The sequence below is a fragment of the Canis lupus genome, chromosome 22 (genome assembly GCF_011100685.1).
Source record: "Canis lupus familiaris isolate Mischka breed German Shepherd chromosome 22, alternate assembly UU_Cfam_GSD_1.0, whole genome shotgun sequence".
Lineage (NCBI taxonomy): Eukaryota > Metazoa > Chordata > Mammalia > Carnivora > Canidae > Canis > Canis lupus.
The window spans coordinates 46,746,980-47,900,412 of record NC_049243.1 but is presented as its reverse complement, the minus strand read 5'-3'; the positions used below and the strand labels follow the sequence as shown (position 1 = coordinate 47,900,412).

The window sequence follows — 1,153,433 nt, the reverse complement described above, 5'->3', positions numbered from 1 at the left end:
AGAAAACATCAAAATTGTGAACAAAGCCTGGCTGTGGCTGTTTGTTCCATGTGCCACCCTGCATCTCTGTGGAGCAGAAACCGACCCTTCCAATCTGGTCTCACATCCCCCCAATCCTGAAGTGGGTCTATGAGGGTAGACCCTGGCCTAAGGTCAGATTGGGCTAGATGGGGCTCTATTATTGTCATGTTCTTTCATTATTGAAGTCCCATTAGCTTTTTCCCCTTGGTACACAATATGAGAGGATATTCTGGAAAATGTATATATTTTGCATGTGAGAAGATATCTTGAGAAGTGCATATGTTTTTCCTTTTGCTTCAGGTTCCAGTATGTGGAGAGTCAGGATTTGAACACGGCTAGCTTGGTTACCAATGCCATGCTCCTAACCACAATGCTAGACTGCGTTTAATGTCACAGAATGGAGTGTGGTCCATGTCAGCCCAGAACAATGCTCAGCAAAGTGTTTCCGGATTGACTCAGTTTCCTGTCTCCCTCAGGGGTTCCTGTGGGTGGAATATATGAAAGTTACAGTCCCCATGTTTTTAGCTAGTCTGGCACTAAATATGTTAACTGATCTCTGTAAAGATATTTACCAGAGCAAAACCACCAAATATGTGGTTTTATTCGAAACATATTGATGACTCTTCAAGGAGTTGGGATAATCTCAGTATTGATCATATGTATATGTTTCCTTAATTACTCCTTGCTGTCTTAATGGAGGCTTTTATCATCGATAGTGCATATCAACTGCATTAATTCCCAAGTGTGACCTGCTTTGGCTTGCAAACACCATGAAGGGTATAGAAGGATCACTTCAGTTAGCTTTGAAATGGCTTTGATGGATTGAGCAGGCTGCATTCTGGAGTTTGATATTCCTTGTGTTCTATTGTTAAATCTGGCTTCAAGATTATATTTACCAAATGCAACCTTAGTGCACTTTACTTTAACCTTATATGAAGATACTTGGCTTTCATAAGAACCAATTTCATAATTTTTCTGGTTTCTTTTCTTTTTTTTATTAAAGATTTTATTTATTTATTCATGAGAGACACAGAGAGGCAGAGACACAGGCAGAGACAGAAGCAGGCTCCCCATGGGGAGCCTGATGTGGAACTCGATCCCAGGACCCCAGATCATGACCTGAGCTGAAGGCAGGTGCTCAACCCCTGAGCCACCCAGGTACTCCTCTGTTTTTTTTGTTTTTTTGTTTTTTTTTTTCAAATAAGAATTGACATAGGACTCAGGAATTTAAGGCTAAGAGTAAAAATTTCAACCAAGTTAAACATGACTTTCACTAGTGTCTTTGTAAAATAAAAACTGTATTTCCCCCTTATAGTAGGTGAAATCTGGCCACTTTTTGGACTACTTAATAAAAAATACTTCAGTTTTGACTTCTTTCTTACCAATCTCCTTTTTTTCCTATGATTACTTTAGTACTCTCTCAGGCAAGACAATTTTATAAGCAAATAATTTTCTTTGTCAAAAAGAATAAAATTGTGACTTTAAATATATTTCTTGCATCAATTTAAAAGGAAATCAAATGCTTGAATAATGGAATTAATCAGTGGTAGATTAGCCTCTCTATCAAAGTTTGAATTCCCTGAAAAACAGACTCTAAGGTAGAGATTCCAACCTGTGTGGAAGAAAAGGAAGCAGGATTGGGCAGAAGGAGAAGTTGGGCTATGACACATTCTCAACGAAGGCCTCAGGCCACCCTGTGAGAGTGGGAGGTGACCCATCAGTGTTGCCTCCAGTTGGGCAAAGTTGGGCCTGTATACTCCTCTCCCAATCAATTGGACAAAGGCTATGCTGGGGATAGGAGGAGACATTGGACAAGGCAGCTCTCATTAACCAATGAGATTCCAGTTGGTCAATGATTCTGCCATAACCTGAGGGAGAACACAAACATTTCAGGAAAAGGAACAGGAATCCAGGAAGCAGAAAAAACTCTGTGTATTTGAGAAATAGAAAAGAAGTCTGAAAGATTGGACAGTGGTTAGCATGGTAGAGTATGATGTTGAATGAGGTTGAAGATATTATTGGCCAGGGTAAAGAGTTTGGATTTTACCATAAGAGCAGGAGAAAACCATTGCATATTAGATCGCATTTTATTTTGGTTTCTATTTTTCTTTTTTTCCCCCTTTTAAAAATTGAAGCATAATTAACATATAATGTTATATTAGTTTCAGATTTATGATCTAAAGGATTCAACAATTCTGTCCATGCCCAGTGCTCATCTAGATAAATTTGCTCTTAATCCCCTTTATTTCACCCATATTCCCCTTGCCCCCAACTTTCCCTCTGGCAACCACCAGTTTGTTCTCTGTTTTTAAGAGTCTGGTTTTTTGTTTGTCTTTCTTCTTTATTTTTTTCAGTTTCTTAAGTTACATATATGAGTGAAATCATGATATTTATCTGTCTCTGACTGATTTACTTCACTTGGCATTTTTACACTGTAGGTTCACCTATGTTGTTGCAAATGGCAAGATTTCATTCTTTTTTATGGCTGAGTAATATTCCATTGTATATCTATACCACATCATCTTTAGCCATCTATGGATGGACATTTGGGTTGCTTCCATATCTTAACTATTATAATAATGCTTCAATAAACATATGGGTGCATATATATTTTCAAATTTGTGGGTTTTAAAAAAAAATTTGTGGGTTTTTTTCTTTGGGTAAATAGCAGTGGAATTACTGGGTCATATGATATTTCTATTTTTAATTTTTTTGGGAACCTCCATACTGTTCTCCACAGTGGTAGCACCAATTTACATTCCCATCAACAGTGCACAAGGGTTCTTTTTTCTCCACATCCTCACTAACACTAATATCTCATGTTTTCAATCTTAGCCATCCTGACAGTTGTAGGATGGTATCTCATTGTGGTTTTCATTTGCATTTCCTTGATGATTAGTGATGCTGAGCATCTTTTCATGCATCTATTGGCCATCTGTATGTCATCTTTGGAAAAACATCTACTCAGGTCCTCTACCCATTTTTAATTGGATTATTTATTTATTTGGCATTGTATTGAATAAGTTCTATATATATTTTGGATATTAACCCCTTATTGAATATATCATTTGCAAATATCTTCTCCCATTCAGTAGGTTGCCTTTTTGTTTTCTCGACGTTCTCCTTTGCTGTACAGTAGCTTTTTATTTTGGTGAAGTTCCAGTAGTTTAATTTTGCTTTTGTTTCTCTTGCCTGAGGAGATATACCTAGAAAAATATTTCTATGATTGATGTCAAAGAAATTACTGCCTATGTTTTTTTCTAGGAGTTTTATGATTTCAGGTCTCACATTTAGGTCTTCAATCCATTTTGAGTTTATTTTTATGTATAGTGTAAGAAAGTGGTCCAGTTTCATCCTTTTGCATGTAGCTGTCCAGTTTTCCTTGCACCTTTTTGTTGACTAGACTGTCTTTTCCCCATTGTATATATTGCTTCCATTGTTGTAGATTAATTGACCATGTAAGTAGGACCATTACTGTGACTGTATTTCTGGATTCTCTACTATGTTCTATTGACCTATGTATTATTTTTGTGCCAGTACCATGTTGTTTTGATTATTATAGCCTTGTAGTATATCTTGAAATCTGGGATTTGCTCTTCTTTCTCAGATTGCTTTGGCTCTTCCAGGGCCCTTTGTGGTTCCATACAAATTTTAGGATTATTCTTTCTAGTTCTGTGAAAAATGTTATTGGTATTTTTATAGGGATTGCATTGAAATCTGTAGATTGCTTTGACTAGTATGGACATTTTAACTAATATTGGTTCTTCCAGTCCATGTGCATAGACTTTCTATCCATTTGTTGCGTCATCTTCAATTTTTTTTATCATAACAGCAGTGGAAAACCATTGAATATTGGAGCTTATTTTGTTTTTAAAGAACTTTATTTACTTTTGAGAGAGAGAGAAAGAGAAGAAGCAGAGGGAGGAGCAGAGAGAGAGTGAGAAGCAGACTCCTTGCTGAGCAGGGTGCCCAATATGGGGCTCAATCCTAGGACACTGAAATCATAACCTGAGCTGAAGGCAGACACTTAGCTGACTGAGCCACCCTGGTGCCCCTTGTTTTGGTTTTTAAGTAGTGGATAGAGGCAGATGTACCATGAAACTAATGAAGCTTAAACTTCAGGACCTCTTATTTGCATGAGTCTTTTCAAGGACTTGGGAGGAACCCTAGCAGTACATTTATATGGTCATGGTTCTAGACAACTTTCAATTGTTGAGGACCCCTGTCTTTTTCCACATTGATTTCCCTTCTGTCACACTCCCTGTTGTGGAGTGGCTTTGGAGTGGCTGTGGTCATTTTTGGGATCTGACTCTGAGGACTTTGAGCAGGGATACTTTTATTTGTGAAATGTAATTATATGGTCCATAACTATTTCTGTATGTAGTTATGTTGTTGGTAGCCACCTTGGTATAAGTACCACCTTACCTGGTATAATGACAGGAAAGTACAGGGCCAGAGGTTTGCATTGCAGTAAGAATGTATCCTATAGCACCCAGGTCTGGAAGTAAGCAGGTAGTGGAAGAGAAAAAAAAGATTTGAAGTCTTGTATGTGTGATGTATATGAAATTTGTATATGTGTATAACTCATGGAAAAGTCATCTAGACATCAGATGCATAAAATACTAAGCAGAGGATTTGGTCTTTATTGATGCTTATCTGTCAGGATATAAAATATAAACAATTATAAATGTTCAATAATTTTTCTTCTTTTTAGATCAGAAATATGAAAAATAGAACTTACTAAACTTTTTGTGTTTGTAGGGCACAAATCTATAAGTGTATAATAATCTGTGTGTGTATGAAGTTGCATGTTAAATTATCAATACAAAAACATTAATACTAAGAAAAAATGTAGCCAACCATGCTTGAAGATTGAATTATCTTTCTGTTCTCTCTATAGGAAATGATATCACAAAATTATTGTCATATGATGATGTGATCAAAAAGAGAGATAATAAAAGTTTAAGTAAAAATTATAGAGGTGTGTCAAATGGTTAATTCATAAAAATGGAATGTTGTTTATGTTTTTCTGTATATTTTCATATTTAATTCTGTATTTATTTTTTGGATTTTTATGCTGTGATATAATTTCTATTTTATGAAAATACTGGGTGCCATATGGAGAAAAGACAGAAGTAAAATCAGAGAGATCATAGTTTGCATCCAATTAATCACAATTCTTTTGAGCGTAGTTATTGAAGATGGGCATTGGAACAGTCAGTGTTGGTACTGGTTTTCTATTGGTCTACTTTCTAGAGTCAACAGAGCCTTTAGAGGGAGGTTGGCCCTGGTTAGCATAGTGCCACTTCTCAGATTTTAATGTGCATATGAATCACTGAGGATGTGGTTAAAATGTAGATTCAGCCTCAGGAGATCTGGTGTGGGGCCTGGGATTCTACATTTCTAACAAGTGCCCAGGTTCTCCTGAGGTGGGTTCAAGGACCACTTTTGGGGTAGTGATGTAGTAAAGCACTGTGGATGTAGAGTCAGATTGTCTAGTTTAAACACCCATTTTACTACAAACTTTGTGACTTTGGTTGTTAATCTAACCTTTCTAGTCCTTAGTTTTCTTGTGTAAATTGGGATGCTGATAATAGAATCAACCATAGAGGTTGTGAAGATTCATGCGGAGAGGTTATCACAATATAAAGGCACCGAAAATACTCAATATCATTGTTCTTATTACAGATGGACACTTGGCCTTCCTAGCCAAGTGTCACAAAGACTTCTTATGCGTGACTAACTGAAGTTCCTCATGCATGTGGAAAGAAAGGAACAGCCTGTCCCTGCAACGTGGACTAAGAAAAATTAATCCAGTCACCCCAAACTTACAAATAATGAAATAGATTTGTAAATCAACATTACCAAGTGAAATAAATATTGAGGCTAATCAAGACAGTGCTAGGTTGCTGATTAAATCACAGAACGTTCCATCTAGAAGTTAGAGTGCTTGTAGTCCAACCACTTCATTCTACAGTCAAAAACAAAACAAAACAAAACAAATGAAAGAGACCTGGGGGTCATGACTGGTTATGGTTACATCATGTAGGTGTGATGTCCTTACTGAAAAGACAGGACACCCTTTCATTGATACTGTGGGATTTATAGAAACCAGTCTTTGTTTAGGCTGGTATTAGTTGTCATGGGTGGAATCATGTCCCTTGATATGCTATATTGACATCCCAGCCCACAGTACCTGTGAATGTGACCTTATTTGGAAAGCGGATCTTTGTAAGATGTAATCAAGTTAAGATGAGGTCATTAGGGTGGACCCCAAACCCATATGACTGGTGACCTTATAGGAAGATAGTGTGAAGATAGACACATAGGGAGAAGGCCCTGTGATGACAGAGGTAGAGATTGAGGCATCTGTTGTGGGCCAAGGAACATCAAAGATTGACGGCCACCAGCAGAGGCTAGGAAGAGGTATGGAAGGATTCTATCCAGAATCTCAGAGGGAGCGAGGTGTTGCTAATGCCTCAATTTCAGACTGCTTCCAGAACTGTGAGAGCATCAGTTTCTGTGGCAAGCTGCCCTCTGTGGTGCTTTGTTATGGTAGCCCTAGGAAACCAATACAGTGTGCTTTGCTCTTTCTCTGTTGTTCCCAGCTTTATTTTTATGCTTCTGCCACATGGAAAGCTTCCTGAGGGTAGGGATTGGACTTTGCTCATGTTCTCATCCACTGAACAGCCTAGCAATGCTCAGCCAGGGCTCAACGAGCATTTGTTGAATTGAAATAATTGTAGGCTTCCATGGAAATAATGCGGCTCATTATTTGTTATTATAAATTCCCTATAATTTGCCTGTCAGCTTTTGACATTAATTGTCATCGAGGAAACTGAAGAGGTGCCTCTTAGTTGCCAAGAGACGTTTGGTTAGAAAGAGGAAATAAATATTTACAGGGAAACACAAGAGCCTATTTTAATATTATTTTAAGAACAGTAGCTCATATTCACGGTGGGTTTGCCATGTGTCAGGCTGTGTTCGGTGGTCAGTGTATATTCTTTTATTTAATCCTTATAACGTACTGGTGAGGTAGATCCTATTGTGAGCCTCAGCTTACTGGTGAAAAACACCAAAGCTTAGAAGCTGTAAAGAGCAGAGTCCAACTTGGGCAGGATGACCGGAAACTGTTCTTTATCCCTCGACTGTTGTGAAGTGCAGACCCTGATCTTCCTTTTCTGCAGAAGTGAAAAAGCCTCAACTTTGTATTTATGGATAATGCTGTGTTTAGGGGGCTCTCCATATAAATGTGTGTGAGAGTGCTGAATACATATTTAATGTGTAGTGTGCTTGTTATTTCCGTACATGTCCGATCAGCTCCCTCGGACATATTTAGAGCATAGGAAGCAGGTCTCCTAAGCTGTCATGCTACTTGGAATGTACTTCTCTCCCCGGCTAATACCCCAAGTTTTATATTTAAGTGAGTGGCTTTCCAGCTGCAGAGCTTATGGGAGGTTGCAGCTCAGGAGCTGAGAGCCCCTTGCAGTTAGAGTACTCTGTGACTGTTTTCCCTGCGTGGAGTAATTGTGTGGAGGAGGGCTTCTCTAGCACAGTAAGAGTTAGACTTCCCTCTTCCCTCATTTAGTTTACACATGAAGACTGATAGATAAACTTCTTCCTCTGTTTATATAAACCAAAATCTTGGAAAAAACCCTAGTAAAGTTATCAGAGAAAGGAACAGCACCAAAATCTAACTTTGCAGACTCTCCAGACACAGTTGGATTTTAGGGCTATGTGATTCATGTGTGATTTTGTTGTTGTTGCTGTTTTTCCTTTTTAAGATTTTATTTATTTATTTGACAGAGAGAAAGAGAGAGAGAGCACAAGCAGTGAAAGCAGCAAAGGGAGAGACAGAAGCAGACCCCACCGAGCAGGGAGTCTGATGTGGGGCTCAATACCAGGACACTAGGATTATGACCTGAGCTGAAGGCACAGACAGTTAATGGACTGAGCCACCTAGGTGCCCCCCATGTATGATCTTTATGCAGGAATTCATTCTTTTCAGGGACTGCTTCATCATGACCCAATGACAAGTCCTTACTGAGAAAATTACGACGGCTTTCATTATTTTTGATTTCCAGAGAACCATATGGAAGCTTGATTAAAGAAAAATCAACAAAACAAAAATGGATAATACTGGAGAGATGATACAAGGTAACATTACTTCCAGTCTCCTTTGATCCTAATAAAGAATTAGGTTCCATCATAAATCTAAAATTGTACTTTGCAGGCAGAGCTTCAAAATATTTCATAAGTCACATTCTTGTGATAGGGAAGAAAACTTGTTTATATAACCTAGTAAAGTGTTCTTATTATAGCTTTACCTTAAGTCTGGATGGATGCTTCACTCTGAATTCTTTTATGAAATTTTGACCTGGAAGGATGCCACAAATAAAGCCCATGTCAACCTGACCATAGAATTAGGACAAGTTGGGGTTTCAGAATTCTGCTGCTCTAAGTCATCTTGAAATAGTTACTTAATTTTTATGAATCTTTATCTTATCTATTTGACAGGTCTAAGAGCTCCTTTGTAATGCTAAGGATTATGTCAACTCTATATGAACAAAAAAAAAGAACAAAAAAAAAAAAGAACAAAAAAAAAAAAAACTCTATATGAACAAAACGAAGTTACTTTCTGGTCACACCCTATCATGAAAACAGCTAGATGGTTTTCACCAAATTTGGAGGGGATATCTGAATGGTTTAATTAAAATACAGGCCAAGTGGCACATATGACATTTACACTGTGGGGTGCAGATGGTAGCTAAAACTGCCCTCCAATAGGTGGGCAGTTTTCAAAATAGCTGAATGAGAGAGAGACAGTGAGGCCACATGCAGTTGCAATGACCTGCCTAAGATTTTTGGCTGAGCTGTAGCTCTAGTCATCCCTTGGGCAGACCCTGGAAGGTATTGTTGATCCAGAATAAGGCTATGTCTAATAGCAGAATCTCTGTATGCCTTGAGCAGGAATCTTTGTAGTAGTTAGAATTTACTTATCAGTTATTATTAGTAAGTCTCTTCAATGACACAGGATGGGCTTGTAAAAAACCTACATTATCATTTAGTTTAGAACTTGGCACATGAGTAGGTCTCTGGTGAATATTCTCAATTCCATACCCCATCCCCATTCCTGCCATCCACCTCCCTCATCAAGAGCATGTAGGGAAGTCATTATTATGTTTCATTTTGCATAAATCATACTTAGTCATAGTGACTCAGTCATTTCTGCCGAGATAGAGCAGTCCAACAGCAATAATAGCTTAGTATTTCAGACAAACTAGGATGTTTTGGGGAAGGAAGAACTCACTCTGTGGCAAGCCAGTATTTTATTCCCACAGATATTAGAATATTAAACTATATTTTGGTTTGCCTAGCTGCCCCTAAAATCTTTAAAGTATTGCAGAAGAACCTGGGTTAATAATGAAAGAGTATGGGGTACCTGAGTGGCTCAGTCGGTTAAGCATCTGCCTTTGGCTCAGGTCATGATCTCAGGGTCCTGGAATCAAGCCCCTCATTGGGCACCCTGCTCAGCTGGGAGTCTGCTTCTCTCTCTCACTCTGTGCCCCCTCCTTCTCACACTGTCTTTTTCCCTCTCTCTCTCAAATAAATAGATCTTAAAAAAATAATCAAAGAATGTATTTCTGGGTTTGAAATATTATTTTTAATTTGCCCCCCTCAATTGAAATAATGTTTCCTTATTGGCAGGTAATTGTAGAATAATTGATATTTTATATTTAACCATTTTCTATGCTGAAGAGGTGAACTAGTTTTACTCTCTCAGGCTTAAGTTTCACTTTTGATTTTGATGTGGTGCCACAAAAAGTCAGTCTACTGATGGAAATGACACGTCATGAAGCCAGATGTGAAAATTTTAAGTACAGTTTGTCTTAAATCTTTTCCCTTAAGATAACTTGTTCCCTACTTCACTACTAACAGAGAATGTTTTTTCCTGAGTGTCTGATGTGACAGCAGCTTTTCTTTTGCATTACAGTAAAAACATCGCTTGTCCAGACAGCCAGTTTTTCAAATATCCGCATAGATGTAAGTATTTTTTACCCTTGGAAATCCCGATGGCACAATTTAAAAACACAAGTGCCTTTATTTTGCATTTGCCTGATCTCTCTTCCTTGTAAGGGGTATCATAGCCACTGAGAAGGCTGAAGCTTTAAGCCTGCCCTAAAAAAATCCTTCTTGTCTCTCCACCCAGCCCTGCCCTGTTCCTGCCTTGACCTATAGAGGAGGGGATTTCTGCCAACCTCTGCATGTCAAGGACAGATCAGATCCAACCCAATAGCTAATACCACCTGCCTTGAGAAATACCCTTGTCCCCAAAGGGCTGAGGAAGGAGAAGTGTGAGAAAGTGCACACCACCTGGTGGGGGGAGTCGCTGCTGAACACCTGCCCTCAGGTGTCAGGTTCAGCTCTCACAGTCTCCTCAGCACACCTGGCCAGGGTGTCTGCAGGGAACAGCACTCACCATTCTGTCTCCCTCTTGTAGCCACAGATGTTGTTCAGTGAGGCTCTTACCAGAAGCCTGTCCTGTGGGTTAATGGGCACTTTCTTGTCTTAATAAAGCTGATATTCTATTCCCATTTGGTTACTAATGTTCTCTTCATTATCAAGCAGAATCCTGAACAGGAAGACTCGGGTGGTGGGAGTTATCTTTACTTCTAATTTCAGAAGAACTTCTAAAATGATCCATTTGAGTTGCTTTTCTTATTGTTGAAAAGCCAAAGCCAAAAGCAAAACCTGTCCATCTGCCAGTCTCCCACTTGAAGACCAGAGCTTGCTTTCCTTTGAATGCACCAAATGTCTTCTGTGTAGACTGTTTCATTTGACTAACTGTCCTCCTGCCTCAACACAAAAAGGAGAAAGACTAGAAATCCTTTTAAATGCTTCTTTTATTTCATTGGTTGTACATTGGGTGAGTGAACTGAATATTACAACCAAAACATAGAGTTGATACAAATTAGACTCCTGTTTACACTGTAAGGTAATGAATGAGGGAATTCTTTAAGTGTTACAGAAAGATTTAGTAGAAATGTTACCAGTGGTATGGCTGAAAGAATATTTCGGTGAAGTGCTGTTATATCCTGAAAACCAAGAGTGAAATGTAGTTCCCATACAGGTGGCGAGTTCATCTCTTAACTACAGTATTTGTTGAATTGCTATCTTCATGTCTTGGATATTGGTGATTTTATTTTTGTAATTAAACAAAGCATTTAAGATTTATTCATCATAGTCAGACTTCTGAATATAAACAAACTTTTGGCAAATAATATTTATACAGAAAAATAGTTTTAGATCCTCTCAAATCCCAGAATTATTCTATAAAATTACATTATAAATAAATAAAAAGCAAAATCTGTTGTACATATATTTGTACATCTATGCATTTGCCTTGCCTCCTCCTTATTGTTAAATGGCATATTTATGACTCTTTGCATATTATAATCACAATTCTGGAAAATGATATCATAGTAAAAATACAGTCTTCTATATTTGTTTGGGGATACAGGTGATGTTTTTGATGCTCCATTATTAAAGGGCTGAAAATAGCTGTGTGCTAATAATTTTAAAAAATCAAAATCATGAAACAAAAGAAAGACAATGTGACAACAATTAGTCTACAAAAATATTTCAGTGATTCCCGTAATTTACCTTTTAGTAATGTATACTATATGTTTTCAATGAGTTTAAGTGAAATAACAAAGAAAGAGAAAAGAAAAAAATGAAAACAAGTTTGAATGTTTTAGGCAAGTTGTAGCATAACTACATTGTTATAGTTGAGAAAATTACAAATATCAATAATACATAAAGATGAAACTACCAAAGAAATACAAGTTAGATACAATACTTTCCCACAAATTAAAACAAATGCAACGATACAAGCACTATGTAAAAATCACACTCAGAATGTGATTTTCTTTTGATGGGGTTATCAAATCTACAATATAAGATAGTCATTAGACTTTGACCAACATTAATTAAGATGGCAGATTTCTTTTTTTCTCAAACAAAAATGATATGGTTGGTGCATCTAGTTTTCAGAACAGGCGGTGATGCCAAAATTTAAAATATTTTACATTCAATCTCAAAAGTCAAAATACTTCAATCACTAATATGTTCACAAAGAAAATGGATGTTTTAAACAATTACACATAATATTCATTTATAACAGCTGTTTTGTTTTTTAAACAATAATTTAAAAACTATGTAGGTACTGTATAGGCTATGTGCAACATATAAAATGTGAAATATGAAATATTTGGTACGATAGTGCTTAAAATAAACTTTAAAACAAACTTTCTGAACAAAATTTAATTGTATCGCTATTACCTTGAAGATCAACCAAGTATTTAAAAAAGTAAACAACATTAAAATATGTTTCATCCATATATAGTATATATATGTATGTGTATATATAATATGTATGTACTTGTATTAAAGTTTTTTATACTTTTGAGACATAAAATATGCTTTAAGGTGAAAGAATTAAAAGAACTATTTTTTCCATGCTGTAGTCAGTTACAACCCTTTAATCCAACTTTTTGAAATGCAAAACAGTAATGGATTTTTTAAAAAGTGAAACTATCTACTTTTTTGTTTACATAGTAATTTAGATTAAAGTCACAGTCAAATTTTCAGTGACTAAACTCAAACTTACTTAAATTAGAATATTATACAGATCTCCTCACCTACAGCTTCGTTGTTTGACTAGGTTTTTAGTTTAGAAGTTATTCTGTAACAGGCAACCGGATGGTGAGTTGGAAAAACTAATCCCTTAGATGAGACTGTTGGCATGGGCCTCTCATTCTTGTCAAGCTGGATGAAGTCTGGCAAAATCTAGGCACTTCTACAAAGTCTCTCTTATAAAACAACTTTAAAAATATACTTGTAAAATAATACCTTCAAGACTTTGTTTGGTGGGGTATGAAGCTCATACCGTGCAAAGTTTCTTTTTCAATCTAGTTAATGTTATTCTAGAATCCCACGATTCAATGCGGCATCTCCAGGCAAACCAAATACCACACTTTGATGTGTCCCCCGTACTTGTGCTTGAGTTTCCATTCAAATTCTAGACCTGTAGGACAGGCGTGAGTTTTACTTCACTTCTCACCTCTGCTGCAGCATTCATGTTGTGAAGAAGCGAAACATACTCTTTGATCCATTGGGTAAATGACATGACAGTAAATTGGCGTTAGAATCAAACCTGCCCTCGGAATGGATTTCCTGACTAATGCTAATTGTTTATTGCTAACTTGGAAATATTCTCAATCGAAATGAGTACATTGGTTGGACTTTCTGCATCAGCTATAGTTATGGAGATAAGACAATATTCCTAGGACAGAAACTATGTTTAGAAACCCTTGAAAAGTAAACTTTATCCTTTATGTCTTTAAACGTCACAGCTGGTCTCAGGTAGTTAACTATCTTAGGTTGGAATATACTAAGCATACCATATTTAATACTCATATATGATATAGCAGCACTAGCTTCTTACAGTTGTGGTCTGTCCAGAAGAACTAAATCTTTATTTAGCATGCAGTTTGTGGCAATTCTATTGAGGAGGAAACAGGATAGTATGTACAGTAACAATGTTTAGTTATTCTCAATGCAGATTCTTGGCATTCCATTCCGTTTCTGCTGATTATTTCAGAATTATCTGTTGGAAAAAAAGACAAGTGTGCTTTAGACATCCTCCTGTGTGGGAAAATAACGAGTTTAAGTTTTACTCTTTAAAAATAGGAATTTTCTTCAATTTCTCATTTTGATATATTTCGATCTTTTGAGGGCAATTGTAATTTTGAGCAATCCCCACCCTTCATGCTGAAAAATTTTACATGTAAGCACTCCTGCCATGTGGCTGCTGTAAAGAATGGTGATTCGAATGCACGACTATTTGTATTTTCTGTAAAACTGACAGTGTATATGCGGGCATGCAGTGGTGCTTAGGCCCTGATCCTTTTTTAGTTTTTGCTTCATGTCTTTTTCTGATATGTTCACATTATCATCCAATTAATATTTGCTAAGGTGACCAAGGAGTCTAATCAGAGAATTCATTTGGACATGGAAAGTTGTGGGAAAAGCTTAAATATAAATATTTTTAAATGTATAATAAATCGAGTATTATTTATTTGTTAACTTGCATATAAAATTCAGAGATGTGTTCCCATCAAAAGTAATTTTCTTCCCAAAATATAATAACCACCAGTTTCAAATTCAGGGAATGTCTGAGTGTCCCAAATTAAAGGGGGAATGGGACAACATTCTAATAAGCAGTTAAAGTATTCTAAATAAATCCAAAAGCACAGGCAAAGCTAAACTATCAAATGCAAACTGTGCTCCCAGGAGCCTGGTTTCTAAGTTCATTTCCAACTCCATACCTTTACAAAAGACAGGGAGTTTACCCTGTGTGACCCAAGCCTCTAAATGTCAAGCTTTTAAAAAGCCAAGCTTTTGGCATGTTCCAACAAAAGTATTTATTCTTTGTGCAATGCTTCAACCAAACTTTGTGCAAGTAATGAAATATTTATTGATTAAACTGTCGAGAGTCTTTGTTTAGGAAAAAAAAACAGTGAAAGTTCTTTATGATCAAGTTAATATTCCTGCATACTAGGATCCAATTTCTAATAAAAGCCTCATTTCTATGTATAATTTCTTATCCTGATATGTTAGCATTCACACATATGGATCTTTTTCCTTTTAAGTGGGTGCTCCTGCAGTTTACATAAGACAGTTTTAGAATATACCCAAATAGTACCAACCCAAATAATCCTCCCATGAAATAAATAGGAGTATCCTTTAATTGATCAGAATGTACGGATTTGTATGGAATTGACAAAGGTAGAGGAAGAACTCATTTATATTAAATATTTATACTAAACGGAAACTCAAAAAACTCCCAACAGATATTTTTGGGAAAAATATCATTCCTGTCTCGCATACTGATAGACAAAAATGAGGTGTAATGGTTTGATATGTAAATATTATTCCAGTATCTTTGAATAGCCACTGCAAATTGCTACCATCAAATTCTTCAGATGGTTATATTATAACTTCACTTTTGGGTTTAGATATTTGATTGCTGAATAGGAATTATTCTATTTCATCCCTTTGCTTCAATGCTATCAGTAAGTTTTCCAAATTAAGAATGTGCCCCAAGACACATTTAAGAAGAGTTTAAGTTTCATCAAATTGTGTCCTCTTCTCTTTCTTCTTTCCTTTTACGTTATCCAGACTCTCTTTAAAATATTTATGGCACAAAGTCTTGCAATTTCTTAAATCAATATATAAATAATACATATTTCAGAATATATTCACATCCCTGCTTATTAAGTGACACTAAATTGCCATATAGAATGATATTCTTAACCACCTGGAAAGAGAAGTATTCTACAGAAAGCTTAGCAACAGGCTATTATAGAAATTAGTTACAGTGAGGCTTTGGACTCCTACCTGACAGGGAGACATGTACAACACCTGGTGGAAGTGAATTGTAAATTAACCTTGAAGTTAACTCAGAGCATTACCTGGACCCTCCCAGCTTGCCCTTCCCCTCTGCCCCTGTCAGATCCATTATATGGACAAAGACTAAATATAAATGGCCACTATACTATCAAGCCGACAGCTGTTACTGCTGCCTGGCATCTAGGCCAGGATACTCTGGCTCTACCCTGGTCTAGGTCTTTGGCTACCTTGTGGTATATATATATATATATATATCACTTTCCTAGCAGCTGCAAGCTTCAAGAGGTCCAAGAGATTTGATTTTAGAAGGTAAGAAAGCTTTGAGTGTTTCATTTTTTAGGTGGTAGCATTTTTCTGGAAAATATAATTTGATTATTAATTTTTTTCCCTGAGAAATATAGCTCGCAGGCACAATCTGAATTAAGTGTTCTCTAGGGGGGAAATACAGTCTGGAAATACAGACAGGAGTCCAGATGAGCAGTTACCAACTGAGTGCCTCTGAAATCACCTGCTGCCCACTTGATTGCTGTTTCGGATGTCAGAAGACTTGTGACAGTGCAGACCCTAGGGCCCACGAGGCTGAGGGGGGGTGGGGAGACAAGGCAGTTTCCAGCTGGAAGATACCCTCGAGACAAAAGAAGAGCCAAGTGTGTGTGTGTTGGGGGGGGGGGGCGGATACAGAAGCCATTTTGAGGGAAAGAGGGCTCTTCTGTCTAGTTTTAAATATGGTCTTTCTTTAGTCAGATTATATTTTTAACTCACACCAAAGAAACATAATTTAAAATCGGATGAAAAGGTACATTTTGTGTGCTTCCCTGTTGCCTCTCCTTGGAGATTTTCTTCCATACCAGTTCCTTTTTTTCTTCCATACCAATACTGTATGTAGATATAAAATATGTTCTATACATCAAAATTTCTTCTATCTCCATTGTAACTTTAATGGCCAGCAGGATCAAAGCCTTCAGAGGGTGGCTGAGTATTTCAATATAGGGACAAAACGTGCATTCTTAAAAGAGCAGGCTTGGGGGCACCTGGGTGGCTCAGTCGGTTAAGTATCTGCCTTTGGCTCAGGCCATGATTCCAGGGTCCTGGGATTGAGCCCCACATCGGGCTCCCTGCTCAGAGGAGAGCCTGTTTCTCCCTCTCCCTTTGCCCCTCCCCACTGCTCGAGCTCTCTGGTTCTGTCAAATAAACAAAATCTTAAAAAAAAAAAAAAAGATTCTCTCCTGTGCCTCTGCTCCTCGGCTCCCTAGTCTCTCTTCTTACATGGCCCTGGAACATGGGCTGATATCAACGAACCCGATATCAACAAGTCCTCATCCTGAGTCCATCCATTTTAAAGAACAGTTGATTACATCACAGTTCACCAAAGCGGCCTCACCAGACTGGCTGTCAGTGGCATCCTTTCCTGCCCTCTACACTTGCCCAAACTGAGACTGGGACCCAGAGTTCCTTCCTCCAGCTCCAGGCACTGCAGCCCGTGTTTTCTTGGAAGGGGCAATAAAAAATTCTCCTGGGGTCTGGCCAGAGCATGTACAAGTCAGAGAGATGGCTACCACATTGGGCTCCCCAGTAACCCCCTCTCTGAAGCATCACTGATGTTCTCTTTTAATTCGAATACATGCCCCTTAATTTTCCAGGGGGCTCTGAGCCCTGTTTGCCAGAGCCCAAAGAAGAGCTAGGTCAGTATTGCCAACCATATTTCTGTGGACATAGAAAAGGCAGCACAAATGTTTTTCATGATATATGAAGTGCTCGTGTGAGCCAGAATGAGTTAGAGATGTGGGCTCACTCTGCCTGCTGGCATGGCAGTCCTCTCCAGGGTGTAGTGAGAGTCTGCGTTGACCAGGGGGAGCAGTGATTCCAAAGGCCATTTCTTATGATGCCAGTGGAGATCAGAGCTTCAGAAGAACCGTTATTGGAGCCTGGGAACCAGGGAAAGGGGAGTCCATGGGGTGGGGTCTAGAGCAAACAGCGTGGGGTGGAACACCAGGCAGGAGGCAGCAGCAACTGTCTGCAGGAACCAGAAGGGTAGAAATTGCTGAGGGACCATAGGGCTGCTAGGCCCCTCCCGAGGGAGTCCTTGCCTGGGTGGCCAACTACATCCTACCAGGGGGCCTCCGTCAGACAGATGCTGCACCCATGTCTGCTCACAGCAGCAGAAAGCCCTCCCCAGTCAAGGCCCACTGCTTCAGCTTCTGAGGACCTTGGCACTCTATATGACAGGACAGAAATCAAATATATTGAACAGGATGTACTTCTGTTCATCTCTCTGATAGATTCGTCTCTCAAATTTAAGTATTTTCTCATATAAGGAGAACCATGATGAAGAAGGGGGATAAAGTAGTAAAATAAGATTTTAGTCAAAATCTTGTCTGGTAAATCAAAATGCTGAATTTTGGGAAGTATTACTTTTAATTCCTTTTCCCACTGATAGAAGACACAAAAATGAGACTAGCTGATGATGCCCACAAAATTGGCGATTCTATTTTTAAAAGAAAGACATACTTGATCTCAAAGCATGAATGTACAGGTGGATCTTCAGTGGACCCTCTGGTTGGAACAAGAGTATCTGTGATGCAAAAATATCAGTCAGCTGCAGGGGGGTCTACTTATTAATCCACATTTCCTTCAGGTGGTGGATTTCAGAATCTAATGATTCTACTTAATCCATATCCTTAAATTGTTCCCATACAAACCCAAGACATAAGTAGTCTGGTATATATTTACTGAAGATAAAGCGTGAATGGCCCCAAAGAACATCAAATGGGTGGTTTTCCCATAAAATGTGTGTTGGGCAGTCATTTAATAATCTCTGCATCTTTGGTGAAGTGCCTGCCACTGACTTGTAGAGCAATGGCAGTCAGGTTTATTAAAAAGAAGACTGGGTTCCTGTATAGTAAACCTACTGACTTGGGTGGGGGGCCTGGCAGGAAATGCACATAAGTGAGTGGGTCAGGTAGGGAGGGTGGCAGATGGAAGGCCCACACCTAGCAGGAATGCAGGAGCAGCTAGCCAACTCCAGCCAATTGTTACATGCAAAAACCCAGCTCTACATTGCTTGACCTTTCCACTTTCTGAAGGAGGCTGGGATTTCAGCACCTAATTTACATTACAGAACACAACTTTGTGTGATTCAAATATATTTTTGGGCTGCATCCCCTTGGAGCCTTACTTGCTGGGAAGAGATATCCACTAAACTTGGATTGCTAGCTTCCTGAGCCAGGCAGCGACCAAGGCTGTAGGCAACACTGAGGGAGCCAGCAGTCACTGCTGCTGGGCTGGATCGGGAGATGAGGTCTAATGGGGAGCTAATTCTGCAACTTTCAGACATTTGACTTTCACCCAAAAGACCAGGGTACTTGACCAACAGGCATCCTCTAAGAAAAAAAAAAAAATACTATCCTCCCTCTTTACTGATTTACCAGATAGGAAATATCCACATTGCCTTGTCTCTTTCCAGACGATGATAGATTCTGACTTAGCCAACCATATGCCCTTGCCCTTGGTGGACACTTGAAGAAGAGCTGACCAGTGAGGCATGCACTTGGTTAAAAGCAAAATACTCTGTGCAGAGGCTGAAACACGGAACTTGAGGGGGTCAGTATCACCAATTCAACCACTGAACTAACTAGCCCTCATGTGAGAGGGTGCTAAAGAACACTAGTCAATGTAGGATTCTCCAGGGCTTCACAGGCACCAAGTATTACCACTTTCTGAGTTTTCTACCTTGTGGTGGATATCCAGGAACTGAACATATGAATAATTATGGAAATCGTGAGCTTCCAGATGACTTCTAGAAATATTCACACTTTTTACATAAATGTGTTCATTCCAAAGACTCAGGGGCGTCACATGAGCTGCCTTTTCAAATGTTAGCTCAATATTAAAGTCAGTAAGAGCACTTCCTGCTTGGCTTAATTGATAGGAAAATCATTTCAGTGAAAAGACCCAACTGTTCCTATGGATCCAAACCACAAAACCATTAGAAGAGAGGAATAATGTTAAATCCTCCTGTGAATAGCCATCCAATAGTGTCTTTATAGTGTGGGGTTTGAAGATGTGGATAAAATATGCCTTAGAAAATATTTGTGTGGTTTTGCTGAAATCCAAAGGAATCTCAGTGGATCTGAATGGCACCAGCAAGGGATCTCATGCGGACATGTCCAAGCAAGGCAGATGCATTAACTGGGTCTCCAGCAAAACTGAGTTTTCTAAGACTGAGGCAATGTTTCATTCATCCTTATATCACTGATGTCTAGGCTAGGGCTGGGCATATAGGAGAATTTATTAACTGTCGGGTGCACAGAGGGATGAATCGATATTTACTAAAGACACAACACCACGATGCTGGCATCAGCAGACCAACAGACCACTCACGAGCGAGATACAGCAATGGAGGCAGGAGAAGAACCCTCCAGGGCAATGTATTTCTCTACGGTCTTCCTAGGCAGTTAAGGATTCGGGACTATCTAAGGAAAACAAACACATTTCTCCCTTCCCCTACTCTGTTGTTATATACAGATAAAAGGAAAAATATTCCAGGCTGGGGGAAGAATCACTCACAAAGACAGAAACATGGCAGATAAACAAAAATGCCACCTGAAGAAAGCTTCTAGACTCAGTCGATTCCCTAGAAGTCTTCTCCCGTGGTTACAAGGCCCTGTTTCCTTGGAAGGTAGTTTTTAAAAGGGTGTTTCATGATCTCCGTAAACAGACTATTAATTTTAAAATTGAAAACAGAATGGAATTTCCTAAAACTCTGGCCAAGTAAAGGAGGCTTGCCTGTTGCTCCTCATCCTAATATCCTTTCATTTACAGTTTTTCTTTTTATTCTATCATGTATGTTTCTCTTCACTGCTATCTACTGCCCCCCGCCATCTCTCTACTGTTTGATATTCTTTCCATCTTTTCCCTAGTACTCCACACATCTTCCCCATGGCAGTCACTAGTGCCTGAAATTCCTTGATTTTGTCTGAGAAACCAAGCTTGTGCAGTATTTTAGTTGAAGTAAACTGAACAAAGGTGTAGGGAAATTTGTATAGCTTTGGCTGTAAAACAATTCTGTACTTAAAAATAGTATGGATTACCGAAGTCAAAAGCAAATGTCTTTGGTTTTGGTGAACGTAACATTATGGGAGCAATTCTAACGATATGTGTTAGTAAATGAACAACTTTTAAGCACTTTGGCTGATTTCAAGACTATGCATCAACTTGAACTGCATAAACAATTCAAAGATGAGCAGTTTATGAAAAGACACTTTGGAAAACAGTCCTATTTGTTATCTGGGGGGACTATTGTTCTGAGAGAAGGCAGTGTTTCATGCCACATTTGACTTGTCTTCAAAATGGGTTTTTATGTAGATAGAAAGGACACATACTGGGGAGAAAATTCTCACACTTGACAATGGGTTTCACTCTTGAGAAGAACAACCTGACACTGGCTGGAATGCCTACAGAATTCAGCAGAGCTTAAAGAGTAGTATAGTTAGGATTCTTGTTTTGCTCTCTGTCATTAACTCAAAGTTTACATTTACATTCAAAGTTCTAATTCCTTCGTGTTCAATGGCCTATCATTTTGCTGAGGACTCATTTCTAATATTTTCCATCTTATAATATTTTTCAGATATACTTTCCAAATTTTGAAAAAACTATCATTTAGAATATTAATAGTTGAATTTTTTGCACAAAAGGCAATAATGCTGGCCTCACTGAAGATTATTGACCAGAGTCTACACTGACAATTTATATTATCTGGACAAAATAGGTATGTGGAAATTCATGATGTGAGTGAGACTGCACTGCTCACATGAATCCATGTCACGTGTGGAAAAATCTAGACTCTTGTGAGTATGGGGTGAAGCTTTGATCCTGATCCCCTTTTCTACTCCACATCCAGCCTCAACAAATCCAATTCCCTGGGGGGAATTCTGAGGATCATTTCTGGTGTTTTGTTTTGTTTTGTTTTTACAGCGAGACTGGAATCTAGTCCTTTGATCATCTAAAAATCCATATGTCATTCAAGGGTGACTTTCTCCTGTAGGATATAAAAGAAGAAGAACGAAAGGACATAGGAGAGACTTTTCGTTTCCCATGCTTCTCCCAATGCTATAGAAGTATTTAAAACAAAAACATATTCAGGAGTGTTGTGTGCTTGTTTAGGAAGAGAGGAGCTCTGGGGCCGTGTTTGCCCTGCAAATGCCAAGGGAGGTCAAAACAAAATGAAAATGAAACCAACTACTAGACTGGAGGGCCACACCACAGCCAGGAAAAAAGAAGGAGGCAGGTCAAGCCATGGTATCCATGGAAAATGGGCAGGAGGGTGGATGAATACACCTGGTAGTCAGGCAGGGAAAAGTCCCAGATTTTTCTCTTCCTATTCACCAGCTGACATTCCTGACTCCACACCAGACATCACATCCCTCCGCTCCCAACCTTCCCCAGGAAACATCCCAGTCACAGGATTCACCGTGGGTAATGGTTCCTCTACTCCCATCAGGTGGAGATGGTGAAGGACTTTTCTATCACACAGCTGTCTGGGGCTTTGAGTTAGGCATGTGCTTTTGACATCTCTCTTGAATCTGAGATAGAGAAACATCCACACACACGGTATTAGGCCTGTGGTGTTAGTACCATATTATCCTTGAGCAATGTCATAAGTTAACTTCGGAGACCTATCAAGTTCATCACTGTCTCTATAAGAACATTATTTGAGTTTCCAACCAAATAACAAAGGGAGTTCTGAACAAACATTTTTAAAATTAGGGACTGTGGGGGATCCCTGGGTGGCTCAGCAGTTTAGCGCCTGCCTCTGGCCCGGGGCACTATCCTGGAGTCCAGGGGATCGAGTCCCGTGTCGGGCTCCCGGCATGGAGCCTGCTTCTCCCTCTGCCTGTGTCTCTGCCTCTCTCTCTCTCTCTCTCTCTCATGAATAAATAAATAATCTTTTAAAAAAAATTAGGGACTGTGTCTGCATATTAAAGAAAGCTAAATTCCCCTACTACATCAAGAAACCGTAGATAACATTTGGGCCACACTATATAAGAAAATATTCTAAAACACTGAGGAAAAATTATAAAACATTTATCTAGAAATAGCATATTTAGAATATTTTCACTGAGGTGTGGCATGGGAGGCTACCTGGGATTAAAGAGGCTGCCCACATCTGAGGCTATTTCACTGAAGGTGACCTCTGGATGTGAAGGTGGAATCTAAGAAAGCTTTTTTTTATACCTTGAAAAAACAGTTTATGCAGCAAAGGAAAAGAGATTTCAAGGGCAGTCATTTATACCTGCTCTTTTCAATATGGGGTTTTGCTCCCAGTAATAAATGGAAGATTTGGGCCAAGAAAAATCACAGAAACAAGATCCTGTTGGATTCAACATAACGTCCTTAGTCCTGCTCAATATCCTGCTTTTGTATCCAGCGCCATTATGTTAGATTTAGAATCCTGAGCACATTTTGGCCATGGTATTCATTTTAACAGTGGAGCAGAATGTATAATTCAGCCTGTTAGCAACTGGCTTTTAGGACGCTAAAGGCAGAAAAGCAATCAAATGCTAAGATTCAGTAATAGGAATGGCAAGATGAATGTCACGTGCAGGACATGAAGTGTGTCTTGGTGTCTTGTAATCATCTTGCACATTTCTGGAATTGGTGGGATGACACTGCCATCTAATAGAATTTCCAGCAAAATTAGTGGATTTTTTTTCTATTTTAGTTCTTTGCCTGTATGCTTGCACATCCATGTCACAGAGAGAAAGAGAAAGAGAGAGAGGTTGATTAACAAACTATTTAATTGTGTTTAAAATCATGGTGCAAAGGAAAAATCAAAGAACCCTGGAGTAGAATTTCAGGAGGTGTCTCTGCCACCAAGTTTCATGACCCTCTGAGTCTTAGTTTCTCACTTTGTCTGCACCACATCAGCACCTCTGCAATGTGGTAGAGAGCTAAACCAGGTTACCATCTGTCTTCCCTAATAACTCCCAGGAGGAGCCAAAGTATCATGGTATAATAGATGGCAAAATGGAGACCAAAAAAAAAAAATGAAAATACATAAAGAAAGCTCCTACATTCTCTTTTATTTCTCAATTGTTGTCTTCTGTTAAAAACTCAGTGGTACAGACCATCCTTTTGGCATTTCTACTTTTTCAGATGATCATTTTTATGTAATAATTGCTTTGACCGGTAATTTTTGCATGTTGGTTTACTGCCTGTCTCCCTTATTAGGTTAGACTCATGAGAACAGGGACTGTTTTGTTCGGTTCTGTATTCCCAGAATTCTGAATTTTACACTACACATAGTAGGCTCTTAATAAATGTTTGTTGAGAAAAGGTATGAAGGTGCATTGCCACTGAGTTGAAAGTGGGTTTTTGTTACAGCCTGGCATATCTCAGAATAGATCCAGCTTCCAACAAGGATGGCTCTTGAGGAGGAATTTACATTTGCGCTCAGTTACCTGCTTTATGAAAACAGAACTCATAGAGGAAAACACAGCAACAGAAAAGAATTTTTAATGTAAAAAGACTAATTTTGTGCTATGGATTTAATGAAAGTACAATCAGATCATCTTCCCAATCCTAATCCCTGCTTCTTTGGAGAAATGTCTATTCAGATCCTTGGTCTAATTTTAAAAATTGTGGTAAAAATAGGCATAGCTTAATATTTGCCATTTTAACCATTAAGAGTGTAGTTCAGCAGCATAAGTACACTCACTGGTGAGCAACCATCACCACCATCCATTTCCAGACCTCTCCAGCATTCCAAAACGGAGCTCTGTCCCCATTAAATAGTAACTCTCTATTCTCCCTTTATCTCAATGCTTATTTCCTTCTTCCTTCTTCCCTCTCTCTTTCTCATGTTTGGCTTCAAAATGGAATCCCTGGCTTTCTGTGTCACACCTGAGTCATCAGCAACTTCCCAGGCTTGCTTTCTAATTCAGCTCGCTGGCCTGCTTACAACCAAACACCCTCCCAGTGGCTCCTTTGAGTTCCTCCTCGAGGCTGCCCCAACACTCATTTCCAAGTAGTGATGCTCAATTAACCTAAGACTGTAATGAAGGTAAGGTTCTGCAGAGACCGTGGAGAAAAACAGTATCTCTCTTTCTCAATTACCCTTGTTTGAAAAAGCAAAAAATGAAAATCCCAGCTGAGAAGATTCCTCTTGGTAGACTATTCCCAGCTAGAAGTTATTTGCCATCCTGGGAAGGGTGAAATGGTGTCCTTGTCCATTTGCATTCTAGCTCTTGTTTACTGGCCTGAAATTCGGAATTTCCTTGCGGTTTTATCAAGCAGTGATATTTTCAGGCTATTTGTGATATTGAACTTGGATTTCAAAAAGATTTACTTCTATGAAAACTTTCTTCTTAAATGGTTAAAACTTTAAAAACTAATAGTGAAAAAAACCTAATAGTGAAACTCGTTAGAAGTTTTTAAGGGAACCAGATAAACAGGCTCATCCAGATCCTACTTTTACCATGAGCTCAATCTCATTCAACTATGGTGGAGACACAAGAGAACAGGATTTGGAGGCAGGCAAACCTGAATTCTAAAACTGTCCAGCTACTTCCTACCTACTTGAATCTTAAACAAATTATTCTTTAAGATTTGTTCTTGTCTGGAAAAATGGATAAAACACTTCATGGAATTCTGTTGAGTAGTTAATTAAATTAAAAATTCTGTTGAGTAGTTAGTTAAATTAATATATCAGACACTATGTATAGCCAGTGTCTGATATATGAGTGGTTTTTGGTGAATGCTGGCTCCCTTCCCCTAAAGGAGAAGGGAAAACATAAAATTTGGTTTCAGCTTCTATTTAAATGGGCACTCAAATAATAATACTGTGCACTTAAATTTATGCGATCCCTATGGCACTCCATCTATGTTGGTAATAAACCTGATTTAGATGAGATTAAGATGTTAAAAATGTCAAACACACTGACTTTCCTTTCTATATTTGCATATCCTGACCAGTCACTGACAACTAAATAAATACAGGCTGAATTTCTTTATTTATTAATGAAAGTCTTAACTGTCACTCATATTAGTCATTTTTCAAGCTAAAACCTTTTATTACAAAGCATCAACAGCCATCAGTGTCTGATGGTCAGTGTCCACTGCTGTAGAAAGTTAACATCCTATGAGAGGCAGGATCTCCCACGTTTTAAAGTTAGATCACATCCAAGCCCAGCTTCTTAGGCCCATTCTTAAGCATGTGTTACCATGGGTAAGTGATTCAACACCTCTTATTCGTAGTATCCCTCATCTCTCCAGTGGGAACCAAACATTGTCCCTAACTCATTAGTTGAGAGGATTAGATAATGTATTTACTGAGTAGCTGGTGGTAAGAAGCACGTAAGACCATTGTTTTATTTGGTAATATTTCACCTATTTTAACTTCCTATGCTAAGCCACAAAACATGAATATTTTGAGAAGATACATACACAGCACTTACTAATAATTTGTAGATCACCATGCTTAGAGCAAACCATGATTTTTTTTTTTTTTGAGTAAGGGACAGAAGTTTATTAAGTAAAGATACAGAGAAAATGAGAGTTTTCTCTCTCAGAAGTGAGAGGGGTCCCAACAGGTTTGCCCAATGATTTATGGACATTTGTGCACACCAGTCTTGTTTAAGACACATCTATCTACACTTCTGTCTTGAGACCTTCACCTCCCCTCTTCCAGGTCCTGTATATACCATGGACAGAGCCAGGGGACTTATGTTATGAGCTTCTGTTAAACAACAACAACAACCCTTAAACACCTTTTTCCAAGGCAAAGAAGTATAATGGGGTTTTCTTCTCATTCTTGACACACTCCTTAGATTTCCCCTTTCTGACTCCCCTCCTTGTCCAAGGGCATCCTTCCTGTTCCAGGGATCAGAGAAGAGCAAAGAAAAGGCGAAGAATAGAAATTGATTCAAACAATTCCTTTTCTCCTGAATTCTCACGACTAAAACAGTTCTCTGGCCCTTTCAAATATTTTGGTGTAACAATGACAAATACTGAAAGAATGACTGGTAGAAGAGCTATGAAATTATTACTGGAAAAAATATTTGGAGAAAAAGAAGGAATCAAGTTTAACACCCCTGGCTATCTTTTAGATTCCTCAAAAACCTTTCTAAATTCTAAGAAGGCAGCAAAGCTATTGATTATTCAAAAACAAATGTATAGTTAACACACTCCTGCTGCATTGTGGTTTGACAGAGGACTAAGTGTGGTGGTAGGAGACAAGTGTCTAACCCTTATGTGACCGTGAGGGAGTCACTTAACCATTTCTAGGGCCTTCTCATTGTGTCATGGAAGGTTCGGGCCTTGGGGAAGTTCTGAATCTGGTTCTGCCACTTGGCTGATGATCTTGGACAAGCTTCTCGGCTTCTCGAAACTATTTTCCTAATTTTCGTACTGGGGATAAGTACAGACCCTTACAGGGCCATATTGGGTTTTAATAATTCTTATGAAAGGCTTCTTCGCACAACATCTGGCTCTTAGAAAGTGCTCCATAAAGGAGAGCTGTTGTCTCTGTGCTGTCTATGGGTTCTCTACTTTGTGGCCCTTTGAATGTTCATTTAAAGCACATTCTCAGGAAGACTGTATGTATGCTGAAAGAAGAAGCAGTACCCTAGGAAGGACACAGATAACTGGGTTCTAGTCTTGGCTCTCTTAATATTTGTGTGACTTGGAGAAGCTTCCCTGCCGACCTGGGCTCCTCTTCCAATTTGTAACTTGCATCACAATTTCCTTTTTTATATTACTGTGGTGGTACGGCAGGATTGCAGTAAATTTGCTCCTATGACTTACTGTTTTTCAGGACTAGGAGGAGTTGATGCTGGTCTTGGGTCAGACCTGCAGCGCCTGATGTAACCATGACTGTGGGGAAAATGGGTGACAATTACAATGACCAGCTTGATGCTGCTGCTACCAGAAGTGCATTGTGTGAACAATGAAGAGGATCTGTGTTTGATTACAGGAAGCTCACTGACATAAGCTCTGAGGATCTCTGGAAACTCCCGAGTGAAGGGAATGATGATAAGAATATAATCTGATCGCTGAAAGTAAAACAGACCAAAAGCGCCGGCATATTAGACCTGATGCTGAGGCATGACAGATTCTAAACGCTAGAATAGCTACAGTTTTTCCAATGTCAGAAAATACCAGTCAACAAATTGGTCCTTCATAGCACAAATAAAAGGGAAGACATGTCAACAAGAACCATTCTTTCTATGTGAGTCATTGGAGAGATGTCTTACGGAAGGCTGATGTGGCAGGGGTGAGGAACTGGTGAAATCCAGGTACTACAGGAGCTGGAGAAGACCCTTCGAGAGGCCTGAATTTTCCTGATTCGTATCTATCCCTCTCCATATTTTGTTTTCTCTCTAACCCAGTTTCATCTCTTCAGTGATACAGTAGCTTCCTTCCCTGTGAGCCTGACCTTGGCCTGTCCCAGCTAGTTTCCACCTGCTCCCTTGCCATATATGAATGTTTCCAAGTCTCTCATTTAACACATCACTGTCCTGTGCTTATCACGCCCTCCCAGGCCCTCAGTAACGAATCTCTCCTTGCCTATACAACTGAGTTTTCTAGTCCTGCCCAAATGCCCCTGCCCGCAGGGTGGCCTATGGCTAGTAGTTTCTGCCCCTGTGAGCCAGTGTCCACCCCCCTCCTTTAGATCTGACAAAATAATAGCTGTCCTCTCTGTCTCCACTGTGGGATAAAGCCCAGAACTGATTCTGAAACTCCATCATTACCACATAGGCTATTGGGGAAGCAGGTGAAGCAACAAGAAGGCACAGACTTCAGGGTCAGGTGGACTTGAGGTCAAATGCAGCTCTAGTACTGACCACAGCTGGCCAATCTGAGCCTCAATTTTTGTCACATGTGAAAGAGGGAGAAGAGGACCCACCCAATAGAGTTAAATATGAGAATGCATGGTACCTGGGTGGCTCAGTGGTTGACCATCTGCCTTCCACTCAGGTCATGATCCTGGATCCCCAGGCCAGGGATCTAGCCCCACACTGGGCTCCTCGCAGGGAGCCTGCTTCTCCCTCTGCCTGTGTCTCTGCCTCTCTCTCTCTATGTCTCTCAGGAATAAATAAATAAGGTCTTAAAAAAAATACGAGAACGCACATAAAGCGTGACGGTGGTACACTCGTAAGCGTCGGTTCCCTTTTCTCCTTGCCCCACACCATCTCCAGCCCTTACGTTTCCCACCGGTTCTTCCTTGTCCAATTTCCACACATCCCTGAAGACTCACCTCCTCAGCCCCTTTAGGGATAAAGTCCTGCCATGAAGCTTACTTCCCACATGGTAACGTTTGAGTATTTGACTATTTCGCTTTGTGACGTTTCCCAATCGCTCCACGTTTCTGTGCCCAGGCAGGGAGCTCCAGGTAGCTGGCCCCTCTCCACACTGGTGGCCTCCAGAATGACAGCAGGCTCCACCAGGTCTGACCTTGGAGCCGTCGCCTCAAGAGATGTGGCCTGGAGGGAATGCCAGCAGAGCTGAGCGGCCAGACTGAACGCCAACGGTCTGTGACACACAGTGGCATCACATCCAGTAAGTGGAGGAACAGTCAGGTTAGCTGGCTGCCCCCACCCCTCATCAGGAAGCGGTGAGGATCTCTGCGCTCCACCTGCCCACACAGGAAGGCTGGCAACTCCCCAAACACGCAGGTGGAAGTGCAGGAGGGCGGGCGGCAGTGGCAGGACTAGTGGAGATAAATGCCTATACATCAAAACTTTACTCTGTTCCTAACGACTTTTATTAAGACTGAGACCCCATTCGTCTTTCAGCCCTTGAATGTGGATCTGAATTCCTTGTCACTCGGCTCTCTTTCCTTACAGATCTACAGCTGAAACAAACAGGCATGCAGGACGAACTGTACATTCACTCTGCTCAAGAGACGAAAGAAAACCCCAAATTAGGAAAGTTGAACGTGGTTTTATTACCATCAACAAAAGCCAAAAAACCCCTGGGAATAGAACTTCTCGGTCTCAAAAGACTCACCCCAAATTCCATCAAAACGCAAAAGGGGATGATGGGGTTTGAGGGATAATAAGTAGGACAATTCACCAGGCAGTCAAGTTCCACGTAAGGACCCTTGACATTTTCTCCTCGCCTGCACAAAATTGGAGCTGATATTATGTCTTTAGGTGCTAGATACAAAAGAATTCTACCCAAGTTTCTCACCATGAGGTGTAAATTATTCATGAAAAATGAAAATGTACCAGATTACAACGCTTACATAACTTAGCCTTTCCTCTGAGAATCTGCAGATACGTTTATTAATTAAAACTCATGCAAAGCAGCTGCTTCTGAGGCAGAACACTGAAAGGTCTACTGTCTTCTTATTTTCTGATTTCTTGCAGAGAAACAACCAATATGCCTCTGTATGACTCTCAGAGATCCAAGACCCACCTCTCCTCTAAAAATGTTTTGACCACACTCATTAAGAAGTCTGGTTCCCGATGCCCTAGCCACATTGCGCATGGCATTTACATTCAGATTGCCCAGCAGCTTTAACCAATGGTGTTAACTGAATGCAAGTACCACAGTTTCAAAAATTTGTGGGGTTTTTTTGTTGTTCTTTTTTTTTACTTGAAGAGATACAGCAGACTCCAATCTCTACCCACCCTACACAAGCACAGGCGCGCGCACACACACACACACCACTCTTTATTGCTGCCATTCTCCACAAAGTATTTGATGTGACAATTCTGCCTCACTTGTAGCAACCTGATCCATTACTGAAATGGAACCCCCTTCTATAGTTAGAACATCAGCGAAAAGTTTAAGGTGGCTAAGCAACTCCGGTGGTCTGAAGTCTACTGCTGAGATAGATGTCCCCACCTGAGTACTAGTCACAAAGGGCTGGATTTTGACATTTGCTGTCTGGGCCTTTCTGAAGCACAACATAGTTGGGCCGCAGATGCTTTCTGTAATCTGTTCCCGGGAACCAGCAACCGGGAGAAAGGAGGAGTGTGAGCATCTGTACGTGGAAGCCAGTTACTACACTGTGTTCAGCAGAGGAATCTCACAGAAGCCTCCTCCCCCCCTACGCCCCCTGAACCAAGGCTTTGCAGAACCAAGATTTTTCTTATGAAAAAAACAAGCTTCAAATGGGTCAAGTGGTGAATAGTGGGGAATGTTTAATGCCTCCTACATTTATCCGAATATAGTCCTGACAGATGGCTTTGCATAATAGATATTTTATGAAACTCTTTGAGATGAGAGTTTAAAGTAAAACATGACCTTACCTTTCTAGATTTCTCGGTTAGTACAGGCTAACTTACATATCCAAAAATCTTTATACAAATAGCTTTGAAGTTGTGTTCACTTCAAACTTCAGAAGGAAGTAAAATCTGATGCTTTTAAGCTTTTTTCTTCCCTCTCAAGTAATCTGTAGCAGGCCAGAGAAAGCATAATGTTCTGAATCCGGTTGCATGTAATTATTTTTTTTTTTTGATGTGATACCGTTACCATTGATCATCATATACAGTACATTTATATCAGGCAGGTGTGGAAAATGGGATTTTCTGATGTAGCAAATATTCTAATAAATAGAGGTTATGTGTGTATATTATTAACTAATTTTCAATAAACCCTTCCTCAGGTCAACTTTCTGTTGAATGGTTTTAATCTTTGGGGGCGGTGTTCAGAAGATGTGACAAGACCTGGAGGTCATAATTTTAAACCTGAATTGTCACTTTTTGTAGATGTGATTTTTTAAAAAACATATTGCCAGAAATGTAACTTGTTTTCACCAGCTTTGAAGGTCCTGGTGGGGTGGGCACTCCATAAAAAGTTTCCTAATATCCAAGGGTAAGAATTTTTCTTCCTAGCACAGGCTCATTTCCCAGAACAAATTAGACGGATAACCATCCCCCCTACCCCCATAGCCCTCACTGCAGAAACATGGGCAGTGTGTATTCACTCCACACCTGGAGGGACTCTGTCTTTTTTTTTTTTTTAAGATTTTATTTATTTATTCATGAGAGACACAAAGAGAGGAAGAGGTAGAGACATATGCAGAGGGAGAAGCAGGCTCCATGCAGGGAGCTCAATGTGGGACCCGATCCCAGGACTCCGGGAGCACGCCCTGAGCCAAAGGCAGACACTCAATCGCTGAGCCACCCAGACGTCCCTGGAGGAACTCTTTCTTTTGAGCAAAGGCTTAGGAGGTATTTGAGTTTTTGTGGTTCTGAAGTCTCACTTAGGTAGGAAGTGGGAAGCCACATGTTAGAGGTATGTCTATGAGGTAGAGGTAGAAGTATGTCTCCACATGGAGATATGTGACCAATGAATGTGCTCTACTGCTGTCTGTGAAGGCACTGAATTCAGATCCTACAGAGGCAACTTCCTGTGGCTAACCCTTCGTGTCAGACCAAACTTCTCCTTCTGCCAATAAATGGGATGAGTTTTGATATCTGTTGGGTTAAAAGTAACTCTCTCCATGTAAAGAGCAAAGGCAAGATGAAGTAGGACCACTTGCCAATGGCCACCATCTCAGTTTGGGCTCTTGTGAAAACCTCTCAACAGTCTCCACAGACTCCCCTGCCTCAGAGCCATCTGCTCATTCTCCCCAGAGTTCTGTCCTTTCTTGAAGACCTTTATCGGCCAAATCAGTCAAGAGCCTCTGCCTTGGCTTTAAGACTCAAACCCAGCTGTAGCCACCTTGGCACAGCAAGGCTCTGACCAACCAGACTGTTAGCTCCTCACCTTGATCTCACACTTCCCTGCCTGCCTGTGCACATATGAGCACACAGGTAGAGGGCTCGTAGAACTCAGAGGCTAGACAAAGCACTTCTAGCTGCAAGAGTCTACATAAACTATATTTTAGTTGGGCCTTCAAGGATATTATTAGGTAAAGTAAGTAAACTCTGTATATAAATGAAGAAACTAAAGCTTAAAATGTATTTATTTGAAAATTATTTCCCCCCTCTTAAAAGAAAATGTAGTTTTGAAATAAAAAATAATAAAGCCATGACAGCCCAGACTACCAGTTATAGGAATTCCAATCTGTACTCTTGTTTTGTTACATGAAATTTCTTACAATATGAAAAAAAAAAACCTAGGTAATCCATATACTAAGCTGTATACCTGTATGGCTTTTAATGTATCCACTGAGATTAAATTTGTCCCAATATAGGCGTCTATAGATTTATACATTCCGACTATCTGTTAGGCCAAAAGTGACTGAGGTATATGGTATTCTTATTTTCATTTCTACTTTCCTTGTTAACGAGCCATTTGTTAGATGATGGCAGAAGTAAAAGTACAGTCTAGGGAAGGGATTCACACAAAACAAACACATGAACCTAGTGACATATGAACCTGCTTCACTAGGAACCTGCTTTACTTCTTATCTTATATAGGTACTGCTAATAATTCTCGGTTTACTCACTGGCTATTATCTTACACAGAATATTCATATATGGTTATATATTACAATTAACATAGATCAGCTGGGTGGTTTCTAGACATAAGCTGGTTCTTACATCGCTGACTTGGAGCCAAGCCCCATTTCAGTTCATCTCCCTGGCTCAGGAGTGACCTTAGTTTGAGCTGCATTACAAGTGACTCTTTCACAGTGTGTTGCTATTGGGTCCCACATGAAAGATTGTTGTATTTGGGGAATGAAGTGACTTTCTGTATTTATAATTATGAGAAAAGTGGTGTAGCACAGTGGTTAAGAGCAAGGCGTTTGGAGTCAAACTGTCTGAGATTCACTTCCAGCAAGACCATTTATTAGCTGTTTAACTTTGGCTAAGGTAGTTAACCTTTGTCTTAGTTTTAACATCTATAAAATAGGAATGACCAAAGCTGTACTCATAAGACTGTAGCAAGGATCAAGGGAATATATCTATACATATGTACCCTCTCTCATATAATATAAAATATGGGGGTATGGTATATAATGTAATATGTAATACCTTATATGAGACAAACCATTTAGAACAGTATCTTGTACATAATAAGTACTTTGTAAATAATACTATTAGGTAGTAATAAGACTATTAAATATAATTTGTATGTTAAGGCCCAAAGACCTTAGTTAAAACAGGAAGCAGCTACTAGGAAATGTGTTTATTGTATTTTTGTTTATGTATCTATGCCAAGACCCAAGCAACCAAAAAATTGTTTTATATTTCCCCAAAGTATTTGGATTTTTTCTTCACTGAATTTTAAACTACAAGTCTAAGTTCAGATAAAACTTTCACTGCCAGTTCCTTGATGAAGCTCTGAGGACAGAATTTTTAAATTTGTTGCTTGTTCATCTTGGCTCACTACAGGCTAACATGTAAAGGTGCCCTGGACCGGAGGCTCTGTCATGGGATGTTCTGGTCTATCTTCGGTCTTCTATGAATGACTTGGATCTAATCGCAAATACCCATGAGGTTTGAATTATTTGAACTGACAGTCTAAATTGATCAAATGAACTGAAAGGCTGTCAAAACTTCAGCACATTTTGTGTTAAAGACATATCACTCCATAAAGGAAAAAGGAGGTGGGATGCTTAGCACGCCCTGAGCTCCAAAAGCCCTAGCACCACTTGACAAGTCTACTTGTGTCTACTTTTCTATCATCCCAGACTAGGGGCCCAGCAGAGCAGCTGAGGGACCACAGGTCTGCTGGATCTTGGGGCTGGATGGGCCTTCAGAGGTGATCTCATGCTAGGCTTCCTTTCACAAAGGAGGAAACTGAAACTTACTATGTTTAAATGATACCTCATTCATGTAGATAGGATTCCATCTAAGTTTAGAGGGATAAATTAATAAGAGGATAACTTGTTATGTCACAGTCATCAGCAATCGCTGACTTCGGCGGCCCTGGAAGGATTTCCAAGTTCTTATGTAGCTGCTTCACTCTTTAAAACTTGTTGAAAATATGTAAAAAATATCATGTCTGAAAAATGTATATTTATGACTATTTCTTCTTCCGTGGTTTTCTTGTGTAAGCAGATCTTCACCAAGAGCTGCTAACGGATTTCTGTTCTTCATCAATGAAGTGTAAACCTGCAACTGTTACATCCGATAAACCGCAAAATGCAGGGTCTGGGATTCTCGAGGCTACTGTCAAATACTTTTTTTAATGATATATCTTTAAATTTAATTGAAGTTAAGCCTGTTAGTTCCTTTACCAATCACAGTCTGCTGTAAAATGATATATTTGACCTCTGCATGTCCCATGCCTCCTAACCCTGCCTGCCCTACACACACACAAACCTACATGTTTGCATGCAATCACTCAAAGATTTTTCCACCAAAGGGAGCCCCCCCCAAAAAAATCGCCAGCCTGGAAATAATTATTTATAATACATGATCAAGTATTTATCATAATAATGGAATTTACCTCAAACACCAAAGTAGTTTATCTTGACTTCCTTTCCATTTGTAGGAAAGATCTCTCAGTATTAGAAGTACTTAACTTGCGAGGTGCCTGAGTGGCACAGTTAAGCATTCAACTCTTGGTTTCAGCTCCAGTCCTTATCTCAGGATCATGAGATCGAGCCCAGCATTGGGCCTGGCACTCAGCTCAGATTCTGCTAAAATGTCTCTCTCCCCCTCTGCCCCTCCCCTCTGTGCACCTGGTCACGCATGCACTTTCTCTCTCTAAAATAAATAAGAAAAGTGCTTAACTTGCTATATAGTATATTTCCATCATAATGAATACTGCTATATTATACTTCAACCTTGTTTTCTTATGAAAGGGCTTTGTCACAAAAATTGTCAAAAATCACAAAAAAATGTGGTTCAAGGCAGCTGGACTTAGACATAAATTTCCAGATATCTAGCTTTGTCATAACAAACAAGCAAAGGAACTGAGTGCTTTGAACCTAGTAATGGAAGGATGCAAACTGTCTCCCCCTCTTCCATCCCATCACTTCTTTTGACTCTTCCAAGCTAAGAAACTTATTTGCTATTCTTTGCCATATCTGTTTGGAAGCTGAGTTGGCTTTCCTTAGAGGTAAGCTGGCATTTTTGAGGTGGTAAGTGAAGAACTAAAGAATTAGGAGTAGTGTGTACTTGCCTCTAAGAGCACCTGTGGGCTCATCTCCCCCCATTCCTTTCCTGCTTCGTTACAATTCAGAGGACACAGTGAGAACTATCATGGGATTTGACTTTTATCCCTTCATTCAAGTGCTCTCACACTTGTCTCTTCAGTGATGAAACCTTCGGCACTGGAATTACTTATTCACTTGAACGTAGAAAGAGTGTGAGTCAGCCCTTCCCACCTGTAGAATGCAGTCTGGAGTCTGCCATTTATGCCCTGATGCAATTTCTCCCATTAGTTCGGACGTTCCCTCCAGCTTACTCCTCTATCTCTTTTTGTCTTTTATCAGTACAGTTGATTAAAAAAAATTAAGCTAAAAACAAAGCCAAAACCATTGCTCTTGTATGAAGGGAGGGCATGCACAATAACATGTCTTTCTAGGCGAGGTCGAGGGTTTGTGCTCACCCATCCTCATGCGCATCTCCTATGCCAGGAGCACATGTTTGCAAGTTGGTTGGCTGGGGGTTAGGGTTACAGTCAGCCTGTGATTACAGGGTGGGAGATGGCCAACTGGTTCTCACTGAGAAATAGAACATCCACGGTCTTACTGGCACATGCATTAAACCAACAGAGTTAAACATCCCTACTCAGTTATATCCAGCCTTTGTGAACTCAGCGCCCAGCGTTCTTCTTCCAGTAAGCTCTGGCTCTTACGCCAGTTTCTAGACAAATTGTGAAGTGGGAACCAGTGAGTCTGGGAGCACAAGCGACCAAGGCGAGATGTTGAGAAGGATCATTCAGACCTCAAATTGGACACGAAAGCCAAAAGGGGAGACTTTTCTAAGAGCAGAATTTTTTTTCTTTTCCTCCCCAACAGGTGATAGGGTCTGAATGACCTGAATCGAAACATAGCCAGTTTTCAAGCACCCATGGGCAAGCTTTTACAATTTTTTTTTTCTGTGGCAATTCACAAACCACTGGATACGTAATGCTGTACTAAAAGGAATTTAAGCCTGTCAGGTTAATTACACAATATTAGGTACGAAAACAAACAGTGCAACACAAAACATAGCTACATCATTATTTGCAGTAAATGTTAACTCTAAATAAGTGCAACCTGTCCATAAATGCTTGCTATAAACTAATTAAAAAAATAAAATTTGATGGATAAACATGAAAAAAAAATTCTCACTGAGAATTTTTTTTTTAAATATCAGCACTCATTTAGAGTTTGGGATTTGTGAAAGAAAGCTTTAAAAGGAGCAAACCTGATTGGCTGTGGCTGTTGCTGCGAAGGGGACACTTGTTGCAGGAGTTGTTGCTGCAGAGACAGTGGCTGACGTAGCGCTGTGCATCATGGGTACTTTCAGGAGGGGAACCATGGGAGCAATGAACAGGAGGGTGTAGCATTATGGTAATAGAAGTGGTATTTTGGCATGGTGAATATCAGAGCAGCAAGCCATCATGGGTTAAACCAGCAGATGGCATGCAATCACAATGCAAAGCAAGGAAGCATGGGAGAGAAATAAAAAAGGGAAAATAGCTTATTACAAGTACAATTAAAGGAAGTTTTAAAACATAATCAGTGATTCCCAGAAAGGCCAAAGCAGATTACTTTGGTTGATGTATTTATCAACATTTTATTTCTAACAATTTATCATTCCCAATTTGGAATCTATGGTCATAGGTACTAATGGTTTCCTCTACAGATGCAAAATGTTAACATCCAATGACATAAGAATATATGATAGTTGGTTTTGTCATTATAAAACATCAAAGGCTCATTTGGGGTAGGATTCTTTGGAATTAATCATGGTTAAACTGAAGACTTTTGTCAATTTGGGGCTGCTTTCTCTAGCTGAAATTGTGGGATGTGGTGGTTTATTTTGGGTTAATACATGGTAGTGCAAAAATCGTGGCCTTGATGTAAATTCTAACATAGTTACTGTGAAATAGGCAGATTTTGCCAATGTTTATTTCTCTTTATTCTAAATGGAACTCATCCATGCGTCCTAAAGACAGACTTTTGTAACCAAGGCGCTGGATCCATAGGAATAACTATACAGTGTTAAAATTTAACATCTAAGGGAGTGCTAAGGTACAAATAATTATCACAGATAAATCAACACTTAAAATTAAAAAGGATAATAAAGCAAGGTAGTTCAGACATTTGTTTTCAAAATACATCCATGTATAATTTTTAAAAATAAATACTTCTGGGAAACTCTGATAACTCTAACACACAGCAAAGAGGAGATAAAGGCACACCACTATGAAACTTTAAAACATTGATGAAATTAGCCTGCCTTTCTGATAAAAGTAAGCCTTTTTTTTTCTTATGCTAAAACAAATAAACTATAAAGAGAAACAAAATACAGATCATTAAAAAGCAGTACTTGTGGTTTTATGTTTTGTAGTGGTTGTTCTAGCACAGTGATTGTTCTGGTTACATTAAAACGATCATTTTCTTAAATATACAAGTACATTTTAAAAACCTATACATTAAATCTAAAGCCAAATAAGCCTTCAGATCTACCATTTCCTAAAGCATTTCTACCATCTCTGAAATAAATTTCAAGCAAGTGAAGGTACTGTACATAATATAAAAGACAAATAAAAAAGGTTGAAACCTACCAATACTGGTAGCGGGTGTCATGCACAAAACTGACCCTGCATGTCATGCAATGGTAGGTGGAAAAAGTGAATAAAGGGAAAGAAACAGGTTAGCGGTTTAGAGTTAACATTCAAAGTGAGATTGAAGCACAACCAGAAATAAGTAGGGTTAGTTAACACAGTCTTTTAGAGTTATTCACATTTTTAGTACTGACACAAATATATCTGACTGATCGTAAGCCAATATTATTCAAAGCTCACTCCTTAGATTCTTTTCACACTTTTTATTCATATCCATCGACATTCTTATAAGAATGACATGTGACAGTACTGAGAGTGTCCTTCCTCTAAGACCTCAAAGTATTTTACAGACATTATCAAGGTAATCCTCCAAGGTAGTAAGTGGGTATTTTACAGATGAAAAATCTGAGGCATAGTAACTACTCCAAGGTCATCATAGTGTAAGTCAAGGGTAAGGCTAGAAATAGAATTATATTCCTAAATCCAGGTCAAGTTTTGATTCACTAGATTAGGTTGACCTTACTGCTTTAAAAGTTTGCTTCTTTGCTTGTTTGGTGTCAAAAATAATGTGAAAATGAAAACAGTAACTAAGATTCCCTATCCTCCAGATCAAATGGCTCTCAGGTCAGGTGAATTTTAAATTATGGCCTGGAAGCCCTACAGCATAGGAAGCCTGATGTTCTTGTGACAGAATGACCTGGCTGTGTATGGGATCTGTTTTCTGCTACGAGATTCATCCTGATAAAGGAGCGGTGCCTAGCAATAAAGCCTAATGAGCGTAGAGGCAAAACAATGCAGAACTGGAGCTGAGTTAGGACCAGGGCTAGTGATTTTGTCATGGCCGCGATTAGGTGATCCCTGAGGGAGATCTTTGGCAAAACTCCTAGGAAATCTCAGGTTGGTATCCAAGTGGAGGGAGGGAGGAGGCGGAGGGAGGGAGGAAGGAAAGATTTCCATCCTTCCAGGGGAATAGCTGCCTTCCCTACCGGTGACCTTATTAATGTACTTGAATCCAAAATCTCTGACCGTGAAGACATGTTTGTTGTAGAGTACTGGAAAAAACGAATTCTCTACTTCCGGTTCCATTCCTTAGAATAAAAATAAAGGTAATATAAGGATTATATGCCTAAAGATTGGGTGTCATGTAGGTGACAGAGCCTTCATTTTTAATGAATGAATGAAAATTCTCTTTAACAAATGGGTGTACTCGCTTAGAGTTTTAGAACTGCCTTCTGAGATGCCAGGTGAAGACTCTGAGACGTGTAAGCCTTTGGTCTCTCCGCTGACCTGTCCATACGTGAGAGATGCTTTCTGCCTAATCTATGTTTTGGCCAGGCTAACACTGACTAGTCGGGAACAGAGGCTGTTTAAACTGGGTTACTACTGGATTCTCCAGCAAATACATGTTAATATATCCAACTTCACACACACGCACACACACACAGACACACACACACAGACACACACCTCAAAATCCTGTCGACGACACCTCTTTCTCCCTATCTTTCCAATCTTCATAAACAAACTTCTGGAAAGCAACCTGCTCGTAAATTTTCACTTCCTTTATTCCATTTACTCTTCCAATCCTCTCCAGTTGGACTTCCATATTCAGGTCTCTACTCCAACTGCTTATGTCCTCAAGAACTCCCTATTTCTGCAATCAGTAGGAACCCTTCCATCTTCATCTAACACGTGTCTTGGTAACATTTAGCACTTGGCCACTACCTCCGTAATAAACCACCCCTTTCCCTTGGATTTCAGATACTCCCTGCCCCTTCCCCCACCCCCGCCATGCATAGACACACACATACTCTATATCTCTAAATGCTGCAGTTTTTCAAGACTCAGTTCTGGTTCCTTTTCATCTACTCTATGCCTTTTCCAGGCATATCATTCAATCCAGGATTTAAATAGCACCTATAAGCTCAAGGCTTCCAAATTTATGCATCTACCTTCCCTCTTGAAATTCTCTGCTCCAGCTCACCAATAAGCCAAAGCAATTCTGTTTCTAAAATGCATCTTGTATTTGCCGGTCTGGCATCCCTACTGCCACTCCTCCAGTCCTGGTCACCATTATCTCTAGGCTGGACCATGTCATGATGTCCTAACTCGTCTTCCTGCTTGTTTCCTGTCCCTTGCTTAATCCACTCCACTCTTCACCTTCCTAAATACAGGTCTGTTCACTTCTCTGCTGGAATGATTCACTGCCTTTTCATTGCTTTTAGGATAAAGGCCCCCTATGGTCCATTCTCTAACTATCTCCCCAGCTTGGTCCACCCCTCTCTGGAGGCTGGCACCATGATCCGGGCAGATTAGCCTCTCATTTCTTTGAACTGAACACATCACACTTTTGTCCTACTTTTGGGCTTCCCCCAAGCTGTTCCCACTGCCTGGAATAATCTTCACCCCACTCTTTGCATTTTCTAGGTCTAAAGGTACATATCACTTCTTTAGAAAACTGTTTAATTATTCTTTTACCTACCTGCCATTTAAATCAGTTTTCTATTTTCAAGCTTACCAAACTCTACTTTTTCATTCATAGGACTAATAAAGCATTTAAGTCATAATTTATAAGGGCATTTATTGACCATCCATCTCTCCTCCTTTCCTGTAAACTCGAGGAGGGCAGGGTTCACGTCTGTCTAGGTCTAAGGGACACATAGCAGATGGTCAATTGGTTGAATGAATTTTCTCAGCCATTAGTGAGTGTATTGGGAGCAACTGGTTCCTAAAGTTTATTAAAGTACCCACTGTGTAAGTGACTTCATTTTAAAGCGAACTATGGCTGGATTCAAAGTTATCCTTATCCAAATTCTTCTATTCTTTTGCATTCCAATGTTGTGGGGGGCGGTTTCTTGGAGGGCTCTCCTGTGTCATGGCTGCAAATGTCACCAGATTGTGAACCACCACCACCAGCTCCTGTGACCACACTGAGCTGAGAGTGAACGATGTCACTTTAGCTTCAGTTCAGGAAGTGGCTGAAATGCTCCACCAAATTAACTTGATGAGCCTCTCTTTCTCTGTGGTCTAAAAGTGATATGAATATTGGAAATGTATAGCTTTTGCTGTGTGTGACTGTCTTAGTCAGTGCCAGATTCCGCACCTCATCTTTTCTGTCTCTGCACCCTCTTCCTACCCCTTACGTACTTTCCACTGCAGCTAAAATGAACAACTTTGCAGTCTCTCAAATACGCTCTCCCCCACCTAGGCTGTCTCTCCCCCTGCCTGGGATGCTCTTCCTCCACTGATATAAGCTTCCTTTGAAAGTCCTAAGCCAGTTTCTTCTCCTTGGCCAGTCCCTTCTTTCTCAGTATCCTTGTCCCCAACACCCACGGCACATGCCCAGGGCCCTAGTACACTGCCTCTTTCTGCACTCTCAAATGGCTTTGCTCAGGCCCCAGGGGGGCCCTTAACGCTCACTCAGCACCATATTGGTTTTTCCCTAGTTCTGAACTCCTTTGTTCAGAACTTAACTATATGTTCAAGAACTGTGTGCCAAATTAAGGAGTGAGGGGCAAATAAATTTGCTTAATAAATAAAGAGGTGGGTGGCAAATAAATTAAGAGGTACAGTTTCCACTAAATGCTGACAAATCTTTCACCAAAAGTGTGATAGATAACCTTATGTAGCCTTGTGGTTTCTGATCATTAAGCAGTATTTATGCCAGTGCTTTTCCTGTTCTACTTATTCTGCACATCCCAATATAATGAAATAAATAAAAGAGGGAGTTGGTGGGTCGTTTTGTTCTGATCGGCTGAAGCATTTCACTAAGGCACTAATTCTATCAACAAAGATTTCTCAACCGTTCCCTGCTTCCACTGCATAAGTTTTTCAATTCTAGAATCTATGAGTCAGGATTCTCTGGATAATTTCATGAGTTACATATTCCACTTTGTAGCACAGACACACAGCCTCAGTTTTTCCACCTGCAAAATGCAAATAATTATGCCTGCCACTGGCAGACCAATCTTGAAGACTAAAGAGACAATGCCTATAAGAACACTTACAGTGTAACTCACAATAAACCTGTCAGAGAGATGCCGAGAATTATTACCCTGCTAGTTTTGTAAGTGTATGTGGTTTCTGCTTGCCTAAAGTATCAAAGAAATAGTATAACTCCTAGATTAAAATAATCCCTATCAAAAAAAAAAAAAAAGAGAGAGAGAAAAGGAAAAGTCTCACCCACTACAAATGTGCTAGGGCATCAACAAGGTGATAATTATATTAGCATGGTTTTGGAGAAGAATCCCCCTTTTTGCACAATGTTTTATGTTACTATCTCCACAGCCTGGAGACAGAATTCCTAAAATCCAAATTCACATTGTGTCAATGGGGGAGTTTTCATAAGCTATCAAAAACTTCACTGTGGGTAACAGATGGTAGGTAGACTTACTGTGATGGTCAAGCCACAGTGCCTACAAATATTGATCCCTTATATCGTATACCTGCAACTAATATGTTATGGGACAACTGTACCTCAGTGGGGAAAAAAAAAGAAATAAAAATGAGGGATTTAAAAAAAAAAAAAAAAAACGCCCAAAATTTCACTATGAATGGACTTTCAGTGAAGGGTAACCTCCAGGAGAACATGAGATGCTTTGTGTTTCATATATATGATAATTGATATAAGGTATTTATAGAAAAATCAAAATCTGTCCATTTTAAAATAATGGGCCCACCATCTACCAAGTCACAAAAATTATTTTTGAACATCATCACTTAATTTGCAGAGATTTAAGACAACAGTGATTAACAATGATTATCATTACCATTTTAAAATTGAGTTGAAAATGTGGTTTATGAGAAAGAAAGCCTGAAATAAAAACTAGAGCCAAAATAAACACTGAGATTTCTGCTATGCATTTAAGTGGGGGAAAGATTATGCTAACTTCCTTTTGATTGAATTATTTTCTTTCATCATTTAAGGAAAACATGTGAAAACTTCTTAGAAGTTAAAATACCATTTCAGAGCATGAGAGCCACATAGTTTTTCACTATGATATTGATATCATGTTACAGATGGAAACTCTTGTAATTCACCGAATTAAGTGGGCTAGGACCCACTTTTGGGCTCCCAAAGTCCACACAATTGAGGGTTGCTGGACACACTTGGACAGTTTTTAAAGAATCCAGCAGGGGGCAGAAGTGCACAACCACCGCAGCCAGTACAGCCTATCTGTCCTCGATACAATGGATTCATCAACAAATAATCAGTCATTGTAGAAGGGATGTTATCCATTCTTGCTTTGGAAGTCTTTAAATGGTTTCCAGGTGAAATATTTTTAAATGAGGATTCTTTCAGTGATTTAACAGAGCACTCATTATTGGATTGAAGTGTTAAATACAAGGTAGAGGCCTTCAGACTTTCACACGACTTAGTTCCAGGGTTTCAAAGCATTCCCAGGAAATTGTAGTGAAATTATTACCCAGTCTCCAGAAACAGACTTGTCATTTTATGTTTTACCCCTTGGTACATTCCTCCCTAATTTTTTCTCCTAAACTATCTAGCGATGAGGTCTATAAAATATTTAAAGAAATCATAGAAGACCTCGAGGTAAGTTTACCTACGAGTAATTATTCTACAAATTTTACAAAGATGTTATATCTAGTGGATTACGAGTACAAGTACTGCTGGGCTACATCTGAACTGAAATGTCACTAGCTGAAGTTGTAATATAATAGCAGGGAAGCCCCAATAAATACTCATGTAAAGACTTACTCTATAGGTCTGTAAGTCTTCTTAAGAGAAGAGTAGAAGTGAAATATGAAAACTAAACACTAAGAACCATTTTGCTTACATAATTTATATTTTTACTATAATTAATATTGTCAACAGGTTGATAGTTTTTTTCAAAGTGTAGCTTTTATACAAAGAATACCATAGAAATATTTCTTCTCCTCCCTCCTACATTAATGCCTAATATGCTACAGGATTTAAATAAATAACAAGCCTGAAAAGTCCAATCATGTAGATTAGGACCAACAAGCTCTTTTTGTCAAAATTGTTGTATATCTATATAAACCTTCAAGTCACTCTCATGGGATGAAAACTTTGACCTCAAAACTAAGCCCTAAATGGACAATTTCCTCATGAAAGCCTAAGTCACTCTCTGGTTCTTTTTTTTTTTTTTTTTTTTTTTTACCCTAGGAAATCTTATTTATTTTGAGGATATTATCCCTGCTTCTAATGCAGAACAAAAAGTCGAAACCGTGATCCATTTAAGGTGATTCTATGTTCCTATATTGTGTTTGTAGGTCTGTGGTCAGGGAGGTGGGTGAAAAAAAGGGGGATGGTTGCTATGGATCACACTTCTGTTTCTTCATTTTGATCTGGTGTTTTATGTCTGCCAAGCTCTAAGGGAGAACCCTGTGACTCCACATGTGGAAGCTGGGTGGTGTCGTGTCATGGTATGTTGGGCTGGTCACAGGGAAACTAGGTAGTGGGTTTTTGTGTCATTAGCTGTGCCACCTTGGGAAGTCACCTCCCATTTAGGGGGCCTCAGTTTTGTCATCTGTAAAACAATTGCCTGGATGAGGAGATCACGAAGAATCCTTTACGCTTCAAGATTCTGTGACTAACAGAATTCATCTCTTAGTGGAATGATACAGTTAATGGACCTTAGCAGCTACTATTATCAGGCATTGGCTTAGAAATCAGGATAAGAGCTCTATCTATTTGTGCACTTGGTGAAGTTGAGAAGGATGGCAAAAGAGATAGAATGAATGTAAAATATGAGTGGAGGATTGCTTTACTTGAATAGCCTTGTTTTGTTTTGTTTTGTTTTTAGTGCTCTGAATAGGAACAGAAAAAAAAGGTTAGTATTTACTGGAATTGCTACTTTTTAGGTCATTCAGGGTTAATGACAAATTTCAATTGTCACACATAAAAAGGTCTCATTGACATAAACAGTCTTACACGGCATGTGTAACTACAAGAAACCAAAAGGCCTAACTGAGATCTCTCTGCTTCTCATGGGTTCCGGCTATCACTTAACTATAAAATATTTGGCTTTAGAATCCTAGCAGTCATTTAGCTATCATTCCAAGCAAAGTAACTACATCTCGATAGCTAGGACAATGATGAGTCTCAGGCTTGTCTGGACTGTACCTTTACAAGCAAACTAGATGCCACCGAACAGCTGAGAGGAATGAGAAGAAAGCACATGACCGAAGGGCACACGGACACAGGACTTGGAACTGTCAGGGCACATACCTGTTGGAATAAACGCCGCGTGCTGCTGTAGCTGTGCGCTGGTTAGAGCCTGCTGGTAGTGCAAGACGCTGGGATTGAAGACCGTGCTGGCACCGTTGCTTTTTTCAAGTGCTTGTCTCTTTGGTAAAGGATGAAGAGCACCAGGAGGAAAGGCCTATAATAAAGAATTGGAGAAGACATGTATAACTCAAAGTAACCACACCTCCGGTGTCCACAGAGATCGTCAACTACAACATTCTGTTTCAAAATGACAGCTAAGGAGATGCCTCTGCCATGCACCTTAATTTAAAGAGCGGGCAATGTCGAATGAGTGAGAATTTGTTATTGAGAGCGAAAGCATGATTTCTGTAACCCAAAACGGTAGCATCTCAACTAAGGAAAAGAAAAACTATCAAGCAACACCAAAAATAAATAAATAATTAAAAATTAAAAAAAAAAAAAGGCTCCAGCTTTTAAAATGAGTTAAATTATTCTAACAGGGGAAAGAAGCGTTTGTGTTATTATTAATACCTATTCTCTTCGTTAACTAAACGGCAATTTCTTGGATTTAAAGGTTAATAAGAATTATAATGAGCACTTTCCGAGGCAAGAAGTTTAAATTTGCTTCACTTTTTTGGAAAAGGTATTAAAATTTGTTAGGATTAATTTATTTCACATATTACGTATGAAAATGAGATGGCTAAACACCTTATCGGATTTTCTCCATTCATTAATAATAATGATTGTTTGCAACCAATTTTACAAGTAATACAAATCTCAGATGGTTCTCTGAAAAGCTACATGCAAAGCGAAAGGTGAAAGGTCAAAGTACCAGGTCTACAGATGCTTCGAGAGGTCGCTTCATTGCTTTGGCAGTCGACTGAGTCTTTTAATAACAGGCAGCGAGCACATGATGGCAGTGGGCCAATGGGATTCAAGCGAATTAACATACAGGTAAACAGCAAGCAGAGGTGCATCATGGGAACGGCATTGCATTGTGGATAGGTGAGAAGGAAAAAAATATTCTGAATGCAATATACAACGTACAAAACACTAGGCATGCACAACAACAAAAATGTTCTCTAAAGAAATGAATATTACACCTTAAATTAGTATTGAAGCAAAAATGCATCTACTATACCTTAGTTAAAAGCATATAAGAGAGTAAAATATAGATGTTTGAAATTCAGGAAAGTTAATTAAAACAGCAGCTTGCATACACACCATCAGCATTTTTTATATTGCTTCAGAAAAAAAATGCAGAACTTTCAAGGGCCGTAGGGCTGAAGAACTTCTGATAAGTTAGTTTTCGAATGTAAAATAACGAATGCACTAAGTATAAGATCCAAGGCAAAAAAAACAATTATATATATACATATATATATAATCTTCGACTTTTATAAAAAGTAATTTTTTAGTAAAGATCTAGCCTAACAAAATGAAGTGGCAAACTGAGACAAAAAATTCAGGCAAAAAAATATTCAAACACAAGATTACTGAAGCAAAACTGTTTGGGTTTGGATCTTAATTTTTTGTCTGAATCATGTGGATAATTGTCTCAATTCTTCTCTTCAGTCTGCTAGTGTGAAACTGGTAATGCGGGATCAGGTTCCAAACTTAAGAAGTTTTGAATTTGAATAGTAAGATTCTCAAATTTCCCACACTCAGTCCATTGTTCTGTTTCTAAAGACTAACTTATCATCCATTCTATGTTTTCCACTACATTTGAAATTATAATTCAATTCATCTCAAACAACTTACCGGGTTATGCTAAGAAAATACCCTTTAAAAAGGTATTTAGTATTCTCAGCTATCAGAGTAATTTATATTTTTAATAATTCTGTGTGTACTTTTCGTTATAATCAATGACCAACCCAGTTAATGAGAAGTGGAATTCTCTCCTAGAATGAGTAAAACAGCTAAAAATAGCAAACAGCTAAAAAATAAAAAATAGCAAAGGACTGCTTGAAATATTAGACGTAAAATAATATTTTTAACTTATAACCATACTTTGGGGCAGATAGTCTTATTTAAACAGCTGAAATAATAACAAATATTGATTGATTTAGACCGCAATGAGAAAATTTTCCTAATCCTTAATAATTGCTGTAAAAGATGGAAAATTTCTATGATGGAATTCTGTGAAAAAAAAACAAAACAAAACAAAACAAAGGAATAACTCCAATGCAAATAAAAAATGAAATACCCCTTTTCTATGTGTAGCACAATAGGTAAATCCCCAAGGTTTGTATAATCAATACAAAATGTGATATTCTAAAGTTCTGATAGAACTACGGCATTTGAAATAAAACGGGCTAAGTACTAAACTCTCAAAATGGGAAAAAATTAAGATGTTTTCCTTTGCAAATAAAGGGCTTTTCATCATCATTTGATGATTCAGGATCAAAGGTATAGAGATGACAGGTGGTCAAGTAAAGATGGGGAGGGGGGGTTGGGTAGAAATAAAGTAGGTAGGGAAAGGATTAAAGGCAGAGAAGAGATTTAGAATGACCAGGAGCGCAATGTTTTGGAAGGCAGTCTTGATAGAGGCCATCAAATAATACAAAATCAGTGTTCTGAAAGTAGAACTCCAACATTTTTAAAACCCAGAGAGTTCCACAACAAGAAAGCTTCTTTGTGCTGAATATTCTTCCTTCAGATAGATAGAAGTCCCCCATTATGTAACTTCCATGACACCACGTTACTTTAAAATCTTTGGTTGCCGTAGAGTTTTTAGATTGCAAAATTAATGCATTTCTTTAAGTTTAATCTGTGCCAACTATGTAAGACTGTGTAGCCTGTTCTCCCAGAGTACACGGAGAACACAAACCCAGAATCATTTTGGCCTCAACCTTCTGGACTCAGTTCTCGTCACCCTTCCAGTCTTTGGGAGTTCCAGAGCAAATCTACTGTTCCAGAGCAAATCTACTGTTGGGTTGATTTTGTCTGCTGCGCTAACTGGAAGAGTGATTATGTCTCCAAAGGCTGGTCCTTATGAACAAAATTTCAATTTAACAAAGCAACATTTAATGAACTCTCCAAGTAGAAAAGGAAATATTAAATATTTCTCCCTAGGATCATCATCACCTGGAAGGTTAATATTCTTTTTTTTTTTTTCTGATCTTAGACTGATGAAACTTAGCATCCATAGAAATTAGAATAATCTAGGAACTGAAGAAACTGAGAGCTCTCAAATATGCTGGACGGCAAGAGCAACTCCTTTTTCCCCCACTGCATACTGTGGGTTATCTTTACTAGATGCAACTGTCATGTCTTTTCAAGGAAACGCTAAGGTTTTGGAGGGTTGAGCATACCTATAAGTATCTTGCTCACCTCATGCTTTGAGGCACATGTGTAGAATGTATTTTTTTGAAAATCTGTGTGGATTAATAATCATATTATAGTATGAACTTGTAGTATACAGATATTTTGTTTTAGAGGATACAATTGCCGACATATGTTTAGCTACATTGAAAGGTCTTCAGGCCCAGACTAGACCTTAGAGATCACGGGGCCTGGTGGGTCTTGGGAGTTTCCTTAGGCATCTAAGCAGAGAAAGAGGTTCTCTTTAGTTGAGCGTTTACTCTATGTTGGACACTTGGCATCCATTCTTGCTGGCCTCACCAACATTTTGGATCCTCTGCACTCTCTGGGCCCACCTGCAGGTTTGTGTACATCCGGCCAGGTTTTCTTTTCTCTGGATCAAAGAACAATCCAACTGCAAGTCAAGGCGTGCAAACCAAGTGCCCATGCCAGGCATTACAGGCAAGGACCAAAAATCTGAGAAGTCAGAAAAACTGGACAATAATCAGAGCTGCCATTTTAATCTGGAATAAAGGGACGTGGACAAATAGGATGGAATTCAAAGTTCCTTTATGTTTTTTCTTGGACAACTGAAACTTATCAAGCTGATGGCAGCTGGTCCTGTTTCCTTTTACAAAACAGGAATCTCCTGTGTAGCCCCATTTTGTAGTGTGTAAAGAAAGATTGCTCGCTTGAAGATCAGATACCCTTTGTGTGAAAATTACCAAAGAGAAGCTCTGTCTGGCTTATTTTCACATTAAAAAAAATCTGGTGAGGATGATGCTCACATTTTAAGATGTATTGTAAAAGAATCAGGCTCTAAAAGAAATAAATGTCTCCTTTTCTGGAATCAAAGCTTTAAGTGCATTTTCAGGGTCCAATTAGTCAAAAGAAGAGGAAATCCCTGGACAATAATACAAATTGCACTACAGAAATTCTTTGTGTTGGGATATGGAACCCAGGTGAATGGAATACTGATATCTTCTGACTGCAACCATCACTCCCATTTGTTCTTTCAAGTAAGGAAATAAAATAAGAGGTTTTTTTTTTTTTCAGTGTACTGAGTAATCTTGCCACTAGAGTAAGAATACTTTGACTTTATCCAACTGCATCTAGGCTGGTTCAAATAAGCCTCTCACTTCAACTAAAAAGACATGACAGATTCAATAATTTTCATGTCATTGTCAGAAAGAAGCTGGCTTTTGTTCTGAAACTGTATTCCTTTGGGTTGTCTTTGACGATGTTGCAAGATTCCCTGAAATATCAGAACTCCAAATTTGGGCACAGTATAACAATCCAGGGAACTATGGTAACTAAATATACTGACATCCACGGTAATAACCTCTACGCATCTTGATGGGTATGATGTGAAAATGAGCAGAAGGGCACGCAGCAGGGCATACAGAGGAGTACAGTCTTGATTTGATTTATTTTTATTGTTTTTAAAGATTTCATTTACTTATTTGAGAGAGAGGGAGATAGAGTGAGTGTGCACAGAGTGAGAGGGAGAAGCACACTCCTGCTGAGCAGGGAGCCCAATGAGGGGCTGGGTCCCAGAACTCCTGGATCATGACCTGAGCCAAAGGCAGATGCTGAACCATCTGAGCCAGTAAGTGCCCCCACAGTCTTGATTTTAAAATTCCTCTTAAGGAATGAGGTGTTTGTGTCAGTGGCCATTTTTTCTCTTATCCCTATCAACCCAGGTCACCCACCATGGACATATACCATGTGCATTGTTCCTTCGATGACTGAGGTACATATTGATCATGGATGTTAGAGTTGGCACTTCTCATAAACAGGCAGATACAATCAAAGCTCAGATAAATTCAGGGCTCAGGTCCCAGGTCACGATTAGTACCAGTGGTTTGTTGTGTCAACAGGTATTTGAGGTGTAGGGGCTAATTTTTTTCATACTCCCAGGACCTCATCTTATACCCCTGTGGCCAGAGATGGCTATTGTGACCTAGGCTGAGCCAATCATAGCGTGCTGTTATTCTAACCATGAGGAGAGCCACCAGAATGACCTTTAATTATTTAGTTTGTTTGTTTCTTGTAGAATTAGAACCAATGTAGAAGATGCTGTTTTCTCTCTTGTCAAAAGACATAAGAATGTGTATCCAAAGATGTTCAGATTCGTGGTCAATGTTGCATTGGAGAACCTAGTCTTAGAAGATAGAGCTGATATGCCAAGAGAAGCAGAAAAGAGAAAAACAAGAGAACCCTACTGGTTTTTCAGTTTCTGAATCCGGACACCCTTACCATCTTTTGGACTACTTTTCCCTTTGGAGGGCACCACACGAAGTCCAAATTTTTAATATAAACCATTTCCGTTGGGTTTTTGTCTCTTGTAGCCAGAATCCGGACTAGCCTTGCGGGATATCCTTGGTACCCAGGTATGATGGGTATCTGGGTACCTGGGTTTCCATGCCAGTGCAATGGCAAAAATGTGTGCTCCATACCTAACGATCAACACAGCAGTTAGGGCAAGAAAACCTGCTTAGTTTCTGTATACCATCTAGCAAGTGTGCCTGATGCATGGCAGGTCTCATTACATGTTTTGAATGAATCAGTAAACGAATGAATGGATGAATGCACAGTGTCTACTATATATTATAACAGGTTCCTGATAAGCCAGAGATCTCATGTTAAAGCAAATTAATTAGCAATTTCTACTACCTAGTGTGATGGTTCTCAAACTGTGCTGCACGTGGGAATCCCAGGAGAGCTTCCAAAAAAAGGCCACTGCCCCGGCCACACCCAGACCAATTAAATAAGAAATTTTGGAGGAAGGGGGCTGACGTTGGAACCTTTTGAGACCCTTCAGGTAATTCCAAAATACAGCCAAGTTTGAGAAACCAGGGTTGTAGGCAGGTGCTTGCAGGACTGTTAATGTGCATACATAACACCTGAGGATATTTTAAAATCAGAATTCTGATCGCCAAGGTCTGGGGTGGGGGGCCTGAGAGTCTGGAGCTGGAAACAGGCTCCCCAGGGATAAGGAAGAAGAGGAGGGAGAGGAGCAAGAGGAGGAGGAGCAGCAGGAGGATAGAGGAGGAGAGGAGGGGGAGGAGGAGCAAGAGCGGGAAGAGGAGTAGGGGCAGGCGGCGGCAGGTGGTCTCTAAGCGACACTGCAGTGACTCAGGGACTCCAGGCTGGGTTACAGCCCCCCCCCCCCTCCCCGGTTTAAGGCACCGGTCAGGACAGCTCCGCTTTCCATCCGTTTCATGGCTTGATGTTCTGCACACAAGTTCATTTAGAGGGAGAAAGTTGGAAGGAGAGTGGGAGGAGCAGGGGTGGGGAGGGACGGGTCCCTGTCGCCAGCCTCTGAGCTTGGGGGCTGCGCCCCGAGGCGCCCCTGCCCCGGGCTCTCAGCAGCAGGGCTCGGCTGCATTTATTCCCCCGGCCTGGGCGCGGGGGCGCCGGGCTCCCGGTGGACAGCTCGGAGGAGGAGGAGGAGGAGGCGGAGGAGGAGGAGGAGGAGGAGGAGGAGGGGGAGGAGGAGGAGGGGGGGAGGAGGAGCGAGGGGCGAGGGGCGGGGTGTCCCTGCGCCTCAGGGATTTACCTATTGTGCTGCAGAAGGGAAGGAGGGGGGGGAACCAAACCGAACCAAACAAAACGGGGCGAACGACAACAGAACTTAGGCAGCGGAGCAGCAGGAATGGCAGCCTTCCCTAGTTCCCGCCTGCTGGGGCAGCGTCTGGATCCCGCGGGGCGCCCGCGGCTCCCCGGGCCCGGGCGGAGGAAGGTGCGCGGCGGGCGCGCCCCACTTACCATGACTGTGGCCGCGGCCGCGGCTGCCTGGGCGGCCACCGCCGCTTGGTTGGCTTGGTGCTGCGCAGCTTTGATTTTGGCCTGCAAGTGTGCAGGAGGGTGAAAATATTTGCATTTCTCCCTCATGCAACGCCCCTTTATGTAATCCATACAAACGGTTACGGTGTTGTCGTTTGTGTCGATCATGGTGCTGTCTGCGGGGTGTGCAAAGCGGCAGTCGGTCTCCCCCCGGGCACAGTTTCCTCGCTGGAACTCCCTGCATACCTAGGACACGGGGGAGAAGAAGAGCGGACGATGCACGAGAAAGCCTGATGGGCGCCTGCAGCTGCCTCCGCAGGCGCAGCCTTTTATGCTAACACAAAAGCACAGAAAGGAGTAAGTGCTTTTCCTTCCTTGTCGTGGTGGCTTTTGGGCCCTTTCCATAAAGATGTGATATTGTCCAGAACTCAACCAGAATCCCTGGCAGGCTAATGTGAGTTTTGCTGCGCCCTCTTTTCTGGAGTGAGACTCTGTGTTGAGAAGACTAAGTCAAAGTCTGCAGTCGAGCCGACATGAAAATCAACAAAGCCTCCCTTTATCTGTGGCTGGTGTGCATATCTCTGTATCTGTTTCAGATACAACAATGAGGACACGATCTATGTGTATATGAACCTATATGCGAGTATATAATTTGGACACCTAAATGCAAATCCAGATTGTCTCCTCCCCTGACAACTCTGGGATGCCCTAAGTTTTGTTTTTGTTTGTTTGTTCGTTTGTTTTGCACGGAGGGATGGTATCATCACAGTTCAAGCCCCCAGGGCCAAGCTGTACAACTCCAGAAAGAATTGGGGGAAATAAACTTGTTCCTCCTCGTTGGAGGATGGGAAGTGGGTGGGGTGAATCTGAACACTCCTGTTTTCCCCTAGGACCCCTCACTCCACAAAGATAACTTATGCTTAGTATGTTAAGTCAGAACTACTACATCTAAGGCATTGGAACTTGCATTTCGGGTCACTATATTATTACTTATGACAGCACAGACAGAAAGATAAAAAGGAGAGAAATATGGGAAGAGATAGAAATAAGTGGAGGGAAGTGGAAATAGAGTTTGAAGTGCCGATGTGTTGCCGTTGCTTTTTTAGTCCTCAGTTATCCTTAGGTCTGGAGTAACTAGAATGCTCCATCCTCTAAGAATTCTGGTGGATCAAAAGTTTACTATATAAAGAAAATTTAAAGAGTATTCTTAATTCTGCCCTGAATATCAATAACATAAGATGACATGAATAATATATAGATATAATACTTATATCATTAGCAGGGCAGAATTACTAGTAAAATTGTAAGTTATTTTCCTTTGAAGCTCTAATTCCAAAGTCAATATATTTAAGTGGTGCTGGGCATCCCAACCATCAGTGATGTTCTATGAACGGTCACTGAAGTGACAGTCAAGGCTTGTGAAAGCCAAAGGAGCTTGCAAAATAGTTTCACTGACCAGTGGCCAAGAGGGTTTGTTTGAAGGATAAACAGATAAGTCACAAAATTGCTCGTTGTTTCCTCCTGTTTTTGGATATAAGCCAGTATTCCATCTTTAGTTTGTAAAATGTACAAAATAAAAATTACTCAGACGTTCCCATCAATTCTGAGTAAGCCTTCCTCTCTAAATGGAATCCTCTGGTCTGAGACTACATCAGAGGTGCAGACCAGCCATCAAGCATTTACCAAGGGTCTCTGTGTGCTGCCGACTTCATTCCTGGTTTGAAATGAACTGGAAGCTGCCCTGCTGAAGTCTCTGTAAATTATTTTTCAATATCTACTAGTCCTGTTGGGGAGGACGATTTGTTCCCAACTCAGCTTGATTTAATTTGTTTTCTAAACCAGACACTCAAAAACTGAACACTAAAGCTCCACGGGTCCAGCAGGTGGAGCCCCAAACACTTTCCCCTGACCAGAAAAGGTCTGTTCTACATTCACATGGGCAGGCTGTTAGGCTTTAACTGTTAGATTCTATAGTCGTCTCATTTTGGGATCCATATACTCCAGATTGAAGCTGATATTAGGTAGCAACATTTTATTGCCTTCAATATTTATCAGGTAAACATTTTTATAAATTTTTTATTGGGTAAATATTTAAACAAATGCACATTGAAAGGATATTCTCCAATGATCCAACATAAAGCACAGTGTACATCCTGACCATACATACATCACCTAACAACTTTAATGGGTAATGGAATTAAAGGAGATCATTGAAAAAGCTATCAGAATCTTTACACACCTGTATAAAATGCTCTATTAAATATCACAGGATATAGTAGTTAAGATAAATCCTTTAATTCTGATTAAAGAGAAACGTTACCCCGTCAGGGTTGGCTTGACTCATGACTTATGAATTATGTTCTGTAAATATATGAGTGTGTTTTCTTGACTTTTATAGAACACTTGAACTTAAGTTAAATAAAATATGGTCACTGATAAATAATTTGCCCAGCTTCCAGTTCCCCTGTTTGTCAACAATACTATCAGGGCTGATATTCTGGAACATACCAACATAACCATTCTAGTTCTTAAAATATTGAAATATAATCCTACCAAGTGGTCAATAGTCAGTTCTACTTAACTCCTACCCCTGTCCCGAAGTGTCCCCCATTGCCCTGACTGCTGGACTTCTCACTTGTTCATTCTCAGACCTTTCCAAGATCCATCAAAGGTTAACGCCGAGCACAGTGGAAGGACTTCAGGAGCCATGACTGATTCGTAGTTCTACTGGTTGTTAAATATTTTGCCCCTGAACACACATTCCCCCGGGTGAATTTTGTTTGTACTAAGCTAATTTTTTTCCTACAGACTAATTTCCTTTATACTTTGCCTTAAATTGAAACCATAGAATTACAAATGCATGGCTTTTAGGTGAAGTGTATGTGTGTGTGCGTGTGTGTGCATGGCTGTTTTGCAAGACTGAATTAATATCTTACAAGTGCTCACTTACAAATAATTACACTTCTACCGCAAATGCATCTCAAACCACAAATATAATTGAAGTACCTCCAGTTTGTCAGTCCTGAGAAGTTTCTGAGTTGCAGTTGAGCCCGGGACAGTGACGGGTGGACTTCCGGGAACAAGAACAGGTGTGGTGGGTAGAATTTCCGTTGGGACTAACCCAACTCCAGGGGTGACAGGTGCTAAGTAAGGAGCAAAGCTAATCGCCGTATTTGTCCCTATGGCGGGACCTACAGGAAAAGTGGGCTGTTAAGGGAAAACAACACAGGACAAAGATTTCTTTAGAATAAAACTTTAAAAAAATCACCAGCAAGTGTCATTTGAGCAAAACCCACTCATCATTGATAAGATTCTTTGTGTCAGTTGCATAAATCACTATCTGTGAAAGTTCATTAAATTTCCCTGTTTTGTTTTGCTTAATAAAAATGAAATCCATATAGATCATCTCTTCCTAAACCCATACCCAAAACCATGTGAGAATGTCATAGAAACCTGATTACAGCAAGCAGGTGAGACTTTTATTTCGATGAAGGTGTTCTCAAGAAAAGAAGATAATAATTGTCAATGTAATTGCTCATCATTCCAAACACTGAATGTTAGTAAGAGAGTAAAACCTATGGAATACTGACTCATCATCTTGGATTTCTCCTCCATGGATCTCAAAAAGGAGATGAATAAAGAAAAATCTTGAAAAGCGTCTGATTTTCCAGTTGATCGAGTTTGTATGTTCTCAGAAAGCAGGGATTATTTGGGCCTATATTTGCTCAGACTCCCCAGCATGTTCCATTCTCATAGTCTGTTATGAGCATGCATGTGCCCATGTTCATAGGCAATGTTCATAGAGACCTGCTATTTCATGTCCAGCACAACCATGTCTAGATCCAACCCCTTCCTAAGAGGTTAGATGGAAGAGCATAAACTTTTCAATTGGCCAATTTTTCAACTGGTCACTAAAAGTTGCTTTGGTTTTCTAGGTCAAAATCAATGCAGCAGTGATAACGGCATACTGTACCTTACTTAAACTTCTCTATTGCTACACTCCTTGTCCGTGGATAAGAAGAAATGTACAAGGGGCTTGATGGGATGATTATTTTTAAAAACCTCACCTAAAAATATGCCTCTCAGGAAAGAATATAAGAGAATAATAAACTCTGCCTCACTTTTCTAGGACCAACGTTAAAAATTTAAGATGCAAAAATAAATAAATAAATTTAAGATGCTAAAGATTTTTCTTAGAATAAATTTTACACTGAACTGTATCCAAACAGTTTTTGTTGGTTGGTCTATTTTTTAAGTTATTAGGTGATTTTTAATTTCTTTATTTTTTAGGGCAGGTTGCAGATATTTGCCATCACACGTCAATGCAATTTTCTAATACCGAACCATGCTATTGGCCATATCACACTATTGCTCTATTTATACATTGTGAGTAACATTCTTGTTTTCTATTTATGGCTCTGAATGAGTTGTTGAACATATGGGATAAATAACAATCTATGTTTATTAAACAAATTTTTTGTTGACAGCAATAACGGAAAAACATCTCTTATGAACGCTCATGTTAGAAAACAGTGAAATATTGATAGTCTGTGCTGGGAGTGCTCAGAGAGTCTGGAAGTCTTTACTGAAATCGCTGGGGGCTGCAAGAGGTGATTCTAATGGTCTGCGAGTGCTGCTGTAGCCCTCCCACGAGAGGATCTTAGATCTTTATGGCTCAGACATAAAATTCACTTTGGGACAGAGTTGCAACATGAGGTCTCAACATGGGAAATAGATGAAAATTAGGATTTTTCTTCTCCAAAATTTTATACGTGTATGTTTTCCATTTTCAACCCATTTGAGCCATAATTACAGAAAGGTGTAGTTTTCAGGAACTATAGCTTTTATAAGTTAGTGCTATTGAACAAAAGCCAAGTGATTTAAATGGTATGACTATATAATGTCAAATTAAAAAAAAATCAACCCCAAAAGGTCATAAATCACAATAGTGATTCAAAAACCTAGCTATATCAGAAATGCCTGTGGGGAATTTCTTAAATAGAGATATGGCCAGACTCAACAGGTCTAAATAAGGGCCTTGAAATTTGCACTGAAAAAAATTTACTACATGATTTGATGTGTGGCCCAGTTTGGGGACCACTGTCATAGATGAAGAGTGAAAATAAGTATTAAAGCTTCTTTGTACTAAATGTGTAATTTAACCCAGAGACCAATTATCAAAGTAAACATTGAGAGAAAAGAACCCTCCCCCACACCCCCAGTTTTGACTTCCTGTAGCAGGATATTCCCAACCCTCCCTCCTGTGGATCATTTGAAGCCAGGGTCAGTGTGGTGACATAAATACAGCTTGTACCTTGACCATCAATGGGATGTCAGAACCTCAAAACTCATTTCCTGAAACCTTTTCACATATCAACAAATCTATTACAATTAGGAAGATCGTGCTTTCCAAAATGAAAGTTACTTGTTCATCTAATTTAATGATCTAAAATGAATGTTGCAGTTTGTTTTACTAACGATAACCCTAACACGGCTCGGAGAGAGTATTATTTAAAAATAAGACCACAGATTTTAGACTGAGAGCGATCTGAATTCAAATCCAGAGCTCTGCTGGTTAACTTTTAGCCTAGGCAGTGATAAGTTAACCTCTCTGGCTGAAAGAGTTGGGCCAAACCAGGTGTTACTTCTACCTCACTTCCCATGGTCAGAACTCAGCAAATAGCACCTATCATTGGTAGCATAAAAGTGAGCATTAGTCAAGTTTTTCCTCCAAATGGCCCACTGATTCTATAACAGGAATATAATCAGCATAGTAATGTAATAGTAGAAATATAAACTTTTATTAAATGATAGTAAATGCTTTCCTTTCCTTTTTAGCTTCTCCTTTTTGAAATACGAGCTGGGAAAATGCATACTTTCATGTGTAGCTGAAGTTAAAAGTTTATGGGTCTTATGAAGATAGATTCAATTAGATACTTTCTCTCTTTTTTTTAATACAGATGTTTTTTACTGAAGGTGATAAGTTAACAGCACAGTTACGGTCATCTTCAGAGATGGGCACTCTATTATTATTACTGTTGACAGTAATACCTTACGCCTCCGAAGGGTTCACTGTGTTCAAACCATTCTCATATGCATTGTCTTCTGTACCCTTCTCAATATCCATGAAGGGCAAGGGTGGCTGTGAGAACTTACAGGAGAAAGCAATTTAGAGTAGAGACCAAATGGATTACGCAAGGTCAGTGCTGCTGAGACAGAGTCAGGGCAAAGCACCCAGGACTCCTGACTCCCAGTCTGGGGCTATTTCCATTCCTCTGTACTCCCTAGATATTTTTGGTAATTTCTTAAAACAGAAGAGAGACAAAACCTCCAGCTGCCCTGACGTCTTTGAGCGTGAAGCCAGAGCACTGGCGGGATGCTGTGTCCCACCATCAGCCAGGGCCTTCCCCAGATGGCAGGTGCAAGGCTGCTCCCAACAGTGGTGTGGAGCGCTGAGTGCGGCTGCCCCTTGAAAAGTAGGTCTCAGATTCCGGATTCAAGTTAAACTCCCCAGGTGGAGTCCAGACCGACACCATGTCCTGAATTCAGTTCTCAGCCGCAGCTACGAGAAAAGAGCAGCCCTCTGAGTGATTCTGGTCCTGGCTCAGCAGGCCGCATGGAGAGTCGGCCGCATGGTTTCTGCACCAGGGCTCCTGCCAGGCTGTCTGCGATGGGATCCACTGGGTCCTTGTCATCTCTCAGAACTAGCTGCAGCCCGGGAGGCCAGAGGACCAGAGCCACAGCGTTTCCTGGATGAAAACAGCTTCCGAAATGCTGGCCTTGCTATTTCTAATCTCTGTACTTGGTTACACGTTCCTGTGTTTCTCTCTTCAGCTTCTCGTACGTCAGGGTTCTTTCTCAGTGCGTGATACCCGTAAATCTAGGTCCAAAGACCTAGACCTCTCTGGCTCTGTCTCTGTCTCTGTCTCTCTCTTCCTCATAAACACACACATACACACACGCACGTACGCAGATTCAGTAGGCGTTCTTTGATATTTTGTAGCAGCAAGGAAGGATCAGTGCTGAACAGTAATGATTAAGTGGCCTGAGGTATTTTATGGTCCTAAAATTTAGTCTTGTTGACTTTTTAAACCAGGAGCATGAGAGTTCATACATTTAGAAAGCTTTGACTTCAAAGGGTAGGTATTTGGCACTCAAACTGAAAGGCTTAAAACATGGCATCCCCTAAGCCCCCTCTCTTTACTTCCAGAAGCATCTCTGGAAGGCAGAATGCTCAATGCAAGACGTTGTCCCTGAGGACTGGGTTGCATAGGCTCTTAAATCTCTATCCAACTCAAGGCTACCCCCCAACAAACACACACACACTTCATTCTCTCTCTTTTTTTCTAGTTGATGCCCAACTGTCATGCAACGTTATATTAGTTTCAGATGTACGATGTAATGATCAGTATTTGTATATATTGTGAAATGATCACCAACCACCGTAAGTCGCTAACATCTATCACCACCTGCAAGTACAGAATTAGCCTTCTAATGATAAGAACATTAAGATTTACTGTCTTAGCAACTTTCAACTCTGCAATACTATATTCTTAACTGTAGTACCCATGCTGAGTATTACCATCCCATGAATTACTTTTTTTTTTTTTTTGAATAACTGGAAGATTGTATCTTATGACCCCTTTATTTGTTTTGCCAACTCCCTTCCCCTGCCTCTGGCAACGACCAATCTTTCTATCTGTATCTATGAGCTTGGTTTTTGTTTTTTAGATTCTCTATATAAGTGAGATCATATACTAAATTTTTTTGTCTGACTTACTTCACTTAACATAATATGATGCCTCTGTGGTCCATTCACATTGGTGAAAATGGCAAGATTTCACTCTTTTTAATGGCTGAAAAATATTTCATTGTATGTATACCACATCTTCTTTAACCATTCCTCCATAGACAGACACTTGGGTAGTTTCCATATCTTGGCTATTGTAAATAATGCTGCAAAGGGTTGCAGGTATCTTTTCAAGTTAGTGTTTCATTTTCTTTGGATAAATATCAAGAAGTGGAAGTGATGGGTCATATGGTAGTTCTATTTTTAATTTTTTGAGAAACCTCCACATTGTTTTCCACAGTGGCTGTACCAATGTACATTCCCAATGCAATGGATTTCCTTTTCTCCATATCCTGGTCACGCTTGTTATCTCTTGTCTTTTTTTTTTTTAAGATTCTATTTATTTATTCATGAGAGACACACAGAGAGAGAGAGAGAGAGAGGCAGAGACACAGGCAGAAGGAGAAGCAGGCTCCATGCAGGGAGCCCGATGCAGGACTCGATCCCGGGTCTCCAGGATCAGGCCCTGGGCTGAAGGCAGTGCTAAACCGCTGACCCATGGGGGATGCCCATCTTTTGTCTTTTTGATAACACCATTCTAACAAATGTGAGGTGCTATATTTTTTTTCAAGATTTATTTATTTGAGAGAGTATGTGCGTGTGTGTGTATGAGTGCATGCTCACGTGCATGAGTGGGGGGAGGGGCAAAGGGAGAGGATCGTTAAGCAGACTCCCTACTGACCACACAGTCCAATATGGGGCTCAATCTCAAGACCCTGACATCATGGCCCTGACATCATGACCTGAGCTAAAACCAAGACCCGATGTTTAACTCAATTGAGCCACCCAGGTGCCCCAATGTGAAGTGATATCTTCTAGTGATCTTTATTTTCATTTTCCTGAAGATGAGTGCTGTTGAGCAGGTTTTCTCATTCTTGTTGGCCATCTATATGTCCTCTTTGGAAAAATGTCTATTCAGATCTTCTCCCCATTTTTTGCTATTCTGTTGTATGAGTTCTTAATGTATTTCGGATTAACCCCTTATCAGATATTTGATTTGCAAATATTTTCTCCTATTCCATAGGTTGCCTTTTCATTTTGCCAATGGTTTCTTTTGCTGAGCAGAAGCTTGTTTGAAGCAATCCCACTTGTTGATTTTTGCTTTTGTCGCCTTTGCTTTTGTTATCAAATCCCAAAAATCATTGCCAAGATTGATGTCACCACCTATGTTCTCTTTTAGGAAAGGAATTTAATGGGTTCAGATCTTCCACTCAAGTCTTTAATCATTTTGAGTTAATTTTTGTCCATGGCAAAGAGAATGGTCCAGTTTCCTTCTTTTGCCTGTAGTTGTCCAGTTTTCCCTGTACTATTTATTGAAGAGACTTTTCCCATGGGATATTCTTGGCTCTTTTATTGTAAATTAATTGACTATATATGAATGAGTTTGTTTCTGGACTCTCTGTTCTGTTATATTGATCTATGTGTCTGTTTTTATGCCAATACTGTACAGTTTTGATTACTACAAACTTTGTACTATAGTTTGAAATCAGACAGCATGATGCCTTCAGCTTTGTTCTTTCTCAAGATTTCATTGGCTATTCAGGGTCTTTTGTGGTTCTACACAAATTTTAGGATTATTTATTCTAGTTCTGTGAAAAATTCCGGAGGAATTTTGATAGGGATTCTTTGAATCTGCAGATCATGTTGGGTAGCATGGCTGTTTTTACAATATTTATTCTTCCAATCCATGAGCATGGAATATCTTTCCACTTATTTCTGTCTTCTTCAATTTTTTCATCAATATCCTATAATTTTCAGTGTATAGATCTTTTACCTCCTTGGTTAAATTTATTCCTAGGTATTTTATTCTTTTTGATGCAGTTATAAATGGGATTTTTTTATTTTTCTTTCTCATAATTCATTATTAGTGTATAAAAAGATGACAGATTTCTGTGTCTTGATTTTTGTATTCTGCAATATTACTAAACTCATTTATTAGTTCTAACCACCGATTTCTTTATCTTGAGTATAGATATGAAGGTTGTGTGTTGAGAGAGGAAGCATGCAGTGGGCAAGGAAGGAAAGAAAAGAAGAATTACTGTTATATCCTGTTAGGAATTGGGAAAAGAAAAACTTCCAGGAGGAAAAACTGAAGGAGACTTTTAAAATATAGTGAATTTGAGTTTTTATTCACTCAGTAAGTATTTTTTGGTCCAGACAGTATACCAGGACTCTGTGTGCACATTTATTGAACTTAAACCCAAATGGAAAGAACAAACAAATAAAATTACAATTTATTTTTATGTATTTTTATGGATAAGCAGAAATGAAAAGGCCTCACTGGTAGTGATGGAGATTGGTGGTGGGTCACAGGGGATGGATTTGGAGTCCTTCTGGATAAGAGGAAGTTAACATGTGAAGAGCAGCAGGATACTTCCAGCAAGGGCCAAGGCCATGAGGCAAGCAAGAGCTTTGTGTGTTCACAGAACTGAAAGTTCTGTATGGTTTCAGCGAATACAGAAAGAGTAGCCCATGATGATTTGGTGAGCTGATGGGGACCAGACCACAGACAACATTCTAGATCATAGTCATGGTTACATGTTTAGGCTTTGTCTCTAATGTAATGGGTGAGTACTAATGGGTTTTAAGTAAGAGAGTGATATGATGCATTCGTGGGTTACAAATATTCCTCTGGTTGCTGTATGCAGAATACACTGGGATAAGGCAAGAGTGGAAATTGACAGATTAGAAAGGACATGCTTCTAAGGTATTTTGAATAAAAGACTGATGGAGGCTCAGATGAGGGTCTGGGGAGGTAGAGAAAGAAACAGACTGGAAAGCAGATATGACGTGCTGATGAACTGGATGTGAGAGAATCTGCTTAATTTTGGTTTTGAAACTACTGGTTGCATTTACTGAAATGGGACCATTCAGGCTTGAACACATCAAGTTCCTGTGAGAAATTTAAAGATGAGTCCAGTCGGAAGTTAGATATTCGAACTTAGGGCTCAGAAGAAAGTACTGGAAACATAGATTTGGGAGTTCTCAGCTTACAGGTGATTTAAAGCCATGGGAATGGATGAGATCATGAAGGAGAGGGTCAATACTAGAAATGTCCCATGCTGGGAAGCTCCATGGACAGCAGCTTCAACATATAGTAGAGGAACACAATGGGCAACATCTCCAGCCCTTTCCCGAGGAGGAAGACAGATTAGAGAGGAAGGAGCATTCCACAAAGGAGAGGTTGATTATATGGATTGGATATGGCTAAGAGTTCATACAAACACATCGAAAGCAAAAGAGACTAGTGCTTTAGCAATATGGTGGTCACTGGTGAGATCATCAAGGGACTAGCTTCAGGGTGGAAGGAAGCTAGGAGGGAGTGGAAAAAATATCCATAGTTTCTAGAGAAGGTTAGCTTAGAAGGGAACCTAAAAATGGAGTGATACTTGCTACTTGTGCTTATCAGTCTATTTGTCTTACGTAATTCCTGCACATATTAGTTTCTTGTGGCTGGTCTGACAAATTCTCAGATTTGGCAACTTAAAACAACACAAACTTACTCTTTCATTGCTCTGAAGGCCAAAAGTCTGAAGTCAGTTTCACTGGGCCCCAATCAAGGTACTGGCATTTTTTGTTCCCTCTGGAGGCTCCAGGGAAGAATCTATTCATTGTCTCTTCTGTCTTCTGGTGGCTGCTGGCATTCTCTAGTTCGTGGCCTCACCACCTATTTCTGCATTTGTGGGTACACTGCCATTCCCCTCTTCCATATGTGTCAACTCTCCCTCTGCTTCTCTCTCATAAGGCTGCTTGTGCTTGCATTTAATCCAGGGGGACTGCCCCATCTCAGGATACCCCATTTCATCGTATCTGCAAAGACCTGGATTTCTCATAAGGTGACATTTACATGTTCCCTGTACCTTTCAGGACCATTATTTGGCCTGTTATGCTATACTAGGCCACCAATTCATTCCTGAGACTGAAGTTATTTGTTTGTAGAGTTCGTGATTTTTAAGTTTATCACACTTTTTATTCAGGGACTTATTAGTACTTAAAAACTTTTATTGAAATATTTAAATGTAATATTCCTTTTTCCACAGGCAAATCATGGTTATTAACTTCTAATTAATATTTGAGACAATACATAAACATAACTTTCAAAAAGAAATTCAACTTATTTAACAACAGGAATGGAATTTTCTTATTAACATTTGCCATTTTTAGGTGCCACGGTCAATCTTTATAAATTCTAAATAAATAAAAAATGAATGATTAAAATGAATGACACAGACACAGAATGCAGTGCTACTATGTTGACCTTGGTGGTTCTAAATTCATTCCTACAGACACTATTTAATGTGGATAACTAAATTATTTTAGCTTTAGGTAATTTAATAAAATAATTTATATGTGTATATCAATAGAGAGCCATAAATTATACATGTATCCGGTTCTAAACAGATCCACTTAAATGCCTATATTTGATGTTAAATGTACTCATAACTCTGTCTATGCTGTCCTTATATTGAGGCTCAGCCTGATTCACATCCTTTGGGATATACTCATCCTTTGAGATATACTCACTCTTTGAGATATACTTATTTGGGACCTTCTCCAAGCAGTATTTCCTGCCGCATTCAAAACCATAATTCCCTGTGCCTTAATCTTGTTTTGCCTGTCTCATGACTGTCTAATTCCAAAAGACTGTATTTCATTTATGTTGAAGTCCCCAGCACCTGGCACTTTTTCCCCCTCCCTGGGCAGAGCTGGGTCCTGGCTACTTTGTGTCACCATTCCTGAGCAGAAACCTGGAGACAAGCAGAGCTGCTAACAATCTTCCCTGATTCACTCGGTCTTCCAGGACCGTTCCCACCCTCTCCATCTCATCACACACTTAAGAAAGTACGTCTCTAGGGTAGCTATCCTTTTTAATTCAGCACTTTTCAATAACATAGACTTTTCACACAATAAAGACTAATTTTTAAACAATAGTCTTTTGTGTATGTACTTCTTTATAAAAGCAAATTTCGCTCACTTTACTGGCTTTGTGTGTGTGTGTTTTTTTTAATTAGCTTGTTTTTAACAAATAATTCACAAATGTAAATGAAAACCCACTGAAGCCAAATGCACTCCTTTCCCCCAGGGCCTCATTCCTAAAACAATTTCCAGACCTTTAAGGAAGTACTTTCAAACACTGAAATCAAAGAGAAAATATTACACAATATATATTCGAAGATGGAACTCCCTTGGGCATTTGATCTTGTGGTCCTGGTCACAGCTGAAACACCCTTTGGTGGCCTGGTGGCTAAGGCAGCCTTCTCCGGGGGGTGCCCGCGGGGTTCTTGGAGGAGTAGACTGCAGAAAGCTTCTCACTCAGAATGTCTGAGTCCCAGTGCCCACCCCACTGCTTATGAGCTACATGACATTGAGTAAGTCATTTAACTTCTCCGGTTTCTCCCTTTGCTCATCCTTAAAACGATGCCATTGAACGAAATAGTCAATCTGCTAGGTTGCCAACAACATATTCGGCATCGAAGTCTCTCCTTTACATAGATCATCACTTCATGCTCTAGACGAAAATGGAGAACACTTTCCATTCTGAGATGGTCCCAATGTGGAGTTTACTGGTGAGCAAGAGTTGGAAGGACACAGATTTCCCAGACACCGCTTAGAAATTCTTTGCCTACTGTTTCCCCCAACACATTTTATCCATTTAAATAATTTCAAAAACCCAATTTTCAGCATCCATTTAGCTTACAATGCTATTTGCTTTCATTGTGACCAGAGACAAGAGTCGAGGGAGGCCATTTTAGGTCAAAGTGGCACTGCCTGTACCAACACTTGAATCATCAAGCCCATCATTAGATGTGATGTACTCACCACTGGATGAAGTGGGGTTCCTGGAAACATAAATTGCATCTGCTGGGCAAGCATCGCTGCAGCAGTTTTTTGCTGGATCAAATTGTTCCTCCCATTAATTTCTAGTTGAGTTTTTAAATGTGTTGGAGGATGAAGATACTTGCAGTTCTCTCTTGAACAACGGCCCTGTAAAATGAATGTTTTGATTTTTAGGGCTGTTAAGAGTAGCTTTCATCTATTATCAACCATTTCACAACTGCTTCATGTATACAAAGGCAAGGATCCCCTGCGTGTGAGTGTGCCTGTGCACGTGCACACAGGTGCTCACGTTGGAACATACAACAGACTTGGGACATACACAGAATGAATCAGGCATCAGATGATTATCACCCTTGCTCAAACCTGTTCAGCAGATAAGTGTCCTGAGATTCTTTTGCTGTTGTTTTTTCTGATGGATTCCAACTCTGACAACAGACTCTAAAGAAATGTGAGTGCTAGGAGTAAAGGGAGACCCCTCTCCTCGGCAGTATAGAAGGCAACCAGAGGAGCATATTTGTTGGGACTTACCAAAAGCAGTTCTTGAAGTTGCCCTATGGGGGTTTGTGTGTGCTGGAGTGATGACCAAATATAAATAATTAGGTGCCAAATTTGTGCTAATTTGTGCTAGTGGGGAGAGTAATAAGAACTTCTTGAGATCCATGTTCTGGATTGGCTGAAGATATCCCTAATTCAAATCACTGAAGAAGAGGCAATGGTCACATAGGAGTGGGTATTTCTTAGTAATAGAAGCATTAGTGAAAAATTCCAGGCATATACTCAGATAATTACCTGCAGCTAATTATTTTGGTGCCCAAAAGCTGTTACCCCATGTCCCTGCCCCACTCCTATGACAGTAGTATCAAATTTAATGCCACAATATGACACAGTTAAGAGTGTTTATGGCTAATGTAACATGTTGACGTTAAAGTTGGCACAGCAAAAAAAAAAAAAAAATTAGGTGACAGGTGTGCATAAAACCAGCCTTGAAGAGTAATTGCATATGTAGCTTTCATACTGAATTCCCAAGTTTTCAGAATTACCAGTCGAGAGAAACATGTTGATGTGTGAATTATGCAGTTTCTGGAGAAAGAAGAGCAAACTGTGCTAACCAGTGTGAGTATTATCATTCCCTAAAGAATTAGTCTATTTGCAACCAAGAAAAGAGAATATGGGTTTGTTTACCAGTTATAAAAATAATTTTAAATGCCAAGCTTGGTGGATCTGGGGAAACAAATTTGTTTATAGTCATCCTAATTCTAAACATCTGGAGTTCTCACTCCGTTTCCTGCTAATTTCAGCTGCACTTTTGGCAGTGTAGGCTCCCTATCCCGTGTGAACCTTCCCCCACCACCGTGGAGAAGGGCAGATGTCAGTGGCAGGCTTAGTTCTGGTGGTGTGGGCTCATAAACTGATGCTGTCCTGAGGCTCTACTATTAGCATTAGAGATTGTGTCACCCTCCATAGGTAGGACATGGGCAGGTACCGAGGACATCAGAAGGAATTGGTACCATTTCTGCTAATGAAATTCTGTAACAATAGTTATATGGCAGTATGTCTCCTTAGTCTCAAGCTCATATTGTGAATGCATCATGCAGCTTCCTATGTGTGAAACAGCCATCCCAGGTCAACTATTGCAAGGTCTCTCATAAAGACACAGGTAAACTGGATCTACAGTGAAAAATAATCTAAATCAAAGAGACCCAGGAATCCATCTTTTTCTCTCTCCATCTACTTTTCTCCACAATTTTGGGGGGATAGTTTTTATCCTGACTTTCTTTTGCTCTTTGTTTTGTGATGTCCCCCCTTGACAATTGCTGACTTTGCAAAAATTGAATCTCCACGAAGGATTTGCACTGGGCTAGCTCCCACAACACAGGTGTGTGATCAGTCTCTAGAGTGCTGCCTGTATGCCAAGTGCCCAAATACACTCTTATCATCCAGGATGGGAGGTGGTTCATGGGATACAACACATAGCTACTGCCCATCAGCAGGGGTAGGAGAGGATTAAACAGAATGATATTTCTTGTACAGAAGATATGCACCCCAGACTTCTCTCTGACAACGTCAATCCACACTCAAGGCACAGTCACTTCACCTGGAGGCTGACACCCAGAAAGGCTCAAGGAAACAAGATACCTTATAGGCCTGTGTGCACAAACATATGACTGGTCCTAATGAGGGCATTTGGGAAAGGAGAATACCATAAAATGGTGATTGACTTTGTGAAATGTCCACATTTCTACCAGTTTGGCTCTTCAATTTTGCTCATTCATATAACTGTCCCTTTGATTCACTAGTCTTCTAATGTAATCCTTTGTAGCTACATGTACAAATTTCGATTAGGCTAGAAAAATATGGTTTTCTTGTAAATGCTATGATCTCTTGATACAACAGGGACACTTAAGGAACTGTATAAACTATTTTCAGCCAAGAGAACATGATTTACAGCACTGAATTACTAATTTATTGATGGAACCTTCTTTTTTCATGGGAATTAATGCAATTTCCCAGTGTTCTTACTTACACACTCAGACTAAGGCATATTATTGATCACCCATGTTGGAGACAATCTATACATGGTTATCTCATTTTCCCCTTACAACAGCTATAATGGTCCCTATCTTATAAAATAGCAAATGGGCTCAGAAATATTAAGGAATTTTTCCGAGGTCATATAATTTGTAGGTGGAAGAGCTGGATTCTAAATTCATGTCTACCTGACTCAATGACATCACTACATGAAGCTATTAATTAGCAATAGCTAAAATCTAGAAAAGATAAAAATCTAGTGTCATCCTTGATAAAATAAAATGGGTGCACTTATATTTCATAATAATAAGGATGCATAATACAGTTTAAAATATAGTAAAACACATGAGAGTTTGGAAATGGAAAAAGATTATTTGCCTGCATCTATCCTTTTGTAGGAGGACAGAGAAATGTTTACGTTCACAGGCTCTGGAGGCAGACTCCTGGGCACATAATTTAGTTCTGCTCTTTCCTATCTGTGTAACTGTGAGCAAACTACTTGCATTTCTCGTGCATCAGGTTTTGTTTTTTTTTAATCTGTACAATAAAAACAATTGTGTTTTCCTCTAAGGGCTGTTGTAGTAGTCAATGAATTAATGTATGCATAAGCTTTAGAGGTACATATGCCTGGTATATAGTCAGCATTGAGCAATGTTGTTAATATTACCAAAGAAGGAGAAAATATTTGTATATGACATTTTGTTTACAGGAAGTACAGATCACAAATTTAGTTGTATTCTGACTGTCTTCTTGGTTCTTCCATAAAACAGTTTTGTTTCAAAACATGATGAAAGCTACTTAATTATACTTATTCAAGTATTGTATATTTAAAATTATTTTCAGTTCTCTGGGGTATTTCTGCAAGTACTCACATTTAAAGAAAAAGCCCTGGCGCGCCTGGGTGGCTCAGGTCATGATCCCGGGGTCCTGGGATTGAGGCCCACATCAGGCTCCCTGTAGGGAGCCTGCTTCTTCCTCTCCCTTTGCCCCTCCACACTCATGCTCTTGCTGCCTTGCCTTCTCTCTCTCAAATAAATAAAATCTTAAAAAAAAAATAAAATAAAAAATAAGTGCACAGCCCTGCACTGTAGTTCAATCTAGTATTAATATTGTGAAGTGTGTTGCACCATGGATGTGTCTTGAATACTAATTCAAGAACTGGGAAAATCTAGGCCGAATTTTAGTAAAGGATCCTACAGGATTCTAAAATCCTAAAGGAAAAGCAACTGTCAAAATATAACAAGCTATTTGACACAGTAAACAATTTGTAAGGAAGTTTTGTTAAGGCGTAAGATTTGTCAGGATATGCATCATTGCACAAAACTGCTGATTATCATAGCAAGTTGTCATAACCGAATGGGAGAGGGCAGCGTGCACAAATGTAAAGCATCTTTGTATATCATTGTAAAACACAAGAGCAGCATCAAAAGTAGTGTTTCCCGATTTTAGTTCAAGAAATAAAGATAAAAATGTCTCAGAAAAGTCTTCCTGTGGCCTCTAGGATTGATTTTGTTTTATTTCAACTCTCCCTCTCTTAGTTCTTGGTTGAACCCTGTGTCTGGGGAAGTTAGAAAAGTAGGGTCCAGGCTCTAGAGAAGGGGACGGCACAGTTTCTGTGGGATAGAGATGGGAGGGCGCCATTGGCGAAGTCCATGTGGAGAGTCTTATGGAAATCAAACACTGGAGCCCAGGCAAAGGCAGGCAGATGGGCCCATCTGAACAGGCAGTGTGGGGATCAAAGCTCCTGAGACATTCAGGTGCTCTGCCCGCCTCTGTGGTGGTATAGAAGCAACCAGTTGTCTGGATCACATTCCCCATAGTTCTCGGTGTACTTCCAGGCTAGTACTCATTCGCTCACTCATTCAACATTTACTGAGCTCTCACTAGGTATGTGCCAGGCATTGTGACAAGAGCTATTTAGCCAAAGCCAAGCAAACAGAAGACATGCTGCCTACCTTCCTGAAAGCCTGCAGTCTAGTGCTAAAGATGTGTGTTAACCAAATAATGACACAGATAAATGTATAAGAGAAGAAAAAATAAAATGAGACTGAAATCAGAGTGGGAGACAAACCGTAAGAGACTCTTAATCATAGGAAACAAACTGAGGGTCACTGGAGGGGAGGGAAGGTGGAGGATGGGATAACTGGGTGATGGGCATGAAGGAGGGCATGTGATATAATGAGCACTGGGTGTTATACAAACTGACGAATCACTGAACTCTACCTCTGAAACCAATAATACATTACATGTTAACGAAATGAATTTGAATCTAAAAAAAGAAGTAAACAAATGTATAATTATAAATTGTGATATGTGTTCTGAGTAGAATGCTGAGAGAGAGTGGTGGAAGATGGTCAAAATTGAAACTGGTGGGTCAGGGATGGGAGCTGAAGAAGTGACATTTAAACTGGGACCTAAAGGATAAGAAGGAACGTGGCAAGGCAGAGAGCGATTGGTGCCCAAGTGTGTGTGTGTGTGTGTGTGTGTGTGTGTGTGTAGGGGAGAGAATACAAAGTGAGAATGAGAGGAAGAGAATGTGAGAGGAGAATGTGCTAGGTGATTGTACCATCCGGCGACAAGCTTATCAAGTTTCCCAAGGCTGGAGGATGGAAGGGGGTGTGGGTCGGAGCAGGTGCGAGAAGACAGGAAACAGGTAGCAGACTGGAGCCAAATAGGGTTTGAACCTATTGCCATAGCATTTTTCAGCAGGAGCAGAGCCTAGTCTTACACTAATTACATGCAAAACTGCACCCTGATTACTAGGCTTTATGCTACTTCTATTTATTACTTTCTCTACTTTTATGATAGTTTGCATTATGTGGAGACTACTTATTTAAAAACAAATGCAGAATTCTTATGGAGTCTAATAGAATTTCTGCAGTTTATTCTACCTTCAAAAATAATCTCTATCTCAGGAATATTTAGATTAGGGAAGATGGTTAGAAGTGAGCATTTCAAGACGAATTGAGTTTATTTTATTATTATCTTTTAAGATTTTATTTATTTATTCATGAGAGACACAGAGGCAAGGGAAAAGCAGGCTTCCCGATGAGCAGGGAGCCCAATGCAGGACTCGATCCCAGGACCTGAGCCAAAAGCAGATGCTTAACCATTGAGCCACCCAGGAGTCCCAAATCAAGTTTATTAAAGTGACCATGGAAGATTTGAATACAGAGCACCCATGCTGATTCTCACCAGAATGTGGAAAGATGCTACACTGTAATCTGTAGTTGGCCGAACAACAGATTGGAGCTATCAGAATTACACGGCCTTGCATTACATGGCGTGGGATCGGATAAATGCAGCCAGTCCTGGCTAAGAAAAGATTTCAGAATCAGGTCGGTGTGAGGGGAAGAAAGCATAACTGGAAAATGAGATTTTCTAAATGCTTATTTTAAAACAAGCAATTTTTAGAATCTTTTTCTAGTATGCTCCTAATTGAAAAAGTCAATTAAAATATGGAAGCTGAAAAGAAAACAGATTAATTGGGGGATTGTTAAAGGGATTAACAATAGGAGTTCTTGCCCACAGGAATAGCTAAAGGAATACATTCCATTTGTTTTCCATGGGAAAAGCTATGGATTTTATAGGATGTACAACTCGAACAGTTAATAGGCCCCTGCTGTATGTATCACTTCGGGATAATTTGAATTGTGTCTTGGTGGGGGCTGACTCATTGATCAACAGACTCTACAAAGGTCCTTCTGGAGGAGAATATTTCCAGTTGAGGTTCAGGGTGACTGTCTGACCTCCTGAACTCTGCCTGTTCCAGTTGGGTCTTGGCCACTCGCTGCTCTTAGGATGTGATAGTGTTTTGGAGCGAGCAGGCCAAGCTGCGGCAGGGCAGGTGCCGACTCTGGTGATGGAGAGCAGATATATGTGCTCTGAAAGTGGCCTGCAGGGAATGCTTGAGTCCAGGAATCTGCCTTGCACCCCAAAGTGGGCCATGGAAGAGGCTCTCAGATTCCTCTGCATTCCATGTGTGTGAGACCAGCTTAACGAAATCCTGATGTGAGGATCGATTCTCGTCCCAGACATACATTCCTGAGACCTGTTCTGTCTTGGAACCTCTCTTGGAGAAGCAGTTTGAACTAGGACTTTGGCTCCAATTCCAGCTTTGCTGTTCTTGCCATGGGGCCTGGTGGCGTCTGGTTGCCACATCTGGAACATGGGAACCACAATAGTTCCTACCTCTAGACTCCTGGTAAAGATGAAGAGCTCATGCACATGAAGTGTTGGAACAGTTTCTGGCACACTGTAAGCCTTCTGTAGGATTTTGGTATTTTTACTCTTAGCATCCTCATCATTACTACTACTAACCAATGTCTTTGCTACATGATAGAGAAAAATAAGTGGTATTAAAAACTACCTCTCTAATCCTAGTTCAGTGTCTATCCCTGTGCTTCCAGGAGGTAGGAAGCTCTTTAACCCTCTGTTACTCTTGATCTCACGATCAGCACCAACACTGGCCATTCCTCTCTTCAGAAGAGCCTCAGATCTCTTTCACTTTGATATTTCTCCTGCCGAAACTTGCCAGGGCTGATTAACATGGCATGACTCATCCAGAATTTAAAGCAAACAGGCATTACACAATGGGAAAATCCTGGAATTCTAGTTGTGGCTTCATCCCCAAATACTTATACGAACTTTTACAAATCATTATAATGGTCCTTATCTCAATTTTCTCATCTGTCAAATGGGGGCAATCATATTCCCCTATCTCAGCTCCCTCTGTGGTTGTGACAGCTCAAGAGGCAGCAAAAGGTGCTCGGAAAACATAGTAATGTGCTACACATCATCTATTCCACATCCTTTTCCTCTTGAATGTTCCTAATCTAGTAAAAGGGGAAAGCTCCACATACCAATAGTTACAGTACAGAGAGACATTTGGGACTTACTTGGCAACAGCCTCGGCATGTTGGGAGAATAGTTGAGAAGTCTACGTGACAGACCAGGCATGAGGCATGCCGGCAGAATGGTGAATTAAGTCAAAATTGATTAAGTCTAGGAGGATTTATTAAGTACCTACAGCGTACACAGCTTGAAAGTGAGAAATTCAATCAAACAGACCACCATTTTGGTCCTCATGACATCCAAGTCATCCAGCAGACATTTCTAAGGGACTGAACTGGCTGGCAGAGTCACAGCCTATGGTTTCAGGAACTCTCAAGTTTTTTCCAAGTTGGGTGGGGGGTAAGGAATAAAAGCCTTGATTTGACCAGGTGAGCAGATTTGTACTGGTCTATCATTTTAATGGGTCTAAGTCAGGTGGCAAAAGCCTGCGTTTAACATTTGGCCTGAGCCTTCTCTTCCTCCTGCAGCACATTTCCGGAAGGATATGGGCAAGTAAAAGTGTAGGGGAATAAAATGGTTATTCACATCAGGGCCTAATTTATAACATTAACTATGCAGCTAATATAGCTGTACTCTAAGGCAAGTGACAGATTAGGCTTTTAAGCTTCTTTTGAATTTAAATAAACTAATTGAACCACATGAGCTCCTTGTATTATTAGTTCCAACTACATAATAGAGCAAATAAAATACAACCACAGAAGGACTTTGGAATTAGAGGAAACTGAATTCGGGGAATTGCTACAAGAAAATGATAACCAGAACTTCCATCAAAATAACAGTTGCCCGGATCATCAATACGATGTATGAATTTAAAATAAGCACTTTCTCTTTATTAGTAATTTAGCTCAATTTATATTATAGCTTATCTTTTATAGTCTATGTATGTAATACTCTTTGGGTAAAAAGCATAAAAATACTGTACTTATTAAAGGCAGATTAAAAAGGGCATATTTACGATCTGATTTTCTCTTTTCTGGAGAGTGTTCCTTTATCCCTCACTCCCATGGTATGGAGGAAACGTGTGGGAAGATCTTAGGAAGACTGGAGAAGTGGCCAGATGGGGAAACTAGGAAAAAAATCACAAATGCTGATAGGCAGTTACCAACACCTCCAATTTTACCCACCGCCAACGACTGCACAGCTATGAGTTCGGGGAGGTGGGAGAGGAGGAAGTCTCAATCACATTGAGTGGATGAGAATGACTGGCTCAAGTGATAGTGGGAACTGTAGTTTAGTTTGCTTTTTCTTTCCAGAAAACCCCGGAACCGGCATTATGTGTCATTCTGCTGCTACACCTGGAGTATAGGGTGATGTCCAGAGCCCTCCCCCATGGATAATGTTTTTACCTTCCTTAGATAGTGCTTCAAATGCTTCTGGGTCTCCATCTGTTATCCACAGAGGGCTGGGGGAAACTTAGAGCCATCACCAGTGCTTTGTGAATAGATTTGGGACTCAGGACCAAAATGCCAATGCACCTGCCCCATTCCTTGTTTCTTTTCTTTTCTTTTTTTTTTTAATTTTTGGTTTTTAATTTTTAAATTGAAGGATAATTAACATACAGTGTTATATTAGTTTCAAGTGTACAACACAGTGATTCAACAATTCTATATATACTCAGTGCTCATCATGTTAAGTGTACTCTTCATCCCCTTCACCTGGCACTGGCAACCACATTTGTTCTCTGTATTTAAGAATCTGTTTTTTTTGTTTGTCTCCTTTTTTCTTTCTCTCTTTGTTATGTTTCTTGAATTCCACATATCAGTGAAATTGTATTCTATCTGTCTTTCTCTGACTGACTTATTTTACTTGGCATTATACCCTCTAGGTCCATGCCTAGATTGGACCAGGGATAGGCAAGATTTCATTCTTTTTTATGGCTGAGGAATATTCCATTGTATATCTATACCACATCTTTAGCTATTCATCTATCAATGGACACTTCAGTTGTTTCCACATCTTGGCTACTGTAAATAATGCTGCAGCAAACATAGAGGTGCATATATCTTTTTAAATTTGTGTTTTTGTTTGCTTTGGATAAAAACCCAGTAGTAGAATTATTGGATCATATGGTAATTCTATTTTTAGTTTTTTTAGGAACCTCTATACTGTTTTCCACAGTGGCGGCACCAATTTGCATTCCCACCAACAGTGTAAGAGGATTCCTTTTCTCCACATCCTAACCAATACCTGTTGTTTCTTGTGCTTTTGATTTTAGCCATTCTGACAGGTGTGAGGTGATGTCTCATTGTGGTTTTAATTTGCACTTCCCTGATGATGATTGATCTTGAGTATCTTTTCATGTGTCTGTTGGCCATCTGTAGGTCTTCTATTGAAAAAATATCTATTCAGGTCGTCTGCCCATTTCTTAAATTGGATCATTATTGTTATTATTTTTGGTGCTAAATTGTATAAGTTCTTTATATGTTTTGGATAGTAACCCCTTATTGGATAGATCATTTGCAAACGTCTTCTCCCATTCAGTAGGTTGCTTTTTTTGTTTTGTTTGTTCCTTCCTTGTGAGAACTGCCTTATTCCTTAAAGCACTGCTGGTGAGTGCCATTAAGACCTAATTTTGTGAGATGCCTGGGTGGCTCAGTGGTTAAGCATCTTCTTTCGTGCTTCTGGGGTCCTGGGATTGAGTCCCTCATCGGGCTCCCCTCAGGGAGACTGCCTCTCTGTGTGTGTGTGTCTCTCATGAATAAATAAAATCTTTTTAAAAAGGCATAATTTTGTGACCATTTTAAGTAGGCAAAGCATAAAAATTGATAATCAAGGAAGAAAGACAAAGAGGGTTGTTTGTAGTTTGCCATTTCAAAGCAAGTTTAAATCTTTATATTTAAATGGATTTTGGTTGCCTCTTCAGTTTTAGTTTCTCCTACCATTTTTGTCTTGTGATTGGAAAGAGCTGTTTGTCAGTTCTAATTCAGGAGCCACACCCTTTTTTCACCGGTCTTTCCAGTTGAGATGTTAACTGAAAATGTGCCAATGGAGAGAAATCAGTGAGACCAAAAATTGCCCCTGCATTCACAAGAGATTTAAAGAAACTAATTTCTGGGCATCAGACGCTTCAATTGAAAATTATTTTATCTGCTGGAAGGTGAATGTCTTTTGTCGCAGGGGTACATGGTGAGTGTGGATTGTGAGAAAATACCAACATAACACAAAACCAGTTTAGCAGCTCTTTGACTTCAGAGTGTCTAGATTTCCTAACATCACATTCATAGATGTGTGTATTGCCATGGCCATGGGTGAAACAGAAGCTCTATGAAATATTAATATCACAGCAGTAAGAATTTTCCTGTGGGGAAGGGCACATGTTTCTAGTCTATTTATTATACTTCTCCTCAAAGCTCACAGTACAGAGACACTTACACAGAAGGCTCTCCATGCATATTATCAAATAATTGTCCTTTCTTCTGGTTGACAAATCTTATTGAGCCACTTTGAAGTGCCATGCCCTGTGATTATATATATATATATTTTTTTTTTTTGAGAGAGAGAGAGAGAGAGAGAGAGCAAACAGGGGGAAGAGCAGAGGGAGAGGGACAGAGAGAATCTTAAGCAGGCTCTGAGATGGGCATGGATCTCACGACCCTGAGCTGAAATCAAGAGTTGGATGCTTAACCGACTGAGCCACCCAGGTGCCCCCCAAGCCCTGTGATAATAAATGGGCAACTAAAACAAGAGTGAGTGACCAATGCCATGAGAGATGAAATTCAGGGTGCCGTGTGGATACACTGTAGGGAGCTCCAACTAGTTTAGGGGCCAGGGATGACTTTAAAGGAAGGTACATTCCACAGTTAAGCCAAGATCTCCAACCGATTATCTAGTTGGTTGTATGTGGAATGGGGGATGAGTAGGGAGAAAGAGTTGGCAATTTGGAAAATGAAAACAAACCAAACTCCTCCACAATCACTCTGTGGCAGTTAAATTCCTCATAAAGGTCTTCACACAGCACCTGAACAAAGTAAATGCTCAGTAAATACCGGCTGCCATTTTTATTCTCATTGATGTTTAGCAATTCCAGAAGCTGGCTACTGTGACATCTCTCTGAAAACATAAAATGTTATTATACATCTTCTGTTATTATATAGTCTTTTACAGTCTGATCTGTAAACCAAGCAGTGAATCACCTACCCCCCCCCCCCACCAAGTTGTTCCTGGAATTGGGACTCAGATAGGCCATGAACCTTAATGGCTGATGTTTAGGGGAGACAGTCCTGTACAGCTGTGCCATTTATCAAAAGACAGGAAGTACTATCCCAGTTAGAAAACAGCCGCTGTCACAAGCGTCAGGTGTTTTCCTCACTTCTCTGGTCGCTCCAGCCACTCCCTGGAATCCTACACACCCCCCCACACCCACATACACTCCTGGGAATCAAAGCGTTAAATCTCGCACAGCAGGGGGCCTCCCTGACCTAGCTCTGGTGCAATCTGACTGCTCACTGCCCACCTGGGAGGTATTTATTTTAACATATTTTACACATCACACCTGATTATAAATATACTTGTGACAAAGCCAGAGTGCCCTAGCTGCTGGTGTTGGATCTGGGAAGGCTTCCAGAAGGAGGTGAGAGAAGGGTGGGTGAGGAATGCATGGGAGCATGGGGAAGGGGTGGGCAGCAAGGGGAGGAAGATTAGGAAAGATACCAGGGAAAAGAGGAAGACTGAGTGAAGAAGCTCTGGAAGAAGATGGAAAGACAGAGTGTCCTTTCAAGAGTGCATCGTTTTTAGCAACACAAGAAGAGAACACTTCTCTCAGGCTGGTTTGCATGACTTGGTGGCACGGGATTGGCCAGCAAACTAGACTCCCAGAAGCAAGCTGCACTTTGTTCAGGAAAAAACTGCCTGGGAAGGTGTAGGCATTGCCGCCTGTACCACTGCTTGCTGGAGGAGAAGCTGAACAGCCACATAGCAGAAGTGTGGAAGCTCATCCCTCTGTCTCCTGAGGGCAGAGCACATGCTTCTGTTCCTTTATTCATTCAACAAACATTTTTGGAGCATCTGCTCTATGCCAGAAACTGGGATGGAATTATGCACAAGGTACTAAGAAGTGGTTCGACCCTTAACAAAAATAGCTAAGGCTTATGTAACGGTGCACGTATCATGTACCAGGCAGTCTCAGAGTGCTTTTCGTAGATTATACTCTGATCTTCCATGAAAGATCTTAACAGAGGTACTGTTAATATTCTCATTTTATGGAATATGGAATATGGGAGGCACATGGGGTAACTAACCTCGCAGGGTCACACAGGTAGTAATGGCAGAGCCTGGCCGCCAAGGCTGCTGTCTGCAGAGCCACTATTAAGAAACTTGAAATCCAAAAGAACATTTGTATCACACCTTTGAAAAGCATTATTGAGACACAGTATCTTATTACAGCTTCACAACATTCCTGTAATATGGCACCCTAATTTAAAGGTAAGGAAAATGAAGCTTAGAGGGATTTGAAGCTACTTTCCAAGGCCAGGTCAGAGTCAGCCAGGACTAAATTCTGGTCCCAAGTTACAAAAATGTGTCCCCCCTCTCCACTGCCACTGGCAGTCAGTGGAAGAGCTTTGGTTAACAATTTTTTTTTTTTTGGCCCAACATATGAAAGATGTGTTTAGAACAGGATTAGCAGCCTTCTGTGATAATGGATATTGGGGAGGTGAAGTGGAAGGTCAATGTTATCATCCCAGAAGGATAAGCCCCTGTACCTAGAATGTGATTTTATTTGGAGATGGGGTCTTTACAGAGCCATTGAAGTTCAGATGAGGTCATTAGAGTGTGTTTTAACCCAGTAAGACTGGTGTCCTTATAAGAAGGAGAAATTCGGATACAGAGAGAAACTCGTACAGGAGGAAGATAATGTGAACAGACACAGGGAGAAGTTGGCTATCTCTATGCCAAGGAACGTATGAAGTGACCAGAATCTGGGAGAGAGGCCTTGAAAAAAAATGGTTCTCTAGGTCTTCAGAGGGAGTATGGCAGTGCAGGTGTTCCTTAATTTCAGACTTCTTGCCTCCAAAACTGTGACAGAATAAATTTCTGTTGTTCTAAAGCCACCCAGTTTGTAGTTCTTGTTATAGCAGCCTGAGGAAACTAATACAGTGACCCATAAGAAATGCAAGATAATGTTGCATTTCGTGAGACTGGAGGCTTTGCCAGCAAAAGACCCTGCTATCTCCTAACACAGAGATTTTGTTCTGCGAATGTGTATTCTAACTTTTTTCACGAGATCAGGCAAGAAGATCCCCTTTCCTGATCAAAACCAAACTGGAACAACCCCTAAACCCTTCACAAGCACAATGATTTTTCTACAAATGAAACTAGCCAGCTTAAATGCTATCAGATTTTTCATATGGAAGATTTAATAGGAGAGATTTATTTTAGTAAAAGACAAAATGTTTCACTAAAGAACTCATTAGTAATGCATAAAGGCCTACTGAGTCTCTGAAGATCCATTTTCAAAGAGAAATGTTGGGATAATTTTTATATCCTGATTACAGAGAAAGACTTGATAAAAATTGTCCTTGATATTAAAATTGCATGGGATGGGGGAAGGGAGAATCATTCAGTGAAGCAGGAGGGAAGTCAAAGAAAATGTGTAAATTTGGCCAACGTTTTGAAGTTGCTTTGACAAAGGTCGATATGCATTTCTGTGGTCTCCCTCATGAAGCCATGAAGCGAGGCACTTTGATGCGCTGAGGAAAAATGGTAGAGAAGAGGGTACAGAGAAGGGGCCTGCTATGTTCAGCTCAGGTTTGCTGTTATTCCACCCTCCTGTGCCCCTTACCTGTTTATTTTAAATAAAATTTTAATTTATTTATTCATGAGGGACACACAGAGAGAAGGAGAAAGAGAGGCAGAGGCACAGGCAGAGGGAGAAGCAGGCTCCATGCAGGGAGCCCGACATGGGACTTGATCCCGGGTCTCCAGGATCAGGCCCTGGACTGGAGGCGGCACTAAACTGCTGAGCCACCTGGGCTGCCCGCCCCTTACCTGTTCATTCTTTCCTGGGCTCCTAAGAAAAATCCTGTACTGAGATCAGGTCTTTCCCCTGGCTGCTAGTGACTCAGTATCCCCAGTATTGATGGCTACATGGTGATCCTGATCCAAGCTACAACTTTCTGCCTTCTTCTTGACCTTATTCATCCACTGGATGTCCCAGTTCTTATATTCTAGGGTATCATGAGGCTTCTCTCTTCACCTCCAATTTCAAGGTCTAAGAACTTGTCTTCATTCAGGATCCTTCCCTGATTGGAGCTCTGCTTGGCCTCTGCATCCGGAAAACTCTGCCCCCAGGCTGGGGTCTGTGGCCTACTAGGAACAACTGTTCCTCATCCACACACCCACTAAGGATCATCTTTCTGGGTTTGCCCTCACTGTCACCCACCCTCAGGGGACAGATGCCCTGCTAAGTTTTCTCAGACTTCTTGCTGCTGAATGTTTCTCCAAAGTGTACCTAGGAGGGTAGAGTCTTTGAGACAGAACTCTTGGGCTCAGGGACAGCATCTCCTTGGTCTAGTGGGCACAACTATCTTCAGAGTCTGGGGTCCCTTCTGGTCAGATTTAGCCAAACACTGAAATATGACATTTCTTCCTTTCCCTCTTAGGACCTCCCCAAAACCTATTTATGGAAGATGTATTTTCTATCAGGGAACCCCAAATGTTCCCCATGCTATTGGTTGGGTACTTAAGCTTCTGAGAGTCCAGAAACTGCTGGTCAAATTTATGTATAAACTGAATCCACCCATTATTTAGAGAACCTTGTGCTTTTTAAAAAAGATAATTACTTATTTAATAATACTTGGTAACATTTATCAAATGTAGGTTTATTATTATTGACTACTTATTATATTAGCCAGGCACTGTGCTAAGTGTCTCATGCATTGTCACAGACAGACCTATGAGACAGGAAGGTACCAGTAATAACTCCTTGTGATAGCTAGTTGGGAGAACTGACACCTGGGGAGACTGATGATCTTGTCCTAGGTCAAACAAGTAGTAAGAGAACCCAGAGTTCATCCCAGGCAGTGTGACTCCTGAGCCAGTGCTCTTCATCACTGTGTTTCTTTCACTTGTTCATATAATCATAAAAAATATATGTTTATTGAATGCTTATGATATGCCCAGCATGGCAAGTGCTTTAATGAATGAACTTTTTGGTATTCATAATAAGCCTCTGCAGTAGGTCTTATTTATATCCACCTTTTGCAAATGTGGAAACCAAGGCTCAGAAAGATTAAGTCATTTGCACAAGGTCACACAGCTTAGTAAGATTTGAACATTACTTAGCCCAACTCCCAAACTGCCATGCTCTAAGAATATTAATTATTGGGGATCCTTTGGGTCAAGTCATGATTCTAGGGTCCTGGGATCAAGGCCCACATTGGGGATCAGCAGGGAGTCGCTTTTCCCTCCCCGTCTGCCTCTCTCCCCACTCATGCTTTCTCTCTCTCTCTCTCTCTCTCTCTCAAACATAAATAAATAAAACCTTTAAAAAAAAGAATATAAATTATTGATTTCTACTATATGCATGGTATGATGCTAGGCCCAAGTGAATACAAAGATGAAAAATAAATTGTTCCTATCTTTGAGTAACTCTAGATATGTAGATTTGCAATGCATATACACATGAATAGAGAAAGGGAAGAAACCATAGTAATAAGTAGTAGTTAAGTCTAGTATTAGCCAAAAGGATCTACGTAACGTTTCATAAATCATTATGTTCTCACAAATCCAATTAAAGTGATAGAGTACATTTTATAAATACGGTTGAATTATAATACATCAAACTAATAATTGAAGGGGACAACCAAATTAGGCCACTCTCAGCACATCTCCGTGTATGAGAGCAGCAGGATGACCACTAACAGTCCCAGAGGCTACCCTCTGATGAGGAGATTGCAAGCTTTTGAAATCAGGAGGTGAGGCCCTTGGATTTCAGGGAGATAATTAGATTATACATATATCAAACTATAGCTTAAGAATTATGCATGCAGGACAGCCCGGGTGGCTCAGCGGTTTAGCGCTGCCTTCAGCCCAGGGCGAGATCCTGGAGACCCGGGATTGAGACCCACGTCGGGCTCCCTGCATGGAGCCTGCTTCTCCCTCTGCCTGTGTCTCTGCCTCTCTCTCTCTTTCTCTCTCTCTCTCTCTGTATCTCTCATGAATAAATAAATAAAATCTTTAAAAAAAAAAGAATTATGCATGCATGTTTTAGACATGTATCTCTGCTTTGCTTATTATTTTTTTTTTTTTTCTGCTTTGCTTATTGAAAAAGCCTAAAACCCCAGCAGAGGGCAGTTTCCCCAGGAAGCATAAGGAGGGGAGCTCTCCACCTCCTTTGGATGACTCTAGCATGAAACTTCTACCTGTCCAGGATGCAGAGTCTGACACTTCGTGGGGACCACTGGGAGGTTTTAAGCTGTTTTTACAGGACCAGTATTTTGTTCATTTTTATCTATTCAGTTTCACCTGGTTGATTCTGTGATTGATGGCAGTCCATAGCTCTGGAACACTGAATTTTACAGGACCACTTTACCCTTGTGATTGGTGCCTCATCCACCACAAAGCCCTTAATGGGGTTATCTGGCCCTGGATATATGGCCATTAGGTCTCCTGCATCACTGCTAGCTTTTCATTCCCATGCTACTTTCAGGCCAATGCAAGCCCTTGGATGTGGCCTGACACTGACAACAGACCCTCATCCACCTCCCCTCCAGCAGCACTCTGGCCTTCATCCCAAACTCACAAATACCCCTGTCTTCATGGAACTTAGCTTCTAGTTAGGACAGACAGGCAAGAACAAATGAGTATTACAAATAAGTAAGTTATAGAGTAGAATGTGCCTTTCTTTCTGAGGGAGAGAAAGGTGAGGTAAGTGGGATGAGAATGCTGTAGCGGGGTGGGCCTCCCTTTAAAATTGAGTAGGCAGGGCCAGCCTTACTGAGAAGATAATTTTGGAGTGAAAATTCAAAGGGAGTGGAGAGCTGGGTATGGCCTTTGTCTGGGAGAAGCATGTTCTAGATGGAGAGGACAAATGGTACACAAGCCCTAAGGAGGAGGCATATTTGGCATGTCTAAGACCAGTGAACCAGGAGGTGTACCAGGAGCCCATGCACCTGGTACCTTGTGCCATGGAAGAGCTAGAAAGGAGGTTGGAGAAGTAACAGAGGTTTGGTCATGGAGAGCCTTCTAGGCCATTGGAAAGCCTTTGCTTACTTTGAAGGAATGGAGATTTTAAACAGCAGAGTGACATGACCTGACATTTTTGGGAATAGACAGGTGGGTCAGAGTAGTCCCAAGGAGACCAGCTCTGCTCAGCAGTCATCCTGGGGAGGAACTATGATGCTTAGACCAGGCTGGTGACAGTGGAGGCAAGAAATGGTAGGTCCTGGTATATGTGGAAGGAAGACCCAACAGGATTTTCCAATGCACTGGATATGGATCGTAAAATAGATCAGCAAGAGGACAGTAAGGGTCTGGGTCTGAGCCACTGGAAGGATAGAACTGATATCAACTGAGATGCAGAAGGCATTGTTCAAGCAGGTTTGGGGAAATGGCAGGAGTTGTGTTTTGGACACATTAAGTTTGAGATGCCCATAGCCTAGCAAAGTAGGGGTTTCTAGCAAGCAACTGTACACTGGAATCTCAATTTCAGGAGAAAGGTGTGATCTGGTGATGTACGTTTTGGTAGGTCTGGGCATGTGAAAGGTATTGATGGCCTTGAATAAACCTCCTCAGTTATATATAGCCCTGGGTGCATTACTCTTCCCTCTCAGGACCCTGCAGAAACTCCATTCCTTCCTAAATCATGTCCACATGTCCTTCTCTGTGAGCAAGTTGTGACAACCATGTTGTCAGGCAGAGAGCTTCCTTTCCAGGCTCACCTCCACTAGAACCATGCAGCTTTGACCCAACTCCAGTCAAAGCTGGGAAACCCAAGGCCCAATGACTTCCTGCCTTCTCTATGATTATGTTCAAGTTGTTTCCATTCCTCTTTTTCCCTATTTCAAATGATCCAAATTCCACGTCCCTTCCAAGGCCCAGTTGAACTGACCTTCTTCCATGTGAACTATTCTCCAACCACTCCTCAGACCCCCTTGAGAAAGTGTCTTCACCTTCCCTGCACTTCTCAGATAGTGCCTTATACTCAACACCTGTTCTTATCATTAGGATTCAGTCTCAGGGCTTTCTTGCAAGCTGCTCCTGAGGGGAAGCTCTCCCACGTGCCTCAGAAAAGTCAGTAATGGAGAGCACAGTGCCTGGTAGAGACATGTACACCATCAGTGTTTGCTTAACAAATGAATATTCGGAAGACACAGATTTTGTCAGGCTAGACCCTTGTAAACCTTGTGGGATGAGATCTTGTGGTAGGGAGGGCGGTAGGAACAGACAGAAGATGATTTCTACTGCTTCAGAGGCCACTTCTTCCCATTTAAAGATCCTTAAATAATACCAATCCACACTGGAATCTAATAGAAGTGTAGGTAGTAGGCTTCTTTTTTTCTCTATAAGGACAAAAATACTATTGCAAGGAGTTTTAAAATAGACTCAATGTGTTCCCTAAAATTAAAATGCCAACAGGCATGTGAATTTCTACTTTTACCAATAATGCAAACAGCTACAAATTAGTACAAACGATTAACATATATGAAAGAGCTTTCATTTTCACAGAGGCTTGCTATACGCCAGATGTTTTACCCTGACCCTCACAACAACTCTGGAGTTCTGTATTGTGAGCTTTCTTTCACATATTGAGTGAAGAGAGAGAAGCAACTCACCTACATTGAACAGCTTGTCAGGGTCACAAAGCTTATAGGTGGTAGAGTTAGGATTCCAACAAGCCTCTTGAGAGCCAAGGGCAAAGCTCCTTGCACCATGTCATCTGGCCTCCTCCCCCTCACTGGGAAGCCCCCAACCCTAGGGTTGTTGACTTCAGTGTCTAACCTGCTGATTTTCTCAGTGGAAGAGAGATGTCATGGCAGATGCTTCTAATCATCAAGTCCCCAGACAGAATTCACTATCATGTCAGTCATTCACTCAATGCATATGTATTTAATACTTCCTCTGTGGCAGGCACTGCTCTCAGCACCAGAGAAAGAGTAATGAGCAAAACAGGCAAGAGTCCCTATCCTCAAGGAGCTTCCATTTGAATGGGGCAGGACAGACACTAAACAAAGTCAGTGAGTAAAATGCAGAGTGAGTATAGTGGTGATAAATGCTAGGGAAAAAGAAATATATATGCAAGGGGCAGAAATGAGTGGGTGGATAATTTTGCAGTTTTTGTTGGGTTGTTTGACAAAGGTCTCAAGGAGAACTTTCCAGGCAGAGGAACAAGTCTGGTAAGAGATTGCAGGAACTGCAAAGATCCTGAGGCAGGAGTGTACCTAGAGTCTTCTAGAATAGCAACCAGGACAGCGTGCCTGGAGCAGAGCAAGGGCAAGAAGAGTAGCTGAGACTGGAGAGTTGAGGGGAGGGAGGTGACCCGAGGGTGCAGAACCTTATGGGTCGTCAGAAGGACTTTGGCTTTCACTCTGATTGAGATGCAAAATCAATGGAGGGTTAATGCACTGGACGATATTACCCAGAGGTTTCCATGTTCTTCGCAGATTTTTCAAATGTATTAGCAACTTTAATAAATTATGAGAAAGTGCATTATGTCAGACTCCCAATCACTAACTATTGCTGATCTCATACATATCCCCATTTAGCACTGCTCTTGTGATCAAGCAGCAGGCTTGAGGCTGGGGCAGCATGATGGGCTTAAATACTAGAGGCCCAGGAATGGGGGCCACCATATCCCCAGCACGCCAGCCCCTAGACCTGTCCCGTTCTCCTCCTTGAAAGGAGACAGCTGGCTCTCCTCAGCCTCCACCTCAACCTCAAAATCCAAACAGCTGGGGATGGATCAGGCCATCCACACCCGGGGGGGGGGGTGGGGATGGGGGTAGGGGGGATAAGGCTATCCAGCAAAGGCTGTTCAAGCAACAGGCTGTAGATGCTCCTCTAGAAGAACAGCAAGAGGAGGGGATACCTGGTGGCTCAGTGGTTGAGCATCTGCCTTTGGCTCAGGTCTCGATCCCAGGGTCCTGGGATCGAGTCCAGCATCAGGCTCCACACAAGGAGCCTGCTTCTTCCTCTGCCTGTGTCTCTGCCTCTCCCTCTGTGCATCTCTCATGAATAAATAAATAAAGTATTCAAAAAATAAACAGCAAGAGGAGAAAAGGTCTTTCTGACCACTCAGAAAAGTCCTGGTCAAACTGTGCCAACCTGATTTACAGCTTACAACAACAAAAAAATCATCCTCAAATCTCGTTGCCTCCAGTTTTACCCTTCTGTTTAATAAGATCTTTTTTTTTTTTTTTAATTTGATGAGTAGCCCACAAAGGGAATATTGACTATTCAGAGCATGGGTTTCTCCCCCTGTGAAGGGGCCCGACGGTGTATGGAGGGAGGGCAGGTGTACAGCTGGGTGTGTGGAGAAGAGGAAAACAGAGAAAATCACTGAAAATTTGCCTCAGGATAATCATATTGACGGCTCAGTTTCAATTTTCAGGATTTAAAGTGAATACACTGGACCTACCTGTAGCCTGACAAATGTCAGGGTGCTGAGACATTACAGCTTTAGAACTCAGGACACAGCACCGGGAGTCTCCATCTTTAAGCTTGTGGCCCTGAGACAGGGCATTTGCTTCTATTTAACATACATGCGTGCAATTCCTTTGTTTGTTTGTTTTTTTACTTTTTATTTTTTTAAAGCGTTTTTAAAAATTTTATTTATTTATCCATGAGAGACACAGAGAGAGAGGCAGAGACACAGGCAGAAGGAGAAGCAGGCTCCCTGTGGTGAGCCCAATGCAGGACTCGATCCCAGGACCCCGGGATCACAACCTGAGCCAAAGGCAGGCACTCAACCACTGAGCCACCCAGGTGTCCCACGTGCAATTCCTTGTAAGGGTTTTCTGGAACTCACTTTGCTCTGAAATGATCTGTTTCCCTTGGTAGAGCATTGCTACTCTGGTGGAGGGGAGTTTTTGTCAGGGGAACATGGAGACCTGTGCCACAAAACACTGCTTGGCAGTGAGTAAATAGTGTCTTGCAAATACATGTATTAACAGCCTCCCAGGTTATAAAATGCTGCCATCAGGAATAAAATGCAGATTCAAACACATGACAGTTAACTGAATTCACAGTAACCTTTATAAATAAGGTGTGTTCTCAACATACAGATAATAGAAACATAATTGGTAGCATAGAGGCTCCGAGAAAAATGTTCAATGTTCCAAAAGGAATTTTCATTCTTCAAAAACCTGTAAGCAGTTAAGTGATAAATAATAAATGAATGTAAGTTGCAGGCTATTGACATTTCAATTCTAAACTCAATAGCTGATGCTGGAGTAGACTAGGAGTAAGACCATGGAAAGAAAAGCATCCCACTCTCCTGGCTCTGAACCTCACCGTGAGACTCATTTTGGGGGGATAGTTCCTACTTTTTTTGGCCTAGGCCTTTTACTATGAAAATAACCTTGAAATTATTGAAACTTCAGTGTGAAATAATTTTTTAAATATTTTATTTATTTGAGAGAAAGAGCCTGTGTGCACATGAGCACAAGCAGGGGAGGGGCCGAGGGAAGAGCAGACTCCCCGCTGGGCAGGGAGCCTGATGTGGGGCTCAATCCCAGGACCCTGGGATCATGACCTGCGTGGAAGGCAGATGCTTAACCAACTGAGACATACAGACATCCTCCAGCGTGAAGTAATTTCTTAATCCCTTTGCTCAGGTAAAAGAAAATAGTCAACATCATAAAAAAAAATAAGTGAAATTAGGAGAAATACCTAGAATTGTAAAGTGAGGAGGAAGACATGCTACTAGCAGAAGAGGAACTTCCCTCTTTTTATCATGAGAGGGTGCTGGATTTTATCAAGTGCTTTTTCTACATCAGTTGAAATAATGTAGTCTCCCCCACCCCATCCTGTTAATGTGTTTTTTATTACATTGGTTTTTTTGTGTGTTTGGGAGTGCTTTGCCAGTGGCCAGACCAGTTTATGACACATGCACCTATACTTTTCTTCTAGCCAATTTTCTCAAGTGAGCCAGGGGCTGGCTCATTTCTAGACTGTTCTCACATGCCATGGGAATTTGAAAATGAAAACATTTTCAATGTTTCAACTCAATGTTAAGAGCTAGTTCTTGGTCGTAATTAGTTGGTTTCATTCAAATGAATACCAGGGGTCCACGCTCTTTTCCTTTCTTTAAAGAAATAACAAGATGGAAAGTGGCGCAGAGAATTCCTATCAGCAGTGAGCAATGGAGCAGGTCAAAGTAGGAGGAGGAATACTGGTGGCTGGGTCAAAGGAAGAGATTTAATCAAGATGGGGAGGTCTGGGAGGCCACCGTGGACCTAAGCCATCCCTAGCCCCTTACTAGTACTTTATCGTGTGCTTCATGCCACCTGCTGCAAGGACCTCAGAAGCAAACAAGGAGGGCTTCTGCATGACCATCAACATCCACGCATGTTTATAAAAATCGTTTCTGAAAACCAAAAGCTGTTTCAAGGAATTAACAGCTTTTTCCCAAATAATACAGTTTCAGTTTGCTGTTTTCGCATTTCTGAAATCTTTTCTTTTTCTTCTAGCTAAAAAAATGAGATCCCATAAAGCAGAGCTGACGAGTAAAATTTAAATATGCAAGTTGGCTTGTTCTCTTAAATTTAATTGTAAACATTATTAAAAATTTGGTATATATGGGGGGGGTGATCACCCTTCAGAGTTATTACTATTTTGAGGACTCCCTTTGATGTTTTCCATATCTTTATGTTGTTATAATCTTGGTGAAGAAATAATTGTATCTCTTGATTATTCTCATGGAGGCTATCATCAACTTGTTCCTCTCAACAGCTGGGGAGTCTTGTTTATGATGCGTACACTAAACTCCCTGTATGGATGCATCACAATTAACTATTTCTCCCACTCTGGTTCTTTGCAGTTTTACACGTTCATAAATAGTTTCGTGACAAGCGTTTTCTCCCACACGGCTCCTCCCCCTGCCACTTTTATTTCCTCAGTGTAAGTGGAATCATTGGATTAAAAAGTATGGATTTTTGTGTGGCGTTTAATGTATCTTGAATCAGTGTATTCTTAAATGTAATCTTATCTGAGCACTCAGCCTATCTGAATGTTTTTCTCAAGAACTAATCATATTACACTGATTTTTATCAGACAATGAGCACATGTTTTTCTTTTTGCCTTCACTGCCAGGAAACTCAGAGTTAAAGTTCAAATCCAATACTGCAGGGAGTTCACCGCAGGTGACTGTAATATGTTTCTCATTTCCTTCAGATTGATTTTCTATTTTGTTGTCCCTTTTAAAAACGATATTGAATTCTCAAAGTTCCCTCAAATTCCTTTTAGAAACAGGTTGGATTATAAAGCTCATTCACACTCACGTAAGCACGCATACAAATGTGTATTTATTGTATCTAACACAAAACTTCATGTAATTAGCATTGTAAAATCCAAATGTTCTCAGATGTGGAATCTGCCATGATGTGGTGCAGTCCTCTCTGTCTACGATGGGCACACCAGGCAAGTCCCAGGACAAGACTTGCCTGGATCACTAGTCAGAATCAGAGCTAAGACCAGCTAGGACCCCGGCCTTTTCATGCCCAATCCAAACCCTCAACAAAGCACCAGGAGAGGCTGCCTGGGTGGCTCAGTCAAACATCTGCCTTCAGCTCAGGTCATGATCCAGCCCTGCATTCAGCTCCCTGCTCAGCAGGGAGTCTGCTTTTCCCTCCCCTTCTGCCTCTCACCCTGCTTGTGCTCTCTTTCTCTCATTCTCAAATAAATACAATCTTAAAAAAAAAAAAATTGCCCCAGGAGCTGTACCGGACACCTTGACATTTCTGCTAGGAGCCCAATAGGAAGCACCTCTCTCTGTCATTGCTCTGTCTCCTCATCTGATTTCCCATTACCCCCATCCCAAGAGGTCACCTTCTTGCATTCCTAGAGCACGCTAGTAGAGCACGCGTTCTGTAGCCCATCTCTCACATACTGATGCTGCGTGAGTCTGCTGGGACTGCCATAACACAGCACCAGAGGCTGAGCAACTTGAGCAACAGATATGTGTTGTGTTTTGGTCCTGGAGGCTAGAAGTCCAAGATCAAGGTGTTGGCAGGACCACCCTCCCTCTGAAGGCTCCGGGGAAGGGTATGTTCCAGGCCTCTCTTGGCATCTTCTTTCTGTGTCTCTTTGCATTGTCTTCTCTCTATTCATATCTCTGTGTCCAAATCCTCACCCCCCCCTTTTTTTAAACTGGGCTTCACTCCCAGCATGGAGCCCAATGCAGAACTTGAACTCATGACCATGAGATCAAAACCTGGGCTGAGATCAGGAGTTGAATGTTTAACCTACTGTGCCACCCAAGCGTCCCCAAATTTCCTCTTTTAACAAGAACATTCATCACACTGGACCAGGGCCCACCCTAATGAGCTTGCTTTAACTTCTATCACTCTGTAAGGACCTATTTCAAATAAGACCATATTATGAGATACTGAGGGTTTGGACTTCATTAAAATAATTTGGTGGTGGTGGTGGGGGGGATGCATTTCAACATCTAACAGTCACGAAGGTCATTTTTCTAAGTTTTCATCCCCCTGCTCAAAATCTTTCAGTGTCCTGTCTTACCGACTTAAGTCCAAATTACTCACTTTGGTGTTCAGGCTCTCCCATAACCCTGTTTCAACATATCATTATTATTTTATCTCCCTACACACCCTGTATTCCTCTACACTGCAGTCTACCTATAGTTCTCTCAAATTGCAAACATTCTGCCTCCATGCCCACACGTGTGAGGCTCCTTTTGTGGAGAATGCCCTCTTCCTGAGGTCAACCCCCAACTCAGGCACCCTCTCCTCCACTACACCTTCCTAGTCCCACTCAGGCATGTCTTCTCCTCTCACAGGGCTTTGTATTGTGTACCTGGCTGACAGATAAGGATTCGATCACTAGATGATGACCACTCTGTGTTTCTTCCAGAGTCAGGACTTACCCACCATCTCAGCCCTCCTAGCACCTTTTCTTTGCTAACTTCCCCAATATTGTGGCAGGTGCCTTTTATGAACACATAAGAGGTAAATGAGATAGTCTGCTCTAGAGATCAATAAGAACACATAAGGGTCATGGGAGGCAACTCTTGTCCTAACAGTACATCCATGAAGTGTGATACACGTTAATAGTGGAATAAATAAGGATTGGAGGTATCACTTGAGATTGGTGGTTTGTGGGCATGGTGAGTGGGAGACAGATATTTTTACTAAGAAATTCCCTTTGTCCTCATCATTTTCTCCTCCTGACAGAAAATTCCATGAAGTTCATTTCTAAAGAAAAGTAAATATCCAGATGGCCAGAGGAATGACCTTTCTCTAATGGAGGGGATGAATTAGTTATCCAGCCAAATGTTTGAAATTCTTCTACCAGCATGCATAATTGAGAGAGATGTGTTAATTACCCTTAAGTGACATCTGGTAGGACTTCCTAGAGAACTCTGTGAGGAGTATTGATCTGGAATCATTGTAAGTGACTGTACTGTGGTGATATAAAGGTAAGGCCCTCACAACAATTTTTGAATGGGCAGGTCAATGCGCAGTTCTCTATCAACTGAGGCCTGCAGGCATTATGGCAGCTGGCCAATGCTTGTCAGGCAACAAAAGCACCAGCGTAGCTCTTTGTATGACATTTTGATGGGTGACACAGGGAAAATTCCAAAGACAAAATCCCTATTATTGTAATAGCTCTATGGGTCAAAATGGGCTGTTACCAAAGAGAAAGTGAAGTTGAGATCTTCGTTTTACCCCCTATGGCTGTGAATCTGTAGCAATGATCCACATCATTGACTGTTATTTAAGGGAATTGAGCGCACATCTCTTGACTCAGCACTGTGGCCATTTGAGGAAGAAGCAAAAAATACAATCCTTTCCCTAAAGGAGTCACCACCTTGGCATTGGTGAAAAATAATTTAATTCACTAAAGTCTTTCCCAGATTCAAGATTTTATGATTCTATGATCATGAAAGGAGAACTATTTTGTCTTTAAACAGCAAAAAATGTCATGAATATTCTTTTATCTTAAAAGCAACATATTCCCTGACTAATATAATTTGCCATATTGCTTCTACATTAAATTGTTCAGTTTTTATATCACAAATCTGAACAAGAGAGCTTTTGGGTTTACTCTTCCTTTTCCTGTTGCTGACTAAATATTTTTTTCTTTCACCTGGAGTCACATGAAATATGGAATTACCTGACCTCTCTGAAATCCAAAATAATGGCATATCAGCTTCTAAAGTAACCACTTTGTTGTTTATTCATACATTTCTGGAAAAAATATCTGATTTTGGTTTAGTCTAGGGAAAACACATTTAGTTTTTTTTTTTCCCTTAAAGTGTGTAGAAGAAAAATATACATCTCTTTTAAACAACTGGAATCAATTTAAGGCTTTGGCACACACAATGGAAAAATCAATGGATGTTAAAAGTTGAAAGGTAAAAGTCTGCTCCACAACTGTCAATAAATTTAGGTCCACTAAGAAAAATAAAAGGAAGATCTTTGACAACGAACTAGAACAGTAGCTCAAATAATCCAACAATCAATTAATATGGTTTTATCGAAGATATACTATATGTTGAACGCTGGGAGATAGGATCCATAGATTTAGGCATCCTTTCTATCCTCAAAAGAATTTTCAGTTTAACTGGGGAGATAACAGGCACGTGCACAAAACGATACTGAGTAAGTTGCTACATTGACAAGAATCAAGATTCAAAAGGGCTAAGGCATGCTGGTGGACTCATGAACATTGAGTGACCTAACCAAGGTTGAGCCTCCCTATAAATTCCAGAGATCTTGTTTGAGAACCCATCCAAATATGCTTCTCAGCTAGAAGAGAAAGTCCTTGAGCCTTGTTCTTGTTGCTTGGCAACCAGTATCAGTCTCTACTGAGCCCCAGGAGACCAATGGCCAAAGGCTTTCTACTTACCATGCATATTTTTTCCACATGAAAATGAGCTAATAAGTAGGACACCTATTTTTCTCCCTCCCTTACTTGGTGTTGGGAATCCCTTCAGGCTTTTCTAAAAGCATTTGCTACTTTGTTCCTTGCTCAGAGGGAGCAAAAGTTAAATGAGGATCACCAAAGGGTGAACTTCCCATTTATGTTCCAGGCATTCACACTGGTAGCCCAAGGCCAGACTACCAATAATGTGCACAAATCACTGCAATATCCTGCAATATGTATCATTTAAGTTACAGTGGTGGCAAGAGGAGGCCATCACCAGTGTGGCCTCAGATGGTGATTAAAGGCTTTACAAATACAGATCTTGGAGGAAAGGAGAGGAAATAAAAGGTATGGCTCGGACAAAGTGATATCCGGTGAGAAAGTGAAAGTGCCCAACATTGTCAAATACTGCTGAGAGGTCAACTAAAATTAAAAGTCACAAAAGTGATCACTGAATATGGTATTTAAATAGCTACTGGTCATCTGTTCAAGGTGAATTTTGGTGGAGCACTGGGAACAACAATCAGGTTGCAATGCAGCAGACAAAGGTTGAGAAGTGGTTATAGAAATGGTCTCTATTATTCCCCCTTCCTCTGTGTAAAGAGACAAATGGACTATGTGCAGACTAGTGGTGGAAGTTGCTCAGCCAGCAAGCCCCCATGCTGGAGGCAGAAAGAGCCTCACTGGAATTCTGTTCTGTGTGTTTTCCCTTAAGCAGTGTGTGCGCACGCATACATGCAGGAGGGCACACACATGCGCAGGCCTGCACCCAGGCACGTGGGAGTGAATGCATTCCTTCCATTCCTTTCTTGTGCCTTCTCCACCTCTTCCTCTGCCTTGTTCCTCTTAGAAATGTCAATGACTGATTGAGGAACTTACTGTCAAATGTCTTGAACTCTTCCTGAGAAACCTGCTATGAGAATCTGACAAAAACTATAGATAGCCTGCAGATCTATGATTTCAAATTCTGAAGTAATGATTTAGGCTTTTAAACAGTTAAGCTAAAGCCATATCAACCCAGTATTAAATGAGCACTGGGGACTGATCGGTTTTCCTATTTGCTCATTTTGCCTGATAACATATGTAAGTCTAAGATTTCACTCTTATTTCCAAGTAATGTAATAGATTGTAATTAGCTACAAAGGAATTCTCTTATTATAGTAATTTCTTAATTATGCATAGGGATAGAAAGAAAATTAGAGAATAATAGTCATTCACCTAAAAACACACTTTAACCATTAGTTTTAAATTCCACCCAAGAATTTAACCAGAATTCCTGATAAGAAGTCAAGGAAGGAAACTCACTGGAATTTTACCTTTTTAGAATTTCTGTAAAGGTGATAATGAGCAGTTACTTGCTTAAGGGTGGGCTGGTAATTAAAAGAAGATGAATATGGGCAAAAAGCCCAATAGAACACAGAAGATTTTCAATTCTTTTTTTTCTTTCTTTCTTTCTTCCTCTTTTTTTTTTTTTTTTTTTTCAGCAGCAGATTTCTAAAGAAGCCTTAGCAGAAAACCAATATATAAATCAGGTAGAAGGCAGAAAAGTCAAACAGAGTTTCTTTACATTGAGCAGAGTTAGAATCCCTCCCTTTCACTTTTCCTTCCCTTGGACACTGTCCTGGAGGTAACAACATAGAACCTATTATTTTAATTCTACGTGGCAATGCACTTCTTTGTAAGCATTTAATAGTTTTCAAAGCACTGTCATTTTTGTCACATCATTTGATGCTTATGAAAATTCTATGAGCTAACAAGCAGCCTAGATATTAGCAGTGTTATCATCTCTTTGCAAATCACCTCCTTACGGTCAGCTAGCCTATCAATGGTATAGATCTGGAATCTAAAGCCAGATCTTGGGCAGCCCGTGTGGCTCAGTGTGGCTCAGCGGTTTAGCGCCACCTTCAGCCCAGGGCCTCATCCTGGAGACCCGGGATCGAGTCCCACGTCGGGTTCCCTGCATGGAGCCTGCTTCTCCCTCTGCCTGTATCTCTGCCTCTCTCTCTCTCCCTGTGTCTCCCATGAATGAATAAACAAATAAAACTCTTAAAAAAAATAAAGCCAGATCTTCAGAGTTCTTATATTTGATATACCATAAAATCCTTCATTTATCAGATCATTACACTGCTGGTCCAGGTCGGGTGCATTAAAGAATTTGGATGACATACCAGAGGACAATAGTAAATATCATTAAATTAAAATTAAAAGTAAACAAATCCATTTTTATATGTTTGACCTAGGCAAAAAAGTACACAAAAATTTTAGTATAAGTCTTTAACTTATAGTTCGTATAAGCGATTAAATAAACACCTCTCTACTTAGCCCAATTAGGCCAATCCCTACAAGGTTTAGGTAGATATAATACGTGACACAGCTTTCTTCTCTGAATAGCATAGAACTGTGTTTTCTAAATATGACTTTCCAACAGAATTAATCAGAGAACGTTTAAAAAAATGCAAATTCTTGCCCTCTCCATTGAAAATATAAACTAATAGGTCTAGGTTGGAGCCATTTTTCAGATGTGGGGTTAGATTTGTAAAAACACTTACAAAATCATAGAGTAGACTCAACTTCCCCAGTTACTGCCAGAGAGTGAGCTAGAAGTTTTGGGAGAGAGCTTTTCAGGCCACAACAGTATCATTTATTCAATTATAGCATTAAATTTATCCCAGTGACCCGAAAGAATCAGTGCATATCCAATTATGCCTAATTTATACCCTGGGATGTGCTGGTTCTGGCTCAACATAAAATCCTGGTAGAATCACAATTTAACAAGCTTGACAGGACATCAAAATTGCTATGTTGTTTCCAAACCTCATTAAATGGAAGCCTACACTTTCCTATAATGTTCAGAGGGAATATACACTATTATTATTTTTCTATTTGTTTATGTAAGGCAAATGTTCAGCAAATACTTTATCGGAAAACAATAAACAGCTAGAGGGAGTTGCTGTGAAAACAGGGCACTTACCACCCAAAACAGTGGGTGCCCAAGAGAGTAAATACTTCATTGTCCTTTGTGGTTACAGCATTTAGCAGAATGTAATATATTCTTTATGAATTTGACATGATTCAAAATATCACGGTGGCAGGCTGGGCAGACTGGAATGAATTGACAGCCACCTGGCGGAGGAGACACGCTTGGATTCAGAACCTCCCCTACATGTCCTCCATGTGCACAGTCTCTGATCACGGGCACCCTCTTATTTTCCCCTCTGGGGCCGGCACTTCTCCATCTCTTGTGCTGTCACCTGCCGTTTCTCCCGCCTGCTACGTGTGGGCAACCCTACTGCCCGGGCCCCCAGTGCCCTCCTCTTCTGACTACTTGTTTTTCCCTGAGGGGCTGGCATTAGCCTCTTGACTTCAAACCAGCATTACAGCTCCAGTCCCCAGATATTTAAGAAACTTCTACCTAAACATACACCTGCCACCTCTCCCCCGGAAAACTTCTCGTGCCCATGCCTACTCACATGTTTTTCTCCCTGATGATTTCCCCACTTCTAGGAATGGCACTGTGATTCTTCCCCATGCCTCGGACTCATGCTCAAAGCCATGTTTGACGCAGTGCAATGAGACACTGAGAGGTCTTTACTTAAACTTCCTTCTCCAGTCCCCATTCACCATTATGAAGACACCAGATTGGGAAGCACTCGAGGCACGGTTTGACTCCCCGCATTGTTACTCAGGAGCTGTAGAAGCACCTCAAATCTCTAAACCCATCTCCTCAACCACAAAATGGGTAAAATATGATCTTTTTCCACAAGTTATTATGGAGAGGGGCGCCAGGGTGGCTCAGTCGGTTAAGTGTCTGACTCTTGGTTTCGGCTCAGGTCATGATTCCAGGGTTGTGAGATCCAGCCCCGAGGCAGGCTCCACACTCAGCTCGGAATCTGCTTGAGATTCTCTCCCCAGATCATTCTCTCTGTCTCTCAAATAAATAAATAGTTTTTAAAAAATTTATTGTGGAGATTGGTGATATGACCACTGACATATGCCTGGGTGCTCACTACGTGTCCTCTCTCTCTCTTGTCTTTGATTTCCTTTTTGCTGTCAATCTGCAAGCCTTTCCTGTGAATGCCCTCTCCCTTCCTTTCAGTACTATTCCTGGAGCCATCAGACTTTGGAGCCTCATAAAGTATGGACTCCATACCAGCCTCCTGGGAGTTTCTCCATCTTCACTCTACTGACATATCTGTGCCCGCTGTATTTGGATTGAAATCCTTGGCAGCAGACTGGGCTCTGCTACCTATCAGCCAGTGGAAACATGAAATTCTCTATAAGGTTCAGTTGCTGCACCCACAAAATGGGCACAAGCTCACAGGGTTGATGGTAAGGATTAAGTGAAACAATGCTTTTTAGAACCCTGGCATAGTGCCGGGCATATATTAATATTCTAGAATTGTGGTGAGAAGAGACAATATTCTCTTTTTCACTTGCAATTAATCCTACATGCTGTTACCAGACTACAGGTTATAAACTTCAATTTTATCCTTTCATTCTGCTTAAGGAACTCTGGGGCTTTCCCCACCAGAACTCACCCCCAGCCAAAATAGCTTTAGGAGAAATTATGAATTACATCATTTAGCATTCAGGTTCTCCATAATGCAGGATCCTCCTGCCGTTATCTTTCTAATTGATTGGGATTTGCTTCTCCCATTTGACTGATTGGAATAATGAGGCCCTTCTAGAGGAAAGCTCTTCAAATAATAGCATTTGGGACTTGTCTGTGGCATGGGTCAGAGAATGAAAGAAGGGGACCTAGTGTAGGAAGAGAACTTTTGCTGAGGCTTCCAGATGAGAGGGGCTTCCTGAGGGAGAGGCAAATGTAGACATCCACAGCACCAGTGAGAGACAGCTAAGCAATCTCCAAGGCTGAGGATGTGCCAAACAATTGCTGCAGAAATCCAGAGCCATTTCAAAGGGCACAGTCTCTGAGAAAATACTGCAATACTGTCACCTCATGATGAACTGAGGAAGGGTCCAACCAGAAGAAATGTGACAGAAGTAGCAGAGTTTACTCTCGAGCCCATGTAGGTCAGGGACATGAAGACCTTGCCTGCCCTTGCCTCTAGTGACCATAAGTAATCTGGAACAATGCAGGGCTCTCATCACCATTTGCTTATAGGCTAGGGAGAGGGGGGATTTCTGCAAACTAAACCCCTTTCCTCAACTGGTTAAATTGTTAAGTTGGGCCAGTGGAGGTAGACTGACTCATAGAGCTTCTTTGTCCCAGGGCTGGGGGATAACTCAGTGCCAAGCGAAGCATGATACAGCATTTCCTACAAGTAACTCAATCTTCTTGTACCTCAGCGCTCAGGCACCAGGATGACCTCAGCCTCAGAGCATATAGAATGACATCCTACTACTGAACCAGCTCTCCTCCAGTATCTCAGCAGACCAGACTCAGATCCATCCCATTACATCGCCCCTGCTTTTCCTGCCTGAAAGATTTCTCAGACATGGTGAGGTAATTAGAAACCAGACAAATCTAGATCTATTCAGAAAATAGATAGGTCTGGACACAAATTGCAGCTATTCCACTTACTATCTCTGAGACCCTGAATTACTATATAAGATCTCTTTGCCTTGGTTTCCTTATCTATAAAATTAGGCTACCTACCTTAATGATCTGTTGTGAGGATAAGTGGAATGATGAATGCAAAATTGCCTGGCACAGTATATAGTGTATAGTAGGTGAACAACAAAGGATCACTCCGTCTTTCAAATACATCAATAGTTTTATGTCTTGACAGCCACCCTATATGCCTGGGGACCCTATTCCAGTCTCATCTCACTGAGAGGTCTTTACTTAAACTTCCTTCTCCAGTCCCCATTCACCATTATGAAGTCCTCCTTACTTTAATGGGTGTTCCACTAACTTGGGCATATCCACTGCCACTGTAACTCATCTATTTAGACACTGGTGTATTGTTTGGCCAGTGAGATAGACCTTCTGAAAGGGAAAGTTAGCGTCAACCCAAATTGTCTCTCATTACTTCAATCTCCTACTGTAGTTAGCATTGTCATTAACGCTCAATATATTTGTGCGAGGTACAGAATGAACGGGCAAATCTCAGGGCACAGACAAAGGCCAGGGGCAACCTTTCTTTTTAATAAAATTACAATCCAGTAGGTGTTGAGCATTTCGGTGGTGGCTACCGTGGATGGATAGTGGAGTAAAGATATCAGAAACGAAGAGTAAGATGAAGAGAAAGGCAATATTGCATGAGTTATGAGAGGTCAGTAGAGAGGTCAAGTGGGCTGCATTGAGCTATCACCCACTCAGAGTTGGAGAGATGAGGCAACTGACCTCCCTGCCAGCTGTCAGCAGTCATAATCTCTCCTACTCTTGTTAAACAATTCCAAGAATACTGATAAAGCAAAGATTTCCTTTGATATGCTGCCCCATCCTCACTCCCCATCCTCACTGGAGAGCAAAACTTCATGTTCCCCCTGTTTTCTATTTGTGTTATATTCTCTATATAGTGGAGGAGACAGCTAGCTGTCCACCAAAATTATCCCCTTTCACTTCCACCTTAATAATCTGTGGTTGGATATGTGGTCATCTAGCAAGGGCCTGCATTGCCAACCACCCCTGCCCCTTTGCTGTTAGGGGTAGAAGTTTGACTAAGTTTTCACCAAAAGATTGGGAGTGGAAAGAATGTGTGCTATCTCCAATTTGTGAACCTTGAGATAGTAAGTGGACTTCTTCCATATTTTCTCCTTTATTTTAAGGCTGGTTGGAACTTGGATATAGCAGTGAGCCAGCTTTGACTATGCAGACTTGAAGACTCTAAGGTTTAAAGAATTACAGAGCCATGATATGGGAGGAGCCCCAAACCTGATTGACTGTGGCGCTCCTACCACATCCTGTATGAAAGTGACATAAACCTTTTGTTCATTGGTCTGTGTCATGTGGTTAAAAGCCATATGATTTTCGGGTGTCTGCTTATGCTTAGCTGTTGCAACCCAATTGTAGCACATATAAAATATATAAAATATTATACATTATGTAATATATACAATTATGTAACATGTATCACATGTAAATATTATCTATTATATAACACGTGCTATAACATATAATATGATATTCAATACATATATAATGCATACAGTATATCCCTAAATATTGTATAGGCATATATTGTACCTATAGAAATATATCTTTTGGAATACATTTTAAATACAGATACTAATGTATAAAATATAGCAACTAGCCTTTTTTTTTTCCTACTGAACAATATATTTTGGAGATTTTTCCAAGGCAGATGTGTGTGTATTTTATATAGATGACAGACAGAAAGAGCAGTTCCACATTACTTTTTTATGTGTCACATGCATTTCATAGTAGCAGTGGCGCATAGTTTATTTAACCCTCCCTGGATGACCTTCCTAATTAGTTTTTGATTGTTTTTACTTTGCACTGTTATTAATACTACTGACATGAACACTCTAGTACATGCTTTTTTTATTCACATAATTAGGTATTTCTTTAGTATAAATATCTAGAAATGGAATGTAGACTTGAATATTATCAACATTTAAGAATATAATTTGTATTTCCAAATTGTCCTCCAACAAGTATAAGCCAATTTATATTTCCATAGTATATGAGAGTGTATCATTCTCTATAACACTGTTGATATTAGGAATCTTTAATTTTGTCCAGCTATTGGGGAAAAATAGAGAGAAAAGAATATTAGAGAAAGAACCAGAAAAATCTAGAGCTGCAATTTCATGTGATAAACTACCCAATGCCTTGATGATCACACTTCATGAAACTGAGTCACTTGGACTATTCTGATGATCACAACAGATTGCTGCCTTTCTCCCAAACCAACCAGGTTTGTGACAAGTTAGGCACTTCACTACACTCTTGTACTTGAGATTACAGTCTGCCCACACATGCCTGGTTACCATAATGACCTTCATTATGAGGATGAGTCATAATGCATCAGTGAGTTTGTCTTTACATGTTAATAATATAAATAAATTCTGTTGAGGAGACTAAGTTGTGTTGTCCCAGGAGTTGAAGCCCACCGCAAGTGCAACCCCTTCTTTTTTATTTTATTTTTTATTGTAAATATTTTTATTTATTTACTTGAGAGAGAAAGAGAGAGAGAGAGAGACAGAGGGAGAGGGAAAAGCAGACCCCCTGAGCCCAATGAGGGGCTCCATCCCAGGACCCTGGGATCATGACCTGAGCCAAAGGCAGACATTTGATCAACTGAGCCACCCAGGTGCCCCCAGACAACCCCTTCTGGCCTGTGTATTCCTCTATGGTTTTCCCAGCACCAGCAGTAGGAATAAAGCTTTTCCATTTCTGTTCCCCCCAAAATTATTTTTTAGGAAAGTTGATAATTGAAATTATTAACAGGTATGACCTAAATATTTACCAATATATGCTATTGTGCTAAGTCCTTGAAATAAAACCATATTGGTGAATGACAGATGGAAAAGTATCTCTGAAATTCAAGCAGGCCTGAGATAATTAGAGAATGATTGTACAGAAGCAACTTGACTGGTGTGACGTAAACGAAAGAAGAACATGGGTTGATGTGAGGTCAAGTCCTAAATGGTTCCAGTTTATGTGTGATTTTGCATAAAATACTGAATTGTGCTAAGTCCCAGTTTTCTTGTCTTTTAGAGGTGGCATATTTATTGAGCACCTGCCATGTGCCAGCCTCCATTCTAGGTGCTTGGCATATGGAAGAAAGCAAGATGAGGGTTTTTAAAAAAGATTTTATTTATTTATTCATGAGAAACAGAGATAGAGAGGCAGAGACACAGGCAGAGGGAGAAGCAGGCTCCCTGCAGGGAGCCTGATGCGGAACTCGATCCCAGGACCTCAGGATCACAACCTGAGCCAAAGGTGGACACTCAACCACTGAGCTACCCAGGTGCCAGCAAAATGAGGTTCTTGCCCTCAAGGAATTTATGTTCTCGGGGTGGGAGAGAAGGAGAGGCAGACACCAAGCAAATAGAAGCACTGATGTCTTCATTGGTTCAGGAAATAGTTACCGAGCTCATACTTTGTGCCAAAGACCCTTCCAGGACTTGTTTTAAGAATCCTGCCTTCCATGGGGATCCCTAGGTGGCTCAGCAGTTTAGCACCAGCCTTTGGCCCAGGGTGTGATCCTGGAGTCCTGGGACTGAGTCCCACATCAGGGTCCCTGCATGGAGTCTGCTTTTCCCTCTGCCTATGTCTCTGCCTCTCTCTCTCTCTCTGTGGCTCTCATTAATAAAAAAAATAAAAATAAATTAAAAAAAAATCTTAAAAGAAAAAAAAAAAAAAGAATCCTGCCTTCCAGGACCGTTTTTAAAATTACATGTAACACCCAGACAATGGCTGGTACAGTTGACAATGTGTAGATATGCTCAAGAAATGGCAGCCATGATGATGATGATGATGATAATGATTTTTCTCTCATTTGTCTCTTTTCCTTTCTTTTTTTTTAAAGATTTTATTTATTTATTCATGGGACACACACACAGAGAAGCAGAGACCTAGACAGAGGGAGAAGCAGGCTCCCTGTGGGGAGCCCAATGTGGGACTCCATCCCAGGACCCCGGGATCACAGCCTGAGCCAAAGGCAGACAGATGCTCAACTGCTGAGCCACCCAGGCATCCCTGTCTCTTCTCCTTTCAAGGAACATTTTGTTTATCCATTTTTTAAAAATTCTTGAATGTTGTGTATGTATTTATTGCTGCTCTTTTTTACAAGTTAACATTTTGTCTTAATTCTTGTTTTAGGCAGTTATTTCTTCTTTGGAATGGTGAGTAGAGCCACAGTCATAACTTCACCTGCAACTCCATACGGACCTCTGGGAATCCCTGTGGGAGAATGAATAGTCAGACTCCTTCTTTGACCTGCAGCAGGGCCTTTAAGCAGAGCTTATTCTTTATTGTTCCATAATGGTGCAAGGAATGGTCCTCACAGGGTCTGCTCTTTACTCAAATAACCATCCAATAGGAAGACATGGAAGGTGGATACTAATGGAACCAGGCAAAAGGGCAGAGATGGGATGACTAAGAATACAGGTGGCCTCACAGAATTAGAGAAGAAAGACTCAGAGATGGTGTGTTCCACCCTCTTACCCCCTACCACCACCTCTTTTTCCTAGTCAAGTCTGATGAGAAGTTTCCCTGATCTCCTTCAACCCCCAGTCTGAATTGGCTAGCTCCCAGGATACTTCCAGAGCATATACCCTGGAACTTTCCATGCTCCTGGGCACACAGATACTCTTCCTAGTACTTATCATACCATGTGACAGTTGCCTGATACTCATTTCTGACTTCATCCCACCCTCACCCATCAAACTATCACCAACCTGAAATCAGGATGACATCTTCACTGCTATATTCTCCATGCCAAAGACAGTACCTGAGATATATCAAGCTTCAGTAAATTTGTTTGATGAATGAATTAGGCAGAGACAGACAAAGTAGAAAAGTTAATAAGTCAAAGGCCTAGAGGTAAAGCCCAGGTACAAAATGAATCTCCACAAAGAGTGAAAAGCAACATAGACCTTCAAATAGTGAGTCTTATTCAACAGGGATGTTAGGCAGAAAAGCCTAAGAGAAATTTGGAAAAAGGCAGGGCCACAGAGAAGACCTCCAGGGTGGGATAACCTCTCCCATCAGAGGAGGTAAAGTTGGACTCTTGCCTTCTGAAGTCCACTTGTTTCTTCAGTCTATGTTCCGCCATTTAAATGGACCTACTGATTAAATGGCAATAAGTCAGGTTCATGTCATGCTTTATCTATCAAGGCTTTTTTAGTCACATGGAGTCAGACTTGATATTTGAGGCCAAAGATCTAGAGATCTTCTGTGGGTCTAGGCTTCTTCATTTTCTAATATATACAGTGAAATACTCAAATAGAACATCTCAACTAAAAATAGTCTTTTTTCTCTTTTCAGCACCGATTGAAACTACCTGCAAATTTAAATGATAAAGAAAATTGATGGCATCATCTTTACTATCTTATTAAACCATACTTCTATTACTGATGATTCACTAGAGTGCCAAGAATAGGTATACTGAAAACTTCTATAGCATATTAATGTGTTAAGCATCACACCACATTTAGTTCCTGATATAATTTTGAGTTTCCTCTGGGGGAAAAAACAGTTCTTCTGTATTCCTTTTATAAAAAAACCACCTTGAAAAAGCTTTCAGATACTCAAAAATGTGAATCTTGCTCTACCCCCTTGTGTATATCTGATTTAAAGGTTAATAAGTAATTAGGAAGAACACTCATCCAAAAATTACCAATTAATATACCATCATTTTCATTAAAAGTGCTATTAATTATATTGTTGTACAAATGTCCTGGACTGGCTCATAAAAAGTTACCTAAAGCAATTCTAAATCTTTTGGGGAGAAAGAGAAATTAATCAAAATCAATCACTTTTTTAAATTATGATTTGGGTTTGAGAAGTCAAACAAAAGAGGGTGTTCAAATCAAAAAGCAACCGGAGACCAGCCTTGAAAATTTCCTGAGAAGACAAAAATCTGGCTAGTCATACAAACGAAGTTTAATTTATCTTATTTTGCAAGGTTAACTTGACCTGGATCATTTCTTGCTTATGTCTCCGAACCTCAAAAGCAAAACGTGAACTGTCTCCCAGTGTTGATGGGAGGTAACCATGGACAAGTTCTCTATGATTTAAGAAAATGCTAGTACTATAACCAGTCACTGTGAATAATAAACCACTTGCTTATGACGTAAGCTGCTTTACAGCAAGGCACCCCTGAGCCTCACTCCCTGTCTTGGTCTGAGTTCTCCCAGTTTGCAAACTGTCTTTTTGGTTGCATGTACAATAAACTTACACTCATTACTACATTGGTGATTCGCTGGTTTTACTTCTGTTATTCATGAACTTTTGACAAGGGGAAATGAATGTCCCCATTATTTAGTGTAGATAGAACCTGACATTGACAGTGTTGCATGGTTTATTTTATGTACCCAGTCATTAACACTAAGAAAAGCTACCTAATAAGATATCTTGGCAGATGTTTAATGTGGAAGTTTGACAAATAGCAGCTCTTCGGGTCTTATAATGTAAAGCAGCCCTTTATAAGTGAGATCAAACCTTGGAACTCTCCCCATATATTTTGTCAGTTTCTAGGGACTGTGATTGGAAAGTTATGATGAAAGTCTCTTATATATATGTTGCTCTATACTTAAACTTTATTCTATACCTTAAATGCTGGTCTAAGTCCCTTAGTAGAAATCCACAGAATCCTGAAGTTGGAGAGTTCATGATTAAAGTTGTACCATCACTCTAAGGACCCCACTAGATTAATCCCACTTAATAGTTTTACAGATCTCCAAATTATTCTGTTCTCTCCCTCTTATCCTGTTGCCTCCTGTATGGGCCAAACATCTATTTCTCCTGTGTGCATTTGGTCTAGGCTAGGCAGCTGGCTAGTGTTTGGTAAAGATTAGAACTGTGTAAAGTTGTAGCTCAGCACCATTTTGATGTAATAAACTATAACAGGAATACTTATCATCAATGAAATGAACCAAGTGTGGTATTAGGAACTATACAATCAACCCAGACACAAACCAATGATTTTCCATTGCGTCATAGATATTTACTGGTTGCCAGGCAACTAAATATTCCACCACTGACATCAGGGAAAATTCCTCTTGCTAAGCTTGGATTGGCCATTTTAGTAATTAGTTCTGCATGAGCCAGCCTCTTAAACTCCTGGCGTGGAACTTTTTAAAGGAGACAATACAAATCCCAAGCTTGCATTATTTGAACAGTTCTTGAGATGGGAACTCACCCTCCAGGCATGTTCATATATTTCTTACTCATCTTGAACAAACATCTGTCTTCATTCTTTCCATGGAGCTAGCTTACCTCTTTTTCATCATTCCAACTGTGAATATTTGGAGAGAGCTATCATGTTTTATCTGAATCTTCCTTTCTTCAGAGTAAACATCCCCAGTTCATTTGCTTATTCATCCCTATGGCTTCACATCCTGGTTCCTCTCCCCTCCCAGTGGTGCCCATGGCAATAACTGGTATGGCTTGCTATTGTTTTATAGTTTACACTTATGGTTAATCACGTGTAGGCTGTTGTGCTGTTGGATATTTCAGTTAAAACTGGCATAGGAATAAGAAGTCAAAGGGTAGGGGACATAGGCCTGATCTTTTTTATCCTGATTTGGAAAATGCTACCTGGAGACACCATATTTTTGTGCCTTATTGGAACCTTGGAAGACAAATGGAAACTTTAAGTAATACTTTCAGGGATGCTTACTAGGTCTATGCAGTGTGAGAACAAATGGCTTCCGGGTGTGATGACATCATCTAGAGTAATATTTTCTAAATTTGGCCATGCATATGAATCACTGGCGAGCTTCTAAAAATACAGATTCCTGGTATCTATACTCAGACTTACTGACTAGATGCCTCCAGAAGTCCCCGAGGAAAAATGTATGGAAGCCACAGATATAGGGTATCCAAAATGAAGGTCAGTCATTCCTTTTTATTTTTTTTTTAATTTTATTTTTTATTTTTATTTATTTTTTTATTATTTATTTATTTATTTTTTTTTTTTTTTCAGTCATTCCTTTGAGCTGATCTCTACCTAGCCCGGAAAGCTCTTCTTCATAACATGTTTTGGTCGCCTCTTGCAGACCATATGTCTCTTTCCTAAAACAGTCACTTTCAAAAAATTAGTGCCAAATAGTTTAGTATTTGGTTGTTAATTCTGCATGGCTATTTGTCTCCTCGGTTATTTTATAAAACCCATGAGAGCCCGAACTATGTCTTACAGGTCCATGTCTCTTGAGGAATATGGTGCAATATTGGACAGCCAAGGATTGGTGGGTGAGGGATTTGGGGGGCAGTGGAAGAAGCTAAGAGACAAAAGGGAGACAGAGGCACAGGAGGCCAGCTAGAAAAGTTTAAGATTAAGGAAATTAAAGAAGATTTTCTTTTAAAAGAAGTTTCTTCTGCATTGTACTTGTGGCCTGTTACCAGATAGAAGTGATAGAGTTCATGGAGAATGTTGGTCTCTCGCTCAAATTGAGCCTGGTCTTTGGAGACACCAGGCAGTGATCCATAAGACTATGTTTTATCAACATGGCCAGGAGGTCTAACTAACTGAATCCTCTCTCTTCCGGTGCAATTCTTCCATCTGACAAAGTCTACCGTGAGGACACTGCAGACCCCTGATAAAAGTTCCAAAATAAGCATGAAGGGGTCCCTTGGATGGTCACACGGGCTTTTTTAAAAAAATATCAAAGACACATGGAATTTTAAAAGTAATTCAATAATGGATGATGGAAAGACTCTCAAATGATCTTGAGGACCAGCCTCCTCCTGCAACTCCTTCTCTAGGCAGAGCGGCCATTTCAACAGGCAAATGGGAACATGTCATCCTCTTGTGTCAATCCTAGTCCTGAGCAGAGGACTCAAACTCCTACAGGATTTCTCTTACTCACTGTCTTGGGGGTACCCTCTCCCAATGGACTGATCAAGCTCTAGTCACCCTGTGCCCTGTCTTCAGAAAGAGGCAAGTACTTATCTCCAGGCTTCAGGGCTCCTCCCTCTCCACATGGTTGCCTCCTCCTCGTCCCTCAGGTCTCTGTTCAGAAAGCGGCTCCTTGAAGAAAGCATCCCAGGCCACCTTTTCTGTTTACATTCTTCCCCGATCATACTGGTTTCTATCCCAGTTTATTTCCAGCTTAGGATTTCTCATGGCTTGAACGTAACTAAATATTTGGGGGTGGTGGGGGTGGGAGGTACTGTTTTTAACGATTTGCTTTCTGTCACTCTCACTAGAACAAAAACCCCATGAGGTCAAGAAACTGTGCTGCTCTTATAACAAGCTGCATTGCCAGTGCCTGGCCCAATGCCTGTCACTCTGTGGGCACTCAGTATTTCCTGAATGAATAGCAGTCTTGATAAGTTGTGATTATTTGATTAGTTTGTTGACTTGTCTCTTGTTTCCTCTACTCGACTGTGAGTTCCAGGGGGGAACTTGTGTCTTGTTTAGGCACCAAACATAGTGCTCAGCACTTAGTGGGGGCCCAATAACAGCTTTAGAATAAATCAATGGACAAAGATATTCGAATTCTCTAGGAAATGAAACTTCGTTCTCTGCGGCTTTACATACCAGGCAGAACATCTGGATCTGCCAGGATTCTTCATTAAGAATTCTGCTATCCCCATATTTTCCCGCGATCACCATTCCTGTTAACAACCAAGCACCCGACGGGAGCAGAAGAGAAGCGATGTGAATTAAATTTCTCAAATGAAGCTGCTGATGATTAATTTTACATCCTGAGCATCTGGGTCAGTGCTTCATTTTATGGCAGGTGTGGAAATAATATCTTTGGTGTCATTATTAATGATTTTACTGAGGGCTGGGAGCACTTGAAATGTTCTTTTGAATGAGATTTGAGATGTGGACCAGACAGGTATTTTTTAAAAAACCAATATATAATGTATCCTACTTTGCAACAAGCATGCTTTTATATTAAGATGGTCACGAATGTACCTTAGTATCCATATCACTTATTCAGTCGAAAACTAAAAGCGATGATTTTTTAACAATACAAAATGTCACTTAAATGACAGTAGACTAAGTGACACATAAACATGCCTCAAGGTGAAATAGTCATTTTGTTTTCCTTTAACTGGGTCAAAACCTTTGAGTCACTTTCCCTTCCTCCTTCTCTTGGCAATATCTCACCTTTGAAGGGGCTTACCATTCATTACCCATACCGTTACCACCAGCTCGGTCATAAGAAAATACTCTCATTAGACATATCCCCAAAATGCTGGTGGGTCAGGCAGGATGGCCAGGTAAGGTTGGTCACAAACAAATATGTTAACATTCACTCCCTGAATCCCAAAGGTGGGTGCTGGGGGTGGGTAAGATTTGTCCTCCGTCAATTTTATTCTTCTTTTTTTTTATTTTTATTTTTTAATTTTATTCTTCTTGATCATGATGGTGCTGAGAAAGAGTAATACAAACTAGACTGTAATCTTTGAGCCAAAGGAAATTGAACTAAACCAAGTGGAAAGAATATACTACTTCGTATTAGCAGGTCAGTTCATTAGGAAATTATAAAACAGGTGCAGCCTGTCATTGGGGAAACCCCCCAAGAAGAGCCCTGGTCTCCCCAGCCCCAGAAATGAGTCCCCTTTTCTGGTGTAGAGCCTCACACTGGATGTCTACTGCCTCTGGCTCCTTGGGGACTTGCTCCCGCACACTGAAACAGACATGTTCTGGGTCTGTTCTAGGTTTCAAAGTCTCCATGAGGCTTGAGCAACCCCCACCCCTCCACCCCACCAATGAAAATTTGCTTATTCAATGGATCAATCTGTCCTCCAAAAAGGCCTGAGGAACTTCTGGGTTCCTTTCCGGTAACATGTGGACTTACCAGTGACTTACTAATGCCAAAGCCTTTCTTGTGTGCATGACTCAAACCAGTGAGTCAGATGGTGGGGATTTCAGGCCAGAGAGTATGGATGAGCAGGTCCCTATCTTTGAATTTTATGGAGTAGTAATAATTCCTAAGAAGTATGGGAAACTGGCACAGAGTTGCCCACTTTTTCTTTTGCTGAGTAAGGACATTAAGGAAAAAAGAACAATAAAACTCATCTGTTAAGAAAACCTCTTTAGACACAAAAGGAATATTATGATAGTAAAAAAAAAGAAAAGAAGAAGAGACAATCTCTGAATAAAAAAAATAGACTTTGAATTGAAAGAATTTCCCTTTATGAAAAAAAAAAGTATTTTTATACAGTTTCAGTTCTTCAAGATGAATAAATTCTAGAATGGTGCAGTACAACAACTTGTCTGTAGATAACAACATTGTGTCATGCCTTTAAAAATTTGTTAAGAGGGTGATCTCCTGTTGTATGTTCTTACCACAATAAAAAATGAAACAAAACTAAAACAAAAGTATTTCAGTGTCCCTATTTTATAGCAGAGTAGTGGAAATCTTGTCCAATACCAGCATAAGTCTATAACCAGGCTTTTGGGAACTGAGTTGCTCACAGTGGCCCAACAAGCCAATCCATGAATTTTAATAGCTCTTAGCTGTCACTTATGAGCAAGTCTCCATGTGACCTATCAAGGCAGCCAGAAACATGAGCATGACCCAGAAACACCTTTTGGGCTGTAAAGCAAAGAGCTTATTTGTACAAAGCCTTTACCTTTGAGGTTTTATCTGTCTGTAGATTGATGGAAAATATTAAGCAGTAAGTAGCCAGAAAGGTGATTTGAATTTTGTCAGAACAGTGGTATTTAAAAGTATAAGACTTACGGATATATGTCGCAAATTTGATGGAGCCCCCCATGAGTGCTGGGTACAGGGATAGAATAGGGAGGTCCCTGCCCTACAGCCTCATCTTGTCATGGTGGAGACACAGGGAAGACACACAGATAGGTCATTCCTTAAGGATCATTTCTGAGATTGCTTTTGTGGATAGATGTTTGCCATTTTAGCGAAGTCCAGATGAAAGTCCAGCACTGAGGCTTGCAGCTACTACGTGGGAGAAAAACATTCCAAGTAGAGAGAGCAGCCCATGCAAAGGCCCCAGGAAACAAAAAGGCCAGTGTGATAGGAGAGCAGTGGTGATGGTAGGAAGGTGTGGTCAACTAATGGGGCCCAATCACAGGGAGCCTGTGGGGCTGTGATTTCAGAAATGAGATGGACACCAAGAGCAACATGACTGCTAGGTCACTCTGCTCAAGGAGGGAGTGAAAACGCAGGCACCATTATATAGGCTGGTGGTTTGGGCCAGGGCGGTCACGACAGGAGTGCTGGAAAGTGCTCAGGTTTAGGAAATCTTCTGAAGGCAGAGAAAGCAGGGCTTATTGATAGACTGGATAGGGTGGTAATGGTAAGAGAAGACTGAAGCTGAGTTTCAAGATGTTATATTTGATCAAGTGAATAAACAGCACCATCTGAAAATAGGGACACTGGGAACAGTAGGTTGAAAGGGAAGCCAAAAACTTATTAGTAGATGCACTGAATATGAGATGTCACTTAAGAATCAAGGTAAAATTGACACAAGTGGAAGGCGATTTAATACATGAGCTTAGGGGGAGAAATCAGGGCCAGAGATAGAAATTAAGAAATGTTCAGCAAAGGAAAAATGTATACAGTCATTAGATTGTATGAGGTCATCTAGGGAAACCAGTTCTCTGGAATATGGGCCAGAAAGTACCAAGGCTCTGAGGCAAGATCACACCTGGTGAGTTACAAGGCTAAGGTGGTCACTGTGGATGTGAGGAAACACAGGGATATTCAAAGACCAAGGCTGGAATGATGTCAGCAGTCAGAGGTCAGAAGGAGGAGGAATCAGGAAGGCAGACAGAGCAGGAGTGGCCAGTGAGGTAGGGGGATACCGGACAGTGATTCACCAACATGATGTGCATAACGTCTTCCAAGGATGACTCAGAGCAGTTGATGAATGTGATCTGTCCTCAGTGATGGCTACTGATGGAGGGGTATGCACTGCTCTGTTCCCAGAGCTCAGCAGCACCTGTCCCACGATCAATATTTGTTTATTGGTTTTGAACAGAGTTAAGCGTCGCAGCCTATAGACAGAATCCAGCCTGGAAGTGTGTTTTGTTTGAAAATATTTTAATTGGTTGTCAATATTTAGAAATTGGAAAACTTCACACCAAAATATGGATCTCTGGTTCTTTTTAAAAAATCCCCAGGATTCAGGGCACCTGGGTGGCTCAGTGGGTTAAGTGTCTGCCTCAGCTCGGGTCATGAATCCAAGGCCCTGGGATCGAGCCCCACATCAGAGTCACTGCTCAGCAAGGAATCTCCTTCTCCCTCTCCCTCTGCTGCTCCCCTACCCTCTGCTCATGCTCTCTCTCTCTCTCTCTCTCTCAAATTAATAAATACATCTTTAAAAAAATATCCCCAGGATTCTCAGAAGCCAGACAGCAGCTGTGTGTGGCTGAGTGGCAGTGGGGTCATGTGCTCTTCAATCATTCCTCTGTAGCCTGCACTGGTCCCCGAGTTTCCCCAACAGTGAGTGCAGATAGAGTGCCTCACTCATATTTCCTGCTGAGTCCTTCAGATTTTGCTTGCTTTGTATTTCTTGTTTAGTGAAAGAGGGAATGAATGAATGAATGAATGAACAAAGGAGTGGATGAATGAATGAATATTTCTCCATGGGGCACCTGGAGCCCACTCAGAGAGGTGAAATGATGTAAGAGTAGGTGCAGGAAAGCCAGGGCTCAGATACACACCCCCAGGCCAATGCTTTTACTTAGTCTTTGCTTCGTACTTCGCCGTTGTATGAAAAACATCCTAAAAGAAAAACACAAGTCTGAACAAAAGGAAGAAGGGTCCTGACAAAATGCTATTTCCATTTTCAGGGGAAAAAAATAGTCTATTAAGCAAATCATGGTAAATGTTTCTTTCTCCTTAAGCCTTTGTGAAAAATGGTTTCATAAGAAACTGCTACACAGACTAACAAGTTAGCATCACTGCCCAAGGCAAAAGGAATAATAAACAAATAGAATTATTAAGGAATATAATTAAGGTCAAAAGTGATACTTTATTCCATTTGGTTTTTGGAGAAAATAAATTTTGTCATTTTTCTCTGTAGATTTTTTTAATCTATTTTCACATTTTAAACACAGGTTATTGTAATCATGGAATGTCAACTGATCACCTCTCTTTCTTCTACTCCATACCAAAGACTCTTGCCAACTCTGATGATGGCAAGTGGCTATGCAGGGCAGCGTGTAGAGGCAGATTTTGAAACCAGTCTGGGCTCATGAATTAGACTACAGTATTTGACTTCTTTTTTTTTTTTTTTTCATTTATTTATGATAGTCACAGAGAGAGAGAGAGAGGCAGAAGACACAGGCAGAGGGAGAAGCAGGCTCCATGCACCGGGAGCCCGATGTGGGATTCGATCCCGGGTCTCCAGGATCGCGCCCTGGGCCAAAGGCAGGCGCCAAACCGCTGCGCCACCCAGGGATCCCCAGTATTTGACTTCTGATGTCTTCTAGGTTTCGATATTATTCTTATGGTTGAACTATGTCCCCTCCTCCACCCAAAAGATGAATTGAAGGATTAACCCCCATGCCCCAGAAGGTGACTTCATTTTGAGGTAGGGACATCGCAGATATCACTAGTATAACTGGTGTCCCTGTAAGAAGGGGATATTCGCACACAGACTGAGAGGGAGGACCATGAGAAGAGAGACACATGGGAAGACAGACATCTACGAAAGTGGAGGTAGAGATCTGAGGTATGTTGCCACAAGCCAGAGAATACACTGAGTTACCAGCAGCTAGAAGAGGGAAGGAAGCGTTCTCTCACACAAGCTTCAGAGGGAGCATGGTCCTGCCAACACTTGATCGGACTCGCAACCCCCAGAACTGACAGATGATAAATTTCTGTTGTTTTAAGCTGCCCTGTCTTTGGTAATGTGTTATGACAGCTCTAGGAAACCAATACAGAGATTATTTTGTCTGGCTCTTAATTTTAGACAGGTTAGAATGTAGATTTCTCAATGGTAGAAGCTGTGTCCCCAGGAAGGTGGTGCCACTCAAAAATGTCACATACGTGCTATCCCTAAATAGGACACTGAGGCAGATGCCATATTGCTTGAGAATCCCCATTCCTTGGCTCACCAAAGGCACTGAAACTGATTGCACCTGCACTTACACCAGAGCAATGGCTGTCCTCTTGTCCTGGAAGCTAGGAGTAAATTCTTCTTTAGTGTAGAAATATCTCGAGCATCAGGAAGGATCTGGATGCTAATCTTGGCTCTAGGCAAATCTGAGAAATAACCCAAAGATATCTTTAACGATCCTTGGTCATCTTGTGCCCACTTAATGTGTGGGACTTCTCTGTAGGTGAGAGTTTTTTGACTTTCAGTCTATAGATAGTTTCTAGAGGCTAACATGAAACCCTTGAGATCTTAAGATTGTTGCAATTGTCCATATTGAGTAAACATTTCATAGTTTTTATTAATTCTTAAGGATGTTATACTTCCCCACAACGAGAAGAAGAAGAAGGAAAAAGAAAGATTAAGAGTCCTGAGCAGGGTGGTCAGTATCAAGCTAAGGTTTTGTGCCTGGAGTACAAGGCATAAGGATGGAGTGGGGTGATGACTTGGGGTGAGGACAAAATGAAGAGTTTGGATTTAGATATGTTGAACTACAGGCAAGTATGAACCATGCATATGGGGTGTTGGGTGGGCATCTGGAGCCAGAGAGGTTGGCAAGGAAAGGACACACACCCAGAATGGGGATTGATAGGCACAGAGGTAGGAACTGAATGCTGACCCTTTCAGAACTGACCACCGACCTGACCTACAAAGGGGCAACACTGAGTCTTCACGTAGGGGAGTGAGTATTCACATAGGGGAGCAGGAGAGGAAGAGGTGGCATTAGAGGAGAAACTGGAAGGAAGGTTGCAGTGATAGAAGAACGAGGAGTGTACCATGGGGGAAAAGAGCAGGAGAGAACTCCAAAGAAGGGGCTGCTCAGGCTTGCAGAACAAAACAGAGAATTTTTAAAAAAGGATGAATCGCCACACAGAGACATTTGGGGTGTGAGGTTCACTGATGATCATCAGTAAGTCCCTTTTGAAACATTCGGGGGACTCTTTCGTTAATTTGTGCACTCTTTGAATGGTTATTATTGCCTTTCTGCTATGTGCCAGATGCCACGCTAGGTGCTTGGACACAGAGATGAATAAGACTCAATCCAACCTTTAGGAGGCTTATGGGGACACACAGAGGGATAAACTGTTATATGGAGGTCTGAATAATGTCACCAAGGGGCAGGTGGTTGATTTGCCAGGGAGGGCAGAAGTCAGATGGCATGAAAATGACCTCTTATATGCAGGAAGTAGAATTGGCAGGTCCAAGAATCTTTAAAGTATACATGTCCTGCACTTTATCATAACATCCAAAATCATATGTTGCACAATCACATGGGCGCACACAGACACCAAGACCTTGGACCAGTGCTACTTTTGTTACTGAGACCTAGTAAGTGATGATATAGTGTTTGTTCACAAATACAAACAAAAATCAATACATGTGCCTGGCTTTCTCTCCTTTTCAAATATTTAATCTCTTAGTACCTAAATTGGTCTATTCCCGGGGGCTTCCAATTTAGAATGATTTTGACACTTCAATGTGTTAAACTTGTTAAACATGAATATTATTGAGATATTAAGAGATTTAGAATTTATTAGACCAATGATTTATTTTGTAAGAGGAGTTAGGGGGAGGGACGGGGTGGTGGCAGCTTTGGCTGCCTCAATTAGATCCTTTTCCCACCATTATAAGTTACATGCGAGTCACTCACAGTTTTGAACCTGTATCCACAGCCATAATGGTTGGCTGAATGGCATTTACCTTATAGAGTTGTCAGAAGGAACTGATAATGCATGACAAGTGCTTGGCAGATAGTAGTCTCTATCTGACTACAGAGATTTCTATTGATAAGGAAATAATTGTCTGAGATTATATTTTTCAAATCAAGCCAGAATTGAGCATATAACTTAAAAAATACTCAAGCAAGTTCTGCAAAGAATTAGCCTCTATTTGAAAGCAATTCAAGAACATAAAGTTAAGGTCAAGGCCAATAACATACATTTTTTAGTATGTTTTTAAGGACTGTCCAAAATGGTCACCTATCTACCATTTTTTATTTTGAAATTTTCACCCATATATAGATGATGATTAAAATTTCATTTGCCATCAGCCAACTTATAGCCAGCATCCTGTAAATAAGTGAGCAGAATCTACTTTTTTACATTTTTGAAACTTAGAGAATAATAAAAAGTAGTTTCTGTATCCTGTGTAGCTTCAGAGAAAGTGAAATAATTTGTCGACTTTCTAAGGCTGTATTATACTTCTAGAGTCATTAGTGTCCTCCAATTCCTGATTTTGAAATCTATTGGGATATTGAGAATGGGATCATAGCACATGGCTGCACAGGCTGTGCACTGCACAACTCCAGTGGATGCTGGCTACATAGACTATGTTGAGAAATGCAACCCTACTGTACAGCCATATGCGCAGCCCTATCTGAGAGATTTGAATACTTTCCTGATGAACATGCTCTACCATTCAACAAATGTTTATTGAGTATCTAATGTGTATGAGACATTTTTCTAGGCTCTGGGGAATACGACAGTGATCAAAAAAGATGTAATTATTATCTACATAGAGCTTACATTCCAGCAGAATGCAGGGGGACAGAAAACGAGCAAAAACGAAGTATGCATAGGGTTTATCAGGAGGCGATACCGTTAAGGCAAAGAGTAAGCAAGATGAGGAGGAAATGGAGTCACAGCAATGGGGAAATAACTATTTGAAATAAGGTTGGCAAACAGGCTTCACCTTTGGCATTTTTTATTGAAAACCTGAAGGGAATGAGGTACAGGATGCCCATACAACCTAGGCAAGAATATTCCAGGCAGAGCAAAGAGCAAGTTCAAACATCCTAAGGTAGAAGCCTAGTTGGCCCATCCAGGCAACAGCAAATAGGCAGGGTGGCTGCAGTGGATTGGATGCAGGGACAGGAATAGGACTGACGTCTGGTGATTGGGCTGAGAAGCAGATCTCTTAGGGCCTAAACAGCTTTCCTGAGGATTAGTCTTTACTCAAATGAGATGGAAGCCACTGGGAGGTCTTGAATGGGGGAGTGACATCATCTCATTCAGGTGTGAAAAGAATCACACTATCTTTGAACGAATTTTTATTATGTAAAGTCTAAACAACTTCTCCAAATACTCTAGGAATGCTTTGGTTTCTTTTGCCAAAATTAGCAACAGGATTTTAATTTAATTTTTAAAAATTGTTTCATTTTTAAGTCCAGTTTGAATTAAAATGTTTAAGCAAATATATTAAATACCTCATCAAGTGGTGAAACCTCTAGTCTTGATAAGAACTAAAGCAAATGCATTTATTCAATGTTTCAATTTACAAAACAATCCAGATTAGTTCCTCTCAGATTACAGGGAAAAGAACATGAAAAGAAAAACCTCAAACATCTCAACCATGAGGGGAGACTGTTTTATGGATTATAAAGGCACAGAGATGGGGTTGGTCAAGGCTACAGGGAAGTTCATTGCTCACAAAGCAATTTGCATTTTTTCAAGTGAACCTAGCTTGTAAAACACAATGTTCCGGAATGTTCTGGCCTTCTGGAAAAAATTTAAGCAACTCTACTGTTAAAAAAATATCACAAATGCCCTGCATGCCTGGTGGTTTCACTTAAACTGCAACAAGGTTAACAGTTGCGAATAAAGTACAGTTGTCATTCTAAGAACTCTGCTCTATTTTCTGGAACATTTTTAATAAAAGTATTTAAATATGTACAATTCTCTTTCCAAAGACCTCAGCAAATCTCTTTTCTAACCTCGTACAAATTTGTTCAGTATGTGTTTATGGATGTTTACTCATGGATGCAAATAACTCATCACGAAAAACAAACAAAAGGAATAGCTCAGGCTCACAGTAGACTGGTCGCTATATTGATATGCCAACATAGTTTCCTCTTACTTGTTTTCATGAATAAAAATACTCCACAATGTTTGAGAAAATTTTGTAACAAATAATAAAAACAAAAATAATGTCTGCCTCACACTTAATTTCTTGTAATCTCATGACTAATTTGTAATGCTGAGTAATTTGCTCACACAGTAAGTAGGTTCTTAAGAGTTTGGATACATGAACGGTTGGATGTTTTATGGGTTGGACACGTCTTGCCTATAAAGCCAGTCATCGAAACCAATGTCTAGGCTGTGATACTTTATTATAAAGGGAAAATAACTAACATGACCAGTCCCTACCATGTCCCATCCTATGCTAGGCTTCCAGCATATTCTAGGCCAGTTGGTCTTTGCAGTAACCTTATGAGGATGGAATTATTACTTCAATTTTAAATAAGAGGAAACTGAAATCAAGGAGATAAAATAATTTGTCTCAAATTATATAGCTTGCCTGCAGCCAGCCAGAATTCATTCAAGCCCTGGCCTGACATCAAAGCCCTTGCACTTCAGTTTTAGGCTGGTTCCACCGAGCAACATGGTTTTATTTAACATATTAAATGAGGGGCATCTGGGTGGCTCAGTGGTTGAGCATCTGCCTTTGGCTCAGGTCATGATCCCGGGGTCCTGGGATCCCTGGGATCGAGTCCTTCTCCCTCTGCCTATGTTTCTGTGTCTCTGATGAACAAATAAATGAAATCTTAAAAATATATATATTACATGAAGTAAGATTAAACAGCTTAAGTATTATTGTCATCATAATTTTTTCTTTTCAGCTCCCACTTTGGGGTGCCTTTTTTATTTGCCTGTCCTTATTGTAAGAACTCGTAATTCTAAAAAAAAAAAAAAAAAAAAAAGAACTCATAATTCTTATATCCACCTTGCAAGGTGAATATGCCAGCATGGTGCTGGGTACTGTGCATTCCTGAGCCAATTTCAGTGGTGAATAGCCTCATTTTACCGACAAAACAATAAAGCTACAAAGTGATGGGTGACCCCCCCAAAAGCGAGGAAGTGGTGGAGCAGGCATGTATATTTGGGTCTTACTCTTGTGCCTGTGGGCTCCTTTCACATTGTCTACAGTTTCACAACTTTAAAAATAAATAGCATCACACTCAAATTCGATAATCTGAAATTTTACAACTTTAAATGGGAACTGATAACTTAGAAGAATATGCAACTATGCTTCAACACTTGAAAATGATTCTACTAGACACTTCTGAAAATGATCTTTAAAGCTCAACATTCTTATGGCTTGGTTCATGTTTTTATACTGAACATAACCTTTCTTGATTCTTTCCCTGTGGGTTGGAATCCTCAAACAATTGTGGTCCTGGTGAATTCACAGTGAGGTAATAAATTATAAGGGTCTGGCCGTTGTCCTCTTGATGTTCAAGAAATACTTAGCCTTGATACATTGGGCATATCTCCCTCATATCTCCTTAACTAGTTTGAAGAATTAAAATTTCTAAGAAATCTCCTAAAATGCTGTTTTCATGCTAAATATGCAACCAGAGAAGGCTTGGATTAATAAAAGGAAGGAAGGGGGATCCTTGGATGGCTCAGTGGCGGGGGGGGGGGGGGGGGGGGGGCGGAGATCCCTGGGTGGCTCAGTGGTTTAGCGCCTGCCTTTGGCCCAGGGTGTGATACTGGAGTCCCGGGATCAAGTCCCGGGATCGAGTCCCAGGATCGAGTCCCATGTCGGGCTCCCGGCATGGAGCCTGCTTCCCCCTCCTCCTGTGTCTCTGCCTCTCTCTCTCTGTGTCTATCATGAATAAATAAATAAATCTTTATAAATAAATAAATAAATAAATAAATAAATAAATAAATAAATGGAAGTGGGATGACCTGGAAAATGAATTTCTTATCTCTGACCTGTTTCCATATCTTGAAGTTCTTTTGATCTAGTTTTTAATCTACACTGCTTATTATAGTGAATCCTTCCATTGGTGACATCCACAGAAGCAAATACATACTTAGTTTACTTGTTTGACTAAAAGCAAAATAAATACTAATATAAAAATATGCTTATACTGTTTTACTTTATATAATTATGATTTACCCATCTATTTCTGTGTAGACAAAATAATTCATACTTTTAAAGTCTGATCTAATAAACTTTTGATAAAAAAGGATAAAACTGGGTAGTTATTAAGATAACTAACAGCTAATTTTTCAAATTTTAACCCTTAAAAGACTTCTCTTAGACTACAAATGTATCCTTCTGCTTTTCCTGTCTAGACAAATTTTCCCTTTAAGATATACTTAAATATATGAAGTCTTAAATTTCAGTTTTGACTTACAAATATCATAAGACATAACTACATAACTTTTTACTTTAAGCTAGAAATCATCCCTCAAAACATACCCAATCCTTCAATATCTAAGAGCAGGCTAACGTCACTATTTTGTAAACTCCCAGCAGTACGACCTCCCAGGAGCATGGATCAACTTTTTTTTTTTTTTTTTTTTTTTACTCTTTGGTAAGCTTATTTATATGAAGTTTTGCAGAGATATAAACGTTAAGTTCTTTTTAAGCCATGTATCTTACCTCCATTTGAAACAATACATGATGATGCTAGGACTGTCTTAGACAATCTGGGATTCACAGAATTCATATTTTAGGGCAAAATAAACCTCAAAGAATTATGGGCTGAGTCACTTGTACTTCCTTTCAATTAGATATTTCATTATAATTCCCCTATTTCTGCAAGTCCAAACCTCGTCAACATTGGTGTACAACTTGGGTTGCTTCAACCGTCTAAAAAATTTCTTGAAATAGTCAGCTGGAAGCCACCTCTCTCTTCTATGTATCCCCATGGAAGTCTATTTCTCCCTTAAAGCTTGTGTCCCTTTCTATCTACTATATTAGTTATTTGCTGACGTGCTATATTTTCCCTCCCAGATAGTGAGCTGAAAGATGCCATCTTGAATTACATTCATTCCTTCTGTGATGGGTTAACATAGTGGGTTCTCAGGAGTATTGAGTGTGTACTCAATAATTTCTGTTAGCCATGACAAATTGTCAGAGAGAATGAAAAACCTATTTAGAAGTATTTTAGGAAGCCCTTGGTCAAGAAAGAAAGCCACAAGAGTAGAAAATTCTTCGAGAGGAGAATCAGAGTAACTGGCACATAAAAGTGACACATTCAATTTCTTCACCTTTATATAACCTCCAGAAGATCAAACGTTAATAAAATATTTATCTTCAGTTGTCACAAGCCAGACTTTGATTTAAAACTCTTGGGTACATGAATGTCATGCCAGACCCAAAATACACCATCATGTATTTTTAATTTAAACATGGATCTGTGAAAAATTTATGTATGCCCGATACTAAAAAACGTGGGTGAAAATCTCCCACCAGTCACCACAAACAAGAAAATAGAGCCTAAAAATAACCGTCGAACCCCCATGACAGTACCACAGAGAACATTCCCTTGGACAGTCCAGTGTGCCAAGGATGGGACACGTGAAGCGCATCCCCTTACCTTGAGGGAATCGAAGCAGGCAATGACTCTTCCGTTCTCCACCTGGCAGCTCTTGGGGGGGTGAGCAAATTTGCACTCCTCGTCGGAGCGGGAGCAGGTGCCCCTCTGGAACTGCCTGCAGACCTCTAACGTCAGCCACTTTGTGTCTCTGACGGGGGCCACGTTCAAGGCCATGGTGCTCAAGGGACGACGGGGATTCTGCTCGTTTCCGTCAAATGATGAAATCAATCCAGGTCCCGGTGATTCTGAAACTACTGTTGTGAAAACCCCCACATGTGCGTCGGAAGGTAAGTGATAAATTGCTTAGTGAAGTCCAATCCAGGAAGCAGTGAGGAGAGAATCTATCGGCAGGCAGTCACTCATCAATCAATATGCCCCACTTGGAGACTGCGGGCCGCGGCAGAAGCATGCTCAGTGTCATCTCTGGCTGTAAATGTCCGAGTCTCTTGACCGATTTGCAGCCACCACTGTTTTTAATAAAGTGACTTCAATATCATGGCACTCCTTGGGAGAATATTCAGTTCTGACGCTCACAGCTGTTGACGGTGCTGGAAAATAAGTCACCTAGACGCCCAGATCTTGGCCAGATCTCTCTTTCCTCCCCACCTTTCTAGATTCTGAAATCGAGCAGTTGGCAAAGTCAGACAATTTGAGGTATCTTCATCCACTGCAAGATCAGGGTGACGTGTATTTGACGGAAGAACGATCTGAACACCACGAGAGCTCGGGCTTTTGCTGCAGTTCCCAGCAAAAGTGACTCCACACAGGCACTTTTAAATCATGAACCTGCAGAACACAAAGAAGACATCAACTTACACCCAAACTCGGTGGAATCAACACTTTGACAAACTGTTTTAGCTCTTACCTAGAATTTGCAAAAGTGCAGTGTAGAGCTTTGAGCTTAGAGGCTAGTGAGGGAAGTTATGCATTAGAGAGAGAAAGAGAGAGAGAACACACAACTGCAACCGTACTGCAGAAATAATCTAGGCAGCAGTCCAAAAGTTAGGAATGACTCAAACACATGAGTGTGGCAGACACAATAATTAGGCATTCCGAAACAATCCCATCTAATGCGCCTCATCGCCCAAACAGCATATTACAATCGTGGCTTCTGATTAATTTCACAGTTAGGCCATTGATTATATTGTTGGAGACGCTATCAACCATCATTCAGGATATGTCTCTCCTATATGATAAGGGTATTGGCATTTTGGATGAATCATGAGCTCCCTGTTCTTTACATCCTTTCCAGTTTGCAGACATTGGAACATAGAAATGGATAGGTCGAAGGTTCCTAATATTTAATTCTAGGTCTCTTAGGCTTGCTCTCTACTCCTACTACTTGCTTCATGTTAGAATTCCCCTCTACTGTAAGCCCTCAGAGGGCAAGGACTATTTGTATTTGTCATTTCTATGTCATTGGTGCCTTAGTTCATGGCTATTAGGTCCTCAAAAAATATTTACCGACCAGTGTAACTGATGACCATCTCACTGACTCAAGGGATGAACACAAGTTAGTTTTAGTTTAGTTCAGTTTGGGTTGTAGCAGAGTCACCATCTGCCCTGTTCTGCAGAATGCTGGAGTTAAATCACATATCTACAACAAAAATATAATTAGTAAGTTCAGATTTCTAAAATCATCATATTTGGTTGCGTTTAATATTTTCAAGGATTATGGAATCCTTAAAATAGTAACAACATTGTTGGGTTCAGGATGAGTAAAGGACTGAGTATTAGACGCTCATCAGTTTCATAGATCTTATGTGCTACAAACTACCTTCCCCACATGCCTAGCCTTGGTGTCCTTCTAAGAAAATTTTAAATAAGAACTTCACGGAAACTGGAAGTTGATTATTTTAAATCAGCATGTACAAATAAGTTCAGACAGTAATAATTTTTGCGCGGCTCACAAATGTCCCTGAAAAAGTAGCTCTCATGATAATTAAGTTTCGTTAACTCCAGGTAAACCGGGCTGAACAGGCTTCTTGCCATAGGGGTTTTGTTTTTCTCTGCTCTTGAGTGAGTCTCTAATAGGGGAAGAGAAACAATGGCATCTCTCAAGCTTATCCGATCATGGAACATTTATTTAGCAAGACACCTCTTGGGACTAGTAGGAAATGCTGCTCCATCCCAGTACTTCTTTTACTTTTTAGTAGAAGTGTTTGAATGAGTAATAATTGGATGTGCATGTAAGAAAATCGGCAACCTCAAGAGCTATGACACATACCTAACTCCAATTGTAAAATATTTGAGGGGACAGGCAGGCTCCTGCTTGTCTGTTTGGCAGCATTGTGTTCCCAGCAGCTAACATCAACTCGCTTAACTAGGCAGTTCAAGAAGATGAGTTTAATAACCAAATTTACTCTGGGTCAGGTTTCGCAGACCAGCCTGGACCTGCATCCTCATTACCTCAACCCCCATCTCTAACCCCCGTGGAGAACAAAGGATGAGGGAAGCAAGGGACAAGAAAACATTCCTGTCTGTGTATTCAGTGGAGCCAAGGCACTAATAATGAGGTTTAAAATGATGGGTTGGCCACATCTAGTTTATATTTACACAATATTACATAGAGTCCCTGAGTCCGAAGGACCAGAGTCTGATGGGATTACAGGACTACAAAGATGAAGGAGAAGCTCATCCCCAAAGGCAGTGCAACCTTGGCCATGGATGGCTTCATGTGCAGGAAAAGAAACAGGCAAACATTTATGTATTTATGCATAGATGGCAAGTGAGTAATTATTCAAGTATTCCTAAAAACCACACAGGAATAATGCTCCCAACCCAGTCCAGTGAATGGAGTAGGAATTTGCTTATAGTTTTGGGTAAGCAGTCATTATTTTCCTGGGAGAAACAGACTGCCATCTCTAGTTACTAATGAAAATCCAACCAGAATTTGGAGGGTCAGATTCTAGGGAGATCAACTTGCTTTTAAAAGCAGAGGAGCCATGCTTCCCACTGGCAAGAGTCCTATGCAAGTCAACAATGTTCCAGAAGGAAATGGAAGTACATCACGTTGTACCTAAATATATTGCTATCTTTTCATGAGTCCCCTCTTTCTTCCAGCTTGTTCTATGTTTCGATCCTAAAAGTTACAGAGCTACTGTGATCAAAGACACTGTCTCCCTTGGGCCATCACAACCTCCATCTCCTGGAATGGGTGCCAGCAGGCAGTTGGTGGAACACGGATGAGAGAGCAGATTTGAAGGAGGTTAAGGAAGACCACCAAAGGAGATGGTCAATGATGGGAAAGGATGGAGGAAACCAATTTTTGTCATAGGTTATCAAAGGATGAGACTAAACTCTGCTAACACATGGACCAAAATACGCATTGGATCTACCAGACTGTAGATTCCCAGGAGGAAAGGTTACATGTTAGGGCTTCGCTCTCCAGTATGGAAGCCACAGCTACATGTGGCTTCTGAGCATTTGAAATGTGGCTAGTGCCACTGAGGAACTAAATTTTAAATTTTATTTATTCTTAATTGATGTAAATTTAACTTAAACATTGACCCTCAGTTTAGTTGTTGGAAAACTTTCAAGTGTGCTTGGAGTGACTTGGGTACATAAATCCACTTTTAAGTCATAAATTTTATGAAACCTAAATACAGAATAAGAATTTCCAATGAATTCAGCTCCTTAAGTGGGTCGTTCTTTATGTGTAAAATACACACTGATTTCAAATACTTCATACAAAAAATAATGTGAAAGTACTTCATTAATAGTTTCATATTTACTACATGGTGTGTTGATAGTATTTTAACAAGTTGTATTGAATATTACCATTAAAATTAAATTCACTTGCTTCTTTTCAGCCCCTCCAAAATTCAGAGATTACATAGCTCTCATCATATTGCTACTGACTGCAATGTCTTGGGAGCTTGGAATTTTTTTCTCTCTCAGCCAATATAGAACATTCTGCAATGGCGGAAAGTTCCCTGTCCTATGAGCCAGCATCTAGCCTTTGTTCTGTAAAGGTTCCCTTCATGTGACCTTGGGTAGGTCATTTTCTCTGAGATTTAATTTCTTCATCTGTAAGATGTTGATAATAGTTCCCACCTACATTACACAGCTGCTGCCATGAAGGACAGGTCACAGAGGAAACAAAAAAATACTCCGTAAGCAGTGAAGTGCTGTCCCGACCCAGGGCGATGAAAGGAGGAGCTACTCTCTGAATATTAATTGAATGAATGCACTTCCCCGCTCCCTGTCTCTGCTAGAATTCGGCACCAATGGCTAGCCCTGCCCTCTGGCCAATCCACAGACGCTGAAAGCAGGCCGGTGCCTTCCAGATCAAAGGGACCGACGGACCGGGCCAGCGGGGCCACTTACCTGGAGCATCCCCTCCGTTCTCAGACCGACTTATCTGGCACCCGAAGGGAACCCACAGAGGAGTTTCCCCAAATGCAAATCCCCCAGTGTTCTTCCAAGAGCCTGACCCCCGCTTTCTTCCATCGGCTGCTACTAACTCCCAGGGGGGTCCAGCACTCTCAGGCCCAGGCAGTCACCCCGGGCGTGCTGCGCTGCCCAAACTTGCGGGAAGCATCCCCAGGGAGCAGACTTGGTCTGCGGGCTGGTTGCAAACGCAGCGGCCGAGGCCACTCCCCGGCACTCAGGGCGCCTGGGGACGACCAGCAGCACCTTCTAGTTCATCCGCCCAGAGGCGCCCCTGGGGAAATGTGTCCGCGTGGAGAGGGCACCTTTTTCTCCTTCTCAAAAAGGCCCCAATATGCTGCCATTGGTCCTGCGTATATGCAAGGCACCTGTTACCCTTCCCAGGCGTTTCTGGGCTGCACCGGGAGGCAGCATCTCCTGCTTACATTATTTTCCAGTTCCTTCTGTTTCCGCTTCTCCCAATGCTCTGCTCATGCTTCCATTTTTCTCAGTTCTTTCCGACTTCTGCTTCAGTTGTATTTCCAACGTGCCAGGCAATGCTATCCGGATCAGCCCCTTCCGGCTCACAGCCCGGCCAGAACTCAGAAGTGTTCCTTCCCAGCTGTCTGTCTGGCCCTGTTTCTTCGCTGGTGTTCCCTTCCTCATCCTCTTCGGGCATCGGGCAGCCTGGGGTTCTCTCGGGGTCCTGAGCCCTGAGCTGGCCAGCCTAACCTGCCCTGCATCCTGAAATCCTGCTCCCGCCGACCTCCCCCTGCCTCCCAAACCCCCCCCCCCCCGCGCCCCCTCTGATGACCTCTCTCTAGCCCACTTTCCAGCAGCGCCTGGTGCCCCTTTGGAAGTATGACTCCCCAGTTCTCAAGAGCCGAATACTGACTTCTCCAGAACCGCCTGCCCCCAGTGTAAGCTCCGCCAGGGCCAGGCTTTGCCCTGCGTGCGTGATAGACTTTCCCCACCAGTTTCAAATCCTCGATGCTGAGTTCAGGGCCTGGTGCGAAGAATATGCTCAACCAATGTTTGCCAAATGGACTCCTGATCCTCCTCCAACTCCAAGGAACTCATCTTCATTATAATGCGGACCAAAGTCTAAACTAAAGGGTTAAGGCTCTGAATAGCGAATTTCAGTATTGTCCTGGGGGGAAACTCAGGCAGGGGCCAGGGGCTGACTTAACCCTGTTTCTGCCAAGAAGGTCAGGGGTGAGAGGGAGGATCTGCCCGAGGGGTAAATTATTTGATCTTCAAACCCCAGGGATTTTCAAAGTGTTCTACTTGGACCAGGGCAGCAGCGGCCCCTGAGAGCTTATTAGGATGCAGATTCTCAGGCCTCGCCCAGAGGAACTGGCTCTTAATATCCGGGGGTGGGGCCCAGCGAGCTGCTTTAACAAGCCCTCCCAGGGTGACTGAGGCTCGCTGCAGTTTGAGAACTGCTGTAGTAAGCATTACTCGCTGCCCACCCCCATTTGTGTCGAGGAAACAAGGATGTCAGCCCTGAGTGGATCACAGGGCCTTGGGGTTACTCATTCCCGCAGAAATAATTTTGCAGGAGGGCTGGCTGGAGGCTTCTCTCAGTGGCTGTGTTTCTGCTCGATCAAAACAAAACTCAAACTGAGCAAAAAACACCTGAGAGGTCTGTCCCAGACACAATTCTATGAAAATTCCAAGAATAAATGAACTCCTAGCCGGTAGGTTTTGTTCAGGGTGAAGCAGGCCTTTGGTCGAGGTGAGTCGGGGATTGTTTTGAGGACCCTTGACTGAGGGAAGACCATCTCAGAGGGCTGGTGGCCCCAGTGAGTGACATCTCAAGCCTCAATCGCATTCTGCTGGAGCTCTTTACAGAGAGGCTGCTTTGTAGCGCCCCGATATAACGAATATCGAGGTTCACTGCGGGACCCATCTTCAAAGGAAAAGCAAGATTGAAGTTCAAGGATAAAGAAACCAAGTTCTGTAGTATTTCCTGAAATACCAAAGGACTTGCTGCTCAACTCTACAAAATAATCTCAAGCTATTTTTAGGGTCTTTACTTACATGACACTTCATTTTTCAAAATACATTTAAAACTCCTCTAGGTGTTAGATTTTCAGAAAGCTGTGGTTTTTGACTGTATAAAAAGAATGTGCTGCTCACGTTCTTTTGCAGCTGCTCCATGGTGCAGCAGGCCAGTCTGGAAAGCATGGCCTGCGCTCCCTAAACCAGGCGACCTCCCTTCATTCCAGACCCCTCAGCTCCCAGGCAAGCCCGGGCCTTGGACCCCAGGTGTCCTCGCCTTGCTGACGCTTTGTAGCTAGTTTGTACATTTTTGAAGGGGAAAACATCAATCATGCCTGATCTTGAGGCTGAGATTGATCAAAATTTAAGACTGCCTTAAGGAAAACAGTTCACGTTCGGTCACCTACGGCATTTAGCTGTCTGCCAGACATGGGCCTCTTAGCGAGCTCATCAAAGGGTCCCTGCTAAACAACCCGATTTCTGAGTCAGACAGTCAAGGACTCATTATCCCTTAAGTAATTTATGGGATGCCTTTAATTTTATTTTCCGTAAATCTAGTTACAATAAAGAAACTGTCTCCTTGAGTTTTATAGTTTCTAATTTTCAGAATCTTTGGGTTTCCTCCTCTTAATTTTTTAAATTCTCCAAATATGTATTTAAAGAACGATTTCTCCTTCCTGCGAGTGGCTTGACGTTTGAGCATCCCCACTTCTATTTCTGGAGCTTGATTTAAAATAGCTCTCAGCGTGCTCTGTCCCCTGATCGATGACTGGCCGCACCCGTACCCATCAGATGCAGACCCCCAGGGGCGGGTGAGGGACCAGAGAGGCTGCGGCCCAGCGCTGGCTGGGCTGAGCCTCCTGACCTACCTCCCAGAGGCGGTGTAATCCTGCCTGGAATCACACCGCCCGGAAGAGGCCCCTCACTGGGCCTTCCCACCAGAAGCCCAACAGACCAATAAAAATACAGAAACCACAGAGGCCCCAGGGCAGAAGTAGAAAGGGACTTCATTGACCCTTTGAAAGAAAGGAGTGAAGGAAGCAGCAGAGGTGACCATCCTTAAGACAATGTTTCTTTATGAAACCTTGAAACTGGTTTCTTTTTAATTTACTGAAAATATAAATGAAAGGGCATTTGGAGATTCCCGTTAGTGGTAATAATCGATTTTTCTATGTGGGGTTCTAGTTGCTCCTCTACCCTGATGAGTTGTGTGATGTCACCTCAGCTCTCTGAGCTCAGTTTCTGTTTGGAATCAAGGGGTCGAAAACACCAAAGCCATAAATATATGTACCACAACCAGCATAGATTAAATGGTATATTCTATATAATGGTATATAACTCCCTTTACAGCGTCTATTCCTTATCAACGTCGGCTATGGCATCTATATGCCTAACATCTATGTGCAGGTACACACAACCACACACACAACCACATGCACACACAACACCACACATACACACACACAACCACACACATACCACACACCTACAATCACACACAACCACACACACACCACACACATACAGCCACACATACACACAACCACACACAATAACCATATACACCACACACAACCACACACACACCATACACATACAACCACACATACACACAACCACACACATACAACCACACACAACCACACACACACCATGCACATACAACCACACATACACACAACCACACACAACCACACACAACCACACACACACCATGCACATACGACCACACATACACACACACAACCACATACACACACAACCACACACACAACCATACATATGCACAACCTCACACACAACCACACACACATACACACGCGCGTGTGCAAGTGACAGGTGGAAATAACTTCCACTCACTAAAAGTTCTAAATTTCTATAAATTAAATGGAGTCTAACTAAAGTAGAAAAATCCTTTCTATGAAATTCTAGGAGGTCCTTCCCAGAATATTAGTTAGACAGACTTTTGATGGATGTTCTTCTAAGACTCATTCCAAACACAAATTCATTCTAAGCAGAGAAAGAACCAAGGCTAACAATGACGCCTTCATTTTACATGGTACTTTGTTCTTTGGAAGGCACTTTCACATACATTTCCTTGAGAAAAACAAAACTGGCCACCCAAGGTCACGATGGCAAGTCTGATAAGCCAATGTTCATGACAACAGTGATAAAATTTTCTTTTGTATCTTAAAATGCAAGTGAAAGACTCCTAAAATCCAGGTCTCATTTTAACACATGAAAATTTCCAGTCCATTTTCACTGCAATTTCCAGGAATGGGCAGAGAAAGAAATCCCATCTTTAATTAGAAGACGAGAAATTTCTAAATATACTCCTGAAACGACAGCCAGATATAATATATTCAACACATATTTGTATTCAAATTACGTTTTTTTTTCACTGTGTCTGTGTTTTCTATCTAAACATTTATAATTCAGTTAGGAGATGCTCTTATTAGAATAAAAGCAATTGTATTAGATACCATTTAAGACTGACCGCACTTACCGGTTTCCTGGATGTCCAGGACTCAGTGGCTGCAGTCAGAAAAAATGATTATTGAGCTGCAGGCTGCAATCTAGCCCCTGAATTCCCAGAGAAGTCTTTGTCAGAACTTCCATTTCCTTCCCTGACCACAGCCCCTGGTGGACAGGCCTGCTTTTCAGCTGACCTTTTTTCCTTTTCTCTCTCCAGAATCACCAGCCAAATGGCTATGTTATCCTCCTATATACCTACAATTGCCAATCCTCCCTTTTTTGGACAAAAGTGTTGTAATATAACTTTTACGATCACCAAATGAAAATAATAAATCATATATCCAACAAGCACATGATTTGTAAAACTCAATCTATTGCCACATTGAAATATACCTAAGATGTCAAAGGAAGTCACGTTTAATAAGATAAACAACGTGTATTTTGAAATTTCAGCACTCAGGTACACGTATGTTAGAAGATAGGATGAGGCAGTCAGATGCTCACCCCTGGAGGCCTGTAGCATGATTTTGAGTGTGACAGGTACAAATGCAGACTGACAGGGGTACGACAAGTGATGTGGCTTTTCAAAATGTCAAGCAATTCCTGTTACAGTTCCTAAGATGTTAAAGAACAACCTTGCCTCAACTTATACAATTGTTGCATTCTTTAAAAATTGTTATGTTAGGACTGTCTAAAGAAATCAAAGATCAAATTAAAAAAAAAACACTTTGTGCAAAAAGCACAGTTTAGATCTTGACCCAGATCACTATAAACAGGATTTTTATCTATGTGAATGTCAAGCAGGACACTCGAGAGTCATGAACCTTGGGGCTGGTTCTTCCCTCGGAGGGAGTCACAGACATTGCAAGATTCCAAAATCCTGTACTCCTGCCCATTACATTTCAGAGATGCCCCCCTAGTCATCTGAACAATGGGGGAAAAATGTTCCCTTAAATTTCCAAAGAAATGTTTCCTTAAATTTACAGGGTGGTACTGCCCCCACTGAGAACAGTGCCATAGGGTTGTTGCCTGTATAAGACTAAGTAGACTCAGGTATAAAACATCAGGATTATTGGTATGGTATATACTGGGAAGCATGGGTGGGATCTAGACAAGACCCTGGCTGAAGGAGGCTCTCCCCAGTAGATTCACCCAGGATGCATTCAAATGAGAAGGTCTCACAGGTGGATAGCCTTGGTTAGCGATCATGACAATGGTCCAGAGATTAGGTATAATCGAGGCCGCAAATTATATTGCAGTAGTGAGAAGGAAAAGGAAGAGGGTGTGGCTGGGGTAAATTCATTAGAAATGGATGATCTTTGGGGATGAACAGAGCAGGGAAGAAATTTGTCAAAGAGGGCTTCAAAATTTGGAGCCCGTGTAGACACTGATGCTCTGCCCAGGAGGAAGGACATCAGGAAGTGGAAGCCAATTGAAAATAGGGCCATTAAAAAAAAAAAAAGAAAATAGGGCCATTAAGGTTGGGAGAGAGAGAGGGAGAGGGAGGGAGAGAGATCAATTTATGTGCATCTACATCTGTGTGTATTATTCAGGGGAGACATGAGAAAGGCTTGAGCAGAGTCAAGGACAGTCCGTTCAGTTACTTAGAGGTGGCAAAAGGAAGAGGAGCAAGCAAGACTATAGAAAGAAGAATAACGAGAGACAAAAGATCCTCTGAATATTGCAGCTCAAGGGTGTGGGAGAGAATTTCAGAGCTCTTAGATGGAGGGAGTAGCCAGGAGGGTCACTGCCACGAGGAGGCCATGGACACGTGGACAGCTAGTGGTGGCTCTACGTCAGAATGGGGATGTCACTGCTGACCTTGCAGGTGGCAGTTTCCCTAGCTCACACCTGCAAGAGGGGAGCAGAAGGGACAGCTGGGAAGTGGACACTCGGTGTCTGGAGCTCTTTGGAGTATTTGGTGCTTCAAGAACCCCATGTAGCAACAGGGAAAGTTTTGAACTCTCTTTGCTTTGCAGTCCGAAGGGCACTGATTGCCTGTGCGCTCCTGGGGAGGTGACCCTGTGTGAACCCGGACTTTGCTCACAGAATTAGAAGGCTGCACTAAGTGAAGTGCCCAGAGAGCGAGAGAGAGCCTGTTTCCCATCTCACTTCCAGCCTTCTCTTTCTTTCCTGAGTGGAAGGGGGGAACCACAACAGAGATGTGGGCCAGACAGTTGGAATTGACCCAGGGGACCAGGAGGGATGAGGCTACCAGCTCCAGTGGAAGCCCCTCGAGAAAGAAGCCACTCACTTCTCGGACGCAGGGCTGAGAGAAGGTGAGGCGTGAAGGAGACAGCCTGGTTTTCAGCTGGAGAGCAGGAAAATGAAATGGGGCAGCTTTTGTCTGATGGCTCCTGCCCTCTGGGTCTGGTAGGAGACGCTCTACCTGCCCGGACAGGCAGATGTGGGGCTGGAGCCTTCCAGAGAGCTCCTGAAGCTTTAGATGGCCCTCACAGGCGGCAGCAGAGGACACGACATCAAGCCAAAAAATGTCAAGTGGCCCAGGAGGCACGACCTCGGTGCGATAGCGTGAGCCTATTCTGAAAATTAAAGTATGGTTTTGTCACTTTCCCCCTCTGCCTTGGGCATTTGAGAGCCGGGGCAGAGAAGGGACACTGTCAATTTCAAAAGTCAAGGCTTTGGACATGGGGCAATTTACAGCAACGACAAGGCCTGAGTTCTAGCAAGAATACCCGTGGGGGTGACTGGAGTTGAGGACCTCGGGGACAGGCTGTTCTCTCCTCATGGAAACTGTATCTGCTATCCGGGAGTGCATATCACATCATGAAGCCTCTAGGTGTGTCAAGCATCTTGGGGGGTGGGGGTTGGTGACGTCAGAAGTGGGCATGGGGGGTATCCTCCAACCAAGGGGCACTGGATCAGTTAGTTCATGGGCGCTCTGGAAATGGGAGAAGAGCCAGTGGCTTCCCTGAGATTAGCCTGAGCAGCCACACAGAAGGAGCCGTGAGACGTGCACACATCTCAATGGGCAGGAAAAGGCAGGTGCTGGAGCAAACCTGCGTGCAGAGCCGACTGACAGATTCCTGGGACATCTTTAGTGGTGAGATAAGACCCAGGTATGGGCTTTAAACAAACATTTCTTGAGAACCTCCTGCCAGTGTGTTTTTGAGGTAAAAGGTAATAGAGACAAGAGAGATCAAAGCGTCTATGCCGGTGGCCCGTGTTGACCGGAGGAGGTGGAGGCTAGCATGCCTGTGGCTGGTGAGTGTGGAGGGGCTGAGGAACAGGCTAGCACACACGCGGTTTGGTTGCAAAATCCCCATGGCTCTGTTTCACCATTCTCTCCCCCAGTTTATGGCTCTCAGCCCACCAGACGGTGACAACGCCCCAGAGTTGTGCCCTTTCTCTGTCTCTGTCGCCTCTTCCCTTCCCTTCCTCTCTCTCTCTCTCTCTCTCTCTCTCTCTCTCTGCCCCCATCTGACCCATTAGGAAGTTCCTCTGGCTCTACCTTTCTAACAGATCCCAAATCTAGCCCCTTCTCACCCCCTACATGGCTGCCACCTTCCTCTAAACTACCAGAATCTAAAAAAAATAAAAAATAAAAAAAAAAAATAAACTACCAGAATCTGGGTTAATGTGACAGGTTCCTAACCAGTCTCCTCTGCTTCTCACCATGCTCCAATACGATCCCATCTCAACAAATTATTCTAGAAGATCCTCTGAAAATGTGATCAGAGCATGTCATTTCTCCGCTCAGATATTCCCAATGGCTCCCCACCTCCTGAGTATGGAAGTCAAGAGCCAAGAACCCAAACTGATCTTTATGAGCAGCCCACTTTCCCTGATCTCCTGCCTCCTTGTTCACTCCCCCTAAGTCACCCTTCCTTGCCTCTGGTGAGTCCTTGAGCAGCTAAATGTTGGCGTGCCTCAGGGCTCTGGCCTCGCTGCTCCCTCTGCTGAGAATGTGCCTCTCCCACATAGTCAGAGGGCTCAGATGTCAGCCTATGGGGACACTTCCCTGATGTAATATAGTTTCAGTCCTATCTCCATACTCCCGCTCACCTTGCTTTATTTCCCTGCAAAGTCCTTATCATTGTTAGATACTCACATAGGTACTTACTTATCTTTTCAATGTCACCCCCAACCAGAATGACTTCGGTGAGGGCAGGTCTGTGTGTATCCCTGACAGCTAGTGCAACACGAAAACTGTAAGACATAGTAAGCACTCGGTAAATATTTGCTGAATGAGTGTGTGGATGAATGGACAAATAAGTGAATGAATATACTACACAGTCCATAGTTTACGTCTGTCTTTAGGGTTTGTTTTGTTCCATCCTCATGTTGTGATTGGAAATATTTCTCATTGTTGTTATTATGTCAGCTTTCTGGGACTCCAATTTCTTAGCTTTAAACTGGAAGGGGTGCAATAAATTTTAAGGCCACTTCTGCCCTTAAAGTTCTGTGATTGTACAGTGATTGGCAAGGCTGACTTAAGGAGAGATGTATTTTTAGGAACTCTTGTGGAAATCTTATCAGCTCCGCCGGGTTTGGCCTAGATTTGTTAGCAGGCTGCTTGAGCTGTGAGATCTTACAGGAGCATCTGTATGGGAAGGTGGCATTTGGAGAGCCCATTGTGTTCCTGCTCCAGAGTCCAGATCCAAGGGGGCACCCAGGTAGGGTGGAGAAGTGACAGGGTTTTTCACTGAGCACTAGGATAGAGCAGGTGTTGAATACTTAAGCTACAGCCTACAAAAAGGACACAAATCTAGAACCTTGCACTCTACTTTTTACTAGTAAAAAAGGTTTACTTTTTTACTAAAAAAAAATAAATTATTAAATAAATAAACTAAAAAAGTAAATTAAAAAAATACTTTTTTACATTTTCTCTTCTACTAGAACAGCACATTGACTGCTAGTGTGCACTAAAAACTCAATAATGCCCCCAGCCCGGTCTTCATGGGTGTGGTGGTGGGAGCTGCTACAGTCTCAGACCTACAGGAGGGTCTCGCACTTTCTGAATGGGAGCAATACTGGCTCCTGAAGATTGCTGGTGGGAAGGTCGCTGAAAGTAGGTGTGAATACGTTCCTTCATAAGACTGGGTTCCAAGTGGTGCCATCCCTGGCCCCGGTATTCTGTAGCAAGTGAAGGCCCAATATTTGAGCCACATGGATTCTCATCCCAGTGTAGTCATATCTCCGAAGGCAGACCAGAGAGAACAAATCTTCCTCTGTCCTCGTCCCCTGAGACAGTGGCCATAGCCAGGTCCCCTTATTTCTGAGATGTGTAATCCAGCAGTTGAATACATCCCAGAGAGGTTCTGATGGGAAGAACCTCATTCTGCAACCTCTTTTCAGGTCCAACCCCACCCAATAACTTTGCAGAACACGGTTATTCTGGCATGGAACCAGATATGGAGTATCTGGATTGGACATTCCAACGATTTAGAAGACCCTAGAAGGGTACAGAATGCTACTAGCCTGTTTGAACACTATGAAAAAGATACCATGAGGGTCACACATGCCAAGGTGATGGTATTTCATGAATATTTAACAAAATGAAAATTTCTTTACAAAGCACCATTTGACTTAAGCAGAACCCAGAAAACCAGAATGAGGGAGAGGTCAATCTATTATATTAAAACAAGTTTTTTTTTTTTTTTAACGTCATTTCACTCACCCTAGAAGTTAAAAAAAAAAAAAAAGTCAATTTCCTGCCATAGTTTTTAAAATCGCTGCGGACAAGGAATGACTCAAGCCCCAAGTATAAAGCGGGCTGCAGAAATGAGTCTGAGTCAACGATCCCTCTTACCTTTCAGGAAATTGAACTAACTGCTAGAATCAAAATCAACAACAAATATTTACGGCACTTAAAACCCGGAGCTCTGAGTAATAAAATTTTTTTAAAAAGGACAAACCTGGCAACAAAGTGCATCTTCTAACATCGTAACACACTCTGATGTAACCCAGGTGGGCATCATTAGGTAACACGATGCTAATCTCTGGAGGCAGGTAGCACCACACGATCTGTCAAACCCAGCTCCCCGGCCTGTTCCTTCCTCCACAGCCCCTCCTCCCCACAGCAGACAGGGCACTCCTCCCACCCAGGCTGATCACCACTCCAGCTCTGCCTCCCCACTGCCACCAGTTGACGTTATTTCTAAGCAACGGCACCCTGTGCTGTGTCACCATGGCAACAGCGGGCCACCACTCTGATTTGTGCAACAGAGAAACTGGGGGAAAGGAAAAATAAGTCACGGGCTGCATTGCTCTTGGTCACGAGTAACTTCTGAGAGGGCAAACGTGCTTCCCATTTTATGGAAGGGGAAACTGAGCAGCCAGTGCTCTCCCTAAATCCCATGAAAGGAGGAGTAAAGTGCAAAATCTGATGATTACAGCCTACACCTGGGGCTCTGCTCTCTTGCGACATGGCCATTTCCACAAGCGTCCAGTGCAAGGGAAACAAACGGAGAGGGGGTGCTTTGGTATTACGTAGATGAACCACTGCTCTCTCAATCACGTGTTCTGCATATTTTTCCAAATACACAATTCTTATTTAAATGTACATACTTTTGCTTTCCCAGGTCTAATGACCTGTGGACTTCACTCACTTCCTTAATCTCCTCTACCAACTGCATTTCTTTCAAAAACGTATCCATTTTCCTTTAAGTGTTTTTTAAGAGGCATACTGCTGAGTTGGAAAATTAATAACCTGGCATAACCTGTGATACCACCCTCACGACAAGCTCTCAAGTTACTTGTTCATTATTTTCCAAAATGATTTTATCACCTGCGTTCCCATGTGCATACTTCAATTGCTCTTCTAAGGCTGCTTATTCCTCAAACTGGTCTGACCTCCTTCTCTAAGAGAACCAATAGTTTGAGTCAAACCAAATCTGACAAGATAAAATAAGAGGAAAAAAGAGTCTTGAACAACGCCTTTTCTGGTATGCAGATGATCACATGGCTACCTACTTATACCCTGTATATTCCACTAACTCCCCCAATTTTTAGTCATTAATGGTACATATGAAAAAGCAGCTTGTCCACTCAGCAGTGCTTTTACATTTAAAGCAATATTTTGCTAACGAAGTCTCTTTTTAACTGGGGGTGAAATGAGAAATAATTTTTACAATTACAAGAGAACTCTATGTGCAGATGTAAATGATGTTTTGTTTACTGAGATATAATCAACATGACTTTCTTAGGGTTTAACAAAAGTGTGTATCTAAATGAGAAATGTGTGGCTCACTTAAATCCACAACTGCTAAGAGTCAAGAGATGTAGTTTGCCCTTGAGCTAACCACTGAACTTGAAACTTCCATTGCCTCATCTATACTCGGTTGTTGCCAAGACCCAAGAGTTACGCCGTCTGTGAAGGAATCTGGAGGACTTGAAGCAGAGCCCCAGTCAGAAGGCATCTCATCTCTGGGTTCTTCATCAAGCCAGGGCAGGAAGATTGCAACATTGATGGTGGAAATTTTGGTTAAGGCCACGCTGATAACCTCTGCAACACTTGGCAGAGATGATCCTGTCTGCACTACTTTTTCCTGTAAGAATGACTCAGCAGCAGAAAATATTTATTAAGCCTGACTATGACTTCTTCATAGCACTAGCTGCTTTCACTAACTCCCCGTTAGCTCTGCTAACAGGCGTTCTGAGAGTCATCCAGCTTCTCAAATGGTAGTTGCACTATTTTCAGAGAACCATTGAAGATGGAGGTCCTGTTCACTCCTCTGTGACTTAGGCCAATACTTTAGGCTTTTCCAATGGTTTCCCTCAGAGGGAGAAGCATTTGGTTATCAAGAGTTAGGAAAAGGATGCAGCGCTTGAATACACAAGTCCATGGGCAGGTAGATTATAGAGCCTTCATAGGTAACTAGCTCACTCACCTCATCCGCCACTGAAAATATATTTAGCTCACTAGACTGCAGGCAGTTTCTAGAAGGCACTTATTTTTCCAAAGTGGAAAAGTGTAAGAAATAAAGGCTCTCTGAAATACACTTGACTACTCTGGGGAATAGCTTAATTGCCTAATTGTCAACAAGCGGGTAGGGCTGGCAGTTAGAAGAGCGGAGTTAGTTTTTGCACGGTCATGGTGGGGAGTGGGGGGGGCGGGGGCAGGAGATTTGGGATGAGTCACAGTCCCTCTCCAGGATTCAGCTTACCCAACCCTGAGAAAGAGACACTGAACCAAGCAGTGGTTGTCAGACTTGGGTGTGAGTGGGTACACAGTCAAACGCAAACATAGTGTGTAGCTTATAGAAGCATCAATTTTACTAAAAAAAAAAAAAAGGGTTGAGATAAAAGAGAAAGTCAAATAACTTCAAGGGTAGGTAATTTTGAATTTTTTTGTATTAGTGCAGACATATATAATGGAATAGAAGGTACTATTTAGAGTCTTCAGATAAATAAGAAGCCTTCTTCTGTAAGTCATTCTAAGACTCAGGAGACTAACACCTCTCTCCTCTGCTTTAAAGAGGCCTCAGTGGAAACACTTGAGAAAATACTGAACAACAGGGTCTCCAGGGCCACTTCTGCTCGGACATGCTAGGAGTCATGTTTCTTGCCTAGCAGTGACAAAGATCTTTAGGGAGATACCTGTGATCCAGTGGGGTTTGCTTTGTTACCCAGCAGCAGAAACACAAAGTTAAAACTAAAGATTTCATCTGAATCACTAACCATCCTTGGAGGAGAAAACAGTGCTTCTCCAGATTATTCACATGCCTAAAATGACCATGGGAGCATACTCTGGATTTAGTGTCACAACTTTGGGGCTATGAAATCTAACATACTAACTTATTTACTACAATATTAGAGTCAACCAAGGGCACCTGGGCTGTTATTGCCACCGAAAAGTCACATCCATTTGGTTTCAATTGTGTTTGCTCTCTCTTGGCACAATCAATCTTGCTTTAGGAAATCTATCAAATTAACTACTTTTCTTAGGAGTCTACACCATGACTGAGGATAATATGTATTTGGAATTGTAGATAATCTTATATCCCTACAAGTATAAGGACTAAATACTAAAGGAGAGGACTAGATTTAGGGTCAAAAGAAGTCAAAAAGGCAAGTTCAAATCAAATGGTTAGACTGAAAAATATATTTTCAAAATAGAGGCAAATACTTTGCAGAGGGCATTTTAAAGATAAGTTAGAGTAAATGCATTAGAGTACATTGATAACACTGGTTTGTGTCTTAATTTAAACTTTTACAACCAAAATTTTCATGAGCCACTCCTGGAATATTACTAAGTGCCTTCCTTTTCATCATAATGTAGCAAAATCTTCCATCATGCTTTGAAAATTAGAACTAATATGTTTTATTTTATTTTTGGTGTAGATCATAGTTTATTTTTCAAAGAGAAATCATAAATACTAACAAATCTGGAGATGATTCAGTGTTATATTTTCATCTAAGTAGTTAAAATGCTTCTTATGCAGCAACACTTATCAGTCAAAATTTTAGATGCTTGAAAAATTTTTATTAGAAAACCCCTAAGAAAAATCTAGCACATTTTTGAGAATGTTAAGCTTCTGAAGAACACTACATGATGACTTCTGTAATAAGTATTAAAAATAAGCATGACGTTACTATAAAAAAATTTGTGCGCATCACCATTTTACAAAGGGAAGATTACTGAATGATATTTTTTATGAATGTGAAAACCAGTAAACTTTAAAACATGTTTACTTCTCCCACATTCACCTGTATAGCTGCAGACTTTCCTCAACCAAAAAAAAAAAAAAAAAAAAAAGAGAGAGAGAGACCTGGACAGGCAGAAGGGGAAGCCCTCTAGTAATGAACAAACAGAAACTGCAAGCAATATTTGGTTTTACTCACATGTCACAAGTGTTTGTTTTTCAGAGGATCAAGTTTTAGCTCATAAGTATATAATTAGTGTAATAAGAACTTAATAAGTATGTAAGTACTCACTTGATATCATTTAATCAAGCCATGAACATTTTTGGGTGCAGTTATGTGAGCAGAACTATGCATCCCTAGATTCTGTAGGGTTGGGACTAGACTTCTTCATTCTTTTGCTTTAAGCATAGGGTTTAATAAGTTATTTGTTGAATAGGTAAATGGATGGATGGATGGATGGCTGAGACAAAGCAAAAAAAAAGTTGGTTCTCTTTATTTTAAATATATATATATCAGTTATATTTTCTATGAAGCAAGAAACTTATGTGCCATCAGTCTAAATGTACTACTCTGCATTTTTTAATATCATAAAACTAATATTTATGAGATACTTAAGTGCCTTGGATTTCAGTTAGCAAGATGAAACATCTACTGCTGGTTGCTATAATTAGTTTAAAATTCCCTGGGGAACCTTACATTCATAGCAGGATGTAAAATATAGAGAAACCTCTATCACTAGCCATTTCTTTTTGAGAATTTTCAAAAGATCAGCTATTCAAAATTTTTTCAAAGTCAGAAATGGTGTGGCCAATACATTAATAGGTAACAGAAATATATGGTATAATTGTTGAGAAAGAGGAGAAAATGTTGTCATTATCTCGATTTGATATGATTATATACCCAGAAAACTCAAGAGAATTAAATTTAAATTTCACAAGGAAAAAGTGAGTTCTGTTAAGCTGCCAGAAATGAGATAACTAAATAAAGTAAATGAAACCAATAGGTTTCTTGCTTTGTAGCAATAGTCACATAGGATATATAATAGAAAATATATAATTCATAATAGCTACATAAAACACAAAACAACTGGGAATAATGTTAACTGAAAATGTTTTGTATAAAAAATTAAGGAACTTTACCTGGAGATACAAAGCGTCATTTAAACAAACTGAGAAGAAAAAAAAAAAGAGAAAAAAAAAGAAAAAGAAAAAAAGAGAAAAAGAGAAAAAGAGAGAAAAAAGAGAAAAAAAAAATAAATAAAATAAACAAACTGAGAGATATTTCTGGATTGACATTCCTATCATTTAAAAGTATTAGTTCTCACCAGATGAATTTATAGATTCAACACATTTATAACAAAGCCTTGAAAGATTTTTTGTTCTTGTTGGAAGAAGTTGTTATGAGTACAGGAATGAATTTAATGATTTTGAGATTTTTTCTAGAAGAAGAAATAGATGAAGACCGAACATAAATTTCATAAAAAGAATCATAATATATGGGATCAGACCTTAGTAGATATATGTTGTATCAGTCAAAAACAAACGTTTGTTCCTGCTGAAGAATACACAGACAAATCAATGCAATTAACCAAACTCATCTTGAAAGGAATGTCAGTGTACCCAAGAACTCAGGATCCAAGATAATAAGTACTACACATAGAGAAAGGATGTCTTATTCAGTAAGCATTATTTAGGAAAATTGTAGGGGGGGGGATGGAGAATAAATTAATTGAATTTATTAGCTCAACTTGTACTATTTGCCAAAATAAATTGCAGTGTTGATTTGATTAAAAAGATAACTCACAAAAGGGCAAAAGAATATGCCAGTGAATCTTTGGTAACAGGCATATAAGTGTCTCTGAGAATAAAAAACTATGCAAACAACAAAAAGGTCAATCCATTTTTAGTGGCTTCGATACATTTTAACTAAGAACTTCTGACTTCTTGGTACAATATCAACTGAGCAGAAGGAACTACCTAACTCCCCTGCCCGAGTCCCCAGTGCAGGGGGATTTGCTATGAACTAGCTAAAGGTTGATAAAAATATGGGAAAAGAAAACTGGAAGAGTGTTAGAAATAGAGAAATCGTATCAGTTACATATTTTGAAGTCTCTACTGCTACCAGTTGTAGTGGAAAATCCAACATTTTGCCAAGTAGCTACATTAACCTGAAAGCCAGCAGGTCAGTGGTTTGTCTCCCTTGAGCAGTGGGAAGAGCAACAGCAAGGAGGCTTGGCTGAGTTGAATACTTGGCATGAAGGCTAAGCAGAGGAAACGTTGGGTGGAGAGGAGTAATCCCTATGGCAAGAAAGTGAAGCAGGGATGACACATCCATGCTGGGTACCCCCTGGCTGGAATTCCCTTCTCCCTGTACTGAAGCTACCACACCACTGAACTCAATCAAACTTACATCAAGGAATCCTCTGCCTACTATCTAGGAAAATAATTCTATTGATGGTCAGGTGGCAAGTGGGGAGCTATAAAAAGATTTCTGTGCCCTGTCCTGAATAAAAGGAAGCAAGCCTGCACAGGTCTCTTTCCAATAACAAACAAACAAACAAACACTTAGATATGCAATAAAGATCCAATATGACACCAGTGTAATGAGTCTGCAAATGAAAAAAGAAATAGAAGGTCAAGATGGAGAGCTCAAAGTTTATCATAAAAGAAAATGAAAAAATGTTAAGGTAGCATCTTGCTTTGCATTTTCAATAAAATTCAGGAAAGCCCATTCTTTCTTCATAAATCTTGAAACAGGAAAGTTAAGATAGTAAGAGGAAACAACAGACCAAACTGAAAATGGACTGAAAGAGCAATGGGTAAAGATGGCGGCTGGATGGCATCAGAAAAGAATGTGAGGAAACCACCGCGTTAGTAGCAGAATTAAAACCTTAATTTAACGCAATAGAGAGCACTGTCAGTGTACAAAATGGAGTCAGTGAGGTGGAGAATACACTTGAGACATATTTATTCAACATAGAGAAAAAGGAAAAAGAGGCTTAAGTGACCCAAGAGCTGCTCACAGATACAGAGGTCAGAAAACAAAATTGAAACTAAGAATAATTCATGTCTCTAGAGAGAGAAAAATAAAGGAACAAACGAAATAGCAGAATTAAAAGACACAGAGTAGAAAATTGGGGGAGGTTCAAAGGGAGTCAAAAAAGAAGAGACTTCCATGCCCTAGGAAAGCCAATGAAAAACTCTGAGAACCTAGAATATTCCAGTAATCACTAAGACAAGGGAAAATTTCTAAAATGATTTAGCCCCTCTGCCCAAAAAAAGAGTTAACTACAAACAAATTGATTGGCTTCTTTCTTGCAGTACAAAAATTAAAAGCCAATAGGAAAATGTCTATAGAGGGGCACCCGGGTGGCTCAGTCAGTTGAGCAACCAACTCCTGATAATCTTGGCTCAGGTCATGATCTTGGGGTCCTGGTATGGAGCCCTGCATCAGGCTCTGCACTCAGCTTGAGATTCTCTCCCTCTGCCCCTTCCCTCCCCTCCCCCCCTCTCTCTCACACACACATGAATAGATAAAATCTTTAAAAAAATTTATTGGCTTCCCTTTGCAATATAAAGTATTAAAAGCCAATAGAAAGATGTCTATAGAATGTTGATGGAGATTATTATTATTCCAGATAACATACTCTGCCATTTATTTCCTACCTGAAAATGAAAAGTATTCTTTAATATTCAAGAGGTAAAAAATACATAGTTTCTAGGAATCCCACTTTAAGGGATATATCCTACAGGAAAAAGATCAAGCATGGGATTAAATATTTATGTATCAGTATATTAATCACAGCATAATTTATGAAAATAAAAAATCAGAATCAATGTAAATGTTAACTGACAGGAAGTGCTAAAGTAAATTATTGTACATTCATGTTATTAGATACTAGGCAGCTTTTAAATTCGAACAATGTAGAATGTCAGATCTAAATGCTTACCATATAATATTAAACATTTTGTATCTTTTCTTCAGGAAACAAATATTTTATCATCAGAAAATAAAATAAAACAAAATAAAATAAAACAAAAAATACTCATAAACTTCTAAAAATGCCCCCTGGGCTTTTATGCTTGCAACCATGTCATTTCCTCATTTAAAACTGAACAATAGGTCAAATGTCATGAAGATCTAGGGATGCTCACGTATAAAATGTGAATATACTTTCCAGACTGAACATCCTAAAATGCAAGAAAAATAGTGAAATAGGGAAGTCAAATTATTTTGCTGAGTTTGGACACATTTTCACTGATGTGAACTTTGCCCACTTAGTTGATACAATAAGCATATTGCATATCATAGTCGGTTGTCCAAGTTGCTTGGCAGAAATTATAATAATAAGTGTGACTGAAAAATAAGTCACAAGTAAAATACAGTTTAATATTTAAACAACTTGATGTTAATTTGAATAATCCAAACTCACAATGAGTAGGTTGTGGTAGGGGGCTGGCCAACTTTTAAGAAAAGAGATTAAATAAAAGAATGAACAGAGTGACAATGGCTTGCAAATTGTAGCTTCCTAATATAGTAAAATTTGCATAACACTTCTCATAGAACTTGGCATGAAAATGTAAAATTATAACTCCTTATTATTACTTCTAATAATAAAACATAATTAATGTAAAATTAACCACTAAGGCACCAAATGAGACAGTTTTAACATTACATTTAGGATAAGGCTCCACCTTCTCTTCACCTCCTTTTATTATATAGGATTTCAGAATAAAAGGGGAAATTCTAAGGGGAAAAAAGCATTATCTGGGTTTTATTATTCTTAGCAGCAATAGTGAGCATGGAGTTTCCTTTTTGTATTTTACATGGTTAAAGATATTATGCTACGGCTTGATCCCTTTGGGGACTCAGAGCACATATTTTTAGAAGGGTTGGCTAAGGTTTGGGATGAAGTGTGAGTCCATGGTATCAGCAACCCATAATCATTGTCTCTTGCTTTAATCAACTAAGCTATTCAACCATGTACAAGAGCCTCAAACATGTCTATGAAATATTATGAAAAGTAAATTGTTATGCAATGAGTAAATAATTACATGTTAAGTCCAGGACTACTAATAAATATGGGAAGGAATATCTGCCAAGAAACATTGTTTCTAGTGCAACATAAAAACATTGAACTAGAATGAGATTGTCTGATGACAAATTATTTTAGTTTTAAAAAATATAATGAAGGATTTGCCCTATTGGCTTTAAGGCAGACTAAATGTTTTCAAGATTGAGTACCACAATGTTTTGGGGTAAAAATCGCAGGTAGAGCAACTGGTCTACAGATTCAAATATTAACAGCTTATAAACTGTTTAAGGTACAAATAATAACCACCCAATCAAGATGTGACTAAAATATAGAGTAGGTAACATTGTTAATCTTCTAATCATTCTTTTTGTTTTTTAGCTGTCTAATGAATGAACTAAAAACATCTAGAGTTCTAAACAGTTTTCTTTTTTAATTTAAATTCAATTAGCCAACATACAGTACATCATTAGTTTCAGATGTAGTTTTCAATAATTCATTAGTTGTGTGTAACACCCAGTGCTCATTATTACATCCTTAATGCCCACCACCCAGCTACCTCATTCCTCCCACCCCCGCCCCCTTCCAGCAAACCTTAGTTTGTTTCCCCAAACCTTAGTTTGACTTTTAACCATGTTAAGAGTCTCTCATGGTTTGTCTTCCTCTGATTTTTTTTCCCATTCAGTTTTCCCTCCCTTCCCTTATGATCCTCTGTGCTATTTCCTACATTCCACATGTGAGTGAAACCATATAATTGTCTTTGTCCAATTAACTTATTTCACTTAGCATAATACCCTTTAGTTCTACTCACGTCAATATAAATAGTAGGTATTCATCCTTTCTAATGATGATATTCCCATACATACATACATACATACATATATACACATACATACATTATATATATATATATTAATTTTTTATTTATTCATGATAGTCACAGAGAGAGAGAGAGAGAGGCAGAGACTCAGGCAGAGGGAGAAGCAGGCTCCATGCACCGGGAGCCCGATGTGGGACTTGATCCCGGGTCTCCAGGATCGCGCCCTGGGCCAAAGGCAGGCGCCAAACCGCTGCACCACCCAGGGATCCCATATATATATATATATATATATATATATATATATATATATATATATACCACATCTTCTTTATCATTCATCTCTCAAAGGACATTTCAACTTCTTTCACAGTTTGGCTATCGTGGACATTGCTGCTATGAACATTGGGGTGCAGGTGTCCCCATTTCATTTCACTACATCTGTATCTTTGAGGTAAATACCCAGTAGTGCAATTTCTGGGTTGCAGAGTAGCTGTATTTTTTAACTTAAGGAACCTCCATACTGCTTTCCAGAGTGGCTGCACCAGCTTGCATTCCCACCAACAGTGCAAGAGGGTTCCCCTTTTTCCACATCCTTGCCAACATTTGTTTCCTGTATTGTCAATTTTGGCCATTCTCACTGGTGTAAAGTGGTATCTCATTGTGGTTTTAATTTGTGTTTCCCTGATGACAAGTGATGTTGAGCATTTTTCATATAAACAATACCACAGCCTCAATCGCCGCAACACTTTACATTTATTTTTTTTAACACTTTACATTTAATCTACACATTAGTGTCCCAGATTGTATCATTAAGTTCAGTCAATAAGCAAGAGAAATAGGAGAGAAATGATGCCTTCCCTAAGAGCTCTGAGAAGGACTATAGTAACGTTCTTCTAGAATGAAAAGCAATCCTAGCTAGACCTTAGGAAATATCTCTTCTCTTGTCCCTCTTTCAAAGGGAATCAAAAGGCAATTCAGAATTTTAAAATTCAGGGTAGCATACCATTTTAAAGAAGAAAAAAGAAACTCAGCCTGTTCTTTGACAGCTTTTATGAAAGTCATATATAGCCAGGATTCAGATGCCTGTTCCTCCAAATATTCTTGAACATAAAGAAACAAACAAAGCATACTGCAGTTTTTAATCAATTCTCTTTTTAAAGAAACACGGTGGGCAGTCTTAGAGCTCTCTTCATGTCTTAATTAAACATTTTAATACAATTACTATCATTAATATTATCACATGGCATTTACAGAGATTTCTATACAGTGAAAAAATGTTTCTAGCATGCAGTATCTCAATAAATTTCAGAGGTAGACAATGGGATTGGTGGTAAAGACTATTGTTGCGCACAGTAAGAGAGAATTCTAATTACTGGTGCCATTATTGTGTCTACTCAACACTTTCTCCCCAAGATTACCAGTATCGGTCTCATTTTGACCCTGTAAGTGGTTCAGATTCATGATTGCCCCTGTGCTATTTACAGAACAGCAATAAGTATATTAAGAAAATCTACTGGCTTTGAGACAAAGCTGGCTGTAACCAGCTCATAAAGCTGGTATCTATGTCCTTCAGCAGGAAGGAAAAAATCCCTTCTGGGGGAGCCTGCCCTGTTGTGTGGTTTGGTACAATAGTTCTCTTTTTCTTTACAGGGTCAAAAATTCAGCAAAAGAAATTAATAAAAAGCCTTCTCAGAGAAAAAAAGAAAACAGGAAAAAAAAAAAAAAAAAAAGAAGTTTCTCTCTACCGCCAACCCCCTACTGCCCCCTCCCACCAAAAGAGAGATGGAGAATTTTAGAAACAGGAGTTTATTCACAGTGCTTAACCAAAAGCAGACTTCCTCTGGATTAGAACTGCAATTTACATACTGTAGAAAATGTCAGGATGATATTCTGGTTTCTTACACACACTGCTGATTTTATTGTATACTTTACAGTCTTTATCCTCCTATAAAAATTTACCCTTTCGAGGTTTCGTTTTCTAACATAAGTAGGCATTCACTTAAAAAAAAAAAAGGTAAGGTGGTTTGCAATAAACATTTGAAGTTCAATAGGCATTCACACTATGTAGACACACACACCCCTAAAGGTATATATGTGCACACAAGAGAGAGAGAGGAGAGAGAGAGAGAAAGAGGGAGAGGGAGAGAGGGAAATAGCAGTAGCCAAAATTTTTTGAGGACTCCTAAAATGCTAAAGCTCTAGAATTATTAGTCAATACATAAAATATCCCTGAAAAGTCCTGTTCAAAAGTTGGCACAAGTTAAAAAAAAAAAAAAAGTTGGCACAAGTAGCTTATGTTTAAATTCTGAACTCCACACAGAAATTCCAGCCTGTGTTAGCAACTGGTTCCAATTTAAGCTTCATATTGACCTAATGGTCTAATCTTCCTAAACCTCATTCTTCTTATCTATAAAATGAGACAATATTCCATATCTGTCAGGGAAGTTGGGAGCATTAACTTAGAAGAAAAAAAGTTTTGTAACATTTTGAAAGCAATTGTCAAGGTGCCTAAAACATAGCAGGTGCTTTAAAAGAGTTAGTTCCCTTCCTCTGTCCTGTTTGTTATTTGTTATTTAACTTAGAAATAAAAGAAAACTGTGAAGCTCTGCGGCCCTGGCCCTGAGTTTCAGATTTGTTTTAGTGAAGGGAAATAAGCCCCTGTTCACTTTCTTTGTGAAAAATGTAATAAAGGCACATGAAATTAAAACAAAATATCAAAATACTATTTCCCAAGGGCTCGTTCCCACATAACAGCATCCTGCACTCCATTCCCCAAATATCACATGCAGTAGAAAGAAGGGTTGTAAAAATAATTCTGCGCTTCAAACTTAGGAAAAATTAAAAATGCATTCCCATAGCTACATTTAGTAAATTCAGTGTACTTTTCTTACCCAGGGTTTTAAATGAATTAAGGGAGTTCAGTGGTTACCATTCTGGTAGAAAGAAGCTTCAGCTGCTGGATTTTGGAGCTACCTACCAACTGTTACCAGCATCACCGAAAAGTTACCATCAGTTTGCAGGCTGTTCTGGAGATGACTCAGTGACAACACCAACGGCGCAGCACTTCTGAACTGCCCAGCCAAGGGTAGCAAATGGGAGGGCACTCATTACTCCTATTCCCACCTTGCCCGTCCACAGCAGGCATGACTAATCAATCCCGGTACTTTCTGCCTATGAATCTAGACTTGGCACTGGAAAATTTCTCAAAACAAGTTTCCAGGCAGGCGGCCACCACCGACTGATCAGAGTTCCCTTGTGAGTTGAAGCCACCCCCAGACTAGGCTAAAGGTCACCTTTGAATTGCTTATGAAAAAAAGGGGACAGAGGGGGTGTGCTTGCTGAATAAATTAAGAGCCTTCACATCGTTCTAATGGGATTATTTACCCTACTTATGAGACCAAACTTCTTAGGCATTTCATTACCATTCATTTAGATATAAATACCTGTAATACTACTTATAAACCATTCTTATTTCCTCATTAATAAGAACTTCTTAAGAGCCATTATGAGAAATACTCTCGGCCAGTTCAAATTGCCGTATGTTGTTATAATTAATAAAAGTGTACATCTTCATGAATAGTCTATAATTCAGGCTCTTTAGTAATTAGATTGAAATGAAGTTTTATTATATTTCATTTTCATTTTCTGTAGTGGTGGAAACACGGATGCCCACCCCAGTGCAGACCTGGGGTATCTTTCACCCAGATAAGCCTCTGTTTTTATGGGCAGTGTAAAGATGTACCCAGAACTGATTTCTTCAAAACAAGCACTATGAAACAAATGTCTGATTCTTTGGCCAGTGTGCATCAGCGGCAAAACAAACAGGCCATTATATTTGTGGCAAAGAATGAGATTGCAAAGTCAATGAGGAACAAGGCACATTATCAGCTGGTCTACATTGTAAAACAATGGCACAAAAGGGCCGTTAATACATGAAAAAGCCAAAGTTTCATGGTTCTCGGCGAACTTCAATGGTTTGTGGGACCATCCTGAATATAAGTTGACTTGTTTCTATTGGTTTCCAGATTTTTCTTAGCTTCCCTGATCATGATTTATTCAGCAGCGTTATTAGGCACTGGCCTCCTTTCCCCTTGGGTTTCCCTCAATTTGTTGCTTTCAAAATTATAGCCCACGTTTATTCAGGACAGCTAAAAAAGTCAGGCAAGCAAACTTAAATTCATGACAAAGATCTTCACAAGTGGGGTTTTTCTCGGGGCGTAGTGTAATATTTGCAACAAACCGAACATAACTAAATAATCACATTGGAATTTTACAGGCATTTCTATGACCTAATCCTGTAAATCAGCCTTTAAACTATGAGGAATTCTGAAACCACCATTATCCCATGTCATGTGAGATGAATTGTGTTTTTATTTCGTCATTTTTAGCCAGCGGGGAGGGCAAAATACTGTCCACGCCGTGGCCAAGAGAAGGGTGTGGCTCCCTCTCCTGCCCTTTTGATGCTGTGGGAGACAGAGATGTAAGGAGAACAAGAAGGAATCTTCGGCGAAGTTTTTACTCTACCCTTTTTTTTTTCTTGCTGCTTCTGATGAATGTTAACAAAACAAGATCTATGCTGGAGGATAAAAATCTCCCTAAATATCCAGCCTTATCCATGCTGAATAAAATAGTTTTGTGTCTGTGCATTCACATTATGCTGTTTGCTGGCAAATTAAATCTTAATTCATGTGTTTTTCCCTTGAAGGGTAGGAAGGAAAAAAGAAAAAAAAAACCCAAAAAACAAAAAAAGGAAACAAAAAAACCCCTAACTGCCTATTAGTTTTAGTTTATAGATGAGGCTTGATAAGCTTCAGAAGCCCCTAATTAGAAGGAACATGCTAATTAAAAGGCGATTGTGACACTCTTCTTGCCTTTCTTTGCTGGCTGCCCTTTGGTGCATCTCCACTGCCCTGGAGAACCACCGTCACCCTCCTAGCCCCTGTGCCCCCCTCTGTCTAGTCCTCTTGTCCTTGGAGTTGACCTTGTTGCTGTTGTGTCTGGCTAGAACATGATTTAAAGACCCTAATTTTTCATCCCCCTGAGTGAACTGAAAAGCTATCTACCTAAACCACAGTGGAACTTGATATGAGGAGCACAGTTTCCAGATCAACTTTGTCTCCTACATCCACTGGGCACACTGGCCACCGGCCACTGCTGCAGACAGTCACCTGGGGTGGGGGGGAGGACGGACGCCTGAGGCATGTCATAGCTCTGGGGGTCCAGGCAGAGGCAGAGGGAGAGAGAGCACGATGGCACCGAAGCACATTGCTGGGCCCCACAACCAGCATGAAGCCCTATCTGGTCCCACATTTTGCCTTCTGCAGGCACCACTTTCAGAGGATGACGTCAGTGGAAAGGACTCCATGATACATGCCACTTATAGTAGCATCCCCACAGATCCAAGCTTAACTGTACTCAAACTGTCAATCAGGCCACACAAAAGGGAAGAAAACAACCCACAAGTCCTGCTCATTCCATGCTTTTTTAACCACTCACAGGTGCCCTTCCCCCACCCCAGCCAGGGGCTCACGGAGCCAGGGAAATTCCTATTTCTCCTGATGTTTACTGAAATGAATGCTCCTCTTCTAGACCCTAAGGCCCTTTTGACTGGGAATGTCATGCCTGTTTCTGTGTTGCTCCTGGGGCACCAGGCAGCACCAGACTGCACCCTAGAGAACCAAAAGCTCATGGTCAGGATTGTATTTTGGACAGAAGATGGCAGGTAGCAAGACTGTCGATGCCACTGTTGTCTAGCTGAGCAGCCTGCGTGTAAAATCTCTGAGCCCATTAAGAAGCCTCACTCCAGTTGGCCTGGCCCACCCCAGGAAGCCAAGAAAGGGCCCCCTGAAGAGACGTGACTCTGCCAGATGGGCACAGGCTGTGCCTCAGCTGGCTGATGGAGCCTGAAGAATGAGTGAGCTTTACCCATAAAGAGACCAGAACATTTGAGCCAAGTGCCTTGCTCCCCACATTTACCTAGATCCAAATACCATAAAGCACAAGGAACCAACTTTTGGGATCCTGAGGACACATCTTATAATTGAAGTTTCTGAAAGTCTAAGAATGTAGGTAGTTGTGCTAAAATCCTACCCTTTTCACTGCAGCCAGCCCTGGGTTGAGGAAGACACTTTCTCCAGGTTGTGGGAACACAGGCGCAGCCTTTTCTTGTAGCTAGCTTCAGGAGGCATCGGAAGTGTCCTGAATCAGGCAATTTCCTTTCCGTGGAACCCCATGTGTGCACACAATACGAGCTCATTTCCTCCTATTGGCTTTTGTTTGAACAGTTTCCTTTGATACGGGATGTCTTCCGCTCTCCTTGGCAGTTATCTAAATCCAGGCATCCTTCTCGATTCAAGACTCACTCCAATGGGAGTCGGGCCCAACTGGTTGCACTCCCACGGCCTCTCTCGCGCGCTTTCGACTAAGCATTAAGTGTCTGGGGCCCCCAATCCAAACAGGGTTCGTCTCAGCGGGGGCCCCACTGGCCTGCACAGTGCGCACCTGTGTGCACGCACACGTGTGTCCTAACTCCTCGCTGCGACTGCTGGCTACCAATCAACTTCGTTTTGCTTGCTTTACGGAGCATCAGCGTACTAGGCACACAGTTGGATTTTAATCAGTGCTAACTGAATGGAGGGAATGAGCATTTTGAAAACGATTCACAATGGATTTGCAGATTTGCAGATATACTTTCATTTGGAAACATTTAGAAATCTTTCTCAACTGAAAGCTGAAACGGAGATGTTTCTATCTCAGAGTATCATAAATTTCTCTTTGTACTCCCTCCTCTATTTTTGTATTTCTTTTTCACTTTTCTGTCCTTATTTCTCCCTGTGTGCTGATCACATAAATGGACTCCATACCACACTTCTTTCCTCTGTGTTTATGTGTGACCCAAATCCTTATGACCTGGAGCACCAGTAGCCACCTAACTTGTGAAAATATCTCTGCTGTCGATGGGTTCTCGGAGGGAAGAAAGGGACGTGCCATATCGAGTCTCCCAACACAGGCAACTGGGTCACTACATCCAGGAAGGAAGGAGTGCACGGTCGCAGGAAACACCTTGGAGCAATCCTCGCTTATTTGTTCTCTAAGCCACAAAGGGCCAACCTTTCCCCAGGGACCAGAAGGTCGGGACGGACTGGCAGATGTCAGGAGCATTTCTTGGCCCCACAGGAAATTCGTTCCTTTATTCATTCATTTCCAAAAGTTTAAGTTCAGGAGTTTGGTCCCAATGTGAGCCAGTTACCATCTGCTTGAATGACCTAAAAACGGCCCGAGTGGGGACAGAATCAATTTTATCTGTGCCAAAACAGCTCAAGGCATGGACTGTCATGGAGCTGGGTCAAGTGCTCCATTTTCACACATGCACTGTACGAAGCTTTCCAAGCGTGGCCCGGTCCTCTTGTTTTCAAAAGCAACTGCATTCCTCTGGTCTGGGGGAATCCTGCATTCCTCTGGTCACTGTCACCCCTACCAAATATAAGTGCTCCCAAAAGTCTGGCATAAAATTACTTTGTAGAATATCCTTCTTGCATTTTGTGGTAAAACGGGTGACGTCTTTGTGAATGATAACAAGGCTTTTAAGGAACTGCAGAGATGGGCATGGTGGAGTCTCTACTCCTTGTGGAGTCGTTCAGGGGGTCCACAGCATTACTTGGGGTTTATTTCACAGTAGCTTCATGTTTACCCAAAGAAATCTATATCCTGATAATACACACTGAGTTTTTATTTTGTGCAGGCTAGAAAGTTCTTGGCATAGATGATCTCATGTAATCCCACCTAGAGAACTGGGTATTATTAAATACATTTTTTTTTAAAAACCTGGGATGCAAATACATGTTACAGTTTGCCTGAGATGGCCCATCTAGTCTGTGGCGCAGCCAGAATTTGAATGCAGGCTTTAAATTGTCTCTTGCCCCCTGTTCCCAGAGGCCTGTTAATCATTTATATTCAAATCACTCTGCTTCTGCAGTAAATGTAGGTTCCTGGGCCCTGCCCCACACATCCCAAGTGAGAATCTCAGGGGCCGTGGCCTAAGAATCTGTCGCCTGCTTTTCTAAGAAGCTTCCCGAGAGTTTGTGCAGCCAACGAAACCAACGTTTGGAGTAACTGGTGAAGGGCTTTGAAATGGGTTGGGAAGGAAAACACAACTTCTTTCTTCTCCAGGGGCTGGAGTTGGGTGGGGCAGAGAATGTAGCAGAGCAATTTGACCTTGTCCCAGTGGCTGTAAGAGCTCATTCTGGCCTTGACTGTGGGCATACTTGTCTTTTACTTAGTTTTCAAGAGGCCCTCAAGGGTAAATAAATAGGTCACTCCATTCTGTGAGATGTGCTGTACACGCCGTGCAGCTGAACACAGCCAGAAGTATCTGTCCTGCGGCAATTAAACAACTAAAGCTTACTGTAAAAGTTGGGTTCTCCAGATCACTCCCTAGTTTATGCATTTTGTTCTAGTCTCTGACTGCCCATTGCCTTCAGCAGCCAACTTCTGCTCTCACGTCCAAGTGCAAAAAAGAACCCTGGCAGTAGGGGCGAGGGCTTAGCTCTCTCCCTTCCGCACTACAGTACAGCTACACAGACATGGGTACAATCTCTGGGGGGAAGGACGCATTCTCTCTTCATCTGAAATAGAAACTTCTGGGTGCCTTTGGGTGGATGATGGGCTGTGAGCTCCTGCAAGTATGACTCGTCGCTAATAACCATCTATACAAATGCCTGTCTCAGCAATAAGACACTCCCATCATTTCATTGCATTCCAGGAACATTTACTGAGCATCTACTACCTGCCAGGTTCAAGTTTAAAATGCCTGGGGGATTGCTATGACAAAGAAGTCTTACTGTGGCATCTATATTAGCAGATTATTATTTAGAGGAAGAGTGCTAGGCCTGTGATTATCCTTTTGCTGGCTCCAGTGAAATGAGGGCTAAAGCTAAGGAAAATGACAACTAACCAGCAACTAGCACTGGTACAGCACTTTAGAAAGAAGCAGCGGATGCTGTATTACAGGGAAGCCTGCGATGATGTAAAGCCTATCTCTAATTAATATTTGGGGCGTGATGTAGTATGTTGGCCTCCCTATTACAGTTATTTGGAATAGAGCAGGATTCATTTCAAGGCAAAGGCTTCTGGGAGTCTCCCTGGAGAAGCATTTAGCCCTCAACTTACACTTTCCTTCCAATTTATCGGATGATTTTCACCTTTCCTGTTATAGCAGAATCACACCTGTTCCTACAAATCTTCAAAAACCCGGTGGTTTCATCCCATCCCCGGGAGCCTCTTCAGGCTCAAAGCTGCACCAGGTGCCCTCTGCCAGCCTAGCTAACCCTTCCTCAATTCCACACAGTCTCATCTTGGCCCCGATTCCTCTCCACATCCCTCCATCACCCCTTTGATTGCTCTAAATATTCCACACCCTCTGAATGTTTTTGCTTCCTCTCTCCTGGCACCTTGCCTTTCGACCTCCCAGCCACCACTCTCCAGGTGTCTCCCAAAGGTCAGGCTACCAGGCTCAGTCCTCATCTTCACTTGGTTCCCATTATCACCTGCTTGAGGAAAACCGAGTATGCATCTGTATTACATCACCGACCCATGTTTTTTCTAGGACACAGTGAATAGCACGATCGTTTCTCACAGATCCTAAGGCATTGAAAGATGCCTCAAGGCCTGCACACCTGTCCCAAGGAACACCTGCTGTCTCTGCAAGGCTCTTCCCTCTGGGCTTCCATGCCACTGGGAATGTGTCTAGGAAATCCCCTTAAATGTAAGCATTCCCCAAGGCTGTGCCAGCAACCATTTTCTATATCACACTTGCTTCCTTAGCTACCTCAAACTCCTTTATGATTTCAAATCCCACTCCTTTGTGGATGAGTCCCAAATGTACATCTCGCTCTGTACTCTACAGAAAGCCTAGACCTATACTTCCGTGAGAACATTCCAACTGCAAACTTCCAATGATCAGAATCAATCACCTATCTTCCCCTTCATCCTGCGTGCATCTATCCTTGGTGTTGTAAATGTTTCTGTCACCTAAATCCATGGTCTCCAGGTTCTCCCGAACTCCCTCCCTTTTCCTTGGCTTCCCCGAGCCCTGCCCTGTCCTTGGGAACCAGCGCATGGCCTCCTGCCAGATCCTGGTCACCACTATCCCGACTCTGTCCTTCATGACTCCCTGGGTGCCCTCAGTTCTCAGCTCTCTACTGTGCTCACAGGACGCCTGGGTGCTCAGTGGTTGAGCAACTGCCTTTGGCTCAGGTCGTGATCCCGGGGTCCTGGGATCGAGTCCCCCATTGGGGTCCCCAAAGGGAAACTGCTTCTCCCTCTGCCTGTGTCTCTGCCTCTCTCTATGTCTCTCATGAATAAATAAATAAAATCTAAAAAAAGTAATAAACTGTGCTCACAGAATTATCTCCCCTCCCCCCCCAAAAGAATTATCTCCCCAAGCAGTGTCTGACTGCCCACACACCTGTTCACAAACATTTGGTGGCTCTTTGCTGCACTTGGAATGAAGTTCAAAATTCAAAGTTTGGCATTCAGGGTCCTCCATAATCAAGACACAACCATGCCAGGCATTTTAGCTGTGCCCTACGCTCCAGGGAAACCTTCATGGGTACTTTCTAAGTATAGGCACTGTATGGTCTTGCTTTCCTCTATGGGGCATGTCAGAGGCTGTCTCCTCCAGGAAGATTTCCCTGCCTCACCTGGACATCAGGAATCTATTGACCCTGTGGCATGGATTACCTTCATCGTGGCCATTTATTTACATCTTATCTGTCCTACCAGAGCATAAATTCCACGAGAGGAAGAGAAATGAGGAAAATTTAAGATAGACTCTCTCAACTTTTCACACAGTACTCTTTATTTTTTCCCGCAAAGTTTTCTGCTGCAGGAAGGAAACTTCACTAAGTAGAATGCATTTGCCCCAGCAAAACAGGTGAAGATGAACAGACATCGGCCCCTTCCCAATGACGTGGGGCTTTCACTGTGTGCGCGGCACTTCCAGTATCTTGTTGTCCCGAATCTTTATCAAAATCCTAAAACATGGCACCATCACCTGGACTTGTGCCAACCAGATCAAAGTTCCACATGACTTGGCAACTTTTGTTCATCATAAGGAGGGGAACCCAGGATTCAAATCCCTGTTGATGACCTGCAAGCTTCACATTCCTGCCATCCTTAGTCACCCTTACTTACTTTTTGAGACCTGCATTCCCTTGACTTATATGGACTCCCACGAATCCAGGGTGACACAGCAAGAAAGGGCAAAGGGTACCGTCATCTGCAGGCCCTGTGGGGTTCCTTCCCCCACCTCAAGTCTTGTTTGCTCAACAAGATAAAAAAAATAACCCCAAAACACTTAAAGCAAAACTTGGAGGGGTTTGTAAAACATAAAACGACAGCACACAGAAAAGGACATGCTTTGCACACTATGACCAAAGTGGCATTATTATTATCCTTCTTATTTAACAGTGATGATCTCCTTTTCAAGTCTGAATTTGAAGCATTAACTCCCCACTGGCCCTGAGGGCAGGATGCTCTGGTGCTTCACAGACCTTGTCATTAGTGGGAATGGAGCCCCACTGCTCCCAGCTGGAGCCCAGAAAGTACGAGAGGAGAGGCAGGTAAGGAGAGGAGGCTGTAAGGTGAAAGTATACGGGGGCCCCTTCTGACTAGCTTTCCCTTTATCTTACGAGAGATGGTGCCAGGTAGCCAAGCTACCTTTTAAAAATTGTATTAGGAACAGAAAGGAAGTGTCCAGCTGACTATATTTTCACAGAGTGAACACATCTGCGTGACCCACACCCAGGCTGAACAGGACCCTGGAAGCCCCTCTCTTGAGCCCCCAAAGGGTGACCCCTCTCTTGAACTAGCTACTACCTCTCACTAGCCGGCTACATTTTAAATGAACCCTTTGACTGTTCTGGCCAGGACAGCAATGTGTTCTTTGAGAAGCCTTTTCTGGCAGCAACTGCCATTTCAAAGCAGGAAGGAAAAAAAAAAAAAAAAAAAGTGTGTGTATGTGTGTGCGTGAGAGAGAGAGAGAGTAATTTTGTGTGTAGGAGAAAAGTGTTTCTAATTTTCAATCCTGAAAATGTGAGGGGAAGAAGGAAGATGGAAAGAAGGGAAATAAGTCAGTAAATGCAGTCTCTTTCTGCGTCCCCCATTAAAGCTGAAAGAGCTCCAAGGACATGCCATTTTGAGAAAGGAAGGGAACAGAATCGTCCCTCTCTACCTGCCTCAGCCGAGGCTGGAGCTGCTTGGCCCCTATTCCCATAGCCTTCAAGTATGTGCATAGGTTGATGGTGATTATTTAATGGCACAGTGTTCTCTAGAAGCCTGATATTGTATGGAACATATGGTTTTGATTTTGGTGTGTGTGTGTGTGTGTGTGTGTGTGTTTCTGTTTTTAGCCAGTGAGCAAGATGGAGAGTGTCACAAACCTAACTCCAGAATTTGCTGGGTTCTGCCAAACTGTACAGGGAAGCCAATCCCCCTGCCGAGGGCCCCCCTGCTTTGGCAGCTTTGGGGGGTGGGGGGCCCGCGGGGGAGCCACGGAGGGCCACGGGCTGAAACAGAACTGCCCTGGCCCATCCAAGACGGGGACTCCGTGCTGTTGACAAAGCACACGGCCCACGTGGGTGCTTCCTCGGCTCTCTGCACTAATTGTTCGGGCTTGGAAGGAAAAGATCAGACCATCAAGTAAAAATCCACAGGCGCAGAACCATCAACTCAAGACCCAACATGTATCTGGCTAAGGAGGCGGATATTAACTCTGGTCTCCACGATGCTTTAAACAGCGACATTCTCCAACTTCCCATCTTGGGTTACTGGCTGTCAATGTTTCCAAAAATAGTCACTCCTCTCAATTATTTTTTCTGATCAATTATTTAGCATTGGTCTTGGTTCTGAGATATAAATTTTACCCGGAGGGGGGAAAAATGTATGCTCCCTCGTGGTCAGCTAGAAAATTTGTAGTTTTAATTAAGAAGGCAAATTTTCAGCTTGGAAGAGAGTGCTGGCTGGGTTTAGGGACATTAATAAAACTAGTAGTAAAAAGGAGGGGGAAAAAAAAGAGGCAGAGACAGGACCTGGGGAGCTTTCGGTTAAATTTCAACCTGAGAATTCTCCTAAGCAAAACCGGGAGCACTGGGTGTTATTCTGTAGGTTGGCAAATTGAACACCAATAAAAAATAAATTTATTATTAAAAAAAAGGGGGGGGGAGGCTTTCTTAACTCAAGTCTGAGAGCCTCTGAACAGGGTTTTCTCTAGATGGAAACCTGGCCAGCTAGTCGGGAAGTCGTTGGCCAGCCCTTCCTTTGTTTGCTCAGGGTGGCCCTGAGTGGGCCCACCCCAACCCCCCGCCCCTGTGGAACCCAGGGAGAAAATCCTTCCTGGTTGCTCCCTGTCGGAGGAAGGAGGGCAGGTTAGTGCAGCCACTGCTGATGGGAGCCAGGATTAATTCGTTCCTCTAGTGACCTTGGCATCTACTGATGGCGGAGTGGGTCTCCAAGCTGCCGAGGACTGTGCTGAGAGCCACAGAGGAACCCGGCTACAGTGATCACCGTTTTGTTGAGCTGAAAAAACAGAAACAACAAAGAACACCCACAACCTGTACTTGATCTCTGAAAACTGCTTTAGTGTGGTATTCAAATGGGGTGGATTATCTCTCTGTATCTGCATATATACTAGACTATATCTGTTGCTGCATGGATATACATTAAAGTGTATATCTGTGTATACAACTATCTAGCCTATGTATATATTAATCTAACTACATATATTAATTTAAATCTCTAGCTATCTTTGTATATATAAATATTAATCTCTATCTACACATATTAATCTAAATCTGTATCTATGTAGTATATCAGTTATTAAACTCTATCTCTACCTACCTATATACATAGATGTCCATCTAAATCTATCTACCTATCAATCATCCTATGGGTTTTGCAAGTCAATGTCCAGCATCTTGCCAGGTGTTTCCAAAAGCATCTACGGCCTATTGTTGGGACTGAAGACACTTTGAAAGCATTCCCCATTCCCCGAGGAAGACGTCCGTCCTTCCTCACTTTGCCTCCACCCAGCAGCTCTTCTCCGTTGTGCTCAGGCCTGTACAGAGCTTAGGGACACGAAGTACCCCACCCCTTCTTCTATCACTTGGTGAGGAAGTTCTGTTGAACCTCTATTACTTGGTTCAAAGTTCAAGTAAGATAGTGATATGGTCCACAAGAGAAACTCAGAGTGTCTTAAGTTGCATAAATAAAAGTATTATAGCCTAAGGGAGTTGCCAACTGCTCCTATCAGAGGACGCCTGATAGTGGTCGGTGAATTTGTGAAGAGGCAGGCATTTGGGTCACTCCAAAGGCCCAAATGAGGGCTGGGAGTGAAAGTCACTGGACGTTCACATTTCATTTCAGGACAAGGATGAATTTTATAATAAAATGTTATGATCTGGGGACATCTGGGTTGCTCAGTGGTTAAGAATCTGCCTTTGGCTCAGGTGGTGATCCTGGGGTCCTGGGATCGAGTCCCGCATCGGGCTCCTTGCAGGGAGCCTGCTTCTCCCTCTACCTATGTCTCTGCCTCTTTCTCTGTACCTCTCATGAATAAATAAATAAAATTTTTAAAAAATGTTCTGGTCTGTAAGCATTCTGAGCTAGTGATGGTCTAGTCAACAGAGGGGCAAAGCCGCACTGAGAACCTGCTTGTTGGAGCTGTGGTAGAGGATAGATATGAATTATGCTAGATGATCCATCCAATTCCTCCCAATTTGGGATTCCCTCTGATTTGCATTTTATGTTTATAGATTTTGTCAGTTGGGTGGATCTCTGGAGGAGGGGCTATTAGACTCTCGTGTGTGTGCACGCGCGTGCATGTGTGTGGAGGGGGGCCCTCCGCGGGCTCTGAACCGTCTCCCCAAGCCCCCTGTCTGTCCCGACACCCAAACACCAGAGGAACCAAGGGGCAGGTGAGCATCAGGTCATGGGGAGTAAGGAGTTAAGGAGACCCAAGCTCTCGATGGGTCCCCACCCCAGAGGCAGTGAGTCCCTTTGATCCTGACTTTTAATTGCAGCCTCGCTGCAACAGCAACTTTAAAGAAAAGCTAGGGAAACTAGAGATAGGGTTTGTTTTGTTTCCTGAGGGGCTGGTCTTTGTGGTGGCAGCCAGGAAGCTGATACTTTGGGCTTGGAGCGAGGGGCTTTCAAAAAGGGCAAATAAACAGACCTTTCTACCAGCTAAGAGCCAGGTGTGAAGGGAACCCCAGAAACAGTGGGCATCTATGCAGGCCCTTTACCAGAGATGCCAGGGGCCTCAGCAGAGAGGAGAGCCCGTGGGCCAGCTTGGGAGCAGGATGCGCCAGGGCACATGGGGACGGTGTGCAGGTGTGCCGGTGACAGTCACTGCAGGCCTCGGCGGAGGACGGGTGACACACCGAGGGAAGGCAGTGGACGGGAGGGGGGATTCCTAAGAATTGTCACAGCATACAGAGCTACAGAACAGCACATCTCACGTTAGTACAGGCCTTCCAGCCGATAATGGGCTTTTACATATGGTATTATCTATTTAAGGTATCTATAAGTTGACATCCTTAGGGTCTTTAAGCTTCTTACACACGCGCACGCGCACACACACAGGAGATTCAAGAGTCAAAAGAAGGCCGACTAATGACAATGAGTAACGGAGAGAAAGCTCTAGCCATCCCCAGTGATTTATCAAGTCCCTTTGCGAGGAGGGGCTCCTGGCTGCAACTGAACTCACGCCTGCACAGTACACCAGTAACTGCTTGTTTGTGCTCCGCCTGACTGTTGAGTGAGTTTGGCCAGCAGTATGTGCAAAGGCAAGAGAAGTTTCTCTTCTCTCCAAACCCCTAAGGAAGCACCATGGGAAAAGGCCTGGGTGTTTGGAGATCACTGAGTGGGGTCTCACCCCTGGCTCTGCCACGTGTTCGTGTGTGACCTCGGCAAGTAACTCGGCCTCCCAGGACTTTCTGTTCTTCAGAAAGAGCCTTAACTGAGTCCCTGAACATAAAGCTCTCGGCAGAGGGCTTGGCATATAGTAGGCGCTCAATAAACTCAATAGACACTTGTTTCCTTTCATTCCTAAAAGGTTATTGGTAAATTAAAAATACATAAAAACACTGGCCATCTGTGTGTGAAGTGAACGGGCGTCTGGACAGGGAGGACTTCCTCTCAATCAGTTTAGCGAAACTTCTGGCCCAGGAGAAAAGCCACATGTGGGACACACAGGAAAATGAAATGCTCGAGGAAGGAACACAGATGGACACAAAACAAGGAGGAAAACTTGTAGTGACATATAAAACTGTCCACAGTCAGGCCTGGACATTTCCCTTAACTTACCACCTTAGAGGGCTATCGCTTCTAAAATTATCTTCATTGGTATCACAAAACGTGAAAACTAGGATTTTTATTTTTTATTTATTTTTTTAAGATTTTATTTATTTATTCATGAGAGACACACAGACAGAGAGAGGCAGAGACACAGGCAGAGGGAGAAGCAGGCTCCATGCAGGGAGCCCGACGTGGGACTCGATCCCGGGCCTCCAGGATCACGCCCTGGGCCGAAGGCAGGCGCTGAACCGCTGAGCCACCCAGACTGCCCAAAACTAGGATTTTTAAACAGATGCGATTTTAACTGCATATTCCCTTTCCTCTCTACTCTTTGCAACTCTTTGGAGAAAATGAGGGGGGAACGGCATTATCTGCACCATCGAGGGAGACGAGGAGCTTGTCGGTGTTCCCTGAACTGACGCACTGAGGGCATGAGGACTAGAGGGGCCCACGCGAGACTCCCAGGCCCCTGTCCTGGCCACTGTCCAGAGGAAAAAGAGTCTAAGGTTGCTTTTGAACACATAGATTTCATAGGAGAAAAGCATTTCCAGAACAAACATGTAAATAAACTCACTAGCCGTCCCTGGAGACGGTGAGCAATTCTCTCAGGGAAACAGAGTCTCTGTCCAGAGAGAAGGCAGCCATCACGAGCATGGGGAGACATCCAAGGACCACCACCCCCCCCCCCATAGCCACAGAAGCGCAGGAAACCACTCAAGTCCCCGCCCTTCGTCCTGGACCACAGAGGCTTTGGGGCAAGGCTCAAGTCAGTTCAATTTCGCCCCACTCTGAGCCTGGGAAGCCTGGAAAGTCTTAGTGTGTCAAAGATGTAGGTCCTGGCCTCCAGTCCTATGGAGCCCCCCTTTAAAACTGTGCTAGACCCAGTGGTCTGCTGCCATCTACATTTATGCCAGCAAAGCTACCATCGTGTTCTAGAGCCTTGTGGATGAACAGGGTGTTCATCATCAGGGAGCTCGTTAGAAATACACAATCTCAGGCCGCCCTCCCCACCTACAGAATCAGAATCTACATTTTTAATAAGATCCCAGGTGATTCCCTGTGCATCTGGAAATTTGAGAAGGGCTCTGTGGTTTACACGCTGTAGGTAGCTGGTGTGAGGACAACCACCATTTGCCCACTTTGAGGGCTTTCTCATTTTCTTGAGCAGTCCTTATGGCTGGTTCAGTAGAGACCTGCAGGATTCAAGAATAAATGGACTTCTGGGGCTGTGAGACTAGGATGACTGGTGTCCAGGGAAATCTCCAACCACTCTGGAATTCCCATTCTAACCAGTAACACCCCCCCCCGCCAAATGTGTATTTCAAGATACAGATGCTGAAGTCTTGATAACTGCTGATTTGAAGTGTTAAAACACAATAAATTGTGGTTATCACTGAAAATCTACTTTTTAAAAAGTCAATTGTATATAAATACAGCTACAAAGATTTCCTTATCCATCCAATATTCCTTTTTTAAAAAGGTTTGTTTATTTGAGAGAGAGAGAGAGAGAGATTGGGGGTTGGGGGAGGAACAGAGGAAAAGGGACAAGCAGACTGCACTGAATGCAGAGCGGGGGGACGGGGGGGTGCGGGCTTGGTCCCTGAGATCATGACCTGAGCCGAAAACTAAGAGTCTGATGCTTAATTGACTGAACTACCCAGGCAGCCCCCTCCACCCAACATTCTGTGACTCTCACCACGACAGTGAACCAATATTTGCCTTCAAAAGGGCCATGGCTTGAGCACTCCTGCCAGAGAGGGTAAACCACGTACAGTAGGATAATGCATTGTGGGAGGCTACACTGTCATCCCATGGAACCACAGGCTGAGGCATGGTGTTAAGACTTGGTATTCATTTTTTGGTTAACAATTTTGCTCCTTTGTGGGTATTTATATTCTTGATTCTTTGCCAGCTCCTATTCTCTTCTAGGCCTCTGGCAGTCCTCCCCAGAGCACATCCTTGATCATCTGCCTGTCTCCAGTTATGGTCCCTTTGCCCTGGAGGTTGCGAGCATCCATGGTCTCAATTATGATTTCAACACAGGTATGCCTCGATTTACATCTGAAACCTTGCATCTAAGCTGTTGTCCATTCCCACATTGTCAAATGTCTACGGGATAGCCCATTTGGATGACCCATAATTAGCTAAAGCACCATGACCAGAACCCAAAATTCATCACCTCCTTCCATTTCTCCACTGCATTCCTATTGGTTGGTCCCTTTTTTCTATCTACCCCAATTTTCTCTTAGGGTTCTGTCGATATTTCTCCTTTAGAAACTCCAGGGTCCTTTTGGCTTTTCTAAGCTCTCAGTATCTTCTCTTACTTTCCCTTCAGGACACCTTTTGAATTTGCCCTTTCTCCCTCCATCTTCTCACTGCTCTTCCAATTCAACTCTTTCCCACATCAAACTTAGAATATTACCAAAGTTTTTGGGGTTTTTTTTGTTTTTTTGCCAAACCTCTAACCCTATCTTACAAGTCATAATTGTGCACTTTTAAAGCATTAGATGTGATGTTATCAGTAACAAAATTAAACCCTTCCTTATATCTCTTCAGACCTTCCATATTCTGATTTTCCCAGTAAACCTATATCCCACTGCTCCCCAACATTTCATCTTTGTCCTCCAAGGACAAGTTTCCACACTGTCCTCTACATCGCCTCATGCTGTTCCTCCCTCTGGAGATGACCTTCCCCTCTCTGATTTTGACTACTGTCCTCTCCCAACTTTTTTGAACATATCCCCATATCAGAAAAATACTTTTGGGATCCCTGGGTGGCGCAGCAGTTTGGCGCCTGCCTTTGGCCCAGGGCGCGATCCTGGAGACCCAGGATCGAATCCCACATCGGGCTCCCGGTGCATGGAGCCTGCTTCTCCCTCTGCCTATGTCTCTGCCTCTCTCTCTCTCTCTCTCTGTGTGTGTGTGTGTGACTATCATAAATAAATTTAAAAAATCAAAAATAAAAAAAATAAAAAAAATAAAAATACTTTTGAGCAGGAACAACGGTTGTAAGGTTGTTACTTATTTATAAATGTTATACTTGCATAACAATTACTAATATGCTATATACATACAAACACATATGAAAATTGACATTTTAGGGATCCCTGGGTGGCGCAGCGGTTTAGCGCCTGCCTTTGGCCCAGGGCGCGATCCTGGAGACCCGGGATCGAATCCCACATCGGGCTCCCGGTACATGGAGCCTGCTTCTCCCTCTGCCTATGTCTCTGCCTCTCTCTCTCTCTCTCTCTCTCTCTCTCTGTGACTATCCTAAATAAATAAAAAATAAAAAAAAAGAAAATTGACATTTTAAAAGGATGAGCTAAAAAAAATAAAAAAAAATAAAAGGATGAGCTAAATAATGTATAAGATGCAAGTTCAGCTATTCCTCACCTAGTGAATAATCTTGTCCTACCTAGGCCTGGGGTATAGACATTCCACTTTAGAACCACTGATTGGACAAAATATATCCTTTCAGAGCTACAGGAAGCATCTCTTCCTCTATAAAGTTATCTACTACCCCAGCCTAAACAGAGTTCTATTTTCCTGAACTACCAGAGAATTTAAATTTACAAGCAGTAAATCATTGATAGAATATACGCTTCACCAATACTATTTAGTTGATTAATTGAAGCTTACATCTAGGATGCCAGAAATTTTATAGATTTTTAAAATAATTCAATATCTTAATTAAAAACATTAGTGTCTTTCCCAAATTGCTTGGGTTGGGCTCTATCCACTATGCAACATCCATTACAAGAAAACTTCAACTCACACTACAGGGTGATTTCATTTAAAGATTGCTTTATCTCATTGAATGTCATGTGCACAGATTCCTATAGCTTTGAGGACTAGCTTTTCTACTTTTTGGCTACTGAAAAATTTTTTTAACACATTGCTTAACTTCACTCAAGTTCAGTTTTTGTTTAACTCATAAAATGGGGACAAAAGGGGGATTTCATGACTATTAAAGAGATGATAAAAACGGAAATGATTTATGCTGAATGATTTAACGTAAGACATTACTATTATTATTACACTCGGCATTTTTGCATTATAATGTAAACTATATCAGGTATATCTGAGATTTCTAAAAATAATTGACCTCCTACAGGCATAGGAGGACTCAATGAGATGCTCTCATGGGCAAATGCAGTACTTTGAATTTTGGTTTCATTCTTGACTTTGGTTTTTCCCAGCTCTACAGGCCATTTGCAACCATTAATAAACTTTATGTTCTAGAAGCACCTCCTTGCCATCCATAACCAAACTCACCTTGCTACTACTGCGTCGCTAGGTTGAAGCAGGAAGCCAGTATAGCTTTTGTCCCCTGATGCCTTCTGAGCAGTCAAGCTGAGAAAGCAAAGCCAATCAACCTCTCTTCTTGCTCTGCCTGGCAACTAAACTGCCTACAGTACTAGTTATAAGGGGTTGTGGGGACAGGAGACAGTGACATGCATACATGTAACAGGGACACTTAGAAGTTTTTCCTGATCTTCAAAATTCAAGTCGTCTAACCACAGACAAAATAAAAATGAATAGGGCACCTGGATGGTTCAGTGGCTGAGCATCTGCCTTTGGCACAGGTCGTGATCCAGGGGTCCTAAATCTGCCTATGTCTCTGCCTCTCTCTCTGTGTCTCATGAATAGATAAATAAAATCTTTAACAAAATAAGTAAAAATAAAAATGAATAAAAGTTTTTTTTGTTTTGGGGGGTTTTTATTTTTATTTTTGTGTGTGTGTGTGTGTTTTTGTGTTTGTTTTTTTTGTTTTGTTTTGTTTTTAATCCAGGGTATAACTCCTCTCTTCAGGAGCTTTACCTAGTGCTCTGAATTTAGGCTCCTGGTTTTTAAACCCTCTTTTTGAACTGTTAATTGAGATAATGTCTGTGAAAGCCCTTTGTCAAGTGTAAGAAACTATACATATGTTAATTATCCTTCTGAAGACATTTGTGTGCTGACCTATTCTTATCTTGTTTGTAAGTATCTTGTTCCCCAGCGATTGTGGATTGCAAATGCTTTAGACCTAGGACCTGCCGCGCTGGGTGTTTCCTGGCTCCTCTCCGTCCTCTGAGGGGGGCTCACCACCCCCAAAGCTCTCACAGCAGCCAGCTCACAAAGATGCTCATAAACCTTAGAACTGCCCATCTGCCTGCCAAGACTCATAACTAAAAAGACTTCTTTAGGCTCATTTACATCCTGGTCTGCCCTCTCAGCGCTCCCCAAACTGGGTCCCTAACCTTGCAGCTTGTCTACACTCAGAAAATACATAGAGATGTTAGAATTTTAAAAAGGGGGGGGGGCGGGGAGGGAACCTGGATGGCTCAGTGTCTGCCTTCAGCTCAAGTCATGAATCCGGGGTCCTAGGATCGAGCCCTGCATCGTGCTCCCTGCTCATTGAGGAGTCTGTTTCCTCTTCTCCCTCTGCCGCTCCCCCTGGTTTGTGTCCTTGTTCCCTCTCTCACTCTCTCTCTCAAATAAGTGAATAAAATGTTTAAAAAAACAAAGCAAAAAGTTTATGTTTAAAGGGAGAAATATATATACATATATATTTATGTATATATATATATTTTTTTTTAAGTAACTTTTTTTTTTTGGCGGGGGGGTAGTTAGGTAGGGGGACGTTTAAACCTCCAGGGTCGAGAATCAGGTTTCCTTGCTGGGATTGGGAATGGCAAGATAATTGCATCAGGGGCTCCCCAGTTACCCGAGGCTCAGGAGTGTGGGAGAGGGTCTAGTATTTCCTTTTGGTGACTGGTGTTTAAGGCTTTTTAGATGACGCATCCATGTTCCCCAATCACTTCGGGGCTGAATCTCGGCTGGCTGAGACTGGGCGATTGCTCTCAGCAGTCTCATATTTGGGATTTTTCAGAGCACTCTCATTTGTCTGTTGTTCCTCTTACATCTCTGTATGTTATTTAAACAGCATTTATGCTGAGAAGCATAACAGAGGTGAAGAAAGTACATATAGACATTTAAAACTCAAAATTCCTTCCCTCATTCTCCCCCTGAACACCAAGAACTGTCTGAAACCTACAATGAATGCCTGATACTTCATGCGAAATTAATGTTAGCCAATAAATTTACTATAAAAGTCTTTACAACGTACAACTTTGCATCATTTCTTTCTGCCCCCTTATTTTGCACATACACTAAGTCGGGTATTAGGTCATTGACTCGTTCTAACCAAATAGCAAAAGCCAGAGAACCCAAGAGGTGTTTAATAAACACTTGTTGACTGATTGATAGAATATCCTGACCTAGCATCTCCTAGACAATGCATTCTTTGTCAGAGCCCTAAGGTAAGTCAGTAGGTCCACTTTTATGAGCAGGCGTTCCTGCCATGTCGAGGGGAGCAGGCCTACTGAAAGTTTGTCCACGGGCCTGTGGCTCAGGTTCACAAAAGAAAGCCTAGGGCTTTACCTTTCACACCTGTTTTCACTCTCAGCAAGAGGCGGGACTAGCCCGAGCTAAACAATGCAGAGCAGTTGGAGGCCTGATGCAGACCCAGCCATGACGCCACCTTAGACTCCTTACAATGAATATTACCACAGCTGCAACTAACAGTTTGTGCACATTAAAAAAACAAAACATAAGAAAAAACTGACCTAAGGAAAAGCAAAAGAAAAAAAGAAAAGAAAGAGAAAGAAAGAACAGAAAAAAAAAAAAGACACGAGGAAAACACAGTATTGCAACTAATTTACAAAGCCCAGCTAAGTCTTCCTGCCTTGTTCCTCCGAGAGAAACCCGAAGTGTGAAATACCAAGTTCCCAGCTCCCCAGGGCCAGAGATCCCTGCCCATCCGATGCAGCTGAGATGCAGTTGACCTGTCCAGAGAGGCTGCCTGGGGGCGTGACCCCTTGGCTTCCCTTCAAAGCCCCTTCCTCTCTTTCCTTGCTAGGCCTGCTGGCCAGCTTTGTGCAAGGAGCTGAGGGCCCTTAACCCTGGCTGCTCTGCCCCTGGGGTTCCGGAGCTCGCCTGACTTGACTCGACCTACGGCTCCCCGACTTTGCTCCTGGCTGGCCTGGAGAGCTTACACCCCGCACCTTCCTGCCAAGGCCCTCGCCCCCACCGCCCACCTGCTCCCTGGAGCTGCCAGATTTCTCCGCCTGACAGGACAGCAGTAATTGTTTCTGACCCTGAACCTGGAGATACTAAAGGCCCCCAAACTATGTCTTCAACGACCAACATGCCCCACAGCTCTACCACCTTTCATTACTCAGAATCCTTTACCCCTTGCAACGTTGCCAACCTACTTCTGCGCGGATAGGTTTCGTCATTTTGGAAAATGTAAACAAATCCCGATGCCTTCTTCTCCATCTTCTCTTGTTATGGGTAAGAAAGTGCGGGAAGAGAGGGAGCGGGAATGCCTGCAAGACTGAGGCATCAGGAATTCTCTTAAACTCAAATCTAAACGCTCGTCTCCCAGTTCTTGCTCGGAATCTTGAGTACTTGATCTTGAATCTCGATGGCGCTCCCTGAGCGCGGGACTGGCTGGTCGCCATGTGATATTGATTTGTTTTCACCATAGCAACAGCAAATTAAAACAACTAGCAGAGAGGAGGCAGGCTGTTAACCAGTAAAGCTACATAACCGGTATATTTTGCAAGCATATCCTCCTCTTATTTTCTCTCTTATTCATTCCACTTTCACAAATGTAATGCAAAGTCACAGCAAAAATAGCACGAAACGCTTTGGGCAATACAAGGCCTGTGTCTGAAATATGCTGGTTGGCACAGCTTCTAGTATACTATACCAGATCGATGGAGAAAATGCAAGCACCGACGCTCTGATTTCCTCGGAAATTTTATTTGTTGGTCTAAGAATAAATATCCCTAGAAAATTGACATGAGCACGAAGTAGAGTGAAGGGTTCTGGAAATACGACTATCTTAATACCCTGAGGCATTTGCCAACAGTTTCGTTAATACAGAGGTTTTCACCCTTTGTACTTTAAATAGCTCATTGTAGCAAGAGACAAACGACTTTTTTTTTTTTTTTTTTTTTTTTGGTACAAGGTCAAGGCCTCTCAAAATGCTAGCATGATGAGAGAAAGTGTAGCAAGTATTACTCAGTTCTATCAGGAGAAAGAAAAACTGAGGTGTATGCTGGCTTATTAAGGCTACACAGGCAGCACGAAAGGAAATGTCAACTAGAACCAGGAACTCCCCAGAACTCCAATCTGTTCTGATGGAAATTCTCTCTTAAAAGGCCCTGTATTAAGAACTAACCTCCGCCTGATCTCTATGACCATGGTTACCACCTGTGACATGGATTATCAGCCTGCAGTATTGGACTTTCCTTCCTTCAGCCCATCTGCACTAGGACATGGTGCTCTTTATGGAAAAGCAGCTGTTCCTGCCACCACGACCAGCCACGAAGTTGGTGGCCTAACCTTGGTCCTAAATAGTGGCTCTAGGGGAACTGGGAAGGAGGCCACAGGCACTGTCCACCCAGGTGGCCGCGCTGGGCTGTGCCAGGGGGAGTTGGGCCAGAAGCAAAGCCCTGCTCTGCTCCCCAGGGCTTCTTGCCAGCACAGCCAGAACCCTGCAGAGAACCTGCTCGGACCCGCCCGACGTGAGGCAGGTAGGAGAAGATGCCCTATTTATGCTGGAGATTGCTTTAGGGTTTAGAAAGGCCAGGCTAAAATATGAAGACATAACTCAAGACTTGCCAAGTGAGAGTCAGAATGTTCCTGGCCAGGACATAAAGCAATATTCCTCTCCACAAGCCTGAATAAAAGAACACACAGCAGAAATAGTTGGGGGATGACGTCAGAAGTTCTGGGCTAGTGTCCTGCACTTCTCCTTGAAAGTAAAAACAGTAGGTCTAGAAGAATCTACGTGGCATTGCCCTTCCTTAAATGAATATTTGAACTGGCCCTCACAAAACCGTCAGGATAGCCGGAGAAACTTCATCTTATTTACAGATTATAAGCATGCCCTCCTCTCTCTCTCTCTCTCTCTCTTTTTTTTTTTTACTTTATCAGCCCCCCAGATTCATGTATTAACAGATCCACAAACATCTTCCCACTTAACCTTTGTCTCTTAAAAGGACAGTGATGTTTCCTGAAGAACATTCGCGGTGGTAGTGGTTAGGCAAGTCAGATTTTTTTTTTCTTCGCTTCAGTGCTTGCTAACTATTCTAAAAATGTTACACATTTATTGTAAACACATGCTTCCGAGGCCTAACAAAAAAGCACAGTTTCCTCATGCCTGGCAGAAATTTAAAACGGAAAAGGGCAGAAAGAATTCTTTAACAAATATATCATTTCCTTCTCTTGGGCCAAGTGTGTTAAAAATAAATCTCCATCATTTCTCCCTGCTGCTTCTCGGCAAGAAAGTTGATATGGTTCGGCATAGCGAAGACACAGCCTTAAAAGCTAGCCTGCCCTCATTAAATTATTCTGCTGGCTGTGTGTTCTCATTAAAAATGCATAAAGATCAGATAATTGCAGTAAGCATTATTAACCTAGCTTTACTTTTGAATATAATGGTTCCACTTTTAAGCTGGAAACAAAGGCTCAGACATGCCAGAAAAAGAAATGTAAACATTGAACTACAGTATCGAAAACTTGTCAGAAAGCTACCTCTTCTCGCTAGCTTGTTAAAAAATGTGCTTTGGAAACTCAAAGCCCTGGCATTACAGAGCGAGGTAGCTCCCTAATTTCTAATAAAGAGACGTATTTTCAGCCGAACACCCGACCGATGATTATCGGCCACGAAGTTTTCTTTTTCTTCTTAATTACAAGCCCCCTTTCAAAGAACAGGGTCCACGTAAACTTTATTTATTCGGGAGTTAACTACGGCAGTGTGAAAATTTTCGATAGCAAGAAAATAAGCTCGCTCCCCAGAATTCAAATGGTTCTTTGGAATGATAAACAGATCTATTCTCCGAATAAAAACTCGTTTTATGCCTCACCCCCAGACAGGCGGCATAGAGTCAAGCTTTGCCATTTCTTTTTCCCCAAATCCGAATGTTACGTAAAACTCCAGAGTCCCCTGCAAGTATTACATTTGAATTAGTGGAATCCGGTTTCCCTGGCTTCCCTGAGCAACACACATGGAATGCAGCATACTGCAGCAAACTCTTTAAACATTCAAAAAAAGGGGGGGGGGTGATTCTCTTACCCTGTTTAGCTGTCCCTCTTTTTCCCTTTTACAGTAACCCCGGGAACATCTGGAAGAATCAGGCGGCCGAGGCTTCTCCGCTGCATCATGAGGAAGAAATTTCCATGTAAATAGTCCTCATTCCCTGTGTATTGTACTCTGCGAGCCGTCTGCCGTATCTGGAAAATTTTGCCTTCAGATGATGAAGCAAAGACAGTCTAAACTCTGTTGCTGTAAGCTGCAGCCCTTCCTCCCGGCAGGGCCCTCCCAGCGCTGGGCCGCCAATCCGCAGCCAGCTCGTCAGCCCTGCTCCTCCGAAACTGGTCCTCATAGGATGACTGACACAGCAACACGGCGCTTGCAGTGTGTGAAAACAGTGCATCCATACTGATGAAAGAGGAATTTCCCTCTCAGAAGAAAGCAATCATAGCACCAAGACAAAGTGGCACATAATTGGCAGAGCCGAGAGAGGGGTAGCTGGAGAAAACACCCTTGAAGACAGCCAGCCCTAAGCTTGCTTGCGGCTGCACCGTAAATACTTTGGAAAAGACCAACTCCGCAGATTCAAGAGAGAGCCAGGTTGCACAGGAAACCCAAGTCATTCTCCCAGTCGACAAAGCATGTATTTGTTTTTCAAGGAGAAACAATTCCACGTCGGCCGTGGGAAGGAATGCCTTCCAGAGCATCCTCCAGATGATTTCCATTAGGGGGAAGGATGTGTTAGCCCAAGTGCATATTCAAAATCAAAACATGCTTAACCCCCTCGCACACGGTTTCCCTGTAGAACATCTGTTACTGCAGTGGTTAATTGCTGTAGCCCGCACAGCTTTCAGCTAAGTTTTTCCACCGCTGGGGTCTTCAGTTAGGGAACTCTGAACAATGCATCCGATATGCACACATTACCCTTTTGTCCTGTTGGCAGGCACCCCTGAGAGGATTAGGTGTGCTTCCCTCTAATCCTAAGGGACCTCAGGTACCATTTGATAAATACTGTGCATTGGTCCATACTGTCACTAATGAAGCAGTGACTACAGGGAGGTATTCACAGCACAACGCACACGGCACATGGATCCAAGGGGCACCGTCAGGTGCCGCTCCCCAAAGGTTGTCTAGAGGTGCCGAAGTTCCCTGAGATAAAAAAGGAAAAGACAAATGGAAAGGTTAGTGTGGGTTATTTATTTATTTTTTCCCCAGTCAACAGTACTGCTGCATGCTCTGAAAAAAAAAACCCATATGGCATTTGGAAAACACAAAAAGCATGCATTTTCCTTACACTTTTGAATTTAAAAAAATGAAGTGTCAAAAAAATAAAAATAAAAAAAATAAAAAATGAAGTGTCATGACTCCATGACTATACCAAACCAGGAACAAAGCCCCATTCATCTGAAAGCTTGAACCAACACACTATTGTTTATCAGCAACTGCTCAATGCATTTGCAATGAGGTAAGAGTTGAAGTGGAAGGTAGTGGTTTCCTTTGATTTTGCTAACTGCAGTTTAAAAACGCAACATATCATATGACATATAGGCTATTTCTTCAATAGACTACCATGCTTTATTCCCCTCGGATTTTATACTTATAATGATGGTTACAACAGTTTTCATCCCAATGTAAATCCATCATATATAACTTTTAGGCTCTTGTCTACTATAATTTTTACTGATAATTTAAATAATCTCTGTGGTCAAACAGGCAGACAATTATTTCTAGCTATCCATATACTAAATATTATACTATTCTAGACTACACTAATATTATAATATTATGCAAATGGACAGTCACAGGTTTATGAATCTCCTCTTTCTGGTCTTTCTGGTCTCCCTGATTCAGACTACAAGACTACCATTCCCTTCATTTCACTCCTGAAATTTTAGTCATCTTTGACTCATTCTCCGACCTTCGCCAATGAAACGAGGTCTCACTGACTTTTCCTCTGGACTAGTTCAGAACTCCAACCTATTACCTGGATAATACAAATGCTGGTAAGTTGGCCTCTGGGACTCAAGCCTTCCCATGTTCAAGATGTCCCTGTGACGGGACAGGTTTTCCTGTCATGTAAAGTCATGTTCCTTTCATATTCAAGGTCTTCTCTTTTAAAATCCAGATTACAGACTTTCAAGGATTTTCATAATCTGGCTCCACTCTTTCTATTCAACCTCTTCTATACTGTTTTCCTAAGTGAACTTTCTGATGGAGTCATGCTTATTTCTCTGAGACCTGGTTCTAGCAGTCTATCCCCAGACCTGACTCCCAAGAGCTTCACTTAACAAAATCTTATTCAACCTTTAGACCTTAGCTTGCATCCTCTTTCCTCTGTCAGGGCTTCCTTCTCTCTTCACATCACCTTCTCTGATGTTCATCTCTTTTGAAAGCACACTGCACTGTTCATTTTGCCAGACCATTAAACCCCTAATGATGAGATGATCTCCCCACCTCAGAAAGCAAGGATTGCACAGTATATTAAGATAATATACTTAAAACATCTATACAGTGGCTGGCCCAGGATCAGTGTGTGCTAAATGATGGCTACTCATTGCTATTTCTACATCTCCGTCGTATCTAGCGACATGCCATGAGTAAACTTGCTGATTTCATGATTCCGGTCTCAAGAATTGGTATCATATCCAAAAACCTGATGGTCGTTCTTGATCCTCTCTCCCCAAACACCACATGAAATCCATCATTCAAGCTTGTCAGTTTCGGCACCTAAATATTTAGAAATGTTTCACTTCACTCCCGTTTCCACCAATGCAAGTTTGGTCCAAGCTATCAGTGTCTTTCACCATGACTATGAAAACAGACTTTTAGCTCGCTTCCTGCATATCTTCTTGACTCCTTCAGGCCCTTTCCTACACATCAGTGAAAATAAGAATTTGAAAATAGAAGTCTGATTATTCTACATTCCTCTGCTCAAAATCTTTGCTATGGAAGTTGCTGTGTCTTCTCCAAATTCCTGTGTTAAGGCCCTAAGGCCCATTGTGGACATATTTGGAGATGAGGTCTTTGGGAGATAATTAAGTCATGAGGGTGGAGCCCTCATGATGGAATTAGTGCCCTTATAAGAAAAGACATCAGTGAGAGAGATCTTTTCTCCTTCTCTCTCACCCAAGGGAGGACACGGCAAGAAGGCAGTCGTCGGCAAGCCTGAAAGCAGGTCATCACCAAAACCTGACCACACTGCACCCTGATTTCAGACTTCTAGCTTCCAGAACCCGGAGAGAGTACATGTCTGTTGTTTAAGCCACTCAGTCTACACGGCATTTTGTTATGGCAGCGTGGACTTAGGAACCAGATAAAAGTTCTCAACATGGCCCACAAGGTCCTGTGCTATCCAGTCCTGACCTACCTCTCTAACGTAATCAGAGGCCTTTTCTTCGGGGAAGCTTTCCTTGACCCCCATGATGAGTTTAGTTCCCACCTGTTGTTTTCTCTCACAGCCTATGCACTCCAGAGAAGTGCTTCTCAAATTTAATATGGATGCAAATCCCCCAGGGATCTTGTTAAAATTCTATCTCAGTAGTTCTTGGGTGGATACTGAGATTCTGCTTTGCTAACAAGCTCCCAGGTGATGCTGCTGCTTCTGGTCCATGGACTACTCTTTGAGTAGCAAGATTTTATAGATGTTGTTTACTGTATAGCACTTTTTATAGGGTAAGGGGATACATTTGTTTGGTAAATTACTTAAGATCTGTCTTCTCAACCAGCTAGCCAACATCAAAAGCCACTATTGTTTCTCCAGCATCTAACCTAGTATGTGACTGGCACATGACAGGAGATGCTCAATAGTAAATGTGTTTTGAATTAAGGAATTGATCAATACAACACATTGCAGATCCAAGCTGGGTTTTTCTTTCCTTTTCTTTTGCTCCTCTCCCTCCCCCTCTCCCCCGACAACCCTTCTTCCTCTTTTCTTCCTCCTTCAGTCTATAACTCAATAGTGGAAGCCCTGAAACTCTGGGAAGAAAATTAATATTTATTGAAGTCATGATATACTAAATGGAAAGGAGAATGGTTGAGAAACCAAATAGAACAAGTGTCAAGAAGATGATGAACTGTGTCAAAGTAAAGAAGGAGGCTAGAGGAATCAAAACCCACAAACATTTGTCCAACAAAAATTGTCAATGATCTCCTACAGGTTAATGAATTCAAGATCTAGAACTCCATCCCTTTCTCTAGATCTCTAAGCCCAATTCATCACTTGAATAGACCAGAGATAACTCATTTTCATCTTGTCCTTAACTAAAATTATTTTTTTATTCTATTGAAACACACTGCTCTTATGTTTCCCACTTTAGTGAATGGAGCCACCATCTTTGATGCCAACCTCTGTCCCACTACAACATCAAAATATTTCCATATACTATAAATTCCTATCTCTTGAATTCATCAGCGTCTCCCCATCTTCACTGCTGTGTCCTTCATTCAAGTCCTCATCCTCTTCCAGTCCTCGCCCTCACTTTTCACACCACAGCCATACCACAGCCAAACTGAAACACAAATCTTATCATGCCATTATCAACATAAAGGCACTCAATGACTCCCATTACCTTCAGGATGAACCCCATGCCTAATTCTCAAGTATACTCTCTCACCACTCCCCTTGAACTTACTTCCCCCTTACTTAATACCCAGTATTACTAAAATTAGTCTTAATCCCTAGAATGTGTTATGCTCTTGCTAATTTATAGCCTGGATTCCTCTGTATGAAATGTCTCTGATTCCTTTCATACCCATCTCCATTTCATACGCATCTCACATTTCTCCATCCAGCAATACACAATGTACATGTCACCTCTTCTAGGAAACCTTCCCTTCACCACCATGACTTCCTTGGCCCCTTGACATAGTATTCATCATAGCAACTATCACGGTCTATTGTAAATATAGTCTGCTTATTTATGTACCTCACTAGTCTCTGTGAGAGAAGTGACCATGTCTTGTTCATTGGTTTATCCTCAATATCTAGAACATATGGTCATATAATAGCAGACTCTAAATTATTGTTGAAAGGTTAAATGGATAAACTTAAAAATAACACTAGTAATAAAGTGGCAAAGAGAAATGCAGGGTTCAAGCAAAAAGTTGATAGTGATGGGGCAGGCTCTTGGGTGGCTCAGTCAGTTAAGCAAACTCATTCTTGATTTCGGCTCAGATCATGATCTCTGGGTGGTGAGATTGAGCCCTGTGTCTGGCTCTGCACTGGGTATGGAGCCTGCGTGAGATTCTCTCTGCCCTCTCCTTCTATCTCTTCCCAGCCTTCTTGCTTTCTCTTTCTTAAAAAACAAAAAAACAAAAAAGCCCAACAGACAAACAAGAAACCCAACAATGGATCGTGAAGACACAGGGACAATGGATATAGCCTATAAACATATTAAATAAAAAGACTAGAGAAGAGAAAGGAGAAATGATATAAAAGCTAAAAGGTACAGTGCAGTTAGGAGATCACTCCTTTTGTTGGATGCACCAAAGTTAGCAAGCTCATAGGCAAGAGGAAAATGATCTCTGATGATGTTTAAAATGGAGGTGATTTCCATAGAAACAGATTATTGCTTCAAGTGGAAAAAGATAGGTGTCCTAGAACAGATGGAAGTGCTGACTTGCCAGAAGAGATGGCTAGAAAGGAGGAGAAGTTTGTTTACAGCAGGAGAGAAGTGAGACAGGAAGGCCCACTGTAGATGGGCTTGGCCTGTGACAATTTGGTCTCAGGGCTCATTTCTCTCTCAGTATAACCTCTCAGTATCCTGTTTACAGTGACCTATACAAGTCCACTTAGTCCTTTGGTATATACTGTTTTTTTTTTTTTTCTTATTGTTTTATGTATAAACCTTACAAGTCCCTTGAGGGCAGAGACCATGCATTTAAGTCTTTGTATCCTCCCCGGTGCCTAGCATGGAACACTGCTGAATTAATTTTGGTTGATGGATTTCTACTAGAGAACATTTGCATACTTTAGAAAAGACTAGTGGCTTTTTGTTTGATTGATTTTTTTTAAATGTGCGAGTTGTTGAAAATGTAGCAGGGAATAGAAAAATTGGTTTTATAATTGTCAGAAAAAGTTATAGTGTTTTCTTTTGTTTCTGTGTAGAAAGCATGTTTCTTCTTACAGTTTTTATTTAAATTCAATTATCCAACATATAGTACATCATTAGTTTCAGATGTAGTTTTCAATAATTCATCAGCTGCACAGAACACTCAGTGCTCATCCCATCACGTGCCCTCCTTAATGCCCATCACCCAGTTTCAGTGTTTTCAATCAAATTTATTGCAAGGAAGGTCAACTAGTTCCTAAATTTTCTCTTAAGATCCAGGGGCATAAGCCTCTGGGAACAATTAGGACTAACATTCCCAGGGTAAAGAAAATAGAATGAATAAATTGCATAAAGCATGTAAATAAAATGATATCTGAGAAAACCTTCACATAAAACATGGCACATAATTAATTATTAATATATATTAGATACTACTATTACTACTACTGGTTTTATCATCTACTAGGTTCTAGAATTCTAGTGATATTTCCCTGAAGAGTGATTATGTGAAAAAATAATCACTAAAATAGAGATTTCCATACTTTCTTGATTTTTAGCACTTTTGATGTTCTGTGTTATTTTTTTTCACCATGCTCCTAGGCCAAGAGAAATACCTCTAAATGTTCTATTTAATAATTAGGTCCTAACAACTTAGTTGAATGCTTATGTTTTAACAACTTTGTAGCTGTTTGAAAAATTAATATAAATACTTTGAAAAAAATATTTTTATTTCATTCTTAAATAATCCTAATTAGTTAGTAATGGATTATGTGTGCCTTTGGGTACTGCATACAATTCTCAAAGCTTGAAATCAGACTGGAACCACCACTCTTCATTTCCAGTCCATATTGATTTTTGGGTGGTACTTGCTTTTTGTATTACCCACTGCTAAAACTCCAACTTTGCAAAGATAGGTGATATGAATGAAAGGAATATAGTAGGATACTCATACTAAAACTGAATTACCTTGAATTAGTAATTTGCACACTGTCTGACACATGTTGAGCATTGCTGTGTTTTTCCTGGAAATAGAAAATGTCTCACGGAACACCTGTGAGTTCACTGAAGGTTCCCGAGGTGACTCACAGCACAGTTTAGGAACCTTGCACTAAGGCACAGGTTGGCCAATGTCAATTGTCTCATTGTTTGGTTTTTTCTGGTGTCACACTTGCATCAGGTCTCCTATCCTGAGGTCCAGGAGCATTTGAAGTTGCAGAAAGAAAGCCAGGTCAAAGGTTGCTGAACACACCAGCCCTGAAACTAAGGTCATTTGAAAATAAGCTTTTGAGATATGGTTGAGGCTTACAGTTCTTCAGAATTTCAGATGCTTGTGGGGTCAAGACAAGAGAATATGAGACAAGGAAGATACTGATGCTGTCAGCTATTCATGGGGAAGAAACTCTCCAGTGACCACTGTCTTTCAAAATGGTGAATTCTGGAAATAAGTGCAAAGAGGAAGGAACAGTGAATCTTTTTCCTGATTAGTCCTCTTCATTAAGACCACACGTATCTTTTGCTGCCCGTCTCTACTTTTCTCCTAGGCAGGTTGGGGAATGGCCATGCTTCCTTCAGATTCACTAGAGTTTTATCTTTTACATAAATTAAAGGATGAGCATTCTTAGGCCCTGTCTCCACCTCCTTGTATTAAAGTGGTATTTCTGACAGAAGAGAATCCTCCCAAACCTGAAATGCCATAGGTGGCTGGCATGCTCTCCCTCCTGTTGGATTACTTGGAAGATTTTTCCATCCATTACTTCCTGCCCATCTTCTGAGTGAGAGGTCAAATTAGACACTGGTCCAGCAGCAACTGGATAGGAGCAGAACTACTTGCTCTACTTTTCCTTCCTTTTCCGTAGCACCTGCTCCCATTTGCCATAACATATAATTGACTTGATGTTTACTGTTTGTTGTCCATCCCACTTATACTCCACTAGAATATAAGCCGCCCCCTTCCCGCTGCCTTGTACAGGCTTTTACTGTTCTGTTTATTGGTATATTCGAAGTGCCTGTTATAGAACCTGACCCATGGGACTGATCATAAATGTTTGTTAAATAAATGAAGAAAATGTGCAAGAAATGAAATATGGTACAGAATGAGTAAGAAACTGTGTTTGAGGCCAAGCATCAAAGCACCTCCTTAGGTGCTTCCCAGGGTCATGAGAGTCATGTGTGTGAAAACCAGGGAAGAGACAAACCCCCTGATCAAGAACAACATTAGGGCCACCCAACGATGCATGCTATTGCAGGGTTGGGATTTTATGGTTGACCAATGTTCCATGAGCAGCACAGCTCCCTAGAAGGGTCTTAATGAAATGGGAATGTCCTCTTTTCCAGAAGATTGAGAAGTGGGTGGGCTTGAGGAAAAAAGGTGATCTCAGTGAGCTCCTGTGACTGCAGGAGGATGTGTGCTCACTGACTAGAGGAGAACACCGTCATCCCCGAGTGAAAGGATGCACTAGCTCTGGGAAATAAGTGCAGCTTTGATTACCAGCTTGCATTTAAAGAATGAATGCAACTGGTTTTGAATTTCTGCCATATAATGTTTATTGATGAAACTTTCCAGAGCTCACAGTCCCCACTCTGCCTCATTTGGGTCCTCCCAGGATTGCCACCCTACCTGGATCCACTTCTTCACTAGTCTGATTAGGATTTATCAAATACTTGCTACATATTGGTTCCAACAGAGACATGGATGATCTAAAAAGATGAGTAAGACACAGGCATGATGACCCCAGGGAGCTTGAAGAATTACACAGTGATTCTAGAAGTAAGATCTATGGACACTCATCTCAAAATGTTCCCAAAGAAAAGGATCCAGAGCCAAGTACGTTCGGGAAATGTTGGAATAGCCATTAAACATGTGCTTTCACCTAAGGACGTCGTTCGCAGAGCTTTTATTCTGGGAATGTGCTTTTGGAATCTCCAAAAAAAAGGATATTTAGTTTGCCACATTTGAGAATTTATTTTACAGACCTTTTTATTTGAAAAACATCTAACCAATATGATATTCTGAGGGATGCATTTTGAGAAACACTAGTTCAGATCAATCTTTTTTTGTTTCCTGTTCTTTGAGCCATACCCATATATGCTTGCCTCATTCAACTCAACATCTTTCTTCTGATGCTTTGTCTTCCTACTTTATAAAGCCCCCTCAACTTTGTAAACAACTCATGAGGCATCTACCATGACTCGATGCTACTTTCCATTCATTTTTTAGAACTGTGGTTCCAGGATATGTTGGCTGTGACCAGAACTTCACTGCCTTCTTCCGTGGTCAAATCTCATTTGCCCAGGTATTTGTGTCCTATTTGCTGTTTAGTGACCTAGGGGCATAACTACCCTTTCAAATATTAATCCCTGTATTCCAAGAGAAACATCAGTTTCCAAGAGAAAACATGTTACTCATTGTTTTCCTCTACCAAATACCATTCATGACAAGTGCTTTTTGAGAATTCTGACAGTTTTGGGGGCTGAGGCCGGGTAGAGACTATTTATTAAATATTTAAGTAACAATTACTATGTGTTGAGTCCAACACTATGAAATACATGCTATTATTAACCCAATCTTACAGATGGGAAAAGTTACCTGAGCATCTAAGCAACCTTTCTGAGGCCACAAAGCTAGTCAGCGGTAATTTCTTTAGCACGGCACCATGCTGGCTCTAAATTAACAGAACAGGTAACACACTCATCAGAAAGTGTCAAGTGTTAAGGAGGAAAAAAAAAAGATGGAACAGCAGGACACGGTAAGAGGGAATCAGACAGCGTGAGCAGGAATTGGGGGGATAAACTGCATAGACAGGACAGACAGCCTTGAGAAAGTCATCCCCTGAGAGATTTACTGAGGTAAGGAAGCATGTCATGGGCCCTCTGGAAAAGCGTGTTCCAAGCAGAATTTGCAAACTCCACAGTCCAAGGACAACTCTGGAAGACACTCTTGTGGGAGGGGCTTCTGTGTTCAACCACTCTGGCTGCCAGTTCGTCACTAAGTTCTACCCTTTGTTTCTTAATAGTATTTCTTGGCAATGCCCTGTTCTCTCTGTACGAACGGCACAATCCACTCTTCAGTCTGGATCAGTCTGGTTTCTGTCTTCCTGTCTTTCCACACCCAGGACACCCCTTACCAAAACCTTCCCTCTATCAGTAATCCTAAGGGGCCAGATCTTTCTTTTCACTTCTAGATGTTTCCCTATTTTCCCTTTCTAAATTCAAAAACACGGTTACTTCTTTTCAGGTTGATTCATCAAAGGATCTTACTCTGATACCCATTTATATCTCAGTGTATATTCTTGATAAATGAACATTTTCAAACTTATATAAAATGTTCTGAGTTTTCTTCCAAGAACATGTGTTGTGTTTTATAATAAAATTTTAATCTTTATTTTAAAAATAATTTGTGCAAAGAGAAAGCATCTGGCTTTGTTTTATCTGCTACAGAAAAGGGATCATGTCATGGATATATTCTTTACCAGAAATGGGCAATTATTGAGCCTTCCATCTGGATTAGAGAGAAAAACAGCTTCACCTTAGCAACAGCATTCTGATGATGATGTCATCACCTTACATCATTTGGTCTCATGTCACCGTGTTTCTTTCTCTAACATCTCCAACCTGAAAAACCTCGGAGCTTTATAGATTTCTGCATTTACAAGGCTTAATGAAAAAGGAAGAAATAACAGTATTTAAATATTCACTGAGTCATTACAATCTTGAACTCTGTCAGCAGGTCTCTCTGCTCCAGCAAAACAAAATGAGAATTGTTCTTTTTGAACTCACTCCAATTTCTGCCACTGCTTTGCCCACACCCTCCTATCTCCGAAGCTAATGCCCACAAGCTCCCTCTCTGTGCCCCCAACCTGTTGCATTGCCAGCCTCCCCAACAAGCCTGGTCACTTACAAATGTAATTATTCTATTTTGCAAATCAGTCCAGTCCTGAAGGGATTATTGGTGAGATTACAATCATGGATCCTAGGGCTGGGAGAAATCTGACTATTCATCTAGATTCTAGCCCCTTTTTTGAAAGCAAGGAAACAAACACAATGGTTGGCTTTTGTTAAACACATAAAAGACTCTACCTCTCTGGAAGTTTGTGGTTCCTCGAAATTTCAGTAAGGATTCTCCCACAGTGTCAGACCCCACATTCCCCATCTTGCCCCATCAGATGCCCCCTCTGCCGTCGCTGCCTCCCTCACCCCTGCCCCTCCCCACCATCTCCTACACACACAAAAATTCATACACCCCAGACTGAATCAGCGCCAAGAATCCTTCCTGCACCAGAAATTGGGCTGAGACTCCACTTAGAAGTTGAAATATTGGCGTTGGCCTCAAAATTAGCAACGTTTGAAAACTCCCAGTTGTGTGGAGTCATTTAAGTGATGTTTATTTATGGGAACAAACATTTGTATATATGACAGGAACTATTTGCTGTCAATGAATGGAAAACTATCCACGTACATATGAAACTTGGGCAAAATCAGGCTCTCAGTTTTGGAAGCCTCAGACCATGCCACGAAGACAAAGACTTCCTTCATAGGCTTTCATCACACATTAGCCGTCATGCTCCAGAAGTAATTTTAAAAGTTCTCAATTTGCTGGATCCCTGACTAAGAAGCACAGATGATATTTTTAATCTATTTTAATCTTAAAGTTATTTTTAACATAATTAAGCATTTATAACTTTGCTTTATATATACTTTGAGTTATATAACATCGCTGAGATAATAATTTGGACCACACTTTAAAAAAATTCTCTATTCTCAAGATTTCACATTTAAGTCTAATGTGGAAATTACCTTTTGGTTAGAAATCAATATCTTCCTTTTAAAGGACTTTTTAATACTGAAAATAGCAAAACAAAAGATTCCCAAACTTTTCAAAAAATGTAAATTTTACCAAATGAGCAATTAGAACACATTTTTCATACTGAATCAACTAATAAGTACTTATTGCCCCAATTAGACTAACTGACACCCAAATACGGATTCTATCATTGTTCTCAGAGGAGACAAAAGGGCTGCCTAATTTATCTTTATGTCTTCAATATTGGAAAGATTATTATTAAGCATTCATTGCACACTCTCTTTTGAAAAGCACTTTACGATAATTTATCACTTCATACTCATATTCAGTCTGGGAGGTCACTGTCTCTACCTTCATATCACAAGCAGAGACATTGAGCTGCAGAAGGTTGAAGACTTTGTCCTAGGTTTCTAAAAAATCTACTGGCCAAGGTGGATGATGGACCCCAATTCTGAGCAAAATTTAGGTCCCTCAGTGGCACAAGTACTCAAGACACACTTTAATCCTAAAATTTGAGCAAAGATTCATACTCAATTGACATGTTTTGGCAGAGAGTTGGCAAGCAAAATTTTGTTGGGTTCTTGCATTCACATAGAAGAATATAAGAAAGGAAGAAATTTTCCTGGAAACATGGAAATATAGAAAACTGCCCAAAATGTTCTAAAGGAAATACAGAGGTTTAATTTAAAAATTCATGAGTTACCCAAATCATATCCTCATAATATTTTAAATTCACTTCTTGTGTGTTTTTAGCTGCATGGGTGGCCTGTTTGATTTTTTGCCCCTTTAAGAACTCTGCTAAATGGACAAACCACTTACCAACTGACAGACCAAAATGATACCTTGTAAAAACACATTTTCAGTTAGTTTACTTAATCACTGAGGTTAATGTCCAGGGCCACTGTGTATGACCAGGGAGGTTATGTTTGGCAAATCTCTAGTCCACTATTCAGGCTACAGTCAATATTCTAGAGTCACCATTCTTGAATTATGTGCACCCCTGGAGTTGTGCAATATATAACCTACTCAACCATACATGTCTGCCCAGTTAACATCTAAGAGTGTGTGGGTAGATAATAATAGGGCTGGTCACAGACTTGCCTTTTTAGATAATCTTTGTGTTTTTCCTCTGACTCTTTACTAGTCTTTTGTAAGTCTCCTCATTATTTTCTCAATTCTTTCTCAGGCCCCCGACCCATATACATTAACAACTAAGACTTCACTACACTGTCCCTAATAGCCTAAGGACTAGTAACTAGAGTTTCCATATCCCAGGAGATCGATAAGATAAATCCATGAATCAGCTTTTACTTCTTGAGTTCTAAGAACAATCTAGTTCTGTTGTGCAATCTGGGCCAGGCTGCAGCTTCCTCAAAAGGCTCGAGTTCCAGCTCTACAATGGAATCAGAGGCATGGTGCTAGTCTCATTGCCTTACTCCCTAAGTCACAAAAACAATCCCAAGCACTGAGTCCTCCACTTATTAATTGGTGCCACTGGAATCCAAAACATTCCCAAATATTTTCCTGCTAAATAGTCCTAGAAGATGATCTGAGAAAATCAAAAAGGATTCCCTTACAGATACATTTAGGAAACACTGTATACTATATTGTTTACTTGGAGATTCATATAGCCTATTAGCATTTTAAAGGCTCTGAGAAGTCCTGCACGAAATAAGTCTGTTTGTTTATACCCAAACTTATTTATTTTTGGTAACTCCTGCTAATACCAATGATGCACTTGGGATATGCAAATTTGCAGAAAAACAAGTTCTCCAAATGATGCTCTGTTATATGACTTAAAACTCCTCCCTGATCTCACCCTCATTAATTAGCTAGCTTTTAACATCAATGATAGTGTGCAGGGCACAACATAGACCATTTACGGGTTTTCCTGAGTACTTTCCAGGTTTTCACCATACAATGAGTTGAACTTTGCAACAATTTGCATGCTGAAAAGAGAAGGGATACTGGCACTAGGGAGACAGGTGAGTAGAGGGAAGCGAGCCAGGCAGGTAACAAAGGGAACTGAGCAAAAAGAACCCTGTCACAGGGCCTGTTTTAGTAAATCCATCTTACATAAGGGGAAACTGAGGCTTAGATAAATTAAATAACTTACTCTAGTTCACTCTACTAGTTGAGCACATAGGTTTAACAGGAACCCACATTATTAACCTCAAATCCCATGCTCTCCACTTCATTACATTTTGCACAATATGACATTGTCATGAATGTTGCTACTATTGGAAAGGCATGGTGGTGCAGTAGGGGAGTGCAGGTTCTAACCTATTCCGGAGTTCAAGTCCCATCTCTCCCAGTGAGTAGCACGTGACCATGCCTGTGGTCCCTGTGCCTAGGATTCATCTCTGCAACAGGGATGGCCATCCTCACAGGATGCTTGAGAGAATGAAAGAAGTCAGTGCTCACAGAACACTTCGAACAATTCCCAACAATTTTCAAAAAAACATGCGAATTGCGCCAATTGCTTCTGTTATTTACTATTCATAGCTGAATTCTCACATTTCACAGACTTCACAGCCAAGGCCTCGTCCTCAATTGTCAGGAACTACTGGAACCACACGTGAGGTATAATTCCCCTGCCCTGTTTTTCCCATAAAGCTGTGGGAGGGCTGAGAGGTCTTCATGTGTGAAAAATCACATACTTACCAAGTGGACTATAGGATGACCTTAGTCACTGTGTGGTAAAGGAGGAGTGAGAGGACTGAGCATGGAAGCAGAAGGCAGAAAACACGCTCAGAGCCTTGTGCTCCGAGGTTCAGAATTGTATGAGTCACAATTCAGACACACGGGTGAATTCTGCTGGGTCAAGTGCTTTCTTGCTGATTCATTACTGCGAATATAGCTGATAGAGACCAAGGGATGTTTACAGAGAGCTACAGCCCTGCCCCAACTACTCACTGGCTTTCACTTTGATTGATCTAATAGCTTTGATCTATAATCTCAAAAATAACTCAGTGTTGGGTTTTTTTTTTTCCATAACAGTGAAATGCTGTTAATACTTTCTGATGAGGTAGACTGAGCACTTTACATGGTTTAAAAACAAAGGAAAATAAATGTGAACTGTCTTCTGCTATTTTTTAAACATTTCTCTGTCTGAGTTGTCTTTTGTCTTAATGAGTTTGATTAAATTTAAATTAAACTTTAACATTGGTAGTGCATCCAATACATCAATATATTTTGATGACACATTACTGCAGCAGAGATGAATTTTGTCTTCTATTTAGGTCAGCTATGTAAATCAACCACATTAATGAGCTTTATTAAATCATCTTAGTAAAAGCTCCACTGTCTTTAATGTTTACTTAAATCCATGTCCAACAAAAAACAGCTGTCACCTTCTGACAAATCTCATTCTGAGTGAGAGTTTTCTTCTTACAAGAGGAAAATTGACATACGTTGTAATCCAAAAGAAATGTCATATTTAGACTCTTTTAATAGGATACTCTGTTATAAAATGCAGGACTTCTAAGATGCCAACTTATTGTTAAGGAAGAATGTTGGTGAAGGGAAGAGTCCAAGAAGAACACTGTACTCTGTCACTTACTTTATATGCAGAAGATCACTCTGCAGAAACCACTCAAATCCTTTATAGGCAACTGCCTTGGTTTGAGGACTCAACATCTCAAGGTCTGGGGAGACAGGCCAAGGGAGACGGAGCTGCAACCCCCTTCCTGCTCCTTCAGAAGAAAAGGTTTCCTAAATAAGTTGGTACATCATTCAACTGCTACGTGGTTTAACATTTTTTTTCAACATTCTTAAGTAAGTTCTTAAGTTTGTTTCTCCCTTAAATAGCAAATTTAAACTGTCTATGCAAGTAAATGCTTCCAAGGTACATGAACTACATGTATTTGGGGAAACAAAGCTAGGAGTTCCTTGTACTGGTAACACTTTCTTAACAGCTTGAATGGCTTCTGTGTGCTTATTTTAACAAAAGCGTCTACTTTTGAATGTATTTTGTAAAATATTTAAAATTGACGTCATATTATTTCAGATAAGCCTTTTCCTAAGACATCTGATAATGGATCCAGGCATGAAATCGAAGCACCGATCTAAAAAGTCTCCCCAGACAAGCTCTGGGACCCTACAACAAACAGTGCAGCCTCCACCCCTTGTGTGTACCTTTCATATGAAACCTCTGTTTACTGACTTGAGATATTCTCATGCTGTGGGCTACATGAGAAGGTCACATGGCAGTGCTCCTAAGAAAGGGAACATCCATCACTGCTGTGAATATCCAAGGTAAATCAGATCCTCAGACGGATAGCTAGAACTCCGAAGACAGACCCTAGGTAGGCAGGAGAGGAAACTGGCCTTTGTCAATTCAAGATGAGTGTACAACACCTTGTAATGACAAGTTTTACATTTATTTCAGTACTTATTTCCCTTGTTCATTCATTCATTCATTCATTACCAGTCATTTGATGAAATGGATATTTATTCAATACTGCCTTGTAGGGTTCTAGGCACTGGGGATTTATTAAAGGAGAAAACAGGTACAAATACATGCCTGCATGGGGTGGAGGAGATTGATAATCAACTAAGTGAATAAGTAAATCACATAGTGTGGTAAAAGATGATAAATGCTGTACAGTGTAGTAACGTAATGGACAGGATAGGAAATGCGGGTTCAGGTGGGGATTTACAGTATTTATAGTTTACCAAGTAGGCCACATCAAGAAGGGTGTATTTGATCAAACATTAAGGAAGCATACCAGGGAGATACTTGACAGGTCTGTTTTGGAGGTGGAGGCAAAACAAGCAGGAAGACCTTGAAGCATGGGTTTGCTTATCTGGAGTCTGCTGGGGTCGTGATGGAAGTGGTTGACGCAGAAGCTAGACTAGTTCCCATGCTGGGGTGGAAGTTGTGGTGGATGGTGCTCCAGACAGTGTGCAGACTCATATAACATTGTAAAGACTTGGGTCCCTATTCATAGGGTCAGTAATCTGAGTTGTATTTATCAATGCATATGTAAATTAACAATAGCAGGGTTTGTTTGTTTGTTTGTTTGTTTTTCTAATTCCATATAACTACCAGTGTTTACAGTGGGCACCGGCAAGAGAGTGATGACCACCTCCTCCCCAAAAGTCCTCTTCAAAGTAATGGGTCTTGACCTTTTTATTAAAAGTGGGCTATATTATGAATAAAGTGCTGTTCCTTAATTCTGGGCAAAGACATCCTTTCCTATAGCTTTCCCATCTGGGGAAAGATCCTTCTGGTCTACCCACCCCTCTACCATGGCACTTCTCCATAAAGAAAGGACAAGAAGGTCAGTGACGTAGGAGGGACTGAGGAAGAAAGCAAAACACTGAAGAGGAGAGGAGTAGCTGAAGGGAATCATATAATTCCTTTGGCAGTGAACCAAATCTGCAGGCCCTGACAGACAACACATGGTCCAGCCCCAGGCCAAAGCCCCCAGGGGTGCCTACTTCTTAGCTGAGTGGGGGAGTATCAAGCTGCTTTGATTTGGTACAGGCTCATCTTTCCAGTCAAGAGGATTTCTTTCTGCATCCTGTGGTCTAACCTGTTGTCTTCCTTACTGCATGTCATCTGAACACTTCAGTGAGCCCTCTTTCTATCTCAGATCCTGGGATAATGGTATTCACATGTTTTGTTTATTTAACATTTATTTTTTAACCATTGAAATAGGTGTGTTGGGGAGAACAGAAGCCACAGAGGCAATGACAGTAATAATAGGTGAAATCTGAGTGATTACAAATGTGCTAAGAGCTGTTTAAGGGTTCTATTATGATATTGTTTCAGTTTTACGACCCTAAGAGGAAGCTACATTATGCCCATTCTATAGACTGAGTAAGATGATGCTAGTAAATAGCAGATCTGGAATGGAAATCTCCCCTGTTCTGATTACAGAGATGATGTTTGTTACCTAAATCCTTCCAGGGCAGTGCTCTTTTTTTTTTTTTTTTTTTAAACTGACTTTTTGTTACTGAAAAATTCAAATGTTAACAGAAGTAGAGGGAATGAGGGAATAGCGTAGTAATAAGCTCCTATGTATGCATCACCCAGTTTCAATAATTACCAAATACAGCCAGTCTTGTTTCATCTGTTTTTTCCCCAAAACTATTTTATTTTGAAACAAAACCAAGATATCAGATAATTCAATCTATAAATATCTCAGTATGTATTTCTAAAAGAGAACTATTAAAAATATAACCACAATACCATTTTCACATCTAAAAATATTAAAATAATTCGTTAAAAACATAAAACATCCCATCTCAAGCTGTGGTTTAACTACAAGGCCATAATCTTATAGGTGTAATATGATTCGGTACAGATGCAAAAGCATATTTACGAGCCCTGTAATCGCATCATTTGTATTCTAGCATTACCACTTAAATGATGTTTTATCAAATGAGACTATTTTACATGCAAGTTGCTTAGGTCATATATTTCTCTAAGTGGTAGCCTAGAAAACAATAGGATTTAGAAAATCTAGGTTCAAGTTTTGACTCCTTGGCTTGTTACCTACCATTTTAGAGTCTCAATGTTCTACATATAAAATGAGAGGTTTCAGTGGTTTGTAATTCAGAACTCTCAAATTCTAGAACTTTCTGAAGGTTATAGTTTCTATAAATATATAGAGCCCAAAAGGATATTATTTCATAAATAAGAATTTCTTATTAGACAAATCTTCCTTAACTTGAAAAAGTGGGATCATTGTTAAAATAATTGGTTAAATTATTAAATACTTAATTGATCACTGTTAAAATAAATGATTTCAAATAGCCCCTTCCTCTCTGACACTCAATATATTATTTATCTATCCTACCATCCATCCATCCACCAATCCATTTATCCATCCGTCAATCTATGTGCCTACCTACATATCTAGCAAGACATACGTCTAAAAGTAGTTTTTAAAATAATATGTGAAAAGAAACTATTATTTTTCACAGAACCCAAAACATAGTCATGCATGTGAATTATATGATTTTAAGTACAATTGTTTTGTTATGTAATATGGAGAAAGAAAGAAACAATGGCAAACTCAGAGGAGAATCAGACAGGAGAGCCGATGTGTTTCTAAAGATAAGATGGTCTTTGAAGTCCTGCTTTTCTTCTTATGGGCAGATGACTCTGACCCCCAGCCTCGTTCTACCAAGAAGAAAGTGATAGATCATTAAAAGCTCATCATTCAAGAGCTTCAAGGAAGAAGTGGCTTTCAAAGAACATTTTTTCCCCCTCTGTAGCTAGTCTATTAGCTTAATGAGCAAGAGGGAGGAAATAATCTTAGAAACAGAAGAGAGTCTGAGGTCAAAAGTAGGGAAAAAGGACAAAGATGGAAAATGAATAATGAAATTTCATAAACAAAGGTAGGGTTAGAAGGAAATAAGTAAGAGCATAGTACAATGAGATGCTGGGCAAGCGGTCAGGCAGCAGGTTCTGTAAGGAGCCACTTAGTTCACTTCCCTAAAGCATCTGGAACCTGTCTGCAGACATAGAAGGCAGAGCAGTGTGTTTCCTTACCATACAACTCAGTAAGTCTAGTTAGTTTAAGACACTCCATAATTACTTCATTCATCTTTTACCGCTGTCTGTAGGTGCAAGAATATTCACTAAGATGCTCAAATACAAGCAACTTCAGAGAGATTAAGTAAATTGCACATTTGAGATGTGGCCAAAATTTATTTAAAGCTATTTAGAGTCAAAATCATGAAAATTGTAATCCCAAAGATTTTTTGTTGCTATAATCCAATGCCTATTAATTTTCTGTCATGCCCATTCTATAGATGGGCAAGGGAACTTATAAAATGCAAATATTATGAGTAGAAATTCTTACAACTATGCTGTGTCGATTTATCTGAGCTGGAACTGTTTCCCAGATAGCTTTCTTTGAAGGGTTCTGGGTTAGTGGTGGCCACAAAAGACACGTGATGTGAATGTGGAAATGAAGCAACAGCCATGCATATTTCCTTCCAAAGCTGAAGAGGAGTGTCAGGCTCCAGATACTATGTCAGATCTGCTAGCCTGGTTGGTGTGGCACCTCATCCAATCCATCGCACCTCTAGTTCCCGTAAGATCTGCCCTCCAGGCTTTTCCAAGGCTTGGAGCAGGGCCATGTCCTAAAGGACACCAGCTTCTCCCCACCACAGCATCATGGTAGGAGGCGGTGAGGGACAGATGCAGGTTCCAAATTGTCCTGCAAGTTCCAATTAATTTTGTAGGAGCGTCGGTTCATTGCAGTTGCTGTTTGTTCTTGTTCTCAACCACACCCAGCTTTCTTCCCCATTTATCCTTCTGGCTGATTGAAGGCTCTACGTTTCAGGCTCCACCTTGAGTTATAGACACAGAGACACAGCCCACAGAGACTGTGCCACCAGCTCGCGCACCTGCACATAGGTCTAACCCCTATAATGGATCCCTTATGTTTTATCACACATAGCAATTCAGCTTCTTGATCCAAAATTGGCTGATACAACAACCTTATGTGGTAGGAAAACTATTTGGAGACTAAAATTCATTCAGTACTTGAAGGGAAAAAAATCCTCCAAAATTCATGGAAGCCCCCAAATTGGCAAACAATATGAATATTGTGAATAAAATTGTATCTAATCTTTATTGATTTACCAAGATATTTACTAATCAATATTCTTTCAAGCTTGCAGGGTCAAAATGAAATAATTCTGAAAATTAAGTAATACTAATCATTATTTAATTATTATTCAGTTAATTTAATAAAAAGAAATTAATTCTAAAAATTAATTTTAGATGACATGTTAATCACTGAATAATTCTAATTCAAAAATTAAATAATTGTTACTTAATAAAATAATTCATTATTTTAAATGAATTATTTAAATTTTGAATTAAATAATTATTTGACTTATAGGAAGATAAATTTAAAGCTTAAAGAAATCCAACATCATATTTTTTTTAGCTTCATTGCATATTTTTTACTTTACCAACTATAAGTAAATTCTCTAAATTAAAGAAACAGAATCAAGGAGAAATGTTCTAAAATCAAAGATAAATGAAAAGTTCAGCAAATGGTTTCACACAATTGCTTTGCTCCAGCAATTTCCACCTCTGTATGACCATCCCCATAATGCTATTCTAAACTCCAAATCCACATTCAAATATCCACTAAATGTATTCCATTGAATTACTCCACTGGAATCTCAACTCCGAAGTCAGCTTCTCAGTATCTCTTCACCTCTAACCTCTTTCTTCTTGTTTCTAATTTCTATTAACAGTAAAAATTGATGTTTGTCATAGTTGTGGCCTCTGAGCCTCTTTTAAATACACTACTTTCCTGGCCTTTCTTGCTTCTCTGGTGCAGATGTCTGATACATGTTACTACCACCAGCAGTAGCCAGGCAAGACTTCCACTTGGAGGGAACTAATGGGACAGAGTAGGCACCGTTTAAAATTCACATTCTGGCAAAGGTGGCAGTTAGATGCTTTGGACAGCAAGGGTAGAGATTCTGGCTTCTGTTGCCCAGTTCCGAGGTGTGAACTGTGGTGTCCGTTCCCAGTGGCAGCAGTAGGGTCTTTGCAGGATGTTTTGTACAGGGTTCCTGTTAAACAGTCTCTGGGCCTGATTCTTTGGTCGTTCTGAAAATTTTCTGAGCTAGATAGGCAGGATTAAACATTTAATCCAATAAGAGCAGATTCTCTTACTTGCAATTAAGGATGCTGGTGGCTGATACAGCTTGAAGTCTAGAATTGTAATGCCTCCAGCTTTGGTTTTCTTTTTCAACATTCCTTTGGCTATTCGGGATCTTTTCTGGTTCCATACAAATTTTAGGATTGCTTGTTTCAGCTCTGTAAAAAATGTTGATAGTATTTTGATAGGGATTGTGTAGAGTGTGTAGATTGCTTTGGGTGGCATACACATTTTAACAATATTTGTTTTTCCAATCCATGAGTATGGAATGTTAGTCCATTTCTATTTCTGTCTTCCTCAAGTTTTTTCATAAGTGTTCTATAGCTTTCAGCATATAGATCCTTTACCTCTTTTGTTAGGTTTATTTCTAGGTATATATGGTTTTCGGTGCAATTGTAAATGGGATCAGTTCCCTGATTTTCTTCTGCCTCATTGTTAGTGTATAGAAATGCAACTGACTTCCGTGCATTGATTTTTATATCTGGTGACATTGCTGAATTCCTAGCAATTTTTTTGCTGAAGTCTTTTGGGTTTTCTACATAGAGTATCATGTCATCTGCAGAGTGAAACTTTGACTTCTTTGCTGACTTAGATGTCTTTTATTTCTTTTTGTTGTCTGGTTGCAACTGATGATTCACTAAATTCTACCTCTGAAACTAATAATACATTTAATATGGAAATTAAATTGAATTTAAATTTTAAAAAATTTTAAAGAATGTTGGCTGACTGGTGGCACCTCAGAGCAACGAGAATGGTTTTCAATTCATAGTGGTAGAAAGACCTGGGTACTTCTACATCCATCTGCAAAACATCTTCAGAATTTGTCCTCTTATTTCTCACCCAATGTCACTACCTTAGTGAAGCTCAGAAAATAGATAACAGAAGGCTTTCCACATATCAGAACAATCTATGGTTTTTGTATGTATTAATAATAACTATTTAATCTTCATATGAATTCTGTGACGTAGGCACCACTACTGTCTCCAGGAAGCAGATGAGCCGACTGGGTCTTGGAGAGATTAAGTAACTTGCTGGCATGTTGCAGAGCTGGGGCTGGAGTCCAGGTTTGTCTTATTCCAGATTCCATGCTGCACTAGTAACTTGCACACAGATATCCTTCCTCCATGCCAACTAGAATCAAATGATCCTGATCATGCCATTCCAGACATGCTCCTGTGCAATGCCCTTCATGACTCCCTCATGCCTTTGCAAAAAGCTGACACCTTGTGGCTGCCATCCAAGTCTTCAGTGGTCTGGTCACAACCATCTCCTCTTCTTCTTTCTCTCATGTTCCTTGTGTGTGTCCCCCATGTCCAGAAAGATCAGACATTCCACTTGGCATAGGCCACAGGGTGTGCTCTCTCTGATCTCTGCACCCAGAGAACTTGTCTAGCAAGATGTCTTCAACCATGCACTGATATGTCCCTTTCATGCCAGGCTCCGGCGAGATGTGACATATACAGACCCTTTCGGTCTTTTTTTTTTTTTTTTTTTTTAATTTTTATTTATTTATGATAGTCACAGAGAGAGAGAGAGAAAGGCAGAGACACAGGCAGAGGGAGAAGCAGGCTCCATGCACCGGGAGCCCGACGTGGGATTCGATCCCGGGTCTCTAGGATCGCGCCCTGGGCCAAAGGCAGGCGCTAAACCACTGCGCCACCCAGGGATCCCTTTTTTTTTTTTTTTTTTTTTTTTTTTTTTTTAATTTTTGACCCTTTCGGTCTTCACATGAACTCTAGCAAACAGGCATTAGTAGCACATCTCCAGGTATGAAAATGGAGAGACAGAAAGATGAAGTGACTTGCCACAGGTCACATAACTTGTAAAGGGCATGGTCAGTATTTGAATCCAGGTATGTCTGATGGAAAGCCTGAGCTTTCGACAGCCATGCTGTCAGCCTTCTATTCTATCAAAAAGTGGATCAGAGGTTCCTCAGGTGTGACCTGCCCTTGGTCTTTTAGCCAGAAGTAATCTTCATGTCCACACGCACGGCCCTTGTCTCAGATGGCTTGTACAGCAATCATACATTCAACATTCAACAACAGTCACTAGTGCACATGCTTATTCATTCATTCAATGGTGATTTTTCTTTTCTTTTCTTTTCTGTAGTCCCTATGCTGTACTTTACATCCTGTAACTTACTTTATATCTGAAATTTTGTACCTCTAATTCCCTCCACCTATTTCGTCACCCCCCACCGCACCCCTGACAGCCACCATTTGTTCTCTGTATCCAAGTCTTTCTGTTTTGTTTTGTTTATTCATCTGTTTTGCTTTTTGGAGGCCAAATATAAGTGAAATAATATGGTATTCATCTCTATCTGACTTGTTTCACTTAGTGTAATCCCTTCTAGGTCTACCTATGTTGTTGCAAATGGCAAGGTCTCATTCTTTTTTATGGCTGAATAATATTCCATTATACACACACACACACACACACACACATATACACACAACACACCACATCTTTATCCATTCATCTATCAATGTGGATACTTTAATTGCTTCCATACCTTGGTTATTATAAATAATGCTGCAATAAACATTGGGGTGCATATATCTTCTTGAATTAGTGTTTTTATTTCCTTTGGGTAAATACCCATAGGTGGAAGTATGGCATTTCTATTTTTAATTTAACTAATGAATTTTAAACTGTATATATACTGTATATATACTGAAGTAGAAGAAGGCTTGGAACATTCTATAAACAACAAAGAGATCAGTATGACCAGCATAGATGGGAAGAAGGAAAGTGGAAGCCAACAGAACAGAGAGGTAGCAATGGCAAATCATTTTGGGCCTTATAAAAGCAATTTGTGGGATGCCTGGATGGCTTAGGGGGTTGAGCGTCTGCCTTCAGCTCGGGCCCTGATCCCGGGATCCTGGATCGAGTCCCACATCAGGTTCCTTGCGGGGAGCCTGCTTCTGTCTCTGCCTCTCTCTCTCTCTCTGTGTATGTCTCTCATGAATAAATAAAATCTTCAAAAAAAAAAAAAAAGCAATTTGTAACATTTTGCTTTTACTCTGAGTCACACACGAAGCCACGGAGGATTTTGAGCAGAGGAGTGGCATCCACTAACTCATGCATTAAGAGCAGACAATGGGGTGCTATGGTGGGAGCAGTGAGGCCAATTAGAAGCCTATTGATTATTATATTAGGCAAGAAACAGTGGTACCCTGGAAGGGAATGGAGAATTTGGAGGCAGAACCAATGGGTCTTTCTGAAGGATTGTTGTGGGATGTGATAGAAAAAGAGAAGCCCAGGACAGCTCCAAGGATTTTGGCCTGAGTTCTTGGAAGGACAAAGTTGCCATTTACTGAGAATGGGAGAACTGAGGGAGAAGCAGATTAGTGGTAGGAAGTCAAATTTTGGTCACATGCTCAGTCTGGATATCCACTGGACACTCAATAGAGTGCCACTCAATAGAAGGCAGCTGAATGTGAGTCTGAGGTTTGTGCAGGGGTCTGGGCAGGTGATACATTTTGGGGGATTCTTATTTATAATAAAATCCTCCTGTCAGCAGGATCTGTGCTGACTTAACCTTGGCAAAGCATAACCACAGTGGGGGGAAAAATCCACAAAAACTAAGGGCAAAAGGCAAATGTTTAAGGAGTTAATAACCTTAACTAGTTTAATTGGATCCTAATATAATCCAAATACCCATTAATATTATTCTCTAAGGAAACATTACATTAGTGAAATCAAAATTAGGGGAATTATAAATACTTCAAATAAAGTAATGGTGCATTTGTAGATCAAAGAACACAAATATTTTGTTCATAAGACCTTTATCAAGAGAGCTAAAAGCAAAAGAAAGAGAGTCTAGAGGATGAGCACAACTGATTGGAAAAAAATGGCTAATCAAAAACGCTTGAACCAACGAAAAACTATCTCAATGGCAAATGAAAAGAAAACAGATTGCATGAGGCACCTGGGTGGCTCAGTTGGTTGGGTGTCTGCCTTCTGCTCAGGTCATGATCTCAGGGTCCTGGATCTAGCCCCATGTCAGGCTCCCTGCTCAGCATGGAGCCTGCTTCTCCCTCTCCCTCTGCTGTTCCCCTGGCTTGTGCTCTCTCACTCTCTACATCAAATAAATAAATAAAATCTTAAAAAAAGAAAAGAAAACAGATTGCAGCAGAAAACTTTCGAGAGATTATCAATACTATTCCGGGAAAATGAATAAACAGAAAGCTGAGTTTGACACACTAATGGGATAAATGTAGGAACTCAATAACTAGGAATAGCAGAAATCATCTTTTTAACCACGGATGTGTAACAGCTAATTTCACTTAGAAAAATATGAATTGAGATTATGAATTCATTCTGCAGTTCGTTGTGATTTAGTAGAAATGTAGGGTAGAAGGTAGGATGTGCTCTCAAGGAACAGTAAATTTTTTAATAAAAGTAGAAGTATGGTATCAAGACAATCTACCTACATGGGAAATAGAGTGTTGTTACTGCAGTTAGAAAAAAGCCTTTCGCAGAGTTTACAGGTAGGAGAGTGAATATGGGAGCTATCTGATCCCCCCAGTCAAGTGGCAGGCTGGAGAATCAATGTCTTTTGAGGTTCGGTGACTCTGCTTTTTAATTTGCAGTATCATTGAAAGCAATTTCCTAGCATTCCACAATCTAGCCTGAGGGGCAAAGTAATTGGTGACCCTTGGTCTATGTAAACAATCTGAATAACAAAGATCACAAAAGGGACATTAGAGAGACATTCAATTTAAATTGCATGTTTCTAGGCTGCTGGTTCTCTGAACCAGATGGTGGCAAAGAATAGGTTGGAAATGGGGAAGGTTCAAAAAAAAGTGTGCGAGGGGATCCTAGTAATTAGAACTATGGAATTTAGGTGGATATTCTCCTTTTGCCTCTCCTTCAAGTCCACCTTCCTGTGCCCTGGAGTTGATTCTCTATGAACAGAGTCACTCAGACACCTAGAAGGAGGTATTTTCCTTCCTTGAGTTGAAGCTCACTTCTAGAAGTGACTGTGACCCACCATAGCTCCAGTGCTGGCTGGGCCTCAGGCCAGGCCTCCAGCAAGGGGAGAGAATGGTTTCCGCTTCTGCCTCATATCCCACCTTGGTCCCCTTCACCCTGCCTTTACCTTGGTAGATAGCACCTTCTTTAAAGTCTTCTGAACCATTTAAATCAGATTCTGCTTCCCTAAATAACATGAGAGCTAAGCAATTTTTAAATGGCAACAAAAAATTAAAGGGTAGGAACTCTGCAGTCTTATAATCCCCAGAACACTGTCTATGGTGCTTCACATGCAGTGCAATCTTGATATTTCTGTGTAAAAACCATTCACTAATTATAGGTTCTATACAAAGCCGTTCACTTCCCATATCAACTGGATCCACCTCCCTCTCTAGACAGTCACTTTTCCATCTTTGAGGTTTTATCATGCCCACGGAGCATGCTGGAGGAGCAGAGAGTCAACCTTGCCAGGCACAAAGGTGGTTTATATTTGTTATTATTTTATGGAATTAATATAGGACACAGCAAAGGCAAGATTAAAGTTCAAATTATTTGAAAATTCATGTTCTCTAGGCTGAGACAAAAGTAGCAACTTACACATTTTTCTTGCTGAGGCTATAGAAACCCTTGGAGATTATCCTCCAGTTACCTTTGACTGATGCTGTCCAGTGTAATGAATGTGTAAAGCAACATTTGCTGTACCCTTAGAGAGAAAAACACCATGCTGTAGAATATGAGGCTCTCACAACGAAAATGGATTATCACCAAGTAACATGTCAATTGGCAATATTAAAAATGCCCAAGATTACAAAAAATCAACCATTAGTGAAAATGCACCTAGAACCTTTTAAAGTCACTTATCACATCTAATTATGTGATACCATGTATAATGATGCTATTATATATAATTTTAGTACCATGGCTTACATCATGCTAATTCACCCTATATGCCATACTCAATTTCTAGTTTAAAATTACCAACGTATTGACTTTGGTAACACTAACACATGAATAGGATAATATAGTTATTCTAAGAAGCTTCCAGAGAGGCATATTTATTAGACAAAATTTTCTGAGCACCAATTAGGTGCTATGTAAGGAGTTAGATTCTGGTAATCTAGTGACGAACATGTCCTTGAGATACACATAGTCCAAAAGAGAGCAGGACTGGGGAGAGACCAATAGCTCCAAATAAGTAGTCATGCCATAGAGTAGATCTATGAGGGATATGAGAATATCAGCTTGCATCTTTGGGGAGGGGCATGGTTGAAATCATAGAGGAGATGATGCTAGAGTTCTCAAGGAGGACAAGGACATAGGCAAAATAATCCAGGAAGAAGTACTATCCTGAGAGAGAATATTCCATTTAGAGGCTGCTGACAGATTGATGTGGCCACAGCACCAAGCTCAAAGATGTTAGCAGAAGGGCCTGGATGAGTAGACAGCACCTTGTGTGCTGAGAGCTTTGATCTATGCTATGTAATCTCTGGAGACCACTGAATTTAATCAGTTCAATTCATCTGGTCATTGGACAAGTATTTCAGGAGCCCACCCATGGATTGGGTACAGTGTCAAGCACTAAGGATATAAAGGTGAACCAAGTGGGAAAGGTCCCTATCATCAGGAAACTTTGATTCTAAAGGGGGTTGGTGCATACGGAAATAAAACCAGTTTTAATGAGTAAAATAAGTATGAATTATAATTAATGCTATAAAAGAAATAAAGAGCTGCTGCTGAGATGATGGGCCAGGGGAATGCACTTTGGGTGAGATATTCATAGAAGGCCTCTTTAAGGAGGTGTCACTGAAAGGAAGACCTGAAAACTAAGAAAGACTCAGTCACACACAGAGCAGGGTAAAGAAGGTTTCAGGCAGAATGTTCTGGAAGGATGCTCCAGATAACATTATTCCTGGATGTGGGCAAGGAGCTAAACTTGCTCCAAAAACTAAAAGACCAGTGAGGCTGGAGCATAGCAAAAGGGAGGAGAAGGACCCAAGATGCTGCTGGAAAAGTCATTAGGAGTCAGACCAAGGGAGGCTGTGAAGTCCAAGGCAAGAGGTTATGACATCCATTAAAAATGCTAAAAAAGAGGTGTTTTAAGACAGTGAGCAGTGAGCTGACATGACACAATCCTGGCTACTAGGTAGAGAATGGATTGCAGATAGGCAAGAAGGGAAACAGGAAGACCAAGAACATGGCAGTTGTCTAGAAAGGAAGTGATGGAGGCTTAGATAGTGGCAGGAGAGATGGCAAGATGAGGATATACTTTGGAGGTAGCACTGTTCTGTCTTCTGTCAACATTGCTGTGGGATATGGAGAAAGCATTTAATCACAGATGATTCTTAACTTTATGGCCTGGAACCATGTCCATGAAGCCATTTACTGAAATGTTGATAACTGCAGGTGGGCGTACGACAGGAAACACAATAAATTTATACTTTAAAAATAAAACCTTGCTTGTAGTTTGATGGATCTATTAAGCTTTGTGGGGTGTGGGAGGCAGGAAGACTTCCAGACACAGGAACATTCTATATTCTAAGGGTAAGAAGGCTACCAATACACACTGGAGAAATGACCACAACAGAAACAGACCCTGGTGAGAAACGCAGAATGCCTGGCAAGGGTATTGAAAGAGTGGTGCAGGGGAGAGATGGCTTCATGGCATTGAGAAGGTACAATTTGCTCATGGAGAGCCTGGTAGGATGGATGACAGGAAGGGAGAGAAGCCCAAGAAGAAGGGAGTGGGCCAGGACCAGGGGTGGTTGCAACTTCCTGAGAAGGCCCACAGATTTGACGATTAGATGGTCAGAGGCTTTGGCAAGAACAGCTGAAGGGGTGGCAGGGGGTAGAGGCATAGGTGGATGGTTGGTGAGGAAATGACATAGTAGAGATGAATCTTTCAAGCAGCTTCATTTTAAAACAAGGTTGGGTTGGGGTGTTAAACCACAGGGCAGATGACAGCGTGTATAGTATAGGCTATAAGGAATGTGTCAGTGGTCAGGGAGTGCTTGAAACAGAAGGTGGATGAATTGAGAAAGGCTTGAGAAGTTGAAGAACTTCCTAATGCAGCAACATCCACCATAGGGAGTGCCTATTCAGTAACTTCTAGCCACATTGCCTCGATGGTCTCTTTGAATCCCCACAGGAACCCAAGAGGTAGAACCTAATCATCTGCATTTTACTAATGAAATAGTTGAGATTCAAGAATTTTTCCCCTAGTTTCTCAAGCCAAGAGGCAAAACTGCCAAGATCCAAACTCAGTTTGGCTGTGGGAGCTGTCTCTTAACCCCTATGCTCTATTTCCTTCCCGTTCTTCCCATTTAATCCCAGGACAAGCCAACCAATGTGTGTCCCCATCAGCTCAACATCCATCACTCATAACTTTCAGTGTCCTGCCTTTCCATTATGGTCACATCTTGCCTTCAACCATCCTAAGGCCCCTCAAGGTGTGAGTATCATCTGGGAAGACCCAAATCCAGCTGATTGAGTGAATCTTTCCCCAGGGCTGGCTTGTCTAGGAAGATCGTATTTAGAGGAATGTGTCCATCCTCTGGACGGTGGCGCTGCTGTTACTTTATCAACTTCTGACTTCTTGATGATCTACACCTGGGCCAGCCCTCCACACCAGGTCCCTGCTACCTTCAAGGTTCTCTCAAAAGAATTCCTGTTTTCTATGTATCACCCAGCTAAAATCATGTCCAGGCTCTCCAGACTTGGGAGTAGTGGGGATAGGGGGCAGCTTGGGGCAGAGTTATCACATCGAAATGCTCACGATGTCTCTCTGGATTTTTGAGATCAAAGTTCAGAATGGTTCTAGTTTTAATTCTTCATCTGCTGATTTCCTTGGTGTGTTTCAACCTGCATGGGAAGCTGCTGATTGATACTGGGCATCTGTATCCACTTTGACTCCAGTTGCCCTTGATCTTAACTTACTCCCTTGTTGGTGTCACAGCTGACCTACTTGTTTGGGGGTGAAATCTAAAACTATCCCTTAGTACACTGTTTTTCAAAGTGTGGCCCACAGGTTCCTGGGCCTGCCATAAATCGATCGAATCAGAATCTCTGCAGGTGGAGTAATTCTAACCTCTAGTGAATAAAAGCCCTTCCTGGCCTCTTCTCAGGATCCCGGTTTCCTGATTGTCAAACCATTGAGAGTAAATAGGGCAGCTCCCCTGGACTGTTTAGATTCAACAACTCACGGGCCCCTTTGTCTATACTGAGGGGCTCAGTTTTCTTTGCTTTCCCAATGGCCTACACCCTGAAGTATTAATGATTTTCTTAAGCTGTAGGATTAGCCCAGCCTTCGATTCCAAATTATTCAGCCTCACTTCTGCCTCTGAGTGTTTGCACTTTATACCTGCCAGATGGATCAGGTCTGGTCTTATCTTTCCAGTGACAGTTTGGGTCCAGTCCAGGGTCCTACTCATCCTAGCAGCAAAATAACATTGGAAAGATGGCAGCAAGGTCAGATAGAAGCTAAATTGAATAACTGGTTCATTTATGTGAAAGAATGAACAAAGAAGTCTTTTTTCTCCTTTTTTTTCCCCTGAATAAATATCCTTCAATCTCATGTCTGCCTCAATTTCTGAAGATGTTAGTCTCATATATTGTTTTCTACCTTTTGAGGATTTGAATGTTAAACTTGAAAAGGCCAACCAAGCTGCCATAGTAACAAGGCTGACCATCCTGGGGCCAGGTTATTGCTGTTTTTTAGAACTTACGGTTAAAGACTGCCTGTCTTATATGTCTACAACAGGGAATAAAAATTAGGAAATGCATCATAGTCACTCCTTGACCTATAAACACCTAAATTATGAATGTCCTATAAATAAGAATGTCCTGTACTAAGCCCCAAAGCATCCATGGAGCATTTTTTTTTTCTTTTGAGATGCCATGGCAGAGGCAGGGTGAGAGACCCCGTCTCATCCTGTACCACGTGCCAGCACAACTACAGAAGGAGTCTCCTTCTCCAGGAGACTCCTGTTATTTTGCCGTGGGGTGTGTGTCTTCCTCATCTCTTGTGAAAACGGGAATGCGTACTCATAGCCCCTTGAGTTGCCGTTCACAAGGACACTTTCCCATTGTGAATGGATAACCATGCTGGTCCACAAAATTCCTTTTAATTCCAAACACAGCAGAATTATTACTCTCTGTTCTGCTCACACCGTGATTATGTAGGCATTGGTTGGTCTGGCCTGACATGGACACATGTTTTACTGTGTAACTTGAGTTATAAATCTCAACCAAGCAACTTAAAAGGGAGACTTTGGAACACAATCTTCATGTAAATTAAAAATGCTCATACCTCTGGTTCAGTTGGCAATTATTTTATCAGAGCTACTCATTCCATTGTTTTATACACAATGGCAAGCCTTTGTTACAGGCACTACTTTCCAAATAAATGGAGAAACAGTCCATTTCATTTTGACAATTTTTAATGAAAGTGCCCACCTCTTATTAAAACTTTGTGTTATCACCTGAAATCAAAGCAACAGGAGCTTTTTTAGCCAACAGATGATAAGTTACAATAAGACATTAAACTAGTTCATGATTTATGAATGTGTAACATGTTCTCCTGTGCATAAGGGTGTTAGGAGTTGATGTATTCTTGTGATACCACAAATTCAGCCTCTGGTTTCAAACTCTGTCATACTGGCCTCTGCAGAACAATCACAGGGGTGACAACCATTTGTCACGATGGTAGTCAGCCCCTGGAGGAGGCTAGCACTTCTATAACTGACAATGTTCTTATATATACACCATTTCCTTGGACGTGCCAAGAGAAGATGTTTCTTTTTTAGTGATGAGTATAGCAGGCCCAGAGAAAGCCAGTGACTTGACCAGGTTCTGTCAATGTATGTGGACAAGCTTAAATATCTTCTATCCCTAAGCCCATTGCTTTTCCTCTGTATTGCACTTCTGCTTTGGAATAAATATCTCATGTGAGATATGAGATAAACATCACTTTTCCAGGCATATCTTGAGTCATTTTGGGAAATCAACTTTAACTCTCTATTCTCATTTTGTTCATTTGTTTTTGTGAAAAAAAAAAAAAAAAAAAAAAAAACAACCCACATTCTGTCTTCCCTCTTCTATTGTTGTGGAGAGCAAACAAAATGATACGTGTGAAATACTGAACAAACTGTGGAGTGCCATCCAAAGGAAAAGGAATTATTCTGGTTTTCATAAAGCATTTTTCTATCTGTGTTGATGATTGCTTCTTTTTAAAATTTATTTACACAGGACAAGGGAACTGGAGGGACTGGAAAATTTATTCAGAATATGGTCAGCAACAGCGAGGCCATGGGTTGGTTTCAGGAAGGGCTGAGCCTCAGCTCCTGTCACCTACTGTGGCCAGTTGGATTTGCTTTCTGTCATGCTAACACAGCACATGGAAACTAAGCAAGGGATCTGCTGTGGCAGGTGGCCAGAGCCCCATGCCACCTCACACTCCATTGCAGACATACATGGTTTGAACACCTTTGCCCAAACACAGACTACGTGGTAAAATATATATGAGGTTGGGCTATCTGGTATTTTCCTCCCTCATCTTTGTAACCAGGCATTACTGAATAAGCACTAGGTAGCAGGTGGCCCGGGCAGTGTCACCAGCTGCACATGCTATGCATGTGGTTTCAGAAGTAAACATCAAGAGCCACTTTCTGAGCACTTAAAAGTCCTTATCTGTCCCATAGTTGTGATCATATTAATTTCATTTTTGTGCACTGTGGGTCGTGCAGATATGCTGATAGATGATCCAGGAAAACTAGAATCTTTACGTATACAGATCCAATATATACATATAAGCATACATATATATGCAGATATATACATAGGCATATATGTACACATAAACACATGTGTATATTTCCTTCCCCACAGAAACTACAACTATCTTGGTTCTTCTCCTATGAAAACATTTAGTTTCATCTTAAAAAAGCAAAATGTACTGCTTCCATCTTGAACAAACTTCTTTCCTTCCTACCTTCCTTCCTCCCTTCCTTCCTTCTTTTTGCAATAGGCATTTACTAGCACGTGACAAGTCCCTGTAGAACAAAGATGGAAGGTACAGTCCCTCACTCCAACACTGAGGGACCCAAGCAACTGAACTGACCCCTTAGAATTCAGTGGATGGGTGTTCTAATGAGGTAACTATTGCACTGTGGAGCACATTCCCCAGTTTGGAGTGATAGGATATGCCTCCTAGGTTAAGAGGGTGTATGAGCTGTTTAAATAATAAGGTGGTGGAAACCTGGGTGGCTCAGTGGTTGAGTGTCTGCCTTTGGCTCAGGTCATGATCCCAGGGCCCTGGATCAAGTTCTTCATCAGGCTGTCCGCAAGGAGCCACGTCTCTCTCTGTGTATGTCTCTTATGAATAAATACATAATTAAAAAAAAAAGGATAAGGTGGTATCAGTAAGATGGGAACAGGAGAGTCCCAGAGTGGGAGATGAGCATATGTAGATGATGGTGTGGAGGCCTGAGAGGGCAGAGCTCTTCAAGGAGTTTTAGGTAGTGCTGACAGAGAGTGAAGAAATTGGTGGAGAGTGAGACCTGGGGTGGGGGAAGGGAACTGGGGGTGGTACAGTGAATGATGATCCAGGAGAGATGAACAGGAGTTGAGTAATGGAGAACTTTGGATATCACAATAGGGAAATTAGAATGCATGCTTGTGGGAGCCCTGGCCTATGGCCCAAAGGAAATCAGGGTGGGTTTAGTGAAAAATAAGGCTTCAAAGAATTGTATTATCTTTACTTTCCTTCTTCTTTTGTCTTGGTTTTTACAAGGCTCAGTATTTCAGGTAAATTATATGTGCGTCAGCTGCATACAGATGCTTGGTTGCCTCAGCCAACTGATTGAGAAAGCTATTAGAAGCAGCAGGTCAGATGAAGGAAAAGGCCTTGTGTATTGCAATATGTATGGGGCAGATGTGAGTTATGTTATCCAAACAGAAACTCGGGAGGAGAGGCAAGTGTGTGTGTCCCACAAACTTCTACTGCTCTGAGATGACAGGTATGATTATGGCCCCAGGAGGGATGATAATCCTTGATATTTGTGCATGACTATAGTCATCCAGCCCTCGTGTCCACTTGTGATCAGGGGAAGCATCCTGGGAGGGGACTTCAACTGGGATTTCTAGCCCCGTTTTGCAGAGAAGGAGGCCAAGCTCTGGAGAGCTGATGGAATTACCCTGTCTTTTTGATAATGGCTGCAACGGAGCCATCTATCAGCTCAAGTGCCTCCTAAGGACCCTCTCACCTTTTGTAGCTTCATTTTAAGGACAATTATGCTGTGGGTGAATTTAGGGAAAATATTCCCTCTGCAGTCGAAAGCAGCCTTACTCCAAGCATGAATCTGTCGGGGATGGTGATGAGAAACACAATATTCCCCAGCAGATTTTTCTAGTAAATCAAGGGCTACATCAATTCTCCACGGGTTAGGGGCTAATATCTCAGTCCTCAGTGCATTTAAGGAAAGATATTGTGTCAGTTTCATTTTCATTTTTTTCTTTTTAGCTACATACTGCAAAGTTTGAGGGTTCCCAATGGCAGAAGGAAACAGATAGGTTTGGCTTCCTAATTACATTAGGGAATATTATGTGTGGCTCTGGGCTCTGACTCCTTATGTTTGCTGCCACAGCACAAATAGAAGATTGCTTCTCCTATTTTTGAACCTTTTAGCTTCTCTGTTTCATTTTTTCTCCTCTGGCACAGACAAAAGCTTTTGAATTATTTGCTACTTAGGCAAAATCTTGGAAGAATATGAACCAAATGTAAACAGTGATGAAATCTAAGTGGTAGATTTAAGATCATATTTATTTTATATCTTAGTTTATACTTACCTTCATTTCTTTGTCATGAGAATATATATTTTTTACAGACAGAAAAACAATAAGGCTGGATCCCATTTGGAAAAATAAAAATTACTTAGTCTCTAGTCTATTCTCCAACAAAGTACATGGCTTGTTCATCTCCATATTGCCCATATGAAGTTCTAAGGAGTCATCTTTTAGTAAAAATCAGGTAAGATCTTTAAGAATCTCATCCCCAGTAGGACAAAGTGCCCAAGACAGGGAACCCTTTGGAGACAGACTTCTTACTACTCTAATTGAGGGTCAAAATAAGGCAGTGGAAGTCAGTGGATCTCCATAAAACAAAGTCATTCAGGGATCACCAGGTGAGCCCCTGGGATCCAATTTCAATACATCATCTCAATCCAGTAATACTTTTTGAGAGCTGGAGGTAACAAGTGTGGAATGCTACCCCTTCTTTTGCTGCATATGATCAAAATATTAATGCCTATATCATGATTTATAGTGATCATTTTACTACTCTCATCAAGGTAACCTGGATAGAGGAATAACCTCTTTCTGTTATATGAGACTGATATTAAAAGAAGGATTTACAGTAACCTCCATAAGAATTGTAAAGCATTCACAGTAGGAGGGAAAAGAGTCTGTGATTAGACAGGTAAAGTCCAGGGAAGTTTTCTAGTTAGCAGGGAGAATTGCCTTGTATATTTAAGAACTCATGCACTGCATATGGTTAGATTGTCACTCTGGGCTGTTTTATTAATTGACAAACTATTTTTACTGTTATATTTATTTATATATGAAAATTAATTTTTATTAATTGCTGATGATAGCTAAGTTACACTAAAATAAGATATATCCTTTAACCACAGTTCTTGCTGGATATGTAAACTATAAATATCCCAAAGTAAACAAGTGAGCAGTTGTTCTTACCTGAGCATGGGAATGGCATACACTTTACAGGAATATATAGGAATCTAAAATAAGACAGGTTTGAGGAGGAGATGACTGGGTATTACCAATAGCCAGGATTGAGAATGCAAGGAAAGAAGAAGGATTTGGGGAGATTGTGAGTTCAGTTTTAGAAACATTGAGTTTAAGTATCTCTGGGACATCCAAGTAGCATGCCCAGTAAGTCACCAGACACATGCATCTGGAGCTCAGGGAAGTTTGGGGATAGTGATAAACTGCCCATGTTCTTAGGGATCTGGAAACCCTTATCTACTCTCCCTTTTTGGACAAATGCTGCACTAGGTGCTGTTTCTGGCCCAAGATTCCAGGTAAAGCCAGACATTGAAAACACAAAAGTGGAGTTTTCAAGAAAGAGGATCAGGTAAGTCAGCCTGGTTCATTCATCAAAATTCAAAGAGGCTGGGTACCGGGGCGGCGGGGGTGGGGTGGGGACAAGGCATCTGGGAAAAGCAGCAAAATGAGGAGGAGCAATAAAATTACAGGTGGGAGGTAGAATTCTGAAGAGCACCCTGAGTCACGAGAGCAATGTTTTGTATGGAGCTTCTGGAGTTTGGGTCCAGAGTGTGGAAGAGGATTGTGTTTTGTTCCTGTGGCTGATGTCACAAATTACTATATACTTAGTGGCTTAAAAAAACCACCACAAATTTATTATCTTACAGTTCTGTATGTTGGAAGTCCAAAATGGGTTCTACACATTAAAATCAAGGTGTTAGAAAACCTGCATTTCTTCTGGAGGTTCTAGGCAAGAATCCATTTCCTTGCCTTTTCCAGCTTCTGGAGGCTGCTTACATTCTTGGCCAATGGCTTCTTCCATCTTGAAAGTATATCACCCCAACCTCTACTTTCATGGCCATTACTGTCTTTCACTCTCTTACCTCCCTCTTAGAAGGACCCTTGTGATGACACTGAGCTCCACATGGATAAGTCAAATTAATCCTCTAATCTCAAGATCCTACACATACTCGCATTTGCAAAGTCCCTTCTGCCATGTAAAATAGCATATTTATGGCTTCCAGGGATCAGGACACAGACATCTTTGGGAGAATGAGTATTCAGCTTACTATAAGGATGTAGAGAGAGTCCAGAAAAACCTGATTCCCATTCAGAGGCATTCCAGATTCAAGAAATCTTTCTTCTATAAAATGATTATTTATTCAGTGAACAATACTGCATGTGAACTGTGGGTCACATACTTTGTACTTTGCTCCCATTTTGGAAATTTTCTTAGAATAAGTAATTCAGTCTATCATGGATATGAATTTTGTTCTTTATTATGGATACCAAATGTCATTGTAAGTTAAGGTATGAACACTCTACTGAATACTATGCAACAATTAAAAACATTAAAAACACATAGAAACATTAAAAAAATGAGATTATTTATGCAAAGTAGGAAAGTAGGCCAGAAGGAAATATATCAATTGAATAACTGTTGTATCATTAGAAATGTGAGAATATAATCGTATTTTGGTCCTTTTCTCTCTCAAACATTCTATAACTTAAAAAATAATCTAAAACTATTTTTTAAAAGTGTCATACCAAAGAACTCATGCATGTCTGACTAAGAGGAGATAGGCAAGTAAGTCATTCATGCCAATGTAAAGGAGGTAAAATAATGGAAATGGAGGAGTCATAGGATTTGGGAATGAGATGGTCATTGGCTGTTGATGGTGGGGTAGCAGTAAGAATGTAGGTAAGATGGTGCAGGATAGTGTTGGAGTCCACAGGACAACAGTTAGAGATCACTGGTTAGGGAGAGAAAGATGAGAGCAAAACATCATAGAAGCCAGGAAACAGTCCAGTCCAGGAAACAGAAGTCATTGTTTTAAAGAGAAGAGAGGGATTCTCACGTCTTACCAAAGAATTGAGCAGAGCTGTGTTACAAGAGCTAGATATACTGAATGTACACTTGAAATTTTCCTAAGATGATATTCTCCATAACCTGCAGGAAAGAGAAGCAGTGGGTGGTAAGGGAATGGATGTGAGAACAGTCTTCTTTCCTTAACTTCCATTGAATGGGCCTCAGTTTCCTCATTTTAACATGTGTGGTTTAGATCAGAAGGTCTCAAAGGAGCACTTAAGCTATAATATTTTATACTCATCTCTCAAAACTCCTGCTCCATTTAGGAAGCCTTCGTTTCACCCTCTCAGAGTGATCAGACCAAAGCATAATGGGGAAGACAGACTGGGGATTTGGTTTCATATCCAACTGTCTGATTCCTATGCAAGCCAAGCAACCAGCTTCCTTGCCTAGAAGCACTTTTATGGAAACAACTCATCAACTGAAAAAAATAATTGGTAATGGTATAGGAGGTAAGACAATAAATTTTCCATCTCAATAATTTCAGAAGGCAGGTGAGCACCATCCATCCAGGCAAGGATCAGAAATTACCATTAAGAGAAAAAATTTCTCCCACACCTAAGAATAGAGGCAGATGGGATTCAAGATATATAGTTGCTGAATTTTGAGTAATTACTCTGAGAGAGAGAATTTGCTACAATTTCCATCATAATAGAAGGAAGGAATAGTTGGGACAAACAGACACACACAGAGAGATCACTGGTATGAACAATCAAAGCAGAAGAGAAAACGAAATTAGAGACACATCCTGCAGCCAGAGTTAGACGAAATGTTCCTCAAATCCTTGTCGAAAAGACATTACAGTTTATGAGAGGCCCCTCCTCTGTAATGCTTGATCTTGATACCCCTACATTCATATAGTAACTGTTTGGTAAGCTTCATATACACAGCAACATATACATCCTATAGTGGTGAAATCAGACACTCTTACTAACACTATAAATACCTTGAGTTTAATTATTCTCCAAATATGATAGTAGACATATGTATAGTTGGTGAAACTTGCTGTAGACATTTGTCCTTTTTAGTTCTGTTTTATTGTTGGCTGCCAGCATGCACCCCTTTCCCAAGATTAACTCCATTTCCTTGCCAAGATGAAATAGACAATGGAAGGGGATAATTCCACAGAAGGAGGAATTCAGCATACCCTTGGAAAGGTGATGGTTCTGGGCAATTAAAAAAAAAAGCTGATGTACTCTTAATATGGTCCACTCGGTTGCCTAAAATCCACCATATTTTTATTCTCATCTTGACAGTTTTAAAAATGCCCAAAGTAGCTAACATAAGTTAGCTCTCCTGACATAGCAAAAGTGCACTGAAAGGAAGAGAACCCAAAGTCTTGCCAGCTACTCCATCCATCTCTAAGTTTAGATTATCTAAGTGACACCCACTCTTCCCCTGGTTCCGTTGTGTTTTATCATCTTCATTCCACCTACGAGCTAAGTGGCATATATGTCACTAATAAGTACTGTATATGATAGTGAAGCTCAGGAAGAGGAAAGGGAAGGGGACTCAGGTAAAAGATTTGATCTGCATAGCACAGCAAGGAAGAAAAAATGATTTAATGGCTGCCATTGTTACTTCTGTAACTTGCCACTGAGTGTGAACTGAGCATTCATGAGTTCCTTCTTCCAGCTCCCCTTCTTCTTCCCTTTGGCTGGAGTCTTTTGCATGAGTCATCCAATGGACATGGTATTGAAAGGCAGCATGCATGGGATTCCTTGGGTTCCATCCACACATTTTCCTTCCACCTATTGTCCCTTGACAGTCAGGGTCAAAGTTACCAGCTTAAATGCTAGCCCTTCTTTTTCTCGTTTGTCCAGGGGCATGATGAAATAACCAGACTAAGAGGAAGTTGTTATTTGTCTCAAACAGCACATCTCAGAGTTACAGGGGCAGGAAACAACACTTACATGAGTACCTCACTGGACATAATCATGAAAGAGGTCACTTTCATGGTGGCTATGTACTCTGTGTACTGCGACAATGGCAAAGAAAGTCAAGATGTTAGTACTTTAAAGTGAGCAGACCAGGAAAAGCAGCCCCCTTATCACATGGTGTCATAACAAAACTTGATATGCCATATACTACAACTCACCAAACTCTAGGTTAGGATGCCTCCATAGAAACGCTGAAAAATTTCTCAAGATGCCAGGATTCAGTATCATTTATTTTTCCTATACATGTTCAAAAGGAGCAATTTCTTTAGGATTAAAAACGCATGCAACTTTTTGGGTTCCCAAAAATCCAAACAGCTTGGATTTCAGCAGTATTGTAAGTTCCATTTAGCTCATTTGTTGTACTTCTTTACCTTTCTGAGTTTGAGTCTGTCATAGTCAAGGGGAAAATGTATCCTTTAAAAGACTTCTTTTTTTTTTTTTAAATCACCGATTCAATAAACATTTACAGGGTTGTATCTTTGTGGCAAAAAGAAGAATACCCCCCAGAGATATTCACGTCCTATTCAAGAACGAATATGTCACCTTACATGACAAAAGAAATTTTTTTCCAGACGTGATTAATGTAAGAATCTTGAGGTTAGGAGATTATCCTAGATTATCCAGATGCACTCAATGAAACCATGAGGGTCCTTATGAGAGGGAAACCAGAAGGTGAAAGTCATAAAGAGGAAAGTGACAAAATGGTAGCAGAAGTCAGAGAGAGAAAGAGTAGGCAGTGGGAGAGATAGACAGCTTTGAAGCCCATTGCTGACCTTAAAAAGATGGAGGAAGGAGCTACAACCCAAGGAATGCAGAATGTAGGTGACCTCTAGAGGCTGAGAAGGCAAGGGAACAGGTTCACCCTGAGAGTCAACACCTTGATTTTAGCTAAAAGATATCCATTTTGAACTTCTGATTGCCATTTTGGACTTCTGACCTCTAGAAATAGAAGATAATAGATCTGTGCTGTTTAAAGCTACTAAGAGATTGTGGCAATTTGTTACTGCAGTGATAGGAAGTTGGTACACCTGTGACTACACCATTTTTATCTGTCAACTCAGATAATTCTTCTGTGCTCCAGAACTGTATATTCAACCAGCTTCTTAAAAATCATCACTTAGCTGTCTCAAACACATGTCAAGCTCAGAAACTTATGATCTTCTCCACAGAACTTGGTCATTATCCAGCATCCTCTTTATCTTTGATTGCCACCATGAGCTACTCAAGGTTCAAGTCAGAAATGTGGGGCTCACATGGGAGATGCCTTTCTCTCTTCGCCCCTAACCGGTCATTACAGAGACTTGTTGATTTTACCTCCTAAATCCCTCTCTGTTTCAATGACATCTCTCCATCCCCACTATCACCCTAATCCAACTGCTGTTACCATTCATATGCACCATTCCTGTTTTTCTCTCATCTACATCTTATACATTCTCTGCACTTCATCCAAACTTATCTTTTATGGAAATATGATCAAAACTATTTCATGCTCCAAACTATTGCACTAGTCTTAAATAGAACACAAATCCTCAAGCTGAATAAAAGGCCTTGCCCCATGTAGCTCTAGCAACCTGCTCCAGCCTCATCTCTAGCTCTGTTCTCTAACTTTAAGTTCTTCTCTGGATTCTTTTCTATTGCTCTAACATGTGTTCCTTCCTTCGTAGGGCCATGCTGTTTGTTTGCTTGGACAAATAGAAATGAGAATATCTGGCTCAGGCAACAGTCTCAGGAGTTGGAGCTGGGCAGAAGAATGAGCAAAAGGCCCAGAGATTCAGGCTACAGTTCAAGGGAACCTGGTGACCTCATGTTAGATGAGAGCAGGTGAGGAGTCAAGCATGTCTGGAATTTAAGTCCAAGAGGCAGAGAGAAGGTATTCTGCTGAAGGGTCGGCCCTGGAACAGGGTCCAGAGAGAACCTGGAAAATGACCTGGGAATTGAGTTACAGGTCCATAGAGCACATGTGCATATCTCCTGAGCACATTTGCTTATCAAATAGAGAAAGCAGAAGCTTTGGAGGGAGTGAGGAGATAGGGAGTGACCAAAGAAGCACAGAAAGTAGGAGATATTGTTGTAAGGAAGCCCCAGGAGAATGCTGTTGACCCTGTTAAATAAGGAAAGAGAAGTCATGGGATTGACCAGTACAGAGGTCCACAAGCATGATGGCTGGATAAGTAAATGTAGGGACAGTGAGGACAATCACCATGAAGAAGCTGGGGTGTGAAGAGAAGAAAATAGAGCAGCAGGTTGAAGAAGTCAAAATGTCAAGGAAGGTTTGTGGTGTTCTTTGTCTTAAGATAGGAGAGACTGGTGAAGGCTTACATGTTTGTGAATTAGTCATTGCTTTTTCTTATTGTAGAAGTGAGTAGGTTTTTTAAAGTTAATTAAAATAATTTCTACACCCAACATGGGGCTGGAACTCATGACCCTGAGATCAAGAGTAGCATGCTCCTCTGACTGAGCCAGCCAGACACCCTGGAAATGACTAGGTCTTTCATTTTATAAATAAATACATGTACAAATTTTAAAAATCTAATGACTAGATTTATTAAATCTAAATAAAAATAAATTTATTTATTTTAATGCTATTAAAAATAAACATAATTTCCCTGTCTCAATCGTCCACCTCCAAGACTTACTCCCTGGAAATACACTCAATGTTGTTAGCTGTTTGCTCCGATATTTGCCATTGTATGCTAAGTAATGTTCTTTTTGGACATTTCCATTGACTCCTCATGAAAGATAAGGTGGAAGACCTCAGAGAAACTTCATGTACTCACATATACATTTCTTTACCTCCTTTTTCCCAGAAAGATTATATAATAATTTTTATTTAAATAAATATCTAGCATTTACTATGTTAATTATTATTCACGTTGAGCCACAAAGCACACCATTATTGTTTCTTCTTTCTTGTTCAATTTGTTTTTTTCATTACATTTCTCTGTGCTAATCATGAATTCTTACCCAGCCTCTCCAAAAGAATTGTATATTCCTCTCAGGATAGTCAAACACATAGATAAATCAATTCTCGTTTTGTAGATGTTAGTGGCATTGAAGCCTTCCTTACTGCCACGCCATACCTGCTCCAATCCTGCTTGCTGTTCTCTCCTCATGCCCAAGGGCTCTCATCCTGGCATTTCATTTTCTTTACCAAAACCCTGTGCATTAATTCCTGCAGACTGTTAGTATATTCAAGCCTCTGTTGCCTATATTCTATGGATTTTTTTTCCCTTTTGATTTCCTCCGTCATTTTGGTAGTGCCACTGCTCCAGTAGCTTTCCAAGAACACAAACATACGTGGTAAATTTTTGAAATCTCAAATGTCTAAAAATGTAAGGAGTCTATACTCATACTTAACTAATAGTTTATCTTGGAGAATTCTAGGTAGAAAATCATTGACCTCCAGAATTTGAGACCTTGTTCTAGTTTCTTCCAGCTCGTAATATTGTCATTGAGAATTCTGGTGCCATAGTAACTCTTGATCCTTCACATGTGACACATTTTAACTTTATGGTTGTTTTTGAGATTATCTTTTTATCCTTAGTATTCTTAAATTTAATGATAATGAGTCTTGTGTGTATTTTCAGTCATTTGTCTTCAGGTATTTCCTAAAAAGATATTTCTTTTAATTTTGGAAAAATATTATTGTTATTTCTTTGATAATTTTCTACCCTCTTTTTTCTCTATTTCTGAAATATTGGATCCAATCAGCTGATCCTCTATGTTCTTAGTTTCTCTTCTACTTGCCTTTTCTTTTTTGCCCCTTTGTTCTGTTTAACCTGTAAACTTCTACAGAGTTACTGATTGAGGCAGAAAATCAAGGCAGCAAAGGGCAGAAATAATAATTTCTAAACTTCAGAAGCCTCCACTCATTTTTCAGGTGTTCCATTTTGATGATATTCTATTGTTCCTTCATGGCTGTGGTAGCTTCTTGTATTTCTCTGGTAAGGATAACCATGCTTTTATTCTGTTGCTCCCTGCTTCATATGCATTTCTCCATTTGTTTTTCCTTTATTGTTTGTCACTGCCTTTCAAGTTAATGAGTCTTCTCAATTGTCTGTGGAGCCCTGACTACTGATTCATATTCATTATCTATTGACTTTTGGTTTATATTCATTCTTTACTGACTCGTGTTCATATTCAGGTACTAAAGAATGCTGTTTGGAGGGAAATCACTCTATAAAGGCTAAGTAGATCATTGCAGACTAGCCTTCTACCTAGTATAACTGAAAAAGATATGACAATATACATCAAACATCTGCTGTGAGGTATCAGAAGGCTACTAAGGTGTCTAGGACTTGAGGGACCAAAGTCTCTGAGAGAAACATTTTGAGGTAAGTCTTGAATCTTCTGAAATTTTCCCCTCAGCATTGGCAAACTATTATGCATCATAAGCTGCTCTTCTTAATGATGCCATTTACCCTCTTGAAAGTACATTCCTGATGGTCTGGGTGACAGCTGCATCTACTGAGTCCTCTAGAGGAGAATAAACCTCAAGAGGCATTTTGGGCCTCATAATTTATCTACTCCAGCAGGCCAACACTCCTGTCTTCTATACCTTTCTCTACCATCTGCCAGGGAAACTCAAGCATTTCCACTTTACTCAGTGCAGGCCATACATATTCAGGCTTATCTAATAGTGAGTGTACCCCAACTCCTGGGATCCTGGGCAGAGTATTTATTCCTGTGTTGCAAGAAAGTACCCCCAAATCAATTTAGTTTTGCTTAGCCAGATTTATTCTAGCCTCTTTGATCAGTCACCCTCAAATTCTAATCCCAGGCATACTCCTCTGGCTCCTCCCAGTACAGAGTAGCTCATTCTTTCAGCTCCTTGGTGAATAACATCTTCTGTCCCTTATTGGACCCAGTATATCCTCAGCCAGGTTATGCTGGGATTTAACTCTAGTTACCCACCTGGCAGGCAGGAAAGGAGAGAAGCATCCATTGCCTTGCAGGGAAAAAAACCTCTGCAGCATCCTCAGCATTGCAGAAGTAATAGCTTTTACTAGGAATGGGAGAGTTCAGAAGGTTCTGTGTGTTCAGGGACAACTGCAGAGCCAAAATCTTTGGGGTCATCCATTCAGATATCCCAATCCCATGTTTTAAGGTTCCAGGTTTTCCTGACCATAGCTCTGATCTTAGCATAAACAGCTTGGTTTGGCTTGCATATAAGCATCTCTGAAGGTCTGCAACTCTATCAGATCCTGAGTTTGCTCCCCAGCTGTGTCCACTCTTCAATTGCAACAAGACAAGGGTTCCTTTGTAAGCTACCAGAGTCTCTGTAACGCTCATACTTAGCCTTTAACCATGTGGTTACTACCTTCAGTTCTCATCATCCCTCTATAGGGTGCCAACACAAATTAGTAATTATTATTAGCCAACTCTGCTGTGGTTGTGGCCATTGTTTCCCTCTAGCTTTAAAATATGTGATTGTCTTGAATCATGGCAATAGCAAAGGGCATTCACTTCTACTGAAACATTTTTCCAGGTCACCATCAGTGAAATCTTCAGCAGAGGGGATACCACCTCATGCCAGGGACTATGTATGCTCCACATTCCAATCAGGATGGGTTCTTCTTGACAGCTAGGTGGTAAATGAACGAGTCTCCAAACCCCATTTTGGCACCTGTTTTCTAAGACAACCCTTAACACCCCTTTGTCAGTCAGATCCTCTGAGAGGAGACCTCAGGGCAGCGTTAGATATGCAAGAACTGTACTGGGGGAAGTACCCAAGAAGGATGAAGGAGGAAGGCATGGGGTAGGCATGAAGAGCCATCAGATCACAATGCAGGTCTGGTGCCCGTGGGAGAAGAGCGGAACAGGAGTGGATAAGAAGAGCTCCAGATCACCGTGCAATTGTGGGAACATCTTGGCCAGGCTGTCCCTGAGCAAAGCCTGCCTGTTGGAAGAAGCCCCTGGCAGGCTCATATCCCTGAAATGTTCAGTCATTGGCTGGATATAGTCAGTGACAGCAATAAATATGTGGCTGCCGAGTTGGGCTTTGAAACCATTCCTTTCTGAATGCTCTCCTGTTTTCTCTTGTAAGCCTGTCTTCTCTCATACCCTCCCCCTGCCTCACTTATCCACTTCTGGAAAGTTGTATCTTTCCAGAAGCAACTTCTGATGAAATTTCCACTCTATTAAGAGAAATTTCCCTTTTCTATTATTTTATACAGAATATAGGAAAGCAATTAAAAATTACTTTATCACAAGCACTGCATACAAAGCCCTGTGTGCACAAAAATGTGTAGCATGTGACCCTTGCTTTTAAGGATTTTACAACCAATGAGATATATGACATAATAAGACTATTTTAACATAATGGGTAAATTCTTATGACACAGGAATTTAGAATGTGGAAACACAGCGGAGGGTCCCTAGGTCAACCTGGGAATCAGGCAAGATTCCTGGAGGCACTGAGGTCTCAGGATTCTGAGTTAGCCAGGCAAAGGTAGAAGGGATCCAAATTCCAGAAATAGGTGACAGAATGGCCAGGGTGTGGTGGTGAGAAATATCCTGCTGTATGTGGTGAACCATAAAGCAGGGAGGACAAGTGGGAGGTTGCGGGGAAGGAAGTCTTGCCTTTAACTATTTGGTGCAAGGGCTGGATCCAGGGGTCCTTTGGTGACACTTCAGGCAATTAAAGGAGAGAGATAAGGTCTGATTTGGATATTGATATGGTCTGGCTTTGGTCATAAGGAGTAAAGAGAGACCAGGGCAGACTGGCAAGTATCAATGTGGGCCTGAACTGGGTGGGTAAAAGCAAGAATTGAGAAGAATAAAGTATAGCAACTACAGCCAAAAGACCAGGCTGGAGTCATTATGCTGCCAGTCATCCATGCACGAAGTCATTCAGCCTCATTCCTGCAGAGCAAATCCACACTCTCTGCCCTGTGGCTAATTCTGCGCATCACAGAAGACAATCCCATGAAGAGTCTATTGTCATGCTTGGCACACAAGCAGTAATTTCACTCTTTTTCCTCACCCCCTGTTTTTAAGTAACTTCCAGTCTTCCCTACTGTTGTACTTTCAGTAGTTATTTGAGGATGATGGGAATGATAAGTAAACATGCTCAGTGGATCTTCTTGCTTTAGACTAGTATGCACCACAGCTCATCCATTTATTATTACCTTATGTCTATAGACAAATTCACACACACACACACACACACACCATCCAACCATCCTTTTTCTCCCCTGCTTTTCTACCATAGTCACCATTGTCCATTGCTCCCATCTTCCATCTTTTGTGCCAAGTATCCTGAAGACTTTTGAGGATACCCAGAAATTCAAGATGTATCAGAGATTTCATGAAATTTGTGTATTCATTTGACTTAATTTTTTTGAGCACCCACTGTATTACATCAAACAAGAAAACTTCTTGCCCTCCTGGAGCTTTGGAAGGGCTGAGAGAGTTGGAAGCCTTCTGGCCATGCACTGGCTTTCTCAATCACCTGGAGGCATCATGTTCTAGGGCTAACTGATGGCAGTAAGCCAACTAACAGGTGTGATCATTTTATTTTGCCAACGAAATACCATGGTGATTTCACTTTTCAATCTCATGGTACTACTCTAGAAATAATTAACAATGAATTCTCACCTTAATCATGCTGTCTTCATCTATGTAAGCTTCTCTAATATCTAAAAAGCATGAGCCCCCAAGCCAACTCCAGTGGAAAATTTGCTATCATGTCTAGATTAGATGCAGATCCAAGAATCCATCTTCCTACTGTGGGACAAGACTTGTCACAAATAGCTTGGATTTATGGGTGCTCTTCTGCAGCAGAAACCATTTCACCTTTTGAGGTAACCTTTACAGAATCATAAAATCAATCAGTTTTATTTGACATCCAAATCAGAGCTCTGCCCTAAATAGATCTCTAGCATTTTACGTGGAGAACAAAACAGAGGAGAGAAATGTGCCCAGGGGTAGGTGGAAGAGGACATTGGAACAACAGCAGGATTGTTATTAGGCAGTACCCTGAGTGCATTGTGCCTTGGATCCCTGGATCTCTGCTCTCATCCTGGAATGGACCAATGAAAATGAGGTGGCAGGCTAAAAATGAATTGCACACAGGTTGATTCCCCTTTTAATCCTGTTTGGTTTGGTGCACACAGGAATCCGTGTAGACTTGTCTTGTGGGAAAGAGGGCAGAATTCTAGATGTATTCTCTGTAGACAGATGGGATACATACAACTTAGTTTCAAACCTTCAATGAGTCATATGGTGAAGACTTCAAGAAAGGAGTGTGAAGTATGCAAACATCTGTGTGTGTGTGTATGTGTGTGCGTGCATGTGTAGTGTACTATGTGTACACATTACATTTAGGTAGTTTCAAAGAAAAATTTTACAGTTCTAATGCTTTTGCAGAACTTTCTTCAAAGGTATTTGTTATACTGAAAAGCCAATATAACGTAATGGTTATCAGTAAGCCTCTGGCAATAGGTTTTCTGATTGCAAATTCCAATTCTATAACTTATAAGCTGTGTGACTTTTGGCAAGATCCTTAATCACCCTATATTTCAATTTCCTCAATTACAATAATGGTATTTACCTTATTTATGAGTATTAAATGACATAAAATACAAGCACTAATAATGCCTGGTTCACGATGAGTGCTAAGTGCTATGTATTAACTATTATTATAATTAAGTGGACATGGTTGAACTCGGGAAAAAATCCTGGTGTTGGAGTAGAGAGGCCATCCTATGTAGGGCTTGAGATCAGACAAATCAACATTTGGATTCTAGCACTTCCACTTGCAACCTCGGGGCCAACTTACTTCTTCTGGGGATAATTATGTCCCATAATTATTACTGGGAATTTTAAATGAGATAGCACATGTAAAGCACCAAGCATAATGGCTGATTCATTGTTGGTACCCAATAAATGGGAGTGATAATCACTAGTAGCATTCACACATACATGCTCACACACACACAGACACACACACACACACACACACATTTAAATTACATCACAAACCTATATGTAACTCTTAATTGTCTCTTAGCATTTAGAATTTAGGATGCCTGGACAAATAAGAAATTGATGTTCTACTACAGAATAGTGTCCCAAATGAAAGGAGTCACGATAACCCTATGATGTGTAGTGTCAGAATGACCAAAACAGCCACTATTAAAATGGTGAGAACTTCAGCTTTGGAGTTCAAATGATGTAGGTGGGTGTCATGAGGATGTGGTAGCAATGTGAGTAAATATGACCAGAAGCTTCTTTATTAGCAATTGCATTTCTTCTCCAAAATGTACTAAATGGAAGCCATCTCATTGTGATCTAAGTTGTAAATCATTGAATCATTGAATGCACTACATGAGTTCCATGCTGAAAGGCCACATCAAACAATATGGCAGCATTTTAGGGAAACAACCTCCCAGAACACCATCCTGTCAGCAGCCCAGTAAAATAGAGGAGCTCCTATTATGCACATGCACCAGACAAGGTTTGGGAAGGGTGATCCCAGTCATAAATGGGAGGACAGGCTGTAGGAATGGTATAAAGGAAGACTGTTGGTCCTGTTACTAAACTTTCTAACTTGATCTTTTCACATTTGAGCCATAAACACCAGGAAAGATGGAGAAATTTTAAATGCAAAAGACAATACATGGTTATTTTGCATTCATGATGCCATTTAGGGACACAAAAAGCTTTGAAAATACAGTAATATGTTTGGCTTCATCCAGTTTGAGTTTTATCAGAAAACAATGAAAGCAGAGAAATCTTGGTTTTGCAAAATGTCTAACCTAATTTAGCTCTGGCTGAGGACATTTGGGGGAATGCCCAAAGATTAGGTAGAAATGAAACCATCTTAGTGTGTGTGTGTGTGTGTAGGTGTATGTGTGCATATGTATGTATTTATTAAGACTTTTTTTTTATAGCAGTTTTAGGCCTACAGCAAAACCGAAGAGCAGGCACAGAGGTTTCCCATAAACTTCCTACCCACACACATTTATAGCCTTTCCCATTATCAGTATACCCCACTGAATGAATGTTTTAATTGGTGAACTAACATCAACCCATTATTATTCCCATAGTTTACATTATGGTTTACTGTTAGTGTTGTACATTCTATAGGTTTGGATAATAACATGTATCTAGCATTATAGTATCATCCAGAGTAATTTTGCTGCCCTAAAAAGGTCTCTGCACTCAGTCTATTTATCCTTTCCTCTCTCCATTAACCCTTGGCAATTACTGATCTTTACCGTTCCTGTAGGTGTTACCTTTCCAGAATGTCATATAATTGGAATCATACAAAATGTACTTCTTTCAAACTGGCTTCCTTAATAAGATGCATTTAAGGTTACTTCATATCTTTTGTGAATTTATAGCTCATTTCTTTTTAGAGGTGAACGATATTCCATTATCTGAATAGGCCATTGTTTATGTATCCATTCACCCGTTGAAGGATATCATTCCTTACAAGTTTTGGCGATTATGAATTAAGTGGCTGTAAATATCTCTGTGCAGTTTTTGCATGGATGTGAGTTTTCAGCTCCTCTGGGGAAATACCAAGGAGCATGACTGCTGGATCACATGGTAGGAGTTGGTTTCATTTTGTAAGAAAGTGCCAACTGTCTTCCAAAGTGGCTGTACCATTTTGCATTCCCAGAACTGATATATGAGAGTTCCTGCTGCTCCATATCCTCATTAGCATTTGGTGTTGTCAGTGTTCTGCATTGTGGACATTCTAATAAGCGTACACTAGTATCTCATTGTTGTTTTAAACTACATTTCCCTGATGACATATCATGTGAAGCATATTTTTGTATATTGATTTTCCATCTCTATGTCTGGTAAGGTCTTTGGTCCATTTTTTAATTGGGTTGTTTTCTTATTTTTCAGTTTAAGGGTTTTTTTTTTTTTGGTATATTTTGGATGATAGTATGTATTTTATCAGATATGTATTTTTAAAATACTTTCTCCCAGTCTGTGGCTTATATTCTAACTCTCTTTCTTTCTTTTTTTATTTTCTAATTCTCTTGATATTGTCTTTCTTAGAGCAGAAGTTTTTAATTTTGATGAAGTCTTATAAATTATTTCTTTCTTGCATTGTATCCTTGGTGTTGTGTCTAAAAAAGGCATTACCATTCCCAAGGCCATATGGTGTTCTACTATGTTATTATTTGGGAGTTTTATAGTTTTGCATTTTTCCATTTAGGTCTATGATCCACTTAGAGTTAATTTTTGTGAAAGGTATAAAGTCTGTGCCTAGATTCTTTTTTTTTTCCATGTGCATATCTAGTTATTTCAGCACCATTTGTTGAAAACTCTCTTTTCTCCCTTGTACTGCTTTTGTTTCTTTGTCAAAGATCAGTTGACTATATTCATGGAGATCTGTTTCTGGGCTCTCTATTCTGTTCCATTCAAGTATTTATTTGCTCTTTTGCTCATAACATGCTGTCTTGATTACCATAGCTTTATAGTAAATCTTAAAGTTATAGGGTCAGTCCTCCAACTTTGTTCTTCCCTCAATATTGTATTGGCTGCTCTGGGTCTTTTGCATCTCCATATACACTTTAGAGTCAGTTTGTTGATATTCAAATATAACTTGCTGACATTTACATGGGATTTCTTTGAATCAACAGACCAAGTAGAGAAGAAGTGGCATCTTGTCAATACCGAGTCTTCCTATTAATAAACACAGACCATTTTTATTTTTGTTTTTTCCTTTCATTCATCAGAATTTTGTTTTTTTCACATAGATCTTGAAAATATTTTATTAGATTTATACCAAAGTATTTTATTTGGGGGGATGTTAATGTAAATGATGTTGTTTTTAACTTCAAACTTGCTTGTTCATTGCTGGTATATAAGAAAGTGATTAATTTTTGTATATTAACTGTGTGTCCTGCAACGTTGCTACAGTGGCTTATTAGTTCCTGGAGTTTTTTTGGCTGATTCTTTCATATTTTCTACAGAGATAATCATGTCATCTGTGAACAGAGGTAGTTCTATTTCTCCCTTCCCAATCAACATACCTTTTATTTCCTGTTATTATTGTATTAGCTAGAACTTCCTGCACAACGTGGGAAAGGAGGGTGAGACATCCTTGACTTGTACCTTATTTTAGTGGGGAAGCTTCTAGTTTCTCATCATTAAGTAGGATATTAGCCGCAGGTTTTTTTTGTAGATATTCCTTCTCAAGTTGAGGAGACTTCTCTCTATTCCTCGTTATACTGAGAGGGTTGTTTGTTTGTTTGTTTTTTCATGGAAACTATCATTTTTATTTTTTATTTATTTTTAAAATTTTTATTAAAGATTTTATTGACTTATTCATGAGATACACAGAGAGAGAGAGAGAGAGAGGTGGAGACACAGGCAGAGGGAGAAGCAGGCTCCATGCAGGGAACCTGAGTGGGACTCGATCCCAAGACTCCAGGATCACACCCTGGGCTGAAGGCAGGTGCCAAACCACTGAGCCACCCAGGAATCCCCGAAAGCATCATTTTTAAGAAGCCTTTCTTGTTCATCACTGTTCTTAGCGTATAGCAGAAAGTCTGACACTTTGTAATACGTTTTGTTTTTGATCAACCATTATGAGACATGAATGAAAGAAAATGAAACCACCTGGGATAATTATGTCCTCTATTTGATTTGGTAAAGTCGTGTCCAGTAAGAACTATAGGAACATGGTTGTCAAGTAAGAGTTACTTGAAGTTATGAAGCATTAAACTATCTGACCCTTGGGATCCCTGGGTGGCGCAGCGGTTTGGTGCCTGCCTTTGGCCTAGGGCGCGATCCTGGAGACCCAGGATCGAATCCCACGTCGGGCTCCTGGTGCATGGAGCCTGCTTCTCCCTCTGCCTGTGTCTCTGCCTCTCTCTCTCTCTCTCTCTCTGTGACTATCATAAATAAATAAAATTTAAAAAAAATAAAAAATAAACTATCTGACCCTAGTACATTTATGATAAAAAAGTCATCGGTCACTGAAATGGCCATTTACACGGATGCTGCATAGAGGGAAGTTTGGGTGCAGCCTGCACAAGTTTGAGAGGAATCCAGAAATGAGAAGTCATCCGGCCGAGGGAAAAGTAGATAATCTTTGCCCTCAAAGGGCATAGCTTCCCCTCTGGGCTCTAGCACTTTCTGTCTCTGATGTTTTGGGACAAATCCTTTAACCTGAGATTCAATAACCTCCTTTGTGACAAGGTGAGAATAGAAAAAGCTCCCTAAGAGGCTGCTGGGAAAACAAATGAGACAATGCATGAGAAAGCACTTTGTAAATTGCTTAAGTGCTATAGAAATGTTATTCAGTTTATTGTTTCTGTAAAGCATAACCTAATCGTCCTTGAGAAAACGCTGTACTGTTCTAACTAAATACTGATAGAAAATTGGGCTCTGAGCTGTTACGTGTTTGCAGGATATCAGAAGGTTTTTATTAATTCACCAAATACTTACTATGTGCTTAGCATGTGCCAGAACTGCGTGAGCACTAAGGATGCACCAGAAAATAAAACATACAAAAAAATCCACATCCTCACAAAGCTTACTTTCCAGCAGGGGACAGGACAATAAACATTTAATATTATATATGCAATGTTAGTAGATACAAAGTTCTACAGGGAAAAAACAAAGTAGGAAAAGGAGATAGGGATGGGGTGTGCAGTATTTGTATAATATTTCTCATCTCTTTTGTCTACGTGGTATCTGTTCTTTCTTCACTGCTTCACAACTGTATTGTTGACAGTTCTGGGAAGCCACAAGGTAAATAGAAGTTAATTTGGTAACTAGTTGTGTTCAATGAGTTTCAAAGGTGATCTTTTTAAACTTCTAGACCAATTTTTTTTAAAGCATACACCAGCAAAAATTGTAAAGCTTCCTCTTTTTCCCCTTGCCACAGTGTGTGTTAATATGGCATGAAATTCATCAATTTAAAACTTGATAAATATATAGGTTAAGTGACAAATAATATAGATACGTTTGAGACATAGTAGAATGCACTCATTCCACAGACCTCATTTTCTGTTTTCAAAATGATCTCTACTCATTGGGACACAAAGCACCCTGGAAGGATGGGAAATGCATGACTTCTAAGACCATGTCTATGATCCATATAGAATGAAGTCCTTTACTTGAATACCCAACCCAGCTTTATGATTCAAATAAAATTCGGCCATAACCTGTTTTAAATATGCCAAATAAACTAGTTTTTAAAAATATAAAATATAATATGGGAGTCCAATTTGAGATTACTTTTATTTTTTTGTAAAAAGTGAAATATAGATTTATAAACAATTTCCTATAATTTTTGTTTAATGCTTTATCCTCTTTACCTTCTAGACTCTCCTATAAGAATTTCTACTTTCTGGTTCCTATTTTTCAGATATATATTTTTTTAAATGATTAATTGATTGTCCTATGTTTGGACGACAATGACAATAACACCATCATGGAGCATGTAGGTGAATGCTACAATGGAGGGGCCATTCTGGCAGAGATTAGATTTAGTTACCTCTTTAAACAAAAGGTACCCTCCTATATATGTTCTGTTTGATTTATTTTGTTATTTTTAGATATTGGCTGCAATTCCTGAGATTTAAAATTGAATGATTCCTTGCTACTTTGTTCTATTAATTATTATTCTTAATATAGGCAGGTATCTGCCTACTATGTTAATATTCATTTACTCATTAATTTAAGAAACATTGGTCACTTACTCTATGTTGGGTAATATACAAGGCATTGTCTTAATTTTGTAACAGGCAGCAGAACCAAATGAGGAACCAAATGAGGAGAATTGGGGTACAAGAGACCTTCAGGCTGGTCCATCCTTCAAGTTGTTGGGGGCTCTCCCACTCCTGCATGCTGCAGTCAGGTTAACCCAAAAGAGGAAAGATGTTTCATGCCTTATCTACCTGTCTCATCCAGGCTTGAATCTAAGATGGTGAAAGCCATTCCTTTTTGTAAGAACATGAATATGCCGAAAGACTCTAAAAAGACTTTTGGAATTCATCTGATTCATGTGCTCCCTGATAATTGATTTAATTTGGGAGAAAATGTTCTGAACAATACATCTCCTAAGTTAAAAATCACCATGTCTGCACCTAATATTATCTTCAATGAACATGAAATACCATTTTCATATTCCAAAGAGACTCCTGCAGTTTTTTCTCCTCTCCTCTTAGGTCTCTAACAAAATGTTACTCTGTGTTTACATAGCAATTATCCCTTGTGATTAGAAAGGGTTTCTAGTTACTTGTTTTAAAACATTGATAAACAGTAATCATACAGGGGTCACCCACAATTTCAATGATGGAGGAAGTCTATCCAAAGTAAAAGGTTACAGCTCTCAAGTATGGGAACAGATTTCAAGGCTCCTGATATCCAAAGGCAGATATATATGTCATGGATAGTGTGATTTTTACGAAGAGAAAATGAGAGTATTAGGCATGGTGGTAACTTTTTTAAAGCACATGCCTCTTTTTCAATAAGCATAAATATATACATGGTATTCAAGTTCAAAACTGATAAATTGCATCCTTGGGGAGTAAACCTACTGCAGGTGATTTGCTCATACTTCCGATGTCTTTGTCCATACTGTTGAGGATTTGTCACTCTTAACATTCCATAGTTTGTATTATTAAAACATTTAAACATTTTTTTTCTAAGAATAAATCTGTATCGTAATGTTGAATATGCCTTTCAAACTACTCATGCCCCAAGTCTTCCAACCGAAATCCTGATTTACTATCTTTTCCTCTGAATAATTAATTCAGAACCGAAGGACTCACAAAAGACACTGGGAAATGATGTCAGGAAGATTTTTTTTTTTTTTTTTTTTAGAAAAAGTAGCTCATCTTGGGTCAGTGCTTTAGATAATAGACTTTAACTGTGTCACAGATAGAGAAGAAATGTAATAGCAAAGCCCCAATTAAATTAAGGTGACATTTCCCCCTTTAAGGGGATTATTTTAAAAACCTTCATTTCCCTCAGGCTATGTTTTTGCATTGCTCCTTACAGTTTGTTTTGGAAATAGAGCTTGTTTTCTTTTTCTAAGTGTAGGAAGTAAGGAGAACTACCTATTATACCCCCAGGAGGCCTCCACCAGACCTTTATGGGGTCAGGGAGACCTGGTCATTGATAGGATCACATCAGTGCAAAATCAGAACTGGGGTTCCTTATACCTTAGAGCCATTCTTCCTGTTGGCATTATTAGGAACTGGGAAAATTAATCACTTGCTTTTTAATTGTAAAAATCTGTCTAAATGTGGATCCCTCTAAAAGAAGAACATAGAGATTAATGCAATACTTTGAAAAAGTTTCTGCTAGGCTATAGCACAGTAAGAATATTTTGCACAGTGCTATTTCGACTCCTCCCTTTGTGCTATGGCTGCTACTTCATCCAAACTCATCATTAAGTATTTAATTTTGTTTTTCCCTTTGCATGAACCTTCTCAATTTCTCATTCATTGACTCATTTTATATTATTGAGTACGTCTGTATGCCAGGCACTGTGCTAGGAGATACCAGTTAATATGGCAGGGTAGCAACACTTAACGAAATCATAAGTTAATTAGTTGTATAGAGATGGATGTAAATCCTAATGATCCCAATGGGATAGTGTCTTAATAAAGTATGTCCACATTGAGAGAGTATTAACAAACTGGGTTTGGGATTTTTGAGAATGGTCACTGTATGAGTTTCTTAGGGTTGTCATAACCAGCACAACAAACTGGGTGGCTTAGAACAACAGCAATGTGTTCTCCAGCAGTTCTGGAGGCTAGAAGCCCAAGATCAAGGCACTGATAGGGTCATGCTGTCTCTGAAGGCTCCATGAGAAAGTATGTTCCATGTCTTTCTCTTGGCATCTGGTGTTACCAGCAGTCTTTGGCATTCCCTGGGGTGTAGATGCGTCACTCCAATTTCTGCCTCCTTGGTCACAAGGCTGCCTTCCTCTGCATGTCTCTGACTTCATAAGGATTCTCCTTGCCATGTCTGTTGGCATTTCTATCCTCTTATATGGACAACAGTCACATTGGATTAGGGGTCCACTCTGCTCCAAAATAACCCCATCTTATTTAACTACATCCACAATGACTCAGTTTCCAAATAAAGGTATATTTAGAGGAGTTTGGGGTTTCAATAGTTAACTTCCTTAACAAGGAGGGTAAAAACTGATCTGGGTCCTGATTGATGAACAGGAATTGCCAAAAAGGAAGAAACGCTCTGTGCAAGTGTGTGTTTGTTTGTGTGTGTGTGTGTGTGTGTGTGTCTATTAGTGTGGTAGTGGCGGTAGGCATTCCAGGCAAGGGCAGCAACATTAGCAAACAGGAATTTGTTGTTGGCAGTGGCACCAGACCAAACTAAAGTGCCACCTGAAACCTGGTCATGGACCAGACCATGCAGCACTGGGTCCCACACTTCAGTGTTCCCACGTATCTGACAACACAACACAAAGCATTTTCCCTTTGGTGTAAAAGAAATTATCTGCAAGTTATTGACCAGTTGAGCAAATAGGAATGACTTGGGGAGGATGCAGGAAGCAAACTGAGCACTCAGGCCTGAGGATAGGACCACAATTGCTGAGAGTATGCAAATGTGTGCAGAGGGAGGAGATAATCCCAGCTTCTGCCCGTGGAAACCAAGGAATGTGGGAGCTTTTGTCTAAAGTTGGCCATACCAGTCACTCAGGCAATGTTTAGGCAAACTGGGCTCCTCTTACAGCTGGAGCCCTCTTTCCCACTGCTCAGGTGGCAAAGTTCTGAGAGGTGCTTAAGACTGCCTGATTTGAGGGGTGCCTTGGGGGCTCAGTCGGTTAAGTGTCTGCCTTCAGCTCAGGTCATGATCCCAGGGTCCTGGAATCAAGACCTGCATCAAGCTCCCTGCTCAGTGGGGACCACTTCTCCCTATCCCCACTGCTTGTGATCTCTCTCACTATCTCTCTCTCTCAAATAAATAGTCTTGAAGAAGAAGAAGAAGAAGAAGAAGAAGAAGAAGAAGAAGAAGAAGAAGAAAGAAGAAGAAGAAGAAGAAGAAGAAGAAGAAGAAGAAGAAGAAGAAGAAGAAGAAGAAGAACTGCCTGATTTGGAATCCTGAGTTAGAAACATGCAGTGTAGAGAAGGGGCACCTGTTTGGCCTGGTACCTCCCAGAGCTGTGCAGGGCAGCCCCCTCCTGGATATTTCCTGTGCCTGGACCAGCTTCCCCCCACCATCTATCCCCCAGCCCTCATCTGACACCAGCAGATGTGTTCTAGGTTCCTGTCAAGCTCCCTCATGGCAAGACTACCCTGGGAGACACACGGCTCTGTTAGCCACCAGATTGGGTTTTATAATTTATGGATTTAAATAAATAAAAAATGGTATCAAATCTCCATTAGTCCTCAGGTCTCAGGGCACAGATATTATAACCCAGAGGGGAATATGGGAGGTAGGGCCAGCTCCTGAAAGGTATACAATGGCACTTGAACTCCTCATGAGATAACTCTTTCTGTTTATTGCTCTGTTCCCCTTCTTTGATCCAGAAGTACAGAGAACATTCTTTTTGTTGTGATTTTGTTGTCATTGTGTGGGGGTAGTGGTGCTAGTTCACAAACCTGATCAGTCTGTAGCTGAAGGTGGACCTATGCTCAGGCTGGCATGGAAATGATCTTCTGTGGTGTCCCTTCTCCTTCCTCCAAGTGTCCAAATCCCCCATTTAGGAGGCCCAAGCTTCTTAAGACCTTTGTTTCTTGCCATTTTTTCTCCCAGTGCCCTAACTTTCCGATCTCCCCCACTCAATCTATAGTCTTCTCTAGTCACCTAGATCTCAGCTAGATATTAAGAATAAACTTGTTTTATGTTAGATCTTAAAAGTAAATTACTAAGAAATACAATTTTGCACAGGTTTGCACTCTTGGGAGCAAAACGCAAAGACAAGTAAATTGACTCCAACCAGTGTGAGTCAGTGGGGAGATGCTGAATTGACCAATGTCCTTCTCCTTCCTTAGTAACCATCCTGACTTCCTCCTGAGGACCATGAAAAAACAGTGAGGAGCACAAGATGCCTCTTTTCCAGAGTTTTAGAACCTATGCTTCATAGTTTCATAATTTCTCTAAGTCACAGGAAGCAGGAGCTGCAGTCATAACACAAAGAAATCTATGTGTGTGGATGTGTGTATTAAAAGTAACAGGTGTTATATAGAAAATAGACTCATCCTTCCACATGGGTGCCCCCTCTGCAAGAATTCATGTATGAGTCACTGCTTACAAATTGAATGTTTTCACTTATCCAAGGTTAGAGTCTAGTGACCAATCCTTTTCCTGCCCCCCTGCCCTAGACTTTTCATTCTTAGAATTGGTTTGATGTAGATCTCAGCTGACTGTACTCCTCAAACCCTATATCTCTGTGTTAAAATATAGGGATTTTATCTTTCTTAAAAAATCACTCATTGTATTTACCAATGGATCCCAAACACCATGTAAGTGTGTCTACCAATTCCAAGTAAATTTCAAAGCTTGGGGTAGCTAAAGTCCTGGCAAGCTTTGTTCAACTGCTCTTAAGTCCCCAGTTCTATCAGGAAGGTTTATTATTGGTTTAACGACAGAATTCACAGTCATCTAGAGTATGCTATTCCATTATACATGCATATTTTAGATATTTTCAAAGTAATGCTTAACTTGTTCATTCACAAAAATATTAGTTATATTAATTATAATGAAAGCTCATAGTAATACAAGTTTTTCCCCAAACTATTAGAATCCAATAAAAGTAGTAAAAGTTCTTAGAATAACTGAAAGTTCCAACATGTTCTGGAAATTTCAGACCTTAAAGTCCAAATACTTGCATGAAACCCATTTAAAGGCTACCTTTACCTACTATCATGAGGTACAATTTAGCTGCAAAAGGAGAGAGATAATGATTTTAATGAACAAGCAATGAGAATCAAGCCAAATACTTGAAAGCCTCTAGAGGTGCATGGGCAAAAGAAGATACTGAATTCTTAAAACCAGAGTTTGATGTCCAATTTGATTAATTTTCCTTTCAATGCCAAATACCACTGGAATTAATCCACATTGGTATCAATGAAAGACAACATCCTACCCAGTGTTTCTCATATTTTATCATGCATATGAATCACTTGGCATTTTGTTAAAAGAGAAGATGGAGAGCCTGAGATTCCTAATTTCCAATATCTGCCAGGTAATGCTCATGCTGTTGACCACTGACTGCAATTTGCGTAGCAGGCACCAACAGACATCTTCCACCCAAACACCAAAAATCCCATCTTCAATATCACAACATGACTCTGCATGACATTCTCCATCTCCATGGAAAAATTAAGTGTGAACTGCCTTGCCTCTTTTCGCTTTAAAAAGTAAACAATTGTTGGGTGAAATAAAATAAACCCCTCTTCAGCAGGCCAACCTCTGGCTGTTACTATAAGAGCAAGTTTGGAAAGCTGAGATTCCTGATTTTTATTCTAAGGTGTCTATCTTTGAGAATTAAAAGCCAATGCCAATAAATATGGTTAGCTTGGTTCTAATGAAGCAGAGAGGCAGCCACCCAGGCTGCGGCAGGAGTGTGAACACTGCAAGCAGATGGACATTGGCCAGCCAGGGCTTCACGTCTTAGCAACACCCATCTGATGCCCTGAGAGCAAGGAAGAAAGTATTTCCATGCTCAGAGAATAAGTGGGGACTGAGAATTGGCTTAAATGGTTTGTGATAGCCTCATAAATAGTGATCCCTAAATACAATGGTCCAAACACTGCCTTGAGTTACTCACCTACAAAGCCAAGAGAGTTAAGTGCTGAGATCTAAAAGAGAATTAATGGATCCAATATTTTTAATTTTCAAAAGATGCCTTTATAGTTGGTCATATACCTTTTAAGCATATTTATGGGTTCACCTGTCTAACTCTTTCTGTGGGTATATGTGTATGTGTGTGTGTGTGCTTTCACACCTCACAACCAAGCTATTGAAGGTATAGCCACCTCATTTTTCCACACTGTTTTCAAAGAGTTAAGTGCAAACTAAATGCAATTAGATAGAGACAAAGAAATGTCTGCTCTTTATTTCTAGTAAGCAGAAGTCATCCTGTTTTGGTGGCCCTACATTTATTCCTTCCTTGAAGCAATGATTCCTTTTAATGAAAGCAATCTGGGATTTATTAGGGGAGTTTCTTCTTGTCTTTTGCAATGAGCAGGGGAGCATCCAGCTCAGCAAGGTGAGCTAAATGCAGTCTGGAATTTCCTTACAACTCAACTGAAATCACTCAGCTGCCTTGAGAGACAATTGTTTGATTCCAGAAGGCTCTTTCACTGCAGTTAACATTATAATAGAGGTCTGTCTCCTAACAGCTATTACTGTCTTTTAAACAGAAGAGAATAACTTCCTTCCCAATACATATAATGACTTTGGATTTAGACAAGGGTGAGAATGAGTAGAACAGAATCTTATTTTGGATAGAAAAGTTATTTTAAATCTGTATTTATTTATAGATTTTATTTATTTGAGAGAGGGAGCATGAGTGGGGGAAGGGGCAGAAAGAGAGGGAGAAGCAGACCCCTTGCTGAGCAGGGAGCCCATTGCACCAGGACTCCAAGATCATGAACTATGCTGAAGGTAGATACTTGACCGACTCTGCCACCCAGGCACCCCTAAAACCTGTATTTAAAAAAGTAATTAATATGTATTAACTATTTTTACATTATGATATATATAAAATCACAAAATACATTATTTTATGTAATTTATATTACATATTATATATAATATATTATAAAAATTTATATTATAATATATATAATTTATACATTATAAATATATATAATATATTTATATATGATATATATAATATATATTAACCTCAGTAAAGAGAACAACCTGGCATGTGTGCATGGAAAATGTATTTCTAACTCAAATAAAAATACCTAAAAAAATTTCCCAAAGTCTATGTGTGTAACCAGTCTGGTGGTTCCCTGAAATCTAAGCCAAGGAAACAAAGAGCTCTAAAATGAGCACTTCTAAAAATGTGTGGCCCTTGGGAGTCTAGGCCCAACTCAAAATTGTACTTACGGAAGGTGAAGACACTGGAATATTCATGTCCTGACTTTACAGATCCATCCAAAGATTTCTTTTTTGGGATCAATGCAAATTATTGACAATCTCCAATGTATGGTCCCTCTACTCTTAGAATCAACTTCTTAGTAAGCCAAGATGAATTTCAGATAAACTAGCTCATCCATCTATTCATCCATTCATCCATCCATCCATCCATCCATCCATCCGTATTTCCACCATTTATTCATTCAAGAAATATTTAAGTCTATCAACCTTGTGCCAAGGACTCTGCTAGGCATTAGGGATAGCAACAGAACATGATGTGCTTCTCTCCTATGTTGCCTTCCCTGCTGCTTCTAGACAGATTTAATCACTCCCTCTCTGTACTGCTGATGTGAAACCATACACTTCAAAACTCAACCGGGTGAAAAACAGGGTTAGCATCCTCTTGTGAACACTAAAAGCCTTGTCCAAGATTCTTATGCGAATTAGAAGATTGATCCAAGTCTAGTGGAATTTTTGTACACATCTTGTTCCCTTTTATGACTATGGGTTCCAAGAGGAAGAAATTTTGCCTGCTTTACTTATCAAGTTTCTCCAGCTTCTATACATATTAGATGCAAATAGGGAAGGAAGGAAGGAAGGAAGGAAGGAAGGAAGGAAGGAAGGAAGGAAGGAAGGAAGGAAGGAAGGAAGGAAGGAAGGAAGGAAAGGAAAGGAAAAGAAGGAAGGAGGGGAAGGAAGGAAGGGAAGGAGGGGCAGGAGGGAGGGTGGCAGGCCCACTGGCCAGCTGGGCTTTGGTTCCTAAACACATTGCACAGTCTGGCACAGAGTAGTTGTCCTCTAGAAATATTTACTACGTGAAACTGAATTCACGGAGTCAACATCTAATGAACAAGACAGACTTAGAATGTGGTCATTAGAGTTTGGTTAAGTTCCTTCTATACAGAAGTAAATATGTTTAGCAAAATAAGGCAATCAGAGAAAGACAATTATATGATTTCATTCACATGTGGAATTTAAGAAACAAAACAGAGGAGCATAAGAGAAGGGAAGGAAAAATAAAACAAGATGTAATCAGAGAGGGAGACAAACCATAAGAGACATTTAACCACAGGAAAAATACTGAGGGTTGCTGGAAGGGAGGTGGGGGGGCGGTGAGGTAACAGAGTGATGGGCGTTAAGGAGGGCACATGATGTAATGAGCACTAGGTATATCACTGAACTCTACTGCTGAAGCTAATAATACACTATATGTTAATTAGTTGAATTTAAATAAAAAAGGAGTATGTCAAAGGGTAATGGTAGCATAGGGAGAAATTTATAGGCATATTTTATCTGGAAATAAGCATATTGGCAAGTTTTGCAAATATTAGAAAATCTCATGATAAGGTGGATATGGTTAAATTGTTGGCCACTTTGTTGCTGCCCCTTTGTGAATGGGCACCAGACCTCTGGGTTGAGTGTGACACTTATTGCTTGTTTCTGCCAGCAGGGTACACTATCCTTTGTTCCAATCATTTAAAGAATATTCAAGTGTTCACACATAGTTCTAGCCTTATTAAAAGTTTTCCATTTTCTCTAAATGCAGTTATTTCTTTCTTGTTTTATGTGTATTGTTTAATCAAAATTACATGTGTTCATGACATTAAAATGAAATTTTTTTCTGCAAGTGTCACTAAAAAAATCCCCGTAGCCCCTTCTTACCTGTCTCCCAACTACTTTAACTATTAACTACTTCTATTTGATGACTGTTATTGATTATGTCTTTTGATTATACTTACATTTATATAAATAATGCGCTCATAACATTCCAGTTACTGATTTTAGTTCTCCACAGAACAGAATTTCATTTTTTTAGTCCTTCTCCCTGCAGACACACACACACACACACACACACACACACACACACACACACACACACTTCCCTTCCCATATTCTTCTATACAATTATATTACAATGTCGGTTTAGATCAATATATGGCCTGTTATGTTGCTATGAGGCTAGAGAATGCTATTTCCAGCTGAGCCATGTAGTGAACTACTGTTACATTTCCTTTCTTACACTCATTTTTGAGTCCCTGGTGTCAGTGTGTGCTTGTTTTTGCTTTCCATTTTTTTTTTTTTTTTTTTGCGTGTGTGTGGAAGAGTTTGCTTAGTTTTCTATGTGCCTATTACTAATTAATCCCCAAATGCTTTACTATATATGTAAACATCCTCTTAACAGACGCGCATTCAGTATGCTATTGATTCTTCTGTTTTGAGACACTCTTTCAAAGCCCTGTGCTTCCTTTCTTGCTAGGCATTTGTGTTCTCTGGATTTACTGCTTAGATGTCCCTCCAAGATCTCTCGCCATTGCCCTTGGGGATTCTCTTGACTACTCTGGGTTTGATTATTTGTTTCGTGGATTCAATGTCTTTAAAATTTATATACTTCCTTGTTTTAAAAATTTGTCTTCTTTCATGGGCACCTGGGTGGCTTAGTTGGTTAAGAGTCTGACTCTTGGTTTCAGCTCAGGTCATGATCTTGGGGGTGTGAGATCAGGCACCATGTCAGGCTCCACACTGGGCATGGAATCTGCTTAAGATGCTCTCTCTCCTTCTTCCTCTGCCCTTCCCCCATTCCCCACCTCCACTCAACGCTCTCTCTCCCTAAGAAAAAATAAAATAAAATACAAATATAAAAATATTTCCTCCTCCAGTTGCTCCCTATAAAAAGGTCCAAAGGAAGAAAATTCTGGTTTTTGAATTTTCTTTAATTTTTAAATTTTTTAAATTTTTAATTTTAAAGATTTTATTTATTTATTCATGAGAGACACAGAGAGAGACAGAGACAGAGACACAGGCAGAGGGAGAAGCAGGTTCCATGCAGGGAACCCGATGTGGGACTTGATTCCAGGTCTCCAGGATCAGGCCCTGAGCTGAAGGCGGTGCTAAACCGCTAAGCCACCCAGGCTGCCCTCTAATTTTTTTAAAAGAAGGAATATTTGAAAGCTTTGAATATAGGACCATGTCTTTATCCTTTCAGTTGATGATGTGGCTGAAAACAGAGTACTATATTGCAAATCATATCCCCCTCCACATTTTGAAGGCATGTATTGACCATTTCTCTACTTTCCAGCATGGTATTGAGAAGTTCAATGCTATTCTGAATCTTGATCATTTGTTTTTATTTTCTGAAAGCTTCATGGAACTTTTGCCTCTAGTGTTCTGAAATTTAACATTGATATGCATGGACTTGGGCCTTTTCTGTCCCTTTTGCTCATATTTGGTAGTCCCTTTACTATGGAAACTCATGGAGTTCCATTGTAGACACTTTATTTGTAACATTTCTTGGATACCTTTCCTCTCCTTGCTTCCCCTTTCTTTCTTTATGGAACTCCTATCATTTGATTTTGGATCTCCTGGGTTAATAATCTATTTAAAAATATTTTCCTGTCATTGTTCATTTATTTGCCTTTTCTCCTTTCTAGAAAGTTTCCTGAACTTTATCTTTCAACTTATTTATTGAGATTTTCGTGCTTTCCTGTTACGCTTTTTTTAAAAAAAAAATTTAAGATTCCTTTCTGCTTTCTGAATGTTCCTTTACAAAGTCTTCCTTTTCTTGTTTCATGAACGTAATAATCCATCACAGTCTTCTTGAAGTGTTTTTCTATGACATTGTTTTCTCTTTTTATCCCAAATTCCGTTTTGCTCTCTCTTTTTCTCACCTCTGACTTTCAAAGTGTGCGTATTTCCTAAAATAAGTGGTCATCATTGGATGTCTGCATATACATGAGTAGGTTGATAAAGTGCCATTGAAAGCTCTTTGTAGGGAGGGCTTGTTATCAGATGGACTTCATTATAAAGCAACCTGGTTGGCCATTTCATGAGGGCACTCATGACTATAAGCATTTCCAGATCCCATTATCTTTTACCAACCAGTCATATTCTCCAAGGAAAAAGAAAAAATATCCAATCTACTCCCTATAAGGTATTATCCAGTATGTCTGAATCTGGACATTAAAAGAGAAAATGACAGTGGGGGTTATCTCACATTTCAGTGTGTAAAATTCCATTTAATACCTTTATCTGCAGCATTTTTGGTGGTCTTGGAGCCAGCATGCCCAGTTCAAAAAAGCTAATTATGTGCATCTCTTTCCAACTCCATGATCAGAGACTTTATGTTGTTAGCTTAAAATTAGCTTTGGTGGGAGTATTTATCCCTCTGAATTGGCAGCGACTACAAACTATGCCCCCCCTTCCCCAGCCCAAGCTGATTGTTAACAGAACTAGTGCTCAGTGGAGCACACTCTGCCTGCCCCGAGCTGTGTCTGAGTTTTCCCCATGCCAGAACTCCTCTGGCTCACCCCTCCAAAAACACACTTTTAGTTTCTGCCTGGGTTGGGGGAAGGGAACATGCTCATGGTGTTATGCAGAATAGCAAGGGGAGAGGGAACATAGCATTTAACTGCCTCTCAAGACTTTTAACCCACTCTCCTACCTCCAACTCTCTCTTCACCCCTACTTTGAAAAGCACCTGGCACCACCACTCCTGGTTTTTTGAAGCAACAATCAGGTTGCTTCTTGTCTCTACCTGCTGCTGGCTTAGGTTCCAGCTTCCCAGGATCTGCCAAGTCAGTGGCCATTCATCCATCTGTTTCATAATATGCAAAATTAGGTTTCTGTGGTCTCCTTTTTGTTGAGAGTGTATACCTTTGTTAAACCCTTTACACTCCTTTTAGTGGTTTGAGGGAGGAGCTCAATCTGCCTTTTAATTTTTTTATTTTTAATTAAAGTATAGTTGACATGTAATATTCTGTTAGTTTCAGGTGTATGACATAGGGATAGTTTGGTTTGGAAAGTTTGGTTACCCTTTGTCACCATTCAACATTATTACAGTATTACTGACTATATTTCCTATCCTGTACTTCTCACCCTCATGACTTACTTATTACAAACTGGAAGTTTGTACTTTTAATCTATTCCACTGGTTCCTCCCATTGTCCCTATTTTCCTCCCCTCTGCCAACCACTAATTTGTTCTTTGTATTTATGAGTCTGTTTCTTTTGTTGTCATTGTTGTTCTGCTTGTTTTGCTTTTTAGTTTTCATATATATGTGAAATCATGGTATTTGTCTTTGTCTGACTTACTTCACTTAGCATAATACCCTCTAGTTCCATCCACGATGTCACAAATGACAAGATTTCACTCCTTTTCTATGGATTAGTAATATTCCTCTGTGTGTGCATGTGTGTGTGTGTGCAAAATATATACATCTTTTGTTATCCATTCATCCGTGGATGGACACTTGGGTTGCACCATATCTTGGCTACTGTAAATAATGCTACAATACACATAGGGGTACATAAGTCTTTTTGTATTAGTGTTTTCCTTTTCTTCAGATAAATAAAATACCAAGAAGTGGAATTACTAGGTTGTATGGTACTTCTATTTTTCTGTCTTTTTTACATGAAAATCCAACTGAAGTGTATTTGGTGCAGAAACATTCCTCGTATCATGGGCCCACCCAGAAGTACCTCTCAAGACTCTGGGAGGCCCCACAGCCAAGGTGGCCTTTCCAGTGCTCCAGTTAATAGCATGCAGGTCAGCACTGCCCCTGGGGGCAGGGGTAGAAGCACATTAAGTAAGGATGGAGTTACCATGCATATTTGCTAAGTATTTGCCTGATGCTATTCAGAGCTTGGCCAATTGCTACGAACTTGGTAACTTTGACTTCCTGATACTCCTTCTTTTTGGCCTTTGTAAAATACATACATATTTCCTCTTGGAAAAGTTTCCAAGTACCAGGGCAACCTGAAGAGATCCTGTGGATTTGAGCCATTACCTATTGGTCTATAAATTGGTTAGAATTTATTTGGCAATTGAGAAATAACTAATCTTGCTCCTGTTCCATGCAGCCTCAAGGTTCACACCATTCATCTTGTTAAATTCAGTTTTTCAGCTCCAAGAGGTAAGAAGGCATCTCAGCATGAATAACTCTGAAGAACAAATGGCATTTCTGGACTGATCACTTAACAAAAACGTGTGCTGGGCAAGGAAAAAGCCATGCTGATTCCTTTCATTCTGTGCCTTACGGACCTACCAGTGGTGAGTGTAGGATGGCTGATTACTGAGGACTGAAAAACTTTTCCACTTTCGGTTACAAGATTGGCAACAATTTCTCAGACAAAAAAAAACACTCTTGGCACTGCAGGCAACCATGCAGTGCCAATGTACAATTGGAAAACATGCTCTAAATTATTGGCCTAGACTCTCAGGAGACCTTGTTCTCTGTGGGCTGGTGTGTGACATGGTGGAGCACCTACTCCACTTCTGGGAGGCAACTCACTTGTTGAGACCGGAGGGAAAGTCTTCTATCTCCTTAAGAAGCATCTTTTAAGTGTGGGAACCCAAGAGATAAATGACTCTAGGATAAAAATGGTGCCCCTTAGGGATAGAAAAGTAAGATGTCCACTATATAAACATGTGTGCTTGCAGTTAGATGCATCCAGGTCCCAGCCTCTATTCACCAGTTCCTAGCCATTTGTCTTTGGGCAACTCACTCTCTCTAAACTTCACTCTCTTTGATAAAATGGAAGTAATCATAAGAATTACCTGGAGAAGATGCTGGGAGTAGTGAAAATCAGGCAGCCCACTAAGAATTTGCTATTGTGGTTACTGTGGGTGACATCTGCCCCCAGTCAGCTCAGAGTTATATCAAGGTGGCTTCTTTGGAAGGGATAGATCAAGGAACAGGGTCTACTGTCTGAGAAATTGCCAGGACTGCTCCCTGAGAAAGCAGAGGATGACTTAGTGAACCTGAGGAAGATGCAGAGTTGACATTAAATATTTACTAAGCAACCAGGGCACATGAGAAAGCAGATGGATTTATCTCCAGGAACATTTCACTTAACTTAAGACAAGGCATTAAACATCCATCTGAAGCTTGAACATGTCCTCATTGAATCACTAATGAGAAGGTACCTTAGGAAGCATAATATTATATTCTTTAATGCCTGCCAGAGCTGAATCTTGCCCTATCACTTTCTCTCCCATTTTACACCCACACAGTTCACTGGCAAAGCCCTGCCTCTCTAAGACACACAGCCGCAATGACAGTGTATTTTGGCTTGAGCACAGGCACGTTTCATCAAATCCACACACATAGCAAACATATTGTGTGGCAAGTTCCCAAGTTCAAAGCTGGGTGTGAGTCTTTGCTCCTCTTTAGGCATTATAAATATGTTTTGAATGGTGAAATTTCACAAGCGCACACGTGTATATGTGTAAAAGTATATGTGTGCTAGTGCATATAGGTGCATATGGATTTATACTCATGGACCTAATTACTCCATTTCTCCTTTTAAGTTTTGTTTTATTTTTATTCATTTATTATTTTGTTTGGTGTCAGAGTAAGACTAGTCATTATCACCCCCAAACATCTCTTTGGATTCCATTACATCCTTTGCAGAACATTCACTAACTCTGAAAATATCGGGTATAAGGCATATAAAATCTTGAAATTTTCCATGGATGATAGTAAATAATTAAGTAGTCCTGATCCGTATCTTATTTTGATGCTGCCTCTTCATTTTTTCATCTATATGATCATGGATTTTTTTTTTCTTTTTAAAATAGACTTTACTTTTAGGGCTATTTTAGGTCTACAGCAAAATTGAGCTGGAGGTACAGAGATTTCCTATCTACCCCCTTCCCCCACAAGTGCATAGCTTCCCTCACTCTCCACATCCCCCACGAGAGTGGGATGTATGCCACAACTGATGAACTTACAAGGACACATCACCATCACCGAAGGTCATAGTTTACCTTGGGCTCATTCTTGCACATTCTATAGGTTTTGACAAATGTATAATGACATGTGTCCATCGATTATGTTAATGGTTCTTGGGACTCACTGAATTGAAAGAATAGGACACTAATACAGGTTTTTCTCCTCAGGCTCCACAGGCACAACTGCCTAAGCTAGAAACACAGAGCTACCCTTCTACTCAGAGCATTTGCTAATGATATAACAAGGCTCCAACTTGAAAAAAAAAAAAAAAATTCTTCACGGAAGTCTCAAATGAACACTGTCAGTGAATGAGTATGTTTTCCGGGACTGAGTCGTGTTGTTATTTTTTGACCCATGCCCAGTCGTTCAGCTTTCTTGTTTCTCAACCATCTATCCTCAAGCATGTGACTTCATTTCTTCCCACAGCCAAGCTTGCACACTGGAAGGCTAGGCTGAATGGAGCCCTGACCCGTGCCTGATTCTGTGGTTATTTCTTCTTCTTTTCTAGCTCCTTCTGTCATTGCCCAGAGCCGGGGAGTCCTTGGCATTTCTCATCCCTCTCCCCTCCTACTCCTTGCATTATATGTCTTTGATTATTTACTGCCCCTTATATCTGGAGCCTGTTTGCTTTCCTCATTCTCATGCCCTGGACGTGAGACAAAGCAACCTCTGCCTTCTTTCCTTGGGTACCTAAATGGATGCTGGTTTTAATGCTGTTTCTTTCCTCTCCAGGTATTAAAGGCAGAGAAAGCTCTCGTTTTCATTGGCTCCATGACATTATTATAGTGCCAAATATTTCCTAAACTATAACCAACGTGAGAAATGGACTACTTCATTTGCAAGCTGAGGAATCAGGTAAATATGAGCATTTCTTTATTTCTTTGAGGAAAAAAATCATTCTAGATCATCCATGTAGGACCATTCCTAGCCACTGGTGGGCTATTGCTTTACACTCAGCCAAAGTTACAGTGCCGGGTGGGGAGGCATGATTATAGAAACAGAGTTAGGGACAAATGCCAAAATGAGCATGTATTATATAAACACAGCTCAAATTACCTCCATACATTCTGAATTTAGAAATCTCACCAATCCACAGATGAAAAACATTCCCCCAAGTATCTAAGTCTGGGATAATATAAAGTGAACGGACAGTGCATTCAGCGCTGGGAGCACTGTTAGGAGTTTCTCATGCTTTGTGCAACTTGTCTGCTTCACAAGCAATCGAAGGAACAGGAGAGCCCATCGCAGTAGTTCATTTAACTTTTCAAATTCCAGATGCTATTCTTGTCTCTGCTCCTGTTTGGATAACTGCCATTACGCTTCCTTTCCAATAAAACCTGGTGTACAACACTCCTCTCTGGATGCTGCTGCTCTTACCTTGTACCTACCGAATTATCCAAAACAAATAGGGGTCTGTTGTGGTCCACAGTACAGCAGGAGCCTCCCCAGGCCTCCTGCAGACCCAAGGGTTGCCTTTCCCACCTTGAGATGGCCAGTGTGGCTTTTACTGAGAAAAAGATAGATCCACACCAGAAGTAACCTGTAAGGTTGCATTTGAGTATTCCCCACATCATCCTCAGGAATCAATAATCATTATTATTGTTGGGAGACTGGTCATGGTCCCCGGAGAACAGACCCATCCCAGGTGTCCCTGGCAGCTGCCCCCTGGCTTTGAGAAGGAGGGGAAATCAGCTGTGCATTCTAATGAAAATGCTAGAAGACAGCTTTGGACTTTGAACAGGGAAAAGGCTTTCTGTAAAGTGAGAGCTCCAGGCAATTTTCCTGTTCAAGTCATTCCTGCAACCTAAAGGGACCTCCCTCCAGGAAAGCTCCACTACAGATCTTTCATTCCCCACTGACCATTCTGAAGGCTCCCAATCAAGGGAGATCCCCGGCTGATAGCAAACTTCCCTTATTTTAAAGTCATATTTTAAATAAGTCATATTTTAAAACTGCAAATGTCATTTCATTCTGAATGAAGAGTTAATTTTATACATCATGCTTGGAGGGAATAACAGAGAAGTGTTTTTTTTTTGTGTGTGTGTGTGGTTTGTTTTGTTTTGTTTTAGAGAGAGAGAGAGAAAGCAGGGAGGGGCAGAGGAAGAGGGAGAGGGAGAATCTTAAAGCAGGCTCCATACCCAGCACAGAGCCTGACACAGGCCTCTAGCTCACAACCCTGAGAGCATGACGTGAGCCAAAAAATCAAGAGGTTGGACGCCTAACCAACTGAGCCACTCAGGCACCCTTAGAGAAGTGTTTTGGTATCTTGTCCATGGTGGACTGGATCTATAGTTAGAAAACTTTTTTTCCCTTTTAAAATGAGAAATCCTTTCCTCAAATAAAATATTACCTGGAAGCCTGCTATACACATCAGATAAAAGTTCAACTGCTCTGGGGGAAACCAAGGTAGATCAATTGTTTGTCCAAGTAACTCCTGAGCCACACGGAAGCCTTACCTTGGGAAGCCCCAAGGCTTAAGAAGATGGTTGAAGAACCTGGAATCAGATGATTTTGTCAGGCTTCCTCCTTCAACAAACTGTTATTTGATAATGTAGCTACACTGTCTGGTCTCAAACACTGTCTCATGAGCATACATTTTAGTTGGTTTCCATATAAAAATAATGCCAGTCAGTCTTAAATATACAGATTAGAGGCAAAACTACAAAGATACTAGCTTAGCAACCACTTAGCAAAATACACAGTACTATCGAGACCTCTATACACATGGCGGGTTATCAGCCCAGATATGCTGAGCAGCCATGTCTTCCATCATCTTGGTCCCCCACTCTTTGCCACTCTTCCCTTTCTCTTTTTGCCATCTTCTGCTATTTCCCTTCTCTCTTACATGCCTTTTTTTTTTTCTCCCTCCTTTGCTCCATATCTTCCATGATCTCTTTTCATTTTCTCTTTTTCTTCATCTTTAACTCTTTTACTTTCTTATTATGTTTGCTTCTGGCCTTTTCTCAGCTTCTGCCTACTGCTTCAGAATTGGCCAGGCTAGGCTATGTGGTACCAACAAACATCCTCCAAATCTCAGATGCTTAAAGCAACAAAGTTGATTTCTCAAACATTCTACATGTCCATCTCAGTTCTGCTGGGAGCTCTGCTCACTGTAGTCATTGGGGGATTCAGGCTGATGGAACAGCCGTTTTCTCAAAGGCTGCTAGAACAAAAAGAATGAGGGGAAGCATACATTGTCTCTTCCACCGAGACATGAAAGACATATATCTGCCTCTTATTTTTTTGCCAAAGCAAGTTACAGAGCCATACTTCAAGCTGGTGGGTGAACTGTATTCTATCATATGCCTGTGAGGTTAGAAAGTCCAAACATATGAAAATGCCCCCAAGGAGTACCACACTCATTACGTAAACTCTGCAGATCTATTCCAGATTCCTCCCACTCCTCAGCTTCTAATTTTCTTTCCTTCCAAGCCTGTCCCTTGTCTTTGGCTGCGGTCCTTCCTGATTCCCTCCTCTTCCTCAGCCCATCGTGTGGTGGCAACACCAAGGATAATCATAACAAGTATCACTTAACATGTAGAGAGGGAAGCATCATGGTTTTATGCATAATTCCTGGTGTAACATGATGATACTCCTCGAGGCAGAAGAGAAGGCCATGTCAGGCCCTGGTTCGAGCCCCTCCCTCACTGAAAGGTACGGTCCTGACAGACACGGGTTGCTTCCACTGTTTGTGCTAAAGCTATGCTGCCTGAGGCTCGTGTGGAGCTCATTTTCCCTCTTCCTGTGCTACACCACTTCACATTAATAATCATTTAACCTTTTTCTCCATAACTGTCATTTAACTGCCCTAAGATAAGTCCGAGCACAATCATTTCCACTATACTTTATAAATACACAGTAAAGGCGCAAAGCAAAAATATAAAGGCAGTTATGTAGTATCAATTATAGACGTAATGAATCCAAGGAAATAGATACATTATAAAATTATAAGGAAATCTCTGAGATAAAGCCAAACCTTACCTATCAATAAAACAGTACTCAAGAGTTGAAGAAAAGCAAGTACATTTTATTTGAATATAAGTGTTATTAACTTCATCTGCTTTAGTCAAATAGCACTGGGGACCAGTAAACAAGAAGCCAATATGTCAACTCTACAAGTTCCTATTCCCTAACTTGCCGAACATCATGTGTAGTTTTGCATCTTGGACCTCTTTCCTGGGTAGCATTCATTGCATGGGGAAGGAAGAGGCTTCAGAAACTTTTTTGTGTTACCTGGAGTGGCATGGTTCAGATCCGCTAAGGGCTACATGGTATAATCAGAAACAAATTGGGCTGGTGTTGGGAGTGGTTACATGTAAATGGCTGCTTCTATGAGACAATAAAAGAAAATTCAAATGTCTCCCCCAATGTTCACTACATTGACACATTTTACAACTAGACAATTATTCCTTTGAGAACTAAGGTGGTTTTTTTGTTTGTTTGTTTGTTTTTAGTTTTCAGAAAAACCAATAAACAATGTACCTGGGAGGCACAATATTAACTTTTTAAAACTATCATCAACTACCATGGTATTGCAGGGTTACTTAATACCATAAATCTGGACCAGGTAGTATGTGGGAAGTGAAGAGTTATTGGTATTAAGAGGAGATAGTTGGTAATTCTTGGGAAACTAGGACCAAAACCAAGATTTATCACCTTCTCATTTTTCCTCAAGGAACAACTCTGATTTTTCTTAAGGTCAACTAGAAAATTTTGTGACAGAAGCAAAACTAAATTTTCCAAAGCTGTATGTTTCAGCCAAGAGATATAACCCAGATTTCCCCCTAGGGTAGGTAAATATGTTTCAATTCCCTGGGGAGTGTCCCTTCAAGTTTTGGTTCCAAGATGGAGGATATGAAGCTGATGTGGAGGTCAGGCTGGGAGAAGATGCTCACAGGAGAGTGGAGGGTACAGAGTGATGTTGGATGCCAGGGCACGCATGACCCAGGCTGAGAAACCCCAAGGCTATTTGTTCATGGGTGGTGTGTAGGGAGATGTGTCTGGCTTGTTCAACTATAGGTTTTGAAGAACTGAGACCTGAGATGTTTGAGTTTTCCTGCTATTTACAAACACCTTCCAAAACACAGCTGGGGTGGGAATTATTTTTCAAGGAAAAATGAAATAAGATGAAAACAGAGAGGGAGACAAACCATGAGAGACTTTTAACTCTAGGGAACAAACTGAGGATTGCTTGAGAGGAGGGAGGTGGGGGAAAGGGTGATGGGCATTAAAGAGGGCACGTGAAATAATGAGTGCTGGGTGTTATGTGCAACTGAGGAGTCACTAAATTCTACCTCTGAATTAATAATAACATATATATTAATTAAAAAATTTTAAGAAGATGCTAGTTGAAAGCTGAATTCTAAAAATAAATAAATAAAAATATAGGGCTAGAGACAAGGCCCCTGCATTCAGTATTTCATGATTTTATTTACAATTGAGAAGCCAGAGATGAACATATTACTTCAGTAAGACAAGTCAAGTTCCATTCTTTGAGGAAATCAAGTACTATTGATTAATACATGAAAAATGCAGAATTATTAATATATTATTTTTACTAAAGATTCTTATTAAGGCAACCACTTTCTACCATTTTGTATATAATTAATAATAAATCGTATAGCAATCACAAGCATTAATTCTCATTAAATAAGAATGCTAGCATTGCTTCCACCTTTTTTGATTTGCTTCCTTCTTACACCCTCTACATAGAATTGTTGCTTAATTTTTTCTTTTTTTGTTTTGCAAATCAACTTCTCTTTGGCTTAGTTCCTTAAGGGACCAATGTTGGCAGGGCCTTATTTTAGGGAACCAAATACACAGAACTGTAAAACCCAAGGAGAAAAGGTGACCTGGCTCTGGCTATGTCTGTTAGAGGGAATGCTCCATCATTCCTGGGTCACAGCTCTCCCTCTTCTGTAGAAGCCTGCTCTCCATCTGCCTCCAGAACAAACAAAGAGCCACAGGCCATGTAGTAGCTAACAACTCCAGCTCTGCACGGGAGTGACTCATGACACAGAGAATATGAGTCATTCTGTACTCCTAGGAGTTCACACTCTTTCCCTACCCCACTCCCCAAGCTTTAAGGACTTTGAACTACATTAAAGGATCTATAGAATGCAAGGGAGGAGTGACAGTGTGTGTAAATTGTAGTGGGCACAGATGCTTCAAACAAATTGTAGGCATAATATATTTACATTTCAAGACAGGAGGAAAAAAAAACACGTGTGCTACTTTTAAATAAAGAATATTCAGCATACACAACAATTTAAAGAATTCTAACATGGATTACTGCCTCTAAATAAATACTACTTTCTGAAAGGAACTGACACGGTTGGGTTTAAGCATTTTCCTACTCTTATGAAGATGGTTGAAAATTGATTTGCATTTCAGATTTTTTTTAAACACTGAACATACATCATGTCATCAGACCCATCCTATGAAATGCCATCCTAGGAGCAAGCTCATGAGACTCTGCTGCTAGAGCTGTGTCTAAATGTCAGATGTAGAACAGGTATAAAGAATGATTTTGATCACAACTTAGGGTCAAAATGATTAAAAAGGGTTCTTTCCCTGTAAGTCTCTTCCAAAGAGCTTATGGCTTATCTGCTTATTCCTAAATAAAGCATATTATTTTTCATAAGAGGAAAAACAGAGTTTTTATGATCTAAAGATGGAAGAGTATATCCAATATAATATCGGAAGCAAATATATTGTCTTTACAAAAGACAATGCAAAAGCCTTTCTGGACATTATCTCTACCAGAATCTGCCAAAGAGAGAAAAAGAATGAGACGGGGACACAGAGAGTTTCTCAGAAGCCAAACCAGAAAGAAAAATGTTAAGAGAGATAAACATTATGTCATGTTTCTGAAACTTCCTGATCATCCTTAAAGTGGACCATCTGTCCCTGATGACGAAACTCACTGGATGAGACCTTGAGGAATGTAACTCTTTGTAAAATTTCTGAAACACTGAATTTGTTCTCCAGTATTCCAACTCTGTAGCAAATCTGTTACCCAGATGTAAATTTAGAAGCATCAGAGCTCTTGGCTCCCTGAAGGAAGAATTTCAATTTAGAAAAGGCATTATAGACTAACAAGAGAAGAATGCTCAAAACCTAAATTACCCCAAACAAACCAGGATGCAACATAAGGGAAGCAACTAGAGAATTCAGCAATAGGGGAAGGTGAGCTCGAGCTGCTCTTACCACTGGGAGGAAAATACTCTGACAGCCAACAAAAATGAAACTCAGCACCACGCTCCAAACACTAAGCATATAGTCTGATTTTGATGAATAATTCTAAGTATTTTCCTAAGTGCCTCTTAGCACATGAAAAATTCAAATTTGACATTCACTAAAGGTATGTGTACATGTTTGGGAGGACTCTGCATCACCAGGCCTCTTACAGAGAGGCAAATGAGACTGGGAAAAACAAAGTTATGATACAATCCTTAAGCAGAGTAAAACCGGAAGGAGTCATAAAAGTTCAACAAGAAAAGCTTCAAGAAAGGACAGATGAAGCACTTCTTCATGTGCTTTTTGGCCATGTGTAAGTCTTCTTTGGAGAAATATCTCTTCATATCTTCGGCCCATTTCTTGACTGGATTGTTTGTTTTGGGGGTGTTGAGTTTGGTAATTCTTTATAGATCTTGGATACTAGCCCTTTATCTGATATGTCATTTGCAAATATCTTCTCCCACTCTGTAGGTTGTCTTTTAGTTTTGTTGACTATTTCCTTTGCAATGTTCATAGCAGCAACGTCCACAATAGTCAAACTGTGGAAGGAGCAGAGATGTCCTTTGACAGATGAATGGATAAAGAAGATGTGATATTATATATATATACATACACACACACACACACATACATATATATATCACATACACAATGGAATATTTCTCAGCCATCAGAAGGGATGAATACCTACCATTTACATCAACATGGATGGAACTGGAGGACATTACGCTGAATGAAACATGTCAATTGGAGAAAGACAATTATCACTCATATGGTTTCACTCATATGTGGAGTATAAGAAATAGTGAAAGGGACCATAATGGGGGATGGACTGAGTGGGGAAAAATTAGAGAGGGAGACAAACCATGAGAGACTCCTAACTCTGGGAAACAAACAAAGGGTTGCAGAAGGGAAGGATGGTGCGCAGGTAGAGTAATTGAGTGATGGGCATTAAGGAGGGCATATGATGTGATGAGCACTGGGTATTACACTGTATGTAATAAATTATAAGTATATTTATAAAATTATAAATAAAAATAAATTAAAAAATAAAATTTTTTAAAAAGAAAAGACAGGTGAAGTGATGGAAGATGTCAGGAAGTGGTGCTGAATTGGAAAAATTTAGCTGGAAACGTGCTAAGCAACAGACACTGCGTAAAGGTAAGAGGAGCAAGAGATGGTTCCAGCCTGGATGTAGGTAAAAGCCACAAGCAAAAACAGAAGGTGAGGGGCCAGGGGAGTGGATGAAAGAGAGGCAGGAGGACAGCCTCTGCCCTCCCAGTTTCAGGGCTGCCACTCCTTGCTCTGAAAGGGCTGACCCTGGGTGTCTCATGGGCTGGGCAGCCTCCCACATCTGCCCAGTGGAAGCCCATGATCCCTCTGGCTCTGGGGTCCTCAGAGTCTCCGACAAGTTTCCTTCTATATGCTTCTAAAGCTGGAGCACACCAGCCAAGCCGCTCAAGAAGGTTCTTTCTATTCCACTTACAACAGCCATCCCAGTACACTTGAACATAGTGGTTTGGGAATCAAAAAGACTCACCAAAATGAATCTGACATATTCACAATAGGCCTAATAGCCATTGTATACGTGGCAATTATCCCGTAAATAGGTCTTTTTTTTCCATAAATAGGTCTTATAAATCACTACATTGCTTTTACACCGCTAAATCAAGGTGGTAATTTTCCATTTCATTAGATTTATCAGTCACCTTAACATAGTATAATGAACACCATATACCCATTACCAAGAATGAACAATTATTAACATTTTGCCACATTTGTTTTATTATTTTTTGATGTAGTCTTTAAAGTAAGTTTCATGACAGTTTCCTCCTGAAGATCTTAGCAGCGTCTCTAAAAACTAAGGATATTTCCCTATATAACCGCCACCCCCTATGGCATCTACCAAAATCAACACTAGTACCTGGAGACCAGACAGTCCTTGTACTATATTCAAATTTCCCACATTGTCCCCCAAATATGTTTTATGACTCATTTATTCAAAGCGGGATCTGATCAACAAATTGCATTTGGTCGATACATTTCTTTTTGTTCTCTGACTCTTGCGGGCCTCCTCCACATTTCCCACCTCTGCAGTTTTATTTTCATGTTATTGAAGCAGGTAGTAGAAGAGGCGAGCAGGCGGCCTGTGGAATGCCCCTCTTCTGAATTTGTCTAAGCTCCTTGAGTCATATTCCTTTGTTCCTAACCCCTCTGTTTCCCTATGCTGGAAGGTAGATAAACCCCTTTTCAGACATTTTTGGTGCAAGGACTTCATTGATGCTGCCACATGTTTCAGAGTTAAATGCAGCAGGATCCACGTGTTGTCCTATGTTTTGTGATGCAAAGATGGATCGCTAGGTTAAGGTGTGGTAATCTGAGCTACACAGTTTTTGCAAAACACCACTTCTTAACACCCAAACCTGCTGAACGTACTGCCCACCAGCAAGCCTTCCTGTGCTTTACCAGAAATAAGCCCACATGATTGGCAGCAGTAAGTGATAGTTATAAGTATTCATAGACTTCCAGCACCTCGGGTGCCAAGACACAGTCATATTTGAGAATAAACTAACTTAATATCAGCTGCTCTTTGGTTTGAAAGAAGGATGGAGGGCAGCAAGCAGCAAAGAGAACACAAAGGAGTAGAAATTTCATGCAGAATGAAGAGGTGAAGAGACGATGAAATAAAAATATAAATTTGGGGAAACTTTTTCTTTAAACTTGTAGAGTGATCTATCGTGGGTCTTGAGAGTTTAGGTTCTGAAATCAGGACACTCCAGCTCTCATTGTCTGACTCTGCCCTGGAGTATCTAATTTAACATCGCTGGATCCTCCTTCTTCAACAGTAACCACCAATAATAAGGGCCACTTCCCTAGTAGGGTTTCTGGGCAAATCAGTGTGCGAAAAATGCTTAGCACAGTGCCAGACACACAGTAAGAGCGTGCTAGACAGAGGTTGCTACTATTGATAAATCCTGCACTGAGCTAAGGAGCCATTTTCTTGTCACTAAACATTCACAGGAGACTTCTTGAGGAAGTCAAAGGTGAGGGAGAGTCATCAGAAGCAGTGGTTGGTTGAACATTGGTTCAAAATTCCCCAAGGATGAGTCAAGGATGGGTGGGGAGAGCAGCTAAAATGGAAACCATCCTCCCCGTCAATGCTACAGGGTCGGAGTCTTCTGAGATAGAGATTCCTCATGCTCTTCTTCACTTGTGGCCACAGCGTTGACAGGACTCAAGGGGCCCAGAGCTCTCTCTCCACCTCCAAGCCCCCTAGGGGACATGACCTGAACTTAGCAGGTCTGCAGGGAATACAGTTTAACAGGTAGTTTATGGCTCAAACTGACATCAACAGACCTAGTAGTCAGCCAAGACAAGGGCAGTGAAACAGAACATCACAGAAGGCCATGGAGAAATGCCAGTATATCCATCATGGGACACTTAGAGGGTCAGGCCCCTGATGGAATGCCTTCCCCTTCCTCTGAAGCACTCTGTCTCCCCTCCCCCACAACTGATTTAGTGGGTGCCTCTCAGACAAGAAACCTCGTGTTCCTTTGGGACATTCATAATGCGGTATTTTATTTCAATAATCAAGGCACTCTGCATTCTGTAAAAGGGAAAACCAATGAATTCTACTACTTGCAATTTTACTCTGACAGGAATTAATGTGGAAAGTTTCCTATTTTATTGAGCCACCCACAAAAGGGAGCAGAGAAAGCCTCGAATTCCTCTAAAAGCTCATATTCAAACAAAATAACCCAGATAAACACTGACGCTTTAGCTTTAAGATCATTTCCCCAAGTTCCATTTTTAACTTTTAATGCAGCAGAATCTTATCAGGATGACTGATCCCCTCCAAATGGGGCATCCGCTGCTTGAAAAGAGATACTCAACTCAGGAGAGAGTTATGAGACCCTCCACTACCAGCCTCAGTGACCAATCCTGAGACCTGGGGGCCCCTGGGGGCTTTTGAAGGGGATCGCCTCCCCAGCTCCACTCACAGGCAGAATGGATAATACTGGTTTTTCATCTCAACAACTCATCAAACCAGTGCTATGTGGTCACCTGTTCTTCAGGGGTAGCTTCCATTTCCACTGGGTTAACAGGAACTGCATGGAGCAGGAAGAAGCAGAAACCACTCCTCCGAGCCCTTGGCCACTCTCACGGCTGATGCTAATAAGTATACACTACGCATTGAAAGAGCCTTTAAAAAATGACACCATTATGAGGGAATTATTGTCAATTTTTAAAAATAATTACAATCCACTTCGGTTTCTTGTAGGGCTTTGGGTCAGTCCACAAACTCCTAGAAGCCATAAGACCCTCTACAGTATATAAGAGCATGGTTGTTTGGCTTTCTGACATCCCTCCATCACCTAAGCACAGTACTGGGCTCATAGAAGGTGCTCAACTACTCCCTGCTGGATTGAACAGAAATGGTCACTACTGTGCAATTAAGTACTCTATCATAACTTTCATTAGCTCAATACTTAGTATGTGCCAGGCACACATACCTATACTAATTTCTTCACATGTGCTATTACAGTGATTTCTTGAAACAACCAAATGAGGTAGCTATCATCCTCGTTTAAATATGAGAAGAATGAATACCACAGAGGTTTCACACAGGTAGAAAGTGCTGGAGCTGAGATTTAAATGAAGGTCCTTCTAGCTCCATACCCTAAACCCTAAACAGCAGGAAAAGAAAAGAGAGAAAAAGAAAAAGTGGGAAAATGTTAATCTTGCCTTCAAGAGATTTGTAATCTCACCAGACAAACAAGACACACATTCATGAAATAATTGTAACACAAAATGCAATAAACTGTCTAAAATAGGCACTGGGTTAGTTAGCAAGTGCTTCTAGAGGTCAAAGTTGGTGCTGATTAGTGATCACAGGATGGGCAGGGAGGCAGTGAGGTTTAAGGCGGGGTTTAGAAGACTGCCATACTTCTGAGACATGTAGTATAAGGAGGGAGCTTTGGGTGCGATGGGAGGGGGATGGTAAAACCACACTAGCAGACATGGTGACTAGTATCATTCAGGTGTAATATGTCCTGAGTGTTGAGTGTCAAGTGGGAAATTACAGGATGTAAGAGAAAGAAGTAGTGAATGAAGGAGTTACAAAGCTCGGTAGATCTTAAAGGGAAAAGATGAGGTGTACAGATTCAGGCAGGAAGAACAACAGCATGGTGAAAACTGACTTCCAAGATGACTTGTCAGGTAGTGCTGGGCGGGATTCACTCCAGGCAGGGGCCCAGGGACAGAGAAGGCATCCTCTAGGTTTTCAGTCCCCAGAAGGATTGAGGAAAAAGAGTATCCTCCTTCCTTTAGCCATGCCAAGTGGGTTTGGACAGTTCCATGGAGAAGGTGCAGACATTCACCATGGCTAAGACCAGAGTTAGATTTGGGTAAATATTTGCCTTGCCTCAGCTGGAGAAGATGGATTTTTAATAAAGAGACAGTGTGACTCATGTCACAGAGTGTACCAACAATTCAGGAAAAAGCCACTTCAGAAAATGCTGGAATGGCAGGCAAAGTCTCTTGATGTGCTCTCAGGAAGGCTCTCCTCTGACACACACACACACACACACACACACACACACACACACATTTTCTCCTCCCAGTGGCACGGGCACACTCTACCCTATGGTGTCACTATGGCTTGACAGGGTCTCCTGAGGACACCTTGGATCCAGCTGAAAGCACTGCACCATGTGTTGACTGTGATTAGAGAATGCTGAGGGCCAACTAGATTATCCTCTATGACACCCTCATAATGAAACCCACCATGGTATTTGCATGGCCCCCTAAGATGGCCCCATGATCTCCATCCCCTGGTATCTTGCCCTGTGTAATACCCTCCCCTCAGACATGAGCAGGACCTGGACTTGCTTCTAAGCAATGGAATATAGCAAAGTGATGGATGGGATCCAGAGACTCTTTCCTGATGGCTTTAAAGAAATAAGATACTATGTTGTGAAAGGACCAGATGTCAGCAACCATGAGTGACCTCTAGTTCCTGAAAGTGGCCCCCAGCTGACAGCATGGGCACCACAGTCCTATAACAATAAGGAGATGAATTCTGCCAGCAATCCAAGTGAGCTTACAAGTGAATCCTTCCCTACTTGAGCCTCCAGATGAGAACACAGCCTGGCCAACATCTTGATGGTAGCCTTGTGAAACTCTGAACAAAGGACTTCACTAAGCCATGGTGGGAGCTCTCACCTGGAGAAATTGTGAGATAACAGATCTGCTTTGTTTTAACCCACTATGTTTGTGGTAATTTGTTATGCAGTGAAAGAAAGCTAATACAGCCCTCCTTTTCCTACCTTTTCACAGGAAGCCCAATAAAGTGGTGGTAATACAGGGAGTCAGAGATTCTTCAGAAACAAGCTGGAAGAAAGGAGTATGACCTGGAGTTCATCGGAGAGTATGGAGCCCAGAGAGTTTTAAAGACTGCTGTCTATGTAACCTTGGTCAGATCATTACCATTCTCCAGAGTCTGGTTCCCCCACCTTTAATGAGATAGAATTAGATGAGAGATTTCTTCCAACCCTAATAGATTCTAATTTATAAAACAGATGAATGAACAAATTTAATGTCTATTGAGCATCTACTGATGTGGCATGCTAAATATTATTGTACTCTGTTTCATTTAAACTTCAGAAAACATCATCCTTGTGTTATTATTACAGTCTCTTGGAGAGATAAGTAAACTGAGGTTCAGAGAAGTTTAATAATTTGCACAAGACCACATGGTTTGAAAGTAGTAGAGCAGGGAATAAGTCTTACGACCTTTTCACTGCATTGTGCTGGACCAGTGCCCAGGAGAAAGTCTACTCAACTTTTTAACTAGAAGCAATCAGGGAAACAGAGAAGCAAAGAAACCTCAGGAAGGGACCTGGAGTTGTAATAATCAAGTGGAGAGCCATGTAAGTGGTAATTCAATCTGACAGCTAAGACTGAATAGATTCCAAGTGATGGCTTTGAAAAAGTTAAATCACCAGGAAAGTTCATCAGAGGTCATTTTAGAGTGGAGAGAAGAGAGAAATTAGGATTTTAGGAGAATATTTTCCACCACACACTAAACACTGATGACTCTAAAAGGCTTTCTGTGGGCCAGACATCTCTACTCAACTCCAGATCTATCTCTGCAGCCCTCCTTGTGGTTCTAATTTCCAACTCAACATGTTCCCAAACCAAAATCATCCTTGTACCCAAAGGCACCTAGCTAGGTCCCTTACCCTGGTTAAATAACTATTTACTCATATGGCTTTCATTCCCAGTAATTCTCTTTGCTTGTCCCTTACTTCTTAGTAGTCACCTAGATCTATGACCTATGACCTTTAGGTTTCATTTCTTAAATGTTTTGAATCATTGTGCACTTTATCACCGTAAGTCAAATTGCCATCACTTCTCTGCTGGACTATTTTGATAGCCCCTTAACATATTTCCCTATCGTCCAGCCCACCCCTCCACCCTTTCCTTACACAAGTCCATTTTCCAGATTGCTTCCAAGGTGAACTCTCAAAAATGCAAGTTGCCATCATATTTAAAGATTCTTCTGAACTAACTGGATACATTTCAAACTCTTTGACATGACAGGCAAGACACTTCTTTTCTGGCTTCTGTCTCTTTGTACAACCTCATATCCTACTACACCTCCTCTTGTCCATTTAACACTATTCTTACCTTATCCATTTTTTACTCCATTGCTGGGTCATTTCCTGCAATGTCTTTCTATATATTGTCTATGTTCTCGTTATTTCAAGGTTCAAGTTGAGTGTCTCATTCTCTATGAAGCCTTTTGGTGACTCTTCCCAGAACAGCCATGTTGCACATCTCCAGGGTATCACTCACATAGCAAATCATGTACATGATCCCTCTGGAGGTATGCAATAGAGCAGCACCACATGCCATCCTAAGTGAATTTGGTCACTCTCCCACTATGATTACTCTGTCTCTCTCTACCAGACATTAAGCTAAGTTCTTTACCTATAAAGCCCATGCCATATTCATCTTTGAATTCCTTTTTTAAAACATTTTTAAAAAGATTTTATTTATCCATTCAGATATATATATATATATATATATATATATAGAGAGAGAGAGAGAGAGAGAGGTAGAGACATAGGCAGAGGGAGAAGCAGGCTCCCTGCAGGGAGCCCAATGTGGGATTCAATCCCAGGACTCCAGGATCAAGTCCTGAGCTGAAGGCAGACGCTCAACCACTGAGCCACCCAGGCGTCCCCATCTGTGAATTCCTAATACCCATCACATGTCCTACATCTTGAAAGTTCTCAAGTCTCAGTTGAGTGACTGAGTGAACAGCTGGAAGGAGTCATGAAAAGTCAGCAAGTGAAAGGGCAAGAACTTAAACTATACATTCAGATTTAGAATCCAGGGGAGAGGACAAGTTTCTTGAGCCAGTTTAACTTGGGCCCTTCTGACTATACACCCTAAGAAGAACAATGCCAAGTAACTGACTGGAATCCGTTGGTCTGAGAATACTGGTGCAGAAAAATACAGTTAGTTCTTTCCAACTGTTTTTGTACATATACAAGGTATTTTTGCTTTCAGTAAAAATCTCAGTGAGCCTGATTCCAGCTATATGGAATGAATTTTTGTTTGTTTGGGGCTTGTTTTTGTTGTTGTTGTTGTTTTGTTTTTGTTTTTGGTCAATTTAGGAGAAATTTGGCTATTTCAGCATAGTTGAAAAAAAAAATGTCTATGAAAGGTAAATTGGTGTCCTAGTAGTTTTTGAGGCAACGTAGGTAATTACTTGGTTGTAGCTAAAATACCCAAGTCTAGGACTATAGGAAACTTAATTTTATTTATATATTAAGAAATTAGGGGACACTGGGTGGCTCAGAGGTTGAACATCTGCCTTTGGCCCAGGGTGTGATCCTGGAGTCCCGGGATCAAGTCCTGCATCAGGGTCCCCACATGGAGCCTGCTTCTCTCTTTGCCTGTGTCTCTGCCTCTCTCTCTCTCTCATTAATAAATAAAAATCTTTGGGAAAAAATAAATAAAATCTTAAAAAAAAAGAAATTAGGGTTCCCATCCCACTGTTTCTTCCTGCTGAACAGCTGAGTTCATGGTTTTAGAATGCAGGAGAGTCTGAGATGCTTCAGGGAATTAATTAATCAATCAATCAAAAAATTAATTTTTCTTTATCTCTAGGGAATTTTAACTCAGCTACATAAACAGCAGCACAGATATCTACATATTGGGAAACTGATTATAGACTTTCTAGCCCTTACTACTTGTTTATGGGCTATTTGTGTGTGTGTGTGTGGTGTGTGTGTGTGTGTGTATTTACTCCAAGGTCCCAGAACTAGTCTGGTCTAGAAATTCTTCTGCCATCTGCTCTAGTTCAAAGTAGACCTACTGTCTGGGAAGAGTAGCTTCATAATAGCATGGTATGTATAGCTTCTCCTTAGTTTCAGAACCTAAAACTAAGCTTCTCCAAAGTCATAGTTGCCAGACTCATTGTGAATAGAAGCAGAATTCACTGAATAGTCCCAGTCTGGGGCACTGGGAAAAAAGAGACAACGAAGACATGGCATTTATTTCTAAGGATCTTACCTTAAATATTGGTAAACTGTTTCCCCTACTTTATTCTGGCATATCTCCACTATTCCAATTCTCTAGGATGGAGATTTAAAATCTTCAGAAATAGCCTGAGGGCCAGCCTCACAGGTCAGTGTGTATCTGAGAGGTATATGTGAGTCTGAGTTTCTGGAGTTAAAAGTTTTCAGCTCCAGAGCATCTCCATCAAAGGAAGTCTCCATTTAGGAAAATATTACATTGAATACCAGATATACCCCTTGCCCAGAGATCTGGAGTTCAGGATTAACTCTCAGAAACCCTCAAACCCCCATTATATCTGAGTAAAAGCTGACAATGTCAATCCAACCACACGGACAGATCATACTAACGTGGCCATTTTGACTAATGTATTTGGGTCTTTGGGGAGAGGTCACAATAATTATGCTTTTAAATACCAGCTAAACTAATTTACAGATATGGTCAGTGGCTTTGGGTACAGCATAGAGAGCAGTGTATATCGAAACAAAATGTTGTTCAAGTGTCTGAGACCCATCAGACTGTTAGTTGGACAAAATAAGCCTGGTAGATATTATTACCTGATACAAGGTTGAGTTTTTGGGTATGTGAGCTGAAGTATAGTTGAATGCAAAAGAATCCAAGGTGAGTATAAAGACAATACTCCAAAGAGGCACCACAATTTCCCAATGAAGCAATGATCCCCATATGTTCCGTAGGTAAAATGGCAAATGCTGACTGTACTAGTGACAAACAGTACCACACTGGGAAATTGCACTCAGCAGCAGTCCCATTTGCCTGAACACATTTTTAAAAATCTCCGAGCTCATAAACTATTACATGTTGCATGGTTATCAGGAAGATCCTGATACACTGCAAAGTGTTTAGAACTGAAAGATGGAAATAACAGGATTTTAACTTGGTTCTGGCACTAATTGGCTAGGAAAACTTGGGCAAGCCATTTCAATTCTCTAGGTCTCAAGCTTTCTTATCCGTAGGCAAAAGTTTTTATGCAGATGACCTCTAAGACCTCTCTCAGGTTTCAAATTTGGTTATTAGCTGATTCTCCCCTTCCCACACACTCTGTATTAATTATCTCTCACATCAATAAAGACAAGCCAGAGAGCTGAATCTTATTGCTCCAGACAGCAAAGAGCAGTACAGAGAAGTTAAGAGCTCACCAATATTTAAGGTAAGTTCCTTGAGAGTAAAGACCATATCTTTTTGTTTGTTTGTTTTAAAGATTTTATTTATTTATGAGAGACACACACACAGAGAGAGAGAGAGAGAGAGGCAGAGACACAGGCAGAAGGAGAAGCAGGCTCCGTACAGGGAGCCTGATGTGGGACTCGATCCCGGGACTCCAGGATCAAGCCTGGGCTGAAGGCAGGCACTAAACCGCTGAGCCACCCTGGGATGCCCATAGAGACCATATCTTAATCATCTTTCTTCCAAACACCCAGTACAGTGCCCCATGCTTTTTAGAAATCTGCAAAAATCAGTGCATAGAAAGATGATTTCTAGTTAGAATAGTGGCTGGGAAGTGACTGCACTTCCCAGGCTCCCTTGCATCTAGGTGGGACCATATGACTAGTTTTCTCCAACTAAAAATGAGCTCTAGTGATATGTGTCCCTCCCAAGACAAGTGGATGTGCCTTCTCTACTTCTTCATAGAAACTCTGTGCTGAAGAAGACAGAATTCTGGGTCCTTGAGTGCCCACATGGAGCAGAATACCCCATTACTTGCTTGGATCAAACTGTTTCAAAAGTGAGAAGCAAATTTCCATTAGGTTAAGCCATTGAAGTTTAGGGGTTGATTTGTAATGACAGTTGTTTTTACTTTAATGAGTACACAGAGAGTAATAACTACTTGAATGCCAAAGCACATTAGATTTGCAAGAGATAGGATGAGGGAAAGAAGGGAGGGAGAGAGGGAAGGAGGGAAAGAGAGAAAGAGATAAGGGAAGAAGAGGGTAGTGGGGAGAAGAAAAGAGGAGAACAAAGGAGAGGAAAGGGGAAGAAGAAGAAAGCACTGGCTTTGTTTTTAAAAGCATTTCATTTGGAAGATTGAAAGGTCAAGCTTGTAGGACTCAGACTGCAGAATTTTTACAATAAGCCTAGAAGAGAGAAGTACCTAGGACATTATGTAAGCATGACATAAGCAGTTTCTTCTGCATAGAAAGGGCTGGGGCTTGAACTAAGAAAAGTGTTGCACAGAAGAGCATTAGAATTGGGTCAATATTCCTGAGTAGCTTGGGTCCAGCCCCATTCCACAGTTGAAAGAGTATGGGAGAGAGTACCTGATAAGAGGCGACAAACACCAAAAAGGTAGGTTAAGAGGGAATCTGCGACCCTCAGAGTTTATGCCCACCATTGGCCTGAAACCCTGGAAGATTTGGAACACTTTGCATTATGTTCTGAGCTAACATGATGGCCTTGCATGTTGTGGTAAAAAGGGTCTGAGATACGTTCACTGACTCTTCACTGTTAAGTGTAAGGCAAGGCAGCCAAGAGACTGAGAGGGTCAGTGGGCTGCGGAGGTCTGGAGCAGACTAAGGAGGAGACATGAACCCATGACTGGCGTTGCAGAAGGACTTTGGGCAGCAGCATCAAATACAGATGCATGGCACCAGGGGCCAGCTACCCTCAGTAGGTGAAGTGGCCCCAGCTGTTCTGGCCACTCCAGGATGATAGGGAACAGAGGACTCCAACCAGACATCCCCAGCTACTGGGGGTAGCTGACCCCTAGTGCCATGCACCTGTATTTGCTGCTGCTGCCCAAAGTCCTGCAACTCCAATTATGGGTTCATGTCTCCTTCTTAGCCTACCCCAGACCTCTGCAACCCCCTCCTGAGGCTAGTGGTACACATTTACTCCCAACTTCCCAGAAGAGATGAAAACATGAAGGACTAGAGCATGATGTTCAATAGATTGAATTTAGACCAAGAGTTTTACCTGAAAAAGTCTAGTCTGAAGCTGAACAATCCTCAAAAGGCCAAATGTTCCCCTCCATCAGTGGAAAGGAAGGCTCATGGGGAAATTTAATTAAGCTACAGAAAAATGAATTTTCTACTCATCCCAAATACAGTGCATAACTTTTATGTCCACTAAGTATATGTAGTATCCTTTGAGAGATAACATAAACCTGGTCAAAGAGCTGAGGTTAGTTACCGCCTTATTCTGCAGTCCAGAAGAAGTAACCTGGAGAAAAACCGTCCTCCTCTTATGACCAGAGCTGATCTCGTTGTGCCCCAAAACCTGTCTCCTGACTCCAGGGCAAGTAATCCTCTCGATTTCCTGCTGGAGCAGGAAGGCCAGGATAAACCCCAGGACCCAGGGCTAATGTCTACACCTGAGGCAGAAATGGTCAAACAGCCAGACTTGGTAGGGTGACCAGCAGTCCCAGTTTGCCTGGGATGAAGGGGGTGGGGGTGTACTTCCTGAAACATAAGACTTTTAGTTAAAACCAGGAGACTCGCAGGTAAACTGGGCAAGTTGGTCACTATCCTCTTCCCCACTGAAAGGCCAGGCCAGGTGGAGGGAAGTACAGAGGCCCTCCTGCTGGATGGAGCGTGGACGGGCAGGGCTTCTCCTGCAGAGCCGTCTTGCAACCTTTCTTGTAAGTGTGGAGTTACATAATGAAATGAAGATGGATATGATTCATCATCACCGCAAGTGGAAGAACATACACACACCTAAATATAATTTACAAGTGGCTCCTCTTGATGGTATTGCACAACCAAATTAGCTCCTTTAAAAAAAAACACCCACTTTAAAGCACAACAGATGATCTGTACTTATGCTCGAAACCATAAAAGTTTGCTCTGGTGGCAGAAATGGCTGAGACAAACAGGACAGAATTTGGATTCAGTTCTGAGGGAATCGTATGTGTTACTGTACATCGCACATGTCCTGGGCAACTTCCGAGAAGACAGTCCTGACCCGACTCCCTATGTCAAACGCTTGGCCTTCACACACACACACATTTGCAAGCGCATTAAGTACATCTTATTCCCTGGGCCACAAGGGAGAGGCGGATGATGACCAACAAAGGAAGACTCACAAAAGCTTACATCTGGAATGGCAGAGATCTCGACTGTGCTTCAGAATGATTGATTTCTCCCAGGAGAAGCCGGGATCATCGAAGACTGTAATGCTCAATGGTACTGAAGTTTCAAAGCCTCCAGAACCGGGGGACAGGGGGGCCTGGCTCTGCAAGCTCCCGGAGCGCTGCCCTGCTGAGTTTATTTTGGAAGTCTGTTTTGAATTTACAGCACTGCCTCTTTAGGAGGGTATTTTGAGATGCTCTGCCAACCCGCAAGGGCTCCAAGTAGCTTTTGTTTCTGTACTCACACAGATGAGGAGCTAAACTAATTGAGAGAGTGACCCAAATTTGTGAGTATCACAGAGAACCACAATTGGCCTGAATTCCCCGCACCCTTCGCCTGTATCTGCGTTCGTGTCCATTTGGAAGTTGCTCTTGGAACCCTTGCAAAAGCCTCCTCACTCACATATAATCAGTGAATAAACCATCAGTTCTGCAACTCCTCAGTGGTAATGTTCCAAGGTCCCAGGAAGAAAAATTTCAAGGGCTAAACTCTTCCAGGGGTTTTTGTTAATATAAACACAGCTTAGCAAAACAATTACTGTTTTCTTTCTTTGTTAGATGACGGCACAGTGAGGCTTGCACTTAGATACCGTCCTTTAATTGACATAATTTGGGTGTCCCAGTGTCAATCTACCCAAGGTTGTAAGAGGAGGAGATTCGCCTTACAGCCTTGGAATGTTTTCATTTTTATTCCTCCAAGTATAGTTCTCTAGCCAAGAGCATTTCAAATCATTGTCAGAATTCACTGAGGAAAATAAAAGGGAAAAACCTGCCCCCACCCTGCTCTTCTGAGCCCCCCTCCGCCCTGCAATGCACACACAAAGTAGAAGGAGGGAGGCATTTAAGGTAACTGTAGGAATGGAAGTCCTACAAGGGGCAGCGGGAGTGGGGGGAGCCGCAGAGAATTTTCATTTCAAATGGACATTCTGCATTTACTTTATATGAATGTCTTTTTCTCCCTTTCCTTAGTCCCAGCTTTCAAACTCCTTCATGATTAATAGATATGCCAGAAAGCTTCTTATTCTCTCTCTGGGAATTATGCTCATAACAAAGAGTAATTTGTGCAAAAAAGCAAGTTGCTGAGAGAGGGTGGGCAAGCAGAGCTCAAGAGTGTGTAAGGAGGAGCGGCGAGGCAGGCGTAGCAGGAGGCATGTGGGTGGCCTGCCAAGCCCAGCAGTTGGTAGGGACAGAAGGCTTCAGATGGACACATCCAGGTCCGGGCTGCAGGCTCACAGTCACCTGCACTGCGTCAGGCTTCGTGCCATCGAGCAGGAGTTTGCCCAGTGTCCCATCTCCAGCATGGCTCAGCGGCTGCCCAAACCCAGAATTCTTCGCCCCATCCCTCTCTGTTTTTTTTTTTTTTTTTTTGCCCTTAGGCACAATACAAATAGGGATTTCACTGGGAGCGGACAAGAGAGCCTGAATCAGCCACTGAATGAAAGCTTAGAGCGAAAAGTGAGAAAAAGAAAGAAAGGAAAAAAGAAAAAACAAGGATCTAGAAGCTAGTTATTCCAAGTGCCATCCACTGACCAGTGGCATTAACATCTTCTGGGAGCTCATTAGAAATGCAAAATCTCAAACCTCAACCCAGATCTAGGAGAAAAAGGAATCTGCATCTGACCCTCCTAAGTGATTCATATGCACAAGCAAATTTGAGAAGTGCTGACCTGAGCTATCACATGTGAGCTTTTAACAATTACCCACAGCTCATTCTCTGGTCTGGAGTAGGGCACACATCTCAGGATTCTTTAAAAGCTCCTCTAATTATTTGAATGGGTATCCAGAGCTGAGAAGCAATAGTACACAACAGAGCAATGGTTCTCAAATGTGGTCTCCAGAACAGCAGCATGGGCATCACATCAGCTGGGGAACCTGCTAGAAATGCAGATTCTTAGACCCCCACTGAATCAGACACTCCGCAGTGAGGGACAGCCATCAATGTTTTAACAAGCTTTCCGAATATTTATCCAGGAGAGCTATAGAAGGATCCAAAATAAGAGTAACGGCTGCAAATACATTCAGTTCTACTACCCAGAAACCTCCAGAAATATCCATTACCTGTGATAGGAAGTCCAGAGTTTTCAAACGACATTACAGGTTCTCTATCAGTTAGTCCAACATACCTTTCTAAATAAACCCCCCATAATTCCTTTTAACAAATGCTGCTAAATTGAGTGGAGTGGATTCTAGGGTCCCTTCTACCTATAAAAGAGTGACTCTATGCTTCTAAAGCTATAACTTTATTTTTTTAAGGTTTATTATTTTTTTTTTACTATTTAAAATTTTTTATTTAAATTCAATTAATTAACATATAATGTATTATTGGTTTTAGAGGTAGAGGTCAATGATTCATCAGTCTTATATGACACCCAGTGCTCATTACATCACATGCTCCTTAATGTCTATCACCCAGTTACCCCATCCCCCCCACCCCTCTCCCCTCTAGCAATTCTCAATTTGTTTCCTATGATTAAGAGTCTCTTATGGTTTGTCTCCCTCTCTGATTCCATCATTTTATTTTTTCCTCTCTTCCTTTATGATCCTCTGTTTTGTTTCTTAAATTCTACATAGGAGGGAGATCATGTGATAATTGTCTTTCTCTGATAGACTTATTTCACTTAGCATAATATCCTCTAGTTCCATCTATGTCATTGCACATGGAAAGATTTCATTTTTTGATGGCTGAGTAGTATTCCATTGTGTGGAATACTTTATCCATTCAACTGCTGATGGACATCTGGGCTCTTTACATAGTTTAGCTATAGTGGACATTGCCGCTATAGACATTGGGGTGCAGGTCCCCCTTTGGATCACTACATAATTTTAGCCAAGTTCATTGTCTCCCTGAAAATGGCAACCTAGACACTCAACCTTCTTTGCTTGCTCATTCTCTAAGGCCACATATAAATGCGACCTCATCCACTTATGGGTGCACTCAGCCAGAATGAACCTCTCTTCCCACATTTTTCATATCATTTACTCATTGCATTCATTTCACTGTGTTCTATCAGTCATTCACCTGATGCTTTGGCTGTGTTCCTTTAAACAGAACAGTGTTTTATTCTTCCTTAATTCCTCCCAGCTTCTAGCACTGCCCTCTGCACATAGGAAATAGCACATAAACACTGACTGCATTGAAATGAATGGGTTTGAGGGCTCTCCAGAGAATTTGGACTATAAGATGAATCACGACTTTTTTTTTTTTAAATACAGTAAGCATGCATAGAATTCCAAACCAGCCAACAAGATATCATGAGTCTAATAAAGGTGATTCTGTTCCAAAAATTTGGTTTCAAAATAAGTCTAAGTCACATCCTCAAAATTCCATAAAAAGAAATTATATCAAATTTTGCACTAGTTGGCACATATTAGTCATTCAGTAATTATTTTGTTAGATGAATTTTTAGATGAATATTGACAGAAAGTTTTTTGAACAAGAGCTCAAGAAAACTAAAAATGTCTTCATATATATATATATATATACACACACACATATATACACACATATATATGGAATCCTTTATTGAAATGTAATTTGGCTTAACCCTCTGCCAGACACATTACAAAATTTATCTCATAATCTTCAAAACCCTAAGAGGGAGATATTTTTATTCTTCCTTCTGGGGGTAAACTCAGCTTCTAAAAGATTAAGTAAAGTATTGAGACCAACTGACTAGAGAGGAGGCAGGGTAAGGACCCATACTCACACCTTGCTAAGTCCAGAATGTTTCCACCCTCCAGTATATAAAGATGCTTGGTGTTTCAAAGATTTCAAAAACTATTTCTCCTCTGTGACTTTGTAGACTTCAGGTCTATTTCTCCTTTTTATGTTTGTCATCGACCACATGCTTCTGAATGATGAAGCAACCAAGAGAGAACTTCATGAGAATGATTCCTAATAAGCCCTTTCAGTGAAAATATCAAAGTAGAGAAAAAAAAGAGGATGAGAATGAGGAAGGAGCAGAGCCTGTGGTCTGAGTGTGGTATCTCTGCATTTGTGTGTTTGCTATGCCTGTAAGAATGTAAACTGGACTTTGGTTGCATCTGGTGAAGGATCTCACACACACACAGGCACCATCAACCTACCACAACATGCCAAGGGCAAAGGGTGAAAGGGTTCATGGTGGTCTGTTGCAGATGCTGCCAACGGTGTGCTAAAGAAATCTGCAAAATAGGTGATCTTGCCCACCTACCTCCCTTCATCCTCCCTTCATCCCTCCCTTCATCAATAGCACTACCAGCTCATACAAAGTGCTATCTCATATCCTCAGGCTCTGGGATCTTTCTATTTTTACAATGTTTCCTTATGGACTCTGCCTTCCTGCCTTTTACCTTTAAAAATGACACCTCTTCTCAATTTCAATCCCTTACCTTTATCTAGGACTGCCAATTTGTCATTGAATGATAATGTCATTTTATACTAAGGAGTGAATGACTGATAGACATTCCCTAACAGGGAATGTAGCTGGGAAAAAAAAAAAAGATACATGTTTTTAAATGAGTTTTCAATTGACTAAATATGTAGAATTAGTTTGAAAGGTCACCAACTTTAGAGGTGTGTATGTTTATTGAGGGTAGGGTTGGATTTTCTTAGATTTTTTTTTCTTACGTAATCCTTATTTTTGAGAGCAGAAAATTAATGGCCACCACTTGTTCAAGGCAGGAGACTCTTCATTTGACCTAGTTCTCCGTGATGGACAGAGATTAAAACTATGACTTTGATTCTTTCTGGCTTATCTGAGAACAAAACTCATCAATATGTAAACTGAACTCAGAGAGGCTGAGGTCAAAGTCAAGCACAATAGAATAACAGAGAAGAACCAGGGATGTTTAGGAGAGAAGAGCTCAGTGCCACAAAGGAGGGATGAAATGGAGCACTGGAGTCAACATCACCACAAACAGAAGTTGTCATGGAAACCCCCGTTGGAAAGCAGGCGGTTGGATTCTCGAAACTGGATGAAGCTAGACTTGATGGCAAGACAGGGGGGAAAGGCTGAAGCCCCAAAATGTAGCCAGATACTTGAAAGGAATGGGGTCATCATGCCATCATTGTGTCCCTGAACGTGCACATCACTGTTATAGAACTGTAGCATGACAGGTCTGTCCAGCCAGGAGGTCTATGAGTAAATGTGTTAGAATCTTCCTTTTATGGCACTGCAGTGCTCATGACTCATCCTGCAGAACAATGTGATAGGTGGGTGGAATCTCTTTTAAAAGATTTCCAAGAAGAATAGGTAGTGTGTCCACATCTAATTTTTAGCAGGAATTCTTTCTCCACTCAAATGTTAAGAGTAGAGGGAGGTAAAAAAATTGCTGCCATGATTTCTTGTATTAAATATTCCCTTATGAATATGGACATAAGGATTGTGCAGGCATACCAAAGACTGACTTCCCTGTTTTCTGGCTGAAACAAACTCTGAAATTATATGATTACATGGACTTGTAACATTGGCACTCATAATGCACATGGATTGGTTTTCCATAAATTACCTCTTAAAGAAGAGTCTGTAGTACTAAATGTACACATGTGGTTACAAAAATTTTCCAGAGAGGAAAAGCAGACAGTGTGCCAGAGAAAAGAAAGAACTCTTTCAGCAGCACATAAAAACTATAGAGGGCTAATTCAAAAGCAGAGTATAAGTGTATGTTCTGTTACCTGAATATAGTATAAGAGATTCTTTGGGAAAGCAAGTTGTATATGTGAGGAAAAGCTAAAGCAAGTTACCCTAATGTAATATGTAGGGGAAAAAGAGCAGGTGACTTTAACAATATGAAGAGTAGTTCTGACCAGATTAACTGGTCTACGCTTCTATGTTGAATATGTGATGTCTGTTCCTTATGATCCTTGTGACTTCCTTTTGTATTGGTGAGTTATACCCTAACTTGAAGCTGGGTACAACAAGGACTTGAAGTGGAATGACAAAGATAGGAAAACGTTATACTTTTAGGCATTTGATACATTATTACCTTCATAGTATAATCATGACAGGCTCGACTCAGGGATGTGCTGGGTCTTCAAAACTAGACAAGCAGCAGAAGGAAGGAAACAAAACAGGGATGAGGTAGGACTCGGGCCATGGGAGCAAACTTGACTGTATGATTTGTCACCTGGAGAGTTGGGGCAATAATTCAATGTTAACCAACATTGGTTAGCCAAAACGCAAATAAAGAATGAAAGGAGAAGATTCCAGGCAGAAACAAATATCAAAGTTGGGTGTTGGCAGCCCTGTGGATCCAGAGAGGTTGTCTAGTTTGGAGCATAAGTCCAGGAGATAGAGTAGATAAGAGGCCATCGTGAGTTCCTTGGAGTGATAGTCCAGCAAAGTTTAGAAAAGGTATCAGGTCTTAGCCAGGTGGGCTGGGACCCATTGCAGGGGTTGAATTCTTGCAGAAGATTCAGAATACAATTCAATATCTGAAGCAGGAGTGGAGTCCTATAGATTTATGCAACCATGGATGGAACAGAAAGGTTTATCTCAGTAAGCTGGAAGCTGTAGCTTGGCTTAAACTCATTTCCATATCATTGGCTACCTGATCTGTGTTAGTCAAGGATAAACTACTCCAGATATTTCCAGAAGAAAAGATTCCATGCAGAGAGTTAAGGGCGCGCAAAACCCCTGGGAGAGGAAGGGAACAAAGGTCAGTAAAAGCTGCTTTTAGAATTTAGGGAATGAGTATGTGCAGGAATTTTGGGAAACTTTTGGTCAGTGATTTCAGATGCCTGTAACAGCATTACAGGTGACTACGGGAGTCCTGGAAGCCATGGTCAGAGCCTCCAAAGCTGCCTGCTGCTGTTACAGGAACAATGTTGATATCAACTTCTTCTCTACTATCAAATCTTACTTGAGATTTTCCCTTTGGTACAATCTAAGTAGGAAACTTCTGAAAAACCTTCTGAGAAATGTAGTTTCCACATTTTATAGCCCATGCGATTCTGGAAGAGCACAGAATGGGGAAAGAGGTGATCTGACACAAGATCTAAGTAAGAAACACTAATAATATCCTACTTGCTGGTGGAGATGTGATCCTGAAATGAGTTGGTAAGGCTGACCCAGAAACTTGGTAAGGCTGATTCTGGGTGGGATTGATGCTGGGAAGCAAAGTCCGGTAGACTCCACAGACACAGCCAAATGGAAGGATGCCTTGATGGGTGTGTGGGACCACATAGGAAAAGACAAGCCACATGGGGGGGAATACCACATGTGCCATGTGATGACCTCCTGAAACAATCAAGCCATGTTCTGTTTATGACTTTCACTAGAGGGGCATCTGGGTGGCTGTGCTCAGTGACTTAACCAACTGAGCCACCCAGCTGATTTCAGCTCAGGTCACGATCTCAGGGTTGACAGATCAAGCCCCACATGGGGCTTTGTGCTCAGCATGGAGTCTGCTTGAGATTCTCTCTCTGTCTCCCTCTGCCCCTCCCCCTGCTGACTGTCTCTCTTTCTCTCTCAAAATGATTAAATAAAATCTTTTTTTTTTTTTTTTTTAAGAACTTTCACTGGAGTCTGGAACATAAATGGGAGACAGAAAGCATAACCAACCAGGGGCCATCAAGTTAGGAGGAAGGCTTTATAGCAACCCAGACATTCAAATGATAGTTATCGAGAGAATTTTATGAATAAAAAAATTATTCCAGACCAGGAAAAGATTAGAATAGTCTGAAGTAGGGCAGTGATGTTGGAACTAGAAGGAAAGCAGTAGAAATGTGAGGCATTGAAAAGGAAGTTGATAACTCAGTGGATAGTAGGGAGGAGGAGACCAAACAGGACTCCCTGGTTTGTGATCTGGGTAACCTTGTGAATGATACTACTAATTGAGATACTACTTGAACCCAGACTAGAAGTTGGATTTGAGTTGTTCTGTTTTGGGCTTGTTCAAAGTGAAGCCATTAGGATGTCTAAATGGAGAGGCCCAGTAATTCACTAAAGATGGGGATGTGGGTTGGGTTGGTCTTCCCCATTCCATGGACCATCAAGATAGGTCTTATGCATAAATGAAAGTTAATGTGTGTGACACATTGTGCCACGTTGTATGTCCCCTAGTCTTATTTCCTCAACAAATTTGATGTCTGAAGTTCAATAATCAGCACTTCATTTTGGTAGCTTTACGTTAAAGCCTTAAGCTTTTGTACGTGCATGCTTCCTGCAGCATAGGTGATGGGATTGCTGCTTCCATCCACCACTTGGCCTGAAGACAATTCAGAGCATTTCTATGTGACTCTTACAACTCACTTCTGCTCTCATATCTGAGTATGTCAGGAAGAAGTAGAGCTAGAAGAACCCTTCAATCTAACATGATGCAGGGATAGTCAGAGAGAGATGTAGGGTTTGCAGATAGAACCTTCCTGTGATTTCTCTTCTATCTTCACAGGCTTCTCTCCTGATTCAGAATTTTTATAACTTTATTAATAACTTGATTCTTGAAATCTCAGGCAATTCCAAGCCTATTTCTCCCATCAAAACAATGATATCTCCCATCATCATTTGCTAGAATCATGAGTCCATTAAGATCAAATGGTATATCTCCATGAAATTATGATTTACATCGTGTGACAGATTAATAAAAATTAAAGCACTCTGTTGGGAGGGAAATATATAAAAGAATCTCTTAGGGCTATCTAACTTACATGAAATAATACTGTGAGAAAACCTGGAGAGAGAGAAAACAAGAGACAGAGAAAGGTATTGACTGAGAAAAAAGCAGAACTGAAAACCCGCAGGCCAGTTAAGTGGTGTGACTCATAGCTCTCGGTTTTGGGCAGACAGCTGAAGCCAGAGAACATTCAGAGTTGCAGACAAACACTTAAATTAGGCATCCTGGTAGAGCAGGGGCTCCCACTGCAACGGCCTGTCCTGCAGCTCATATGAGGTCATTATCGGTATGCTGATTAATAGGGCTCCTGAGAGCCCCTCCTAGCCAAAAGCAATGGGCTTTACAAGTGGTTCCAAGTGGACTAGAATCATCGTTCATTTCAATCTCTTCCAGAGAGTTCAAGAAAACAATCACATGTCAAGAGCTATGTAATATTTTCCATATAATTCTGATTGTTTCAAATGATCAAAAACACTAAACGGTGCAGTCCCCGTAGCTATAGGATATCATAGAGCCTAAAACCCCTCCTAAACCCTCATCCGGGCTGGCATTGCTTTTATGTACTTTATTTACTGATACAAACATAAAGACCTCTGGCCAGAAAACAGTTTGGAAACCACCGGCTTGAAGGATTGGTATGTCCAATGGGATTAGATGTAGATAGAAACAAGATGCAGGATGGGACATGAAAAAATATCAATGGTCATATTCTCCTGAAAAGGTGATTACTTCCATGATGTGCTAGAGCCAGCCTGTACGTGCCAGCTTGCAAGGAAGAAGTGGGCACATCTTTCCCTAACTCTGCATTCAGGGGGTTCATGTCAGCGGCTCAAAATTGGCACGGAAGGAGTATTTACACCACAGAAACTGGCAAATGCCACACACGAATCAGGGCCTTTTGGTTTTTTTCCTCAGACAGCTGGTTACAAAACACTTGTTAGCTTACTACTGGAACTTAATCCAAAGACAATGTAGCCAGCAAACAGCTAATGCCCTGGGAGGCTCTGACCAATCGCCATCTGGGCACGGTCAAGTGAGGGACTGTGTGGAAGTCTGTAGAATCCAGAAAGAGGGAAGGAGTTCTGCTTGGAAAACACACCTTTGCCAAGTAGTCAAAGACATGGCCATGCACAAGGGATCGGAGGGCCGATATGGAAAGGGCCATGTGGCAGTCACTGCTCACGACTGGAGTGTGGAACCTTTCTCATTTGACCAAGGACTCCAGATAAAGGAAGGAGTTGGGGAGGCAAGAAAGCTGGAGCTCGAAGGACCAGCACACCCGCCATTCTGACAGCTAACCTCTGCTTCTGTTGGAGGCCAAACAGAAGAAAAATGGGCTCCAACAACACATTCCTTAAGCATCCCAGAGAACTTTCCGAGAGCAGGGGTCAGCAACCTCTGGGTTAAGGAACTGAGTGACACGGCAGAAGCTGTTTCTGAGAGGCTCTGGATGGATCCCATCCATCTATGATGTCTGTAGTCCCCTCCTGACTGAAGCAAAGACTGGAAAATCTCTTCTGCTTCCTTCCTGGGTCCTGAGACTCTTCTGGCAAGATGTGTTATTAACTCTGAAATCACTTCAGCAAGAACTAGGAGGAGTGGAAGCTGTTACACACAGAATACGAAAGACCCTACAGCCTAATGGAAGGAAGTGTTCCATTTTGAGGGAGAAACCGATTTCTTTGCAGGAGTCTGGGACAAGCCTGCCTTGGCCTAAAAGGCCCCTCTGTAAGTCTTTCTAAGCCATATGTGTTTAAGACGTAGAGACCAGCTCCAGCAGTGAACACACACAGCACTGCTGGGCCACGCAGTGTGCTTCCTATTTTCACCAGCTGCTTGACCATTGTGTGTCCTTGTCCCTGGGCAGCCAAGCAAGAGAGTGCAGGCAATGGTGCTAGTTCCTTTCATTCTTGCGACCCAGGTTCAAAGGCGATGTCTTCCCAAAGAAGGCTGAGCAGAGGCACGTTTTTCCTAGAGGGCGGCATATTTCCCTGATGGCTTACTCTCGAGGAGTACATTTTGCTTTCTCAAGAAAACACTGACTTTATCATTTAGAAAAAAGATCTGAAGGAAAGCTTTAAGAGCTGATGCTCAAAATAGTTAACAAGTATGATACAGGCACTGATCAATCAGAATAGATGCTGGCCTCTGTTTCTGGAGACCCTCGTGTGCCAGCCTTAACCCCTTAGATTCTGGATCATGGGAAGGCTTGGGGTGTCCCGGAACTGGAGCATGGATGACTGGGCAGCAGGAGAACCCTCTGGGAGTGAGGGGAAACACCGACCACTATGGAAATATTGCAATGTCTTGTCCACCAATCAAGCTGTGCCTGTGCATTCCGGCTATAGGAACTTGACTGTCCAGGACTTTGTGGGCCAAAGGGGAAGTCACTTGTGGCTGTGTCTGTTTATATCCTTGGTATTCAAGGGCCTGACCTTCTGAGTGTCGGCTGGAAGAACAGAAGCCAAGGATTTCTATTTCTTAAGCACATATGAGATTTCAAGTCGGTTCTTCATTTTTCTATCTTTGCTAATCTTTTCTATTTTTTAAGAGCACTCTTTGATGTCACTTTGATGACGTTGATTTATCTTCTCCAAACCTGCTACGGCACTGGTACCTTTAGTCGCAAAAGTGATTCACGCTCAATGTTCTATATTTAGCAACCATCTGAGAAAGATCTGAGTCTGCATTTAGCCCTAAGTAGCTACAAGTAAGGGAGGAGCAGCAGCACCCTTCAAAAGCTTCTGTAGGAAGTGCTGTGCCACTGGTGCTATGACATCCAGGGAGTTACAGGTGTGCAGAAGAGCTGTAAGGTGAACGGGAAATCCAGGTAGTGGCTGATGAAAGAATCTAAGTGGTGTACTATGAAGCAGTTTTCCCACTTTTTCCAGATGGGTGTAAGGAAACATTTCAGCGTGTTTATCTGTCTGCCCAACCCTATTTAGCAAAAAAAAAAAAAAAAAAGATTGCTCTTTGCTTCTTGTTACCATGCTCAGATGATACTATGGCAACCAGGCTGCATAAAAGGGAGGGGGGGGGGTAGATGCTGCTTAGCAACTTGAAGATTTTTAAAAGGCAAGTACTCATTTTAACAGCAACAGTTTCTAAAATGCCAGTTTTGAGGAGAGAAGAGAGAAGACCATTAGAGAAAGCAAATGGAAGGACACAGTAGAGGAATGAAACCAAGCTTGTGGGAGTTTGGCAGGGTCTCTGCTTACTGATGGAGACACCATGGCTCACGAAGGGTGAGTTGTGTCCTTAGGGTTGGCCAGCTAGGCAAGGGCAAGGTCGGATCTCACAGGCAGACATCCTGGTTCCAAATTCCACACTCTATCACACCATGCTTTAAAAAAAAAAAAAAAAAAAAAAAAAAAAAAAAAAGTAATGGAAAAATCTGAGAGAGAGGACAAAATTTAAAAACCACATGGACCTGTCAACAATATGAAAAGAGATGGGTATCTGCTTTTCAGGTAGAAACTCAATGGAAAGGACAAAAATACATTTGAATGTATTCATTTAGGGCAAAAAATGGTGACAAGCAGATGGTACTGAATTCCTGCATCCCTTGAATGAACTAGAGAGGTTGCCTGTTCCTGGAACACACAGCATCTGAGGAATTCCTGGACATTGCAAAGACTCAACACAGAGAGGCTGGAGGATAGGTGAGGGAAGGGAAGAGGTAGAGAGGGAAGCGGAGTAGGGAAGGCTCGCTCTGATTTAGGGAAAAACTGTCCTGAGTCAGAAAAACAGGCCTCAAAATTAGTGACCACGTGAGGATGTCTGGGTGGCTCAGTGGTTGAGTGTCTGCCTTTGGCTCAGGGAGTGATCCCAGGGTCCTGGGATTGAGACCCTCATTGGGTTCCCTGCATGGAGCCTGCTTCATAGGCTGTCACCTGTGTTTCTGCCTCTCTCTGAGTCTCCCATGAATAAATAAATAAAATCTTAAAAAAAAAAAAAAAAGATGACCATGTTATCTCAACCAGGACCACATCCAAAGAAGGCTGGAGCTCCCACTGCCATCCTCCCGCTATGCTTCCCAGTTCCTCTGCCACCCCAGCCATCGGGGCTGGAAGACAAAGTACGAGGTGACTTAAAAACTGGAGAGTTCAATCACGGAGTCCTTGTGAGGTTGAGCGGGATGCCTGTGTCCAAGAGCAGGCGCGGGGCTAAGGAGCATTCCCAGAACGTGACGTCCTGGGAGTTTCTGGATGATGCCCCTCCCTTAGCTATCTCAGTGTTTGAGAGATGCTAGTCAGGTCAGACGGAAGGCCTCAATTAGGGCACCTTACGCCAAGCTAGGGGAAGTTCTGTCTCTGTCTTGGGTGCTTGTAGGGCGTGTAGGTGGAGATGCACAGGGATGGAAAGGAGCTGCTGGCTGAGCTGTCTGCTCTCGGGTCACTATTCCACACGTTCATTCCAGAAGCCCTCACGGAGGGCCTAGTGTGTGCCTGGCGCCGGGCCCAGCCCCCATGCCCATCCTCTCCACTCTGGTGCCTGTTGCTGCCCGACAAGGGGACGGCCCCCCAGGCCTCGGGCCTCTAGCTTCCCAGGCCTGGCACATGCCTCCCAGCAGAGGCATCTCCTTCCCACTTAATAGCACAGGGCTGACAAGACAAGTGCAGCTTTGGCTTGCAGCGGTCACAACCAAGTTACGGGCTGGCTCTTCCCTGCTGTTTCCGCTTGCTCCTAATTGTGTGGATGCAGAGGCAGCAAGAAACAGTAAACAGACCGCTTTTTCCTGCATGTAGTTAACACAAAAGGTTTTGGTTGTTAAGTCAGGCTCCTCACGAACCAGACGCCCCCTAACATGAGTTCTAACGAGCCAAGAGTTTGAGGAGTGGGGAACTGCCAGACGCTCTTCTTACTCACCACATCATAAATGGGAAAGGAATGAACTTTGTGGTTCTAGTCCTAATTTTGGCATTGGCGCTCCCATCCAGCTTCTCATCACCACCACCACCCCTCACTGTCCCCATGTGCACCACATGCTCAGGGGCAAATACTTGCACACACCTGTTTGCTCTGTCCCTCAGGTCATGATGAGGTGTGCACACCTCACAAGGCAACATTCCGTGTCGGGCTGGAGAGAGTCGTAACTGTCATTTGTGTCATATTTTAAAAAGCACAGATCACTTTCAAAACCATTATCCTAATGAATTAAAAAAAAAAACAGTTTTAGTTGTTTAGAGAGCAACATTCCCCTTTTTATGGATAAGGACACGACAGAAATAGTTTAGCGGGACTTCTCCAGCATAACCCATCTGGGTGGCTAGTAGGGAGCTAGTGGGGTTTGGCATAAGGTCCAACTCCAAATCCCCTGCTCTTTAAGGATTTGCAAACCTCCCTCTCTTGTGGCTTACATTAATTAAACCCAAACCTGCCTTTTAGAGCAAAGCAAAACAAATAAACCCCTGCTTTCAAATATTGGCCCTCTAAATATTTGAAGGCAGCTCCTGGCTGTCCCCTGGGGCTTGCTTCTCACTTGAAAGGGCACCAAACTTATGTGGCAGGGAGTTTGTGAAGCTACAGATTCTGATTTGCTGGTTCTGGGATGGGGTCTGGGCCTCCCATTGCTAACAAGCCCCATCTCTTTCCCAAATTAGTTGTTCAGAGGAGAAAAAAAAGTTGTATCATCTTCACAGACAAGAAAAAGACTTGCCCTATTCTTTATTGTTTCCTTTCCCTCGCATTTGTAAGAATGCCTAAACTCATATGGAACACTTAATAAATGTCTAATATCTTGGACAGACACAGTCAAATAAAATACCTCCTCCTCCTCTTCTTTAGAAAGAGCCTTTGTCTGTTACCCGTTACTCAACTCTATCTGAATAATACAGTCGTCACCTCTAAATCCAGGATGACGGTGATGCTGCAGGTCAGGAGGTCAGTGTGCACGGTGCCTGGTGCACAAGGAGGGGGTCGTGTAAGCAATGTCATGATTACCCCCAACAAGCAAGAGCAAACCAAACATAGCAACCACTGAAAGAAAAAGAAAAAGCAAAAAAAAAAAAAAAAAAAAAAAGAAAGAAAGAAAAAACCTGGGCACATAGGAGCTGCCAAAACAGTGTGTCCTCCGTGAAAGGAGACAGGAAAAATGCTTCCTCTGAAGAAGCACACGCGGCCTGCACACTGCTTAGGCCTTCCCCAGGGACACACCGGGGCCGGCTGTTCGCGGCCACAGTGCGGAGGGGCGCCCGGGCGAGCTCTGCTGCCCTCTGCTGGACGGAACGCCCAGCCCGCGCCGGCCTGTCTGGTCACATTGCTCCAGCTCCCGGGGGACCCATGTCCTGATCCAGCAGCTTATGCAACACCAGGCTGCAGCCAGAGCACGTCCGAGGAAAGGAAATCACTGACTGCATGGCGCTTCCATTAAACCTGCGATAAGAGGACGGGAGGGCCTGGAAATAGCAAGTGCCCTCCCAGGTGGAAGGCGCCCAGCGACGTGGGTGAATGTAGTCTGCGCTTCTTAGAACCCCTAAAAAGCAGGAGGGATTGCTCCTGTTTTGCTGTAGATGAGGAACCTGAGACTGGGTACATTACAGTGAGAAACTTACCTGCTTAAAAAGCTTACCTGTTTAGAATCAGGGCCTTTCCGACTTTGGGATACCAAGTTCCCACACCTGGATGTGCCCTTAATTAGCTGTGGGAGCTGGACCAAATAATCTCCCAGTCGTGTTGGGTCTTGGTGCTCTTCATTTTCCAAACGAGGGGTTGAATGAGGTAAACTCTGAGTTCCCTTTCAGCTCTCACATTCTGAATACCAGCCTTTGTTACTAGTTGCTCTTGTTGCATAGAAATGGACTATGGGGTCATCTCTCCCCAGGGGGCCATGCATTTCTCATCAAGCATAATTACGGGGAGACAACTGGCACCCCTGCTCTGCAGTCCCAAGCATGCCAGGTCTCCTGCTATATTCTCCAGAGGCTACCTGGCCTGTGCCCTCCCCCAAATTATGTCAGAGGGTTATAGAGTCATGTTTTCTAATCAAGCCTTCAAGCTTTTCAAATCTGACCGTTGGTGAAATGTACCAAAGAATCAGCCTTGTCTGTCCAACGTGCACAGTTTATGTTGCAGAGAAAGGAATACTACAAACTGACTAGGTTCATCTAATGCCCACCAGAGTCGGGGAGAGACATTCATATATTCTCCAGGGAAGGTCCCTGAGGTCCCATCGAAGACCACTTACCTTTAGTATTTTTTAAAAAACTGTTTCACTGAGGTACGATCAATGCACAAAAAGCTTTCGATATTTAACATATGCAACCTGATGTGTTTGGCGGTAAGTATATGCCTGGGAAGCCATCATGACGATCAATGCCCTACATGTATCCATCACTTCCAGAAGTTTCCTCCTGTCCCATATTCTGTTTGTGTTGCTTTGTTACTTTTGCTCTGCATCAGACCTGGGAGCTTCTTCACTGGTCTGACAGGGATGGATGTCTCAGTCTAGTCTAGTTTGGATACTGATTTATGACATTCTTCTAGTTCACTGGAATCTTCAGGTTGTAAAGTATTTTAAGGATCTCCTTTTCCACGCGGGGCCAGGAAGCATCTCCGCCTCTCAAACAATTTGACAGAAAAATCCAAAACCCAAAAACACAAAAGCTGGAAGGCGCCCTAGAGATTATATGATCCCATTTCCCTTATTTTATGGATGACAACCTGAGCTATCTGTCCAAATAAGGAGAGTTCTCTAGAAACAAATTTTTTTTTAAAAGCAATAAAACAGAACCAAAAGCAAGCCAATAAAAAGAAATGGACCAAACTTCTCTTCCCGGGCTCCTGGTACCTTTCACGCGTTGGCAGGAAGGCATTAGGAAAGTAAGTCAATACGGAATCAGGGCGGCCACCAGAAAGTCAGGGTTCAGCCCGATTATTATATTCCCAGCTAAGAAAGTCAGATCTAGGGCCAAAAATGCCTTAGTGCCTTTCCCGGAGCTCCCGCTCCGAACCCGGCGCCTGGAGAGCCCTTCCCGTCTCACGGCCACACGGTGCCACACACAATCTAAGGAGGCCCAAACCATGTTCACCCCTGAACTGAAGATAAAATACCGATCAGACACTGATCAAACCTCTTTAAGAGGCGGCCAAGTTGCAGTTGGAGACAGTATCTGGCAGAGTTTCCAGACTGAGAGCACATGCCAGGCGTAATTGAATGTGAGTATGATCAACAGTGATGGACCACTGACAGCCTGCAATGCTGTGAGAACAAGATTCCCAGGCGTTCTGGAATTACCGGGAGATACTGGGAGGTCCAGCTGCGGGCCCCGAATGCTGTCATCCCAGCTTAGAGAAAACTCCTATTCTTTTTCCCTTAAAAAAAAAAAAAAAAAAAAAAATTAACTGTTTCAGTCTGGTCTTTTGTTTGGCTGGGTATTTTTTTTGGTCCCATCCACTGTTTTCCCTATTAACATGGAACTTCTGTGGCTTGGGTTTCATTTCATCGCCTCAGGAGCAGTCAAGAAATTGCACAGGACTGTGCAGCAACTCCCAGGGTGCTCGCAAGTGAGCGGGTGAGGCAGGGGGTTCTTGAAGCCCCAGGATGAACCCCCGGGAGGAACCTGACCCATGTTCCAGGAACACATTTATAACTCCACTAGTTTTTATTTTGCAGGGAGGGGATGAGGAAGAGGGGACTGACATATTACGAAGTAGCAAGTAAATTTGCATGGATTTTAAGGATAAAGCACAAGATTTTAAAGAAGTTCTTTCTTAGCAGCTGATTGCTTCCAGCTACGGCCCCCTGACCCCACATATGAAAAGTATCAGATTAGACATTTCATTCCATCCAACTCCTTGCCTTGGAAATATGATGACTACTCCTGCTATCACTGCCACCTCCGCCCCTCCTACTTACTACTATTACTCCCACTATTCCTTCCACTATTACTACTACTACTACTTTGCACTCCCCCTTTTCATCTTTTTTATAATTTGGGAGAAATCCCAGGATTCTCGGAGAATAGGACTGCTGTTAAGGTGTGCAGAGCCTGAAAATATGGTGCTTCCTTTCTCTTCCTACCTAAGGATACATCTAACTAAGAACTAATAATGGCTAAAAATAATTATTAATGATACAGTCCAATCTGCCAACATGCTGGCCATCCGTTCTTGCAAGCCTGTTCAGACCACCATGCATGTCCCACACTACTGTCTGGGTGACACAGTGGGAGAGTGGATGAGGCTGCTCAGGGCCAGTAGTGTGGAAGAAAGAGTCCACCTAGCCCAGGCCTTCTCACGGAGCTGGAGGGAGGAGTGTCACACCTGTAACACATCTGGGGAACACCAGAGCAAGATGGGATTTAGCCTCCTCACAGCAGCAAGCACTTTGAACAGTTTTTCAGTTAGAAAACAGAAGACTTCTCTTTGGGCTGATTAATCCCAGATGTGAAGGAGAGTTGATTGAGAGAAGTCGGTCTGTGACACTGGTCACATGGAAGTCTGCTGTTTTCTCTGCTGGGTTCTGAGATGCCCATTTGTTGATGTTTCTGAAAGATTGGAGGCTCAGTCTGCTCCTAACTGGAGGAGAGAAGGGGGATAGGATAGGAAGGGCAGGGGAGACTGGAGTTCTGGCAGAGGCAGCAACTGGAATCTATTAATGATGTCCCAGCGCAGGGGAGCAGGGCTGCCCCCATATCAGGTCCATTCTCCTTGTTGAGGCTACCCAGGTGAGGCCTGCTTCTCCACTGCCCCTGAATTTAACTGCGACTGTCCCACAGACACACTCCCAGTTGCTGAGTGCAGGAGACTTTGGGTGGTAGTTGGGTTCCTGCCAGTCATTTCCCTCCTTACCAAGCCTCTGGATCCTCACCCAGGCTGGACCAAGGGCAAGGGAAGATGTCTGTTCTCCAAGCTGGAAACAAGCCTCTGGAGAGACAAAGCACACAGATAGGGCTACGTGGCTCTCTTCTTTGCTTTCTGAGATGCATTCCTAGATCTTCGTGATCCAGAAATTTTTATCACAATGTAGAGAAGTCCTAAACAGTTCAATTGCCCTGAAGGCCTTAAAAATGTTATACTGGGGGATCCCTGGGTGGCTCAGCAGTTTAGCACCTGCCTTCAGCTTTGCTTTGGATGATGATGATCCTGGAGACCGGGGATCGAGTCCCACATCAGGCTCCCTGCATGGAGCCTGCTTCTCCCTCTGCCTGTGTCTCTGTCTCTCTCTCTCTCTGTGTCTCTCATGAATAAATAAATAAAATCTTTTAAAAAAATGTTATACAAGCATTACCTCCCAACACAGTTTTGGGGCCTAAATATTTTTTGGTGAATTCTTTCAAGTCCTTAATGATCCAATTCCTATTTTTCCATAAACTCTTACAGATAGAAAAATATAGAATATGAGGCACCTGGGTGGCTCATTGGTTGAGCGTCTGCCTTCGGCTCAGTTCATGAATCTGAAGTCCTGGAGTTTAGTCCCACATCAGGCTCCCTACAGGGAGCCTGCTTCTCCCTCTGCCTCTGTCTCTGCCTCTCTTTGTGTCTCTCATGAATAAATAAATAAAATTTAAAAAAGAAAAATATAGAATCTTACCCAATTCATCTTATGAAGCCAGAATAATCTGTTAAAAACTCCTGACATATCTCCATCTCCATCCTTCTCTCCCTCCAATCTCTCTCACACAAATAGAACTATTGGTCAAAATTTACTGATAGTTCAAAAGCTCCTACAAAGTCCCACAAAAAGCTAGAAAATTAAAATTTAAAATTAGCAGACTAATAATTTACTACAACCAAAGATGTCATCATAGTTTAAGATAAGATCTATATGTTTCCATAGTATAGCCCATTATATTGTCAGTTTAAAAAACAGTAAACACTTAAAAGGCATTCAATAAAGCTCAATGACATTCCTTCTTAAAAATATACAAAAGGAGGGTGCCTGTGTGACTCAGTCAGGAGAGTATGCAACTCTTGATCTCAGGATCGTGAATTCGAGCTCCATGTTGGGTGTAGAGATTACTAAAAATAAATAAATAACATTTTTTAAAAAGAGGACTGGAAAGATATTTCTCAAAAAATATAAAGAATGTTCACCTCAAAATAACAAGCATATGTAAGAGGACAAAATAGACCTATTACTACTAAAATCAGGTCCATGAATAATGAGCACAGTAGCATCATGATTAATTAACAGTGTTCTGGAGGATATGGCCAAGACATTAATTCATGAAACTTAAATAATTATTGAGAAAGAAGAAAAATTATAATTACTTGAAGAATATACAAATCATCCAAAATAAATCATGGAGGACAGTAAAATGAATGGATATGAAGCAAATGTCTAAAAATGCAGATTTTTTTACATATATCACAAATTATTTAAGATATAAGAAATAAAACCCTTCATAATATCAAAAACCCCATAGCATATGTAGAAATAATGTTACATCAAAATTATATAAGACCTTCATGTACATATAATACTAAGACTTAAATAAATGTAGAAACCTACTCTATTTTTGGATGGGAAGATATAATTTTATAATGATTTGATGACTTTTACCAAAATCCAAAGCTGAAATCTAAGAGTTTTCTTTACAACTTATCAAAATAATCCTAGAGTATGTAGAAAAATCCACAGGTGAAAATAGCCAAGAAAAATATTGAAAAAGGAAATTGATGATGATGGACTACCACCACCACCCCCCCAAAAAAAGGGAAAAGCATAGAATAAATAATAATAAGTCAAAATGCAACTTCTGAAAAATATACAGATAGATTGATGAAATAGAAGAGCACCTTAGAAATTCATTATGTATAAAATGTAAATGAATAAAGAAAGCATTAAAAGACAATAGGGAAGGTATTATTCATCCATTGTTAAAATTAGGAAATTTAGTTAGTGTGGCAGAAGTCACTAGTTGCTACCCAACTTTTAGTCTTCCATTCTTCCTTGGTGGCAAAGATTGAATTTGTCAGGAGTGGTTATGTGTCTCACTATCAGGTTATATTTCCCAGCTTTGTTTATGTCCAGTGATGGGCCTCAAGAGTAATCCTACCCAATGACATATGAGTGGAAATGCTGTATGGCATTTTGAGGAAGACAGTTGAACAGAGCTGCCTCAGCCCTCCTCCCCAACCAAATCCCTACCTTCTTTTCTCTGCTGGAGTATGGAAGCAATGTCTGAGGTTCAGTATCTATGTAAGCAATAAGGGGACCTTCAAGCTGGAAGTCATGTGCTAGAATAGTAAAACAGAATGGTACAAGAAACCAGTATTCCCAGTGATGAGGAAGCCACCATAGGGGGCTGTACTATCTACCTCTGAACACTTTTTGAATGGTGAGGAAATCAAGTTCTATCTTGTTCAAGTCATAACTATTTTGGATTCCCTGTTGTATGCAGTTAAATCTAATCCTTATTCCTACAGGTAGCTGGTAAGGGAAAGATAAATTTGGATCTTTATATAAAAGCATCAGCCAAAACAAATTCCAAATGTCTTAAAGAGTTAAATGTAGAAAAGAGACTAGGCATCCACATGTATTCAGAAAAAGCACTGACAAAAATCTACAATTCATGTACAAACATTTAGCAAATTTAGGAAAACAAAATCCTATGGTGAACAATCAATTCTGTGGTAAAACTTTAAAAGTTTTCTTTTTAAAGTCAGACAACAGGGGTGCTCATTATCACCTCTCCCAATTTATTCCATACTAGAATTCCCAGTATATAACCACAGGTAAAACTAGAATTAAAACCAAACCAAACCAAACCCTCCAAAATGTATGGTAGAGAAGATATAGTAGAAACTTTTATCTTGTTCAAATAAAGTACTACTTAGGCGTTCTAGATTGGTGGGTTGCTCATCTCTTAGTGTTGACTTAGGGACTAAGGCTCCTTTCACATCGTGGTTTCTTCCATATTTAATACATAGCTTTGATAGTTGACACATTCATGTGTATCAAGTTAGCAGAAGGGGAACAAACAAGAGTATCATGCCTGGGAGGTTTTAATGGGCAGCTCTTTAATGAGCATGCTTTCCGTCTGCTCACATTATCTTAGCTAGAATTTTCTCATATGGACCTCCTAATCACAATGGATGCTGGGAAATGTAGTTCAGCTGTGGGTTCCCAGGAAGAAACGTAAAGCAGGTTCAATGGAGAGCTAGTCAGTGTCTGCAATAACTAGTTAGTACTGTAAGAACACAAAATAAAATGAATCATAAGAATTGGGAAGGAAAGAACAAATCTATAGTAATCTGCAGATAGTAAGACTGTCCATAAAGAACCTCCGCCAAAATTATACATGAATAATTAAAATAAGAGTTTAGCAAATTTACCAAATACCAAATCAATATGAAGAGCAAAAAAAAAAATATTTCTATACATTAGCAACCAAGGATTAGGAAATGAAATTAAAATAATTTAACAAAATTTAAGAGCAAAATTACCAAGAATCTTAGAAAAGACAAAATAAAGATCAGTAAGGAAAAAGAAAGAAACTGAAACTGAATTTAAACTGAATTTCACCCTCACATATGAGAGGTAAGGACAACTCATGAACACTTTCAACAGGGACACATAAAAATAGTCGTAAATGCCTTATCTGTAAAAGGTAGCAGAACCACAAACTAAAATCAACAGAAGAATGAATAAATAAATGTGATATCTTCTTACAGTAGAATATTAAAAAACAGTAAAAACAAATTACAGTTACAAGCATTAACATAGATGAATCCTAAAATTTAATGTGGGTGCACCTGGGTGGCTCAGTTGGTTGGGTGTCTGACTCTTGGTTTTGGCTCAGGTCATGACCTCATGGCTGTGGGATTGAGCCCTGAATAGGGCTCCATGTTCAGTGGGGAGTTTGTTTGCGATCTCTCTCTTCCTCTCTCTCCCGTTACCTTTCCCCTCAATTGCTCATGCTCTTTCTCTCTCTCAAATAAATAAGTTTTAAAAAACAATGTGGATTAAAAACAAAAATTGTAAAAAAAAATTATATATCATTGATTCCATTTTATAAAAGTTAAAAATTAGCAAATTTGGTAATTTTTGGTATTTATACCACATAAATGGTAACAGTACACAGAAGAGCAAGATAATTGGATTGTCTTATACTTTAAAAAAAGTCCTTGGAGATCCTAAAATGGGCTTTTATTACCTACATAATAATAAAAAAATGTTTTGAAGAATATTCCTCAAGAGGTTTTACCAGTGGGGGGCCTTGGTACTTACAGATTTCCATTCCTCAGGGCCTCTTGTCCTGTAGTCCCCCAGGATCTTATTCTCCCTGAAGTTTATATCTTGGCCACCACTTGAGGCCTTGGGACCTACATAAGTCACCGTTTCTGTGCTACTTAACTGAGAGGGAGTGAGACATGGCATGCGTCAAGTCCCTTGTTCCATGGATTTGGGGTATAGAGGGAGAATGGATAAGGAGATACGCCCTGCCAAAGACTCATGGATATATTCAGAGGTTAAGCTCAGGATGACCCAAAATGTTTGCTGAGATTCCTACATTTGAATTACAAAAGAACACATTTAAAATAGGGAGATTGCATGTTCTTCTGATAATATCAGAGTCTATTTTGCATCTCAAAGCCTGTCCTGTTGCTTGGGTGGCAGGAACTCTGGGCTGCCTAAGTTAATCTTGCTGCAAATCTTAACAGTTTAAGTCTTCATTTACCACTGATATAAATCCATATCACCTCATAACGAAGGTTGCTCCATATAAACAAAATCAGAATGTTTCACCCTTCTCCTACATCTTTGATCTTGATATAGTTTTGGAGTGTTTTTCAAATATTTAAATGAATTTATTTTGAGTTATTTAAAAAGTATATCTTAAAGAGTTCCTTCAATTTAATTTTGTGTGTGTGTGACTGCAGAAGTTAAAATTAAAGAAACTCATGCATGTAGATCAATGGTTCTCAACTGTGAGTGATGTCGCTCCTGAGGATACGTGGGAATGTCTGGAGAAGATTTTGGTGATGGCAACTGCAGATCTACCTACTGCCATCCATTGGGCGGAGGCCAGAAATGCTGCTGAACATCCTAATGCACAAAACAGGCTCCTCACAGCAAAGAATATTCCAGCCCCAAATGTCAGGAGGGCACAGATTGAGAATCCCTGGTGTTGATTTACAGTGAAGATAAAGTGCACTGTTATGCATGCCTTTTTCTGTGTTTTGAATATTCAAGTCTTAGACTTAGTGCACATCAGTCTCATTGCTTCACCCTAGACAACGGCCATTTTGTTAATGTCATACTTAACCAAATGGGTCAGGCTATTTATGTTTCTGCAAAGCCAAAATCTCTTTACCTAATAGAATCTCTTTACCTAATAGAATGCCCTATTTGAGAACATTTTGTTTTGCCCTACACCTCTTCACCTACTGGCTTTGCACAGCAACCAAATCTGGCTGCAAAGCCTCATTAGGCTTTTTATTTTTTATTTCCCTGATGAAATCTAATGCAAAAATGTAGTGTGTATCAATGTCCCAGTGATTAAAGATTTCACTTTTTTCTTCAAAATCTAAATGTTTCCATTTTCTGAAGCAATCTAGTCATGTTAATTTTGGATAATGAATGAAAAAATTCTAATTAAAAATAACCCAAAATCATTGCCAGTGTTAGTTCTCAGACTGATCAGAGACCACAGCAGCTTCAGAAAGACAGTTGCACTCCAAGTAGCCTAAGAATCAATTCTTTTTCTTTAATTAACTCTGTCAGAACAGTCACCTGGGTCTCAGTGAGGTGAATATTGCAGCTGTCATGGAAGAGTGCCAGAAGGACAGTAAGGCATTGTTTTGTACAATGACCTCCATCTCAAGAACTTTGGTTGGGAAATCACAAAAAAAATTATGTAAATGGTTCACAAGACAGTTCCTTAAAATAATGCAGATTCCCAGGCTTCATCTTCCCAGCTTAGCAGGTTCAGAATGGGAGCCTAGAATATCTCAGAGGCAGCCATGGGTGATCTGAAGCAGCTTGCAAAGTCCCAGTTTAGGACAGCATGTTTTACCTCCTTGCCTTCCCTATCAGTAAGTTATTAAAGACATTTCTCTTTCATGCCTGTCCTTTAGTGAAAAGATAAGTAATAATGATTTAAAAGAAGTAATCTTGATTAACCACTGCTGTGGAAATATTTGGCCTCAGCACCATCTCTTTTGCCAAGGCAAAATAAAATTAGATGTTACATGTGAAATGCTTTACAAATTGAGAGGAGGAAAATAAGCCTATTTTCATGCACTCAGCAAATAGCTTATATGTTGCCTCTCACACAAAAAGGTGCTTAGTGGCATGACGAAGCAGAGAAAAGCTACAGAATATCAAAATGTGACTGCATTGTTCTCTCTTATTTAGAGCTTAGAAAACAAGGAAGGATCACAAGGCCGGGATTGATAATGTTCAACAGGATGAAAGGAGCCCCTAATTCAAAGAACTTTTGAATCCTGGCAATCCATCAAAGCAGAAGGTCATCATTCTGAAAATGACTCAGCAGAAATATATAACCCTGCTACGAGTACATCAGCAGATTTTTTCAGGAAGACTCATACATTTGGATTTAGAATCTTCTAGAAGGCTTGGGGGCCTGGAGTGGCTCCTGACTATCCTCCATTCAAGAACTTACTTCATGCCTAACCTTGATCAAAATCCTTAAAAGCCTCCAAGATTACCTTCCCCTTTTATGGAAATGAGACAACTGTATTTACGTCAGAAAGTCACTGTGAGTCTTAAAAGAAATAATGTGTAATAAGGAATGTCTACACAATAAAAGTATCTGATCCCCTCCGTTTGAGACCTATGTACCAGACAATAAGTTTGGGCAATGCACAAAAAAGACTAAGTGCCTAGTAGTGTGTAAAAGCCAATTTATTATTATATGCCAAACCAGCCAACCGTGCTGGGAGCTTGACAAATGGGGACTGAAAATGCACAGTACTAGAAGTTTAAATGTTGGTACTTGATATATGCAATTTATCTCTGAGGCCCATTTCTGAGTCCTCCTGTTCTACCCACCAACACACACACCAACGCACAGACACACACAGAGTTTCATTATCTCCAGTAAAGGTAGCTCCACTTCTGCAATAGAGCTTCCACCTTTAAAGTCTTGATTACCATCGTTTACCATCCTTTAGCTTCACTAAATGCTCACTACATCCTGAAACTTGCCAATAAAAACCTGAACAGGGCTGCACCCAGTGGTCAACCCCCATCCATTCAGTCAATTATCATTGCTGCTCTATAAAGAGCAAGTCTTTTCTGAGAGGTGTAAACCACACATTTTTCTTAAAGCGTGCTTTATCAGTGAAGGAAAGTTGGAGAGAAGCACAAAGTAGCCAACAGGGTGGACAAAGATTCCTGTAGAAATCTTGACTTAGTGATGTTGGTGAGGCCTCCCTAAGTAGGATGGAGCTCCTCCTTCTGAGAATCAACACTCCAGCATTTATCTAAAACCACCTTCAGAAATAGCTTACATCAATAGGAAAGGTGAGTCACTTGATTCTACTCACATCTCCTTTTTAGACCCTTTATGATGCCACCCAGTTTCCCCCATCTGAATCCTTAGACATGACTCTAAACACCAGTTTAGAAACCCAAGTTCTCCTTCACAAAATTAATATTTTGAATATATTAAAGGAATGTGCCACAGGCTCTCCAAGAAATTCTTAAAAAGGAGGACCAGCAGAGTTTAAAAATTAGAATATGTGTGTAGTTTTCAAGTTAATTACATTGAAATGCAACATTCATGTGAAAGGAATATTTGATGTGCTTGCTTAAAGGAATCAGTCATATACCTTTTTTCTCTTTCATAGAAGAATCATAGTAATATTTCCCCAAAGGCACAATATCAATGCTTCGTTCTTTGAGCAGCACATAGGCTAGGGAGTATTGAGTATCTCCTAGGAACTGTTTTAGTTGAATTAGAAGGATACTGCAACACGGCTTCTTTCTTTCCACAGACTGAGAATATTTAGTGTTGGATGGCATTGATTATGGATGCAACTTCCAGAGAATAAGAATATTCGGTGTTGGGTACTGTCTATTATGAATGCAAATTAATTCAAAGACGAGAAACAGTGTGCCCTAACATGGTAAGGAAAGCTTCAAGGAGATTGGATGGGCCTGGAAAGATGGCTTGCATTGGTATCAGCAAAGGAGTGGAGGCAGCAAACACATGGAAGCAGGGGTGTGTGAATGGGCTCACATGACTAGTGTGGCCCTTGCATGTTGGGGAATTGTGAGAAATAAGGTGGTGTTGGGTCAAACTGTTGAGTATTTAATACTTTGGGGAAGAAGTCACTATGGACTTTGGAGCAGGAGAAATAGCATGATAAAAGAAATGTTTGAGGGAAATTAAACTAAAAATGACATCTAGGGGTTGTTTAGAACACAAGGTGGAGAAAACTATTTCACTTACAGAGTTATGAGAAATCAAGACTAGAATAATCAGCCAATTGTTCACAGAAACCATATTTTTATATTTTTCTTATTTTCCTCAGAATTTCTAAACATTTATCTCTACTATTTACCTGCCATTTAAGTTCTACCTATGTGTCATTTTTTTTTTTTTGTGGCATTTCAAGAGATTACATACCTCTTCCACTAGATTACTTATTAGGACCAGATTATATATTTATACTTTTTAATGCACTGATATTCCCCCTAAAATTTTTTTCCCACAGTTGGAAAAGAAGAAAACAAAGCAAAATTATTTACATTGACTAAATTAGAGAAAAACTTTTAAAAGATTTATTTACTTATTTTAGATAATGAGCACATATACATGCACACACAAGTGGGGGGTGAGGGGCAAAGGGAGAGAGAGAGAGAGAGAGAGAGAGAGAATCCTCATGCAGACTCCTCGCTGAGCACAGAGACTGAGGTGGGGCTCAAACTCAGGACCTGAACCAAAATCAAGAGCTGGCCACTTAATCAACTGAGCCATCCAGGCACCCCTAAATTACAGCAATTTTTTAAGATCTTGACACAAAATGGAGAAGCCAGCAGAGATAGTCAAGAGCATCTCTCAATTTTCTAAACTAAGAGATTAAAATGATAGTATACTTAAAAAATAGTTTGTTTTAGGGAAAGCTGATGAGTTAAGTTTTAGCTGTGTTGGTACCCAAGTAAAAATATCATGTCAACTTTTGGGAACAAACAAACAAAAAGATGAAAAATGATCCATAGTTCATTCATTACTTTTCACTGTGTTCTTACGACATTATCCTATTATGACATTATTGATTATTCTGTTTCAAACAAATATTTTGTCTCTATAAATATGGTGAATGCAGGATCAGTATCTATCTTCTTAGATTATAGGACCATATTGTCACTTTCTTGTAGATAAAGTACTTTAATTCCTCAAAATATTTAGCATAGTGGGGTGCCTGACTGGCTCAGTCAGTATAGCATGGGACTCTTGATCTCAGGGTTGTGAGTTCGAGCCCTACCATGGGTGTACAGATTACTTTAGAAGAAAAATTAACATAGTGAATTATACATGGTAGGTTATCAATGATATATCAACAGACAGATTAACAAATGTTTATCAGTGTTTCTCAACTTCAGCATTATTCACATTTTGGGCTATATAGTTGTGGGGCTGTCCTGCGTACTGTAGTGCCACCTTTGGCTTCTACCCACTAGATGTCCATAGTATCCTCACTCCCTAAATTGTGACAACTAAAAATGCAACTAGACATTGGCCCTGGTTGGAGATCTGCTGGTTTAGTTGGATGCTGGATTGGAGATAACAACTTAGGAAGTCATTTAAATAAAGATTGTGCTTTAAGTCTCAGTTCCAATAAGAAATGAACAGAGAAGAAACTGCTCATGGCTAACAACAAAACTTTGGGTAATCAATATGAAATTAGGGAGGGAGTTTCCAAACAAATTTCTAGTTCCATGATATACCTACCTAGACCTCATATGCAGTGTCTGCCAGCGTTTAACAGAAATATGTGTTAGGAATGTAATTTAAAATTTTTAATAGTTGTATTTTAAAAAGTAAAAATAAACTGATGAATGGGGTGCCTGGGTGGCTCAGTCAGTTAAGCATCTACTTTCAGCTCAGGTCATGATCTCAGGGTCCTGGGATAGAGCTCCATGTCAGGCTCCCTCCTCAGCAGGGAATCTGCTTCTCCCTCTCTGCTTCTCCCTCAACTAGTGCACACGCCCATGTGCTCTCTTTCCCTCGTGTGCATGTATATGCACGCAAATAAACAAAGTCTTTAAAATTAAACTGATAAAATTAATTTTAATCGTATATTTTATTTAATAATATATATACACACTATTACCACCTCAACGTATAATCAATAAACACAAATTATTTATGAGCTATTTACCTTTTTTTGTGAAATCTTTGTGATCTGGTGTATATTTTACACTGATAAAACATCTCAATTTGTCTATTTCAAGTACTCTTTAGCCACATATGACTAGGGGCTGCCATATTGAATGGAGCAGGACAATTTGGTCCATGTAAATAAATGTTTTCTGGTCCTTTTAATTCATATCATTGCCCTTTTAATAAAGGGAGCTACAAGGGTTAGTGATGTGTCTGAAACTTTTTATAAATTTACTTTATGCTTTATAAACAGCAGATGTTCTTTTATTGGCATAGTGTTTGTTCTGTGAATTTTGACAAATCCAGGCAGCCATGTAGTCATCACCACCGTCGGGACATAGAACAGTTCTCACATCCCCAAAATTCTTCTGTGCTGCTCTTTTGTAATCAGATTCTCTCCCACCTCTACTTCCTATTTTTTTCTCCTTCCTTCCTTCCTCCCTTCTTCTCTCCCTCCCTTCCTCTTCTCCCTCCCTCTTTCTTTCTTTCCTTCTTTCTTTGCTTCTTTCTTCTTTCTTTCTTTCTTTCTTTTTTTTAAGAACAGAATTCTCTCCTTTTGCCAAGAAATATATGTCAGGAAAAAAGCTGGGTGGAAAACAGACATAGTGGGGAAGATGCAACCCTTGACATTTGGGAGTCTATTCCTTTCCAAAGCTCATGTACAGTGAGCTCTGCTCTACTTGAAGTCACGCAAGCCCACTCAGAGAGGGGGCCATGTGTTTTCCCTTCCCCCACATTCATCTGTCATTCCTCTGCAGGTTACAGGAATAGGAAGGTCTCTCCCAGAATACTCTGCATGACAGATGGTAGAATCACACTAGGAGAGACCCAGAGAGGAACGCAGGCAGGGACTCCACAGGTGGGAGCCTTTCCATGGCTAAGAAACAAGGCGCTAAGGTGGACCCACACTGCCTGCTAGATATTCCTTATACTCCAGTTTCTGGATTTTCTGTTGTCTCTATCTTTTCATAGCCTTTTTGCTTTATTAAGGAGAGTGACTTATGAAAAAACAGCCTGTTAGTGCATGTGCAGTTCCTACAGTTGACAGGCCTGGACTGCTGCTTTCAACAAAGCATAGATGACCTGGGTTGTGCCAAACACCATGAGGGCAGGTGTCCTTGGGCCAACTGACAGCAGTGGCTCTGGCTTTGCTGTGCCTCTCAGCATCTCCATTCTGTTCATGAAGCCTAGTAAGCAGATGGGAAGAGGCATGTGGAAGCACCTCCCTCACATATATGTCACTATTGGCACTCAGGTTGGGAAGGGGAAGGTGGTCTGTTTGCTTGACATGGTTCCAGGAGTACATGCCTATTGTGCTGCCCATAGAATCGTGCTCCATAAATAGAGTTCTGCAAGTCACTCACACACCCACAAACACACAGGAGCCCAGAATCTGCATACGCAAGCACATCACCATGAGTTCACATTGTTGAACGTTTATCTTTGCAATTTGCAATTTTAAGACTACAATTATAAACTTTAGAGTGTCTATCTTGGACATTTCCTTAGTATTCTTTACACTTTAGATACTTTGGCTAACACTTCTCTTATCCCTTAGCCTCCCTCACATAACGTTTGGAAACAAAACCCCAAGAGATTGAAATAACATAAAGGAAGGCACTGACCTAAAGATATATGTGTTAATTGGCTAAGTACTTTGAGTAATTATGTTGTAAAATTTAAGTAGCAAGAAATCCTACCGAAACTAGAAAATCCTTTTAGCTTCCTAGTTCATCCCCCGCACAGTCTTCCAGCAACACGCCTATACTGGAACACCTGGGGACCATCTAAAAGCTTGTATACCTGTAATGGATGACTAACAACTAGTTGGCCAAGTTATTTGCATGTAGTTCAACAAAATTAAGTATCTTCACTGGCATGCACTGTAAAAGGTGCAATGTCTTATGCACATTGGGACTTGCCAGGCAAAGAAGGAAAAGAGGGAAGTAGTGGCAGTGGCCATACCATGTATTCACAAATTATTATTTCATTTTCCTCTGGGCATGAGAGAAGGTTACCTTTTCCCATTCTCCCCTGCCACCTGAATTCTGGCTAATGAGATGTGGACTGGAAATGTCGCATGCCCTGTTAAGACCTAGGCTATAAAGCCACTTGCTGAAACCACCATGCACTCTCCTTGAAGGCCAGCCAGATTCAAGACATCCCATGAAGACTCTGAGCCCCCTGGTGATGCTGGAGCCACTCGGTGGAAGGAACCTGGGTCTCTCCTTGAGTAGAGCCAATACTTTCAATCTCCACCAAAGCAAAATGAACTATGAGATGAGCAAAAAATAAAGCTCTTAAATCACTCAGCCAGTGGAGTTGTTTGTAACAGCATTGTTTTCATTTCCTTATCAACACAGGTAGCAACTACCTGACTCCCAAGTTCACTTACCTTGGTCTCAAGTTAATCATACCAGGTGCTCCTTCAGTTGGATGTAGATGTGAAGGATGTGATAATTATGACTCTTTGGGGGCCAAGGCTTGTCTACTGCCCTGACCAATCTTATTACTGTTCAATTTAGTACTGCCTACGTTCCATTTTGATTTGTTGGGTTTGGTCCACAGGGGCAAAGTGAGTGACAACTTGGGTCTCCTAACATCACTGGGGCAAAGAGCTGTACATGCTGGTTGCAACCTGCTTGGTAGTGTGCTAGTAAATGTTTAACAATTGATTCTATGGGAAAAAATCATATGCATATACATTAAGTGTAAGTCTATTGTTAATTTTACTGATATTAAGAATATATAGCACATAATTTACATATAATAAAGTGTACAATACTTTTTATTATAAATTTTATATAGTCAATTGATTCTCACAGAATGCTTTCAGCAAATTTTCCCAAACTCTTGCATCCATAGGCAATCTAGTATTGCAATTCAATCATGATCTGATAAAATTGCATTCTAGTCTGCTGATTCTTTTCTTAATACATTTATTGTCATTAAGTCTGATATACTGTCTGTTAAACTATTTCTCCACCTCAACCAAATTATATTCACTAAAATGAAATTTCCATTTCAGCACTATACGTATATAATGGGAATTTCACCCATTTGCCCACTAACATGAGCAACTTTTTTGCTGAATTGGATCATTGTTTTTGAATCCTGGAAGACTTTTACAAGTTTTCATGCTAGCCATAATGTAATGTCCATACATACGATACCCTTTTATGTTTAACTTGTACTATCAAATATCTTCCCCATCAGTTTCTTCAGTCTAGGTCAGGGGCTGGGGGACATTTTCTGTAAAGGGCCAGACAGTAAATACTTTAGGATTTGTGGGACAGAGGGTTGCTCTCACCAACTACTCAACTCTGCTGTTGTAAAAAAGGGATCTACAGACAACACATAAATAAATGAGCATGGCTGTTTCCCAATAAAACTTTACAAAAACAGATCTTAGGCTGAATTTGGCTCACTGGCTGCAGTTTGCCAAACCTCGTAGGCAATAAACAAAACAATAAATCAAGCCTTGACATGTAGAGTTTGCCAATTTGTTTGATGGAAATACTCCCACTGTGGTCAATTTCAGAACACTCATGTGGCATCACTGAATGCAAAGTTGGGAAGAGATGTGCAGTAGCAGAGTGCTATGTCATATTTCCACCATACAGATACAATGGAAAAACTGCAGGGCTGAATTGTATCTGTATATGGTAGAAATATGACGAAGATGGGAGATAATACCAAACTGTAACAAAATAATTAGGAAGTGTTGCTGAGTATTTATCACTTTGCTCTTAATGTAATTTAATTGCAAAACTCTATAATTTAATTTTTAATAATAGCCACATTTCACACTTTGCTCACAAAATTCCTGGATGTTTATTAGTCAAGTCTCACAAGACAGTACAAAATGTTTCTAACACACCACTTTTTTTTTTCTAACACACCACTTGATCCTACACAGTTTCTCTTCTCAATGGTTGTTGGGCTGTTGTATCAGAGTATCTCTCATTGATTTATTTTCTCCTGAGGTACAGTTACAGTTGTGAAAATGTAAATATTATTGAATCAGTTATCTTGCTTGAAAGATAACTCTATCAGCACTTAAAGCTCAAAGTATCCATCAGTTTGCACTCACATGTTCAAAATTATTACAGGTTTTTTTTTTTTTTTTTTTTTACAGGTTTGTTGTATACTTTACACTAAAACATGCCCAATATTTTCCTTACAGATAGTGTGGAATTGATCTATCTTTACTTAAGGGGAGGTATGATAGATTATGATATTGTGTGAAAAATCCTATGTACCAACTGTTACTCCTTTTAAGCATCCACTTCAAGGTAAGATTATCAAAAACCCAAATGTAAATAAAGTTGACCGTGACAACCCAGGTTTAAAATTGCATGGGTCCACTTGCATATAAATTTTTTGGATAAATACAAGGACAGTTCTTGTAAATGTATTTTCTCTTCCCTATGATTTTATTAATAACTCTTTTCTCTAGCTCACTTTATTGTAAGAATACAACATTTAATACATGTAACATACAAAATTTTGTTAATCACCTGTTTATGTTACTGGTAAGGCTGGTCAACATAGGCTATTAGCAGTTAAGTTTGAGGGGAAGTCAAAATGTATATACAAATTTTCAACTGTGTGGTGATCAGCACTCCTACCCCCGACATTGTTCAAGGGTCCACTGTATCCTAGATTTAAAAAGTCCCTATATAGATTGTTTTTACATGAGGCAAACACGGTTTAATTGAAAAGGACACTAACTTTAGGATCAGAAAAATTTAGATCAAATCTCTGCTTTGATATGTGTTTACTATTTAGGGTAAATTCCCTAACCTTTTCAAACCTCAGTGTCCTCTGTAAAATGGATCATGAAGTTTATAAGGCTTAAATGAGGGGAAAAAAATATGTGATGTACCACAGTATGCAGCTCTTATAAAGCATTCAGTAAATGGCAGTTATTATCATTCACTGAAACTCTCATATTACTCCATTTAGTTTTCTAATCACAAAGTTGATGATACAATAGTTATGTAAATGTCAGTGATTATTCACACTTGTAATGGTTTGGGATTGGGACTGGGATTGGGATTGGGGAGCCTGTGCTTCAGAAACCTATGTCTTCTTCACCATACTTGGGGTACTAGCAGTTGCTCTCAGTAGTCAGAAATTTTCAGCTCTACAAGTTTGAATTGGCAGTTGGCAGTTACTCATGTGGCAAACTGGATTTCTTACACTTTTCAACTACACGTAAGAAGCCAAAAGTGGCACGTTACCACTTGAGAATTAATGTAGTGGCCCACCATTTCAATTTGTCCAACTTACTTGATAAAGCTATCTTAGATGGTGTGCCAAAGATGAAGAGATGCACTAGCTTTTGAGTTAGTTTAACTTTTACTTTTCTATCTCATGGATGGGTAACATGACTTTTGGCCATGGTATTAAGATGAAAGCATCTACTTCCTCTTTCTTGTACTGCTATAGGAGTATCCTAAACTATACAAATGTTCAAACAATTCTTTAGGAAAGATTTCTCTTTGACTTCAATACGAGGTAATACACAATGCCATGAGCATTTAAGGAGCATGCTGGCATCTCTCACTATTGTGAAGTATTGTCGTCTGTCTCAATGATCCCTTATCTCCTATAGTTTTTAGTGATGATAGCAAAGCTACATTAGGAATCTGATTCACTATTGCACTTTGAATCTTCCCAAATTCCCACTGAAATGTCCAAAAATATAAAGATGATGATCCTCGACCTTCAATACAATCATCTAATTTTATTATTTTATCATAACGTAGATACCTATGCAATAAGCAAAAGTCATATTCTTGCTGATGACATTAAGGTAATGTCACCATGATGCCAGATAAACTTGACACACTTGGTGAAATTGTTTTCTTCATCATTTTAGCATATGTAGTTGAAAAAAGTTGAAAAATAACTAAGTGCTCATTTGCTTCGATTTCTATCAACAGGTTAAATAAAACAGTCACTAGGCCCAATATTGTCAAAGAGGTTCCTGAAGGAAAGGAGTAAATGACTTTCTTTTTGTTTCTTGTTTTTTTCTTTCAAGCAATCTGTACTTAAATATGACTTCTACTTGCTATGCTTTGGTAATCAAATACCTTCCAGCACGGTACTTTTCTGGAGCTACCAAGTTGTATTTTACTCCTTGTATATTTTAGTTCTCCAATTTCAAGCACATAGCAAAGCCCTTAATATTTTCTTGTCTGAAGAATTTTTGAGGGTGCCCAGCTGGCTCAGTCAGTAGAGTGAGTGACTCTTGAGCTTGGGGTTGTGAGTTCAAGCCCCACATTTGGTGTGGAAATCACTTTTAAAAATAATATCAGGATGTCAGCTCCATGAGACCAGAGACTGTCTCATGCTGTGCCCCCTGTGCCTGGGACTGCGTGCTGCACAGATGTTCAATAAATATTTGGGATGCCTGGGTAACTCAATGATCTGACCTTTGGCTCAGGTCATAATCCCGGGGTCCTAGGATTGAGTCCCACATTAAGATTCCCATAGGGAGCCTGCTTCTCCCTCTGCCTATGTCTCTGCCTCTCTCTCTGTTCTTCTCATGAATAAATAAATGACGTCTTTAAAAAAAAGAAAAAAGAATTCTTGAAGCTGAAAGCAAAAGCCCTCAGCTCTTCCTGCTTTTTTGGGGGTAAGCCTAAACACAGAGAAGAGATTATATTGGACTTCCCAGAGGGAAACCAGAAGGAAGGGCAGCACTTATTATAGAGAACATGGGTGAGGGTGAACAGGGGAAATATTTTTTAGTAGTGGGCTTTGTGAGATACCAGAAACGTTCAGCATGAGCAAAAACTGGCTTGTAGTTTGGGGGAAAAAAGCTGGTTTTCTTAACTTCAGAGAACCTTAAGATGGATCAAGTGCTCATTGAGTTGCAGGAGCTCCCAATGAAAGCAGTGCAGTGGCAAACACAGGTAAGAAACTCCTCAATACGCAGAAAAATTCTTTCCTGAACAACTCTCTTAACAGGTAGATAAAACTCTATGTAGGCAACAAGAAGATGGATGGATGGATGGATGGATGGATGGATAGATTGATTGATTTTCCTGTTTCTCTTTAAGGATAAAAAGATGTGAATATATATTCAATATATACATTTTCAAGACAACTTATTTGAGCTCCACATACTGGATGTGTCTGAAAGGATAAGAAAACAAAGAACATATTATACAGGAAAAAAAAATCCTGCAGTTCAAAAGAAGTGCATGCATCTAAGTTATCAGAGGAAACATTCTGTGATGAAACAGATTATGCACCAAGCAAAACCCAGGAAAAAACTGTTTTTCAAATCTAATTTATATTCTCAATAAGATTCCCTAAGATATTATATAAATGAAAAAGGAAAAAATTGAGAGCAGTGAAGATTACTTTCAGAGGGAAATTGTTATACTAAAAATGACAAATATAGTGGAGGCTCTAAAGAACAGAATGAATAGTAAATCAAGAAATTAGATAAACAGCTTGAGAAATCCTCCAAGAGCAAAAAAAAAAAACAACAACAAAACAAAACCCACAAGTAATGACTATAAGAAAAATATAAAAAGCAAAGAGAATAGATCCAAGAGATATAAACAAAATAGGACAGCACTTTTCATACATTTTCCCACAGAAAAACATATTTGTATGCAGGTGTTTATACATGGTGAGTAGTAGGGAGAATTGGTGCAAGATGAGGAGGTTCTGACTAGGGTTAGCATATCGAGTGATCTACAAGGAGCAAAAAGTATGTTTTAAGTCTTTTGCTTTATCTTAAAAGTTCTTGAAAATTTAAATTTTATCCCAAATATATCCAAGCTTTATTCAACATCATAAGAAAAACAAGAATGTTTCATATAGCTTTCTGCTACTTGTATTGGCTGCTGAAAGGAGCTAAAAATTTGGATGTATATTATTAAAAGTTCTGACTAAATAGTAAATAAATGAGTACCCCAAAAGGTAAGCAAGCACAGAAGTCTCTTTTACCTTGAAGATTTGGTATCCCAATATATTAGAATCTTATTTTTGATGGGATTCTAAGTGAGAGGAGATTGAAAAAAAATGAGTCTGTGTAAGATGGGGCATGGGCTATAGGAAACTCTCTGCAGCCAATTCCCTCCACCATCCCTCCCAGAAAGTCGCTGAGACTCCAAATAGCCATGCATTCAAAGGTCAGAGCATATCAAAATGGCAAAGCTCATGGGGGAATTTCATAACAGTTTCAAATCCTTTGGTTATAATACAGGTCATGTAAAGCCTAGAATTTGGTTTAAGGAGGTCAGGGAATTATAGTGACCCCAGGCAATCTGGAGAAGTAGAGTAAATTCTTTCTGGAGGGAAGCACCTGTACTATATGCCTCAAGTAATCCTAAAAATATTTTTTCACATGCAATGTAATATACAGCCAAAAGTAATCAGATACCCAAGAAAATTAGTCTTCTTGAACAAAACCAGCAAAATAAAACACAACAAAATACCTTCAAAGTCTTCGTATACTGACAATATTAGAAACAGACTGTAAAACACCTAGAACTATGCATAAATAAATACCAGATAAGCTTACCTGCAGAAACAGAAAACCATAAAAAAAGGTCACATCGTACATTTGAAAAATTAACCAATAGAAGTTCTGGAAATTAAGAAGAAATTAATTTACTTAGAAATAACTGATGACTTTAACATCTAATTAGGAACACCAAAAGGGAGAATTACTAAAAATGGAAGATAAATTAGAATAAATTATCCAGAGTATAGCACAAAGTTGTAAACAGAACTAGAGATAATATAGAAGAGCCAAAGAGAATTATAGAACACAGAGTGAAAAAGTTATATATGGAAAAAAATTGAATGGGACAGAGGCATCACTTTATAGCAGATTGAATTTGGTGAAGACAGTATTGATGATTAGGTAAACAGGTCAATAGAAATATCCAAACTGAAGACATGGAGAGAAGAGAATGGAAGTTAACATAAAAGAGCAATAGTGATGTGGGACAGAGCAGGAATATGTAACATATGTGAAATCACAGTCCCAAAAGAAGAAGACAGAAGAAATGAGACAAAACCATTACTTAAAGATATGATAGTTGAGTTTCCCAGAAATGATAAAAGGCACTAGTCCACAGATCCCATGAAGCCAATGAATCTTTTTTTTTTTTTTTTTTGAAGCCAATGAATCTTAAGCAAGATAGAGAAGAAATCTACACCTAGATAAGTTGTGGAAAGCCTGTGGAAAATCAAAGGGAGAGCAGACAAAATAAGAGTACCCTTCAAGAAGCTATGGATACTGACAGCTGACTTCTCAACATAAATAATAGTATCTAGAAGTCCATGGAATGATACCTACAATGTACATTAAAAAAAAAAAAAAACTAGGCTAGCTAGAATGCTATAGTGTTTGAAAATATCTTTTAAGACTAAGATGAAATAAGGATATTTTCAGTCAAATAAAAACTGAGAGCATTTGCCACCAGCACTGCATTAAAGGAAATTCTAAAACATATAGTTTGGGTAGAAGAAAATGATTCCAGATGGAAGATCTGAAATTTAAGAAGGGATAAAAAGCAAAGGAAGTGGGAAATATATGGGTAACTCTAAATGAGTCTGACTGTAAAAAAAAATTTTTTTAAATCAATGCCTTTTGGAATAAAAAAATATATAATTAAAATATTGACAAAAGATGAAAGGAGGTTAATAATGGTAGAATTTTCAAAAGATCTTTGTATTGTTGAAGATGGGGATGAAAGTATTAATTAACATTAGACTTGATAAATTAACCTACACTTTAATTTCCAAAGTAAAAATAAAGAATAAAAGCAAGTTATATAATTACAGCTAAGTAGAAGAAAAATATAAAATGCTAAAAAGAAAGCCCAAAAGAAGTCAAGAAAGGATAAGAGAAAGCATGGATGAAGTTAGACAACTAGAAAACAAAAATTAGATGGTAAATTTAATCCCAATATATCAGTAGTTGTTAATGTGTATATAAATGGATTACTTGACTGATTACTGTCAGGATGAAAACAAACAAAATAAATTTTTTGTTGTTGTTTATTTTAACAAGAGACATAGTACAACAACAAAGAACATTAGAAAGGTTGAGGATATGTTAGAGCATTACTTAGAGAAATGTAGTCTTGAAACAAATGTGTTAGAAATGAAGAAAGGCTGCAAATTAATAAGCTAAGTTTTCAACTCAAAACATGGAAAAATAATAGAGGAATAAATAAATAAATAAATATTATTTAAATTTATTTAAATAAATAATAATAGAGGAATAAATAAAAATAGAGGAATAAATTGAGGAATGAGACTGAAGGAAAATAAAGTTAGGATAAATAAAATAAAGATAAATAAAGAGATAAATAAAAATACAAATACACAACAGAAAGGAGCAATGAAACCCACCAAATATTGGTCTTTTGAAAAAAGCCTAATATAACTGTTAAATCTCTGATGAGACTGACTCCAAAACCAGAAAAAAAGAGAGGAAGCATAATAGCACTACAGAGCCCTCAGACGTTACAAAAGTTCATAATGGTTCATAACAGGATATTATTATTTTATACCCCAAATATGACAATTGAGATGAAATAGACAAATTCATAGAAAGGTTTTCAACTAAAAACACTGGCTGAAAAAGAAATAGAAAACCTGAACAATCCTATAACCGCTGAAGAAACTAAACTAACTAGTAAGAAAAAAATCTTACATAAAAGACCCAATGTGGGTCAAGATCATTCAATCCCATTGAGGGGGTTAAATAGAACAGAAAGGTACAAGAAAGTTGCCTGACTGTTCAGCTGAGACATTGATCTCATGGTCTTGGCATTCTTGGTTCTCAGGTCCTCAGACCTGGACTGGAATCTACACCACTGTTTCTCTGGATCTCAGGCCTTCCTTTGAACTTTACCAACTTTATCATTGGTTTTCCTGGGTCTTCAGTTTGCAGATGGCACATTGGCTTCCATAACCCACTGAGCCAATACTCTATAATCTCTCTCTCTCTCTCTCTCTCTCTCTCTCGTATTCTGTTTCTCTGAAGAATCCTAATATACAAAAGATATCTTGTTTATTCTCATGATGCTACAAGCCAAAGATGGATTCAGACTCCCAAATAAATTTCAAGTTTAACAATGGATGAAATGGAGCTCAGATATAGTCTAAGAGAAGTCATGGAAATCCCATTTAACTTCCATCCTAGGGACAAGTGCCCCTCATTGTCCAGGTTGGCTACTTTGGGACCAGGATGGATGGAGAGACTAATGCTAAATTTATTCCCAGATATTTAGGACTCTTGATTTTATAAATAACTGGTATTAAGAGTGCCATCAGGGCAATTCAGTGGTGAGAGGGAACTAATAAAGATTAAAATATGGAATGTTGGTAATATGTTAACTAATCCAGTGATTCTACAACTAAGCAGCCCCCCATGCAGCTTTTAGACTCCCAGGAGAAGCCTCAAGAGCTGCTGACTAAATAAATCCCTGCTGCTTAGAAACTGCTGCATGAGCTGTATAATCAAGAAGCTACTTGATTCCATGTGCTGCCACCTCCACCCAGGACATCTATTTGCGGCCCATGTCTGAAGACACTGTTGCTTGCTTGGTCCAAGGCATATCTAACTACTCTAGTCTGATGAACCTTATTGGCAGTCATATCATTAGTTTTTGGTCTCAGTATCACCTGTTCTGGAAAACAACCCCAAATCTTCCTGAGATGCTCCATCCTCACCTTTAAACACTAACAAAGTAAATTTTTAGTATGTTTAATTACCTATATTTTAAGTAAAATCATCCCAATTCTACTTCTCAATTTTTGCAAATTTGGTAACAGAAAAAATATTTGTGGACATTTTTTTCTATTAAACATATTTCTCCATTAGAGATTTTGAAAAGACTGATGAGAAATATCCTTAAAATGATAAAATCAGTAGTATCTGAGGGATAGGATTGTAGATGGTTGCTCTCTAGAGTTTATGAAATGCTAGGTCACTTTAATAACGGGTAAATTAAATAAATAAGAAAGTAATCTGATTATTTCACAGAAATTTGTATATTTGTTAATGGATAAATGCTTCAGAATTTATATACATACAAAATGTGTTGTATGTGTGTATGTTTATGTCTATAAGTGCATATATTAATATGCATACTAATATACACATCAACTCTTAGAGCTAAAAGGACCTTAAAAAATTATCTTGCCTCCTTCACAAAATCTAAAATAGTCTGTTGTGGCCTGTGGTCATTTTAAACCTATTTATATTTTAATTTTTATAATAATCAGTTGGTTTGCCTGGAACTGAGAGAAGCTAGGAGTCATTGACTATTAACGCCAGAGGAAACTTAACGGACCCAATTCAGCCCCTGCCAGGAAAATGATGAATTCATAATGATAACAAGAGGTGACTAAGGAAATCAAGCCCAATTTTGTTAACAGGTGTATCTTGGGAATAATTAGGTCTGGGCCAGAAGCCAATTTCAAGATCACTCTTTTCTTCTAAGTAGACTTTCATGTTCAATCCTTTTGCTATGTTTCCACAATGCCAAAACCAAATTGCAACTGAATCATTTTAGTTAAAATGTCAAAATATCATTCATTTAGTTGGGCAACATGATACCAAACCATTGACTTAACAGATGTCTTGCCCTAAATTGAGGAGATGTTTTTGTATCTATTGGCATAGTCTTAGGACTTCACCTTCAGATTTCCAAGTATCTTCCAAGACACACTGAACTTGTATATACAGTACACCCAAAAATCAATTAGTCTATCTCAGATAGACTGAAGACTGACTTACCTGTGAAAGATAAAACAATAAAGCTTCTAAAAGATAATATGGGAGAACATTTTTAGGATCTTGAAATAGGCAAAGATTTCTTAACAGTACACACACACACAAAAAAAAACTCTAATCATAAAAGAAAGACCAATAAACTGAAAACTTTTGTTCCTCTAAAGACATTATTTAGAGAGAACTACAACAAGATGATTATTTTCAATGACAATAAATGCATATCTACAATATTTAAAACACTTTTATAAACTAATAGGAAATGTACAGACAACTCAAACAAAACATGGACAAGAGATTTGAACCGGCATCTCACCAAAAACAGATGTCCAGAAGGCCAATAAACATACTAAAAGTTATTCAACATCATTAGTCATCCCAAAAATGCAAGTTAAATCTAAAACAAGGTACCACTATATACCTAGCAGATGGGCTGTAATAATTGAACAACTTGACATGACCAAGTGCTGATAAAAATGTGGAACAATAGCAATTAATTCATGTACACTGTGCTTGAGGATATAAACTGATGCAGTGCTTTTTAGCAGTATCTGGTAAAATGAACACAGGCACACTCTATAATCCAGCAATTCCATTCCTACAGATGCTTACATATTAACAAACAAACAAAAAAAGACATTAACAAAAATCTTCAAAGCAATGATATTCATATTAATCCCAAACTGGAAACAGCTCAAATGTCTATGAGTAGTTAAGTGGGTAGATAAAGTGTGTTAAGTTCATACAGTGGAATACTATAAAGCAATAAGTGAATACAACAACACTGCAGCACACAACACCTGAATAAATCTCAGAAAGATGTTAACAAAATAAACCAGACACACAAAAAATACAGTATGGTTCCATTTATACAAAGCTCAACCCTGTACAACACACCAATAAGAAATGTTTACAAGTAAAGGCAACATAATCAGGTATGTTGTATGCTTGGTCACAATACAAACTACTCAGAAGCATGACTCTCCTATAAATACAGGACACAACATGCCAGTTAGATTTATAAAACTGATTAATGAGGGAAGAAGTAAAAAGGCAAAGCTGGTTCAAACAAGAATTAGGGTCACAGGGGTTATAAAATCCACCAGGAAAGACAACATATTGAAACAATTTTCTGAGTCGGAGACAAAACCATTTAATGTCCAACAGGGCAATAAAACTCATTTTTGTGATTACTAGTTCTACCAGATGGAAATATACTTCGGTCTGACACTGAAAACACCCAGAGCTATCCTTTGTGGGTATCAATGCTGTTAAGCATTTGATTGATCATCTTGAAGGACTCAGGGTGTAAAAGTAGATTATAAAGAATGAGCAAATAAATAGCTATATATTTGGAATTCGTATAGGTTATCAAAAATAAAGAAAGTTCCAATTTTGTACACATGGTTTCACATTCCAAATTTTCTACAATTCCTACTGGCCTACCTAAGCTAGTATATCTGAATTAATGGTTTAAAAATAAACATTACATGAAAAGGGGAATGGGGAAGAATGTGAAGTTCTTGTTTTGCTGAGAAGTAAGTGAAAATTAGCAAGCCATGAGATTGCTGCGGAGAAAAGTATCTAATACAGTAAAACCCATCACTGGGTTGTCACACCTCTGCATCCACATGATGCCATGTGAAAGATCTGATGATGTGAAAGGTCTGATGATGTCACGTCACTTCAATCTTTTAATTTATAAAATTATAAGTTATCCCTCCCATGCAATTTCAAGGCATTCAGAAAACAACACACAGTGAGGAACTTGTCCACATGGCAAGTACAGATCTAAACGCTGGGTGGCAGGAGTCAATGTGTAGGAAGTGAGTAGACATATTAGGGAGATATTTTGATGGTAAGAGGATGATTTTTCTAATGAAGTGAAAATGAGTGGCTAGGAGGAGAGATACGAATCAGGAGTTTCATGATCCCATGGTTTTTTCCTAAGAAATTAGAAGGATGGTGTTACAATTTGCCAAGATGGTAAAAAAAAAAAAAAAAAATGTAGGAAGATCAGCCTAACTAACTTCCTAACTTGAGTAAAGTAGAAGTTCCAATGTGGACTCATTAGGTGGGAAATGCTTATGCGACATCCACCTTGGCAATGTTGAGCATACAGGTACACACTTGAGCCTTACATTCAGGAAGATGTCCAGACTGAAGATACAGGCACAGATGGTTTTTAAAGCCACAGGACTGGATGTGGTCACCAAGCAGGGGCGTATGGACAGAAAAAAGAGCTGAGGACAGAATCTCAGGGCACTCCAAGGTTCAGAGCTCTGGAAGATGAGGAGAAATGAAGCAAAGGAAATAAGGAAGAAAGGATGAGACAGGTAGCAGGAGAGCCAGGAGGGAGTGGGTCCTGGAAAAGGAATAGGAAGAAAGGCAGAGTACCAAGCGAAGCTTCAGGTGGGATGATGAAATTTCTCTTCCACTTGCTTCTAATTTGCAGTGAAACAGGAAGTAGGTTATCTGACAGGGGTGAGGATATGACAAAGGTAGTGGAGGGCTTTGGAAGCTAAACTGGGCAAAGACGATGGTGATGCTAGGAGCAGGTAGAGAGAGTGGAAGGGTGGAGGCTCAGCGGATTGGAAATCCCAGTGGGATGAGAGAAGTTCTTGTGTTGAGGGGATATGAGGAAGCGAGCTGGCAAGTGATAAGAGGTGAAAGTCTCCAAGCAGGGCCTTGGAACTGAGGTCAGGAAAAGGGGAGCATGTAGTAATGGGAAGGTGCAAGGTATGGTTATGGGGGCAGAGGGCTAAGAGGGGTGGGGACATGCTCCCTGGTGAAGAAGAAGCCTGAGAGCTGATACAGCAGAGGGCTGGGAAGGTCAATATGCTCACTCCCCAAGAACTACTGCAGGGCTTCACTAATGGGCTCCAAACAATAATTTTCTGCAAAAGAGGAGGGCCCTGGGCCACTGCACACGGAAACCATGCAGGTGGAGGGCTTGGTGGTGGAATCTTATACATGAGCCTTAAAGATGAAGGGGGAGAATGTTCTGAAAGCCCAGTGAGAAGCCCAGGGTCAGGACCTCCAGCTCTGAGAGGGAGGAAACCGCTGGGGGTGGGGGGGTTGCCCAGAATGTGTGATCCACAGGGGAGACCCATTCACATCTCCTTAGAACAAGAGACTAAGGACTCAGGGGCTTCTGCTACTGAGTGGTCTGTTTAGAGGGTGGAGGGAGGGCAGGGGGTCTGTGATGGGGTCAGAACAGAGGGTCTCAGAGGGATGAGGATCCAGCGTAGAAGGATATGGTGCTCTTTGGGCTCCTATGGCACTCTGAATAAACACAGGCAGTGGACGCAAGAGGATTAGTCCCCAGGCTGTCCCGCTCTTTGTGAGGCTGAGGGTGGTGGAGAGGCAGGATGGGAGGTAGGGGCCTGAGCTCCAGGCTCCTCTTGGGTCTGCCAATGCAGGCTTGGAGGCTAAAGAGGCAGTGGTGACAGAGGAATGCACACTTCCCCAAGTCAGGCATTGGCTATCACCACCCCTACAGAGAGCAAAAACAGGCTTACTAAGAGCTGGAAAACAGAGACAACAGGTATCTGCAGTAACTCCTTCCTCGTTGTACCACTATCACTGCTATTTCCAGGTCCAGTAGAAGTATAGTCAGTACACAAGACAATCAGCCCTGCGGTCACTGATTAGAATGGCCTTCCAGCAATAAAATAGGACTCCTTGCTGCTCCTTAAATCCTACAAGGGGTGGGGATTTAAAATCTTTCCTGTCTGTATGAAAAATTAGAGTACTGGCAGACATGGTTTTGGAAACTGACCATATAAAAGGGGAATTCGTAATGGTCTCCAGCTCTTGTGTTTTCAGTTCATCAGGACGTGTGAAGAATTAATATTCAGCTTTCCCGAAAGTGAGGGAGCTCTTGTGAATGGAAGGAGAGGCCTGACTCCACGTTCAGTTGTGCCATTCCTGCTGCCGTGCAAAGCCAAACAAAATGAAGTATAATGGAAGTGGGGAAAAATGGAAACTCAGCCAAGAACAGAAAACTGCACTTTAAGTGGATAATGGATAATGGAGATCACTACTGGCCTAAGATGCTGTCCTCCAAAAAGAGTCACCTTTTAAGTGATTTGATTTCACCGCTAAGCTGTTTGCCCATAAGATAAGTGCTCAATTAGGGCAGAGGGGGAGTTGCATTTGAAGAGATTAATGTTTCATGCTTTTAGATTCCATGCGGGAGGAAAAAAAAAATCAAGAATCAACTGTTTCTTTAACCTACCAGAATGATGTTTCCCTTCCCCTGGATTATTGCTGCAGGGAGAGGCCAGCCTTCCCCAACTAGCATCCAACCTAACCGCTGTCCCTGAAGCTGACTCCTTATGAGGACAGCTCTGGAGAAGCACTGAAATGCCATCATCATGTTGCCTTACAGAGGTGGCCCTCTTTGCCCAGAAAGATCAGAGGGTAATTTGTCTGTGCTACTCCTTGGCTGGCTGGAAATCTTTACCTGGTTTTTAAACCTTAGGTCAGGTTCCCCAGGGCCCTGACATCTCATTTCTGGAATGCAAGGTCAGTTTTAATGGTGGAAATTAGTATGAAGGAGAGAGGATGAGCTTCAAGGTGAAGGGCAGGAGCTGTTTAAATATCCAGTGTTTACCATTCCCCTGGTGGCTATCCGGGCACTCCTGCTTATTCTGGAGAATGTGTTGGTAGAAGGCATGGCTGCAAACAAAAGTGCAGACATCACATTCCACTTAAACACTGGATGCATTAATCTCTAAAGTGTTCTGGGCCCAGCTACCCCACCCCCACCCCTGCTTCCCTGCCTAGGGAGCCCATTAGGTGGGAGGTCCCAAATCACTATTAATTGCAGTGGCTTTCCTTGTACTCATCCCTTATCAAGTGGAAAGGCCAAAAGCAAACTGAACATCAGTGACGCTCTGCACCACCCATCAGGATTCTGTAACACCAGAGGAAAGCGAATAGGCATGATGGTCACATATTCTAAGAACTGTCGAGATGTTGAGCAAACAGGTGATTTATTGCTGTGAAAAGCCAATAAGAGATTACTAGATGGAGCAGGACACAGGAGATCAGTGACTAAACGATTTCCTAATGGCCTGAAAGCCCCAGTGCCTCCCTCCGTACCTAATGTAATAGCAGAGAGTGTCCTCTGGACCAGGGAGAGAATCTGGATCATTAACCCTCGCTGGATGATTCCTAAGACAAAAGGAAAGTCAGTTGAGGCTAAGGGAAAATTCAGATAGTTGGGAAATTCTTCTTTACTAATAGGGATATATCATACACAGACTTAGATCTGTGGTTTCTTGGATCACAGCACATCCTCTTGAGAAATTAAAAAGTTTTGGATTCTCACACTCCAGGGTATTTGTGTGTGTGTGTGTGTATGTGTGTGTACATACACATAACAGATTGTATATACAATTTCAGAGAGCTTAAGTACTCCTATAGCCCACCCATTATATCCAGTTTAAGAAGTCCTGTCCTATACATATTAAGAGGGAAACGCCTTATCTAGTAACACAAGCCTTATTCAAGAAGTTTGGAAGTATTTTACTAAGTAGGGGATATTCCTCATTAAAACAAATAAATAGATTTTTTTTTCTCTTACTGAAGCTGAATTTCTGAATATTTGTGTCTAGTTTCTCTTCCAGCCTTCCTTTGTGAATGTGTCACCTCCAGAATTCAATGTGGGTAAAAGTTATTTATTAACAAAATATGTACTTACTATGAATAATGTGCAAAAAAATATGCTAAAAGCCCAGCTAAGTACGCAGAGATAAACAGGGCCCATTCTAGATGCTTGAGAAGCGTTGGAACCTGTTATAAAAATGATATACTTTCAGCAGCAACTCTGATGCTACATAGAGAGTGGCTGCCAGGCAGGAGTCCAAGAAGGTTAAGGGAAGTGAGTCTGTGTCTGGGCCGCAGAATCCGGAAAGATTTCACGAATGACATGCAGTTTAAACGGATGGTAAAAGTGTTTTTCAAACTGTGTTTTTCCAGAACCTTCCGTGGGAAATATATTTCATGTCACAAGATAGTACACATATTCATATATACGAAATAAAACTTTTGCAAAGCAATATTTTCCATTATCGGCCAATAGAGTCTGTTACATCCTATTCTACTCTGTTGTATGCACTTATTTTCACTGAACCAGAAATCATGATTGGAGCCCATAAAGTTTACTTCACACCCCAATGGCTGTCTTCAGTTTGATAAATGCTGCTAATAGTGCTTTAAAGGATAACAGAGCTGGGGTACTTTGCATGATTAATATCACTTGAGAGTTCCAGAAATTCTATGCTCCAGGTATCATGATCATCATGGCTTGTCAGATAAGGAAACAAGATTGTGGATGGGAAACGTAACATGTCTGAGGTCATGCAGCCCTTATGCAGTGCAATGGGGATTGGAACTCAGTGCAGGAGACTCTGCTAAGGCCCAAGAGCATGAAAAAGCACAGAGGAAGGAAATAGTATTGGGGGAAATATGCAGTTTGGCTGCAGTGTAGAGTATAAGTAGGAAAACTGGGAGAGATGACTATGAGAGGAATCACATCATTTTTATTTTCAAATAATTTAAGTAAAATTCTTTCCTTTGTTTCATTCTCAACTTCCTCTTGAAAAATCCCCCTGCACCTAATTCTCCCATACTTGAACTGCAGTTAGAGTTTTTTTAAAGATTCTATTTATTTGAGAGAGATACAGAGACAGAGAGACAGAGAGAGAGAGAGCGCTCGTGCGCGCTAGGGCATGAACAGGGGGAGGAACAGGAGGAGAAAGGGAGAAGCAGACTCCTCATTGAGCAGGGAGCCTGACGTGGGGCTCAATTGCAGGACCCTGAGACCATGACATGAGCTGAAGGCAGACGTTTCACCAAGTGAGCCACCCAGGTGCCCCTGTAGTTAGAGCCTTTAGGAAATACAATTCTTAATGTATTCCACACAGGATATAGTTGAAAACTTACATGGTTTAATGCTCAGGAAAACAGAAGAAAAAAAAGATGACAAGGGTTTTCTTAGAAACTTATACTGGGCAAGCAGCTCTTACATAGGTGATTACACAGGTATATTAAATATACACACACATAAAGGGAAACATTTCTCTTTAAAATAAAATATATAGGAAGAATTATAGGTACAAGTTAAGGGTAAAGAAAGGAATAAAACCATTTTCAGTTGGTTCTTGGGATGCTCTAGGAAGTAGATGGGATTTAGAAGGAAGATGTTCCAGATAATTTAAGAATGGGGGAACCCAGGGGTCCTTGAGATTTGGGTGGTAGGAGGCAGACAGAGCAAAAGGTTATGAGGGGAAAGCAATCAGAAAAGATGCAAAGGGTGGTAAAGGGATTCAAACCTGGGCCTGGATTGTGGAGGACCATCAACATAGTCTTAATTCTCATTTCCCATAATTTTTAAAAAATATTTTATTAATTTATTCATGAGACACACACACACACACACACACACACACACACACACAGGCAGAGACACAGGCAGAGGGAGAAGCAGGCTCCATGCAGGGAGCCCAATGTGGGATTCAATCCTGGGTCTCCAGGATCTCGTCTTGAGCTGAAGGCAGGTGCTAAACCACCGAGCCACCCAGGCTGCCCTCACTTCCCATAATTAATAGTAAACATGTACTATATAAATGTCTGATAAATCTAAACTGAGAATCTGACTCTTATAACAGCAGAGGGGAAAGGTCTAAGCATAAAAATATACCCCAAATCTAGCCTGTGTTTATAGTTTGAAGAGTCATCCATCGTATCTTTTAAGTTAGTAGTAGTATGATTTTGATGAGAGCACCCACATTTTGAACTGACCAGGGGATGCTTCAGTGACTGCTGTATTTACACTTTGCAGAAATAATGATATGCTCTTATTTTTTCCCCATGTCTCATTAAATGCTGCTTAAAGTAAAAAAAAAGACATATGCATTCAAAAGAAAGCACAGGACTTTGAGTTCGGGTTCTTAATAGTGACCATTACTGCAATGCTCATGAGACCATGGATAAGAATCCTCTTCCTACTCCAAAAGTGATCATTTTTGTTCCGAGTTGACTTGGATTATCTGCCATATATGTGTGCATATTTTTTGATGATTTGTGCTTTACTTTTAACATCAATATAATGGAAAGAGTAATTCATTAAATAGATCCACTATGATGACTATTTGCACAAAACAAAGACACTAAAAAGGTATCATTAACAACTTACAGATTCTAAGACAACTGCCCTCATAGTTTTAACTGGAAATATGCCTCCAGTAGCCCAGACTTCTCTCCTTCCAGCTCTGATCTAGTAGGGCAGAGACAAGGATGGTTCTTAGCTAATATGAGAATAGCAACATGGTAACCAGTTGAGAACCTTGTGAATGTGTGTGTATGTGTGTGTGTGTTTGTGTGTGTAAGCATGATTTTTGAATAACTAGTCAGACCTTATTTTATCTATTTTATGTGAATACAATTAAAAATGATTTGACTGCCAAACATTTGTTCTCAAAATCTGCACCTGTCTGAAACACATCGGATTCTTGTTTTTCATGGGAGTTAGTTTTATAAAGTTGCATGAACAGTGAATTGCTCCTGGGAGAAATATAAGGTTAGGTTCCTGTAAGCCTCTGGTCACATTTTTGTCAACTGATTAATACATGGCTCTTTTATGTGTGTTTCTGTAAAGACACATTGTTTAATATATATTATTGATTCACTGACATTGAGCTTGGCCAATAGCACTATAACTCATGCCCAAAGCTTACTAACTTGAAAGGGTATTCTATATGCCTAAATATTGAAAACTGGAAATTAAAGCGTGATGTGTTTAGTTTGTCCCTTTCTTGTAAAAACAAAAAGCCAACAAATTCCTATGTAAGTGTGTATTTGTGCTTTCTCAAGCATTAAGAACAGAGCGGAAATAGAATACCAGGCTGTTTAACATTATCTCAGGGCTTAAGTAAAGGGCAGAATGGGGAGAGGAGTATTAACTTTTTCTTTATGTATCTTGTACATTTTAAATGAAACATAAAGATGTGTTATTAATGAATTATTCTATTTTTTAAGATCTTATTTATTTATTCATGAGAAACACACAGAGAGAGGCTGAGACATAGGCAGAGGGAGAAGCAGGCTTCCCTCAGGGAGCCTGATGTGGGATTTGATCCTGGAACCCCAGGATCATGATCTGAGCCAAAGGCAGACACTCAACTACTGAGCCGGTCAGGTGCCCCAATAAATTGTTTTAGAAAATTTAAATGTATTTTAGAAAATTTAATTTTAAATTATTTATTAACTTATAAAAGGCGGTCTTTTTCCTGTTGGATATTCTTTCCTACTTCATCAAAGATTAATGACCTTAAAATTGTGAGTTCTTTTCTGGGTTTTCTACTTTGTTCCATTGCTCAATTGCCAATTTTTGTGTGGGTACCATACTGTTTTGATCATGACAGCTTTGTGATATAACTTGAAGTCCAGAAATGTGATGCCTCCAGCTCTGTTTTTTTTCCCCCCCAAGACTTCTTTGGCTATTCGGGATCTTTTGTGGTTCCATACAAATTTTAGGATTGTTTGTTCTAGTTCTGTGAAAAATTCTGGTGGCATTTTGAAAGGGATTGCATTATATGTATAGATTGCTTTGGGTAGTAGAGACCTTTTAAGAATATTTGTTCTTCCAATCCATGAACATGGACTTTGTTTTCATTTCTTTGTGTCCTCTTCAATTTCTTTCATAAGTATTCTATTGTTTGCAGATACAGCTCTTTCCCCTCTTTGGTTGGTTAGGTTTATTCCTAAGTATCTTATTGTTTTGGTATCATCATAAATGGGATTGATTCCTTAATTTCTCTTTCTGCTGCTTCATTATTGGTGTACAGAAATGCAACATATTTTTGTATGTTGATTTTATATCTATGACTTTACTGAGTTCCTTTTTCAGTTCTAGCAGTTTTTTGGTGGAGCTTTTTGGGTTTTCTATATAGAGTATCATGTCATCTGAAAATAGTCAAAATTTTACTTCTTCCCTGCCAATTTGGATGCCTTTTATTTCTTTTTGTTGTCTGACTGCTGAGGCTTAAAACTTCCAGTACTATATTAAATAACAGTGGTGGGACTGGACATCCCTGTCTTGTTCCTGACCATAGAGGAAATGCTAGTTTTTCCGCACTAAGGATGATATTAGCTGTTGGTTTTTCATATATGGCTTTTATTATGTTGACATATGTTCCCTCTAATCCTACTTTGTTGACGGTTTTTATCCAACGGGAAAAAGATAGTCTCTTTAACAAATGGTGTTGGGAAAACTGGATAGCACCATGCAAAAGAATGAAACTGGACCACTTTCTTACACTATACACAAAAATAAATTCAAAATGGATTAAAGTCCTAAATGTGAGACATGAAGCCATAAAAATCCTAGATGAGAACATGTTGGCTACAGCAACTTCCTTCTAGATATGTCTTCAGAAGCAAAGGAAACAAAAGCAGAAATAAACTTTGGGACCACATCAAAATAAAAAGCTCCTGCACAGTTAAGTAAACAATCAACAAAGCTAAAAGGCAACCTACAGAATAGGAGAAGGTATCTGCAAATGACCTACCTGAAAAGCATAGTATCCAAAAATATATAAAGAACTCATAAAACTCAACACCCTAAAAATGACTAAGTCAATTAAAAAAATGGCCAGAAGGCATGAATAGTCATTTTTCCAAAGAAGAAATACAGATGGCCAAGAGACATTTGAAAAGATGTTCAACCTCACTCATCATTAGGGAAATACAAATCAAAACTACAATGAGATATCACTTCACACCTGTCAGAATAGCTAAAATCAACAATACCAGAAACAACACGTGTTCTTGGGGATGTGGAGAAGGGGAAACCCTCTTACATTGCTGGTGGGAATGCAAACTGGTGTAGCCGCTCTGGAAAACACTAGAGGTTCTGCAAAAAAGTTAAAAATAGAGCTACCCTATGATGCAACAATTGCATTACTAAGTATTTATCCAAATGATACAAAAATACTAATTCAAAGGAATACATGCACCCCAGTGTTTATGGTAGTATTACCTACAATAGCCAAATTATGGAAATGGCCCTAGGGCCCATCGATTGATGAATGGATGAAGAAGAGTTGGTATATATAAATATATATATATATATATATATGTATATATATATATATATATATACAATAGAATACTACTCAGCCTTAAAAGAGAATGAAATCTTGCCATTTGCCATGACATGGATGGACCTAGAGAGTATTATGCTAAGTGAAAAAAGTCAGAGAAAGACAAATACCACATGATTTCACTCGTATGTGTAATGTAAGATACAAAACAAATAAGAAAAGGTAGAAAAGAGAGAGATGCAAACCAAGACACAGACTCCTAACTCTAGAGAATAAACTGATGGTTGCCAGAGGGGAAGTGGGCAGGGAGATGGGTGAAATGGGTGATGGGGATTAAGGAGTACATCTGCTACGTTGAGTACTGAGTGTTGTATGGAAGTGTTGAATCACTATGTCGTATACCCAAGACTAATATTACACTGTATGTTAACCAATTGGAATTTAGGTAAGAACTTCCCAAAAAAACAGAAAAAATAATTTACTTATTTATTTACAAAGGAATAGAGGTGCCAATCAAAGTAATAAATCATTGGCTCTCCTTAGCCAGGCAAAAGAAAACAAATTAAACTAAGGAGGAGTTTTAAATTGCTTTAATTAAATTATAATTAAAATTTTTAAGTTCTAGATTTGAAAAAAAACAAAAACAAAACAAAAAAAATTCTAGATTTGAGAATCTTGATAAAAGCTCAGGTTTACAGAAAATATAAACTATTACAAGGACCTGAGAAAAAATAGAAAACCTGGAAAAAGAATAACTATTAAAAAATGAAGTTATCAAAGAATTACTTTTCCAAAGAGACTAAACCATGATGATTTTAACAGCCATTGCTTTTAAACAGGCTGTTTCAATACCGTAATAATAGTCAAGGGAAGGAAAAGCCTATAAAGCTACCTTATTCATTCCATCAAAATGGAAATATATATGTGTATCCGACACACAAACACACACACACACACACACACACACACACACAGAAAAAGAATACATCTATCACCTTGCTGGGGAAAAAGTGTGAAACTAGAGAACCAGAAACTTTGAACAATGTTTGGAAGAAAAAGCAGACTGGAACAGAAGGGCACAGAAACCAGAGAAAGAAAAATACTACACGCAGAAAAGAAATGTGCATATTAAAACCACACTTTCCCTGTGGAAGCCCTCTAGCCACTTAAACTTGGAAGGGATCATGCAATTCATAAAGCAAAAGCTGCCTTTGCTTTCCACCTTGAAATGTAACAACTTTAATCTTATATGCACTGAATGATGCATATTAATGAAATGTACAGAATGAATAATAAAAAACAAATAACAATAAAAATGATAGAACTATAAGGAGAAATGGACAAAGCGCCCACACAATGAAAACCCTTTCAACTCCTGAGTAATTGGTAGATCAGGCAAACAAAAAAAAGCTATTGAAAAAGATATACAAGATGTAAACACCACCAATGATAAGTGCAATCTAATGGATATTACTAAAGTATTCACCCATGTGTTTATCAGTCAAGAGTCAACTAGGGAAAGAGAAACCACTTTAAGTCTTTGCAACAAGGAGTGAGGGGATTTAGTGCAAGAAATTGGTTACACATGTGATGGAAAACTTCAATGACAGATGGGTGTTGCTGAGCCAAGAGATTAGCAGCAGCAGGAAGCCACCACCACTCCAAAGCTGGGATCAGTAGTAACAGACAGCTTTTTCAAGCAGTTTTACCATAATTAGTTGGAAAGGGATTTGGGGTCAGGGTTGGCTTTGTTTTGCTTTTTTAAGGGATCTCTCCCCTTGCTCCTGGAGGAAGAGGTTCTCAGCCTCCTCTTCAGTGCTGGGGCTGGAGGTTTGAGGTCCAAGAGGAGAGCAACTTAATAACGAGCAGATGGAGGTCCAGGTCGGCCTCTTTCTAAAAAAAAAAAAAAAAAAAGAAAGAAAGAAAGAAAGAAAGAAAGAAAGAAAGAAAGAAAGAAAGAAAGAAAGAAAGAAAGAAAGAAAGAAAGAAAGAAAGAAAGAAAGAAAGAAAAAAACCCCTAAATATATTATATAAGGATCATTCTCTGAAACAAATCTGCAGATTGGAGCAGGAGCATACTGTGTTCCAAAAAACTGTAATGGAGAAAGCTTAACACAGAGGCATATCCTGGTGAAGTGGTTGAACTTCAAAGATGAAGGATTTCTTCAGGCATTCGGGCAGCAATATCATATGACCGAAACGGAGGAAGCTGTCAGGCTGGCCTCCAACTCCCTCCAGTGATGGTGAAAGCCAGAACACATTGGTGCTAAGTTCTGAAGCGAAAAGTGACTCAGAACTAGTATCTGCAAATACTTTGTCTTTCAAGCACAACCAGCTACATAATTTGAGGGTCCCAAGGCAAAATGAAAATGTGGGACCCCTTATTTAAAAGAATATGAAGAGGGGCACCTAAGTGGCTCAGTGTTTGAGTGTCTGCCTTTGGCTCAGGGCGTGATCCCAGGCTCTTGGGATACAGGCCTGCATCAGGCTCCCCACAGGGAGCCTGCTTCTCCCTCTGCCTATGTCTCTACCTCTCTCTGTCTCTCATGAACAAATAAATAAACAAAACCTTAAAAAAAAGAATATGAAGAATTTTAAGACTTTGACCACAGAACATGAAACCAAGCACTGGGTCCTTCTGAGTGCCAGACCCTGGGCGGTAGCACAGGCTGCACACTAATGAAGCTGGCCCTGCTTTCTAGTAGAAAGGAAATGCTCAGGCATACACACAAAATACAGTATAAACCCTCCTCAGCAAATTATCTGATGACAAAAATCCAGAGATGATGTAAAGCAAAGAACTCAGAAGAGACTGTAGTAGCAGTGAGCATTGAATTTATCATATACATACATGATATATATAAATACTGAACAACTTTCAGAATTATGGTTATAGAAAATATATATTTGACAATAAGAGGAAGGGCAAAATTGCTAATGCACTTATCTAGCCCTGCAGGTAATCAGCTGATACTGCTTAGAATTATATTATGTATTTAATGAGACATAATGACTCTACATTCTCAAGATTTTATTTAGTCTCTTTCCTTAATTTTAGAGGAATCTTTTATTGAGAAATGTCTCATGGAATGAAGAAATCTTTATGTGAAGGTTAAGGGATCTCTCTGGTTTTACTTCAGCTTATCTTTCTTCTATTAAATTCAGATAAATTACATTTAATACTTTTTATTGAAAAATACATGACTCTGTTTTTATGAAAATCCAAATGTTAATGATTATTCATGGATGATAGAAACTGATTTCTTGACCTTCATCTTTGCCTTTTCTGCATTAATTGAATTCTTTATAAGTGGCATGTGTAAACAAAAGCTACATTTATTTTTATTTTATTACAAAATTTTAGTCACATTTTCTCACACCAAAAGGCTCCCAGCCAGAGGATTTTATAGGCGAGGTCTAAAATCTCAAGAAGTGGAGTTTCTATATTTAGGTTGTTTTATAACACAGAGAGCTAGAAAATTTCCAACTCATTCTACAACAAGTCGCTGATATCAAAACAAGACAATTTATTACAAAAAAACCAGTATGCCAATCACTTTGAATATAAACACAAACACAAATCACTTGGAATATAAACAAATATAACAATGCTCAATAAAATCTTTCAAGCAGGTTAGTCCCCTTCTGATCCAACCCAGTGTGTGTGTGTGTGTGTGTGTGTGTGTGTGTGTGTGTGTGCTTGCTGTGTTGCTAAGAAGTTAGATCCTGAGAGCTGATCCTACTTTTGCATAGAAGCAAGGGAGATATTCACCCAACACCCTGAAGAATCTCTGCCTGGATGGAGAAATGTGGAGAGCCATGGGCCACAAAGAAGTCTCAGAGATGGGCAGAGCCTAGATTGGACTGCGTGGGTTCAAGCTGTGGAGCTGTCATGATAACAGTGCTTCTCCAGCGAGGGGGCACTGCACTGGGTTGCTGAAGATACCAAGGTGGGTGGCAGGAGTGATACACCCAGAGTACAGACAAAGAAGGGGGTCAATTGCCTGTAGTCAGTTTTATTTATTTATTTATTTATTTTTGCAGTTAGTTTTAAAAACAGACACGTGAAAAGTGCTCCACATCACTTGGCATCAGGGAAATACAAATCAAAACCACAATGACCTACCACCTCACATCAGTCAGAATGGCTAAAATTAAGAAGTCAGAAAATGACAGATGTCGGTGAGGATGCAGATAGAAGGGAACCCTCTTACATTGTTGGTGGGAATGCAAGCTGGTGCAGCTGCTCTGGAAAACAGTATGGAGATTCCTTAAGAAGTTAAGAATAGAGCTACCCTATGACCCAGCAATTGCATTTCTAAATATTTATCCATAGGATAGAAACAGTGATTCGATAGGGCACCTGCACCCCAATGTTTATGGCAGCAATGTCCACAACAGCCAAACAATGGAAGGAGCCCAGATGTCCATGGATCTGTGAATGGATAAACAAGATGTGGTCTGGATAGATAGATAGCTAGATAGGTAGACAGGGATCGAGGAGATGGAATACTATTCAACCACCAAAAAGAATGAAATCTTGCCATTTGCAATGACATGGATGGAACTAGAGAGCATTATGCTAAGTGAAATAAGTCAATCAGAGAGAGACAAATACCATATGATTTCACTCATATGCGGAATTTAAGAAACATAACACATGAACATAGGGGAAGGGAAGCAAAAATAAAATAAAATAGAAACAGAAGGAAGCAAACCATAAAAGACTCTTAACTATAGGAAACAAACTGAGAGTTGCTGCAGGGGAGGGGTTGGGGGGATGGTGTAGCTGGGTGATGGGCATTAAGGAGGGCATGTGAGGGCAGCCCAGGTGGCTCAGCGGTTTAGCGCCGCCTGCAGCCTAGGGCATGATCCTGGAGTCCTGGGATCGAGTCCCACGTTGGGCTCCCTACATGGAGCCTGCTTCTCCCTCTGCCTGTCTCTCTGCCTCTCTCTCTCTCTGTGTGTCTCTTATGAATAAATAAATAAAATGTTTAAAAAAAAAACAAAAAGGAGGGCATGTGAAGTGATGATCACTGGGTGTTCTATGCAACTGATGAATCATTAAATTCTACCCCCAAATTAATAATACGCTCTGTGTTAACTAACTTGAATTTATATAAAATTTAAAAAACAATAATACAAATAGCTAGAAGCTAGTCAGCTTTGTATTATCACCAAGTTCTATAATTCTAATACCAGTGATAAAATATTCTCTTGTGGAAAAAAAATTGTCCCCCTTAGAGTTAATGTTATATCTGTATGTATGTTTTAATTACCTATCCTTTAATAAATATTACATTTTACATGACATCTCACTGAGAGAGCTTTGAGCTATGTCTTCAGCCATCAAGCCATCAACATGCAGAATTTTCTACACGGGACTTTTTTTCAAGGGTAAGTTTGCAACGGTTTGGAAATTTTGAGTTTGCTTCAGGAGCAGCTTGTGTCACCAAACTCAGTGGTATGACACATCCCTATGTTTAAACAGTAAATTATATATACGCGATGACAGCAAAAAGGATTATAAAGTCAAAGAAACAAAACTCACATTATTTTAATTCTATACATCGTGTGTTTTCTTGGACCTTTTCTTTGGAATTGAAAACTGTGTAAAACAGAGGGCTCACTGAAAAGTGTAATATTTTTGTTTGGTAAGTGAAAAATCACACATGAAACACACACACTCATTCTCTTTCATGACTATTACTAAAGATCATTTCATAGTACAGAGATGGGGCAGCAAAGAAGGATCCACTGCAGGTGTGAGACGTGTTGCTTACACCGACACCCCTTCACAATGGTGACAGCAGCCGGCAGAGAAGGGTGCAGGAGTCTTTAAGGCATTGAGTATACTTCCTGTTCTTATCTCAGGTCATCAGATGGACATTAGTCCCGAACTCTCTGGACTGAGTAAGAGCCCCAAACTACTGAAAGCAGCCGATCCAAGGGAGGAAAGAATGGATTTCTCTTGATTCATTGGGTAAAGGCTAGTATTCTTATTCCTCTGGATTTGATATGGACACTTCTGGTTCAGCCATAACAGAGTAACTGGAAATGAACTTACCTTAGAGAGAAAACCAGGCAAAAGAAACAAGACAACTATGTTCGTTCAGATATTGGGTGACAGTTAGTGCAGTATGGTGATACCCATGATGAGGGAAACAAATGAGGTGAGCCTCAACTTTCTTCGTGAGACTTCCTGCACAAGAGCATAGCAATCTCCCAGAGGTGAGGCAACAGAGATTAGTGTTGGAGAAAGGCGAAGCTTCTGGAATCTGTGGGGCTGGGTAATGGAGACCAAAGTGCTCCACAGAGTAAGAGCTGAACAGTGCAGAGGCTTCCCGTTGGCTCTGAGGCTGAATAGGTAAGTTTTGCATGTGTACAAAACCCTGAGCACTGGTCAAAGACCCTCCAGGGAGCTTTCAGCTATCAAGTCTCAGAGCTCACAGGGGATGAGAGAATTTGCGGATCCAACCAGCCTGAATGGAAAGCCCCTGCTGCACGCCCAGGCATTCCATAAGGACACCAGAGTCCAGCTTTTGTGGGGGACCTAAGCCAGATTGAGATAAAGACTACTCGAAACCTATCTTAACAAAATACAAAAGTAAGCCTCAAAATCATCGGCTGGTCCGCAGGTGACTCAAGCACCTTCTTAAAGTCCAACCTTGTTTATAGGAAGATAACAAAACCCAGAATCCAACAACATAAAATCCACTGTGCCCAGCATCTAATACAGAAGGACTTTGTAATCCAATTTTTGCCACAGAAAAAAATATCAGGTCCAGATGGCTTCACTGTTGAATTCTATCAATCATTAAGGAAGAAATGATACCAAACCTTCATAGACTCTTGAGAAAAAACAGCCTTTATGAGGCTGGCACACTGGCACAAACTCAAAGGGCTTAGAAAAAAAAAAAAAACTGCAGACCAATATTCCTCATGAAAACAGTCACAAAAGCTTTGAGAAAATGTTAGAAAATCAAATCCAGCAATATATTATATAAGCAGTCCATATGCATATAGACTATATATATATATACACACACACATACATGTATGTGTGTACATGCACACATATAACACACACACCAGTTTTTATATATTAAATATGTATATATTAGTTGATCTATACTGATGTATATTATACCTCATTTACAATTATAAAAATATAAATGGAACAAACTAATTGGAAAATAACTTGCAAAGCATAGATCTGATAAGGGATTTGTATTCAGATTATGTAAAGAACTCTTATGACTCAATAATAAAAAGATAAATAACCCAATTAAGAATGGGTCAAGGATCCCAAGAGCCATTTCTCTAGAGATGATATATAGAAAGGACCAATAAACACATCAACAGATGCTCGGCATTATTAGTCATTGGGAGAAAGTAAATCAAAACCTCACTGAAATACCGCTTTACACGCTCTAGAATGGATATAATAAAAAGTTAGTAAGAAATGTTGCCGAGGATGTAGAGAAATCAGAACAAAACTTACACATTCATGACTTATACACTGTTTGTGGGAATGTAAATGGCTTATACGCCTTGGAAAACAGTCTGGCAGTTCCCCAAAAGGTTAAATGCAGCCTTATCATGTAACCCAACAATTCCCTTCTTTCCTAGATATACACTCAAGAGAAATGAAAACATATGTTCGCATAAAATCTTGTACACAAATATGCATAGCACCATTATTCATAATAGCAAGAAAGTAGAAACGACCTAACTATCCATCAACTAATGAATAAATAAACAAAATGTGATATACCCATTGTATGCTAATGTTCATAGTGGTGTTTTTATCATAGTCAAAAAATGGAAACAAACCAAATGTCCACGAATGGAGGAATGAATAAACAAAATGGGGCATATTCATGCAATGGATTTGGCTGCAAAAAGGAATGAAGTAGTTATATGCTGTGACTTGGATGAACCCTGAAAATATGATGCCAAATGAAAAAAAGCCTGTCACAAAAGACCACATAGCATATGAGTCTGTTCTTATGAACGTCCAAAGTAGAGAAATCTATAGACACATACAGTAGACTACTAGTTGCCTTGGGCTGGGGCAGAGGACGAGGGGATGGGGAGGTGACGGCCAGGAGGGTGATAGCTAAGGGGTATGGGGTTACTTTTTGAGATGATGAAAATGTTCTAAAATTGTGGTGATGGTTGCATATCCGTGGCTATATTAAAAACCACTCAACTCTACCCTTGAAACAGGTGAACCATACGGTATATGAAATTATGTCTTTTTTAAAAAGTGTTTCTGAAGTCTGTTACTGGAACGAGGGTCTATGTTGTCAGAGGAATAACACTCCCCAGGGTGCGGGCAGGTCCCCAGGCTACCCACAAAAGACCCCAGCCCGGATACAGCCACACTCCCGAGAAATACCTAAAGAGCTGGTGCAAAGAACTGCCCCCAAATGCAGCCTAAATCCTGTTTTCTTCCTCTTTTTTAATAAGATTTTATTTATTTATTCATGACAGACACACAGAGAGAGGGAGGCAGAGACACAGGCAGAGGGAGAAGCAGGCTCCTTGCAGGGAGCCCGACGTGGGACTCGATCCCGGGCCTCCAGGATCACGCCCTGGGCTGAAGGCTGCGCTAAACGGCTGAGCCACCCAGGGATCCCCTAAATCCTGTTTTCAAGGGAGAGCACATGCGGACATCAGTCGGGGAGCTGGGGCACCCTGATATGACCCCGTCCCCAGGAAGGCAGCTGCAGGTAGAGGCAGGCCTGCGGCCCCACCAGCCGCCTCCCGCCTCCCTGCACCGTGTCCGGGGTGCAGCCGACCCCGAGAGCCGCCACGCGCGTCCGCTGGGTGCCCACTTCAGAGGTGCTCACCTCTGTCACCGACGCTCCCGCTCCTGGCCCTGGAGCCTGAAGCACCGCAGGCCGCGCCACCGGGTGACACGCGCGAGCCCCGCACACTGGGGCGCACCCACCCCCAGCGCCACCCGCCGCGTGCACACACGGTCCACGTGCTCAGCACGTCCAGGGGCCAGGGGCACGCAGCTGGTGAAGTCGTGGGTCATCACTTGGAAGATACCGGGCCTTGCACGGTTTGCGGAGCAGCTGGGGAGAGCCAGACAGCCTCTGTGTGGCCCCGACACTGCAGCACTAGCTGCTCCCTCTCAGCGTCCCCAGGGCTGTCCTGACCGCTTTGGGTTGGACTCCAGATGCCCAGGGACCCCTCCCCTGGTCCTCCAGTTCAGCGAGGCGTGGGGGCTGGTCAGGTGCTGTCTGCCTCTAGGTGCAGGTGCAGCGGGAAGAAGGGATGGGGGGGGGTGCTTGGCCTGGGCTCTGCGTGGAAGAGGGGGAAGGGGGGCAGGCTCTGCACTACCCGGACTATGGGCCTGGCATGGCCCCCTTGCTGCACCCCCAGCAGAAATATCATTTGACCATAAAAAGGAGTGAAGAAATGATACATAATGCGACATGGATGAATCTTGAAAATATCCTGCTGAGTGAAAGGCGTCAGTCACTACGTGTTATACAGACTACATATTGTATCATTCTGTGTATGGGAAACGTCCAGAATAGGAAAAACTGTAGAGACAGAAGATAGGTGGTTGCCTAGGAATGGAGGAACAGGAGGGTCGGGGGCGGGGTGGTGGTAGTGATAGTGAAAGGGTATGGGGGTTTGGGCCCAGAGGTGGTGAGGAAAATGTTCTAAAGTTGATTGTGGTGCTGGTGCATAGCTCTGTGAAGATCCTAAAAACCACTGGCTTGTATCATTTAAATAGGTGAATTGCATGGTTTGTGAATCATACCTCAAAAAAGCTGTAATAAATATTTTTAAAGAGTGGGTAAGAATGGAAAGAGTGGGGGAAAATGGGACTCTTCATGATATTTTGCTTGGGTAAATTGGGACAATCACTGTGGAAAGCAGTTTAGTAGTACATAGTAAAATGGAAAGTCACATACTCTCTGACCCAGAAATTTCACTTTTATGTGTGATCTGGAGCAGTACCAACCAATCCATGATCAGATGAAGAGCTTTCACCAGAATGTAAATCAGAGCATCACTGCCTTCCTTAAAAAAAAGCCTTGCTGTGAAATGTCACGTGAACTAAAAAGTGAGCTTTGTGACATAGTTGACCTGTTCTGTCATAGACTCCTTATCTTGTCATGGACCACGGCCAGTTTGTGAACTACATGTTAAACAGTCTAGAGAAACTTGCCTGTGTGCAAAAAAAAAAAAGTAAACAATTACAGAATGTTGTGATGGTGAAAAATTAGGAACCATCTAATAGTCCATCAATAGTGAATGAATAAATGCATCGCGGATTATTGGTTGAGTAGAATACCATATAGTCACAGGAAGGAATTTAATACATACTTGTATATAAATAGGTCTCAAAGTGTGTAATTTTGTATAAAAACATATAATATTCTGTCATTTACATGAACTAAAAAACATATAAATCAATGCTCCTTTATGCTCCTGCAAGCAGGTGTGTGTGTGTTTGGGGGAGTGTTTCAATACACTAGAAGGTAATGCACTCAATTCATGACAAGGGCTACCTTTGGAGAGAGAGAGAGAGAGTTCAGACTAGGAATTGAGAGCAAAGTCACTTCAGATTTATCCATCATGCTTTTTTACGTTTTTTTTTTAAAGAGTTGACTCAAATGTGTCAAAAATATTAACAACACTTAATACTGGGCGGTAGTTCATGGATACTTGATATATGCTATTTGCACTTTTCTGTATTTTTAAATTTCTCAAGAAAAACAACACAATAAGGTGGCTGTACTTTTAGTAAATTAAGGCTGCATGTTATCCAGATATCTGCTCCAGTTATATTGAGAAACTGGAAGTGTGAAACTCCACCATCTGCTAAAGAAATCTTGACATCCGTGGATAGCACAGAAACATCAAAGACTGACGTTTAAACCAGATGACAGAGCAGATATAGTTGGGGACATGTGGACAACTGTAACCATTTGGGCAACAAATCCTGGAGACAAAAATCAGATTCCATCACAGAGTTGGGGAGGAGCATCTAGATCTCCAAGAGGAAATTATCAAGGATATTGATGATGGTTTCATATACGACTTTTCATTAATTTTTCTGCTAGGTGAGAATGAGCTTTTGAGCCAAATAAAACTTGTTAAAAGTGCAAGCTGTTCTGAGGAATCCTTATGTCTATTCCAGTCTGTTATTACAGGATTAAAGCGTTAAGTGTGAGCAGGAACCCAGAAACATATGAAGAATCACAGCTTAAGCCCACCCCCCCACTAGCAGTGAATTGTTTCTCTGACTCATCTTTTGTGCAAATTCATTAAAAGGCACTTGCATGACTGTGAGGTTATTTCCTTCGGAGTGCTTGTGCTGGAGACCTCCTGAGGGCTGACTATGGTACAAATCTCTGCAAGTAGGTGCTTCCCCTGGTAAATAATGCCCCGTTTAATAAGTAATTGTACAATCAGGCCGTCATTTTTTCCCCATTAAAATAAAATCACATGTACTTATGCTCTAATTCTATCTTCTGGTTTAAGGCAGACAAATCTACAAATTATATGTCACAATACTGACCCCTAAGAGTGTGTAAATATTAGAACTTTTAGATAATAAAGTTTGGGGCTTTATTAATTCCATTCAACCAACTTTTATTTAGTTTTTACTGAGTTCCAGATACTCTGTAAGGTATTGAAAAATACAAAAAATAAAATTGCACTTTTTGCCTTGGAGGTCATTGCCAGAGAGCAAAGACAACTGATAGTAAACATCTATTTATAGTTCAATGAGATGCTAAAAGATAACTATGAACAATAATAAGGCTCCCGAGGGCAGGACCATCTTCTTTTCTTTCGTTTTTCACAGCTAAGTTCTCAGAGTTAGCCTAGTGCCTAAAGTATTGAATATATTGGATGAATTTGTTTACTAATGAGCAAAAGGACTACAGATGAGAAAATGATTACAATGAAAGCCCTTTTTTGTCAGATGTTATCAAGGACAGTTGGTTAATTAAAAAATTTGGTCAAAGTGGATATTTAAAGAAAAAGAAAGCCCACAAACCTTAAGCATTTTATTTAAAATAAAACGTCATTTTGTTGTTGTGTGTTTCTCAATCCTCTTGCCTTCATCCCTTGCCAAGTTCTATCCAGTGACTAAGCCCACAGATTGGAACCCTTCTTATGCAAACCACATTTATAATGAATCTTCAGTGATTTCCAGTTTTGATGTATTCTAGGCAGTGAACCCCAAAAGGCTCTTAGGAACTACCCTAACCCTCTAGATTTTTCATCTTTTTCTTAAATTTTCACAATTATTTTGCCTATTAGTTTTTACATGATTTTTTTTTTTTTGTATTTTTGAAGACTTACCTTCACCAAGTGTTTTCAACAGAGTATTCAAATTAGTTTTCAGAGATATATATCTTTTGCCCATGTGCATTTTCCTGGTTTGTGTAAGCTTTAATTGAATTGCATGATTACAATAACACACACCACTGGCACAGATGATTCGAAGTGACTCTTGGTGAGCAAATGCTGAAATGATGGGAGAATCCCACTGGAGCACTGAAGAACACTGGGGAAGAAAACTGCCCTGGGTGTGCTGTGCAGAGCAGCACAGAGCAAGGGACATGCTGGTTAACATGAAAAGCTAATAAGTGAGCTTGGTAAGACCATTCATCTAATGTCAGATGAGTTGATGCCAAAGCCATTTAAAAGATGATTAAGATTTACTCTGTGGTCTAGGAAGAAACCTCTTCCAGTTGAAGGGCCAAGTCTTGCAAAGATACAATACTCTTAAATAGGACTATACTTCGGGGAATCTGAATTTTGGGATGTACCCTAATAAGGGTTGTTTTGAACAAGAAATGGCTTTTCGGAGATAGTTAACTAGGATTACCAACCCGGTCTTTACTAAGGTGATTAGCTAAGATAATTAATACTGTTGCTATATGCATGATCCTATTTTTGAACATACCCTTTATACAGAGTTAAAGTTTGACTTTGTATGGGAATAAAAAGAAGAAAGAGAAGAAGGGAAATGGAGGGGGCCAGGGAGCATACATAAATTGATTCAAACAAAAAGTACAAGAAAAATTCTGACTTGTGTGGTGCCATGCTCTAGTATGTTTATCTAGGGGTCTTTCTTTTAATTAAAATTGAAAGAACAACTTTAGAAATAATTTCATTTGTTCACGTATATACTCACCCCATCTGCCCACACATGCACATGCAATACATACACATTCAGTCCCTTTAAAACATAATTTTTTTATTTTAAAATATAGCCATAAGATTTATCAGAAACTCATAATGTTAATATAATTTTATTGTAAAAATGATCTTTATATTCCAGTACAATAGCCAAATTTTCATGAGGAATCTTTCCCCCAGAAAAATGGTATTTCAAATGAATGCTCACAAAATTTACAAAATTATTATAGTCAACTGACTAAAAAAATATTAAAAAGTGAAGACCATCCCTTAATTGAAAGTTTCTGAGAGTTTATAATTTTCTATCCCAAAGAAGGGAAGGGTATGAACTAAGAGAAAATTTACTGTACAGATTACTAGATTTCTTAGTTTTTTGCAGAAAATTCTTCTCCTCCAGTGCTCAAATTCTCCTGTCAGAAACCTTTCTCATGTTTTAGAACACCTAATCTTTATAGTGGGTTTTAGCAGACCCATTTCAGACCATACAGAAATATTTGCTCGCAAACCATAGCAACAAACAGAAAATCAAAACATGGAGACAAATCATTTTTGCTGTTAGTGTTTTCTTTACAGAAACTTGAGAAGATCTGTTTTCATGTTTTCCTCGGTTATTTATGGATAAATAATAGTTCAATTAGTAGCAAAATAAAACATGCACATGCTCTTGTAAGTTAAAATTTCCAAAGAGGAAAAACAAAGATCTTCTGTCCAGACCCTCTGATACCTTTCATTTAAAAATCTTTAAGTCATTATTACAGGAATTTACATCATGTTTGAAAATACGGTGTCAAAATATTATTTGTTCAATTCATAGATTTAGATACCTATAGATTCTCACAATGATAGATAAAAAGTTAGCCCCCTACTACCTCTCTCTCCATTTTCCCAAAATACCACAGTTCTTCATTAAGTCAATATTCATCATTTCTAATATTGTGACTTATAAATATTCACAAGGGAGCCACGTTGTGCAATTATTATAATTTTTTGCTTGCACATCTTTCTGTTTTCCTGTAATTAACATTGCCTTATTTTATTTTTTGTTTGTTGAGTTGGCCATGTCTGTCCAGCTAATTTTTCTTGAAACTCTCCAGGAGGACAGTACAATTCCCCTGGCTAAACACCATTGCTTTTGCTTTTGGGGGGACATCCCTCTTGGTGACTTCTGTTGTTCTGCTCCAGTATGGAAGAGCTATGCTCAGATCCATTGACCCACTTTCTTCCAGGGACCTCTCATTACCTTCTTGGTGAGTGCCTTTTGCCTGTCTCTTCCAGTCCAAGACTCTGTTCCTTGGTTCCCAGGTCTTTTCTCTGAGTGTACCCCCTTGTTTTGGTCCCCCTTCCAACTGGAGTTTTCTGCACAAGAAGCAACAAGTATGAGACCATGAATATAGGAAAATAATATTGTTCACCTTCACACTTGTTTTTCCAGGTTGGTTGATACAGAATCCTATTGTAGCAGTAATTTCCTCCACAAGTGTTTGAAGACATAGCCTCATTGTGTTCTAGCTTTCAGAGCTGTGAAGAAGACAAATGCCAAAACAATTCCTAAAGTTTTGTAACTGATTTTCTTTTCCTCTCTGTTAGCTTTAAGATTTTTTAAAAAAATATATAGTGTTCTGAAGTTTCTGATGATGTGTTTATTAAGTTTTCATTTTTTTATTGTGTTAGGTATTTAATGACCTCTTTAAATCTGCAGACCTATGTCCTTCTGTTCTGGAATTTCTTTATAATACTCTTCCTTCTATTTTCTTTTTCCTCTCTAATTCTTAATAAGCATATGTTGGATTATCAATTCAGAATACATTCAGATTATCCACAATCAAGAATATAAAAATTAAGATTTTTGTCATATAACAGGCCATGTGGATAGAGGCTCAATGATGACCAGAGCAGTATCTTTGTAAGATTCTTGGACTTTTATTCATCTGTGTCGCCTTTTTAATAAGATGCTTTCCATGATAGAAAAGGAGGAAAGGAAATGTGAGAAGGACCATTGTAGTGCAGGGACCCAACTGCTTTTGTTTTGGGACCCCTGAGAGTCCACATCTGCATGACTTTTCTCTAAGGGCTAGAAGTTTCTCCAATACTGAAGGCCATGTGCTCTTTCCAAGAATCTCAAGAGAAAGGTAATGGAGGGAAGGGAAGAGTATGATGAGAGGAAGCTAGAGAGGTAAACAAGAGCGGGACCATGCAGGATCTTGCGCTAGAAGATCATGTAAATGCAAAAAAATGAACAACGCATGATTCCTATCTTCTGACTGGTTAGTCTATGTGAAAGAATTGTTATGAATCAAAGAAATCTTGCTAAAAGATAGTCCATGTTCTTAACTACGTTCTTTTCCATTTAATAGTCTTTAAAGAAAAGGGAATGTTCATCAGACCTCAGAGTCACCAAAATATATCCACTATCGTCAAAGGTTCTTCTGGGGCAGCTGATGTGCAAGTGTTCAAGCTAATTCCTACTGCCTACTGGTTGACCTGATACCTGAAAGGTATAATTCCGACAGGGGATAATTTTTTTTTTAAATCACAGCTCCTCTTTATATCCCATAAGAGAATTGGCTCAAACTCTTGACTGGGTGCAGGGGCTATCTAGAAAGAACAGTACTGCTGCATCAGCCTTGGATGGGCTGCCTCCAGAGTCCTTTTCACATGAGAGAAAAATAAACTATCTTTTCTAGGTTACAGTTATTTCTGTTTTCTATCACACTACTGAATCTAATCCTGTGTGATATACCCAGAATGACTTTCCTTAGATGATGAATACTGAGTATGTTATATGTTTGAATATATACAAACCAATTAATTATAATTGTCTGAAACTGAAGATTAGAAACAAAAATTTATGTTCAGAGCAAATAATTTGTTTAGTAACAGTACTCCAGACTTATGTAAATATTGAAAGTTTCAATTTCATAATATAAAATTTATTAAGCTCTGTTCACCATTAAAAGATTGAGAAATGGCTTTTTTTAAAGACAAGAAAAAATGTTCTATATTTCAGAATTTAAGCTTTACCAGGCCAAGAATTGTTACCCATTTTATTTAATAATCTTTCCCAAACATGTCTCATGTAGTGAGAATTCAGTAAACATTTGCTGAACAAATGAATGAGCATACATAACAGGGCTGAATTATTGCCAGGGCCAAGCAGAAATTTCGCTTCATTATTATATTAATATAGGCTCAGTTATTATATGTCTAATTTTTATAGATATATAATGAAAATATATGCACATAGAATATATATTTATTTTAAATTAACATTTAATATGTATTTTAAAGTTTAAAGGTGTAATTTAAAGGTGAGTTCATCAAGGCAGATTTTCTCAGTAGAAAACATAGTACAAGCAAAAGCTAAGGAATAAATATACCTGATCAGCTCTATAATTCAGAGTCTTGTGGGTCCTCATAAGTGCCCAGAATTTAGATGCTGGGCAGTAGGGTGGGAACTGCACTGAAAGTTTAACTAAGATAAAGACATGACCAGATCTACACTTCACATAGATGAGGCTGATGGCCATGTCAGAGATGGGTTCAAAGGAGGCCAGAGGACAAGTGGAAGGCCTACTTTATGAAAGTTTCTGCAAAGGACAAGAGAAAGAGGTGGGATTGAGAAATATTTGGAAGGCAGTCCATCAGACTTAGTGATCAATAGTAGGATCAAGGTGAAGGACAGGAAGGGATCAAGATGTCTGGGCAATCCCTGGATGGCTTGTAGGACCACACAATGAGATAGGGAAATATAAGAAGAGGTTGGGGGTGAGGATGTGGTAATGAGTTCCAAGTTTTAAACTTGATGCTTAGAGGGTATTCAATTGGAAATGTTTTGAGCAGTTAGATAAATGTAAAGTTTGCTTTAGAAATTTATAAATATGGACAAAAATTTCCAGATACATATGTACACACACACACATTCTTATTCAGAGCTACACATAACTATTTATGTGAGGATGCAGTTTATCTTTCAGAGCTATATATAGATGAATTTATCAGTAAATATTGTTTTTATAAGCTTATATGAGAATGGAGTGCATGTTCATATATTGAATTTATACATATGAAATAGAAATAACTATCTGCAACTTTATGTAGATATTTCATAAATATAACGTATACATCTTGATATTCTAAAAGGTTACAATAGATGTCAGTATATTCTAGACTGTTAACTCTGAAAAGTCACCATGGTAAAAAGAAATTGGTACATCATTATTCAAAATGTTTAAATTCAATATTCTGAAAAACTCTTAGATTAAATAATATAAAAGATGAGAAGTTCATACAAAAATTTGGAAGGAACGAAGAGAGAACCTCAGTTGGATAACACAAGAATGCTAACCAGGAGCTAAAGCTTCTAAGGTCATACAGCAAGGCTTCACCTAGGACACACTGACTCCAGGATTCTACAGCCTCCACTTGGGGTAAGTCTGGGAAGCAAGTTTTGGTTGCCATGTTGTGCAAATTATTTTTAAAAGCAAGCAATTTTCAAAAATATATTTCTTTGATGAGCACATTTTCTGTATCAGGAGTCAAAATTTACTATCAAATTCCAAGGGAAAACAGGGAGGAAACCTCTTATGAACCTAGAAACAGAGTCATCTTGCTTCAAAAACTTCTTTTTGAGTTTTCTATTTCCTTCTCAGCAAAATGAGACAAGGAAGATTGTGTTATGTCTCCCCCTTGAGGCTATAACATGTACCATTAGGCATAGAGCACTAAAATTCCTACTGGAAATATTTATTTTCACTGATTTTACCTAAAATTTGTTGTCCAAATCATTCCCTTTCATCAGAACCCTCACTTGCATCTTCTATACCCTTCCCCACACACTTAATAATTATTAATGATCTCAACTAGCTGTAGCTTTTCCAGTGTTCAGTAGGCTAAGATTTATACTTTAAGCAGAGTGCAATTTGGAATATAAAGTTTAAAAGATTATCTTAAGTAACTCCTCTACAAGTTTTTTGTTTGTTTGTTTGTTTGTTTCCATTGTCCTCCTCCCCCAAAAGATGTCTCCTTTTTTTGGGAAATTTAAGAATTAATTAGCTGAGTTTTGGAGTATTTGAAACTTTGACCTTCTCAGAAGCTGAATCTCTGGCTTACATGAAATGTCTACATCAGTAGCCATGTACATGACTAAAAAAGTTTTATTTATTTTTTTTAAATATTTATTTATTCATGAGAGACACACACAGAGAGAGAGAGAGAGAGAGAGGCAGAGGGAGAAGCAGGCTCCATGCAGGAAGCCTGATGTGGGACTCGATCCCGGGACTCCAGGATCATGCCCTAGGCCAAAGGCAGGCGCCAAACCACTGAGCCACCCAGGGATCCCCCAAAAAGTTTTATTTTTTAAAAAGATTTTATTTATTTATTCATGAGAGACACAGAGAGAGGGCAGAGACATAGAGGGAGAAGCGGGGTCCCCACGGGGAGCCCGATGTGGAACTCCATCCCAGGACCCTCAGATGGTGACCTAGCCAAAGGCAGATGCTCAACCACTGAGTCACCCAAGTGCCCCGACTAAAAAAAGCTTTAAATTCTCAACTCTTTAGCACTGACCAACTACTGTGCAAATCAGGCACCCCTCAATCCTTGTCATCCGTTATCAGCCTCATCTCACTGCCAGGGTAGTGATGGAAACAACCTGGGGTCAGGCATCATGTGGCAGATCCATCATAAAGGCTGTAGTCATGTGTCTGCCATGCCCAACAATCAATATACTAAGTAGAAACAAATGTAGCGTGAAAATGAAATATTTCTTTCAGAAAGACATCAGACTTTGAGATGCAGATTGTTCATGGTACCTGAGAATGTGCAGGTTATATTGCTTAGGATCATGCATAGAATCTTCTGAGATCAGCAAAGGACAAGATATCTGTAGTTAATGCAGTAAGAGTGATAACTTTAGGTTGTGACAGTGGGGAGGTCAGGGGTAGGCAAGGCAACAATCAACAAAAGTTTGTATTTTAAAAAAGAAAACAAGTTATTGTTTTACCATATAACACAAAGGCTATACAGCTTGGAGAGAAATTCTTTCTGAAAGGCAGCTGTGAATCTCTAGGAGGGAGGAAAGATACTGAGATTTTCATGCTTCTCGGGATGAGCCAAGCATTAGAACTATATTGAAAAACGTATCTGAGAACGGAGACCCTCTACCCACTTAGACTCCCCATTTAAAATCTTCGTTAGATTGGAGATATGCCAGGAAGTGGGTTGGTGCCGGGTCCAAAGACAATGATTGGAGCACAAAAATGATCATACCATAAAGGAAACAATGTCAATCTTAAAAGATTTCTTCTGCAGTTTGGAAACATAAATAAGGGCCATTATTAAAATATTTTTATATATTATTATTGTATTAATAATAAATTTTAAATTAGGTCCCAAACTCGTCTAGGACAATGGTTTCTTGGGACAGACCTCCTTGAGACCAAAGCTGTTATAAAAGTTATTTTAAAAAGTTGTTTTTCATTTCATTTTTTCATCCCAAAGATAATTAAGACTTCATATAAATTAATAAATTCATGGACATGAATTATGGACAAAGAGGAAAGTGAAAGTAGTCTCTGTGTAGAGTGAAGATCTGATATGGATTGGGGCTCCTGGCTTGTGATTGTAGCAGGCAGGACTTTCACAGCCTGACAAGGCCGTTTTGTGGCAGCGACATAAAAAATCCTCTGCAGAAGCATTCAGCTTCTGCGGACATCGCAGGGCCTGACACTAGGGGGCAGACAGGTCTACGTTTATGGTTGAACCTTCCAGAAACAAGATTGAGGCTTCAAATAATTGTTTGCAGATCTGATGAAAGAAGAAAAAAAAAATCTGAAAAATGAACCAAAAACTTTGGCAACCCTTTAAATTAAAAAATAAAGAGACAAAGGAAAACTGGTCTTTGTATTTTTGCTCAATTCAGTAAAAACTCTGACAACTAAGCGTATGTATATGTATGCCTATGAATAAAACACACCAATGAAATAGTGCTTAGGGAAGAAGATCCCAGTACAGGATGAGCGAGATGAAAGACCCAGGCAGCAGGGCACTACACCACACAAGACAGCCCTATTGCTGAAGCCAATGTGGCTGGAGGACAGTGTTGCAGGGGTGAGTGTCCACATGAGTTTAGAGAGGTGAGCCAGGTCATTCTTGCAAGATCTTGTAGTCCTAGAGATGTCCAGGTATTCCCCTCTTTGGCTGTACAGATACCTTTGTAAATGGTACCAGGTTTCTTGGGGAAAGGATAGGGTGATGGTGATACAGACAAGAAGCATCATCATGGCCCCTGTTGGAGTAAGAACAGATAGGGTAGCTTGATAAATGGAGTCCTGGTCTAGGCCAGCTCTCAGTGGGTCCACGGATCTCATAGTGCTAATATTCTCAATCCCCAAATGTATAGCTGAAACGAACACATGGAGACTGGAAAAAAAAATATATTAGGAAAACTTATACCTTGGAAATGTTAAAAATAAGAAAGCTAATATGACTTCCAGACAAGTATTGCCAGAAGTACACAGGGAAATGTCATGATGATAGAGTCATTTCATCAGAAGTACAGGAAAACTATAAATGTATATGCCCAATAATGGAGCTCCAGAATACATGAAGCAAAAATTGACAAGACGAAAAGGAAAATAGAGAGCATGCGATCAAAATTCAAGAGTTAACACCCTCCCCTCTTCAAAATTGGTAGAACCAGACAAAAAGTTGGAAAATTTATTGAAGATTTTAACAATGTTACTCATCTTGCCTTATACTCACAATGGCAGAACATTTGACCTTTCCCAGAGAACAAAAATGTTAGCCAAGATAGACCATGTGCTGGTCCATTAAATAAAGTTTAAAGCATTTCAAAAGATTACAGGGTATGTTCTCTTTAACTTAATGCAATTAAGTTAAAATTAGTGACAACAGTGTATGTTTTTAAAAACCCAAATACTTGGAATCCACTGGTCAAAGAAGAAATCTCAGGAAATTGGAGGACATTTCAAACTGCATAATGATAAAAAGATAATATATCAAAATTTGAGGGATGCTGCTAACATAGCACTAAGTGGGTGATGCTTATATTAGAAAAGGACAGGGACACCTGAGTGGCTCAATGGTTGAGTGTCTGCCTTTGGCTCAGAGTGTGACCCTGGGGTTCTGGGATCGAGTTCCACATCGGGCTCCCTGCATGGAGCCTGCTTCACCCTCTGCCTGTGTCTCTGCCTCTCCCTCTGTGTTTCTCATAAATAAATAAAATCTTTAAAAAAAGAGAAAAGGACAGAAATTTAAAATCAACTATTTCAATGCACCTTACAAAGCTAGAAACAAAACAGTATCTTTTTTAAAACATAGGCTCCATGCCCAACATGGAGCCCAAATCAGAGCTTGAACTCATGACCCTGAGATTAAAACCTGACATCAAGAGTTGGACGCTTAACTAACTGAGCCACCCAGGTGCCCCCAAAATAGCACCTAAATCTAATGAATTAGAAATTAAATGGTAAAAATAAGAATAGAAATCATTGTAAAAGGGAAAAGGCAACAATAGGGAAAATTGAAACCAGAAGACAGTTCTTTGAAAAGATAAATGTAATTGAGAAATTGTACTATACAGGAAAAAAGACAAAACAAAAAATAAATATCATGATTGAAAGAGCATCTCACTTCAGATTCTATAATACTAAAAAGGTAGAAAAAGGGAATAATATGAATAACTTTGTGACAATAAGTTTAATAAACTCAAATGAAAAATAAATTCTTCCAAACCCAATGCAAAATAAATAGAAAATTTTATTTAAGAGATTGAATTTGCTATCAATAACTTTCCCCAAAGAAAACCTCAAGTTCAGTTAGTTTCACTGGTGAATTCTATCAAACACTCACAGATGAAATCACAGCAATCTTATACAAACTCTTATGGAAAGTAGAAGAGGAATACTTTTTAACTCATTTTATGAGGCTATCAGCGTGTAGATACCAGAACCTAAAAAAGAAGATTTTACAAAAAAGAAAAATTGTAAGCCAGTATCTCTCAAGAACTTACAAGTGAAAATCCTTAACATAATATTAGCAAAATGAATCTACAATATAAAAAAAGGTATACTTGTGGAATGTGCATACTTTTATAGTACCTCAATCTAAGGATATATATATATAGTATTTTTTGTTGAATATTTTATACTAAAAAAGCATTCCTTTTTTTAAAAAAAGATTGTATTTATTTATTCATGAGAGACACAGACGGGGGCTGGGGGGAGAGTCAGAGACACAGGCAGAGGGAGAAGCAGGCTCCATGCAGGGAGCCCAATGTGGGACTTGACCCCAGATTCCAGGACCATGACCTGAGCCGAAGGCAGGCGCCCAACTGCTGAGCCACCCAGGCATCCCAAAAAGTATTCCTTTTAATCTGAAATTCATTCTTAACTGGGAAGTCTGCATTTTTATTTAATACATCTGGTAACCCTATGAGTTTGAGATGCCTGGAGACTTCCAAATGGTAACATTCTTTAGGCAGTTGGAATGTATGGGTTCACCATGCAGTTTCAACTATTTGTGACCTAGGGATTAATGTTCCTCAGGAGATATAATTCTGAATATCCGTGTAAGTTGAAGAGTACTCTTTGGTCCCCTCATAGCAACGGAGTGTCACCCTCTAGCTATCTTCCTACTGCCAATCACTTTGACCAAAACATAGTCCATATCCAGAAGCAAAGATTGTCATCATATCCTTCTTGTCAAAGGAACTTCTGAGATCACAGGACCAAGTAAGAAAAGTGTACTGATTGATCTTGGAAAAGTTCCATAATGTACCCTAAAACAACATCTTAAAATTTAGGTGAAATATATGTCCCGACTACTGAACAAAACCGAATTTACTAGAATATAAAATAACATTTTCAAGGAAGAGTTATTTTTAAAAATCCAAATAATTGATGGATCTAAAGACAATTGCAATTTAAGGTATCTCATTACTTGCTTATGGAATCATTAAAGTATTTAATGATTTTACCCTGATAATTGCTGAAAGCAGTAATCACAGCAAAGTTTCAAAATAGTAGGATTTTTTTAAAGAAAAAAAAGTGTACAAAGATCACATCTATATTTTTCTGGTTTACCAGGGTGGTTTGTGCATTTTTTCTGCCTTCATGGTGAAGGCAGGGCCAGAGCCCTGTCTGGTTACTTCTGCATTCCCAGACCCAGCAGAGATGCTCCGAAGGACTTTGTGTGAATCTCATTTCCATTGCCTTTGGTCCCACCTGTCAATAATAGTGCCTTCAGCCTCTGCAAATTCTCTCCTGGTTATTTTTAAGTATTAGAGTATGCCTTGCACATGCCCACAAATAAGTTCTCTTCACTCCTATCCTGTGGCTCTGGCTATTTTCTAGAACCTCATGCTCTTGTTGAGCCCTCATGGCTACGTGAGATGAGAATGACCCCACCCCCCACCTCCCTTCACTCCTAATTCCTCAGTCTCCCTCCCCGGACTACTGCCTCTGACCTATCAGGAAGGCACCAGGCTGTCTGAAAGTTCCTCTGTGCTCTGTAGAAGTGGGGAGACATGTTCTCTCTTTCTTTAGCATAATTCTTTGTCTTTATGCCAAAGCAACATGGTTGTACCCAATGACTTTCAGAGATTTTAGTAAAATAACTCATGCTCTCCATCATGTTGATTTCCAGTGGATGCTGAACATTCCTGCTGAGAGGCAACAGTGACATCTGGTGGTAAAGGGAAATATTTCCAGGAACTACTATTTTTTTTTTCCTTCAGAGTTTATGAAACTCTACAGTCAGGTCAAGATAACATTACCCATTAAGAACAGATCTCATTCCTGACTGGTAAAAATCATTTTATTTTTTTTTTTTTTTATTTTTTTTTTTTATTTTTTTTTTATTTTTTATTTTTTTTTTTTTTATTTTTTTGTAAAAATCATTTTATTTTTAAAGTATTGTGTATTTTTACTGTCTAGCATATAATATTCACTATTTTAGTAACTACAGGAGATTCTAACCAAAATGGGTGAGCAGCCTAAGGACCAGGAACATAACAGGGATGTCCACTCTCACCACTGCTATTCAACATAGTACTAGAAGTCCTAGCCTCAGCAAGCAGACAACAAAAAGACATTAAAGGCATTCAAATTGCAAAGACGAAGTCAAACTTTCCCTCTTTGCAGATGACATGATACTATACATAGAAAACCCAAAAGACTCCACCCCAAGGTTGCTAGAACTCATACAGCAATTCAACAATGCGGCAGGATACAAAATCAGTGCCCAGAAATCAGTGGCATTTCTATACACTAACAACGAGACTGAAGAAAGAGAAATTAAGGAATCAGTTCCATTTACAATTACACCCAAAAGCATAAGATACCTAGGAATAAACCTAACCAAAGAGGTAAAGGATCTATACCCTAAAAACTACAGAACACTTCTGAAAGAAATTGAGGAAGACACAAAGAGATGGAAAAACTTTCCATGCTCATGAAATGGAAGAATTAATATCGTGAAAATGTCTATGCTACCCAGGGCAATGTACACGTTCAATGCAATCCCTACCAAAATACCATGGACTTTCTTCAGAGAGCTGGAACAAATAATCTTAAGATTTGTGTGGAATCAGAAAAGACCCCTAATAGCCAGAGGAATATTGAGAAAGAAAACCAGAGCTGAGGGCATCACAATGCCAGATTTCAAGTTGTACTACAAAGCTGTGATTATCAAGACAGTGTGGTACTGGCACAAAAACAGACACATAAATCAATGGAACAGAATAGAGAACCCAGAAATGGGCCCTCAACTCCATGGTCAACTAATATTTGACAAAGCAGGAAAGACCATCCCCTGGCAAAAGGACAGTCTCTTCAATAAATGATGCTGGGAAAATTGGACAGCCACATGCAGAAGAATGAAACTGGACTATTCTCTTACACCATACACAAAGATAAACTTAAAATGGATGAAAGACCTAAATATGAGACAAGAACCCATCAAAATCCTAGAGGAGAACACAGGCAACACCCTTTTGGAACTTGGCCACAGCAACTTCTTGCAAGACACATCTATGAAGGCAAGGGAAACAAAAGCAGCAATGAACTATTAGGACTTAAGATAAAAAGCTTCTGCATAGCAAAAGAAACAACAAAACTAAAAGACAACCTACAGATAAGATAAAAGACAATCTACAGAAAAGATATTTGCAAATGACATATCAGATAAAGGGTTAGTATCCAAGAACATATTAAACTCAACAGCAAAGAAACAATCCAATCATGAAATGGGCAAAAGACATGAAGAGAAATCTCACAGAGGAAGACATAGACATGGCCAACATGCACATGAGAAAATGCTCCGCATCACTGGCCATCAGGGAAATACAAATCAAAACCACAATGAGATACCACCTCACACCAGTGAGAATGGGGAAAAGTAACAAGACAGGAAACAACAAATGTTGGAGAGGATGTGGAGAAAGGGGAACCCTCCTGCACTGTTAGTGGGAATGGGAACTGGTGCAGCCGCTCTGGAAAACTGAGTGGAGGTTCCTCAGAGTTAAAAATAGAGCTACCCTACAACCCAGCAATTGCACTGCTGGGGATTTACTTCAAAGATACAGATGCAGTGAAACGCCAGGACACCTGCACCCCAATGTTTATAGCAGCAGTGTCCACAATAGCCAAACTGTGGAAGAAGCCTCAGTGGGTGATGGCCACTGAGGAGGGCACTTGATGGGATGAACAGTGGGTGTTATACTATATGTTGGCAAATTGAACTCCAATAAAAAAAAATACAAAAAAAAATGGGTGAGCAAGTCAAGGAATTGACTAGAGGATCCCACATTCTTAAGATTACATTGAAAAATATTAATTTACCAGATGTTTTGATACCATGTAGGACAAATTTCCACTTCCAGTTCTACGAAGACACAAAACAAACAAATGAACAACAAATCTGTATCACACTCAACCATTGTGATGTAGAATCCTGCTTAGACATATGGACTCTTAGAGCTATGGAGTCTGCGTTCCAATCCCAATTGTGCCAATTAACAGCTATCACCTTAGCAAGTGAATTTCTCTGTGGCTCAGTTTTCTTATCTACAAAGTGAGGATAAAGATAATAATATTTACCTCATAGCATTGTCATGAGGATTAAATGAGCTAATATGTGCAAGTAATGGTCTCTAAAATATAGTAAGGACTCTATGAATGTTAAGTACCATTCTCTTATTTAGTGTTATTAAATGTTTCATATTAATCCTGACTATCTGGAGAACACGCAGGGGTGAAATAAAAGAAACAACTCTAGAAATATTAAATATTTCATCAGAATCAGCATGAAAGCAGACTGAATCAGCCAGGCAATCCTAAAATTTACCGACCTTTTTGCCAATGTAAAACTAGAAATTTTTTGCTGTTTTGAAGTTTCACAAATTGTTTTCTTTTTACTGCCCAGTGGATATACTGAAAAGGATCAAGAAAAAAAATAGGAAGTCATTTTTTGCATAAAGATAGAGTTCTGTTTCTTTTAGAATTCCAAATGAATGGTTTTATTTTATAATTTTAGAGTAGCTTTATACTCTCAAGATGAGCAAGATATTAAATCTTATCTTAAATATAAGCAGATCCCCAAGACTAGCATATGGTAAATGGCATCATTTGAATCATGTTAATGGAAACTTTACCTAATACAGGAAACCACTACAGTAGTGTTTTGAGACTTGAAACAAGGCATGAATTAAGAATTAAGAATACTTTGTCCCCTACATGAAGAGGGAGAAAAAAATAAACATTCAGAACTATTACCATAATAACAGAAAGAGTTACCCAAGGTCAGTGCAAATTTAGACTATACATCTCTGTTGTTTTAAGACAGAGGTTCATTGGGGTGCCTGGTGGCATAGTTGGTAGGCTACCAACTTTTGGTTTTGGCTCAGGTCCTGATCTCAGGGTCATGAGATCACTCTGCCCTCAGTGCAGAGTCTGCTTGGGTTTCTCTCTCCCTCTGCCCCTCCCTCACGTGTCCCTCACTCTCAAAGGTAAATAAATAAATCTTAAAACAAACAAACAAACAAACAAACAACAACAACAAACAGAGATTCACATATCCCGGGGACAGAACTATGTTGGGGGTATACAGACTCACAGGGAAACAGCGGTTCTTGTCAACGCTTTTTTTTTAAATCAACAATGTAAGTAGTTTTTATTTTCTTTTCTTTCGTTCTTCTTCTTCTCCTTCTTCTTCTTCTTCTTCTTCTTCTTCTTCTTCTTCTTCTTCTTCTTCTTCTTCTTCTTCTTCTTCTTTTGGCCTTTCTAAGTTTTTATCAAACATATGCACAAATAAAATTTGAATTCCATGGCTCCATTTTATCTAACGGAATGATTCAGGTCATTTTCAGAATCACTTTGAAATATTAAACTGATGTAAAAGGGCAAACAGTGATGCTGTTTTATACTAAAGTAACTTTAAATCTGTTTCAAGTAAAAGAAAGAGAGATAGAGAGACAACCTATCAAAAAACACTTGTCCCATCAAAAAATTCAAACACCAAATTTTAATGTGCTCCAAGCACAAGCTTAAACAGCTAATCGACTGAGGTTAATCCAAATGTTCACAATATTTGCAGGAAAGCATCTAAGTGAGGTACTTGGTGTTTTACTATTTTTTGCCTTATGTATGAAATGATTCTGATCAATTTGTAAGGAATTTCATGGTGAAATATCGAAGTGCATGAGTTTGTTGTCTGGTTCTAATTAAAGTCGTTTTCAAATGGGAGAAACAAGCAGGTGTCTGCAGGCAGGGCCCATCAGTGATGGCAGCCCTACTTCCAAACATGCCAGCAGTCACTGCTTTGTTCATCGGAAATTTTTTTTGGGGAGGGCGTATATTCAATGGCTAGTAAAAATAGAACAATTGGCAAAACTTTTTTAAAAGCAAGCAAAAATTATCCCAGATGGAATGCTCAGCTAAGCACAGGTTGTCAGTTCCCTGGCTCATTCTCGCCAGCCCTGCAGATGCCAGGAGAGAGGTGCAAGATACAGCTCTATAAAATGCAGAATCAAAAGAGAGAGATAACTGAAATATTTCAAAAATTCTACATTATATATATATATCTTTAAATATATATAATACATGACATGTACACACATACATAGAGTATTTTGTATATACATATATGTGTGTATATAAAAACATACAATATATAGACTATTATCTATATGTGTACATATTATACAACTAAATTACCATAACTTTGAAAACCTCAATGAAAAAGATACATTTCTAGCAAAAAATGATTTTTTAATGGCACAGGGAGAAATCAAAACAGAAAATACAAATGAGCTAAAAACCATTTAAAATATTGTCATTGTAGTAATCAAAAGCACATGCCCAAAAGTTTGTATTCCACCAAGTGGGGATACAAGTGCATCCCACAAAGCTTTTATTCTTATTATTTTTAAATAGATTTATGTATTTATTTGACAGAGAGAGTACAAGCAGGGGGTGGGGCAGAGGAAGAGAGAATCCCAAGCTGACTCCCCACTGAGTACGGAGCCTGACATCGGCTCCATCCTAGGCTTCTGAGATTATGACCTGAACTGAAATCAAGGGTGGGCTGCCTAAATCACTAAACCACCCAGGCGCCCTTCCACCATGTTTTTAAAGAACAGATAATCTTCACAGCCTTCTACAAAAATAGAAATCGAGGATTCTTTTTAGTCTTTCATGTAGCCATCTTTGAATCTCTGCTAGTAATAATGATCAATAAGAAATCAATAATAATCAATAATAATAATAATCAATTCTCATACTGAAAGATTATCCCAACTTTCTCTACAACTAGTTGCTTAGAGTTTGACTCCTGCATCCATATCCAAGGCCGTAACACCAGCCTGGGTTTATGTGTCCTTTACTCAACCCATTGAACATGGAAGGTGTGAACCTTGTCAGAGCTGCTGATCCAACTAAAGCCAGCGGATGTATGGCTGCATCTGTCAGACTTTATTCTTGATAGAATACAGTTCTTGATCTGTAGATAGACATCCTGAGAAGTTTCTTAGCAGGAGGGTTTTATGAACCCTATTATTTCAGTAAATTCACGTTATGTCCTACACCAGCTCAGTCTATCGTCCAGAATGTACAGCAGTAAGAATCACCTTCCAACCTGGGAAGTGTGGGCTGAATTCTGGCTAATTCATCCAATGCAGACAATTTTCAAGTGGTCTTTTTTTATAAAGCACACACATCAGCTAAACCAACTTACAGCTGTAGCTTGCAAAAAATGCATGCTAAAGTATTGCCTGAACCAGGCGCTTTTCTTATTATAGAATTGTCCTTGGCCCTAATTCACCTAAATATGTAGTGTAAGACTGCTATTACTATCCGTTAAAATGCTTTTGAAGTTATAAACATTTACTCATTTATACCACAGTCTTTTATATGATCAGCTATAAAGGACACTAAGTTCATGATGTGAGGGAGAAACTAATAAATAAGACAGATGAGGTCCTTGCTTTTATGGGATTTGTGTGCTAATGGGAGAAGACAAATAAGTAACATAACACAGTTTCATTTAATAAATAAAATAAAGGGAAAAAAGCAGGGTAATGAGAGAATGACTTAATGGGCCTAGGGCAGGAGGTTAGATACAGTGATATGGGAAGACTTCCTGAAGGAGGTGGCATTTGAACCAAAATATGCTGAATACTGAGAGTTATGGGAAGATCAGGCAAAAAAAATTCTAGACAAAATGATCAACAAACCTAAACGGCCTACATTGGAAATGAGCTTACTGTGGTCTAGAAATATCAACAAGGCCAGAGTGCCTGGAAGTAGTGAATGAGGTAGATGATGGTCCAATCCCACACGGCCTTGCACGGGATCCTGGGAAAGATTGAGACACAAAGTAATATGCCTTGATGCCAGCTAATTTTAAGGTAATTTATTATTACTTATGAATTATTATAAGAAATGCTTCTTAGATTTCTTCCTAGGCTTACAAGAATCTTCTATAGTCCTTTTATGTGAGTCAGTTTCACTAAAGAGAGAGGAGAGAGGTCAGAGTGAAATAATTATCATGAGACTGGTGGACAAAATCCATCTCCGGAAAAAAAAATAAGTTAACAATTTCAGGTGAACGAACATGGTGTGTGTGTGTGTGTGTGTGTGTGTGTGTGTGTGTGTTTAACAACAAAACAATCTTACAAATGTGATTTCTTATAGTAGACCATTTTAGTCTCAAGGACACATGTCAACCAAGTCCTGGAACTGTTAAGAACCCTTTCAAGATAACAGGAGAGCCCTTTGACCTCCTCAGCAAATAGATGGACGCTCACTCACAAAGACCAAATAATAAGCAGAGATGTCACTTAAGTTTGTGGGTAACGAGTATGCATATAGATTAGCTACATTCTCCTATTATATATCTATCAACAATTAATGCTGGTTGAATAGTTTGTCTTCTTTCCAATATTTGAAAATTTCTTACTAAACTCTGAAGGCAGGCATGTGGTTTCCAGCTTCAGCTACTTTTTCTGAACGAGCGAATGTAGGGTTCATGATTTACTCTTTCTACAGAAATTTGATTTTATTTTAGTTGTAGCAGAAACCCATTGGAGGTTTCTGAAGCAGGAGAGCAATATGACATAATTCATATTTTAAAAAGAACACAACGTCTGCTGTCTATGAAGTGGATGTTGGGAACTAAGAGTGAAAACAGAAACACTGATTAAGAGGTCATGGAAGCCTACTAGGTATCAGAGGGGGCTCAGACACAGGTGGATAGATTGATGATCAGGGATCAGATTGGGTAAGCATTTTGGAGTTGGAGCCGATAAGATCTACTGGTACGTTGGTGGGCACCAGGAAGAAGAGGTTAAAAGAGTAGAATCATGAGTTCAGGATTTGAGGTCTGACCAGTTGGGTGTTATGATAATGGGATGGAGAAGATTTTGCAGATGTGTAGCAGAATCAGAATTTCTGGTGGGTATCTGGAATGTAGAATGGTCCATGAGACATCATGTTGGAGATTATTAATACATAGTTCATTATATGCTTTTGGTAATGAGGGTCAATTTCCGGGCAGATGTGAATTAATTCTGTGGGACTGAATGGGATTTTCTAGGACAAGAGTGTGGATAGAGAAGAGATGACTGGAGTGAGCCCTGGCTCATTTCAGTGTTTGCAGGACAGAATGGCAGAAAGATCCAGCAAAGCTGCAAAAAAAGGAGAAACCAATGAGGGTGAAGGAATTCCAGGAAAGGACAATGTCCCAGGAAGCAAATGAATAAACTATAAAAAATGTATGAGCTTGAGAGATTGTCCCTGGACATGGGAGTCTGTGTGTACTAATCAGGACAGGCCCAATATGCTGCCAGAACAAATGGTCCACCAAATATTCATTTCCCACTCATGCTACATGTGCAGCTCGGGTTAGCTGGGGGCCCTGCTCATTGTAGTTGCTCAGGGACAGAGGCTGGTGGAAGTTTTGTTCTGACACGTGCTTCCAGGATTGGCAGGACAGGGGAAGGTGTGATCATGCATTGGCTCCTAAAGCTTTGTTTGAAAAGAACACAGGCTGCTTCCTTTCACATTTCGTTGGTCAAAGGAAGTCAGGGCCACAGTTAACTTCAAAAGAGGTAGGCAAGAGCAATGCTGCCATGTTCCCAGCAGATGAAAATCGGGTACCTGTAAACAGCCCTAGTGATGATAAGGCAGTGGATTGCAGATGATAAGTAGAAGTGGGATGTCAGTGGTGCTATTCACTGCTTGCAGACATTTAGAGACCAGAAAAGATTTTAGAGAAGATTGTTCAATGTATTTGACCTATCTCAGCTTCAAAGCTAGCTCAAATGGGGGACTTTCATCCATGTCATTTCACAGGAACAGCAGAAAGTTGCGGATTGCTAAAAGTTCCAGTGCTATCTCTTAAGACACAGCTTGGCTGTGTAAGCATGACACCATGCCACCTGAGATATGAGTGCCCGGTCCACTGCCCACATATCAGGGTCCAGACAGGAGATCAATATTTTAACAGAGGGAATTTGTTGAATCGAATTCAACAGAATTGTTGACTGGATAAAAGGTGATGAACTATAAGAAGAAGTAAAATAGAGGGATGTCTGGGTGGCTCAGTGCTTGAGCATCTGCCTTCAGCTCAGGTCATGATCCTGGGGTCCTGATATCGAATCCCGCTTTGTGCTCCCCAAAAGGAGCCTGCTTCTCCCTCTGCCTATTTCTCTGCCTCTCTCTGTGTGTCTCTCATGAATAAATAAATAAAATCTTTAAAAAAAGAAGAAGAAGAAGAAGAAGTAAAAAAGAGCTTTCGGGTTTAACAGGGGCAGCGATGGTGGACGGCAGTTACCACTATCATGGTGGAGGGAATAGTGGACAAGGAAGGAATTTGGAAATATTGAGGAAGGCCCTTTAGAGATGAAATTCAGGTCTCTGGGCTGAAGGAGTGGTCAGTGGACAGACAGGCTCCTCAGAGAAGAAAGTCGCTGGAGATGACCTGCTTCTGGAGCTTGAGAGCCACAACCGACGTGCCATGAACTCTGCTTGGACCACAGCTGCCTTGTTAGTGGATGTCCCAGGGAAAACAAAAACAAAGAAAAAAATAGTCCTGTGTGGATAGAGTTCATTCCCCCAAAAGATATACTGAAGTCCTGACCCCTGGTACTTGTGAATATGACTTCTTTTGGAAAGAGGATTTTCGCAAATGTCATGAAGATGTAGGATCAGATAAGGTCCGAGTGGAGTATGGTGGGTCCTTAATCCAATGTGACTGGTGTCCTTGTATGAGAAGCAGAGACATAGAGTCGGACACACAAAGGGAGTGCCATGTGAAGACAGACACGCGGAGGGGAGATGGCCATGTGGTCATGTGTGGAATTGGGCATCTATAAGCCAAGAAACACCAAGGACTGCCACAAACACCAGATGCCAAGACAAAGCCTTGGAACAGATTCTCTTCTGACAGCGTCAGAGAGAACATGGTCCTGTCCACACTTTGGTTCCAGACTTTTACCATCCAGAACCAAGAGTGAGTAAGCTTCTGTTGCTGTAAGTCACCCGGTCTGTGGTAGCTTATGGCAGTCTGAGAAAACCTGCTCTCCTCCTTCTTCTTGTAGCCTGCAGCCTCCCTTTACGACTACCCATGGTCAGGCGAGGAGAAATGAGGTTCTCGGGGTCCTCACTTCACAAAGCAGAATAAAGAATGCTGTGTGGAGCTCAGAGGTACTAAACTAATAACAGAAGCAGCCTGGGAGAACTTGGACAAGCTGAAAAGCTTCTAAGATGCTCATTTCCTTTCATATAAGATGGAGAATAGTACAACAGGGCCTCAGAGGTGGTGTTGTGAGGTTATTTGTGAAATGTGTGTGGTTGGCTTATTTTCGTACTTGCCAAAAACCCCACCACTTAAGATGTCTCTTTGTATATTTAATAGTTTCCACAAGAGTTGAAAGTAACGGAAAAGGTGCCTGATTTTCTGAAGGAATTTATGGCATGCTCACCTTTCCTTTGGAGAAATAATAGCACAATAAAATGTCAGGTCTTGTGACAATTTAAAGCCCCAGCATCTGGAGGTGGGGACAATCCATGTGTAATCCCCACAAAAAGATGCTACATTTGCAACAACTCCCCAAAATACCAAAATTAACTTAAACCCTTAATCTTTGTGGGGTGCCTGGGTGGCTCAGTGGTTGAACATCTGCCTTCGGCTAAGGCCATAATCCCAGGATCCTGGGATCGAGTCCTGCATCAGGCTCCCCGCAGGGAGCCTGCTTCTCCTTCTGCTTATGTCTCTGCCTCTCTCTCTGTCTCTCGTGAATAAATAAATAAAATCTTAAAAAAAAATTAACTTTTTAACATCCCTACTAACAAACTGAACTTGAGGTGAAGAACAGAGCAGTCAATTTAAAATAAAAGGGATGTTATATAACAAACATCAATGATGCCAACATCAAAAACGCGGGGTTCCTTTAGTTCTTCAGGAAAGTGCCTCTGCCCCCTCTAACTCGTCTGGGTTGTAAATTTGTATTGCTCCCAGACCCACAGCACATTTCCCATAAAAAGGGTGACTGGTCATCTGCTTCACTCACTTCCATTTAGGTTGATGACCTACATCTTACAATAAAAACAATTTGAGACTCCTTCTAAGAGACCAGCTAGGTCAAGTTTGCTCAACTTTAAGAAGGCTATAGAAATAGAGATTCATCTCTGTTTTCCTGAGGCATGGTTATGCTCAGAATTCATAGGAGTTGATTCCAAGGAGAGGGGCAGCATGAAAAACTGGGGTTTACTAATATACTGAGTATATTACAGGGCAATGACTGGGTCCTGAGGATGTCTCACTGGGTCAGATCCTGTAGCTTGGTCCCTAAAGACATATATCGCCTGAAATAGGTCCAGCTTGTTGAATGGCTACCATATGCCAGAGCCTGTACGAGACACAGGGCAAACAGTGATTGACAAGATGTGGACTTATAGCCTAGTAGGGAAAGAAAACCCTGACCAATAATTGTATGTGTGATGATCCTTCTGCATCTCACTGTTTTCAGAACTTCCAGATAACACTGTCATTTAGGTCATCCTGGGGCTGACCTGTGGTTCCTCATTAGATCCTTGAAAGGCATGTCTTAGTCCAAAGCTTGCTCTGTGGAGCACAAACATCCAAAACTCAGCATGCATCATGTGGCTGCAACTGCAGGTCTGACTCCTGCTGACCATCACGGGTTCTTTGACCACATCCCTGGCTAAGTGTCAGTGTCCACTTGTTCTATCTCTCTTAGAAACTCACCTAAGAAAGTGCTCTAAAAATTGTCTGGTTTTCAATCCTCCCACTGTGATACCTGGTTCCGAGGGAGCACTCTGCTAAAGGCACAGATCTCCAAGAGATCTCTAATGGTGGGTGTCCATCAGTAAGTGATCACTCGAACACCAAGTTCAGCTGCACAGGATTGGTGTTCAAAACAGTGTGCTGGGACCGTGACTGAAGAGACTGCTCCTCAACATTTAACATTAAATGACATCTCAGGAAGGAAACTCTTGAAAAATAAGCCACTCAGGAAAAAATACCTCATTTTCTGATGTCAAGAAGTCCATGGAGCTTTCACATTGCTCTCCCAAGCCCTTAGAATATGGCTTCTATGTTTCTTGTGGCAGTGAAGGGAGACAGAGACGAAATGAACACAAGATAATCATTAGCAGAGTCAGAATTAGGAGCAGTCACATCAAGATTTTATGAGTTTTGGAAGGTGGAATCAAAAGACGTAAGTGAGGTTTCAGGAACCAGCGAATTCTCTCAGATATCTGAAGAAGGAATATGGGATGGCTCTTAAGTTTGTCATATTCTACTCCAGATCAGCCTTCTCACTAAGACCTCTTCTTCTTCTTCTTTTTAAAATTGTGCTACCTTGGTGTGTTCAAATTGCTCTTTATAATCTAACATACACTTTTGACTACCTCAAGAGCCAGGAATGCTATTAAATTCTATTTCATTATGCATGGGGCCAATATTGTTTCAAAGGAACTATGCTAGAGTTCTATATTTTTAAGCAAAAGGGCACACACAATGACGTAGTCCTAATAAAATATCCTAGTAAATATGGTGTTCATCGGCAGAATTAGCCACATGTGTGAGCAGAACTCTAACATCCATAGAACGTGCTTGGCAATTTCCTGAAGATCCCCTTTCCACCAGCCTTAGAAGCTTAGGTCTGAGCATCCTATAAAGGCCTTCATCACAAGCTCCACATTTTAAATAAGCTGACAGATTTCGAGAACTTTCAGAAGGGGAGCACAGTAAGAAGGCTTAGTTTTTATGGTTAGACTATTATTGTAACTTATCATAAAGCTAAAAGTAGGGATCTGCAGGGAAAGATACATAGGGTCTTTGAGAGGATTATCATATTGATCTCTTCCACAACTAAGTCTGCTTAATTATTGCCTATGCTAAATATTTAATACTAATAAAAGGACATGGCATGGTGTCAAGGTGAAGTTCGGAGTCTGGACTTAGACTTCATAGGTTTCATATTTTGGGTTTGCTGCTTCCCTGCAGCTATGCCTGTGACCTTCAAGCATTATGCAGGATCACTGCATCTCATTACCTCACATGTACAATGGAAATAATCACAGAATCAACTTTATAGACAGAAGTGTTATTTGTTCTTTACAATACATGATGTGGAGATCTAAAAGCACATATTTGTACCACATATAAAGCCTTGCCTCCCGACCAGATTGTGAGCTTATTTCAGAGAAGCATACAGTCTTACTTCTCTTTTGTTCCGCACCACCTGGCATGGTATTAGGCACCTGATAGGAATGCCTGACATTGCAATAGACTTTAACAGCTTTCTTATGGTGTGTTATAATATGTGCAGGTTTTTTTCAAGGGTATGAAGTTATTTTATTTCATTTTTAAAACTTTTTAGATATAAATTCATTAACTAACATAAAATGTATTATTGGTTTCAGAGGTAGAGGTCAGTGATTCATCAATCTTCTATAAAAACACCCAGTGCTCATTCCATTCCATGCCCTCCTGAATGTCCATCACTCAGTTACCCCATCCCCTCACCCTCGCCCCTCCAGAGACCCTCAGGTTGTTTCCTATGATTAAGAGTCGCTTATGGTTTGTCTCCCTCTCTGATTTTGTCTTGTTTTATTTCTTCCTCTCTTCCTCTGTGATCCTCTGTTTTGTTTCCTAAATTCCACATATGAGTTTAATCATATGATAATTGTCTTCCACCGATTGATTTCACTTAGCATTATATCCTCTAGTTCCATCCATGTCGTTGCAAATGGCAAGATTTCATTTTTTTTGATGGTTGAGTAGTATTCCATTATATATCATATGTGCAGTTTTTTTTTTTTTTTCGTATGTGCAGTTTTAAACCTTGTTCAATCTCTCAACTGTGAGGTAGGCAAAGAGGTACTTTCGTGCTCCAGTAAACTATTGAGAAAACAAAAGCCTCCAACCAAACAACCAGTCTAAGTTTATCTGGTTAGAAATATGCAAAGGCAAATTCTGAACTGTGGTTTTTATTATCTCTGTACAGTGGCTGCCCTGTTCCTCACCAGCAGATTCTTGAGAAGGCCCTCAGCTAATGCCTTGTGTCTGTTTTGGTTGATTGCTAGCAACACAGTCATGGTGAGTGATGGGTGCCCAGAGAGGATCCTTAAGGACAATTTTCGAGGTCCAGAAGACACAGTACCTTTCTACAGCATTCTAGACTAGGCCATGCCACTCCACTCCCTCAGCTTCAGGCACAATGTTCCTGGCACACTGCTGTGTGCTGTGGCCGAAGGATAGGTCACCGAGACATACTGAGAGCAAAAGCAGAGGCAGGTCCAAACTAGTCTTTGTTGATCCCTGTGGACGCAGAGGGCTGAGGTCAGTGTCCAAGGGCAAGGAGAAGAAGCCTGGTCTCTGCTGCTCTGACTGTGGAGCAGCCCAGGCCCCTGAAGCCAACAGACTAACTTTATTTCCTTGGTTGCAAGAAAAGGACACAGGGGTGTGGGTGTGTCTCTGCCCTCCCTGGTGCAAATGTGGTGACACAACCTGGCTGCAGCTCCCTAGGAAACCATGTGCATGCAGCCCCATGGTTATTTCCATTGATTTGCAACATGTTCAGTCTCTGAGAGAAGTTAAAGATGTAAGGAGTGGTTGGCAACTATCCTGATGTGTCCGAGGAAAACAGGTTGTTTGCAAAGTCCAACTGTCCTCCCTGCCATCATTTAAAAGGACAAAAGCTTGAACACCTTTAAAAATGTCAGCTAAGAAGAGATAACTTGCTCTGTCAGTCCTTGAGGAAGAAATCCATGTTACTGCTTCCTCACTGCCCGCCTCTGCGTGTGTGTGTTTGTGTGTGTGTACACAATGCTGTGCGGTGATTGTATGACTCCTTTGGGCAAATGTCTTTTTTTCTTTTTTCCACAGTTCCCTTTTTGTCTCTCAAGGCATAATCGTCCACCTATTGTCCATTGTGGATGGAGGGGCAGCCGTTGCCGATAAAGTCCACCTGGAATCAAAGCCTTTAATAAATCACAGATGCGTGTCCAGAAGACATCATCAGTCAAGACTCTGAGAAGGAATGACCCAGAATGAATAGCAGAGGGTGGCTCTGCAACCTTGAGCCTCGGCTTATGCACCCAAAGCCATTCAGAGATGAAACTGTATCTGAAGCCGGAGGCAATGCATTTCATTCACAGTTTATAGAACTCCTTTGTGGCACAGAACGGGCAACTGGAGGCAGTGGAAGCTATCCCCATGAACTCATTCAAAGGTAACCAGAGTTTGATATCTGGGATGGTTCACACACATAGGTAATCGTAACTTAAATGATTCTTCCTAATTGACACTTCCGAAAATATCCCTGACTTTGGTAACTTTTCCAAGGTTGAACCGGAATCGGTCAAATAAGTGATTTCCTAATTCAGGGCCTGGCTGACTTCAGGGATGCGTAGCCTATGCAGGAGCCCAGGGCCCATGGCCTCAAAAGGGTCCCTCATTTGGCTACTGGGGTGTGGTTGCTGTCTTGACATTCCTTTTTTTTTTTTTTTTTAAGATTTTATTTATTTATGAGAGAGAGAGAGAGAGGGGCAGAGACACAGGCAGAGGGAGGAGCAGGCTCCATGCAGGGAGCCCCACACGGGACTCGACCCGGGACTCCAGGATCATGCCCTGGGCCAAAGGCAGGTGCTAAACCACTGAGCCAACCAGGGATCCCCCTGTCTTGACATTCTTAATGATGCTATCTTTGAACTTCTGTTTTGTAAGGGAAATATGATAGAAAATGCACACGTGTGAACAGAGAAGTTACAGGCTGCATGCAAGTGCACGGCCTTTCCTTGCGACCCTGTTTACAAATGTCATTTACAGATAGCCAAGTGTTTCCATGGACCCATGAGGCATGGCAGTTCAGTGACTGCAAGCAAGTATAGTATGTTGGGTCTGTGACTGGGTAAGAGGGGTCATTGACAACCCCTCTAGGCCATGCTTTCTATTTAAACCAGAACTTGCCTAGGACCCAGAGGACCGCGGCCCTCTAATAAACACCAAGAAGCCCCATCACACCATTTTTTCACATGTTATTTTCTTGTATTGGTCAATGTTATTAGAAATGAAGACATAGAAAGGAAGAGATGGCGCAATGGTTTATTTTCCTTTCGGTCTTTCCCCACCCTTCAGTAAGCTGAAAATAGAGTTGGTGGAATGTGTGCTATGAAAAGCTGAGTTAGTTTTGTGCAATGTGTCCACTGTCGTGATAAAACCAAAATACACATACACGTATAAGCTTCGAAATATGGCTTGTATCATTTTGAGGATGCTACATATGAGTCAAATGCTCTTCTATTTGCATTTAAAATTGGTATTGCACCATATAAAGATGAATGGTAAATTTCATGCTGATCACTTAAAATGTTGATTTTTCTTGATTTAGAATGACATTAAATAGGAAATTTAAAAAACCTCAAATACTATAATAAAGCAAAGGGAGACCTCAGAAAAACGGAAAGGCTGTATATTTTAATAGCTTTAAAGACATTTTTTCTCCTTTCTTTCCTTTTTTTGCATGTCATCCTGGTGCAGAGGCTGTGCTAATCTTCTCTATATGGTTCCAATTTTAGTATATATGCTGCCGAAGCGAGCACTCTCCACTTTTTAACAAGAAGCCCGGTATTTTCATTCTGTAGTGGACCCTGCGGATTATATAGCAGATCCTGTTCAAGATCTGTCATGCAAAAGAGAGACTGCTGTAAATGTCCACTCCAGGTGACAATGTCAGGAAAGAATATCGTTCAAGAGCTCAGCCTTCAAAGGGCAAGTGGCTGAAGCCCCTGGTGCACAGATGTTAAGAAGGCTTCCCTAGAGCTGCTCTTTGGTCATGATTGCTCCGCAGGGTTTCTTCTCAAGAGGAGAGACTTCCAGCACTGGCCTGGGGTCTTCCCAGGCTCCTGCCCTTGCTCCACCCATATGGGCATCTGTCATTGTAGAATAAACACAGGAACAAAGCAAACAGGTTTGAAAGCAGTTATGAGGGACCTAAATGGCAATATTTCCTTTTTAGATAAATATGTAATAAAATTACCAACTATGGATGTATCACTTTCAGATTTTGGTGATCTATTTGCCCAGAGTTAAAAATAAAATAAAACAGAAAGGTCAGCTCTGCAGACTCAAAAGCCACGTAAAACCACAGGACCGGTGATCAGTATATTTGACATGGACAGGGGGTTAGGGAGGATGGCAAAGGCCAGGCACAGACCACTTTTGAAGATGGGATATAGATGAGTGAGTCATTTGTTCTCAAAGTGTAGACTAACCAAATGGAACATGCTGTCTCTGATTATCGATGGACAGTGGTAAGGATGTCATATAAGTCTGAAGACAATTAAACTCACAATTGGGATTAAAGTAGGATTTACAATTAAAGGGGATTCATTTTTAAATTTAATTTCATGAAATATCAATATGGTATAATTTGGAAGGGAGTAACATGAAATAGCTTACTGATTTCAGCTGGCAATCATACATCCGTGTGCATAGTGGAAGGGGCAAACTCTCAAGGTCTGTCTGTGAAAAGTCAGAGAAAGGAAGAAATAGCTTCTTTAGTTAAATCACTTGTGTTTTTACTTTTTCTAAAAGTGAGGACTCAGATGAGCCTCTCTAAGATTAAAGACGATGCTATCGTTACATCTCATTTCATTTCAAACTCTTCTTACTCACCAGCAACTTTGAGCATAGAGCCTGTCCATCACAGAGATGAACATGTCTGCTTATTGTTCAGAAAGCCCAGGTTAGAAACTATTTTGAAACTATTTTGGGTTTGTTACTCAAATCAGATTTCAACTTTTATTTCTCAAAGGTTAATAGGTTAGTACAGTGGTCTGTTGTGTCAACAGGGCCCTAGACAAAAATTAATCATGAAAGCATTATCAAAAGGTCAAAAGAAAGAAATTGAAAAATGCTATAATAAGGAAATTACATAAGCCTGTTATGTGTGTTTCCGAGGCATTTTAATTCAAACGCAGAAGCATGACAAAGAAAACAAGACAACATTGCTCAGCGTGGTCTCTGACTTAAGACATAAGACACTAGCTAGGGAGGGAGATGAATTTCAACAGCTCAGGATGGCCTAATGTTCCCTAAAGAGCCTGGTGAAACAGGAGAAGTCCGAACGGAGGTAGGAAGGGAATGGAACCTCTGGTAACAAATTATGTTTTTAGTGTGGAGTGAAGTTAATGCAATCACCGTTGGCTGCCATAGAACATGCAAACAACCATTACCTCAGCATGGAAGAATCTGAGTCTCTGAACTTCGTTTAGGGTATAAGTGTGATTAATGTTCCGTACACATGGCAAATGGAAAAAAGTGGGGAATCAGAAGGTAAAACCAGTGCTGGGACAATTTTCTTCTACTTGCTTCACACTAACCACCTTGCGCTGGTTGATCGTAGTGCCCACTGGGACTCACAAAAGCCATACATCGCATTCTGGGTGCCTGAGCAGAGGACAGAGCATGAAGGTAGTTGTATATGCTGAGTGTCTGTGTGTGCATGGGTGGGTGGGGGACATTCTTAGATGTAAAGACAAAGATCATGTCTGTGCGATGTGCTGGTATAGTTAAGCTTCCTCTTCCTGGTGAGAGACTTCGCGCTGGCCCCTAAATCTACTTGTCTTTCATAAAACAAGAAGATAGCTTGAGGAACCATGTGATTCTGGCCCAAACTTCTTTCCATTGTTTCAAAGGTCCAAAGAAGAAAACAAGAAGCTAAAACCTTAACCACAGAAGTAAACACCAGAAGACGAAAATTTGAACAAATAACCAAAATATAACATATACTAAATATAAAGACATATAAATAATATAAGAAATACCAAGATTAAATCTTTAAACTGAAAACTATAGGTTGGTTCCTTTCTCTCAACAGTTTTCTAGGATATCCTTTTTATGTAGTAGAACCTTGCTGATAAAAGATTTGAACTAAATGCCTTCTCAACAGAAAGACTAGTGGATAATAAGGTGCTAAACACATTTAAAATAACTTTTATTACACTTTACACTTCCCCACTCAACCACTTCTAATGGTTTGCCATTGCATGTGTAATTAGATAAGTAGATATAAATACATGTAGTAAAATTCACAGATTTTAAATATACAGTTCAATGTGTTTGAGCAAATGTATTTAGCTCAGTAACCGACACCCCAGTCAAGATACAGGATATTTACATCAACCTAAAAGGTTTTCAGTTGTTCATTCTGGCCAACCCTCCTCCCCTCCCAAAAGCAAACACTATTCTAACTTTTGTCCTCATAGATTTTTTTTTTCTTGATCTCAATGGAATCACGATGGCATACAAAGTGAGTGTCTTTGTTTCTGGCTTCTTTTGCTCAACATGATTTTTTCAGTTTTTTTTTTTTTTTTAAGATTTATTTATTTATTTGAAAGAGGGAGAGTGTGTGCACAAGACAGAGCAGGAGCAGAGCAGGGAGGGGCAGAGGCAGAGGGAGAAGCAGACTCCCCACTGAGCAGGGAGCCCGACATGGGGCTCCATCCCAGAACCCAGAGATCATGACCTGAGGTAAAGGCAGATGCTTAACCCACTGAGCCACCCAGGTGCCCCTCAACATCATGTTTTTCAGATTCAAAATGGCTACCATCAGCATTATTTAAAAATTTTGAAGTATTTACTTCAAAAATGTATAGTCAAACTTGAGAAACGAAATTTATCCTAATCATTTTCAACTTTATGTAGTGTGTTAATCTGGAGAGCTTTAAAAAAAATACCAGTACACATGCCTACCTTCAGAGTTTCTGATTTAATTGGTGTGGGGTAGGAGGAATGCAATGGTATTTCTGAAAGCTCCCCAGTTGATTCTGATATTGTGCCAGTGTCGAGAACCTTTGGACTAGCCTCAGAAATGATGGAATTCCACCTCAAGTTCATGGTATTCTCGTATCCCCTTCTATCTCAGAGGAATTGGTGACCTTTCTCCATTCCATTTGTGCTCCTGACTTAATTCTATCTACAATTTTATAAAAGCTTACACTATGCTAAATACTTCTATCTGTGATCTCATTTAGGTCTTACAACAATCATGTTATCCCAGTTTGACACATAAACAAAATGAGGTTTAGAGAGAGAAGCTAAGCAGTTTGTAAAGGTAGAAGCCAGGATTCAAACACATTTATTATTTGCTGAGTCATACCTCTTCACCATGATCTTATCTCCTGTCCATTAATTATCTTTCCAATCTTTTCTCCTTTGGCTTTTTAAATTTTCCGCAGTCAACACCATGCTTAGAGTATCTTTAGCCTAAAGAAGGAATAAAAAAGAATTCTCCTTTAAACATGTCAGCCTTCAAACTCCATCCTCATTTCTTTACTCCTGTTTTACTCTTCTACCCATTGCACAAAATAGCAGCAGCCCCTATCATGTGACTACGATGGTTCTCAGGTCAGCAGTGATTTCCTCATCACCCCATTCAATCTTTCAACTTAGTTTGCATTCTGTTCAATTCTTGGCCTTTTTCTCTCTCTGTGTTCTTTTCATGTGCTCAACTGATTGGACAGACACCAGTGGGAAACTGCTTGGTCTCAATTTGTAACTGAAAGCCCAAAGAACTTAGTATTTAATTAAGATCAAATGAGGAATCAGTTTCATGGTTATAGTAACAACTGCCAAAACAATAGGCAATTGTTAATGCCTGCTTTGTATCTATGTAACATGCTGTTGGAGAGTCAAAGAGGAGACTATAAAGTCCCCTCCAACAAGATGGAGACAATCTTGTTGACTTAGGCAAGACTCAAGTTAATAAAAACAATTACAGTTTATTAAACTAGTAAACAATCTTGCTGACTACAAGTACAGCAAGTATCCAGGAAAAAAAAGTACTTCCAGGCAAAGAGACTCATAAAGTAGTTAGTATTTTAGTAAATCTTGTCATATCTCTAAGTCTTTTAATGTCTTTCTGAGTCATAGAGTAGTTAGTATGGTCAGAAAGATGGGATATGGGGACCCTGTACCAAGAAAGGCAAAATAATGCTTTTTAATGATGCCTTTCTCTCTGGCTTGTTTAATACTCCTCTTCTATACCTTATTTTCTTTGTCTTTAATCTCCATTTCTATTTCCACTGGTCACCATACTTCACATTAAAACTCCTGAGCAGAGTGACAATCCCATCCTCTGCTTGGCCAACAGTCTACCTGTACTAACTGCCTAGCTCTTTATCCACTCAGAAGACCCTACCCATCTTCCAAATTTTACTGGGATTAGATCTAAAGATAGACAATCTCGTCAATTTCTTTCCCAAGAGTCTCAAATTTCCCAGAAAAGCCACTTTTTCAAAGAAGTCTTCACAACAATGCATCATTTTGAAAACACTTAAAAATCATCCAACGATGTTCACAGAGAAGCATAGCAGATGACTCACATTGGCACAGCAAAGTCATATCTGCTTTTCTAAGAAACAACGCTTTGAGCGTCTCCTCAGTTTTCACAACTAAGATCCCTTTAATCTGGAACTGGCCATAGAAAATGTCTTGTCCAACCTCTGCTTTTCCTGGATGGAAGCCCACAAAGGGAATTTCTTTTTCCAGATAATTGAGTTGCTTTCTAAACACTGAAATTCAGGCTTCAAACTTCTGGGCTTCTGTCCACCACACCAGAATGTCTTCTTCATTGGAGAAATATTGCAGGAATCTGGAAGGCATCACAGTAATTGAATTTGTTGCCTAGTAGAGCATAGATCAAAAACCTGCTTTATTTAAACAGTGCATTTTCACTGAGCAATCCATTTTAAAGGCATTAGAAAACAAGTTAACCATTTTTTAAAATCAAGACAATTAATCTCATGAGAACACTGCTATCATACCAAGATATATTGTGTCTGAAGTTAGAAAAAAGTCTGACAAGGCTATAAAGGGTGTTTCAAAATACAGGTTTGTTATTATTCAGGTATGGCGAGGTCAGTAGATCAGGAAATGATTGAAAAGATTGTTATGTTCACAGATCCCAAGAGGAGGGAGCACACCACACTAGGGTTTGGGACACACAGGCAAGCATTGGGGTTGGACAGGAGGCAAAAAGAGAGGAGGAACTTTACTGCAGTTTCTGTGGGAAGGAACAGGCAAGGCAGAGGAAGCAGATTAGGATTGGCTAGTTTGAATAATTTCAGTGGGCTCTAGAGCACAGGAGCTGTCCCTATTTGTCTGGTACCTGGTCTTGGGGATGATTAGGGCAGAGGGATAGTGACCCACAGTTGAGAGCCTGATAAAGGAGGTAGTTGAGGATATGAGCTCTGGGTTGACTGCTCTGCATTTGAAAGTACACTCTCTAGTGAGTTTACTCTCCCTAAAAATTGCCTAACCCTGGGAGAGGCAGTCTCTCCCAGGTCAGCAAAGCCCCTACTGTCAAAACATCAGAATATAGAAAATAAAACACATGGTTAATAAAATGGTCCGGAAATATAAGTTCAGCAGCCATAGTTTAAACACTGGCTGGAAACATGATCATTTGACATTTGGGTCAGGATAACCAGGGGAGAAAGAAATGGAATGGTCTGTATTGGCACCAACCATGTGTCCCTTTCTCACCCAACTGAGTAAGAGCTAAGGCTAGTGCTAATGTGTTACTCCTTTCTCCTGCCAACCCACTACTCAATAATCAATGGCTCTTCAGAGAATGCTACTTGAATCTACCTTCTCTGCAGAATTCTGCAGAGCTTTTTGGAGCAGGAGGCTTTAAGGTGTCAGCGCTTCTTAACTAGAGAAATTCTGAGAATCCAGATTTTCTTGAAGATAAGTCCCATCCTCTGGTTTGAAGGAGCAATTGCAGCACATTGCAAGTGGCACCTGTGTTGCTCACATAGCTGTGAATGTAAGTGCTGGAAACCTGTTCTATTGAATGTTTCTTTAAAAGAAGAAAGTGCACTTCTGAATCTGGGCAAAAGACCAATTTTAAATGGAAGTTTAATTTCACCCTGTAGGTCTTTGACTTAAGCTGCTAAATGGACCTAAGTTTGAAGCTTAAGCATAGTCTAAATTAGTGATATCATTTTCTTATTCAAATTGTTTTAAAGATATGTAAATTATATATTTTTTGATTAGAGAATGATTAAGATCTATATTGGTTAGTATTTTTTCCCTGCAAATGACTACTTTGTAGGTGGGAATTTTGAATTGTAGTAAGAAGTTATATTTACAGGTAAACAATAAAAGAAAAGGCAGTTCACTCATAATAATCATCTTGTTGATAGAGCCAATTTAGAGTGTCAGATTATAACTCATTGTTTTCTGATAAATGGTGGCTCTATTCTGTCTCCATGAATTTGACTACTCTAGGTATCTCATACAAGCAGAACAAATATGGTATTTGTCCTCTGTGACTGGCTTTTTTTTTTCAATTATTATCATATTCTCAAGATTTATCCATGTCATAGACTGAATCAGAAGGTTCCTTCCTTTCTAAAGCAGAATAATATTCCATTATCTGTACATACCACATGTGTGTTGCTTCCACATTTCGGTTATTGTGAATAATATTGTTATGAACATAGATGTACAAATATCTCCCTGACTCTCTACTTTCAATTCTTTGGGTATTCACCCAGAAATAGAATTGCTGGACACATGGTAATTCTATTTTTAATTTTTTGAGGAACCATTATACTGTTTTTTTTTTATAGTGGCTGCACCATTTTATATTCCCAGAACTGGATATTTTTAAATGTCCCTTGCACATTTAAGATTATAGCACCTAACACTTGTTCTTAAATAATTTCTTTCAGCCATTTCCTCTTTACCTGGAAATCCACTCATCATAGAAAAATATTCCAATGTCTTGGAAGCTTTTCCTGACCTCTCTTTCTCTTATACTTGGATTATGCACCTTCTAGCACCCTTATTTACCAGTGTCAACACTAATCACTTTTTAAATTGACTGGTTTGTGTGTGTGTGTGTGTGTATGTGTGTGTGTGTACATGAGTTTCTAGAAGGCAGAGATCATGTCTTATTCCTTTTCTCCTCAATACCTGATACAGAATAATCAAGCAGCAAATGTCTGATGAATGAAATGTGTGGATTGGCATAAAACAGGGTCAAATAGTTCCAAATGAGGAATTGAGAAAGTGATTAAAAACAGCAAAACTGGAGAATAATTTTTATCCTAATGCAAAGTATTTCCCTGGAAAGGCTGCGACTCAAATAATAATAACGATAAGCATAAAATTTAAAAGGCTACTATAGTGCTGTCCCAACCATCAGCTAGCGGGGAGTCTTCTCCTTGGGCTCTGGGATGCCTGGTTTACCATTCTTGCTTCACCAGGCTTGCGTGCCCACAGAATGGGCTGGTTGTTTTACTGCCCACCAACATGGAATTGCAAATGGGCATTCTATGCTCATCCGTGGCAGAGTGTAGAAGGCACTTTCTCCACTCATCTCCGTTAGGCAATACAGGAAACTGGTCTTTAATGCTGGAGGGGACCTAGAGTCCAATGGCTCAGAGCCCTGTTATCTTGGATGAAGTGGCTAAGTTTCAGAGAAGGGACGAGGCTGTTCCCAAGTCCTATGGCAAGAGGGCTTCGACCTAGATCTGGGGATCCAGACAATGCTCTTCTCACAGCTCCAAACTATTTTTAAACGACTTTGCAGAGCGGTGGAGGACAGGCCTGTAATTGGATACGGTGCAAAGACACTTCAGTGGAAGTCTTTCATTTAGAGGGTCAGATTGGAGTTGCTTCCATTCCAAGCTAGATAAGAGGCCGTGAGCTGTGGGCCAGCCGGCCACGGTGGTGATTGCTCTGGAGCCAGACAAGAGGACCCCAGCCCTCCTGGGGCTAGAGCCCGGCTCTGCAGATACCCCCTCCCGTGGCGCAGTCTCGCGCCCAGCGGCGTGGAGGATGTCCAGGGATCCCCGGGAGTGCCAGCGGCCGCCCCCGGTCCCCGAGGGAGCCTGCGGTGGGCGGTCTGCCCGGGCGGGACCCAGAGCGCGCACCTGCCGCCCGGCTCGCAGGGGTGGGGTGGGTGGGGTGGGAGGGGCGGGGCGGGGCGGGGCGGCCTCGCTCCGCGGGTCCCCCAGGGCGCAGCCGCGCTCCGACGGCCGCGCGGGGCACAGGCGGCCGCGCACCGGGTGCAGGTGAGCGGAGACCCGAGCTGCCCGCGGGCGGAGGGGGCCGGGGGCGGGCGCCTGCGCTGATCCCGGAGGCCGCGGGGCGCCCCGAGCCTGGGGACCGCAGCCCTGGGCACGTCTCTGCGGCCGGCCAGGGGGCACAGGCGGGCGGCGGGGAGGGGCCGACGCCCCCTCCGGGAGGCAGCAGGAGGACCCCGCGGCCCCGCAGGGACGACGAAAGGCCAGGAGGGCCCGAGGTGCATCCCAAGAAGTTCCCGCCTGTCAATCCCATGTTGTGCCTTTTCCAGGACCAAGCATGGGTGTCCTTCCTTGGTAGGTGCTTTGGGGCAGAGAGTTCACCTCTGACCTGGTTGATTGTGGCTTCTGGATGCTTCCCTAGCTCTTACTGCATCTTCCTGGTGTTAGCCAAGTCCATAAAAAGACACTGCCCCACAGTCTCCCTCCCCGACCAGTAAAGGAACAGCCCCTCCCCTCTAGGCTTTGCTTTGCTTTATTGTGCCTTGGATTTAATGATCAAGTTAAGTACTATCCCTAAACCTCCAAATTCTTTGTGAAATTTCTGTGTGTCCCTACATGTAGTTTTCCCAGGAGAGCTTCCGTAGATTTTATTTAAAGATCAAATAGCTAAAATCAGAGCTTTGGGCCCCATCAACACTACAAGTACTGACATCTTTAGGGTAACTGAGTGGCCTGTTCTTATTTGAGAGCTGGGGCTGAGGGAAGGGTTAGGGAGAGGGATTCCTTCAAATTCTGGGAGGACAGCATTCATGTACCTCTCACATTTGCCTGGGTTAAGGGTTGGTCTGTTTTTCACTATTATGAAATCAAATTAGTTTACAGATATGTAGAGCAGGAAAGGAAGATGAATCTTCGTGAATGAAATGTCTCTCTGCGGCTCTTCTTGATAACCAAATGCAACCCCAGCTGCAGTTTCCAAGGCCTCTGAAGGAATGTGAGAGGTGCCGTGTTTCAAGTTTATATGTCCCTGGTTTACTGGCAGCTTGAGAAGAGGAAAGAATGTTAACTCAGCCTTGAAATAGCACCAGAAAAACCTAGGGTGTGTGTTGGGAGGTAAAGGAACTCTGACGGGGTGGGGTCGGGGAAGTTGCATTAGGAGCTTACGGCAAAATTAACAGATAACCCTAGAAAAATCACATTTCACCATTAATCCCACTGTTCCCACCTCACGGGCAAGTGTGCTGTGACATAAAGTAGTCTGTGCTGCCACTTGAGTAGATATTATTTCTGGTCCTGTCTTCCATATGTGCTGAAGCCTGATATCCCCATCTCTGAGGGTCACGGGCAAGTTGGCATTTAGGGTAGCGGTCCTCAAGCTGTGTGTGTCCAAAACACTGATGTCCTGCAACTAACCTCAAGCGATCACAGTCTCTTCCCAATCTCAGAGAAAAAAAAATTAGAGCCAAAATGATATGTTTTTTTTCTTTATAAAATATGCCAAATCTGTGGTGTTTGCTTTTGCTTGTGTGTTATTTAGTTCAAACACATACCCGGTTACGTTGAAACGTAATGGATCATTATTTTTCATGTATAGAGTCCGTAATTCTAGGTGGTCTGTAACCTCTCTCTGATTGAGATCCACTGTTGTAGCAAAAAGTAGGGAACACATCACATTATTCTTCAATGTCCTTTGAATGTAAATGATTCTTTTGTTTACATGTGGCCCCCTGGGTGGTGGCCGGGAATTGCACAGGACCCTGGAACCTGCCTCATTCTACTTTGCTCACATCCTGAACAGTTTTGTCCACTGTTCCAAACTTGACCCTTATTTTGTAAACTCAAACCACTCTTTTGCTGAGGTTTATGGAAGAGGGGTTACATTTCTTAGTCAACCTCTCCTCCCTTACAATTGGTCATTCTGTCTTCATTAAATCGAACTGTTGTTTTTCAAAACAATGAGGTGGTTGTTTCTACCTACAACCTGTCTTTTCCTGATGTGATTGTTATTTAAAATGGCCCCATCACATGACCAGGGGCTTATTGGGCTGTGACAGAAATTATAATTGTGCTTCTTATTTAAAAAGTGGTTAAAGAAGCAAACTTTAAAAAAATAATATTTGCCACTTCATTAATCCTTCAGCTCAAGATAAAATTTTGCTGATGTCACTCATTGTTCTTTTTTCCAGTAAATATATATTGAGCACTTTCTCCGTGTCAGCCCTTGGGCTTCCAGGTGATTCCAGGTTTCTGCTTTCAGAGAGTTGACAGACAAGCAGCGTGAGCTTGAACCAGGACTTACTAAGAAGTGATTTCTGGAAGTGCTGCCTCAGAGACTCTCTGACCATGACCTCTTTCTTTCAGGTTTAAATACTTGCACATGAGCCCATTTAAAGAACCTGGCCAAGGAAAAAGCTGTCTGCTGCAGTTTCCTGGGCTCAGAGCACCCCTGCTGGTCAGCAGTGCCTGACTCCTATCACCTCCAGTACTGTGTAGGTCATAGTGCTAGGAATATTGTGTCCAGGGAGAGCTAATTAACTTGACAAGGAGGGAAATGTTTGTTTTACATCTGTAATACACAGTCCCAGCGAGCACTGGCCTCTTCCCTGGAGGATCCTAACGGCTGCCCGGTGGCGTGTTTCATATCCCTAGGCTAGTCTTTCCCCAATCCATATGGAATAAAATCATAAATGTTTAAAGACATCCTCATCTGCATCCTGAGTGGGAACTGGAAGAGTGAATTCAAGGCCAAGAAACAGGGGAGGCTCCTACCGGTTTCAGATTAGTGAAGCTGGGCCAGTCTGAAATATATTTCTTTACTACACTGAGGGAAAGCTTGAAATTATAGATTTTGGCACCAGGTAATAGTAATGATGATGGCAGACAATGATATAACAGTATGTGCCAAGCATCCTTCAAAACACTTAATGTACATTAATATATTTACTCACTTAACCTCTCTCAACCCAAAGAGGTGAGTACCATTATCATTGACAGTTTAGCCCAGCATCACACAATTTATGATGTTTGATTTACTTAGCCCTTCCGGGATACAGTCAAATTCGACCTTGTGATTTTAGAGCACTTATCTCAATTCTTGCCTATGCATTGTGAGAGGCAGCCTAGCTCCGCACACAGACTGCCCTAGTCTGTATCTTGGTTCACTCCCAACCAGCAGGGTGACCTTGAGCAAGTCACCACTTCTTACTGCCTCTATTTCCTCTGTAAAATGGGCGTGATCACAGAACTACCTTGCCAGGTGACCATGAGGACTGAATGGATTTATATACCTAGGACACTTAGAGTAGTAGTGCCTTGTACACAGGAGGCGCTATTATTTTCGTTATCAGCTATTTTTTCTTCTGGGCTTCATTCCCGCTGCTCCCTAATACAACAGCCATGCCGAGCTACTTGAGCTCCCCTGAGCCTTCTGAACTCTTCATATATCTCAGTGGCTTTGCACATGCTATTCCCTTTGCCCAGAATGTCTTTCCCTTCCTATTGCTACCTTCAGCTTAAATAGTCCTCCCTAATGACCTTCCTTTAGTGCCCTCCCCCCTTCACCAGGTAGCCATCCCCACGCTTCCTTGTGGTCTCAGGGGCTTCGTTCTATTCATCTATCAAAGGACTTAGTGATGAACAACTACCCAACATGTATTGAGTGCTTACCATGTGTTTTTCTTGCATATATATATATAGACAGCTCCATGTGGTAGGGTTATATTTCATTAAAATTATGTCCATGTCCATCTCCCCCGGTAGACTGTGAGAGTGGCTTATACATCTGTGTGTGTTATTCATTTTATATCTCTAGGAATTGGCAGAGTGCCTAATTAATACACAGTGGGCACTCCATAAATGTGTAAGTGGATGCATTTTACCAACATCTATTTACAACCAAATAAAAAGCTAATTTTCGGTAATTCTTCTTTGAAATAATCTTCATGCTTTTCTCATCGCAGAAGTTCACTGACAGAATTTTAGAAAAGACTGATAAGTAAGAAGAAAGAAGTTCAAATCCCACTGCTCCCAGCCCTGGAGGGCTCAGCCATGTGCTTAGGGACACACAAGTTCTCAGCGGCGAAACTGAGAATCGAGGTCAGGCAGGCTGGCTACAGAGCCCAAAGCTCTTACCGCTGCGTGAATCTGCTGCTCGTCCTCCCCCCAGCAAACAGACATGCCCTCTCATGAACAAATTATGTTAGCTAGTAAAAAAGGTTGGAAGAGCCGACACTTGAAAAGGAAATCCACCATACATACAGTGGGGCAAGGCATGAGATCTACATTTCAAAAATGGCCAGTATCCTGTCTTGTCATGCCCTCCCATGTCCTGTTCCATCACACATTTGGGGGAATCTGGTTGGAAAGGGCACAGTGAGCTTAGGTCGAATAGAGGAGAGCTTCTAAATCAGACAAACACAGGTCTGAACCCCAGCTGTGCCACTAGGATGCCTTACCAGGGACAGGTTGCAAAACCTCCCTCAATCTTTGTTTCTTCTGTAAAACAGAGATAATAAGAAACACTTCTCAGCATCTTGTGAAGTTTAGAGGTAACACGATGGGTGCAGTGCCTCCCGCTCGATTAATTGTGGGTCTTGTTGTGAAGCCTCTAATGGTGACACCCTATGGCTTCCCCAAACAGCAACCTTGCCAAATAGGTTTTCCACATCTATTTGCATTTGTTTTTTCCAATCCTTCATTTTAGTTCTGGTGGTAATTTAACTTTTATATTATTATTAGATGTCTTGCCTCACAATAGTTTTCTTAGAAATTCAATCTCTTCTCCACAGGGTCTCTTTGAGATTAAAGAGAAAGAAGTGGCAAATTTAGGATCTTAGAGCAATTTTCATTTAAAAGAAGATCATTGTTTTCATTACCCCATCATTAATGTTTTCTATTTTCCTTTATCAGCGAGTTATTTCAAAGTCGATTTGAATTGCCAAACCGAACTCTTGTTTTCCTGCAAGATGAAAGGAGACAGCCATGAATGAGCCACTAGACAATTTTGCAAATGCTTCTGACTTCTCCGATTATGCAGCACCGTTCGGAAATTGCACTGATGAAAAAATCCCACTCAAGAGGCACTACCTCCCTGTTATTTATAGCATCATCTTCCTGGTGGGCTTTCCAGGGAATGCAGTAGCAATTTCCACTTACATTTTCAAAATGCGGCCCTGGAAAGGCAGCACGGTCATTATGCTGAACCTGGCCTGCACAGACCTGCTGTATCTGACCAGCTTCCCTTTCCTGATTCACTACTACGCCAGCGGTGAAAACTGGGTCTTTGGGGATTTCATGTGCAAGTTTATCCGCTTCGGCTTCCATTTCAACCTGTACAGCAGCATCCTCTTCCTAACCTGCTTTAGCATCTTCCGGTACTTTGTGATCATTCACCCAATGAGCTGCTTTTCCATTCACAAAACTCGATGGGCCGTGGTGGCCTGTGCTGTGGTGTGGATCATTTCACTGGTGGCCGTCATTCCCATGACCTTCCTGATCACATCCACCACTGGGACCAACAGATCTGCCTGCCTTGACCTCACTAGTTCGGATGACCTCACCACCATCAAATGGTACAATCTAATTTTGACAGCAACTACTTTCTGCCTTCCCCTGGTGATAGTGACACTTTGCTATACGATGATCATCTACACCCTAACCCAAGGACCTCACAATCACAGCTGCCTTAAGCAAAAAGCTAGAAGGCTAACCATTCTGCTCCTCCTCGTGTTTTATATATGCTTTTTACCCTTCCACATCTTGAGGGTCATCCGGATCGAATCTCGCCTGCTTTCAATCAGCTGCTCCGTTGAGAATCAGATCCACGAAGCTTACATTGTTTCTAGACCCTTGGCTGCCCTGAACACCTTTGGTAACCTGCTACTGTACGTGGTGGTCAGTGACAATTTTCAGCAGGCCATCTGCTCGATGGTGAGATGTAAAGCAAGTGGGGATCTAGAGCAAGCAAAAAAAATCAGTTACTCAAACAACCCTTGACATACTTCAGCTAGTTAACCATGAAGAAGGCCTGCTGAGACTTTAACTTCTAAGAAGTCCAGAATAACTCTCTCAGTGACTCTCAGTAAATATTGTATGTCCAGGTAACTATGTGCCAAAGCTAGGACTGGGCTACCAGGAGTTCTTGGCAACCTGTTTATTGAGATCTTCCCTAGAGTCAATGTAAGAATGGGACATGCGCTTATCAGTAGAAGATTCACATGTAGAATCAAAACTATCGGAACTCAGGGACATCTTGAAAAACATCTAGTCTCACCAACTTACTATATAGAAATAAAACTACTAGTTTTGGGTCATGTGGGTGGCTCAGTCCGTTAAGCCTCTTCCTTCAGTTCAGGTCATGATCTCAGGGTCCTGGGATTGAGCCCTGCATGGGACTCTATGCTCAGGGAGGAGTCTGCTGCTCTCTCTTCCTCTGTCTCTCCCCCCACTCGTACTCTCTCTCTCTTCCTTTCTGTCTCTCTCAAATGAATAAATAAAATCTTCAAAAAAGAAAACTACTAGTTTTAGTACTTTTTATAAAAATTGAAAGTTCACACACTTGACCCAGTTAACTTAATGCCAAGACTGGAGAAATCCACTCCTCTCACCCTTGGTTTCCTGTTCTTTCATATTGGGCCTGTCTGTATTGAACCCTTAGACTATCCAGGGCAGTACTTGTCTCTTTTCCAGTATTCTGTTTGTTTTCATTTCATATCTTTAAGACTTTTTTTCCTCAAAACTTTGCTTTGAGATGATTAAACTGTGTGTCTCACTAGGCTTTCATCAGTTTTGTAGATTCAAGCCTGCCAGTACAATACACTTGAGACAATTCAAAGATCTTGATGCAGGTGGCTGACATACCCATGAGATATTTGGGGGTATTGTGTCTTTATTGCTGTAGACCATTTTAAAAGTTGTAACTGAACTGAGAAAAATTACCAAGTTGTATTAGTGATTATCAACACATCCTGGGAAAGAAAGGAGGGGCCTCTTTAGGGGAATAGAAGTACTTTTAAATATCCTGTACATATTGGGTAATAAGTAAAATCTAACATTGTTTTGATTTCTGTGGAAAACCATCCCAGGAAACACCAATTCTCTTTAGATATCCTTTCTTTTTTGTAACTCTCTTAAAAATATGTTATCTATTTATTGTAACAGCTAGAGCTATTTTTGAGTTATGTGTGTGCTTAATTATCCCTAAGTGTAAATATTTGAGAAAATGCCTAGTCTGGATATTTAAAACCTTAGTAAATGTGTTGAACCAATTAATAAACTAATTTAGAATCACTGAATAAGCTGGTAATATTTTTCTGTGAAAACGCAGCTTTACCACCATCATATTTACAGGAAGCTTATGTTCTCTGTGTTTAGGGAGAGAAAAAAATTTAAGAGTCAGTTTTAGAATAAGGCTGGAATAGATGGTTCAAACAGAAGAAGGAGTACCGTAGGAAGGCTTTATGACTTTCAGGTGCTTCTAGAACGTTAAATCTGACTTAGACCTGAGTGAGGACATTTCTAGGAGCCTGTGCCAGGCATGCAGGGGGAAGAAAGATGAAAACCAATGGCTCCACATATGGGCGTTTCTGGATGATGACACTGTCTCCACCATCCACCTTCTGGTGCCTTTCTATAGCGTGAGGAACTAACCCTTTGACTGGAGGGCTTGACTTGCTCACACACGCTGGCCACACAGCATGGAGCAGCCTCCAGAGGTCCACTGGAAACCTGGAGGTTGTGTAGCTGTCCTCTCCTGTCTCCCAAATGCCCAGACCAGCTCTGGGACCCTCACAAATGTGTGGCCAGGTTAGCCTTTATACCGCAGCTATTTTTTTTTAAGGTTACTTATTTAGTTATTCCTGAGAGACACACAGAGAGAGACAGAGACATAGACAGAGGGAGAAGCAGGCTCCCTGCAGAGAGTTCAATGCAGGACTCGATCCCAAGACCCTGGGATCACACACTAAGGCAAAGGCAGATGCTAAACCACTGAGCCCTGAGCCCACCCAGGCGTCCCTATACCACAGCTATTGTTATTCTAGCCCTGGACGCAAAACCCTTTCCTCTCCCTCTGTCTTTATCTTTCCTTATTTCAAAGATTTTGCCCGCCAGAAAAAAAGCTACCTCCAGTTCCCTTAGGTCTATCTCAACTTGTCCCTATAGAATCTTTTTTCCTTTTCTTTCTTCCCACCAATGTACAGAACAATAAATCATTTCCCTTTCTTTCTTCTTTTTTTTTTTTTTATCATTTCCCATTCTGATACTAATTCTTCCACTCTGTCTTTGGTCCTTATTCTGCTCTCTTAGGGACCTTGCTCTGACATTTAATCCCACTTTCTCAACTTATTAACATTTCTAATACCTTAGTTTGAGAACATGCATAATTTTCCTTTATCCTCAGAATACCTTCCCTTATTTGACTGTATTGTCCTTCTCTTATCTGACCTGCTCCCTGCAGTTATGGGTCAGGTGCAGAAGACTGTCTGCCCTCCAGGGTTCTGCTGATAGAATATAATCACAAAGATCCAAGCTAAATTGGATTCAAAGGGTCAGTTTTATTTTCCAAAGTAAAGAGTTCTGGGCTAATTGTGTTTGGAACCGAAGCCAAAAAAAGAGATTGATGATACTTTCGAGACTAGAATGGGACCCAGATGACCTTGCCTCATACTTGTAGGCCAAGAAAGTATGAGGACAAAAGAGCAGAGTCTGGACTATCTGCCAGAGTGGGAGCTGCTCAGACTGTTCCCCACGTAAGGAAGCCATATTCAAGTTAGGCCCACTTCACTTGAAGGCAGGGAATCCAAAAAACCCTGTTCCAAATTTTAGAAACACAGTAGGCCCTCCACTTTGTTTTTAACTGGATATTATGGAAAACTAAATGGTCAAAGAGGGGTGCCCTGGTGGTTCAGTGGTTGAGCATCTGCCTTCGGCTCAGGTCGTGATCCCAGGGTCCTGGGATCGAGTCTCACACTAGGCTCCCCGCAGGGAGTCTGCTTCTCCCTCTGCCTATGTCTCTGCCTCTCTCTCTCTCATGAAGAAAAAAAATCTCTTTTAAAAGATAATAAATAAATAGTAAGTAAATAAATGGTCAAAGAATTAGATAGAGAAAGTAGCAAAATGACCCCACGTATCCCTGACTTCAGAATTTCACCAGTGATCAACATCCTATTCTTGTTTCGCCTATCCTTTTCCACACTTTTGTGCTAGAATATTTCAAAGCAAATTGTAGAAAACATAATGGATTCACCTATAAATGCTTCAACATCTATCTCTTTCAAAAAATGGAAAACCAAAACAAAATAAAAAGTGATTCCTCAAGGGACGCCTGGGTGGCTCAGCGGTTGAACATGTGCCTTCGGCTCAGGTCATGATCCTGGGGTCCTAGGATGGAGTCCCACATCGAGCTTCCCACAGGGAGCCTGCTTCTCCCTCTGCCTGTGTCTCTGCCTCTCTCTCTTTCTGTGTCTCTCATGAATAAATAAATAGATCTTTTAAAAATGATTCCTCAATATTATCTAGTATCAAAAACTTATTTTCTTTCTTGGTTACCTCAAACATGTCTTTTTACTTTTTTTTTTTTTTTTTTTTTTCAAATCAGGGTCCAAACAAGGCCCATGTATCACATGGGGTTGAGAGGTCTATTAAATTTCTGTTAATCTATTAGATTTCCTTTCCTTTATTTGTTGTTATCTATTTTCTGAAGAAATTGAGTCATTTGTCCTGTGAAGTTTTCCTCTTTGTGAATTTGGCTGTCTTAATTCCATTTTGTTGCTCGTCATGTCCCTCCATGCCCTGTGCTTGGTGTAAATTGGAGTTTAGATGAGAGGCAGATTCTTTTCTCCCACCTTCTCTCCCCCCCTCCTCCCTTGTTCTCTCTCTTTTTTAAGATTTTATTTATTTATTCATGAGAGACACAGAGAGAGAGAGAGAGAGAGAGAGAGAACGAGAGAGAGAGAAAGAGAGAGAGGCAGAGACACAGGCAGAGGGCGAAGCAGGCTCCATGCAGGGAGTCCGATGTGGGACTCGATCCTGGATCCCGGAATCATGCCCTGAGCCAAATGCAGATGCTCAACCAGCAAACCACCCAGGGGCCCTTCCCTCTCTCTCTTTTGCCTTCCTCCTTCCTTCCCTCCCTCCTCTCATTCCTTCTGTTTTCTCACCACCCGAACAGTTCTCCACCTCAGAAGGGGCAGTGTCCATTTAACGATAGAGCAGGAGTTTCAGGATGCATCAGCCTCATGCTCGTACCCTAGAGATCTCCAGCCTCCTTTGCACTTTGTAATTCATCACTCATTGCTTATCCTTGTCTGGACCCACTAGGGCTTTCACAATGATGACTTTTTACAACTCTCACACTCTTCTGCTTTTGTTCATTATAGCTTCTCTGTAAAGATCTTTAACCTCTGTGTGTGTGTGTGTGTCTCATGAATAAATAAATAAATTTTTTTTTTTTTTAAAAAAGGAGGGTCAGCCCGGTTGGCTCAAGCGGTTTAGCACCGCCTTCAGCCCAGGGCCTGATCCTGGAGATCCGGAATCCAGTGCCACTTCGGGCTCCCTGCATGGAGCCTGCTTCTCCCTCTGCGTGTGTCTCTGCCTCTCTCTCTGTGTGTGTGTGTGTGTGTCTCTGTGTGTGTGTGTGTCTCTCATGAATAAATAAATAAATAAAATATTTTAAAAAGATCTTTAACCCATACACTGTGGTTGAACCATTCACTTTGAACCCTGACCCACTGATCAGACTTAGCTCCTCCTCCTTTGGGAAGACACAAGTAAGGGATAAAAGACATCAGTAAGCTGCCCCTCCAGGGCTCCCTCCAGGAGAGGGAGCCTTACTAGATGGGCCAAATTTTTCTTTATCTCTTCAAGGTTCACAGGCATGTGTATGAGGCACAGGGTTAGAGCTGCACCCTTGGAGAAGGAGCTTGCCTTACTGCTGCCTCGCTTCTACAGACCCACCTGGGTGCCTCTGTGTGTCCTCTTGGACCAGAGCAGGGCACTTTAACTTTCCCCTAGAAGGCTCTGAAAGGAGGTAGAACAGATGTTAATAACTACAAGGCCATGTAGCACTTGAAGGTAAATCTTCACTTTCTGTTCTAATTTTATTCTTAAATTCTACCTAGCAAGGCCCTTGGATATAGTCCACCTGATGCTCCACGGTGAGTCCAGGTGATATCAAATGATACAAGGCCCCAATGCAAAAATCCCTGAAGGGTGAGAGCCCTTTCTGTTATTGAGTTCCTAGGAAGAAAATATATTATTATGCACATTGATCTGTTTTCTTTTGATTCTATTTCCCTTTCCATGCTTCAGTCTGAATATTATCTATTTATCTTTCATTAATCCTGGCTTGTACTGTATAGAATCTGCTATGAAACCCATGCATTGAATTCCTAATTTCAGATTTTGTATTTTTTTAATTTATGCAGTGTACTTTTGGTTCTCTTTAGTCTACTGCTTCCGTGAGGGTTTTGTTTTTTTTGTTTTTGGGTTGTTTTTTTTTTTTTTGGTCTTTTGATCTATTTTGTCCCTTTCGCTGTGTTTTCTAGAACTGAACAATCAGTTATTTTAAAGTCCATGTTTATTGACTCCAATATCATAAAGCCATTGAGTCTGCTTCTTTTGCTCACCATTTTACTCATGTTCATTGGTCGTGTAATCCTGTCTCCTTGCACGTCCATTAATCTTTGCCTGAATGACACAAATTGCTTTTGTAGGAATCAAAGGCGCTCCCTTGAGAGGTTTTTATTTCAGTTACTTTACTTTTCAATTGTAAAATTTCTTTTTAATTCCACTTCTCTTCTGAAATTTCTTCATTCACTAAATAAGTCATTCTTCTTTAGCTCTTTAAACATATTTAAATACTCCTTTAACATCCTCATCTGTTCAATCTAGCATCTGGTTTGTATTACTTTCCTCTGGATCCTGTGACATATTACGACAAATTTAGTGACTTAAAACAACACAAATTTACTCTCTTTTGGAGGTCAGAAGTCCAAAATCAGCTTCACTGGACTAACTTCAAGGAGCTGACAGTCTTAGACTTACTTCTAGAGGCTCTAGATGGGAAGCCATTTCCTTGCATTTCCCAGCTTCTGGACACCCGCCACCTTGTTCCTTGGCTCATGGCCCCTCCTTCCATCTTCAAAGCCAGCAGCACATCTTCCAATATCTCTGACTTGTGCTTCTAGCTGAAAAATCTCCCCTGTCTGACTCTGATTTCCTGCTTTCCTTTTCTTATAACTCTTGCAATTACACTGGGCCCACCCAGATAACTCAGAATGATCTCCTCATCTCAAAATCCATAACTGAATCACATCCTCCAAGTCCCCTTTTCTGTATAATGTAGTATATTTATAGGTTCCTGGGATTAGGACAAGGACATGGTTTGGAAGGCTTTTTGGCATCTGACCAGTGTTGTTTTTTAAGATCAATTGACTAACATCACAATAGTAACAATGTAAAGTGACCCTGAGGTTGGTTGATTGGTTTCTTTCTTTCTTAAGATTTTTAGTTATTTATTTAAGATAGTAAGTGAGAGAGAGAGCAAGAGCATGCATAAGTGTGGTAAGGAGCAGAGGGAGAGGGACAAGCAGACTCCCTGCTGAGCATGGAGCCCAACTTGGGGCTCAATCTCACAACCCTGAGATCAGGACCTGAGCTGAAATGAAGAGTCGGAAGCTTAACTGATTGAGCCACCCAGGTGTCCCAAGGCTAGTTTCTAATTCCCTTTAAAAATTTTTTTCTTGGCTGAGAGATACATTATTCTGTTTTGCACATCTAATCTTTTTTTAACTGAATATAGGATATTGCAAATACATCATTGTAGAGACTCTAGATTCTATTATTGTCCTCTGAAGATTGTTGGCTTTTCTCTGGTAGACACATCAATTACTTGCTAATCACTTTAAAATTGTGTTGACCTGATTTTCCAATTTTTTAAATAACAGATTTGTGAAAAAAAAAAAAAAAAAAAAAAAAAAAAACAAGATGTTTTCCATACCCTTCTAATATACCTGGATCCAAATACCAAATTTCTCCTCTGGTCTTGACAAGACTTGGCTTTAGGCTTTTTTTTTTTTTTTTTTTCCCAAAGCATATTTAAAATAAAACTTACTCTGGGGCATGGTCTTCACTAATACGATATGGTTTCCTGCTGTCTCAGCGAAATTAGTTATTAGTTGGTGAGATTTTTCTTTCCTGACTGGGCCAGAATGGCAATGTCCCCTAGAACTGCTTGAACACTCATTTCTCTGATGCCGTAACAGCCTCTTGCTGGTGATCTCAAATGGTCTCTCCTTGCAAATACAGACCCAAGAATCACAGGGAATCTCCATATATTTCTCCCCCTACACTCCCCATGATTTTGTCACCCCTGGTGCTCTGCTCCAAATATTTCAGATGCTTCAGCAAAGCCAAGCTCTGGCCTCTACCTTCTTAGCTCAATGGGACCATTGGACTGCTGTCCTCTGCTTAGACTTCAGATCTCTGCAGCATAGTTCAGAAATTAACACATGGACAGAGAGTCGGGGTGACTGTGGGGCTCACAGTATTGCTTTATCTATGATCCCAGTGTGACCACATTGGATCATATGTTTTGTCCAGTCCTATTGTTGCTAACAGTGGGAGAGCTGTCCCTTCTGTTCCACTTTAACCTGTGCTAGATGAGGGAGCAGCGCCCTTGTAGGATGTCTTCCTGCCTCTCCCATTAATGCTTTCCACTATTCACTCTTCTGAAATGTGGGAGATTTTAATTTAAACATGGAGGTGGGGGCACCTGGGTAGCTCAGTGGTTGAGCATCTTCCTTTGGCTCAGGGCATGATCCCAGGGTCCTGGGATTGAGTCCCACATTGGGCTCCCTGTGGGGAGCCTACTTCTCCCTCTACCTATGTCTCTGCCTCTCTATGTGTCTCTCTTGAATAAATTTAAAAATCTAAAAAGAAATAAAAGAATAAAAAAATAAACATGGAGGTAGAAACGCTAATCTGCTCCCCTAAAATAACAACAGAAACATAACTATAAAGATATTGGATAGTTTAGAAACTGAAAGCCTGTGGCTGAATGGTGAAGCCAAATGAAAACAAAGCTGGTCCCTCAGAGAATCCAGAGGCAGGCTAATGTAATCTGCTTAACTACAAAATGCTCAGGCATCATTAGAACTACCAGCTACTTCTCAGAGAGGGTTGTAAGTGGGGCTGGTGGCAAGAAGTTTAATTTATTTTTATTCTATTTAATTTTTAAAAAGATTTTATTTATTTATTCACGATAGGCACAGAAAGAGAGAGAGAGGCAGAGACACAGGCAGAGGGAGAAGCAAGCTCCATGCAGGGAGCTCGATGTGGGACTCGATCCTGGGACTCCAGGATCATGCCCTGAGCCAAAGGCACACGCTCAACCTCTGAGCCACCAAGCCATCCCAAGAAGTTTAATTTAAAGCCTGAGTTAGAAACGATGGCATCTCTAGATACTCTCCTTTCTCCGATGCAAACCAGTGACTGTCCGTTTTCCACACCAGAATGCAAACTTTTCATTTCAGGGAGGCTGAACCAGGAAGATTCTTGGGGGCAATGGATACAACTGAAGGCAGCAGAAAAGCAAGATCCTAAATATCTGATAGAAATATGTGCTCTGATATCACTGGTAACTCATGTTTGCATTTCCTAGCAGAATATTGGTGCGTTCTTCTCCACGGAAATGAAAATATGGCAAGAACCAATATAACTTAATAGCACTAGTCATGTGGTGGGCTCTGTTTTCACTGCTTTCTTCATGCACCCAGGGAATCTGACTTCAGAGCTACTGCAAAACCACTACACTTTCCTAACTTAATAAGAGGAGAGAAAATTCTAGATCCTAATCACTGGGGAACAGCTCAGCCCACTCAACCACAGGGCTGCCTCCTGGTTGACCCGCTTGTCAACCCCCTTTCTTTGTGCCTCACTCTTCAGAACCAGTGGACAACCACAAATAACAAGGCAAGTGATGAAAGCCCATCATAGAATTGGAGACCCCAAAAGGAACAAAAGGGGAAAAAGCGTGCAGGGAAACAGAAATACGCTAGGGAGCATAAGAAAATTTCAAAAAACCTATAAATCAATCCTCCCAGAGACATCTTGGAGACAGACCAGGGGGCTCTAAAGGGATGACCATTGAAAGAACAACAGAGAGCTCCTGGACACTGAACTGGGGGAGATTAGCAGGATCATGCCCCTCACCTTTCACTAACTGCCCATGACTTGGCAGGGACTTTGCACTGGGGAGTTGAGAGTTCTCCTGGCATCTTCTTTCAATTTATTCTAACTGTGTGATAACTGAAAGAAAATCTCAGAGACTGGTAGCAGGATGCCAGAGTAAATGCCTGATTTCAGTGCAGGTGAAGCATTCTCTGATTTTTTTGTAATTTTGTGTTCATTTCAGAGGTTTTCCTAAAAAGTTTCCTAAGGGCACCTAAACCATGGAGCTTCTTCAAATTGCCCTATTTCCTTATTCTTATTTTGCCTCTATGATTAGGTATGAAATCATAGAAGAGTATATGTTATGTGATTACATAATAGCATATAATTTGTTTTCTGGGATTTGAAAACATGCTCACAGCCTGAACACATTGTTTTTCTTTCTAGAAATGCTAACACTACCTTAATGTTTCTAAATGATGTAGTTTTTTGGATTAATCACAATACTTTCTACAAACATTTAAAAAATCAAACAGACGCATAAAATCTTCTTTATTTTTTATTAATATTGTTGCTCATTGAGTACACGGATTTCTAGAACGGAGGCATGCATGTTTAGGACTCAATATCATTTTTAACTCTCTTCAGGTTAACTCACACCAACATCTTCTAAACCTCTATACCATGTGCAAAGTACTGTGCTACCCTCTGGAGACAGAAACCTTAGAGGTAAGCAAGTCTACTTTTAAAGATTGTGTAATCTTGCAAACTAGCTGCATTATTCATATGTACATTTTAGGTTGATTATTTACGCTATGCTGCATTTACCTTAAATCTCAATGAAATGTTTATCCAGTTCATTTTTGCATCATAGTTTATCATTATTCTAGTTATGTTCTGAAGAGCTCAATCCAAATGAATTATTTCAGGAATATATATAATTATCTAAATCTCTCTCACCAATAACTCTAAAGGGTGTTCTAAGTGGCAAATCCACAGAAATATCTTAGGGTACTAAGTGTCCATGCTTAAATGCCCCATTTATCTGTTTAAATCCACCTAGGAGATGAACAATACCACAGTATTTGGTATTAAGAACTTAGTATTATCCCATTATCAGAGGCACCATTGCAAATATATGAATGTTACACCATGAAAGCCAAAAAAATCTGCATATGCACCACAAGTGATGCTCTCTGTATCAAATAACAAAATACTTTCTTCTTGCAAAACATTTTCTGATTCACATAGTCCATTTAAAAGTTTAAATAATAATGCTGTTTCCCTGTCTAAATCTAGATATTATTCATATTAAGGGATTAAAGCAAGGCCAATATTAAGGCCCTATTCAAATCTCAACCATTCACAAAGGTATTGCTGAAGCTCAGCATTTTTTTAAAGATTTATTTATTTATTTATTTATTTATTTATTTATTTATTTGAGAGAGAGAGAGATAGAGCACAAGTAAGAGGGACGGAGTGAGATGGAGAGTGAATCTCAAGGATGCTTTGTCCTGAGCACGATATCCATGCTGGGCTGAATCCCAGGACCCCGAGATCATGGTGTGAGCTAAAACCAAGAGCTGGAAACTCAACTGACTATGCCATCTAGGTACCCTAAAGTTTACCCTTTGAGAACCTCTTTCCAACTACCTAAGCCTAGGATGTCCAGCCTACGACTTCTCTTTCCTTTTCATGAAGCATTTTGAGCACTTTATTACACAGGATTTGGATTACCAGTCTTCCACTCCCCTCTGTCCTTTTGGTCCACAGAGAGATTTTAATGCCTCCAATACATAGTCACATTGATTTTTTTAAAGATTTTATTTATTTGTTCATGAAAGACACAGAGAGAGAAAGGCAGAGACATAGGCAGAAGGAGAAGCAGGCTCCAGGCAGGGAGACTGATGTGGGACTTGATCCTAAGACCGCAGATCACGCCCTCAGTCTGGGACAGGCGCTCAACCACTGAGCCACCCAGTTGTCCCACATAGTCATATTTACTTGTGTTTCCAGCTCCTAGCAATGTGCTAGAAGGTATGACATATGGAACAACAACAAAAATGAGCCCCTCTTAGACTAAGAAATACCTGCTTATAATCCCAATTCTTACCAGTTTCTGGTATGGAAAATTCACATTTAAACTGAGTCTCTGCATTGCCTTTGAAGATAAGGAAGAAGACTGTTGTTACTGATTACATGCTAAATTAAATCTGCTGCATGACCCTCCAGTTGGAGACAGCAAAAATGGCTAAATAAAATATTTTCATAAACACCTGTAAAACTGCTCAGTGACCTGGTAGGAAAGTAAAGAATCTACAAAAGGTAAAAATACATATACAGATGGGAAACTAGAAGTCAGGAAGCAGCAAAAGCAGCAATTTTCCAAGTAGTATCTGGTGTTTTGAGCCTAAGTTTTGGTATCTGTGTTGAGATGAGTAGGGTGATCATACATCCTGGTTCACCCAAGACAGCATTAGTTAATGTCTGTTGCCTTGGTCTAATTATTAAGAGCACCCACTCTTATTCTTAAATGTGTCTTAAATGATACATGGTCATCCTAACTGTAAGAGATAGGACATAATGTAGGAAGCTCAAAAAGTAGGCATTCCAATAGGAGATCTTGCAAAACTCTGCATATTAATGGGCTCTACTCTCCATGTTAGTAAGAATGATAAATAAGGTTACAAAGCAGAAGGGAGCAGCATGTGAAATAGCCTGCATTTATTTTGACACTGGATAGAAGGAAAACAAGTCTGCCCCTGAGAAATCAGAGTCAGCATCAAGCCCTCATGTAAATTTGTTGTTATCTGGACGTTAAAATTGAAGTTCAAGTGGAGAATTGCATTTAAAGTGATTTCCAGATGGGGAGTACCACCAGACAACTGGCAGAGCATATGGGAAACCTCTCTGAGGGGACTCAGCTTCAACCTAGGTCTTCAAGAATTCCTTGTGGTAAACTTTTCAAGGAAAATGAGAAATACATTTAAAAAGAAATCACAAGATGTGTCAACAAAAAGGCACAATGAGTGAAATACATCAGTTAGTGGATAAAAGAATCAGGTTGCCAAAGGTTTCCTATGTGAGAAATATCAGGCCTGAGTTGTAAAATAGAATGTGTGTTTTGTTTAAGAACTTAAGAAAACTTTGAGAAGAGTGTTGAAAATGAGACTATAAAATAAGCAAATTTAGAGAAACAGGCTTCTGGAAATGACAACTATAAGTTGAAAAAACAATATCAATGGATTGGTAAAAGAGGACATTGGACACAGCAAAAGGAGAATTAACAAATTGGAAGTGAAAAAAGAAAGAAAAAAAACCCATCTGGAATGCAATCCAAAGAAACAAGAAGATAAAAAGTAAGAAAGAAATCTGGAGGGGGGCAGCCCTGGTGGCTCAGGGGTTTAGTGCCTCTTTCAGCCCGGGGCCTGATCCTGGAGACCGGGGATTGGGTCCCGCATTGGGCTCCCTGCATGGAGCCTGCTCCTCCCTCTGCCTCTCTCTCTCTCTCTCTCTCTCATGAATAAATAAATAAAATCTTAAAAAAAAGAAAAAAGAAATCTGGAGGGAAGACTGAGAAGCCCCACATAGACAAGAGCAGATTTTCTGAAAGGACGTGGAAAAGAGAATGTGGGAAAAGTAAAAGCAGTCGTGCAATTAGGTCACAAGTGTTTTTTGTATTGCTTAACAAGCAAACAAATAGACCATACAAAGGAAGGTTTTGCATAGAATAGTGATGAAGGGGTCCCTGGGTGGCTCAGTGGGTTAAGCGTCCAACTCTTGATTTTGGCTCAGGTCATGATCTCAGGGTTATGAGATCAAGCCCTGTGTTGAGCCCCATGTTGGGCTCCACTGGGTGTGGAGACTGCTTAAGATTCTCTCCCTCCATCTTCCCCTCCCTAACTGTCAAAAAAAAAAAAACAAAACAAAAACAAAAAACAGTGATGAAAATCTATCATAAACCAAGGATTATGATAAATCCAATTCTATTCACCTGGAAGTTATAAAAGATAAAGAAGTCAACAAGCCATTAATTAATTAATTAATTAATTAATTAATAACAATTTATTCAAATGAAGTCAAGAAAGGGGAAAAAGAAACAGAAACCGTAGGACAAACAGAAGCTAATAAAATAAGGTGGAGAAATAAATACAAATATGTCAGTAACCACAATAAATGTGAAAATATTAAATATCTCAATTAAAAAAAACAAGACTTTTGGGCTACCCTTTCATTTAATATAATGTGTGCTCTTTTAGAGAGACACATCTAAGGTATAAAGCAACTTATTAACTCATGAAAAATAAAAAATGCAACACGCTTATAACAATGAAAGAAATAGAACTAGAAATTGTCTCAAAATAATAGAAGTTTATTACTCATTTAAAAAAAAAAATCAGTGTGGGTGTTCCTGACCAGGAGGTCGCTTGTGTCCACACAGTGATTCGACCTTTCATCTCATGAGGTCTATGCTGCCCAGGGCCTGGGAGGCTTCTCTTAACCACCTTCCTCCCATTCCATCAGCAGTAACTGGTCACAATTCTCTCCAAATGGTCTTGAGATTCTCATTATCTGGCTATTTAGGAATTAAAAGACATGATTATCTGGCAACTGTCCCCACCTCAATATATAGAAACAGAATAAATTAAAGATAATATCAGTGTAAAAGCTCCTTCAGAAAAAGGAAAAGAAATAAGGTGATAGTCATGGGAATGTTGGAATCCAACCATGCAGGCATTGGGAAGACTGTGGTGTTATCTACCTTGATTAGGCTCACTTCTGTTCTCTAGAAGAAACTTCCTTTCCACTGTTCCCTCCATACAGGACATTTTTCCCGATTGTCTTTCCTCTAAGAGAAGGGTTTCAAGCTTTAGCAAGCAGCAGAATCTCCTGAAGAGCTTATTGCAGCGCAAATTGCTAGGTACCATCCCTAGAATTCTGATTCAGTGAGTCTGGGTAATTTACATTTCTAGCAGATTCCTGGGTGATGATGAAGCTGTTGGTCTGGGGACCACACTTTATGGGAACCACTGCCCTAAGGCCCCATATGAAATGGGCTGGAGGAATATGTCCTCCTTGAGAAAGTTCTGTTTTCACTGCCAACTTCCTACAGGGACAAATTGGGAGACATGGGAGCTAAGTTATAGTCATAGGGTTTTTAAAACCAGACTTCAGTTTATTTAGCAAGATCATTCCCACAGATACTTACTAGATTCCTCATCTATTTGCTTTCAGTAAATCCCATGTATGAATAACCATATTAATTCTCCCCTGGATAGAATTCTCTGATGTGTGTCTTGGCTTTTTGCTCTCCACTTCCCATGGTCGACTCTCTCAATGCAATGACAAGTATCTTGAGGCTATGTCATAAAATAACCTTGAGTTGGAAAGAAATAACCTTGATGCGATCTTTCCCACAGAGCCAAAACCCTTTATGTAACTAAGAACCCCTACTGGACTTTTGCTGTTCGAAGTCCTTTTTATTCTAACTTTTAAAAAATATTTCTTTATTTTTTTGAGGTGGGGAGGTGGGGAGGTGGGGGAGAGCAGATGGAGAGAATCCCAAGCAGACTCCACACTGAGCTGGGAGCCCAACTTGGGACTGGATATCATGACTCATGAGATCGTGACCTGAGCCGAAACCAAGAGTCAGATGCTTAACCAACTAAGCCACTCAGGTACCCATCATTCTAACTTTTAATCCTGGTTTAGAGTGCAGAAACAGTCCAAGTTTGGGGACTCTCTATAACTTTCTGCCTTTGTTCTCGAGCCAACCACGACTTGCCAGGACTCATCTTCTTTTTTATACTTTGTTATAAGCAGAGAGTAGAAACCAATACACTAACATTCCTACCTCCTTCCAACTACTGCTTGCAGATCTACACACCTACTAGGCACCAGATACATTTTCAGAATTACAGCAGGCAGAGATTTGTGCTACCATGGAATGGAGTTCTCTGTATTTCTGTCTTGCTTTATTGTTTTCCTTGCTGCCTCCCACCTACTCATTATGTCAATGTTATATAGCATACAGTTTATTAAGAGGGCTTCCCACTTCGAGATACCAATTTCCATACTGGTTAGGGTAATGCTAGCTGATGAAACAAAATAGCCCCCAGAGGTTAATACAACAGAGGTCTCTTTCTTGCTCAAGTGACTGACCAACATAGGTGTTCCTGGTTGGTAGGCTATTTACCTTTGTGCAGGGGTTCAAGCATCTCTGTTCCTTCCATCTGTGGCTTCACCAAATCCCAGTATCCCAGAGTCCTTGCACCTTTGTGGATGAGGAGAGAGAGAAGGCATACACACTTCTTATATTACAGCCACATCACTTCTACACATATTCCATTGTCAAGAGCGGGTCATTTAGGCTCCATCTCCCTGTGAAGACAAGTTAACTAATTGCTGACTGAGCAGCTACTTCCCCACAGTAGCTGTCCTCAGAAAGGGGAGAAGGGCATGGCATGAGTTTGGGGGAGCCAGTAGGCAGTTAGTTTTCCTTTCCTTGCCACAGATATGAAAGATAATACAGTAACACTTTAGAAGGTAAAGGAGTCTGTCTTTGAAAATCTGAAAAGGAGAGTATTTTTAAACAAGCCACGAAAGTTACAACCCAGAAATAAATTGATAAATACAAATACATAAAAAATTAGGGGCTTCTGTTCATAAAAACGCACCATAAAGAGCAAAAAGACACGTATTGAATGTCTTGAAAGGCTGTCTCTGAAGATATTTGCTATAGAAACAGCTGACTCTGCATAGCCAGGATACACACACACACACACACACACACACACACACAAACACTTACAATTGAATAAAAGAGAGAATTCAGTAGAAACAATAAGTAAAAATACATAGAAAGCTATTTCCCAGAAGTAGCATGAGTGGCCGACAGGTACGTGGAAAGCTGCTTCAACTCCTCGGAATTCAGGGAAATGTAAAATGGAACTACAGAGAGCTGCCATTTCACTCCCATCAGATGGGTTAAGTGTTCAGATGGGTTAAGTGTTCAAAGGTTGGACAACACAAAGTAGCAGTGAGGAGATGGAATGAAGTGACCCTCTTACAGCACTGTTAGGAAAGAACATTCACACATTAATTTGTAAAAAACAGATTGACATTACCTCATAAGGATGATGGGTGTGGGGGTTCTTGTTTTCTCATTATTCAACAGTAAACTCTGTGTGTGTGTGTGTGTGTGTGTGTGTGTGTGTGTATGAGAGAGAGATCTATTTCAAGACACAAACATTCAACACACTGCTCTTTTGAAAATCTTCTGGAAGCATTATGGAAAAGATGGTGGTCACATCTCAATTGCATTGGACACGTTTGTGACATATTGCACTGCCTCTCCTGCCAGGCTGCATACTTAGAAGTGGCCCTTTCTTCTATCATCGGATAAGCAGTGGCTGGCATGTCTTCTCAGGTCACATGAAATGCCAGCCTGAACAGATCCACCCCATCGCTTCAGGCTTCTGAGTCCTGGTGAACAAGGGAGGCGAGAGCCAAGCGACCGAGTGCTCCCCTCCCAACTCGCAGCCTCTGCACAGAAACTCACAGAGGAAGCACACCTTCTGTTTGTGTCAATGGGGTTAATTAAGAAGAGTTGGTGTCATTTCCAATAATTACTAGGGATCAAAATTTACAGAAGGCGCACTGAGGCCTGGAGGCTCTAGCAAAATAAATCTGCCGCTGACCACACAGCCACAGATGTTCCGCCTCAGAACAGATTTTTCAAATCACCTTGGCTTTTCGAAAGCCCGAGCAGAGGAGCCTGCTTGCTACCTCGCACGCTGGACCTGCAAACAGGAGGGAAGGACCCCACGAAATGCCATCTGGCTGCACTCGGTGGCCTTAAGAACGGACACAATTCATTTTCCACTTTCTCAGAGGAGTGGATTTGAAAGCTGCTTCTCCAGGAGCCAGGATTTCAGGACAGAAATAGGCTCTAATATGTCAGCTTTCAAACTGAAATAACCAGTTCTTATAATAAACTATCAAACGCGGTCTAAATGAGGCAGAATTTTACGCAGCCCGGTGCTGGGGAGCACAGGAAAAGAGGTTGGAAAAATAAATTGGAAGTTTGCACCTGTCTTTGTGGAACGCGAGGTGAAGCCGTTCTAGGATTTTCCTCTCTCTGAAGATGATCCCACAACGACTTCAAATACTACAATGAGTGCACAGCAGGTTCTCCTTTATCCCCCTCAGGCAAAATTTTGCTCCCTAATTGCACGGTGGTACCTTGCCTCAAACGCCAGAAAGCAAACAACCACTAGAGGGCATAGAAAACCTTATTAGAAATAAAAACGCCTCAGAGAAAACCCTCAGCATCCGAAAAAATGAAAAAATGAAAAGCTTAAAATGCTCTTAGCCAAAGACAGCTGGGAAAGGCGAAGTGAGGATGCATTTTTAAAATACAATCTCTTTCTATAAAACACGATTCTCCTTTTGGAATATGAATTAAATAGACAAAATTAGTACATGGGCACAGTTTCCCACTGATGCAAAACAATTTCTAACCTACCTTGCAATTTAGAATAGCCCGTAGATATCAGAGTGGTTTTCATCCAGAAAAGTCTTTCATAAGAAGTACTGTGGTGGCTATTAAACATCACAGCACTATTGGCTTACAAAACCAACACTTCCCTAACTCACAGGGCTTGGAAGCTTCCAAGGGACCCCTGAACCATAAGAGATAGGGTCTAGTGTATGGAGATTTTGTTTGGGAAACAGTAGGATCATCTGTTTTAGGAATCTGTGCGCTAAACTCACCGGGATATAAAACGATCATTTAGCTAGCTAATCCTTCATCCATTCCGTTTATGGGGTCCTTGTTTGCATTGATGCCGGTGGTTGTGGCTGGAGGTGGTGGTGGTGGTGGTGGTGGTGTTTGTGTTGGATCTGTGGGTCCCTCTCCACAATGTAGGAAATGCATTGCAGCTTTGGAATCCTGCTTTGTGATAAAAATGAATTGCTAAGTCATGCTATGATTTCATTTGCCAACTACATTCCTTCAGTACAAAATATCCCAAGGTTGCTGAAGTGAGCGTGAGCCACAGGCGAACTCTTGATAAGTATTGACGCATAAGGAAGACAAGGATGTGTCTTGAGGCTGCATCTGGCTGGGAAAGAATGGGGCAGAGGGTGTGGGCTGCAGAGGAGATGCTCCGGGAAGTTTTGTTTCTTCCAGCAGGTAATCACTTGTTTTAAACCTGCGGAGAAATCGAAGTCAAAAGAGACATTGTCAAGAAAGAATAAAAAGTTACCCTGTGAGTTATTTGGTTACATGGAGTTTGTGGCAGAAAAGAAAGGAAAAGGAGAATGAGAAATGAAACAAAGGGATAAGGAGTTATGACAGAGCATATGTCAATAACATTTCAACGTGGAGACAGGCTCTTATCATTTGTCTTTAGGGATAGAAACATGGATGAAGTACAGAGAAGCTTTTGGAAGGGACTCTCATCTCTAGTGACATGTACAGTTTCCAGACTAAAGAATTCAGAGGAATCTCATCTAAAATTCCCTTGGGTGCCAGAAGTATCCTAGAGAAGCGGAGATTTTGAGGGTTAGGTTTTCTCCTAGAAAGGATGTCCTTCTGCGTCAGTGTTTCCTGTGTGTTTGTCTTGGCAGGTACAATCGTGGAGATGTTTCAAATCAGAACTAAGAGGAACCATTAGACCATAGAATAGTGATGATGGTAATGATTATGACGATGACAGCAAATTCTATAAAATGCTTGGTTGCGAGCACTTTACATATATTAACTCATTTAATCCTTACAACAACCCTACAAGTTAGAAATCCCTAGTGTTATTCCCGTTTTAGAGATGACACTGAAGTACAGAGTGATTATGTAACTCGTCCAAGGTCATGGGGAGTAATAAACAGTAGAAATGGAATTGGCTTTCAGAAATCTGTCTCAGGGTCTGCAATTTTAACCACTGGCCAAAGTGCTTCTCTAATAAATAAATATGCTTTGCTAGCATTTTTGTCTGATATTATATTACTCCATTTTCTCTTAGCACTTGTGTGAATGAAAGGTAGTAATCCACAAACTCTTGTAGTTCAGGTGTCCTGTACCATCTGATAGACCCCTGCACAGGCTAATGCCGTCATAGAAGAGGGAGCAGTAAACAAATACCCTTATCTGTTCACAGTTTCATCTCGATTGTGTATCTTAAAATATACAGTTGTATCTCAAATAGTTAATTCTAAGGAAACAGATCTCAACAATGTTCTTCATATTAGAACATGCCAGAAATGTCTAGATTCCTAGTCACCTGGAAGGAGTAGTTTGGGGCGTTCGGAAAGCAAGTGCAGACACTGGTGTTACCAACTCGGCCTGTCTCATCTCCTGCATTATCCTCTCTCACATCTTCCTCTTTCTTTTCCAGATCTTTCCTCATACTTGTGATTGTAGGCAATTTGCTCTTGCCAAGCAGTCCAGAAACTTTCATAAGGTAGATATTACACAGTGTTGGAACTTTCTTTGAAGATAAGTTTCCCTCCTATCAGTCATTTTTAGGTAAAGCTTAATTTAAAACTCTATGACTTTGATGGAGCCTAACAAAACTCATCAACCAGAAAAGAATGAGGGAGCACCCAGGAGTCACTGTTGGTACTGGCATAGTTTCCCTAGTCCCATACCTCCCCTCACCAAGCTAGAAGACATTCAAACATAGGTTTTATATTTAGTCCAATCATATGAATTCAGGCATTTTGCTTACCGAGTTTGAGCATCTGCCTGAAATTTTCTAATCATTTCTTTCAGATAATTCTTCAGACATTACACAGGTTTTGAAAACCACACAACAATGCCACTCTCTTCACAAATATTTCCTGCTTTGGTCAATATAGTTATCTTTCAGAAATATACATTATTTGGGTTAACATATGTTAGGTTTATTGTCATTTTCAAGTTAGTAAACAAACTTAAAACTTTTTTTAGCTTTAATATCTAATATCACATTGATAGATATAATCCAGGAATCAAAGCTCTTTTAAGTCCTCAATACTTTTTTATGAGGGAGAGTGGTCCTGAGACCACAGAGTTTAAAGACATTTGCTTCAGACAGTTGGCCTTAGTGGCCCCAACCTCCACGAAATCAGAGGATGTGCCACCCTGCAGCACCATGACCGTGGGACTGGATGGAGTCTGCAGACGTGACTCTGATCATGACTGCCTGTTTACCAGGTTGTGAGCCCTCTATCCCTTCACCTGTAAAGCAGAGAGAAGAGTAACTATTTCTAGGAATGTTAGAAAGTCTGTATAAGTTGCCACAGGTAATGTGCCTAGTACAGTGTCCCAAATCAAGTAGACAAGAAAGACACAGTAGATCCTCTGTTTACCCAGATGCCTTGTGTCCACCCTACCATTACATCATATTGTCTTTAAATCCTTTGCTTTTATCCTAATAGTATAACAAAGAACACCTGCTTATCTCTCTCCTAATTAATACTCTTTCTAAAATCTCATGACAAAATCTTCTAACGAAAATGACAGCTTACATTTGTACAGTGCTTGCTGTGCACTCGACATGCTTCTGCATCCTTCATCTATATTAATTCATTGAATCCCAATTACAAACACAAGAGTTAGGAGCTATTAAATAGAATCGTGGTTTTACACAAGAATAAACTGAAGCATAGTGACTAAGGTCACGCAGCCATTGGGTGCTGGAGTCAGCACTTGAACTCAGGCTCTTTCTGTATTCTGTGCACTTAACTTCTACTCTTGGTGTCAAATATTTTATAAAGGCTTCCAAGGACCTCTGCACAGGACCCCACAGGCTCTGTACACATCCCGTTAAAATGCAACTAATGGCCGATTGACTTAATAACATAAATATGGGGATGCTCTCTCTCTCATAAATAAATAAATAAATAAATAAATAAATAAATAAAATCTTTAAAAAAAACAGCATCAATAGCTACTCAGTTGAGAAATTACAATAGATCTTTTCTCTCATTGTATCCCTGTCCCCATTGCAAAACAGACAGACCCATCATTATTTAAATAGGGTAGGACCAACAAACCCACGCTTGTGCTTCCATACGGTAGCTCTCTGGGACTGTAGTTACCTAAATACAATCAGATAATTGCCTCTGGCAGATAGACAAGAACAATTTCATATTTTCCTTCCAAATAATTGCATTTTAATCAATCGATTGGACTAAGCCCTCCGAGTCAATCGCTACTTGACGGGCTATGTTGACCATCTTTAAATTGCCGAGTTTGGAGAGAATGGGACACTGCTGTTTTTGCTGATGTTGACATGTTTGTATCCACAGATACTGGAAACTTTATATTAATAACGTAATTACATAAATGTATGACACATTGTGTATGCACTCAAGTAGTAATTTCAAAACACATGGTAATTTTTAGAACAGATCTACACACAACTGCCAGAAGAATCTGAACAAGCTTTTGTTTGGTGCCATGAGGATACTTCTCTTAATTTTCTTTTATCCCCCCTCACCCAGGTGTTAAACGACTGTCATTATCTGTGTCATCTCTGGTGACTAATCAAGTTAATTCAGAGTAGCAAATATTTTTCTACAATAGGACATAACTTTTATTAGTATCCCACAGCTCAGTGGAAAGTTTAGATTTGTAGAATATTAAAGCTGGAGGGCACCTGAGGGGCCATCTGGTTTCTCCCTCTAATTTTACAGGTGGGGAAATTACTGGTATATGGTTCACATGAGGTATATGATTTGGGCGGGGATTCTGAATGCGGGAAGGATGGTATATCTATTTCTATTCCTTTTTTTTTTTTTCTTGCCAACTCTGGTGACCCAGTTTTATTCAGAATTCTTTTTTTCTCTGATCTCTGTGCCTTTCTCTCAGTCTTAGTCACACAGGGGGTCACAGAGCTGTCTCCTTCACACTCCAAAAGTTCCACTCATGTCATAGCGCCATATTTTCACTGGAGGTGAGTGGGAGTAACAGCACGGGGGCATCGCATCTCATGACCACATGGTAGACAAATTTAAGTTGAATATCAGATCCTTCTTTTTGTCAATGTCTCTGCTTAGTCTGGTGATGTACATTCCCACCTTCCACCTCATTTTCTTGATCCCTTCAGCCCATACCCCAACTGCTCTGCCCTCTCTTCTCTCCAAGCTGCATCCGGCTCTTTGTGGGTCACAGTTTTTCAATCTGTCTCTGTGTTGCTCCTGCTTTCTCTTGAGGCCTTATTTGCTGTCAGCTGCAGCTTTTCAGTGTATTTTCCTAAATAAAAATGGTTCTCTCCTTAATAGGAAATTGGTGCCAACAACAAAATAATACAATGCTTTTTACCCAGTTATACCATCACGGATATATATTAAAGAGTATTTTGAACTATGAAGCAAAAGTGGCTAATTCTATTAGGAAAAGCCATGTATGGCAACATTTGCTCTGGGAAATGGAGGAGGCAAGATGGGGGAGGAAAGCCCAGTCAGGCAAGTAGACCCACCTGGAGGTGAATGTAGAACAAGCAGCAATCTCTAGGGCCTGAAAGGTGCCCAAAGTTCACAGTTCCTATGACTGTGGGTGATGGTGATGGGCAGATGGATGTAGGGGCAGATGGCAGAACGTCTTCATGTCATGGTGAAGTATTTAGGTGGGGAACACAAGGTACCAGGATCTACTCCCCTGGATCTTTAACTTCTCTACTAATCATACTCCATCCACTCTGCCATGACCACCGCTGCCATATCTTTTTCTTGGACTATTACGTTGCTTTGACACACAGAGAGAAGTAAGAACATGATACATTAGGCACATGGACTGTTAACTCAGGAGAGTTAGAGGAAAAATATGTGATTAAGTGACAGGAGATGAGGGGAAGAGACAAGTAAGGCCCAGGGCTCTTTCTAAGGCCGATTCTGCATCCACTCAACTCTTAGATGCCAATTAACCCAGTTAATGATCTACCCAAATCTGTTTATTCAACCTCTAGGAGGGAGCATTCTCACCATCAAAACATTTGTCCCCACCCTCCTCTGAAAAACACATGAACAATTTATGATTCTAGCAAATTTCCAGTGTAGCATAAAAGTTTCTTATAAAAATTAATATCAAAATAACATTTTATTGGTAGAGATCAAAGAAAGTAGTAGAAACTCCACATTTATAAGAACTGGTTGTAATAATGTTTAGTTATTCTAGACCATCTGTGCGAACATGGAGATAGCCTCATTATATGTAAACACATAATAATACTAGTTATTAAAATTTGATTTTCTTTGTAGTGTATTCAAACAAAATGAGAAGCAGAGAAGCTAAGGTACATTTTCTATGAATGTGAAATTGGGAAAATAATTAGATGTGAAAGAAACTGTAGAGTTTTAAATTTTTTTCTAGGGTACCTGTAATTTTTAAAATTTTTTATTTATTTATGGGGAGACAGCAGGGGAGGGGCAGAGGGAGAGGGAGAAGCAGTGTCGCTTGGAGCATGGAGCCAGACATAGGGGTCGATCTCACAACCCTGAGATCATGACTTAAGCCAAAATCAAGATTCGGACACTTAATTGACAAGTCACATAGGCACCCCTGGAATGCCTATAATTTTTATTAGAAAATCCAAGATACCCCATAGATTAACCTAGCTACTGGCCCAACTGTAGTCCCCCAGAGCTGGCAGTGTTCTGTAGGAGAAAGTTCAGAGTCATCTAAATCAGCAGGCTGCCTTTAGAAGTATTCTCTGTCACACCTTGCTATGGTATTGTACTGAGTAAGATATTCTCTGTCAAAATCCCTGACATGCACTTAGCCTGTAATAGATGGTAGCTTCCTGTCCTTGCTTGGTGGGAGAGGGCTCTGCTACCTCCAGTGGATTTTTGCTTCTATAACATATTTTTGGTTTTTTTTTTTTTACACGATTTTATTTATTTATTCATGAAGACACACAGAGAGAGGCAGACACATAGGCAGAGGGAGAAGCAGGCTCCCTGAAGGGAGCCTGATGAGGACTCGATCCCAGGACCCCAGGATCACGACCTGAGCCAAAGGCAGAAGCTTAACCACTGAGCCACCCAGGTGCCCCTATAACTTATGTTTTGATGCTTTTTGTGGTTATAGAAAATATGGCAATAGTTTGCGGGTCCCCAGTATCTGCTAAGTACTATTCACTATAGTTTTTCATATGTGTATACCCACATTTTTTTTTTAAATGCAGAACTAACCTGTACTGTTGGTTTTACCATCCTTATTTTACAGATAAGGCAAAAGTGTTAGTGAATGAGGGCTCAAGACTGGAGAAATGATGAGCAAAAGAGCCAATATTTAGGTTCTTGGTTCTTGGTTCTCCAAAGCTGGTCCTCTTCTAGCACCTTCCTGTTCTCATGCCATTAGCTGTTCCCTGTGGGACTCATAAGCTAGTTAAAGAGCCTTAAAGCCTTTTCCTTGATATACATTGAAAAAAGATGTCCAACGTTTGAATTGCCTCCTTTTGGGTTTCATAGTTGAAGCACATTTACTATTCACTTAGTAGCTTTTGAAATTCCTTTGAATATAGGTAGTCCTCACTTTGCAGATGCCAGCCTGAAACTTGCAAAGTGATTGGAATAATCAATAGGAAAAATATTATGATTGGATTGTTCCATAGCCCTTAAAACTTTATGTCAAAACATTAAAAACTCCCTTATGTCAGTTGTAAAACATTAGAAACATTGAGACTAGAAGTGTTTTCCTTGTAAAAAAGGTATCAAGAGTCATTTGAAGAGTGCTTACTTTCTTCTTGTCCTAGAACTTAGAACATGGACATGCCTCTTTCCTGCACTGTGTTGAATTGTCATCCTCCTTTCTACATTTGGATCAGCTTTCACCATTGTGTTTTTTGTGCCTTCAATGTCACAAAACACCTGAGATTTCCTTTCATGTGAAGTTTTTTCGTCTGCTTTGCTTCCTCTGGAACATCTTTATCTTTTTATTACAGCCACTTTCCTCATTTATGTTGATAAGTTCACTTTCAGTAAATACCCCTTGTTGCACATCCAGGGACTCTCAAGTGGAGGCAGGATCAACATTCTTGTGTCCTGCTGTTGCTTCTATAATTCCTCTTATGTTTGATTTAAATTTCATTAAATTTCACTTACGTTGTTACTAGTTTTCATTTCTTTGTTGGCCATCATTGTTTTCAATTTCCTTAGATGGCCCTCATTGGTCAAGGCAAGTATATAGATACATACAAAATACTCTCGTGGAAGTTTGTAAACCACTTTTAACTCTAATATAAAAGTTAAAAGATAAAAATATTAATAATAACCACAAGTACAGAAACTTGCCAATGGATATATAGTATAAAGGATATATAGTATAAAAGATATAAGTATGAAGGATAAAAGGTTCAACATGGGGAATATGGTCAGTGTTATTATAATAGTTTTGCATGGTGACAGATAGTGGCTAGTGTTGTGCCCAAGATTGTGAATCTGAGAAACCACCAAGGAGCCCACACCAATGCAAACACACGAGGGTTTATTTACAAGCTAAGCTTGGGTCCAAGTATACCCCACACAGCGGAGCAGGGACTTGGACCCCGAAGCTAAGAGGTGGAGCAGCTTTATAGGGGCCAGTGGCCAATGGGATTGTAACACACATAGAAAGTTGCAGTCATGTCGGTCCACACGCAGGTGGCCAATTGAATCACAATTTACCCTATAGTGACCATTTGAACTGGCCTATCACTCTGGTCAGAATTGGCGTGCGGTTTTGGCGGGCACAAGGCGGGGTTACATTGTTATGAGCTGATTTCTGGTGAGGGTGTGCCCAGCAGCTTGACTAGGGTGGGGCAGCGCCTTAAGCAATAAGCAGGTCATGTCGGGGGTCATACAGGAGGTGGTGGGTGCAGCACAAAATGGAGTTAGTCCTGCTCTGCTTGTCCAGGGGTAGGGGATTTTTGTTAAATTTCCTGGGTCCCACAGCTAGGCTTGTGGTGAGCATAGCATAATGTACAGACTTGTTGAATCACTATGTTGTATATCTGAAACGAATGTGACACTGTGTTTGAACTATACTTAAAAAAAAAAAAAAAGATGTAAGCATGACATCAATAACATCAAGTGGAAGGGGCAAATATGTAGAGATTTCATATGCAATTGAAGTTGTTACCTGCCTAAAATAAATGGTTGCAACTATGAGATGTTTTATGTAAGCTTCATGGTAGCTACAAAGAAAACACCTGTAGTAGATATACAAAAGAAAAGGAGAGAAAGAAATCAAAGCATATCACTGCATGAAAAGTCAACAAATCACAAAGGAAGATGTCAGGAGAGGAAAAGAGAGAAGGATGAAAGAACCACAATCAGACGAAAAAAAAAAAAAACAACCTAACAGAATGATAATAGTAAGTCCTTACCTGGCAATAATTTCTTTGAACATAAACGGATATAGCTCTCCAATTAAAAGATATAGAATGAAATCAGGAAGTGCGATGGCTATAGCTTTGTTTTTCTTCTTCAGATTCACTTTCTCTATTCAGGGTATTTTAGGATACCCTAAAATTTTAGGATTGCCTTTCTTTTATTATGAACAGTGCTATAAAGATTTTAATAAGGATTGCTTTGATTCTGTAGATTTTGGGGCCAAGGGTAGCATGGACATTTTCACACTATTAGTCTTTCCATTCATTTGTGTCTTCTTCAATTTCTTTCATCAATGTTTTATAGTTCTCAGTGTATAGATCTTTTACCTCCTTGGTTAAATTTATTCCTAAGTAGTTAGTTTCTTTGAGGCTACTGCAAATGATTTCAAATATATTACGAAGCTATAGTAATAGAATAGGTATATATAGTGCTGGCATAAAAACAGACGCAAAATTAATGGAACATAATAGAAAGCCTAGAAATAAACCTATACATATACAATCAATGGCTCTTTGACAAGATTCCTGAGAATACACAGTGGAACCACATGGAATCACAGTGTCTTTATGAAATGGTGTTGGAAAAACTGGAACCAAATGGAAAAGTGAAATTAGACCTTTATTTTACACTATACACAAAACTCAACTCAAAATGTATTAAAGACTTAAACATAACTACAAAAATCCTAGGAGAAAATAGATGGAAAAAGCTTTTTAACGTTGGTGATGGCAATGATTTCTTGTATATGATACCAAAAGCAACAACAGCAAAAATAGGCAAATGGGACTATGCCAAATTAAAGAGTTTTGTACAGCAATGAAAACAGTGAACATAATGAAGAGCCAACCTATGGAATAAGAAAATGAGAGAAAATACTTGCAAACCATATAGCTCATAATGGATTATTATCCAAAATATATAAGGAACTCATAGCAAAAAAAAAAAAAAAAAAAAAAAGGTAACCCAATTTAAAAATGGACAAAGGATTAAACAGACATTTTTTCCAAAGAAGACATGCAAATGGCCAATGAAAAGATGCTCAGTATCACTCATCTGGGCATTACAAATCAAAATACAATGAGATATCATCTCTGCACCAGTTAGGATGGCTATTATTAAAACAAACAAACAAACAAACAAACAAACGAAAGACAAGTGTCGGCAAGGATGTAGAGAAAAGGAAACCCTTATACACTGGTTTTGGGAATGTGAAATGGTGAAGCCAATGTGGATAACAGTATGGAAGCTCCTCAGCATTAAAAGTGGAAATACCATATGATCCAGCAATCCTACTCCTAGGCATAAACCACAAAGAATTGAAATTAGGCTCTCTAGGTGATATCTGCACTCCTATGTCATGGAAGCCTTATCCACAACACAGTCAAGTTATGTAAACAACCAAAATGGTCATCAATAGATGAATAGATAAAGAAAATGTGGAATATTAGTCAGCCTTAAAAATAAAGGAAATACAGCCATTCGTGACAACATGAATGAGCATGGAGGACATTTTGTTAAGTGATATAAGCCAGTCATACAAGGACACATACAGTATGATTCCACTTACATGAAGTACCTAAACAAATGAACTCAATGCAGAGACTAGAATGGTGGTTATCAGGGGCCAGGGAGAGGGGCAAATGAGGAGTTGTTTAATTGGTCTAAAGTTTCAGTTATGCAAGATGGATAGTTCTAGAGATCTGATGTCCAGCATAGTGCCTAAGTCACCAATATGTATTTTGCCTTAAAAATTTAAAAGCTCTCAGGTTAACTATTCTTACAAAAAAAAAAAAATATCCCCAAAGGGACAGACCAAACTTTGGAAGTGTTGGATATGTCTATTACCTTGATTTTGGTGATGGTTTCATGGGTATACACATATGTTCAAATTCATCAAATTATATACTTTAAATATATGCAGTTTATTGTATGTTGATTATACTTTAATAATAAAGCTATTTTTTTTTTTTTTTAAGCAAGCTAAGTGCAGAAAAGGAAAAGTGAATTTCCTGGAGAAACTCAAAGGTTTTTCCTGCTTTAGGTACCACATGAAATAGTTGTCCTCTGTCTTTGCAACACAAATTTTTAACTCTGCTCTTTGGAGAATTATTTCCATGGTCGTGTATTTACCCAGTTCTTGGAGTCAATGAAAAAACTGCTTTCACTAATATTTACTTACTGCTCTTAACAGATCTAAATGTTGAATGGCAGCTGGCCACTTCAGTTTCCATTGGGAGCTTATATCTTCTTTTAGAGACGAGTTTGTTTGACTATGTCATCCCAGACTTTCTTTATGATAAGTCAAGATATTTGCTCATATGAATATTTCAGGAAGCAATCCAAAGAGCCTCGGAAAGAATTCTTGAAGAAGATACAGACTTAAGTCTAGATTCTTTTCCTATGACACTTAAATTCTTCCTGTTCTTTGAACACAGTTCCAAAAATACTTCATCAGCACAATCTCTCCAGATTTGAAGTGTCTTCCAGAGAGGGTCTAAAACAGGCCTAACCAGGGGCTGACAGCAGAGGTGCTGTCTCTAGTCTGTGGCGCGTGTGGGACATCACGCTCTCATTATAGTGCAGGGCTCTGTTGTGATGGAATAAAGGAGACAGCATTCAAAAGACATATCTTGGTATTTTGAAGAACTTTAATTATGACAAAAGTGGCATTTTGACAATTCTTTAAACACTGTGGAAGAAAAAAGCCTCAAATGGCTTACTTCCTTGATTATTCTAAATGTCGTCCACCTCTGGAGACGGTCTTCCCCCAGTGCAAGGCAGAACACTTGGGTATTTGGGGAGAAGAAGGTGGTTCTGAGTTCCACAAAGTGGATTAGCCACAAGGATGTGTTTTAATGAAAGGAACAATGAGATTCAGACTGCATGGTGGTGATTGTAAACTTCATGCTTCCAGATTCCTCTGAGCTTTGGAATAAATTAATTTCAGGGCCTGTTGTCTGCAAAACAAACAATAATGATTCCAGCTGTGTCTCCTCCTATATTATCCACTTATTCCTTCAAAGAGCTAATTATAGAAAGAGTCAAGTTTCAAATAAAAAGCATACGTCCTCTTTTAGTAGACCAGGTAAGACATCTTCGTGAGGAGGAATGAGTTGTGTGCCTTCCCAGATTGAAATTATCTTGCAAACCTGAGCTTCTTGTTTGGAAAATGGTAGCTCAATCATCTTCAGAGAAATTGTTCAAGGGTGTTTTAAAGCAGTAAAAAGAAAACTTTTAAAGGAAAAAAAAGGATCAGCAATAAATCAATTTATTTAAATAAATGTAAATCAATAAATCAATAAATCAATAAATAAATCAATAAATAAAGATAACTAAAATTAATTCATGGTATTTAATGAGCAAATATTTTGTGCCAGGCAAGTCTGGCATGTGTGATTGTGTGGTGTGTAGACTGCACAAAAACACCTGTCTATTGACAAAGAAACCATGTGAACTAGTGGAGGCCCTAGAATCAGAAAAGTTTGGATATTGCATATGTGGAATGCCACAGGCACACTCAAGAAAACTCTGATCCAGGTAGAGGCTGGAGAGGGCAGAAAAATAGGCTAATACCAGAGTGTGAGTAGGGTCTAGACAAACTGCCATACAGAATGTGGACAATGGGAATGTTTCAGACAGAGGGAATGAAATTGGTAAAAACTCAAAAGTGCTACTGAGTTTGGTACTTCCAAGGCTCTGAGTGAATTCCATTTTAGTTGGAGCATTAGAAGTAAGGGTGGAGAATGAGGTTGGAGAGGCAGACCAGGGCTCACTCCTACAGAGCTCAGCTGACCATAGTAAAGTGGTTAGCGCAGTGAGTAAATGTTTTTGAACAGAAAGGGTGGGAGGCAGGGGTGACAAGATCCACCTTTTGAAAAGACCATAGTGAGTGCAAGGTTCAGACTGATTTAAGAGAAGCAAGAGACAATGAGTCTGCTTTGGGTACACCCCATATTATAGATTTTACTTTGGAACCATGTAAATTATTTTAGCTCTGTTTAAATAAATTAAAAGGTAATTACTCAAAATTGAAAGTAAAATTAAATGGATGGCCCTAAATATATATATATATATTTGGAGGCAAAACCACACAGAGAAGCATTATTCCAAGTGACTTTAAAAAACAGTAAATTGATTGACCCTAGTGCGATAGGCTTTGAGGAAAAAAAGCACTGTGAAAAAATCCTTAAGCCGTTTTTAGCAATCATTCTGTTGGAGGAAATGTTAATATAATTATTCTGTGGTATTTCTGTATGTTTTAGGAACAATATCAAACAAGTAATTATGTGAGCTTTTCAGCAGAGTTAAAGAAGATATAAATATTACATCAGTGAGGTTAAATGAAAACTTTATAGGCCTGAATTTGAATTGCAAGTATTATGATAAATTTATGCTCTATTTTTTATTTAAGAAAAAATATAAAAAAAAAAGAAAGAAAAAATATGTTATTTTCTGCTATCTCCACTGAAAAGTTTAGCAATGATGACTGACCCATTTGCCATGATATCATTAGTGCCCAGAATGCCATCCATAAATAGTGAAAGGAATCAGGGATCTTGGAGAAAGAAATTATCCCAGGTCTTAGGCCAGAATATGTCCAAAATGAACCTGAAATGTCTTTTTTGCACCAAAAGAGCCTATCTGAATTAGTTCCTACTGGCCAAAGATGAGGAGATTCAACTGTGAGTAAGCACAATGGATTTGATCACAATGTATTAGTATGTTTGGGCTACTGTTACAGAAATACCATAGATCAGGTAGCTTGTAAACAATAGAAGTCCAAAACCAATGCTCCAGTATGGGTGGATCTGGTGAGATCTGTCTCTGGGGTTGCAGACCACTGACTTCTCACTGTGTCTCACAGGGAGGAGAATGGAAAGGAGACAAGTTCTTTCCTGAGTCTAAAAGGACACTCATGACCCAACCAAATGCTAAATTACTTCCCAAAGGCTCCATCCCCTAAAAGCATTGCATGAGTGGGTCGAATTTCAACAGGTGAATTTGGGCAGGAGACACATTCATTCCAGAATACCAAATATGTTTATACCCATGAACTCATACTGATATGAAAACAAACCAATAAACAAAAATCTCACTTGTCAGACCTGGAGGATGAGAATGATTGACCATCCTTAAAGGTTTTGGCATATCTAAAATCTTGGAGCAAGACAGCCAGTTCGGGAAACAGGGTTAGACTTCAGGTTTAAGCAGTGTCACATATGTCTGTGGGGTTTCTGTTTTGCAATGCTTAAAAATCCCATTTACACTCTGAGTCTGAGAGAAAGCCCATTATTACTTAAAGCAATAGGTCTCATTCACCGAGGCGATACTACCTTTCCCATTAAAAATGGAACTACAGCTCTCTTTGGGTTGCAACCAAAAATTTTCTAAGGAACATCCATCACATAAATGAGATCTCGTAATCGTTTAAGCACAAGGATTTTCCAGCATTCTAAAGAAATTGATTCCCCTCCGTTTAAATAAGAAAATGTGTCTCTCTTTTCAGATATAAACAGTGACAGCTACACTAATACTATATCAAACACAAGAAAGAATTTCTTCCATTAAGTAATTTCCAGAGATTGTCATTTTTTAAAAGCAAAAAAAAAAAAAAAAAAAAGACTAATACAATTTTAGATGACTGGGAAAATATTGAATTTTGCCAATTTATGTCACTGTTATTTCTAACAACAGCAGCAAAGTAAACATTATTGGGAAGCTTTGCCATTTAAAATAAAGTTACCATGGTTCAGAACCATGTAATAGTTGCTAATTCTATATATTTAGTTGGTTAATTGATTTTTTCATTGTTTGTTTATTTATTTATTTATTTATTTATTTATTTATTTATTTATTTTGGTGCCGAAACCCAGGATCATCATTGTATTTTTAAAGGCAGGAAGAGTTTCCACTTGAGGAAACTGTAAGATACTGAGGAGTAATCTAAGAAGGGACCCGATTTGTATCGAGAACCCCACTACACATCTCCCATTAGCCTGTGCTCTCTCCAGTTTGAGATAGTTGCCTGCAACTCAAACAGAAAAAGGACTGACTTCGACCTGCATTCCTAGTGCTCTTAATTAGTCTTTCTTACAAATCAATAAGGAAGAACAAATAAATAGGAAAATATGCAAGGAATGTGAAGCTGCTACTCACCGAACAGGAAAGGTGATGATCAATAAGCACATCCCACTTATAAAGGGAGAAAAGGAAATTAAGCAGCAGTATCATGCCATTTCATACCTGCCTAACAGATTGGCCAAAAACTAGAAGTCGGACCAACCGGCCCTGGGTGAGATGCAGGGTAATGGGGGACCCCACTCAGTGCTTGCGGGATTAGAAATTGGTACGCACATTCTGGGGGACAATTTGTATCATCTGGAAAAGCTGAGTGTTTGTTTCTTTTTTATGATAAAATATTTTGAGTATGTAAACAAGCAGGGAAAATAACACACACATCCATGTACCCATCGCCCAGCATGAAGCCTGCACATGGAAGACGTTCTAGAGGAAGCCCATTGTCTTGAATTTGGTGTTTGTCATTTCAATGCTTACTTACCCATGTGTGTGTTCACATGCCAAGTCTTTGAACTTTGTGAAGATGATCTTATATTGTATATTCCTTCCGGGAACTTGGTTGTTTTTGTTTCTATTATCTTTTTAGGATTTATCCATATATCCACTTCTCTCTATATCTATGATAGATGTGGCTATAGTTTTTTTCATTTTAACTTCTTAGAGCGTTCCTTTGATAAATACACTGAAACTTATTTTTCAATCCCCTACAGATGATCAATTAGTTTTATTTTTCCAGGGTTTTGTTTTGTTTTTGCCATTTTAAACAATGCTGCAACTGGCTTTCCTGTGTAGATAGTTCCTGGAAGATGCAGGTGATTTTTCTGGCTATGTATTGTACTCTGGCATGGAACAGTCTAGCTCAAAACTTCCCAAGAGGGGATGCATGCAAATCTTTTTTATTTTATTTATTTATTAGAAAGAATCTCTACACCCAATATGGGGTTCGAACTCACAACCCCAAGATCAAGCGTTGGATGCTCTACCAACTGAGCCAGCCATTGAAATCTTTTTAAAATACAGATTCTGATTCAATAGTTCTGGGGTGGGAAAAGAGATTACATTGCCAAAAACTCCAAGGTGATGCCAGTGTTGCTGGGCTGTGGGCCACTTGGGGATTTATGAGATATTCATAGCCATTTGCTTTCCAGGAAGCTTCTTAGAACATTCCCATACTCATTCATCAGTGAGTTTGTAGTGTCCTCATGTATGCTATAAATGCAATTGGCTTGCTTTACTCTTTAATGCTGAAAGGACCGCTTCTCACAATATACTCTCTCCAATCAATTCGACATACTGCAACAGTGTTTTTAAGAGCTATGATTAGAGTTTCTTTACAATGTCTTAATGTTGTCATACGACACACCTTGGTTTTCACATGTGGGTGAAATCATATGTAAGCCTTGGCCAGGCATGAGCGCTGAGCTGTCACCGGGCACATACAGTCCTGGAGTCTGGGTGTATGATGATTGCCAAGTGAACAAAATGCTTTTCTCCCTTGCCTTATATTTTATTCTCTTGACCGATTAGTAAAATTTTGGTTTTATGTGTGCGTCTTTTAATTAAAAAGTAATGAATGTACCCGGGAAAAAAATTAAATTGTGAAAAAGAATGAAAACTGAATCCAAACCGACTGCATGGTATCATATAAGGTTATATCACTCATCTTGCTTGAGTTTCTTGCTATCTTGCCGGCTTTGAGGAAGCAAACAGCTCTACTAGGGAGTCCCATGTTACAAAAAACTGTGGGCATCCTTTAGGAGCTGAGATGGGCATAGGGGTGGGGGGTGGTCTCGACTTCTGCCAATAACGACAGGACTTTGAAAGCGAATCCATCCAAGTCAATTTCAGGTGAGAATAGTCTGCCTGCCACCATGACTGTACCCCTTAGAGAAAACCCAACTAAGCCACTCCCTGACTCCTGGCATACAGAAACTTCGAGATAATAAACATATATTCTCTAATCATTGTTTGTAATAACATGAGTGCTTGGCAATAAGAAACAAATACACTACCCTTCCATAAATGGTAAACATGTGCAAAAGATTTATACAATTTTTTTTGCTCCAATCTTAGACATTATGCAACATGATTTAGAAATTATTCAACATAGATATATACATCTACTCTCCTAATTTCTAAGGCTGTCTCTTGTATTCCAGTGAGTGAGGTTCCCCATTTTACTATTTAATGGACTTCTAGGTGGCTTTCCTGGGCCTTCAAAAGATCCTGTTCTATCACCAGGAAAAAAACATGAAAAGTGGTTTCAAATGCCACTAGGGATAGAAAACCATTTTTTAACAAGTATCTACTATAGTTCCTGCTTCCCAGTCCTTTCTGTCTTTCCATCCTTTCTTCCAGCTGAGGCTTTGTTTTTTTATTGTTTTGGTTTTGGTTTTGGTTGGGGGAGAGGGAGAGAAAGAGAATCTCAAGCAGGCTCCACACTCAGCATGGAGCCTGTCTCGGGGCTCAATCTCCAGACCCTGAGATCAGGACCCTGAGCTGAAATCAAGAGTCAAACACTTAACCAGCTGAACCCCACCCCCCAGCTGGGGTTTCAACTAGGCTTACTAACCATCTTGGTTTGCTCAGGACTAGGGTTTTCTAGAATGCAGGACTTCTGGTGCTAAAACTAGGACAATACCCCTGCCCCCAAAATGGGGCAGTTGATGGGCCTGTAACCCCTTTAAAAGTCAAACAAAAGGAAAAGGAGCCATTCTCAACAACTGCAGGTGATTTCCTCTACTCTCAGCCAACAGGGAAGGAAGAACAGTTCCCATGTCTGGTTTCTGCTGGGTAGCCGGGCCTACTCATCTCAGCTTGGGGCTCCCTCTGAGGCCTCTGCTAAAAGTAAATATGTAAGTGCCTTTATCTAACGCAAGAATGAAAGGAAGACTTTGGATTTTCAGAACTATAATCTACCTCTTTTTATCAGAGGGATAAACCACTCAACCTAAAAGAATAGTTACCCACACCGGGCTTGGATTACTGCCTCATAAAACAGCAGGGCTCTTCTATTATCACCTAAATAAAGCTGCCATCAAGCTGGAACAAATAGGCCAGCTAGAGAGAGTCTCTGAGAAACAAGAGGCGACAATGAGTTTTAAAGGCTTCAGAAACGCGCAGCAGGGTGGTGATGCTGGTGTCTGGAGTCAGACTGGCTAGAGCCCTGGAGCAAATCACTGCCTGCCTCAGAATCGCTGTTCTCATCTGTAGGGCTTAATGCATGGTAGATGCTCCACAAATACCCATCCCACCCTCGCCCTCTTCCAGAAGAGGACATGCAGGTCGCCGGACAGATCCAGGCGAACGTAAATTTCCAAAGCATGTGGGAACTCCATGCCACCCAAAGCACGAAGAGGGGACAGGTACCGGGAGGAGCCTCCAGAGCATGTAGCCCTGCTCCCTGCACTCAGAAAGGTGAAGGGCTACGTTTAGAAGCACGGGTACACCATATCCAGAGACAGACATCGAACATCTAGGTCGCACGTTTGAGAGTTGCCACAAGACTAATGGTTGGGATGCTTTCCAGTGCCCAGTGGAAGGATTTCCATTTTTACAGGACTTTTTTACATGAATCACTTCGTGTTTCGTTGTATGTGTTCAAAGCTACCATTCTAAGGGGGGGAGGGGTGGTGGTGGGGAAATCCCACGCTTTCACATACTAGAAGCCTGTAAAATTAAAGTACCTTTTAGCCTTCTCTTCCTTGGACTCAAAAAACCCACTTCACATACCATTTCCTTAGGAACAGCGAATGCATTTGTGTGGCAGCTCTGAGCGCTCCAACCAGTCATCATTCCGTAGTCATGGTGCTGGGAGACTCTGGGAGAAAGCTGTTACCTGCGCTTGCCAGTTCAATAGTCAGGCTAAGTGGAATCACACAGGGCCCCAGGCAATGGGTACCCTCCTTTCACTCATGGTGCTTCTAAATAGAGACACAGGTGCCAGTGTGTTTGCTATTTTTATTTGCGAGTATCCTGTCTGCAGAAATAACAACAAATAGGCATTTGTTGGGGAAGGAAAATTAAATTATCAGTTGAGAGGAATGAAAGGCTCCTGATGATTATAGAAGGCATCACAGATTTTTAGAATAGACAGGAATCTGGAGTCACATGTGTTTCACATCGTAAGGTGTTATCAAAAAGAGACCTGGAGGGGGACCTGGGTGGCTCAGTGGTTGAGCATCTGCCGTAGGCTCAGGGCATGATCCCAGGTCCTGGGATTGAGTCCCACGTCGGGCTCCCTGCATGGAGTCTGCTTCTTCCTCTGCCTGTGTCTCTGCCTCTCTATGTCTCTCATGGGTAAATAAATAAAATCTTTAAAAAGAGAGAGAGAGAGAGTTGGATTTGAGCCAGGGTTCCTGGGCTATGGGGACAGGAAAGAAGACTGACCTCTAAGGAGCAGCTGATGGACTTCCCTGTGTCTGGGAGCTCAGACAGCAGAAGAAACAATTCATAGATTTCTCCTCTATATTTTGTCCCCTTACCTCCCTTATTCCCTCTTCTCACACTCTAGCTCTGAGACCTTTTAGTAATGGGTTTTCTAAGGCTCCAAACCTATAATTTATATAGTCATTTTAGGAATAAGCTAGGATTGCATCCCTGAAAATGTCACTCCAGGTTTTTGTGGGGCTTATTTTGGTCTCCTTGGTTACTCCAAGCCATCCAGACAATGTGTGCATCTTTCCCAAGCACATGCTTCGAAGGGGCAGTTGAGAACCCCAGTGTCAGGCCACGGGGTATAGACTACCCGCATTCCATAGCAAGGACAGTAGAAAAGGCAAATTGATATACAGGGTTCATTGGTAACTCAATAACGATGCATATTTCCACTTTGAGATTTTTCATTGTCCCGAGTCATTCATTTGTTTACCGGATATTTATTCCGCCCTAGCCACGGTGCCCCCATTGCTCCCAGCTTCTCTGCAAACACCTTTAATTCCCTTGCTCTCTACCAGCATGATGGATACCGATCCTGGAGGAACCAAATATCCACTTACTCCATTCCTGCAGCTGAGTAGCCAAACATTGGCTAAGCAAAGCACACGATTTCATGTGTTTGTCTCGCTTTAATTCATGTTCATACATCCCAAACGGGCATACAATGCAGCTTGCTAATCTTATTATAGATCCCTCGTGGTCTCCCTCCCATTCCCTAAAGTGACTTTTTAACACACTGCCCTCTCTACTCAAACATCTTGCTTCCTCTCCTCCCCCTTCATTCCCAACAAATGACCTTGCTCTAAAGTTCTCAGAGAAATTAGAAACAATGAAATAGGAATTCCTTCCCTTCCCTCCACTAAATTCACCAGGAACCTAAGCTCTGCACCTGCCCTTCAAGGGCAGGGAATAAACTGTCTCCTTGTCTGTCAATCACATGTCAGCCCTCTTTTCTTTCCTTCTCAAGAACATCACTCGTGGAAGTATCCCTTCTTTCTCCTGCGTCATTAGTTTCCTCTTTGTATTCTAATGTGAAACAAAAGTGCCTCCAATCTTTAATATAATATGAGACAGAGCCACAGGATCCTCTCTTGACAATCTACCAATCTATTAATCTTCTGTACCTTCCCAAGCAAACATTATTTAAAGAATTCCTGTCTTTACTATACACTGGGACTCCACTACACTGCTCATTAAAATCCCCAGTGACTCTGATTTTGCCATATTCTTTTTCTATTTTTGCCTTACCTGATTTGCAAGTAATAGTTGATGCAGTCAGACATTCCCTCCTTCTTCAAACACTTTTCCCCCTTGGCTTCTGTGCTGTCACACTTTCCTGATTTCCCTTTTACTTCATTGTGATCACTTATTCAGAGCCACTCATTCTTAGACTCCTTTGTTGACTCTTGCTCTTCTGCTGGGCCTTTAAATGTTGAAATGTTCCCAGGGATATGTCTGGGACTCCTCCTCCCAAAACACACTCTCCCTAGGTAGTGTCAGGCATCTCATTTCAATGTCATTTGTTTCATAAAAAGTGTCAGATTTGTGAATATGCAGATTTTTTAAATGCCAGACTCTTATATTTATTTAACTGGTTACTAAACACCTTTACTTAGCAACATATCCCCAAGTCTTCCTTATATCCGTCAGTGACACTTGCAACTCAAAGTCAAAAACAGGATGGAGTCTCCTTTTCCCTTATCCATTATATTGAATTCATTAGAAGGCTTTGAAAATTTTTCTTCCAGAACACATCCTAAATCAATTTGCTTCTCTCCATTTCTATCACTACTACCTGAAGGAAAGTCAATGTCATTACTTCTCTACATTATTCCATTAGCCCCTCAATGATCTCTCTTCTTCCATGTAGGTATTATCTTTATTTTATACATGAGGAAACTAAAGTTCAAGAGGGTTAAATGACTTTCTATTTTCATTCAAAATTATTTCTGAGCAACTGCTTTGTGCTGCCAGATGCTGGTCTAACTTGCATGACGTAAATGGCAGTGCCAGTTTTGACACTAAAGCCCATTCTCAATCTCCCATGCCATATTGGTACCAAGAATTTTCCAGAACATTCCCCCTAGTACAAGGAACAAATGTATAGAAAATATACTGGTATATAAATATATTACATGCTTTCTAACAGCAGAAACATACTAATTCAGCCCGAGGCTTCGGGAAGGTTTCTGAAGGGAGCCAAATCGATCTATAGAAATTTCTCCCAAGGATCCTGATCTCTTTTCCTTTACCAAAATGGCTTTCTCTACCTGGAATATCTTTAGCCAGGTCACATGCCTGGCTAATGACTACTTAACTGTGCAAAAGCATCATCTTATCTAGGAATGAGCTATCCTTAACCTATCCATGTCAACAAATGTTCTCTTCCACTGTGCTCCTTAGTTGTCCCGGATTCAGTTATACCATGATATTTATTCTACTGTATTGCAATTTGAGGTTTATACCTACAAATAACTGCGAAATGCTTCCAAAAACATTAGGTGCCAATGATAAGTCTAGATGTACTCAAAAAGTCCACAGGGGATATCTGACTATTTAACTTTTCTTTGCAAAACCTGATACTCATCATCACATTCTTCTCCCTTACTAGCCTAAATGTCCTGAAAACAGAAGTTAAAAATGTTTATTGAACACACGGTTGAATGGAAACGTTATCCATACCAGTCACTACACAAGAGCGGAAAACAAATACAGCCCCTTCTTTTTGTTTTTTCCAATGAATCACAAGGCTCATCTGCTTTTCTTGGCAAAGTGGTGGTGATATGGGAAATGAAGGCAGAAGAAAAATTACTAAATTTCCTTACTATCTTCAGCCCACTGACATGTCCTTAAAACAGGCACAGTGATTTTCCTCTAGGGCCTCAACTGCCTTGATGTTGATAACTTGCTAAGGGCAAAAGGCAATCTTAGCCCAATCCCCAGGATGCTATGAGTCTGCTTTAACATAAAAATTCCTTTGAAAACTTCCTTTATCTCTTCCCCCAATGAAGATATATGTTGGCAATCACCCTCTAAGCATATGACCCACCATATACATGTGAAGGGTCTCATGACTGAGTTTTTATTAAACAGTAATAAATGACCTTTCCTAACAATAGCTAGCTCCCTCAAAATCTTGGAAACTTTGTTTCCAAAATACCTGGGAAGCTTACACTATCCTTAAGCCCCTCCCAACTTGAAAGCATATAATGGGCCAGTCTCCATGACCTAGTACAGCCCTGTCTGCCCATGGGTCATGTCCTTGTGATTTAAGAAATCCACATTTTTGCACCAAAGACATCTCAAGAATTCTCTCTTGGCCGTAGGCTTTGAACTCTAATGTCTTTTCCTACATCAGTGGTACAGTGGTGATGCTACATTCCCCAAGGCAAACATAAATCTGAAACAACTTTCCCCTCCACTCTAGGAAGTTGAGACTATGACCATGTTGCTAAAGCTTAAGCCATTCCCAGCCATCAAAGGAAATGGGAGCTAGGTGTTTTGTTTTCATATATATGTATTCTTTTTTTAATTGGAATGACCTGAGTTTTAGGATTTAATATCTGTTGAGGCTCCTCATTCAAGGCTTTTCACCTGGAATTCACCTTTATTCAAACAGGGTTGGGTTTATGGATGCTTAGTGCAGCAAGCAAGACTACACACTTGGGGAACCTTGGGACATTTCAGTCCAAAAGGATAGGTAGCAGAGGATTTGGGCTTCAGCAAGGTGTTTGGGGGAGGTTTAAGAAAGCAGGAATACTCTCTGCATAGGGTACTGTCAAAAAGCAGGATTAATTCTATAACTGGGTATCTTAATGAATTTTATCTAGAAACCCCGCCCCCTCCCAAAGAATAAGGTTAAAACTTTAATTGGTAAAGGAGAGGTTCACCAGGAGAAGGGCACTGAGATGTTGTGATTTATAAGATATATATGTATTTGGGATGCCTGGGTAGCTCAGTGGTTGAGCATCTGCCTTTGCCTCAGGGCATGATCCTGGGGTCTTGGGATCGAGTTCCACATCAGGCTCCTTGAAGGGAGCTTGCTTCTCCCTCGGCTTATGTCTCTCCCTCTCTCTCTGTGTGTTTCTCATGAATAAATAAATAATCTTAAAACAAAAAAAAGAAATACATATTTGATCTTCATTCACACTGCCTGGTTCACAGCTCCCCAAATGCTTGAAATTTCCTGAGTGATAGGAGCAATGGGAGCATCTTTTGTTAAAATACTTGGTCTCGTCTTCAGTTCCTGAAAGTGCTTCAGAGCCACAAAGGTGAGATGGGTGTCTCCTTATTCCTAACCAGATCCTTTCTGCCACAACTGAGTTTATGTTAATGAGGCGACTTTTGGAAAGCTCCTAAGAATGGGCGGCTGGTTGTCAGGGGAACCAATCCTAGGATGGGAGGGGCCAAACTTTAGTCGCACCCACTGATTTCCTGGCAGGGAGAGGGGTTGGAGGTTGAACCAATTCCCCAAAGGTCAGTTAGTTCATCAGTCATGCTTAACTACTAAAGCCTCCATAGAAATCCAAAAGGAGGGTGTTTGGAGAGCTCCCCAGTGGGGGAAACAGAAAGCTTCAGCAAGTCACCACACCAGCCCCAAGCTCCAGAAGGACAGAAGAAGCTCCTTAGTGCAGGCACTCTGTATCTCTTCATCGGGCTGTTAATTTGTATCTTTTAATATTCTTCGCAATCTAGAGAGTAAACTTTCCTCAGCTCTGTGGGCCACTCTAGCAAATTAATCGTACCCAAGGAGGGGGCATGGGAATTTCTGATATCTAAGCAGTTGATCAGGAAACAACCTGGACTTGCGAGTGCTATCTTGAACTGTCCCAGGGAGAGGGCACTTGGAACCTCCTATTCGTAGCTGGTTGGTCAGAAGCACTTGTTTGTTGCGGCATCTGAAGTGGAGGGGGTCTTGTGTGGCAGAGCCCTGACCCTTCAGCATCTGCTGCTGTCATTGTAGGATGGTGTCAGGATTGAGCTGAATTCTGGGACAGCAGGGTATCTAAGGATTGTTTGTTGGACTGCTCCACCTTCCCACTGGAATTGGGTGTAGGGACCCCAAAAGAGAGATGTTTGGCCATTTTTGTGGGTAGTGCAGTGGTCCTGGTTTTGTCTGTGTTTTGAGAGGATCATGTACTAGTCTTGTTTTTACTGCACCTCATCATCTTCTCTGAAGGTGGTGGTCTGTGAGATGGATTGTGTTCAACAAGAGAATATTGAGGGACTCTTGGGTGGCTCAGTTGGTTGGGCATTTGCCTTTGGCTCAGCTCATGGTTCTGGAGTCTTGGGATGGAGCCCCACATCAGGCTCCCTGCTCCATGGGGAATCTACTTCTCCCTCTGTTCTTCCCTCCTGCCCATGCACTCTCTCTCTCTCAGATAAATAGATAAAATCTTTTTAAAAAGAGAGAAAATATTGAGGCCTGGCTGTGAGTCCCAGGCCATCTGTTGGGACATCAGGAGCTACCTTTTCTCTTTCTCCTGGGTCCTTATATGAGTAACACTGAAAGGGAGAAAAGGGCTTTAATATTAGATGAGGAGGAGGAGTGGATGGAGAGCTTAAGTGAGGAGAGATTAGAAACTTGCACCCCAGATAAAAGTGTGGTTCACATTTGGGCCCATTGCCTGAGCAATGCCCATAGAGTGTGCCAGGTAAAATTTGCTCAAGTTTTTAGGACTACTGAATTAGTCCTTGCTAGGGAACCACCAAGTCATCATCATCTGACTGGACAGCAGGAATCGGCTGGCTTTTGGAAGGGCAATGGGATCCCAAAACTACCTGCCTTTGGTCCACCCAAGACTCTGAAGTTAGACTGCTTGAGTTTGAATGCTGACTCAGCACCCCTTTCCTAGCTTTGTCCATCTATTCTCTGTTTCCTCCACTGAAATAGTGTTTGCTTTTTAGGATTATTGTAAAAATCGAATACTTCCATGCACGTGAAGTTTCTAGATATTACTGTGCACACTGCTACTGTGTTACCTTTCAACTCCACCATGCACACACATTCCCAGAATCCTTGGACTTCCGCAGAATGCTGAGATGGGGTCCCTGTCATACCTGGACTTAGTGGTTAGACAAATCCGGTTAGACCACCCCCCGGGGGAGGGGGATCAGAGAGTGACTGGGCAAGACTGTTACATGGTATTTGTGGAGCATACAGAGACGAGAGTCTGAATCTGTCATGAGGAGTATGGATTGGTCCTTCCAGTCCCCTGGGCCCTACAGAGAGCTGCCTCTGAGGCAGTGGCCATGGACCATGAGCAGATCAACACACTCTTGAGTACAGTGGGTCAGAAGTGCTATTTTTCTAGATCTCTTTCTTTCAAATGTGCATTTTCACACACAGTGGACCCCAATAAAGCCTGTAAAACTACCACCATTTCCCCAATTTAAGAAAAGCCAGCTTCCAATTACAGGGAGGGGCTGTGTGCAGCAAACGTTAATGCTGTAAATCATAAGGATGGCCTCTGCATACAGCGACTCCTTGCTTATTAGCCTTTTAATGTCTTCCTCCGTCACTGTGGAAGATGTTATTTACTCTCCACCAGAGCTTTGGCTTCTGCTCTTCTACTGGCCATAAAAGTAATAGCCAGTGTTTGTGCACAATGACAAATCAGACAAGGCAAATATTATACCTGTGGAGTACAAATCCACTTGAACTCCTTCTGATCCCTATCGCAGGGTTAGGTTATTTAGATGTGTCACAGTAAGAGAATTTGGTTCTGTTTCCTTATCAGTGTAAATCTTACAAGCAAGCAGAGCAAATAGGCAAATACAGAGTTTGATTTGAGAGGCACAGATGAGAGCCTTTATCCAGCTCCCCATCTTCCACAAAATCTATCTTTCTCATTGATCTATTACCAGATTTCAAATCTGGAATTATTTACATTTCAAGGCATGGCAAGAGTTTAAGTTGAAGAATATACCTCCAGTTGCATAGTTCAATATCAGTTAGTTTGTGGGGGAGGTTTTTGCTGCAACATGGCAGATTGAGGTCCAAGGATATTGGACTACCATTTGCTATGGATGTGAAATTGGTTTAGTGCCCACTCAGATTCTAATGATATAACAATTCTTTTTAGACCATATGTCCCATTGTAGCCACTATATTCTGCTTTGGCTCAGTAGCCTGCTTATGATTCTACATTATAAGCAAAAAGCTACCATCATGGATCATGATGAAAATAATTTAATTAACGGCTTGATGGAAAGTCAGAAATTCCAACATCTCACCTCTAAAGAATGTATGCTAGTTTCTAGGAGCAAAATTCCCAATTGGATAGAACATGCATGAGCTTGGAGAAGGCTTTCTTTCTTGGAGCTTTGTTCTAAGGGAAGCCCTCTGTTCTGACCCTGGGAAAATAAACTATAGACCTAGGTCAACTGGTAATCACAGGTCAACCATTGTAGAAACATTTTTCCACATATTCAAGATGTAGTTTGAAGTCATTTTCTAGAAGGATATTTACATGATGTAGTTTATAAATATTTTTCTAAGTATAGGGATCTGTGGGAGCATTTCTCTAGGTATTTAGGGGACAGGCAAGAGATGACAGGATGGGATAAGAAAAAGCTTTAAGTCGTTACAGTGGAGAGGACATTAAACAGAAACAGAGTCCTGGGGGTAGTCTGAAAGACAGATCATGCCTTGGTTCTGCCACCAAACAATTCTCTATGGTTGGGTTTTCCTCCCGGACTTCATTACTCTCAGCTGTGTAAAGTAAGGAAGATGACTAGCAAAAGCTCAAAGGTTCTCTCTGATGCTCAAGTTCTATGACTCTCATTTCTAGGAGTCCCAGGGTATGCAAACACCATTGGCACTCACGGTAAAATGGCAACATTCTGAAAACACTTCACAAATCTTGCTCAGAGAGCATGATCTCTTGCTGCCTCAGAAGCCTGTCATTGAGAATCTATCAGTCAAGTGAGGGCAGCTGTTGTCCTGCTTGCTTAGTGATCATCCAGGTGCTAGCCTATCTCTTTTGCCAAGAACATCTTTCAGCAGCTTTCTAAAATGGAAGCCCGAGAGGGAAATTAAATCTACTTTTATACTCCCTACTCATACTTTATTGATCACTTAGTGGGTATAGAATTCTGAATTGAATATGATTTCTCATTTTAACTTGAAGGTGATGCTCCACTGTCTGTTAAGCTTGTAATGGTAGCATTTCTTCTTTTTCTTTTTTTTTAAAGACTTTATTTATTTATTCATGAGAGACACACAGAGAGAGAGAGAGAGGCAGAGACACAGGCAGAGGGAGAAGCAGGCTCCATGCAGGGAGCCTGATGTGGGACTCAATCCTGGAGCTCCAGGATCATGCCCTGGACTAAAGGCAGCGCTAAACCACAGAGCCACCTGGGCTGCCCTTGTAATGGTAGCATTAAGAAGTCTAAAGCCATTAGACCCCTTACCCTTTGCTTTTTGTTCCTGGAGCATTTAGGGACATTTCATTACACTGTGATGTTTTGACATTTGGCAAAGAAATAGCTTGCTGTTGCCATCCTTGTTTTAATTATGCTGAGTACTCATTTTCTTTATTTCTCAGAAATCTCATATTTCATTGATAACTTCTCCATTTACTGGGTTACTCCTTTCTTTTTCATTTTCATTTTTATTTTTTTAAGTAGGGTCCCAGGGCTCAAACTCACAATCCTGAGATCAGGACCTGAGCTGAAATGAAGAATCAGACGCTCAATTGTGTGAGCCACCCAGGTGCTGTTTTGTTATTCTTTAAATGAAGGCATTTTTAGTTGGATGTTGATGTTCTAATTTGATTATCTAAATTACTTATATTTTGTCTTCCATCTTTCCACTTTGTTTTATTGTTGTGCTATGTGATGTTTTGTAAAGAGTATGTTTCCAATTATTTTAATGAAGTTATATTTTCATTTCCCAAAATACTCAGTTTAGAGTTTATTCTTTCTTTTCCTACTTCAGTCTATGCATATTTTCTGTTCAGTAGTGTCATTTCAATCAAAAAATTCTCCAGAATAATAAAGACATAAACAAAACAGATAAACCCACAAGACTACAAAAGTGTCTTGAAACTCTTGAAATACACATGATACTCTTATATTTCAATGTCCCCTTTGTGGCCACATGAGTTGAGATATTCTTGTAGCTCCAGTGGCCTACAGTGAATTTTTTACCTTCCTCTAAAATTCTGATTCAACCAGAAGTTTTGGGAAAGAACTAAGTTGTCACTGAATCCCTACATGGAAGGGGTATGTAATCTTTGGAGCCAAACAGATGAGCAAAAGCATGAACTAGTAGTTCTTTTGAAACATTAATTCAGACGATGGAAAAGCAGCATTCCAGAGTAGGGAAAGTGTACAGTCATGACCCTTCTGCTCAGTTTCAGAATTAAAAGCCAGACTGCATCACTTTTACCAACTGCAGACAATCAGAAAAGCCACTGAAATTTTTATTGTTATTGTAAATCTTCTTACTGGCAACCCAAGCTCAAAATTTAATGGTAGCCATATGCATGTACCCATACTCTGTTGAGATTAATTTTTTTACAAGGAAATATACATTTTTTTCTGGTTTTTGTTCTTTGGGGTGTTGAGATCTGGAATTCATAACTGCAGATCTAAGAATGCTAAAACCTTTTCAGCCGCAGGCAGTTCCCTATTTAAAAGATAGATTCCAAATTGGCATTTATCTTCAGTTCCAGAGTTGGAGAGTGGGTAGCAGCTTATAAGTGCCTCCCTGCTAGGAAAAAAGGGCTCCTGGGGTCAAGGAGACCAGGAGAAAGCAAAAACAGAGGTTCACAGATTGTCTGAGGATTGTGGAGTATCAAATATGCACTGTTCTGTCTCTATAGACACAACAGTAAAAGAAAAAGTGTTGTAAAGGCCCTATCTGAATATGAGGGGTCTTTCTGTATTGTGAGTCTGTCCACTGGGAAATACGATTTTAGCAAGTAAACCGTGTAGAAGGTGGCTTGGCAGCTGTTTCTCATCCATTCCTTAGCTTCACTCCAGAAATGCAAACTTATTAATTCCATCAAGCCCAGGTATTTCCATTAGGATAATAATACAGATCCCATAACTGTGTTATCACACTGCTGGGTATTTATTCCACAGAAATAATTCTAGATAAGAAAATATAGTTATACCTGTGCTTTGCCACAAAATTACTCATAATTGCAGAACTACTGGGTTGAACCTTTGTGTCACACACAGGAATGATAAGTAAACTATGCCATCCCCTTGGTGGGTCATTAGCAATATGAACTATTAAAACCATGTTATTATTAAAACCATGTAACGGTAAGAAAAGAGATTTGCAGTTACCTTTTAGTGAGAAAAGAGGAACACAAAATATCACCTATATTATGATTACTACCTTTAAAATGTATTCATATGGCCCAGGATGAGAAAAAAAATGCAAAACTAAAAAATATTTATCAACAGTTGCTGGTGGAAGTTTGGTCGGTCTCTCTTTGTTGTTATTTGTCAAATAGTGGTTACGTGGAGTCTAATTCTGGAACAGCTGCTCTGCAGAGCAGAAATTGGGAATCCCTGGTCTCTGATAATACTTCCTAGGTGTGTTTCATGGTGTACTAGTTAGGTCTAGGATGTTAAGTCGTTCCATGAAAACAATACAAAGTAAAACAACAAAAAATAATTTTTAACCAAATGAATGTTAAATCCATTTGCTCTCACAAATGTTACCGTGGATCCCCTTAGAGCCTTCAATATGCCAATATAGAAGATGAAATTCCCAGAAGGTAAATAAATATGCAGCCTTTTCAAGATACCTGAGACCACAGATCCCATCTGCTTCCTCAGCTCCATCTCCCTCTCCTTCTATCTCTCTCTCTGTGTCTCTCAATCTCTTTCTCTCACACACACATACACACACACACATACACACACTCAGGGATTCTGTAGGGATTGGTGTCCTATTGAACAAGCTGTGAGTCATTTCTGATTGTGACTCAAGTAGTCGCTTGGCTCCACCAGAATTAAGCAAGCACTTCTCTGGTGTTTGTAGTCTAACATGTGGTAGCCAAGCAATTTCTTTTCCTCTTTCAAGGTCTCACTCGAATGTCACATCCTCTATGAAAACCCTCCCAACCCCTCCAGATAGAACTAATGTTCTTCCACTTTGTTCCCATTCCACTTTGCCTTTTGTCATAGCGCACTTTATTCTTTGGCAATTATTTGTGTTTGCTCTTCAGCTAGAAAAGCGATTTCCAGTCCTCCCCATGCTTCGGAATCAACAAAGGTCCGTACTACAGTTCAGATGCCCAGGCACTGGCCCCAGAGATTTGGTTTCTTTAGGTTTGGGGTGAGAGCTTGGCAAGGTCTGATGAGGCTGATGGAGAGAAAGAATCAGCTCCCCAAGGCCAGGGGTTTTATTGACCTTTGCATTACTAATACCTGTCACTAGTGGACAGGCACAATCTTTTGCTAAATTAATGTACCCTAGTGAGAAAAGAGGAAATGCTTACTTAAAAACTGTTAAATTCCTCTTCGTGAAATAACATGTTTTGATTAACTAAATTCCTTTATTTGCCATTTTAGTGATGGAAAGACAGCTACAAAAGCATCCAGGAGATAAGAGAAAGGACACATAAGGTCAGCGTATGGGAGAGACCATGCAGAGTGGTCTTCTGGTAAGAACCGGGATGTCCAATGTTCTGGTTTACCTCAATGCCACACCTTGCTGTTGCTCTGAAACCTTAAGGAAAGAGTATTCCAGCATAAAACTCTGAAGTTCAATTGGTCAGGGCCTGAGCTGGGCTATCCCTCATGTTTTGCCCCAAAAGAAGGGAGGCCAGAGCCTGGTTTGGGGTGAAGAGAGCATGGTGCTGCCTAGGACACCAAAAATCTCTGTAATCAAGATAAATACCTTTTAAAAAGATTTTTTTAAAAAGATTTTTATATATTTATTCATGAGACACACACACACACACACACACACACACACACACAGAGGCAGAGACACAGGCAGAGGGAGAAGCAGGCAGGCTCCATGCAGGGAGCCTGATGCGGAAGTGATCCGGGATTCCCGGATCAAGCCCTGAGCCAATGGCAGGTGCTAAACCGCTGAGCCACCTAGGGATCCCCGATAAGTACTATTTTAATGCAATATTTTAAAAGGTCAAAATGGAACCAAAAATAAAAATCTGTGATCAACAAAATACATTTTATTTTTTTTAAAGATTTTATTCATGAGAGACACACAGAGAGAGGCAGAAACACAGGCAGAGGGAGAAACAGGCTCCCTAAGGGAGGCTGATGTGAGACTCAATCCCAGGACCCTGGGATCACACCCTGAGCCAATGGCAGATGCTCAATCACTGAGCCACTCAGGTGCTCCAACGAAATACATTTTAAATAGATACCGAATCAATCACAGCTGTGTGCCTAACCATACTAGAGCCTGAGGCAAAGGAAAAACCAGTGATCCTGAGCCTGTCTTCATTTAAAACTTTGGTATTATGTTCATCGTGGAGTTTGGGGTTCATTTTGATTGTTTAATATGTTGCACTAAATAGTATTTATCAAAAACTTTGCTTATCTTGATCACTGAAGCATTTGGTACCTGAAGCATCTGGCTTGCTCTGCCCTAGCCCCAACCCAGGGATGGACGCTTGGACACGCCTCTGAAATTGATCTTCCAACCTTGCAAAGGATGCTGTGTTTGAGAACACGCATGCCTAGTTACATTCCAAGGAAGGAAGCTAAGCAGCAAATTGTTCAGATGATACAGTATAACCCAATATCTATAGTCACAGAATTCCTTAAATAATAAACACCATTTTTTTGATAGTGCGAGACTTCAGACTGATCTGGAAAAGAATCCCCCATTGGATTCGCCCACTTGAAGCAGACTGCTTGCAACACTAATCGGGGATTGTCTTGGGAGTGGCAGAAATTAGGAGGAGGTTGAAACATGGAAAGAATACACGAACGATCTGCTACAACATGTCTCTGAGGCAGAAAAGCCAGGAGCCCCTCTACTGGATCAGCGTCTTGGGCACAGGACTCGAAATGCCACAGTGCATGGAGACTTCTGCGTCACAACCTGCAAGTGTTTGTTAGGATGAAATACGACCAGGGCTTCTAGTCTGCAAAATATGGATGATGCATCTATGCTGTTTGATGTATACAAATCATTTTCTCTTGGGGATCAGTGTAAACAATTACTCAGCTTCCCCAAATAAATGATGTGTTTCTTTCCTCCAACCCCACACATTACTTTGGGGTGAAAATCTGAGGGGTAGATACCCTTATGGGGGCTGCAGAGATTTTGCTGAGAGGAGAATGCAGCAGAACCAGCCCCCCAACCCCCCCCCCCCCCCCCCCCCCCCACACACACACCCTGCAAAAAACTACTATTGTTGGTATATCAGCTGGTGGCAGGATTCCTTTCTACTGAGATGGAGAATTTTGTTTGTTTGTAGTGAGATACCTGGATGGGTCCTGTTGGTTGGGGTGAGTGAGCAACCAGTCATAGCCTGGATAGTCAGGGCAAATCAGAGGGAGCCACGTTGCTCTGCCTTGAAAAGTGGGAGAAGCTGTGAGTTTCAGGACATTGCCATGAGGCACGGGATGCCCTTCTAGAGAATGGGCATGAAAGGGAATGCTATAGGAAGGTCAGAAACAGGACGAGTGCCTTTGGGGCTTGGGGAGACTGTCCAACACTCTATTTAAAGTTACCTGCTGTGTCGTGCTTTGTGTCACTTACAGCCTCACCCTCACTCCCTCCATCACCAAATTCATCATTCAAAATCTCTCAAAACACAAGTGGCTTCTGCAAACTGTTTTGAAAGAAAAATACCACAAAACCGAACAGGGTTAGCATTCTGCATTGGGGTTGAAAGTGGGGTGAAAGAGAAGTGAAATGAATAGTCAGAGAATGTGAACTTGAGGGGAAACTGAATGAAATTGAAATGAAACAGAAGCAAGAAGCCATAAGAAGAAACAAAAGCCCTTGCAACTCCTTAGCCTGTGGCAGGTGGGGCATGGAGAAACTGGTAATGAGGGTTCTTCCTTGCAGGGGAGCAAAGTTCCAGTCACCCCATCTCACTATTACAGGAAAAGCTGACCCCATAAGGCGGACTGAGGCGAGGACTTTCAGGTGACTGACATAGAAATGAGAGCTTAAATGCCATCACGTGTCACATAATGGCATAATAGAGTTTCTTTTCCCAGAATAATAATAATGCACTTGACAAAAGGCTTTTATATGAGTAAAGAGAACATAATTTCTGAATATTTAATGCAAAATTGCCTTAGAATAAAATGATCATTAAATATGTAAATGCTATTTACACGTGCTTATTGCTCCCATAACTCATCTCTTATATAATGCGAACTCTGTGCCCTAATTTGTTACTTGGTCATGAGCTCCACAAATCAAAATCTGGGGCAGCTTTTCACAAAGAAGCAAGTTGATGAAATGCACAGAAAATATCTCCTTTCAGTACTAACAGAGTTTCTGTATTTGGCCTTTTTGCTCTTGATCCAAGGAGGAAAGATGGAGACTAGCACCCTACGGGGACCTGGTGTAATGCCAGGTGGTTAAGGGCCATTCCAATCAAAGAGAAGCCCAAATATCCAGTCTCAAGTAGGCACCAGGGGTCTCCTTAGTCTCCTTTAATGTACTACTAAGCAAAAGATTAAGAAAGTTTTAAAAATGGTCCTTTGATCATCACAAGTGAGCCAATTTTCTGTGTTCTCGTGAGGGCTGCTTAGGCACTATTTATTATTTTAAAAAGAAAACAAAGTGAAGCTGGTATGAACAGCCTTCCTCATCCTGACCCTCATTATTGTGCTTTTCTTTCCCATTTTCATCGAAGAGAACAAGGCCTGCTACTAGTGCAGTCTGGTATCACCCATGCATCTGCGTCAGAAGCTACATTTTTAACAGATTCCCCAGGTGGATTGTATACACATCTGTGATGGTTTTAAAATAGTGGCTAAGAGGGCCCCAAATTAGGGTTGGCCAAAATAAAGATTTGCGGGAGATTGACAAGGTGGAAGTGAAGCAGCATGTGTCCTGCTTTGGGGGCCTCCCCACTGAGGCTCTCCCTACAAACATGCAGTTGGGTTTCAGCATTTCCCTGCTCTCTCCTCCCCCATCTCCATCTCTTCTCTTTACTGTCAGCCCTGCTAACCAAAGAACCTCCAAGTCCACCTCCAGATACAGAGACAACAGCCTTCCCCAGACTTCAGCCTCCCTTCTGCTTCCCACTGGCTCCCGAGATTTCTCTGAAAGCTCCTACTTGTTCACACTGCTTCAGGAAACTTCCTTAGTGAACTTTCTGATTCTCCATATCCACTTCCTGGACCTTACCTCCCATCTCATCCCACAATTATTATAGGTTCAATTCCTATAATCAACCTTTTATTCTTTATTATGCAATGTATTTTTGCTTTCCTGGTAGAACCCTTACTAGGAATGCATTACACATCAGAAGGCACTAGTCTAGGTTAAGGACGTGATTAGCTAGAAATATTGCAAGTTATCTATTCCCCACTGGCCCCATCCCTTAGAGGGTTTGTCTGAATGAAGTATGTGCTTTCCAAGCAGCAGCATAATAAGCTTTGAAAGTCTCTGGTAATTTTTGGTAAGTGCTCCTTATTTATATGAGAACTAGTTAAGTGGAGACAGTTAACCTGGGAAGGCCCATGAGCCCCTTTAGCTAGGTTGGATGTTTCAGCTCAGAAGAGGAAAAGGTGAGCTGTTCTGACTTTGGACACTTGATCCCAGTCCTTAAAAGTTTCCCTGGTGCCATTTTTTTTTTTAAGATTTTATTTATTTATTCATGAGACACAGAGAGAGAGAGACAGAGAGAGACAGAGACACAAGCAGGGGGAGGAGAAGCAGGCTCCATGCAGAGAGCCCGATATAGGACTGATTCCTGGGACTCCAGGATCCCTCCGAAGGCTATGCTAAACTGCTGAGCCACCTGGGCTGCCCTCCCTGGTGCTTTTTGAGTGATTGTGAGCTCTTTGAGCTCTGTGTTGATTAGTTCCCTTTCATTTGCAAGTGATAGAAACCAACTCAACATCAGCCCAAAGGGGTTAGAAGTACTGTTTTTTTTAAATTTTTTCTTTCTCCCTTAACTATTTTTTTTTTTTTTTTGGTGGGAGAATGGCTGCTGGAGACAGTTCGTGGCTCTAAATCCAGTGGTACACAAAATAGTACCTCCTTTCTGGCCATGCAGGCCAAAACTCTGGGATTAGCCTAATGGGACCTGATGGACTGACATGCCGCCTGCTTATTCATGATCCAACCATCTGGCCAGGAGCAGGGATGCTCTGATGGTCCAGGCCTAGGTTACACGTCTACATCCACCCTAGTGGCTGCAATGGTGATAGTCTCTACCGGAAGTACCCTGCGGTCCTGGGGACTGAGCACAATATGGCAGAGGTGGTTTTCTAGGGACTCGCTGTAGGCAGGCACAAATCACCGCCATCATCATGAAATGAACAGATGGACCCTTACAGTTCATACTGTAACATTGGTATGGGAGAGCCTGGTTCTTGTCTCACGGAGTCGAAGAATGAGTCTTGCAGACAACAGAGAGTGAGCAAAGTGATAGAAGTTTATTAAGCCGAGATACAAAGCAAGCTCTTGAAAGTGAGAGGGGTCCTACAAGGTTGCCACTGAGGGCTTTTAGTGTCAGTCTTTTATAGGGAAGTGACCAGGGGACTTGGTAAATTTCTTGTCAATATCAGAGTGGATATTTAGAACAAACATGGTGGACTTGTAACTATCATAATAACAAACAGCAATGCTTTGGATTTTCCTGTCAGGATTCTAGAAAGGGAAGAAGAATATCATGGCTTCTAAATTTAAACTCATCAAATGTTCATTGTTGAAATTTTAGAAAGTACAAGAAAGCATAAAGAAGAAGGGAGAAAAATCACAGCAATCTTACCACTAAGTGAAAATCATTGTTATTGTATAGGCAAGTAAACTTTTTTCCAAATAATTTACTGAAGAGTATTTTCTGTATCATTAAGTACACTTCTACACTGTGCTTTTCAACAGATGTAGTTTTTCATTGTATGTTTGTGCTACACACTCGGTAGTCTCATATTGTAGATCTCTTTATTGTTTCCAAATTATGAATATAATGCGCAAAATGCTTAAATGTCAATCTTTGTGAATATCTATAATAATTTCCACAGATAAATGCCAAGCAGAGAACTCACTAGGTTAAAAGGCATGAACATTTTCCCAATTTCCAACATTTTGCTACCCATAAATGTATCCATTTATGTTTCTATCAGATGTGCATTTGCTGCTTCCTCATAGTGATTATTAAAAGGATAATTTAAGCTTGCCAGTTCCATAAGCAAAAATGTCACTGTGGTCTTCCTTTATAATACCTTGTGACATTAACACACTTGTTTATATGAATATTGGTGCTTTTGTATTTTTGTGTGTGTATGTAACTACCCCTTGAGGTTGTTTGCCCGTTGAAGAAATTGGAGTATTTATCTTTTCCTTTCAGTTTTGTTAGACTCTTTGTATACTAGGGACATGAATTTTTAAAATATATGTTATAAATATTTTCCCCAGTTTAACGTGTACTTTTTAATAATTTTTAATGGAAATTTGTATGCCACCCCTTTTTATTTGTAGACAAAGCAACCTTTCCATTTGTAAGCTTGCCTTTTAGTATCATTATTAAAATGCCTCTTTTACTACAATAAAGGGGGAAAAATACAGAAGAAAAACAATGGAACCCTTAAAGTTTCTTTCCAGGCATTCTGAGCTATTCAACAGTTAGTAATAGATATTTTGGTACCCACGGATATGAATTATACCAGCTATGTTGTTGTTCCTCCCAATTGCTTCACCCAAGAAGGGAAATTTTGTTGATAGCCATTTGTGATATAAAATAATGTTCTTTTGCACAGCATTTCCCATATGAATTTGGGTTTCTTTTCATTTGGGCCATTCGTTTCTCATAAGTGTGTAGGTTCTCGTTCCATCACTAGTTGGTAGCATATTTTATTTGCTAGAAGTCTAAGTCACATCTCACTACTTTGATTATGTGAAATTTGACTACTATTTTCTTTCTTTTTTTTTTCATACACCGTAGAATAATTTTGTCAAGCTAAACAAGTCCTTCTGAGATTTTTCTTGGAATTGCTTTAAATTTATGAATGAACTTGGGGAAAATTTATTTCTTCCCATTCAGTAGAATTTCACCATCCCTTCTTTTTCTCAAAGAGTATCATCCCCCAAAATGAATACGTTTTAAGCTCCACAAAACCGTGACACCTTTCCTCCCACACTTAGAAATCTCAGGCTTGGGGCTGATCGCAGTAAAGTAGTTTATTTGTCTTCTTTTTGGTCAGTTTGCTGATCCTTCTGGCATAGCCACAGCTTTCCAGTGAGCTCCTGGGGAGCTCTCTGTAAAACTCTTCATAGCCAAGTGAGATCTGACCTTCATCTCCAGCCCTGCCATGAGAAAGAGAGGAACGAATAGGGCCCTCCCAAATTCTCCACTCTCCGAGGGAAAAACACATCTTGTAGACACTCAGGCTAACCCAGGCTCCTCCGGGAAAACTGGCCAGAACCCATAGTGGCAGAACTGGTCATTTTCTTCCACCTCAGAGCAAATTCTTTTAGAGCAGCAGGAAATGAAATGGTATTCACACTATCAATTACCCCAGCTGTTTACCTAATGAACTCAGCTGCAGAGACAGCCATTTTCAAGACCAAAAGAATATAATAAGCCCATGGTAACCCTGCAGTAACAAGCACCTTGGCAAACTCAAGGTCTGAATTCACACGATTACAGCCTAGCTGCCAGGAAGATGCCATCCCATTATTGACTTATAATGCCATGTTATTTATTGGGATAATTATGCTTTTCTACCCTTCAGGAGCCAGAATCAGAGAAAGTAAGCAATTTATTCTTATTCATTCAGCATGTGAGCAAATTTCAAATTAGAATAGATCTCTCCAAGATCTATTATACTGTGTGGAGGCACTCTGCAGGCTTTGGTCCCTACCCCTAAAGATTACAGGGGCTTAGTGGCATTGTAGGAATCTGTGGGAAGTTGGTTCTTCTAAGTTCAGAAACAAATTTCTGTTTTGTCGGAACTCTCCCTCTCCGCCCCCAAATGTTAGCATCTTGTGCCTGCTCTCTGAGCTGCCTTGTAATATTGTAGGCAGCAAAATGAAAATGTAAAATAGCATTACAGCTATTCTTCATAACCCTGCAAAGGAGTTATTATTGCAGATGAAGGAAGGGCGACTCAGAGTAGTTATTAGATGACTTCTTTGGTAGACACAAGTTAATAATTTTCTTTTCATTGAACATGATTCACTTGTTTGCTTTATCTGACTTCCCACTAGGCTTCCAGGTCCTTGAAATCAGGCATCTTCTTGCCACATCTCAAATGCCTCTGGTTCTGGTATAGGTCCTGATATACAGTGGGAATTTAACAATTGGCTAGAAATCAGTAAAATGCTCAGGTTCAGTCTCAGAGCTAATGCTTATTATTAGCCTTGTGAATTTAGGTCTATCACCCTCCTTTGACCTTCATTTTTCTCATCCCTGAAGGGAGATAATCATACCAAACTTTTCTTTCTCCTTCTCACAAGTTGTTGGTTTCTTTCTTTTCTTTTCTTTCCTTTTTTGTAAGAATTAAATGAAATTTAGGGGAGGAGAGGGCTTTGCAATAAATTATGAAGTATAGATAAAATGAAATGCATCATATTAAAGACTTCTTAATAGAAATTGACTAGATTAGAAGAGGCCATTATGAATCCTGCTCTCTCGTGCCTCTTTAATATGCAGATCAGAGCTGGTTTTGTGTCATCGGGGTTTACTGAGTCTATTTCAGTGGGCTCTTTCTTCTGATCGGTGGTCTCTAGTTTCTGGGCCCTTTGGAATGGTGCAGGAGAAAGATCTCTGAATACAGAATCAAAGTATTCAGGCTTAATACCTGTTTTGCCGTGAATAAACCATATGGTCATGTTATTTAAGCCCTGGGTCTCAATTTGTATGTTCTTTTCTGTAAAATAATGATGGTGATAGTGTTGCTGGTCGGGTACATGGAGAGGGGGAGTAGGGTGGAGGAGATTGGGTAGATTATCTCCAAATGTTGCTGCAGCTTTAATTTTCCACCTTTTCACCTTTGTGACTTTGAGGCGGCATCATTAATGTCCAACTAGAGTTTAGTTAGAGTGTAGTTGAACAAGATGGAATGTTCCACATTTGAGGCATATGTGTAAGCACAGAGGTCACCGCTAAAGAGTGGGAATCAAGATTACCATTTCCCCTTCTCCCCCTAAAAGAAAACATTTAACATACGGCAGCTGGGAGTAAATCCTGCTCTGAATGTGGAACTACTTCCACTGGAGATGAGGTAAATTAGACTCCAGGTCTATCCCTAAGTGCCTTCTAGATTGGATGGCTTCCTAATGGCTATTGGAGCTCAGGCAGCCCAGCTTCACTGGCAGGGTGTGAGCTGTTGGCTTGTTCAGTGTGAGGAAGGTTCTCATGGGGATGTTGTCACATGCAACTTTCTGAGGCCCACACAAATTGTTAGGCCACGACTGCTTGTGTCCTCCTCCGACTGTTCTTCAAGTTCTTTTTCCTCCTGTAGCCGCCCAGGCTCCATTCTTTATTTTGCTAATGAATATTGCCTACAAGTTGCAATTCTGTTCCTTTGGTATCTCTGGGAAATTCCTCACCTTCTCTGGCAGGCTTTGAACTTAGCTTCTTCCTTAGAGGACAGGATCTAAAATAAAACTGGCTTCTGTAGCAGTGGGATTAATGCAAATTTCATAAAAATCAGAGTCCCATCTTCTCTGTTGTATTTCACATGAATTGGGATCACGTGATTCACACAAGTTGCCATATTTTACCTTAAGAAATGGACGCTTTGTGTAGGGAAAAAAAAATGTATACTTGAAAGATTTTCCATGGAAACTTTTCTTCCATTAGCCATGTTCTTTACAGACTCTGTAGAGGCCTGATTCATATTAATAGGAAGAGAAGACAAGCCGCTAAAGACATCTTGAACTTAAGGGTGAAAAAAAATGCCTTGAGGAGACATTTCAGCTACAGAGTACAGCTCAGAGCCACCAAATCTCTGAGAAAGGTGATGATGAAAGACAAAAACATTTTTTAGTCATGGGTTTTATCAGCTAAACCCTGGGGATTAGTTCCTGGTGGTAGAAGAATGTGAGTCACATGGGCAAACAGCCTGCTCGGTAATTTTAATGACCTTTCCTATGAATAAAATAGTCTTATTACTTTGTACCTTTGCTGAGGACTTAGGGCCTAGGAAAAGGCAGGCAGGGCAAAAAAAGATAGATAGCTTTGACTTCTGTGGTAGAAAATATATTCCCCAAATAATCACACAGGGCTGTAATGTGCTACTGGAAAAGCTTTTCTTTAAAAAAAAAAAAAAAAAAAAAAAAGACACTGGAAATGATGGAGATCCAAACTCCACTGGGGTCTGAGTACTATCTTGCTACTTTCAATCTCCTTTAGATGGCTGCCTTCCATTGTTCAGAGTGGCTATTTCAGGTCTTCTCCATGCATCCCCAAACACCTCATGCTTCCTATCCCAGGGACTCCCCAGTGATGATCTTGGGTTCAAAGTCATAGTTTAAGAAACAACCACCAAGTTCAAACTCCCTTGACTTCTTGCCTCTCACCTATAAACTCACCATGGCTGGTTCCCCATGAGTCAGCTAAGGCTGCTGTAACAAAGTAGCACCAACTGAATGGCTTGAATAACAGAAATGCATTGTCTCCCAGTGCTACAGGCCTGAAGTCCAAGATCAAGGGTGGGTTCCTTCTGAAGGTGCTAGTGAAGAACCTGTACCAGGCTTCTCTCCTAACTCCCAGTGGTTTGACGGCATCTGTAGCCTCACCTTGATCTCTGCCTTCATCTTTATGTGACATTCTCCCTGTATTTCTTCTTTTAAGGACATCAGACATACTGGATTAGAGGTCCCCTATGTCCAGTATGACATCATATCAACTAATTACATATGAACGACCTATTTTCAAAGAATGTCACATCTGGAGGTACTTGGGGCTAGGACGTCAGCCCATGAATTTTAGGAAGACACAATTCAATCTGTAAGAGGGCCCCGGCCTGATCTTTCCAGAAGTACCTTTCTCTTCCATGTGGCTACTCCCTCCATGGATGTTTTGGAGACCAACCATTCCTGCCTCCCCTAGAAGCACCTCTCTTTGCTAGCTTCAGTTGTTCCTTCTATATTGACCCTTCTAATCAGCCTTTAAACAAATTTACTTCTCTCCCATCTGAAGAACCAGCTGCAACAACAAAAACTTTCCATGGCCCTCATATCCCACTTCAGCCTTGGACTTGTGCCATATTTTCCGTGACCCCCTCCATCCCTTCCTTCCATGTGCTGCTCCTGTTCACTCAACTCGCTGCGGTGTGGCCTTCACTCTCACTGCTTCACTGAAACAGCTCTTGCTGAGAACAGTGGATGCACTCCTTCTGCTACGGGCTGCACTGACTACATCTTACCTGATTTTCATCATGGCTTAACATTGGCTTTCACATTGACCTACCATTGACTTCTGGAAATGCTCACCTGTTTCAGTTTCCCCAGCTCCTCATTCTCCTGACATTCATGTTGTCTGGGTTCCTTCTTACCTCATTGGCTGCTACAACACAGTCTCCTTTGTTGGCTTTTCTTTCTTTAGCAGTTCCTTAATATGTCAGCACTTCTCAGGGTCCTACCCTCAATCCACCAGACTCCCTCCTCCTGTGATTTCTTTCACCACTAAATTTCAACAACTATCTGTACGCTATAACTTTTAAAAATACTTTAAGCTCAGTTTTCCTGAGCTCCAGGCCCACATGTCTAATTATCTGCAGACATCTTCAGGTGGATAACGACAGCCATCTCAAACTGTTCCAATCTGAATTCATCACAGACAATCCAAATCTATTTCTCTTTCTATGCCCAATATCTTAATCACTGGTACTACAGTTTTACCCAGTTTTTAGGTCTTGGATTCTTATTCATGCTTTCCTTTCTCATATACCACACCTGTTCTTTAGATTCTCTCTTCTTATCTTTTGGAATTCTGCTTCTGGCAGTGGCTTCTTCAGGTTGGGGACATCACTTTTCCAGACTATTACAGCAGCCTATAGATAAGTCTCCCTGCCTCTGATTTTGCAGTATTCTGATCCATTTCCACACTTCACCCCGAGTGAACTTTCACAGTGCAATACCACTTTCCTGCTAAAAGAAATTTTCAATGCTTTCTGCTTGCTCTACAATTAAAATGCAAGCTCATTAGCCCTGGAGTTTCACACCCTGCCCTGTGCTGGACTCCTCAGCATTATTGGTCAATATTCTAATGGAAAGCTCCAGTCTTCCTGAAATACTTGTAAGTCCCCAGGACACTGTGATTTCTTTCACTTTGTAGCCTTTATGCATGTTGCTGCATGAAACATCCACTCTTCACTCCTTTCTCCCTTACTATCAACTCAACTAGGAAACTCACTCTCAAAGCTGACATAAAAAGTCGTCCTGTGTTTTCTTACCAAAGAGGCTCCTACCAGCTTTCCTAACTTCACGACATTATATGTTACATACTGCATGCACATTCATATATTCCTTGAAGACTAGGACTTTGCAATCTATGTGAAAGAAATGGTCTAGCTCGGAGCACACAGCACAGGGACTGGCATAGAGTAGTTGCTCAATAAATGTCTGTTAAATAAAATGAGTGGATCAAGCCTCCAGAGATAGTCAACTTAGCCACATTCAGCTTAAATAACAAAACCAGAGACAGCATGCTGATCATTTTGAAACCCCCATCAAATATTGTCAAATGCAGGTAAGTTCCAAAAAATCAAAAAGGTCTCCAAAAGCTTGAGTATATGGATAATGTTTAAGGACATATTTTGTTGAGAGTTTAAAAATACTACCTAGGTGTTTGTAATGAATCCTCAAGGTAAAATTTGGAAGAAAATATAAATTCCTCTTCATTTGCACATTGATTAAAAAACTAATCCTCCAACTGTTCCTCGTCAAAAGCACTACCAAACAGACTTACTGGGATCTGTGTATAATGAAAATGAAGCCAGTGGCAGATTTATGCTGCAAGAAGCAGCACATTCAAGGCTGCTTCTGTCATTGTCTCTGAAGGAAATCTCAGGAATATCCCAGAGGGCTTGAAGCTAGCATAATAAAATTGCATGAAGAGTATGGCCTTCTAATTCTTCTATGTGTAATATTTCAAGGTAAGACTGTGCCCTCTAAGGGGGATGGTGGAGACTGCTTGAGTCTATAACCTAATAACAAACAATTCTGTCAATCCTTCCATCAGAATATACCCCAAATCTAGTTACTCTCCTCTACTGCCTCTGCTACTCCTTTGGGCCTAATCACTATCATATTTTGCCTGGATTGTTCGAGAAGCTTCCTAACATCTGCTCTTGCACCTTAACTTTGTATTCTTAATACAATAGCTAAGGGAGTGGTAATTTCTCACTCCCGTGTATAGTTCATAACAAAACCCAAAATGCCTATAATGAGCTTCAAGATCTTTAAGAGCAGCCTCCCCACTTCCAGCCCTGAGCACCCTAACCTCCTGTCCTGCTGCTGCTCCTTCACTGTCCCCCAGCTACACCCCCTCCTTGTTGTTCTTCCCACACTTCTAGCATGCTCCTGCCTCGAGGCTTCTGCACTTTCTCTTCCTTAAGTCCACATGCTTTCTCCAAATATCTCCATGACTGCCTCATTTGCCTCCCGAGGACTTTGCTGTGATGGTTTCTTTTCAGTGATGTCTTCTCTGTTCACTCTATTTTTTTTAAGATTTTATTTATTTATTCATAAGAATACACAGAGAGGAGAGAGAGAGAGACAGAGACACAGGCAGAGGGAGAAGCAGGCCCCATGCAGGGAGCCCGACGTGGGACTCAATCCCGGGTCTCCAGAATCACGCCCTAGGCTGAAGGCTAAACCGCTGAGCTAAACCACTGAGCCACCCGGGCTGCCCCTGTTCACTCTATTTTAAGTTACAATCCATTGTCACCACCGACATTCCCTGTTACCTTCCTGCATTGATTTGCTTTATAGCACACTATTCCACCTGGTGACCCATCGACTTGTTCATGTGTTTGTTTCTATTGCTTGATTTTTCCACTCTTTTCTTTTCCACTCACTTGATTTTGCTCTTTAGGAGTTTTACCTGCTCTTGTTCACTGATGCATTCCCTGCATTTAAAGCAGTGTCTGGCACCTAGTAGCCACTCGATAAGTATTGGAGGAAAACATAAAATCAAATATTAAGACTTCCACTTTCACCATAGTTGAGTAAGAGGGACCAGATTAATCTTCCCACTTAGAAAATCATTAGAAGGGGGAAAATAGAGGAAATAATGTTTCCAGATACTGGGTAATAGGAAGCACAGGAAAGTTATCTGTAGGAGAAGCACATGAAAAAAAAATGAGACTCAAGATTGCTCCAGCTCACTGCCTTGAGATAATTCATAGGGTATAATGGAGGGAGAGACCCAGTAGAATCCCTAAGTCAAGGAGGAAAAGAGATAGAATTTGAAGAGTTCAAAGTAGCTAGAGCTCATAGGGAAGAGTACTGGAGAGGCGATACCTATATATTTATATATTTATGTATCTATATCAACCTATCTTTTTATAGAGGGATTGAGAGAGAAATAGATCTCTGGAAACCTACAGAGGATTCCCTTTGTATCTTCATCTAGGTCTGGCCAGTGCATCCACAAGAAAACTACATGGGACCAGGAATAGATAGCAGGAAGGATCAGATGGGACCCATCCCCAGTAATCACATAGGGCTAAAAATAGTTTGTTTCCCACTAGCCAGAGTGGAAAGACTTCTTAATACCTGAATCATCAAATATAATGCTCAGAAGAGTATTTTCACAGTAGTGCAGCAAATAAGAACCAGAATTAAAAATTGTTCTGAACCTATTGAAAAACGGTGAAAAGAAAACATAAAGAAAGATCAAATCATTTCCAAGTTAAAGTAACTTTACTGTATTACTGAACAAAGCTCCACATTATGTAAGGGAATTCAAAATTCTCTAGCAAATCATAATGCTAATTTTAAACATCTGGCATCCACCAAAAATTAACAGGTATGCAGAAACACAGGAAGTTCAACCTATAACAAGGACAAAAATAAAAATAAATCAATAGAAAAGATCCAGGAATGATATTGTTATAACTTGAATAGTGTCACCCCACCACCTCATTCCCTAAATTCATATGTTGAAGTTCTATCCCTCAGTACCTCAGAATGTGAGGCTATATGGACATAGTATCATTGTAGATACAATTACATAAGATGTGGTTATTAGGGTGGTTTCTAACCCAATATGACTGGAGCTCTTATTAAAAGGAAAATTTGAAGACATAAAGGAAGGTGATGTGAAAAAAATGTGGAGAGATTATTACCATCTTCAAGCCAAAAAGAGAGTCTTGGAACAGATTTTTCCCTCATAGTCCCCAAAAAGGATCCAATATGCTGACACCTGATTTTAGACCTCTAGCTTTTAGAACTGTAAGATAATACATTTCTATCATGTAAGTCACTTATTTTGTGGTACTCTGTTAAGGCAGCCCACACAAACTAATGCAGACATCAGTGGTAAAATGAGTAAAGAATGACATTATAAAAGCTAATATAAACGTAAAGTATATGTTCAAGAAGGTAGAGGAAAATATGCACATAATAAGAAGAGACTGGGGAAATATGTTTTATTCCAGGTATGTATGTTTTAAGGACTCAAATTAAAGTTCTATAAATAAAAACTGTATTATCTGAGGTAAAAAAAAAAGCATATGGAGGGAATTAGTAACAGATTCTACCTGTGGAAGAAAATATTAGTGAACTTGAAGACACAGCAATAGAATAATTCAGAATCAAGTACACAGAATAAAACAAAATAAGAGCAGTGTCAGTGGGTTGTGCAATAACTTTAAGTAGTTTAACACACAGGTAATCAGAGTCCTGAAAGGAGAAGGAGTTGAAGAAGAGCAAATATTTGCAGAAACAATGCCTCCAAATTTTCCAAGAAGCTCAAAGAATTCAAGAAGAAGAAACAAAGAAAATTGTACCATGGCAGACATAATCAACCAGTGTTAATTTAAAGCTAGTGTTAATGAGAAAAAAAATTAAAGCAGTCAGAGAAGCAGAAAAAGAAACATTATGTATACAGAACAAAGTTAAGAGTGACATCAGGTCAGACATACAAGCAAAAAGTAGTATAGGAACATTTTTAATGTTGGGAAGGGGAAAACTACCATCATAAAATTCTACACCCAGCAAAAAGATCTTATTAAAAAAAAAAAAAAAAGGAAAGAAAGAAAGCAAAATAAAAGCAATGTGGAATGGCCCAGTTGGAAGTTGCTCACACTGTGGTTTTGTGTTGCAACCAAATAACCCCAAGTTTAGGAAATTCTGATCTTCTAAAGGGGCTGCCAGCAATGTCCTACCTTTTTCTTCTCTATTACCTTGGTCAGGAAACAAATTTGGACTCTCCTCTGGAGAAGAGAAACATTTCTATATTTGCTTGGAAATCTGAACAAGACAGCTAAGGAAAAAATATATAAAACAAGAATAACAAAAACCCAATAAACTGTTAGTACTTCTTCTCTGTTGAGAAAATGCACAGAATTGCAAGCAGTCCATGGTCACTTCTCTCCCAATCCTAATCAAAAATCTTTATGCACCTAATAACAAAAATTTAAAATACCTGAAAAAAAAACTGTTAGAGGTGAAAGGAGAAATAGACACATCTAGAATTGTATAGGATATTTCAATCTTTCTCTCAACTGTTGATGAAACATGTACACAGAAGGTTGGTAAGGATAGAAGACCTGAAGGGCTCAGTTGACCAACTTGACCCAACTGATATTGGTAGAACATTCTACCTAGCAGCAGCAGAATAAACATATTTTTGCAAATAAACTTGGAGCATTTACTAAGTTAGGCTATATACTGGTCAAAAGGATATTGAAAAGTTCTAAATTATATAAGATATGTTATCTGATCACTAAAGAATTAAATTAGAGATCTCTAACAGAAAGATATGTCAAAATTCACTAAATATTTGGACATTAAACAACATATTTTTAAATAATCCACGCATCAAAGAAAAAAATCTCACGGGGAATTAGAAATTATTTTGAAGTGAGTAGAAATGAAAACATAATATCAAACATTGTACAATGAAGCTAAAGCAGTGTTTAGAAGTAAATAGCCCTAAACACTATTATTAGAAGGGAAGGAATGCCTCAAATCAATGACCTAAGATTCCACTCTAGAATCTAAAAGAGGAACAAATTAAAATCAGGCAAGCAGAAATAATGAAATAACAAACATAAGAAGAGAGACTAACAAAATAGGAACCAACTTTAAAAATCAATAAAACCAAAAGCTGAGTCTTGGGGAAGTTTAACAAAAAAAGGAGAAGAAAAAGAAGATAAAAATAAATCTCTAGCCAGATTGATCAAGATAGCTAGGGGAAAAAAAAAAACTTTGAAAACCCCCCACAAATTACCAGTACCAGGAATTAAAGTGGGGCCATTCTACGGATAGTGCATTTATTAAAAGGATAATATGGAAATAATACAAATGATTCTGTGGTAATAAATTTGCAACTTACATAAAATGAACACATTCCTTGAAAGTCATTGACTACAAAAGTTCATTCAAGAAGGTAACATAGATTTGTTTCTATTATAGAAATTAAATTTACAGTGAAAAACTTCCGACAAAGAAATGAGGCTGATATTTCTCTGTAAAATCTGACAAAGCCATTACACAGAAACTATAGACCAATGTTTCTCCTGAACACAAATTAAAAATCTATTCATAAAATGTTGGCACATGATATCCAACAATATATAAAGGTATAATACATAATGACCTAGTTGATTAAACCACATTACTTAGAATAAAAGAATAAAATCACATTATTAGCTCCACAGGTACAGAACAACATTTGACAAAATTTAACACCTATTTTAAAATTTCAGGGGGACGCCTGAGTGGCTCAGCGGTTAAGCATCTGCCTTTAGCTCAGGGCATGATCCCGGGGTCCTGGGATTAAGTCCCACATCAGGATCCCTTAAGGAGCCTGCTTCTCCCTCTGCCTATGTCTCAGCCTCTCTCTCTGTGTCTCTCATGAATAAATAAATAAATCTTAAAAAAAATTTTTTTGAACTCTCAGGAAACAAAAAAGGGAGGAAATTTCTTCAGGAGATGTACAAAATCATATAGGTAACATCCTCATTTAAAATCTGTGTGGACCTAATCTAGGACATAGGAATTCTCCTAGATATTTACTCAGAAGAAATAAGTCATAGGAGTTTTTGTGTATATTCTTTGCAGTATTGCAACTATCTCCTCTCACTCTGCAGCATGCATTGCCCTCTCTCTCTCTCTTTGAAGTGTATTTGTTTATTTGAGAGAGAGTGCATGTGCGCTGTGCACAAGAGTGCACAGGGGCCGGAGGGCATGGAAGGTGGTGCAGGAAGGGCAGAGGGAGAGGGAGAAGCAGATTTCCTGCTGAGCAGGGAGCCTGTTTGGGGATGGGGGGCAATTGATCCCAGGACACTGGGATGATGACATGAGTCAAAGGCAGACGCATAATTGACACCCAGGTGCCCTGCATTTCCCTCTCTTAATATGACTTTTGATCAACAGAAATTCTTAATTTTGAAGTAGTTCCATTTATCAGTCTTTTCCAGTTATTGGTTTTTATGTGCTGATTAAAAACATACCACCACAAAGATGATATCATAGACAAAACCTGGAAATGACCCAAAAGTCCAGCAACAATTTACTAGATAAACAAATGATGGTATTTTTACACAAACACTGCTAAAGAAAGTGAAGAAACCAGATATAAAAGAATTTACACTGTGTAATTAATTCTATTTATATGATGTTCTAGAACAAAGGAAACCAATCTCTGCTTTTTACAATCAGAAGTGGGGCAGGGCCTGAGATGAGAAAGGGCAGGAAAGAGGTTTCTGGGCTGATGGAAATATTCTAAGTCTTGATTGAAATAGTTGTTACACAAATATGTACATTTGTCAACACTCCTAAACTACATTTAAAATCTGTACATTTTTGTTGTATATCTCTATAATTTAAAAATATTTTATTTTTAAAAAGATTTATTCATTTATTTATTTACTTATTTATTTAAGAGAGAGAGAGCACAAGTAGGGTGAGGGAGGGACAAGGGAGAGGAAGAAGCAAATTCCCCACTGAGCAGGAAGCCCACAACATGGGGCTCAATCCCAGGACCCTGAGATCATAACTGGAGCCAAAGGTAGACACTTAACTGACTGAGCCACCCAGGCGCCCCTAAAAATATTTTAAAGAAAGGCCCTTCTTTCCTGTCTATGAAAACATGCAGTAATAGGATCAAGAAGGAGCTCTGGCATTAAAGGAACAAGATGAGTGTGAATCAGGCTCACAGACATAGGATAGATGAGTATCTCATCTAGCTTTTTGGAGCATATGAGTATCTTCCCTTGAGTACATAGAAAGAAATGCACTCAATAGAGAAAATGACTCATTATTGTCCAATGGCTTATTACCCAATGGCAAACATTGATATTTTTTTAAAGTTCCTAGAGGTTTTTTCTAGAGGTCCTGCACTTTATAGCCAAGAAAGAAGGGCTTGGGACTGAGCAGACATTTGGCCAGCTGAGGATTTGACAAAAAATCAAGCATCAAGTGCTACTTAGATGAGATATACATTCTGCAGCCATTTAGCAAAACAGGTGGAGGCTAAATGAGTACCCTCATCTCTCAGGAGAAAGGGTAAGCTACCCCTGAAGTAAAATACGATTAGGTAGGATTTCAGTGCTCCTTGCAGCCTGACGCTTACATGGTTCTACAATTAGCCTTACATATGTCCAGCCTTAACTGCAAGCCAGAGCATGGGTCACAGTTCCAATCCTTCTCTGGAGGTTAATGCACCGGCTTTCAGCAACGTTTGACATGACACAGAACAAGGTGCTGTGTTATTAACTACTCGAGAATTACAAATAGGTTTATGGTAGTACAGATCTGATTTGGAGATTGTGTAAAACAGAATGATGTGTAACTCACATTAACACCAGAATTAAGAAAATGTTGCCTTTGCCTATATCGCCTTTGTCCTAAAGTTCAAATCTATTGAATCCTCATTATTCCAGCTTTACCTCAAAGGCCCTGGGCCTTGTGTTGTCAATGAGCCTCCTACCTTAGTCAATGAGATGCAAACAGGGGCAGCAGTAAGATAAATGAGTTGAGGTGCAGAGCAGAAGGGGCAATTCTCTGGAGCTCCCTGCTGAGAGGCAATAGTCAGTTGTCCTGGAGAGACATGGCAACCAGCCTGCATGGTTCTGCTGCTCCCATGCAAAAACATTATCTGAAGCTCCTCCTGTGCCTACAGCTATTTTTCTCTCCCAGATGTCCAGCAGTGCTCTTGCAAACCAAAGTTCTTAGACACCCACAGATGACAAGCCCCAAACAGCTACCATCTTTTCAAGTACCACATGCCATAGATACGGAAAACAAAATGACAAATACCATTCATATAAAGAGCTCTTGTGGGCACCTGGGTGGCTCAGTGGTTAAGCGTCTCCCTTTGGCTCAGGTTTTGATCCCAGGGTCCTGAGATCGAGTCCTACATCAGGCTCCCTGTAGGGAGCTGCGTCTCTGCCTATGTCTCTGTCTCTCTGCGTGTCTCTCATGAATAAATAAATTAAAAATCTTTAAAAAAAAGAGCTCTTGTGAATCAACTGTATAATACAAATAGCTTGAAAAAACTAGGCAAATAGCACAGAGAATTTACAAAAGAAGAAATGCAAATCTTGAATCTACATTAAATAGACCCAGGTGTCAGTAGTGAACAATTTAAAGCAAAAAAACAAAACAAAACAAAACTAAGCTTCACATCTCAGGTTGATGATGATTTGAAAAATATTTGTGAGTGTATAGTAAGACAAGCACTCTTATGTACTGTTAATGGAACTGTAAATGCCATAACCTTTTATGGAAGTGATCTGGCAATAAATACTGAGTGACTTAAAATGTTCTTTGAATCAGTCATTATCTTTCTATGACATGGTCCAAAGGAAAGACTCTCACATGTAGACAAAGGTTTGCGTGTAGATATTCTTATCACAGTTAGTAAAAATTGGAAATCACTTAAAGGCCTAATAAAAGAATAATGATTAACCAAGATATGACATGTTTTGGAGTATTATAAACCCATTAAAAATAATGTTCATGGACAGTATCAGAAAATATTCAAGGTGTATGATAAGTGCAAAGATAGGATAAGTGGGCAAAATTGTGAATAGACCTTGCAAAGGAGAAGGTACACAATTCTACAAAAAAGGGTTGAAACACCAGAGCAATCAGACAAATACAAATAAGAATGAGAAGATGATTTACAGGCCTCAAAATAGCAAAAATTAGAGGAGTATATAATACAAAATGTCACTAAATATATGAGAATATGGGAATTTGAGTAACACTGGAAAGTAATACCGAAGTACTTAGAGAAGTTTCCTCCGTGAGGACCCAGGACCCAGTAATTCTGCTCAGCCCTGGACACATCACAGAGACATTCTCACACAGGTCCCTACAGGAACATGTAAAAGACATCTGACATAATATTGAATGAAAGAAGTAAAAACAGAATGAGGTTTTAGTACAAATGAATATTAAAGAACACATATATGAAACAATGCAGCACATTTTTCAAGAACAGGTGGATATGTAGAAATCGGCAGGAAAGCATCTTTATCAGAAGGGAGTAATAAATATTATTACTATTACATGATTACAATAGAAAAGGACCTTGCTTAGACAGATGTTCAAAGATGGAATGCTCTATAACTGAAAGGCATGATAAATTCAATGCTCCCATACCTAAGATTTAAAAAAAAAAAAGAACCAATATTAATTACACTTATACCACATAGTTCCAAGTTTGTAATTAATGCGCAAAAAACACTGGAAGGGAAGAAAAACATTAAATGCTAAAGTTATAATGTTTAATGATGATTTGTCATTCACCTCCTTCATAGTTTGTAATGAGGTGCCAAAATCAGGCACACGATGTGTCCAGCTGTTGGGATTTGAAAATGTTTGAGCATGATGTGTCAGGTGGGTTGGGATGGTGTGGCCTGAGAAAGTACAGATTCCATTCAGGTCAATGTTCTCATGGAGGAAGCCCCAGAGTTTAGGCACCAAAGGGGCAGTATTTGTCCCCTGAAGACCCATTCTTTGGATTTGAAACTTAGGCCAAGAGAGAGAGGGGCCACAGTGAGAAAGCAAAAAGTCCTTCTCTAGTGTGCTAGGCCCTCAGTAGGGTCTGACTGGGCGTGGAGGTGGAGAGTACTTTCCTCCTATCTGCATGAAACCTCAGAGCTTTAGTTGCTCTGAGTGTACTTTAGCAACGTAGAAGACTCCAGAGCTCCAAATCCTTAGGGAGGGGATGCTGAGTGATCCCGTAAAGAAGAGCCCAGGATGAGGGGGCACCTGAGGCAACTGACTGACTCCTGGTTTCCACTTGGGTCGTGATCTCAGGGTCATGAGATCTAGCCCTGTGTCAGGCTCTACACCCACCTGTGGAGTCTGCTTAAGATTCTCTCTTTCCCTCTCCATCTGCTCTCCCTTCCCCAAATAAATAAATAAATAAATCTTAAATATAGATATATATAGAAGAGCCCAGGGGTACCCTCATTTAATTTTGTAGGCAGCTGATCACACTGAGTATGGTTGGATGTGGACGGGAAATAGGTCAAAAGCTACAAATGATGGGCCAAGCTAAATTGTGAGCATCATCCCCGAGGCCCTGGGGTTCCTGATCTAGAAATAAGAGGATGGAGTGGACAATAATTGGTATTTGAGAATTTACATTAGGAAGGAAGAGAAAGAGCCAGTGAAATATGAGTTATTACTGTTAATGATCTTTCAGGGTGCATGAGCTGGAGAAATTTACATATTTTCTCTATTTTCTGAGCATATTTTCTACATATAAAGAAAATGTATTTATAATAAAAACATTATAATAAGTTAGAAAATTAAAATCTCAACTATAAAAGAAAAACAGAGAGGTAAAGTATTTCAAAGAAAAGTCCTAATAACAAGTTGTTCTTCTCATTCTGGGCTCAAATTGTCTGTTAGTCCACCCCGTCTAGGCTTTGTGTTAGAGTCTGGGCAGGAGAGAGGGAAAGCCTTTGCCTATTTTCAGATGGCTCAGTCTTGTTCTGGAAGATCTTCTAAAAGCAGTTATTTTGACATAAGAAATTTTAATTCTCTAGTTCAAGTTCAAGGACTATGAATGTCACATTTCGTGGAAGACGGTCTTCCCACACCACCACCTTCACTGATGAAGATATACCACATGTTTTCTGTCTACAGCAGGAAAGAAGTAGGTCAGAGTTATCACAGAGTAACCACATTCTGGAAGAGCAATTTCTCCCTGGCTAGTTTCCAGAGTCCTGTGGTTAACAACCCTATGGTCCTTCCCGCACAGGTCTCCCACTCTCTTTCCCAGGGCTGGATTTTGGTAACACCGATTGTCTTCAGTACCTGGCCCCTTTTTCATTTCCCTGGCCTTCGTTTCCTCCATCCCCAGGGAGAGCAGTCTCTCCTGATGCCCCACACCTCCCCTTCTGATCCCCTACATTCCATTACAGAGCCTCTCACTCCAATATTTTCTCTCCCTCCACCTTCATAGTCAGTCTCAGAGCTCTGTTTGAATTTTTAGACATATGTGTTATTATCAATGAATCTGTTAGGCAGGCTGTACATTTTACTTGTTTGTTTCTTTTCTGCTTCTCTGTGTACGCTCTCCCATTCACAAACTACAATGTGAACACCGCAATGTCAGTGATTCGAGTTTCTCATTTTCTGCTGCAGTTCCACGGTCTAAACTGGTGCCTGGCTCAAAGAAGAAAAGCCTAATAAGCATTGATGAAAGAATGAGCAGATTTGAGGGAAATAACATGGGGTAAAATGAACTTCTGGGAAGATAGATCTTAAATGAGACCTGGTAGATGGTTGGCCATTCCATTCTCTCATTCATCAGACATTTATAGGATACCCACTAAGTGTCAATCACTAGTATTGGGATGGAGGTGGGGATTCAATTCTTTTCCTGGAGGAGCTCACAGTCTAGAAGGGCTGACAGGCCAACAGAAGCAAAATAGTGTAAAAAGCGCTATAATTGAATAAGCATTGGAGCACAGAGTGCGGGCATCCAATTGGGGGTTTCCATAAGGGTTTCACTGCCTACCTAGGCTGAAGCCATCAAGTAAGGATGAGCCCCAGAAAAAAACAGGGCTAGAAAGGTATGAAATAGGGAGTTTGGGGCAGAGGGACAAATTGTGCCAAAACTTAAAAGTGAGAGAAGCTAGCACATTCGGGGCCCAGGAGCTACATCGCTCAAGAGGATAATGTTCACATCATGCCATAAGTGAACAGCTCTTTCAGGCATTTACAAATATATAGAAGCAAAGGTTGCAAGGGGCTAGGGCCAGGTGGCCATGGGAGTGCCTGGAGCTTTGTAAATGCTCGGCGTGCACTGGTTCTTACATTAAGAGAGAACAGGAGGCTTCAAGTCAGAAAACAAGGAAGGTAGGGCTGATGTTCCTAAGACAATAAGCATGTATCAAACTGAGAGGGATTTCTGCCAACAAGGAGGTGCCTCAGATCATTTTGGAATGATCAGTGCAGCATTTGGAAAACCTAGCACAGAGGGAGGAAGTCACAGTTGTTGGTGGGATTGACCCAGGAGACAATGCAATCAGGTCTAGTTGAGAGTATTGAGGTTATTCAGTTGCAAAGTGGCTCAAAATGTCAAACAGAATGCAGGCCATGGAGCAGAAACAAAGGGGTTCAGGTGGGTAAAGGGAGGATTTCTGGGATTTTGACTAATTACATGAAAGAGTAAAGTAGGTAGAGTAAGGAGCATCCCTGTAAGCCCCAGGCTCCAGGGCAATGATGGTGACGTGGATAGAATGACACATGGAGCCGGAAGAAGAGTTTGCTTTCTGGCAGTCAGCCCCTACTAAGTTAAGTGTCTGCCAGCAATCTGAGCTGCTCTGTAACTGCCCACATGACAGGAACTGTCCTGTGCTGCAAATATCCAAAAAGACTCAGGATGTTTCTGTTCTCAGCATTTTAATAGAAGGTGAGAAATGTGAAACCAAACGAGTGAATCTCTAATTATGGAATTGGTCATCAAGGAGCAAGCTAAGGATATCCAGGGAAGGAGAAATAAACTTCAAAATGCCTCCAGCCCATAAATAAGATAGAGTGGACATACGTATTAAAAGGGCTACAATACAAAAGATGCAAAGTAATGAGTGTGGGTGAAGATGTGGAGAAATTGGGACATTTGCATATTGCGGGTGAGGATGTAACATGGTACAGCTGCTGTGGAAACAGTTCAGTGGCTCCTCAAAAAGGTAAATATAGAATTGCCACATCAGCCAGCGATTCCAATCCTAGTTGTACTCCCAAGAGAACTGCCATCAGGCACTCACAGATACTTGCATGTATGCCCATTGCAGCACTATTCACAAAAGTCAAGGGCCAGAAGCAACCCATGTATGTCAACAGATGAGTGGGTAAGCAAAATGTGGTGCATACATGCAGTGCAATACTACTCAGCCTTCGAAAGGGATGAAGTGCTGACATAGGCTACAACTCGGATGAAACTCGAGGACATTATGCGAAGTGAAATAAGCCAGACACAAATGGACAAATGTTGAGTGATTCCGTTTACTTAAAATCAGTAGATTTGTAGTAGATTAACAGTCAGGGAGAAAAGAGAATGCAGAGTTACTGCTTACTGCCTACAGAGTTTTTGTTTGGGAAGATGGAAGTGTGGTAGAAATTAATAGTCGTGGTGGTGACGCAGCACTGTGAATATAACAAATGCCACTAAGTTGTACACTTAAGAATGGTTAAAATGACAAATTTTATGTCACATATATTTTACCATAATAAAAAAATGTTAAGTACGTAGACTAAATATGTAGGAACAGGTACTATAAATGTATGTCAGGGATTAATACAAATATTATGGGTATTTTTTCTGTATTTTGTGATGTTTGAGGTATATTTTAGCATATACATATATACATAAATATATATATGAAGACTTTATTTATTTATTCATGAGAGGCACAGAGAGAGGCAAAGATACAGGCAGAGGGAGAAGCAACTCCCCGTAGGAAGTCCCACGCAGGACTCCATCCCAGGACCCTGGGATCACAGCCCAAGCTGAAGGCAGACACTCAACCACTGAGCCACTCAGGAATCTTTTAGCTTTTATATTTTGTAATTTGTTGTGATTTCTTATTTTGAGTAAACTTCCATGCTGAAAAACAAAAAGTCAATGAGTAGTTGACATAGCTGTTACCCAAATGAGACATTTGAGGAATAGCTAACTAGCTATTGGACCTCACTCTGTCTTCTTTAGTCCTGCTGCATTCCTGGACCATGGACACTGTCCTGTGTTCACAAAGAGGGAAAGGGAGCTTGAGAAGTGAATGGACATGGACTTGCAGAGAGCTCCTCATCAGAAGGTCCCTCTGATTCCAAAGAATGTGCTTGTGGATGAGGCTGCTTATGTTTGGAAAGTCTACTTTGGACTCTAATGTGGTTGAAGAAAATAACCATGGTGCACATCCTGTAATTCCTTTCCAAGCAAATGTATGCCAAGAAATGTTATTTTCAGACTTAAAACAGTGAGTTTTCTGTTGGAAAGAGAAAGCTGCTATCCTGTCCCAGCTTAGCCACGGACGAGTCATGGAGCACTGGGAAAGCCAGTTAGCTGCTTTGGGCCTCAGTGACAGCATCTGCAAAAGCCAAGTCAATAATATTTATTGAGAGGCCACAGAGCACAAGACGCCGAGTGAGGCTCTACAGGATAGGGAGGCAGTATGAACAGCTTTGCTCTCGGTGAACTCAAGATCCAGTTGAGAAGACAGGATCCAGCTGAGCAGAACCGAGAGGCCCATGAAAGACAGCGGAAGCCAGAGGACGCAACCATCAATTCTATCTGGGGGAGCAATGCTTGATGAAGTGTGAGAAGGAAACTGATAGACGTGCAACTGAGTCACCAGCATCTGTTTCTTGGAGACTGGGGATGAAGACTTTCCAGGAGCAGACAGTGAAATCAGTGTTTCTTGTTAGCAGGTTGGCTGAACTCCCTGCTTTGCTTTCTTCCATTCTCATAGTCACTGGTTTAATGATCTCGAATGCCTGCAGGTGATTTCTAGGAGTTGAGAGAGGCCATGATCTATTCTTTATCCTCTGCTCGATACACAGGCAATGCACACACATACACACACACACTCTTGAAAAGGTCATGCATGTGATTTCAGTTCTCCGTGACAGAATGCCCTGTACAGAGCTGGTGATTCTCAGGCACTCATATCTATGCTTGTCCTGACTCATGGCTTCCTTGTTCCCACCATCCTGGTGCCTCCACCAGCATGTGGACTTTAACTCCTTCCATCCCTTGGGGTCTTGACCTTCACCATTCTCTACCTGGCCCTCCCTCAATGTTGATCCTTAGTTTCAGAAACCTTAGATGTGCATGTGAGTCCATTCTGTTTGCTCTTCCCTTTGTTTCTGCTGTTGGGTTGGTCAGGAAGTGGGTGTGAAGAACTTTGGGTATAAGAGTGCAGGAAGCTAGAAGGGTTATTTTTGAAGATAGTGTTTCTGAATGGCAGCCTGTTTGTCTCTTCTTAACCTTTAGTTACACCCTGAAATCTCATTATGTTACCTTTACTTTCCTGTTATTCTTAATTTTTTTTAAACTTGACCACCCAATAGGCAAAAGATAAAAGACCATCCTACCTCAGATACAAAGGAGGGAGATGTATTTCTGGCAGAGAGAACAGAAGGAGCAAAGTGAAAGAAGGGGGAATAGACAGGATACACCAAAAGCATGGGAAAAGTCTAGTCCATCTAGTGAGTAGGGTCTTGGAAGATGGTGGTAGATGAGCTCTCAGAATTAAACTGAGGACACATTGTGAAAGGTCTTGAGTGTTTCTATTAGACATGGTGACCTTCATTCTATAGCAAATGGGAGGCAATCATGGAAAGGTTTAGAAGTGTTGCTATCATTATGTCTTTGTTTTAGTTCATTCTGATGGTTGTATAGGATGCATTGAAGGGGGAAAGAATATAGGAATATATTTTTTCATTTATTCAACAAATATTAATAAGTTGCTAGAATATTCTAGGTACTCTGTTAAATGCTGACACTAGACAGAGAACAAAATGGACAAAAACTCCTATCCTCACAGAGCTTAAAGGCTGTGGTTAGATCACTGTGGGACTGCTGTGGCCTTCAATGGAGAAATGATAGCAGGAATATGTAGGAAGTGGGAGATAATATTTTGGAAGTTCAATTAATAGGATGTTCAAACTTGGGATATGAGAGAAGGTAGTACTATAGTTGACTACTTTTAACCAGTGTAAAATACAGAAAATAAGAAGAAAGTTTTGTATCATTTTCAGGAGAGTACATTGTAGATATACTAAGCACTAAGCACGAATATTTTCTAAGGTATTCCTGTGGTGGTGTCTAGAAGGCAGTTGGAAATGTGTCTGGAGTTTGGAGGCAGTGAGAACTACTGAATTGAGAGACCTCCGAATATAGGTGATAACGAAAGCCATGGGCAGAGATGGAGTTATCCAGAAGGAAGACACAGGGTGAGAAGAAGAAAAAATGAATCTTATAACTTTTGACTTTAGGACCAAAAGACAAGAAATCAGTGAGAGACTAAGATAACACAATCAGAGAAGTAGAAAAGTAGAGGATATTGATGTCTTAGAATCCAAAGTGTTTTGGGGAGGAATGGGTAGAGGTAACGTGTGAGGAAGCTCAAAGTAACCCATGAGAAGGTCAAGCCCCTATGGAAACTTTGAGAGAGCAGCTTCTTTAGAGCAGAAAGGTTCAGGGAGGGAAGTCTGATTTTATAAAAGGAAGAGAGTTGAAGAAATACTATAAGGCATTCTCCAACTCTATTTCTTTTCTTTTTTTTTTTCCAACTCTATTTCTTAATTTGAGTCTAGATACATTAGAGATAGTAGTCTCGGTATTCTGTGACTTCCCCTGTGACACTTACATGACAAAGTTCTTTCACTATAATTTGTCCTATGAATCCCAAAAGACTATATGTAGGGAATGCAAAAGAATCAAACTTCTTCTCAAATAAAACAGGAAATGTCTGACTTAAAAGAGGTCTTGTTCTCACTCCTCATAGAGCTGGGGGAGTGCCTCAGATTCCCTCTCCACTATCAATAGAAAGGATTCCATTAAAAAAAAAAAAAAAAAGGATTCCATAGTTACAGTGACTGAGTGCTATCCCAACATCTTAGGAGATGGCATGGAAATGTTTCTCTATTTTGTAGCAGTACCAGGAAGTGTCTTCAGATGGAAGACAAAATTCCTGTGAAGGCTTCTTTGTGGTCAAGAAGCTGAGAAGTTTTTGACTGCAAAGCTCTCAAACGTCCTACAGGAAAGAGGCTCCCCTTGGAGGTTCCAACATCAGTTATTCTGAGGCATCTTAAATCAGTAAACAATCTTTGGATCAGAAGAAACTGAGTGAACCTCAGCTGAGAGCTCTTAACTGGACAAGGCCTGTAGGATATTTAAGGGATTAATAACTCAAATTTCTTCCAGCCCACATGATGACACAGTTTGATGCTGTCATAGAACAGCCACTACCCCTCTTTATTTATTGGAGTTCAAGTGCCTCTTCTTTCCTCCTATGGCCATTTTCAGTGAATTTTGTGGCCAGCTCCCACTAATATATTTGTTCAAGTTTGCCCCCCTTCAGCTTTCCACAGAGGTTACAAAATTAAAAATTGTCAGTACCCATAACTGCTTGACCTTTTCAATTGGAAAAGTTCAAAGACTGGCCCACTGGGGCTAAGAGGTAGTTCTACCAGGAGCAGCTGTGGCCTCAAAGAATCAATGTAAATATTTCAACAGGTAAATAATCAGACATAAGGCTTGGGCCAAAAAAACCAGAAATGTGGAACCAGACACAGGATATCACAGGTGGAGTAAATTTAAAAGGAAAGCCACAGAAGTGATATTTCACAAGAATAAAACCTTATCAGGAGAAGAGTTTTGAAGTAGAATAATCTAAGTTCCAATAAATGGCTACTCTTCAAAGGAACCCAAGAGAACATATGGAAGAATGTATGTGGGCTTCCATTCATCCTGGACTTTGCATTGTAAGTGCTACATCATTGCAGTGGCCAAATTTATTGTTTAAAAACTACTCAATTTTTTTTTTTTTTTTTGTCTTCAGGAGTTACTCTGCTGTTGGGCAATAGAAAAGAAGCCAAGAAATCTTTAGTGAATGAGGGAAGAAAGATTAAAGTATGATTACATACATGTCCCAAAAATCTCTCGAAGGTATTATAATCAAGGGAAATGAACAAACTGGAACTTACTGTGTTGGAACTCTTCACCATAAAAGTTCTATAAAAATAGAGGGGTGTGAGCATTGAGAATGGAGAAATAAGCCCATGCATCTATGGCTAATTGATTTTTGATAAAGGTGCCAAGACCATTTAATGGAGAAAAAAAAGTCTCTTCAACAAATCGCGCCACAACAATGGAATACCCACATGGGAAGTTTGGACCTTTGCCTCACACATATATATAAAAGCCAACTCAAAATGGAGCAGGAACCTAAATAGAAGGCCTGAAACTATAAAACTCTTAAAAGAAAACATAGGGGTAAATCTTCATGACCTTGGATTTGGCAACAGATTCTAAGCTGTGGATACCAAAAGCACAAGAAACAAAGGAAAAAATAGATTAATTGTAATTCATTGAAATTAAAAAAGACTTTTGCACATCACAAGATATTATCAAGGAGCTGGAAAAACAACCTATGCAATGGGAGAAAATATTTACAAATCATATTTTTGATAAGGGTCTCATATGTAGAACATATTTAAAAACATTACAACTCAACAATAAAAAGATAACCCAATTTTTTAAATGGGCTAAGGACTTCAATAGAAATATCTCCAAAAAACTATCTGAATGGCCCACAAGCAAATGAAAAGATGTTCAACATAGTCATCAGGGAAATGCAAATGAAAACTACAGTGAGATATCACTTCCCATTTGTTAGAATAACTATAATAAAACAAAACAAAACAAAACAAAAACTCCAGAACATATTAAGTGTTGGCAAGGATATGGATACTTTGGGGCCATTGTACATTGCTGATGGGAATGTAAAATGGGGTAGTTGCTGTGGAAAACAGTTTGGTGGCTTCTCAAAAAGTTAAACATAGAATTATCATATGACCTATCTACTCCTAGGTATTTACTCAAAAGAACTGAAAACAGGTATTCAATAAATGCATGTGCATGCATGTTCATAGCAGCATAATTCACAGTAGCCCAAAGGTAGGAACAACCTCAATGTCGAATTGTAGATGAGTGGATAAAGAAAATGTGGTAAATATACATGATGCAATATTATTCAGCCACAAAAAAAATGAAGTACTGATATATGGTACCACATGGACGAACCTCAAACACATTATACTGAGAGAAAGAATTCAGACATAAAACATTACATATTGTATGATTCCATTTACATGAAATATTCAGAATCGATAAATTTATAGAGGCAGTAATTTGGTGGTTGCCTGGACTTTGAGGAATAAGAGACTGGGGATGAACCATTTAATGGTATGAGGCTTCATTTTGGAAGATGCAAATCTTTTGGAACTAGACAGAGGTGATGGTTGCACCATATTGTGAATACTAAAAGCCATTGAATTGTTCATTTTAAATTGGTTAATTTTTTACTCTATGTGACTTTCACCTCAATTTTTTTTTCAAAAAAAATAGAGAAATGTAGGCCCCAATTCTATGTAGAATGACTTGGGCTTGCTCCTTTAGGAAGCATCCAAGCCTTGTAATATAAAGAAATATGTTTCCATAGAGCTCAGCCCAAGGACATGTGTGAAGTAGCTTTAGAGAATTTTCCCTCCGCATTCTATGGCACCAAGGCTGTGGGTGCATTAGGGGGAAGTCTCTTTTCACTGTCAAGCTCTCATGCTTTCTCTACCCACCCCACATCCCAGAAGGCCCCCAAACAACCACCCTTAACTCTCCATTTCACCCCCCTGCCCGGTAAATGTCATGTATCTTACATGCCATGAGCTTGGGGCCTCTAGAAGTGATACCAGATAGAGTCAGGCTTGTCAAATAGACGAATAAATTCTCCTGCTACAGTATTATACTTCTTCAAAGCTATTAATCAGACTCATTCTTAAGGCTCATCCTAAGTGTTGCCCTCCTCTGGGAAGCTTGCCCAGTGTCCTTAGGCACAACTCCTCCCTCTCTGCTGGCTCAGCTTGTTCACGTTGTTGGTCTCATCTCTCTAGTCGTGCCAAAGTCCAGTGCCTAGCAGAGCCCTGGATATATAAGGCACATGAATGCATCGCACTTAGACTGAAATACCTGTCCGGTAATATGTCTCAGACTCAGTAAAAATGCACTTGGGTCCTTAGCAATATATCCAAGTGTGTTTGCATGTGTGTGATGTGGATTGGGTGGAATGTATTTGCTTGTGGAAGCCTTTTCTTGCACCAGATGACCTCTTGTCAATGTCTATGGGTATATCAGTCTTGCTGCCACAGAATTTCTGCCCTTCAAAGAATAAATTTATCATTCAGAAACCAATTAATTTAACCTAATTCTGTCTTCAAAATAAATTGGGAGCTGCTTTATCTGAGGCTGGCTCCCTGAGATGGAGCTGGAGAAATGTGTTTGACAAGCAGCCAGTCGCTGGTTGCTGGAGGACTGGGGGGAGCAGGAGACAAGGGACACCACCTGCCACTCTGCACCTGGCTGTGATTTTGTCACCCCAGGCAGGCTATGGAGGACTTGGACACTGTCAGCCTCCGGGAGGGGGGCGGGGACAGGAGAACAAGAGTGGGGTAATGCAAGAAAGGAATGCAATCACTAAAGCAAAAATTCCTTTTCTTCCCCAAAACCAGAGTCAACCCAATTACCTCCACTTTCTCATTATATAAACTCTCTCTGAACAATGTCCAATTGTTCTGAAAGTGAATTCAGAACCTTGGGTGGAATGTGACTGGTGGTGGTTGGTGGTCAGGGAAGAGGATGCAGAAGGCAAGGAGGAGCTGCTAGGTCATTAGAGTGTGCATTACAGGCACCCAGGTGCAATGCTGCACACAGCAGGGTGACGGCCAATTTATTCAGGGCTAAAATACAAGGTTTAATATACAGTTGACCCTTGAACAGCATGGGTTTGAACTGCGCGGGTGCCCTTCTGTGTGGATGTGTTTCAGTAAATACAGGACAGTATTGTAAATGTATTTTCTCTTCCTTATGATTTTCCTTAATGATATTTTCTTTTTTCCAGCTTACTTTATGGTAAGAATATAGTGTATAGGGGGGCCTGGGTGGCTCAGTCAGTTAAGCATCTGCCTTCAGCTCAGGTCATGATCTGAGATCCTGGGATCCAGTCCCATGTCCACTCCCTGTTCAGAGGGGAGCCTGCTTCTTGCTCACACTCTATTTCAAATAAAAATAAATAAAATCTTTAAAAAAGAATACGGTATACAATAAATATGCTTACAAAATATGTGTTGATCACCTGTTCGTGTTATCGGTAGGGCTTCTAATCAATGATCAATGGTAGGCTATTAGTAGTTAAGTTTTTGGAGAGTCAAAAGTTCCACTTGGAGTTGTGGCTGTGCAGGAGGTCAGTGTCCCAACCCCTACACTGTTCAAGGGTTGAGTGTATCTCCATTTTACCCACACTGCTGCTGCCACTGCTGCCCATAGCATACTTTGGTTCTAATAACTTCCAAAGATCCTGCAGCATATTCTTTCTGCTAAATCTCTGGGAAAGAACCGTTTTATATGCGTGTTTTGCCAGTATGTTCTGCAGTTGGTTTCCTTGAATGCTTATTTTGGGGCTTACGGGCTCAGGCCACTGGAAATCATTTCATGATGTGCTATCCTCTTACCTCGTCTGGTTGGCTCTTCTTTGGAAAGCCACAAGGGAAAGAACAAAAACAAAAACTAAATCACATTTGTGATGTTTGTAAGGCAAGAGAAGAAGAAGCTGGAGTCCCTGGCACAGGAGACACAGGGCGGTGGGAGCTGCCAATTAAGTGGTTACATTATTACTATACAACTTTGAAAGAATCGTAAAGTCAACCTAAAGTTGCATTTCGTTATCACCACGTAGTTGTAATCCTAAAGCATGCTGGGACAAATCAAACCACCAGCTTGAGTGTATGACCAAGGTAAGCCTGTTCCTGAATTGGGCATTTTAAAATATTTTTGAGCATAGAAACATAGGCTATTAAGACCAAAAAGCAACTTAACTCTTTCATTCTTCTTTCCTTCTTCTTCTTTTTTAAAAATTTTATTATTTGAGAGAGAGAGCACTAGAGAGATCAAGCACAAATTAGGGGAGGGGGCAGAGGGAGAGGGACCACAGACTCCCCACTGAGCAGGGAGACCCTTGGTGGGCTGGATCCCAGGACCCCGGGATCAAGACCTGAGCCGAAGGCAGACGTTCAACCAACTGAACCACCCAGGCGCTCCTCTTTCATTCTTCCTTTATTCCCTCTTTCACTAAACAGGGATCTAAGTGGCCACTGATAGAGAACACGTTTACCAAGACCCGCCCCTGCCCTTGAGAAGCTTGTAAGTCGGAGAAAGAGCGGTTTATGACCTTCTCAAGGTCGCATGAATGCCAAGAGGCTGAGTCAAAGCAGGATCCATGATATTTTCAAATGGCCTTCTTTCCCTAAGGGATTTAGAGAAGCGCGAGCCCAGGAACCACAGAAATGCCAGGGTCTTGAAATACCTTCCAACCTTTAACTAAAAAAAGAAGTTTAAAATTCCTGATACTGTTTCTTTTTTTTCTGAAAAATTTGTTCTGGGTTTTGCTTTTCCCCTGCAGGATACAGGTAGTTCCTGCAGTGGCTTCTCCCAGCCCCCACCACTTAGTACAGGGATTTTTTTCCCCTGGCATCACAATTGCATTTTGAAGTCTATGCTTCAAAGTTAGAACTAACAGTGCTCTCCCCAGGTGCCGGAGCTGAGGCAACTCCCCCAACACCACCTCAAATGACTTTTAATTAAATCGAATTCAGTCAGTCATGACTTACGCATTGTGCTTCTGTTTTCCACATCTGAGGTTCTATTTATAAACCATTTAGTCATGTGGGCTACTGGATCGGGAACCTAATTAGAGCTGTATTACAGGATGGTCGCCTCAAACATTTGCATCGTTTTCATATGAGGCAGGCTGATTAATTGCTGGGTAAGGACCGATTGTACTTCCCTCACCAGGTTTGTTTGTGGATTCCATCTCTGGATGCACTCCCTCTAAAAGCCCCAAACCACAAGCTACTCCTTGGCCACTCCTTTGCCCACTGGTTGAGGTATGCGTTGTTATGGGGGGAAGTCACAAGGCAGCCAGCCCCTCCCCAAGCTGTTGGCCATGATGACTGCAGGTCCCTGGTTGGCCTGCAGGACTCTGATAACCTTACAGTCTGCTGGTGGACCGGTGTTGTAAGGGTTGGGCCCATTTCTCCTCCTGTCTTGGATGGAAGCCAGGATTTAAATAAAAGAAAGAAAGAATAAGAAAAAGAAATCGAATAGAAATTCAACCACTGGAGTCAAGGGCAAGCGAAATTGATTTTAAAGGGCTGGCTTCAAGCCACAGAAACAAAGAAAGTTGAGATGGAGACCGTGCTTGGGCTCCTGGTTGAATCGTGGCCACTGCTGAGGGAGAGGGACAGAATGAGAAAGGGGACATAAATGCTTCATTTTCAGCATGCCTAGTGTACTGAAAACTAAGACAGTGGCATGCTCCTTAAAATTAGAGGAAAAGCTGTCCCCAGAGCAGTTCTGTCTGCTTAAAATGGAAGCAAGAGACACCAAAAAAAAAAAAAAAAAAAAATAGAGGCACCAAAATCAGGGCAAAATGAGAGCATGATGGGGAGATAAGCACAGCTTATATCCTGCAACTCTACTTTGTCCCTTTATTACTTGATTTGTCTAAAGTCACGTAATTTGCAGCATGTAAATAAGGTGTCCAATTTAGACATTATAGCCCCACTTGTATGTATAACAGACTGCAAATAATGTTAGATTTATTAAGAGGTGATATTGCCTTGTGGTTAGGGGAGCTAGTTCTAAAGCCAGAATGCCTAAGTTCAAATGTTTGCTTTGCCACTTATTAGCTGTGTGACTTTAGACAAATTGCTTGACTTCTCTGAGCCTCAATTTCTTAATCTGTAAAATAGAGATCATAACAATAGTAAGTCTAAGCTGTAGTATATAAAATGAATGACGTATGTAAAACGAGGCGGGGGGGCAGTATTTGCACCTGAGTGGTAGAATGTTTGCTATTTTTGTTACTGAATATTAATATTTTCTGCTGCCTCTCCTAAGTTATCTGTTTAATTTCCCTCAAAAATTACCAATGCAAAATATCAAAAGGGGGAAACAATGAATTTTGACCTGATATTATACTGATATTATATATAAAAATTAATTCCAGGTAAATTGTAGATATAAATAGTAAAGTTTACACAATAAATCTTCTGAAGGAAATGAAAAAAATCTCCTTAGGACTGTGGTTAAGGCAAAAATAATTTTTAAGCATGACATAAAAAGCACTCACCATAAAAAACACTACAAAATTCTACTTAAAATTATTTATGCTATGGAAGTTAACAAATAAACATGCTAAATAATTTAACCCCTCAAGTCTTAATATTTGGTTAAAATCTATTCACATCTAAATGAACCGTGTGTGTGTGTGTGTGTGTGTGTGTGCATGTTGTTAGAATGTAAGTTCTATGAAGACAAGGATACTTGACTATAAGATTGTGGCTCCCATCTCCAGCCACTTCAACAGTGTGGCTGGAGTAATATGTAGTAGCCACTCAATAAATATTCATCAAATGCATAAATGAAGAAATGCCTTGTGTTTGATAAATTAAAGGAAAGTTAATTTTATACTGTATTTGTGGGCCAGGAAAATGGAATGGGTTCCTTCCCAGAGGTATAAATATTATGATTGATCTACTTTTATGTTTTTTTCCAGCCAGTTTTTCTCAAGCAGGGTTCATAATTGGAGGGAGTGATATATGAGTAACAGTCAACAGTGGGAACCAGTGTGCAAGGCCGTGAAACATAAAGGAAATTAATTTCTGAGCCTACCAAGATATCTCAGTATCTATCACTTAACAGAATACATGCATTCCAGTAAAGATAACTCTAAAGCAATTTCTTTGGAAAAAGGAAATCTATTTTCCTATGGGAACTCTCAAAAGAAGTTGAATGGGTGTTTTCACAGGGAAAAGTCCTACAATAAATGAAAGTTACAAAAAAGTCTTTCTGTGAGAAAAGGCACAAGATGGTGGTCAGCTTCCTGACAGACTAGACGGGACAATACCTAGGACAGCTCCTAGAATATGCCTCTATTCTAGTTGTTGTCACTTCCACCTTATTTATTTGTATAGGTTTCCCAATTTTAGCCTTCTCTATATCCATCAGGGAACACATTTCTGTTAATTCTGCATTCCCCACCTTCTCTTTGGGGTCAGGTATTTTATGCATATAGTGAAGCTGATGTGTGACAGCGTGAGTCACCTGCATTAATAATGATGTCACACTATAGCTTCAACACCCTTCAGATTTGAAGTCAATGGGATGCCTGAGTGGCTCAGTGGTTGAGCATCTATCTGCCTTGAGTTCAGAGTCTGATCCTGAGATCCAGGATCAAGTCCCATATGGGGCTCCTTGCACGGATCCTACTTTTCCCTCTGCCTGTGTCTCTGCCTCTCTCTCTCTCTGTGTGTGTCTCATGAATAAATAAATAGATAGATGATAGATAGATAGATAAATGATTGATAGATAGATAGATAGATAGATAACAAAATCTCTAAAAAAATTGATCTCAAGGGTTGTGAGAAACAAATCTTTAATGTGGAAAATTCAAAATCATGTAAATCAACCTTAATTCTACTAATGGATGTATATGTATCATTTGCACACATAGCTTCCAAAACAAATCAATAAGTGATACCTTCATCATCTTCATTACCATCATCTTCACCACTTACATCCAGACAGCTGAAACATAACCAAGCGCTGGGATCCCAATAGTTAACTGCTGGTTATTGCCTGGATGGTCAAGAACTGGAATTGAATTTGGCTCTGAGTTAGTTTAGCAGCCTGGCCTGAGGCACTGATCGTGGGGAGACCGGCTATTGTGGCTGCTGTTTCTGGCTCTGTCAGTGAAGAGTAATTCATCACCATGTTTCATATTTCCATCTGCAAAATGGGGCTATACACCCACAGCCACTCACACCAGCAAGAAATTCTGCACTGTCCATCTTGAAAACTGGCTGTGGAGCAAGCAGAATTAGCAAGGCAGTGGGGAGGTAGGAAGGCCCTTGGGTTGCTGGTTGGAAGCGGAGAGCTAGCTGGAAATAATTCTCTCTGATCTATTGCCTGGAGAACACCATGAGCCAGCTGGTCTGAGAAGATAAGAGAATTGTTCTTCTCCAGGCTAGGTGGTGCCATTACCTATCAAGGAGTTGGGCTAGATGCTTAGCAAGCCGTACGTTCACTGTGTGCCAGTCTGCCTGCGTTTCATCTGGATTTGAGAATTAAAAAAAAAAAGTTTATATTTTATAAAGTGACTTGGAATAACTTTGGAAATAACAGTAGCTTTGCATAAATACTAAACTGCCCCTCATTGCCTCCTCTGTTTGTATACTTGCTCTTGTTATTGCACTCTGCCTTATTAGAGGCAGATGCTCCACAACTCAGAGGAAAGAAGGGGAAACAATTGGTTTTTGTCCCTGCAGGATGGTGGCATAAGAACAGAATGGGAGCATGGTGATGGGTAATTTTATGTCTACTTGGCTAGGCTAGGTGCCCAGCTATTTAGTCCAGGACCAATCTAAGCATTTCTGTTAAGGTATTTTTCTAGATATGAAACATTTAAATTAGTAGATACAATTCTTTTTTTAAAAAAAGATTTTATTTATTCATGAGAGACACACACAGAGAGAGGCAGAGACATAGGCAGAGGGAGAAGCAGGGTTGCCCACAGGGAACCCAATGTGGGACCCGATCTCGGACCTCAGGTTCACGCCCTGAGCCGAAGGCAGACGCTCAACAGCTAAGCCACCCAGGCGTCCCAGTAGATACAATTCTAACACCAATTCTAATGTGTGTTTTCCAATGCCATTACCCGATGCCACCCAGATGTCCTATAGTTCAACTCAATTCTTGATTCTGACACTGACTACCTGGAGATAACATCAGATCTCACAAGTTAAGGGTTCAGTCCCAGAAGATGCTCCCCAACATTTTCAGATGCCAATCATAAATCCAGGTTGCTTCTGATGACCAGCTGTAGAATGGAAGTTCTCATGAAGCCCTCATTAATTCATTTGCTAGAGAGGCTCACAGGACTCAAGGGAAATATTTTACTCACTAGATTACCTATTTATTATAAAAGGACATAATTTAGGAATAGTCAGATGGAAGAGACACATAGGACAGGGTAAGAGGTAAGTGGGTAGAGCTTTCGTGCTCTGAGCACACCACTGTTTCCAAAGACTCACATGTTCACCAACCCTGAATCTCTCCAGACTGTCCTCTTCTGTGTTTACAGAAGGTTCGTTACACAGGTAGGATTGATTAACTCATTGACCATTGGTGATTGAACTCAATCTCCTCCCCAGCAGCAGGAAAGTAGAACTGAGAGTTTGAATCACAAGGTTGTCTAGTGATAAACCCTCACCCTTAGTCGACCTAGGGGCATTCAAATGTGGTGTTATTAACATAACACAAGACACCTTAATTTCATTGTTTCAGAAAATTCCAAGGGTGTTAAGAGTTCTGCATCAGAAATGGTGAACAACCAAATGTACATTTGTTACTGTAGAAATAGAAGAAGAAATTCTAAGTTCCAACATAGAAACCCTGCCTGAGTTTCTAGCTCGCTGCCCAGCAGATTTTGGACTCAAGACTGAGATACCCATTCTCACCTGTCTCCAGCCTGCTCACCTGCTCTCCAAATGTCGGACTTGCTAGCCAGCCGCCAATTGCATGGTCCAATTCCTTGCAAGATCTCTCATTCTCTCGATAGATAGATAGATGATAGATAGATAGATAGATAGATAGATAGATAGATAGATAGATAGATAGATGGAACAGAGTTCCCTATTGGTTCCATTTCTCTGGAGAATCCTAGTGCAAGCATCTGACTCTTACAGTTAAGGGAAGATATGCTACTCCCCAGGAGGTATGGTGAAAGGGTTGCCAAAAGATGGCCCATCCTCAAATGTCTTCCTCCTCTCTTCATCCCCCAGTCTACCAGTTAGCTTGCAAATTCATTCTGGAAGGTCACTGAGACATCGCCTGTAGAAGGCCATAGAAATATTCTTACCCCGTTAGGCCATTAGCTTGGCAAATTTTTGTTTGGGTGGGCCCTGAACCCTGAAGAGAGAGACATAATATTGACTCCTGAAAACAGAATTATATTGTAATGTCCATAGCCCTCAGGGGTAAAGGCAGGTAAAGGTACTCAATGGGATGAGACAGGAGCTACAAGGGATGCTTAGAAGGAAGGTGAAAAGACCGAAGGGAGATGATGTGTTATGTTGGAAAGTATCATAAATGATTAGCATTATCAGATTGGTAAGCCCCAACCTGGCCATCTAGTCACAGGGAGACAAATCCTGACTCAAGCAGCTCATATGTTCAGCCAGGCACTGGAATGAGGTCCCACACCCCTGGAACACTTCCAGCACCCATTGCTCACCTAAGAAAGAAATTCAGATAACCCCAACCCATTGGCTTTCTTGATGTGGGAAAAGACACTTCAGTCTTTCAGGTTTTAAGGACTCACTGCATTTCCCCTCCCCCACATGTCATCCCTGGGAACCTATAGCCTATTCTGCAGTGGGTTCCTTAGCAGCAAAACTTTTCTTCTCACTACTCATTCTTTGGTCTCTTGTCATTCTTTTTCTCTTAAAAAATAAAAAAACAAAAACAATTACCATTGAGGGGTTCCTGGGTGGCTCAGTCAGTTAAGCATCTGCCTTCAGCTCAGGTCATGATCACAGGGTCCTGCAATCTAGCTCCGCATTGGACTCCCTGCTCCGGGAGGAGTCTGCTTCTCTTTCTGCCTCTAGCCCTTCTCCTCTGCCCTTGTACTCTCTCTCTCTCTCTCTCTCAAAAAATGAAAAACAAAACCTTTTAAAAAAATTACCATTGATCCAATTCCCATTCTCTTACCTTTACTTTTTTTTTTTTTTCCTCTTACCCTTACTTATAGTCCCTTGGAGTTAATATTGCTCCATTTTGCAAGCGAGGCAACAGGCTGGCCAGATATCAGTGGGAGATCAGGGCTGAGAGTGGGTACTTGTGCTGACCCACTAGAGACTCCAGGAATGACAGACCAAGAAATGCCAAGACTGAGACCCATTTGCCTAAGAGGGGCTCCGAGGTAGGGCCCCAGCACATGCCAGAAAGCAAGAGGAAAAGAGATCTATTTAAAATGAAAGCCAAGAGGCTCTTTATTCTGTGAATTTAAATGCAGACATGACATTAACGGCATGATAACCCAGGAATACTAGCTCGCTGCTCGTAATTAGACCTTGCATGTCTTTACTCTTTGACAGATGCGGATAATTTCAAAATATAATTAAACCTTCCAATACCCCTGAGAGGAGGTAGCATCATATTCATTTTACAGATGGGTGAACTGAGGCCAACAGAAGACAAGTATCTGAAAGTTAACTCTTGAAATCTGTGAGAAAACATTAAGGAGACCCTGTGGTTCTTTGTTCCACTATGTTTCAGCTTTCACCAGTTCAGAGCAGTGGTCCAGAATTTTTAAGGGAGGAATCAAGATTGAATATTGTCAGGAAAACTTTCACCTGTATTTATCCATCCAAATACTTAAAGCAAATATGTAAGGTGACAGGAACAAAAGTCAGTTCATATAAGCATTTAGCCCTGGCATGAGTTGCAGTGGATTTATACAGTGTTCCCTGCAGACTTCTGTCGTAAGAGGATTCCTGTGGATGCTATTTGTTAATGATATAGGTCTTTTGGATTCTCCCCTGGAGATTCTGATTTGATAGGTCTGGGGGTAGATCTTAGGAATCTACTTTTTTGACAAGTTTCTGGGTGATTTTTTTATAAGTAGGCAAGTTTTGGGAAACACTGGATTCATGTTTCCCTAAGTACTTCTGAAGCTTATTATTCCTATGCCTAGTGCCTGTGTTAGGTCCTGTCAGGTATACTCAGAGTATAAGAAACAGCCTCTCGAGTCCCTTTCTCCCCCATACCCAATGTCATGGAGGATGCATAGACAATGTCTAATGTATACCTGCTCTACAGAAAGCCTTAGCTCTTGGGCTGGGTGCTACAGCTGTCACAAAGATGAAGAAACCAGAACAGGCAGATGAGCAGTAATTGTAATCACATGAGACAGTGATACGATAGAGGTTTATACAGAGCATTCTGATGGGGGAGACAAGGGAGCAAGTAAATAGAGTTGACAGGAAAAGAGGGAAAATGTATATACAGCAAGGGAAGACCTATGAGCTGGGTTTTGAAGGATGAATAGGAGTTTGTTCACTGGGAGCACATTACAGGAAAAAAAACAATAACATAAACAAAGAAATATATGTATACGTGCATGTACACATGTACTTTAATCATAACTCTGGAGACAGGGCAATGATACAGCATAAGTCTGTGACAAGGTGTCGTAAAGAGCTGATTCCTAAGGGTTTTGTTTGGTCCTCTTGTGTGCCTTGCTCATCACTCAGTAAATATATATCAAGTACCTGCTGGGTGACAGGCAATGTCTTAAGTTCTGGTGATTTATCAGTTACAAACTAACTTTTCAAAATACCTTTCCTTGTGAGTTTATATTCTAGCAGGGGTAGAAAATCAAAAGACACATGAAATATGTGGGATGTCAGATGATAATAAACACCAAGAAGAAACTGAAGACAGAAGAGGGGAATAGGGAGTGCCCATGAGGTGGTTCTGGCTGGACAAGGCTTTGCTCAGAAGGTGACAACTTGATCCTTGCTCTGAAGAGATGAGGGCAGGAGCCAAATGGAGGAGAGTTCTTCAGATAGAGGGGAAAGCAAACAGAGAGGCCTTGAGTGGGACTTTGTCTGGGGTCTCTGAGAGACAAAGAGGAGGCCAACAGGGCAGGAGGGGAGGGAGATGGGAGAGAGTGTAGGAGATGAAGTTAATAAGGTGACAGTGTTAGAGTGGGCTAACCTAACTAGCTAGTTAGGTTTGAATGGGAAGCTTGGAGGCCAGCAAAGGAGGAGTCAGGGTCAGCTATCAGGAAAGTCAGGGGCCTGTCCTGTCAGCTCTCCCAAAACAAAGCAACAAGGAACCAGATCAAACCAGACAGGACTAAGACAAAAAAGTCTGGAGACCCTGACCAGGTAAGGGAGAAAAGGCAAGGCATGAAATCCTGCTCTTGAAAAATCCCCTCCCCAAGTAAGAGACATTCCACCCCTTAGTTAACAACTGTCCAGAAAAGATAGAGACCTAAACCTCCAGGTGCAACTCTCCCTTGAGCTCACCTACTCTCATATCTCAAGAGTGTACTCACTTTAATAAACTTTTCCACTTGCATCACTCAACAATTGTATCTGATCTATCCTTGAATCCTCTTGCCATGAGACCAAGAGCCTCCAGTGACATCCTGGGGATGGGCTGAATGGAAGTCTCAGGGTTGGGGATGTCCCCAATTCACCTAGCAATAACAGTTGGCTGAGAGATGGGGGACCTGATTGTGAAGGGTTCTCTAGGCTATCTTATGGATTTTTGGCTTTTCTTCTGAGTGAGAAGGAAAACCACTGGAAGGTTTTAAGTTGAGGTGTGATGTGATCTGATTTTTCTTTAAGGATGTGTCATTCTGACTGCCATGATGAAAGCAGCATGCAGGGGCTAAGAGAAAACCAAACAGAGGACTACTGCAATGATCCAGGCACAAACTGATGGCGGCCTGGGTCTGTGTAGAAGCAGTGAAGGTGGAATCAAATGGTAGAATTCTTGATGTCTTTTGGATTGTTAGAAGGATGGATATGGGACATGAAGAAAAGAAGGAAATTGAGGATCTTGGTCTCATTCTAGAAACCATGTGCAAAGGCATTACCTGGTTTTCATTTAGAGGGCAGGCAGAAGTCTACAATAACAAGCCAGGTGAGAGACAAGGATGTTTGACCAAGACTGGGTCTGTAAGTTCCAAAGAAAGAATCAAGGTGAGAGAAGTTTTGGAGGAGCAAGCTATAGAATTTGATGACAAATTCAATATATTTAGTGTGATTGGTATATGAATGGAGACACAGAGTAGCAGTCAGATTCATGGCAGGAGAAAGGATGACTTTGGATTTGGGCTTGTTGATCTTGAGATGTCATTGATCTTTGGATGAACAATCATTAGAAGACCATAAGCAATTTAGCTCTGCTGTTTGGGAAGGAGGACATAGCCAGGAAGTTGTAGGGACAGCTAGTGATTTTGGATATTGCTGCTAATTTTAAAGTAAGACTTCTAGATCTTGCCCAGGATAATGATTTTTACAATGCACAGTGCTCATATCTCTAAATGTAAGCACCAAGAGAGCTTAGGTAAAAATGGCCCAGCAGGATGAGCATGAATATTGGGGTTGGGTGGAGGAGGGTTGTGTGGGCTGAGAAATGCCCCAGCCTCCTCGGATCGGCCGTCCTCTCCAAGCAGACCGCATTACTGGTGAATTTTGTCTTTGCATCAGTGCATAAGCACATTTATAAATTGTCTTTGCATTTTTAAAGAATGTAATAAGGATTCCCAGAAAAATCCCTGAGTGGGCCTTGAAATCCCTTTCATGCTCACTGTGTCATCTCTTTGCTTTGGTCATTGGCTGGACAGTTGACATGCTTCTAATGAATAGAAGATGGCCAAAGTGATAAGATATCATTACTAACATTAGGTCACTAAAGACCGTGACTTCACCTGCTGGCACTTTCTCACCCCACCTTGATGGTGCCAGCTGCCATCCTGGGAGCCACCCTATAGGGAAGCTCCTGTAAGAAGAACCAGTGGCCTCTGGCCAGTAGCTTTAGGAGAAGCTGAGGCCTGGCAAACACCAGTCCATAAGCAACTGAAGCCTGACTAGAACTATCAAAGGAGCTTGGAAACAGATCTTACCTCTGTTGAGCCTCAGTATAACTACACCCCAGCAGAACCCTTGATTACAACCTTGTGAGGGACTGGGGGCAGGGGCATCCAGCTCAGACATGCCCAGATTCCTGACTCACAGAAAATGTAAGGTAATAAAAGGGTATTATGTCAAGCTGCTAAAATTTGGGATGATTTCTTAAACAACACATAACTAATACACCGATTACCATAGGATAGTCTGGGAAGGTTCTGGAGGAAAAAGAAATAAAAGATCTGACATAATGAACCTGTGTAGTTAGTAAACATGTGACCCTGACATGGAAGAAAAGCTAATACAAGAGTCCTCAAGAAGAACTGAGGCAGAGCATAGAAGGACAAATGTAGAAATAAATGAAGACCAACCAAATGAGAAAAGGAGAGGCTACTTAGAGCTGGCTGGAGCGAGGGAGAGGTTGACCATCACCTGCATTTGGCAGAGGCTCAAAGGCAGGCAGAGAATGGGAGAACTTCACAAAAGAAAGGGGAGTCTCCAGGGGTGCCCTGATAGGAGGCTGCTGGCCTGAGAAGGCTGGAGGTGGGCTAACCAGAACCTGGAGTCCTGGTTGATCCGTTAGGGGTGCAGATGAGGCTTTCTCTGGTTGACTCCAATTTAGAAGTGGGGACAAAAATTAGGAAAGCTGGCAGTCATTTATCAAGTCCTGGCCATTTGGGGCCAGTTGTTACAGGGATTATTGTTTGGTTTCCTGGGTTGTTGATAAAGATAGTGGTCTGACTGGCTTTATGGACAGCTTAGCACAGATAATGGGCTGGTTGCTGCAGATAGTGGGTCAGAGTTTCATTTTTATATATGTTCTGGCCACCATTGTCCTTTCATATCCTTAGTCTCTCAGAATGAAGAGTAGCTACGAAGAGACCACGTCAAGGAGATTCCCACAGATGGACTTAGGACATCCCTAGTCACAGAGGGAAAGTGTCAGGAGCCCCTGCTGCTTTTTCACAGGCTCACAGATAAATCCATAAATGAACACCACAGTGAAAGGCTGGGCTGTACCACGCATCAGAAATGTGGACCTATGACAAGTGACTGGTCCAATTTAAATTGCTTGTGACCATGTTTTAGCCACGCCTGTTTCTCCTTTCATGACCTGGGACTGAAAGCAGGTGTGCAATGTCACTCCCATAACACACCTGTTTTGCTCTCGGCTGCATTGCTCTCCATAGAGCCAGCATTTAAGTGGACTCTTACCACTGCAGCTTTTTTTCTAGAACCAGTCCCAAGAGAGTCTTTAGCTCCATCATCCTGAGCGCAGCATAGCTTTCTTAACTGGACCCCTTTTATGATGGTCTTTTTTCACAGTCAGACTTCGGGCAGTTTTTCTCTTTTTCTTTTTCTTTTCCTTTTCCTTTTCCTTTTTCCTTTGCCTTTTCACCTGCTGACTCACTGGGAAATTACCCTCCACGTAGTAAACGTTATCTCATCCCGTTGCGCGAATAAGAAATTATCTTGTAACTGTGCTCTGCTGGGCAAAAAATCTCTATCAGATCAACACTCCCTCTTAACAAGCAGAGACTTTCAGAAGAGGGACCTGGGTCTGGATAATAGCAGGGCTTGTAATCTTCCCCGTGCTAATGAGGGTCGCATCCTACCTGACTCGCAGGCCTTCTGCACAGAGGCTTGCCGCTTCTCCCGCTCTAATTAGCGATGGCTGATGGAGGTGGAAGCCTGCACCTTTAAAGGTATCCGTGCAAGTGCTTTGAACAATGCAGAGAACAATTATTTGCGGGCCCAATGGCAAAGACGGTTAATTAAAATAGTGATGATGCCGATAAGAGGCATGACAAACGGGGTCTGTCTTTAATGAGAATGGTCGCATCCTCTGCTCCCTTCTCCCCTTGCTCATCAGGAAATAGCAGAGCGGAGTCCCCAGGAGACTCCTGCTCCATTAGGCCCCACAGGCAGTAGAAGCTGCCAAAGGCCCTGTGAAGAGAAAATTTAACCACCTAATTTGGGAGGGAAGGAGACAGGGCACAGGCTTTAATGGAATATGCCGCCGGCACTTCCAGGTCCGCGCTGATGGGATGCGCCTCTTGAAACAGTTCTCCAGAAGGCCAGAGCGTGGCAGGAGCAGGAGACGTGGGCTTTGCCGCCACCCAGCCCTACACTGGGAGCCTCGTGCTGGCAGTTTTCTCATTGACAAACAGAAAGATAATGATAATGACCTACCTCATCAAGGGCTGTGTGAGATTATGTGTCTATATGTAAAGGGGGGGTGGGGAGAGAGAGAGAGAGAGAGGGAGAGAGAGAGAGAACATACACTGGGCACACACATGACACAAGTAAAAATTAGCACCTTTCCTTCTGACCTCCTTGTGTCTCAGCACACCTGCCCTGATGGACTCACTCCTGTCTGCCCTCTCTTTTGAAACTTGCCCCTTCTAGTTGATAGGACCCCTTTACAGTGGCCCATACTTTGCCCTACTGGCTGACATTGAAGGTGTCTGAAAGATCTTTCGTGGGCATTTTGTGTTATTTCTTCTAGAAGCCAGCACCCTAAGAACAGGAGCCATTCCTTTCTCTGCCAATTTCCCACCATCATTCCTCAATAGACCCCAAGTGTCATATCTGCATTGGACATATCTCTCCCTCCTCCACTGGCCCTAACAAGGGAGGGTCTTTAGAGGGACTCAGAGCTAAAGAACCCTAAATCTGTCTCTTTCATGTTTGAGGAAACCCTCTATGTTGCCAACATCTATCTTTGTAAAGCAGAGGCATCTTGCTATCTCAATTTTGTCCTTTCCAATGACCTTGTGAGGTTGATAGGCTGGCTGGCTAGAGATTCACAAAGTAGTTTCACTTGGTTAAAATCCAAGTTTTCGGAAGAGGCAGAACTAAAGCCAAATATTCTGAGGAAAAGCTGCAACACTCTCTCCATCTTCTGGAAATAACTAACATTGGACTCTGTATCTCAGGATAAGTTGTGGAAATCTCAGTGGCTTAAAATAACAAAGATTTATTACTCTCTCATGCAGCCTGTCCATCATAGGCCAGTTGGGGTTCTGCCTACTAAGTCACCCCTGTAATCATCTGCACCCTGAGACCTGGGCTGACGGAACAGATGCCCCTTGGAGCATTGCTAACTGCTGGGGCAGAGGAAAGGCAAGCATGCTTAAGCATTTGCTTGCTCCTAAAGCACTGGCCTGGAAGTGATACATTTCACTCCACTCCCATTTCACTGCCCATGCCTGAGTTTACCAGGGAAGCAAGGTACAACCCTTGAAGAGTGAGAGGCATGGACAGTGGTGAACACTGATGCAATCCACCATTGACCCCACTGGTTTTTGTCTCAACTCCTTGGTTTTCTTGAAATAAGCAGAGTCTGCTAGTGGGCTGCTCATCCTGGCTAGTGATTGTTGATATGGATGGAGGTTTGTGGACCCCTCATCATGCTCTTTTTTGAAAGCAGAGACAAAGCAAAGATATCTACAACAGTATTTGCTTTGGAAGAGACAAGTTAGAAGGTAATATTTACGCTTGGTGATCAATAACATGGTTAAATCCTGGACTGAAAGTTAATGTACGAGCAACTGCACAAGGAGAAGTGCTATGGGCTGTGTTCCCACCTCTGACCTCTTACCATAGAGACTATTCCAGTCTCGGAGGGGTTCAAATACTTACGGTCGTCAACAGTAAGGCATTTACATATCCCACTTTTTTGGTTTGTTTGCTGAAAAGAAGCTAGAACTAAGTAACTCACTAGTGATAAAGGGCCGCATAACCCCTCCAAGAATAGCTGAAATAGAATTTCAAAAGCGTTTGGCATTGATACCACAGAAGATGGCTGCGGGCCTCAAGTAAAAGCCCCATGACTGAGTCCTCCTGGAACTGCAGGTCTCTTGGGACAGGCTATGTGACTTCTCCCTCTCTATCTGCCTGTACATTGCATCTTTATCCTTCAACTCATTTGTTTGCAAAAAGCAACAACAAAAAATAAGAAGCCAAAGCTTCTCCTTCCAGTTTATGCCACTTGTTCCCTACAGATAAATGTCAGATATACTGAATTACCTTCTCAGACTTTATATGTCCTCTACTTCTAGGAGGGTTTGAGGCAGGGTCTGTTTTAAACTTTACATGAAATAGGTAATTGGAACTGAAGCAAGAGCAGAGACCGTAGAGTGAGTAGATGTTTCCACGTCCCTAAAAACAGCTGATAATGTTGCTCAGCACTGTCTCGCTTCTGTAGGTTCCAGGAGCTAAGGTACAACCGGACCACACTGGCCTCTTGGGAGGATCATGCATCTGATGATCCAGGTGATTATGTAAGTGAAGTGCCACTTTGACAGCCCAGCCTCACCTGCTTTGATAGGACTACCTGTCTCCTGCCTGAGCCTTAGGAAAGACTGACTTACTCCTAGGACAGGTGTGCAACAGAATCTATCATACCAGTCTACTGACCAACAACAGTGTATGTAGCCCTCTCTCTATTCTGGCCCCTCCTACCTCTCACGGGAAGAAAAACAGTTCGATCTACTTCTGTGTTCAGATGTCATCTGAGAAGAACTCGAGACATGACCCGACTTAGGGGTTTGTATTCATTACATTTATCTAACATTTATATATTGACTACATATTCAGAGCCTGGAAACACAAAGATGAAGAAGACAGAGCATCTGAGTGTGAACACTGATTGGCAGAACCACCCTGGGACCCACTTTGGGCCTCTGACAGTTGTGCCCCCACCCTGGAAGGAGGGATTCTACTGAGACAGGAGGGATGTGTCCAACTGAAGCCTATGACTCTCCCTCCTACTATATGATCCAGGGACCCAGAACCCCAAAATTCCCTGTCCAAACAACCCACAGCAGCATAAGCCCCTTCCCAAGGTCCAATCTGGCCTGGCAGGAGTCCATGCAAGGGGGTGAGGGGTGGAAGAGAGTTATCCATAGCTGGAACTTTTGGCCTGAAGTGTCCACAGACTTGAGACCACCTCCTTCACAGAGTGGGATGGAGCAGGAGTGGGAGATGGAGCAGAAGTGTTAGCAGGCCAGGGCCTCTTTGGAATATTGCCCAAGTCCTGAAAATGTGGGGGTAGCCTCGTGATTGGGCATTTTGGGAGGTAATGGTAGAACTAGGTTAGAGATGAGCAGATATCAAGTCTAGAATGGGTTTCTTCTGGCGGGCAAGGGGTTAATCACCCACTGTTAACTTATTTCTGATTGTTTACGGGAAGATTTGATCATGAAAGGCCAATGAAAGTGTTCAAGAGTCTGATTCTTTTTGTCTATCTAAATTACCATCTCAGGAGGTAAAGCAAACCAATTTACCTTGAAGCTTTCATCAGAGAAATCCGTAGACAGTCCAGGAACTACATGCTAAGAAGATAGTGAGTCCTAAAACAGGAAAACAAACTAAAAAGCCAAACTCAAACTAAAAGGTATAGCTTCATGATAAACCCCTACTTGTTTGGGCAAAAGAATCTAAAGATAGCACTATCATGGGAAATACAATTAGTTTGGTTAACCAGATGTTAAGTTAGGATTATTTGTCTTCACAGAATTAAATTATTGTAATTTATAATAATTATATTTGTTATATAATATTAAAATTATACTAAATATAATTATATCCCTTCTTCTTTCTTACCAACTTCAGTATTTTGGCAGATTGCCTTTGTTGTTATTATTTTTTAAGTTGCTAATGTGTAGTTAGGGTCTCTCCTCCAAAGAGGCTAGGCAGTAGAAGTAGGGCAAGATGTCCCCAGTGGTCCTCTTCTTGTTATGACTGAAGACAAATGCACAAGAACTTCTCCTTGGGGAGAGTCAGAAATGTGACCCCCCTGTGGGTGACTCATGTTGTGTTAGTGTCTCGATCTTCTCAACTATAGTCACTCTAGAGTGTAGAGCTCACCAAAGAATTCTTTCACGAGAGAATTCCAGTTTTTGCTCTGCCTACTGTTTTGGGGGTAGCGTGATAGTTGTCTACTCAGACAAAATAATTATCTTGCTATTTAAGTTCTTGCACCTGAAGAATGCATAGGTCTCTGCTGTCCTTTAACTTCTTCCTTTATCTTCTTAATCAATGCCATCCTTACCCATCCAATAATCCTTTTAAGGTATCCCTTATCCCAGATCTTTTGGTAGAATTCTCCGGAAATTCTATGTAAATAGAGGAGAAGACAGATTTAGTAAGGAGCAAGATGAAATGGGAGAATGTAGAGGGGGAAAGGTTGGTAGGTCCTAACTGCCATGTTACAGTGTTTACTCGATCCTAAGGTTAATGGATCACCACTGGGAAGGTTGAACAGGGAAGTGATATGACTAGGTCTTTGAAAAAGTAGAATCAGCCTGAGAGGAAAGAGTTTGGAGGCTGGGAGAACAATTATTTCATAGTAGAACATGGGCTTTGGGTTGAAGCAGAGCTGATCTCAAATCCTAGTTCTGATATTTCTCCACTCTGTATTCATTAGGTGGTTATAATTTACTTTCTCTGATAACTCAATTTCCTAATTAGAAAAAAAAGTTGGAATGCCTCATTGTGTTGCTGTGATGGTTAAAATGGGTGTAAGAAGCTCCTATTGGCAGACTGGTAAGACAGAGGAAGGTCTAAACTGGGGCTAGACACTAGAGACAAAGTCACCAGGAATGTAAGAGGAGTTTAGGGTGAGTTGGCTTTCTACCTCGAGTGACCCTGTAAGCTGCACAGCTCATGACTGAGTAGGGGTAAGGTAGTACAGAAGGAAGCACAGATTATTTCAGATGAAAAGGAACAGATGAGTTTCATTTTGTATAAGTTGAACTGAGAAGTGAGTGGAAGACATTTAGGTGTAGATGGTCATTAGTTTACTAAAGATAGGGATCTCGAGAGCACTGCTTATTTGGGACCGATCAGAACATGGGCCATTGTGGTCATTATGGGATTTGTTTAGCTTGTCCAGGAGGACAAATTGGATTCACCCCCTCATTGATTCTTTAATTTATTCATCAAATATACACTATTTACTATGTGCCAGCATCATTGCTATTAAACAATGGTGAATAGGCAAAAGTTGTCCCTGATTCTCAAGATCTTATGTCTAGGATTTAGGATCAAAGGGGGCCAAGGATACCTCTGACCTTCAATCCTGGGCAATCAGAAGCCCAGGCTGGTATGTGGGCTGGATGCCAGGGTGCTGAGCCAGGTATGAAATGAGGTAGAGGTGGTCTGTGATTATAGGTCAGGGCACAAGAAGAGGGAAGGTTGTCCAGGCTGATGGTGTCTGAGAATAAAGCAAATGCTGACCTGGAATCAACTGTGTACAACAGTGGACAAGAAAGGTGGAGTGTCCAGGTCTAGATGGTGGAGAGTGGAAAGGTTTTCCAAGGATAGAGCCTTTTCCAGAACACCTGTCACTTGGCCTGTGAGTGCTACAGAGATTGCTGAAAACATCAGATGGACTCTATTTTTTCAACTTTAGCATCTAGCATCATGCTTGCCTTAGAAAGTTTAGTGAACATTTCTTAAAATAAAAAGACAATTATAATTTCTAAGACTTTATTTGAGAGAGAGAGAGAGAGAGAGAGCATGAGTGGAGAGGAGGAGGAGCAGAGGGAGAAGGAGAAGCAAACTCCCCACTGAGCCACAAGCCTGATGTGGGTCTCAATCCCAGGACCCTGAGATCATGACCTGAGCAGAAGTCAGACATTTAACCAACTAAACCACCCAGGTGCCTTCAATCATAGAAATGATTAATAGGGACAAAAAATTGCTAATCTGAGCTTTGGGGCTATTGAAAATTAATGAAAGCTTGCTCTGATGACTTCGAGTAAAATTGGTAATTATTAACAACAGGATGTGTAAAGTCATAGTATGGTCCTGAATATCTCATGCATCTTATCCAAAGTTCAGAATCTGATAAGATATAGGGATGGCTTTCCGTCCTAGAGAGCAAAGACAATGACGACATTAGATTGGGTTCGCATTAGATGGGTTGTGAATGAGCTTACTACATGGGGTGCTGGTCTACCTTCCACATGGGGAGCACTATGGGGGTGGCAGTAGGATTACTGGCTGTGACTTGCAGCTGCACACGGGAACGCTAACTGTCAGCAGCGACTTCTTAGAACAGTAATATATATGCTTCTGTTTAAAACTTAACTGGCAGACTTCCTGGCAGAGCTCCTGGGAGCGATGCCCTGATTTGCAAAGACTTAATGACTTCTTGTCATCCAACACCTGTAGGTAGAGAGACAAGAGAGGAGGGCATTAGCACCTGGCTGTGCCCCAGATAAAGTGAGCTGCTTGGAGTTGTGAAGGGTCTACCTTTTTAGAAAATATTCTTTATGTTCAATTTATTCAATAACTGTTACCCTGACTTTTAAGATTGCCATTCAGAAATATTTTAAATTATATTCCTAAATTTTAAAAAAACACAAAAACGCTGCTTCCTACTACAGAAGGTCATTTCAATTCCCTCTTTTAAGCATATTAGGATGGGCTTAGTTAGTCATAAATTAAACAAGGACAATTGCATTTCTAGAGTCTTGATAAAATTTTGACTCTTGTAATTTTTTTTCTCACCAAGCAAAGATATTATTCACAGGAACCAATGACATCCTGAAAGCTAGCTGTCCCCATGGCTTTCAAACACCAATCTGTGAGGTCCTAATGTCCTCTTTATCATCATATCATCATATTTCACATAAAACAACTGTTTAAATAATTTAAATGATCAGATACATGCAATGTTCCGCCAGAAGTGTGAAGACTTTGGCTTTGAAAATAACTCAGTATTTCCAGACTAAGATGAAAATAACAGTTTGCCTAACTTTTACTCTCCCATCTCCTTTTGATATAATCATAATGCTAACTATAATGACAATATGACAACAGCAGTGACAATATGAATCTAAACTCCCATATTATTTCAAGTCTAGGGCTGTTACTTCAGATATTAAAATAAACACTTGGAAGTAGGATGAAATGTGTATATCTTCAAACTTCACAAGGAAAGCCAAATAAATATGATTGCATTCTTGCCACTGATTCCAAAGAAATCATAGCCTATCAAAACAATGGAAAATAAAACAGAAAAAGCATAACTAGTAGAAATCATAAAATAACAAAAGACTATAATCTATATAACTTTTCAAACTAAGACTATGACTCAAGCTATGTGAAGAAAATTAAGCTACATGTTAATTGAAAATTACAAAGAGCTGAAAACTATATTGAAATGAAAGTAAAATTGAAATATTTTAAATTATACAAAAGGGGTATTTTATATTAAAAATGGTAGCCTCCTCAATAAAGAATGTGGAAGTTATAAATACTAAATAATGAATCACCAAACTATATAAGCTAAAAACTGTCATGAAGTGATACACAGATTTTAGTATGCGCTGTCTTTGATAATATATATGCATATATATATGCACACAGACACACACAATAGAGAAATCACTATATAATATAGATATATACATAAAATATGCATATAGAATACATATATATGCTGGTATATAATCATTTAACTTGTATACTTTGTGTGTGCATGTGTGCATGTGCATGTATGTGTGTGTAATTTGATAATGCAATACATTTTCTTTTCTGGTATCCACGAAATTTTTACAAAAACTGATCACTTGTAAAGCCCCAAAGTTGGTCGCCTGGATTTCTCAATCAGTTGAGTGTCTGCCTTTGGCTCAGATCCTGACCACAGGGTCTAGGGATCGAGCCCCACGTCGTGCTCCCTGATCAACGAGGAGTCTGCTTCTCCCTCTCACTCTGCCCCTCCTCCCTTCCCCCTCTCACTCTGCCCCTCTCTCTGAAATAAATACAAACTTAAAAAAGTACAAAGCCCAAAGGAAGCTCAGTAGAGTTTACAAAATGGAAACTGTGCAGGTGGATTTACCTAAACACAACAAGTTGACCAACAATAATAGGAATAAACAAATTTGTTTCAAAGGCAAGAAAAGGGACAATGACAAGCAACAATTACAAACTGAAATAAACTTCTATAGAAAATTGAGTAAAAGGATAAACTGTCAATAAAAATGAAAAGCGAAGCATTCAGAGTTAGATGAAATCGGCAGGATTTGAAATAAAATATAAAAATTAAGACCAATGGAAAAAAACTATAAATAAAAAAGTTAAGATGAAAAAATCCAAGCATAAATGTAAGATTAATACTGGAAAATGAAAATTAGCAACTGGAGGGATAGAGGCAACTGGGTGGCTCAGTGATTGAGCATCTATCTGCCTTTGGCTTGGGTCATGATCTCAGGGTCCTGGGATGCAGTCCCGTATAGGGCTCCCTGCAGGGAGCCTGCTTCTGCCTCTGCCTGCATCTCCGCCTCTCTCTCTCTCTGTGTCTCTCATGCATAAATAAATAAAATCTTTAAAAAGAAAAAAGAACTGGAGCGATAAAGTAAAATATGAGCAAACATGGGAAAAGAAAAATATTATTAAAGAGAATGACTACAACAGAGAGGTTTATGAAAGCACTGAGTAAACACAGAGGAGAGCCCCCTGCTCCCCAAAGCAGAAAGGGAGTGAAAGTTATTTGTGAAAATCTGGAGTTTTGAAATAGAACGCGATGAAGAGGCGAATAATGAAAGAGCAATGGAAATAGAGAATCAAAGAAGGTTTAAAAATTGAAGAACAGACTTGTTTCTAGAAACTTGTCAGACTGAGTTAACACAGATTCCTCTTTCAACTATAAACAAGTAGAAATGTTGGACAAAATATGCCACAATAACTTTTCAAAACAGAGCTGATCTCCAAAGCCAGGACGGGAGCTAGAACAAGGCCCAGGAGGCTAGGACGTGGGCAAGTCTCCGTGCCCGGAGAGCAGAGTCTGTATTTGGGGGCGTGTGTGCAGAGTTGACTATGGAACAACTAGCAACCAGTTGAGGAGTAGGGTCCGCAGAGGCGGAGGCGGATGGGCAACTGAACCGCATTAACAGTGAAATTCTTAGCTGACCCTGCAGTGTGCTTTGGAGCTGAGAGGTCCCCACTTAAAAGACATGGCCTTGGCCTCTGCAGCTCTGTCATTCAAGATGGCCTGGCCCCTACAGGTGGCATGGCCTTGGGGTGGCAAGTCCTCTAGAGAGACTCAGATGACAACTGTCAGCCAGTAGTCACATTCCCAGCATCTTGGGAAATGAGCCCTTCCATCCAGGGCCAGGAAGGTGGTTCTGGGAGACATACCCGTATTTTTTTTGAGTACATGAATAATTTTCATTTTGATTTTTTCCACAATACATTTAGCTGCATGTGCGTAATTTTGACAATCTTGAATAATTTTTATTTCTCAGTTGTTGGGGAGATAGAGTTGAAGCAATCCACTGTCCTCTCTCAGACAGGTATACAAAGACATTCACGGAGATGCTACTTAGGTACAAATGTATTCATTTCAGTGTTAGTTACATCAGTGGGAACACTGAAAATGAAAAGAATGCCCCCAAATATCAGAATGGTAGAATTACATGCAGCTATTAAAATTATATTTTCAAAGAATGGTCATTAAGAGGTTAATACATGTATTTACATTATGTAGATTGTGTGATTCCAATTCCCTAAAACATTTGTTATTTAAAATTTTACTCTAATTGCCAATACATAAAAAATGAGAGGAGATAGATCAAAATAATGTCAAGATTTGGCTCTTTTATGTATGCATTTTGCATTTTTTTCTCACAGTTTTTCAAATGATCTAAAATCACATACTACTTTGTAATCATAAAAATTTAACATTATGTATAAAATAAATAAGTATGCTGAATTAGGTCCTCTTAATTCTCAAATTTATTTTTATATGAAAACTGATCAGTGAAAGGGAAATCTTACTATATTGAGAGCAAATTTTCAATAATATTTTTGACATTTCTTTCAAGTCTTATCCTGAATACTATTTTCATGGTGAATGGAGGAAAAGAAGTAAATCTCTAGTGTTCCTTGGTTCTTCTCTCAACTTACCTGTTTTGTTTTGTTTTGTTTTGTTTTGTTTTTCCTTGGAAGACAGAAGCAAAACCTCTGTGCTTTGTGGGCAGAGGGGAGGTGCACATGCGCATGCATGCACCTGCGTGTGTATTTAACTTCTATTGCCTTTGGATCTTCTCTTATGGCCACTCCAATTGCTCTGGAGTCAAGGTGACTTTGGCTATGATTCCCATGAGTTAGAGGGACATGGTCAAAGGACGTTTTTCTAAGGCTTTAAATCTCAAGAACCCATAAGCAAGGAGGAAATCCACAAATCCCACTTCTACAGAATAAGAACACGATAAAATGCACCCACTCTCCAAGGGATTTTTGAATGAAGGGATTTTACTAGACATTAATTTTCTCTTTCTTTATATTTGTTATAGGAACTACATACTTACTTAAAAATCGATGTGGACAAACCCTATACTTTGAAATTGTGTTGAAACCCAAGCCAATTGCCATTGTATTTTTCTGCTTCCATTTTGTCTCCCTATCTCCCTTTTCCTCTCTTTCTCTGTTCCTTCCTTTTCTCTTGTCTTTCTTTTAGAGTCAGTGCCAGACAGCTTTGCTTCAGTTCCTGCTTTTGTCTCCCACCACTCCCTTCTTCTCCGGGCTGCTTTCCCACGTTTCACAGTGAATTTCAATGTGCGGGGGTGGGCGATAAACAGGGAGGGCCACTAAAAACCACCCTTCTAGAAGCTTATGTGTTTCAGAGCCTGTGAAATCCTCCCTGGCCTCGGAGATTTTAAATGGTTTCAATCTATATTTTCTTTGTCTTTTATGCTTCTAAAGCTTCACATCCAATAGCCACATTTGTATCCAAAGCATGGATTTTTAAAAGTTTGACAAAGCTGATCCCGTGGATTCAATTTCCATAAATCCCTTAAAGTGTCTGACCAACTTTTCTCATTTTGCAAAAACGTCTAACAAAATCACAGGGGAAAACAATTGTTCTTGACATCACAACAGTTTAATATGTTAACTTATTCATTAAATTGTGCTTCACATCAATGGAGATCCTCAGTTCTACAAACTATCATTTTTTAAATAGCAATAAGGGTTGATAATGTCACAATACAATCTCCTAGTACCCGAGTTCATACATATTATTACACAGAAACGAAAGGAAATATCTCTTAGGTGAAATAATTTACTATCTATTGAATAACTAACTATCTTTACATCTAAAATGGGGCACCAGATAAAAGTCTAGACTTTTCTTTCCAACATTTTCATCTTTGATACATTAAATGAAAAATAATGCAAAACAAAACCCAGAAAGTACTTCCAGGGGACCAAAAAAAAAAAAAAAAAAAGGAAAGGATAGAAAAGGAAAGAAAAAACAGCCACGTGATCAAAAACAAAAGAAATGACAGGTTGGTGGAAGGCAAATATGGCAATAACTAAATCACACAAACTCTGCTTCCTTAGAACATGGTTTTTCCCTGGCAAGAACTGAGGTTTTTCAGCACTGACATCTGGCCCTTTGATGAGTTCCCACCAGTGCAGCAGAACATGGACCGTGCAGAGGCTCCACTTCATGTGTCAAAGGATGACAGTCGCAGTCTTTTTTATAGATAGCTTAGAACACAGCCTTAAGAAACAACTGTTCTTTGGTGCTCTCAGATCGGGAGTTGGGTTACCTTGAGTCCTTGTGTGCAAGTTCAGGGGCTTTTGTCTTGCAGATGTTGCTGGTGTTCATCGCAAGGCCAGTCCTCTGGAGATCTCAGCACTTCTGCAAGGTAGGTTGATTCGGCCAATGTGTGGTGTGGATGGGTCCATGTGTGTTCCATCCATGAGGCTACAAAACGCACAGGTCTCAGAACCTACCCACTTGCCCAGAAGGGCTCATTCAAAGTTGTAGGAGAACTAATTCGTTCAGATGTGTCCAGGTGAAATGTGGTGAGAGGATGGAAGGATTACTTTTGGTAGAGAATGGAGGAGGGGGATGAAGGAGGTGACTCGAGAAGGAAGCCCTGCATGCTCCCCAGAGGTGACACAGTCAGGTGCAGTCGTCAGCCTCAGCCAGCCCTGAGGCCCAGCCAGGAGATGTTCAATGGGAGTTCTGATGTTCAGTGGAGGCGCACTAACCATGGAAATAGAAAGCCTTGGAGACAGGCTTTCTGTGATCTGATCGGATCAGGGTATTCTTTGCCTCAGTCCACTCCAGCTTTCCCTCTGACCCGACCCCTCCCACGCATTCAGCCTTTATTTCAGTCCCTAGAATGCTGTCAGTGCTCTGGTCCTGTTTCATGAGCCTCATGCTCTTGTCAGCTATTTCAAATGGTCCAAAGACTTATAGTCCACGTGTCTCCACTCTACCCATCTTCTTGAGGACAGAAACTGTATGCCATTTTTAAATTTTTCAATATTTCCTGACACATATTTGATTCCTTGTCTTTTTGCCTTTCAAAGACCTGCTTCCCTTTGAGGAGCCCTATTATCTCCTCCATAGTTACTCCTACTCTCCCTAACCCCCACCCCTGCACGATCCCATTATACAGGACTTCCTTCTCAGCTAGAAGTCATGGCTAGAGAGTAATCCAATAAACTCTGTGTGAAGACGTTAGCCTGTGACAGCCACTGCTGCATTTCCTCTCTCTGGCAAATGTGCAAGGGTGTAAGGGGACTCATTTAACACCAAATAAAACCTTTAAGAACCAAAGTAGTAAGTTGCTGATAAAATTCCAGAGACCTGGGGAAGAAGTAGAGAGGAAGGGAGATGTTTTTGAGCAGGGGTTCTATTGATCATCCCTTACACCTAACTATTCAGGCTGTTACTGATTCTGTATATTTCTGACACTGAGCTTCCCTAAGGAGTTGTGAGCATGTTCCCTCAACCTTCATCTTGAATCAGTCTGGAATTGTCTGGGGGTGAAGAGCCAGCATGAGGTGTTTGAACGTCTGTGCTTCTCAGTCTCCCCTGAAACACTGCCCGTCTCTTGGACATTTCACTCCTAATGAGATGATTCCTCACTGGAGGCAGGGGTTGTGAGCCAACTCTGTCAGTCTCCTTGGCATCTTCTAAGTCACTGCAGTTCTACAAGAAGGTAAGGAAAGACATAAATCAATAAAGACTTAGATTTAATATTCTTGCAATTCCCAATCCTGATACTGATGCTGAGCAGTATAAAGTCGTAGGGAAGGCTATGAAGACAGGACTGGGGCTCTAAGCAACTTCCCTGTTAATAAACTAGAAATGAGAAATCTTTTAACATCTCTGAATCTCCCAGAGATTGGAAACTACCAGATGGAATAATGAACAGAGGTCCTATGTATCTAGTATACAAGAAAGTCGTGAAGATCAAATGGGATACTAAATGTACAAATGTTTTGAAGGCATTAAATACCATACAAAATTATGAATTTTAATCTTTTCCTTTGCAAAACATATGATGAAATAGATAACTGCAAAAAGCACTTGAAATATTTTTTAATTCTCTTTTGTGTCAGAGACTGATAGTTTTATCAGTATTAATTTTCACATTGTTTTTTTTTTCATAATAGAACCCTCCCCCCATTTATCAAGGCACATGGCAACCAATAATGAAGACATTTCTTGGCTTCCTTTGTGTTTAGTTGTAGCTAATCGCTAGGTTCTAGCCAGTGAGAGATGAATGGAAGTGATATCTGCTACTTCCTTCCACGTCCTCTCTGCTGTCTGAAATACAAATGAGATGGCAGGAGGCAGGAGCCTCAGCAGTCACTTTGGACTATGAGGATGGAAGGTACATGTTAGTAAGAAAGAGCAACAGGAAGGGGGCCTGGGCTCCTTTAATGTCACTCACCAGAGCTATCCAACCAGTTTGCCTTTTAAATGAGAGGACAATGGCTTTGATCTCATTGAGGTCAATTATTTTGAATTTCTCTCTTAAAGTAGCCAAATAAGAATCTTATCCTGTGGATTTAATATTTGTTTTCTGTTGATCTATGCTCATCTCCTTGCCAGATCTACCTTAAGTAGACTTTCTTCCCCATATAAATACTATCTCTACTCAGACTTTTGAACAAGTCCTCATATCAAGTCAACAAACCCTTGCTTGATTCAACTGTGACAAAGTAACCTCCTTGAGATGATAAGAAACACATAGCAGGGCAGCCTGGGTGGCTCAGCGGTTTAAGCCCCTGCCTTCTGCCCAGGGCATGATCTTGGAGTCCCAGGATTGAGTCCCACGTCAGACTCCCTGAATGGAGCCTGCTCCTCCCTCTGCCTGTGTCTCTGCCTCTGTGTGTGTGTGTGTGTCTCTCATGAATAAATAAATAAAATCTTTTTAAAAAAAAGAAACACATAGCATACATGATATCCTTAGCTGTTGCTCAACACTGATTGCTAACGTTATTAGTTATTAGAAGGAGTATCCAAAGAATTCTCAGGGCAGATTTTCTCTGGTTACCAAGAGTAGACTGCCAAAAAAAAAAAAAAAAATCAAAAGGAGACAGAGGAGATAGTAGGCCCTTTAGTATGATAACTTAAGCACACACACAAACATGCACACAAGGCCACCCCATTCCAATCTGGGGCTGCCCTTGTCAAGAGAAGGGAAGGAATGTCTACCTGGGAGTTGGAGTCAGTAGGATGTGGAAGTCCCTCTTGGGCTTTTAACACCAATGTATCAGGAATTGATTTGGTTTTGGATCTTAAAGCTGACTCCCCATGGATCCCAAGGCCCAGAAGTCTTCTGTTGACATCCCTTCTCTGAGAGTCACTCAGCATGTAGGTGTGCAGTCAATTTTTGAAGAACAAACTGTGTCCCTACCTCTTCATTTCTATCAACATAGGACCCCAGGGATATGACAAGCGAGCAGCTTTAGAATGAAATGATATGAGGGTGGAAGCCCATGTCGGTCTTTTTAATTTGCTCAGCACTGGCCTCGGGCCAACACAAAGAGATGGTTTCTCCTCTGAACATCCTGATATCTGGTCTCAAGTGGAGCACCATACATCACGCCTTCAGCGGCAGGCTGTGGAGAGCCTTTTGATATAAATCCCGAGATGCCTAAGGAACAGTGTGAAGTTAGCAGAAGCTGCCTCCAAGTCTCAGCTATGCATGAATTCCCTGCCAAAAATTTAAAGTGAGTTTAAAAGAAACAATCTGAATGCTTTCTAACTTGTTTTGATTTTCTACATGACAAAACACTGGATTGTTATTGTGTGTGCATGTGTGTGCGCGTGTGTGTATGTGTGTGTCACAGTGGCAGACTGAAGGATAATTTGCAGCTCTGCCATTCTAGGCAGAACATTAGATCTTAACATCGAAATGCAAAGAGAGAGAGAGAGAGAGAGAGAGAGAGAGAGAGCTGCTCATTAATTGTAGCCTTAATCGTCTTCCCTCTCTATCTCAGGAACAAATTGTCAGTAAGGGAAAAGCTAATATTTTGTGAGTCTAATTTCTACCAGCTAGCAAGCAATATTTACTTGGTCCCTTTAGTATGTATGTCTCGAAAAGTGTAAGAGCCTAAAAAGTAATCGATCTCTCAGCTTGTTGGTGGGTCAGGGATGTGGAGAGGGCTGGACTCACCCAAGGCAGCATGGCTCTGGGTCACTGCCGGCTTGGTGCTGTCGCAGCTGTACCACACACGTGGGTTAGAGACCAATCCTTCAGGGTTATAATAGCTGGCTTCTTGCATGATTGGCAGGAAGCTTTTATCCCACATGGAAAACATGATGGAGTAGAAAGAGCTTGCACTCTGCAGTCTGCCAGGCCTGGCATACAATCCAGGAGGAAGCTACTTATTGTCTGTGGGTTTCACTTTTCTTATCTACGTAATTGGGCCTAATAATATCTACCTTGTTGTGAACAGATTTAAAGTATGAATAGTCTCCCACAGTAACTGACACAAGGGAGGTCCCCAATAATGCCTTCCCTCACATGGCAGATGAAACCAAGGGTAGTGAGAGAAGCATCAAAGCCGCTTCTCCAAATCTCTCTGATGGAGACACTGGGCTCCCCTCTGCGCAGCCAGGCACTCTATGAATGCTTGTGGGTTGATTGACTCTCAACCCCAGAGAGAGTATTCTGGAGGCTGAGACGTGGCTTATGTAAAGCTGGCTTAAACATCAAACATGCTAGATATCAATGAAATAGGCTTTTCAATCTGATTTAGGGGTTTCAGTCATTTTGCCTTGAGCTCCTTGAAAGGATTGATCAGATCAATGTTGTGAAACTTTCTACCCACTCTGATCCAGTTACTGAATGCCAGGCAAGGGCTTTCTATTCCCTTTTCCATACTTCTCCCCTTATTATTCGATGAACTTTGTGTTATTGTAGTTGTGACTGGGAAAATTTGAAAATAAGAAGCAATTGGCAATGCAGCACATTTTCCCTTCCTGCTTTATACACTCCAGCCAAGCTGCCAGCTACAGCCACAGCCTAACAACAGGTGAAGATTCCGTGGGTAGAAGAAAGTTACCAGGCTGGAGATACTCAAGATGTTGGGAGGTAGAGTCTGTCTAAACTCCTGGGACAACCAGCCCACTGAGTTCCTCTGTGTCTCCTGGCCTAAACTGGCTATCATTTATTTAGTGACCTTGAAGATCTTTTGCACTTGGGCTAGCTAAGCTCCTAATTTTTGGGCCAAATTTGTTTTAAACATCTTTGCCTCTGTGACAACAGAATTTCAAACTTGTCAGTACCATATCAAAGATGATGCCTGCGCCAAGGAGGTAAAATGCAAACATTCCTGAAAAAAACTAAAAGTTCTGAAGCCTGTTTGGAGATTTGAGACGTCATTTAGTTATCCTCCTGCTTTTCTCCCCCCTTTCATTTATTAGTCAGTTCTTTTCGAATGAAAATAAAATCGATACAGTGTGATCTCCTTAGGCATTAGTTAATAAGCATATTTTCTCCTAAATGGTAGGGACCAACACTCATTTCTCAGGGGCCTGGCACATCTGTCCTGGTTCCACTAGCTGTTCCCTAAAAGATAGGGAGAGGAAGCGTGGCTCCGGGCTAAGACGTAGGGGCTTTGTGGGGTGCGAGTCTCCAGTGATGGCCAGGAGTAGGGTAATCTTGTTTAAAAACAACCGCAACAACAAAACACTGGCTACTTAGGATTTAAACCACATTCAAACAGGGTTTAAGACAAGAGCCAACAGCCAAGTGAGGGTTGGCATAAAACCTCATCTAAGGGCTGGAAGGGACTTCTTTCTCTCTCTCTCTCTCTCTCTGGACAGACCAGTATTTCCATTACAGAGACAGTGTGAAACAGACCAGTTTTAGCAGAACATCCAAGTCATAGTCTGGCTTTTTATGTGTGCCTCTGTGGGTTCCCATGGTGCTGCAAAGGATATTTTCAACAACTGTTTCCTTTCTGGTGCTTCTCTCCTTGCCCTCCTAAGGATGTCTCTCTTGGATTCATTCCTACCCTACTTAATATCACAGATTGAACAATGTCAGGGAAAAAAAAGAAGACAGATCATCTCCGGCTGGATAAAGATGAAGACAAAGAGGAAGCAGGTGTCCAAATCAAGCCACATACAGCCAGATGTCCTCAGAATGGCCCATCGTCCTCCAAGGTAACCAGCGCCACAGAAGGTCAGTGCACCTGCTCGTCCTTCCCCTCCCGAGGAAGGAGATGGCAGGGGGTCACCATCTCACCACCTGGCTGTTGTAGTCCTCAGTGACTGCCCTCTCCGTGTTCCCATCCTCTTTGGGCCACCGGTGGCCCCTATGCTCCCGCTGCAGCCTGCGCTCCTCCCGCCTCTTTTGCCGGTCCCTCTGGTGTTCTAGCTGCTTGGTGTGGTGGTAGCGCTGCTGGAAGAGATCTTTTGCGTACTCGTAAAGCTGCACATCAAGGAAGTTGAGCTCCTCGATGTGCTGGCGGGCGCCCTCGTTGATGTCCACGTTGGAAGCCCGCGTGATGTTGAACTGCGTGAACGGGGAGATAAACTTGAGGTTGAATGTCCTCTCGAAGAGAAACTGTGTCTTCCTCTGGAATTCCGTGAGCCCGAAGAAGGCCATGTTCTTCAGGTTGTTCTTGGCACTCTGCAGCAGGATGGTGTTCCTCTCGCTCTCGTTCATGAATGTCAGGTTGTAGCAGCCCACCAGGCTGAGGTCGGCCAGCATGCGCACCTGCCGGTTGTTGGCCAGGTTGTAGGGACAGTCCATGAACTCCCGCAAGCTGACCCCAGACCAGTCGTCCCCTGGGTAGCAGGTAGGCAGCTCATCGGGGGTGGGGCTTCTCCCATCACACATGTGGAGGGAGGTTTTCCACGTGGCCCCCCTCTGGACGTGTTTCCACTCGCTCAGGTATCGTGACACCGGATCCCGTAACATGGTGATGTAATAGAAATTCCTGGAAGAAATGAGAAGGAAGAGCATCAGTCTCTGACAACTATGGCTCTGGGATTCTCTACCTCCATAGTGTTTATATCAGCACTGAGTCAACGGGCTCTTCTGCCAAATGCTCCCGCGAGAGTGGTTCCCTGGATTTGTACCTATCAGGCAAAATGTTCCATATGTGCATATTTTCATAAACATGCATGGACCAGTTTTCAACACCATTTGTTGGGTGTTTCCTCGCTGCTCCAGTGTGGGGAGAGATGCAGTGGGGGGAAATAGGTGATTCGTTCATTCAGCAGTTCACTCGCTGATAAATTGCTACTGGAAATAATAATACCTTACATTAAGAAAACACACCATGATTTTTGAAAGTTATTCCTCCACCGATATTTTATTTGTAGCAGATGTGGGACTGTGTGATAGGGAAACATGCAAGGAGGCGTAGTGATTTATCCAAGGTTCTGGGACTAAAGAGGGCAAACCTGGAAGCCAAGGCTCCCTAGTCTTTTCCATTTACACTGCTATTCTGGATTACAAGGTAGGTGGAGCTGGAGGGAGGATGTGTTGTGTGTGGAGATCAATATTTACTGGGCACCTACCATGTAGTGGGACATGAGAGATGCCTTATGATACCAACACCGATAATCTTCAACACAACTTCGTGAATGGGTTGTTACTTTTTTTTTTTCTTTTAAAGCTGAGAACCTAGAGACTGAGAAAGGTGAAAATATAGCCTAAGATCCTAGAACAAATTAATACTTGAACTGCAATGGAGCCTAGGTCTATTGATTTTAATGCCTCTATCTTTTCCTGTGCAGCATATTGATATTTTAAAAACAAAAATACAAGTAGTATTTACTGAATGCATATCGTCAGGTACTGTGGTTATTATAATCACAGGTCTTACCTAATGGCATCAGATGGAACATTGAGAAGAAATATATTTTTTTAATGGTTAGATTCAGAATGATCCAGTAAAAGATCAGAGTGCTTCTGGCTTCGAGGGGCAAGAAAAGTGTAAAGAAGCAAGAAGAGAGTTGGAGAAGTCGACAGGTAAAGACACAACACAAAGCATTAGAGGAGAGTAACTATTGATTTAAAACAAGGAAAATCCTTCCCATAATTTGAACAGCCTGCCAATGGAGTGGGCTGCCCACCCTGCCACTGGCACCAGGAGTGACACTCCGAGTTCCCCTGAGCAGACAGATGATCCTGAAGAGCTCTGAAAGGAACACTGGGCTTCCCTTTGCCAAGCTAAACTGGATTCTTAAAAAAAAAAAATTAATACCCAGTAAAAGCGATGACAAACATAAAGGCTTTAAGGATGTAGTGCTTTTTATGCTGCTTTTTAAAAAAGAATCAATGAACTATAATATTTAAAACTACACATTTACTATATTTGGTTATTTTGAATGTCTAGCCAGACAGTTTTGAAATGTGCTAAGGGAACTACAATATCTTAAGAAACGCTAGCTTCTCCTTAAATTAGAAAGAACGTGCTGAAACTGCCACAGACAGGCCAGCTTGAGCCTTTGCTTTGCCAATCATCATTTTACATTACTCTGTTGTCTTTTGCGGTGACAGAATGACAATTCCATCAGTGGAAGGAAATTTCCCGAAAGGTCAGTAAGGAAAGCAGAAAAGTACTGACACAGCTTCTGGGCTCCACAAGGAAATGTCAACGGGCAAGTTTTGTTTAGAGTGGGCATTACTATAGTCGAATATTATATGACAGGTCATTATTAATCCTGCTTTGGTCCTATGTCAGGACTTGTTCATGTTTCAATTTTACAAGCAGAGACTGATTTTTATTTCACAAAGCAATTGCATAATAAATATAGAAACACAATAACAATGATAGTGATGTGACTCAGGTGGGTTAAGGATGCCAAACAAATCAAGACAGAGGAATTTTAATCAAAGAGATCTTTGCACTGAGTCAAAGAAGACCACAGATGGAAAATTTATAATTTTCCTGTTAATTGGGCAAAAACAGATAACACAAAAAAAGGATTTAAGGAAAAAAGATGATGACAGTCAATTTGATAAGTCTCAACCTCATTCGTGTATCTCAGATTTAGAAACAATCCAGATTTTTAAAATAATCATAAGAGCTGGAGGATTTTAGGGGCAAAAATCATAATGGGTTGGGACATATAAAGGCTTAACCAGAACCTGCTTCTGGAATCTTGGTGGCTTTTGTCTCACTCGGGAAAAACTGGCCATAGAATTCCCAGGGCCTTCATTCCTTTGAAAACTGACATGGTCTCAAAGCTGACCAAAGCTGACTTGGTTTAGGACGGCATTGGTTTCAAATTTAAGCTCATTCAATTTAACATTGTACTTGACAATGACTAGCCAAGTGGTAGGATGATGTTTCCATAAGTAAAATAAGTCCCAAATGTCTGCAAGTTCAACCAGCCAAATAGATAAGAGATCAATTTGTAAGTAAAACTCTGACATCAAAGACACAGAGATGTACTGGTGGGACATTTATATTGGTAAAGTACAACCTTGTCCCATTTCATGGTTTGGAATGGAGTGGCTCATAGCATTTGGGCATCACTTTAGTCAGATATAGTCTTGTGTATGCTTGGTTTAATTGCTTAAATTCTGACAAGGAGTAAAATAGATAGTTAGAAAAATAGTAAAAATAAACCAACACTGTTGAAGAGTACTCGACTATTGGAGAAGGAAAAAAAAAACACTTAAAATTGATCAATTGTATAATTTTTTCTCATTTCTATTTTTTTCTCTATTTTCATATGCTTCTCTACTTTCAGACAAAGAACTACAAAGATCACTATTGAAATGATGTCGACGTCCAGGCCACACACCCAGTGGTTGCTATGTACAGGCTTGCTCCAGTTTCATAAATCTGCTCACTCCAAAACAACGTGAACTCATTTACTTCTATTCTCCAAAGTCCTGATTCAGTTTCTAGGGAGAAGTCTTAGAGGGTTGTGTACTACTTAAATTTGCAGGTTTCTTTTTCACTGTTCAACAACACAATGGAAGGTAAAACAAAGCACAGAGAAGGACAAGCACCCCCCTGCCCCCCACCCCCAGCAAAGGAATTTGTTAATTCTACCATCGTTAATTGAGCCTGGCATTTGCCAAGCACCCAGAGCAAGACATCAGGGATTCAGAGATTACTAACACATTGCCCTCAAGGGGATCGCCGGCACCCAGGGATTTTGGTGCAGTGAAAGAAATGCTAACTACCCCATTAAGGGAATGTTCTACCAATCTCCTGGGACCAGAGCAATCTCCAAGACAGATAACTTTATTTGTTGGTGACAGCGTCCTGTCAGCAGGTCAGCTGCTTGCCACCTACTTCACTGAGAGTTTTGGGTGAATTCATTTAAGAGTGTCTGCAAAGCAATTGCAGCTCTTTAGAATTGTCATTCTTGTGGCCCCAGCGTAATGATGGCAGATGCCTGTGTACTCGGGAAGATCAGGAAGCAGAGCACTTTGGTTAGTTCAATGACGGCCTTAACTGATAATGATCAGATGGGCCGTCGTGGAGGACTGAAGTTCAGAGACACAGAACACACACTCTTTCACGGCTGCTTTAGAACCACTTTAGCATCTTGCTCTGCTGTGAGGCAATGGTATTATGCAATTCTAAATGCAGCCCGGAGGCTTGAGTGGCCTTCCCTCCGTCTCTGCTTTGTCCTTTGCTCACTTGCATCCTGCTTCCTGGTCTTTTCTAGTCCAGCTCAAGCCTCCATATCCTTCTTGCCTGACTTTTTCAGTCCCTGGCATCACTTACTGCACTTTTAACTCGCATGTGAATGTCTTGGTCACCTCTACTCTCTGATCTCCTCTTTGATAACCGGACTCGGGCCTCATGTCCCAGAACACTTCACACAACGTCCTGCTCACGGTGGATGTTCAACATCCGATGCTGCATAAAAGAAACTATCATTGTCTAAGATAAATGTATTTGAATGACTAAGGTTCATATATTGCCTTTGGTAAATACACCTTTCTTTCCTTTCCTAAAACTAATCTGATATTATTTTTGACTCTAAAATAGGTGACAAGAGTAAAAAGAGACATAATCTATGAGTGTATCCATCATTTGATGTGATGGCCCACATGCAGAGATAGTCAACAGAGACTTTGGGTAAAAAGTAGAGTGATTCAAACAACAGGTAATTAGTAGCAATGAGGTGGCTTTTTAAAAATGTGAAGCTTACTAGTTTTCTTCCCTATTGCTTCAAGAACCTGTATTTCACCAAGCAGTTTATTGTATAATTGCTCATTTCTTTAATTAGCAAGCCATTTAATTAACACACGCTTATCGAGGGTTTGTTATGTTTAAGGATCTGCTCTAGCAAACGTGGAGAACATAAAAAAAAAAAAAAAGAATAAAACGCCCTCAAGTGTTGTGAGTGTAAGGATGGTAGATTAGAAAAAGGCACTCGGTAGCAAGCTATGAGGTAAGGAGTGGGCAAGTGATATTTAAGAAAGTAGTTAAGAATGTATAGGGAGCAGTGGTCAAATTCGATCAGGAAGTTCATGTTGTACATTTCACAAAATGTTTGTTCTATAAATGAATGAATGGTAGGAGGGCATAAGCTGGAAGAGGATGCTGAGACCAAGTGGCCATGGGCTCTGAATTCAACTGTCTATTGCTAAAATGGGAAAAGCATTGATTTAGGAAGATTCATTTAGCAACAGTGTTCAGGATAGACAGAAGAAAGCAGAGCCAGGACAGGTATTTGGTAGCTGTGGTGAAGGGCCAGCAGGAGAGAGCCCGGAACCGTTGGTGCTAATGAGGAAGAATCAGGGACAGGTTCATACCATACACCCATCTGACATCATTCTCTCCCCACTCAGCATTGCCAGCTTCCTCCAAACTACCTTTTCCTCCTCTGTATTTTCTTCTTCCCTTCTACCTAATTCCTCCTTCTCAATTCCTCAATGAAAGAAGACAGAGCTAGTATGTTCATCAAAATGGCAGAATGAGGAATATACCTGTGGAATGACCCTGCCTGTGGTGATTAAAACAAATATTCACTTTTATGAAGCTATCGCTTGCCTAGCCAATGAAAACACATCTGGAAGAGCCTACAAAATGCTATGTTCCCAGGGGAGATTTAATAAATGTATTCCTTCCACCACTAGCCTAGCCCTAGTAAAATTAAGCAACAGAATTAGAATCTCCAAGGTTCAAAGTTCTCTGCATTGAGAAAAACCAGCTCAAGTAGAAATGCCTCCAGCCAACCTTCTGTGATGTCCTCTGAGGAAGGGATTTCTACTCCCCTGAAGTTTGTGCCACTCGTGTTTTATCTTCATTCCAGTGACCTGTGACTGCCCTATCCCTTGAACAGGCCTCATGCCTTACTCATTATCCCCCAGAGCATCTGATGCATGACCTTATACAACATGGTTGTTCAGTGTTTGTGGAATGAATAAATATTTTATCAGCTATTGTTTCATGGATTCTGATAGTCATATCCCTGGGAAACTGAACTTGCTGCCTTATCCAACAAAGGTTGCCCAGGCTAATGGTTCCTCTTAGCCCAGACCTTGTGAAATATATGGGAAATAATCCATTTCTCCACCTTCCTCTTGCCCTACAGACTTTTCAAGGAGTTTTCCCTAGATAATCAAGTTTTGCCAAAGCACAAAGAACATTGTGAGCAGTTGTAAGGTAGACCTGGGGGGTGGGGGTCATCTGAAGGAGACCCTTGGTCCTCCCATTGGAGTAGTACATACGTTTAACAGTATACATTTTAAACATAAGCTGATGTGTGTAATTTCTTTTTTTTTTTTTTTAGGAGATGTGTGTAATTTCAAATAGTGAAACTTAGCTCCCCCTCTACCCCATTGTACTGTGCTAGAGTCATTTTCCGAATGCTCAGAATGGAATTAATTTCTCGACTCTCTTTAGAGCTGCACACTCATTATGGGCTACCCATTCTTCATTATCTCAGTAGAGTATTATCTGTGCTATACTGTATCTGATAGGGGGAACTGTGGCGGTTAGAGCTTGGCAATCAGGCTGCCCTTTGACACTGTGATGAAAAGGCCTTTTATTCAAGCCTTGAAAACAAATTAAGGAATTTAAGAATGATGTTCTAAGCAAATGGGAAATTGGGAACTATGATTGTTAAGTATGGTAATAAAGAACTTTCAGAGGCTGACAATGGTGTGTGTCAGAGCAATTGGTTCCAAGGATGTCCAGTATTGTGATGAGAAAATGGAGACATGCACATGCGGTTATCTTACTTCACACAGAAGCCACGCATCCCCCACCATGTGGCCGCCACTCCTCCCTCACGGCGACTTACAAAGCAGCCAGATCCTTCTGGCTAAGGCATCATTTTACATGCTACCCAGAGATCTTGACCCTTTACAACTGGTAAGGTAGAGAGAGAGAGGAATGCTTCAGCCCATAGTGCTTCCCTTAGAGGAGAGATGCTTCTCATTCCTTTTTTTGCCAGTATACCTGCTACCTTTAAGGGAGAATATTTTAGATGTAGCTGGCCTGACTTTTTTTTTTTTTTTTTTAAATCAGTGATTCCCCACCTTCCTCGAGTTAGAAATGTAGTACATTGTCACTGTGGAAAATATGAGCAATGCAGAACAGCAAAAAAAAAAAAAAAAGAAAAAAATTAAAATGATCTATAATGACTTCACTCCACTCAGATATAGCAGTTACTCCCAGTTAAATTCATATTTCTTTCTTTACCGATTTGAGCTCATAAATGAACATTATATTTCTAACCTGTATCTTTAAGTCAAAACTACAGAGTTGAACACTTTTTCTGTTTTATTTAATATTCTTCTATAAGAGTGTAATATTCCAATTATAGATGTACCATAATTTATGTGACTAATCTCCCAGTTTGGGACAATTAGGCTGATTCTGTTTGAAGGAAGATACATATAAACAATAATCTGGTGAATATCCTAAGCCATAAATATCATAAATATTTATGCTGGGAATAAATTGCTAGGAGTAGGAGTTTGAGTCGAGAATTGCCCCCATTTCACTGTCATAACGCCAAAATATAGCTGATCATAGTCAGCAGAGGAGAGGACAGGGCCGTTCTTGGGGCCTGACATCATGTGCCTACTTGGAAGCCAAGGCAGGGCTATGAAACAGGCTTCTGGCTCTGCTCCCTCCTGGCTGGACCGGGAAGGTGCCCTGCCAGGGACCTGAACCTAAGATGGATGTTCAAGGACCAGCCAGGGTGGGGTTTGTGCATGGTGGTGTGGAAACATTCTTCCAAAAAGATGTGTTTATCTTGCACTTCATGAGCAGCTGGAATATGAAATGAGAGACAAAACATTTGTGGAATCAAATCCCACTCATCAGTACCGCAGCTATATTAAAGCCGACATCTGGATCAGAAAGACGGAGGTTCCTCACCCGACTATATTGGGGCCAGTCCTCAAAGAAACAGCCCCCTAAAGCTGCAATTTTTAGCTGTCAACTAACTTTAATTATGGGAAGCCACACACGGCACTAAAGCAACCAAACAAAAGCATGAAATAAGCGGCTTCTGGACCACACTGGGCATTTCTCAGGGATGATCCTCCACCCTCCAGCCTCCCCAGAGGAAGGGGTAGTATTTATCAATAAGATAGAATTTTAAATCCTGTCACGTCGCCGCTTTATACTGACACGAATCCTAGGAGCCTCAGACTCACTAAAATGCCATGATTTTCAGGTGGTTGACATATTTGCTTTCACTTTCCCCCAAGTGGTTGCTGCAAGAATAAATTTCAGGGAATGCATGTTCCAGGGGCTTGTTTTTGCTATCTTGCTGAGTACAGTTCCTTCTAGTACAGTTCCAAATGTGCCAGGGAGGGTCCTGCTCTCATGCATTATTCAGGGACTTCCGTGATTATTTGGTTCAGAGGCGCCCTGCTTTGCGCTGCCTTGCTGGGATTTCGGTGCGAGGACGTCTCAAGGCGCTCTGCTCTGCAGAGCTGTGGTTTATGCATGTGGGCATCCACCTGAAGCCTGGAGCCGCCCCACAGTGAGATAAGGCCCAATTCCGTCTCACTTGCAGCTCTAATCCCAGCCGGGCAAAGCAGAACACCAGATAGTACACTCAGATTGTGTTATCAGGCCATGCGCGTTCAGCTGGGCTCTCTTCTTAGCTAATTTCCCAGACGCCGCTTTTAGCAAATGTGAGAATTACACAGGGTAGAAGCAACGAGGTGTTTCCATTGCAATTGTTTTGCTCTAGCCAATTTGGAAAGGAAAAGAAGTAAATCAGGATATTTAAGAGCAAGGCACGTGTTTCAATATTTAGGTTTCTATCTGACAGCTTTGATACAGATTTCCTAAAAATATCCCGGGAGCTGAAAAAAAGTCGTCTCTGTCCAGATTTTGCTGTGCTCTTCCATAAAAGATTCTTCTGAGTTAGGATTTTCCTAGACTCTGCTATCAGGACTTGGCAATCATTTTAGGATATTTCACAAAATATCTGAGAGATCCTCGCTTGATTCCATCCCTTGCCGGTTCTCAAATAAAGAGTGATTTGGAGGTCACCCAATTAGGCAATGATGGAGAAGCAAGCTAAAGTAAAGTATGCAAAGTTTCACGTGGAACAAAAATTGGTATTAATGACAATATAAGTGGCTAACAATTTTTGAGTGCCATCTGTGTCTGGGTATGGTTAAAAGTTACATATGTCTTCATACTTTCATTAACCAGTTTCGTCAACAAAATAACCCGTTGAGTTACACAGCCTTTTAGATGATGTCAGTGATTTCACAAAGATCTCACAAAGAGTTCTGATGGTCTTCTAACCTCTTCTAGGAGTCAGGCTGTCTTAGAGATGCAGTTTGTGATGTAATGCTGTTGTGGTCCAGGCTTTGTTGAACTCAAAGCTCTAGATCCAAAGTGAGCTCTAGATCCAAAGCGAGCATCTTAGGGTGAGGGGTTTGTGGTTACCTGTGGAGAGTGAGCAGCAGGAAATGACACAGGGTGACACAGCATCCTGTTGGGTGGGGTGGGGTCAGGAGGCTTATCTCAACCTCTGGAGTATTTGGGTCCAGAGGGTTCTCTAGATAGTCACAGCGTAGCTGTTCAGAAACAATGCTCCTGACTCCAGCACACACACAAAACTGCATAACAAATTTGCACTTGAGCTTGAGAGACAAGTGGGAAAGTCTGCAGTGCAGCTGCATTCCTTTTTCACACTCCCGAGGAATCCAGAAGCCAAAAACTGTAGTAATCTCAGGACAATGATGGATGCTTGGAAATTGCAGTACAAGAGAATTCAGATAAGCCAAAGCCCGTGCAATGCCATAATTCTCTTCCTGGCTTTAAAATAAGTCTTTTTTGAACACAATAGTACGAAATCTCAGAAATGTGTTCAAAGGAGGTTGCTGAATCCTGAAGTTGACCTTTACTTAGGAAGATTCAAGAAAATACAAGTCAAATTCTACCCATCTGGACCCAGCAAGAGCGCATAATTTCAAGCATGTTGGAAACTTCACTTAAGGTGCACTGGAAAGACAATAGGTTGGTTGTCTCAGAAAGATCTGGATTTCAATTTTGAATCCACCTCCCTCTTCGTGTGACCTGGTTGGCTTATGTGACCTCTGGGAGCCCTGGTTTCCTCATCTAAGAGCCAGGGTATAAATGCTTACTTCATAGAGTTGCCAGAATAAATATTAAGTGTGACGGGGCCAGCAGTAGCTGATGCACAGCAGCTCCTCCACTTACATGCACAGCAGCTTCTCCACTTACATGCACACCCTCCCCTTTCAACACCTTTCCTTCCTCGATGATGATCACAGCCTCAGAAACTACCCAAGTACAGTGAAGTTTTAAATGTTAGAAAGTTGTGTTAATCACAAGAAAAAGAAAACAACCCCCCCCCCCAAAAAAAAACCGAAAACCGTGAATGCTTTTCTATTTGTAAACATGCTTACGGGTTTCAAAATACTTTCCTCTTCCTTTATTTCACTTGATCCTCAGTAAAGACTATACCATAGCAGCATTTTACAGATGAGACTGATACCCGGGGATATGGAAGGATGATCCTGAGGTAAAACAACTCAAAGGCATTGCAGTAAGACTTCTCTTTGTCTTCCTCTCCAGCCACTCTACCCATTTGTTTATTTAAAAATATTTTTCGGGGGCAGCCCAGGGGCTCAGCAGTTTAGCATTGCCTTGAGCCCAGGCCGTGATCCTGGAGACTCGGGATGGAAACCCGGGATCAAGTCCCGTGTCAGGCTCCCTGTGCGAAGCCTGCTTCTCCCTCGGCCTGTGTCTCTGCCTCTCTCTCTCTTTCTCTCTCACTCATGAATAAATAAATAAAATATTTAAATAAAAAAATAAAAATATTTTTTGGTTCTGTCATGCCAAACACTGTGCTAAGTTCTTAGAATGTAATGGTCCATAACATGCAGCCTGACCTCAAACAGTTGACTGTGTAGTCATCTTTGAGATCCTACACTGTTGTGTTTTGCTCCAACATAGTCAAGTTAGAATGAAAGCATGGAATTTGCACATTATTCTACAGTTTGGAGGTTTCGTTGATTTGTATATTAGCTCATATTCTCTTTGAAATCCGTGGAGAAGGGAGACGGAGAAGAAACAGCCAGAAATGCCAGGATATGGATATACCTTTGGTTAATATTTAAAGTTGTAGAAAAAAATCTGAAATAATTAACTGGTATTTCTAAGTAAGCAGTATTGTGGACCTCAATCTGGAGGCACATAATGCCAGTCTCTCTTTCTGTGATGCCAGCAGATCATTAGAGGTGATCATTTGAGGATTGCAAAAATGGTGATATTCTAATTCTATCATTTCTGCTTCATTTGTTAGCTGCAATGTTTCTATAAGGAGAAACTTCCCCTTACCCACTGTTTGATCCCCCAAGGTATAGTGGATATATGCAGGAAAGGTAGATGAATGTTTGACTCATGTTATTTACTGGTTTTCACAAGACTGCTTTCCTAGAATCCTCCAGAGGAGTTTTTGTGTGTGTGTGTGTGTGTGTGTGTGTGTGTGTGTGTCATTTGTTTTTTGTTTGTTTTCATATTATTATTACCTTGTGAATCTAAACAGAGTGAGTTTCAAGACATTGCAGGCATTATACCTATTTGATGTTCAAATTATGTACTTTTTGGCCAGCAGGAATTTATTCAAGATAGAACCTGAGTTCCTTTATACAACCCTTGTAAGCCCCTTATGCATATTTTTAAAGGATCTTGAACATCGCAAAAGTTCCATATTAACAAAGACCAAGAAAGATGGGGAGTGAGAGCCGGAAATATGCCCCCGTTCCTACAGAACAAAGTGATTGCTGCTCAGTCTCTCCTCCTGGCCATCGCCACCTCTCTCGGTCCCCACCAGGCAGTGTAACTGCTGCTTGTGCTAATTATACCTGAACATTGAGAGGGAAACAGACCAGAAACCATCTTTAAATTTCCTATGTCCTATCTAGTCCCAAACATCAGGATTTCTGCTTTAATTTCTTCATCTTAAATTAAATATCATGTGTACATATTTTCCTCTGTGCTAGGAACAATAACCAGGACTAGTGATTCACTTGTGACTGGATGCCATTGTCCCTCCACAAACTGATCTAGGAGAAACCAAATTATGCTGGAAGTTAACTCAGAGCTCCGATCAGGTTCTCTCCAATATCCACTGATTCCCTATAACAGCCTGAGCACCTTCCAGAAGCCCAGCCTATCATGTGGACACTCCATGGGATCTTCCAGCTGTAGTGGACTCTAAAGCCCCGCTGTCATACTGCCTAATTAGTAAAGCAATGACAGAAATTTAGAAAAGTATATGCATGATAACTTAAATCTCCCAGGAAAAAAATCAATTCGTTCTGTCTAAACTTTGCCTTGGGTGTTCCCTTCATCAATTCAAGTGTGCAGCACGATAACCTAAAGTTGCAAATATTTTTCTTCAGGCAATTGAAGCATCAGAGAGGTAATAGCTTTCAACATGCATTTCTTAGAGATTTAAAAACACTCAAATGAGGACACTTATTTTCCCACTTTACTCTGCTATATGTAAATCAGAAAAAATAGTCCTTATGATGTTCCAAATAAATGTAGCTTGGGGTTGCTAGAGTTAGCTTTACCTTCAGGCAATAAATACCTGGATTTAAAAAAGGGGATGCATCCCCTAAGAAGCAGAATAATATAACTGTAATGCCTTTGCTTTGTGAACTTCCCTAAACATACCACCTCTGCATATATTATTTCTCTTGGTGATAAGAATCTGAGTTTAATAATCAGTAAAGAAGTAGTCTGTCTTTTAAAAATTGACACCGCTCCCGTCTGAGTCTTGCATTGAAATGATGTGAAATATGCTGATGTTAATCTCAAATGAGAAACAATTCAAAGCCATAACGCAAGCAAACAAATGTATCCAAAAAGAGAGAAAAAGAAAGAAAAAAAAAAAAAAAATCAACAGAAAACCAGCTGAAAGCAGTTCATCAGCTTTAAGTTTAGTTTTTATTACAGCCACAAGAGGGCTCTCAAATCTTTCCAAACACTAGGTAAGTGCTGAGAACTGTTTTTCTAGTAATTAATTTCCACAAATCAATACTACCTATTAATGTACATTACAGAGACAAGCTACAGACTTCTGACACTTCATGCTCAAGTTAAAGAGAGAATATCCTATAAAAATTCTAGGGGCCTGCAGTGATTGTAAGTCAAAACCAAAATGAGTTGCACCTGTGATTTCCTGTGTCCGCTCTAGCATAAAAAATCCCAACACTGCACATTTCATCAAAGGTTAAAACTGAATTTGAAGCACTGTGTACATAATGGAATACATTGACCTCCAATGCATTTTAAAGGCTGTCTGCCTCCTTCCACCACATCATGCACCCCCAAAACAGCCAAGGAGGCTGATACACAAAAGTTAAAATGCAGTGACCCTTTCCTGGGGCCCAGTGGGAGGGTGGGGGTGGTAGTTGCTAGAGTCATTAGTTCTGGAGGGTTTTAGTTCATGCTGAGAGCTTTAGGGTGTTGATGTTTGCAGCCTACACTACAAAAGACGCTGGACAAAAGAGGGTATTTTAACTCTCCGTTAAGCCAGAAGGTAGGGGTAGGATCTATTAGTGGCACTTGGGCAGAAAAGGAGGTTTCGGCAAATGAGAACAGTCTGGAAGGTCCGCTTTCTCCAAAGCTCTAGCAAAAGAGAATGCCACCTATCACGCCTACCTCAGGCAAAATATGGGAACAGAACAGAAGTGCTCCTAAAACATTGTGTCAGACTCATTAAAATATCAAAATCATTCTTGTACAAACTCAGAAAGCCCCTCTGAGCTTTGATATGAAATGGCTTTTGATAACTGCCTTTTCTCTAACGGTAACATAGTTCCAGTGAAGGGTAAGGATTGGTAACAGCTTTATTGCCATAGGGCAGGAGTATTTCCAAGGCATTTTGGGGGATGCAGACCTTCTCGTTCTGGACACCTTATTCTAGAACCGGCAACACAAGATGGGGGGAGGGGGGCGGGGTGGACACCAGCAAGGACAGAGCAATTGTCCCTCCTGATCAGTTTCCACACATTCATTTATTCTGAAATTAAGAATTAGCATAGAGTAAATACCTGGTTGAAGAAGGGCCAGTGTTCTGCCTCTGACTCAGGCACCCAGGAGATGTGCTAGGGAAAAACAAATTCTCTCTCATGAATCCTATACTGCTTGGCATGTGCCCCCAATGCAGATTGAACTGAACCTTGATGTAAACTGTGTGAATTTTTAAGTAACATTCTTTAGAGTTAGTGGTTCTCCAAGTTTTTTTTTTCTTTTTTTTAATTGAAGTTTAACTGACACGTAATACAGCTGAATGACCCTTGAACAGTGCAGGGGGTAGGAACACCCACCCTTAGCACACTTGAAAATCCATTTATAACTTTTGACTCCCCCAAAACTTTACTAATAGTTTACTGTTGTCCAGAAGTCCCACCTTTAACAAGTGATGAACATGTGTTTTGTATGTCATATGTATTATATGCTGTGTTTTTACCATAAAGAAAGCTGGAGGGATGCCTGGGTGGCTCAGCGGTTGAGTCTGCCTTTAGCTCAGGGCCTGATCCCAGGATCTGGGATCGAGTCCTGCATTGGGCTCCTTGCAGGACTCCTGCTTCTCCCTCTGCCTATGTCTCTGCCCCTCTTTCTGTGTCTCTCATGAATAAATAAATAAAATCTTAAAAAAAAAAAAAGCTGGAGAAAGGAAAACGCTATTAAGAAAATCATAAGGAAGGGGAAATACATTTACAGTACTGTCCAGGCATTTATTTTAAAAAATCTGCCTGTAAGTGGTACAGTTCAAAATCCACATTGTTCAAGGATAAACTGTATTATAGTAGTTACAGGTATATAACATAGGCATACAACATTTATATACATTATGAAATGCTCAACATTATAAGTGGAGTTACTGTCTGTCAGCAAACAAAGTTACCACAATATTATTGACTATGTTCCATATGCTTTTCTACCCCCTTGACTTATTTATTTTATAACTAGTACCTCCTTGTACCTCTTAATCCCCTTCATCTATTTCATCCATTTCCACCAATTTTTTCCTCTCTACTTTTGAGTCTGTTCTCTTGTTTGTTTCTTTATTGTTTTTTGTATTTCATATATAAGTGCAATTATATGGTATTTCTCTTTCTGTGATTTATTTTACTTAGCATTATACTCTGTAGGTTCATCCACGTTGTCATAAATGGCAAGATCTCACCTTTTTTATGGCTGAGTAATATTTCATTATAATATATATGTATATATATCTCACAATCTCAATGATATACATACATATCTCACACATCTTCTTTAGCCATTTATCTAATGAAGGACTCTTGGGCTGCCTCCATATCTTGGCTATTGTAACTAATGCTGCAGTAATATCAAGGTGCATATGTCTTTTCAAATTTGTGTTTGATTTTCTTTGGTTAAATATCTAGTAGTGGAATTGCTAAATTGTAGGGTAGTTCTATTTTTAATTTTCTGAGGAAACTCTATACAGTTTATCACATTGGTGTACCAATTTACATGCCTATCAACAGTGCATGAGGGTTTCTTTTTTCTCCACAATCTCACCAACACTTATTATTTCTTGTCTTTTTTATTCTAGTCATTCCGACAGGTGTAAAGTGATATCTCATTGATTTGCATTTCAGTGGTTTCCCAAGTTTAATTCTCAGTTTAAGTGGCAGTAGTCCCTCTGAATTTGCCTAAGTAATTTCTTTTTTGGAATTTCAAAAGGTGCCTTCTAAGAGATCACGTTTTTTTCCGTTTTAATCCAGAATTCTACTCAAATCCTTCCTCTTTATCACTTTACATCTTATTTTTGCCATGTCCCACATGTATCCCAGGATACTTTCATTTATGCCACCTCAGAATGTTGACTTTCTCATGGGACATTGCTTGTTAAAGCATTCTGGCCATGACCTGGGATTGAAGTTTAGTCTAGGACTTAGGTGTACCCATGAGGGCCCTCAGGTTGGTCTTATCTCAGAACCCTGCCCTTCCAGAAGGCAGCTAGGACTGAGGCAGACCTTGGGAAGGAGGACATCAATCAGTAAGGAGATAGAAATGTATACTTAACCAATCCCAGGGCATTTTGTTTTTGGACAAAGCACATCTAGTCAAGTTTAATTTTTTTTAAAAAAATACATTTTGATCTGTATATTTAAAATCACTCAAGGTTATAAAGAGATGGAATTTCCCATCTCTCAGCACAAGACAAACTTTATAAACTGCATGTGTGTGCCTCTGCCCCTAAAATTCACATGTTGAAACAGTAACCCCCAATGAGATGGTATTAGAAGGCAGGGCTTTGGAGAAGTGACTAGGTTTAGATGATATCAGAAGAATGAAGCCCCTATGATAGGATTACTGTTCTCATGAAAAAAAAAAAAAAAGAGACCAGAGCTTGCCCTCTTTTTAACCATGTGGGGATTACAATAAGAAGACAGCTATCAGCAAACCAGGAAGAAGGTCCTTACTAGACACCAAATCTGTACCCTGATCTTGAACTTCCCAGCTTCTAGAACTGCAAGAAATAAATTCCTCTTGTTTAAGCCATCTAGTCTTTAGTATCTTATAATAACCCAAATTGACCAAGAGAGCAAAAGGTGTTTTTGAGAAAATAGGGGAACACTGGGGATCCCTGGGTGGCACAGCGGTTTGGTGCCTGCCTTTGGCCCAGGGCGCGATCCTGGAGACCCGGGATTGAATCCCACATCAGTCTCCTGGTGCACGGAGCCTGCTTCTCCCTCTGCCTGTGTTTCTGCCTCTCTCTCTCTCTCTGTGACTATCATAAATAAATAAAAATTAGAAAAAAAATAGGGGAACACTTTGTCCACCATCCTTCTCCTCTCATAGAATATCTGTTGCAACATATCTGACCATGCTAAAACCTGCTTTCTAAAGAAATTAAATGACTAAACGATCTTATGTCATGGGCTGGGGTTGGGGCAGAGTTTTTGCCGGACTATCTTTCTTAATTTAGAATTCACCAGCCCAACTGCTTGTCTTCATTAATCAACTCAAAACCCATCATTGATCTGCCATTGAGAGGAGTTATGAGTTGAATTATGTTGGTTGCCCCAAGAGATGTTGAATCCTAACCCCCAATACTTGTGAATGTGACCTTATTGGTAATCAGGTCTCTGTAAAGGATCAAGTTAAGATGAGGTCATTAGCATCTCCAGTATGGCTAATCCAGTATGGTTGGTGTCCGTGCAAAAAGGAGACATTTGGACTCAGAGACAATGTGAAAAGTGAAGACAATGTGAAGACACAAGGAGAAGATGATCATCTATAAGCCAAGGAATATCTAAACATACCAGAAACTATGAGAAAGGCGTGGAACAGATTCTTCCTCACACAGCTGGAAGGACTTAACCTTGCCAATGACTTATTTTAGACTTCTGGACTCCAGAACTATGAAACAATAAATTTCTGTTGTTTTAGCCACATAACTTTTAGTACTTTTGCTAAAACAGCCCTGGAAAACTAATGCAGGGGAGATATTTATTAGAGAAACAGAAGAACATAGTGCAGAGGAAACCCACACTAGCTAGCCACATTAATAAGCCTAGTTTTTTCTCTACAAATATGGATGAACCATTAAGGTTTATGAAACATTTTAAGGAAAAAAATGAATAAACAGAGTAACTGCCTGGGAGAAATAGGCAATTTAATAAATAAAATGTATTATTATGACAATCCTGAAAAGTTATTGCATCCATTAAGTAAGAATGGGATAGTAGGAAAAAGAACATGAAAGAGTTCTTGGAAATTAATTTATATTCATATATGTGTTGGACCTGAAAAATATCAATAGATGGAATAAGCAATAGGATCCAGGAAACCTGGCCGATGAGGAGGGGCAGATGTGCAAAATATGAGAAATTAAGAGATTAGGAAATGGATTCTATAGGTCCAATACCTGTCTAGAAAAAATTTCCAATAGAGAGTAAAGAAAAAAACAAGAAACTATGGAAGAAATAATGAGTAAAAGTATTTCCTACACCTAAAAAAACATGAATTTTCAAATTGAAAAGTCCTGTGGAATTCAAGGAATGTAAATGAAATTCTAGAGCTTTAAAGATAAAGTTCCCAAAAACTTTCAGAGAGGAGGGATCGAAAAAGAGATGAGATAAAATAAAAAATTAAATTGTTAACAATTTTTTTATCAGAATTCTGAATGCTACAAATATTGGATCAGTGACTTCAAAATTCTGAGGGAAAATGCCTTTAAAAATTGAATTTCCTGGGACACCTGAGTGGCTCAGGCAGTTAAAGCACCTGCCTTTAGCTCAGGGCATGTTCCTGGAGTCCCGGGATCTAGTCCCACATCAGGCTTCCTGCACGGAGCCTGATTCTCACTCTGCCTATGTCTCTGCCTCTCTTGCTCTGTATCTCTCATGAATAAATAATAAAATCTTTTTTAAAAATTGAATTTCCTACCTACTCAAACTATCAATTAACTGTAGACTAAGAAATATTGATATGCTCAGGAAATTTACCTCTGCTACACTCTCTGGAAAGAAAAATCTATATTCTAGAAAACATCCAAACATAAGTAAAAAGAATTCCATGAATAAGAGGTGCTATCTAAGACACTGAATTAATAGTCTATAAGGAAACATTTACTAGGATGACAACTCAGACATCCATCCCCAAGAAGAGGAGGAAAATGAGAGGTGAAGTGAGAGAAAAGTGTTTTCCGTTCAACAAATACCAGGATTCATAGATTGTATATTTTAGATAATAATGATGAAAGAATTCTTCTTTCCATAAGAAAAGAAAGACAATTGACAATTCGAGGAAAAACAAAAAGATGAAAGAAAAAGTCACAATAAGATGTGATGCAAACTAAAACATGGCAGTATTTTAAGGACTGAATGGAATGCATGAAAGGAGAATCCACTTGATTTCGTGCACTTTGGAGGAACCAGTGTACATTTCTTTTTTGTGTGAATCCAACCACACCATTTGCGAATATTTACATGGTTACATTAGGCATGTTGCTTACTGTTTTGTTTTGTTTTTAATTTTTAGAATCATCTTACAGAACAAGTTTAGAAATCTGTGTTTCGGGATCCCTGGGTGGCGCAGCGGTTTGGCGCCTGCCTTTGGCCCAGGGCGCGATCCTGGAGACCCAGGATCGAATCCCACATCAGGCTCCCGGTGCATGGAGCCTGCTTCTCCCTCTGCCTGTGTCTCTGCCTCTCTCTCTCTCTCTCTGTGACTATCATAAATAAATAAAAAAAAAAAAATTAAAAAAAAAAAAAAAGAAATCTGTGTTTCATTTAAGGCTGGAATGAAAATATTCATAAAAGCCTTACAAAATGAAGGTAAGGCTGACAGATGTTGAGGGTGGAGTGAATTGAGGGGGAACAAAGGAATTAAATGTACCTTAATGTCCTCATTTTCTATAGGGAGAGTCAATACAACTCTTAGAGACAGAGAAAGAAATAAGCTTTTATTCATTGAGAAACAAATACTTGTTGAACCCCTACATAGCAGGGGTAAGAGTAGAAGTGGCACAACAGTAGAGGCTGTGGTCCAGGGTCATATTCCCTATTGCACAGTGACACCATCAGTGACAGAGTGCATAATGGAGTATATCCTTCTCAAGAAGGAGAGTTGCAGGTTGATGCTTTTTCCCACTCTTGCATTCAGTCAAAATTACATAGGAGAGGTTCTTTTAAAGTCAGATGTAGAGCCCACACCATACCCCTTTTCTGTGTTTTTTACATTTTCTTTCCTATTTTTGTTTTTATTCTTTTGTCAGATCCTAGGATAGCTGTGAGATACTTAAACCTCCACATATGCTACTGTTTTTCTGGAAGTAAATTGCAAGTTTATCTTGATAGCCAGCTAACTTCAGAACCAAAGGTTTTATATATAGTTCCTCTGCCATGCCAGATATCAGATTAGAGAACAGATAGGGCTGATCTCACAGGTACTATGATCAGAGAAGAACAGAAGGAAGCAGGCCCTGAGCCCTAAGAAACTCTAAAGATAAGAAGTTGATAACCCTCTACCATACCCCTTCAGGTTCAAATCTGCAGGAGTCACTGCAAACATGAAATCTTCCAGCAAATCCTAAATCGGGGTATCAAAGATATGTCTCCATTGTCCAATAACAACGCTTAAGAGGAGTGTGTGTGTGTGTGTGTGTGTGTATGTTTGTGTCCGTTTCAGAAGGAGCAAAGACACCACATAGGATATTGTGATTGATAATGAGAAATACATATTTGGTGTTCATCTAGTTCCTGGCGCAGAGCTCCCAAACCCTTGGAATTTCCTTAAGTGATGAGAGCATAAAGGTGTCTTTTATTATGTTAATGAGGTGGCTGTTGGAAAGCCCCTAGATAACCTAAGGATAGGAGATGGTTGCCAGGGGAACCTACCATGTGAGTAGTTCCACCTGGACCTTCAGTTCTAGACCTGACCACTCAGGAGGGAAGAGGGGCTGGAGATTGAGTTTGATAGCCAATGGACAATGATTTAATCAATGAAGTCTGTGTAAGGAAATCACCATTTAAAAAAAAAGATTTCTGAGAGCTTCCTGGGTTGGTGAACATGTGATGATATGTGGAGAATGGCATCTTGGAGAGGCCACAGAAGCTTCGCACCCTTTCCCCATACCCTGTCCCATGCATCTCTTACATCTGACTGTTCCTGAGTCATATCTTTCTATAATAAACTGGTGATCTAGTAAATAAAATATTTCTTTAGTTCTGTGAGCCTTTCTAGCAAATTAACTAAACCTAAGGAGGATGTGGAGGGAAACTCTATGAATTTGTAGCCAGTTGCTCAGAAGCACAGGGTAACAGCAGCCTGAGCTCACAACTGGTGTCTGAAGAGGTGGTGGTGAGGTGGGGGAGGCAGTCTTGTAGGACTGGGCCCTTAACCCATGGGGTCTGATACTATCTCTTGGTAGATAGTGTCAGAATTTGCTAGAATAGTAGGACACCTAGCTGGTGCCAGAGAATTACTTGGTGGTGTGGGGGAACCCTCCACACGTAGTAATTAGGATTAGAATTATACCATGATTGGTTGACAGCTTTATAATGAGCAGAGCTTCAACTAATATTTGGGAGTAACTGATAGCTCAAAGCTTAAAAGTGAAAGGTTAGCAAGTTGACAACTGTTAGCAGGCAAACTGCCCTTCTATGCAACCTTCCTTGTTCCTATGTGCTAATGAGAAGGAAAAAAATGTTGAAAGGTTAATTTTTAAGATTCAACTTCCAAACTCCTCTCAGGAAAAGAATTCTTCTAGCTTAGTGGAGGTCCTCATGGTAGAGGCTTGTTGGGAAATATTGGCCAGCAGGAAGTTTCTAGCGGCAGAGTGTTTGAAACATTTGAAGGAACAGAGAAGACTAACATTAACTCTTCAATTGATCTTTTGGGATTCTGTATTGTAAGCCCTCCTTGTCATCCCAAAATATTGGTAATGTCCGATTTACAAAGAAACATCTTGTACGGGTGGTGGATTGGGACAATCCAGGACAAACGGTTGAGTTCTTTAGCTGAGTCAGGATTGGAATGTCACTGAATTCAGGGCCTCAGAATCAAAGGTGACCTTGAAGAGGAATGAAGTTCTCCCAGTGAATAGAAAACATGGGGAAGGAGATATGCTCCCCTGCCTATCCCCCACATCCTGATTCTGACAGTATGATCCTAGCCCACCTGGGGGATCCCAGTCTTACCCCCAAGCGCATGCACTCTCTAACCAAGGGTGCCCCATGACCCAAGTCTATTCTGACCATATTCCTTCTGATCTAATAGAAATTAAATCTTCTAGCTTGGCTGTGACTTGGGCTTGAGACCCAGATATTCCCAGTTCTTCCATACTTCCATCTTGGATTTCAAGCTTTAATATTCTTCACATTTTGAACAACGCTTTCTTGGGGTATAAAAAGACTAAATTACAGTGGTAGGTACAAATGGTTATTTATTATAATGTGTTTGACTTTCTAATTTGTTTTTAATGAGGACTCCTATTCATGTTTTTTATTCATTAATTCACCCCGCAGATACTTACATACCCACTATGTTGCAGCCACTGTACATTCTAGTCTATGAAGTAATTTTGCCTTTTTGTACATTGTAACAAATGTATTTGCTTCGTGATATAAAAAAAAAAGTTGAATAATATTAAGCTTCTCTTTGGTATTCTTTTTACAAATAACTGCACTTTTCCTATTTACATAGAGCTCCAGACATTTATTGAACATTTTCCAACAATTCTTTTACACTCCAGCCAAGTGGGTAAAAAAGAATTGCTGTTCTGATTCCAAGATGATTTAGGAACAGGGCCCAAATCATATCAGAAGTAGAAAAGCCCTTTAAAAATAGGACTATTTCTTTTGGATTCCTCTCCGCCAAACCAGAGCAGGGCAGGTCTCGTGATGGTGCCTTATCACTTCCCAGCTAACATGCTGAAGAGATTTCCTTTACAGCCCCAAGGTAAGTAACAAGAATGGCTTTTCATTTCTGTTGTTGGTTTTACACCACTAAAAATGTTCATTTTGCTTCATTAACAAGAAAAAGATTCACACTGTCTAGGGGCCTGCTGCTCCTTCATACAGAACATTGTTTCCTTATCACTTGTCCTAAACAGACCCAATGGAGCTGGGAGGTCTCTAGAGAATTTGTTTTTGGATGGCCCCTATTATTAGTACTTAGTGTATTGTTCACAGCACAGAGGCCTGTAATTAAGCTGCAGGAAAACTTGAATTGTAATTTCTCATTTTTGACTAACAAGTAATAGAAAAAATCTGTCTGAGCTCTTTAGCTACACTTCTGTTGTTATTTTGTTTTGTGTTTCATGGATGGTTTTCCATTAGATAAAGGCAAAGCAGATCCCCTCACCCCAGAGCACACCCAAGAAAATGCCCCAAAGTCAGGGCCACTCATATTTCCCTCTATTTCAACTTAACAATTAATCAGTTTTTAAAATTGTTCTAAGATTTGCTCATTAGACAGAATCCAAGCTGTGACACCACTTACTTGAACAAATTATTTAACCTTTCTGAGCTTTACTTTCCTCATGTCTAAATGGTGATAAAAATAGTACCAAGCTCACAGGATTTCCTGTGAGGATTCAGTGAGACACAATATGGAAAAATCTTGGCACACAGCCGATCACATAATAAGCATTAAATGAAGGTCAGCTATTCTCATCATTCACAGTTTAATAATAATAATATAATATAATAGTAATAAATGAAAACAACCCACACGAATATCTTTCATGGAGCACTCCATGTGCCCGGTGAGGGGAAGGAAATTGGTCTGTTTCCTCCTATTCTCTTCTGGATCTTTGTCTCCCTCACTGAAGGAAGGAGAGGGATTCGTTATCAATTGGTTTGAGTCCGGAACATGATGAAGCCATGCTTTCCTGTTAAGAAGGGCTACCAGACCTTCGAAGGAAGCCACTGTGGTGAGACCACCCTGTGCTTGCTTCTCTCATGTGGAGAGCCATGATGTCTCACCATACCCTCCAGATCTACACCACATTCTCCAAATCAACTTTGACCTGATTTCAGCCTTGCAGGGTATTGGATACCATCTTAGTCCTTCATCAAGAGGAACTTTGATTCCTACTTGGTATTTCTTCCCTGATCAGGAACCCTGACTGAAGCATTCTTGTGTGCTGGCCATAAATAGCATCCTAATAGTACCAAGATCTCATTCCAAATCCCTGGCCCGAGGCACTGGAACAAGCTCTATGGAAACATGACTTCATGGAAGCTCCATATTCCTTAGTGAGGAAGGCATCATTTTCTTCAACCTTCAGAAGACCATGCCAGGTTCAGATAGGTTACAGCCTCTGTCCCTGAACTAATAAGTGTTAGAGCCAGCATATAAATCCAGGCCTGTTTGACTGCAAAGTCAGCGTCTGTAAGTCTTATTCATCGTTGCCTCCGATATGCTAGGATTAATAATTAGTGCCAGAGAGAGCAAGATAATCAAAACACAAACCATGGTCAAAACAAAGCTCATGGTCAAGTCTGGAAGCTTAGAGTCTGTGTCCCACCAAATGCAGACCCCTTATATATTTGACCTGAGCTTTCTATTGTGTAGGCTCCTAGCCCCTGTCTTTGTCAATTCAGGCTGCAATAACAAAAATACCATAGACTGAGTCGCTTAAACATAAGCATTTATTGCTCACACTTCCAGAGGCTGAGAAGTCTAAGATTAAGTATTGGTGGTTTCAGTGTCTGGTGAGGATTCACTTCCTGGCTCACAGATGGCTGTCTTCTTGCTGTGTCCTGATAGGGTGGAAGTGATGAAAGAGTTCTCACTTATATCTCTTCTTATAAGGGCACTAATCCCATTCACGGGGGCTCCACCTTCATGACCTAATCACCTCCCAAAGTCTCACCTCCTAGTCCCACTACATTGGGGGTTACGTTCCAACATATGAGTCTGGGGCCAGATGTAAACATTTAGTCTATAATACTGATCCTCCCCTATTTATGCTGAATTAGAATCACTCTGAGGCAGATCTGCAGATTCTGCATTTTTTTTTAATGGGTCACCAGGTGATTCTTAAAGTAATTAAAAGTTGAAAATTACTGGCTTTAAGTTTAAAAGTAAAAGACGAGACAGAATAAGAAATAGCATCTTCCTAGGAAATCCTCCTAAAACATTCATCCGTAAGGGTGTTCTTTTTGCCCAATGTATCTTTTTCTAAATTCTTAGCCTGAATATTTTCTGGGGTTGCTTAAATCCACCAAACATAATTCTTAGTTAGGAAGAATCATGTTAGCATCGGATTACAATAAAAATTTTATTACTAGGCTTCACTTTAAAAAAAAGAGGACATTATTACAGGCCTAACAAGGACCATTACTCAAGCGTGATGAATGCGAAATCAGAGGTCCAAGAGCTTTTTCCTTGTGTCTGAAATATTAAGCTAATAGCTCAAATGGTTAGGGGTGAATCTATAAATTCTGCCCAGATAGGCATGTATTTTGTTTTATTCTGTGTGTGTGTGTGTGTGTGTGTGTGTGTGAGAGAGAGAGAGAGAGAGAGAGAGAGAGAGATTTAAAAGAGAAGAATGCTCCCAGTTTAGGAAAACTCTTCTCCCATCCCATCTGCACTCCACAGAAGCCTGGCTAGGCTCCCTTCTCTAATGCCTTTGGACCACTGCCTTCGTATGAATCATCACATTAACTTCTCACAGTGAGCCTCTACTCAAAACCAGTAACAGACTCCTGAAAGAAGACCCTGCTTCTCACTCTGACATGCAAAATTCACAATCTGGGCTCCTTCACCTTTTTTTAGAATGTACTTCCCTTCAAAATTACGTTTTTTCAAGGAGTTGACCTAGTTAAGATTCTACATTCCCATAACTATGCTTTCTCTTCTACCTTTTCTCCCACAAGTGCTGAATCAGTAAGAATTCAGGTTATTGGATACCATCTCAGTCCTTCATCAAGAGGAACTTTGATTCCTACTTGGTATTTCTTCCCTGATCAGGAACCCTGACTGAAGCATTCTTGTGTGCTGGCCATAATAGCATCCTAATAGTACCAAGATCTCATTCCAAATCCCTAGCCCCAGGCACTGGAACAAGCTCTATGGAAACATGACTTCATGGAAGCTCCATATTCCTCAGGGAGGAAGGCATCATTATCCTCAACTTTCAGAAGACCATGCCAGGTTTAGAGAGGTTACAGCCTCTGTCCCTGAACTAATAAGTGTTAGAGCCAGCATATAAATCCAAGCCTATAACAGTAACAAAAGAACCTTAATTCTCAGTGGCTCAAAACAACAGACTTATTACTTTTTGCACAAGTCAGGTGCCTCTCATGAGTTAGCATGGAGCTGGCCTCATCGTACACACTACAGAGTCAGCAGACAAAGTAGCTATGTTCAACACTGCTGGTTGCCATGCCAGAGGATAAACAGAGTTTGGGGAGACTCACATTGGCAGTTAAATGCTTTGACTTGTAAATGACACATGTCACTTTTGCTCTCCACTCATTCATTAGAACTAGTCACATGGTCCCACTTAGCCACAACCCCATCAGCAGCTCAAATGGGAAAAAATATCAGTCAATAGCAATCCTATCAGTACTAAAGGTTGAGTTCAAATACTTCCCCTGTTGCTTTTCCCACAGAAAAAGAGTCTCCCTTCACTTAGTACTTTTATTTTTTGTTCTGTTTATTTGGTATGGTCAAGTCCAAACATATTCTAAGTGATTATTTTACATACATGTATCTTATCTCTTCTGAGACCAGAAATTGTCTTTGGAAATCATTCACCCAATCTATCACAATTAAGAGCACATAATAGATATTTAACAGTATATATAGGCATTGGTTACCTTCTTAAATTACATTTAAAATATGGCATCTATCCTACAGTACTTTCATTTTTTACCACTATACATTAGAGTTTCAAACTCCTTGTTTACCCAGTTTAATTCATAAGAATAAGCTAATTCATAAGCATAAGCTAACCATTTCAAATACTATATCCTTCATTGCTTGTTTTGTCAAGCACTCATATTTTATCAAACACTCCCTTGATGTTTTCTAATGTTTTCCATGTATCCCAAATACATAGGACAATGACTGAAAAAAAAAAAAAAGCACCCAACAAGTACTGGTTGAATAATTCATTCTGTGTTCAAATTACCCTAAAAGATACTTTCCCCTAGGAACGCCTGGGTGGCTCAGTGGTTGAGCATCTGCCTTCCACACAGGGCGTGATCCCGGAGTCCCGGGATCAAGTGCCCCATCGGACTCCTTGCGTGGAAACTGTTTCTTCTTCTGCCCATGTCTCTGCCTCTCTCTCTCTCTCATGAATAAATAAATAAAATCCTAATAAAAAGAGAAATTTACAGATGAAGAAATGAGTTGTGGCTTAGGGAAGTCTCATAAATGATGTGCAGTGCAGTATAATATTCTTATACAAAATAAAGCTTCTTTCAGCAAAAGTATTAAGGATATGGTTTTGATTTAGGATGCAATTGATATTTCTGAAACTTTTCAGCTATTATTTTGGCTGGGTTCTTGATGGCAATCAAGAGAAGCCAACTCTATCTGACTTTGGCAGAAAAGGAATTTGGGGGAGGAGAAGGTATAGGAAGCCTGTAGAAATGATGAACTGGCTAGCTGATAGGCTCAGAAAGGAAAAATGGAATCTAAGGGAGGCAAAACCTAGCTACAGTCCCACAGCAGGAAGACTGCTGAAACCATTCCCCATGCCCTTCCCACTGGCCTCGGGCTCCCTGGCCACTAGACTTGTCACTCTGCTATAACTCTGACCATCTTTCACTCTCCTCGAAGCTGTGAGCCAATTCTTCAACAACTGACTGGCTGGTACAAGCCTGAAAGAGCCTTCTCACATGTTTGTGTCATAGATGCCCAATGGTAGAGAATGGGGCCCTACCACTCTCCACCTTGGCATAAGAAAAGCAATAAATGAACCAAATGGCAAATTTCCAACACAGTTATGTGGAATTAATCAGATTCCATGAGCAGAACTGACATTCTTGACTTCAGATCTAAAAGATAAGACCGATACTTATATCACACACAAGAGTAGAGAACGTGCTTCCCCAGACATGATCCCCTAGGGGTAGGCATAACTACTACTGGCATTTCACATTGAGAACACGGAGTCAAGTAGGTCACCTGACTAGAATGGTGGAGGCAGAGCCTAAATTCAAGTCTTCCTTTCTAATGATACTATACTTGTTTTATGATGTTATATTGCAATCCATGTTGGAATTCAGGGAAAACAAACAAACAAAAAAATTATTTATTTATTTATTATTTATTTATTTATTTATTTGAGAGAGAGAGAGAGAGAGAGAGAATCTTAAGCAGACTCCCCACCCAGCACTGAGCTTGACATGGCTCAATCTCACAACGCTGAGATCATGACCTGAGTCGAAACCAAGAGTTGGACCCTTAACCAACTAAGCCACCCAGGTGCCCTCAAGAAAATTATTTATAAAAGATAGAACCAAGTTTTGTTCATTTAGACACTGCTTCCCAACTCCTTTCATGTAATGGCACATGTACAAAATGGTCATTACTGTGCAGCCATCTGGGGTAAAATGGATGAGGCTGGTGAGGCCCAGACTGTCTCAGACTCCACAGAAAGCTGGGGGCATCAGTACAGCTACTAAGAATGACCATGGAAAGTGGAGTATCGACCCAGTATCTGGGAGTATAATACTAATACAGCCAGTGACCAGGGAGAGTTCTCCAAACACTGACTTCTAATCTACTATGGGCCAAACTGAGTGGTCAGGGCAGAAATAAACAGGTCAAGGGGTGCCTGGATTGGTCAGTCAGTTGAACATCTGCCTTCCACTCAGGTTATGATCCCAGGGTCCTGGCATTGATCCTCCCTTGTAGAGCTCCCTGCTCAGCGGGGAGCCTGCTTCTCCCTCTCCCTCTGCCAGAGGCTTCCCTTGCTTGTGCTCTCTTGCTCTCTTTCAAATAAATAAATAAAATCTTTAAAAAAGAAAGAAAGAAACAGGTCAACATGCATGAAGAGCTCAGATTTTCATGGGAGAGACAAAAATATAAGCAGAAAATTGCGATGCAGTGTGACATAGCCACAGGGTAAGGAATGCGGGCTGCCACCAGATGCTGGGAGAGGCAAGGAGCCGTAGTCTCCCCTAGAGCCTCTGGAGGGAGGGGGGCCCAGCTAACACACTGGTTTGGGCCCACTGATATTGATTTTAGATACCTCACCCCTAGATCCACGAGAGAATAAATTTCTGTCATTTTTAACCACCAAGTTTGCAATAATTTGTTATAGCTTTAGCTATTTGTTTTTTTTTGTTTTTTTTTTTAAATCAATTTGGGAGAGATATTGCTCAGAGTCATTTTCTCCATATGGGCCGAGTTAGAGGAGTTCTGCAAAGCAAATTATGTGAGATTTGGAGGTGGAATTGAGGCAGGATTACACTCTGAAGGTCATCACTGGTTAGGAACTAAAATACAGGTAGCAGTGCAGGCAGGCTCTCCTCTGGCCCGTCACCCACTCTGTACCCACATTTCCATCCTCATAGTGACCCTGCTGACCGCCAGCCACCACATGGGGACTCCCAGCTCTGACAGCCATGAGGAATCAGGAACTTTCCACAGGCTTTCTCCACCAACCACCTCATGGCCCCATTGCTCATGCTTCCCTTCAGGATCTCCTTGAGAGCTTCCACCCGTTCACCTATACCAAGACTGGACAGTGATTTTCTTTTGATTTTAAAATTCTCCTTTTCAGTGCTTCACTCTTCCTAGCTGTTCTCACAGTTGTGAAAGTTCTTATTCCTACAACAAATCCCTTTATATGTATAGTGGTTTACTTCCCTGATTGAATCCTGATTGATCCATCTGTGCAAGATGAGCTAGGCCTCAGCCAAATACGCTTGGAAGGGGAGAAGAGATGTCTGTGAAAGTACAGGATGAGAGCCAGGGATGGCTGAACGTGATGACGAGGGAGAGAGGGTTAGGGTGGGTCCCGGGTTTCTGGCTTGGGAATAGGGTGGGTTGCTAGTATTAGTTTCCTAGGTTTGCCATAACAAAGTACCAGACTGAGAGGATCAAACAGCAGAAATTTATTTGTCTGGCAGTTTGGAGGCCAGAAGGCCCAACTCAAGTTGTGAACCGGGCTATGTTCCCTCTGAGGGTGCTGGGGAGGCTCTGTTCTAGGCTCTCTCCCAGCTTCTGGTGTTCTGCTCTCTTTGGTGTTTCTTGGCTTGTAGATGCATCATCCCAATTTCTGCCTTCAGTTCATATGATATTTTTCCGTGTGTGTGTGTGTGTTTTATAGGGAGACCAGTTACATTGAATTAGGAGCCCACCCACCCTACTCCAGGATGATCTCATTTTAGTTAATTACATCTGCAAAGAATCTCTGTCCAAACAAATCACATTCTGAGGTAATGGGGGTTAGGATTTCAACATATGAATGTTAGGGGACATAGTTTAACCCATCATAGGAGGATCGAGACTCAATGAGGAATTTAGGAACAGAGATAGGGAAAGATAGAGTTCAGTTTCTGCCATAATTGTAATAACAACCATCATCTTCTTGAGTGCTTACCATGTGCCAAGAACTGTGTTCATTTTTTGATGTGCTTGAGTTCACTCCCTTTCCATAAGCAATTCTTAATAAATGATTAAAATTGGCATTTGCACTTTCCAGAGGCTTAGAAATGAAGCTGGAGGGAGTTGAAATCATTTGGACAAGGTCACACAGCTAATATGGGCCAGATGAACCCAGATATTTCTGAGACAGAACTCTTGCTCTTAACCTTTGTGATATTACTGGTGTGGGGAATCCTGGATCCTCATGCAAGAGGGGATCCAGTAAGCAATTGTATCATGTGAAGATACAGATTTGGCAAATAGTAGCTTAGAAAAAGCTTGAACATCCTCGGATCTGTCCAAATCTAAGAACATAATTGAACAATTGTAAACTGCAATCAAATAGTAAACATTCAATAGTTTCACAGTTATTTTATCTATATGTATATCAATTCATCCAATTAATTAAGACTACAATTGACAGGGTAGCCCCGGTGGCTCAGTGGTTTAGCACCGCCTTTGGCCCAGGGCCTGATCCTGAGGTCCCGGAATCGAGTCCCATGTCAGGCTCCCTGCATGGAGCCTGCTACTCCCTCTGCCTCTCTCTCTCTCTCTCTCTGTCTCTCATGAATAAATAAATAAAAACCTTAAAAAAAAAAAAAGACTACAATTGACAGCCTGATAACCAGGAAAATGGAAGGTGCACTATGTGCTTTACTGGTGCTGATTTTTTTTTTTTTTAATGAGTCAAGTAAAGATTTTGTATTTTTTGCTTTAATAATTTTTTTTCCAAACCAGCATTATTGTGGTTATAATCTGACTAAATCATAATATTTGTTTCACTTTCGATTTAAATGCCATGTCCTCAGAAAGTTTTCTCTTGCCTCCTCCCAAAATAAAGCAGTTACCTATGATGGGTGCTGCCCCTGTATCACAAATCTATCTGATCCTGGTTCTACTGTGCTTCACGTTAATGGCTTATATAATTATCAGTATCTATTAGTAGATCATATGCTCAGTGATGAGAGGGGCTGAATATATTCTGTCTCCATTATGCCTCTAATACCTGGCACATCTCAATAATGTTTCCGTGAGTGTATGAATATATAAATTAATTGAACTTTGATTATTCGTCATTCTGGGGCTTGGAAACCCTTCAGAAATGCTTTATAAGAAGTGTTTTGATTCTACCCACAAACATGCTCTGGGTGAATTCATAGTGACCTGTTTGCTTTTGTTTCCTTGTTAGTCTCCACCATATTTATAAGATAGAGTCAATCCCTCTTCTAGCTATGGGCTGTATTTAACAAGTGGTATAGACATCTACAATTCCAGGTATTTCTCAGGGAATATAGATACTTCAAAAACATTTTGAGGTAGAGTTTATGGAACATTGTTTTGAAGATAGAACTACTCATGCCTCTAGATATCCTACAACAGATCCTTGGGTTAGACTACAGCAGTAGAGGTGTGCATACCTGAAATAAAGTTGTATAGCTTCTAGAATTTCATTAGCAAACTTTCCTTGGATGTAAATGTAACATTGTAGCAACTGAATAGTCTTTCCAATGCTTTTTAACTCAATAAGCTTCACCAGAAAAAATATTTTTGAGTATATTGATCACTATATTGCATTGTGACCTCTTGTTAGTGACTCATGGAGCAAAACTGAGCTCCATAATTTATGTCCTTTGGAAATCTGTTATTTTTACCATACTGTCAAGCCTTGGTTCCTTTTTTGGAAAGATGAGGACAATAATACTATCTGCTTCAGAAAATTTGGGACAATATAAAATGGGATAGCACCAAATAGAATGCTTGCTTAGCATAGTGCTTGGTGCATGGTAAGCAATTATTAAGTACTGACTGTTTGTCACCATCATCACTGTCATATTACCTTCTTGGGATTCATAACTGGAAAGTGCCAAAGCACATTTCTGACCACCTCTATCAACTGAAATTACCTTAACTTCCTTCTGATTTCTCCTATTCTTACTTTTCCCTTGAACCAGTTTTCTCATTTACACATTTCTTTTTTTCTCTCATTTTTTTCTCTTTTTACACATTTCTAAGTACTTTTTTATTCATACTATTAGACACTGGCTTCTAATCTTTGCAGAACCGAGTGAATTATTAATATGCACGTATATATGTACATTAGTTTTCAAAGGGCAAAGACAGATCACAGAGAAGTGACTTTGACTTGCTCTCAAAGTAGCAAAGCAGAAAGAAGTCTTGTGTTTTAAAGCTTAGCTCTAGTTCTTTTTGTCTAGAAGGCCACTGAAGCTTCTCTTTTGCTGAATTCCTACGCAGTCCCGTCAAAGAGTTTGATGTGCTTTTTGCCACGTTCCATGCTGCCTATTGTTGAAATGAAAGCCTTCCTACTTATTTGGTGCAGAAACTTCATCGAGGGAAGGAAGGACCCTGAGAGGACAGACCACAATAGCTGGAAAGAAAGAAAGGCTTCCTGGAGTGTTGTGTACTGCCTAGGTAACCTAAATATCGCCTAGTGAACTAATATAAGCAGGGATTTTAATATTACTTTTAAGGAAAGCAAAAGTCAATTTCTTTTTATTCCCAAAGGTAGCTGTGATTAATCTGTGGGGGTAAGAAGAGGGAGCAGCCAGACACAGAGCCCTTGAAGATTTATGGCTTTGTGTGTGTAACGAACATAAGTTTATAAATACATTTGTAAGCCCCAGGCTCTACCCTTAAACACTCAAGACACTTCCCTCCTCCCTCTTTATACCACATGGCTCAGAAGCCACTTACAGGACACTTGGGGCTGCCATCTGCCCTACGTTCCTCTCCAGAGACTGACTTTTCTCTGTTCTGATCACTTCAGCTGCATGTTTTTCCATCCCCACACTACCACCCCACCTCTGGCTTTACATTGCTATTTTCTCCATTTGGATTTGGTAACTTGACTTCAAACCATTTGCCTTGGCACAAGAGAACCAGAAACCCCACCAAGATTGTGGACATAGACAACTGCTCTACTGCTCAGCCTTCAAGCTGGTAAGCCCATATTTTAGGTTCTACCTTTTGAGCTGCCAGGTACCCAGGTTATACAAGCAGGCATGTCCAGACTCCTGCTACAGTTAGAGGGAGAGATGGGTCCTTAGTATTCTTCCTTCAGATATGATGCAGCCTTTGGAGGGCAGGTCCCACTTGATGGCCACAGCCTTCTCAGTTCTAAAGACCAGGAATCACATTGAAAAAAAATTTTTTTTGTACATTCCCTCCCACCCAAAGCACGGACACCACCTAGAATTATATTCTGCATGACTTAATAAGTGCTCATTTAAGTAGACTATAGAGCAGAAAAGGATTCCTAATTTCCCTCTCCTGCTGTCAAAGACTCTGATAGAATACTCATACCCTAGTACAAAACTTCTTTCCTATGCACTCTCAGTACTGGATCGTGAACTATAAACAAATAAACAAATTCTGGCAAGATTTCAAATTTGAATAGAGCCTGTTTGTGAGAAAATGTTGAGTGCCAATCTTGGCTTTAACTCAGAGTCTATTTTTGTCTTAAAAGCAAAAACTGAAACAAAACACATTTTCTCATCAATTTGTGCAAAGTCATTCTTACCTGCCCCTCTGGGTACAGTGAGGATTAATGACTTCTATTCCCTAACAATACCCTAGTCTCTCCCTGGTAGTAAGTTAGGGATATGGGCCCATTAGCTGCAAATGTTGCTCCAGTGGCCTTAAAGGATTAATATACCTCCCAAAGCCCTTAACTTACTGGGACAAATCTGGCTCAATGAGTTAATTGGCTAATTAGTTAATTGTCAACTCTGCAAGATGAAAAGTATGGTTATTTTCACTTCATCAAATTCTTGAGGATTAGCAACTATAGGGAGTACGTGCTAAGAGGATTTGAAGGATGCTGGATGATTGTGACACAAAGTGTTGGCTCTTGTCAACAAGCTCTTGTCCAGCCTTTCCTGGGAAAGCGAGGGGATGAGGCTATTCACTCTATCCCTTGGGTAACTGACAACCAGAGTGGTTGGGAAGAGATTAGAATCCGTCGTATAAAAGCCCTCTTGATGTCAAAGTGCATATCCTAAAGTAGAATGAAGAGTCAGGGTGGTAGAATAATTGTCAGTTTCCATGTCTTTGAGTGAGAGAGAGAGAGGTTAGGTAGTGATGTGTAAACTGAGGAAAGAATTGGTCTGTAGCATAACTGGGTATGCAGAATGGCGAGGTACTTTTAAGTAAGGCTTTATAATGCCACTTGAAAATATGGTTAGCTTTAGAGCCAAAGGAAAGAGCATGGGGAAAGTATTTGAAAATGTGAATATTCTATAAGTAAGAATGAGTGAGACCAGCATGGGGCATCTGAGTCACAGACAATATTAACAAGGGAACGTCATTGGAAGGTGTTCAAATTGTTAGTTATGATCAGAGATTATGTAGCTCAGACAACTTGTTTCTAAGAACAAACTTTAAAATTGCATGAGTCTCTGGATGGTTTGCGAATGTGTTCAATTCCTTTGCAGACCAGTGTATGTTGAAAAATTGGAAATTCTACACAGAACAGTCACAGACCAAAATGATGGATAAGTAACCATTTCTGGTTCCACAGGAAGCATATTTTATTTAAGGCTCTTGACAACAAAGTAGCCAATTAGACTTTTAGAAAAAAAGGTATGTATGAAGAACAGCTGAAAAGTTGTTCTTAACAAAGTTATTTTTTATTTTTTTATTTTTTTAAAGATTTTATTTATTTATTCATGAAAGACAGAGAGAGAGAGAGAGAGAGAGAGAGAGAGAGAGAGGGAGAGAGGCAGAGACACAGGCAGAGGGAGAAGCAGGCTCCATGCAGGGAGCCTGATGTGGGACTCAATCCCGGGTCTCCAGGATCACACCCTGGGCTGAAGGTGGTGCTAAACTACTGAGCCACTCGGGCTGTCCAGAAAGTTTTTTTTAAAGGAAAAATGGCTTCAAAATGGAACATACACAAACACAGATGGGCAGTTACAGAACCTGAAACACTCCGTGAGATACGGAGTTGACCCTCTTGGTTGTCTACCAACAGTCATTTTCTTTTCTTTTACATTGTCCAAGCCCTGATTTTCTTCTGGTTTCTGATCCTTTTTCCTTCCCAAGGAATCAGAAGGTCCTGATAAATCTCAGCCATTAGCAATGGCTGCCAACGTGGGGAGTTTACAAATGGGTACATAGTCAGTGAGATGTGAAAAGATGTCTACTGGAGAGCTTCTGAAAGTTTTCTTTCCTGATACATTTTACAAGTCAGAAATATCTCCTTTTCTATTGCTGGATGATGTTGTACTTTGAGGTGCTTCTATAACTACTTGAGGCATCTTACAGTTATAAGAAAAAACAGCCGTTAGATGAAGCCAACATAGAGGACAGCAAAATAAGAGCTGGAGTGAGCTTGGATTCTTGATGACATTCTGAGCTACTGGTCTTACTATGGTATAACTCTTGAGTTCCTTTCAGGAAGAAAATAAATCCCATTATTTATTCCAGGTGAACTGAGTTCCCTATTGCTTGCAGCCAAAGGCACTCTACAAAACCAAAACAAATGACCCCAAATTCCTGTTTGCTCTAGATATGCTAAATGTAACACTGCACACTTATGAAGAGCAACAGCAATAGAGTCAGACATGGGGTCTGAGCCTGACTTTGCCAACAACTGTGTGAACTTGGATAAGTTTCTTAAACTCTCTAAGCTTCAAGTTTCTGTCAATAAAGAAATAATAACCACTATTTCCTAGGGCCCTTGTAAAGATTATGTAAGAGAACACATGCAAAGTGTACTCAATAAATATCTGAAATACAAACTCTCACTGCTGTTTTCAAATAAAAAACAAATCAAGTGAGAAAATAAACACCATTCAAGCAGCAGGATAAATAAAACTAGAAAGACATATGGTATATCGGACAACATCTGAGTAGAGAACGTAAAGCCTATTTTTTTTACACCCAATTCACGATTAAGTGCAAAAATATTGGTTTCTTTTGTTTTTGTTTTTTTAGATCCTTAGGAGCTCAGAATCTGAAGGGAGAATCCCTTAGAAGTCTAGGATCTGGGGCATACTCAATGTTTCAGGTCCTTGAGATGGTCAGAGAAGGATCAAACAGTGAGATTGAGATAGAATATCCAATGATGATAAGTAGAGCAAGAAGAAATTGAATATTGAAACCACAAAGCCGAGAGAAGAAAGTGTTCATGAAGTATGGAGTGGACAACAGTGCTGAATGATGCTAACTGACCAAGGAGTATAAGAACAGAGAAGTGAACATATGGATTTCCATGGAGGAGGATGATGAAGCATGGTGAGAGTGGATGAGTGGTCACTGAGGGCTACAAAACAATAACAATGACTATACGTACCCTTTCTATTTTACTAAGGCAGGATAAAATGAAATGGGACAGGAACTAGTGGACCACAGAGGTGTCTTTTCTCCTTTTTTTCTTTCTTTTAAGATAAGAGATGCTAGAACAGAAACTGACAGAGCAGAGAGAAGAGGATGATCCCAAGAGTGAAGTAAAGTTCTCAAGAACAAAAGATAATGATGGATGAGACATTTGGCCTTAGATAGGAGTGGGGAAACTATTCATTATAGTTAGATGGGAGGTATGGTTGTATGCAGACCGACACGGGTACTTTGGTGGATTTGGAAGATAAGTGGATTTCTATCAGTTGGCTTCCATCTTGGACAATGGACAACAAGATACAAAAGTCAAAAAAGTCAAAAGATAGCATTTCCCAGAGACAGAAAAGTGTTATACATTTCCCTTGTTCTAGATTTTAAAGTTTTGACCTTGGGTTAAAATTTCCAAATTTTAAAAAGAATGCATAGAATTTGCCCTAATTAGAGAACATTCTAATTGCCCAGACACTGAGCTGCTTGGATGAATGGCTTCCTTGGCAGAGATGTCATATAAATGCTTTGGGACAGGATAGTCTTGAATTTAACAGGAAAATTAAATCTCTGACAATTGTCCAACTACTTCATGGCAGTGCAATGTGGTAGAAAAACAGTTTGGGGTCAGAAGAAATGAGGTGCACTCCCAGCTTTCAAACTGACATGTCTTATATAATATTGGGCCAGGATTTTAATTTCTCTGCACTTCAGTTTCCCTACCTACATATAAAATTATTATAATAATTTGTATCTAATATATTGATATGAAAATCAAATTATATGAGAATAACAATAATAATGTCCCTGTTGGTAATAAGGGCTATTACTTAGGTGCCTGCTCTGGGACAGTTATTCTAAACTCTGCTGTCTATATGCACTGCTGTTGGCTGAATCATAACTACCCCCCCCCAATTTATTTGTTGATGACCTAATGCCCAGTATCTAGAATGTGACTATATTTGGAGATAAGGCCTTTCAGGCAGTGATTAAGTGAGGCCATTAGGATGGTCTCTAGTCCACTCCTGACTGGTGTCCTTATAAGAAGAGGAAATTCGGCCATACACAGAGACACCAGGGGAGCATAGACATGGAGAAGAGACCATGTGAGGACACAGGGAGAAGGTGGCCATCTGCAAGCCAAGGAGAGAGGCCTCAGAGGAAATCAACCCTGCCAACACCTTGATCTTGGACTTCCAGCCTGCAGAACCGTAAGGAAACAAATTTCTGTTGTTTAAGCCCCCCAATCCCTGGTGTCATGTTACAGCAGCCCTGCAAGCCCTATTTTATCTTACATATAAAACCTCTCATCCCTGCTTCAACTTCACAAGGTAAGTCTTGTTATCCTCATGTTACAGATGAGGATGCTGACAGTCAGATTTAGTGACTTCCTCAAGATCATGTATGACAGGCAAATTCCTACAGAGTGCATATTAACTTTAGGATCTCTCTTAAAGTTAATCACTAAAAACTGAAGTCATAGAAATAGAATTTTTTTTAAAAGCTTTGTTTCTCATAACCACACCCTTAGATTCTTAGTTTATATACTCTGCTTTCATAGATGTTGGCTGTTGTTATTTCCAGAGCTCCTAAACCACTATCTCATCAAGGTTTACTAGAATTTTTAAACATCCTTCTTATTGCACCTTTTATTGGTCCCTCATTGCAATTCTATCATTCAGACTCAATTAACCAGATTGTTTATTCTCTCGGCCTTTGTTCCCTTCTCAGCTAGGATCACTTTAGGGGGTTGCAGCTTGCCAATTCTGCAATGAGGTGCTTAGATCAGAACTTCGAGTGGGACCCTGCTTACTGGACAGCGTTGCAATCGGATGACGCCATGTCAGTGCAGCTTGGGACCTCATTTGTGGCTTGCAAACATCTGTGCTCTCTGCTCTCCCCTGCAGCAATTCACTTCCATTAAAAGCAGAGTCTCAAATCTCCCTTGTGCATCCATGCCTGGATACTGGGTGCCTTCCAGTTGAAGGGTCAATAAATATAATTAAAAGGATCATTCAACTGGATCTCATTTTCTGAGTGTCTTCTCGTGGAGGGCCAACCCTTTCCATGTCATAAATGGATTTTTTTTTTTAACCATGAGGGCTTTGAAAGGTTGCAGATGTTCTCAGCCTATTGATTTGCATAGTTGAATGTCTGTCAAGTTGTAGTCAGGGCCTTAGACTCAAATCTAATATGCTGAAAGTGGTCCCCTACTGAAGAAATATCACCCACTTAGATCTGCTCATGAACAGGTAATAATGATTATGACTCATCAAGAAATAATAGTGAGAGAAAAACAGTAGTAGCCAGTTTCTTCAACAACTATCATACAACAGGGCATATCTTTGTATTTTTATATACGTTAGCCCTATTTCTTAAATTAACCCAGCAAACTGCCAATTATTACTTCTCTCTCATTACTAAGGAAACCAAATCTTGGTGAATTTAACTAATGTATCCACAGTTTCAGAATCATAAAGTGTCTGAGATTGCCTCTCCATCTCCAAGGCTCCAGTCTTCTCACTATTAAATTTTCTTTCAGCCAATCATCACTGACATTCCCAAAATATGAGTTTTCTTTAAAAAGTTACCCTTTGAAACTTCATTAGGTTGAATGTTGCTTTCTTACATGAACAGTCTGAGCTGCTCTCCTGTTTTAGAAGTCTAGATGTTCAGCGATCCTTTGAATTATTGGTTTATTGCCATATCAGTCAAAAGAAGTGACAGTATGGTTCATTTTAAAAATTTCTTTTGCGTCGGAGGTTTTGCCAAGATCTGTTTATTGCTGTCATGTGGAAAAAGGGAAATATGATGAGGCTTGAAACATTCAAATGTGAAGTTTTCCTTTTCCCATTCAAATAAGGGCCAGCACAAATCAAAAGGCAAGATTTCATCTTCAATGATTGACTTAGACAAACTAACGGCTGAATAAATGCCAGGTAAATTAGATGTGGTGACTGCCGCTTAAAATACAGGAATCTTAATGCTTTAGAAAGGTAATAGACAGATTAGAAACATATCTCCTATCAATACTAATGGTAGCATCAAGGATCGTGATGATGGTAATTTGGACTTTTGTTGCCTTTGTCCTTCCCACCATCTCAAAGCTGCCAATAGAACAAAGCCCACAGCTGGGCAAGTCCCACGAGTGCCATTGTGCTGGACCACTGTGCCTCATCACCAATGAGCAGCAGCCCCTCGAGGAAATGCAGCTTCTTGCCATTTGGTGGAGAATGCAGAGGAGAATTCAGTCAGATGCTTGTTGCCATGGGGATAAGAGTCAGGAAAAGACATGTTCAATGAAAACTGGTCTCCCAACATAAAACCCTTCCCTTTAGATAGAATTCTCTTCAGGCTCTCTGGGGGCCAGGAAGAAAATGATTTGCAAAAAAGTCAGAAATTGGAATGAGTAAGAGCATGGGTTTTCAACACACTTTTAATAGTTAAGTTTTACTGGATTTTGTTTGAAAAACATAAAGCAAGTATTAGTGAAGGAGTAGCAGAAGCATCAAGTTCATACAATTTTGATAGCATAGCAGTGAAGAGAATGAGATTGGGATTCAGAGACTAGCTTCAAATCCTGCATCTGCCACTTATTAGCTATGTGACCTTGGGGAAGTTACTTAACCTCTTTTGTCTTTAGTTGTCTCAAATGTATGCTGGAAATAATAATACTTAGCTTGTAAAGCTGTTGGAAGAACTTAAGAGCCATAATGAATATCAAGTGTATTTCAAATACCCAGTACAAAGACAACATCAAAAAATAGCAGATTTCAATATTAAAATTGGTTATTAATATTATTATAGCACTGTGATGACAAGAGTTGGTAATAATGTCATCAGTCAGTTAGAAAGGTAGGTTTATAGTATGCACTTCCAAAGCTAATAAAGAAGATGGGCAAGAGTGAAAGCTTTGCGTGATAAAAAAAAAAAGGACTTGTGCCAGAATGACTTTGATATAAATAGGTTTGTTTTGGAGGTGGGGTGTTTTAAAAGAAGCTAAGCAGAACATTTTTTAAAGCCACACAGTGGGGTACTAAGGTGGAAGTCACAGATGAAAATCAATATGCTTTTCCAAAAATATAAATAAGAAAATTCATCAGCTGGAAGAAGCATTGCTACGATGTGCATGTGGCTTCCATCTGGAAGAAAAATGTTAGAAAGAAACTTAATATTCATGACTGACACATTTTCTTTGTACTGTCAGTCAGCTGGAACCAAAATACACAGCTGGTTAGAAAGCCCATCTCTACTTCATGTTTCATCTGATGACCTTATACATCAAATCAAGAACTGTGGGCTGAAACAACACTCCTCACCTAGTTTTTTTTTTTTCCAGAGGATAGCACGGTGACCAAAATCTGTCACAATGAAGGTTGTTTCCTTTCTTCACCTTTCTAATTCTTATCAGAAATCAACACCAGAATTCAGTAATATAAGTCCACTTATCAGCCCAAGAAATAAGGGAGAAAAAAAAATACACACTTGGTCAAACACCTTATTTGCAGTCAAAGTAATTTGTCAAACAGAAGATTCATTTTTGCTTTCAGAGTGCTAAAATTATGTAGAGATATCTCAAAATACATTTTTTTGGAGACTTGGCTATAAACATTCAGGAAATCTAAATGTTGGAAAGACTCTCCATTGTTAAAAAAATGTCTATTTTTTATAGATTGTAAGTTTCTGAAGTCAGATATCACCTTTTATTAAACAGTTCCCTGGAATTGTTATCTGCACAGAGGAGTATTTATTAGACAGTTTTGCACACACATGGAACTCATGTGCCCAATTATAAGTTCAGGGCTATATATTTTCACAAAGAAGATGAGTGTCAAAAGTTTTACTGTTTAATCTATCATCAGGGATTGAAATAAAGGAATTGACACATAAAGAATGACACTTAAGTGTCTGGTCTCAAGCAAACAAAATCAGTGGCCATTGCCATTTATCTTAGTGAAAACTATCCTAATTGCAAAATCACTAGAAATAAAAGTAGTCATGTAAATGCACACCTAAATCTTCCTAGAGGATTCCATTCCTTCTTAGCATGTCATATTCAACCAATACGAAAATATTTGAGTGATGATGAAAAACTAAAATGAAATTCATTATTATCTTTAAGCAATATTTTATGAAGGAAATAAGTCTTAGAACCATAATCATGCCCTTATTCCCTCTCGAGGGATTACTTCAAACTAACATAGAAGTCCTAGAGCATTGTAGTGGAAATAAATTCTTAGCACTCTGGTCTTCTGAGAATTGATTGCAGATTTACATATCTTTGCTTGCTATGGTATGGAGCAGGCTGTAAAGACCCCTGAATGACAAAGTGTGGCTGTGATCCCGCGGTATGAGAGATTTAATTAGACATCCAATGTGCATTGCCTAATGATGGTTGTTTAAATTATCAAGGTGCATGCTGCAATTCTCCAGCCACACAGGAAGGTAGCATGAGGTAAAAATCCAGTAAATTCCCTTTTGACATAATGGGATGCAGAGAACGATCACGTTATCTTTGGCGGGCACACAACTTACCATCTCTCCTCTAATGTCTGGGCTGTTTTGTATTTCACAGATGATTGCTGCTTATTCTCTGTCTCTCAACTACCCAGTCTACTCATCATCACACTGATCAATTTAATACCTTGGCTAATTTCACCCCAGAATAATGTTTCTGTTTATAGAAGTCTGCCTCTAGAAGCAACGAACACTCAGGGGTTTCCAGGGAAGCGCTGATAGAGGATGCTGGAATGACAAGGAGAGCCTCTACAACCAAAAAACAGCCGCGACTTTCATGTTTTGCCCTCCCTCCCCCACCAGGAGGAATTGGTGATTAGAGTCCTATGTGCACAGCTGTACTCCATGCAGCCTGTTGGAGTAGGATGGCACAGGGAGGGTTCCTCATTACCACAACTCTCAGACTGTAGGGTAAAGAATGATATGAAATGAATCTTTTCAAGCCAAGGTTGGGGCTACTATGGTATGTTGGCAAGACACAAACTCACTTACTTCTCAGACGAAGTGATCTGTTTTTATTTCCCCCCATCCTTCACCAGGCATGGACCACGCATGGCCAAAAGGAAGCAACTCTTGGTCATCTCAACAAACTGGTGTGGTGCCAGGAGGGAACGAAAAGTTGCTGATTAGAGAAGGATTGATGACTGCAAGTATTTTCCAGGTATAAACCATCTGGGCAGGTGTCTTTTAACTAAGATTAATAAACATATGTTGCCGCAAGTTTCTCATTACAAGAGGCATGATAATGGAGAATCAAAAATTTCAAGTCAAACTGCCAGGCTGCCACAGAGCAAAATCTCTCCAGATAAACAAAGCCATGCCAGCTCAGATAGGAAAAGCTGCCCTTACTGCACCTGAAATATTATGCCCAAGGTAAACAGTCCTCTTTGTTTCTGGAAAAGTGAACATGGAACAGAGGTCTCTCAGTCCAGGCCAAAATACAGATTATAAAATTTCCTCTCAATTGGCAATCTGTGCTCATTATGGACAAAGCAATGTCCTGGTCTCTAAGTTAATGCCTGAAGCCAAATATGGGACTATTTTAGAGCCTCTCGCCGGAAATTGGTGGCCAGGGAGCTGAATAGATCAACAATTTCATGGGGTAACTACAAAAGATGAAGAAAACAGTAACAAATGTAGGAAGTGTTCCATGGAACACCAGAGTGGAAGATACATGGTCAATTCAAAATTTTGTTTCTCCCAAAATGTCAAAATAGGCCAGGGCTGTAAGCTCCCAGGGAACCATCTGAATCGTGGTTTGTGTTTCAAATTCAGGATCAACGTGTATTTCCATTTTACAGCTCACGTGTGTAAATCCATCACTGAACATTCATTTAAATCTTGCTGTGAAGCTGTGGTCAAACTGTTTTCACAAAGACTATTAAGGGCTCAGAAAACAGAACATCTAATCTCTTTGCCTACAAAAAGATAATTATTAATTTTTTCCATTTGCTTGAACTTCTGCTTGACTGACCCTTCGTTTTTTTTGTTTTCACTTGAGATGTAGGGTAATGTTTGTGTTACCCTACAAGTTAACATATATATGATATGGTGTGTGTGCGTGTGTGTGTGTGTGCTGTTTGTAGATAAATATATATTAAGACACAGGGAAATAATGACTATGTTATTTTGCCTCATAAAATCATTATGTTGATAAAAAGTAGGCAAACCCTTCACAAGGACTCACAGGGTATCATCATTAATTTGAAACAATTATCTAGAGCAGTATGTCAGAGATCTAAAATACATGATATTTCTAAAGAATAGCATGGACTATGAAATAAAAACAGATAAAAGAGAAGGACAGACAAAGGAAGAGGTGGTCAGGGTCATATTGTCAAGGTAAAGACATTCCATCCTGATCTACCTCGCCATACAAATAACGATTTTTAACACGTGAGTGAGAATAGGTGTTATTTTTCCCAGATGACACACATTATTGTCTTTTATAGCCTGACATAGTTATGGCAACTAAACTTTATTCCATGTGTCAAGTTTGAAGGCTTGATGTGGCTGCCTGGACCTCTGTGCTGAGAAGGTTTCTGAAGTTGCATTTGAGTCAAAGAGACCAAAGACAACAGATAATTCCTGCCATGGCTATAAGACTGGCAGACAGTGATTACATGATATACACTTGTCATGATTCACTTGGTGCCTAATACAGTGCTTAGTAAATGTTTATATTTATCATAAAGAATGGAACATTAGTATGCAAGATGCCAGAAAACCAAAGGTCAGAGGTTAAAGGATAGTAAGGGCAACAAATGCTAAAATTCTTTTTAAAAATGGAATTATGTCAAACGAAAAAGCTCTTGCACAGTGAAGGAAACCAACACAACAAAAAGACAAGCTACTGAATGGGAGAAAAGAAGATATTAGCAAATCGTACATTCAATAAGGAGTTAATATCCAAAAGACATAAACAACTTATATAAGTTAATATCAAAAATAAAAAAAACAATTTTTTTTTAAAAAAGGCAAAGGATTTGAATAGACGTTTTTCTAAAGAAGACATACAAATTGCCAGAGGCATAGGAAAAGGGCTCAACATCACTCATCATCAAGGACATGCAAATCAAAATCACAATAAGATCACCTCACACCTGTTAGATAGGCTAATATTGAAAAGACAGAAAATAACCAGTGTTGGTGAAGATGTGGGGAAAAAAGAACCTTCATGCACTGCTGGTGGGAATGCAAACTGGTGCAGCCACTCTAGAAAACAGTATTAAAAAATTAAAAGAAGAACTAAGGTTCTTTACAGCATTTCCACTTCTGGGTATTTATCTGAAGAAATGAAAATACCAATTTGAAGAGATATATGCACCCCTGTGTTCATTGCAGCATTATTTCCAATAGCCAAGATATAGAAGCAATCCAAGTGTCCATCGATAGGTGATGAACAGAGAAGATGACATGTATATATGCAATGGAATTATTGCTCAACCACTGAGCAATGAAATCTTGCCATTTGCTAAAACACAAATGGACCTAGAATGTATTATGCCCCGTGAAATAAGTCAGAAAAAGACAAATACCAAATAATTTCACTTATATATGGAAACATGTAGTCAGGACTCCATAATGCTGGTTGAATTTGAATCCTGAGTTACTTTTCAAGATTCCTAATATTAAATATGAGTTAGGTCTTGGGACCGATTTTGAGTGTTTCTTTCATTTGCAACAATGATTATAAATAAGGGCTGCATATAGTGCAGAAAGGGGTGTGTGCGTATGTGTGTGTGCACATGTGTTAGAATGTTAGAATATGTGTTAGAATCTGATTATGGAGTTAGTTTCCAGGAAACAAGCTTATAATAAACAATAAGGTTTTTTTTAAAAAAGATTTATATATTAATTGGGAGGGGGAGGGATAAATGGAGAGGGAGAGAGAGTCTCAAGCAGACTCCTTGCTGAATATGGAGCCAGATGTGGGCTTGATCTCAAGATCCTGAGATCATGACCTGAGCTGAAACCAACTGCACAACCCAGGCACCCGCAAACCATGAATCTTAAAGCACAGAAGTACCTGTCCACTGAGTGGTCAGTCTGCAGCAGTGCTTCTCACTGCAGAGGGATATACAATGTTTCCACTGCTCAGTCTGACACTTTTCTAAAAAAAGATGAGATGACCTAGTAAGAAAAGTTGCAGCTCAGAATTTCTAACAAAGCTGATTGTTCGTTTGCCTTCTTTTGCTTAGTATTAGAAACAATACCCCTTGTTACTGGTTTCAGAACCCATTTTTAGCTATCTGACTTGGTGATAGTTTTGCCTAGAATTGGAAAACATGACATAATTTAAAAAAGTCTTTCTTGAGGTTCCAGCACTGGTTAAGATGGATTAAGCAGAGCCTACCTTGTGTCTCCTACTGAATACAACTAAAAACCTCTGACAGAATTCATGGAACAAGTATTTGAGGATTTGGGAAAATAAATGTTAACAGGCACTCTGGAAGATAGATCTTGACATACCATCAAGTCAGTAGGTACTTTCCCAGGGATCTTGTCTTGGTTCATCTGGCATGACTCAAAAGAAGTCTGAAACACCCAGAATGGCACACTGGTTAACAGGCAGAAAATCTCCAATGGAAGTCCTCTTTATATTGTTTGATGAGTGGGAAAGAGACCCCATGCTCTGGAGGTCAGAGAGAATGGGAAGAAATCTCTGTTTTGTTTTGTTTTGTTTTGTTTTGTTTTGTTTTGTTGTTTTCTCTTGCCCAAGCTTCCAGACAATTTTGTGGTTTAGGTAGGGGCCTAAAATGCTGAGAGAGGGAACCTTTCCCTATGACCAGAAAAAGTATGGTCCTGAGGGCATGGGAGAGGGGTCCCTATTGCCTTTATTTTGCTCCCTAGCCCCAGAGGTGGATGCAGTTACAGAATGTTTATGACAAAGAAGCCGAATTATGTCCTGGGTTTCTCCCAAGTGTGGCATGAAGGAGTGCTTTTGAAAGCAAGAATGTATAAGGGAGATTCTAGAGATGAAGCACCAAAGAGAGTGATATCATAAAGCTGTATATGATCTCGTGAACTCACCATCAAGCTAGGCATAGGTGGGTCTGAATCTTTCCAAAGCTTTGAGGACTGAAGTATGAGGTAGACAACTGCCCGGATCCTGGACTGGCTATAAGGAAGTCCATATATGTGACAGATCCAAAGAACACAGCAAAAAACTTTTAAAAATTAACTAACAATAGAACTACAACTCACACAAGGTGGGTAGGAACTTTTGGCCTGAACATAATCTGGTTAATTGCCTGCCAAACAAAAAAAAATCAATGTTCTCCATAAATTCTCTACAGAGTCTTATAATATGACAACTAAAATGTGTGGGGTACAATGCCAAATTACTTAGCATGAGAAGAATCAGGAAAATGTCAACTTCCTTCAAGGAAGAAGATAATCAAGAGATGACAACAGGACAGCCCTGGTGGCTCAGTGATTTAGCGCTGCCTTCAGCCCAGGGTGTGATCCTGGAGACCCAGGATTGAGTCCCACATCAGGCTCCCTGCATGAAGTCTGCTTCTCCCTCTGCCTGCATCTCTACCTCTATCTCTCTCTGTGTGTGTCTCTCGTAAATAAATAAAATCTTTTTTTAAAAAAATGAAATGACAACAGATGTTAGATGTCAGAATTATCAACAAAGACTTTGAAGCAACTATTATAACTATGCTTTAAGAAGTAAGAATGAATATCATTGAAATGAATGGAAATATAGAAAGCCTCAACAGATATATAGAAGATATAGAATGACAAAATTAAAAGTTTAGACTTAGAAAATAAAATAGCCTAAATAATAAAAACCACCAGATACACTCAACAGCTGAGTGGTGGTGACAGAGTGAAGTCAGTGAACTGAAAGACAGATTGACAGGAAGTATGCAATCTGAAAAAATGGAGAGAAAAAAATTGAAAAATTGAACAACAAATCAAGGACCCAGGAGACAGGGACACCTGGATGGCTCAGTGGTTGAGCATCTGCCTTCAGCTCAGGGCATGATCCTGGGGTCTGGGATTGAGTCACACATTGGGCTCTTTGAGGGAGTCTGCTTCTCCCTCTGCCTGTCTCTCTGCCTGTCTCTCTGTGTCTCTCATGAATAAATAAAATCTTTATTAAAAAATAAAAAATAAAAAGGACCCAGGAGACAATACCAGAAAATATTTATATTATCAGAATTCCAGAATGAGAAGATAAAGAATTGAAGAATTAATGGCTGCAAACATCCCAAATTTGGTAGAAAACAAACTTACAGATTTAAGAAGCTCATAAATCCCAAACAAGACAAACTCAAAGAAGTTCACACCTAGTTACATCATAATCAAACTTCTACAAACTAAAATCAAAGAAAAAAAAAATCTTTAAAGTAACCAGGGAAAACTGTTGTATTATACGCAGAGGAAGAACAATGCAAAGAGCTATGGGGGGGTCTCATCAGAAACCACGAGGCCAGGAGGCAGTGCATTTTTTCAATGTTTAAAGAAAAGAATGTCAACCTTAAATTCTATATCCAGCAAAAATATGCTTAGGAAATAAAGACATTCCCAGAAGAAAACTGAGAGAATCCATCAGCAGCACACCTAAAAGACAAAAGTTCTTCAAGGGAAAAAGAAATATCAGTGGGAAACTTGGAACCTCAAGAATGATAAAAGAACATCAGAAATGGTAAATACCTGGTTAATATAATGGACTATTCTTCTTATCTTACTCTTTAGACATAAATGATGGTTGAAGGCAAAATTAGAATGTTTCTGATTGGAGCTTTAATGTATAGAGATTATGATGATCTTGAAATTAACATAAAGAGAGGGGGAAAGGACATTTATGGCAGTAAATTTCCATATTCCACTGGAAGTAAAAATAATAAGTAGACTATAAAAAGTTAAGTACATATTTTGTACTCCCTAGACAAACACAAAAAATAACACAAAGAGAAATATTTAAAATTCAGTAGATAAATGGAATAATAAAAATATTCAAATAATCAAGAAAAAAACAGGAATGAGAAAAGAGAAGAATGTAGAGCCGAGGGAACAAATAAACAAACAAAAACCAAATAATAAAAATAGTAGATCTAGCTCCAAGCATATCATATACCAAATATAAACAGGGCACATATGAATCAAAAGTGAAAGATTATTAGAATGTAAAAAAAAAAGGACTCAATTGTTTGTTGTCTTAAACAACCTACTTTAAACATAGTAGCACAGGTAATTTAATAAGATATCCATACAAACACTAAACAAAAGAAGGCAACAGTGACCACATTCAGGACAAAGAAATTTACCAGTGTTAAGGAAATTATTTATTGATAAGAGGGTCAATTCACCAAGAATATATAACAATTCTCAATGTATATGTACCCAAAACAGAATTTCAAAAATTGTGAAGCAAAAACTGTTAGAATTGAAAGGAAAAATGGACAATCCACAATTCAACATTTTCCCTTCACCTCTCGCTTTGACAAGTAAATAGGAAATCAGCAGGGATATAGAACTGAATGACGTCATCAATCAATGGATCTAACTGACATTTACAGAACACCTCCAAATAGAGCAGCAAAATTGTATGCTGAAAACTACAAAAGGCCAATGAGAGAAATCAAAGAACTGATAATTGACCTGACATACCATGTTCATAGTGTAGATGACTCAATATAGTAAAGGTACCAATTTTCCTCAAATTGATCTTTGCATTTAGTGCAATTCCAATAAAAATCCCAGGAGGATGTCTTGCAGATGTAGGCAAGTTGATTCTAAAATTTAAATGGAAAGACAAAATAACATAATCAAAACAATTTTTAAAAGCTAGTTTAATGTTGGAGGACTCACACTATTTGATTCTAAGACTTCTATAAAGTTAGAGTAATCAAGACTGTGTAGTTTGGCCAAGAGGTAGACATGAAGGTAGCGGAACAGAACAGAGAACCCAGAAAGACCCACACAAATATGATAAACTGATTTTTGACAAAGGCGCAAAAGCAATTCAATGGAGGAAGAATAGTGTTTTCAACAAATGGTACTGGAAGGGTACCTGGGTGGCTCAGTTGGTTGAGCATCTGATTCATGATTTCAGCTCAGGTCATGATCTCATGGGTCATGATCTCATGGGTCATGATCTCATGGTTCGTGAGATCGAGCCCTATGTCAGGCTCCATGCTCAGTGGGGTGTCTGTTTGGGAGACTCTCCCTCTGTCCCTACCCCAACTCCCACACTGTCTCTCTAAAATAAATAAATCTTAGGGGAAAAAATCGTACTGGAGCAATTGGAAATCCACAGACAAAAAAAGAACCTCGACCTAAACTTGACTTCTTATACAACAATTAATTAAAAATGGATCATCAAACTAAATATAAAATGTAAAGTGAGAAAACATATAGAAGAAAACATAGGTGAAAGCCTTTTTGACATTTGGTCAAACAAAGAATTCTCAGACATGATACCAAAGGCACAATCCATGAGGAAAAAAAAAAAAAAGGATAAATTGGATACCATGAAAAGTGAAATTTTCTGGCAGTGCAAACAACAGTGCCAAAAGAAAGAATAGACAAGATACAGACTGGAGGGAATATGTGCAAATTACATGTCATACAAAAAGCCTGATTACAAATATATAAAGAACTCTTATCATGCAATTATAAGACAAAAACCTCAATTTTTAAAACATGAATGGACATTTCAGGAAAAAAAATATAGATAAAAAAAAACACTTGAAAAGATAAGGAAATGCAAATTGAAACCAAATGAGATACCACAACACACATATAAGATGGTTAAAATGGGTAAGTACACACACAATATACATATGTACATACATGCATATATAAATGCTAATGCCAAGAGCTGGTAAGGATGGAGAGCATCTGTCATTTTCATACACTGCTGCTAAGAATTCAAACTGGCACAGCCAATGTGGGAAACATTTTGGCAGTTTCTTACTAAGCTAAACATGCATTTATCACTCCTGTGGTAAGAATGGACTGACCCATTCATCCCATGCTTACACATTTACCCCAGAGAAATAAAAACTTATGTTCACACAGGAACCTGTATGGGATGTACAGTTGGTTGAATCTATAACTGTCAAAAAAAAAAAAAGAATCTGTAATTGTCAAAAATTGGAAACAACCCAAATGTCCCTCAACAGGTGAACAGATAAACTGTGGTGCGCTCATACAATGGACCACTACTCACCGATAACACATAAGCAATCAGTATACCCAATTTGGACAGTTCTCAAGGCAGTGATGCTAAATGAATAAAAGTCTATCTCAAAAAGTTCAGACTATATGATTCCATTTATGCCAGCTGAAAAGGTAAAACTCTAGTGATGGAGAAGAGATCAGTGGTTACCAGAAGCCAGATTGGGAGAAAAGTTCTACTTATACAGCTTAACAGTTTTGGCACTGTTCTGTGTCTTGGCTGTGGAAATCATTATAAGAATCTATACTTGTTCTAAAACTCACAGAATTGTCCATCTTAAAAAAAGTCAATTTTATTTTATGTAAATTTTTTGAAGTCTTTTTTGATCTCATGTCAAGCTTTCCTTAAGTTTGTAATGTTTTCTCATGCAAAGTGTGTGTGGTATTGTGTGTGCGTGTGCATGCATTTTGCCTCTGTGTGTAGTTCTCTATTCCTCTGTGCAACCATCAATAGGAGGTCCTTACAGTCTAATGGGAGAAACACATGCTTTAGGGGCAAATCAAAATTTGAATTCTTGTCTCACAGATTTACCTAATTATTAGTCACCTCCTATATGCTAGGTATGTGCTGGGTTCTAGAAATAGAAGGGCAAATAAAATAGGTGTTTTGACAATAAGAAACTTAAAATCTCACGACGAATTCAATCAGCAGATAAACACAAGAGTAGATAAATAAAATGGCTATAGACTGTTAAGAGAGCAGAGGGGGAAGTCTCTGGTGTATTCAGAGAACAGTAAAGATGTCTAGGAGCGCTGGGGCAGGGGGAGAGGAGACAGAAGCTGCCTCGTCATGGAGCCCCAAAGGACCATAGTACACAGTGGCTGATTTTTTTAATATATTTTATTTATTTTTGAGAGAGAGAGAGAGAGATAAGCAAGAGAGAGAGCATGAAAGAGAGAGGCAGAGAGAAAGGGAGATGCAGACTACCCCCTTCTAAGCAGGGAGCCTGATGTGGGGCTCGACCCCAACATCCCAGAACCATGACCTGAGCTAAAGGCAGCCACTTAACCAACTGAGCCACCCAGTCTGGCTGATTTTCATTGCAATGGGCAGCCATTGGTTTTTGTGTTTTTGTTTTTGTTTTTTTAAGCAAGGGAACAGCCATGATTTGGTCTATGTTATTAATGGAGCCTTTGGAAAATTCTTTTAATTCTAAATCTCAGTTTCTGCATATGCCAAATGGGAGCTATACTTACCGAATAATACTTCTGTGAGAAATATACATACGTGTATGTATGTATGTGTGTGTCTAGAATTGTGCAGGTGCTCAATAAGACATGGGCTTCCTTTATTTCATTGTGTCTCTTTTTCTCTATGTATGTGTGTCCCTTTATTGCTTTTCTGTTTGTGTGAGCTTCTCTCTTTTTTCCTGCCATTCTATCTTTTGTTGAACTCTGTGATCTTGGAAGGAATCTTAGCAAGTCCTCACACACTAGGACAGTCAAAGCCTCTGGTTTCTGCCCTCTTTGCTCATTTGCAGCTCAGATTCAATTTGGGTGAACCCTATGAAGTGGCTGTGTTGGTAGATCACAACTGATTGAATTAGGTTGAACCAATTTCAGGGGACTGAGTTTTGTAGCACACGAAAACATGACCATCACGGATCTCAGTAGTTTCTTCAACTGCGATAGATTAGATTATTTTTGAGACTCATTATGGTTATAAACTCCATAATCAAGCCCACATTGATCAAAGGCATCGTCTTTCTCACTGGTATAAGTGAGCATCCATCTCTCTTGCAAACTGCCTCAATCACCGACAAATTCCTGGGGTGCTCTTTCTAGAGTCACAGCACAGATATACAAAAGAGCTTTCCCAAATACTGAACTCTGTATCAAAAACATTCACTCCTTGTTATCTTTTTATTAGGCAAATTTTATGGTTTCATTGCATGAAACAGCATTTCTATCACTTCCTTGAGGACTGGCTTGATAGAGGGTACAACAAGATTAAAGAATCAAATCTAGCTAATTCAGTCAATTGATAAAGCTCTAGTTTTCATGTTGAATTTGAGGCATCTAATTTATGGTTCTTTAGGATAATGTGTATCATCTATAAAATGCATTTTGAGCAATGTTTTTTAGCCCATCAATCAGTTGTTTGAAATAGAAATCCACTCTTTACTGCTTTCTAAGCAAAGCCACCTTACTTTATCTGTCCATGAGCAAGAATAACATAACCGTGCATTAGCTGAATGCTGTCCTGCGACGTTGAAGGTAGATGTATAGATCATACCATAGTTCAGCATGACAAAATAATGCTTGACAGAATTTTGGCAAAAGAAACAAAAGTAAACGGATAAAAATTAAAAAGTTACAAATCTCAAAAGCTCATTTCCTGGAGAGCAGATGGACCCTCCTTCCCTTTTCTCCTGCTCTGTGCCACATCTGCTGACTCTACTTCCCAAAGCACTGACTTTTACCACACAGGTCAGTTGAGCAGGTCATATTCATTTCCAAAGAGTTTTCATTACCACCATTAATCTTTCACCAGATCCTCATGAGGAGATAAAGCAGATATCAATACAGATAAATATGCTGCCTATTTATTCATATCAAAGCCCCTTTCTTCTCAGCAGGAAAGTAAATTTTGGCCTCAGTCTCCAATCTCCCACTAGTGATTCATCAAAGGATCACAGCAGGGAGAGCTTGAAAATATTAAGGTTTAGGAGGCCTCCAGGGCCTGGCCATCCTCTGCTTTTGCTACTGAGGCTTTCTTTCTTGGGGTGTTGTCATCAAGCTCTTTGTAAGTGCTGGGGTGTTGCATAGTGGGAATTTAGAGTGAGGATCAAAGACACAACAAATATGATGATTTTAAGGCACCCTCTTCTCACTCCAATCAATAACAGCTTTAATGTGATCTTGTGATGCAAAGTTCTTCCACATATTACACCCGGGCTCTGTTTCATCATGTCTCTTCTTCCTATTTGAGTTCGCAGGGCTAAGTACTGTGCCACTAGCACCAAAAGGAATGGCTTTATATGGTCTCAAACTGCTTTGCCAAGATTCACTGGCTCCATCCTGTCCATAAACTGAGGTATCATTGCTCAAGCCCCTCAGAGCTTCTTCATCCTTTCGCAAGAGAGAAGAAATACCTTGACATGTCTAGTACCCCATAGTTATGGCGCATGCTGGTAGTAATTGGTTGTGGGATTCACAGTTTACTAGAAAAATAGAAACTGTTTTGAATTTCAAACCCAGAGAAAGAAATGAAGACAAGATCGAACGTGAGGGAGATTGCTACAGTCTGTAGAACACTAAAATATTGGGATAAAAAATGAAAACTTCAGCCAGCCTGTGTGATGTGTAGCTGGCAGGGTGTTGATGTCCAAATGGGATGAAAGGTAAGGGAGGCAGAGTCATGGCCCATTATGGAGACAAATCAGGCCAGGTCGGGATCCCAAAGACTAGCTATAGCCATTAGTTCCTAAGAAAGAAGTGACTCTTTGTGTACTGACAGTAAGCACTCATTCAGGGCCACACATTGTTTTTATATTTTTGTGTCATATCCACGTACCCACCTAAGACTCTTATTTGTTCCTTTGACAAATGATACATTTTGTTTTGTCTTCGTTTGAGCACATGGTTCGAAATAATTTACTCAGCTTACTTATAAATTATTCTGGGTCTGGTGCTTCTGTCTGTTCTCACAGAGGAGAAACTCTGGTCTTTATCAGAGCTTATCTTTCCTACCATAGAGAGTTTCTGTGTGTTTTCTTTTTCTCCCTTCACCATAGAAACCCAGAAATTTTAGTATTGAGGTATTTGGAGGGCTTCTCCACTCTCCACTGAGAAGAAGTGGTTTTAAGTGAATTATCAGATTAGCCTTATTCAACAAAGCTTCCCAAATTCCAAATCTCCCTTTGTATGTCCATCATTTTAGAGTTGGCCAATGGCCACCCAGCAGCTCATGGCCACACATCCATGTGCAAGGAGAGACACTAAAGCTTAATAGGAACAAAGAAAATTCATTTTATCTGGCAATTATGTGACATGTTCATGGGAACCATTTTGGAGAATATGGCGAAAATTGGCAATCCGTAACTCTGGGATAATCTTACTGCCTTCAGTTTCTTAAATAATTCAATAGCCTTTGCTTGAACATTAGCATATATCATCAAAGGAAACTTGGGGCAGGATCAGGGCTAGATTGGTAACTTGATTGTGTTCTCCAAAGAAAAGCATCAGACTCTAGAAAAAACAGTTTAGCCGAGACAAGCGAAAGTTCACAAGCAATATGGATGCTAATATATCACAAAACATGCCTTAAATTCCTATTTATTTCCCTAACAGATTTCTAAGTTATCTACAACCATTCCTGTTCCACATGAGAAGTTTATATTAAGGCTATGTGGATATTGGACACGAGATAATTATTTGGGAACATATTTATGAAAATAAGATTACTTTTTCAGGGTTTTAGTCCATGATTTTTCCTTCAAGGTTTGACAACTGACTAATAATAATGCCAATAAACACCAAAAATAACATATTTGTCATTCCACTATAATAGCTAAGTGGAAGCAATTTTAGCTAAACATGATCATCTCTTGAAAGCAAGATTTGGATTTGCGAGAAATGAAAAAAAGGTTCACGTTTTCCCTAATAATGGGAAAGAGATTATTTTTGAGGCCCAAAGACAACATAAGTTGTTTTGAATTGGGCTTCATCTCATTATTGATATATTTTCATTTGCTGAACTGCAGCAGAGTTATGATCTTCTCTGGTTTCCTGTTGAGAGTTTTATCTTTCCATTTTTATAGTGTATGCTTTTTCAAAAGAGTAAACTTCCAGAGCAATTTGTTTAAAAAAGATACAGCTACTGAATATCAAGATCGCTGAGAAACTGTTATGAATACATGACAGCTTTTCCTGAGAACAAAGCTTTGTCCTTAGCTCTTCACCTCTGATAGCATTTGGGAGAATCTGGCTCAAGGCTACTATGTACAGTTAGGTAGGTTGTTCACTGCACAAGGGCATCCGGCCAAGAGATAAGGGGGCTGAAATCTGGCCCATGCTTCACTTGCACAGCTGTGTGTCCTGGCATTGGGCAGCATCCACCTGGAAGAAGGAGTGCCTCTTCCTAGTTCTCACAGAGGCATTTATGCACTCGTGGTGGTCTTTATCTAGCTTGGCAACTGACATATAATAGGAAAATTCTCACATATTAAGACTAAGTTTTGCTCTATAAAGTGCAGAAAGAAAAGACTGTCCCTACAAGCAAGATGCAGGAATCATAGGTGTGGAAGGAAGAATTCCTCATGTGAAACAGACATAGCTCTCTACCTCAAGATAGTCAAAACGCCTCCAGACTACTTCCTAATCAGTAAATTAGCTGTAGTAATGTTTATTTAGCAGGGTAAAGTGTATCCTATATTGGCTGGTACTTAACAGGCCTGTAGTACTTGGTGGTAGTTGCTGTGGTTGCTGCTGCTACTGTTTTATTGTGCTGTGATTAATCTCTCTTCCTTCCCCTCACTTCCCAGTTAAGACTGTCACTCTGCCAGAATCAGCGTTCGCATACATAGATGTGCAGCTAGGAACACTCCAGAGGTGGGGACACAGCTCAACCCCACCCTTGTCTTCCATCTGCTCTATGTACACTAACGTAGGGAGACAGAGCCTGTAACTTTTCCCCAGAGAAGCTAGGGGGTGCTGCAGAAGAGCTGACTTATTCTCATCCGGACTAGAGTTCTCACTCTGAGGGGACTCTGTGAACCCCCTTAGTGATGGGAAATATTCCAGGGTTCGTGAGCCTCTGTAGTTCTGTGAGGAGTGGGTCTCTAGCATTCGCTCCATTCTGAAATCGCCTCCCACCCGAAGGCTAAGACTTATAAGCTTTGGACTAAGAGAAGGGAGGGGAGGAATTAAGGAAGATTATTTCTCTTACCCCCCGAAATGGAGTTCTTATCCGGAATGAATGTGTCAAGAACTGCCCTGTCCAGCTCTTTGCCTCCTATTATCTCTTTCTATAAGACTTGGACGGTCCAGCTAAGGCTGCTGGTTCTTACTAATGCAGGGTAATTGTCCCCAACTTGAGTGGAAGCAAATACTTGGCATACAGTGTCTACAGTATCTACTGTTGCTTTCCATCTATGTTGTCAACCCTTTGCATGGATCCTTAATCTCTACTATCCATTTTCTCTTCCTTGATGGCTATTTACTTCTTCTGCTTGGTATACCCATCCTCCCTAAGTTCTAGCTGCTAGAGTTTGAGACCTGAGCCCTGTCTCAGGAACTGTGCTCCATGCCTGCCACTGAGACCAGTCTCCATGCTTGCCCTCTGCCCATTCTGCTTTCTGATCTCATGGTTCTAATTCTTTGCCTTAGTCTCCTGCTCTAAGCACAGGCTTTTAAGAATGAATCATGTTATTCAGCAATACATTCCAATAACCACATTTTCATTCTGTGACTGGACAATAGGTCAATGAGGCCTGCAGTTATGATTCATCTTGGCTTCTTCCCACTACTTCCACTTGAATTGCAATCTTAGTGAGCTAGACAAGGATTCAAGTGTCCTTTCCTCACCCCCCCAAAAAAACAAAACAGTGTAAGATCGGAGGTTTTAAATAAAGGAAATATACCTGCTTGATCTTGGGGTCAAATCCCACTACTTTACATTTTCATCTCTCTTTACCTCTTTATTTTCCTCTTGCACTTTCAACAATGATCACATTTATCCTTGCATAGATGTTCTGTTAGCTCCTCACAGTCAAAATATCCAAGTCCTCAATTTGTTGTCTTCTCCCAAAATGATTTCTAAGCACAGATGCATTTTTCACATTATTGTCAGAACAATCTTTCCAATATGCAATTTTGATATAGCTGTTGGCTACCTCAAGAAGTTCCAGTAACATGCCATTCCCATATAACAAATTCCCACAAAGTGAGTTCTGTGTCCATTCCCACAGAAGGAATTCTCATCCAACCTTCTCCCATTCCTATAGAACAAATGCCAAACTTCTCAAGATAGCATTCGAGACCACAGTCTACTCTGGAGGGTAAGGGGGGAGTGTTGAGGACCACACTTTTGCCAACCATAACTTGGAGGGATGTTCTTCTTATTGAATTCCATGCCTATTCATAAATATTAATGTACCTATATAATTTAATGATACACCTGTATAACTTGCTGCTTTCTGGCACCATGCATGGCCCACAGAAGATGCTTAATAAATATCATTTTATTTCCTCATACCTGTGCCCTGAGGACAATTTTTCAATATTTAACTCCAACACAGAATTTTAAATTTCTATTTCTATTTATTATAAATATTTTTATATTACAATATTCTGAGTGTTTGACGACCATGGGTCAATAACCACATGGCTTTTTTTTTTCTCTGAGGTCCATTTTCTTCCTCTTACAAACATATTATTGCTCTCCTTGTTTTCCTTTAACTATGTTTCCTTAGACTAGAGAATAGCACTGGAATCTACCATCCATAGTTCTGATATGTGCTGGAGTTAGGCATCTCACAAATCCTATGAAAATAAGGCAAACCTTTACCTCTACTCAGTGAATCTCCAGATTGGGAATGGGTAGGGGGCCAGCAGCACCTGATCTAAATAGCACCAAATCTGATAGTCTTGCTGAATTTCACTTCCATCTTGGGTCCCTCTCACTTTAGGAGAGTGGACTGCACCAATATCTTGACTGCAGATGTGTGCTACTGTCCATTTACAAGTCTGGCTTATGCTGTGAACCCAACAGTCTTCCTTGCCAACCCTTAGCAAAGCCAAACACCAATGAAATAAAACAAACAATAAAGACTCCACCAAATACGAAAGAAGAATAAAAATACAAGGAACAGAATAAGAAGCCTAAACTTTGTCATGATTATACCCTATAGACTTGTGGTATTGCATAGCTAGTACTTCACCATTGCTGTTCATTGCCCATCCTTTTGGAAGTAGAAGTCAAAGGCAAGATGGCCTCCTTGCAAAACACACACACACACACACACACACACACACACACACACATGCTATACAAAGTATATAAATTGTACTTTCTGCTAGTCTTGTCTAAGATTAATGCCTAATATCTTGAGACATTTTTAGTCAAGTTGGGGCTATGAGTATCAAAAGCCCCAGCCTCTCTAACTACATGGGAGAAGATGGAATGTCTTCTGTGTAACAGGACAAAGCTGCCAACATCTTGGGAGGCTTGGCACCTTAATAGAGGAAGCAATGAACATTTGTTTATTGCAACATTCCTAAAAGGCACACTACGTTCTCTGAGATTTGGAGCTGGAATCATTAGGTTTCTTCTCTCCTCATTCCTCAGCCAGTTTTGGTCTGCTATTTTATACTTCTGTGAATAGTTGAGTGATTATCTCATTAGAATGATTACCTAGGTTTCTCAAATTCTTTCAAAAAACTAACTCTTACTTTCAATGAACAGGTTCCCCTCCCTATCTGAAAGTAGGGTGTTCCTATGAAAACTTTCACAAGCAAAAATGACCTAAAATGAAGAAGCAATTACCACTAACGTCTATGGGAAAAATTTTAAGCATTTTTAGATCTGAAAAATCACCTCTCTTAAGCTTTTCTAATACTGTAGTGCATATCTTGCAAATGGATCCACAAAGTAAGTCGAGATAAAGCATAGATGCTCACAGACACAAGTTCAAAGCTCTGACGGCTGGATGCCCAGAAGCTGAGTTTGGTTCCCAGGAAAGTAGCTAGGTGGTGCCACACTGGCTTCTCTGCTCAGGGTGCATGCTGCCTTCTTAGATGCTCACTGCAAAACCTATTTCTGTGTTTGGCCTTTTCTTTCGTAAAAGCGAAAATCCTCTTTGAATTTCTCGTGGTTAGTTAAAACACATACCAATGAAAGTCATTTCATAATGCAAACCTTCTAAAAGTGAAGTGTATATGTATCATTGAATTTGCTGATGTAACCAGCCATTCTGCCAATGGATTAACTACCATCTACAGCACTGCCTTCCCTTCAGAGACATACTGATCAAGCATGTGTAACCTCATCCAGTCTTCTCTTGATGGCGTGACCAGAATACCTGAGAAAGTCTCCCTAGCTGATGACCTCAGATCCCAATTCACAAGTGAGTACTATTTCAAGCTTCTGTTGATTTCTGATAGTTATGACACAATAATTCATCAATCCATAATTCAATACCAATCTATTGAATATTTACATTGCCACAGAATCTACTATTTTTCCCCTAATATCTCTTATTTCATCCCCAGCAAGAACATCATAGGCTCTTTGTTTTGCATTATAGTTTTCAACATATTGTGGCAGGTAAGTTGTTGCCTTATAAAATCACTACTCCTATGATGTAAATATGATGTCCAATCAAGAATCTCTTACTTCTGGGGCACCTGGGTGGCTCAGTAGTTGAGCATCTGCCTTTGGCTCAGGTCGTGATCCTGGGGTCCAGGGATCGGGTCCCCATCAGGCTCCCTGCAGGGAGCCTGCTTCTCCCTCTGCCTATGTCTCTGCCTCTCTCTCTGTGCTTCTCATAAATAAATAAATGTAAAATAAAAAAAAAAAAACCTCTTACTTCTGTAAGGCAGGTATGTAAGTAAAACATGAAAGTATTAAGTCTGACTTATATTTGTCTAAGTTTCTGGTCATTTACAAAGTAAGAATACGCTATTATTAAAATTACATGAAAGAAATTGAGAATTGTTAAATGGCAAAAAAGCACAATCAGGATCCATTTCAATTAATAAGTTCATCCATTGTAGTTCCAGTTTGGCTTCTACAAACAACTGAACTGCATTGGGCAGGAAAGCCAATATGTAGAGCCAATAGATTTGTGCACACACAGTTCTGAACAATTTATTATTCTGTACAGTAAATGGCTAGCCCATAATTCACAAGCTGAGAGTTAATGAGAATATCTGTCCTTAATACCCATAAGAAAGATAAGGACCAGCATAATGTGGTTTATCCAGTACTTCTCAGCCCTTCAAGGGCAGGAGTGAAAGCCTCTGACAGCAAAATGCAACAAGAAATATAGTACTGACCTACAGACTTCCCACTCTCCCATCAAACCAATCCATGTGTACAGGCATTAAGGAACAATTCATTCTGAATAACTGTTCCCAAATAACTAGATCCTTTATAATTGCTAGCATAATTAACTTAATGATATAATTGCATTGCTCCAAATAAGAAAGGGATAGAGTAGAGAGAATAATTTATTTCTCCCTCATAACTTAGCTGGCAAAACTAGAACATATATATATATATACATACATAATATTGTAGAATTATATTCAAACCCATATATAAAATATATGTCCTATATAATAAATTCTATTCAAAACAATAGAAATGTCTGTCTATATTATATATCTATATGTATATAATGATACACAATGTAATACACATATACTACACATATACAAATGCATATATATATAACATATATACACAGAGGGAGAGGATAGGAGTGAGAAACAAATTAAACAGGAAGAAAGTCTCCCAAATGACTAATTGTTTATCAGTTTATCTGATTTTATTACCGATCCTTAGAAAGTAAATATATGCTGGGGGTTTCATCAGAGCAGTAATAAATATTAATAATTACCGATTGACTGCAGGTTTTAAATGGTCCTTCTAAAGCAATGTGTCAGCAATACTGTGTTTCTAGTAAGCACAGAATGGATGTCTGCATTAACGGCTTCTCCTCTGTGTGGGGTTTTAAAGTCAGGGATGTTCTCAATGGTCTATCCTAATGGCCTCTAACTCACTCTGCTATTTCCTTGAAGGCAGTTGAAGTGTCTTGTAAAGAAGATGTGTTACCACTCTGTTGAAATGAACCTACCAAAAGCCCCGCCTTAAATAAAGGCAGACTGTGTGTGTGTGTGTGTGTGTGTGAGAGAGAGAGAGAGAGAGAGAGAGAGAGAGAGAGAGAATATGTGTGCTTGTGTTATTTTAGGTACTGGATCGTGAGGGGTTCAGCCAGGACCAGTGTTCCTCCAAGTTGTTCCTGGACTGGCAGCATCAACATTCCCTCAGAGTTTGTTAGAGCTGAAAATTCTCAGATCCTTTCGACTGTCAATCTAGTAAATTGCTGGAGAGGAGCCCAGGAATCTGTGTTTACAAGCTCTGCAGGTGATGTGTTTGCTCACTAAAGTTTCTGAAGTATCCATCTAGAGTTTTTCTTGACTCAATATTGTGCTATGAATAAAGTGGGTATAAGCAAGCAGATGCTAGAGACTTCAAAATGTGATCACTGGCATTTTAGATTTTATATAAATGGTCCATAGGATCAATGGCATTGCTTATATTCTAATGGAAGAGTTTGATATTGCTTTTGTGAAGGACATGCACATGGGACCAAAAAAGTAAAGCGGTATTAGAAGTCTTTTCGTCCCCCTCCTGCATTGTGGCTTACGTGGTAGGAAGGAATTCATTTTCTTCTGAGTTTAATCACACTTCAGTCAGACTACAAGAAATAGAGTTTGAGTATTCATGTTAAAATTCTATTCCCTCAAACAACTGTGTCTGAGGAGAAATGAAGAAAAAGCCAGATAAGAATACAAAAGTGACATAGTCAGAGTTTGTGATCATTTGCTAAGAAAAGCTTATGTATGTACTTAAATGCACTGCCTGCAAAATTCAGGCCCCAAATCACTGTTGGCAATTACTTTTCTACACGGTCAACTAGCTGAGGGAGTGACACTGAGTGAGCATTCTCCCTTTTGCATAGACAGTGTTCATCCCCTCTCCCCTTAATCTGTTGCCTCAAAGTCAGTAGAGAGTGGGGTCTGCATGCAGAGCAAGTGTGACCTATCTTCCAAGCATTGGCAAGGTAAACAGAGAAGGTGAAGTTGAAGCTAGTGATTGGAAAAATCATGACAGCCTTCTTCTCCAGCCCTCAGAGGAGAATATGAAAATCTAAGACTCTACTGCATCTGCCTAAGTAAGAAGAGAGAAAACAAAACAAGGTACGGCATGACCTTGGAGAGGTTTTCCTTTCTAGTCCCTGGTCTCATCCTCCTTAGCTAAAATGGGTTCCAATTGAGATAGAAGAAAAAAGAAGTTATCTCATTTTTAATACTAGCCTCTTCCAAGGACTCAAGGTATCTTGAACCTGGCTGACTTCAGCCACTATTTACCAGCAGATAGTACCCAGACTTCCAATGGCAGAAATTTTTATCAAAATCCATATTTGCCAAAGCATGCACACACCCAGCTTGATTTCAGGATCACAATTCAAGACTTTGTCAGATCAATATGGAAGCAGTTCACAATATGTGTAACAGGCTACAAATGGGCAACATTTTCAGTGTTTTGCAATTCCCACCACTCTCCAACAAATCACCATTTCATAACTGCTCAATATCACACACTTTCCCAGAATAATGGTAATGAAAACAAGCAGATGGAGCTTTTATCAGATAGACAAAGACATAGATGACCCTCATTTTCTTAAACCTTAAGGGTGGGGTGCCTATGTGTGTGTGTGTATGTGCACACACATGCGCATATGTGTATACCTGTCACAGTGCTCTGCTCCACACTTGTGGTAAATGTTTGTTGAATGAATTGTTGAAAATATTGAATATATCTGTTGGATACTCCGTACATAACTAGCAATGGGCTGTAGCAGATGTGAAATAAGAAGAGCATGGTTAGGATTTTGACAAAGGGCTGAGGATGCCAGGAATGATGACATCACTACAGTCTCACAGTCAATAGTTATTTATTAACTACAACTTAGTAAAGTTGCTCAAAGCCTTTGATGAATAGATGCTAAAAAAATAGGGTAATAATTATACTCTGCAAAAAAATACACTAGACTTACAAATGCTTAAGGCATTTCATTCGTGGATTACCTCAGCTCAAAAGCTGTACGACACTGTGCCTCAAATTAGCAATATGGTATTGAACACTTAAAAATAGAGGGTAAATCTCATGTGAAGCATCCTTACCATCATAAAAACAAACAAACAAATAAATGTATGTATGTTATCCATAACAATTAATTTAAAAAGAGGCTTGCTGGAGTGAGGTCCCCCTGTATGTTAAGTACCTCAGTCAGTAGGGATCTACTAAAACAAAGTCAGCACATAATTTCTAGCATGTGACCAGAAGAGGTCTCAAATAATCTTGTCGAAGGGCAAACATCCTAGCAGGGGATGGCCTCATGGTCATAAATTATATTTTGGTGACAAAGGGGGGATTATTTTCATCAGAAAATAAAAAAGACCAAAGCTGGTACAAGGTTGCCTCAGAAATATTTCTTGGTGACACCCCAAAGGAAGCTTATCCTTAGAGAAAGCTGTAATTCTTTTGATGGATTACGAGTGGAAGGATTCCCCTTAAAGATGTTAGAGACTTTCCAAGTCCCACAAACAATTAGCTGCAATCATGTAATCAGTCATCTCCCAATGTTATCCCACCTAGGCTCATAAAACTTCTACTTAATGATTTTGTCAGGCAACTCCACCTAAGGGAAATTCTGCCTGAAGAAAGTAGTGGGAAAATAGACATATGCTAAGAATCTTCCTAGTTAAGGGATTGAAATAACAAGCAAAAAGACAATTAGCACTATAATCAGCACTTTGGAAATTTGCCGTGTTCAAGGTTTTAAAATTTGCTTTTTAAAGATTCAGATTAACAACACACTGTCACATTTGCTTTTCAAAGGGATATAAACAGAACTTTTGTGTTATATGATTTTTTAATCATTTGTTTTCATTTGTAAACTGAGGTTCATAAATGTTTCTCACTAGATAATTAATTGCTGCCCTTTCATGTAGGTAGTAGGCAGAGGAAAGGAAAATTCTAATCTCTACCATTTTAACAACTATTTTTCTTACCCTTTTTTTCTTATAACCTCAGGGCTCAAAAAAAAAAAAGAATAGAACAGAAAGCAACTTGTAGTTCTGATTGATTGACAATAGAATACTGCTGGTTTATGCTCAGAATGTGTACCTGGATATTTGGAAGAATTTGCCTCATACAATCAAATAAAAATCAGTTGCTACCCTGATTTCATTAACTATAATAGCATTTATTACAGTGTCATTTCTACATCTCAGATGAAGCTTTTATCTCAAAATAGAATGTGTCCTCATCTCTTTCTGAGACCTGTTTCATAGTAAAACAGCTGCCAACACTCATAAAAGGAAAAAAAAAAAGCTCTTTAAAACTCTGAGGCTATATTTAGTACACAAAGCCTTTGTTGAATACATTACCATATTCTTTGTCAAGCACTTGGTTCCAATATACAAGGTGAATATAAGAAAGGTAGACTTTGCTAGATGAAGAGAAAGAAACTGAGACAGAGTAAGTGAGCCACTGACCATAGAACCCAAGGCACAGCTGCCAAACCCAAGAAAAATGCTGGAAAAAAATTACAGAATATTAGTGCCAGAGCCATCTTATAGTCATCTAGTGGAAAAATTACTGAATGCTAGTGCAGGAGGGATCTTAGAGTCACCTAATGTAGTCTTTCCACCCTAGAGATGAGTAGATTGAGGCTGAAGCTGAGAAGGATAATGCACTGGCTACTATGTGCTTGAAATATGGTTAGCACAACTGAGAGACAAATTTTAAATTTTGGTTGCTTTAAGTTCCAACTTCAATTTCAAGAAGCTCATATGCCTAGTGGTTACCTGTCAGACAGGTCGGAGGCCCTTTGTAGATCCTTCTTTTCAATGGGGTTTAAAGTCCTGGCCAATGGGTTAAAACTCAAAAAAGACAAAACTCATTCAAAATTAACGAAATCCTCAAAACCTTCTGAAACCATCCAAGAGTGAACATGACAGGCATTCCCGGGGAAAGTGATCAATAAAACAAAAACCTACAAAACCCAAAAACATTTGTGAGGACTTAAATTCTGCCTCAGGAGGTGTGCAAAGGGTAAGAAAGAGCCAAAGTGGCACCAGAGACCAGCCAGGGAACATACTTCTTGTTCTGACTTCTCCACGAGAATTTTGCCTGAATGGAGATGATGTGAAGGACAGCTTGTGGAGAGGCAATCAGTGATGAACAAAAGGGGAGCCACTGAGCAAGATGGCAGGGTTGGAAAGACCGAGAAGATCATCCTGCCCATCTCCTTTGCGCACCACGCATGGAATCGATGCCAGGAAGATGAGTGGACAGCGGACACTAATCAAGTATATTGGATTTTTATCGGTCTGTTAGCAAGATGGTGTATGACCTTGGAAAGCACACTTTAACTGGCTATCTCACTTGCTTCGTCTGCTTGAAGAAATGGTAATGAGACTTGGTTTCAGGTGCTTGGGGGAAGCATAAGATGAAAGTGTAAGATATCATCGTCACTTGTTCTTTTTTTCCTTTTCTATCAGGCCATCCTTCTCTCTCCTCTTAATAAGACCAGTCACTTTCAAACTATAGCCTAGTGTCTAGTTATAGAATCGTTCTTTGAAAACAGTCAGGCTAAATGCTTTTTTTAGCTTCTTTGAAAATATAACAATTGGAGCTAAAATTAGTGTTGTTCGTGTACTCAATAGAAAAGGCTTTACAATATTTAAAGAAGGAGCAGAACTGTGTGAAGTCCACAGACTCTAAAGAAGTAAATGTGAGTAAACGCTGAATTAAGAATACTCTGAACTATTCTTAATTAAAGTTCAAATGATTGTGACTCTGGAAGTATAATTGCAAGTTACTGTAATGTCTTTCACTTCTACTATTTTTCTGCATGCCAGAAAATTTGCTTATTTCCTAACTTCAGGACGACTCCAGAATAATTATCTTTGAGAAGCATGTTGTTGTAATATGACCTTTGTCCTACTCTCCCATCTAACTTTTCCCCCATCTACTTTTTAAATTTCATCAATTTAGGAAACTATACAGTGCTTGCTGTATATCCAATGTTATACTAAGCACATTCTAAGTGTTAAGGCTTTTACACAGCACCGTTAGGCAGTAGGTACTATTATTATGTCCAACTTACAAAGGAGATGAAGAATCTTGTCCAAGTCCTCGCACTCCTCATGGCAAAGCTGGGGAATGAGACAGTAGTTTGGGTCTCTCAAGCGCAAGGCCACACTGCCTCGTTTTATATATATACTTACATCATATTAAAAACTAGTCTTTCTAAAATTAACTGACTTGAAAACCTTTTTAGGGACACCTGGATGGCTCGGTGGCTGAGCATCTACCTTTGGCTCAGGTCATGATTCTGGGTCCTGGGATCTAGTCCCATATCAGGATCCCTGCAAGGAGCCTGCTTCTCCCTCGGCCTACTCTCTGCTTCTCTTCGTGTGTCTCTCATGAATAAATAAATAAAATCTTAAAAAAAAAAGAAAACTTTTTTAGTAGGCCCCATTTTTATCTCAGTGTGCTTGCCCATGCCATCAGACCCCACTCACTTCACTTCCAATGAATCTCATATACGTGAATCATTTGTCTCAAAAAGAGATAAGTCACTACTGGAACAAGGATCATAAAAGGAGAAAACATCAAAACCAGTCTCAGTGTGGTGTTGTTCTTTTTGTTTGTTTTTGTTCTTTTACTTTATTGTTTCTGAAAGTTAAAGGACAGAAATGGGAAGAAGGTGGACCAGAAACATCTGGTAGAGGAGATCCACGAAAGAAGAGAAAGAACAACACAAGGAATAAAGAAAAGAAATGTAGAAGAAAGACACAACACATGTCAGCTTTGCAGAGCCTCCTAACATGTTCAGTTCTCACAGGACAAATTTATTAAGTGCTAATTATTTAGAGTCAGTGAGTTGAGAGGTTAAAGAATAGGTTGGCCTTCAAATAAATATACCTTACTATCCCAAAAGGAAACAGTCTTGAATAAGGCCACTGAGCCAATGTGTAGCCTTTTGTTACTTTTCTTCACTGGCTGGGAAGGACAACCTGAAGCAGAGAGAATAAGGCTTCAGCTGGAGTTCCGGAGAAACCCTCTAGGAGAGAGATGGGCATGACGGCAAACACTTCCTTCTGTGCTGAGCAAATCCAACGTGAGAGGTTTTGAATTTGTGTCCTCACCACTGTTGATATTTAGAGATTTTAACACCTCCTCCATTTGGATTTAATGGCATATATCTAACCATGCATTTGAACTGCAAGCAATGTGACTTCAATCTCATCAGTTTACATACACATGCACTACATACACACAGACTTCATTTTCTTCTGGTTTTATTCGAGACACAATTGACCTACATCACTGTGTAAGTTACAGGTGTGCAGCAAAATGGCTTGATGCAAATATATTGTGAAATGATCACTACTATAATTTTAGTTATTTAGCAAGCCCAGCATCTTATAGAGATACAATAAAAAAAAAAAGAAACAAAAATTGTTTTTCCTTGGGACGAGAACTCTTAGGATCTATCCTCTTAAAAAAAAAAAAAAAAAAAAAAAAGGATCTATCCTCTTGACAACTTTCCTGTGGAGTACTGGGCAGCGTTTACTATAGTCATCATCTTGTGCAGCACTTAGTTATCTTACAATGCGAGCTTTGTATCTTTTGACCACCTTCCTCTACTTTCCCTACCTCTATCTCCCAACCTTTGGTAATCTCATCTTTTTCTATGTGTTTGTTTTTGTTGTTGCTGTTCTGTGTTGGATTTCACATATAAGTGACAGTGAATCCCTAATATATTAAAAAAGATAATAATACATCATGAGCAAATATGGTTTGTTACAGAATGGAAGATTTGTTTACCATTTGAAAGAGTGAACAATATATTTCAATATATACCTTAAGTGAAGAAGAAATATTATGTGACCATCTCGATAGATGAAAAAAAAAAAAAAAGAATGGCAATATTTAATACCAGTCATCACTTAAAAATTCCCCAAATTACAGAGGTGGTTTTGATGGCAGAAGCCTTTCAATACAGTTAACCACATCAATAAATAAAAGAAGAAAAAAAATCATACAATCTCTTAAAAGAAAAATCATTGATAAAGTCGATTTACTCATGATAAATGTAATGGGTAAGCTAGAAATGAAAGAGAACTTCCTGAACCTAATAAAAAGTAGTTCCAAAAAAACAAAAAACAAAACAGTGATTCCAAAAATTTAGATCAAAAACATTCCTAAAAGTAAAATGTTAGAAGCAATTACTTTAAAATCAAGAGCAAGAGAAGTATGGCCACTATCTGCTTCTATGCCGATTGTATTCAAGGCTCTTGGTTGTGTTGTAACACATGGAAACCAAATTTCAAAATATAAGAATTAGAATGGGAAAAACAACAAAAAAAATATCATCACAGATAATATCATTACTTACACAAAAAAATCCAAAGTAATTCAGAGATATTAATTTAGCAATCTGTCTAGAGATAAGATCAATACACTTAATCTATATGCCGTTAGTGACAATTGAGAAAATGTAGGGTTTTTTTTAAAGATAGCATTTAAAATAGCAACAGAAATATACAGCACCAAGAAATCTAACAAAAGATATAGGGCACTATGGAAACAATTTTACAACCTTATTGAAAGACATTGAAGAAGTCCTCACTAGATGAGGAGATAGAATGTGTTCAGGGGAAGGAAGCCTCACTATCATAAGATGCAATTCTCCCCAAATTTATCTAAAGACCCATATCCCACTCTTTTTTAAAGAAACTTACCTAGGTGATTCTAAATGTGCATTAAAAAGCAAAATGGCGACACAGACTACTGAAAAAGATGAATAGTTGCAAAGACTTGTCCCACAAGACCAATTTAAGGCAAGAGCGATGAAAACACCGTAGGATAATTATAAAGATATGTAAAACAAAACAAAACAAACTCCAGTGAAACTGAATAGAGAGACCAGATAGTTGATTTATGAAACAGATGGCAATACAAATCTCTAAGAACAGAGATGCCTCTTCAAGAACATGTTCTGGGACAATTGGTTGGTGACATGAGGAAAGAAGTGAAATTTGAATACTACCTCTAACCTCATTCACAAAAAATCAATTCTCCATGTTTTAAGTATAAAAAGGCAAACTTTCAACACTTTTAGAAGAAAACATAGGAAAATATGTTTATCCTGCTAGAGGTTGGAAAGCATTTTTAAAAGTCACAAATAAAGGTTTTAATAGATAAACTTAATCGCATTCAGTTAAGAACTTGTATCATTTGGAGAGATTATAAAGATGGTGAAAGATAAGCCACAAAGGAAGAGAGGATTTACAACATATATAACTGATGAGGTAACTAAAATATGTGTAGAAATCCTAAATGCCAAAATGAAAAACAAATGATTTAGTAGAAAAATGAGCAAAAAAATGTGGATAAACATCTCACATAGTGGGGAACAAAGATGATTTAAAATTTTCAACTCAGCTATTAATCAGAGAAACACAAAACAAGATCATAACTAGATTCCATTTTATCCTCACTAATTTGGCAAAATAAAGGAACCTTATGCTATCAAGTTTCAGAGAGTACGTGGAGTAACAGAAAAGTTTCCTACACTGCACGAGGAAGTGCTAATTGGCGTCAACCCATTGGAAAGCAATTTGACATTACCCTGGACCCCAAAAAGGTGTGCATCCTGAGAATCTGCAAGTCCGGTATACAATGGTACATGCACAAACGCATTGTAAATAGCAAAATGCTTCAAACAGATCCAATGTCTGGCAACAGAAAAATAAATACACAAATGAATGTAGCATGTGGATAAATCTTAGAAGTGTTCATTGAATGATTGATGCATCTCTAAAATGACTACATTGAGGGGCACCTGGATAGCTCAGTGGTTGAGCCTCTGCCTTTGACTCAGGTTGTGATCCCTGGGTCCTGGGATGGAGTCCTGCATCAGGCTCCCCATGGGAAGCCTGCTTCTCCCTCTGCCTGTGTCTCAGCCTCTCTCCCTATGTCTCTCGTGAATAAATAAATAAATAAGTCTTAAAAAAACTAAAATGACTACATTGAGTATACTCAAAAGAAAAGCAATGCAGTATTTAGGAAAATATGTATTTTTAGAACTTTTAGAAAACACATGAAATGATTTTAAAAAGTCAGAGACTAGTTACATTTCAGGATCACGTGGGAGCAGGAGGACCACACAAAGTAGCTTCATCGGCACTGGTAATAATCTCGCCCTTAATTTTGGTGGTCAGCTGATGATTCTTTGTTTTTAAATTATTTGCTTCAAAATTTTTCTTTTTCTTTTCTGTTTTTTTTTTTTTAAGATTTTATTTATTTAATCATGAGAGACACAGAGAGAGAGAAAGAGAGGCAGAGACACAGGCAGAGGGAGAAGCAGGCTCCACACAGGGAGCCCTATGCGGGACTCGATCCCAGGTCTCCAGGATCACGCCCTGGGCTGAAGGCGGCGCTAAACCGCTGAGTCACCTGGGCTGCCCCTCAAAATTTTTCTATATGCAACTTATGCAAGTGATTCCATACTTCTGAAATTCAGAATAATTCTATATAGATATACACTTTATATTATGTGTGTATATTTGTAATGTATGTGTATGTATATATTACGTGTATTATATGTAGATGCATAGAACATAATCTTTTTAAAGAGGAAGGATACAGTATACAATATACATACAATATATTGGAAGCTGATTTCTCTAACCTGGAAATCAGCTCTTATTCTTTAAACACGATATCCAGTAAAAATCGTTGCATTAGCTATGATTAATTACATGCTCTGTTCTGTCCCTTGCCTCTTCCAGCTTCTGGCGGCTGCTGGCATTCCTGAGCTTGTGGGTGCAATGTCTCCAATCTCTGTCTCTTCTCACTGGCCCTCTTGTCTGTGTCTTTAATTTCCTTCTCCCATTCTTGTATAATGACAATACTGGATTCATAGCACATAGTCCACAATGATTTCATCTCCACAACTGTACTTAATTATAGCTGTAAAGGCCCTATTTCCAAATAAAGTCCTACTCATAAGTTCCAAGTGGACATAGTACCATTCAAACCACAACAGCAGGTCACCCATACTCATTTTATTTTAAATTTATTTAAAAATATGAAATAATGATCACAACATATGATGAGGGAAACAAGTTGAGTGATTCTCTTAATTCACATATAGACAACATAAGGATGCTTGGGTGGCTCAGTGGTTGAGTGTTTGCCTTTGGCTCAGAGTGTGATCCCAGGTCTGGGGATTGAGTACCACATTGAGCTCCTTGAAGGGAGCTTGCTTCTCCCTTTGCCTTTGTTTCTGCCTCTCTCTGTTTGTGTCTCTCATGAATAAATAAATAAATAAAATCTTAAAAAATATATAGACAACATATACACAGATGTCTGTAAAGGGCATGGATGTTTCATTTTGTTTGGGAGAAAATAGTAGGTTTAATTTTATATTTTTCTGTATTGTTTGAAGGTGTTTCATTGGGCCCGTAATTTTTAATAACCCCCCCCCAAAATCAAGCTCTTTTCTCTTTAACACTAAAATGCTATTGATATGTTTCTATTTTATATTTTAAAATCTTCGCCTACATTTCAACTTAGGTTGACGAAATTTTAAAGGAAGCTAATGATATTTCACAATCTGCTATGCCATGGCTGGCCTCCGGCCTGTTGGGCAAAGTTTCCAGTCCTCTTTGAATGTCTTCATGGCTAATTGCTTCCTCTCAACAGAAAGCAGAGGGGTCAGACTCAGATCTGTGTCCAAGGCCAGTGGAGCATTTCTTCTTTTAAAAATAGCCTCTTTTTTGTTTTTGCTTTAGCTTGAGCAAGGACCTATGGAGAATTTTATTTTATTTTATTTTATTTATTTTTTTTTCCTATGGAGAATTTTAAAAGCATTATCTCATGAGCAATAATACTCCTGTTGATATAATGATATCATGAATGAGTTACTTAGATGAAGTATGTGGCCATGGCCATGTCTTTGTCTTCACTTCACTGTAAAAGACAGACAGGGCTATGGCTTGTCAAGGCCATCCAATGATGAAAGGGTGGTCTAGGACAGGACCCAAGTTGATGGCCACTGGTCCTAGGCCACTGGAGGCAGTAACAGTGAAATACAACATTTCTTAAAATTGCTGGATTTCCTTGGGACTTGTGCAGAATGAAGTAGTATGCATAGAAGCAACTTCCGAAGGATGGTAGTTTTAGTTGAACCATCTATCACTTTGTGACTTTTTTTTTTTTTTTTTTTTTTTTTTACCAACTGCCAGCCTTGAAATGCGTGGTAACTGCTACAAGTTCTCTCCAATGGTACCAGGATAATTTAAATATGTAAATGAAAGAATTGGGAACTTCTGATTATTCCAACTGTCTTCTTGTTAAAGTCATGGCATTTATTATAGGCAAAACACTTGTGGGAGATTTTGCAGTTACTAAAAATTCTTTATACAAAATAATATCTTCTTGGCACTGAGTACCAAGAATTTAAGTTTGATTTATCCTTAGGCCCCTTAGATTAGGGTAATTGATAAGTCAGTGTATTTGTTAATTCTGGATTATGATAGGAATATTATGAATTAAATAATAAATTAAATGTAGCAAAATAAAGCTAAAGAGGGTGGAGTAGATTGAGGATTAAAGTAGAAATTAATTAACTAGAAAACTATAAGACAATAGAGCTAAATAAACAAAAATGTGAAATATATAGAATTTTGACCAATCTGATAAAAAGAGGAAAATACAAATAGTAGAAAAATGACATTACCATAGATAGGAAGATTGTATTAGAAATTATAAGAGGGTACTCTGCAGTCTTATGAAGTACATTTGAATATACATGAAAGGGACAATTTTAAATGAAAATATACATCACCAAAATTCAATCAATATTTAAAATATTTCAGTGGGTGAATGATCACAGAAAAAATTATATTTAGGCAAACTTCTATCCCTAATTTGAGACTACCAACCCAGATAATTTGCAAGTGAATACCAAAAAAACACAGGGCAATGAAAAACATCTATCTCACTTACATTATTCCAGGAAAATGAATGGAAAATTTCATATTCATTCTACAATGCATATATAATACTGACTCCAAAACTGGACAAGGGGAGCTCTCATTCATACACACACACATATATTCATGATCTAAAATTAATTTCATTTATTAATTGAGTGCAAGAATCCTAAATTAAATACTGCCAGTGTATTGGCAAATTAGTTAATTCACACATGCATTTATATGTGTGTATATATATGTGTGTGTAATTATATATCATTATATTTATGACAAGACTTATTAAACTGTATACATTGTGCTTATTTTCATTTAATATGTGAAAAATATTTTGATTTCTTACCATCTTCAACAATAATATTTTATTAGATGCATAGTATTCCACTGAGATCACCAATTTAAGGCAAACTAAACAGTTAATTTGTATTGAACACAGAGTGTATTTGCAGTGATATCAGGAAAAAAAAAAACCAAACACTGTCAGTTACTCATTTTATGCTAGTTTCAATAAATCTCCACGCAGCTATGGAATCAACTGTTAATTTTCTAAACTCAGTAGGAGACTAATTAACATAGCAGAGAGAATAGTGGGCAGTGGCGGGGCGGAATTCCAAAGATCTGTTGATCTAAAAGTATTTAAATGTCTGGGCTCTTTATTTCCTAAACTAAGGGGTAATAGAAGAGGCAGAGTGGGAAAGGCTAGGAATTTGAGGGAGGGTACTGAATGCCAACTCAGAAGACAAAATGGCAAGAACTCATACTGTTACAGAGCAGTTAGTGCCAACCAAAGTCTACTGCTTGCTCTACAAAAGTAAGAAAAAACATGATTATCATTTCAGAAATTTTAAATTTTGGTCCAGTTGACAAGAATGTTATGCTAGCTTCGCTGTACAACATAGTGATTCAACAAGTTTATGCATTATGCTGTGTCCACCACAAGTCTATCTACCATCTGTCCCTGTACATCACTATCAAAATACCATTGACTATATTGCCTATGTTTTGACTTTTATTCCCATGACTTATACATTCCATAACTAGAAGCCTGTATCTTTCACTCCCCTTCACTCATTTTGCCTAATCCCCTACCCTCCTCCCTTTGGCAGATATCAGTTTGTTCTCTGTATTTAAAAGTCTGATTCTACTTTTCATTTGTTTACTATTTTTATATTCCACTTACAAGTGAAATCATATGGCAATTGTCTTTCTCAGTCTGAAATATTTGACTTAGCATAATACCATCTAGGTCCATCCATGTTGTCACAAATGGCATGATCTAATCTTTCTTATGGGTGTGTAATATTCTGTTTCATATGTATGTATGTATATATGCATGTGTGTGTGTGTGTATACACACATCCATTTTTCTTATCCATTTATCTCTTGATGGACACTTAGGTTGCTCCCATATTTGGTTATTGTAAAAAATCCTGCAAAGGGGTGCATATATCTTTTCAAAATAGTGTTTTTGTTTCTTTGGGTAAATACTCAATAGTGGAAAGGCTGGATCATATGGTATTTCTGTTTTTAATATGTTGAGGAACCTCCATACTGTTTTCCACAGTAGCTGTACCAATTTACATTCCTACCACATATTCTAAAATTGTAATTATATAGAGAAGATTAGCATGGCCCCTGCAAACTTCACAACCATTTTTAAGTTTGTACAATAAGTCAGGCAGAGCTATAGGTAAGATAAGATATAGTCACTTAATGAAGTTTGAAAGTTTACCCCGTAATGAAGGACAGCAGGCAAAACATTTATATAAAAGAAAGTATACAAAAGAGTGTATACGGATTGCATATGAGACATTTGCAAACTAGCCTAGCTCCAAGTAGCTAAATATAAATACATGAATTAGACTGATTAGTCCCACATAGGATTAGCCATGGCTAATTAATTAGCCAGGATCAAAAGTTTTTCCTCTGTATTAATTGAATCACCTTTTCATAACACCCTATATTCCTGGATTGCAGGGGTGCATAGCCCTGACCCAAGCCTGGTCAAACAAGCATTGGGTCCCCATTTCTCCATCCTTGATGATTGGTTCAGGAGAGGATACAAGATCCAACCAGGGCTACAGAAATCTTGTCCTGGGAGTTTTATGTCGGTTCTGTAAGGCACAAGTTCTCTTTAAACTCTGCTAAACAAAAAAGTTAGAAATCTGGGGATGCCCATGGCCATCTTTCATGCCATATGGAGAACACTTGTTTGCAACAGCAGAGGATGAAATAAACACAAGAATGAAGGAAGACAAGCTGAGAGATGGACCAAGAAAAATGCCCTGCATCATGTGTGAAGTGGGATACACTTCAAGCCTTCCCATTTATATGACATAATTAATTTGTTTTTTGCATTAGTCAAAATTTTTGACTCTTGCAATCAAATACCTCCTGAATATATCTTCCCAATATCTACCCTGTTCCTGAGAGACTTTTGTATGTGAAGAATTCATACAACACTCTAGCATCACCATTTTTTTTTTTTATTATACTGTCTCCAGGAGCCCTGAGTCTCAATCTACTTCAAACACCCTTGGACCTTTGTCATTACCCAGAACTGTGCCATGATAAAATGCTATCCCTAAAACCCAGTTGCTCTTAAATGCAGAGATACGCATATTTATTAGCGGCTAGATTATGAAAAATCAATAGTGACAGATTGCATAATATAATTAGGTGTTATAAAAAGTTTTTTTTTTAATTCTTATTGGGGGTAGTAATATTGAAAAAAGCTCAAGTGCTCAATATCATTTCTAGCTAAACATATGGCATGAAGAAGAGATCTTGTTAATGCTTTTCATTGCCCCTATTTTAAAACACATGGTATTCTTATATATTGATCACTCTTTAACCAAAATAGACAAAAAGGGAAAACCGTATCATTCCAATCCTGCTGAATGCTAAATATAATTGATCTTTTTTTCCTTCACATTTTTTTTAGCCTTATGCTGCACTTTTAGGAAGCATATAGAATTAATTGAATGTGATGAACTACTGAAATGTTCTGAGATAGCACTGGGATAATAGAGAGGTAAAGAGCTGGGCCACTGTTAATCATAACAACAACCCACTTAAAAGCTGGAATGTATCAGCAATCTGCTCTTGCCATATTGATTTCACTTAGCCCTTCTGGATGGAATACAAGGGAGATTTTCCAATGTGGAATCAAAACAGATGGTAGGGAGGTTGGGGAAAAAATAGTCTTTCAGTATAATGGAAGTCACAGCAAAGCTTTTTGAAAAATATTATTATAATTTCTTGACAAACAACTGACATAAAGCCAAAAACATCTATTGGTACCATGGCAAGAATCAGTGGCATAAGAACCTTACAGTCTTCAGTGATGTTCACTGGCTGTTTGCTTTTTATCAATGAAGTTAGACCTTACAGAACTGGTGATACGACTCTCTTGTAGGGAAGTTCCTCAAATCACTTTATAAATCAAATGATATGACACCATTGAGTAGATTAGAGCTTCAGGGGAAATCTTGACCTGGAAATGGAATTTTCAAAATAACATTTAATCATAGAGTAAGTGTTTAAGTGTTATATTTTTATAAAAAATGATCATTCATATTCATAACCAAACATTTACAGCAACACCTCATGATTTCATATGAGATTAATACGGAAGCCAAAATCTTCTTCATATTCAAAAAAGATGAAAGCCCAATATCATATAGGAAGCACTTACGGTTTTCTTTATTCTACCTAAAGCATTGGAAGTAACCAGTTTAAACTAGTTAACCATATATAGTTACTAGATTCTATCTCCCTTGTGTATATATATATCCTTCCCTTACTATCCTTTCTTTGATCTTTAGAATTTGAGAGGAACTAAGGCAATTGCTATTCTATGTACTTGCAAAACGCGATAGCCTGGTGGAAAAAAAATAGAAATTTTAGTTCAAGGATTTTAATCCAATTCTATCACATATTAAGTCTTTGACCTTAGGCAGGTTACTTAACCTTTTAAACTTTCAATTCCTCATTGCAAAATTGGAATTATATCAAATAATGTTAAAGGTTATTAAGAAGATTAGATACACAATTATATAAAACTGCCTGGATTAGTCCCTTTACTTTCCCTTAGTCTTGGCAAGAAAATACATTCTCTCTTTAAAGTGGGAGTGGGGTTGGATAATTGTCAAGTGGAGATTTTTTTTTTCATCTTTGAAGAGTCTAATGCATTTCTAGTCTTAATACTGGGGGACTGATTCCCCACTAAGCCTGCTATGTTTTTTCATGAGCACCGATGATTTATGCCAGTGGGAAAAGGCAGTTTGATCAGAAATTGCCATTACAACAGGTTGCTTGGGCTTGTCTTTCTGCAGCAATGGAAAAGCAGGCACCAGGAATAAAGCCAAATGAGTAGAAGCAGAGTCCCAGAGTAAATCTGCTTCTGCATCATGGCCAGTAGCCAGATGGCTATGAGAGCATTACTAGAGTCAAAGTAGAAGGTTTCAGGAGTGGTACCAAACCACCTCAAGTGTAGGGCAAGCCAAAGACCTAACGCATGTAATCCACTGAAATGAATTCTGAGACACTGAATAAATATTAAGTGTAATTGGCCCATCCTGGAAACTCTTTGCCCTCCACAAAAAGAGGGCCTTGCCTTCTTCCCCCATGCCAAAGCCAACTTTTGGTGACTTTTGGTGCACTGCCAAACCATAAATGTTCCCCCCACTCAGCTCTGACACATAGCTCCCAAAGAGATCTCATTCATCTCTTTCAAATGGACATGGAGTCATGTATGTCTAGCAAGATGAGAAGTCATCACTTTCACAACATGATTGACCACTGCCTTAAATCCTACCAGTTTTGTCCCCTCCATTGTTTTGCACTTTATTTTTTCTCTCTTTGCCTTTTGATCTCCTCTTACTTCCTCTTCTAGAGGTTAGTATATGGGTTCAGTTAAGTTCACTGATGCTATGTTTCAACTGCAAGGTGCATTAGAAACTATTTAAATTTCCTCATTTTCACAAAGGCCAAGATATTGGGTCATCTATAGTGATCATATAACTAGTGGTAGAGATAGGAGTAGAACGCAGATGTTTTGAGTGATCTCTTGTACTTACAAAGCAATGTATCTTCTCTGGGATATGAATCACATAATTTTCTGGGTACTTAGTAGGCCTTCAGTGATAAATATTGGGTTAGTAGTTGTTCAACAAGTAATTTCCACATAAGACATTTGATCTATAAAAAACTAGAACCCTCTGTGAAGTGGATGCCAAATAGAAAACAATCTGATTTATAGGTTTACAATTTCTCCCTGTTTCTTTGGATTTGAGAATGTGAAGCACAGCATAGGTGAGTGGAAAGAGCCTAAGTAACATGTGCTGGCAAACACACAGGCAACAGATTTGGTTTTGGTGGGCAAATTATGGTTGTATTTTCCCCTTTCATCTTGGCTACCTTGTCACCTCAGAAAGTTCTACCCTCTGGGCTACAGTGCATTTGCTTATGCGAAGTTGGTATTAAAAACCTGGTTCATCAAAAGAGGAAAAAAAAAACAGATGATTGTCACAAGGGGAAGGCTTCTCAGAACTGAAGACAAGCTGCTCCTTTCCAACTGAAAATGTCAAACACTTATTCATACGGTTCTTACCAGACTTGATTTATATGAGCAACTGCCAATCCTTAACCTCCCCCTCATGCAAGTGCAAATGGGAAACCTGCTCTTTCAGCCATTAAAATCATGTTAGTTTTGTTGGATATCTTGAATAAAAAATTATTTCTTCCCTCCGTGTGGGAGTTATTGATTGACCCTGTCATTCGCTTTAAAATCTTCTAGTTTCTAAATGTGTTTGTTGTTTACCTGTGGTATTATAAAAAAATACGCTTATTTCCTTTATGGTTTTCTAGGAGTTTGGCTTAAAAAAATAAACATTGCTTGCAACCTGACTGATAATTTGAATTCATATTTTCTAAGCCCTGTGAAAATTATAGTCTTCACAGAAAGAGGAAAAAATCAAAATAAGATAAAATTTCATGTATATCATGTTTCCAGTAAATAACATGGCTTATACACTAAAACCTATGCATTTTCTTAAGGACGCAAATATTTTAATTTTTTTACTTTTGCATTTCCTAAATAATATATGGCTTATAGAGAAATATTCTTTAAAGAGCATTCCCAGATAATGGGAGAATTACTAGGAAAAATGGCATGTACATGATTGGGGCAGATGAAAACAAGGTTTTCAGTAAAAATGAAAAAAAAAAAAAAAGAAGAAAAAGAAAAAGGAACAGGCTTGATCCTACAGAATGAGTCACTTATTTCAGAAAGAGAAGAGGGAATCAGAAAGCATGATTTATAGTGCCGTGCTCCAATAAATCATAGCCAGGAAAGAGTTGTAAGGTACAAAACGTTTCCTGTGATATGCCTCTTCAAGCACCAGATTGATAAATCTTCAAAAATTAGTCCCTACCCCCACATGTATATTACAACAGAGAGCTGTCTTGAAATGTCCTGATTCACAACACCTTCATTGTCAAACTAACAAAGAAAAGACCACAAGCTGTGTTTTGGGTTTATTTCATACAGCACAAGGACTAGGAGCCCCAGAAAAACTATAAAGAAACATGCCCCCATTTCCCCACTTCAAAAAGAATAGAAAGATCAGTTATTCACGAAGCAGGATTTCCACTGTCATTATGGGATTTTACTCACAGTATGGAGCACTCCTACAAGAGAAGAATAGAGGATGTTTAATGGCCATGTTCTCCAGGGAAAGCTGGGTCACCTCAGAAGCTTTCCCTCCCAGTACAAATGTTCAGTGCCAAGACTGCCAAAGAGGCAGGGTTAAGTCAATACTGGGATGGACGGAGCAACTGTCCAATATCCTCAATATTTTTAGAGCATGAATTTTGAACTTCTCAATTTATTTTTGCATTTGCTTTTTCCACATTAAATGACTTTCTTTTGAGACACTTCTGATGAATAACTAAGAACAAACAATGACTTGAGACAGCATATTCAACCACTGTTTGACCAGGAGACTGACCATGTCCTCCAGGATTAGTGAAATCAGACCTGATCATCCAGCTTGGCACTGAAGCATGGAAAAGATTGGAGGTTCCTTTGGAGCTCTCATGCACGTGAATGCAGCCATAGGTGGAAAGGTATTACCACTTTAAAAAACCAGCCACATTTCTCTGTAAAGCTTGTTGGATATGACAAATGTTAGAGGGCACCCTCCATAATTTCCTGCGAAGAGTCTCTCTCCACCTCAACGTACGCAGTCTGAACTGGGTTCATTTGGGGAAGTTGCCAGTCTTTCACATCTCATCAGTTAACGTTATGTGTCACTTAGATCATAGCCTTGCAATGACTCAAGTTCATGAGCTATGGTGAAAGAGGGTGCAATTTCCTATGGAAACATGTTTTGTATAGAATGCGTTTTCATCTATAGCATTTTAATAAGTAAATGAAATTAAGACCTCTAATCATAGGAATGCAATTCTTTTCTGAAAATAAACTCAGAAATTGGCATTTTCTAGAGAGAAAATATGAGCTCAGAATTTAAAACAAGCCTGAATATTCAGCTGAACCATCGTGCACCTGAAATCGTGGTATTTAATTATGTGTTCTTGTTCCTTTAAAATGTGCAGGAGCTGGAAATCTTACAGCTACAGGGAACAGAATAATATGACTGCAGTGGCCTCAAGTACATTTATCATTAACATTCGCCTGGTATATCTTTTTTCTTCCTTTCACTTTCAATCTTTCCCTGTCCTTATGTTTTAGCTGTGTCATTTTATGTGTGTCACTTATAAGGAGAATAGAGCTGAATTTTGGTTTTCTTTTATTCAAACTAGTACCTCTGTACTTTACACTAGAGGGTGTGGCCCTCTTATACCTTTTGAGATTATTATTATATTTGGAATCATTTCTAAACATTCTATTGTTCTTATTTTTTCTGGTTTTACCTCTTTTTTACTTTTTTCTCCTTTTCTGCCACATTTTTTAATTCAAATTTTTAAATTCCATTCCCCCTACCCCTGCCACTGGTTAGGACATGACATAATCTATTTTCTAGTCTCTTGTAGCCATATCCAGTAACTAGTATCTGCTGAGACTAGGTGAAGCACATTGTATTTTTTATTTTTATTTTTAAAATTTTATTTATTTATTCATGAGAGACACAGAGAAAGAGAGAGAGAGAGGCAGAGACACAGGCAGAGGGAGAAGCAGGTTCCATGCAGGGAGCCTGACGTGAGACCTGGGTCTCCAGGATCAGGCCCTGGACTGAAGGCAGCACTAACCGCTGAGCCACCCGGGCTGCCCCACACATCATATTTTTTAATATCATCATGCTGGTGTAGCTTCAAAGATGATAAGGCCCAATTTTGCTTAAAGAGGGCGTGTTTTGTTAACCTCGTGAAACCAAAGAATCACATGGAGGGCAGAGGAGCATAGGAGAGAAGCAAGTATACCCATTATGCTCCCATACTTGGTCAGAACTGAATTCGTTCATTCAGCCAGCCATGTATTCAAGTGTACTCTTTGCTAAGTGCCTCGCTTGCTATTAGTATATTGCTTGATAATACAACCTAATTGCTTTCTATGCAAGAGGTTTATTTCCACTAACCATGGAACAAAGGAACAAAGAAATGGTCTGTTCAAAGGAACAAAAACATGATCTTCTATTTATTTTCATCCTCTTGTTCAGTATTTCTCAAACCTAAGTGAGCAGTAAAATCTCGGGGAAGTTGACGGTCATGGGGAGGCCTAGAGATTTGCATTGTCGACAAGGCACTTCACCTTTGGAAGAAGAGGAAGTATGACTATGCTTTCTTGGTCTGTCCTATCAATTCTGCACACGGTGGTGATCCAAAAATGTTTGCCACAGTGAGGCACATAGCTGCTATAGAACAGAAGGTGAGTAGAAGTCTAAATTTCTGTAAACCAGTAGTTCTGTTGTTAGTTGACAAGGCTTTCCAAGTGTGGTTTGCAGAATAAAAATTAATCCAAAATAATAATAGCCATGGTTACATTTGATCATTATATCAGTCTGACCCATTTAATCCTATAAAGTTGTTCCAAGAAACTGACTCTCTCAAAATCATCTCTGGCTGAGAAGCTCTCAAAATAAATTATGCCAGGTAGAACGGCATGGGAATCTGGAATTGTGAAAATGTTGCTCACTGGCAAGAAAAAAAAAAAAGTACATTAAGAGAATTTCAAGACTTTAATAATGCCACATAATGTCAAATGGCAGCCAATTATACACTCTTCTAAAAGAAGACACATTTCTGTTGGCAGTAAATTGTTTTCCAGACAGAAAGTTACAGTTAAAAATAATAAAGAATGGATTGTTTCCCCTTGTGGGTTTATATTTCAATTGAAGGGGAAAATGCTTAATGCTAACAAAGTGCCTTTGCTTAGCAACATCCTAACTGCGACTTCTAACTTCCCACAATAACATGCTGGCTGGTATCTGGCATTTGTTTCATCAAGTATTATTTCTGTCTCTGTTTTATTGACAGACACACTGAGTTCATCCATTGGTGAGCAGCCATTCATCTGTTGACCTAAGGCTGGCCTCTGTCTCCCACTTGGAGGAAAACACAGAATCTTGTTGCAGCTCAGAGCTAATCTGACTCTGATCTCAAGAGCCCTATCTCTCTAGACACTACTTTTCTGCAAATTCTCTTAAAACAAAACAAAACAAAACAAAACGCCTATGATAGTAAACACTAATTCAAAGGAATATCTGCACCCCTATGTTTATTGCAGCATTACTCACCATAGCCAAATTATGGAAGCAGCCCAAGTATCCATCTACAGATGAATGGATAAAGAAGAAGTGGTATATATACACAGTGGAATACTATTCAGCCATAAAAAATGAAATCTTGCCATTTCTAACAACATAAATGAGCTGGAGAGTATAATGCTGAACAAAATAAATCAGTCAGAGAAAGACAAATACCATTGGATTTCACTTGTATGTGGAATTTAAGAAACAAAACAAATGAACAAAGAGAAAAACCAAAACCAGACTCTAACTGTGGAGAACAAATAGATGGTTGCCAAAGGGGAAGGTGATAGGAGGATGGGTGAAATAGGTAAAGGAGATTAAAAGTGTGCTTATCATGATGATCACTGAATAATATACAGAATCACTGAATCACTATATTGTACACTTGAAACTAATATAATATTATATGTTAACTATACTGAAATTAAAATAAAGAAAAGCATAATAAATAAAAAAAATAAAAGGCACTCATCCCCCCCCCCCAAAAAAAAAACAAAAACAAAAAATGAGTCAATGGAATGAGAAAGAATGAGCTAGGCATGGAAAATATCGCCAACACTTCTTACTGACTTACATTAAATTACCATATGATTAGCAGAGAGTGTTGGGTCTAGGGCAAAGAGTGTTGGGTGACTTTGAATGAGTATGGGATATTTCACATTCTTGGTTAGAAATGTGTTACTTTAACTGAACCCCCAGCTGAGATTAAAGCCTTTATCTGATATTTATTCATTGTTTATAAATGATCCATTGTATTGTTTTAAATATATAAATAGCATAAAATTAAAAAATCAAAATACGTAGAGTAATAAATGTTTCCCTTCCCTATTTGTCCCCCCAAATCCACTTCCCTTCCACAGAGAAGCCTCTGCCCTCATTCTGTTGTGTGTCCTTCTGGAAGTCTGCTGTGCCCATATAAGGAATTAATAACTCTTTCGCCAAATCTTTATTTAGCACTCAATATGTGTCAAGCATTGAATATGGTGTATATATATCAGTGAGTAAAGAAGTCAATATTCTTTTTCTTCAAGTAGTCTACATTCTAGGGTGGGGAGACAGGCAATAGATAAGATAAACATGCTAATTTTGTAGTCTAGTAGAAGATGACAATTTTTATGGAGAAAATTCAAACCGAGAATGGTGGTAGGGTGTCTTGGGAAGGTGTAGAAAGGAGTGACAAAATTTAGGGTGCTCAGAAAAAAACTTCATAGCCAAAGTGACATTTGAGCAGACTTGGAGGAAGAGAGGAAGTAAGTTCTGTGGATACTAGGGAAGAGCATCCAGGAAGAGTGAGTTTGGCAGCAAAGAGTAGGAAATGGGAGTCCAGGTCTACAGTGGACCAAATCAGGCTGGGATTTGTCAGTGTAATAAACTTGGATTTAATTCTGAAGGAAATAGAGAGCACTGGAGGATTTTGAGCAAAGAATGGTACTATCTGGATTCTATATTGTCAAGATGTCCAGATATCTTGTAGAGAGCAACCTGAAGAGAAGCAACTGCTCTCTTCATTACAGTAACATAGTCAAAAGATTGACCGGTGACTTGGATCGAGATGGCAGCAATGCAGAGGACAAAAAACAGCCAGACTCTGGATATACTTTGAAGGCAGAGGCAACAAGAATAGACTAAGGCTTGGATGTGGGCTGCAAGTGACTCTAAGGATTTTAGCCAGAACAAATGAAAGATCAGAACTGTCCCGATCTGAAGTAGGAAGACTGAAGAAGAAATAGGTTTGGGGGGAATGATGGGAAGTTCAGTCTTAGATATCTTAGGCTTGAGATGCTTAGTAGACATCAAAGTTGGGCACGCTAAGCAGACAGTTGGATACATCAGTATGAAATCAGGGAATAAATGTGAGTGGGACATAAAAATTTGACAGTCAAAGGCAAATAGAAACTGCTCAAAGCTGAGTTTGGAGGAGCCCCCACAAGAGTGAATGCAGATGGAAAAGAGAAAGGGAATCGGGACAGAGCCCCGGGGTCTTGTAACAGTGCCGAAAACCATGAGGAAAAAGCAAAAGCAGTGAGGATGAAAGAAACCAGTGTGAGGTATCCTGGCATCCAAGGGAGGAAAATTATTTCAAGGAGGAGGCATGACAATTTGTGTGTATTGCTGCTGAGCCATTTATCAAGATCGAGGTCAATGGTAATACTGAAGAGAAGAGTTTTAGTGGGACAAAAACGAATTAGAATGGATTTAAGGAGTAAGAAGCCAAAGAGAAACTGGAGAAAATGAGTATAGATTAAGTCTCCTGAGGAGTTTTGCTGTAAAAGAAAGTCAAGAAAAAGAGGTATTAACTAGAGGGAGAAAATGTGATCAAAAGGAGCTTTAGGTTTTTTAAATCAGAGAAATAAAAAGCTTTTTTGCTGATGGTAATGATCTAATAAAGAGGGAAACTGTGTGTATGTTACACAGAATTATTTTGTTGCACATGTGATACAGTTACACGCTAATTTGAACTTTTTTTCCCCACTTAACTACAGTATTCTATCAAATTTCAGTTCTCATTGACCAGAAGATACATCATTATTTCACTGTTATGAAAGAAAAGAAATATTCTACCATTTAAAAATGACAAGTCATTATTTGAAAGACACATCCTGATTTCAAAATGTAAAAGAACAAAAACAAAAACAAAAAGACGAAAGCCAGAGCAAAACAAAAACAAAAAACCCCATAAACAATGGGCCTTTCATAAACAATGACATGTGATCAGCCTTTTGGCAATTATTTTTTTCCATTTCAATACGAAGAGAAAAGTGTCCTTCACAAAGGGCTGCCGTATATTCCATTTTATCAGTGTACCATAGCATATTAGTGATGATTTATTTTCAGTTCTTTAATGCTACAAAAATGCTGTAGTGAGCAGACTCGTTTATATAACCATCTTTACCCCGTCTCAGTGAATCTGAAAGAGAAATTTTTGGAAGTGCAATTATAAACTTATGGACAATCCAAATGGCTGTGCATTAGGGTTTTACCAACCTTCAGCAAAGTCTGAGAATGCTTATCGACCACCTTCGTCCAATATATGATGTTATCAAATATGTTAACTTTGCCAGTATGGTGTGGGAGGCAGAACAGTGGCCTCCCCAAAGATACCCATATCCTAATCCACAGAACCTGTGACAGGGCAAAGAGGACTCTATGATTAATTGAAGGATCTTAAAATGGGGAGTTTATCCTGGATTATGCAAGTGGATCCCATGTAATCACAGGAGTCCTCATGACTGAAGGAGGGAGGCAGGAGATCAGAGAAGGAGATGGGAAGAGATGTCAGAAAAACAGAGGGCAGAGGGACGCAGTTGCTGGCTTCAAAGACGGAAGCCAGTCACCAGCCAAGAATGAAGGTCTGCCAAAACTGGAAAGGCAAAGAAACAGAGTCTCCTCCAGAGATGATGGTTTTTTCTCCTTTCTCCTATACTCTGAAACAGTCTGAACAGCATCAGACGTCTTTCTTATCTAACTTAGTAGAATTGTGCTTTGAAATTATCTCTTAAAGAAGTTGGTCTGCATAGATTTTCTATATATTCCATAATTTCCTATGAATTCATTCTCTTCGTCTGTATTCTTTATTACGTTTGTGTAGAACTGAGCAAAACAGTGTCATAATTTTTAAATTTCTATTGCATTTGGTACTCAGTGTCATTTTTTTTGGTAGTTTGCGTTATCCTCTTTTCTATGATTAAGTCAGCTAATAATTTTTTTCTCTGTTAACCAGCTTTTAATTTGCTTGTTAGTTCTATAGTTTTTCAATTTTCCCATTCATGAAAATCGGTCTCTATCCATTTTAAGTATTTCCTTTGCTTTTTTTTTTAAGATTTTATTTATTTGAGAGAGAGAGAGAGCACGAGTGGGGAGAGGTAAGAGAGAGAGGGAGAAGCAGACTCCCTGCTGAGCGCAGAGCCCAGACTCGGGGCTGGATCCCAGGACCCTGAGATCCTGTTAAGTCAGACACTTAACAGACTGAGCCCCTCAGATGCCCCTCTTTTCTTAGTTAAAAATCTTTTTCCTGTTTATAAATGAATTATTTAGTGTCGCGACTTTCTTTGAGTGTGAGGAGAGGCACGCTACACATTCTGCCCTCTTACACTTTCATCAAGCTCCCCTAGACGTATTACAGTCTGCTTCGATTTTCTTATTATCTTAAAAACAGTTTAGGGGAAAAATTTAAAATCTCCATGTGGCTATGTTTTTTTGTTTGAAATTTTTCATTTTATTATTTTTGATCAAAGAATGCTTTTCTTTTGGTCCTAAATCAGCTTTGGTGAATTTGCTGAAGTTTTATTAATGGCCAGTATGCTAATTTTTGCAAATACTCCTTGAACACCTGAAGGAAAAAAACCATAATTCTCTGTCTTCAGGATAGTGGGTTTGATATATAGTTATGTAAATTAAATCCATCTTATTGTTAGTTAGATTTTCTGTACCTTTAATTATTTTTTTTGTCCATGTGGTCTATTGATAACTATAATAAATAATTTACAGTCGCCAATTTTGCTTTATATTTCTGGTAATTTTTATAGTGATGATTTTCATAACTTTTTTGTGATCATTTTCATAATGATCTTGATACAGTATTATTTGGTGATTAGGTCCTCACAGTGGGAGAGTTCCATTGCGAGTTGTTCTCTGCATCATTTCAGTATCATTCTTTGTCTAGATTTACCCTGGATTCCAATTCATCTGATCAACATTGTGGCCAATGCTTTATTTTTGTCTGCATCTGCCTCAGACATCTTTGCATCTCCTGTGACTTTCTTCCTTTGCTGGTCACTTGTTTTTTGGAATCTTCCTTTCATACAGAATGTAAGTGGGTTTTGTGTTGTATGTCTGAGAGTCTTCCTCTTAGATGAGTTTAACCATCTATATTTAGTTTTACCTCCTCAGATCTTTTACTGCTTATTTTTTAATTACTTCGCATATGGGAGGAGAGAGTACCGGTTCCATTTATTTAGCCCAGAGATCTTGGGAAGTCTGGAGAGAGGCCAACTGGGCCCATTCTTAAATGCCAGGGATGGAGCTCTTGGCTCTTTTTACTGTTTTTCAGAATTCCACATCCTGTGTTCTGACCCAATACCCTTTCTATGTTTTGAATATGTTTTCACCTTTTGTGTTTAATATTCTTCCCTGTATGTTTTTTTTTCCGCCTTAAGTAGGCTCTATGCCCAGCGTGGAGCTTGAACTCATGGCACTGAGATCAAGGACTGAGCTGAGACCATGTCAGGTGCTTAACGGACTGATCCACCCAGGTGCCCCCCTCCTTTTATATGTTGATGCCTCTTTCAGAGTGAGTGCTTTTCATGAGTAAGAATTATCTAATTGACAATAAGTATGGATCACTCTTGTGATGAGACTGATAAACATATTACCTTTGTGATAACTTTTAATAGGATTCTGAGCATTTCTGAACTTGCTCATTCCCTTCCCGTGTGTCCATTCCATCAAAGAACACATCAGCCCTTCTCAGGTTTTTTAAATAAAAATAATTTTGTCCTTAGAGACTTTGTGCATTCCTTTGTTTTGTGCTTTAGGTGATTTTCATCACACGTCATCCCAGCTCTTCAAAAAAATCACGCAAGTAAGTAGCACAATAGACCTTTCTGGCTAATGTACTTGGCTGAGCAGTCTATTCCAATGTGCCACTGAAAATCTGATGACTTGACTTTCTTTGTCAACTTAATATATTATGTTCCTAATTTGAATGAGTATAAATGCCAAAACCCAGACTCCAAAATAGCCCTGCAGCATCTCAACCTTCAGCTTTGGGGAGAATGCCAGAGTCTGTTCTCTGAGATGCTTCTTAACTGCTAATGATTAGCACCTCAAAGCTTAGAGGCATTCATGACTCTTCATCTGAAAAAAAAAAAAAAAAAATACCCATTAGCAGAAGCTACACTGGGGTGTGTGAATGAAGGAAAACAAATTTCTCCAGACACCATGTCTTGGCGAGAGAATCAAATGGGGGGCGGGGGAGCTGTGCTGTCACTTGATCCTTCTCTGCGTTAATGCTGCTTCAGGCATTGCTCATTTTAGTTTTGCATTAGCAAATAATCTTATTAAAAAGATGGCCGTGATAACACTGATTGATGGAGAGGAAACATGCCTGGTTTAAAATATCATAATTTATAATCAACTGTGCTTTAACAATGTAAAAGTGTCATTTAAAATGCTGTGTATATTTAATCTATTTCTGAGGGAGCAATTATATCTATATGAAATTCTAATGATTTGAATGTAATGTTCATCAAAGTGTTCTCCATTTTAATTTCAGTCCCCTCCTCTTTAACAAATAGTTGCTTTAATCCATAAGAACTGCATTCTTGAATACTCAATGATTATTAAATGTCAGTGTCTGGATAACGAAACTGAGGCCAATATAGGAGCAATCATAGTTTTACCATTTGTCACTGCTAAACATCTTTGAGCAATCTATTTTAGAACACTGACCTAACGAAGAGAGTCTATGACCAAGCTAGGAGAAAAGTCTCTCTTTTCCCTTGCAGCAACAGTGCAGAGTATTTCCTTCATCCAACAAATATTTGTGAGGGCCTCCTGTGTGTATGTGTTGCAATTACAGACGGATCTCTGTCCATGTGGAGCTTGTGGTTTGAGGGAAGTAGCCAGATCATGGGTAAACAAGGGGGATGGACTTTATTTCAAGTCAGAGAGAAATCCCTGCAAGGTGTCAGCAGCAGACTGGCAAGATCTGATTTGCGCTTTGAAGAGGTTAAATCTGACTGTTCTGTAGGCAGTGAATTGGAAGAGGTCTCAGTTGAAACAGGGAGCCATAGTCCATTGCAGGGACCTTGGGGCAGTGGGTGGATCAGAGGGACCCTTGAGAAGGCAATGAGGCTTGCTCTTTTGGGATGTGAAGATGAAAGAGGAAGCCAATCACAGGTATTTCTGAACTTCTGGCCTGAGCAATGGGGCAGATCTATCTCCTGATATCACTGGGATGGTGGCAGAACTATGCCTAGAGCCCATTACTGGCCAAAAATTTTCCTAGGGCCTGACTTACATCATCTGTGACCTTCATAAAACCTCACGTGGTTTAATACTTTTATCCCCCTATCACTGACAATGAGACTGAGGGCTGGAAAGGGTTAAGCAGCTTGCTGAAGCCATTTATCTAATGAGTAACAGTGTCAGAATTCAACCCTATTCTGACTTCTTTTTTCTTTTTTTCCCCTATTCTGACTTCTAAACTCAGAACCTCCTTTCTTCTCTCCTCTGCCACTCTTGGCATAGTTCTGAAGGACTTTCAAAAATAGGTTTTCTTTCTTTCCTTCTCTTTTAATTGTGTTCGTTCTTATAAGCTATGTCAATAGGTACTGTCTTACTTTAAATATCAATTTATTATAAGATCTCTCAAATTCTATCAGGACTTTGCTAGGGTTATAAAGGCACCTAATTAATATTAAAGGTGATATAGGGGCAGCCCGGGTGGCTCAGCGGTTTAGCGCCGCCTTCAGCCGAGGGCGTGATCCTGGAGACCCGGGATCGAGTCCCACAGCGGGCTCCCTGCATGGAGCCTGCTTCTCTCTCTGCCTGTGTCTCTGCCTCTCTCTCTCTCTCTCTCTCTCTGTCTCTCATGATTAAATAAATAAAATCTTTAAAAAAATGTTGATACAGAACACATATAGTATTTGGATGTCTTCCTTGCTAATTGTTTATATCAGCACCTGAATTAAGATAATTTCTAGACTATCAGAAGAAATGTAGCATCCTTAATATTTAAAAGTAGAGAAAATAACTAAAAGCTGTTTTTATAAAGTCTGTCACAAAAAAAAAAAAAAAAGACTCAGAATTTTTGTTGGTTTGTTTCATTCTGTTCTGTTTTCGGTAGGGCTGAGGTTGCCAGACCCACAAAAGCAAATGGCTGACCTGGTGACCCAGTTTTGCTCTACTAATGTTTATCTAGTGCTCATTATGTGCAGGGGACTCTATTGGAGTCTGAAATGCCGATCACAAAATTAATTTTAAATGACTGGATATAAGCAGTCATTTAAAATTGGAGGATTGGAAAGTAGCTGGCAAATCCTCAAAAAAAAAAAATTCTATGATGAAGGGTAATGTGTTGAGCTGCAAGAAGATGACCAGAAGAGAGCCACGGGAATAAATGTCAGGTTCAGTTTGAGGTACAACTTTATTAATGATCTGAAAGAAGATGTACATTAATGAAATTTCCAGATGATACTAAATAGGGAATTGTCAAGCACACCAGTGAAAACAGAGAGATAATATTCTGTACAAAGGCTAATAACAGCAAGAAATAAAGGTTAAGCATACAGAAAAGATCTTACTGCATGAAGTTCTATGTTAAAAACCACCATATTCAACATAAAGAGTAAAGATTCAAAAAATAAATACTTGCTAATTGGATTGAACATGAACCAGAGGTGAAAGAAAGCAGTAAAACAATAAATCTAGAGATTCCAAGGTGTTATATATGCAGAAAATGAAGAGGAAGCTGGAAAACCAATTGCTAACCAAATGCACTAAAAATATTTTGTGATATTTTGAGTATAGAAATTACAAGCCATTTTGAAAGCCCCTCAAAACTGATAGCAAAACAGAAGACTGAAAGAGTTTACTCGGGATCCCTGGGTGGCGCATCGGTTTAGCACCTGCCTTTGGCCCAGGGCGCGATCCTAGAGACCCGGGATCGAATCCCACGTCGGGCTCCCGGTGCATGGAGCCTGCTTCTCCCTCTGCCTATGTCTCTGCCTCTCTCTCTCTCTCTCTCTCTGTGTGTGTGTGACTATCATAAATAAATAAAAATTTAAAAAAAAAAAAAAGAAAGAGTTTACTGAAAAAAGCATCTTATGCCATCCAGTTTCTGCTCCATCTTCTTGGTTTTGTAGTCCAGAGGGCAGAATGGCCCATGCCTTCCCCTACTCCTTTGAAGGCAGAGCTTCTTTTTATATCTATCTCAATTATCTTGAAATAATTCAAGAATAGAATTACTTTTTTAAGTCAGTGAAGGTTCTTTGTTTCAAAGCATCTCTGGGGGTTGGAATTCCAGCCTGAGTGGGCATTTTACTTACTACTCTAGAGGACAGATCTCCTTCCCACAACCCATCCCCAGCATGGGCACTGTAATTAACCGGTGATAATAGAAACCTCTTCCCTCCACGTTCTGATATACTAATTTTATTATTTATTATTTAAGTTTTTCTTTGGATTAGACAATGAAAGGAGGCCTCAAGCCTTGCTCCTCAAGTGCCATGTGTGCATTCTCACAGATGATTCACAGTGCTTGTTAAGTTATGTATTACTCACCTAAGGATAAAAACTCACAATTTGATATTAAGCAAATCTTTTGCTCTCTCTCTCTTTTACACCTACACCAAATAAAGGAGGTAATAATTTTCATTACCATTACCAATCTGATTCATAGTTTGGTTGTAAGATGAATGGTAGAAGGCACTTTTTTAAAAAACAGAATTAGTTTTTACTTAGCAACTATAATATGCTGAGCCCTTTGCTCATAATAGCTCCTTTATGCTCCATAACAATCTTATGACATAAACATAACTGATTCCATTTTTAGAAAGCACTTCTTTTAATAAGATCCAGAAAGAAAATTGTGGTTTTCCCTTGAATATGATAATTTTTTGTGTATTGGACCAGGGGCAATCCATTAAAATCTTAATTGTGGGAAGGTGCCATGTTCACTGGGTTCCCAGATAAAGATTTTCAACATTTGACCTTGTCATACAATGAGAATGGTTACAAAAAAAGAAGCTGAGAACATTGACCTTATAACATTGAAAATAACTCACTATTATATTTATACTTTGTATGGTGTAACATTTAGAAAATACTCAAACAGTAGGGAGGTGGCCTTTCCTTTTAGGAGAAGATAATTTTAAATATTAGGAAAAAAGAACATTTTTTGTTAGTATTTAAGGCACTTCTGAGTTATGTTTAATCTCACTGCTAGGGTATCTCTCATCTATATTTTAAGAATGAATGATGCCATGAAAAGTACCCTCCCTAACAGAGATGAGTTGCAACCTGAATTGTAGACATGGTCTAACACAAATTAGGGAAATGGATATAAATATTGGGCTTCTTTTTTCATTCAGTTAGTATTTATTGAGCACTAACGAAAGCAATTTCTCTCGCCTTTGATATTAAAAATGTACTTCGATTATCTATTTTATATTTACAGTATTTATATCTGTGTCCTTCTTCTTTTATTTCACTCATTTATCCAACAAGTATTTATTGAGTACATTTTACCAGACAGTGTGCTTAGGTGGGTACTGTCCTTGCCTTCAAGATTTACAATCTATGGATGAGACAGGAAAACTGGATAATTATAATCAGTATAGCTAGAAAATATATTTGAGGAAATTACCCAAAACCACATACATGTGAGGAACCTGTCCGAGACCAAGGAAAGAACTACCTCTAAAATTAGAGGGAATAGGACTTGGCTTCTCACCCAGGGCGGGGAACTGTGACTGTTTCTGTAAGTCAAACACTATATAATCTCAAAATTCATAGGTTATTGAGTAAAATACTATTTTCTGCCTCCCCAAATTTAGCAAAAGACCTTAAGGAATCTATTTCCAAATAACTGATTCCAAGTAAAAGGTTTAAGAATATTTATGAGAATATAAAATATCCAGCACCTAATAAGTAAAATGACAATGCTTGGTAGCCACTCAAAAATAATCAGACATGCAAAGAAGTGCAAAATACTACCCATAATGAGAAGAAAAGTCAATCAAAATAGATCCAATACAGACCCAGATATTAGAATTAGCTGATAAGGATACTAAAATAGTTATTATAACTGCATTTAATATGTTCAAAATTTTAGTGGAGACATTAAAAATATATAAATGATTAAGAATTAACTTTTATTTTTTTATTTTTATTTTTTTTAGAAAGAATTAACTTTTAGACATGAAAACAATTTATGAGATAAAAATGTGTACTAAATAGAATGAATTCACAGATTATAGATTGCAGAAGAAAGGGTTGGTGAATTAGAAGATATGCAATAGAAACTATCCAAATGAAACAAAGAGGGAATGTCTTTTTTTTTTTTTTTAATAAAAAGAATATCTGGGAAGCCCGGGTGGCTCAGCCGTTTAGCACTGCCTTCAGCCCAGGGTGTGATCCTGGAGATCCAGGATCGAGTCCCACATTGGGTTCCCTGCATGGAGCCTGCTTCTCCCTCTGCCTGTGTCTCTGCCTCTCTCTCTCTCTCTCTCTCCTCTCTCTCCTCTCTCTCTCTATATCTCTCATGGATAAATAAATAAAATTTTTAAAAAAGTAAAAATAAAAAAATAAAAAGAATATCCATGAGATATCAGACAACTTCAAGAGGCCTAACATATGTGTGATTTTAGTACTTGAAGTAGAGGATGAAGAAGCAAAAAATAAAAATATATTTGAGGAAATACTAGTTGAAACTTTAAACACACTGATCCAAGAAATTCAAGAAATACCAAGCAAATCCTGCCAGAAAAAACACACACACACACAAAAATGAAGAAAACTACACCAAAGCACATCATAATCCAGTTGCTCAAAAAAAGTGATAAATAGGAAATCTTAAAAGCAGTCAGAAAAAAATACATATAACAAAAAGAGTGAAAACAATGATTGGAGATTTGTCTTTGCCAGCAACACAAATGAGAATAAAATGGAATAACCCTAAAGTACAAAAAGAATACAGAAACTGACTACAGTGAAAATATCTTTCAAAAATAAAGGTAAAACATTCTTTCAATAATACTAAAGGTGAAATAACTCATCACTCACTCAAAGAAATGTTAAGAAGTCCTTCAAGCATAAGAAAAGAGATACTAGAGGGCAATATAGATAGACATTCGGGAATTAAGGTGTAAATTTTTCTTTTTTAAAAATATTTTATTTATTTATTTGAACGAGAGAGAGAGCATGATTGGGGCAGGTATGCAGAGGCAGAGGGAGAAACAGTTTCTCTGCTGAGCAGGAATCCTGATTTGGGGCTCAATCCCAGGATCCCAAGATCATGACCTGAGCTGAAGGTAGACTCTTAACCAGCTGAGCCACCCAGATGCCTCAAGAAGTAAATTTTTCTTTATTCCGGATGACATTATTGTCTATGCAGAAAATCTAATGGATTTTCCAATGTAACCAATTGGATCTAGAAGGAAAGCTACAAAAAAATAATTGAATTCAGCAAGGTTACATGATAAAAGATCAATATTTAAAAATTCATTACTACTTATATATTAGCAACATTGAGGATTTGAAAAACTTAAAAACTATACTATTTACAATATCAAAATATGAAATACTTGGCCATAACTCTAACCAACTATATGAAAGACCAGCATAATGAATATTGCAAAACATTTATGAACAAAATTTAATGAAAAGTTATACTGTATTAATGGATAGGAAGAATCAATATTTTTAAGATTTCAGTTCCCTCCCAACTATTGATTTAAAATAATTCAAATAAAAATCCCAGTAGGCTATTGTGGATAATGCAGCTATAAACATCAGGATGCATGTATCCCTTTCAATTAGTATTTTTGTATTCTTTGGGTAAATTCTTGGTAGTGTAATTGCTGCATCATAGGATAGTTCTAAACAGCACCAGTGCCCATTGACTGATGAATAAAGAAGATATGGTATGTACATTTCTATTACAAACTTAAAGGAATATTATTCAGTCATAAAAAAGATGAAGTCTTGCCATTTGCAATACAGCTAAAGAGTATTATGCTAAGCAAAATAAGTCAATCAGAGAAAGACAAATACCATATGATTTCACTCATATATGTAATTAAGGAAACAAAACAAATGAGCAAAGGGCAAAAAAAGATAGAGGTAAACCAGGAAACAGATTCTTAACTATAGAGAACAAACTATAGTTTGTTCAATCAACAACATGATTGCCAGATGGGAGGTAGATGGAGGTATGGGTGAAACAGGTGATAGGGGCTAAGAAGTGCACTTGTGATGACCACTGGGTATTATGTGGAAGTGCTGAATCACGACATTGTATACCCCAAACTAATATGACACAGTATGTTAACTAACTGGAATTTAAAAACTTAAAAAAAATCCCAGCAGGCATTTTTGTAGAAATAGTAAAGTTGTTATAAACTTTATATGGAAATGCAGCTGACCTAGAATAATAAGAAAGCTTTGGCTAAGAAGAAAACAGTTGAAAGGCTAACATTTCCTGAACTAAAGACTTAAAATAAAGCTACAAAAATCAAGACAGTGAAGTACTGGCATTAAGATAAAAAAATATATCAACAGAACAGAGTCCAGAAATCTCTCTCTCCCTTTTTCTTATTAAACACACACACACACACACACACACACACACACACGAAATTCAATGAAGAAAGAGAAGATAATTCTTATCAACAAATGGTTATGGAATACATTAGTTATCCTTCTGTAAAAAATTTTAACTTTTATCCATATCTTGTACCTATATAAAAATTAACTTCAAATGGGTCATAATTCTAAATGTAAAACCCCAAATTTAAAAACTGATAGAAAAAGCATATGAGAAAATCTCTGTGGCATAGGTTAGGTGATAATTTTATATTTAATACACCAAAATCATAATCATAAATGAATATAATGATAAATTTTACTTATTCAAAATTAAATTATCCTGCTCTTCTAGATACTGCTAAGATAGTTTAAAAACAAGCCAAATACTGGGAAAAAAATCTTAGGAAATCACATACCTGACTAAGGGTTTATATACAGAATATATAAAGAACTCACAAGAGTCAATAATAAAAAGCCAAATAACTCAATAAAAATTAAGCAAAGATTTGAAGAGAAAATTTACTAAAGGTGACATATAAATAGAAAATAAGTATATAAAAGGATATTCAACATCATTAGTTGTTAGGGAAATGCAAATCAAACGCACAATCAGATATCACTACACACCTGTCAGAGCCTACACATCCCTGATACCAAGAACCTACAGGGGTACAGCTGCTTTGGAAAACAGTTCCATAGTCCCTGAAAAAGTTAAACATGTGCCTACTCTATGATCCAATCATGCCACTCTTAGGTATTTATTCAAGAGAAATAAAAACAAGTGTTCATTCAGGGCTCACATAAAATATTACCAGCAGCTTTATTTGTAACATCCCCAAACTGGAAACAAGCAAATTATTCACCAATAGCTGAATGGATCAACAATTATGGTAATCTATACAGTGAACCACTACTCAGCTCTAAATGAATAAACTATTGATGCACACAAAATATGGATGAAACTCAAAACAATTATGCCCAGTGAAAGAAAGAAGCTAGACCAAAAAATAAAAGTATGTATTTTAGGATTTCATTTGCATAACATTCTCAAGAAAGAAAACTAATCTCTAGGCACAGAGTAGGTCAGTGTTTGCCTGGATGAGGGTGAGAAGAGGAGCTGAAGAAAGGAATTCCAAAACGGAACAAAGAGAATGTGGGGAGTGATGGATCTGTTCACAATCTTGATTGTAGTTTCATGGTGCATACATGTGTCAAATTGACCACACACTTTATACGTGTATAGTTTACTATATGCTAATTATACATCAGTAAAACTGCTTAAAAAGTTACAGATGTAACAAAAGACCCTATTTCCCTTCTCCCTGCCTCCACATAAGTAATCACTATCAAAGTTGATATGTATCTACTCAGTGCATTTTTCTCACTTTGTCTCCTTTTTTGTGTACCCATTCAATGTAGACTTCTATTTTATGTGTTTTAAGTGTACATAATGGTTAATATAACGTGCACATTACACTTTATTGCTTTAATCTCTCTAGAGTGTTGTGAAGGATATATGAGCTTTGCTTCTGAAGCTGTACTGCCTTTTGGGAAGAAGCCAGTCTAATCCCACGAGGAGAATAAAGCAATGGAAAGACAACTTTTTCTAAAATGGAAAAGTAAGACTACAAAAGAAAGCAAGCAAGCATAGATGTGATGAAGAACTTGGAAGAGCGGAGGCAAAAAGAGGAGGCCTAATAAAGTATTTCACAATGAAACATCAAAAGATTTTTAGAATCATAAAATGGGAATTAAAGGGATTTAGGACAAGACCATTAAAAAGCTCTTTAAGAGGCAGGAGGAAATGAAGGTAGGATAAAACAGAAATGTCATGAAAAATGCCTTACAAACAGACTGCTGGGTAAGCCAAGATCATGTTCAAGCACAGAGAGGAGGAAGGCATGGCCAGGAGAGGGTATGGGGAAGAGGTACCTACAGCCGGGCTCTGAATGCACCAGAGGAATTACCCAGTAAGCCCCACCTGGAAGGTTCAGAAGAGTTGCAGAGAGAGTCATCTGGGTACCAATGAAAAGCAGATTGTGAGAACAGCTTGGGAGAACCAACATTTACTGAGAGCTTGGTCAGTTAGAATCAGGTTCATCTGTAAGCATCAGGATATCCAAAATAGCAGTGGCCTAACAAGATGGACTTGGGCATCTGGTCTCCTACAGGAGATCCAGAAGTAGGCAATGCCGGGCTGGAAGGCCAGCTCCAAAGTGCTGCTCCAAGCTGCCATCTCCAGCAGCATAAGGGGGGATGTCCTCCATCATGGTCCAGGGACGTCTGCTGGAGCACCCTGTGAGGCTTACAGGGTCGCGGAAGGAAAAAAGGGGAAAGAACAAAGGGTGCATACCCACTGTTTCCTCCAGATTCTTGGCAGGTGCTGTCTAGAACTTCTGCTTTCATTTCATTTCACTGGCAGTGATTGTGTGTCACAGACGTATCCAGCTTCAAGGAAGGCTGGGAGAGGCAGTCAGCATTTATAGTGGCTATGCAGCAGCGCAAAATTAAGATTCTTCCATTAAGCAAGAGGAGAACAGGGACATTGGTACAGTTAGCTGTCTTTGCCACAAATCCCTTTAGGCTAAACATATATCTATACTATATATGTATTCTACATTATATATATAGTCTACATAATATATGTGTATGTATTATATATACACAAATGTATATGTACATTATATATTTGTACAATATGTGTATTATGTAGTAATATATACATATATGCATTATATACATATATGGATATACATGTTATGTGTGCATACATGGATGTGCATACATGTATACATGGGTATACATGTATATATTTAATCCACACAAAAACTATACAAGAGAAATATTATTATTCCCACTTTAGAGGTAAAGAAAATGAGGTGTCAAGAGTTCAAATATATTATAGAAAGGCACAGTAGGATTAAAATCTAGATCTGTCTGGCTCTACCACACATATTCCTTTCACTATTAAAAATGGGAAATTTAAGAGTCATGATCCCAGGGTAAAGATTCTTGAGAACAATATAAATGCGGTTGCAAAAAGAAGGCAGAAGGCCCAAGCAGAATGATTAATTTTTTTTGAAAAATAAAGCAGGGCATTTATAATTTTTTAAATAAGAAATTGATAAGCAATGTCTATGGAACATTTCTGGCCTTTGTTAGTGAAAACCTGAGTCTTTGACATATATTTTGTCTAGCTTCATGATCATCTTACTTATATATCAAATCCCCACATTCTGAAAACCAATTTTTTACCTTAAATCATTTATTGGCAAAACCTGATCCAAACTGATATGAGAGTCTTAAAATCTATTACTTAGCTTCTTTGGTGTGATTATTCATGAGCTTCACTGCAGCAATATCAATGAGCCTGACCACAGGGACTCCTGTACACTCCATGGATGCTATGTAATAAATGGTACATGTACAATATTACCTTTACAAGTCTGAAACTTTTTGTTTGAGAAATATATCTGGCTCCAAGTGTTCAGATATGGTAACATAGACTATTATAAAAATCCTCCTACTACTGAAAAAAACAAATAAGGTAATATCTGTGGAAGTGCATGGGGAGACTTAAGAAATCCCTGTCAATGTGTAAATACATCATTATAGCCTGTGACCAGATGCCCTCCTTTGTCTTTAGCTCAGTAAGTCAGTACCTGAAGTGTGCTGTCTTCCATAAAGAGAATGTGTCTGCAAATTTACCTTGAATATAAATTTCGGAGACATTATTATTATTAGACAAATATTGTGATTTATGCTAACATTCTAATTAGCTTGGCTTAATTTGGTTATAGAAAAATCTTCCTCAGAGACAACACTTCATGTGTGGTTAATCCCTGAACACTCCAGACTGGAACACAAATCACCCGCAGAGGCAAATATGAGGTCATTAAGGAGATAAAGATATAAAAATGCTGTGTCTTGTTCTAAAATAATATGTCTAAGCACCTTGCACTCAGGTGATATGCACCATAAAAACACATAAACACCTTGTTCTTTGAGAGGAATTATCATTAGCCTCAGTACAGAGGCAATCAGCGTGAGAGGGTTTTGAAGAATTTAAAACTTTGCTGCCACTTCTGCTTGTTAATTCACAGTTTCGAGGTCTCCACTATCTGCTCACCATGTGTCTTTGTACAAATTGTATGATTTTTCTTCAGTTCCCGCAGTGGTTATCATTACACAGTCTTTCATTGAGCTCTTACAAAGATACGCAATGAAGAGAGAACAGGAAGATGTGCTAATGTGAATTGTTCTTTTAATGACACTCTTAAACATGCGATATGAATGACATAAAACAGTATTTCCTAAGTGAGCAGCAAACTTCAAAATACTACCAGGCACATCTATATCATCATCTGAGGAGCCAGAGGCCTGTGAAGATACAAGGATTATAAACAAAAGAAGAAAATCTTTATTTCCAGATTGCTTTCATCAATAGGAGAGACTTCCGTTCACAGGATGTGTTGCTTTTTCACCGTATCAGGATGAGGCTAAAAGCAGAAGATGGTAAAACAGAAACCAAACAGGCCGTCCATGGCTTAATCAGTGAGGCTAATCATAATTAAGGAGCTAGGTTAGCTCACCTAAGAAATCTGAGAGAACACAGAAGACTAGCATGCCATTAAAAAGCTCCCTGTCCATTCATTCTTTTCCTGACCCTCATAAACTCCAGGAGAAAAAAAGAGAAAGCTAGTGCCAAGCCCATGGATGGAAGGAAAACAGAATGTGCTTCTCTCGAGGGGACAGCCCCCCTTCCACCTGCCCCGTGCTTTCAGCAGCTGCAGAAGCGGCCTGCAGGGTTAAAGTCTCTCTGTAGTTCATTACCACCTACTATGTGCAAGTAGCTAGGAGTCATATGAAAGGGAAGAAGAGAGCCATGGCCTTGTGGAGTTTGTAATCTATTTTTTGGAGAGAAGAGGACAAGAACAAAACAAATTTTATAGAAAGTACACATGAGTGACAACAGGGTCTTAGAACTGATATACAATATAGGGGTTTAGAGGAGAAACAGAATATTTAGGATGCTTCCAGAAGCTGAGTGACTTATTATTTTATTTTATTTACTTGAGAGAGAGAGAGAGAGAGACCACACAAGCAAGGGGTAGTGGCAGAGGGAGAGGGAGAAGCAGGATCCCACTGAGCAGGGAGTCTGAATGAGGCTGGATCCCAGGCCCCCAGACCATGACCCAATCCAAAGGCAGACACTTAACTGACTGAGACACTGAGGCACCACAGTGACTTCTTTTATCACTGCCTCCAGTGTCCGGGAGACCAAAAGAAGAAGATAGGAAGGAGGAGCAGTGGGAAAGAACAGGTGAGCCAAACCATAGTCTTGGCAACTGGTGCTGTGAATACACATATCTGTGATTTGCCAGCACTTGGTCAGCGAGTTTGGGAGAGCACCCCCTTGAGTCTGGGGAGGGATGTGGATGCCCAGGATGGTGTGAGTTCCTTTGTGGACAGAGCCAAGGAAGACAGCCAGGGTGTTAAGAGACTGGGCTCTCAGGCAGCCAGGAAAGTGTGTGTTTTCTTATTCTGGGCTTTACTTGAAGAATCTCTAGGACAACTTTGTGGAAGGTAGATTCACAGTTATAGGTAACGGCAGAGGTGCTAAATTATTTAACTACATTTTCTTTAGTCCTGCAAGCATAAACCTGTAGAAAGACAGATTCACTGAAAAAGCCGAGTGCAGATCATGGAATGTAAAACAGTAATTATGCTGGCAATTACTCATTTTAAAGTCTAAGCAAGCTGGCTTTAATAAACCACAAACCACATATCACCAATACTCTCCTTTTTATTACAATAAAATAGCACTTTCAAGCTTGTAATTGCTTTATAGTCCTAGAAATAGAACGTTGATGAGATTATTTCCACAGGGTTCAAATATTTATGAAAATCCTAATAATTTTAAAAGTCAAAACACAAACATTACAAAAAAAACCAAACCTTTATAAAATAAAAGAGTCTTTCTGTTGCTTTTTCTGTTGTCTTTAAACCAAGAGGAAGCATTGGTCTCACATTTTCTGGTTTCTTGAAGTTGGAGCTTCTTAGTTGCCATTTTAAAGTAAGGATTTTGAAGAAAAATGTGCATGGGACACACTGAGGCTATTTAGAAAGGACCAAGCTGGGATCCCTGGGTGGCGCAGCGGTTTGGCGCCTGCCTTTGGCCCGGGGCGCGATCCTGGAGATCCGGGATCGAATCCCACGTTGGGCTCCCTGCATGGAGCCTGCTTCTCCCTCTGCCTGTGTCTCTGCCTCTCTGTCTCTCTCTGTGTGACTATCATGAATAAATAAATAAAATCTTAAAAAAAAAAAGAAAGGACCAAGCTTCTTTACAAAGATATACCTTTACTACAGCTTTAAAAAGCTTCATCACTGAACCAAAGATGTAGCTGGGAAGAGAGAAGGTGATACAAAGTAAAAGGAGGAACATGATGATGAATAAAGTGGAAAACAATGGTTACTGTAGGCATTAACTAAATGTCTTAGTCTGTTTGAGCCACTATGACAAAGTACTATGCCGGAGGAGCTTATGGAGCTTATAAACCACAGAAATTTGTTTCTCACGGTTCTGGTTCTGGAGGCTGGAAGTTCAAGATCAGATGCCAGCATGGGCAGGACTGGTGCAGGGCTTCTTCTGGGTTGCAGGCTGCTGACTTCTCTGGTATCCTCATGTGGCAGGGAGCAGAGAGGAAGTAAGCTCTCCTGACCCTTCTAATGGCACTAATCCCATTCACGAGGGCCCCACCCTCACGGTCTCATCTTACCTAATGACCTCCCAAAGGTCCCACCTCCTCATACCAGCACATTAGGGAGGGTATGGTTTCAACATGGGAATTTTAGAAGGTACACAAACATTCAGTCCCTAACACCAAATTGAGCATTCATTCATTACTCCATTCATTCATGATCTTATTTAACATATTTTAATTAGGGCTTCTTCTGTGCCCAGCATTAATTTTTGAAAGTTACATCGGTAGTTATTCAGTTCTGTTTCAAATAAAATCTTACACTGTCCAGATAAAACAGATTAAGGAGGAGTTTTAGGAAGCTAAGATATATGTCATAAGTTCAAATTTATAATCTTTATTTTGTATAATCAATGACCAAATACTATGGCTGCATTCACAAACCCCCAAATTTGAGATCAGTAATTACAGAAGTCAATATCCAGTTTTTTTTTTGCTACCCCTCTCATTTTTTTGTTTTTGTTGTTGGTTTCATAATATAGAAAGAAATTCTGATTCACTCTGAAAAGGAGTCACAGTTGGTAACAGTTCCTTAACAGCACGACAGCATGTCTTGTAATCTCAGGGTGTTCTTCAATTAAATAGAGGCAGAAGGAAAGCTTTGATCTGAGGTGTGCACAAAAATGATTTAACCTGGCATTTATTTATAAATTCAATAAGTCACCGCTAGAGATACAGTGGTAAGAAACTCTTGGTCACCCTGCACAATTTAAATCTGGCAGGGAAGATAGACACTAAATGAAATTAATTTCACAAATTATTATTTAATAATCATTGCAGTAGATGCTCTGCAAGTGTAGCCGGGATTCTGACTCAGGCTGAGGATTCAGGAAATCTCATGCTTGGCTGATTGTTTGGAGGTGGATTAGAGGCTTGGAACAGGGAGGTGCCAAGGAACACAGAAGAGTGAGACAGAGGACCCTGGGATTGTTACTATCATTTTATTTTGCAGGGCAGGGGAAGTCATATATGCAATCTCCAGGGTGTTAGAATTTGGAATATCACATTGTTGAGTATATTTTATTTTGGTTTTAATATACAGCTAAAAGATGCATTAAAAATGAAAATTTCCTCTACATATGTGGAACCTCTAAAGCACCTCTCTGGGATCGCCATGCCGCCCTCTCATCAGAGAAGTTCTTGAGGACACATGCCAGGGTTCAGTCCAAGTTCACCAAGTCTAGCTTGACACCAGGCAAGTTCTGTCTCATTTTTGAGTGTTGATTTCCCCACCTGTGGAATGGAGGCGTGAGGAATAAATAAAAGTAAATATGATAGGCAGCTGGCACAGTACTTAGTAACTAACAGCCAGGTAATGCATATTATATTTTCATTCCCTTATTTCCTTAATTTTTATTCCTCTGCATGACAGGAATGAGGATATACACTCACTAGGGCTAGTGTGTGCATTAAGTGCCATTCTCTATGTGAAAGCATATAGTATGTGGTATACCTCTAAAAGTGTTAGTAAGAAAAAAAACTGGAACAAGCATAGCAGTATGGTATTTCACACTTATGTGGGACCAGATGCTTTCATTCTTCCCTCTCAGTGCATAATCTATCAATTATAGAAGGGCCTGGTATGCCTGGGTGGCTCAATCCATTAAGTGTCTACCTTTTGCTCAGGTCATGATTCCAGGGTCCTTGGGATCGAGCCCTGCATGGGGCTACCTGCTAAGCAGGGAGCCTGCTTCTCCCTGCCCTCTGCTAATCCCCCTACTTGTACTCTCTCACTCTCTTAAATAAATAAATAAATAAATAAATAAATAAATAAATAAATAAACAAAATCTTTAATATATATACATATATATGTATATACACATATGAAGGGCCTATATGCTCTCCTTTGCCTACCTAAACACTAGTACCTGGTATGCATTGTCGGAGACATGTTCATACAGGTAGACAGCAGAATCATAGGATCTCCTACACAAGTGTCCCTCCTCTATAAAAGTATACTTCTTCTATCTTGACTGGATGTTTTCAGATATAAGATTTCAAAAATTGATCATTGTACACTGCTCACAAATTACTCCTGGATGTTTACAGGCAGCCCAGACCCAAAGGCTAGAGCTTCTCATGCTGCCCAGTTTCCACACAATTTCCCATCAGAGTGTCACCTTTCAGACTTTGGAGTTGCTGGTGGCTCACCTGGAGAGAGGAAAGTGAAAGTTACATCGGGCATTCTTCCATTATAGTCTGATGTAGTTCACGACCTCTGTGGCTGACGTTTGCTCCTTTACTAGGCCCATTTACACTGATGGAGGGGTCAAAAGCATTTGCAATCTTTACCCATGCATTTCTTTTCCTTTTCACTTTACTTTTATTGCACTTTTATCGCATGGTGTCTTCTCTAAGTCCAAAAACTAACTGTGTCCTTTCTGGAACAAAACCAGAAATAAAATGGAATAGAAATGGGCCTATATTTAGAAAGATGGATGGCAAGCCAGAGAGATGATAGATTACGTAGTTATGTAGGTAAGCAGGTAGGTGAAGAAAGGAAAGTGATAGGCTTGTGGGCAAAATAATAAAGATTCTACTCCCAAAATTCTCCTACCTTCTCCTACCCTAGTTATTCAATCAAGCACTATCTAGGTGCTGCTTTGAAGGGATTTTGCATATGTGATTAAAGCCGCAGATGACCTTGATCTAATCACAGGCGCTTTTCAAACCAGAGAGCTTCCTTCAGATGATAGTGGTTTAGAAGTCACATTCCAAGTTTGAAGATGGAGCCAGTCTTTCAAGCAGAAATACTGATGGCCACCAGGAGCAGACAATAACCACTGGCTGACAACCAGCAAGGAAATGGGATTTCATTCCTAAAACCACTAGGAACAGATTTTTTTCTAAAGATGTTATTTATTTATTCATGAGAGACACAGAGAGAGAGAAAGAGAGAGAGAGAGGCAGAGACATAGGTAGAAGGAGAAGCAGGCACCTTGCCGGGAGGCTGATACAGGACTCAGTCCCAGCACCCTGGGATCATGCCCTGAGCCAAAGGCAGACACTTAACCACTGAACCACCCCAGAGTCCCAGGAACAGAATTGTTGACCGTCTGAATGAGTTTGGAATCTGATTCATTCTTAGACCCTCTATACGGCTTGGCTGACATGTTGATATTGTTCTTGTGAGACCCTAAGAACCGACCTAGGCCAACCAGACTTTGGAACTACAGAATTATTAGCTAAGTTTGTGATAATTTGTTATGTAGTAACATGAAACTAACATAGACAGATAAGTAGGTAGATTAGATAGATGGTAGATAAACACATTCATAGATACATAGATGCATACATCACTGCTGACATTTTGCATTAATTAAAATATTAGTTGAAATTAGTTACTTAATGACATGAAATAGGAGGACTGTTTGGTAGTGAGTCTAGATCAGTCATATATACCCTCTTGGTTACTGCTACAGACAGAAATTACATTGTACTTTTAGTAGTCTAGGAGGCTATTTTAGTTATCTGCCCAGATTCACTTCTACTTTAACAAAACAAAACAAAATCTTCTCTAATCATATCAGCCCCCCAAATGGAATGCTTACGGGATATTGGAACAATTCAAAAAATAATAATGGTAGCTAATTCAAGAAATAAAGACAATTAAAATTTCTAGAAAAAGCAAAAAGCAATATGAGAAAAGTAATAAAACCATGATACACTGTTAGAGTCTGTTTTAAATCACATTAAATAATCACAATAATATAAATATTCTTTATTGATTTTGATCTTTTAGAATTAGCTCAAAGACAAAGCACAAAAGATTTAATTATGATTATAGAACAGAATGTAGATGTTATCAACCTGAATCATATAAAAGCACAAAACAAAAAAATCACAGAGGTGGAAAGGGAGGAAAACAGTAAGTAGGGCCCATCTTAGAAAGTAGAGGAGTAGGAAACACTCTCTCTAATTGATGGAACAAGAAATTAAGATTTAAGTATACTGTGTTTCCTAATACTCAATATGACTAATAAGGGAACTAGAAATCTTGATACAACTATGTTTTAAATGTGGAGGGAAGGTAGGAAATGATGTAAGTGAATACAACCATTAACTTTCATCATGAGAAATAGATAATGTTTCAATTAGATGGATTTCTACCTTAACTAGATAAAGATAGAGCAGTAGTAAGTGCTAGAAGAAACAGGTGGTTAATAGGGATTGCCTCTGGGAGTGCCAAATGGAATGGAAGGGAGTCAGGAAGGAAACTGGTGTGTAATTATTTTATTTATTTTTATTTTTATTTTTATTTTAAGATTGTATTTATTCATGAGAGATAGAGAGAGAGAGATAGGCAAAGACAGAGGCAGAGGAGGAAGTAGGCTCCATTCAGGGAGCCCAATGTGGGACTCGATCCGTAGACCACAGGATCACACCCTGTGCAGAAGGCAGATGCTCAGCCGCTGAGCCACCCAGGTGCCCCTGTAATTATTTTACATTGGAAATATTTCAAGAATTTAAAAAATATAGGGTAATGAGATAATAAACATTCAAAATACACCCAGCTTTGTCAAATTTAGTATTTTCCCATATATGTTCCAGATTTTTTCTAATTTGAAAAATGTTGAAAAGTAAAATACAATTGTAGAACCCAATGTAACTCTCTAATCTGTTTCCTCAGAGTTAAGGACTGCCTTGGGGTCGGTGTTTCATCTCCTTGAATGTTTTGTTTTCCTCTTCATATGTATAAATTCATAATACATAAAGTATTACTTTGCATATTTTTAAACTTTAAATTGCCAGTTTGCTTATTTTTGCATTCTTTCTTTGAAACTTATCCACGTTGACATGTAGCTCTACTCCACTTAGGATGTCTGTTTTTGCTATTAGTATATTAAACAAAATGATATTTGTATTTAAAGACTACTCCACAATTTATTAACTAGTCATTCCTATTAATGGACGGCTGGACTATTTCCAGATCTTCACTATTACAGACAATCATGAGTATCCTTCATCATCTACCCATCTACTTCTGTATTGATATAGATGTACAAAAGTTGTTCTAGGCTATGTAGCTAACAAGTTGCTAGAGAGCCAGGAATGCACACCTTCACCAATACATCTAAGGCAGTGATGCCAATTAAAATTCCCACCAGCAACACATGAGTGTTCTGTGGCCTCACAATCTCCAACTCTTGGCATTCTCAAACATTTCAATTCTGCATACTTGATGAGGTAAAATGGCACTCCTTTGTGCTACTCTGTCTTTACCTGATCATCCTGGAGGAGAAAGCACCTTTTCATATGTTTGCTGGACACTTGGGTTTACTCCTTTATGATTATCTCCTACTCCTACCCTTTACCCAATTTTTAATTCTGTTGTTTTCTTCGGTACTATGTAGAAGTTATCTATTTACTTGAGATACTAATCCTCTTGTAATATATATATTACAAATATCTTTTTCTAGATTGTCTTTCCACCTGATACACATTTTTATAGAGATGTTATACATTTAAATATAGCCTAATTCATCTATATTTTTCTTTTACATTTGTGGGGTTTTGTACTCTTTTAAAAGATTTTATTTGAGAGAAAGCACGTGAGCAGGGGGAGGAGCAGAGAGGGGGAGACATGCTGACTCCCCATCAAGACCTGAGCCAAAGGCAGACGCTTAGCAGACAGAGCCACACAGGTGTCCCCTAGCCACACTTTAAATACTTCGTTGTCAGGGCCATTTCTATCACTGCAGAAAGTTCTATCAGACAGTGCTATGCGAGATCTGACAGGAGGGGGAATTCAGTACTTCACAAATCAGGACACAACAGCAGCTCAGCTGAAAGGTCTCACATTTATTACTGAACCAACCTACTGGTATAGAGTCATAGTAACGGAGAAAATCATTCCCTTGATAAGACATGTCTATTGGCCAGGTAGGAAGGATGTTTCCATATTGATAGGATAGGAACATGTGATCTCCATGCGGCTTAAATATGTGTGCCAATTATGTTTGCTATTTCATGATGTGCAATGCTTCCTCATAGACCCAGCTTGGTTCTTCTCCAGTGCCTCCTCTTGAAGTTGTACCTGATTTTATTACCAGTTTTCATCTGAATCCACTGGGGAATAGGACGATTCTGCTTTTGTTTCTTGGCCAGGAATTGCTTGATTCTGAAAGTCTTGGGAGAAGACATGGCGATCACAGTCAACCACACGCCGGGTTTTGTACTTTAAATCTTTTCCTACCCAAAATATTCTCTAATACTTTCTTCTAAAAATTTCAATGTTTTTCATTTTCACATTTAATTTTTTAATCCACAAAGGAGCTACTTAGGGCCCAATGTAAGGTAAGGGTCTAATTTTTTCATCATGGATAACCAATTGGCCTCACTATTGGCTAGCCCCACTATTTTTCCTCCCCTGGTTTGTTTGTTTGTTTATTTATTTATTAAGATTTTATTTATTCATGAGAGACACAGAGAGAGAATCCTCACTGGTTTATATGCTACCCTGCCTACCATGTTTCCGTACATGTGAAGGAAGTCATGAGGCTTTTTGTCCTGTTTCAGTAATCATTGTTACCACAGGTAGAGGTCTTCTGGAATATTTATTTTAACCATAATATAGATGAACTTCAAAACAATAAATGTTAATAAAAATAGAAAATCTAATCATGTTTACTCCAAAGGCAGAGAGTAAATTGGTGCAGCCACCATGAAAAACATTATGGAAGTTCCTTGAAAAAATAAAAATAGAACTAACATACAATCCATCAATTCCACATCTAGCTATTTATCTGAAGAAAACAAAAACAGTAATTTGAAAAGATATGTACAGCCTATGTTCATTTCAGCATTATTTACAATAGCCAACATATGAGAGCATCCAAGTGTCCATCGATAGATGAATGGATAAAGAGTATGTGGCATATACACAGTATAGTATTACACAGCCATATAAAGGAATTAAGTCTTGCCAGTTGTAATAACATGGATGGACCTAGAGTGTGTATTATGCTAGGTGAAATAGGTCAGACAAACACCACATGATTTTACTTATATGTGGAATCTAAAAGATAGAACAAAACAAAAACAGAATCACAGATACATACAACAAACGATAGTTGCTAGTGGGGAGGGGAGGGGTGGATAAAATAGGTAAAGGGGATTATAATCTTCCAGTTATAAAATAAATAAGATACAGGGATATAATGTACAGCATCGGGACTATAATACAATATACTATAATTATAAATAATGCTAATTATAATTCTGAATAATTTGAATTACAAATTATGATCATTTTGCAACAATTTTGTATGCTGACAAATGGTAACTAGACTTATTGTGGTGACCATTTTGTAACATATATATGTATCAAACCACTACGTTGTACACCTGAAACTAATATAATATGATATGCCAATTATTCTTCAATTAAATAAAAGATTTAATTAAAGAAAAAATAAAGGTAAAGAATCTTCATTTTTCTTTTGAAGCACTATTAAAAGAAAAACGCGCTTTCAGTAAAACCATGGCTGGCTGCTCCTACCGAAGCATCACTCAAAGCAGGTTACTTTTACAAAGAGTCATAAAACTGTTGAACACACATGCCTTGGAAAACATATTTTATTTGAAACATTGGGTAAATTACGCAGTAGCATTATCTCCTTCCTTGGTATAAAATAAAATTCATACATGGGAGGTGTTCAGGATCTATTCTTGGAAAGGAGTTATAAATGGACTCTAATGCATCTTTTGGAGCCATTAAGCCTTGCCAGGTAAATAATGTGTGTTTTAAACATCCCTGAATCTATATTTACAGTCATATGATAAATGGTAATGGCTCTAAAGAGAAACGTTAAGATCTAATGGACATTTAAAACAGTCCTTCAATATGTATTTATGCAAGGGATCCAAAGAGACTCAAAAGCAGTTTAGTCCTATTTGATCAATGGCGATCAATGGTTTTGAAAGATGTAGAATATTTAGAGTCCATATTTAAAACTCTTATAACAAGCAAGCCTACAAGCTTATGGTTATAAATGCTTCTTTGTAGCTTGGGACAGATGTGGAATTTTGAAAATATCCCATTAACATCACACCCAAAAAAGGCCAAGAAAATTTAGCACAGAATAAGATGACATTTCACAATAGTAAAGTTGTGGTACCAAACAAGGGAAGCTGGTGCATCCTTTTTATATCCTCAGATGGATTTTCATTTTATGTTACTCGGTAGGAGTCACTTTGAAGACAATTTCTTCTGAAAATAAGCTTTGAAGATTTACTGTTTTAAAAAATCTCATTTGATTCAGTTTGCACAGACCTTGGTTTCTATTTCTGTCCTCTCCTCCCTCTACAATCACTTACATTTCCATTGTGTTGTTTGCATGAAAGAATCACTCACCCTACCGAATTCTTTATATGAGCTGGGTGTCTGGGGAAGGAGAAGGTGTCGTAGAACTAGAATTTGTGTCAGGTTCCTGGAAAGTCTTTATTGACTAAAGAGTGTCAGGACACTGTGGGGGACCTTTGGAAGCTATCCAACAGTTGCCTATCAACATATGAAATGGAATCATCTTGACTGATTTGGATGGTAAGCCCATACTCCTTAGTCTGGAAAAATGGCTATTTGACATTCCCAAAGCATTAAGTTGCAGCCTTGGAGGTTAGTTCATTCTCGTTTGCTGTCTGGCCACACAATACCACCCCAGCCCTTACCTTGTAATAATAGGGACTGTATGGTTTTGCTTGGGTGAGCCTGATATCTCATTGAGTTCAGCATATGGAATTCCAATGCAACAGAGTCTATCAGCATGAAACTTAAAATTCCATAGTTCTAAATCATCAAGTGATGCCCAATCCATCTGTTCCCCACTTTATCGTTGCTCCAAGTTCTTACGGGGCTATCGCACCAGGAAGTATTTACAGATACAGGTGTCAAGAAAGATGAATCTGTATCTCTCAGTGTTCATTAGTGTTTAAGCCCTAAAACTCTATTTAACTCTCTCTCCCATTCACCTTAGTTCAATTGAGTCATTTTTCATGAGTCTAGGCAGCCCTCACACGATCACCAAACTATAGGTCACTGAGTGAAGTGAAGAAAATCAGAACTGGTTCACACAATAGACAAGAAATGGAATCAAATCATTCATTCCTAGCTTATGTATCTTTGGACAAAATCCCATAATACAGTAAATCATCTGTTATTCCAGAAAACTAGAGTTCTACACAATTCATATGTTTTATATTCTGTAGGGGCAGAGAATCATAGTAAGACATCTTAACTTCACAGATGGAATACTAACTGATCTACTCAATCTATTACAGTTAAATTTGATGCCATTCTCGAGAGAGTTTATACCAGAAATTATAAAACAATTCAGGTTGATCACAATCTAGATTATAGAACCACAGGTAGAGGTATAAATAAACATGGAGATATAAAGAATAGCCCACAGAGGGATCCCTGGGTGGCGCAGCGGTTTGGCGTCTGCCTTTGGCCCAGGGCGCGATCCTGGAGACCCAGGATCGAATCCCACGTCGGGCTGCCGGTGCATGGAGCCTGCTTCTCCCTCTGCCTGTGTCTCTGCCTCATTCTCTCTCTCTCTGTGTGACTATCACAAATAAATAAAAATTTAAAAAAATTAAAAAAAAAGAATAGCCCACAGAGAGAGTGTGGCACAAAATATATTGGGAAACACATGGAAAGTCTGAAATGAGAGACATGCAATGAGATACATAAATAGAAAATATGTGGGAAGGCAGCCCCTGAAAAAGTCCTATGGATATGCAGGTGCTTAATTGATGCTTTGGATGGTGGCTTAATAAGGAGACATCCTTAGAAGTTAGGAGAAAAAAATATATGTATGCAAAGTAGAAACTAAGAGGTTCATAGAAGGACATGAAGTGACAAAGGCCAAAAAGAATGAAGACAGGCAAAGATGAGGACCATCTTTTCATAACCACTCATACTGTATTTTCCTACAGAGAATAACTTAATAAATTTATATACTTCCTACATAAAAATGATTCATCTCCATGTGAAAATGCTTACTTATTTATTTCTTATTATTATTTTATTACTATGTATTACTTTATTAATAAATTATACATATATTTAGGCATTTATGCATTATGTATCCTTAGAGTGCCTGGTTATTTTATTTTCACCACATAATTATATGACTGCTGGGTGTTCTGGCTGGCCAGGTTCTGAGAAGAGTGGGTCATTCAGGCTGAGTTGACATGTGGTCACTTGGGGGAGACAGGTCAGGCTGAGGTTGCTGGCCAGTGGCAGGCAGGTAAATGTCTAAAAAAGATGGCAAAGCTGAGTATGGAATACAGGTTGCTCGCCTCCATTTATAAGGACAAGGTCACAAGTAAGCAGGTTCAGATACAGGACTGACTTGGGACAAAAGGTACAGTTTTGTTGGTAAGAATAGCAAAAGACCAGTCAAGGTAGGTATGGAATCATTGAGAAGTCTGATAAAAATGTTCTATTCTGATACCAGCATGGTTCATTGAGGTCCAGCTGGCTAAAGTCACTCTAGGATACCTCCCATTTCATCTTCAAGGGCAGAAACAGTCCACCTAGGCCTGGTTTCCCAGGGCAGCAGGAGATTCAGCTTCCATCCAGAATTCTCCATGAGGCCCTCATCTCCACTGTAGAAGCATTTCTCTGCACACAGAGTGAGGCTGTTGCCTAGAAGGCTGCACCTACAGGAGGCAGAAGTGATGATGTCCATCCCACTGCAGTAGGGTCAGACTGCTTTTCCTTGTGGCAAGAGGAGGCTGGGGGTCAGAACTGTGCCTGGCTTAGTAGGTATTTAATAAACATTTGTTGAATTACAACTGAAAGAAGAGTTATCGGCCCTACCTGTACTTTTGTTTAGAGAGAGAAAGTCCATTGTTACTTACATTTACCTGAGAAAGTCCATGGTCTGATGTGGGCCAGTTTTATCATTTTAGTCTCTTGGACCTGAAACAACCATCTGTGAGTGGGCTGTGTTCAGGAAGTGTCATTGGTGGGTGTGGACCTCAGGGGTGGCCCAAAACCAGTTGCCTTTGGGCACAACTCTGCTGAGTCAGAGCCCCAAGTGAGGGTGGCTAGCTCAAGGTTGGGACATGCACTATGCTTTCATTTCTAAACTCCTTGTTAAGTGACACTGGTTAATACTTCATCCTATCTCCTTTGGCTATCTTCTTAACCATTTTCCAAATCTTGAATTATATATTGAGTATGCTAATTACACATAGTGGGAAAATTAGAATAATAGTCATTGCAATAGATATTACTACCAGCAAGTTATTACTTACTGTGCACCAGAACTGTGTCAGCTACTGTACTTCCCTTACTTCTGCAAGTGACTAAGAAGCAGCACAGAGCTGCAGTCAGAGACTCAAGTCTCAGTATGGCTTAGTCACTCATCTGTACCACTCATACAGCCTTTTGTTTGAATTATAAAATATTTTCTTTACATCTTTTCCAAGTTACAAAATGGTAATCATCATAAGGAAGATGGAGCCTTCTATTTCAATTTACCACTTTATATAGATATTAAAATTAAATAATACAGTATCTTAAAATGTTCACCTTGAGTAATCTATTTGACATTTAGTGATTGCTTACAGTCTTAGCTCGGGCTGCCATAAAAAATACCATTGAGAGAGTAGCTTAAACATCGAACACTTATTTATCACAATTCTGGAAGCCTGAAGTCTGAGATCAGTCTCCAGCATGGTCAGGTTTTGGTGAGGACTCTATTCCTAGTTTACAGAGGGCCACCTTCTTGCTATATTATTACATGAAGTCATCTTTCTTCTGTCTCTTTTTATGAGGGCACTAATTCCATTCTCAAGGATTTAACACTTATGGCCTAATTACTTCCCAAAGTCTCTCTTCCAAATACCGTCGCATCAAAGATTAGGGCTTCAACACATGAATTTGGGAGAAATGCAATCATTCAATCCAGAGCTCTTACCAATGGGAAAGGCTCCAGGGTTCCATAGATGATTAAGACACAATTCCTACACGGAGAGCAACTGGGGTCATGTGCATGTGTGCTTGAGTGTGTGAGTGTTAGAAAGAACTTAAGAGGGGGATGCTGTGGGGGTAGGTCAGTGGGGAGATGGCATTTAGGAATGAGGGAAGGAGTATCCAAACATCATTTTCTCTCCTATCCTTTCCTCCATCCCATCAACTACTGAAAAGCTTCTACTTTGTGACATTGCCTTTCTATTCCCTTGTCCTTCATAGATAGGCTTATCATTTTGCATTTTCTCCCATAATCTGTTGTACCAGACAGCTGCTCCACAGAGGAGTTAAAAGAAACAATCACATTCCTCCAGCTCAACAGGTCTGGTCTACCCAGGACCCTGGGATCCCTCACCACTGGGGTATTTTTGCTGTGGGGACCCACATCTCCCTGGAGAGAATTAGGCTCCAGGCTGTGCATATGGACTGCTTAGCTAAAAAAAGCCTGACTCATGTGTATGGAGAGAGCAAGGACCAGACGAGACAGGGAAAGAGAGAGGAGAGTAGAATCGGCAATGAGGAAGTAAGTGAAGAATGTGTTAAGCAAATTGAATATTATTGATATCATGCATCAATATTTTCCTGACCTTCTTTGCTGAGACAGTTCGCCTGACAGAGATGAGAGGAGGAGAATGATGCATTCTCAACCTGGCCTGACCGTGCCTTGCAAATCAGAATGCCCACACTGAAAATTCCATAAATGTTACATGCTAAAATAAGAGGTCCAGACTTTCACGTGGTCTCATGTTTTTCAGAAACCTAATCCGAAGTCATTAGCTGCAGTCAAATAATTATGGCAAAAAAAGTAAAGTGGCTTCTAAGTGCCATGTTTATTCATTTTCCACAAACATACTGTGAGGTAGCAAACATGTAAACAAGAGTCCCAGAATGATTTCTGGACACTGTTTTCTTGAACTCATGACACCAGAACTTAGTGTTTTTCTGAAGGCTGCCTGAAAGGTTCACAAATCCAATATCCCCAGGAGTTATTTCATTAGATTTCCTAACTTTAAAGCCCATCTGGAACTCCCTTATTCCATTGAAACTCTTATCGACTGACACTGATTATGCCATCAGCAAACCTCACAAACTCCACTTCTTCATTTAGATCACTAATGGTGCAAGGCCTGAGACGGTTCACCCTTCACTTCTGTTCATTCTGAGGACTGACATTGAACACTTTTCCTTTGTTTCTCACTATATGCTTAGCTTGGCTCTCTATGGGGGAAAAGAAGATGAGAGAGAAACAAACAAATCCTAGAACGTTCCTACATGTATCCCCTACGTGCATGAGCTCTAGGATTGTCAGGACATCCCTTGGTGAGCTGAGCGCACAGTGCCAAGAAGAAAATATCAGTGTGTTTGGCTCCCAATGCACATACGTAGAAACCAGAAGGAGGCCCAGCCAACCACAAACCACGGCCAGTGTGCTATAGGAGCCCTTGTGTCAACTCTGGGGCTCAGGCATGGCTGGATGCATCAAAATGCTATGGAAAAACTTGAAAATGCAGATTCCTTGCTATTACATTTCCAGTGATATCTTAGCTTCCAGAGATTTTTTTTATGCCTTTTTGTTTGAGACTTAGTCTCCCCCTGCCCCTAGTCCGTTTTGGATAGTAACACATGACCCCAAACACAGTTTCCTGGGGCTTTCCGCTCATTTTCTGTGCATCTAATCCTGGGCAAAGAGAACATACTTATTTCCTTTCTGCTCTTAGGGATGGATATACTAAAAAGAAATCAGTCTCCTTTTTTTTTTTTTTTTTTTTTATGATAGTCACACAGAGAGAGAGAGAGAGGCAGAGACACAGGCAGAGGGAGAAGCAGACTCCATGCACCGGGAGCCCGACATGGGATTCGATCCCGGGTCTCCAGGATCGTGCCCTGGGCCAAAGGCAGGCGCCAAACCGCTGCGCCACCCAGGGATCCCAGTCTCCTTATTTGTAAAGAAAAAAAATACAATTTGAGATTTTATTTTTGTAGGAAGAGCCCTCAAAGAAAGGAGTCAATGGATTATTCTGGAAGAAAAGACTCCTAGATGAGCCTGGGCTGGGAAAACTAAAAGAGAAGAACAAGCCATATATAGGAGAGAAAGCAGAAAAGAGGGTGAGGGCCAGTGAGAAGTATCTGTCTCTGTCACTGTCCTTTGGGTGAAATAAGCAAGAGTCTGATTGATGGGACCTATGGCTGGAGATTCAATGAGACCTCTGTCACCTGTGCACTTGTGCAGAGCGCCAGGATTATGGATAGGTAGAGACCTGTTGGAACTGCTGGTGCTTGAGCAGGCTGCTTTCCTGCCTGCCTGTTAGGTTTCTCATGCGCTACAGGCAAGGACTTGCTTTGGGGAATGAATGAACACAATGGCTCCTTGAGGACATGTGTCATGGCAGGACTTGGAGGCTTCAACCAGAAGCTACCTGCCTTCAAGTATCACATGTGGGCTTAGAAAGGCCATCAACATCTGGGTGGAAGAACGGAACATTGAGCGGCTGGGATGGCCCAGTGAGCTCCAGTGTCTTTTTGTGGCATCTTTATGTAACATACAACTTAGACACTCTCAGGAAGGTAAATATGGTAAAATGCATCCAACGTTATCATGTGGAAGAATCTAAGAATCTCATTAACAGAAGAGTTCATTGAATCATTCTTTTGGCCACTCCTACCCTTCTAAAAGTGATTCTTATACTGCTTCATATGCAATTTTAAAAGTTTTTGAGTTAAGGGAAAAGGACGATGAATAGGCAGAGCACAGAGGGTTCTTAGGGCAGTGAAACTGTTCTGTATGATACAGTAATGGTGGGTATGTGACATTAGTACATTCATCCAAACTCATGTACAACATCAAGAGTGAACTCTAACATAAACTGTGGACTGTACAACATCAAGAGTGAACTCTAACATAAACTGTGGACTTTGGGTGTAATGACACATCATTATAAGGTCATTGGTTGAAATGAATGTACCATGCTGGTGGGGAGCGTTGATGTTGGGGGAGGCTGTGCGTGTGGCGGGGCAGAGGGTATATGGGAAATCTCTGTATTTTCTGCTCAATTTTGCTGTGAATCTAAAATTGCTCTAAAAAATAAAGTCTATTTTTTAAAATGCCCTAATAGACTCTCTTAAAATTATTTGCATAGTTTCTGAGAAGAGATCAGATAGCACGCCTAAGGGATCCTGGGCCGCTTGGACCCTAAATGGCTCCCTTCTCATTACTGATAGAGACCTCAGGTTACCTAAGAAGCTTATTTGCAGATTCAGACATTTAGGAACTTGAGGGAATTTCTCACTCTTCTAGTCCCCTGTGGACTCCAATCTCCCTGTGGCAGGTGTCCCAGTTTTCCTGGTTTCCATCCTGCTTCCTCCTATGCGGCTCCCTCTCTGCTAAGCCCCAACGAGCTGACTCTCAGGTGGCCTGGACCTGGTATCTTACTCACCCTGCTCTTCAGCTCAGGCTCTGGAGAACTCAGCAGAAGAGACATATGTTCATTCCAATGTAGAATGGTAGACATATTGCTTCTAGATAGATTCAATGCTTTTAATTTCTTGTCTTTGTTCTTGATCAAATTATAATTTATTAATCTATAATTATCTTCCCACTCAAAGCAGGCACATCAACCTGACTGATTTAACTGCTAATGTTTGCCCTCAGCAAGCTAATTGGGGAAATGAGACCTACAAACTATCCAGATTAGATCTAGATTGTGCATGGGGAACCAAAAGACTTCTGGGTTGGGATTTATTCTGGAGAATATCAGGTCAGAATCCCATCTGCTCTATGTGACTGTGACTTGAGACAGGGCTTGGTATCATCTCTGTTTCCTCTAGGGCAGGTTGCAGAGATGCCTAAGATATTTGGGGCCAATTCAGAGTGCCTGCTTAGAACTATTTTGAGAGCAATGACTAATACCAACATGTTAAGAAAGTTCTTTAATAACAGAAGACACCTAGTATCCTTTGTTAAGCTCTGGTGAAAACAGTAATCGCAACAAATCCAGCAAACAAGCATAATACAGTGATTGTCGGTAAGTAACAGTAACATCGATACCTGTGATTTTGCTGCATTTTCTTTGTTATTCCCACTTTAGATATATGAAAATATTTGCAGCAATTTTATGCTGAACAAAAAAGCAAGCGCTCAATCAGGCTAATAAGTGCCTCTGATGAGAGCATAACATTATTTTCATTTTCCATTTTTAATTAGGACGCACCAGAAAATGACAGGTTGGTTACTCTTCTCACAACCTTAACAAACGCAGAGGAGCAGAGCTGCTTCAAGGGTTGATGCTGGAAGTTCTCAGGGATGCTTGTTAAATACAGTTCTTAAGCAAGCTTAAGTAAAAGCATCAGTTGATGGGCAATGCCAATTCAATAGGATCACTTAGAAAAGTTCATCATTAGTGGAAGGCACCTCATAGATACACATGGCTTGCCATTTGGAAGCAAAACTCTTCCTGGTAACAGAGGTCATGCCCAGTTTTAGAATTTGATTTTATCACTAATGGAAGCAATTTGGAGAGCAAATATGCCCAATATATGAATATTTTAAACCTGGAGGCGACGAGGCTTTGGAGAGCCTATAGTTCAATCATATTATTATTAGACAAAGAAGTCTTATACTAGTTGGATGGACTAGCTCAAAGTTACAGAGCAGAAAATAACAATAATAATTGCACCTTATGATTTATTAACTTTTATAAAACAGTTGCCAGTGTATTATTCCTGCTCTGGAAACCTAAGTTCACAGAATTTAATTGACTTGCCCAGGTCACTTCCTGCTTCCCCTTTTACTGTTAAGTTTTGTTCCTGGTTTAGTTGGTACACTTTGTGAATGTGAATACTTATGGAATTTCATGATGGATATTTAAAAACTCTTTAAAGAGATCCAATTCTATTAGCTTTATTTCTCTTGCACATTGAAAAGACTGAGCCCCTCAAAATTTCCTTTTTCTGTATATAGAAGCAAGAGATTTGTTTCAGGGATGCCTGGGTGGCTCAGTGGTTGAGGATCTGTCTTCAGCTCAGGACGTAATCCTGGGATCCTGGGATCGAGTCCTGCATCAGGCTCCCTGGAGGGGGCCGGCTTCTCCCTCTGCCTATGTCTCTACCTCTCTCTCTTTGTATGTCTCATGAATAAATAAATAAAATCTTTTAAAAAGAGAGAGGGAGAGATTTGTTTTGTAGGTTTTCAATAGAGACATGGGCAGAAGATTTGATACAGCTGTGCTGATGCCTAAGTGGTATCAGCGAGAAAGGAGTGGGCAATCCTCCTTGCACAGTACAGTGGTACTTTCAACATTAGACTTTAAAAGTATGGTAGAGAGGCAGCCCTGGCGGCACAGCGGTTTAGCGCCGCCTTCAGCCCAGGGCCTGATCCTGGAGACCTGGGTTTGAGTCCCCCTCGGGCTCCCCTGCATAGAGCCTGCTTCTCCCTCTGCCTGTGTCTCTGCCTCTCTCTCTCTCTGAGTCTCTCATGAATAAATAAATAAAATCTTAAAAAAAAGTATGGTAGAAATATGTTCCATTGATTAATATTATTAATTTGGTTCATTTGCATATTCATTGGGTAAATGCACTCAATTGGGTATTCATTAAATCCTGAGTGTTTTCTTTAAAATGTGCCAATGAACTGTCCAGACATACTGTCCCCAGAGGGCTACTTTAACATGGAACCACCAAAATGGTGTGTTTGAAAGGCAGGGAAATCTCTATAGATAAACCAAATTGCTTTTGTATTATCTTGCTGGGATGACGGCAGACAGCTTTGACCTATGAGAAATGGATTGCATATTCTTTAATGGTGTTTTCTACATCTGTGGTCCCTCCCAACAACTAAAATGGAACAAACAACCAATATTGCCTCCAACTGACTTCACCTAGATATTTAATCCCATAGATATTTGCACAGCTGTATTTGCTGTTCCTCTCATCCTCTGCCTCTTCACACCCTCTTTCCCTCCATTTGTCTGTGAAGTCCAATGATCATCTTGATCCGGTCTGTGCTCTACATTGTTTTTCCACCTCTCTGTGCTTATAGGTAATTCTTTTATCTCTCTTGTCCTCCTTATTCAGTAACAAACAGTTTGGTCATGGGGACAGTTTTTTAAGTCCTCCAAGTGCTCAGGATCCTGTAAAGTGCTCCGAGTATTAAATTTTGATTTTCCCTTCTCACCTTTGTGAGTTCCATAGTATTAAATTTTATTTTTGTGCCCAGAAAAAAAAAAGAGTCTAAGGCAAGTTAAATATGTATTTTTAACCACTTTCAATAGTTATTTAAAATCCAGCCTCTTCTATTTTTATTCTTAAACACTATCATTAGGATTTGTCTATACATAATGTAGAATCTCAATGAGCTACCACATTATTCTATTAGTCATTCTCTCCATCTTCAGACCAGTAATTAACATTTCACCTGTCTCAAATTGTGCATAGTGTCTTAGAAGAAAGGAAAACAAAGTGAAAGCCTGGTTTTAATAATACACCACGCCAGTTGTCATGATAGAAATGTTATGACTTGGGTAAGTATAGTACCTCTTTTGTTAGATGGTAATTTTGATTGATAGGTCAACCCAACTATTTAAAATAGCTGATTATTATCCACCATGTTTCTTCTCCCCAAAATCAGCCCAAATAAAATTGTTCTCCTTATTATGATGATCAAAACAACTCTGTGGGTAAATCATTCACCTTTAAGTTGTGACCAGGTCATTGCAGGATGTGAATTTCCACTAGCTCCACTATTTCTTTGGGTGAACTAAATGAGACCGGATGTCCCAATGTCCTTGCTTCACAAGGAGTAAGGAGTTCACACTCATTAAGTCATTATCTAGCCTAATGTTTAAACCCAATGAAACGAGAATCATTGGCTCTAGGGGAAGTATGTCATCTATTTTGGGCCAAAAGGAAACGATTTTGCAAATGACCTTTTCCAGTGCGACAAGCAGTCCCTTTGGAGCCAGGGGGAATTAAGGCCTCTTCTTCCTTACAGTGGATAATTTTTCCTCCTCTCCTACACAGATCCAGATACCATAAGATGACAAGCAAAGGATTCAAGCTGTTTCTTTTTGCTTTAGGACTAACAGATTTATTAGTTTAGGTTTCATGTATTAAGATAAAAATCAGATCCACAAAAATGTTGACAATGTACATGATGGGCTACCTGAATAAAAAAAAAAAAATTGAAAAGGGATAAGGTGAAGCTTTGGGCCATTGCTACCAACAAACAAATAAGAAATAAATGCTGAGGTCCTGAGCGAGGGAGATATGCCTTAGGGACATACAAATGAAAAACAGTTTAGGGGCTTAGACTGCCAATGCGTTCAATAGGATTCAGCAAAAACTACTGTCACCAAAGAGGCTAATCCAATCTTAGTTCACCTACTCAGTAGAAATAAAATATTTTTTTTTGAAATAAAATATTTTAAATGAGTTATGTAACAAACTTGCACGGTTAAGCACTGATTATACTATATATGGTCTCCTGTGTTTGTTTCTGTGACACACACTTAAAAGTATATAAAAACATATTATAACAGTCTCTGGAGAATATCAGAGTTATAATATAAAAGTGCTCCAAAAACAAATAAAATAACCCAGCAATTCACCATGCAAAGGTAACCATTAGCAAGTAGAATTCATGATCAAAACTATTTTCCCTTATAGTTTAAGTTTAAAGACATTGTACTATAGTCTTCAAGCATACATTGTTGTTGATGAGACCTCCTTCAGAGGTTATCTGTAGTTTTAAAATTTCCTATCTGGGAACTTTGTGGATATTCTCTTTCCTCTTGGCGTTCTAAAATTTCACATTGATGTGTCTAACTGGGTGTTATTTCTTTCAGCCTATTCAACACTCAGTAAAAACTTTTAATTGGAGGGATCTTAACCTCCCCTCAGTTCCCAAAATTTCCTTGCATTGTTGTCTTTAGTTCCTCCTGCTATATTTTCTCTTTAATGTTTGGTGGAATTTTTAATTGTCATATGTTCAAGTGCATAGATTGATTTTAGTGTCTGTAATATTTTGTCTCAGATTTTCCTACCATTCAAATTTCATGATTTTTGGATTTTTTTTCCTCCTTCTCTCTCTCTCTGTCTTTCTCTCCATATACACACACATATGTATATATATACATATATATACACACTCACTATATAGGGACACACACTTTATATATATATATGCTATATATATAGACATACACATATACACACACACATATATATACATATATATGAAATGTATCATATATATAAATATCATATAATCATATATATCTCTTAGGATACTTGTCTTTTCTCTTGTAGCATCTTATTCTTGTTTTATGAATTGTATTATCTTTTCAAATATTTCTGAATATAACAGTCATTATAGTTATCATTAGTTATCCTCCAATTCTTGAATTTTCTTTTTCTGAGGCAGTTTTTCCATGTACTCTTTCTTTTTTTAAATTTTCTTTTTCTGGGGCAGTTTTTCCATGTACTCTTTCTTTCTTTCTTTCTTTCTTTCTTTCTTTCTTTCTTTCTTTCTTTTTTTTTTTTACACTGCATTTATCCTCAAGTGTCTGAAAATTCTGGTTGTCCATTTATACTTAAGGATGAGAAAGCAGAGGGGCAGCCTGAGAGCAGTGTCTGTGTGTGTAGACTGCACTTGTTCATTGCTTCAGTTTAGTAAGAACAGATCTTGAGCTCATTGTCAGGTGAGACCTCTTCTAAAAGCTAAATGCGGCAGGTTTCACTCTCATCTGGAAGCACCCACATTGGCTGTCCTCCTTCTTCCCAGATGTTAGTTCTGCTTCCTTAGAGGAAGAACTCTGAAATTTTTTTGCTCTGGTTTAGAAGTCATTTTTATGCTGCCATGCAAGAGCTCAAGGAAGAAAGATGAGAGGAGGTCAACTGACCTCAGTAAATATCCACTCATCTGCCTTACTTCCCAGTCTCCCCTAAACCTGCCCCTGGGGTTTTGTCATGCTCATTGGGTCCCTCCCCTGCTGTGGTCCCATCAATGTATTACATATGCTGGGCCCTCTTCGTTTCTGATTTATCCCAGATATTCTTCGGTCCATTTGTGTCTTCTGGAGCCAAAGTTTTATGTATCTATTTGGTGAGACTACAGTTCCCAGTTATTCAATAAAAGGCTAATCTAGCAGCTGCTGTGAAGGTATTTGTAGATGAAATTAAAAATCTCCAGTCAGTTGACTTTAAATGAGAGAGATCATTCTAGGTAATCTGGGTAGGCCTGATTCAATTCCTTGGAAGGGTTGAGGCTTCCTTGAGAAAGGAGGTAATCCACCTGTTGATGGCTGCTTCAGCTCATACCTGAGATCCAGTCTACCCTCCTGAGCCTGGACTGTGGATTTCACACCTACCTAGTGAGACACAATGATCCTGTAAGCCAATTTTTTGCAATGTATCTCTTAATACATATCTCCTATTTCTCTGTTTGGACTCTGATACATTAAAAAATGTGTTGAATTCTTTCATCCAGTCAGCAACTCTTCACCCTATATAGTTCTCTTTATTGTTGTGAATTTATACAACTACATTTCAATGAATTATGGTGAGGGAAGAAGTCAGGTACATAAATTTTCTGTCTACCATTTGGTGCCAGAAGCCCATGATTATTTAATTCACTCGTTATTTAGGTTTTCCCAGGTTTTCACGATTATTATTTATCATTACTAATATTAATGTTGTGTTGCACATTGCTGTGTATGAACCTTGTACATCTCAATCTTTCTTTACACTAAATTCCCATAAGAGCGATTGCTGCATCAAGGATTTTGAAACCTTTTGTTGTATATTGCCGAATTGTCCTCAGGAACTCAATACCTCTTTCTCATTCCCGCCTGAAGTTTGTGAGAGTGGCTATCAAACTTTTTGAAGTGCTATGGAACCGGAACACTTTCAATGGGACTGCTACTACAAAGGACAGAATCTGAAGCTGTCCCATACTCAGAAGAACTAGGGATGGCCAACCCAGAGGAGACACATGTGGTACATGAAAACAGTTTTCAATAGTTTGTCTCAAAGAAGTAAACTAGGACCAATGACCAGAATCTAAAGTGAGTGATTTTTTTTTTTCCTGGCCAACCTAAAAAAGAACATTAAATTAAAGAAAATAAAAAATAATAAAAAAATAATTTTAAAACCATGATAATAGTATCCTTACATGAAATGGGTGTTCTCATCACTAGACCTTTCATGCCCTTCACTGGTGAGCTATCAAATATCAAATAGTTGGGACTTTGAACCAAAACATTTTTAAGGATACTTTCAACCCAAGGATGCCTGGGTGGCTCAGTGGTTGAGCATCTGCCTTTGGCTCAGGGTGTGATCCTGGGGTTCAGGATCAAGTCTCACATCGGACTCCCCTCAGGGAGCCTACTTCTACCTCTGCCTATGTCTCTGCTTCTCTGTGTGTGTCTTTCATGAATAAATAAATAAAATCTTTTTTAAAAAAGGATACTTCCAACCCAGAGCTTCTAGGTGTCTGTGTTTCTGGGCAGATGTGTATGCATGTGAGTGTGTGTTCATGGATCCCTTATTTTGAGATACAAGTGTTTTTTTGTTTTGTTTTGTTTTTGTTTTTGTTTTGCCATAAGATTTAAAAACTATGAACAGGGAAAGAAGACACAACTGCCTGCAGATAGGAGAAGGATATTACTGATTAAGCTCAGTTGCTTTCAGAGTTTCAGGTCTGTAGGTTATAAATGGTTGCTGAGGGCAGCAGTGAATGTATATTAAGGGTCAAATCTGGGCTTGTGGAACTTTAATTTAAAGATGAGTCTCTATGACAGGGCTAGAGCCAATTGTCAAATGAATGATGTTCAGAGATTGAGAATGTGAATATGGAAGCAGTCTTTTCTGGCTTTAACCTTTGTGAGCTATGGTCTCCTACTAGCTCTGCCTAATTTCCTCCAACTTATGCTTATAGCCAATCATCATTTTACAAGAATAAATAGCTGAAATAATTTGGATTATGCAGTAATGCAACTCTTAAAAATCTGGCTAATTTTTTATTTTTTTTTTTAAGATTTTATTTATTTATTAATGAGAGACACAGAGAGAGAAAGAGAGAGACAGAGCGCAGCAGAGGGAGAAGCAGGCTCCATGCAGGGAGCCCGACATGGGACTTGCTAGGTTTCCAGGATCAGGCCCCCAGTCAAAGGTGGCACTAAACCACTGAGCCACCCGGGCTGCCCGAATCTGGCTAAATTTTTAAAAGTGGAATAACAAGTCACATCTATTTGGCCTTAGGGAAGGTTGTTCTATTTTCAATGATGAAGTTGGAATCTGTTTTCATATTTTTATTAAAAACAGGTGAAGCAGGACAATAAGCTTTCTTGTCTGCCACCTGTAGCATAGAGAAAACAACCTTATCTACATAAAAGTGAGGTCCTAGATGAAGGGTTGATTTCGTCTTAGAGAACCAAAATGAAATTGTAAATTAGGACTGCAGGTGGACATCACACTGGGGAGTTATTGTACCTGAGTAGCAAACTTAATTTTTCCATGGGAATTATCATCTGGTCACAATGGCCTTTTCAAGCAAAAAATTCCAGCACGAGTTTGGTAAAATACAGACCATACCACATCCCTCAAATAGCACAGCAGAAAACGTACCAGCCTGACAACAACATATTTTCTCCTACACAGTAATTTTTGAGATTAGTAATTGGATTTGCATAATTCTGAATACAAAACAACAGATAAATAAGACACAAAAGAATTAATAGGAGACCAAAATTAGTAAATAAGTGAATGGAAAAAATATACATTTCTGTTTCGTAATTTGACCAATAATAGCTATGCCAGAAAAAGAAAAGAAGTAAAAAAGGAACATCTGTTATTCCATGAAATGTTATTAATATTCATATAGAAATAGTTGTTGCTGAATCATTCAGTATGGAATCTTAATGGAGTTTAATTATTTCCATCTTCAGGATTTGCGCAAGTTCCCTGAAAGCAATCTGTGATTAAAGTTCCCAACAGATTTGGGAATCCGTAGCTGTCCTCATGGTGGCAACTGTCCTTGAATATTCTATGAAACAGGCCATGCCCCCAAGGCTACATGATTCTGCAGAAATGAAGATGGTATTTCTTTCCTAGAAATATTTGTTGTTTGAATGAATCTGAAAATTTCAATTTTAGCTGATTACTGAATGGTCAGTCTTCTGCATTTTCAGTGTTAGTCTTTTTCTTAATCATACTAAAGGTGATTTAGCACAGGTCGGGCAAGGGGAAGTACACTGCATCGAGGGCTTCGTCCCAGTCTGAATGCTGCTTCTTTCACTTGCATGTCGGGTGACTTTTGAGTTTGCATCATTTCACATCTGCCACCCATTTTTCCTTCCGTCGAGTGGGAATATTAATGCCCACCTAATGGTGATGGATTAGAGTAAGAGCTAAATGAGATGAAACAGTCTCTTGATTAAAAGTTAGTTAAGAGCAGAGACTCACAATAAGAGTTAATGTCTTTAGGGCACACAGCCACCAAGTTAGCTATTTTTCTTTAATATCTTCTCGGTGCTGAGTTGGTGTTCAGGCTGTTCCAATGACAGAGGATGAGAAATGTTAAAAGGTGGGAGAAACAAAATAAAGGGCACAAGAGGGGGTAGCCCAGGTGGCTCAGAGGTTTAGCGCCGCCTTCAGCCCAGGGCCTGATCCTGGAGACCGGGATGGAGTCCCACATCAGGCTCCCTATGGGGAGCCTGCTTCTCCCTCTGCCTGTGCCTCTGCCTCTCTCTCTGTGTTTCTCATGAATAAATAAGTAAAATCTTTAAAAAAGGGGGGGGGGGGGCAGAAGAGGAAGAGAAAAAGAAAAATTATAAAGGAAAGCAAGGCAGAGCGCGGCCTAAGCTGGCCAGCAAACTCAGAATGTGTGAGGCCAGTTTTGGCAGCTTACAAAGCCAAAAATGAACTCCAGTCATGTTTATGCAAATTTCAACCGATTGCCTCTTCCTTCTCTTCTCTCTCTATGACTACTGGTCGTAAGAAGAGACATGCAGTGGCATTCTGTCACTGGCCAACCAGTTGCGAGACCATGGAGTTGCAATGAGCAAGGGCAGAGGCACGTGGAAGTTGGTCACTGGTTCCACGTTTCACATCCCCCCTTCAGATGTATCATCTTCAGTCACCTGTCACCAGAGCAATCACTGACACACGGCCCTCTGACAACTTATCAATTACAAGACAGCTGCAAATTAAATATTTTGGCTGAAAACACCCCCTCCTTATGTCAGGACACATTAATTTGAAATAAACATTTTGCTGAGATGTGAAATGAAATGAGCAGATCCATGAAAGACTAGTAGTCATGTGTTTTGATTTATCACTTTCTGATGTAATATCTGCTGTTGGGCAGATACAGTAATAGTGGACCAGTGTGGGGGGTCCTGGGTGGCTCAGTGGGTTAAGCATCTGCCTTCAGCTTAGGTCATGATCCCAGGTCCCCAGATGAAGCCTCGTGTGAGGCTCTCTGCTCAGTGGGGAGTCTATTTCTCTGCCCCTCTCCCTTCTGCAACTTCCTGCTTGTACCCTCTCTCTTTCTCAAGTAAATAAATAAATCTTTTAAAAAATAGTGGACCAGTTTGATGTATTCTCCATGGGACAGAAAGGAAACTGGAAATCACAGAGGGTGTGCTGTGTGCCAACGACTGTGTTAGACTACTTTTTGCCCTAGAATAATCCATCAGGTAGGCATTTGTTTCCAATTTGGGAGTTGAAAAATCTGAAGCCTACCATAGCTGAATAGAGACAGGAAGAAGAATAAAAACCATAGTCAGATTTTTTTTTCTTATATTTCTTGTGGGCACTCATTCCACAAGGGACCAAACCTTCCCACATGTTCAAAATGCATTTTCTTATTTCCCTATCTCTAGGTCGTTTTCATGCAGAGTAATAGTCTCTGCACAGAAGCACTTTGAAAAGTGATCCAAAAATGCATTTCAACAATTTCATAAGCCCTTGCCACTGCTTAAAGGGTAATCTCTGTCTATGGAAATAGAGGTAAGCGTTACGAGATGCAAGAGCCAAGAGTACTTCCTCAGAATTCCCTCCTGGCATGGGAGATGACTTTCATTTCTGATGATCCATGAAGGTCTTGGGGAGCACACTAGAGAGGTCTATGTTGTATTTATAAGATAGCCTATTATCTGGTTTCAAATACCAAGTCGGAAGGGAATCAGGCAATAGTGTCTAGAAAAGCTTTTGTTATGAAAACTCAAAATACCAATCTATCAAACAAAGATGACTTGATTGCATTTTGAATAGTAAATCATACACAGCATACTACGTCTGCATATAAATTATAACCTGAGTAATGAAACCAAGTGCTCAAGTATCCGTGTACTTTTGCCTGATGTTTGGAGTCCATTGGTTCTTTGTTTCCAGCTTTTTTTTTTTAAGATTTTTTTCTTTTAGGTTTTTATTTCATTTAATTTGAAGATTAATTTATGTTTATATATATAATATTGTAAAATGGGATGGTATGAAGCTCGCCTTGTAAGGACTGAGTCAAATCTCAAATCCATGATGTAGCAATGTTCAGTGCATAAGAGGTGATTTCTGTCCATAGCATCCATCACTGATTTTCTTCTCTATAATTCAAAACATGAGCTATTAAAGGACCTCTAGGGGTTTTCTCAAAATGGCCAATTTCCCCTGCTTATACCCCCTTTGCTGTGAATCTTCAACTTGGCAACCAGTTTATAATATAGCTAAATTCTTGATACTGATTCAAAATCAAAACTGGATGCTGCATATTATCATAAAAAAAGAGGTCCCTATGGCCAGTATCATCTGAAGTTAATAGTATATTTCTCAATAAACACTGATTAACAAGCAGACTTTAGGACACTGAACAAAGAAAGAAAAGCCAAAGAAGCAGTCTTCCTCTTTCTAGGAGAAAGATGAGCCAAAATTTGTACTGGATTTCCTTTATATATAAGTAGGTGTACTTATTTCTACATATCAACCAATAACACAAGCAAGTACAAAAACAAAACAAAACATAAACCCACAAATACCATTCATGATCCTGATGACTAAACAACCAATTAACTCATTTCTTGGAGACCCTCTTATAAGTATAAACTACGAAATTGTGACTGTCGTTATGTCAGTGGTAATATAGTTGGGGATATAGGGCATATACATAAACTGCACCGGAATATAGTTTATAATGAAGCTGAATTTGCTAAAGATTGGTATTTTAGGAATTTAGATGAGGGAAGAATGTGAGAAACAAAGAGGAGCCTGGGTTTTATTGTCTCACAAATTTGATTCTAAATTCCAGTTCCACCACTTACTAGCTGCCACTGCCAAAGAGATCAGAAATACGTAACTTCTCCAGACCCCTGTGAGGATTGGAAGTGATAATCATTTGGTTGGTGCCCACTATGTGTACTGAGCTAACCTTTATGGATGCTATTTTATGTAATCCCCAGAGCAAACCTGAAGGGCTGTAAAAGATTGTACTTTGATGATCTCCGTTTTACATAGTATGACACCAGGACTCAGAGGTGAAGTGCACATCAATACCATTGCACTAAATTGTCTCCTCACCAGCTTTCTCGCAGGAAATACAAGGACCTAGTACAGGACGTGGAAAGAACAGGTGCTTTATAAACTGTGGCTCTTTGGACTAGGGTGATAAGAAAGGCTTCAAGGAGGACAAGATTTCAGCTGGATTTTATTTTTTATTTATTTTATTTTATTTTATTTTTTATTTTATTTTTTATTTTATTTTATTTTAGAGAGAGAGAGCATGGGCAGAGGCAAAGGGAGAGAGAGGACAGATCCCAACACGGGGCTTGATCTAAGAACCCTGAGACCATGACTTGGGCTGAAATAATGAGTCAGATGCTTAGCTGGCATGCCAATTTCACCTGGATTTTAAAGCCTAAGTCAGATTCAAATAAACAGGTGGCAGTTGAAGGATGCATAAATTGGGGAATAAGGATTGTCGAAGCATCTTTGGTATGTCATAAGCTGACCACAGTGGCTAGACAAAAGATATATATGCCAGGGACTAGTGGGACCCTTTGCATGGTGATGGGCAGCTTATTTAATGAAGATTATAAATCTATTTCATCAGGCTAAACAGGTCACCAAAGAGGAGAGAGAGTGCTTACACAACTGACAGATTCATAAGTTCAAGAAAAAACTCATTAACAAAAACACAGTTAAATTCAGAGGTTGTGAATATGACAGCTGATAGGGTCAGAATAAACTTCTCTATCAAGTGAATGTCTCTCCTCTATTATTCCTTCAGCAGTGTCCTTTAAGACCTGAAAGGTGGGGGCAGAAATTAAAAACAGAAGGAAGAAAGTGTCTTCAATCTATCTTTTGGATCCACACTAAACTAACCCTACCTCTCCATGCCACCAGCTGGGTGAAAACACATAAATCACAATTCACAAAATCCATTAAAAAATAAAAACAAATTTTATTTGTGCATAAAAGCATAGCATCCAGCCAAGCTCCCATAGCCTAGCATCAGGGGGAGGCCTGAAAGGTTTTGGTTGACAAGATTGGTGCTGGAAAGAGTCAATTCCTGTCACAGATCTATTATCCAAATGGTACAAATAAGGACTAAACCAGTGATTGACTATCTCATTCACTGTCTCAGCCAATTTTTGGTAAGAAATTGCCCTATGTCAGCCATTATGCCTCGCTGGATTTTTCCTCTTCATTTATTGTCCGTGTCCCTAAAAAAACAGAGGGTCTCAACCCTAGATATCACCACCACCCCACTCCCCAGCTTTTACTACTCTATTCCTAATGCCACCAATGAGCCTGCCTGCCCTCCTTCTCAGGAATAATATTTAGATACATCCAGCTCATCCTGTGATTGACATGCATGCTACCAGATTATTTTAGAGATGGAAAGTGCTTCAAATATTTCAGAGATTGGCTGATATGTGAGTTGGAAATATATAATCATTTCTGCCCTTCATTTCCGACAAATCTCAAATACCAAAGTGAGCTCAACTGTGGGCATGTTTAGAGACATTCCACATATTGTAGTCATTCTTTAAATGCACCCTCTCTAGATGTGTTACAAACATAAGTTGCCCAAATTCAAAGTAATTGACTTTCAGCCAACTGTGACCAAATCACAAAAAAAGAAGACGCCATGTGTTAGAGCATAAAACCCACCCCAAACTCAGAAGTTCCCACCCTAAGGAAACTTTTAATAGCCTGCCTTGAAACTGAACACATATTCTACAGTGGCTAAAAATAATGTATTCACTGGGAGTGGAGGGTGTAAATTTGTCTCCCTGTACAGATTATTCTTTAACAGAATGATTTTGTGTATTTGTTATACTAAAAATATTCACAAAACGAACATTTTTACCATCATATTTATAAAAAAATAAAGGTTCTTTTGGCTGTTTCAGAATATATTTGATATTTGCTCAGTGTTTCTTTAACGAAAAGGAGAAAAGAGAGCCTGGAGGAAAGAGAGCAGCAAGCATGCATAAATTAAATTGCACTTTTATCTCCCGTGAATATTAACTACCAAAATCCACATTTTAATATATCTGATTATCACATGCATTGGACTTCACAATGGGGAATAGTGTAGAATGTAGCTATAGACAATAGATGCCAAATAAAATGTATCTATGACATATGGCCATGAATCCCATTCCTCAACACCAGTGTCACACAGTTCACTTCTAAGTCGGTTTCTACAATGGAAAAGTCAAGCTCCAGAGCTATAATTTTACACAGGGACAGTGATTAGAGAACTGGAACAAACATATGGCATTTTAACTTTCCTCAACTGTAAGCGTGCCTGCTTTATCAAGGAGGCTTTTCTACTTTATTATTTAGTTGCACAGATCACGAGCTTCTTGATGGAAGGGGCTGTCTTGTGCATTCAGTGTCTTAGGAATAGAAGTTATTAGATGTACTAAATTAAAACAACAACAACAGTGATAAAAAAATGACCATCAATCCTTCTCAGATGTGTCTAGCCACCATTAAACCCGAAGAGGTTCAGTTACCTTGCATTCAATAGAAAACTACAATAACTCAAGACACTTTTTAGATGGCTTTGGCCTCTGAGCTGTATGTACTAAGCACCACTTCAGCACTATTTACACAGGTAATAAACCATAATTATTAAGGGGGAATAAATGCATTGCTGTGGGCTAAGCCACAATCTGGTCTTCACATCAATAAAAATATCTTTTCACTTGTGACAGTTATTTTCTTGGCTCTAAAGGTCATCATTTGCTTGAATAAATAGGCAAAAAGGAAGCTTTTCAAGCTGCGTCTGAAGGAAAATGAGACCCCAAATTGGAGGAGACGTGCATGGTAATGAGAAAGTGTGATGATGAGTTGTGCATAACTGCAGGCAAACACCTTCTCCCTCGTATGAAATTTTAATGATGGGTTACTTTTCCAATGGGAAAGTAATAACTTAGGTGAGTATAGTTGTACACTCCAAAAATGAAATTATTTTGTTTTAAAATATAAGTCCAATGTTATCTATATTTCTAAAATCTCATCTGCCACTGTCATTAACTGAGCACCAAAAATGACCATCTCATTCTCGGGGTTCCTCTCTGGTCCTTATGATCAAGCAGGGAAACATGGGTATAGATCACGTTTTTCAGGTCCTCGGAAGTTCTGGAGAATTATTCTGGGTAAAGGAGGGAAAATGGAAATTAAATACAGTTGTTACCATCTTTTCCATGGTATGTCTGTGCATAAGAGGTTCTATTTTAGCTACTGGACATCTAATTCCACTTCTTTTCCTTTCCAATCCCATCATGGGATAGGTACACGGTTAGGTAGGGGGATATAATTCATACATGTCACATGCTTACAGAATGGAAGATCTCAACTGCACAGTGCCATAAATGTTGATGTTCATCATATGTTAAATGAATTGGTGAGTTAATGTCATGTTTATTCTCTTTGTAGTATCTTGACACACAAACTGCACATGATAGTATGGAACCCACTGCATAAGTGACTGATTAGAAACATGAACTTGTGTGTGTAAGATAAACTTGAGTAAAGAACAAAACACAACGTAGACTTTGTCCCATCCATATCCTGTGTCAGATGCGTTGGAATTAACATTCCCTCAACAACCACAAGCAGCCACCTTATTTCCATCTTTTTCATGACAAAAAAAAAGCAAAAGCAAGGATGAGGTAATAAGAGAAAGAAACTATCTGCGTATAATCCTTTTGACTTACTAAAATAATCAATTTCTGGTCTACTTAGCGCCAAAATGATTGGTTTGGCCCTCATTATCATTTTTCATTGGTTTGTTTTGGAATCATGGCAGAGAGAATAGCAGTTAAATGATACTTACCTGTTAAAAATAGAAGACTGCCAGATTAGAAGAACCAGCCCCAGCCAAATAGATTGCTTCCTGTACTGTGTGCTGAATACTCCTTTTATGTATTGATCTTTTTATTCCACCTGTATATCTTTGCTGCAAGCTAAAAACCAAATAAAAATGCTGTGCAGGTATGTTTGTGTATGTGTGTACATATACACACATGTGTACATACACTAAGCACACACACAGAGCATTTTTCTATTATTACTGCTCTGGCAAGCAGCTTTCAAATGCACCTAGCAACTTCTTGCTTGGATGGGTCTTCTGCTGGCATTCTTGCTGTCATCCACCACTGTGAAGTGCATTGTAATTAGCTGTACGTTTCATGTCATAGAGCTGCACAACCAAGTGATAACAGGTTAGGGCTGTCAGTTCAAGTGTCAAGAATATGAAAGGATATTTAAGTGCAGATGACAACACAATGGGAATACTTCAAATCCATGAGACATTCAAAGTTTGGTCCTTTATCAAGCAACAGGCTACCTTTGCAAAAGATTTTATTTCTAGGATCAACTAGCCCTCATCATGCCCCACACACTCCCACCCCCAATATGTGCAAGCAAACTGAGAACTTTGTTCTTAGCCTTGAGTCTTCAAAAAGCCTCTAATTAAACACACACACCTCCCAGTCCCGATGCCACTTACATTTCTGACTGCAAATGAAGATTTCATTTTAAAAGTGTTGGATGGTATCAAATATTAATGCCAACATTTAATTCAGCTACTTAAAACAGTTCAAAAAGTAGATATCTCCTTTTGCCCCTGTACTTGGTTTTTCTGGATATATGGAAATGTAGTTTAAAACAGACTACCTTTTGGAGCATCCACATAGAAACCAGTGAAAAAGTACACTAAAAAAAAAAATCAAAATACAAAAAAGAGATGAAAAGATAATTATTTTACTCAGGTTCCTGGAAATTATACATATATATATAAAATAGAAAATTTTCTACTCTGAGCAAAATAGTTTATTGGGGCAACAAATGTATGTGTAAATTCAGTGTTTAAACTGAGCTACCCACATCTACTTTCTCGAAAATTACAACTGCTCAACTATTTCTATATAAGTTAATATTAGCAGACTTGCAGAAAGTGACTTAGCAGTCAACATAACCTTTCAGATTCCGCAGTACACAAAGATCATTCCAATCTGAGAAATATGCATAGTAATGTGGCATAGAAATGACTATTTCTTAAAAAAAAAACACACAAAAAACATAGCCTTTAAATCCATCCACCCACGTTTCACTTGTTTTCAGATTCTCCGTGGTTGATAATTCTTATACCAGTTTTTATAAAACCGAAGACAGTAGTAATTGTGTTCTATTATGCTAAATGACTTAGGAGTTCCTTAGGTTTTGTTGTTGTTATCATTACTGAATATTTTCCCCTTACAGAAAAATGTAAGACTCTTTCTTGTGCAAGCAAACAATGGTCCAGTAACACCAACAGAATTTAAACAGATGATGAGAGTATTTCCCAAAGACTGAAGATTATTTGACAACAATGCAATGACTTAGCCAAATTAACCAACATCTATTAGTACAAATGGCTACAATCTTGTTTCCACAGTACTTTGGCTAGTGCTTGCTTGAACCAAAGTGACAACAATAGATGAATTATGAATGCACTATACCAATGGTTAAATAATACTGCTGGTATTCATGCTTTCACAATGTCTTAGTGAACATTAAGGAGGGAAAGAAGACTGCTTTAGAGGATTGTCTCCATCAGTAAAAATCCCACCAAGGCATACCAAGGTTTAATTAAAACATCAAAATGTGGGGGAGAAACACAATTTGACAGATAAATGTAGATATCATGGCATTGTCACTGAGCTTTTCTAATGAGATTAGATTCCTACTTTAATTGACATTTCCAACTGAGGCACAGATAAGACAGATTTAATGGGAGCAGTTATATATAGCTGGACTCTAGCTAGATGAACAAGTGTTTGACATTTAAATATCATAAATGGTATATTATATGTTCCCCTCACTAATGCACTGTCAATGTTAAGAGGGATAAGCAGATACTTTAAATATACAAAGCACAGAGGAGAGCACAGTGGTGTAAATAAGCCTATGGCAGCATTGTTGCATCAAATATACCTTCATGAAATCACTTCCATTCCAGGCGTGCAGGGAAAAGCCTCACATAGAATCCCTAAAAGTAATTTAATTCCAGGCTTATAAAAAGGAAAGGGAGAATATAGAGTTGCTTCTCTAAGTGTGTCAAGGATTTTTTTTAATAATGCTAATAAGGTGCTTTTCTGGAATTATTTTCATTTGGTAGTAACAAAAGACACAAGAAAAAAATCGATCAACTAATGCAGGGTTGCATTATGATCAAGATAAAAGAAATAAGCCCATCATTTATTTAAAAATATCAATACAAGAGCTTCTTTCTTTATTGGCCTTTAATGAGGTTTCTACCATGAATTCACCTTAAAGCACTTTAGCTTAATGAACAAAATTTGCTATTATGAAGTCTCTTTTGTATCGGGTCTAAAATCCAGGTACCATGGCTCTGGGATCTATGTGCAGTGCAGTACATTTGGTGCTCAGAGGGTCACTGCTGGCCACTGGAGTCAAAGTCATAGTCCTCATTTGTCCCATTTACAGCTAGAATTCTCCTGAGAATTCTGCACGTACCACAGAATCACCATGTTTCTACAAATCTTTAAACCTAACTACGCAAGAACAAAGGATGGATGAAACCTAGAAGAGGAATAAAGCATTCAGCTTCAGAAGGCAAAGTTTTACTAAGCATGGTAAATACAAAGAGAAAATAAATGATATGAAGATTACATGCTTTAAAAAGTTGTGATTATGCCACCTAAATATTTATGCACAAACACAATTCCAGTGAGTTGAGAATATATTTGTAAAAAGAAAGACATCATATATTCATTTCCAAATACATGTACATCTGCATGGTGACAAGTATCCTTAATATCCAGATTGAGCCCTGTGTGTTAATTAATGTTTTTGGAGAGGAAAATAATGATTACGTTTATGAATTTTGTTTTCTTTGTTCCCCAGATATTTATGAAACTCCCATGATGGTCCACATGCAAAGATAAATAATGCATCTCACTCGTCTCCAGCAGCTCAGTCAATGGGATAGATAAGAATATATCCAAGCAATTATATTCAACAGTCTCTTGATTTTTGCCTAAGGAGTCAGCACAGGCTTTGCATGGGTTGAGGGTGAGGGTGGTGGTGATGCTGAACTGAATACAAAGGAAGAGGAGATATTTTTCACAGGGATCAAGTGGAAGAGAAAGGAGAAAAGAAGATTTCCAGATGAGGCACGACACAATGAGAACTAGTCAGTAAATGGCCACAAGCTCAGCAAGTCCACACTTGGACTAGTATAAAACAGAATCTCTGTGCAGGAAAAAGTGAGGGAGGGGAATGAAGATGAATGTCCCACCTCCACCCCAGTACTCAACTGGAACAGTCCATTTCCATTCATTTCCATATCAGGCTTTAAACTGGATTTTCTTTGAAGAGGTAGTCTACTGTGAAGAAAATATATTAGAAAATTAATTCATTAGCAGCACATAGTCCATGGTAGAACATATTGGGGATGATACTAAAAAGAATCCAGGTTAACCAAGGGCTTTGCATGCCCATCCAAGAGGTATGGACTTTAATCTAGGGCAATAAGGCCAATGAAAGGTGCAATATGGATAGCGATGTGATCAGTTTTGCTCTTTTTTGGAAGGTAAGTCTAGTAGTAGCAGGATGGAGAGTGGTTTGTGGGGGCGGTGGGGGTGGTGGTGTAGAACAACAGAAATGAAGAAATCATGAGAACCTAGAGCAAAGGAAGCTCCAGTGGAGAGAAGGTATTGTCAAGTATTTGACAATGAGGATAAGAGAGAAAGAACAGACTACACTGTTATCCCAGGTTTGACAAAGGGAATTGGTTGAAAACAGGTGTCATTCTTACCTTGATCAGTGTAAAACTTATTCTGGGGGGACTAGTTTTATTTCTAACATTCATGCATATAACACATGCAAAGAAAATGTATATGATTAAGTGTTATTCTTATTGGAGTCAAAATTGTGGAAAACCCATATAAGCAGAGCCCACTATCTCAACTAGGCACCGGAAGCAGCTACCTATATGGTACCTTTTGGTGATTTTTAGGAAAAAATAGCCTAATGGTGGTAAGTAATTACCTTCCATTTTAAAGATTTTAAAACTGAGACCCAGAAAACTTAAATACCTTATCCCAAGTCATATAGCTAAGGAGCTGTGAAGCCTGCATTGCAAATCATGTTTATGTAGCTCTAAAGCCACCACACTCTTCTCCATCCTCTACCACCTACCTATGTGCTCCCAATTCTTCTCTATTATTTCTCATCATGCCTGGGATTCTAGAAATGACTTTTCTGAAGTATAAAGTCTACTGGAAGTTTAAGTATCCTTATAGTGGGTAGAAAATTATGCCCAGGTTTGAAGAATGGGACAGTTGCACCAAGATGGTGGGTTAACCCCTAGTGTAACAGTGTTCACAAATTGGCCATGCAGACATGACCAAGAGCTATGGCCTAACCTCGTAGGAATATGGTGGTGCTAAAACCTTCCTCAGCTGTGCTAGCACATAGTCTATACTTCTGTTGAAACACATTTCACTGGACTTATGTAGTAGAAGTGTCCTCTCCCCTGTGTCCCCAGACTGGAGTACACTAAAGCATCTTAGTTCATCCCTGGGTAGGGGTCCCTTATGGGCCCCCTCTCCAGCCTGCATTCTAAGAACATTTAATCTGAACTCATTCTCCCTAACCTCTCAGCAGAGTCCTGCCATCTCATATAGCTTACAAATGTATGGGAGGAGTACCCAGTTACATTTATTTATTCTGCAAGGGTTCTAACGCAATACAATATACTTTGGATTAAACGAAGAGGTTGCTAACCTGTGCAATGATGAGGTGACAAGATTCATCAATTCCATTGTGAAGTCATCGGGGCACCAAGGACTGTGTGGTAGCCTGCTTGGGTCAATTGTACCCCAGAAAGAGATGCAAAGGATGGGTACAGGGTCTTTCCTAGCAAATCTCCCATCCATAAACTCTGGCATCTCCAGGGGACAAGCCTGTCCTGGAGCATTGTGCTGGATGGGCTCAGAGGCTCTACCCTTACATCCAGAGCTGTATCCCTTCTCTCCTCTTGCACTCCTTCTCCATGCTTCTACCAATATCTCTCTCTCTCTCTCTCTCTCTCTCTCTCTTTTTTTTTTTTTTGGTTTGGAATAGAGCCTTTGGGGTTTTGGGCACATTGTTTCTTATTATGCCCAAATTATCCCGACAGATTCTAATGTTCTCAAGGCCAGGACCTGTTTTCTTGGAACTTTTGATCCCATTATTGTATCTTAGCCCATACCAGAGCCTTAAATGTTTGATGAATGAATGTGTGATGTCTACCTCAAAGAAAGAAATGGCAGAGAACAATCTGCCATTGGTTCAGCATGGTTGCCACAGTAACCAGTGGGTGACCTCCCTAAAAGAAGGTGTCTGTGGGGGCAGAAAGCTAAGGAACAGCAGCGTTTCAAGTGAGTCTTCACAGGGAAACAAAAAGAAAGCATCCAACAAAGACTGGGAAGCAGCAACAAGTGCTAAGAGTAAAGTGTCTTTGGACCTGCCTTGTAACAATTGCTCAGGTGGGCTGGCGTTTGAACACCGAAGTGGGTGTGGGTGATGGAAGGAATGGAGTAGGGAGGATAAAACTCCTAAATAAAGACATCCAAATACGCAGGTGTGAATCTGTCTGTGCAATCCTCTCACATTAAGTAGCTGGGTAGTTGCTGGTGTGCAGGGTAGGGAGCAGTCTCTGGCCCAGACTTCTGGGGTGAGGCAAGCAGGGATGCTACAGTGGGCTTTCACCATGCCTGTTCAGAGCTTTTCAAAGTGATGCTCATGTTTCTCATCATTAACTAATTAATTAACTAGTTCAGTCATTAGTCAACTTTTGATGGTCATATTAAGAGGCCAGAATGCCAGCAACCTGCAGATATTATTAAGATGTTCAGGACCCAAAGGTAAGTCCTGGCTCTATCCAAGGAAACAGGTTGGTATTTGCAGAGTATATCCCCATGTAGAAAGGAAATAATAAGCACAGAAGAACTTTGCTGAGGCCAGCCAGAGGGCAAGGGTGTGGTAATTAAGAAAGCAGAGCCAAGCCACTGCCTCCTCTGGTTCCCACAGGAGTGACCTCTTTGTTCTATGACCATTCGAGGAAATTGATGCAACTTCCCTATCATCTGCACACTCAGGGTGAGTCCAGGGTTGACATTTTAATAAATCGTTCTATGGGTAACAAGAGCACCTGTTTGAAATTCTGCTTTCTTTGTGCCCTCTCCCAAATTCTGTGTGGACTGTACAAATAGTTGAATTGTTAATAAAAACAAATAAATAATGAAGTGCATAGTGTGGTAGTTAATAGGTGTATAGTTAATGAGATGAATTGGAATCCAAATCAAAGCAACTCTATGTCACTGTCACTTCTTCATAGTGCTTTTGAGATCAGGTAGCCAGTCTCACTTTTACCTGGTTTTTATTAGTCAGAATACTACAATAATGTATGACAGTAAGAATATTACCAAATATTATAGGCCCAAGTCCTAAAAATATTTCTCTACATTAAAGAACTCAGTATGAAACAATAAATAAATAAACATTTTGTCCAAGTACAATATTCACTTAAATTTGAAATGAGATTTATGTGAATCTAGCATGACTCAAGTTCTCAAGGAGAGAAAAAAGATGTAATCAAATATTTACAACACAATGTCATAAGATATATAAGAAAATTGAGTGCAAAGTGATATGGGCACGGAGCCGCTAATAATATCCTGAAAATAAATCTCTTTAAAAAAGAAATATAGCAAAGGAATGAAAATGACATGTAACCTTCTCTTTCACTTTAATTTTTCTTAAACAACAAAAAATGTATGATGTATATACATACACACATACGTACATACATATGTAAATAAATGCATGCATACATATGTAATACATGCATGTATATATAGAGTTGGCCCTTGGACAACACAGATTTGAACTCTATGGGTCCACTTATATGTGGATTTTTTTTTTTTTTAAGTATGCTCCATATCTAGCATGGAGCCCAATGTGGAGCTTGAACTCATGACCCTGGGACCAAGATCTGAGTTGAGATCAAGAGTCGGATGCTTAACTAACTAAGCCACCCAGGCGCCCCTGGATATTTTTTTCAATAAATATAGTGCAGTGCTATAAATGTGTTTTCTCTTCCTTATGATCTTCTTAATCATTTTCTCCAGCTTACTTTAAGAATACGGCATATAAAACATACAAAACATATGATAATCAACTGTTTGCACTGTTGGTAAGGCTTTCCAGTCAGTAGCAGGTCATTAGTAGTTGTTTTGGGGGAGTCAAAAGTTATATGCAAATTTTGATTGTATGGAGTGTTGGCTCCCTTAACACTCATATTGCTCAAGAGTCAACTGTATACACACACACACACACAGACGCCTTACTGAAATTTAAAATGCCAAGAAACACTTACGACAATTATAGAAAGAACCAGTATTCACATCCTGTTTAATGGAGAGGTTTCTGATCCATCTAGATACCTCATATGCTATGGGGTGTACACAAAGCCAACCAAAATGTAATCAACAGAAATCTGACTCATTTACCTCCTTTTTAAATGGTTCTTATCTTACATTTTATTTCATTTTTATTGGTTGAGAAAAGAATATCCTACCAAAACGCAAACCAATTCAAGCAACTCACTTTAATCCAAAAACTCTTGATTCTCCAAAGACAACAACATAGCTATTCTTGTGTTTTACTTCCATTTACTATAATCTAAGAGCCAGGGATGTGGCAAACAACTTTTTCTTTTAATTTGAAAACCTCCCCAACCACCCACAGAGGTGACCCATGTGTGCTCTACCTCAGAGATTGGCTGCAGGTATCGTGATGCAATATTTGACAAAAGGCAAAACATAAAGCTAACTTTGCTTTACTGACTACGACCTTGCCTCTTGTCCTGTTTCTAGTTTACTCGGAGATGTTTTTAACTAATAGAACCTGCTGATCACCAGACCTAAGGAGAGGGTGCTGGAAAAATCAAAATAACTTTTTGAGGAACAAATCACAGCCATCTAAATTACTCCTTTGACAGAGTAATGGATCTTACAGATGAAAGAGAGTACAAGGTGTCATTTATCTTGACTTCACAAGACTTGTCAACTTTTCTTGGTCTTTTCTGAAGAACAAAATCATAAATAATTTAGAAAATTATGACTGAGACCTCAAAAACTTTAAGGGAGACAACTACAACCTGGGAATGGGGACTTTAAAAAAACAACAGTTGCCTTTGTCTCCTGGGGTGGAATGGGAATCATAAAGTAATTTGTCAGGGAAATTTATCGAGCCTGGTACTACCTATAATTGATATGAGGCATTCAGATCTTGGACAATTCAACTGCATTCAATTCAGTAAAAATACATTCGCTTAATGGAACTGTAATGGGGTTGAACATTGCACTGGGTGTGTCAGTTATGACTTACACCCTGAGAGTTGGCTTCTGGTTCAAGCAGCTCTGCTTGTTGCCAGTCCATGGTACTTTGTTACAACAGCCTGAGCAGAGTAATACAGAGCTCTGGGCCAAGAAGCAGTACTGGGTTCCTTGTGTTGCACAGGTGGCTCTGACTGCACCAGGGATTAGCAAGTGACACTAGGGTAACTCATCTAGAAGGCTGACTGACCCTATATGATGGCAGAGAGCACAGCTCTATGTGCAACTGGGCAAGCTACTCAACCAGGCTGGCTCATCTCAGCACTTGAACTGGTGGGTACAGTGCATTAATAGTGAAAATCTAAAGAAGGTACAGACACATACAGAAAAAGGTGACAGTACAGGGAAAGACCATGTAGTAACTGGACAGGGAGGTTAGTCCTTCAAACTGCTTCAGACATATTTCCAAATCTGATTCCAATCTTACAATTAGCATTATATCTCAGGAATACACTAATGTTTTCGGTCGTGGTCGGTCTGAGCGGAGGGGAGGGAGGCAGGGAGGGAGGGAGGGAGGGAGGGAGGGAGGGAGGGGGGAGGGAGGGAATGATAGGAAGCGGGGAGGGCGGAGGGGGAGGGATGGAGGGAGGGAGGGAGGGAGGGAGGGAGTGGAGGGGAGGAGGAGAGAGGAGGGAGGTGTCTGCGTGAGGGGGAGCAGAGGAGATGGGGGCGGGAGGGAGCTGAGTGGGGAGGGAGGGAGGGAGGGGGGGGGAGGTCTTTCTCTGTTCTTTCTTTTCGTTTCTCTCTTTCTTCTTCTTCTCTCTCTTCTCTCTTTCTTCTTCTCTTGCTTTCTTTCTTTCTTTCTTTATTCTTTCTTTCTCTTCTTTCTTTCTTTCTTTCTTTCTCTTTTCTTTCTTTCTTTCTTTCTTTCTTTCTTTCTTTCTTTCTTTCTTTCTTTCTTTCTTTCTTTCTTCTCTTTCTTTCTTCTAATCTACCTTCCTTCCTTCCTTCCAGAATATTTAAGTTCTATTCTCTTACCAATTTTTAATTACATAATACAATGATGTTAACTCTAGATACCATGATATATATTAGATCCTCAGATCCTATTTATGTTAAAGCTGAAAGTTTGTACCCCTTTACCAACCTCTCTTTACTTCTTCCATCCCCCGGTCTCTGGCCACCATGCTTCTATTCTGTTTTCATGAGTTTGACATTTTTTAAAAAAATTTCTATATATATAACTGATACCATGCAATGTTTATCTTTCTCTGCCTGGCTTATTTCACTTAGTACAATGCTCTCAAAGTCCATCCGTGTTGTTGCAAACAATTGGATTTCCTTTTTCCCATACTGAATAAAATTCTATTGTATATATACCACAACTCTATCCATTCAACCACTAGCAAACATTTAGGTTGTTTCCACATCTTGCCTAGTAATAATACTGCAATGAACATGGGAGTGCTAATGTCTCTTTGAAATCCTGTTTTCATTTCCTTTGGACATATACACAGAAGTGGGGTTGCTGGATCATATGATAGTTCTACTTTTGATTTTTTGAGGAGCCGCCATACTATTTGTCCATAATGGCTTCACCAATTTACACTTCCACCAACACCACACAAGGGCTCCCTTTTCTCGCCAATACTTACTTCTTGTCTTTTTGATGACAACCATTCTGACAGGCATGAGATGATATATCATTGTGGTTTTGATTTGCATTTCCCTGATGATAAGTGATACTTTCTTAAAACACTTTTATATAACTAGATGTCCAGGAGAGATTTGATCTTCCATCGTTTTTGAAATTAGAAAAACTGTTTTTCGCCAGGACACCTGCACCCCGATGTTTATAGCAGCAATGACCACAATAGCCAAACTGTGGAAGGAGCCTCGGTGTCCATCGAAAGATGAATGGATAAAGAAGATGTGGTTTATGTATACAATGGAATATTCCTCAGCCATTAGAAATGACAAATACCCACCATTTGCTTCGACGTGGATGGAACTGGAGGGTATTATGCTGAGTGAAGTAAGTCACTCGGAGAAGGACAAACATTATATGTTCTCATTCATTTGGGGAATATAAATGATAGTGAAAGGGAATATAAGGGAAGGGAGAAGAAATGTGTGGGAAATATCAGAAAGGGAGACAGAACATAAAGACTCCTAACTCTGAGAAATGAACTAGGGGTGGTGGAAGGGGAAAAGGGCGGGGGGTGGGGGTGAATGGGTGACGGGCCCTTGGGGGGCCTTGACGGGATGAGCACTGGGTGTTATTCTGTATGTTGGTAAATTGAACACCAATAAAAAATAAATTTATTTTAAAAAAAAAGAAAAACTGTTTTTTGGAATTGGAAAAAATTTTTTTTTCTCTTCTAAAAAAGTGGGACCTCTCATTTTGCAAATATGAGAAAACTCCTGCCCATTTTACCATTTTATTCTTGAGGAAGCCCTGCACTCAATGAAATACCTAAAATGCTCTTTCTTTAGAATGAGATAGAAAATATACCCTTTAGAATTGGAAATTGAATATATAATATTTAGTATATAATAGGGAGATTTTATATATATTTAGAAGAGAGTGAAGAAGGATTCCCTCTCAAAAGAAAATACATTTTCTCAAATCTAGATTTAGCTTCAGATTTAGGGATATCTAATTTACAAAATCAAATTTACACTTAAAATTACAGTTTATACTAGGGGTGTGTATGTTGGGTTTTGTTTGTTTTTTTGCATCCTTGCCCAAGTACTAGCTTCTCAAAGATAAGGCATGCAAGCCTGAATTTCTCTTCATGTTACTCTGGATGAAGGCAAGGCAAGGCAGAACTAAAGCTAGAATGGATTATTTTGGATGCTAAATTTACTGTTATTTCAGATTAAGCTTTAACATGGTAAGTCGAATCCAGGCATGTATCTCTGTTCACTCCTGAAACATGATTCTTGAAAAGATTTTTGAAAAACAGTAAAGGACTAGAAAGGGCATAAATCCGCAAGGACATTACTTTGGGGAACGGAAAAGGAAGCAGTAGCAAGTAGGAGACAGCAACACAAGTTCTGAGAGGAGAACAGCACTGCAGGTCTGGTGGGGGGGAGAGGGAAGAGGGGGGATCCAAGCCAAGAAGTGGGCAAGAACGTAGGTGTGGAATGGAAGAAGGCACACAAGTCAGAGGTGCCATGTGTTTCCAAGGCTTTTTCCCAGATGAAAGAAGGAATGTTGACTCTCTGCTAAGAATGAATCAGAGCATATGAACTCAGGAATATCACGTCCATTTGAGGGCCACGGAGGACTAAATGAAAGTCCTCTTGTGAATGGTGAAAAGCTGGCCCCTTTCCCCACTCAGTAACCACAATACTAGCAGCTTGGCCCACACGCCCTAGAAAAAAGTTGGAGGATTTCTCTCTAAGAGCAAGGGCCATCTAAAGGGGAAAAAAAAGTTACAGAAATGGACACTCAGAGGTCAAGGTAACCCATCAAAAGGGCGGACTCACTCTTGGATCACCTTTTAAGTGTTCAATGCCTTACCACTAAGTTTGAGCAAACATCCAGACACTGAAGAAACCTTCCCACATAAGTGAGAGACGGAAAAACAGACAAACTCATTTCTTAAAGCCCTGGGAAGAAAAAGAGAAGATACGGAAAGTTAAAAAAGAAATTAAAAGATCCTCAGAGATGAGAAAATATTGTGGATATGAAACAAGAATTGGATGCTATAAAAGTAAAGGCCACTATTATTAGATGTTAAAAATTTAATATCAGAAATGCAAAATCTAAGTTTAAAGCTCCCAGGAACTGGAGCAAAAAGTTCAAGGGCCAGAAAACATAAGAGAAAACCTAAGTGATTGGGGAATTCATCAGGAAGAACCAGGAGGTTGCAAAAATGATAGGCAGGAACTCTTGATATAGATCAGGAGGACATAGGAGAAAATGTTCAAAGAATCAATAAAGAAAATATCCCTGAAATAAAGGACATGAGTTCTATATTAAATTGCCCACAGAGTGCCTACAAAGCATATGATTAACAAAACACATTATTTTGAAATTTTAGAAAGGAAGATTCTATTTGCTTTGAGCTATAAAATACTAGCTCCCTCCTCCAGATGGTTGAACAATGGTTGCCCAAAGATATCAGTTCCTAATTTGGAGAACCATAAATTTGGAAAAAGGGTTCTTGCAAATGTTTTTAAATTCAGGCTTTTGGAGTGAGATTATTCTGGATTATCCCAGAGGGCGCTAAATGCAACCATCAGTGCCCTTATAAAAGAGAGGCAGAGGGAAAATTAACACACACAGAAAAGGTAATGTGAGGACGAAGCAGAGGCAGAGGAAGATGCTGGCCTTACATTATTTCAAGACTGCTCATTTCCCGCACCAGAAGTTACCCTGTCCCCCAGATGATTGACAGTGGCAATTCCCTTCAACTGGATCGGATCGATACTTAATCCCAAGGATGGGTCCTGGATCCATGTCCTCAATAGGAGAACTGCCATAAAGGAGTTCCCGGTGTATTAGTTTCCTAGAGCCACCATAACAAAGTACCATCAACTTTTGTCAGAGTTCTGGAAGCTGAAAGTCTGAGTCAGAGATGCAAGCTTCTGTTGGGGCCTCTCTCTTTGGCCTGTAGATGATGTTTTCTCCCTGGGTCTTCACATAGCCTTTCTTCTGTCTATATCCAAATTTCCTCTTCTAAATATACCCATCTTCTAGGATTGGAGTGCACTCTAATGACTTCATTTTAATTACTCTTTAAAGAACGGATTCCCAAATAGGGTCATATTCTGAAGTAATGTGGTTCAGAACCTCAACATACAAATTTTGGGACAGGCACAATTCAGCCTGAAGTGTTGTTATAATTTATACAGTCTGAAAATATTTTTATCAAAAAACAAAATAATAGGGGAGCCAGGGTGGCTCAGTCCGTTAAGCGTCTGCCTTGGGCTTAGGCCATGATCTTGGGTCCTGGGATAGAGCCCTGCTTCCAGCTCCCCAGTCAGTGGGGAGTCTGCTTCTCCACCTCCCCAGACTCAGGCATTTTCTCTCTCTCTCTCTCTCTCATAAATAAATAAAATTAAAATAAAAACAAAATAATAGTTTAAACAGCTAGAGTATTACATAACTTACGGTGAAATCAGCACCTGCCCTTCTAGCCCCATCTGTGATATTTGCTCTTCCAAGGTAGCCACTTTCAAATATTTTTCCTTGTCATTTATACTCACATTTCTAAATACCATGTTTATACTTCTATTTAGTTTTCCAATGTAAATATGTATTGGCTCCATAGTGTGGAATGTAAAGATTTTACTCTCTTGTAGCCTTACACACACTTCCCACCCTGCCAGTTAGTCAATATTTACTTTATTGTCACTATGTATTGTTCACAGACAACCCAAAAAGGAATTATGTTTCCTTTCTTGTGCTATATTTTGTTTTATGTGAAGCTTAAAATTGCCTTCATTTTCCTTAAGTGTTCAGTAAAACCCTCTTAAAGTTCATAGCCCATTCTTGTTTCATTGGGGAGGGGGGTTAATCCCAGGTATAGGAAGGTATGGCCAAGGAGTGGTAGCCCCCGGGAGGGCAGCTATGCCTGGCAAAATGCACTTATAAGATCTTTGGCTGCACAAACACCACAACACATTCTTTTTTGATTAGCTGCTCATTATCCATTTGGCACAATGGGCCCTCTTCCAAGGGCCAATGGATTATTCACAGAACTAAGAAAATATTTGATTACCTGAAACAAATCTGATTCAAATATCTATAAAGAGGCAGCCCTGGTGGCGCAGCAGTTTAGCACAGCCTGCCGCCCAGGGTGTGATCCTGGAGACCCGGGATTTAGTCCCATGTCGGGCTCCCTGCACGGACCCTGCTTCTCCCACTGCCTGTGTCTCTGCCTCTCTCTCTTTCTGTGTGTCTCTCATGAATAATACAATTTAAAAAATATATATCTCTAAAGAACAGTTCAATATACTATTTAATGAGATAAATATCTAAACCTCCTCCATATTTATTCATATATCTAGCTTCCATCTGGTAAGTATAGATGAGCTAACTTGGATAGATCTAGGATCAATACTTCACTTGTGTGCACTGGATACCATCCCCTCCCAGGCATTTCCTTTCTCTCTGGCATCATCATTTCTCTCTTTCACTGAATCATTCCCACTAATATACATTCTTGCTGGTAAATCTCATACCTTAAAAACACTTACTCTAGATCTCACATTTCCCTCTGCTGTCATCCTGTTCTCTATTTTCCTTTCTATTAAACTTCCTGAAAAGGATGTCTGTATTCACCTAGCTCTGCTTTTCATCTGCCATTGTCTCTTGAATCTACCTCAAACAGACTTTGTCCCTATTATACCACTAAAAATGACTTTGCCAAGGTCAACAAGGACCTTCTGTCACTTGACCTCCCAGCAGCATCAAACACGGCTAGCCACTCCCATCCTCTTAAAGCATTTCTTTATTTGGTTTCCAGGACACCACATTCTCCTAATTTTTCTATTCATCTTTGGCCTCACTTCTTCTGAGTCTTCTTCACTGGTTCATCCCTCTCTTTTCATACCTCAAAATGCCAAGGTGCCCCAGGCTTGCTTCTTTATATATGTAACTTTGCTTTCTTCATTCACTCCTTCAGTTAGCTCATTCAATCCCACCACTTTGAAAATAATCTATGAACTGATAGCTCTCACCTGTAAATCTCTAGCCTCATTTTGTCCCCTCAACTCCACATCAGTGTACTCTCTGATACTTAATCCTCAGTTCCTTGCTTCGTCTCCCACACCCACTTCTCTCTGCTTCCCTGTCTCAAGGAACAGCAATGCTCCTGGTGAAGTCAGTGTTAACTCTGGTGACAATTTCCTGCTACTTTTGCCTTAGGATGAGAAGTTGTTAGAGAAATTTTAACATTTTTAAATACTGTGCCTTTCACAGCAGGATTCAGTGCAAAACAATGATATGAATATCATATGAGTATCAAAAAAAATTAACTGGTAAAGAGAAGAAAAGTATATCCAAGTATAGGAGAGTCGAAGAACCACCAAACTTATATCCAGCTCTTCAGAAATAAAATAAGAAAACTGAGATAGAAACCATTGCTGGAAAGACCAGGAGGTGCATGAGAGAGGACTTCCTTACCCAGGTGGGTCCTGGCTAGAAATGGGCCACTGAGGAAGGGAAGCCACATTGTCTCTCTGAGCACTTACAAGATGTGGGTTGGTAACAATCTGTTCTGAAAGATTTCAAGACATAGCCTCCCTGGAGGAAGAAGAGAGGATCCAATGACCTCCTGAGGGCCCATATAACTCCTAGATTTACAGTGCACCATTACATTACCACCACACTTTAGCAACACAGTGCAGTAAACATGTAACATTAAACCAGCCACCATCTGGGACCTTTTTTGGCTTAGGCAAACTCAGTAGCTGTCCAGGGTTTACACCTAAGGCAGTGTTCACATATGTGTGTGCCTCCAACATAGCTTATTATAGTTTTATTTTATTTTATTTTATTTTATTTTATTTTATTTTATTTTATTTTATTTATTTTAATACATAGTGCCCTTCAAGTTTTCTTTTACGTCTACCACAAATAACAGGTTTTAGCACATCAGGTGATATTTTGCTTCCTGAAGCATTTAAATTAATTTTCTATTACCAATGCAAATGTGTACTTTCCAATTTACCCACTGCACAATAAAACCTAATTTAAAGCAATTAATGTTCATTAATGGCCCCATCTGCATGTTTATCGCTTTATCCTTAAATACTTGAGACATGGTATCCATATTTTATAGCTCACTTCTTATCAGCAAGAATTCTTATCCTCAAGGGTAAATGTAAGACTAATGCACCAGGATCTCACATCTTTATAAGAAAATTACATTGTCTTTTTTTCTCCTTTCTTTCCTTTTTTCTTTTCTTTTCTCTTTTTCAAAGGCTGGATGAACAGGTTGAATGTACATATTACCAAATGAACCTAATAATGAAAAAAAAAAAAAAGTGTGGGGAGGTGGGCCAGTTATACTTGTGTGCTCACTTCCCTCTTCTGTCTTCCTTTTTCCCCAGAACTGGTGGGCCACAGCACTGAGTGTGCATCTGCCAGTTGTACAGCCCTTAGACAGGACTGTGGCAGGCATAGGATAGAATACAGGCACAGTATCGTTGAGAGGTTTTCCCATCTTGCCTCCTGCTCAATGTCCTGCACAGAATGGGCCAGTGGGCGGCGCTTCTGAGGATGTCAGAATGCATTCTGAGCATGTGCCTTAGTAGCAGCCAGGCATGCTTTGCTCTTAATTGAATTAGTTGTACACAATCAAGGACATTGTCTAAACTTTCTGAGCATCAGTTTACTCCCTCTTTGATTAGGTTTTTCTCAGGACTGAGTAAGACAATATGCTAAAAGGTAAAAAGAAACAAACAAACAAACAAACAACCAAAAAATGTCATCTATAAAAAGGTAGTTTCCACCCAACCAGACTGTCTGGGTTCAAATCCTGTCTTCACCTCTCACCTCTATGTGTGAGTGTGTGTGAGACCTCTCTGTGCCTTGGTTTTCTCATCTGCAAAATGGGCATCATAACAGTATCTATCTCATGGGGTTCTTAAGAGGATAAAAAGGAGTTAATATGCATAAATATCTTAAAACAGAGCATGGCAAGTAGTAAGGACTTGGTGAAAGTTAGAGGAAAAAAACAAAAGCAATCGGCACTTTGAAAATAAAAGCCATTTTTATTAAAGGCATTTTCCGGGATCCCTGGGTGGCGCAGCGGTTTGGCGCCTGCCTTTGGCCCAGGGCACGATCCTGGAGACCCGGGATCGAATCCCACATCGGGCTCCCGGTGCATGGAGCCTGCTTCTCCCTCTGCCTGTGTCTCTGCCTCTCTCTCTCTCTCTGTGACTATCATAAAAAAAAAAAAAAAAGGCATTTTCCTAGAGTCACTGTCTGTGGTGTTAAATGTGGCTTCTGGGCTTTGAGACAAGAATCCTGGCATAAGGGTACGTGCAGGTGGCTAGTCTCACTACCTCTCTCCCCCAGCCTAGACGAAGGCACAGAAAGTACCTCTTCTATGACACTATTGTATCTAAAGCCCTGACAGCCAAATGCATGTATAGTTCTTGCAAAAAAAAAGGGGGGAGGGATCAATAATATGTTTACACCATTGTAACAAGGAAAGCAAATTAGTTTGTAAGGAATTTTTAATATAATGTTGCTAAGCCAAAATCAACACATCTGATTTCTCTATTCTTAAAAAAAAAAAAAAGAAAGAAAGAAAAGTTAATAAATGTTTCCACACGTGTGATTTCAATGAAATTTACATTTACGAGTCATTATCATTTTGGCGGAAGGCAGAATGATATTCGGCCTGTCACTGGAGGGGCAGATGGAGATGGAGTTTAGGAAGTTGACACACTAGCTGACAGAAATGAGTAAAATTTACGTCCCAACCAACCTAATGGCAAGCAATTATCTCTGAACTAGGATAACAAATGTGCTTTTTTATACTCAAAAGATGACATGCATTTTAGAAGTTTCCAGAAGGCATATTTTCTGTAAGGAAGCAACTGCTTCTGTATTCAACATTTAGTACAAGAGTTTAATTGGATACTGACCCTTTCAGAAGATTTTGTTACAAGTTAAAGTTAAATATTAAGAGAATAGAAAAATCTACCTGAAGTGGTGACTACTTTTGGTTATCTATTTCTGAGTTTAAATACGGCCTTACAAATGTGCTTTTACTTCATATTCAATACTGTTTATAGACTTTGGCATTAGCAAAATATAAATTACTCTATGCACAATCCATAGTCATACTATCTTGTGAGTATCATAAATAAAACAAATACAAGTGGAAATCTAGTATTTATCTTGGCTTAAAAGACTATCTATCTTAGCATGAGAAAGATGTTTTTGATTCCATGATTAAATGACATCCTACGTAACAAAAAAATTGGTGAATATACTGGTGTAATTCATCACGGATGACATTATATAATTAAAATATATTGATATTATCCTTTAAGACACTTTAAATGTCTTACAGTGTAAACTTCAAATGTTTTGGCTCATAAATTTATTCCATATAAAAAAGTCACCTAACTAGATGCACCATCCTATCTACAAATTATATATCTTGAAACAAGATGAAATACTTACATAAATGACTTTCATCTACTTATTCTTGTGAAGGCATAAAATATAACTACTATTTGATGAAGAAGTAAAATTTTGCGATTTAAGTTATGCGGCAAGTCCAAAAAGATACATTCACAGCCTATTAGAGATGGAAATGACTTTACTTACTCTCTCGACCAAATCCCTTGTGTCAGAAATAGAGAAGCCGAAGCTCAAAAATGTTGTTGTGACCTTCTAGCTGTGATATTAAAGAGCAGCAATGGTAAAGAGAAAATGAAAATACCTTCAGTCAGTTAAAAATTACTATCTCTGTTTAATTGTAGCAAAATCTTAATCTAACAAAAATATTGGAAGGAAAGGAATACTGGGAAAAAATCAGCATGAATGTACTGTGTTTCAATGAATTGATGATGGCCACGTGATATCAAAGGAAAGGGCAAAAGAAAGAAATAGGTAAAGAAATCATATCGAGCTCTTACTGGATGCCAAAATCAGTGTAACATAACTTACTCCAAAAGACTTAGTAAAGTCTGTATTAACACTAGCCAGCGTCCTTGAGCAAATCAAGGCCTATGAATCTCTGATCCCACATTTCAAAGTGAAGGTAATAATACCTAGAGTTACTGTGAGGACAAAGCGAGATAATATATGTAAAGTATAAAGTTATTCATGCAGGATAGTAAGACTATACTGTGTTCTAGATCTTCAGATGGACTCTCACTCCACTGCTCATGACCACATCATGACACAATGTCAGTGGCAGAGCTGGGACTCAAACTATGACTGTCTAGTCCCAAACCCAAGCAATTCTCCTATATTTGGCTTCAAGGCATTTGTACATGTTGGTCCCTCTACGGGGAATTCCTTTCCCCACTCCCCTGTCCTACATCTCTAATTGTCTGTTAAATCCTATTCATACTTCACAAATCATTTTAAATGTAACTTTCAGTGATCTATCTCTGGAGTTTCCACTATATGTTCTCTTAGTATTCCATTATTTTTCCTTTGTTGTACTTATTAATTATTAAAGATAGTTAATTAGTCTTCTATTTTTTTAAAGACTTTATTTATTTATTCATGAGAGAGAGAGGCAGAGACACAGGCAGAGGGAGAAGCAGGCTCCATGCAGGGAGCCTGACGTGGGACTCAATCCCGGGTCTCCAGGATCACACCCTGGACTGAAGGCGGCGCTAAACCACTGAGCCACCCAGGCTGCCCAGTCTTCTAACTATTTTTAACTACCGTTTCTCTACTAAACTGCATAAGCTCCACGAGAGCAAGGGCCATTTTTCTTTTGCTGATCATCATGTCTCCGATCCTTGAGAAGGGATTTGGCACAATGTAGGCATCCAATAAAAATTTGTTGGATACATCAGTGAAGGAATGTGTATAAACAAAGAATGAAAAGGAGCTTCAGATTGGCAAATATTTTGTATTTTGTTTATTACTGGCAGAATGCTGATAGGATCCCTGAGGAAGTCAGAGGACTTCATCCAGGGTATAAGCAAGAATTGGTCCAGAAAAGGAGGAGGAGGGACAATTTTCACCCTGGGAGAAAGAAGATGGAAAGATCACTGGACATGCAGAAGTATTTTCAAAGGATCCCTTCATAGATGTGTTATTCTCTATGAAGTAGGAGGTGACATTCATGTGTGAGTGAAAGGAGGGAGATGGAGTTTTGAAGAGCTTTGACAACAGAAGCTTCTGAGAGATACAGAACTGTCAGGAGGCATTAAGCATTCAGCCAAAGTTAGAGACCACGGATTGTGAATGTTACCAATCTACACTGGCTTGGGTAGTATTTTCCGCTGCCTAATTCAGCAACTACAGTCTTGAAGACAGATGTTTAGATTCCATATAAAGATAAGGAGAAAGAGGAGGAAGAGGATGAGGAGAACAAGGACGATGATAACAAATATTGACTCACTGTTACTCTGTCGAACACTGTACAGAGTTGTTTCTACAAATTATCTCATTTATTAGACACATGCACAATGTTGTGTATATCATTTTTTAAAAGGATGAGAATACTAAGACTTTTTATACCACATTTTAAAGGTATAATTCACATGCCATAAAACGCACCCATTGCATATGTGTAATTAAATGATTTTTATAAATTTACAGAGTTGGCAGCCATCACAAGTCAGTCTTAGACCATTTCCATCGCTCTAAAAATTTCCCTTGAGCCTGTTTGCACTAAATCCTGCTTCACCCTCCAAACCCAGGCAACCATTGATCTGCTATGTGTCTCAGTCAATTTGCCTTTTCTGGACATCTCATATAAATGGAATAAAAAAAATAGAAATTTGTGTTTTTTGTGTGGCTTCTTTCACTTAGGATAATGTTTTTGTGGTTCATTTGTGCCGTAGTATGTATCAGTATTTTGTTCTTTTTTTATTGCTGAATAGCATTTAATTATATGGATACACCACATTTTGAAATTCATAGGCATTTGGATTGCTTCCAGTTTGGGACTATTATGAATGATGCTGCTGTGAACATAACAATCCTTCGTGTGCACATATTTTTTTTTTACTTCTTTCTCTTGTGTAGATTCCTAGAAATGGAACTTGGAACTAGGCAGTATAGTAAGGTTATATTCAAACTTTTAGGAAACTCACAAAATGTTTTCCAAAGTAGATGTACCATTGTATATCCCTACCAGAAATGTATATACAAAATGTGTTTTCTGTGGTCATTGAGATAGCCATGTTGTTTCTGTTCTTTATTCTATTAATATGGTTATTCAATTAGTTGCTTTTTAGCTGTAAAACCAAGTTTGCACTCCTAAGGTAAATTTCACACGCTCATGGTAGAGAATCCTTTTGATATGCCACAGAATTTTTTTCACTAATATTTTGTTAAGGAGTTGTATATCTATATTTTTGAGGGATATTCACCTATAGTTTTCTTTCCTTGCGATGTTTCTGTCTGGCTTTGGGATCAGGGTAATTCTGGCCTGAAACAAAATGAGATGAGAAGTGTTCCTTTTTCAACTGTTTCATAAGCTTATAAAAAATTGCTATCACTTTAAGAATTTGACAGAATGCACAATTGAGGACATGAGAGGCAGGACTTATTTTGTGTGAAGATTTAAAATTACTAATTTAATTTCTTTACTTGTTTTTATCTTTTCTGACTTTCTATTTCTTCTTGAGTCCATTTCAGTAAATTGCAAACACACAATTTTTTACTTTAATATTTATTACTTCCTTCCTTCTGCTTATTCGTGATTTAGTTTGTTTTTCTTTTTCTATTTTTTTTAAGATGGAACTTAGATTATTGGGATTAGAAACTTTCTTTGCAGTTATAAGCATCTAGAGTTATAAACTGCCCTCTAAGCATTGCTTTAATTGTATTCTGTAGTTTCTATCTCTTTTGTGTTAGTCTTCATTCAACTCAAAATAATTTTTTATTCCCTTTTTGTTTTCTTTTTTGACCCATGGATTATTTAGAAGTAGATAATTACCGAAGTATTTGGCACAGATTTCCTTCTTTTTTGATATCTAATATAATTGTTTTGTGGTCATAAGATACATTTTGCATGATTTCAATCTTTAAAAAATCATACTGAGAATTATTGCATGGCCCAGCATATAGTCTATCTTATAGAATATTCCATTCCAAAAATGTGTGCTCTATAGTTCTTGAGTGAAATGTGCTACAATATCAGTTAAGTAACACTGGTTGATAATGTTGTTCAGTCTTTCATATCTTTGCTGATTTTCTGTTATGTTATATTAATCATTGGAGTGAAATACTGAAATCTCCAACCATTTTTAATTGTGTATTTCTGCTTTCTAATCTGTTATTTTTTGCTTTAAGTATTGCAGATCTCTGTTATTAGGTGTGTTTACCATTTATAATGATTATATCTTTCTAATACGTTGACCCTTTTAACATTAAGAAATGTCTCTCTTTGTTTCTAATGATATTTATTATATTGAGGTTTACTTTATTTGATATTAACATAACTGCTCCAGAGCCATTATGGTTACTATTTTATGGTGTATCTTTTTCCAACCCTTTTACTCTCAAGCTCTTTGTGTCTGCATTTAAGTTATGTTTCTTCTAGACAGTACATAGATACCACAAAACACCAAAGAAGCCGTGACCTTTTTCCTCCTTAATTAGCACTCTAATAATTTAAATTACAAAACTAATGAAGACATCCTCCACCTTCACCAAACAGTTATAAGAATAGATAATAAGATAAAAAAGCTTTAACACCCTATTCTTTGGAAATTTTGCACAGCATTCCTTTTAGGTTATCTCCACAATTTGGGATTAAATGTTTATTCTGGGAGGACACAGATCAATGATTTTGAGTTTCTCAGTCACTCTATACCCTATCAGTTCTAAAAATACAAGGAAAACTTAAAAAACATTTCACTATTCATATCATAATAGTCCTTCACTGAAACTAAAGGAGAATGCACTTTTTTCTTATTGTTCACAAAACTGTGAACCAGGTCAGTGACTGATATACCAACAAAGCAGGTATGCAACATTTTACCCTCAACAATTTCATGACTCTGTTGCACATGGCACCTACGAGTAATGACCCATTACTTCTTTTAAGCAACCTCATGTGGACATTTCATCTTCTCCTTGCTCATCAATAACACTTCTTCTTCCAAAGTCTGTGCTTTCAAAACACTCATAACGATAGATTGCATTCTCTATGAATACAATTTCATCCAATTCCAGTCATTCGATTTTTAGGAAATGCAGTATCTCCATGTCATTTAGGTTATTATTTCCACTGGCTAACATGCAACAAGCAGGACACTCTATTAACTACAATATCACAAGACTGGGACTAGTGCTCTGAATAAACCCCTATTTCCCTTAAGCTCAGGAATGTAGGCCTGAGAACTATCCAAGGAGCTAAGTGTGAGGAGCAACATCTTTGAATGAGCAAAGACAGACACATCTTTGTTGCTCTCTACTTTGGGAAGGCTGAAGATGTCAAGGTCATCATGTCTCATGCAGACCATTCTAAAATATCTAAGACGACCATCCTTCTGCAATGTCATTGCTGAAATTGCTAGTGTCCAAGCAATGCATAATTATCTGACTCCAACCATAGTAAATTTATGGGCTGTTTTATTCTCATCATTTTCCCAGGTCTTTGAATTTATGTCTGAGACACCTTCATTGATTTTTGCAATCTAGGCAAGCAAGTCTGCCTGCCATGCCTCATCAGGTGATGACAAGGAACACAGGGGAAGTTCTTCTCGAAACTTTTAAATCATCTATTTGATTAGCCCAACAATTACAGATTTAAGGTGGCTCCAATTTTGGAGATAATACAGGTACTTAACGTTTAAAAGGTTACCACAATTTAAAGTTACTGAAGATTGGAAGTCTCTTCTGAATTAGACTCTTGTCCCAGGTAAGGTCTATTTCCTCATGAACAATGACTTTATGTTTGTCAAATAAGCTAAAATAATATGTTTGTCAAGCTTTTATTATTTATTAATAACAAAAGGTGTTTTTATAACAATTTGTAAGCTTCAAAGTATTCCCATGTCCATTAATGTGCTGTATTCTTGTTATAATTCTGAGAACGAGGGATTATTGTGCCCAAATTATAGCTGAGACCTAATAAAGTGGCAGAATCTTGATTGGAATTCAGTTCTTTTGATGCTATGTTAATGCACTTCACACTGTGTAATAGAGCTTCTCTTCATTAAAAATTTAATTGTCTTGATATTCTTACAGCATTTGTATGGAATAAAGATTCATAATGATTCAGTATACATAAGAGAGAAAATAAATTTAATAACTGAATTCATAAGCCATAGGGATTAAGTAAATTTTAGTGCATCTATAAATTAAATACTGTCTATTCATTAAAAGGGCATTATGTTGTATATTTATTATCATAAAAATATAACCATAATATGCTAAGAGGAAAAGAAATTTGCAGAAGACTATGTGTACACAGAATAGGCAGTCCAGAAATAGATGCACATATATACAGTCAATTGATTTATGACAAAGATGCCACTAAAATTTAGTAGGAAAAAATTCATTTTCAAGAAATGTCTCTAGAGAAATTGGGCATCTATATGAGAAAAAAAGATGAATCTTGCCCCATTATTTCACACCATATTTTAAAATTAAGATGAAATGGCCCAAGAAACCAAATGTGAAAAAAAAATTTTTCCAGAAGAAAACAGAATATCTTCATATCTTAGGGTAGAAAATAATTTCTTAATTAGTACGCAAAAGCAATATATATCAAAGAAAAGATGATAAATTACAGCTCATTAAATTTAAGAACTAATTTACCAAAAGATACCAGGAAGAGAATGAAAAATAATTCAAGAGGAAGAGAAGATATTTATAATATAAATATCCAACAAAAAGCTTAGTATAGTATATCTCAGAAACTCCTACAAACTAGTAAGAAAAAGACAAACCTACTTTTTTTTTTAAGTGGGGGAGAGGAAGAGAAAGAATCCCAAGGAGGCTCCATGACCAGTGTGGAGCCCAATGGGGGTTCAGTGTGAGGACCCTGAGATCATGACCTGAGCCTAAATCAAGAGTCAGACGCTCAACAGACTGAGCCACTCAGGCATCTCACAAACCTCCTTTTTAAATTGGACAAGTTTACAACATACAGGCACTATACAAATGAGAAAATCCACATGACAAATTAGCAAAAATCAATATAGTTAATCATTAATGAATTAAAAATTAAACATTCCTCTTAGCATAGCTAAATCCAGAAGACTGATCATACCGCTTGCTGGCAAGAATGTGGAGAAACTAGAACATTCATATCTTCCTCAAGGAAGCCAAACTGGTGCAAACAAATTTGAAAAACTGTTTGCCATTATTACCCTATTATCCAGCAAGCACACTCCTAGGCATATTCCTAAGAGAAACAAGTGCATATATCCATCAAAAGACACATATAGGAATGTTCAGAGAAGTCTTATTCATAATAGCCAGAAACAAAACAACCCAAATGTTTATCATCAGAAGAACAGATAAATAAATTGTGACATAAAATAGAATAGTAGACAGCATTAAAAATTAAACATGTTAACAATACAGAAAATAATGTGGATAAATCTCATAAGACATCATGTTGAGAAGCCAGACACACACAAAAAGTTCACACATTGTTATTTCATTTTTATAAACGTCAGGGATAAGGCATAATTAATCAATGGTGATAGAAGTAAAAAATCATTGTTGCCTCTGGGGGAAGTATACAATTGAACATTCTAGAATGCCAGGAATGTTCTTAATCTTGATTTGAGTGACAGTTATATGTAACTGCAAAGTCAGATGCTGCTTCAGTTTTGATGTGCTTCTTTATGGCCAGTGCCTTTTAGTCATTTTATTAAAGGCTGAGTTCAGCTATGACCGCTTTTTCTTCACAATTGTCTAGATAGTAACTTTGAATACTGAATTTGCACTTGTTAAAACAGAGTTTTAGAGCAGACACTCTTCCTTTCCGCTCTCTCTCCACGTCCTTTTCCACATCTACTGCTAATGTAAGTTTCCGAAAGACTCCACTGAACCCTTCTAGTGTCAGTATGACCACAGCCAAGTAGCTTCTTCACCAAAGTTCCTTCTGCAAAAGTTGCCAATAGCATCTCTAAAACACATTCACAGCACTCACAGCAAAGCACTTTTAAGACTCCCCCCTAAATTTCTTTTGAAATAATGATGACAAGATGCACTTTTGCATTCTTGTTCCAGTCCATTTTTGCTCCAGCTTAAAAGTGAAGGAGTGCTAGATGGCTTTCTCTTTTTAAAAATTATCCCTGTTATATTTATAATTTTTGCTTTGAAATAAACAAAAATAAGAAAAGAATAAGAAAATACCTCTTTTTGTTTGTACTGAGTAAATATCAGAGTTGGTTGAATTCTACCTTTTTTTCTTGCTTGCTTTGCTATGTGAGGTATGTCCAGGAAAAAACAAAAACAGCCATAGAAATACGTGCATTCTCTCTTTCTCTCTCTTTTACACACACACACACACGCACGCACACACACACACACACACACACACACAAAGAAGTCAGGGTAATCCATTTGGCTATGACACATAGGTTTTAACAACCAGCATCCAGTGAAGAGGCATCCCAGATATGGCTTTAGAGCAACCATGACACTGTTTTATGTATAATATACATAAATCCAGTCAATTTGCTATGATATTTAAGATTTAGAACCCACCTAAATCTTGGAATTCAAGCATATCAGCCCTAATTTTTCAGTTTAGTCAGTTTGTTGAAGGACCCAACCAGCATCACTCTTTTGCCCCCCTTTCTTCCATTCTACCATGGAATGGCTCAGAGTAGAGCACTGACCAAAAGAAGAAAACTTTATGGTAGCCCTGATTTTAAGCCCAGAGCCTTGGCCCCAAACACACCTCTTCCAAACCATTGTATTTTGGTTTCATTTAGTTTCCTGACCCTTATTCTAGTCCCAAAGTGAGTAGAAGTTTGAAATAGGATGAAAATGAGCTCCAACAATGTATTTCTGGTCTATCTTTTGAAGATCAGTATATTATCTAATAACTTACAGATCTGAACTTTTGATTTGTGAGGAATAAAATGAAGTTTCCCTTAAAAAATGAAAGGGTATGTGATATAATTGGGATATTCTAAAGTATCCTGAGGATCGTGGATGGAAAGCATTAATAGAGAATAAATCACTAATTACATTAGTGGTCTGTTCTGCTCAATCAGTGTATAACTTTAAACTATACCTGGCATCTAGTCCCATTGCTATAATTTATTTTTCTTGCCTTTTTAAAAACCACATGAGTTATTTTTAATAATGCTTTTTCAAATGCAGACCAAAGACAATCTTCATAATTCTCTCAGGTTATGAACAAAGGCACAGAAATAGGTGTCTAAATTGGATGTTCTAGAGGGGATTCTATCTATTGCTATGTTTTATACATTATCTAATTTCCTTTTGGCAACCACAGATTCTGAATTATAATTATGGTAATCATAATAACAATGAAAATGAGTGACATCTTTTACTAGCATGAACTATGCTCAACCTACTCCTTTGTTCTTGAGATGCAGGATCTCCTTCCAGAATCTGTGGAGAGCCCTGAACAGCATGATAGAAGGCTGACAAGTAAACAAGTGTTAGAATCTTTACTTTCTATCATCATACTGTCTCTCCTTTTTTCCCAGCCATCCTCACCCAATTCCCAGGATCAAAATGTGCATGTGACACGTATGAAAGGGACAACATCGGTGTGTGTTTGGTAGAATTTCATTTTACTCTTCAACCACAATGCCTGGTTTTTCTTGGCACTAGCAGTGATATTCTTCAGCATACAATCAGTATTTTCTTCCTGGAGACAGCTCATTACTGATAACAGACGGTCTTGGAACAATCTTTGTAAATGAAAGGACTAGTTTTTTTTTTTTTTTTTTTTTTTTTTTAATAGGCTTCCAAGAAGACTATTTTGGGATAGATACAAATGAAGAAAACCTAAACAAAATCAGCAGTCCTCCCTTTGGCAGCCCGTTTACAAGTTTCAAGTAAGAATTCAATGATGTTTTGAACATCAGTAATGATGTTTTCTAATGTATTCACCCTCCTGGAGATAAGCAGCAATCTGTGTGTTCCAACACTTTGGTATTCCCTGTTGAACTAGACTTTGAAGCACATTTTTCTAACACATCTGCAATGCCCCCTGATTTAGCCTCCTCAAGGAAGGTGGAAGACCTACCCACTCTCAAGGTTTCAGTTTCTCCAGCCCTGACCATCATAAGTGTGTTAGATTGAGAAATTCAGTTGCAATGAAAAGCATAAAGTAAGGAACTAAGAGTGCTTATTTCACTCTCCCCTGACAGATATTGGCAGAGAGAAAATATAAATTTAACAGTGTCCTAAGGGCTCAGGTGAGTTTTACCTCACTTACGAACACCTTAAAAATAACAAAAATTGCTGGTAAGCCAGCTAACTCAGCCAAGAAGTTCCTTTTTCCACATTTTGTAATGTAAACTCTTGAGGGAAAAAATTGGTACTGCCCTTGTCAAATTAAATAATCGCTTCAGACACGTTAACTCCAGGCTGTTTTCTAATAATGATGGCTTGAGGAACAGGCGCATCTAGTATGTGTAAAAGAGATAAAGATGGAATGTGTGTTCTTATATTCATGATTAAAAATGGACCATAGAGAGTCTAGTTCTCTATAGATTTCCTTTGTTTCAATCAGAATATTTTTTTGCAAGTGGTGATTTTAAACAAAAATTTCATAAGATTTTATACATTGCCTACAATTCAACCTCAGTTTTTTGGGAAGGGGTGGAAGAAAAGAATCAGGCACATGCTGTGAATAAACAATTGAGTCTTCCAACCCTCTTAGTTCAAGACCAGGATGAGTAATGAAGTGAGGTTCTCCTGCCTTCATATTTACCTTACAAAAGATTTTAGCAAACACAAGACGCCAAATACCATGGACATTTAAAAATACATGTTTTTTTTTTTAAAGCATTTCTATTTTCTTGTGGAGCAGTTAACCACAAGGGTTTGGTTGTCAATTCATGGATGATTATCATGATATGATTCGAACTTTGTGACAGGATCAGAAAATCCTCCTCACTTCCTCTAGCAGTGCTGCTTGTCTTTATGGCATTTCTAAAGGTACCAAATATGAGATCAAACATGGCCAGCAATGCCTTTTTAAATTCAGTTTTAGAGTAATCAAGAGTCCTATTGCTGACTGCAGCAATATTTTCAGAACCTGTACCCACAAAGGTCTTCAAAGACTGGAGGCATAATTCACAGATTGCTAATTACCTGTTTGAATTCCATCTTTCTTTCAAAGAAGCATGTAAAAATATTTCTAATGAACTGTGCAATCAAGAACAAATAGATGAGATGCTTTCAATCCATAAGCCTACATATCAACAATTCAATATAATTACTTTAACCATCAGAATGTTTTATTTGTGTACCAAGTATACCAAAGCAGAGTCATATCTTAAGGAACCAGAAGGCAAGAGATAGGTGGGCAGACAGAAAGGGAAGGAAAGGAGAAGTGAGGATGAGAGTGGAAAAGAAAGAAAACAGCTGCTTGTGCGTCTCTTCCTGGGCCTCAGATCGCAAAAGGGAATTGATTGATGTGGTAACTGGCAGGGAGTGAGTTATCTATGTTTGAATGGGGGTCAGGTGAGGGAATGGATCCATTTTTCACACAGAAGAGTCACCTAGCATGCCCTAGCACTATTTTTGCCAGTGCTCCAAAAGGCCTAACCTCTTGTTGGAGAGACGATTGCTCCCTGAGATGGAAAGAGAATCGGGAACTGATAATAAGAGGGTTGGCCTGACAGACACAATATCAGAATGTCTGAGACAAAGGGACAAGGTCAGGACCTGGAAAAGCACCATTGTTTCTGACGCCCATTTGGGAGGGGTAGGAGATACTCTCACAGTTTATAGCATATTTCCTGTGCCAGGAGGTGTCCAAGTGGCCTGTGCCAACATCACCCAGGTGTCACCACTTTCACACATGTAGCCCATGTCCTGCACTAGACAGCCATGAGACCACGATGTTCTAAACTGTACTTCCTGTTAGTTAACTATTGAGCTTTCTGGATACATTTAGCCCAGGAGAAGGCAATCGTATTAAATTTCTATTATGTACTAGGGACTGCATACCAAATTTTATATGTATATACATACATGCTTATATGTGTATATATAAAGAAATGTGTATATATATATGTGTCTATACAGAAAGACTATACTATTTGACTGTATTATATAAAATAGTGGAGTTTAATACAGTATTATATATACACACATGTGTATATATAAATAAATATATGTATCTACTATACACATATACACACAACAGATATATAGTAGAAACTTAATATGGTATATTTTATACATACACAGATATGTGTATGTATATATGTTTATATATAGAATGTATTATGTGACTGCATTATATATAGTAGAATTTAATGCCATTTATATGTCTGATACCATATTCCTGAGACTATATACCAAGCATTAAATTCTTATATATTGATATCAGTCATAACAGTCAACATATAAAGTCAAATATTCATTCTGCATTCTGCATTCAGGCATTCCATACTTACTAAAGGCTTTCCTATGAACATAGTACTGTGGCACATACTGTGGGGATAGAGAACCAAAGAGAATATGGTTCCTGTGATCCAAATGAGCTTCAAGCCATATGAAGGAGAAGGCATGTCATTAACTCATAGAATACAAAACAATATGAAGCAGGTACACCAATGCAGTCAAAACCAGATGCTAAGAATGTCCAAAGGAAGGAGAGATTGGTAGGACTTGGTCAAAGAGTGAGAAGGAGAAATGTTTCTTGAAGGAGATGCTTTTGAACTCATTTTAATGGCTAAAGGAGTAAGAGTTATATAAGCTAGTAAAGGAATGTGAGTCAGAGCATGAGGTAAGGAGGGTATGGCATGCTCAGGGATAGCAAGTAGATTCACTTGCCTGGAGATAAGGGTACAGCAAGGGAGCCAAGCTACTGGTAACAGGTGGGACAAGATTGTCTATTGATGTGGATGCCATGGTGAGTCAGTATCAGAAGATGGGGGCCATTATGGATATGGTCAGGGCTGACAATGTGGAAGACAAGGCATTTCAACTATGTAATGAAAGATAAATATTATTTCTATAGTCTGAGGTGTGATGTAAAAGTACATTCCAGGATAAAAGGATTGCAATAGAGAAGGGGCAGAAATAATAAAATATAGTGTGGACTTAGGGAATGGTACAAGTATGATAAGAAACTTTCATTCCTGGCATATATTATGGGTCAATAAAAATTTGTTGAATGAATGAATAAATGATTGATCATAGAGAAGTAAGGCAAAAAGAAGTTTCAAAATCTAGGTTGGAGCCGAACTTTGAATTATTAGACTAACAAGTCAGGTCTTTATTCAATAGCCAATGGGGAGACACTAAAGGATTTTAAAAGGAAGGAGTGACAGGATTAACACTGTGATCTGAAAGATGAATCTGGTATTGAGGTAAAGGCTGGGTTAGAGAGTGGTTGTCACAAAGAATAGGCTATTTCTATATCAAAGGAAATAAAAGTCAAAGATGAATTGTCTTTCAAGGCAGATCATTCATTCATAGATACTTACACATTTTCCACTGTATGCCAGTCATAGATTTATACAAATCAGGGAATAAATGGCCTACAGTCCTACTCTCAAGTAGCTTGACTTCTAGGCAGTGGAGACAAACATTAAACAATAGGTATCATAAAAAATATAAATGATGTAGCATGTTTGAAGATGTTAAGTATTATGGAAAAAGTAGAGCAGGATATGGTGAATTTTAGCACTGAGGGAAGAAGTAGGATGGGATGCTATATTGAATAAAGTTGTCAGGGTAGACCTCATGGAAGAGGGGTGATATGAGCAATGCACAAAAGAGATGGAAGGAATTAGCCAAGCTTGTATCTGGGGGAAAAAACATACTAGGCAGATGGAATAACAGGAGAATGTGTAACAAGTTCAATCAACAACAAGAATGGCAGTACACCTACTTCAGAGTAAGCAAGAAGGGGCAGAAGAGGAAATGAAATCATGATAAATCCAGGATAAATCTTGAAGGTTTTTTACAGGCCATCAAAAGGACTTTGGCTTTCACCTTGAGTGGACCAGGAAATTTTGGAGCATTTGAGGCAAAGAGTAACACCATCTGGCTTATACTTTTTAAGGAATACAGGAGTGTGCATTGAGGGAAACTGTAAAGGAGAAAGGACAGAACAGGAAGATCCATGAGGAGGGCACAGCAGTAATCCAAGTGAGACAGGACAATGGTCACACTAGGATACAACAAGGAAGGTGGTCAGAAGTGAGCAGGATATATTTTCATGGTGAAACCAATGGGATTTCCTCCTGACAAATTGGATAGAGGTGTGAAAGAAAGGGAAGAGTCAAGGATGAGTCAAAGGGTTTGTGTTTTGTTTTAGGCTGGACAACTAGAAAGATAGAATTGCTATAAAATAAGGTAGAGAGGATTGAGGTTGGAACAGATGTGTGCATGCAATTCAGTGCCTGTCAAGCTCAAGATGTCTATTTAGCTATCCAAGCAGCTATGTTCAATAGGCAATGGTATGTAGGGGTCTGCGGAGAGGTCTGAGATAGAGACATAACTGGGGATGTGCTCTGCATATAATCTACATAAAACAGGATGAGACAGGATGAAATTACCAAAGGTGCAAGTACAGATGAGGGAGACAAAAGAAGAGGATCAAGGACCGGTTACAGAGGCAATCAACATTAAGACATTACGTGGAATAATGGTGTTGTCCCTAAGAAAACAGATAATCTGAGTATGGTGGGAAATGGTTGGTTCAATAAATGAATTCTATTTTCTACATGTTATGTTTGAAGTGAAATTATGAAATTCATGTGACAACTAATGGTGTGCTGGTAAATATTAAACAGGGGAGAGGAGTATAATTTGTAGACTTTGCCAATTTCTCTGGTGTATGTGCTCCCATCACCAATTTAAAACTACCAACTTGCTTTAGTGGCTGATGGAAAAGATCCAAAACAAAAATTTATTAATTTTTTGATTTTGAGAAATCAGCCCTAGGGTGGGGACAATTAAAATCATAGGAAAGGATGAAATCTTCAGAGGACATATTGTGATAAACAGGAGAAAACTAAAGGCAAGATATGGGTAAGTGATCCTATTAAGGGGGTTTGAGAGATTTCCAATGAAGAAAGAAGAGCAAGAAGCTAAATTCTGGAACGGTTTTATAAACTGGGATCATTTTACTACTGTTGCAAAGTATTTATTTTCTCTTTTTTTTCCTACTTTTTCCCTGATAGGTGAAAGTACATCAGACTCAGATAAGAATTTTTTTCTTTTAGCCCCTGAGAGAATGGGCACTCAAAATTATTTTCATATCTGTATAAGAATTCTCATATGAACTTGTTTATGAATAATTTTAACCACTTACAGCTTTCCTTAAAATAAAATGTCATCAGGATATCTACATACTCCAACACAAATATCATTTGGATTTTCCAAATGGTCAATGTGGTTTTTCAGATATGTTCAAAAAAATTTTAAGTCAATTGACATTTGATACAAGGCATTGGATTTAGCAGCCAAAAGCCCTGCTATGATTAAGAAAAACCATGAGGAAACAGTTGTGTCTAGACAGTTTGCTTTTTTGAGTGCAACTTAGCTTCGCTGATAAAGAATAGATTCAAAAGAGTATGGTTAATTCTTAGTCACTTAGATACAAGTCATGCTATGGATAATGAGACATATAACAATCAGACACATACTACAACTTTTTAAAAGCTCTATGTATCTTTGAAGTACAGTCCATATGTGTGGTGATCACATTTCTAGAATTTTTCAGGACAGTCTCAGTGTCCTCAGAAATGTATTTGTAATTGTCAAATCATGTATTCTAATTTTTGCATTTGAAAAACATGAACACTGTTAGCAGATTTGTGTTGGGCTAAATTAAATTTAGATTCCACCCCCAATGTCTGCTGGATGGTAGACAGAAGCCTACTAAATCTAAGGATTCCTTGTAGAAAATGCACTCAAAGCCTAACCCACATGCTCCTTGGGTCTCTGCTTTCAGGAGAGCTTGGCCAGCATAAGCTTGCTATAATATTACAAGTTTTCTCAAATTGTAGTTGAATGTTCGCCCTAGTTTTTAGGAGCCCCTCTGAATCAAAAGAGCTCTATGTTCACAGGACATTGAAATTATGACTTGAAAAGAAAAAAAAAGCCAGTTATTGCATTTTCCCTGGATTGAAAATCACACTGAAGACAGTGAACCTCTTCCAAAAGGCAAAGCTCTGCCTCACCATTTGGGGTCCTTGTGCAATCTCCCTCAGGACCCATACACAAAATGAGGACAATACGGAGACCTGCATGTTCACATAATTGATCCACTTTCATCCACATAAAGGGATGAGAAAGTCTCAAATTATTAACAGTCCAGTGCTTTTACAGCTCCCACCTACCATGCACTTATCGCTTTTGGATTTTTCCTAATTGAATTACTCAGAGCAGACCAAATGACCTTAGTTGTCCAAGCACTATTTATCACATTGTATTGTAAATGAATTACCTTATTGGAAGAAAATATTCTCTTGATCCATTTTCCATCTTATAGTAATTATTTCCGCAGTGTCCTAATTTTTCTATGACTTTTCTTTTCAAGAAACAACTATTAACTTTCAACATAGTGACCTTGTTTGGATGACTCTGTCCCCTCAGGTGACCTTGAAGCAAAAATTATAGGAGCATCAATTGGCAAGTTTGCCAGCATTCAGCAAAGTATGAAAAGGGTAAGAGCTCTTCATTTCCCAGCACTGGCATTCATCATGGAAAGACACATAAAAGAAAGGGCAAATTCCAATGACATGCATCCAATAAATTGGAGACTCTTGTCACAGTAAACGCCAATTCAGCAGTTTATAATCACAATGCATAATACGGCTACATTACTTATTTTTTAACCCTCTAAACAGAAGCTTTTAATACAGGTCTTTCTGTGTCTTCCTCTTTATCACTGAAAATCCTAAGTACTGTCAGCTATGAGGTCATCTTTCTGAGTCTGTTGAATTTCATCTTGACTATTGGTAACAAATCTTTTTTTGCAATGGCATCCAATCAAGCATCATAGATTGTAAAGAAATCTGAAAGATTACTTCATTTCAAGTAAACCATGAGCAAACTAAACTAGAGGGGAAATAAACTACCAGATTGTTAATAAACTATTTGCATGTTCAACAGACCCAGAAATTCTCTTAGCAATTTGCATGGCACTTCATTCCCTTTAATCTGGTAAATGGAGTCCAAATTCTTTTGCCTGAATTGGAGTTAATTCCAACAAATCAACAATCAAGATGAATCATCATTCTTAAATATATTTATTTATGAATCAATAGAGTATTGTTCAATACAGATTATAATGTTGTCAACAAAGGATCCACACTAAGTAATATTCTCTATTATATGTGTTTGATTTTTTTTAAAGGTAGTATGAATCCTGTAACCAAAGTGCACATAATAAGGTCAAACATACTTATGGAGATTTCCATGCATGTTTAGGCTCTCTCACCTCTTTGTTATATTTTACCAATATATTTTATATTATACCAAAATATACCAAATGGTATATTTTACCATTTTATTTGTTATATTTTACTTTGTTATGTTTTACTTATTTAAGGTAGAGCAGCAACATGGAACAAGCATTGGCCAAAAGGAATCACAGGTTTGGTGTTAAATCCAATTCTCTGACTCTTCTGAATTCTATTAGTCATTCAAATGCCCTGTCTTCAACTTCCTCATTCAAAAAACTATTTTCTGAGGTCATATGATCCTATAGGTCTGTGTTGCTACAAGCAAGCACCAGATTCACAGCAGGTTTTTGCTCTCTCTCCCTCTTCTTCCAAAGCAAAGCAAAGCAAAGCAAATAAAATAATAATAAATAAAATAAAATAAAATAAAATAAAATAAAATAAAATAAAATAAAATAAAATAAAATAAAATAAAAAGACAGAAAAGGTGGCAAGGACACAGCTGGCTCTAGTTTGTATCTGAGATGGTGCTAAATTTCCCAGTTTGGCATGCCTGCTTCCCAAGCATTGTGAGAATATTTGTTAGCAGTGAGAAGTACTATTGGGGCAACCCTTGCTCAGATGTTCTGATGGTGCTCTGAACCCTATTAAACAATACCTAGCTTTTTAAAAATGTTTCTCAAGTTTTAGATTTCTAGATCTTTTCATGGTTCATGTCTAGTTACCACAGCATACATACTGGAATTTAAACAGTTAAGTATTTCTGGTACAGGATTGGTCTAGGTAATGAGGTAAAATATTTCCTCCACCTAAAACAGAGTCTTGTTTGAGATCACCTTCAAATAATTGCCATTTATGGAAGTATATCATTTCTTCAGCTAGATCTACTTAAGAAAGACGCTCTTAGGACATTTCTAAGGTACAGCCATGGGTTTCTGGTATTGATTTTCACATCCAATTTTGAGTTTGCTGGCTGCATGTTATGAAGCCAGTCCTTACTACATTCCACCAAGAATGTCAATCGGTTTTCCAGGCTGTTTCTACTCCCTGCACTCCACACCCCTGAGGCAGTGGTCTAATCATCTCACATGAGCCCTGGCCGATCTCCATGCCCACAGGTGGAGTTGGACTCCAAACTAGATCTACTAACAAGACTAAGGTCTCCTGCCCATACAATGCTATTTCAGGCATCTCAAGGGCTTCCCTGTCCTAAAAACAAAATTCCACTTTTCTAACTGATGTTTCAAATATCTTTAATGAAGACATGCTTTGACTCAGTACACATTTTCCTGAGAAAGGAAACATATGACCCGAAATCTATATAATCTGACAAAGTTGATTAATATCAAATCCCTTCCTGAGGATGGACTTTAAAGGAGGTGCCCCACTGGCTGGTGAAATGGGAAAAGTGCAGCAAAAGGAGGTGGAAGACACAAAATATGTTGCTTCTTTTTTGCTTCATTATTATTTGTAATATAGAATAATTCCATCTCATGAGGTTCTTCTGCTAACTGATAATAAGTAAACACCATTTACTGAGTCACTCAATAGTGAGAGGTAGCATCCATGAAAATGCTGGTAAGCTCCAAAAAGTCTCTCCTCCATAAAAGCAATGAGAACACTGGCAAATATTATCAGAATTTACTTTATAACTCTGAATATTAGCTGAAGGGTTGCAGCAATTCACAAAACTTTTTGTTGTTGTTAAAGGATAAGTCTTGTTAAGAAGAGCAAGCTTCATTATTTGCCCTATTTCCACCCCCACCCCTTAATTTGCAGCACTCTTAAAAACTGACAGCCACAATCACTGTTACAAACAGCAGTCTGGCAGCCATCACAAGGGGCAGAATAGAGCTGAAGTGCCTTCAAGGCCCCAATTCCTAGAGAACTGGTCATTATTTGATCTGTCTAGTGGTTCCCCAGAAGACCCTATTTGAAAAGCTATCTTTTTATAGGACATGACTTAAAGCTCATCTAGTGTGAAAAGCCTTTGTTTGAGGAGCATTTGCCCTCCTAAAAAAAATCAGAGGCAACTGTTTAACACTGCAGCAACCTGAGGCAGTAGGCAATAATTCAGACAATTGACTAAGCAAAAGCTTAAAAGATGAGATGTCCATAGGAGGCTGTGAAAATCTCCAATATATTCCTAGTAATCTAGAAGCCCATGTCCACGTGTAGTGCATATGGCGAGGACTATGTGCATGTTCAGGAAGACCTAAGAAACTCTACCTTCTTGCTAAACTTGATATTCTCTGCAAGCAGAAAATGAAGGCTAAGAAGAAATGGCCTTGCTGAGTGCTGAAGTACAAAAATAGAGCTCCTGGTAAAGACTGGGAGCTAGTTAGTTCCAGGCGTTTAAGGAAATCTCTATCCAATTATTAGCTGACCATTAAGAGACCTGAGCCGAGACTCCAGCGGCCATATGCAAAAAAGAATTCAGAGTTTACAGAATTTGTTCAAAAAAATCACTGAACAACAAACACCGACAGCAACACTGGGGAGAAGGAAGAATCTGATTTCCAGGGTTCCCACATTAAATTAGCTTAATTGTTCAGTTTTCAACCAAAAAGTAGGAGACATACAAAGAAACAAGAAGGTATGGCCCATAGACACACGGGAAAAAAAGCAATCAATAGAAACTGTCCCTGAGACAGACCAAATGTTGAGACTTACAACAATGACTTTAAATTAGCTATTTTAAATATGGTCAAAGAATGGTCACTAAAGAGAGTATGTCAATAAAAAGGTAGAAATTATAAAAAGGAACCAAACAGGAGTTCTGGAGATTAAAAGTATAGTAAAGGAAATGACAAGCTGACTACAGGAGCTCAACAGAAGATCTGAGGAGGCACAATTAAAAATTAATGAGCTTTTATTGGGTATTTACCAACTCCTTCCAAAGAAAAACCAAAACTACTAATTTGAAAAGATATATGCACCCATATGTTTGTAGCAGCATTATTTACAATAGCCAAGATATGGAAGCAGCCCAAATGTCCACGGATAGATGAATGGATAAAGAAGCTGTGGTATACACACAATGGAATATTACTCAGCCACATAAAGGGATGAGGTCTTGTCATTTGCAGCAACATGGATAGATCTATGGGGCATTATGTGAAGTGAAATAAGTCAGAGAAAGACAAATACTATATGATTTCACTAGGCATGGAATCTAAAAAATCAAAACAAATAAATGAACAAAAAGCAGAATCAGATCTATAAATACAAACTGAGGGCTGCTGCTGAGGAAGGGGGTGTGAAGGGATGGGTAAAATGGATGAAAGGGAGCAGGAGGCACAGGCCTCCAGTTATGGAATGAAAATATCACAGGGATAAAAGGTACAGCAAAGGGAATACAGTTAGTGGCACTGCAATAGTGATGTATGGGGACATGGCAGCCGCACTTGTGGTGTGCACAGTATAGTGTATAAACTTGTTGAATCATTATGTTGTATACCTAAAACTAATGCAACATTGTGTGTCAACTATACTCAGATATACAAGTAATCATCATCATCATCATCATCATCATAGTAATAAACACAATCTGTACTTCATGATACAAAAGGTATCAGAGAAGGTGTGTGTGTGTGTGTGTGTGTGTGTGTGTGTGTGTGTGTATGTGATGTTAAATGTTGAGTTTTGGGAAAGTGGTATCCAGGACTATCACCAAATCATATATATGTACATTTCAGAAATAAAACTATTTCAAAACAATTTAGTGAGCTCAATGGAGATAGGTCAATTGAAGTAATCTGGTCGAGAGAGAACAGAAAGAAAAAAAGAATAAAGGAAAATGAATATAGCCTAAGAGCACGGAGTAGATTAGCATATGCTAATGAAAGCCCCAGAGGAAGAGAAGAGAGCAGGAGAAAGGGGCAGAAAGAATATTTGAGAAACTAATGGCTGAAACCTCCCAATTTAAAGAAAACCATCAATCTAGGTATCCAATAAGCTCAAAAAACCCCAGGCGAGATAAACTCAAAAAAATTCAGCTAGATAGACACTTCATACTCAAATTGTTGAAAGCCCAGGACAAAGAAAGAATCTTGAAAGAATCAAGAGAGTAACAACTTGTCATACACAAAGGATCCTCAATAAAACTAACAGCCTGATTTCTCATCAGATATCAAGGAGGCCAGAAAGTGGTTGTTGAGAGGTGGGATCAAGGGGGACCAGGAGGAACCAACAAAATGGTGGCAGACCCCCCACCTTGTTGCCCCCACCTCAGAACTTTCCCATCACCAGCAGACCACTCGAGGACACCTCATCAGGGGGAGACTGGACCTTTGCGGGAAACCTGAACCGCACCTTACCCAGACCCCATATAAGGGCACGGGCAGTTATTGCCCCAGGCCGATTCCACCAGTTACATGCCTAATACCTATCACCTGGCACAGATACCCCACTCCTTACCCCTCCCCCCTTAAAAAGCCCACTTGACCTCCCCTGCGGGTGACTTCCCCACTCTCTCCCTCCTCTGTGGGTCGGGGAACCTCCCCGAGAGCGCGTCCCATTAAAAGCCTGTTTCGACCAACTTTTGCCTGGCCTCTCTATTTCATTTCACCACTAATCGGATTAAACCTGACAGTGGTGATGCAACAGAATCAAAATGCTGAAAGAAAAACGACTGTCAACCAAGAACTCTATATCTAGCAACACTATCCTTCAGAGATGAAGAATTTAAGATAGTCACAGATGCAAACTGAGAGAACTTATTTGCTTGCTTTTCTGCACCACAAAGATACAGAGGGAAGCCTTTCAGGTTGAAATGAAAGGACACTAGACAATAGCTTGAATCTACATAAAGACATAAAAAAGCGCTGTTAATGGTAACTATTTAGGTAAATGTAAAACGTGGTATAACTTTGTTTATTCACTTATAACTCATTTTGTCTCCTATCTGACTTATTTATTTATTTTTAAGATTTTATTTATTTATGAGAGACACAGAGAGAGGCAGAGACACAGGCAGAGGGAGAAGCAGGCTCCCTGCAGGGGGCCCAATGCGGGAATCCATCTGATCCCGGGACCCTGGGATCACACCCTGAGCCAAAGGCCTACGCTCAACCGCTGAGTCACCCAGGCATCCCTCCTATCTGATTTAAAAGACAACTGCACATATAATACTTGTGAATATGTGTTGATGAGCACACAACAGCTAAAGATATTTTCATGACAATAGTAGCACAATGAGGGGGAGGAAATGGAGCTACATAAGAGCAAAGGTTTGTATACCACTGAAATCATTGAAAATAACACTAGAGGGGCGCCAGGGTGGCTCAGCAGGTTAAACAACTGCCTTCAACTCAGATCATGATCCCAGGGTCCTGGGATGGAGCCCCATGTCAGGCTTCCTGCTCAGCGGGGAGCCTGCTTCTCCCTCTCCCTCTGCCTACTTGCGCTCTCTCTCTCTCTCTGTCAAATAAATAAACAAAATCTTTTAAAAAATAACACTACAATGTATCTATATAACACAAAGGAAGGCTATAATGGGCAAAACATTAAAGGCAGAAGACATAGAAAACATAGCAAATCAGCAGAGGTATATTCTACTTTATCAGTAAGGTCATTTAAGGTAAATGAATCGAACAATCCAATTAAGAGAAAGATATTGGCAGAATATGTAATCCAATTACATGCTGTCTGCAAGAGACACACTTTCAAGATGCAAAGAGGTGGGAAGTGAAAAGATGTATCATGCAAACAGAAACCAAAATAAAACCTGCAGCACTTATACTGACATTAGACAAAATAGACTTTAAAACCAAAATTGTTACTAGAAATAGAGACATTTTACAACAATAAAAGAGTCAATCCATCAGGAAGATATAGCAATTATAAACATATATGCAACCAACAATCGCTTACCAAAATACTTGTAGCAAAAACTGACAGAATTAAAGAAACAGACAATTCAACTATAACAGATGAAAAATTTCAATAACCCACTTTCAAAAATGTATAAAAAATCAGCAGATGATCACCAAAAATACAAATCTTGAACAACACTATAAGTCAACTAGACCTTACAGATATTTATTCAACACTCCACCTAACCATAGAACATATATTCTTCACAAGTACACATGGAACATTTTCCAGGATATATTATATGTCAAGCCATAAAATAAGTCTCATCAATTTTAAATCTATATTACTAAAATGAATAAAAAAATCAACAGCCAGGTAATCTCTTAAGTGATTTACATGATTTTAGTTAATTCTCAAAAATATTCAATGAAATATGATATGATTGGGTATAAGAAGCATGATTAAGTATGATGATTATACACTTATTACAGATGAAGAAACTATAGTAGCGAAGACCATAGACTTCCCTAGGAGGGAACAGTTCATACGAACAAAGATGGGAGCTAAACTTAATGTTTTTTTTGTTTTGTTTTGTTTTGTTTTTATGATAGTCACACAGAGAGAGAGAGAGGCAGAGACACAGGCAGAGGGAGAAGCAGGCTCCATGCACAGGGAGCCCGACGTGGGATTCGATCCCGGGTCTCCAGGATCGCGCCCTGGGCCAAAGGCAGGCGCCAAACCGCTGCGCCACCCAGGGATCCCTAAACTTAATGTTCTACTCATGTTTGAGGTCTCAGCTTAAATGCTGCCTTACCAGGGATAGTTCCCACCCAATCTATACAAGGTCCCTCCTGCAATTCACTCTTATAGTATCCTATTCTTTCTTCATAGAACTTTCCACAATGTGAAATTATGTATTTCTGGGTCTAATGATGAGCCGGGGGATAATATAACTAGTGTGAGAAACTTGTCCTTGTTTGCCTGAGACTTTCCCAGGATTCACACTGATAGTTCCAAGTACTGGGAATCCAAGCTCTGGGGGAAGCTAGATGGTTGGTCACTACTAAGGAATAAACAGGCTATAAGTGTTACACCATTGATGCCACACAACAAGGCATTCCCTCCATAAACAATCAGAGCTAATACCGGAGCATAAGGGTTACGGCCAACCCTCTTTCCCCTGACAATCGTAAGTGGCTTCTAAACCACAGGAGCATCTCTGCGTCTACCCAATACAAGGTGCCCCTCTCAGTCACCATGGACACACACAAACTAAACAGAGATGGGGTTTTAACCCAGGCTTTGAACAAAACTAGAAACTCTGTGAGAAGGAACTACCAATTTGGGTACCATTACTGTTTGTTTATTTGTTTATTCTTCTCAGAAGCTATTTATTCCATAAGAGCAGGGTGCTCATATTTTTGTTCCCTATTGGATCAGCAGTATGTGTTAAATGCCTGGCACCTGGTGAATAGTCAATAAATACTTGAAAAAGGAACCATGCAACTTCTAAGGCCTTGCTCTTAATCACTATTTATTACCTTCTTTGATGTAATACTTTAATTTTCTTCTTCAATAGTAACACAAGCTAAGAGTATGAACAACTCATAAAAGCGCAGATATGATGTTATCACAATTAAGGTACAGAATAAGCTTTTGAGGTAATTATTTCCATTTTCCAGACAAAGAAACTGAAGAAAAGAGAGATTAAATAACCTATTCAAGACCTCAAAGTTACTTCGTATTTGTTCCACAAATTTGCATTATAATTTTCCAACTCTATCATACTTGTGGCAAGAAATATCTCTTTATCCACACAGCGTAAAGCACAAAATATCAAATGCTGTACAATGTTCTTTATATAGACCACGTCTCATGCTTCCAACATTGTTTATCATACCAATCTGGTAAGCTGAATATTTTTCATATCTGGCATAAAGGCAGTCTCAGCTGGGCCCTTCTCTCATTAATAAAGTTTAAGTTAACACAGAGTTCTATAAGGCCATAGTGGTAATAAACCTCTGAATTCCTCAGGCACCAGCAAATTTTGAGTCCATACTCATATAATTTGCCAAAGTTGTTTCTTCTAATTTCTAAGGCAATCAAGGAAACCACTTTCTTTCGCTTTTAAATTTCTAATTTATTCTATTGTCTAGAACCAACATGGCTCTTAATTTCTCCCTTCTTCTTCTCCTTCTTCTTCTTTTTTTTTTTTTGAAAAGAATCCTCAGGTGTACATGTATGATATTTAAACTAAACTCCCTAAAGCTGAATATGCTTTATCTTCAAACAGCAGAGAGGAGGGAGGTGAGTTGAAATCTTCAAATATATATAGATTCATGGCTAGCTTCAACTGAACTCCTGCCCTTGTCAACTCGTTTAGAACACAATTTTCCAAATGCCACTGCTTTCTGGGATTCAGGGGAGGGTAAGAGAGCTCTTTCATTTCATTAGATTTGTGTCAACTCCATTCTGAGTTTCTAGCAATGGGGACTCTTGGAAAAATATGCTGAGCTCCCCTTTGGGGCTGGGCTGCTGCAAGTCTGGCACCACAAAGCACTGAAAGTAAATAAAATGGCTCATATTGTGCTCCAGGCACGAGGGAGCCCAAGAGATAGGACAAGAAATCCAGTGGATGTGCCCAGACTCTACCTCCAATTGCATGCTGCTGTTTTCTCAACCGTCAGAGCTGTAGCCATGGCCAAATTGCACACTTGGAGCCAAATCCTCCCTCTGCTCTGTGTAGGCAACTTCATCCAAAGTCAGTAGGTGTGGAATGCATATCTAAAAGTGACATTTGGCAATACTGGCATTTAGTTCTCTTATCGACCACATACTTACTATGCAGTAAGTGCCTTTCTACCAATTTCTGCACAAACGTGAGCCTGTTTGCTATTATCAGATGGCAGTGCTTGCTGTACAATTTCCTCACTTTTTAAAGCTTTTTGTGTTTTGCCAGTCAGGAGCACATTTTGCAAGTCCCTGGTAAACACAAATGTACTTTCTCCTTGGCTTAAACACTTGTGGAAGCCAGATGAAAGAAATAGCTCCCAGGGAAAGCTCAGGATCTCATCAGCTCATCAATGAAGTTGATTCTGCTTCTCCAGTCAGGTTTTGAAGGGATTGTGTTTCCTTAATTGAAGAAGTAGAAGTGCAGAAGAGGGTAAGTGAAGAAAAGTGCTGAAGGTTCATCTCATGGAGAAGTATTTTCTGATCCTTCTCTCAGCTCTCCTTCCTCAGGCTGAGTTGGTGGTTTCTACTTCTTGTGTGCATCTCACATCCTATTGTGTAGGAGTGGAACTTAACAGGTACACAGGTCTCCCACTGTCTAGTGTGTGCTCCCTGAGGCAGGTCCAACGTAGCATGTGTCTCCATATTGCTGGCATGTAGCAAGGGGTCTGGCAGTCAGGTCAAGAAAAATGTGTTCTCTCCCTACTCTGTGTTAGGCACTGCATCTCTGCCCAGGAAATAGGAGGGGGTTGCATACTTTTACTCCTTGAGGAACTTAGAGTATAATCAGGACACGGATGCTTAAGCATAACATTCATGCACAATGTGAATCGAGGTTATATAGAGTATGACCAGGGTGCCAAAGGGAATACAGCAGATGTGTGTGTAATCCTGGTGGCATAGTCCAAGAAGACCGCTGGGAGAGGACTATGCCAGAGCTGAATGCTGACCATAAACAGGAATTACATTAAGAATGAGCAGGACAGGGATTTCTAGACATGGGGAGAGTTCTCATGGGGGAATGGCATCTGGTCTGCCCTGCAAATCTCAATATCTGGGCTGGGAGTAGGCCATTAAAACTGGAGAGATGGGCAATGTCTGGCTAACCAAGGATTTTCTTTTTAATCTAATAAATTTTTAGAAAGCTAGACATTGAGTAATTTCAACACTGAGAAAACAGATTTGTATCTGTTTTAAACAGTTTGAATTGGGAACTTAATAAAGAATATGGATTTTATTTGCACAAGACAGAAAACAAGGGGCCCAACTGGGAAACAATTCTAATCATCTCGGTGAAAGGCAAGAGGAGCCTGTGTTAGGGCAGTTTTATTAGGCCTGTAAGGAAGACGATGCAAGAAACATTGACAAAGCAGAATGGGGAAGATATCGTGCTGGGAAGTGAGTGGTCTGAAGTACTCACTGGGCCTTGGGTTATGTGAACTTGAAGCCCAGAGAAGAGAGATGAAGATTATATTATATGCCTTCAAAATTTATAGGAGTCAAAATAATCCTTGAGAATGGATGAGATTCCCCATGAAGAACTTGTTAAAAGAGCAAAACAGCAGCTGGGAATTCTTGGGGGAAAAATACCATTTGGAGGGGGGACTGGGGGAGAGGTGCCTCTGCAGGTGATGAGACCTTCCAGAGACCTACATGTGTAACAAAGATAGGGTGGGATCCAAGAAGCTCAGCAGTAAATATTCTCATAGAAAAGGCAGAAAACAGTGTCAATGTCACATTGTGGTAAAATCAACATAAAGTAATGGTGAATAATTTCAGCAATAAAATAGTCTTTGAAGACCTTTTCTGTAGTAAAGACACTCAAATATATTGTTTACTTAATACATGATTGAATGAATGAGACCAAGTCTCCAGAGACTCTGTTTCCTAAGGACATAAAGAACGTGGCTTAATTTTTTTGGGTGAAGGTTGAGTTTTAGAGGAGCCCAACCTCTAGCCTTATAAACCCTTACTTAGTAATGGTGATGCAAAACAAGTCATTCTGTCCTTTTTTTACACTTTTCCTCTCCATATGCCTTGCCACCTTGCATATTAGCAATGATAGATGAGACAAGCACTAAGGTGGAAATGCAGAATCCAAGGATGAGCTCCCTTCATTATTTGCATAAATAAGACCTAGTCCCACATTTCATGTATATTTAAGGTCACAGGTCTGTGTTTGGAAAACGCTGGTAATTAGATGCCACAAGGTCCATGTTTTAGCACTGGCTCTTTCCTTGTCCACCTCAGCACCCAGAAGAGCTAAGCCCACTAAGATATCTCTGGCCCCACATGTCCTCATCCTTGAATTGAAACAACAGACAAACGGACTTCTAAGTTCTTTTCCATTTTAAAGTTTTTCTAGACACTCACTCTCTGATGCCTTTGAAGCATACTATATTCACTCAATAACGCTCAGCAAAGATTTCAATCACTAATTCAGTCCCTGGAGACTAAAAGTTTTATACTTAAGCAAACAGAACTGAGTGTTGTTTGTTCCCGAACCAAACTGAGATTTATTTTGCTTGCTGCAGTAGCTCTTCGTTTCTGCTCTCCCTGTTGTGTGTGTACATATGCCTTCACTTTATATTCCTGCCTTTCTCTCTGGAAGTCTGAGAAACACTGGTTGCTGCCAATGCGTACGCCCATGCTGACTGATCCAAGGAGTGGTACCGAAATCCGTTCCTCCATGTTTGACTCACTGCAGGGAAGGAGCACGCTGCCAAGCTTGCAGCTTCCACTGTTAGAAGAGTGACAGGAAAGCAAGATGAAAGAGTAAGAAAAGAATTAGAAGAGGTTCTGATTACAAGTGTGGCTTGCAGCACAGTGAGAGGAGAAACACAAACAAATGACCTGGCTGATTTCACTGTAAACATGCACATCTCACAATCACATAGTCCCAGATTTTTATGTCTACTAACGTCTTGCCTGGTGTATTCAGATGACACACCATATGGACAGAGGCAATGTTTTCCTTAATCCTTAGTGTAGTGTACAGCCTGAACTATCAAAGTTCTGTCACCAACACTAACAATAAAAAGAAATGGTACTGCTGCTGAAAACCAGTGACTCGCTTTCAGTATGGAAGCTGCTAAGGGCAGGGATCCTGTTCTCAGAGCTCACCAGGCAGTGACTCGACAGCAAAACCAGCAAGCCCATCTTCTTCTACTGAAATACATCTAAGTCCTAAATTTTCTGGGTTTTCAAGGGTTGGTGCTTTGGAACTGCTTTGCAAAGGTATTTAAAAAGACTGAATTGCAGAAAGCAAGCAATATTTTGATGTTTAGAAATCAAGTTATATTAGCTGATATCCTGAGGCTCCCCCAAAATAACAGTCCACTATTTGATATTCTTGAATTAGGAAAGCTCTCCATTATGTTCAAACGAGAGAACAGCCAATTTACTCCTATCTCAACTAGCTGGAGCTCCAACTTACGTGTATTTCCAGATATGTCTCCATTGGGCTGGCCAAATGGCAGCCCTTCTCATTCTGCTTTGGCACTCATACTCCATTGGTTTTCTTTCAAGGAGATATTCATGAGTCCCAGAGCCCTGATTTTGACTCTTATCATTATAAGAAATGTTTAAGAAATATATGACATCTCACCAAAGTGAATTGAAATTAATTGGCTTTTTTGAGGAGTTTGCAATATTATCCATAGATATCTGGAGAAAACCTTTAGGTGATGTTTTAAAAATATGACATACAACCAAAGTATATTAAATATAATTGTATTTTAAAAATTTTGCAACATGTCTGCAATATCAGTAGGTAATATGCTACAGACTGGAGCTGAAAACCAGTCCCTAATGATAACAGAATCTTCCAACAGAATGACTGGCAGTAGGGGGTTGGTGCAGAGAAAAAAGAAAAATAGAACAAATGGCTATTTCTCTTTCCACACAAACAACATTGTTTACTCCTAGAATATTCTTGTTTATCTCATTAAATTTATGATTCTTGGACAAAGTCAGTGCCTTATGTTACCAGCCTTTTATGAATGAAATTTATGGTATTCATTGCTGTTATTTCATGATAAAAACATTTATCATTGCTGTGCCCTTTGATCTAAACAGGGCCATGGGCTGCTATACTTTTATTTTTAGAAACAGAGAAGAATCAATAGATGATACCCAGACACAAAGGAGAGAAAAGGCCCATAACCTATGTCATAATAAAACTACTCTGAAGAAAAGTTGGGGAAAAGATGAGCTGTTTTGTATATGCTTTAGTTTGCCCTTGAAACCAGAGGGGCCTGTCTGAAATATCACTTCCACCTCCCAGCTCATTTGATTACAACCCAGTTCTATATACCTTTATTTCCTGGTAGGAAATTAGCAACAATCTCTAATCCATATGCATTTGTACTCTCACATTTAGAATGTTTCTGCCTTGATTTTACATTTTAGAGTACTGAAAACCATTGATTTCTAATTATAATGGTGAGCTGCATTTCTAAAAAAAAAAATGTAAAACTCAATAAAATAAATTTCATTCATATCCCTATTCCAACAGGCACTATAGAAAAAGCCCACTTGGGGAGAACTTCCCTTTTCTAAAAGTATGGCAGGCTAAATTTTCTGTTTCCCTTTGAAAGCTTCCAAAATGATTAAATAAAACCTTTATAAAAGCATAGCTTTTCAAAGCCATCTTGGAACTCATGAGAAAAAAAGGAATCCCAGATAAACTGAATCCCCAAAATGAAATAAAAGCCAGCCCCAGAGAGGTAAGCCAGCATCAAAGCCTCAGCTGTCCTGAGGGTATTGGCCAAATTGTGTGACCTTGACTTTCTATTTGGATGGACTGTCAGGGTATACAAGGTAGTAAGAGATAAGAATTAGGGTCTACTTCAAATGAGGGACTTAATTGACCAATACAAAGAGCTCGAATTTGTGGAAGAGTAAATAATAAATAATAATAGCCATCAGGAAAGGAGAATAAGGGAACTTGCCTACCATAAACTTGATACTAAGTATGAAGAAAAATAAATCTCCCTGAGAATTAGTAATCACAAATCAATCCTCATGGGCAATCTGGGATTTGTAACCCACATTTGTGCTTTCTATATGTATTGAAAAACATAAGCATAGAAAATATTTAAATGTGCAGCCAGATTGGTATTAATCATGGACATCCTTTAGAGAACTCAACATCAAAGTAGAGCTCTTCTAGTTCTCACATGTAATTCTAAGAAAAACAAGGAAATCACAATAAAAATGACCACAACACACACAAGAAACAGCACACTAAAAATGAGAGATGATGGAATAATCTGCAAAGATCTCAGATATTGAAAACATAATACTCTCAATATAAAAAATTAATATGCTCCAAGAAATAAAAGGTTCAGAAAACATGACAAAATAAGACACTTTTAAAACCAATTCACTTCTACAAGTATACATTGGATTTATTAATTTTTAAGTGAAATTTAAAATTTAGTAGGATAAATTAGCAGATTCAACATAGCTGAAGAGAGAATTAATGACCTTGGAGATAAATCTAAAGTAATCAACCCAGAGAGAAAAATATTAAAAACAGAAACAAATTGAAAAGAGATAGATAGGATAGGTTCAGAAAGCTTGAAGTATATATACACAGAGTTTCATAGTTTCATATATTCATAATGAATAAAGTTAGAAGGAAATGTTGGAAAAAGAATAAGTAGTAAGATAATAAGTAATATTTTCAACAATTTGAAAAGACACTAAATTCATACCCAGAATGCTTAATGATTTCCAAGCATACTAAATAAAAAGAAATCCACATTGAGACATATTTAAAATAGAAATGCACATCAATGAAAATAAAGAACAGATATTTGAAAGAATCAGAGGGGAAAAAGGAGTCATTTATAAGGAACAATTATTCTGATGACGGACTTCTTAGCACAGCCATGGATATCAGAAGACAGAGTATAATACACTGAAACAAAGCAATCATCACCCTAGCATTTCATACCCAGTATGACTAACTTTGCAAAAACAATGGCAAAATAACTATGTTTTCAGAAAAGTAAAACTTGCAAGTTTTCGTCATATACAGACTATCCCTAACTGAAACTCTAAAGGATATGCCTCAAAAAGAAAGAAATCTAGTCCAGATGGCAGACCTAAAATGCAAGATGGGATTCTGAGCAATGGTATCAGTGGTATATGGTAAATACAAATATTGATGTATAAAACACTTTGACTTGTGAAGATTTAAAAAATATAGAACATAATAAATGGACAACAATAGCATATAAATTGGGAGGGTAGTGATAAAGCTAAAGCATTCTAAGGTTTTTGTATCATTTGGGATGAGAGTAAAGTTATGATTAATTTTAAGCTGTGCTAATTTATGGATGTTAAAATATCCATAGTAACCACTAAAAACAGGAATAAAGAGTAAATTTTTTAAAATAAGTGTAGAGATAAAATTTAAAAGAAAGCAAGAAATTAGAAAAAAGTGAATAATGGGATGCCTGGGTGGCTCAGCAGTTGAGCATCTGCCTTTGGCCCAGGGCATGATCCCGTGATCAGGGATCGAGTCCTGCATTGGGCTCCTTGCAGGAAGCCTGCTTCTCCCTCAGTCTATGTCTCTGCCTCTCTCTCTCTCTGTGTTTCTCATTAATAAATAAATTTTAAAAAGAAAAAAATGAATAACAAAGTAAGACATAAAGCAAAAGAGAAAAAAAAGGTAAAATAAAATTCCAATGAAATAGTCTCTCCAGAAATATTTAAAAGATTATTAGAGTTTACACACACATATGTATGTGTATATCTATGCATATATGCAGGCACAAATATATATATATGCAAATACACACACACACACACACACGCACACACACATTCTGAAAAGTAAGGATGCAAAGCAATTAGTTAAGTCAAATACTAACCCGAAATATCACAAAAAGAATAGACTTTAAAGGAAAAAAGGGTGAGCAGTGAAAAATAAGGTCTCATAATGATAAAACATTTAATAAACTGATAGATCTGGCAAACAAAAAAACTAGCATGGAGATGAAGATTTAAATAGCATACTTGATTCAAATGGTGTAATACAGATCCCCAAACCAAACAACTTCAGAATTTACTTTGAACTACTAATGAAAATTGTCTATATGAGAGGCTACAAAGTATATCTCAATATTTTTCAGAAGACTGATACCAGGTAGATTTTATTCTATAAACAGAAAGTAATTAGGTTAAAAAATCTAAGACAAAAGATATGTAGACAAGAACTATATATTTGGGAATTAAAAAAATATATGCTTCTGAAAAATACATGAATCAGAAAAAATCATGACGGAAAATTTTTTAATGAACTGCTGAATGATAATTACAATAACTGCATATTAACACTTGTGGGATTCAGCTAACAAGTTCAGCTAATAAGTTCTGAGCTAATAATATCTGAGCTCTGATATTTATATATTTATATGAATGTATTTAGAAGGATAAAATCTTTAAATAAATGAGTTAGGTACCAAACTTAAAAAGTTAGAAAAAGAACAGTATAAATCCAAATAAAGCATGATGTAAGTATTAATGAAAAGCAATCCACAAAGAATCAGAAAAAAGACCTACAGTGGAAAGGATCAAAATGCCAAGTCATTTATTTGAAAATATCAATTGAATAGGAAAATCACTGGTAATATTAATTTTAAAAAGGAGAAAAAGTACAAATAAAATAATTGGAATGAGAAAGAAGGCAGCTTCAGATGTAGAAGAGATTTAAATTATAATGAATTATAAACAAACATATCAATACATTAGAAATCACAGATGAAATGGGTAAAATTTTAGAACATACAACTTATCAAAATTGGCTCAAGAAAAATTAGAAAGCCTAAGGAGTCATACAATCAGTAATAACAATTAAATCCATTGCTTAAAATCTTTTCATAAAGAAAATGCCAGGCCCAAATTACTTTAGGGAAAAGCCTATTACACATTCAATAAATAAAAAATACAAGGCATAAACAAACTCTTTCAGAGAATACAAAATATGCATACTCCTTATTTTATGTGACTAATATAGCCTTAAGAAACAAACAAACAAAAGAAGAAGAGTATGAGAGAATAATAGGCCAGACAAATCTTGGGCATAGTTTCAAAATTCTTAAAATATTAGCAAACAAAACCTAGCATTATATTAAAAATACATTCACTGTAACCACTTGTCTTCCTCCCATAAGTACAAAATTGTTAGAAAATTCATTCTTTTTTAAAAAATTTATTTATTCATGAGAGACAGAGAGAGAGAGAGAGAGGCAGAGACACAGGCAGAGGGAGAAGCAGGCTCCATGCAGGGAGCCCAGCATGGGACTCCATCCCAGGACTGCGGGATCACGCCCTGGGCTGAAGGTGGCGTTAAACTGCTGGGCCACCGGGGCTGCCCAGAAAATTCATTATTCTAACTCCTCACATCAAAAGATTAAAGGAGAAAAGTATATGATCCACACAACAGATGCATAAAATCATTGGTTAAAATTTAACATGAATTCATGATTAAATCATATGATATAACAGGGGTGCTAGCTAATGTTAATGATGACAATCATATTGCAATATATAAATGTATTAAATTAACATGTTGTAGACCTTAAACTTACACAATAATACTTATAAATTATAACTCCACTTAAAAAAATTGGTTGAGAGATCTCTGCCAGTAAGAAAATACAAATAAATAAAAATACAAGAATCAGAATGGAAAATATGAAATTATCCCCATTTGCAAAAGATATGAGTGCATCCATAGAACACAAAAGGAATATACAGATGACATATTATAATTAATAAGAAAATTTTAGCAAAACTGTTGGATATATAATAAATATTACAAATTAAATTATATTTCCAATACTGCAGCAATAAGAAATGTAAATTTTAAAACATACCATTTAAAATAGTACTAAATCATATTAAGTGCCAACAAATAAACTTAACCAATGATATGCAGTACTTTAAAAAAAATTACTCATTTCGAACAAAAAGTCTACAAAAAAAATTGATTAAAATGCCAAATTAATTAATAGATTTATTTTTTTAAGATTTTATTTATTTATTCATAGAGACACATAGAGAGAGAAAGAGAGAGAGAGGCAGAGACACAGGGAGAGGGAGAAGCAGGCTCCATGCAGGGAGCCCAATATAGGACTTGATCCGGGGTCTCCAGGATCACACCCTGGGCTGCAGGCAACGCTAAACCTCTGCGCCACCAGGGCTGCCCAAGATTTAATATTATGAAAATAACAGGTCTTCCCCAATTTTTCTATACGCAAATAGATTCTAAAATTTACATGGAATATCAAATAATAAAAAAGCAGCTAAAATACACTTGAAGAAGAAAATAAGGTGAGAATACCTCCCTAACATGTTTTAGTACTTATTGTATAATAAGAGAGGAAGATACTGATTCAAGCACATATAAATAAGCCAGGAAAGTATAACTGAGAGCTTTCAAACTGACCCCAGCATGTACAAAAACTAATAATTGACAGAATTGGTTGTAAAGCTATAGGGAAAGGGTATACTTTTAAATAAATGATGCTGGAGAATTAGTTTTCTATGTTAAGTAAATAAAGTTAGATTCCCTACCTCATATCGTGCACAAAAAATCAAATCTAGGCATATTAACAGACAATGTAGGAGAATATCTTTGTAAAATTGCTACAGACTAATATTTATAATTTTATAAATTGGGAAACATTGATAAATTGGACTATTCTAAAATTAGGAACTTCAGTTTATAAAAATAATCACAGAAGCATCTGGGTGGCTCAGTGGTTGAATGTCTGCCTTCAGCTCAGGGCATGATCCCGGGGTCCTGAGATCGAGTCTTGAATTGGGCTCCCATGAATAAATAATATTCTGTGTCTCTCTCTGTCTCTCATGAATAAATAAATGAAATCTTAAAAAAATAAAGATAATCACAAAAAGAGCAGAGGGGCTAACAGAAGTTGGGATAAATTATTTGCAACCTATATGATGTACCAGTGGGATCATACATACACTTTAAGGTCCATTCTTTGGAAAAATGGTGGGTTAAATAAGTATATGACCTCACTTACACACACACACACACACACACACACACAGACTGGGGTCCGGGTGAATCAAAGCTTCCCTGAGAATATACACTCACAAGTATGTTCTCACATAGATTTAGAGTCTGAATCTTTACCACAACATGATATAGGAACCTACAACCTGATACTTAACATAGAATATTCTCTGCCAGTATATTCCTGAGATTCCTGACTCTCATCCCCATCCCCACTCTAATGCTGAACCCAGGCTGCAAAGGATTCCAATGAATTAAGCCCCAAGAGAAAAAAGTTCACAATCCCAAGTTACTAAATAAAAACAGGAAAAAAAATCCATCAAGCAAAAGTCAACAGATAAATAAGACTAGGTCTCTAAATAGATTTCAGATAATAGAACTATGAGATACAGAATAAAAATTAAGTATATTCAAAATGATTGAGGACATAAAGAAGAAGTTGAAAATATCTAAAAGGAATGAGCACTATCACAAAGCCAGGCAGACTTGAAAAATAACCACCTGGAATTTCTAGAAATAATTGAAATATAAAACCCAAGAGACAGATTAACAGCTAAATAATGACCTAAATGAAGACAAAATTCTTAAACTGAAATATAGAGAGGATAAAATTATTAAGAAAGCAGGACTGGGAAAAAAAGTATAAAATATGAAAGAAAGAGTCATAAAGGTTAGAATAGACTAATGTCATTATGAGTTCCAAAAGAAGCTATAAGATGTAGGCAAAGCAGACAATATGGAGAGCCATGAGAAGAGAAAGAAAGAAGACACTTAGTGATTTTCAAAAAGTGCTTGATCAAACCTTGCCTGAAGTCCATACCCTTCCTCAACCCTTCTGTTGTTAGTCCATATAGTTTCTTAACTACTGAACCCTATTTGTGTTGAGTATTCTTTTTCTTTGCTAGTTAAGTTTTTCTAACTGACATGGGGAGTAAGAAGAGAAAAGTTAGTTAATTTGAGAAACTAAAAAAACATACCCCTTCCTGCAACATCTAGAAAAATATAGATGAAAGCCAGCTGGAAGTTAACAGGAAACCATACTTCTCCCAAGTACATACTTGGGAGAAGATGTAAAGTGTCTCAACAAACACCTTTGGGTGACTACTGGTTTTTTACTCACTGAACTACTTCGTTCTCTAAAATCATTAACTATCAAAAACTTTGTTTTTTTTTGGACATTGTATCAGTAAAAACAAAACTTCCTTCTCTCACATAGAGGACCTAAGCCACTTTGACCCAGAGGCAGCCTCAATTTCCAATCCTGGTGCAGAGCTTCAAATAAGGGGTTTCTGGACACTGCATTATCCGTCTGTCTTAACTTTGTAGTTTCCAAGGAAACAGGACTTTAGATCCACTTCACAGTCCAGACTTGATGTTAAACCCTTTGCACACAGCCCTGCTTTGCTTTGAGCCTATCCAAACACTGCTTTATTTAAATTTAACCTAAACTCCATTATCCCTCAAAATCCTATAATAACCCCTATGCTTTCCTTTGTTTGGTGAGATGCCCCACAGATCCCCTGGTGAGGGGGTCTCCCTCATTGGAATGGCACAATAAACCTGATTTTTCTGAATAAAAACTCCTTTCTGGTGATCTTAGGCCAACTAGGCTAGGCTAGGAGTCAAAGGAAAGCAAATAAACCCAAATACAAAATTATATTTTTAGCATTTGCCCTAAAGAGAGTCATATAGAGAGTAATGAAAGAGAGACAAATTATAGAATCGTTTGGTTGGTCTGTAACAAAATAGGGAGGGCTTTCTTGGGTGATATCCTCTTGAAGGCTAGTTTTGGAGAAAGAGAATTTCCCTTCCTTCCACTAAGAACATGGAACTAGCAACAGAGATCCTTAAAGAAACCCATCCCCCTGCCCAACTACATGTACACTTCCAGACAGGGACAGTTCCTCCTTCAATGCTGGTGGCCCATGGGGCTCCCAGAAAATTGAGTGCAGCCTAAAACAAGTGCCAAAGCACACTCTGGGATCCAGCTGCCTCCCAGGGCCAGGGCTGAGCTCCTGGGCTGTATTTTCAGCAGAGAACTGGCAGTCATAAATGTCAAGCTCTGATCAACATAATCCCCTTAGTTCTTCTGGCTTAGTTCAGAGCAAGTAGACATCAAGATTTCCTATTTCGGAAAAAAAAAAATTGCTAAACTCAGATTGGCATAATATTAGTCGCATTAACATTATCTATGGCTTTTATCGCCAGCAGGTTCAAGATTATTTAAACATTTGGGAGAATTAGATTTATTTGTCATCAAGACAAAGCACAGCATTTTTGTGCCTTCTCTGATGGCTAAGAATGGTTATTTTTTCAGGTGGGGGAACTTGTAAGAGATACCTGGTGTAATGCTGCAGTAAAAATAAAAAATGAAACACAGTGAAGATATAGCTCCCTGATATCTTCAATTTCAAGAAACTCCTGTTGCTCTTCTTGCCTCCTTCAGGTCCTACGGCTTTGACCTTGAACAATGAAAGTCGTACCCACAAGGCTTGGGTAGGCTACTCAGAGTGCCTTCTTGCATGTAAGGTACTTATGGAAGTAAACACTAAGGAAAACCACACATAAACCAAGAACAGTTGCATTTGTAATAGCTTGAAAATTGTTCTAGTCCTAACTTGTTCACCTTTAAATTACTATAACTTCCTTGGCTCTACCAGTCCATGTGTCTGCTCTGCTAAGCATGTTTTTAAATGCCAATATGTTGATTTTCTTGACTAAACCATACTGAATAAAAAGCTTCAAAGTGTGTTGGCAGGGGAGGGAAGGGTTGATTCTAAATCCAACATTGTGAGATTGTTTGAGGACACAACTTTTTTTATAGCAACAGTTTGGGTGCTTTAAATAACTCAGATAGGTCATGCATGGGTACTCCCATCCCCAATGGATAGCTCCATCACCAAACTCCATCCACTTGCCAAAGATGCAAAGCACATCTCACCTGCCAATCTCTACAGGTGTCAGCCTTGCGCGAAGAACATGACAACCAGCTTCTCAGAAAGGAAAGGGATCTGCCAATTCACCTCCCCTGTATATTTCACAGACAGGAAATTTTAAAAGGTTTCAAGTTCCCAAGTTTGGCTGTTTACATCGATCCTGCCACTGATATGTTGCCAGGGCCTGCCACCTGTCAACATGGTCCAACCTACCCAAAAAGGAAGCTGTAAGGTGCATGTGCCATTACTGTAGAATATGGGATATTAAAATAAAAAATATTCCAGCTCTTTGATTTCCTCTGATTTTGTGGGTAATACAATAACCAGAATGAGATAGCTGAAACCAATAAAATCTGATTTATAGCATTAAAGGCAATCTTTATAGCACTTATTTATGGTACATTACATCTAAAATCCAATTTCACAGGCTGCTGTTTGAAACTTTCTGTTCAATCATAAATACACTACATACACTGTACCTCAGTGCCACAGAGTTAGATTACATAAATGTCCGTATCCCCAGAAGGTATTAAAATTCGGTTACTATGGTGGTGAGTGAGCTTGACAGTAATTTTCCTAACCAACTCTTCAACCAAAAAGATTCAGTCAGCATTTGATAAATACTGAAAATGCTATCACTACTATCATTAACCACCACCACCCCCACCCACTCGCAAATCACTGCTCAGATTAACTCTACATTCTGGAATGAAATTAATTGAAAAGAAGTATAGAGAAATAGGATAATTGATGATGCTGAAGGATACTTGCATTAATGTCATTGGGATACATTTTCAAGCCAATGAGCAAAAACACCTTTTGCACAACACCATCAGTATTACGAGGAGACACATGGCTAAGTCTATACATGCTACTTTGGAAATATAACCTAAGTGTCTACATTCATACACTTCAATAGAGAAGCCTATATTCTGCTCAATTACTATAATCATTGTCAAAGAAAGGGCAAAGAATACAATCTGACTTTCAGAGAACTGTCATTTGAATCTTAAGCAACTTCACATTATTTTAAAAAGGTTTTGTTCTTAAAAAAAGTTCAACTCTCCATACATTTTGCTTGCCATGTATTAGACAAATGTAAACAAAGTGGCTGGAATCTTCGCCTGGCCTGACGAGCAAGGAGACTCTTGCTTGATGAGAGTCGATACCCCTCAGCACTTAAGTTTTGTTTCCTAAACACATTTCAAACTCATTGTCCTCCAGAAATGTGTACCATGCACACATCACCTGGCTTATGCTCTATGCTGGGAAATCATTCCAGAACACAATTCAGGGCTCAAATGTAGATGGCAGAAAATGGCAGTAATAGGGAGTAGACTCACTACTCAGATAATTGACACTCACTGAGCCTCTGTACTGTGCCAACCATTGTACCAGCCCAGGAGTGCAGAGTGGGATTCTGTGGGTTCTGAAGCTAATCCAATTTGAGGGTCCTCCTTAAGAAAAGAATAAAAACTTTAAAAAAAATAAAATTCGGTTCAGAATTTAATATTATCTAGAAGGGACTTCAGCAAGTGAAGGCCCCACATTAAAGTCTCATTAGCAATGTGGTAAAAGTATCTCTGGGTCTTGCTTGTTATGTATCATTCTAATCCTCATGACAGCCCAGCAAGGTGGGCATTATTTGTCAGATGACAATACTTACAGGGATTACCCCAGATAAGGCGTTAGGAATCAATTCCTTGGCTAGGGCACCTGGGTGGCTCAGTTGGTTGAGATCTGCCTTTGGCTCAGGTTATTATCCCAGAGTCCTGGCATCAAGCCCCACATTGGGCTCCCTGCTGAGCAGAGAGAGTCTGCTTCTCCCTCTCCCTCTCCCTCTCTCACAGTGCTCTCTCTCTCTCTCAATTAAATAAATAAAATCTTTAAAAAAAAAGGGACTCATTCTTTGGGATGCAAACTCGTTTTTCTAGTTGAAACCCATGTAAACTGTTGAGTTTCAGTTTATATCGATGAAGGTTTGGGTTCTATAGCCTGGAACTCCCCAAAATGGGATAGTACTTTTAGTTGCTGTAGGCCCCAGAGAATGCTCCACATCAAGGGAAGACTTGAGCATGAATTAGAGTCACCTGGAGGGCTTGTGAAGTCAGGTTGCTGGCCTGCTATTTCCAGGAATTCTCCAGTGGTGGTAAGGGTGGAGTTTGGGGGCTGGAATCTGCCAGGTCATGTTGATGCTGCTGTTCCTGGACCATACTTTCAAACATGGACCTAGAGAAGCTGAATTAATTCTAGACAACACTGTTGTCTTCCTCTGGTAAAACCACAACTCCTATCATTCAGGTTTACTTTTACCGGCTCAGCTAAAATGTAGCTAAACCCCATCCTTTCACAAAAGCCTTTAGGCTGGATTAACAGTAGCTGAAATCCAAAAGATGCTGAAAAGGAAAAACGTTAGTGAAGGGGTATGTTGGACGTACAGTATGCAACTGGACCATGATAAACTCAGTGTATTTAAATTAGCTTCACTATAGCACAATTTAAAATTGTTAATTAAATGTAGTTAACGTAAATTCATAACAAATACCCTATTTTTTCTGCAAACTAATAGGAAAACAAAATCAATGAGTATAGTAAGAAGTCAAGGAAAGACAATCACCATGTAGGGGTGGGGAAAAAAAGAGACTAAGGGCATGAAATGTCATTTGAAATTGAGTTAGTAGGATTTAATCAAGGTATTTAAATGCATTCTACAATAGAGTACAACTTACATTCTGTATTTAAGTCTGATTCAATATAATAATGATGGACTTTTATTACACGACAGCTATTCAGTGATACTTAAAAAATGATTGTAGACAAATTATCTCTCTGACATACTACAAAAGTCACATCCATAAATTAAGATGCCAATACTAACTATATCAGGATTTGAAAGACTTCAGTTCACTCTGAACTCTTATGTTTCTTGAATGTGTTTATGGAAAGAAAAAATGACCCTTTTGTCACTAGCATCTCATGAACTATTCTGTAGTAAGCATCCTGTGTATTTTGCCCTTTGGTTGAAAGCCTATGAGGCACTTTGCTTATTCAACAAAGAATCACTGACACCTACTAGGTGCCAAAGATACACAAATTAATAAGATACTGATCCAGCCTTCAAAGAATTAGTCGACTACATTATAGTCTTTGTCTACCTTACTTGAATAAAGAATATAGAATTATTAATACAACTATCAGTAAGTCCTGTCAGAGATAGAAAGAAATAATTAGAGCTTTGGATTCATGGAGCATTTCCTCTGATAATTCTATGGAAGTTATAAAAATGGATGTTCATATTCAGACTTTTCTCACGGGTGATCTTTGTATTGAAAAACACACTAATTTCTAATATATATATATAGTGGTGAATAAGGCCCTGGTTAGAATACTTTTTACTTTCAGGAGCAGAAGTTCATAGGCAGAGTTGTGTGCATTGGTGTAGGGATTGTTTAAAGAATAGGAAAGTGCTGATAATGAAAAGAAATTTAGTGTTTTTCCAAATGGAAATACAGATTTTCAGAAAAAAAGAACCACAGATTTCCTGAAGAACTAATGACAAAATTTTACCTTTGATCTAAGATGATACTCAATTAAGTTCTGTGTCTTCCTAGAAAATGTACCAAAGTGACAATAATCTTAGCTCTGACCTCCAGTCAGTTACCTAGTTTATGGACCAGAACACAAGAAAACAATGATTTCCCAATAATTATCATGGACTAAAGACACCTTCATTTATAAGAGATTCTGTAAGAAAATAAATATATGTTTATAATATCAACATTTGATACTATTCTCATTTTCTAAAAATGGCTGCTTTAAATTTATTTTAACTATACGTTTCATAGGCAGACAAAAAATACTGTTCAACTAAAAAAAGCCCAAACAACCCAAACCAAAAAACCAACCAAACAAACGCAGAAAACACAAACATTTCCTAGCCAGTGTCAACTGTGTTTCTATTAATCTGCAATATCTGGAAGTGATTCTTTTGATCCTCTCTTAAAGTTGTTAGCAGAAAACTTTTATTTGGTATAACTAAGGGAACTCATAAATTCCTAATGGAAGCAGATCACTTAAATGGTGCAAATGCCTTACCAAAGTAGCTTCAAGTCGTATATATAAAAAACTGCCTTTGTCAATATGAAACCAGCTTTCAGTACATTCCACATATGAGGAATGCTACCCATGTGCACAGTGCCTATGACGACATGTCCAAACACACTTCACTAGTATCACAATATCTTAAAAACCTTTATGCTTCACCAGAGTCTTCTAACACATTCTTCTAATGGTTTTGTTTACTCTGGTTCATTGACTTTCAAGTTCACATCAAGTCTTGAAACTCTGAACTAAAAGGAACCTTGGAGATGATTTAGTCCCTTCCCTTCCAGTTCACTTTCAGATATGATTTAAGACCCAGAGAAGTCTAGTGATATGTCCAGGGTCCACATCTGGGTGATGAAAGAGCCACAACTGATTGAAGCCCTGGTCACATGACTTCCTGTCCCATCCACATCACTCTCACTGTGCTCCTTGATCAATTGTCTTGCTTGGTGCCCTGGCACCTTCTTTGGAATTACATGTTCTCAGCAGCTGAGTGCATTGCATCTGGACATTTGAAGAGCAAGTAAAAGAGAAGCAGGAATTTGTACTTGGAATTCTGGACTAGCTAGCCTTTGCTAACACACCAAACTATTGCTAGAAGCAACAGATACAAAGTAGGAAAGTGTTAAAACAACACACTTTGCAAATTGTAAAGCATGGTGCAGACAGAAGGAATTTTCAAGATCATAAAACCTAAGAGAACGTTATTATATGAAAGTTTCTTAAAGAAAAACCTAGGTGTCTGGCAAAAGATGTCTGGAATACCATAAAATATCTATGCCAAGTTTTATCCACAAATAAACTGATTGGATACATTTTAAAGATATATTGGGGGTACCTCGGTGGCTCAGTCAGTTGAGCATCCAACTCTTGGTTTTGGCTCAGGTCATGATCTCAGGGTTGAGAGACCTAGCCAGTGTAACATCAGTGGGAAATTGACTTGAGATTTTCTCCCTCTCTGCCCCTCCCCCAGCCTGTGTGCTCTTTCTCTCTCTCTCTCAAATAAATAAATCCTTAAAAAAAAAAAAAGATATATTGTAAGTAAATGTTAAAAATAATCTTATTACAAAAATGTATTTGAGATAGAAACAAACCTGAGGTTTAGCCAAAAGTTAATAGCATTTGTAGAAATTTAGCTGCTTTCAAAAACTGTACCAAAATGCCAATTCCAAGGAGCTAAATAAGACTATAATTTTGCATTTTCATAATTAAAAGGGAATACATTTTTAAACCACCTATAAAAAGATAGCACATTATTTTATTTTCTGTCAGCAATTTTTATACATACGCAATTCTGAACCTTCAATATTCTTATAGGAATTTATAGAATTAATAAGAAATTGGATTCTCACAAATAGATTTTTTCACAATGAAAGAACAACTTGAACAAAGATTCATAATATGGTAAGTTTCCATTTATCTTGCTTTTTTCCTTGTCTAGAAAGCCCTCCACCTATCCTCACCACTCAGGTAGCCCCTACCAAGTCGACCTTGTGAATGCTCACCTAACCCCCTCTCCTCCACTGTACCTTTCCTGTCACCTCTCTTGCTCTACCCAATAACCCAAATGTATAGCTCTATGCTCCTGTTGTACCCTTGTGATCATTTTTGTACTTACTTACTTATTAGTCTAGCTCTTAGATCAGAGAGTAGACTCCATAGATGAGGGATCGTAAAGGTCTTTATATTCACTGCACAGTGCCTGGCACTTGCCATGATCAATATAAGCTTGCTCAGTTTGATAAGGTTAACATTTCTTATCAAATATCTTTTTACTGACTATTTCCCACAGTGCAATTAAGAGGAGGAACTTTCAGAGACAAGCTTATTTTGATTAATTTACTCAACTCAGCACGTGATCATAAAAAAGCAGTCAAGTATTTAATATTTAGTATTTACTGCTGAGTTTACAATAACAGTGTTTTAATAGAAAATGGAATCATGCAGGTCGATAAAAAAAAAGCTTAAAAAAAAGCAATTTGAGTGATACCCTCAAAAGAAATAGTATATGGTGATTGAACAAAAACAAACTTGCTAAAAAAACAAAAAACTTGCTGATTTTTATCTTTCTGTATTTCCACTTGTTTCTGAACACAAGAAAAGAATGCTATATCACCATCTCAAATGAATAAAGCCAAAGTTTGTTTATCCATTAAATACTGAGTCAGGCCAGATCCTAGGTGCCAGAGAAGCAGCATTACAGTGAACAAAACCAAATCTCTGCCTTCAAGAGAAAACTTCGTGGTGGTAAAGATGGCTAACTACCTGAGTTTGAGTCTGAGCTCCACCACATAGGAGCTGTGAGAGCTTATGTAATTTACTAAGCCTCTCTATGCTGCAATTTCCTAGTCTAGAAAATGGGAATAATAGTACCCATGTTGTGGGGTTATGAGAATTCCATGAGTTAATATTTGTTAAGTTCTTTAAGGAGTGCCTGGTATACATGTTTGATATAAGTGTTTCATAAAATTTCAAGGTGCTTCAATTCTACCAAAAAAGAGATAGACACAAAATGCATCCCTACATGATAGGTCACCTGGTGACAACTATTGTGACAGAAGTAGGAGGCGAAGGGAGCAGAAGGCGTAGGTCACTGCTATCTTATACGTGGAGCACTAAAGGACCACAGGAAATAAAGGGGTAGGAGACTGGCCAGAGGCCAGGTCAGAGTAGAACCAATGGAGTACAGTAGCCTCCCCTTCCATGGGAAATATGGTCCAAGACTCCCAAAGGATGCCTGAAACCACAAATAGTTCCAATCCTGATATATACCACATTTTCCTTATACATACATACATATGATAAAGTTTAATTTATAAATCAGGCACAGTAAGAGATTAACAACAATAACTAATAATAAAACATAACAATAATTGTAACAATATACCGTAATAAAAGTTGTGTGAATGTAGTCTCTCTTTCAAAATATCTTACTGTACTCTGCTCTCCCTTCTTGTGATGATGTGAAAAGATAAAATACCTATCTGAGGAGATGAAGTGAGGGGAATGATGGAGATCTTCCGCTCTGCACCTCAGGTAACTGAAACCTTAGAAAGCACAACCAAGCAAAATCATGGATAAGGAGGGGATGACTGTAATCCCACAAGGCCTTGCAGGTCATGGGCAGGACCACACATTTTAATGTGCATGAGGTGAGAAACCACTGGGGGATTTAGAATGGAAGATTAATGTTACTAGGTTTTTGTGGTAAAAGAACAACTGTGCCTGCTATGTAGAGACTCTGAGGTGTGGGGCCAAGAGTAAAACAGGAAGATCACTGAGTAAACAATAGTCTATGTGAGAGATGATCTTTCTTCGATGATGATGGTAGCAGAGAAGAACATAAGACGTGGCCAGTCTCAGGTTAGTTTCTAGATATAGTCCCCAGGATTTCCCAACTGGGGGAAGCAGGGAGAGAGAGGGGGAGCCCAGGGTGACCCCAAGGTCTTGGGTCTGAGCCTCTGCAATGATGAAGTTGCTATCAATCGAGATGTGCAAACTAAGGGAAAGTTTCATCGCACACCAGTCAGATAATTTTCCTCCTCAGAAATCTCCAGTCCTCTGGACATTGGACTCAAGGTCATACTGGCTATCATCACAATTGTGTCTCCCTCCACTTTGTCCACGATCTTTCTGCTCCAGCTGCACTCCACACCACCCACTGCTGGTCCCCAAACCTTCACAATTTGATGATCTTATCATGATCTTCCCTCTCCTGGAAGCACTTCCTTCTCTTATTTGCCTTAGAAAAGGTTATTCGATCCTTCAGTGCTTAACTGAAAATTCCACTTCTCGGATGAAGCCTTCTCTGACATTTTTTGGCAGAAGATTTTGGGCTCTCTACTCTTGTCACATGTATTTCATTTCACCTTAAATTATTTTACATTGTTGTTGTCCTGTTTCATCAAGTAGACTGAATGCTCTTTGAAGGTAGAGATCATTTTTTATTTATGTCAGTAGGTCCACAGTTCCTAACACACCCACTTGCATTAAGAAAAACATTCAAATTTTTGTTGAAATGAAATGAGTATCAGTGTCATTTACAATGTCTTTTGCTATGAAAACAGGCAAATGCTCTCTTCAAACTACTCTGATTTCATGATTTTGCTATTTTTTATTTCATCAAAATAAATTGAATTAAAATTTTTTTCTTTACTTATAAAATGCTGATAGGAGAAAGGAAAGGAAAATGGAAAGGGAGGATTGAGGTATCTCTGGTTTTTTGTGTTTATTTTTCAGCCTGATACATTTCTTTGGCTGATCATGTAGGTAATACTCTTGAGCTTTACATGATAAGGTGTAAATTTTTTTCTATGATATCGCAGTATATAGTTCAGGCAATATGCCTTAAGTTTTTACTTTTTCTTTTTCTTTTCAGCACAGCTATAAGCTTCTCTGGGGAACCAGCTGTAACACAAAGATTTGGTACTATCTGTCTCTCCCACTTCAGAAAAGTACAAATTATGTGCTTGGAGACACAGGGAAGTAAAACATTGATTGTATGCAACATTTCAGTAGAGTAGAAGCTATTCTAATTAACATAATAATCAGTACAGTCCTTTTCATTGGAGGAGATTGTATAACAAATATTCTTTATGGATTTTGATAAACATACTCTACTCTCTGAGGAATTTCAAGCTTCTCGTGCTATTTCTCTTTTCTGGACACCAAGGTATACAATTAAGGCAAAAGAACAAAGGAAGAGCCTGACATTAACTTATAAATTAGCTAACAATTGACTGATTACATGAGGGAATAACACCAGTCCCCAACTCTTCCAGGTGCTGATTAGGATAAATCATACCAGGGAATCCTGGGAATCAATAACAGGGTCTCAGAAATCCTCTACCATTCTTTATACTGGTGCATAAAAGCCTCACTTTCCATCTCAAATTTTTGCTTAAAAATAAATAAATAATTTTACGTGGAGCAGGAATATCACAAACCTTATTAGATGAAAGAAATACTATTAATTGAGCACAAACTCAGCCGGGCATTGAACATTTTACATATAAAATCTTAATTTTTACGATAATCCAGAAGATAGCTAATATTATCCCCACAGGGTTCCATTTAAATTGAAGTTTAGAGAGATTATGTAATTGCCCCAAGGCTTCAGAAGTCATTAATATTCGGAGCTGGGATTTGAACCCAGGCTACTGGATGCCAGCATCCCGTCCAGAGTCATCTCTGTATATTACTATTTCCTGAGGTCTTCCTGTGTGTCCATCTGCCTGTGTTGTCCCTAGGGATACCATGGTGGAGAACAGAACAGTAAATTCTCTTACGGAGCCTCCCTAATCACTCTGTGAGAAAGGGAGGAAAATGGTTTCTATCGTGTATATTTTTTTCAAGATTCAAGTGAAAGGCTATATCGCCCTTCCAAGTTCATTTCCAAACACCATATTTTGTTAGAAATATTAATGCATTATTTATTTCAAATTAAAGTATGTTTTAATGGAATTATTTCCATAAATTCACAGGTCAATTTTCATAGAACATAAAGAAAATGTTTCTATGGTCTTGATTCCATCTGAGAGGACTTACTGATAAATTTACCGGCACCTATTTGGAGTCAGTGTCAGCTGAGTTCTGGTGTTACCACGATTGAGTCAGTTCTCCATTAAAGACATGCCTTGTATGCATGCCTCAGTTTATAACAGATTGTTGTCAATAAACACTGATTTATTATTGATGTTTTATAGCTCACAGAAACATTTTGAAGTGTCATTTCTCTGAACACTAGTTCACAATCATGTCCATATAGTCTGTTTTGAAACTAAATTTTACAAATATGTAAAAAATGAAAAATAAGTTCCTCCAAGGTATATAATCCACAGAGAAAATGTCTCTACAACTTGGTACTATCTGTCCAGATATTTTTATATTCATATACAATCACACAGAAATCCTTAACTTCTTATATTGACTAGTTTAATTTTTCTGAGTCTCTTTTTTAGTTGGTCTTTAAATTTTAATGGAACTTTCTTTCAAAAAAAAATTCCAATATATCATTTTCTTTATGTACTGGGATGGAATAATGCTAGTTTTACCAAGTCCTCTGGTTAGTAATATAGGGAAATATTGGGTGTGGGAGAGCTTACAAATAATGTTTGGGACCCAAGAGTCTTAGGAAAGTAATAAGTGTGTAATATTTCACAGACAAACTCTAAGGAGTAAATAAAAAGCTACAGCTTTAATTCTTCCAATCCGATAGAAAGAAGATACAAGTGAACTCTGATGGGATTAAAATGGGTGCCTGTAAGATGGTTCATTTATTTTAGACATGACGACTAGTGCGTTGTCATATTTTCCAGAATTTTGTAATTATTTCAAAATAATATTAATGTAGGATAAGCTCCTGTAAACCATAGGAATGCTACTACTAATTATTTTCCATACTCTCTGCACAACATACCCCTTATCTTTTAAGGGCATAATATATCTCTACTGATAGGTAAGAATACCCTCAGGTCCCAGAACCTATAAGAACTGGAATAGAGGCTTTTAAAAATCCGTTGATAAATTATTTAAAATCAGCTGAGCTAGAAAACTCACCAGAAGAGAAAATATTTGGCAAATGATGTAGAAATCTTAAAAATCATCAATACCGGAATATTTTAAAGTCTTTTCCCTTTTCTTCTCCACCTCTCACCTCACTCATCAATTCTCCAAATGTCAGCTTAAACCCTCTGGCCAAATCCTGTTTCAGGGAATCTACTTGTGGAAGTGGCACAGCAGGCATTAAAGATGCCATTAAACTGACATCTGCTCCCGGACACATGAACCTTAAATGGCCCAAAAGCATATAATGCATATAATGTGCCATGCCAACTTAAGAGAAATAAAAAGACAGAAGCAAGAAAACAGAAACAAATTAAAAATGTACTAATATGAAATTTTAATTTAAATGTGTGCACATGCACGCATACATGCATTAATATGCTCAACTTGTTTTAGATTCATAGCATTGAGTACAGAATCAGAATATCAGAAGCTCCATTCTGATGGTGACATATGTTTTGCATTATTTTTAAAGAACTAATCCTTATATTCTTCTGCCAAAGCATTCTATTATCACTGATGCCATTTACATCTCTGCAACCTTTGGTCATATGGAGAAAGGTTCTCTTCTTGTACTTTTCAAATAAGCCCAAACATACATATCTTAAAAAACAAAGATACACACCTATGCAGTGTCATCCCAAAGAACTGAAATTCTTTTCCCAGCACCCTGACCCTAATGATGCTCTCAGTATCTTCATCTCTAAAATATACTTGAAATTAATGGAAAGTTGAATTACACCCACTGCCTTTATTTTAAAAAATATTTTTACAAAGTAGCAAATTGTTTCCACTCGGTAAAAATGATGGATTATTGTATAGTGTGAAAAAAATTAATGAGCAGATGGAATACCAACCCATTATTCATTAAAATATTGCACTAGGTTAATTCAGCAAATAAAAATGGAGAAGAGAGCAGATGGCCATTTATAGTTTTCTTGATTTCTTAAACTACTTCTTTACAGCCAGAACTGCTCCTATATTTAACTTGAAATGCACAGCTCTTACCATATGCACAGTAAGCAAGCATTCATGTGACCTCATAAACTTTTCATATAACACAGCCATGATTTTTATGATTTAGTTAAAGGAACACTATACAATCACAGACTAACTTATTCCCATATCCCCAATATTCTGGGGATAATTTGAATTTCCTAGACTCAGTAGATCCTTGCCATCATTATCTGGTCTGGAGGAGGTTCAAGTAGGCACAGGGGTAAAATTTCACAAAAGGAAGTGATCAGCTTTGTTATAAACGCTTAAGTTTGCCAAGCGTACATAAAATTATTACAGAGTAGGCAGTGTTTCTCTTTGGGCAACTCTTTTGTTTTGTTTTTTTTTTTCATCATATCCCGGTCTTTCAAGCTATTGCCTTTTTAAAAAATTCCTTTCTTATGTAGAGCAAATGGAACGCTCATGCAAGTAAATTGAATCAACCACTGTGGGAGGGTGTTTGGCAGTATCTATTACAGCTGAACATACACATGGTCAATGGGCTAGCAATTCTACTCCTCGGTACATACCCAACAGAAATGCATACTCATACCCACAAAAGACACAAATATGAATAGTCACAGAAGCACTATTTGAACAAGCTCAAACCAGGAAACAACGCAGATAGAATCAATACATAAATTGTGACATAGTTATACAGTGGTATGATCTAGGAAATGAAACTCAAGGAACAGTAGCTACCAGAATGATCTGAGTGAATGTCACAAACACAAAGCTTCGCAAAAGAAGGCAAACGCAAGAGCACGTGCTGTATGATTCCATATATAAATAAGCTTCAAAGGTTGACAGAATCACTCTGTGACGACAGGACTTGGCATAGAGGTTCTCTGGGGGTTAAAGTGGGGAACAGTCACTGAAACAGGAAGGGGGCTCTTTGCTGGGATTTCCTGATCTATTTTCTGATCTGGGAGGTTGTTGTATGGGTAGACCCCTATGGGAAAATGTATCGAGCAGCACACTTAGGATCTATGAACTTCTTAGTAGGTATGCTGACTTTACGTGTTTTGAAGTCTACTTTAGAAGCTGAACAGGCACTATAAAAGAAAGGAAAAAGTCCTAGGTGTTAGTTCCACATAAAGAATGTATGCCATGAATAATTGCAAGTTATGTTCTATCAGAGTTAACACAAGTGGCATAATATGACAAATATTATCTGAACACTTTTTTCATAAAATTCTCCCAACTCCATATTCCAAGAAAGTCTTCAGTATCTTCTCTCTGGTACCTTTATCCTGTTAGAGGAGACGTGCTATTTCTCCCAAGCACTGGACCTTCTTCCTTGTTGTGAGTAATCTAACTTCCATTTGTGAAACTTTCCTCCATGGTGTGCACCCAATGACGTTCTCACCAGCTGCTGAGTGCTGAATGGCTCAAGCCAGTGTTTCTCTCAGGGACAATGTTCTCATTGGGGTAGGATAATTCTTTCTTGTATAGAACTGATCCAAGCACGATGGTGTGGTTAGGTTCCCTGGACTTTACATAGGATGGCGGTAAGCCTATAGGGGCCTGTAATGCTTATTACATGTAACCTGGAGCTCATGATTGGGTTTCTGTATAAGATGGAGAGACAAGAGACCAGGTATAATGTCTTGTTCATTGTTTATTCCATCTAAAACTAACTATGCCTGGGGCATGCTAGCTCTTCAATAAAGGTCATCTGAATGTATCTGGCATATATTCAATAAATGGTTATTGAGCACCTTTATGTAGCATGCATGGTTCTGGACAATAAGGATAGAGAAATGAGTAAAACAGATCAAATCTTGCACACATTATTTCTCTTTAGAGAGAGAGAGAAAGAGATGATAATCAAGTAACAAAGAAATGCAAATAGGAAAACTGCAGATAGTGAAGTTAGGAAAATAGGATCATATGATAGAAAGTGGAAAGGGGCTAGTTGCTTCACTGGTCCTCAACCAGGGGTGATTTTGCCTCTGGGGACATTTAGATGAGACATTTTTAATTGTCACAACTGAGGGCCTCTAGTGGGTAGAGGCCAAAGATGCTGCTAAACATCTTACAACGTACAGAACAACCCATCCTCACAAAGAATTATCCAACTCAAAATGTTAACGGTGCTGAGGCTGAGAAACTGTACTTGATAAGCTGACCAGGGGAAGCCTCTCTGAGGAGGTTCCATTGGAGCTAAGATCTGATGATGACAGAGATGGGTGAGCATAGCATTGGAGAAAGATTTCCAAGGTGAGAGAGTAACAAGCGCAAAAGCCTTAAGGTGCAAATCAGTGTGGGTAATTTGAAGGAAATGAAGGATAGAGAGTTTGAACTTAGCCAGGGTGAGGAACAGTGTAGTGTGTTCAGGACAAGTCCGGACAGGTGATTGTACATGCAGGATCAGATTGGGCAGAGGGGCATGGACTAGATCATTTAGGGCCTTGCAAGTCACAGTAAGGAGTCTGAATTCTATTCTAAGTACAAAGGGAGGCCCCTAAAAAAGTTTTAAGCAAGGAGGTGACCATAATGACATTTTAAAAATCACCCTGGGCAGTCTGGCTCAGCGGTTTACGCCACCTTCGGCCCAGGGCGTGATCCTGGAGACCTGGGATCGAATCCCAGCCGGACTCCCTGCATGGAGCCTGCTCCTCCCTCTGCCTGTGTCTCTGCCTCTCTCTCTGTGTCTCTCGTGAATGGATGAATAAAATTTAAAAAAAAAAAAGAAAGATTTTATTCATTTATTCACGAGAGACACAGAATGAGAGAGAGAGAGAGAGAGAGAGAGGGAGAGAGAGAGGCAGAGACACAGGCAGAGGGAGAAGCAGGCTCCATGCAGGGGAGCCCGACGTGGGACCGGATCCTTTGTCTCCAGGATCACGCCCCCGGCTGAAGGCAGGCGCTAAACCGCTGAACCACCCAGGGTTCCCCAATAAATAAAATCTTAAAAAAAATCACCCTGCCTGTTTTGTGAAGAATGGCTTATAGAAGAGCCAAAGTGTAAACAACGGGGTGAGAGAGAAGACTCCATCCAAGAGAAACAGGATGGTGCATGCACCGAGTGACCAAATAAAATACAAGATGGAAAGCAAAATTTACATTTCAGGGAAATAATTGAGACTTTTTTTTTGTTTTTTGTTTTGTTTTGTTTTGTTTTTGAGACTTTTTTTTTAAATATGCCCCATGCAATATTTGGGATATGCTTACAAAAATTATTTGTTGTTCCTCTGAAATCCAAATTCAGCTGAGCATCCTGTATTTTTATTTGCAAAACCTGGCAACCCCAGGCATGCATGAATGGATGAATATCTGCAAAGATAAACATAGAACAAGGTGTATTTGAAATATGAGCCAACTGCTACATTTCTCAAATTCAAAAATAAAAGGCTCTGCATGAATGGCTTCTATATGTGGAAGAAGGATGTGTTCAAATAGATAGTGTTTATATGGGAGATCAATTAAGTCCCTTAATTAGTTTAAAATCTAATGAAAGCAGGAAAATATATAATAAATTGGTTTTCATTGCTGTTTTCTGTCCCATTCACCTAGACCTCCAAGTTCAAAACCTTAGGGTGGGCTTCTTTTATGGCTTTAATTTTCATATGTGAACTAAGGATATTTCCAACTTGTCAATTTGTTTTCAATTCCTCTTAAATTAGATCCTCCGTTCCAGTTTCTATAAACCCATTTTTGTCTGGATCTGATTCCTGTTCATTTCTTGCATGGTTGCCAGGATCCTCTCTCTTTTTCACTAGTATCATTGTGTCACTCTCAGGTTTAAACCTTCTCATGTTCCTTGTCCTGGGAGCTGTAGACTGGTCATTCTTAGGCTGTATCAGCCCAGCAGGTATCTTTAATTTAGCTCACATTGTAGTGAAAAAGAGTAAACATTTAATATTAGGAGCATTTCCTTTAAAATCTGGGTATCTGGCTGCATTCGAAAGATCTGAAGATCTGGCCACACCAGATCTGCATCTATTCCTGAGTAGAAACTTCCTTCTTTAGACAGTATGTCTGTCTTCATCTGTTTCAGTGACTTGGCTGGCAGCTGACACTGGATTATATTCAAATGCCTCTATAGTGATTTTTGGAGACTTCTAAAATATCTTTCCTGTCCTCCACTTTAGTCCAATACCCAGAAATTTCCTTTTGGATTAGGCCAATAGCCCTAGAAATCTCCTTTTGTTCCCTGTTACTTCTTCACCTTGAGTAGCCATGAGAAGTTGAATCCACATTCTCTTCCTCAGTTCAGACTATTTTGTCTTTATGTTGATTCCCTATTTAAAATGTTTTCTGTACAATCTCACCAACACTGGTCATTACCTGGATTTTCTTTCTGAAAGTTAATGTGCAGATATTCTCTAGGTGTTTCTTAGAAGCTTGACTTTTCTTGCCAGGATGACTGTATCAGCTCCCTGAGGACAAGAGCTTTTCTGGCCACCTCTTCTAGTAGTTCTGGGTATCCAGAAGTACTCAGAAAGTAGTTGGTGCATGAAATGACTATACCACAATCTAATCATCATGTAAAGAGAAAAGTGGGCCTGAATTTATTCCTTTTCTGAATAGTATACTAGTATGGTTTGAAATTAGTCATTTTCCTGACATCAACTATTTAGAAAAAGTAGCATGTAAGAAATAGAAACTGAGAAAGCTCTTTCAAAGTTCTGTTTAAAGTAATTTAATAAAGCCCCTGTATTAAACCACATTATCTCACTTTATTCCGTAGATATATTTGATTCTATGACCAATAAAAACTAAAAATTTCATTTGCCCTTACTTCTTATGAGATTATTAAACTCAAAGATCCAATTTTCTATCATTTTAAGAAGGCTGATTATTTAAATGTTAAAAGCTTGAAATGAGGAAATAAAGTATTCTCTTGGTTTGTATGTATCTATTAAAGCACAAGGGAATAGAAGCAAAGTCTGAATCCTAAGAAAAAAATTAGCTATGTGAGCAGGTACCAAAATCTATTTAAACTGATATGTAAAAAACAGTAAGTTTTAAATAATTTACTTTAATTGTACATCTTTAAAAAATAAGATTCAAAGCAGTCCAAAAAGCAGTATTTCCTCGTTCAAAAAATTTTTTCTATATACTATAATTACCTTTAAAGAATATTTTTTAAAGGTTCAAAGTCAAAAAATTAATTAGTAAGAAATCCACTCACAGTAGGGATTAGCAAACAATCTGTGTTTTCCTAAATCAGCTCCTCTTGATATGTTGTCAGGATCATGAGGCATGACAAATGTTAAATGGGCTTACTGCCGAGAACTCATCCATAAGGTATAACCATTCTCTCTTACACAGACACATGCACACACACACACACACACACACACACACACACAGAGACATGAAACTCAAGTGAATAAAATAGCAAACATGCATGGATTAGCCTCTTTCATTATAGTCAGTGAAAATGAAAATAACATTATGAACAAATCCCTTAGGACAGGCTCAGTGTGCCGATATACTATGTGAACTATGAATTGTATTGTTCATAAATTTAATGTGTATGTAAATTTATATATAAACTTATATGTAAATATATGGCTTGGAAGATGCTTATTCACTAACAAAAAGAACAAAAACATTGCTCAAGAATTGAATCTTTGGAGAAGTAGAGAAGAATTTTGGATAAAATATATAGAAGGACACTAGTTTCTGATTAAATTATAAGATATCATATACTGAATAAAAAAATCAGAGAAAATATAAAAAATCAGTAAGCAGAGAAAATTCATGATCAGCTCAAATATGAGATAGCAGCCCTTAATTATCCAAGGGAGATTATATTGTTCATACCACAGCACATAACTTACTGATATCATTTGCATAGAATCACCTATCACATTAGCACTTGGAACAGGATATTAATCAGTGTCTAAGACCTGTCACTCCAAAAATACCACCAGGGAAACAGTATACAATGACTTGCCCAAGGTCACTCAATTTGCCAATGACAAATTGAAACTCGGGACTTCCTGCTTTAGAAAAAATACTGATATTTATTGAATTAGTCTAGCTAATTTCTTGCTTGTTGTTGGCTTCTTTGTTTGTTTGTTTGTTTGTTTAAATGAAAGGCTAAATAGTCTATTCTAACAAAGTTTGGGAGAGGTTTGAAGGGCTCTCTGGTCAGGGACCTAAAAACACCATTCCCATCAAGAATAGACTGGGAGATCTTGAGCAAGAGATAGAATTGAAAAATGACTCTAAGATATTTTCACTTTCAACCTTATTTAAATATCTATGAGCAAAGGGAGGTCCAGAGAGGCACTATGGCTCCTTCTATGTTAACACAGCTAGCTGGTGGCAGGAATGGGACTAGAACTCCGTATACCCATCTAGTCTAGGGTTCTTTCCTTTGCATCTTGTCCTTGAATTGTGTCTTCAGGGTGAGGCTTCATTGTAACATTGAAAGGAAATTCTTCATTGAATAAGATAATCATATTAAATATAAATGCAAACACCACATTACAAAATTTGATATAGATGATTTTTTGATTATGTGGTGTTATACAGTGTTATTCGATGTGTCTATTATTGTTCCTTGCCATTAGAATGGATAAAGAACCATAGCCTTAGGATATTGCTCATGTGTCTTTAATGCATTAGTGCATCATGGGCAAACAAATCCAGCCAGCACCAACAAATCATATGGTTTTAGGATTAAGAATTGTGTCAAGCGCTGGCTGAGCTTAACACACTAAAGCTTCATTGACTCAGACTATTTGAGAGGAATGTGGTACAAAATGGGGGCAAATGCATTGGTGAAAAAAACAAAGTCTAAATGAAATAATTTTGAAGAAATACAAATCAATTACTTCGAAGTAAGTAAAAGTAACCCATTTAAATACTGCCAAATATAAGTCCTGTAGGGCTTATTTTAATAACTGAATAACTCATCTGTAATTAGCAAACAAATTGTTTATATGCAAATGGCATCAGAAAGCATTTGAAAATACTTTAGCACATTAAAAATGTGCCATTGAATCTTATGTATTCCAAACTTCACATGGAAAATTCTTCCCCACCGGGAGTAGAGAGATAAAAATTAGACTATTTCTAGTTAAACTATCAAAAAGTCTCAGAGTACTACTGCTCTTACTACTATACAGAATGATAAAGATAGTAATAATAATTCATTTCAATTCCTCATAGGGAGTCCAAAGGTATTATCTCATTTTACCCTAAGAGAGTTCTGTGGCCTGAGGGTACATAGACGTGTCAGGACTTGACCCCCAAGACATAATATAAGCTAGATTCTACTGCCTGAACTAGAACCCAGGTGTTCTGGGCCCTGCTAAGCACTCTTTTGCTCTTCCACATATTCTCCACAATAGAGCACAGCACTCTGGGTTAAGCCAGATGAGCCCCATGTCATATTTTTGCTCGCAGGACATACATTTCTATGGCTTTATGTGCACTATGATTTCAGGGAGAAAGGCACAAAATCCACATATGTGCAGTTGGGGCTTAATTTCCCTGGACTGCCTTTCAGTGGTCTGTTTTCATTGTTTCATGGATCAGTACCTGTGTTCACTACCATAAATCCTTGTTGGCATGAGTGAACATAAATATTCAAAATGGCAGCTCTTTATCTACCATTAATATCACCAAGAGCTAAATATATGGATAATCTCTTCTCAGGCAGCTACAGTGAGCCTTTCTTTGGTTGGCAGAGATAGCAGACACTGAAAGAATCTGGAGATTAATTTGTTAAATGAAGAAACACATGCAGGATAAGAAAAAATCTTTATGCTGTTAACTTACTACTACAGAGGAAGCCTAAATAAACATGCACTTGTTCAACTCTAGAATCTTTCACCTTACACGGTATGTATGACAGTATTATGTTTATTATTGACCTCACTTCTGTTGAGATAGGTATGATCTCAAACAGGGCTCAGTTTGAAGATTTTAGTAGTAAAATGTCACTTCTTAGCCTTTCTATATCGATGAGGGAGCAGAAGGCAACCTGAAGGCAAAGCACAAACTGACACTCCAGGGTGGAATGTGCATGGGATATGTGTGACATTCCTCTGGCACCCCTGGCTGCTCTAAAATTAAGGGAAGGGAAAAAACAAATGGTTAACTGATAGAGATCACAGTCCTGCAGGACAAAAGTCTCCATCAGGTAACAAATGTCTTTGTGATTTATAAGGGAAAAGCATTCTTATCAATAGTCTAACTTCCAGAGACTCATAGACTCAATTTCCTGGAGCCCTACCATCACCCATCACATCCATATTGATGTGGGAAACAAAGGCAGGAGGGAATGTAAATAAAATTAAATTTCTTTATAACCTGCAGCCCATTGACAAATACTTGAGATAGAGTATAACCTTCCTCCGGGAAGCTCCCAACTGTCTTAATGTTAATGCCTTGCTAGAGGGAAAAACAAACAACCTTAGCTTGACAGGAGCCAGGCCCCCAGTATCTTTTAAGTCCTCTCTAGCCCATGAAAGTCCTTTTGGACACCTTTCCTTTTTCCTTTTTTTTTTTTTAATTTTTTTTTATTTATTTATGATAGTCACAGAGAGAGAGAGAGAGAGAGAGAGAGAGAGAGAGGCAGAGACATAGGCAGAGGGAGAAGCAGGCTCCATGCACCAGGAGCCTGACATGGGATTCGATCCCGGGTCTCCAAGATCACGCCCTGGGCCAAAGGCAGGCGCTAAACCGCTGCGCCACCCAGGGATCCCGCTTTCCTTTTTCCTTATTTCCCCCAACTCCCAATTATATAATCAGTCACCCCTCATAACCCCCACGCAGCAGCTATTCCCGCCCATGGGTCCTGTCCCTGTGCTTTAATAAAATCACCTTTTTTGCACCAGACACATCTCAAGATTTCTTTCTTGGTCATTGGCTCCAAATCCCAACAACAACACTTCAAAACCACATCATATGTGATACAAGGGGCATCTTTTTCGGCTGCAGTGTGTGCACATATAGAACTGCCTTGTGACAGCAGATTAGGGTGACCCAATCCATTATTGGCTGATCAACTTTTGGAGGTGACTAACATGAGAGAGGAGGAGAGATGCCTTGAGCCATAAATAATGCTATGAGTGGATTAAATGAACCTTCCTTACATCACTCTCTCAGTCCTTTATCACCAAAATTTTTCAGCTTGATCTCTCACCATGCATAGCCTCCCCAGTCCCCCTTAGTTACTTACTCATGGTTGCTTCAATAACTGTTTTCTTATACTACTCCTTGGCAAATTATATTTTCTCACCTGTAAAGCTCTTTCTCCTTTCTCTTCTCTGCCCATGGAAACCTACTCATTTTTAAAGAGCCAGATTATATGTCACTTCCTCAAAGAAGCCCCAAGTAAATGTGCACTCATCTGTATTCAAACGTAATCTGGTCAAACCATTGTTATAGCACTGACCATAATGGGCTGTGATTACTTAATTAGCTACCTCTCACACATTAGATGGCACACTCTTCATGGCTTGGGTCGTTGTGTTATTCCTTGTTATATTTCTGCTATTCCTTTGTCACCTGCCTCTTACACTTGACCCTTGCCAATATGCTTCCCAGTGTCTTGCACACCGACGGGCATAGAGTAGGTGTTCTATAAGTGCTTATTGACTGAGCCAGAACGGATGTGGCCAATGGATAATCAGGATCTAATGGGTAGCTAGATTTATGTGTGATGAAAACCCTCCTAAATATAATGCATAGACCCAAAGTCTCAACTCCCTGACCTTTCATTTATGCTGCAAACCGGAGTGCATGGATCTTTGTTTACTTTTTTTTTTTTTTAACATAGTATCCACTAAGATCTCAGCCTTACATTAATCTGGGATATTCATTCCACCAGCACTTTTGGTAGGAGCTATAATTTATACCACTGAAAAACCTTCCTGTGGCTTCATATTCAGATGTGTAAAAATACAAATGACATTAAACATTAACTAGGCAAAGAAGTATGAATAAAGAGATTGTACTATGTAAAAACTTAGAGCAAAAATTAAGGCTGAAACATTTCACAATTAAAACAGGATGAAATGAACAAGTGTTACAGGCTGTGTGTTAATCAGAAAGGACATAAACCAAACCAGAAGCGTATTTATTGCTTAAAAAATATTCTCAACTCCCTAAAGCACCTATAGTTATTAATTATTTATAAACAACACTAGAAGTGTTGACACTGCATATTCCTATAAAATGAAACATAAAATAATAATGCCTCAATTTTATACAATCCCTTCAAGTTAATGATACATTTGACAAAGGATCCTGTGAAGTTTTAGGTGCGCAGTTATTGATGACCAGCCAGAAATGGCACCTATTGAGTTAATAATACCTCAATATCCTCTCTCATTAAATATTCTCTCTTGGACACTAACACCGAATAAAGAAAATATGAAGTGGCTGATCCAGCCCTGAGATCTTCTCTTGTCATGCCACCAACTTACTGAATGACCATGAGTGAGGTGTGTATTTCTCTGGGCCTGAAATTCCCAACTTAAAGGACTAGAATAATTCATCTTTACTTCCTTTCAGTAAATATTCAATCGTCTCTATTTTTAAGGTTGATTCTATTTGTTTTCCTTCAATTTGTCCTCCTCACTCAGAAGAACATGGTGGTTTGATAAAAACATGTAATTTTTTAGCATTTTTGGTTAGTTGCAAAGTCCATTTCTTTAAAAACTTTATCCCTTTTGGTGTTTCCAGCCCCAAGTAATAGAAAGTCTGACCTCATGCAAGTATTATCTCATATAATAGGACATGCAAGGTGGGGATGGGCTTAGGTGAAAGGTATCATCAAGGATCCAGGTTCTTTCCATTTCTTGCCCTACCCTTCTGGATGTCAGTCTGTTCTTCAGATTGTAGTAAGATGGCTGTCTTGGTACAATAGAGAATACAAAGATCAAACTCATAACTTCCTAATCTCCTGGGAGGATGCCATCATTTTCCTCCGAGCAAACAGCCAACAACTTAGCTAAGCATCCTCTCCTTTCTGTCACATTATTAAGGTAGCTTGGCAAGCAGCTAATGAAGCTATTGGGTGCCTAGTAGTCCAGTGTGATGATAGGAACTGTTAGTCACAGAACGAAAAGAAGTATAAAGGAAAATCCACTCAGTCTTTCATTGTGGAATCATAACTAATACAGAAAATAAAGTATATCTATTTCAGAGTCTTAAAGCAGGACAGAAACACTCTCCATGAGGTTAACCCAGCCCTAGATGAATCTCCAGGTACAGTGAGACAGTGTTGCCTCATTCTTACTTATAGAACAGAACACATTCCATGCTTCAGGATGATTTCTTTTATATGAGTCCATTATTGTAGGCTACAGTGACTTTTTACTTGAAGTAATTAAAGCTCAGTAAGGTAGAATGCATTTCAGATTGCAGTGGGTAAAAACCAAAGGTTACCTGAGATATCTAGAATAAAATTTTCAGCAAGAGAAACATGGGATAATCCAAAACATAATCATAGTTGCTATAGTTAAAATATATCATATATCACATATGATAGGGACAGTTCATCCCCAAATCCACTGTTCAGATATGACCTGATTTAGTGGTAGTGAGTATTATATTAGGGTGTAAAAATGGAGTATGTGATGAAATAGTAATCATAATATCCAGAATGTAAAGATTCTCAGAGTCAAGTTTAAAAAACAAATACTGCCATAGCACAATTATATTTAACCAGGTCCTTATCTCATATTTCCAACAATGTGGTACTAACACTCACATGTATGCCTCCTGGAGCATATTCCTGACAGTTTCTTTGTGTCGGAGAGCTAGTAGTGGAATTTCGTCTGGGTCATAAGGTATGCACATTTTTCATTTTCCCAAATGCTGCCAAATTACCTTCCAAAAATGGTTGTACTAAATCCCACAAGCTGTATATGAAAGTTTTTTGTTTCGCTGAATTCTCCATAAACACATGATAGGATAAGACATTCTAATTTTTACCATTCTGGTGGATGAGAAATGGCACCTCATTTTTTAATTCATTTGCACTTCCCAAATTCCCAATGAGATTAAATTTGAACACTTTCTTTTATGTTCTTAGCCACAATAAGGCTTTCTCCATCTAAAAAATACCTACTTGTTCTGTTTGCTCATTTTTCTATTGGGATATTTTTTATTTCATATGACTTGTTTATATAAGTTTTTTCATACATATGTTGGTTCTTATGGGTTGATGCCTCTTTATCCCTTTACACCCATTTTCTTTTTTTCCAGTTTTATTGATGTATGGTAGAAAAATTAAAATTATGTATATATTTTGGTAGTTCAATGTGATTTTTTTGAAGGGGCACAATGTGACAATTTAATATACCTATATATCATGAAATGATTAGCAAAATCAAATTAATTCATACATCTAGTGCCTCATATAGAAATGCAGATATCTCTAAAAGATACTGATTTCATTTCCTTTGGATATATACCCAGAAGTATTGTTGAATCATATGGAAATTTGAATTCTCATTTTTTAAAAAAGACTTTATGTATTCATGAGAGACTCAGAGAGAGAGAGAGGCATAGACATAGGCAGAAGGAAAGGCAGGCTCCCTGTGGGGAGCCTGATGCGGAATTTGATCCCAGGACCCTGGGATCATGATCTGAGCCAAAAGCAGATGCTCAACCACTGAGCCACCCAGGTGCCCCTGAATTTTCATTTCTGAGAAACCTCCAAATTGTTTTCCAAAATAGCTGTGTGCCAATTTACATTCCCACCAACAACAGACAAAGGATCCCAAAGGAAATTCCACATCTTGACCAAAACTTGTTATCTCTTAGCTTTTTTATAATAGCTACCCTAAGTATAAGGGTGATAGATCTCATTGCGATTTTGATTTGCATTTCATTGATGATCAGTAATGTTGGGTACCTTTTTACATACCTGTTGGCCATCTGTATGTCTTTTTTTTTTTTTTTTGAAATATATCTGCGAAGGTCCTTTGCCTACTCTTAAGTCAGGTTACTTAGGTTGCTTTTGGGGTTTTTTTTTGTTTGTTTTTTGGTTTTGTTTTGTTTTATTTTGTTTTGTTTTGCTATTGATTTGTAGGAGTTCCTTACATCTTTTGGATATTATGCCTTTATCAGATACATGGTTTATAGATATTTTCTCCCATTCTGTGGGTTACCCTTTCATTCCGTTGATGATTTCCTTTAGTATCCAGAAGATTTTTAGTTCGATGTAATTCTACTTATCTATTTTTGTTTTTGTTGTCATATCCAAAAAAAAAAAAAAATGCCAATGTCAGGGAGCTTTTTCTCTGTCTTCTAGTAGTTTTGTGATTTTAGGTTTTAATTTACATCTTTACTTCATTTTGAGTTAATTTTTGTGTATAAAGTCCAATTTCATTTCTTTACTTGAGTACATCCAGTTTCCCAGTTTTAAAGAAACTATTCTTTCCCCATTATGAATCTTGTCACCACTGACAAAGATTAGTTAACCATTTATGTGTGGGTTTATTTCTAGGCTTTGTATTCTTTTCCATGGGTCTGTGTGTCTGATTTTACACTATTACCTTACTGTTTTGATTACTATAGTTGTGTAATAAAAAAAAAAGGCATCAAATCAGAAAGGAAGAAGTTAAACTGACATGATCAATCTTATATATAGAAAACCCCAAAGATTCTACCAAAAACCTGTTAGAACTAATAGATTCAGTAAAGTTGCAGGATATTAAATCAATATACAAAAATTAGTTCTGGGATCCCTGGGTGGCTCAGCGGTTTGGCACCTGCCTTTGGCCTAGGGCGTGATGCTGGAGTCCCAGGATTGAGTCCCACGTCAGGCTCCCTGCATGGAGCCTGCTTCTCCTCTCTCTCTCTGTGTCTATCATGAATAAATAGAATCTTTAAAAAAAATTAGTTCTGTGCTTATATGCAAACAGTGAACTACCTGAAAAAGAAATTAAGAAAACAATCCCATTTACAATAGCAGCAAAAAGATAAAACACTTAGCAATAAATTTAACTGAGGAGGTGAAAGATCTGTACACTGAATACTACATGACATTGATGAAAGTAACTGAAGAAGACACAAATAAATGGAAAGATATCTCATGGTCATGGAACAGAAGAATTAAAATGTCCATACTCTCCAAGGCAATCTATAGATTCAATAAAATTGCCATCACAATTCCAATGGCATTTCCCATAGAAATAGAAAAAAACAATTCTAAAATCTGCATGGAACCACAAAAGATCCTGAATAGACAAAGCAAACTTGAGAAAGGAGAACCAATCTGGAGGCACCACAATTCTTGCTTTTCTTTAGTCTCATTTTTGTAATGAAAGAGGAGATTAATGTATGTGGACAACTCACCATGTCAGCTAGTAGTCCTGAGCCCTCCCTTCATATATGAAGCACATCTGGACTCATGCTCTGTCATACATGCTAGTCTGCATATAATTTTTTTAAAAGTCATTTTTTTATTTTAAAGATTATTTATGATAGACAAAGAGAGAGAGGCAGAGACACAGGAGGAGGGAGAAGCAGGCTCATGCCGGGAGCCTGACGTAGGACTCGATCCCCGGACTCCAGGATCGTGCCCTGGGCCAAAGGCAGACGCTAAACCACTGAGCCACCCAGGGATCCCCTAGTCTGCATATAATTGCAGCTAGAATAATCCCATGACCTCCGACCTTGTCCCTCTAACATACCATCCACCATAGCACTTCTGATATCTTCTCTTACCAGAGACAGGTGGAGAGAATGCTTTTATTCTGCAAATACACATGGAAAATGAACATTTCCCATGGATTTAGTGTGAATATTGTCACTATGAGTTCTTTAAATAATTTTGGTTTGTTTGTTCTATTCTTGATATGTTTGAACACTATCCCAGAAGTCAATTGAGTACTTATTTTGGGTAATAAGGAATGTCTTGCTTGTTTTAAAACTAGGGATAGGGATGAGGGAAGATTCAGTTTAATGAGATAGTCTATCATTTCTGTAAATTTAATTAAGAGCTCTTTATTCTAGATTTGCCCAGGTCATTTTGTGCAGAAAAGATGTCCACATCAACTCTCATGACCTTGTGCTTTCTTCTTCTTTTATTTTCCTGTGTTTATTGCTATGGTTTTAAAGAGTCACTTCTAGTCAAAGAGGGAATTTCTTCTGGTTGTGTGACTAAATGATGCTTAAGCAGTATGCCAATGAGACATTCATTATGCAAGGTGCTACAGCAAAGCACCCAATGATCTGTGAAGGAAATAGAACTTCATCTTTGGTATTTTAAAAGTACTTTCCAAGACAGATTATAGCAGTTCACCACAAAGGGGAGAAAAATAGTCTCAAGTAATTTTATAAGGCAAAAGAATAGCAAGTATGTACTATCTTCACTCAAAACCACATACGCTGCATGCACTCTGAGTTTTTCCCCAAACAAAGAGTTCCTGACTAGGTAGAGAAAAGTTCTACAAAATGCATCAGCCAGAAGTACTGTGCTAAATTGCCCAATTACTCATGCTCTCCAGAAACTTTCAAAATGCAGTTCACACCACTTGCAGAACTTGTTAGTTCATTTTCAATTGCAAGGAACAACAAAGGAGTTTCTTTTTCCTATTTTTGGGTGGTGAAAAATGAGTAAGCTCATATACTAGATATGTATCATTATCATTTATCTCTGAAGAGGGCCACAGCCAATTATATTATTTCCTGTGTTATCTGCAGGGCAACAAAGAGAGGCAGGAGGAAAGTCAAGATGGTGTTTGCACAGAGGCTGACCATACTGATACAGCACAGACCTCAGGCTTGGGGTCAGAGCTGTGGGAGGGGATCAGGTGGAGATGTGCATGAGAGGCTCTTTGGGCTCAATTCTCTCCCAACAGCTCATCAATCCAGAGGAGGCTGTATCATAAAGGAAGGTGATGAATTTTGGCATCAGGTATGTCTTCCCAAAACATGGATATTATCAAGTCACTCAACCTTATGAGAGAAAGGGTATGATAATACATACTTCATAAGGACTCCATGAAGATTGACAGATTCAATCCAGGTAACAGAAACAGTACAATATGTTGTACTTAACAGGTGCACAATTAAGCTCCTTCAAATCCTTCCTTTCAGGCTACATGGCGGTTCCTGATCATTAAATTGGGCCTGGTGATCATGCTGGGATGCTAAAGAGCTGGGAACACTTTCCAAACCTTTGAGCCGCTCCATGTAGAGTGACTATTTCTGGGCTTCTCTGGAATTATCAGAGGCTCCATTCCTGTATATCCACTAAACCTTCGGCCACGAAGCCCTGTGGATTGTGACTAGCCTTCCCTTCGCTTCTTATACACTTCAGATTCTTCCTCTCAAATGTAACTTGAAGTGTTTCTTCCCCATTGCTACAAGACTTCTTTACGCAAAAAAGTACGTATCTGAAGATGGAGCAGCTTTCTGAAAAAAAAATTGTTTAAGACTAATGGGTGTTCATTCTAAAAGGGCAAGGATCAAAAAAATAATAATTTTCAAAGCAAAACCAATGCTCTTGCTCTGTCTCCATCGAAGACACCTGGGGTTTGATTTCTTCTTAAGGTTTTTTTTTTTTTTTTTCATTCCTTTGAAATATACATGAGTGTGATAGGTTTTCCCATTTAATCAGGAATGGGTCTGAAACAATGTAAAAGAAACCCAGCTTTGCCTGAGCTTTGCCAGACCTACATCATGGGATCCTTTTACTAAAATTTCTATGTAAGATGACTACAAGTTTGATTTAGTAGAAAAATTAAATCAAGATCAAAAGAAAATATTTTCCTGGTTGAACTGCTAACTAGCTTTCCATCTTTGTCTGCTTCTTCTAGTTGAATCCATTGTTCTGTCCAGCCCCACTTGCAGGAAGAGCTCTTTCTCTTTCTTCACCAGATCTCAGAATCTTGAAGAGTTTCTAGCTGGATCCTTGATCTCAGTGCTTGTTTTTTTCTCTCTCTGCTTCCTTATCCTTTAGTGAACCACAAACAAGTGGTTGTTTGCAACTTGTCTTCTATGCCATCACTGCCTGCTACAAGAAGCGCTCCTGATTCCTTACTTCTGGGTGGGAGATGTGGATTCTAGTCACATCGTTCCCCTGCCTGGTGCATGGATACAGTGAAACACAGCTGATTATTTCACCAAAACTCAAGAGCTAAGAAAGATTTTAATCCCAGAAGAGACTCAACTTGCTTAGCAGACCTTTGAATTTATATTTTAAAAATCTGAATTGTCAAGGATGATGTAATAATGACTATCTTAGAAACTGGGTGGGAAATAAATCTAGATTTACTGGTTAAATATTATCTCTGATGTCCAGCATTTTATTTTGAAAGAGCTACCACCTACTGAGCACGTGCTAAGGACTTGGTGCTAAGGATTTACTTAATACAAATCACCCTATTTCTCACAAGGTAAGGCTGTTCGCAGAGGTTAACTAGGTAACATGTCCAGTGTGTGGCCACTAGTAGGTTAAGTGCATGTCTTTGAACCCAAACAAGCATATTCAGAAGCCCACACTCAAATCCCCACACTAACACTTTCTAAATTAACAATGTGTCCACCTGTCCTTTAAGAGGTTGGATAACCTTCAGGGTTGTTTCCCTGAACTATAAGCTTGTGGAGGGCCTGGCTAAAACTCTCATAGATCTCAACTCAGGAATAAGCACAAAGGAATTTTGAATATATGCTTTTTGATTAGGATGATAATAATTAAAAATAAAATGGTATGAATGATCATAGGGAATACTGATTAGACCAATTTAATAAAAGCCCATCACCACTCCTGTAAAGATACATTTTAGCATCTCAATGATTTAACAGAAGATTGCTATATTGCAATACCCAGCTGCACAAAACCTATTCTCAAGCATGATCATTATAATCTCGTGCTTTATTAAACATCTGAAAGGAATGGCATAATGGTCCTTCAAGGACAGCTCCATTAGGGGGGAAAAATAGAATAATCTACAGTATAATGTGTTTAAAATGCTTTTTAAAATAGTGTTGTCATTAAGGTGATCAGCACCTGGGTTATTCTCACTGAAACAAGCCTGAGGTCTGCTGATTAAAGAGACAGCTACACCCCCTTCTCCTGACCCATTAAATGAACCAAAGATATAATCTACACATGTCTTCCTGTGGTCTAGTTTCATTAGGATGGAAATCTTCAAAAACCAGGTAGTCATCAGTGCAATAAGTAGGTTGCGAAATAGAGGAGTGGAATGACACATAGCTTTATTGACCAATAAAATTTGATTGACTATATACTCTCACTTAGAAATTGTTCAGAATGACCCCAAAATTCAGTTTGATGCTAAAAGAGCTGCCTTAAAAAAAATAAAAATAAAAATAAAAGAGCTGCCTTATAAAGTCAGAACACAGTTTTTTAAAAGCACAAGCCCACCATTCCTCATCTTTGCCTGGCCAAAATTGTTATCAGTCATTCCAAACGATCTTTCCCCAACAGTTAATTAATATTCCCCAATCCGAATCTAAGATTATAGGTGGAACTCTACTGGTCTGAAGACAAATAATAGGATTAATAAAAACTTACATTTATATTGTGACATAAAATCTACAGGCAATTTTAATGTCTGTTTCCATTTTTAAATTCTCAACCTTGACAATATTATGATTCCCATTTTTCAGATGCCGAAAATGAGGACCAAAAAGAGTACCCGACTTGCCTGATATGACAGAGGGCATAAACAGCTAAAAAAAAAAAGAAAAAAAAAAAGAAAAAAAAAAAAGATTCCAAGCCAGAACTTCAAACCAGCCCCAGGGATTTTTATACTCAGCTATCTTTTTTTTTTTTTAATTAACACTTGCCCCTTACCTGGCACTTACCATACTATCCAAATTCTCCAGAACATTATTATATACTTTGTAAATGAATCTGTAAATGGTTTGTGAAAAATGAACCCCTTACACGCAGCAGGCAGCAGGCAGTGATAACTGCTATCTGCCTGCTGTGAGACTTAAGGCAAGTTAGTAAATCTCTCTGAAACTTTACTTTCTCTTCTTAATATCAAAATAATAACATACTTGTCTATTGAGAAACCAGTAAAATAGTGCATCAGAGGAGCTCTCATAGAACTTGGCACATAGTAAGTTCTCAAAATGACCTATTTGCTATGCATCTCAGTTTGAGCATTATCAGAACCTCCAGATAATTAGAGTTGATGATGCAGTCTTTCTTTTCAAAGATGGGACTGTTGGAGATAAGGTCAGTGGAGAGTGAACTTGATGGCATGCTTGTCTATCAAATAGGAAACAAGAGCACTGGAAAGAGAGAGAAAAAGAGACAAAGGTAAAAGCTGAGGGAGATCAAGAAGAGATTTTAAGAAAACTAATGATGCCTACGCATACACAGGTATCAGCCTGTGGACAATGAGCACATGGCCTGAAGCAGATAGAACATTTATGTAGTTATTTACCCTCCTGCTAACCCTATGATAGCTATTGGCACTGTTGTGCCCATTTCACAGAAGAGTAAATTGAAGAACAGAAAGATTAAGTATCTTACCCAAGGCTACACAGCCAGTAGGTCAGAGTTGAGATTCAAATCCTGGCTGTCAGACTCCAGCGTCTGCACTCTTAACTCCATGCTGTTGTGTTCCTAGTCAGAGCTGGCCATCGGAGGCCACCCAGAGGTAGAAGGGGTCCTGCACATACTGAATTACACAACGAGAGATCACATGCGTTGAAGGCGAACAGTGCCCGACCATGCTAGGGTGTGGCTATGCCGGCCCAGCACAGCAGTTCAGTAAGAGCTTGGGATAGTAAGACCATAACACACACTGCTCTTTGCACACTTGTTAAGATGGTTGAGAGGTCACTTCTGGTGCATGATTATGGCTGAAAGACACTACATTTCCCGAGCAATCTTTCTACAAATCAGGCTTGTTAGGACTGCCCTTTCATTGGAAGTCCACAGAGATTCTGGGAGAGCTGGCTGCAGTCTGCTAGGCTTCCACTTTGGTGTGGCATCATTATGGGCTTTCCTTAATCTGCCTGCCTTACTTATGAGCAATGCCACATCAGCTTGTCCCTCAGGGGCTGCCTTAGCATCTCACTGCCTGCCTTTACCACACAGACCCCAACAGCTCAAGCCCTTCAGTACTGGCTCTGCAGTTAGAACCGTTCAGAACAGGTTGCGCCACTCTGGCTGTGTGACCTTTAACCTCCCTGAGTACATCCCCATCTACAAAAACTGGTACAACAGGATCTAGCTCCCAGGGTAAGTGCAAAGGTACAATGAGATTATGCCTGTGAAAATAATCTGGTATTATATAAGCATTTGTTGAATCTGGACTTTTGGAACAAATATTACTTTTGAACAGCTGGACTGGCTGTTTCTAGACCCTCACTGTTGGTCAATCTATCTCAACTTTAAAGATGACCTATAAATCACCTGGATTAAGCAATTGAAGAAATTGGATGTGACATCAGATATCACGCTACCTCGTCTCAGCATACCCCACCATGGCACCATGCCGTACCTGCTGCTGCCGACAAAAATGAGTGCAGCCAAAATATCCTGAGCCATTATTATATACCATTAATGTCACTTTTAGCATTAGAAAACTGCTTTTCTGTCATTTTTATGAGGAATGACTCACCTGTGCCTGGAATGCAGTTACCATTGTTCACTGTTCTCATAGAAGTGGATGGTTTGGAACATACAAAAGGGTTGGTATCAGAATCTGGATGAAAACTGCTTTACTTGTATTGCCTATTGTCAAATCAAGCCTCATGGGCCAGGATTAAAATACACTCGTATTTTCAAAGCAAATCATTTTCTCAATTTGCCCTAAAGTACACCTAAGCAGGATTTTTTTTTTTTTTTTTAATGGTCAAGGAGTAATTCCAATGACAAATTTAGGGATATTGAGTTCTGGCCAAATCTAAGGGTGATTATAGAAAACCAAAGATGCCCATTTAGATATAAGTTTCTAGAAATGGATTTGTAAGAATGAGAGTAAAGCCTAAAAAATATATTGCTTATTCTGCAAAGGAACTTTATTTTAAAGCTAAGGAAATGGGAGACACAACTCAAACTACCTAGCTACATGCCTAGTTAATACAAAAGCTAGCAATAAATTCAAAGCTTCTTCCCCCCAAGTCCAGGGTTGTTTTTTTTTTTAAGCGTTATAAATATAAGATTATGAAAACCTAAGGCAGTTTTATTTTATGAGCAACTCGGCCCCTCCTACCCACATACTAGGGAAAGCCCAGATGTATATCTCTCCAAATGTAAGAACAGCCTAGGAAAGGCCCATAGTCAGTAGTGGGTTGATCAAAAATTCATTCTGTCACACTAAGAATGGTTTAGATCCAAAGGGCCAAAGTGTAGAACCATCTCACCCTTTAGACCCTTCTGAAATTTTCCATTTCTCCTTAATTCTTATACACAGGAAATCAACATATCATAGTCTATGGTGCTAACTTAAGGTGGCTGAGATCCTGGGAAAATAAATTGTTTGATGCAATTTTCCCACTAAAAAAATCTATAATTTATTGTCTCTGCCTGGCATTTATTGTCATTGACATCTGTGAAGATTTTCAGACAAGAATGTATTGTCTTCCACATCTCGCTCCAGTTCGGTGCACCGTATTCCATCCAGGACTTTTTTTTTTTTTTATAAAGAACCATCTGTTTAAAATGACTTTATTAATTCCTTTTGGTGTATTTTTTGACATGTCTACAAATTACAGATCATAAATTTTCTAATAACAAATTGTTCATGGAGCTCTAGGCAGAACCTAACATGAGAATCTAAATATAGAAGTGGTATTTACATATGTACCCAAGTAATTCAGACATAATGGAAGCCATGTTTGCTAACACCAATATCACCAGTAGACAAGCTCTGTTAACACGAAATACAATGGTCCTGTAGAGTTTCCGTTAGGTCTAGTCAACTCTGCAGTAAGGTTATAATTTTACTCTTGTTATAAATCTCCATCTTATTTCATTGTTTTCTTTAAAAATATCATATGTGACTTGAATTTAAGGCATATGTTTTCTGGAAAGTTGGCACTCAGACCTTTTTTTCTTTGAGAACCCTGTTTCCAGTGGTATTCAAAGGAGCAGAAGGGGGAAAAAAAAAAAAACAGAAGGAGAATTAGGTCTAATACTCTTAATTCACAAATACCCATACAGCATCTCACTTTATTCTGCAGATTGTAACATTTTTCAGCCACCACACTTCATGAAATCCCACAGTGCCTTTTTCTAGCTCATGATGAGAAGTGCCTCAGGGAGGTTGGGACTGTGATGCTGGATTATGCCCTGGAGGAGGGTGTGGGCTGCTGATGAAAGAGGTGGGGCTTCTGTGCCCCGAAGCTGATGAGATGGGCTTTGCTGCCATCTTTCAGGTTGAGACCCACATATTCAGAGATTGCGCCTGGACTCTTCACCAGAGAACCCAAATAGAACATTACTTGTGCAGTGAGCACTGGCTTTGTTATAGCAAAGACAGGGGATTTCTCTCAGCTATTTTTCAGGTGTTCTCATTCTGAAAATGGATGTTAATAGATATATGTACTTGTGTGGCTATAATACTGTTTTTCATCTTAACTGTTGACTTCTACTATATCCCACTGTAGTTAATATACTCAAACATGTTTAAGTCATAAATACATATATTTTAGCGAGAGCAAGATATAACACTTTCTCCATGAAACTGTCATGTCTTGGCTTGGCAACACTTATACTTACTGGTTCTCTTCTATTCTGAATGGTCCTTTCTCTGTTTCTTTTGCTCCTCAATTTTCTTCCATCCCCTTAAATGAGGATGAACCCTGAGGTTCTGACCTCTCTTCTGTTTTAATCCCTAACATATTTCCCAAGCTGGTACCAGTGGTATTCCAATTACCCCAACATGTTGACATCCATTTCCACCTAGCTGCCTAATCAATCTATTTGTATTACTGTTGTTGGCATTCATTACCTAGCCTAGTCAAGTATGTACATGTGCCACACAGACACACAGACACATACACACACACAGGCCAATTTCTTTTTCTAATTTCCCTAATGCTATTCATTGTACCAATATTCTCTGAGTCAATCAAATTCATATCCATAGCTATCTTTGATTCTTTTCTGTCACCAAATTGTGACCATCATGGGCATTTCATGATGGTGTCACAAATGCATATGCTTTCTGACATGGCCTTCTTCTTTGAGTCTCCATTTAATTTGATCTGGATAAAACTAAGCACCTCTTTGATTGTATTAATCTTATGCATAAAATAGCCAATAAAGTTCTGGAACTACCATACAAAGCTTCAGTGTAATTTAGTAGAATTAATCTGACAAAGAAGACTCTATCAAATGTAGGCATGTCTGCGCAAGGCTGTCTTTGTCTCTTGTTGTCCTAAATACCAACAAGCCTAAAGAATGCTTTCAGTCTATCCTGCTCTTTCCTCAGTCTTATCCCCTTAATCTACACTTACGGGGAACATTCCTGGGAAGCTCTTTTCCTGCCCCTGACTACTGTGGCATGCTAGGCCTCTCATAACACAACTATGATACAGAACCTTGACTTGTCCTCATTTGTATCCTTGTCAAACCTCTCCACCATAGTGTCATCAACATTGTGAGATGGAAATCATGCCTTATTGACCACTGTGGCCCTTGCAGCATCTAGCACATGGCCTTTATAGAATAGGTGCTCAGTAAGCACATGTTAAATTTTGGAACAATGAAAAAAAAAATTTTGGAACAATGGACATTCGAGTTCCTAGGAAGAGGGAAGAAGTGCTATTAAACCAAGGAATAGTGGGATCCTGATGCAGAACTGACAGGGGATAAGGTAAATAAATTTCACATGTAGAAGTTACAATGGATCCCTGCAAATACACTTTGTTTCATGATGTCTTACTTCTTCCACCTAATATTCCAGTCTGGTAGCTGTATTCTTTTGCTTTGTGCTATGGCTACAGCTTATGAATCTCCCCTGCCTCCAGGCTCCTGAGGTTTGGCTGATTCTAGTTTGTGTTTCTCTGTGCAACCCTCACACCTCCTTCAGTATAAATGCCTACACTTGAACCTCAGCTGCATGTCCTTGACCTGCTAAAGTAGCTCTTGATACCAAGTGCCTGACTCCTGAAAACCCACTGCCATGCTCCAGCCACCTGTCCAGATGCCCCTGTTGGTCCTTACTGCATAATCCCTCCTGTGTTGGCTCTTGCTGGCCTGGATACCCACTTTGGCAGCCCATTACATTTGCTCCAAAAGTGAGCAGCTGGATATATGTCCACAGTGTCTATAGTATCCAGATGGGAAGGTCTGGGTCACAGTCCTGGATTCTTGCCTTCTGACTCTTTCTGCTCTAGTTGACCTGGCACTGACCACAGATGTAACAAGCTGGTAAAAGGCCAGCTATAGAGAACCCAGAAACACACAGCACAAACACCATGCCACCTTCAGAGCAGTGAGGATCAGCTGCCTCTAGGTGCATCTGACCTCAGATGACCCTGTAAGGCTGTGGTCAGAAAAATACAAAGGATCATACTTCAGAAAAGTTAAACACTTTTAAGAGCAAAGACACTGAAAATATAATAAGCCTCTGTACTCCTAAAATAGGTGTGCAGCATGCATCTAAGCAATAAATACATGCACTTTGAATTGCTCCAAACCATTGAAATAAACCAAATTTCATTTTTAATGCATGCAATAAACTTTTTCCATAGCATATCAGCTAGTATTGCTCTAACTTAAAAAAAAAATAACAACTGACTCGTTCTGTATTCCTATAGCTCAGAATAAATAGATCAACTAACTTTAAAGTTGGCAGGTTTATAGTTCTCACAGAGAAGAGAAATTAAAGCCAAAGTAAAGATAAAAAGTAAGTATTTTTTTATATTTATGAAGTCTTAAAATTACAGAGCTGAACATACAAGGTCAATACAGAGCTGGCAGCTGAAGTTGGATATCTTCTACATTAGCTTTATTTTCTAAACTGAGAAAAGTATAATCCAGGGGATGGAGATGTGTGAGCTGAGCAATGGGAAATGGTGAGATGTGGCTCCTATACTCTACGCAAACTGCTCATGTGGAGTAAGCATTTACAGGTAAATCCTTAACTCAAGACTCCAGCTAAATCCCTTCCCAAAGAAATGTCAAAATATGAACTGTGAAACAGAATGCTCTCTTGAGTATATGCAAGTTATTATGTCTTCATTTTGTAATTATTTGGTGTTTGTTTTCCTATGTATTTTCATCCCCAGGATAAGATTTCTGTTTCCTTGTTTATGGTCATAATCTCATTATCAAGAATGGTGCCTGACCCATGGCAGTTTCTCAATAGACATTTGTTGAATGAATGAATACATTTTTATTCCTACTATGACCCTCTCAAGGGAGCTCACCAATCTTAGCACCTACTCAATGTTCAAAAAAAAAAAAAATTGCTTGTTCACTCTCTATATAAGGATATCCAAGCATTGTAATTTAAGATGTCACTTTCAAAGGTAACATTTTATTTTATCACTTTGAGAGCCCATCTCTAAGCATGAGAAAGAATATTCATCTTCCTTGTATTTGTCTCTCTGATCACTAGAAATTTATTAACATTTAATTGTCTTGAATTTGAATTTGGTTTCTGGGAAGCTTCAAAGAACTAGCACACTCTGACTAAATCCTTGTATGATATTAGTTTTCGATCTCAAAGGACAGTTAATTTAGCTTGTTTACATGACAGATTTGGACAGAGTTAAAGGTTAAATTCTACCTTGAAAGTCTAAATATAACTGACAGTTTATATTAATAATTTTATAATTACTGAAACTATGATTAGAATTGTCTAAATATCTTGTGCTAGTAAAAGTGTCATATGATTCCAACTCGTTCTCCCAGGAGATGACCTGACTTTTGAATTTTCATTACCCCTAAAATTATCAGCTTCAAAACAGCATTTATGAAAAGAAATTAACATAAACCTTTAAATGAGGTTTCTCTCAAAAGCTACTTGCTCATATAAAATTGGAAGTCAACAATGAAATTACTTAAATTAATCATTCTTTCATTCACCCAACACATAATTATTGAGTATCTGGTATGTGTTGTTTATTATGCTAAGTTCTGGGAATGCAAAAAAAACCCAAAACAACCCATAAGATACCATCCCTGTTATTAAGGAGTCTATGGGGAGTCGATTTTTATTTGTTGATTTCACAAGCACTGGTATTTATAAGGATGCTAAGACTTGGGTTCACATCAGGCTTGAAGCTCCATGAGGGTAGGAGACAGGCTCTGTTGCTCACCATGGAATGCACAATGGCAGCAGTATTTTTTTTTAATTTTTATTTATTTATGATAGTCACACACAGAGAGAGAGAAAGAGAGGCAGAGACATAGGCAGAGGGAGAAGCAGGCTCCATGCACCGGGAGCCCGACATGGGATTCGATCCCGGGTCTCCAGGATCGCGCCCTGGGCCAAAGGCAGGCGCTAAACCGCTGTGCCACCCAGGGATCCCGTGGCAGCAGTATTAATAAGTATGTGTACGTGTGTGGTGCTTTCCAAGGTGCTGGTGTGGTAGAAAGACCGATGTGGAAACAGAGACCAACACACTATGTGATTAAGTGAAGTAACAGAGGAATACAGCACAGTGCACATTGCCTGAATGCCTAAGTTGGCCTGCAGAAGCCAGAGAAGGCCTCTGCCAGGAGCCACTGTTGGGTGGAAGCACCTTTGGGATGAAATGTGAAACGTTACCATATCAGGCATGAGAGGGTTTTCCAGGCAGACAGAACAGCATGTGTCATGGCATGGAAGCATGACACAACATGGCATGCTCTCAACCTATGTTATGGTACGGCTGGTGAGGAAATCTGAAGAGTTCTATAGACATCATCAGAATTTTCCTCAGGTTTCTTTCTAAACTGTTGTTACCTAGACAAAAACAATGCTTCTGCAAGTCATCTAAGTGAAAAATTATTATTGGCCTGGTGTTTACTTTTTATAATTATTTAATCAAAGGATAGAGGACCTTTCACTATATCACTTACAAAGTTCAATTAAGAGTTTTCTTTTCAAAACTAGTATTTTTTTTATTACTTCCAGAAGCACAGTTTGACAGTTTCTCTATAAGCCTGGAATCAAATGAGAGCCACAGCTGTTCCTTGACTCAGTGAGGATTTAATATTCTAATCTCCTATATACTCTGAAAAAGCCAGCATCAAAAATTCCTCATGCCACTATTTCCCCCAGTCTGATAAGCTATCTCAACATGTATTGAAAACCACAAATAAATTAATGCACACATCCAACCAACAAATAAATGGTGGTTTGTGGAGGCTGTGGAAGTTCTTTATTTAGTGTGCACACCCAAGAATAATTTCCACTGAGTGCCTCAGAAAATAAAACCAAAAGGACAAGTGAGGTCTGGTCACTCCTGGAGAAATGGAGAAGAAACAGCCCTCCTCCTTTGGAACTAGGATGGTGGGAAACAAGGTGCAGTATGAGTCACAGAAGCACAGCTAGGGCACTAGAGTACTCCAGACTCAGCTGTAGGAGGAATGACTAAAGATCTGGGATGTTTAGGTTGAAGATCTATATTTTGAGGGGAATAATAACAACTGTCTTCAAATGTTGTAGGGGAAGGGTGATGGCTGATTTTATGTGTCAACTTCATTGGGCCACAGGGTGCTCAGATATTTATTTTAGTCAAACATTATTCTGGGTGTTCCTATAGGGGTATGTTGTATGAGGTTAACATTTACATCTATAGACTGAGTAAAGCAGATTGCCCTTCCTGATGTGAATGGGTCTCATCCACTCTAACAGAACACAATGATGAGCCTCTCCCAATTAAGAGAGAGATTTCTCCTGTCTGACAGCCTGCAGACTGAGTATCCACTCTTCCTGGTTGGTTCTACAGTAGCTGGGCTATTAGCTATGTAGACTTTGAACTTGCCAGCCACCATAATCATGTTAGCTGATTCCTTTTAAGTCGAGAGAGAGAGAGAGAGAGAGAGAGAGAGACCTATTGATTCTGTTTCTCTGGGAAATCCAACTAATATAGGAAGTTGGAATAACCATGAAGGAATACCATGAGAAACCATGAAAAACTGAGAAAGTATAAGATATTTTTGGTTGGCAGTGGATAGGTCAGTTTACAGGATGAGAGTTCTAACTGGGGCATTGTAGAGTAGAAGGTGGAATGGTATATTGGAGCCACGAGATTGATTCCTGCAGGTTTCCACATCATTGGATGTCTTTGAGAGAGGTGGGATATAATTAGTATAATTCCTTAGGAAGATATGTCTGGATGTAGTGTATAACCTTCTAGAAGAGGAAGAATCCAGGGGCCCTGGGTCTGGTCTTACACCGAAGAAGAGTGATATTCCCCATATGAACACAAATTTGAACCATAAGAACTGGAAAATATTTTCAGTTACAAATGAAGTTGACCAAGGTGGAAAGGGGGAGCCACACTTCAAGAAAAACAGAACTACTGAACAAAATGTAAGGAGACTGGATTTGTCCTTCTCTATAAATAATAATTTTGCAACTGTTGCATTTTTCTGCATTTCTCCTAAATAAAGCTTCAGGGTAGAAGGGAATTGTTATGACTTCTATGGGTGCCCCTGTGACAGCTTCATCTTTCAAGCAAATCTCTAGGATTAAAAAAAGGATTCTCAGGCCTTAAAACACCCATGATACTGTTAAGTCCTTTAAGCCAGAAACAAACTACAAACCAAGCAACCATAAGACCTAAAACTGGAACCTTTCCCATTTCAGCAGGTAAACACACTACTCATAGCTACACTGGCCAAACACCAAAGCAACTCAGATGACAAACGAAAATGAGGCAAAAAGCAATCAAGGTGGTAGATAGAGCATTAAGACTGTATTAAGGACAGAATGCATTAAGATCCTTAGGCTGAACTCTCTCTCTCTCTCTCTCTCTCTCTTTCTCCACCTTTCTCTTTTTTAGCAACAAGAGAACCACTAAGGTTAATCTTAAGGAAAACTGTTCTATCATGTTGAAGTTTCAAAAGCAATACTAAGAAAGTAATAAATACCACATTAATAGAGTCTCTCTAATTTTTCCCTGATGAAAGAGATCTACTGATGTAGCACTCTGGCTCTAGTGCCCTTTAAGGAATAAAGAAATACTAGTCTGAGTGGCTGGGCAAAACCAAAAAGGAGGAATGAGATGCTAGGATCAGCTGGTGGATTTGCATTAAGCTGATTTTGGTACCAAGTTAACACCCTGATGTTAATAGCTGCCTGAGCCATACCTGAGCTTACCTTAACCTTCACACATACCCTCTATCCCCCAAGCTGTTCTCTCCAGGGCTAATTTCTTCTAGAAAATATCCTCAATTCCCTTCTGTTCTCACAGTACTTGTCAATATCAGCAAGTTTTCGCCTAATTCCCATAAAAAGCCCAGCTCTTGCCAGGGACAACGATGCCACAAGACTTTAAGAAGTGACATCCAGATCACAATAGCTTCCCATTTCTGTAATTTACTGTTTTCTTTCTGGCATCAATGGTGGGCTCCCCAGATCAGATTCTCCTCCTACTATTATTTGTAACAGAATACAAAAGGTCACGTGGCTGGAATGACTGTGGACACTGCTGGCCCTCTAGCAATCTTCCTTACATGATCCCAGGTCAAGGCTGAAATATGTATTGTAGGGTAAGTGCCCATTGTGACTTGGGAGTTTATTTTAAATTGAATCTTTAATATGCAAATGTGAGATTCACCTGGGGCACCATAAGAATGAAATCTATCCTCCATCCTGTCTTGCGCTCTTACATTAAAGGGAAGAAGAGTAATTTTTAACACACCCCTACGATGGTTTTATGCAAATTCTTCAAGCTAGGCAAATTATTTTTGTGTTAAAATTTTTCAACCCCATAAAAACAGGAGTGAATTTATGTGGCATTTTAAAACGATGTTAGGCACATTGTAAAGCTATTTCATCTCATTTATAAAGAAGAGTGAACATAAAAACAGGCCACGGCATAATTAATAGTGAAATGATTTATCGCACCAACTCTTTTTCCATTCATATTTATGTAGTTTCTGCAGTGTGGTGCAAGTTTTCCCCTCCATACCCCCAATGCCTGCCCTTGCCACAGAACAGAAATGGTATTGGGTGAAACTGACAATATGGAGCTTAAATTGCCTGACACACATGCACACACGTGTACATATCTGTGTACCTTACTGGTATGATGGTCTTCAAACTTGATTACATGCTAGAATTTCCTGGTGGGTGCAAGAAAATATGAATACCTGGTTTCCACCCCCAAAGGATTTGTTTTAATTGATTTGGGGTGCAGTCTGGAGCACTGAGATTTTTCAAATGCCCCAGGTGAGGCTAACGTATGGTCTAGATTGAGATTTACTACATTAAAGTATTTTAAGATTATTATTATAGGCGAAGCTATTAACATGGAATTTAAGTCCCTCCTGTTAAATAATTTGAAGAATAAATTCAGAGAACACCCTATAAGGCTGTTCTATTTCTAACTCACCCTGCAATTTATGATGTTAGCAAATTCAACAAGTATTTATTAAGTACCTACAATGTGCCAGGCACTGCAGTATACCCTGGAGGTATAAGAATAATACAGACATGCCTATCTTCACAGAGTGTAGAATTCAGCAGATATTTGTGGGTAGTGTTTCCTACTTTCTGTATTCCAGCTAATGTTCCACCTCTTCTTAATATTTACTTTCCATATCATGTGGTTCTTAAAGTAAGTCTTGGATTTTTCTACCTGGAACTTCTGTTTTTAAATTTCTTATAAATAAAGATGAAAATGAGTGAACTTGCATAACTTTATAAGAGCAATAAGAACACAGGTAGTAAATTCTGAACTATTTAACATTTCAATAACTACCTGAAAGACAAATAGAAACTATTAATTCCTCATGAGGATTTGATCCTATGTTGTGAAGTTTATGAGAGAAATAAAATTTCAACACAAACTATAGTGACTGCTCTTAACTGTCTGATCTCCATCAGAAGTAGGGTATTGAGTTATATCACTTCCCTCCTTCTCGTGATTATTGATGTGGGTTTGAATATAATTTGAGATCAGCTCTAAAATATCTCCTAAGCTTTTCAAAAGAGTAGTTTTGGCTATAAAGGGAGTGCAGAATCGTAAATATGCCAGCATCATTTGTAAGATGTCCTTTAATTTTTCTTGACTATGTTCAGCTGAGAAGCCTGCTCACAATGGTTTGATGAGGTAAATTGAAATAATTGCTCAATTCTTACATGGGAGAACATGAGCACAATAAGCTAAGTTATCAAACTCAGAATCCAAATAAGTAGCAGAAATTTGAGTAAGAATTGATTCAAATGAAAAACAAATTTCAGTCTTGTACAGAAGCCACCACAACTTTCTCATGGCTGACACAGGCTGCATAGATAATGCCAGCAAGACTTAGTGGTATACAGAGATGTTCTCAAACATTTCTGTTATATATTCACCAGGAAAAGCGTTTTCCGTTTTTTAATTAACAAAGATCTGTTTGATTCTCTCTAGAATACCAATTTTGAAAGTAGTTTCTTTGTTGTTATAATTTCCCAAAACTTCTAGTTTCTAGTGCAAGCTTCATTTCAAAGCAATACAGATGTGAATTTCTAATGAGCCTCATTTTTAAACAGTAGAATGAGCCAGACTTTCTCCGAGTGCCCAAGTCACTCCTGGGAAGACTTCCTGGCCAGCAGGGGACTACTTACCACATTCCATTAGACATCCAAAAGCAAATATGGTACTGTGGAAGTTGATGCAAACATTATGCGTGCATAGGAAGGTAGATAGATATGAGACTCAAAACTAGAAAATAATCAAGTATTTTGGATTTTTCCATATTGTGGATCAAAGAGAAAGACTAACAATGAGTTGTCTTGAAGATCACAATAATAACTAAAAAGATAACTAACAGTGGCTTATATTTTGTAGATTTATTCAAGCTCTCACTCGACCATTGTGAGAAAGCACTGACCACTTTATTACGGAGCTTGTTCCACTGTTAGATTATTCTAGAATTCCTGTATGCCTGACATCAATTCTATTTACTCATTCTTCCATATGCTGCCCATGTAAATATTTAAAGAAATTTATGTCTACTACAAGCCTTCTCTCTCTGTGTTAAATTCCTTAGTTCCAGAAACAGTTTATTTTATTACACAGTTTTCAGATGCCCTTCCATTGGATTCAACCTATTTTGAATGCTCTCTGGTTTGTAAATATCTCTGTGAGTGAGTTAGTGTCCAAATTCGACACAATATTCCAGATTGCAGCTTACCAGTGCAGATGTCTGTGGATCTATATTTTCCCTTGTTCTGGCCACTTGCCCTTTTGTGGCCATGCCACACTGTAGACACAGGGTAAGTTCACAATCTCCTAAATCCCTCAAGGTCTTTTTTCCACCTCAACAGTTAGAAAGTCATGTTGGGTCTTTCCAACCCTAAGCTAATACGGATAAGGTTTAGAATTCAATACCTTACATTTAATCTTGTCATATTTCATATCCATGGTTGAAACACATCATTCCATCCTATTAAGAAAAAATTTTGATTCTGTCATCTATTTTTGGCTTTGGCCTGTTCAACATTTTTTTCTTAGAATATCTCATATGAAGACATGTTTTAAACTTACTTGCCATCCTTCATAGTTTGTATCTTACACATAACCCAGAAGTGTGTTTTCAATGTGAAACTGAAGCATGATTCACTCCCCCTTTTCTAAATGGTCACTTGGACACAAGAAGAATTGATTCTGAAACTGATTCCCTTCACACAAACATTATAGGAAGATATTCTGTTCAAGAAATCGGCTTGGCCTAGATTTAAGTAAAAAATATATTAATTGCAAAGGTTTTGCTCAATGTTTGTATAGCTAAGATATGGCCCATATGGAGTAGTGGGTTCTGTAATGGTTCCATTTTTTTTGTATTCCTATAGATTTCAGTGTAAAGAGCAAAGATCTGCAAATCAGTTAAGATTCTTGAAGTTGTTCATGATCTCTCTGCTGTGGGCAGGGGCAGCTGTGAAGATTATATTTCTCTTTCTCAACATGTGTTTTGACTCTCCTGTCTCTGAGAATTGTTCTTGGAGTTGGGAACCCAATTGGTTTCAGCGATCACCCAGTGGACGATGACCAAAATGAGGAGAGCTATTATATTACTTGCTAGCAAAACCTGGAACCAATCAGCCCTGGGAGAGAAGGGTGGCTAAAGTCTCCCTGCAGATTGTTCTAGACTGAATAAATTAGGTATCCAGTAGTACTGCTGGGGATGCTGTGTCCCAGACTGTCTGTAGGGGAGATGGGAGGAAAGAGAAATAGAGTCCTGTCTATGAGTGGGAACAGCACTCCTTAAAAGGAGTCCATCATGAATGTGTGAAGATAAGGATATGGACCTGTGGAGAATTAAAAACCATAGTGTCTTTTTTTTTTTCATAGCACTAGTCACTATCTGAAAGCATCTGTTTGATTACTTTTTTTCAAGTTTCAGATATTTATTATTCAGTGTAAACCCCAACACAATACATCAACATGATTTTGTGTATTTAGAGGGGAAATCGTTCCTGGATAAGTGGAAATTTGTGCAGATGGCTTCTGGAAGACCTTCATTCTAAGCAGCTTTATAGTGAAACATTTCATTTAGAAGACTGGACCTTCTTTCTTCAGTTTGCTGTAATCTACATTCACTGAGTAGAACTTGTATTGATCATTGGGACCCAGATTGTTCCAAGGTTGGGTTATTCTTCCTATCCCAACTAACATCTGGATTGAAGAATGCCAAGCACAACACATACAGCACTGCTCCAGTACTTCCTGCCCCAATAAATATGAAGAGGGGGATCAAGCTCAGATGCTTCTTGGCCCTACCAATGATCTGGCATAACATGGTTGTGGCAGAGGCCTCCTGTGCAGGAGAAGAAAAATCCGAGTTCCTGCAAGGCCTGTAACTAAGTCTGTTTGATTACTATTGTCTCTCTCCTACCATCAGAATGTAAATCCTATTTGAACAGGCATTGTCATCTTGTTTTGTTTTTTCATGTGTCCTAGAACAGTTGCCCAGAGAGGCTCTCAATTACTATGTGACTATAATGATGTCTTGAAAGGCAGACAGAGACAGGGCAGGACTTAGACTATGTCCCTAAGAGAAAATCTCCGTCAAAGATTGAGAAAGGTGAATGCAGCCATTTCCACACTTACCATGCTGTTGAAGTTTAAGAAGGAAGAAATAGAAAATATAGGGGACTGTGGTCAGGAGGTGTCAGAAAGGAATCAGGAATGAAGAAAAAGCCTCTAATTACACTGGCAATATGAGATCAAGTTCTGCTTTCCCGAGTACTTCCAGAAGAGACTGACTCTTAAAAAAGTGGGAGGCTGTTACTTTGTTTAATTATGCATTTGCATAATCATGAATAAAAACCCCAAATGGATCTTTAAGGTGACATGAATCTAACACTTTACAGATAGGTGTTCAATCAAAGGGTCCATGTGACTCTATTATCATGCCTTCCAATTTCTCCCTACTCACCATAGGCATATATATCCATACAAGCAGAAAAGCTGCTGGATATCTTAATGAAATAAAGATATATTGGTTCTATGGTTTATGGTTTTTCCCTTCATCTGCCAGCCCAGTAATCCTATCTACAAATGTGAGGAAGTCACTTTGTCGTGCCCTGTTCTTAATGAGCCAGGAACCATCTTTTCCTCATGTAATTGTTCAAACATAATTTGTTAACTATTTGTTACTGAGGTTTTCTGCCCCTGGGGATTTTTGAATCAGAAAGGTTTCAGGTCTAAGGATATCCATAACTAATCCACAGGAAGCAAAACAATATTTTGATTCAATAATACCAAGAAAAAATGTAAAAACAGAAATCTCAGGAAATGAATGTGATGTCCAACTCTACCTTCACTATGTTAAACAGTTGACATAAGAAGAGCGGTTGGTAAATTGTTGAAGTGTCTCTAAATCAAATGACAACGAGTTGTAGTCTACCAACAAAATTACTCCATGAATAATTTAGCACTAATGAAAATACTTGATGTGTTGGGCCCCTAGTGACTATTTTGGGCATCATGGTTGCAAGCCATAGCTAATGGTAATGGGCAAACATTCCTCTAGAGTCCAGGAGGTCATACAATACTGGTTGATTTAAAGAAGCACTGCCCATCTGGCCCTGGGCAGGCATCATATCATCCCATTTTCAGAAGCTTCTCAGCAAAGTTATCATTCTCATTACATTTTGCATTTTTACAGCACCTGTAATCATAGCTCCCAGGCACTATACATTGTTAATTTATTACAGGCATTTCAATTTTGCTAGTTAACTCCCTGGTCTCCTGTGCTAAGCCCTAAAATCAGCATGGAGAACTGAAACACTCAAACCGGTATATGCTCTCAGGAGCCAGGAGGCCTGGGTTCCAATACCAGTGTGTCCCCTGACTGGCTCTGTCATTAGGGGAAGTCGCTTCCTCTTTCTGGGTCTCAGTCTTCTCCTGGATAAAAGGTTGAGATTGGACTCCATGTCCTCTAAAATCCTCTTCAGCTCTAAGCTTTTCTGGTTTTGTGTATCGGAGCTCTTGGGAAGATGTGTCTGACATATATCTGTGCATAGATATGGATTAATCTGTTCCTGAGGTCACTCTTCCTCTACACTCTTTAAGTGCATCATCCATCCTGGTGCTTGCAGCTGACAGCTCCCTGTGGAGGACCCCATGCCAAATCTAATTCCATAAGGTACTCAGAACCAGAATTAAATAGGAATGCCTAGGGCTAATTTAGATGTCCCAAGCTAAGCAAAGAGAAGTGATTCCTTCATGAGATTTATTTTAGAACAAAAATGGTTTGCAGAGTGAACGGAAGGAAATGGTATTAAGTTACAAGAGCATGTTAGTTAGTAATTAATGGCACAGCTTAAAACGTCAATTTAAGAGATTATCCTCAGTGAGGAATCCATTAACCAAATTTAAACAATGCTGACAAGGTCCCTTTTGCTGAGGAGGAACTGGGGATATTGAGGTAGGGACAGGAGAGTAGAAAATGTCCTTACGTGTTTCTTGCCCTTCACATGCTTAAAATTTAGCAGATAAAATGAATCAAACATTTTAAGGAAGGGACAATTTAAAAAAAGTTAAAAGAAAGAAATGTCTGAACTGATAGATAGCACATGATAAATATTTATAAAACACTGCATCAGTTTTACATTTACCAAGTGTTATAAAGACCTCGGAATGGGCATCCAGGGAAAGGTGGAGGTTGTTTTGGAAAGTGGCTTAGAAGAAATAAATACAAACCATGTATTAGAAAATATTAGGAAGAAATGCAATCAGCTTGAACTTGCCAAAGAATCCATTGCGTATTATGGTCTAGAGCAACGCTCCCCACACAGCAAGATCCAACATGCCAGGAAATTTCAGAACTTTGTCTGGTCATCCCAAAGTTAGTTCTCAATTTTGTATCACCATAAAGGAATTCTCTGTAGACATTGGGTTTTAGCTGAGAGCCACTGCCCCCTTGCCGGGCCTGTCAATGACCTCTACCCAACACTCTGCTCTAGTTATCCAGCAGAAAAACCATGACATAGAAGGAATCAAGCAGATTTTCATTTGGGAAAGATCTAGCCCCTGGGCTACAGGAAAATACCAAGCACATGTATGGTGAAGGGCACAAGGGAAGTGAGAAGTGGGAAACAAAAAACCAGAGCAGTAATTAAGGATATTATCCAGGGAACTGGTAGAGCAAGTGGATATGTCAAGATACAAAAGGGAGCCACTGTGGCTTTCTGAACCTGGCACTGGTTATGTACGGGGACTCAACACCTATTATTGATCAGCCAATTAAAGGGTTTCCTTTTCAATTCCAGGAATAGACTAAAACAGAATGAAAACAATGAAGAACCAGTTGAAGATACAGACTTTCACATGAGCACTCAAACTGAGTTGTGCAGATGCCTTGATTGTGCTGGATGTTGTAGAGTCATTGCAGTCATATGATAGACACAAATCTGAGCTCAGGTTAAAATTTATAGAGAAAACCAGTAAATCAACGAATGCTAGGACAGGACATAAACTGGTAAGGACTTTTCTTATAACTATAATTTCCCTGTTTTTCAACAAGTCTACATACACAGAGTAAAAAGCACTTACTTTGTACCAACCACTCTTTTCTAGATGGCCTGGGCATCATTCTCTGTTGAGGAATACTGTGCTGAGCAAACCTGGAGGAATGGACCACTCTTACGCCTGCAACAGAATGATGTCACATTCTACAGAGGCACTGGGGCAGGAAAAATGTTGAAATCAAGCAAAAACACAGAACAAGGGACATGCCCAAAGAGAACTTAGAGACTAATTGGAGATTCAGGATCTCCTCTGACCCAAGTTCTCTGTAACCTACCCTCACCAAGGAACAGTAAACTGGTATATATATATATATATATATAAAAAAATCCACTGAAAAAGTGGGATTGGTAAACATTTAGAAATAAGATTTTTCCTAATTTAAGTCTTGAACCCTCAATATGATCTAAATATTGCTAAAGTCAATTCCCACATGGCCAAATAATTCAACAGGATACCTCCAATATTTTAAAACAAAACTATTTTCCTCCCAAATTGTTAATAAATGCACAATGCAAAATATTTCTATAATTAATATATAAGGCAGGAGAGGGCCATGACCATTGTCTCTATTTTCCTTCAAAGTGTGATTAAAATTACTTCATAAATTATTCACATGTTCTGCTAGAATAATAAAATAGCATCTCATTTGACATAAATCACATTGCTTATTTGGAGTGTGTAGCAAAGTTCCTTTAAAATGTTTTGATAACACGTAAGACAAGGTACCTCAGGTTGTGATTAGTGTTTGGTTCATCACATTTTGAAGTATACAGTGTAAGCAACCCACGCATGAGCATCCACTTCATCTGCATCCATTAGCTGTGGAGCATCACCTTTAAGTTCACCAGAACTTCAGTGGAACTGTGAGGTTGAAGAGAAGAATCTCTTTCTCTCTCTCCTCCACATTTTCTGGTGTCCACTTTCCCCTTTGAAAGCACCACAACCCATCTGCACCTCATGCCACCCTGAAGCTGTGTCTCACCATAAGCTTCTGCCAACGGAGGCAGACTCTCTTCTGCTCTTGTTTAGAAAACAGACTTCTGACATCCAATCTACCATCAAAACTTACTGTGTCCTAGCACTGGCTTATTCGTTAGTGCCCTTCCTTTTTGAGACACATTAATGAAATTAACTGATCCAAGCTAAGAGAACTGTTTTCTATTGTATAATAATTAACATTTAGTTATGTGAATGACATTCTGCTAGTCATTAGGGAAATAGATGATACAGCAGTGTATGAAACATGTCCCTTGAGCAGCCCGAGTGGCTCAGCAGTTTAGCGCTTCCTTCAACCCAGGGCTTGATCCTGGAGACCCGCAATCCAGTCCTATGTCGGGCTCCCTGCATGAAGCCTGCTTCTCCCTCTGCCTGTGTCTCTGTCTCTCTCTCTCTCTGTGTCTCTCATGAATAAATAAATAAACAAATCTTCTAAAAAAAGAAAAAAGAAACATGTCCCTTGTCCTGAGACATCTTTTTGATCTTACGATCTACATGGAAATAAATAAATGGATACAAGTGATAGAATGAATATTTTGAAATGGGGGGATCAGCCCAGAAATATAAAATGTCCAATATAAGATATACATGGAAGTAGATGTAACTGGAAATAGGGATCCTTTTTTAATCATGACCCATCCTAAAATCTTCCTCAGGTCTTGGAGGCAAGAGAGAAGTGCTCTAGTCTAACTAGAAGACTGTGAGTTTCTCAATGGCTTTTCACATCATACACAGAGCGAAGGCCCAACTAAACACTTAAAGAATGATTTTTTAAATGAGAAGAGACTAAAAGGGAAGGCTATCAGGTACATGGGCAAGTGGAAGGATCTCTCCCAAAACAGTAGAGCATCGGCATCGTTTTGAAACCGCACAGCTTAGGCAGCCTCCCACACTTTTGATAGCTTTTCTTCTCTTTTTTGCATAATCATCCCTGAAGAAAGTACTCCTCATCACTCTTTGAGAGCACCTAGGACCACATTCTACCTGGCTGATTCAAATTATCCCAAAAAGAAGATGGCAAGCACCAAGCAGTCCCTCAAGGGACATGGTTTTCCACCTTCTTTGGCCAACCAAAGTCAGCATTCCAGGCATTGCTCTGCCTCTGCTCTCCCTAAGCACAGATGGACAAGAGCCACAATCTCCAGCTGTCTAGAAACTAGCACCCTTAGCTAAGAACGCCCTTTATATTTGATCATTCAGGATCTGTACAGAGTATTTCTCTAAGCATCCCTGTGTGTGTTATTCATGTGGAGAGAGAGCATCTTGTTTTTATGTTGTCTATAATAAATTAGAAGTGTAACAGCGGGAGCTTTTTCAATACTATTTGTAAATGCAGCCAGAGGCTATTAAGTGATTGGTGTATCAAATAAATATAATTAGTAAATAGCAAAATAACATGTTTGTAAACTGCCTTTGGAAATATGTGATTAGACCAAAGACAATGATTTCTGCCAATGTTTTTAAGTGTTTTCAGGAGATACCAGGACTAAAATGCTTTAACAATTTCATAACAACTTTGAAAACTGTCTATGTAAATCTCTTAAGAAGGTAGACAGTACACTTACTTAATCCCAACTCCTTTTGAATGCCTCACGTTGGAGATTTAAGTGCAGGGGTATGCTTAAGTGTGCAACATAATTTTTTCAGGGGAGTTAAAATGTGCTTGATTATTGGCTATATAAGTTTTTAAATTGACATTTGATGAGGTTAAGAAGAGTTATAAATATACCTCCATGTGCAGAGTGCTCTCAGGCTGTAGAGTTATTCTCAATTGCTAACACTTAAAATGATCCCAGCAAGTCAATCAGTTTAAAGCAAGGTGAATTCACCCTGCCCTTCTCTCTTATTGGCATTATGAAAGTTTGCTCTTCACCAATGACGTGATTCTCATTGTCTGGCAATGGAAAGTGAAGAGTTGCCCAAATCTGCAGATTCTCCTCTTAGAGATGCAGAGAGACACTCATGCTTGTCCTTTACGCATCTCCCCTTAACTCATATGGGATTGCTCCAGGACCCTGCTTCACTCATTTCTCCCCTCACAATCTCTCATCCCAGGCCACATTAATGACTCTTCCAAGAACCTCACTTTACATGTGACTTCCTACTAAAGAACACAAAATAGATTTCTAGGGCAGCACGGGTGGCTCAGCAGTTTAGCGCCACCTTTGACCTGGGGCCTGATCCTGGAGACCCAGGATCGAGTCCCATGTCAGGCTCCCTGTATGGAGCCTGCTTCTTCCTCTGCCTGTGTCTCTGCCTCTCTCTCTCTCTCTCTTTCTCTCTCTGTCTGTCTGTCTCTCTCTCTGTCTGTCTCTCATGAATAAATAAATAAAATCTTTAAAAAGAAAAAAGCAGATTTCTATGCACACATATCAAGCCACAAGTTTAAACCCTGCCAAGCTTTCAAGATTGTCCTGAATTTAGCTCCACTCATACACAGAAAATTTAGTTTTCTACTAACCTCCAATCAAACCCTCTAGTTTAAGTTAAAGTAGTCTCCTTAATGTCCCTGGGATCTACTCCCAGGTATACCTCCATCCCCCCACAACATTCAGGACTCTCTGCTACAATGACTTGCCGTCTAAGACCCACATACTTTCCCACCATAACAATTTCTCCATACATACCTGAGCAGGCCCTACTTTTAATTCTTTGCATTTATGGTCTTTTCTGCATTTCCCTGGTATATCGTTCCTGTATGTGTATCTTTTTTTTTTTTCTTCTCTTCCCAAGCCCTTAGAAATTCCTTCTGGGAAAAGAAAAATTTTAAGCCTCTTGCCTGCCTCTTCTACATTGCCAAGACTGGTGCTGAGCAAAAAGCATGTAAGGAATGAAAACCGTGATGATGATGACTGTGACTATATTGTAACTATTATATTGCTACTTTGTTTATGGAGCAGGCCCCAGGCTACCAGTGTCAATAATTTATTGCACCTAAGTCTCTTAACAACCACATGGGATAGATATTGTTAAATACATTATTTCAAACATGAGGAAATGGAAACATAAGAGGTCAGTTTGATTAGCTAGTCAATTACTCAAAATTCAATTTTAGGGGCTCCTGGGTGACTTAGTCAGTTGAGTGTTTGACTCTTGATTTTAGCTCAGGTCATAATGTCAGGATTGTGAGACTGAGCCACATGTCAGGCTCCACACACAGTCCAGAGTCTGCTTCAGATTCTCTCTCTCTCTCTCCCTTTGCCCCTTCCCCCACTCACACACTGAGTTCCTCTAAATAAATAGAAAAGATCTTTTTTAAACCCTGAATTTTGAAGAGGTAGGTATATTATTATCCTTGAGATATTTATGGAGTCAGCATATACATCTGGCTCACAATCAGAAATATACAGCTCTTAATCCCATGATCAGAATATTCAGCTGAGTTTCATGATCACTCATTTACTCATTCATTCAATATACACTAACTGAACCACCTCTATGTGCTATATGCTAATTTCTAAACTCTAGGGATAAAGGAAATCAATAATATATGCACCGCCCCCCATCCTCAAATAGCTCACAGTCTTGGCATTCCCCAAAATTATACCTAGAATCTTACTTCCTGTGATTTGGAGTCTGCGGGAGAATAGTGTGGGATGGTAGACAAGGAGTATTTTAAAAGCCATCAAGATCCAATAGTCATTTGGGGGCCTGGATGATCAATGCCTGATGGGGTAAAGAATGATGAGAAAGGCAAAGGTATATAAGGAAAAGACAGATTAGCTAAGTGACTGGGAGACCTCTAGCAAAAACTTCTGGAAAAGCAAAGACCAAGTATACAGATTTCTAGAAAAATAATCTCTGGATCCCTGGGGCAATGCACTAAAACCCATATTTATCTGTCCAGAGCAGAGGTGTGAACGTGTGCAAAGACCTCAAGGCCAGATCAAATGAGACTGTGCCTCTTTCCAGTTTGGGGGACTCTCGGGATTACTTTTAATACTGAGCACTTCGTCATCATGTTTGATGGCTTCAGCGGCCTCATTTATCAAGGATCTATAGTTAAATTTAATTTTCCTGTGAGTGGAGGACAGCCATGGCAGCCAGGCTCCTTGTTGCTGATCCGTCCCCGTTGATGCCTTCTGAAGTGGAAATGATGGATGCCACATGTTCTGGCTGTGATTAAATTTGCTTTGACAAAGCAGCATGGAAATCTGATTTTCAATAGACTTCTGCATTTCACCTAGTGCTGAGTAAACAGATACAGAACATAATGCTTACATGGCTGTCAGGCCGATAGCTAATTCATTGTGCCCATCTAATCAGGCTGTCCATTAAATTATTATTTGTCAATAACATGCAGGATCATTTTTGAAACTCTGAGGAATGGGAAACTTGTTTTTAAGTAAATAAACGTGGAGGGCTTGACAACGGCAAGGGATTTTCTTAGGAAGATCCAAGGAACTCATCTGTCTCTATGTCCCCACTCCCCTGAAGAATCAAAGCACCATTTAAGAAGTTTTTAGTTTCACTCCACTTGGCTCCCATTTCAAATGCAAACAACAGCATCCAATTACAACGAGAAGGAAGCTACAGACATTGACACTTTACCTCCCCAGTTTATCTTTAAAGGAGAATGAAGCAGAAAATCACATTAAGTATGCATCTTATGTTAGGTCTTTTAACCTCCTGCCTGGAATTGCTGCTTGCTGACCACCTCCTGGATAAGGCTTCCACTTTTGGGGAACACGGAGAGCATTGTCGCAAGAGGCGAGCAAAAGTCACCAGAGGGTGATGCTAATGCTTGTTCTTTTCCCGAGTCAGTGGTGATAAGTATAAAATCTGGGTCCTTGTCATATCAGGAAAGGTCCTCTTGTAACCCTTGCACAGTGGGGCCCCACTCAGCCTAGCTCTCAAACTTAGACCTGCCTGCTCTCTGTACTCATTTACTTCCAGAAGTTCACATTAAGCATTCTCTCACCTTGCCTGAAGCCTTTCTTAAAACATAGGAGCCTCCGTCAACACTCCTTTTGAACCAACTCCTGGCCAACCACCTGCATTGCCCTGAAATATACTTGCCGATGGAAGCCACAGACCTCAGGCCTCCTGCACCACCGAAGAGCCAAGAGTGGGCACCGCAGTTGCATAGCCACGCTGGCTGAAGACACTCGAACACATTTCTTAATCTGTCTAACCCTTATATTTCTCCTTGGAAAAATACCACGCATGTCAAAGTGCAGGTGCCAGGATGGAATAAGGTATGCATAGAAGAAACCATTTTCTCTCTCAATTAGCTACTCCCTTGCAATGCATCAGATAGGAACTGCCCTCTCTCAAATGTCTTGGGGACCAACTATTAGTCTTCTTACAGTCATTCTTGCTGTCCCACAGAAAAGGGCTGACTACTCCAGGAGGTCTGGCTGCTGTCTGGATCCAGCTGGGGCAGATCCTACCTCTGCGGGGACAGTATGGGGCTGCCATGTATGTAACAGCCTGCAGTTACCTCTCTACCTCACTGGCTTTTGAAGGTAGGTCTGTTGCATTCAGGAGAAAAAGAGAAGGGCTCACATAATTGGCCTCCAGTCCATGGTGTGTTCTACTGAAACTGCTATCTGAATTTCAATGAATTTCAATTCATGCTAACACTCAGCCAACAGTGAGATGTTCCCAGACCACTCCCCTTCTAAAGTTTCAACATATAGTAACCTTATAGAGTTGGAAAAGAATCAAATCCTCTGCAGTATGTCTAAAAGGCAATAAAGAGACATGGCTAAATCCAAGGAAAATCCCCTTTTTCCAGATATCAATTTGCCACCCGACCTAGAAAATTACAATCTCTCAAAGCCTGGCTGTGCAGATGAGGTCGGAGAGGGTGTGCAAACTTTTACTTTATGCAAATAAATTCAGTTTATTAAGAGAGTAACCAGAACAAATGATGAGGGCAGAGAGGAGGATGAGTGGAGGAAGAAAGTGTTAAGAGATGTGGCTAGCAATACAGACTGGACAGTTTCTGATCAGCATTGAATGCTGCTCTGAAGGTGAGGCATTGATTAGCCATGAGGAATGCTCTACACCCCTGCTACTCTTCATGGCCAATGGACCAGCAGCATAGGATTCATGTGAAACTCATTAAAAACAGACTCATCAGAGCTACTAAATCAGAATGTGCATTTTAACAAGACTCCAGGAGATTCTAATGATCCTTAAGATTTGAGAAGGACTTTCTGGTTATGGCTTTAGAAAATGGGGATGATAGTGGGGTGCCTGGGCAGTTCAGTCAGTTAAGTGTCAGACTCTCGATTTCAGCTCAGGTCATGATCTCAGGGTTGTGAGATCAAGCCCCATGTTGGGATCCCTGCTGGGTGTGGAACCTGCTTAAATTCTCCCTCTCCCCCTCACACAACCCTCTCTAAAAAAATGGGGATGATACTAAGAAATCTATGTTTCAAGCAGGGCTGGGAAGAGTGGGAGACCAATAACAGTAGGGGGACAAATTATCATTAAGATTATAATATCAGTTCTGCATATGATCCATTTTGATATGTTATTTTGGTGGAAAGATATGAGAAAATTTACCTCTCACAAATAGGTAGTTGGAAATGACAGGAATATTTTCAAATCACTTTTCGATAATTATGGATATTTTCTTTGGTATGACATGTAAACCTGATGAGTGATAGTTTCTTCATGGTTAGTTGCAAAGTGGAATCTAAAGCTTTATCAATGAACATTTGTAAGGTATTGTCATAAGGTACATTGCTCTGTCTTAAAATTTGAATGAATCTTTACTCAGGCATGATTTTTGACTTTATATATTGGTCATTAGTTCAATGGGTTATGCAGAACTGTCAAATGTTAACATATTTCATGACACAGTATTTAAAAATCACATTTGTTAGCATTACCACCAATCTCATCAATACTGGGCAACTGTCAAGCTCATGGAGGCTGATATAGGTCTTCCAAAAATTCTAATTTTCTCTTGAGAGCTCAAATTTTATCATTAGCAACCAATAATGTCGTTTGTTTCCCTTGAAGTGCCAGGCTCACTTTTGAAGAGATAGGTTCATTTTTGAGAACATTTCTGCCAAATACCTGAGTCTGAATAACCATAGTTTGTAAGACATTATTTCAAATAAGGGAAAATGATGTTCCATTGAAAACACTGCCAGTTGGACTCACAATAAATTGTGCCCATGCTCTTCCTTGGGACAACCATCATATTTGGGTATGCAGCAGAATTGCTTAATATGTACTTCCATGTCATTAGAAAGAATGTTAAAAGGATGTGTACTCACAGCTCAAGATTAAATGCAATTAATAATTACAGTGCTTTAGGAAGGTCATTCTTAAGTGAACCTGGCATTATGTGTACTGGTCCCGAATGGCAATGAAGAATACAGTGACTAGTACAGTTTGGTGCCCTGCCTAGATGAGCTCTAGAGCCCCACCATTACCTTTCCATCAGGAGTGCAAATATAGACAGAGCAAAATAGTTTTGACCTTGCAGATGCCCCCTGAAAGGTCGTGATATCCCCAGAGGTCTGCCAAGCAGATTTTCAGAACAACATCGCCTTCTTCTCCAAGGGACCCTTTACTACTACACACCTCACTCTGCCCCAGCCACACTGTCTTTCTTGCCATTTCATCAACACTGAGCTTGTTTCTGTGTTGGGGAGGTGAGCTCTATATTTGTGGTTTCTTCTGTTGGTGACACTCCTACCTGCAATGCTCACTAGCTGGCTCCTCCTTATCACTTTCAGTTTCTACTGAAGTGATATCCCCCACAAGACACTTTCTCCAACGCCACCCTACCCATATTAGGCTTCATCTTCACCAGCAGAGCCTCGGGAAATTCTCTACTCCTTAAGCTGCCCTAGTTCTTTACATTACTCATCACTAACCAGAATCCCATCAGGCATTTATTTGCTAACTTGTTGGTCATTTGCCACACCCACCAAAATAACATTCTCCATTAGAGCTAGGACTTTGTTTACTCATCATGAAAAGTGTTTGACATATAGTATTCAATAAGTACTAGTTTTATGAATAAATTAATTTACTTAAAAATCCCTTAATACCTTTGCTATTAAAGGAATAAAAGAAAGCCTTCTGAGTCAGTACCATCCAATAAAAATATCATGTGAGCCACGGATATAACTTTTGATTTTCTAGTAGCCACTCTAAGAAAAGGTAAAAAGAAACAAGTGAAAATAATTTAATAGTTTATTTTATTTAACCCCATCTATCCAAAACATTATGATTTCAACATGTAACCAATACAAAATTATTAGTATACTTTTTCTTACTAAATCTTTGAAATCCAGTGTGTATTTTACATTGCAGAACATTTCCATGCTGATCAGAGAGCACAATCTAAGGGAAAATCAGAGGAAACTAGATCATCATATTTGCCTTCCCTCAAACTTAATGCAATGAAGAGAAAAATTATGAATAGTAGAAAAGAATAACAATAATAATTACCAGCAGCAACCAAATAAAGGAAAAGTCCAACTTAATGCCATGTGTTTTACAAAAATGAAGGCCATGAATGAGGCAGAGAGAATGTGCCACATCACACCCTTCTGACCAGGCCCATTCAACCCTTAGAACCAGTACTAGGAAAAGAAAGTGAGTTACCAGTTTGCTGAGAATTTTCACTAACACCTCCTAATCTGAAGGAGATTAGAAGGAGGGGGTGAGCAGGTGGCCCAGCCCGTGACTATCACTGCTGGATCTCAGCAGAAACAAAATAAATCTCCCACAGCACCACATAGATTCGAGGGAATAATTCTAAGTCTCCACACAGCATCCAGAGTGACCTTTCTAAAATGCAATTCTGATCATGACACTCACCTATTTTAAATCCTTCACTCGTGCACTTCATCCTCCAGAGAAATTCTGAGCTCATCAGCACATCATGCAGGCTCATTGTAGGTGAGCAGCTCTGTCCTCCCTGGCTCCTCATTCACCTTTATCTCTATCTCCCCATCTGCATCACACTCCTTCACCACACCAAACACATTCTCCAAGTCAGGAACCTCTCTCTACTTTCATTGAGCCATGCCATTTGCCCTGAATATACTGTATCTTCTCCTTTCCAGGCCAACTCCAAAAATTCTCCAAATTCAACTCAATAACAGAACAAAAGCTTTACCTCTCCCCCTGGTTTATCTAATGATGGGTCCTTGTGTCCTGGAAACTTCTAGGTTAATGCATACACAGCACAAGCATTGTAGATCTACCTGTACATCTTGTTGACTGAAGGGCAAAATTGTCAAGATCAGAATGATGTCTTCTTTTGCTTTATCACCAGAGCCTAACACAATTCCTGGTTCATGGTTTATACAATACATAGTTGTAGAACAAGGGAATTCATGTTTAAACTTGTCATTTACTGGCTTTCATTACACTTATAACTAAAAGGTACATTACAAAAGAAAATTGATAATGATGCAAAAACATTCTAACTAGGCACATAATAATTACAAGTGAAGTTCATGCAAAGTCACAGATTACATCTGAAATAACTGATAGCAAAACAGATTTTTAAGACCCCAAATTAAGTTTGGGGGGATGCGTGTGTATAATACTGAAACATTAGGAAAATGTTCAAAGCTTTTTGTCAGTATATTTTCAGTAGCTGGTGTATCCTGTTGGTTCTAGAAGTAAGAGCCAATCCTCCTGATGAAGCCTTATGGTGGCAACAAAGTTTAGAGTCAACTGGTACCCAGGATAGGTGGAGAATGAAACAGATAATGAGGTGGGTAATTAAGAAATATGTCAGTCCCTAATCTCCCATCTCTGTCCTAGCCTATGCCCACAAAGAACAGCTCAAAATTCACCTCACAGCAAAAGTAACTTAAGACTTCTCTCTCTCTCTCTCTTTTTTTTACAGAAATTAAATAATTTGCCTGTGGCATACTATGTGAGTAGATAGAGGGACTGAGGGTCAAGTTGGTAGCTTATTTCACACCCAAAATATAAATTTAATTGATGCTGAAAGAAACATAATTCAGAGAATAAAACACAACTTTCAAAAAATGAATTCTAACTGTTGTAGCCATTTAAGAAGATACTGCCACCATAAAATAAAAATAGGATGCTATGAGGAAGAATCATATGTGAAAATAAAAAGAATACAATTATCAAAATAAAAATTCAAATGGCGACAGAAATTATTTTTAGGAAATTTCGTAACATAGAAACAGAAGAACAGGAGGCAGAAGATATGAAATAAAACTTAAGAGAGAAAAAGATTCAATTCAGAAGCATCCACTTTGAACCAATAGGAGTTCAAAAAAGAGAGGACAAATAAAATGGAAGCAAATACATAATAAAATAAATAATAGAAGAAAAAGTTTAAGAATGAATGGAAATAAAAAATTTAGTATGTGGGCACATCCTTGTGAAATTTCAAAACAATCAAGATTAGCAAAAATTCTAAGTGTCCAGAGAAAGATAAAACATGAAGATTATCTACAAAGTTATGCATGTGTTAGACTTTTCATTATCAACACTAGACTCTAAAAGGCAACGGAACCATGCATTCAAAATACTGAGGGGACATTCCATTGTCGTAGAGTGCTGTGCCAACCCAAATTATCAGTTATGTGAGGATAACACACTGATATGCTCAAGCTTTCAAGGACTCAGAAAATCTCCCTCCCAGGCACCCATTCTTGAGAAGTCACAAGAGTGTGTGCTCCAACAAAGCAACCTGTATTACTTGGCTTATTAAAAATTGTAACCCTCGATCAAAAGAGATGAGCTATCAAGCCACAAAAAAACATGGAGGAATCTTAAAATGCATATTTCTAACTGAAAGAAGTCAGTCCCTATGATTCCAATTATATGGCATTCTGGATAAGGGAAAACAATAGAGTCAGTAAAAAGATCAGTAGTCACCAGGGTTTGGGAAAAGGAAGGTAGGAATAAATGGGTAGAGCAGAGTATTGGGGGACAGTGAAACTGTTCAATGTGATACCATAATGATGGATACAGGACATTACATTTTAGTCAAAATCCACAGAATGTTCAATAGGAAGAGTGATCCCTAATGTAAACTGTGGACTTTGCTTATAATAATGTATAAATATCCATTCATTAATTGTAACAAATGTACCACACCATGACAAGATAATGATAGTAAGGGAAATGGTCAGTAGGAGGTAGTACATAGGAATTCTCTGTACTTTCTGCTCCATTTCTCTATAGGTCTAAAACTATTCTAAAATATAAAGTACTTAATTTAAAAAAATAAATAAGTTGTAACCCAGCCCCTCATCAACCCTGCTGGTCTCCTTTACCCTGATTTACATAGCCCATTTTTGTCTTATATCACTCACTCATCACCTTCTAAACATGTTAATATAATTTATCTTTTTTTATTGTTTATTTTCTGTTTTCCTGTCTTCTAGGAAACTTGCACAAAGACAGAGATTTTGTCTTTTTCATACACAAATGTATCAAAAGTACCTGGCACACAGTGTGCTCAAAAAGTACCTGTTGAGGGCAGCCCTGGTGGCTTAGAGGTTTAGCACCTGGTCGGCCCAGGGTAATCCTGGAGACCCGGGATCGAGTCCCATGTCAGGCTCCTGTATGGAGTCCTGCTTCTCCCTCTGCCTGTGTCTCTGCCTCTCTCTCTCTCTCTCTCTCTGTCTCTCATGAGTAAATAAATAAAATATTTTTAAAAAGTACCTGTTGAATAAAGATAAGACAGTAAAATAAACCAAAGAACTATAAAGAAAAATAAGAACAGGGATTCCTGGAAATAGAAGACATGACCCAGATGTCAGTAAAAGTTGCTTCCTGCCTGATGCTGGGCTGTAGACCTAGAAAGAATACCATCCACATTCAGATAGGAAGTGATCAGGCTTTAAGAGAATAACTTAAAAGTAGACTCATGGGCACCTGGGTGGCTCAGTTGGTTAAACATGCAACTCTTGATTTTGGCTCAGGTCATGACATTAAGGTCCTAAGATCAAGCCCCGTTCAGTAGGGAATCTGCTTGAGATTCTTTCCCTCTGCCCCTCCCCCACACCCCACTTATGCTCCTGTGTGCTTGTGTATACTCTCCCTTAAATACATAAATCTCAAAAAAAAAAAAAAAGATATACAGTAGACCCAGGAAGATGATAGATAAATAGATGATAGATAGATAGATAGATAGATAGATAGATAGATAGATAGATAGACAGAGTAATGTTCACCTTACCCTAGTGTAAGGGGGAAAAGGATAATTAGGCCCCCAAAATAAAAAACAATAAAAATAATTTAAAGTTAATCAAGGAAGTCTTAAGAAATGAAATAAAATGTAGTATGGTTTTGAACACTTAATGTCATTTTTAAAACAAGGATGCATTGATTTTGAAGCCTGAAATGTTCTCTCATGGATAGTATAAGACTAGAGGTATCAGTTTCCATATTTCTAGAGGATCAATCACAATTTGATTCTTCAATGAATCACATTTCCATAATCATATAATATAGATGTTAGTAACTTTTTTATAGTTTTAAAATTAACTGAAAGACAAAAATTATTTAAATTATGATTTCAGAAGAAAGGATAAATTTTATAAACCTTGATGATATGACAATAATGGTAGAGTTAGAAGGAGAGATGGAAAAAGATAATAATGTCATTTCCTTCACCTTTTATGGTGAGGAATCATGAAATACTGCTTAGAGTTAATGCAATAAGCAACAGAGGCTCAAATATATTATAAAAAGGTAACCAGTAAAATTACTAAATGTAATAATAAAGCAGTCCTTAATTTGGTGAAGTAAAGGGAAGAAAGCCTGGAGGAAACCAAGTAATCCTTCACTTTTCATATTAATAGGTCAAAAAGTAACATTTAAGTTTTCCAAGTCAATATATAACTGTATATGCTTATAATTTAGCATTACAGAGATTATCACCAGCAGAACTTCATTTTCAAACAACTTTATGAGGTAAATGCTATTATTTTACCTACTTATACAGGAGGACATGCAGGCACAGTAAGGTTAAGGAATCTGCTTAACATTTCATAGTTAATAAATCACATTAGGTGAGATATAAACTCATTTGGCCTGAATTGTGCTTATAGCCATTATACCATATTGTCTCCTAAACTAGAAATGGACCAATAAACATTGTCTCCCCAAATAAGTTTAAACTGCCTACAGGCTGAACTATTTGTTACTCATCTTCATATATCCTTAGGTGGTCAGTTCATTACCAGTCACATCATTCGAACCCAATAAATGTCCACTGGGCATACCGTGCCCAAAAATATTCATTCATTTGCTCCTCTGTCCCCCAGTGGTAGGTCAGAGCACCCAAAAGTTCAGTTTAGGACACATTCATTCAAAGCACAGAAACAAGAACTATCCCCAAATAGCCCATCTCTCTCCTATAATTTAGGGAGAGTATATAGGTCACTGGAGTAAAGCGATCATTCTTCTCTAGCAGACAATTAAACACTACCAACCAATTAGGAAAATGTTGGAGTCAATGAAAACCAAGACCACTAGTCATTAACAAAGTGATTCCATTGCAGCATTAACCATGCCTTAGACCAAGAGGATTCTCCAGGCATTTCTCAGTCCTGCCCACTAAGAACACAGCTTCTGAAAGCCAGGCAGAATGAACTCTATTACCTTGTGCTAAGTAAATGGCTTTTAAACAAGTGTTCTATCATTTTAGACAACTTACCAATAAAAAAATAAAATAAAACAGAATGCACATATTTGGATCATAAACTCTCTATCTATTCTAAAGTCATTTTCAGCCAAAATGTGAAAATAAATGTTTTCTAAAGGCTTGTACATAGAAAGGATAGAGATAATGTTCCAGAACATAGAAATCTGTCCTTTTTAGAAATAAGTGAAATGATTTTAGCATGAATGCTGCTTCATAAAACAACCTGAAAACTGTAAGATGACTTCGAATGAAGGATAGGCATTATGAAATGTACCCTAATAAATAAGAAGTTCAAAAATGCGATTAAACACTTCCTTCTCATTTGACAGTTGCCTTTACTAGGTATATAATACAGACGAATAATTAAATTACTGCTATCGTAATCCAGACATTTGAATTCCTACAACTGAAATATCTGGTTAACTACTTATTTAAGTTAAATAGCTACTTATACCAAGCAAGTAATAAAAAAGAATGTTTGCTGACTTTATATTTACTACCCAAGGGGGAAAGAGGACAGGTGGTGGTGGTATATACAGTACAATATTCTTTTTCTATATTTTTTATAAATAGTTTCAAAGTGGCTATATTGCATACCTAACATACTACATAGATCAAATAAATGGTATTGCTTTCATGAATATCATGCTTTAAGCAACTAAATTAACTAGTACCATTCCAACTGCTTCCCATAAAAGAGAGTAAGAATTAATTTGTAGTCATGCCTACCACTCACGTAAGATATATTTAATTAACATGTGAATGATCTTAATCAAAAAGAAATTTAAAATGTTCTAGGTACCACTGCTTTTCTTTTAATAAAAATCTGCTTAGGAGATGATGTTGCCTCCATGGAAAATGAAGCATTTCAAGGAAACCCAAAATGAGCAGAGGAAAATCAGAGTTTAATAAAGGTGTGTGGGCCACTACAATTATCTTAGCTTCTATATCAAGGAAAACTTAAAAGCCCAAAGTGATAGATTTGATTATTATCCCCCCTTCATGGTTCCCAACCCTTTACCTCTACAGGAGGCTATGATATTATGATTTGTTATAAGAAATGTATATATTTCTGGCAGCCTGGGTGGCTCAGCGGTTTAGTGCCACCTTTGGTCCAGGGTGTGATCCTGGAGATTGGGATCGAGTCCTGCATTGGGCCCCGTGTGTGGAGCCTGCTTCTCCCTCTGCCTGTGTCTCTGCCTCTCTCTCTCTCTATGAATGAATAAATAAATATTTAAATATATATATATATATATATATATTTGGTCTATGTCCCTATTTCTGGCACAGAGTTCCTAAAATCCTTGGAATTTCCTAAGAGAAGAGAGCAACCAAAGTGTCTTTTGTTATGTTAATGTGATGTGCAGAGCCCCCCTTTGGTTGGGGACTAGCTGCCATGTGATTAGAGGGTTGGAACTTCCACCTCCACTTCCTGGCCTCTGGGAAGGAGGGAAGGGCTGGAGGTTGGATGGCTCTCCAATTGTTAATGATTTAACCCATCATGCTATGTAGTGAGACCTCCAAAAAATCCAAAAGGACTGGGTTCAGACAGCTTCCAGGTGGGTAGACAAGTGGGGTGCTGGTAGACAAGTGGGGTAAGTGATGCCCCGAAGAGGACATAGGAGTTCCTCTCCTCTTCTGCATACCTTGCCCTAAGCAGCTCTTCCATTTGGCTGTTCCTTAGTTATATTCTTTTATAATTAACTGGTGATCTAGTAAGTAAGGTGTTTTCTCTTGAGTTCTGTGAGCCATTTTAGCAAATTAATCAAACCCAAGGTGGGGGTTGTGGGGTCCCCTAATTTGTAACCAGCTGATCAGAAGCACAGGTAGTAGGCCAGGCTTATGACTGATAACAAAGTATGTGTGTGCCGGGGGAAGAATTCCTGTTCAACTGAACCCTTAGCCTGTGGGATCAGACACTATCTCCACATAGAGTCACACTTGATTTGAATTGTTAAGACACCAATCTTGTGTCCAGAGCATTGTTTGGTTGTGTGGAGGGAAAAAACAAACAAACAAACAAACAACTTCCTACCCCCCTACATACACATTTGGAATTGAGTCCCAGAACCCAAATTAAAGGCATATTCTTCTCTGCCTCACTGTTGTCGGGCTGGCCATAATGTTTGCTTTGGTTAAAGGGACATAGGCGGAAGTGATGATATGTCAGTTCTGAGCAAGGCCTCTTGCCCCTCTGAGAGCTTCCAACCACTGCCACAAAAAGAGCATATCCCTGGTGGCCTAAGAGTCACAGAGGAATGAGAAATACGTGCAGCTGACCTGCATCTCACCATAGCTTTGAGCCAAGACTCACTAAGCCCAGATCTGATCACTGAACCCCAAATGCCTCGCAGAGCCATCTGTCACCAAAAAATGCTTCTTATTGCATGCCACTAGACTTTAGGACAATTTGTCACACTGCAATATTGTGGTAGTGGTTAAATTAACACCTAATGGTTTTGAAAATTATTTAGGTTGTCAATAACCTAGACTAGAATAAATGCAATTCTTTCCAGTGTGTTCATTGAGGTTCTAATGCAAATGATTACTGAACCAACAAGGCTTCTTCCATTATTTTTCCCTATGCATAGAAAAGAAAATCGAAAATATACTTTAAATCCTTATTCAAAAAATTATGTAAATTTAAGAACATTTAAACTTCAACAAATATTTCAGGGATGGAAAATGTTTGGCTATTTAATAGATTATTTACTAAGCACTTAGTAAGTGCTCAATAGATATCAAAATATATAATAAGAAGTATAGGTTACCTAAAGAGGGTAGTGTCAGCCACACAGTAAGTATTTACGATATAAATATTAATGCTGTGGATATCTTCATAATCACCTAGACAAACAATAGAGTGTACTATAATGATGTAATATAGTAATGGCTAAAATGGAACTCTGCACAAAGCTGAAAGAGGAGTTTGTAATACAGAGTCTCCATTTGCTCTAAGGAATCTGGACAGTCTCTTAGAAGAGGTAGCATTTAAGAGGCAGGAAGATGCCTTAAGAATTTGCAAATACAAGACCAGGGGAGAGGCATTCTAGCATATATAAAGGCATGAAACATGAATGTGCTCAGCATGTGTAGAATGATTGAGGCATGAGCAACTCTACTGAAAGGAAACAAGGCCAACCCCTCAGGCCTACTGCCAGCAAGGACCTCACTTGCTCAATGCTTCCCCACAATTTGGACTGAGAGAGAGAGCCCTCCTGGTGAGTTGCATACTGATTTGACAAATGTAATTGCTTTCTTGAATTCTTATAAAGCAACTCAACAGATCTTATTTTTATTTGAGTTGCATGTTAGCGATTTATTCAAGTTTACCAATATTCGGTATTCATAATCGAACATTATATTAGCCTGAAAGTGCCTACGGACTCCAGTGAAGGAGCTGAGTGAGGGAGCCGCCTCCCACACCAATTGCAAAGCTCCTTTCCCCAAGGCGAGGGTGCATATAAAGATAGATCGAATTCTTACCAATTTCAGAAAGAACGCTTTGTTTTTAGTCAAAATCAGAGTCGCCTTGAGGTAGCTCTGACTTTCAATTGCTATTCTAGGCTTTTTATTACAAATTACTGTGAGTTTACCTTCATCATTATTAACACTTTTTCCCCGAACTGCTTGTTACCAGACAACACCACTTGCATGTCTAATAGAATCTCAAATTTAACTTGTCAAAAACTGAACTCTTTGATTAATAACACCACCTCAAAATAACTAAAGTAAGTAACTAAGTAAAGGTGCTTCACTCAGAGTTCCTGTATTAGAGTGCTCAATCTCCCATAATAAAATACCATGGGTTAGGGGTACTGGGTGCTTAAACACAGACATGTATTTCACACAGTTCTGGAGGGTGAAAGGCCAGACAAGGTGCTGGCAGGGTTCGTTTCCTTCTGAGGCCTCTTCTGGCTTGTCGATGGCCATGATATGGTTGTGTGTTCACATGACCTTTTCTTTGTACAGTATAAAGAGAGCACTCTCTTCCCTTTCTTAATAAGGCCACCAGATTAGGACCCCACCCTTAAGATCTCATTTAACATTAATTACCTCCTAAAAGTCCTATCTCCACATATAGACATGTTGAGAGTTAGTGTTTCAACATACAAATTTTAGAGGCAGATACAATTCAGTCCATAACAGTGAGTATGGTAAAATGTACCACCATTCGCTCCGATGATGATCAAGGCTGAGGAAAACCTTGAAATTGGTCTCCTTTCAAATGTTTTATGACTCACACTGAATTTATCACCAAATCCTGCTGGCGGCTCTACCTTCAATATAGGACCCAAATCCAGTACATTCTACCCTGCTATACTCTTATCAACCAAGTACAGGCCAGTGTCATCTAATCTCAGGATTATTACAGTTGTTTCCTATTTGCCCATATGGGCTATGGTTCAAGTATAAACCAACCAATTCCTCACTCCTAAACTAAGGATGCAAACCTAATGCTCCACATTTGTTTCCTACTTCCTCATTGTATTGTTGTTGTTTTATTTTTCCACTGGAAAGTGGAACCTCACAGCACCACCATAGCTAAAATGTTTGAGGACCATTGTACTAACCTGTAATGAACAAATTCTCAGCAAACATGATGATGAAGAATTCTTGATAGTTTCACATAAACATGTCCTTACTTATACAAGTGTACTTTGTGTAAAGTATACAATAGACTTTATGAATACATCTGTTATATACTGTGAAGCCCAGACCAAGGTGAGGGAACACCTAAGAACAGGTACATATTTCCTCAGAACTAAAGCTAAACACAAAAGTTTTCCAATTTAAATACACGATCTTGAAAAAAATATTAGAGATCTTGGATCAGTGTGATGAGATCTAGAGTCATGGCCACAGGCCTGAAGAGTGGGTGATGACTTTGTAAATCACAATTAGAATCAGGGAAATAGGGAGAGATTGCTGAGAGAGAAACACACCAGCATCTATTTCTACTGTTTTCTCAGAGAGATCATAGCCAATAAAGTGGAGGGAATGAAGGAGACACACATGGAAGAGCCACATGGTGATGTAAGGTCCTGACCCTGAATCATACCAACCTCCTGAACTCCCAATCTGAGAGAAGTGTCTCAAGTGATAATTGAGTAGAAGAGGCTTCAGATTGTTTCAGCTCTACAAACATCCTGCTTTTGTTGTACATGGGCTTTCCTTCAGTCAGTGGCTGAACCCTTTACTATAAAAGTAATCCTCTAAAAAGATCTAGGTAGCACAATATGCATAAAATCTGGGACAAGAGAAAAGTTAAGGAACATAAGCAAGGCACTTGGGCAAAATATATTATAAGAGACAACACTATCCAGGGAAAAAGAGGTGAAGTTGAGATAGTTCTCTGCTGCCTCAAAGAGATTATTGACAGTGTGATGCTTCTAAAGATAAAAAAAAAAAAGCTCCAGAAAGAGATCCAAGGGTTCAAAGAATATTTAAGACATGTAAGGAAATAAAAAGTAAGCTGGCAGAGCTCAGACAAGAAGTGAAAGGGAGGGATGCCTGGGTGGCTCAGCAGTTGAGTGTCTGTCTGCCTTTGGCTCAGGGTGTGATTCTGGAGTCCCAGGATCGAGTCCCACATCGGGCTTCCTGCATGGAGCCTGCTTCTCCCTCTGCCTCTCTCTCTCTCTCTCTCTCTCTCTGTGTGTGTGTGTGTGTCTCTCATGAATAAACGAATAAAATGTTTAAAAAAAAAAGAAGTGAAAGGGAAAGGCATATAAAAGTTATAAAAACTAGAATTAACACACATAAAAAAGTAAGGATAATAGTGAAAATCACACAAAACAAAAGGGAAACTAGCCAAATATTTAAATGATTATGGCAATTAGCAGAAACAAAGAAAACTCCAAATGACTATTATTGGTATTAAGAAAGTTGAAAACAGGTAAATAAATAGATAGATAAATAGATAGATAAGTGTTCAATGAAATAACAGAAAAAACTTTCCTAACACAAAGAGTTTAATCCTCTTCAGATCTTACCCCCGCCGCCACCCACACACACACACACACAATGCACAGAAAGATCTAAGCCAGAATGCATTGTGGAAAGTCACGGAATTTCAAGGATAAGGAGAGAGATTATATGGATATCCAATAAAAATGGGGGAGGAGGAGGAAGAGGCATTTAAACAGGGAAGATTATAGCTTGATCTCAGATTTATCCACAGCAACACATGCTGTGATGTCACAGTACAGGAGGCCACAGAATTTCAAGGAAAAGGGAAGTCTTTACCATAATTTTAGAGTCTTCCAATTGCTGTAACAGAAAAATGTTCTCAAGCTTACAAGAAGGACGGGAATGCAACTTCATGAAGCTTTCTTCAAACTACTGGGGAGCAGCACCATTGCTGCTTCCTTAGAGAAAGATGGTACACACTATACATACAACAACATCAATGAGAGGTTGAAGATCGGAAAAATGAAAGAGAAAATATGACCATGAGTATTTATAGGTGATGTAACTGCCCACAAAGAAAAACCAAGAGAATCAACAAAAGACTAGAATTAATAAGAGGGTTTAGTGAGGTTAACAGATACGAGATCCACTTACAAGAACAGCATTTCTCTACAACAATGAAATACTAGAAAATATAACTAGGAATTAAGACAGCATTTGCATTAACAATAGACATATGAAGTTGTCTAGGAATTTTTAAATAATTCATAAGGCCCTTATATAAGAAAAATCTAAATCTACTAAAGTACTTAAAGAAAACATAACAGATGGATGGTTTAAACTCGGGTGGGAACACTTAATATTATATCAGTCCTTCCCTATTCAATCTAAAACTCAGTGCAACCAAAATCAGAACTCCAGCTGAATTTAGATAAACTCAATCTAAAATTTATTTTAAAATTTAAATAAAAGTTCCAAAAAGAGCCAGCTCAAAACTGCAAAAGAAAAGCAAAGATGGAGGACTTGTCCAAAGAGATATTTTGAAAACAAACTTAAAGTAATAAATGCCATATGATACCAGAGCAAGAAGAAGAGGCTATATAATCAAATATCTTTTTTAAAAAACAGATTTTATTTATTTATTCATGAGAGACACAGAGAGAGACAGAGACATAGGCAATGGGAGAAGTAGGCTCCCTGTGGAGAGCCTAATGTGGGACTCGATCCTGGGACCTCAGGATCATGACCTGAGCCAAAGGCAGATGCTCAACCACTGAGCCACCTAGGTGCCCTAAAATATATTTTATATGATAAAGTTCATACTTTAATTCAACTGACAAATATTAGTCCACATAAAAGTAATGTTAGGAAAACTGACTTACTATGAGGAAAAAAATAAAATTATATTTGCATATAATAGCATAAGTGGAAAAATGGATCTCAGAAAATGTGGGAATTAAAACAATAAAGTTAATAGTAAATGATGTAGGGGAAGACTGTTGTAACCTAAGAATACAGAAGGACTTCTTAAATATAAGCCTTAAAGCACATTTTAGATAAAGCAATGTAGATGGATTTCATTGAATTGAAATAACAATTTCTGTTTAACTAAGGACACCATGTGCAAAGTTGATGACAACAATAAAGTGAGAGACTGAGAGATAACACCAGCAAGGAAATCTTATCTAGAATGCCTGCAAGTCAAAATCAAACAAACCGAAGCAAGAAACCCAATTAAAATAAACAGGCTCTGTATAAGTACAGGCCATTCATCAGAGGAAGAAACTCAAAGGCTAGCAAGCTCAAGCTCATTAGTATTTACAGAAATTCATATTCAAATAGCATTGAGCTATTACTCTAAAGCATCAGATTGCCAAAAATTAGAAAGCTACCTCATGTCAGCAGTTGGAGGGATGTGGCAATATGAGAATCCCCATGTACTACTGATGAAGTTTACACAGCTGTAGTCATCCTAGAGTGCAAACTGGTTCGTTAGACAAATTAGTCATATGTACACCTCTGACCCAGCAAACTCTAGGTATAAATTACAGGAAATTCTCACACAGTTGCATGAGGGCATATATAAGCATAGCCATCTCGGTGTAGTTAGTGGTGGCAGAAAGTTGGACACAACCTAAGTTTCCGAAAAACATACATTATGGATAAAGTGACCCTGCCTGAGTCTACCCCAATGTATGCCTATTGCCCTGGTGTAATTAATACTGTGTTTGAGCCTCAATAGTGTTCCATTTTGGAAATAAATTACGCGTAATGCTATGTAGAGACAAAAGTTACGAACTAGGGGCACCTGTGTGGCATGGTTGGTTGAGCGTCTGACTCTTGGATTCAGCACAAGTCGTGATCTGGGGGTCCTGGGAGTGAGTCCCTCACAGGGCTCCGTGAGCAGTATGGAGTTAGCTTGGGACTTTCTCTCCTTGCCTCTCTGCCCTTCTTCTCCCCCACTCCAGCTCACCCTTTCTCTCTCTCAAATAAATAATAAAACTTAAAAAAAAAAAGAAAAAAACCACGAACTATACACACAGGAACATGGATAACACCTAAAAATAACCTGAGTGAAGAAATTTAATGAAGTCCTTAGCACAGTGTCATTTATGTAAAAATACACTACATGTTTTATAAGGAAGCAAACTTATCAAACACATGCAATATTCATCAAATGCACTAGAATGATTGTCTATGGGGTAGTGTCAGGAAAATGAAATTGGGGAATAAAAGAATAAATAATAACAATAATAATATAATTATCGTAGTTTTTTTTTTTTTTTTAAGAGAGATTGTGTCTCATGAATCAAGGAGCAGGATTAACCCAGCCTCTAGAACTTAAGTTCAAAATGATGGGGGTGAGGCATGGTCATTGCTAAGGGATCTAGCCAATTATGGAATTAATCAAAGTAAAACTAAAAATGGAAGATCAATAGTAGAAAGGCTTGAGTTGAGCATTCCATTCCTGTAAATGCCCATTATGATTATGAAATTATGGGAATGAATGCTACCCAGCAAACGGTAAATGCTGTGAACCTTGATGATGGAGAACCTAACCATGTAACTAATAAAAAATAGTGGGTCCTGGGGTATAAAAGGGTAAAAGTGTGCTAATTTCCTCAGTTTTTATAGCAGGAAATCAATAGATAAAGTCTAAATATCAAACATGTAGATAAAATAAGCAGTGTCATGTCAATTTTTAAAGTTCTTCATTGGTTCTTATTAATTTTGGATCCTTTCAGGTTCTAATATTTCTTGTGAAAGATTTACCTGAATTTAATTCCTTTGGGTTCATTCAGCTTCTCTTGTTACCCTGAACTAAAATTCAACTGGATAGTTAACCTTAAAATTGTTTAAGTGGCATAATACGTTCTAAAGTTATCTCAATTTTATTTTCATCAATCCCTCTACCTATCTGCTTAAGGCAACATCTGGAATAATGCTCACCAAATGTTAGTGATGATTACATTTGAATGTTTCTGATCATTTTCCTTGTCTTTTTTAATTGTTTAAATTTTATGATGCTTATAACTTATTTAGAGAAACAATAAAGTTATTACCAAAAAAAAAAAAATGAGAGGAAAATAGTGTGTGGTGACTATGGCAGGAACTATGCTGATTACCTGCTGCATGACACAAGTCAGTAGAGATATGGGGAAAGAGAACCAAGCTCCATACGCCAAGATTGCCCAGTACCACATATTAATTGCAGCAAATTGAGAGCAAAAATGTTATTCTGAGTGAGTTCCCAGTTGCAAAACCCTACTTCCTCCTCCAGAGATAAGATCTATCTTCTTAGGATCTCAGAAAGGCACAGCCAAGCCAAGGTCTGGCTTTCCTCCACAGTTCATTACTGGAAAGGCAAAAACCACAGGAGACAGTGAACAGAAACAATGTCAGACTTGTCATTGACAGCCAACTACTCTCCATTCTACTCAGACACACATCATTACATTTTACATTAAAAGGTAAGGTTACCAAAATAGTGCCCATGACTGATGCACCAAATTGCCACCCAGAATTCTCCAACGAAGGCTGCAGTGTAACATTCCCTGATATCCTTAGTTATTTGAGTTAAATGAAGTCTGACATATTCCCACATGGAAATAGTAAGGAGAAATATATTTTTTTTCAGTCTATTAAATTTAATTCATTGGGTATGTTTTTCTTCCTTATCAGCAGTTCAAATTAATTTTTCTCATTGTCAACGGGCTGACAGACTCCCACATCCTTAACTCCAAGCACACAATATTTGCTAGGACTATCCATACCCACGGGTGTGGAAAACAACATGTTCATTCCATTAGGTCTTAGCCAGGCTCTAACAATTACACAAAATAATTTATCCCTCGACGATCAGGTACAGCTGTATCTAACTCCTCCTGTCAATTTCCATTTCAGCAGCAGAAATTATGATGTTCTCGGGAGAGAAATGATTGGTTTTCAGTTACACACTGCTACAGGTGGAAGTCATCAGAAAACTGTAATGCCAGCATATGGATAACCTGCAAGGCAGCATAACGATATCTGTACGTACCTTACAAGTGCTTATTCAGGACTATGGCAGTGTAATCAATTTCACAGGGGGGCAGAAATAACATGGATCTCTCCAGTCATTTATTGCATTGAGTACTGAAATAATGATCACCGTCTAAAATGGAAGGGCAGCATTCAATAGGAAAATAAGGGGTAACTGCAAAGTGAGATTTCTTATCCTACTTAAGAAATGAATGACAGACAGAACTTGTAGAGGCGGCCTTCATGGAATGTTTCCCCTGCTCATATATAACATGTCATGGAAGTACATTTGCCATTAAAATGAGGAAAACCTCCCAGAATCAGAAATGCTGTTTTTGAAAATTAGTACTCATTCCAACATCTCTCTGCCTCATTTTTGCATCTGCAAAATAAGGAAGTTGATACTTTTCCCTTCTTACCTTGAAAGGGTATTCGGAGGGCAAATGGAAGAATAACGTAAAAGTGTTTAGTGCTTTCAGAAGAAAAGTTCTGTTAATCCAGGCCATTTCTATTATTATGGCCACCAACTATACCATGGTTTCAAATCCCAAATCTAAAAGCTTTTCAGACATCTATTATTCAAATCTTATTTTTTTAAAAATCCTGCATTATTTAGCTCTTTATTAGAAGTGGGTAAACTGAGATCTCGAAAGAATAAGAAACTTCGCAAGATCACACCACGGCAGCTAAAGAGCAGCTAAAGAAACAGAAATATTGATTCTGTGTACAACGTCCCACACAGAGGCAAAGTGAAACTCAGAACCATTAATATCAGACAGAGCCTGAACCAGCAGCTTTCACATTTAAAAAACATTCAATTAAAAACACTAGCCCAGTAAAAATCTTAGAGAAACCCTTTGCAGAAAAAGTATGCACAGACCATTCTTGTATCTTTTCCTTAGTTCTATTTCTTGATGTGACATATATTTGTTATCAAGAGTAAGCAGGAGAGATGTACTTCTATGTATGCATTCTCTCTTTGTGCTTATGGCAGCGTTTTTTAAAGCCCCCCAAATTTCTTCATCAAATAACTAGAGGTCTACCCACATGAAGTTGTCTTCATTTGCAAAGTATTTTTAGAATAGATGAAGGCAAGTAAGTATCTTCCTGCCAATGTACTTCCCTCAATTCACTAAAGTGTTTTCTGAGTGCTTTGCAGAAGTCAGTATTCTCTGGGTAGAGAGAGCTATGAGGGGATGTGTGACCAAAAGGCATGTGTGCATTGAGTAGCCAGCCCCATGGCACAGTGGGGCAAGACTCTGCTCTAACTCATGGCCCATTCCAACTTCCAGCCTGTATAACTATACGTTGAGAATTCTTAGAAATATTTTCCAAATACAGAGCTCCACCTAAAAGGGCTCACTCCTGTCCAAAAAGGTGCCCGCTTTCATGGCATGCCTACAAAGGTGCCTACTTTTGCAACCCACATGCTGTATTTATTAGCACTTTTTCATTTTAATGGAAGCCTGCCTGTTCATATTTTCTCACATGTTTTTGATGGATTTAAACTGTAGCCTGCCAATCTTTTGGGATTTCTCCCATGTGATTACACAGGATGTAAAATAGCAATTACAAAGGAATAAATTTGTTCCACATTAAAGATATTTTCAGCTGCTTTGGGAGATCACTTAGAAAAATTTGGAAATGTTTCCATCTTGTTGAAAAAGCATTATGAACATCCTCATAGGGAGGATGTCACCAAAATTTAGTGCTTGATTATATAATACAGTACTATGGATCAGGGTTGTCTCATTGGCATGATATTTCCCAAAGGTGTCAGGCAGGAAAGCTGGACTCTGGATCATCTATTATTTTGAATTTTATTTCTTACATTTTTCAGTTTCACTTTGAAATTCTAGTATTATTTTATTCCTGTTGCATAGGAATTATGCAACAGACTTTTTATATATTTCAAACACTTGTAAGCTATTCTATCACCACTGAACTTCTTTGAAGTTGTGGTGTTAAATCACAACATGCTCATAACAAATAAACTGAAAGCAAAAGAGAGAGAGAGAGCACCTCACTTTCTAAGGGGAAAGGTCACATTTAATTATGTCAAGGACTAGGTAGAAGGAAAGGAGAGCAAGATGCCACTAAATGTCATTGAGTGTCATTCAAGGTTTCCTTTTCTTATCTACATTCTAAGCCTTACTAAACTCTGCTAGAAACATTCACAGCTAAGCAACTGCTAACACCTGATCAGAATCTGCTTCAAACATCTGCAGTATCCAAGACTCCCCACCACACACCAACTATCACAGCCAGTGGCCACGAAAGAGGAAAAACTCTATAGTACTTACAGATGTGAGTGTCACAGTGTTTGGAGTCATGCTGCCTGGATTCAAATCCCGCATCTGTCCCTTATGAGCTATGTAGATACCTGAGCAAGTTACTTCATGTCACCATACCTTAGTTTATGTTCTGTAAAGTAGGAATAACTGTAGCAACTACTTCATAAAGATTTTGGAATCTGCTGACGTATTCACAGATATAAAGTATTTAGCATATGACATGGCACACAGTAAATTCTGAATAAATAGGAACTATTATTATTAGGCTAAACCCCTCTACCCTACTACCCCACTCAGACTGGTTTCTTTGTTGTTCTAGAAATGCACTGTGCTCCCACAGGCCCACTCTCCCCCCATGATGATCTCTTACTCTGTCAATCTAGAATGCCCTCCCTGTGTACTTTCATTTATAAATCCTACCCTTCCTGTTACACTCACCTCCACCATAAGCTATTCCTGGGACATGTCATGTCACAGTGATCTCCCACTACTTCTGTCATTTATGCTCTCATATCCTTTCATTATTAATTACATACTTTAGTGTGCTGTTCTCTAGCTGTTTTCCACATATTTATGTTCTCTTCATAGCTAAATGCCAGTATAGACACTGTCCTGACCCTCCTTGTGTGGCAGATGCTGCCTGATGGTAATTTCAAACAGGTGTTAGTTCACTCCTTTGTGAACATCTTAAGGGAATATGCTGGGCATTTAAAAAAGAAGAAGGAGAAAAAGCAGTGTTCCAACAGACTTTCTTTTCATTTAATGCAATACAAGCATTTAGAAAACAAGCTGTATAGATGCAGGAGGGGTTCCGATTATCACACCCCCCAAATGAACTGAATGAAGCTCACTAACAGCACATGTAAAAGGGAAAGCTCTTTTGTGAATAGCAGAGATGGTGGGTAGACGGTACGTATGTAATTTAGTTAAGTTACAACCAAGTTATACTCAATAATCAGGAATGCACAATCCAGGGAACTCATACCAGTCCACCAATCCTATAGAGGAGATTCCGTTATCTGTATTTCAATTAACACCAGAAGCTTTGCTCATTAGTACAATGAATTTTTCACTGGTGAAATTCATGGTTGGTTTGTCTACCCTAGGATATGTTTAAGATATGTGGTTTGGGTAAATATCTTAGAACTATTCCCATCCTTGAACAAACAAGCTATAAGAATTACTGAAGCCTATAACTTGCACTCTAAGGGGCAGTGCAGACCTAGTATTGGAAGATCTCTGGTTGCATAAAGCCACCTACAGAAACTTCTACAGAATTTTTACTTTGGAATATTATATATGATTCTAGTGACTCTTTCTGGCAAGGTCATGGTTGCAGACCCCAAAAAGAATGGAGAGTTGGCACTTCATCTAACTTACAGAGCAAGCTGTATGTCTGCTTTGTCCCTGCTTGCTAATAAATAGGTTCTTTAAATAATAATAGTCAAAAAGCTCATTTGTGAGAAAATGTCAGGAGGGAACCAGTACTTTGAACCATTTCCCTCTATATGTCAAAACTTATGATCTATTCCCATTTAGAGTGTCCAAAACTGACAAATGAAAGAAAATAATGTGATATAAATGTGCATACACATGGACAAGGCAGGGTATGCTGGCACTTTCCTAACCAGAAAGCTATGGAAATCAAATCAATCAATCAACTGATATTTACTGAGTGCCTGCTAGGTGCCCAGAACCATGAAACTGCAAGATATCAGAAATTGGCATTTCAGGTATCACCTAAAATAAATCTCCAATCTGGTCAGAAATAGTAGGCTAACTAAATACTGCAGTCTACACAGTGAGGTTAGGGTACCTGAGGGTTGCAAGAACACTGTTATTTATTATTCCAGCTTTTCTTGAGGGGAAAAGTTAGATATCTGTCATATAGGGCCTTAACAAACAGTCATGATTTATGGTCTTTATATTTGGTTATAGGTCTAAGGAGAAAAGAAAAGGGTAAAACAAATGTAAGTAGGAGTATAAGAAGCAACATAAATTAAGTCTCATTTTCCATGAAAATTTGCCTCATTCACCATTACTATTCTATGCTAGACTGCAAAAGTTCTGTGGTATGTGTCAAAGGTCAAGTTCCTAAATTGGCTCAAATCCTAATCAACCAACAAATTCAACTGGAATCGTTTGATGCTTTAGAGGACTTTAGGTCCCTACATTCATCAGGATTTCTTAGCATACCAGAAATATAACAGATAAATTAAGAAAGCAATAAATCATGTGTGATGTGTTGTCCTTATATATATTGCAAAGAGGCAGCATGTAAGGTGAAAGGAAACAAACCAGGCTCTCTGGAAGAACTTAGTTCACATTACTGCACTGAAGACTCACTGTAGGTCAGGCTCTGCTCTAAATACTTTGAATATATTAATCCTTACAACTATCCTCTGTGGTAGTTTATCAGTATTATCCCCATTTACAGGTAAAAAAAAAAAAAAAAACACAAGCACAGCACAGCACAGTTACATAACATGCTCCAAAACAGCAGTTAATAAGTGGCAGGGGCTAGAATTTGGAGACAGAGTTTGGCCCCAGAATCCATTCTGTTAGCCACAGCACCTGCTCAAAAAGTATAAGGAAGGTTAACACATAAAAATATATACAGTAGTAGGCACTCAATACATATAATTTCACTTTTCTTTACATAGGAACCAATTTTGTGTACTATAGGTGCTCAAAGAATAGACACTCCTCTGTTAAGTAAACAGATCATTGGTTTCTAAACCACAACATCGGCAAAGTCTGCCAAGGGTGTCATCAACTGTGGGCATCAGAACTTGACAGATGTGGGCTGTGACACTCCTCTCTCTCTCGCTCTCACTCTCAGTCTCGCTCTCTCTCATCACCCCCAGAAGATATTTTATAGTCAGATGTTGGGCTCTATTTTTTTCTATCCATAACCATCTCTTCCCACAATTCCTTCCTCCTAAACTTTTATTCTACCAAAGAAAAACTGAGATGGCCAAAAGTGTCATAAATTACAGTGCATTTCACAGCTGAGGAAGCCTAAAATTGGTGAAAGCATTTAAATAATATGGCCACAAATTTATTCTTTGCAAGCCAACTACAGTTATGCTTTATGGCTCTAATATTATTGGGCAGTTGTATTTTCATAGATTTCATGTTGATCCAGTACAATATCATTAGATCCATGAATAGAAACTCTCTAGAAAACATATGCTACAGAGTGCTAATTCATTAAATGTAGGGCTTTTCATGCCATTTTCAGGATGGCAAGCAGACTTGTTGATATGTTGTGATGGCACCATCCTGAGCAGTGGCTGTATCTAGGGTCTACAGCTCAGTCATATCCCAGGATTTATCATTGGTCAAAAACCTGCAGTTGCCATCTTCTGGCATCTGGATTACTACAATGACCTTTACTTTGACCCCTTTCAGTCTATTCTCAACACAGCAGACAATGATATTTTTTTTTACAATGATACTTTTAAAACAGAAATCATTCCATTCACAAGTGTATACCCAAGAAAACTGAAAACATGTCTCTATACAAAAACTTGTACATGAATGTTCAAAGCATAACAGCCAAAATGTGGAAACAACCTAAATGTCCAACAACTAATGAATAAATAAACAAACTATGGTATATCCATACAGTAGAATGCTATTTGGCAATAAAAAGCAATAAAGTACTGATAAATGCTGCATCATGCATAGACCTTCAAAATGTACGACATGGTTATTAAATGAAAGAAGCCAATCACAAAAGACCATGTATTGTATGATTCTAATTATATGCAATGTTCAGAATAGGTAAATCTATTTAGACATTCAACAGTAGCAGGCACCACATGAAGCAGAAAATGAACAACCCAATTCATCCTGGCCCAAATTTTCATTCACATGTCTTGAATTTCAACCGTGCTTGTTGGACAAGTTGGAGAGAGGTGTGAGGCAGCCTGGGTCTTCCCATATGGCCTCTCCATTAGATTCATGTGGGCACTGTAGTCTCAAGTTGTCATCTCTTACTTGGAAGGCCAAGAATGTCACATCTGCTAAATTATACTGGTTGAAGTCTGTTAGAAGGCTAACCCAATTCAAGGACAGGAAATAAAGACTCCACCTCTGGATGGATAAAGTGGCTAGAGCATACAAGGTGGGAGAAGTTGAGGGTGGCCATCTTTGGAAACAAGTTTCCAGAGCCTCATGGAGGGATTTCTAGGAACTTCAGACATTCTGTCCCCATGGTCTTCACTCCATTTCAAGGAAGAATGAAATTTGCCCAAAGTCAAAGACAAACTAAGTATCAAGAATAGAATGTAGCTACTGGAGTCAGGGGTGGAACTTTCCAGAATGTGATAAAAAGGATTTTAGGTGGAATAGGATTGGAGCACAGCCCTATCCTTGGAACTCTTGGCTTTGGTGAGTGCTTTTTGGATCACTGCCCTTTCTTCTTACCCTCTTCTTCTAATGTGGCCCAAACAGCAAGGTAATCCTGATGCCACCTCCCACTTACAAGTACTTCTGCCTCTGCCCATCATCCCTGGACATCCCAGTTATCCAGGGAAGTTCAGCCAAGGATGTCTTGGATTCAGGGCAGGCTGCTCATGCCTGCCTTGTGTCCAGGCCTCATGCTGAAGGGGACAAGAATTACAAGCCTGTTCATAGGGTTGCAGGTACGTAAGTCCAAACCTTAATGAGTTACATGCAAAAAAAGCATGCTTTGTTCTGTATTTATAGTTCTCATAAATCTAGTATTAGTAGTATGCATAGGCCTGTGTTCAAAAATACAAAGATTCAGGTCTTGGCCATACATTTACACAACTAACAATTTGTGGCCCTCTGAAGTCGTATCAATTATACTCCCACTGCCCTGGGCTGGGATGGTATTAGAGTCTTCATTAAATGGCTCTTTAAGTAAAGAGGCAATATGCTCTTTCATTAAGCTCTTAATAATCTTTTAGAGCAGGACTAAAGAAGTTACTAAAAGAAGCCATCGACAAAACAAAAACAATCTCCCAACTTATTTTGTGGCTATTTTCCTCATCAACTCTTTCCACCTAAGATGGAAAACCACAAGTGCTCAGTGTTTAAGGCACGGTTAAAATTCTAAGGAAGAAATGGCAGAGTTAAGGCTCTTTCTCTTAATGAACACCATTATAAAATATTGGCAATAGAGGAACTGCTAGCTAGCCAAAAATGAAAATAAAAACAAAAGGAGAGGGATATTTCTTACAAGTGGCAACAGTCCTCTAAATAAAAATTCTCATACATAGTAACCTCAGCTAATATTGAAAGAGAGGGAATCTCATTCCATTAACTTATTCCACACCAATAAATTCTTGAATCCATTTAACAAGAACTGGGTATTATAAATGGGATGTGGACAAAACATAAAAATCTCCCTCAAGGTGATTGTGGAAAAGGAAAGAGTATAATATCAGTCAGGAGGAATGAAAGAGATGTCAGTGCAGAATAAGAAAAGAAAAGTAGTAGGTCTGTGATGGGAGGCAGAGAAGCAGGAGAGAATACAGGGGAAATGAAGAGGATGGAGAAAAGTCATGAGAAATTTCCACCATATGTAGTCAAACTCGATTTGTCATTGGGGCAAAGATATTTCTAGTTATTCTTCATGTTGTATAATCATGAAGCATGTACCAAAGAGACATCTCAAGGAAAGGTCTCCTAACAATAGTAGTTATGCTGAAGCATACATTATTAGTGGAATCAGTAGCAATAAAGCAGTCATCCCATCACCTCTTCGTTAATATCCATCTACTGAAGTTCCTCCAGTGTGTGTGCTAGGGCAGTGTTCAGGAGCATTTCTCTTTTCTTATCACTTCCCCTCATGTGTGTGTATGTATTTTTTGGTGATTTTGAAATGATATTGCAAAATTTCCAGTAAAGCTTGACAAAAGCACTGATTCCTGGACCTCACCTATTCAGAGATACTGATTTACTAAATATATGGCAGTTCCAGGCACCTCTAATCCTAAAACTGTCCTGAGGTTATCCTGATACATCACAAAGATTGAGAGTCCTCAGCACAATGGAAACACTTGTACAGACATTAAGGATAGTATGTTTGACTTCTGACTCTGAACTGATGGCTTAAGCAGGACCATGAGATCTTCAGTAATTCACTTAGCCATTCTGAAAAATTATATTAATAGTCCTTATATTCATTTCAAAATGTGAGATATTGACATTCATTCTTTAATAAATCATATTTCTCATAACTTTCTATACTTGCCTCTATCTTTTTATCATTCTACTCCAATTCCCAGCACATGTCATTTGAAGTTAAAAAGACATGACCACAAAAAAAGAAAAAAAAAAAGGAAATGAAAACTTATCCTTTTTTCACAGCTTTTTGGCAAAGCAAAATCATGGTAAAATTAATATTTTTCTATTGAGGAATATGCAGTTCAGTTCATAAGTTAAGATATTAACTTTCCCCTATCATTTATAAAGGTCAAGAGAGTAACATTCATTTATTTGAGCTGCTGAGTGCCAACCCCCACACTGTGCCACATATTGTCACAAAGGAATGTGGTAACATTGATCTTGAGAATGGTTGTGAAGAATTAATGCAATAATAAGTCACTTTAAACCCTGAAAAACATTTTAAAACCTAAAAGATGATTATTATTAGGTATATACATAGCCAAATGCTCTATTTTGTTTTTCAATATTCTATTAAAAGAGGTGTCAGAGAATTACTTTGAAATCCTCAAGGGAAACGTTGAGAAGGATGCCTCCAGTCATAAAGGGAACCTCCCTCAGAATGGGGAACTGTCTGGGAAATGGGTACAGTGAAACCTTCTGTGTTTTAAGAACAAAAAGAGAAAAGCTGTCCAATCTCTAGGTACAGGTCTCCAGGAGTAGTAAGAAAACTAGTGGTTCTAGTTCTGAAAAGGGACTAAATGAACTGACCAGCAAAACCATGACCTTGGGAAGCCAAGTGAAGGGCAACTTTTTCGGAGCATGGCTCTGAGAAATTAAAGTTGTCCTCGCTCAAAAGTCAACATTGGCAGAGTGCCCTTGGCCAGTGTGGAGATGTGAATTAGCAGCATCTGTCAGAGCAGGGAGCCTGATTTTGTCAACAGCCACCAAACTTGGCAGCCGCAAGCAATAGCATTAGCAAACTGAAGAGGATTCAATCTCTCCACTCTTATAATGGAAATTGAACTGACCTTTCAGCCCCCATTTGGATCGGATAAGCCCTCAGGTTTCATGGAAATTTTAAGAGAGGGAGGATCCCCAAAAGGGAAGCTGCTGTACTTCCTGTCAATATATAAGAAGACTCAAATCAATTTTAATTTGTGCTTAAAAGTCATGGAGGAGTTCAAACTCAGTTATATGCCCACATATATGTATTAGGGTCTCAGCAAGGGACATTCTTCAAAAAAATAAAATAAATTTCCCTGTTAGAAATGCTGAGATGATCCTGGGACTGATCATCTATCTGTAGACACTAGGACTAAAATTCTCAAGGAAGAAGACAGAGATAGAATACCCCAAAAGGCAAAGTTCTTGCTTTCCTAAGGAGGAATTGAAGGATATTCACCCTAACATAGGACCAAGTCAAGATCAAGGGGGAAGATGCACCTGTGACACAGAGCAGTACCACACAATAGCCCCTAAGCCTAGCTTCTTGAAAACTGGTGTATGTACCTTAATAGAACATGTTTTGAAGCAAAGTGAGATGTTAATCTCTCTTAAGTTGGCTGAAAGAACTGAGATTCTGTCCCATTGCCACAGAAAGAGTGTCAATGCCTGGAGAAAGTGTGTATTTAGCAGAAAAGCTGTGAGAATGAACCAAGTCTCTTGAGAGTGTGGAATAACCAACAGAATGACAATGTCTGTGAAATTGGACTTGAGACACAGTGGCTATACTGGGCAGAACAACCACAATAGCCAAAGTGACCCGACCTACCTACAATCCACAGGGAAAGATAGGAATTGAAAAATTAGGAGGTTTCATCCTCTGGTATATAAATACACCCTTTAGAAGAGTCACAAGTTGGAGCCAAGTTGGAGCACCAGTAGCAAAATTGGGTTGAGACTAGATCTATCCATTTCATTCTTACACTAACTTCTAATATTTCTGTTAAGTGTAGACTTAGAAAATAAAAGTGTCTCTGTCATACGTGGGCAAAAGAAATCACTGGTAATGATGACACCTATGCAGCTACTGTAAAGATTGACGGGAATGACCCAAAAAGAAAGTAACCTTCATTCTGATGACCAAAATAAATGCTTGCTAACTGTAACATATTAACTAACAATGGGCCATCAAGTGTCTATGGATCATACACTAATAACATGGGAAACAGAAGAGCAGTATAGGATGTTCAGCTGCAATTATCAGAGAGGTGTGATTTCCAGTGCTGGATAGGGACGTCGTATTAGAGATTTTTTTTTTTTGTATTAGAGATTTTTGATTCAAGTGAACTCAATCTTGATGTGCCAGGAACAACTATGTACCCAGTACCTCCAAAGAAGGCACAGACAAGGAAGGAAGACAAGATAGGAACATAACTTACATGAATGCTGAATGCTACAGCCAATTCCTGGGCAGCAGTCAGAATGAGGCATGACTCTAAGGAAATGGAAGATATGTATTTATTTTTATTGATTACCTGGGGAAGGAGAATAGCGGGGGAAGTACTGTGAAAAGATTTATTAATAAACACTAATTATGATTCAAATTGTATAATGAGTTCATTCTCTGGGTGGGAGACAAGAAACAAGTGATAACAAAGTTGTCCAGGAGACCCTTGAGACATACTTTTCAGCAAGAGTGGCTGCAACTGAAAGATCTGGAAATGAGGAGAAATGAGCACAGGTATCATGACCATGGTCTCATTGAAGGGTTTAGCATATGACTGAGATTGGAAGAAGATACGTGTTTATAGATTGCCTAGCAGGAAATACTGCAAACAGCTAGGGTATAACTTACCACTGTAACTGGCCCAGTGGGGCCCACAAGGCTATTCGTATGCCAGCTGAGGATGCAGGAAGGTGATAGCAGATTATCCATTTATGAAAGATGGCACCTTCAGGGGCAGACCATTGGGAACCACACTTCTACCATGCCCTGTCAAACTCTCATAACCATACATCTGCACTGTTCTGGGTATTTTATGCACATTAATATTATAATTGTGAAGTCAGTAATAACTATGTAACAGGAAAATCCCCTTCCATTCTTTGAAAACAAAATCTCTCTCCACTTTTCCTGCTCTTTTATTAATAGCAGTATGAAATGTGTCCCTGTGTCCTTCCGACCTACCATAGAATACTGAAACAATAACCATGAGGATAAATACCAGATGGCATGCATATGGTTTCGGGGATAACTTCCAGTAATGGTCACTTTTTTTTTTTCTAGCTTTTCAAAATGCATTTAGTTAGCAAAAATAATGGGATAATTTACTCAAATAAATGGAATCTCTTTGAACTTAATTAGCTGAAGTATAATATTCAGATTAACATGGGTCTTCATCAGTACTGGTCTAAGAAGGTAAATTATGTTAAGAACTAACCTATGTCCTATGGTAACCCCAGCTTGATTATCAAGGAAGTCATTATGATAAGGGTTCAGAATTAGCTCACAAGCGGTCACAAGCCGCACACTCATGTCCTAAATACACAATAGCAGTAAGGGTCCTTGTATGGTTCACCAGAGGTGGCTTGCCCACATTGTCCAGCTGTGATTCCATATTGATTGCTTAGACAACAAATAGCACAATATGACCCCAAATTTGAAGCAGTTTAGTCTGTATTAACACAATAATAGAGAAACAAACAAGGAGTAGTGAAAGGGGAGGTGGGCGGGGAGATGGGGTGACTGAGTGACAGGCACTGAGGGGGGCACTTGATGGGATGAGCACTGGGTGTTATACTATATGTTGGCAAATTGAACTCCAATAAAAAATATACAAAAAAAAATAAAAGAAGAAATTGAGCATGCAGTTAGGTATAAGTTTGCTTACTACCCTATCAATGCTGAAAAAAAAAACCCTACCTTTAATAGGTTACTACTCTGTAAGTATTTTAGGGAGTTCTATTTATAGATCAGATGATACAAAGAAGTCAATAAAATATGTCTCTCAAGTGATATCATAGCCATGAAATGCAGTTGTTTGGTACTTAGAGTCTCTAACCATGTCATTTAAATATCCTCAGCATTTCAGGACCGTAATATGTACACACATTAATATTTTAAATGCATTCTTAGTCTGGTCAACACAAAATAGTCATCTCATAAATCTTTCAGCATTGTAATACTGTTTTCATTTTATTCATTTTAATATCCCTAAAATCTGCCTTGCATACTTATTTCTATGTACGACCCTCAAAAATACATTGAAAATATTTTCATGGTTGAACTCCTATGGCAATTTAGACTTCAGTTTACTCTCTGAGATTTTGATTTAGGTTGCACATGTTCTACTTTCTCCTTTTGGATTGTACCATGAAGACACATGTCAGATGCCCTTATTCTGTTGTATGTCACAAACACCAGTCCTAGAATTAAGATTCTGGGACTGAATTAATTAGTATGTTTTCCTATTGAATCAAGTTCAGCTACTGCCAAGTCCAAGTACGTTTTAAAAAACCTTACTCCAGAATTGGTACCATTGATTATAATTACTGCCTCTATAACTGAAAGACCTAATTCTCAGAAATTTAATACTTGTCCCTATTTAATGCATATCCAGGTTTCTTTAAAATGCAAAGGAAGGCTCAGAGTTGAGTATAAATGGAAGGGCCAAAGGGAGCGGATTTGTTCTACATAAGAAAACAGTGAAATTCATATTTATACAGAAGAAGGAAAGGACAGAAATGAGAAGAGAGAAAAAAGACTGGCTGAGCTACATGGAGGAGGATATTTTAAGAATAGTATTATCTGATATGCTATGATATAAATATACTCTTTCCCCAAACATCAACAAAACCTGTTCCAAATTGATAAGAAGCATAGGAGTACCCACATGTGAATTAAACAAGTTAATACCAGTGTGTGGCACTTGGGAACTTCAAAGAATGTTAGGTCTTGTTATGATCCATATTACTATTATTTCCCATTTAAAATGTTGACTAAAGATAGATACTTACAATGACTATGTACAGAACAACCTACAGTTAATAAATAGCACAATAACATAAGCAGTGCTATTAAAATGATGGGTGTTTTGAGAAAACATGGTAAGATATTAAAAAAAAAAAAAAAGAATTTAACCAGGAACTACAATGACCTAGGTACTATAATCAAGAACAAGATTTAATCTACATGTCTTAGTTGGCAGTCAAAACCAGAAAAACATTTTATTTTTTCCTACATTGAGAAAAAAAAGATATGGTTGTATATACAGAAAAAAAGTCCCTGGCACAAAATCTTATATGTTTATTGTGTGTCTTGATGAATTAGGAGCCATCAAGTAACATGAAGAGCTATTTATTAACTGTAGTTTGTTCTGTATGTAGTCATTTTGCTATAAAAAGCCTGGTTAAAAGCTGGAGATGTAACATTAAATCATAACTTCAAAGGTAGTTCTTTGGGGAAGAAAGCTAATAGAGGCTAGAAATGCTATTTCCTCTTACTTCAATAATATAAAGATATATCTTAGAGGACCTAACGGAATGGCTTGGTTAACATGCCCATTGTAATGTCATGTACTATTTCTCATGACTACTTCTGAGTATCACCATATCTGCCTCCTTAGTAGATAAGGCACACATACCCCAAAGAGCACATATGCTGTCTTACACATAGAGTATCATTATACACACATTCTTTGAAAAATTTTTTAATCTATTTTCCTCAAGAAGTTTAAAAAAATGTTTTTTAAGGATTCTAAAATGTTTGGCACGTGATATAAGAGACATTCACTTATACCAAAGGTAAAAGTGATGTGGAAGCATTTGAAGTGACCAAGAATATTATTTTAATTATATAGATGTTTCACTTAAAAAATTATCGTACAGATGGTAGTGATTATTTATAATATCAAAGATGATTTGATTGACGAGAGGCTTCATGGTCATGTCCTTACTCATCACGTGCATTTTCTTGATATTTATAAATAGCCAACTCCTTGATGGCAATGAAGCTAGTGAACAAAGGAAGCTTAGCTTTGAAAACATAAAGCAGCATTGCCAATCAGAAGCTACAACAGGAGTCAATGGGGAAGGATGAATCAATTTACAGTCTGATTTTCAGGAACCCATCCCTCTTACTAAAATGCTTTGATATCCAAATACAACACATGATCTAAATAACAATGTGCAGAGTATATCATCAATAATTTAAAGATTTCATCTCTGAGGCATCCTAAAAGGTATCAGTTTTCAAGTTTTGGAGCATATTCTCGGCATATTAAAGTACAGCAGTGGAACAGAAAAGTGAAGTTTCTCGCTAAATATAACTGAAGCATAGAAGCAGGAAAATTGTCCTTTCTTACCTGTCATGGGAGTGAAGGAGCCAAGTTCACAGGGTCCATACACATCCAAAGAGAGGAAGCCGAAGGAGGGAGAAAAAAATGACACAAGGATCACCTTGGGTAAAACTCAAGTGTGGGTAACCATAAAAATGAAACATTTTGCAAAGAATATTGTATTCTTCCCATACAGAAAGCATCTGATTATGGGGATTTATTCAGTTAAGTCATTTTGTTTTTGTTTTGTTTTGCTTTGTTTTGTAAAGTAAACTCAAGTTAATTGGTTTATAATGTGGTTGCTCTCTCACATTAGACACTCTTAGGTGGTACAGCTGCTTCTACTCACAATGACAGATGTACAAAACCAGCCTCACATTTTAAACATAACTTGGCAATATAGAAAACATTGAACATGCCTCATGGTATCTGTGCACATCCTCAGCTGCAGAAACTCTGCAGTCAAGTTCAAAATCACATTGAAAAGGGATTATAGGCCAAAAATGAATGGTCTCAATGTGACCCAGGATCTAATTATTTGCTCTGCTTTTTAAAAACTGATTATATCTCTAGGAGCCAATGCTGGGAACTATATACATATAGACACCAAAATGCCCCAGTCCTTTAATATCTAATATTCTATATGAATGTGATGCTTATAACCATATAAATGTTTGTGTCATATAAATATCATATAAATCATATAAATAAATATCATATAAACTGAATTCTGAATTTGTGATCACCAGAAGGATCCTCGGACACCAGATCCACCAGGAAATTTTGGTCCCTGTTAAAATCCAAATGTTGTTTTTTGTTTTTTTTACTTCACAGGGATATCACAATTAGAAATGAAATTTAGGCATACAGTATTTTCTCAGATTATTTATCAGTCACCTATCAAGCCTCTAAGGCAATGGCTCGAGACCCAAGCCAACAACATATGCTCTAGGAAGCCTCAAATATCCCCATGCAGTTTTACCTCTCTAAATAACATAGCTCTGTTAGAGTTTTCTTATTTTTTTCCATTTTCCTAACCATTCTATTTTGTTTGAGGGAGGTGGACAGGAGAGCCTGCATAAAAAAAGTCAGGTTTCCCTTTAAGAACCAACAAAACAAAATGCCAACACCAATGGGTTTGAGACAGTTAACAACAGACTGACCATAACTGAATAGGGTCTAACCTTATCCACCATATCCCTACTCACCTTCTATGGATCCTTTCCAAGTAATGTCTCACTTCTTAGAGTTCCCAGTGATCCTATGCCTTTATCCAACTTTTGCCAGATTTTCTATTCTTGAAACAGAAAATTCTACCTATTTGTAAAGTCTGACCCAATGGCATTGTTGCTTCTGAATACCAGTCATCCCACTTGACTGCCCCTGTAGCTGAGAATGTCATAGATCAGCTGGAGACTCCCCAGCCACTGATATTAGTTACTCTATGCCTCTAATCTATATATTCGAGGTTTCCTACTGTATAGAGAATTAACAAGGAAATATGTAGATTTCTAAAAAGAATTAGAGAGCTCGGACTGTATAAACTAGGTCAGTGCAATCCCATATGTCTTCATAACATTACTATTCATTCTTTTGTTCATATCGCTCCTTCTATCCATTTACTCAGAAACAATTTCTTGTGTATCTGGTACATTCCAGGCACTATATTAGGTCCTATTGTGTAAAAAGATCCAAAACTAAAAATATTCTTTTCTTAAGGATGCTCATCTCTTGAGTGAGACAAATAGTCCACAAACATACACAGTAATGTAATGAGTTATATGCTAGTAAGCCAAAGAACCGTATACTCCCCAAATTTCTTAAATTGAATATATTTCCTAATTCTGAGAGTACATTTTATCCATTCTTTACTATGAGGCTAAACACATTTTTATTTTTTATTTTTTAGAAGATTTTATTTATTTATTCATGAGAGACTCAGAGAGAGGGAGAGAAGCAAAGACACAGGCAGAGGGAGAAGCAGGCTCCGTGCAAAGAGCCCAATGTGGGATTCGATCCCGGGACTCTGGGATCACACCCTGGGCTGAAGGCAGGCGCTAAACTGCTGAGCCACCCAGGGATCCTAAATACCTCTTGTATACCAAATAAACATCTGGTATTATGTCCCAATCCTTATTGAAAAATACTATAACCACTTCACATGACCTTGTATGGGTGGCCTCAGGTGCCTTGGCTTTGTCTACTTCTCCCATCTCATCCTAAACCACTGTCCCCTTGATCTCTAAGCTCCAAACACACTGTGTTCTTTTCAATTCTTCAAAGATGCCAGACTCTTTTCACCACTGGGCCTTTGTACCTGCTATTCCCTTTGTGTGGAATAGTCTCCTTATAAGCTCCATCTTTCATCTGGGTAATCCCCACTCACTCTTCACATCTCTAGGATTATTTCCCTGACTGCCATGCCTTCAAAATCTGGTCATTTTATGGAGTTAAATGCATTCATAAACCATATTCCTTTCCTTCAGACATTAGATCTCAGTTTGTCTTTACACTTTCATTAGTATGATTATCTCATTAACGACTGTATGTGCCATGAAAATGGAAACTGCATCCGCTTCTTTATTTATTTAAATTTATTTATCTGCTTTTTCGTATTATCTTCTTTAGCTAGTATCCGGCACATTAGAAGTGCTTGATAAACACTGCTTATACCAAATCTGGTTGATGGATTAAGAACCTCACTAAGTGTATATGAAATGTAAAAAAGTAACACCAGGGGAGAAAAAGAACATTTGTTGGGGGAACATCAGAGAAGCCAGAAAAATATCCTCAGCATTGAAGGCATTGGTATAATTATAAGTGTTTTCTATTTAACATTTTTTCCTAGGATTTCCTCTGAACATGATTATCAACAACCAAAAGGTACATAGCCTTGAAGACTAATCTGTTTAGTTTTATACTTTCCTATAGATTTCTATGTCCTTATATGTAATGTTTGATTGAACTGAAGTAGGGAAGACCATTGCTGTATGGGATTGAAGGAAAGTCATTTTGAAAGCGGCTTGGGATCTAGACAGATTAAGCTGCCTCAGCCCAGGAAATGACCTTAATCAAGTCATTTGATTGTTATGGGCTTCTAAAAGTGCTGCCAAGGACACCAAATAAAAAGTTAGTCCCCATAGGAAGACAGTGCGATACCCACGCTGAGCTTATGGAAAATACAAGAGTAGGAATGTGAATTCTAAGATATTGAAAAATATTGTCACATGAGCAGAAAATACATTCTGTTTAGTTTCAAGGAGCCAGATTTGAAAGCTAATGATCTCAGTCTCATAACCAGCCTCCCCATCAGTCTCCACTGGGACGTATGGCAAAGCAAACAGACCGACAAACCAAAATAATGAAGCTGCATCTGCCACAAGAGGAAGAACCCGGAAGATCAGTGTTAGAGGTTACTGGTAAATATCATTGCCCATGTAGGAAGAGGGAAATCTCTGGGTTATTATGAACAGGAATATTTATAAAGCATCCACAGTATAGAGGAGGTGCTGTGAATAATATACCTGAGGACAAGAAAGGAGAAAGAGAAAAGAGCATTTTGCTGAAGCTTTCAGTGGTAGTAACAGGTTTCTTCCCATTTGTATTCTTGTATTTTGGGTGTTGATGAAACACAGACGGTGGAGATCTGAAAGCAAGGAGGTGAGCATATTGTGAAGAAGAGAAAGGCTAGTGGGACACAGAGAGAACAAAGAAGGGACGAGGGAAGCAAAGGAAAGCCAGGTGGGAGAACTGCCAACAAAGAGAACTCTGAAAATTAATTCGTTTTCTTTTAGAGATCCTCCTAAGTCATCTCCCAGTTTCCAAAGCAGTTTGCACACATGACTTTATCCTGTGTCACATCAAGCCTGTGATACAGATGGAGCCGGGTCACCACCCTCATTCTTGATTATCTGAGGCTCAGAGAGGATGCAAAATCCCAGACCCAGTGCTCAAGGAACAGGATGGATCTGTACAATGTTTCTGACCACAGCATGCACGTGGGAAGGGCCACACCACACTCCACATTGTGTGGTAGGTAGACAGAGCAGGAGCCCTTGGAACTGCTGGTCCAATTACCAGCTCGGGAGGTAAGTAGAGCTGCTTCCAGAAAAGGAGAAATCCTTTAAATCCTGTTCTACTCTCAACTCATTCTACAAATGTTTCTTGCAGGCCTTGTATGGTCCTACTCTTAAGTAAAGTGGAGACTCCATCCTTCTCTAAACATGTACCACTTCCCTCTGCTTACATGGAGGAAAAGTAAGAAGCACGAGTTCTTGTTGTGACTGCTTTTTGTAATCAACAAACATTTTTTTTAATTTCTTACTTTATGTCATAAGCTTTTCTCAACAGCCTTGACAAGAATTCTAAATCCTGTGCTCTTGAGTTTCAGAAAGTTTCTCTGACTTTGACTTAACTGATGTCTAAAGAATAAGACAAAGATGTCCATGATGTACTTGGTGGTTGATATTTCAGATCCTGAAATTTATTATGTGGAGAAAATAGACATTCTCCTTCCCTATTAAAACCCTAAATCCCATGTTATAAAATAGAAAACAAGGGTTTTTCCATGAAGCAGGTAGCTTTGTGACCAATATTTGTGGTTAAGACTTAAACAAAAGGTGTCCAAATCACTTAGCTTCTCCTCACCACACTGTCATTTTCAAGTGCATGTTCACATTGCATAAGTACCTGGCACTGTGGGCTCCAGAGGACATGGAGGTCACACTCAGATGAACTCTCATTCACAAAAAGACTGAGGATTTCTGGTGAGTCACTTCCCAGTATGGCACAAAACTTCCCATAAACCATTTATGAAGGGACACTTAATGCCAAGATGGCAAAAGGTGGACAGGAATAAGGGTGGGGAATAGTGAGGGCAAGCTCCAGAAGCATAAGGGGCCTATGATATGCAAACAACACTCTAATAAACATGGATGGTCTTTTGGACCAAGCAGCCAAATCTATAAAAGCCACCCTTCATGCCCTTCCCCAATTCATGAAGCAGCCCAAAACTTGTAATGTTAATCTACTGCTGTCACACACACTAAACTCTGTTCTGTCCACACACACATACATGCATTCTTTTTTGCATTTATTTATTTATTTATTTATTTTAGATAAAGAGCATAAGCGAATGCGGGGGTGCAGAGGGAGAATCTCAAGCAGACTCCCCATCATGGGGCTTGATCCCACTGCCCATGAGACCATGACCTAAGCCGAAATCAAGAGTTAGTCCTTCAAACAACTAAGCCACTCAGGCACCCCAACATACATTCTCATAATTCTTAAAGTGGAGAACTTGCTGGTCCTTGAGGGAGACATACAGTGCATTCTTGCCATTGGGTGGGCCTGTGACAAATTCTAGACACTGAGATGAATCACTTCTGGGCTAAGGCAGTGAAAAGCTCACACACACTCCAAGTCTTCTTCTCCCCCATCAAGATGACTGCAGAGGAGTTCTATTGTGGAGAAAGAGCTAACACAGGTTGAAGCTACTCAATGACTGAGCAGGATAATTGCCTGCAAGAGCACCTGGACCTACATGGCCACTGTGTGAGAAAGAAATAAGCTTTTGTTATGCTACAGAGATTTAGGTGTTATTTTTTATAGCAGTGTAACTTGGTTTAATCTGACTCAGTCCCTATGTCCATATTATTAATCATCAAGTTCTCTTAATTCCATCTCATCAATATTTCTCAAATCCACCTAAATCTAACCACTGCAACCACCTTCAATCAGGTTACCATCCCTCTAACCTGTATTGGTGGAAACAGTCTTCCTGCTTCTGGGCTTGATCTATCCCAACTGATTTCCTGAACACCCAGGGTCATCATTCTAAAGTGTAATTCGGTGCCTTATGTTTCTCTACCTAAAACCATTCAATGTCCCTGATTGCTCTGAGGATAAAATGTAAAGGCCTTTCCATAGTATTCAAGGCACTCTGGTTACCTCGCCACCTTCATCTCTTGACATTCCACTCTCCAAGCTTTAGTCCTATAAACACATCTGATGTCCCTGGATTTACCAAGGTATGGACTCATTATGCCTTTTTCCTAGAACACTGTAGTCTGCCTTTTTTGACTTTCTCTACACTAATTCATCAGGAACCTGTTCTGGCAACACCTACGTTTTGACTCCTTAAGACTGAATGGAATGTTCCAGAGTCAACCTCTGCTCAGCACCCTTCCCACTCCCTCACTTCTTCAGGAGATAATAATCACCTGTCTCCTTGACACTCCTCTGCTAGAATAAGAGCTTCCTGAAGGGCCTAGAACACAAAAGATCTTTAACAAGTATTTTTCAAATGAATAAATGAATGCTTAAATCCAATAGCCCTCTCTCCCAGCTTCCTTTCTTCATGATTATTCCCTTCTCAGTTAGCTTGGGCATAGAACAAAAACGAAAGAGAAAAGACTTAAAGTTTGATCAATCTGGCTTTAAATTCTTCCTCTACCATTCAGAAACTGTGTGACCCCAGGCAAATAAACTAATCTTTCTCATCTTTCTTGGCCCCCCAAATCTCCATTTGTGAAATGGGAGTAATCGCATCTCCATTAGGGAGTTGTAACAATTGGACTTGTGAACATAAAGCAGCCACAGAATGAGAGGCACAAAGCAAATGCTACATATAAATGGTAGGTATAATATTATTCTTTTTTTAATAATATTATTCTTGTTATTATTATTATTGATCATATAAAAACTAGTCTGATGGCAGCAATGGAAATGCACTTTACTTGAAAGTGAGATCAGCTTCCATTTCAAGCACAAACAAAGAGTAAAGAATTAGAGCAGAAATGAGTCTAGGGAGCTACGTGGGGGATAATGGACTTCTACTCAACTCCCCTGCCAGCTCTGTCTGTCCTCTTCATCCTTTATATTTTTCTAAATACATTAATGTTTAAGGTACTCCCAATGTTCTTTCCTTGTTTGCCTCTTAGGACTCCTGCCATTCCTTCCCACACTCTTCACGCTCCTATCTCTTGTCATCCTTGAAACTCCTCTCTGTACATCTCCCTTTTTGTATTCCTGGCCCAGAAGAAGAAGGCTGTTAATGAACACAAATAAGACACAGCCATCTATCCTCACTGAAAATACTAAGTCTTAATTCCAGGTGTTCCACAGTCCACATCAGTCATTCACTGGACACACACACTGATTGAGTGCCTGTTGATCTAGGCATGGGGCTCTGAGCAAGGTGCTATTTTTTTTCCTCTAAACAAGAATTAATTAGTTACAAACTACTGTGCATACCTATAAGAATAGAATTTCTCGGAGGAAAAGCTAGTCCCTTCCATACTCAGGTCGTCTCAGGACCCATGCAGAGAGAGGGGTTTTTATTTTGTTGTTGCTGCTGTTGTTAATGAATCACGAAGCAAATCGGTAGCACAGAATTTGGTTTTCGGCATATACGAGACTTGCATTTTAATCATGAAAATTAGCCACTCCTTTGATTGAACCAGACGTGAGGGCCTGCATGCATAAATGTCAGTTGTGCTACTCGAAGAACCTGAATCTATTGATACCTTAGTGCATTTATCTTTCTAAACTAAAAATCTCATAGGTGTCAGTGTAGTGAGAGCATGGTCACATATTAAAGGACATGGTAATTTCTTAACTTTTCTGTTTTAAATCTTGTAACTCAAGGTTCTCATTACTATAGAGATCTGATGACCAAAAGGAAAAGTCAGTTTATACCCTTTTATTCTTCTCCTATTTCTCCCCCACCTGCCACAGCCTTCTGTACAAACTAAATGAGGCAATAGTATCATGGGCAGTATGCTGGTCAAGAATGGTGTGTGAGGAAGAAGTGGCCTCTGTTAGACTCTGGGTCCTCATGAGGACCTGGAAAGAAATGCTACATGACCATTGTTTTACTAAAATGAGTTGATTTAAATACACACACACACACACACACGAAGTTACTAACCCTCCTCAGTAACTCATGTCCAATATTAAGTAGCTCTGACTTTCAGGAAACTCCTTACATCTAACTTATTCCAATCCTTGGTATGTGTGAAATGCTCTGAGTTATTTAGGGGAACTCAAGGATACCATCAAATCAAGGTGGTGTCCCTGTAAGCTCTACTTCACTATCCTTTGATATGAACTCTTCCTCAGAGATTGGTTTCCCATCATTAACAGCATGATAGATTTCCCTTTCTGATGATTAAAGTATAATACAAGATACTACACCACAAATATACCCCATCCCAGTGAGCCACATTTGGCAATATCCACAAGATCTAATGTCACCACAGGCACTAAACAGTTTCAAGGAATGATTCACATCTTAGTTCCCTGTGTCCTTGATCAGCCCATCATTGGATTTGTCTGGGGATCCTGAGTAGCTATAGAAGAAATTAACCTAATCATCTGTGTTCTTGGAGTGTTCAGGCTCCAGCAAAAATGAAAACAGCCTCTTTGTCTCATGTTTGTGTCAGATTTATTCCTTAAATTTAAGAGCTTTCACCACTATGAAGAAACCCCATCCATCCCTTCCAACAAAAGGACAGTTCTCTCTTATTTTCAGATGGTGTTTGCTTTCTTCATGTAAAAATCTACCAGTTGCCAAGGCCGCTGTGCGTCTCAGTAGGTGAGGCTATGTTTTATTTCATAGTTCTTCCTGCCTTTCCTCCTTTTGCCCATTTTTGGATAAAGATTTTTAAATGTAGGTAAGCTAATTATCATAAGTTCCCATTTCAACTTTGAATTCCTCATTTTGGAATACGACCACAGATGTCTTTATGTCGTAGCAGGTTTACCAAGGGACAGAGTTAGGATGATTTCATCTCTCTTTTTTTTTTTTTTCCTGAGACCACTGTTGGATGAGTAAAGTTCCTAATTAACCAGTTCATATCATTAGCAAAACATATTTAGAATAGTCCAGGACTTCATTCTCTCTTTGTAAAACTGTTTGATAGGTAACACTTGCTATTTTCTCAGGGCTATATTATAGCCAAATAGCTTCTGCCAACATGTGCCTTAAGGTGCTACTGATGGTCAAAGAGCGGGCAGAGGTTTCCAGGGAAATAAAAGAAAACTTGTGACAACTAGCTTAAGGAACACACTACATATTTATTATCAAGCAACTAAGCTATTATGTTTGTATTAGTGCCCAAGGCTGTATGGAAAACATGCATTCATGGAACCTATTTTAATAACTGTCATCAACCTCCTGTCATCCCTGTTTCATGTGCCCAGAGCTACATAAGCACATACTGTGCTGTTAAAAGGCATTGCTTAGACCAGAGAGAGCACGCTTTTAAGTAATTGCCCACCTTTCTGGTCAAAAAAAGTAGAAGGCTGAAGAGTAAAGACGGCTCAAAGATTAGAAAATGTTCTAAACTCAAGAATGTTCAGGACACTTTGGTGTTAAATACTGGAGCAGGAATTTCCAAATGCAAGATATACAAAGTCTACTTAGGAACAAAAATATGGCCTCACTGGTGAGAAGAGAGTTGCGATTTAGCCTTGAACCTTGGTTTTTCTACTTGGGGAAAGTCCTCTGTCAACTCTCCCTACAAGTAAATAAGTCTCAAGAGCCAATCAACAGACTAAATGTTTAGGGTCTTGAGCTCTCATCCAAGCACTGTATTTAGCTTCTATATGATGTTACCAAAAAGAAAAAAAAATTTAAGATATTCTGTGCCTTAGTTTCACACCTGAAAATTTAAAATGTGAAGAACCATCCAATGCTTATTTGAAAGGAATGACCAAAAAAAGTTCTATCTAGAGACAATAATTGTTGAGGGTTACTAAATTTTTCTTTTGATCTTTTCCACATTAATGTGAACCAGCCTCCCTGGAGCAAACATTCCACAGGGGTCATGATTTCTGGGTTTCTGACATTTTTCCAGGACAGCCAAATTATTCTGCCACCTAGTGTAGTCACCGAAAACATGATTAACTTATTACATTAAACTTATATTACTATAAACCAAGTGCTCTTTTTTTTCCCTTTGCATTCACACAGCAACATCGATGCAGTAACTGTGTTTGCCAAAGGGCACCTCTGAAATCCTATCATGAAGCCCACACAAATTTGGCACCACTCATTTCCCAGGGCACTAAGCTTGCTCTTCATCCTTGGGATCTGTCCCCAGTTCTTTTGCCTTTTAAATACTTCCTATCCATTTGGACACAATCAGTATAGTCTCTCAACTAAACTACTCAATCCTAATGCCATCAGCCCCACCATTCAATCTCCGCCTCAGACACTCCAACATCAGAAGCAAGCATCACATTCAGTTTCATCTCCCGAGCTCTTCTCCAAACTACCACGTCGCCATCACTAACAGCCTTCTATGATTCAAGGAACTGTCACTCTCAGTTCTGCGCCTGATGCAGAGCACTAACATTAAGATGTGCCCAACAGGGAAAAACATTGAAGGAGGGGGGTACATAAAATGAAGAGGATTCATTGACCAGCAAAAATCAATGAAGCAGAAATGGACCATTTTCCTCTCATTGATTTTCACTGTCCATTGTATGTTGACAGCCATTTCTGCAACTTTCCACCCTTTGTGGTTCGCAGGGACGCTGTATAACAACATGGGATGCTCATCACACTTGGCCGGGCCCTTCCCATTCCACTGGTTATAGCACCAATACTGGAAAGAAATGCACACTAAAGGAAACAACAAGATTCTTTCTTAGTAAATTTCAGCCCGCAAATTCGTGAGCAAGCTGTCCTCACCAGAGTCTGAAGAAGTCACACTGTGACCCCCACTCAATGGCCTCTTGACTTTATCTGGCCATGTTCTCAGATCTGCTGTCCTGTGAGAGCCAAGACCTACCCTCTCCTGGATTCAACCTCCCAGTATTCTAGAGAAATCGCATTTTACAAAAAGTGCCATCCATCATCTGCAAACACCGGGAAGTTTAAGTCCCTGCCAAGAGCAGGGGCAGATATTCTGAGTAATTGGATGCCGCCTCTGTAACCTAACTGCTGCTGAGCAGCTGGAGACAAGAGGTGAGGTGACGGGAACCTTCCCGGAAGAGGCTGCAATGCCAGACACTTCGGATGCCACCTCCGAGGCAATCAGGTGTGTGTCAAACAACCTACCTATTTTTAAACAGCACACGCATTCTAAAACAAGTCAGCATATACTTTTTTAAGAAGTTATTTACCATGATGTGTCACGCAGTCACTTGGGCCCCGGAGAAGCTCAGATAAAGATAAACTCTTTTTGATACATGCCTGGAATATGGGAGAACTCAGCCCGGGCTACTTTCATTGCCCTTTGTTTTATCAAAAAGAAAATGATCTAAATAACCACCAGGTCCCCATTTCTTATTAGCATTCTATCAGGCTACCCGAGACCATGCATTTCACTGCAAATCAGTCAATAACAGGGCCAGAGTGCTCCAGGGTAATTAAACCCAGCCACATGCATGCAGACATCAATAGGCCAGGTAGATGCCATAAAGTACTCACAGGGAAGCAGAAAGGGTGCAAACTTGGCTTTGGAAAGGGATCTATGATGTAAGCGTGTGTTTCCAGTACGGATTGTCTGGATGCAGCCCATGAAAGAACGTTGTCTAGAAAACTGGGCTAAGACTGGTATGTGGGTTACAGTCTAGCAGCATCTGTTAATTACATTCCTAACATAAGCTCACAGGATGCACCCAGGGAATGAGCTGTTCCACAGGTAACAGGCTACCACCTTTCCTTGCTTCTTTCTGCCTTCCCTCCCTCCCTTCCAGTCTCTCACCTTGTCATTCTCCCTTCCTTTTCCACACACACTGATTAAGTGCCTGGAAGTGTTAGGTGCTATGCTAGTTCCTGGGAACGCAAGTCCACTGAGGTGTTGCCAGGGCCCTGGAGTAACTGCCTCAAGCCCTTTCAGTTCTATCTGAGGGAACACATAGTTAAGGCAATGAGAAGGCACCGAGGGGATAAGTACAACGATAAAGGTAAACTCCAGATGCCAAGAAGCCCAGAAGAGGGGCATCAGTGTCAGTTTAACAGAATCAGGGAGGGTCTCTGGAAGGGTCTTTTCTTGACCTTAGTTTTTAAGGTTAGCTAGACAAAGAATGGGAGGAAAGTCCAAAAGAACAGCATGTGCGAAGATATGAAACAAAATGGCAGGTTCAACAAACTAGAGGGCAAATGAAAGAGAAACGAGGCTCCAGACATCAACCAGAGGTGGTTACAGACCCAGTAATCTAGTACACCTGGCTAAGGAAATTGAACTCTATCTGAAAAACTAAGAACTCATCAAAATCATTTAGGCATTTAAGGACTGTGGTGGTTGAGCTTACCCTGTTTCTGGCTTTATTACTTTTTTAAAAGAATTATTCATTTGTGAGAGAGAGAAGAACGAGTAAGGGAAGGGCCAAGGGAGAGGAAGAGAATCTCAAGAAGACTCCCCACTGAATGTGGAGCCTAACACATGCTCATTCCCATGACCCTGAGATCATGACCTAAGCCAAAATCAGAGTTGGACGCTTAACTGACTGAGCCACCCAGGCACCCCCTCTCCATTTTTTTAAACCAAAATAATAAGATAATGGTCAACTCAGACTCCATAAGAAACCCACACTTCAGATAAAAATAGCCTTTTGATAAGGGCAACACAACCCAGTGTGGGAATAAGAAAAGCGCAGAGGAATGTTGAAACTATCCTGGATAAGATCTCCTTCTTGTTGATGGGAAATATTGGTGTTTGAGGAGTTCAGATTGCTTAAAGGAATGAGAAAATACTGGGAGATGATAGATGCTTAGTCCTCACCACATTTTTTTTAAATGAGCACTGAAATGAGCCTATGCTGTAGTACCTGCCCAGACCTGTCCTCTCCTCAGTGAGCAGCCCGCACTCCCTCAGGGAGCACCATTTCTCTTCCACTCCTCCCTGCTTCCTTGGCATTAAGGACAGGAAGTGACAATGCAAGAGGAGGGACAGGAATCTGAGAAGCAAGAAAAGCTGGTCTGCAGAGAGAGAAAAAAAAAATGAGGCCAAAGCACAGAAAGTAGCAGAATAGTAGTTATTTGCCCTCTGAGGGCAGAGGACATCCAAGATAAATTGCCTTGATTCCCACAGCTGTCTCTCTTATTCTCACTCCTCACAGGCCTGGTGGCATTTTCTGCCTTTTGGCTCAAAATATGACTCTGAATTACAATAATAGATCCTCCATTTGCTTAAGCTCAAGAAAAGATCTGTTACTTGAAACCAAAAGAAAGGAAAACTTTGAGGAAAACTTTGTTCTGTGCCATACATGTGCAAGTTATGAGGGGTACAAAGAAAAGGGAAAGATAGACATTTTCAAACAATTCCTAAGTTATTATGGAAACACAGATGCTAGGGGAGTTGTTTCCCACACATGGAGTGATCCAGAAAGTCATCTTGGAGGAACTTATATTTAATCTGAATATCAGTCAAAGAGTTTAACAGAGAGCAGAGAGGGTGTAACTGGCAAGGTCAAATACCATCTAGGTGGCCAGTAAGAATCTGAGAAATGACCTACCTCTCAGTTGAGCAAAAATGGCCATTGGCTAATATTGAGAGGAATTTTGAGGAGTGTTCAAGACAGAGGCCAGACTACAGTGGGTTGAAAAGAAGAATAGGAAGTAGAAACAAGGGAAGACAACTCTTGCAGTATTTTCAAGAACCACGACTTGGAAGAGGCAAGGTTTAGGTGGATGGGTACATGGGATGGAATTGAAAAGTTGTATGTTGTCTAAATAGGAAAGGCTTCACATCCCAGACATGGGGATACTGGCTAATATATCTAGAAAGGGCTAGATGATGGAAAATGATGAACAGAAGGAACAGTACAATGAAATTAGGAAATAATGTGTCAAGACAATAAAGACAGGCCATTCGGAATATGCAAGTTTATTATAAACCAACTGCTTGGTAGGAAATTATTTTGAGGAAGAATGCATTGCCATCCTCAATGGAATGCCTGAAAACTAATTACTATTCCTAACTTATTCATGTTCAATGCCTCACCAACATGATCTTTCTGTAATAGATTCATAGTTCAAAGTATGGAATGAAAAAAAAATATAACAACTAGCAATGACACAGAGACAATGATCTCAGGTATAACAACAATTGGAAAAGTGAATATGGGGAGATTTTTAACTCTACTAAATTTATGGGATTGGTTTCCTTTTTTACCACTCTCATTTCTCAAGGGTACTGAATATATATACAAGCAAGTAACTGAAAATTAATTTTGTTGACTTTGAAGACTCTTCTATATGTATGCAGTATAGCTATTAAAGACTTGTCCTGTTGAAATTAGCCGTATTTTTAGACACAGGAAAATATTAGTGAAGAAAGGGAATACTTGTGAAATGTGCAGAGCATAGAAGTAGAGTGTTGCACCAATTACATTTCCTAGAACCTTAACTGGGATGTTTATGAGCCATTGCTATGCCCCTGCCACCACCACCATCACTATCATTATGACCAACACCACCATCATCATCATCACCATCACCACCATCAGTAAACCATCTCCACTACTGCTCCTACCACCATGTCCATCACCACCACTATCCTCACCATCCTCACCATCATCATCACCATCACCACAATCATTACCAGCAGTATTGATCATCTCCAGCACCATTCCTATCACCATGTACATCACCATCACCACCATCACCTCTACCAACATCAACACCACCAGCTAGTTTCCAAGAATGATTTCTGAACCATGAGTGGCACCAATGGTTTGAATCACCAATTTTAGATATGACCCATTCGGTCGCAATACAGTTCCATGCTACTTTTTCTCCTGAAACTCTTCTCCTTCTTTATTTGTATAATAAATATACAAATGCAGGCCGGTGGCAGGGATAGAAGTGGAGAACTAAGCCTCGGGGTGGGAGGTGGAAGTAGCCGTGCTGCAATAATGACCTGACTCTCAAAGCACACTGGCCTGCTGCAGGATGGATTTTTGATAGGAACTGACAAAAATAGCATGTGCAGCCAGGGCTTTATTTTTAATGTCCCAGCATTGATCAAAAAAAGGGATTCAACTAAGCCAATGATGGAGAAAACTAATTTCATGGTAAAATAATTCTAAAATGTATTTAAGGTGCACTGGCAAGACCATTTTCAAAGACATCTGCATTACAAAACATGCATGGGAATTGAAGACTCTATTCAGACAACCTCCAGCTGCTAAAGAAAACTGTTATTCTTTAGCTCTTTCCCACTGTTTCGTGTAAACAATTTTATGAGGGAGAAAGCTTCCTCGCCACATCTGCCCTTGTCAAAAAGAAAGGCGCAGCATGGTGTAAATATTTTGCTTTGTTTCTTCCATTAGCAAATATTTCTTTTCTCTAGTAAAAGACATGAATAAACAAGAAGGAAACAGTGGTGCTGAAATTATTTACTAGTTTCCGTGAAGGAGATCAATGTGGAAAAGCAATCGAAATTGTCTTTTTCAGGTTTTGCCAAAGAGTGAAGGTGTATCTTCCTGTGAATTGTGATATTTTACATGTAATGCAAAAGATCCAAGATAAATATTTTTACTTCCTAAAAACATGTAAAATCCTCATCTTATAGCTTCTGTAGCCTCCGTACACGCGACTCCTTAGTATATTTACTTAGTAGATTTTCCTTGTTGTTTTTGATCACCCCTGGCCCCAGCGTGTGTGCTGAGTGGACTTACATGGGTAGTAGGAACTACTGCTCAAACATAGCTTTGTATTAGTATGCCTTTCTCCTTCCCTTTCCTAGTTTTCCTTGCAGAAAAAGGAGATGTGATTGATTGCATAATGTGTGTGTGTGTGTCTGTAGCCTTTTAAATAAAATTCAAATGACCACACAAAGTCATTCAATTAAATGACCACATAACCAAATAAATGTTCTATCAGTCCAATTTCTGTGTTCTTAGTCACACTTACTTCAATTTAAAGACATCCAATTTCTGGCTTTCTGGACCTTCTCATAATTTATAAGGAAAAATGTCCATTTGAGATGCCTAGTGCATCATGTCATACATTGTTTATACATGTGTTTCTAAGCCTCATTTGTCATTTTCCTAAACTTAAAGGCTTGAAGTTCTCATTTAGGATCGTGTGCAGCAATCTCTGACATTTTAAAATGCAAATAGCTGCTGGGAAAAGTCAACAATAAGGTAGGTTTAAAGAAAACAGAAGTTTTAATCATTAGGAAGACACAGCCCTTGGGTGTCAACATAAAGAAACACAAGATTCAGTAACACTAAATACACCACTCCAGTAATGGAGTCTTTAATGAAGTCAGTTTCAAATTCCTGGATTTCAGATAGAACCTTACCACTCACTAGTGCTGTTCTCAATCCATACCTAGCCCTTGTGTCAATCTTGTTCTTAGCTTTATTTTGTAGTGAACGTAAAACACCATGTGTGTGGTGGGTATAAAAAGTGGTCTTCAATTGGGCTACCTGGGGTTTGAGTGCTGACTGCACCCTGCAGTAGTTGTATGAGTTTGGGTACATGATTTGATTTCCCTGTCTCAATTTCATCACCTGCAAAATGGTGCCAAATAGGACCCACATGATGCAGTTGTTATGAAGACAAGGTGAAAAACATATGGAGACTGCTTATTACCTAGGAAATGCTAAAGTTAATTCTATGGTTGTTATCATTTATCCCTATAACAATACTTATTTTCAATAAGTATTATGTATATTTAAGGTATGCAACATGATGTTTCGATACACATATACTTGTGAAACAATTAGTACAGTAAAGCTAAAAAACATCCACCTCCTCACACAGTTACCTTTTTTGTGTTTCTGTGGTAAGAGAACCTGAAATCTACTTTCACTAATTTCCAGTATACAATGCAGTATTTTTAAGTCTAGTCATCCTCTGTACATTAAGTTCCTAGGCTTATTCATTCTTCATAACAGTAACCTTCCCACACAACTGGATCCTATGTAGCTGTATCCTTCAACTAATATCTCTCCATTTTCCCTACCTCCTCATCCTTGATAACCACTATATTACTTTATGTTCTACGTATTCAACTTTTTAGATTACACATATAAGTGAGATGATGCAGCATTCTTCTTTCTGTGTCTGTCTTATTTCACTTAGCACAATGCCCTCCAGGTTCATCTGTATTACTGAAAATGTTAGGATCTCTTTCTCTCTTTCTCTTTTAAGGCTCTTTTATATTTATATTTATAAAAATCACAATTTTTTAATCCATTTATCTGACAATGGACACTTAGTTAGTTGTCTCCGTATCTTGGCTACTGTGAATACTGCTGTAATGGCACCAAAAGTTCAGGCAGAAAAAGCAAAAATAAACAAGTAGGACTACATTAAACTATAAAGCAAATGTATGGTTGTATGGCAAAAACTACAATCAGCAAAATGAAAAGGCAACCTACAGATTAGAAGAAAATATTTGCAAACCTAATATTTCATAAACAGTTAATTCAAAATATATATCCAAAATATATAGTAAAACCCCCCAATTTAAAAATAACAAAGGACTTGAACAGATATTTATCCTAAGACATACAAATGGCTAAGGTATGTGAAAAGGTGCTCAATATCACTAATCATCCAGGAAACACAAATCAAAACCAAAATGAGATACTACCTCACACCTTTGAATGCTTGTTATAAAAAAGACAACAGATAATAAATATTGGCTTTGGTGAGGATGTAGAGAAAAGGGAACCTTTATACACTGTTGGTGGGAATATAAATTTGTATGGCCATCATGTAAAAACAGTATGGAGGTTCCTCAAAACATTAAAAATAGAACTACCAAATGATCCAACAATCTCACTTCTGGGTATAGGCCCAAAGGAAATGAAACAATACCTCAAAGAAATATCTGTGCTTCCATATTCATTTCCACATTATTTACAAGGACTTATTATCATTAACATGGCTTTCTGTTCCTTTGAATTATAGGTTCCTTGAAGAAAGGTACATGCCCTATATATTTGTGCAGTCTGAACAAAATCTTGTACATGGTAGATGCTCAATAAATTAAATCTATCTAGCCTCTGGTTTTTATTATAAACTCTACTGAGGTAAACATAAAAAATGACCAGGGGCACAATTATAAAAGAATAATGAGAATTCCAAAAATATTCCATTTTCCAGCATGATCTTACTTCTCCTTTCCTATGGGACTAATTAAAGAAAAATGAGACCAAGGACAGATTTAAGCAGAAGATGGTGCCAGCTGCTAATATGGCATTCCTGAGAGTTGTACTGCCATCTTTTTCCTTCAACATCATATCAAATGGAGATGCTTGAGATAGCTTCTCATTTTTTATAAGATTTTATTTATTCATTTGAGACAGAGAGAGAGCACCAACAGGGAGGAGGATCAGAGAGAGAGGAGAAGTAGACACCCTGCTGAGCAGGGAGCCCCATAGAGGGCTTGATCCCAGGACCCAGAGATCATGACCTGAACAGGCGCTTAACTGACCGAGCCACCCAGGCACCGTGAAAAACTCTCCCATTTAAAGGAGATAGAACACAAGAAGATGTGGAAAGTATAATCATATTTTAAAACTTATGGTAAACAATGGCAAATGAGATCTATGAATGTGACACACTGAATTCAAGCAAGCATGGTAGACTTTGAGATAGAAGAGCTGATAAGTACCACCACTAATATGCAAACAAGTCCCTAGACAGACCCCTGAATGTCTACCCAGGATTGTACTTTCTTCTCCACCCAAAATGAAAGTAGGCCATGATGCCAAGTTAAGGGAGGGAAAGCTAAAAATTCAGAAAACACCAATTTTTCTCAAAGCCCAATAAATTTGTCTCCCATTCAACTTGTAAATAGGAGTCAGGAGAAACAGACTACAAATGTGTATGTAAAGGCAAAATAATTGAAACAAAGGAAACTGGCTTCTAGGGACAGTATTTTTTTTCTAACTTTTTCTCCCTAACTTTTCTTGCTAAGAAATATGAAAAAATTGAATTCCACTCAGGTAACACCACCCTTTTCTTCTATGACCAGAAGCTTTCATATGTAATGCCCCCTCTCATCAGATAATTGTCTCTAATTTGAAGAGTGATAAATAATCTATGTCATTTCTTTTTAGTTATTTTCATCACTCTGTAGTATCCAGTAGAATGAATAAGCTCCGAGGTATATTTTGATTCTACTGCCAATGGCTATCTGAGTTGTTTCTGTTTGCCACTAAAAATATTTTTATGCAATTTCTTGGTGAAAATCTGCAAACATTTTCTGAAGTTTCCAACTAATATGAATTTTTTAGGCTCATAATTTATGTGCAGGTTCAAATTTACTAGGTAATACCAAAGTGTTTTCCAGGGTGTTATGCCAGTTTCCACTCCCAATAGAAGCAGATGAGAGGCCCTGTCTACAACCTAACATTTGGTGTTTTCTAACTTTTTACTTTTTGCCCATTTGGTGAATATGTATAGTTTTAACATTGTTAACTAATGAATTGGAGAATCTTTTTCAATCAGCTTTGCCATTTGAGTTTCTCTGTGTACGTTTGTGTGTGTGGGGTGTGTATACGTGTGTGTGTGCAGTGTGTATTATATTTACTATGGACAGTATGGATAACTATGTGGTGTTTTTAAATTGAGAGAGTAAGAAGTACTTCTCTGGCCATCTTGCTTTTAAAATTAAAAATATGTAGCAATAATTAGAAAAAATACCAAGGCCAATGGCATCACTATTGACATCATTGACCAAATAGGAACTAGAAGTCACTCTATTGCTCTCACTTTCTGTTATTCTACCTTCCAGAAAACAGATCTTGTGCTATCTTCGAGTAGGTGATCAAATTCTACTGAGACTACTTCTTAGAAAAGTGGCTTCTCTCTTTCCAAGGTATAATATATAACAAGTTATTTATATGTTCTACTCTTGTCTCTTGAGTAGCTATTACAAACTGTGTTGCTATGAATACTTTTGTACAACAGTGTGCAAGTGTTTCTCCAAGATGTATATTAAAAGGTAATGTTTAGAATCATGAAAGTGTGTGAGTGTTTAAAGTTACCAAGAAATCCTGAAAGTGAATGAGGAGGGTTCTACTGTCATCACAACCTCACAATAATTTTTAGTTTGGGAGCTTTGGTGAGTAGGTAATGGTATCTCATGGTTTTAATTTTCATTCCCCTGAATAATAGTATTATTTCACAACCTGTCATACATTTGTTAGTCTTTTATTTTTCACTTCTTTTTTCTTTTTCTAATTTTTTGAGGAAGTTGTTTTATCTGGATACTAGTTAATTGCCAGTTGTACATTTTGCTATTCTGCTGTTTTGCAGCTAGTCTTTTTTTTTTTTTTTTTTTTTAATTTTTTTTATTTATTTATGATAGTCACACAGAGAGAGGAGAGAGGCTGAGACACAGGCAGAGGGAGAAGCAGGCTCCATGCACCGGGAGCCCGACGTGGGATTCGATCCCGGGTCTCCAGGATCGCGCCCTGGGCCAAAGGCAGGCGCCAAACCGCTGCGCCACCCAGGGATCCCTGCAGCTAGTCTTATAGTATCTTTTGATAAGGAATATCTCAATTTTAATATGATCAAATTGAATCATTACTTAATGGTTTTGCATTTTTATGTCTTGTATTATTTGTGTCTTTGTTTTAAGAAATCTTTTTGTATCGTGTGGTCATGAAAATATAATCCTACATTTTCTTCTAAACATTTTTTTTCTTCTAAACATTTTATTATTTTTCTATTTCACTTCTAAAATTTTAATAATTTTAATTTGCTTCTTGTGGACAGACAGGAATTCAATTTCAACCTTCTCATCTGCTTAACTAATTATCTGCCTTATTACCATTTACATTTACCCCTTTCTGCAATGCTTTCTTGATAAAGTTTCCATATATGCGTGAGTTTGTGGGGTACTCTGCAATTCACCCCATAGTTCTACTACATAGCCAATCCTGCTGTCTAAATTGGGATATAAACTTAACTAAGCTAGATTATTTGAAAGAGTTCACCTCACCTTGCTGTTCTTCATTGGTGTCTTCAGTAATCCTTGCACTTTCCTTTTTCAAATAAAAAATTAAGTTTATCTAGTTACACAAATACACACTATGCTAAACTGGTATTGAATAAACCTGGAAAAAATTACATTGTCCTACCTAGAAGTATGATATAACATTCCATTTAGATTTTATTTAGCTTTTGCAATATAATTTATAATATTCTCTATTAGTTCCCTAGTTCTAACATCACACATTATTCAAACGGAATATAATATTACAAAATTTTTGTTAGATTTATTTCTTGTTACTTGACATATATTGTTACACTGACTTCCTGTATATTCACATAGAGAAATGCAATTTGCTTTTATGTCTTGATTTTACATCCAGCAATCTGTTAAACTGTCTTATTAATTTTAGTATTTATTTATAGATCTTTTGAGTTTCCTACATAGATAACCTTTGAACAATGACAGTTCTGTTTCTGCCTTTCAAATTTTTTTTTGTCTTATTACTTTGGCTAACACCTCCAGTAACAATGAATAGAAGTGGTGACAACTGGCATTCATACTTATCTTGTTCTTGATTGTAAAGAGTGCTTTCAGTATTTCATCATTAGATGGATATTCACTGTAAATTTTGCATAAATTCCTTTTACCAGAATAATGAAGTTTTATTACCCTCCTAGTCAACAGGAATTATTCTAAGTCATATATAAATGTTAAAATTTATCAAATTCATTTTTTTCCTGAATCCATTGGGAGTTTTAAGAAATCATTCAATGTGCTTGGGTAATATATTACACTAACCAATTTCCTAATATAAGTAAACGTTGCATTACTGAAATAATGTTATATACTATCTCTTCTAGATGTGTCTGGATTTTGTGAGCTACAACTTTAACTAGATATTTGCATCTATATTCATGAGAAGAGTAGCCTATAATTTTTCTTTCTTCTAATCTATTTGCTTCCTTGCCTCCAATGTTTTGGTTGCCTCATGTAATAAGTTTGAGACTGCTCCTTCTTCCTTCTTCTCCGAAAGACTTTATGTAACATTGGCATTACCCATTTCCCAACTGTCTGGCAGAGTCACTTGGCCCTGACGAGAAGGTTCAAGGTCTTATGGATTTGGCAGGACCCCTGAGGGTGAAAGCCAGCTTTGGAGCTCATCCACCTTGCAGAATTCCAACTTTTACTTTAGCTTTAGCTTCTTCTGCTTCATTTTGTGTTCATTAAGCAAAGCATTTTGAAAGATTTTTAAAATGTATTTTCACTAGCCTGTGATTATTTTGGTCAGGTGGTCTTTCACACTGAAAGAAATGGATATCCCACCGGGTATGTTCTTCTAACAACAATCTATCTTTACTTCTGAGACCAGGTCTACTCTGGCACACAGTAAAGGTTCAAGTAATATTTTTCAAATGAACAAATAAATACTACAACTACGTCAAACATGTTTTGTTGTTGTCCTTATCACAACACATGATAATTTCTACTTCTGTGTTTAACACCCCTGCTGAATGGTCAGCTTTTGAAGGACAGGAGCTGTATACATCTGGTTATACATCTTATCCCCAGTGACTAGCACATAAATATACTGAATAAATGAGTGAGTAAAAATACAGATAAATCAATCACTGTAGCTAATTTGAATATATGTAGGTTAAATTTTATCCAGATGCTTTTTAATCTGCTATCAAATAGGCAATTAATGCAATGCAGGGAAACCAAGATGTAAATTATTGAATTCTGCAGCAAAGTAAATTTACTGTCATTTAATTGGGTGTATCTCGCATTTTGTGGAAGTTGCTTATGTAAATCTCAGATAATTGAAAGCCTACAGTGAGTTGTTCAATAGCACTTATGATGCTTTTCTTGTTTCTGCCCCCAGGCCGTTTGTTTTTTGGCAGTAGATGTCCAACTCACATGCATTACTTGAACATAAGTTATACTTCTTGACAAGATGCTCTGACCTCACCATTGAAAGAGAGGGGATTCAAGTAGGCCTGTGCCGAGCAGGCACACTGCCAGACCTCTTTCCTTAAGTGAAAACTACCTGCAAATTGAATTTTGAGTCATATGAGCTGTCTAATTCTTAAAACCATGGTTATATGAAGTAATGGCCTCCCACAGTTTACTGCTAAGTATAAAGACATAAAAAATCAATACCAAAGCACACATATTTTCTGAAGAAAGACAAATGCATCTGCAATAACTGAGCATCTAGTCTTAAAGTGTGTATGGACCATGCTAATGGCTGTGTGATTCTGCTGAGGTCAAAGTCTGAAAACAGCAGTGTGCTTCCCAAACCCTAGAGCTCAGAGAATATAAACCAGCTAAATACATGTTTGCAAAATATTATGGGGTCTTACAAAAATATGAGCCCTGAGAAGGAAAGTGTTCCAGAATGAAGCTTATTCATCAAATTAAAAGAAATTTATTTCCCATATATAAAACCATCAACAAAGTTAACTAAAAAGTAGAATTCCAAACAAATAAATTACTTTCACAGTTCAACTCCATTAATTTGTTTAAATTACTGGTAAATGTCTGATAGTCTGAAGCCAGAATTCTCTGTCCATTGTTGGATTTGCTTTCCATTCCCACATACTGATAATGGCACAGTGGCTGGGCTAAAAACACACAGAAAAATGGTCCAATCCTGGGGAAAACAATACTCTCACAGAAATTATTTTTTTGCTGTTATATCGTGTATAATATTTTAGTCCTATCTTGATTTCCAAGTAAAAGAATTTAATGAGACTCTTGCTTTTAATAATTGCAATATAGTGAATTTAGCTACTCGAAAAGTATTTAAAGTAAACTAATCTGCTCATTAATCATCATTACAGTTACAAAGAGAATCAAGCAAATAACCTTTCAAAATGTTTCTCAGGTCAAACTTCAAATCACTCCTGCAACTTTTAAACACTGAATTTTAAAAGGTAGTTTACAAATACATGCACACACTGTAACCAGTTAATTAAAGCAGATCTTAATTATGCCATTATTCAATTTATCATTTTTAAGTTACAAAAGCAAACGTGAACACAGATCAATCCCGTTAGAGCTTGGAGGGCATCATTCTCGGGAAAAAGTTACAGCCATTTGTGTACTCAAAACTAGAAAAGGAACATACAATGCAATCTTACCAAGACTCACTGAAAACAAGAAGACAGGTAAAACTACCCCTTAATCTCAGTGATTATGTTGGAATGGACACATTGCAATACACTGGAACAAAAGAAATACCAGAGTCCACCATCATTTCAAAACCACATGCCTAGTCCTGATATTAGGGATATAGGCTGACCTAGTTTAACACTTCCAGATATATTCAGTATTTCTCCTTCCTGCTTTATACTCTGCCCTGAAATCAATATGACCTTCACAGTTCGTAGGACTTATCCAATTCAAGGACCCAAGATGACCTTTATAAGTAACTCTGATGACCTTGACATTCCTTTTTTTTGAGGTCATGCAGGTGTTCCCCGTTTCAGAATAAGATTTTTCTCCCTTGGTTTGATGACTCCTACAGGGATTGATTTGTTTTGTCTTACTTATTTAAGATAAAATTAATAAAATTCAAATGAGCATGGATATTGTCTCCAGAGAAGGCCTACCATGAGCTTCCAGGGTCTCTTCTGTTAAGACCAAACACAATCCGAATTGTCTCCTTCTTTTAACATCACCTTCTTCTTATAAATCACTTCATTTTTATCAGTGTCTATTGCAGTCTCCACTTCCCTGATGGTTTTAATAACATCTTAGCTCCCTCAGAATACGTACAGCAGGAAATGGAAATATGATCTGGGAATTTCAAACCTCAAACTGCAATTCAAAGATCATTTTTTTTTGTCTTGAGAAGCTGACAAATGTAACAGATTGGGCAGGACAGTCTCTTAGAACCTATTCCAAATGTTATAAAAGAAAGACAAATCAGAGCCAAAGCACCTTGAGTCTGAAATGTGCTACTTGCCAAGGCTTTGTCCCTTCTCGATTACTTCCTACTTCCTTGAGTGAGTCTGAACTTTGTTTTAGCACTCAGAAAAATGGCTCCATTAGAAGGACTGAGGAGAAAACATCAAAGAAAGACTGCTTTGGGTGTTTTGTTATGAGATGGAAATATCCTAAATCAGATACCACATAACCAATCCATACACCTTATATAATTTGGTTACTGCAAGTATGGTTGTGTGTATAAATGCTTAAAATAGAAAATAAAATTTAGCATTCCTAATATGTATGCAGTGTACTCTTGATTCCAAGTTATCAACCAGTTACCCTTGAGCATCGTAAGGCTCAATAAATGCTTTTTGAATGAATAAAGGTAATATCACAGTAGAACACAGAGTACAAAGCAGGAGTCATGTTAACCTGGATAATGATTAAAGAAAAAGCACTATCACGCTATTAGCCAAAATAGTCCTGTTTTTATTATTCAACTTTCCCCCAGTTCCTAAATGATTTATAAAAAAAGGGTCAAAATACTGATTATATAGCTAAACCAATCTAGTCTTGTTCAGTTTTACAGAGCAGTAATTATAACCAAAGGATCAAAACAGTGATTATACAGTAACTTTATATGTAGAATATTTACCGTATTCATCCTACCTCACCCAGATAATAAGACAGAAAATGCCATACTACAGAAAAAAAAAGACTTATCTAGCAGGATAGGGTGCTTTAGGCATATTATCTACTAGTGAAAGCCCTCTTAGCATTCTTATTGAGGAAGAAGACAACTCAAAGAAACACCTAACATGTTTAAAAAAAGAAGATAAAGAAAAACAAATTTTACTGTGAAAAATGCCAATGAGCAATTTTTATCTTGACTAAAATATTTTAAATCTTATTACTCAAGAGTATCTAATGATGAGATTTCCAGGGCTAAATTAACAGAGCTACTTCTTGTTACAGAAATAGGTTCCTATTGATCAAATTCAGCACAGGGCAAACTAAGCAGTCCTGTCTGCATATCTGTATGTGTTTTGCCAGCTCAGAATATCCCTAAAGAGGAACAGAAGTGCTTGGAATCAATACTGTCCAATCCAATTTTTTTTCATGGCTATCAAAGAGAGTTCGGTAATTAAGAAACAATTCCATTAAAATGTCTAGCACCTACACTATAATCAACAGGGACTCAGATGATTCTCTGTTTCTGAAATACTATTTATGTGTTCACTTTGTACATCACATTTATGTAACTGCCACACTGTCACCAAGCAAATAACCACTTTCTTTTTCTACTGTCTGAGCTGCCAGAGGTCGTAAGTTAAGGGAAATCACTCTATATTGTTTGAGGTTTGAGATTCTTTTAAGGAGGCCCATCCTGGGATGATGAGGCTTGTGACGTTAAGCATTTTTTCAATTAAAGTTGTTTCCAATAAGTGTTTTAAAGATAAATGCCAATCTGGCCATATTTAAATGATAGAAATTTTCTGCTAAAAGGATAACTGTTTGGCCTCTGAAATAAATTTCAGAGCAAGGACAAAAAAAGAGGAGGAATTCTAACCAGGGTCATTACATTTTTTTTTAAATTTTTATTTATTTATGATAGTCACAGAGAGAGAGAGAGAGAGAGAGGCAGAGACACAGGCAGAGGGAGAAGCAGGCTCCATGCACCGGGAGCCCAATGTGGGATTCGATCCCGGGTCTCCAGGATCGCACCCTGGGCCAAAGGCAGGCGCCAAACCGCTGCGCCACCCAGGGATCCCAGGGTCATTACATTAATTGTAATCAGCTCCCATGTAACTGACAGAATTTAAGGTTATACACATCAATATTTTTGCCTATTATTTTTCTCTTTTATTAAAATATCTCCATTATAAATTCTAGAGATTAAAAATGATTTGCATGTACTAAGTAAGGACTGCTATGGTAAAAATTTAAAGAGATTAATTTCTTTCATAAATACACAATTACTATAAATATGTACAATGGCTACACTTTCAAAAAAACAAAAATAAAAACTTCAGACAGCAAACCAAATATTTAACCTGAAATTGAAAAACTTTCACACATTCAGGACTGCATAGTCAAACCCATGACTTGTACCAAAAAAATTAGATGTAAATGTAAGTAAAGTTTTATAATTTCATATAAACAAAGTTGTAGAGAAAAAACAGATTAGAACAAGAAAATCTCAGTTTAAATACCACCCCACCCAGGAACGCCTGGGTGGCTCAGCGGTTGGGCGCCTGCCTTCAGTTCAGGTCTGATCCCAGGATGCAGGATCGAGTCCCACATCAGACTCCCTGCAAGGAGCCTGCTTCTCCCTCTGCCTGTGTCTCTACCTCTCTCTCTCTCAGTCTGTGTCTATCATGAATAAATAAGTCTTTTAAAAAAGTACCACCATCCATGAGGGGGGAAAGAAGCTTTTGCCAAGTTTCTAATTACATAAGTCACTTTCTCAGATGACCTGAAAATAAATTAGAAGTAAAACTGTCCTCTAGGAGCCTAAAATCTCAGACCATCAGAGCTGACAAAGTTAAGGACGTGTATTGTAGATACTCATAATAGACACATATATTACAGGATATGTATATAAGATCAAATACTGTATAACTCACCCCTAAGAAAAATGCACTTGCTTATCACTTAGGAAGATATATTGACACATCAGTAATTTGTGTAATTGAAGTAGGGCGCTACTGGACGTTCAAAGCTGGATATAGGGGGGCACTCTGCCTCATCTGAAAACAGATTACAAATGGATAACACATAGTCTGATTAATCCACTCATCTTCACTTTTACACAACAGAAATGATTTGCAGTGAAGGGTCAAAATGCTGATTATACAGCTAACTGAATCTAGTTGTCTTCAGTTTTACACAGTGGTAATTAGAACACAAGGATCAAAACATTGATTATACAGTCACTTTATATGTGGTATACTTACTGCATTCATCCTACTACACCCAGATAATAAGACAGAAAATAAATTTGTTCTTTCAAAATTTACCTACAAGAGCCAAGTTTTTATAAATCCATTGAAGCCTCAGAGTTCAACTAAACATACCTGTAATAAAAAGCATCCAGAGAGGTTGGATCTTCTGCAAAAGATAATACAGCTTCATCACTCTGCCATGAACACCAGAGAGACTATATTTAACTCAGGGGGCTGAGGTTTAATCATCAGCATTTAAAAGATATTTTTCTACAGCAATTCTACTGATCTGGTGAGTTCTGTTTCACAGAAGTATAGGCTTTCTGTTTCCACTATAAAACCAGCATTAAAGAGTTTTAAACTGATCTAAAATCCAGGAGATCAACTTGACCATGGATAAATAGTTCACTCTGGTTTACAATAAACACAAACTTCTAAATTATCTAATCACTAAAATCTTATTTCAAAAAAAGTACTAAAAGTACTAAAATGTACTAAAGTAGTCTGTTATTCAGACCTTACAAGCAATTAATTTTCTTTTAAACTTCTATCTATCGGGATCCCTGGGTGGCGCAGCGGTTTGGCGCCTGTCTTTGGCCCAGGGCGCGGTCCTGGATATCTGGGATCGAATCCCATGTCGGGCTCCCGGAGCATGGAGCCTGCTTCTCCCTCTGCCTGTGTCTCTGCCTCTCTCTCTCTCTCTCACTGTGTGCCTATCATAAATAAATAAATAAAAAGTTTAAAAAAATAAAATAAAAAATAAAAAAAAATAAACTTCTATCTATCAAGGGCTAGGGACACAACTGTGTTGCCTACACAGTAGATATTCCATATATGTTTGATAGACTGATGTTCAAGCATCCCCCTTGAGGTGGAGAGAACATTATTTATGGACCTAATACTTACTAGGGATCCTCTTATTTTGTTAGGATGCCTTGCTCTGTTTTACTTCAATCTAATATTGTGCCAAATAAATAAATTTTAAAGCAAAGTGATCTTGGCTAATATATAGTGTTGAAACCATGTCAGACTGACAGACAAAATTGTAAAGGAGAAAGCTGAGTCCTCACCCATAAAGCAGGAAAAGGAGGAATTTATATTACCCCCCCCCACCCTCCCCCACACAAACTCATAAAGCTAATTCCTGAGCTTCAATTTATTTCGGCATATCAAGAATACTGTATACTCCTCTGCTTGGCTGGCATGAAGGTAGATATCATATTGTTTAGAATTCAATAATACCATTTCTCAGTAATAAGACAAGTGGCAGAAAGAAAACAAGAAGAGAACTAGACAATGAGCTACTAAACTCAAAGTCTAAAATGCCACTGCTCCTGCTATTCCTAACCACTGCCCTCAAGAAAAGAGGATTCTATTGTCCATAGTTACCCACAGTCAAACTGGCTTCAGACTTATCCTTTCTAATCAAAAGAGTCTCTCCATTCGTTAAAAACAAAAAAACAAAAAACACCCTAAATGTTTTCAGTTGTAAGAAGAAAGCCCTGATACTTTAGCAGATGCCCATCCAAATGAAGATGGAGCATCACACGTGAGTAGCTTTTATTGTTATAATCAATGCAACTTAAAAACATTGATCTGACACATATTAAGTATTATGAATAATCGTTGTGCTGCATGGTAATTAGGGATAAATGCTAAGTTATTCACATAAATGACAAAAATTGTTAGGTTTACACAGCAAAATCAAATTTTCATAGGACTACACTTTTCATTACATTACTCCCAAATCAATGTCTGCTATCACATACAGTAGCTCTGATACCCAGCAGCTCTCACTAAAAAGGCAAAGGTCTCAAATCTTAGCCCCTTGTGGCTGGTGGACGCTTCTACCATGCATCACTACAGACCCACTGTGGATTTCTTAGTGGCCCAGAGCTGAGGCATATTTAGTTCCTAGCAAATGCCCTAATCTCCAGTCCCTGGTTCACAAGCCCCACAAAAAGACTCTATCCTTAACAGCATTTACTTGCCAAAAAGCCAACACTACAAGACAGTAGAAACCTTGAGCTCAAAAGGCTAAGGGTGAGCTAGCTAGACGATAGGAAGTGGGCATGGGAGAAGGGAGGGATACTTCTTATTTTCTTGTAACTTCTCTCAAGGATCTTATATAATTCCTTACAATAATATCCAACAGGGCAAGATAGGGAGAGTAAAATTGAGCAAAGGAGTCCCAGAAAGGGGAGTATCGTTACCCTTATGACAGACACTCTTTTCTTTACCAACGTTTCAATCAAGATTGACTGGACTATAACCAGGTATAGTTGGTCGAGAAATATTTAAATTTTCTAGACTACTCAGAGGTAGGGGTAAGAAAAAGTTTTAGGTACCAAGACTTCTGGGATGCAATCCTAGCTTCCTGTTGTTGATTTCCAGATGTTTGATGACTATGGCAGCCTTCCAAATGAGCAAAGTCACCAGCAGCTAATGAGATGACTTGTGGCTGCAATAAAAATATACTAGAACTGGTTTTCTTCTACCTCCATGTACTCCTGAAAGAACACTTGCAGATATGCTATTAATGGAGAAGTAGCTTGAGGCAAGACCTGGTCATTTTCACTCAAGAGCATTGAGAGACAAACCTCCAAGATATTTCTTCACATCTTGTAACAGCTTTTGTTCTGGCCTAACTTTTCAAGAGTGTTTGTAGAGCAAACAGTCCTAGGAGATTAAGAGTGCCTCTCTCCAGGCCATGGGTTGATTAGGTTATACACAGTCCGTTATAAGATATCAGGTTTCCTATACTTAGGTGTCCTTAGCTGTGCCACAAACCCACTGGGTGCACAACATTTACATGGGCTGCTCCTTGTAACTCTCATGGGACTTGGGGATGAGGGAGAGAATAGAGAAGAAGGCTAACAAAAGCAACTATGAAGCTCCCGCCATCTGTTGCACCATGAGTAAGTCCTTTGTCTCAGACTCAAGAGTCTCATGTCTTTTGCGAGCATCCAAACCATGGCAGGCTTTTTAGTTTGCAAGTAGAGTAAAATCTCATTCCTTTAAGAGTAATCCCTGGAAAGATAAAACTAAACTCCCAGGTAGCAGGGTAAAAAGTTGCTATGGTTTCTCTATCCCTCCTAGGAAAAAAATATAGAAGTGCGTCTTATCCCCATATACCGGTAGTTATACTTTTGTAATTTTATTTCCGGCTTTTTGTTCATGTTTCATAGGACATTATTTCCTCCAAAATATTAAAAAAATTACCTGACATTAGAGGAGAAAAAAGAAGGGATAGCTGGCAGTCACATTACCCATTTTCTACAGGTTAAAAAAAAAAAAAGCCCAAAACCTCAATGACGTTCACATAGGTAACATAACTTTATCCTTAACGAAAAGCTTCTGAGACCAGCCATGTTGCCCCAAATACTCTAACAATTCCTTTCATTGTGCATTAGAAAAATGTGTATTATTTTAAGACATTAGATTCCTGATTGAATTAGAATAGCTGATCATTCAAATAAAATTAAGACACATTCAGTAAACTAAGAAAATCTTCTTAAAATTAATTTAAAAATAAAATTGTAATGACATTAAATATCAAGTTTTTTATCTCCCCATGTAATTTCCTGGCTGCCCACAAAATATTAAGTCCAGTCATTTTCCTATCACGAGTTTTTTGTCAGTCTTTTGCAGTGAGAAAGGGAAACCTTTATACTCTGGAGTATGGAGAAATGTCTCCTTCAACACTTGGGTTTCTACTTCTCAGCTGTGTCATTCGGTTGGGGTACAAACTCAATGATATAGTTCCAAAAGATGGCTATTTCCCCCCAAGCCTTAAGCCTCTATGAATTTCACAGGTTTACTGTATAAATTCTGCTGATGATTATGGTTCTCCTTGGTTAATTAATGCTCTGCAACATTTAATTTTGCATTACATAAATACCAGTAAAGAGAGCGAAATATAAAACTAGATGCAAATTTTATGCTCATTGCAATGCACAAATTAGGCCATAGAAAAATCCCTGGCTGGATCCAGAGTTTTCTTGTGCCAACTAGAGCCTCGAAAAAAATGTCAAATTATTTTTCACCAATTCAACAGAGGTAAAAATGATCACATAAAAATCAGACTAAACAGAAACAAGTCAATGAGGCTGCTACACATAAAGCTTTATACAAATGAAGCACTGTCAAAACACTTCAAAATGTCAGAAATCCGTTTAGAAATTTACAGTCTCTTAAAAATAAAAAAAAAGACTCCTAGTATAAATTTGCCTTTCTGTAAATTTAGTCCCGACCTCTCATTATCACAAAAATGTCAGTCTTCTCAATTTCTAGAACTGTATCTATAATATTAATTTGCAGAGTATAAGCAGTCTGCCAGTGTCATGTCCCAAAGGTGGCCTACTTGATCGGAGTGTTGGAAGAAGACAGCCTAAAAGGACAAAACTGTGCACAATAACAATCAACCCTGCACAAGACGGCTTTACAAAATCATTTTTAGATATGCATAAATCAGAGATGCATTTGTGTTAGCTAATCACTACTAATGAAGCCAGAGCTAAGAATTCAAACTCCAATATATAGCTAAAATTTTGAAGTGCAGCATTTAAATTAAACCAATAGTATTGCTTGGAAAGCTAAGATGAGACATTTTTACATCTTCTAGATACTCAGAGCTGGATGATACAAACATAGACTGAAACAACTAAAACACAGTGAGTTTGGAAAACAATCCATTCTGATATGGAAATTCAAAATAAATGCATATTTTGACTTTTTATTAAGGATAAAGTTATGTTATCCATGTGAACATCATTGAGGTTTTTTGGTTTGTTCTTAACTATAGAAAATGGGTAGTGTGACCGCCATCTAACCCTTCTTTTTCCTCCTCTAATGTCAGGTGATTTTTTAATGTGTTGGAGGAAATAATGTCCTATGAAACATGAAAAAAAAAACAGAAATAAAATTTAAAAGTATAGACATAACCATAGGAGACTAAATCTGCCTCCATAATATTGGTTGGTCTTTTGACATAGCAAAAATCGGCTGTTGGTTCCAGCTGGGGCCTTCATATGGGGGTTTGAAGAGTCCCCATTATGATTTCACAAGCCACAGCCACATGTTTGTTTAGTGCCAGCGCACTTGATACCCACCCAGACTGTTTTGCCAATAACATAATTTCACCTCTTTAGCAGAGATGCCAAATGCTCTGTGACAGACTACAACTGCAATTTCAGCCACATCTACTTCATAATGAACAAGGATAGTCACTGCCTTTCTCTCACCAGAGAAAAATATTGCCTGAGTATAATTTCTTATTAATCAGATGTACCTTTTCTGAGGACAAGTTAGCCAGAAACCTCTTTTGAGCAATTTGTGTACTCAAGACAATCATCTCAACTTCTTGTGGGACTGGTAAATATTTGTACTGAAGAATGAAAGATAGATGGCCTGTCTCCAGGGTATGGAAAAAATACTCAATAGTCATTCCAATCCAGCCAGGGGCGGGGCGGGGGTGGGGGGTGGCAGAGGGCGGGTACAGGGTGGGGCACAGACATAGGGAAGCAGAGGTCTCTATTCAAGACAAAATGCTTACAGACATCTTTACTAAAAATAAGCAGATCTCAATAATAATTCTATAAAAAAATCAACTTTGGTGAGATATTTCACAAATATCAATGTTTTGTTGAGATGAATAGACAAGTTTTTAAATAAGTTTCAAAACAAATAATAAAAGTTCCTATGGCAAATACCATTGGGAAAACAAGAAAGTAACAGTCCATCAAAAAGGCTCATAAAACTAATAAAAAGCCAATCATACACCCCCTGAAAAAATGATTTTGTTTGAACCAACTCATTTTTTAGAACTACCCATCTCTCGGAGACTGAGTTTCTGAGCAAAATATTTGTTTGAGGTCAGACCAAGGTGGGCACCACAAGTGGAAGGACTAGCAGGGTCTTTGGGAGCAGGAGGCATAAACATAGGGAAAGGAGAGGAATAAAACTCACTTGCTAACCTGAGGCAGCTCCATGAAGCGGTTTTAAAAATCCAAGCTATATACTTGATCTGTGGTTTTCATAAATCCAATTAGAGTTTTAGCAGGCAATATAATTAATGTTAATGCATAACACCTTTTATCTGTGGAAAATTCTCACTTTCAAATTATATGATCTCAGGGCACCTGGGTGGCTCAGTGGTTGAGCATCTGCCTTTGGCTCAGGTAGTGATCCCAGGGTCCTGGGATCGATTCCCGCATCAGGCTCCCTGCAAGGAGCCTGCTTCTTCCCTCTGCCTATGTCTCTGCCTCTCTCTGTGTCTCTCATGAATAAATAAATGAAACTTTAAAAAAAAAATTCTATGATCTCTTTCTATATGGGAGAAAGGCAACAGAAGCCCTCAACATTGTTCAGGTTCTTTGAACATGTTCCTGAGTAATAAGTCAATTGTGATAAATAGCTAGATAGCCCACTACACCTTCATTCTTTTTAGTAAAGAACACGTAGATTGGTATATCCTACATAGGTACGTACATAGGTAGGTAGGTAGATATAAGTGGATACACACACGGAAGTATAATCTTCTGAAGATATATACATGTATATGTGCATTCATTCATCCATTCATTCATTTATCTCAAATTTAACATGAACCCGCACCATAAAGAGATCTGTTTATTTATATTATTTGGTAACAATGGAGTCACTGTCCATGAGGTAGAGTTGAGACTAAGTCACATGAAGCATCCTCTCTTATAGGGACTCTGTAAGAAATGGATCATGCAGACTCATAGCAGAGACATAATTTTATTTCTCCAGGCGTGGCATGGTAGATATCATAAAGAACATTAGCACTATCTTCCTGGGGTGACAGGGAAGAAAGGACATTTTATTGGACAATAGTTCACAGCCCTCAAACCATTCTAAAGGTTTCCAGATTAGACCCATTCATCCCAAATATGTGTGGTGGAGGAGACATAAAATTACACATCATCCAAAAATTATGCTCAATCTGTGTCTGCAAAAGTTCTAGGCATGACATGTAAAGATGAGCAAAACAAATATTCTCATAGTCTAATGGAGACAGGCAATTAAATTTAATTGCAATACAACCTAAGTGCTACATTAGAGCTATATAAATAAGGAGGAAAGGCATTCTGTTAGGGAGGGTTTGGGCATTGGATGGGATGGCTCCCCAGGAGGGGCTCTCTAGAGTTGAATCTAGAAAATCAAGTGGATAGGGAGAAAGAGAAACCGCAGAAGTATTAGATGGAGGGTAAGGTACAGTGGCAAAAGAGAACATGATTCATTAGAAGCACAAGTGGCTTAGGATGGATACAATTTTATTTTTTAGTATTTCTTAAGCACCCCAATAGACATTGGAAATATCCAAAAGGAAAAATTTAAAAGCTGTGTTCAGGAGACTGAAAATTAAGTCAGAGGTAGAATGGAATGAGCATTGGGTACCATTCTAAGTGATTTTGGGCCTTCTGTGTAGATGATTAAAAAAGAAAACATTGAAAAAATTTTAGGAAAGGGAAAAATATAATCATATTTGCACTGGAAAGAGACATTTTGGTGGCATATATGAAGATGATGACAGCAGTTGATTATTTAAGGGATACATGGCATAAGTGGGGTGATACAAGAAGCATAGAATTTAAGACTATAAAATGTATAAAATGTATGTTTAATGGATTGATTTTTAAAAGTAACCCAGAAGTTTTGTGCCAAGAGAGAAAATAAACTGCACAACCCTCACATTTTTAGATAAGAACTAAAGATTAAAGGGTGTGGGCAGAGTAATAGCTCTGGCTTCAACCAGCTGCATTGACTCTACCGTGGACAATTAATTAGATGAAAGGTCTCCACACAGACACAAAACCCCACTCCATCCTCAAGAGGAAGAGCACCACCTCCTCAGCCTTTAGAAGATAGAAATGAAGTGAACCTTTCTGGAGATAGTACACAAGGGTAGGGCTTCTGGGAGCTGAGAATCGAAACATAAAAGGGTAAAATGAAGGAGGAAGAAGGGATGGAGGAAGCAACTGGTTTAACTGGATAGTCATGAATGGAGAGAATGCAAGAAAGCTGATGACCCTGCCAGTCATTGAGCTCCACCTCCCAAAATGCTAAGCAGGTAAAGTTGTTGCATGAGACTAAAGTAGAAGTCAATGCTTTCCTGAGTGTACTTATTTGGAGACCAGATATTGAGGGCTGTAGTGAGGAAATGGACAAGCTGGGAAAACCTCGAGGAAAAGGTGTGGAAAGAGGAGAATTTCCCGATTTCTGACTGGATAATGAGGTTGATGCTAGTCCCACTAAGTAAACTACAGAATCCAGAAGGACCACACTTAGAGGTTTCTTCACATCCATTGGAATGAGGGCATTGTCCTGGTGCACCCTAAGGTCCACACCAGTGTTGGCTGTCTCAGAAAATAGGAATTCATCAAGAACATTCCATTTTCAACTAATGGATCTCATCCCCCCAACTCTCCTGGACCTGTCAGCATGCCTCCTCTTTTCCATTACCAAAGCTGTGTCTGAATTCAGCAAAAAAGAAACTTCTGGAAGAGGAATAATGAAGCCCAGTTCAAGGCCATTAGGGGTGCCAAGTATTCTTTTTTTAAGAGGGAGGTCATACCACAGACCTTGTCAATCATGTTCCCTTATCATTATGAAGGAAGAAAAATACTCCCACTTGCAACCCCATATCAGTCTTCTCACAGATAGAGAATTCTTTCATTATTAAACAGCAGCAGTCACAGAAAAGCATACATATTTGAAGGTGTTACTGTTGGATAGGTCAATATGCAGAGTAAGATGCTGCTGATTAAATTCAGCCCCAGTTCACCAGTCTAAAAAGAAATCCTACACATAAAAAAATTTATTAACTTACTTTGGAACTCGTCTTTTATAAAGGATACAGATATTAAGACTGATAGCCATCTTGCATGAATTCCATAAATAAAATATTTTTATTTCAAAAAGTTTAACATCATAATTTTTTTATTACTTCCACCAAAGTGGAATGAAGGAAAATATATAGTACAGTGTACTCTCATGAGGCTTATTTGAAGTCTTTACTGGGTAATGTTTTGGTAATAATGAATTTTATTTGCTCTCTCAAGAAGGCATTTTAGGTTTAACAAACTATAATCTATAAGACTTCAAAGTACTTTTTTGTTTAAAACATAAATGTTAAATATAAATGAATATTTGGCTGTCATATACACATATACCAATACTGATGTCAAGCATTTCTCTGACACACTTTTTGCCCAACTGATTGTTTTATTTCATAAAAAAATGTAATAGCTTCAGTGTTTTCTTCTTCAGTAAACACTGGGTGATATCTGGTTCAGTGCTTTTCAGCACAAAATTACGCCGAAGAAAGGCCAGTGTAATAGGTTTGACCTATTATTTTTACCTATTTCTTTCCAATTTCCACAACTATTGTAGCATCCAGCATCTCTAATGCAGGGTAATTCATTTCTTACTCCACAATCGACCCCTAACTACACCGAGGTCATTTACTACATTTGATACCCCTATTTTTTTTAACAACTTCTCCTTACATTTAGATTATTCTATAGCTTAGACAGGGTATAGTATGCTCTAAATCTTCTGATCTTCAAAGAATAAGTTTACGAGCTTTGAGTGCAGTTTGAAAATGAGGGAAAAAAAATCTCTGAAAATGCTGTTTCAGCAGATGCCATCCACTCAGTCTATTTATAAGAAACTAGCAGAGGAAGCCTTGTCTCACATCACTATCCAGAGAGATGTCACATACAAACAGCATTGCTACAATATCTGTTTTATATACCATGTAATTGTATACTTGATCATGTTCAAATCCTTTTATTGCCTATAAAAAGATGAACTCCACAAAATATATTCCTACATAAGAAACCCTATCATTTAGGTATCACTTCGAACCCAGAAAGCATCATATAAAATGTCAATTACATACAAACCCATTTGTGTTCCATATGAAAATAAAAGTTTCAAGATTTTAGTCTATAAAAATTAAGATGAATCACTTCATTATTAGGCTATTCTTGATGTCCAAATCTTGTTCAGCTCACAAAAACAAGAGTGAGACCTCACTGCTTTAAGTCAGTTTTGATTAAACATGCAATGTCCACTAGTAGGAAGTCTTCTTTATAATAAAACTTCCTTTTTGGCTTGTTCCCACACCAGAGCCCATTCTAGAATAACCGGTTAGTGCTTTGAAATCTATAGGCCTTGTGATATAGGCACTGGTCATTTCCAAGAAGCCATAAGGGCTAACTGCCCCAAGTTACATAGCACTGCCCTTTGTACACCTCAATCCTGTGTACCACCACATTATGTAATCTGGTTTTATCGTTTGGTCAAAGTGCATCTGCCCATGAATTAAAAAGCAAGTAGTCCAAGAGGATCTATAATAAAAAGAAGCAGCTCCTGCCCCACATTCCATACTTTTCTCCATCTCTCCTTTCAGCTGCTTTTAGTTGTAAATGAAAACCCATAATATGGGAATGATAATACTGCAAGCAGTTCATAGTAAGGGGTAAATGAGTTTTTACATACAAATACTTGGAGCAGTGTCAGGAGCATAGTATATACTATGTAAGTGTAATCTTGTGATGATAATTACTTTTACATTATCAGAACCAACAATATCAAGAAATACAACAGTTATATTCTGTCTTATAACTAGAATTAATTACTGGCCTACTAATCAACCCCAGAAACTGAACGCTTTCTAGGAAAGGACACTTATTAGAATCGTGGGGAAACTGTTTACTTCTCCATTCCAGCAGCATACCTATTACAACCTAGATACTCTTCTACAAGGTTGGGACAGAGTGGTGAACCAGCCCAACACAGTGCTTACATCCTAATAAGGAAGACAACTAACAAGCCAATAAAAAAACAATACAATCTTTTTTTAAAATAAACAATACAATCTTAAATACAAATTGGTATTATGGTTCCCCTATTATGCCCTGTGACTTTTTTTGACAGTCCACGATTGCCCAAAATTTGCCAACATTTTAATGTGCTTCACATTTACATAACACCTCCTTGGGTATTTTCCTGTCTTTGTTCTTGTTGGGTGTATACTCTCTTACCTTGTCCCTAATATGATCCAATTTACTCATTCTTTCTGTTGACTGAAATCTTTTCTATTTTTCTTGAAGCCTAATAATGTCCTAATCTAATTTGGGGCTGGATATTTCATATTTGGACCATGATTTTCTCATTAAAATTTTTTTTTAGAATTTCAAATTTAATTTTGTGTTAACATTTATCATTAAATTCACAAATACTTTTCTTACTGTTCACTGTACTTTCTTAGTATCTTAGTAATCTATCTTAGTAATCTATCCTTTTCTCAGAACTGCCCTCCTTAAGATCTTCTTTTCTCTTCTCCCATCTGATCTCCCTGGGTATGCTACAGAAATGTCATCCTTCAATTTTTCCACCTTCCTTGGATATGTTTTTTTAAATCTACACTTAAAAAAAAATATTGATTTATTTAGAGGGAGAGCAGGGGAAAAGCAGAGGGAGAGGGAGAGAATCTCTAGCATACTTCCTGCTGAATGTGGAGCCCACCATGGGGCTTGATCCCATGACCCTGAGATCATGACCTACACCGAAATCAGGAGTGAGATGCTCAACCAACTGAGCCACCCAGGTGCCCCCAAATCCATACCTTTTAAAGAATTCTCACCTTCTTTTTGCTCTGTATTGCCAAGTAGCTTTATAAGAGTACATGTCTAAAAATGACTTCATCCTGGGGCACGTGGGTGGCTTAGTTAGTTGAGCATCTGACTTCGGCTCAGGTCATGATTCCAGGTCCTGGGATCGAGCCCCACAAAGGGCTTCCTACTCAGCAGGGGAGTCTGTTTCTCTCTCTTCCTCTGCTGTCCCCCCTGCTTATATTCACTTGCTCTCTCTCTCTCTCCCCCTGTCAAATAAATAAATAAAATCTTTTTAAAAAGCAAAAAACAACTTCATCCTGGCTTCCTGATTGATAATTTATCAGAATATAGAATTTTTGACCAAAAATCTTTTCTTTCAGATTTGAAAGTCAATGCTCCATTGACTTCTAGGATCCAGTGTACTAATGGGCAGTGAGAGGAAAATTCAATATATTTTTCTTTTAGGTAATAAGTTTAATTCTCTCTGTTAACCGTGATGCCTTAAAATTTTTAAATGGCATCACTGTTCTGCTTAGGCCTATCTGCAATGTGAAAATATGTGACAAGCTTTAACTCTGGAAGCTTTCTTATATTAAATGAAATTGGTTATCAACATTTTTCACTTATTTATTCCTGAATTTCCTCTTAGTTGAACACTGGACATTTCAGATTGAATTCTAGGTCCCTTACCTTTCTCTCATGTTTCTTGTCTTTTCATTTTCTATTCTTCCAGACCTCCTAAAATTTAACTTCCAAATCTCCTGCTGTATTTTGTATAACAATAATACTTTTTTTAATTTTTAGGAGTTCTTTCTCATTCTCTGATTATTCACTTTCACAGTATATTCTTCCTTTTATGGATGTAACATCTTATATCTCTGTGAGGAAACTAATTGTAACTTTTTTTATTTTCCACATGTTCTGAACTCTGAATCATCTGCTTCCTTTAGGGTCAGTTTTCCTATATTTTTTGTAGGTCTTTCTTTAATTTGAAGATCTTCCTCATCTATCTTGTGCTTCTCTGTTGCTCATTTATAATAATAATGGGGCCTTTGTGTTCATGGGTAAGACTTATCAGCTGGGGGCAGCCCAGGTGGCTCAGCGGTTTAGCTCCACCTTCAACCCAGGGCCTGGTCCTGGAGACCTGGGATCCAGTCCCATGTCAGACTCCCTGCATGGAGCCTGCTTCTTCCTCTGCCTGTGTCTCTGCCTCTCTGCCTCTCACTCTCTCTCTCTCATGAATAAATAAATAAAATCTATTAAAAAAAACCTCATCAACTCAAAAACATGTTAGGGTGAGCATGTGAAGAGCAGTCACTGAGCCAATGGCTCCCCAAGTCCTACCATGTGGAATGCTTTACTTTGTGACAAAACAAAACAACCCCTCCATTTGCTTTCTGGGTTATCCCCTTCTAAAAAAAAAGTACATTCAGTTTTTTGTTAAATTCACTCTCTATTTTTCATCTACCTAGTAATAAGTATTGGAGAAAAGGGGGAGGGCAGTGAAGGGATTAATGGTCCCTGATTGTGGCTTCATTGCTCATTTCCAACCCCTTCTTCTAGTGGCTTCTAAGGCTATAGTCTTGCTGAGGCTCCTTAGTTAAAACCACTCCAGTCTCCACTGTTCTAGAGGCCATATATAATCATATTTCAAGGCAGAAAAGACCTCAGAATTTTGAACCACTGGGCCATACAGATGATTTCTTAAGATTCTTGGGGAATTTCATTAGCATCACCCACCTACAGGCAGTATTGTTCTGAAACACCTGTAATGTCTTTCAATGGAGTCAATACATTTTTATTAAAGTGGTGTTCATGGTAAGGCAACTCCTCCGATTAGGAAATGTGAATAACATTAGAATGCTCAAAGAGCCCACTATGACCCAATATGGGTCAAACATGAGCCAAATAAGAAAAAGAGAGAGGAAAGAAAACACAAGATTAGAAGATAGGAGATCTGAATGTGGATCCTCATTCCGTCTCTAATCAGCTATGAGACCTTAAATAAGTTGATTCACCTTTCTGGACCTTATCTGTAAAATAAGAACTTCATGTATCAATAAACAGCATAATGAAATACTAAGTTATGGTCTGAGATTTTTCCCAGAATATGGTTAAAATTTATGTATATATTAAACATACAAAATGTTCTTGTTTTACATACCAAAGGTGGAGAAGGAAAGAAATCAAATTGTTATACAATGAATAGAGTGTATTGAGACAGAAGAACCAGCTGGAACTAAAAACAGACATCAGTCCCTTGACACAGTAGAGTATATACTGAATGAATGAACAAGTGGCAAGAAATATATGTTTAGAGCAGTGAAACTCTTAAAAGATGAATGTTGCTGACATTTGTAAAGAGTAAAAAGTCATGACATCATAACAGAGTGTCCCCCGGCGAGTTCACTGTTAAAAGTGTTACTCCTCCCTAAGACAGGTTGGAGATTTCCAGTAACATTTGTCTGTGCCTCTGACTGTCAAAGGAATTTATTGTGCATTTACACAAGCAAGAAAGAAAAATTAGAAGAGAGACCAAGCTTCATACTTTTTAACATGAGAAGTATCCCCAGCAGAATTACTGGAGAAACAAAAGTTCCCCTTAAATAATTCAAGGGTCTTTTCATCAGATGTATTGAACTGTCAATAGCAGTTCTCTGTTCCCTGGCATATCATGAACTGACTGCAGCAAGAAAGATACCAAACAAGAGAAGGCAAAGACTTAATCTAGCATAATAAATCTATCTTTGTGTTTAGACATATCCTTTATTTCAGAAACAAATGTTGATAGTTCCAACCAACCCTATTTCTGATTGTTTCCACCCCAAATAGTCATAAGGATCAGAATTGTCAAATCCGGGGCACCTGGGTGGTAGTCAGTTAAGCAACAGACTCATGGTTTCAGCTCAGGTTGTGATCTCAGGGTCATGAGATTGATCCCCATTCAGTGTGGAATCTGTTTGAGATTCTCTCTTCCTCTCCCTTCCTCTCCCACTCATGCTCTCTCTCTCAAATAAATAAACCTTAGGGGAAAACAAGGATGGCAAATCCTCTTAATTTAATTCAAGAAATAAGCATCCTGGGACACCTGAGTGGCTCAGTGGTTGAGTGCCTGCCTTCCCCCCAGAGCGTGATCCTGGAGTCCTAGGATTGAGTCCTGCATTGGGCTCCCTGCATGGCATATGCTTCTGTCTCTGCCTGTGTCTCTGCCTCTCTCTCTCTCTCTCTCTCTCTCACTCTCTCTCTCATAAATAAATAAAATCTTAAAAAAAAAAAGAATTAAGCATACTCAGGTGTTCATTGGTACATGAACCCTTCTAGGATGGGGGGAAGCAGAGATGGTTGGGAAGGATGTAAATGAGAGAAGTTATAGTGCTTTCCTTGCATTCAGGAAATATAAAATTCCTATAAGACAAGGAAGACAAAATATTGAAGAGGCTAAATAATGAAAACAGCTGATAATGACATTCACCAACAAGGAAGCAACCTCAGTGAATTACATGAACAGCAAGGAACTGAGGATAGAGAGGGAAGAGATCAGCATAGACTGGGGAATTGGGATGATATCCAGGAAGGAGGGGAAATTAAGATCATGCAGATTTAGAAATTGTGAAACAGTGAGGAAGAATCTTTAGTTGGTAAACTCAGCATTCGACCAGCACTTAATGGCCAAACTAAAAATAGGTTAATAAAGGGACAAAGAGGGAATGAACTATAGGTGTATTAAGTGTTCAAGGAACACTCTTATGACATATTTGGTAACTGCCATGGCCTTCTAGACCACTCCCTTGAGGCCTGTCTCCATAGTAAACTTGTGAGTATAAGAGGAGGGGGTCAAAAGAGAGTAATGGAGGAGAAAATGAAGGTCCTTTATTCCCCTCCTTTAATATTCTCCACTTGGAACTTGGAATCATTTGGAATCAATAAATATACTTGAGTGTTTGTTTTTGCTACAAGGATGTATTAGTCTGCTCAGGCTACCACAACAAAATAGGACAGATTGGGGGCTTAAACAACAGAAACTTATTTTATCACAGTTCTAGGGGCTAGAAGTCCAAAATCAACTTGTGGGCACCTTGGTGTCACCAGAGGCCTCTCTTCCTGGCTTGCAGATGACTGCCTTCTTGCTGTGTCTTCAGATGGTCCTTTCTCTCTGCACATATCCACATATTCTGTGTGTGCCCAAATGTCCTCTTCATTTAAGGACATCAGTCTGATAGAATTAAGACTCACCTTAAAGGCTAACTTTGACTTAATAAGCTCTTTAAAGATCTATCTCCATATGTCACATTCTATGGGGATGTGAATTCCAACATATGAATTTAGGGAAAACAAACTCAGCCAATAACATGGATTTTATGTTTTTAATGATAAGAGAAATGACACTGGAAACTATTTACAGTACTGTAAGCACAGCATGAATGGTGGACATTGTTGTGAATGTGAAGTGTGATTACAAATAAATACATTACAATTTGAAGAGTTAGACTCCAAAATCTTGCAAGACATGGAATCACAAATTTAGACTTGGAAATGATTATGTCAACCTTCAATTTCCCTTCCATTGGATTGATCAAATATCTCAAAAGATAATTTCATGGTAAGACTTTTTGATAAAACAAAGGACTGTGTCCTAGAGAAATGTAAAGCAGAGTAATATAGTAGAAAGGGCCATGGACTAGGATTTGGGCATTCTGGATTCTAGCTTGAGGCAGAAGAAGAGGTATCCAAAGAGACTGAGGAAAGATGAATTAGGAAAGAACACTGTAGCAGCCAAAGAGATTCAAGATCAAAAAAGATCAACTGAGAGCCCCCTGCTGTGAACATTGCAGCCAAACAAAGCCTGAGAAGATTGACTTCAGAGATCACCCTAGCATCACAAAAGCAATGCCAGGAAAGTTGAGACAGCTAAACACATATTGAGTGATCAAGAAATGAATGAGAAATAAAGTGTAGAGAATTCATGATTCTTTTGGTTGTAAGTCTGACCACTGGAGAATTTCATGGTGGCTTAGGGAAGACCAGACAAAAGGGTTTTTTTCCTCCCTTCCTTTCCCTTCTCTTTTTTCTCCTCTCCCCTCCTCTCCTCTCCTCTCCTCTCCTCTCCTCTCCTCTCCTCTCCTCTCCTCTTCTTCTCTTCTCTTCTTTTCTCTTCTTTTCTCTTCTCTTCTCTTCTCTTCTCTTCTCTTCTCTTCTCTTCTCTTCTTTCTCTTCTCCTCTCCTCTCCTCTCCTCTCCTCTCTTCTCTCTCCCTTTCCATAAAACTAGAGCTTGTATTACAGGTTTAAAGAAAGGACCCTGCTTAGAAGTTGGGCTTGAGGGATCTAAGAAATGAGGGAATTCTCTAATGGTTCTCTTAAGCAATATGAGAGACTCCTAGCACTGTGTTGGTCACTCCCTGTCCTCAAGTGGTTTATAGATTAGTGGGGATAGAGACAATTACCCTAAGTTATTTGTTTTAATGGCTGTATGTCCACCTGAAGAGGACCCACAGGGAAAGGAGCACTGATGTGACCTCAGGAGTGTGAGAAGGCCTTTCAAAGAAGGAAAGTTGGAGCTGAGCCTTGTGGGATGGGCAGTGTGTCAGGTTAACAGGAGAGAAGAGGCATTTCATGCAAAAGTGTCTATACAAAACCAGAATCATGAAGAATACAGACAGACTCCAGAGGAAGGTTCACCTAGAAAAGGAATGAGACATTTCCATAATTCATAGAAGAAAAAATAGAAAACATGGAGAAAAATGTGGTCAAGTTTGGAGAAAATGGAGGGGAAATGAGGGGAAGTTATGTCTTAGGGAGCCCATTTTCACAATTTTCTTCTTCAACCACATAGGTTATTGGTCAAATATAACCATCACATTTTGAATGCTCACTTTTAAGACTGCCAAAGTTCTTCAAAGGGCAGTTTAGCATCAACTACTGACACTCTCAGAAGAAAGGAAATAAGAGGGAAGGTTTGAAATTTTACCTAGAAAGAAAGGCAAAAAATTCAGACCAGGCAGACAAGGGTACTGTCCATCAAGATAAACAGCTCAGTTGTAGGCTCAAACAAGTATTACTTGTTCAAGAAAGAAGACATCAAATTGTGAATTCTTTCAATTAACTGCCTTATAATTTACAATGAGAATTTGTTAAGGCACTAACAATCTCACAGGAGAGGCAAAACATGAACCAAAAATATTGGTATACAAATTAGAATATGAGAAGTGCATAAAAGATAAGTAATATTCAGTCCTCATAAAAGCAATCAATGTAAAGTTAATCCTATCTAGGAATCAGATCACCCCAAAAAGCAAAAAAACAAAACCAAAACAAAACAGAACTCCAAAGAAAGTGTGAGAAACTTGGGGAGAAAACCGTGGATCTCTGTAGAGTTGGTAATTCAATACTTGTTAAGATTAGAGGAAAGCCACCAGCAACAAAACGGGATTGTGATATGGATGCATCTCTAACTCTCCCACCATTCTTCAGAATAGTCTTCAAGGCTAGGTGAACCTGACCTGTGTTAGGAGGCCCATAAGCCATCTGAATGGAGAGCAAGGGTGCCTGAGAAAGCTATCTAGATAAATAAGCCCAAGGTTGAGGCAGCCACCAGTCAAGGAAGGCAGAGAGCTAAGGCATTCAGGTAACAATTAGGGTTGACACACAGCAGAAAAAGAAGAAAATACCTGGGTGGTGTATATTAATTTGCTACAGCTGCCATAATAAGTCCCACAGTCAGAGTGGCCTAAGCCATAAAAATTTACTTTCCCACAATTCCAGAGGCGATCAAGGTGTTGGTAGGATTGGTTTCTTCTGAGACCAATCTCTTTGGCTTGCAGATGGCCATCTTCAACCTGTACCTTCATGTCCTCTTCCCTCTGTGTATGTCTGTGTGTTCAAATTTTCCCTTCTTATAAGGACACTACTCAAATTGGATTGGGTTAGAGCTCACCTTAGGACTTTATTTCAATTTAATCACTTCATTAAAGACTGTCTTCAAATACAGTCATGTTCTAAAGCACCTGGTGTTAGAACTTCAACATTTGTCTTGGGAGCGGAAGGAACAACTCAGTCCCTAACAGACTGTAATTATAGGATTCTTTTAAAAATTCTCCAGGTAATCTTCCTGGTCAAAATTTAGTCATAGGCATACTTGCCTAGCTTTGGAAAATATAGCAATATTCTGATGACCTTCTCCACCATAAAAATATATCATCCTCACTTAGTTGAAGACCAAGAACACTAAATACAACTTTTGTTACAGGCTCCTTTTTATCAGAACTGAGAATTTTATCATATTCAATCATTTTATCTCAAATAAAAACACAGAATAGAGAGTCAGTGGAAAAAAATGCTTTTAAAAAAATTAATCTGTGGCTTTGGCTAGTTCCCAGCTTCATTTTTCTTACAATTTATTACCTAAATAAGCCTACATAGGATTTAAAGTCAAAAAGAGAAGGGAAAATTGCCATGTTCTCTTCACTTACGATTTTCAATATTTTAAAAAGAGCTTAAAGACCTTTTATTTTATACAATTGCCTGTAATTGTCTTTATAGTTTTATTGGTATTAATTTCATACAGCTCATTTAGAATGTCAAGCCACATATGCAACATAGTAATAAAGCCATTATTACTGCATAGAGATATAATTATAAGTAATTTTGATTCTCTCATTTTTGTCCTCTCACTTTCTTCTCATTTCTGCCCACATTTTATAAGAATGAAGATGAGTTTGCTGACCTTTTGTGAAAGAACATCTACTATGAAGGAATTGATGATTTTATCCTGATAGAGGCCTGGAAAACTTTTATTTTCTAGCTCCATTAGCTTTTTCAGAGTAAGTCTGATTATAATATCACTGCATTACAAATAAACTTCTAAATTCAGAGGAGAATGCTAATGCTACAAAACAGTAAATAATTCAAATAATATGGAGCCCCCTTTAGCCAATGAACCATAATTTAATATAAATATAATGCTTTTTCCCTTTATTAACAATATACTAGAGAAGATATTATTTAAAACAAAAGAACAGAGGGATAAGAGAAAAAATAAAATATCTCATTTTTTGTTAAAGATGTGATGACATACATCATTAAATATAATACAATAAAGTTTTTCAGAATTAGGTCAGCGATTTAAAATACGTAGTAAATGTAATCTATGCCCACTAAGGTAATTTGCATATTTCTACAGGCTTCATTAGCCACAATTTTAAATAACTTAGTGGATCTATTAATTCTTACATAAGAGAGCACACTATTAGGCCCAAGGTAGGGATAAGGTATCATCCTGGATAATGTTTAAATTCCAAATGTAAAGGTAAAAAAAAGGCTAAACGAAATGGAAGATCCTATTTTTAGGCCATGTCCTGGGGAGGGAGTAGAGTAACACTGCCTTCTGGGTAGCAGGACTAGAACCTGGAATCTTCAGAGGAGAAAAAAAAAAAAAAAACCCACTAATTTCAAAGCATGTACCATGGAGGGATGAAACGGGATGAATGGAATATACTTAGTGCTGACCACACCTTTGTTCTGGGAAAGACACATGTGTAGACCACTGAGTTATGCAAATATAAAACAAAGAACATATTGTACAGTGAAAAGTTTGAGAAGCTGGAGCTTTGAGGAACTAAGTCAGTCTGCAAGAGATGATTATGTAACAGGCAAGATTTGCATCTCTGAACACAATCTTCTAATTGGAGGAATATTGCTTGCCAACCATTGCTCATTCTTGTGGCAAGTGTATGTTTTATTTAAGCTCTCTGCTCACAGGTAAGCAGAGCCTGAAAACATTCAGATGATGGAAGATCTCTGAAAAAGAACCAGACCAGGCTTGACAAAGCTCAACCCACAAGTCCAACCCAGGGCGGTAGATAAAAAGGAAATCCACAGACACCCAGAAATGTCTAAATTAAAGGATCTGTCCTTTGTCCTTAAAATTTAGGAGAAAACATGAGAAAGAGGTTTAGTGTTACAAGACGACAGCTTTCCGGAGAGTGACTGTGTGTGTGTGTGTGTGTGTGTGTGTGTGTTTTTTGGGGGGGGGGGACATTAAAACACTGCCCTATGAATAGAGGGTGGAATCTGCAGCAACTGGACATTTTCACTGTCAATCACCTTGGAAATTCAGACAGCAAGACCTGGAGGGTAGGACTAAATTGAGAAGAGGGACACTCCATTCTCTCTCTTCAATTGTTTTCTTAGGTCTAGACCCAAAGGATTCTACCTCAAGTGTAGACATGAATAGTGGAGGAAATATGCCTCTGACAGATAAAAACAGGCAGGAGAGTGCTGGCAAAAACACACCCTGTAGTCAAGCAGGGCAACATAATTTGCCTGAGCAGGGAAGCAGCTCAGCTGGAAGGGCTGAACAAGGCTATAACTGATGAGAAGAGCCATAGCTAGTGGCCAATGGGAAGTCAGTCTGGGTGATGCATTTCCCCTGGGCCATCTCCAAGCTTGTGCTGTAGGTAAGCTTGCAACTGGAAATCCAAGGTAGTAAACAGAAAAGCAGGGCTCTCTGAGACTAGCATGAAGGGCAGGGAGATAGTGGCAACAGCCCAGGTGCCAACACAAGCAGATGACTTGGGATGGAAGCTCCAGTCATGGCAATGGTGAGGACTGTGGTTCCAGGAAGATTCTAAAGTCAGCTGTTTGCAGTGGGGCAAAGGGCCAGCCAGCGACCAGCCTGGCATCAGAAGTTCAAGGAGGCAGTGTCCTGGAAACATATTTGCCAAAGGAGGTTATCTGTTAGAATCCAGGGGGAGAGAGTTCACCTAGCAGTTGGATTTAGATTTAATTTAAATGTGACATCCTTTGTATTCCCCATGCTGGTGAGACTCAGAACATATCTATGTTACATTTATTTATTTTTAAATATTTCATTTATTTATTCATGAAAGTCACAGAGGGAGAGAGAGAGAGAGAGAGAGAGAGAGAGAGAGAGAGAGAGAGGCAGAGACACAGGCAGAGGGAGAAGCAGGCTCCATGCAGGGAGCCCGACGTGGGACTCGATCCCGGGTCTCTAGGACCAGGCCCTGGGCTGAAGGCGGTGCTAAACCACTGAGCCTCCCGGGCTGCCCTCTGCATTACATTTAAAATAAACAACTCTCCTAGGGGCACCCGAGTGGCTTTGTCAGTTAGGCATCTGCCTTTGGCATATCATGATAGGGTCCTGAAATGGAACCCCATGTTGGGCTCCCTGCTCAGTAGAGGGTCTGCTTCTCCCTCTCCCTCTGCCTTTCACCCTCCCTCATGCTGTCTCTCTCTCTCTTTCTCTCCCTTTCTCTCTCTCTGCTCTCTCTCAAATAAATAAATAAAATCTTTGAAAAATAAAATAAAAAAAACCAACTCCTATGAAGCCAGAAATTAGGGTTATTCTAATTTCATAGATGGGAAATTTAAAGACTGGGATATTTCCTCAAACTAAAAAGGGTAATACCCCAAATTAGAGCCCAAAGCTGCTAACATTCACAGCGACTCAAAAACACTAGTGGCAATGTTGTCTCAGAGAGGGAATACCCAGCAGGCACACTACATCAAATTGTGGAAGCATAGTGATCAATGTCAATTTGGATTCTATGAATGAGCCCCTAGATCTTACCATGCCTTTCTGTCAGGGTTTATTATCTGTTAAGGGGTTTAAATTGACAATAGAAAAGTATTTCTGTGAAATCCGGTAATACACAGTGGTTAACCATAGCCGAATTGTATAAACTATGATTTGTCAAATAATTCATGCTTTTCCCCCAAACACAAGCCCTGCATTATTCTGACAGCAAAAAGAGTTTACCTAGTCCCTATAATTTTCCACTGAACCTACAGCATATCTGTTTTAATATGGATTCTTCGAGGGTTAGGAACTTAAGCCCCCCCTCTCCCAAACCACTTCATGATAGAAAATGTAAAGTCTTCCAGCTAAAACGACTGGAAATATTATTTCCCTGGATTTCTTTTTTTCTTTTGTTTTTTTTAAGATTTTATTTATTTATTCATGAGAGACACACACAGAGAGAGAGAGAGGGCGGGGGCAGAGACACAGGCAGAGGGAGAAGCAGGCTCCATGTAGGGAGCCCAACGTGGAACCTGATCCTGGGTTCCCAGGACCAGGCCCTGGGCTGAAGGCGGCGCTAAACTGCTGAGCCACCCGGGCTGCCCATTTCCCTGGATTTCACATGGCACCAAATATACCAGTTCAGGTTGAGCAGAGGAAAATGTGCTCTTCGACACATCTAAGAAATGAAATTATACAGGAGAGAAAGTAACAGCCAAATTAACAATTATTGAGTGGCAAGCTCCCTTCTCAATCTGCTCAACTGATATTAGTGACTCTGCTTAAATGGCTTCCAGTGGCTCATTTAGTCCTTAAAAATAATGAGGCTGATCGTGTTATATCATAGGGGTTAAGGGTTAAGTTTTTGTCCAAGATCACACAGTTACATGGTAGAGTTGGTATCTAAAACCAGCATACCTAACTCCACCACCACTGTTCTTTGTAGAATACCATGCTTCTTCCATCTGTAACCTTTCTGGTATTTAGCCATTGTTTCTGTCAGGAAATTTTTATTCTGTTCTAAATCTCATTCATTTAAGTCTGTTTACTTGAAATCTGTTCTCGTAAAGTTTTGAAACAGCTGGTCACTGTCCTTGGTTTAAGAACTCTCTCACATACAGTACTTGGAGATAATTAAATCCCCCATCAGCGGTTTCTTCTTTTGGCTGAATAAGCCCTTTTCCGTGTTTCCTTAAAAAAAGATTTCTGTACCCTTAAATATCCTCCAGCAGCCCCACATCGTGTTGACTTTTACAGCTGGAACACTGGCCCACAGTTTCTTGGGACTCATTCTTAACCCCCAGGACCCACCTTTCCCCCATTCCCATCATGTTCTTTAACTAACTGTCCTGTATTTAATGCTTAAGTAGCTTGGTTCCCCTGACTGAGCATTTTGTCCTCATTGAGTTTCATTATGTTTGCAGGGACCGTTTTCTCCAATGTGCCAAGAAGCTGCTTCTGTTTGCCAAGGAGCACTGTAGATCATTTGCCATCCTGGTAAAATCCTTTGCCTCTTCTGCTAAAGTGTGTGTATCTACTGAAGAGGCACCTGTTATAAGCTAAATTGTGCTCCCCCAATCCATATGTTAAAGTCCTAACCATCAGTTCCTGACTCAGAATATCACTGTGTTTGGAATTAGGGCATTTAAAGGTAATTAAGTTTAAATGAAGTCATTGGGGTGGGCTCTAATCCAATGGGACTTGAATCCTTATAAAAAGGGATTAGAACACAGACATATGCACAGAATTAAGACCTTGGGAAGACACGACAAAAAAGACCAGTCACCTACAAGTCCAGGAGGGAGGCCTCAAAAGAAACCAATCCTGCCAACATCTTGATCTCAGCCTTCTTGCCTCCAAAATGGTGAGAAAATCCACCTCTGTTGTTAAAGCCACCCAGTTTGTGGTACTTTTTATAGCAGTCCTGGGAAACTAGTAAAGTTTCCTATGATGTCTCATTCTCCTAACTATATTATTAATTCTGTAAAGAATTCTACACATACCAAAAATCCCCTCATACTGAAAAGGTCACATCACTTCTATGGTATTCATGCCAAAAATGCCTCAACTCTATCCATAAGTAGGCGTGAGACAATCCTAAATCATGAGGCATTCTACAAAATAGCTGACCGGGTACTCTTCAGAGTGTCAAAGTCATGAAAGCAAGAAAAGACCAAGAACTGTCACAGAATGGAAGAAACTAAGGAAACAGGAAAACTAAATGAAAAGTGAGATCCCAAAATGAATCCTAGGACAGGAGCAGAGAGCTAGTGAAAAACTGATGAATTCACTATAAAGTCTATTCTTAATTAATAGCATTGTACCAACATTGATCTCTTAATTGAGATGAAAGTATTACTGTTATGCAAAATGTTGATATTAGAGAAATCTGGACAAAAGGACTTTGGAAACTCTTAGTCCTACCTTTGTAATACTATTTATCCCAAAATTGTTTCCAAATAAAAATTAAAATAATAATGAATACATAGCAATAAATAATATAGCATAATTTTAATAATATAAAAATTATATATTCTAAATACATATATTGTAAAATAGATATCATAATAAATGTAAATAAATAAAATAAATGAACCAATAGATAACCACTAGAAGAGTGAAACCACAAAATTACACACTGAAGTATCCTCTGAAATAAACTCTATTAAAGCAGGAGAGAAAGAAGGAGCTACTATTCATTGAGATCTCCTGGATGATAGACCCAAGCACTTAATCCTCACAACACTGTCATCTGTAAAATGTGACAGCTGATGAGACAAGCTCAAAAATATTTAAGTAACTCATTCAAGGTCACATAACAAGTATGAGGCCTGAATTTCAGACCCAAGTCCATTTAAATCCAATGCACACAGTCATTCTACTGGCCTCCCCACCAACTAAACATTCATCTAATTATACCTGTTCTGCCTTTGAGACTCCCATTCTTGGATGCATATGGGAATCACTGGGAGCTTTAAAAACTCCCAAGGCCTGGATCCCACCCCAGAAGACCCGGATGTCATTGTTTTAGGGTCCAACCTGATCTCAGGATTTTAAAAAATCTCCCCAGATGATTCAACATGTAGAGAACAACTCTAATTGCTTATCAATGCTAGGGTCACCCATAACAGAACTAAAACCTTCCTAAAGACAGGGCAATCATATCTATCATTTGTCTAGGAGTAAGCACATATCATCAAAATTAATTAAATCTGACTCGTGCAACATATTCTTTATGGGAATAAGAGAAGTAGAAGTTCTTCTGAAGACACATGGAGAACAGGGACCAGCTTTAGAAGAGCTGCCATCAGCTAATTGCATATGTGCTAAGAATTTAGAGGCAGTTGACTTAAGAGATAAATCTCAAAACTCTTTCAAACAGAGAAGAAAGTAGCAATCTTTTGACAAGTAGAAGTCGAATGACTTACTGTCTTTGATTTTAATTTCCTCTGGTCCCTTTAAAATGGCAAAGGGAAACTATTAAGCTATGCAAGACTCTAATTGAAAATAAACATTTTCCTACTTTTGAATGGAATTAAAGCAGGGAAAAAACTGAATAGCTTCAAGGTGAGGAATGAAACAGAAAGCACCATCAAGAAGGCTGTGATGGGAGGATTGGAAAACCATTCTGTTTGCTGAATTGTGAGCCATGCAAGCACTTAGAGACAATTACAACCCTAGAAAACAAATAAAAAGTGTGTAAGTAGGCACTTTGATACTTCTTCCTAATTATAGGGTTTACGAGCTGGATTCTAAAAACACAAATAGAGGCAATGCAAACAATAGTAACCCTGAAATGAGGTTATGAACTTATTAGCTTTACATAATTACACAGCTGTGACAGGTTGACAAGCCCCCTGCCTGAGGCACAGAGCCTCCTCACTGTTGGGCGTTGGAGCAAGGGTGCCACCTTTGTATTTTAGCTTTTGAGAAAATACAATTTAGGTTGAATCATATGGAACTGCCAATATTTGGCCTACGAAAATGGCAATTCCATATTTTGAGATATAATATGAAGATCTCCTTCATCTCCCTTGGGTTTCTCAGGGGCACAGACTTCTTTTTCTAGAGACTTTGAAACATCCATATCACCAACCACCGAGCTGTGAATAATAGAACAAGCTTAGTAAAGGCATATACAATAAAAGAATAAAACTCACCCACCTATAGAGAAAAGCTGTATTTTCTAATATCCAACAAATTGAGAAGCCCCAGAAAGCACCATCTGTGATATATATACCAAATAACATTACATTCTGGTAATTGGCCCAGATATCAAATTGCACCTGCAAATCGGCTGTCTGGGGTTTTTAGGGAATGATTATTTACTGTCCCTTCTGATTTGTTTGTATAGGGCTTTGGAAATTCAGTGGGGTTAGAGGTCTCCCACTGTATTTTCACATACACACACACATACACACACAGACAGAAGATCTGTAATGAACTATTTTACATTTGCATGATTTACAAATGCTAATGATTAATCTTCCATTTTTTTAGCTATAAGAAAAAAACCTAGGAAAAAAAGAGCAACCTCCAAGAAAGGCCAAACTAATTCTTAACTGTCTGACTTTTCTAGTAATGAAAACCTGTATGTGAATTCCTATGTCACACTTTTGTCTTTGAAAAGCCAAATATGGATTTGGGAGATTTTTCTCATATACGCGAAAGAGAGATTTCTATAGGATATTTCATTCAAAAGAAGAACTGCAAAGTTCTTCAAGGCTCCAGGCAGCCAACTGCAGGATATAGTAATAAAAGCTCACATTTATTTAGTGCTTGCCATGTTTGCTGTTCTAGTGCTTTAAACACATTAGCTATTTAATCCTCGCAATGATCTTCACAGGCTGGTACCATGTTTATTCCATTTAGCAGAGAAATAAGAGGCTTCAATAGGTCATTTGCCCAAAGACACATGCTTCTTAAAAGGCAGAGCCTGAGTTCTGTCTTATGTGGCCTCTCACCAGAGCAGGTGCTTGGACCCACTCTCCTGCCTCACATGGGTAGCTCACACCAGCCAAACTACAATGCAACCACAATAATATTCCAGAATTACATAACCCGGTTGTGCATCATTTTGATTTGTAGAGTAGGTTATTAGCAGCTATCTTGAGTGTTGCTCAATGAAAACAAAGTGAGAGGCATCATCTTCCAGGCAGGCATACAGTAGAAGTTTGTTTCATTACGTTTATCACTTCAGGGTTTATTTCAAGTTCATTGTGTAAAAGAATGTTTGCCAAAAGAACAGGAGGATGTACCCATTGAAAGTGTACTGTGTTACTAAATGAACTGCTAACAAATGATGTTAGAAGGTTTATCATTCTTTCAATTTATTAAACAATTTTATTGTTTTGTGTTTGGAAACCGATTAATTCAAACCATTTGCAGTATAATTACTAAACTAGAATTGGTTGGACTCACATTTTATCAAAATAAGAGTAAATATAAATCAAGATGTCTTCATTTTAATTGGAAAGATTCCATTGCCAGAATTCATTTGTTGGGGAATGTCAACAGTGGGAAAAATTTATCTCTAATAAATGTGGTCATTGTAATTGGATTTCATAATACTGATCTCATTGGAAAACGGTGATGCTTTATAGGAAACATATGCATGTAATATGAATACAACTGGTCCCTATGATAGTTTTGAATCCAGTCTTCATGAAGTGTAAAATTGGGATAACAGGCTTAGGGTATTTAATGCACGTGAATAATTTGGATTATTGCAGCCAAGATACAGTTGCATGTTTGGGGGAGGAAGCAAGTTTAGAAATCCACAAACTGTGTTACTGTGCAGTCACCTAGAGTACTACAGTCACCTCCTAATTGGTCTCCCTAATTTCATGTTATTCTCCCCGTGTAGTCTATTGTCAACACAGCAGCCAGTAAAATGAAAGTTGGATTAGTCTTCTGAAGTATACTATCGTGAGCGAGAACAAAATATAAAATCCTCACAGTGGCCAACAATATCCAGCCTTCATTCTGCCCCAGCCACAATAGTCTTACACTTGCCACGTGGGCCCCCATCAAAGAGCTTCTGCCTGCAATCCTTTCCTGAAGAATTTCAAATGGCTAGTATTCTCACTTCATCCAGGTGCTCAAATGTCATGTCTCCAGAGACCTTGGCCATCCACCCCATCTCAGACTCACCCTTCTCCCACGCCTGGAGCATTCTCTCCAGGAAATTGACCCATTTGATTTCTCATTTGCTTTTCATTCCCTGAGAACATGTACCATTTGTTTATGTGTTTGTTTCCTAACCTCCCTGCTAGAAAATAAACTCACTGAGGGGAGGAACATTTTTTTTTTGACTTAGGACCCAGAACGGTGCCAAGTACACAGCATACATTCTCTTAAAATTTTTGGAATGGCTTAATCTGAAAAATTAAGTGACTGTCAAAGAATGAATAGCCCATTTTGATGTGAAGTGAAATATCATAATTAGAGTGAAGATGGAACCTTAATTCATTCTTAAAGAAAGAATTCATTAATTCTTAAAGCAGGATTTGCAGATTCATGGATTCTATTTGAAAGACCATCTTCCCAAAATCCAATAAACCTGGGGGAATATATGGCATCCTGAAAAATATGAAAGGAAAAATTGAACAAAAAAAAAGGAAAAAAATGTTGCATTTTCCCTATTATTCACTGAAGACTTTTGTTTCAATTATGTATTTATTTCATTTTAGTGCTATTTACTTTTAAATATGCATGCCTCCTTTAATGTCCACATTACACGTATATTACCTACATTTTTAAAAAGATTTTATTTATTCATTCATGAGAGACTCACACACAGAGAGAGAGGCAGAGACACAGGCAGAGGGACAAGCAGGCTCCATGCAGGGAGCCCGATGCCGTACTCAATCCGGGATTCTGGGATCACGCCCTGCGTCAAAGGCAGACGCTCAACTGTGAGCCACCCAGGTGTCCCTGCCTACAATATTATTATAGTATTATATAAGGTAGGTGGCACGGTCAGATGCTTTACAAAGCAAGAAAAAAAAGGAGAAAACATGCTTTAAAAAGTAAAAGACAAATGGGAGTATTTATTTTTTTGTTACTACCTCTCACTACTTTGTTATTTTGAATCCTTTCTATCACATGCCTTGCTATCTTGCATTTGATTCTAAGAGTAATAAATAGATATCTCATTTTAAAAATAGGAATGAGGATGGGGGGGGATGCATTCCCAGATAGGAGCCATAAGATAATTAGTTCTAGTGCAATTTACATGACATGAAGTCATTATATCTTTGCCCAATGGAGATGTATCCCACAGAGACAACAGCTCCTTCATCCTTTTCAAAATTTCCTAGAATCATGACAGCCCTTCAACCATAGTTTCCTCTAGATCCCAATCTTCTGCTGAACATTCTCCCCAGTCCTCAGTGATGTATATATGCCCTCCACAATGTCAAGGGACTTCTACCAATCCATAATTTCCTGATAAATATTATCTTCTATTTTCTAAAACATTACTTGGAGGACTTTTAAGCCACTATATAAACCACACTTCAACATCACAAACACTGCTACTTTGCATAAATGTTTGCCAAAGTACAAAATATGTGAGAGAACATATTCTCTCAGAGAGAGAACACCCCAGACCAAACTACTCCCTGACTATGCACTCAACTCAGAATAGTGTAGTGGGCTCATTGGTTGAGAGAGTGTACAGTGCCAATGCAGTCTGGCCAGGAGCATATGACACAGTCTGCCATAGTGCTCACTGGCTGAAAGTGCACGGCAAAGAGTATATATACAGGGTGCTGTCATTTTGTTTTAATTACAAAAACACTTCTATGATAAACAGTGCTAAAATCAAACAGTATTACGCAGGGAAGCATGAAACATGCAATATATTCAGAAGTGAGGTGATAATTATTTCATGAATGATAAAACAATTATGTAAAAATATGAAAAAGTGAATTGTGAAGAAAATGAGCCAAAGCATGAAAACATGCATTCATTTAATAAACATTTACTTATCTCTGTGCTGGTGGGGGGGCACTCAACCAATTTATAAACTTAATTTATAAATAAGACGTGACAATGAGAAGTCTTTGTCTCCTGACCTCAAAAAGCTTGCAATCTACTATGGGAAAATCAATATATAAATAAACAATACATTGACCCTTTTACTAGAGCTGTGTACAAAATACGCTGGGAACGTGGAAGTGGAAGACATCAATTCTCCCTATTTAGTCAGGAATACCTTTACTTAATATTACTAAAACAGAACCTAAGGAGATGATTGCACATTGGATGAATCTGGCAAAGAGGGCTTTCCAGATAGAAGGAACAGAATGTGACAAGGTGAGAAGGAAAACATGCATTCAGGTGACTGCATGTCATTGAGTGGAGCAGAGGTCAGATCATTAAGGGCCTTCTAAGGAGGAGCTTGGTCTTCATCTTGAGTAAATTGAAAATATTTTAAATAAGGGAGTATTATGATCAGAGTTTTAATCCAATTAAAATGGACTATAAAGCAGTACTATCCTTTTCCCTTCCCTGAGAATGAGGTATTGACAATACGCTAAAGTTCTCCACAGAGGAGAGACAAAGTCTTGAATGAATGAACGACTTAATAGTTCACTAATCTCTCTTCTCTTCTATCTGTGGTGATAAAACAATCCTAATTTTACAGCCAACCTACAAAAGGAGTGTTTGTGCAACAACTAAAGAAATGGGATTTTAATAATTCAATTGTAGTCAGCATTGACACTTGTTACTAGCTTTCTTTTGCAACTCTAATTTCCACTGCAAAGAACCTCCAGTAGAGTCAACACAATGGAGTCTATCTATATTGGTCAGAAATTCTTAATGAACCATCACAAAGAGTAAATCATATGTGGCTAAATTCTCTAAAAAGTGGGAGAAAAACAAAGGTTAAGTTGCATAGAGAGTGATAGTGGGGTAGGAAAGAAGGTCAAACTGGAGCTAAAAGAATCAAGATTCAAAACACATTCTCAAGGTTCCGGGGTGGCTCAGCTAGTTAAGCATCCAACTCTTGATTTCAGCTCAGGTCATGATCGCAGAGTCATGAGACTGAGCCCCACATTGGACTCCACGCTGGATATGGAGTCTGCTTAAGATTCTTTCTCTCCCTCTGCCCCTCCCTCACTCTCTTAAATCAATCAATCAATCAAACAAACACATTCTCATTCCTTAAGGGGGTCAACCTCAGTTCACATTCTCTCAATTTTACTCCTTCCAGACAAGGTGGGAATAACTATACTACTCCCTGACTATGCAGAACTGTTTCCCAAACCAAATGAAAAACATGCTTATAAGTAAAAAGCACAAAATATATGAAGACCTCATCTATCAGTGTATGTAACATAAGGAGGGATGAAAAGTGCAAACATGGGCACTATTGTGATAAAACGGTCATAAATCCAACACTTGTACATATTTAATCATCAGTTATGAGCTGTTTTTAAATATTTAAAAAGTGAATTGGTTGATCTAAAGATAGTTCTTTCCCAAATATTCACCACACTGGCAAAATAGTAAAAATAAGTAAAATAAATTTTTCAAATGAAAATTTCTCATCCACTAGAGTCCTTCTGTGTGTTACATTACAGTGCATTCCGATTCAGTAAACCAAGAATCTCATGGAAATAGGATGGCATAAAGGATGAAGGATAAGGAAGGGGGAAATGTATAAAGATCTTTAGGAAAGTAAATGTTAACATAAGGATGCTTTCAAAAAAAAACAACAAAAAAAAGTGACCTTTATTCCTCAAAGATGTATTGTAAATCCCTCCATACAAACCCAGGTGTTCATCAGGTAATTCCCAGTACCGTTTCCCTACCCAGCCAGAACACAGTTGGTGAGAGTACATGGCTCCAGGGCACGCTGATGCCAGCTGTGTGTTGTTTGCTGCTGCTGGCTGGAGAACTTGAGGAACACCCCAGCAGGAGAGAACTGGAGAAGTCCACAGACGACTCATGACTGTAAGTTATATATAAAGTTATACATAAGATTTTCATAAACAATATGGCAACCCCTCTCTTATGGGGTTGAATCTCATCTTCAAAAAGATACTGTTGAAGTCCTAACTCCTGGTACCTCTGAGTGTGACCTTCATTGAAAATAGGGCCTTTGCAGATGTCATCAAGTTGAGATCACAAGAATGGGCCCTACTCCAAAATGACAGGTGTTAGAAGTGGGAGATGCCATACAGAGACACATGGGCAAAGGCCACCAAGTGACAGTGAAGGCAGAGGTTGGAGTAACGTCTCTCCAAGTCAAGAAAAGCCAAGGATTGTTGGCAACCACCAGAATCTAAAAGTGGCAGGTAGGATTCTCCCCTACACATTTCAGGGGGAGCATAGCATAACTCTGCTGACACCTTGACTTTGGATGTCTAGACTGCAGATCTGTACAACAATATACCTCTGTTGTTCTAAGCCACTCAGTGTGTGACAGTTTGTTATGGCAGCTGTAAGAAACTAAAACACGCTCTCAATACAAATTCATCTATCTGCCTACCTCTCTATTGAGCATCGTCATCAAAATACCATACCAAGCAGAGATGATGCTTTAGTAAATACTATACCCAGAACTCAGCTATATTCTCTGTCCACGCCCAGCCAAATGCAAACCAGTTAAATTTACTCTTTTTTGAAAATTGGCTGTTCTATTTTCTCCACACACTTTTATGCAGTTTCAGTATTAAGGTGTCCTTTTGCTGCAGATGCCTGAAGGATGGTTTTACATCAAAATAGAAAAGACACTCATAATTAATAATGTACATTTGTTGACTAATTGCATTTTAATGGAAAAGCATTCACACTAAATTGTTACAAATGAGCATTTCTGTGATCTTTTCCTTGATGCTATATTTCGGAATGAAAGGGTTTTTTGCCTCCCTCAATAAAAGAATTTTAGGTATCCCCTTATTCAACTGACACTTGAAAAAAGTTTAACTTAAAAATCAGTAAAGAAGGGGCACCTGGATGGCTCAGTCAGTTAAGTGCCTGCCTTCAGCTCCGGTCATGATCCCAGGGTCCTGGGATGCAGCCCCAAGTTGGGCTCTCTGCTCAGCAGGAAGCCTGCTTCTCCCTCTGCTTGTGCTCACATTCTCTCTCTCTCTCTCTCTCTCAAATAAATAAATAAATAAAATCTTAAAAAAAAATGTTTGCCAAGCCAAGGCAGATATCTCTCAACAGGGCTTCTGGTGAATAAATTAAAAAAAAAAAAAATCAGTAAAAAGCCTGAAGATAGTTAATCAGAAAGGTACCTGTGTTAGGAGCTAGGGGTTCAGAGTGAAATAAACTGGTGAGGGGATGCTGGTGAGGAACTTCAGCCTCCTGGGGCAATAGGTCAGGTCCCATGTCCTTGAAAAGACTCCTAGTCAGCTGGGAAGGACGCAGTCTTCAGGAGGCTGGGGCTGGCAGGCTTCTAAGTGTGCAGTGACTCAGCGAAGCCTGGAATTACAGCCCAGAAACAGAAATCTGGCCCAAAATAGGGAACAAGGCCACGCTGCCGCCTGGTGGAGTTCTGACAGCTTCTTTTCTTGTGTTTCCATACACTCATCTCTGCCTGCATCCTCTGTTCCAGCCATTTCTTCCCCAGCTCAGTATTCTCCATCCCTGGGACATGGTTGGTCAGGTGGTACACTGGGGATAACTGAATCACTGCACCATCGCATTCTTCTGGCCCCTACCGGGGGCCGCTCCCCTTTAGGCAGAGAGAGGAGGTCTGGATTGCTGAGCCTGGCACTTGGGGGAGAGAAGTCTATCTGGCCTCCCTGCTCTGAGCAGGGAAACTGCATTCCCAGCTTTGAATTACAACTGGTCCAGAGCTAAATCCACAGACACAGCTCAGAGCTCACTCAGAAAGACAGAAGATGCAATTCAATCTATATCTATATATAAAGGCAATCCTCATTATTTGCAGATTCCATATTTGCAAAATCACCCACTCGCTAAAATTTATTTGTTAACACCAAAATCAATATTCATAGTGCCTTTGTGATTCTTTTGGACCACGTGCTCAGAGTAGCAACAATCCTGAGTCACTAGACGGGCACATTCCCAACTGAGGTTGAACAAGGCAACACTCTGCTCTGCCTTCTTGTTTCAGCTCTCATAGTGCAAACAAGTGTCTGTTTTGTGCTCTATCTAGTGCCATGTTTTTTACATTTTTATGCTTTTTCTTGGTAATTTTGCTGCTTAAAGTGGCCCCCAAGTAGAGAGCTGAAGTTCTGTCTGGTGTTGCTAAGTGCAAGAAGGCTGGGATGTGTCTTACAGAGAAAATGCATGTGTTAGATAAACTTCCTTTCAGGCAGGAGCTCTAGTGCACTTGGCCATGAGCTCAATGTTAATGAATCAAGAATAGATATTAAATATGATATCTTTAAACAGAAACATACATAAAACAAGGTTATGTGCTGTGTGACCAGAGGCTTGAGGAATCTACACCTGCATTTTCCCTAGGAGTAATTAGTATTCACTAACTTAGTGTTCACAGCAACTTTTTGGACCACATATACCACAAATAAAGAGAAAACTCTCTTTCTACATATATACACACACACACACACACACACACACACACGCAATTATGTATGTAAAATTGACTATATACAAATATAAATGTATTTATATAAATATAAAAGATCATGTTTTATGTGCATACATATATACAATTTATATGATTTTATATTATTTTCTCACTATGTTGACTCTATATAGATGGTGGTCAGCAAAACCAATATGGCTTCACTACCCATGAACCTTAAAGTCTAGTAAAGAAGTAAAATATTAATTAGCAAACCCCTTCGGGCTGCTAAATTGAAAGCCACATTCTCCCATCATCTTCATCCATAGTAAAACTTGATGTGTTTTTTCTTCACTGATTTCTCTCTCTCTCTCTCTCTCTCTCTCTCTCTCTCTCAACTAGCTATGAAGTAGAGCAAGGAAGAGCATTGCATTAAAATGTGAGCTCAATGGGGCAGGCATCTTTGTTTCTTTCGCTCTGAACCCCTAGCTCCTAACACAGGTACCTTGTACATAACGGACGCTAATAAATGAATAAATTTATTGGCCCACTGAACACACCAACATCTGGCACCAATACGAAAAGGGAGCAGAAGCAAACTGCAAAATAAAACTGTAAAATATATTCATTTATGTGATAATAATTCTTCTAATTTCTTTCTCCATGCTAAGAATTTCTGAACGTGTCCTGGCAGCAGGAAAGTTTGCCCAGGATAAGCAAGCAGGCAGGTTCTCTAAGGGACAGTGGAAAATTAGTAAATGAACTATCCAAAAACATGCTTGGCTAGTTTGGTGTTTTAAAGGATACTTCTTTGTGACTACCTAATACCTTTATGTTCTCCAATCAATCGGTTTATTGAGTTCAGTTGCTCAATAAATTTGGCCTGTATAACCAACAATGAAAATATCTAAAGTACTTTAAATATGATCAATAATAGTAAATACCATTAATGAAAAATCATCCATAAGCTGTTTGTGTTGTCACCTTTTTCTTCATAACTCTATACTCATTGACTGCAAAATTGATACCACTGCAGCTATTAATCTTCGTAGCTGGCTAATGGGGAATTCCCCAACGTGACGATGCAAATGATTAAAGAATTTAAAAGGAAAAATTCTTTTTTCAATTGACTGCAAATACATTTTAATGTGTGCATCCCAAGATATTGGCAACACCAACCAAATGAGAAGAGGCAGTCTGGCCAGGTGCCATTTTGCCACTAACTAAAAAAGCTAAGGACTGCTCTGCAAATCTCCTAAATAAAAAAGCAATCTAGTTTCTGGCAAGGAGATCAGCTATGGCCATTTCATATAAATGAATCTGTCATGATTTCATTTGCGCACAAGCTCGATCATCCAAAATAGCAGAAACAGCAGGCTGTGGTGTGGCTTTTCTTTATCTGTTTTTGATAGACTGCTTCTCCCTTTCCTGCCCCAAGTGATGACTGCCATCGATGAAAAACTGTACTGTGAAATTGCAAGAAAATTATTCTCAATTTTAATAGTCAACTAAGTTACCAAAGAGAAATTGTACCTTTTATTTGTTAGTGCTTTACAGATTCCTAACACAAGATCAAGTACAAATGTGATCCTCCCTTTATATATCTTCATCAAAATAAGATAAGTGGAAGATGACAGGCTATAAAGCACGTTCTTTGCTTATTGGTATGCCCACCTGTTCCAGATCATTTGCAGGGCTGCCAGTAACAGAAGGAAGTGGCATAAATGAAACATGTCTTTTTCAGTAAGATTTTCTTGCAAGATCCACAGAGAACATCAACCATTATTTTCTAAAGCCAGTCAAAGGTCTTCCGTGCCAATATGCAAGCTGGTCTTATTTCCCCAACTCCGGCTATTCCAGTCACGTGGTGCCTAAGCTGCTTCATTAGGCAGAACCAGCAAAGACAGAGTGAGGAAATGGTGTGCCCTTCATTCCAAATAAAAGCAGAGCACTTTATTTTTTCTTTCCTTCAAAAGGCAGTGAAAATTGTTATAGCTTAGCAAGAGGGTAATGGAAGTGCATCACTGGGCTAGGGGAGGCTTAAGAGTTGTATTATGCTGTGTGCCCTCTTCATCAACACGACTTGGGGGCTCCTCATGGATGCCTGAGATCTCCCGGGTGAAGGAGTAAGATGACTCTACCTCCCTCCCGCTTCTCATCTGCTCCCATTCCATCTGTACTGAACATCATGTTCCCAGACAAGTTCCCTCAGGAACTGTAATTTTCTGATTAATGTTACACAGTGAGAAGATTCAAAATGGTTGAGCAGGTCATTCCAATTCCCTAAAGAACCATAATTGTAAGGCAGCAGTATCTTAGCCTGAATTTTTTCGGTTATGTGTAAAATATCCTATTTTTAAATCTACCTTTTTGAGGAATTAATTATTATAATGAAAAAGGCTAAATTTAGGAAAATAAAATTTGTTGAAGCCTCAAGAAATGTTTTGGGTTTTGTTTTGTTTTTTTTAAAGGGACAGCGACTTTAATTTCTTGCTCAAAGATCACAGTGTTCTAAGAAAGGCTCCATGATTTCTTATAAAATATACCATTTTTAAACACCCAAGTGCCAATTTTGTGCAAAATGAAAACAAGCCCATATTTATTCAGCAAGAACTAGCACTATGTTGAGAAAGAGAACTAGAATATAAATCTAGGAATCTGAGTTGAAGCTGAAATCATAAGACTAGCTAAAATTTGGCTTTCAGTAAAATATACTTCTTGGATTCCACATATTTTGTATATATATATTAAAAGATAAGGCTAAATGATACTAAAATCTCTTCAAAGTCCCAAATCCATTATTCTAATCAGCGAAGGAACAATATGAATAAATATCATTTCTCAATTGTTTTATTTAATACTTAGTAAACCACAATGAAATAAATTTTCTCTCTGCAGGACTGATCTATGTGAAAATTCTATTTTATTTTTTTAATTTATCTACTAAAATGCATTATTAGAATGCCTTCTTTCTTAAAGATACAATTAAACAAGGCCATTAAATAAGAATTTTAGAACTGTAACAAAATCAGCAAAACTCACCATACAGGTTTGAAGAGACACTGAAAGCCTCTTTCTCAGTTTTGACTTTACCATCCTCTGAAAGAAATTTGGCTATTGTCCAGTTTAATTTATGTACCACTTTGTTGTTTGTGTTTAACATAATTTCTGGCATGATATGCATTCATAATTAAAACCTAAGCTCTAACAGTCTATTCTTCATCTCATCAAAAACTAGCTGGAAGAAGAAAGGAATTCCACCATTGATCTTGGTAAGATAAATGCAAGACAAAAGCAGTAATGAAAATTATTCACCAGACAACTGTATTAGGCATCATTAGGTATTAAAGTTCAAGACTGATGATGTTTGCAAATCCTAGGAGATATAGACCCAAAACACAAATCGTAGCAATTATCACATAATATATATTCAAGCTTTCAATAGCCACCAAATATAACATTATTTACACACCTGTAAACTTTATAAGCAAATTCAAGAAGGATTTGAGAAGGAAAACAAAATCTAACATACAGCAGACACTTGGATGCTATTGAAATCAAATAGTAAAGTTTTCCTCTAAAAAAAATAAGTTTTGCTACACTATCCTCTATAAGGTCTCCTGTTAATATTCTGCAAGAATTAGTGGATAGCTTGAAAATTCTTATGATATATTACATAAAATAATGCATTGGTTTCCTATCTCTTTCACCCCAATTTCTTCTCTGGCCACATTTACTAAGATTATCCTCCATGCCCCAGTGGTACCAGTGTATTTTCTCTTCTTCTAAAGATAACACTGTGTGCTTTAACCAATTAAATTCTACACTGTGTATACCCTCTCACTTGATTTCCAGATTATTTTCAGATGTGTTCAAGGTACTGTCACTGGCAAATTTAAGAAACACTTAGACCAACCAATGAATAATATTCATGAAGAGGTGAAACAATATCGAGTCCTACGCTAGAATCTCAAATTCTAATTAAAAATAATGCCAGCTGAAAATTAGAGTAAAATACAGAAAGCATCCTTCCTAAAAGCACCCTTCCAATGGGAGAGGGCTCAGGTAACATACCCAGGTATCCATGCATCTACAGTGCACTGATGGTCATGTTCTCTGTGCCTTAAACAAAAGTGGTTCATTTCTATCCTCAGGAGCAGACAGGAAAGTAACAGAGGCAGATTGATTGGAAAAAGGTAAGAGGAGGGGATAGTGCTCAAGGGGTCTCTCTATAATCCTTCTTATCTTTCTTTCAATTTTTCATTCCATAAATACTGAGCCAACACTATGTCTAAGGCTTATAGCTACATTTCTGTGTATGAATATATATTACATATGCAAAAACATATTTTGAAATGGAAATTTGCAAGTTTTAATGAAATGTATTTCTTATAAAAATTGACCATTTCAAATTGAGTTGCAGATGTTTATACTGAAAAAAAAAGAGATTCAATCAAAGCCATCTAATATATTTCTTACTCACCTTCTCTATGGCTTTTGACATTCTTCTATTGCAGAAATTCTTTCTTATGATTCTAGAATACCTTCTCTTGATTCTCCTCTTAGCTGTCTAGACATTGCAGTGGACCATCTTTCTTTTTTTTTTTTAAGATTTTATTTATTTATTTGGGGGGGGGAGAGGGACAAGCAGACTCCGAGTTGGGTGTGCATGGAACTGGATGAGTATCTTGATCCCACAACTCTGAGATCATAACCTGAGCCAAAACCAGGAGTCAGATACTTAACTGACTGAGCCATCCAGGTGCCCCTGCACTTGACCATCTTTCTTGAGAATCTTCTCAATCCATCTTATTCTCTAAATGTCAACATTTCCTACTATTATATCAACCACCCTCTTTTCTTCACAAAAACTCTCCCAGGATGTGCTCTCATTCTTGCTCTTGACTTAGAATCTTTATCTCCAATCTAGATCTTCTTCTGGGGCCCTAAAGGCATTTTCAGTCCCCTTCTGTACCTCCCTTCTTATACATGGTTCATACATGCACTGTGCATACCACCACCCTTCTCTGCATCCCAGCTGGTTTCTCCTATGTGCATAAAGATCTCCACCATTCCCCTGAGCCCTAACCTTGAAGCATCAAGTCACTGTATTCCTTCCTCCAACTCATCCCTCCCTTATTCATTTCTCACCTAGTCCTGTTGTTTCTATCACATTTGACATTTACATTTACATACCACATAATACACTTGTGTATTTTCTGATAGCAGAGTTGAAGAACTTTATCTTTTTTATTATTTTTTTTATAAATTTATTTTTTATTGGTGTTCAATTTGCCAACATATAGAATAACACCCAGTGCTCATCCCGTCAAATGCCCACTTCAGTGCCCATCACCCAGACACCCCCACCCCCCGCCCACCTCCCCTTCCACCACCCCTAGTTCGTTTCCCAGAATTAGGAGTCTCTCATGTTCTGTCTCCCTTTCGGATATTTCCCACTCATTTTTTCTCCTTTCCCCTTTATTCCCTTTCACTATTTTTTATATTCCCCAAATGAATGAGACCATATAATGTTTGTCCTTCTCTGATTGACTTATTTCACTCAGCATCATACCCTCCAGTTCCATCCACATCTAAGCATTGTCGTTTCTAATGGCTGAATAATATTCCATTGTATACATAAACCATATCTTCTTTATCCCAGAAATGCAACATCCCCATTCTTAGCTAGGGGCAGCAAGCTTCACAGTAAATTTCAAATTGTGTAGCTAAGCATTTCTCATTACTTTAAAAAATAAATATTATTGCTTTATTCTCTTACCATTTCTTAATTACAGTGAATTTGGAAAATATGATCTTCATAATGTAACCAAAGTTAGACCACCATGATTACCATTTAAAAGCATTGCTTCCAATCATTTATCTATATTCCTATTTAACAAAGAGATATTATCCTTTATACATGTGCTATTTATTTAATACAAGGCACTTATTGTAAAATTAAATATTGCATCTAAGTGTGGTTAACTAATATTCCAGTGGATATAATTGGGATAATTTGGCTAACAATAATTATGATTAACAAACAGTAATTTAGCACTTCTCTATTATATATTTGTTTTTCACAGCTGGTGGTAACACTGTCAACAAATATCCAAACAGTATTTTGGAAGGTTTTTTTTTTTTTTTTTTTTCCCAGAACTTCTTCTAGGACAAAGGCTTCGTTTGTTTTTTAAATCATTATCAATTTGATAGATAATATGAGGCTCTTATTATAGGTTTAATTTTTACTTTTTGAGTATCAGTGAGGTTGTACGTGTTTCTACATGCTTATTTATTTGTATATTTTTAGAAAATTGCTTCTTCATTTCTTCTGCCCATTTTTAAATGGGAAATTTGTATTTTTCTTATTTGTAAGACACTTTTATATTATACTCTGTTATATTATACTGTATTATATTATATTATTATATCATGGATCTTAACTTCTTTATGCATATTTTAGGTTTTCCACAATTTGCCATTTGCTTTTCAATTTTGTGCATAGTATCTTTTTATTCTTTTGATTTATGGAAGTTGTAAATATTTATGTAGTCAAATCCATCATTATTTTCATTGTGGCTCCTTTCTCTACTTTGATACACAGAATGTCTTTCTACCTACAAATATGAGGAAAATATTAAGCTTATGGTGCTCTTATAATTTATTTATTTTGTGTTTAACTCTGTACTCTATCTGGCATTCACACAAAATATTGTTTCAGGTAGGAGTGGACCTCTTTTTCCACTAAAATTAACACCTTATTCCTACTTATTGAATACATCTCTATTTTTGCACTAGTTTTTAAGCCCATACGATCATAGCCTATTTTCTTTTGTGTAATAGATCCTTTTAGGAACTTTCTGTTTCTAGACTCATTTTCAGGTCTTACTGATTTTGTGTGCTTGAATAGGTCAGTTTACTTCTTGATGTCTGATTCTATCACCTACAAAACAGAGTTGGATCTATCTACTTGCAGATCATTTTAAAGATTAGGGATGATTCAAATGAAGTGCTTATCATAGCACATGTAAAGTTAGAAGCATTCAAAACAGAAGTTACTATATATTGTCTTATTTATTCATAGTTTTTATTGATTTGTATCTCATCAATTGTGCCAGTATTACAATGACAAACACATTTTGAAATTTACCAGATGCTCTGACACATCAGCCATGGGAAAACTCTGACGTGTTGACTTACCAAATAAGACTAACTATGAACACCCCCCTCACTCAACTGTCATAAATCTAACAAATATTTCAGAACCTACAATGTATAAGACACTGTATTACGCACAGTAGGGGATATAAAGATAAATGAGAAATAGAGGTGCTAGTCAGCATTTTTCTAACCCATGCCTCTTCTGTTAGTGCACAATGTAAATGCAATATTTATTTATTCAACTAAATATTTATTAGCCTCTTCTATGTTTGGATACAGTGTTAGGGGCTGAATAGAAGCATGGGAAATTTTGTCCAATATGTCCCACTCATATCTGATGCTGTACATATCAGATATGAACCAATATTGGGGAATTCACTGAGATAATTTCCCTTCCATATTCAACTTAAAAACCTTCATAAAGTCTCCCCTGATTTCCCTACTAAAAGCCATTATTGTTTACTCCGAATCCTCTCACCATTTCTCTTCATTCCTCTTTTATAGTAGCTCATGTGGCACATTCCTCTGGCCTTCCAGAGCATTTGTACAAAATTTGATGATGGCATTTTTGTTTGGATATTCTGTTTATCTGTATGCTTGTCTGTCATTTTAGACTCCCTTTAGACTCTATCCTCCTCAAGGTCAGGGCTGTATCTTTTTCACCTTTGCATCTCTGGCAAACCATTACCATTCAATAGTAAGCACCTACAATGACACTCAGTTTCTTTCCTCATTTAGGACATGTTAGTTGAATGATCTTATACTGAATGTCATCTTACAGCTACATGTGTATTTATCTGTGCAATGTGCTCCAGGTTAGGGGATATGTTTCATCCGTTTTTGCATATCCAACTGGGCCATGTTGGTCCTCATGTAGAGAAGTACGAATATCACAGTTTATTTTTAGACTATCTACTCTGAAATATGAATATTGGGAGGAGAATAGGACACACTTACCATAATTAGTATTAAAAACTTATAAAAATCCCAAATAGTCTCAATGTCAAAATTTTGAATTGTAGCAATCTTCCTTAAATCCTGAGACTTGAAATTTTATTTTACTCCTATGATTTTTATTATCTCTATTACTTACTAGAGACTTCTTTTATCATTTCACATGTTACTTAAATTCAATATTACTCTTGAACTTTTAAAATTTTCAGTTCTTATCCCCCATCTTTAATTGTAATATAAATTCCTTATGGACAAAGACAATTTCTTCTTTTGTTTATATGTCACACAGCACCTAGCACAGTTTCTTAATCTTGGTAGGTCATCAAAAATCTTACTTACTGATTCAAGTAATCAGCATTTACTCAATAATATATGTAACAGATTACCAAAGTGAATACAATTTATCCATCCAGGTGTTTCAGAATCAATTTTCTTTTCAGAACCCCAATACACTGATTTATTTATTCAATAAGTAATTTTGAGCATGGGCAAGATACTGTGCCACGTAATGGATATTAAAAATGAACATCTATTGAGCCCCTCATATGTGCTCAATATTGGGCTCTTCACATGGTCTTATCATTATAATTCTACGAAGTAAATATTATCATGGTTCCCATTTCATGAGTAAAAACAAGACAACAAACAAAAAGCTGCTAAATTTAAACAGGCAGTGAATACATGAGCAAAGATATGATCCCAATCTATTCAAAAGCCAAGTTTAGTACCTTAACCAGTACACATACTGCCTGTAGAAATAAGTATACATGCAAGGTTTTACCACCGAAGAGATAAATAGTTTATCAGATGAAATTGATCAGATGAAACTTTATAAGTAGTTCTCTCCTTTTAAGCTTAAAATTTCACAAAGAATATTTTGAATTTCAATATTAACAAATTATTGCACTAAGTTTTGATACAGTTTTGATAAGTTTTTAATATATCCGTTTCAAAGACATTCCCTGGATTTAAAGTCAATACGATAAGAAAAATGCAGTTTTTTTGTAAATGATTACACTGTAGAGTTGTTAATACAAACATGTAGAGGTTGAAATAGAGAGTAATAATCAGGATGCAGCTTCCACTGAAAACAAAAAAAACTACATTTCAAATGTACAGTTGTATGTGTATGTTGTCTGCAGAAAATGTTTAATGAATGTTGACCTAATGAGTCAATATAGGAAGAGACTTTCTACACAACATCCCCCTCAAAAGAGGATAGCCTCTGCCAAATCAAAAACCTAGAGTAACTTCTGCCAACTGAGGATTTTAAATCCCTGATATGTACCTTCATCTAACTCAAAGATGTGCATTCTCCCCACCCCCGAGGGCATGAAGACATGCTATGCTTAAATATGTTGTCAATGTTGCTCTTTTATATTTTACAATTCCTGTTGCCTGAAAAGAACACTAGCTGCATTTTTTAAAAATTAAGCCATTTTAAAGAAAATTGAGAATGAATATAGAGTCAGTTCCTACCTTCCCATTAGACTTGTCTGGGTTGAACTGCTCCCTGGTCATGAAATGCAAATGACAGACAGAACATTCTTGTAATTCCAAAGTTCCAACTCAAGATGGATTAACATGGCACTTTAGTGTTCCAGCCTATAGCTAATGGAGAGCATGGGTATTTTCAGACGTGAAAGCAAAGTAAGTACCATAATTTCATGAAGCTAAACAAAATGTACAGGAAGCGGTTATGGTGGTATTCATTGGTTTTTGAGAAAGAAGAAATCAGTATTATTGAGCCTAGGAATTATGGTACAAGGTTTTATACTCTTTGAAGTACAAGTTGATTTTTTTTATATTAAGAAGCTGTCATAATTATCTGTATGTGATACCAGATTAATGTCTGAGTAAAAATATAAAACCGATTAGAAAAGACTGACTGTAATTAAACTGAACTAATCCAAAATAAACACAACAGTTTAATGCCATTAGTATTCCAGCTCCTTAAAAAGTTGTGGCACCTAGTGCAAAAAGGATTATAAATTCCCAAGGAAGCTAAATTAACCACATAGCTGTAAAGTGAATAAAAAAAAAAAATTTCCAGTCTATTGAGCAAACAAGAATTTTCTTTTCTGTTGTTCTAAGTTTCCAAAGTTCGAAGGTTCCCTTTCTTGCTGGAAAACCAAATTGATCTAAAACTCAGCCATGAGAGTTTATGAATTTGAATCTCTTTAAAAAGTAACTAAACACCATACGAAAGACACTTGCAAGAAAATGTAATATCCTCTGAAATTCATTGTTCTTCCAAACAATGGCCTTATAACACCAATGGAAAAAAATCATTCCAAAGATTCTTGATTTGCTATACTCTAAGTATCTTTTTCTGCAGCAGAAAGGTAATTTATACCAATAAAGAAGGTAAAAATGTAGCAACATTGTTGGATGTACTTACTATTTAAGAAAAGGGTTTTGTGGAATCCCTGGGTGGCTCAGCAGTTTAACGCCTGCCTTCGGCTCAGGGCGTGATCCTGGAGACCTGGAATCGAGTCCCACATCAGGCTCTCTGCATGAGGGGCCTCCCTCTGCCTGTGTCTCTGTCTCTCTCTCTCTCTCTGTGTCTCTCATGAATAAATAAATAAAATCTTTTTTTAAAAAAGGGGGGGTTTGTTACATTCCATCAAGAAAGATCATGATTAAGAAGTATCCTCATTTGGTAGAAATCTCCTAAATATGATTCTATTCCATTAACTGATGGTCCCTGTGTATCTACTAGAAGCAAAGCATGATGTTAGATCCAGAAGATATAAAAATGAAGATACAGATCCTTCCTTCTAGGAGTTTCCATCAACTTTGACCAAACAGCAACATCGTATTTCCACATACAGCAGTATCTTCGAATTGTTAACCACCTCCCCACAAAAGAAAACATCAATATTAACAAAAAAAAATGCCAACCAATTGAAAATTTACACACCTGTCTTTATGAACTAAATTTTCAAGTGTTTGTACAAATGATGGTGTATATGGATGCAAAACATAGAAAGACCCTTAAATTTTGGCTACTCAGATGTCTTCTGTCCTTAGGTATCTCTGGATATGCTATAATTTATTCTAGTATGACTTCACTCTCCAGTCCTTCCCTAACTCAGTGTGGCTCTGGTGTGAGGGGATGGCTACTCCATGCTGTTAAGGTAATGACCTTTTTTGAGCTTCTTGCCTCGTTTGCCTGATTTGGCACTGAAGAACTCCCCAACTTTTCCTCTCAAACTTTGCCTCCTATATGCTCCACAAAATGTCTTCTATTCCTCTCACGCCACAATTCTTACTTACTCTAAAATTTTTCCCCAATCCTTCATCACACTGACAGATGAGAGTCTGCAACAAAAGGTTCAAAAATATACCAGCCCACTCTTTAAAATGTTAAGTAATTTCTTTCCTCGTCGTCAAGTAAAAAGGAATATTGAGCCAGGTCTTTCCAGGACAAGCACTGCCTCCTGAGAGCACATTAGACTCTTTTGGAAACTATCTTAAAATTTTTGGGTCACACAGTATAACACTAAATTGTATCCTGGGGGCATATAAGGCACAGAGCAGCTCCAAGGGAATTCATCTTATTCCTAGGGAATAGTTGCTTTTTCCCCCAAAAACTAATGTTATTTAAAATGAAATAATTGACCCCCCAACTCCACCCATAGCTTCCCTCTTGTATCACCACCACCTCCAAACCCCTATTTCCTGAATTGTCTAAATTTTTTAACAAAACTAGGAAACAAAAACAAAAAGAAATAATTGGAGGATAACTTCCTCAGTTCTAGAAACACAGTTGACTGTTAAAAGGTATGCTCTTTTAGAAATGTTTTATAATTGTAACCCCTCTCCTATGAACAACAGATGCTAAAAGAAATCACCATTCTACAGGAACAGTTCATTTTAAAATAAATCAATTAGAAGATGTTACTGAAGACAAATAAAAATATCAAGATATTTCTCATTTATATTCAAAGCTAAGGATTAGGAGAACAACCCAATTACTCATCCAATCTGCCCATTTAAGCACCTGTCAACTAAAGGGATTAATATGCCTTATGTTTATGGAATTAAGGGCAGCTCTGTCACAGTCTTTGCCTGAGAACCATTAACAAACATATTTTCTAAGTATGTATTAACATTTCTTAGCTGTCACTACTGTAATGACCCTGATACAAGCTAATGAAAGAATTCAAATTTCACAGCTACATTATTGTACATAGAAAGCAATGCCCCCCTCAAAAGACAATTGATCCTCTCACCTAAAAAATTTTTGTTGCATATACCCAATTCATAGAAACTAATTATTCACTTATTCTCAAAGGGATTTTGTTTCCTTGAAGAGACCAATTAGAACAAGTGTAGGAAGGAAATGATTAAGTCACAAAAGTGTAAAAATGTAGAGAACTACATAATGTAGGATCTGAGTTAGTAGAAATACCATATGTAGCATCTGCAAATGATTATCACTCTCAGATGGTAGCAACACCTGCTTTGGCTCTAGTTTTGGTGTGAAACTCTGAAACAAAGGTATTGATACTTTACTGAGTCTATTTGAGGATAAGTAAACCACTCTAGCAGTGATTTCCTTCCTTTGACAAACGGAATAAATACATAATAAATGTCTTGTACATACACGAATAATTTAATAAGTATTGAAATTGTGTAAACACAATCAATAATAAAAACAAACAAACCAATTACAAATTAGCAAAATACCTGCATAGACACTTCAAAAAGGAAGATACATGAATGGCCAATAAGCACATGAAAAGAAGCTCCTCATCATTAGTGAACGGTGAAATGGAAATGAAAACGATAATGAGATCCTCTTACCCCCACTAGAATGGCTGAAATAACAGATTGAGATCAGTGTGAACATGGAGCAACTGGAAGTCTCATACACTGCTGGTATGAATACAGAAAAGGCAAAACCATTTGGGAAACTGTTGGGCAGCCTCTTAAAAAGCTGATATGTGCCAGCCTCCCTGGGTGGCTCAGTGGTTTAAGTGTCTTTTTTATTTCGGCTTAGATCAAGATCATGATCTCAGGGTCGTGAGATGGAGCCCCACATCGGGCTCCATGCTGAACATGGAGCCTGCTTAAGATTCTCTCTCTCCCTCTGCCCTTCTTCCCCCTACCAAACAAACAAACAAACAAACAAACAAACAAAAAAGCTACCATGCACCTACCTGCTGATTCAGTGATTCGTGATTCTACTCATAGGTGTTACCCAAGAGAAAGGAAAACATATATCCACAAAAAATGTATACAAGAATATGCATTGCAGTTTCATTCATAATAATCCTCAAATTGGAAATTACCCAAACATTCGAAAATAGGAGACAGGGTAAACAAATTGTATGTTCATGTAATGGGATACCCCTCAGCAATGAACAGGATCAGACAACTGACACATGTAACAACATGAGTGAATGTCAAAAATATGTTGCAGAAGAGAGGCAAGACACAAAAGAGTATATATTCTATGATTTCATCCATTTGGAGTTCTAGAACAGGCAAAGCTAATAATTGGTGATAGAAATCAGATTTTTTTTTCCTCTGGGAGACATGGGATTGATTGCAAAGGGGCACAAGTAACTTTCTGGGGTTACATAAATGTTCTAGATCTTAGTTGGAATGTGAATTACATAGTCGTACATGGATATCAAAAGTAAAAAAAAAAACCCTGCACAATTAAAATTAAAAATTTTCCTGCACGTAAATTATGCCTCAGTTAACAAATACAGAACCAAGAATTATCAGTCACATCAACATTGACCATTTCAGACCACTCAGTAACTAAAACATGTATAGTATACATATATTCCAGGCTGTTCTAATCAGTTGGTGTATATTATCTCACTTAATCCACCTAACAATTTTATGAGGTAAATGCTATTATTGTTCTCATTAGATAGACAAAAATCTAAGAAGCTAAATAACTTGACCCAAGGTCTCATAGCTTGTGCATCCATCTGTCCCTTATATAGGGAGTAAGTTAAACATATGTCATATCAAGTTTAAAGAGTCTCAAGTAGTTCAGAGAGTTTGGGTTCATGAGCTCTTTAATTCACAAAATACTGAATTATTATTACACAAGATTACATGGTAAGTAAAAAAGCTTTTAAAGAATATTTCTGAATCATGAATGTGATGCTCATGACAATTGTTAACACTTAACAAATAAAACTATATGAAAGTGAGAACGGATAGTTTTTACCAAGATTCACTGAGTGCATTCAGGCACTTCCAATCTGTACAGGCAGGTGTATGCGGCTCTGGGAAAGCTATCAATTTACTAAGGGACATCCTACAAGGGAACCAGAGATCCGGACCTGCTACCACTGGCATGTTGAATAGTGATTTGGATTATGAAAATATAAAAGATGCTGGGGCACTGAGTGGCACAGTCAGTTAAGTATCGTATTCTTAGCTTTGGTTCAGGTCATGATCTCAGAGTCATGGGACTGAGCCCTGCCTTGGGCTCTGCACTGAGCCTAAAGTCTGCTTGAGTTTCTCTCTCCCTTTCCCTCTGCCCCTTTCTTCCTGTGTGCTCTCTCTCTCTACCTCTCTTGCTCATAAATAAATAAATAAATAAATAAATAAATAAATAAATAAATATTTTTAAAAATGAAAAGGATGCTTACTAAGTCTGTATTGACACCCAACTGGGAGGTCTTAGAGGATCAGACACAGTATCAAATGATCCTCACAAGCTGGGAGTTAAAATTAGAATGATGTTCAATAGTAATAAAAATAGATCTTTTCGATTAGAAAAAGGAAGAAAAAGATAAGTACAAAAGAAAAGGAAAGTCTTCTGTTAAAAGATGCTCCATTAAAGAAGAATACAGCCTCTTATGTGTTCACCTGGTCTTCCCACCACTTTAATTACTTCAATGTCTTCCCTATCCTTGCTTAAAATAATTAAACATTCAATAATCAATATAGTTTAAATTAAAGATATTCTGTTTCACATTCATATAATTTCATTCCAGGAAGTTATACTTAAAAAAATTTTTTTACTAGATCTTAGCTCTCTATACTGTCTATCCTCATTATCTTTAAATTAACACTCTGGGTCTGGAAACCAGGGTTTAAGTTTACTCTTAGGAGGAGGAAAAGAAACTGCTCTGGAATTGTGATAGAGTATAAGTCAAGGACATTATAGTGACATAACATGAGGAAAGGAAAAATCCTGTACAAACCACAAGATATTTTCCTACTCCTAGTCAGGGAATTATCCTACACATCCAATTCCCAAACCACATAGCTCTATGCCATTGGCGGGATCTTCCCTCAGCCACAATCTCAATGCCTCTTCTCTTGTCACTCCTCCTTAGTGGCTTCATGTTCCCAACAGCACCCCTTTCCTGATCTGCTCCTGTTATTAGGTCTCTAATTATAGCCATTACCAACTCCTTGCTTCCCATCAACTATGGTAAGTTCCTGTTATCACCCCTCTAATTATGTCCATCATCCACACAAATCAATTAATTAATTAATCAGTTAACAAACATCAAATTAATACTTATCAAGGCACATTTCTAGATACTGCAGAGGATGAAAACTGGCATATGACACTCTTTGCTCAACTTAAAAAATTTAGTCTGTTTAGGGAGCCAAGAGTATGACTGTGTGTGTGTATTGTGTGTGTATGTGTGATTTAAGTTTTCGGTACTACCAAATCAAAGAGAGTATTCCTAGTGTGCTGAGATGAGCAGAGGCAGCACCCACAGAGAGATGGAGGGTTTGAGCTTCTCTATCTGAAGGAAGAGCAGAGTTCCAACTTGTAGCGAGTTGCATGCCCAAAACCCAGAGGTGGAAATGACAAGACTAGTCTCCTTCGAAAAGAAATTTTGAGAACTTTCTTACAGTTTCTTACAGGACTGAAGCAGTAAATGAGGACAGATCACTGAGGAAAGACCTTAAATAGCAAGGTACAGAGTTTTTACGCCTTCTATAGGCATAATGAGTCAATGACTTAACTAAACACTGTGTTCTCTGCAGTAAACACACAAGTCACCCAACCTTAAATCAGAAGCCAACCTACTGATAGTTCACAAAAAGAGGAACAGCATGACTGATGACAACAGCCAATGGACATGGATGATTCTTAGATATACTTAGGCCTGTTTCTACTCTGGCCACTATCAGATTTCTGGAGGGAGTATAGAATTTTTCAAAGAAAGAATTAAAGAGAAAGTAATTAACCATAAGATACATTCTACAAATGTTCTCTCAGGTAATCCCTGATTAACCACAGAAAGTAAATATTATTTCCCCCATTTTACAGATAAGAAAACAGAAGCTTAGGCAAATGTCCTCCGAGCTAGTAAGAGGCAGGTCTTTCTACCTTTTCCTCCCTTCCTTGCCTCTTCTCTACTTTTCCTATTTTCTTTTTCCTTCCCTTCATCCCTCTTACCTTCCTCTCTCCCTCCTTCTACCTTTTACTGGCCCTCCTTTATTATATGTTCATCTAGTTTTTGCTATGCTCAGGAGAGTGTGCCTGGAACCAGGTATATGACACACTAGGTGGAAAGAACCACATGGGACCTGAGAGAGAGAAAATATATTCATATTGCAACAGCAGACTGAGCACTAGACCACTTACTTAAAATTGAGAATGGAGTTTAGTCTGCTATTAATGATAAATTTGACTTAACATAGCTCATTGTTTTTACAAAATAGGAACAATTACAGTTGCTAGAAACTCCACAGGAATGCTCTAATGCTAATGAAACCTCTCTTCATTGTTCTCCAGAAATACTATAAAAAATTTTACAATAGTATTATTATCACAAAAAAACATTACTTATCTTTTAATTCAGATGCTGGGGCAAAAAGAGTCTCTCCAACATCCTCTGGAGCATACAGAAATCTTCCAAATAATATAAGCACATTAGCCAAAAGCTTTCCTTTTGAGAAGACCACAAAGCAATAAATGAATAAATGAAAACTTAACAGGAAGATCCTGGTGCAAATGTGGAGAGGCAGTAATATTTTAATGTTTTAGCCACCTTCACCACTTAATTGGTTTTTCTACTGTTAATAAAACAAATAAATATCTATTAGCTTTCATACAGTATATAAAACTGAATGATTGAGTGTTTGATATTACAAGTCTCTCATCTTTGTATACATTTTTTTCTTTATTTTTCTTTATTTATTTATTTTTACATTTTTTCTTTAAAACATATAAGCCTCACTGTACAAAAATGATTTTGGATTTGCAATATTGTTACACTATCTATCATAATGCTAAACAAGGTACCATAAGGGAGGGAAAATTCAAATAAAAGGACTCTGAGCTCTTTGTTAAAGATTATTGGCAAAAAGATACATTCATGCCTTTCTTCATGTTCTGCACAATGAGATTACACATTTCATACAAACCATATTTCTACCAGATATGAAACCTGTCAACTCTAAAGTTAATTTATCAAACTTTAGGTGTAGCTTTAAAAAAAATGATACTATGCTGATTTTAAACCGAAATTACAAAAGATATAAAAGCCCCTATGCTGTTGAGAGAGTCAACATGAAAGCAGGATAAGACTTAAGACTGGAAGAGAAGCTTATTCTCTGTCTAGAGCCTAAAAAACATGGTCTACCTCTTATCCCAAGATGTGTTAGAGCCCTAAATACTACTGAACTCTTGATTACCAGCTGTGGTCATTCTATTCTGGAACAAATTAGGAAAACTGACTAAGCCTGTCTTCAACGGAAGTACTCTTCTCAGTAGGCATTAAGGACCATAAGAACAGCCTTGAAGAAAAGCAGGAAAGCATCCACAGCTACAACCAGACATCTGGTTTACCCTGCTTCCTCAGCACATATATATTTGAGAAAGGAAGCTAAGAGAACACAGAGGTTACAATCTGCCAAGAGTGGTGGAGAATATTTTTAAAAAGAATACTCCAGTGTTTCCATATTTGCCTAATCTTTAAAATTGGTATCTTATAAAAATTTTTCATACAACATGACTATGACCATTCCTCCCCCAGAATTACTTTCATTATTGAATACTTTTATGGAAACACAGCTTAGAAATGGTTACCAGCATCTGAGATGCCAACCTACTGACCTCATCCACTAAGAAGAAACCTTGGCCTGTTCAAGCTCTGGCTGGTTCATTTAACTTGGTGATTTTAAGAAAGCCGAACAGTTTGGGATTAAGACAAGACATCAGATACAGGTGGCCCAAGTAAGAGGCTGTTGTAAAAATCATCCTAGAAGTGATATAGCCTGAATTAGTGCAGTTACAGGGAAAAGGTAAGGAGGAGAATATGCACTGGTATACACATAAGAGATAAAAATCAGCCAAATTTGGTGACAGACCTAGTGTGGTGAGGCTGAGTTTGTTGGAGGAAGGAAGAGTTTGTTGAAGACTGGAAGAATCATCTAAGAGACCTAGTGTGGTGAGGCTGAGTTTGTTGGAGGAAGGAAGAGTTTGTTGAAGACTGGAAGAATCATCTAAGCATACCACATGGTACTTTTAAGAATCTACAAAGATGTTTTTAATATCTAGGAGCCCTTAGATGAGAATTATGAGCTTCTCATGGAAGAAGATCATTCAATTCATGCTTATTGGGCTTAATTAAATATCCTATGCAATATTTTGAATGATACTAAAATAACATAATTTTAAATAAAAAAGGCTTAGCTTGTATATTAAAGACATTCTTACATTTCACTGAAATTAAAATGGCAAAGAAAAATAACTTAGTTCAGCCCTAAAGAGATACTGTCATTGACACTACAGAAAAAGGGTAAGAAACTTCAAGCCCAGTTCAAAAGTGACAGCCTGTCTCCTTGCTGAGTTAGTCCTCAGTTAGCATTAAGTATTTTGAATGTTCTGCTTTCTCCAGGAACGTGAAAAGAATAAGGACCAAAGAGATAGGAGAGCAGAACACAGACATTGACTCTGTCACTGTTAACATCTTGGGTCCCTCTAGCTATCTGGTCCTGAGTCTTCTCATTGCCAAAATGAAGATTTCAGCCAGATAATTTATAAAAATCCACTCATTTCTTATAGTCTTTCAACCATAGTGCTAATTAAGAGCTTAAATATTATACACTCATATTCTCATTTATAGTGTTTTTTGTAGAGGAAAGGGGAGTTTAGAGGACTGGAAGGCACCAATTACCTTCCAGGTAATTGCCCCAATTTTTTAAATGCCAGGCCTGCATATCAATGGGTTTCATACAGAGAAGAAAAACCCAATATATATTTACATTGCACAATGAGATTACACATTTTTAAAATAATCAACTATTATTTATATCAATCTGGCATACACATTTATTTCTAACTTATAAGCTTATTGAATATTTAAAAAATTAATAGTATTTCCACAATGCTTTCCCAGCTGTTAGTTTAAGGATGTAGCCAGTTAGAAAAAGAGATCAGACTTGTGGTTACCAGAGGTGAAGAGGAGGCAGACTGGAGGAAGGTAGTTGAAAGGCACAAACTCACAAACTTCCAGTTATAAGTAAGTACTAGGGATGGAATGCATAACTTAACAACTGTAGTTACCACTGCTCTATAAATATACAGGAAAAGTTAATAAAGTAAATCCCAAAAGTTCTTATTACAAGAAAAAGAACACTTTTTTCTTTTTCCCCCCATTTATCCTTATGAGATGATGCATGTTCAATGAATTTATTGTGGCAATTATTTCACAATACATATAGGTCAAACCTTTATGCTGTATACCTGAAACTCATAAAGGGCTATATGTCAATTACATCTCAATAAAACCAGGGGACAAGGTGGCAAGGGATGTAGCAAATGGTAAGTTTCAGGAACTTTCAAAAAGGATAGGATGAGTGACACATTTTCCTTTAATACTGTTAGATTTTAGGTCTGATCCCATTTTTCGCTCCAAACCAATGGGTCCATTCGAATTTGAAGGTTTATTTACATGAGCTGCTTCATTTGCAGAAGCCTTTGAAATAATTTAATTAATTATTCCTTATAACTACTATCTCATTTAGCAAATTAATATTGCCTTAGCATGTTCATGAAGAATATATTTCTTAGGCATAAATGTGATGGCAACCCTTCAGTAACTATATCATACCATCCTTGTGAATATTAAACTCTTCTAATTACAATCCATGGACTCACTGTTCTTAAAATCATATCCAACTTTTACTCAAATAACTCAACATGGCTATTTTGGTTCATTCTGGACATCCATATAGAATTCTTTCACACTTGCTCCATGATTAAGCTCCATAAATGCAAATGTAACACACACTAACTTGGATGTAACCAAAAGTGTATGATTAAATATCTTGAGGTTTATTTTCCAGCAAACAAACCAGAGATTAATCCATGGTAGTCAAGGCAGACCAGAAGGCACTTGACAGTTTAAAAGCCATCAAAATCGGCCAAATGATTGCTCTATACCAGAATGGGTGGTAAATCTACTGCTGGGAGCTCCATGGCTCTAGGACTCAGAGGCCAAAGCTATACCAGATGGCCAGTAATCAAATGACCTGTCATGGTTTCCTGCAAATGGCTCCTAATGCACAATGTAGGACAAAAGACAGGCTTTGTAGAATTTCCTGTTGAGAGCAGCATGTAAAACTCCCATTGATGGATCCTAAATAGTAAATGAATGAATAAACAAGCAAACAGTAACATATGAAAGCTTTACTTTTGGTAATTGATTGATTCAGGCAATAGTTGGGATCTTGGGGTAGTTGAAGTAATCTAGTTCATCCATGACTGCCAACATGTTCTTCCCCTAATGGAGAATGAGAGTACAATGCAAATTTTAAGCATACTTTATAAAATACCAGCCTCTTCAGTGGATTCTGTTCGACATGGATTTTGACTATATTATAATTCTCGGCATTCTGAGCCATTTTTTTGATTTACAGAATAAAATAAATGTTTAAAATATAGGATTTGCAATATTGAAATGGAAGTGAAAGAACATTCAAGCTAAGAGAATGATATAAAGAAAGAAGTAGTAAAGAAAGTAACAAATCAATATCATCTATATAGGATTTTTGCTAAAATGTTTAACAGGAACATAATCATAAGGAAACCATCAGACAGATCCAAGTAGAAGGTATCCTACAAAATACTTCAAGTGTGCTCTTCAAAAATACTAATGTCACAAAAGATAAAATATCACACAGGAATGTTCTAGATTAAAGAATACTAAAGAAACATAATAATCTAATGCAGTTCAATTCCTTAATTAGACCCTAGAGGAGAAAACCAGCTACAATACTTCTTCCCCCAAATCACAGAATTGTGAACAAGGACTGCATTTTAGATAATATTACTGAATCATTGCTGAATTATTGGATGTGATAATAGTTGTGTAGGAGAACATCTTTATTTTTAAGAGATGTAGCTGAAGTATTTAGGGGTGATGCATCATGTCTACAGCTTAGTCTCAAATGGTTCAGTGAAAAAAACAAATCTATAAATAAACACACACCCATGAAGAGAGATAAAGCAAATGTGGCTTTGGTGAATCTCAGTGAAACAAATAGTTGTGGGGAGAGAAATAATGAGCCAGATGGGACTAGATTAGGAGGATGGATGGCTTTGAGAAGTGAGAAGACAGAGGCTAAGGTCTGTGGAGAAGGAGAGCATGAACAACTGATGGAGATCTTTAGATTGTCAAATGAGGAACGTGGTCTTGACTTGGAAAAACAGCAGGGACACAGAATACATGACAGGCTTTGATTTCAAAGTAAAACAATGACTTCACATGACAGGAAATAAATATGGCAGCACTTGGCAGGAAGCACTAAAAAAGGAATGAATTGAAGGCCAATTAGAACAGTCTCTCATAATAACCAAAGGGGACATTTGAAAGAAAAGCTTGGCTTCACAGAAGCAGAGGAATGAAAAGACAAAGACAGATCCAAGAACCAGTAGGAAATACAGATTGTGGATGGATTGCTTACAGCGATATGTATCCCTTATGATTATTTCCCTCACCTGTCTCCCCTAAACCTTAAAGTAGACCTTATCATCTCCCTGATGATACTCTGATTCCATTAGAATTTAAGCAGAGCAAGATACCATGCTGGCTGGAGTTGTTCTCACAGGATTCAAAGCCTCAGTGACAAGTGACTCAAAAAACAGCAAGCTTCAGGGAACAAGTGTCTATCTGGTTCAACATTAATGCCCAGCATCTATACAAGAATAAAAAGAAAAGTGACAAACAGGATTCAAAGGAGAGAAGGAGGTCAAAATGTCTGTGAGATTTCTAACATGGAGGCTTAGACATGGAGACATCTAGAAGGAAAACTTACTTAGGGTGGAGGTATCATTCTCCATATTATTTCAGAGGTGAGAGTATGTTAGTAGAAGGGAGAAGTTATATTGGTAACTGTCTACAGCAACAGTTTTCTTCCCAGATTGCTTTTGGGGCTGCTTTGTTTAAAATACAATAGATATACCTACTCACATAATTAGTTTGTCTAACTTCCGGTCAAATCAATGTTTATTCACACAAATCAATCTTGTTGCTTTTACCCTGAAGGTATTTGGTTAATTTGTGTCACTATAAAGAAACTTTCTGGGGCTTTTTCTCTTAGGAATTTCTTTTCTTTTCTAAACAATTTATTCCTGGTCTCTTTTCTTATTACCTAATTCATTTTTCAGATTTCAGTTTCCTTACAGACCAATCACGCTTGAAGATTGGTTTGCATATTTTTCTGCATGCACTGTATGTACATAATAAGAACCATATGGACCTCAGATCTGCTACCAACTAGATAAATGATTTGGACAAGTCACTTAACAACTATAAAATGGATATACTAATATGCACCTTATATACACCTTAATTAATAAGATAACTCATGCAGGGGCACCTGGGTGGCATAGTCAGTCAAGCATCTGACTCTTGAGGTTGTGACCTCAGGGTCCTGGGATTGAGCCCTGTGTTGGGCTTCCTGCTCAGCATGGAGTCTCCATGGGATTCTCTCTTCTCTCTCCCTCTGCTCCTCCCCCTCCCCAAAGCTCTCTTTCTCTCTAAAATAAATAAATAAATAAATAAACAAACAAACAAATAAATAATTTAAAAAGAGAGATAACTCATGCAAATTACAGTATCTAAAAATAGTAAACATCAAAAAATTAACTATTATTCTAATTGTTATTAACATTAATTGCACTTCACTATATAGAATAATAATCCTATGACCAATGATGGCATTACTATAAATTTACAGATTAAGAGATGGACAAAAATTTTCAAAAGAATAAATTTGAGGACCATTGCCCAAGTCTCTCTAATGCCATAAACACCCATAGAGATTAAGTGACTTCTCTGTAGTCACACAGCTTATAAGTGTTAGAAATCCAGCTCATCCAAGGTCTTCTGTCTTTTAAGCCAGGGGGTGTTTTATCCACTTTCTTACAGTGCTATCCATCTGGGGAAGAGCCGGAATTATTACCAATGTTTACTGTGATTTTAATACATTCCTACAACCAATATTATGCTGCAGTGTGAACAAGTTAGCAAAGAGGAATGTTAACTGAGGTCTTATGTACATGAAAGAGTTGGCAGAGCAGGGAAAGATATTTTTTTAAGGGCAGAAAAATGTCTTTTGATAAATATTGACACATATTCTTTTTTAAAGATATTTATTTATGAGAGAAAGAGAAGGCAGGGTGAGGGGGAGATGTAAGAGCAGAGAGAGAGAGGGGCAAGCAGACTCCATGCTGAGTGCAAAGCCCGATGCAGGTTTCAAGCTCACAACCCTGAGATTATGACCTGAGCCAAAATCAAGTCTGGCACAAAACCGACTGAGCCATTCAGGTGCCCCAACACATATTCTATTGTGAAACTAGAAGTCCTCCTTACACAAAACCTCTTTTAATCTGAAAAAAAAAAAAAACTGCTTTAAGAGCCCTTTTTTATTATATCGATCCAAAGCAAGTTTCCGATGCTTTACCTTTGTGATATACAACATGTCAAGCTTACCTAGACTCTAAGCTTGAGTTAGTAAGTGGATGGAATCGCTTTGTCCCTTACCTACAGCCATTTGTATATAGAGGTTAGAGGTTGTTAAAAAGGGATTATACACATTTGCAATTTAGGGGTGTTCTGGCATGGCAAGTATTGAGAACTCAAAGCCTTCTCTCTGATGCTCAATGTTCCCAAACCCCACTGAGTTAGCCCTAAGGCCAAGCTGACCAAATTCAGAAGCCCCTGATCAAATTCACAGTAAAAGGAATGTCACTGGCTGGGCCTAACACCAGGTTAGGGAAGAAACATTCCCACCCACTGCCACAACCACATCAGTCAACAGGGTTACTTAGCCATAGCAAAAACTCTCATTGGCAAAGGAAGCAATACTCCCAACTGCCTGGACTTAGTAGAAGACAAGATCAAGGAGGACTGGCCTTTAGTTTTCAGTAGCCATCCTTGACAGTCTTGGTAAAAGATGGGAAGAGTTCTTGAGGAGATGTAAAATTAGATTTATTGCAAGTAAGGTAGAATCAGAATTCTCATTTGAATATTACAATAAATACAATGTGAGACGTCTGAGTAGTACTTTTCAGTTAAGTGGCTTACTCTTGATTTCAGCTCACGTCATGATCTCAGGGTTGTGAGATCAAGCCCTGAGTTGGGCTCACACTCTGGATGTGGAGTCTGCTTGAGATTCTCTACCTCTCCCACTGCCCCTCCCCCCACTCTTTCTAAAAACTAATAAAATATAACATAATATATAATAATAATATGATATATAATTTGTAGTCACAAGCTGAAAGACTAAGGACACCTCATTGTAACATCATATGATAGTATATAAGTAAACCCAACTATGGCTCAGGCAAAGGCCCCTTTCCATAAATAGATACTCAGGTTCTCAAATAGCTTCCACCTTTCATGGCTTGCTTCTGCTTTTGGTAGCTTAGAGTTGTCAAGAGGTGTTTCCCATGGGGTCACGGTTCCCTCCCAGGAGCCACCACAGTGCCACCTCTGCACTGTAGTGAGCCACTATCTGCCCTGGACCCTTCCTTTCTTCAGTGTTTCTTCTCAGGCACTCACTCTACAGCATGGAACCTCTGCCCTGGACTGCTGATGCTCTCTCAGACTGCACTGACCTGCCTTATGAGGCTCAGGGCTCTCCCAGGCTTGGGCTTCATCCTGATCTGATCTTCCTCAGATGCTACCCTCCAATAACATTCACCCTGAGGCCAGCTCACTGCTCTCAACCACTTTGTGTTTACCTCTTGCCCAACCAGGGTCTGCTCCCCTTCCTCTGTATTCTCTCCTTGAGCTGTCTGGCCCCCAGTATTTCATCCTTTTAGGTTTGACATCGAGTGTTCATCCCTCAGTTCACACACAAACTATCAAGGGCCTGGCACACAGCAGGATCATCAACAACCTCATAGCTGACCCAGAAATACAGCTCCCTCTGAACTTCAGACTCCTCTGCCAAGTGTGCCTTGTTGTTCCAGAAATGATTCTCCAAGGATGAATCCTTATACTCTCTTTTATAGTTGGGTTCCCTTGAGTCTCTCTCTCTCATCCTCACAGCATCCACTGCCTCCTAGCCTTGCCTCTATGTGGCTGAACCTCAATCTGTATGACTGAATCATCTCAATCATCGATTCTTTTTTTTCTACATTAGGTCCCTTAGTCCCATAAATCAGTTGATACAAATATACATCATGATATGGAGATGGATTATTGGCTTTTCACACTTAGGCAAGGATATGCTTTAGATTCAGCAAAAACATACTTTATACACACACACACACACACACACAGCAAAAAAAATTTTTTTAAGATTTATTTACTTCAGAGAGAGAGAGAGAGAGTTAGGGGAGGGGCACAGGGAAAGAATCTTCAAGCAGATTCCCCACTGAGCGTGGAGCCCAGCACAGGGCTCAATCTCACCACCCATGAGTTCATGACCTGAGCCGAAACCAAGAGTCAGATGATCAATTGACTGAGCCACTCAGGTGCTCTGCAAAAAAAAAAAAAAAACAATGTTTAAATATATGTACGCATTCTTTCATTTTTATCTAACTATTCATTCCCATGAACGAAATGTACTGAAAAAAATTAATTATAGATTAATCCTGGATTAAGGGAAGTAAATAAGGAAAGAGAAGAATGTCCTTAATTATATAGTTCTTCATAACTTTGACATTATTTGTCAGATGCAAATATTGACCTGAGAAGTAAAATAGCATGATCAGCCAGAAACACTAACTGATGTCTGCCATCTACAAGGTAAATTTTATTACATTCACCCTTTACTAGAAGTGCATGGCCCTTGGGCTTCAATTACTAAAGTGGTATGACTAAGTTTGACAGTTATGTTAGTTATATTATCATAGATGTTACTAAAATTCATTAATTTTTTATATGGAAACATAGTCCTTGACTCTAAAAGAAAGAAAGAACTTTTAATAAGAATTTAAGAAAGACCCTGACTTTTGCAATATAGTTGACCAAGAGTTGATTTTTTAGAGGACATTACAGTCAAAATATAGGCAATAGTTTCTATCTAAATCATATTCTATAGTAGCTTATTTAACAACACTGCATATTTGTGGAATACACAGTCAGTAATATACATTCATTTTTAAGTCATACCTGGTTTACAGAAGAAGATGCATAGTTGCAATGGAATGAGAGTGAACTTTTCAGCATCAGAGTGTGATGTATGACCTATAATTAAGATTCAACATTATGTGCTGCCTTGACATCTGGTAAAATCAGTTGGGACATGAATAGCCTCACGTAAGTGCCCCTCCCAACACTGAATCCACAGAAAAAAATGCCCTGGCCAAATAGCCTTCCCTCATTAAAGGGGCCAAGCCCAATTTTTGCTTCCTCCCTGAGCAGAAGGGTTTTAGTTCCCTGTTGGCCCACAAAATTATTCAAACAAGCCAATCACATCTTCCCACAGGACCAAGGAGACACCTTGCTCTATTGATTCTGGTCTCAGGTGCAATCCTGTGTGACTCTGCATGGTACACTGTCCTCCTCCTCAGGCTGTGAACGTGTGTAACTAAAAACTGCTCTGTATCTTATGTATCTAGTAGCAGGTGTCCTGTGTTTGGCCATCCCAACAACTCTGGGTAAGGGAATCCCTCCACTCACCAACAGGGTAAAGAGGAGGTGATCAAAACACCAAGCAAACACTTGGCAGAGAGGATGTTCCAAGCCAAGCTTTCTAACACCACAACCACTTGCTATTCCAGTTCCCAGAGCTATCTCCACTGCATTATGACAGTTAGCATTTAGTGGGACATTTCTATGTGTCACATCCTGTGCTGAGCTCTTTACGTGGATTATCTCATTTAAGTCTCACAACTATCCTGTGAGGTAGGTACCATTATTCTTACCATTTTACAGACAATGAGATCAAAGCACAAAGAAGTTGAATGATCAACTAGAGACTGCTGGAGCTGAGATCTCATAGCCTGCCACAGCCAAACCCCACTGCCAAAAGAACTACTGGCTTCCCAATGGATGAGTCCTCTGGTAAATAGAATCTATAGAAACACTCTGCTACCAGATGAACAGAGTTGAAAATATAAGTTTATGAGTACAAAGTTGGGTTTACAAAGGTCACTCTGATTTGTAACCACCATTGAGTAAATAGTGGTGTCTACTGAGTACACAAACTGAAGGAAAGACTTGCCTCAGGCATGGTTAAGGAAAAGAAGCACACAATCCAGATAGTACTATCCTCCAGAGTCATAATTTTTATTAAATAGTTAAAAATAGCTTAGTATATTTAGGTCCTCTCTTTTTTCTATACTATACTCACTTTCAAACACAGATATAATCATACAGAATGACATGTCTAGCTCAAGCTACCTCTTCTCAGATTTCTTGAATCCAGCTTTTATGCTTCCACCTGCCTGCTGAACATCTCAGTCTAACTTCATTATGTCCATATCTTTCTCCTCAGTCTAGACCATGATCTGCTTGTGAGTAATTACCAGGTTTTACTCATTTCTGTTTTATATCACCAAAATCTAGCTCAGGCCCTCAATGGTTTTTGGAAATGAGCCAATAAATGAATGTAAAAGTATATAAAGTCAAGCAAGGGAAACCATTTATTTCTAAAAGCATGTCAAGGTGTTAGAAACTATTTTATTTTTGTCCAAAATTAGTTCTTCATTGAGAGGCTAGATTTTTTTCTGAACATTTTGACAGATGTTTGGTACAGAATTTACAGGTTTCATAGGAAATGATAAAGTATTCCCTAAAAATAATTTTTTGAAATTTGTCATTTTTTTTAAAAGACATAATAATTTGGAACTAACGTCTGTTATACAATTCATATGTTGTTTATGCATACAAACACACATACATGCATACATGCAGTCAACCAACAGAAACTGTTGATGACCGACATTGAAATAAAACTATGAAGCAGTGAGCTCCTCACAGAAAACAGAGTGCTCAATAGCCATTCATCAAACATTTCCACTTCATAAAAAATATCTTTCTCAAAGCATTTTTAACAACTATAAGACACAATTTTATAGAAACCACACACATCTTATCATTCTAATATAAACCGGGGTTAGAATACTTTTTCTTCCCTCTTGATTCCCCACTCAAAAAAAAAAAAAATGTTCTCTTATGTATTAGGCTGTGTCCAAAATTCTAGAAATTTTCCTTCCAAAAAACTTTTTGATAAAGCTCAGTCTCATTCTACGCAACATTTAACCCAGTTCCCAAACCTAAGTTTGTAAGAATTCTCTAGGGAGGTTGTTGAAATGCAGATCCTAAGTCCCAGCAAACCTCGCACATACCTCATATCAGAGATTGTAATTCAGTAGATCTGGAATGTGGCTAAGGGATCTACATTTTTTCAGGTCCTGTCGAATTTGCAGGTTGTATCAACTATACTTGGAAAAATATTGCTTCAGAAAATGTGAAGTCAGCCTGAACAGCAAACCTAAATTTAAGATTTTTGTAAGATTATTTGCAGTAAAGTGGAGAAGGATTTCAGAAGCAAGAAACTGTAGTCAAGAAAATCTGTTACCATAATCCAGATGAAAGTTTATGCAGAATTGAAGAAGAGTATAGGATGTAAGGAGGATGGTAACAAAAGTATTTGAAAGGTTTAATACTTACAAACCAAATCAATAAGATTTGGTGATTCAAGTAAGGCAAAGCAGGGTGAAGAGAGTTGGGGTAAGATTGGAGTAGTGAAGGGCAAACTACCTTGAAGATTTCAAGCTCTGGAGATGGACTAGCTGGAGATGCTACTAAGTGGGACAGGTTATTAGTTAAGTTTGGGACCTGTACAAACTAGCAGGAATACTGCCAGTTCATAGAGTATTTCTGGAAAAATTTGGAAAAGTCACCACATTTTATGGAAGCCCTCATCACTCTGCCTTATACTAGGTCAGATATTACTGAAGTGAGAACCCATTTAGGGGAGGGAGTCTTTGCTGTCGGATTCAGAGTAACAGCCCCAGGTAACTCCCACTAGACTGCTAGATGGAAGACGGCAGGGATGGTGTTTCATTCACTGCTATATGTGCAGCACTTTGGACAGCACCTGCCACACTGTTGGGATGACTGAAGTCATTTTTGATGATAATCATCACTTCATTTGCGGAAACATGATTTGGAGTTCTCTGTTCTTGTTCTAACCTTCCCTGGTACAGTAAAATAATATGAATAAAACTAACTTTATAAATGACAATTCAGCCTGGACAGGGTAGGAGAGGGGATGGATTAAATGGGCGATGAATGTTAATTGAGGACGGCACTTGTGATGAGCACTGGGTGCTGTTTATAAGTGAAGAATCACTAAATTCTGCACCTGAAAATAATATTATACTGTATATTAACTAACTGGAATTTAAATTAAAACTTAAAAAAAAGAAAAAAGAAATGATAATTTATTCAATTAATCTCAACAAAACTCAGCAAATAAAGCAAAATAGGCTTCCTTTGGAGATTTCCCAATTGTAAAAGAGGAAAAATTCTACCAGGCATTTTACTGTATCTCTCTTTCTGTTCACCCAAGTTGCAGGTTATTCTATAATAAAACGTTTGTCTGATTTTAACTAACTCTGGTCCTGCAAGATGTTGCTTTGTATACCTATTCTAGATTTTCTCTCCTTCTCCAATGGTGTCATTTTTTTTGTCACAGTAATTTAATTTCCTTGTTCTTTTTATAACAGTGCTTAAATTGTTTTGACTGAAGATGTGCATCAGATGGAAACAGCACAGATGTCAGCACCTGTATGCTAAACCTGTACCTTAATCTACCATTTGGTTCATTATTTTACAGATTTTACAGCCATTGTAGGAATTGTAGCTTTTTTATTTAAAAAAAAAAAACATTTCAAGAACCACTGTTTTTATTTCTTCTGTAAATTCCTACTAATTGTTAGTGCTCATAACGCTGTGTCTAAGAGACCTCATTAAATACAGAAGAAATACTTGAGAACTACCACCAATAATTATATGTGTGCAGGGGGATTACTTTTAGAATTAAACTACATTTTCTTAAAAAGAACGACCTCTTAACATTCAAGTCAAAATGTCTAGGGAAAGGGAGAACAGAAAAGAGCAAATAAATAAGCATTTATTGAGTACTATACTCCAGAAATTTACAATATTTCTCAAAATAATTCTAACAATAATCCTAACAATAATTCTGCGATGTTGGTATTGTTCACTCCAGTTTACAGATCAGCAGCTTCATAAAAGCAAAGGAACTTCCTGGAGATCATAAATAATGTCATAATCAATACTAGTTGTAGATCCTGGTAAAAGGCAGATCAAGGATTCAATCCCTGGTATGTCACGGCTCCTGTCATGCTACCAGGCATGGACATTTTTGAAGCAAAATAACTTTTTCTAAACATCACAATTCATTTTCAGATCATGACATACCAATGTCATGCAAATGTAACACTAAAGACCAGATTTATCTCTAGATTGAATCACATTGCTATCTGTCTGCTTGACATGAAGAATAACAATGGCTCCCAAACATTTGTCTATTTACCAAAAGCCTCTTAAATGAGTTTACAGTAGCAAATTAGCATCTGTAGTTAATAATCCGAAAGCAATTTTAGATATTAATCCACAAAAAGCACAAATGCTACTTATAGTATATTTGCACACATGTTCTGTAAGAGATAAAATATACTTGTATCTTAGTTAAGCAACGGTGGCAAGGTTATTTTTCTTTATTTAGGTTAGTCCCTAAGATATTATTATCCCCCCTTTACAACTCCGTCTGCTCTTATGACTCAAGTCACATCACCTACTTGGTGGAAGCTTAGATTATGTTGATCATTCAGGATTCCATATGCTTCTGGGGGCACGGTTACCATATTGCCTGACTTTCAAAGCTCAGAAAACAGATTATTAAGGAAATGCAATGCCAAGAACTCAAAACACTGAAGACAAAATATGTAAATAAATCCATAGAGAAATGTTGGCTGAAATTACCATTGAAATGTGGCCTTAAAAACATATACACAGGGAAGCTTTTATCTTCCCAGGGCCTCTGGCATCACTAATTAAATGTTAGTGTCACAAACAGTAATATTCATTTAAAAAATCCTTACCAGGAACATCTAAGTTATTTAAGTCCATAGGATATATTTTCCACATCAAGTAAATACCAGCAATCAATTTTTATTCAAGGTCAAGTGTAGTTGGTATATTACAATTTTCTAGAGTTTTGGTGGCATATGTTAATTGGCTTTTAGCTCATGTTGAGAGATATTAATCAGCAACAAAGACAAATAATTGAGAACCAAAATAAGCACCCTGCTATACACACTGACCCAGGTCACAGGCTTGAATATAAGAGATTCTTAGAGTGATCATGATAATTTATTAAATGTGCTTTATTGAAGAGCAATGTGATCCACTCAGGAAGATTCATTCATTCAATGAATTTTTTTCAATATTTATCTATATACTCTTCTAGGCACTGGGATACAGCAGAAATAACACAGAGAAGATTGCTACCCTCAAAGTACTTACATGCTGGGATGCAGAGTGGAAGTGGACAATTAAGAAGAAAGTAAGGAAGCAAGATCATTACCAATCATAACAAAGGCTATAAAGAAAATAAGCAAAGTGATGGGAAGCAACTAGGAGTCAGAGGTGATTGGACAAAAGGTTAGGTCTATGTAGAAAGGCCAGGAAATGCTTACTGAGAAGGTGGCATTTTTGCCAAATCTTGGTAAATGAGAAGAAACAAGGCAAGGGAAGAGCTGAAGAACCATGTGTTGAGCAGAGCAAAATGCAAAGAACCTGAGCAATAAAGAGCTTTCTATGTATGTTCAAGGAGTACCAGTGTGGCTAGAGTGTTGTGAGCAAGGAGGGTGGCCTATGATGCAGCTAAAGAGGTGAGTAGAGGCAGATCTTCCTTGTGTGATGTGAAAGACTTAGAAATGATAAAGATAAGTAAAAGTTCCTTGTAACTTGGTTGACATATAAAATTAATGCTGCCTATATCTGGGTCTGCTAGTGAATTCAAAGAACAAAATAATAAAATTGTAGAATTGGAGGGAAATTTATGGATTATCTATTCTACCCCTTGTTTCATAGAACCATGAAGGGGAGGTGAGTCAGAATTCTGGGTTCCCTGTTGTCTAGTGATCTGTCATGATACCTGCAGGCTTACAATTTTTACCACGTAAACTCTAATGGCTTCCTACCAGATCCTGTGCATTGCAAACATCTAGCAGCTGAAGAACGCCATTCAAATTCTTCTCAGAAGATGGAAATGAGAAAGAACCAAAGATTGGTGCTGTGTGCCCATGGGAAAAGGGTCTGGGAGGGCTTCATGAATTGCTATTTCTTAAATGATAGCCTTGAATAGCATCTAAGAAATAGACAGGGATGAAGACTCAGTAAGTGCTATAGGACAGAGAAATTTGATAAAATTCTAGAGAATGGGGAACCCCACAGGAGAAATGCCTCAAGTAGCAGATAACAACAGTTAAATAAAGTTGGAAATGACATGAAGCCTGCCAGAGAGATAAAATAAACATATAAAAACACACTAAAAATAACCTTTAAAATTCAATATTAGCAAAAAAAAAAATCTCCAATTACTGATTGTCAATTATGTCAGATTCTCTTTCCAATTGCAAGCTTCTTCCATTCTTTTTTTAGCTGATCAACATAAACCAATAAAAATACTATAGAGAGTAAGACAATAATACAGTAACAGAAGGACACACAATAGGATGCTTACTTGAGGAATGGACTAATAAGGGTTAAGGCAGTTCCTCTCTTTCTGAAGAAAGAGCTTTGAGTGGTCTGGTCAAGGTGTTTACCTGTCTGGAGGTGAGAAGCTAGACCAAATAGCTTTGTCATTAGTGCTCCCTGTAACAAGACAGAATCATCTTGTTCTCCCTGAATGCAGAGCATGATTCACAGGGTCAAAATTCTTTAAGAGAGAAGGAAAGCAGATTTAAACTAACATCATGACACAATAAGATAAATGCAACATGGAAGTCGTGATAGACACAGCAGTGTTTTTAATGTCGCTATCAGTGTGTCAGGCAAACCATGATTTGTATACCCCTGGGATTATATTGGGAAAAACCCAGCCACTTATTTCAATCAAATTGATGAGAACAGACATGATTGAAATAAGCAGAGAATGCTTGAAGAAGATTTTGCTTAACACTCACAGCTTCACATAAAAGAGTCCTCTTACATCTCCTTAAATCACATATTTGTCTAAATGGCCCTGTTTTCAAATTGGTGAAGAAAGCAAGCAAGAAGACAGACAGAAAACAGAAAGCTTATCCTTCAGGAAGCTTCATTCCAATGTGATATTTATAAATTATTTAAGTAACGATTCTTTTAATAAAAATAATGCATTGCCCAAATCCTTTTTAAGTATGTTTCTTAAAAATGTATATATAACACTATTCAATTTATGCATATACTGTGCTTGATCTCCAAATACTGGAACACTTGCAGGTCACATACTTGAGTAGGTACCTACAGTAAGGGAGATGTTTCTAGTGGCTTCATCAGTGGCCCTCAGAATAGTATGTTCACATCCTAACCTCTGGGAACCTAATGAGTGCGATCTTATTTTTTAAAAATATCTAAATCCACTAACAAGTGTCCTTATAAGAAGTGCCCAGAGGAAAAGTATGGAAAGAAGAGAAGGCCAGGGGAGGACAGAGACAGCAGTGACGCAGCTGTAAGCCAAGGAATGACTAGGACTGCCAAAAGCTGGGGGGGGCAAGCATTTCAGAGGGGACACAGCTCTGCCAATGCCTTGATTTTGGACTTTCAGCCTCCAGAACTATGACAGAATAAATTATCTTGTTTTAAGCCATCATGTAGCCCTAGGAAATTAATACAGGGTCTTTCTGTTCTTTTCCTTTCTTTCTTAAGTTAGTTTGTTTATTAATGAGAAAGAGCATGAGCGACCGGGAGGGGCAAAGGCAGAGAGAGAAGCACACTCCCTGCTGAGCAGGGAGCCCGATGCAGGGCTCCATCCCAGGACTCCAAGACCATGACCTGAAGCCAACGGAAGGCAGATGCTTAACCAATTGAGCCACCCAGGTGCCCCTCTCTGCTCTTTTTCTTAATGACTACAAAAGCACTATTGATTGCAACATTAAAGAAAACTTTGAGCAGAATATCGAGACAAATCATTAAACGTTCAATAATCTAACAGGCATTTTCATTTTAGCATACTCCTGTGGAGTCTCTGCCCTTATACTCACATTGCTGTACTCAAACCGAGCACATGATGTTTCATTATCCTTTTCTCACTAAACATTACATCATAAGCATATTCACTGTGTCTACAAAGGTCTTTGAATGTATTTTAGTTTCTGTATAAATTCCACTGACCTGATACGCTATATATTACTTAACTATTTTGCAGGTTTTGAAGGTCTGGACTGATTCTTGTATTATTTTAATAAATGATGCAGAACTACAGTCAGACACAAGTCCTAAATATTTTTGATGCAAATATTGCTGAATTATGCACAGAGAACCATCAGTCAGTCACTAAGTATCAGGCACTGTTCCAGGTCTTAAGAATGCAGCAGTAGGAACAGCCTGGGTGGCTTGGTAGTTTGGCACAGCCTTCAGTCCAGTGTGATCCCGGAGACCCGGGATCGAGTCCTGTGTCAGGCTCCCTGCATGGAGCCTGCTTCTCCCTCTGCCTGTGTCTCTGCATCTCTCTCTCTCTCTCTCTCTCTCTCTCTCTCTGTGTGTGTCTCTCATGAATAAATAAATAAAATCTTAAAAAAAAAAAGAATGCTGCAGTAAACATAAAGAAAGTATATACGCTTTTGGTTTATATCATAGCCAAAAGGTAAACTGATAAAAACATAGTCAACATATTTTATGAACATGATAAACTGAAAAATCTGATCAACAAAGAATGAACTCTTAGCAAACTAGAAATGGAAAGGAATTTCCCTAATTTAATAGAAGGCGTTTCACAAACTACAGCGAATATCAAGCTTCATTGGTAGAATGTTAGGATTAGGAGCATTTCCTTTGAAGCCAGCAATAAGGAAACAATACCATGTGTCGCCACTTCTACTTAACATTGCACCAGAAATCCAAAAAGCACTACAAGATAAGGAAAAAGAAAATACAGGATTGAAAAAAAGAGATAAAACTATCATAATTGCAAATGATATGACCATCTATACAGAAAACACCCCAAATATCTATAAATTTTTAGAATTAATGAATTTTGTAAGATGGCTGGACAGAACAAGCTCTTATAAGAGCTACACAAAGCACAGTTATGAAAGAAAAGATCAATAATTTGATCATATTAAAATTAATCATTTCTCATCAAGATATCATAAGAGTGATCTTTGCAACACATAAAACTGATATTTCCAAATATGTGGCTTGCTACACATTAATACTAGAAATGTATAAAGAAGTACTACATGTTGAAAAGGAAATAAAAGCAACCACTACGAAATGGGCAAAAAACTTGAACGGGTCTTTCATGGAAGTGAAACGCAAATAGCAAACATGTTAAAAGACATTTAGTAATCAGGAAAATGCCAATTAAGACTACCATGATAATACCAATTTGTTCACACTAGATTGGCCAAAAACAAAACAAAAACCCTATAGGTCTGCAACAGTGTGTGTTCATATGGACTAGAGTCACATGTAACACAAGATCCATTGTCAGGAGGATGACTAAATCATACTGTGCTTTGTTCACACAAATAAAATATTACAGTGCAATGAAAATGAATGAAATATAGCTGTGTACAGCAGGAAAGACTCAGAAACATTACTAAGTGCAAAGAACCCCAAATTGCGTAAGATAACAGAGCACAGTATTATTTTTATAATGTTCAAAATTCAGCAAAACTAAATAATATATTGTTTGGTACACATACCTGAAGTAATAAATATTTTTAAAATATCAATGATGAAAGCAAAACCCATAACACTGATAACCCTTGAGGAACCAAGGAGATGGGAGATTTTAGAGGAAAACATAAACAAGTTCAAAAGTTAGGGTAATACCTTTAGTTGTTAAGTTGATATGTTCAGATTTTCAAATTATTGTTATGCTTCAAAACTTACATATATGTTACTTAAATGTTTCATATACTACAAATATTACATAGGAAATTTTTTTTTTTTTTTTTTTTTTTTTTTATGATAGGCACACAGTGAGAGAGAGAGAGGCAGAGACACAGGCAGAGGGAGAAGCAGGCTCCATGCACCGGTAGCCCAACGTGGGATTCGATCCCAGGTCTCCAGGATCGCGCCCTGGGCCAAAGGCAGGCGTCAAACCGCTGCGCCACCCAGGGATCCCAACATAGGAAATTTTTAAAGTAAAAATCAAAATAAAAGAACTGATGAAATATTACTGTTCGAAGGGAAGAAAGAAAAGTTGCAAATGAACAGAAAATATTGCTACTGAAAATAACCATAGGCCTCTGGCTTTCCACCCTAGCTTAGCTATACATTAGAATCACTTGGGGTTGCAGAGTTTTGTTTTTTTGTTTTGTTTTGTTTTGTTTTGTTTTTGTTTTTGTTTTTGGAAGACCACTGCCTGGATCCTGCCTGAGAGCCAATAAATCAAAATTTACGAGGCTGGACACCTGTCATCAATTTGTTTGTTTTCTTTTGAGGTTGCTTTCAGCATTTACCAGATGATTCTAACATGCAGCCAGGGTGACCAAATCATTGATCTAGACCAAACCTCCTACTACCTGTTGAGAAACTGAGGCCAGAGAGAAGCGACTTGCTCTATTAGTGGAAACCCCAAGCCTGAAACCATCCGCTAGCTCACCAATATAACCGTACTGTCAGGAAATTTCACCCAACTTTTACTAAAACTAAGCCCAAGTGGTGGAAAGAGTACATTTTAAGAAGCTCTCATTCTGAAAATAGTCACCAGCACTCTCCTCACACATTTTCTCCAGGAGAAAATTACATAAAGCTTCATCATTTTTCCCTCCCTTTCTTGGCTGGGTGGGAGGAACCCTCCTCGCTTTCTGTCCTTCACTCCACTTTGTGCTGACTGAAGTGCAGTCAAGCCCTCGAAATCACCCCAAAGAGGTGTCTAACAGCCTCTTCCTGGCGCTCATCAGTCTCTTTATGCAACCGCTGCCCAAATAACAGAGGCCAGCGAGGTACTGACAAATGTGCAGGCTGCCCAGAAGGAGCACAGAGTAAAAATATACCTTGCCGCATCTTCTTTCCCTAGGCTTTGCCCAGCAAGGCTTCGTGGCAGCTCAGTGGCCATATCGTGGGATCCCACATTACGCTCACGTGGAGTCATCAGACAGCTGTTAACAGGACCTAAGGCAATTGGGTATGTTAAGGCATCTGCCTTCTGCTTTACCATGCAGAAAACTGTGCAGAAAACTGGGGAAGGAGGGGGTGGTCTTTTGATTCAATAACCAAAAAGCCTTCTTGCCTGCCTCTCCTGAGGTTGGTTCTGATGGGGAGTCAACCAGTCGTCGTTTGGTGGTTTTGCCCCAAGCACCTTCAGTCCCTCTCTCTAATAGCGTTTAGCCCCCACTAACCCTCTGGAGGATTTGGTTTTTACTCTAAGGGAAGGAGTAACCATGTTGAGACACTGAGCCCATACCATCCTTCCATGAAGATGGACACACACACTCCCATTTTTTTCTCACAAACTTAATCCAAAGACCATACACAGTACCCTGTGATGGAGCTGTAAGTCTCCCCCAGATCCCAGCGATATGAAGATAAATGTTTCCTGAAGACAACACGTATCCTTACCTATTTACACCAAGAAATAAGTATTAGGAAATCTGCAAAGGTGTGGAGTGTTAGTAATAATAAATGCCGGCAGGTGTGTTTGTTAACATTTCATGTAATGCTTACATGAAATGTAAGCATTTCAACATGGCCTACTCTTAAACATTCCCATAACCCTTACGATATCATAACTAACTTGCTTGAATTTAGACTCCTTTCATTTTCCTGGTGGATCCAGAATGTTTTGTCTAAGCTCCAAAAAGAAAGAGGAAAATGGATGGACTAATCCCCAACTCAGACAAATTCTAAATAATTGATAGTTGACTAAGAGAAAATACATAAATATACAAATAAAAAATAGAATTTTTACTCCATTTTATTATGTTTCTGCTAAAATGAAGAATTATATTGTAGATCCTGAATTAAAACACGTAATTTAACATAAAGAAGAAAATTATGTTTTTTTAAAAGCTCTGAACATCAGGCTTGCTGGCTAGAGCCTGAATTCATGCTTATGATGTGCGAAGTCCCTTTTTCATTGAACATGTCTACCACCTGGACTGAAAACATGTCTTCTTCAAATACAGCAAAGCTTAATATAGCTATTTATATACAAAGCAGCCATTCTTTGATTACTATGTCTTGAAAATGCTGTTATTTATAAGCACCCATCTTCAATTCAAAGAGGGTGGCCCATGCCAGGAGAGCCCTTTATTTTGGACTAGGTAATAGGAGTGGGTGGGTATTTATTTTGGAGTGGGTAATAGGATTCAGCCTGCAAGTGGAGAAGCAGGACCTGAATTTAGTGGACTATTATGCCTAATAAAGGTGAGAAAAATGTAGGATGTCTGAAGAAAATGAAAAAGAAGCAGCCAGCAATGTGGGTTGGGGTCGGCTGGGCTGGACTGGGGTTGGTGGGGGGAGGGTGAAACAACCAGAGGGGATGTTGAGCAACACGTAGGAAATTTTGGAGGTTCTCTGAAGTAAATATTGTGTTCTGTGAACTTCCTCTTTGATCTCATACATTTACGGAATTGAGGGGAGTGAAACTAAAAATCATGAAATGAGTTTTCATTGACTTATCAATAGAATCATGAGAAACTGAGCAGTGCTTGGAGGGGGTGGAGTCAGAAGAATCATCAAAAGGAAAAAAAGAGGGAAGTGGACCAAAGGGACAGAGATTAGGTTATAAAACCCACTAAATCTCGGACAGGCCCAGCCAATCAAGCTGGATATTGCCAGCCACTCCTCCTGTGGGACTTCAACAGTAATTGCATTCAACAACGTTCTGAGTTGTTTGCAACAACAATGATGGGCTGCCTGTGTTTTTGTCCTTATATTTTGAAAAAAAAAAAAAAAAAAGAAAAAAGAAAAAGCTCTCACATTATCTCATTCACATCCCCTTCATTTTCATCATTATTAACACCCAGAGAGTGAACCATTCTTAGGGAACAGGAAAACGAGCCAGTAAGAACTGAGAAGCAGAAAATTAGGAGTTTATCTCAGAAAATAAGCAATAAGCATAGTAAGACTATACCAGCAACACAGTCAACAACTATGATTTGAGTAAAGCATGGATCAATATTTAATTAGACACATTACGCACAGGAAACAAAACACAAAAGACATCAGATTTGCAAAAATGAATTTGAATCCTATCATCTTGGAATCAAAAGATTTAAAAATACAAATCCTTGTATCACTCATTTTTCAATAAAAATTGTTTTTATGATAGCACCGTTGTCTACGAATATAATCTTAGAGTTATATAAAGTTTTACCATACAGAATTAAGATTCCCGTTTTACTTTAGATTTTTTACAAAGATATTTTTAAATATTGCCATTATTCAGGACACCTGGGTGACTCAGTTGGTTAAGGCTCTGCCTTTGGCTCAGGTCATGATCCCAGGGTCCTGGGTTTGAGCCCTGCATCAGTCTCCCTGCTCAGTGGGGAGCCTGCTCCTCCCTCTGCCTCTACCCCTGTTCATGCTCACTCTCTCAAATAAATTAATAAAATCTTTAAAAATTTATTGCTATTAATCTGTGTTACAACTATCTTCTTTATATAACAAGAAGATGCAGATTGTAATCATTCACAGCTCAGTTTACCAACGTATTCTTTAAAGCCGTGTTTCCTAAGTAATGGTTCTTAGACGACTCACACCAGAGTTATGCAGAGGATTCATGCCTAGGTCTCATCCCCAGAACTCCCCAGAACTCCCCAAAACATTAATGAGTCTGGTGTGCTGACTGGGGATGGGGAATTTTTAAAAGTTCCTAGGAGACTCTGAGGTGCACTCAAGATTGAGAATCACGACTCTAGATGCACTAAAGAATTTCTGGTCATTGGTCCTAAAATCTTACCAGGAAATATCAGGTCCCCAAATGATGCTTACATATCATAAATTATAAGAATATGAAAAAATGTTTTTGATTTACATGTACATGAAAAGGATTCAAAAATAGTCAAGTGTTTGACAGTCTAGTACCCCCCTAGACCCCTCCCTAGAAAAGGAGCAGAACTAATTCAATGGTGGATGTAATCATTTTAAATATCTCTAGAGTGCCTTAGCATTTCCAAAGGTTGTCTTCGTAATTTATCTCATTTAATATGACAACAATTCTGTGAGGAAGTCTTATGACCCTCGTTTTAAATTTAATGCAAATTTAGATTCAGGGCTTTTGAAACACCCAAGGTGAAATTAGCTAGTTGAGTCATGAAATCAGAACACAAGAATCCCAAATTTCTTCCTGAAATAGCTGCTTTTTCTTCTGTACACACAAGGACCATATTTCTTAGAAGGAAATCATAGTTCCTAGCCTGATAAAGGCACTGAACTTCAAAACATATTTCATACTCACAGCCTCTCCTACATCTCCCTCATTAGACAGTTTGAAATAATAGTTTAAGAAATGGGCATCTGGCTGGCTCAGTGTTTGAGCGCCTGCCTTCAGCTCAGGTCCTGATCCCAGGATCCTGGGATGGAGTCCTATATCCAGCTCCCTGCAGGGAGCCTGCTTCTCCCTCTGACTTTGTCTCTGCCTCTCACCTGTGTCTCTCATGAATAAATAAATAAAAATTAAAAATAAATAAAAGCAGGAAATTGACATTGGTATGATCCATAGAGTGTAGTCATATTTATGAGCACTCATGTGTCTGGGTGTGTGAGTGTCTTTCTAAGGAACATTGTTCTATATGTAGCTTCATGCAGTAGTGGCACCACCCCAATCAAGTCACACAATTGTTCTGTCACCCACCCTGCACCCTTATTGTCACAACCTCCCTCCCATCTTTAACCCCTGCCAACCCCTCAGCTGTGCTCCACAACTACAATTCTGCTGTTTCAAGAATGTTGTATAAATGGGATCATACAGTATGTAATCTTTTGGGATCAGCTTTTCTCACTCAGCAAAATGCCTTTGAGATTCATCAAATGTGTTGCATCTATCAATAGTTTATTGCTTTTTATTGCTGAGTCGTATCCCATAGAATGGATATATCACTGTTTGTTTAACTATTAACCCACTGAAGGACATGTGGGTTGTTTCCAAGTTTGGGCTATTATGAGCAATAAAGCTGCTATGAACATTCACGAGCAAGATTTTGAAAGCACAGGCGTTTTCATTTCATTGGCATAAATGCCCATGAGCTAAGCATTTGAATAAGTGGGTGTGCCTCCTCCACCTTCCCTCCCTTCCACCAGTGGGATGCAAATGATGGCAGGGCCCTGGGGCTGACACACAGTCACAAAATGGAACGAGCCTGGTTTCTGAATCACTGAGTGCAGGAGAGCCTCCTGTGTCTCAGAAAAACCCACCTTGGATGTAAAGTAGCCAGAAATAAACTTTTATCATGGCTGGGTCTTACAGACATTTAGCCTATTTTGTCTAAACAACTAACAAACTAAATGAAGCCCAACAAATGAAGCCCAAATGATACATTCTAACCGAAGGATGATATATATATATTTTGTAAATAAATGACATTCAAAAACAATTTTTTAAATGTTAGCTATTTGGTTAGAAATCCTTATAAAACATGATTTACTTTATTTACTTACTTATAAAATAAAGTCACCACACTGCATTATCACAGCAGTGATAATGTGTTGTGCAGGTAACTCCCTACATGAAGTAATTCCCAAACACTATGGCTTGATCCATTTGTGCCTTCCTCAAAACTGAAAATGCAACTCCTCTCTCCATTTCCCAGCACAGTGGTTCTCAAACTTAAGCTGCACCAGATTCACTTTGAAGGACTAGGACTGTTCAACCAGTCTGCGAGGGTGGAGAGGGGGGCAGCCCTGGAGTTGCTGGTCCATTTGCATTTCTAACGAGTTTCCCAGGTGACACTAAAGCTGTTGGTCTAGGAAACAGTATTTTGAGAACCGCTGACCTAGAAAATCAGGAACATAAACTTCCAGTGTTTTCAAACCAGAGCAGCAAGACCCTGAAAGCCTACATCCATGAGTGTGTCTCTAATGAGCAAGTAAGCTCCGTTTAGATAGCCAGACTTTACAGCAACTACTTCAGCTTGGAGGAACTGGGTATTGCTGTTGTCCTTTGTTTGTTATGTTTTCCACTTGTTTCCAGTTTCTCATGGAATCTCATCAGTCAGGCTTAAAGGTTACCTTGTCAAACCTCTTCCCAAAGCAAGAAACTCCTTTACCTCCAAAATAACCAAGCAACCCGCTGTCTGTAGCACTCCCAGGGATGGATAACCTACCCTCACTGTCTTTTCAGAGACTTGACCCTGTCGGATGGGAAAAGGCTAATCAGGTGTTACTTTAAAATGACATGAATTGGGGTGCCTAGGTAGCTCAGTGGTTGAGCACCTGCCTTTGGCTCAGGTTGTGATCCCAGGGTCCTGTGATCAAGTCCCGAATCAGGCTCCCTGCACCAGGCTCTCCTTCTGCCTATGTCTCTGCCTCTCTCTGTGTCTCATGAATAAATAAATAAATAATCTTTAAAAAAAATAAAATAATGTGAATTATAATCCAAACTCCGACATGGGAGAAACCATCTTAGCATCCCCAACAGCTTTTTGAAAGGAATCTTTAAAAACATTTCACACAGTTTTACATTGTTTTTCCTATTACACATTATTTCAGAATAAGAGAAAATAAAGTCATTGAAGAAGAGCCAAAAACATTGTTTTATTAGGATCAGCAGAGCCTTGTGATAAGGTAAGGAGTCAAACACTCATCAATTTCTGGTATATAAATGCCCTTTTGCTCCACTTGCATTTTAATTTTTTTTTTAAGATTTTATTTATTTGAGAGAGACAGACAGACAGACAAAGCACAGAGAGGAGAGGGAGAAGCAGGCTCCCAACTGAGCAGGGAGCACATCCCAGAGGCTTGATCCCAGGACCCTGGGATCACGACCTGAGCCAAAGGCAGACACTTAACCGAATGAGCCACCCTGGTGCCCCCTCTTGCATTTTTTTTAATGCAATATCATAAATCAAGGATGTCTATGTCCTGAGAATCTCAAAATAACCATAATGTTCCCTAACACTCTTAACCTCTCCCAGGTGTTCATGATGATGGCTTCAGCCCAAACTTTAGCCAGCCTTGGAATGAACAGAAGCCTAGCCTGACAGGACACAAGCAGCTTCCTTCTGATGGTGGATGACTGAAATCTTTTTAGAGTCCTCCCCTGATTCTTCCTGCCTATATTAATATCAGAGATTCACCTTGCTTCTCAGCTCCTTTCCCACCACCAGCTTGAAGGTCTAACCTCTCCGAAAGCCCTAGAGGGATCTAACATTAATCCCATTTGTCCTGTACCCAATAAAGGGAGCACTGAGGAAGGCATCTTCCCCTTTTCCCCTATTTCTGTCAGTAAGTCCTACAAAATACCAAGAGTGCCCACCCTTTTGGCCTAGACACTTATTTCTGTCAGTAAGTCCTACAAAATACCCAGAGTGCCCACCCTTTTGGCCTAGACACTTAGGTACCCTGAGTCTTTTTGTTCCCTCCCTGCACAGCAGAATGGAATGTCTTTTTAACCTCTCCTGGAAGGTTCCTCACTGCTTCTTGGATTGTGCCAGCACCCAATCCTTCAACAATGGGTGTGACTCCCACTCTCCCCGACTCTGCTAAGGGGTAAGCTCTGAGCTAGCCAAACATACGGTTCACTTCATCTCTGCCCTGTCCTCCTGAAGTATGTCCTCACTTTCTATCTGGATGACCTAGACTAAGTCACTTCCCAGACTTGCCCCTGGACCCTCAGCCCTCCCCAGGGGTGGGATGGGCTCTAGTATGTTCCCATTCTTCCACCCCACACCCCTCCTATTTTATTGTTAGCTTCTCCTCTGCCAGGTCTTCCCTTGCCCAGGTTAGAAGGGCTTTACCCACTCCTGCTGGAGACAAATACTGGATAGGTGTTTTTGCAACTGGTTATCTTTCTGCTGCTCTGCTTTACTAGGTCAATCTCTTAGAATTTCTCCTAGTGCTTTCAGCATGTTCAGATCAGTGGCATGAAGTCCACAATCTGTGTGATGTTCCCCTTTCCCCCCTCCAAGCAACCGGACCCCTGGTGGCCACTCCTGACATCTATGTTGTCAAGGAGAGGACCTGTCAATTTCATTCACTGAAGGCTTGTTAGAGCCAGATTGCAGGGTCCCACTCCCAGAATTGGTGATTCATTTACATTTCTAACAAGTTTCCCAGGTGCTGTTTTGGGGAACCAGTTAATTGAGAACCAGTTAATGTTAAAAGAAAAACGAATGAGGAACCACAGTTTTCTTTTTTTTTTTTTTTTTTTTTTTAACACTACGGTTTTCTAGAAGCATACTTTACCTATATAACTAGGTGAATTTCCACATTCCTACACAGAAATTCAATCCAAAAATTTTAAAAGCATATGTGTTTATGATAAGCTGTTCAATACTCTGTCAATCAATTCTGGAACACAAATAATCCCATCAAATGCATAAGCAGTTTTAGAAGGAAAAAAGTGACCACGGATAAAGCTGCCTCAAAAGTGCATTCATTTACATTAGCAATCAATAATTTGTTTCTAGTAGAACTAAGAGCTCCACTCATCTTGTCTAGTTAGTTCCTTCCCAGGCACTTTTTCTCAAACATTATAATGATCCCTGAAGGCAAGGTGAAGTCAGCACCACAGACATCAAGAAATAGTGCAAGGCATATAATCCACACTTAGTGTTTTTCTTCTCATTTTGTAAAATTTCAAACCTAGAGAATATTAGAATGAATACCAAAGTGTCCCTCCTCTAAATTCAGCAATTATTATTTGCCACATTTGCTTTATCTATATAAATAATTTTTCCTTTCAACTGCATGTTTTTTTAATTTTTTATTTATTTTCTTTTTTTAAATTTTTTTTCAACTGCATCTTTGATAATAAAAATATTTTCCTAAGTATCTACCAAACCATTGTTGCACTTAAGAAGACTAACACAACTTCCATTTATGATCTGTGATATAGTCTACACTCAAGTTATTCCAGTTCCTCACAAGCCTCACGTGTCTTTTATAATTTTCCCTCCATCTTATTTTTAATCCAGCATCAAAATTTCATGTACTGCATTTGGTTCTTAGGTTTCTCTAAAACATTTTTTATAAGATTTTATTTATCTATTTATTTATTTGAGGGGGAGAGAGAGAGGGAGGGGGGAGAAAGGATGAGCAGGAAGGGCAAAAGGAGAGGGAGAGAGAGAATCCTAAGCAAACTCCAGGCTGAATGCAGAGCCTGACGCAGGGGCTGGATCCCAGGACCCCGAGATGATGACCTAAGCTGAAACCAAGAGTCAGACACTTAACCAACTGCACCACTCAGGCACTCCTAAATCTTTTATCCCCTTTGCTTTTTTTGTGTGTTTCATGTTATGTTAATTTTTTTTAATCCAGACCAGCTGTCTGTCACAATACCCCACTTTCTGGATTTGTCTAATTGTCCCCCATGATTGAATATAATTTAATATATTTGGCAAGAATATTCCCTAGGTGATATTACATCAAATCAGTGGCATATAAAATAAGATTGTTCCTCCTGGTGGTACTAAGTTTGATCACATGGATACAGTGACCTGCACTGTGTAGGTACAAAAATTTTCACTTTGTAAGAACGTAAGTAATCTGTAAAAAGATACTTTGAGATTATGTGAATATCCTGTTCCCAACCATCTTTCTCCAAAAGGGTTAGTACTAACTAGTCCTGATGGACTGATGATTGAATTAAGGGTTGAAAAACTGTGATTCTCTTATATTATCTGTTTTTCTATAATTATTGGTGTTCTTCTAGTAAAAGGATCTTCTAATAAAGGGATTCTTCTTAAAAAGGGATCGCTCTATACATATTTAGGTATATACATACAAATATACATATGTGTCACTATTGCCTCATGTTTTTACTTTTTATTTAATGTGTTATAATCCCTTATCATATTTATTCCTTTTTGATGTTCAGATTGTCCAAATTTAGCCAGCTATATATATTTCATGCCAATTCCTAAAGGTGGACACATTCTTATTTGGAATAGTTTTTTGTTGAATTGCTTAAGTTTTTCAATGAACTCTCACTTTAAATGGATTTTGATATTTTCTATGAGAAACAGTTTATATAACTTTGGTAGGTAAGTTACTGATCATTTGAAAAAACCTTAAATCACAATAGTTTGGGATAGTATACTTGGAAATACTGACATACAACATGATTATGTATTTGAAAGCAAGTAGTTCATTAATTCCATTTTAGTGGGGTTTACTCCAGGGTACTTTTAATAAAACTATTAACACTAATAGTAAAATGGTATTAAACATTGAAAATTACCAAGAATCTCAAAACTTCTAAATTACCTTGTCCATTTTAAGATACCTCTATGGATTTTACATTGTTGTAATAATAATACATATTATTATTTGTTATTTTCACCTAATAGTAATTTATCTAATTTTTCAGAGGACACAGACATAAAACTCAGTGATATATGGAGTTTCAAAACATGTATCATGAAACCAAACCCTACCACACTAATTATTAATTAATTTTTATTATAAAAACAATTCAAGGGGATCCCTGGGTGGCTCAGCAGTTTGGCACCTGCCTTCAGCCCAGGGCGTGATCCTGGAGTCCTGGGATCGAGTCCCATGTCGGGCTCCTTGCATGGGGCCTGCTCTTCCCTCTTTCTGTGTCTCTGCCTCTCTCTCTCTCTCTCTCTCTCTCTCTCTCTGTGTGTCATGAATAAATGAATAAAATATTTTTAAAAAAAGCAATTCAAACACATGACAAAAAAGGTCAAAAAGTCTAAGATGAAATATAGTGAAATCATGTTTTCCTTCTACTCAAGATGGTCTCTCCCTCTTCAAAACCATCCATTTTAACAGCTTCTTGAAGGAAGGAATTCCAGAAATTTTAAATTCATAAACATACATGTAGGTAAAAACTTTGTTGTTGTTGTTTGCTAAAGAAAGGAGAATTTATAACAGCCAGCATTCTGCATTTAACTGGCTCCCCAGATGGAATCTGAGGACAGATTTTCATTCCACATCAGCACACCCCTGGTTGCTAACTCTCTTTAATGGATACATGCCTAGTTTTTCACCAGGCAGCTATGCCGTAATTTATTGAACCAGTTCCACATTAGTCGATGGTTTTCATTTGTTTATTTGCTTGTTTTTTACCATTTCCAGTAATGTTGCAATAAACATAAGTGTGCATGGACACAGATGGGAGTATCCATTTAGAATAAATATCTAAATATAAAAATATTAAGTCAAAAGATCAAGATGGATTTTAATCTGAGAGATATTGTCGATAGTATATGAGTTACCTCTTCCCCTACATCCTTAGTAAAACTATAAAGTAGCAAAATTTCAGTCTCTGCCATATCCTGAGATAAGTGAAAATTAAGTTTAATTTCTTTAAATAGGAGAGTGAGCATTTTTCTTGTTTATGAATATTTTATATTTTTTGTCAATCACTATCTTTGTGATTTTCCATTGAACTATATGTCTTTCCTTTATGATTTTGTAAGGACTCTCTTTAAAGAGGGAATTGGGGCTTTGTCAGTTGCATAAGTGAAGGCATATCTTTTCCCCTAGTTTATCTTTTGATTACTTATGGCATGTTTTGCATATGTAGTGAAATTAATCAGTGTCTTGCTATATGATTTACTGATTAAGAGAGTTTTCCTGGGGCACCTGGGCTGGCTCAGTCAGTAGAGCATGTGACTCTTGATTTCAGGGTCATGAGTTCAAGGCCCACGTTGGGCATGGAGCCTACTTAATAATGAAAGGAAAGAATTTCCCCTAATTGTTATTAAAATTTTTGGTAACATTTTCTTCCAGCATTTTTAACTTTTCTTATCTCTTAAAGATTTATTTACTTTAGAGGGGGAACAGCAGAGGGAGAGAGAAAATCCTAAGCAGGCTCCATGCCCAGCACAGAGCCCAAAGAGGGGCTTGATCTCACAACCCTGAGACCACGACCTAAGCCAAAAGCAAGCTTAACCAACTGAGCCATCCAGGTGCCCCTTATATTTTTATATTATAGTGCTTTATCCATGGAGGTTTAACATAAAGAATGATTACAGCTAGCTTTGTTTTCCCAAATGGCTAGCCAAGCTACCATAATACCATTTATTTTTTCCACAGTACTTTGAAAATGTCACCCACATTCCATGCAAAATTCTCACATGGCTTTGAACCTATATCTCTATTTGGTTCTGTTAATTTCTCTATTTCCATACTAGAACTATTTTCATTACAGTAGATTTAAACATGTACTGGGTCTAGGAGGCATACCTGCCCTTTCCACTTAGACTTAAGGACTTGAGCTCTAGAGCCACACTTGCTTGGGTTCAAATCCTGCCTCTGTCACTTGCTGTGAGACCTTGGTGAAGTTATGTAGATCTCTCTGTGCCTTCTTTTCTTCACCTGTAATAGGGATAATAATAATAAAACCTACCCTGTAGGGATATAAGGAGGTGTAACCGGTATAATTCATACAGAATGGCTATAATTGTGCCTGATAAAGAGTCATTTTTAAATTAATATTAATTTTTTTCTTTCCAAAAGATTTCCTGGCCTTTCTCAGATTTTCATTTCTTCATATGACCATCAGGATTGATTTGCCCATGTTCAAACCTTCTATAGTAGCCGGCCTCCAAGATGGTCCTCAGTAATTCATGACTCCCAGAATTCACGCCCTTAGGTAGTCTCCTCTCACTTTAAATAGGACTGACCTGTGTGGCCAATAGGATATTGCAGAAGTAACAGTGTATGACATTTAAAACTAGGTCATAAAAGACATTGCTTCTTCCATATTATCCTCTCTTGGATCATTTACTCTGGGAGAAGCAACTACTATGTTGTGAAAACATTTATGCATCCTCTGGAGAGACTCACATGGGAGGAAGTGAGGCTTCCTGCCAACAACCATGGTCATGAGAATAAATCTTAGTGAATCCTCCAGCCCAAGTCATTCATGCACATGACTGAAGTCTTGCCTACAACTTCATGAGAGACTCCAACCCAAAACCATCCAACAAAACTCCCCCAAATCCCCAATACACAGAAACCCTGTGAATCAATAAGGCCTTAATATTTATCAGTTTGGTTTCTTCCATTATTCTGAGCATTCTTTTTAATTAATTAATTAATTAATTATTGGTTTTTAATTAATTAAGAGACAGAGGAGAGAAAGAGCATGGGCAGGGGAAGACAGAGAGGGAGAAGTAGACCCCCAGCTGAGCACACTGCAGAATGTGGGACTCCATCCCAGGACTCCTGAGACCATGACCTGAGCTGAAGTCAGATGCTCAACCAAGACACTCAGGCGCCCCCCATTATTCTGAACATTCTTGCAGTTAAAGACTGCCAGTTTCCCCAGTTGGGTTGAAATAGTTAACATTTTTATTTTATAACATCTTGTTTTAATAGAAATATTAATAATTAATATTTTAAATTATGCCAAATCAAATCTTGCTTTCAAGTTCTTAGTAACAGGACTAAAAAAATGTTTAAGAAAATGACTAAAATATGATACTCATTATCCCAAATCACAATCTTTCACTTGCTCTCCTTAATCCTACTTGACCTTTAACCAAAAGATTTGATTATCTTCCTAACCCATGGGAAGCAGAAATCAGAACTACAGAAATAAATAAAAACATGCTTCTCAATAAAAAAAGGTTTAACATAAAAGGGAGCCACATCTTGCTGAGGGGAAAAAAAAATCTTCCTAAATAAATTTTCCTATTAATAACTCTTAAAAGTAATGCAATTTCTGAGATATTTCAGTTGAAAAACAGTTTCCAGATAAAACAGGACAGGAAGGAAGCAATGGGGAACATCTTCGAGACCCAGGAAAATGAGAACACTACAGGGTAACTGGTAAATTGATTTTTAATAATGTTAGAAGCTTGCAAACCTTCTCTCATCATTGTGCTGCACTAAGAGAATACATTAGCAGGTGTTAAAACACCCTCCAAGGATTTTCGATTTCATTATTATATCCATGCAAAAGAAAGGCAAGCCAAAATAACACCTAGGCAAGTAAAAAGTTCTTTATTCCCTAGAATTGTTTAGTGTCAAATTTACCCTTACCTAGGTCTAACAGAAGAACATCTTGCACTTTATACAGAAGGCAAATTAATATATAAGTTTAGATCTGGAGACCCCACATTTTACTGATTTTAATTCCAGAAACATTATCTTGCATATAAATGATAATTCTGCCTGAGAAGATCCTCTTCTGTGCTTTCCAGGAAATGTTATGCCAAGACTTTCCAAAGTCTTATTACAATGCCAGATTGATAAGCAGGTTTGATCAACACTAGCGGAATCATCTCACACCAAACATTATAGGATTTACAAGAGTATAGACCGTGACGGTAACATGTAAGCTGGCTTTTTCTGTGCTTAACTTGGAACCACAGACGTGTTCAGCTCAAACCTTTTCAAGTCTTAACATCTGTTATGAGCATGATGAAAAACAATAGACTTGGGAAATTGGATTCATTTCAATACTCATTTCAGCAGCCTGACTCAATGTAGCTACAGGATTGACATAAATAGTGGCAAGAACAAGAAAGACTATTTAATCCCGGCAAGGAAATTTGTGATTGTTGAGACTGCAGATTTGGGGTCTACGTGTAGGACATTGTGGAATATTCTTTTCAAATACCTGACTAATCTCTTCAGAAGCCCAGTGTAAGATTTATTGTAGCATCTTAGTCAACAACTAAGAGAGGGTTTTATCTTCACTTACTGTACCATGTGAACTGGAGTTAAATGGTTTCCTTTAAAAGAAATACTTCATTGATTTTCTGAGCCCCCAGTCACAACTCCAGTCAACATTTACACCAACATTATTTGGTTTTCAAATGAATAGATTCTCCTTAGTCTGCTTAACAAACATATCAAGGTCTTGGCATTAATTCAACTGTATTTTCTTTTCTTTTCTTTTAAGATTTTATTTATTTATTTGAGAGAGAGAGCACGAGCAGTGGGGAGGGACAAAGGTAGAGGAGAAACAAGCAGACTCCACGCTGAGCAGGGAGTCCAACATTGGCCTCGATCCCAGGACCCTGAGATCATGTCCTGAGCTGAAGACAGACTAAGCCACTCAGGCACCCCTCAACTATATTTTCTTTGTAGATTTTTCTCTTCCTCTTTCACTTCTGCTGAACTTGCCTTATGTTGCAATAAAGTTCAACAACATATACTTGAAAAATAAACTTGCTTTCAATAAAGATGACTGGCAAGCTAAAACTTGCACCAAACTACACCATCAATATACTTTCAGAAGTGGAATGAATCTTCATGGGGTTGAAATATAATATCCCTGGATATTTCCTTCTTCAGAAGGTGTTGTGACATTTTATTTAAATTTTTGAAAATGTTATGCAGCACTTTTGGAGAGAGGTGTTTGCAGAAGGAGAAAAATAAACCTAATCAAAGAACAATATGATTCTAAATAAACAGAACACCACCACAATATCTTCCTTAAAAATACAATATAAAACATACAAACACACTTGACTTGTGTATTTCAAATTACAGAAAAAAGCTGAAAACCTAGGAACCCGTTGTTCTACTTTTTAATCTTAACCTAGCAGCCTGATCCCCATTAACACCTCAGAAAATGTTAACTGAAAATTGTACCAAGACTTTAAAATTACTGCAAATTCAGAAGAAAATCAAACATTCGACCAAACATAAAAATCAAATCTTTCTTTTAAAAAAATATTTTATTTATTTATTCATAAAAAAAACACAGAGAGAGAGGCAGAACACAGGCAGAGGGAAAAGCTGGCTTCCTGCGGAGAAACTGATGCAGAACTCGATCCCAGGACCCCGGAATCATGACCTGAGCCAAAGGCATATGCTCAACAACTGAGCCACCTAGCTCCAAAAATCAAATCTTTCATTTAAGTTTACAAATTTCTATTTATAGGCAACATAACATTTAGGGTATCATTAGTCAGCGAAGGACAGAGTGTTCCAGGATATAAATTGTCATGAAATTTTAATTCTGTAAACTCAAAATGTGTTGAATTTCTTTCCCTGTAGGTTGTCTGTATTCAAAGCATGTGATGAGCACTGGGTGTTGGAGCTAAGTGCTGAATCACAAAATCGTAGACCTGAAATTAATATTATACTGTATGTTAACTAACTAGAATTTAAATAAAAACTTTTTAAAAAGCATCCCTGGCTTTCATCTCCAACATAAACCCAACTGCCACATGTGACAAAGAACACTTTGATTAGTTTCAGGCTTTTCTTCACTTTTATTCCTCTTTGAGCAAAAAGTCCAACCTTCAAGAGCACGTGGGGCCTGAAGAAATGTAGACGTCCAGAGACTGGCTATTCCCAGAAATGCCCACCCCTCTGCTGAAGAGTGCCTTGGGAAATTAGTTGAGACCTTTCTGAAGCTGGGCTATTCTAGCTTCCCTGGCTGGTCTCTGGGTGGCAAAATTCGTTCCTGCAGTCCTCGTGAAGACAAGTTGAAGTCCCTCTGTGAGGGAGCCTTTCACAGCCCAACATTGAACAATGTTTCACTGAATCCACAAGTACACATGTTGGTTTCAGTAACCTTGACAAATAGTTCTTTGGGGGAAAATGCTATGGAAGGCATATTTGCCAATTATGTCACAATCAGAGTTCGGTTTCATCTTACTTGGTTAGTCATTGATTAGCAGTATTTCAAATGTTGATGTACTTCGAGGCACATTCCTTCAGACCCACTAAATATGGTACCACAGCTTTCATTGTTAAGTGAACCGCCAGCACCTCCAGATGCTGAGTAACTAGGACTACAGTAACAGGTCCTCGACCAGACTCTAATGGATTTTGAATGTTACACTTCCCTAGATGGTTTTCTCTTTTGCACAATCTATACCAGCATTCTTAAATTTTCTCATAGGATGTTTGCTGTAATGCTTTCACAAAAGTAAGTGTTAGTAGTTTTCCATGACCTGTAGATTTTCTGGGGCAAGCACCTCCTCCCACATTTTTGCTGACTCCAATTTGGTAAGATTGCTCTGATTGCATTTTATTGACATTTAAATTTATTTATTTCTTCAGCGAAATACTTACTGAGTGCTCACTCTATACCAAAGAGCATGCTAGGTGCTAGAGATACTAGATGGATAAGAGATTTATACTGCTTGCCTTAATGGGCCCAAAGCCTAGTGGGAGATACCAATAATTAAATGATAGCTTTTCAGTATAAGAACTCTGGGATGGAAAGAACAGAGTGCTGGCACCCAGTTTACTCATGGTGGGAGGGGGAAAAGTGAAGGAGGGAGTCTGCTAAAGTATCTGGAGAGGGTATCTTTCAGTTGAGATCTAAAAAAGTGACTGGGAACAAAGAGATTTAGCAAAAGATGGCAGAGGATAGAAGTGGAATCCTTCCTAATCACAGAATTGTGTAATATATTCCATTCCTCTGAATTCTAGTCCAAAAACAACATGGTATCCCTGGCCAGCATCTTTTCTGATTATATTATTAATTTCTATTATTGTTAATTCTGGACCAGTCAGAAAGAAGGGATTTATTACAGGTTTCAAATATTAGGGAACCCTGCAGTATAAAATTTATAAATTCCCCCAAATTGCAAAGTTGGAATATGTACACAGGGATGCTTTCATCGGGCTACCGGTTTGATTTTTACAATACGATTTTCTGAACAATGGCTGATGAAACAATGGTAATTTCATCAAGCCTGGGTCTTAGTGGGAAAAAAAAGCAGCAATGGAACATAATGAGGCATGAATATGGTTGGGATGAATGGTCAACCATGACATGCTTTTGTTGGCAATGTCATCATACATTTTACGACAGAATGGAAGCTTGGGCAGATAAATCCAGGGAAGCAGACTATATTAATTGTCTATTTCTCCATAACAAATTACCACAAAACTTAAAGCACTGAAAACAATGTGGCTTATTATCTCATAACGTTTGCACATTAGGAATCCAGGCACAACTTATCTGAGTCCTCTGCTTCAGGATCTCTCACAGGCTGTAATGAAGGTGTCAACGTTGGGGTCTCAGCTGTAGCCGTGACTTTAGAAGGACTCACCTGGATCTTACATAGTTGTTTGCAGGATTAAATTCCTTGCTGGTCGTTGGCTAGAAGCCACCCTCAGTTCCTTGAAACAGGGTTCTCTCCAACATGACAGCTTGCTTCACCAAAGTGTATAAGCAGAAAAGTCAATAGAGTCCACCATCAAGATAGAAATCACAGTCTTTTGTAACCTAATCATGGAAGTGACATTCCTCCAATGTTAACCATATTCTATATGTTAGAACAAAGTTACTGTAGGGGAGGGGATTACACAAGGCCCATCAATACCTAGAGGCTGGGATTACTGGGGGCCATATAACAGGCTGTCTGCCTTACCTGCTGCTGATTGATGGTCCACTCTCAGTGTCACAGGTTGGGGTCAAATGTGCTCAAGTTTTAGCACATTTTCAATCCTCTAGCCAAAATATACAAACATGGAATTACAGTACCTGTTTTTCTTGGTTTTATTTTTATAGGTAATATTTAGTATGGTCAAAGAACAGCTGGTTCCAACAGAGGATTTTATCATAGATAGGAATCAAATATATCTCAAACAAACCATATGGTAAATACTGTCCTCTAGTACACATGAAGGAAACAGTAGGAAATGGAAATAGTAAATAAGGGTGTAGTGGAAATGAATTCTACTAGCCAAATAAAATTCTTGCACACCTAGTGGTTTTTGAAATCCACTAGCAATATAACAACCTCAGGCTGGTCCAATATAGCTGGCACTAGCTATATACACAAACACACACATATACACAGAGAGAGAGAGATCCTTAAAAATTAATCTAGTCACTAAGACAAACATGCATTAGAAAAAACTGTCTAGCCTGAAAACAACAATGCTCTGAAACAACAATATGAATAGGAATATTTCAGGTAAATTGCTAAAGGCTATATTTTGTTTTGTAAGTAATTGCATTTTTCAAGGATGGATGGTAGTCTTATGAAACACAAGGCACTATAAGCCTACTATAAGGAAAAGTTCCTCCAAAGGCTGCGTACTTCAGTGCAAATATGTCTCTAAAATAAAACAAACAGCAAAATGTCTCTCCATACCCCTCATTCTTATGTGCTTCTCAAGGGCTGCCTTCATCCATGCTGTGGGGTGAGATTATTACTAACCCAAATCTTTCTTCAACATGAAACCTGAAGATAATTTTACTAGAAACTGTGCCTGTATTCCATTACTTTTGTTCAAATCTGATCCTCACACAACTGAAAAAGAATTTCCTGTCTGTCCTTACTATTTACATGTGGACAAGAAAATATTAAGGAGTAAGTCAAAAGACCATGTCATAAAATTCCTCATCTAGGGAAGTCTGGGTGGCTCAGTCAGTTACGCATCTGACCCTTGCTTTTGGCTCAGGTCATGATGTTGGAGTCCTGAGATTGAGACCCACTTCAGGCTCCATGCTCAGTGTGGAGTCTGCTCGAGATTCATTCCCTCTCCCTGTCCCTGTGTCCCTTCCCTTGCTCCTGCTCTCTCTCTCTAAATAAATAAATACAATCTCAAAAAATAATCAATTAATTAATTATTTCCTCATCTCCCTATGGGAAAAACAGGCATTCTCATGATACTTCTATCAGTTGGCTCACCACACTGATTCTTAGGATAGTGTTCCAGAAGACCAATGACACCATTCACAAGCAATGACCTTCATTAAACAGAAACATCCAGTGTGAAAGTAACATCAAAAGGAGAAACTGAAATACAAACTGAACACTTCTTTGTAGTAAAGCACAGTTTAGGGTTAGAATATGCTCTAACTACCACAAGAGTGAATATAAATTCAATAAACACATGCCAAAATTCAATAGGCACACTCACTATGTTTAAAAACTAGCCAATAAATAACAAAGAGAAAGAGCAGTGGCAATGCATAACCAAACCTATAAATATTCATTGGGCAAGACAGTGTCTTATGACACAAAAATCATAAGCTTTGGTGTTCCAACATAGTTGTTTGACCTTGGGCAAGTCCTCTAAGTCTTGAGACTCAATCTAGGAAATCATGACAATTTTACCTATACCTCACAGAAGACATTTAAATAAGTATCTCTTTCCTCCTGATTATTTCTTTAGTTGTTTTTCTTTCATTTTTTTAAAGATTTTATTTATTTCTTCATGAGAGACAGAGAGAGAGGCAGAGACACAGGCAGAGGGAGAAACAGGCTCCATGCAGGGAGCCCAATGTGGGACTCGATCCTGGGACTCCAGGATCACGCTCTGGGCCGAAGGCAGGCGCTAAACTGATGAGCCACCCAGGGATCCCTTGTTTTTCTTTCAATCATAAGTAAAATGTATGAATAAGGAAGGATTGTATTGATTGTTAAAGAATTAGACAAATTACTATTTTTTCTGAGCCCCAATTTCCTCATCTGTAAAATGAAGATGAAAATAGTGCCTATCTTAGGACAATCTTATAGAGCTCTTAACAGGTGGTAATATTTTTTAAAAAGCTTCATCTGGCACTTGCACACACACATGCACAGGTATATAAATGTATGTTAAATAAAGTAAAAATTAATACAACATAATAAATGGATAAATAAGGGATACTATGAATAATGAGTGACAATGGGAGAAATAAAAAATATGGAAAGATAATTACAAGTTTAAGAGAAGGAAAAGATAGTGGGTGGTATGATCATGAGAAAAATTACCTTGCCTTCAATCCCCAGCAAATATGTCGATGTCTTATCTCCAAAACCTATGAATGTGTCATGTAATATGGCAAAGGAGAATTAAGGTTGCTACTCAGCTGACCTTAACACAGAAATTATCCTGCATTATGTAGGTGAGCCCAATTTAATCATAAGAGTCCTTAAAAGTAAAGAGAGAGACATAAGAGGAGGTCAGTGTAAAGCCCCCTGCAGAGGACTGGACCTTTCACTGCTGGCTTTGAAGATGGAAGGGGCCATAAGCCAAGGAATGTGGGCACTTTCTAGAAGCTGGAAAAAGCAAGAATAATCCTCCCCTGGAGCTTTAAGAAAAGAATGCAGTCTTGTTGGCACCTTGATTTTAGCCCAGTGAGAAAAGTACTGAACTTCTAACCTATAGATTACACATTTGTTTTGTTTTAAGCAATTAAGTCTGTAGTATTTTGTTGCAGCAGCAACAGGAAATGTACCGAAAGAGGGAGGAAAATCAGGATAATACATCTCTCAAGCAGCAAAGGAACAGACCATTGAGTGCGGCTGTCATTGATGCTGAAGAATAAGAAACCCCTTCTTTTAGTACATAATTTACTTTGGATGAAAGTAAAGGTTCCATGACCCTTTGGCAGTTTGGCAGTTATGACAAGTTCCTTTAAGAGAAGAGAGAAACAGTACAATATTAAGTATAGAACACACATAGACTCTGAAGACATAGCATTTATCCCTGAAATTTAGAGATCCTTTCTGAAATATATCAGTTATCTCTAAACTAGAGTCACAGATGGAAGCATTTCTTCTTGAATAACACAAAGTGCAACAACAGTGAGAAGAACAGAATTGTGCCCAGATAAATTATCTGCACTTGACACAGCATGGCTTCTCTCTAGATAGGGTAAAATTTTTAGCTGATAATTAAGCACCAAATGAACCATTTGAAAATTTCAGTGCCATGAGCAGAAGAAAATTAAATTAAATCAGAATTAACATATTAAGTCTGGGTTGAGTAAAGACAGATTATGGCTTTGTCTGGATTCTGTCTTGTTAAAGAGAAGCTATTCTTCAAAACATCCAACTCTAAAATACAATTGATAGAATGACATTAGCAAGTAAACATTATAATTAAATCATTTAAGTTCAAACTAATGTGCAACAGAATGTTCTATTGGTTACAAGAGCTTTGCTTCAGGGGAGTTGTATGAATGTGTTTGTTATTCAGTTCCACTCAACACCTACTATTGAGCCAGGCATAATATCAGATGTTTAGACTTTAAGGCTAATAAGACATAGTCCTTACCCTTCATGAAATTAAGGGTCTAGAGGAAGAAGATGTGGTAAACAAAAAAATCTAACAAATAATATACAAAGAAATACAAACTGCCATTGAGTCTCATAAGCCAGAAGAGTCCAAATTTGGAAGGTGACCATTTGCCCATAGATCCCCCAATCTGTGAATGACAAACTTTTAAAAATAAATTTAAATCAGTCAGTTCTTAATACTCTTTTCACCAAAGATACCTTCATGAATCTGATGAAAATCATGGATCTTTTTTTGAGTGAAAGATTAATGTGTCTGGTTGTCATTTATGCTAAAGAATAAAAGTCTTTTTATCAGTATATAATTCCTATTAGATAAAAGAAAGGTTCAGTGGTGGAGAAAGGGTACCAAATACAAACATATTCACATATGGTTGCATTCAATTTTGGATGTACATATGAACCCTTGATTTAGAGCATCTTATACCAACTGAGGATATGTAAATTGCAAATCACCTCTACACATGGTAATTCAAATAAACATACTGAATAATTATCTTTTAGCAAAGTTTATAAAAAATTTTACAGTACTGGTAAAGAAGAATGAAGAGGCCTCCCACAGAGCTTGGGAGCCCAACTCAACATATTCTCAAAGTCTCAGTGTTCAGTTTTTTAAAAAGTCCATAAAATTTTTATCCAATTCCACAATATATCTACTTTTTCATTATAAAAAGTGTTTTAATTAACGTTTAATAAATACTTAACTTGGCCCCCAACTTCCATTTCTCAGATTTCTCAGTCCTGTATCTCTCCAAAAAAAAAAAAAGAAAGAAAGAAAGAAAAGAAAAAGAAAAAACTCTATATCCCCAGGTAAGAATATCTCATTTTTAAAAGCACCATGAAGAACTTGTTAGAATGGTCTCTTCATGGAAAGGAATTTGTACCGAATGCAATTTCTAAAATGTAATAAATTTATATATGGGCTGCTTCTGATATATTGAAAACTGTCTACATATACATGCATATATATTTATTTATAAACTGCTTCATTTTAAGATTCACATGGTGCAAGGTGCCATGCTGAAGGAAAAAGTGGTCCTACAAAATGAAATAAGAGCCCTTTCTAACAGACAAAAGCATGCTTTGAGTTTAAAGTCATGTAATTTTTAACAGATTAAATTTTAAATTTATTTTTTGTTTTAATCTATACATTGAAACATAATCTAAAAATTAACACCAACATTTTAAACTACTTTTTATAAACAATAAATGTTTTTGAAAGTAATATATCAGATTTTCTCTTCCATTTTGAATACTGGCCAAACACTGCGCACAGATCTAAATTAAAAAGATACTTCATAGATTATTTTTATTCCACAGAAAAGGAATGCCATTTTTCCCACAAAACTGTAGAAGCCTACTTGAGTATAAATGGCTGATTTTTTTCTACATATAACTAGAAAAGATGGTACTTCAAAGCCTTTCTTTGTTAGTGTAGCCATTATGTCTGAGAATAAAACATCCAACATTTCTCTAAAATAAAAGCTGGAAGTTAAGAAAATCAAAAACATTTTGTGTCTGTGTGTACAAATATTAATTTATGAAAAGAATTGGTGATAAGTACAAATACATATATACACACATATATGTATAAACATATATGCATTTAAAAACATTTACTGAGCATCTATTATACAGCATTGTGTTAGGCCATGAGACTTAGAATTATAAAATGAATTGTGATGGGCAAGCAGAGTACAGGGTTTGATAAGAGAAACAGACATGCAAATGAAATGACCCCATAAGTATTGACATTTTAGGAAACCCTAGACCAATTCCAAGGACCCCAACCATGCCACCTACTTCTACACATCTCAGTACCTAGTCTCTGTAGCATGACCATCATCAGAATCAAGATCAATACATAACAGTGACGGCAGGTTCCCTCCACACCAGGCACCCTGCTTTATGCTTCATATACACTACCTTCTGTGATCTTTGTATCAATCTACGAGGTAGGGATTATTACCATCCCTACTTTATATTTGAAAAATAAGCAGTTTAGATAGATCAACATGTCCAAGGGTACACAATATAGATGACAGAGCTCAGATTTGCACCAGGTCTGTCCACCTCCACATTTTCTGCCCTGAATCAACCACCAATTGCTCCTAGCATGTAAGGTGTCTTTTGGATAGTACTACTTCTTGTTTTCATACATTGAATTCATTTCTGCAACCAACTCCAAGTTCAGGACCTCTCGACAACACCTTGTCCATTTCTTAGAATCTGGGAGGGTTCTCTTTCAGCAGCATAACATCTAAGAGATAAATTATCTATTTCCAACATATCTAATTTACAATAGTCAATAAGGACCCAATAACAGCAATTTTTTAAGCTTAAAAAAAAAACTCAATTCAGAAAAAGGGATCCTGGAAACACTGCAGAGAGCTCCCCAGTTGACATTACAGATCATACTCAGCAGGACAGAAAGAGCCAGGACTCCTCTGGACAGGAGTAGGTTCTTCATCAGCAAACTTATCCACCTCAGCTCTGTTCTAGGGGATTTTCTTGATCCTTTGTCTTCCGAGGTCTTTGTTTTTACTGGCAAGGAGCATCTTCCACTGTTCTCCAAATCCACACAGAGGTTGATAAGAAGCCCCTTCTCAAGATTTGAATAACAATAGTAACCCACTGCTAATTCATATTGAGAGGAGGTAGTGGCCTGAGGATTACGTTAGGAGATAAATAATCTTAGGCTATAATTCACTGGATTGGGTTTCTTTGGCAATCCACTTCAATTATTTAATAAACTCCTGGTCTACTTCATCCTTAAAAAATATTTGCCTCTGGGAACTCCAGTCTCCCTGCCACAGGCTTCTGGGGACCTGACCATCTTTTGGCTTTCAATTTAAAGGCCTCTACTTTGGTGACATTCGAAACCATAGCCTTGGTCAAGGAAGCACCACCAATAATTCCTTCTTTCCCTTCAGGCACGATCATGTTGCAGGTCCAAATGCTCAATGAGAGGAATTTGGGAGATTTCAAACTCACTGCCCCATTTCATCTCTTATTATGCTTTCAGCTCTTCTTGCAATAGGGAGAGAATTTGGTATTTTAAACAATTTCAGGCCCTAGACAAAGATAATATCTTTTTAAAAGCTCATTATTCCTGTACCTCTTTTTTACATTTTTAAATAAGATTTTATTTATTTATTCATGAGATACACAGAGAGAGACGGGCAGAGACATAGGCAGGATGCAGTCCTGATGCAGGACTCCAGGACCCCGGGATCATGAGCTGAGCCAAAGGCAGATGCTCAACCACTGAGCCACTCAGGTGCCCCTCTTTGTTACATTTTTACCAGTCCATCTTCAGCTCAGTCTTTTTCTTTGTTGCAGCATATCATGAAGGCTTTACAGACGGCCAGCATGCTCCACATCCTGATTTTCCTTGCTACCCTAATGCTCTAGCCTTGTTAGGAACAGCATCTATATCCCAAGGCACAGCCAGCAGCCACTTAACTGATTGTTTTGCAAACACATTTTTAAAATCATCAATTTTTGAGCCCAGAAACAGAGGGCCACCCCCTATTCTATTGACTATCCAAGACCCCAAATCAAGGACCTTATTCTGAAAGAGAATGTCAGTGTAATGTTGTTCTTCCAGAAATGTGATAGATGGAACCAGTATGGGTACTGCCACTCCCTCTTGAGTCCCACTAATATCAAGAAATAGGCACCAGTAGTGTGGCCCTGCAACTATACAATAGAAGAGAAAAACACTGGTGTAAGAGATACCTAAAGAAGTTCATGCCTGAGCTGGCAAAAGGCATCTCAAAACAAAACAGAACCCAAGAATTACAGGCACCAGAAATATCTGAAGTTAGGGGAGTGTATGAACAGCCTACAGATACTAGTACACTGGTTGAAAGAAAACTCAGATCTCCAGATCCTTTCTCCAGCTCTTCCTGGATAGGTGACTGCCCTTCTTCTGCTCCAGTAGAAGACCAGAAGATGACTCTGGAGGTAGTGATAGAGAAGGACTGTGAGAATCTTCAGAGAACTCTGAATGGCCCTTTACTAACTCCCAGAACACTGCAGCCATGCACATACATCTCCTGTAAACTGACAACCCAAAAGAAAAAGACCTCCACATCCTGCAGGTTGGGATTCCCCCAACAACACAGCTCATCAGTCATTTTCCAAGCTTCAATTAGCCTTTCATGTCTCACCCTTAGATAGCAATTTTAGTCAAAGAACACAAAGTATTCAAGGACTGTCTCTAGAAAAACTGACACTTGAACCTAGAGGTAGCAAAGGTACAGGAGAATAAATCTTTAAAATACTATTATAAAAATCTCAGAGGTAAGAAAATGTATCACATCTATAAAGTAGAAAAAAGGAGGTTATCAAAATATTTGGGGAATGAGTATTCCCAGTCTTCTGATGTATACAAGAAAAAAATTCTTAAAAATTAAAACTTGATATCACAAATGAAAAAATTATTAAAGAGTTGGAAGATAAAACTGAGGAAATCCTCTAGAAAGTTAAGGCAAAGAGTTGGAAAATTAGAGAGAAATTATAAGGATATTAGGTCATCAATCCAGGAATCCCTACTTCCAAATAATAGTTGCTACAGAAAAAGAAAAAAAAAAAAGAGAGGGAGAAAGTAACAAAGAAAAATATTTTTTTAGATGCTCCAGGTTCTAGAAGGTGAATTTCTAAAATGAGAGAACCACTGAATGTCCAACTAAGCAAATGAAGAAATACCTGCCCCAAAGCACACATCATTCAATGCCATCATCATGAAATGTCAGAACACTGGGAATTACAATGTTCCAAGTGAGAAGACACAAGTAAGGTCACAATGTAGGATCAGACATGAGAATGACCTCCCATAACTCAGCAGCAACACTGGACTAGAAATAATGGAAATGCATTTTCCATGCTAGAGTCCTTTGTAAGAGAAGAAGAAAATTTTACATCCCATAACCCTGTCTCAGGAAACTAGAAGATATGTTCTACCAAAATGAGAGTAAATCTTGAAAAAGGAATCCAGGAAATAGGGGGTTTAAAATAGACAGATCTTGGGAATTTTTGGCATCATAGAAAAAAGCAACTCAGGAATAAAGCTGACCACAATACCCAGAAGAAATTTTCCAGAGAAAAACAAAACTGATCAATTATTTCATGTGTTTGGGTGTACTGAGAAGAGATTCTTACTTCCATCAGAGTTGAGAATGAAATAGTAACTGGTCAGAGAAAACTAACCAAATGAGAAATGAAACAATTATTAATTTCAGGAAGAATAAAAAGTTTATCTAATTATGATGTATTTCTTAGCTAACCTGTAATAGTAATAATTTTTATAATATTACAATCCCAAAGATTGATTTATTAATATGAGAAGGATACAGTAACTTCAGATGTTGCTAGGGCTGTGTGAAATAATAGGAAATATATATATTGGTCTCTGCCCTGGTTCCTGACAGAGCTCCTAAAATCCTTATAATTTCCTAAGTGATAAGAACATTAGGAGCACCTTTTGTTCTAATACTTGGGCTTTGACTCTGACTCCTGACACATTGCTCCCAAATTCCTTGAAATCTCCTGGTTAATAGGAATGTCTTTTGTTCTGATGAAGTGACTTTTGGTGGGCTTGTGAATAGCTTCCAGATAGGAGCTGATCACCAGAAAGACAAAGCCATGATGAGAAACTTGGAACTTTGAATGCCACCGCCTATCATCTGAGAAAGGGAGAAGGGCTAGAGATTAAGCACATCTACAGGATGAAGTCTCCTTAGAAATCCCAAAAGTAACAAGATTCAGAGAGCTTCTGGGTTGATGAACATATGGTAGGAGAGTGGTACACCACACTCTAATGGGATAAAAGCTCCTGTACTTGGGACCCTTCCATATCTTTCCCTATGTATCTCTTCATTTGGCTATCATTTATCATATGATAATAATATCATTTATCATATCCTTTATTATATATAATTTATCATATCCTTTATAATTTATCATATCCTTTATTATATAATAAACTGGTAAAGCATTTGCTTCCCTTTGTGAGGTAACCTAGCAAAGAATCAGATCTAGAGAGGAGGTGTCATGAGAACCTCCAATTCATAGCCAAGTCAAGATAGAGGTTGAATAATTTGGGGACTTATTAATTGTGATTGGTATCTGAAGTGGGGGGCGGTACCATGGGACTCAGTCCTTAATCTGTTGGGTCTGTGCTAACTTAACCTCTGTCAGAATGGAACTGAATTATAGGACACCCACCTAGTGTAACAGAGAATTGCCTTGGGTGGGAAAAAACTGACATACTTGGTTTCAGTGTGTTAAGTGCAGTGGTGCTGCAACAGGACAGGAGGCAAACAGGAGTGTGTTTTCTACTCAGGCTGCCATAACAAACCCCACAATATGGAGAGTACCAAACAACAGAAATGTATCTTTTCAGCATTCTGGAGGCTAGAAATCTCAGATCGAGATGTCAGCCAGGTTGGTTTTATTCCGAAGCCTCTCTCTTTGGCTTACAGACGACCGTCTTCTTCAGGTGTTTTCATGTGACCTTCCTCCTGTCCATGGTCATGTCCTAATCTTCTCTTGTTCTAAGGACACCACTTAGTTTCAATGAGGACCTACCTATCTTAATGACCTAATTTAATTACCTCTTTAAAGGCTCTCTCTAAAGATCTTAATTTATTTTAGAGAAACATAGATAGCAAGAGAGAGCACAGTTGGGAGAAGAGGGAGAAGCAGGCTCCTTGATGAGCAGTGAACCCAATGAGGGGCTCGTTCCCAGTGTCCTGGGATCATGACATGAGCCTAAGGCAGATGCTTAACCCACTGAGCCACCCAGATGTAAAGGTTCTCTCTAAACATGGTCACATTCTGAAGTGCTGGGGGTTACAGCTTTAATACACAAATTTTTGAAGGACACAATCCAGCCCAAAACAACCAACAGGCCAGTAAATAATAATCTAAAAGTGAAAAATGATGTTATTAAAAACATGGAGGCAAATAATAAAAAAAGCTGAAAGAATTCAAAGTACCTGTCTCTGCTGAGTGGGTGTCAGATGCCTACAAAACGGAGGGGAACTACTTTTGTGTTATGAACCTTACAGAACCAGTCTTTTTAAAAAGCACATATTTAAATACAATAAAAATAAACAAATTAGAGTGTTTCAGCATAAAAATAATTATGAAAATGTGAGTAATAGCCAAAAACATATCATTACCAATTAGTCCAAACTTTTAGCTTATTACCAGATGCTTCGGGGAGCAATAATTTATAACACTTAAAGCATAAATAAGTAAGAAAAATGGTGATAAACTAAGCAGAACTCACAGTGTTTTAAAATGTCAAACTCAGGTTTATTATTTCCCAGGAACCAATAATCTAAAGAAAGGCCAAATCTATAAGACATCGTAAACCTGATCAAAAAAGAGATTATTCTACCACTGACAAACACACACACACACACACACACACACACACACAGGAGTATTTTTCTTTGTTTTCTATGCATCGTTTGAAAAAAAAAAACAAACAAACAAAGGAGGAAATTATGTAAGCCATTAGCATCCTATCAAAGTGGACCCGAAGGGCTGGGGGAAATAAACTCCAGAGAGGGGCATTATACCAAGTCCCATCTGATTTATAAAACTAGAGTCCATAGGCAACAAGTCAGTCCACTGGGGCCATTTGTCATATTGTGCCCCCTCACAGATACCTCATTCCAGGAGTTAGAATTGCCATGGAAACCTTCTCCACAGCTATAAGTAGAAGAGAGCTGCTGTGGGCAGTACGTAGAGCCCTCTTCACAGAGGTACCAGAGAGCCAAAGACACAAGGGATGAAAAGGGAGGCAGGCACTATTAGGACAAACTACTGTGCTGCTCAGTTGGCAAAGCCAGTAGTCAGGTCTCTGGGGCCACAATACGACCTGAGCTAATCACTGAGGTATGTGCAAACTTCTGAATGGCTAGTATGACATGGATGGTAAATACATCTCCACTTGGGGCACCATCTTGGTCAAGAACAGGCATGGGTGACTCCAAAGACTGTTCAACTTGGATGACATTAGTCCATTTATGATCCTAAATATCAACCTATCACCCAAAATAAGTCCCAGCAGGGTGCCTGCATTACCATCTCCTTTCCTCCAGTAGATGTCAAAGAGACACTTACCTATGTGTTGCTCATAGAACATATAAACAGGCACTATGCAAGTCAGCACATAGTTTAGATACTAAACAATTCCCTGCACAAAATGAGAAGTGCCTTCAAGTTCCACCATCCCTAAAATCATATTGGCATCCTCCAAATTCTCCTGGATGGAGCGGTACTTTTCCAAATGAGATATCCAAAGAGGGCCTCAGCTGATTAAGGGAAATGAAAGCCAGTAGCAGAGCAAGCTAGAACGCCCACCTACACCAAGAGGACATTTCAGATTGCACCACAGCTCTAAATTCACAGGAGAAAGAATCACTTATCTAAACTTTGTCAGGCCCCACAAAGACTGTCAAGAGGCAAATTAAACAGATTGTTAGAGTTTTATAGATGACAAAAATGAAATCAAAAAGGTGAAGAGACTTTCTCAAGGTCACAAGTTACTTGGTAGTAAAAACCAGAGCTACATCTAAGATCCAAAATTTACAAGGCCTACAAGAGCCATATATATACTCAGGCCTTCAGGACTTTTATGTATTATACAAAACTGTCATGTATCTTTAAGGTAACAAAATTTAAAACTATGATATAAAATCTTCAGGAAAGAAACCTGAAACATGAAAGAAAGTAATCACATATCTCAGGTATGTTTAAAATTATGGATCTTCATAAATAGAGCAAATTGGATGATATTCAACATTATTATGTGAGTAGTTTTTCCACTGTCTTAAGTCGATAATTCACTTAGTGTGCAAGGTTCCCTTCAAGTTCATTATCACTCTGGAATTTTAAGCCAGTGATCTCTTCTTAGATCTTTCCTTTCTTACAATCATTTCAAACTAAATTAAGTATTTTAAAATATAGTTTGTGTATATCTTACCATATCTTAAAATGCATAATGAATACAGGAGGGAAAAGATTTTAACATACAAAACCACTTCTTCCTAACATTAAAGTCTGTCAATTTAAATGAATTTCAAATGTCTTAAAAACTTTCTGCGCCAATTTAAATGACCAATTTTAGCCCCTCAAAGAATAATCGTTATTTCCAGACTCCATTCATAGTCCCAATAGCTAATGTTCAATGTGTAAGATTATGTAAAAATATTACCTTAACCTCAGAAAATTCTGAAGGGGTATCATTTACATAAATTACATTTGGAAAGCAGTATTTATCAAAAATACTTCTTAAAGTCTGGCATTAAATAAACATAATCTGTCCTTTTATTTGTAAAGTCTGCCCCCTAAATGACACATTAAAAAACAGTAAAATTATACTTCTTTTCATTAAATGTCTGGGAATAATACCATACACACCATGATTTTACTAGGGAATAAGAAACAAATGGAAATTTTCTCTAGATAATTAAAATCTAAAATAATATGCCCAACCTACACACAGTAATTAAATTAAGATAAAGTAATATATTGGTTTCCTAGGCCTGCCATCATAAAGTAGCACAAACTGGGTGGTTTAAACAACAGAAATTTATTGACTCATTGTTCTGAGTCTGGAAATCTGAAACAAAGGCGCTGGCAGGGTCAGTTCCTTCTGAGGGCTGAGGGAGTATCTTTTCCATGCATTTCTCCTAGCTCCTGGTAGCCTCAGCCATTCCTGGGCTTGCAGATGATGTTATACCTGTGTCTTCACATTGTTTTCTCTCTGTATGTGCCTTTATGTCCAAACTTCTCCTTTCTTGAAGGGCACAGTCCTTACTGGATTAGGGTCCCCCCTAATGACCTCACCTTAACCTGATCATATGCAAAAAAATCTATATTTCTAAATTAAGGCTATAGTCACAGGTACTAGGGAATAGAAATGCAATATATCCTTTCGGAAGGGGACACAATTCAACCCATTAGAGGTACTAACTAAATACCATGAAATTCTGCAGCAGTGGTAATCGCTTCCCTTAGAATTCTTTAATCTACTAAAATTAAGGAAAAGGATAATTTACACCCGAATCCTAAAGATATCTGTGAGGCCATCAATCCTATCCGTGAAGCTGTCAGCCACATAATAAAGCTTTTGAAGACGTCTGGAGAAGGATTTTCTACAACTTCCGTCAGCCTATTTGTGCTAAACAGCTGCCTCTGTAAGTTTCCTCTTGGAGTCTAGCTTTCTACCCACTATTGCTACAAATCTTCATGGCTGGAGCAGAGGCACATAGGACTGATAAAGTACCCTTCGGTTTCTCAGTGTGGCTCATTGAAGGGAGACTTGTCACCTCATGCAGTTTGTGGGAAGAGGTAGGTTATAATAAGAAAGAAGGTCCAATTTAAATCCACATGGTATTCATTTGGCAAATATTTATTGAGTTCTCATTATGACAGGCACTGTTGTTGGCATTGAATGAAATGGACAAAAATCCCTTACAAAGTCTATATTTTTTGCTGGGAAAAGGACAGAAAATAAACAAAGTGAAATGTAAAATATATAGCAAGTTAGATGGTTATAAATGCTATATAAAATAAAGAAGGAAGGAAAATAGAAAGTACCAGAAGGCAGCAGATTGTAACTTTAAATAGGTTCTTCAGAGAAGATGATGCTGAGCAAAGAAGGGAAGAAGATATAGGAGCAAACCCTCCAGGCAAAAGAAATAGGAAGAGCAAAGGCCCTGAAGAGAGTTTGTGTTCCAGGAACAGCAAGGAGGCCACTGTGGCTGGAACAGAGTGAAGAAGTCACCAAAAGACCTTGAGCAGAAGAGTGCCATGCTCTGTCAGACAGTCGTTGCTGTGCTGAGAATAAATTATAGAGTAGCAAAAGTGGAATTGATGAGACCAGCTAGGAAGCTATTGGCTGAGACTAGGGGGTAAGGGTGCAGGTGGTGAGAAGTCGTCATATCCTTGGATACATTTGGAACACAGTCAGAAATATTGGCTTAAAGATTGAATTTGAGAGACTCGGAAAGAAAAGGAGGTTGAAGATGACTCCAGAATTTTAGCCCAAGCAACTGGAAGACAAATTTTCTGTTTACGAAGCTAGGGAAGATGGTGGGAAGAGTAGATTTGGAAGGAGGTTCAGCTGTTTGTTTTGGGTGTTTTAAACTGAGATTATCTTTCCATCATCAAAGAGAAGATGCTACATATACAATTAGATAGACAAAGAATGATGGGAGATGTGTGGTCTGGAGGTATAAGATATATATGGTATTTAAAGTCATGAACCCAGATAAAACCACCAATGGCAGAAACAGAGGAGAGGTTCAAGTATTGAACCTTGTGATGTGCCAATAGAAGGAGGTTGGAGAGGTGAACAGAGACTAGCAAGGGAGACCAAGACCGAGAAGAATCAACTGTGAGGCAGGAGGAAAGCAAGGTGAGTATGGTATCCCAGAGGCCAAGTGAAAGCAGCCTTTCAAAATGGAAAAAGGGATGGACTGTGTCAAGGCGCTGATAGGGCAAGATAACTGGCAACTGACTGCTGAATCTAGCTACACAGAGGTCTTCAATGGCCTGGATGAAGCAATTTCAATGGAGGGGTAGGAACTGTTAACAAGAAAACCACAGGACCATAACAGAGCCACTTAGGTTAAAACCCAAAGTCAATAACCCAAGACTTAATACGTAACCTCACTGCAGTTTCAAGGCCCCTGGAATGTAATCCTCAACCAGTCAACATGGGAATTTCCCAGTCAGTACCAGGAAATTTACTGATAGACACCTTCTGTACCCCCGAAGAGGGCAACCTTGACTAAAACAATGGATTCATTGCTAAAAATTTCCTTTTCCTGCTCCCTCTCTTTTAATGTTTTTTTCCTTTTCTGTAGTTCATTGGAGCTCCTTTCTACTTATGAGATGGGATGCTGCCCAATTCATGTATCATTTAATGAAGCCAATTCAATCTTTAAAATTTAGTTGGCTGAATTTTGTTTTTTAACAAACAAAGCCTGATTTTACAGGCTTCATGAAAGGGGGGAAAGAGTGGGATGGAGACAGTAATTTCAGACAATCCTTTTCAGGAGTTTTGCTGTAAAGTAGAAATGAGAAAAAGAACAAAAGGTTGAAAGACATGGTGAGTTTGGGGAGCATTCCTATTTTTTATAAAAAATAAGGGAAATAAATAGCATTTTTATATGTTGATGGGGATGATCCAATAGAGAGGGGGAAATAGCTGATGCAAGTCAGAAAAGGGGAAATTCTTGGAGCTCCTGAATAGACAAAGCAGTAGAAATGATTAACTAGGTTGAAGGACTGACTTGCTACAAGTGCTAAAAAGTTTGTCTATGGTAGTTGTTATAAAGGCAGAGTATGTGAATAGATCGATGACATGACGGGAGTCTGGAAGTTCTTTTCTGATTGCTTTCTCTTTTTTTCAGTGAAGTAGAAATAAAGTTGTCAACTGAGAATGAAGACAGGAGAAGAGGTATTAGGGGTTTTGGAGGGGGGAAAGGTATGAAATAGCCTAGGAAAGTGCAGATTGAATAGACTAGGGAAGGACTACAGGTGCATCTGAGGTTCATGGTCATGACTTAAAATGAAACTTATCAGTCTGATTGTCTATTTTTCCCTGGCCCCATTCACCTGCATGGGTACAGATGCAGAGAATAGAATCTACTGAGGATTGTGGCTTTACTAATGCAGTGACACAGGAGCAGGACATTGAGACAAAAGGCAAAAGAAAGAATACAATGACTGGGGACTTTCCACAGAGTCTGGAGGGAAGTAGGGCATGAGGAAATGAGAGACAATGAAAACACGGTGGTCAACAGATTGTAGTTTCAGAGAAGTTGAAGAATTACCTGAGTCACATTCCAGAAAATGTTAGCAGGAAACACAGGACATGGTAGTCAGAGAATGAGATTCTTGAAATTAAGATGTAGAAGAGCTGAAGTAAATAGTAATAGTAAGATCTGGGCTAGACCAGTTGGGGAAAACTGGAGGGAAAAATCATCATCAGAGGAGAGAGTGGTGATCAAGGAAATTAGAGGCAAGAATACAGAAAAGATAATCCTCACAGATATTGAGGAAGAATGAGCTAAGGGTAGGGAGATGCCTTCAACATGGAAAACTCACAAGTAATTTAGTCTAAGAGCATGAGATTCAAAACAGAGGGATTAGAGAATATATTTTCATTAGTATTCTTTTGCATTAAATAGGAAAGCCAAAAGAAGACAACCCTACGTTACATTTTTTAAAAGTTGAATTTACTAAACAGAGTCAAAGAAAAGTATACTGATTATTCGTCACAGCCAGGAAGGGATGAGAAGGAGTAATCATAAAAGGAATAGGACCTGGACCCAAGAAATCAACCTTGCTGCATATGCCAGCCCTAGGAATGGGTCAGAAATCCAGATTAAAAGATTCAAAGGTGTGAGGCAGATGTAGGTCTGGTATGGACCAGCATCCATTCCAAACTGGCCTGCCACAGTGGGCTTTGGCACAGAAGCAGCAGCACAAGGAAGCAAGCTCAGCAAGCAACCACAGGCTTTAGACTACAAACTGATACAAGATCCCACTCATTACAGGAAATCGGGATCCCAGCACCCTTGCTCTTCCCTGACTCTGAGATATTGAGAACCAGCCTGAAGCTGTTCAGCCAGCCCCTGGGCCATGGCGGGGCTGATGGCTGCTGAAGGTGAAGTCAGCTGAAATGTTGTCCTGAACAAAAATAAATACACACTCTGAGAAAATTTGAAGTGGAAATCAGCATTGTGATGAATCTCAACTCAATCTTAAAGATAACAAAGCTCATTTTCAAACCTTCTGTGTTTCTTTGTCAGCTTTCTGTACACATTCATGCCTTAACACACTCTATTTCCATAACAACACTGTGATGCCCAATCATGAAGAGTGAGTAAAACTTATTAGAACTGAATGTTTTCCCATCTCAATGCAAACTTTAGGGTGGGAGATGATATAACACAAGGCACTGCGAAGGCTTGGAATCTCTTCCTCCAACAGTTCGATTTTGGGTCAAGAAACACATTTATATGTATTTGGAGTTGTGAATGAGAAGTAAACAACACTCTCAGAATCCAAAGGGGAAGAACATAAGACAAGCATCTTGCTAAGAAAACTGTGAGTAAAAGATCAGTGTTCACTTAGGCACGCAAATGACTTTTCAGGACAAAAGGAGGAGGACTCCACAGGAAGCTGCATATTAATTCTCCAATAAACAGAACCAAGATGGTATGTCAGAAATCCTGGTAGATTCTCTCTCTCTTTCTCTCTCTCTCTTTTTTCTTTCTTTCTTTTCTTTTTTTCTTTTTTGAAAAGAGTCATTTGAGAAGTGAAAACCCCACCATCATGGAAGCACTCACACCAAACCTCATCAGAAACCAAAACCAGAACTAATGTCCTCAGAGAACAAAGAAAGGCAATTTTTAGGGCAGCAATCTTGTTTCTCTGGTGTTCAGGGAGCTCTGGTATTGGTAAATCTTCTGACTCCTAGCAAAGAGCTATAGAAAGACCTCTCTCCAATACTACATGACCAATTCTTTAAAACGCATTTGCAAAAGTCCTAACAAGTTTGATCATTATTGGCTCTGGTGTTGACACTGCAATCCTGAGCTAAGTATAGACTTTTATTCTAGTGTGGCTCAGTAACAAAAGCCCAATGAAAAGCAAAGAACAAAGAGCAACCAAAACCCTCATATACTCCTGGTCAGAATGGAGAATAGCACAACAGCTTTGGGAAGCAGACTGAGACTTCCTCAGAGAGTTAAAAAAGCGTTACCATGTGATTCAGCAATTCCATTCTTAGGTATATTCCCAAGGGTAATGAAAAACATACACTCAGGCAAAAACCTGTACATGAATGTTCATGTCCGCATTATTCATAAATAGCCAAAACATGGAAACACTCAAAATCTCCACCAACCTGATGAATGGAAAAATAAACTGTGGCACATAACTGAGGAATATTATTTGACAATAAAATGAAGTATCAGCATATGCTATTACATGGATGAACCTTGGAAACTGATAAATCAAAGAAACCAGTTACAAGGATTATATGTATATTTTTATCTCATTTATATGAAATGTCCAAAATTGGCAAATCCTTGGAGACATAAAGTATTACAGCTGGTTGTCAGGTGCCAGAGGAGGTTGGAGAGACATGGGGAGTAACTGCAAATGTCAAGGGGTTTCTTTCTGCATTAATGAAAATGTTCTAAAATTAATTGTGGTGATGTATGTACGATCCTATGAGTATCCTAAAAGCCACTGAATTATACACTTTAAATGGATGGAATGTATGATAGATTAATTATATCTCAATAAAACTATTGTTTTAGAAAGCTAAGGCCAGATATTAAGCCAGCATTAACATTTTCCCTTGTGAATATCTTTGTGCCAAAAATTGTTTCTTCTCTAACTGTTGTTAGAATTTGGACTTAACAGGTGAGCAACATCTAAAGAGTAATTCTCTGTGATTTAAGAATGCCTGTCCATTTTTTCCACGTTACTTTATATATAATTTAGAAAGTTGGGAAAAAGGGAAAGGGGGGTGGGCGTGTTTGTTCCTATGAGGAGAAGAAATGTCCAGAAGCCAGAAAAGTAGCATCTGCTCCTGCTGGCTGTGACTAAAATTAAGCTCTAATTTAGCTTTCAGCTAAAATTATCATAATTGAAATAAAACTAACAAACTGGATGTGACTTGCAATTTTCTCATCACTTAGGAGAGAAGAGGCCAAATGGTAACTCCAGAAGAGTGGGCTTCTCCCCTGAAGGGTAGCCTTATGGTTTTGGATGGACAAAGACTCGTTCCATTGATGGGACTACACTCCCTCCCAGATCCTCCAAATACATGATAAATAAGTTGTATTTGGAGAAAATCCAATGAGGCAATAGAGATGAGCACCTTGGGATAGCTTGGAATTTAGGGAAATTATGGGTGTGTTTTTTTTTCTTTATTTGACTGTTCTTTTTTGGTTCTTTCTTAAAAAGAAGCTTTCACACATTTGCAATCATGCACACCCCCACACGCTACACATGCCCACATGAGTATGGGGTGTGTGTGTGTGTGTGTGTGTGTGTAATCTTATACCTGTAGTGGTTCACAAATACTGATTTAAGAAAACAAAACAGCACTTACCACAAATATGTGCTGCAAATATTTGTTCAATACAAACTGTAAATATTAACACAATAATGATAATTTTAAAAAATACAGCCAGAAGTGAGCACTCCAGGGTTCTGGAAACAAGCCAAGCACTAAAGTATGTCTGGCTTGCTCCACAGTGGTGTCAACTCCTGTTTTTCTTACAAAAGGAAAAAAGGGAACATGGCCTTATTATAAAGAAAACCCACTGACTTCATATACAACTTGGAAAAAGTCACATCTCTCTTGGGTATCTATTTTACCTATTCAAAGGACTCGCAAGCTTGCTATTGAAAATGCAGAGGAATACAACCTCGGCTGAAAAGTATCAAGTCTGTGAAAATACATATAAATGTATGATTAACACAAACAGTCTTTTAAAAACAAAATGGCATTTTTCATTTGTTACATTGGGTGACAAGGAGAATCAAGTAAAAATACAGAAATTAATGCATACAAATGGGGAAATTACACTCTGTTACATAAAGCTTTAATTTCCTCATGAGCTTTGACACATTATGTATAGAAATATTTGTTGGATTTTTTTCATTTTTAATCTCTGAAAGAGGATTCTATTGAAAAACCTAAATGTAAACAGTGGCAGTGATTTTTCTGAATGTAAATAAAAGCAGATTCTTGCACTTCAAATAACAGATCCCTAGCTATCAGGTTAAATCTGTGTTATGTTTATCCTTATTTATTTGCAACTATTAATAATAACCGGCTATATTTAACTTTTCTGTTTCCACAGAAATGATGACGGTCTGTTTCTTTCCGTTTCTTAGTAATGGCTTGGGTCATAACCAACCAATATTGGTTGTCAAGATCTTAGAAAAATATGTCTGAACCTCCCAAGAATAATTAATCTAAATCCTTTGTGCAGACACTGGGTGTAGTATAATATGAGTCACTGATTTTCTCCTCTACAGTTGATATATTCAGCAAAAAGAAAGACTTTTTGTTTAGTAGCAATTGTACTTAATTTTTTCCCCAAGGTCAAATACTTTTAGATAAGAGTTGTTTACCCAAACAAATAGTTCTAATGCAGGCTTCAGAAATGTAAGTTTCTGGGAGTAAGTTTCTGTAAGTATCCTGCTTTGTGATATGAGTATATTGTTGATGTATATCAATATAGTTGATATCAACTATGTATGTATATCAACAAAGTTTTTTGTTTCTGTTGGCTAATTTATGTATTTATTATACTTTGATACATAAAATATGTACAATGTACAAAAGAGTGCACAAAAATATATAAATGCAACTGTAAAAAGAACAGTAATTAAATAAAATACTTACGCCTGACTTTCAGACCAATAAGCAGGACATCCCAATATACCCCCAAATTATTTTTACTACTTTTGTATGCAACCTTAAACAATTCATAGTTTGGCTTTACCTGTGTTTTATACTCTACTTAAATGAAATAATACAAATGATTTTCTCTTCTGAGAAAATATGTTTTTGAAATTCATCCGTGTTGACTGATCACGATGTTGGTTTTTCACACAAAATACGTACTGCCTTCGAAGACATATAGACTGATATGCCTCTCTTGAAATGGAATAAGCATTAGATGAACAGGCCCAGGCTGTTGAACCCAGCAATGCTGAGATCCATGATTTCAGGATGTGAGATATATAGTTCTCCATTTCTGTCTTTCTTCCCTCTTCCCCTGCATCCCACCCTCACATGCCCCCTCTAAGAAAAAAGAAGCCATTTTTTTTGTGGAGTTATTTCAGTTTTTCTTAGCTTGTAATGCTTAGAACAAAACACGAGGTACAGCACTGGGTTCAGAGAACAGGTAGAGCCGAGTAAGAAAATGCTTAAAAAAAATGCAATATAGTTCTTTTCTCCTGCTCAATCACACCACCAGAAATAGCTAGTACCAGCTGCATCTTGCCACCTGGGTCCTTATGTCTTAGTGACCACAAGCTAAAGGAGGGTTTGTAAGACAATTAGTTTCGGGCTGCTGGAAAAAGATATTCTCGATTTGGATCTAGGAAACTACCTTGATAGATTACTTGATGGATTAGTGAGAACCTGGGAATGTGGATCTGCAGAAGTGAAGGGAACATTTCTTCTAATACTTAGCATTAGAAATAACTTTTTTAAATTGAGGGTACTTGGAGAAGAGATGGGGAAAAGAGAAAAGCCAAAAAGTTGATGTAAGGCTGGAGTAACATTGGAAGTGAAGGTATTAAGGAACATTATTCCTGATGATGAGACAGATGAATGATTTTTAAGAAAAGATATGGAAAATAATAAAGTTAAATTTACTTGCATTGCTGACTACAAATCTCCCAGCACCTTAGTGAAGTGTATTATAGACAAGAACTGCATGGGTGAGTGCGTTTTCTTGTAGAAATTAAAAGAATGAATTTCATATCTGAGTTGGTGTGGGGAAAACAAAAACAGCAAGTACAGCATATAAATATGACCCATAGCATATAAACCTATGAAAACGGGAAATTGGAGACAGAGGTAACCTTGAGAACCATACCTCTACTCCAGTCTAGAAAAGGCCAAAAGGCTCAGAGGGTTTTGGACACATGCTCAGTGTGCACTGATGGTTCAAGTCAATCTTACCTATAATTAAAGAGATAAAGAGACTCCAGCTGACATCTGGGTTTGATAGAACAAGAATATATTAACCTCTTCCTGGTTTCCATCTGAGAACAACATAAAATGAGGACAAGAAAACAAGGCAAGATTATGAACCATAGGTGCTATTTCTGTGACATTAGGTAAGAAAGTAATAGGGATTCAGAAATGGAATACATCAGTTGAGGAGTTGGATATCTTTAACCATCAGGCAAGACATGAAATTTATGCTAGACTTAGAAAGAATTTATGGCATTTCAGAAGATGGGCAGAAAGAGGGAAGACATTGTTGGGCACTAGATGAAATGAGTTGCATAAGCTAAGGTATATAAATGAGAATTGACTGGCGGAATGAAATCAGTGCTAAGTGGACATATAAATAATATGGGGAAATCAAGAGGAAGGGATGATTAATGTCTGACAGAAGAGTTCTCTAAAGTGGTAGCTTTAAGAGCATTTAAGAATGATAAGGATCTAAATAGGCAGACATGGAGGGAAATCTCTGTGTCTCACTAGACAGCAAATAAAATAAACTTTCCTAAAATGTTGGATAAAATTCTTTTAAAAAAATCCATTCTAGTGCATGTCTCTGCTTGCAAGACAATAAAAAAATGAAGTAAATCCCAAGAAGATAATAGAAAGCAAGAACAAGAATCCAAGGTGATACAGTAGGCTCTCAATCCAGCAACTATCCTAAAGTACTTACCAGGTCCCAGTAATCTAGATGAAAGTAGTCAATAAGCAAACATTACCCAAAAGGAAAGTGATATTGCTATTTATATTAAACTTATATTAACTTAAAATGTATTTACATTTGAAGGCAATAAGGACTTTTTGGGAAAAAGAAATAAGTCCATAATGCTAAAAGACTGAATCCCCAAAGATATAATAATTCTAAACTTGAATACAGCTAGTAACATAAAGTTCAAATAAATAAAGCAATATGTGACTGAACTAATAAGAGAATTTAAAAGATTCATTAAAATATTGAAGATTTTTTTTAACAGAGATCTTTCAGTAACTGATAACACACAACAATAACAGCAACAAGTAAACTAAAACAGATAATAAAATAATTTGAATGAAGCTAACAAAGTTAATATAATTTATTCATCTATATATGTTTTGTAACCTACTTTTTTACTTAATAGTTTTAACTATTGATTTTTTCTACCAATATTCCTCTCATTTAAAGTCTCTTATACTTAAAATTAAGGCTATTAATGCATTTTTAAAAAGATTTTATTTATTTATTCATGAGAGACACACAGAGAGAGAGAGAGAGAGAGGCAGAGACACAGGCAGAGGGAGAAGCAGGCTCCATGCAGGGAGCCTGATGTGGGACTCGATTCCGGAACTCCAGGATCACGCCCTGGGCCGAAGGCAGGCACTAAACCGCTGAGCCACCCAGGGATCCCCCTATTAATGCATTTTTAAATTTGAAAATATCAAACACAGTATTGAATTGAATGTATGTTCTTATTTCATTTTTTTATCAAAATTCAATACAAATGATAAATCACAGAAAGAACATATAACTGATAAAATCTGGACTTTTCACCAAAATAACTACTCTTTAACTCATTTTTAATCTTAAGTTAAGGACTTATTTAAGAATCTAATAAAAGCTTTGAACCTCTCTCCAGAAAAACACACATGCATGTGATATTTGCAAATTTTTCCAAAGAATTTGTATTAAAATTAAACCCATCTGTGGAGTCCCCGGGGACTACAGAATTTGATTTAAGTCTCCAGGTATATGTGAAAATTTTGCTGCTAAAGAAACTAATTTTACTTACAAAGGGAATTCAAAGAAATATTTTTAAAAGCTAAGTTAGCCCCAGTCTCTAAAAATGTTACATTTACATTTTTATCACAGTTAAAAATGATGCGTCCGGTCATTTTGAGCATCACTAATGTTGTCTATCATCTTTCAATTGAACAGTACTTTGAGCACTATCTATGTGCCATGCTCAGCACAGAACCAAGCAGGTGCTAAAATCAATGCAGTCTCCCTCAAAAATGTATGACTACATAAGAAAAACAAATAATAAAACCAGAAAGTGATAAATACAAAGTTAAGAGTAGATCAAAGTGCTATGGAATCCCAGTGTCTAACCTGGAACAATATTAGAATAAAACTTGAAAAAAATAAATATTTGCAAACTATGCCAAGTGTATGTTTGATCAGAAAATGCACTTAGAAAATATTTTAAATTAGTTTTCCTATAGTGGAAGACTGTGTAAATATTTTGTACAAATATAGGAGAAACATGCCAAATGTAATTTTTCTTTCTTTCCCTCTAGACAAAGGTGAATTTTCCTAATCTTCCCAGGAAATTCTTTAATTTCCTATCAGTGAAACTCTTCAGTCAACATGTGGATGCAATTTCCCCACTGTAACAGACTATATCATACATGCTGCAAGACAGCAAATTGTCATGGACAGAATCTTTGCTTCCCAGAATAGCATGCATATTTATGAAGCTGTGAACGTGAAAAGAACAAGCTAATCTTAACCACACATGGCTGTTGAGAGGGGTTCTTGCTGGATTCCAGACTTAAGAGAGTACAGGAAGAAAGGAATAAGAGTGGAATGGAAGTGGAAACAAGGATAAAAATTGCACCTCAAGAGTTCACCTAGCCACTAATTTCTCAGAGTCAGTAACAGTATTTAAGTGTCCTGCTCTGTCTTTTATGCAAGTCGGCTGCCTGACGCGATACCTACTAATTAATTACAGACAGAGAAGAGGAAACAATGTTGATTATTTTAATGACTTTTAGATCTAATTTTTAAACCGTCTACAACTCAGGTGCCTTAGCTTTTCTGTTTTCCTAATGCTTCAATCTACAGCATTGTCTCGGTACCAGCAATAAATATTTTCTGTCTAATTATAATTATTTGACTAAGAAGAACTGAAATGAATCTCAATTACCATTCTCATAGGATAATGAATACCTAATTCAAAGATCATCACAAAGGCTCTCAATGAAGCAATATATAGGGAATCGATTGTGTTCCTTTGAACATAACATCTAATGTTGTCAGTTAAATAAAGTGAAAATTATTTAGTACGCCAAATATAAGAATAACTATTTTCTTAAAGACTGAAAAATATCCATAAAGCACGACACTAACATTTTAATAAATGCTTTCTCTCATCTTACTGATCACCACACTAAAGTAGTAGTTAAATGTCATTACTTCCCGGTGTTGATGTCCTCAACTCTTCATCTTATCTTTTTCTTTAAAATAAATTAGTTCTTCATTTCTCAACAACTGATGGAAGTAATGTAAATCCAAAAAGCAGCAATTATGCAAAAACTAAAGTCAAAATCGTTTTCTTTTCCCCCCTCTCTAACAGCTTGTAAGCATAATTAATCAAATCAAGCTTCCCTCTCATCGTGAAGAGCTGTAATTTCAAAAAGCAAATTACAGCATTCTTGCAGTAGCACATATAAAGTATATTAAGAAAATATGTATATGAAGTAGGAGTTTGTTCTTGGTGATAAATTTTATTTTATTAAATCCTATCCTGTATCACAAATTCATATGCATAATACATACACTGCCCATTAAAGGAACTATCTTATTATAGAAATTTTGAATAACTCAAATACAATAAATTAAAATGCTTCCTATGTCATAATAAATCAGTCAGAGGAACAAAATTAATGGACACCACAACCTCAGGAATAATCTCAAACATATCTAATGTATTATATTAATAAACATACTTTGGTAGTTCCTTTTTTTAACAGACTCATCACACACATATAAAAAACAAAAAAGTGCTATTTTAAAAACTCTGTCTATAGTGTCCCCAAATGTCCGCAATTAGGATATTACCAACTTCCAGGAAGATAAGTTTTTTTCATTTTTTTTTTTCAGGAAACAAGACATAATAATTATTCCTATTTGCAGAAATATGGCTATTGTTCCTTTAGTTTTAAAGATTCACTAGGTCTATGTGTCTAAATAATCGCCCAAGATTATGAATGCAGGCAAAATATTGAAAGAGTAATCTCCTATCCAAAATATAATATTAGAGAAAGCATTTTCTTTCATTGAAGCATATCTTAAAATCCCTCCTCTTTCTTAAAGCCTCTCCAGACTAATTGAATGTAGAAGACTAACAAATTTTATGGCTTCCTACTACTTACTACCACCCTTTCCTATATAATTATTCCCCTGAGGGTTATAATGCTATTAAATCATCTATTTGACACATGCACTTTTTATTTTAACATTGATTAAGCTGTCTGCATCTTCCTTGTGTTTATTTGAATCAATGCTGCCCGTCTACTTTGCACCCAACCCAGGACCACCTCTAGATAAGGCACTTTCCAAAGCTATTTGGTATAAATGATGATGATGACAAAAATTATTTGTTAAAGTCAAGATTTCTTATCATCTAGAAACCAGTTTTATAGGGAGGTAAATGTATTTTTTCTTAAAAGCAAAGACCTTATTTATGGGGTTAAACACTTCTTGACGGAAATCCTGGAACACAAAAAGGAGCTATCACAGCTTGCACACTGGAGCATATATATGTGCAGAGCAAGCATAACAGGGTTCCTGAATGGAGAAACAGACTCAGTAAATGGGACTCTTCTCATTCTTCTGAAAGGATAAACTACTAACTAGCTCTTTCATTCTCAGAGAAACAGTATTTAACTCACCTTCAAATAGGTTATATGAAGGAAAAACACTGTGGATTCATTTTCCCTAAGGGGGAACAGCCATGAACCAGATAATAATTCCTAGCAGGGCAAGTAACAAACCAATAGTGAACCAATTATGTATGTCTAAGTTATATTATGTATACTTTTGCGGGATATGTGTAGATTGCAGTACGGATCACTAACCATTACTTTTATTTGTAACAATCGGCAAAGATATTAATGATTTCCATAGGACCCAGTATTAGATTCTAAAGTTAGTTGTATTTTATACAAATATAGTAATGTAAAAGAACTTACACTATTTTAGTTTTCATATATATGAGAAATTCAGTATGAAATGCAATATGTATAGCTACACAGTAGATTCTGTACAAATACCACAGTATAAATTATATAATTTGTGAAAATACAGAGCTGTCTAAAATTTGATGAGGAGAATAAAGAACAATACAAGTTAGGAAACTCCATAAATGATGCATTTTATATGTTCTTTGTATTTCAACAAAAACTTGCTATCAAAACATATTACCTATCAAATATAAAAATTAAAACATTCATGAAATGCCTTAAAACTAAATGTTTACTTAGGGACAAATATGGATTTTTCAGGAATATTTATAAATATATAAATCAAACGTGAATCACATTATTTGACAACCAAGTCTATTGCTGTCAATAGTGTTCCCACAATTTTGTTTCTAAATTAAAAAGCCCTTGGGTTTTCCAGCCATAGTAAGATCCAGGCACACAATGCCCACAATCTAGATATGGGAATTAACTTGGGAGGAATTATTAGATGGCTCTGATCTCTTGATAATTCAATAAATGTGGAAGGGTAGAAATATGGAAAACTCAGGGCAGGAAAATCATTAGAAAAACATCAAATAATGATGCTCACGTAGTTGAGCTTGGAAGCCTTCCCAACTGTGTATTATTCTCTGTTGTCTTCTCCAGGCAATCAAGGAGTTCACTGTGCTCTCCAAAGATACTCTCAGCTCCAGAACGATCAACCCTCCACCTCTAATCATCGTCATTAACTAAGGCAGCTCTCCATTAGATGGTCACTTAAGGAGACTCTGGCACTAATGTATAATGAATAATGTCATGATCCTTATATCTGATCAGAGTTTTCATCAAATAATTATCTACTTGGAGAAAAAAAAAGGAGAAAATATTTAGAAGCAGAGGAGACTCTAGCACTCTTTGCTATTTATTCTGGATGAGATGCAACTCTACCCTCAAAATAAGCCACCAATGAATGTAACTCCTCCATGACAGCATGGAGGGTCGATCAGACTGGAATCCATATTAGGTAGGTAGAAAACTACTATGCAAAGCTGAACATCTTCAAAAGCTGCAAACTGCATGTTTTAAAAAGATTTTTAATTTATTTTTTGGTGAGAGATACGGAGAGCAAGGCAGAGACATAGGCAGAGGGAGAAGCAGGCTCCCCACAGGGAGCCTGATGCAGAACTTGATCCCAGGACCCTGGGATCACAACGTGAGCCAAAGGCAGACACTCAACTGGCTGAGCCATCCGGTGCTCCTGCAAATCACATTTTTAAGCAAAAATCTTCCAAGTTCTATTCATCAGAAGCTGATAAAATAGGGGCACCTGGGAAGTAATGGTTTGCAGCCCATAAGGTCAGAGCACAGAAGAATTAGAGAAGGCACGCATCTCTAAATTTCTCTGATTCTTCAATGAAAGAGTCAAATTGAATCTTGCTCTTTCCTGGTCCTGTGAATATATTATTCATAAGATTATTTATTTATTTTTTAAAAGATTTTATTTATTTATTCATGAGAGACACACAACAGAGAGAGAGAGAGAGAGAGAGAGAGAGAGAGGCAGAGACACAGGCAGAGGGAGAAGCAGACTCCAGAGAGCCCAACACAGGACTCGACCTAGGGTCTCCAGGATCATGCCCTGGACCAAAGGCAGTACTAAACCACTGAGCCACCGGGACTGCCCACACAAAATTATTTAAATAAATCATACATCCTTACAGAATTTGAGGCATCAAAATTTACCTGAAATTATAATATTAAACTATATTTTAACTAAATTAGTGTGTTTTTTAAATGATGGAAATTTCTGATTCAACATTCTAGGACGGAGGTCAGAAAACTGTTTTCTGTAAAGGGCCAGGTAATAAAATATTTTAGCTTTTGTGGGATATAAGGTCTCTATCACAACTACTCAATTCTACCCCTGTTGCATGAATATAGCCAGAAGAAATACGTAAACGGATGGGCAAGACTATGTTTCAATAAAGCTTCATTTGCAAATTCAGGTAGCAGCCAGATTAGATTTCATAGATGTTAGTCTGACAAACCATGTTCTAAGATAAAATCATGGGATAATTAGAACCTTAGAGCCAGAGCCGGCACCATGAATTATCTAGTTTAGCAACCGTTTTGTAATCAAAAGTATTACATAACAATTATTGTCCTCTGTGAAATATTTAAGCATTCCACAGAAGAATATTTCTAAAGAAAATAATCAAGAAAGCAAAGTTCTCTCTAATTTCATGACACTAAGATAGCTACCATTAACATTTGCTATTTACCCTTATAATCATTGTGTATAAATCTCATATATAAATTTCTTTTTTTATTATATATGCACTTTCTTGCAAAGTAATTATCATACCACCTATGCAATTTCGTGAGCCATTTATCTATTTAACAACTTTTCAAAAGCATTTACTTACATCCTTGAATAATCTTCGAGTATACTTTTAAAAGGCTATGTAATTTCATCATCAGCTACATTTGCCATAAATTAATCAGTCCCTTAACAGGAGACATTTCTTTCAAGTTGCTATGCTATTATAATTAAGTAGACAATGGATCTCCTTGTGCATAGATCTCTGTATGACAATCAGATTTCCCCATGGTAATTTCTTAGAAAGGGAATCCTAAAGTCAAAAAAGCATGAAAACCAGTTGTTGTTTTTTAGTTTTGTGGCTTTTGATACACATTGCTGGAATGGCCTTCTGAATAGATTTATCAACTTCTGCCTCCATCATCAGTAAACTACAATACCCATTGCCTTCCAATCTTGTGATTTTTTTTTCCTTACACTTGCCACCTGATGAACTTAAATTGTTATCAATAGTTTGACAGGTATTTCTTCTACTGGTGAAAAAACTGGTCCTTTTTACTAATATTGGAAGACTCTTTTTGTGAATTTCAGCTCTCATTTGAAAGACAATGAAGATACTGAGGTTCAGAGAGATAAAGTATTATCTCATGATCATAAAAGTTAGAGAGACAGATCCAGGAACCAGAACTCAGGTCTTTGGCCGATAGACCAAAACTTTTTCTTTTTTTTTTTTTTTTTAAGATTTATTTATTTATTTATGACAGACACGGAGAGAAAGGCAGAGACATAGGCAGAGGGAGAAGCAGGCTCCCCACAAGGAGCCCAATTAAGGACTCAATCCCAGGACCCTGAAGGCAGACGCTCAACCACTGAGTCACCCAGGCATCCTGACCAAAGCTTTTCCCATTGTACTATGCTACTCCCATGCTACTCATCTATAACTTGTATATTTGGATCAGTCTTATAGAGCTTAAAAATTGTTTCTAATTCATCTTATTACTTCAGGTTTAAGTGGAAGATAACCAATTTTTCCTTTGTTCTTTCCTCTTGCCAAAAGTGTTTTGGACCAAGTTTTATAGTAAGTTGTTTTATGTTTTGCTTGTTTAACTTGTATATTGGAGAGGATTTTAAAAAGTGAATATTATGAATAGCAAATATGTCAAATAAAATATATATTCCTAATGTTATATGGCTTGTTCTCAGAGATAGCCATACATCTTTCTTTGGCCAGAGGGACTGCCTAAGTTAACACCTCTTACCCAGCAAAATAATTAACAGAACCCTCTTTCATTCTCAAAAATTCTCTCATGTGGAAGAGAAGGTTAATCATAGCTGCACTTGAGAACCACTGCATAGGAAAAGGAAGTGCCTCTCTCTTATAGAACACTAGGCTTAATGTTCTATAAGCCTATAATAACAGAAGCATCTTCCTAATGATGCTTCTGGTATTTTTCAACGTCTAGGCAAACTGCAGTCCAGTCAACACTCTAAAAATTTTTTTCTCATGAAGTCATTATAGTTTTACTAATATTAAAAAATCTTTCAAATAGGAGTGCCTGGGTGGCTCAGTCAGTTGAGCATCTGACTCTTAGTTTTGGCTTGTGTCATGGTCTTGGGTTGTAGGATTGGCCCCCTTCTCTGGCTCCACACTAAGCAAGGAGTCTGCTTCTCTCCTTCTGCCTCTCCCTCTGCTCACACTCTCTCTCTAGAATAAATAAGTAAATCTTAAAAAAAAAAATCTTTCAAAGTAAATTAAATGATGCCTTTTTTACCATGAATTAATTATTAGTTTTACAACCTAATAAAGCAAACATGATTCTTTTCTAAACATATTGAGGTATATATGTGTGTGTGTGTGTGTATGTATATATGTGTGTATATATATATATATATATATATATATATATGTGTGTGTATATATATATAACCAAAAAGTGACTTGTTAAAAAGACCCTAAATAGCAAATAAATGTTCACCTTCCCTAAACTTTTTTTCACAAAAGATAGACTAATCTCTTCCACTGATTTAAGAGTTTTATAAGTTTTATCTCTGTAGGTCAAGACTTCTTCATATCATAGTTTTGAACATTTGAGTTGTCTGATCTGGGTTATCTCATTGCCATCTCCCTTCAAAATATCAATGTCACAACATAATCATTGCATGCTTTCTCATGCTATTGTGTTTTTTCTACTCTGCTCCATCATCTTGGAAGGCCCTTCATAATCAGTCTCATCTGGTGGCCATTTTCCCTATACATGGTGACTTGCATGGTGACATATCCTTCTAAACTTTTCTCAGGTAGCACCATCTGTGGGAAATCTCTCTCAACTGAATCAAGTACCACTTCTCCAAGTTCTTCCTCAGCAAAATCCCAAATAACATCGAACCCAGACTTACTCAGCTTTTGCTATGACCAAGGCATTGTGCTAGATGCCAGGGAATGCAGCAGTGAATCACACAGACGTATTACTGCTCTCTCACGGAATTTTACATTTTAAGCTCACAGTATGTTACCCTATTTTCATCATTGCTTTACTTGGTTATCTCAGCCAATGGATTATAAATCCCATCCAAGTAGAGATGGTCTTATTTGTCTTCGAATTTTTAGAGCCTGGATTAAGGCTTGGAATTAATAGGAATTTAACCTACCATGAGAAATATCTTGAAGATACCTGAAATCTGGAGGTGCCTGGGTGGCTCAGTCAGTTAAGCGTGTCCGACTCTTGGTTTCAGCTCAGGTCATGATCTCAGGGTCCTGGGATAGAGCCCTGCATTGGGCTCTGGCTCCATACTCAGCTGGGTATCTGCTTGTCCCTCTTCCTCTCCCCTTGCTCCTCTTCCCCCACTCATGCTCTCTCTCTCTGTCAGATATATAAACAAAATCGAAGAAGAAGAAGAAGAAGAAGAGGAGGAGGAGGAGGAGGAGGAGGAGGAGGAGGAGGAGGAGGAGGAGGAGAAATATGACATCTGGACTTCTATTTTCCCCAGGGTAATAGTTTTAGAAACACTTACTAAAACAGGAGAGTTGGATGAATCGCATATGTTTAAACTTCCAGTTTACTTAAAAATTAAATATTTCAAATATTTTCTTTTCTCTACTGAATTTACAGGTTGAAGAGGTTGCAATATTGTTTTTCTCTCATCTCCAATAGTATTGCTAATCTTCATTTCCCCCCCTGCAATATGAAAGCTCTTCCATTTCATTCCAAAGTGTTTGGCAGAAGTGAAAGCTGCCATGACAAAGAATAGATACTCAGCTTCACTTCTGCTGAGCTGTTAGTTCCTGCCCTTAAAATAGGTAGAGGATACAAAGGTCAAGCACGATAACCTCATTCCTTGTGACAGGTCAACTAATATCTATAAAGTTGAAATGGAGCTCAGTAATAAAAAAATTTTGCAATTGCTGTAGAACAATTTGGGTGCTACTTTATCTTGATTTAGGTAGCAGACTATTAGAGATGTCTCTGGATTCAAAGAACGTGCACAAGAGGAGGGCAAAGTGGTCAGACTTAAAGGGCCCTCGGTAAAAATGAACAAATACAAGCCTGTGTGCTGGATCTCAGAGCCAGTGTTCTTTGTCAAGGAGCCTAAGGAGAAAACTTGCTTTAGAATACTTATCTTAGCATCAAACCTTCTAATAACTTGTAACTACTTTCTCTTCCTTTCTCATTTCTCCACTGCCTTCTCTCCACTGTGTACTGTGTGTTCTGCGTGTGTGCATACAAAACCATGGTCACATACATGCAAACACACCCCTGCTTTCCTCCTCATAAATACCGACATCTTAGTGTTTAAGCACACCAAGGAAGAAATCTATGAAACCCCTATAAACAAGACACCGCCCAATGTTTAAATCTTACCAACATGAGCATTTCAGGAACTGTCTAAACACATCACATCCAAACAGCTAAAATAAGAAATTAATCACTCCTCATCTTACTCCAGAGTTCATTAATGAACAAATTAGCAGGTCTCTCTTAAAAAATTTTCATTTAAAATAGGTGTAGCTTTGTAAATAATGTTTAATGAAATGTTCAAGCTTGGAAATAAGTGATTCCATTCATTTATTCATTGAAAACATTTTTTTTTAATTTCACTTTCTTTTTAAAGATTTTATTTATTTATTCATGAGAGACACAGCGAGAGAGAGAGTCAGAGACATAGGCAGAGGGAGAAGCAGGCTCACCTCAGGGAACCCAATGTGGGACTGGATCCCGGCACTCCAGGATCACACCTTGGGCTGAAGTTAGGCGCCAAACCACTGAACCACCCAGGCATCCCTAGTTTCACATTTTTATTTAAATTCCAGTGAGTTAATATGCAGTGTACTATTACTTTCAGGTGTAGAATTTAGTAATTCATCACCTGCATATCACACCCAGTGTTCATCACAAGTGCCCTCCCTAATACTCATCACCCATTTTTTCAGCATGTCCTAAATACAAGATTGTGTGGTACACATTTGGGGGAGGGGGAGGAAAAGCTGAAAAAGCCATAAATTATTACCAAGATGCTTCTCCTCGGTAGTGAGCTTATGGTTGCCAGCAGAAGTGATGAAAAATTGTCCTAGGAGTGCAGATGAGGCGTGAGCTTTGCACACTGGGGCATTTCTGATTAGAAATGCCTTCATCTGGGACACAGCTTTTGTCTGGATGCCGAAAATCATTACAGGCAAGGGAGAGGGACATTTGGAAGAAAGAGCATTAGGCAAGGCAAGAGAGTAAGCAAAGCAATGCATAGAGAATTAATCCCATTTGCATGGACCACTGAAGGAGGGAACACCTTGAGGACAACACTGGCAAAGTTGGTTTGGGCCAAATCGTGGCGTGCCTTGAACGCCAAGCAAAGAGCTTTATCCACTTGAACCTGCACTCTACAGGGGAAACCACTGAAGTTTTCCGAGTAAGGATTCAGAGTTTGGCTTTAGTTGATGTAATTGGATGGAAGAGATACTTCTTCCCACAAGAAGAGGGGAAGAAAAAGAAAATAGAGGAAATATAGAGAAATTTAGAGCCAGGAAAGAGGGAAGTCACAAAAACCACCTCAAGTCCTAGAATAAAAGAAAATAAAAGTCCTTGCAGAGAGCAAGTAGATATGGGTGAGGTTCGGAACCTCTGCAGAAAGCGAAAGTTGGTTATGAAGCCTTACAGATTTACTAGAAATATGTTATAGAATAAGAAGAAAGGTTAAAAAAAAAAAAAAAAAAAAAAAAAGGAGGGTTGTTGGAAATGGAGTTAGAAGGAAGATAGGAGCCAGGCCATGACAGGCCATTGAACAAATGTTAAGGGCTCTGACTCTGATAGAGCAAGCCATGGGAATATAACAGGACATGATCCAAGGTGCATTTTAGGAAGACAACCCTAGTAGCAGCATTGAGGAGAGGGGATAAACTGGAGATGACAAAACCAGTTTGCAGGCTAATCCAATAAGCTGAGAGAGAGATGAGGATATTTGATTAATTGTGTTAATAAACCAGAGCATAATCAATTTAGAATACAGAGAAGGGCAGATCCAACAAAATTAAGACAAACATTCCCTATAAAACATCTGAATGAAGCTATGTCACTTGAAAAGATATTTCATATTACAAGAGATCCACGTAGGAAAACTGGAAAATATTTGAACCCATTCACTAAAAATAGGCAAAACAAAAGGGGGGGTGGGTAGTTTCAGGGTAAAGTAATCATGATCTCATCCACTGAAAGCCATTCTAACAGCTACATAAGAATAAATTATTTTATTCATTACATAATATACAAAAAAAGTAACCTGGAAAATGTTGGTAGTTTTTAAACATTGATTTTTTTTTCTTTTTAGAGAGAGGCAGAGACATAGGCAGAGGGAGATGCAGGCTTCCTGAAGGGAGCTTGATTCAGGACTCATCCCAGGACCCTAGGATCATGACCTGAGCCAAAGGCAGATGCTCAACTACTGAGCCACATTCTCTAAACTCTGAATTTTGTGTCAGCTTTTCTCCTCATAGTTCTGCAGTTCAGAGGTATGCAGTCTACCATACACTTCTCAGGAGTCTCCTCTTGAGGGTTATATCCAGGTCTCTAAAAAAATTACCTATTCCAAGAATCTATTCTAAAATCCCTAAGTATAAATAAACTGTCACCCAAGATTCAAATGTTAAGCTAGAAAAAATAAGAGCTGATCATTCCCGTAGGGAAAAGGGTGATGCTTTTGATTTTAATACTTTATTAAATTTAAATTTAATACTTTATTAATGCCCCTCTCTCTTTGTGTCTCTCATGAATAAAAACTTTAAAAAATAATACTTTATTAATAATTTAACAAAATATAAATTATAAGGAATCACAAGCCCATTGAAGAAATCTTTTTAAGAATATAGAAAATAAATGGGAACCCCTGTAGCATAGCATATGGTTCACTCAAGTATTTAAAGAGCAGAACAATGCTGTCCAGTAGGATTTTCTGAAACAATGGACAAGTTCTATGTTTGTGTCATCCCACACAGTAATCACTTGCCTCCTGTAGCTACTGAGCACTGGAAATGTAGTCAGTGTGACTAAGAAACTGAATTTTGAATTATATTTCATTTTTATTTAAATTTAAATAACTACATTTGGCTAGCAGCTTCTGCATTGAGGGCTCAGGTCTAGACTAAAGTATGGCATACACTTGGAAACCCGGACCCAACAATTTGATAGTAGAGGACAACTCTATTCACATGGCTCCAAAGGAAGTAAAAGTCGGTCTTCCATTAGCAACTTGTTTATGGAAAATCAGAGCCCCTCCTATCTGTGTTGCTACAGTTATTCCGTAATGACAATCTGCTAATGGAACCATGATGGTTTCCATTTCAAAGTCAAGTTGGCAGCGAATATCAGACATCCTTGTTAGCCTATGCTAATGCTTTCCATTTTATACTTACGAGACACCAAAAACTGTCCATAGAACAAAAAGTATAAACACAATGTTCAATAAGCCTGGCAGGCTTTTAATAAGACACATGGGAACCTACTAATCCAGATTTCTGTAGGCAGATACTTCATAGAAGGTTAATCAAAGTCTTGGGCAATGTGAGAACATCTGTATCAGGCTCAGCACTATTTTTTTTAAGAGAGCTCAACATCTGCATGGTAGGCCAAGATTGCTCCTTCAGGACAACCCTGAGCCTTAAAACAGAAAGATTTGCAACTGCATCAACTGTTGTTATGTTAACATGACTTCTCTTCAGCAACCACTCCTAAATCACAATGACACTTGGGAGGGGGGAAAAAAAAAGGAAAGCCCTACTGTGTTCTGATATTCAATATTTTTCTTTAAAAAAAAAAAAACCTAAAAAAAAACCTAAAAAAAAAAAAAAACAAAAACCTAATAATTTAAGTGAGAGTTAATAATAACCTATAAAATATTAAAGATATATCACCTGGGTTAAAAAGTCTGAAAAAGGAAAAAATATTTGATATATTATCATCAAGTTAATAAAGTTTAAATGGAAGTATTTTCATGCTATTACACGCAACCTGTTTAAAAGGTACAAAAATACCTGGCACTGGCCATCTGGTGAAACAGCTGGATTGTAAAGCCTATCCACCAATCACCCTCTTTTGATTGCTTCCACAATCCTGGTTTTAACCACACACTATTTATTTTAAAAAAAAACAACTGATTATACGGAGGTGGGTGGGGGGATATGGTAATTGTGTGATAGGCACTAAGGAGGGCACTTGATGGGATAAGCACTGGGTGTTATACTATATGTTGGAAAGTTGAATTTAAATTTAAAACAAGATTTAAAAAACTGATTATAAAAATCCAATTGTTCGGTTTCTTGCTGTGGTTCCTTTAAGATGACTTTCATTTTATTCACACAATTCACAAAGGAAAATTTAAATTTCAGAGAATCACAGTGATGCTGTTAAGGACCAGGCAGGATTTCTATCACATGCCTTCATTCTACATAGTATTTATATAAATACACATGCCTTATTCTGGGAAAACAAACAAACAAAAAAAACAACCACTTTCATTAACAACATCCACAGTTTTATAGCTTAAAACATACAGTACATAACATCAGAATATTTTTTAAGTATCTAAAAAATAAGTTACCCTACAAATGGTCACAGAATAAAAAACCTTGTTTAGCCTATTTTATATAAAAATATGAGGTTATAATTGCAGTGTCTTTCACAAACTCTCATCTGAACACTATTTCCACCGATTTTCTTCACCCATCTTTATTGTTCTATTTAGGTTAATGCCGTTCACAATGACAAGAAAGTGACGGGCTTTGTTTTTTTGTTTTAACTTAAAGTATTACTTGGGAACCAAAGTATTGTAGTAACTTTAGCCATGTTCAAATATTACTTTATACCATAAATTAGGCATAAAATTCTCTATCTGAAGGGGTTCCTGAAAAGGTAAGCTGGATATATTAAGTGTTCAAATCTACCAATGACCCCTTGCTCTGAGCTTAGAAATAAGGTCTAAGGTTATTGACAGGCTCTAAAAGCACCAATGCTGGGGGCGCCCAGGGTGGCTCAGTCCAATAATCATCTGACTTGATTTTTGCTCAGATCATGATCTCAGGGTCATGAGACCAAACCCCAAACCTCGAGTTGGGCTCTCTACTAGGCATGGAGCCTTCTGCTTAAGGTTCTCTCTCTCCCTCTGCCTCTGCCCCTCCTCTCTCTCTCTCTCTCTCTCAAATAAATAAATAAACAAATAAAAATACCAATACTAAAGCAAAAGGCCATCAGAAGCCCTAACCTTCAGAAACTGTTGAGTTGCTATTCTTTTCTGAAGGAATATGAAATAACTGTTCAATAAAATCCCCAAATACAATGAGTGCTTAAGCTCCTAATGGAACCCAACTGTTTAATAATTTTCCAAGTTCGGGCAGCCCGGCTGGCTAGGCGGTTTAGCACTGCCTCCAGCCCAGGGCGTGATCCTGGAGACCCGGGATCGAGTCCCGCATTGGGCTCCCTTCATGGAGCCTGCTTCTCTCTCTCTCTCTCTCTCTCTCTCTGTGTGTGTGTGTGTGTGTGTGTGTGTGTGTGTGTGTCTCATGAATAAATAAATAAAAGACTTAAAAAAATAATTTTCCAAGTTCTTCTTGCTCTATTTCAAGGCACTATTGTTCCATAAATACCCATCTTATCATTTGTTAATATTACAAACCTTGGTTGACAGAAAAGAGAGTCATACTGTCTTCATATCTCTACAGTCTCCCAGTTTTAGAGAGAAACTGCAGGATTCATTATCATTGAAGGTCATCATCCATTAGTTGTAAAATAAGCCTGTGACTTGAAAATTAGGATGTGATACTACAGCATATAAAAGCAGCAATTCATGTTTAGCATAATTCATGTTTAGCATGTTTAGCATAAACTATTACGTCTAAAAAACATTTTAAGTAATTTAGAATCTTCAGTATAAAATTTGAAATCATTTGAAATGGAACAAAACAGAAAAATTGTTAAATTGTTTTTCTTTTATAGTTAATAATTAGGAAGAAGATTAAAGTTATTCTAATAATCTTGCTATTTACTCACCATGATGAATTCTGCATTAGAATGAATATACCAAAAAAAAAAAAAAAAAAGAATGAATATACCTTGGGGATGGAGATTTTCTCTCTTCTGCTCCCCTGTTGCCTACATGGAACCTGGCACAATTGCAAGCTCAAAAAATATTTGTCATTTTGACCGTTTATTTTGCTGTTTTGTCCTCTTAATAGAAATTTAACTAGAATTGAGAATTTGAAATACATTTGTTTCTTTCTCTAGATTAAAAAATGTCCTGAATAATCAGATGTGGTTTGACTTGAATAAAGCACTTCTAATTTAAATAGTTATTTTAGTAACAAATATTTGAACACACACAGCCCCCCAGATCCATGATGAATCACTCTATTGCTCTGAGGAGAATTAAAATTAAAACTACCATACCAAAATTTACCTTGCTAAAATAAAATAACCAGATGACTACTGTCTTTTAGGTGGAGTGATCTTAAATTGGCTTGTATAAAATATCATTCTCAAGTAAGTTAACAAGTGTCTGATAATAAAAGTATTCCACGATATGGAAATTATATTTCAAAACCCCTCTTAGATTTTATAATCTTAGGAGTCAAGGTCTTCTAAACATAGATAATCACAGGAAATTTTTTTTTGCTGTCCAGCTCTTAGCACCTTGCAATATTGCTTTCCATGGAACACCAGTTTGACAAATGAGGCAAAGAGGAGGTACTCAATAAATACTCGATGGTATGAACAAGAATGTGTTTTTTGCCAAAAACAAACAAACAAAAAAAAAAAACCAAAACAATCATTGGCATCTTCCTGGACAGTGAATCAGATCATTATTTTACACTGATTTCATTTGAATGCAATCCTGCCTAGATAAGCTTTTCAAAATCAATCACATTTTTGGTTTGATTTTGCTAGCTGCACCTCTCTTTCAAACATTTTTAAGTCATTGACAGAAAGCTCTGTCATAGCACAAAACGATATTTCAGTAGCTCTTCCCATCATGAGATCAAGAAAGTTTTTCTCTTTTGATAATGTAATTTTTTGAATAAATGCATTTATCTTATTCACTTGCCAGGACCATTAAGTTTTATTAAAAACAAAAGTTTATTATCAAACTGAATCCCAATCACTTCATTTTCCCAGCGAGATTCCTCTATCTTTCCCCTAACACATCAATTTCCCTTATTCCCTAATGCATACTCAAGAAGCCAACAGTTCCTGTCCTATCTCAAAACAGGGGCCACACCAGGGATGCAGAAAAGTCAGGAGTGCCTCTTTCAAATTCCTCACACCACCACCAACCCACACTAGCAACACTAAGACCAGCAGCACTCAGACCCTAATCTTGTATCATGACCATTTATTCACTCGACAAATACTTAACTAAGCATCTACTATGTGCCAGAGACTTTTCTAAGCCTAGGAATACAGTAGTGAATGAAACATATAGGCCCTGGGACACCGGGGTGACTCAGTGGTTGAGTGTCTGCCTTTGGCTCAGGTTATGATCTGAGAGTCCTGGGATGGAGTCCCACATCAGGCTCCTCAAAGTCAGCCTGTTTCTCCCTTTGCCTATGTGTCTGCCTCTCTGTCTCTCATGAATAAATAAATAAAATCCTGGAACACCTGTGTGGCTCAGCAGTTAAGCATCTGCCATCAGCTCAGGTCATGATCCTGGAGTCCCAGGATCGAGTCCCACATCAGGCTCCCTGCATGGAGCCTGCTTCTCCCTCTGCCTGTCTCTCTCTCTCTCTTCTCTCTCTCTCTCTCTCTCTATCTCTGTCTCTCATAAATAAATAAATTAAATATCTAAAAATATATAAACAAATAAAATCCTTAAAATTATGTATACATAAATATATGTATGTATAGGCCCCATCAGGCTTACATTCAATGAGTGAAACAGACAATAAACAAAACAAACAAGTAAAATATATAGAATGTTATATTAATAAATGTTAGAAATTTTTTTAAAATCAGCAGGGTGGAGGGACATAAAATGTCATTGGTAGGAGTTTGAAAATTTTTAAAGGGTGGTCAGTAAAAGTTTATTGCAAAGATGTCTTTTGAGTAAGTGATGAGACAGGAAAGATACAAGCTGAGCAGACAGCCAAGGGAAAGAACAAATGCCAAGGCCCTGAGGTAGAGTATGGTTGGCCTGTGGGAGGAATAGTGACTAGAGCTAAACAAAACAAAGGGATTGTGGTAGAAGATGAGATCAGAGAAGTAAAAAACCATGTTACATGGGGACTTACAGGTTATCTTACGGACATTAACTTATTCTCTAAGGAAGATAGGAAGCCACAGGTGAGTTTTGGTGGTGGAGTTTTTTTTAACTGACCGAGTCACCCAGGTTATCCATCTCTAGGTGTATCTCACTTTATTTATTTATTTATCTTTATTAGTTTCAGGGGTAGAATTTAGTGATTCATCAGTTGCATATAATACCCAGTGTTCATCTCATCATGTGCCTACTTAATGCCCTCACCCAATTACTACATCCCCACCGCCCTCCCCCAGAAACCCTCAGTTTGTTTCCTAGAATTCAGCATCTCATTTGATTTGCCTCCCTCTCCCTTTTTGTCTTGTTTTATTTTTCCTTCCCTTCCCTTATGCTCATCTGTTTTGTTTCTTAAATTCCACAAATGAGTGAAATCATAGGGTATTTATCTTTCTCTGACTGACTTAAACTTTGCTTAGCATAACAACCTCTAATTCCATCCATGTTGTTACAAATGGCAAGATTTCATTCTTTTTGATGGCTGAGTAATATTCCATTATATATATTCCATATCTTCTTTATCCATTCATCAATTGATGGAAATCTGGGCTTCTTTCCATATTTTGGCTATTGTGGACATTGCTGCTATAAACATTGGGATGCATGTGCCCCTTTGAATCATTATGTTTATAATCTTTGGATAAATACTGAGTAGTGCAATTGCTAGGTTGTAGGGTAGCTCTATTTTTAACTTTTTGAGGTGAGTTTTGAGCACAAAAATAAAGTGCCCTTATTTCTACTGTAATGATTATTCTGGCTGCTATAGTGAGGACAGATTCATTGATGGGAGAATAGAAAGAAGTAGGGAGGACAATTCAAAGGCTAGTTCCTCCTAATTCATGCATTAGAGAGACAATGGTAGCTTTAACCAGAGCAGTGGCAGTGGGCATCGGTGAGAAACAGATAAATAACTCCAAGGTTTGGGCAATTCTTAACTCTTTCTGTGGCAGATGCTTTGAATAATACTGAGAAGGTCAAACACCTTGTCATATTGCCTATTTGTATTTGAACTTCTATAAAATGCTTTTTTACATCTTTCTGCTATTGCATTGGATATAAATCTTCAGTTCCTCAGACCCCTATTGTTATGCTATCTCTTTGACCCCACTAATACCACTGGGTTCTAGCCAGTCACCAGTTCTGCATGTGTCAGGCCATCTCCCATGGTCATTGCTGTACTGGGCTGACCAGCTGTATGTTCAGAGTTTTTGAAAGCTTTGTCACATTCAGACTAGAATGAAACAGTGAGGGACATGAGAACTGGCATGTAGAAGAGCCATTAAAATGGTCTTGAAAAGCTAACTGCCCACTGGACAAGCTTTGGCCAATAGGAAAGGAGACCGAGAAGGGAACTAGGCAGATATTTCCCCTCCAGCCTCCCTCCCATGGACTTCTCCATAGCTGAGATCTCTTTGCAGCTCATCTAAGAAGTTCTATATGCTGAGTAAATACACCTGCTAAGCAACCTGTTGTGTCTTACTATGTCTTGAGAAGCAGAAACACATCACCTTGGATCACAGCATATCTTCCCTTGCTTCTCTTCCTTTAATCCTGACCCTCATAACCTGGGTTTGCACCTCATAAGTAAAGCACTGGCACTTTAATCCCGCCTCAGGCTCTATTTTCTTGGGAAAGTGGGCCAAGAGAGGCATCAACTTGTCAGACTTCTTTGATGATGATGATGATTACATTATCATATACATTGGAAATAACTTCTGAAGCTACATTCTGTCTGTTGTGTTTGTAGCATCTGCCATCCTCAAAATTTTCATTGTTACGAAGCCAAAAGTTCTTTAGTATTTTCTAGATTTCCTATCTTAGTTAGAAAGGTCTCCATAACCTATATGTTACCACATGGACTATTAATTTTCTTCTAGATTTTATTCTTAAATTTAAGTCTTTTACTCAGCTGAAATTAATTTTATATACGTATGAAATAATGTACCCATTTATTGTGATTTTCAGATTATGAGAATAATTTATTAAATAAATCATTTTTATAGTGAAATAAAATGTCAGCTTTATCATATATTAACTTTCCATATATATTGAGAACTATTTCAGAGTATTTGTCCTCTACCCTCTATTACCAACCATACTGTTGTTAATACAGTTGTTTTATGGTGTTTTGATATTTGGTAAGAAAAAGGGCTCTTCATTATTCCTCTTTCTCATATTTTAATTTTTTTTCAGATACTGATTGCTCCTAATCCTTGAATTTTTCATTAAATTCCAAAAGTAATTTGAAATTTTAAATGAAATTGCACTGAGTTTATATATTATTATGAGTAGGATATTAGATCTCTTCTTGTTTTATACCTTTCAATACTACTTTGTAATTTCATTTATATGGATTATGTGACTTCCTTGTTAAAAATTATACCTCAATATTTTATGGTTTTTATAATTCCCAAGACTGAGAAATTTTTACAATATCCATTTTTAAATGGATATTAATAATATAAAAAATAATTTTTTTAAAAAAAATTCTATTTTTAAGCAATCTCTCCACCCAGTGCAGGGCTTGAACTCAGAATCTCAAGATCAAGAGTTGCATGCTCTATTCATTGAGCCAGCCAGACACTCCTTAATATTTTTTTATAACCAGGTTTTATATAAAGTTCCATTACCAATTTTACTCATTTTACTAGCATATCTTGGGGTTTCTAGCTATAGAAGAAATATCTTCAAAAACAACCCAATAACCTTACTTTTTAAAATATTTATAGCTATTATTCTATTTTCTATAATTTCTAACTTGACTTTCTGCATTTACCTCAACCAACAAAACAATATTAAAAAATAACAGCAATAGAAGGCATCTTTTTTTTCTATCCTAATTTCAGTGGCTATAAATTTAGTGTTTTATTATTTAGGCTGAATTTAGGATGATGTTTGTTACTGGTCATAGTAAATAGTCTTTATCATAATGTAGTGTTTTCCTTTTATTCCTATTTGGCTTAATTTTTTCATATTAGGGATGGTTACTAAATTTGTCAAAAGTTTTTTCAATGAATGTATGAATTTTTATCATTTGGTTTGCTGATGCAGGAAATTATATTAATAGTTTTCTGGATACCTGATCTAACCTTATCCTCCTAGAATTAAATCTAGTTGGCATAGGGCACATTTTCTAATGCATTACTGCATTGCTAGATTCTCTATGGTAACATTTTGAGTTACCTAGTTTAAAACAAAAATTTCTTAAAACCTAATCATTAGAATAAACTATAAGAAACCTTTTTAAACAAGAGCTTTCAACAATATATTAAGAGGTAAAATAAAATGTGACACAACATACAAGAGCAAATTCATCTGAGTACATTTATAACAAAGAGGAAGGTCAACAATAGAGAATGTAATTTTCACACGGAGTTCAGAGAAGAATGGAATCAGTGGTTTACAAATGGCAGCGTGGATCAAAATCACTCCTGAGACTTGTTAAAGTGCAGACTGACAGGTCGCACCTCCTCTTAAGTTTCTTATTCTGTAAATCTGGGGTGATGCCTAAGAATCTGCATTTCTAACAAGTTCCCAAATGATGCCGATGTTGCTGCTGTGCCATTCTGGGGGCTATATTCTGAGAATCTCAGCAGCGTGGCCCTCGAGGCTTTCAACTTTCTAATTGCTTAAACTTTGAAGCTTCTGCCTCAACATCTGAAAAATGGAGAAAATCATCATTCCCTGGAGCATCAGCATGAGAATTAGATAATCTAGTGTATGCAAAGCATTTAAACAGAGACTGGCACATAGTACACATTAAATAAATGTTCATTATTTTTCACTAGGAAAGTAAAGAATTAAAGAATAAAAAGGAAATGGGTAGAAGAGCTAATAAGAAGGAAGATGAACACAACACCCAACACCTGTGGACTATTGCCATTTTGTGTCAATATCCAACATATGAGTTATTGGTAAGAAGAATTAAATTAAGAGGAGTATAATTAGCCATCCCTGTATGAGGTGAGCATAAAAAATATCATAACAATTTTCAGTACGGACTCTTAAATCCCCTGAAAAGAAAAATAAAGTAAATCACCAATGTCACTTTAAATTTGATGTTAGGTATTATTCCACTTTGGAATTTCTGCTAAATTACTTTCCACATATAGCTTGATATTACATAACGACTTATATAGAGCTATATGTAGATAATACTCTTTAAAGATCTTAAAATATCTAAAGAGAAAATGCTCCTTAAGGACCTTAAAATAGCCAAATATTAAAATATTTCAAGGTATTAGATAAAAATTTCCTGTATATTTTTATGGTTGAATCAACTTGAAATGAGGTCACTCAGATTTATTTCATAGATGTTAAACATTTGGAAGTATACCTTAATTAAAAAAAAGATTTGTTTAGATTTTTAATTAGGAATTGGACATGGACTTGTAGGATGTTATATGGAAGCTCATCTGATTTACTTTTATGCAAAAACATGAGGGGTTAGGGATTATGACTGTTGGAGTACATTTCTACTGTGTTGTGCCTTGGCAACAAAGATCTCTTTGTGTTCCAAGATCCCCCAGAAAAGAGGCTCTGCTCTGGCGGTGCTGCCCTGAAGACACCTGGGCAATAGATTTCACTCCCATATCTCTTTCTCTGCTTTGGACACGGCCTGGCAACTCCACACAACACACACTCACACTCACACACACACACACATACACTCACACTATCTCTCCTCACGCATAAGGGCATGCATGTGTCCCATCCTGAACTCAGGAGCATTAAATGAAATTCTGCATACCCAGTGTTAAAGCTCCCAGTCTTATGCTCCACTCAGCTTCCAAGGTAATGGATGTATAAGCAAATATATTTGCATATACAAGCACATCTCCCATCAGGTTGAGTGAAAGAGCCTCCTTTGGGGAGTGTAAACTGCCCAGGAGAAAAGATGTCAGGATACTAAGCTAAATTTTTGGAATTTACTTAGGTATGATTAATGTTAACTCTTTAGGGTCTATCCTGTTGAATATCTTCGCTATTACCTGTATATCATTATACCTATAGACCTAGATATTCTACTCATATGTGTTTTAAAAGATATCACACTCTACAGGTACTTTAGGATCTGCTTTTCTACTGTAGGTATTGTGAACATTTTTACATGATGTTAAATATTATACAATATTATTTTAAGTGGCTACAGCAACAAACCCCACCTTACCCTCGGACACAGATGCAGAACTTTCAATCATCTTAGGCATACAAGGAAAGAGAGGCGATAATTAGAGAAGGAAATAGGACATTCTAAATGAGAGTAACTGAAGAGTTAAAAGGTTAAGAGTTAAACTGCTGAAGGAGAAGAAGAGAGAGATGAAAACAATAAGAGGGGCGAACTAATTAAACTACCCAGAAAGCAGCGCACTCTGCTCTCTCACATTGCCACCTAACAGATGACATCAGCCTCCAGCTGTAGGTGGCAAACTTGGCCACTCCCTTGGCTACACCAAGGAAAACAGAACGGAGCTAGAGAGAGAGACACACAGAGAAGACTGAGAGACAGAGAGAGAGTTGGTAACTTGATTATGCCCCAGATATACCGCTGACTGAAGCTAGAAACCCCTAAGAATTTGCCAGTCACATGAGCACAGAAATGCCTCTTTGAGCTTAAAATCATTTGAGTTCCTGTCATTTACAATGAGAAGACACCTCATCCTTTAATTAAATTTCAACTCTCCTATCTCCAAACAGGCCAGGAAGACTCTCAAATACAAAACACACCTATCAAATTCATCATTATTTAGAGTAGTGGTAAATATTGGGGGAAATAATTCATGACTTATTCCTCAGAACACTAATTTCTCTCACTAAGGCAGACTACTATTAGAATCAAAGAGCTCAATTTCCTCTTCTATCCCACTTTATTAAATAACGTGTAATATGTGGCCACATTTTCCATTTTCTCAGAGGCTAAATTGCTCTTCGTAAAGTGGAAGTTGATTGTAGTTTCAGAGTTTAACAACTGTGAATTCAGAAGTAGAATAAATAGCACTAACAAGTATCTTTTAGTCTCTCTGAAAGTAAAAGGATAGCTACATAGTGTATCTTTAAGAAGATAGGGAGTACCAGGAGCTCCTTGAAATGTCTGTGCTGGGGATGCAAGGATGGTAAATCATCTACATATCAGAGCTACCCATCTTTCAGCTGAGTCACACTGAAGAGGTGCCCAAAGTTCTGCCACACAGCTTCCTACCCTTTTCTTCCAGGTTATCTTACACTATTAGGACTTTCCCAAAGCCAAAGATTCATGAAGTAATGAACTAACTGCAAGACAAAGAAAGTAAAAAAAAAAAAAGACTAAAAGTAAAAAACATTCAGTCCTAGAACCCCCTACATATTAAGATATCCATAGCCAACAGATATTATCATTGGCTGAACATCCCAGTTTTCTTTTTAAAAATGACCAGTATTCTCTCTACAGGAACTAGGATACAAAAGCAGCCCTGGGGGAAAGCTGGTTTAATATTAACCACGTGGGTTTCAGTCAAGGGCATCTCTCATCCTTACTCTTAGGTCAAAGGGAGCCAGTCCCCTAATTCTTCTCTTAATCTCCATCTTTCCACATAGGTGTAGGGGAAGAAATAAATGTAATGAAAATGTGTGTTTTCAGGAGGGCATGTCTGAGCTTAATAAACTATATACCTTAAGAGTAAGGCACCATCTATTAATTGTAAATAATCTGTGCCCCCTATAACTTTGCTGGTCAAAGTGTGACAAATCAGCAATGTGAGCAAGACCTGAGAGCCTAACACAAATGCAGAGCCTCAGGTCCTACTATGGATGTCCTGAACCAAAATCCAGATCTTAAGAAGCTCCCAAGGTGATGTGTGCACACTGAAATTTATCTTTTTCTTTACTTCTTTTTAAAATTTTATTTAAATTCAATTAATTAACATATAATGTATTATTAGTTTCAGAGGTAGATGTCAGTGATTCATCAGTCTTATATAACACCCAGTGCTCATTACATCACGTGCCCTCTTTAATGCCCATCACCCAGTTACTCCATCCCCCTCCCACCTCCCCTCCAGCGACCCTCAGTTTGTTTCCTATGATTAAGAGTCTCTTATGGTTTGTCTCCCTCTCTGATTTTGTCTTACTTTATTTTTTCCTCTCCTATGATCCTCTGTTTGTTTCTCAAATTCCACATATGAGTGAGATCATATAATTGTCTTTCTTTGATTGACTTATTTTACTTAGCTTAATATCTTCTAGTTCCATCCACGTTATTGCACGTGGCAAGATTTCTCTTTCTTTCTTTTTTTTTTTTTTTTTTTTGGATGGCTGAGTAGTAAGTAGTCCATTGTATATACATACCACATCTTCTTTATCCATTCATCTGTCAATGGACATCTGAGCTCTTTCCATAGTTTGGCTATTGTGGACATTACTGCTATAAACATTGGAGTGCAGGTACCCCTTAGGATCACTATGCTTGTATCTTTGGTGTTAATACCCAGTAGTGCAATTGCTGGGTCATAGGGTAGCTCTATTTTTAATTTTTTGAGGAACCTCTGTACTGTTTTCCAGAGTGGCTGCAACAACTTACATTCCCACCAAGAGGTTCCCCTTTCTTTGCATCCTCACCAACATCTGTCGTTTCCTGTCTTGTTAATTTTAGCCATTCTGATTGGGGCAAATCAAAACCACAATGAGAAACCACCACACTGAAATTTTAAAAAGCACTGCTCTCTAAGGAGCAAATCACAGAAATTTCTTAGAAACATAATTTTGTCTCAAACAAAAATCATAGAAAATTGTATACCTAAATACCCATTTTATGATCACCAAGTTAATGAAACCAGTTGGCATATTGTTTAGAGATTTAGACTTATTTGATTAAAAGTATAAATTAAAAAGCAGTTTAAGACATTGTTTACCTCTGGGGGCAGAAGAGGGAGAGACCAGATAGGAAAGCAGAACAAGATCAGACTCCATAGTATCATCCTACTTCATAATTGAAAGGGTAGCTTTGCAGTTGTTCCTGTTATTATGCTACATATATTTTGTATATTCCAATCTTACATAATAAACATTTTCAAAAGGGAGGAAACATAACCTCAACCAGAATAAAAATAATGTTTTGTAGTCATAAAAAATCACCTTTCGCATAGGCCAAGAAGTGTATAGAGAATTGAAAAGGACCGACTTAGCAGCCCTGTGGGGCATGACAAGGATGAAATAATCCAGGTGGGCAATAAAGAATGCTTTATTACTTAAGCATGTGGGTAACTAATAACAAATAACATAAATAAACTGATGATATCAAGCATTTGTTTGCATTTTTCTTCAAAGAAAAAAAAAACCCACCCCGCATCACCAAGATCTCTCTGAAACATGAGAAGCAAATGGTGAGTCTGGGGCCGCAGATGCTTAGAGCACAGTGAGGAAGAGATGCTCAAGAGATGCTGAGCCAGGTTATCCATCAGAGACTTTTGGAACTAGGGATTGATGTGGAGTGAATGGATTTTTTTAGCCAACAATGATGCCCTCAGGTAACCAGGCATGTGTTCCTTATTTGCAATTTTGCATTAAACAATAACATATTTTAAAAACTCATGCTCACAACAACACTTTGTCTAAGCCTTGAATTCTGACACTCAGCTTGTAAGGAAAGCAACCTGAGTGTGCAAGTATGCAGCCTCACCTGCACACTGTGTCACAAACTTGCTCTCATGTGTGGTGCCTGATGAGAAAGTGAATCTTCAAACCATGGATGACATGTTTGTCATTAAAGTTTTATATGAGAATTTACATATTCTTTTTTTTTTTTTTTGAATTTACATATTCTTTAACATACATAGACCACCCTAATGCTGAAAATGAGAGGTAGAGGAGAAACTAAATAGATGATGTATTCATAAGTTTTAGGTTTGACTTTTGGCATCCTGTTGATTGGGGAAGAACAACCTTGAATAAGTAAGTTTGGGGCAGCCTGGTGGCTCAGCAGTTTAGCGCTGCCTCCAGTCCAGGGCATGATCCTGGAGACCCAGGATCGAGTCCCACATCGGGCTCCCTGCATGGAGCCTGTGCCTCTGCCTCTCTCTCTCTCTCTCTGTGTGTGTTTTTCATGAATAAATAAATAAAATCTTAAAAAAAAAAAAAGTTAGCTCACCCATGCATTCCTCATTGGTTAACTAAGCAAACCAAGCTTTTTTGAACATGTAGACCTCACATTCATTAGGTATAGATATATCTCCTGAAATATCTTCCCTGATCTTCATCTATTTCACTCTTTCCTGAATTCTAAGATATTGACCTTCACCTGCTATTGGTTTGTGCTTCTGCCAAAGCATGTGTTCAGCTAGACTTCTTCTGGCCACCAGACCTTGGCTAGGTTTCCTGACCACTAACTTTCTCTTTCTCCTAGGGGATAGATACTAACTCTAGAAGAGTCATCTCATTCTACCTTCCACCCTTATCTAGCTTATCTCACACCTATACATGACTGGCCCCAAGATGAGGATTCATGGCATCCTGTATTCCCATTTCTTTAAACCAAAGTAGACACAAGCTGTGATTTTGAAAAGTTTAGAAGAGTTCCTGAGAATAACTGGGAAATCAAAATACAGCAGAGGTTAACCTGTCAAAAATATTCTTAAAACTGATTATTTTCCCAACTCTGACAGAAATTTAGAATTTCACCCATCTATTATCACAACCAGAGGCCTCAGATCCAGCTGTGTCATCAAGTAGACCCATTGGAAGATTCTTACTGCAAATTTTCTTAATCTTCTCTAGTGGCATTGATTACATATGAGCTTAATTTCCATAAGGACAACAAAGAGCTACGCAAAATATCATGACTGTAATTACTGGATGCTACATAAGGAAAGTCAAAAGAACTCACAAAAAAAGAAGTCAAAAGAGCTCACTCTTAGTAAGGTAACCTTGGAGAGAATCCAATATAACTCCCCTGTTTTCCATTTTTAAAAAATATTTATTTATTTATTTATTTATTTACTTATTTATTTATTTATTTATTTAGAGAGAGAAAGAGAGAGCATGAGTCAGGTGAAGGGGTAGAGGAAGAGAGAGAATCCTCAAGCAGACTCCCCAGAGTGTGGAACCAAACACCAGGCTCAATCCCAGGACCCTGAGATCAAGACCTAAGCCAAAATCAAGACTGGTCCACTCAACCGACTGAGTCACCCCTTTTAAAATATACCTTTGAGCATATAATTAACTACTATCAGAACTAGAATCCACGTTTCAGTGTAAAAATGATTCCAGTAATTTCATGATGTCTGGTAATACTTTTGAATGCAGTCAATTTAACTACTTCAGACTGGTGACGCTATGCTATTTTTAAAGCCACCAGGACAAAAATTCTACAATGGCCCTCAAAATTCTGTGTGGTGCTAGAGTGATATTTCTACTGATCATTTCTCCTCATGGTTCTCTAAATCACTCTTATTGCAATTTTACCCCTTCTCTTCCGTTGGAACTGAAAGAAAAAAATGCACATTTGTTTTTATTCCTCACTACTACAATACTCAGATTTATGAGAAATTGAGTTTGTTTCCCCCCACAAAGCTCAAAGCATTAACCACTGTAGGAGACATAAGCTCCTGTTGCTGTGCTGGAGTCTGCTAAATAGAACTGCTCTTAAGAGAAGCAACACTATCTGAAACCAATACTACTGTTCAAACACCTGCTCATTACTTTGATTTGAATCTTATGTCGAAATCACCATTTGTTTTATAAAGATATGGTATCTGAATATGTGTGCTTCATCCCTCTGGAATGTCAATCACAATAGACCTATGTTCTATTTCAATATTAGCTATTACTTCAGAAAATGACTATCATATTGAAGTTACCCTGCAGAAATTTTGTTTAGGCCACAAAACCTCTTTTAAGATAAACTACACTAGCCCTATCCTTTAGATTACTCTCTGGTGGAAATACATCCAGCAGGTTTTGTGTTACATGTGATACAAGACAGACAAAAACATAATTCACTTTATATTGATCACAAAATATATACTCTCCCACAACTCTCTGATTGTTCAAACAATTTAGGAGAAATCTCCTTTTCTATTTCATTTGTTGTTGGATGGAACACATCCTGAATTTGTCATCTCTTCTTTCTCTACATGGAATCCCTCATGCTGAAGGTAATCAATCAATCGGTTTACAATAGAATGTTTGATAGACTGCTGTTTCACATCACTTCCCTGATAGGGATAATAAACCTAAAATGGAGAAATGGTAGATATTTTTTAAATGAACAGAAAAAAAGAAGGTCTCATTGGCAATTTTTTGGCAAATATATCATCAAAAACTAGAATATATGGCCAAGAAGAAATGGTTCATTCCTTGAAGAACAAATATTTCATCACAGCCATTAACCACCAGGTAAGAGACATGTCAAAAAAGAAAATTTCGGTGACACATCACCTTTGCAGAACCATCCAGGAGCTAATACTGTCCACAAAACAAGCTTTGTGTTGACAGACAATAAGAACCTGCCAGCGTAATATGTTGCCAGGCTACTGATCGAGGATGCCAAGGCAAAGAACTGACAAACTCAGAAGCTAAGTCCACCTACAATTAAAGCCACAAAGGCAAAAATTCACAACATTTTAGGGAGCTGTGATTTCCTGCCATTTTCAAGACAATTTAACCATTTTCCAAAATGTACTGGATCTCTTATAAAAATTAAGTATGAATAATCTTTAAAAATTAAGTTAAACCAGCACAAAGATACGGTTTTATAAGATGACACTGAGAAGAAACCCTAAGCACCAAACAACTGCAGACACCATTTAATAAAATTTCCAACCACTGCCAAATTATGCACAACACAGAATGAAAGAAGCATACTGATTGAATGCCAATGTCTACCCTTTTATGAGATACTCCAAAGACCAAAAAGGAGTTATGAGATAAAGAAGGCAAGAAAGAAGAAAGGAGAACAAAGCAGGAAAGAAAGTAGACGGGCAACTAACAGAACCATAGAATTCAACTGGCAGGGACAGCCTGGCTAGGGTCTAGATAAATTCTACTCAGCTTTTAGTTCTCAATTTGCCCATTTACTTTTTAAAACAAACCTTTTCTGGTCCCTCTACACAAGATTAAGTTTTCCTCATGACACTTTCAGGGTACTCTCCAACACCCTGAAACTTACCCTTGGTATCACTTATAATTTGTATAATTGTCTAACGTTTAACCTCTCCTGCCCCTCAATTATAAGCTCTGTAATGGTAGACACTATATCTCCAAATGCACAGTAACTAGTATATGATATACATATACTCAATAAATATTAGAATAAATGAATTAAATACAATCATTAATGTAAGTGTTTGGAAAGAGTAATTACTAAAGGCAAAAACTGGAGCCTGCTGCCTGGATCTGAATTCTGTTTCTGCTATTCACTATTTATACAAACTTTGGCAAGTTTCTTAGCCCATCTGTGACTTTGTTTCCTCCATTCAAATTGAGGTTAATAATAGCACTTTTCTCACAGGGTGATAGAAATATATCAATATTTATAAAGCAGTTAGAACAGTAAATATCCATATTAATCACTACATAGTATTAGCTAAATAATTAAATATGAATGTCAATAAATCATATATTTGTCAACAATAAGAATTGAATTTTTAAATATGTTAACTATGAATCCAAATTTTATATTCCCAAGTATAGTCTTGGTAGTCTCAAGACTACCAACATATCCTGTTCTGGCCAATATAACTGTAAGAGTAAAAGTAAAACTACCCCCCACCCCCCGAGCTTTCAAATTATTTGTTAAAAGTCCCCTAACTTGTTAAAAATGCCCAAACAATAATAAAATACCTATAAAAGCCATAAATATGGCTGAGTGACTTCAGCAAAAATGTCAGAGTAAAAACCTCTGAAAATTCTTTCTTCCATAAAAACAGTAAGAAAATTGGCAAAAATTGTCAAAAATAACTTTCTCAGAACTCTGCAAATTAACCAAATGCTCGCAAGGGCCCAGGAGGCATTTCTGCAAGAAGAATAGCTGAATATCAGTAAAAACTTTGTGGCATTTTGACATGCCAGCCTTTGCCCTTGAGGTCACATAGACGTTGAAGTCAGCAACCTGGCACCCAACAGAGCAAGGGAACTTCCTATTTTACTATCTGATTTGAAAAACAACTGCATAACACAATGACTATAAATCTGTGTTAATGGGCAAACAATGGAAGTGTACATATATATATCAAGATATACACATATTACTGAGAACAGCACAAAGGAGAGAATGAAACATGGGGCTACAGAGGAGTACAGCTGTTTTACAATCCTGAATGAAGTTGGTATTAATCCAAAATTGTTAAAAATTATGATGTTGGGCAGCCTGGATGGCTCAGCGGTTTAGCACCGCCTTCGGCCCAGGGCATGATCCTGGAGACCCAGGATCGAGTCCCATGTCAGGCTCCCCACATGGAGCCTGCTTCTCCCTCTGCCTGTGTCTCTGCCTCTCTCTCTGTCTCTCATGAATAAATAAATAAAATCTTTTTAAAAAATTATGATGTTAATTGTAATCCCTTGGGCACCCATTAAAAGTCAATTCAAAAATATATAGAAAAACACAGAGTCAAAGAAATGACAAGGGAATTAAAATGGCACTCTAGAAAATACCTATTTAACACCAAAGAAGGCAGTAATGGAGAAAGAGACAAAAATGATGACATATATGGAAAGCTAAAGACTAAAAACAATCTTCACCTTTAATGGGAGTGTTCAAACATTTAATATAATCACCGATGTGATAGGATTTTTTTTTAATTTTTATTTATTTATGATAGTCACAGAGAGAGAGAGAGAGGCAGAGACACAGGCAGAGGGAGAAGCAGGCTCCATGCACCGGGAGCCCGATGTGGGATTCGATCCCGGGTCTCCAGGATCGCGCCCTGGGCCAAAGGCAGGCGCCAAACCACTGCGCCACCCAGGGATCCCGATATGATAGGATTTATATCAAAAGAAAGCAGGAGGGGCACCTGGGTGACTCAGTGGTTGAGCATCTGCCTGCAGCTCAGGTCGTATTCCAGGGGTCCTGGGATCAAGTCCCACATGGGGATTCCCATAGGGAGCCTGCTTCTCCCTCTGCCTATGTCTCTGCTTCCTTCTCTGTATCTCTCATGAATAAATAAATAAAATCTGAAAGAAAGAAAGAAAGAAAGAAAGAAAGAAAGAAAGAAAGAAAGAAAGAAAGAAAGAAAGAAAGAAAGAAAAAAGAAAGAAGAAAGAAAAAAGAAAGAAGAAAGAAAGAAAGAAAGAAAGAAAGAAAGAAAGAAAGAAAGAAAGAAAGAAAAAGAAAGAAAGAAAGAAAGAAAGAAAGAAAGAAAGAAAGAAAGACTATACTAACATCAGATAAAATAGATTTTTAAGGTAAAAATTGTTACTAGAGACAAATAGGATATTTTATAATGACAAAAGAGTCAATCCATCAAGAAAATATATAAAATTATGAGAAATTATAATATACAAAAAACATAAATTATAAACTTATCTGAACAGAGCCCCAAAATATATGAAGCAAAAACTGACAGAAATTAAGGGAGAAATAGACAATCCAACAATAGCAGCTGATGGTTTCCATATGCCACTTTCAATAATGGCTAGAACAAGTAAACAAAAGATAAAGAAATAGAAAATTCTGAACAATACTATAAACAAACTAAATCTGACAGACATTTATAGAACATGCCATGCAACAACAGCAGAATACACATTCTTTCCAAGTATACAAGGACCATTCTTCAGGCTAACCATATGTTAGGGCATTAAGCAAGTCTCCATAAATTGTAGAGGATTAAAATCATACAAAGTGTATTCTCTGACCACATGAAGTTAAGTAAGTAGTAGCTATAACTTTACCCACTCTTTGAGTTGGAGATACTCTGAGGCAGAGAATCATCCCCACCCAGGGCTTCTGTTATGCTACTTCCTTCTATGAAATGTTTCCAGCTACTCTTCTGCTGATCTCAATTTTATCCATTTATATTGGGATATAGTGTTGGCTGTTAACAAGGACCCTCAAACTAACAATGGCTTAAATGAGATATTAGTTTATTTCTTTCATGTATAAAATTCTTAGCTGCCATGACAACTCTGATGAGGTTAACAAGAGCTCTTGTTCCTTTTGTTATCTGCCATATTCACACGACTCCAGTATCATGGGTGACCCAAGATGGATGCTCCAGTTTCTAGCTATTTTATCTGTCCCACCCAGTAAGATGGACAAGAGTAATATGAGGCAAGGGGCTCCTGGGGAGTTCAGTCAGTTGGGCATCTGCCTTCGGCTCAGGTCATGATCCCAGGGTCCTGGGATGGAGCCCCATATGGGGCTCACTGCTCAGCAGGGTGTCTACATCATTCCCTCTACTCCCCTTGCTTGTGTGTGTGTGCGTGCGTGCGCACATACACGCGTGCTCTCTCTCTCTCTCTCTCTCTCTCAAATAACTAACTAATAATAAATAAATAAATAAATAAATAAATAAATAAATAAATATCTTTAAAATAATAAGGGGCGGGCATCCTTCTTGTTGTAACAGCATGATCTAGAAGCTACACACACAGTTCTGCTTACAACTCACTATACAGAACTTGATCATGCATAGATGCAAGAGGCCCGAGAAGTGCAACATTCAGCAGCATTCAGCTAAATTCTACTCCTATCTAAGAAGGGAAGAACAGGTCTTAGAGAAAAGCAGCAGACTCACCCACACCACACCTTAAGTCTCTACCCAATTCTATGTCCTCCCAGGACCTCAGACTACTCAAGCTTTCCTACTTTTCTGCAATTACTTTATCTATAATCAGTTAAGATGGTACTGGAAGTCTGTTTTTCTTGATTGTTATGTATGACCAGGCTGTCTGTTCCTCTATTGATATCAGAAAGTCTTTGAGAATAAGATCCATCTCTTCCACTGCTTTTGACTCACTTCTCTGCCTCCGTGGTACCTGGCACACTGTCGGAAATACACTAGGTACTCCTATATTATTACTCAGTGGTTAAAATAAAACAGGTAAAATACCTGAAGAACACAAAATTACATTAACATTTCAATAAATGTGTTCTGAAAAGGTATTGAAAATGCGATTGCTGAAAGTTAGGAGAAAATTGATAAGTTGTAGTTCCTCCAAAATACAGCTAAAATCATTTATAAGCCTTTGAATAAGGTTAGATAACCTATTACTTATATCACTGCAGCAATTAAAAAAAAAAACACCTAAGGTTAAAATTACAGCTGATTCATTTTATTCACAGCTGATTAATTACAAGACTTGATAAAATTAAGCAGTTGATGTGAAACTTCAAAAGAAATTATTGATTCTTCTCATGAGCAACAGCCAATTAAAACAGTATGGTGCAAGACTGCTCTAGTTCTTAGTATTCTAATTTTGGATTTTTTCTCTTCATTTTTTTAAACAAAGAACATTATATAAAGACTTCAAATTAGCTCTTGGCTTTTCCTATTCAATATCAACCACTTACCGAGTGCCAATCATTTTGCTGAACCTTCTTTAAAAAAGAGTTTTGCTAGTGGCACAGCAAATGAAGAGAGATGATGAGATAATCATAGCTAAATCTTATCCGGTGTGCTGCCTTTTCTTCCCTGATGAAAACCCCACATGACATTGTTATGTGGGAAAAGGACATGATGATTCAAATACCAGAACTGTTTCTTTCATGCAAACAAAATACAAGAGCCCCCAAAAGATGTGGATTTTGAACAAAAGAAGTTTAGGTTAGGTCTTGAATTCCAGATATCCTCCTGGCAGTTCTACTTCTGGGGGGAAATTGAAATTGATGTTTATTATGTAAATGGCAGGATTCCAGGGTGGATCTTCTAAGACATGGTAGCCATGTCTTTAAAATGTCTCCAGTATTAAGTGAATAGTCATTATTGTTGAAGATAAAAAGTGAAAGCACAAAACTATCTCGATTAGTTTACACACTGAAAGCTCTTGAAGTGTCTATATAACTCATTTCATTTTCCATCCCCAGAAACTGAGTACTTTTTTCCATAGCTGACCACAGTCTGAACAGTGCTGTTTCTCAGTTATTATAAAAATAGTATTCTAGTATTAAAAGAAAGTAATTCAGGGATCCCTGGGTGGCGCAGCGGTTTGGCGCCTGCCTTTGGCCCAGGGCGCGATCCTGGAGACCCGGGATCGAATCCCACATCGGGCTCCCTGTGCATGGAGCCTGCTTCTCCCTCTGCCTATGTCTCTGCCTCTCTCTATTTCTCTCTCTGTGACTATCATAAATAAATAAAAATTAAAATAAAAAATTTAATAAAAAAAGAAAGTAATTCACTCATTTATCTATCACCCAAATATAACTGTCTTTATATTTACATTCTTTCCCAGCCCTTATTCATGTTTTCCCACAGCTGTAATTGTGATTTAATATAATTTTATCTTCTATTTTCTTCACTTAAAATTAAATAGAATTTGTGACATTTTCATGATGATATATAATCATCACAGTTATAATTTTAATGAATGCAAATATTCTATTTAATTAGTACAATATACTTAACCATCACTCTTTTCTAGGGACTTTCGGAAAATGTCACCTTTCTGAAAACTTCCACTTTTAAAAGATGGTATTTGCCAACCAGAGACTCTGCATTATAATAGAAATGATAAATACTCAGAAGGACAACACATGATTCCCAGTTGCAACTAATTTACAATACAGTAGATGAGGTAAAACAAAAGCAGAGGATAAAACTTCAATTAGGACTTCAGGAGAAAGCTCATTAAGATAGGTTTCACTGGGCAGGTCAAACTTGTGTGAGGCCTGGAAATATGAAAAGAGAGTGTTTGGATCAGCAGAGAAATGTCGGGAGAGCATTCCAGAAGGGGAAAAGGTTATTTGACTATGTCAAAACAGGAGCTTTGGCAAGAGTGGTGAAATCTGTCCTAGGCTGAAACAGGATTGGACCAGTAAGTGGGTATTTCATCCTTTCTAGTTCTGAAGGTCTAGTGCGAAATCAAGGTCAGAGAACTGGGAAGATGAAAAACCCACTCTCTTGGCAGTATGTGTCCAACAAGAGCAGGGAGGGAGGTAAAGACTCATAGCTAATTCCTCCTTTACATATGTATCCCCAGGTCCTTCCCTTCATTGTGTAGCTTCCCTTGTAATCACTGCAGCACACAGGTGTGGCTCACAACGTAAATAGGGTATAGCTACTTCCTGGCCTATTTTTTTAGGCATTAAGACATGAAGAATATCATGACATGGAAAATATTCATCATATATTAAGTAAAATACAAAATATACAATTATAAATAAGCCACTACCATATAAAAGTAAATATAGACATAAAAGTAAAAATGATGCTCATTGGGTCTTGAATTATGACTTGACCTAAGGAAGCAGGTAAGATGGGAATCCTTCTGATGGAGAGTTGACCCCATCTATCTTGATTTTTTCCCAATTCTCTTCACATTCTGTAGGACCTGCATCTCTTCTTCTGTGGAGGGAGAGTGGGGGGATGACGACTTTGTTTTATATCATAATGTACTTTTCCAAATCTGTTGTTTCTTTCATACCTTTAGGGCAAGTCTCTCAATTATATCTGCCATGATTTTCCAATGCCTGTGTGTCACCTTTCCTGAGGCACTAGGCTAGAAGTCTCTAGTTACCTGGCCTAGGCAGAGCATGGGGTATGAGAAGGTACATTCAGAAAAAAAAATCCTGAATAGTTTCAAATATTAGACCACAGTACCCAGACATATTTTTTTTTTTTATTTTATGGGAGATATGCCTGAAAATAGGCCCAGCAATTTTAGAATTAAAATGTAATCTCATCATCAATTCCAAATTATAAAGCAGCTCTCCAAACACACACTAGCTGGGAGGAAGGCATTTCTCTTTATTTCAGGTTTTCTTCCAGAACTTCCCTCCACAGGTTTCGCTCAAAGATGAAGGTAACTGATGTAAATGAGGAAAGCCCTAGATTATTCACTGCGTATTCAGATTTTTACATGACCAGTCTATCTATGGAGAGAGACAATATTTTGGAAAGGTCTACATTTAGGTACGGTGGCCACAGGTTCTTGAGCAAACACGGGTCTGTGGGAGGAATTACCAAATAATTCAGAAGAACTACCCAAGTAAGCTGAGCTTCTGAGCATGGACTCTGAGCTAGGTTTTGCAGGATCCCAGCCCCATCTCAGGGTTAAGGATACAGTCCAGCAGCTTTCCACTTGTAACAGGACTGTTAATAATATCTCCTCCAGAGTTACTCAGAAGCAATCCCCAAAGTCTGTTCACCTACCAATACTTACAGGGGTGTTCTTCTCCAGGCACACTATGTACCACGCTTCATTCCATATCAACTGCTTCTTTCAAATATAAAGAAAACACAGCACTGGGCAGCCCCTGGTCTCTCATTGTCTCACGCTCAGCCTGCAGTCTCCCATCCGGTGTTTCTCAAAATGGAATCAACCCACATCTGGATCAGAATCACTCAGGTCATGGTATAGATGCTATACCATGGCAGAGATGTGCCCCCCTCAATTCACATATTGAAGTCCAAAGTTCATGTATGGAAGTTTGCCAGTACCCCAAAAGGTAACATTATTTGGAAATAAGGTCTTTGCAGATGATCAAGATGAGGTTAGTAGGATGGGCCCTAATCCAATATGACCATGTCCTTATAAAAAGAGGAAATTTGGAGATATGTGCACATAGAGAGAACACCATGTGAACATGAAGACAGAGACTGGGATGATATATCTATAGCCAGGTAACATCAGAGTCTGCCAACAAAGCACCAGAAACTAGAAGAGAGCCCTGAACAGATTCTCCCTCATAGCCCTCATTAGGAAGCAGCCCTTGATCTTGATCTTGAACTTCTAGCCTTCATACTGTGAGACAATAAATTTCTGTTGTTCAAGCCACCCCCTCTGTAGTACCTTGCTATAGTAGCCACTGGAAACTAATCCAGTGCTAAACTAATAATAGTGCTTATTAAAAGTACATGTGCTCAAGTCCTCTAGGCAAACCTAAAACCAGAATCTCTGGGCATAGGACTAAGAAATCTATCTCTATAAAGCACCACAGATGATTCTGATATGCTTACACACATAGAAACCTTCTACATAACTTATGCCAAATGTTAAGCTATAAGACCAGTTTAGAACTTTCTAGGATAAATCAACTAATTGAGATTATAGAGATTATTCTTCAACAGAAATCTAGATGTATACCTCCAATGAAATGAAACAACTAACCTTTAAACAGCAACTTATAAAAGATACTTTCATGTGCTTTACTGTATTGAATCCTCACAACTGTGTGATAGATGAGGTAAATATTTATATTAGTCCCACTTTCTTAATACAGAAAGTAAGGTTCAGAATGTTTCCAACGTACTGAGCATCACACAGCCAGAAAGTGCTCATAGTCAGGTTTGGGTACATGCTCAATAAATGTCTGCAGGGTGTTGAAGGTCAAAGCTAATGAGGCATTGGGATCAGAAAGGGATATTATGGTTCTAGATAACTGTCCTGTTGGAAACACCCAGCTAGATAGTGTTCTGGGTCCTGTCAGCAACTAAGGGCAGGCACGAGGCTATCAAGGCAAAATAGGAACATCAAGGTATGATGGAACAGTGGGCTAATCCTAACAGAACTAGGCCAACTCTTTCCTACCCCACAACCATAAGGCTATATCCAGCTTGTGCTTAACAGGCTTGAGGAGATTTTGCAGACCTAATTTTATGTATGTTTCAGAATTAATTCAGAACCACCGCCACTACAAAAAAAAAAAAAAAAAAAGAACGTTAGTGGCATTTAGATTATTTAACTTCAGCTACTGACATTTCAGAAAAGCCATGATTATCACCTTGAGCCTTACATAAAAGCTAGGAAAAACAAAGGAACACAACTTCAGTAAACAATGATTTCAAAGAAGAATGCTTTTAACCAAAATGATAGCTTATGGATATGTGTTTCAGTCCTTTTACATGTTGAACTTTTATTCCAGATACATAATCCATTCTTAACATCATATAGCTAACTAGGGAAAGTACGATGTGATACTTTTACTGTATAAACATTATTCTATTGATTAGAAATTTCAATAGAAGTGGAGAAAAACAAATACATGGAAATTCTCTAAAAAATAAGAATGAAAATACACTGCCTGTTGCTGTACAACACAAATTTTCCAAATAATTATTGGTAGGGTCCATTGCCATATAGTTGTATAAACATAAATGAGCCCAAGATAATACCCAAAGCTCAAAGAGTAATGATAAAGGTGGAAGAGATGGTCTAGTCAGGCATGAAATTGATTTTATAATAACAAATATCTGTTGCCTTCCATGTGCTAAGTAAATAATTCTGAAGCAGGGGGTAAAGATAATAAAAACAAAATCATTAACTGCTTCTACTAAATCAAACAGAGAAAGAAACCCACTGTCATGCTGACCCTGAAGCCTGCTTAATGGCTAATTAAAGCAATTATTTTCATCACGACACAGTGCTCAATCATAGGTACCTTCAAAGCTGTAGGCAAGTTGGCTGGTAACCTTGTTGGGACTATATCCCCCAAATTTACATTGAAAATATGTGAGACACCATGCTCAGGTGAGGCAGGAGAGGAAGCACAATAGGAATGAACCCAGTGTTGCAACCTGTGACTGAATCATAGACCCCACAATCTAACCTTCGAAGGCAGGCTTAATATGATGTAATCTAACTCTTTAGTGTGTGTGTGTGTGTGTGTGTGTGTGTGTGTGTGTGTGTGTGTGTTTAAGGGACTAAGCTAATTGCAGATAATGGAAGTTTATGGTCAGCTTTAAAAAGTCACTCTGAATGTCATTATGTCATTTATGTTCCCACAGCTCAGCTCAGTTGATTAAAATATAATTCCACGGAGAAAAGAATTTCTGGTTCAATGCCCAGGTGGGTCAGTTAGCTTTACTCAGTCCCTTGGCCCCATAACTCATCATTTTCCACCCAGCTATTTTCAAATGTGAGGCTTTTATCCAAAAGGAGTCACAAGAGAATATACACAGGGTAGGGGAGGGGAAGAATGTTGAAAATGCTTACAAATTTCAGCAATGACTTCAGAAAATCTCTAAGGTAGGGTCTTATTAATGATGTCAGCCCACATCCAAGAGGACATGCGAAATAAATATCTAGTGTTTTTGTCTTCTTAGTAGGCTACTCTTCTTCTATCCCAGTGTAGTTTCCAGGGAAGCACTGCCTTGGTCCTAAATGACTCAACGTCCAGGCACAGTATGTTGTTCAAGAGGTTGATACCTTTAAAAGACTGAGCCAAACAGAAATCCTTGCCTGGGATTTTTTGAAATTGGATTCAAAGAACATCTGTAATTCTGTCTTTCTTGATGACATGAGTAATCAGACTTAGAATTTAGGAGCTGCTGATAGCCATAATTCAACCCCCTACTGAAGAAATTTGGCTTTAGAGAGAACCAATGGGGTTTCCACACAAAGAGGAGTAGAGACAGAAGGTGCAAGCAAAGGGGCTGCCAGCATTCAGTCCCATCCCACAGCTCAGGCTTTGCCTGAGGCTCAGCTCCATCTGTACCCTCCGATTGTTTTATTTTTTAACCTTTCTTGGATTCCAAGTGCTGCTGAATCCCTTCATTTTTGCCTCAATAAGTCTGAGTTGAGTTTCCATCACTCATAACCCAAATGATACATTTACACTCATTTACAGGCAATGAATCAAAAAAGAGAATGTCAGTTTTCGTTCTGACATTTTTGTTCATGGACCCCATGTATCGGTCTGGAGGTTACACTGCAGTAACAAACAACTCCACACTCAGTAGGAGAAAAATAACAAAGAGTTAGTTCAAAATGACCATATGTCTCTGTTCACTCAGGACAGTTCTGGTTTATGCCTCTCATCTCAGCCAAAGTATTAGTAGAGGCTCTTCTGAGTCTCAAAAGTGATGTGGTTTGAATGAAAGGATTTTATGGTCCACACTGCTTATTTCTCACTTACCTTATCTATGAGGGAAAGAGAGTTCTAGTGTCTAAACCAGGTAATTAAATGCTCCAGATTAGAAACATCATCTAGCTGCATCATGTCTCCTCACGACTCACTGGCCTGAGTTACTCACAGTCCCCACCTCATTGCAAGGGGCCAAGAAGTCAAATTATTTGATGAACCGTACTAATGACTTCCAAATTCTAACTCTCTCTTGTTATATATTGGTTTTCCTATTTGTAAATCTAAAATTCTTATGCATTTTTTCTAATGGACTATTATATAGACCCTTGGATGAAGAGATTATTTTTGTTTATGCTTCCTTTTCTAAATTTATCTTTGACAACCTGCATCATGTCATTTGACATTCACTGGATGCCTGTTTGTAAAATAAAGTGCTAACTCTTGAAGGATAATGCAATGATTAAGACATGATCCCTGCCCCTAGAAACTTATAGCAATTTTAGTATTCTTTAGAGTATCTTTTAGTTCATTGTACTAGTAATTTACTAAGTGATTCCTTTAAGAGCTGCCAGAGTTAATATCCCCAGGGTATGGTTCACTCACCTGGTAAGACCTCTAAGGAAAATCTCTATGCAAATTTAATATAGCTTATTCTCCTAATTTAATTTTAACTCTATAGCTTATATCCTTATGCAATGAAAACTCTGATCTTAATTAAATAAGCATAATACAGAAAATCCTAATATAAAGCACTTGCAATGTCCTTTACATTGAATTGACTTTTTCATTATAGCTACTGGAACTCTCTCCCCCATCCAGAATTTTCTATCTACTGCTTCTAGGGTACTTAGAACTGAAGTTGTTCTATTATGACTAAGGCTAAAACTACAAGATGTTCCTATTCCTGTTGCTTAAAGTCTAAACAGGATTTGGGGAGGAGGAATTTGTACCGCTGTTGCCAGAGATGCAAAAGAAGAAAATGTAGATCTGGCATCAGCACTGGAACTTGAAGTATATTTTCTTGCAGAATATTATATAAGGTGGTGAGCTACAACATTATGACTGCTATATTTCAGCGATAGTATGAGTGAAATGGGCTTTTATGGACTGGTCTAGGGACCTCACCACATTTTTAACAGAAATATGTTTTAAATTCCAAGCAAAAAAAGTTAACTTTCAGAATACCATTTCACAAGTTGGTTTATCTGAATGCTACAGGTAGTAGGTGAAGATAACTGAGTAAGATGTCCAAATAAATCCTTTGGCTGTAAAGTCAATTACTCTTTGTCATGGCTGTGCCATACCCTTTCAATACCTGGGCCTCAATCATATAACCAACATTTACTGAGCACCTCCTATGCATAAGAGAATATCCTAGGTACTGGTGATAGATTAGTGGGCAAAAGAGATAGATTATCTACAACTAACTTGGTGTCTTCTCTGCTCCCTTCTACAGATACTCCACATTGCAGAGAACACAGAAACCAACCTCTTCAGAATGCCCTTCCTAGCATGGCACCAAGGGAGAGCCATCCCATGAGAGGAGTCTGCATGGGATTTTGACATTTCTAGGGAACTTGCAGGCAGACTCATGGGCAAAAGTCTAGTTCTTAAGAATCCCTAGAATCCGCAGTGGAAGTTTCCACTGATAATGGGAGATTTTTCTGAGACAGCTTCTCTGTTGGTTCCTACAAGTCAACTGCACCCAACCATCTGTTTCCATGACCTTTTCCAGAGATTAAGATAAAATTTATAATTCAAATTTTAAAATTAAACAAAAATACTAGATTTTAAGTGACATATGCACATTTACCATGTATATGCACTAACTATGAGTTGGAAAAACCAAAATTTAAATAATTTAAACTTAAACTTATTCTATACTAAAAGATGTTGTGTGTATTGTCTGCCCCAGTTGCCATAACAAAATACCATAGACCAGGGCCATTTAAACAATAGAAATATGCTTCTTACAATTCTGGAGGCTGGGAAGTCCAAGGTCAAGGTGCTAGAAAGCACGTTTCATTTTGAGGCTTCTTGTGACTTGTAGGCAGCAGTCTTCTCATCATATGTTCACATGACCTCTTTGTGCACACGTATAGAGAGAGAGATCTCTGGTATCTCATCCTCTTTTATATAGGATGCCAGCAGATCTGTTGGATCAGGGCATTCCCCTTATAACCTCATTTAATCTTAATCACCTCTTTAAAGGTTTTATTCCCAATATAGTCACAAAGGGGTTAGGATTTCCAACATGTGACTCTTGGGGAGGGGGGACACAATTCAGTGCACAGCAATATGATTTAATAAAACAACATATGCCAGATATTCTATTCAAGAATACAGAGAAATCCTTTCTAAAATTACATCCATAATCGTAATAGCCACTACTGGATACATCTTGTATATTCTATAATACAACCCTACACACACACACACACACACACACACACACACACTTTAAAAACCATCCACAAATCATATCCCTTCAAAGCTGACAGCTGAGTAGGTTGACCACAGACAGCATCTCTCATTCCTACAAGGCAGCAGCACTTTGGCTAATAAGCAGAAATATTAGAAATAAAAGTATTTCATGAACCACACTTGGCTTTATAGCCTTGGAACATCCTGAATGGTTTTGTGACTAGTGCACTATTATTTTAATGTTCAGTACTATTATAATTTATAATTGTTTTTATATCCCATATCAATATCTCAAAATGCACTGAATGGTGATGCTCTGAAATGTGCTACCCCCCAAATCAAAAGCCATGGAGTGAAATTACATGTGATAAAAAAGCTATGAAAGGGTCAAGGTTTTATAGTTTATTTATTCATGTGTTATTTTTATGTTATTTGATATACATAAAAATCATATTTAAAAGTAAAATTACACTACAATTGTGGTAGATTTATGAGCTCTGGGAAAGCATCCCCTGCATTACAATTTATTACAATAAGAAAATTAGTGTTGAATTATGTGAGTTTTGAAAAATGCAAAGTCTTTATGAACCTATTTCTCACATAAAATGTGACTGCACTGTGCATACAGCTGAGAAGCATGGACATCTTGTGAACCCAGAGGCAGGGAAGGGAGATCACTTTGCTGCTTTCCAAGAAACATTTGTTCCTGCCTGTTCAGAAATGTACATCTCTGCGATTATTTAAATAACCTGTAGTAGAAAAATTGTGTCCATTTCCTTGAAGCATTACCAAGATGGAATTGAAAGAATAATATAGGGTGTACCAGACCTAAAGGAAAGCTGTCTTTAGCTCTGGCTGAGCTTTCATTCTAAAGTCATTTGATATGTGAGTCACACCTCCATCCAGAATCATTAATGCACAATTTTGCCAAGAAGCAAGAGGATAAGCAAGATGATCTGATGTCCTTTGCAGTCTGATAAATGTAAGTAATTGTTGGCAGTTCAAAATGTAGCTATGTTAGATTTTATCTTTTGTTGAGCCTAACCTTCTCCTCTAATCAACTACTTCAGCCACTTGGAGAACCACCTGATAAGACTTGTTGGTCTCTAGCTCTGCACACAATCCCTTCCTCCCAGCAAGATTCATCAGAATGCAACCAAGGGCAACCAGACTGTGTTCTTGGGTCAATAGTGAGAGGTCAGCTATACCTAGTTATCTGTCTTAAAGACTGATTCTTTCTCCACTCCAAACCTGTCCCTTGATAAACCAATTCCTTTTTTGGGCTCTTTCATGACCTAAATATCCAGAATATGTTTCATATCCATTCATATCAGTAAGATCCCCACATTTTCTTTTTTTTTTTTTTAGATTTTATTTATTTATTCATGAGAGACAGAGAGAGACAGAGACAGAGACACAGGCAGAGGGAGAAGCAGGCTCCATCCGGAGAGCCTGACGTGGGACTCGATCCTAGGTCTCCGGGATCATGCCCTGAGCTGAAGGCAGGCGCTAAATCGCTGAGCCACCCAAGCTGTCCCCCCACATTTTCATCATAAAAGTAACCAAGCTCCCAGCAGGGACAATGTGCCCCCTGTACTCCCCTCAACACAACATAATTCTTGATCCATCTAAAAGAATTTCCCACCCTAACTGGAACTACCAAGCAAATGTTATAATATAGCATACACAAGATTGGTATTATACCCCAAATTTCACAAAACAGTTTGTGTTACCATGAAGAAAATGAAAAAACATAGGGGCACCTGGGTGGCTCAGATGGTTAAGCATCTGCCTTGGGCTCAGGTCATGATCTCCGGGTCCTGGGATCAAGCCCTGTGTTGAGCCCCATGTCAGGCTCCCAGCTCAGCACAGAGTCTGCTTCTTCCTCTCTCTCTTCCTCTGCCTCTCTCTCTGCCTCTCTACCCTGCTCATGCTCTCTTGTTTTCTCTCTCTTTCTTGGTCTCAAGTGGATAAATAGATTAAAATATTTTTTTTAATGAGAAAATGAAAAAAAATGCAACCTACTAGTTGAGTTCATTATGGTACTTAAGGTTACCACATGGTATCACACTTTTACAGTACTCTGAAAAAGCCTGACAGATATTTAATAACATAAAAGATATTCATGTAGTCAGAAGAACAGATTTTCTCCTTTCCCACTGCGAAAAACACAGAAAGGAAAATGCTCAAGTTGAAACCAGAGGAGGTTTAGTTAGATTTAAAGATTTAGAAATTGTTATGTAGGATTAGGTGAAGAAATCTAAAATATTCTTTCCTGTTGTAAGAAGAGAGAGGCCTGTCTGTCAGGAATGCCTAGAAAATATCACAGGACAGCCAGACTGACAATTTCTTTGGCACCATATTTCTTTTGTCTGCTTCTGATTTATCAGACACTGGAGTGTACACATATAGGCATTCAGGCACTTACTGAATTCAGTAAGTATTTGTTGAATGAATGAATGTCTAATCAAATCAGAAGTCAAACATCTTCACTATTGTGTATCCACTTTAGCCAATCCTTATAACTACTGAAAGTAAGAGAGATCTTAGAAATCCAAGTGATGTGTGCACGGTCAAAACAGCGAGAGAGTGGCAAATCTTAAACTTCAGTCTCCCACTTTTAAGTCCTGTCAATTAAACAACCATGGGGGCAGCCCGGGTGGCTCAGTGGTTTAGTGCCGCCGTCAGCCCAGGGCCTGATCCTGGAGACCCGGGATCGAGTCCCACGTCGGGCTCCTCTGCCTGTGTCTCTGCCTTTCTCTGTGTGTGTGTGTCTCTCATGAATAAATAAAATCTTTAAAAAAATAATAATAATAATGAACAACCATGGAACTCTGTCCAAGGAAAAATAATTAACCTCTATTTTCTCCTTATATTATAAATCAATATATATGTACCCTGAGTCCCAATAACTGGCTATAGATTCAGACCAACCAAATTAAAATACGTTGTGTTCATCATTGGCCAAGCATCATTGTGGCACTCTTGCATTAATGGTTGTTATGCAAAAATCAGGGATATTCTGTTAGTAGAGATTTGAAGCCAAATGTTTTGATTCTACTTCATTCTTTTTCGATATCTTGAGAAATCATAGAATTCACTGGACAATTAAATAGGATGACCATTTATTTCATTATCCAAATGAAACATTTTGAAAATGAAAGGATTATGACATCAAGCATAAACTGGCTCTGTCCTGGGAAAAACTAGAAGATCATTCTGGTTCTGTCCCTTGATCTCTTCCTTTAACAAAGCATACCTGTATAACCATAATCCTACATCACTCCTTCATAAAGATTTGCTACTTTTGGATCAGCTTATGTGTCTAAACTTCTTAAAATTCTTTAGTAGGAATTTTCACTTTGCATACTATAAAAGTAGCTGGAGTGTTTCAAGGGATTCTAAGTGAATCAGAGTTAATAGTGTTGTAATATATTAATTAAATTATGATTGTTTACATAAAGTCAATTTCTATTCAAAATTTCCAAGGAACAGCAAACTCTTTTTCTGTGTAGGGTGATATCAATAGTGTTTTACAAAGGAACTGGGGTGGGGAGTAGGCTAGATGCTAAGACCCCAATTTCTTACACAACACCACAATGTCATTCTATATTTATATAATGACTTTGGGTTGGAAATTTGAAAAGAAGGGGTTATTAGCTGAGTAACTTCTCAGTGAATAGTAGAAAAAGTAGAAAATGTCAATTCCCACTTACTACAGCTTAATTAGAACTTTTTAAAAGTTATTTTCAAATTTCAGCATTTTGAAATGTCAACTTGTAACACTTGCAAATAATTTCTAAAAAGCTGTACAAACTAAGCCTTATACCTTCACCTTTTAGAAGTAACCCATAGTGACCCTGGGTTGCTTTGGAGAACTATAAAACCTCTCATCTTCCCAGAGCTCACCTCCCTGTACCGTAAAATAAAGCTAAGAAAGGGGCTTGAATTGAGAGTTCCGTAGGTTTGAACTCAGGGTCGATGAGTTTACTTTCTGTTTACAGCCATCTGTGAGGGTCAGGGTGTCTTTAAAAACAGACCAGGTTGTTCATTGTTTGGTGGTATCAGGAACATAAATAATCTAATTTCCTGTGGTCCATGTGCTGTGTAAACTGCTTCTTAAGTGTGGACAAGCCAGAACCAGTCAGGACCCTTCCAGAGAAATTTGAGGATTTTATGTAGCTAGGGAGATGCTGACAATCTGTTGTGCATCCTTAGAAACACCTTTCAGTGAAAAGCTAGCTAAGGATGACTTTGCCTGAACAAAAGGCACATCTCCTTCCATGATCATTTTTCTGCAGATTTCACCCATCTGCTAACATCTACACATCTTCCAGTTGACACAGCCAGTTTGGAGCCATCGTGATATCCGTATGAACGTGGAAGATGGATTTTTAATAGTCTTCACTAGGAGAAACTGCATGATTTGAGATTAAAACAAAAAAATATATATCACAGGCATAGGTTTGTATCCACCCAACTGCACCCCATCTGACCACCCAGGTAAAGTCATTAACTCCTGAACAATTTCATACATCTAGGGGTGGGGAGGAAAATGAAGCTGTATCTCCCACCCTGACTGGTTCCTAACCCCACAAGGTGGGCTATGAAATGGTTCTCATCCCACCCTGAGCCTAAACATGTGGCTGTTACCACAGGGAATTCCCTGACCTCTCCCCAACTAGAAGCTCTTTGGCAAAGATGTTTTTCCCCCTTGGGAAGTATTAATCAAGATAACATTGTTAATGAGAAGAAATATCCAGACCTGGACCCGGGCCAGTGGTTGCTCTGTTCTTGTCCAGATTTGGTTTTTATAAGCCAATAGTTTACTCCATGCAACAAATGTCTGAATCTTGGCTTCTGCCACCAATAATCTATACCAAATCTTTTGTGATTCATGAAATACTTTAGAAATCCCTCATTTTTTTGAAAGTTTGCCCAGAGCTTTTTCATAATGTTCCACATAAACTATACAGATGATTTTATGTCTTAAAAAGAAAGCTAGGGCTAGCAAAGTATACCCAGACACATCAATATTTTCTATCAGTACCTAGTATTCTAATTATAATAAATATTACAGGATTACTTTATTTTCCATGTATTATATTAATGTGTATATTTATATCTATTTTCCCTTCCTCTGTGAACATTAAGTCAATTGTAGAATACAGGCCAGGAAAACCTTCTGGCTATGGTTCTAAACCTGGGATCCTGGAACTCTCAAGGAGTCGTAGGAGAAAACCAGAGAATCCATTAATTGGGATAGGAAGAAAAAAAAAACTGCACCTTTATTTTCTCTACCTCTAGTGAAAATTTAACATTTCATCCAATTATGAATGTAGACAACATATCATCACAGTATTAGTCAATCTTGTGACTGTGTTGCCAATAGAATTCACATATGTTTTCATAGCACATTAGGTTGTAACAGCTGTCTCACAAAACCAATTATATTCATCATTACTTCAAAATCATGGTGCTTAAGACAGCCACCCCTATTACAGCTTTATTTGGTACAACTATTTTGTTTATAAACTTATTAATTTATAACAATGACTTTTTAAAGTTGTATTTTTATTGAGGTATAATTGACATATAACACCATATTAGTTTCAGGTATACAACATGATGATTCAGTATTTGTATATATTGTGAAATGATCATCACAGTAAGTCTAGTTAACATCTGTCACCACACACAGTCACAATTTTTTCCTTGTGATGAGAACTTTAATGATACACTTTCTTAGAAACTTTCAGATATGTGATACAGTATTCTTAACTGTAGTCACCTATTTTGTACAATTTTGAAAATAGTGTTTTAACGCAAAAGACTTTTTTTTGTAATCCTATGTATTTTATCTTATTTTATACACCTACAAACACTATTCTGAGAAGTCATCTATAGCCTTCTACAGACCAACCAAGAGGTCAGAAGTACAAAGCAGGTTAACAATCACTGATAGGGGGCACCTGGGTGACTCAGTGGTTGAGTGTCTGCCTTTGGCTCAGGTCGTGATCCTGAAGTCCTGGGATCAAGTCTCGCATCAGACTCCCCGCAGGGAGCCTGCTTCTCCCTCTGTCTATGTCTCTGCCTTTCTCTGTGTCTCTCATGAATGCATAAATAAAATGTTTTTTTTTAAAAATCACTGCTAGGGCAGCCCCAGTGGCTTAGCGGTTTAGCACCGCCTTTAGCCCAAGGTGTGATCCTAGAGACCCAGGATCGAGTCCCACGTCAGGCTCCCTGCATGGAGCCTGCTTCTCCCTCTGCCTGTGTCTGTCTCTCTCTTTCTCTCTCTCTGTCTCTAATAAGTATGTATAAATAAATAAATAAATAAATAAATAAATAAATAAATAAATCTATCTTTAAAAAAATCACTGCTAGGTGCTCATATTTAATAGCAAATAAATACAGGCGACCACAAAAAATAAAAAGTTTTTTATACTCAAATAGTTAGATAAATAATATTTGACAATATCATGTGACTCATATCAAATTAAGTGAAGATTTCAATTCTCATTAGTTCACGTTCATTTTAAAAGGTATCTTTTCTTTTGGTATGTGGCTGTCCAGTTTTCCCAACACCATTTGTTGAAGATACTGTGTTTTCTCCATTGTATATTCTTGCCTCATTTGTGATAGATTAATTAATCATATAAGCATGGGTTAATTTCTGGGCTCTATTCTGTCCATTGATCTATGTACCTATTCTTGTGCCAATACCATACTGTTTTGATTACTACAGCTTTGTAATATATCTTGAAATCTGAGATTGTGAGGCTCCAGCTTTGTTCTTCTTTTTCAAGACTGCTTTTGCTATTTGGGGTCTTTTGTGACTCCATACCAGTTTTAGGATTATTTGTTCTAGTTTTATGAAAAAATATTGCTGATATGTTGATTGGGGTTACATTAAATATGTAGATTGCTTTGAGTAGTATAGACATTTTAACAATATTATTTATTCCGATCTATAAACATGGAATGTCTTTCCATTTGTGTCATCTCCAATTTCTTTCACCAGTGTTTTATCATTTTCAGAGTATAGGTCTCTCAGCTACCTTGTTAAGTTTATTTCTAGGTATTTTATTATTTGGGGGCTTGCTATATACAAAAGAATGAAACTGACGCACTTTCTTACACTTACACAAAAATAAATTCGAAATGGATTAAAGGCCTAAGTGTGAGACCTGAAACCATAAAATTCCCAGAAGACATAGGTAGTAATTTCTTTGACATCAGCTATAGAAACATTTTTTTAGATATGTTTCCTCTGGCAAGGGAAACAAAAGCAAAATTAAACTATTCAGACTACACCAAAATAAAAAGCTTCTTCATGGCAAAGGATACCATTAACAAAACAAGACAACTTATTGGATAGGAGAAGATATTTGCAAATGATATATTTGATAAGGGGATAATATCCAAAAAAAAATATAAAGCACTTATACAACTCAATACCAAAAAGAACCTAATAATCCAATTTAAAAAATGGGCAAAGGACCTGAAGAGACATTTTTCCAAAGAAGACGTACAGATGCCCAACATACACATGAAAACATGCTCAACACCACTAATCATCAGGGAAATATAAGTTAAAACCACAATGAGATGTCACTTTCATCTGTCATAATGGCTAAATTCAAAAACATAAGAAATGACAAGTGTTGTCAAAGATGTGTGGGAAAAGGAACCCTTGTGCACTATTGACAGGAATGTAAATTGGTACAGCCACTGAGGAAAACAGTATGGAGGTTCCTCACAAAATTAAAAATAGAATTACCATATGATCCAGTAATCCCAAAGAAAATGAAAAATGCTAATTTGAAAAGATATATGCACCCCTATGTTTTTTGCTGCATTATTTACAATAGTCAAGATACCAAAGCAACTCAAGTGCCCATTGATAGATGAATGGATAAAGAAGATGTGGCATATAGACACAATGGAATATTCCTCAGCCATAAGAAAGAATGAAATCTTGCCATTTGCAATAACATGGATGGACCTAGAGGGTATTATGCTAAGTGTAATGTCAGATAAAGATAAATATCATATAATGTCATTCATATGAATAACTTAAAAAAATGAACAAACAAAAAAGAGACTTTACAGAAAATACAGACTCTTAAATACAGAGAACAAACTAGTGGTTGCCAGAGGGTAAGTGGGCAGGGGGATGGGTGAAATATATTAAAGGGATTAAAAGTACCCTTATATAGATGAACACCAAGAAATATATAGAACTGTTAAATCACTGGGATGCCTGGGTGGCTCAGAGGTTAAGCGACTAACCCTTGATTTCGGCTTAGGTCATGATCTGAGGGTCATGAACTCAAGCCCTATGTCAGGCTCCACACTCAGCAAGAAGTCTCCTTAAGATTTTCTCCATTTTCCTATGCCCCTCATCCCGCTACTACCTTGCCTGAACTCTCTCTCTCTCTCTCTCTCTCTCTCAGAAACATAAATAAATAATAACAGTTTAAAAAAATGAGTAATTGAGCCATTATATCATATACCTAAAACTAATATAACATTGTATGGTAATTATACTTAAATAAAAATAAAGTGCACTGCACATAATATGAAAAAAACAAAATAGTGTCCTCTTTGAAAGTTGAAGTAGAAAGGAGCCCTCCCAGCTCTCTGGAAGGTGTATGATATAGGAGTCCACTGGGTTGGATAAGTATAAATTTCTGTCATAATAAACCCAGGGTGGGTAGGTGGATACATAATTGATGACACTGTTCATGAAGGCTATTCAAAGAGAATCTTACCCATGTATTCTTTGCTGCCTGTTTTTTTATTTCATTAAATCTGCTTAAGAATCAAATCATTCGCTGTGTAAATGAACAATTACAATCAAGGTTTGAACATAATTTCCTTGATTTTTCCCCAAAAAAGCACATGCTCTCTTCAGACACATAAGTTACAAGGGACAGAAATATCTATCTAGGCTCTTCATGAGTTTCAGACTTATCTAGGCACTTAAACACCTGTGACGATACAGCCAAAAAGTCCAGACTAAGACAAAAGGTCCCTCTGACTTAACAATTTGGTTTTTTTAATAGAAAATGTTCACTTTCTTCCATCTCGTTTATATTTTTCACCTGCTAATAACTATCTCCTCTGTCTTTATCTTTATTTCAGTAGAGCCAAATATGTAGTTACTTGGTCCTTCTCAGTGTTGTGGGAATCAAGGTACCTCATTGTGATGTTATCATCTTACTTCTCAAACACTCTTGGGGTGCCTGGGTGACTCAGTGGGTTAAGTGTATAACTCTTGATTTCAGCTCAGGTCATGATTTCAGGATGGCAAGATGGAGCCCCTTTTTGGGCTCTGCACTGGGTGTGGAGCCTACTTAAGATTATCTCTTTCCCTCTGCCCCTCCATCTCTCTCTCTCTCTCTCTCTCTCTCTCACTCTCTTTAAATAAATAAATAAATAAATAAATAAATAAATAAATAAATACAAACATTCCTGAATGACAGTAACCATTCACCATTCTGACAACCTTAATTCATCCCAGGAGAGCACCACCAGGGATAAATCTTACTATGGTTAAGAGGATTCTAGGTTTCATTGTACCTTTGTAAGTGCAGCTGATCCTCCTATCAGTTTCTTCTAGGAGAAACGTGGTTCAGGTGACCTGTGTAGTACCTGCTATAAATCCCTAACACATTCACCAGACCTGGCTGAAGGGGATTAGCCTGAGACCACAAAATTCCTTTATTCTGATATTTCAATGTCAAAAAAAAAAAAAAACCAGGAACCAATTTCCCTATAGATCCACAGCTTCCACATATTTCTATCTTCACACAACTTGCCAAGCTTTGAAGAATAACATTTTAAAGGCGCAAAAGTTCAAATGTTTCAATCTCTCTACTTTGTAGATAAAGACAGGTAAACCGAAGCAGGTCGAGTGACTCATGCAAAACCATCCAGCTGCCCGAGCTGAAGAAAATATGTTTCCTGTGCCTTTTTCATTTCACCATGATGCCTCCTAACCCTCCCTGTGTTTTCTTGTACTCATAAACATCATCAAGGATATTTGCTAATGCTTTAAAAACAACAGCATACAACCAATTTTCTTCTGTCATTCAGAGCTCTGTATCCCCTTTTTCAATTGGTGCTTTCCTATAACTGATTACAGCTCAACAATTGGAAGCCTACCATATGATCCAATCTATACCTACAAAACTGGACTGCTTTAAAGTGTGTATACTAGCTTTCCAACTACTAAATGACGAATCAATTCCGTTCTATATTATTAAATCAATTGGTATTTGCTGATGAATTTCTGTGAAACTAAATATAAAATTTTTAGGATACAACTCAAAGACATTTTAAAGGTAATGGATTTGTTCAATCGAATAATCTTCAAAAAAAATTCCCAAATATGTGAATTTCTGTTCTTTTTTTTTTTAATATTTTATTTATTTATGACAGATACAGAGAGAGAGAGAGGCAGAGACACAGGCAGAGGGAGAAGCAGGCTCCATGCACCGGGAGCCCGATGTGGGATTCGATCCCGGGTCTCCAGGATCACGCCCTGGGGCAAAGGCAGGCGCCAAACTGCTGCACCACCCAGGGATCCCTGAATTTCTGTTCTTATAAATAAATCCCATTTGGCTTTTACTCCAAAGCCCAGCAAAGTCAGCCATTGTAAAGGGGATGAAAATAAAAGGCAAACAGCCTACAATACAAAGAAAATTTGCTAAATAGAAAGGAAATATTTAAAAGGCCATTGAAGCTTAGAACTTAGAAAAGTAGCAACCAAATGATTTAAGCAAAGACATCAAAGAATATTCAAATATGGTGGTAGTATTGAACACTTTGTTTTTGGTGGTAATAACAAAAGATACAATACATAAAAGGCTCAGATTCTTAACTCATTTTGTTTATCTACAGAACTCAGATGGAAACTCACCACCATGCAAAGGTACAACCAAGAAAACAATTTTATAGAAAATATTGCTGTGCATCCAAATCATGGTTTAATATAGGCATCGATTTAAACTTCATATTGTAATATAAATTTAATTGGAACTAACAAACAAGAAACAAAGTTTTACTCCCACTCTTTATGGCTCTTCTCTGACAGAGATGCTCATCAGTGGTTACTTTTCCCCCCAACTCAACAGCTGCAGGTAGAAAGGGGAGAAGACCAATGGAAAAATCCAAAATTATAAAAAAGAAAAATCCAAAATTAAATGCTCGAAGCCAAATGTTTGTAAGGACATGAACTAGAAAGAACCGAAGAAAAATTAAAAAGATGACAGATGAGAGTAATAACTTTCAGGTGTTAAAGAACACTATCTTTATAGTTAAGTCAGAAAATGTAATGAAAATTCAAAATACAAAATATTTTCTATGTCTCTTAAAATACAGAAGAATCGGGGTGCCTGGGTGGCTCAGTGGTTGAGTCTTTGTCTCAGGGCATGATCCTGGAGTCCTGGGATCGAGTACCTCAGGGAGCCTACTTCTCCCTCTGCCTATGTATCCTGCCTCTCTCTGTGTGTCTCTCATGAATAAATAAATAAAATCTTAAAAAAAAATACAGAAGAATCTCTGCTGTTACAACTCAAACCAGGATTGGATTTCTCTAGATTTTACTTCTAATCGTCCCAAAGTCCTTTTGAATCCATCCCGTCAGTCTTCCCAGAGCCACTGTGTGCTCCCACATCCTCTTCTGTCTCACTTGGAATACCAGAGTAGTCACCTAGTTACCTCTCCATGTGGCAGCCAGAGGGTCCTATTCAAATCAGTCCTGTCCATCCTTTCTTGAAATCCTCTGAAGGTTCTCTGTTACCTTTAAGATACAGTTCAAGTGCCTAAAAAAATCTTACAAGACCTGTCATGATTCCCACCCTGCCTAGCTTTTCACCCCAGATTCCACCAATCCCCTCCCTCCAGCCCTCCCCGCAAACACACACACACACAGCTCTCCAGATGTGTGGAAACACTTGCAATTCACAGATCACAGCATGTGCTCCCCCTCTCCCTGAGGGCTTACACATGTAAGTCCCCCTGTGAAGACTGCCCTTCCCCTCACAACATCTGCTGAGTGGATTTAGCTTAAGACCTCTTCTGCTATGAAGCTTTCCCAGACTTCCTCAGTTAGAGTGAGGTACTTCCTCATTTGTGCATACATGGCACCTTGTACAGACTTTACACGGCACTCATTATAGTTCTCTCCTTCTCATCTGTAAGGCCCCCCTCCCCTGCATAGGGAGGGTACTATACCATTTTCATCTATGTTTCTCAAGTTCTTGGCATAGTAACTGACATAGACTGGTTACCTGATTACTGGTTGATGAATGAATAGATTTAGTTATACCATTATTCATTCAATATTGAATAAATATCCATTCAGTATCTACTTGATGTCAGACACTGTTTTGGGTGCTGGGGATACACTAATATAAAGGCATAATCTCTGAGACAAAGAAGCAGTCCAGTAAATGGTAGGGAGAAGGAAATTGCTTATACCAAATGCCACTAAGAACAGCTGCTTTCACATATGATCTCATATGTCATATGTCATGATCTCATATGATCATATGATCTCATTTAATCTTTACTCTGACCATATGAGGGAGTGTCGATCCCATCTCACAGATAGGCTCTGAGAGCCTAACAAATTCTTGAGGCTCATACAAATGATCCCAGAGCCAGATTTGGGATACAAGTCTATCAAATTCCAAACCCCTTTCTTCTGTGTCTTTGTATTTTTTCTAATATTTAAATTTCTTGGGTTCTTTGTTGTTATTTTTTTTTTTACTTCTGACGTAAGAACTGGGACCTGGAATAATAAGATGACCTTGCTCCCATAACTCTGTAGCAGTGATTCTCAGATGACTCTATCTAAGATACAGAAGCAGTCATTGCCAGCAGCTGTGCCATCAGCTCCATGAATGTTTCCATTTTCCTATTTCATTCAGAAAACTCAACAGTAGACATACATGAATCCACTGTGGTCTCATCCAGACTACAATAAGAAACTATCATTTCAGAACCTCTAAGTCCTGATGCTGGACCACTGTTTTAAATAATACAGTGAACTACCAAAACCAAATGGAATTTAATAGTTTATATAATGATCAAAATATTGATGAGAGTGATGACAATATTAACAATGACTAAAATGATTGCAGTGGCAACCCAGAAAAATTCAACAGTGCTCAAAGAAAAAAGCATAGGAAAACCACATTTGTCTCTTGGGTTCATGATACCCAATAAAATACTGGTTCTGGTAACACAGAGATTTCCATCTTTAAATTTCCTGAGGAATGTATTTCCTATTCTTCACAGGGCTATCTGAAGCTCTCACTTTTTCTTTGGTTCTTTCCCTTAGTCCCACATTTATGCTGATGAGCATTTCAAGTTTAATACCACCAGCTCCTGATTATATGTAGAAGCTTTATTTTTTTTTTTGCTTACATTTATATAGTTCTTGCTAAGTATCACACACTGTGATGAGCATTTTACAAGTATTAATTCATTTAATCCTTACAACATTGCTAGGAGGTAGATATTAAGACTATTCTTATATTGCTAATGAAGTTGAAGGGGAAAAAAATAAACAACTTGTCAAGGGTCACAAAATTGATGTGGGTAAAGCAAGGGTTCAAATCCAGGCCATCTGGCAGCTAGAGTCTGCCAGACTAGCCTAGATTCTAAGTACTAGGCTAGTGTGCTCTCAGATAAATAGGATAATCCATACAGCAGTCCTGGAAAGGAATGTCAGCATGCGTCATTAGAAAGCTGCAAGTAATATGTGAATACTCACTGACTTTGAATCATATGGCTTTATATTCCAAGTGCTACTGCAAGACTAATTAAAAATCTCCAGTGGATATACAGTAGGTAGATGGGGAATGTTCTCCTGGGGCTAGTGGTATCAAGATTAAGAGAGGGGAATCCTATGAACTCCTGATATATCCATTAATCTCAAGGTCCCAGTACCATTGCTCCATTAAGGACAGTCAAGTAGTGCTAAACACCTGTCTCCAAAAGGATCTCTAACACTTATAAGAAAGGCTATCCTCAAGAAGAAGTCTACTCATGCTTTGAATGTGGTTGTGACACCAATTCAACAGAAACAGGAAGTCCTTTTGAGAAATGCTCCACCTTAAATTAAATCAGATCCTAAAGGAAGAACATCAACCCTAATTAGGATGACCATCTATCTCTGTTCACCTGGGAGAGTTCCAGATTTCAACTGTGATCCAAGTGCAAATACACAGAGCATGCTCTTTCACTCTCAAAAGCATACCAGTCTGGGTGAGAAAACAGGCTGTAATACTCACCATAGACAATCAACCAACTCTTAGTACATCCAGGCAAGAATGAGCTCTGAAGATAAGCATGTAGGGCTTTTCTGAAAATGTCGAAGCTAGCCATATCTGTTTCACAACTCTTCATCTAAAACCTAATAGCTACATTGCCTCCACATCCTAGAGAAAATTTAATAAAATTTTTAATGTACTTCATCCCTATTATAACAACCTGTACAAAGCCCCATAAAGGCATACCAGACGGGGCCCCTGCCCTCCAGGTGTGCACCCTCCACCAGATGAGACTCAAGTTACATTTTTGGCGCCCACCATGCAGCTAGTTAATCCTCACAGTAACTACAGTAATGCTGTGAGATAAGCATCAGGACTCTCTTTTTAGAAAAGGGAAAACAGGCTCAGAGGTCTCTGTTGAACTGAGAAATATAATAATCTGGACACTGTCGAAATAACATGGAATTTTTTGCTTCCATCCCTCTCCACACTGAGATGACGGAATGTTTTAATATACACAAGACAAGAGTCTTAAAGGTTCACACAGCCTTTACTTTCATTTACTATACAGTGAAACCCCTTTCCCTCTCTAGGATCAATTCTGTGTGCATATTTCATCTGATGAAATCCCAGGCTAAAATATGACCTGATAGCACTACATTGTCTGCACACAAGCATTTGTGTAAATATTTGAATATTGAATTGCCTTTCCTTTCCTGTTTTTATACAACACAGTGGAGGATAGAAAAGTGAAAATGTTAATACCAGTACTAATACAAGTTAGGAAATGTGAAGTATCATCAAGAATACCAAAAGCAATCTTTGAAAAAAAAGAGGGGGGGGGGCACCTGGGTGGCTCAGTGGTTGAGTGACTGTCTTTGGTTCAGGTGGTAACCCCAGGGTCCTGGAATCAAGTCCTGCATCGGGCTCCCCATAGGGAGCCAGCTTCTCCCTCTGCCTGTGTCTCTGCCTCTCTGTGTCTCTCATGAATAAATAAATAAAATCTTAAAAAAAAATACTAAAAGCAGGCTAGCGAAAGCTCAAGGGACAAAAGCTGGTTGATGGTGAGTTTATTTGTGAAGGAAATAGCATTTCCTCAGTGACACACATGAAATGATGGACTGGGGTCAAAATCTTGTCTATAATTAAAGTGGGGGGACAGAGAAAAAGGAGAGATTCATAAATTTGTGGATTAAGAATCAATATCACAAAGGGATTTAAGGGATTCCAATGCAAAGAGAGACTCAGAAATCATTAGAGCTGTTGATTTGGATGAAGCTTTCTACAGATTTCTTATCAAGGGAAGAAAGACAAAAGCTAGTTTCAACTCTTCTGAACACATTTTGTATGGAAGTCGGTAAGTCTCATGAAAATCAGCATCAAGACTGCCTGCTAAGTCCCCCAAAAATTATCACCAGAAAGCACACCCCATGTTTAAATAAATTTCTTCCAACTCCCCAAGTCACGCCAAGTAAGTTGAGAAGCCTAAAACCTGAGGTAGGAAATTAGGTTTTGGGGGATTTAGGTGTTAGGTGGGAATGCAAGCTCGTCCAGCCACTCTGGAAAACAGTGTGGAGGTTTCTCAAAAAGTTAAACATAGGGTACCCTATGAACCCACAACTGCACTACCGGGTATTTACCCCAAAGATACAGATGTAAGTGAAATGCCAGACACCTGCACCCCAATGTTTATAGCAGCAATGTTCACAATAGCCAAACTGTGGAAGGAGCCATGATGTCCTTTGACAGATAAATGGATAAAGGAGATGTGGTACAAATACACAATGGAATATTACTCAGCCATCAGAAAAGACAAATACCCACCATTTGCTTCAATGTGGATGGAACTGGAGGGTATTATGCTGAGTGAAGTAAGTCAACCAGGAGGATAATCATCATGTGGTTTCACTCATACGTGGAATATAAGAAATAGTCAAAGGGATTATAGGGAAAAGGAGGGAAACTGAGTGGGGAAAAATTAGAGAAGAAGACAAACCATGAGAGATTCCCAACTCTGGGAAACAAAGGGTTGCAGAAGGGGAGGTGGGGGGGGATGGGGTAACTGGGTGACGGGCACTGAGGAAGGCACTTGATAGGATGAACACGGGGTGTTATACTATGTGTTGACAAACTGAATTTAAATTTAAAGAAAAAAGAAAAACCTAGGGCCCACATAGCATGCTTGATGCTATCATCAGGGATTTTATGACATTTTCACTTCTATGGAGTTTTCTCTCCTCAACTACATGCTATTTTCTATTAACCAGCCAGTCTGTGTTCCTCAGCTGTTGTACATGAACACCCTCGTTTTCGGGAAGATATTCTGCAATAAAATAGGATAAAATGAAAATGGTTTGCTCTCACAGTAAGCCTATGGTAGGGGAGGTCCCACAGGCCTAATTTAAGTCACCGTGGGTGGAGACTGCCTTCTTTGAGTCTTCAATGCCTTTCCTTGTTCCAGCAAGGTGGCAGATATTAATTGCTTGTTGAATAAATTTTTAAAATAGTCTCAAAAGTTAAGGATATTTCCCAAAGTAAGAAAAAATAGAATGTCTTTCCCAACCTAACTTTCACCATTTCTACTTTGATTAACTCTTTCGCAATTGGTTTTTAAGCAGCTGAAATCCACTTATAATTCTCACTGAATGTTAGCTTTCTATTCACTGCTATGGAGAAAGCTACAAGGTCAGGAATCAACCTCGTCAGCTTTTTTTTCTTCAGGTTTTCAGAACATACAGCCTTCTCTTTTCTGGAACAACTTGAAGTTCCTTCTTCTAAAGCAAATTCTTTTCCTTTGAGGCAAAAAGTCTCCTTTCTTTGGTTCCTCTGAGCTAGGGAATTTCTAAGCTTCTCTCTGGAGTCTGTCCATCCCTTTGAGATTTTCTACATCTTTATACCTTAGAGGCCTAAAATGACATCACTTTCTTCAGCTGATCCCAACTGAGCTCTTCTGACAAGAAGTATGAAGATTAACAACAAATTTAATTTTAAATGGCCACGCTCTTTGGAAATAATAAGGTAGACCACTAGGCACTAATCAAGAGGAGCCGTCCACGATGTATTTGTTAAAAGGAAAAAGTATATTACAGAGTAATATGCCCTTTTGTGGAAAAACTATATTTGTAATGATCTGTATATACTCACAGAATGAAAGGATACATTCCAAATGTTGGAATTAAGGGTGACACTTAATTCACTTTCTATACTTGGGCAATGTTCGAAATTTTAATAATAAGCACATATTTCTTCTGCAATGAAAACAGGAAAGAATGGTTAGGCTTTTTACATGCAATGCCACCTTTATGCAAGCCCCTGCCCTAGAGACCAGAAATATGAGGATAAACTAAACGGGGCCCCACCATGGAACAGTTCATGATTGCGGGGAAATGGACACATGCAATTAGTCGTACTATCAACATTTTGATGTCAAACCAAAAGAGTTAAATAAATATTAGCTATTGAATATTTAGAGAGAACATAATTTATTCGTTGGTGCCACTGAATCCTTAAAGGAATTTAGAGTGAAAAGAAAAATGAGGGGCACCCGGGTGGCTCAGTTAGTTAAGCTCTGCCTTCCACTCCGGTCATGATCTCAGGGTCCTGGGATTGAGCCCTGTGTCAGGCTCCCCACTCAGCAGAGCATATGCTTCTCTCCCTCTACCCCTCCCTCCCCTTGCTCATACTCTGTGTCTCTCAAATAAACAAATAAATCTTTTATAAAATTATTTTAAGAAGAAAAAAGAAAAGTTGACCGGTTTCTATTGGAAAGGACATGTGCTTTCTAGACAACAAGAGCTGGATTCAAACCTTCACTGCACCTTTTACCTGCCATTACACATCAAGCAAATTGCTACTTAGAGCAGCAGTGGTTATCAAAATCCAATATGAATGAGCATTACAGGAAAGTGATCATACAACATGAAGATTCCTGGATAATATGCCCACAGTTTCTGATTCACTAGGTCTTGGAGAGGGCCCAGGAAACTGCAGTCCAAAAAACACCACAGGTGATTCTCATGCACATGGTACACAGATCACACAATAACCAACACTGGGGTGGGGGTGGGGGCTCAGTTTCTCCATCTAAGAATACACATGTTGATGCCTACATTTTTTGGGGTTTTCTGAATGAATCAGATCTAATTAGGGTAGTTCTATTTTTCTATAACCTAGAGGTCAGTAGAGATGTCTTCAGGACGCTGATGGAATCAGCCACAAGTCAATCTTCTCTGCAATGGAAGTTCTTAGAACAGCCTGTGACTAGTCAGATTTTGCAGAGCATGGAAGAGATGGTGGTTGTATTAGTTTCCTAGACCTCCATAACAAATAACCATAAACTTGATGGCTTAGAATACAGAAATTTATTCTCTCACAGTTCTGGAGGCTGGAAGTTGAGAAGCAAGGTGTTGGTAGGGCCATGTATCTCTGAAGGCTCTAGAGAGGATTCTTGCTTGCCTCTTCCAGCTCTTGGTGGCTCCAGGCACTGCTTGGCATCACTCCAATCTCAACCTACATCTTTACATGGTCTTCTCCTATTGTTTTGTTTCTTCTCCTCCTCTGTCTCTTAGAAAGACACCCGTCATTGGATTGGAGGCCCACTTGGATAATCCATGGTGATCTCATCTTGAGATTCAAATTTAATTACATCTGCAAAGACCCTTTTTTCAAATAAGGTCACATTCACAGGTTCCAGGGATTAGGACATAGACATCTTTTAGGAGGCCACCATTCAACCCACTACAGGGATTTTATGGAGTCTTTTTCTCTCTGTGGTTCTATAACCCAACCTCTGCTGAAGTAATTCAGTTTATATATCATCTTGCATCCTGCACAAACTGTTCAGACATGGTATACAGCCTCTGTCTCCATATTTTTAAAAGAAATTTATTGTGGTAAAATACTCATAACATAAAATTTTACCATTTTAACCATTCTTCAGTGTATAGTTCAATGGCGTTAAGGACATATACATTGCTGTACAACCATCACCACCATCCACCTCCAGAACATTTCCATTATCCCAAACTGAACCACTTAAACATCTGTACCCCTTAAACAATAGCTCCACATTTCACCCTCCTTCTGCCTGCTGGCAACCTCTAATCTACATTATGTTTCTATGAATTTGATTACTTTAGGTACCTCATATAAGTAGAATTACAATATTTTTCCTCTTGTGTCTGGCTTTGTTCACTTAATATAATGTCCTCAAAGACTCATCAGGTAGCATGTGTAAGAATTTCATCCCTTTATAAGGTTGAATAATAGCATCCTACTGTATGGATACACTCCATTTTGCCTATCCGTTCATCTGTTGATAAACATCTGGACTGCTTCGACCTTTCAGCTGTTGTGAATAATGATGCTCTACTCGAATTGTCTCTAGATTTTGACACAGAAAAATTCACCCATAGAAGGCTGTTGTGAATGCAAGAGATTATACTGGAGAGATGAAGACATTTATATTGCAAAAAACAACAACTACCTAAATCTGACTATCAAACCAACCTGTCCTTATAAAGTCCATTGGCCCTTTCTGCCAACTCTGTTTCTAGTCCTCTGTAAGTTTTCTGGCCACTTTCTTCCTTCACTCTCCTTACTCCCTCTTTTGACTCCTTGCCTCCCACCTCCGACCTTCCCACTTTCCCTTCTAACCACAAATCTCTGGACACCCACATATCCAGGGTCATTCAGCTACCATTTCTCACCTTTTTTTCTTTCCACCTTTGTTATTAGGGTCCCAATTTGTAGCACTGATTGGCTTGTGGGGCATTTTCTCAGGCAAAGCCCACTGCCTCCCAAAATGGATCTCTGGGGCCCTCCTCTGCTCTGTGACATTTGAAGTGTCACTGGGACACAAATGTAGAGCAGCTAGTTGAAAATGAGGGACAGGAAGATGAAAGAGAGAGAACAGGGTTTGAGATGAAGAGTTTAGCAAAGGAAGGAGAACAAAAATTTCCTTCAGGGGATGGAGGAAAGAGAAAACCAGAGGACAAAGATCCTTCAGAAGACTCAGAGCCAGTCATCTAGAAAACTGTCAAGAAATGCGCAAAAAGTTATAAGAATATTGGTTGACAGAACAGGTAGCCACATTTTTACACTAGATGAAAAATATGAGAATTAGTCATGCAGAAGTTTTCAAGATAACTTCACTAGTACTAGCTACTACAGTAATTATATGTGCATGTGCTCAAAGAAAAAGTATAGGTACCCCTGATCTGAATTCAATTGTTTTCTGAAAGTATGTTATGTAGCAATTTTCAGGTTGTGGGACTCTTCCTATTATCATAATGGGGAAAACCTAATTAGTAGGTTCCCAATCCATCTACCCATTCAGTTTCCCCAAATATCAATAAAACACTTATAAACATCAATATAGCAATCCAAATCCACCAGGACTTCTGAATGATATAAATTAAATCATCTGAAATACCAATTACTTAATCTTTTAACCCAAATGAAGCATATAGAGGGTATGATTGCATGCAGTACACATGGAATCCTTCCTTACAGTTTCAAATAGGAATTATGTTTTCTTTTTACATGTGCAAGGAACATATACACAATATAAGTAAACAATGCCATAACATGTTAGAGACACTAACGATCCTATGTAAACTAGGCCCAGATTGGAAGTCCTCGCAGATCCTGGCAAAAGGATCAGAGATGCAGGAAGGGCCAAATGCTTAAAGCAAAGCATGAGGAAGATTGTCAGCAACTATGTAAACACTTCAAACAACCTTAACACAGGCTGAAGCCTGCATCCCACTCACTCCACATTCTCTGGCCTGATTTCAACAGCAACAAACCTTTCTGTTATATGCACATGCATATTGATTATGATGAGATGCTAATTCACACAGTGAGTTTTGGGTAAAAGTGCCTATAAATCCTTATGAAAAATATTTGCACAATGAGAGTTTATATACACCTCTATATTTTAAAAAGAAAAACAGACTATAGGAATAATTATTCTCACATTATCTTATTATATTAATATTAATATATTCCCACATTACATTAATTCTAAATTAAATCCAAATTTCCGTTTCTGTCTCTAAGGGATTAATGTTACACAACTGACACAGAATGAGAATCCAGCGGAAGGTGTATCAGAAACACATCTAACCCTATTATTATAACCTTAAGAGATTACATAAAATTGAAAGTTCTCTCAGCTAAATATACTAGTTTACAAAACTGCAGTCTGCAGTATATACTTGAGAATGTACTAGGCTCAATAAAAGCATGTACTTTAGATTTTCATATTCAATCATATTAAAAATAGCCTTTGTTACAGATAAATGGATTAACAAAATGTCACACACACACACACACACACAAATGGAATACCATTCCTCCATAAAAAAGAAAGGAAACCTTGCCATCTGCAACAACATGGATGGACTGGAGGGCTCTACGCTAAGTGAGATAAGTCAGACAGAGAAAGACAAATACTATATGGTCTCACTTACATGTAGAAATTCATAGAAACAGAGAGTAGAATGGTTGTTAACAGTGGCTGAAGGGTAGGGAAATGGGGAGGTGTCAAAGAGTGCAGATTTCCAAGTTATAAGACGAATAAGTCCTGGGGATCTCATGTACAACATGGCAACTAGAGTTAAGAACACTGTAGTATATCATCGGAAGTTGCTAAGAGAGCAGATCTTAAACGCTCTCAACACACACACACACACAGTAATTATGTAAGGCAGTGGATGCGTTAACTAATCTTTTGGCAATAATCACGTTGCAGTATATATGTTCATCAAATCATCACATTGTACACCTTAACCTTACATAATGTTATATGTCAATTATATCTCAATAAAGCTGGGGGTTAGAGTCTTACTATGTTTTCACGTTATTTGATTTTGGCAGCACACAGTCATTCACTACAAAGTAGAAGGGCAAGAGGGGAGGAAAGATGTGATGGAGGGAGGGAAGGAGAGAGGGAGGGAAGGAGGGAAGGAAAGGGTACATTCAAACAGGTGTTTCCTCTATCAAAAATCCTGTTTAAATAGACACATTGCTAAAAGGAAAAGACCCAAGGATTGGAGTATACACTGGGGTACAGTATTGGAAAGAAAAATTCCTCTGGAAGATCTTTCTTTAGCTAAGATTCTACATAGTACCATAGGAAAAGGAAATGTCTGATTGGCTTTCCAAAATGCAGCTTTCTTCATCAGGGAGAAATGAAATACAAAATAATCTCTCCAAAATCTATCTAAATCTCCACACATCCTCTCAAAGAGATGAATATTTTGCTTTAACCTTTTCTTTTCTTTTTAATGCAACAGCCTTCCAGGTTTGTTTTTAGCAGACACTAAGCAAAATCAATTACTATTCCCAAGAAATAGTCCCACCGAAAAATTATTTTTGAAACCTGTCACATCTTTTACACTATCTGGCCCATAAAGTTATAAATCCTCTCCCAAAAGAAATCCATTCCATTGAAAGGAAGAAGCTAAAGTTCTATGCAATTCAGTCTTCTCTAGGGATCTGAAGACAATTTCACTCTTCTGTTTTTAAACATCTTGAAAAATCCTTACATTTGCTGGAAAGGGCAAACTAAATATGTGTTCCCTACACACACGCACATCCACACATATACAGGAAATAACACAGTAAATTCAGAGAAGCCACAGGGGCAGTTTCGGCAGTAAATATTTCGATCAAGTCTATATTTGTAAACCTTTTCTGAAGTATCTGCCTCAAAATCATGTAATCTAAAAAATCGACTTCAATAAGCCACATCTTCCCTGATTCCACGGGACTGCCCCCAGGCGAGAGCAAAAAGGTAGCTGCCTAACCATTTTTTAAAATAACCACTGCAAATGTCCTTGATAATGTATTTCAATGTTTCGACCTATTAGCCTCAAAAAGTTCATCCTGATTGCTAACCTAATTTCCTTCAATTGCAGAATCATATCATTCTCAGGCAAGGAGGAAAGAAGTAAGCAAAGAATTCCAAGCAAGTCAAGGAACCTGATTTGACATGCCGGTTGGCCACATTTGCTGTATGACATCATGCTAGTTCTGGGTCTCTGTTTCCTTATTGTTAAAATAAATCACTGTCTTTAAGGTATGGCACTGCTCTAACAGTAAATAACTAACTGGTGAGCACAAGACAAATAAAATAGTCATTCATATATATGTACTGTTATATTGGATGGTGTAACTATCATAACTATCATAACTATCATACTATATGATAACTATCATATATATGATATATATGATAACTATCATATATAACATACTATAACTATCATAACTATCATAACTATAACTATCATAACCATAACTATGATGGATTTTCTTTACATATTAGTCACGTATAACAAACTTTATACATATAATTAACTCATTATATATATTTTGCACATATATATTTAGTAAAATTATATATTATATATAACATATATAATATATAACTATATGTATTTATAATATACATAAATATATAAATACTTTATAAATATATAATATATAAATACTTATATATAATCTATATTATTATATTAATAATATATAATATATATTATATATAACCTATATATAATATATAATTTATATATAATTATATATATTTAGTACCTATATATTTAGTAAAAATACAGATAAAAGTAGTACTCTAGGGGATGCTGGGTGGCTCAGTAGCTGAGCCTCTGCCTTTGGCTCAGGTAGTGATCCCAAGTAGAGTCCTGGGATCGAGTCCCACATCAGTCTCCTTGTGGGGAGTCTTCTTCTCCCTCTGCCTGTGTCTCTGCCTCTCTGTGTGTTTGTCTCTCATGAATAAATAAATAAAATCTTTTTTTAAGTAGTATTTTAGATAGCTTTCTTTTACTCAAACTGACCAATCCTACTCTTTTTCAACATTTCCAAAACTCTATTCAGTTTGTTTGTCCTTGTAGAGAATAATGCTTTTAACGTATCAACTGATTTAACATATTAACTAATTTTTCCCTCTATATTTCCTATTCAACCAGAGCACTCCCTCACATCCAGGTCACTGCAGTTCAGGAGACAGGTAGGCATTTGGGGGTTTTCTATTTCAGAGAAGAACCAAAGAGGCAAATTCTTGACTTTTGCAACTATATGGACAAGGATGGAGCATGGGCAAGAGATTTCCCTGGAAGAAAAAAGTACTGCTTCCCAAAGCTACCGAGAGGTGGCTGCAGTTTGCAGGGGAACAGGCACCCTCAACAAACCGAGGAGTACCAGATGGGTAGGGAGTGGCTCTTTGGAGATCCTGCAGACCTATGATCAGAACCAGGAAAGTCTGTGGCAAGCTGTAGGGATCAACACATAGGGACCAGAGACCAGAAAGAGCATCCCTGTGGACCTTCATGCCTTGGCATCTGCAAGGTCCCTCCAAACTAGCTGGAACCTAGGAGAAAATGGAAACCAACAGCTGACTGAGGAAATTCTTAACTGCTGAAGGACTTGAAATGAAAAAAAAAAAAAATGAGTTACATCTACTGGAGACCGTGAGGTTCTGGTCTTCATGCCAGAATTGCTGAAGGACTTGAAATGAAAAAAAAAAATGAGTTACATCTATTGGAGACCGTGAGGTTCTGGTCTTCATGCCACACCTCTTGCACTCTTCTCTGACTCAATTCTCTAAATCCTGTATGGGTGGCAAGGTACAAACTGGACATGATTGACTGAGGGGTCAACTCTAGGGAGTTCCAGAATAACCTCATTGTTTGTGGCATCATACAGTGATTCCAAATCAGCCCTAGAAGCCTAATTTCAATCATCTGAGATGATTTAGCAAGAGCACACAAAATTAGTGCCACTGGAGCTGATCACATTCATCGAAGTGGGTTATGAAGTAAAATTTCACTATTGCTGGAAGAGATTATAATTAATATTCAGTACACGCTGTGACTTCCTAGCATAGACAGTGAGTAACATTTAAAGTTAATAGGTATTAGCAGCAACAACAATTTTACTTTCAAACACAGTTACACCAAGCTTAAAAAGAAGATGCAATACATCCAGATCTCCCTTGAGGGAACACTGACAACAGTTCATGACCTACGTACAAAATATATCATGTTTGGCAGACTTCCATTATGAGCCACCCTTAGACTTCACTCCCTAGCAGAATGCACCTCAATAATTAGCACCAGAGGCATCAAATTTCAATTCAGTGTCTCCTGATGAAAGTTTAAAACTAGCTTATTCAATCCTCTTCCCATCTGAAAGTTACCTAGAACTAGAAGAATACAGTTGGGTTTTTGATTAATACCAAAATAGATGGAATGCATAACAACTCAATTTGCTTTCTATGGTGATAGGATTAAGCATTTCTGATTCATCACAATGACATCGCCTATTCCCGTAAAGCTTTTAGGAAATAAATTGCATCAGTTAGAAGTAAATTAGCACACCTTCTTGATTGCTTTAACATAGTGGTCATAATTACAGGGGGAAAAAAAATCCCCTTTCATGCAAAAGACCTCCATTCTGCAATTGATACAGGATTTCTATTATAAAACTGATTTTGATATGACAAATTTATTTTAGCATAAAGTCATTAGAACAAAGTAATCACTCTGTCAACCCTCCTCCCTACACAGGACACCCTGGAGGTTTTCTAATGCCATAGAGCTGCTGTTCCAGAATTTGTACTATGAATTCATATTATTGCATTCACAATAGTGGAAACAAACAAACAAACAAAAAAATCCTGCAACTCTGAATAATTACTGCATTTTCATTGACCCTGAACTAAAGGTGATGTCATTTTCCCAAAGGAATGGTTAAAATACTGTGCTAAAGTTCAGAACAGCTTTTAAAAACAGCTTTATTATCTTCCTATGTTCATTTTAATTTGAACAAATTAAGATTCTCAAGGGCCCTTTTCCACTTTGTTTATCCTGAAGGCCACTGCTCTCAACATAAAGGCTTATCAGAAAGAGATAATGACATTTTCAGAATCCTCTCCTCTCTACCCCCCTAAAAAAAGTGGAAAAAAAAGTTTCTAAGGGACTAGTTGGTACAGCTTAGCCAATTTATTTCTAACCTAGGTTCTCAGAGAAGTCAAATATAAGTATGATAATATTAACCAAATCTATAAGCACCCCAGGGAAAATTTAAACTCATAATTTATTTTAAAGAGCATCTAATGCTTTCCAAAGAACTATTAATTTGTGTGTAAAGATGTTCATACTTAAAATAAAAGCTGTTGTGACTGGATATAGCTGAAAAGACACCACAGTCCCGCCCCCAGGATGCTCACAAATTTAAACGATGGTCTAATCACACAAGCAGCAGCTATTAACAGACTTGTCAATTATTTAAAACTCTGACAGCTTTGTTGTTCCAAAAAGAGCTACCCTATTCCCAAAGGGCCAGTCAACAGACTGGTATTGTCAAGGTGGTTTAACAAAAGTTTCAGAAGTCAAAATAATTCAACAAATATAGTAGATCATTTTTTTCTAACCATGACTGACTGAACACTGAGCCAGCCATAGTATATTCATATTCATATTCAGCCATAGCATTGAGCATATTCACCATCAAAGAAGTTTCAAATATAATCCTTGCCCTTAAGGATCTTAAGGTCTGCTAAAAAAAAAAAAATTAAAAAAAAAACTCTGAAATAATCAGCAAATCAAAATGGAATTTTTAGTATTAGTATCTAGTATTTGTCACAAATTTTCACCGTCTGACATGGTAGCCACTAGCTACATATAGCTATTAGCACTTGAAATGTGACCAGTCCAAATTGAGATGCGCTATAAATGTAAAATACATCCTTCACTTTGAATACTTATGTAAAAAATATATAAAATTTTTCATTAATAATTTTTTGTATTATACATTAACGTAATAATATCTTGGATTACTGGGTTAAATAAAATACATTAAAATGAATTTCAACTGTTTCTTTTTAGTTTTGTAAATGTTCCTGGGTGAAAATTAAGAATTATATATCCAACTCACCTTTGTGGTTTGTATTCTTTTCCCTCTGCTGATACAGACAATAAGTATAAGTGGAGTCGGGAATATTCAAGGCCTCTAAAGGATCCAGAGCACCTGGACAGGTGGAATTAAGAGGCAGACACGTTCCAGGCAAGAACTGAAATGTAAAATTCTAGAGCCAGAGAGGACATTGGCCAGGAAGTGCATTTGGGGTTTTGGATATTTAGGTTGAGACCAAGTTTTGGGGTGAGAAACAAGGGCACACACCCTTTTACTAACTTCTTCTCTCACTTCTGATGCACATTATAAGCAAACTCACTGTAAGAGATACCATAGAGAAATACAAGATAAGTTTCTAAAACCTTGAGTGAAAAAAGTGAGAAACTGAGATTCTATCTGCCAAAGGTAACCTTATGTAAATGACTTACCATTTCCGCCTCTGATTATCTCCCACAGTCCTTTAATATTATGTAATTTATAGTATTTTTCATAATGTCAAGTTATCTATTGACTTTTAGAATTTTCTGCCAAGGGGCACCTGGGTGGTTCAGTCAATTAGGGGTCTGCCTTCAACTCAGGTCATGACCCCGGGGTTCTGGAATCAAGCCCCGCATCAGGCTCCCTGCTCAGCAGAGAGTCTGCTTCTCTCTCTCCTTTTACCCCTCCCCCTGGTCATGCTCTCTCTCTCTCTCTCTCTCTCTCAAATAAATACATAAAATCTTTAAAGAAGTAAAAAGAATTTTCAGCCAAGAAGTGCTTGAAGAACATCACATACCAAACAGATTGGTGCCACTCTAGGATCATGGTCAGCCAACCTTGAGAATGGCTCTTCAACCATCAGCTAAAGCTCCCACTCTCCACAACAGCTAGTCCAAACACCATACTCTCTTTGGCCATCCTCCCCCATCCTTCTTGCCCTCTCACTGATGGTCTAATCCCAAGTCTCATAGAGACAACCTACAAACTTACATTCAGCAAGACTTTCCTTGCTTCCCTTCCTTGTACACTGAAGGGAGAGGGATCCTTGAATAATGGTGCTTCTGGAGACCGAACCTATGTCCTCTTCTTGCTTCAGCCTACTTTTCTTCCCAGATCAGTGGTCCTCAAACTTGTGTTCTCATAGGCCCACAAAAATTATTTTGAAACACACTTCTAACACTTTCAAGTTGACATCTGAAAATGACCACATAATGTAAGATATCATTGGCAAAGGATATAATTCCCTCCATTTTGTAAATTCTGTAACAACACTTAAAAATATAACCATTACTTCATTCTTTTAAACACGCCCAATGTTTAAAACGTGTGAAATCACTATGGGCACTTCATTCCCATCTTCATCTAGTTAAAAAAAATACACAAATAAGCTCTTTAACATTAGGAAATATTACATCATTCTTTTTTCTCTTGGAACTCATAATTCTTTTCTATTTCTCTAACAAAACTGCAACCCAATGTAATATGTTTTATGCTTGGCAGTCTTTTATTGATGACCTTATCCTACATCTCCAAAAAAATATATGTTGATAAATTTGATATTTTTTAATCGCCTGGGACCATAAGTTTCTAAGTGATAGCATTTTTCTTTTGGATTGAGTTCTCATTAAATTACCATTATGTCCAATTGATAAACACAATGTAACATATTTTACATTTGACAGATATTTATTAATTATACAAAACAGAATTTAGATGGAACTATTAATTAAAGTGGTTTTTATTTTTTTCGATCAGTTTATGGGTCCATGGATAATATAATGTATTGTCAGAATGAAACAATGTTCTGTTTTTCATTTTTTGCACCCAAAACATTTCCTATATACTAGGTAGATAGAAATAGAAAGAGTTTTATTATAGGAATGTCACTCAATTATTAACTCCTTCTGAGTTATATGCTAAAAATCAAATAGTGATCTAGCATGACATAATGTTTTTAATTATCTATCAGCTGACAGTTCTATTAGGCATTCTTTTAATTTCATTTCATGGAATTACAAAGGAAGGAAGGAAGGAAGGAAGGAAGGAAGGAAGGAAGGAAGGAAGGAAGGAAGGAAGGAAGGAAGGAAGGAAAAGAAAGAAAGAAAGAAAAGAAAGGAAGGAAGGAAGGAAGAAGGAAGGAAGGAAGGAAGGAAGGAAGGAAGGAAGGAAGAAAACAAACAATGTACCCAAGTTGCAAAAGGATGTATTACCCATTTGGGTCATACATTTTCTCTTTATAAATATGCTATTGCTTTTATGTGGGGCCCACAGAGGCACCATGTCAAGTAGGAATAAATTGCAGGTCTGCCCTTCTTTTTCAATGGGAAAGAACTCTGTGAAAGGAGATGTGGGGAGGAACAATCTATTTGATCATAGAAGGATCCTCAGGAACACTGATCTTAGAAAGACAACATATGAAAGTCAAGAACCTAGGAGTTGGATTTCTTTAAAATTATTTGTGTGCCCACATAAATCCTGGAGTCTTTATGTATCCCCAGAAGTACATGTACCTCAATTTGAAGACCAGAGCTATAGGCCTTTCACTGATTCTCATGACATCAATTACAAAATGTCTAAGTGTTGATAACTCTCAAACATATATCAGGTTAGTCCACTCTCCTGAGATTCAAAACTACCTATCTACCAACCTGTTGGCCATCTTAACACATTAACATTACCTGAATCTATCTACTTGTCTCTGTCCCCTGCCCTTGCCCATACTTTATTGACTGCCTTTTAACATCCTCAATCCTCATTCATTCATCTCCCTATACCCAGTCTTGTTTACTTCTTACCCATTCCCCGCAGTACAGCTAGAGTGCTTAAAGGGATAAAATAAAATTGGGTCATGTTCTGAATCCTCTTAAAATCTTCAGTGGTGTCCCAGCATTTAAGATAAAATACAAACTCTTTTTTTTAAAGATTTTATTTATTTATTCATAGAGACACAGAGAGAGAGAGGCAGAGACACAGGCAGAGGGAGAAGCAGGCTCCATGCAGAGAGCCCGACGTGGGACTCGATCCAGGGTCTCCAGGATCACGCCCCCGGCTGCAGGCGGCGCTAAACCGCTGCGCCACCGGGGCTGCCCTACAAACTATTAGGACTCACAGGGCAATCTGAATCTGGTTTCAGCCCTTCTCCTGGATGCATCTCTGCCACTTTTCTCAACATTCTAAGCTCCAGCCAATCTGGACTTCCTTCCATTTTTCAAAGGCTCCTATATACATACATGCTCTTTCCTCTGCCCCCTTTGCCTAACTTCTTCTTCTTCTTTTTTTTAAGGATTTTATTTATTTATTCATGAGAGACATGGAGAGAGAGGCAGAGACATAGGCAGAGGGAGAAGCAGGCTCCCTGTGGGAAGCCCGATGCGGGACTCAATCCCAGGACCCCGGATCACAATCTGAGCCAAAAGCCGACACTCAACATCTGAGCCACCCAGGTGCTCCTGCCTAACTTCTTCTTAAATGAAAGGCTTTCCCTGATTCCCATATTAGGTTAGGACCTCACATGTAAAAATGTTCCTGTGGTACTCTTAATTCCTCTATCACAGCACATATCATATGTCCCTGGAGCAACCTATTTAATGCTTCATTTGACCTTGAGACTATCAACTCTGTACTGCCAGGACCACATATATCTTATATACCTAGTACTGAACCAGAATTATTATAAATGTACCTAAATGAATAGATGGTGTTAAAAAAAAACATTCTTATTAATTTTATTACCAGTATACTTATCATTCTCTAACAAAATTTGTTTAAAATATATCATTCTCCATTACCACTTGAAAGTAAGTTCAGAGTTCCTTCCTATGACTCATAAAAGCAACCAATACTCCAAAGCAACTAAATATAGAGACCTAAGCACCAGGAGTTTGCTTGTCTATTGTGTTAAAGTTGCTCTTAAGGAAAAAGCCAGCTCTTTTAAGAGGGCCCTATAGCTTATACCAGCATTTCAATTAGATAGAATCATGTCAGTTATCAACATGGACCCAGGTAGGAATAACAATGATTTAAAAGGTATCACTCCCTGAATTTTCTGAAGAGGCCTAAAATAGAAGTTATTAATTTCTGACAAATTTCCGCATACATATTTGTGTTTGCCTTGCCTCTTATATACAAACTCCTTGTGTGATAACATTCATTATTTTTATCTGCATGCTCACAGTAATTGACTATTAAGTATTTCAAATTTCTTTTGTACAGCAAAAATTAGCAAAAACAAGTGCATAACTGGCTTTAATAAAACAAATGAGTGCATTGCAAAAAGTACTGTATTTGCTATGAACTTAGTCAAATTGTACTCTCTAACAGTGTTTGCCTTATTAAACCACCCATTACAATTGCCTTAATGGGTAGCATCTTTCATATAAAGTAGTGCAATATGATAAGCCAACTGCTGCTAAATGATTGATTTCATCTCGGTAGCCGGATGAAGAGATGTCTTCCATATCAACACTCTGAAGCATAGGACAATCACCCAGGGAATTCTTCAGTAATCAATAAGCATAAGTCATGAAAATAATTAACCTTTCTATTAACCATTTCCATGGTCTGTATTCACATAATCACTAGTACCAACATAAATACTGAGGACCGAGTATCTGTACACTTTCTCAACTTAAGTATCTTTGTGGTTTCTACTCTATATTCTATCCTGAGTAGTTTCATAAATTCTACTTTTGAGGCAGGTTGCCTGAAGAGATTTTTTTAAGTATAAGATCTCCCACAGAAGATAGAGAATACTGAGTTCCTAGAATTCTTTCCTCAGACCTTTATATTACCTTATTTCCTCATTCCCACAAAGATATAATCATTTTGTCATTTTTCAAGTGCTAAACCTTGCTGTTGTATTTCCTATTTCCCCATATTATGCTGCCAATCCTTACCACTTATCATATATCACCCAAGCACCACGATAATCATCTTACAACTTAGATCATTTTTATACTTTCTCTTCACATCAGCACCAAAGAAAATCAACACTTGGCAAATATTCATGTGTTCATTGATTTCACAAATATCAATTGAAAACACACTATCTACTATGCATAAGCACTGTGCTAGGTACTGGGGTAAAACAGTGATCAAAGGAGACTTGAACTTTGGTCGCAGAAGTCTCCTACCTAGCAGAGGAGACCAATAAACATGTAAATATACATAATTTGAGATGATAAATGTTGTAAAGTAAATGAAAATGGTTCTACGCTAGAGAATAATGATGGAGAGATCTCCTTTTATCAGAAAGTTGAGGTAAGCCTCTTGGAATTAACTACATTTTAATCTGAGACCTAAAGAATATCTCAATAGCAAAATGGACACAAATGCAATGACAGACAAAAGAGCCTTAGAGGTAACACTTCACCATAGAGAACTGGTGGCTGCCAGAGGGTAGGTGAATGGGGGTTTAGGTGAAATAGGTGATGGGGATTAAGAGTACACTTACTGTGAGGAGCCCTGATAATACACAGAATTGTTGAACCACTATATTATACATCTGAAACTAATGTAACATAGTAACTGTACTGGAATTAAATTTTTAAACAATAAAAATAAAAAACAAATTCCATAAAAGAGCCTTATAGACTGTTGTAAGGAACCCACAGTGCATCTAAGTGGCAAAATCATATTTAACCTAGGTTTAAGTGAACATCCACAGGCATAAATCTTTGAAGATACACCTAATTATTATTATTACCTATAATAAATCTCTTGAAGTACTATTATTTAGTCATAGGAAATAGATAATCTTAAGGTTTTTGAGATATATCATCCAATTATCTTCCCAAAAAGTTTGTATACGTAGCATTGAAGACTTCCATTGGACTTTGCCAAGGTTGGGAAGATTCTTTGCTTCCTTTCTTTCTGCTCTTTGAATAGATGATAAAAACAAGTACTCAAATGAAAAAGTTTTGTTCAGATGTCAGCATCGGGATGTACTGATGTGACAAGGCATGCCCGTTCCAACATGCAGCAGGTAACAACATTCACTGCACATGCTTCCCCTAGGAGGCCTTCCTTTCTGCTCTTGCATCCTGAATGTTAATTATCTTCTGGCTGTCATTTGACCATGTCAGTCCCTTACACAGAATTCCCTCAAAGCTCCCTGGATTAAATTTAAATTCCTTCGCAATTTTTACTTCCTATTTACAGACTTGCTCAGACCTCCCAGAACCAAGTCATTATCAGCTTCCTTCCCAGCCTCCCCTAATCCTTCACTCCTATCAAATTTAATTTCTGGATTAAAGCTTCCAGGCAAACACAAATTGCTATCATTTCATATTTTTTTACTATGTTTCATTATCTCTTATTATTTTCCCCATTTCCTATCATATTTTCCCTCTTCCCCACAACTGGTTTCATTTTGATTTATTAGGTATCTTTCCCAGTCCTCATCACTGTATCTCTTTCCATTTCAGATTTATTTTGCTGGACCTTTTCAAACTATAGTTTCTTTCTTAGGTATTTCAAACCCTCTGTAATAAAATGAATGCTCTGTATTTGTCAAGTTCAAAATTACATTTCCCACTGGCTATTGCTTTCAATAGGACAGTAATAGTTACCACACAAAACCAAAGGAATAAAAAGAACAAAAAAACAATATAGCAATTTTGTAATATCCTACCCATTCTGATAGACATGACAAGTCTTTTTTGCATGTGCTATGTAATATAGCTTCAAAAGGAAAGGGGCCTTTTTCTGGATAGAAATTCTACTCTTGATAGCCTGAGAGTGGTCCCAACTTAGGGAAGGAAGTTAGAAATCCATTCGACTGTAATTTTCTGTTTTCTAATCTGTAGAAGACAAATATTTCCATACCACAATTTGAGGAAAAAGCATTATCTTCAAAAAAGTCCAATGTTTTAATAAGGGAAAACAGATGTATCAATTAAGCAATTGTTCTGTACCGTCATTCAAGAATACATAACATGCTTATCAAAATTATGGAATGAATCTTTTAACGTCTTACTTGGTGTGCATAAAATAAGCAGATCTCTTTTTTGGCTGACAAGACCACACACAGTATGAATGAAACTGGGCCTAAATCCCCAACACATCCTCTCCAGAACAAGTTTGCCGATAGCCTTGTGAAAACCTCTTTTACCCAAGCTTCAGCCAGAACCCAAGACCGGTCAATAGCATCTCTACCATTCTCCTTGCTGGCATCTTTCACCACTGCCCAAGGGTAATCTCCTTAGGTACCAAATATTTTCTCCCATTGCTCTTCCCTTCCCCTTGGCCCCTTCTACAGCCAATCCCTCATCCTGTCCTCAGGGCTCACTGGAAGCAGCCCTGCCAGCCTCCATTCTCCCTGCAACTCTACTGATGTATTCTCAAGCTCTTCTCAGAATGCTCAGATTCAGGGGCACCTGAGTGGCTCAGTTAGTTAAACAGATAACTCTTGATTTCAGCTCAGGTCATGATTGTGGGGTCCTAGGGTTGTGCCCCATGATGGGCTCTGTGCTCAGCAGGGAGTCTACTTGAGATTCTGTCTCTCCTTCTCCATTTGCCCTTCCTACTGCTTGCACACACACTCTCTCAAATAAATAAATAAATCTTAAAGAAAAAAAAAAGAATGCAAAAATGTTCAGATTCTTCCCTACCCTATCTAGATCCTTATTTTCTAAGGATTCACTTTCCCCTTGTAGCCCTCTCTAGAGGAAACTGCTCACCCTCACCCCATACACAATTCTTCCACTCTTTATCACATTTCCCAGAGGCTCATGGTATCTGCCTATTGCATCCTCAACATCTTCCTTACCTGGAGATTATAATCCTATGATCACTCGCACAATGGATGAGGGCTTTGGCATCTGTCTTTCTCTAGTCCTCAAATTGACATCCATCTGAACACTCTTGGAAACCTGCTCCAACAGCCACTGTCATCTCCCAGTCCACCTGACCTCCTTATCTTAGACTGTGAACTCACTCTCAGAATACAACCTCCTGACATTCTGTTTTCTCACTCTTATCCCTTAAACCTCCCTCCCCTATGATCTGTACCATGTCCCCAATCAACATTAGATCAACATGACTCATTTCTTCAAGTGTCCTACCACACCCCCCTTTGATCCAACTATCCACGTTCACTCCATTTACACCTACGAAGACAAACACTACTGGAAACAGCACGCAATCATTCAAGCTGGTATCATCACTTTAATTTCCAACTTTAGGAGAGAAAACAGCTTTTATTTGCCCTTTATGATGGGCCAACAGGCCAAGGCTAGCTTCAGAAGCCCTTAACCCCCCCTTTCTGTCTATCAACACTCTTCACCAAAGCCTTTCCCCCATGTAAACACACAAGTTTACATGTTTACTTAAACTTACTTACAAGTTTAAGTAAAAACAGTAAGTATATACAACAGCTTCTAGAAAATGCCCTAGTGTCTTGCTACTCAAAGTTTGGTGATATGACATGTAACACTTGGGGCTTAGCAGCTTGTAAGAAATTCAGGACATGAAGCCCCACCTCAGACCTAATGAATCAAAATCTCTGTCTAACAAGAACTCAAAACGACTGACAAGTACATTAAAGGTTGAGGAGCACAGCCCAGGCCCTATCTGCCCTTTGTCCAATTCTTCCCCCAATGCGTGCACGCGCATGCACACATACACACACAAAGTATAGAGAGAGGTTCTAGGAGCTTCACTGGACAGCACCTATCCACTCTCCTAATTGGCTACTCCTGCCTTTTTCCACTCACCTGAAGTAGGTAGCCTTACCATTTCCTTTATAGGCAAGAAGTAGGTCATGAGGTGAGAGCTCCCTCACCTTTTCAACTCCACCCTCTAAGTCTGTCGATCTCCACAAGTATCTTCATCTCTTGCTCTTCATCTCAGATTCCCCTCCCATCCAAGGCAAGCACTCCTCTCCCCACTAACCCCTTCAGCATCTTGCTCCAGGACTTTTCTCCTTTCTCTGCATTGTCAGGAGCTATCAGTCTTCACATCTGATGGGCTCCATCATTTCAGCTTATAAACATATTCAGATACTGCCTACCTTTTACAACGCTTCTCATGACAAGCTCTACCTTGTCATTCCCTTTAATTCTGTTTCTTGAAAGACACCTAGACTATCACCTCCACTTCCTCTGTCCCTGCCCTATCTTCCCTTACCTTCTGTGTAGCTCCTCTGCTCTTCCTTGGACGTTGGCCTCCAGCAAAGTTCTATCCTTAGATCTCATCTTCTACATGACTCACCCTCCCTGCATACTTTCTCAGGTCTAAATGCTTCACCTATAACTTCATGCTGATTAATTCCCAAAGTCTCCAGACTCATATTTCATCCCGAGGCCTGGGCAATGACACTTGGAACCCCATATTCAGTATCTCCAAAAACTGAATTTTCCTTTCCCACCAAATCAATTCACTGATCCACATCTGATGATCCACATCTGATGGGGTATCGATGAACACATCATCTATCCAGTTTCCAAACCAGTACTTTGAATTTTTTAAGACTCTTCCATCCCCTCCTGCCACCCTCTTCATACTCATTCTCACACTCTGTTTAACTTTCTGTCACTTATATGGATTAAGACAATGGATTCTTAACTGGTGTCTCCCTGCTTTAGCCTTATGCCCACTCTAGTCCATCTTCTACACTGAGCCTGAATAGATAACCAATCTGTTCCTCTCCCTACTCCACTCAGGATCCTTCAACAACTCACTATTACAGGGTAAAGCTCAAACTCTTTAACATGACATGAAAGACCTTTCAAAATCCTAGGCTCTTCTTAGACTCTTTTCCTGCCAATCCAACATGCTCTTCTCATGGCTCCAGCCATGAGTAACTTGTATTTCCTGAATATATCTCATGCTTTCCCAACTCTGCCCCTACTGCTAAGTCTGTTCTCTCCCACCTGGTTCATTTGTACTCATCATTTGAGATCAGCCCAAATGTTGTCCCTTCTATGAATCGTTTCCATGCCCGAGCCCCCAGGTAGAAATAATCATCTCTCCTGTGTGTTCTTCTTGCAAACTATATGTCCCTTTATTTTAGCATTAAATGGGGTATCTCCTTGAGATGATGACCCCCAGGATCATGTGATTGTGATTGTGCTCTATTTAATTATTTATATTTCCAGTACTCAGCTGCTATGCACTGAATTGTGTCCCCATCCCCAAATTCATATGTTGAAGCCCTAGCCCCCAGTGTGATGGCATTTAGAGATGAGGTCTTTGGGAGGTGATTAGATGTAGATAAGATGATACGGTTGGGCACTCATGATGGGATGAATGATCTTATTAGAAGAAACCCTAGGTATCTATCTCTCTCTCTCTCTCTCTCTCTCCCTTTCTCCCTTTCTCCCTTTCTCCCTCTCTCCCTCTGCTATGTGAGGACACTAAAAGATGATTGTCTGCAAACCAAGAAAAGACCCTTCACCAGAAACTGAATCTGCCAGCACGTTGACTTTGGCCTCCAGAGCTATGAGAAATAAGTTCACTCCTCCCTCTCCCTGGTCCCTCTTCCTTCCTTCTGAGCTAGCTAGAGAACTAGTATGGTTTAGGTTTTAGCATTTAATTATATGCGTTTTATAATACTGATGTCTTTATGCAGTTGACTTTTTCTTCATCTGCACGAAAAGTTCCTGAAGGCAGAGACAACACTTAATATTTTCTGTGTGTCTACTCTAAACCCAGCACTAATTATGTAGCACAGAATTTCATGAAATGCATTAGATGGGGTTTAGCAAACTGTGGCCCATTAGCCAAAACCAGCCCACTGCTTATTCTAAGGCCCCGGAGCTAAGGATATTTTTAACATTTCTAATTGGTTGCAAAAGAAAAAAAAAAAAAAAAGAAAAAGAAAAGAAGAATAGTAATGGCACGTGGAAATTATATTAAATTCAAATTTCAGTCTCTATACAGTTACGTGGAAGCACAGCCACACTTATTCATGTTGTGTATTGTCTGTGGCTGCTATCATGTACCAACTGCAATATAGTAGTTGCAATAGAGACCATACAGCCCACAAAGCCTGAAATATTTACTATTTATCCTTTACAGAAAGTTTGCTGATCTCTGCATTAGAAAGTTGAAGCAATTGAACTAAGTTCACCAAGACTACTGAAATATTCACCTAAAATACCTCATCCACAAAAAGAAAAAAAAAAAAGCACTTCAAAATAAGTAAATAGGAAAAAATGAAGAAGAAATCGTAAGTCTCTTATTGGAGAACCTAAGTGCAGAATTGTCCATAGCAGAATCTGATACTAGGGATCCCTGGGTGGCGCAGCGGTTTAGCACCTGCCTTTGGCCCAGGGCACAATCCTGGAGACCCGGGATCGAATCCCACGTCGGGCTCCCGGTGCATGGAGCCTGCTTCTCCCTCTGCCTATGTCTCTGCCTCTCTCTCTCTCTCTCTCTCTCTGTGTGTGTGTGTGTGACTGTCATAAATAAATAAAAATTTAAAAAAAAAGAATCTGATACTAAGAGATCACAAAGCATTATGAATTCAGGAGGGAAGGTCACGTCCCTGTATCATTTTGCACTGAAAGTCTTTCTAGACATGAAGCAGTAAGCAGTGCAGGCATCCTGCACACTCCTTACCTAGACGATCTATACTGAAATTAATGTAAGAAGACATAAAAGAGCTTTGTTTCCAGCAGTTTAAACCCATGTTGTGCAGAAGGAATATGAATCATGGATTGGAAACAATGAAGCTTCTTGTCTAATTAATCATTTTTATGCACTTGTCTCTCACTGCGGGGTAGTGATCAGTAAAAAATGACCTAAAAGAGCTGAGACTTCCATAGCTGCCTTGCCTCCTGCAACACTCTGAACAGATGAAAGTTGAAGCCAGTGGTGTCACAACACAGAGATATTTTGATCAAACAATGGGAGATGCAAAACTTGGGAGACTCGACTAAGTTAATAAAGTGCCGCCTTTACCTCGTTGTAACATCTGTACTCGTGCAGCCCTGGCCCTATAGGTGCCAATGCATTAACTCCATCGGCTTCCTACCTGAAATCTCAGCTTAATTAGGACCATTTATCAAAATGACACCTGTTTTCGAGGCCGGATCAAATTGATTACAGTTGTTCTGCTGGATCTCCACAAATGCTGTTAAGTATCTATTTTTAGAGCAAAAGATGGATAAATATTTACCCCAAAGATTATAGTAAATATAGCAGGTTGATGAGAAGGAATATATCTCACAAGTTAAGAATAGCCATACTTAAAAAGTCAGACCATATTTTTACTTTCACATGGAACCTGCAAAATCACTGTTTTAGCACTTACTCTTTCAAAGAGATTGTATCTAAAAATAGTTCTAGCTCATCAAGGTAAAGTGACTACTCCCAACAACCATGGATTTAACTGGCCACAATTTTAAATACAATAAAAATATTTATGCAGAACACTAACTCGATAAAGTCACCATGGAGCATCATGAAGCTACTGACGGTCTAAGGATCAGCAGATTGATATGGATGACGTCAAGATGAGCTGGCCCCCATCAATAATATTCATCGCTAAAATGCTTTGCCTCTAATGTAACTGACAAAAATATCTTCTCATATCTTGGTTTAATATTTCATCTTACTGTATGTAAGTGCCATTTGTGTGCATTCATACCAATGTCTCTAACCTAGGTTAAGACCTCCAAGGACATAATTGTGCCACTATATTTCTTTAAACAGAATAGTAGTACACTATTTACGATAGAACTTGAAACTACAGAGTGTGTTGTGTCCCATTTAAATGGCATGTGTTTAAAAAAGAGTTCACATTTTTTCACAAAAATATAAACAACAGCAACAACAACAAGACAAAAGACCATATAATGTCCTAATTTCCCGCATTCCAAATCCTAAAACTGTTCAGGTATTTCCCCTTTGAAATATACATAAATCCAGTTGTTAGTTATTTTTAAATGCTCTAAAATCTTTAAGTTAGTCCATCAAACCATTTTTAAAAGTGCTATGCCTTCTCCAAACTCATCATTCTACACTAAAGTGACATTTCTGGCCATATCTTCACTTAATTATGTCTCCTACTACTGAGGGAAACACAGAGGCCCAGAGATGCAACAAAAAGCACTTATTTACCAAAGACTGGCCAGGTTGTGGCAAGACCATAAACTAAATTTCCTACCATATTGCCCAGGGCTCACCATAATAAATCATTACATGCTGTAATCTACTTTTCTAGAAAGTCTCCTTGCTCTTCTAGGTTTCTCTTTTATTTTCTCCCCCGGTTGAAGTACGTTTTTCTCTTCTTTCTTAAATTGTAAGATACTTAGTAATCATCAATTCTAGTTGATCACAAAGAGAAAATACTTACATGATAATCAAAAAATCTGGTTTTTGAGCAGTGCCAGAGAAGGAGCCAATAGGAAATAAAAGGAGCAAACAGGTTGTAAACCAATCATTGATTAAAAACAGGAAAGTATTAAAAATATACATAATAAAAATAATAAAATCAGGAAAGCATAGTTATTAAAATGAAATGTTAAACCAGGTACATTCTGATGGAGGTAGAGATGGATATACAAGAACTTTAAGATACACTGCTTTGCCTTTTCCTGTACTGCCCCTTCCATTAAAAAAAAAAAAAAGGTTCAACATAATTACTTAAAATAATACTATCTTAACCATAAAAAAATATTTTCAAGTATGATGTTTATTTCCAGTAAAAATGTTCCACTTTGGGAAGAAACATTGACTCTTAGAATATTGAAGTCTGCTGTTTTTTAATTTATGGACTTTGGAAATGATATGACAATTGGTGAAGAGGTTTCCAAAAGGATTATTTCCAGAATAACTCATTGTTTGCACCTCCTAGTGTAGGCGATCTGTAATAACAGCATCAGAATTTCTACACACTTATGTCCCCTGGATAATTTAATTATGCCAAACTCAATTTGATACACATTTACTTCTCAAATGGCCTGGCATATGGGTATACCTATCAGGTACGACCAATTAAGTCTATTGTCTACAAAGGATTTCTGTGATCAAAATTTACATTTTTAAGCTACCAAAATACTATGATGCTTGGAGGAAATATTTTATTCTTAGTGACTCCCTCAATTGCCAACTTACAAGCTAATATATTGCTGTGCATAAACCATGCATTCAACTTCAGAATAATTCAATTACCCTTTGGAAAAATTAAACTCACTCTCAGTAACAATGCAAACATGCTGCACTTAAACAAACATAAAAGTCTACCCAAATTATTTAAGAACAGTCTAAAAGAAATCTAGGTAATGGATGATGGAGAGGACATTCATTTTTAAGATACTGTAAGATTTTTATCAAAAAAAAAAAAAAAACTCATAAAAAAATCAATGGCCAAGAGAATCCAGGAAACAAGTAGCTGGCCTGTAACCTCGGGCCAACCACTAACTTTCTCTAACCCTATACTCACTTATCCTAAAACATAGATAATTTATATTCTGTCTAGAACACAGGGCTATGAACATATACAAAAATGCAAGGCTGTTTTGTTAATTTCTAATAGGTGCTGAACTTATAATTTCAAATTAATTCTCATGTTAGAACTTGGTGCAAGCTTGAAGATTTTATCTTCCCTGTCCAAACCAGCAGTGCTCACAGTGATAGGGCTCTGGAGTCCCATTTGCAATCATTAGCCTTAAGAACCACAGAATAACTGAAAGCACCGCAGAGGCTAATATTCTGACATAGAAATTAGAACATCTTAAAAACCCACACGTAACATGCAATAGGAGTTATGTGTATCACTAGGATGGACAACTAGCTGCTATAGGGCTAAGTCATGCCCATAAATATTCAGTTAATTCACACTCTGCAAAGGGAGAAAGGGGGAAGAGAGGAGAAAAGAAAGGAAGGGATGAGGGGCAGGGGAACATGCAGAGGAAAGAGGAGGAAAGGGAAGAATGGAAGTGATTGGAATATTGTTTGAAGTTCTATACAGAACTAACTTCCACCTGAAAGCAATTGCCACTGTTTAGAGAGAGAAATTGGAGTTCCTCAACTAGATATCCAAGGATAGCATTTTTGACCTTTAATGGTAGCAACTATTAGGGTCAGTTTTATAGTTATTGCCAAAAATTGTAGTGTATATGTTATTGCAACATCTATGCAATTTTCTTCCTTCTCTTACCACCTCCCCACCAAGTTAGACACAAATCAAGGAATAACCTAAAAAATGAAAAACAGAATGGTTTTTTCCCCCTGCATCCATTCCAGAAAGAACATCCATGGGGTTATTTTGTGTCACTACAAAGTATAGGTATTCTGTTCTGAATGCAATTGCTCTGGTCCCATCCATGGATGTCAATACTAGAAATGGTTCTTGGGTTCAGGCCCAGACTGGGGCATCAGAAAGACACTCTGTATAACTCAACCCTGCCAACACCAATGTGGAAATTAGCTGAATGGTGTCAGTGGCAGGTTTGAGCAACTATGGGAGCAGCCATATTGCAAAGGGCATTGGAACAGGTTGTCTTGCTCTGGTGTTGGAGACTGTGCTGTCCAGTGCAACAAGAATGTCTACGTGTTATCACCTCAGCAATGGGCCATTTGCTAAATAGCCACTATCACATTTCCTATTGCAAAATAAGGGTGACTCATTATCCCATCTATCGCTACGTCCCTCCGCCAACCTCATTCACAACTGATCCCATCCTTGTTCTGACTGTATTACACAACTGACATACTAACACTGAAAATTCAAACCAGAACATAAAATACTATTTTTTTCTGCTTTGATGAAATAAAGTAGTCTAAAACAAGTATGGCTACTTAGCCCACAAATGCATGCTACAAATCATCAACAACTACTAGGACACATCACATGGCTACACTCCATTTCTAAACTGAAACACACAACAACTTCAATTTTGCAGTTTCGAGATATGACAGTACAACAGAAGCTTTGGTTTGACATCTTTTACCAAGTTCATATCCATAAATGCCACTGAAATAGACTTACACAAGCTACAAGAAGAGTTATCTCTTCCATTAAAAAAAAAAGAAGAAGAAAGAAAAAGAATCCTATCGGTGAAATGTGTGAGCGAAAGCATGCTTCCAGATAAATAAAAAATTAAGTTATGAGACAAAAGGAATGAAAATCCAAGAAATTAATGGCTTAGTGGTCCCAAGTGTTAACTCTCTATTTATTCCCTTAAAATTCACTAACATACACAATATTTTTTCTATAAATAAGTTCAGTTTTGATTATCATATTACTGATTCAGCCACCAGAGCAATTACTAGTTGTTAGGCCTGAATAATACACCCTCGTTTAAAGGGTAGTGCTCAAGAAGTGAAATCATCCAGGAACCAGGTAGAGCAACTAAGCCCATTTACCGGGTTTGACTTCAGTGGGCAATTTTCATTAAAAAAAGTTAAAGGCTCATGTTAGCTTTCACTGATCTTGTTAGCTTCTTGCTTGGATATTGACCTTGCAATTTTGCCTCTGGTTTTCTCTGAGCTTTACTACATTCTTGAATTTCCTGTGTGATTAATCTTAAGCCTAGGGAAAATGAAGCTGATGTGGAACCATAAGAAATGTTTCTCATCACCTTTCCACACAGACATCTGTAGTATCTTCTAAGGCCTGGAAATTATTAAAGTCCATTTCGAGGCCTTAACTTTTTTTGGCTTATGTGATTTGTGCCTTGTTAGAAAGGAAATCAATGTATTCCCTGTTACATCATAAAGTGGCTAGGAGGAAAGTCATATTTACTCCAGCATCTCTAGATTGTCTTATGAAGTTAAAAAAAAAAAAAAAAAAAAAGAATTGAGATTGGTATTTTATGGTTACCCAAGGAAAAATAACCTTGATTTTATCCAATTGTATTGTCAATTTCACCATCTGTATTTCAGAACATGAGCAATTTTAAAGTCAACACACTACAGTTTATTGTTCAATCATTTAGAATCAATTATAAAATTTAAAATAGCACTTAATTTATCATCCAAAAAGAAAATTTAATATTATAACTAAAGTTTATTGACTTTTTTCCCATTTTGAAGGGGAGAATGTAACCATTTCTTTCAGTCATCCATGCTAAAGAGACAACCCAATGTAAGAGACCACATCTTATTCATTTCTGTATCCCAGCACCCCAGTACACATAAGCTTACATCTTACAACATGCTAATAGATATTCCAACTGTCTAAAATTCCAGTAGGCCAAATATCAATGGCCTCTTTCCCTCTGATCCATGAGCTTTTTGGGACTACTTTTTACCCTGCTAGTGACTCTGGAAGTCACCTGTTTATCCATGCCACTCCTTGCTGTCTGCACTATGATTTTCTTCTCCTGTTTGCTGCTGCTGAATGAACTTTATTTAGGGCATTAAGTTGAGTTCATTCCCCCAAATCCTGCCTCTCCACTCCCCATTCTATTACAGTTCAATAGAATTTGAATAACAAAATCACTCAATAAATTATTTATTGGAAGCTGCCATGGGCATTATTCTTGGTGTCTGGAACAGTATAGTATTTAAGGCAATCACAATCATTAGCTTGAATTCTACAGATGGGAACAAGCCATAAGCAATGAAATAAGTAAGTGACAATTTGAGGGAGTGGTGATCACCTAGCAGTGATTTGAGTCATAGTCTTATTTGGCCCACACAGATAGATGTAATTTGATTATTATTTCCCAAAAAGACTTCTCCTGACCCTAACTGCTTTCCATCCAATCAAAAGGTAAGGGTGTCCAAACCAATTCCCCATCAACAAAGCACCATCTGTTTTCCCCATTAAAAAATGTTTTTAGGGGATCCCTGGGTGGCTCAGCAGTTTAGCACCTGCCTTTGGCCCAGGGCATGATCCCAGGGTCCTGGGATAAAGTCCCACATCAGGCTCGCTGCAAAAGCTTGCTTCTCCCTCTGCCTCTGTCTCTGTCTCTCTCTCTGTGTGTGTCTCTCATGAATAAATAATAAAAAATAAAATAAAATCTTTTTTAAAAATTAATTAATTAATTAATTAAAAATGTTTTTAGGGGCACCTGGATGGCTCCATTGGTTAAGAGTCCAGCTCTTGATTTCAGCTCAGGTCTTGAATTCAGAGTCATAAGTCCAAACTTTGTGTTGAGCTCCATGTCCAGCATGGAGCCTACTTAAACACATAAACAAACAAATAAATAATAAAAGTTTTTTGTTTTTATTTTCTTTTATGATGGGGGGAGGGCAGGAGGAGTATTTGAGATATATACACACATACACATACACACCAAGAAAAAGACAAGGCCACATGAGTACACAAGAAGAAGGCTGCAGGGATCCCTGAGTGGCTCAGCGGTTTGGCACCTGCCTTCGGCCCAGGGCATGATCCATGATCCTGGAGTCCCAGGATCAAGTCCTGCATCGGGCTCGCTGCATGGAGCCTGCTTCTCCCTCTGCCTGTGTCTCTGCCTCTCTCTCTCTCTCTCTCTGTGTCCCTCATGAATAAATAAATAAAATCTTGAAGAAGAAGAAGAAGAAGAAGAAGAAGAAGAAGAAGAAGAAGAAGAAGAAAAAGAAAGAAAGAAAGAAAGAAAGAAAGAAAGAAAGAAAGAAGAAGAAAAAAAGAAAGAAAGAAAGAAAGAAAGAAAGAAAGAAAGAAAGAAAGAAAGAAAGGAAGGAAGGAAGGAAGGAAGGAAGGAAGGAAGGAAGAAAGGAGAAAGAAGAAAGAAGAAAGAAGAAAGAAGAAGGCTGCCATCTGCAAGCCAGGAAGAGAGCCTTCATCAGATACCCAACCCTGCTGGATCCTGATCTTTGCCTTTCCCACCTCCTAAACTATGAGAAAACAAATTTGTTGTTTATATCACTTGGTCTACTTTATTTTGTTATAGCAGCCTAAGCCGACTAATACAAAAGGAAACAAAGCAGGTGGAGAAGGATGGGAAGTGGATCTAAGGAGGCAAGCAGACAACACCCAGCATGCTCAGATGTATTTCACAAATAAAAGTTATTACTAGTATGACTCAAAGTATGAATTGGTTGATATTCAAATTATTAATTCAGTCAGAAAATGTTATTGCTAAATATGTTTATGTACTGAGTTTCTTTTAGCCACCTAAGGATAGAAGGCCTCCTCAAATATGTTTGCCAGCTTGCACACACCATTAATAAAGAAGCAAAACATTTTAAAGGAGTTGGCAAAGCAAATGTTCTTTTGTGGTCCAGTAGTATTATGGCTTTAAAAAAATTTTTTTAGGGATCCCTGGGTGGCGCAGCGGTTTGGCGCCTGCCTTTGGCCCAGGGCTCGATCCTGGAGACCCGGGATCGAATCCCACGTCGGGCTCCCGGTGCATGGAGCCTGCTTCTCCCTCTGCCTGTGTCTCTGCCTCTCTCTCTCTCTCTCTGTGTGTGACTATCATAAATAAATAAAAATTTAAAAAAAATTTTTTTATATTTACTTTCTGAATGAGATTAGTATTTTGTAGTAGACTGCCATGGTTTCAGGATCCATACATTTACCCTAAATAGGATGCTTCAGTCCGGAGGCATAAAAAATGAGAAAAATCATGACATTGTCAGACTACATTAATTTCACAATTACATAATTAAATCCCTGAAGCCAATGGAAAGACTTAAAATTTTACATCATATGGCTTAGCTCTCTAATATGTGAATTTATAGAAGCCCTGGGCCAGATAAAATGTCACAGATTTATTAGGAGATATAAAACCATTATCAGGAAAAGAAGTTCAATAAAGTTTCTTTAAAGTTTTTTTTTTATAAGATGGAGCACCTGGGTGGCCAGTCAGTTAAGCATCTGACTCTTAATTTCAGCTCACCTCATGATCTCAGGGTCGTGGGATTGAGCCCTGCACTGGGATCCTGCTCACTGTAGAGTCTGCTTGAGATTCTCTCTCCTCCTTTCTCTGCCCCTCCCCCTGCTCGTGCTCTGAATAAATATATAAATAAAACCTTTTTTAAAAATGCTTTTGAAAAGTTTTGTTAATATGAAGTGTCCATATGAAACAGATCATCACAAACAACCTAGCCAGCTCTAATAAACTAATACTTTTGAGAAAAGGAAAATCACCACAATTTCTAATTAAAGCTCTTGAAGTAGCAGAAAAAAAGAATGCTGACTTCAGATGTCTGCGAGGTAACTGCTCTACCTTACACCCTTAAAAAAAGTGTCTTTCCTTACAACTTAAAAGCAAGAAAACAAATCAGGAAATTTTAAACTTTAATGATGCTTTAAATTTATCTATTTAAAAAGGCCTTTCAAAAATATTTTTCCTCCAGATGCTCTTTCACAAAACTCTCAAAAATATATTATCATGTTTATTATCTGCAGGGAAAGGATGACAAATACAGTTTAATAAACAACTACTATGTAAAAATTCTCTGTTGGTTGCCTTACCTACCCCATCTCATCCTAAGCATCATCCTCCAGAACAGAGACTATTTTCACCATCTCATAAAGGCACCTGCAGTCAGCTTTGTCTACCTCCAATTTGCCAGAGCCTAAAAATGTACCTGATACTCCTATCAGGATGTACTCAATAAATGTTCCTGGAATGAATCCATTAATGAATGAATGATGTTAGTAGCTTAAGTACCTATGGTCACGTGAGCTCAGGTCCATCTACCTCCACCATTCATTCTTTTATCAACATGCCGTGGTGAAAGTATGAGGTTCAAAATAGTTACAGGACAAAATCACATAATATCGTTCTCAGGAAATGCAACCTCGCAATGTACAGCAATTTATTCATATTATTTAGATGCTGTGTCACATTTAAATACCTTCGCAAGACTGATAAAACTATAGTGGAAGGAAGAGTGGACAAAAGACAAGGAAAGAAACATGCTAAGAATTTAACAGAGCAGTTGTCTACAGTGGGAACTTCAGGCAGGGGTGAGTGAAAATAAGATGATCTGGGAGCCAGGGAAGCTCATTGAGTGAGTGAAGTTCTAGAAGCATATACTTAAAAGTTTTACTTGAGCCAAATTATTCAAGAGGAAGATGTACAAGAACTTTCCAGGTGTTACAATTGTCCCATATGAAAAGATGCAGCTCTATATGAGGGTGGTTGAGGGAGCCATTGGTGCCTTTGTAGGAAAACGAAAATGGAACGCCAGACCCAACTGTGAGCAACAGCTCTAGGTTCTTGCAGTCTCCATCACTGGCCAGTTCCATATCCCTAATTCTTGCCCTCTCTTCACAGGGCTTCACATGACTAGGGTATTTGATATTTGGTAACAGGCATGCTCCCATGAAATATGAAGTCCTGGAAAGAGCCAGATTAGTAGAGAGAAAAAGACATCATATACAGTCATTTTCTGGCAGATCTCATCCCTTGGTCCCCAGGTCTTTCCACCCTTTTCCACTCTGCTGACTGCCCTGAGGCTCAACTGTATATACTACAATGAGCCGCCCCTTGCTCCATGGCTTCCACTTGTGTTTGGCAGATGGGGAGCCCTGGCAGGAAGCAAGAGTTGGTGGGGGAGGAGACTGGGTCCTGGGTATTTATTCTGGATTTCTCTTCACAGGGTTCCCTCTAGATGGTGTGTCCCACATCCAACAGTCATTGGTCCCCTTGAAGTGGTCTGTTCTACACAACTTCTCCCTTGCTTTAGGGAACCTCTATCCCTGCCCCACACCCCAGTCCCTTAATCTCTGTGGACACAGAAATGCAAAGATTGGGATCCCTGGGTGGCGCAGCGGTTTGGCGCCTGCCTTTGGCCCAGGACACGATCCTGGAGACCCGGGATCAAATCCCACGTCGGGCTCCCAGTGCATGGAGCTTGCTTCTCCCTCTGCCTATGTCTCTGCCTCTCTCTCTCTCTGTGTGTGACTATCATTCATAAATAAATAAATAAATAAATGCAAAGATTGTGGCTGCTTACAGCCCTGAAACTCTGGATTATCCACAGATCTTCTAGCCTATATCTCTATAGTAAATCATTTTATAAATAAATTCACCTTGAATTATTTTGAGAGCACAATCTCCTTCATATCTTTCACACTGGAACGTTGCATAAGTTTATTCATTCATTCAGCTACTATATATATATATATATACACACACACACACACACACACACACACACACAATAATCACACACACAGGGATCCCTGGGTGGTGCAGCAGTTTGGCGCCTGCCTTTGGCCCAGGGCGTGATCCTGGAGACCCGGGATCAAATCCCACGTTGGGCTCCCGGTGCATGGAGCCTGCTTCTCCCTCTGCCTGTGTCTCTGCCTCTGTCTCTCTCTCTCTGTGTGACTATCATAAATAAATAAAAAATTTTTAAAAATAATAATAATCACACACACAACAGACACACCTACTGCTACTCTGCAGTATAACATAGTTATTAACAGTACAGACCGCACAGGGCATCCTGGGTGGCTCATCAGTCAAGCATCTGCCTTCGGCTCAGGTCATTGATCTCAGGGTCCTGGGATGGAACCCTGCATTGGGCTCCCTGCTCATCAGGGAGCCTGCTTCTCCCTCTGTCCCTGCCCCTGCTGGTGCGCTCTCACTTACTCATTCTCTCTCTCTCTCAATTAAGTAAATAAAATCCTAAAAAAAAAAAAAAAAAAAAAAATTAAACAGATTCAGTTATATCATAAACAGGTAATGGTGATCTTAAGCATAGCACTCTAATTCTCTAAGATTCAGGTTTTTTTCATCCATTAATTAATGTGAGAAAATAAACCCTATCTTGCAGTTTGAGGAAGACATAAATTAAATTATATATGTAAAACACCTGGTACAAGGAATCACTCAATAAATACTCCTCATCTTCTATCCCTTTACTTGTTAATTCAGATTCCTTGCTCTTAGGCTAGACAGGATGTTCAAAATCAGCTTTGCCTATACTGACCCCGGGAACATCGATCTTACTCCCTGACATCCCACCATGGCCCCAAGGCAAGAGAGGATAGGCACTCAGAGAATGTGATAAGGAGGGTTGCAAAAGTGCATCCTGGAGTTGCAGGCGGGGTCCAGAGCTAGGCAGAAGCCAGCGTGGAGACACAGCCAGCTCTGTAAGCTAAGGGGACCAGGGGCGTCAGGGCCCAGGGGCAAGCATGTGGAGGACAGGTAGGCAAAGCAAGGCCAATGCTGACAAAAGAGTAGACTGCTATGCTTCATGTGTGTTCCATTCCTTCCCCTTTTCTCCTTATTTTTAGTAAAAGTCTCTTTAAAGTGGCAAACGGGTGGGGGGGTGGCAGCAGCACCTGGGTGGCTCAATCGGTTAAGTATCTGCCTTGAGCTCAGTTTAGGACCCTAGGGTCTCCAGATGGTTCCGGGTTTGTCCATGCTCAGGGGAGAGTCTGCTTCTCCCTCTGCCTCTGCCTCTCCACCTGCTTGTGCTCTCTGTCTCAAATAAATAAATAAATCTGTTTTTTTTTTTTTTTAAATGGCAACCTGTCTTAGAGTGCTCAAGAAACCAGAAGCCTCAGATAACTCATGCTTAGGCCAGGGTAATGTACAGTAAGAAGTCACCTCTGTGGTATGAGGAAAGGGTCTGGGTATGAGGGAGGAAGGCTGTCTGAGACAGCCTTCAGTGCTTTCTAAGAGGAGCTGTTTGTCAGATTATGTCCCCCCCCCCATCACCTCTCTCACCTCCACCCACCCCATGATGATATCTTTTCTCTGCAAAGGATAAATCAAAAGTAAATATGGTAACATGTTAGTTTGTGTGAACCCAGTTGTGGTGTCTCATAGTATCTTCTATACTTCTTTGAATGCATGAAGTATTATAAAAATTCAGATGATTTTCCACTTTGGGGAGGTAATCAGAATTTTCAACAAATGGTATGCACAGTAATATTTCTCTAGTATTTATCAGAGAGGAAGACAAAAAAGGAAAGAAACTTTAAGCGTCAATAGTGAGGCTCAGGGAATCGTAAGTTCCCACTCTGTGGAATATTATGTAGTCACTAAAAGGACTGCAGACAAAACAGAACTAAACAGAACAAAAAATGTATATGCAACATAAACAGAATATGCTAGAATGTCAGCATGACTGCCTAGAAATTGCACAATGATAACAGTTAACATTTACTATGTACATAGTAGGTTTTATTTTATGTCGTTTATGTACGTGAATTTACACAGTTCTCAGAACAAATCTATGATTAAAAACTATTATTATCCCCATTTTATGGATGAGAAAACAGAGAAACAAAGAAATTAAGCAATTTGTCAAAGGGTATACTGCTAGGAAGTGCCACGAATGGGATCTGAGCCTAGGCAATAGGCTCTAGAAGATGGTCTTAACCACGCTGCTATACTACCTCCCATAAATAGGCTAATAATCACAATGGGTACCAACTGTTATGGCCAGAAATCATCTCAGTTAACCCCCACAACAATCCTGTGGGTAGAAATCATTAATTCCACTTAAAAAAATGAAAAACTCATCAGAGAGAGGTCTACGTAATACACCCAAAAAACACAAAGCCAGAGGCTGAGAAATCACAGCCCATGCCCTAATCATGACACTACATGCTCTCTGCTTTCCTAATAAACCTTCTACAATGATGAGCACATATTACTTTAATTAAAATTTTTTTCAAAACCAGAAAGACAGAAGTTCAAAAGAAAAGGTACTTTTCACAATCGAAAAATGTAATGTAATAAAACATTTTAGATAGAAAAAACAAACTCTAAATTCCCATTTTATAGCTTTCCATTAAGTCTTCTTTCACATTCCTTTCTCACATCACTGTAAGAGACTATATACAACTATCACCAAGAAGCAATTTTGACCAGCAACACTGGGAAAGGGCAACATTTCTTTATAGGATTGGTTGTATACACCCACTGCCATTGGCAGTTCACATCTAGAATTCAATTTAATGGAATGACCAATGATTTTCTCTCCAAGCTATCCGAGTTGTGTCTCATTACCCATTAGTGACCAAGAATTACTAATCACTGGGTGAGCTGAAAGCCATACACACAGGAACGTGACACAACAGCCTCCTGCTTCTTTGGGGAATATTGTTTATATACCTCATCGCAAATTGGAAAAGCAGGTCTGTGATATTTTGATGTTGCTGTTGTGATACAAGCATTTAGACTGAGCGATGGAGGGCATGAGAGGCAAGCTGCCTTTACCACCATCCTCACCCCATCTGGAAACCTTCCTTCATCTCTGAACACCTGCCTCCCACCTGGGTACAAAAAAGAAGGGGGGCAAGGGAGAAAAGACTCACTGAACAAACTACAAGTAGGCTGGCACCCTCTCTGCTGCTGCTCAGCTCACATGCTAAGCAACATGCCTTTTTCCCAGAAGTCAGTTGTATGTCAAATCCCTAATTTTGCTCTTAAAGTTATAATGGTCATCTTCATTTACTTTCAAATAATACAACCCCCTGCTTGATTTCCTTTCTTAAAATTTTAGAGATAGAAATTTCTAAGATCTGTAGATCTCCTAATTACGCTAACTGAAGAAATATTCGGGTCACAAGGTTAGTTACTCACAGCTGCAGGCTCAGTTAAATTTTGACCAGTTCTGGGTCTTCAATAATGTACATTCACAGTATTTAATAAACTCCATTAAAATAATCATTCTGGGGGATAGGTAGCCCACCCTTAGAGGCTTATCCAGTTAATATAGACTTTAAAAGTAATAAAGGCTTTTAAGAAATAATTGTAATGAGATGGGAAATTTTATTTACCAGAATTCCAGGTGTCTGGAAGAAGCAAAAAACCATGGCAGGGCTATTCCCCAAGAGAGAGGAAGTGAGATTATACTTCCTGGGGGCTTGGTGGGATACATGAGCAACTGTACCTCCATGTGATTCCTCCTTATCATGCATCCCACTCACCCAAGTGAAATCCTGCAAAATCAACTAGCTCACAAAAATGCTGAGTATGAGTAGACTTCACATAGAAATGATCTACAGGTTGAATTCTGGATCCTGGTCTGACCGGTACAGATCTATACACTAGTGACACATGTTGATGAGCTTATAAAAGTAGAATGGAGCCACAAAGATACAAACTACAAAAATGAAAAGGCAGATAGTAAAACTCATGGAGAGTTTCTTAATGATGTGGAGTTAGGGAATAATAACTTAAATAAGAAGCCTAGGGATCCCTGGGTGGCGCAGCGGTTTGGCGCCTGCCTTTGGCCCAGGGCGTGATCCTGGAGACCCGGGATCGAATCCCACATCGGGCTCCCGGTACATGGAGCCTGCTTCTCCCTCTGCCTGTGTCTCTGCCTCTCTCTCTCTCTGTATCTGTCATAAAGGAAAAAACTGATGAAATAGATTAATGAAATGTAAAAAGTTACAGTTCAGCCAAAGACACAATTTTTTTTAAAGAACAGACAAGTCACAGATTAGGAAAAAGATCTTTGCCATACATGTAACAAAGGATTAGAACCCAGAATATATAAAGAATTCTTACAAAACAAAAAGAATTATCACTGCTGTTATGCACAAAATGCTTGTGCCTCCCCAGCAAATTCATACGTGGAAATCCTAATGCCCAATGTGACAGTATTAGGAGGTGAAGCCTTTAGACAGTGATTAGGTCACAAGGGGGTAGTCCTTATAAACATAATTGTAAAGGTCTTTAAAAGGAACCTCAGAGCAGGAACTAGGGGCTCAGTCTGTTAAGCATCTGACTCTTGATTTTGGTTCAGGTCATGATCTCAGGGTTGTTAGATGGAGCCCCACATAAGGCTCCCCACTGGGCATGCATGGAGCTTTATTAAGACTTTCTCTCTCTCCCTCTCTGTCAACCCCTTCCACCATTTCCTTTAAAATAATAATAATAAATAAAAGAGACCTCAGAGTGCTCCCTCTCTGTCCCTCCACCAAGTAAGGATACCAGTAGTTGGCCATCCGCAACCTGGAATTGGACCCTCAACAGAACCCAAGCATGTGGCACTCTGACCTCAGACTTCCAGCTTCCAGAACTCCAAGAAATAAATTTCCATGGTTTATAAGCCATTCAGTCTATGGTATATTTGCTACAGCAACCTGAACTAAGACAACCACCAAAAAAAAAAAAAAAAAAAAATCAAAGGCTATTAAAAAATAACTCACTGAAGAAAAAACCTAAATGCCCAATTATGATATGAAAAGATGATTAACTGTACTAGTCAGGGAAGTGAGAATAAAAAATACAAGAGAGTGGGATACCTAGGTGGCTCAGTTGGTTAAGCATCCAACCTTTGATTTCGGCTCAGGTCACAGATCTTGAGTTTGTGAGATTGAGCTCTGCATCAGGCTCTGAGCTGGATACAGTGTCTGCTTGGGATTCTCTCTCTCCCTCTCCCTCTGCCCATCCTTCCCCACTGCTCTCATGCATTCTTTCTCTCTCTCAATAAAAAAATAAAATATAATAATAAAAAAAATATGAGATACTGCTTTGTATGCACCAGACTGACAACTAAAATTCAAATTTAAAGTCTGACTATACATACCACTGCTGGTAAGGATACAGAGCAACCAGAATTCTTACACACCACTAATGCAAGCATAAATTAGGGAGACATTTGGCAATATCTAGCAAAGTTAAAGATATATATACCCTACAACCCAGGAATTCCACTTCTAGGTATAGATGCCCTAGAGAAAAATCTCAGATGTGAGGGTGTGGAAATGTAGATCTCATCAATTGCCTATATTGGGAAAATCAAAACTCCCACCAAACCAGAGGAAGGATAAATAAAATTGGATAGAGTCATACAATACAAGAATAAACTATATCTATAGGTATTAATGTGCTCAGTCTCTGAAAACAATAGTAAGCTAAAGAGCAGATTGTGAAAATATGGCAAGTGTCATCATGCCTTTTACATAAAGTTTTTAAATATTCAAAACTATCATCTCATTTTTTATTTAGATTTGCAGGCACACATAATAAAAGTATACACATTTGCAGAAAAAGATCACACTACATTTAAGTTAGGTTTGCATCCAGGAGAAAGGTTAAAGACTTGGGAGGATCCACAGGGATCTTCAACTGTATTTATTAGGTTTTGTTCCTTCAATCGGGAATTTAAGGAAATTTTTATGTTATTCTCTGTCCTTTATATAGGTATAAAATATTTCATAATAAAAAATTGAGAATAAAAAAATTCCACTAACGGAAGTAGGTGTAATTGGTGAAATAAGGACATAGAGGTTCATAACACATATGCTCTATAATATTATTCTATTAACAAGATATCCAAACTTAGCATCTGGGATCCACTTGCAAAAGTTAATGTATTTTGCTTACCTCTGAAAATGACTAAATGTATGTGACCTAAACACATAGGTATAGGTCCACATACAAAAGCGATTCCAGGGATTTTCCTAAGTTTCTCTTTTGTAGAGGGGCACTGTTTGTGAGTGAGACAGACGCACACTGAGATTCACTGTTCATTGACATCATAACGTCCTGCCCTGAGGCAAGAGTCAGTTATAAACCACAGAGCAGGGAACATTCATTCACTTACCTCGCTCTTCACCTCAACTGCCATGTCACAGGCAGAAAAAAGGAGACCCCACAGAAACAGAATTTTCATGTGCAGACAGAGCAAATGGTTAAGAATATATCGCCAACCAATTTAGAGAGCAAAGGAACACAGGGACCACAAGAAGAGTAGTATGCACAGACACGGCCAGGCTACACTCCTTGACTATTCGAATGGGTGCCCTTTTTATGGCTACGTGACGGGAAACAGCTGACAAGTGCTTGTACGAGCAGGCCAAATTTTAAGGGAAATCTGTGGCTTATGAAAACCCCAATGGGTTAAATTAAATTTTTTTCCCTTGAAAAGTCAATATTTGGATTTGTAAAGTCCAAGATAAGCCAGTACAAAATAGCATAAAAATCCCTTGACCTAACTCACAGTTTATACATTAAGTCAAACCAAAAATAAGTTATCAGCTGCTCTGTCAGTATAGAAAAATCAATATTTTCCTATCATACCATCTGCTTTAGCAGTGCAAGTTAATAAATTTAGCTGGTGAAATTTTCTCCTCTCTTTGGATTCTGGAGAAAGAAGATATATTTTCTATAGTTAATCTAGTCATTTACTGTATAGAGCAATGAAAAATGAAATACTATTATTTGAACATGTGAGTTTGCCATGTTCGGGAATAGAATTCTTCACCACTGAAAGAGCAAACCTGTATTACAACTATTTTGCAGTACACTCCACTTCGGTCCTCCTGCTTCCAAACTTCTTGCCCTATTTGTTCCCCAAAGGGTGTCAGTCAATCAAGAGAATAAAATAATCCAAACTCTAGAAAGTAACTTAGCATTTGGACCCCAAATTCAATCCCAAATATATTTTTTTTCTTTGAAAATATAAAATTGACTACGTTTATATAATTTGAATCTATGTGGACAAGATGTACAAACAGATTTAGAGAATTTTCTAATTTTCTCAAATTTTGTAGGAAGACATTGTTATTAAAAGAGATGTGCATTGAGATTCATCATACTCTGATAATATACATCTTTTGAAGAAAATAAATGAAATGTGCCTTCAACTTTTAAACCACAAGCAAATAGTCAACAATGGAAATAGAAATTTTCAAAGCAATGACGTGAGTATCTACTATGTGCCTAGCATATACAGCGATATATAAAGAAATCATGTTTTCTTATATGCACTGCTATAATACCCAGGCATTAAAATTGATGCCAGTATTTCAATTCAATTCCTCTTATTATAATATTTTTTAAATTCTACAAAAAGCTCTCTTCTAATTTTTACCCTAGAGATATTTTCCTATTAGTGTGGCTGGCATCAAGTGCCCAGTCAGATAAAAGTGCCTTTTGATGTAAGTTTCCTAGTTAGAGGAGTATGTCCAAATTGGTAGAATCATCCTAATCAGAAAATATTCTAGTCTGAGAAGTTGTGAAATTAACAGACCTTTCTTGTTTCTGGTGTACTCTACAATGTCAAGAAAATCATCTATCCATCCTGTAACTTTCTTTCCAGCTACCATTTATCTTGTCCTCTGGGGTTGTTGAGAGTTAATATTTATAAAAGGCTTTGTGTTTTCTTGACAAAAAGAGGGTAAGTGGAAAGCAAAGCAGCAGTATATCACTGCGCTGTGTAGACATTTAGGTGAGTTCCATGCAACCTGAATGTAAAATTTTAAGTTCCCTACAAACACAATATAGAAACAGCCACCTATGGTGCCATACTTCCACAAGAAAATAGCATCCTTTCTATTATCTTTTTTTTTTTTCCGGAGGAGAAGAAAATAAAGATTTTTGGAGTAAGAAAGTATCTAATAAAATAATAGAAAACAATATGTTTAAAGAGTTTCGACATTCTCACAATACAAAAGACATTCAGATAATACATAACTCTGTTCTCTAAAAATTGGAGCATCTAATTCAGTCCTGCAAAGTACTGAACTGGGACTCCGCAAGCCTGTTACACATCTGTTTATGTAAACATGAAAGAGCAGGCTGAGAATCGTGGCCATGGTTCAATCATTCCGGGTAGACACTGCTGGCCTCACTCCAGGGGTGCTGTGGACCATGGTTTGAAGTGGGGTTAGTGGTGGAGACAGGACAGGCTGAGGATTGACAGTGGTAACGTCTGCATTTGCCCAACGGCCAGAAGTTTGTCTTGCCATCCAAGTAATAACCACGATAATAAAAACAGAAGTGATAACAATAATGATGATGACATAAACAGGTGATGAAGTTGGTGTCACAGGAGAAAAAAATATAGAAAGACAACATTTGTTCACTTTCACTTCTGCTAAGGCTACAGGTATGTGAGCAGGGGATTGCTGGATACTCTGGAGACCCAAGATAACCCCTCAGGACATGCCGAAACTGGCATAGCCTTCTCCCACCCAACAGTGGCTCGCAGAGAAGTGGGGCTCCCCAGGGAGGTTATAAGAAAAAAATCCCTCCTCTTCCTAGTAACCACAAGTTAGATAAACGACGTCCAACCGAGAAAGTTGACCAACATGAGAATATGCTGAGGTACCTGGGTGGCTCAGCAGTTGAGGGTCTGCCTTCGGCTCAGGTCATGATCCCTTGGTCCTGGGATCAAGTCCCGCATCGGGGTCCCCGCAGGGAGCCTGCTTCTCCCTCTGCCTGTGTCTCTGCCTCTCTCTGTGTCTTGTGAATAAACACAAGAAAAAATCTTAAAAAAAAAAATGAGAATACACTGAAATGGAAATATTTTCACTTGCAGTTATCACTTCTTTAATTCCTAATGTAAATTATTTTCTGCTTTTGAAAACTGGTTTTGCAATCGGTTCCTATAATTCTGAGAGGCAAAAATTCCTTGAGCTTTCTTGGGACCGTAACATGATGGAAAGAGGGAAGTGGCTGCTCAGGTTCAGTATCTTGGGGTTGTATCAAGGATCCTGACTCACAGCTCATCACAGGATGATCAGCAAGGTGCCACGGCAGCATGGGATGGAGGATATAACCTGCACGATCACTTTGTGATGGGACAGCTGTGTGAATAGCTGTAGACGATTGGGGTAGGAAACAAAGACCAAAGCATTTTATGATCACTGCGGTTACATGAAGAGGAAGTGGACTGCAGGAAGTGGATAGTAGCCAGAAAGCATTAAAATCTTTAATCAGGAATTTCAAATGGATATGAGAAGTACCTAAATAAGGGGAATACATTTCCCCTTCACCCTCTCTAATTGTTTCATGACGAATCAAAGCATTAAAATGCAGTTCTCTGATGTGATTCATTATAACAAGTTTCATGGGTGTCAAATCAATTCATTTTTTAAAAGACATTAAAAACAGGATTTAGAGGACGAAATCCTTTAAAACCATCACAATGTATCATTGTGTGTGTATATGTGTGTGTACACATATGCATACAAGAATTATCTTGTGCATTTATAATGAATAAGTTCAACAAATATATAGATGGAAATCTATTTTATGATGAAACCATGCACTCTCATTACCTGGTTAAGTATTAAATATCCACCCTCATCAATTTCATGAAAATGCATTTATGTCGTTTCCACATGGTGCTTGCTGAGGGCTATAAAAGCAAGTGATATAGCGAGTCGTCAGCCCATTATTTAGTATCTTTCCAGGCACATATGAAGCTTACACTCTAAGAATAGTGTTAACACCAACATATTATATGGTTCATAGAACTGTGTCTCTTGAGTACTGGAAGAGATACTATGCAGTAGGAATTAAAAATTAATGTAGCATCCTTCATGCAATGGCACCAAAACACAACTCTCCATAAAAATTATGGATCTTCACTTTCTATATCAATTTCTAAATTTTTCTATTTTGTTAAATTTCCTGTGGGTTTCACAAGTAAAGACCAATATTAGTCACAGAAACCTGGGGTGTAAGATATCATTATTCCAACTAGCCTAATCTAGGCTGGCTTCCACTATGTGAGGGATTTATAAATTTGAAATGGAAACTAATTGGAAAGCAGATATGCTCTCATCTGAATTTCTGATGATGCCATTTTGCAGGCCAAGCTTCCTTTTAGGCAAGGAATTTTGTCCTTTACATCAGGCCTCAAATAGCTCCATCTATTTAGCCACCATCATCAGAAATTCTGAGACATGCCAGAGCTCAGAGTGAAACAGGTGCATCTGCATACAGCCGTCTGAGGGATACACACCCAGCCCCAAGCACAGCTGGGATCTGGTAATAAATGCTTGGCAGGCTGGCATTTATCAACTGTGTCCCTAATCTCAGAGATAACCAAGCAGAATACCATGGCCACCTGCCATGAACTCACAGCCATAAGTTTTCTGGCCTGGGCTTTGTCCTGATAGGTCCATGGGTAGCACTAAAACACACACAAAAAAGGATAAGGTGGGACAAGGCTAGGAATGAATGAAAGTTACAGTTATATAGACAGTATGGAACTAAACATGGTCTGTAGTTCTTATTTGGAGACCTGAAACACATGGATGTAATTAATTATCAGTGTCAGAAAATCTTTTTCACTCCTGGCAAAGGGCAAAGAAGTCTATTACTCTGAGAAAGTTTAATTTTAATCTTATGTTGGGACTGCTAGCAAAACTATTCAAACAATCACATGAAACCAGAATCTGCATGTCTTTTGACTCTGACACTGGCTAAAAGGTATTGCTAGGCTTTTCTCACTAAATATGAACAAGATTACCAATGGGTTATATCCTGGTAGGCCTACCTTCTACTTTCATGTCAAATTTTAAAATAAAGCATTTTATAACCTGAAAGAGCCTCAGCCTTGTCTTAAACAAGTTATAGTCTACATTCTAAAATTAAAAATGAAATCGTATACACAGAAGTGATATAGAAATCAGAACCAAAAAAAAAAAAAAGAATCAGAACCAAAAATTAATGGATGTGTAATGGTTCTCATTTCTTTATCGCTAATACTCAATTACTAAAATGAATTAATGCTGACTAGGTACCTGGCTACATAATAGCCCACACATTCCTATCCAGTGACCTTATAATTAATTTTATAAATAATACAATTGAGATATGTAACTATTAAGAGATCCTCTGTGGTCATTCCTTTTTTAAGTAAAGCAATCTATACCCAATATGCAAAACCACCTCTTCACTATAATTGTTCAGCTGTATATATTGAAAATACATACAATTTCATGTTGCTAAAGTCCCATTTTAACTCAATAAAGCAAATTAATTTATACATTATTAGCATTTAGATGTAGTTTAGCCCTAAAAGCCAAAGAAAATTCCTATCATCTACTATTCAATATATGTAGATTACTGCCAATGAACCAGTGCTCCATGAATCACATAGATCCATCTGGAGGTCACAGGGAGAAAGAGGAATAGAGCCAGGGACATGAGCCTCAGGATGGTGCAGACACACTAGCCAGAAAATTGCATTTCAGAGCAAAGAAGGCACTTCTTAACCCTGAGAAACAAAAATTATGAGAAGACTGACAGCTGACCATTGAGAGGACTATGGGAGAAGCCACGGCCTTGGGGACCTGCCAGGTTTCAATTCAAGTCAAGAAGATGGGAAAATATTTGGGGATGTAAAAAGAACAGGAAGAAAGAAGAGTGAGGGATTGGTTCATGAAGATAATAGTTTGGGTATGATGCGTGATCAGAGGGCCTTTGATTTGTAGCATTGATCAAAAGAAAACAGGCATGTGGAGCATGAATCAATTTAGCACTGTAGTGTTTGAGAGCGATGAACAATAAGGCTGAAGGGGACTCCACTGTGGCCCTTGCCAGATGCCCAGCAGTTATGGCAGGAAAGCTGGGGTTTTACTTTCCCATGGTCCCCTGCAGTGGTAATTGGTAGCAATGAGCAAATATAAGCCACATGGCCCTTCGCCCAAAAGGTAGGTTTGCATATGTGGTTGGTACTTCCCAATGCTGAGTCCACTTCTGTCACTCTCAGTGGCCTCATGATTAAAGGGGGTCAGACAATAAATGGGTGAGCCACTAGCTCAGAGTTGATTCCTAGGTCTTGGACCGAGTAGTGGCTGATACAGAAAGCTGGTTCACCTATCCCCTTTATACCTTGAATTCTGGAATGCCAAGAGCTCCTCTGTCTTTTCCTCAGGATGACTGGGTCATTGGGCAGATTCCCTGGTGTTGTTTGACCCTTCGTGCCTGTTTCCACTGTCCCTTGTGCCTTTTCTCTCCCCTCTTACATTTTTATAGTTTTCTTCTAAATACTATTTCACTTAACTGTAGACTTAACACGGACTTTAACTGTGTTTCTTGTACACACTTGGTGATGAAAAAGAAGTTTCTTTCTTTCTTACATAACATAGTCCAGAGAGGCAGTTCAGATCTGGTTTGACAGCCTCTTGGTGTCATCAGGGAACCAAACTGCTAGTACATGGCTTCACACCCTCAAGGTCATCTCATCGTCAGAGTCATGGGCCAGGAGAAGGGAAGTCTGAACAGAAAAACGCATCCTGGGATCCCTGGGTGGCGCAGCGGTTTGGCACCTGCCTTTGGCCCAGGGCGCGATCCTGGAGACCCAGGATCGAATCCCACGTCGGGCTCCCGGTGCATGGAGCCTGCTTCTCCCTCTGCCTCTCTCTCTCTCTCTCTGTGACTATCATAAATAAATAAAAATTAAAAAAAAAAAGAAAAAGAAAAACGCATCCTACTGAGGATGCAAAAATCTCAAAAGCCTCATCAACACTTAATTTACAACCCAGCAACCAGAATTGTCACATGGCCACACCTAGCTGCAAGGAAAGCTGGGAAAAGCTGTCTACATTCCATAGCAAAAGGGGTAGCTATATATCAGGATCCTGAAACAAATAAAGAAGGAGAAATGATTACTGGGTAGAAACTGACTGTATCAGTCTCATCTGTGGAGCTGTGTTTCACTCCTGATCCTCTTGCAAAGATCCCCCTGAGATCTCTCTCTCCTGCCTAGGACAGCTCTCCCCCTACTGGTACTACCATGCCAGAGGGTAAGCAGTCACACCACTGTCTTCCTAAGTCCCTGAACAGTTACCAAAGTCACCAACCATCATCAACATGGTCTTCAAGACCCAGGAAATCATTAATCTGTCCTAGGGCCTTGGGGAGTTATTTATTCTCTCTATGCTATTTTATTCTCTCTATTCTCTATGCTGTTTAGCATCAAATGCACAAGAGGATAATAAATGTTTATGGTAATAGGGTTGTTGTGGGGATTTTCATAAACACAACACCTTTCCTCTTCCTGACAGTAGAGTGCTGAGGGGATATCTTGAGGGGAGGCATGTAAGGAGATGCCAATCAGAAACCAAACAGGCAATGGGTCACAATCCAAAGAGAGGAGACCAAGAGGGACACAGCAGCTGATAAATCTGACTAGCAGGGTGGGATGCAGGCCCTTCTGGGAGGTTGGCTCCAGTAATTCTGTGGGCGGCCAGTGGTGGCTGCCCCAGCCTATGAAAGGCCCTGCAGAGAGGAAGCAGTTAACGTGCTGGCCCACCGTGACACTTCACACTGAATCGTTTTTCACTTTCACTCACATCTGTGCTCTCAGGAACATACCAGAAGAGTACAAAATTACGCCTTGCCCTTCAGGAACAGAGCCCATGAGTAAAAGCAGATCTAAAATAAGAAGAAATCACATGGTTCCTGAGATTGATGAACTCAGGCTTATGCTGAAGAACCAAGAAAAAAAAAACTGCCATAAACTAACATTTATTGAGAGTGTCTTTTACTACGTGCCACACGGCGCATGAGATGTTCTGGGTGTTCTATTTCAGGTAATCCCATAATTAATTTACAATTGCGATACAATAAAACCTCCATTTGGCAAAGGAGGAAACTGAGGCAGAGAGGGATGACTGATTTAAGCTGACTCTGAACATCTGGAGTGATGGGGTATGGGGGTTGTGGATGACAATTTATGGCAAGTGATGCTTTTTGAGCACTGACTCTGCCATGGATCATCAGATGGTGACCACCATGGCGAGGAGCTCCCATGCAACCTTACCACACTAACTAACCAAGTAGAGAGTGATCATCCAGGGCCATGTTTTACATCAGGCAATAGAGCCCCATGCACAGTGCTGCCTGCAGTTATTCACGATGAGGTCGTAGTTCCTTCCTGACAGAATTTATGCACATACTTGAAGATATGTAGGGCTGTGAAGATGGATTAAGCATGCCACTGGGAGTGCACTTATGCGTGGAGACAAGAAGATGCTCTGGAAAGGATAAACTATTTCTGCAAAGCGGTTTAAAAAAAAAAAAAACAACAACAACCTTCGAAGCTATACAGCAGTTCTTTTTATCAAGCAAAAGCTCAAAGATGGCATTAAAGATTGTCTCCGTTATTCATTGCTATTTTCAGGAAGCAGGGAAGTCTGCAAAAAAACATGTTCCATCTTCCAATTTGACATCCTCAAATAATATAATTTCCTACGTGGGTCTGTTAATGTTATTTTTGTTTCCCTTTTTAGTTTTGACATTTCAAAAAGAAAATCCTTGAAACTAGCGACAAATCTTGAACTAGTAACAGTGAAGGCTATCATTTCCACACACACCCTCCCCCCGCCAAAGTATTGCTCTCTTGAAGGATGTAATGGTTTTATTCTGAAATCAATAAAATTGCCTTTTAAAATAACCATTACACATAATATTCTCATTAATTCCATGAAAAGCACATGACCTCTAAGCGTAATCAATAACAAAATGCTAATTAAAGTTTGGAAATGGGATCAATTTACCTAACAGGAATGATAGATAACCATTACATGAGAGGCTAAAGGAAACAAAAAGAAGTAAGAGGAACATAATAAGTGTATTTTCTGAATAAAAAGCTAAGTCTAGAAAAGAGAGACCTCCGTATTTCCTTGGGGTGAAAATTGACAACATGCATCTAAGGAGATATTTTTAAAATTCAGAGACCAGGACTAAATATTGTCAAATGTGTTCTGTGTTTTTTATATTGACTTTTGATTTGGTTTCATGGCAATCAGGTTTAGGCAGACACAATACATTTCCTGTGAGTGGATTTTTTGAGTCTTCTTTGTTCTACAATATTATATAGATAATGAGATGAGGACATCAGGGACACAGTTACAATATGTGAAATGGCAACCAATAAGGGGACCAAGGCTTTTAGAACAGGCTAGGGACAATCATCCCCCCAGGATGGCTCTGCAGATTCACAGAGAATTAGATAAAGCTCTGAGCACAGTGCCTAGCACATGAGCAATGTCCAACCACTCCCATCTATTGTTATTATTACTGAAAAGCAATACAATTATTCCTAGAATGCACATTTTGAAGCTTCATGGGATCCTCAAGGAGTTCCACTTAATGAAGTCGCAGATTACCAAGTGTATTAATTAGCTCTGGTGTCCTGAAAGAGTTTATTCAATTTCCAAAATAATAAGATGGCTAGAAAGGGGCTTAGTGAAATCCCAGAAGAAACTTCACTACCCCTCTCTCTAAATGCCCTGTACACTTATGCAATGCACACTCAAATACTACACGAGCACCCACCACCTTGAAGCCAGAGGCTAGGTCATTGCTCTTTGCAGCCTCTTCCACCACTATCTCTCTCTCTCTCTCTCTCTCTCTCTCTCTCTCTCTCTCCTCCCCCACCCCACTCCCTCCCTCGCCTCCTCCCTCCCTTCTTCTCTCTCTCTTTCTCCTTTGACTTCATTTTACAATCTGAACGATCTCCAGTTTGGAAGAGCATACCTATAATCAGTATTATCCTAAATGTCTATGACATATCCACAACACAGCCTCCAACCTCCTCAAATCAATTGCCTTTTCTGAGAGTTCAGCACTTTTGTTTATCCTTCAATTCCCCATCACCAGTGTCAAGCTCCCAGACAAAACTTACACCAAAGCTCCCTTCATTTTTTTTAGCCTCTGCCTTTACTCAACCACTTATTCCCCATGTTTTTATGCACTACCTTAATGACATCTGTAAGACATATAGAATGAAGTTACCCTATAGAAGGAGCTGAATGAAATTGAACCGTCAGGCCAAGTTCCTTCTGATTTCCTTGAGCTTTGAGAGGATGAGTCTACTCACAAACACATGAGAAGTTTGGTCAGTGACAGGGTAAAGGTCAGAAAATTCTTTGGGTTCATCTGATCTCATCCAAAACCTAAGAGAGATCTCTGGACTGTGGCAACCTTGATTTCTCTCCTGTGGCTCTTAATCGAAACCTGCAGCCAAAGGTATCAGAGGACCAAAGGAAGGGCTAGAGATAGGGCTTGTGTGGAAGACTTAATGGACTTAGCATCTGTGATCTGCCAGAGAGAAGAGTGAAACAGCACTGAAGGATGGAGAAGGATGCTCAGGGACCTCTCAAAAGACTCTTGAGCACCACAATACTTCTGGGAGAGTTCAAAAATTCTTTCCTTCAAACTTGCCACATATTGCCCTATTTTTCACTTCTTCCCAGCCTAACACTCATTCTAACTGAATATATTTCTATATTAATTTGCTATCAATATTGCCTTTTAAAAACCATCATACTTGATCAACATTATAATTCTTAATGAAAATATTCCTATCTCTATTTTAGTACTAAGATAACAATAGTAATATTTGTCAGGCACTTCTGTGAGCACCTCCTTATCTCATTTAATCCTGACAGCAATGCTGAGTGTAATAAGCCAGAGAAAGACAATCCTGCATAGTATCATTTTTTAAGATTTATTTCTTTATTTGAGAGAGAGTACAGAAGTAGGGGGTAGAGGAAGAGAGAGAATCTCAAACAGACTGCCCTCTGAGCATGGAGCCCTACATGGGGCTCAATCTCACAAGCCTGAGATCATGTCCTGAGCCAAAATCAAGATTCAGTTGTCTCACCACCTGAGCCACCGAGGAGGCCCTGCATGGTATTATCATTTATATGGAATCTGGGGGGGGAAGTAGATTCATAGAACAAAAAGTGGAAAAGTAGCTGCCAGAGGCTGGGGTAGGGGAAATAGGGAGAGGTTGGTAAAAGGGTACAAATTTTCAACTCTAAGATGAGTAAGGTCTGAGGATCTCATGTAAAACATGGTGACTACAGTTGATTACACTATACTGTATAATTGAAAATTTGTTGAGAGTAGAATTTCAATATTCTCACCCCCAAAAAATTAAAAAGATAAATAAATATGTGAGGTTATGAATGTGTTCATTAACCAGATGAGGGGATTCTTTACACAATGTATACATATGTATCAAATCACCATGATGTAAACTTTAAATTTAATCTTACCATTTTGTCAATTACACCTCAAGTATGCTGGATTTTAAAAAGAAAATCCTCACAGCAGTCCTACAAGGTGGGTAGCACTGGCCTTCCCATTCTCCAGAGGATAAGTAATTTGCCCATAGTCACAATTAGAAAATGCTCCAGATCCAGATTTGAACCCAGTTCTCTGGCTCCTGCACATGTGCTGGGTAAGTTAATTGACTAAAGTCACACAGTGAATCACATTAAAGACTCAGCTCTGGTGCTCTGACCCCAGACTCGATAATCTCTCTGCTGCCCTCAGCTACGTTTGCTCTATCTTGAAGAGATGCTCTCTTTTTCTTTTTATTCGCCTACTTCCAATTCTGTTGCAAGAAATGACTCATGTCCCCCAGCTTTATTTAACTCAGCTAGCTTTTGTAGAGCACCTTCTATTTGTAAACACTCAAATAGAAGGTGCTCTACAAAATAGTCACATTTTTGGCTGCTTGAATTAGACACACATATTCATTTGTTCAATCAACAGATTTTTTTTAAACATCTAGTTCTGGGCACCGTGCAAAGCCCTTCATGAACAAAAGTAAGAAAGACAGAGCTCACCCTCTCTCTGATGGGAAGATAGATGAGTAAACTATGGAATGATGCTAAGATGGGAAGCAACAACACACAAGAAGTAATGAGTGCACAGAAGAGAGGTAATGAACCCAGGGAGATCTTTCAGGAAAATCTACACCAGGACCTGGAAGGAGGACTGAAGTCATGAAGCTGTGGGAATGGGAACAGAAGGAAGAGAATGCATAGAGACTACATGTGGACAGAGACAAGTCATGGATTTGAAAGAGGTCCTTCAGAGGACAACAGGTATGCAGTGCAGCAGGGCTAAAAGATTAGCTCCTTTGGGGGGCGGGAGGGTTGGATGGGCAGCAGAGCATCCAACCCCCCCCCCCCCCCCGCCCCACCAGGGGCGACTGGAATTACCAAAAGGTCTTTATGCTGAGGCTGACTTGAACAAAGCTGCATTTTGAAAAGATCACTCTGGCAGTGAGATGGAGACCAGGCTGGAAGTGGGCAAGTCTAGAGGCAGGAAGACCAGCCAAAAGCCACCTCAAATGGCAATGGCATGGACTGGACAAAAGGCAGTAGGAGGCAGTGAGGTGGAAGTTCTGAGACATTTTGGGGAAAGAGAAAATCATAGACATGGATTAGATACAGAATGAAGAAGAAGAATCAAGAATGAGGCCTAGGCTTCTGGCTTGATGGTGGGAGGCCATACCAATGGCTTTTCATCACTCTTGGACCACTTCTACTACAGCCTTTAGAGCCCATCATGTCTGGGTCCCAGCCACCTCTTAAACCCCAACTAGCTCAGTATCACTCACCACGCTGCTGCATTCTCCTGCATACCTCAAGCTTATCCCCACCTAGTTCTCCCTTGTACCTGAAGGGGATGTTCCCCAGATTCACCTTGCTGGTTCCTTCTTGTCCATCAGGTCCCTCCCGAAATGCCACTTTCTCAAAAGACCTTCCTTGACCACTCAATATGCTTTTTTTAAATTTTTATTTCACAGTACTTCTCATTAACTGCATTTAGTTCCTTTATTTATCGCCTGCTAACTGCTTAACTGCTATCTCCCCCACTCCTAAGTGAATGCTCTTAGGAAAGCAAGAGTCTTGCTCTGTTCATTGCCAAGCCTCCCATAGCTCCAGCAGCACCTAACATATGGTAAGTATTCAGTAAATACGTGCTGAAGGAATAAATAAATGAATAAATCTGAACGCATGAATGGGTGGGGAACTCCTAGGGACACAAAGCTTGGGACGCACGAAGAGTTCCATTTTTAACATGAGGTACTAGAAGCCTATTACCAATAAAAGCATAGTTACCATCTCTGAGGTACTTAATATGCAGCTCATAACAGAGTCTGTATCTGCAGATGGATTCAGTCGTCCATCTACAGACGAAGGCCTGGGAGTGAAGGCAAGTGCCCAGGCAGAGGGGAAAGCTAAGAAGGCAAGGGAGCCCACACCTAGAACAGCACCTGGCACACAGTAAATACCTAATAAGTATTTATTGCACAAATCAACAAATGAATGGATGGATATGTTACAGTTACTTGCACACACATCTGATCCTATAAAATGCTATATAAGTTTCATTTGGACATCAAGTTTGGACCATTTATCTTTTTAACACTTACAGTCTACTGCATGGTTCAATAAATGCCAGGTGAGGGAATTCACAATATGTTATAAATTTTTATCACCTAATTTGTCTCTTAACATCTAGGGTCCAGAAGATCAGTGTCAATGTGGGGTGGATTGCATCACTGCTCACAAGTATCCACTTTCCCCTCTTGTCCCTGCCCTACCTCTGCCCTGTGAGATTGGCCAGGTGATTTGCCTTAGCCAATAGCCTGTGAGCAGGCATGAAGCATGTCACATCAAGTCATGACTTTAAATCAAATTGTGTGCTCAATTCAGCTTCTTGGGTTCACTCACACTGCCAGGAGCTGTCCCAGATAGGAGCTGTTCCTTTTGGTCTGTGTTCCAGAATGATAACACAAATGGAACAGACCCACAGTAATTCAGCCTGGACAACCAGATGGTAGGATATACAGACCCACAGGCAATCCACGAAAGCCACAAGGAACATGAACAAGAAACACATTTTTTGCGAGTGAGGGTTATCACTGCAGCAAATGTTGACTGGTTCCAGGATCCCCAGAAGACAATGAAGGACTCTGGGATCAAAGTAAGAACATGCAGATCTCCAAGACAACGTCTTCCTAGACAAATTCCACACCCAACAACTCTTGAGATTACAGTCCTACATCCCTTTCTAGAAAGAAGTCTCACCAAGAGGATGTGATTTACACCTTACGTAGTGGCATATGTCCAACTGAAAACTAAACGATGAATAATCCAGGAATTTATATTCGCTATTAAATAAGATTCAATTGAATCTGCTGTCACAGACTCTATTATGACCCCTGTGATCTATTTTGCCATCTTATATTCAGCCCCCCATTCACTACCTCTGACTTGAATGCTTTCAGTTTTAAGCCGTAGTTCTTAAGCCCCTCTGAAAGAAAACTCAATAAAACTATAAACATAAAGGAGCATTAAAATTAAAGTAATAATAATAAAAATAATCAATTTTCATTTATTTTACAGTCCTATAATTCCTATAGATTTAATCGAGTCATGGAATTTTATTTATAGAAAATTATAGATGAAGAAAAATGAACTGAAGTACACTTTTTCCATTCTTGCTTGATCAAAATGAGTCCCTCAAATAGGACAATATAAATACCTATATTAAGAAGTTTATCCTTGCTGGCTATAGCTACATATTTTTTTAAGCTGTGGCAATACGGATCTTAAAATTTGTATCAAAAATTAAATAAAATATAAACTAGTATATTGGGAGAATGCTTTTAAACTAGCATACAAAGTAACCTAGACTGTCATATCTATATTCTTTAATGACAATTAAAGGACAATAAGTATCCTAAATGCAGTCATTCGATAACAGTAACAATTACATGTTGATAACTATAGTGATAAAGTAAACATGCAAAGAAAATGGGTTAAGAATTACTTTGCAGGATTCACAGCTTACAGAGGAAGAGAAAAGCCATTTTGATCAGTAATATGCCAGACGCATACTACAAGGCACTTTATATATATTTCCTTGCATTAAGAATGCCTAAATAAAAAGTATATATGTTATCTCTGTTTTACTGACAAGGAAAATGACTCAGAAAAGATCTAAAAATTTGGCCAAGGCTTTGCTTAATTTTCTAGAAATTTTACTTTGATTTTGAAATGAACAGAATGTTATATGTAAATTATAATGAAACTGGTATTGAAGTTTATCTAAAAGTTACTATACACATCATACTTACTTAAACCATAGCCCAGTATATAACAGTAGAACTCTAAAGTTTGTTAAGTAAAACAGAATATATGGTTAGCATTACTTGTGACAGGATTTAAGTGATCAACCCAGAGATGTGAGCAGATGCCACTCCTGTGAGCCAATGCTGACACAGAAAACAAGAATATACCTGTTTTTAATACAATATATATAAGTAATTCCATCACCAGCAGCCTTCTACAAATGAAATGATTACAACTTGAGTGCCAAAAAGTTGATTGTTGCCCAAAGAGGATCAGCAGAGACACCACCCTTTGCTTAGAAGAATGGAAACTCAGTTTACAGGTGTCCATTAGCAATAGAGAGAAAGAAACTGTCACTACATTCTGCTACCTGGGGAGCAAGCTCTTGGACAGCAGCCTGACAGATCAAGAAGTAGACAGCCACAATCAGAAAGTCAACATGGCTTTCAGTAGGCTGGCAGACAGAACAGAACACCAACACGGCATTGATCTGCCACTAAAAGGTGTCAAATCCACAATGCACCGAAGTAGTAGAGATCTACCACAAGGAGAGTCCTGAAAACTGGTCATAAGAATCACTGAGTCATACTTCCTTAAGGAGAGTCAGAGAGCCAAAATCAAGTGCTAGGACCTGTGACGCAGTCCAAGGTGAAAGCCACGGGCACTATGTCACATCACAGAACACTTGGGCTTTGGAATCAGAGAGACACTGGTCCCGAACCAACTCTTCCACTTACTGACTGAGACATCTTGTGCAAACCGACACTCTGAATCTCAATCTCCTCATCTGTAAAACAGGGAGCATGTCTTACATTTCTGGGGAAGTATGAATGAGATAGCATAGGTAAGATGTGTCTAGCACTTAACAGGTGCTCAGTAAATGACGGTTATTTCTGTTATAAATCATTTGATCAGCTTGGAAATAGTGTTCTCAGCAGTATATTCACTCAACCAGATATGGGCTAGAAATGTGGTATCACAAAGGTTGCCTCAAGGTGAACAAATTCAGGTAAGTACAAAAGCCAGCAGAAAAGCGTTTGCAAGGCACATTGAAGCAGAAGCTCAAAGGGTGTGCTTTTCCCTGCAAAATGCCGATAAGCAGCAGCTGCCGCTGCCACATAACTGGAGAACGTGTTGAGATGCCTCCCTGGTAGGGACGGTGGTAGACAGATTGTGGAAATGGAAGTAAATTGGATCTATCATAGCTCAGAGTCCTGTGCCACAAACCAAGGAGCAGTTTTCATAGCAAATTCCATCACCAAATTGTTCATCCAAGTGGCCTCTTCGATCATGTCCACCCATCCACCTTCATGCCATCATCTCTGCACCCGAAGGACAATAAATAAAAGATGCTCCCCCAATCCACGTGAGTAAAGGTGAAGAACATATGCCGAGAGTTATGAGTATCCACACATAGAACTAAAACAAGGAAAAGAGGCTTATATATCATAGAGTCTGATTAGAAATAGATACTTGAAGGAACATTCAGGAGGATAAAAAAGAAAGCATAGCTTTCCTCAGAGAAGTGTTTTACACATTCGCCCACAGAGTCAAAAATAATGAAAAGTAGTGACCTTAATGTACACCATTTACTTAGAATTTCAAATATCTTTAGATAAGGTTTTAAGTCCTACAGTGTTTTGTATACACAAAGGTGTCCTTAGTGGAAAGGCATCCAGATATTAGTTCGAATCACATCAAGCTTTCAGGACCCCTCCACATAACACCCACCTGCATAACAATGTAAAGTCAAAGTTTAAAATTGTGTACGTGGGCCGTAAGGCTCAGCAGGAGAAAAGTCACTAGAGCCAGGTTAAAGAAGCATTCAATCATCATCCACCATCATGTATGCTGGCTCCTTCAGGATTTCTGTGGTTAAGGAGAATGGGCAGGGCAAATTCTAATGAAATCCCTGGAGCTCCACCTTTCTCGTACCATGAAATGTAGAAAACAGAGCAGGTATTCATAGTGCTCTGAGCCAATTTCCTTTTCTTCTTTCTTTTTGCACAAAAGAGAGAGCCTTTAGGAGAGCCTCATCTGTTTATAGTGCACACATGAAAGGTGATGGCTCGAGAAAAATCACCAGACTGTTTGCTCATCACCAAAAGGAAAAAAATTACATATACACATATATATGTACATGTGTGCACATATACATATCTGTGTATTTGTACATATGCACATTATATACACATACCATTTACACATACAAAATATATATACACACAACAAACACATGGACATAGACACACACATATAAGTACAGATACGTGCATACATACTGTAGATCACTCCATTTAGACTGATTCCACCTTATTTTAGCATCTCTGCCCAATTTGGAAGGAGCAGATGGACCCTATATATGTGAATAAGTGCTTCCAAATGCAAATATCACATGATAAATACCCTCACATGACCAAAAGCATGATCAGCAAAAGCAAACGGAAAAAGATATAGGGTCAAATTCAGGAAGCTAAATCATTTCAAGTGCCTTTATTTTCACCACCTTGAAATTCAAGTAAAATAAAACATTTGGGAATTGAACAAGTGCTACTGAAAAAATTATGTAAGGTGTAGATTTATGTGTTTTTGTATGCCACTCACGTGCTTAATCAAGTATTATGCAAGAATATACAGCAAACTTATATACGTAAAACTCAGCATGGTTAAAAGTTGTAATGGTAAGAATGTATTCTCTTATCACTTTAGAATATTCAGAATGGTGTCCATCCCTCTGCTGTGGTACAGTGAGCGGTCAGCTGCCATGCCAAAGACAGAATAACAAATATGCAGCCAATGGCCTCAGTCTGAGTTCCACCTTTGCCACTCACTAGCTCTGGAATATCAGAAATCAAGATCCTCTTCTATAAAAGACAAATAATCATACCTACTTCACCAGGTGCTCTGAGGCATACATAAGAAAACACTGTGTAAATGTTAAAGCACTCTATAAATAAGAAATTAAAAAAAATCTTTCTATTCTAAATGGATAGGACAGGTATTATTGTTTTCTAAAGATTTTATTTATTTATTTGAGAAAGAGAGAGACTGAGAGAGAGAGTGTGTGTGCAAATCAGGGGGAGGAGCACATGGAGAGAGCCAAGCAGACTCCCCGCTGAGCACAGAGCCTCACACCCAGCTCAATCCTATGACCCCAAGATCACCACCTGAGCTGAAACCAGGAGTTGGATGCTCAACCGACCGAGCCAGCTAGGCACCCAAAATAGTTATTATTATCCCAATTTCACACTAAGAAAGTCAGTGTGAGGGGCACCTGGGCGGCTCAGTGGTTGAGTGTCTGCCTTCAGCTCAGGTTGTAATCCCAGGGTCCTGGGATTAAGTCATGCATCAGGTTCCCTGCAAGGAGCCTGCTTCTCCCTTTGCCTATGTCTCTGTCTTTCTCTCTGTGTTTCTCATGAATATATAAATAAAAATCTTTAAAAAAAAAAGAAAGAAAGAAAGAAAGAAAGAAACTCAGTGTAGTCATAGGACAGATAGCATTCTGCAATATCCAAATTGGTGACTGGCTGATCCTAGCCCACTTGTCTTCAAGCACAATTCCTCATTTTTATGATTAGCTATTAAGATCATACACTTTTTTATTTAAATTCCATGGAGTTAAAAAATAAAAGCAAATAAATTCCATAGAGTTATCAGACAGGGATCTATCAGTTTCAGGTGTACCATAGAGTTATTCAACAATTCCATACATCACCCTGTGCTCATCATGACAAGTGCACTCCTTAACATATATGTTAAATACCTTCAAAACAAACTATAAATACACAATCTCTTCAAATCCATGTTTTTAGAATATCATGATGAACTATGTAATACATCTAAAACTTGTGTGTTTTTAAACTGTGAAAGTGAGAAATGTTATACAACTACATATTTTTTGTTCATTCACTCAATAAATTCATTAAATATCTACCCCGTTCTCTACCCTGTGCTGGGACTCTGTGGGTTTAGCTGAGGAAATAAGATCCCTAACCACATGGAGTCTGTATGCTCCTTAAAAAGATAGTTAATAATCAACCAAGTAAACAGGAAGAGGCCATGATGGTAAGTGTGCTGTGGAAAGGATGGGGTTAATATAACTGCTCAGACCAGGGAGGAAAGTGAATAAACACCCCGGGTACCCACAGCAAATTCCCCAGAGACACAGTGAGCAAAGTGAAGATAATCCAAAGACTTTTCCACCCTGAAGCATCCAAGTCTCCTGGGTCACTGGTGCTGGGCCATGACCCTGTAGAAACCCACATGATCTGCCCTAGCTTCCCCCTCATGGAACATGACACCAGACCTAGACAAAGGCAAAAGTGAAGAAAAATCAACTTCTCTACAAGTTCCCCCCGCCCCAAGGCTTTAACATAGCACTCTGTAATTTCCAAGCTTATATTTTCAATTCAATCATTTTCCAAGAAAATGGAGGTGATCAAAATGATTGTTATTATCCACAACATTTGGTAACAGAAAAACAACAGGGCCATGTCTCATGTTAGTCTCTGCTGCTTTCTAGCATCAGATTGCAAACAATTTCTATTACCTCTTTAATTCACCCAGGAAGAGCCTACTGACAACAGCCACCCTCCACAAAATGGAAATTCTTAATCTCCAAATACTGGGTAAAGAAGGAAATTGCAGAAGACTTGGAAAAGGAAGCTAATAATTTTGGTTGGCGTGATGGGCTGGCTACTTTTCTGCTATTCTGTGTTTCTGATTCCAAATCTCACAGAGATCCATAGTCCCAATGAGAACTTGCAAAGACAGGAAGGTAAAGACAATGACATTATTTTGCAACTAAGTACTCGCACAAGGAACTTTGTTAAGGATCTTATTTGCTTACTCCCAACAGGTATATTATATTTAATGTTATGTCTGCTACAGGTTCTGAAGAATTCTATGCCTTTAAGCACAATAGGTACAGAACAAGAAGAAAAGGCAAAGTAACGATATCAAGTTCTTTACAATCTGCAACAGATATAACAGCAAATGTAGTATAATTAAGCTAAAATAAAATCAATATCTCCCCTTCATTAACATTCTACTTCACAAACATAAGAATATTACCCATGAATATCTAATTGCAGTTTTCCCTCAAGAAGTTCTATTTTGAAACCTCTGTCAAACTGAAATTGAGCTCCCTGATCACATTAGTGAACAGAATTATTTCAGGAATAAAAGATTCTTGTCTTAAAATTATTAAGACATTGCATCTCCATCCCGGCATACTTTGAGCAGCTTCTGCAACTGCTGTGCCCCAGAAGTCATAATGAATTGCAGGGTTCAACATCATTTTAGGAAGAGTCAAGGGTTGGCAATACAGCAAAGCCTCAGAAACTCAAATTAATTGAACTGACCAATTTATGAAGAGTGCTATTTTGAAAACGTGCTACATGAGTAGCATGGTCTAGTCTCAAGAGGTGCAGACCAATAATCACAAATTTTAACCTGATGTTTTGATTCCTTTTCCAACCAGCTGTGTCATCACATGGGTCCCCAAACTCCTTCCAGGCTGCAGTTTTTCATCTAACAAAAGTTCTTTTCCTAACTCCTGGGCTTATGGAGCAGATAAAACAAAAGAGGGTAGGTGTGGAGGCTTTTAAAATCAGAAATTATTAAACCTATAAGGTATTAAGTAAAAATACCAGCTGGATAAAAGTCATCAAGTAGATGTTCTGATAGCCTGCTCTAAAAATAGGTAAGCCAAAACAAACCAGGACAGAGATGCAGTTATAATTCCAGAGGCTCTGTTTTAGTCTAGAGAAATGGCTTTCAAACGACGGAGTTCAGAGATATGGATTCTGCTCTAGGAAAGTCTTGGTGACCACAAGAGTTTTGAAATGGAAGTGAGCATCTCCATGTGGATCAGCCTTCCAGAGCACCCCATGCTTCCCATGGTAGCTTCAAGAGAGGGATTTCCAACGAGAGGTTCTGAAAAAGCAGACTAGGGCAGCCCCGGTGGCGCAGCGGTTTAGTGCCGCCTACAGCCCGGGGTGTGATCCTGGAGACCCGGGATCAAGTCCCACATCAGGCTTCCTGCATGGAGCCTGCTTCTTCCTCTGCCTGTGTCTCTGCCTCTCTCTCTGAATAAATAAATCTTCAAAAAAATAAAAATAAAATAAAAAAAGCAGACTATATGCAACTCTGCTGGAGAAGGTCTGTGAAGATGCCAGAGGACAGCTAGATAACCTGGAAGCCTCTGGCTACTGAGCTCAAACAAGCCAGAAGAAATCTCTTCTCTCCTGAGGAAAATATTTGGAGAGAAGTTTTTCTAGTTATTGCGAACTATAATAATTGCATTTGACATTTTAGGAGCACGACTCCATAAGTAAAACATGTAAATGTAAATGACTTGCAGTAAGAAATATAAATGGGCATACATTCAAAGACCAACTGCTCCTCTTCTGAGAAAATGTGCCTCCAAAGTTTCTTACAGTTGTAAGTTAAAAAAAAAAAAAGTTCTGTAATATGCCACAAATTTAGAGTTGGGAATTTTTTTTAATATGGTACCATGCACTACAGAAAATAAAATATCTAAATTCAATTGTATTGAGTAATTCATATAATAAGACAACGTATTTCTCTACTACATGCAGAGTAAAATTTAAAAACTGAAGTTCAACCGGTGACCACTGTTCACTAATAATAAAAACACAGTGATACTTGAACATTAATATTAGTATCTGAAGCAGAATATTATTTTTAAAGATTTATTTATTTACTTGAGAGAGGGGAAAGAAGGGAGAAATGGAGAGAGTGATTCTCAAGTAGACTCCCCATCTAGCAGGGAGCAACTCGGGGCTCCGGGCTCAATCCCATGACTCTGAGATCATGACCCAAGCCCAAAGCAAGAGTTGGACACTCAACCGACTAAGCTACCCAGGTGCCGTGAAACAGAATATTATTTTTTTTTAATTTATGATAGTCACAGAGAGAGAGAGAGAGAGAGAGAGAGAGGCAGAGACATAGGCAGAGGGAGAAGCAGGCTCCATACACCGGGAGCCCAATGTGGGATTCGATCCCGGGTCTCCAGGATCACGTCCTGGGCCAAAGGCAGGTGCCAAACCGCTGCACCACCCAGGGATCCCCAGAATATTATTTTTTAAAAATGAAGTATGTCATGGTAAATGAATTGTCCACAGCACCATACCAAATATAGTCATACATTCTGGTTCCATACACCTGTTTATAAGCTAGACACGAAAGAAAGAAAAAGAGAAGGGGGGTAGGGAGAGAAAGGGAAAAAGGGAGGAGGTCGGAGGGGGCAGTGGAGGGAGGAAAAACCAAGCAAGGAAACATTCTATTTGATACTTTGATATAATTGTTGTGATTCGGTCAAATCTCAAACTCACCACTTGATAGCTATGAACAAATTATTTAATGCCTCAGGGTCTTACTCTGCAGTAGAACAGAGATAGGAAAGATACCTACCTCATACAATTGTGAGGACTAAATAACATATTCCCTATAAAAGACTTGGCTTGTTGCCTGGTACCTATAAGTACTCAATCATTCTTATTGTTTTTATGTCAGATGCTTGCTATACGGCAATTAATCTCCAGGTTTCAAGATTCTATTGATATCATTTAGAATAGTTGAAAAGTTTTTATAAATATTTATTAACCGCTTGTTATTTCTATTTCTCTGGGAGGAACCCCTGAAGTTTTATGAATAAAAGCTACTTTTTATTTTCAAAAGCAACCCCCCATAAAAATTGTAATTGAGGTGGAAGAGTTCTAACAGTAACGCTCAATATCAGAGAAAGGAGGCAGATGAAATTTTCACTGTCCTCCTGGTAGGAAACTGACAAATAGGGAGGAAGGCATCAAGCTGCCGGCTGAGAGAGGCATGGTGCTGTGTAAGGCATCTGGTCATCTGCTTTAAAGTCTCTCACCACTGCACACAAAGGGGATTTTGTAGGCTAGCTGATCTGTGTGTGTGTGTGTGTGTGTGTGTGTGTTGGTGTGTATGTGTTGTTCAGAAATCACATACTTGCATCCTGAAACCAGGAAACACAAAACATATATATAAAGGTTTAGAAGGTGGGAAAGAAAAATAGATTAAGAAATGAATTCTGCTCCTGACCTAATGGAAGTGATAGTCACGTAATGATCATCTAGTGGTGAGGATGATTTTTAGAGATGCCAAGGAAAAGGTGATAATGTTGAGAGAAACCGGACTGACCCTGTCCATTAGCCCTAGGGAGAGGAGGGGGACTGTGAGTGATCTCTGCTACACTCTTAACCCTGTGAATGCTGGGACCACCACAATCATCTTGTTCACCACAGTAGCCCCAGCACCTAGAACAGGGCCTGGTGGATGCAGGCACTGAGAAATGTGTGTTAAATGAATGCCTGGATAAATAATGATTTTGAGATTATGAGCACAAGGAGTGCAAAGACAGCATTACTAGGAACTTCAATGGAAAAAAAAAACAGATGCTAAATAAAGATGATGCTAGTTTGCAGCAGGGAGAGGGAGAAAGATAAAGAGTTTGGTCACTGATGCATGAGTTCGTCAGTACTTTTGCAGAACACAGAGTTAACAATGGCCTTCAACAGTGCAGCACTCATAGAGTGGTTAAAGAACCTAGCTTAGGGGACTCCTGGGTGGCTCAGCAGTTGAGCATCTGCCTTTGGCTCAGGTTGTTATGCTGGGGTTCTGGGATCAAGTCCCGCACTGGGCTCCCCACAGGGAGCCTGCTTCTCCCACTGTTGTATCTCTGCCTCTCTCTGTGTCTCTCCTGAATAAATAAATAAAATTTTTTTAAAAAATAACCCAGCTTAAAGGGGTTTCAGACTATTTCAGAGACAGTCTGTATCTCTTATTTTAAAGATAAAGAGCTTTGCCCAGGGCTCACTCACATTCAACTCTCGCTTTTCTGTCCACTAGTATTTTATTTTACTACCTCATTGAGTTTGTTATTTCCCAATCTGGAAATCTCACTGCTCAAACCTATCTCTCGACTTCACTATGTAAAAATCTGACAGTCTCTGCACTATTTTATTTTATTAATCTATTAACTTCATCCACTGAAAGATTTATTTCCTTAGTGTGAGCCAGTGTCTCCATTTCATAGTATTTGGCCTAAAGCCAATATATGTCAGCTTTTAACATAGTCCTTTATACAAGACCTGGTCAATTACTATTAGAAATCTAAATGAAAGATCAGGCTCCGGTTTTAGCTTCATCAGACATGTGCTTCATGAGGTGATAGCATCTTTTCTTTTCTCAGAAGAAAACGCCAACTTTCCATTTTCTCTACTCCTACCTGTAAAGAAGTATTCCTGGTCTGCAGAAGAGCAAGAACAAAGCCATTTCCCAGGTGGTCTGATGGAAATGATGCTTTCAAACAGATAGATATACTCCAAACTAAGAGATCTTAGATTGAAATGTGCCCCCAGTGGGCTATATAATAGTAATCAGGCTAACTTACTCAAAGACATATTTTTGGAACACTCCTCACCCTCACAGAGGTGGAGAGACAGGGCATTTACTCTGAAATGAAACCTAAGATCTGCTTTGCAAAGAATTTCTAAAACAGAATTCTGAAGCTCAAAGTGAAGTCCCCCTTCTTCTTGCATGTGAACAAGCCGTGTGTATCTTGCACACTCTCAAGTGAAGTCTGTCAGTTAAAGCTCCTCCACCTAGCTACATGAGGCTCAAAGTCAGCCCTCCTTACAGGAAAGAAATCTTACAGCTAAAAAGTTCCACTGAATCACCAAAGAAATACATGCTGGCTACCTATTTTCAACCCAAACCAGTTTTTCACTCTTTATTCCTTTATGCTTTTAATTGTGGAAAATTTCAAACATACGCAAAGGTAGACATCCCTATGTACCCAGAATCCACCTTCAGAAGTATTAATTCATGGCCAGTCTTGATCTTTACCCTAATTTACTTCCCCAATCCAGAAAACTGTTTAGAAATTCCCACTCTACTACTCCATTATTAAATTAGGTATGTTTCCCTAAAAGACAAAGATTCTCCCTTTCAAATCATAACCATAATAAGTCACAGGCCCCCAAAATCAACATTTCCTTGATATTGTCATTCACTATTCATACACTTGATTTGTCCTATAAATGATCTTCTTAAAATTACAATTTGTTTCTTTAAATCAGTACCAACACAGGGAACATTCACTATGATTGGTTGGTAAGTTTGATTTCTTATAGTCTATAGATTTGTTGAAGAAATCACATCGTGTGTTCAGTAGAGTGTCTCAAAGTCTGGATTTTGCTGACTGCCTCTCCATAGCATCACTTAACTTATTCCTCCTCTACTATCCACATTTCTTAGACATTGATAGATTTACCAAAAGCTTGGTCTAATACTGGTTCAATTTGGGCAGTGACAGGCAATACCACTTCAAACACAACATGTATACTTCCATCAGGAGAGATATGATGTCTGGCTGTCTCTCTTTTTACAAAGTTGATATTGACAATCACTGCCTCAGTCAAGTAATTCATTATAGTTGCATGAAGATAATACTCTCATTCAATCATTCCTTCTTCATTTACTATCTGGAAGATTCCTACAAAGTTAAGCTTCTTCTCATCAGATATTTGGTTATCCTCTGGTACTGTTTATATAAGAAAGGCAAGCTAAGTACTAAATTTTCCCTTTATTCACCAATTTTTTTAGAAAATTGAGTTTTGGATCTTAGAAAATTGATTCATGAATTTGGGGGGAATTGTTTACTATGAATCCATGGATGTAAACATATCCAATATTTTGAAATTCATTGCAGTTATTCTTTTTGATGTTTAAACTCTTCCAGCTTTATCCAGCAGAAGTCCATTAGAGTTGGCTCCTGACTTCTTTCAACATGACCCTAGCAATCTTTGATATTTTCCTTGATCTCTAGAATGATAAAATATTGTAGGTTCATTTTGTATACTTCTTACCCCTGACCAGGAATCAGCCATATTTAAAGAAGTTCTTTCATTTTAGATAAAGATGGTATCTAGGAACAGCAACCACGGTACTACAGGTGTTCACTGCTACTGAATTGGTCATTGTTTCTGCAGTTTTTTGATGGAGAAAGCTAGTATTACACACAAACATACACACATGCATGCATATGTTCACATAAATGTATGCCCATACATATACACAAAATACCTCATGAGTTAATAATGACACTTCCAATTCAGAATCAGGACCACAGAGCTTTAATTCAAAATCACTGATCATGTATCTATCTCTTAACATCCATCCTCCCTGCCCAAAATCCCAGTACTCAATAACACCAACATAATTACTAGTTTTATTTATTATATATCACACAGTCTGATTTCAAGACTACCATCAATGACATAATTGCTAAAAAACAGTTTAAGATTTTTTTGCAATTATTTTCATCCTCGGGGGCACATCCTTCTAAGGATGTTCAGATCACTGTTTTGAATCACTTGGGATGGCTGGCTCATCCCTTTGTGGTTACATTGCCAAATGAATATACAATCAGATTCATCTATTTCATTTTACTCCTGATTTGAGAGGATTATCCTTTAAAATTCAACTTTGTATTATAATTATGTAAAATATGTACATGGTTCCAAAGGCAAATTGACAAAATAGCATAATTCAATTCCCTTCCTCCCTCCTGAAAGCTAACATTTTTATTTAATTTCATGTTTATCCTTCTATGTCCTAAAATATATGTGCATGTGTATATAATTATATTTATATTTATATCTCTCTTTTCTCCATAAATAGTATCACTATTTTACACACACTTATTTTATACACACTTTTCTCGACCTTTTTTTCTACTTAACATTATATTCCATAGATCACTCCTCAGATAGGTAGGTAGAGAGACAGAGGCAGAGACAGAGAGACAGAGATCTTCCTAATACTTTTTTTTACAGCATCACAGAACTCCATTGTTAAAATGTTCCATAGTTGATTCAACAAGTCCCAATTGATGGGCATGTGGGTTTTTTCCAATCTTTAACTACTACAAATAGTGCTGTAAACAATAGCCTTGGTCATACACGTTTCCATACTTTTGTCATTTCCTCCAAGTGGGGAGCCCTTCATTTTACAATTTAAACAGAGAAATAAATGTCACCAAAATTTTAAAAATAAAAAACAAATGCAAGAAGCCTGAGAGGCATAAAGACTAAAAAATGACTCCAGAAAAAGTGAAAATAACTTAAAAACCTGGGCAGCCTGGGTGGCTCAGCGGTTTGACGCCTGCCTTCAGCCCAGGGCGGGATCCTGGAGACCCAGGATCCAGTCCCACATCAGGCTCCCCCCATGGAGCCTGCTTCTCCCTCTACCTAAGTCTCTGCCTCTCTCTGTGTCTCTCATAAATAAATAGAAATCCTTAAAAAAAAAAAAAAAAAAACTAGTTATATCCTCAGAGGGAATCAAGAAGATACTGTACTCACAAAATAAGAATAAACTGCTTTAAAAATGAGAGAACAAGAGTGAAATACCACCTGGAGAAAGTGTAAAATAAACTGCTCTTTCATGATCGGTATTCAACAAATACTGTCTAATGTTGATTCACTGGGGGATAAACATGTAATCTGTTATGTGTATGCGTGTGTATCTATCTACCTATCTCTACATTTTAAACTATTTACTTTAAACTATATTTAAATTAAATATATGTTTATATAAATAATTAAATATTAAACTATATTTAAAACTATTTAAATATTTTAAATCATATTTTAAATTCTGTTCTGTTTAAACAAAAATATGGAGGTGATTGCCTCTGGGCATGGTATTAGAGTTGGGAAACTGTTTTCATGCATACCTAGAATTTTTTCAAAATAACATTTTAATTAAACATAAAATAAGAGAATGAATAAATAAATATGAGCTGGTATTGATATGCTTTCATTTGCAACATGTTTCCCAGAGCACTGAGGAACCAAAGACTATTCTTACCTGCTGAATACCTTCCAAAAGAAATGTTAACAGGTGATAATTTACTCTGATGTCCAAAACACAGTGTGACAAGCATGATTTACTTATAGCTAACACATTCCCCTTGGAGCTTGCTCAGCCTCCTTCTTCTGTCCATCATTCTCTTGCTCTCTTTTCCATTTAACTGGTCATAATAATAATAATTAAAGTACATTACTATCCTTTATATGTTATCTTTCTTCCATGATCCCTTTTCTGTTCATAAAATTCAGGTGAATGGAATATTTTACTTTCCTTTCACAGAAAGCAAAATTAAGTTAATTTGAAATGCAATTCCCAATTGATTTTCCTCTTATTTACTAGCCAACAATTAACAAGAAAATGATATCTTTCTTAAACTAAATAAATGTTATTGTCCTCCAAATGCCATTTTTTTCCCAACCTGAAAATTTATCTCTTCTAAGAAGCCAAGTCTTGTTTGTCCTCACTCAAAGAAAGCATTTTGTTCTATCACGCTGGACATGTTTGCTTGTGTATTCCATAATTCCACTCTTATGATAACAGGTTTTATCTCCTTGATAAGTATGTAAATGAGACTGATCTTTCTGTAGTTCTCAAGTTCTTTATAGTTGGGAGTTAATGTTAGAAAATTTCAGCTACTCAGACGCACTGATATGTCAACTCACACACTTTGACAAATATGTTAATAACTTTATCCTTGAATTAATTCAAGACTCTTGGTTGCATTGCATTAATTCCTTGATGAGAGTGATCTGAATCCCAGCTAAGGTCTTTATAACTGTGCTACAGTGGACAAGTCACTTAACTTCTGTGGGATTTGATTTCTTCCTCCACAAAATGGAGATAACACCATCCATTTCACAGAGTTACACTGGACCACCAGACCTAAAATGATATCTTCATCATTCTCTTTCCTCTTTATCTGATCTATTTTTCTTAATCACGTACTTCTGTTTTCACTCTATTTTATCTATTCTTTATTTACTACCTGTCTCCCATACTAGACTGCAAATTTTCTTTTTTAAAGATTTTATTTATTTTTAGGGAGGCAGAAAGAGAAAGAGAGAGAATCTCAAGCAGACTCCATGCTGAGCACAGAAGCCAATGCAGGGCTACATCTCAAAACCCTGAGATCATGACCAGAGCCAAAATCAAGAATCAGACACTTAACCAACTGAGCCACTAAGGTGCCTCTAGATGGCAAGTTTTTTGATGGTAGGGCTCCTCCTGTTTTTTTCACATCTATATCTGCTGCCCCCAAAACAATCCTTTGCACATAGCTCCTGCTTAATAAATGTTTCTAGAATGAATGGCTGAATGTAGAACATTGCTGAAAGATTAAAGTGAGATGATGTATATATAATGCTTGGTGTTTTGGCAAAAAGCAAGCACTAAATGAAAGGTAAGTATTAATATTTTTCTATGTCTATTGAGTCAATACTTTCTATTTTTTTACCTAATATTAAAAGACAAGAGGAGCAATACATCTAGAGATGAGGACAAAGAATTCATTTTGTTCTTCTGCTTTCTCCTTTTCATCACTAACTGTATGAGTTCTTCTCTCAACAATTAGAAGCAACATGAGGTACCTGAGCCATTTGTGGACAGAGGTCCAGAGTGATTATTTTTAGGAAGCTTAAAAAACACTAATAATACTGATTGTAAATAATAATTTATAAACACAGATAAAAATGTTACTATGTTCCTAACAAAAAGCAGTAACAAATGTTCGTTCTAAAATCAAAGTATAGTATAATGTTGAGGACAATCAGGTCAAAGGAAACTAACAGATGAACTCTATGATAAATGGATCTGTTAGTGGGGAGAAAAAAGCTATATGGCAGGTTCTCAAACTAATGCACTGTAGGGCACTAGAAAATATTTTTAATTTTTGAGAAAAACTAGCCCCATCTGACAGACACTGCAGGAGTTATTAGTCAAGACAGTTCATAGTTTCATTGTGAGACTGCATTACACACCTTTGATGATGTTGTATCTTTGCAAAGCTGGGTTTGGGGCAGTTGATGTGAGAAAACACAAGTACTGCACGAAGACCAATGTGGAACAGAAAATGAGAGTGATGGTGTCCAATCTGATTTCAGAGTCCACGAAGTTGTACACTGCTCAATAATATTCCATTTATAAGAATTAAAATATTTTTTCTTTCTACCTACATGAATGAACTTTTTTTTAACAGATACAATAGTTAGGACATAAATATTCATTAAACTGTCTGAACCTAACCACTTCATAAGCAGAACCATTAAGTTTATTTGCTTGGTTTATGTCTGGGGCCCCCAGGGAAAATATTACTGACAACTAAGGGCTCCGTGAATCAGTGAGGTTTGGAAACCTCTGCTGTACAAGCTATAGACAAACCGCAAGATCACATGTTGAGCCGAAAACAAAACACATAATTTGCCAAGACATCCTAATATCCTGTGAGATGTCCTGGAGGCCCACTGAGAGAAGACTAGTGTCCAAGAAGAGATATCCGAGCAACCAGAGGGCTGAGCAAGCAAGGATGTGGAATCCAAGTGTGAAATGCAGCTCTTGGAGGGTGTTTGATCCCATGGGAACAATGCCCACAGCCTAGGCCATCCTTGCCTGCAGCCAAGGAAAGAAAGGAAAGAAAGGCATTTCAAACACACAGTGTCAACTCTGAACCAGGAAGCTACTCAACAGGATAGATACAAGAGGGGAGGGATGGGCAGGGGTCAATGGATGAAGACTGGTAAGAAAGCTAGGAAAGGCAGCATTTCTTGTCATTGGTACTTTGCCCTCAACCACCTTCTGGAAGGTTTCATCTTAATAGATATAATATTGGCTTTTTAATTAGATATCTGCATATTTCCTATCGTAAGCTGATCCTAAAACTAGGTGATTTAGCGGTCTTAACCAAAAACCTAAGGTCTAAGTTTCTTCATTAAAAGATATTCATCTAATCTATCTGTAGATATACTGACATCTCCCTTGCCACAGCTGGTCTGCTATTATGTCTTTCCCAATCTTTTTCTGTTTTTAACGATTTTAATATAATCTCACTAGACCACATGCAGGTGCATATGCATGCATACAAAATAAGCCCCTTAGTTAATCATTCTTATTCTCAGATTCAATTCATTTGCGTCTACCTAGTTTCTGTGCTATGCCAAGGCCTCCTTTGCTGTCCATCTACTGCTTGCTTCATCATTTTGCATTCTTTTAGGTTTCCAAAATAATGAAGCATTTCAACCATTTCTATGTGTATCAGCTACACAGTTAAGTGGATGCACTGGCTCCTCACCCCCATCTCCCTACTCCACAGCACTGAGTTCCCCCTCACAGTCCCAGCAAGGTCCTTATCAATCGTGTCTTTAGTTTTTCCTTACTCATCGGCTTTTCTCCAGTTGCTAGCCTTAAACACACACACACACACACACACACACACACACACACACACACACACACACTTCTCCCACCATTTTTAAACTTCAGGAGATCTGCAGACATAAGGAAATTCCTTGGCTGCATCTTTGCTCCAGCAGGAGAAGCTCACTAACAGGATCACATGAAATGGCTTATTTTTAGGCAAGAGGAAGTAAATGTAAGTAGGCTGAACTGCACCCATATCAAGTTGCTCTTCTCCACTTAAAGTTTTCTCTTCTATTGGAGGCAGCAGGCCAGATTCAAATCCTAGCATCCCCATTGATTAGCTGTGTCCCCTTAAGAAGGGCATGGAAACTTCCTGCTTCCCAGTGGCCTCATCTGTAAGACAGTGATAATGATACACCTGAGTCTAAGTGACGGACAGACAGAACACGGCACCCAGAAGTACCATCATTCCCTTTTTCTTTCCTGTGTTGCTTACTCTCGACATTAACTGCTAATCAATTAAACATTAAAGTTATCAGTATGGATCATGTGATGGTCCTGAAATGCTATCAATGGAAACTCTAAAATACAAATCAGGTAGTTTCATTTTTATCATCAGCAAGATCTCATTTTTCCTCATAGCTATGCTTCCAGTCTCCAGCAAGCATTTTCACCAGGTAGGCTAACAGAAACAAACAAAATGAGCCAAATTGGCTTATTAAGACAGATACCCTTGCTCCTGAGCCCTGCTCTCTTCACATTGTGTACATACACATTTTGAGAACTCATCGTTGGGATGAGATCAGCAGAGAGCATGTGTGGTATTAAAAACACTCCTGTTGGAGCCTGGAGGTAGCATGATGGATGACATACTTGCACAAGGTTCCTTTCCACTCTGTGATTCCATAACTCTTCCAAGACAACTTCTAAAATTTCAACACTACTGAACAATTTTCCTACAGCAGTGTTATTTAAATATGGGACTTTGATTTACATGGAAAGGGTAGGATTGTCCTCAGTCTAAAGAGAGAAAAACACCACTCTGGAAATCGGAACTCAAAATGGAAATCCCACTTCTCTGATCATCGGTCACTGGATCTGAAAAACGTGGGCTGAAACATACAGTAAACTTGTATGTTTCATTCAACTGTGACATTCTGATTCTAGGGTAGGGTCGCAGCCAATCACAGTGCCGGGTACAACAGCAGGCCTTATACAATCATGGAAGAGCCGCTTCCCTCTTCAGAAGTGCCCTGGGACCCTGGCCACTGTCAGCACTGCTTACCTCTGAGAAAGGGGTGGGGGTAGAGAAAAAGAAAAAAATAATAGAAGTTGATTAGGATCTGTAGATTCTCCTTCCTCTCTATTCCAAAATAGTAACTTCACATAACTGATCAAGGATGTGCCTATGTGCACCAGAAACATCCAAGAAAGAATTCACATAGGTCTTAAAGATAATGATCCTCCTTATCAATGATGCTATTTTCTTTGGGGGCTCAGAAATTATCCAAACTCCCGGCTGCCACAGTCCTCTTTCCCCCTAAACAGCATATACATTTCCTCCTTGCTTGCCCCACAGAGTGCTTAATTAGCGCTATCATGGGCCCAAAATAAATAGCAGACTAGTCCTCAACTGTCTAAAGGCCCAGATTATTTTAATATTCCAAGAGTAACCAAGGCAACCAGAATTTAAGAAACAATATTGCTGCCAATAAAGCCTCTGATTTGTTCGATTTTGTAAGACAGTTACTCTTTTAAATTGAAAAAAAAAAAAAATGGTGCTAAGTTTTAACAACACTTGGAAAAATTCTCCGTATTAACTTCTAGCTTTATAATATAAGCCCACACCAATAAAATCTTAATCATCATCAAGCATTTCACACATACACACACACATGCATGCACAGTATATTTATATATCAGAGATACCACACGTTAGGCATATATATATATATATATATATATATATATATATATATATATATATATAATATATCCAAAGAGAATTTTCATAGAAACGTTAATAATTTCCATAAAAATCCTCATATACTCACATGCATGACACTTGCATACAACATTTCAATTAATTACCTATTCCTGAAACACTTGGGTACTTGCACGATTCAGCAGAATTAATGCAGCATTAGTGTGAGGACATAGTAAAAATTGTCTAATAAACCCTTCCTCAAGATGCTTCATGTTTGCAAAGCACTGAGGCTCAGTAAATGACCCAGAAGCCTGGCAGAAATGCTCCAATCTGTTCTGCACAACATCAGGCCTCTTCTGGCCCTGTTTGATTTAGGCCAGGCGAGTCACATGGGAGATCCTCAGGCAATAAGGAAAGATAGAGCGAGAGCACATGGCACTCTGCAGCCCCCAGAAGCCAATTCAAAAATAGACTTCTGTCCTTCCTCCTGAACAAATACTGGAACTGTGATAGGCTGTGGCAAAATAAGTCTGGCAGAAGGGAAAGTAGAAGAATTAAAGATGTCCCTTTTTTTTAATAATAGCTACCATGTTAACACACCAGCTCTGGAAGAAACCTGGGTAAAGTTTGGTCAAGTCTGAGGGGAACCTGGAGGACATTAAGTATTTAAGAATAGTAATGTATTCTTCCTGATTCAAGGCCCCTGACCTGCCATATCTTAGAAGCATTTACTTTAGAAAACCTGTAACTGTGGATTCCGTCTCTGCCCCTTTTGGGTGTAAACCTTTTTAAAATTCTCTTGCCAGTTTTACAACCCAGGAATGGCTTCTCAAGGATCTGGGAGCCACCTCTTTGAAATGCCATCAGCAAAGAAGAAAGGGCTCCTGTCTCCTGGTTTCTGTGGGAGGCGGGGTTGAGAATAGAAGTCTTACTTAGGTGGGTGTCTTGCTTCAAATTTTCAAACTATCTCCTAGCATAAAGATATGAGAAAAATTACTTTTCCTTTCTGTGAGGCCAAAGAGCAAACACAGATGACCAATGACCACCCTACCCTCCATCTCTTCAAACCTCCCTGGGCCTTTGTTTCAGTGGAGTTGAGTGTGGACTCTATTCAGGTCTCTCCTCTATTGCCATGTCCTTGGATAAAGTCTTCCTTGCCTCTTTAGCTTTGTCCAATGTAAATTCTTTGACAATATCCACTGACCCTCCCTAAGAGAGGCCTACATTCCTCACATACACCCCCTGGCACCAGGTTTGGTACTATGAACTTGCTCCAGCCAATGAAAAGGAAACTGAAGAGATATGCAGGTTCCAGGCCAAAGCTGTGGGAGCTAGCCCATAGTTTGCCCAGGTTCCTCCTCCCCAGATAGAAGCCGATCCATCTACCTCGATTCTCAAGTGAAGACAATAGCCACAGTCAGTGAATCCACTGTATGCACTCACATCACAAACAAGAAATACATTCTGGCAACTGTAAGCCACTGAGATGTTGGCAGCAATTGTGACCACAGCACAACCAGCAGTATTGAGTAGTCACGTGCCTATTGTGATATCCAGCCCCGCAGAAGGGAAGCTCTGAAATGAGCCCAGCATCTCCTGGAAACCCACCCCCTGACATTGCCTTCTGCAAACCAATAGTGAGCTTCAGATGCCCTCCTGGACAAGCCATCTCAGGGAACACTGGGTAAGCCATGAGGCTCTAAAAGCATCATGTGCACTGCATCTGCAGAGGTAAGCTTACAGGAATAAGGGGCCATGAACCCCAGGTGATGGTTTAAGGAGGTCTTTATTCAGTGTTTTTCAAAATATTCCACTCACATTCCTTCTAAAATATGAATGCAGTCCCTGTACATAGTTTTTACTTGTCGGCCCAAAGTTTCAAATTTTAAGAGTTAATTTTTTGTTAATAGAAGATACGAAATACTAAATATTTTGAGACAAAATAAGAATAAAATCAATTTTAACAGAAATGAGGATTTCATGCTACACGCTGATAAAATAGGTTTTAACTATCATATTGAGCACTGCGCTGAATTCAAAAGGAACCACATGAAATATGTATTTGCAGTCCTATCCAATATATCTTTAAAACTTTGTGAGTCCTGGAAAACATAGATGTTAGCTTAGAAAGAACTGGCACCACGAACCTATGTTGCACGGTTCAGCTTCATCCTTATCAGATAGATGTGAGACACAGAAAGGCAAGAAACTCACTAAGTTTAATTTTCCTTCAGGTAATCATTAAAAGAGTCCTCCTCCAAAACTAGTATTTCTAAGCACATCTTTTTTTTGGTGTATAGGGTAGTTCTCATCCTGCAGCAAATGTCCCACAGTAACACTTCAGATCAGTGAAGGGTAGGCCTTTATTTGCAAAGTGAGGGAAGAAAGGTACAGAGCAGGCCCTTTCTCAGGCAATTTTTGAAAACAATCAGTGTAAAAGTAGAGAATCTTGAAAGCAGTCTATTACTGCAAATCCTTGAGGCGATCCATGCATGAGTATACTCGGAAAGTGTGCATGCCCCTGTTGGAAGAAAATGTTTTATATACATACAAAACACAATTGGTGTATATGTGACAAAGAAGCAGATGAGCAGGCTAGTTCTCACAGGTGCTCTCTGGACTCACAAAACAAGTCTGAGCAGAAAGCCTACTCCCACTCAAGTGACCTTTTCCCAAGACAGGGGGACAACTTCTCGCTGCAATGGTATCTGCACAGCTCCAGTAAAGCACTAGGAACGGTTCCTAAATTAGCACTAAGAACTGAATTCCCCCAGAACTCAAATCATGGATCTTAGAATGCCTACACGACCATAAAATTTCCCAGTTTTATACATATTTAAGAATTCATGGGTAATATATCTAAACTCTTCTACTAAAAAGAACCCTGCTAGCAACTACACTTTTGAATCAAGAACTGTCAACACTGGCAGATTCAGAACTTCTGCTGAGAAGAATTTACCACAACAGAATGATCTAAGTACATCATGTCATGCAGTAGTTGTTTAATAATGATATATTCCTAGGCTGGGAGAGAAAGAGGTTTTTTTATTAAGCTATGGATACATTACATATCATTATAAATTAATCCTATGCCATTATTTCAATGGCATTTTCTGAACAGAGGACTCTAGTGCAACGTACCACCTGGACAGGCACCAAAGAAAATCTCATATACTGTAATGGTTTTAAAAAAAATTATCTCAGAAAGACTGACATACCAAAATGCATGGAAATGACACAGGAAAAAAATATCGTGCTTATATGCCCACTGCCCTATTGAAGCAGCATGCTACTCAAAACACAAAAGAGCAACTCCATAAATCAGTAACTCTCCTCCTTTCTTAAGATTTGGTGACTGTGATGATTCTAGTCTTATCAGAAGTCTGAGATCAGATACCAAAGTAAGGTTTTATATATATTAACATCAGATTACTTGGGCAACCTCTTGTGTGAGTAACTTAGTAGCTATGATGATTTTATCATATATTTCTTTTGGGAAGGGGGGTAGGTAGGACAAAAAAGTCATTACATTTTACATGGAAAAACATTAATAATAATCAAACATAATGGTTAATTAACATATCAAGCATAAACTAAACTACATAATCCCAACATGAAATCTGAAAAAGAACTGCTAGATAACAAAATGCAATGCCTTTCATCTTAACTGTGATAAATTTTTAATGGGCCAGAACTCTTTGTATCACAATCAACTTTGATTTGATAAAGCTAAATACCATAGTACAACAATCACAAGACAAACAGAATCCACACCACATTTTATCTCATTTTCCATTATATGAATTCCATCAAGTACTACTCTGTGATCTCCTCCCTACTTTGCCTCTGAGTTTCGGGATGTAAAATTCTAGTACTGGATAAAAAGATCCAGATAGCTATTTTCCCTACATTTCCAAACCAAAAGGTCCAAAACCAAACTGTAATTCTTTCCTGGCAACTTTCTTTTTCTTCCTGTATTCAGGAATACTATCACTACCTTAGGATGCTCTTCAACCATCTTCACACTCTATATCCAAACACTGGATGGGTGCCTTGCATGCTCAATCATTTGATTCAACAATTTAACTCCTTCTTTTATGTTTCCATCATCCCATTTTTCCTTCTTTTTTGTCTCTTTACCTTCTGTCATATCATTAGAGGGGCGCTGGAACTTAGGAGTCCATCCTCCACATCTCTTAAATTTTCTATCATTTCTTCCACATCTTTATCTCTGCTGCATTCTGGGGAATTTCCTTAGGTTGAGTTTCCAAAACATTGGTTTGCTATTCAGCTGCTTCCAGGCTGTTATTTAGCCCACTGGCTATGCTTTCATTTTAATAATTCTATTATTTCCAATATTTCTTAGAACACTTACTTTAGTCTTATAAATGTGAAGACATTTATCACCCTGAAGATATTAAATAGCCTTCATTTTAAAGTCTTTTTCAGACTATTCTATTGTCTCTATTTCTTTGGGAGAAAATCCCTGTGTGTGTTAAGTGACTCTGATCTTCTTTAATGATGGTGCCCTTTGTAATTCTCTACTGACTTCCTCTTCCATGTGAGAAAATTTTCCCTTGTGCTCTTATGCTGAACCCAATCTATGTTCTTCTTCTACCAGAGATATGTATTTGTTGACTTTATAATCTTCTCTTTTACATATCTTATCTGAGCTTTGTGTGGGTAAAGGAAATTTCAATATATCTCCATCAGTCTTGAACTAAAGGTCTTTTATTACTTGTTTGGGGATTTTGACAATAGCCTCCTAACCCATCTCTCTTCCCTAGCCTTTCAAGTCACCTGGCAACCACTGCAATCCTTAACAATTCTGCTAAGAACTCAATCTTTGGGTTTAGTGTTATTCTTCTACCTAAAGTATATTTCAATTAAGAAAAAAAAGTGTAGAAAATGTGCTTCTAGATCCTTCACTCTCAAGAGAAAAGAACTGCAGAGTAGGAATCTTAGCAAAGACCATGAAAGGTAAAACCCCTAATCTTAGCCCTATATCTCCCTCCCCACTCCATCTCTTCATAATCACCACCCGCTAACCATCCCAACTACTCAGAGAATCACTGCAATTTCACGTTTCCCTGCTTTTGCTGAGGTTTCACTTCACTTCCATGTCCCATTCACTTGCCAAGACCCAGATAAAATCCCATCTCCTCTATGAAATCTTTCATATGTTATGGACATTTCATGATCTGGGCCTCCATAAGATATTACTCATATCCCTATTGGTGTATTTATCTCATTCTGCCTTAATGCTTAGAATCCCCAACCAGGGGGCACCTGGGTGGCTCAGTCGGGTAAGCAGCCAACTCTTGATTTCAGCTCAGGTCATGATCTCAGGATCATAGGATCAAGCCCCAAATCGGGCTCCATGCTGGGCATGGAGCCTAATTAAAATTCTCTCTCTCTCTCTCTCTCTCTCTCTCTCTCTCTCCCTCTGCTCCTCCTCTCCCCAGTCTCTCTCTGGAAAAAAAAAAAAAATCCCTAACCAGGCCACAACTTATTGATAACAAAGGTTTCTTAGTATTTCTTTCCCTATTTCAGCAGCACCTAGCCCAACAGTCAGCATATAATAGGCTTTCAACAACCTTTTTAAAATGAAAGATGACCCTTATTCCACTGACTAGAAATGCTATTTAGCAAATATATATTCATAAAATTAAATTCAAGGAATTAAGAAATTAAAGAAAGTGAAGATATGCAAACTAGGATTCAATATCATAGCTTTAGAGCGTAGAAAAAATAAATTTCTTCTTCTTGACATTCTGAATCTGTACCAGCCCCAAATAGCACCTCCCTTTCTAAAAAGCTTCCAGTCATAGCCCAGTCCTCTGGGCTCTTTTGTGTGCCTGCATGCCTCTTTCATTGGATTTACCCCCCAAAAGGCAACTGTCTGTGTATCCATGTACACCACTAGATTATGTCCCCTCTGAGAGCAGAAACCAGATACACTGTTTATCAGAGAATAAATAAAAGTGTGTTGGCTAAATAAATGCTTAAATACCATATCTGCCCTTATTTGTCCTCAGAACAACCGCGAGCTGTAAGAAAAGCTATTATTATTCTCATTTCCAATAAATAAACCAGAGTAAATGGAAGTTAAAGAACTCATGGTCACAGGAGAAGGGAACTTGGTAGCAGAATTTAGGTCTTCTCGAAATAAATCACCACCTTTCTTTTTACTCCTATATAATAGGACACATCCATGGTCAGAAATATATAAATGGGACAACTTGGATCTCCTTACATAAAGGAAATAACCCTCACAATAACATAGTGAATAAAACCAACCTTTAAATAACCCAGAGTTCTGTTTCATCCATTCACTCCATACTAAGAGCTTCCAGAACATAACTAATATTATAAACAAAGTAGCATCCACACACTGGTCAGCACAGCATCACCATTTCTAGGTGCTCAGGGTTTAAATTTAATATAAATAAAATTTAAGCTGTTCTGAAGAACTCCAAAAAGTTATAAACATCACCAAATTTAGTGTATGTTAATTTGTACCCATTCAGCATTTTCATTACAGGTCATATACCTTCTCCTACGAACAAGATGCTTTTACTAAAACCTCACATAACTATAGATTTTAAGTTATTATTGCTCTTATTATTCATTTAATTAGCTATTTATTGAGCATTTACTACATGTAAGAGCCATGTAAATTATCTCATTTTCTCTTCATAAAAATACTATGAATTAGGTACTATCATTACTGCATTTTAAAAATGAGAACTGGGGCTCAGAGATTCAAAGTAATATGTCCAAGGTCATGCAGCTAAGAAGATAGGGAGGTGAGAATAGCTCCTTGTCCCTTCTGGTGCCACAGTACTGGCTCCTCCCCACTATGGACACTGACCTACATTAGTGTTCACTAAAAGAATATATTTGGTCAGATATTCTCATAAGTTTGATATTATCATCAGGATGAACTGTATGAAATTGCTACTTTTATAAACTAAAAATAGTCAAGTGGCTTGACCTAACAGAATGAACTCAAAATCTTAGTATCTGTAGTTTTGGCTTCCTTAAAAATGTATCATTTTCTCTTTCTTTTGTATAGTATATGCATTTAGTAACTCCTGAAATTATTATTAAAAATTGCAGTATAAGCAATAAGACATAAACACCAGTCAATCCTTCAAGTAATTTCCTAATTCTGATCGCAGATTGAATCTATGAGAAAAGAATTCTCCCCTTCAGAAAACTTTCCTCTGACCAGTACATGCTAGAGTTAGAGGGGGCAACCAGTTTCTGCAAACCAGCAACGATTTATTAGCATAGTATTCCCATTTCCTTTAAAACACAAATAAAAGCCTAAATAATTCCAAGAAAAGGAAATAAAATAAACAAAAGGAAATGCTAGCATTGGGGAAAGAGGGCTTAAAAATGAGGGCATTTGCCTTTTGGCCGGAACTGCCATCTTCCAGTAATTCGCCAAAATGACCAACACAAAGGGAAAGAGGAGAGGTACCCGCTATATGTTCTCTAGGCCTTTTAGAAAACATGGAGTTGTTCCTTTGGCCACATACATGTGAATCTATAAGAAAGGTGATATTGTGGACATCAAGGGAATGGGCACTGTTCAAAAAAGGAATGCCCCACAAATGTTACCATGGCAAAACTGGAAGAGTCTACAATGTTACTCAGCATGCTGTTGGCATTGTTGTAAACAAACAACTTAAGGGCAAGATTCTTGCCAAGAGAATTAATGTCCGCATTGAGCATATTAAACACTCAAAGAGCCGAGATAGCTTCCTGAAGCGTGTGAAGGAAAATGATCAGTAAAAGAAGGAAGCCAAAGAGAAAGGTACTTGGGTCCAACTGAAGTGCCAGCCTGCCCCACCCAGAGAAGCACACTTTGTGAGAACCAATGGAAAGGAGCCTGAACTGCTGGAACCCATTCCCTATGAATTCATGGCATGATAACTGTAAAGAAAATAAAAGACCTCAGGATTGTAAAAAAAATAAAATAAAATGAGGGCATTTGCGCAGCCCATTCTCCTTTTCGCCTTCATTAGTCCCTGTGTCTTTCTTTCCTGTCTTAGAGGAAAAAGTGTCCTGCATCTTCAACTGTTGAGCATTAAGGAGGGCATGTGATGCCACGAGCACTGGATTTTATACACAACTGATGAATCACCAAATTCTACCCTGAAATTAATAATTTAATTATTAATTAATGTGTATGTTAGCTAATTTGAATTTAAATAAAACAAAACAAAACAAAAAAAGAATAATCCTCTCAACCACTCTCTTCATCCCAGCCTGACTTCTGCTCTGAGAACTTCCTCTGTAAATCTTTCCCTCTTGCTGTTCCCTCCCTCCTGGCTTCAGCTCTCAGATTACACACAAGCTTGCCAGGGTCTCCTGCATCTACACGGAGGCCACCATTCCCTGGGACTTTTGTCCCCTTCTTCCCCTTCTCTTCGCTGCCAAAAGGATTAACAAAGTGATATGTTCGCCTGTACCCCCTCACCTCCCACCCACTTGTCATCTCAAAGCAGCCTGGCTTCGCTGCCACTTCTCTGAAATCATTCTCAGCAATGGCCCCTGCGACCCCCTAATTACTAGTCTCTGGGTTCTCATCCTACTTGATCTCTCCCTAGCTGAGACTAATATCACCTCCTCCGGCCCCAACGGTCTCTCTGGGATTCACCAACACTAAACCTGTCTGGTTCTCTCCCTACCTCTATGACTGTTCCTCTCCAAGCCCTCCTTCTCTCTCTGTCCTCTTCACAGGTCCCTTCCTAGGCTCTTCCTTCCAAGAATTCAAGCTTCTCATTGTTCTTCTTGCTCTACTCTTCCCAATATATTCCTAGGATGCTCCACATCGAAATACTCAAAGCCATATTAGCTTTTTCTCCTCAAACCCATTCCATTTTTGCCCTAACTTAGATACATTTTGTCTCCCATATGAAAATCACCCTGCCCTTTTGAGATCCCTTCCCAAACTTATTCTGCAGCCTCACCTCCTATGACCCCTGGAATGCAGCCAAGCCACCATGGAGAAGCACCAGAGTCATCACCCGGGTGGTCCATGGCTTTCACGCCTTTATACATTTTGTTTCCTTCACTCCATATACCCTGTAAACTCAAGTTTCCACTGAACGTCATGTTCTTTGTGAAGCTTCCTCTTTTCCTCCTAAGAATATTCAGGTCCTCCTCAGCGTTCCCAAAGCACTTTGTACATGCCAGTAATTTACAATATCTACTACACTGATAGCATGGTAACTCTGTATGGCCTATCCCTTCTCATTCCTATTCTTTTCACTGTTTCTTAAAGAAAGGAACTGGGAAAAAAATTTTTTTTTAAAAAAAGGGACTGGATTATATCCCTCACCGTTCAGGCACACTAAACAAGTGCCTGGCTCCTAGTAGGTCTTCAAAAATATCCGTTTTATTTAACTGATCCAGCTGTCTGGTCAGGTTTATATACAATATTGTTCAGACATAAGGGTTTATGCTAAGTAATTTTTTAAATTCCTTTAAATACTAATAATTCATTATGTAACATACACACACACACACACACAAACAAGAGGTAATTAACAGATTACTTTTTTTCCTACTGATATAAATATGTTATCACAAAATACAACCCTTTCAGGTTCGTGTCTGGAGAAAGTTGCCTCCACTGAACAAAGAAAACATATTCCCTTGAGAACACATATCCGTTTTGCAAGTCAGCCAACTGCTCACCACTGCTTTCTTAAAATCCTACTTTAAAAGTCCAAAATGACAAATTATCTCACAGGTCCCTAGGCAAATACTTCATTGCTTTCTGAAATGTCAGTGCTGATGTCTATCCCTCCTCAGTTTTTGCCTCATTTTAAACCAACAGAAATATCTCTTCCTGCCAGCCTACATTTTGTTTTATAAAACTCTTTTTTTCTCCTTTGTTATTTTTCAGAATATAATTTCTTTGATAAATTGCTCTTGATTTTTAAACTTTGGGAGTTAAAATACCTATAATTTCATTATCCTGTTAAAGGGCAGGAAGAAGAAACTGAGTCCCAAGTAAGATGGCCATAAAAGTGAAAACTGGAGGGGCACCTGGATGGCTCAATTGAGTGTCCCACTCTTGATTTTGGCTTGAGTCATGAGCTCAGGGTCATGGGATCAAGCCCAGTGTTGGGCTCCACACTGGGCATGGAGGCTGCTTGAGATTTTTCTTTCTCCCCTTCCTTCTCCAGCTGCCCCTCCCCCTGTTTGCCTGCTCTCTCTCTCTCTCTCTCTAAAATAAACAAATCTCTTTTTAAAAAAAAAAAAGTGAAAACTGGAAAAATCATAGCAAAAGATTCTTCCAGCAATAACACTTACTAAATGGCACCAACTACTAAAGAAATGAGAAAGTAGGTTCTCAATTAAAAACATTATTATCACGTTTTAATCTTCATCAAAGTAAATGTCGCTATCCTTGTTTAACAGGTCAATAAACTGAGGTTCTAAGAGGGTTAGTAATTGCCCAAGGTCACCCAGATAATAAAGGGTAGTCCCTTGCCATATGGTGGAATGACTTGAAGTAATTTTCTCAGGAAAAACTGACCTGCCTGAAGGTTACTGTTTCTGCTCCCTGGCATGTGGTTCCTGGTCAATCACCATTGTCCTCATAAGGGAACAGCAATCCTATACTCTGCTTGCATTTATGCTGTGCAGCATGCTAAGAGCCTTCCTCCACTGTTTCATTTAGTCACTGAATGAGTTATACATGAGGCAGAGCAGAATTATCACCGTATAGATGAGGAAATGAAGTTCAGGACCTGAAGCTCAGAAACAAACCCAACATCTCCCAGTTAGTGGAGCACACTCAATGTATTCTCAAAGCCAACTATGCTCCTCAACATGGCAAACACGGCCCTAAATCAGCAGGATCTTGCCCGAGACCATCATCAGGAACTTGGCTCTACGATTCTGAAATTCAGTTGTAATAACTCATATTCATTCCTATTGGTCTAGGTGTTCTGAAACATACCCTTCTGTCATGCCGCTTAATCAGAGAGCAGTGCATCTTTCTCTCTTTGGATTTCTCATTGCAATGCTTATCCTCACCAAGCCACCTTTGGATTTTCAGCCACTGTTCGCACAGAGAGTCATTCTAAGAAAAGAAGGGTACAGCTGAAAAGCACCCACGCTATAAAACCAGGCTGCTGCTGGGTTCCATTCCCAGCTCTGCCATTTACCGTGTGACTTAGGCAAGTGATTTAAATCCTCTGTCCTCAATATACGCACTTGTAAAATGGGGAAGATGGCCCTAACTATCTCAAAGGGATTCTGTAATTCTATAGTGAGTTAATACCTCTAGAGTGCTTAGAATAGTACCGCCTACATAATAAAATTCAATAAATAAAAAAATTCAATAAATAATAGATATTTCACAGATGGTCAGAAGGGTCCATATTGTGAGAAGAGAGAAATAAAAGGAAAATCACAGTGCACCTTGTGTGGCTCAGTCAGTTGAGTGTCCAACTCTTGGTTTCAGCTCAGGTCATGATCTCAGGGGTGGTGAGAATGAGCCCCACACTGGGCTTTACACTTAGCATGGAACCTGCTTGAGATTCTCTCTCTCTCTCTCTCAGTCTCTCTCTCTCTCTCTTTCTCCCTCTGCCCCCTCCCTGCTCATGCTCTCTCCCTGTCTCTAAAGCCTGATGCTTTCAGAGGTCATTGTCTTGGTCTGCTCAGGCTGCTATAACAAAATCCACAGACTGACTACATGGCTTAAGCAACAGAAATTTACTTTCTCAGAGTCTGGATGCTGAAAGTTAAGATCAAGGCGCCAGCAGGGTTGGTGTTTTGGAGAGCTCTCACCAAAGAGAGGAAATCAGTGTGTGAATGCAGGGAAGAGAGAGTTTAAGCTCCCTGTGCCTTCCTTTAAAAGGACACCTTTAGAGGCACCTGGGTGGCTCAGAGTCCTGGGATCGAGCCCCATGTTGGGCTCCCTGCTGAGGAGGTTGCCTACTTCTTCCTCTTTCTCTGCAGCTCCCCCTGCTTGTTCTCTTTGTCTCAAATAAATAAATAATTTTTTTTTAAAAAAAGGCACTAATACAATCAGATCAGGGGCCCACCCTATGACCTCATTTAAACTTAATTACTTCCTTGGAGCCCCCATTGGCAAATATAGCCACACTGGGAGTTGAGCTCCAACTTGTGAATTTTGCCATGGGGGAGTGGAATTTTAGTCCCTAACAGTCACCAAAATAGTAACTTTTGTTTGGCTAAAAGGAGGTCTTTGGTGAGCTTAAAAATAAGTTTTCATGACTAACTTATTCACCAGACAACATAGTGTGTCTATAATTCCTCTCTATTTATTCAGGGAAACCTTTTTGGAAGATTAAACAGAATCTTAAGTTTCATATATTTTGACAGAAAAATAGTATGATAAATTACAGACCAAGATAAACTAACTATACTTATGTTGATGACCAATGGAGACAGAAGTACTTGGTATATACAAAAATCTTTTTTCTATTATCAGTTTTTCATTATTAAAAATTACTGCCATTCTTAGCCTTTAAAAAAAGTCCTTAACCTTTTTTTAAAGAAAAACTGGCCAGAATATCATGGACATGAATTTTCATTGTATAAATTATCCCAATCAAAATTTGTATTAACCTCTGACATCTTCATTCTCCCCTTATACCAAATCTAGGGCTAATTAATACCTATTTAAGTATTCAATTTTTGCCCTAGAGGCCACAATAAACTTGTCCATAAGACAAGAATATATTTGCCCAATAGTAAATCTCAATGAGGAGAGAAACTCTTTTTTTATTTCATAAAACATTTTGTATAAAATTTAACTATAGCAAAATTTGGAGATTGTACAAAGGGGTAAAGATTTATGGTATCACCTCTATTAGGTAATAATTGCTACCATTATTTGGGTTCTCTCTTCCAAGTTTTATTTCCATGCATATTTTTATAAAACTTAAATTATGGTGTATGTATGATTTTATATTGTTTTTCTCAATTAACACTTCTATCAGTACACAGTCATATATACACATGTAAGTAATACATATGTGTTGACTACACAAAATATAACTGAAATACCAATTTAACCATTTCCGTGGTGGTGTACATTAATATTGCTTCCAGTCCTCATAATTTTGTGATGGACATAATTGTGATGGACATTTCCTATACATACCTTTTTTTATCTTTGTATTATTTCCTTATGTTTAATTTCCAAAGGTAGAATTGGGAGTCTACAGGTATAAATATTTATAAGGCTCTTGATATATATTCTAAAACTGCCTCTAAATTTTACTGCCACCAATAATCTTAGGTGAGTATCACTGCCACTAGACCCCATGCTATGTGGCAAAAAGTTTTCCTACCACAACAAGCAAGAAATAAAAATAGATACTTTGCTGCATTAATTTTATTTCCCTTATTACAGAGGACATTTTTCCTGTCATGGTTATTTCCTCGTTTTATTTTTCCTTTGTGAATAACCTATTCATTATCTTTACCTGTTCATCTATTAGAATTTTCATTTTTTCACTGATTTGTAGGAAGCCATATCCTTTACTCATAAATTTATTTAACAGTAAAAGTAAGAATATTAGAAGGATCCTTCACATTTTGCTGCAGTTATACTAAGTTGAAGAGTAAAATCACAATCACTAATAAATGAAAATTAAAATATTTTAGGAACATTTTGCCAAGTTCTGACAGTCTTTGAGGGACAATTTTAGAGGTTTTAAAAGTCTTTACTTTCACTGAAACTCACCTGTTATAATTATACTTATCTTTTGAAATTAAAATAAAGAGTTTATTTCCCAAACATGGTACATCACCCAATTAAAGACAAATTGTCTTATTTCCTATCCCTCCACCTTTTAATGCATTGTTGAAACAATTCAATGAATTCAAATAAAACAGATAATTCTGCCCCTCTAAAACTGATGTTTACACTAAATTTCAAATTATCTGACATTGTTTAATATTACATTATTATTAATCATCTCCATTCACTGAAAAATTGCTAAGTGCCAGAGAACGTGCTGAGTGTTTTAGATCATTATATTCTCCAAACAAACCTTTGAGGTGGTTTTAGCCACTCCACTTTACAACTGAGAAAACATGGGTTCAGAATGGGTAACCATCTGGCCAAGGCCAGTCAGCTCACAGGTGATGGAGAGAAATGCAAACCTAGGCCCTGTGTCCCTCACCACTAAGCGTCCAGCCTGATATTTCTGCTGCCCTTACCTGGTTACTACCATTGTATAGTAACCAATACTGACTAAGACAACTTAGAAACAGACATTTATCAAGCGTATTTGGTATATACATTGGGACTGGAAATTCCTCAAATGATATTTCCATTAATAAAGATTAACATATTTTTAAAGATTCATTTACATCAACGTGGATGGAACTGGAGGGTGTTATGCTAAGGGAAATAAGTCAACTGGAGAAAGACAATTATCATATGATTTCACTCATATGTGGAATATAAGAAATAGTACAGAGGACTGTAGGGAAAAGAGAGGAAACTGAATGGGAAAAAAATCAGAGAGGGAGATAAACCATGAAAGACTCTTTGGGAAACAAACTGAGGGTCGCTGGAGGGGAGCAGAGTGGGGGGATGGGGTTAACTGGGTGATGGGCATTAAGGAGAGCACATGATGGGATGAGCACCAGGTGCTCATTTAAACACGACTGACAAATTACTGAATGCTACATCTGAAACTAATCATGTACTATATGTTGGCTAATTGAATTTTAATTTAAAAAAACAAAATTGCTTTCAAAAACCTCAAAAAAATAAAGATTTATTTATTTGAGGAGGGGTTTGCTCCAGGGTGGCTCAGTTGATTAAGTGTCCAACTCTTGATTTCATCTCAGGTCATGATCTTGGGGTTGTGAGGTCCAGCCCCCCATCAGCTCTGTGCTCAGCATGGAATCTGCTTGTCCCTCCCCCTCTGCTCCTCTCTCTCTCTCTCTCTCTCTCTCTCTCTCTCAAATAAATAAATAAAATCGTAAAAGAGAGAGAGAAAGAGAGCAGGGGGAGGGGCCGAAGGAAAGGGAAAATCCTCAAGTAGACTCCTTGTGGAGCCAGATCCTAGGATCCTGAGATCATGACCTGAGCAGAAATCAAGAGTCAGATGCTTAACTGAATTACCCAGGTGCTCCAAATGTTTACATTTGCCAAGTTTAGCCTATCATTACTTTTTAAAAGTTCAGCCTATGTAACCTACTAAAATTTAAAATAGAATTGTTAACTGGTAGTTCAAATGGCAGAAATCACTTTCCTGTGAACATTGTAAAATTCTCAAATTAAACACTTTGCTTACTTTTGATACATTAGCATACAGAACTTTAGGTTAATCAGATAAACAATATGTCCCGGAAAGTGAACCAATTGCTCCATCTTCAAACCATTTTCAGAGGAAGTACAACCTACATCCCCACAGGCACAAGAACCTCAGCCCAGTTAGTGGGGAAATGGAAAGAAGAATTCAATTCTCTCCCACAGATTTCAGAGGAAGCATGGCTCTGTGGACACTGCGATTTTAGACTTCTGACCCCCAGAGCTGCAAGACTATCAATATAATATTTTTAGGCCACCCAACTGGTACTTACCAGGAGCCCCAGGAAATTAATACAGTGATTTTTTAAAATAATATTTACTGGACTTTTCCCATTAAATGGACATCTTTAAGTGCCACTAATGCATCCATTTAGGAATACAATCAACCCATTAACCATCAAGCCAAAAGGAAATGGTGATAGATTTGGTATCCAAATTTCTCTACTCACATTTCCCTTCAGAATACACACACACACACACACACACACACACACACACACTCAAAAGTTTGATACATTTAGATTTTTTACATAGGTTATCATAAATTTTGAAAAAGAATTCAAGGGGCGCCTAGCTAGCTTAGTTGGTAGAGCATGCAAGTCTTGATCTTAGGGATGTGAGTTCAAGCTCCACGTTGGGCATGGAGCCTACTTAAAAATCAATGAATAAAAATAATTTTTAAGGGATCCCTGGGTGGCTCAGCAGTTTGGCGCCTGCCTTCGGCCCAGGGAGTGATCCTGGAGACCCCAAATCAAGTCCCACATCAGGCTCCCTGCATGGAGCCTGTTTCTCCCTCTGCCTGTGTCTCTCCTTCTCTGTGTATGTGTCTCTTTTATGAATAAATAGGTAAAATCTTTAAAAATAATAATAATAATTTTTAAAAAGAAAGAAAATGAGAATTCAAAAGAATCAGAGTGCCCAAAAAGATCTTTCTTGGGCATCTAGCCTAGGACAACATGAGAACAGAAACCTTGAAGTATCCTGCTCAAAGTCATAGAGTGTACCACCCAGACAGGAGCTCAATCTCATTTCCAACACTATTACTGTTCAGTGTGCTGCTTCTGACATAGGAATTATTTTTTAAATTGGTGTAGACCTTCCTTAAGAGCTTCTAGATAAAGTATAGACCTTCACCAGAAATCTATTTGTTTTAGTAGTTAATTTTTTAAAAATTCAAAATATTCCATTGAAATTACACCACTAACAGTTTGGCTGCTAGTGGAACTAGTTGTCTTCAGATAATTAGATATCTTCAAATAACATATATATATATATATATATATACACACACATATGTATATATAAAATGCTCATATATATACATATATAAAATTACATATAAAATTACAAGTTATACATTGTATTCTGTCCTGGACATAACAAAAAGCTGTCTTTACAAGGGAGGAGATAATTTTTTAAAAATCATACAGTATATTCTCTTTAATTAACCCAAATAAGAGATTTGCTTTTCGAAAATAAGACTAGGGTGCTGACATAAGGTGCTGCTTTCACTTCACTCCTCCCTGATGTCCTGCCAGCTTTGGGACACAGAGATTGCCTTTTCTCACCTAGACAGACCTATAATTCTTACCATGAATGCAACTTATTTTAAAATGAGGTGAGCTTCTTCCCCTGGCATCCTGATACAGGAAAATGGTAGTCATCACACTACTGTGGTTGTACAGAAAAAAAAAAAAACAAAACTATAAAAACGAAGGCAGTTTTTTTAAAAAAATGATCATGGGGACGCCTAGGGTGGCTCAGCTGTTGGGTGCCTGCCTTCGGCTCAGGTCGTGATCCCAGGATCCAGGATAGAGTCCTGCATCAGGCTCCCTGTGAGGAGCCCGCTTCTTCCTCTGCCTATGTCTCTGCCTCTCTTTTTCTCTCTGTGTCTCTCATGAATAAATAAATAAATCTTTTAAAAAAATGATCATGAACTACTTTCATAATAAAAAAAATAAATGCAGCAGGCACTCACAGGTCACAGTGATCTAGAAATCACTAAAGAACAGTTTCCTACTATACAAAAAAAAGGTGTTATTTTTAGCACCTTGGAGCTGGAATCATCAATAATTGGCATTCTAATTTGAAAGTCGTTGAAGTCTGTTTGTTTAAGTGATTTTGATCAATTCCCTGCCAAGTGTAGTTTGTTTTCCTGCCCTTCAACCACATTGTTTCTTATTCTACTTTCCAAATTATACAGTACATTTCCTCATGAAGACTAAATTTTCTGTAAAAACTGTATTCTGCTTTTTTTCTTTTCTGGTTACCAATTCTCTTTTTCTTTGCATCTAATAGGATATGCTTTTTCAGTCTTCCTTTTGTCTCATATAGACCTAAAGAATATTTTCTTGTCATCTTTGGTGCATTTCACCTCCTATTCACCATTTGTTTACTGGTTTTACCCTCATATGCCATCACTGATATGCACTATTTCTAGTGTAATATTCTTTTGTAATCCCTACTTTGTTGGCCATTTCAAATCCGCAGCTCTGTGTAGTTACAAGGGTTCCACCCTGTTCTCTTCATCCTCTTGCTACCCTTACAAGTACTGCTTTAAGAAGCAAACAAGTGCACATGGATCCTTCCACTTAGAGATCCTTTTATCATTTATTTAAGCTTACTGAAGTTGACTTTCCTGAAATTCATTTTCTTTAGATTGATGTTTTCACTTCTTTGAAGTTTACACAAAGACTACCAATCTTTAAATGCATCTCTTAATTTAATGAAATATTCACTAAAGAAAAAGCTCTAGCATGCAGGTCAAGAGTAGCTATAAACACCAACACAATCTCACCTCTTTTTGCTCTCTCCCCAGACCCTACCAGAGGTGTTTCTACAACCACTACACTCTCTTGCCTTTAATCCACTGACTGTAATTCTCTCATTAAATAGTTGTGCCCAATACGCACTCTGGATGATGGCTAGTGCATTTCAATCTCATCGTGATTTATCAAGACAGGTGAAATCTGGCAACATGACAGGTGAAATCTGGCAACATGTGTCAGAGATAGTTAATAAACTGGTCAAAGGGCAGGTTAACTGTCAATAAGTGATTCTGAGTAGTCTAAAAAACACAGAGTAAAATGGGAAAAACACATAGCCTGAACTTAATAATGAAAATAGATTTCTCCCCTTCTAAGTACTAACCAGGCCCGACCCTGCTTCGCATCCAAGATCAGATGAGATCAGGTGCGTTCAGGGTGGTATGACCATAGACTGAAAATAGATTTCTTATGAATGACATTCCCCACAGTGATTAGTAATTACGTTAATCCTTCATTATGTGCTTCGCTGATCACTATCAAGAATAACAAAACACATTTGCCCTTTATTCAATTAAAATATGTGGGAGTAAGTACAGAAATCTAAGAAAATGAAAGTTTAGCTCTTAAAATGTCCCTCAAGTTGGGACGCCTGGGTGGTGCAGTCTGTTAAACAACCAACGCTGGGTTTCAGCTCAGGTCATGATCTCAAAGTCTTGAGATTAAGGGCTCCGAGCTCAGTAGGAGTCTGCTTAGGATTCTCTCTCGCCCCCTCTGCTCCTCCCTACCACACACAGGAGTGCACATGCAGATGTGCACTCTCTTGCTCTCTCTCTCAAAAATAAATAAATAAATCTTTAAAAAAGTAAAGTAAAATAAAATGTCCCTCAACCCTACTTGATCACGTTGTTGGCTTTTCTGCATCTCTTGGCATCTCAATTCCACATCTGGAAGATACAATGAACTTTCCTGGTGTTAATGACAAGCGGTACAACCACCTTCTTTTGCAGCTTGATTCTCCCAGTCAATGCCATGTGCCACCTGATTCATGGTTCAACTCCACTGAATAATTCAATGCTAGCAAATGCAATGGTTTCCTTATTAAAGGCACTTAGCCTTATGTTCTCTGAATTTTTAAAAATAACTTTAAATAAATCATAACTTACTTGAAAAACAATTTTTCCAAGAGTTTTCTGCATATGGTGACTACACCTGGGTATCAATTAGCTTATAAAATTGCTTTCATCCCTGGCTAGAATGAGAGCCCTGGGAAGCAAAGCCAGGCAGGAATGAGAAGGAGACATGATCCCCATGACATGATTTATAACATATTTTAAAGAAATCTAAAAACATATTATGGAGTATGTATCTGAAATTTGTCTGATTTCTTTGAACATCAAAATTTTCTAATCTATTTGCATTTCTATTTTTTAAAAAGCATTTTATTTATAAGCAATTTCAGGATCAAATCTAGTCCATAAAGGATATAAATTGAGATCTTTTAATACATGACTATTTGATAGTGAACACAACCTGAAGAAAAAGAGGTCTACAGAGTTTTCACTTTAACCTTTCTCTCCTGTGTTTGTCTCCTAATTCTGGTGGAAATCTTTTATACTTTAAATAAAAGTGATGAGTGCTTTTCTATGATTTAGAATAGCCAGCTTCACAGAACTATGTGAATAAGGCATCATTACATTGATATAACAAACCTTTGACCACTGGTATTTCTGGTAACTACTCTTCATAGTATACAAAGAAATCTTAAAATAAGTAATGAATATGTTCTAATAAATTGAGAGACAGATTCAGGTAAACGGTATGAATATGCTATATAACAGATTTTAACATAAATCATTATTAATTCTCATAAAACTCTGTATGACAGATATTTTATCCTCCATGAACCGATGAAAGAAAGAAAAGAGGCTAATAAATTAAACTATCTTGCCAATGTCGTATGGGTAGTAATGGCAGAGCTGGGATTTGAACTCCACTGTGTCTGATTTCAAAGCTTCTCACTATATCGTGCTGCCTTTGTTTTCAATTAAGTTTAGGATTCCCTAAATTTATTAAAGACACACATCCCATAAATTAGAATCAACAGTACATTGAAAACCTGATTTTAACTAACAGCTTTCAGGCAAAACACTTTCTTCACATTAATAAGGAAAACACTGACTCATCTAACTTGTGTTTCTTCTTGTGCTGCCCCTCCATCACCCAGCCCCATCAGAATGCTAGTAAGTACTCATATGAACAGAAGGTAAACAGCAACAGCAGAGAAGAGATACAGAGGGTGTGAGTAATCTACAAATTGGGTAACCATTCCCAAACAATCAAGAGTAAACTGAATTAAACAGTTTGTGCAGTGTGTGTCTAGAAAGGGAAAAAAATGATTTCAATTACAAAGACAGTCTTTATTCTTTTTTCAGTAAACTGCATTCATTTTTAAAAGTGAAAAAATGATCTCAAGTACTTAAATCATACTATTTTCAGATATCTCTTCAACTTAAGTAATTTAGAGATTCAATTCTAATCACTTGCAGTAAAAACACTTACAAGTATTTAAGATTATTCTTGAAACTACCCTGCCTGTTAATCTACATATATTGGGTCCCTTGCCTAAATATAAAGTTGTTAAGGAACATTCATGTATCACTATTTTTACTCTAAGTTTTGTTTTGATCTTCGAAAAAGTTTTTCCAGAGCTCTGTAAATTTTGGAAGCTCATTATTTTATTTTATAGGGATATTAGCTTCATTATGCAAGGCGTTCAATCGCTGCTATCAATAGGATCTGTGTTCATCCACAGAGACATTTCAAATGAAGTGAAAAACATTTGCAGACTACATTATGTTTTGAGAGTGAATGATTTTAAAAGATGTCAAGTTCTACTTAAGGAGTTTTCTATGAAATAGCATTTATATTAGAGAAAGGGTAGGGGGAGGTGAAAGATATAAGTCATCAGAATTTCATTTATTTTTAAATATAATTAAGCTCTCAGAAAGCATCAGCATTTTAACTTTGAAATATCTTTTTAAAGACATTACTGAAATCCCTTTTCTAATGCATCTCTGAAAATGAATTCACTTTAATAAGTGGGAGGATTTGTGAAGAAAAACAGACTATAAGCACAAAGGAAGGATAAAATGTTTAATTGTATTAATTATACTTTCATGATATGCCATTGTCACTGACATACATATTTACCACATTTATAAACTTCTAGAACAATACACTGTAAGATATGGTCATGTGTATTAGAGTTGCCTGAAGCACCATCCATAGACCTTTGTGCCACAGATAAATGGAAGTGCAATATAGAGCCTTCTCATTATGTGAGAAATCATCCATGTCCTTGTGAATATTTTATTGCTTGTAATATCATGGGTTTACATTTTGGTTGAGAACTGAAATCCCTGCCTTAGGAGGTGATTTGATCCTCCTTGATCCCAGATCCTTTCCAATCAGTCTTGTTTTACCTACACTAATCCTAGAATTTGGATGCAAACTAATAAATTATTATTTCTTTAAAAAAGTGATTTCCAGGGCAGCCCGGGTGGCTCAGTGGTTTAGCGCCACCTTCAGCTCAGGGCCTGATCCTGGAGTCCCGGGATCGAGTCCCACGTCAGGCTCCCTGTATAGAGCCTGCTTCTCCCTCTGCCTGTGTCTCTGTCTCTCTGTGTGTCTTGTGAATCAATAAATAAAATCTTTTTTTAAAAAAAGTGATTTCCAGGACAATGACTTATCCAAAATTGGGAAATAACAATACTAAAAATAAATGAGAGGAAAAATAAGCTTATTTTCACATTTTTTTTAATAAAACACAATCTTTTTAAATGACCTAAAAGCTAATTTTAATGGCAATTGAGAATTCTATTGATCTATGCCAACACTTTCATTTTCTTTTATTATAGTAATGGTGAGACTTGAAAATACTGATTTCTTCAGGCTCAAAAAAGATACTTGATTTAAGGCCCAACTGCCACACCCAAAAAATGTACGAAACTTTATGTGGCTTATGAGCAGTGGCACTACTTACTCATTCTTGTATTTTTCATAACATTGAGCAGAGTCCTACTAACACAGGATAGGAAATTACTGTTTTGTTAAGTCAAGAAGTGAAATTAAACATATCAACTTTGTAAATTCCTGTTTATGTTATGCATGCTGTAAGCCCTACGCAAAACTCAGGAAGAAAAATTACTCTTTCCTATGAACATTATTTATTTTAAAAAATTGCTTACATCTAACAAATTATTTTAATTTATATATGCTTTTTTTGCTGAATCTTTCATTATTTCAGAAAAAAAAGTTTTTATTCCCAACTGACTATAGGGAACAGCAGCTCATCCTTAATTCATTAAGTGCCATTTTTTTACCCACTGACATTTGTCAAATTATAGGATTCATTATAACAGGGATGTAGAGTTATGGCTTTAGCTCTTTTTGTTCTAATCCTTTTTTCATGTATTCTTTCTTTTGATTTGTGACCTTCATTACCCAGAGAGCTCATTTAATGCTTTCAGTTCAGTTCCAGGAGGATAAGCAGTCAGATACTGTAGGAATTATTTTACATACCATAGTTATTAACATGATTACTCAGAGAAATTATATTAATATCCAAGGCACTCCAATACTTCCAGGAAAAAGAAAGCTTCTTTATCAGAACTTTTCCTTTAGCATAGAGAACACATTCTTAACTATTTACAGTTAAAATTCCCGAGTGAAAGTTTCTTCAGCCAAGTAGAAATGGATTATATAAAGAGTTCATTGTAGATGCAGATCACTTAGGTCACAGATTTCCTTTTTTTCTGATTATAAAATAATGTATTCTGATTATACTAAATTTAGAAAATAGAAAATAGTATAAATTAAATAAAATCACCCATAATCCCACATACCTAGAAATAACCCTATCATTCTAATATGTTTCCTTTATCTTTTTTTCGATTCAGGTTAAAGGTATTTTGTGTGTGTAAATTTAAGATTACTCTATATTTAGAATTCTAAATCATTTATTAACTAACATTGTATATGAGTATTTTTCCTGTAATTAAATAGTTTTCAAAAGTTAGGGTGCCTGGGTGGCTCAGTCAGTTAAGCATCTGCCTTTGGCTCAGGTCATGATCTCAGGGTCCTGGGATAGAGCCCCCATAGTGGGCTTTCTGCTTAGAAGGGAGTCTGCTTCTCCCTCTCCCTCTGACCTTCCACCCCACTTGTGTCCACACTCTCTAACTCAAATAAATAAACAAAACCTTTAAAAAATATATTCTTCAAAAACATCATTTTAATTTTAATAGAAAATAAATGTACCATAACTTATTTTATGTTCATTATTTTGTTTATAATGATAGCTTCAAAGTAAAACATATATCAAAACGTATCAAATATTATAGATTTTAAATATTCACAGTTACTGAATGTCAACCATGCCTCATAAAGCTGATAAAAATAATTTTTAAACAATCTCTCATTGCATAGGACACCTGGCTGGCTGAGTTGGTAGAGCATGAGACTCTTGATCTCAGTTCTCACCCCACATTGGTTGTAAAGATTACTTTAAAAAAATAAAAAAATAAAACGTTTTTTAAAAAAATTCTCAGGGCACCTGGGTGGCTCAGTCGGTTAATCTTATTCCTGATTTTGTTCAGGTCATGATCTCAGGGTCATGAGACCAGCCCCATATCAGGCTCCGCACTCAGTAGAATCTGCTTGAGATTCTCTTTCCCCTTCTCCCTCTGCCCCTTCCCCCACTCACACTCACTCTCTAAATAAAGAAATAAATACTTTTTAAAAATTACTACATAATTTAAAAAATTATTACATAGTAGGTTGGTTCCATGTTTAGCTAAAATAATGTGGTAAAAAATACAATTCTCCACTTCATTTCAAAAGGAATATAACTTTGTACACTTATGGCTTAATTATAGATTTAATAAACACATTTTGATTCTTCCACAGTTCAGAAATTCTTCTGAAACTTATTTTACTAAAATATCTACTATGCCACTTAAGTTTAGAACTAAAAAATATTTGGGGGTTAAACCAGGCAAATATTCATTGCTATCACGATGGCTCACATTAACTGAAGACTTTCCATGAGCTAGACAATGTGTAAGCATTGTATATTACACAACAATTATCTTCTCGTTTCCTTCAATAAAATTAGGCAAAACAAAGTAAAAAATGTGATAATACTAAGTAATGAAGTCAGGAAGGAAGCTTACCTACAGAATACAAAGTCCTTGGAAATGTTTAGCATTATTCCCTAGATTTCAAGAAGCAAAATCTCCAGAAAGGCCAGTAAGTATGAACTATGTATTCATACAATGAAATACAACAAAAAGAACTACTGATACCTGTAATGAAACCATGAATGATGAACATCCAAAACACAATGGTGAGTGAAGAAAGTCAAACACAAATGAGTATATGTTGCATGATTCAATTTATATGGAGCCCAAGAAAAGACAAAACTAATCTATACCTTTCAGAGTCAGAAAGTGGTTGATCCCGTAGTGAGGATGGGGAGAGAATCAATTTAAAAAGGTATGAAGGGGTGCCTGGGTCTCAGTTGTTTAAGTGCCAACTCTCCATTTCAGCTCAGGTCATGATCTCAGGATCATGGGATCCAGCCCTGCGTAGGACTCCATACTCAGCACAGTCTGCTTGGAATTTTCTTTCTCCTTCTCCCTCTGGACCTCCCACAATAAATAAACAAACAAACAAACAAACTTTTTAAGGGGATGGGAGCATGAGGGAACTTCCAGGAAGTGACTACACAGGTGTATACAGTTGTCAGAACACACAGTAAACATATAAAACCATGTATTTTATGATACATTACTTATCCTTATTAAAGTAAAATGAAATAAAATAAATCTCTGGGAATCTAAGGATTAGCTCTAAAATCATTCCAATCCAATGCTCATATCTTTTGCATAGCATGACCCTATGACATTTAATGAATCCTACTGGATACAAGGACAACCACCATCACATGGTGGCATATAACTAATGATGATGCTGAAGAGAAAGAATTTCCTTTTCACAATCAAAAAATAAAATTAAATGAGAAAACCCATTTCATATTTAAATACTCTACTTTTAAATAAACTAATAAGATCAATAAAATCCAATATAAGGTCAGAAGTAAAAATGAACATAAGGTCAAAGAATCACAGACAGAACCTTCTAATATCCCTCTAAAATCAGCCTATCGGGGGATCCCTGGGTGGCTCAGCAGTTTAGCACCTGCCTTTGGCTCAGAGCATGATCCAGGAGTCCCAGGATCGAGTCCCACATCAGGCTCCCTGCATATATCCTGCTTTTCCCTCTGCCTGTGTCTCTGCCTCTCTCTCTCTCTCTATCTCTACGTCTTAAATGAATAATAAATAAATAAATAAATAAATAAATAAATAAACAAACAAACAAACAACAAACAAATAAATAAAGTTAGCCTATCATGGGGTGCCTGGGTGGTTTGGTCAGTTAAGTGTTCAACTCTTGATTTTAGCTCAGGTCATGAGCTCAGGGTTGTGAGATCGGGCCCTGAGTCAGGCTCTGTGCTCAGCAGGGAGTCTGCTTGAGATTCTCTCTCTCTCCATCTCCCTCTGTCCCTCCCATTGCTATCTCTCTCTCTCTCTTTCCTCTCTCCCTCTCTCCTGTGAATGGATAAAATCATTAATTAATAATTAATTAAAATTAAATTAGCCTATCCTGGTCTACTTTGAAGCAACATATTGTGGAGCTAGTTTTCATATTCAAATTGTTTTTCTTCCATAAACACAGCCGAAGCTGACTCCCTATAAATTCCACCCATTGCATCTTGTTCTGCCCTAGTTAGCAACCCTCTCTTCCATGACAGCCCTAGGGATATGTGCCAAGAGCAAGCAAATTTCCTTTAAGTTCCTGTTATAATTAGACTACACAATTCCCTCAACTCTTCCTCATTATAGCACATCTTTTAAGTTACTTCACCTTGCTATTTTTAAAGTATAGTTTCATTCATCCATCCCTCTATTCATCCATACTTCTATGTGACATTTAAAACAAAAAGAAAAGGAGCCCTGTTGGTGATGATCACAGTCAATGTATTCCCCAAAGTGTAATATGAAGGATGAAGACAGAATCAGCCAGGATTCTCCCATTGACTACCAAGAGAGGTGGTAGATACAACTCAACACATAAAGCAGACAGTGGGAGAGAGATTTCAGAAGCATGACTCTGGTGGTCTCACTGGAAGCTTCCTCAGCAAAGCCAGGCTTCCAAAGCCTTCCCCTCCTGACCTCTTCTTTGAGTAATGCAGCACTCTGCAGAACAATCTGATGGTCCCAGGGCTTGTGTGGGAGAACACCTGTGAGACTATCCAGTTTCTAAGAAACAGTTGACCAATATGGGTTATACGTGGAGAGAAAAACTTAACCAATTCAAATATAAAATGTGCCTCTTCCATAAAAAGGACATTATCAGTCCTTGAATAAGAAATGTATCATATGCGGGATCCCTGGGTGGCGCAGCGGTTTGGCGCCTGCCTTTGGCCCGGGGCGCGATCCTGGAGACCCAGGATCAAATCCCACGTCAGGCTCCCAGTGCATGGAGCCTGCTTCTCCCTCTGCCTATGTCTCTGCCTCTCTCTCTCTCTCTATCATAAATAAATAAAAATTTAAAAAAAAAAAAAAAAAAAAAAAAGAAATGTATCATATGCAACTCTGCAGGTATCGATGATACAAGTTTTCCTGGAGAATCAACATTGAAGGGAAATGAAGAGATGGTCTACAAACTCAAAGGAACAACTGTTACGGATGGTCAGGAGAAAAACATCCAAACTCTGTAATTACTGGGAATTTCTTTGCAATTTTTAACCCTGGCAAAATGCTTAGAATCTATAGTCTTAAAAAGTAATAATAAAGGAAGTTAAAGGAATAGGCCACGATAGGAAAATAAGAAATACATAAATAAAACGAAAGGGCTTGGGATATTACAATACAAAGAATTAGTAAAATGTAAACCTAGAAAACAGATAAAACCAAAACCTCAGAAATAAAAAGTATTACACTGCGAAAACATAAATGAGTAAAAAATAAGAAGAAAAAAACTAAAGAAAAAAATCTCAAAGATAGAAAATTAAGAAAGATAAATGAAGGTAAAACCAGGGCACCAAAAAAAAAAGAGGGAGTAAAAAGTAAGACAAGTGAAAAAGAATAATTACTATGTAATTATTAAAAGAATTAGAGAAATTCAAACATTAAAAATATGTAAAATTATAAGCTGAGACATACACAGAAATATGCTCAGTGTCATGCATTATCAGGGACATGCAAATCAAAACCACAATCAGAGAACACCTCACAAAGCGTCAATATGGTGGTATTATAATAAAGCAAAAAAAGTGTTGGCAAGGATGCACAAAAATTGGAACACTTGCACACTGTTGGTGGAGATGCAAAATGGTGCAGCCGCTCTGAAAAACAACAGTATGAAGTTTCTTTAAAAAAATCAAAAATAGAACTAGCATATGATCCACCAATCCCACTTCTGAGTATTTGTCCAAAAGAATTGAAATCAGGATCTCAAAGAGAGATTGGCACTCCTATGTTCATTGCAGCGTAATTCACAATAGCAGGATAGCCAAGATGTGGAAACAACATAAACATCCATCCATTGACAAATGGATGGATAAATGGATAAAGAAACTGGTGTGTGTGCATGCGTGTGTGTGTGTGTGTGTGTTCCAGAAATATAAGTGTATCTACCTACATATCATTGAATACTACTCAGCATTTTTTTAAAAAGGAAGTTCTGCAATGTGTGACAATATGGACAAACCTTATGGACATGATGCTAAGTGAAATAAGGCAATCACAGAAAGGCCAATGCTGCATGTCACTTACATGCGGTATTTAAAATAGTCGAATTCATAGACTCAAAGAGTAGAACAGTGTTTCTGGGGACTAGGGGAGGGGAAAATGGAAGGCATTGGTTAACAGGAACAGTTTCGGTCAAAAAAAGATGAGCAAGCTCTAGAGATCTGCAGTAAAACACTATAACTATGGTCAACAATCGTATGTTACATACTTAAAATTTTAAGAGGGGAGATCTCATATTAAGTATTCTTTCTGCAATAAAATAAATAAAATAATAATAATAAATATGATAGAAAATAAAAGAAGTAGTAAATGGCAAAAAAAAAAAAAAAAGATGTTTTAAGTTAAACCAGGAAGGTTTTTTATAATTTTAAAGGGAAAATAGTCTAAGCATTAAGTGGGCTAATAAACCAAGACAAACACTCTAAAGAATAAACAGAAACAGTTCAAATGCATAGAAGAGGTTCTTTAAATAATAAAGTAAGATAGATGATTCTCTTAGATGCAGTTAAGAATTTGTTTTGAGTTCAGTGCAAATGTGGCAGATCTCCTGCAGATTAGCCCAAAAGACTCACAATTCCTGGCAAAGGATATTGAAATAGTTTTAATGGAAAGCTGAGGGCAGTGAGCTAATGAAAAGTCTCGGAAGATCAAAATAGCCCACTTATCATGGCAGATGCTCACCCAGCCCTGATATCCACTGGCCCTCGAATACCAGGTAGGAAGAGGAAAATGAGAGCATAGCTTTAAAAATGCATGCAGCTGAGATGGGCTGTGGGGCCACAGGTGTGTGTTTCAGGGATTGGTAAACCGAGGAAGACTTGAACACTTTAAATAACTACAGAGAGTGAGGCATCAGAGAGAAGGAAGTTGGAAATGTGAGAGCAGTGATAATTGAAGGAGGAAGTTCCAGACTAGATAGGCTAGGATAAAGAGCTCAGAGAAAACTGCAGAGAAATTCATTAAATGTAAATCCTTTTATAAAGCAGTTTTTAATGCAATACTACAGAGCTCACTGAAAAGCCCAAGGCTTAACCAAAAGGGCCAATAATGAATGCAGATTTGGGGATATAGTTGCTCTCGGCATTACTTCAAGAAAAAAGGAATTAGGGAAAGACAAGTTCACAATGATTGGTTAGGTAACTTATTTCTCCCCATGGGATGCACCCTATGTTTCATAGACCCTAAAATCTTCCACAGCTGGGATCTAATGACCGTTCCCCATTACAGCATATATCTAATTAATGACTCTCCCAGAAATTATATTTTGCCTAGAGGACAATATAACTTGCTTCGATGGTAGCAAATCCTAATCCATGCAAAGAGTCTAATTAACCCCTAAGGAATGGTTCCTTCTGGGTCAATTCAAATTAGTTGGCAAGAGTATTCGCAATGTCTCTCAAAAGGCCCAGGGTTCCAGGCCACCTACAGGATGCGTGACATGGAGAGGGGCAGAGCAACCAGTTTCCAGACATACATATGCTTTTTCAATCAAAGCAACTCAGTCTGCTATTATCACCTTTAAAATTCTTTTTTAGGGACACCTGGGTGGCTCAATGGTTGAGCATCTGCCTTTGGCTCAGTGTGTGATCCCAGGTCCGGGGATCAAGTCCTGCATCAGGCTCCTTGTGAGGAGCCTGCTTCTCCCTCTGCCTGTGTCTCTGCCTCTCTCTCTCTCTCTCTCTCTCTCTCTCTCTCTGTCTCTCATGAATAAATAAATAAAAATCTTTTTTAAAAAACTCTTTAAAAAAAACTCTCTAACAAAGAAAATTTGAAAAACCCTATGATATATTATTGAATTTACCAAAAAGTTACTATCTTTCTCCTCAAAATTTCAGAGCCTTCCTTTTTGGTGGAAATATTTTTCAAACTCTTTGTTATTATTGTCTCCTCAAACCTTGGAGCTAGATTAGTCAGCCTAACATTCTGCAAAAGGAACTGCAATTTAAAACATACTGCAGGGCAGTAAACCCCAGTGGCCCAGTGGTTTAGTGCCGTCTTCAGCCTGGGGCGTGATCCTGGAGTCCTGGGATCGAGTGCCACGTCGGGCCCTTTACACGGAGCCTGCTTCTCCCTCTGCCTGTGTCTCTGCCTCTCTCTCTCTCTCTCTCTCTCTCTCTCTGTGCCTCTCATGAATAAATAAAATAAAATATTTATAAATCAATCAATCAATCAATCAATCATACTGTACTAGTTGTTAGGGCTGCCATAACAAAGTACCATGAACTGTAAGGCTGCTTAAGCAACAGAAATGTACCATCTCACATTCTAGGTTAGGAGTCTGAGGTCAAGGTGTCAGTAGGGCTGGTTACTGCTGAGGCCTGTGAGGAAGGATCTGTCCCAGCCCTCCTATGTTGGCTTATACAAGGAAAAGGCCATTCTGATAAAAGACCATCTCCAAATAAGCTCACATTCTGAGTGTCAGAACTGCAATATATGAATTTGGGAGAGACGTGATTCGAACCATTATACTTACTATTTGCATATGACCATTACTACTACTCAAGACAATAATTGAGATGAATTTTTTAAAGATCACACTATAAATGCTCCCAAATAACTTTGATTCTTGGTTGCCAGCCATTCATGGCTCCATACAAACTAAGATACTGATCCCAAGGCCTGTAAATTAGTTTATTGTAATATCACTACAAGAATTATAATAGATCATGTTTTGACAAATCAAACTCCAAATTATGTCAAGCAAAACTATGCTGCAGCTTCTAACCTCCATAATTTAGTTATTAGATTATCTGTATGCATAGTTGCCTGCCACAAAATCCTCCTTCATGGGAAGACTGGGTGGCTCAGCAATTGAGCATCTGCCTTCAGCTCAGGGTGTGATCCCAAAGTCCCAGGATCCAGTCCCACATCAGGCTCCTTGCCTGGAGCCTGCTTCTCCCTCTGCCTGTGTCTCTGCCTCTCTCTCTCTCTCTCTCTCAAATAAATAATAAATAAATAAATAAATAAATAAATAAATAAATAAATAAATAAATAAAATCTTTTTTTAAAAAATCCTCCTTCAGAAATAAGAAATGGCCTTCTTTCAGAAATTGATCATAGCCAGAGTAAACCACTCGCAATATAGCCTATAACACTCCCCAAACTGTCATGTTTAAGAAACAACTTTGAAAAGAACATCTTAAAAGTGAGACAGAAAAAAAAAACTTATTTCATCCCTTTTAGCAAGAGGACAAAAAAATAAATGCTTTCGAATGAAGGCAAAGACTCTAAGCACAGTTAAATTTTTAAATGACCATTACGAAGCTCTCTACATCAAATAAGGAGGGAAACACAGAGTGAGGGAATGGGAATAAGGGGAAGACAAAAAAGGAAGACAGGCAGGGAAAGGAGAGAACTTGGAGACACAGAAAGGCTGCCTGATGTAAAATACTTTCCACTCGAACCCCCAAATCTCCAGGAAGCTAACAGAAATGAGGGCTTTAGGAACTTGAAGATGCTGAAGCTTTGTACCCACATGAGCACTCTTCTGGAGAAGCCAGGTAGGGAGGAGCATCTCAACTGACATCTGGATGATAGGAGTAACTTCTTCCACCTGGTTATCTCAGGATAAGGCTACCCGGTCGTGCACACATCACGATACGGCATGACCTAAAGCCAGAGACTGTCTGTGAAAGGACACCTCTGGCACAGAACATCAGAAAATCCCCAAAATGCTCTGGGCCACCACACGGCTAGCACTTCATGAGACAGAAACTAATAATTAACCAACTTTACTAGTTGTAAGAACATTCAAATCTGCTTTTAGAAGAAAGCTCTGATCCTGCCTTTGGATCTTCCTATAGTCAGAAAGCTTACCTTTCACTACAGAATACAGATAAGACTTTTAATTTCCATAATAAAATGTTGGTTTTCCTAACATAGCATGGTACCTGATATACAGTAAGCACTCAATAAGTGTGCATCAAAAGCAACTCAGGAATATTTTGACAATAACAGGTTCACAGGCCCCATCCCAAACATAGTAACTCAGAAACTCAGGGATAAGGCCGGGTAAATATATTTAAATGATTCTGTTGCAGCAGATGTAGGGATCTTACTTCAAAACCTCCAAGAAGATGTTAGCTGTCACCTCATCTTGCTTCCCCATGCTCTCACTCTAAAACAGTCCAAATCACCAGAACACTGCATGTCAAGGTGGCCTGACTCAGCTTCCCCATCAATCCACAAGCATACAAGGCATTGACAAAATCATAAAGAAGTGTAAGATCTTCCAAGGAGAGTGTCCAGGATAAGAGCAGAACTAAGGACATGCATCTAAATAATATCAACATTTGCAGGGCATCTAAAGGAAAAAAGAATTTTGGAAAAACCAAAAAGGGGCAGCCTGGGTAGCTCAGCAGTTTAGCACCGCCTTCGATCCAGGGTCTGATCTGGAGACCCAGGATTGAGTCCTGCGTTAGGGCTCCCTGCATGGAGCCTGCTTCTCCTTCTGCCTATGTCTCTGCCTCTCTCTCTCCCTCTCTCTCTCTCTCTCTCTCTCTCTCTCTCATGAATAAATAAAATCAAAAAGAAAAACCAAAAGGGACTAGTCAGAAACATAGAAGGAGAATGAGGAAAACCTGGTAACTTGAACAGATAGCTTCAACCAGTAGTTAATCACACAGAAGGGTAGTGGGTATTTATTGGAGTTAGCATAGTAGATGTTGCCCAGCAACCTAAGCAGTAGATGTGACCAGCAACCTTACTTAGCAAGGGCAATGTTACTGTAGTGGCAGAGACTGAAAACCACCTGTTGTACCTGCAGTGGAGACATAGTAAGAAGAATGACAGAAAGTGCAAAAGCATGAAGAAGTTGGAATGCACTGGGGACAGAGGGAGACTTCCGCTCAACCAAGAGTTGTTGCTGTTCATGTTTTAAGGAAGAGAGACACTTGAGATCCTTTCAAAGCAAGGAAAGACTGGGGCTTGGGGGGTGGCCAGTTCAGGGAGGCTGAACTGTTGGTGGAGCAAGAGCACAGAGGTGGGAGACCAGAGCAAGGGTTTGGGTGGGTGGCCTGCCATTAAATGAAAAGCCAAACACTTCATTGTCTTTGACGGGAATAAACAGAGTAGAGATGGGTGAAACGTAGGTAAATTTTTAGGTGGAAGTGGGAAGATATAACCTTGATGTACCCAATTTTCTCGATGCAGAAGAAAACAAAGTAGTTAGAGGTGAAACTTTGAGGTCAGGTCATTACTAACTAGAGAACAAGTGTAAGGATGGCCTGAAGGTTCAAATGAGCCAGAATTCCATGATAATGGTATGGCAACAGCCTGCACAGTTGTATAGTTTGTTGTGGGTTTTTATTTTTTTGTTTTAAGGATTTTATTTATCTGTTTATTTGAGATAAAGAGAAAGAGAGAGCAAGAGCAAGCTGAGGGAGGGAGAAGGACAAACAGGCTCCCTGCTGAGCACAGAACCCGACTCTGGGCTCCATACGGGGCTCGACCCAATGACCAGAAGACCACGACCAGAGCAGATATCAAGAGCCAGACACTCAACCAACTGAGCCACCCAGGCACTGCAGCTGTGTTGTTTTCTCCAACAGGGTTCAGTAGACAGGGTCAGGCGAGAGGAAGAAAATTGTAGCATCAACCCCATTTCAGATTTTGCAGAGTGAAGTACAGCAAAAGGATACATGTAGCATGGCTAACAGTGCTGGTGAAAGAAGAGCATGGACAATAAACCACATGGCCCCTTAGTAGGTGTTAAAGGAATAGAGGTCAAGAGGGGACTGACTGGTAGCTGCAGAGAAAAAAGAGGCTAAGAGATTAACGGTCTACTTGAAATCAATGAGCAGGTATAGCAGAAGTGAAATTATGAGACACCAGGAAGGAAGGAAGCACACACACTTACTGAAGTAAAATTAAATAGCCACAGTCACTGGTTAAAATGTCCTAACAGACCCTGACCATATGCTGTTACTTGCACAATTTTATTAATCCAGTTATAAATGTCTACATTAAATTAAGTTCAATATGTTATAAAAACTGCAACTGAAGGCTGTATAGCATGTTGCTTATTTTACTTTGTTTAACACTGTACCTTTATCCTATGTAGGATTTGGGTGGTTTACAAAGTTATAAAAATATAGCGTGATGGAAAAAATTTAAGATAAGAGAGATGGAGCAATAAAGTTAGGTTAATAAAGTTAGGCAAATAAAGTGAAACTGGAATAGAGATTGGTTTATAAAGCTTAATGCTCCTCAAGATCGATGAAACAAATTCTTAGAATTTGGTGCCAGATGAGAGTTTTCTCCTAAAACACTAGTATATTCCCTACTTTTAAGCAAGAAGAATTACTTCACTCACTACTTTTCCACTTGGATCTTGACTCCAAGAAACATGGAAACAAATATTTTCCCCAATTATAATAATGATGCTTAACCTGGGTTTTTCTATTAAAACCAATACCTAGGGCAGCCCCGGTAGCCCAGCAGTTTAGCACCACTGCCGGCCCAGGGCATGATCCTGGAGACCCAGGATCGAGTCCCACGTCAGGCTCCCTGCATGGAGCCTGCTTCTTCCTCTGCCTGTGTCTCTGCCTCTCTCTTTTTGTGTCTCTCATGAATGAATAAATAAAAATCTTTAAAAAAAATAAAAAATAAAATAAAATAAAACCAATACCTTCCTTCATTATTTATATCTTGCTCTTTATCCTTGATGTAATAGATTTTGGGGGAATTTTTAATTGCATGCCACCTAACACTGTTGGGAGTAGATGCAACACAAATTAAAAATGAATATTCAGAAATCTCATTTCTAACAGTGATCCAGATAGCCACTAGACCTTTAGTTAAAATTGCCAGCTCCATACTGAATTTCAAATCCTAATTTCTCAAGTTATCCTACAATGTTTTCTCTCACTTTCCTATATATGGCAGAATGTGACATAGTGAAATACCCTCTATGATTCCAGCATATCACATAACATTGATCAGTCCAAACAATATTCTACTGCAGAGTGTCACTGATAGCATACTGTATGTAAAACTTGTCATAAGTTGTGATCCTTATCATCACTCTGTACTACCTACCATCACTTATTTGTATCCTGTCATCAAAAGCAAGGATCTTCGATAGCCAGTCATAAGTCAGGTGTGCTTAGATGAGGAAACTGCTCAAATACACTATGTCTTAATGTGGATGACTCACTAGATTAGCAAAACATGTGTCTGTCTGGTTATGCTCCACCAGGTAACCCATGGGCCTCTGGCTCAAGAGTAGATATCCAAGGTAACTCCAAACACCATACCAAAGAACTATCCACTCTCACTGATGTTACATGCCTATAGGCTTTTTAGGTCAAAGTGGTTCATAACTTCATTACTAAGAGAGACTAAAGCAATATCTATGTTTTCCTTTTATCTTATTTTAGTTATTTATTTTGTACCTATTCAATTAAACAAAGAATGAGGAGTGCCAAAATAAGGAAGCAGACTGATGGGGCCAGCCTGCCAAAGAAGCTTGGCTAAATAATTTTGTCCCCAGGGAGCTTTAATGCCTGGAATCAGTTCTTCCACTCAAGTCCCCAATGGTCTCCTTGTCCTAAAGGATGACCCTCTTGAGATGGTTAATAACTTCACACCTAAAATCGCTATTCCTGGCAATTCAGTGGAACAACGGTCTAGAAACTGCCATCAAGAGAGCAATAAGCCCCACTTCTAAAAACTATTAAGGAAAGCTCCTGAATGTTTCACTTTTTTTCTTTTTAATATCTGGGATGTTTCAGTCCCTAAATGACAAATATGAGAACTTAAATCCATGATCTTCAACAGGCTTAACCTTATGCTATCAGGCAAACCTCCTAACCAGCCCATGCACACAACAACTAACATTTCAATAAGCTCTGCACTTTTAATTTTCTAAAACAACCAGGTGGTCCTTTTCTATAATGTTTCCAAGAAGGAGGCACAATAGAGGATCTTTATCTACACTATTTTACATTCTCGGCAAACTAGCTTTCTGGAACACGCTTCAAAAAGATTTTTTCATCATATGCATCTTTTATCTGCATCCTTCACTCATATAAATTAAGAGATAGTGGAGTATAAAGGCAGTCATAACCATAACAGCCCTGCCCTTTTCACAAATAATATCATGCCAAAATTCCCTTGGCAATAAACTCTAGTTGATAATTCCGGATCCCTTCAAGGGAAGAGAATTTATATGTACGCTAGTCATACTCAATGCCAGATTTCCAGGAATGGTTTTCCTCAGTAATGGAAACTAGATGAGAAATTTCTTTGACAGTTATTTATATCTCTGTAAGGATGACAGAATATTCTCATAGTTGACATCAAGCAGCTCAAAACAAACTATCTGGGCGCCTGAGTGGCTCGGTGGTTGAGCATCTGCCTTAGGCTCAGATCATGATCCCAGGATCCTGGGATCAAGTCCCACATCAGGGCTCCCTGGATGGAGCCTGCTTCTCCCTCTGCCTGTGTCTCTGCCTCTCTCTGTGTGTCTCTCATGAATAAGTAAGTAAAATCTTTTAAAAAAAAAAAACTATCTGAAATGAAGAGTCTGAGCATTGGCTCTAGTTCTCCTTTTCCAAAACCTTTTCTGATATTTCTATCCAAAGTCCCCCAATCAGAAGACCATTTGTCCAATGCTCATTCTTTTCAATCCAAATACTTCTTACTCACCAGTTGATGGTAGGTGAGGAAATCTATTTCATTTGAGTAATATATGCTTGCTCTATTATTTAAGAATACTCAATTCTTCTAAAACAGGCAAGCAAAACAAATAGAGTGTATAAAACTCAAAAAATGTTACACGTAGAAAAGAAGCAAACTAATAGCTTAAGAAAATGGGCAAAATTCATAGGATGCACTAAGTGCAGACAAAGAGTAGCTTGTAAGACATAGGCAGATGATGTGTTAAATATAAATAGTAAGTTACTAACCTGTATAATGAGTTAAAGATGAAATAAATGGAATGTATGATGGAATGGGCAAACGTATTACTTTTCATTTATAAGGTTGAGAATAGATGCAGTGAGTTGAGCCTCCAATTGGGTTTTGGCTCAGGTCATGATCTCAGCATCGTGAGATCTAGCCCTGCGTCAATCTCTGCCCTCAGCATGGACTCTGCTTAGGATTTCTCTCCCCCAACCCAGTAAATAAAAAAAACCTTGGGGCAGTCTGGGTGGCTCAGCGGTTTAGCACCACCTTCGGCCTGGGGCATAATCCTGGAGATCCCGCGATCAAGTCCCACATCAGGTTCCCTGCATGGAACCTGCTCTGCCTCTCTCTCTCTGTGTCTCTCATGAATAAATGAATAAAATGAAAGAAGAAAAGAAGAAGAAAGAAAAAGAAAGAAAGAAAGAAAGAAAGAAGAAAGAAAGAAAGAAAGAAAGAAAGAAAGAAAGAAAGAAAGAAAGAAGAAAGAGAGAGAGAGGGATCCCTGGGTGGCGCAGCGGTTTGGCGCCTGCCTTTGGCCCAGGGCGCGATCCTGGGGACCCGGGATCGAATCCCACGTCGGGCTCCCGGTGCATGGAGCCTGCTTCTCCCTCTGCCTATGTCTCTGCCTCTCTCTCTCTCTGTGACTATCATAAATAAATAAAAATTAAAAAAAAAAAAAAAAAAAAAAAAGAAAGAGAGAGAGAAAGAAAGAAAGAAAGAAAGAAGAAAGAAAGAAAGAAAGAAAGAAAAAAAAGAAAGAAGAAAGAAAGAAAGAAAGAAAAAAGAAAGAAAAGAAAAGAAAAGAAGAAAAGAAAAAAGAAAGAGAAAGAAAGAAAAAAGAAAGAAAGAAAGAAAGAAGAGAGAGAGAAAGAAAGAAATCCTGAAAAAAAAAGTTGAGAAAGACCAAGCAACAGCTTTCTAAAGGAACAGCTATCTTATCCTTAAATCAGCTATTTAATGTGGTTCAACTCTAGCTGAAGAAGTGCTCTCCCCAAAAGAACACAAATAAAACCCAAAGATGTTCAGCAGGCTAATTAGCAACCTAAGTTACTGGCAGGTATACTTGCACTTGTATTCCTCTGATAGAGCAGTGTGTCCCTGCAGACACCTTCCACCTGTCCACTGGGACTTCTTCCTCAACCTCCACTGTCATCTTAACCACACCATCAGCTTGAAGGGTGATTCAGGAAAGAGACAAGATAGATGAACATTGTATATCCCAGAATTCAGATGGTAAGTTTACTTTCACCCCATCTGCATGCTATCCTAAGTGCCTTAACTTACCCCTTCTTTCTCCTCTTGATTCTTTTCATATGTTTTTAATTGACTTATTAAACCAGATGATGGAAGCATCTTAATTTTGTCCATGAGACTTTCTTTTCAGTGGTCTCCTTTTGGGAGGCTATCATTGCATTGGTATAATTTCCCATACAACAATATAAGTGGGAAAATGTATTAGTCTAAGCTGAAAAAAATATACATCTGGTTAGAGGATTTGCGGAAGTATAATTGTGAGATTATATTAATAGAAATATACTACAATAATAGATTTAGAAGAACATGTCTCTAAATGTTGTCTTGTGATAACTAAAGATATAACTGATAAGACATAATTGGGAAGAAGAAAATGCATATAGCTAAATGTCTGAGCTTTTAAGATCAAATACAAATGCATATAAGCAAGTGCATGAGCTCCTGAGATAAAATCCTGGCCCCACCACTTTCTATCTTTGTGAACTCAGATAAATTTCTCTCTGTGCCTCTATTTCCTCATCTGCAAAACAGGGATAGTTAATAGTAATAAAATATCAGTAGCCATACTTGAAGGAGTTACTCTGATGATTAAAGATATTACCAGCATGTAAATCTCTTACAATAGCCAGATGATAGGAAATGCTTTACATTTTTCAGCTATTGATAAAGAAACAGTGTAAGTTAGTATGACCAAAGAAAACAAAACTTTTGGTGACAGTGGTTATTCAAACATTATTCCTCATTTCCATGATATTGAGACTCTCTTTTCATGGTACTGACATGACAAAGAATAAAAATTATATATAAAGCAATAGCAAGTAATCAATATGGAGTAACATGTAGTCTTATGGGTTCGTCATCAAGGTTGGGATGAATTTTAGGAGGGCTGAAGTATCAAACAAAAAATGAGTTCATCTGGGGAAGGGATTAGGTAGTAAATGATAGAGGAGTCAGAGAGTCCAGCAGCTGGAAAATTTGGGGAACCCAAGGCCAGCTGCTCCTCCAATAGAATGACTGGAGCCAATATAAATGAGCCAAGTGTTCACGAGCCTGTCATGTCTAACTCATAACCATTGCTATTAGAAAAGACCTTGGACTGGCAGGGATTTGAGCTCACTCGTGAGGTGGCTGTTACGAACTGGCCTGGAATATTAGCACTATGGTCATTTGCTGCCCCATTTGCTTTCTCTCCTACTCAGTGGCATCAGAGAGGTCCTAGCTGCCCAGAGGAAAGACAGGCCACAAGCTGTCAACACACATTATAATCAAATACAGCAATAAGAACATGCACGTTCTGCAGACATCTCCATTCTACATCTCTCAGTGTGACCCTACTTCATATAATCCTAGCTTTACTCTACATTTACTTGACTCTTTAATAAACCTCTAATAAACTGTACCAAGAAGCCCAAAAAACCTACCTGCTTGGGTATATCTTAATTCAGCTAAATTAAATACACATAAATTTTTGAATTTAGTAAATCAGCAACTCTGAAGTTGCATACTTTTAAAACCCCAAGGAGAAATGAAGGCATTTTGAAAACTCTAGCATAGTTGGGAATATACTTAACAATAATTTAAAATATTCTTTAAAAAGGTGTGCATACGAATCTAAATCCTCTGTGACCAGTTTTAACAGTATCTATTTTAGGAGGTCTGAGGTTTGGAAACTTAAATTCTTGGTGCCCAAGGTTTATTAGTCACTCTTCCCATCCAGCCCAGACCAGAAAATTTTATTATAGGTCAATGGATCTCCATTAGCTTTGGAACTTCTTATATTTATCCCAAACCTTATCCAGTTTCCAGATGAGGCTTTACTGCTATGAGTCTTGATGTATAACTTTCTAATGCTTTTGTAATATATGTCCATTAGATATCTCAGTGTTCCATTTTTTTAAGATTTTATTTATTGATTCATGAGAGACACAGAGAGAGAGAAAGAGAGAGAGAGAGGCAGAGACACAGGCGAGGGAGAAGCAGGCTCTATGCAGGGAGCCTGATGTGGGACTCGATTCTGGGTCTCCAGGATCAGGCCCTGGGCTGAAGGCGGCACTAAACTGCTGAGCCCCCCGGGCTGCCCCAGCCTTCCATTTTTATACAACTAACTGATTTGTCCATGTTAGGCCCCTGTGTGCCAGAGCTGGTAATGGTTCTGCTAAACTCCATGCATAGAAATTTAAATTGAAAAAAAAAAAAAGAAATTTAAATTGAAAAACAAGCATGCTATTACTACGTACTTTTCATGAAGAAGCATAGTTGTCTAAGTCATAGGAAGACAGTTCCAAGTAAAATACATTTTTCTTCAAAAAAGATAACATTTATAGATTTTTGTGTCCTGATAAAATTTGAAAAGTTCAGAAAAATATAATGAAAGAAATAAAAGATGTCCAAAATGCCCCTAACCAGACGAAATCAGTTTTAACAGTAGGATGCATAGAAAAAAAAGTGAGGGAATGTACATACATACATTTATGTATTTTTTTAGATAATAGGAAAGTACACAGAATACTTTATAAACTGATTTTTCAATGATTAATATATTGTAAGCATTTTTCATATCCTTAAAATATTCAAAAATATGCCTTAAATTACTGCAAAAACTGTGTAGTTCTCGATTTCATTTCCTAGGGCTGTTATTATAAAGTATCACAAACTGGGGTGGCTTAAAACAACAGAAATTTATTCTCTCACAGTTCTGGAGGCCAGGAATCTGAAATCAAGGTGTCAAGAGGGCCATGCTCCCTCAGAATCTGTAGGGAAAATTATTCCTTGCCCTCTTTGTAGCTTCTGGTATTTGGGTATCTTTGGTGTACCCTTGCTTATAACTCTATAACTCCAATCTTTGCCTTTGTTCTCCTATGTGTGTCTCTCTGTTTTCATTCACATGGCCATTCTCCCACAAGGACACCAGTTATATTTGATTAGGGGGCCCACCCAACTCTACTATGACCTCATCTTAAACTAATTACACCTGCAACTACACTCTTTCCAAACAAAGTCACATTCTGAGTTCCTAGGAATTAATACACCAACATATTTTCCAGTAGAGAGGACACAATTCAATCTTTGCTAGAACAGTTTCCTTTTTTTTTCTTTTCTTTTCTTTTCCTTATTTGCTATTCTATCTAATGCTGAAAACAGTCTGTGAAAGTAATTTTAATTTTGATGCAGTATTTCAGGACTCTTTAGTCCTCATAACAACCTTGTCCCCATTTTACAGAGTGAAAATTGAGCAAAAGTATTACATAACTGCCCAAGGGCACTCAGATAATAAATTAAAGAGCCCTCTGGTTCCACAGTCTTTGAGATTAATCAGATTCTATACTAGAAAATGGAAGAGATCCAGAGCAAATTTCATTAAATCAAGGATCAAAATGACTGATCACTGAGAAACAGGCAATCTTTGTTGATCTCAATCCCTAAGTATTTTAGACCATCCTAAAATCTACTTTCCCCTAAAATTCTTGAGTCTCAATTTTGCTATCCTAAACTCTAGTAATAAAACAATATCTAGTATCCAAATCCTTATAATTTATAAAGTGCACCAATATCTATTATACTTCGTTCCATTTAATAGAAAGATATTAAAATCATTAGCATACTTAGTAAGATCATTCTGGAGTAAAATATTACTCTCTTTTTCCCAGTTTTATTTTAAAAATTACTCTTTTCCAGTTTTTCTCCCATTATTTTAAGTTCCCTTAAATAGCTTTCATATCCCACATTAAGTTAATTGACAGTTATTTAATGCTACTTTACTATTTATAAAGAGATTAATTTTTATGACATTTTATAGGTGCATGAAGCCCTAGGGACCAGGGACATATTTTATGTTTTAATTGTGCAGAACTCTATTACTATAATAGTTTTTAGCTAATTTCTTAGGGTTTTCTATATGCATAACCATGTATGTATTTAGTAACATAAGTTATTCATCTAATCCTTCATACTTTTTTCCACTCATAGTCCTGCAGCAAGCATCGCTAACATTTTTAGGTATTGATAGAAAGAATTTCAACATTTTTCCTGGTTCTACTTTTATAATTTCTCCTTTTCTATGTTAGAAGCCTCTACTTCCTGGGGCGCCTGTGTGGCTCAGTCAATTAAGTGACTGCCTTCACCCCAAGTCATGATCTCATGGGTCCTGGGATGAAGCCTCCCATCAGGCTCCCTGCTCAGTCAGGAGTCTACTTCTCTCTCTCCCTCTCCCCTTGCTCATACTCTCCCTATCTCTCTCTGTCTCTCAAATAAATAAAATACTAAAAAAAAAAAAAAGTCTCTACTTCCTTCCTGTCATTTTCATATGATTCTCCAATATTTTTGGTATCTGTATTAGTTTGCCAGGGTCACCGTAACAAAATACCACAGACTGGGTAAATTAAACAACAAAACTATATTTCCTCATGGTTCTGAAGGCTAGATGTGCAAGATGAAGGTGTCAGCAGGGTTGGTTTCATCCAGAAGTCTTTCTTTTTAGCTGTCAACAGCCTGCTTCTCTCCCTTTGTCTTTGCATAAGCCTCCCCTCTGTGTGTGTCTGTGTCCTAATCTCCTCTTCTTAAGAGGATCCCAGTCATATTAGATTAGAGCCCACCTCAATGACTTTACCTAATCTTAATTATCTCTTTGAAATCCCCATCTCCAAATACAATCACATTCTGAGGTCCCAGGGTTAGGATTTCAAACATGAATTTTGGTGGGGGGCACACAATCCAACTCACAATAGTATCCCTATTCTTCACAGGTCTATTTCAATCTAATTTCTGTATTCATGCAGTCTATTACATGTTTTTAATTTAACCACTTAGCGTTATAGTTTACAACTAACGTAAATCTTTACTCTTGTGCTCTAAATCTATGCTTTGTAGCCTATCTTGTTTTCTGGTATTTCTGTAGCATTTCCATGTGCTGCAGTCATTCATCATCACTGCATATTTTTATAGATATTATGTCTTTTTTTCTATTTTCTCAAGTGGATATCATCATTCAATCTAATCTCTTTGTGATTCTTGATATTTGCTTCCCTATCTCCACCAGTGCAAAAGCTGGGTCCTGCAAATATGTTCTTCCTCCTTGGTGTTAAAATATTTTCACAATGAGATCTGTTTTTTTATTTTAAATTTTCATTTATTATTTTCAAAGGTTATTTTCCCTTTGTGATGCTCATTATGATTTTTGTAATTCTTCTGCTATTATTTTGATATGTTTAAACCACAGGGGGCATCTTATAATGTTAATCCATTTAGCATTTTCCTGGAAGTTCTTGTCTTATGAAATATTCAGGCCCAAACAGTCTCTTTCATGCTACAAAAATCAGGACTCTTAGGACTCCATTCAGAATAACTCTCAAAGCACTTAAGGAGGTAAGAAGCAAGGAGAGAGAAAGGGAAGGGAATTATGTTACTAATACCTACTGCATCCTAGAAACATTTCACAATCTCATTTGATACTCTATCCTTAAAAAAAAAAAAGGATTAAATTATCTATCTCACTTTATAGATGAGTAAACTGAGGCTCAGAGAAGTTAGGGACTTTCTCAAGTTCATATATGTAATAAATAATAAACCTCAGGGTCAAAATTAATTAGTATACTCCAAAACCCATGCTTTTCCCATGACTTCATATTAACTCCCATCAATTCCTACATACAGTTTTAGCTACCTTCAAGTCCCCTGAGCCTCTCTGCATAAGGAGGATGTTAGAATACAACTCAGATGCCCACAAAATCGTAGCAGGGTGGTGGTTCTGCCACCTGCACCTCTCCAGCCCTCCTCTTTAATAATGGTTTAAGATACGGTTTGCAGGCATTCATTGGAAAATTTACTGCAATTTAGAAAGCTCAGTTCAATAAATATATATTGAGCACTTTCCACATGCCTGACATCAGGCCAGTTGCCTAGAATACATAGATGAATGAGGTACTCACCTGCCTTTGAAAAATTTATGGTTTGGGAATCAAGTAGAGAAGGGAGACTGCTCTACACTAACATGTTTTGGGGACTTTACCATGCTATTGTTACCTTCTCAAGAATAACAAGCTACATGTCAACCACCACCCTCAACCCAGTTCGGTCAAGTAAGGTAGGCCAGTCAAATGTCTCAGCCAAAAATTCACAATTAGGCCTCTAAGAAGTGAGCCAGATCACAGCAATGTAAAAGAAGCCAATGAATGAAGAGAGTAGGTGGTCATGTCAATGATGTCATGCATTCCTGTCACCCAGTTCCAGAAGTTGACCAGATTAAGACTGAAGACTCTTCCAGACATCTGTTGTTCCACTGTCCTGCTTTCCAGAGATGTTGCTGTGGCCTGCTGGCATCTTAAATAAACACTGCTTCTGGGGTGAGCTAATTAGATTGGTTTCTGTCACTTGGAAGTAGGTGAGCTCCAACTAATGCAAAATGTAACTATAATATGATAAATGTTGTAACAGATACAGGGTTCCATGTCTGTGCCATGAAAGAATCCTCAACAGACAACACCTGACCTGGGTCCTGCAAAACTAGCAAACTGAACAAAGATACAGAGATGGAGGAAGGTAAGGCCTCAGGTAGTTAAAAGGTCAAGGAGGAACAACTGCTATGGTTACCTAAATTCTAGCCAACTATTAGGCCAAATCATCCAAAAGCTACATACCTTGACTAATCAGTCAATTAAAAAAAAATCTTGATTGCCTACCAGGAATCAGCACATTACAGAAATGGGTAAAATTGGAGACCTTATACTAAAGGAAGTCATGGTCCAGTGGCAACAGCTCTGCTCTCTACATGACTTATAAGAAGTCAATGCCTATTTATTAAGCCTTATGTGATGGTGTTTTGTGAAAATAGTTTTGTTCATTTGGGATTTTTACACCCTTTTATATCTTATCAGAATCAACATGATACTAACTGCTAATACTGACACAGTGTTTTATATGTATCAGGTACTTCTCTAATAACTTTATAAATATGAACTCACATAATCGTCACAATTCTATAATTAGGCACTATTATCATCCCCATCTTACAGAAGAACAAAGTGAGACATAAATATGGCTGGTTAAGTTGGATCCCTGGGTGGCTCAGTGGTTTAGCATGTGCCTTCGGCCCAGGGCGTGATCCTGGAGTCCCGGGACCGAGTCCCACATCAAGCTCCCTGAATGGAGCCTGCTTCTCCCTCTACCTATGTCTCTGCCTCTCTCTCTCTCTCTCTCTCTCTGTCTCTCATGAATAAATAAATAAAAATCTTTTTAAAAAATAAATAAATAAACAAATATGGTTAAGTAACTTTTGCTACAGGTAATAAGTAAAACTTGTCTATGTACCCAGAAATCCGAGGATCCACATTTTTAATCACTACTCCATGCTTATAATACTAAAGAAACAAATAATAATAATAATAATAAAGAAACTAGGAGTCAAACTAAAATTACCCATCCTTTCACAAAATTCTTTTTTCGTGTTATTACATCCCCTTGTAAAACTTTACAGGAGAGATAACAAAGCTGACCCCTTGATACTATTTTAATTTAACAATGCCTCAAATTTTTCTAATATGCTCATCTTCATAATTATTATTTTAATGGGGACAAAAATATTCCATCAATTTGTTGTACCATAGCTAAACCTACCATTCCCCTTCCATCCAATTTCCTAGGTATTCCCTGGCTTTCTATTTCCTTGCCATTATTAATAATAGTAGAAGAAGTAAGTTAGCAGCTTTTTTTTTCTTCTCTTGAATTACTTCCTTAAGATAAATCCCCAAAATGGAGATTTCCGGTACAACTATCCAGGAGTGGTTTTTTGGTTCCTGATATATAGTCAGATTATGTTCCAAAAATCAGCAAGGGAAGGTCGCAAACTTGTCCATGAACCCATTTCACTACAATTTCATGAGCACTGGATATTATGCCTGTATTTTTAAATGTTTACTAGTTAAGTAGGTACAAGTTACGGTTTTTTAAATTTACATTTTAGTTGCATTCCTTACTGAAGAGGTTAATATTTTCCTAGTTTCCAGTTTCCTACGAACTGAGGTTCTTAATGAGAAAATTCTCTGTACATAGTTTTGTCCTATTATCTATTGAGAATGTAATAGTTTTTCTACCAGTTTGAATGCCTTTAAGAAAATCATTAATCCCTTCCTGTCATACTTCAAATGCTTTTCCTCAGCCTGTTTACTGGGGAGAGAGCTTTCTGAGGTCCTGGGAAGCCAGGAACAAAGATGCTGCTCTGTGACAACTGGCCTCTGAGTCTGCTTTCTCCCTGTAGACGAAGCAGTGACCTTGAGGAGGCTGAGTCTGGCTAGAGAACCAGGAGAGCCTGATCTGTGCAAACATCTCCTTTAATTTAAAGGAATCTACTTCTGTATGATTTAACCCTGGATGGTGATTTAAGCCTTGAGTATAGAAGAGCTGAGGGGCATAGCAACAAGAGTTTCTCAGATGTGGAGGGACCCCACCCCTTGGGGACAGAGCCATGGCACAGGGCTAATGCACCCACCTCATTAGAAGCTCTGCAGGCAGAAGAGAACTGTAGGGACCCACTGCATCTGCTCTGGTTCTGTGTGACCTTCTCATCCCAATAAAACCCTGCATCCTTGGTTAAATAAATCAGGAATGTAATCTAATCTAACAGTGGCATGTGTGCATCTCTGGTCTTCCTGTCCAACCATGCCTTTCCCCCTTTAACTTCAGTTAGTCGTGTTGCTTTCACGATACACATTTCACATTTTTAATAGAGATAAATCTCTCAGGCTTGTTCTTGTGCTTTCTTTTATCTCTTCATATTTTGGAAGGGATCCCTCTGGCCAAGGTGCTCTTGCATTATTCTCAAGCTTATCTTAATTTTTATGTTCAACTACTGGGTTCACCTGGAACATAGTTTATTGGATAATAGAAGACATAGATCTGAATGACCTTTTCTAAAGGTTGTTGGGAATCTGGTTATTAAGTATTTCTCTCCCTATTGCTCTGTAGTAATGACTGCATCCCACATTCAAATCACAAATACAATTTTATCAATTTCTAGAGCTTTTCCTCCTATTTAAGTCCTATTTTCCCTTTACCTAGCGATGCATAAACATTCTAACACGGTATATATCTGGGACTAACTTCACCTCATCACTTTTCTTCTTTAGTCACATTTCTGGTATCCTGTGATTTTCTTTTTTTCAGAACGCTTTAGAATGATTTTGTCAAGAGTCTAGCAGATTTTTTTAATTTTTAAACTTATAAATTAACTTACTAAAAATTTGCAGTCTTTACAATATTCATTCTTCCATTCAGGAAATGTTTCTCTGTTCATTCATGCTTCAAGCATGAATGTGTTGTAGTTTTATTTATGCAAGTCACAGTGATCCTCTAATAATTAAGCTCATTCCTAAGTATTTTATATCTTTGTCACTATAGTAAATGAGATTTTTTTCATTATGTTCTTCTGTCACTTATTAGTGATACACCAAAATCTCTATTCGATAGAGCTGATGTAAGTAACAGCCCTTTGAAGAATGTTTCTGTATCTTTGGCAAAACTATCATGAAAACATTGTTCATGATGTCATCTCAAGTACCTTTAAGCAATAAATTCCTTCCAGAGGTCAGAAAAAACAAGTCGTCTTTTCTTTTTTCCTAAGACAAACTTAACCCAATGACAAAGGCTCTCTAAGTCTTTAATTTTTTGTCTTAGCAGCCAAGATATTAAAAGCTTAAGTTCATGTTTAACTGCATAAATGAATTAAACTTAGATGGCTGGCACACACATCTTTCTGTTCCTTTTAATTGGTTTTCGTTTTATGCGTATTTTTAATTGTCCTATTTTAATTCTGTAATCCACCTCAAATTGTCTTTGGAGGTAGGCAGTTAGCCTAGGAAGGTTATGTACCTTAATATGCACATTCACAAGTAATTAAGCTATATGATAATTGAATAGTATTGTTCATCTGTTCCTAATTATATATGCTAAAAATGAAGTAATCAACCTTTTCCCTTCAGGACACACTGTAAATCTATCCCTTTGTATCCCACTTAAGAAAGCCTCACAGAACATGAGAGGGAACCCACAGGTCACCTTGAGTCCACTTTAATTTAAAGACAAATATAATCATTTTTCATAAACTTGTGCTACTTCTGACATTTTTAATAAGAAATCACTTAATGATACAACTTAATAACTGTTCAAAGTGGAGCAAACAGCATGTCATGGAGACATATTCAGGACACACAAGGGTGAGAAGTGGTGAAAAATAGTTTTGGAGGAGTTCCCTGACAAGGTAAAGTAACTCATGCACAGTTCCTAAATAACTTCCGAGGTCTTCATCATACCCTTGGCAAAATTAGCAGCTTATTATCCTAAGTTCTGATCACCCTTTCTTTTTACTCTGTGTCCTCCTGGAAGTCTCTCCTGCCCTTGCCGACCACACCCCTCTATTTAGCAGGTTCCTACTTCACCTGTTCTAGCACATCCCTTGTTATAATTGTAAAACTGTCCAGTGTTAAGTCTGTCTGTAAAGTCCTTGAGAACAGGGCAAATGTCTGATTCACCTTTTATTTCCAGTGCCTAGCCAGCACCTGGCACTTCCAACCTACTCACACTGGATCTTAGCTGAACAGATTGCTCTCTCCCATCCAAAAGGAGTTTTTTTGTTATCTTGGCTTTTTTTTTTTTTAATCAGCAGGGCCTTAGCCACCTCTGCATGCCCAAACTTGTGCAATTACTAAAAGTTAAGTATAAGAACTTAAATACTGGTTGTTTGCCCACCCACCTTTCTGTACCTTGCTAGTCTATAGATTTCTTGGACCACTTTTGGACCTTCATTCCAAAACCCTTCCTTGGTCCCTGGTCCCTCTTGACCTCTCTGATACTTCAAAGTCACAAACACCAGTATAATGTATTGTACTGCCTTCAGCCCCTCTCCAGAAAAACAGAGGATATCAGTTTCTAAATAAATGTAAATAGCTCTCTCAATGTGGAAAGAATCAAGCTTTAGACAAAACACAGCCCCATCTATCTATGAATGAGCCCCTTTCGACATATAAGCAATGCATAACCTTCTGGAAATCATAATTATCCCCTCCCAGTCCATCTCATGAAAACCACAAGTGGTTTGAAATGGTCAAACCCTCCTTTATAAATGCGAGCTGTCTCCTTGAGAAACCTTTATTTCTCAGAAACCTATCTACTCACATACTGACATATGATCTGCTGAGTCATGGTTTGTTTCCAGATTCTGGGGCCCAGCTCTCAGCCAGTGGTCAAGATTTTATTTCCTGTGAGGTCATCTGTCCACTGGAAAATCTCGTGTATCTGGCAAAATACAGGGACAGAGCTTTCCCTCACAAGGGAGGTTTGCAGATAAGAGAATTTCGGCCCCTTTGATAACAAAGCTTAAAATGTCTAAATGCTTTTAGAAAAAACTTTACAAATATCATTCCCATTACCGCTTTCATAAAAAGAGAATGTTGAACAAAACTGTGTCTTGATAACTGTGATTGAGTGATAAACATAACAATAGCGGAAGTCATAGGCCCTAACTTCTCATGGAATGCTGCACTCTGACCTCCCTACATGGGAGTTCTGATGCCCCTAATGGGACATTGAAGGATAGAGAGCCAAAGTGCATATCATTCTTTGCCACCCTTGACCCATGGTGCTATCACCACTGACTTCCCGACCCCCAGCACTAGGCTCCTTACTTTCCTCTTCAATTCCATTATTCTTGGCTTCAACATTTACATGAATAATCCACCCAACATCCTGTCCCCACCATTCTCCTTCTTAACTCTAGAGATCACATCTTGCCCTACCTCAGCCTCTCTTCCCATAGATCACACAAGTTGCAGCACCCACTCCAGCATGTGAACCTCACACACGCTGTCCTCTAAGCATCATCTCCTACAGTCCAGCGCTCTTATCCCGCAGTCCAGCTCCCCTCCTACAGATCCCCAGACAGACCTATGGTATCAACCCTAACACACACCCTCTAACTTTGCCTACCTCCTAACCAGCCTGGATTACATGATCTGGCACCATAAATGCCTCCCTGCAAACATAACTCTCCTGCCCCTCCATTGGTAAAACCCCAACCCTGGTCAAATACCCTATGCACTTATCTCATGCCTCCACCAGAGCAGCTTAATGTTGCTGAAGAAAATCACAGAACATTGCTGGCAGGGCCGGTTTCAAATTTATAATCATGTCTCAAAACACAACTGAATACTGCCAGACGGCTTACTTCCTAGGAAATTTGTTTCCCCAACTTCTGAGATAATTACACCTTCTCTGCTCTCTTCAAGTTTCCAACATTCCTTCCTCTCTGCTCCCCTCTCAACTAGTGACCTTGCTTTGTACATCACAGAGAAAAGAGATGCAATCGGATTAGAACGACCTCATCTTTCAACCAACAGTTCACCAGCCTTCCTATATCTGTACTCAAATACTATGCCTTCATTTCTGTTAAAAAGAGAAGAAGATAGATGAGATCTTGTGTTCCACGATTGGATCATCTGTCATTGTCTTATAAAACATCGCTCTTACAATCACCCATCTTTGCTTTATCATTGCTGTTAGCATTCAAACATGGCTTAGGGCCTCTTGCAAGGTTGCAGTCTCTGAAGACTAGACAGGGGCTGGAGGACCCTCTGCCAAGTTCACTCACCCTGCTGCCAGCAGGAGGCTTCAGTTCCTTGCCAAGTAAGCCTCTCTGTAGGGTGCTCAGAATACAACTTTACCCAGAGCAAGTGATGAGAGGGGGTGGGTGTGAGAGGGGTGGAGGGCCGAGGAGATCACCAACATAGAAGCCACAGTCTTTTTATAACCTAACATCTGAAGTGGCATCTTATCCCTTTGGTTGTGTTCCCTTCATTAGAATCAAGTCACTAAAGTCAATCCTGGGCATAAGTATCAGAGAATTTCTGGTCATATTTGTAAAACTATCACTTTAAGAACTGAAGGTAATTCTAGAGGGCACCTGGCTGACTTAGTTGGTAGAATATGTGATTCTTGATCTCTAGGTCATGAGTAAAAGCCCCGTGTTTGGTATAGAAATTACTTAAAAATAAAATCTTAAAAAAAAACTTAAGGTAATTCTAAATGTGATACTGAACCAAAAATAATCTTCTCAGTCCAGCATATATTTCAAGCTGCCTATAAGCTATCCTACATCCATCCCAATATCACCCTCTCTTCAGCCAATTCAAACTCTTTATTATGCACCTGTTTATTACTGGAAAAATTCATACATACAAAACCATGAATTGACTTAAATGTTATGATATAAATATTTCCAAGTCATTTTTTCCATGCCTTACAAAATTGTGATTTCATTCCTTGAGAGCCAAGACCAAGTCTTCTCCCTCATCTCTGTCCTCCACAGTGCCCAGTAGCTATATACAATCATGAATCATGCAAGCAAGCAAGTCAGCTAGCTATAGAAATAAAACCACTTCAAAATAAAACTAAATAACAAAAACACTAATTCAAAGTGATACATGCACCCCTATGTCCAGAGCAGCACTATTTAACAAAAGTCAAGATATGGAAGCAGCCCAAGTATCCAAGGATAGATGAATGGATAAAGAAGATATGATCCACACATAGACACACACACATACGAATATTACTCAGCTCTGAAATCCTGCCATTTGGAATGACATGGATGGAGCTAGAGAGTGTAATGCTAAGTGAAATAAGTCAGTCAGAGAAAGACAAATACCATATGATTTCACTCATATGTGGAATTCAATAAAGAAAATAAGCAAAGGAAAAAAGAGAGAGAGGAGTCAAGCCAAGAAACAGCTTCTTAACTATAGAGAACACACTGATGGTTACCAGAGGGGAAGTGGGTGAGGGAATGGGTGAAACGAGATGGGATTAAGTAGTGCACTTGTGATGAGGACTGGTTGATACATGGAAGTGTTGAGTCACTATATTGTGCACTGGAAACTAATCTCATACTGTATATTGACTAACTGGAATTAAAATAAAAACTTTTTTAAAATGAAATTAAATTAAATATTATGATATCACTCTTGACAACCAGTTGATGTTTTCACAATACTGTTTAAATCATAAGGGATCACTTGGTGTCAGAGCTCTACAGTTCTTCCCTTTCCTCCCTCTGTCCTCCTACATCCATGTCCTCCTATAGCTCAGAACCATCTGACCTGAAGACTGGGTTCCACTCCAATCCCTGCAACCAATGCAGTCTTGACAATAGACATGAGAGCACTGGTTAGTCTAATCCAGGACCCAGTTCCAACTCGAACCTTGCATCCGTATTCTGATCACTGGTTTTTACTCTGCTTCTGAACCTACTTTTACCATTTCTGTTTTTGATTAACTAGATTCCTTGTCCTATATTTGAGTTCCATTCTTGAGAGCTGTTTTAAGGATTTGGAGATTTCTTTTAAACACGTACGGGAAGAAAAGCAGACCCAGAAAGGACTGTAATGAAGGAAGGAGTTCTGTACACTCATGGACCCCTAGCAACCGGAGGCCCAGCATGCCACACCAGACCACACAGGAAAGCATCGTTGTCAGGTGGCAGAGGAAGCGAGGTAGAAACTTGGACAAGAGACTTTACTGTGGTTTCTGAGGGAAGGAACGATGAAGGCAGGGTAAGCCAGTATAGGACTGGCTAGTTTGATTAATTGCTGTAGGGCTCCAGGGTATAGTGGCTGTGCTAAATGGTCTGGTTCCTGGCCCTCAGGTGATCAGCACAAGGGGGATAGTGGCCTGGCATAGAAAAGCTTGATAAAGGAAATGGTTGGGGAAATGGGCTCTGAATTAGTTGGTTTGCACGTGAAAGACATGCTCAAAGAGGGTCCTATACTACATATCTAAGAATTAGCTAATTCTGGGGGGGCAATCCCTCCAAAATCAATAAGGCCCCAGATGTCAAAGCATGAAATATAAAAACTAGCAAACATGGTTATTATAATAACCCACCTAGCTCTACCTTGGTCTTACATTGCTCTTGATGGTATTCCTCTTACCTGCCTAGACCATAGTCATATATACACAGTATTAGCACAGTCTAGAGATTAAGAGGTATGGTCCTACAGTACACTCATCTTGATGAGCATGGAGTAATGTATAGAATTGTTGAATTATTATATTGTACATCTGAAACTAATATAACACTGCATGTTAAGCATACCTGCATAAAAAAATAACAACAATGTACTTGCTATTCTCAGCTCAAAGAGAAAGAGAGAGAGAGAGAGAGAGAGAGATGATTCTGAAATCAGATACACCTGAATTAAAATATCTTGCTACTCCACCAATGATTAATTCTGCAACCATGGACAAGTCACTTAACATTCCTGATCCTCATTTTCTTACCTGTACAATGAATATGATAATAGTACCTACTTAATGCATGTACTTACATAATAAAGCACTTAGCCTAAAGCAACATAAGCAATTAAAACATGTCAGCAATAATTACTATTTCTTCACCCTCTGATTTCCCCCAAAGTGTACTGCATGTGATTGATATGTACTAGACACTGAATAAATGTATGTTGAAGTTCACTAAACCAACAAAGAAATGAATGAAAAAAATCAATGAACAATCTTTGACTGATCATAGAAATGCAACACTTTTCATATATGTAGTTAGAATAATCGGCAGCCCAGAACTTGGAAGTGAAGCCTGGATTTGAAGTCTAGTTTTACAGTTTAATCATGTGTCTGTAAAACAGGTTGGAGATTCTATTGGTAGGCTCTCCAATACCCATCACGCCTTCCCTTGTTGAAAGGCCCTTGATTTTGTTCTGCTATCAACTCATAACTTGGGGGGGGAGGATCAGCCTATCCCCATCTTGGGACAAATCATGGAGGTCCCATTCCCATTGCCATTGACTGGATCAGGGATGGGAACGTGATCCTTTCTGCTCTAAATATCATCCCTCTGGCCAAGAAATTGTGCCTGAACAGCTGCAGCCTCCATGCAACCAACATGAGGGAGGCAGCCTATGGGCCAAGTCAACAAGTTTAAGGTGGCAGAGTAAAATAAAGGTGTGAAAAAACACCTGAGTCCTCAGTAAAATAAAAACACCTAACATTTAATGAATACTTACTATGTTTCGGGTATTCCTCTAAATGTCTTTATTACCTCATGTGATCCTCAACACTAACACCAAGGAGGAATGTTTTTATCATTGTTTTACAGATTGAGAAACTGAGGCCTATAGAATTCTTGTAATCTATGCAAGGTCACATAGCATTAAGGGCTAGAGTCAGGAATTAAACTCACAGTTGGGCACCAAAACTTATGTTCTTTGCCTCTTTGCTTTATTGGATTTGGAAATGCTATCAAGACAGAATCAACCAATTCTCTCTGGGCTTGTTGCAAGATTTAAAATGTCTTACTATTAAGCCAATTGCAATTTGACTTTTTGTTAAAAGCAGCTGATGGCATCCCGATAAATATACTCCAATTCTTCATCTGTAAAGTGGGGATACTTCTACAAGCCTGGCGGGGGCGGGGGGCAGGTGTTGCTGTTTGTAACAGAGAGTGCAATAAGTGATCTTCTGCATCACCTCCTATTGCCAGTCGTCCCCTCCGTCACAGCTTTCCATTAGCTCACTGAACTTCTTCCAAGACCTGGGCCCAGCTCAGGTGCTTTGCGTACGTTTAGATTTCCCCCAGAGCAAACGTGCATATCCTCCTAAAATGGAAGTGACCAGGGACACCTCACATATGAAAACCAGCTCATTGCTAAGCAAAGTTACTCTGCTGATAGATCTTTATTATAACGCGAACTCCTGATTCTAGATTTTATTTTCTCTTCTAATGCAACTTTTTGCTCTCTCTGTAATTAGCTTCAAAGGCAAGTATGTAGAGAACAGCTCAGTGGATTATCGCATGCTAAATCAGCTTAAAGGAAGGAGGTACATCCTCAGCTCACTTTCAGGACATATGAGCTGAAAGCCATAATTTATAGCTGTCATATGAAAATAATGATAAAGTCATGAATACAAAATTAAAAATAACAATTTTAGGATCGCTTCCTCAAAGGGGTAAAGCATGGGGGGGGGGGACATTTATACGTTGATCTGTGTCAAATCCCTGGTGAAAAAAAAGGTTTCCTCGTGGTCTAAGGAGAAAACCTTAAGCATTTTGATAAGCTTTTCATAATAGATTATGTCCCGCTTTAAAGGAAACTGTTCATTACTCTAACAAGTTGGAGAACTGAATGTATATTTTACATATTTTTCAAATGCATCTTTGTCATTCTTAATTTTTGAAACTCTCTGTAAAAGCTGAATTATATATTCATTGCATTTCCAAAATCCAACTCCCTTTCCTTTTCCATTCTATATCAAAATGCTTCTCACCATCAATGTAAATTTAAATTTGTATAGTACTTTATATTTTACAAAGTGCTTTTACTGTCATTTCCTTAAGCCTCCAACAAGTCCAAAAAAGGAAGACAGGACACATATTCTTATCCAAATTGTCCAATAAATTAGTAAATTTATTTATGCTTGTTTTCTTTCAGTCCTTCATTTATTCAGCCAACATTTGTTTGACAGCCTTTATGACCAGGCACTACTCCACGCATTGAGGATGCAGAAAGGAACAAAATAGTCACTATCATCAGGAAAATTACATGTTGGCAGGAAGGCCACACAATAAACAAGTAAATGAGTTCATGAAGAAGCCTAGATTCAAACCATGGTTGCTTAATCACAAATGTAGATGCTCCCTGGTCCAAATAAGCGCACCCAAAAGTTCTCTTTGCCATGAATTTTGGCAGTTTGATTTCTTGGACTCAAATCTCTTTGGGTTTCCAAAAGCTCCTGGATTTTTCTTACTCCTCTGAAGAAATTCAGTGGACAACCATCAAAGCAGCACTTAAAAACCAGTGCATTCAGAGCACTGTTGCAGATAATTAGGAAGATTATTCCTTATGCCCCTCCCCCAAAACAAAACAATTATGGATTTAAAAATTGACTTAAAAAAGAAACACACACAGCTATAGATGTTTCTGAGCATTCACTTATGTGATCCTCATTACTGACTGTTGGAAGAAGTCATCTAGAGGACAGGACCAATGGCTGACCTGCCACGAGCTAGACCCAGCCAATCAGAGGCTTCTCTCTGCTGGTCCCCTGTCTTTGGAAGGCATTCTCTGTCTACACCCCCACACTAGGAGCTATCTTGAGGACACAGCCTTGAGATAGTAAGATGTTGAGACCACCTGGACTGAACTTAGTTAAGGCTCCTATATAAACTCTTAAGACTGGCAGGCAGGTACAGAGAGCTACTCACCTTGGGGCCACCAGAGACAAGCCCCCGATGGAAGTTCCCTTGCCTATCAAACCTGCCACCTACCAGTCTGGAGTAGCTACCTCTCCCTTGAGTCTTTCTTTGCCCTCCATGGGCAAAGGTGTTTCAGATTTCATTCAGGGAGCTCCCAAGGTCTCAAACCAACACTAACCCCCAAAATAGGAATGTTTTTATCACTGTCTTATGGATAAGAAAAACGAGGCCTGGAGAACTTACTCGCTTCATGCCAGGTCACATCATAGGTAAGAGGTTCAGGATTTAAGCCCACAGTTGGGTTTCAGAACATATGTTCTTTGCTTCTTTCTTTTACTGGATCTGGAAAATGCGACTGAGGCAGGATTTGCCAATGCTAAGGCTTTCTTCTACCTGGAAAAACACACTCACATAAAATTTTAAAGTCCAAATTAATGCCCTGCAAGAGTCTACTCATTTAGTTATTAGCAGTTGTCAGACTACACAGGCTTTCCATGGGACTGCATTTCAAATGACTCCCCTCTGCCTGTTTTCCACCTCACAGCACTCGCTAGTAGGTTAACTTCTTCCATGTATCATTAGTAATTCATGACTTATTTGTGAAGGTGTGAAGACAGCACTACTACAGACCCAATACAATGAATATCTTATTAGGAAGAAATTAACAAATGAATTGTTGCCAATCAATAGGTGTTCAAGAGAAAATTACAATGATAGTAAAGTCTAAATAATTTATACACAATATTGATTTTTTCATTACATTAATTATTCTTTATAGCACACATAGGGAACTTGGAGAATAAAACTTTCAAAGCAAAGAAATTTATCTGCGGTGGTGCTGTAGGCTTAAGTCTGAATTTAAAAGACAAAAAATGGGCCATGAGAGCTGACAAATATTTTTAGATTAAATACACATTGGATAATAAATTTGACAGCTCCAGTGTACCTGAGTTCCTTCATGTTGTCCAGCGTTTTTATACACAATACTTTTGATATTTATTTATCAAGATAAGTATTGATAGAACTGTTTCTTAATAGAAACATTAGAAATAGAACTACTTATTAATCCACCTCTTTCATCGAGTGTTCAGAAGGCAGAATGACAAACTCGATGAAGCTATATGGGAAAGAAAACCTCTAACTCAAAAAAAAAAAAAAAAAAAAAAAAAAAAAAACCTCTAACTCCTTTCCTGGAATCTTTTAAGTTAACTGGACTTAAATTCAGTTGAATGGAGTTATTAGCTCTTTCATAGCCAGCAGATTACAATTCCTAAGGCAATTTTATCATTGTACTTGCATACAGAGAGGCAAGGGCCTGATGATGACCCTCATGTTTACACATCACACAATGGGGTCCCAGGAAACAAAACAAAGGAGTGATGTGTGTAAAGGCAGCTGTGAAAAAGAGGATAGAGGTAGGTAAGTTCTTTATTGTTGATGTTGTTCCCAACAATGCAAAATTCCATCCTGTGGATGAAAGAAATGAACTTGGGGAGGAGCACCTGGGTGGCTCAATCGGGTAAGCATCTGACTTTGGCTCAGGTCGTGATCTCAAGGTCCTGGGATCGAGCCCTGCATCAAGCCCCAAAATGGGCTCTATGTTCAGCTGGGAGTTTGCTTCTCCCTCTTCCTCTGCCCTCCCCCCTACTCACATGCTCATGCTCCTTCTCACTCTCTCTCAAATGAACAAAATCTTTTTTAAAAAAAATTTTAAAAAGAAATGAACTCAACACATATGCACCAAGTTCAATAGAGGTACTAGGAATAGATATTGCATTGAATATTGTTTTTGTCACCTACAGATGCATATATTGAATAGTGTTTTACTCAAGACATTTTGACCTTGGAATTAGAGCCGTGACTTGACAGTTCTTACTCGAGTTTTCTCAGCTATCAACTTCAACTCTTTCTCAGTATCTAATGTTAAGATTCCACCTTCCTAATGTTTTGCAGAGAGTTGCACATATGTATGGCATCAAGTGTATCATATCTTCCCCAAAATAAATACAGAAATAGTGTTTCAGAAGCCTTAAAATTAAAACCAAAAACATTAAAATAGCTTCAAATGTGATACATTTTTTTCTTTCCTCACCTTTTACCTTCAGAGACTGATGCCACATTAATATTACTTTTTTTTTCATTGTAAAAATATTGTTTTTACTAATTTAAAAAGAAACCTATGGAACATAAATGTACTTTGATTTATTTGTGGTGCACACATAATTCATATGTATACCCAAAGAAGTTGGATATCTTCCAGTTGAAGTAGAAGCTGTACTTGCCAAAATGTACAAATATTTTTTTACATATACACAGTTATATAAGTCAACTCCAGCATCTTCATCAAGAAGCTAATTGAAACACCAAAAATTACGCCACTATATTGGTATGTGCTCTCTCACTTTGATAACCATCATCTATTACATTTTAGACATGTTTGAGCCTTTGAAGAACTACATTTTAAATCAGCCTAAATGTCCTGTACTCAATACTTCAGCATGCATCTCCCAAAATTGAACTTTCTTGTGAATTAGTTACCTAGATTTTTGTTGCATTTTGTTCAAAATCATATAAAACTCATTTAAAAGTTTTGGGCAGCCTGGGTGGCTCAGCGGTTTAGTGCTGCCTAAACACTAAACAGCGGTTTAGTGCATGGCCCAGGGCATGATCCTGGGGACCTGGGATGGAGTCCCACATTGGGCTCCCTGTGTGGAGCCTGCTTCTCCCTCTGCCTGTGTCTCTGCCTCTCTCTCTCTCTCTCTCTCTCTCTGTCTCTCATGAATAAATAAAAATTTAAAAATTTTAAAAATCATTTAAAAATTTTATCTGAGTCTTGAAAAGTGGGCTGATAAAAACTTTACCTTTTGGAGCTTTTAGTGATTTCCATTTACTGAAAATGAAGTTTGTAAAACATATTAAAATATATTTCTACAAAAGCAAAGAAGAGATTGAAACAAATCAAATAATAATAGTGTATTTGGTGGGCAAATTTTGATTTTTAAGTTATATAATTGTGTTCTGGATTATTCCTATTTGGGAAAAGAATTTTTTTCAAGGAGTTCCATTTTTAATTGTATAAATAGACATATATTTATTATTCTACATTATAATGGAATAGAATCTAGAAGGGCTGGTTTTATACCATTTAAAATTGGCAAGGAATTCCAAAAAGAATAATAAAATCAGACAACTCATTTGACAAATTTTGCCTTATAAAAATTTTGTTTAAGAAAGCATCTCTAAGGGGTGCCTGGATGGCTGAGTCAGCTGAGCATCGAATTCTTGATCTCACCTCTGGTCTTAATCTCAGGGTCATGGGTTCAAGCCCTGCATTAGGCTCCATGTGGATCTTACTTTATTTTTTTTTTAATTTATGTTTTATTGGTGTTCAATTTACTAACATACAGAATAACCCCCAGTGCCCGTCACCCATTCACTCCCACCCCCCGCCCTCCTCCCCTTCTACCACCCCTAGTTCGTTTCCACACAAACAATCCAATCATGAAATGGGCAAAAGACATGAACAGAAATCTCACAGAGGAAGACATAGACATGGCCAACATGCATATGAGAAAATGCTCTGCATCACTTGCCATCAGGGAAATACAAATCAAAACCACAATGAGATACCACCTCACACCAGTGAGAATGGGGAAAATTAACAAGGCAAGAAACAACAAATGTTGGAGAGGATGCGGAGAAAAGGGAACCCTCATACACTGTTGGTGGGAATGTGAACTGGTGCAGCCACTCTGGAAAACTGTGTGGAGGTTCCTCAAACAGTTAATACTACTTTTAACATTCTTAATGTTCTTAGAAGAAAACCTAAGCAGCAGGAAGCATCTCATTGCACAAGTATGCTTTTGCAAACTACAGCCAGTTTTGCAAACTATTTTGTCGTGTCTTAACTAATACTGCTATATGACTTCAAATTTATAAATACTATGCACAGATATAAAATGTGTGTTGTCCACCTTGCATCATAACACAGATATGATTTTCCAAATTTGTTACCATTACCAGCTGATGATGGGGTACTACAGTGACAAAACACCCAAATTTAGCATCATTTCTACTATTCAGTGAGAAGTCACTTGTCTATGGTGACTGCTCCTCTGCTGAATGTCCTTTGCTATAGTCCCCACTCTTCAGGTGGAGACTAATGGTCCATACAGAAAACATGTGGTAAGGGTACTAAAAGAATGGATATGTGTACTTGGTCTTATTTGTAGAACTGAATGGGACATTCCTAAGATGGATTAGAAGAAATTTCAAACTATTTAAAGGCACTGTGCAAGTTATTCTCCATTTTCATCCCACCCACCACCACCACCCCCAAACCCACATCCATTCTCCACCTTTCTCCGCTCTGGTAAAGCACATGCAGTGTATCATGGAGCTCTCTTCTCATTTAGCTTCCATGTGGATTCAGCCAGTGGAAGACCATGGAAAGAGCGGGACAGGTGCGAAGAGAAAGTGATCGAGAGATTTCTTCCCCACCCATCCTCTCTGTCTCAGCTTCCATATTTGGAAGGGGCTGCTTTCTGCAAGCTGCTCCTATGGGGAAGCCCTTCCTACCTCTGAGGCTGGAGCTCCTGTCAGGCCCCAGTGGGCAATGGATGGTGACAACATTTTTTTTTTCCCCTCTGCCACTTCTGACTCAGAGGAGATAACAATTTCCCATTGTTAGTAGCGACAAGGAGCCCAGGGTCCAGTGTTGGCCCGTAACCAGTCTATATCTCTGTAACAGTCCCTTCGCAATCCCAGAGTGTGCCTCTGTCTGCTGCCAGGACTCTGACTAATACAGCTCCTTGTGATGCAGAAGATCATGTGAGTAAATAAAAGAACACCACCAGCACACCAGCCCTCCAAGGCAGAGAGCCGCCTAGATGGTGGATTACTCCCCATAAATGCACTAATGAGACAAACCATTGCATACAAGATAGATTGCTGACCTCCACTTTCAATATTCTTTCTGATTTCAGATTTTTAGGGTTTCATTCTTCACCTTAACTACTTTGTCCTTCTTCTCTCCCTGCTCTGTAGCATCTTGTTAATTTACACTTCATGTTATCAGTGCCTGTTCTCTCTTTCCAAAACATGTCCCCTTGTTTTTCCCTGTACTATGCAGATCTTTCCTTCTGACTTCCACACACAGGTCAAGTCATCACCTATATATGTTTAAAGTCACGTGTACTGTTCTCCCTAGGTCTATGTGTTCGCTTTTTAAGCAAACCTATAAAATTCTACGAGTTCATGATTAATTAGAGTTCACAAAATATAGAAGCTATCATCCAGGCTCACAGTTAAACATCTATAACCTCGATTCTTTTGGAAGAAATAGTCTGTAAAATCTGACAGATAAATGTGGAGGCCAGCAAGGAGGTTAGCATGTCTATCCTCTTATGTTTACAAAGAAACAAGAATGCAGGGGTAACCATGAACACACGGCATTAAATGCAAGGTTCTGACAACAAATGGCATAGTACTTACCAATAAAAGCATGGTAAGATATTAATAATTGCAATGAACTGCAAATATTTATGTGCCCACAGGCAACTAATTCAATTTCACTGCAGGATTGCTCCATTTATGAATTTAATTGTGTGTGTTTAAACATTTTTGCTGCTGTTTCATTAATTTCCCATAAAAAAAAACAAAATGATATGCTAAAGAAAGAATGCATGCAGTTTCCATTCACCAGCATGAGAAGTTCCAGCTTCAAAAAGGACGGTACACAGGTTATCACTCATTTTATTTTCACGCACACCAGCATGGATGTGTAAGACAAGCCCATGAGAAGAAAATAATGGCTAACTCTTAACATGTGTCAGGCTCTGCTCAAAATGTGCCGCACGTACTATTAGCACTCACCAGGAGAAGTACCACTTTCCTCCCATTTTCCAAAGAAGGAAATCAAACTACAGGACAGATACAGACTTATTCAGGGTTATATGGGAAGAAGAGGTTGAGCCAGGGAGGTGGGTGGGCTAAATGGGGGATGGACATTCAGGAGGGCATTTGTTGGGATGAGCACGGGGCGTTACACGTAAGCAATGAATCACTAAATTCTACTCCTGAAAGTCACACTACACTATATGTTAACTAACTTGAATTTAAATTTATAAAAAAGAAAGACTTGTATATTCTAAGTTAAAAAAAAAAAAAATCCAGCTCATTTGACATCACAGCCCATGCTCATAAACACCGACCTAATCACACTGGCAAAGTGGAACATCAGCAGGATTTCCAGTGATTTTCAGTGGCTGGTAAATTTGTCACTGATTCTTCCAATTTCCCTTGAAGACTTTTTTCCTAATTCAGGATCTCCTTCCGATGCTCTTCAATAACACAGTCTCCAACCACAACCACTTCAACCATCTGATCTCAACCAATAGTTAGCCAGTCCACACTGTTTATACTTTTCGCAGCCTCCCAACCTTCATCTAAGAGCCCATGCTCTCTGGTTAGGCTGATTTTTTTTTTCCTAACATAAGAATGAATGAGACTAACCTCATGCCTCCATGAATTCCTAATTCCTAGCCTACTGTCTTGAAGGAGAACCCTCCTAGAATGGTCCAATAAGCCCTAGTCTCTGTCCCTACTTTTACTCCTCCTCTAGAGAATCAGGGCAGTTGACATATTGCTAATTATGGAAGGCAATTACTAATAATTAGAATTTTCACCTGAAATAAGAGAGAGATGCTATAAAACATTTGATCAGGGGTGCCTGGGTGGCTCAGTAGGTTAAGCATCTGCCTTTGGCTCAAGTCATGATCCCAGGTCCTGGGATCAAACCACTGGTCGGGCTCCTTGCTCAGCAGGGAGCCTGCTTCTCCCTCTCCTGCTCCCCCTGCTTGTGTTCTCTCTCTCTCTCTTCCTCTCTCTCACTCCGTCTCTTTGTCAAACAAATAAAAATAAAATCTAGGAAAAAAAACATTTAAAAATAAAGCATTTGATCATTCCGTGAAGAACACAATCTGGTCAAGTTATGCTGATATTTTTACAAGGGAATCTAGATAGATAGATTTTTAGCTGACATGTATTGAGAATCTTTTATAGCTCAGTCTCTGTGCTTGGGAACTTTATATGTGTTTTACAGAGCAACTGTATATGCTAGAGGAGATATAGACAAATAACACTAAGTTAACTGTTCAGTACACTTTGCAACACATAGTTAAATGCTCAGCTATAATTAAAATAAAGTTATATTAACCAATTAAAATCAATAGAGAATTTATATATGATACCCATAATTTAACAAACTCAAAAACAAAATAATTGATTACTAGGAAATAATTTGGGTTCCCCATTTAATTGTTTTCATACTAAACCTATTTCTTGGCCCAATAATTTATTTCATGAGTCTTAAAATCACATTAAGATTTGGAAGTCTCAATTAAACCTGTTTAATTCATTATCAAGCAAAAGTAACTTTCAAATGCCATAAGCTTCTGACTGTCCTTTGTCAAGATGAGATGATAATAATTAGCTTTTGGAATAATAATGTTAAGAGTCTAAGATTAAGCAAATCTAGATTGTTAGTGGCTAAATTTACCTAGCTTCCAATTCATACATGAGCATTGCTATTTCTCTAAAAACAAATCAACCTTTGCCAACATCCCAAGGTAACCAGCAAGAAAAAGGCAGAAAAACAAATCATCGATCACCATTTACCAGTTCCAGTTTTATCTTCACAACTCAAAAAAAAAAAATGGCATAGGTTTAATTCAACCTCCTTCTGATTTATAGCAAATATTGGTTGTTTGGATCAGAAGCAATACTTTCAGAGACTCCGTAATGAACCTATAAGTGGATATGGCATATAGACAGAACAATTTCTTATCTCCTTAGTTTCACACAGCACACAAACCTGATGGTGAAAATTAACCTCCTTTGCAGTTCAACATTTCTAATTAGAAGAGACATCAAAAAGATTATGCTTTAGAAAGCAGTATGGCCGTAATATTCTAGACAGCCTGAAACAGAGCTCTGCAACCTCCTTATAGCCTTATAGCCTTATAGCCTGCTGTCTAAAGGAAAAAGCAATAACCAGATGATGTTTCAAAGCAGTGATGGCTTTTGCTGGCAAGTTGTGTTGTATTTTCTCATCTTATCTTTTTATACTTATTATTAAGAAGCGATGCCCTGGTACACAAGACTTATCCACTGCTTTTAGCCCTGATTGTGTACAAGAGTCTAAACCATAAGACCATGCTTTACCAAAAGTTTCCTTGGTAGAAATATTTACAACTGTTTCAGAATTGAGTAGTTCATTTGTAATCCTTTTTGGGTTTGTTTGTTTTGTTTTGTTTTGTTTTGGTCTTGGTTTGTTTTCTCTGCATGGGGCAGGAAAGGGGGCAAAGAAAGAGACCCTGAATTCAGCTTAGATGAGAACACAGGACTTTAAAAAAGAAGGCCATACAAGTTCAGCCCTTCCTCAAGGAGGAACTGCTTTCACAAAATCAGTGGTTGATCAGCCACATTTAAAGTTTTCATTGCTAAGGAGTACACCACTGCACAAAAAAGGTCACTATCATTGTAGACAGCTATAAATTTTTCTTTAAAGATTTTATTTATTTATTTATTTATTTATTTATTTATTTATTTATTTATTTATTTATTTATTAGAGAGAGAGAGAGAGAGAGAGCAGGAGCAGGAGGAGAGACAGAGGGACTAGGCAGACTCCCTGCTGAGCAGGGAGCCAATGTGGGGCTTGATCCCACTACCCTGAGATCATGACCTGAGCTAAAGGCAGATGCTTAACTGAGACACCCAGGTGCTCTAGACAACTACAAGTTTTATGAAGTTCTTTCTTACTCTGAGTTGAAAGATACCACTGGTATCCCATGTATCCTAGTTCTATCCTTTGAAGGAATACCAAGCAAGCTTCACCATCCTTTGAGTACTGGAGGCAATTTTTATGTCTCTCTTTATTTTTCCCACCTGCATATTAAATACTTCAAATACTTCAAATACATATTAAATACTTCAAATTATTAAATATTAATATATTAAATACTTCAAATTAAATCCTTCAAATTATTCCTCATATGATATGGTTTCTACTGCTGCAAGTAAACTGGAGCTGTAGCTTGACTTAAAAATGTTCCGACATGATAGGGCACCTGGGTGGCTCAGTTGGTTGAGCATCTGCCTTTGGCTCATGTCATGATCTCCAGGTTCTGGGATCCAGCCCCATGTCAGTCTCCCTGCTCAGCAGGGAGTCTGCTTCTCCCTCTGCCTCCCTCCACCACTGCTTGTGCTCACTCTTTCTCTCAAATAAAAAATAAATAAAATCTTCTTTTTAAAAATGTTCCTACATGCAAGTAGGCAAAAGAGAAATCTGAAAGTTTATTTTTTTATTGACTTACACCTGTAATTGACACAACTGGAAAGACTATCCAGAACCAAATGGTTCATGGGGGAGCTATACCTACGTGAGCTCCCCTTTCGTATCATACACACACACACACACACACACACACACCAGTCCCATGGGTGGTTCTGTGATACCAGGTGGGTCTGAAAACCTCTTCGCCCTGGCCACATGGACTAACAGAAAGAATAATCACAAGTTCCAAGCTGGACTAATCAGAGTCACTCTCCAAGTTTTTAAATTGGAACATGGAGAAGGCTCGCTATCCGCTTAGCTGCATAACTCTTAGATATGACAGCCATTTACCCATTTAAAGGAATAAGCCAATTTGATGAGGTCAATATACAAAGGAGTATGGGGAGAAAGACCTCAAACCTCCAATTCCAGTCATTCTTGGAACCAACTCTACCCTTATGTTTCCTGTGGTCTGGTGATTAAGCCAATAATTCCCACCCCCCTCGCCCCCAGCTGAATTGAGTTTGAGTTAGATTTGTATCATTTGCAATACAGAGGATCCTATCTACTACAATATTCATAAGATTCCAACTAGCCTAACAGGACCGAGAGAAAGCAGGTCATAAAAGGGAAAAAAATCACTACCCCACCCTACAAAAGATGTGAATAGAATCTCTCTCCAGCAGTGAGGCACCTGGATGGCTCAGCTGGTTGAGTGGTGAACTCTTGGTTTTGACTCAGATCATGATCTTATGGGTTCTGGGATCAAGCCTTATGTGGGGCTCTGTGCTCAGCATGTAGTCTGCTGGAGATTCTGTCCTTCTGCCTTTCCCCCCACGCACTTTTGCTCTCTATGTCTCTAAATAAATCATAAAAAAGAATCTCTTTCCAGCATTATTTAAGAATGACGGTGATACCTCCAAAAAAGAGCGAAGTCTTTCTGCCCTAATCGCCTAAGCTCCATAGGACTGACACTGTTCAAAACTATATTCCTAGAACTATCACAGTACCTGGCACATGTTAAGTGGTTGAAACACCCTCCACTATAATTGTCATAGTACAAAAAAAAAATTCATAAGTACACAGAAAAAAAATAGGTAAAACATCAAATATAACTTCCTAAAATGAAGATTCAAGTTCCCTAAGGAAACCTTAGACATGTCATTTCACCTTCTTAGGATTAAATTGCCCTTTTGCCATATATATGATTCAATTACCTCTTTGGTCTTTTTTTAACCATAAAGTGCTATGACTCTATTCATACCAACAATGGTAAATAATAGTCTTCTAAAAACCTGAACATGTAGATTAAAGAAGGAAACACAGTAATAAAGAAGGCAGCACAAGAATAATCCAAAAGAATAGCCCACCCAAAAGATAGTTTTGGGGAGAAGCAAAAGAGAAAGAATGAGAGGAAATCACCAGTGATGGGATCGAAGAGGTCATTCCCATGTGGCACCTTGTGATTTGCTTCCTATTTTACTCCAATCAATCTCTGTGGTCAAAAAGCCCTCTGTGTTGGCCCCAAACTGCCAGCCCCAGGACCTTGTCCCTTCCCGGGTCCATACATTCCATATGATGGCTCCTTCACCTAAACCATGCATCTCCTTTCAGCACTGGCTTCCCACTTCTGTCTCTGGTCCTCGAAATTCCCACTTGCTCACACCACTCCGGACAGGTTGGGATTTTGTTTGTTTGTTTCATCACCAACAGAATATATACCCAATTATATTGTGTGCCTTACGTCCCTGTTTCCCATCCTGTCCCCTACCTTGACTGATGCCCAAATGTCCATAAAATTTTCCACTGATTTCTCAGGTTTGGAACTTTGGATTCGGTCCTGACGCCTGTAATCACAAAATAGCATCTCTATAAAATAAGGTGACCCATTTACAATGAGCTGCTCTAAGGAACTGACCTCAGATCCTTTCATGAAAGAAGGCCTTGATTCGGGAAAACAGTGTTATTACAACTAACAACTGATGTTAAGTATTACTAAATACCCATGCATTACACTATGCATAGATACTGCACTAAGCATTTTGCACACATTTGTTCATTTTGTTCTCACGATACCTCTATTAGAGAAGCACTAATTTCCACCTATGCTTCAAAGGTGAAGAATCTGAGGCTCAGAAGGAGTAACTTACTCCCGGTTACATAGCTAGTAAGGGCCACTCTTGGTTGCACACAAGAGCCATATCCATCTGAATCTGGAATCCTTGCTCTTGCTCACTACATGACTTACAGAGGCACTGATCCCTGTGACAAATGGGGAGGCAGACCTTCAAGGAGGCCAAAAGCAAAGAGACCAGGGAACTAAAATCAACATGCTCTACTTCTCGATTTTGCTTAGAGTCAGCCCTATTTGAAGAACCTTGTTCCTATTATGTAGCAATAGATTATCTGCCATTTTGCATTGTGGAAATGTACCCTCCATTATCCAGGCTAATCTGGTTGACTTCAGAATGCTATACACAGGCATTCCAATGACACACCACTAATTCAATCTTCTCTGTGAGGAAGATGCTACTGGACATCCCTTCAACTTTTTCCCTACAACTTTCAATGCAGGGTGCCTCACATAACCCACAACCCTTCTCTCCTACAATGCCTAGAGCAAAAGAAGTAATTTAGAATACCAGGAAGGAGACAGAGGGTAAAGAAGGAAAAAGAATTAAAAGAGTGGTGACCGACCCCCGCCCCCCCAAAAAGCCTACTATGAAAATTGGAAATTAAAAATTAAAAAAAAAAAAAGCAACCCAGTGCAGGATGATCATCTGATAACTTGTGATTCAGAGAGAAATAAATGTCCATGGTCCATCACTAAACAGAGAAAAGCATCTTACTGTGCAACAGAAACTGTACGTTCAAATAACCACAGAAGAATTTTCCTACATCACAGAGTAGAGAAATACTGAGTATCTCCTATAGGAGTGAGATCTTATTGCTATAATCCATGTAGCAGAAGGCCTATAGCAGAGGCAGCATCTCATCACGAAGCAAAAATCCAATCACTTTCAGGTTCCAGAATCTCTAGTTCTTCCAAAACTCCTCCTCTATCCATTGAGACTCTTACAGATATTGGTGGAATTGAATGCCAATCCCTACTGAAGAGTCATCCGATGTTTCTATGTGATAATCAAAGTCTCTAGTTTTACTGAAATGGAAGCTGAGAATCGGACTAGCAAACTCCTTTGGATCGGTCAGTAATTAATACGTAAAGGTCTAAGTACTGAAAGTACAATCCGGGGTAAAATGCAGCATAGATGATTGTCTCTCATTTGTTAGGAAGTTTGAAAGTAATAACTAATTGAAAATTTGTTTTAAGCTAAAAGAGAGGGGCAAGACCTAAAACATTTCATTTTTAAAAGTAAAAGGTCCTAAAAATATGCTTAAGGAGGGAGCCTCATGCCTTCATTCCATGTCCAACCAGCTTCCTATTCTAACCAATTTCCATCACCCAGGGAAAAGAGCAGGGAGGAGAGAAAGTATTTGAAAAACTGCCAGAGTAAAAAATCCCATAATGAAATTTTGCTCATTCTTGGAGAAATGAAGTAGAATTAGATGCTTCAGCGGTGGTGAATTTCAGAATCTGGGTAGCTTCCAGTAAATGAAGTTTTTCCATAATGTCAAATGCAAAAGCTATCTGATATCAACATATTGAGCTTGAGTTTTTAAATTCCTATTTCCTTACACCAAATTGTTTGAAACCTTTGAGATAAAAACTTCAATAAACTAGTGTTCCAAGCTTTTAATATTTTAGTCCCTTGAGCAAGCATGTCAGATTAATCTTCAAATTGCAATGGGCAGAAAGAACATTCAACCAAATTCTTAAGCCCATGCCTCTCTCAAAGGATGTTAATAATGTAAGCAGTTTCATTGGCTATTAAGATTTCAAACTTTCCTAATTCTCAGCACTATTACTATTTAAAAGCAGGGGGTATGGGGGAGAGAAAGCCATCTACCCTGAAAGGGAGGGATTTTACTTATTTTATCTTTGTATCCAGGTAGCACTTAGCACCTTGCCAGGCACACACAGTAGGCATCTAACAAGTACCTCTAGAATGTGTTGATGGATTGGACTGGGAGGGGGGGTGCGGGGGATGGAAATCTTGCTGAGAACAGCATGAGTCCAAATCCTGGCACTGCTCGGCAACAAAGACCATCTCCAGAATTAGGGTTATCGAGGTACAGCAGGAATTTGGAAGCGTGTCTTCAAAGACACATCAAGAGGATTGTTTCCGGAGCTGGCGAGGAGCCACCCAAGAGCCACTTGCAGAGGGAGCAGACTCGTCTCCGGCTCCGGCTTCTCAGCACGCCTGCAAGTCTCCTGCCCTGCCTGTCTAAGCCCAGTGCCTCCAGCCTTCCACCGGGTTTGAACTGGGTTTCCACTCTCACAATTTAGGCATGAGATCCGACCTCGCTAGTCTAACCCGGGCCTCCTCTCCGAGCCACGGTCGATGGGAGGCCGCGCCGTCCCGGGCGCCAGGAAAAACACACGCGACTGCCCGGGACACCTCCGGCGGCGGCGGCGAGGAGCAAGGGGAGGGAGGGGGCAGGGAGCCCAGCCGGGGCGCTTCCAGAGCTTTCTCACCCCACTCCCAAAGCCTCGGCCCCAGCCGCTGGAAGGCGGGCGGGGGGGGGGGGGGCACCCGCGCGCTCCGGCGGCGCAGGGCCGCCCTGGGTCGGGAGCGAGGGGTGGGGGGGCGAGGGGGGCGGCAGGCGGCGCGGGGCGCCCGGCCGGTACCTGGTGTGGCTGTGGTTGCGGGGACAGTCCTTCTTCTCCATGATGGCCGGCACGCAGTTGGTGAGCTCCGTCCAGTCGGCGTGCAGCCCGCAGCTCCAGCCGGTGGAGAAGCGGGAGAAAAGCCACGTCTCCTTCTTGCCGGGCCGGTGGCAGGTGCACTTCTTCTGGCCCGCTTTGCAGCTACACGGCTGCTCCAGCCGGATGTTCTTCACCAGGTGGCGGCCGAACGTGGTGCCCCCGGTCTTCTGGATGTGCAGGAACACGATCACGTCGCGCCCTTTGATGTTGAAATCCACGAAGCGGGTCAGGTCCTTCAGGCTGAAGTTGAAGCGCGGCTCGAGGCGGGGCAGGGAGCCGTTCTCGGGGGCCTCGGAGTCCGGCTCCTCCTCCTCGTCGTCGTCGTCCTCCTCCGGCTCCCCGAGCTCCCCGTCCTCGTCCTCCGGCGCCGCGGCCCCCCGAGGGCCCTCGGGCGGCCCCCGGGGGGGCGGGGGCAGCTGGGGCCGCCGCTCCCCCTGCTCCGGCGGCGCCTGTGCCCGGCGGGCGGGACCCGGGGCGGCGGGCGGGCCGGCGTCGTCCGCGCGCGGCTGCTCCCCGAAGTTGGCGCAGGAGCTGGTGCAGGAGGGGGACACGTACTGGTACATGATGACCACGAAGAGGAGAGTGAGCACCGGCGTCAGCAGCCACTTGTTGAACCTTTCATCCATGGTCCCGCTCTCAGGCCGGCAGGCGAGGCGGCGGCGGCGGCGGCGGCGGCGGCGGCGCGGACTGGCGCCCGCTCGGAAGTTTCGGGGACTCCGGGGCGCGGCTCGGAGCCCGCCGCTCCTCCATGCCCCTGACGCCGGCGCGTGCGGCTGGCTGGCGGCCCCGCGGCACTCCGGCGCTCCGGGGCTGGCCGCGCCAGGGCCTGCGAGCCGAGCGGCGAGGCGGGCGCCGGCGCGCGCGGCTGCGGCTCCGGCTCCGGCTGCGGCTGCGGCTCCGGCTCCGGCTGCGGCTGCGGCTCCGGCTGCGGCGCGGGGCGCCCTGCGCTCCCGGGGGCGCCCGGCGTGGCCCGCTCCCCGCTCCCGCCCGGCGCGGCGCGCGCGCTCAGGCCACGCGGGGCATCCCGTCGCCGGCGCTCGGGCGCTGGGGCGCTGGGCGGCGCGGCGCGGGTCCTGCACCTGCGCGGGGCAGCCGGGCGGCCGCGGCCGCGAGCGCGGGGCGCTGCATGAGGCTCGCCGGGGCGCGGGCGCGGGCCAAGGGCGAAGGCGCGGCCCGGCCCCGCCGCGCCCGGAACGCGCAGCCGGCGCCTTTGCCCTCGGGGCGCGGGGCGCGGGGCGCGGGAGCCGTGGGAGCCGCGGGGGCAGCCGGCGCCCGCCGCAAGTTTGCAGAGGGGCCCCCGCGGCGGCTGCCCGCGAGGCGTCTGTGCGGAGCCGCCGCTCCGGGAAGAGTCGCGCTGCCGCTCCGGGTCGGTCCGCCCAGGCGCGGGCACGCAGGCACACTCGCACACACTGGCTGGCACCGCCACAACCCGCCAGCCGGTGTGACAGGAGCCCTGCTACCCGCAGCAGAAACCTGCCCTAGGTACGGAGCATGCGCCAAAGCCTTCCCCAGCCCCGGAGGAGTTTCCAGGGGAGGAGTCCGCTGCTCCGCGGGGCTCGGAGGAGGCAGCTGGGGGTGGGAATCCCTTCAACCTCAGAGCGGGGAGATACTCGGGAGAGAGGCAAAGGCGGAGCAAGGAGAGAGGCCCGAGGAGAGCGTCGCCGGTACGGGTCCGAGACCCTTACATCCGCAGCCCTCGCTTTCCGCTCGCCGAGGATGCACGCAGATCTGCCTGCCGGCCTTGGGCAGGGAGAGCGCTCGCACGCCGCCGGGCAGGCTCCCGAGGCTGGGCTGCCCCCGAGCTTGCTGGGGAAATTGGCTCCAGACTGCTTTCGATTTCCACCCAAGACATTCTAACTGTTGCTCAAGTTTTATTCTGGACCCTCCTTAACTACAAACTTGGTGTGTCCAACTCTACAGTTTTATTCAACCGGCATCCATCCATCAATTATCCACTAGGCACCTGCTATCAGGCTCTTTGTTGAACATACATACGCTTCATTTCCTCCAGCACCAGACCAACCAACTCACAACCGTGCAGTACTTAGAATCTAAGAGGAGCTCAGGGGTCACCTCTGAAAAATCATCCCACTAGGGGCACCTGGGTGGCTCATTCGTTGAATGTCTGCCTTTGGCTCTGGCTCGGGGCGTGATCCTAGGGTCCTGGGATGGAGTCCCACATCAGGGTCCCTGCTTCCCCCCCCCCCCCCCCCGCCTATGTCTCTGCCAGTGTGGGTGTGTGTGTGTGTGTGTGTGTGTGTGTGTGTGTGTGTGTCTCATGAATAAATAAATCTTTTTTTAAAATCATCCCACATTGACTTCCTAAATGTGCAAGACTCACCCCTCACCCGCCCCCCTACCCCACCACCACCACCACCACCATGTGGATGGTAAGATGTACACTTAGGTAGGTCTTTCATTGGCTAAATAAGCTTTTGCTTATATGCAGATTTTTAAAACTTTATTTTCCAAACGTCTCAATTTTGCATTTACCTGAGAATCAAATCGTTGTTTAACACCGGTTTCTGTTTTCCAGGTAATGAATGGATATGCCATCAAATGGGAGTAACTGCCCCTTCACAATCCCTATACTCGCTTGACCCACGTGGAGAGTGGCAGTGTGTTGAAGATGGGAACAATGCAATTTGATCCCCTTGCTGGGGTCATCATGTCCTTTTGGGCTACCCCACCAGTCCCAGTCCACCATGCCTGGCATCCCATGCCTTTAGAGCAGCCATCCTTCCCACCTGACCTCTTTATGGATCTGTGTGGTACTTGTCTTTTCTTGAGACACTGTACCAATCTCTTCCATTTGTCAGACTCCCCTTCACAGCCATCGGTTAAGATCCCAGATCTCTTTTAGGGATGCTAACTCTTTCCCATGGGAAGTTATTTTTATTGTTCTAGACAGGTGGGATTTTTCTCAACAAAGCTTCTCCGCCTCTGCTACCTTTCCTGTTTTCAACTCTATAAACAACCACAAACAGTGTCCTTCCTGATACTGTATGAGCTTATATTAGTAAAAAAGGTGTTGAGTGAGATGAATCAGCTTCTCTAAAGCTTACTTAATTCTATTTATTTTTCTCTCACTTAAAGTTTAAAATCCTATTAATGGCATCACACTACTCTCCAAAGCAAGAAACTGTGATAGGACAGAAAGCAAATAAAACTCAGCAATTACTTCCTGAATGCATCCGGTTAATGGTATTGCTTATTTTTAAAATATACACATTTACCAAAGTAAAAAATTTATTGTACTTTTTTATATTACTTTATTTGAGGAATTGCTCATTTTCTATAAAGTTGTTTGATATCACATGGACAAGCATAACCTTGTTAGCTACCCAAATGTATAACCTGAGTGCTTCGGCAATTTATAGAGTGGAAAGCACTTTCTAGATGTTATCTCATTTGCTTCCCAGAACAACATTCTAAGGAGATAAGAGAAGTATAATATCCCATTTTAGAGATGAGGAGATGGAACCAAGGACAACCAGGAGAAAGCAGAGCCAGGATTAGCAACCACTAACATCCCTGAAATACATTCAAATCACCATTGAAGAAACCCAATGAACATCAACAAAAGAGCCCACAATTTCCTCTCTCTCCTCTTGAGACCCTTTGAGTCAAGAGGCAGGAAGAAGCAATGGATTTGCAAAAGAACAATTAAATTTTTCCCTCTCCCTCTGGCTTTATCGGCAAAGCTGAGTGATCTCTACATCCTGCAGAATTTTGGCACCTAGTCTGTCAGTGTCCAAATAAACAGAGGAAAGACAATAACACTCTTAACATGATTATGTCATTGTTAAAAGACATTATTTAGGAGAATTTCAGAAGAAACTATGATGACAAACATATCATAGTTACATTACTAACAAAATGTATATTTCCATAAATAAACGCTTTGTAATCCTTTTCAAAGTACATTATCCCAGAAATCTGCTTTTGCTTTCAGTACAATAACTAATAGAGTGCACCATTTCCTCGAGGTAACCACAGGGAAAGCAATGCATAGAATCAAGCAATTACATAGACAATTCAAGCATGTACCCAAGTATTCACTTTTTTAAATATTTATTTGTTTTTATTTTAGAGACAGAGTGCAATGGGGGGGGGGGGGTGAAGAGGGAGAGAGAGAGAGAATCCCAAACAGACTCCCTGCTGAGCATAGAATCCGATGAGGGGCTCCATCCCAGGACCCTGAGATCATGACCTGAGCCAAAATCAAGAATTGGATGCTTAATTGACTGAGCCACCCCGCCCCTGCCCCCAAGTATTCATTTTTAATGAGAGGTAACATTGCTTGTGTAAACATGGTCTGTCCCAGGTGTGGTCTCCCTATTACCAAGTTGTGGAACTTGGTGTGAACCTAATCGAAGCTCTTAAATCATGTAACAAACGGGTTTCCTTATCTACAAGGGCAGACCTCACATTCAGGCAAAAATGAACAGAAACTTTGGAAAATTGAATGCTCTCCAGGTAAAAGGAAAAACATGTTTGCATTCAGCCTGCTACAGTTACTCCACGATGACACCAGCTGGCAATTGTTTCTGGCTAACAGATTGCAGCTACTATGAATCCTACACAAATTATTAAAATAATAAAAATAATGTTTTCAAAGAGCTTTCTTCCACTTCCTTTGCCAGTCTAGCAATAAGCTTAACACTATCTGTGAAGCAATTTGTTCACCTAATTTTATGCCTTAATAAGCTTTACTACAATTATTTTCTTGCCTGTTTCCTTCTACACTGTGACTTTAGTACTCTTTTTCCCAGTTCTTCTTGAATATTCTCAAAACCATTAACAACATTGCACTCCCCTAGGATTCAAACTTTTGATTAGAACGGTCCTCATTTAATCAAGTTCAATTGGGAGATAAAATTGCATCTCAACTTCTCCATTTTCCCTTTGGGGTAAGAAACTGCCTTGGAGAATGTTGAGGAAACCCTGGAGAGATTAACAATCCAAACAATCACAGAGACTAGTTTTGGACTCCCTACATTTGCACACAGGAATATATAGATATAAATGCCCGTCAATACAGATGAAAAACAAAATAGATTATGTAAGTCATTGGCAGCATGAATATCTCCTTCAAGAACACAAAGTGCTCCTGTACAATGACATGACTTTTTTTTTCATCTTTGTAAACAACCCCCCCAAAAAAGGCCCACAGAGTAAGCAATTTTGCAAATCACCAGCAAAGCAGTGGCTTTTTTCCCTGAGGAAGTTGAGAAGAGTTTGCACAGACAAAGCAAACTGCAGGAAAAAATAGTGCTATATACTGAGCATATTCCAGTTCACTACACGATTGTAACTTTGGGGCAACCATAACCCTACGTACTGCTCCCCATAAAATTCTATTTATATGAACAGTTCATTCTTTGCTTTATTGTATAACACTCTTTATCCACCATAGATAGCTGCCTACGTGATGGATGCACTCTATGCTACCTGTATGTATAATGTATTCCCTAACTCTGTATAGCATAAGCAGAGGCAATAGCTTTTTTCATAGTAGGTATCCACATATGTCTTCCATAGGAACCTATTAAACATTGGGGTGCCTGGGTGGCTCAGTCCGTTAAGAACCTGCCTTTGGCTCAGGTCATGAGCTCAGGATCCTGGGAGGGAGCCCCACATCGAGCCCTGCATGGGGCTTCCTGCTCCATGGGGAGTCTCCTTCTCCCTCTCCTAGGCCTCTTTCTCCCTGCTTGTGTGCTCTCTCTCTCTCTCTCTCAAATAAATACAATCTTAAAAACAAAACAAAACAAAAACTTGTTAAGCATTTACCATATACCATATGCTGTTCTGAATGCTTTGGATACACTAAACAAGACAAAAAAGAACCCTGCCATTGCCTTTCTTACATCCTAACAGTAGAAAAATAAATGATGAATAAGGAAACAAGAATCATACAATTAATCCAAAAATATTTATTGAGTCACTACTATGTACTATGTACTTTTAGGTACTTGGGACACTTCCATGAATACTAAAGATAATAATTTTTCCCTTAAGAGTGTAAATGCCAGAAGGGTGAAAGAGTAGGAAAGAGGTTAGAGGGAAAAGGGGAGGAGGGTGCTGTCGGGATCTGTTGGCCTCCGTAAGAAATTTACTGTGAAAAAAATGAGGAGCCATTGGAAGATTTTTTTTAAGGCTGGAGCATCCAACATAAGCCTTCTTCTTTTTTTTTTTAAGATTTTATTTATTTATTCATGAGAAACACAGAGAGAGGCAGAGACAGAAGCAGGTTCCGTGTGGAGAGCCCAATGTAGGACTCAATCCCAGGACCCTGGAATCACGACCTGAGCCAAAGGCAGACACGCAACCACTAAGCCACCTCGTTGCCCAGAGACACTGGAAGATTCAAAAAGTATCCAAGTTCAGTTCACTCACCATTTCTCAGTTAACCTCTATCCCTTTGGGGTAAATTTTCAAGGTCATGTGTCTCCTCTTTTCTCTTTGCCTTCCTCCAGGGTGAAGGAAGTTTATATAACATCTTCACATGGGCTGAAGAAGATGTGGTCTGTGGGGAATCTCCTGTTCCCACAGCCCTCCCTGCAGTGTGTGGCTAGTCTCACCAGGACTCATTCACTTGTAGGGCTTGACTCCTACTAGGTCATCAGCTGCCACGTTAGAACCCCAACCATTACAGCCCAGTCTATACAATCTGCACTTTCTCAGCTGAACTGTGGCCCTTTCTTTCTGTCTGCCAATGCCTTTAGCTCTTCTCTGGCCTTTTCTCAGGGGCACTTTTGCATCTAAATCAGTGTTTTTGGGTATGCCTGGGTGGCTCAGTGGTTGAGCTTCTGCCTTCAGCTCAGGGTGTGATCCTGGGGTCCTGGGATAGAGTCCTGCATTGGGATCCCCGTGGAGAGCCTGCTTCTCTGTCTGCTATGTCTCTGCCTCTCTCTGTCTCTCATGAATAAATAAATAAAATCTTTAAAATAAACAAACCAATCAATCAGTGGTTTTCAACTCCATCAGACCCAGAACTCGTGTATGTTGAAAAATATTTTGAAATAGTCCCTTTAAAAGTCCCCATTTAAATGTTGTAGAAAATAGAACCTACCTACACACAATTTGCAAAATTAACATAAAATGCCCCAATTGTAATGTGAAGGAGATATTTTTTAAAGGCATTAATAATAGAACACTGTATATTTTGACATGTAAATGCTCAGATGAGACTATAGTAGACAAGATAAAAAACATTAGATGCTTGTGTCTCCTAACTATCTTGTTTGGATATAAAAGAAGTGAGATTGGAAGCCATCCTTTTCAAGAAGAGACAGAAAAAGCAAAAGGTATCAGTGGAAGCTAGAATTAAAAATGGTGGTAGGATAATTAAGAACAGATGTAGTTTATAAATACATAGATATGACAAGAAAAAGAGGGGAATAACCCTAAATGAAGCAAAGATCACACACCAAGACAAATCACCAAGATGGATTTGGGGATTGTTCCACAGGGAACAGGGGAATATGATATTCTTATAAATGAGGTAGATTTTTTAAAAATATTTTATTTATTTGACAGGGAGAGCACACAAGCTGGAGGAGCTGCAGGCAGAGGGAGAGGGAGAAGCAGACTCCCTGCTGAGCAAGAAGCCTGATGCAGGACTTGATCCCAGGACATCAGGATCATGACCTGTGCCCAAGACAGACTAAACCAACAGAGCCACTCAGGTGCCCCAATGAGCTAGGTGGGTCAAAATACTTCTCAAAAAACATACCTTCTATCTTAAAATCCTACAACACATCAAGGTTAATCTGATTTCTGAACATAGTAGAATATTTGGAAGTCACATTAACGCATGATAATTCTAGCATTGCGCGCACCAATTAAAGGCCAGTAAAGACATCCCCCCAGGCATTGATACCACATCTACTGAGAATCTAAGTACTCTTCTTTCTTTCCCCTGTCAAAATAAAACAGTTTGGGGGAGATAAAAAGGACAAATCAGTACACATTTCCTCATTCAGGGAGAATTTGGCTCTTGTTAGGTAAAGCCACGCTTTTAGATTTTTTTTTTTTGAAGATGCCTTTTTTTTTCTTCAAAAATATGGTTTTGCATTTGAAACCAAGACTTTCAGACATTAATTATTCAAGGTCACCTAGCTAGTAAGTGACATAGTTGGATTTGAACCAGGTGGCCTGATTCAGAGATGGAGAGAAGCGGCTAGATTCTAGAGGTTGGAAGCCAAATCAATAGGATTTCCTGAAAGATTGGATAAGGGGAGTAAACAAGAGATGAATCAAAGATGATTCTGAGGTTTGTCATTTGAATGACTGGAAGGCTGACAGTTCTATTTACTTTTTGAAAAAGGGGAAATGAAAGCAAAACAGGTTGGGAGTCTGGGGATTCAGGAAGGGTGAATTCCAGGTTCTGCTTCGGATAAGGTAAGTGTAAAATACTAATGAGAAAGCCAAATGGAGATAGCAGATACATAGCTGTTTATGGGCTCTGGAGCTCAGTGACAACAGGAGATAAAATGGAGGTGGTTTTAATAACATAGGAAACACACAGAAGTAAGTGCTCTATAAATATTTGTTGAAAAAAAAACCTGTGAAAGACTAAATAAGCAATTACTATGGTACAAGAGAGAAATGAGACACAAACACACACATGCAAAGAAATGGCAGTGGAACAAAAGAGTCAAAATTTGAGAAATCGTCCAGAAGTAGAATCAGTAAGATCTTGTGACTACATGTGAAGCAGCAAGATGGGAAGAACAGCTCCAAGTGTCTGAGGTTAAAAGCTAAGTGGATGGCAATGCCATTAATATGGGAGAAGAAATGGCTGAAGGACTGGGAGTGAAAATCAGTGTGGATAATTACTAGTTCTCTCAGCAAATCAAAATGTTTGCATTTTTCAAATGGGTTTGAGCTTCAAAACATTTACATTTCATTTTAAGGAAGCAGTCTTTAAAAATATACTTTCATTTTTCTGCAGTTAGATAACCTTAGTTTAATTATTAGCTTTAGCAAGAGAAGTCTAAGGGTACCTGAATGGCTCAGTCAGTTAAGTGAGGGCTCTTGATTTTGGCTCAGGCCATGATCTCAGGGTCCTGAGATCCAGCTCCTCCCCCACCCTTGGGTTCTGTGCTCAGTGTAGAGTCTGCTTGAGATTCTCTCTCTCCCTCTGCCTCTCCCCTCACTTGTGCTCTCTTTCTCAAATAAGTAAACCTTTGAGAAAGAAAGACAGGGGGCAGCCTGGGTGGCTCAGTGGTTTAGCGCCGCCTTCAGCCCAGGGTGTGATCCTGGAGACCCAGGATGGAGTCCCGCATCGGGCTCCCCTCGGGGAGCCAGCTTCTCCCTGTGCCTATGTCTCTGACTTCCTATGTCTCTCATGAATAAATAAATAAAATCTTAAAAAAAAAAGACAGGAAGGAAGGAAGGAAGGAAGGAAGGAAGGAAGGAAGGAAGGAAGGAAGGAAGGAAGGAAGGAAGGAAAGAAGACAGACCAAGATACAAGTGTATTTTGTGAAGACTATTTTCTCTTTTCTAATGTTTCATATGATAAACCAAGATGCAGTGCTCCTCTTTTCCACATTGGCAATGAATTTTATCCTTTCTTTCAATATCTTATCTCACTCTAAATCTGTCTCTCAATAGATAGGTAGAGAGAGAAAGACAGAAAGAGATCTATCTCTATAGATCATAAGAAATCAAATCTCTAAAGCAGGTTCTTTTTTTTTTTTTTTTTCTAAAGCAGGTTCTAAGAGATAGCGTAAGTGGCTGTGCTCGGTAGGATGGTATTTTGCAATAACACAGGAAGACAGGTGATCTGAAAGCTCCCTGAGGGCAGACTTTAATTCCAACTCTTTCTTTTTAAAGCTCAGTCCTTTACACTTAATAGGCATCTGAACAAATGTTCTTTGAACAGGTTGAAAAATATATTGCTCTTATTTTAGATTGCCAAATGAGTTCCACAAAATCCCTCGCTAACGTGTGCCTAATCTCAAACCCCTGACAGTTCTTGTCCATGTCTTTTCTAACGTGAAGTGAACACTGATCCCCTTAGCAAATCATTCAAATGTGTTCCTACTGCAGATAATAGTGTTTTTAGCATGACCTTTTGCTAAGATTTCAACTGATGCTCCTACGATCTGATGAATTGTATCATACAAAAGCCAAATTCTATTACATATATGAATATATGTATTTATTTATCAAAAATACTGGTCACTTTGCCAGGGCAAAGTTATTAGCTACTGGGCAAAATTATTTTATGCAACCTTCTAATGCTTGCTATATAGAATTGTACTATCTTCCAAACTTTGTAATTACTTCCTTTCCCCCCCAAGGAATTAGGCAGTAAACACTTATTGTCCTCAGAGCATTTTCTTAAAGCTCTCTGTTCTGCTCATTTTTGTTCTAGCTTTCTATTTCATCAAGAAAACATATTCTGAATGTAAAAAAAAAAAAGCAAGTTTACTGTAGCTATAAAGCTGCCCAGCCAGACCCAGGTCAAGGTCCTACACACAACCCCAGAGGTGTATATCCATTTTTATTCAATTAATTAATGTAAGTACTCATTTTTAAAATCATGGTGTGAAATGCATGGTTTTTTATCCAATGAATTCTTAATTGTGCTCATACACCCAAATTCAATATACGTTTTTGAATGAAAAGTTATTTTGAAACAGTTGCTCTTTCATTTTTCCTCCTATACTCCATGGAGTATAGCTGTCTACTGATCATTCTTTCCTGTGAATTGCTCTGAAGCATTTAATGTTAATTCTTCCCAACTATTGTTAGTTAAATGTTGTTCTTGTGATTTTACAAGGCAATGATACATCATTTAAGTGTCTAGCACTGAGGTGCTGTCCTAATGTAGCAAATGCAAAAACATCTCATTTCCCTGGAAAAAGGGAAATTGAAACATCTGTCTTTCTGGGTGTTTGTTGTGAGACGTTCTATTTGCTAAAAGTGCAAAATGGCAGAGGAAGATAAAACGTCATGTGCTTCACATGATGGCTACTTGTACAAATCTAATGCACCATCACACAGGGGTGGGCTGCGGAGGTTGGTTTGTTGGTGGAATGTTAAAAACAAATACTAGAGCTTTGACCACTGCTGTTCCCTGGGTCGGCTTTACCAGCTGCTGTATATGTTATCAGTCCAGACTCTCTACTACATTCCAGTGGCAGACCCATATACCTCCTTACCGCACACAGATGTGCATATGCACGCACACACACATGCACGTACACACATACTTTCTGGTCCTTGCAACCTTCTATCAGGAACTTTTCTGCCCCCTGTCCAACTGCTGATCCAGTGTACCCTCCCACAATTCATTGAGATATCTCTTTTTCTATAAATCTATTTGGGCACTCCATATCAATCTATTGCAGGTAAAGTTAATCATTCCTTTCTTCCTCCTCACTACAATTAGGTAGCTCTAATACCACATTGTGGATTTTATTTTAAGATTTTATTTATTTATTCATGAGAGACAGAGAGAGAGAGAGAGAGAGGCAGAGGGAGAAGCAGGCTCCATGCAGGGAGCCCGACGCAGGACTCAATCCCAGGTCTCCAGGATCAGGCCCTGGGCTGAAGGCAGCGCTAAACCACTGAGCCACCCGGGCTGCCCCCACATTGTGTATTTAAATCATTGGTATATGACTGACTCAAGTGAGACTATGGATTCCTGGTGAGCAGGCACTACTGATTATTATTAATATCTGTATTTATCCAGCTGAGTTAGGCTGAATTCCAAGGGAATTCCCAGTGTTCAAGTGTTCAATTCCCAGTTATTCAAGTATGAATATTCATACTTGTATATAATACTTGTATATTCAAGTATACAAGTATTATATACAAGGTTATTCCCTTGTATAACCCCATCCTGTTAAGTGTGGGCAGAATTGTGATTCTGTCTGGTTATATGGTAAAGAGGAAATAATCCTCGTTAGACCTGAGTTCTTTAAAGGCAGAACATCTTCTCCAGAAGATGGTTTCAGAAGAAAAAGTCAGGGAGATTCATTCCTGCCGACCTGGAAGACTAATCATGTTATGAACTGTACATGGGGATAACCTGGCAAGGAACTTCCAGTAGCCTCTAGGAGCTGAAAGCAACCCCTGACCAGTAGCCTGCAAGACCTCAATCACACAGCCTCAAGAAAATGAATACTGCCAAAATCTGAATGCACTTGGAAGCAGATTGTTCCTCAGCACCCCCAGACAGGAAATGACCATCTGACCCTTTGGTTTTAGCATGGTGAGACTCTCAGTGGAGACCCCAGCTATGATATACCTGGACCCATGACCCACAAACTGTGTTTTTTTAGGCCACAATGTTTATGGTTATTTGTTACATTGCAAAGGAAAAGTAATACACTGGCCCAGTGCCTGGTACATAATAAAATATTGGCTGGTTATTTGTTGAGTGGATGCTTTGGATTAATCAATTAAGTCATGGAAGGAAGGAATAAGAGAGGAGGGAGAACGAAATAAACTATTTAGGACAAGAGTTTTCCTTGTGCCCCATTTAAGTACAAATTCGTTTGGGAGAACAAATAGCCAATTTCTTAGAATGATTGATGGGCCTTTCTAAGCTGAACAAAGGTGGCAGACATATTATGTCTGCTTAAATTAGTTTTTTCTGTTTATGTTTCCCAACTTCCATCCCATTCCTCATCCCTGAGTTATCCCTGACCATTCTGTCATCCCTACCCTGACGCCAACATGTCTGGTAACCCCTAACATGCCCTAACAATTTGCCAACTGGTAGCTGGCCTAGTCTATACCAGCTAGGCCATGGTGTTTTCCTGCTGATTATAAACAGCTTCATACAATATCAATATTAGTAGAAGACTCCCCATGATTATGGACAAGACAAAAAGAAGACCACTCCATAAATACACCTGAACAGAGATCAAAACAGACACACTGTGCAACCACAAAATAACTAAATGTCTCCTTCTCCCAGAAAATACGAATCACAAATGTTCCTTTTCCCATGATGACTCTATCTCCACTGTATTCCTCCTGTCTTCTAGTACATATGCTGCCAAAGCAAGGACATTTCCTCCTGTCTTCTAGATAAAAAGTAGTAAAATTCTCAATTCATTCCCTCTGAATTGTCCTGCTTTCTGATAAAACTCAATCCATTCCTTTGCTCCTTTGTTTTTTTTTTTTTAAGATTTTATTTATTTATTCATGAGAGACACAGAGACAGAGAGAGAGAGTCAGAGACACAGGCAGAGGGAGAAGCAGGCTCCATGCAGGGAGCCCCACGTGGAGCTTCATCCCGGGTCTCCAGGATCATGCCCTGGGCTGAAGGTGGTGCTAAACTGCTGAGCCACCTGGGCTGCCCCTTTGCCCCTTTGAATTTTCCCCAAATTATTTCACACATACCCAAATCGTGTAATAAACCCCTCCTAATTCAAGACAAGTCATTGTTGCTTATGGTGTGTGATCTCCTTAGTTGCAACAAGGATTTCTCCATGGCCCTATATTATTTTCATCAAATTGAAGAGCTGATGCTCCCCTGGATTATGGGCATACGGGCTTCTCAGGGCAGAGTCTGTGCTTTCCTATTCTTTGGATTAATTCTAGAACCTAGTTCAAAGACACTCAGTAGGTGATTCTTGTATAACTGAATGAATGATTTTTTAGTCTTTCTCATTTTCTGGTGCCATACCCTTCACTGGGGTTGTACAGGCTGAGTTATGCACAACTGCCAGAGGTAATTGGAGCTCCATGCCCACTCCCTCACACTGTTTTGTTAAAATTCCACAAAGCTCAGTCCTAGGTCCTCCTCTCTTCTCACTCTATACTCTCTCCACCAAAGCCTCACCTGTGCACTAGCATTAATCTACTCCCTGTACACCAGTGACTTTCTGACCCTTCTTCATCTTCAGCTCAAACCTTTCCCTTCAGCTGTACCTGCATATAGCCAACTGCCTTCTAAATACTTCTGTATGGTTGCTTTGCTGATATTTCCAACACAACACGTCCATGACGAAATTAATGATCTTTCCTTTATGTGTGCCCCAAGTCAATGGTAAAATTATCTTATGACAGAAATCTGAGAATCATCATTGACAATTCTTCTTCCTTACCCCTGACATTCCATTCTTCTTCAAGTCCTGCAGATTTTTACCTTTTAAATACTTCTTAGAACATTTTTCTTTCTATTAGCATGATAAGCTAAGGTACCATTTTCCATGACTTTGGCTCACTAATCCAACTGGTCTCTCTCTTCAGACATCATTCAACTTATTCTACACTCTGAAGTCATAATATTCTTTTCATATATCTTATTGTATTAGTCCTTTACTTATTTTTTAAATATGCATTTATTTATTAGAGAAAGAGAGAGAGTCCCTAGCTGACTCTGTCCTGAGCACAGAGCCTGACACAGGGCTCTATCCCACACCCAGAGATTATGATCTGAGCCGAAACTAAGAGTTGAATGTTTAACCAACTGCGCTACCTAGGTACCCCTCCCCTCTTTACAACTTCATTGGTTTTTCATGCTTTTAAGATAATGACTTAAATCTTTAACATGGACCTTGAGCCTTTGCATGCCCACCTTGCCCCCTCTTATTCTCTGCACTATAGTCAAACTAGTCCTCTTTTAATTTCTAGAACATGCCATAAATATTACATCCTGCCTCAGGACCTTTGCATATACTATTTCTGTCCTGGAGCACAACATCCTCCCCGCATTTCAACTGGTTCATTTCTACTCATCCATCAGATGTTAGTTCAAAGTCACTGTTTTAGAGAAGTTCTTCCTGATATATTCCACCAATCTATCTAATCCTTCTGTTATATAGCACTTCCTTTCTAGCACCCTGTGCTTTCATTCCATAACATTTTAGTGATCTTCAATTATACATTTACTGATGTCACTTGATTAATTTCCATTTTTTAACTAATATATGTCCCAAAGGCCAGTGATGACGCTTTCACTCATCACTGTAATTCCACTGGTTAGCATAGTGCCTGGCATACAGTAAGATACTCAGTAAATATTTGCTAAATGAAGGAACCTAGACTTTCTAAACATCCTCATCCTGCTTGTCTCAAGAGACAACTTTTACTCTTTATTGATGTACATATATTAGGAAAACTAACATTCCCCTTTTTGACAAGGGACATGCCAGTTCATACATGGACAAAGGAAGTTATTAAAGTCTTCTAGAGTTTTATGTATTCTGTTTGTTGCGACCTAAAGCCTCTTTTTCTCTTCTGGTAGCCTAGTCATTATCTGCCCCTTATAAACTCTCCATAATTCTTCACTCTTCTTTTTTTCTTTTTAAGATTTTATTTATTTTTTAAGATTTTGTTTATTTATTCATGAGAGGCAGAGAGAGAAGCAGGCTCCATGCAGGGAGCCAGATGTGGGACTTGAGGATCACGCCCTGGGCCAAAGACAGGCGCTAAACCACTGAGCCAGTCAGGGAGCCCCCTCACTCACTCTTCAAAAAGTGGCTTAGTACAAACATCACCAGTGAGCTAGACTAATTTACTACTGTATCCCCAACTACCTCTAGGGGGCACCAAACATAATAGCTATTTTAGCAAAGATCTCTAAAGGAATTCTCTAAAGGGTTCTCTAAAATAGTAAAAAGGAAACAAGCTCCTATAACACCATATGCTAGAGGGTTATATTTATAAGTCCCCCTTTGCTGTTCTGAGATATGGCATGAGTCTATTCTCCCTGTTGGCTCAGGCCAAACACCTCTCCTTCATTCCTTGGGGCTTCCCAAATATTTTCCGTATACCATACATAACTTCGAAAGACAATGATTTGGGGTCAAGCTTAAAATGGCTTCTTGGCAAAACTTGTATGTTATCTTAGAAACTTCATGCAAATGCTTTGTTTCATTCCATAAAATATTCCAGTATGCTTTAATTTTAAAATATCTTTCCTAAACACTTTGATAAAAAATGATAGCCTCAAATTGTCTATCTGGTAGCTTTGTATAACCCTGGATATAACCCTCTGCCAAGCTGCTGTATATATACCAGTTTTGCAACAGGACTATGAAGTTATAGTAGATATTCATTTGTGGTTTGTTTTGTTTTGTTTTGTTTTTAAAGATTTTATTATTTTTACTCATGAGAGACACAGAGACAAAGGCAAAAGGAGAAGCAGGCTGCACACAGGGAGCCTGATGTGGGACTCAATCCCAGGATCCCAGGATCACACCCTGGGCCAAAGGCATCCAGTAGATATTTATTTGTAAACGTTAATTATATCATATGCATGAAAGTGTATGTAACATATAGGTACAGTTTTAAAATTTTACTCAACTTAAGAAATATTTTAAAAAAAGAAATAAAATATTACCTGTATCTTTGGAGAGATACTGTTATCCCTCCTGAACTTCCTTTTCCTTCCATCTCTTTAAAGAGGTATAAAGTCCACTTCTGGGACACCTGGGTGGCTCAGTGGTTGAACATCTGCCTTCAGCTGAGGGCATGATCTCAGGGTCCTGGGATCGAGTTCCACATTAGGTTCCCCATGGGCAGCCTACTTCTCCCTCTGACTATGTCTCTGCCTCTCTGTGTGTCTCTCGAGTAAATAAAATCTTTTTTAAAAAAATTCATTTCTTTTTTTTTGGGGGGGGGGAAGGGGCAGAGAGAGACTCTTCACAGGCTCCACACACAGCATGGAGTCCAAAGCAGGGCTCATCTCACAACACTGAAATCATAACCTGAGCTGGAATCAAGAGTAGGGCATTTAACCGACTGAGCTATCCAAGTGCCCCATAAAGTTCACTTCTTAAATTTTGCATTAATATTTCCTATTTTCCTTTTGTATTAACATTATTCATATATCTCTCAACAACTTTTTGTCTTGTTTTATCTGCTTTTTTATGTAAGAAGACTCATCCTGCACGTGTTCTATAATTTTCTTTTTCACTAATCACTTTGTTTTTTGAAATTGATCTATGTTGATTTATATAGCTACTGCTCCTTCATTTTTTTCTGGGTCCCTATTATTTCTTCCAAGGAGATTCTCAAATCAGAATTTCTCTTTTTCCTTATTGCCAGAAGGCTTTGGGACAATATGAAAACTGAGAAATCTTTACTGCCATAAGTACCCATTCTTTCCACAAGAAAGTATGGAAATTACTTCTAATTATCACTTCAGGTTACTTATACTTTCTGATTCTAAAATAATATGCATTTTGCAATACTTTTAATTCAAGACAAAGGTTGATAATAGCATAGATCCCCTTTCCTTTGTATAAAAATCTATAGAATTACAGTTTTGCTGTTTTTCACTTCCACACAATTTTATTTTGTAAATACATTTCCCAAATGGATGAGCACCTATTATAATATAGTTATTGGAATACAAATTGTATCTAAAGAATTTCTTGATTACTTTTCCATCTTCCTTGTTTTAGAACTATATCAACTGTTGCAATTTGTTATTACCAATTTACCTTTCAATGTTGTACCATGGGAAGGAATTTTACCCACAAAATTGCTTTTTTTAAAAAACTCCATGAATTATAAGAGATGATACAGGTTAAAACAACAACAACAACAACAACAAAACAAAACAAAACAAAACAAAAACCTCCGTCTGATGAGCCAGGCATGCATTGCCCCATGGATGTTGACTGAGTATCTGCTAAGTGTACCAGCAAGGTCGAGGTGGAACACAGGGATAAATCAGACAGGTTCCCTTCACAGCAGGAGCTCACTCTCTATCAGCCCAGAGAGACCTGCCTGTGTGACTGTTATACAAGGCAGTGGATGCTGAGGAACTTGAAAAGAGCTGCAAACAAAACACAAGAATAAAGATCAAAGAGAAAATCATTTCCAGCCAGGGAGTCAGAGAAGGCTTTAAAGGAAAGATGGCATTTAAACTTTGGAAGATAGGTAGGATTTTGGGTAGCCAGTGGAATGGAAGTGATAGAGGATATTAAGACTGAGCTAGTGCAAGCACAAAAGGGCAGAGGTAAGAAAGGGCAAAAAGTTCAGGAAGCAGTGAGTAGTTTCATTCGACTGTAGGAGATAATTTACAGGACAGTAAAGGAAGTAATTCCTATTTTTTAATAATTTTTTTCACTCTGCTTTTTCTTTGGGTCTTAGTGGGTCAGCTCTGCCCTTACCTAATGCTCAGCACATGTGTTGATATAACAGATGGTGTATGTATGTGCACATGTACACGTGCGCGTACACACACACACACACACACACACACATCTGATCTTTCCAGGATTTGGTTGGGAATAGAGATAAAAGGATTACATTATGCACCCTCATAGCAACAAATCTCTAGTATCCATTTCCTCTCCTCCAGAAGTCCCATGGACTATTCGGCTCCACACTTCTGCAGACCTCCCCACCTGAACCTCCCCTCCCTTCCCTCTCCCCCTGCTGGCCACCACCCCTCCAGCCTCCAATCCCTCAACTAGATTTTTCCTTCTGAATGTTCTCTTCCCTTTTTATCACGGAGAGCCATCTGGCTTTTGTTTTCTCCAATTTTTCTTCCCACACAGCAGCAAAGAAAGCCTAGTAGCTTGAGAAAAAAAAAGAAAAAGAGGAAGATAAGTAGAAGAGAGAGGAAGGGATGAAGAAGGAAAAGGAAAAAAGAAGGAATTAAAGGAAAAGGGAAGAAAGAAAGGTAAGTAGTTTCTTCTCTAGAAACATGGTAGGACAAGCGTGCAAAAACTTACACTTTAAATTTTCTGTGAACAGTCACAAAACTTGATTTAATCTCTAGTGTTCAGACCATGTAGATGAATTGGAGGCCATCAGTGTCTTCCAAGGATCTAACAGCATTCGTGGGCATTATGACTTCAACACTGGTGTCACATTTTAATTTTTTAAAATCCTCTACTGATTGTCTGCACCATCATTTCTGGTGGGTTTATGCTTTCCTTCTACCCCTCCATTTGCAATAGCCTTCACTGTTCCTTGCTTTCCACCACATCCATCCCTTCTTGTTGATTTTTCCCAGGGGTGGCATAGTCAGGCAGACCATGTTTTGAATATTCATGGCTCAACCTGTGCAATGAAAACAGAACAAGTAAAACAGCTGTCAACAACTCTACAAAATTCTGTTTCTTGGATTAAGACCATCGGATGCACCTGCAGATAAATGTTATTACATCTTTTCTTCCTTTGCGTACACCTATTAAGCAAAGAGATATTGTAGCCATTGATCCCCACAAACTCTGTTAATAACCGACAGCATCAGGTGCATACAAGGAGAAGGTAGTTAAGCACAACCTGCTACTGCCAAGAACAGTCCCCTGGAGCCTCTCCTACCTAATCGTTTACTCTTACAAATACACAAGACAAGAAAGTCAGTGCAGAACTAATGTAAAACCCAGGGGGCAGAAAGTAATAGGAAACTCAACTACTTAAGCTTCCTGGATCTCTGGAGAAAATCACTTCTAAACAATTAGAGTACATTTTGTTAGCATCATCTCCTCCAAGCCAAGAAACAGAACTGTTTTTGATTAATAAGCAAAAGAGAATGTAGAAATGGTGAAATTAAAATAGCAAAGTGTGCATTGTATTTGTTGATTAAATAATGGTCTATTCTTTTTTCTAAGATCAGCTTACTAAAGAATTTACACATCCATTTGGAAATAGGGATTTTCCAAACTTAAAGAGAGTGCTTCCTATAATATCAAATTTTAGACAGTTTTAATGGTTCCTTTATCATTATTGGTTATCATAATCATTTCAAAATATGAATCATCCAGTTTCTTTTTTTTTTAATTTACTTATTCATGAGAGACACACACACAAGGAGAGAGAGAGAGAGGCAGAGACACAGGCAGAGGGAGAAGCAGGCTCCATGCATGGAGCCTGACTTGGGACTCAATCCCAGGTCTCCAGGATCACACCCTGGGCTGAAGGCAGGTACTAAACTGCTGAGCTACCTAGGGATCCCCGAATCATCCAGTTTCTATGCCTAAAAAGGCATCCCTTGGCAAAAGTGGACTTATTAAGAATATCAAAGACACGTAGGAAATTTGGGATACACCAATTAGCAGACTGCTATCACTTTGATGATTTATGTTAAGTGTGTGCATACACTATCCTAAGAAAAGGGATCTTAGCTATTGCAAGATCTGAAGACAAGATATTTGTGGAAAATGTGAAGCAAAAATCACTTTATCCATGAACAAATATTCTCTTAATAGGAGGGTTTGGGTGATGTAAGAGAAAAAAACATCTGGCTTGGAATCAGAACTGGTCTCTGCCACTGGCTGAGTGGTCTTGATGGAGTAAATATACGTCTTTGCTTCTGTAACATGGAGATAGTCCTTTCTAGAACTCAGTAGGGTTTAAAAGGTTAGAAGAGTCGTCCTTTGATAAATGTTCCCCTTTTTCCCTCTCTTGCCTATCTTTGACCAGTAGGCATGGCAAAAACTTGCATTTCCTTAGTGAAGAGGGAAAAACTCATTCCTGGGGTGAGACTAATACTTGGGTGATGTCAGAAGATGTGCAAGAAGCAGAGAAGCTTCCAGTTTGAGTATTTGTGTTTGCTGGCTTGTTTGTTGGCTTACAGATTAGCAAGATTTTTATTCAATTGTAAAGAAAACAAGGGGGGCCTGACTGGCTCAATCAGTAGAGCATGCAACTCTTGATCTTGGGATTGTGGCTTTGAGCCCCACATTGGGTATGGAGAGATTACTTAAAAATAAAATCTTAAAAAAAAAAGAAAACCAGAGGATCTTTTATCTTCTCTTTTTCTTCACCAGGAAGCAAATTTAGGTTTAATAGTCAATTATATTCAGTGACTCAGAGAATGGAAACCAGACAGTAAGTGACAACACTGAAGAGTTCCACCTTTATTTTGTAGCCTCCATTTAAAGAATGATTGACATTAGACATATGTAAGATATATATAAATACTAGATCCAAAGGCCTATATATATATATATATATATATATATATATATATATGCTAGAAAAGTTATATATGTGTATATATATATATATATATATATATATAGGCCTTTGGATCTAGTATATAGGGTTACAAAAGCCCTCAAAACTTGCCTTTGGTGGATATAGAGACAATGATTATATATATATATATATATATATATATATATACCCATTAGAAAAATTAGAAAAGTTAGATTCTCCTAAGGAAACTGATTGCATATGTCAGGTAAACAATATGAAACTAAATTCTGTGAGTTCTTAATTTAGGTTAAGTGTTAAAGCAAAGAAGTATTTGATCATTATATCCTTATGTCTTTTATAATTTTATTTCTCCCATAGATATCATGAATATTTACAAAGTATTAGATGTAATATGATACTCTTCATTTCTGATCTATTCTGCAAAGACCATAAAGATTAGATTATCCAAAATGTTTTGTCCCACTCTCTAGTGGGACATTTCAGCAAAACACTCATTTTAAAATAATAAAGCCTCTGTAGGGACAAGTCGTTCGTTGGTCCAACAGATCACATTGAGTGAAGAATACAAGGTGTTTGGTACAGATCTTATTCCAACTTCAGCCTTAAATTTTTCACATGTATAATCCTCGATGCATCCTTTTGCACTTCAAACAGTTAACTCTCTCTTTACTTCTTTTTTTTTAGCCGACTCATAATAAATTGAGTGCTTTTACTTATTTATTATTTATTTATATACAGTAAAATGTGCATAACACAATGTTGGTGTGATCTTGAGCATGTCACTTAACTTCCCCTATTTCTCAGATTTTCTCATTATTTGGATTCCAAACTCTGCCATCTATGTCTGAAATCTTTTCTTTTTTTGAGAGAGAGAGAGAGAGAGAGAGAGAGAAGAGGAAAAGAGGGGAGAGAGAGAGAGAGAAAGACAGGAGAGAAAGAGAGTATGTGAGCAGAGAGGAAAGGAAGGGCAGAGGGAGAGGGAGAGAACTCCAAGCAGGTTCCATGCTTAGCATGGAGGCTGACATGAGGCTTAATCCCATGACCCCAAGATCATGACCCAAGCTGAAATCAAGAGTCAGATGCTTAACTGACTGAGCCACCCAGGTGCACCAATGTTTTAAATCTTTACGTGGAAGTATGGACTAATCAGGAAATCAGCTACAACCCTACAGGCCTTTGGATCTAGTATTTAGGGTTACAAAAGCCCTCAAAACTTGCTTTTGGTGGATATAGAGACAACGGGTATAGCTTAATTAATTTTTCCATTACCACAAAGTGCAGGCTACCAGCACTTCATGGACAATATGACCTCATCACCATAGCGAATTCCACAGGTGTCTACCGCACCTCTCTTGGTTCCAACTGATACTGATCTTTTGGTTGCAAGGGCATCAATCAGTTCACTTCTTATTATATAAAAATAAGGAGAATGTGAAGCTCAACCACCTTGGAATCCAGAAGTTAGATAGCAGGTCCTGCTGGGGAAACAGGAAACTTGGTCTGCATGAGTCATAAAGAAAGATTCATTTCCTAGGGCTGCCTCATTAAAGTAGCACAAATGGAGTGGGGTCAAACAACAGAAGTGCATCATCTAGTGCTTCTGGGGGCTAGAAGTCAGAAGAACCCAAGGCATCTGCAACCTGTAAGGGAGAGAGTCCTTCCTTATCTCTTCCTAGTTTCAGGTCATTTGCAGCAATTCTTGGCACTTCTTGGCTTGCTGTTGCCTCTGTCTGCCTCTGCAATCACATGCTTCCTTCCTGTGAATCTGTCTTCCCATAATTCTTTTCTTCTAAGGACACTAGTCATCTTAGCTTAAGGCCCACCCTAATGACCTCATCTTAACCTGATTACATCTGCAAAGACCCTATTTCCAAATAAGGTCATGATCATGGTTGCAGAGGGAGCAGGAGGTTAGGACTCCACGGAATACTTTGCAGGGACACAATTCAACCCACCGGGAATCTGACCTAGAAGGTTGTTTAGGCAACAAGCTTACCTTGCTCACCTGAGAGAATAAGATTTTATGAGTTCTTGTTGCATTATTCCCCACTGACATGCTTCAGCTTCTTTATTTTCATCTTTTTAATGATTTTGTTCCATCTACCAACTGCTCAGCTTCTCTGAATCACAAATTCAAAATCAGTGAGAGAATATGATTATTCTAATGAGCGACCTACTCTTCTCTTGTGCAAAGCCCTTAATTTTAATCACCACTCAGGTCTTTGACAAGTCTACACATTGGGAAAAACTCGGTAGGATGCCCATCAAGCCATTATTTCACTGGTGGCCACAGGAACAGGGTTGTGAAACGTACCTGTAGCCACTTACCCTTAAGTAGTCGTCTAAGGTGATTTTGCTTAGGAGGGGACCCTGTACAGGAAACAATAGGCTCTCCAGGACACAAAGAAAGCCTTTAAATATAGTATAAAATTGTTAAACATAGAAATCTATGCCTAATCCTTTAAGAATGTTGTGAAATTTAAGGAATTCACACATACACCAATAAATACACCTTGCCAGAGAGATGTATTGTGATATAAATTTAATGCACAATGCAGTGATTCATAACTACCTGTATGTTAATGCTGCTTAGGGAATCATAATTTTTAATTACCTGAATTTTACACATTTAAATTTGCATATATATTATTATATTAGTTCAGCTTTAAAGACTATATATGTACTTTATATATGTGAAACATTATAATGTGTATGTGTGTAATTATAATTGAACTCAAGGGATCCCCATAATGATTCAATAACAGAGAGGGAAAAAAATCAAAGCCAAAAGCAATAAATCCATTTTAATTATATGTTTAATAGCTTGTGGCTGCAGTTTTTTTATACATATTCATTCATGTGTGCCTTTTATATTTTGTATTGACTTTAAACTGTTTCTTCGAAAAAAAATAAACTGTTTCTTCGATGTTTTATAATTATGACCCCATGTAAATCAACTCAGTTGAAAATTTTACATATTCAAATTAATGGGCAAAGATATAAGATGTTCATTTGCATTATTGAGAAGTCATTTTTATGTGTTCCACCATAGTTACAATCAATATGAGGGACTGCATGGGCTCAAGGATTGAATGACCATAACTTAAATGTTCTGTTTAACATCAGTAAAATGATGAGTTGTTATATAAACTCGGTGTTTTTGAGAAGTATTTAATTCATATTGGACTCTAAAGTCTACCAATTTGAAATGCTATAATCAGGGTGTGACCTATTGTATTTCCCAAAGCATGAATCAAAAACATCCTGATTGCCTGATAATGTTTTGATTTTAGTTATGTGTGTATTTTTGTTTTGCTGCACCAGAAAAATAGGAGTGTTTGATTTTAATCGGGATATGAGTTTCAGTCCTCATTTGGTTAAAGCTGAATATAATACTAGAACTTGGGAAATACATCTTTTCTAAGCTCTCTGGACATTCTGTATCCAATTACAATGGTGCATTGAATAGCAGCAAATGGAGAAAAATGCTACTGCTTCGTTTTGCTTGAGTCTGGTGTAGTCTCCACTTAAACGTGGCATGAGAGAGCCATCTACAGAAAGTTAAGAAAAGAACTGTCTCCTACAATAAGCGCAAAAAGTCTGAGGATGTCTGTTAGTACACTTCACTCTATGGTGACATGTGAAGCATTCTGCTGTCACACAGTGGACAAAGGATCAGACCCAGAATGGACTCAGACAATAATAGGCAGCTCTCGCAGGGACTTAAAACCATCTCATCATCTAGTAATATGGGCCACATTCACATTGGTCTAAGGCCCAAGAAGATCTGTTGTCAGGCCAGGCCAAGCAGGCAGTCACCAAGAGTCCACGATGATAAAATCAAGAAGCAAGCCAGAGATCTGACACAGAATGCCCCAGGGCCAGCATAGAAAAGACTGTTAACATGTTGCCAAATATATACATCTTTTTTGTTGAATCCTTTGACAGTGTCCTAGACATCTTAACCTCCATGCATCTCCTAAGAATAAGTCCATTCTCCTGTGTTATAACCAGTGTCTTTATCACAGCTAAGAAAGTTAACAATTCTACAACATAATCAAATATCCAGTTTCTATTCAAATTTCCTCCCAGTTTTTCCCAAAAGTGGCCCTTACAGCTATTTCTTTTTTTTTTTCTTCAAGATTTTATTTATTCATTTGACAGGGAGAGAAACAGCACAAGTATGGGGAGTGGCAGGCAAAAAGAGAGGGAGAAGTAGATTCCCCACTGAGAAGAGAGCCCGACTCAGGGCTGGATCCCAGGACCTGAGCTGAAGGCCGAGGCTCAAATGACCGAGCCACCAAGGTGCCCCGCTATTTTTCTAACAGGCATCCAGCCAAGGCTCACACATTGCATTTTGTGGTTATGTTTCTTGAATTTCTTCTAACCTAGGATGGTATCACCATTTTATTCCCTAAGACCTTAACCTACAAAAAGACCAGAGCAGTTTTATCATAAAGTGATTCCATGTTCTGAATTTGTTTCCACTGTTTACCTTATTCGTCTTTTCCCTGTATTTCCCTGAGAGTGGAAATTTAGAGGTTTGAATAGATTCAGGTGTCACATTTTAGCCAAAAATACTTCATAAGTGATGTTATGAACATCTGACTGCATCTCATCAGAAGGTACCTGACATCACTGTGTCTCACTCTATGGAAGGATACCTTTGGTCATCTGTTAAGGCAGTGCTCCCAGATTACTCTGTAGTAAAGACACAATTTTACTTTTGCAATTAATAAGTCAACTCTGGGATGGTATTTTGGTACTGTTCTAGTATTATAGTCTCCAAAATCCTTCTACCCAATGGTTTTAGCATCTATTCATGACTCATATCCAAATCAAGCATTACATTGGGGTATTTCAAATGATGATTTTCTGGTGTTATCATTTTTGTCTACATTTATTAGCTTCCTTTCTCCCATCCTCCTCCATGACGATTCTCCACCTGCCTTTTTTCTTGAATATCACTATGCATCTAAGGATATTTTTTTGCTCAGTGTATAATCATTAATTACTGTCATCTTTTTTTTCAAGCTATCATCAATTTGGCTAGCAGAAGTATCTTCAAGCTTTCTGGCCTATTGAATTCTAACTCATGCTTCTACTCTTATTTCATACCACTTTATCTCTAAAGTATTCTTTACTGGGTGTATTAAGTGCCCTCTTCCCCTATTCTCCCATTGTGTGTTGCTTATATCTCCAAGACCATAATTAACATTTTTACATGACCATTATTTACAGGTTTATCTCTTCACTGGCCTGTGAGAACCCTGGAAGAAGAGACGTATTTATAATTGGTGTCCCAGACACTCAGCATAGTGCCTGGTGAATATGTATTTTGACTGGTGGAAGTAAGCCATGATTTCTCTTGTTGAGTTTATTACTCCTCTTCAAATTTGTTCTCCCTTTTTAAAATTTATCTTTTTTTCTATTTTATTTCAGTTTTATTGAGATACAACTGTAGAATAGATAGAATTGTAAGATATTTAAAGTGTACGTAATGATGATTTGATATACATATACATTGTAAAAGAAATCCCCTCCCCCCAGCTACTTAATTAATACATCCATCACCTCACCTATTCATCTTTTTGGTGTGTATGAGAACATTTAAGTCCTAGTGTCTAGTAAATTTCAGTGTTATCAACCATAGTCAACCATGATATACATTAAATCCTTATACCCTATTCATCTTGTAGCTGAACATTTATAACCTTTTGCCAGCTCTATTTCTCCCACTGCCATCAGCCCCAGTTGCTGGCATCCACTTTTCTATTGCCTTTCTCTGTTTGCCTAATCTCACTTAGTGTAATGCCCTCAAGATTAATCCTTGCTCTAGGAAATGGCAGGATTTCCTTCTTTCTCTAGGCTGAATAATATCCCATTATATGTGTATTCTACATCTTCTCTATTCATTCATCTGTTGATGATACTTCTTCTATCTTGTCCCAGTTCCATACTTACTAAAGCCTCAACATACTCTCTTGCAAGAAAAATAACCCGTTCAGGAATTTTATTTTATTTTAAACTCTATTTATTTATTCATGGGAGACACAGAGAGAGAGGTAGAAACACATGCAGGGAGCCCAATGCGGGACTTGATTCCAGGACTCCCAGGATCTCGCCCTAAGCCGAAGGCAGACATTCAACCACTGAGCCACGAGGCATCCCCTTGTTCAGGAATTTTAAAGACATGGTACTTGTCACATTTAGTGATGTCCTTACAGAGCCTCTTCAGATCTTTACAATGGAGTCCCATAAACTCCAAACTCAAGCACCATCCTACTTTCTTACTGGTGCTTCCCTGGTTTCTAAGTGAATCACTGGGATCTGAAAATGAAGGTGATGACAATGTTATAGCAAAGAACTTTTCCTTTTTTTTTTTTTTTTAAGACTTTGTTTTTAAGTAATCTCTACAACCAACATGGGGCTCGAACTCACAACCCTGAGATCAAGAGTTACATGCTCTACCAACTGACCAGCCAGGTGCCCCAGCAAAGAACTTTCTTGATAATAGGGCTTTCTACTCTGGACTACAGAAGCAGCCTCAGTTTTAACCAATTACCCAACTTAAGGCATTTTTAGTGCCATAAATTAATAGTAACCAATTTTTATTTATTATTATTTTAAAAGATTTTATTTATTTATTCATGAGAGATACAGAGAGAGAGAGAGAGAGGCAGAGACACAGGAGGAGGGAGAAGCAGGCTCCATGCAGGGAGCCCGACATGGGACTCGAATCCTGGGACTCCAGGATCAGGCCCTGGGCCAAAGGCAGCACTAAACCACTGAGCCACCAGGGCTGCCCTAATAACCAATTTTTAAAAAAATAAATTAACATTCATTTCTTACAGCATTGAATTGCCTCACAGTTAAAATTTAGGTGAGTAATTTCTGATGACTCCTGGCTGAAGTGGCTTCAAAGACTGGCACGATGCCATTGTTATCAGTGACAAAATGCTGACGTCTTCTTTTACCTCCACAAAACCACAAATGATGTTTTTCTTCCAGCAATTAATCATGGACTGGTTTGGTATCACTATCAGGGCTTTTTAAACCGAGTCAACAAAAAGTAATAGTGAATAGTGGTTCTACAGAGCACTCTAGAATTTCCAGAGTGTTTTAAATATTTTATTTTAATCTTCTTCTTAAAAAAAAATCCATGTTTTGAGCTCACAACCATGTACCCAATTGTCTTACTATATCCAGATTCCTTGCAAGTACTTCAAACTCACTAATACTCATGAGTTCTCCTAGTTCAGTGAATTTCCATCATGTTCACGTACTTGCCCAAGCCAGAGTCCTGGGGATCATCATCACACCTCTGTTTCTTTTATAAAAAGTTTACACACACACACACACACACACACACACAATTATTTACTTAAGTAATCTCTACACCAAATGTGGGACTCGAACTCATGACCCCAAGATCAAGAGTAGCATGCTCTTTCAGTTGGAAGCCAGCTAGGTGCCCTACACCTTTATTTCTTTAATGTGTCTTTCCCTCATACATTCTACCAACAGATATTTTGCATTGACTTCCTAATATTTTGAGTGCTACCATCTCCTTGCCATATAGTACCTCAAACTCAGTATGCCCAATACCAAACTTACTTATTTTCCCCTAAAACCATCTCCATCTTCTCAGTAAATAGAACCACATTCGTCCAGTTCTTAAAGCTAGAAAATTGTATCGTCAGTCTGGACCCCTCATACTCTATGTGTGCATGTGTATTTCTTCTTTTCCAGCCCTACTCTACTAACTCATTCTCTCTTATATGAACTATTTTGATCATTTTTTTAAGATTTATTTCTTTATTTATGATAGACATAGAGAGAGAGAGAGAGAGAGAGAGAGAGAGGCAGAGACACAGGAGGAGGGAGAAGCAGGCTCCATGCCGGGAGCCCGACACAGAACTCGATACCGGGACTCCAGGACCATGCTCTGGGCCAAAGGCAGGCGCTAAACCGCTGAGCCACCCAGGGATCCCCTATTTTAATCATTTCTTATGAGGTCTTTTGTGGCTCATGTTTATTCTTCATGTTGGTGTAGAATAATCTATCACATTTGTGGTAATACACTCCCTCACTTTAAACGACTCTCAAAAGTAGCATAGAAGTATGGTTCAAAATTAAATAAAATTAATTCATTGTATTAGAATTCAGGCTAGTGGTAGCTTTGGGGAGGAGGCTGTAATGACTACTAAGAGGCAGGAGAAGTACTGCCAGTATGTACCACTGTTTGATCTGGGTGGAGGTTACATTCATACAATGAACATATGAAAATTCATTGAGCCATATAAGAATGTGGACACTTTTCTGTATCTATGTTTTTCTTCAATTAAAAAGTTAACTAAATAATAACAATTAATAAGCCAGTCATCATCATATTAGGATTGAGCAACAGCTTTTGTTTCTTTTTTTTTAAATTTTATTTATTTATTTGATAGAGAGAGAGAGAGAGAGCGAGCGCGCAAGAGCCCAAGCAGGGAAGAGGCAGAGGGAGAAGCAGACTTTGCTGAGCAGGGAGCTGGATGTGGGGCTGGATCCCAGGACCCTGAGATCATGACTTGAGCTGAAGGCAGATGCTCAACCGACTGAGCCACCCACGTGCCCCACCTTAATGTTTTCTCAATGTCTTCATCATGGTGAGTTTTGTTTTTAATCACAGTCAGAACCAAAGTGTTCAGGTACTAACAGTTGATCTTCAATGACTGGTAGAATGTCACATACTCGGTCTTATATGCACTATGGTAGTTGGGATCCACTGCTCTGTTTCATGTCATGATGATGATGCGCCGTCTCACCGTAAACATTCCCTCTTCCAATGGGCAACCCTTCATCCACTTTAGGGGATGAATCCTGACAGCTCCTTTTTGTCACCACACTTGTTTAATGCCTGTGTGAGACAGTTTTGTGAGACAGAGAGACATTTTGGTGTCACTATCATCAATATGCTGATGCAAGGACATCAATATGCTGATACAGGCTCAACTCTATGCCAGCTGGTGTTACTATTCAACTCTTCCAGCCTGGCTGAATTAGAGATAAAAATGAAAGCCAAATGCTTAACTATAAATCCAGACAAAACAGCAGAGAAACTGGTAGGCAGAAAGATACCTTCTGAGTCCGTGGCAGAAATCATTCTGACATTTTAAGTTACAGAGACTTGGGACACAGATTTGGGGTGAAGATGTGACTTATAATTTCCAACAGCATTTAATAAAAAACCACACAAATATTCCTGCCAGTTTAGGAAATGTATGAACAGAAAAGAAGAAACAAAGATAATCTCATAAAGCACCTAGTAATGATAAAATGATATAATGCATTATAATAGAATGAATGCAATATGCATTCATACTGTGCAGTATGCACAGTAATAGAATTAATAATAGATTGGCACGGTCAGTGTCTACCAGATACTAGGCATATATGAGGCATTGTTTATATACATTATTTTATTTAATGTAGTTTTACGTTTGTTTCTTGTGATGCAATACAATGAAGTAAAAAACAGTGAGATGTTCACCAAAGTCCTTGTTCTTAGAGTTCTTATCCTCTCTCTGTTGTTGTTTTTTGGGTACCCACGAAGTGCCAACACTGCAGATTAATCTTCATTATTATAGTCACATATGTTAACATAATGCACTAAAATGCCTTAGTCTTGAATCCAGCTCCCCAGTAACCAGATGCCAGGTAACTTTGTGGCACATGACTGAGGCGGTCCACCCAAGCATTATGTAACTCTCTGATCTGTTTTAACCTACTGCCTAGCCCCACTATAATGCTTCTGAGAAGTACATTCATGTGCATCCCACTTGTCTTTAGAAGGTGCATCCCCAGATGTTCTGGATACCAAATGATTCAAAATAAAAACTCTCTGGGACATGAGACCAAAGGGCTAGTCTAGTAAGTTGTTACTCAGTTGGAAGAAGGCAGCAGGATCACTGAACTAAAGGGGTTGATGTGAGAAGAGAAGTCTGAATTTCAGGGAAAAGAGTATAGAAGCCAAGGATGGATAAAAACAGGGACCTCGTTAAGCTGAATAACCTGTGCTCCCCTGGGTCATGTCCATGTCCCTTTTTCTTCAAGTGTAACTGGAAATAGTGAATGACCTTTGAACAGATAGAACCGCTCCTGCAAATAGTACTCTAGCAACTCTAGCTTAGGTTCGGAGAGGCATTTGCACTAAATTAAAAATGAATGATATCGGGGGCACCTGGGTGGCTCAGTGGTTGAGGGTCTGCCTTTGGCTCAGGTTGTGATCCCGGGGTAATGGGATCGAGTCCCGCATTGGGCTCCCTGCATGGAGCCTGCTTCTCCCTCTGTCTGTGTCTCTGCCTCTCTGTGTCTCTCGTGAATAAATAAATAAAATCTTAAAAAAAAAAAGAATGATATCAGATTAACAGTGGGAGGGGAAAGGAGAAGACGGAGGAGGAAACAAAAAGAGACAGAGCCCCAAAGTGGAATGTACACAAAGAGGAAAATAAATAAAAAGACCTTCCACATCTGCTAACGTTGTAAAATCTCCCCTCCCTTTCATCTCTCTGCCCCCTCTCAGGAGCTCCATCTGACACAGCATACACAAGAAATAAGTTCCCTATTTGATGCGCTACTTTGACTGCCTCTGTGCATCTTTCTTCTCCAAAATTCCCCTTTTCTAATTCTGGAGCCGAAATATCCACTCAGAAGCAGAAGAAAAGGTAAATGGGAAGAGTGGATTTCTCCGGCTTTCCTTTAGCAAGGCAAGAATAATCAAGTTTTGGCTTTTGAAATGAAACAAATTGTTATTTGATTATATTAATATCAGTGGCTGGATCAGGAGGCTTTTTAAACCAAAATTATACAAATGACGTAAATTTTCTTGGCTCATGATACTTGATACAACTAATTTTAGGCAAAGTGATTTTTAGCACTTGCAGCTGCAAATATAACAGATTCAAGACAACAATCAACACTAAATTTTTATATTTTGCTACTTTTGAATTACAGTATTTTTGAAATAAAAGCACTTCTTAACGTGCTGCAATTTGACTTTCAAGTGATTCTTCAACCAATTAAACTACATTATGGTACTGATAGTAGGCTACAAGATACTTACTTATGGCATATAGTCCTTGTCCTGATGTTGCCTTACAAATTTTCCTCTGGCTTCTGGAATGTCATTCCTTCTAGTTCCCAGGCTAACTCTTTGCCTCAAAATGAAACACTGAAAGCAGAGAGGTTACATGGGTGTAGCAAACACAACCAGTTGTCTACACAATACACACCACTCCCTGATTCCTCAGCAACAGAAGCCTGATTTTTGTTGGGAGAGATAGGGAAAATGTGCCTGCTATAAAATTACATTTCCCAGACCCACAGGGGTGCTAGGTGGCAAAGAACTCCTTAATGAAGTCAGAGGATAGGCTTCTGGGAAAGTTTATTAAAGGGAGCCCATTCAACAGGTGCCCAGGATTTGCCTATTGTCCTTTCTCTTATCATCGTCCTCTGCCAGGAAGATAGAAATGATTACTAGGGCTATAGGAGCCATCTGTAATGGTGAGGTTACAATCCACACATGAAAGATAGCAAAACAAACAGGCACAAAAGATTGGGCACCTTTGAGCTGTCATAAGCAGCTTCAGGCTGCCTCTATACAGTTTCACGAGAAAAAAATACAATCAATCACTAGTTTAGACTACTCTTTAGAGGGGTGTTGACCATGTCAGCCTAACTCAATCTCTTTTTTTCTTTAATTTTTTTAAAAGTTTTTTTTAATTTTAATTCTGGTACAGTTAACATAACATGTTATATTAGTTTCAGATGTAGGATATAGTGATTCAACAATTCTATGCATTACTTACATGATAAGTGTACTCTGAAATCCCCAAGAGCTATGTCACCCATCCCCACCCATCCACCCACATCCCATCTGGTGACCATCAGTGTGTTCTCTATAGTTAATAGTCTTTTTTGGTTTGTGTGTGTCTCTTCCTTTTTCCCCCCTTTTACTCCTTTGTTTTGTTTCTTAAATTCCACATATGAATGAAATCATATGGTATGTGTCTTTCTGTGACTTATTTTGCTTAGCATAATACTCTCTAGCTCCATCCATGTTGTTGTTGCAAATGGCCGGATTTTATTCTTTTTTACAGCTGAATAATATTACATTATATATAATACATATTATATATATATATCTTCTATATACATAGATATTTATATGTATAGATAGATAGATAGATAAATCCTCCACATCTTATCTATTGATGGACACTTGGGTTGTTTCTATAATTTGGCTATGTAAATCGTGCTATAATAAATGCTAAGGCACATTATCCCTTTGAATTACTAAATCTCTCTAGTTATACCTTGAGAGAGAATCTGAGTGAAGCATTGGCAGAAGAACAGCAATGAAGAAGAGTGTCTTGTACTTACACAACTATGGAAATTACTTACTTAAATAGCCTGTAAATTAGGTCTGAAAGTAGTTTCAAAACTTGTTTTTCAAAATACTTTGACCACTTAGGGACATAAAAATCAAGACCACAGTGCTATATCACCTCACCCCTATTAAGATGACTCATTAAAAAAAAAAGACATTTTTGTGCGCTCTTGGTGGGAATGTAAAATGGTGCAGCCACTATGGAAAACAATATGGCAATAACTCAAACAAATTTTAGTAGGATTTCCATATGATCCAGTAATTCCACTTCTGATTATAATCCAAAAGAATTGACAGCAGGGACATAAGGAGATACTTTGTTCACAGCAGCACAATTTGTAATAGCCAAAAGATGGAAAAAACACAAGTGTCCACCAACAGAGGAAACAATAAACAAAGTGTGGTGTATACATAAAATACAATATTATTCAGCCACTAAAAGGAAGGAAATCCTGACACATGCTGTAGCATGCATGAATCTTGAGGACAGTATACTACATCAGTCACAAAAAGACAAATATTCTATGGTTCCACTTATGTGAGGTATCTAGAGCACCCACATTCCCAAAGACAGAGAGTGGAGTGCGGGTTGCCAGGGGCTGCAAGGGGGAGGAAATGAGGAGTTGTTGTTAAATGGGTATAGAGTTTCAGTTTTGCACGATGAAAAAGCCCTGGAGGTTGGTTGTACAACAACGTGAATGTACTTAACACTACTGAACTGTACACTTAAAAGCACTTACCATAAGCTAAATGCCATGCAAGGAATAGAGGACCCTGGTGACTAAGACATTATCTCTACATCCTAGCATAATAGAAGAGATACGGGCTTTGCTGTCTGACCAGACAAAAAAGAATGAAAGTAAATTCTAGCTAAAAGGTACAATATCCCCATAAAAGGGTACACAAGTGGGTGTGGTAAACTCAGGAAATGAAAAATAATTTTAAAAATAAGGAACATGGTAATGAGATTGAGGACAAAGATGTATGGGTATAGTGGGGTCTGAGTATTAAACAAAAAAGTTTGTAAACATAGGGAAAATAAAATATTTATAGAAAGATTCTCTAAATACTGACATATTCTAGGAGAGAAGATTTCTATTTTTAAAAAAGATTTTATTTATTTAAGAGAGAGAGAGAGAACACAAGAGAGGCTAAGGGCAGAGGGAGAGGGATAAGCAGACTCCACACTGAGCAGGGAACCTGACACAGGGCTTGATCCCAAGACCCTGAGATCATAACCTGAGCCAATGGCAGATGTTTAGCTGACTGAGCTGCCCAGGCCCCCCTTGGATAGAAGATTTCTAAACACCATAGCAGGACTCACTATGAGTCACCAGTGGAGGCTCTTCCATGAAAAGAAGAAGCCATGGCCAGTATGCTATTAAATATTTATAATCTAAAAGTGTGTCAAGAAGGATATACCTAAGAAATTTCTATTTAATTCTGTAGGCAATGGAGAAGCATCATTTTTTAAGACATTGACATAATTTGTTTTGTGGCCTTTTATTCCACTTTGTAAAGATTATGAACTATGTTACACACTAGTAAAATCATGTACCTGCCACCTTCATTAAGGGGTAGACTATTAATATCTTTGAAGACCCATCTTTGATCTCATCTTCTTTTTCTCACTCAGAAATAATCAATATACTGAATTTTGTGTTAGTTATTCTCTTGCTTTCATTAGAGTTTGAGTGTATCCCTAAAGGTTGTATTGTTAAGTCCATCTGTCTTTGAACCTTGGATTGATAGCATCTTAGTGTATGTATTCTTTTGACTCGCTTTTTCACTGGTCCTGTGTTTTTGAGGTTCATCTATGTTTATCTACATAGCTGTGACTCATTTATTGTCACTGCTGTTTAGCATTCCATTGAATGAATAAGACACAATTTATCTTGTCATTGTATTTCAGTGGACATTTCAGCTATATCCAGTTTTTTGTTATCACAAATAATCATTCTATAAATAATTCTTTCCTGTATAGATTTCCTGCAAAACTTTCACCAGAGCAAAGGTTGGCCTTCTAGGGCCCGTGGGCCAAATATGTATAGCTTGTGAGTTAGGAATGGTTTTACATTTTTAAATTTTATTTTTTAAAGTTTTATCTATTTAAGTAATCTCTACACCCAATGTGGGGCTCGAACTTATGATCCCAAGATTGAGAGCTACATGTTCCTCTGAGACAGTGAGATGCCACTACATTTTTAAATTCTAAAAAAAGCAAAATATTTCATATATGAAAATAGGAAATTTTCATATGTCCATAAATAACATTTTTTGGAACACATCCACATCCACTTGTTTACATATTGTCTGTGGCTGCATTCATGCTACAATGGCAGACCTGTCATCCATACTTTCTTCAGAGTGTAATCATACCACCTATTCTGTGAGGCTTTTCTTGAGACTGCCTCCTTCTTTAATTCAGTCATGTTTATTGTAACGTGCCAGGCCTTTAGATCTTCTTACATAAAAGTTCTCATTAAAACGTACTTTTTATGTACTGTACTACCCTCCTAACCAAATGACAAAGTCACTTAAGGTTTGAGACCATATTTCATGACATAAATGTAAAGCAGCTGCTCTACAAATGCTTATTTTTGTTGTTGATAATTATGATGTAGGTTCAGATGCTTCCCTAGGGATTGAAAGAATTTGTGCAGCTTCTCAAAGTTCTAGGTTTAAATTCATGAAATAATTTGAATGAGAAAATTTACTAGAGCTTTTTGTTTGTTCAAGTTTTCTTTAAAAGTATCTTCTTTTGGGGGTGTCTGAGGGGCTCAGTTGGTTAAATGTCCAGCTCTTGATTTGGGCTCAGGTCATGATCACAGGGTCCTGTGATTGAGCCCTGTATCAGGCACTGAACCTCCAGAGTGCCACACTCATATGGGAGTCTGCTTGAGGATTCTCTCCCTCTGCTCAGGTGTACATGCTCTCTGTCTCTCTCTCAAATAAATAACATCTTTTAAAAAAGTATCTTCAGGTGGCCCGGGTCGCTCAGTGGTTTAGCCCCACCTTCAGCCCAGGGTGTGATCCTGGAGTCCAGGGACTGAGGCCCACATCAGGCTCCCTGCATGGAGCCTGCTTCTCTCTCTGCCTGTGTCTCTGCCTCTCTCTCTCTCCCTCTCTCTCTGTGTGTTGCTCATTAATAAATAAAGTCTTAAAAAAAAGTATCTTTTTCTGACTTCCATAGAATTTTATTAATTTTTCTGTGTAATAATTTATTGGTATATGTTACATTTCACTACATCATAAACCCTTCAGAGACCATTTTATTCACCTCAGTGTTTTTTCTCAACATATGATAGTCACTTCACATAGATGATATATTGTTTATTTTGAATTGATGACTTTGTGCACGCAACTATACTAACCTCTACTAGAAAATGTAAAAGCAGGACATGTGTTTGTCTGCCACCAACATGTTTCAATTCTATATCTTTTGTTGAAGAAACAAAACAAAATGATAGAAGCAATAGAAGAATGACTTAAAAAACTTTAAATGCATGATTATAAGATATTGACCATGTATGTAAATATAAAAGGATGATGTTAAATAGATGTCAAGTTCTTGTATCATCTCAATTGATTAATTTAAAAGATTATATACTTCATATACTTAATTTGTATTTGAAAGTCATTGTAGTAAATAAACTACAGTGAAACAATTTCCTCAGACATACCTGGACTTAGACATTTGTGAGGCATTTGTAATATGTTAAATAAAATATGCAAAGCATAAAAATCAAATTTACTAACACTTACCAGAAACTAACCAGTGACTCATTTGGTTATTATTTTATTATAATCTTGCCTAGGGAGTAGAAATATAACAAATTAAATAAGTATAAATTCTTTCCAACTGAAATGAAGAGTAGAATGTTGTCCCGTACTTAAGACATTGAAATAAAAAATGAGAGGGGATCCCTGGGTGCTCAGCAGTTTAGCGCCTGCCTTTGGCCCAGACCGTGATCCTGGAGCCCCAGGATCGAGTCCCACATCAGGCTCCCTGCATGGAGCCTGCTTCTCCCTCTGCTTGTGTCTCTGCCTCTCTGTATTTCTCATGAATAAATAAATAAAATCTTAAAAAAAAATAAGTTCTCATATCTAAAAAAAAAAAAAAAATGAGAAAAGGGTGGGACACTTGAGTGGCTTGATCTCAGGGTCATGCTCTCAGGATTCTGAGATCGAGCCTTGCATCAGGCTCCATGCTCAGTGGGGAGTCTGCTTCTCTTCCTCTCCCTCTACTTCTCCCCTGACTCGCACATTCTCTCTAAAATAAATAAATCTTTTTTAGGGACACCTGGATGGCTCAGTGGTTGAGCATCTGCCTTCAGCTCAGGGAGTAATCCTGGAGTCCTGGAATCGAGTCCCACATCGGGCTCCCTGCATGGAGCCTGCTTCTCATTCTGCCTATGTCTCTGCCCCCCTCTCTCTCTCTTTCATGAATAAATAAATAAAATCTTTAATAAATAAATAAAATTAAATTTAAAAATCTCTTAAAAATGAGAAAAGCGTCTTTGTTACAGTAAGGGAATTCTGGAAGATCTACAGGGTAATATTTTTTTAAAGCCATTTCAGCTTTCAGACTTCTTTAGGTAGAGAAAATTAAAATTTTATTATATTACACAATAATTTGCTAGTAACTTTATCCTCACATAGCACCACTATTTTCATTAAATATAGTAGCTGTACCTACCTAAAAAAATTCAAGATGATTTATTTTATTAAGCTCAATATTCTTATTATGAACCACTCATTAATCACTTCTTCCACATACAATGAAAACTGCTATCATCATCAATTTTCATTCATATTACCCTGATGTGAATAACTTTGAATAACATTTTGCTAAAAAATATTAAAGTACAATTGTTTCCCTGAACTACATTCACTTCATAGCCAATCTGTGCCAAAGGGTTATTGATTATGAATGTTAGAATGCTTTGCTGCTCCACTAACTTGAGTGACCTTCACTAAGTTATTCATTTTTTGCATTTTAATATTTCTACCTGTAAATAGAAATGACATATAGCAGACACTTCAACGTTGGCTCACAACCTTGAGAGTTCCCTGAGTGAAATTTGAAACTGGCTGCCATACACAGAGGGCAAGGAGAAACTGAAGAAGCAGACCACTCCACATTGGTAGTTGGCAGTTTTAATAAGCAAAGGAACTTACTTACACGGCTTACTGGGGCAACCGCAAGACATGTAGATCTGTGCACTCACAGAATCTCAAGAGTTTATACCGAGGCTTTAACAGAGTTTAGCCTTCTATACAGAGCAGATGGTCTCAATAATATTACTCTCTAAGGCTGTTTCCTTGAAGTGGCTTCTGATGTGGGAACAGTGGGCAGAACTTACATTCCACGGACATTCCAAGGACAGAAGAGAGAGTATGGGAGTATCATCGTCCTGGTCTAGCTCTGAGGTCAACAAGCAGTTCTCTTAAAGATCTCCTCTAAAGCTTACATATCACCTAGTCCTATTCTTTTGTTCTGCAGAAGAGTAAAGAAGCCCAGGGATAGTCAGCCTAAGGAATACATCAAACTCACTTAAATTTCTAAGAAAATACTATGTAAGCTAAAATGTATAATGATTATGTAAATAAATGGCCCTGGATTAATTTCATTCTTTAAAAGAGAAATATAGTGTTCCTCCCTACTGTGAACTCAAATATGCTGGAATGCATATAAATATATGTTTTAGTAGTGTCCTTTAATAGTGTAGTTTATGTGACTCTTCATACAAGTCATTTCTTAAAAATTTGTAACCACCAGATATGCTTTCACTGAAGACATTCACTGTAAATATCTTATTTCCTTCATCCTACAATTTCAGTCAAAATTTCAGCCCAAAAATAAGTGGACATGAGGAGTTAATTAAAGCAAATAGTTGTGGAAGATTCATAATATATTTCCGTTATGTTCTGTGGATAGCAATGAAACTCCTTACTCATTTGCTTTAGCTTTCTGCCTATTTATCAAAAAAAAAAAAAACAAAAAACAAGGACTGTTCAATATTTATTGGGCCCCAATAACATGTATTGTGCTAGGTATTGCAACAGATGCTAAAAATAAGACATGAGTCCTGGGGGAAAACACCATCTCTAAGAGGAGAAATAAGTAGGTACTGTATTCAAATTCTAAAGTGAGTATTACACATGATAAATGACAGTCAAAATAAAGAGCTTATGGGACTCTAAAGGAGGGATAGATCATATCAAGTAGGAAAAAATCAGGAAATGAAGGCTAAATTTAGAGGGGACACCTGAGTAGAATTTCCAGAGCAAGGTCTTCTAAGGAAAGATATATACTAAGCAAATGAAGGGAAATGAAAAACTGATCACGTTTCAGCAGCTTCAAGAGATTCGGATTCCTCATAAGGCGGGGGAGTAACTGGAAAAAAGGAATGGATCAGTGCCTCCTTCTCAACTATTTTTCTCCGCTACGGCTTCTCTTTACCATATATTTTAATATTTATAATAAATTAACAGCCTTCTGAATAGAAAAAGAATTATTCCTGACTGGGAGCCAGAAACTCGAGGCTCCACCTCCACCCAGTTAAATAAAACTGAATGTTTTGATTTGATGAATCATAGGTACTGGAAAACTACTTAATTCTGTTGCAAGGTTTTGTCTTTGAGCCTGAAGTAGTAAATGCATGAGCTTGGGGGTCAGACAGTCCTTGGTTTAAATCATGATTCAATCAAAGCTGTGTGATTCTGGCTGATAATGACATAAGCAATTATCACTTTCCTATGCATTTTTCACCTGTAACCCTCTAAACCAGCTCCTCTCAAACTTTAATGCGCACAGTACCACCTGGGGTTCCCGTTAACCGGGGTATTCGGATTTGGTAGGTCTGGAGTGGGGCCCGAGATTCTGCATTTTTCTTTTTTTTTTTTTAATTTTCTTTCCTTTCCTTCTTTTTTTCCCTTCCTTCCTTCCTTCCTTCCTTCCTTCCTTCCTTCCTTCCTTCCTTCCTTCCTTCCTTCCTTCCTTCCTTCCTTCCTTCCTTCCTTCCCTTCCTTCCCTTCCTTCCCTTCCTTTCCTTCCTTCCTCTCTTTCAAGATTTTATTTATTCATGAGATACACAGAGAGTCCCAGGACCCGGGCATCACCACCTGAACCAAAGGCAGGCGCTCGACCGGAGCCACCTAGGTGCCCCGAGATTCTGCATTTCTGTTAAGCTCATAGGTGATGCTGCTGCTGCTGCAGCCCTGTGGGACCACTTTTGAGTACAAAAGCTAAAAGCGGAGCTCCCAGCCAGCACTATTAATGCCACCTGGGAACTTGATGGGCGTGAAATGCAAATTCTTGGACGCCCTCCCCCCTCCTCCCACCAGATCTACTGAATCAGAAACCCTAGTTTGAAACGCAACACCCCGCCCTCCATGCGATGTCACCCTAAGGTGATGGTTTCTGAACCTGAATCACCGCACCTGGGAGCGAGGTGGGTTAAATACTACTGGACATCGGGCTTTCTAAAAGCCCTACCAGATGGTGACTCTATTAAAATGTAGAAGCTCGTAAGGCAGACGACTGAACCTTGACGGGCCCTGCTTTCTGCCGGCGTAAACGTGGATAAAATCCACGCCGGCTCATGCCTTCTCTTCCAAGCCTTGGCACCTCCACCCAGCCGTAGTGGGCCGCAGTCGCAGGTGGGTCTCGGGGAGCCCGCGTCCGCCCCGCAGCAGGAGGCCGGATCGCCGACTCCCCCCTCCCCCGCCCCGGGAGCCCCGGCACCGCCCGCACCTACGTGGCTCCAGGCTCCAGCCCCCGGGGCTCCGCGGACCGCGCGGGAGCGGGACGCGCATGCGCTCGCTGCCTGCCAGGCTCCGGCTCCGAGTAACGGACTCGAGCTCCCCCCACCGGAAGTGGGCGGCCGCGCGTTGGGAGGAGCCGACTGTCCGGTGGCGGCTGCGGGCTGCGGGCTGCGAGCTGCGAGCGCCGGTCCGAGGGGCTCGCGCTTCCCTGTCCGCGCCATGGCCAGGGCCGCGGACGTGGTGCGGCTGCTCCTGGGCTCCACCGTGCTGTGCTGCTCGTTGCTCGGCGCCCGGACGGCCTCCGCGTCCAAGGCGGTGACGGCCCACTTGGCCGCGAAGTGGCCGGCGACCCCGCTGCTGCTGGAGGCCAGGTGGGTGCGGGCGGCCCCGTGGCCGAGCCCAGCGCGGGGGCGGGTCGGCGCTGTGAGGGGCTGTGGGCGGTCTCCGCGGCGCCTCAGACCGGGCTCGCCGTGGGCCGGCGGCAGCGCCCTCGTGCTGGGGCTCGGGCTCGGGCTGGGGCTGGGGCTCCGGCTCGGGCTCGGCGTCGCGGCGTCGCCTGCTCGCGTGAGGCCCGGTGCGCGGCGCTCCCATGCGGTTCCTCGCCCCCGCCCCGGCGGCGCCTGCCTTGCCTCGCCCACGGCTCCCCAAACGTCGCGGCCTTTTTTTTTTTTTTTTTAATTTTTTTTTTTAATTTTTATTTATTTATGATAGTCACACAGAGAGAGGGAGAGAGAGAGGCAGAGACACAGGCAGAGGGAGAAGCAGGCTCCATGCACCAGGAGCCCGACGTGGGATTCGATCCCGGGTCTCCAGGATCGTGCCCTGGGGGCGGCCCAAACGTCGCGGCCTTTAACTCGTTTGGATCTCAGGAGCACTTACGAAAGAGAAAAGGAAGAATGGGAGCTGGGGCGCGACCTTCAGCGCAGGCAACTTCCATTGATGTAGGCAGTTCTTTTTAGGAGACGGTGTTGGAACCACCTGGCTTCGTGGTCACACCTTCTTCCTTCATGGGCTCTTGAGCTTCCTGTGGAGAAGGCAGCTTCCCGCCAGGTATTTCCTCCCGAGTCCACCGAAATGAGTTCCTATCACTTTGCAGAAACACAACTTTTATCTCGTGAATTTTGCTCATGGCGTTCTAGAAGTTAAACCACATTTGAATATTCCTCACTTTAAAAAAATAAAAAATAAAAAAATAAAAATATTCCTCACTTTAGTTAGCACGAGCTTTATTTATTTATTTATTTATTTATTTATTTATTTATTTATTTATTTATTTAAGATTGTATTTATTTATTCACGAGAGACAGAGAAAGGGGCAGGCACACACAGGCAGAGGGAGAGAAGCAGGCTCCATGCAGGGAGCCCCGATGCGGGACCCGATCTTGGGACTCCGGGATCATGCCCTGGGCGGAAGGCAGGCCTTCAACCCTGAGCCACCCAGGCGTCCCTAGCAGGAACTTTTAATGCCAGCTGCTTTTTTGTCAGTTCGCCGAAGAAACCTCTTATGGACCTTTAAAAAGAGAGTCCATCACCTGACACTACATTGCGTTTTTAAGATATTAAACCTATTTTTTTGAGTTATAATTAACAGCACGTATTAGTATGAGGTGTACATAATATTTAGTATTTTTATATATTGTGAAATGATCACAGCAGTTAGTCTAGTTAATGTCTGTCACCTAACAGAGATACAAGCTTTTTTGTGTGTGTTGAGAACTTTCAACATCTTAGGAGCTTTCAAATGTGCATATAGGTCACATGCTACATGCTATACGTTACATACCCATGACTTATAACTGAAAGTTTGTACCTGTTAACCTTAAAATTTTATTTTACCAGCAAAAATGAACTTATTCAGGAATAATACAGAATTGCAATCAGGGACAAACTATGGCAAAACCATAGGCGAGTCTAACAAGCAAGGGAGAGGAACTTTATTTTATGGAGACGGAGAAAGTTTGGGAGGGTTGTTTAGAACAAAAGTCTGTTGGAGAAGAGCCAGAGCCCAGTATGATCACAGTTTCTCTTTGGCTAAGATGCAGGACTAGTCAGTTTCTGGTAGGACATGCAAAGTACATCTTTTTCTGTTAGGGCCTGTTATTGAGGATTCCTGTTGCAAATCTTGTGTTAGGAGTCTATAATTGCTTGTTCTTCCAGCAATTGATATTGAGTGGTACAGTGACCTCTTCTCCATACCCTATCCACTTTAATAAGGTTTCTATTTAATAATTTTTACATTACGCCCTTTTGATCAAAATCTTGCTTGAAAACATCACTGACCGAAAGTCAGGTTTTTCATATTTAGTGACTTTGTCCCTCAGTGCCAGAAAGGTTCTTTCTTGATTGTCTTGTCCTAATGGATGGAAAGTACACAGGGGGCTTGGAAACCACCTAAAAGCCACATTTGAGTAACAAGGAAAGGAAGTGCCCCAGAGTTCTCCCTCCTAACTATCTAAAGTATCAAAAAAAAAAAAAAAAGGGATCCCTGGGTGGCGCAGCGGTTTAGCGCCTGCCTTTGGCCTGGGGCGCGATCCTGGAGACCAGGGATCGAATCCCACATCGGGCTCCCGGTGCATGGAGCCTGCTTCTCCCTCTGCCTGTGTCTCTGCCTCTCTCCCTCTTTCTCTCTGTGACTATCATAAATTTAAAAAAATAAAGTCTGTATCATTTCAAGACAGTAAGTATTGGATTGTATTCCTCTCTTAATTGGGTATATCATTTTTATAAAAGTTTGACAGGGAACTAAATACAAAAAAAACATAAAAACAGAAGTAACACAACTTCCAAATTGTATGATGGTTCTAAACCAGGCTCCTGGGTCAGAAAGTATCCAGCTGAAGGTTATTTTTTGGCACTTATTTTGACTTAGGGGACAAAAGTTCTCCCTATGGAGGCAAATCTGGAGTCTTGTATGCCTCCTAGAAGTCCTCACTTAAAGTAGCCATGAGAGAAAAATAGTGAATACTATAAGAGCACACTGTAAGAATGAAATAAGTGCATTTGAGAGATTGAGTGCAGGTATAAACATGAAGCAATAACTAATGAACTTTTTGCAGAAATAGTAAAACTTCAAAAGTGTATTAAAATAGTATTATTTCAGGGTGGCCCAGTGGTTTATTTTTTTAATTTTATTTATTTTTAAATATTTTATTTATTTATACATGGGGGAGGGGCAGAGAGAGGCAGAGGGAGAAGCAGGCTCCATGCAGGGATAAATAAAATCATGAATAAATAAAATCTTTAAAACAAAACCAAAAAAAAAAAGTATTTCAGAAGAACCACTTGAAATGTTATCCAGTAATATAGCATGTAAGGTTTCAAATTCAGGAACTATGAATTTGGATAAGAATTCAGAATCAGATAAGAATTCAGATGAAAGAAAGACATTTGTAACTTCTGAATCTTCTAACCCTTCAAAAAATGCAGCTGAGAATTTAATTTGTCATGAGATTTTGATGAGACTGTTGCTGAAAGGCCATAATCAAGAGAGGAGGTTTCTCCCTTTAACAGGGGTTTGGGAAATGCACACAAGAACATTTCCTTTCTAAGAAGGGGATCATAGAAGCAAACAGTGAGGAAGAGGTATACAGGTCTGGTCCTTACATATTAAGAAAGCTGCATTATCAGTTGTTCCTCTTGTTTTCACTCAAGAAAATCTTTACTTGCAGGTCACCAGATGGTGTACCAGTCCAGGCAGGGTTTGGTGATTTCTCTAGATGTGTCATGTGACTCCAAGAGCCTATTCCTTGGAGTTTGGTGCCACAAGAACTAGCAGTTCCTGATAAGAGCCTTTCTAGCAAGATTGAATACAGTCTTTCTGGAGGTGCCTTTTTTCAATGGAATCTCTTATTTGTGAGATGTGATGCTTAAGGCCCTGTCCTGGCAGTGCACTTTGAGAAAGGTCACAGTACCAAAGCATTAAAGAATTAATTAGGCCTTTACAATATTGAAGTATATCTCCTTTTATCTGCTGTGGGTCAAAGGAGCTGTAAGGGCCAAGTGCATTGGACATCTGTGACTATCTCAAAGGGTAAGAGTTTGAGTTTCGAGGGGATGGATCAGAGATTTAGAAGAACCAGTGGTAGTGCTTTTCACCAGGGTGTTTGGAAGATCTCTACAGTTTTGCCAATTGAGTCTTCATAGTGTTATTAATATGCTCAACTAACTCTGAGGATTGAGGATGATGTGCACCATGACAGTGCTGTAAAACTGGGCAGACAGCCCTAACTTGTCAAAGCACCTGATCAGTGAAATGGGTTCTCAGTCACTATAAAGTTTGAGAAGATTCCCCAGGTAGGGATCATTTTTTTCTAACAGAATTTTTAGCCACAGTAGAAGCAGCAGCTTCTCTACAAGGGAAGCTTCAGTCCAGTGAGAAAACATACAGATCAATACTGAAACATGTTTCTGTCCATTCGTTGGGAACACTTTATGAAATCCATCTGTGCAAACAGGTTTCCCTGGAATATGTTTTTGACAGGTGGGGCAAGTGAAGTAGGCACTTTTTACAACCTCATTAATACTTCCTCACCACTATTGGTTCATGAAATGTTATCATTGTGTCAGTAAACCACAGTGGTTTAATGCTGTTTAGTGGTAAGTGTAGGAACTTTAGCAATTTTGGTAGGGCCAGATTGTTTTTTGGTCCAAACCAGAGTGTTCTCTCTCTCTCTCTCTCTCTCTCTCTCTCTTTCTCTTTCTCTCTCTCTTTCATTTATTTATTTATGAGACACACACACACAGGGA

The 1,153,433-nt window shown here is 39.2% G+C and overlaps 5 protein-coding genes, 4 long non-coding RNA genes and 2 pseudogenes across 27 annotated transcripts in view; 3 read left to right on the top strand and 8 right to left on the bottom strand.

Moving 5' to 3' along the window:
• Positions 1-10,907: 10,907 nt before the first annotated feature.
• Positions 10,908-172,795, bottom strand: MBNL2 (muscleblind like splicing regulator 2). Of its 10 annotated transcripts, XM_038569890.1 has the most exons (10): positions 172,337-172,795; positions 121,544-122,329; positions 66,078-66,242; positions 55,415-55,615; positions 52,391-52,654; positions 46,149-46,202; positions 45,338-45,491; positions 38,125-38,160; positions 36,759-36,853; positions 10,908-13,690 (listed from the first exon to the last, which is right to left on the bottom strand). In XM_038569890.1, exons 2-10 carry the CDS (start codon positions 121,715-121,717, stop codon positions 13,676-13,678), a joined length of 1,158 nt encoding a protein of 385 aa, XP_038425818.1. In that variant the 5' UTR covers positions 121,718-122,329; positions 172,337-172,795; the 3' UTR covers positions 10,908-13,675. The 10 variants fall into 10 exon arrangements, with proteins under 10 accessions (XP_038425818.1, XP_038425814.1, XP_038425821.1 ...); XM_038569886.1 differs by lacking the exon at positions 36,759-36,853 and having other exon boundaries at positions 172,337-172,785; XM_038569893.1 differs by lacking the exon at positions 38,125-38,160 and having other exon boundaries at positions 172,337-172,783.
• LOC102152746 lies at positions 97,624-105,357 on the top strand. 4 transcript variants are annotated; one of them, XR_005376508.1, is made up of 5 exons: positions 97,624-97,850; positions 98,832-98,983; positions 101,194-101,368; positions 103,279-103,301; positions 104,446-105,357. It is a non-coding gene; the product is annotated as an uncharacterized LOC102152746 (long non-coding RNA). The 4 variants fall into 4 exon arrangements; XR_005376505.1 differs by lacking the exon at positions 97,624-97,850 and adding an exon at positions 97,923-97,990; XR_005376507.1 differs by lacking the exon at positions 97,624-97,850 and adding an exon at positions 97,923-97,990 and having other exon boundaries at positions 98,832-98,988.
• Positions 103,113-110,294, bottom strand: LOC119865218. Its single transcript, XR_005376509.1, has 3 exons — positions 105,731-110,294; positions 103,857-103,909; positions 103,113-103,359 (listed from the first exon to the last, which is right to left on the bottom strand). It is a non-coding gene; the product is annotated as an uncharacterized LOC119865218 (long non-coding RNA).
• Positions 172,796-355,560: 182,765 nt separating the features above from the next.
• On the bottom strand, positions 355,561-355,674 carry LOC119865274 (annotated as a pseudogene).
• An 8,413-nt stretch (positions 355,675-364,087) lies between these two features.
• On the top strand, positions 364,088-370,507 carry OXGR1 (oxoglutarate receptor 1). Of its 2 annotated transcripts, none has more exons than XM_038569385.1 (2): positions 364,088-364,161; positions 369,022-370,507. In XM_038569385.1, exon 2 carries the CDS (start codon positions 369,094-369,096, stop codon positions 370,105-370,107), a length of 1,014 nt encoding a protein of 337 aa, XP_038425313.1. In that variant the 5' UTR covers positions 364,088-364,161; positions 369,022-369,093; the 3' UTR covers positions 370,108-370,507. The 2 variants fall into 2 exon arrangements, with proteins under 2 accessions (XP_038425313.1, XP_038425314.1); XM_038569386.1 differs by lacking the exon at positions 364,088-364,161 and adding an exon at positions 364,315-364,467.
• Positions 370,508-476,356: 105,849 nt separating this feature from the next.
• On the bottom strand, positions 476,357-1,108,290 carry HS6ST3 (heparan sulfate 6-O-sulfotransferase 3). 3 transcript variants are annotated; one of them, XM_038569882.1, is made up of 3 exons: positions 1,107,527-1,108,290; positions 479,964-483,703; positions 476,357-478,448 (listed from the first exon to the last, which is right to left on the bottom strand). In XM_038569882.1, the coding sequence occupies exons 1-2, from the start codon at positions 1,108,228-1,108,230 to the stop codon at positions 482,995-482,997; spliced, it is 1,413 nt and encodes a 470-aa protein (XP_038425810.1). In that variant the 5' UTR covers positions 1,108,231-1,108,290; the 3' UTR covers positions 476,357-478,448; positions 479,964-482,994. The 3 variants fall into 3 exon arrangements, with proteins under 3 accessions (XP_038425810.1, XP_038425811.1, XP_038425812.1); XM_038569883.1 differs by having other exon boundaries at positions 480,928-483,703; XM_038569884.1 differs by having other exon boundaries at positions 482,620-483,703.
• On the bottom strand, positions 640,884-719,262 carry LOC100686970 (annotated as a pseudogene).
• LOC100686889 (cytochrome c oxidase subunit NDUFA4-like) lies at positions 720,310-720,637 on the bottom strand. Its single transcript, XM_038569885.1, is given in 2 exon segments — positions 720,310-720,484; positions 720,486-720,637. Coding segments are annotated over 2 exon segments (246 nt in total). The 3' UTR covers positions 720,310-720,390.
• A 16,558-nt stretch (positions 1,108,291-1,124,848) lies between the features above and the next one.
• On the bottom strand, positions 1,124,849-1,130,563 carry LOC119865216. Its single transcript, XR_005376500.1, has 3 exons — positions 1,130,481-1,130,563; positions 1,126,270-1,126,600; positions 1,124,849-1,125,365 (listed from the first exon to the last, which is right to left on the bottom strand). It is a non-coding gene; the product is annotated as an uncharacterized LOC119865216 (long non-coding RNA).
• Positions 1,130,564-1,136,981: 6,418 nt separating this feature from the next.
• Positions 1,136,982-1,148,760, bottom strand: LOC119865215. Of its 4 annotated transcripts, none has more exons than XR_005376497.1 (4): positions 1,148,677-1,148,715; positions 1,144,683-1,144,731; positions 1,139,592-1,139,685; positions 1,136,982-1,137,386 (listed from the first exon to the last, which is right to left on the bottom strand). It is a non-coding gene; the product is annotated as an uncharacterized LOC119865215 (long non-coding RNA). The 4 variants fall into 4 exon arrangements; XR_005376498.1 differs by having other exon boundaries at positions 1,148,681-1,148,712; XR_005376496.1 differs by lacking the exon at positions 1,144,683-1,144,731 and having other exon boundaries at positions 1,139,592-1,139,699; positions 1,148,677-1,148,760.
• An 82-nt stretch (positions 1,148,761-1,148,842) lies between these two features.
• LOC119877398 (UDP-glucose:glycoprotein glucosyltransferase 2-like) overlaps positions 1,148,843-1,153,433 on the top strand; it is an 18,398-nt gene continuing 13,807 nt past the window's right edge. Inside the window, exon 1 of the mRNA XM_038569398.1 lies at positions 1,148,843-1,149,058. Coding sequence (XP_038425326.1) covers positions 1,148,907-1,149,058 — 152 coding nt within the window. The 5' untranslated portion in view covers positions 1,148,843-1,148,906. The remainder of the gene's footprint in view (positions 1,149,059-1,153,433) is intronic.

Excerpts from the sequence above, each read along its gene's own strand:
- OXGR1 (XM_038569385.1), top strand. The coding sequence starts at position 369,094 with ATGAATGAGCCACTAGACAATTTTGCAAATGCTTCTGACTTCTCCGAT.
- MBNL2 (XM_038569886.1), bottom strand. The coding sequence starts at position 121,717 with ATGGCCTTGAACGTGGCCCCCGTCAGAGACACAAAGTGGCTGACGTTA. Across the intron at positions 66,243-121,543 it reads CCTGCTTCGATTCCCTCAAG|GGCCGTTGTTCAAGAGAGAA; the intron begins GTAAGGGGATGC and ends TTCATTTTACAG. Across the intron at positions 13,691-38,124 it reads GACACCCGCTACCAGTATTG|ATAATTCTGAAATAATCAGC; the intron begins GTAGGTTTCAAC and ends TTTTTCCAACAG.
- HS6ST3 (XM_038569882.1), bottom strand. The coding sequence starts at position 1,108,230 with ATGGATGAAAGGTTCAACAAGTGGCTGCTGACGCCGGTGCTCACTCTC. Across the intron at positions 483,704-1,107,526 it reads CGCAACCACAGCCACACCAG|GAATTTCTATTACATCACCA; the intron begins GTACCGGCCGGG and ends CATTTCTTCCAG.